This window comes from Ovis canadensis, chromosome 4, assembly GCF_042477335.2.
Source record: "Ovis canadensis isolate MfBH-ARS-UI-01 breed Bighorn chromosome 4, ARS-UI_OviCan_v2, whole genome shotgun sequence".
Classification (NCBI taxonomy): Eukaryota; Metazoa; Chordata; class Mammalia; order Artiodactyla; family Bovidae; genus Ovis; species Ovis canadensis.
The window spans coordinates 96,304,823-97,274,908 of NC_091248.1; the positions used below are offsets into that span (position 1 = coordinate 96,304,823).

Genomic DNA, 970,086 nt, shown 5'->3' on the forward strand with positions numbered 1-970,086 from the left:
AGTCCCAGCCCATGTTTCTGACTGGTCTTGACCAGGGGCAGCACCCACACACCATGTACAGACACTGATAGACCACTTGTGAATAAGGGAATCAGGCTAGAAGGCGACAAAGTCTAGTAATTTTCATGACCAGACATGAAAATAACATGAAAATGAAAGTCACGTGCTGAAGAGTTGGAGGACAATTTTATTTTAAATTCTTTTTGATAATAGCACATCCTCAAGACATCCCTAGAATTAAGTGTTTTAGTCAATTATTTAGTAAGTGCCTAATTTGCTCTTGCTAGAGAAGAAAATTACATGGCTGTTCCTAAATTATTAAACAATATTTTGATGGCATTGACAGAGCCAGCAGCCAAGTATTGACTGGTCACCTCAGTATAGGGAAACTCTAGTGCAGCTCGCTTTTATCTTACCAGGTGAAATTGAAGAGAAAAAAAGTCATGAACTCCTGTGAACTACATCTGCAAACTGTGATGGAAAGTCACACGTCAAATTCATTGTCCTTTATCAGACAGAGTAGAAAAGCCCACAAACGAATTCTTTTCAGAAATGTCTAAATGAGCTTCAAAACGGAAACTCCTGCAGGGAGATTTAGTTTGGTGATTACCAGGGGACAAGAGGTGGGAGGCATAAGTTGGGAGACTGGAGTTAATGCATACCCACTACTGTATATAAAATAGATAACTAGTAAGAACCTACTAGATATGGCACAGGGAACTTAGCTCAATATTCTGTAATAACCTAAATGGGAAAAGAATTTGAAAAAGAATAGGTACTTTTATGGGTATAACTGAATCATTTTGCTATACACCTGAAACTAACAATATTGTAAATCAACTAAAATTTCTAAAAAAGAATATACACAGGCACTGTTATTTAGACTCTGTCAACAAACATTATTAGTCAATCAAGAACGTTGGCATTAAGTTACCTTTTAGAGTTGACAGAATCAGAGAGAATCAGTGTTTTGGGTCATCATTTGTTAATACCATTGAAGACTGATCACATTTGGAGAACTAACAGATCTGATCTTCTTTCATTTACCTCCTTATGCCTGTTCAAGCACCACATCTTCAATGCATTGTGTGTGGAAACACCTCTTTTTCAATGTGTCTGCAAAAGGGGATACCAGAAGTTCTGAGAACAGGATTTAAAAATCTTTCCAGTTATCTGTGGTTTAGAAAAGTTCTGTACTTTGTAGAAGGCCCTAGAATTCTGGAACTAGTGGACAACTTGACCAGAGTCCACACTTCTAGTTTCCTTATTCAGGGTCCCAGTCTCTGTGTTATACTGTGGTAAGGTTGGATATACTTCTAGTGTTTCGAGGTGATGTTCTAAAGCAGAAATAAAAGACAGATTTTTCAGTAACTGAGTCTAAATGCTTAAGATCCTTAAGCGAAGGTGGAAATATTTGGTGTAATCAATTATGATACCAACTTCTTCAATCTTCATCTACTCGGGGAAAGATTTCAGAAGTTATGGTCTTAATTTCAGTTGAAACTGTTCTTTCATGTCTAGTGGGGACTGGATATTCACAGTTCTCTTTCCATTTGCTAAGAAATCTTATTTTCTGATGTCCTAGCATACCTGCAACAGTGCAAAAAGAAATAAACAGGATTAATGTGTGTTACCGGAACATATGGATGTCTCATGTGCCTTTTCTCTCCCCGTTTGCAAGTGAGGGTGAGGAAGCATATAACTTTGTTTAGTTACCTAGTTTTATTTAGCTTTACAATAATCCACACTTTTTTAAGGAGTGAAGATTCACATTGTCATAATTGTACCCTGGGGTCACTAATTTGGGTGTTTAAGGGGCTAGGGGCTCCTCAGGGAAATAGAACTATGGGAATTAGATGCTTTATGTGGGACTGCAAGCTGGCATGCTATCCATTGGGTGCTTTCGTCTGTTTTTTTTCCTCTAGGGTCCTTTTTCTCTCTGAACATCGGATATTGTCAACATGAGCCGTAGTCCGGAGGGTGAGCTGTTAAGCTGGGATAACAAGGAGCTCTCAGAGCATTTGGAGCCTTGGCACCTACATGGCAATTTTGAAGCTTTTCTTTTTAAAACGGGGTTTCAAGACAATCTCCCGCCATCTCCACTTACTCCTGAGTAAGAGGATTCTAATGAAGTCGCCGTGGGTGATGAGGCTCAGCCCCGCGGTCCTCTCCTGCAGGGACTGTTTCTGCTGCCTGGTTGTTAGCGGTGCAACTGCCGTCTTTATCTTTGGGATCTGCAGGGAAAGATGCTCAGAGAAGGAGGTGAGCTTCACCTTGGCAATTCCTCTCCCAGCGAAATGAATACAAACATCCAATGTCGTGACCCCCCACTTCCTGTTTTACACATTCAGCATGTTGGACACTGTTAGCAACCGTTGTGTGGGTCCAGAGACATCAGCAAGTAGATTAGAATGTCCTTTTGCACTGGGAGATGAGGTCTATGTCTTGGTGGGAAGGGGCAGGGGCAGGGGCAAGGGGCTTCAACAGAGATGGGGCAGGAGCATCCTTCAGGGTGTGTCTGTGGATGCATGGATAATTATTGACATATTTGGTGGGTTTTGTCTTCCTTTGGTTCTCCTCTCCTATTCCCACAGGCTAACAAGGAAAGTGTGAGTCCTACCAAGCAGACCGGAAAGCTTGGTCGTTTGAAAACAATCCCCTGTCCTTGCCTTGGTTTTGGCAATGATAGGCTTATCAAGGAGACTCGGGGAGGAGGAGGAGGAGAGAGGTATGTATCTTTTAGGGAAGATGGTGGAAAGCAGAGAAATGAGGGAAGCCTGATTCTTGGCAGCAGGACAACAAGGTTGGCAAAGTTGTCTGCCCCTGACTGAAAAAGAACCACTTTCAATGGACTGTGTGGGTTTGGACTCTGAGGCTGTTGGTGGTGACCAAGAAGAACAGAAGGCTGTCTTTTTTTATTAAAGATTTTTTATGTGGACCATTTTTAAAGTTTTTATGGAATTCATTATTATATTGTTTCTGTTTTTTAATGTTCTGGTTTTTTGGCCCTGAGGCATGTGAGATCTTAGTTCCTCTACCAGGGATCAAACCCACATCCCCTGCATTGGAAGTTGAAGTCTTAACCACGGACCACCAGGGAAGTCCCCCAGAATGGTGTCTTTGAACATGCGGTTGGTCAAAACTCTTGGGCCCTTGTCATCACTCTAGGGGATGGAGAAACAATCCTAATGATGACTGATGCACCTCAGAATCAGACTTCACCTATAAAAGGAAATAAAGCCAGTGATATCTATGTGTCTGAGAGTCCATGGAATGAACTTCAGCTCTGTTGCAGATCTGACTACACCAGTTGGGAAAAGTCCTGAAGACTGATGACATTAGCACATGTGAAAAGCTGGAACTTGCCTCTTGCAAAAGTTTTTAGTTGAAGAAACCTAAGAGACAGGAATGGGAGGAGTGTTACTTTATATATGACAAAGGCATTACATTGTCATTAATATTGCAGGTCATTGCTTTGGGGGCAAAGTCCTTGTTTTATTTTAAGATTTTTAGTAGGGTTTATTCTGAGGCTTAGAAAACTCAGGAGAGTCGGGCCTTCCAGACAAATGCACTTGCCTTGACGAAACACATTTGCAATAGCTTTCCAACAATGGCCTGGAGACTACTCCCAATTCACATTGGACTTTAGCCGAATGTATTTTTTTTTATCCTGTTTTGAAAATGGACCAGGTTTGGGGCACTAGTTCACATAGCTACCACACCCGCTCTTTCTGCCCAGAGAGTGAGGAGAATGAATGGGTCAATCAGCTGACATATTTCCATCCAATTTCAAGGATAGAATGTGTTCATTTTCTGACTAATGGCATGTCATTTTGCAGAAGCCTTTGGTCACGAATTAATCCTGGAATCAAAACAGATTTTCCGGGGAGCAATCTTCCATCAAGTATTGATTTTTTTACACTCATGGAGTCTGTACTCCCTAATTTAACCTGACAATGATTCTGCACAATGGCCTGGGAGCACCTTGGCAGCTCGCTGAAGCAACTTTTACTGTCTTTTCTTTCTGCAAAGTAGAAGGGAAAAAAACTTGTACCAGCTCTCCCAGTCAGTCACTGGGGGGTATTTACAACTTGATACTTCACTTCTGGTGATTTGGAATGGGCAGAAGACTGCCTTCTAACTTTTAAAGCAGGGCTGGGAGAGAGAGCTCTGACTTGGAGGAGACTGTTCAAAAGAACATTTTTTTAAAAAAAACTGCCAATATTAAACCATCTCTAATATATTGTTCAGTCATGGCTGATGTCTTCAAACGATGCCATCTTTCTGTGCCTGCTAAACAGGAGCAAATGAGGAAGCATGATACTTTTGCTTTTGAATTTCAATAAACTTTGCTGCTCTTTCCCCTCTTTGGTATCCTCAAAGGTGCTTTTGGATTTCTGCCATCTCTGGTCTCTGATTCTTGTGAATTTAGCAAGCATCCGTGAGCAGTGCTAGATTTTAAAAGGGATCTTAAAGAGCTGAGTATGTCATAGTCACCTCCTTTAAGGAGCTTAGGGTTTGAAAAGTGTGGGTAAAACAAGCATATTCCATCTATAGCAGTGTATACAAAAAATATGGAAAATATGGACCGGGACCAGTGGGGTGTTGGGAAGTTGGAGTGAAGATGAGACCACTTTTATTTGGGTGAAGATTGGAGAAAACCTTGTGGAGGAAAAGGTATCTGAGTTGGGCCTTGAAGGATGGTGTGTCACAGATTGTTAGTAAATGTTTATTGAGAGTCTTTGTGCTTTCTGACATTTCCCAGCTTCCCTTACAAGTGGGTTGGGACCATGTGACCATTTCTGACCAATGGACTAAAGTGAAAGAGACATGAGTCCCTTTTAGGTGCAGGCAGTGAATTCTCCTCCATCTGTTCTTGACTGGATGGAAGAGAACCTTGCTCACCACAGCAAGGACTTGTGTGAGCCAAACCTAAAGTTTTAAGCTACATTAAAACCACCAAGAAATCTGGGTTTGTTTGACATCACAGCACAGGTTAGCTGAAATAATACAGATGGGTAGAATTACTTAATGAGAAGTGATGTCATAATTTAGAGAGATGTAATCAAGAAGGTTCATAGACTAAAATTTTGGTGGACCCAGGAACTCAGAGCTCATAAAAAGTGAGTGCTTTAGTAGTTCATAGAAACCAGCGAGAAGTTTTAAGTGAAGTTGAATTATCTTCTATTTACTGAGATATTGTTTGGGAAGATAGAATGTACATTTATTACAGATGGGAAATAGAATCAATACACTGGCTGAATAATGCATTAAGCAGTCTTAAGGAGAGTCCCTGAGTCACAGGTATCTTGATCGATTAGTGTGATTTGGAAGTCATATCCTCTGCATTCAACATCTTTAACCTGAAAGAGAATAAAATTATCATGAGTGCATTAATTTAACAGGCACCTGGAAAGACGGGAGAAGTAGAATTCTGGCCCTTACAGTCTGGTTGGGTAACTTACAGAACTGACAGTCTGGTTAGGTAAACACCATTCCAAGTTCTGTAGAGTATGATGAAAGAAAGAATGAGGAGTGATCAGCAGATCAGAAAAGGCTTTCTGGAAGATGAGAGCTGAGTCCAGGGGAAGTGATAGTTATAGATTGCTGAAGAGGAGGTGAGCAGTTAGTTCCACTGGAGTGACCGAGGGATTGAATGACTGGTGGAAAGTACTAATGGAGAGTTTGTGTGAAAGCAATCCCAATTGTCCTCATCAAAGGAGGAGGAGGGCATTTCAGTAAGGGAGAGTGAGGAACCCTCCCTCCCAATGTTTTCCCAGGATTAGTTGTTTCTTGCTGACCTGGAGATCTTATGAAATGTGACACACAGTTGGCCATGACCATGCTGCACTTTGCAGAGCAACTATCCTGCCAATTAGATTTGGCTGGCTTTCTTTCTCTCCATCAGCTCTGCCTCAATTTGTTACTACCTGTGACAGCCATAAAATTACTCCGTTAGATCAACTACCTATTTTAAATAAACCAAAACTGCGGCCTAACCGATATTTTGTGTTGTGTTGGTTGGTTGATTCCTGGTTGGTGCTGTGATACTCATGAGCATTAGTTTCTTTATACATAAAGTGAGAATTAAATGAGATAATTTATGTAATGCATTTCGTAGAGAATAGGCATATGATGGAGTCTTAACAATTAGTAACATCTTCACCAGCCTACTGTTTTCATCAGCAAAGCAGAATGCATTTGTGACCACAAAGAAAGCTCTTTTGGTTGGTGGTGAAAAAATGAAAATGGACTTTGTCTTAAACTATTTCAGGATATGTTTATTTGCCCTGTTTGAGATACAAAGTTTCAAACTGTTCAGGACAAAGCCACTACTAATATTTATGGCTTTTAACAATTTACTTTCTTTGCTTTTTCCTTTCTTCCACTATCAAAGTAGGAAAGTTGTTTCCATGTATTCTGAAAATGAGAAAGGAATTTACTAATTCAGGTTTTTAATAACTTCTCAAAAATTATGAATTAAAAAAAAAGAGCAAAATATGTAAAGTACTATTTTGGAAATTCTCAGAGACTCCATCTTCCTATCTTAGTGTCTTCAAGGTGGGAGACTGGCCAGCTCTTTTCACCCCTGCTTTGCTGTAGGATAAAGGAAAGCTGTAATTATGCCTGATTCTCTCTTTTGTGGGATCTTAAGCTTCCTGACCAGGGTTTGAACCTAGGACCTTGGCAGTGAATGTATGGAGTCCTAACCATTAGACCACCAGGGAATTCCTTCTTTTTCCTTTTAAAATTTCACTTTAGTAATATATGTTATATGTTATAATGAAACATGTTATAATGAAAAATAGATCAAAAGTCCTTTGAACAGTAGAGAATGAGTTTTGAGGAGGTTAAACTAGTTTGTAACAAATAGTCATACAAAATCCTTTGTGCTTGAAACAGATAGTGCATCTCAACAGTGTCACACAGATGTTGTTGTTTTAGAGACGAACTCTCTTTTTCATTCCTACAAATTAAAGAAAACTTCTGCTCAGTTGTCACCTTTTTTGTTCCTTGAAAGTTTTTTTTTTTTAAATCAAAGTGAATCTGTACATTAGCAAAGCACTTTAATGACCTTGTGCATGATTGCAAAGTGCTCTATTATATGCAAGTGCCATGGAGGGAAATAGCACTTTTCAAAACTGTAAATTTCCAACTTTTTCCTTTTTAAAAACATATCAGTGATTTTTACTGCAATGAGACCTTTAGATTTGCATGAAACCACTTTCTGACTCCCAGAAGATGCTAACGTTTTATCATATTTTGTGGTTTGAGTTGTGTTTGGAACCAGGCTTCAAAGTAGTGAGAGCAACTAACTATTCCTCTGAGCTTACAAGAAAGGTTGAAGAGATGTAGACACTGGTTGTTGCTATTTTATTTCTTTTCCCCTGACTCCCAGGTATGAGTGATTGTCAGAGAACACATGCGATGTGTCATCTCGAGTGCCATGTAGACCTCCATCCTGGGAAATTCTAGAAGTGCCTGAAAGCTCCAAAGTTGAAGTTTTGCTCTGAGTTTCCAGTAGAATGGAGACCTTATGCCAATGACTCTGGGGCTGAAGACCCATATTCTTGACTGAGAAGCATTTGAGAAATAAGGAAGATAAAACAAATACAATATGGGCCTTTGGAGGAGAGATTCAGGGCATCGACTATTAATCAGATAGGCATGGGATTAACTTCTACTTCAGGCATTTTCTTAGATAAGTTACTTAAACTTGGCAAGCTTTATTTTTCTCATGCTTATAATGGAGGTAGTAAGACTCCTTCATGGGGTTGCTATGAAAATTAAATACACAGAGGTGCATGTATGTATGAGTTCACCCATGTGCATTGACATAGCAGCCTGAATGTGGTTGGAAAAGAATTTCTAGACACAGCATATTGCAGGAAGGAGGGAGTTTATTAAGAACAAAGAGCAGAGATAACGTGGGTACTCTGAGAGCGGATGGCTGACACCTCCTGACAGGCTAGGGAGAGTTGACCAAATACTATTAGAACAGTGGGTGGGCTCAAGGGAAAGCCAGTGCTTTCATGGGTTAATAGCCAGTTTTTATAGTCTCAAGGTAAACAAAATTCCTGCTGGAATGGTGGCATAAGGTGATTGGTTAGAATGCCATAGGCGAGTACTGGGGTAGGCATTTTTTACTAATATGGAGTCAGGAAGCCTGCTGGCGATGATCGGGGGGCTTTTGGCAGTGATTAGAGAGAGGCTCAGTCAGTTTCAGAGGTGACCTTGGTTCTGGGCTCTGCTTCTGTAGCCTTGATGCAAGGCCTTGCCCCTGCGGCCTTGGGGCAGGACTCCACATGCGTGTACACATGCACGGGCACACACACACACACACACACACACACACACACACACAGAGTTTTTGGTGAAGCACTTAGTTCAGTTCCTGGAAGGAAGAGTTTAATAAGTAGCAGCTGTTATTCTTGTTACAGTTAAATAGCTTTGTCCACACTGCTATGGTGGCACATGGGAGCATGTGTTATACTCAGATAAAAAACAAAAATCCAGAGGTCTAGTCCTCAGCTAAAGTGAAATGGAGAAAAACATTTTAGATTTTCTTGGCCAGGTAACTTCTGTGGGTATGATGGAGTGATGCTGATTTGTCTTTCCTTTCTGGAAGTTAGGATGAGACAATTTGGGAATAATTTCTCCCCCTACTTCAAGACCTGACTCTAGAATAGTTTAAAAAAAAATATACATATATATAAATTTTTTCTTCTTCTTTCTTTCTGAGCATTTACATTAAGTATTCATCATCGGCCATGACTTCACTGATCATAACCTCACTGGTCATTGCATTTAGATTGTTGAATAAAATCAAGTAGAAAAAAGTGACATTTTGTATGAAAGCACGGAATCAATTAGAATGTATGTGTTTCAGTGAGTAAAACAAAAGGTTTGAATTTCAAGAACTTAAAAGCCATTTTAAAAAGTGCATTAACACATACAACTGGTTTGCATGGTTTAGAAATGGGAAAAAAGGAAGAATAAAAGCCTTTTATTTGTTTCTCGATCTGGTTATTTTTATGGTTTGAAATGGGCTTCCCAAGTGGTTCAGTGGTGAAGAATCCTCCTGCCAATGCAGGAGATGCAAGACACCTGGACTTGATCCCTGGGTTGGGAAGATCCCCTGGAGGAGGAAATGGCCACCCACTTCAGTATTCTTGCCAGGATAAGACAGAGGAGCCTAGAGGACTACAGTCCATGGGGTTGCAAAGAGTCGGATATGATGGAGTGTGAGCGTGCACGGGCACATACACAGACACAGACACACAGACACACAGACACACACACACACACACACACAGAGTCTGAAAACAACTTTAAAATGTAGGTTAAAAAATAGCCTGCAGGCCTATAATTTTGTTCACTGTTGCCTAAAAGATTCACCTGTGCTCACTTAGTAGTAGATAATAATCATTTGAAACAATGAGATTTAAAAACCCCACGTTAAGAATATGTAGCCACTCAACAGTAAAGAATATCCAAATTTTTTTGTGGAGGTTTATATTGGAATGGGAGCTGTGTGATCCCAGAAAATACATTTTAAGAAAACAAAAACCAGTAGATCTTGCTTGCAGCTTATCAATATGTACAAAGCTGTATAATAATTACATAATAAAACACCTTGCAGTGGTTATGCCCTGAAGCCATTTGCTTTTTAACTTGAGAATTTTGGATCCTGCCTTATCAAATAAAATTTCCCTAACAAAATTTGGTAGACTTAAGCAAATTTCTGACGTGCAGCGGGAAAACAAGAATCTCAAACAGAAAGCAAATCATCTCTGTGGATTTAATTGCCATTGACAGAAAAAGGCCATTGGGCTGGAAAGATAATCATCTTTCAGCCAAAAGGCATTATATAGTTTGAAATCAAGGAAAAAATTCTATTAAGTTAAAACAGCTGGAAAATGAAATCAAATAGAGAAAATATTTAATTTAAATGATCTGCTTTATTTTTTATTTTATTTTTTTGATCAGTGAACATTTTTACTGCAAATGTGACACGTATGACTAAATAGCACATGTCTAGGCTAGGCATAAACTGATATTTATTGATGAATGTCAATCTTGAGAGAAAAAGTAATGGACCTACTGCTTTTAGGTTTATTGCATTTCCATACCAAGCCAATTTTTTTTTTTTTTTTGGCTAAGGCTGAGGAAGAACCCTGGTTATCTTACCTACAGGCACCTCCCCAAATGACCTTTGAGGTCATTTTGATCCAGTAGTTCACTTGTAAAGGGATTCAGACAAGGTCATGGCAGGTGGAACAGCCTCTCTGTTCCTGAGTTGGACTCTGCTCTGATGAAGGCATCTGTTCCTCCCAGACTGGTTTGGTTCTGAGTTTATGAAGCCTGCTGCTTCTGCTGTTGTCCCTGCTGCTTCTTTTCACTTCACTAGCTTTAGAAATGTCCTTTCAAAGTCACATCCACTGCCCTTTGCAGGCCACTCCCTCCCAGCCCTCAACCCTCTCAATGGAGGACCACGGTAGGTAAGGGTTTCTCAAGTGGGTCATGCAGTTAAGGAATATTGTAAAGTATTGATATAAACATGGTCTGGATTTGAGTGAGTTTTTCCTACTTCCCTAGAATCTGAGCCTCTGTACTGAAGACAGGCAGCAGCTCCTGTTCCCACATTCATGCATCTAATAAGGTCCCAGGGCCAATTGTATTTCAACTATTAAACCTCTCTTTCTCAAATCTTTTTTCTAGGAGACATCAAGTCATCATAGTTAGGAGATTTATCCATTCATGTACTCATTCATTCACTTCTTCATCTTGCTTTTTATTGGGTGCCAGTCACTTATACTAACACTGAAAATACAAAGGTGATTAAGAAGGAAATATTTGTTTTTTGATTTTGGCTACACTGGGTCTTTGTTGTGGCATGTGGGCTTAGTTGTTCCATGGCATGTGGGATCTTAGTTCCTAGACCAGGGGTGGAACCCGTGTCCCTTGCATTGGAAGGCAGATTCTTAACCACTGGACCACCAAGGAACTCTGCTGATTAGTTCTTTAAATTGAGTTGGCATTTAGAAAAACTTACTTACATTGACTTTTCTCTAACTTTACTTGGATCAGTGAAAGACTGTACAATATGAGTTAGTATTTGGGTAGTTTTTTTTTTTAATTGGAGGAAAATTGCCTTACAATGTTGTGTTGTTTTCTGCCATACAATGATACCAATCAGCCATAATTATACATAATATCACCTCCTTATAAGCCTCCCTCTCCTCCACCCATCCAGTTCCTCTAGGTCATCACAAAGCGCCAGGCTGGGCTCCCTGTGGTATATAGCAACTTCTCACCATCTATCTATTTTACACATTGGGTAATCTTAATGGCTCTTCTAAGACTATGATTCTTTGAATTTCTCAAGGCTGGGGAGAGGCAACTTTGTATAGGATTTTCATTGGCACTGTAAATATTTTCCTTTTGATCCCTGAGCAAATCTTGTTTGAATGACCTCCAGTGCATGGCATAAAGTCTGCCTTTTAATGTGCATTAAAAAGAACCCTTGAATGGCAAGAAGCCTTTGGGACAAGAAACATCCACCTCTTAATGTGACTGTCATAGAGGTGCCCTGAGACCTTGGCAGTGTGTACATTTCTATAAATCTTAAAAATCAATCAACTGATCAATACACAGGGAGGGCTGGTAGATGTGCCCACTTAGATTACTGAATGCCTGGTCCAGCTTGGTCTTTCTCAGAGTTGCAGAGACATTGATAAAGTGGGTATATGCAAAGGATCATAAACATGACTCTTCAAAATCATGCATTTTGAAGACAGCTGGGATCAAGGGAATTGAATATGCACATTTTGAAGGAAAGAAACCACTGATGCATCTATAAATACTGAGAAACAATAACGGAAGGAAAAGGGACAAGTTATTGACTGTGGTTAAAAGTGTAGCACAGAGTAATGGGCCTCATCAGGATGAGGGAAACTTTTCAGGTATAAGGATTCAACTTTAACAATGGAGAATGGGCTGTTTGAAGACTGAGGGCCTTCTCTGCATGCTCAGAGCCAAACAGATGAAAAACGAAAGGGTTTTAGTGCAGCGGACAGCAGAGCCTTCCCCAGGGGCTTTATGTGGCCCTAGTGGTTGGTTTTTCAGCCCTAAGATCTATAATTCTGCTTTTGTTTGTAGATTTTGTGTTGATTCATTTTGATTCCCTCTTCTTGTCCTCCTGTGCCTGTGGTTGTCTCTTTTTAAAATTTTATCTTCTGAGTCTAGTTTGCTTACCTCTTTGCGCTGATCCTTTTGGTTTATTGAGTGCATGCCTATGTTATTCATTCTGATGTTGTTTCTTGCAACTTTGTCTTGCTGGTGTGGATGCTAGTCTACTTGAGCATGATAACTCCCCTTTAAAGAAGTCTTTCTTTTCCTCACTTTCTTAGCCCAAGTTGCCTATTGCTGATCTTTGCAAAGCTCATGACTAAGACAGCTGGTTAGTCATATTGTCTTTGTGCATACAGGGTGGTTTTTTATATGTGGGTACAATCATCCTGGAACTGTGAGATGAAAAACTGATTCCTGGGATGTCCCTGGTGGTCCTGTGAGTAAGAATCTGCCTTCCAATGCAGGAAACTCAGGTTCAGTCCCTGGTTGGGGAACAAAGATCCCACACGCCATGAGCCTGCATGCTCCAGAGCCCATGTGTCACCACAAAAGATCCCGGAAGCTGCAACTAAGACCTGATGTAGCCAAATAAATAAATGTAAATAAATGGATAAATAAGAGAGCAAATATTTTTTAAAAAAGAAAAAAAAAACAATTCCTAAAGAAATATACCAGCATACAAAATAGATTTTGCTTACAAAATATAAACAACAAAACTAAAAATTATCCCTCATTATAGCTTCTTTATTTCAATGCTACTGACAAAGGTTGAATACCTTGTGGAGCCCTCTTTCAAACTACTCTTTGAGCCCATCTATGAATCACACCAGAAAAGTGATTTTATTGCTTATGAATCACAGGCCTGCAATCTCAGATGAGGTGCAAGATATGGAGATACAGTAGGAATCTAAGAAGTGTCAGTCTCTTTTCTGCTTTCATCAGCATATTAAAGCATCTGTGAAAGATCTCTGTGTTACAGTTCACCAAACATGTTGTCATTGCAGATGGGCCCCTTGCTTTTGACTGTAGTCCACTTTTGGGAGCAACTCCAGTTCTGGATCTGTGTGACTATATTGGCCGTCCCACTATTGCGTATGTACACGTAGCCCAGCACCCCAGGAGCATCCCAACTTACACAGCAGTGACCTCAATAATAAAGCCCAGTGACACATACCAGGGCTGCCATGCAGATGCCAGACTTGAGTGGTGCAAATACAGCCATGGGAAGAGTATGACTTGCTCCTAAGTGACAGTCTCAGCAAGTCTGGTTAAGAGCCCAGTTAAAATCTTAGAAGTGACATTAGAGTATTAAAGAAGGATCTGAAGGAGACCCACCAGTCTAGGTCCGGGCCCAGCTTCCTGTTTCTGTACTCATTGCAGGTTCTTCACTTGCTTATACTTGTGTATGTGCTAAGCTGCTTCAGTCATGTCTAGCTCTTTGTGACCCCATGGACTGTAGCCCACCAGGCTCCTCTGTCCATAGGGATTCTCCAGGGCAAGAATACTGGAGTGGGTTGCCATGCCCTTCTCCAGGGGATCTTCCTGACCCAAGGATCGAACCCAGGTCTCTTAGGTCTCCTGCATCGGCAGGTGGGTTCTTTACCACTAGCGCCACCTGGGAAGCCCACCACTTGCTGATGGGGTTAGTCAAATAACCTGTAGGATTCATTGACTTTCTCCTTCACTTTTCTACTGGCTTCAACTCATTTGCCTTTGGAATGATTAGAACTCTCTGCATTCTTATCTGGAGCCCCTAATATGGAAACACACAACATGCATAGGCATTTCTAATTTTCCTTTGAATAGTGTTTACTATTTCTGCCAAGTACTCATCATTCAGACTATGTTCACCTAAATCACAGTGGACTTAGCAGTTAGATAATTGGAGTTTATCATCAACAGCAGTAAGACTGTCATGAAATATATCATATATCACATACTGTACTCTACACAGGGGACTCAAAGACGAGTAGTGGGTGTCAGACACCATTTCACCAGAGTTTAGTGTGTATTCATCTTGGCAAATACTTTAATTACTGGTTTATTCAAATGCCAGCTTTACTTTTGTGCTTTGGAGTATTGATTTAATTTATTGAATTTTTAGTCTATAAAACAGAAATCATTGCTTCCAAGGGCTTATGTTAGGAGCAAATAAAAGAATGTACAAGAGAGACCTCTGAAAACTTATACAGATATGAGATTATTGTTACTCTTACTGGACAAGGACGATCTGCTGCACACAAATGACAACATGCTAGAAGAATATGTCTCCATACTACATTTATCTATAAGCCGAGTCTGTAGGTCATTCAGCAGTGTCTGGCAGTGATGTTGAAAAACATGAGTGATTACTGATAAACACACAGACTCAGTAGTGCTGTGATGAAGGCAGCACAGGGCCTGACACATAGCACAAATCTGATAACTATTTGTGGAACTGAACAGAATTGAGTCTTAAAGAATGAGTAGAAGTTGGATAAGTCAATGGTGTAATGGATGATTTTCTGAGCAGAAGGAACAGCACCAAAAGCGCTTTGAGCATTAGAGAAATTTTAGAAAGTTTGGTGAGGCTAGGATGAACTGGGAATTGATGAGAGCTGAGGTTTTTGAAGTAAACAAAGGCCAGATCATAAAAGATACTCTATGTTAGGCTGGAGTTTGTTTTTCAGTCTGAAGGCAATGGTAAACACTAGAAAGATTTTACATAAAAGAGAGATATGGTCATATTGACCTTTTAGAATGATTTCTCCGGTGGCAAGTACTTGATGGATAGGGAGACTGGGAGGAAACTATCTTGATGGTCCAGGTGAGAGGTGGGTGGGTTTGAACTAAGTAGTGTCAGGGCAGCTGGGGGTCAGGGGGCTGCTGGAGGCCAGGAGACAAGTCAAAAGAAATTCATGAGACAGAATTCCCAGACTTCCAGAGAATTGGTATGTGTGTGTGTGTGTGTGTGTGTGTGTGTATGTGTGTGTGTGTGTGTGTGTGTGTGTGTGTACAGGGATCAGGATGACTTGCAGACTTCTGTTTTGGAGGGCTGACAGACTATTAATAAGGATAAAGTAAACAGAAGAAGAAAGTCCATCAAGAAGAGGGTAACTTATGTCCATAATCTAACTTAAAGAAAACACATATGTTAGATAGAGTTTCATCCAATATCCTGAAAACCTCCTTAGGTGCCATCTTCTTCTACTAAGCATGGCTTTCTACATGGTTCAGTAGATCAGTCAAATGGGTCAGAAGAGTTATTTGCTTGGACACCTTTCAAAGGGTGGAAGAGTGAGTGGATGAGGCATCTGGACCTGTTTGTGTTAGTAGAGGGCTGGTTTCAACTATTTCATGACAGACTGCTTCTAAATTCTTTCCAACCATGGATTTTTGACAAAATTCATCCACCCACTGGACTGACACTGAATAGATTATGTGTATATGTTTGACTTAGTGAAAGATTCTTAGTGGAACAGCTTTTAAAATCACTTAAAACAAGTATCGGTTATTGTCTTGTAAGTTGAGGCTATTTCTACCCATTGATTGGCTGTTCCAAAGGCAGCTTCAAAACTGATCTTTGTTATTTTAATTCTGAAATTTATTTTATTTGTAAAATATTGCAGAATAAAAAGCATGTAATGATTCTCATTTATGGAGAAATATTACTGTTTTTGCAGAATGAATGTGAGTTTCTTGAAGGCAAGGATTCCTTTTGTTTATTTCTCTTATGTGCTATAAGTCCTCAGCACATAGAAGTTTCTGGCACATATGAAGTGTTTAGCAGATATCTGTGGAACATGGAATGATAGAATTTAAATGATGGGTATTTTTTTAAAGAAGACATTTTAGAATTTCCTAAGTCAAACATATTTCATAGTAATAGGTATAATCATAGGCAGGACCTTAGTCTAGAATACTTTTTAGAGTATTTTAGATGGAAACAAAGCTTGAAAATGACTTTCTCCACCCAAGAGGGCAGAAGAATCAGCATTTTTTTTTTCCTCCTTGTCTTTAAAGTTAGTCTGGGAGTTTCCTGGCATTTTCCTTGTCCATTTGTAGTTTATGGGCACTTGGGAGTTTTAATTCTGTTGCTTTCCCCAAAGCACTTATCAACTATAATGTAAAGTTGATACATGGAGCTCTATGTATCATAAGAAATGTTTGCTAAGCATTACTAAAAGTATAGCGATAGTGATTCTAATTTTTAAAAATTCCTGGTATTTTTAAGCAAGCTTTTCCATTTTCCCTTTGAATTAGTAAATTACATAGCAACATTAACTCATCCCTCCTACCCACATAAAACTTCAAGCAAGAGCCAACATTTTTCCAGAACACACAATTACAAGGCATTGCTTAAGAGCAGCAAAACTCCTTTCCAGTAGAATTCACTGTAATACTCGGCAGGCAGCTGGCTGTTAGTCATAGACTGTGATGTCTCTGGGGTTTGCCTGTCTTTCATGGTTTCTCATGTTCTGTCTTCTGATTCTTAGCAAGACTTCCTCCTTTACTCTTGTGGTCCTTCAGGGTTGTCATTAGGCCCCATCCCCACTACACAGACATGAGTGAGTCTGGGTCCCTGAGTGGTTGATTCAAGTACATATCCCCAGTACAGTGCCAGGTTAGAGACAGATGTGTGACTCAACGTCTGGGTGCTCTCACCTGAGAAGGGAGTCTAGGAGGACTGGCTGATGTTCTCGGAGCCACTGTGTCCAGCTGTGCTTGATGTCCCTGACCAGACTTCCCAGGCTGTGTTTAAGTAAGTTTGAGTTGCATTTCTGTAATTTGCAGTCAAAGGAGTCCTAACTCATTTATTGTGAATTATTAATAGTATGTCATTTGAAAACTTTAAATAATCATGATACGAACCAGTATGTCACAAAACCCATCCATAACATTTGGGATTGTACCACATACTTATTTCCAGGATTGCAATTTAAATTACCTATCTTGAGTTCAAGACACATTTAGCCTAGAAGCTCATGTCAAACAATTCTTTATTTTTTTATGGTACAAATTAAAAGTGACAGATCTGAACTGTTAAGAAATACACAAAGTGCAGCTTAACTGACCATACAGATATTGCTCTAGATTAAGTACAGTTTTGTCAGTTTTTTTTTTTTTTTTTTTTAACATTAAGCAACCTGTGCAGATAAATCAGCTTTGGTTTCAATGTCAGAGCAAGTAAGGAGCTTTTAAATATCCAGTTTGGCTTCTTGGTCACAAGTCCATCATGTCAATGTCTCGTCATGGTGCTTTTTTCAAAACAACCCAGTCTGTTTTCCTGCCCTCCTTTCTGCTGCCTGCTCCAGGTGCAGAGAAAGCAGCTTTCTTTGCCATGTCTCATCAGTGACTCTGGTAACCAGTCTGGATCACAGCACGTAGGACAAAAAAAAAAAAAAAAAAAAGAAAAAAAGAAATCACCTCCTTAACAACAAATAAACAAATTGTGCCTCACAGAATTTCAAGTTGAAGACAGGCAAATCACGTGACAAAAAGCCCATTACAAAATGTTATCCAAACAGATATTCCAGTTAAACCTTGAAATGAAAATCAATTTCCTTTTCCATCATTTTTTTTTTAAACTTGATCATTAACTGGGTACAAGTAGAGTGCTGAGGTAAAACATTGATGAACAGTTTGTATTTCTTTCTTTTTTTCTTAAAATAGGAACAGTTTAGTATTGCAAGATTGTCAGCAACGTTTAGCCATATCTATACAATGTGCATATACCTACAAATATTGAGCTTTGGTCCAGCGTAGAGAAGATGAGCAAAGGCATTTTACAATTCTTTTTGGTTATAGCTTGAGTTCTTTGATACACCTCTACTTGTTATTTTTTTTTTTCCCCTAGCTCCTTTTGCTTTTTTGTTCTCTCTTTCTGTGGAGTGTGTGTGTGCGTGCATGTGTGTGTGTATTATGTGACTACAACATAAAGAAACCAAAAACCTTGCAATGCAATTAAAACTCTCAACTGTTCACAATGTTTTTTTTTTGATTAAAAAAAACCCCACAAACAAGTGTCAAGTATAACATCAGTCATTTTTTCTTTTTCATTAAACAATGAAGAAAATGAAGATGACAGTCATTTTAAAATATGTAAGAAAAATACTGAAGCTTGAAATACAATCACATATGCCTGAAGTGGCTTTTACTTTTGTTAGTGGCAACTTTAACCGTCAGTTCATGGAAACCTAAAAGACACTTAAATGCTACTGGCATATGAAGTTGCTCACAAGTGGAATAAGAAATGCAGTAATAAAATTAAGCAGTAGGTGTGGTCCCAAAGACTTACGAGTTACACAGTATAATTTATATTCCTAAGAATCTGTTCAGGCACCTTTTTATGCCTTGTAGCAAAAAAGTTATCTGTAAAAAATTAATATAAGAAGCATTACAACACCTTATAAATAATTTATAAAACAATACAAAATTATAAAACTATAAAAAAAATCACTGCACATGAATGGTTTTACGACTGTGGGATGAATATATTTCTTTTTTATTCCACTCTGGAAGATTATTTTATTTTATATTTTCACTGTCCTAGTTATACCCTCCCAATTATAGATCTCCAAACTGAGCAGGCCTTATGTAAGTGCTGCTGGCATATGTTTAAACATTTAGCATCCATCATATGTTATCTTGTTAACTTCTCTTCTTGGGGAGCTTTTCTTGATGGAATTTGGAGCAGGTCCTAGGAGAATACAAAATCTGTTTAATCAATATATTTTTGGATTTCTGCGTTGTTAGTATTTGTGCAGTTTTTGAGGTGGCCAAATGGGTACCAGGATGTCACTGGCGCTGAAGATCAAGTTAGCTGTGGTCCAATTAGCATCAGATCAGAGAAGGGGAAACAGCTGTACAAGCTTGTGTTTCATTGAGAGTTTTCTTGCTGGTGGTCCCCTGATTCCTGCATGAATTATCTAGGCAGGGGGCATAGGGTGGGGACAGTTACACCGTTGAATTGACTCCACCAATACAGAGGTCAAACGGTAGAAGAAACTCAAACTCCTTACAGGGGAGGGGAGTATGTTAGGGGAAGATGGCGCTTCTAATCAGTTGGGCAACTTGAGGCTTTTTACTTTCAGAATTTACTTCTAGATAGTATTAATTATTAATTAATTATTCAGGACTATTTACATCTCAACAGCAGGGAAACTGACACTCTTCTTTGCTCACATCTATCATGGAACACTTTTTGCCTCTCCCTGAGGAAAACATCAACTGCAGGTCTCAAGTGTTCATCTGCACTGCCATCCTCACATCTTACCTTTCCCCTCTGACTTATTAGGTTATTTTCTCCCACAGATCTTTGGAGTAGGTTCTTTTGAAAAGTGGAATAATCCCCTCCTTCTAATTGTGAAGGCTATTCTGATGTACTCGATAACCCACTTCTATATTTTTCCTGTTAGTGGAGGCACTTCCTTGTTAAAACTTCCTATCCCCTCAAGAACCCAGCTGCAATTTCCATTGTTTAATTCATCTGCCAACTCTCTGCTGCCTTTGTATATCCCCAAATAATTGCTCTTCCCCACCTCCTGGGAAAAAGTCTACCATCGCTATCGGAATGAAAGTGGTAGCAGAAAAGATGGAATTTACAGGATGCTCGATGGCCTTTTAACAGTCCGGTCATTCCCTCTCTCTCTTTTTGGCCTGTTTTCTTTGTGTGTATATGGGTGTGTGCATGCTATGTGTACATTTTGACTGAAATCTTGAGACATTTCTTTGGCTATCAGACTTCTGAGAGAAATTGCTTTGCGCAGAAGCATAACATAGACGTAAGCATTGAACCAAATGTGCAGCTTATGTTTATATTACAAAATTAGTTTTGGTCAGCTCTCCATGTACGTGGCCAACAGACTGAGAAAAATCCCAAGCTCTGGTGTGGACAGTGAGCACAATTACAGCTTATGCCAGTGTTGATAGTTCATTGAGCAAAGCCCCAGATATTTTGGAGTCTCTCCTGTATTTCACGGGGGTCTGGGTGGAAAGACACCGTGCCCACTCTGTGGCCTTCTGGCAGACCCTGGTAGCCACATGTGGGAGAGATGGAGAGATGGAGGAAAGTGAGAAATTTTCTTTTCTCAAACCCACAGGTCATAGTGAGAAGAAAGAAACGGATGCTTTGGCACACGATCCAGGATGCCCCCCCCCACAAAACAAAGACAAGAACAAAACAAAACCCTCCCCCCAAATAAAAACCAATAGTGAGCCTTACAGAACGGCTTCAAGAATGGCGCCCACCCCACAGGTGGTGACAATAGATAGGAAAGATGGGAGAAATCAGGCTTTCTGTTTTTCCGTTAAGTATAAATGTAAAATCTCAGAACACAACTTGACAGGCAGAGAAGAATAGACTCATGGTCACGTTTGCAATGCAGTGTTTCTGACTTTGGTTAATAGGTTTCATAGTGAATCAGCACTTAGAACCTGAAAGAATGCCGTCCATAGTCCCTCCTCCAGGTGGCAGGCTTGTATTCGCTTTGAACAGAGAAAAGTTTTCGTTTGTTGTTGGTGTTTTTTTTTTTTTTTGGTTTAGTTGTTTTTCTTTTTCCTTAAAATGTGTTCACATTTTCATAATGTACAGAAAAAGAGTTTGTGGTTATTTGGTTTGCTTTAAATCCATTAAAAAACTGGCTTTGGGGAGACAGGCGGGGGAGGGACCTATCCTCCCCCCGACACCTGCAATGTGGTGTACTCCTTGTTTAAAAATTTTCAAAAAATTCTTTTTTTCTTTTTTGGAAAATCCCATGAAGGTGTATAAACCATCCTGTTCACTTGGTAATTTTCTTAGTCTTTTACTTACAAGGGTGATGACTGGGGCTCTCTTAAAATTTCTTTTTAATGTAATTTTTTTTCTTTTTGTGGGGAGGGTTGGTAATGGGATAAAGTCCCAAGGGTGGAGTTTAGTTTCCGTGGATTTTTTTTTTTTCTGATTTTGAGTGGGTGTCTCTTTAGGAATTTTCTTCCAGCGAGTCTGTTAAGGGCTCCAAAGGGACCGCTGTGGCTGGCTCGTGCTGTTTCAAGCGTTTAATCGTGTTCTTCAGGGCTTGCCTCTTATTGCAGAACCAAACTCTAACTACTTCCCGGTCATAGTTCAGCTTCTCGGCAATTTCGGTCATTTCCTGCCCAGAGGGGTGTGTGTTCTTCTCAAAGTGGGCATTGAGGATCTCAAGGGCCTGGGGCGTGAAGGAGGTGCGCCTCTTGCGCTTTTTGGACGGTTCACTCCCGATAAACTCGGTCAGGTTCTGCATACCTGCTCGATGGCGGGCCTCAGCCTCAGCCATCCACCGCTCAAGCACCGGCTTGATCTTCTGGGCACTTTTAGGAGTGATGTCCAGCTTTTCAAACCTGGCAGGATACAAAAGGCCAGGGTTCAGTTTGGCTGTCAGACTGCTAGCTATAGTGTTCTCTTGGGCTTCCTGTGGTAGGAAAAAGTGGCTTCTCAGGATGGTGTGTCTGGGGGGAAAATTGAGAAAGAACAGTCTTACACTGAGTCCTCTGCCAGGGTGGGCCTTCTGCCTGCCTGCCTGCCTGACTGACTGGCAGAGCGAATTCACTCCAGATAAGCAGCCAGCTGCAAGGTAGCCCACCCCGCTCAAGCCAGCGCCCACCGCCTGCATGCTTCATGCCCCCCACATGCAGCCCGCACACCCACATGAGGACCAGGTGAGCATGAGTGGACACAGCACAACACAGAAGCCACCATGACAGAAACAAAAAAACCACTCGTAGATCTTTTTCCTGAAAATGCTTGAGATCTGAGCTTTGCTTTGAATCCACCCAGCACCAATTCCCCCAAACTTCAGAATCCTTAAGGCAAAAATTAATGCCAGGAAGTGACATCAAAGATAAGAGCTGTCATGTTCTTTTGCTTAAAACGATTCTTTGTATGTTTTCCATTTGGTTTCCTTCAATCCCCCCCCCCCCATTGACTTGGTGATAAAAAACGTTCTATCCATTCTAATCATCAGTGATGGCAACTGGGACACGTTTCTTTTATGATTCTCTTTTCATCTCTGTTTTGTGTCTCATTTTAATCTCTTTCTCTTCCCCCAAGCCCCCTCCCATCTGTGTCTCTCTCTGGTAACAAACAATTTTCACCATATGTAAGTTAACAACATGCTCCCTTTTCAGGTAAAACATAACCCCTTGTTACTCTACTGTTGGACTCAAACAGCTGGACACATTGTAATTACTATGAACACCCCCAACTCCCTGGAAGTGCTAGGGCCACCTCAGGCCTTTCAACACCGTCCAGTGTAATGGTGTACTTTTGCACCAGGGTATCAAGCTGTGTTTAATGTGCTATATCTGCAAACTGTACTTGAATGATATCATTTTCTGTAAATGAGGTCTTCTATATATCAATTGCCATCAGCAATTCTTTGCAACACTGACTTAAAAAAATATGAAGCACCTTGGACAAAATTATATACAGTGCCTAAAGAGGTCATCTGGTATCAAATTCATACACACTCTCAATGAAATACAGTACCCATTCCTTTTATTTGTTTGTTTGTTTATTCTAATACTAAATGCACAACCCTCCAGGATGACAACTTTGGATCCATAGCATTCTCCTCTATCTTTTCAAGTTCAATGCTATTGAAAAACAACCTTCTGACTGCAGAGTGCATCTTATTACAATTGACTGTTTTCATAGAGTGAAAATGAACCTGCTCTTGTCACAGCATGTTTTAGGAGGATGCTTGCAAAAGGACACAAAAGGATAGGCTTCCTTTATGTGCCTTAATCTTATTTTTTGGCATCCCATTTTAGATATCTTATGTTGTGATAAGCAGCACCAATAGTATCAAATTTTAATGTGATTCCCATAGCATTCCCTTTCACATATAGATCAAGAAGTTGTTTATTTAAAAAAAACTCCCAAATTTTGGCTAGTCAAAGAGGAAAGAAGTACATTTTGCTTCCACTGTAAAATGAACTAATTATTTATTATCATTTAATGAGCTGCTCCCTGTGGCAGGCTCTGCTAAAGCGCTCATTGTTGCGTTCATTTGCCACATACCACACTTTAGCATCATTTGCTGCAAAACTCCCAAAGGTAAAGTCTTGATAGTATGACAACAGGCTTTATAGCGCTGTGGTATGCGGGATAAGGTTGTGATAAGGATGTCTGGTTTACTGATGGTGTGTTTTCCTCTGTGTCTCTGATGTGGGGGCATTTGTCAAAGCCTTACTTAAAAAAAAAATAGGGAGTCCCTGCAGCTAATAAGGGGACAGTGACACTAGAGCGTGTGCAGATGCAGAGTCCTCCCCACACTTTAAATTAACTGGAGTTGTTCCATTGTCAGATCTTGGTCTCTTTTAAGACTTCTATTTTTTTTTCCCCTTGGTAGTTAGCTCTAAAAACTACCCTGTTGAAACACAAGGAGCTAGAAAAGGGCCCCAAAGTCCCCATCTGCCATTTTCTATTAAACAGTGAATACCCGCCAAGTCACCTTTTCATTTCAGCCATAGTTTTTTTTGGCTTCCAAAAGAGATTTTAGAAATTAACATATTTGATTGGGAATGCCCGAGAAATACTATGTGTGTCAGTGAAAACCTTACACAGCACTTCAACCAGGAGAAGAAAATTGCATTTTAGGACTAAAAATAAGCCAAAGAGGACTTTAGCAACAATAGTACTTGGGCAACAACTTCAAAACCTGTGGCAGCCTTTATCACCAGCCTGTCGAGATGAAACAAAATTAATGTTTCCCAACAGGGAGCAACAGTATTCATATCATTTGATGCTGCTTGTTAGTGTTGATGCTTCGGTACATGTTGTTTGGAATAACATATACAAGCCTGGAAACAAATTTCCCAGCAGTAGTAGCCTTGTATAGACTGAATAAAGGTTATTTTCTACAGGGAGGTATCTTATAAGAAAAAACAGTAGGGGAGACCATAGAAGTGAGAGGATCCTATGGTGCTTTTTGTATTTAACAACAATCAATGGGTTTTATGGAAAATCATTGAGCAAAATGTGAGCTGCAAGCTACTACCCCATACTGATGTTATTTATAACCTTAGTCTTAAACTGCAGGAAAAGTACACTTCCGTCCTTTGGGGAATACATTAAAAGTATAAAGAGCAGATAAAAAGACAGCATTTCATGGATCACCAAGAACAAAATCCACTTAAATGAGTTTAGAGTTGGTTTCTTGGCTTTTCCTGATGGAGGAGGACTCATAAGACATTGCCCAAGAGGAAAAAGCTCTTACTGAAGTGCCTTTGTTACCTCATGCATAAACATGGGATTAGTGCAACACACACATGCATGCGCGGGGTCCGCTTCTGGCGGCTTGACCCAGATCAACTCGAACACAACCAAGGCTGGCTTCTGTCATTTATGTATTTAATTTGGGGAGGGAGTGGGCTAGGTTAGGCCAAATTCGCACTATGCTTTTCTGAGCTATGTAAAGCAGCTGCTTCTTTTTAAAAATACGCTTTTAAAGTTGTGTCTGGTGAGACAAGTTAGAAAAATCCTTCGTGGTCACAAGATGGTTCTTTTTTTTTTTTTTTTTAAGGTGTGTCTTCTTGGAAAATCTAGAGAGCCATTCCGAAGCAGAAATGGTGAGAGTATTAACACCATCTGGGACTGGCAGCTTTACCACATCAGTCCACACACAGGAAACAGTGAATCTCAGCTACGTAGGGCTGTGGGTCCTGAAGGAAGCCTCTGGCCCCAGGGAGGGGCGAGGGTGGGGGTGATGGGAGATGTATTTCCAATGAAACCACCTTGGAAGTTCTTTGTGAGTTGATGGGCATTATCAAGCCAGCCCCCCAAATCTGCTTTAGCAACTTCATTTCCATCAACATGACCAATCCCAACACATAGCTACCCGAAGCTTTGTTCCCACACTCTACCCTTCCAGCTTTGCCCACCCGAAGAAGAAAAGCTGAGCCGAGAGGACAAACGAGGCCCGGGCCGGCTGGGAGAGGTGACAGCATGCGAGCACGGGTTACCTGCAGATGGCCGACTGGCTGTACGCGGGGCCCTCTGTGGCACTGAGGGCCTGGCCCACCTGAGTCTGGGTCAGGCCAAGGGACAGGCGCCGGATTTTAAAAGCTTTGGCAAATTCTCGGATCTCCTCCAGATTAACCCCATCCACCTCACCCGCAGCCGTTTGAGGATCTGTGGAAATGTTTTTAAAAACAGGATCAATACATCAACGCACATCCGAGTACTATGTGTTCATGACGGCTGATGAGAGAGTGGCTCATTTTATAATAGCAGAGCGGTGGGGAAGCCACATGGCAGAATTTTTTTTGTCTCCCTGGAGTGGAGCGCAAGCCCCTATCCTCAACTCATTTCCACCTGCACCAATCATCCTTTGAGATAGCTCTGTCCCAGATGAAAACTACAGTGAACCCATCCAGCCACTTCTACAATACAAGAGTGAGTTCCTTAGAGCTTAGCAAATACTACCAGTGCCGGGAGGGAGGTGGTGGGGGCAGCGGGGGACGGTGGGGGGACGACACACCAGTTATGGGGGGAGTGCAATTCCATTTTGCCCATAAATATGTTCAGATATCATGCAAAAATAGAAAGATGAAAAGATTTCTATTTGATATGTCTTAACTGGACTGTTCAGTGCTAAAAATTGCCCTTGGAGAAAAATAGTATTTTGTATTTTCCTTTATCTGATCACTGATCAGGCTAACAGATGCCTAATTTCTTGTGTTCACATTAGCCCCTAGGAAGAGCATACTTATGAAACTGTGGGAATAACACTGTCCCTCGCCCCTCCCCCACTGCCCCATAGCAATTTATTGACACAGATGTCTTTGTCCCCTGAAAGGGCACATAATAAAAAATGCCCACCACGGGAAGGCTCCTTTGGTGCCAGATAACGCAGTCAATTTAGGACTTATCAAGGGAAATGACACAACAGCTGGAGAATGAAACTCTCCCCCCGACCCCCCCACCCCCAGCTACTGATCCCTGGATAAATGAAAGCTTATACCAAGCTGGAGACAGCATGAATTGGGGATGGTGGAAGATTTCAAAGTGTAGCACCATCCTTCCTGGAGCGAAGCCATTCTCCCTGTAAGCTGACTCTATTGTTCTTCACCTCTCCCCTGGACTTAGGTGAAAAGTTTTTCTTTTCCTTTTTCTGCACAATCACCCACCAGTTTAAGTCCATTCCAGGAATTGTCTAAGGAACTGGGGTGGACTCTATCAGTCTTCTGGGTTTAGGGTTATAGAAACTACTATTATCATGAAAAGAAACAAACATTTGTACCCCCAGGGTCAACTTTTCAAGAACCCTGAAATAAAGATGTTAACATCTGTGGGAGACTTGAAGCTTCCTTGTATAGATTTTCACATTACAGGGCAAATGGAATCTGTCAGTAAAATCAGTTGTGAATGTGTACACTGTACCCTACCTTCTCATTAAAAACAAAGTCCTGTATGATTTTCACATGTCACTAAGCATAATTTCATGGAAGAAAGATGTGTGAAAAGAGGTATAATCACTGCCTTTAGTCTCTAAATATTTCTACTTCTTTCTTTATGTTTTGTTTGTTTGTTTTGATTTTGGGTGTGCAGCTTGCAAGATCTTAGTTCCCTGACCAGGGATTGAACCCTGGCCCACAGCAGTGAAAGTGTAGATAGAGTCCTAACCATTAAACTCCCAGGGAATTCCCTCTAAGTATTTTTTAAGTGACTCCTGGGAATCCTAATAAGTGGAGAGAAGGAGCAAGAGAAAGAGAAGAGGCAGGTCCAGCCTCTATGGAGTTTGCTGTCTACAGGGTGTTGGGGCTCAACATTATGAATGAAAAAGAGAGGAAAACACCAGGTTGCCTACAGTTAAGAACTAGCAGTGTGGCACCCACATCGAAATTTTAAGAGAAGGGAGAGGTGACAGAAGAGAGGATTCATCTGGGTCTTACCCAGTGGGCAGCTTTCAGAGAATATTCTGGTCCATAGGAGCAGGGTACAGGCAGGCATGGGTGTGAGGAGAAGCCGAGCACTGTGGGGGGTCTGCAGGGAGCTTGGTAGCAGGAGGGAGAGCTTGTGTTGTGAGTGGTGAATATTTCAGTTTAGAATAAAGAAAATATATGTCCACGGACAGGGCAGAAGATGACTATAAAACTGACTGGCTGTTGAGATTAATTATAATCCCGCTTTTTCTCTCCCAACTGACCCAGAAGCCTGGCATCGCTTGGTCAATGAAGACTTGTTTAGACTCTGCCTGGTGAGGGCTTCCCTCTGGATCTTAATTCCCACCTGCAGTGCGCCCGGAGCAGCTGGGAGGATTTGCTAAGGATTCTGGGAAGTTCCGTCCATGCACATAGCAGTTTAGAACCTCTGCTGTTTTTTCCTTTAAAAATTCCTAGAGCAGGAGTTGCAAATGAACATCTTGCAAAGAAAACTTAGCTTTTGGAGTGTGTATAATTTGGGGGAATTACTTGACAACATTAACCACTGGGAGATTTCAAATGAAAAATTTAATTTGTCATTTTTTTCTTTGAGATGTTAGAAGATTTGGTCCACGAGGCCCACACTTGCACTTGGGCACAATCAGTCAGCTGGCCCTGCTTCAGTGTGCCCATTCAGCTACTCTGCATCCTTACCTCCAGCCCTCCTCAGACCTTCTGCCTTGCTGAGCCTGTCTTGTGACCCTGCCTTTAGAGCATGCATTCCCAAGGGGGTGGAAGTTGGTTCTGAGGTGGCAGTGGGGAAGGTGGAAAAGTCTTAGGTAGCACAACTGTTGAACTCCCGCAAAGGGCTGAGGTACATGAACAGAGCCAGTGTGTGGCATACCTGTGGTGTTAACATTTCACTGAAGAAGGGGGCCAGCTAGGACAGAAAAGTCTAAAAGAGCTCCTTGTGGAGGGAGGAGGCAATAGTAAACTAGTAGTCGAGAAGCGCTGGTGTAGAACAGAGACGGACACTTGGTGCAGAACAGCACAGGGGCACAGAGAGAGGGGGCTCAGCCTCTCTCCAAGAGGAAAGGAAGAGGAGCTGGTGGCTTTGCAAGTATGAGCACTGGAGGTTCAAAACTGAGGATAAAGAAATGGAAGCTGGACGCTTTCCTGTAACAACATGGCTTTAGGACAGTGGTTTCCTTTCTTTCTTTTTTAATTTATTTGGCTGGTCTGAGCCTTAGTTGTGGCATATGGGATCTAGGTCCCTGACCAGGGATCAAACCAGGGGCCTCCTGCATTGGGAGTGCAGAGTCTTAGCCACTGAATTACCAGGGAAGACCCCAGGACAGTGGTTTTCTTAATTCAGTAGGTCTAGAAGTCACCTGTTAAGACCTGGGACATGCATTTTTAACAGGTACCACAGGCAACTCTGATGCAGAGGACCTACTGACTCCGGGGTCAGAAGTTTTCTCTGTAGTTGTAGCCAATCCGAGTTTGGATGTGGCATCCACTGCATGGCTCCACTCAACGCTTAACCATCATTATTCATCAGGTTCCATTCCACAGAGATCTCTACCACCTTGTAAGATGATGGGCCAGAAAGACTACTCAGTAGGCACCCCATCCTTGCCTCCACTCCCGGCTCCACCATTCATAGCAAGTGACAAACGTCTAGGAGTCAGTGGGCTGGGTGGCCAGTGGAGTCTGGAGTTGAGAGGAGAGCTTTTCTCTGAGCAAAGCTAGGTAGGGAAGTAAATTTGTTGCCTTACATTAGCCCCATCTCTAGACCAACAGGAAGCAAGAGAGTTAATCTGGAGGGATTTCTGGGGTCGACTCCAGTCCCAGGGTCCACTTGAGTTGGCAGTGCGGTACCAGGCAGGTTTATGATTTCAGATGTAATTTTGTGCAAGATGCTTCCAGCTTATGTCTTCCTTGCCTTTATTGTTCATCTCCTTACTAGTTCCCTGAGACCAGCCATGAAATCCCTGTGTGTGATTGTGCAGGTTGCTCTTGACCAGATCGCTGAGAATAATCAGGGATGAAAAGACAGCTATGACCTCTTACTTGCTTGCACTGACCAGTTGTGTGTATTATCTAAAAGGCTCAGAGAGGTGAGTGCCCCGCCCCCTGAGTCCACAGACTTCTGTGAGACCCCAAACAAACATTCATCACATCTTCTTCCTCGTCTCACCCATTTCCCACTCTTGTCTTTTCCCTGGTTCTACTTAGAGAGCTGGTAAGATAGGAATTATGGTGAAATTGAAATAGGGTGATGGTCTATTGGACAAAGGCCCGGGGAGGGAAAATCAGTATTTCATTGTTTGTGCAGTTTGTTGATTGCTGGAGATGGGCTGCTTGGCTTTCTTTATATTATTGTTCTCATCCATAAAAGTCAGATGGCAGATGTATTATGATGGTTTCATTCCATGGATCCCCAGACTTGTGCAAGACAGTGTTTGCATGGATGAATATAAGTTTTACTCTGATTGCAACATGTGGGACTTGTTTTCCCACATTGGGAGAATGCATTAGATGGTGTCCCTAACATGTTTTGAATTAATTAAAAGAAAAATGCAATTTTTTTTTTTTGTTCCAAAGTTTCTGTTTTAAGTGCTTGAGGTTTTCTCTCCACTGTTGGACTGTTGGCCAGTTCCCCTTCATTAATGGTTATATGCTTTTCTGTTTGAAGAGAGGAAATGAAAGATGAATGGTGAATGGTAAATGGAAGCTTCCCTAGAAGGTCATTGTAGCTCTCAATCTGGCCCAGAGGTTGGCAGTCCACCCTGGGATCAGGCAGTCTGGCTTCCCTTTCTCCAACGTGTCATTCCTTCTCCTGGCTCTGCGGAGGTTGGGTTAATCCTAAGGATGAATCTCAGGCCTCCTTGAAGGGGAACTCAGGGGGAACCCTCAAGTCCCCCCAGAAGTGAATCCAGAACCTTGAATCCAGCTCTAGGGAAACCCAATTTGGTATTTCTCTGCATTGGGAGTGAGTGAAGTCACTCAGTAGTGTCTGACTCTTTGTGACCCCATGGACTGTAGCCTACCAGGCTTCTCCACCCGTGGCATTCTCCAGGCAAGAGTACTGGAGTGGGTTGCCGTTTGCTTCTCCAGGAGATTTTCCCAACCCAGGGATCGAACCCAGGTCTCCCGCATTGCAGGCAGACGCTTTACCATCTGAGTGCAAATGCATCTCTTATAGAAGTTTGTTCCAGAGTAATTTGGTCCAATACATTGGATTGGCCAGAAAGTTCAGGTTTTTTGTAACATCTTAATGGAAAAACCTGAACAAACTTTTTGGCCTACTCAGTGTTAAATAGAGTCAGAAAGCAAAGACTTCCAGGCTTCACCCTGAATCTGAGCCTTGCTAAAGGAGCCAGAAGATCAGCCTATGCAGGGATTGGCTCACCTGGCATTGAATGTTGGCAGCAACCCTTAAGTATAATGATGACATTTCCCAAATCTGGAATGTATGGGCTTAACAATAAAAGATTTTCATGGGAGCTAAATGCAAAGTGTGTAAAAAAGAACCTGTTCTGTAGAATCAGATTCCTTGGTCACTGAGCCCATACTGAACTGAGTGCTCAGGATGGGCCAGGACTGTTACTTTGTTTAATTTTCAAAATTTAGATCCTTCTAACTGTTCCCCTGGACATCAGTATAAGGGGTTGCTAAAAGGGTCCAACAGTTTCATTCCACCTACACGCCCCTTCTACACTCTCTGCTTGTGGGATTGTTACAGAAGAAACCCATATCTAATATAAAGAAGGTGCCAAGTCTGAATCCACTGCCTTCTAAATATCCATCTGCTTTTTAGTGCTACTCTCACAGCAAAAATGGGCATATTTACCAAATATTTCTGAGACATAAGAAACCATTTGGGAATGTGCAATGTAATTTGGGAGAACAGCCTGCTTACAATGTGGTGACTTTATTGAGCTGTAGAAAATGGCGTGAAATTGATCAAATGAATCACGGGTCCCACTGTGCCGTAGCTATCACCAGGCATCTTTTTTTTTTTTTTAAGTTTGTTAGTCGTTTGGGATCCTTAAGCATGCAAACTTCAGAGAGTCCACAAAGGAACCAGGGTTGTTTTATGGCGTCCAGTACTACCATATTGTTACTTCTGTGTAGCAGGAAAAGTTCATTTTCAAAGCAGATACAATTCAGTCTTCAGATGTGAATGGTATGAATGACAGTCTTTTTTTGTGCTGTTGTTTTAAAAAAATTTCTTAGCACTAGGCATCTTTAGGTTCACTTAAAAGTTTGGGTTTTTTTTTTTAAATTTTATTTTATATTAGCTCTCAGTCCTTTTGCTGTCTGAGAATTGAGTTTACAGGCCAAACCAAACCCAGAAAAGCCTGTGTTTTTTTTTTTCCCTGAAAAGCCAAACCAAACCCAGAAAAGAACACAAAAGTCCCATGTCTACTTGTTTTTGAAAAGTACTGTGTAAATCTTAAGTTGGTTTGGGACTTTGCCATTTGTTTGGCTCTTCTAGACTTTCCAATAACTCTGCTTATGGAACCTGTAGTTACTCCTGGTGACTGTGGAGACTGAGCAAGGTTTGACACAGGGCAGGCTGTGCAGTGCTGTGAACAAGAATGCAGATGTTTTAAGGAGTGTGCATCCCTAGGTTGGGAAGATCCTCTGGAGGAGGGCATGGCAACCCACTCCAGTATTCTTGCCTGGAGAATCCCACAGATAGAGGAGAATGGCGGGCTACAGTCCGTAGATTTAGAGAGTTGGACATGACTGAAGCGACTGAACACGCACATTTCTGTTCAACCTTATTCTGCAGATAATAGATGGAGGGTATGTGTTAAGTTGCTTCAGTTATGTCTAACTCTTTGCGACCCTGTGGACTGTAGCCTGCCACCCTCCTCTGTCCATAGGATTCTCCAGGCAAGAATACTGGAGTGGGTTGCTATGCTCTCCTCTGGGGCATCTTTCCAGCCCAGGGACCAAACCCAAGTCTCCTGTGTATCCTGCATTGGCAGGTGGGTTCTTTACTACTAGGGCAACTTGGGAAGCCCAGCATGCATGCATGCTTGGTATTAACTCTGTATTTTTTCGTCTGGAGTAGGGCAGGTTATGGATGCCCCACCCACTCCCATTCATTTGAAGCAATGGCAGGTTCCCCAGCATAAGGCCACTTAGACCATGACTTAGGAAGGTTCACTCACCAAGGTTTTGACCATAGGTTCAAATCCAGTTTGACCTGGTTCAGACTATGGCCTTGGCTTAGTGGAGGGATTTGATCCATTAACCATTCAACTTATTGAAGGATTTTTACTTCAGATGTCCTTCTGTTCTGTCTCAGTCTCCAAAACTGAGATCACGATCCACTGTACTGCCATAGGCCTTATTCATATGTTGACCATAGCATTTGTTTCCCTTTGTTGTAGCTATATATCTTTGTTATCAGTTCATGACCTTCCCCCAGAGCAGGGACCACATCTTGCTTATTTTTTCTTTCTTTGTTTCTGTTCCTGTGCTCACATATATGTGATGCTCAAAAAGTAAGTTGTGGTTGTTTTTTTCCCACATTTAAAAATTTTAAGTTGACATCCTCTGACTAAAACATGTTTTCCCTCCTATAATTTAACCTGTATATAACAATTGCATCTGAAATATAGGGTTGGGTCTCCCTACATTAGCCTATCTGCAAAGTTGGCAAAGTTTAATCTTAGACAAAAGTAATTTTAAATGCATATTGCATGCTTGAATATACATTTCAAAATACAAAAGTTGTCTAGGGTTTCTCTTCATATTGGCTCAGAGAAAAATCTTGTGCTTTAATTATAAGATATGGGTTCAGGCATTTAACAATTACTTGAAGAATATTTAGGTGATTTGATGTATTTTATCATTCAAATTGCACTGGATAAAATTTATGCGAAAACGTCCTGTCTGTTTAGGGCAGCAGTGGTGTGTAGAATGTGTATGACCCATTGAATCTGACTACCTGGGTTATCACCTTGGCTTTGTCACAGAGGAGATTTGTCATAGAGTGTCAAGGTCTCTCAACTAAGACTGAATCTGGCCTCTCTGACATAAGATGGGTTGTATTTTGCAGGATCTATTTGATGCCAGCATCAATATCCAGAAATGATAATTTATATTACTTTTTGTGAGTATTCAAATGGGTAAAATATTGAAAGTGCTTTGAAAACTCTACTTTACAAGTGAAGTCTTTTTTGTTGTTGTTTTTGCCGCACCACACAGCAAGTGGGGTCTTAGTTCCCTGACCAGGGGTTAAACCTGTACCCCTTGCAGTGGAAGCATGGAATCTTAACCACTAGACTGCCAGGGAAGTCCACAAATGAAATCTTAAATGGAAGTTTGCTGGGGAATAATCAGTATCAGAAGATGTTCCAGGTTATTATTTATTCTATATTGGGTTTATGCTCAAAATGCTCAAAATCTGTAGCAGTCACAAGCCCAGCAATAGGTTTGTATAAAGTCCAAACCCTGGTAGGTATAGTCCTGGACCTTCTTTTATCTCCCAGAGAAGGTACCTCATTCAGGTTCTGCATATGAATTTGGAGTTTCTTGCCTCAAGTGCCTGTGGTAAAGGAGTCTCTTTTCCCCAGTTTTTAATATTTCCTCTCAAGGACATGGACTATGGTTCACTTGTTATATGCATAGAATGTCCCACTAGCCTCTATGTAAATGAAATTTCATTTTGTCCATTAAGTAGCTCTGTAACTAATCTCTGAAAAAGGCTAATCCTTCTCTGCCCAGCTAGAGACAAATGGCAAGACAGAACCGAGTGCCATCCATCCATATATGCATGCATATGTATATATGTACCTGTAAATTTTTTGGAGGGCTTGCTTGTGTGTGTGAGGGAGACATGGCAACCCTCCATTTTGCCTTGCATCTCTAGACTTGGCCCGTGATATGGAGAATCCCTACTATTCCTGTTATAACAGGTCACTCATGACACTTGACCAAACACAGATACTCACATATATCCTTGTTTTGTGCCATAGATGCCTCTGCAGTGCTGTAGCCCTTTAAACCTGTACCTGTTGGGCTTTTGGTGCCTGGAGAATTATAATTCATGCACTATTCTGTGATTTATATACAGGTAAAAATTGTACTAAAGGTGAACAACTAACATTAAATTAGATCATTGTCACATTCATCTATTTGCATCTGATACATACGTTGTCTTCTCCTAGGGCCACTTACCATTTCTAAAATATGTCTACATGGCCTGCTCAGGGAAGCAGACCTGCAGGCTCACGTTATTTTATGAATGGTTGTTCAGAGGTTTCTCATCAGATTCCAGCCCATGCAGCTTCCCCCTCGCACCACTGGGGGCAGCTCGTGGTGCACATACCACCTGCCCATAGGCACACTCTCTTTTATTTCTTCTGACACCTACAAATAGAATGGCAGGGACTTCAAACACACAGAAAAGCAGCTTGACCTGCCGGCTGAGTGCCTGTTGTTGGATATTTCAGTCCTGAGCTATGTGGCTCATGCCCTGAAAGCTGATCAGTTGCTTCCTTCTGAAGCTGCCAGACTGACTCAGCGCCATCAGAAGACATCTTGGTGTGGAAACAGCCCCTCCATGCATTCATTGATGGGGTGTGGAGGTGTCTGCGTCCCCAGTAAACCACTGGCCCTGGGCATGGACTTTATCCCAATATTAACCTACCAGTGCCAGGAAACTTCTCTTCTGTTTGAAAGATCAGAGGGAGAAAGAGGGAGGAAGGGATAGGAGGGATGAGAGAGAGAGGCATTGCAATTAGGCAACAAGAAGGCCACCATGATTTAACCGAGCCAGAAAGGATACTTACTGCTGACTAACTGGCCCACGCTCAAAGCTGAAGAAGAGGAGGATGAGGAGGAAGAGGAGGAAGCCTGCCGGACGGGGCTTTGAGACATGGATGCTTGGCTGTGAGCCAGGTGCAGAAGACTGCTTTGGGAGGCTGCTTGACCCACTGACGTCTGGGAGGGTTGGTGGAGCTACGCAGAGGGATGTAAAAAAATACACAAAGGCATGAAAAATTAGGAGGAAAATGCTAGGGAATAGAAGTGTTATCAGGGCTGAATCATTTTATTTCTAAGAATATATACATCTCTGGAATAATGCACACCCTGCACAACAGGCAGGGTTTTGTTTTCTTTCTTTTTTTTGTATATATTATGTGGCTGCTTCCTTGACAGGCATTTTATTAGTATTTCTAAATATATTAATTCCCTACTTGGCTTGCTGAAGTATCTCATTTTCTACATTTCTTGACCGCCACATGTGATTGGATTCTTTCTGCCTGTTCATGCAATTCCAGGGTGCTTGACAGGCTTCTTGAGTACGTATAGGTAAAATATAACACCTGCCATCAACTTAGACCACAAGACTCAAGATCAAGGGTGGGTTGTGCCCAATCATTTTGTCTTATGTAACTGGTGCTTTTAGGAAAGTTCCAATTTAGGCTGAGTGTATATGGGAACTTTCTGCTCTCTCAAACCAGAATCTGGGTGTATTACTGTGGAGCTGGGAAAAATAATTCTAAGATCCTATCGAAATTAAGAGAGAAATGGGGGCAGTCAGGACAAATGTATCGATTGATATTTGTCCCTCTTGGTTGTCACTTTCTTACACTGTGCCAGAACTTTGTTTGGCATTGTCATGCTCTCACATTTAAAACTCTCACATCAGCCTGTGGAGTGGGTATTATTCTGACCCCTCTTTTACCACCAGGGAAGCTGAGGCGTAGAGAGTTTAAAGGATTTGGTGTCTTCCTTCGGCAGGTGTGGAGGAGCTGGTCTCCAGACCTATGAAGTCTGATCCCTGGGCTTGAGCTCTTAGTCACAGCGCCACAAGTCAGAATTCACTTCAAGTCTCGTGTGCGGTAAGGAAGGTGGTCATTGTATTCACGACTTCTTTCCAGGTTATCAAAGAGCTCTGGTTCTGGGAGGTGAGAACCTCGACTGAAGGGAGGAAGGAGAGAGAAAAGGAGGACAGTCACAGCTTCTGGGTCCACCTTGACACCTGGGAGGGGTCTCTCTCCATCCACGTGTTGACCCTCTGGGAAGCTGATGAAGGGCAGCCCTAGGCCTGGCACGAGGGCACCAGTAGCCTCAGCAGTGGCCACCTTTGTTGATTAGACAGAGTACTTCCCAGAGTGCTTTCATGTCCATTATCACAGCTCCCAGAGGTGTAGGAAGGTTTTCAAAAAAGGTTTTTAATAAAAGGAAGTCAGTCTGGGAGTGGAATCAGGCCAGGCCCTGAACTTTGGTGAAAAGAGAGCCAACTACAAAACAGGCACTGATCTTTGACCACCTCCTCAGGATCTAAGAGTCAGCCTGGAGATTTCAACTTCACATTTGTCTATGCTTTCCCAGTGTGTGTGTGTTCAGTTTTTTTTATTCAACTTTATCAAGATATAATTTACACATAATAAAATATATACATTTTATGCATACAGTTTGATAAATTTTGTCAAATGTATACATCTGTGAAACCACCATATTATCAAGATATAGAACCTTCTTATCATTCTATAAAGTTCCCTAATTGCCTTTGTAATCAATTTTTCCAACTCCTGGCCCCAGACATGGACTGTGCTGCTTTCTGCCGCATGTACTCATTTGGCATAATTCTAAAACTGGAATTGTATGGTATGTACTTTTTTGCATTTGACTTCTTTTGCTCAGATACTGTTTTTGAGATTTACCCAGTTTTGTTGGATATATCAGTAAATCATTTTTTAATTGCTGAGAAATATGTATAGTATTGTTATATATCTGCATGCATATCTATGTCGAAGATTGTCTATGCATTCATCTGTTGATGGATATTTGGGTTATTTCCGGTTTGGGGCTATGATGAAGAAAGCTGTTATAAACATTTATGGACAAATTTTTGTGTATCCCTGTGTTCTCATTTCTTTTATGTAAATACCTATGAGTGAAACTATGGAAATGACTGAGTCATACCTTAAGTGCACATTTACCTTTTAAAGAAACTACCAAACTGATTTCCAAAGTGGCTGGAGCCATTGATACGCTCACCAGCTATGTATAAGAGTTCCAGTTGCTGTGCGGCATCACCAACACCTGTGGTCGATAGTCTTTTTAATTCCCTAAAGTGGTTTTAACCATCAATTAACATTCTACTTTCAAACAATTGTTAATAATGTGCTACTTTGGAAATGTATTTAGGGACCTATTTCCCTTCCCCTCCCACCCTGTGGCAATGCTTTTGCTCTCCAGATTCACAGGCTAGCTCTATGTCGCAGATATAGCTGGCACAATTATGGGAAGTAAGTGACTCTCCCAAGACCATGAGTCTACCTTAGAATCCAGGCTCTCGCCCCATAGTTCAGGGCTCTTTACAGGATGCCAGGCTGTCCTGTTCCACAATTTCCTGCAATTACATCTCAAGGGAACATCCTCATTGTTACTCCACTGTGCTAAGATTGTGAAGTAAGGTAGTTGTAATTGACATGGAACTCAAATTAATATGCAACAAGCATCTGCCTAAAGTAATTAGCCAATCTGCTGAGCACATAATCAACAATCGAATCCAGTAAATTTTATTCTGTAGGAACACACACTGAAGATTAAATCTACTTTTAATTTGCTTAATAAAATGTGATGGATATTTGCATGTCAGTCTATCCCCTCTAATGTATTGAGTTGTCCTTCTAAATATTGTTACTTGACAAAAGCTTTGCACAGTTTTGAGTTACTGAATCATGAGCTAGTCTTTGGTTTTACCATTTCATCAATATTTTATTGGCCCTGGGTGTGGCAAAGTACCATCAAGGAACTGGATAAGACAATAATCAATTTAAATTTCTTTTTCTCATACACAACTCAGTAAAGAAAAATTACTAGGCTTCAGTCTACACAAGAGAAGGAATTCTAGAGAAAAACAAAGTAGCTCTATTGAGAGTCTGTTCTATGCCTACACAGTCAAAGAAAGAGATGAATCTAAGATAACTAAGAATCTAGGAAAGAAGTATTTTGTCCAAAGGAAATAAACACTTTTTTTTAGAACACTGGGGTCCTGCTTACCTTCCAGCATTCAACCAAACAGTTCAGAATAACCCATAAAAATTCTAAAAAGTTCTTACTTGAAAAAAATCAAGATTTTAAGGTTATGGCATTTCTAGCAAATTAATACAGGCATGGAAAGTCCACCAAAAAGGAGGAAAACAAAGGGGTGGTTCATGTTAGCCTGGGGCTTTGCTTCATCCAGGGAAGTAGAGAAGGATGTGAAGATGTTCATCCCACACAGGGTATGAGAGACAGGCAGAAATAGGATTTAGAGTCCCTTAAGCTTTATGCTGCTTACTGCATCTCATAGGCTGGCTTTGTTGGTTTATTTGTGTTGGTTGACACTGATGATGTATTCAACAAAAATAGATATAGGCACACTTTGAAGTCTTTCTGGATTTTCTGTGCCAGTGCTCCTCATCTGTCTTCCTTGTGTAATGCAGTATATCTTTAACAATATTTCAGTTTCTGGAACAAAGCATCTTCTAATTAAATTCACGATTGATATAAAAATAAGTGAAGGTGACAAGCATCTTGGAAATGGGATAAAATGAAGAACCAGAATGTGATAGATGAATTGGAAAAAGTTAATTTATATAAACAGTAAAATTCAAATGGGATTAAATATAGAGAAATTCATTTGGGTAGGGGGGGAGAAGAAACTTTCCAAACAGGTAAAGGCAAAGTGGATGCAGAAGAAATGAAATTAGTGGTTCTCAAGATTTAAGCACTTTCAGAATCACCTGGAGGGCTGTTAGAACAGGTCCCTGGACCTTACCCCCACAGTGTCTGGTGCAGTAGGTCCAGGTGGGAGTCAATAATTTGCATTTCTAACAGGTTCCCAAGTGAGGCTAAGGCTGCTGGTTAAGGGACCTCTTAAGGTTTTGGAAGGATCTTGTCTTAGAAAAAGTGTAAAGAAAGTAGATTTATTGCGTCTAGACAAGAGAAGCCAGAGCCTAGATTTAGTAAGAACTTTTAATAATTAGGAGGACATAAAGAATACCTGAATGTTATCGAGGAGTTCATTCTACAGTGGACATGGCCAACTATGCAGGTGTTAAATTTGCTGGAAGGTTCAGGGTTGACCTCAGGACAACCTAACTTGAAAAATTTTGAGTACTAAAATTTTGAAAATTTCTAGTAGCTAAAAACTCCCTTGGGTATCATATCTAGAACATGAAGAACTCTGCATCTTAGTGCAGAGGAAGGGGTTAATGGAGAATGAAAGAGAATTAGGGAAGAGAGTGCTGTGTGGAAGTTCTTCCCAAGCCGCAGGCAGGTGCTGGTTTGGAACAAACTGGAAAATGGCAAAAGACGCAGAATCGGAAAGCCACGGAAGGGCCTGGGCTGAGCTCCTCAGGGAGCATGCCTCTGGAATCTGGTGTCCCCAATAGGGAAACACTACCATTTGGCAGCAGTAAAACACGATGGATGGAGTACGCAGCGTAGGCTGGGTCCTGAGCAAGGCTGAATCAGTCTGGTCCCTGCCTTCCAGGTGTAGACAGTACAGACTGATGACAGTGAATGGAGCAAGGGGAAAACCGAGGTGGGAGAATGATAAATGGGAGCTACACAAAGGAGGGATCCTGGGCAGGGGGATGGTGGTGGGAGTTTGCCAGACAGAAGAGGAGGGAAAGGCGTTCCAGGCTAGGGTGGGCAGGGAGCACGTGCTCTGTCAGCTGAGCTCGACGGGGAATGACCAGGGGAGACCAGAGAGGTGAGATGCCCGGATGTGTGGCTGGAAGGTCAAAGGTCTGTTTTGTACTGGGGTCCCTGACACACATTTCCTTTCTGTAGGAAACCCTTATGACTATTTTAGATCCTGTACGGGTGGAAATACTTCATTTATGTCTCATTCTGGATGGCTTCAAGAAAAAATTGGAAACTACTGATTTATGTAACAGCTGGGAAAAAACTGGTGACTATATATTTTTTACTTGAAAAAAAAAAAACACCAGATGGATTTAGAGAATCATATAGCATTTTAGGGGCTCCCCTGTGGTGCTAGTAGTAAAGAACCCACCTGCCAGTGCAGGAGATATAAGAGATGTGGGTTTGATCCCCGATCCCCTGGAGGAGGGCATGGCAACCCACTCCAGTGTTCTTGCCTGGAGAGTCCCATAGACAGAAGAGCCTGGTGGGCTATAGACCATAGGGTGGCAAAGAGTTGGTCATGACTGAAGCGACTTAGCATGCACAGCATTTTAGAGAGCTAGTTTAAATAAATCATTTTCCTTTGGCTTCCTATTAGCACCAAGATTACATTTTGAAGAACAATTGAGTGCCTTCATGGATGGCAGTCTCCAAGTACTATAGCCATAGTATTCAATTTTTGAAAAATTTCAATGCTTTGATTTTACAAATCACATTTTTCCTTTCCCGTGTCTCTATTTTCTTAATGACATTAGAAATCTCCCGTAAACTTTTGTTGGGATTTAGTCAGAGGAAGAATAAATATACACAACATGAGCTCTACCAAATATTTTTGTATTAAGCTCTTTGTTCCATGCACAGAAAGATACTTCTCTCTCCCTCATATATATATATATACATATATATATGTGTATTTTGTGTGTGTGTGTGTGTGTGTGTGTGTGTGTATGTGCAGCACGTGAGATCTTACTTCCCTGACCAGGGATCAAACTCACATCCCCTGCACTGGGAGTACAGAGTCTCAACCACTGGACCACCAGGTAAGTCCCCCTGTCTTTCTTATCTAGTCATTTTCTGACCTTTGTTTCTTTGCATTGCTTACCAAGGATTCCCGATTGGATACTATGACAGTGATATCTAGGACTATCAGATATTGGTATATGTTTTTTAAAAAATACTGTTTGTATTTCAGATGATAACTTTGCAGGTTCTCAATCTTTCATCATTGGAATAAAGCATCCTCAAGAGTAGTTGACTCTTCACTCTTTGATTTTATCCAGGTTCTTTTAAGCAGTGCCACTGTAGACATGTGTAAAAATTAAGATTTTTAAATTATTTTTTTAAATTAAAATGAATCACCCCAGGTCATCTAGCCCAAGAGGCCTGTACTACACTCCATAAAAAGTGGACTTCCTTTTGAGTGCGAGTTAGGGATTTCTCTGCTCTTGTAATTTATGACATATTTTACTGTTGGAACTGTGCTCTGGTGAGATCAAGCATTTGTCATAAATCACATGAAAAAATAAATTGAGAAACTTCTCTACTGTACAAGAGAAATCCTTTATTTTTTAGTGGTTGTCCATATTATATTTCTTCAATGTAAAGGGTAGTATTTAAAGAAAAAAATTGAAGACCACTATTCTTATATATATCTCTAGGTCTGAGCTTTTTACTTTTGGACTCTCAGCATTTTATGACCCTCTATCCTCAGAATTCCCCCTTTTATATCTGGGACTCAGACTTGAGCATTTCCTGTCGATTCACCCAACTTGTTAACTTTACTACACCTTCCAAGGTGTTTCAATCAGAGCTGATGCCAAGAAACAGTGTGGCGCTCTTCTGATATTTCTCAGCTGGTCCGTCATCAGTTCCCTTGACCTTTCGCGGACTTGAGTAGACCACTGGCACGTGCCTTGAACAACGGGACAGGCCCACGGGTGCCTGCCATGACTTGATTCAGGAAGGTTCGAGTGTCGCTCTTTTGAGCTGTGCACACATGTCCTCTCAGCATGCACTTTGATGAGAGATGCGTGCACATATACTGGCAAGGCAAGTTCTGCTCTCTGCGATTCTGGTTGTAAATGACGTGAGTTGGATGGGCAAGGTGCATCCCCTAGAGGCTGGCTGTTTCTTCCCAGTTGCTAGAGCTCCAGTTCTACCAACAGGGTTGATGGCAGTGGTCAGACTAGCAGAGGACCAGACATTCCCACTGTGATAATGAGGTTTCATCCAGTGGTCAACAGGTAGGGTGTGAGCAAGATTCTGAGGTGCATCTATGCTCGCGAGAGAGACTGTGTAAATGGATTCACACTGTTGATAGTGGGCGAGGGTTTGAGGAGGAGCACCATACCTCCCTCTTACTTGCCATTTCTTAGTTAGCTCCTTCTGGATCAAAACTGTACTACCTCAAATATAGAGCTGTCATCTGGTATAATAGCAGTGGTCTATCACCCACACACCCTACTTAGAAATTCAAAGTGAGAGTGAGAGCTACTTGTATTAAATGTTGATGATCTCTAATTAATTCATCACCTTCTTGACAATTTACAACTTGGGTTTGCTGACAGAAATAGTTTTTTAGCAGATTGTACAAAAAGATTAATTTTCTCATTTCTGCGCCCAGAGATAATTTTGAACATAGGTTTGAACAGATAGAACTAGGGATTAAAAAGCCAATGGAACATTTGGAGGAACTATTTATTCATTTTTTGGCCACACTGTGTGGCATGTGAGATCTTAGTTCCTTGAACAGGGATGGAACCCGTGCCTCCCGCAGTGGAAGCTCAGAGTCTTAACCACTGGACCAGCAGGGACCAGTCCAGTTCCCTTGGGGGAACTATTTAGAAGGGTAGAGAATACAGTGGAATCCTGTAAATAGTAAAAGAAAGAAAATAGCTGAGAGACAGAGGCAGAGGGAGGGGGTAGAAGTCCTCATAATACATTTGTCAGGGACTGTCCCACTGCCCGTGAGAAAGCTGGGGAAGAAGAGGGTGGTGGGAACCCTGGCTCACAGGCAGTGGTTTCGATTTAGAGGGAGAACCAGCGGGAGTAAGAGAGGCCCCCCAACTGCTATGTGAGGGAGATACTGACATTTCCCCATTTTATAGATGAGAAAACTGAGGCACAAAGATGAGGAATGCCTCAAGATCACACTGGGACAAAGTCACCTTTTTTAGTTTGAATGTTAGGCCCCTTCCATGACTGTTCTCAGACTCTGCATTTCAGTCACATGAACCCTTTTCCTGTGTTTTAATACTCCAGGCTTCTTTGTGTGTTCCTGCCTCTGTGCCTGCTATCCCCACTGCCTGGAATGTTGTTGACCAATCATTCACCTGGCTGACTCCAACCCATCCATTAAGATTCACTTCCAAACCACGTGAGGACTCAACACTCTCCGGACAGTCAGTCACTTCCATCTTTGTGATAATACTAAACTTTGGGCATACCTCTCCTGTTACAGGACATGCTGTCTTATTTATTTATTAAAATTTTTTTGGCCATGTCACTGGATCTTAGTTCCTCGCCCGCTCCACCCTCCTCTGTCCCTCTGCCCAGTCCCCACCCCTTCCCACTGTGGAAGTGCTCATGTGTTTTGGAAGTGAGTCTTGATGGATGGGTTGGAGTCAGTCAGGTGAATGATGGGTCAACAACATTTGTAACCACTGGACCAGCAGGGAAGTCCCAGGACATTCTGTTTTATTGCATAATGGGGCTGTGCTCATACATCTGTGTCCTCTACAAGACTATGAGCTCCTTAAGACAAGAAATTGCCACTTTCGACCCTGTTTCTTATCATTAAACAGAGGCTCAGTGTATAGTGGGTTATCAAGAAAGGTTTATTGAAGAAAACAATTAACCAGAAACTCCATGAGGTCAGGGACCATGTTGTTCTTCTTCAGGGCTGTGTACCCAGCTTCTAGTATAACACACAGAAAGTGCTTGATTGATATTTGAATGGATAAAACATACTGGATTCTCATGGTTTTAATAAAATTCTACCAATTAGAACCTCCTATTTTTCATTCCCTAATTTCTGGGAAGCACTTTTAGCAGCATCAATTTGGGATCTCTTAATGAGTAATAGTTTCCCCCTGCCCCTGCCATTTACAGATAAGATGTTAACTGGTCTTAATTTCTTGTTGACCCCTTTTAAAATTGACTGAAAGTTAAGTATCATAAGCTGTGATAAATAAGAACACAAATCTATTGAACTTTAGGCAATTGTCCTTGTTATAACCAAATATATTCTTGTTTATAGATTAGCAGTTATTTAGTTGTCACTCATATTCACTAATAATGAAAAATAAAGCTACTTGCTTTTTTAAAAAATAAGTATTAATATGTTAGGATTAGTGAGATTAAATATTTTCTAATTTAAAAATTACTTTTCATTGATTGAGCCCAAATAGAAGAAGGACGGTAAGGAGAGATGTCCAGGTAGCCACGGCTGTCTGGACAAGAAGCCTTTACCTGCTGGCCGGGCTTGATGGGGGATAGCGTGATGCCCTGCGTGTTGATCACAGGCAGGATCTGGTTCCCGATGACTGTGGCAATGATCTGGCCCTGGGCGTTCGTCAGGAGCTGGGGGGTAATCGGCTGCACTTGAAGGCCCTGCGTGCCACTCGCTGTTTGGCTTGAAGGCCCTGGATTCGGCATCAGAGGAATGGTCCCAATAATCTGCAAGAAACAAGCCCACAGGTGAGGCTCCAGGCTCTGCTCAGAGTTGGCACAGGCACCTGACCCTCTCTCATACTCTGGTCTCTGTTGGAGGCTCCCTGAGAGCTGATTCAGAATCCTCAGACCAATCTGGAGAAGAAAGAAAGTAGCAAAGGATGAGCATGTGAAGGAGAGAGAAACACACGTAGACCGAGTGCCTGGACAAAAAGGGAAACCATCTTATTTAAAACTAAAATCATGGGTTAACAGATATACCTTACTATATACAAACTAGATAAACAACAAGGACCTACTGTGTAGCAAAGGGAACTCTGCTCCATTCTCTGTAACAACCTATCTGCGAAAGGAATCTGAGAAAGAATAAATATTTGTTTATGTATATCTGAGACACTTTGCTGGACTCCTGAAACTAACACAACACCTGAAACTATACTACACTACAACTATACTTCAATATGAAAAAAAGAAAGGAAACTCAGGCAGCAGTGAGGGCAGAAACGCGTGACTTCTGCCAGGGCAGCAGACTCCCCTGCTCTGTCTCAGAAGCAGACGGAGCATCAGCGTCTCATGCACTGAAGGCCCTCCTCCGGCCGGGGAGCCGCGCGCCTTCCCCACAGGGCTCCTCACACACAACGTGCTTCCTTGTACTCTCTCCTCTGCTTGGGTCTCTCCTGTCCTCTCCAGCCCTCCCTCCCCTCCCCGTCTTCCTGCTCCTCTCTCAGGTCGGGGGTTAGCTCCCTGACATCCCAGCACGACTGGAGGCCCCAGCAGCGCCCTGGTGATCACGGGGGTGCAGAGCCCGGATTCTGGAGTCAGGGACACATAGGTCCAGTCCCAGCTGCACTGCCTCCTCCACTGTATCGTAAGCAGCCTGTGCTTTCGGCGGGAGAACTGGGATCGTTAACCGATAACTGAAACTCAAAATAGAGGTGAAATGACGACTGAGGACTGAACATTTTTCAAAGAGCGTTTTAATTTTTTTCTTTTTTGATGTGGACCATTGTAAAAGTCTTCACTGAATTTGTTACAATATTGCTTCTGTTCTAGGTTTTGGTGTTGGCCACAAGGCATGTGGATCGTAGCTCCCTGACAAGGCATCAGAATGGCAGCCCTGCACTGGAAGTCAAATTCCTAACCACTGGACTGCCAGGGAGGTCTCTGAAAGCGCATTTTAACACATGGGTTTTAAACTGGGCCCTAAAGGTGAGAGGATCAAGGCTTCTGCGGCAGCTGGGGGAGGCTTTTCTCTGTATCTGGTAGCCTCTGGTGTCAGTAAAGAGCTCATGCAGAGCATCACAGGAGGGCCTGGCTGGATCCAGTCACCGTGGTGGGAGAAAGGGAGCGTGAACAGAGGTGTTCATAAGATCTGGACACACAGACACATTTGTAAGTTGACAGGGACAAATCTAATTGGTGAGAAAAGAAAATACAACTCTGTTTTCCAATGTCATGGACTCTCCCAGGGAAAGTCATGGAACTCAGGTTAGATGCTGTCCCCTCCAGGTACCCCAGGATGCTTATGCAGCTCTGCTCTGCTGGCTGTCTTCCAGGGACACTTTCCAGACATGAACTGTGTAACGCGACCTGAGGGGCCACCTCGACATATTAACAATACTATCTCAGGAAGTGCTTTCATGGGTCTGGTTTTCATTCATTCCACATTCTCACAACAGCTCAGTCCTGTGAGCACTAGTCTCACCCCTTTTCAGCAGGTAAGACAGTGGAGGTTCAGGGAGGAGTTTGCAAGTGGCAGAGTTGGGGTCCAGGTGTGCAGGACCCCCAGATGCTCACTTTTCCATGTGTCCCCTGGCTGCTACCACAGGAAGGACATAGGAGGGCACCTGCTCTGAGGAAAAGCCCTGCATCCTGCTTGCAGTTTCCCACCAGATGCTTAGCTGCTTGTAGACTAAGTTTATAAATGATTCCATTTTCTGCCCACCGTGCCCCAGGCAGGGCTTGGGACATAGTTTCTCAATAGCCATCTTGGGAAGGAATGGTTTCTGGGTTCAGCTGTCTCTTGGATTCCAGATACAGCTGGCACTGCAGAAGACCTGCAAGACCACAGGATTCAGTCCAAAGATCAGAGTTGAGAGACATCCCTCCTCACTCGGCAGGCCATGCTTCCACCACAGAAGCTCCTGTGGGATGGCGCTAATGGAGGAGCTATGCGAATATCAGGTATCCATGGCAGTTGTCAACGGCGGACAAGCAAGGTCAAGTCGTTTCCGAGAGAGTGGTCAGCGGTCCTGCAGGGAGTTTGTAGCTCCACAGTCTCACTGAGCAAGACTGCACTGTCCCTCCAGCAGCACTGGCCATGAGCATGTCCCATCAGAGCCAGCAAGGTCAGCAGGAGTCCACATCAATAGATCAGGGCGCATAAGTACTTTATTGATGACTGGTCTTGCGTTAACATCCCAGGGTCCAAAGGCTTTGACTCCACAGGCAATGAGGGGAGCAAGTTCCTTGTCTGACTCTGATGCAGGCTACTCCCACTTTCCTCACCTGCACCATGAAATGTACAACGCCCCTGTCCTCAATGCACAGGGAAAGTCCAGAGGCTCACCCATCCTGTCTGACTTCCCTGGGCCTGGGAAGCCCCACTCCTCCTGATTGGCCCCAGATGAAAGCCCACAGAAGCTGGATTCACTTAGGCGGCAGGGTTGTGGGTTCTATTTTAGGCAGGATGTCAGCGTGTTTAGCCCGGGAGAAGGCTTCAGAGGAGGCAAGTACCTGACAGCTACAGAACACACTGGGATGTGGAGTGAGGCATTCTGCTTCCAAGAAGATTGACACGAGTCTGTGCTCGCCTGGCGGTAATGAGATGCTCTGCCTGCGTTCTGAGTGCAAAGAAGCAAAGGCAAACACAGCGTCTCACCAGCCTCTTCCCCAAGTGCAGTCTCACTTGCCAACACCTCACGGCAACATTACTAAAACATGGCGTCACTTTTGTCCCCCTTCACCCCTCCTTTGCTCCTTTCTTCTTTCCTGGGCCTTAGCATCACTTACTGAGGGTAAGGTGGTGCTAGTGTCAGAGCCAGAGAGACCCACAATGGCCCGACGGAGGGGATCCTTTAATGGGAGGCTTTGTCTGAGAGGTGGGAGGGTGGGGTTGGGTGGTTCTAAAGTCAGGATGGCTTCTGTGAAGTTGAGCGTTTTTCATTTTTGTTCTCCTCTCGGCACAGTTGGGATCACCATCTCAGCTTGTCAAACCCTTGGCAGTGCTCTGTGGGGAATTTTTTAATATTCCCTAGTGCCTTACAACTTGCTCATTGTCATTTGCTCCCATGCATCCAAGTGTGGAGACTGTGTTGTTGAAAACTTGTCAGATGTGCCAGTTTTGCTTACATAGATCTCACTCTAACTTCTCTTTAGACTCTAACTTCCAAAAGGTGGTCACAAGGACATGCGAGGAGCCGAGGCAGCAAGGTGGGAGGTTCATTGACCTGGAATACTTGTGTTTTAAATGAAAACATTTTCAATATTCAAAGGAAGTATTTGCATCTACACATTCTTCAGCTAAATCAGGAAATCGCAGCTGAGGTTTGAAAAGGCAATAAGGGGGCTTCCCTGTGGCTCAGTGGATAGGAATCCGCCTGCCAGTGCAGGGAACACAGGTTCGATCCCTGGTCCAGGAAGATTCCACATGCTGGGGAGCAAGTAAGCCCATAAGCTGCAACTGCTGAGCCCACATGCCACATCGATTGAAGCCCGCGTGCCTAAAGCCCCTGCCATGAGAAGCCTGTGCACTGCAACGAAGGGCACCCCCGCTCCCTGCAACTAGAGGAAGCCTCACAAAGCAACAGAGACCCAGCACAGCCAACAATAAATTTTAAAAAAGAAAAGACGATAATGAAATTGATTTGAGAACAAAGATAGAAAGAAGCCACTTTCAAAGCATTTGTAGTCCAAGGACTAGCTTTTGGAGTTTGATTTTCTGGTTCCTGGGGCTAAGGATTTACCACAAGGAGATGTCCTGATGGAAGCACATGTCACCGAGCAAACGGCCATTGTGCTGGGACTCTGGATCCAGGCATCGGATACACAAGAGATATTCTCGTATTCCAGCTCTCCTGAGATGCTGAGGACTCTGGCAGAAGAGCCTCATACCACCAGACCCTTCTCTATGTAACACACAGCGTCATGTGCCATGGAAGACACCAGGAAGACACAACTGGGGCAGGGGAGGGGTGATAAAAATAGGCTCATTGCATGCAAAGATTCTAACAACCCGATGGAGAAATGATACGTGTCAAAGTGGCAAGGACTCTCTGATAAAAATCTCTACTCATATGGTCAGTGCTCAGAGGAATGTTTGGAATGAATGAGTGGTTTCAGAGGAAGAAAGATGAAGATGATGGCTAGGAAGACTTCCTAGAAGAAACAGGGGCAGAAGAGCGTCTTGGAGGTTGGGTGGGATATGGCAAGTCAGAGAATCCATTTCAATTGGGCGGTGAGAAACGTGGCAGTGGTGAGTTAACTAGTTTCATGCAAAAGAGAGTGAAGACTTTGGTCAGTGACAGGTTGGCCTGGAAGGGTCAAGTTCCAGGGGAGAGTACTGAAATGGAGCTATTTCAGATGAGAATGTGACTGCGTGGCGAGAATGGACTGGAGTGTCAAGAGGTGACTGACCAGAAGATGAGTCATTGGGATATTATTGTAGTCCTCCAAGTGTGAAGCAAAAGGCTTCAATGAATCCTTGGCATAGGGGATGCTTGATTCGTTGCCTTCCACTTCAATTCAACAAGCATGGTCTACTTTATGCCTAGGTTGCAACATTAGAAATTTTTGAGTGAAGTTATTGGCCCATCAATCCTACAGCAAATAGCTCAGGCATCATTTGCAATGATCCCCTCTGTCTTTTCCCTGACTCCAACAGTAATGATTCATCTCTGATGAATGCTTTAACCAGGACGAGGCCCATACTGCTATTGCAATGATAATTTGTGACCTCAGAGTTCCAGCTTCTCTGACAGGGGACTTATTTTGTTGTTGCTGTTCATGTTCACTTGTCTCTTTGCTTAAAAGGGTTAAGAGCATAAACCACAAGGGAGAATAAAGTCCATGTTGTAAGAGTAACCAAAAAAAAAAAAATCACTGAAATGATTACTAGTGTTCATTAGCACATCGCCCTATTTTCATAAGAATGGGGATGACTTGCACATAAGTGTGCTATTATTATCCAGTGGCCATTATGATTTAAGCCACCATAATGATTATCTTGTGATTGTGGCAAACCCCAGCAATTCAGTGGCATGTAATGCCTTGGGTTACCACGTTATCACTGCAATGCCCTTATGGACCTCAGTGTAGTTGAGGTGTTTAGCAGAGATGCATTATAACTGATGGAGAGGAATGGGTGCTGAATTTATTCACTGCCAGCATGTAGGTGTCATCAGCAGCAGTTGAGGGGGTATCACAGAAGCCTAGGGCATCCAGACAAGTCGTCTGATGGGCCATATGTTGTAATAGTCTATGACATGCTGTTAAACTCTGCCACAGAGAATGCGATTGCAGATGTCAATGTGACAAGTAATTCTGTTGCATATATCTTTAGGAAAAGGAAACCCATCACTGCTGGAAAGGGGTGATTTTTCAGGGCTTTCAGTCCATCAGCAGAGACAATTCTTTGTCAAATATTTGTGTAACCTCAGCACTTTTTGGTCAAGAGGCTTTTGTTAACACCTGGCATCACTCTGTCCATTCTTGAGCATAGAACTCTAGCTTCTGAGAGCTAAGGAGCTGGTAGCGAGTGATCACCTGTCTCCTTCCCTTTCTCTTCTGGTCTGGCCACAGCCACTGTTCTCTCTTCCTCCAGGGAATTTTTGTCTTCTTTACATAATATGTTGACTTCAGTCTCAGGTGCTCTCAAGTTTAAGGTTAAACTTGGTTGTTTTGGCAGTTCCAATTAGGATGCTGATTTAGGAAGAATAGGGAAATATATCCATTTCCCAAACAAAAGTTATTTTTGTGACAGTCAATCTAGTGTCCAAGGAGGGAAACATGAAAAGTATGAATATTTAGAGGTCTTCTATGGAGAATCTGAGCCAGAGATAGTAAAGGCATGAAGATAAGCAGATCAGTGAGTTTAATTAGAGGAAGACATGCAACTAAGGATAAATAAATTTAATCTTGTTGCAGGCAACATCAATCAATCAACCAATTGGCTATGGCTTCCTGGAGCTCTGAATGTTCCAATGTTCAGGAAGAAACAGTGCCATGACTGATTAACAATGTCTGGCAAGAGTATGGGCATAGGGAATGGAGGTGTGTCTGAAGGGGGCATAACTAAAGCCCAGGACATGAGCCAAATTATCTCAGGTCAAACTCTAAGAAATAGATGACACACAATTTCGTAATGAGTGTGAGAAAGAGCTTTTTATAGCATACAGTTTAATGCTTACACTATGGGTATCAGTAAGTATTCCGCCTCTGGGAATATCTACCTACTCAATGTTTCTCACTGTCAGTTAGAATGAGGATTCTTGCTGCTGAGTGCTCTACTACTTGGTTTCAACTTTAGAAACACACTCACAGATGAGAGTAAAGAATTGGAAGTGTCATGATCTTTAAAATGTCACTTTGACTCACATTATGAGAAGGATAATTTGCATGAAAACTGATGCTGTAAAAACAGCAATGACAACACTAAGAAAATCCACTTCCCTTTAATGACTTCTTAAAAGCCATGAGGGCTTCCCCCGTGGCTCAGCTGGTAAAGAATCCACCTGCAATGTGGGAGACCCGGGTTCGATTCCTGGGTTGGGAAAATCCCCTGGAGAAGGGAACGGCTACCCACTCCAGTATTCTGGCCTGGAGAATTCCATGGACTGTATAGTCTATGGGGTCCCAAAGAGTCAGACACGACTGAGTGACTTTCACACTCACTCAAAAGCTATTAAAGATAATTGTTCTTAATAGTCTTCATGAGATAAACATACCGAGAGAGGGAGAGGAAAAAAATTCCCCACTGGTTGGATACAAGTCTAAGTTTTGCCACTAACTAGCAGATGGTGATTGCAGCCATGAAATTAAAAGATGCTTACTCCTCGGAAAAAAAGTTATGAGCAACCTAGATAATATATTCAAAAGCAGAGACATTACTTTGCCGACTAAGGTCCGTCTAGTCAAGGCTATGGTTTTTCCAGTAGTCATGTATGGATGTGAGAGTTGGACTGTGAAGAAGGCTGAGCACCGAAGAATTGATGGTTTTGTACTGTGGTGTTGGAGAAGACTCTTGAGAGTCCCTTGGACTGCAAGGAGATCCAACCAGTCCATTCTGAAGGAGATCAGCCCTGGGATTTCTTTGGAAGCAATGATGCTAAAGCTGAAGCTCCAGTACTTTGGCCACCTCATGCGAAGAGTTGACTCATTGGAAAAAACTCTGATGCTGGGAGGGATTGAGGGCAGGAGAAGAAGGGGACGACAGAGGATGAGATGGCTGGATGGCATCACGGACTCGATGGACGTGAGTCTGAGTGAACTCCGGGAGTTGGTGATGGACAGGGAGCCCTGGTGTGCTGCGATTCATGGGGTCGCAAAGAGTCGGACATGACTGAGCGACTGAACTGAACTGAACTGAGTGGAATAACTGAGGTTATTGTGAAGCCTCATCAAGTTAACACATGCAGAGCACCCAACAAGGTACTCTAACAACCAAAGAGGTGTTCCATAAATGTTTGTTCATAACTTCTGTTTTCTGACATGTTTTTGTAATCCCTGGGCCTTTGCACTAAGTTGTAAATGCTTTTTTGAATTTTTCTGTGTGTTAACATTTCGCTATGAAAAGGCTTTACCCTGAAGAACAGAACATGGTAGTTTCCCATGAAAAAATAATTAAATCTTCCTTGTCCTGTCACAATGCAAAGTTGTGAGTTTTGGTGGAGGCACCAAAGTTCAACAGGGGCTGTGTTCCAAAGGAGGGACTAGATGTTTATGCTTTTGCAAAAGAGGTTTGTGAAAACCAGTTAGATCACTCCAGAACTCAGGTGCTGCTGCTGCTGCTGCTGCTACTGCTAAGTTGCTTCAATCATGTCTGACTTTGTGTGACCCCATAGACGGCAGCCCACCAGGCTCCCCCGTCCCTGGGATTCTCCAGGTAAGAACACTGGAGTGGGTTGCCATTTCCTTCTCCAATGCATGAAAGTGAAAAGTGAAAGTGAAGTCACTCAGTCGTGTCCGACTCTTAGCGACCCCTTGGACCGCAGTCTACGAGGCTCCTCAGTCCATAGGATTTTCCAGACAAGAGTACTGGAGTGGGATGCCATTGCCTAGATAAAGAGAATTCTTGAAATTCTGCATGTCTTCCTCACTCTAGGGATGGGGAAGGAAAGCTTTCTCTTCTCTTCAACATGAAAGAACGTGGCTGAATAAATAGTGTCCCCTCAGCCTAGGGAATATACACCCAGAGGATCTAGAGGTCAGACAGTGTGGCTGTAAGAGCTGAGTGGGGAAGAGAAAAAGGCTGAGAGAGGAAAAAGGTGAGGGAGAGAGAGAAAGAGAGAGCATCTGGGCTGGCCTCCGTGTGCCTAAGCGTCAGTGCATTAACACCAGCAATGCTCCTACTGATAAGTGGAGTGTGTGTGTTTCCTTGGACTCATTGTCATGGGTCTAAGCTATTTAAAATTCTTGTCCCATATATTAATTAACTTTAAAAATGCATTCCAATATACTTTAGGTGCAGACAAGCACTGTTTGACTCCACTTATACACGGTATCTGGAAAAGTCAAATTCAGAGTCAGAAAGTACATTGGTAGAAGCTAGGTGCCAGGGGTTAGGGGGTGAGGTGAGGAGGGGGGATGGGGAATTAGTGTTTATTGGGGACAGGATTTCAGTTTAGGAAGGCGACATATTCAGGAGATGGATCATGGTGAGAATTGCACAATGATGTGAATGTACTTAATGTCACTGAACAAATAGTATGTTTTATATTATGTGGCTTTTACCACAATTAAAAAAAATATTAAAAAAAAATTAAATCCTTGTCCCAGAGGAGCCCTGAGCTATGGACACTGGGACAACATCACCGAGAGAGGCTTGAAGAGTGGAAGAGAAAACCAAGCGTTGAGAGGAGAGTGAGGAGATGGAAGAAACCACTTTGCTATAGCAACGTCCCCTTGGAGTATCCCAGAGGGGCCTGGGAAGACCTCAGGAAAGTGGCCCGCCCCCAGAGTAGCTTTTATTCAGGGGGAGGGTCAGGTCCATGGCCACCTGGAGGATTGAAAGGGACCATGGGAGCCTTTGATGGTGATCCTCTGAGTTTCAGTTCTGTCTTCTTTCTCCACTTATATGGGAAGGGGTTTGATAACTGTAAACTACTGCATAAAGAAATTTAAACTTGTAAATCTCTCCAAGTCTCCCTCCACTCTGGGCTAACTCACCATTGTATGTGCCAGGGGATAAAAACCAACCTTTTCATATTTTAATTTAATTTTAGCATTTTTGGTCTATAAGTAGCTCCTCTAAATTAAACATGACCTTATTCATGAATATTACTGAATATTTTCTAAGCCACTGCTATCTGTTAATTTTAAAAACAGGTGAAAATGGGGACTGTCTTGACCGCAATGAAGGTCCATCAATAACATGAAAAAAGGAGATTTGGTGGATCATACTGTCATGAGTTTGTTAACTAAGGATGCTTGAAAAATAGAGGAGAAAGGTAAACAAGAGGGGGACATGGAGGAAGGGAGGAGAAAATTTAACAAGCTAGCAGAGGTAGAAAATTTAAAATTGTGAGCAGAATATACATTTCCCCCCATAAACTATGAATTTGGTTTATTTCTGAGAAGTAGGTGCTGCTGCTATTTATAACACTATTTATAAACTTGTTGAAGTTTCAGGACTTAAAAAATGGATACTATTCAAATGTCTTAGTTGCTGAAGTTCTGAACCTTTTAAAAACCTGAAAACTCTAACAAGCAAAACCAATGCCCACCAAAGAAGAAAACAGTAACAATATCTAGGAAAAGGGAAGGTCAGAAGGTTCAGGACCATTTAGACATGGTCATTTGACAATAACGTTAGCAAGATTATTCTCACTAGTAATCAGCAATATTTCTAAGGTATAGTAATGATGTGCTTTGATGGGTCTCTATTTCCTCTCTCATCTTTAATAAAAGCCAAGACTCACCCTATATTCCCAAACACACTGTAAACACAGTCTTTTAATTGTTGAGAAAAAAGAAACCTAATGTGTATGCGTTTGTTTTCCCACTTACAAATGATGAGGGGTGGTGGTGGTGAAAAGATTCTGTTCTCAATGATGTAAGACAGGATGAATAATGCCAATTCCAAAGGTGTTTACAGGAACGATTTGCTTATGGAGCACAAGCTGAACCCTAGTTGTGCAGCCCATTAGCAGTAAACACTGTGGAAGGAAATCCACATCTCAGGGAGCTGACAGGTCTCCCAGGTAAGAGTCAACTCAATTGATACAACGATCATTCTTAGTGGACCTGAATCTTTCTTGAGTCCTTTAGCAAAATGAAGTTAGCAGCTGCAGCCCTGTTCTGAGCAGTTGACAGTTCCTACTACAATAATTCTACAATTGAATCTGGCATATGCTACACTCTAGAGTTGTTATTTTTTTTTAATTTGCTTTGTTTGTTTACTTTAAAATTTTAAGATGCATCATATCTGTTCCTAAATAGCTTACTGTATTTGTGAGATTTGCTATTTTCTCTTTTATTTCGGTTCCCACTCAAGTGTTAATAAAAGCTTTGATCCAGAGAATAATCAAAAGATTAAATTAAATTTATATAAGATGGTATTACATGGAAATGAGAATGAAGTGAGGAGGCATCGTAACTGCCCTCGTGGCTTATTCCTGGAGTCAGTGGTGGGCAGAGATCAGTGCCCAGGAAACAAACCCTTTTCTTGAACACAGTATAGGGACCCACCATCAACCCAAATTTCAAAATTATATGAGTTGTATACTTATGGGAAAGCATATTGTCAAGCTCTGGATTATTTAGAGATTCTTGATTTCTCTAAGGTGTTGTTTTTCCTTTACTACTCTGCTTGCTTTTTACTCAATTAGAAGGTGGGATGAGGAAGACAGAAGAATGGAGAGTAAATTTTGCAAAACATTAGCTCAAGGTTTGATTCGGTATGATGTTGTAATCAGAAATTGACTGGCTTCATCTGTGATTGGGAAGAAATTCTCGCTGATGCAAAGTAGATTCTCTCAGCAAAGGTCATATAAGCAAGATTTTCACCACTGATGCAATTTTCTCTGGGCAAAGGAAGTAGAATTTGGAGAGATTCTTTTGGAAATGGACAGAGAGCTTGTCATTTTGTTCTATGCACATCTTCTCCTTTGAAATGTATATAGCCAGCATATACCCAAAGGCTTTAATATATGAGTTTGGTTGTTTATACAAATATTAGTACTTTACACATTAAAAGTATGCCTATGTGAATGGATAATACAAATATACTGGCAGAATTTTCAATGTCAAGAATGGAGGATTGATGTAGCTATGTAGATAATTCAAAAAGAAGGGGAAAAATAAAAAACTACCTCGTACTTTGGAAAAGGTAGGCAGTTATCTAAACATATCTGCTTTGTTCTGAATGGTGTAAAATTAAGAATGTTTGTTTATTTGTGCATTTAGTGGTGTTGGAGAAGACTCTTGAGAGTCCCTTGAACTTCAAGGAGATCCAACCAGTCCATTCTGAAGGAGATCAGCCCTGGGATTTCTTTCGAAGGAATGATGCTAAAGCTGAATCTCCAGTACTTTGGCCACCTGATGCGAAGAGTTGACTCATTGGAAAAGACTCTGATGCTGGGAGGGATTGGGGGCAGGAGGAGAAGGGGACGACAGAGGATGAGATGGCTGGATGGCATCACTGACTTGATGGACGCGAGTGTGAGTGAACTCCGGGAGTTGGTGATGGACAGGGAGGCCTGGCGTGCTGTGATTCATGGGGTCGCAAAGAGTGGGACACGACTGAGCGACTGAACTGAACTGAACTCACATACAAATTGATCACTCACAGGCTCATTCACCCACCCACTCACTCAGCAACTTCTAGTGCCCAGCTTTGGGCCACACCACATTGCTCTCATTCCCACTGTAGAAGACTGGGGGATTATCCTGCTATCTGAATCCATAAAAATCTTTGGGATAAACGGGAGCATTCTGTATATCTTGCCAAATATGGCACCAACAAGCTGCCAATATAAAAGAAAGCCTAGGTTCCCAGTAGTTCGGATGGTCAAGATTGCAGAAGTTTACCCAAAACTAGAACTCCTGCTGTTGACAGTGGTCTTGCTGGCTCTTCCCTCCTCCAGGGAAACTGCTGGAATTGTCAGTGGCTTGAGGGGATCTCCCAGGTTCCTCCTTTCAAGGACTGACTGCCTACTCATTTGTGTCATTAGATGGCTGAATTCACTCATCATTAAAATAGGTTCTTATATTCTCCTGAAAAGTGTTAGTATTTTAAAAAAATTTTTTTGAAGAATACTAATATATTAAAATTTGATTTCTGCATTCTGTTTACTAAGTGCCCATTATGTGCCAGGCTCTGTTCTAGATTTGGGGAGTCTGAGAAATACCTCCTGATCCTAGATTTTATTTTTAAATAACTTTGATCATGGAAAAGAAGATGGCTAAAGGGTCTGCCATCTTGAAGTCAGTTATCAGTAAGGGTTGAGTTATTCATGGTGGGTGTCGGGAGGTAGATGGGAAGTGGATCCCTTGGGACACCTGGTCCCCAAGAACATAATTGAAATGGCCCATTTCCCATGGCAGAGTAGAAATGACAGGCACACAGTGGGGAATGCTCTTCAGTTTTCACAGGACAATATTTCTCTTCAGTGACCACACCACAGTCATAACCTCTGCCATCTTGATTCCACCACAAGGATCCATGTGAATTCTACCATGCTCTCAAAGATTTCCACTTCATCTGTGACTATGTTATGATTTTGCTATCTACTGAGTCCTAAGAATAAAAACAAAAGTATATTTCAATATGCAATTATTTATAACAGGGACAAGTGTGACATTTCACACAAAAGCAAATGCCTTCAACCCATCATGGCCTTGGTATCACACTTGTAGCTTCTCACTTTTATTTTTAGATTTATTTAGATTATTTATTTTTGGTTGCACTGGGTCGTTGCTGCTGTGTGCAGGCTTTCTCTAGTTTCGATGAGTAGGGGCTACTCTTCATTTCAGTGTGCAGGCTTCTCATTGTGGAGGCTTCTTTTATTGTGGAGCACAGACTGGAGGCACATGGACTTCATGTCGCATGTGGGCTCAGCACTTGTGGCTCCTGGGCTTTAGAGCACAGGCTCAATAGTTGTGGTGCACGGGCTTAGGTGCTCCGAGGCAAGCTGGATCTTCTTGGATCAGGGATGGAACCCTTGTCCTCTGCATTGGCAGGTGGATTCTTTACCACTGAGCCACCAGGGAAGCCCACGCATGTTATTTTCAATGGAAGAAATGAAAATCTTCATAAATAATATCTAATGCTTCAATTTCCAATTCTCTTTAGAGACTTTAATTGTCACTATAATGTTCATAGTATTTGTCCAGTCAGATGTTCCATGTACCAGAAAACAAATTCTTAAACATGAACTGGAAACATTTGTTTTCATCATCTCTTTCATCTTTTCCCCAATGACTACAAAATTGTTTTTTTTTCTTTACAGTTGCCAGCACTGTGGAATTCTTAAAACACCTTTTTTTTTCCCCCTGCAGAGAGAATCACAACTGTGGTGAAGCCATCATTTTGCAGAAAGATGAACTTTGTAAGCATTTACATGGCTTTGCCAAAGATTCTAAGTTTTGATGCCAGCAAAAAAAGACTTAGAATGTGAGGAAGTGTTTCTGGTTTTGCCTGTTGATGCCAGTTTAAGTGACTAAATCAGATTAAAGTTAGCTATTGCTTTTTAGTTTGACTCAGCCTTAGCCCTAAGAAGCTTTAGTAAACATTCCTAAATAAAGCCCTGCACCTACACACTGTTTATTATATACTTCCCTGGTGGCTCAGATGGTAAAGCGTCTGTCTACAATGCGGGAGACTGGGGTTCGATTCCTGGGTTGGGAAGATCCCTTGGAGAAGGAAATGGCAATATTTCGTCCCAAATGAGAGAAGAAAGAGCTACAGCAAAGATAGCAAAAAACCTAAATCACGGACCAGTGATCTCCATTATTCCAAATTCTTTGGAGCAGTGGGAGTCAGTGAAGGCACTTGCTCAAAAGTATGCTGCATGGAGTTTGGGTTTTTTGAGCACAAGCCACCTGTACTCCTTGCTTGGCCCTGTAACAAACTTTCCCTGCTCTTAAAAAAAAAAAAAAAAAGGAAAGAGAAAAAGAAAGTGCTGCATGCATTTATCATCACCTAGTACTGTGAGTGCATTCAAGCATTCAGGCTGTAAAGTTGAATTTAAATTAGTATAACAAGCCTCTAAAAAAAGAAAAAAAGGGGGCTGGGGTGGGGGAATGAAGCCATGCCAGGTGTCATTAAAGAGGCATCTGTTTACTACCACCCACTTTCATGAGGACAGGATGGTTCATATGCTTTTTGTGAAGAGAATATCTATTGTTGTGGCAAAATTAAATGTATTTTGATACTTGCATGCAAAATTTATCTATCTGTTCAATCAGGAAAAAGTTGTCTTCATCGCTTTACCATATTTTACTTTTTCAATTTCTTCTTAGTAATGTTTTTTCAATGTTCTTTAGGGTGAGACCACTGAATTTCTCATTTCTCACAACAGACTATAACTCATTAGAATTATGCCAATGAGTTTTTCTCATAAAATTGCATCCTCATTTTCATAGGTGACCAGTTTTCACTCTCTTACCCCTAACCATTGGGCAGGTTTTGATAACTGTGAGGACAGAGGGCCATTGCACTCTTCTAGTTATTTCTCGTAATTTTCTGGTTCCTATTTTAAATGTCCCTCAAAGTATATACATAGAATATATATACAATGTAATATGGGTGTCCATAATATATACAAAATATATATGAAGAGTATAATATATGATATGGGCTTCCCTTGTACCTCAGATGGTAAAGAATCCACCTACAGTGTAGGAAACAAGAATTCAATCCCTTGGTTAGGAAGGTCCCCTGGAGAAGGAAATGGCTACAAACTCTTGTATTCTTGCCTGGAGAATTCCATGGACAGAGGAGCCTGGTGGGCTCCAGTCCTTGGGGATGCAAAGAGTCAGACACAATTGAGTGACTAACGCTTTCACTTCACTTTCAATATATGATATATATACTATCTATACATCTCATACTTCAAATTTGGTCACGGGACAATGTTAATTTATTACTAAAAATAAACCAGGACTTCCCTGGCAGTCCAGTGGCTAAGACACCATGATCCCAATGCCGGGGGCCTGGGTTTGACCCCTGGTAAGGGAACTAGATCCCACATGCTGCAATGAAGATCAAAGATCCCATGTTCTGCAACTAAGACCTGGTGTAGTCACATTAAAAAAAAATTAAAATAAAGTGGCAAAAAATGTCACTAATATAATGATTTTCCAACTATCCTGTTCTAAGCTCAAGAAATCAAAATTTATGCCAATAATACAAATTTTGGAATTGTTAATTGCGAAGCTATAAATACAGCCTTGTTAGGAATATGTTTCTCATCATGCCAGATGAATTCATTCATATATATTGTGTAAGATTGTTAAATCATGTAGAAGTTGGCATAGTGATACTTACATTAAAGAACAATGGAGATATTTAGTTACAAAACAATAAATTAATCTACTCAGAATTAAAAAATAACCTGTTTAACTTCTCTAAAAATTGGGGGGGCATTTCTAGCAATGTATGTGGTACCAAGATTCGGTTTCTGAGAAGGGTGCTTTCTTAGTTCTTTCTGATTCCTCTAGATTAGGATGGCAGGAGCAAGTTTAAATGTGTAAAACCATCAACATTATCTCCATTTCCACTATGCTGTCCCGATGTGAGCTGAGGGAGAGCAGAAACTCTTGCTAATATTTTAAAATGTATATACTTTTGTGATCTCAAAAATTCAGAATGAATTCTTAGAATTCTGAGTAGCATGCCATCTCACTCCCTTCTGTGTTCATCTAAGCAATTTGTATACCACTTTTTTTTTTTTTTTTTTTTTAGTAAGAGACTTTTATTTTACTTTTGGCTGTGTGCATGGTTTATGGGATATTATTTCCCCAGCCAGGGATTGAACTGGCACTCCTGGAAATGAAAGTGCGGGCTCCTCACCACTGGACTGACAGAATTCTCTGTGCATCACCTTTTAAACATAAATGATTTAAATATCTTTCTCCTTTCGTATTACAAAACTTTCTTTTGTAACCAATTATACTGAGAAGATCCTCACATTAAAATCAGTTTCAACTTGCAATCAAATCCTCAAATTCTCTGAATTTGAAACAGATTTTTGTTTCTCTAGCTGTACATATCACTACATCTCTTCCTTTTGGTGGTATGGGAGAGCTTGCTAATATCACCTGCAGATTTACTGAAGGTAGACAGAAATGTTTTTATTCTAGAGCATCATAAGAAATGAACAATAGTTTAATGAACCCCGCAGATAAAACCCTTGGGACTGCTTTTTGATTAAACAAAGTACAACATTTTGTTATGAGGAAAAGTGGACGTTCTCCTGTCCTCAGCCACGTAGTCATGTTACAGAGGCAAGCTTGACATCACTTAACCGTCTGTCGCTGATAATATGGAGAAAACAAGGTAGTCAGCTTACTTGGTTATTAATAGTGTGAGCAGCGGACTGAAAAATCATCAATCTGGCCCTCTCTGCATGCTGGGGTGACCATGGGTTTCAAAACACTGGTGGTCAAGAGTGAGGGAGAGAGGCAGGGCTTGCTTGGTACTCGGTATGTACCTGGAGCTGTGCCAAGCATTTAATACCCTTTGTTGCTTTTAATCATGACAACAACCCTGAAATATTAGTACAGTGGTTTAAAAAATTGAAGAAAGTTAAGTAAAATAGACAAATGTTGTTTTCATCAGATACAGTAATACTGGATGGCATTATGCTTAAAAGCATTAAAAAAAAGCATTTCCATATAAAACTTCAATATACTAAACAGACCTTACTTTGGAGCAGTGGATAAAATATATAGAGGTGGGGAGAGCATGATATGTATGAAATGACAACTATATGGCAGGCGTGGTAGGAGGCACTTAGACATGTGATGCTGCAAGCAGCTTCCATCAGAGGACAGCAATGCCTTCCATTGCCAGGAAGACAAAACTGAGTGAGATTAGGGGCCTTGCCTGGGGTTGCAGAGCTGCTTGGGGATGGAGTCTAATTTGAAAGCCTGTGCTCTTTACCTTGGACTGCTTTCCAAATGAATACACAGATATTTGCACGTTTTATCTCTATCACTCTGCGACTGGACTATTGTGAATATCTATTGACAAGTGTTAGATCAGGGGTGTGTAGTGTTTTTCTTTGTGTGCCTGTGTGCTGCTTGATTGATGCCATTTATTAGTAAGTATAAATCATATCACATCTTGACTTTACTGGCACATTCTGAAGTCTGTACCTTTTGACAACTTCTTGGCATCTAATGTGTATTGTTAGTTTTACAAGGTGGAATGTGTTAGGTGGTGAGATGAATTGCAGTTTGGAGCAATGTTCTATGGCTAATTAGAACTGGACATGGAACAACAGACTGGTTCCAAATAGGAAAAGGAGTACATCAAGGCTGTATATTGTCATCCTGCTTATTTAACCTCTATGCAGAGTACATTATGAGAAATGCTGGGCTGGGAGAAGCACAAACTGGAATTAAGGTTGCTGGGAGAAATATCAATCACCTCAGATATGCAGATGACACCACCGTTATGGCAGAAAGTCAAGAGGAACTAAAAAGCCTCTTGATGAAAATGAGAGAGGAGAGTGAAAAAGTTGGCTTAAAGCTCAACATTCAGAAAATGAAGATCATGGCATCTGGTCCCACCACTTCATGGGAAATAGATGGGGAAATGGGAAAGAGTGTCAGACTTTATTTTCTTGGGCTCCAAAATCACTGCAGATGGTGACTGCAGCCAGGAAATTAAAAGACGCTTACTCCTTGGAAGGAAATTTATGACCAACCTAGACAGCATATTAAAAAGCAGAGACATTACTTTGCCAACAAAGGTCCATCTAGTCAAAGCTATGGTTTTTCCAGTAGTCATGTACGGATGTGAGAATTGGACTGTGAAGAAGGCTGAGCGCTGAAGAATTGATGCTTTTGAATTGTGGTGTTGGAGAAGACTCTTGAGAGTCCCTTGGATTGCAAGGAGATCCGACCACTCCATCCTAAAGGAGATCAGTCCTGGGTGTTCATTGGAAGGACTGATGCTAAAGCTGAAACTCCAATACTTTGACCACCTCATGCAAAAACAGTTGACTCATTGGAAAAGACTCTGATGCTTGGAGGGATTGGGGGCAGGAAGAGAAGGGGACGACAGAGGATGAGGTGGCTGGATGGCATCACTGACCCGATGGACATGAGTTCAAGTGAACTCTGGGATTTGGTGATGGACAGGGAGGCCTGGCGTGCTGTGATTCATGGGGTTGCAAAGAGTCGGACACGACTGAGCGACTGAACTCTATGGCTAATGGATTGTATTCCACCGGATTGTATGAAAGGTTACATATGTACAATTGAACTTGAACCTGGCTCCTCTAACTGTTCTGTGTTGTGACTTTTCCATTGCTGGCTCTCTCTGATTGATGACATGATGCTTACATCTCTAAGAAGAACGCATCATGTCAACAATTTCTAGGCCAACAAGAAAGTTGGGTGCATTATTGGGGCATATGGTGTAGTAAATGGTACAATGAACAAACTGGGAAGTTGACTGAGTCTCCTATGTGAATTTGATATTTTCCCCTCTCTGAGAATGTTCTGCTTAACCATAAAAATTGCACAGAAAAAGCTGATGTCGCTCTAGGGATGCTAAGTCAAAATTCACACTTCTGTCTTTCATTGCCCATGACCCAAATCAAGTTTAATTTTCACCCTTTATTTGGAAAAACTGAGACATAAATAGCTTCTACTTTCATCTCTGACTTTTCACTAAAAATTACTAAAAGGAGAGCCGTCATCAATAGCCCAGTGTATAGTCTTTCTGATGCTGGATTTGGTTGATGATTTATCAAATAAATAATACTTCCTCAATTACACAATCCCCATAATTTTTACATTTTTTACATTTTTACATTTTTACATAATTTTTACATTTTTTAATATTTGTAAAATTAGGCTGCCCCTAACAACTGATACATTTGTTTAATTTTCTTCCATTACAAAAAAGCTGTTATTAAACTGAGGGTGTAACTTAAGATCAGTAGTTTCTCAGACTCACAGTACAGAATTACCTTTTAAATAAATGGTCCTTAATTTTGCATATGGGTTGGGAAGATCCCCTGGAGAAGGGAACGGCTACCCACTCCACTATTCTGGCCTGGAGAATTCCATGAACTCTAAAGTCTAAGGGGTTACAAAGAGTCCGACACAACTGAGCAACTTTTACTTTCATTTAAGACTTGGGTTTCCCTGATGGCTCAGTAGTAAAGAATCCACCTGCCAAGCAGAAGACACAGCTTTGATTTCTGGGTTGGGAAGATCCCCTGGAGAAGGAAACAGCAACTCATTCCAGTATTCTTGCCTGGAGAACTTGTTGGACAGAGGAGCCTGGCGTGCTCCAGTCCACGGGGTCGCAAAGAGATTAACATGACTGAGCGACTAAACAGCAGCAGCAGCCTAGCTCTTAACAGTTTCCAATGTGTGAGGGTTTGTGTATCATCAAGAGAAATTTCTGAGGTTGATAGGAAAAGAATTACAGTTCTACTTTGTAGATGGGGCAATGCAGTTTCTGGATTTGTGACAAATCTATGGAGCATCCAGAAAATAAACCTGGGTCTTTGAACCCCAGAAGGTGAGGTAGAAGCCGCAGAATGGATACGGATTTGTGTCTCACATCTCAGATCTGCCACTTACTAAAGGCATCATCCCAGGGGGCTGCCTTAACTCTCCCGAGAGTTAGCTCGTCTGCATGGCTGGGATCATCAGACCTGTGGTGAAGTGCCCCCGTGGGACCACATACGACACCTGCTCCACGGTGAAGCCGTAGTGCATGGGAGCTAGAGTTCCATTTTGCTTTTCTAGAAATCACTTAGCCTAAAGGAGCATTCAGCTAAAACCTAGCACCGCTCTAAGACATAAGATGGCTAAAGAGTTTTGCACACTGAAATGAATCCCATGAACGTTAGTCAGTGATACTATTTTGCCATTAAGTTTACAGTAATTGGAATGTAAACTATGTTCTTGAAACAAAGATTGGAAAAGTCAGACTAGCTCTGAGGGAACTTGAAGTCTTGTAACTTATTGCCTTTCTAGAATCACAGCTGTTAATTAGGGTGCTCCCTTAGTTAATTGGCTCCTTTCTTATTCTTTAGCCAGAAAGATTACCCAACTGTCTTACTCTAAGAGTCTACACAAGAAAACATTTCCCTATTTACAGGAAAATGTAATACTCGAGAATTTCTTTTTAAAAATGTAGTGACCAGAGTGGGGGAAAAAGTGTCAGCACTGTAATCCAAATCACTGCTTTAGATGAGAGAGACCTTGGTTCTCTCAGGTTTAGTCTTCAGAAGGAATCCCCCAAACTAGATTCTTCCTCCTGTTTCTGTCCATCCGACCATCCCTTTAGTTACACAGGACACGCTACCCTGCTGAGTTCTGCTCTGGGAGGAAGGTAGAAAGATTTCTGAGGGTGCTTCATTTTCCAGCTCTTTAACTAGGCCAGCTCTTTGGGAATGATGACACTAATGGGATTAACCCTTTCATTTCAGAAATGGGGGCGGTAAGGAGGGAGCCAGAGAGGGAGAGAGGAGCTGACCCTTGGCCAGGCAGCAAGGGCTGGGCTGAACAGTTCGCTGTCACAATGAGGGACAGACTGGAGCTTCTGCTTGTGGCCCTGACTGCCTCTGAGACCTGATTAGATCCCATGTGTCAGCAGCTGAGCCACTGCAGAAGCAAGGCCTTCATCAAATCCATCTCCCTGGATCACTGCGGGCCATTGGGGCTCATTAGTGCCATTTCCCATGAAGGGCACCTCCCTTCTCAGAATGGTGAGGAACCCTTCATCCTACCCCTGCCCAGTCACAGCAGGTGCAAAAGCTCCAGCCAGTGCACCGCAGCGGGAGGCCTGGGGGCCGCCACCTATTTGTCTGTCTGCCCACAGTGCTCGGATTGCAACCCCAGGGAGTTCTTCTCAGCTGCGCAGGATCCCTTCTTTCTGCAAAAATGTGCAATGCAGGTGTGTGCACTCAAAACAGCAGGGCAGAAATCACTGCAAAGCCTCCTACTCCCAACCTCATGACAAAGCAGAACCTTCCTGGAAGTGGCTCCTTTTTGATCAAAGTCATTATTCAAATGGCTTCCTTAGGTGTCGCTCCTAATAAAGAATCCGCCTGCCAATGCAGGAGACGGAATAAACACCGGTTCTATACCTGGGTTGGGAAGATCCCCTGGAGAAGGAAATGGCAACTTACTTCAGTATTCTTGCCTGGAAAATAGCGTGGATAGAGAAGCCTGGTGGGCTATAGTACATGGGGCCACAAAGAGTCTGACACAACTCAGCACTATTATTCAAAATCGTGGATAGGGATGCAAGTAAGTTACTTCCTGCACCATTTTCCAAACTGTAAATTCGAAGGATATGGCGGGTGGCAGGGAATTTGGGGAAAGCAGGGTTAAAGAAATTAAAGGGATTTTTGGCTCATCTGCTGGGTGGGGCGTGTCCCTGCTCGGCCTCATGTGTATTCATCGACTGCAGCACCTCCCACGTCTCCTCAGAGAACCCCCTTTTGTGAGGAGTGTTGAGGGGCACACTTAAGGAAGCACTGCTTTAATGCAATGGCCTCTCCTGAAATGAGGAAATAGAGCTCTTAACTGGGCTCAAAGGGGAAATTTGATATGTTAGTGGAAAGATTGGGGTGGTTTATTGTGGTTATTGTTTTATCTTTATTACTCAGATGAAGCCAGGGTAAAATTCATATAATGTTACTAACCCCATAAACAGAGATTTCCCAGTCCCTAGAATGAGCTGTTATTCTATTAAACAATGCTAATTTATATGTATTTCACTGAATGTGATTGAATTTTTACACCTTAAAAAAACCTTTGTATAATGATATTTGCAAATGAGAAGATAAAATCTTCTTTAAATTGATGTATAGTTGCTCATAATACCCTAAGTTCCACGTGGATTAGATATGAGAAAATAAAATTTTTTTTTCACATCGTTTTGAGTTTTGATTTAGAAAACATGGCCAAACTCATTGGTTGAATGTATTACATGTGTCTGTTGCTCTGTTCGTAATATTTGGGGGCAGGGGTATATCTAGATGCCTACTTGGAATTTTTAGATACTGACTGAATTTTTTAAAAAACGTGTTTCATTTTTATTTGTGCAAAGTTTCTAAATAATATATTCTATTTGTTGTATTAAGATGGTATTCTGTAATGATTTTGTAGCTTTAAAAAATCAATATTTTGTAGTAAAAATGCAAAATTTGCATGAAAGGAATCACCGTTTTTATCATAGCAATCACCAGGGGAAGGCAAGGAGAGGAATGGGAGGAGTTTTAAGGCCTTAGCTGTATCAGGAATGTTTTATTTCTTTTAAAAATAAGCAAAAGAACTTAAGCTTGTATGGAAAAAGGTTACTATCTGGGTGGCTTATCAAGAATGTCTTTTGTACTATTTTTTATGTAAAAAACTTCTATTTTTCTCTAGAGTTACCGTGTTTCATTATAAAAAATGAAATACAGAAGTTGATGGGAAATTCCTAAATTCCCACTCAACTGGTTTTATCTGGATACATCAAACACATCTCACTAACAAGTCCCATTGTTAAAGTAGACTTACCATCGATTTGTTTCTTTGTGCAAAGTTTAAAATTAGTTTTACAGCATGGGCAGCTGTGGCTTTGTTATTTGTCCTACACAGACAGACCTAATCAAACCCACAGAGGGCCTCAATAGACATGTATACGTTCATTATATCTCAATCCTTTGGCTAAGATTTGCGTTTATTGTAACTTTATATTCATTCATATTGTAGTGATTCTAAAAGATTCTCCTTCTTAATTAAATTATGTGTTGAATGACTTTATTTAATTTTCTTTCTCTTTTTTTTTTTTTTTGACTGTGTGGATTGAGGGATCTTAATTCCCAGACCAAGGACTGAACCTTGGCCCTGGCAGTGAAAGTGCTGAGTCCTAACCACTGGACAGCCAGGAAATTCCCATCGTATTGAATGATTTTAGCAACTTATAGTTCAGTGTCAATTGCTGCTTTTTCATCCTAAAAACAATAGCTACAGCACTAACTTATGGATCAATGAATACAATTTATTAAATGGTTAAGACTTAGCAGGCACTGTGTTCGGCAGTCTCCCTGATGCTATCACGTCTAACCCCACCACAAAAGAATGTGAGAAGTCTTATCGCTTCTACTTTGCAGATGAGGAAACAGAGGCCCAGGAAGGTTCTTAGACCTTATCCAGGGCCACAGAGTTAGCAATGTGTTCCCATTAGACCTGTGTCCTTCAAAGTCAATGTTCTTGGCTACCCTCTTGCCTTCTAGAGATTCTATGGAGCTTTACTATTATTATACTTCAGAGGGCTATCCCAACGTCAGCATCGCGTTTCTTCACTCCAAGACATGTACTTCTCACCACTAGAAAGCTATGATACTGAAATGGCCTTCCAGTTGTTACCAGTGGTGGTCCTGCCTCTTCATCCACCCCTCTCCAGCCTAGGCTACTGTTAGGATCAGCAGATCGTTTTTGTTTAATTATGGCCTTGGGGTCACTTAGGAAGCACCCCCTACTACCACACATCCTCCCTTCTTGCCAAACCAGCTCTGCTCAGCCATCGTTTATTCACAGGATGCTGTGTGTAGTCTCAGTTAACCTGAATGGGTAAGTCCTTTAAAATTTTCTTCTTTATATATATAAAAGAGTAATATTGTTTAGCTGATTTTTTTTCCACTTGACTGGCTCTTTAAAGACTGAAGGGAGGGTTTTTGACTTGCCTTGCTGCCACTTAAGAAAATTTCACAGTGGTCGAGAACTAATTTCATCAGGAAACATTCTAAGCTTCAGTTAAAATGTAAAATGCTTTCTTTAGCCCCAGGACAAAATGAAATTTCATTTGCTTTTACTTTTCTGCAATAATGCCAATAAGGAGATATTGCCAGGGGCCTGAGGGAAACCAATTCCATAGCTGAACAAATCGATGGTAAATCTACTTGCCAAATCCTGAACAGACCCACTGAATACGTGTTAGGAACACACACACACACATACACACACCTATTGAACTATCCAAGGTAGGGATGACATTTCTGTAAAGGAAATTAATATCCTACTATTAAGATTTTCACATTCTCAAACTCCTCAGACACTGCAGAATTATGAACCAGTGCACAGCTATAAACCAAAACACAGCTCCTTGATTAATCCTAATAAGTAGCATTAATTGAATGATGGTATTATTGAATGATCATTATGTGCCTGACCCTGTTCTAAGCCCTTTAGTCCTAGAAGCTGGTGCCATAATAATCCCCATTTTTCAGATGCAGAAACTGAGGCACAAAGAGGGTAAATCAATTGCCCAAGGTCTCACACCTGGTGAACGGCAGTCTAGTTACAGAGCCTGTTCTCTTTGCCTGAGCACTGCACTGCCTTTGCTGCATATCTGAACAAAGAAACATTCCAGAAAATGTTAGACAAACTCTAAATGATGATGAACATTATGATAATCATTGATTGAGTCTTTAATGGCATACTGAGGTGCTAGAGTAGGTTTTTTTTTTTTCACACACATCTCATATAACATAATCTAGGGGCTTACTTTTGATTATTTTTATTTTAAAATAAAACTGAGGCCAGAGAGAGATGAGGTAATTTGCCTAGGGTCACAGAGCTAGTAACTGAATGACTTCGGACTCAAATGAGCCTATAACTAGCATTCTTTCTATTGCCTACCTTTCCCACTTGCGTGGAAACAGAAGGAAGCAAAATGTTCTTCCCAGCACTGTGGCAGCCATTGTCAATTTCATTACCACTAATTATCATCAAGACATTTGGTACCTTCCAACCTCACTGTGAGGTTGTATGTGATATAATTTAAAATATATTAACATCCCTGGGTAAGATATGTGCTTTGTGAATTTAGAATGTAGTAGTTTTTTTAGGGACCCCCCTGGTGTCCCTAAAATTCTGAAAGAGATGGGAATACCAGACCACCTGACCTGCCTCTTGAGAAACCTATATGCAGGTCAGGAAGCAACAGTTAGAACCGGACATGGAACAACAGACTGGTTCCAAATAGGAAAAGGAGTACGTCAAGGCTGTAGATTGTCACCCTGCTTATTTAACTTATATGCAGAGTACATCATGAGAAACACTGGACTGGAAGAAACACAAGCTGGAATCAAGATTGCTGGGAGAAATATCAATAACCTTAGATATGCAGATGACACACCCTTATGGTAGAAAGTGAAGAGGAACTAAAAAGCCTCTTGATGAAAGTGAAAGAGGAGAGTGAAAAAGAGGGCTTAAAGCTCAACATTCAGAAAACTAAGATCATGGCATCCGGTCCTATCGCTTCATGGGAAATAGATGGGGAAACAGTGGAAACAGTGTCAGACTTTATTTTTCTGGGGCTCCAAAATCACTGCAGATGGTGACTGCAGCCGTGAAATTAAAAGACGCTTACTCCTTGGAAGAAAAGTTATGACCAACCTAGATATCATATTGAAAAGCAGAGACATTACTTTGCCAACAAAGGTCCATCTAGTCAAAGCTATGGTTTTTCCAGTAGTCATGTATGGATGTGAGAGTTGGACTGTGAAGAAAGCTGAGTGCCGAAGAATTGATGCTTTTGAACTGTGGTGCTGGAGAAGAGTCTTGAGAGTCCCTTGGACTGCAAGGAGTTCCAACCAGTGCATTCTAAAGGAGATCAGTCTTTGGTGTTCTTTGGAAGGAATGATGCTAAAGTTGAAACTCCAGTACTTTTGCCTCTTCACGTGAAGAGTTGACTCATTGGAAAAGACTCTGATGCTGGGAGGGATTGGGGGCTGGAGGAGAAGGGGATGACAGAGGATGAGATGGCTGGATGGCATCACTGACTCGATGGACGTGAGTGAACTCTGGGAGTTGGTGATGGACAGGGAGGCCTGGCTTGCTGCAGTTCATGGGGTTGCAAAGAGTGGGACACGACTGAGCGACTGAACTGAACTGAACTGGTGTTCCAATGGCTAAGACTCTGCATTCCCAATGCAGGGGCCCTGAGTTTGATCCCTGGTCAACGTATTATATCCCATATGCTGTAACTAAAAATCCTCTGTGCCACAACTAAGAGCTGGAGCAGCCAAATGAATAAATGAATTAATTAATTAAAAAATGTAAAGAAAAGAATGAAGTATTTTGTTAGTATTATTCACTCTTTGGACAAGTTAATTCTGACTTTTGAATTAACTGCTATTCTGAATGAATGGCAAGGTTAGAAGGGTATGAAATGTCTGAGGTTTCCCTCCATATTTGCTTCAAAACTACTACTTGGAAAAAAAAACTGTAAAAAACCTTTAACTATATTGAGATGTCCTTTAAATTTACTGAGATTTGGTAAATGAAAACAGTCAGATTCCAAGCCTGGGAAGCAAAACTGCAAGTCTCAGGTGGTAGAATGTCTTCCTGTTGAGTCTAAGGTTAGAGACTGAAGGGAGATCTGGGAAATGTCTCCCTAAGTGGGCATCTGCCCAGCCAAGCAGGCAGACCTAGGACCTCTTGCCCTCTGAGCTGGAGCCAGTGATCCAGGCTGCCTCACAGGAGTTGCGTTAGAATTCACAGGATGAGGCTCTGGTTGAGGAAAGTTAAATCATTACCCTCACGTCAAAAGACGAGAAAGAGGTGGAGCCTAAACCCACTCTCAGTCAAGTAGGTCTGAATTCAGCCAGGACTCTATAAACTACTGTGTAATCCCACACTGACTTCCAGGGAACAAAGAGAATCTCAGCAGTGGGGATCAAGGATTAGAGCATTTCTGATAACACAAGGTCCCTATGTGCCTCAACAGACCTACTGTAGCAAATACCATAGTGGAGTGAAACATGCTTTTCTAACTTAGTTTAGATTTCAATGTTACGACTTCCATGTGAACTTTCACGTTTAAAAAATAGTTGATGTCAAGAACTCAAATGAAGGAATCTCTAAATATATTTAGTTTTCTCTCTGTATCTTTTCTGCAAAAGCTCCAGAGAGATTTTTAAGGAGCTGAAAATGGGCTGCATGCCGTAATCCTAGTTAACATGGCAGTCTGAGCATGGCAGTTGCAATCACCTGATTCCAAAGTAGTCTTAACTTCTGTACCACAGTAACACAAGCCAAAGGAGTATACACACACACACAACAAATAATACTTGCCTTTTTGGGAGTATAATTTGACTTCTTCATAAAGCTCAACCAAGTATCTTGATGCCAAGAGATGCAGGGCATGCACCTTTTTCTGGGAAGATGATGGTGTTTAAATTACGAAGATTAAAAAAGGCACAGTGCTGCATCAATGTGGCAAATTCCTCTGCTTTGGAAATGAGAGTATCTTGGTCTTTTCTTGCACTGGGAGGAGGACATGACGACACTGGGACATGTCTAAAACTCTCAGGCAAGACTTCACAAGTTGGCATAATTGATTTCTCTGTAAGTTGTTGTTGTTTTACTTTAGAAGGTTTATGTATCATGTCAAATCACCTATCCTAACACAATTTCTAAAATAAAAAAATTATGGTTAAAATCAACTTTTATTCAATATATGCAGAGTGCCAATCAAGCTTCAACTTTGAATTCCATTTCCTTAGGAGTACTTATGGGTTGGGAGAGCCATCCCTGAGATGAGAGCTGGCAAAGCCTACAAAAAGCAAAAGTCATAACTTGAGTCCCTGAGAAGGAGGCAGGTGTGTAACAGGCAAAAAAGATCAGCCATTACATCATCAGAAGAATCAGCTCCTAATAATTCCTTCTAATACTACAGCATTTTCTCCAGCACAAATACTCAAGAGGTGGAGCATAGGAGTATATTTCACTTGGACATGGGGACAAGAGAAATCAGAGGCAAATACAAGTTAGTGGTTATGGTGTCTATCTTAGACTTTTAAAATTTACATTTCAAGAGTTAGTTGCCTGGCAGAAAGGAATCAAGGTGTTCTATTTTGGGCTCAACTGCAGGAAACAGCCTCCAGGATGGACCTGATCTGAGCATGAGTTACAGATATTATAACCAACTTTTCCTCCACACTAATACCCCATCCCTTCAGAAATCTTAATAGGGTTTTGAGAGCCTCCATTTAGAGCTGGCTGCATAAAATGATTCTTTGATGAAAAGGGATTGGAACAAGGGTTAAAGCCGACATTGAAAGGTGACTGTGGAGGGCACAGTGTTCATACATCCCTCCTTTAATATGTGTGGTGTGCACCTGTGATAAGATGATTCATTACCTGGGGCCGCTCTTTGACAAGCTCCATCGTTCAGGCCTCGGGGTTCTGACGGGACAATCCTGCACCCGCCCAGGAAATATAACAAGGTCAGCTTTTTTTTTTTTTTTCCCCCTGGGATGTGGCTGGAGACAGTTTAGCTTATAATGCATCTCTGTTTACTCTTTATGTAAAATAAAGCAAGGCTCAAGACATCACAATTGCTGTTCCCGCAGAGCAGGCCAAGCAGAGAGTAGTAACCTTGCTATTGGGAAAATAACCCTGGGAGAAGAAAATATCAGCAAGGATGCAAAGCTGCTTCTTTCTTGCATTTCATCATCAGACACAGGAATGTTTGAGAACCAGATGCCCTACGCAGCGACCCCGGGCTCTGTGTCAGGCCTTTGAATGAGAGGGCACCCCTGACGCCATCAGCTTCACCCTCCTCTGTTCTGCATGCAGCTTTTAGGTTTACTGGGGTCTTGAAGAGGGACGACTTCCATCTGAAGTTCCTTCAGAGTCTTGGTGGCCACAATGCAGGCCCATGTGCAGTGGGAGGGAACAAACGTGCCTGCTGGTGACATGAGGAAGGTTTACTGGCCCTGGCAGGTTGAAGTAAACCAACAAGCATGCAAGAAACCACTAAGCTCTTGGGAGAATCAGCAAGAGGCCGGGCACATGCGTCGACTGACAGTTGGCTTTATTCTAATTCACACCTTTTCTTTGTTTCCTTTACAGAACATCTTGAATTGTTTCCTATCACCTCCCCATACATCCAGAAATTAACATTCTTTTCTTTTTTAATTAAAAAAAATTTTTATTTTATTTTTTGGCTGCACAGTGCACCATATGGGATCTTAGTTTCCCATCCAGGGATTGAACCCTTGCCATCTGAAGTGGAAGCATGGAGTCTTAACCACTGGACCACCACCGAGATCTCCCAGAAAATGGCTTTCTTAAGGCTAATTAGAAATCTTAGAGCAATTAGGGAAGGAAACTTACCAGTTTCCTCCAATACCCAAGTTTCCAAAAAATGAAAAAAAATTAAAAACAAAACAGAAATCTTACTTGTAAAATGTAACTGATATTTTCTTAGCAAGAGTTTCTCAGTCCTGAAAAGTAATTTCTTTAATTAAGGTCATAACACAAGTCATTGTACAGAAATAAAACCCATATAAAACTTAGTAGACATTCTAGGGGAAAGAAAAAAAAAATCTTGTTTCTAAAATAGAGAAACACCTCCCAAGCCTTCTCTTCTTCTTGACATTGCTGGTCAACATTATTTATTTGACATGAATGACTGCGGTTACATATCACTGTCATGCAAAAGAAATTCATTTCTTTTCCGAGTTCAAGCTGCCATACAAATTCACTCTTGTTTCCACTCCCACTCACCTGTCCTTGTGCATTAGTAACTAGTTGACCTGTGACCCCCTGCAGACTGGAGAGGGTATTGCCAAAGGCCTGTGAACTTGCTATGGAGCCCATGGCTGCTGCTGCTGCAGCCGCTGCAGCCTGACTTGCTAGTGGATTATTAACCAGCTGCAAAGAGAGAAAAGATCAGGGTGAAACCACCACACACAGGCACAGCACAATGGAAACAATATTCACGTTGGGAAAGAGGTTCTCACTCCAAATGGTTCATGCAAAGGTCCGGGAACCCAGCGAGGGGGCCTGGGGAGCGTTCCCTCTGAAGCTGTAGAGTTTGGGAGAGGTTAGGAATGGGCTGGAAGGGAAATATTCTCCATCAACACTGGGCTGCTTAATGGAGCCTGAGTTTGGGAGGAGGCCCAGGAGGGAGAGAGGTGAGCCCCAGGAGGCAGAGAGGTGAGCTCCAGGAGGGAGAGAGGTGGGCCCCAGGGGTGAGGTAGGTCCTTAGGATCTCCCCAGGTAGAGAAATAATTTTGGAGAAGTCCCTGGGTTTTGTTTGCTAGGCTAAATAAAACATTGAGAAAATGTCTACTTTGCTTGAGGCAACCAGACCAAAAGTGGGATTAAAATAGGATGGGAGTAGGGGTGGAGGAAGGGAATAGACTTTAGGGATTTCTGCAAAGGAATTTATCATTTTCATTTGTGAATTGCAAATTCACATCCGGTAAAGAAGATGCCTCACTCCACTTCTTTCTCCAAAGGAGAAGAAAACCAAAGTCTGGAGGTACTGACTCCTCTAGCCTCTATGCTCTCTGAGAGTGAGTCTAGAGTTGGGACTTCTGGGGGGCCTCACTCAAACCATGGGATTCAAGGTCAAGGAGGAAGATCCCTTGGTGAATGGTTAGGGTGACACTGGCTTGCTGTTTGAGCTCATATATGGCCTTCCCTTGGCCTCTTTCCTGGGATAAGAGTGAGCTAGGGAGGAAAATTTGATGGGGCTGGTGGTGGGGGGAGTTGCCCAAGGAGGAGGTTATGGCTGCCAAATTTTGTTTTTCCATCGAGGCCAATTCAATATTCTTTATCCTGCCAATTTTCCACGTCACAGGTTTTCAGGCCTTCTGACCATGAGGCAGAAGTGTAGCTTGAACTAAAATCTGCATTTAGGTTAATGACTAGATATAAATGCAAGAAACATTTAAACTTTTTTCACAGTATTGGTTTTGATACATGAATTTCATTTGTATTTATTCTAGGGTGTTATTTTTCCCATATAGTTCCTCTCAAGTACAACAATCGTTGTGTATAATAATGCATTTTCCATCACTAGTTCCTGCATCCATGAAATTCCTGCATTTAGCAGAAACCTGCCAAGACTAAGACTTGGTGGAAAAAAAATTAATGCCATACTTAATTCTAGTCCTGGAAGCTCTTTTAAAGCTGATTTTTTTTTTTAAACTTTCTTCTTTACTTTCTCTTTTTCTCTTTTTTTTTTTCTTCCCCCCGCCTCCTTTCCCTCAAAACATATTTTATGACTTAATCCCTTTGGAAATTTGCCTAGCATTAACATCATCTGATGAGGATGGAAATACTAATTGTCAGAGGAAATGTCAAAAGGGAGAGGAATTTAATAATTCTTCCCCCTCCATTAATGTGATATCTTTATCTTATTGGTTTCTTTATTCTTTTATAACCAAATTTCACAGCACTAGTTCTACAGAAATTCCATTGACCCAGCAGGTTTTGTTAGAAATGAGAATCCATTTTCAGCTCATTACATTATGTGTCTTTCGCCTTTATGTCTCTCCTCAAAGATAATAATGATTTTCTTTTTAAGGAGAAAAAAATTCTCATTCATCAGCCTAAAAAGAAACCCTGTCTTATCCCAGATTACCACCATGGGATTTAAGATTCAGATTGGCCTTGATCTTGGTTTTCTGAATGTATTTGTATAGTGTATATGAGGCAAGTAATGGTATATGTTGAATGGAAATTCTTCTTGTTGGCTTGACTCCCTGAAGTCAAAGAGTTTATAGTGTGTTCTCTTTTTGACTTCCAAAGTGAGAAGACCCCTTGAGGAATACCTTCCCTAAATGACCAGGAGGCACACTGCCCAGTGGCACACAATTCTCGGGTCATCTGCCAGTTGCTATGTTCACATTTATTTTCATGCAACACAAGTTGAAATCATAATGAAATTCCTGAATTTCAAGGAGGTCTCAAAATAAGCTTCTTAATCTTAAAGAAAGATTAAATTATGTGCAATTTGGTTTTAATGCTGAATATGCAATTTTGTCCATGAATTTTAAGTGAAACACTTAAATCAGTACCTACAGAATGCTTTCTGAAAAACATAGTGCTTCCCATTTAATGACAAGAACATATTTTTTAAAATTGTAAGACATTTTCCTAACATCTAGGTCAATCAAAAGTTCACATGAGAAAATTTGGAATCACTCTCTGGATATATTCAGTAGTGTAGTTGGGAATTCTCAGTGTTTGGGACACTAGTGTGTTATTCAGCTATATCCTTGTATTTGCAATAAATTCAGGCATCATATAAAGGGTGAACTGTTCTGAACAAAAAAAGCACCTACTTAAAATCAGGCCCTGAACCTGTGTGCTATGGGGTCAGGAATGGGTACAGCTCTGTTTTGGAAGATTTCTTTAGCAACCACAGATGTACAGATTTTTTTTTTGTTTGTTTGTTTTGTTTATTTTCTCTATATCCTGGTCCTAGATTGAAATCCAATGTGTTCCTCTTTTTGCCGCTTTTCCCTCTTAATGAAGCAAATGGTGACTCGATGGCTCTCTTACTTCCTATCCTGCATCCCTAAGTCTTTGTGAAGATGTAGGGGCTCTGGGGAGATGCCTTGCTGGCCCCTGGAAGCAGAGTTAGAAGTGAAGTGGGGAAGTGAGTGGTATATACAGACAGTGGGTACAAGTCAATCTGTAAGCTGACAGCATTTCTGGTGGACCATTGATGCTGTTGATGGATGCAGCTTCATAAATACCTTTTGGCTTTTCTGTCTGGGACTGCCAAGGCAGGGATGTTAGTATGCATTAAGATATGTGGCAGGGATGGGGGAGGTGTAGTCAGGAAACCATAAGTGTTCTCTTCATCACCTCCGGTCATGTCACGCTGTATTGTCCTCAGTCATGTCATATTAGCAGTATTCCTCTCAATACTTCTTCTTGATTGGGACTCGGGGGAGATTTGGACAGTGGGGAGCCCGGGCACAATAAATGCACATAATGAGCATGTTAACATTCTGGGACCAACTGGGCATTTTGAAGTTGCTGCCAAGTATATGCCTTCAGATCTCTCACTGCCAATGTACCCAACCAGCAAAGGATGGCCCCAATGAGGTCTGACTGTGTTACATACTTGTGTTTGCAACAGTCCAATTCAAAAGACAGGCTGCATTCTGGTGTATGCTTGATTATAAATGTGGAAGTTCTCAAAGCAAGAATTTGCAGAGAGACAGCATCCTCATGTCACATTCACATGGATTCTGGGCCTTGAATATATCAAGCTATAGCTCTATACTTCTCAGATAGCCTAAAAACCCAATAGGAACACAAATTTCTTAAGACAGCCCCCTCAGTTTTAGAGAACATAATACTAGAATAATAGGAAATAATTCTGTAAGCAAGGACTCCAGACCTCACAGGGCCTGCATATCCATTCATGCAGCTGAGGGCATCTACTCTGAAACTAGACTGCCTTAGCTTGTGACTTTCAGTCAACCAGGCCTCATGTTCTCTTAGGTTAAGTGGGTGTGAACAGGGCATGACTTCTCACAGAGGAACGATGAAAATTAAATGGACAACAGATGCAAAAACGTTTTAGAACAATACTTGGCATATACCAAGTTCTAAAAATGATACTAGCTATTATCCTCACAGTTCAGGTTGTGCATCAGGATTTTAAACTAATTAATTGATCAGAATAGAACAGACCTCCACAAATACCCTTTCCCTCTGGAAAGAATGTGAACACAAGTGACTGCATTCTCCATTTTTACATTTTTAACCATTTTCTATAACTTTACTTTGCTTATTTTAAAATTTATTTTTATTTCTTTATTTTTTTGGCCCTGACGCACAGCATGCAACAGCTTAGTTACCAGACTAGGTGTCAAACCGGTGCCCTATGCAATGGTAGCAGATTCTTAACCACTGAACCACCAGAGAAGTCCCTATTTTGCTTGTTTGCAAAGAGTAGCCTGAAAAAAGCTATTAGCAAGTAATGTGACTGTTAGATGAGGTGAGTTGCATGATTTAAAAGATAATATGCTGATTGAAAATTTCAGACTGCAGAACATCACAAAGAAATAGTTATAGCATGATGTCACCTGCTGCTCTTAGACTTATATTTGATCATGTAAAGAGAAATTTTTAGAGAAAGCAGTGTTTTGATTCTGAGGACAGGCTAGGTAGGTGGCAGGTCAACAAGAGAAGACCTTTTTTGTCTGATCTATTGTCTCACACTCAGTTTACAACATTTGTTAGGATTCCAGGACATCAATTTTGCAGTCTAACTCCTTCCTCATGTCAAAATATGGTGAATGAGTCTATTTCATAGTTGCTGATTTGATAGTGAAGGCATGCAGGAAGCAGATTTATAAAAAAACATTTCCCTTAGGATTTGCAGTGGTTGATTTCTACCTTCACGTATCGATGGGGATATTGAGTACTCATCGTATAAAGAGAATAAATCCATGTTCCCAAATCTCTAGTGCTCTATGCACAACCTTGTTATCTGTGGACCCTAAATGGTGATGCAAAGAAAAGCTTTAATACAGTTTCTTCAAGGAGGACTCTTAGATGACATTATATGTTTGACATCACATAAATGTCACCATAGATAATGTGGTGGGGTGTCCAAGTCTTGCCCCAGCTTCTCTTTCTCTGAAAGATTCACATTCTGCAGCCTGCTAAAGAATTCAGGTTTCTTGAATCTGAGCACTAGCAGCACTCTATTTTTCATGAAAATTTGCTGACTGCATTATCCTAATAATGTAAATCTTATTTGCAAAAATCTGGCAGCATGAGGCAGCAATTTGGCTATAGTGTTATATGTCTATGTCTTTGATACCAAGAGGAAATAATGAGTACAGCAGGCTCAACCTTTCTTTGGAGCACAAATGCCCATGATCTATAGTTTTATCATTCTCCTTATGAGCTATGTGAATTTTATAGACTATAGATTTTGGAGCAGCTTATTTTGCTACTAAGTTTACAATTTAAAACTCTGAAACTGTGGTGCCATTTGTTTTTAAATGAGGATGTTCATAAACACATTGATCACCATTCATTCCCCATTTAAAGCCAGAAATTACTAGCAGTGGCTGCGTAGAAATAGAGTAAACGTGGCTCTTCAAGTTCATGGCTATACCTGAGGTCCTTGACTTTTCTTATGCTCTGAAACATGTTTCTTAATTCATTGGGACTCTTAACCAAATCCGTACTTCCACTTCTTACCCTCAAGTCTTCTCTTAAAGGTCAAGGAAATACCAACACACAGATTCTGGAAGGGAAGCCATATTCATCTCAACAACCCACTTGTGTGTTTTGTCCAGCTAGACCTTTCCCTTTGGTCTCATGTTTATTAATGCATTATGAAATCCTCATAACAGTTAAAAATCAGTTTTGTGAGTTTTAATATTGAGCCAAGCTTTGCTGCTTGCTCTCTGCTCCTCTCCCTGGAAAGACAGTCCTAGAAGCTGACCATCCAATTCTCTGCCTACCAGAAGTTTTCTTCACCATGTCTGAGACCCCCCACACTGGAGTGTCTGAGATTTTTCGTGATGACTCTAAGGCACTGCAACTTCCTAAAATACCTTTGAATCATCAAGGTAATTCAGTCTAGTTTCAGAACAAATTATATTTTATTTTCACTTTGTGGCTACACTAAGTACAGTAACTTTCCATGAATGCTCTAGTCATTTTCCATCAACACCCAGGCATACTATCTCACAGATGAATTTTGAAAATGACCTGAAGTCTGAGGTTGAGTTTCCCAGAAACAGGATGGAGCGAGGAGGGAAGGATCCCAATCTGGTAGGGGTGTGAGTTTCCACCCTGAGGCTTGGAGGCTTGGTGTCCACCCTCCACACCAGACAGTCCCAATTCACAGCCCTGGGATAAAGGAGAGGCTTGGGAATCAAATACCTGGGTGTTGTTGGCTCTTTGCTCTTGGGGCAAAGTGGAGTCTTTGGAAGGAGGGTTGCTGGTGCTGGTTTTTGAAATCCCCCAAGGTAGGGGTGGGCTTCCCCTGTGGCTCAGTGGTAAAGAATCTGCCTGGCAATGCAGGAGATACAAGAGACACAGGTTCCGTTCCAGGAATGGGAAGATCCCCTGGAGTAGGAAATGGGAACCTACTCCATTGTTCTTCCCTGGAGAATCCCATGGACAGAGTAGCCTGGTGGGCTACAGTCCATAGCATTGCAGAGTCAGACAGGACTGAAGTGACTGAGCATGCAGGTACAAGGCAGGGGACACTTACAGAAAAGAATTCCAGGGGATCTGGGTGGAACACAAACACATTGCTACAGGGAAACTGTCACTCTCTCTTATTCATTAAAGTCTTCACCCTGCATACAGATGTAGAGAGCGGACTCTGGACACATGGGGTGCGGGGAGGAAAGGGTGGGATGAATTGAGAGAGTAGCATTAATTGGATATGTACTACCATGTGTAAAATAGATAGCTAGTGGGAAGCTGCTGTACGGTGCAGGGAGCTCAGCTTGATGCTCTGTGATACCCTAGGGAGGTGGGATGGGGCTGGGGAGGGAGGCTCAGGAGGAAGGGGATATATGTATACATATGGTTGATTCTGCTGTACTTTGTTGTACAGCAGAAATTAACACAACATTGTAAAGCAATTATGCTCAATAAAAAAGTATTATTATGAACTCAAAGGGTTCAGTAGAATAAAAGCATCTTAGCTCTAAAAAAATAATAAATAAATAGTCTTCACCCTGCAAACATTTAATCAGTACTCACTGTTTCGGGCACAATGTGAGGGAGGTGATGTGAAAGACAGATTAATATGTTCCCTACCCTCCGTGGGCTTACAGTCAAAGAGAGAAGGAGATCTGATGGGAAGAGATGGGAAGTAGGAAAAGATGAGCTGTCCAGGGAGCAGTATCCACATCTGAGGGAGTGGCAGTCTGTGGTGGGGTGTGTGAGAGAGGAGGTGGTGGGTTCCGAGCCCTGGGAGGGCAGTTCTGAACCTGTCTACCTTGAACTTTCTCAGAGTTGCACAGAATGTGACTGGTAATGAATGAGCCACTCTATATGAGAAGGGAAAGGGGAGCAGCCCAGTGTAAGGATTGTGTGTGTGTGTGTGTGTGTGTGTGTGTTAGTCGCTCAGTTGTGTCTGACTCTTTGCGACTCCATGGACTGTAGCCCACCAGGGTCCTCTGTCCATGGGATTCTCTAGGCAAGAATAGTGGAATGGGTAGCCATTCCCTCCTCCAGGGGATCTTCCCAACTCATGGATCAAACCCAGGTCTGCTGCATTGCAGGCAGATTACTGTCTGAACCACCAGGGAAGCCCAGTGTAAGGCTTAAGAGCTTGCATTCTGGAACTAGATTGCCTGTGTTCTAATTACGAGGCTGCCAGGAACTTAATTTACCTTTCTGCTAAGGAGTGAATGTTTGTGTAATCTCTCTCTCCAATTCATATATTGAAATCTTAACCCCTACATCATGAGAAACGCTGGGCTGGAAGCACAAGCTGGAATCAAGACTGCCGGGAGAAATATCCATAACGTAAGATATGCAGATGACACCACACTTATGGCAGAAAGTCAAGAGGAACTAAAGAGCCTCTTGATGAAAGTGAAAGAGGAGAGTGAAAAAGTTGGCTTAAAGCTCAACATTCAGAAAACGAAGATCATGGCATCTGGTCCCATCACTTCCTGGGAAATAGATGGGGAAACAGTGGAAACAGTGGCAGACTTTATTTTTGGGGGCTCCAAAATCACTGCAGATGGTGACTTCAGCCATGAAATTAAAAGACGCTTACTCCTTGGAAGGAAAGTTATGACCAACCTAGATAGCATATTCAAAAGCAGAGACATTATTTGCCGACTAAGGTCTGTCTAGTCAAGGCTATGGTTTTTCCAGTAGTCATGTATGGATGTGAGAGTTGGACTGTGAAGAAAGCTGAGTGCTGAAGAATTGATGCTTTTGAACTGTGGTGTTGGAGAAGACTCTTGAGAGTCCCTTGGACTGCAAGGAGATCCAACCAGTCCATTCTGAACAAGATCAGCCCTGGGTGTTCTTTGGAAGGAATGATGCTAGAGCTGAAACTCCAGTACCTGGGCCACCTGATGCGAAGAGTTGACTCATTGGAAAAGACTCTGATGCTGGGAGGGATTGGGGGCAGGAGGAAAAGGGGATGACAGAGGAGGAGATGGCTGGATGGCATCACCAACTCGATGGATGTGAATTTGAGTGAACTCCAGGAGTTGGTGATGGACAGGAAGGCCTGGTATGCTGCAACTCATGGGGTCGCAAAGCGTCAGACACGACTGAGTGACTGAACTGAACTGAACTGAAAGATGGCAGTATTAGGAAGTGGGGCCTTTGGAAGGGGCTTAGGTTAGGCTACAGTCCATGGGGTCTCAAAGAGTCGGACACGACTGAGTGACTTCACTTTTCGGGTATCTGGTGGCTCAGACGGTAAAGCGTCTGCCTGCAATGTGGGAGACCCAGGTTCGATTCCTGGGTCAGGAAGATACCCTGGAGAAGGAAATGGCAATCCACTCCAGAACTCTTGCCTGGAAATTCCCATGGACGGAGGAGACTGATAGGCTACAGCCCATGGGGTCGCAAAGAGTCGGACACGACTGAGTGACTTCACTTTTCTAAGTCAAGGGGGTGGTGCCCTCATGAATGGGATTTGTGCCCTTATGAAAGAGACCCCATGGAGATTCTTAGCCCCTTCTACCACATAAAGACAGTGAGAATCAGAAGAATGCTCTCAACACAACTCAACTGTGCTGATGCCTTGATCTTAGGCCTCCCAGCCTCCAGAACTGTGAGAAATAAATTTCTAGTTTATTAAACCACCCAGTCTGTGGTATTTTGTTATAGTAGCCCAAAGGGGTCTAAACACTTGTGTATCTCTGTTTTCTCCAGTTTTAGGAAAAGGGGAATAATGAAGGAAGTAATGAAGTCACAGGGATGGGGTGAAAAATACATGAGTTAATTAATATGTAAAATACTGGAAGAGTTCCTGGCATATGGTAAGCATGATGCAAGTTTTGCTATAATAATTCTTATTCCTTCCAGGGACTTCTGGACATATTCTTGTTTTAGAGTTGAGTCCTCTCTGTCTCCTTACTCCCTCGAGGGGAGTCTTGCTGGGCCTTTCGAAGACCCTTAGCTATTCTGGAGTGTTTGCACTTGCTGTTTCTATGTTTGTAACCCTTTGTCATTCACATCTTTTTTCTCCCAGGTCACCTCCTTAGCGACACCTTTCTTGCTACTTTATCTAAAAAGCACTCCCTTTCTTTTAGAGATTTATACCAAAACATGTACAAGGAATTGATACAGGGATACATTCTGAAATAATCAGAGAGCTGGTGGGGATATAGAAGAGTGTCTGGGTGGAGCTGGGGCTGGGTAGGGGCTTAAGCTCCAGGTTTGATGTTATTTGGGAACTGAAGGATAAGGAGGCAGTGAATGAAAGCTTTTATTGTTTTTATCCTTGGGGCATGTTGGTGGTGATGCAGTTAGGCTATGGGTCTACATCCCCAGCCCAACCTTGTGGACTGGAGTAAAGCTGCTGCAGATGGCATCAGGGGCAGGAGCAGAAGGGGCTGTTCCCCCCAGGTAAGGATGAATCCATGTGTCCCTCAGAGTGTGACTTTGGTGAAGGAGGGGGACATACTCTCCCTTTGTGCAGTATCAGTATGGTGGGACTTCAGGAGGCGTCGGCCACTTAGGCATTTAGAAGGTTTATGGTTCCTAGAGGTCACTGGAGACAGGATCAAAAGTGAGGTTCTACTCAGATAGCTTTGCAAACCCTGTGCATCATTGCTGGTAAACAGAAGAGAGTCTACATACACATGAACACCCTAGAGTGTGCTCTAGAAGAATACTGGAGAAAGATGTGGAGTCTGCAGAGGGCTGGGGTCCAGGTTCTGTAGGATGATTGATGTGTCTGTGCTGAGGAAACAGGGAACATCAACGGAAGGGAAGGAAATAAACAAGTCTGACCAGCACACTGTGATTCAGCAGAAAACTAGCAGAAAGCTCTCTGAAGGGATGCATTTAAGTTTTATTTTAAAATTTACTGATAAAATTTTCAGGCCCAGAGCTGAGGGGAAAAACTTTTTAACTTACTCCAATACATTTGATTTGGAAGCAGAGAGGTTAGTATTAAGGAAACCCACCACTTCTAAATCAGATTTTATCCAAGTTACATGTAGACCAATACTGTATTACCACAAGCTTACACATCTCATTTCCTCTTCTGTCTAGTCCTCCATTTAATAACCTGAAAATCTATCTTTTTATTGAGTTTCATGCTATTTTCTGACTTACATACAATAGCGCTCTTCTTACCAATTGCCTATTGTCATGGCACATTAGTTAGGTGAATTTGTTGATATTTCAAAATTACTCTTTCTTATTTTTTATTCTATCATCCAGTTTAAACAAATGATTGGGAGCACTCCTGAGATGAAAGAAAAGAGGCTATTTTTTTTAAAAAGAATAAATTGCTTCCCTGGTACAGCAGTTGGTATTATTCTAGTTTCTAGCAATTGGAAGGCCCTGCACACTCTTGCCACACCTACATTTAACTACTTAAATTACTCCCTAACACTGGTTGACTCCCTGCAGATAAAATAGGTCTACTGAGAGCAGAGGAAAGACAAGAAAAGATGAGGCACTCAAAGAAAGACAAGGCATGGTCTGCCTTATGGAGCCTCAGGACAATTCTGTTCATCAGATATTTTCCCTAACCCTGGAGAAGGTGATGAGTCGGCCCCAGGGATACAGAGGTGAACAAGGCAAGAATCTCTTGCCTTGAGGTGCTCCCAGTCTAATGAATGAGTTGCTGATTTCCACCCTGTGTAGCCAGTGCTATAAGAAAGGGGTGCCCAGAGCCCAGATAAGGGACCCTCAGTAGACCTCAGGCATGCAAACCACTTGAGATCCTAGAATCAAAAAGGATGATTAGAAGTTGTTTGGGGAGGAGTTGGGAAGGGGAGAGAGAAGGCTTCTCAACCACTAGGAATAGACACATTTTGTGAGCCTGGAATCTCTGCATTAGTGCTGGGATATTTTGGGAAGATGAAGTGGGGGAGGGGAGTGGAAGATGATGGGGTGCGAGATTATAAATGGAGTACTTTGTATGACACTTTATGGGGCTTGTCCTTCATTCTGTAGGCAAGAGTGGAGGGACATGATCAGATCTCAGATTTAGATTGGTCGTTTTGGTGACTGAGTTGTTCTGGGGTGGGAGTGGGTCAACTTGGAGGCAGAGAAGATCAGGAGGCTGTTGGAGCAAAGACTATAGGTTGGCCTTTAGGGAGAGAAGGGGTTTAGCTTGGGATAACTTTGTACGTGGAATATAGTCTAGCTTGTTCTCCATTGATTCAGCAAACACTGAACATCAACTACATGTCTCTTCCCCAAAGAGCTTCCAGGGGTGGGAAACACAGATCTGTAGACAGATAAATTAAGAGCCAATGGTGCAAATCCAGTTCACAATGAGAGATGCCTCATACCTGTTAGAATGGCTATTATAAAATAGACAAGAAATAGTAGGTATTGGTGAGGAGGTGGAGAAAAGGGAACCCTCATGCACTGTTGGGCGGGGTGGGGGGGGATGTAAATTGGTGCAGCCACCACAGAAAACAGTATGGAGGGTCCTCAAAAGTCAAAAATAGAGCTACCCTATGATCCAGCAATTCTACTTCTGTGTATTTATTTGAAGAAAACAAAAACACTAACTTGAAAATATATCTGTAGCCCCTGTTCGCTGTAGCATCATTTACCATAGACAAGACAAAGAAGCAAGCAAAGACGAATGAATAAGAAAATGTGGTATATATGTATATATACACACACATATTCACATATATAATGGAATATTATTCAGTCATAAAAAAGAATAAAAATCTTGACATTTGCACAACATGGATGGATCTCAAGAGCATTATGCTAAGTGACATAAGTCAGAGGGAGAAAGGGAGATACTGTGTGATGTCACATATGTGAATGTCAGCAATAACAACCACCTAAGTTTTTAGATACAGACAGCAGATTGGAGGTCGCCAGAGGTGAGGATGGGCCAAATGGATGAAGGGTGTCAAAAGGTACAAACTTCCAGTAATAAAATAGATAAGTCATGGAGATATAACATGCAGCCTGGGGACTCTAGTTAATAACACATGTTGTATAGTTGCAAGTTGCTAAAAGAGGAGATCTTAAAATTTCTCATCATAAGAAAAAATTTTCTAACACTGTATGGTGATGGACGTTAATTAAACTTATTTTGGTAATCACTCCTCAGTACATACAAATGTCAAATCATTTTGTTGTACACTTGATACTACTATAATGTTGTCTGTCAATCATACCTTAGTAAAATACAAAAGGGGCCACAAGTGGGGCAGCAGTGTGATAAGTGACCTGGGGGAACATTAGGGAACTTGCTAGCTCCCTAGGGGAAGAGATGGATGTGAGGGAAGCTTCAAGAAATAATTGACAGGGGGAAGATGAATTAAGCAGACAGGAGAAGAGCAGTTAGAGCCAAAGAGAGAATAAGTACAAAGTTATAGGAATGCCTGGTGTGTTGTGAATGGCCAGAATTAGTGCAGGAGATGGGGCTAGGGAAATTCAGAGAAAGAAAAAATCCAAAGGCAGAGAAAGAAGGTAGAATAGTAGAAATTAGGAAGTAGATGTGTAAATGGCACGCATGTGTTCATATAAGGTATAGAGCATCTCTTGAGAGATTCCTTTGCAAGCTGTTGCTTTGAAAGAACCTAATTATTCCTCTCCTTTTGCAGTATAATGGAGATAGCCCTGACAGCTTTGCAGCTCAGGAAGCAATACTAATTGACAGTCATTAAATCACAGAATACTTTCATTTATTTTATGTTTATACAAATGGGAATCTAAATTGATAATGGACCAACCTCCCCCCTGCCCCCAAACAACTGAATTTTGAATCATAAAAGCAAGTCATCATCTTTTGAAATACAGGATGTTAAAAAAATCACAAAGATGGATTATAAGTGATAAATTGTATCTCTGTTGTTGTTGTTCAGTCGCTAAGTCGTGTCCAACTCTGTGACCCCATGGACTGCAGCATTCCAGGCTTCCCTATCCTTCACTATTACCCGGAGTTTGCTCTTAAACTCTGTATCCAACCATTGTCTCCATGGCTGGGTACACAAGATTGAGCTGTGAGTTTGTAAATTTTAATTTTATAAATTTATTATAAGGGTTGTATTCATTTACAATAAAATTTCAGGTCTCTGAGAATCTACCCAAAGAAGATGAAAGCCTTTTATTTACTCTGGGCCTATTTTACTCCTAAATATGTATATTTTCCATATATTAATTTTACCATTGAAACTCAAAAGCTTCTTATAAGTCAAAACTAGTGCAAACTACTACTTATAACTGAGCTTCCCTGATAGCTCAGTTGATAAAGAATCCACCTGCAAAGCAGGACACCCTGGTTTGATTCCTGGGTTGGGAAGATTCCCTGGTGAAGGTATAGGCTACCCACTCCAGTACTCTTGGGCTTCCCTTGTGGCTCAGCTGGTAAAGAGTCTGCCCACAATGTGGGAGACCTGAGTTCGATCCCTGGTTTGGGAAGATCCCCTGGAAGAGAAGGCTACCCACTCCAGTATTCTGGCTTGGAGAATTCCATGGATTGTACAGTCCATGGGGTTGCAAGGAATTGGATACAACTGAGTAATCAAGCGCATGTATATTTTCTATAGATACTAATTTTACCATTGAAACTCAGCAACTTCTTATAAGTTCAAACTAGTTCAATCTATCATTTATAAAGAACAAAACATATGCGTCATCCTTCTTCCATCTCAATAACTACATTGGTTATTAAAATATGCTTGTAACTAATGTTATACATAATAATCTTCATTTTATTCACCCATGGACAGTGCAGAGCCTTGTCTAAACTGTTACTGAATTCTATTATTATGCATAATGGCTTGCTTGCCTCATAAAATTTATTCACTGAACAGCTGTTGTAGAAGAAGGCTAGTCAAAAGATATTCTTCTTCCCACAAAACAATACTACATTTGGGTCATGCATTAATTTCTCCCAAGGACCAGCAGAAATCAACCTATTTATTGTTGGCGTGTAACCTTTCAAACTTCTATTTTCTTAAATTTATAGTGGGACCAGATTAACCATTTTTATTATAGGGAGAAGGTAATGAATTTCTAGTCATACCACATCCATCTTTAGATGATGTTCTTAAGCTTTTATGCTGGTTCCTTTACTGTCAAGAGTACAGGATACAGAATACAACTCCACAACCACGTCAGATGTGCTGCAGCCTCAGTGCCAAAAAGAAAACTCTGCCATTAGGAAAAACAAACAGTCCAAATTATTAGAGAAAATACGACTCTGTAGAAAGAGATAAGTACAAGAAAGAAAGAAAAAAAAAAAAACCAAAAACATGACCAGAATGCTCAGAGGTAAATAAAATCCTCTGCGTTCACAAAACATATTGGTTATAGGTTGTTCTAAAAACATTAAGCTAACAGTAGAACCACTACCAGTAGGAGCCGTAAGCCACGAAAATATAAAAAGTTGTTGTAGAGATCGTTTGGGAAGTTTCCATTAATAAAACTGAACATAGGTTAAAAAACATAAAGCTTAATCTCACCAAGAGCAAAAGCAAGGCTGTGTTGGAATTTTCCACATTTCAGGAGAAAAGAGTAAGATATTACCGAGTGGAGAAACCAATCTACCCAATCAGCACAGAGTAAAATATGCTTAAAATGTTCTTGCAGTACAGACTGAGAAAAGCCTGGCTGTCTCTTTACAGGCAGAAACTAGGTAAACTAGTGATGGAGGAGGGAATGTGAAACTGCTGGAATTCGGGGCAGCAGAATCTCTTCCGGAGTCAGCAGCCAATGGGCGTGGCCACTTGGCCTGCCCTAGCTCCATTTCCACCCGGGGCCTCCCCGGTGGCCCCAGTGGTAAAGAACCGCCTGCCAATGCAAGAGACATGAGACACGAGTTCGACCCCTGGGTTGGGAAGATCCCTGGAGAAGGAAATGGCAACCCACTCCAGTATTTGCTCTATTTCCTTGTCTGTAAAATGAGAAGGTTAAACTGGGTAGTGCACGTGCTAAGTTGCTTCAGTCGTGTCTGACTCTGTGCGACCCTATGGACAGAAGCCTGCCAGGCTCCTCTGTCCATGGGATGCTCCAGACACAAACACGAGAGAGGGTGGTCATGTGCCCTCCCCCAGGGTATCCTCCTGACCCAGGGATCGAACCCGCGTCTCATGTCTCCTGCATTGGCACGCAGGTTCTTTACCACTAGCGCCACCTCGGTGATTCCCCAAATGTGGCCCCTGATGGGCAGATAAGCCTCAGTAGTTTAGGGATGTTTGCTACGGAGTTAGCCCCTGATGAACACCCCTGGTAAACACTGAAGTCCACCAAGCCATCACCCCCGGTGCTGCTCCAAGATCTGGAGGAATCACAATTTCCTTCCTCCCCTCTCTGATAGCTCTGCAGGGTTTGGGTTGCAGGCTAGCTCCAGGTAAATTCAGGTTCCCTGGAGCGGGCTAGAAGAAAGGGCTTTTACCACAGGGTCCAGGGTCTAGGAACATCAACATGACCAGGGAACTGAACATGCAAATTTTCAGCCTTCACCCCAGACCTGCTGAATCAGAAACGGGTGGGAGCGGCAGTCTGGGTTTTAACAGCTGAATTGCAGGCGATGCTGATACACACTCAAACCTGAGAACCCCGAACGGGATGATCTCTAGAGCCCCTTCAAACAGGAAAATTCCATGATGATGCTCAAATGGGAGAAGAAAACTTACAAGAGTGCTATAATTTTGTGAGTTCTATTTCTGTAAGAGTTACTAAATAAATATGTTAAATGAAAAATATTTTCTAAATCTGCTCTAGCCAGTGGGGACATAAGGCTCTTGGGGCTTATAGCAAGTTTTTGAAATGACTGTGCTGTTCACTGACTTTGGGGCAGGCTTCCAGCAGCCAGTGAGCTGAGACTGCACATCCTGGGCTGAGACTGGGGTTACATGGCTTTCTCGTGTGATCAGACCTGGCACACTCTTCCACCATAGGAAAAATAGCAATAGAATGCAAATCAAGCAGGCAAAGGCTTTCAAGGACGAAAGCAAAGACTCAGAACTGGCATATCCCAGTTTGTCCAAATACTGAAAAAAAGAAATAAAAAGAAAAAAGCCACACAGAAGGAATAAAAGGGGGCTAGTCATCACTATGAAACTTGGGCAGAGATACAGCTGCTGGGGGTTTGTACCCCTATAACTTCAGTATGGAACTCCAGAATCATTTGGGCTGTTTGAGGGGTGGCATATATTCTGGTGTCTGGATAGTACAAAGTTTTATTCATGCTTTATTTGATTTTTCAGATACTCATGTACATTGTTTACTATGTGCTCGGTATATCACTTAAAAAAAAACAGCACATTTAAAAATTCTCTATGCTTTTTGCTTCTCTATTGCAGTAATGTAAAGAAAGAAAGAAAAGGAAATTTATATAACTTTAGAGATGATTACATGATCATTGTCTGGAAAACATCACTTAAAATTAAATATAGAAGTAGAAAATGAAAAAGAATTAAATAAGCAGCTTTACTTTTCCAAAATTTCGGTTGTAAGAACTTGGACACATGGACCAAGACAGTCACATGGATTTTAAAGAAAAAGCCATCAAAGAACAAGGTGAAATGTAAATCTCTTCGAATTTATCAAAACATACTGGAAGTTTGGAAAGTGTCTATAACAATGAATTTTGGGCTTGTGGCTCTATGCTAGCAAACAATGATATTCTGGTGGAACACTTGAAAATGACAGGAATTCTAAGGTGTGTTCAGTGGAATCCTGGTCCTTGATTGGCCCTGGAATAAAGGTGTGGGAAACTGCATGAAGCATCTCCCTCTTGATGATTACAAAAGAAAGCCTGCTCAGCCTGCTTCACTCTCTATTTCTCACTAATATTTGATCATGGTTCCCCCTTTCCATGTGATACTGTTCCCTGGAACTTGCATTGTATGCTATGCGCTCAGAGAAAATCTGGATGATGTATTAATTTGTTATCCATAAATTTGACAAACAGGCCAATGGAATAAGCCTGTAATCCGCTTTGGCTATTCTCATCAACTATTTTTTTTTTAAGGTGGCTTTTTAGTGTTTTAAAGTCTTTATTGAATTTGTTACAATATTGTTTCTGTTTTATGTTTTGGCTTTTCAGCTGCAAGGCATGTAGGATCTTAGTTTCCTGACCAGGAATCAAACCCACAGCTCCTGTACTGGAAGGCGAAGTCTTAGCCATTTCAGGGAAGTCCGTCTCATCAACTATTTTTACAGGAAGGACTTTATAGTCAAAACCTAAATGCTCTACAAACCACGTGGGTCTGAATAAAATTCCTTCTGGTGTTTTTGTTAATGTTCATGCAAATTGGCTAAGATAAAATTTATTGATTGCAAAAGACCCCTGGAGACTGCACAAACTTTGAGTGTTCGCAAACACAGCTGCATTACCACTCAGTGAGCAGGATGACAATATTTTTGAGTGACTGTTGGATGAACTATCACCATTAAACGAGCACAAGGGTGTCTGAGGGTGTCCTCGTTGTTACTACCTGACAAGGTTCCTTATGTATCCCAGAAAAGGTTCAGATTGGAACAGAATCAGAAAGCAAACACTGTTAAAATGAAAGCCTCAAGAGTGGAAAACTTGAAGATGCTTCCAGTACTGGTATGTGGGGATTTTTTTTTGAAAGAGAGCCATGCTGTCTATTTTAAAGGCTATAGGTTTTGAACTCAACCTAAGTCTAGCTTGAGAATAATATTTATTGTTTTGGCTACCCTGCTTGGTGTGTGGGATCTTAGTTCTCAGACCAGTGATCCAACCTTCATCCTGGGAATTGGAAGGCAGAGTTCTAACCAATGGATAGCCAGGGATGTCCTGAGAATAATACTCTTTTATTTTCTATTGTATGTAGATAGTTGCTAATCAGAGAGAAAAAAATGGCCACTAAGGTTTTCATTTTGTTTTTAAATCCTCATTGTTAACAAGACCAAAAAACACATATTTTCAAAGACATAAGATATTGCAGTTAAGAAAAAGATCTTTGCATTAAGAAGCAAATTTACCAAGTTACATTTGATTTTTCATTTTCCTTAGTTTCTGCAACCATAGCATTTTTTGTTAACCTTAGAAATGTGCATGCATGCTCAGTCATGTCCAACTCTTTGTGACCCCATGGACTGTAGCCTGCCAGGCTCCTCTGTACATGGAATTTTCCAGTCAAGAATACTGAAGTGGGTTGCCGTTTCCTACTCTAACCCCTAAGCTTAGAAATATTGCCAGCTGAATTTATTTGAGGGCTTCCCAGGTAGCTCAGTGGTAAAGAATCTGCCTGCCAAGCAAGAAATGCTGCTTTGATCTCTGGGTCAGCAAGATCTCCTGGTGAAGGAAATGGCTACCCACTATTTTTGGGTACTCCAGTCTGGGAGATTTCATGGACAGAAGAGCCTGGTGGGTACAGTCCATGGGGCTGCAAACAGTTGGACGCAACTAGTGACTAAACAACTACAACAACAACAAATTTATTTGCACCTACAGATGGGTTGCTTTGCCTCCCACTTATGATAAAGGCAGGGTATGCAAAGATGCTGGTCTGGCACTATCCTATCCAAAGTTCCAGAAAGGGAGATCTGGGGGCATCATATGAACTTGGGCAATTTTAGGAGATGATGAGGGACAGGGAGGCCTGGTGTGCTGCAGTCCATTGGGTTGCAAAGATTTGTACATGACTGGGCAACTGAACAGCAACAACCAGGGCCCAGCACACCTAGCCTCTACAAGCCTGTTTCCCTCAGTGTACAAGGGGAGTAAGAAGAGCATTCACCTTGTGGCATTTGTTTGAAGTCCAATGCCCAGGCACACAGCAAATGCAAAAAACACCATATTGTGTGTGTGCTAAGTGACTTCAGTCATGTCCGACTCTTCGCAACCTATGGACAGTAGCCTGCCAGGGTCCTCTGTCCATAGGATTCCCCAAGCAAGCATACTGGAGCTGGTTACCATTTCCTCCTCCGACGGATCTCCCCAACCCAGGGATCGAAACTGAGTCTCTTATGTCTCCTGCATTAGCAGGCAGGTTCTTTACCACTTGTGCCACCTGAGAGGCTCCCCAAAACTACATTATTATATGCTTATCACTGGACTCTTAATAGTCCAACCACTCCGAATAAGCTGCTGCCTCTAGAACCTAATGTTCTCTCATCCTTCCTAGCCTCTGACTAGACTACTTTTCTCACTGGCAAGGTTCCTCCCAATGCAGAACCAACATGATCTGCCTTCTAAGCCTTACTCCTGGCCAGAATGAATTGCTCCCTCTCTGTTAATCTCATAGCACCTTTGTATGTGATTCTAATATACTATTATCAGAGTATAATTAATTGGAGCCATGTCTGATTTTTTCTTCTTCCTCCAGGACCATGAGCAACTCAAGAGCAGAGACACATTTTACTCTTGAGTGCCTTGTGAGGCAAGTGATGTGTGTATGTTGAATGGATCAGGAAAGAGAGGAGAGGTCATTTGTGACATGGAGTTTCCTATTGCAAGGATTTGAGATTTACAGAATCTTTTTCTACATTTGCCCAAAGGAAGTCCAGGGGTTTTTTTTTGAATGAGCAATTTTATTTCTTTTTGCAGTGCAGCATTTTGGATCTTAGTTCTTTGACCAGGGATCGAAACTGTGCCCTCTGAAATGGAAGCATGGAGTCCCAGTGAGCAATTGTAGAAGTGATATTGTGTGTGCTAAGTCGCTTCAGTCATGTCTGACTCTTTGCCGCCCTATGGGCCATGGCCCATAGGATGGCCCATAGGCTCCTGTGTCCATAGGATTTTCCAGGTAAGAATACTGGAGTGGTTTGCCGTGTCCCTCTCCAGGGTGAAATGATATTAGCCTAGGCATTTGGTGTCTTACTTTCCTTTCACTCTGCACGGATTAGGTGTTTGTTTTATTGACTCTGCTTATGAGTATTATACGTTTTTAATCATAAGCCTCTCAGGCCATTTTGGGAGCTGGGAGATTGTGAATTAAATATATGCAAATAACATCTTCTAAAGTTTGGCCTTCAAAAACACTTACGTATTACTATCTGAGCAGAATTGACCCTGCTACTTAGAAGGATTTATTTATAGAATGCAAAGCTTCCAACTGTATTCTGAATCACCTTAATCCAATGTAGTTGGCTCCCATTCTGTGTTTACAGGGATATAGCTAAGATGTGGAAAAGAGCCTTCCTAGATGTGGTCCTTATAGCAGAAATATAGACGCTGGAACAAAGGGGAAAATAAGTGAGATCACTCATTCAGCATATATTTACTGAGTGCTTGTCATATATGTACTACTATTCTAGGTACCATAGGTACAGTAGGGAACAAGACCGACCTGGGGCACAAGGTGCCTGCAGCTTGGTGGGAGGAGACAGAAGTAAATGGGTAAGTAATAGACAAGATAATTTTAGGTAGCAGGAAGAAATAGGAAGAAATTAAAATAGGAACTGGTGGGGGAAGAGGAAGAAGATACTTTGGATAATATGGTCAGGAGAAGAGTTCTCTGAGAAAGGAAGACATGAGTTGAGAATTTAGAGACAAGAGAAAACCAGCATGTAAATAACTGGACACAGGACTGGCCAGAGTGGGGAAAGCATGTGCAAGAGTCCCAAGGCAGAAATAAGCAAGGCTGTTCACAAGCCCAGGTTTGAAAACCATTTGTAATTATTTGAATATTGGTTATTTTAGTTTATACTCAACACACATGGCAGATTTTTTGGTAAATAAAAAAACAGCACAGGGCACTCTGCTCAATATTCTGTAATAACCTAAAGGGAAAAGAATTTGAAAAAGAATAGACACATGTATATGTATAACTGAATCACTCTGCTGTACACCTGAAACTAACACAGCATGGTTAATCAACTATGTTCCAATATAAAGTAAAAAAAAAAAATTTAAAAAGAATCACAAAATAAATGCAGACAGCAAGCAACCCTTCAGTGTTTAAGGAAAGGAAAATCTCCTTTGTTACCCTACATTTCTACCGACTACAGTCACAATCACCATTGTGAGCACACTTTGAGTTGCAATGTATTTTGCTAAAACTTAAAAAACTTTACAAGGTTTTTAACATAGTGATCTGTCACTGCTATTTGCTAAAAGGAAACAGCCCAGCCATGGTGTCTGGTCCAAGCCCTGGAGCATTTGATCCGAAAAAATTGCAAGTATTTTTAAGACTGGAGTATCTATTATTTTATGTGCCATAGCCAATAAAGTTCCTTTCTCCAGACATTCAGTGGAACAAATGAGAACCACTGGGGCTAGTTTGGATTCATCCCCCACTCCCTGACCTCTCACTGGACAGTGTTTCGGATTATTGAATCAGCCTTTGGATTAAAATTTCTTGAGTTCCTTATGCTTGAATGATTTATGTATCACATATATTAAGACCCTCATCCGGGGAGCATATTTGTTAGATTCAAATTTAGCATTTTTGGAGAGGATGACAGAATTAAAACATTCTTCCTTTGAGGAAATGGATGAGAGAGAACAGCAAAGTTGAAGGTGTGTCTCCATGTGACCTCATGCAACAGGAAAGCAAGAAGAAACTGAAGTTCAAAGAAGTTGCCTGGATTCTTACAGGTGCAGAAACCCCTGACTTTTTAAAACATGTGCAAGCTTTCCCTGTTCTTAGATAATGGCTATGGTTTCCTGTAAACTTTCTGGGGTTTGATCAAAAGATAAACATCCCTGAGTGACTTCTATGGACTCTACTGTTTGATACCCCACTGGTAAAGAGAAAAGAGGTCAAAGACAGCTCATAATGCTGAAGTGTTTACACTTAGAATAGTCTAATTAGGGCTCTCTGAGCTCCTGATCAAAGGAAATTTAGCATTTTCCTATAATAGCAACCTAAAATATTGCAGGAGATAGTAGTATAGAAAATTTTTGTTAGCCAGTGGTTTAGACTGAGGTTCTCATTTCACAGGTAAAGGAAAATCTCAGGTGTGACTGGGGTCTGTTCCATTCACCTGCCTCATCCCATCTCCTCTCTCACTTTGGTTCTTCCTGATTATCCAGACCTGGGGCTCTGCGTTGCTATGCCCCCTTGGCTACCAGACCCTTGGGTTCACCCCACAGGGGTCCAGAGGCTGTGCTCTGTGACTTGCATGTTTCTGAACCCTCCCATCCTGATAGCAGGGACAGTTTTCTCAGCTGTTTTCCAATCTGCTTCTAAAAGCTCCTCTTTCCCTTGTGACTTGTTGCTTATAATCTGCTGTGGCTTTTATGATCTTTTAAACTCATTTTTTAAATTCAAAAATTAAAAATAATAGCCAATCTGGTTGGGTTAGGTGAGGGCTCCAATGTTTTTTTCGCTCCTCTAAATAATATGCATGGGTATTCTGACAAAGGTTTTTGCAGTTTGTATATACTTATGGATGGAGGAGCCTGGTAGGCTGCAGTCCATGGGGTCGCGAAGAGTTGGACGTGACTGAGCGACTTCACTTTCACTTTTCGCTTTCATGCATTGGAGAAAGAAATGGCAACCCACTCCAGTGTTCTTGCCTGGAGAATCCCAGGGACAGGGGAGCCTGGTGGGCTGCTGTCTATGGGGTCACACAGAATCGGACACGACTGAGGCGACTTAGCAGCAGCAGCAGCATTATTATTAGTTTGGGCTTCCCAGGTAGCATTAGTTGTAAAGAACCTGCCTGCCAATGCAGGAGATGTAAGAGATGAGGGTTCGATTCCTTGGTTGGGAAGATCCCCTGGAGAAGAGCATGGCAACACACTCCAGTATGCTTGCTTGGAGAATACCACGGACAGAAGAGCCTGGTGGGCTACAGACCACAGGGTCGCAAAGAGCCGGACATGACTGAAGCGACTCAGCACGCTTGCACATTATTAGTTTATCTCTTGGTTCTCAACTGTTCTAAAGAGTCAAGTAGCTGGATAGAGGAATTTCCCATAGGAGAGTTATTATCCTGAACAAATCTGTTTTTCTTAGACTGAAATTATGAAGCTGTGAGTTCAGAGATTTCTTAAAAAGGTGGCTTCAGCAATACATGAACCGTGAACTTCCTGATGTTCAAGCTGGCTTTAGGAAAGGCAGAGGAACCAGAGATCAAATTGCCAACATCTGCTGGATCATGGAAAAAGCAAGAGAGTTCCAGAAAAACATCTATTTCTGCTTTATTGACTATGCCAAAGCCTTTGACTGTGTGGATCACAAGAAACGGTGGAAAATTCTGAAAGAGATGGGAATACCAGACCATCTGACCTGCCTCTTGAGAAATCTGTATGCAGGTCAGGAAGCAACAGTTAGAAGTGGACATGGAAAAATAGACTGGTTCCAAATAGGAAAAGGAGTATGAGAAGGCTGTATATTGTCACCCTGCTTATTTAACTTCTATGCAGAGTACATCATGAGAAACGCTGGACTGGAAGAAACACAAGCTGGAATCAAGATTGCCGCGAGAAATATCAAGAACCTCAGATATGCAGATGACACCACCCTTATGGCTGAAAGTGAAGAGGAACTAAAAAGCCTCTTGATGAAAGTGAAAGAGGAGAGTGAAAAGGTTGGCTTAAAGCTCAACATTCAGAAAATGAAGATCATGGCATCCGGACCCATCACTCCATGGGAAATAGATGGGGAAACAGCGGAAACAGTGTCAGACTTTATTTTTGGGGGCTCCAAAATCACTGCAGATGGTGATTGCAGCCATGAAATTAAAGGACGCTTACTCCTTGGAAGGAAAGTTATGACCAACCTAGATAGCATATTCAAAAGCAGAGACATTATTTGCCGACTAAGGTCTGTCTAGTCAAGGCTATGGTTTTTCCAGTAGTCATGTATGGATGTGAGAGTTGGACTGTGAAGAAAGCTGAGTGCTGAAGAATTGATGCTTTTGAACTGTTGTGTTGGAGAAGACTCCTGAGAGTCCCTTCGATTGCAAGGAGATCCAACCAGTCCATTCTAAAGGAGATCAACCCACAGATTTCTTTGGAAGGAATGATGCTAAAGCTGAATCTCCAGTACTTTGGCCACCTCATGCGAAGAGTTGACTCATTGGAAAAGACTCCGATGCTGGGAGGTATTGGGGGCAGGAGGAGAAGGGGACGAGCGAGGATGAGATGGCTGGATGGCATCACTGACTCGATGGACGTGACTCTGAGTGAACTCCCGAAGTTGGTGATGGACAGGGAGGCCTGGCATGCTGCGATTCATGGGGTTGCAAAGAGTCGGACATGACTGAGCGACTGAACTGAACTGAACTGAACTGAGGGTCTGCTGCTGCTGTTGCTAAGTCACTTCAGTCGTGTCCCACTCTGTGCAACCCCATAGACGGCAGCCCACCGGGCTCCCCCATCCCTGGGATTCTCCAGGCATGAACACTGGAGTGGGTTGCCATTTCCTTGTCCAATGCATGAAAGTGAAAAGTGAAAATGAAGTCGCTCAGTTGTGTCCGACTCTTAGCGACCCCATGGACTGCAGCCTACCAGGCTCCTCCATCCATGTGAGTGTATATAATCTTCCTAAAGACATAACCTGGGTTAATAAAAGGAAATCAGGAATGTAATCAACTGATTATGAGAATCCATTTCATAATTGGGTCATATTTCTGTTTAAATTGGAACAGGGTCCTGGTCCCCTGCAATCATGCAAATATCTCAAGGAAGAGAAACACCTGAATATACAAAATCAGCCTTTTGTAGCACATAATGAAGACCTTACTGGAGTTCTCTTGAAAGTAGCTTTGGATGGGCTGGTGAGAAGTGACTCAAGGTGAAATGCCACTTGTTTAGTTAGGGAAGGCAAACAGAGAGTCTACCATGTTCGTAAAGATGGAAGAGACTGGAGCACAGTTTGCTGATCATGTTTTTCCTACATTATTTACATGCCATGAGCTCCCACATCTGAAGGGTGAGTAACTGGAAGACATATGACTGTCCCCCCTTAAATATTGCACAAAGCTTCTACCAGAAACCACTGAAGAGAGTAGTGGTCTGAAAATGAGTAGAATTTCTGATGGACCTGGCACCACGAAGCAGGATTGGGGATCTGTTGTGAAATCCATCTTACTCAAGACATTTCTGAATATCTCAGTGAAGGGAGTCCAAATAGGGAGACTTCTGGAAATCAAACAGTAAGAGTCAGGACTTAAGTAATGTCTAATTGTTTGCCTCTGCACAGACAGTTATAGAGGCAGATAAATGCAAAACCGATCATCAAAAATATTATGTAAGAGAGGATTCAATTTAGTAATAATGAAGCAATTTGTTTTTTAGTGCCAGCATCTAGCACTCGCACACTCACAATGTTCTTATTTTACTGTAATTTAAAAATCCCCTGCAATGTGCAATACAAGCAGTGCTGAGCTAAGAACAGAGGTGTGAAACAGAGAGTACTCCTCATTAGATTAGCAGAGTCGTGTACATCCACGAAACCGAGATGCAAAAAGATTCCTGCTGAAGATGACTTTACACCTCTGAGAATATTTCCCTTATAACACAGTATATGCCAGATGTTTAACATCTCAGTTAATCGCACAGCACACTGAAAAATAGATTCTATTATCCTTGAAGTTAAATAACTTGTCCAAGGGGCATGAAAGCAACTGCAATTAGAATCTGGGTCTCACTGACTTCAGGGATGATGCTGCCTTCTTTGAGTATAACAAATAAAAAAAAGAGAGTTTTGTAGACCAGGTTTATACAGCACAAATTAAATGGAGCTCTGAAAATATTCAGTGGGAGCATCTATGCTCCTCATGTGAATAATATGGCAATTTTTTTCTGAGTTATCTATATTTCTTCAATTGGGTTGGGATGAATAGATCATTTCTAAATAAAACAGGAGAGCATAAAAAAAAATGAAATGAATGGGCTCAATCCCAGTTGAAGCAAGAAGAGTGAAATACATTTCCCTGCTTGAAAGAAAATGATTCATCTATTTGAGGTTCTATAAATGCCCTCTTTTAGAAAGTCATACAGCTCTGTCTAGAAGGGCATTTTCCCTCGAAATGACGGGGGCTTTCATTTTGTGAAGGAATATCCTTTCATGCACTGACCCAAGTGAATAGTTTGCTCTGCAAACCAGAGAAGTTGGTATTGGTGATACAAAGGGGAGGCAGGATGGTAGAATCAGGAGGAGAAACCAGCCTTGCATTTTTGTTGTTGTTGTTTAAACATTTTTTTCCCCCCAAAGATAAAAAGAGAGTAATAGTAACCATTGTGGGAAATAGCAGAGATTGTAAGCTGTTTGGCTCCACTGCAGGATTAAAGTGACTGGGTAGAATTTTACTTGAAGAACATTCAGTGTTGGGTGATGCAAAATAAAGAAGATAATTTATGCATGTTCCTTGACAACTAGGTTAGGAGGGATGGAATTTAAGGAACGGAGCTGAAATGATACTGAAAGTAAGTAGGTGCAGAGTGATCAGGGATGGTTGTGTAAGGGGCAGGAGAAAGTGGCGACATCACTTTCAAAATGGGACACTGACTATAAAGCCAAGAGTATTAAAAGAGGGGAGTGATTTCTGGAGGAAGAGTAGGGGATCAAAGGCCATGTTCACCCCAGGAGAGATTTGACTGTGATTCCATATGAAATACGGTCCTAGCGGCAACTGTTGGCCTGCCTCCAGAGAAATCCCAAAAGGGTATTGTGTATTTCCATGAAGTGATGCACAGCTTCAAAAACTCAGCTTGTTCAGAACAAAACTCAGTTTCACCTTCTAGAGACCCTCTTCCTCAGTCCCTGCATTATTCTTCTCTGCCTTCTTGCCTTCCTCACCTCTAAGGTTCAATCAATGACTAAATCTTATCATCTAGACTCTGAAGGCTGTCCACTTCTCCTCTTTATCACTGTTGTGGCCTAGTTAAGGTTTCCAACTCTTCTCACTTGGATAATGGCATGATCACCCTCTTGGCTCTGTCTCTAGTACTTTCTATGTTTAATTATTCTTCCCCATCAGAGAAAACCTTGAATAACTACATAATTCAGTCACAGTGTGAACATCAGACATTCCTGTGATCACATGTCTTGCCAAGAATGATTTATTTAAATCTTGAAACTTTTGAACTGTGGTGTTGGAGAAGACTCTTGAGAGTCCCTTGGACTGCAAGGAAAGCAAACCAGTCCATCCTAAAAGAAATCAGCCCTGAATATTCATTGGAAGGACTGATGCTGAAGCTGAAACTCTGATACTTTGGCCACCTGATGTGAAGAACTGACTCATTTTAAAAGGCCCTGATGCTGGGAAAGATTGAAGGCAGGAGAAGGGGACGACAGTGGATGAGATGGTTGGATGGCATCACCAAGTTGATGGACATGAGTTTGAGTAAGCTCTGGAAGTTGGTGATGGACAGGGAAGCCTGGCGTGTCACAGTCCATGGGATTGCAAAGAGTCGGACATGACTGAGTGACTGAACTGAATTATCAGAAATGATCTAATAAGGATCTCATACTGGTCCTTCTAGAATTTGAAGCGTTCCTGCCACAATTTCTTTCTTTCTTTCTTTTTTTTTTTTGGTCATATTGTATGGCATGCAGGATCTTAGTTCCCCAACCATGGATCAAACCTGTGTTCTCTGAACTGGGAGCACAAGGTCTTAGCCATTGGACCACCAGGGAAGTCCTTCTGCCATTTTTTTAAGGACCAAAGTTGAAACAAGGATAACCCATATTCCATTGGAGAAATGTCTTAAAATCAGAGAAACAAGGGGTCTTACATGCAAGCAATGGACAGGCTAATTTTTAAGAAATGGAAACCAAAGTCCAGGGATGGCAACAGATTTTCAGGACAGATTGTGAAAGGCAGAGTCAAGATGTGCTTAAACTGAAGCAGGATCCTCTATGACCCACTTCCCAGAGTAATGGAAATAAAAGCAAAAATAAACAAAGGGGATCTAATTAAACTAAAAGCTTTTGCACAATGAAGGAAACTATAAGCAAGGTGAAAAGACAGCCTTCAGAATGGGAGACAATAATAGCAAACAAAGCAACTGACAAAGAATTAATTTCAGAAATATACAAGCAGCTCCTGCAGCTCAATTCCAGAAAATAAATGACCCAATCAAAAAATGGGCCAAAGAACTAAACAGACATTTCTCCAAAGAAGACATACAGATGGCTAACAGACACATGGAAAGATGCTCAACATCACTCATTATCAGAGAAATGCAAATCAAAACCACAATGAGGTACTATCTCATGCCAGTCAGAATGGCTGCTATCCAGAAGTCTACAAACAATAAATGCTGGAGAGGGTGTGGAGAAAAGGGAACCCTCTTACACTGTTGGTGGGAATGCAAACTAGTACAGGCACTGTGGAGAACAGTGTAGAGATTCCTTAAAAAACTGGAAATAGAACTGCCATAGGACCCAGCAATCCCACTGCTGGGCATACACACTGAGGAAACCAGAATTGAAAGAGACACGTGTACCCCAATGTTCATCGCAGAACTGTTTACAATAGCCAGGACATGGAAGAAACCTAGATGTCCATCGGCAGATGAATGGATAAGAAAGCTGTGGTACATGTATACAATGGAATATTACTCAGCTATTAAAAAGAATGCATTTTAATCAGTCACCCTGCTTATTTAACTTATATGCAGAGTATATCATGAGAAATGCTGGGCTGGGAGAAGCACAAACTGGAATCAAGATTGCTGGGAAAAATATCTATCACCTCAGGTATGCAGATAACACCACCCTTATGGCAGAAAGTGAAGAGGAACTAAAAAGCCTCTTGATGAAAGTGAGTGGAGAGTGAAAAAGTTGGCTTAGAACTCAACATTCAGAAAATGAAGATCATGGCATCTGGTCCCATCACTTCATGGCAGATAGATGGGGAAACAGTGGAAACAGTGTCAGACTTTATTTTTTGGGGCTCCAAAATCACTGCAGATGGTGATTGCAGCCATAAAATTAAAAGATGCTTACTCCCTGGAAGGAAAGTTATGACCAACCTAGATAGCATATTCAAAAGCAGAGATATTACTTTGCCAACAAAAGTCCGTCTAGTCAAGGCTATGGTTTTTCCAGTGGTCATGTATGGATGTGAGAGTTGGACCGTGAAGAAAGCTGAGCGCCAAAGAATTGATGCTTTTGAACTGTGGTGTTGGAGAAGACTCTTGAGAGTCCCTTGGACTGCAAGGAGATCCAACCAGTCCATTCTGAAGGAGATCAGCCCTGGGATTTCTTTGGAAGGAATGATGCTAAAGCTGAAACTCCAATACTTTGGCCACCTGATGCAAAGATTTGACTCATTGGAAAAGACTCTGATGCTGGGAGGGATTGGGGGCAGGAGGAGAAGGGGACAACAGAGGATGAGATGGCTGGATGGCATCACCAACTCAATGGACATGAGTTTGAATGAACTCTGGGAGTTGGTGATGGACAGGGAGGCCTGGCGTGCTGCGATTCATAAGGTTGCAAAGAGTCGGACACGACTGAGCGACTGAACTGAACTGACTGAATGAGGTGGATGAAACTGGAGCCTATTATACAGAGTGAAATAAGTCAGAAAGAAAAACACCAATACAGTATACTAACGCATATATATGGAATTTAGAAAGATAGTAATGATGACCCTATATGCAAGACAGCAAAAGAGACACAGATGTAAATAGCAGTCTTTTGGACTCTGTGGGAGAAGGCGAAGGTGGGATGCTTTGAGAGGGTAACATTGAAACGTGTGTATTATCATATATGAAGCAGATCGTTGGTCCAGGTTCAATGCATGAGACAAGTGCTCAGGGCTGGTGCACTGGGATGACCCTAGGGGATGGGATGGGGAGGGTGGGGGGAGGGGGGTTCTGGATGGGGAACACATGTGCACCCGTGGCTGATTCATGTCAATGTTTGGCAAAAACCGCTACATTACAATACTGTAAATAAGTAGTCTCCAATTAAAATAAGTAAATTAATTTAAAAAATGTGCTGTCTTCTGCCTCTCTGGGTTCATGCTCTTCCATGACTCACCATGGCACATCAGGCCATCAACATGAGCTGATCATTGCTCAAGTTTCAGGAAGGTTGTCTTGATCTGTAGATGGGTTGGGATGTGCCTGGGGGAAGCACAGGGTCAGGGAACCTGGGAAAAAGATCCAGAGCTCTTATAGAGAGTAGAAGTAACAGCTGAAACCTAGGGTGTGGCAGTAAGGACAGAGAGAAGGGAACAGACTTGAGAAAGAGAACATGACTTTGTACCCATAATTCCCTGTTGCTCAAAGATGTTTCTGGGACAGAGATTGTCTTGAAACACATTCTCATCATTAGGAGAAGTGACTGTCTTCCAAGGTATAGTGAATAAGCCACTCATGAGGTGCCAGCAACCCTGGGTCAGAGGATGGACTCCCAAACTCGTTTACATCATTGGACCAATGAGTGAAACAAAATATCTTGAGGGACTCAGATTGCTTAAGTGATGTATTGCTGGCAGAAATTAGCAAGAGGGAGAAGGAAGCACTCGAGGAGAGGAAAGGCCCTCTCCTAAATCAACTCTTCTCAGAGGCAATAACTTTTCATGGATGTAATAGAGGTTAGAACATTAACTCATGTTCTAAGTTAATTAGGTTTTTGTGTCTTTGCTTGTTTGTGTTTTACAAATCTTCACCTTTCTACCAAGCTTTCCTCCCAAGTCTACCCCTAATTCCTTGGGGAACTCTGAGATCTCACCTGTATCTTTAGGTCCTGAAGCCATCTTTGGACACATGTGACAAAGCAAGTGTATTTAAATCTTGCCTCAAGGTTCATGTTGCATGGCGGAGACAGAGAACCGATTACTGTCATTTGAACCATAAATTGAACTTATTAAACTAAGCTTTGAAAATCTCTCGTTGCCTGGCTGAATTTTGGAGACATGGACCCACAAAGAGAATCCTCAAATTGATCTCTTAAGTTTGGCAAACATTTAAACTTACTAGTAAAATTATATATTTATATATAATTAAATATGTAAGTACACATATATTTATATACAAGGTATAAGTATACAGGTATTTATATAATTACAAATATAAGTATATATCTAGATAATAAATATACTAAATATTAAGCTATACTAATGTTAAAGTATGGTTTTCCAGATGGCGCTAGTGGCAAAGAATCTGTGTGCCAATGCAGGAGATGTAAGAGGTGCGGGTCAATCCCTGGTTCAGGAAGATCCCCTGGAGGAGGAAATGGCAACGCACTCTAGTATTCTTGCCTGGAAAATTCCATGGACTAGAATACTATTTTAGTATTCAGTATCGAGCTTCCCTGGTAGCTCAGTCGATAAAGAGTCTGCCTGCAGTGCAGGAGACCTAGGTTCGATCCCTGGGTCAGGAAGATCCCCAGGAGAAGGAAACGGCAAACCACTTCAGTATCCTTGCCTAGAAAATCCCATGGATAGAGAAGCCTGGTGGGCTGCAGTCCATGGGATCACAAAGAGTCGATAAACAAAATATTATTAAAATAAAATTTAAAAAACACTAAAAATAAATTAAAAGCTAGGTTCATTATAGATAATCATATATTTACAGCATCATTTTGAGGTCTGTACATGTATTCTAGGCACTAGAGGCTCCTAGCACTATAATTGGGGCTATTTTAAATAGCAAATAAAATTAAGGAGATCATAAGTTTAGAATTGGAAAAGTCCTTAGAGATCATCTCTATTTACTGGGCATATGTGGTCTTAAGAATGCTTGTTAAACACTACAGGTCTTACTTTTTAAATACGTGAAATGAGAGAGCTTGAGAATGTCAGCCAGGTAAAAAGGCCTGAGATCAAGGCCTTCAGCAGAAAGCTTAATACTGAGATGGTGACAGGACAGGCACTGAAACGCCCTGGAGACTCTTAAGACTGAGCAGCGTTCACCATCCACAGCTCACTAGGCAAGGTGCTCCACATCTCGGTGCCTCCCCCTGTGGATTCTTGACCACCGACTCTTCCAATGCCTTAATCCACTTGTTTGTTTTAACACTTAGTTTTAGCCTTTGCTACTATATCTCATGTGGGCTTCTTCAGTGGCTCAGAGGTAAAGAATCTGCCTGCAACGCAGGAGATGTGGGTTCGATCCCTGGGTCTGGAAGATGCCAGGGAGGAGAGCATGGCAACCCATTCCAGTATTCTTGCCTGGAGAATCCCACGGACAGAGGAGCCTGGTGGACGACAGTCCACGGGGTCACAAAGAGTTAGACATGACTGAAGTAACTTAGCACGCATGCACGCACTACATCTCATGTAAGGTTCAGGTACTAGGCAGACAGGAGAAAAAGACAGTTTCAGTCCCAAACCATGTATCTATTCATCTGCCAAACTAAGGCAGGCATCCAACAGCGCCCCATTCTATAGAACACACCACTGAATGGATTAATAGTGGAGGGCTTCTGTGATGAGTGTATGTGTGTGTTAGTCCCTCAGTTGTGCCCGACTCTTTGCGATCCCATGGACTGCAGGCTTCTCTATCCATGGGATTTTCTAGGCAAGGATACTGAAGTGGTTTGCCATTTCCCTCACCAGGGGATCTTCCTGAGCCAGGGATTGAACCTAGGTCTCCTGCACTGCAGGCAGACTCTTTACCAACTGAGCTACCAGGGAAGCCTGGCTTCTATGATACTATATAGCAAATTAATCAATTTACAGTATATTTAATAAGAGGATCGAGTTAATAACACAAGCTACAGTTAGTGAGGGCATACAGCAGTAAACATGCTAAGTGGGTTTTTTTTTTTTTCTCCTTCAAATGAAAAAGCCTTAAGAGAGAGGTATTATTTTAGTTTCATTTTACAGATGAGGAAACTGAGGCTCAGAGAGTTTAACTAGCCTGCTCCGAGGTCACACAACTAGTGAGTGGCAGAGTAGAATTTAAATTCAGAGTAGTCATGATGATGTCCTACTGCCAACCTGAAAAGGAGGTAGACATAGAGTCTGAGGTCAGAGAAAAGTAGCTATGAAATATTCCCCCTCCCAATAAATTACTCTCTCTGCCAAAAGGAGCTTTCCTACACTGTTGGTGGGAATATCAGTTCGAGCAGCCACTATAGAAAACTGTATGGAGGGTCCTCAAAAACTAAATAGAGTTACCATTTGAGCCAGCAATCCAAATCCTGGGCATATATCCTGACAAAGAGCCAATTTATCTCACCATCTCGGTAAAGCTCAAGGTGAGGACTAAGCAAGAGGCCAAGCAGAAGAAGCACCATTTGGCTAGCTCATGGGGGAGTCCCATTGGGAGGTCCCAGAGGCTGGAAGGGATGGGACAGGGCTCCAAGGGCATCAAACACTTGAGGGGCATGGCCTAAATGAAGGTTGAATTTCCTCACCCTCCTGCTCATCACCTGAGTAAGGGCTGGAGAGTAAATGAAAATAGCCATCCTCTGGAGAAAAATATTTATTCATTTAGTGGCTGAAACAAAATGCCATCTCTGTTGTGATAACAAAAGATTTCAAGTGCCTTACTGTCGTTTCTCAATACACTCGTGGTCTGACTCCTGGGTCATAGGGTGCAACAGTCCATGTAATCCCCTGAATGGAAAAAAATTAGGCTCCAAGTACCAAATGGACACTCACGACATAATATCAGGTAAAACAAGCATATTCTTCCTTCCCCCCACCTTCCCAAACCTCCCCAAATGTTAAAGAAATAGGGAGAAATTCCAGTCATTTCTCATTACTGTGAAGGTCAGCCTGGCTGGGAAAATTGTTTCTGCTTTACAATTCCCCAAACTGTAGAAAGCAGTTAGACTTCTGGACAAAAACTAATGTTGCATTCAAAGGGAAAAGAGGCTGAGACGGCATTGCTGCAGTAATAAGAGAATTTTTTACTCTTTCCACTTCCCCGTGAACCTAATCAACTGTGACATGAGAAAATATACTGGGCTCACCCAGCCAGAATCAGAGTGCCACCTGAAAATGTCCTCAATATTCCACTGTTTGGGACTTTACAATGATCCTTCCGACATCAATTTTGTGCATGTACATCAAAATGCCATTAGAAATGCCTACCCGTTGCTCTGTTCACAGGCCTGCCCTGGGCCTCCGATCCCAGTCTCCCAGTCAGGAAGCCCGGGATGGGCCAATGGTTTCTTTTACTCATCTGAAAGCATTTGCTTAGATGAAAAGTTGTGTTGGGGGAAACAGGAGCTCTAAAGATCTCTATGCTGACCTCTCCCTCAAAGCACTCTCGAGGTTCATTATGTGGGGACCTGAATTTGAGGGGATTAAGAATCTGCCTTGAGACTTCCCTGGTGGTCCAGTGGTTAAGATTCTGAGATTCTACTGCAGAGGGCAAGGGTTTGATCCCTTGTCAGGGAACCCAGATGCTGCAAGCCTCTCAGCACAGCTGAAAGAAAGAAAGAAAGTCTCCAGCCACTGACACTTAAAAAAAAAAAAAAGCCTTAAACTGTTAATGAGGATTCGTTGGTTTATTGAGTTCGGAGGCTTTCTCCCAGACTTAGATTGTTGGTCAGCATCCCCCAGGGGACTGGAGTTCAGAAAAAAGCAAACCTGAATGAGTGATGCACAGAAGCCTTTGACTAATCCGAGCAGCTGATTAATTCTAGCAGACTATTCCTGAATAATCCTAGCAGCTGTCACTCACATGGTTGCTATAGAGCGCATGTAGGTGGAGGGGCACACAGATCACTCTTCACTCTGCTTCCTGTCACATGTGTGTTTTCTGGGTTCATCCACAGACACATCAACATGCAAAAATGATGTGCAGCGGTTTTTGACAAGTGCCTGGCATGTGTAATGAAATTCTTGACGACACTTATATTACTTTTCAGTTTCGTAAAGTTGAACAAATCTGATGTGAATCTTCACAGGTGGCATTATCTTTTCCCTTTGCCCTAATATTTACAGGAAATATTACAAGTGTTTGACATATAAATCCAGCATTTGACTGACTTTAATAACCATGTGATCAATAAGAAGTGGTATTTTTATAGTCCAAGTTCAATATTTAAAGGGTCACGGGTGGTGAGTCTTCATCAAAGCGATAAGGCTAGATTTCTTTTTTCAGAATCTCTTCTTTTCTAAAAAAAAAAAAACTCTTTTGAGTGAGTACAACTAAGAGTTAAGATCTATAAGAAGTTGGCCACATTACAAAAGATGTGGGCATTACAGGGGTACAGACACTTTTGCTTTCTCAACGACTTGATTTTTGGATACTAAGAAATTCAACATGATGAACATCAATAGAAACTAGATAGAAAATCAATGAATGTAAATCTGGGAGCTTATTCTTTATTCAATAAGAACACCAATTCCCAGCCTCTTTGTAAAATTATTGCTTCTCCAGTAAACTCACAGTTAGCTCAGACTGGGTAGTCAGGTCTCCGTCTCCTGTGTGCTGGGTTCTAGAATAATTCCTGAAGGTAAGCACCAAAATTTTCCCCCATTGCCCCATTCTCCCCCATTCCATACTCTTCCTAAGCTGATGGGTATTCAGAGTGCAATAAACACTAATAATCTTGAGGGTTGGGCTACAACATATGACCACGACTCTTGGTGCTTAGAGTACAAGAGCATGTTTGAGTTGTTGGTAAGATTGGTCAGTCTCAGAGGTCAGCACATCATATTTCTAGTAGCACTCTCAACCTGTAGAAACCACTCAGTCTCCTGGCATCAGAAGGATTTATTTCCCATTTTCTTTGGGCTTCTCTCTCCTTTCGTCTAATCTCATCAGCATCATACCAGCATCACATCTACTGATAATATAACACTCACCATATATATCAGACATTTTTCTAAGAGCTTTGCAGATACCAATTTAATTTCCATGGGAAACTTATGAGGTTTATACTTTTATTTGCATTTTAAAAGAAGCAAACTGAAGCACAAAGGGTTAAACAATAGGCCTACAATCATGCAGCTACTAAGTGAGAGAGTCAAAATTCCAACCCAGGCAGGCAGGCAGGCAGGCTTCAGTTTCCTCTCTCAACTGTATAATATACTGAGTCTTATTATCTTTATTTAAGGGGATTACCATCATTATTATCATTAAAATATTATCCTATAGCCAGGTTTGGCAGACTACTTCTCATGGGCCAAATCTGGTCCACAGCTTGTTTTTTTTTTTTTTTTTACAGCCCACCAGCTAATACGGTTTTTACAGATGAATATTTGTACTTGCTTTGATGATGACAATGACTAATTTTGAATTTTAATAAAGTGAAACGTTATCCTCCTTGATGGCTAATTTTATGTGTCAACTTGACTAGGCCAAGGGGTGCCCAGATATTTGGTCAAACATTATTCTGGATATTTCCATAACAGGGAATTCTCTTGCCTGTAAATCTTTGAATTCAAATTGGATGGAAATCAGCTCTGCAGACTTTAGACTTCTCAGCCTCCATAACCACGAGTCAATTCCTTATAATAAATAATAAATCTCTCATTTTTCTCTTTGCATTGACCCTTGAACAACACAATGTGGAGGTTGGCAGTTGAAAATCCACTTATCAATTCCCTGTTTCCTTGGTTCTGTATCTGTGCATTCAGACAACCATGGATTGTGTAGTACTGTGTTTATGCATTCATATATTTATTGAAAAAAATCTATGCCTCAGTGGGCCTGTGAAATTCAAACCTATGTTCTTCAAGGGTTAGCTGTACATATGTAATATATACATATACATATATCTATGTATCTATCTCTCTAATCTCCACATATGTACGTGCATTAAAAGTGCTGGTTCTGTTTCTCTCCAAAACCCAGACTAACACACTCCCCTTATCAAGAAAAGAATTCTATTCTCCTCATTAGCAACTTTAATTTAATAAAAATTTCTACTCAGTTACTATTAATATACTTCAAACTTCATCAATAAGGGATTTATGGAAGTTTGTTCTCTCTTGTTACATAAGTACATAAAGAATATTCTAAATGCGGTCTCAACCCACAAAGCCCTAATTATTCACTATTTGACTCTTTACAAAAAATGTTTTCCAACTCCTGCACTATGGCGATGAGCCTGTGGTTGAATCTGAACTACCTAGTTAGTTTGACTGATTGTCCATCTTGACTGAGTGTTTGGCAGAATTATCAGTGGAATCATGTGATAGAGTAACCATAGTGTATCCAATACAATTCTCCCTTGGCTGGTGTTGGGCAAGGTCAGAGCTGGCTTAAGGGGAAAATCTATAGGAGATGTGAAAACTGGTGAACTGGCTCTGAGCAGAACAGTGAGGGCTTGTAATGCTCTGGGTTTCTCCTAGAATGAATTTTAAGAACCACTTCTTAGAGTCTGGCTTCTTTTGCCCCAATAAACTCAGGAACATCCTGGATCCTAAAGACTTCATGGGTAGGAAAAGTCTTTTTACCCCTGAACAGGTCCATACTCTGGAGAACTGTACCCCTTTGACCTTTAGGAAATTCATGTAATTTATGAGAAAGGGACAGCATTGTTCAGGGCTCTTCTGAAAGGAAAAAAACAAAAAAACAAAAACAAAACTAGAACCAATAGGATAAGGAATTGATTTATGTGAATACAGAGGCTGGCAAGTCCAAAGTTTGCAGGGTGGGCTGGCAGGCTGGTGATCTAGGGTGGGCTTGAACAGCTGATGTGGAAGTTCAAGTCTGAAGGCAGTTTGCTGTAGAATTCTCTCTTGTTCAAGGAAGGTCAGCTTTTTGTTCCATTCGGACCTTCAGCTGATTGAATGTAGCCCACCTACATTATGGAGGGTAAACTGCTTTACTCAAAGTCCACTGATTTACATGTAAATCTCATCCCCAAACATCCACATAGAAACATGCAGAATAATGTCTGAATACATCTGAGCATCATGGTGCAGTCTAACGGACACATAAAATCATCCATCTCAGGGAATAATTTAGATGGCAGGGGACCCAGTGGGGAGTGGGCAAGGGGCAGTGGTATCATTTGCAGCAAAACAGAAATCATCTAAGTGAATAACTTCTACTGATGTTCCAATATCCAAGCCACACACTTACTATGTCTTCCTCTGGATCTTCTTACCCTCATAGATTCTATTAGAACTTTAGAGCCCTGTTCAAGTTCTACCACCTCCAGGAAGTCCTCCTGGACATTCCAGTCCTCAGCAGGCTCCTCTTTGGGTCTCTGAGAGCACTTGCTGTCTGCCCAAACAGTTGGATCCTTCATTATGTTTTCTTATATTGCATGTAAGTCCTGCCTTCTGGGAACATCCTTATGATTGATACCAACATAATGACCCAAAGCCATCAGGAAGTTGCAATTATGTTCCCTTTCACATGCACTGGGCAATTCACACCCCTGTGACTATCAAACTCAACCATTTGTCAAATCTTTGAAATACTTACTTTACTAGGATCTTGGAGGATAATATGAGATAATGTTTGTAAAAGTACTGTCAACCACAAAGTATGATACAAATAGAAGAATTTTATTATGATGATATTCTGTTTAAGAAGGCAGGAGATGGGAGTAAAATGCTTTTAAATGATTTACATTTTACAAGTTTTATAGTTCTACTCTAAAAGCTTTAACCCTTCACTCTTCTGGGAAAATTCAGCTATCAAGAGGTACTTATTTTTTTGAGGGTACAAGGGTTAACAATGGATAGCCAAGATTTCCCTGTGCTAGGGACTTCCCTGGTGGCCCAGTGGCTAAGACTCCATGCTCCCAATGTAGGGGGCCTTGGTTCGCTCCTGGGTTCCTGGAAGGACACTAGATCCCACATGCTGCAACTAAGACCTGTCACAGGCACATAAAAAAAAAAAAACGCTAAAAAAAGATTTTCCTGTGTTATCCTGATATTCTTTTATTCTGTGTTTTTGAAAGTACATGCTTTCTCATATTTTAAAATTACATTTATTTGCATGGCATGGATGTCTATTAGATAAATAGCTTACCAGCTGCATTATATATTCAAATATTTAAAATTAAGGATTCAAATTTCGTTGTATCAGGATTTCTAATTCATCAGCCTTATAAAATAAATTGAGTGACTAGAACCTGAAAGCCTCCTTGTGATTCCCAAAATGTTGCCCCTCTCCTAGTCTCCATTTCTATCTTTGGGGGTGAAGATTAGCCCTCAAACTTCTTACTTCTGGAAAAAACCCCCACCTCTCTGCCCCTGGGTTTTCAAAGCTCCCACCATCATCTACCTTGGAAGTCACCAGGAGTAAGCCATCCTGTATCCTTATTTGTTTCAGTTACCCAGGAAACCCAAGAATCCCAGCTAGTCCTCATCATCTGGACAATCTCCTCATATGGCACTGCAGAGCCCATATCTCTCACCTTTTCTGTTTCTGAGACCCTTTCTTCCACTTCATCAGCCAAATTGTCTATCTCCTCAATGTCTTCTTGGAATGTTCTGTGAGGTTTTTTGCACTAACAGACATCCAGCTTTCCCCTAAGGACACTGCTTCTCTGAAGATCTCGTATGTGGTGGCTGTTATTTTGCCACCCCTGGGCTTGGAGGTGGGTGGTGTCAGGCCACTCTGCCTCCCATCTCCTTGAAAACCCCAGCTTTGAAGCTCATGCCTTGACTGTCCAACTTGCTACTCTTTATTTTAATAATCTATAGATCTTTAAGTCACCTTATCTAAAAAAGCCTCTTGATGAAAGTGAAAGAGGAGAGTGAAAAAGTTGGCTTATAGCTCAACATTCAGAAAATGAAGATCATGGCATCTGGTCCCATCACTTCATGGCAAATAGATGGAGAAACAGTAGAAACAGTGTCAGACTTTATTTTTGGGGGGGCTCCAAAATCAATGCAGATGGTGACTGCAGCCATGAAATCAAAAGACGCTTACTCCTTGGAAGGAAAGTTATGCCCAGCCTAGACAGCATATTCAAAAGCAGGGACATCACTTTGCCAACAAAGGTCCGTCTAGTCAAGGCTATGCTTTTTCCAGTGGTCATGTATGGATGTGAGAGTTGGACTGTGAAGAAAGCTGAGTGCTGAAGAATTGATGCTCTTGAACTGTGGTGTTGGAGGAGACTCTTGAGAGTCCCTTGGACTGCAAGGAGATCCAACCAGTCCATTCTGAAGGAGATCAGCCCTGAGATTTCTTTGGAAGGAATGATGCTAAAGCTGAAACTCCAATACTTTGGCCACCTCATGCGAAGAGTTGACTCACTGGAAAAGACTATGATGCTGTGAGGGACTGGGGGCAGGAGGAGAAGGGGACGGCAGAGGATGAGATGGCTGGATGGCATCACTGACTCAATGGACGTGAGTCTGAGTGAACTCTGGGAGTTGGTGATGAACAGGGAGGCCTGGCATGTTGTCATTCATGGGGTCACAAAGAGGACATGACTGAGCGACTGAACTGAACTGAACTGACCTCAATCCTAAAAACTATTGTTCCTGGACCTTAGTTACACTTTATGGAATTAAAACTGCATCTGTGTTGTGTGTGTGTGGGGTATAATTTTTATATCTTCTGATACCCTGGCCTCATAGTGTTTGACTTACTCTCCTCTAATGAGCATGTTCTTTTTCTGAAGGTCATACTCTATAATTGTCAACAACAGCAACTTTTCCATCATCTCAATAACAAGCTTCTCATTTCTAGCTTCTCTCTCGTATGTGTCTAGTATTGCAAACTTCAATAGCTCTTTAATCTTCCTGAAATCTAGAATCCATGAATCTTATCACTGTTCTACTACCCCTTACCTCCCCAATTTGAGTCCTTCCTTCTTCACAGAGCTTAGATTTCATAATCCAACTCTCTACCTACTCTGTGCTGGTACCCCCAGAGCTGAACCTGATTGGAGAAAACCTCACAACTGGCTGGCCTCACTTAAATACAAAACTATGAACCTCAAGTAGACAGACCCTAGGTACCACCTAGCGACCGTATGACATTTCCCCATCAGATCACTCTACCACTCCCTAAAAGGACTGTTTTCTATCTTTTTATTTCTATTCAACCCTCCAGCACCTGCCTTTCCATTCTTATTCTCAGCTGTTGCTCTTGATCTTTCAGTTTAGTCAGTTCAGTTCAGTCACTCAGTTGGGTCCGACTCTTTGTGACCTCATGGACTTCAGCATGCCAGACTTCCCTATCTATCACTAACTCCCAGAGCTTGCTCAAACTCATGTCCATTGAGTCGGTGATGCCATCCAACCCTCTTATCCTCTGTTGCCCTCTTCTTCTCCTGCTTTCCAATCTTTCCTAGCATCAGAGTCTTTTCCAATGAGTTAATTCTTCACATTAGGTGGCTAAAGTATTGGAGCTTCAGATTCAGCATCAGTCCTTTCAATGAATATTCAGGACTGACTTCCTTTAGGATGGACTGATTTGATCTCCTTGCTGTCCAAGGGACTCTCAAGAGTATTCTCCAAAACCACAGTAAAAAGCATCAATTCTTCAGCACTCAGCTTTCTTTGTGGTCCAACTCTCACATCCATCCATACATGACCACTGGAAAAACCATAGCTTTGACTAGATGCACCTCTGTCAGTTAAGTAGTATCTCTGCTTTTTATTATGCTGTCTAGGTTTGTTATAGCTTTTCTTACTTCACTGAGAAAAAAAAGAATCAATCAGGAGAGAACTTGGACACCTTCTCATTCCTGCATAGACCCACCCAGAGTATCTACGTCTGTGTTTTACCTACCTGTCTTTTGTCTCTAAGAGTGAGCACGCTAAGCTCCTTTGAAAGACCCCACAAATGCTTCTGATTTTGCTCTTCTAAGCAGTCATGCCCAGAAAAGAGGGGCTTGCCAAAGAGGATCCTGGTAAACTTGTTCTTCAACCCATATATGCATTAGAATCAATGTTTTCACTTCTTCTTCTCCCCACTTCCCTTCTCCCCAGAAAGTTATTGGCTTTCAATAGAAAATATAAGGGCATTGTCCAAGTATATGCTCTCTAAATTTTGGTCTAGACTGGAAACTTCAAGTTATATTGGTTGGCCAAAAAGTTTGTTTGTTTTTTTTCCATACTATTTTATGGAAAAACCTGAAAAAACTCTTCAGCTAACCCAATATTTTAGTGGAATGTGTGTTTTGAGCAACTTAAAAGATTTCTTCCTGGAGAAGGAAATGGCAGCCTATTCCAGCATTTTTGCCCTGGTGAATCCCATGGACAAAGGAGCCTGGCAGACTACAGTTCATGGGATCACAAAGAATCAGACAAAACTGAGTGACTGAGCACAAAGATAAGATTATAATTTTGTTTGGATTTACTTTAAATAGCAGCTCCATATTGCTAGACAAGGGAAAGCAAAAAACTGCTGAAGATACTTAGGCTGAGTGAACCGAGTTCCAGTCTCAGACCTCGTCACTAGGTGTTGGCAACAAAAGGGAATCTTGTCACTTGTCCTCTGTGGACAGGTGCTCTGTCCACTGGCAGCATGTGAAGGACATGCTGTCTCCAGGTTGCAGGCTCTTCCTTATTCTGTGACCCTTGGTCCTTTTTTTTAAAAAAAAAAAATTATTGGAATATAGACATTTTACAAAGTTGTGTTAGTTTCTATCATATAGCAAAGTGAGTCAGCTCTATGTATACCTATTTCTCCTCTTTTCTTGGATTTCCTTCCCATTAAGTCACCACAGAGCATTAAGTAGAGTTCCTCGTGCTATACAGCATGTTCTCGTTAGTTATCTATTTTATATATAGTAGTATATATGTGTGGAGAAGGAAATGGCAACCCACTCCAGTGTTCTTGCCTGGAGAATCCCAGGGACGGGGGAGCCTGGTGGGCTGCCGTCTATGGGGTTGCACAGAGTCGGACATGACTGAAGTGACTTAGCAGCAGCAGCAGCAGCAGCAGCAGCAGCAGCAGCAGCAGCAGCAGCAGCAGTGTATATATGGGCTTCCCAGGTGGCGCTAGTGGTAAAGAACCTGCCTGCCAATGCAGGAGACATAAGATGTGGCTTCGATCCCTGGGTCAGGAAGATCCCATGCAGGAGGGCATGACAACTTACTCCCGTACCCTTGCCATGGACAGAGGAGCCTGGCCAGCTACAGCCCATTGGGCTGCAAGGAGTTGGACATGACTGAAGAGACATAGTATGCAATGTATATATGTCGATCCAATCTCTCAATTCCTCCCACTCTGCTACCCTTGGTATCCATATATGTGTTCTCTATGTCTATGTCTCTATTTCTGCTTTGTAAATAAGATTGTCTATAGCATTTTTTTTCAGATTCCAGATACATGCATTAATATACAACACTTGTTTTTCTCTTTCTGACTTACTTCACTATGTATGACAGTCTCTAGGTCCCTCCATGTCTCTACCAATGACCTAATTTTGTTCCTTTCTATGGCCGAGTAATATTGCATTGTATACATGTACCATATCTTCTTTATCCATTCCTCTGTTGATGGACATTTAGGCTGCTTCCGTGTCCTGGCTATTGTAAATAGTGCTGCGATGAACACTGGGGTGTATACATCTTTTTTGAATTATGATTTTCTCTGGGTATATGCCCAGTAGTGGGATTGCTGGGTCACATGGTAGCACTATTTTTAGTTTTTAAAGGAACTTCCATATTGTTTTCCATAGTGGCCGTAACAATTTACATTCCCACCAACAGTGCAAGAGGGTTAGTGCAAATAACTTCAGGTCTTCCCTAAAACCAGAGCTCAAACAACTGTGGGTGTTCTTTCTTCAGACCCTAGAGCTTACAATTTCCCATGACCTTATCAAACCATGTGAGTGGTGTTAAATTGGTAGAGAAACACATCTTTTCGTGCTGTTTCCTGGTTTCCAGAATAAGTTACATAAAAAGGGAAAGAACAAACTTTATAATGTTTTTTGAACTGTCATTGGAAGATGTTTTCCACCATTTTCAGAAAATAGGTACATGTTACCAGGTAGTTCAGAGGTTAAAGCGTCTGCTTCCAACGTGGGAGACTGGGTTCGATCCCTGGGTCAGGAAGAGCTCCTGGAGAAGGAAATGGCACCCCACTCCAGTGTTCTTGCCTGGAGAATCCCGTGGATGGAGGAGCCTGGTAGGCTACAGTCCACGGGGTTGCAAAGAATCGGACATGACTGAGCCACTTCACTTTCACTACCACATTAGGAAGAAAATAAGTTAAATAAAAATTTTCAGCAGTGAGCCTGGAGGCTATCATCTTGTCACTCAGTAATCTGCTTCTGAAAAATCCCCAAATGCATTGTAGTAGGTCTGCAAGCTTTCAACTTTCTGGATCACATACCGTACACAGTACACCCAAAAGAAACAGTCAAACTGACAGACTCTAATTTAGAAACGGAAAAGTGAATCTTCTATTGTTTTTGAAGGTAAAAAATGACAATCTTGCCTCTTCTCTTGAAAACTTACCTATAATTATGCTCTGTGAAAACAACCTACTTGCGGCACACAACACTGGAGTTTTGAAAACTACTATTGATTAATTCATTCCTATTTTTCATCAGTAGGTCAAGGAGTCTGCTTTTTAGAGCTCACACCCACAGTTATGCAGCAAATTTTGCTTCATAAGACAAATCAGAGCTGAACATAGGGAAATCAGCACATGCAAACAGTAAGTTTTACAGTGAGGGCTTTCTCAGGTTAAAATCTTTGGATTCTCTGAGGGGTGTTTGTTTTATTGAATTTCTAAGTTCTCTCTGGTCAAGAGAAAAATCCAGACTCCTCTTACATTTCAGAAATACTGATGGGTCAGATTTGGTCAGGCTCCTGTGCTTAAGTGGAATGCAGACTTGGATACCTTAGCAGGGTCTCCAAAGGCAACATTGTGGTCATGAGAATGGACCTGTGAGTGGCTACTGAACTCAACCAGCAGAGAGTGAGAAAGGAAAAGAACTGAGATTCACTGGTGACTTTTACGTCCTAGGTGCTGAAAGGTGCTTTATCTATCTAATCAAATAAGTCTCATATAAGACAAACGGGCACACCACATAATATTTTATAGTTGCAGAAAGTCTCAGAATGTTTATATGTGATTTCAGTTTCTTTTTTCTATTTTATGGAGGGACACTTTTACTTTATGTTTTATGAACTTATCTATTTTTTGGCCTCACCACAAAGGATCTTAGTTCCAGGATCAGGGATCGAACCTGTGCCCCTTGCAGTGGAAGGGTGGACTCTTAACTACTGGGCTGCCCAGGAAATCTCTTTTCTCTTTCTACTTTAAACCATATGCCTTAAGTTTACAGAAATTGTTTACATTTGATGCTTCTTTTTTATTTGTTTTAATAACTGTGTGTGACTTGTACCTCATCTTTCTCTATAAGAATACATTCAGTATACAGGTATACTTTGTTTCATTATGTGCTGCTGATATTGTTTTTTTTTTTTTTTTTTTTAACAAACTGAAGGTTTGTGGCAACGCAGTGTCAAGCAAATCTATCTGTGCCAATTTTTCCCAGCAGCATCTACTCACTTTGCATCTGCGTATCATGTTTTGGTGATTTCCACAGTATTTGAAAATTTGCCTTATTATTATATTTCTTATGGTGATCTCTGATTAGTCATCTTTCATGTTACTACTATGACTCACTGAAGGCTCAGATGATGGTTAGCATTACTGAAGGCTCAGATGATGGTTAGCATTTTTTAGTAATATTTAATTAAGGTATGTACATTGACTTTTTAGACATATGCTATTACACACAATAGACTATAGTATAGTGTAAACATAACTTTTATATGCACTGGGAAACCAAAAAAAATTGTGTGACTTGCTTTATTGAGATATTTGCTTTCTGTGCTGGTCTAGAACCAAACCCACAATATCTCCAAGGTATGTCTGTATTCATTAGAAAATCTTTGCCTAATACTATGGGATTAATATTAAGAAAATCTTAATTAATAGGTAACTTCATTGTGTGTGGTATCTCAAAAGGGACATTTTCCCTTGGTTAATATTTCACATGTACTTTAAAAGTAGGAAGATACTATCTGGAAATGCAATTTTGAGTAAGGATGTTAAGTAACCCCTTGAAAAGTACCTGAACACTTCACTGCAAACAAACCTTGCATGTGAAATATAAAAATCCTCTGTGTTGCATTTGGAATCTGATAAATATTTATTATCAATGTTGTTTGCTTTTAATCTGTTCAGGATATCATTTCTCCAGCTTCTTAGTAGTTAAACAAAAATGGCATTTACATTACAATATTGCTTGCCAACAATCTCATTTTCTGGTTTAGTCAGCAACCTTCCATGCTTGATTAGTCTTTAATTATACAAATACCTACATATTAAAAAAAGTTTTCTTTTTTCCATATTTTGAGCATGTAATTATTTTCTCTTGCATGCAATAACCTTTAATTTTAGGATTAAGCAACTGATTCTTTTTAGTATGGATGGGCCTTTTCAAGTGTTAAAGCAAATTTAGTTATTGTGTTATGAGAAAAATTAACTTTGGGAAACCTCTCATCAACGCGTTTGACAGCACTCTGATCAGCTGTTACAGAAACTACTGGGTATATGGAAAAATAAAACAAGATTTCATTCCTGTAGTTTTTTTCCTACTTCTCTCTGTTTCTGGTCTAGCAAAGAGCTAATTTAAGCAACTGAAATCTGTAATATGCCCATTTTCCTATTTCCATAAATTAGGGCTGAGAGCAGATGTTATACATAAAAATATTTTAATAAAGAAGCTTTTTAAAGTTTTAGTAGGGAAAACCACAAACTGTAAACTTTTATAATCCAGGATTTCTTTTTTTTATAATAAATTCATAAAATGTTTAAAAAATATGGGAAAATCTTGTTGGGTTAGATGCTGTTTCTCTCTACTTGCCATGCCTAGTACACGGGGCCAATGAGAATGTCAAACATCAATGAGACTTTCTAAACCCAAACAGTATAGATGGGAAAAATCCTTTACATACTGAATGACATTTTGCTGGGCCCTTATTCCATATTAGATTCCCTCTCTCTCCTTTCATACCAAACCCAGGAAAAAAATTATCTCTTTCCTCATGGGAGTCATCTCCAGGAGCAAACCAGTCTGAGAAGTTCACAGCATTCAAATGGCCATATTATTACTGCATTTTTACTACTGGCATATAACTGCTTTATAATGTATCAATTTCCTCTGAACAACAATGTGAATCAGTTATATGCATACATTTATCCCCTGCCACCTACTTCCTCCCCCCATCCCACCTCTCTAGGCCAGCACAGAAGACTGAGTAGAGCTACCTGTGCTATGCAGCAGCTTCCCACTAGCTGTCTCAAACAGCCACATTAAATATGGCCCATTCTCTAGGTTCCATATTAGGTATGAAGGACACAGGCAAATAAAATGCACAGATGCATTAAACCAAGCCTAAGGCAGTTAGACTTCAGCCTGTGTTTCAAGCACTGCCGAGGAGATATTTTAACTTTCCTCTGTCATCTATTCCAAAGCTTAACTCAGCTGGTGATAAAAGCATATTCTTTTCATGCCCAGTTTTTATACAGAAGTACATTTCCTTTTTGTCTTTTTCTCAGTGTTGGCCACAGAATCTCAGAGTTGGACAGGACCATCAAGTTCACCTACCTAAATGCAATGGTATTCTGATTTCCTATTCTCTGTATTTAATATATAATTTTTTCTCTTTGGAAACTTTATAATGATTTGTTTGAAAAGGTTCCCCACCCCCGCCCCTCCCCCATGTATTAGGTTATGCATTAGGGCTTCCCTGGTATCTCAACTGGTAAAGAATCCACCTACAATGCAGGAAACCTGGGTTTGATCCCTGGGTTGGGAAGATCCCCTGGGGGAGGGCATGGCAACCCACTCAAGTATTCTTGCCTGGAGAATTCCATGGGCAGAGGAGCCTGTTGGGCTACAGTCCATGGGGTCTCAAAGAGTCAGACAAGACTGAGAGATTAAAACAGGTTATGCCTTCAATGGGACTTTACATGAGGTGACATTCTTCAAATCTGAAAATATTTCTTGAATTTTTTTGATATTTCATCTCTAGTTTTATTTGTTCAGTTGGTTAGAATTTGGATTTCCTATTCTCCCCCTGATATTCCTTCACTGTGTTTACTGATTTGTTCTTTCTTTCTTTTTTTTTTTTTTATAATTTTTAGTTTTTTATTTTTTAAATTTTAAAATCTTTAATTCTTACATGCATTCCCAAACATGAACCCCCCTCCCACCTCCCTCCCCAGAACATCTTTCTGGGTCATCCCCATGCACCAGCCCCAAGCATGCTGCATCCTGCGTCAGACATAGACTGGCGATTCAATTCACATGATAGTATACATGTTAGAATGTCATTCTCCCAAATCATCTCACCCTCTCCCTCTCCCTCTGAGTCCAAAAGTCCGTTATACACATCTGTGTCTCTTTCCCTGTCTTGCATACAGGGTCGTCATTGCCATCTTCCTAAATTCCATATATATGTGTTAGTATACTGTATTGGTGTTTTTCTTTCTGGCTTACTTCACTCTGTATAATCGGCTCCAGTTTCATCCATCTCATCAGAACTGATTCAAATGAATTCTTTTTAACTGCTGAGTAATACTGAAGAAGTAAAACTCTCACTGTTTGCAGATGACATGATCCTCTACATGGAAAACCCTAAAGACTCCACCAGAAAATTACTAGAGCTCATCAATGAATATAGTAAAGTTGCAGGATATAAAATCAACACACAGAAATCCCTTGCATTCCTATACACGAATAATGAGAAAGTAGAAAAAGAAATTAAGGAAACAATTCCATTCACCATTGCAACGAAAAGAATAAAATACTTAGGAATATATCTACCTAAAGAAACTAAAGACCTATATATAGAAAACTATAAAACACTGATGAAAGAAATCAAAGAGGACACTAATAGATGGAGAAATATACCATGTTCATGGATTGGAAGAATCAATATAGTGAAAATGAGTATACTACCCAAAGCAATTTACAAATTCAATGCAATCCCTATCAAGCTACCAGCCACATTTTTCACAGAACTAGAACAAATAATTTCAAGCTTTGTATGGAAATACAAAAAACCTCGAATAGCCAAAGCAATCTTGAGAAAGAAGAATGGAACTGGAGGAATCAACTTGCCTGACTTCAGGCTCTACTACAAAGCCACAGTCATCAAGACAGTATGGTACTGGCACAAAGACAGACATATAGATCAATGGAACAAAATAGAAAGCCCAGAGATAAATCCACACACATATGGACACCTTATCTTTGACAAAGGAGGCAAGAATATACAATGGAGTAAAGACAATCTCTTTAACAAGTGGTGCTGGGAAAACTGGTCAACCACTTGTAAAAGAATGAAACTAGATCACTTTCTAACACCGCACACAAAAATAAACTCAAAATGGATTAAAGATCTAAATGTAAGATCAGAAACTATAAAACTCCTAGAGGAGAACATAGGCAAAACACTCTCAGACATAAATCACAGCAGGATCCTCTATGATCCACCTCCCAGAATGCTGGAAATAAAAGCAAAAATAAACAAATGGGATCTAATTAAAATTAAAAGCTTCTGCACAACAAAGGAAAATATAAGCAAGGTGAAAAGACAGCCTTCTGAATGGGAGAAAATAATAGCAAATGAAGCAACTGACAAACAACTAATCTCAAAAATATACAAGCAACTTCTGCAGCTCAACTCCAGAAAAATAAACGACCCAATCAAAAAATGGGCCAAAGAACTAAATAGACATTTCTCCAAAGAAGACATACGAATGGCTAACAAACACATGAAAAGATGCTCAACATCACTCATTATTAGAGAAATGCAAATCAAAACCACAATGAGGTACCACTTCACACCAGTCAGAATGGCTGCGATCCAAAAATCTGCAAGCAATAAATGCTGGAGAGGGTGTGGAGAAAAGGGAACCCTCCTACACTGTTGGTGGGAATGCAAACTAGTACAGCCACTATGGAGAACAGTGTGGAGATTCCTTAAAAAATTGTTCTTTCTTTCTTTTCCCCACTTCTCTGTCCTTTTGTTCTACATTCAGAGCGATTTTCTTGATTTTTGAAACTGTCTATTGAAATTTAAACTTATATTTTAATTGTTTTAACTGTTACCTACATGATTGTTTCCCAGATGTTACTTGGATGTAGCATCTATTAAGTGTTTTGTATTATAGATACATTGTCTTCTCTATGAATATTCTCTGAGGTGAGGTGAGGTGAAGTCGCTTGGTCGTGTCCGACTCTTTGCAACCCCGTGAACTGTAGCCTACCAGGCTCCTCTGTCCATGGGATTCTCCAGGCAAGAATACTGGAGTGGGTTGTCATTTCCTTCTCCAGGGGATCTTCCCGACCAAGGGATCGAACCCAGGTCTCCCGCATTGGAGGCAGATGCTTTAACCTCTGAGCCACCAGGGAAGCCTTGAAGTTTCTATAAAGTTTTCCTCCTTTCTGTGTTGTCTCTATTTCCTGTGAACTTCTTTTCTCCCACTGTTTTGGTTTGGTTTCTGAGTTCAGGCAAAGGCATTTCTGAAATATTTAGTCGTTTTGTGCTGTCCTTTCATAAAGAATGTGGCAGATGCCTATCTGTATTTTTGGAGATGTTTATAACTGAGTCTTTGCTCTCTGATTAGCCATGCAGTTTCTCCCAAGTAGAATCCATGAATTACCCGGGTGGGGTATGAAGTAGGGAGGTGGTGAGATGCCCGCACATTTGAACACCTATATATAGATCTGAGTGGCCCAGAAAGGTCAGGTCCCATCATTCAGGATGCAGACTTTCCCTCAGCGACCCACTCATCAGTGAGGGCTTCACTGCTACATACAGTCTTGTCTGTGTCTCTATGTCTAGACCGGCTCTCAGTTTCTCGTGTATTAAGCTGCTCGAGAGACAGTTGCCTGTCTGCTTGAATTGGGGAAGGAGCTAAGTATCTCAAGGTCCATGATACAGTCATTAACCAATCCTCCTGTTTTTCCCAACACGCTCTTCCACCCTCGTCTTTCATAGCCACTGGTGTCTCCAATCCCCAAGACTGTTGAGGGCTCCAGAGCTTTCTCTCTTCTCATCATATGTCTCTTTCAGGTCTTTGGTATTTAGATTTTTCTGCTTAATTAACTCCTGCTGCTGCTTTTCCAAAAGTTTATTGACACTACTTGTCCACTGTTGTCTTTTCTCCACTTCTCTTTGCCCTTTAGATTTATAAAATTGCAAACTGTTTTCCTTTGGTGTCATTTTAGTGGGAGAGTATGGAGATCAATGTATTCAGTGTATTCAATCTGCCCCAATTGAAGAGGAGGTCCCCCTTTTTTTTTTTTTTTCCTTTGTGAGAATTGGAAAGACTTTTTCTATTTTTGGTTCTCTAGTACTTTTCCCAGTTTTACAGTTCCTTAGATATTCATAACCATCTTCAGTTATTTAATTTTTCAGCTGAAAAATCTGTTTCTTAAGATACTGTGTCTTAACCCATCAGCCATTTTTGGTATACTGCCCCTGAGCCTTAACTAACCTATCTTGATCTAATAAATTCTTCACAATTCTATAGAGCAGGTGCTCTCAAACTTCATTGATCATTGGAATCACTGTCTCCACAGCAGAGATTCTGATTTTGTAGTTCTTAGGTCAGGTGAATGTAGTCTATATTACCAAATGATCAAAGCTTTTCTCTTTAATTTTTTCTCATGCAAAAAATTAAATAATATAAAAGAAGACACAATAGTATAACTCCCATGAACCCATCACCTGGCTTTAATAATTATCAACCCATGGTCAATCTTCTTTCATTTATACCTCACCCAACAACCCTCAGCCATATATTATTTTCCTTTCCATATCCTTTTAAAAAATGTTCCAGACATCCTATTATTTCACTTGTAAGTATTTCAGTATCTTCAAAAGACATTCTTAAAAATATAACTACATATCATCATCATACCTAAAAATAGTAAAAGTAATTCCTTCACATCATCAGATTTCCAAGTCAGTAGTCACATTTCCATCTGTGTCATAAATGTCATTCTGTTTGCTTTTTTGTAGCTTGCTTGGATCCTAATCTAAACAAAGTTCATGTAATGAAATCAGTTGCTATGTCTTTTGACCTACAGGTCCAAATCCTCCAGGTCTTCCTCTCTGTTTCTTTTTCTTACAATTTACTTGTTGAAGGAATCTCTCCATGGAGTTTTGATGTGGCCAATCTGGGAATCAGGACTGCTCTGATGCACCCCTAAGGGCCACCCAGAGGGAGAAAGACTGGGGCAATCAGTGCTCTGGAGTCCTCACCTTTGTTTATGAAACTCTGTACTCTTTCTCCTCCATGTCACCTGCAAACTTTTTAATAACATTGCATTTTTGGCTCTTGTTCACCTTAAGATTTTTTTTAAACCCATTATTTCTACATTCATATGTGTGTGATGTCTTTTTCTATCCTTATAGTATATGTGTCTCTCCTTCTTGAATATCATCTTTCTGGAGCTTGGGGAACCTCCCTGTTCTAATTATAGTTCTGTAAGCATGGCAATGGGCATGTCAGCCAGGATCCAAGAGCAATCCCATTAGGTTTTTCCAAATCATTTGGAGGAAAAAAGTGTCTCCTATGGCTCTTCATCCACGGCTTCTCTTGTCTCAGGTAAGATTACATTTTGAAAACTTTCTAGTTAAGTTGTTGGGTAGTAAGAAGACAATCCAAGTCTATGCCCCAACCAGTAATGCTGAAGAAGCTAAAGGTGAAAGGTTCTATGAAGACCTACAAGACCTTTTAGAACTAACACCCAAAAAAGATGTCCTTTTCATTATAGGGGACTGGAATGCAAAAGAAGGAAGTCAAGAAACACCTGGAGTAACAGGCAAATTTGGCCTTGGAATGCAGAATGAAGCAGGGCAAAGACTAATAGAGTTTTGCCAAGAAAATGCACTAGTCATAGCAAACACCCTCTTTCAACAACACAAGAGAAGACTCTATACACGGACATTACCAGATGGTCAACACCGAAATCAGATTGATTATATTCTTTGCAGCCAAAGATGGAGGAGCTCTACACAGTCAACAAAAGCAAGACCGGGAGCTGACTGTGTCTCAGATCATGAACTCCTTATTGCCAAATTCAGACTTAAAATGAAGAAACTAAGGAAAACCACTAGACCATTCAGGTGTGACCTAAATCAAATCCCTTATGATTATACAGTGGAAGTGAGAAATAGATTTAAGGGTCTAGATCTGACAGAGTGCCTGATGAACTATGCATGGAGGTTTGTGACATTGTACAGGAGACAGGGATCAAGACATCCCCAAGAAAAAGAAATGCAAAAAGCAAAATGGCTGTCTGGGAGGCCTTACAAATAGCTGTGAAAAGAAGAGAAGTGAAAAGCAAAGGAGAAAAGGAAAGATATAAGCATCTGAATGCAGAGTTCCAAACAATAGCAAGAAAGAGATAAGAAAGCCTTCCTCAGCGATCAATGCAAAGAAATAGAGGAAAGCAACAGAATGGGAAAGACTAGAGATCTCTTCAAGAAAATTAGAGATACCAAGGGAACATTTCATGCAAAGATGGGCTCGATAAAGGACAGAAATGGTATGGACCTAACAGAAGCAGAAGATATTAAGAAGAGATGGCAAGAATACACAGAAGAACTGTACAAAAAAGATCTTCATGACCAAGAGAATCATGATGATGTGATCACTCAGCTAGAGCCAGACATCCTGGAATGTGAAGTCAAGTGGGCCTTAGAAAGCATCACTATGAATAAAGCTAGTGGAGGTGATGGAATTCCAATTGAGTTATTTCAAATCCTGAAAGATGATGCTGTGAAAGTGCTGCACTCAATATGCCAACAAATTTGGAAAACTCAGCAGTGGCCACAGGATTGGAAAAGGTCTGTTTTCATTCCAATCCCAAAGAAAGGCAATGCCAAAGAATGCTCAAACTACTGCACAATTGCACTCATTTCACATGCTAGTAAAGTAATGCTCAAAATTCTCCAAGCCAGGCTTCAGCAGTATGTGAACTGTGAACTTCCAGATATTCAAGCTGGTTTTAGGAAAGGCAGAGGAACCAGAGATCAAATTGCCAACATCCGCTGGATCATGAAAAAAGCAAGAGAGTTCCAGAAAAACACCTATTTCTGCTTTATTGACTATGCCAAAGCCTTTGACTGTGTGGATCCCAATAAACTGTGGAAAATTCTTCAAGAGATGGGAATACCAGACCACCTGACCTGCCTCTTGAGAAACCTATATGTAGGTCAAGAAGCAACAATTAGAACTGGACATGGAACAACAGACTGGTTCCAAATAGGAAAAGGAGTACGTCAAGGCTGTATATTGTCACCCTGCTTATTTAACTTCTATGCAGAGTACATCATGAGAAACGCTGGACTGGAAGAAGCAGAAGCTGGAATCAAGATTGCTGGGAGAAATATCTATCACCTCAGGTATGCAGATGACACCACCCTTATGGCAGAAAGTGAAGAGGAACTAAAAAGCCTCTTGATGAAAGTGAAAGAGGAGAGTGAAAAAGATGGCTTAAAGCTCAACATTCAGAAAACGAAGATCATGGCATCCAGTCCCATCACTTCATGGGAAATAGATGGGGAAACAGTGGAAACAGTGTCAGACTTTATTTTTTGGGGCTCCAAAATCACTGCAGATGGTGATTGCAGCCATGAAATTAAAAGACGCTTACTCCTTGGAAGGAAAGTTATGACCAACTTAGATAGCATATTCAAAAGCAGAGACATTACTTTGCTGACTAAGGTCTGTCTAGTCAAGGCTATGGTTTTTCCTGTGGCCATGTATGCATGTGAGAGTTGGACCGTGAAGAAAGCTGAGCACCGAAGAATTGATGCTTTTGAACTGTGGTGTTGGAAAAGACTCTTGAGAGTCCCTTGGACTGCAAGGAGATCCAACCAGTCCATTCTGAAGGAGATCAGCCCTGGATGTTCTTTGGAGGGAATGATGCTGAAGCTGAAACTCCAGTACTTTGGCCACCTGATGCAAAGATTTGACTCATTGGAAAAGACTCTGATGCTGGGAGGGATTGGGGGCAGGAGGAGAAGGGGATGACAGAGGATGAGATAGCTGGATGCCATCACTGACTCGATGGATGTGAGTCTGAGTGAACTCCGGGAGTTGGTGATGGACAGGGAGGCCTGGTGTGCTGCGATTCATGGGGTCCCAAAGAGTCGGACATGACTGAGCAACTGAACTGAACTGAAAAAGACAATATATTTATAAGAACTACTCATTCCATCTTCTTAGAAAATTAAGAAGACATCGAAATGTTTTAACTTTCGTGGCATGTAGAGGAGCAAAAGCAGGTGGAGGAAGTCTTGATAAAAGTTGGAAGTGGCTTGACATGGGATGAGGTGCCCAGAGAATTTAAATGTCCCAAACAGGACTGTTCTGAGAATGGAATGGGTGCTACTGGTAACTACCTTGGACAGACAGACACAGAGACTGTCCTGGTTAAATGGCATGTGTGGTTGCCCAGGCTGGAGCCAGACAGACTCAAATCCCAACTCCATCTGTGACAAGTTCCCAGCTTCTCTGAGTTCTGGTGTCTTTACTCCTGTAACTGATCAGCAAGCAATGTCAGAATACATATACAAAACACTCAGCATGCCTTGAATGCTCACCAGTGTTTTTATTTTTTAAACCAGATCATCATTTTTCTACTGGGACATTCTGGATGTGTTTGTCCACTTTACTAGTGGGGCTTGGGGCAGCCAGAGTGTGTCACACGAGAGTCTCCAGTATCCACTGCTGGGGGCGTGAGGTGCATCCATGGTAGGAGAACCACTTTCCTTATCCTTGGGTTTTTCTATCTTCTTTGTGACACTCTTATGTTTTGAAAAAGATAATTTAACTCACAGACCAATCAGACCTATAAAATACTTGGAAAGCCCACTCCTCTATTATATTCTAAATAACAAGACCCATCAGACATTGTTGAGACAGTGGGGCAAAAGAAACAAAACATTAATTAGAAAATAGTGTTCCTTGCTTTGATTGTACATTTCCTCCCAAATGAAAGGAACTGATTTCAAGCAGTCTAAATGAAGACTGCATTTCCTGAAGCCCATTGATAAGACAGTGCAAAGGAAAATTGGGTGAAAAATATTTCAAAGGAATCATGGTCGCAATAAACTCTATTTATTTATGGCCATTACTCTATGTGCCAGGCATTTCCCTAAATATAAAAATAAATAGGCAATATTTCTTTCATTAGGAATTGTTATCTTCACTGAGTCATTTTGCAAATAAATTTAAAATAGGTCACAGGCACTTCCAGATTTGTGAAATGAATAGCTGTTAAATGAAAAATCATCACTCATCACAATTATTGACAGTGCTGGGATGTACAGAGGTGTGAGACTTAGTGTCTCTTCTTAAGGGGCTTATAATTCAAGCAAGATAACAACTTTGTCCATTAAAAAAAAAAAAGGAAAAAAAAAAAAACCCAAACCTAGAATGACTAAAATTGCATAGGCTAAAGTGTTCATCATGTGAGTTCAGAGAACAGAACAATTATTGAGCACTGGGCAAGTGTGGGTGCTATGTGGAAGGAGTAGGAGGCGACAGGAGCCGGGGAGGGATCCGTGGTGAGAAAAGTGGGGGGTCTTGGAAATGGGTCTGGCACTCACAGAGTCAGGAAGGTGGCTGCAGGGCCTGGGGAGTGGGGGGTGGAGGGCAGTTAGGGCAGTGGAGGGAGGAGGGAGATGGGTGAAAAGTAGGCAGGTTATGAAAGTCAAAAAAGAACCTTGCGAATGAGGGCAAATGCGAACAGAGCATTCTTTCAGAAAGTTTTGCTTGCCTGTCATTTGCAAAGCGGACAGAATCAGGGAGAAAACAGAATTACAAAAGACCAGAACAGGGAGGAGGAGAGCCAGACCAGGTGGGAGAACTGAGGAAAATTCCAGACCCCTTGGATGTTCCAGCCCACGATTCCTCTGATCAGGCCCCAGGGACCTGGCTTCTGGCCTGCAACTCCTAGAAAGACTTTTTCCCATGGTGAATCCTAACAAACCTAAAACAGTCAGTTCCAGTGTGGGGTCCTATGCTTTTTCACAGCCATTTTCTCCCTCCTTTCTCATTCTCTTTTGAATTATCTCCTTTATTTCTGGTGGGATAACTTAGCTTTTAATATATTATTTTGTTTCTCAATTAATTTGTTAAACTCTTCATTTTGTGTGAGTTTTCAGTTGCCTGGATAGTGGTATAATGTTGAATCTTGAATTTCCCGGCAGTTCAAATGTGTGGTGGCTGGAAGTGAGGGGTTTGCATTAATGTTTTGGTCTTTTAACCATTGGGGATGATGTTTACGATTTAGGAGTTCATCAGCACATTCAGTTTGTTGAAAGTGAAAGTGTTAGTCACTCAGTCACATCTGACTCTTTGTGACCCCATACACTGTAGCCCACCAGGCTGTCCATGGAATGCTCCAGGCAAGGATACTGAAGTGGGTAGTCATTCCCTTCTCTAAATCTGCTTATTGAGTTGTTAAAGTGTGAAAGTGAAAGTGAAGTCGCTCAGTCGTGTCTGACTCTTTGTGACCCCATAGACTGTAGTCTACCAGGCTCCTCTGTCCATGGGATTCTCCAGGCAAGGATACTGGAGTGGGTTGCCATTTTCTTCTCCAGGGGATCTTCCCAACCTAGGGATCAAACCCGGGTCTCCCACATTGCAGGCAGACGCTCCACCCTCTGAGCCACCAGGGAAGCCCTGAGTTATATGTCTAAGAATTCCCCCTTCTGCCCCCTTAAGAGCTAGGTCTTTCAAAGAAGTATTTTTCAAATTCTTCTGATCTTGCTTTATAGTAAGAAATACATCTTATAACTCAAACCAGTACATACATACATACAGAAATATATATATATACATACATATATATATATATATATATACACATACATGTGTGTGCTTAGTCGTTCAGTCGTGTCTGACTCTTGCAACCCCACAGACTGTAGCCTACCCGGCTCCTCTGTCCATGGAATTCTCCAGGCAAGAATACTGGAGCGGGTTGCCATTTCCTTCTCCTTCCCATATATATACATACATGCATATAAGTCTCTCTCTCTCCTCTCTATATCTACATATCTATGCCTGTATGTAACTCTATATATCTACATGTATATAATTTAAACTGAAGCTTTTATTTTCTTTACAAAATTCTGGTTACAAACTACTAAACCGATAAGATAATCACTCAAAATGTGGTTATTTTAGGCTTCCCCAGTCTGGGCATGTGGTCTCACCTGATTCTGCATCAGGCACCATAAAAAGGCCCAAAAAGTGTAGCCTGTAGAGTGCCAAGACCACTGGTGTTCTATAACTGCCTGTCTCTGTCATTTACCAGATTCATTCTCAATGGGATGGAGAAAGGATGGGGGCCTTTTCAGACTGGAAGTAAAAGGGTATAAGCATCTGGTCCAGGGATGAATGAGTGGGATTTGGACAACCCATCACAGGGTCAGAGAGAAAGGTCTTATAACTACTGATTGGGGAGGAGGCCTCCTTCCCCTGTTCTTCCATTGCACTTAAAATCTAACCATGGAATGTCTATACTGGGGTGCACTTTAAGGCCCCTTCTCTGTATTGCTAATGGAGAGACAGGTTTTGTAAACACTGAATGAATCACAGTGTCAGGGCTAGACACTGAAAAGAATCAGGACCCTGATTTGTTTTCTTTAATAAAGAAGTATATTCCACCTCCACCCCAAACACACAGCGTGGGGTAAAGTGGTATTTATTTTAAAATTAGAATACCAGGACTATACCCTCAGGGGAACAATCAGCTTGTACCGGCTAGGTTTCTTCCTCCTCTGTTGTGACACTTTAGATTACTTCAATCCACACCGGAGTTGTAGAGACAGGTTGGCAAGGAGATTTTTCTAAAGGCTTTTCTTCTGCTGGCTTGGAGCCAGAGGTTTTGTCCTCTGACCTTTTGATTCTCATTCTGCATCTAATCAATGTCAGGTCACCGCAAGTAAAACTAAAAGGAGGTTAAGTGGAAAAACCAAAAGCCTAAATCCCAACAGGCACAGAGGCCCAAGCCTGCAGGCCCAGTTTTAGAAGCTCACCGTTCTTGAAAGAGTATGATCGCTGGGGTAAGAGAATATTTCTCGTTTACCTCCTCCCATCCCTGCATTTGTTTGGTGCCTGATTTGTTTCTAGTTGCTGCATGGAGGTCAGAGCAAGCCAGGAAAATGAATGGAATCAGCCTCCTGCTGGGCCGCCTGGAGCGGGCGGGTGTTACGGATCAGCATAAAACCAGCTCCCTTTCCTGGGCCAGGGCCGATGTAACTCACTGGACTGGCAAATTACATCAGACCTACAGCTGTAACCCGACATTATGATTAATTTGATCAGTAATTTCTCCTGTTTTTCATTTTAATCGGTGTGACTATTCTGCTGTGGCAGGTCTTTCAGATCTAATTAAGATAAATTTCTGAGTAAAAGACTTGGCAGACTTTCCGAGTCAAATCCAGGCATCAAGTGTGAAGACCTGCCGCCCCAGTCAATCACCTTTGGGGAGGGCTGTGCGGCACCCAGCCATCACCCATTCACACTTAAGCAAATTCATAATCTCCAGCACTGCTTAGTCATTCTCTCAAAACATCCTGGGCAGAAAAGGGAAGAAAAGAAAGCCCCAGACAATGTCATTTCTCCCCGTGTGCTCACTCCACTGATCTGCCCAGACTCCATGGATAACCTTGTGAGTATGTAAGTGGACACTTGACAGAATCCCTGAATTGGTGTTTATGAAAAAGATTTTAAATATACAAGTGCATATGTATGTATCAAAGAAACACAGAGATGTTCACACACAAATATGGAACACACAGACATATAACTATGAAGATTTCAAGTCTATACACACACATAGAGCCTAAGCTTTTAATGCAAGAGTACAGCCAGCCTCTATGCATTGGATTTGCATTGGCAGGGCTTAAGGATGTACTTCTTCAATTTGTTTTCTTTTAGGTCAACCTGTGCATTCATATATGCATCCTAAGGTTAGGGGCTGATATTTATACAAGTCTGGTAGGTGGTCTTTGCTTTCTTTTTTTAAATATTCAGTATTTATTTATTGGACTGCACTGGGTCTTAGTTGTGGCATGTAGGATCTAGTTCCCTGGCCAGCGATTGAACTCAGGCTCCCGGCATTGGAAGTGCAGAGTCTTAGCCACTGGACCAAAAGGAAAATCCCTAGTCTCTGTTCTTTGAAGATGATGTTAACAAGCAGGACCTGGCTGTCTGATCCGGTACAGACAGACATTGGACTGGTGTCAAGGATGTGCCTGGGTTACTGTGTCTACACGGTTACTTACAGGAAGTACAAAACAACAGGTAAGAACTTCAAAAGAGCACATGCTTTTGAAGACTTATTTTGCATTTTACAGAGCAGACAACGCCTCACCATGATGGCACAGCTTTCAGTGATCATAAAGCAAATTCTCTGTTCTGATAGGAATGGCCTCTTGGAAAACAAATGTGGCTGGAGTGAAGATGCTGCATTTGAATGTCATTTTGTACCCCGCTTCCACACCCCTGATTAAGAGGGCTGAGAAGTTTTATATGCTGCACAATAGGATTTTTCACCATTCTGACTCTGTCTGAATGATTCTGTTACCTGTTTTGCGTGTGTGTTTTTGTCGTTCAGTCGTGTCTGAATCTTTGTGACCCCATGAACTGTAGCCTGCCAAGCTCCTCTGTCCATGGGATTCTCCAGGCAAGAATACTGGAGTGGGTTGCCATTTCCTTCCCCAGAGGATCTTCCTGACCCAGGGATTGAACTCAGGTCTCCTGCATTGCAGGCAGATTCTCCACCATCTGAACCACCAGGAAAGCAGCTTGGCTTTTGCTCTTAGAAAAGTGTATTGAGATGGTGATGGAAGACGACACTCCCTCACCCCCTACCAAAGTAGACAGTCTCAAGTGCACTTTCATGCTGCATGAAAGACAGTGGAAGGAAAGTAGGTAGGAGTGATCTTTGTACCTGGTTCTGTAGCCAGGCGATCTTGGGCCTAACAAGTGGAATGAGACTCTGCCTTCTCACAGAGATCCTGTTGGCTCTCTCAGCTCTAATCAGTGGCCACACACCACTTTCACCTCTTGAGTTTCAATTTGGTGGAAACAGTTTCAACAAAACTAGCACATTTATTAAATAAAGAGAAGGTGTGGTTGAGACCTCAACCCCAACCTCAGAGTTACTGGTTCTCAAGCCATGATGAGATAAGACTGAGATCAGGAAGAAAGACCAAGACAAGACAGTAAGCGTCTTTCTGCCAGCAGAGCTTCTACCTCCATCTTCATCTGAAAGGAGACAAATCATTATGTGATTTAAGTAAGATCTCTTCTGAAAGATGGACATGCCACAGTAGAAAAAGACACAATGAGGCAGATTCACCCAGTGGACAAGGTTTTAGGTCAGGTAGACTTCGGAGACCCCTGGTAGCTCAGACGGTAAAGCGTCTGCCTACAATGCGGGAGACCTGGGTTCAATCCCTGGGTAAGGAAGATCCCCTGGAGAAGGAAATGGCAACCCACTCCAGTACTCTTGCCTGGAAAATCCCATGGACTGAGGAGCCTGGTAGGCTACAGTCCATGGGGTCGCAAAGAGTCAGACACGACTGAGCGACTTCACTTCACTTCACTTCACTTCACTTCAGACTTCTGTTTGAATCTTGCCTCTCCTAAGTGTTTCCCCTTAACTTCCTCATCTGTGAAATGAAGCTAGTGGGGCGCTGAAGGTTTATGGTGTAGAGTTTGCTACACCAGAGCATTAGCCTCCCTTGAGAGCTAGTTGGAAATGCAGATTCTGGTGTGCACTCTATACCTGAGAGCTGAGTCAGAATCTACATTTGTCAGGGTCCTAGGGGGATTCATATGTAAACAAAAGCTTGGAAAGCCTTAGTACAAATTAGATGAGTCAATGTTTTATCAGCATTTGGAACATCTAACTAGTTTTCAATCAGTAGCAGTTGCTCTTGTTTGGGGAGAAAAAGGATTATGCATTTTGTCTGTTATATTTTGAGTATCAGATGTGAATCACCAGGTTTGAGATTCTTCTGCAAATATTGGCTAATAACCCAGCTTCAGAATTAGGGAGACTATTTAGTGGATTAAAAAGTACAGATACAGTTCTTTTCATTCTGTGATGGTTGTGAATCTGGGGAGGGTGCAGGGTAGAAGTAACACGGGCTCATTCTTTTGAGAAATGCAGACCTAGTTTTATTGTATCATAGAAGTAAAGTTAGTGCCAAGTCATGCAACCAACACAGCCGGTAAAAAGCATTTTGTATAAACAAGAGGTAGGAATTTGCTCTTTTAGAAATGAACAATTGGGAGCCTATTTATAAGACAATAGGTAGTTGTCTGGAACTCTGGCCCCACATTGGAGTCTCCTGGGGAACTTAAAAAATGCTCATACCCATGTTTTATGCCACTCAGTTTCCATCAGAATCTCTGGGTGGGACCCAGGGATTGGTATTCTTAAAAAACTCCTCAGGTAATCCAAAGTGTGTCCAGTGCAAAGAATCACTGGCATTGACTTTGGAAATTTTCTTTTGGAAAAGAAAGTAAAGATTAAACAAAATACAGTGGGTGGTGTGGGCATGCCTCCAGCTATTTGGAGATGGTGTGACTTCAGGGAGTCAAAAAGAGGGAGAAAGCTAAGCATGGCAGTGAGATGATGGGCCCCTGGAGTGTAGAAAATATTCAGGGGTCTTTCTTTCTGGTATGAAGATCTCCACTTTGTCACTTAAGGATACTAACTGCCAATGAAAACCTGGTATGCAGGTTGTGCCTTGAAGATGCTTAAAATGAATACACTGTGATTGTTACAGGGAGTTTGGAAAATACCCCATCTTTGCTTTATGCCTTTAGTAACTCCCTGCTGTGTCCAGGTTGCTTTCAAGAACCATTTGGTTTTCATCCTCAATTGTTCAAACTTCTTTCATGGGGTGCAGAATACTGAAGGTAATAACTACTCTAAGGAATGTTACTTCTTAGAACCTTAGACAAGAGCACAAGGTTATTTTCCCTCTGATTTAAAATATTAGATGTTTACAAGCCAGCCAGACGCAGGAGTGCTTTCCTTGGGGGAAGTGAGAGGGTTTCTCTGAAATCTTATCCTCTCTGAAGCCTTTCACATCACTCTGCTTTCTTTAAAGGCCACATTAGTAACCTCCCAGTGCAAAGGACAAACAGTTCAACTCTGGAAAGAGGAGCTAGCCTCTGGGAGGGTATGGAGTCCAGCTGAGAAAAAGAAGGAGATCCCTAACTTTACTTCTTTTCAATGTCAGTTAAATATCTTCTGGTGTAGAAACCTAAGTGGTGGCACCAGGTGGATCCCTGTCGAATGACAATTCAGACAAAGTGTATCAGGCTGGAAAGGCTGCATTGACTGGAGCCCAACTTGGCCTTCAGACATTAGTTCCCAGAAGAGAGCCATCAACCTACAAATCTACCACGGTGTTCACTGCAGGCCTGTGGCTTCGCAGGCCTCCCCGCTGACAAGTGGCTGAAGACACAGAATTGCCCTTTCCCGTGGATGGCCACTCTGAGGGGCCTCTGAGGCTTTGACATGTGGGTTTCTCTTACACATGAAAGAAGAGGCTCTGGAACTGGTCTTCTCAACATGGTGTGTTTGAAGCCAGAACGCCCAATTTACTTCTCAACAGTGGGGGATAAAAGAGAAGGGAAACACCAGTGCCTTGGAGGGTCTTTTTTTTTTTTTTTTCTCTTTTAAAAAAGAAACAGAAAAAGAGCCAGGACAAGAGCCTTATAACTGCAGGAATGCCCCCAGGGACACAGGGCCTAGTATTCTGGAGGACTTAACTGCTATAGATTTTAGACTGACTTGACCTGTTGTTTGGAATCCAACCCCACTTAAAACACAGGGATGGAGACTGAGATTGAGGGTACTAGGGACTCTCTTGATCCCTGGAAATTCCTCAGTCACAAGACAGGAGGGTAGAGGGGAGGGGAGGGGGGTGGTGTCCCTTCTGGATGTCCTGTTGATTCCATGGACTTGCCAGGGCTGTGGGGTCCAGTGGTCACTAATGTGGCCCTGCTGTGGGGAGGAATGACTCCAGTTGTAGTGTGTGTGAAGAGAAGAAATGATGGCAGTGAAGAAGAGGAGATGGAGGAAGGACCACCTGAAGGAGAAAAAATCCCTAAGACCTCAGTCCCAAGAAGGGGCACTGCAGTCAGACCTTTGTTTTTTTCACTTAGTGATTTTGCTTGTTGTCAACTGTGAAGACCACCCTTGGTTTTGGCTTTCTCTGCTCTTGCGTTGGTTTTGAGTTTTTCTTTCTTTCCTTTCCCCATCTTTCTATACTTTCCTTTTCTCCATTGTCCATTGGATTAGATCTGTAGATTTTTGCATGAAGTTCTAGGTAAGCAGATGCAAAGTTATTTTAGTTGTGTGGATACTACAATAGAGAAGGAAGCCTTTAAGTATGGGATCCTGAAAAATTTTCTATGGGATATTTAATAAGTGTTACATGAAAAAAACTCAACATTCAGAACACTAAGATCATGGCATCTGGTCCTATCATTTCATAGGAAATAGATGGGGAAACAGTGGAAACAGTGTCAGACTTTATTTTTGGGGGGCTCCAAAATCACTGCAGATGGTGATTGCAGCCATGAAATTAAAAGATGCTTACTCCTTGGAAGAAAAGTTATGACCAACTTAGATAGCATATTCAAAAGCAGAGACATTACTTTGCCAACAAAGATCCGTCTAGTCAAGGCTATGGTTTTTCCAGTGGTCATGTATGGATATGAGAGTTGGACTGTGAAGAAAGCTGAGCACCGAAAAATTAATGCTTTTGAATTGTGGTGTTGGAGAAGACTCTTGAGAGTCCCTTGGACTGCAAGGAGATCCAACCAGTCCATTCTAAAAGAGATCAGTCCTGGGTGTTCTTTGGAAGGACTGATGCTGAAGCTGAAACTCCAATACTTTGGCCACCTCATGCAAAGAGTTGACACATTGGAAAAGACTCTGATGCTGGGAGGGATTGGGGACAGGAGGAGAAGGGGACGACAGAGGATGAGATGGCTGGATGGCATCACCGACTCGATGGACATGAGTCTGAGTGAACTCCGGGAGTTGGTGATGGACAGGGAGGCCTGGCGTGCTGCAATTCATGGGGTCGCAAGGAGTTGGACATGACTGAGCGACTGAACTGAACTGAACATGAAAAAAAAAAGGCTCAGTGATTATATATTTGGGAATTTCTTTCTAAATTATTTCTTAAATAATTTAAACTAGACATCTTTACTACAGGATGTCTTTTAACTTTTAATATTCTAATATTCATCAAGAAATATCCAGGAACAGCATACACTGTACAACAGTGATATCTGTCTGTCTGTCTCTGTATCTCCCTCCCTATCTATATGGCTTCCCAGGTGGCTCAGTGGTAAAGAGTCCTCCTGCCAACGCAGGATATGCAAGTTTGATCCCTTGGTTGGGAAGATCTCCTGGAGTAGGAAATGGCAACCCATTCCAGTATTCTTGTCTGTGAAATCACATGGACAGAGGAGCATGACGGGCTACAGGCCATGGGGTTACAAAGAGTTGGACACAATTGAGCAACTAGGCATACACACAGAGACACACACACATCTATTTACCTATTTACCTACCTACCATGGAATCCATTTTCAATAAACTCCCTTTGGACTAGAGCTTTGTGGAAGACACTTTGAGAAATGCTGCCTTACAAAAATGCTGGCAGCCAAATTAGGAAATAAAATTTTTTTGCCAACACTCCAACGAACATTGCAGAGACAGTAAGATACAAGTGCCTTGAAGTCTGACAGTGATGCTGAGGAAGTTGCTTCAACTTTCTAATACTCTTGGATCTGAGTAAAGATGATTTTTTGTCTCTTCTGGGTTGTTGTGAGGAGAAAATGAGAAGCTGAGGTCTTTAGAGAGTATAAGATACATTTGAACAATGATGATGATGATTCCAATCAGAACTGTGAACCTGTGGGGCTAAATGCATGAAATAATGTCTATAAAAATGTACTTCAGGGCTTCCCTGGTGGCCCAGTGGTAAAGAATCTGCCTACCAATGCAGGAGACCTGGGTTTGATCCCTGATCTGGAAAGATCCCACATGCCTAGCAGCAACTAAGCCGGTGTGTCACAACTATCTAGCCTGGGCTCTGGAGCCTGGGAGCCGCAAGTGCTGCAGTCGGTGAACCCTAGAGCCGATGCTCTACGACAAGAGTAGCCATGGCAATGAGAAGCCCGAACACAGCGACTGGGGAGTAGCCCCCACTGGCCACAATTAGAGAAAAGCCTGCACAGCAACAAAGACCCAGCACAGCCAAAAATAGATAGATAAATTTTTTAAATGTACTTTGTAAATTTCAAGACACATGGCAAATATTAGCCAAATACTATCAAGAGTATCTCTTGAGTCCTGCATGTGTGTTGTGGGTTATGGTGTTGTACATATATACTTCAAACCACCTCATCTGTGCTATTTCATAAACAGAATGTAAAGCTAGAATGAACTTAAAGGTCATCTAATACAAACTTTTCATGTAGTAAGTGACACATTGAGTCCCATAGACTAGGTGGCTTACCCAAGGTCATAGAGCTAGTTAAGGGCAGAACCAGCATCACCAAGATGCTTCCTGTTTACTCACGTGTTAAAACCCACAACATTGGGAATATAGACGGAAAGAAGAATTTTTATTTCTTAAAAATATGGATGGTGAAACCAAGGTTATGGGGGTTGCAATGAGAATTCTTTAAGATGACACAAGCATAAGGCTACAATTCTCTCTCTCCCTGTCCTCCACACATCTCCCACATCCAGTCCTGGCCAGTGCTGTGTTCTATCCTCCCTCTGCTATGCTCCCCTTTTCAGAAATTCTAACCTCTTTCATGCATACAAAAACTACAAAACTCATGTATCATTATTAGCTGCATTCTAGCTTATATGGGGTTTCACGTAGTGTGCCATGCATCATTTTATGGTGTACACATGCATTATAATTCCCATGATTATTTTCTTTTTGTTCAACTTTAAGTGGGTCTGTTTGTCTCATAGTCCTCCTTGGATTATAATATCTATAGTCAAGGAAGCAAAAAGGCAGGCAGGATACTGATATTTTTTGAGAGCCAGCTATCAGGAATTGAATTAGATACTCTCATAAAAATAATCTCATTCAATCCTCACATCAACCCTCCAACCAATGCGGAAACTGAGGCTCAGAAGGACGGGCTGACTTCACACAACCACCCAGCAGAATCAGCATCTGAGCTCAGGTGTGTCTGCTTCTAAACACAGCTGCTTGTCCTATGGCATCAAGCTGTTCTTCAAACATTCCTTAAGGGCACAGTGCATCCCATATGAGCTTAATAAATGCAGATAACAGTAAAAGTGCTTTCTTTATGATCTGGAGAATATTCACTTGCAAACCTGTACTTCAGGAGTCAACTAAAAACCTTGTAGACTTTAAAAAAACTATAAGGAAATATCACCTCACACCAGTCAGAATGGCCATCAAAAAATCTACAAACAATAAATGCTAGAGAGGGTCTGAAGAAAAGGGAACCCTCCTACACTGTTGGTAGGAAATTTGATACAGTCCCTATGGAGAAGAGTTCAGAAGTTCCTTGAAAAACTAAAAATAGAGCTACCATATGACCTGCAATCCTACTCCTGGGTATATATCCAGAGAAAAACCAGATCCAAAAGGATACACGCACCCCGGGGTTCACTGTAGCACTGCTGACAATAGCCAATACATGGAAGCAAACTAAGTGTCCACTGACAGGAATGGATAAAGAAGATGGGCCACATATATACAATGAAATATTGCGCCGTGCCTGGTCACTCAGTTGCGTCTGACACTTTGCGACCCCAGGGACTGTAGCCCACCAGGCTCCTCTGTCCATGGGACTCTCCAGGAAAGAATACTGCAGTGGGTTGTCATGCCGTCCTCACAACAGAATATCACTCAGCCATTAAAAAGAATGAAACAATGCCATTTGCAGCAACATGGATGGATCTGGAGATTATCATCTTAAGTGACGTAAGTTAGACAGAGAAAGATAAATATCATATATCCTTTACATGTGGAATCTAACTATACAAATGAATTTATTCACAAAACAGAAACAGACTCATGGACTTAGAGAAGGAACTAATGCTTATCAGACAGGAAGGGTGGGGAAGAGGGACAGATTGGGGAGTTTGGGATGACATGTATACACTACTATATTTAAAATATCTATTTAGTAGATATTTTAAATATAGTTTATTTTTAAAATTAAATTGTACTTACATTTTATTTAATCAAAATGAAAAATTAAAACCAACAAGAACCTACTGTACAACACAGGGAACACTGCTCAATATTCTAGAGTAACCTGTATAGGAAAAGGACTTGAAAAAGAATAGATACATGTAAATGTAAAAAAACAAAACAAAACACAAAAGACCTGTGGAAATTTACCACAATATTTACCTTGAACAAATTGAGCCTAAACTATGAGAAATAACAGTTGGTCATGTCTTGCTAATTCAGAGCAAAATACCAGCCAGCACATTTTGGGCTGCTCCCATTGCCACTCAAACCTGGAACCATGCACATGCAGGTGAAATTGTTCTAGAAGCATTCTGAACTAGACTTTGGGGTCAGCCTATCAGTTACATCCAGCAGACAGTGATGGGACCTGGTGGGGTGTGTGGCTCCACGGTTACCGCTGAACTCACTGTGGACAAGCCAGGAATCTACCCCACTGTAGTGTTCAGAGCAGTTTCCTTGAGAAGACAGAAGCTGCCAAGTTCAAATACTGCAGGAATCTTCCCATGCTCCCCGCTTTGAGTCTGGCCCTCTCTCCATCTATTGCTACTTGACATAAGCTTCCACAGTCAGAGCTGTGAACACACCACCTGCGTTGTTAAGCTCCTTTCTACATGCTTTGACTAATCTACAGAGCAATACCTAGGAATGGTACGTCTAGACAATGACAAAGAAGCACCACGGTATGTAAGTATATTCTTGCTAAACTAATTTTTCCCCCTGCTACTCTCAAAGCAATATAAACTTTGTTGTTCCTCCTGGATCTCAAATGCTTGTAATAAATTCTCTGAAATGTCAGTAATGTTGAACTGAGGGCTTTTTTTTAAAGGAGGTTTTCTTTCTTTCATAAAAGGAAAAATTGTACCTTGCAGAGAATGTAGCTAAACATGTTTTGTTTATTGTATTCAAGCCTGAATACAATTGGGTAAAGGGACTCCCATTTCTTACCCGACCTCTTGCTGAATGAGGGAATCATGAACGAAGCCCTCAATTTACTGTATGGTCATATAAACAGAAATAAATTTATATTCTTTCATATCTGTAGTGTTATCAACATTTGCTTAACAAATGCATACCCTACAAAGCATTTTCATTAGTATATCATATTTAATCTTGGAAATTCTCTGGGTTTGAATAGATTTTTCTTATCCATAATAATGAAATTTCTTTTGGCTTTTTAGCCCAGGAGGAAACCTTACTCACTCCCTGTGGACAATTCCAGTTTTTAAAAGATTCTCATGGCCTGGATTGCTCTGGAAGAATGCTGTCTACATAATGATACTTTTGGTCATTTTTACCAAACCTACTTAATCTCATAAAACTGTAATTTTAGTTCAGTGATAAATATCAGCCAAAGAAATTTTTTGATTGCCATAACATTTTTTCTCCTCTGTCCATGGGATTTTCTAGGCAATAGTACTGGAGTGAATTGCCATTTCCTTCTCCAGGGGATCTTCCCAACTCAGGGATCGAACCTGGGTCTCTGGCATTGTAGACAGATGCTTTACAGTCTGAGCCACCAGGGAAGTCCTCAACATTTTTTTTCAGGAGTCATCAATTTTATTTGTATTGCTAAATTGTATTTATATTGCTAAAGCAACAAAGAAATATATATTATATAATTCAAAGATTTTACTTTGAATTATATATTTTTTTATTTTGTGGAACCAAAGTGAAATATATATATATATATATTTTAAACTGCAAGAAATTTTACATGCAGCTCTTAGTAATAATATGCATTTTCTTTTTTTCTAAATAAAATATTATTAGCTCTAGTCACTATGATGTATATTATATCCCCATGACTTCTTTATGTTATAACTGAAAGTCTATACGCTTTGGATTGTCATAACATTTCAATTCACTAAAAAATGATTGGTTTATTAGACCTGTGCTATTTTACACAGGGAGGATGGGTTCCTACTCCACCTCTCCACCCCAATCCATTATCCAACATACACTTCTTTTTCCATTGTGCAAAAATCTGGTGCACTTTTCAGCTTTAACTAGAAAAAGGCATCCAAGACCTAGCTGAAATTTCCAATAGACAGAATGCTATTGACTTTGGAGAGTATTTGCTAAATAAATCATTTACATAGCTGGTAGCCAATGTGAGACAAGAGAGGTACTCATCTCAGGCAGAGTTTAAGGGTGTGTCCCAAATACACTAATCAAGATGAGTAACATCTAATGTGATATTTTTTTAAAAATCCAAAATGAATGCAAAAAATTCATGACCAACAAAATCAGTGTTAGTGATTTTTCCCTTTTGCCTCAGACTTCAAAATGGCTCATTATTGTTACTGATCTTATATTTTAAAATGTGATATTTAGGTCATCATGGATTTTGACATTCATTTTGATTTTTTATAAAATTGTATTAAAATATGGTCTGTCTTGATGACTGTATTTTTGGGTGCACCTGAGATGAATTCTGCATCTGAGATGAATGCCTCATTTACCTTAGTCCAGGTGAAGGGAATTTTATGCCTGATTCAGCCCTGTATAAATAGAGCTCTACTAGAACTTACACTGGCCACAAGGGAGTTATATAACTATACCTACAAAAGGTAGCAGAAATGTCAGCTCAAAACATGCCCACTTTGGCATGAGGATTATTTTGAGCTGAAGGCAATTAAGTTTCAACAGATACAAGAAAAGCTTTCTGCCATCCTCCTATTGTGCCTAATAGCAGGACATAAACTTGTAAAGGTGTTCCCCCAACTCCTCCTCTACCAGGAAGGACAGAATTTAATGACTGGAGACAAGTCTAGACCTGTATCAGTCCAGAGATGGCACCAGAAAATTATGTATAACAAATATTGCTTATCTACTATTAGTTTCCCCATATATCACCTTCCCACAATTTGCCACTCTTAGAAGCCTGTAGTCCTTTTCCTCAGTCTTGTTATTCCTTGTGTTCTTTTATTAAGATGCTGGTTAAGCCCAAGTTCTAACCACCCCTTTGAGTTCCTCATCACTAAGTGCTCCCATATGTATGCAGGAAGCACATGTCATAAAAAATTGTTTGTCTCTTCTTAATCTGCCTTTTCTAGTCTAATTTACAGATCCCCAGTTTGAGAACTCAGAATGAGTAGAGGGAAAAAGAGTTTTTCCCCTACACCTGCATAGGTCACCCAAGGTGAGTTTTAGAGGTTTGTAACCTAAAATTCCAAATAGAAGGGAAAGAGTTCCAGAAAGTATTTAAGTTTACCCCCTCCACTTATAGATGAAAAAAACTTAGACCCACCAAGCTTTGACTAATACTGTGTTAAATTAAGACTAACTACTGGGGAGAGAGGGGGTGGGCCCCAAGCACTGGGTCTGTTTTATAGGAAGGAGACATGATTGGAGATTATTTGCTTTAAAAGGACGGAGATCATGTGGGTCTAACTCCTCCTCAAGGGCTTGGGCTCTTTGTTTTAAAAAGTGATAATACATCATTCTTTCTATCACTCTGGAAAGTAGTACTGAAACTTTGCTAGGGGGAAAACATCCTATACGAGAAGATCAAGAGGCTGAGCCTGCGCTAAAGCAGAGGTGGAACTTGAAAGCAGGTTTACTGCTGATGCCTGAGTGGTACCAGGACCTTTACATGAAGAAATGCACGCGGTAGAGGACAATTTTATGCTCTCTCTCGAGCGAATTCACCTCTGAGAGGTGACTGTGCTCCTCACTCCTCCTACAAGCATAGATAGTTTTCTCTCCCCTAATCGCTTCCACTGATTTCTCTCTCTCTCTCTGTTTTGTTTTGTTTTCATTAAAATGTGCAATACAAGAGAAAAAGATGATCCTGCTTCCTGCCATGCAAGACGTTATGCAAAAGGCCAAGGTTAAAAGCACCATTTGGTTTCTTAAGCCTCTCTAATGTATAGGTGTGAAAAAGCAATCTGGGACCTAGAGTTTATGGCACTGACTCTCTGAGGATGAAAACTTGACTTTAACATTGACTCTCAGGCTAAGATAAAATCTGCTTCTGCTATCATTATCCCACTTGGGCTTGTCTTCACTCTCTACTCTGCCACCCAGCTGAGTGGGAAGAAATTAACCTGACCTTGAAGAATACTCAGAGAATCTTCAGGAACATTGGGTTTTCAGTATCCAGTAAAATTCTACAGGCCTACCAACATTTGGATTATAGACTCAAAGACCCAAAAAGGATCTGACAAATGATATACACCACACAATTAACAAACAAAGAAAACAAAGCCCAAAGAACTTGTCCCAAGTTGTGAATTAGTTGGAAGCAGGGTCAGAATTAGAATAAGCTTCCTCTTCCTATGTCACCATGACTAGGCTCCAACCATGCCCAGATCATCTCCAGATCACTCAGGTAGACTAGACTAGACTTTTACACAATGTTTGTATTTTCTTTAGTGAAAGTTAAAAACTCCCAAGGAACAGTCTCAAGAAAAGTCATCTCAAAGGTCACAGAAAGGACGTATTTTGCCATTCTTAGGCTTAGGTTTTTATTCAGATAAATATCATACACTGAAATTAAAACCGTATATTGTTCTGTCTACCCAGGAATGATTAGACCATATCTTTTTCCCCCAAAGATTGCTTCCATATATGTTTCTGATCTGTTCCCACTCAACACACACACTACATTTCTAGTTTTAGATTCTGGTGCGGCCTGTGGCAGGTGGGTTAGGACAAAAATAAAGGGCATGGATTGTTATCTATCTGGAATCTAAGGGTTAAATTCAACTCACATTTGTTTGTCCCATACACCGTTTCCAAAATTTCACTTGGATTTTATATTCAAGTCTGCTTTACTTGTTTATGCTGACTGCCTGGCCCCTAAATCTTTGCACTTAAAATCCTGTTCAGAACTTCTCCCTCCGGAGAATGAAGTCATGGGTAAGCAGACCTTAAATTCCATGAAGAGTTTAAAGACAGGCTTCAAGGGGCCAGCTTCTGATATCCATATTTGTAGATATCTTCTGATATCTTTGTGACCCCACAGACTATACAGTCCATGGAATTCTCCAGCCCAGAATACTGGAGTGGGTAGCCTTTCCCTTCTCCAGAGGATCTTCCCAACCCAGGGATCAAACCCAGGTTTCCCGCATTGCAGGGGGATTCTTTACCAACTGAGCCACAAGGGAAGCCCTTATAGTCAAGTCTGTTTTACTTATTTTTACTGACTGCCTGGCCCCTAAATCTTTGCACTTATAATCCTGTTCAGAATTTCTCTCTCCCGAGAATAAAATTGGGTGAGCAGACCTTAAATCCCGTGAAGAGTTTAAACATAGGCTTTCAGGGGCCAGCTTCTGATAGCCATGCTGGACCACCAGCCCCCCTGTAACTCTAAGCTATCAAAATTAGTTCTCTGAGGTGACAATACTTTAGACCCTTATCTGTCTTAAAACAACAACCTGGTTTTGGATATGCAATTCATTTCATGGAATTGAGTAAAAGAATGAAAAAAAAAATTTCAGTATTAGACAAAAACCTGACCAGAACTATTTGGAAAACTTTAGCTTAGAGTGTTACTACCTGTCAGCACTATTATTTTTTTTTCATCTCAAGGAAAAACCTCACCAAATATACCTACATAAGGTACTTTATTATTTTTTTCTGAAGATATGATAGTATCTGTACAGTTTTAGAAATGATTATTATCCTAACAACCTAGGTTGCATATTTTAAAATAATATCTCTCTGACAGATTTTGAACAATGTAAAAAGGCAAAGCCCACATGAAAATAGATAATTGTAAAATAGAATTTAAGCTGTCATATATGAACTTAGTTGATGATTATTCTCTTAATAACCTTCAAACAAAAATATTTTATTTTAGTTTGTAAAGATCATTACCTTTGAGGGTTAAATATCTTTCATATCCTCTTAAATAGTTTTCTTTTTCAAAAGTTCAAACATAACATGTTCAACAAACTCAAAAACCCTTCAGCTAATGTAGAGAAAAATATACTATTTCAAAACCACAGAATTCTTTATTTCCGTTACACATGCCTACAGTGAAAGGAAAAAATCATTTTATTCCTACAGCTGCGGACTTTTCAAAATTAGTTCTCTATCTGCTCAATAATATCTTAACATTTCAGCAAATCACTCCTTCAGTGGTCATTCATTAGATCCACACAAGAAGATAGAGTATTATCCCATCAATATACTTAGTAAGCTTATAAGTTAAAACTTCAACAGTGAAAATTAGAATAGTCTCTCAGGGTTATAAAGAAATAAATGTGATTTTGAGCCTTCATTTGTTGCAAAAACATAAAATGAAATACCTCCCAGATTTCCATGGGAAACCTTTAGGAGAACATCTGGAAATTCTCCTCACAGAATTAGTTTTCAGGAGGCTGAGTGGTCACCTCGTCTAAAGCCCTGTCAACAGCCATTCAAGTGGGTTGTCTACACTTGTTTTTTACTGGCTGATAGAGATTTATACAATGTTGACAGTGTTCTGAGAAGACTGATGTCCACAGAACTCAAAGCTTTCACTCAACTCTATAGAATACTGGATTAAGTTGAACAACAGGGGCAGGGTTTAGCAATCTCATCCCTCAGAGCAGGACACATGGTTTCTTTGGTAATTCATCTACTTTGATGGTTTAGATCAAGGAAGTGTTTAATCACTTGGAGCTGAGGTATATCTAATTTAACTGCTCTTTAAAATACATTAAACCCATTCTTTGGAATAACCACTGTTGAATTCCAAATGTTGAAAATATGCTCTAGTCATGTGTCTGGTAAATCTGATTAGATGTACTTATATACATTTATGACATCCCATAGATGTCAAGTGTATAATCAAGACTTTTTTAGCCTGTGTTCATTTCAATCTAACTTACGTCAAAGGTATTATGTTGTTTCATACTTGTAATATTTTAAAAATACACTTTCAAACTCAATTGGGGAAAACTGTTCAAATTTTTAGGTAGCCATGACCCAAGTGCCAAGGAAGACACAATTACTTATCTCACCCAAATGTTTCCCTTTCCAAGAAAACTCGGAGCCACCACTGAGAAACCAAGCTCATAGAAACAGGACAACAAATTAAATCAGTTCTAAAATACTAAGTCTCTAATCTACTCGCCTTTCTGTCTGTGGGCCAACCTATTTTGATTCTGCGTGTTTAGCTATTTAGGACCTAAGGATAACATCACTTTTGTGGTCCTCTGGAAGGGCTGGGCTAGACTGACTGTGAGTCAAGGACCCTCGAGGAGGGAGGTGAGTTGATGCTTGAAGTAAGTATAGGCTTTCCACTCTGTGGGAATTTGTCACTACACTACACATGTACTAAACCATCTGAAATCTCATTGGGGAAAAAAAAAAAATCCTTATTTTTTTTAAGTCCCAAACTGAGCTTTTACTTTCTGGATCTGATGTGTTGACATCAGAGTCGTTATCTTTTGAAGCTAGTTTATTTTGAAGGCATCTAAGTTAAGAATGAGTTTCTGAACCATTAAAGTTATATATTCCTGAATGCTCCTGTTCATTGCTCCTCAATGATAGTAGATAGAGATGAGCTTTCATGATTAGCCTGAAATTCTATTTTGGATGCCCTCAGCTTCACAGCAATAAAGTAAATATAGAGAAGCTTTATTATTTTATAAAGATGCATACTTGTTGAGGGTTCTGGTGTGAATTTAGAGCACTTGTTAGTCAATGGAGTAATGGTTGGAATCTGGGACATAAGACTGGGGCTAAATTTCTTTACCCTCCTAACCCCAGAGAATCTTTGGGAAAATAGAAACAAAAGAGCACTGAAGTACTTAAGGTAAGACACTACTGTATTCATAATATAGAGAAATAACCACCATGCCTCATGGACAGGAGATGTAGTTCTCCACGGGGCTACAAAACTCTGCTAGTAATAATTTTAATTGGATGCTATCTTTGCTGCCTTCAAAAAGTATCATAAAGTGGAGTTATTACAGGCTACAAGTGCACTTACAGTGCCGGCCTCTCACCGGAGGAAACAGATAACATTTATCCTTCGGAGGCAACATCAATGGGTTTCTATCTGTTTCGTTTACATGCATCCCCAGTTGCCTGCTATCTGCTCCCTCTTCCCTCCGTCTAAGAGATCAATTTGAATTAGACGCTGCACAAGTGGGTGCTAAGTCTGGCGGGCCCTTTGCCTCCAGGGAGGGCGCGCCACACGGCAGCCGGGTCCCCTGTGCGTGGGCGGGACGGGGCGCGGGCGTACCTGCAAAGGATTGGGTGGCGTGAGCGGCGACGGGAGGCCGTGGCCCGGAGACTGGCTGGCTTTCTGAGGGGGGCTGGCGCTCTGCTGAGTCGGAGACGGTTGGTTCTGGCTCTGGGGGTGAGGGTGGGCTGGAGGCTGCGGGGGCTGCGCGGGCGGAGCCGGCAGAGGCTGGGAGGCGGGCTGCGGCTGCTGGGACGGCGGGGCTGGTTGGGGCGGCTGCTGCTGGGGCTGCTGGGGCGCCTGCGGGGCGGGCTGCGGGTGCTGGCTGCCCGGCGGAGCCGGGGGCGGTGGTGGCTGCTGCTGCTGGAGTTGCTGAAGCTGCTGGAGCTGCTGGAGTTGGGAGTTCAGGGATGAGGTAGCTGCAAGGAGAGAGAGCGAACGTGGAGTTGAAACGCACACGTGGAGTTGAAACAAACACGTGAACCTGAAACGTACACGTAGAGTTGAAAATACACCACCACACCGCTGGCTGTGGATTTGATAACCGGTCCCCTGCGAGCTGAGAAGGCTCTCTTTTAGAGAATGTTAACCCTCATGCCCTGCAACTCCTTGATGTCTTAGAGGGTTGTGGGGCACTGGGAGTATGAGAGTCAGTTCTTGGGGAAATTTTAAAATTTAGGGAGGACCAGAGTGTAACACACCAGGCATTACATTCTAAGGGATAGAGCAGGTGCAAAACCAAGGGGATGGACTAGGAACAGGTAATTTTTGAGTAATTTCTCCCTCTCTTCCTTTCCATCCTGTTTGGGAAAGACACTTAGACTTTCAAGGTCTGATTTAGATTTTTAAAGGTCAGCTCGTTTAAATCTTTTTGGCAAATGCTTGAATGGAGTTAAGCACAGAAAGCTAAAGTGTGTGCAATCTCCTTTTCATCATCAGTGCCACTCATGGTGTAATTTTCACTTGCATCAGACCTCTGCCAACTTGCTTAGATATGTGAGTTTTATTTTCTACAGTTTTTTTTTTAATTTGAAGATAGTACATGCATCTCAGTTTTGCAGAATTAAAAGTCTCAGTCTGAACTTTTTGCCTGCTTGTTAAAAAGACGTGCGTGTGTATTTAGTCACTAAGTCACGTCTGACTTTTTGCAACCCCATGGACTGTAGCCTGCCAGGCCCCTCTGTCCATGGGATTTCCCAGGCAAGAATCCTAGAGTGGGTTGCCATTTCCTTCTCCAGGGGATCTTCCTGACCCAGGGTTTGAAGTCATGTCTACTGAGTCTCCTGCATTGGCAGGCAGATTCTTTACCGTTGAGCCACCTTGGGAGCCCCACAGAGCCCCCCGTATCAGAAGGGGTATAGTCAGCTGTGAACTGTGGGGACTAGTCACATTGGGACCTCAAGGACAGGCCAGGAACTGAGAGAAAGAAATCATCTTTCCAGATTTTTTATTCTGTGAAAAGTAAGAGTTGGTAAGATAAACGGTCTTAACATTGAGCTCACTAACTTTGTTTTCATATGCCCATCTAGCCCTGAACAGTTTCTCCAGCAGGAAATCAGTTTGGCTGAAGAATGGTCTAGAGAAAATTATTGCTACAAGTTCACTTTCTTCTTTGCCTGAATATCAGTCTAAAAGCTTTCCCATAAGCCTACAAATAAATGTAAGGAAACCACAGGCCTTGGCTTCTATACTATTCCATTCCTCCCCCACTTAGAATTCATCAAGATTCCCAAAGGTAGTAACCACTGTTTGCAACATTAAACTAGTTCCAATTAAAAAAATACTTCTTAAAAAATATATAGTGGCTCTATAAAGTGACATCATATACCCACCTTCATATGACAATGATGATCTTGAAAAATACATGTACATGGAACCCTACGTTGAGCGCATCTGAAGAAATTTCTCTGTAAGGAAGTCAACTACTGACTATTTTTGTAAAGTTAAGAATCGTTTTGTAAAATATAAACACCAACTAGGTACCAGTGCTGTTCTGATAATAAGTAGGATTTAACAAGGGGACATAGTCCTGCCTTTAAGCAATTTATAGTGGATTTGTGGAGGTAAGAGGAACTTATAAGAAATGATCAGGCTTGGGGTGCCTGTTATAATCCTGCTAATGGTAAGTACTCGATATAAATCAATTGGTTGTCTAAATGGTCAACAGTGTGAAAATTGACCAAAAGGGCCAGGAGAATGAGGAGATTGGCTCCTTTTTGGGCTAGAGAGGGCTAGAGGCAGTGTTCCTGGGGGATGTGGAATGAGGGCACAGAGGGCTCAAGAGAGTGAGTTCTACACCTGGATGGGAGGATATTCCGGGCAGGAAGACACCCAGATGACAGCATGACTTAGATGATGTTTCTGAAGGACCAATGTGGAGAATGAACTGCCTGGAACAGAAGCTTTGATGATTTTAGACCTTAGAGTGGTGGAAGCCTGACTTTGAACGTGGTGGAAACGTGGATCATTCCCAATTCACCTCTGGTATAAGTCAGATTTTAAATATAATCAGGTTTGTTTAAAGCAAGGCATAGCTATACTGATGAAATGATAGTTTGCTGTTTCCCAGGGGCATCAAATACCTTTTTTTTTTTTTTCTCTCAGGTACACTGAGAGCTTCCATGTTGGACTGGTGGGGATAACAAATGTCCCCTTGGGTCAGTGAGTTACTCTAGGTCTGTTCAAACACTCAGACCAGTGTGTGTCCTGCCTGTGATGTAAATGCAGAGTGCTCTGGGACTCGACCTGTAGAGACAACATCTCTGAGAGAGGGCTGGAAAATACCCAGTCAAGGGGGAACTCTGAATTTTCTGCTCAATTTTGCTCTGAATCTAAATCTGCTCTAAAAACTAAAGTCCATATTAAAAAAAAATACCCAGTTATAAGAACTTTAAAAGAATGATCTGATTTTGCCGTTTCCCCCTCTCCTTGCTCCTATTCTACAAAGCCACGTTTTATCGAAGACCAGAGAGCCCAGCTCAGTTATGACCCCTGGGATCTTCTGTAATCTGGAGGGGGCTAGATCTCTCCTTTTGTGGAGTCAGAGACTTTGGAAACGTGATTGCATCTGGCCCCCTGCCAGATTCAAATCAAGCCTGTCCATATTTCTTTCAGGGTAGGGGGTATATATGTCAGTGCTTATTTTCATGGTTGACTTAAATACCATACTGTTTCATTTTGGTTAGAAAATCATTTATCTAAATCAGTGTTTGAAAACAGGAAAGACTGGGAAATATTGGCAGATAGATATTGGCCGACAGGTAGGTGCAGCGGACCCTAACCTACTAATGAGATGTGGGTCCCAAATGTGTCTTTGCTTCTTGATGTTGGTGAGTTCACGTTGCTTGGCTATTTCTTCCCTGTAACCTGCACCCTCCCTGGAAAGGCATTAACCTAAACTAAACCTCTTTGAGTTACATCAGCTAATTTGGCATCTGCAAGCCAGGAATGATGGGCAGTAAACTATGTTCAGGTATGTACTGGACACAAAGGAAATCATGAGGGGCTGTACAAGAATGTAATTCTGGTCTCAAAAATGCCAAAGGCACATATGCAATGATATGAAAAAAAAAGCAAAGAAAGACTAAAATATGGAGCCTCTAAATGGCTCATTGTGTAAAGCACACAGGTACAGACATAAGTTAGGAAAATAAAGAGAATGTTTGCAGATAAAATGGTGATTGTTGGGTGATTCTATGCTTTGGTTCTATGCATAGCAATTTAAAGATTTTACTTTCTTCCCTGATATTTATGTCCTTTAATGATTATTTCCTCTGTGTCTGGTTACTATACACTCCATGGGCCAAAGTTAAGTGTAAAATTTAACTACAGTACCAGTAGATATGGAAGAACTTAAAGAGATGCACAAAAATATTAGGATGTTTTAAATTTTAAAAACTTACAGTTTTGAAAACGAAACACAAAACAGAATTCCATCAAGAAATCCCCTGGTGGTCCAGAGGTTAGAATTCTGCCCTCTCACTGCCGAGGGTGTGGGTTCAATCCCTGGTTGAGGAACTAAGATCTTGAAAGCCTGGTGGTGCGAATAAAAAAAAAAATCAAAATCTGACTTTTCTAGAGAGAAGGAAGTAGTAAGACAAGACCAGTGGGTCAGAACTGCCCAAATAAATAATTTAATAAGACAAAGAAGTGTAGAAGCTTGCATCTATTTGTTCAGTTACTATGTATCAACTGTAAATTATTTTAAAAAATGTTCTTTTTAGGATCTTTGATAAAGATGTTCTCAGGAAACCACGCACATAAAAAAAGCTATACCACAGAGGCAACAGAACTATCCTGGATGGGCTTTACATACAATTACTTCTGAGGCAGGAAATGGAAAGGAAATTCTGCCCATGAGCATGGCCATGAGTGATTCGGGAGAAATACAAATGTCTCTTGTACTTTGCAAGGTACTCAAACACCTTGGGATTCACTGAAAGTGGAATGGGACTCAAACGCTAAAGGTTATGTGATTCTTAGCAACACGCTCACCTTTGTTAACAGAAAGTGCAACTCAGACTATTATAATCATTCTAGTTGGGGGCGCAGTGTCAGCATTTTCTGGGACTATCAAGTTAAGGGATCTTTGGGCATGGTTGGCAAACTGGAGGCTTGGGTTTGAGACTCTGCTGGAAAGGATTACAAGCTCCCAGCCTGGCTGGGACCTGAGTCACTTCATAGCAATATGTTTTCAGAGGTGAGAGGACTGGTGCTAAGGAGGAAGGAAGCAGGAAGGATTTATCTCCTGCAAGAGACCAGGAATCCTGCAAAAGTGTGATGGTAATGGCTGCTCAAAAAAGCAAGAGAGTTCCAGAAAAACATCTATTTCTGCTTTATTGACTATGCCAAAGCCTTTGACTGTGTGGATCACAATAAACTGTGGAAAATTCTGAAAGAGATGGGAATATCAGACCACCTGACCTGCCTCTTGAGAAACCTGTATGCAGGTCAGGAAGCAACAGTTAGAACTGGACATGGAAAAACAGACTGGTTCCAAATAGGAAAAGGAGTCCGTCAAGGCTGTATATTGTCACCCTGCTTATTTAACTTCTATGCAGAGTACATCATGAGAAATGCTGGGCTGGAAGAAGCACAAACTGGAATCAGGATTGCTGGGAGAAATATCAATAACATCAGATATGCAGATGACACCACCCTTATGGCAGAAAGTGAAGAGGAGCTAACAAGCCTCTTAATGAAAGTGAAAGAGGAGAGGGGAAAAGTTGGCTTAAAGCTTAACATTCAGAAAACAAAGATCATGGCATCTGGTCCCATCACTCCATGGGAAATAGATGGGGAAACAGTGGAAACAGTGTCAGACTTTATTTTTTTGGGCTCCAAAATCACTGCAGATGGTGATTGCAGCCATGAAATTAAAAGACACTTACTCCGTGGAAGGAGAGTTATGACCAACCTAGATAGCATATTAAAAAGCAGAGACATTACTTTGTCAACAAAGGTCCGTCTAGTCATGGCTATGGTTTTTCCAGTGGTCCTGTATGGATGTGAGAGTTGGACTCTAAAGAGGGCTGAGCGCCGAAGAATTGATGCGTTTGAACTGTGGTGTTGGAGAAGACTCTTGAGAGTCCCTTGGGTTGCAAGGATATCCAACCAGTCCATCCTAAGGGGAATCGGTTCTGGGTGTTCATTGGAAGGACTGATGTTAAAGCTGAAACTCCAATACTTTGGCCACCTCATGTAAAGAGCTGGCTCATTTGAAAAGACCCTGATGTTGGGAGAGATTGAAGGCAGGAGGAGAAGAGGATGACAGATGACGAGATGGTTAGATGGCATCACCAACTCAATGGACATGAGTTTGGATAAACTCTGGGAGTTGGTGATGGACAGGGAGGCCTGGTGTGCTGTGATTCATGGGGTTACGAAGAGTCGGATACGACTGAGCAACTGAACTGAACTGAACTGAATGGCTGTTCAAGCCCATTCTGAGTACAGTCCTCTGGTGCAAGCCTAGTCCTATGGAAAGAAAAAGCAAAGGGTAACCTTGAACTTGCTGAGGGCGAGAAGCCAGATGCCAAGGACCATATACTCTATAGTTGCATTTATATTGAATGTGCAGAATAGGCAAATCCACAGAGGCAGAAAGCAGGTTAGTGGTTGCCAGGGGTGAGGAGGGGGAGGACTGGAGAGTAACTGCTCCTGGGGATGGGGTTCTGGCTGGGGGTGATGAAAAAGTTCTAGAATGAGATAGCACTGAGGGCTAGACAACATGGTGAATGTGTTTAATGCTACTGAATTGTACACTTTAAGACGGTTAACTTGGCAAATTTTATGCTATGTTTATTCTACTACTACTACTACAATAACAACAGTAATAGTAAATAGCTGTTTCTCCATATATATACCCTGGAGACCAAGCAAGGGGTTTCCAGATGGTGCTAGTTGTAAAGACCCCGCCTGCCAATGCAGGAGACACAAGAGATGCGAATTCGATCCCTGGGCTGGGAAAGTCTCTGGGAGGAGGACATGGCAACCTGCTCCAGTATTCTTGCCCTGGAGAATCCCCATGGACAGCGGAGCCTGGTAGCCTACAGTCCATGGGGTCACAAAGAGATGTACACGACCGCAGCGACTTAGCACACGACCAAGCCACATTGCTCTGGGACCCACAAGGGAGGAGAACAATCCTTCTCTACTCTGTGTGGCTGTGTAGTCCCTAGGGCTATGCCTGGCAGAGCGGAGGGAGCAATACGGACAGGGCTGCAGGATGCCCCCCAGCTTTGGGAGGGAAGTGCTGAGTCCACTGAAGATGCAGAGGCACAGGCTGGCAGTGGGGAAAATGGATTGCTGTCAACATGGACCGTGAGTTCAGTCTTGGGCGCACCCAAGACACCCCTCTAGAAATGTCAAAGCTAGAGTCTGAGCTGGCGGAGAACAGTGATGGCTATTTGGGTTCAAAATAAGACAGAGCTTCCTAGCTTGAAAAGCACTTTCATTTAATATGGATAATTTAACTTTTTAGGACAATCTTATGAATAGATGATATCACTGTCATGTTAAAACTGTGGAACCTGGCCCAGAAAGTTTAAATGACCTGCCTGAGTTCAGCTGACAGGTGCTATGGACGATTCAGTCTTAAGTCTGCCACTTCCCAAAGCCTCTTAACATAACAGCATCAGGGGTAACCTACTTCCCCCTGAGGGCTGGAACTAAAGATAACTATTTCCTCATCAAGGGATGCCCTCCATGGCACCACTCTTGAGAAGAGGTGGGCACAGGTCCTCAGTTTACAGAGGCTCATTTGAAGGTACTGGTTCAGGGATGAATCGTTCAGCTCCTGAGAAAGTGTGTATAGTTGAACCTCTGTTCTGCTGCAGGCGAAACATTTTAAAAATGTAAATGTGCATTTTGAGAATAAAGATGCTAATTTGAGTGTGAGCCATGAGTTATTATAAGAACAGGGACATGGAATCAAGGGAAAGGGGGTGAGGGGTATATGTGGACAGGAGTTGGGGAAGGGCCACAGTACACTTGATTCATGTCGCAAGTTTGTTTTGATGGTGGAAGAATGTTTACACTTAGACACTGGGCGGCAGCAGAGCTTGGTGGCATTTTAAGGAAAGTAACTGACTAGGGCATCCTCTTATGTTGTCCATGGAACTCTCTGATTTGTTGTCTCTAGAGTATCGTCAGGTGGCAGCTAAGAGTTCTCCAAATGGCTTTCTTCCTTAACTGGGGACAGTGACTCCCAGATTGGCCCCAGTTGTACAAATCAGTGGACTCATGGGCCACTGGAAAGGAAATCTGTGCTCCCTGATGTATGGAGCCTTTGCTTCCCTAATTCTGCATTTACTGCTCATTTTTCTTGCCTAGAAAAATCCCTAGAAGAAGAAAAAAAAGTGAAATCTAGAACAACCCATCCAGAAGAATTTGAGTTGGTAAAATTGGACATCTTCCCTCCCAGCAATCCCCCAAGTAATAACATCTAAGGTAGCTGAAGCAAGGAGGCAGGTCAGGAACTCTTCCTGGTACCCTCATTAAGAGCATCCCCAGCCTGCACTGGCAGACAGAAGTTTTTGCAAAGTAGATGGAAACAGTGGGTTGGGGATTTGGGATTTTGAAAAAGTGCAGAAGGTGAAGATGTTCTGGAAAATTTGCCTTTATTTTTTGGCAATTATGCCCCAAACAAGCAAAATCAGTTCTGCCTCAAAGACTATGATGTGTAACTATTTCATATGCGGTCAGTGTCATCAGCTCTTAAATATTGCCATACATATCTGTAACCTGTCATTTGCTTCTTTTGCATTTAGGGCAGCAATCTAAGTATCTCTTGAGATATCAGGGAGAAAAAAGTAAGAAATTCTTCCAATGAAAATCTCCCCACTAATTTCCATGTATTGCCTGAACCACACAAGCTTCTTCTTTAGGTCAGATGTTTTCACCTACTCTGTCTCAAATTATGGACCAGAACCACCTGGGAGCTTGTTAGACAAATAGATTCCAGGGGGTAGGATGAAGTCTGCATTCTAAAGCCCCCATCCAAGGGGATCAGGAGCCACTGGCCTTGGGGCTCCTGGCAGCCTATCCAGGAGGGGAAGTCTCTTCACTTGGCCTGCAACCTGAACAACTTGTTTATCCATCTCCATCACTTTGAGAATATTGCTTTGTGAAAAATGAACTTGTTCTTTCTATTAGCAAAAAAAAAAAAAAAAAAGGAGACAGAAAACATTGGTTGGAAAGAAACAGACACTGGGAATTTTCCAGTGTTCCTTAGTATCTTATTTAGATAGTAAGAGCCATTCACCACTCATTACTGCCTTTGTTGATAGTTTGGGGAGCACTCTTGCTGGGGTATCTTAAATCTGAGACATATTATTAGCTTTTAGATGCCCCACTGAATAGGGAGGATAGAAAAAGTGAGGGAAAGCTCCAACTGTAAAGTGAAGGGGTGAAGTGGTGGCATGGGTCATCCCGAGGGGATTGTACCTGCCCAACAATGTAGCAGGCAGGGAGGCTGAGGAGTTCCCCAAGTCCCCAGAGAGGTTTGCTAAGTCCTTTCTCTGGACCAGCTGACCTCTCAACATCTCTGCCTGCAGGACAGTCCCAGTGAGGCTTAAACTCTCAGGAAAATAACAGAAAGGATCACCTATTATGAAATAGAAAAAAACTGGGGAGGACTTAGGATTTCTAATATGGATGTGACACCCCACGGTTCACCCTTCTCTTCTCATTCACCTTGAAGAAACCAGAAAGTTCACAGTCTCACCCCAATACTCAGAGCTCTTAGTGGTTCTTCCAAGTCCTTAGGAAGTCCATCCAGGTTCCTACTGAGTGCCAACCAAGGAGAAAGGAAAAACGCCCCCCATGATACTGATACTTCCCCCATGGAATTGCAGAACACTAAAGATAAAGATTTTTTAAAATCCTAAATATGATTTCAGAGAGATAAATAAAAGGCTACATACAAAGAGACATAACTCAGGGACTTCCCTGGTGGTTCAGTGGTTAAGAATTCACCTGCCAATGCAGGGAATGGGGGTTTGATCCCTGGCTGAGGAATTAAGATCCCACATGAGTTGCTCATCCTGCTTGAGCAACTAAGCCCACGTGTGCCACAACTAGAGAGAAGCCCACAGGGTGCAATGAAGAGCCTACATGCTGCAACTAATACCTGATACAGCAAAAAATAAACAGATAAGTGAATATTAAAAAGAGACATAACTCAAATAGGCCTCATACTTCTCATTGCACACATGCTAAGTTGCTTCAGTTGTGTCCAACTCTGTGATGCTGTGGACTGTAGCCTGCCAGTTTCCTCTGTCCATAGGACTTACCAGGCAAGAATACTGGAGTGGGTTGCCATTTCCTTCTCCAGGGGATCTTCCCAACCCAGGGATCGAACCTGCACCTCTTGTGACTCCTGCATTGACAGGCAGGTGCATTACCACTATCACCACCTAAAAATCTAAAGTCAGTGGGGCAATGCCTTCTAAGTTCTGAAAGAAAATGATCTCTAGCCAAGAATTCTATTGCTGGTTAAACTGTTATCAGCAAGCGTGTAAGAATGCCCACATCAGAACTTACAAGGATTTATCCTCCCTTGACTTACTTTTTCTTAGGAAGTTGAATAGATACTTCAGTAAAATAAGGAGGTGAACCAAGAAAGAGGAAGATTTAGGATGCAGAGAGCAGTGTGCGTCTTCCCATAAAAATAATACAAGGGAGCCCCACTATGATAGATGCCTGGAAGTTCTAATAATACCCAGTCGAGACTGCAGCATAAAGAAAGGGCTCTAGAGAGATATGTCTAGAAAAAAAAGCACAATTCCATAGAAGTGATACAATATTTAGAAGAATTTGAGAGTATGATATAAAAGAGAAAGGAAACTGTACATTTCAAGCAAAACAAAAGCTGCTTGGGAAAGCCACAATCTAGAATGACCTTTCTGTTACTAACTCGGATAACCTGGGGCCTAACAGGACACTCCGTCAGTGGAAAAGCATCAGTGTTAGGGATTTTTAGCTCTGAGGAACCTGGTGTGGATGTTCTTTCTTCAAATGAGCATGTAACATGGGCCAAGAAAATGAAGCTCCATCAATATTAAACTTGTGAACATAAGATCTTCCTTCAGGAAAAAAAGAAAAAAGATTTAAATAATCCCCTCCTGCTTGCTGCCATCAGATCTTCAAGTCTTCTTCAGGTAGTAATACCATATAAAATTAGAACTTGTAGGGGTTGAGTGTGCATTTTGAGTATAGATTCTGTTCCTTGATTTTGCTTGATTGATTTTTCCCTAACCTGCAGGGAATCACACTGTATATGGAAACATCCACTTTTGATATGAAATCAGTTTATTCAACAGAGGAGACCAGATTTATTCATCAGAGAATCCCAGCCTTCCTGTAAGAACTGGTTTCCTTTTCTCATGGAGTTTGGCAGAAGCTTGGTTGCAACATCAGCGATCTGGCTGGAACATCAGAATCTCCTTGGATGTCAGTTCTCTCTGCTCTGCTCATTCTTCAACACATGGATAATCTAGGGGTTTTTTTTTGTTTTGTGTTTTTAGAGGTTTGAGATTAAGAGTGCATCACTGAATATGCCACCTTTCCTTCTTAATACCATATCTGTTTAATGCAATTGGGTGAAATAGAAGTGCTCATGTAACATTCAATCCCATTATTTTTCCTCCTTAGATATGGAAAACAATTATTTACATCTTTGATAACTTCTTCTCAGACCTTTTAGCTGGAGGGCAAATGGTTTAAAATTACAGCTAACATTCACTGAACATGGTTTTCCTGGGTATATTTAAAAATTATTAGGGTAGAAGTGAAGCCATACTTACTAAAAATGAAGCCATGGATATGGGGGAAAGGAACACATGTGCTCATTTTATATTTCTAGGCTAATAATATAATTTTTTTAAACTTAGCAGAGCAAGTAAGATGTACCCTGCCTTTCAAAGCATTGACGTTTGCCCTTCCCTTCAAATGGGCATTTGCAGGAGACAATGTTATAGGCAGTTCAATGGATACTGTGCCTGGCTTAAACACAGGACTGTGTTCACTCAAATTTCTTTTAGGCTATAGACACATGGGCCAGTGCTTATTTTCATGGTTGATTTAATCCATCCCCTCTGCCAGTGTGGGGATTATTCCCTACAGTTATTCTTCAGTGGTCTGTCAGTTCAGATTAAAAAAAGTTAAGTGACAAAGATGCAGTGGCTGATTCCTTTAGAAGCCTATGCTGTACAATAAGAGATTTCTTTTTAAGAATCTGACTATGTTCTCTTCTTTTAAATTTCCCTCTGATCACCACACATCTTCCTTATCTAGGCTGAACTTTAAACTCCATAAACAGGCAATTCAGTTTTGTTCCTCTACGAAAACTTCTGGTTTGCCAAAAGGCTTTATAGATCTCACCTTATTGGTTCTTGCTTATTTTTTGAAAAGAAGAAATAGCGTATGTCTCCCCTCACGTTACAGATGAAGACATCTAAACTCAGACATGATTCTGGGACCATATGTATCCTAGCTTTGTGTGGCCTGCATAATAAATGATAAAACTTTCAATAAGTTACATCTATTTTTGTATTTTGAGACAGATATCAAAGATATGCCCTTGTCAGATTTGCACTTCTAGATTCATAGAAAGAAACCAATAACAGTTGATTTTAATTGTGTACCAAAATGTTTACTGTTTAAAAGTCCCTAATATTACATCACGACATAACTGAGCGACTTCACTTTGACTTTTCACTTTCATGCATTGGAGAAGGAAATGGCAACCTACTCCATTGTTCTTGCCTAGAGAATCCCAGGGACGGGGGAGCCTGGTGGGCTGCCGTCTATGGGGTCGCACAGAGTCGGACACGACTGAAGTGACTTAGCAGCAGCAGCAGCATATTACATCACAAATGTTATTACTCTTCTCATCTTTTTTTAATATTTATTTTTATTTATTTACTTATTTGGCTGCCCTGGGTCTTAGTTGTGACAAGCAGGATCTTTTTAGTTGTGGCATGTGGGAATCAGTTCCCTAACCAGGGATTAATCCTGGGCCCCTTGCATTGGGAACTCGGGAGTCTTAGCCACTGGACTACCAGGGATGCCCACTCTTCTCATTCTTATTTTCTCTATCTCTACAAGCAGGATCATTAATATACTGCATGGGTAATTTGGTTATTTTGTATTGATATGCCAATCAGTCATTCAATTCATGTTACTTTATGCTTTCATATGTAACAAACAAGAAGAAAACAAATAGTTTTAGTGAAATAATTAATTACATTAATGATAATCCTACTGGAAGAAAAGAGTCATCAAAAAAAGAATCCTGGGAAATTCCACAGAAAGCAATAGATGCTGGAATTATCAATGGAATTAAAATGTAATGAGGTCATATCTCCTACATAAGGATAAATGTTTTTGCAATTGTCTCATGGATTTTTACCAGGCTGGTTGATCTTGCTATGGGAAGTAAAGTGATATTCTTTTTACTTCATTAATGCAATGTGGACAAAAGAGGTGAAATCAAATGTAGCAGTCAGCACAGGTTAGTTATATTGTGGTAACAAGCAGCCCCTAAACTCATTGACTAGCCCAACAAAGATTGATTTTTTCTTTTAGTGCTATAATAAATTTTGTCAGGAGGGTCTTAGCTTAGTATAGTCACTTAAGTACCCAGCTGATAGGTCTGTCACTATCTTGAACACTGCCTATGATATGAGAAGGACAGAGAGTTTTTTAGGGTGGGAATTAAATGCTCTGATTCAGAAGTCATCCCCTCACTTTCTCTTACAACTCTTGGCCAGCAGTAGCCACAAGTCTACTTGTGGCTAAATGCAAGGGGACCAGGAAGTGTCATACTATCAAGTCCTAGAGAAGGGGAGAGTCAGAAAAAATTGGTAAATAGCATTAATAATCTCCACAAAACCGTTACTCTGCCCTCCAGATAGTTTCTGTATATATTACTTTCTCCCCATTTTCATTTTTGTCTGGATCATTGAAAGAGCTTATTAACTGAACTCTTAAACTTTTACCTTCCCTGTTCCTTCTTTCTCTCATTCATTAATTCAGTAAATGTTATCATATCATGTGTCAAGTGCCCCTCTCCCACAAGAGTTAATTTTCTAAAATATAGATGGGATTATACCACTAATTTAAAAATTAAAAAGGATTCTGATAGCTCCTATTCATCAGAGAATGAAATCATACAGCTCAGCCCATATTGGAGTATGACTTTGGCTCCAGCCCACCTTTCTAGACTGATTATAACCCCTGTTGAGGACCCTCACTTCTAGTTCAGAGGTAGAAGCTGGTGGTACATGGACATAAAGACCAGGATGCCCCATTCCCACACATATAAAAATAGAACTTTTAAAAAGTTTGAGTTAGTTGACAAGATTAAAAAATAAGGAGAGTCAACATAAAATATGCATTGTCCACTATTCTTAAAAATAGTCCAGAAAGTCTGGCCATGTGCCTCTCATTCCTGTATGGGAACCAGAGCTGAGTAGCAGATGCTCTGCCAGGTAGGGCTGGTGCTCACAGTGGCTAGGATGAATTGTTGTCCCCTGCACTCCCATAAGGGGACATTCATGGGGTCCTCTGCACTGCAGTGAATAATGTGCACTCAGTTGGCTCTTTTACCAAATAGCTTCCAACAGAAGTGAATCAGGTTTTAGTTCACTAGGTTCAGTGAACCAGGTTTAGTTCACAAGGTTTAGTGAACCTTGCCCCTCCTTAATCTGGCCCTCCTTAATCTTCCTGCCTTCTCTCAGCAACCTGCATATAGTAGATGTTTGCTAAATAGTTGAGAAGTGACTCAACATCACTAATTGCAAATCAAAACTATAATGAGGTATCACCTCACACTGGTCAGAGAGACCATCATTTAAAAAAATCTACAAATGATAAATGCTGGAGAGAGTGTGGAGAAAAAGAAACCAACCTATGTTGCTGTTGAAAATGTAAATTGGTGCATCCACCATGGAGAACAGTATGGAGTTCTTTAAAAAACTAAAAATAGAGCATCATATGAATCAGCAATTCCATTCCTAGGCATATATTTGGAGAAAACCACAATTTGAAAACACACATGCAATCCAATGTTCACTGCAGCACTATTTACAACAGCCAAGATATGGAAGCAACCTATATGCCCACCAGTATAGGAATGGATAAAGAAAATGTGGTCCATACACATAATGGAATATTACTCAGCTATAAAAAGAAAGAAATAATGCCATTTACAGCAACATGGATGGACGTAGAGATTGTCATACTGAGTGAAGTAAGTCAGAGAAAGACAAATATATGATATCACTTATATGTGGAATTTTTTTTAAAGGGTACAAATGAACTTATCTACAAAACAGAAATAGAGTTGCAGATGTAGAAAACCAACTTATGATTACCAGGGGGTAAGATAGGAGAGGGATAAATTGAGAGACTGGGATTGACATATACACACTGCTACTGCTAAGTCGCTTCAGTCGTGTCCGACTCTGTGCGACCCCATAGACAGCAGCCCACCAGGCTCCCCTGTCCCTGGGATTCTCCAGGCAAGAACACTGGAGTGGGTTGCCATTTCCTCTTCCAATGCATGAAAGTGAAATCACTCAGTTGTGTCTGATTTCTAGAGACCCCATGGACTGCAGCCCACCAGGCTCCTTTATCCCTAGGATTCTCCAGGCAAGAACACTGGAGTGGGTTGCCATTTCCGTCTCCAACGTGTGAAAGTGAAGTCGCTCAGTTGTGTCTGATTCCTAGCGACCCCATGGACTGCAGCCCACCAGGCTCCTCCGTCCATGGGACTTTCCAGGCAAGAGTACTGGAGTGGGTTGCCATTGCCTTCTCCGCATATACACACTACCATGTATAAAATAGATAACTAATAAAGACCTACTGTATTGCACAGGGAATTCTACTCAATACTCTGTAATGGCCTATATAGGAAAAGAATATTTAAAAAAGTGGATATATGTATATGTGTAACTGATATTCTTTGTTGTATACTTGAAACTAACACAACATTGTAAATTAAATATACTCCAATAAAAGTAATCGAGAAATGATAATTGCAAGGAACTGTAATTTGATTTGCCTCTTGTTAATTTTATCTTATTCTTTTTACCCTAACTGTGTCACATGCTTGCTATAGGTTGGCTCACAAAGGAAGATATATGTAATGGTAGGATTCTTGAGTTTAAAAAGATCCACTGCTTGGGTTTCTAGGTGACTACATGTGAGTTACGTGACTTCTGAGCATGTAAGGATCTTCAGTTAACTTTGAAGAAGGCTATATATTTATATAAAAAACTAAGGCAAATTTCTATAATTCCTATGTTCTTTTTTTTTATAGTTATACAGATAGAGATAGACATTCTGACACATCTGAAGCTATGTCCTAAAATTCTGTAGCATAACTTTATCAACTATTCATAATTTTGCTTATGAACTAGTTCACAAAGTCATAAGCAAAACATAAATTTGCTTATTCATAATTTTATTTATGAGCTAGTTCACAAAGTTCATAAAGGAAGAAAATTAATATTTCAGGATTCAGAATTTGAAGGTGTGCTATAGAAATTCAACATGAAATACTTGTATATAAAATGTGGTCAAAGAGGAAATGACAGGCTTAGAGTACCCTGAAAGGTTATCTGCAAAAACAGAAAAGAGCTTCAGGTGGGTCTGAGATGGGCAGATTAAATCGTAATCTTAGAAGAGTGAAAAATGTCATCAGAACACAGGCTGACCCAAAATCTACTCAATCTGGGAAGAAACATCATAGAGCATATGGATTAAGAGGGTTTGAGTTGCAGGTCAGGTTCTTAGGATGTCTGGGCTAGCAGGATGTTAAAGTCAGTCAGATATAAACAAGCGTTGCCTTGTTAGGGGAACGAGCAAAACCACACTGTAGATCCAGGGCTCCCTGGGTCCATTTCTATCTCTTTGTTCCACGGCTGTACTCTACTCCTGCTGCTGCTGCTGCTGCTGCTGCTGCTGCTAAGTCGCTTCAGTTGTGTCTGACTCTGTGCGACCCCATAGACAGCAGCCCGTCAGGCTCCGCCGTCCTTGGGATTCTCCAGGCAAGAACACTGGAGTGGGTTGCCATTTCCTTCTCCAATGCATGAAAGTGAATAGTGAAAGTGAAGTTGCTCAGTCATGCCCGACTCTTCGCAACCCCATGGACTGCAGCCTACCAGGCTCCTCCATCCATGGGATTTTCCAGGCAAGAGTACTGGAGCCATCAGTAAATGCATACTCTGTTCATCACAGAAACTGGGCAAAAGCTTAGGATAGATGAGCACAGATTCATTAACAGTATTGGTAAAACAACACATACAGGTCCTTTCTGCTTATACTGAATTAAATCATTAACTACAAACCTTAAGTAGGTTATAGAAGAGCTGTTTAGAGGAAGATGAGAAATCGAATTTTATGGCAACTCAGCATCTCATAAATATGTTACTCTTTCCCTTCAAGAATGCTCTCATTGCTTTTGACCTGGACCAGTGCAACAGCCTCGTGTTTTCTCTTCCAGTTCCTCTATTTTTAAAGACCAACCTCCCCTTCCCCCACCTGCCTTCCCTTCTCCCTTTCCTGCTCCCGTCTTCCTCCTTTCTTCTTCCCCTACTTTCCTCCCTCCATTCCTCTTTACCCATCTTCTCTCCTTTCTCTAAGAGGTTATTAAGCACCTACCACATGCCAGGGGATATTCAAGAAGTATAAACCTGAATTAGACTCAGATTCAGCTTTCCCAAAGTTCATTCATGTACTGTCTGGGAAAATAGACATGTAGGTGTCCAATCATGATACAATGATATGTTAATGCTTCTATTTAAAGATTTTTACCAACTTCTTATGTCTCCAAATTAAGTCCTTAGCATTCATATTAGAGCCATTCACACCATAGCCTCATCCCCACTTTGTGTCTTGGGCTCCGCCATTTACCTACATGTACCCTCTGTTCCCATCAGACAACCTGCATGTCATTTCCCCCGACATATTTGGCTTTCCTTTGTCCATGCTTTTGTTCATGGTTATCCTACTTCTGGAAATGGTCTTTCCCCCCGTCCCTGTCTGTCATGATCCTTTACTTTTTTCAAAACTCAGCTCATCTTTCTGTGTAACCTCTTCTGCTTCCTCTTAGCACCTAGTGAAAGTGAAGTGAAAGTGAGGGTCACTCAGTCATGTCTGACTCTTTGCAACCCTGTGGGGGGATTATTCCATACAGTCCATGGAATTATCCAGGCCAGAATACTGGAGTGGGTAGCTGTTCCCTTCTGCAGGGGATTTTCCCAACCCAGAGATAGAACCCAGGTCTCTCACTTTGCAGGTGGATTCTTTACCAGCTGAGCTACCAGGGAAACCCAAGAATACTGGAGTGGGTAGCCTATCCCTTCTCCAGCAGATCTTCCTGACCCAGGAATTCAATCAGGGTCTCCTACATTGCAGGTGGATTCTTTACCAACTGAGCTACCAGGGAAGCCCCTAGTAGGTACAAAGAAATACCTGGTTATGCTACACGTGTGTCTCTTTTACACCTGTCAGGAATGCCGTGTTATGACCATGTAGAGATTTGAAGGTTGAGATGAGATTATTTTTTTTTTTTGGATCTTGACCTCCTTGAGAATCTTATAAAAAAATACATCATTTCCCCAAGAGACATGTTTATATTTGTAAATTTAACATACTTTTTTGGGGAGTTTCTGGCCCCTCTGATGCCCATCCATAGATTCTTACAAAGGCTAAGAACCTCTGCTGGGGGATCAGGCTATGAAATACACGGCCTTTGATGGTATGCCTTGATGGAGAGAGGTAGGTCCTCAGAAAAGAGATCTAGAATTTGGAAGGCAGAATTTGGAAGGTGGTTGAGGGAACTCTGGCCCTTGGATGGGTTTTATTCTCTGGGGTAAGATCTGGATGATTTCCAGTTGTGCTTTGGATGTCCCAGTTGGGCAGAATAAAAGGCTCTCTGCCACATGGAGATTCATTCTGAGTGAGCTCAATTGCTCTCTGAGCTTCTACTAAAGTCATGTTTAAATATTTTAGTGCCATCTCATTCTGTTATGGGGACTTAAGGTCATTCTATGATGGCAGATATTAGACACTGCAGTACATTGCTGGAGCAAGGTGCAGATTTTTAAAGAGATCTGAGAATTAAGAGGAGACCTCTTAATGCTTCACCTATGTTACAAAGGATTCAATTTTATTTTTTTTATTTGTTGCTGTTTTTATTTTTTTGGCTCACCACGAGGCCTGTGGGAACTTAGTTCCCTGACCAGGGATTGAACCAGCATCCCCTGCACTGGAAGTGTGGTCTTAACCTCTGTACCACCAGGGAAGTCCCAGACATAGGATTTTCAATCACATTTTTGGAAAGAGCTATTGGTGTTCTATGAGTCCCACTCCCTCCAGGGAGTAGGGGCTCTTTCTCCTTCACCTGACGTCAAGAAGGAGGAGTTTCCAAGGAACACAGCTTATCATGTCCTTGTGTTAGGGGACACCCAGGACTTGTGTCAGGCTTTTGCCTGGAAAATGCAAAAGGGGAGAGACAGCCTGGTTAGCTGCTCCAGGGTGGACGCTAGTGAGAGATGGAGGCCCTGGTGACTGGTACTTCTGGTGTGAGTGAGAATTTCCTAAGGGCTGGATGAGAGAATCCTGATGTGGACATCTTAGACCCTGCCTGAGGTCTCTCCGAGGAGGAGTGGACAGATGTCAGCAAAGAGACTGTAGAGGCAGTTCATTGCTCCCACCAAGGGATCTATATTTGAATGGCCAGGACAGGAGGTTTCCCAAAAAACCACAAAATCATCTCCCCCAAAGTCTTAAAAGATATAAGTATCTCCCAGTCTTGCGAGCATAAAGCCAGCTGGCAGAGTGCCCGCAGGACCGTGCCCATCTTCCTCACTTCTGAAGGGGTCAGAAACTGATGACAGAGGAGAACAAGCTGAAGCTTCAGGTGGAAACAAAGAGAACGTTTTTGACTCCATTCCCCAAACACAGGCTATCTGCTCACCATTTGGCTGAGATGTGGGAGATGAGGATGTTGGAAACTTCAAATCAGGCTGGAGTTTTAACTATTACCTTCACCTGTACTTTGTTTTTATAGAAGTGAAGTGTTCTTTTCTTTTCGAAGTGTATCATCTAGGAGGGGTGGGACCTCCTTGAACTGTCAGTTAGGGGCAGCCCAAATCAGGGAATTTAAAGTGACAATGGGGTCAAAATAAACTTGAACAAAGTCTCTTCTGTTCAGTCCATGTTTCCACTGACCTTAGAGGAACAGAGCCTGGATTTGCATTTTCCTAAGACTGTAGACAGGTCACTTTACAGCTGATACTTAATCACTACTGGTTTAAGGGCAAGGTTTTTTTTTTTTGTTTGTTTGTTTTTTTTCTGATGCCTTTGCTCCTTGGTATTGCCCTCTGAGTCTAAGACCTTTGTTTGAGGAAAGGATAAGTTTCCCTTGCTATGGAAATATTTATTCATCATTGGAAACATATTTATGGGTGGTATATTGCAGAGATTGTCAAACTTCAGGGTGCAGAGAAATCCCCATGGATGCTTGTTCAAATGCTGATTCTAAGGCTCTACATTCAGAGATTCTGATAACACAGATCTCCAGCAGGAGCTTTGGGGTGGTGGTGGTGGTGGTGGTGGTGGTGAGAAACTGGCAACTTTTCAACAAGATTCTGATGCAGAGGGTGACTACTCCATACTTGAGTAGCTCTGGTTCTAGACACAGTGCTAGGGGCCTATGATGTCACAAACAACCAAGTATACATATTATTCTCAAAAATTTAAAAGTCTGGTGGCATACACAGATAGCCTTCAAAGCACTGACATATTAATGAGCATGCACTTATTTCTTTGGAGATATATAGCAACCAAGGGACAGCAATAGGATTAGTTTAAGAAAAGAGAAAGAGAAAACCCACTCTGAGTGCCAAAAAAATGAGGCATTCCTACTGGTATGCGAGTAGGTTTGCTGAGAAAGGGAAATCGAAGGGTGAAGTCTTTAAGGGGCCACCCACAGTGAAAGCATGACTTCTAATCTGATAATTCTTCTGCCAAGATTCTGCCAAATGTATAAGAATCAGAGCTGGCAGGGTCCTTGGAACTCATCACACCCAACCTGACCCTTGAGAAATAAGAAAATGAGATCTGGAGACCTTCAGTGATTTGCTCAAGTGAACACAGAGGAAAAGTTAGGATTGCTTATCCATGTATTTTGGATCTATCTTGAACCAATAACCGTTTTACCAAAGGGAGTCTTTCATTGGCTTTGAATTCTAGAGGCAGTTCTAATCTAATAGTTAATTTTCTTATAAATATGTGACTTGATGACTGAAATAATTAGGGATCCAAAACTTTGTTTTTAAAGAACTATTTATCTAAGATAGTACAATTGAGTGGGAAAAAAATTCCCCATGGTAATTTATTATCTCTTTGCTTTTGACCATAAATTATTAAACCTGAAAAATATTGGTACAAAAACTAAACTGTGTATACATCTTTATTTGTTCAGGCCACACATATTGAGTGCTTGCTGTATTCCAGGCAGTGTTGCTCCCAGGCAAGACTGGAATATTAAAGAAGGAGAGACTCACATTAGAAAAGACTGCAGCTTTCTCTGGGTGTGCTCTGGCTTTTTACAAACCATCACCAAGTGGCGGGCACATGGGCAGCCAGTTTCTAGATCCTGCCGATGGGTAGTCACTTTTACATGCTACTGAACTGGGGGTGAGGGTGTCCTCCATGAATGATTGTCCCTCCAGTGCATTCAAGGATAGGTAAAGCATTCTGGTGACATCTTCTTCCTTCTAGCTTAACGGGTGGCTTAATGTAGAGGCATGCATTCATGCTTAGTCGCTCAGTCATGTCTGACTCTTTGTGACTTCATGGACTGTAGCCTACCAGGCTCCTCTATCCATGGGATTCTCCCTTAGCCAGGGGATCTGCCTGACCCAGGGATTGAACTTGGGTCTTCTGCATTGCAGGTGGATTATTTACCATCAGGGATTCAAGAAAGAGAAATTCCTGCTCAAGAATAGAATATCTTCTTATCCCAAGAAAGAAGATGAATCCTAATCTTTCCTTTGGGAGTGTTTCAGAGGCATCCCACTAGGACTGAGACAATCTGAAGTCACCAAGAAGCGTTCATACTCTTGGCTATGCTTAAAAGTGTACCCTCTAGGTTTGCCCCTCCCTTTTCAAGGGAAACAATTTAAACAGAGGACAGATATTTTAAGACTCAAAGCTACATTAGTTAAGTTTTTTCTATTTGATTATTGGACAATTAATAAAATAAATTTCTACTCTGAAAGTCAATTGCAACAATATTTCATCTTCCTTCAGCTTCAGCAAAGATGAGCAGTAGGATGGAGGAACCTGCTGCTGATTGTCTTAGAAATATGTACTTGGAAAATATGTGGATCCAAACTTGGGAAGGTGATTAAGAAAGTGACAGTTTGGGGGCTTCCCTGGTGGCCCAGTGGCTAAAACTCTGTGCTCCCAATGCAGGGGGGCCGGCTTCAATCCCTGGTCAGGGAACTAGATCCCACAGGCTGCAATTAAGACTTGGCACAGCCAAATAAATAAATATTAAAAACAACAAGGGGAGAGTCTTTCAGAAAGCACCTTACACAGGGCACTTGGTGCTAGACTGACTGACTTTCTCCAAAGTCCTAAGTCTTCCTGGAAAAGAACACAAAGAACTTTGCAAAGGTGGGGGCTGTTGCTATCCCCAACCCCCTTCCTACTTTCACCCCCTGATTCTCCCTACATCCTCATGGTGTGACTTACATCGCAATCAGCATGTACTGGCCAGGAGCTCAAAGGAGCCTCGGGGCAGGCTATGTTCCGGGGTATGTCTCAGTCACAGAGATCGTAACCTTTTCGTGTCAAATCTTATTTAAGACCTTGGATCCATGGGGATAACTGTCAAATGCAGCCCCCAAAAAGATAACAGACTCTCTGTTAATGTTAGAGTTAAAAATGGAAAACAAAACACGGTGTTCCGACTAGTGTCCAAAAAGTCCCTGGAGACAAGATAAATTTGAATTCATAAACTCAGGGAGCTTATTGGTACTGTTTGAACATCTAAAACATGAAAACTCAAAAGACACAAAGCCAAATGTTGAACTCTTGTCAGGAGATCAAGAGACAGATCACTAGTATTTCTACTATCATTCCTACTGTTGCTACCATCATTCCACTACTACAGTCACTATTCTCACTGCTGTTACTTGCATTGTTGCTACCATTATTACTGGAACACAGGGTTTAATAGCACTTGAATTCAAGGAATTCAAAGCTATGGTTTTTCCAGTAGTCATGTATGGATGTGAGAGTTGGACTCTAAAGAAAGCTGAGTGCTGAAGAATTGAGGCTTTTGGACTGTGGTGGTGGAGAAGACTCTTGAGAGTCCCTTGTACAGCAAAGAGATTCAACCAGTCCATCCGAAAGGAAATCAGTCCTGAATATTCATTGGAAGGACTGACGCTGAAGCTGAAACTCCAACACTTTGGCCACCTGATGTGAAGAGCTGACTCATTGGAAAAGACCCTGATGCTGGGAGGGATTGGGGGCAGGTGGAGAAGGGGACAACAGAGGATGAGATGGCTGGATGGCATCACCGACTGAATGGACATGAATTTGAGTAAACTCTGGGAGTTGTTGATGGACAGGGAGACCTGGCATGCTGCAGTCCATGGGGTTGCAAAGAGTTGGACATGACTGAGCGAATGAACTGAACTGCTTCTCTCTTACTTCACTGGAAGGATTTCCTCATAGGACAAGTATAGCAAAAGGATGAAATAACTAATTTGGGTTAAACTGTTTACTCAAATCTTAGGTCTATATGGAATATTAAAAAAAATGGTATAAATGAACTTCTTTACAAAACATATACAGTCACAGATGTAGGAAAAAAACCCTATGGTAACCAGGGAAGGCTTGTTGTTGTTACTTGTTTACCTTTTGTGTCCAACTCTTTGTGACCCCATGGACTGTAGCCCGCCAGGCTCCTGTGTCCACGGGATTTTCCAGGCAGGATTACTGCAGCAGGTCGCCATTTCCTCCTCCAGAGGAGGAATAGCGCAGGAGATTTGGAGTGACAAATACACAGTACTATATATAAAGTAGATAACTAATAAGGACATGCTGCATAGCACAGGAAACCCTATTCAATAATCTGTAATGGCCTATACGGGAAAAGAATCTTAAAAAGAGAAGATAGATGTATATGTAGAACTGATTCACTTTGCTGTATACCTGAAACTAACACAACATTATAAATCAACTCTACTCCAAAAAAAATTTTTAAAAAAGAAAAATGAGAGACTCCGCAAAGGTGTTAGAAAACTAAAATGATGCAGTGCACAGAAAGCTCCTAGCTTGGTGCCATCCATGAGGCAGGACCATCCAAAGCATTCATTCTTTCCTTCTTTTCTCACTAACCCTCTGCTCTTCCTGCTCTTGAGGCTTCAACCTGGATGGAAGCAAGAGGTACATGGAGTGGGGAAAGGAGTCTGAAGGAGAAAGAGGAATAGAATATAAAGAGAAATAGAAGGAAGGTGTTCTTAAGAAAGCAAGGCTGCACTGCTCCAGAACTATAATGTGAGGCCATTGGTTCAGGAAGGCTGCTGGCCAGAGCCGGGGAGGAGAACGGAGACTGTCCATGAACTAGTGGGCATTTATTTTCCCAACAATACAGAGTAATCAGTCTGAAAACACCAACTGACACAAACAAAAAGTTTACTGATCATTCACTGAGTGCTTACTATGTGCCACGCTCAACCTCCTATAACCCTTGTAAAAACCCTGATGGTTAACTGGCTCGAATGGCTTAAGGACCTTTGCCAATGGCCAGCCATAAGTCACACCAGGAAAGCCCTTCTTACAGTGATCTGAGTCTGTATGCATCTCTGGAAAAATTAACATTGTGTGTCGTTATGGAAACATTACCAATGGAAAGAAGATTCTTTCAGACAGCCTCTCAGAACAGAACGGTCAGCCTCTCTCAACAGTCCTAACCTGTACACAGCTCTCCCCGACTCAGCAATGAATGGGAAACATGAAGCTTTCTTTCGGCGGCTGTAAAACAGGATGCTCAAGCTGACAGCACCATAAATCTTAATCACAAAAATGGTGGGAAACACAAGGAAGTATTGTACTTAAGATCACAGAGGTTTGGGGTTTTGTTATGTTTTAATTTTGATCACCCAAAGCTTCATCCAGACCATCTTTACAAAGGTGATCACTGTCATGGTTCTATGGTCAAAGAGTCTTTTAAAAAGTTGCCTGCTCTAAAGCTCAGGAGGCTGATTGTTGGGACTTCACAGTGTATTTCTAACTATTGTGAATAATCTTTTTTTTTTTTTTCAGAGCCTCAAATCTTTCCAATGCTTTTGTTACAATTTGGTTCATATATCCTGTAAAATAAGGTCACAATTAATTTAGCATCCAACTTTCCAGTTCAAATAAGTATTTTTTTTATACAGGAATGAGTTTTAAGTTTTGACTGTTGGGATGGATGTTAATGAACCAGCAGGACCCTATAGTCCTGTCTCCCTTTGTCTTCTGCCTGCCTTTTGGCTGTGGAAACACTTTAGCCAAAAACTAAGTTTAATCAGGGAAGTGAGAATATGCAGAAACAAAGAAAAACAAAGGAGACCAAATATTAATGTGGTCATTAAGCACAGTCAATGAACTTTAGTCCCTTTTCAAGGGGTAAGGTAATATTCGGACCCATACTCTGTGAACTGTCTTATAGATACTGAACCCCACCCCCCTGGTGGAAGAAGTTAACTACACGATGACCAGACCGTAGCCATGACATCAGCTGCCACAATTCCAAGAACCGGCCTCCAGCAAATGGGAACAAACCGACCTTGGAACTGCAGATTAACTATACCTAAAACAATCAGGATGACACTGGTCAGACCATGGATGACCAGTCTCAATGACTGTCAGAGCTGACTGTGCTGTTTCTGCATGTCACATCTTCCTTCCCTCCATCTGTAAAAGCTCTTGCCTCAGAGTGTCGGAGGTGTCGGGGGAGTCTGCCCTCACCCTCAGTTGCCAGCATCCAAAATAAAGCCAACTTCCCTTTCCACTAGTCTGGCCTCTTTATTAGATTTGAGCAGCTAGCAGTCAGACCCTGCTTTCACTTACATTAATATGAATTCCACGTCTTGTCAACTGTATTCAGAAATAGCAGTAGCCACACAAAATATGACTCTTAGGAAGATGATAACAAAATTAGAATGCAAACTCACAGAACTTTTGTCTTGTGCTCTTCCTTCTAATGCCCCAACAAGAATGTGCCCTCTTCTCGATATGCCTGGAACTAACTCAACTCTCTAGAATCTTTCATTCCTTCTTGTAACGTCTTTTGTCTTTACTGCAGAGAAATGTAGAATCTTGCTTTAACCAAGGCCTACGTCTAGCTTGAAGAAACTGCCCAGAGATCGTATTAATGAAGTCATAATTTTCGAAAGAAATACAATGTGACCGCTTTACTCAATTACAGTAAACAGATTTCTCCTGTTGGTATTACTGCTGAAAAATAAATCTCTTTGAGGAAAGCCAGTCAACCTACTCTGCTGAGATCCTGCCTGTTGGCAGTGTCGTGATTCGAAGCGCAGCCAGGAGGAGCTGGGGGAAATGGCTAAGGAGACCTGCAGTCAGGAGCAGAACTCCAAACCCCTGAGTGTGAATGTCTTCAAAACACAACCATGCAGCTTGGAGCCATGGAAACTGCCTGCAGGCTGGAGAGGAAATTGGGACATCTTTCAAAAGAGCCAGATTAAACTCCTTTACGTGGTGGGAATTTTGTCTGCAAGGTTCTGGCCAGAAAACACCTGTTTTCCAATCTCCACTGCCAGGGAATCTCCTCAGCACTCATCAGGAGGCCAGTTCCATCGTTAATGCTGTCAGGTAATTTTCTTAGAAAACAGAAGAACTACCTCTCTGTAAGTGTCGAAATTCTATTTCTGTAGTAATGCCAAAGAAGCAATAAGAGATTTCTTTGATATTTAGGGTCCATTAACACATCTAGGCGGAGAAGGCAATGGCACCCCACTCCAGTACTCTTGCCTGGAAAATCCCATGGATGGAGGAGCCTGATAGGCTACAGTCCATGGGGTCACTACGAGTCGGACACGACTGAGTGACTTCACTTTCACTTTTCACTTTCATGCATTGGAGAAGGAAGTGGCAACCCACTCCAGTGTTCTTGCCTGGAGAATCCCAGGGACGGCGGAGCCTGGTAGGCTGACGTCTATGGGGTTGCACAGAGTCGGATACGACTGAAGCGACTTAGCAGCAGCAGTGGCAGCAGCAGCAACACATTTAGGATTAATTAACAGAAAGGTTTCCCAGGTGGCACTAATGGTAAAGAACCCACCTGCCAATGCATACATAAGAGATATGGGTTGGATCCCTGGGTCAGGAAGATCCCCTGGAGGAGGGCGTGGAAGCCCACTCCAGTATTCTTGCCTGGAGAATCCCATGGACGGAGGAGCCTGGTGGGCTACAGTCCATGGGGTTGAAAAGAGTTGGACAAAACTAAGGTGACTTAGCATGCATGCACACAAGTATTAGACTGTCCTGACAAAAAACCTTGCTCATCACCTTCTGGGTTCACTCTGAATCTAGCATTTGAAGGGAATGGATGGGAAGAGATGGATTTGTTCATCAAGGAATCTATTCATTCATTAATGAATATCTGAATGCCTCTATGTCCCAGGCACTTTCTGGGGATACAGAAATAGGCAAAACAGATAATTTGTGTCCTTAGGGAAATTTATTTGCTAGTAAGAACAAAGTAGATAGAGTATGTTAGATGGTGATGTAATGAAACAGGACCCTGTCAAAAAGGCCCCTGCGTGCGGTGGTGCAGGGGACTTCTGCCAGGGCACTCTTTCTGGTGTTTACTCTTTCGGCTTTCTTTCAGCCAGTTCCATGTTTCTAGCTCTGGGTGATCACAAACCTGCCTTCCTCCTGGCTGGGAGAACAAAACTAGTGTGCTATACATAAGTTATTGGGTATTACCATTCAGCACCACCATGTATAAACCGGGTGGTGGTGTTCTCTTAGTTTTGAAAAGAATCAGTCCTGTTTAACGGGACTGCACTTTCATTTTGAGAGGTAAGACACTGATGACATTTTTCATCTGCACTTGAGGATTTGGATTTCTATCTCAAGACTGTGGGAATGAGGGTCTTTTATGAATAAGTTTGTGCTTATGGATGACAACTGCCTTTTTGTTCCTGAGTCTCATGCATGCTAAGTTCCTTCAGTTCTGTCTAGCTCTTTGGGACCCTATGGACTGTAGCTTGCGAGGCTCCACGGTCCATGGGATTCTCCAGGCAAAAATACTGGAGTGGGGTGCCAATTCCTTCTCTGGGGGATCTTCTCGACCCAGGGATTGAACCCACATCTCTTATATCTCCTGCATTGGCAGGTGGGTTCTTTACCACTAGTGCCACCTGGGAAGCCCCATGAGATGAAAATATACGTAGACATTTGAGTATCGACCAATAAGGACACATTCCTTGCATACCTTGTATTAATATACAAAGCTGTTATTTTCCTAAGCATGTGTAATGTGTTGAAACTTACCTCAAGCTACTTTTCAATCTTGGAACTTACATTTCAAAAAAAAAAAAAAAAGATTCAATGCATAGATCTAAAAGGCTTCCCGTTTTTTACAAGATTTTTTTTTCTTTTTCTTTTTGTGCTCATTGTAAAACACTGTGAAGTATTACACTGTGGGGCTATATACTCTGCATTGCCCTAGATTCAGGGAATTCAGAGTTAAGGCTCCAATGGTAACCTTAATGTTACCTTCTCAAGGGGTTACAGCAGTCTTTTGTTATGTGATCACACCATCCAAAAGAGCTAAATTCTCCAGCGCTTATCTGCTATTCCACCTGCAAACCCCTCTTTGAAGTCCTTGGGGCTCTGGGCATGGGGAGGGGGCAGACATACTACAGGAGAATTAAGCCCTGAGCATTCAAAACTACAAAATGACACATATGTGTGCATTTCTTATCTGTGAGGAAAGGTTTTAAAGGCCGCTATTTAGCTACTTGATGGTGCCTTCTGGAGGAGCTATGGGCGAAAAAAGAGTGTGAGCTCTCCCGTTCATGTAAGTCACATTCTGTGTCATGTCACCAACTCGTATATAGTTGTTGGATAAAAGCCTCCATTGTACAGGAAAGGTAACCTTGTAAAAATGACAAGCGTAGGCTTTCTCGGTGTTTTATGCAATTAAAATGTTAACCTTGACATTACACTAGCCCTTCGTTTTTCTTTAAATGTCCTTCAGTTTGTGAACCTGAGGAAAAAAGTTTTTTTTAAAAAACACTATCTATAGTGAGGTAATCTCCTTCTTACCTGTGTTCTTTATGGATAGCCATGGAGATTGGTGTCTAGCCAGTGGCCATGGCTGCTACTGGGGGTTTCCTTCAGCATCTCCATTTCTTCCAAGAACTTTCCATCTCACCCCACTCTGCATCCCCTGTTATTCAGAGACTAGAGGGATGGGGTAGGGGATGGAGATGACAGACAGCAAAGATTGTTCCATCCACTATTCCTCCATAGCATGGACACCATATTCTCACTCATGGAAGGTGCTGGCTACCTCCTTTCTGAGAGGAAACTTCTGGGAATCCCCTTCAAGTCCGATTTTCCAGAAATGGTAGTTGAGTCTGTTTCAGTTCTCTCTCTGTTTTGTGTCTCTCCCCTTCTTTGTTCTTATCTATACCATTTCCTTCTCCAGAGGGTCTTCCCTGACCCAGAGATCAAACCCAGGGCTTCTGCACTGCACGGAGATTCTTTACTGCCTGAGCCAATGGGAAGCCCTGTCTATACCCAGCAGAGCTTTATTTTTATCTACATAGGGAAAAACAAACAGGATGTGGGTGACATGGAAGGGGCCTTTTCACGGCTGCCTGCAAGCAGCAAGGTCCTCTTTGAGAGGCCTCACAAAGGCAGCGTGTGTATAGGTGAGTATTTGAGCCACAGAACCTGAAGGGAGAAGCTGTGAGACAGCTTCCAAAACAGCTATCAATACCTAGGGCTGAAAATCTGCAGCAACACGGATGGACCTGAAGATGCTCATGCTAAGTGAAGTAAGTCACACAGGCAAAGACAAATGCCATGTGATGTCACTTACACACTGAGTCCAGAAAAATGATACAAATGAACTTATTTATAAAACAGAAATAGACTCACAGACATGGAAGACAAACTTTGGTTACCAAAGAGGAAGTGTGGGGGAAGGGAAAATTAAAGTTTGGGATTATACAGATACACAGGTGCCCCAATGGTACAGCCTCTTCAAAACCCCTGGAGGGAGCCTGACACTGCGTTCACCTGATGATATGCTTTACTGAGATACTTTAACAGCAGCTAGCTTGTCTGCTGAATTTTTCCATTTTGATACCCATCCCTCCCCATTCACTTTCCCTTGGTCAGGTGGTACTTGGAATGGTTGTGGGCATTTGTAGGGAAGTTGAGTTGGGACTGTATTTAGTATTGGTTTAGTGGAATGTCTTTCAGTTCAGTTCAGTTCAGTCGCTCAGTCATGTCCGACTCTTGGAGACCCCATGAATCACAGCACGCCAGGCCTCCCTGTCCATCACCAACTCCCAGAGTTCACTCAGACTCATGTCCATCAAGTCAGTGATGCCATCCAGCCATCTCAGCTTCTGTCATCTCCCTCTCCTCCTGCTCCCAATCCCTCCCAGCATCAGAGTCTTTTCCTATGAGTCAACTCTTCGCATCAGGTGGCCAAAGTACTGGAGTTTCATCTTCAGCATCATTCCTTCCAAAGAACACCCAGGACTGATCTCCCTTAAAATGGACTGGTTGGATCTCCTTGCAGTCCAAGGGACTCTCAAGAGTCTTCTCCAACACCACGGTTCAAAAGCATCAATTCTTCGGTACTCAGCTTTCTTCACAGTCCAACTCTCACATCCATATATGACCACTGGAAAAATCATAGCCTTGACTAGACAGACCTTTGTTGGCAATGTCTCTGCTTTTGAATATGCTATCTAGGTTGGTCATAACTTTTCTTCCAAGGAGTAAGTGTCTCTTAATTTCATGGCTGAAGTGACCATCTGCAGTGATTTTGGAGCCCCCCAAAATAAAGTCTGACACTGTTGCCACTGTTTCCCCATCTATTTGCCATGAAGTGATGGGACCAGATGCCATGATCTTTGTTTTCTGAATGTTGAGCTTTAAGCCAACTTTTTCACTCTCCTCTTTCACTTTCATCAAGAGGCTTTTTAGTTCCTCTTCACTTTCTGCCATAAGGGTGGTGTCATCTGCATATCTGAGGTTATTGATATTTCTCCCATCAATCTTGATTCCAGCTTGTGCTTCTTCCAGCCCAGCGTTTCTCATGATGTACTCTGCATAGAAGTTAAATAAGCAGGGTGACAATATACAGCCTTGACGTACTCCTTTTCCTATTTGGAACCAGTCTGTTGTTCCATGTCCAGTTCTAACTGTTGCTTCCTGATTTGCATATGTCTTTATGTGGTCTTAAATTACTCCTGTGAATAGTTACATTGTTGCTAGATATCTTGACATAGGAAGAACTTTGAAGCAACATACTTACCACCTTGTAACATGGATATACATGGACATAGGAAGTTGTTCAATGGCACTCAGCACTTGGAGGTATGTGGATGGCAGAGGCAACAATTACAATGTGCAATGCTAGAAGCTAGTTTGTGAAAAATGCTTTTACATCTCTTTAATAAAACTAACTCAGTGAAGGCTTTTCTCAAATTTGACAATAATCCTAAAATTTCACCAGTAACAAATAAAGCTCTAAGAAACTTTTCTAAAGTATCACTTAAAAAACAGAGATTATCTGTGACAGAGGAAACACTGCAACATCATTCAATAATTATTGAAACTGACCTTACAAAAGTACCATGAGAAGAAGCAATAAAAAATATTAACCAAAGAATGTCAGCGATATTAGAGGTATGATATTTGGAAATTTGTGATACATATGGTTTTTCCCCAAGTTTTGTATTTATAATACATTGTGACTTCTTTTCCCATTCTAAAAATATTAACTATAATATATAACTTTATATTCTTAATTTTATATACTCTTTCTTAGAGAGAGCTTTAGGCTCTATAACCTGAGACCTGCCCTTGAAGAGAGATTCTAATTTGTTAAATATTGACCTAATAAAAATATATTTGCTTTTTAAAGACATGGCTACCTATCAATTATTTTAAATATGTAACAGTTAACTGCAGAAATAGTCTTTTGAGAGCTTTGTAGGAAATCACCACCATTTGAGCTATTAGTTAGTAGATCTCTTGAACATCTGAACAATCCAGTGACCTCAAACATCTCCTTCATGACTGACTCCTTCTAAACCTCCCCTAAATGATCTTCCAAAGTCCTAAACCCAAATCAGAACTGAAAGTTTCTAATGTCAAGGCTGATTAAAAATAGGAGCAAAGAAGTCAAGGGACAATCTAAATCCCAACTCTGATGGAACACCCAATAAATAGGTCCCTCTGGCACAGAAAATAAAAACCATCAACTCCTATTTTGACAGAAGTCCCTGATATAAGAATTAACATAAAAAACAGTCTTTCACACATGTCGAGAATATACCCAAATAGCATGCCTTTCTGTTTGGAAAGGAAACCCATTGACTTTTGGTTCTGCAGAAAAATTTATATTCCTGACCTATTTTTCCGAATTTGGTTAAATATTCAGATTAGGTAGTAATCCCAAAGGTAATGCTGGAACTGAAAACCTCAAAACAATGATTACAATGAATTCCAGAGTATAATTATACTCTGGAATTATTGTATTATATATAATACAATACAATGTCTGGAATTAATGTATTATTATAATACATTTTCACCCCACTCCAGTACTCTTGCCTGGAGAATCCCATGGACAGAGAAGCCTGATAGGCTGCAGTCCATGGGGTCGCTAAGAGTTGGACCCGACTGAGCGACTTTACTTTCACTTTTCACTTTCATGCGTTAGAGAAGGAAATGGCAACCCACTCCAGTGTTCTTGCCTGGAGAATCCCAGGGACGGGGCAGCCTGGTGGGCTGCAGTCTATGGGGCCGCACAGAGTCCGACACGACTGAGGTGACTTAGCAGCAGCAGCATAATACATTTTAGAAAGTGGAATCATACAGAAGAGTCTCAACTGGTACCTCTGTAGTGATATAAGAGGAACATGGATTTTGAAGCCCTGGGTTTAGGTCTCTAATACTTACTAACTGACTGTGATGATGTTACTTAACCTCTCTGAACCTCAGTTTCCTCATCTATAATGCTAGTTTAATAATACCCACCCACAAGGATATGCAAGCAAAAACATATAGCTACAGTGTCTGGTAGATACTCAAGGGATGATAGGTATGATTTCCTTTGTGGGTTTAGGCCACTGCTTCTGTTTGAAGGTCAAAGTCTTAGTCTCAAATAATAGCTGCCTTATAAACAGTGTGACTATATTTTCAACAATGCTAATTTCAACTGCTGACAAGCTGGCAGTTCTGGTTGATTTAATGGATTGAGTTCTCTTGATTTGTGAACTTGGTTTCCATCTGTTAGAAGCCCAGAAATTTTCAATATTGTTCATGTATCTAGGATTTCATGGACTGAATTTGCAAATGTAATGTTTCTCCCTATAGTTAAGTATTAATAACTACAGATAATGAGGGTTATTCTTTTTTTTAATTAAAAAAATAAAAAATTTTTTAAAAAGTCACATCTGTCACATTTAAAAATGAACCACAAAAAAGGAAAAAGATAAGCTGTAGAAAAACAAAAACCTTCATGAGTTTGAAACATGGCGTTACATTCTCTCTGATGCTGGATTTTCAATTTGATAATAATCAGAAACTTTGGGAAGAATATTTATTTCTTTATTGTTGTTGTTTTTTAGTCACTAAGTCTTTTCTGACTCTTTTTCAACCCCATGACCCCATGGACTCGTGAGGCTTCTCTGTCCATGGGATTTCATACAGGCAAGAATACTGGCGTGGGTTGCTATGCCCTCCTCCAGGAGACATTCCTTACCCAGGGATCAAACCTGCGAATGAGGTTTATTCTTAAAGGAAAGGAAATTGAGCCATCCTTTGGGATGGTTAAAGAATTTACTATTTCATTCTAACAATGAAAACTATCTATTGACGTTTTCTGGGAGTAAATTTAGCTCATTTCTTTTCTTTCACAAATATTCAGTGTGAATCATGTACTTGACAATTCAAGGTAGCACGCTTCAGGACATTCTTTGCATGCTGAAGAACATTAGCAAGTCCGTGTTTACCATCCTACATTTTCTGAGATGTGTAATATTGCCAAATCAACCCAGCCTTTCCCCTTCAGGTTACACTTGTATATTCTCACCAGAATTGCATAGCAGGGAAAAACCTCTACAAGAGTCCCCACATGTAAAGATGATGCCTGAAAACCTTCTCAAAATTTCTATCTCAAGGACCATAACTCCTAATAAAAACCACAAATGCTTCCCTCACATCTGTATAAACATCTTGATTACAGTGTGAACACTTGTGACCAGTCTGTTTATTCTGGTCCCATGTTAATAAACCCATAATAAAACCAGAGTGCTGCTCTGATTTTTGTTACTTCTAAGAGTGATGGGGAAGGCACTTTAAGTTGAACTTGTTTTTAGTTGAATCCGTTTTAGAAAACAACTGGATAGGCATTTGTCATTGATTATAGAGTAAGAAGTACAAGATTAGTGATATTATTATTAGTAACTGTATGCCTTTGGGCAAGTTATTTGATTTCCTTAAGCATTAGATTTTTCAAGAGGAAAGGGGAAGAATACCATCTTAATAAAGTTACTGTGAAGATGAAATAAAGTATCTAAGGAGTTTATCTCAGCACTAAATGTTCAAGAATGATAATAATTATTATTATTTTGGCTTTTAAGACTCATACTGACTTTTGGAATCAAACATGTTTGTCCAACTCTTGGCAACCCCACTGACTACACAGTCCATGGAATTCTCCAGGCCAGAATACAAGAATGCTGGAGTGGGTAGCCATTTCCTTTTCCAAGGGATCTTCCCAGCTCAGGGATTGAACCCAGGTCTCCTGCATTGCAGGTGGATTCTTTACCAGCTGAACCACCAGGGAGAGACTTTCAGTTAAATGATAGTCTATATGATTCTACTTTCTAGAATTTATTATCAGATTCTGGCATTCATAGTGTGAAAAAGCAAAAGAGTTCCATAAAAACACCTACTTCTGCTTTATTGGTTACACTGAAGCCTTTGACTGTGTAGATCACAACAAACTGTGGAAAATTCTGAAAGAGATGGGAATACCAGACCACCTGACCTGCCTCCTGAGAAATCTGTATGTAGGTCAAGAAGCAACAGTTAGAACTGGACATGGAACAACAGACTGATTCCAAGTTGGGAAAGGAGTAAGTCAAGGCTGTATATTGTCACCCTGCTTGTTGAACTTAATATGCAGAGTACATCATACAAAATGCCAGGCTGGATAAAATACAAGCTTCATCAAGCTTGCTGAGAGAAATATCAATAACCTCAGATATGCAGATGGTGCCACCCTTATGGCAGAAGGTGAAGAGGAACAAAAGAGCCTTTTGATGAAAGTGAAAGAGGAGAGTGAAAAAGTTGGCTTAAAACTCAGTCTTCAAAAAACGAAGATCATGGCATCTGGTCCCATCACTTCATGGCAAATAGATGGGGAAACAATGGAAACAGTGACAAAATTTATTCTCTGGGGCTCCAAAATCACTGCAGATGTTTACTGCAGCCATGAAATTAAAAGACGCTTGCTCCTTGGAAGAGAAGCTATGACCAACTTAGAGAGCATATTAAAAAGCAGAGACATTACTTTGCTGACAAAGGTCTGTCTAGTCAAAGCTTTGGTTTTTCCAGTAGGCATGTATGGATATGAGGGTTGGACTATAAAGAGAGCTGAGCACCGAAGAATTGATGCTTTTGAACTGTCATGTTGGAGAAGACTCTTTTAAAGTCCCTTGGACTGCAAGGAGAGAAAACCAGTCAATCCTTAAGGAAATCAGTCCTGAATATTCATTGGAAGGACTGATGCTGAAGCTGAAACTCCAGTACTTTGGCCACCTGATACGAAGAACTGACTCTTTGGAAAAGACCCTGATGCTGGGAAAGATTGAAGGCAGGAGGAATAAGGGATGACAGATGATGAGATGGTTGGATGGCATCACCAACTCGATGGACATGATGAGTTTGAGTAAGCTCTGGGAGTTGGTGATGGACAGGGAAGCCTGGTGTGCTGCAGTCCTTGGGGTTGCAAAGAGTCAGACATGACTGAGTGACTGAACTGTATTGGCAGTCATAGTAATCACTGAGGGATTTCAGCCCAAGCCTCACATTGGTGTGTGTGTGCGTGTGTGTGTGTTAGTCACTCAGTTATGTCTTACTCTTTGCAACCCCATGGACTGTAGACCACCAGGCTTCTCTGTCAATGGGATTCTTCAGGCAAGAATACTGGAATGGGTTTGCATGCCCTTCTGCAGGGGATCTTCTCGACCCAGGGATGGAACCCAGGTCTCCTGCATTGCAGGCAGGTTCCTTACTGACTGATCCACTAGAGGTCACTCCCTAATCTAAGTGGGCTTCCCTGGTGGCGCTAGTGGTAAAGAAGCTGTCTGCCAATGCAGGAGACATAAGAGATACAGCTTTGATCCCTGGGTCAGGAAGACCCCCGGAGGAGGGCATGGCAACCCACTCTAGCATTCTGGAGGGGTTTAGTGGAAGGACTGGTTTAATGAAAGAATTGGATATCGTATTTGGGAGAGTTTGAAGTGGATTGAAGAGAAAAGAGGGGCAGTGTTGAGTGTAACATTCTTAGTAAGAAATAATAAAGTCTGATGTAAGTTTTCGATGAATTATATTTCCTAACTACTTTTTTCTCTAAGAGGAATTGGTGAGATTATTTCTTAGGACTTATGTGCATTTTGTTCTCTCTCCCTCCTCTCTTTTTCTGTAAACATGGAGACTCTGTGGTCATCCCGAAGGCTACAGCTTGCTAGGACTTGGCTGTATAGGATAAAGTTGGTACCCATGTTTTGCTTCCATGTTTCCTGAAGGAAGGGAAGTCAGTCCCTGAGACCTCCAGAGTATCACTCACCCCATCCAGGCTACAAGATCAGGCTACAAGGCTACATATTCCTTTTGCATCTCTCAACAGACACAGGAATGAGAATATTGTGAAAAGATACAGGATAAAGACCATTATAAGCTGAAAATGTGAGGTGTTTGGACAAATCCACATAAGATATCCAAGCAGAGGAATGAAACCATAAAGCAGGGTCAGTAGAAAGGGCAGTAACTCTTATAACAACTGTTATAACAACTCTTCTAACAACTGTTGCCTTTGCAAGCACATTGGCAGGAGCATTGGTTCCCTCAGTGTGGTCCCTCATCAATCTAGCAGCATCCGCATCACTTAGGCACTTTATTATAAGAAAAGAAAATTCTCAGGCCACATCCTAGATCACCTGATAGAAAACTCCTAGGGGAGCCCAGCAATAGTTTTTTAACAAGCCCTACTCGTTCAAGTTTGAGAACCACTGCGCTAGATTAGCCCTCGGGTCTTGATCACCGACAGTCATGCATCACTCACCTAACATTAAATACCTGCTATGAGTTCAGTTCTGCAAGCTTTTTATGCTCTGCCTATAGCCATCTCCATGATGGATGCTCAAGTTACAAAGGAAGGAAAGATGCAGGCACACATGTCATGAAAAACACAGTTTGGATTTTACCCCAGTGTCTTGGCAGTTAACTGTTTCTTTCGAGTTCAGACAATGAGTATCTATTGAAATTCTGTGAGTCTTGGGCTGAGCTGGTCATAGTGGAGGCTCCTAAGGAAAGAACAGACATAATTCTGCCCTCAAGGAACTTAGAATTTCACTGGGACCAACTGAACATGAAGGAAAGAGGCATGATCAAGATAAGATGTGGATTAAACACTCATTTCAAACTTGGAACAGTTGAGTTTCTCCTTTCCCCTGTACTAATCTTCAAATGACTGTCTTATCCAAGACTTTGGCTTTGGAAAAAAAATCCATAAGAGGAAATAAATACCACCCCTAAAAGCCCTATTTCTGGTAGCAGTCCCATCTATTTTGATTTTTCTTCCTGGGGGGCAGATCTACCCCTTTTGGTGAAGTCTTGGGTTTCAATAGTTCAAAGCTTATTTGACAAAACTTGCCTCATAACTTTTGAATTTGCATAGGAGAATGGAGTGTGAAATTGAGAAAATGTGGTAATTTTCAAAAGGGGAAAGAGAGTGGTTTTGGAAACTATCGATGGGAATAATTGATGTTACTCTCATGCAAAACTCACAGCTAACGTATTAAATAGGTGATTTGTAACCGCTTAAAAGGAGCTGTGTTGACAACTGAAAGCTAGCATATATTAACCATGAACAAATTAAATGAAAGAATTCTTCGCTTCCCCCCACCCCCCCAAAAAAACAGCTTTGTTGATTTGGAGGAAGCTGTATACAAAGTACTATTATTATTTGGATTTAGGCAGAATTAGTCAACAAAGTCACTCATATGTCTGTGTGAATAAATTGGGAAAATGTAGGCTACATGGTCACAATGTTTAGTTGAGTCTAGTAGAAGTCAAACTTTACAAAATCAAATTTATTCATCTTTTTCCTAACAACATTTTGTGAATGATGTTCTTTTTGACAGTTGGTTTGAGAGTCTTGTTAGTAACTGAAGAGCATCAGTTTTGGGGAAATGTTCCAGGTCTTCCCTGTTTGACTGGCTTTTGGAGGGGTCCGAGGGCTTTGGCTCTCCAGTCTGAAGTCAGGGAGGCCTCTCTGGGACTGCCAGCAGAGGCAGGGAGGGTGCTAGGATGGAACTCTTGCCTGCTGGCTGGGGAAGGAAAGTGCAGTAGCTAGAAGCAAAGAGCATGGCTTGAAGGAAGTTGCCTAGGGCAGATGTCTGCATGCTAAGGTAGTCAAGTCCTGCTCCCCACCTTTTCCCGGCCGTGAATTCTCCAGAGTCCTGCCTGGGGGACTTTGACATCTGCAAAGGCCCTTTGGCATTGAATGAGGACCTACATGCAGAAACAGCGCAATGTCAGTGAGATGGGGAGCCTCTGAGCGTGGTTTAGGTTTTAAGCAAATGCCCCTTAAATCCACTGTATGTAATTCTCACAATTTCTAAATTTCAACATTCAGTGATGAATGAAGCCTGGACCCAGTCTGAAAACAATTCCAACTCCTCATTACCTATTTACTAGGAGTTTTCTGCTGGGAGGGTGCTCTTCATGGCCTGCTGTGAAATTGACACACTTCAGGCTGGTTTTGTTTTGTTTACTTTCAGCATCTTTCAGAAGTACCAGTGCTATGGGCACCATTCAGGGAATGGGTTTATTAATTATTTGGGCTCCCTTTCTAAGTGAACCCAAACAGATCTTTATGAGATAGATGAAATACACAGCAGGAGCCAAAAGGGTCAACAGATAAGATTGTCTGTTTATTCAAAAAAGATGAAAAGAAGTATGTGAAGTAAGTGATGAAAAATAAAACTGCAAGTATCTGACAGGCCAGGCAGAGAAAGCAGGTAAGGGGTGGTTTAATTTGACTGTTCTGATGCCAGGCCACACTGCCACTGACATATCACAAACAGGACTGCTCCAGCCTTGCAGCTATTTTGTAGCAATGTCTGCCAGGACACCTACTTTTCTTTAAGAGTAGAATTTAGAGGCGGGTAAAATGTAATCAAAATGGTTTCACAAACAAATTCAGGCTGTGATCACATAAAGCAATGGGCTTTTGGACCCCCAACTTTCTGGTTCTAAGAACAGATAAAAGATTGATCTGAGGCAGAACTATATACTTCATAAACTTTTCCTTTTGGTAATAATGTGGCCCATGTCATCATTTGTTAAATGTGAGTTGCAAGTGACTTCTGTCTTACAGTGAAGATAAAAAGAACAGGAAACTGGTGATGGATATGGTGTCATGGTACAAATTTCCAGACTTCTACAGGCATGTTTCATTCATTCCAAGGGAAGAATGTGTGTGCATATGTGTGTGTATGTGCGGGAAAGTGTAAAAGTATATGTGTGTGTGTATGTGTGTGTGTGTGTGTGTAAAAACCCTTATTAAAATAATTAAGCACAGGGACTTCTCTGGCAATCTAGTGGTTAAGACTGTGCTTTCAGTGCCAGGCGTGTGGGTTCGATTCCTAGTCAGGGAACCAACTAAGATCCCACATACCATGTGGTGTGGCCAAATAATAATTTTAATTATAACAATATGATTAACTTGAAATTTATTTTTAAAATAATTAAGCACAAATATTAAAGAATATAATTTAAAGAGAATTTTCATTAGAGATTTTACCTGAATCATTAGTTCTGCTTAATTTCTCTTTAATGTAGCTTATTTCTCTCCCAGGTAGAAACGGATCTAGGCTCTTAATATAATTTGAGTTAAAAACTCTCTAGGCTTTACATATTGTGATACCTTAGAGTTTCAGAGCATGTCACTGTTAAAAACTCTTGTATCTTTTCCTAAAATTATACTCATCTCTAATTATTAGAGCGGAGAAGGCAATGGCACCCCACTCCAGTACTCTTGCCTGGAAAATCCCATGGATGAAGGAGCCTGGTAGACTGCAGTCCATGGAGTCGCTAAGAGTCGGACACGACTGAGCAACTTCACTTTCACTTTTCACTTTCCTGCACTGGAGAAGGAAATGGCAACCCACTCCAGTGTTCTTGCCTGGAGAATCCCAGGGACGGCAGAGCCTGGTGGGCTGCCGTCTGTGGGGTCGCACAGAGTTGGACATGACTGAAGTGACTTAGCAGCAGCAGCAGCAATTATTAGAGAAATGCAAACCAATGCGTGTAATACATTTGGTACCACCTCACACTGCTCAGAATGGTTATCATTAAAATGTCTACAAATAGTAAATGCTGGAGAGGGTGTAGAAAAAAGGGAACCCTCCTACATTGTTGGTAGTAATGTAAATTGGTGCAGCCACTATGGAAAGTAGTATGGAGGTTTCTCAAAAAACTAACAACTGAGTTGTCTTATGATCCAGTATCCCACTCCTGGGCATATATCTGGGAAAAAGTATAATTCAAAAAGATATATGCATTCCAATGTTCAAAGCAGCACTATTTACACTAGCCAAACACAAACAAGCTAAATGTCCATTGACCAATGAATAAATAAAGATGTGGTACATATATACAATGGAATGCTACTCAGCAACGGAAAAGAATGAAATAATGCCATTTGCGGCAACATGGATGGATCTAGAGATGTTCATACTAAATGCAGTAAGTCAGACAGATAAAGACAAATACTATATGATATCACTCATACGTGGAATCTAGAATATGACACAATGAAACTACCCTATGAAATAAAAACAGACTCACAGACATAGAGAACATACTTGTGGCTGCCAAAGGGAAGGAGGGTGAGAGGGATGGATAGAGAGTTTGGGATTAGCAGATGAAAACCATTATATATAAAATAGATAAGCAATAAGGCCCTGCTATTTAGCACAAGGAAGTATAGTCAATATTCTGTAATAAACCATACAGAAAATAAAAATACTCTGGTGTTTTTCAGTGATAATGGTTCAATGAAACTTTATGGAGCAGTAAAACTTACTCATTCATTAATTTGCCTATTCATTGCCAGACATTGGCCAGGTATGGGGAAATGAGAGTGGACCAAACCAGGCACAGAGCCTGTTGTCACAGACCTAGGTTACAGATTTTCAAGAGGACAAAACACATACGAGCTCTGTAACCACATATACAAATGCAAAATGACACCTGATTTTCTTCTGGGAGTGGTGCAGGCAGGAAGGAAAGCCGCCCTGAGGTTGAGTCTGGGTCAATGAGACGAGGAGGAAGGAACTTCCAGGTAGAGGGACAGCACCTGCAAAGACTCCGAGCTGGAGGGAATGGGCATAGCTGGAGGTGAAACTGGAGAAGGAGGCCTTGGGGCTGTGTTTAGGGATGGGATGGTCATTGCACCAGACCTATAAGAGTGCAATGTGCTCAGAACTGCATCTCAAAAAGATTATTTTGGGTAGGCTTCCCTGGTGGCTCAGATGGTAAAGAATCTGCCTGCACTGCAGGAAAACTGGATGTGGTCCCTGGGTTGGAAAGATTCCCTAGAGAAGGGAATGGCAACCCACTCTAGTATTTTTGCCTGGAGGATTCCATGGACAGAGGAGCCTGGCGGACTACAGTCCATTGGGTCACAAAGAGTCAGACATGACTGAGTGACTAACACTGTCACTACTTTTTTCACTCTAGGTGTAGTCTTAAGTACAGACTGGTTTTGGGAAGGAGAGAGGATGGTCACTTATCTAAGTGACTGAGACGTGGGATCTCGCTCACCAGGGAGCTTCGTAGGGTAGGTAAAAATTAAGACAGAAGCTTAGTTATGGAAAATAAAGAGGAAAGTGGTTAATTTTAGAGTTCTTATAATTAACAAGCCTCAACTAACTCTTCTACTTTCTTATGTTCTCACAAAAGTTCCCACAAAAATTCCTGGTTAATAATTGACTTAGCCTGTTACTAGGTTTTACAACTAATGGATTCTATTAGCAAATTTTCTCCTCATTTGAATACCAAAAATTGTTGGCTTATCTTTTTTCCTTCTTCCCTTTTACCTTTCAAATATTTTGCTCCATTCTTGTTTATCCCAAGCTGTACATCTCCATCGAGTCTTCCCTGATAATTTGGGCAATGATGATTCCATACCAGGGACAATACAATTCACCTCCACCTCACAGAGTTATGACAAGAGGAATATTACCATACATTGGATTTAAAAGGATACTGGACTTTAAAAAGAAACTGTAGAACTTACCTACAAAACAAATGGAGTTACAGATGTAGAAAAAAAATTTATGGTTATCAGGGGGTAAGAGGAGAAGGGACAGATTGGAAGACTGGGATTGATATATATATAGATTATTATATATAAAATAGATAACTAATAAGGACCTACTGTTTAGCACAGGAAACTCTACTCAGAACTCTGTAATGGCCTACATGGGAGAATAACCTGTGGAAGAGTGGATATATGTCTAACTGATTCACTTTGCTGTACATCTGAAACTAATACAACATTGTGAATCAACTATATGGCAATAAAATTTTTAAAAAAATTTTTTAAAAAGTTAAAGTTAAAAGTTTTTTCAGATTAAAAATTTTAACTTAGGCTTAAGATGCTGTCGATTGGATTCCACATTTAGATTTTACACAAAATTTGACCCAAGGACTTGGCCTATATAATTCTCCCTTGTCACCCTGGTTCACACACAGCGCAGGGAGCAGCCCATCCATCCCTATGAGGAAGGGAGACCATTTACCCCGGCTATGACGTCATCCAAAGTAATCATGATTTTCTGTGGATCAGAAAGGGAGGCCAAGGAAGAGTCAGCCCACAGAACAGGAAGGAAGAAAGGACAGCAAATTCAAGGGGAGCAACGACGGGCCCCCAGTGGCCTTATTATATGAATAGACTGCAGATGACTCTATCTCTCTACTGCAGCGCTTCATAAATTCTGTCATCTTGTTAGGACTGTCAGAGCACTGCCCTCACTTCCTCCATTAACGAGCTCACCCTGTTTTGAGGGGGGATTCTTGATGAACATACAGCCCAGAAACTTCTCATAAAGAGCTTGTCAGCCTTGTGATACTGGAAGGAATGAAGTCCAGGCCAAGGCGAGGGATGGTCACACCTCGGAGACCAGTTGACCAGCTAGATGGGGCTGCAGGATGTACCTGGCATGGTCATGGCAAGAGAAAGGTGGGCGTAGGCCCAGGTCTGGGAAGAGGTTTAGGGCTAAGAGTGACACCTATTTACTGAGAAAGATGTCAGCGACAGATTGGTGGCTTTTCACATCATAATTGGGCTTCTTTTTATTTTCCAGGATCCTTTCTCTCTTCAGTAAGATGCAAGGCAGTCGGAACCTATGACTCAGGTTTGAAAATGTGCTATCAAAAGGGCCAATTTGTACACCTCCCACTCCAATGTTTCCTTTCTGTTTTTGACAACTACTGCAAGTCTCCATCCATCTTCTCACACCCTCCAACCTGGCTCTCTTATTTCAAGCCAGATGCAGAAAACAGCTCTGTGCTCCCAGTGATCCAGGATGGATTAAATGGTCAGAAATTGCATTCTGCTTCCAGGAGACTGTGCTTGTGCTGATAGTCTCCAGCACAGCTATGAAAAAGCATCTCGACTCTATAAAGGCAAGAAGTCCCTGCGGCCAACTTATGTACTGGGCAAGCTCCATAAAGTTGGCTTTTGCTGACGAGCCTGGGTTTGAGAGTCTCGGGACAAACTGCATCAAATTACACAGAGAAACAAAGTACTTCCAATGCCAAAGAAGACCTTATCTCTTATTCCCAAGGTGTCGCCTCTTCCTCCCCAGTGAGATGTTCCTCACCCCTGCTGATTTACGCAAGATGGGCAGAGCACACTGTCTGGTGCTTGCACTGGTGCTGTTAACACATCCTGAACACAGCTTGCAGCCTGGACCCACCGCCCTTTCTTCCCTATAATAATGGCACTGAAACCCTGCCCAGCACACACTGCAATCAGAGCCTGTGGACAGGGAACGGCTTCATCAAAATTCATTTGATGCCTTTGGGGGTGGGGGTAGGTGGGAAGTAGAGGGGAGGCAGGCTTGGATCTCACCCCCAGTCTTCGGGGTTTCACATCTAGACTGGGTGGATGGGGTCATCCTTTATTTCCAGTTGCTATTTTGGTCAGTCACATAAAAAACATCCCTGACAATTCTGAATTGCATGTATAAACCATTTTATGACTGTTGGTCTGGTTGTCGCTCTCTTCTCTCTTTCTCAGTTATTTTTCCCCCTTCTAAGTATCCCATATTTCCTCCTCTCTGCTATAGACAACATAAACATTTATCTTCTTGGACCATGTATTCAAAAAAAAAAAAGGTAAAGGGAATAGTAAAAATCCAGAGTCAAATGTGAGTGGCAGAGCTATAATTCTTTATGAAGTAGCAGGTAAGATTGATTGTCAAGGGTCAAAAGGCTAGGTCAAACTCCGCTCATTCGTCAGCTGAATGTCATTTTTGTTTTCCCTGTCACCAGATAGCTTTAAAAAAATCGCAACTCCTTCCTCATTATCTGGGACTTGGCTCCTTTTCTGCCATCCAGTATTAATGAAACTGTGCTTCAAGTGTGGCCCTCATCTTCTGAGGTTCTCCTGCTTTCTGTCCTTTCTCAAGTGCTCCAGAGAAAGCACTGTTTTAAAGGCCATTTTCTCCCACCGCCACCTGACGAAATTGCCCCTGGAGTGAGAATAACTTGAAAACACACACATGGTATCAATGTTTGTAATTAAATCTTAGCAGGTGGAAAGCTTGTGAGCCAATGTAACTGGAGGATGGCAAGATCTTTGCATCTCATAAAGAGAAAAACAAAATGGAATGTAATATCTGGAAGCCATCTAAAATGATGTGTCGTCTATAAGGGAAAATTTTTTTTCTCCTTATAATTACAGCTGGTCACAACAACATAATGAGAAAGCTAATATAATACACCAATTTTGCTGGGAATCTCGTATGTCATCCACAGTGGGTCAAATGTAGGTTAACCCTATCAAATGATTCCACCTCCCAAAGACTTACTTAATTAGCTCATGTTTAATTTTCCTAAAGTGAAAGAAAATGATGACTAGTTAGATGGGGATTCATTTGTGAATTTTTAAAGCATCGATCTGCCAAATGCTACGTGTCATCAGCAAAGAGAGGTAATTCATGAACCACAAATTTATATCCATCACTAGATAACAATTTAAAGTTGAGCAATGATGATGAGTTTCTCAATTTGTAACCCTTTGGTGTTTTGTTTTCCATCCTCTTTGCCTCTAAATATTGTTACAAAGACCCAGACCAAAGTGAATTGATAAAATCTAGGTTAGAATTTGCTTTACAGTAGTGACGTTATTTGGACCAATCATCTAATGGTCTCAACAAGATTTGTAATTTCATTAGTCCAGCCCATTCCTGTTGGTTGGCAACTGGATTGTGTGACTAAAGTCTTAATATGGTCTGATAAATTTCACTTCTCATGCTCACAGATCTGCAGTCTCTATAGAAAGTCCTTCCAAGGATCTCAGGAGGTTGGAAAGAGAGAACAGGGATGGATCTGTGTAAGTTCAACACACAATCTCCTTCTTAGAGAGGAAAATAATAACAATAAATAAAAACCTTAGTGAAATTCTAGGCTAATTTCAACTTGCCAGAAATTTTGATTAACTTCTAATATAGCATATATTGATTTTGTAGCATGGTATGTTTGGTCCTTGAAAAAAATGGCACCTGCAAAGCCATTTGCCAGGTTCAGCTTGAGGATGTGGATTCAAAGGAATATAGCACTGCTGTGTTTAGAACCTGGAATATAGGAGCAGATAGCTCAGAGAAAAAATATAGGTGGAGTGGCCTGGTATAGAGACTTATCCAGGCAGCCTAAAGCTGTGAACCTGGCTCCAGGCAGATGCTCCACGTAGAAGCTGAGTGGGCTGCAGCACAGGAATCCTGGGAGTGAAATCTGGATTCTGAAAGTAATTGGAGGGGGATGGGCAACCCTGGGGGTACTAGTCTTGAAGAACAATTTAGGCAGTCCTCCCATGAGGAAACAGACCAACATGAAAGAGGAAGCTGATAACCCAAACTGTGAAATGGATCAAAACCCCCCTGAAAATTCATACATATAAGAAGAGATCTAAAATAAACTTCACATGTTTTGTAAAAAATATATACATTTCCTTATGTTATATTTTTTCCAACTTTGGATGCTATTTTACTTGATAATTTCTAATAAAAAAGAAATGGCTTTACATTTGTAATTATGAATGCTATTCTTTGTAAGTACTGTTGGGACTTTGTGGTGGTCATTACGAAGGCCAAAGCCCATGTCATTGAGCTAAGATGCCTTATAAGGAACAATGTCTTACTGCTGATGGAGAGTCTGAGGATGACCTGTCCAAAGGTGACATAATAAGCTCCCTGAAGATTGTTCCAAACTACAAACAATAATGGAAATGCAATGTCTCTAATTGTAAATGACCTAGCTTCTTGCTTGTGAGTCTAGGGTATTTGTGTAATCAGCCATCAAAAGCAGTAACAACTCTTTTCAACCATAAATTCAGATTATGGAGAAAACTGTTAAAAATTGACTATTTCCATTTTCCTTTGAAGGATCATTTTAATGATATTGAATAATCAACAGTCATACTAGAATTGCACACAGCCAGAAACCAAATCACTGATAGACATTACCAATGAAAAAATGATAGCTAGTATTTTCCATAGTCAGATCAAACTGCTGGAAGACCTTGATCGACATTAAAGTGGAACTCAATAGAAAAAATATGAAGTCCTGCTTTTTTGGTTTTAAAAAAAAGATCTACAAATGTAAGACCAGAAGAACTTAGCTTTATAGTAGTGCATAGGAACCAACCAAAGGGTTTTAGTTGATTATAACCCAACTATTTGGCATGGCTAGAAAATGATCATGTGGTGGGTGGTTTAACAGTTGGAGTGGTGTCTAAATCAAGGGTACACCAGCCCTTCTGGGCGTGGATGTCTAGTTTTCAGGGCTGGGTTAGATGGCCTGGAGAAACATATACCGTGTCAGATGAGGCTAGAATGAGGGGGCCTGTCAACCAGAGCAGCCAGAGTGAGGCACCAAGGTGGAAGGGATTTAGGGGAGAAATGATGAGCAGAAAAGAGAAACGTGAGTGCTGTCCTAATGTAAGTTAAGATGTTCCCCTGAGTAAAGAAATTATATTTGAGTACAATACTCTTGCCTGGAAAATCCCATGGATGGATTTTTGCTTTATTGACTATGCCAAAGCCTTTGACTGTGTGGATCACACAACAAACTGGAAAATTCTGAAAGAGATGGGAATACCAGACCACCTGACCTGCCTCTTGAGAAATCTGTAGCAGTTCAGGAAGCAACAGTTAGAACTGAACATGGAACAACAGACTAGTTCCAAATAGGAAAAGGAGTACGTCAAGGCTGTATATTGTCATCTTGCTTATTTAATTTCTATGCAGAGTACATCATGAGAAACGCTGGGCTGGAAGAAGCACAAGCTGAAATCCAGATTGCTGGGAGAGATATCAATAACCTCAGATAAATTAAAAAGCCTCTTGATGAAAGTGAAAGAAGAGAGTGAAGAAGTTGGCTTGAAGCTCAACATTCAGAAAACTAAGATCATGGCATCTGGTCCCATCACTTCATAGCAAATAGATGGGGAAACAGTAGAAACAGTGTCAGACTTTATTTTGGGGGGCTCCAAAATCACTGCAGATGGTGACTGCAGCCATGAAATTAAAAGACGCTTACTCCTTGGAAGGAAAGTTATGACCAACCTAGATAGCATATTCAAAAGCAGAGACATTACTTTGCCGACTAAGGTCTGTCTAGTCAAGGTTATGGTTTTTCCAGTGGTCATATATGGATGTGAGAGTTGGACTGTGAAGAAAGCTGAGCACCAAAGAATTGATGCTTTTGAACTGTGGTGTTGGAGAAGACTTTTGAGAGTCCCTTGGATTGCAAGGACATCCAACCAGTCCCTTCTAAAGGAGATCAGTCCTGGGTGTTCTTTGGAAGGAATGATGCAGAAGCTGAAACTCCAATACTTCGGCCACCTCATGCAAAGAGTTGACTCATTGGAAAAGACTCTGATGCTGGGAGGGATTAGGGGCAGGAAGAGAAGGGGCCGACAGAGGATGAGATGGCTGGATGGCATCACTGACACGATGGACGTGAGTTTGAGTGAACTTCGTGAGTTGGTGATGGACAGGGAGGCCTGGCATACTGCAATTCATGGGTTCCCAAAGAGTCGGACACAACTGAGTGACTGAACTGAACTGAACTGAACAGTACTCTTGCCTGGAAAATCCCACGGACGGAGGATCCTGGTAGGCTGCAGTCTATGGGGTCGCAAAGAGTTGGATATGACTGAGCAACTTCACTTTCACTTTTCACTTTCATGTATTGGAGAAGGAAATGGCCACCCACTCCAATGTTCTTGCCTGGAGAAACCCAGGGATGGCAGAGCCTGGTGGGCTGCCATCTATGGGGTCGCACAGAGTTGGACACGACTGAAGCAACTTAGCAGCAGTAGCAGCAGCAGTATAGCTCTAGTTTAGGGCAAGATCAGAGTCACAGTTAGGAAGCTGGAGGAAAGTGAAATTTGGGATCAAAATAAAACCTTGGGACATGTGAGCTAAGATATTTAGCCTGGATTTATGGCTTGTCTTCCTTATGATTTTCTTCAGACATTTGGAGAGCTGTAGGTGGACAGAAAGGTAGATTTATTTTATGTTTATTTGGATAAATATTTGCAAACACTGCTTGCTCGGCTATTAATCTTGAGAAAGGCTCTGTGGAAACAAGTGATGCTGGGATCACAGACTTGCCTTGTGCCCACTGCTCAGAGAGATTCACAGCATCCATTAGCCTAGTCAAGGCTCTGAGAAGTCCCCAAGCAAATGGGATCTTTTGATATCTTGAAGTTAGGATTTTCATTCTTTTTTGACCACAACACTCTTTTCTCCCTTTAAAAAAATAATACTTCTTCACATACCATGCAAGTCATATCCTCAGGACACTCTCTGGAAAATGCTGATGTCAATAGCTGAGTTAGGGCCAATGAATGAAAGTTGCAGGGAAGCCAATATTAGAGCAAATAAATGCATGTAATTTCACATTTCCTCTATGGCTGATTAAGATAGATATCTTTTTTCAAAATCTAATTCACATGATTAAAAGAACAGTTTTAGTTCTTTAACGGGAGTGATTTAGTTTTACAAAATGTTAAGGTCGATACACTTGACATCCAAATTTTTGGAAACACTGCATAGCAATTCAAGTCCTGCCCAAATAGCATTTTTAAAAACAAGTTGGTAACTCTCTCTATATTCCTAAGTTGGAATTCCTGAATCTTTGTTACTGGCAGTGGAAACAAATCTCATATTTTAAAGGCCTTTTTGATAGTTTGCAGGTAAGAAATCCATCACCAAAGAACCATGGGTGGCTGATACACAAGTACAATGGACATAGTAGCTGTACACCCTAAGTTTCTGGGGCAGTCTTGAAAAAATGCCGTCTTATTGTCAGTCAATGCATCATAACATAACCAGTCATAGCGTCAGGGATTTCAGAGGGATATAGGCTATCTGAAGTGAGGGGGTGTATCACAGATGAGTTACAAACCCTGCAGGGGGAAAAATCCAACGAATATAGCTGTGACCAAATAGGAAGAATTGTTGATTCAGGATCTTGGAGTAAAAGCCAGACTTTGACATGTTCTGTATGACCACGGCAAACCACTAAAACAGTGGGGTTTCCTTGTCTGTAAGATGGGAGGTTATCTCCTGTGAGGGACCCCCACCAAACACCTTGGGCTCAAACGCTATGTGGAGGTACCCATGCTCTGTGGAGATACTTGACAGAGAGGAAGTGAAGCCTTCAGCCTTCATTTGAAAGGAGTCCTACAAGTCTGGCCAAGAAGCAACAGCTTCTAGGTCCGTCCATGTTTCTGTGAATGGTACAGCTTTATTCCTGTTTATGCCTGGGTAAGAGTCCACTGCATATATTTGCCACCTCTTCATCCATTCCTCTGTTGATGGACATTCAGGTTGTTTCCATGTCCTGACTATTCTAAATAGTACTGCAATGAACATTGGGGGTGCATGTATCTTTTGAGACTGTCGTACAGTGTGAAGTAAGTCAGAAAAAGAAAAACAAATATTGTATATTCAGGCATATATGTGGTATCTAGAAAAATGGTGCAGATGACCTATTTTCAAAGCAAAAAGAGAGACACAAATGTAGAGAACGAATGAATGGACACCAAGGAGGGAAAGGGGGAGTGGGATGAGTTAGGACAATGGAATTGACACATATACACTTCTATGTGTAAAACAGATAACTAATGAGAACCTACTGTATAGCACAGGGAACTCTGCTCAATGCTCCGCGGTGACAAAGAGGGAATATATGTGGATATGTGTATACACGTAGTTGACTCACTTTGCTATACAGCAGAAGCGGACACAGTGTGCATCCGTGCTAAGTTGCTTCAGTCGTGTCCAACTCTTTGCAACCCTGTGGACCATAGTCCGCCTGGCTCCTCTGTCCATGGGATTCTCCAGGCAAGAATACTGGAGTGGGTTGCCATGCCCTCCTCCAGGGGATCTTCCCAACCCAGGGATTGAATCCCTATCTCTTAGTCTCCTGCATTGGCAGGCAGGTTCTTTACCACTAGCACCACCTGGGAAGCCCGTTAACGCAGCATTGCAAAACAACTAAACTCTAAAAAAAAGAAGCAACACCTTCTGAGAAGTCCCCTAATTGAGGACCCGGGTCAGTGTTGAGAGCTACATACACCCAGGGATCTTATATGGTCAGAAGAGGAGACAGCCCCTAAAATGACTTAATATCATATTCTTACCAACCTTGACTGCATTTAACATTTAACTTAGGGAGGAAAATCCATTTCTTATTCCTTGAGCGGCATGGAGAAAGTCAAACTAGCTATGATTTTAATGTTGAGCAATTCACAAACAAGCAAGTATTTGAAAGCTAGCTCACAAAGAAAGAGATGTGTGTTTCTGCAAAGGATATAGTATCTCTTACTCCCACTCTGAAGGCAGCATTACTATTTTAAAGAACAAAGATCAAATTAAATGTTCAACGCCACCACGGGCTGTCGCCAAGTATGTCAGTATATTTATGAACAATTTATAATTTGAACTGTTTTCCAGACAGCTGGTCATGTGTACGTTAAAGTAGTCATAATAACCTGTCAGGAGAAATTTCCTACAGCACATTCATAGGAGAAAATACAGGAAAGCGTGGCAGCCCTTTAAAGCTCTACCAGATCCCTTTATCTTGTGAATAGCTACCTCCACAGCTGCAAAACCCACGGAAAGCCCAGAGCTCACAAGGCTTGATTGTGTCCCTGCCTTGTAAGTTTGCTTCCCACTGTGAAAGCTTTGGGCTAAATATGCATTTATATATACAGAGCTGTACCAGTCCTGCATGGAATCAAAGAGATCCCCAACATCCACACTAAGGATTTATTTTAATCATGTGCTTGAAGGGAAAATTGATCTCAGTTACCAAGTCTCTTTTACAAAGAAATTGTCTGGCTTCATGAGACTGTAAGATCTTTTTTAAAAATTATACTTATTTAATTATTTGGCTGTGTTGGGTCTTAGTTGCTGCTTGTGGGATCTTCAATCTTTGTTGCTGCATGTGGAATCTTTAGTTGTAACATACAACTTTGTTGTGGTATGTGGGATCTAGTTACTTGACCGAGATTGAAGAGGGAACATGGAGTCTTTACCACTGGACTCCCAGGGAAGTCCCCAAAGCTCTATGATCTTGATGAAATGGGTAGGGCTTGGATGGTGGTGTAGGGAAAAGGCTCGGACTAGAAGTTACATAGACAGATTTGCATCCTGGTTCCGTCAGTTATTAGCAGATGTATGTGGGCAAGTCACTTAAGTCTAAACTTTTGTATCCTCATTTGCAATAATTGCAATAATAATGTATGTCTCACCTTTTGAGAGGGTTAGGTACTAAACTTTTCAGACGTCAGGTAGGAATATTATTAACTGTTAATTGTTAATATTATTAACTGTTAACTGAAACTGTTTTTTAGCTGAGCTGTTCAGAAACTGTATTCCTTTGCCATGATTAGTGGATAAAATCAGTGGGTTCTGGGAGTGAGTTAAAGTAAGCTTAAAAAGTCATGAGTGGCAAAATTGCAATAAAATATCACATGGGTCAGAATGGCATCATTAAAAAGTCTACAAATAACAAATGCTGGAAAGAGTATGGAGACAAGGGAATTCTTTCACACTGCTGATGGGAATGTAAGTTGGTGCACTCACTATGGAGAACAGTATGAAAGTTCCTTAAAAACTAAAATAGAATACCATATGATCCAGCAGTCCCACTTTTGGGCATATGTCCAGGTAAAGCTATATTTCAAAAACATGTATGCCCCTGTATATGCATAGCAGCACTGCTAACAAAAGCCAACACACTGAAGCAACCTGAATGTTCATGGACAGGTGAATGGTTAGAAAAAGAGGTGGTGTGTATATAGACATACACATACACATACACACACAATGAAATATTACGAGCCATAAAAAGAATGAAATAACGCCACTTACAGCAACATGGATGGACCTAGAGATTACCATCCTAAATAAAGTAAGTCAGAAAGGGAAAGACAAATACCGTATATCACTAATGTGTGGAATCTAAAATATGATACAAATGAACTTACTTATGAAACAGAAACAGACTCACAGACATAAAACAAACTTATGGTTAACAAATTTATCAGGGAGGGATAAATTAGGAGTTTGGAATTAGCAGATACAAACTACTAGATATGAAATATAGAAACAACAAGGTCCTTCTGTATAGCACAGGAGACTACAATCAATATCCTATAATAAATCACAATGTAAAAGGATACTCGTATATATAATATATATGAATATATAGTATATTATAATATATACATAACCAAATCGTTGCCATATACCAGAAACGAACCCAATATTATAAATCAACTGTTCTTCATTAAAAAAGTCATGACTAGCACATGAGCCAAAAGGTAGAAACAAGTGTTCACTGATGAATAAGTGGATAGACAAAATGTAATAAAAACATTAATGGGATATTATTCAACCTTTTAAAAGGAAGGGAATTCTGACACATTATAATATAGATAGAACTTGGAGACATTATGCTCAGTGAAATAAGCCAGATATAAAAGGACAAACTCTGTATTTATATGAGGTAACCAGAGTAATCAAATTCATACAGGACAAACTCATAGAGACAGAAAGTAGAATGGTGATTACTAGGTGCTAGGGGGAGGGCGAGATGGGAAGTTGGTGTTTAATGGGGACAGAGCTCCAGATTAGGAATGTGAAACAATTCTGGAGATGGAAGGTGGTGTTGGTTGCATGCCAGTGTGAATGCACTCACTGCCAATGAATTGAAGTGAAGTGAAGTGAAGTCGCTCAGTCGTGTCCGACTCTTTGTGACCCCATAGACTGTAGCCTATCAGGCTCCTCCGTCCATGGGATTTTTCCAGGCAAGGGTGCTGGAGTGGATTGCCATTTCCTTCTCCAGGGGATCTTCCCGACCCAGGAATCGAAGCCGGGTCTCCCGCATTGCAGGCAGATGCTTTACCGTCTGAGCCACCAGGGAAGCCCACTATATACTTAAAAATGGTTAAATGGTAAAGTTTATCTTATGTACATGTTACCACGCTTAAAAGGAGAAACTAAAAAAATAATCCATGATTTGTAAGTGAATCTGTTTTCATAGTCTTGCCTTCTCTATTCCCATGGTTTTTTTTTCCATTAGTAAATGTAACACTAAAACTTTTACAAGATGCATTTATCTTGCAAAACATCCTTTGGTGCAGCCCTAAGAGATTTTGTATCAGGCTGCTCTGGATTCTAGAAAGATCATGGCTCTATGGAACACCACTGGTGTCTGCCAGCTTGTGAGGATCACTGCATTGCAGGGCCCTAAGATAGTATTTGATGATCGTTAAGTAGGCAAATAATGTCTTAACACTCAGATCTTTCCCAGCGCTTCACTTAGTGAGATTCTAGCAAAATCTCAAAGAAATCAGCATGTTAACTTATATTTTCTCTTGGATGTATTATCTTATGCTCACTTATGTCATTTTCTTCTTCCATTACGTTGTTCAATTATCTAGTGTCTGCTTTCAGTGCAAGAACTCACCTAGCCCACTTCACTGGCCCCTGAAATTACCTGTGAGAAATATAACAAATATATAATTTCAGTAAGTAGTCATAATTATTTCCATTACCAACACGTGGCAGTAATTGCCTTTTCAGCAATTTTCAGGAGCAATTGAAAGTAAAGTTCCAGAGATATGGTCCATGTGAATCTTTATCTTTGAGCTGGTACCATATCTAAGTGGCAGAGTTTCTTTCTTTAAAACATTTATGTATTTATTTGGCTGCCTCAGGTCCTAGTTGCAGCACGTGGGATCTTCGTTGCAGTGCAAGGGCTCACTAGCTGGGGCTGTCTGGCTTAGTTTCTCCGTGGCATGTAGGATCTTAGTTTCCCAGCCAGGGATCGAACCCCTGTCCCCAGCATTGCAAGGCTGATTCTTAAACTCTGGGCCACCAGGGAAGTCCCAGTGGCAGAGTTTCAGATTCTGGGGTCCCTAAAGGTCCACTGTAAATGCACACTTGGGAGTGAGGGAGAGAAACTGTCTCACATTGAAAACTGTGTCAGCAGCACCAATCATCTTTTCTCTGTTGAAGGTGCCCATTCAGTTGCCTGTTCTGGATCCAGGGATTTTCCCTGAGAGTGGAGGGAGCGAGACTTCTGAACACACTGTGGGAAAACACAGGCTTAGCACATACTCAAAACCTAGTACGTATTATTTCTCATGGGCTGAATTAATTTCCCCTTAAAAAGACATGTTGAAATTCTAGCAATCAGTACCTGAGAATGTGAACTTGGAAATAATATCTTTACAGAAGTAAAGTCAAAATGAAGTCATGAAGGGACACTAATTCAATATGACTGGTGTCCTAAAGGATGCAGTCCCTAAGGGGACATCTGGACACAGGCAGGGGCACTCACAGAGGGAAGATGGCTGGGTGAAGGTGGAGCATTGCAGCGATGCACCTGTAAGGAAAGGACGCCAAAGATTGCTGAAAGTTAGGAAGAGGCAAAGAAGGAAAAGGCAAGGAAAATAACCCCTGCCAGCACCTTGTTTTTGGACTTCTAGACTCTAGAACTGTGAGACAATGAACTTCTGCTGTTTCAAGCTACCGGGTTTGTTCTGCAGGCCAGAAAGGAGTAGCACAATGTATTTAAAGTAGTGAAAGGGAAAAACGTACAACCAAGAGTACTCTCCCCAGCAAGGCTCTTATTCGGATTTGACAAATCAAAAGCTTTACAGAAGAGCAAAAGGTGAAAGACTTTGGCATCACCAAACCAGCATTACAACAAACGCCGAAGGAACTTCTCTAGATGGGAAAGAAAAGGCCACAACTAGAAACAAGAAAATTATGAAATAGGAAAGTTCACTGGTAAAGGCAAACATACAGTGAAGGTAGGAAATCATCCACACACAAATAAGATATGAAAACCAGTCATCGTGAGAGGACAAGAGTATAAATGCAGGATATTTGAAATGCATTTGAAATGAGGAGACCAGCAACATAAAGCAATCATGTGTATATAGAGACTGCTATATCAAGCTATCTGGTTTGTGGTACTTTGTTATGGCAGCCCTAGGAAACCAGCACATTATTTCATCTCGAGACATACAACTATGGAACAGATGTTATATTTTTTTCTCCTGCTTTACAGATGTGGAAACTGAAGCTCAGAAGCACAGGGCCTGAACCCAAGCCATATGAGTGTCAAGGGAAAATCTGGTGGCGGTGGGTTGGGAGAGCTGCTTGGGGCATCCGGGAGGTTTGGCTTCTGGCATCTGAGTTGGGTTTATAACAGAGCAGACTTTGCCTGGGAGTGTATTTTGGGGATATGAAGAAAGAGGATGCTGGGGATGAAGAGAAGTGCTTGATGACTAGAATACAGGATGTGCGGCACAAAGATGAGACTAGAAGGGGTGGCTGGAGCCCAGCTCTGAATGGCTCTGAATGTCATGCCAGGTGCTTTAGAGAGACTAGAGCCAGAAGGGAGGAGGTGGGAGGTTTGGCGGTTCCTAATACCAGTTAGAAGCAATGCGGGTTTGGATTTAGGATATGAGAATGGAATTAGGGAGTAGGAAGTGAATTTAGAGATGGAATCCAGGATATGGGCATTCTTGGGTTGGAAGGGATTAATGATCAGGAAGAAGGAGATTCAAGATCCAGCTTTCCAGCCTGAAGGACCCTGGATGGTGATGCCTCGACTGAGAAAGGGGACACCCAGGAAGCAATGCACAAAAAATGCTTCTCAGCTGAGTCCCATGCTTGACTTGGTGACAGGCACTTAGCACATTGTACATGCCTGCAGAGCTGCCCCTGGATACTGGTGTGAAGAAGGGGTACAGACATGGTGTCCTTCTGTGAAGAAGCTTTCCTATATCAGTGAAACTTTCCCTGATCAGTGATGGGAAAGAAGGGCCTTAAAGCAGTAACGGGGATTCTGCCACTTGGAACAGAGAGGACCAAGTGCAAGGTGGGAGCTCAGATTGAGCCACCTGCAACCTAGTCATCCTTATGAAGATGTGGGAACCAGTATCAGAATCCACTGAACAGCCTTGGTTCACTGCATCTCCCTATATAGGGAAAGTTGCAAACAGTCTCATCAGAGAATGTGGGCTCAGACATTCCCCACTAACTTCTTTTCGTGAAGGACAGAGCTGAAAAACACTGGAACCTGAGCTGTGCAGACCCTGTCTGGTGTCCATGGAGAATGAGTAAAACAGGATGAGCAAGCTTCCCTCACCCTCTAATACCACACAGAAGGTGGATGTAAGCAAGTTCAATGTCATTGGCTTGTGCTTCTTTGTTGCTCTTCAGTTACTAAATTGTGTCCAACTCTTTGTGACCCCATGGACTGCAGCACTCCAGGCTTCCCTGTCCTTCACGGTCTCGCGGAGCGTGCTCAAACTCATGTTCATTGATTTGGTGATCCAGCCAACCATCTCATCCTCTGTTGCCTTCTTCTTCTCTTGCCCTCAATCTTTCCCAGCATCAGGGTCTTTTCCAATGAGTCAGCTCTTTGCACCAGGCAGCCAAAGTTTTGGAGCTTCTGCTTCAACATCAGTCCTTCCAATGAATGCTGTGCTTTCTGGACTTACATATATGGAGCTGATTTGCACTGTCTGACTACACTCTAATGCTGAAGTGTCAGAGGTTCCTACCTCAGGTGCTTTTCTGAAACATCCTTCTTTGCCATAGCCAAGAGTCCCTCTTGCATATGACCTAGAGGAACTGTTCCTTACCCATGGTTCCCCTGTCCTACACCATAAGGCAGCTTGATGTCAACAGCTTCCCTACAGAGATTTCACCCTGACCATATTGGTCCCCTTCCCTCCTCTTCACCCTTGAAATCTTATGAAAGGAAATCCAACCAGGGCATAAATATAAATATTTTCCTTTTTGCTGAGTCTGTCCTTCTCAACTGATGATGACAAAAATTCTGAGGTCTTAGACACTCCATACTTTTCCAGGACTAAAGCAGAGCACCAGTGCCTGGAGACTCAATCCTATGTGTTTTCCTGATTGTGTTGATCTGTTAGTTAAGGGGTGTGAAAAACAGAGACTTTCCCACCTACCTTTGTTTACTTGAAATTGTACTGTTTGTTAAATCTTAGTTATTGTTTTCCCAATTGAAATACAGTTTCTCCGGAAGTTCAAGGCTGCTAGCTATGTTTTGAAAGACAATTTTATAAAAATTCAATGCCAGTGGGCAACAATAAATATATTGGTAGGTAGTTTGAAGGGGAATGAAGGGTTCACCTGATTCTTCTACAGCTGCTATTTATGTTAAGCAAATTAAATTTGTTGGGGAGTAAACATGCAAAACTGTTATATCCATGTGCCTATTGTTCATATTATTCATTATTTTTCTTTTTACCCTTTACATCTTATAAATGAATTTCCAAAAAGTGATTTAACTATATCATATTTTAGTCATTTACATTTTTTTCATTGTTTATCACTACAATTGTTGCCAACATGGACTTTTTTTTTTGGTAAACATTGTTAAGAGAATTCTTCCCATCCTGTTAATTAACACATTCATCATCTTTTCTTTTTCTTGGTGAGATCATTTAAGTTCTACTTTCTTAGCAAATTTCAAATATAATATAGTGTCAGCAACTATAGTCACCATGCTTCACATTAGATCCTTCAACATTTAAAAATTGGAATTTTCTTTAACTTTTCTGAAACAACAGAAGGGTTATATTGAGAAATTGGTTGATAAGTTGTAACAGTTTGTATCTATTCTGACACTCCTTTTCCCACCTTTTTAAGTAAACTCTAGTGTTCTTGCCTGGAGAATTCCAGCCTGGTCGGCTGCCGTCTATGGGGTCACACAGAGTCGGACGCGACTGAAGCAATTTAGCAGCAGCAGCAGCAGCAGCAGCAGGCTTTGTTTGGCTTTCACTAGACTTTCCATTGACGGTGTCTTTCTTTCTCAGGATCCAATCCAGGGCACCATATTACATTTAGTTGCCATGTCTCCCCAGTCTCCTCTAGTCTGTGACAGTTCCTCATTCTTTCCACATTTTTTATAACCTTAAAGTTCCAAGGGGTTCTGACTAGGAATCCTGTAGACTGTCCCCCAATCTAGATCTGCCTACTGTTTTTATCTTGATTCAACAGTTATGGGTTTGGAGGGAGTGCTGCAGGGGTGAAGCACCTCTCACCATACCCTATCAGGAGGTTCATGATCTCTACCAGGCATTACTGGGGATGCTTGCCTTCATCACTTGGTTAAGATAGGGCCTGCCAAAGTTGTTCACTGTGAAGTTCTACTTTTCCCTGTTCACACTCTGTTCTATGGAAGCAAGTCATAAAATCCAGCTCATCCTGGAGGGCAGGGTGGGGGAAAGGGCAGAATTAAGCTCCACCTCCAGGAAGGTGGGGGAATATGTATAAGTTATTTTGAATTCTTCTTTAAGGAGATTTAAAACTTCTTGTCCTATTCTTACCTGTGACTTGCCTGGGTTAGTATTTAAGGATTCTTGGTTAATATCCTGCAAAGTATCATATTCTCTCACTTTCCCTCATCATCTCCCATTCTTTCAATCCCTAAAATGTTTACAATTTGCTTTAAGTCATCTTTCATCTTCATTATCAAGGAATTCCAGAAGGAAGTTGGTGGCTCTAATTTTCTCACTGCTTGCTCTTCAGTGTTAACCGCTTGTTTAGTAAAGTGCTCACTAACTCCTCTGCTACTTATTTTAGAAAGGAATAATTTTGGGAAGGAGAAATATTTTACCACTAAATAAATCACTTTAGGTAACACTGTCCTTTCTTCTTAAAAACAGATCTTAAAAAAAAAAAAAATCTTCCTAAAAGCAAATAATTATAAATTCAGAAGTAAAGCACAACAAATTGAGTCTTTTTTTTTTTTTTTTTACTGAGGTGCATTGAACCTCAAACTGAGTTTAAGAAACTCAGTTCTGAAATTTAAGTTTGAAAAAATGTTTTGTGCTGTAATACTTGGCTTCTTTGTCTTCAGAGAGGTCCAAAACTCAACAAGAAGTTCCTGCTCTCCCCACCCTCTTGGTATTTGGCTGTGGGGAGATTTTTATTTGTTGGGTTCTACTAAGACTCTGGCCTGAACAGCAGCCCTTGGATTCACAGAAGAATAAAACCTGGTTTCCAGGGGTTTCTAGTTGGTAGAGAAGCAAAGCAAGTCAACAGAAATATTCAATGTAATCTGACAAGTGCAGGACAGAGTGTGTTCCTTGTGCTCTGGGAGCACAAGAGAAGGTCCCCTGGCCCTGAACGAGGCTGGCTGGGAAGACGCTAGCAGCTGACTGTGATGAAAGAAAAGCAGGGGCCAGCCTGGGCCCTGAACCTCTTTGTGGTAACTGAGAGGATTATGAATTGACAAGTTCTTAATAAATTTCTATTTGGAATTTGTGGTTCATTTTTATCAATGTAACCACTTAATACAAAATAGATAACCAGCAAGGGCCTACTGTATAGCACAGGGTATATCAAATATCTTGTAATAACCTATAATGGAAAAGTATCTGAAAAAGAGTAGATTTTTTTATATATGTGTAAAACTGAATCATTTTGCTGTATATACCTGAAAATAACACAACATTGTAAGTCAACTATATTTCAATGTTAAAAAGCATGGAATAGTTTCTTCCCTGTTACCCTGGGTTATCTCTGGACCTTCCCCAAATTGTCTGCATAGTCATCATAATATCTAAATTTATCTCCATCTCTACTACCTAAACTGTCTAGCTTTTTTGGAGTCTAGTCTAATAACCACCACCACCACAACCACACACACACAGACACACACACACAGACACACACACACTCACAATTACCAGTTCTTCATCCTCTTCATATGCTTATGAACTAAATCATGCCAGCCTCCTACCTGATCAGAAAAAATCAGATTTTTTCCTTCCACAGCAAACTGGCTTTCTTGAAAACATTTCCATTTCCAGGATTCTTAGTTTTCTGTGTTTTTTTTTTTTTTAATAAAATAGAGTGAATGACTGGCTGAACTATTCCTGGATTTCTTACTCCCACATTACAGCAAATTATCCCTCCAGGCAGAGATAATGTTTGGAAATGAGTGTTTAGGCATGTTACAGATGGAAAGCTGTGGCACATCAAGCAGGCTTCCTCGACCACCAGAGGGGCACTTCGACAGGCTCCCACTGCTGAGATAATCTGCAAATCCCTGCCGCTCACACAGACACCATGGCCACTTCTGTGGGCAGGCTGCCAGCACGGGGCTTTCTGTAATTTCTCGACTCTGGGGACTGCTTCCCGGTCATCAGGGTTATTTGTTTCACTGACTGAACACAGGACACAATCTGGATTTCCTTTGTGAAAGAAAAGCAGAACAAAGCTAAACCTGGAAATATTTTCTCTTGTTGCTCATTGAGACCCAAGGTTAGCAAACTTTTTTGGGTAACTGACTGATAGTAAAAGTTTTAGACTTTGTGGCTCTCTCTGTTGTGACCCCTCCCCTCTGTCGTCAGGTACAAAAGCAGCCAGACCTAATATGCAAACAAATGAGCAAGGCTGGCTTCTGATAAAACCATTTTAGGATGCAAATCTGAATTTCATGTCATTCATGTGCCATGAAAAGGTGATTCACTTTTTGATTTCTTTTCAATAATTGTGTGTGTGTGTGTGTGTGTGTGTGTGTTAGTTGTTCAATCATGTCACCTCTTTGCAACCTGCCAGGCTCCTCTGTCCATGGAATTCTGCAGGCAAGAATACTGGAGCGGGTAGCCATTTCCTTCTCCAGGGGATCTTCCTTACCCAGGGATCGAACTCAGGTCTTCTGCATTGCAGGCAGATTCTTTACCATCTCAGCCATCGGGGAAGCCCTTTTCAACCATTAAGAAATGTTAAATGTTAAGAAACATTAAAAACATTCTTAGCTCAGGGGTGTAAAAAGCAGAGTTAGACTGGTCTTGGTGCAGGACTCTAAAAGAGCATCCTTGAACCCTCAAGGCAGAAGGGGTCTCAGAGATCATTGAAATAAAACAAGCTTATTTTACAGGTGAAGAAAGCAAGTCTCAGTGAAGGTAACTAGCTGACCTGAATGAAGCTGGGTGACTAATTGGGAACAGAATTCTGGTGTGTTGATTTTCTGATCTAGAAATATTTTTATTTCCCCACATTTTAGTGGATGCAAGAAAACTGATAGGAAAATGAAGTTTGAGTGGCACAGTGACCAAGTCTCTTAGTGGCCTGCATGGATGAATATTGCATCATAGCTTAGCTTGTTACCATGACAAGATTCAGGTCTGGGCAGCGTGGGCTGGGGAAGCAAAAGCCCCACTGACACTTCATTCATTACCTGCAAAGGCTATGCCTCTCTGCTTCCCTCCACCACACAGAAGAAGGAAAGTGAAAGAAAAGGGCACACAGTAATATAGCTACAACTCACTATGGGCTTCCTTGGTGGCTCAGATGGTAAAGAATCCACCTGCAATGCAGGAGACCTGGGTTCAATCCCTGGGTTGGGAAGATCCCCTGGAGAAGAGAATGGCTACCCACTCAGTATTCTTGCCTGGAGAATTCCATGGACAGAAGAGCCTGGTGAGTTGCAGTCCATAGTGTTGACACCTTTCCTAGAGGCAACAGAGCATAGATGTTGAAAGCAGAATCTCCAAAGTCAAATTGCCTGGGTTCAAGTCCCATCTCTATCACAAATCCCTACTGGACCTTGACCAGGTCTTTATTCTAATTGTGTCCCTGATGTACCTATAAGGTGCTTAAGATAGTGCTTGGTGCATTGTAGATGTTTACACTCTCTCATCATTCTCCGAATGACCCTTAAAGGTGGGTACGAATCATGTGTTACATATAAGGACACCAAGACTTGGGCGAAAGACTTTCCCAAGGTCACCTCCATTGCAATTTGAGGCAAGGTTTATTCATTTTCTTCACTGTGATGCTGCTTTCCCTCCCCTGAAGGGAAAAACTGGGATAAATGAACAGGGGTTGCCAGGGAATATTCCAAGTACTCTGTCTTGGTTCCTCTCTTAATGATTACTGTTTCAACAATAGTGATAAGCCTATTTCCTGTTTTTAAAAATACTTCGAGAGCTCACCTGGACTTTGTCTTGACATTGAGAGTCCAGCTGATCCTGGAATGAGGTGGTATGATGTCCTTTTATCTGCTTTCCTTTATCTTTGATAGACTTTACAATGGCAACAAAAACATCATCAATATGGCCCATGACTATATGTCTCTCACCCTTTCTTGCCTCATTTTCCTATGTAAATAATACAGAAAATAAAGCATCCCAAGCAGTGAGTTTGCACCAAGAACTGAACACAAAGCTATAGACCTCACTGCTCTAACAGACTCAGGGGCCTTCCCGAGGAGATGTGCCAGGTGATAAAGTCCTGCCTTATTCTCTTGAAGATGAGACATCTTGCAGAGGCAGAGACTGTGGCCGGAGTTAAAAGGAGCTGATGAAGAAAAGAGAACCATGTCAACGGGGAGAGGGTGCATGATGAATTAGAGGGGACAGCTTGACCCTGGGTGACTGATTTGTGTTGCCCAGGCTGGGCCACAGAGGGCTGTGTCATGGGTTCTGGAGTGTCCTGGGAAGAACCTAGGGAATGTTAAGGCCTCCCTCCTGATCCCTGAAGCACCTGCATTCCCACAGTGGGAGGGGTATTCCAGGGATAATCAACACCATATGGAAATGACATAACCGAGGTGTCCTGCAGTGGCCAGGACGATGCATGGCTCACTGTGAAAGCTGCACACCATGAACCTTATGCCTTCCTTTCCTTGCACTGGGCCATTGCATCAAACCCTCACCTACTTATTCATAAAAATTATTTTTATAGCATCCCTTTAGTAGCCTGAAATGAAGTGCTATAACCTATCTATACACTACATTTCTTAAAAAAGATCAATATAAACTTTCAACTATACCATAAAGGAGAAAGAAAAGAAGATGATTTATAAGAAAAAAACCATATATTAAAAGACAAAGGGAAGCAGTCTGATTTTCGTACCAATAGGGAGAATCCCTCCAGTACTCTTGCCTGGAAAATCCCATGGATGGAGGAGCCTGGTAGACTGCAGTCCATGGGGTCGCTAAGAGTCAGACACGACTGAGCGACTTCACTTTCCCTTTTCACTTTCATGCATTGGAGAAGGAAATGGCAACCCACTCCAGTGTTCTTGCCTGGAGAATCCCAGGGACGGGGCAGCCTGGTGGGCTGCGGTCTATGGGGTCGCACAGAGTCGGACATGACTGAAGCGACTTAGCAGCAGCAGCATGAAGATTACATTGTAAAGAGAGTGGTCCAGAAACATGAGATAAGCATCATAAATACCACCAGCAACATTTGAAATTCTTGGTGAGTTTGGTGGCAAAGCTGAACAAAACAAAGTTCAGTCCTCATTTGACGTCAACACCAAGCAGATGCATTCCTGGAAAATTCCATGGGTATTTACTCTGTACCAAAGTGTATCTGGATTCAGATGTCAAATAGATTTAAGTTTATCAGCTCAGATCACGATAAACATGACATTTCTCATGAATGTGAATGTCTGGCAGGACAGGTGAGAGCCATGCTGGGTCGGGGACACTTCACTGTGCAAGGCTGGCCCCTGTGTTGTAGGACATCAGCTTTGCTGTCCCTCATCCATTACTCTCTGGAATATGAAGCGACAGAGGAGCTCTTTTTAAACACAGTCGTTTGGAGTGCCCTGTAGACACTTCTGCTCCAGCAACTTAACAACAGTTCTATCCCTTTGCTTAAAAACATCACTGAAAGTCATCACACACCTTTTGCCTCAGCGTTTTATGGACTTCCCTTCTGCGATCATCCCGCAAGTGCACTCATAAAGATACCATCAGGCAGATCTAAATTGGCACCAATTAGTGCCTCGACACTGAAATTCCAGCTCGGGTGGGTGCAGTACGAGCCTGTGATTTTATTTTATCTACTTTCCATTATCTTTGATGGACTTTACAGCAGTCCAAATACCATAGTCTGCCTGCCACGTGACTCTGTGACTTTCACAGTCTGTTGCCACATCTCACTATGCAGACAGTACATAAAAATGTGGCATATTAGCTCAGAGGCTGAAATGAAGAAAGTCAATAAGAGCTGATGCTTCTCTGGAATTCATGTATTTTAAAGAGAAGTCCAGCATTGCTGTAGGATGTACCTGAAGGATCAACCTCAGTAAACCCGCCTATTCAAACTCGATTCACAAGCAAGCTGTGTATTAGTTACCTTATTTAAAGACCTGATGGATGGACAAATGGCTCGGGCAGAGTAAACCTCATCATATGAATAAATTAAGTATTGAAAAAAGTTTGACAAGAACTAGAGTGTCAGTTGACTAGCTCTTTACGGTTCATCATATATGCTCAATGAAACTTTAATAATTTTATGAAAAGTCAAAGCCAGTACTAGTTAGGGATATTATAGAAGCATCTCCTTTCCAAATCATGCAAAATATGGAAAGTCACTGGGATTCTCCCTGCATCAGGCTGAAACAAACTATGTCTTCAGGATATGTGGTCACAGGCAACAGATGTGGAGTCCTTGCTGCCTTCCCAGGGCCTGGCTCATGGCTTGTTTGGAAGAAGCCTCTCAGTAAACATGTGTTGATGATAGAAATCAATTAGTTCATGAACAGATCAAAGTAAGGGGTAGCTCAAAGATGTTAAGACTACAGAAAATCCCACTGTACACCTGAAAAACAGAGAACCCAGAGGCCCACCTCCTTTTATTTGTATAATATGATTTTTAAAATAGATTTTATTTTTCAGAATAGTTTTAGCTTCACAGAAGAAGGTATGGGAATTTCCCAATTTCCCTGCTTCCATGTATGTATAACCACTCCAATTATCAACATCCCCCATCAGAGAGGTACACTTGTTACAACCGATAAATCTACGTAGATGCTTTATCATCACCCAAACCCCATGGTTTATGTTAGGGTTCACTCTTGATGTACATTCTACAGGTTTGGACAAATTTATAATAATATATATCCACCATTACAGTATTGTAGAGTATTTCCATTGCTTTAGAAATCCTCTGTGCCCTGCCTGTTCATCCCTCCCTTCCCCTAAGCCCTGATGGCTACCCATCTTTTCACCGTTTTTATAGTTTTGCCTTGTTGTGTGTGTTGGCTTTTTCTTTCACTTAGTAACATGCATTCAAGTTCCCGCCATGTCTTTTCATGGCTTTATAGCTCATTTCTTTATAATGCTGAATAATATTCCATTGTACAATGTACCACACTTTATTTACCCATCAACCTACTGAAGGACGTCTTGTTTGCTTCCAAGCACAAGATAATTTTCATGTGTGAGTTCTCCTTCTTATTCCACATCCTCCTCAAGCACTGTCATTCGCCTTTTACTTTCAATCTGCCTCTTTTTTCCTTTTCTATACTGCTGCCATTTCACTCTCTGGTTCTGCTATTCAAACAAGCCCTCCAGCCCTGGCACCCACCAATATAATCCTTGGTCACGATAATAATGAAATACAGGGCAGCTTGTGTTCAGAATATGGAATCTTCATCTCAAAATCAATTCACAGGGAAATGTAAAGGCCAAAGCCCAGATCTGGGTTGAGGGTGATTCATGAAGGCCTGAAATAGTGTGGATGAACAGGGCCTGAAGGATGCCCCTCTGTTATATCCTGGGGAAAATAGCTCGCCCAGGAGTTCTTGGCTGACAACCTACTGTCCATATATCCTTACCGTCTATGCAAAATTATGTTTGATGACTTTGAACTCTTCTTCCTGGTCAGTGCAAGCTTCTCTCTGACCCTGCTCACAAGGCTATCCCTCACCTCCAATTAAAGTTATCTTTCGGACACTTTTTAACTGTAAAAACTTCATTAAAGTCTCCTGTGGCTCTTTGCCAAGGGAACTCAGCTGATGGGTCAGATACAAACCCAGCTGGATACCCGTCCATGAAAAGGCCTGGGGAATCAGAGTGTCTTCACGGGGATTCTTCTTTCCCAGTGGGGAGAGACGCTTTGATGCATCTGAAAACCCACACTTGGGAGGAGAGGGCAGAGCAGCCTTTCTCTCCCCATTATTACTTGATATTTTAACAATTAGAAGATGTACAGGCTTTGAACATGAAGCTTTAAACAGACTTTAACTGATAAGGGAGCATTCTTCCTGGAAACTCCTTGGAGACACTTGTAATTAATTTGATCTTCTTCAGTCATTAACTCAGGCTCATAGCGAGTCGTCCACACATGGCTCTATTAATTCACTGGAGATCACTTCCTGGGATTCATTTAGTTAAGCAGCACTGTTGGATTACTTTTTAAAACCCTTAAAACTGGTTGTAATTGATGTCTGTTTATATAAGCTTACTTTAATGGAGTCAAAGTCAGATGGAAATCTCACCTGCCAGTCTTACCACATGAAACCCAGCTCTGGGAGAACCAACTTGAATAAAAACACTGCTGATGAAAAAAGTTATTATTAATATTTTAAGCCCAATAATAGGTTCTAAACTGGGGAGTATTTCAATTGCAATATGGATAACAATTAAAATAGCATGTTCCTCTTAGAACACACATGTAAATGTGTAAATGCATGGACTTCCCTTTCAAACAAACTAAACTGCTAAACATAAGTATTAATAACATGGGGTTAGATGTTACTAAGAAAAGCCTCAGGTCTGAGATTTTTGTGGAGTCCTGATTTTTCTCCCTGAAGGAAGTCAGGGTAGCAGGGCAGTGACACCCCGCAAAGCCGTCCCCAGAGTCACCCAGCTCTCAAGCACACTACAGGCCGGGCTGGCTCTGGGCAGACCTGGACTTCATGCCAAATTCTCAGAACCTGAGAAGGGTTTTCACTAGGCAGGGTAGGTGAGAGGCTTTATTTTTTCTATAAAACAGCAAATCAAGAACAACCTGAGGTCCCCATTCTGACATTTTCCATTTATTTCACCAGGCCAGCCTTTCTCTACCTGGCCAAGCTTCACCTTTCCTTGAAAGCTCACCTTGAGCCCTAGGAACTTCTCTAATAATCCTTCTCTGGCCACACCTGATAATAAGAGCAAATGCTTTTTTTTGGAAAGACATTTGCAGCTTATTCTATCAGATTTAGATTCCTTCTTTTATTCTTTAGAACAATTCTTTGTGGTATACATGGAATATGTGTGTGTGTATATATACACATATACACACATATATGTGTCTATGTCTGTATATATACACATATACACACGTATATGTGTTTATGTACACACATGTACATGTTTATATATACACAAGTACACATATATATAAGCACTCTGAACATCTAGATTATTTATTGAATATATTATTTATTGATCTATTCATCCATTGAATATTTATTTATTGAACTGCAAGCAACCAACAGACCCCAAGATAGGTACCGAGGAAACAGGTTTATAGGGGAGTCAGATGGGTAAAGATAACCTTATCCTTCGATCTCCCAGACATGACCATACTTGGCAGAGTCACAGAGTTTAGCACAGTTTAGGCACAACATGGGGCCCTCACCGCATCCAAAACAACACACTCAGGGAATAATCTTGTGTTCCACAACCCCAGTCTTGGGATCAGAATGGTATTATTCTCAGATTTTTCATTATAACAGTGAGACTTAATTTTCTAACCAGGCAATTCACTCTATTTGAAAAATGACCATTTCCCCATGTCCAGACCTCAATTCTCTACTTGTTACCTACCCTCTAGGGGACACACACTGCAGCATCCCTCCTTGTTCAGTGACATTTTTCTGGAAGAGACAGGCTAAAGTGAGTGGAGGCTATGACAAAAGCTGGGTGTTTAAGTCCATTGGGAAAATGTACCTGCCTTCCTACTTCCCAGCTCTCTGATTTCCTTTAATAGCAACTGACTGTAGTAGAGCATTTCCTATGTGCCAGGCCTTCTTCTAAGAGTCTCACGGATATTAAATCTTTGACTGCTCACAGCAATTGAGAGACTGAGAAACCGCTCACATCCACATAGGTAGGAAGTGAGCAGACTGGAGTCAGACTCAGAAGTCAGCTCCAGAGCCCATGTTCTGGATTGCACTTTGAGTGACCTGAACTTATTGTGTAGAGACCGTGGGACTGTCCAGAAGTACCTCCCAAAGTCAGTCCTTCCTGCCAGTGAGCAGAAAATCAGCAAGCTGGCCCCAGAGGCCAGACCCAGGGGTGGCATGAAGGACAAGAAATAGTCCTGTGCACACCTCTACCTGGTGAGCACTTGTTGAAGACCTACTATGTGCCAGACACTGTTCTAGGTACTGGAGATACCATGGTGAAGTAAATAAAGTTCCTGCCTTTGTAGAGGTTACACGTGGGTGTGGGAGGTGGTGATAGTGGTGGGAGGTACTAACCAATGGGATGCAACGTCCTGTCTGGTTGTAATGAGGGCAATCAGGAATGTGCAGTGGGCAGGGGACAGTGTGTGTGTGTGTGTGTGTGTGTGTGTGTGTGTGTGTGGAGGGGGGGGCGTTGAGGGGTTACCATTTTATTTTATTTTGCCAAGTAGACTGTAATTTTTTAGTTTCATCTCTTTCCAAGGAGTGAAGCTTAACCTGAGAAAAGTGAGGAGTGAGCCGCGGGAATATGCACAGGAAGAAACTTACAGGCAGAGGGGATAGGAAGCGCTAACGCATCAGCATTCATGTGTGTGTGTGTGTGTGTGTGTGTGTGTGTGTGTGTGTGCAAGTGCATGTGTGTAATTCAAAGCATATTTAGTGGGTTTCGCAAATCAAAGGCCAATATCAATTATATCAGAATCTCCACTTTTGACTCTATTTTTCTTAATTCATGTATTGTATGCAAGAGATAGCCAAATTCTATAATTATGTGTATCTTAAGGAAACATATTAATCCTCAATCTACACAGATTAACTTAAATTCAAAGCTGAAGGCACAGCTTGACGAATACATTCAAAACAGGATGCTAAATTAAAAACCCTGACTACTATAGAGAGTGTGCTTTAAATGTTTAAATATACAGACACAATCTCTATGAGTAACTAAAACATAGGTAGGAAGAAACACCAAAACATTACCAGTCATGAACCGGAATTCTAAGATACCGAGTGATTGAAAATGAATTTTTAGTTTTAAGAATACTGAAAACAGAAAGAGTGAAACACTTTTTTCCCCTAATCTCATGACAAAGTAGAGGAGTATTGTAATTTTCTTTTTAACACTCTTCTGCGATTCTTTGAATTTCCAAGTTGTGCATGGTATGTCTTTATAATAATGAAAAGCACACAAAAGAAGTCTCTAAAAATGTGATTGAATTTCTGGGGACAGCATGTGGTTTCTCAACAAGAGGAAACAAATTGCCACAATCATCTTTAACGTGATCTCATATCAGATGAGCTGAGCCACCCTACCTTAGGAAGCCCATAGAAACTTGGCTGTTTTCAGTCAAATAAAAGTGAGAGGGAAGGGTGATTTTCTGAGCAATAGCACTCTTGTTGTCAGAAAAGAAGGGGAAGAGAGCGGGATACTATTCACAGAAAATGCACTAGGTAATTTTGTTAAGTATATGTTATAGGTTCCAACGCATTTTATATTTTAAAAAAGTCCGACTCTATGATTCATGTAAGTTGGAAAAAAACTACAACTATGCTATAAATAAAATGCATACTATAAGACTTGTGAAATTAAGGATGCTTATGTTCTGATAGAATTCTACATGTTTCTGGGCTGATAACTTGAAAGTTTTCCCAGTATGGTGTTGATCAATATATTATTATGCTTTCCTTAAGTATTAAAACCTAGCTATTTATTTTTTTAAAAAGCGCAAAATTTCTCTATGCAGTTGTATAGCAGCTGGGTTTGGCATGTATAGGATGAAATGAACAAGGATCCAATGTGAATTCCATCCGTGAAGTTTTACTAATACAGAGGCACAGGGGGAAAGAAGATGGGTCTGAAATCACGGCCAAAAAGCATCTGTTGAGACTTGAGCATATTGGAGTCTCTGACCACTGTGACTATGCGTGCAAACCATTGGGACAGTTCATGGGTCACTCATTCCTGTCCCGTTAGGCAGTCCTTCCCCCAAAACTGACTGTTGGCAGTTGGGTCTCTTCCTCTGATGGCTCTTTGAGGCCTAAATGCAACCCTATTTTCCAATCATGAGTGGGAATCTTCTGGGCCACTGTCTTAAACTTAGTTATGTAATGTATGAAGTTCATATTTAGCTATAAACTTATTGAAGGTGAAAGATTTTGAACCTTTAGAGGTGCTCCCCAACTGATCCCACTGAGTGATTTTCTTGTGTCCCAGACCCTCTTTCCAGTGTTACTCCATCCTTGTAAACTACTTCCAGCGGCAGCCAACTCAGAAAACTCACTTTAAGCTCTTTCTCCCCTACTGATTCCCAGAAAGCCTAATATCAAGATGAGAGAAAATACTGAATGTGTTTTAGATTTACTGGCTCATTTCTTTTCTATCTACTCTGACTTCTTGAAGACATAAATACTAGTGAATTTTCTGGTTAAGCCAATCTGCATAAATATGACAAAATAAAAACTCATTTACCTGCACAGCATAGTCTGAGACAGATCACAAGCTATAGAAATGAAGAGGACCTTTGGGATAACTAGTTACATTTTGCAGTTGCTTAGATGAGAAGTGACAGCATAGTGTAATGTGGTCTGGGCCAATTTTAAATCCTGTCTCTGCCACTTACTTGCTGAGTGGTCTTGAACAAGTTAAACACGCTGTGCCACAGTTTTCTCATCTGTGAAACAGGGTTAATGACAATACCAACCTCAGGACTGTAGGGAAGATTCAGTGAGACACTTCAAGCAAATTGATGAGTACAACACCTTATAAAAGTCAGATCCAAGAAAGCTAAATCTTAAATGATATGGCTAATAGAGGGTTAACATCCAAAATCTATACACACTTCTTGATGAAAGTGAAAGATCAGAGTGAAAAAGTTGGCTTAAAGTCCAACACTCAGAAAACTAAGATCATGGCATCCAGTCCCATCACTTCATGGTGGGTAGATGGGGAAACAGTGGAAACAGTGTCAGACTTTATTTTTTGGGGCCCCAAAATCACTGCAGATGGTGACTGCAGCCATGAAATTAAAAGACACTTACTCCTTGGAAGGAAAGTTATGATCAACCTAGACAGCGCACTAAAAAGCAGAGACATTACTTGGTTAACAAATGTCTGTCTAGTCAAGGCTATGGTTTACTAGTAGTCATGCGTGGATGTGAGAGTTGAACAATAAGGGAAGCTGAGTGCTGAATAACTGATGCTTTTGAACTGTGGTGTTGGAGAAGACTCTTGAGAGTCCCTTGGACTGCAAGGAGATCCAACCAGTCCATCCTAAAGGAGATCAGTCCTGAGTGTTCATTGGAAGGACTGATGTTGAAGCTGAAACTCCAATACTTTGGCCACCTGATGTGAAGAGCTGACTTGAGGGCAGGAGGAGAAGGGGATGACAGAGGCTGAGACGGCTGGATGGCATCACTGACTTAATGGACATGGGTTTGGGTAAACTCCGGGAGCTGGTGATGGACAGGGAGGCCTGGCATGCTGTGGTTCATGGGGTCACAAACAGTCGGACACGACTGAGCAACTGAACTGAACTGATACACACTTCATACAACATAATATCAGAAAGAACCCAAACAGATTAAAAAAATGGGCAGAAGACCCAAAGAAGATATACAGATGGCCAACAGGTACATGAATAAATCTCAATATCATTCATCATCGGTGAAACACAAATCAAAACCATGATGAGGTATCACTTCACACCTGTCAAAATGGCTATCATCCAAGAGTCTACAAATAACAAAGGTTGGTGAGGATGTGGAGGAAAGGGAACCCTCGTACACTGTTGGAGGGAATGTAAATTGGTGCAACCATTATGGAAAACAGCATGCAGATTCCACAAGAGACTAAAAATAGAACCACCATATGCTTCAGCAATTCCACTCCTGGGTATGTACCTGAAGAAAACAAAAACATTAATCTGAAAAGGTACATGTGTCTCTATGTTCATAACTGTACTATTCATAGTTTCCAAGACGTGAAAGCAACCTAAGTGTCCATCAACAGATAAATGGATAAAGAAGATGTCACACACACAGACACACACACACACACACACACACGCACACACGCACACACTAAAGTACTATTCAGTCATAAAAAAGAATAAAAGCCTGCCATTTATAACATGGATTGATCTTGAGGGTATTATGTTTAGTGAAATGTCAGACAGAGAAAGGCAAATCCTGTATGTTATCACTTATATGTGGAATCAAAAAAAAAAAAAAAAGAAATTAATGAATTTAAGAGAACAGAAACAGACTCACAGATATAGAGAACAAACTAGTGGTTACCAGTGTGAGAGGGAAGTAGGGGTAAGTACAAGAAAAGGGTAGAGGATTAAGAGGTACAGACTGCTATGTACAAAATAAATAAGCTACAAGCATATATCGTATAGCACAGGGAAATATAGCCAGCATTTTGCAGTAACCAAAAATGGAGTATAATCTATAAAAATACTGAATCATTATGTTGTACAGTTGAAACCAACCAATATAATACTGTAATCAACAATTCTTCAGCTAAAAAAACAGAAAAGCTAATTCTTCAAGACAGCCAGAAATTTGAAGTTCATCCCAAGCAAGTTGAGAAATACATATCATGGCTTGGACGAGCGTTAAAAGGTAATCATTTGAAGTGTGTACTTTAATGAATAAAGTGACAGGAATCACCTGGTGGTCCAGTGGTTAGGACTTCTTGCTCTCATTGCCAAGGGCTTGAGTTCAATCCTTGGTCAGGGAACTAAGATCCCACAAGCCATGCTGGCATGGCCAAAAAAAATAAAAGGTGACTAAGGCCTTAGGGAGGAATTTGACATTTTGGAGACACCTGTCTGATAGGAGAAGAGCTGGTGGGGCAGGAAGTGTCCCATCTTGACAGGATGCCTGTAGGACAGACAACCTGGTTGGGTCTTAATTGGTTGTGGGACTAGTGGCTCAAGCTTTGTCTGCGATTGTCTCAATGGCAGCTTTTACTGTTGGCTGAAGAGGCAGGAGACAGACCGTGTGTGTGTACTCTTGCTCCTGGGCTCCCAGCCCCACTGGCACCCACAGGTCCTGAGGCTGCAGTTGTGCTCATAAGTTGGGGAAGCCCAGTTGAGGGTGGGTAAATGGCTGAAAGGAACACTCCCCAAATTTCCCTGAGGATTAGGGGAAGCTGTTGAAGGATTAAAGGAGATACACAGAGCTATAATCTGGAGCAGCCTGATGAGGGGCTTTGAGACAGAAATTTCCAGTGCATATACAAGTACAGCCGCAGCAGGAAAAGGACAGAAGGAATTGGCATTGAGCTGGAGGGGTGGGAGGCTGTGGTTGAAGAGAAAGGTGTCATTCATCAGAGAAGCAGAGGCACGGGTAGGAGCTGAATTAGCGCTTGAATGGGCTTCTATAGACCCCACTTCTGCTCTCGAGGCCTGGGAAACTTGGGACCACACAGTCAGACTACCTCTGTGGCCGTGGTCATTACTGGCATCAGAAGAGCTACACTGAACTTGGGAAGTCCTCAAGGAGGAGGTCCTAAGGGCTTGGAGCTGGCTGCACACCCCTGGGCCCTCCCTGTCTGCAGTCCAGGCTGCCCTCTAGCCTCTGACCTCATCACACCATCGGAATGACCCTGTCACCTCCCCGGGGAGCCCCAAAGGCCATTCTGTTTTCTCTCTCCTCAAGGGTAAGTAGTGGTTTGTGCACACTTTAGATAGATGGTCTATTTTCAAGGGCTGGGAAGCCTTCAACCCCAAATCAAGCTAAAGCCCTCATCAAGGGTTGCTTCTGATAAATTGTGAGTTGGCTTCAAAAGCTGTCCACTGTTTTCATCTTTCCTTGTGACTGCACAGCAGTGAGAGTGGAAACAAAACCAGCCACTCCGAAGACCAGGGACTGTATTGTTAGGAAGGCAGCGCAGTTGGCCTGTTGGTTGTTATCAAGTTGTGTTTTTACACATCTCTGCTTAACATGGCTGCTAGCTCATCACCCAGCTTTGGATAGAGTGATTACCAGGTAATGTTATCAAATAACAATCACGATTAAACAAGTTACATGAGCCCTTAGGCCCTGAAGCAATTTCTATGAAGAATGAGTTTGTCCTTCAAATGGCATAATAAGAAAAAAATTAGGTGCAATTCACCCAGAACAGTATGTTATACCAAGGAGAAGGGTAATATGTTTACCCATTCTTAGCAGTTCTGAATGTCCTACAATTCACTCGCTTTCTTTTCAGCGTCCTTCCTTTCCATTTCTGTTTTACATTCTTCATCATGTGGAAGGAAAAAGGTGTTTTATAGCCACTGCTGTGATTTTCTGTCCACCTGGGTCACTTGACAGGACAAATCCTGGCCCTTCCCCCACTTTTTTATAACCATGTAGAGTAAAAATACATAAAGCAGCAAGAAAAAAAAACAACTGTGACTTGATTTTTACACTTCCAGATGTCAAAATGCTGTTAAACATGGTTGAGCCCAATAAGAAATTAGCAAGTGACAATTGTGTTACCGTATTCCAGTTGCTGCAAAATGAAATGATCAGGAAAAAGATGAGTTGATGAATTTATTACATATGAGGTTTAGGCATAAGATTGTTCAAATGTAAAGCTTGGGGCTCATGCCAGCTACTAATGAGGACAGAACATGAAGAGCCAGGTAAAACTGATATGTAAATCCGCTGGATGAAACCTAAAGCTCCAGAATAAAGATATGGTTCCTATTCCTTCCTATTTTTCTCACTGACACCCAGAGTTTTCAAAAAGTAAAAGGCAGATCTGCTTCTTTCAAATCTCTCGGAGTACAGTCTAGTGCTGTTGCCTCTAAGTATTTTTTTTTTCTATTTTATGAGACAAATCAGTGAAAAATAAAACTATGGAACTCTTGTACATTACAATCATAACCAAGCCATCTATGCAGTATTATCTGAGAGTTAATTCCCTGACCCAAGGATATGAGAGCTAAAAATATTTGATGTCCTTACCTGTGTTTAGTCTCAATGTACATAAAATTTCTTCTCCCCAGCAAATCTGGCATTGGTATGAAACAAGGGGATGCACTGACAAACCTAACAATTTAGTTTCAAAATTGTGGATGTAAATAGTATTAAGTATCAATAGTTTCCTTCTAGAATTTTGTTGCCTTTGCATAAAAGTTATAGGTGTCTGAAAGCTTTTATGTGCGTGAAAGCATCTCTATAGAAAAGAATAGAAATAGAATAAGCAAGGGGGTACAGAGCATGTATAAATCCTCTTTGTGCTGGCTCTGCTTCCAGGCACACAAAGGTTCAACGATGTGTCTTTTCTGAGTGGAATTTTTCATGCTATGTGTTATTTTTATTCAGATGCATAAATATTATCTTTTTATTTTAGGTATTTCAGGCTTGGAGTTTCAGCTTCAGTCTCTATTTTAGGCCCATTTCCCTTGTCACCTTAGTTTTGATCTTTATTCCCTAGTAAGCTTCTTCTCAAAGCTTGATTCCTATGTACAGAGCCCAAGGCTGCTCATTTCACACCTCCCACAGCTGGTTTTTAGGGGTATAGTCATGTGGAGACACTGTATAGATGGTTTATTTTCTAAATTCATTTACACCGGAGTAGAGCTGATTTACAGTGTTGTGTTAGTTTCTGCTGTATAGCAAAGTGAATCAGCTATACATATATTCCCTCTTTTTCAAGATTCTTTTCCCATATAGGCCATTACAGAGTACTGAGCAGAGTTTCCTCTGCTATATAGGTCCTAATTAGTTATCCGTTTCATACATAGCAGTGTGTTTATGTCAATCCCAATCTCTCAATTTATCCCTCCTCCATCCCTCCTTTCCCCTTTGGGAACCATAAGTTTGTTTTTGTGTAGATGTTTTAAAGAAGGCTGATTATCATTTTCATCACTGGATAGCACATAATGATTTTCAGAGGGGCAGCAGAAGAAAAAACACCCAATACAAAGAGGAGCGTAAAATGTTACTGTTTTAGTAAGATTTTCAGAAGTTGAAAATTATATCCAAGCACTTTAAATGATTTGAAATTTTAAGTAGGCTTTATGATGTTAAGATTATCTGGGTCTTACAGAACTTAAACTTACTTCTATCTCCAGGCACATATACTGAATATTTTCCCTAAAGTGATAGGAAGTATGTCAGTCATCCTTGAATCATCTAGCATCATCATGATATGAGAAAGTAGAGAATCTCCATCTGTTTCTTCCCTAGTGTTCTCCTTTGTTATCTAGGCTAAGCTCCCCAACTTGTAAATATATGTGGTTGATGGGCTTAGCTTTGCTTGTGGAAACAAACAGATGGGAAAACCTTCACCTGACAGGGTCTGATGGGAGCTCCACCTAGGCGAGCTGGTAAGCTTGTAGGTACACACATGCCATTTCCTGGTAGACTCCCATGGTATGTATTAGTTTCCTGTTTGCTGCTGCAACAAATTACCACAAACTTAGCAGTAGATACAATATGAATTTATCTGAAATTATTGGATTAAAATCCAGGTGCTGGCACAGCTGCATTCTTTAGCAGTAGATACAATATGAATTTATCTTAAATTACTGGATTAAAATCCAGGTGCTGGCACAGCTGCATTCTTTAGCAGTAGATACAATATGAATTTATCTTATATTATTTATATCTTATCTTATTTATCTTATATTAAAATCCAGGTGCTGGCACAGCTGCATTCTTTTTTTTATTTTTTTTATTTTTATTTTTTTTATTTTTAGTTTTTTATTTTTTAAATTTTAAAATCTTTAATTCTTACATGCATTCCCAAACATGAACCCCCCTCCCACCTCCCTCCCCATAACATCTTACTGGGTCATCCCCATGCACCAGCCCCAAGCATGCTGCATCCTGCGTCAGACATAGACTGGCGATTCAATTCACATGATAGTATACATGTTAGAATGTCATTCTCCCAAATCATCCCACCCTCTCCCTCTCCCTCTGAGTCCAAAAGTCCGTTATACACATCTGTGTCTCTTTCCCTGTCTTGCATACAGGGTCGTCATTGCCATCTTCCTAAATTCCATATATATGTGTTAGTATACTGTATTGGTGTTTTTCTTTCTGGCTTACTTCACTCTGTATAATCGGCTCCAGATTCATCCATCTCATCAGAACTGATTCAAATGAATTCTTTTTAACAGCTGAGTAATACTCCATTGTGTATATGTACCACAGCTTTCTTATCCATTCATCTGCACAGCTGCATTCTTTATTCTGCCTTCTCTCCTTGGGGAGAGTCTGTTTTCTAGTCTTTTCCACTGCCTAGGACTCCCACGTTCCTTGGCTCATGGCCCTTTCTTTCATCCTCAAAACCAGTCTGTGTTTCTTACATCCTATCACTTTGACCTGTTTCTGTCATCACATCTCCTTCTTTAACTCTGACTCTTTCACCTCCCTCTTCTGCTTAAAGGACCCTATTGATTGGCTCCATCCAATACTCCAGGATAATGTCCCTCTGTTATAGTCAGCAGATTAACAATACCTTAATTCCATCTGCAACCTTACTTGCTCTTTTCCATATAACACAGCATATTCACAGGTGCCAGAGATTAGGACACAGACACCTTTGGGCAGGCATCATGCTGCCTACCACATGGAGAGTTTAATATGGAGTACATTCTATTCTGGTCTTCCTGACTCATCTCCTTCCCCCTAAAGAATAAGTAACCTCTATCACTGTATCTATTATTCCTGCCTGGAAATAGTTTCATCTGCACCATTTTTCTAGATTCCACATATATGCATTAATATATAATATTTGTTTTTTTCCTTCTGACTTACTTCACTCTGTACGACAGAATCTAGGTCCACTTACATCTCTACAAATGGCCCAATTTTGTCATTGCTGCTTTACAACATTGTAAAGCAAATATATTCCAACAAAAAATAAATAAATAAAAGAGTGGATAGAGTGCCCTAAGAATGAAAAAACAAAAAGAATAAGTAACTCCTATCTGTTTTTCCTTGGTCCTATGGCATTCTCTTTCTGGGATTTCAATATCCAGGTTTTCCTTTGAGCACATTGTTCTTTTGCTCCATCAGATTCCATCCTTTTTTGTATCAAATAATTGTTGAGGGCCTACTATGTGCAAATTCATGTGCTTTATGAAATAGGAGTGCTGCTGCTGCTGCTAAGTTGCTTCAGTCTTGTCCAATTCTATGCAACCCCATAGACGGCAGCCCACCAGGCTCCTCCATCCCTGGGATTCTCCAGGCAAGAACGCTGGAGTGGGCTGCCATTTCCTTCTCCAGTGCATACATGCATGCTAAGTCACTTCAGTCGTGTCCGACTCTGTGTGACCCCGTGGACAGCAGCCCACCAGGCTCCTCTGTCCACGGGATTCTCCAGGCAAGAATACTGGAGTGGGTTGCCATCGCCTTCTCCAAAGTAGGAGTATATAAATGCAAATCATACGCTCAGGGTGATGAAAGCAATGAAAAAGAAAATGACTGTGACCGGAAAAGCAGAGCACGTCGGATGACCTTTATGTGGAACGACCCTGGAAAGGTTAGCAATCATTCCTATAACTGTAGCTCTCACAAGTACATCAACACACTGGGCCCCTATTTCCATCCTCCTAGGTGATTTTTAATTTTGTCCATGTATGGAAAAATCTATTCATTCAGCAAACAAGTACTAGGCACTGTCTAGAAGATGGAAAAGCAGAGAGATACAGTTGTTCCCCTGAAGGAACTCATGGTCCCCAAACTGGGAGGAGTGAGTAGGGAAGCTGTTTTTAAGGGGGAAGAAGGGGACACATATACACACACCAACTTCCTCAAATGAAATCATCTAGAATCTCCCAGAGTGCCCTCAGCTATGGATGGACAGCCTGCCTGAAATGTCTTTCCCTGCCCCAAACCGTGACTGGCACTTCTGAAGTTAGACAGGTTACAGGCTAACTATGATTTATCTGGCGATTGCTTCACTCAAGCCAGACATTTAGCTGGTTTAATTTTTAAGTAATTGGAACTAGAATCTTTTTACTTCCCAAACTCGTTTACATTCTGCTCCATTTCCCAAAATATTAAGGCCATTTTCATTTATTTTTAATTCCCCAAACATTATTGGCACAAATAGGTGTCAGGTTCTGAGCTTGACAGCAGACACACAAAGATGAAAAAAAGACATACTTCTTTGTCCTGAATTATAACATGGGAATAACATGTTTTCTTTCTGTTAGGCATGCCTCATAATTTAGCGAAGTGTATTCTCATCTACTCTGTGAAGATAAACTGTTATAATTTAGTTTTTTATTTAAATCTTTTAAAGATTTTCTTCTAATCTATCAGCTGTGACTTATTGATTCCCAAAATCTTATTCTCAGTGAAAATAATTTTAACAATAGTGAACATTTATCATTAAGTGAGAATGCCACTTGTACTTCAGTTTAAAGAATCCAAGTTGATTTTCAAAACTTTTCATGATTTTTTGAAAACTGAAGTTTCATTTTTAGGAGTATTTCAAACTATCTTTTATATTTATATACTCAACTATTAATCAACTGATACAGTCAGACTCTCAAAGCTGTCTACATATTTTACAAATTTTCCATATTATTTATATCTTCTACAGATTAAACTATGTAGCTATTCTTGGGCTGCTGAATGACCTGAATGGGTTGAGCAGAATTACAAAATTTTGCAGTGTTCTGTGTCTAAACTTTATGCCCCTTCTGAGACCTTGAGCTGGGCCCACTTTCTGAAGGAAGCCTCCACAGTATTCTAGCCCACAATTAATTCTATCTTTCTTAGAAGATGCATGTGTTGTGACCCAAATAAATGATCAGAACCAATTATACTTCTCTTTGAAATGTGAAATTAGGGACTGAGAGAGCTGTAGTCATGAGCACTGAAGCTGTATTTAGAAAAAGAATCTGCAAAAGAATAGATATATGCATATGTATAACTGAATCACTTTGCTGTTCACCTGGAACTAACAAAACATTGTAAATCAATATACTCCAATATAAAATAAAAATTAAAAACCCAACCCAACCCCCATAAAATGTTAGCGTGCGTGCTTAGTCACTTCACTCATGTCTGGCTCTTTGCGACCCTATGGACTGTAGCCTGCCAGGCTTTTCTGTCCATGGGATTCTCCAGGCAAGAACACACTTGAGGGGGTTGGCATTTCCTCCTCCAGGGTATCTTCCTGATCCAGGGATCGAACCCTTGTCTCTTGTGTCTCCTGAATTGGAAGACGGGTTCTTTATCACTAGCGTCACCTGGGAAGCTCCTAAAATGTTAGATTGAAAAATAAAAAGAGGATGGTCAAGATGACTGTAAAAAGCCAAAAGTATAGAGAACTGTGAATAATTAGAGTCCTCCAGTTTGTAGAGGGAGGGGAAGAGGCAGATCCATGGAGAGAAGCCGAGATGCTATCAACAAAAGCCCCTGGGAGCATGGCATGGAAACCCGATGGCTTCTCAAAGCTGACTCCCTGAGCTCCAATTGTTTGGCAGATTCTCAAGAGATCCTCATGAATACTTATAATATTATACTCATAATAGGCTCCCTCTGACTTGAAGCAACTCCTTGTGCCTCTGCTTCTCACACTAAAGGAGCCAAACTAGCATGGAAACTTATTTTATAAACTGATTCTCCCATTTGACAGCTTCTAGTCATGCGAGAGCTGTACTATTTTTTGAAGGAAGGGTGCATAGAAGATTATCATTTGATGGGTATTAGGCTGTTGGAATATTTTAGCAAAAAAGTATGAAGCAAATCTCATTGTCATTGACTTTCAAATTATTTAGTCTTCCATCTTTTCTTTTTTTTCCCTTTTTTATTTTATTTTTTTTTACTTTACAATACTGTATTGGTTTTGCCATACATTGACATGAATCCACCACAGGTGTACATGAGTTCCCAACCCTGAACCCCCCTCCCACCTCCCTACCCATATCATCTCTCTGGGTCATCCCAGTGCACTAGCCCCAAGCATCCTGTACCCTGTATCGAACCTAGATGAGCGATTCATTTCTTACATGATAGTATACATGTTTCAATGCCATTCTCCCAAATCATCCCACCCTCTCCCTCTCCCACAGAGTCCAAAAGTCTGTTCTTTACATCTGTGTCTCTTTTGCTGTCTCACATACAGGGTTATCATTACCATCTTTCTAAATTCCATATATATGTGTTAGTATACTGTATTGGTGTTTTTCTTTCTGGCTTACTTCACTCTGTATAATAGGATCCAGTTTCATCTACCTCATTAGAATTGATTCAAATGTATTCTTTTTAAGGGCTGAGTAATACTCCATTGTGTATATGTACCACAGCTTTCTTATCCATTCATCTGCTGATGGACATCTAGGTTGCTTCCATGTCCTGGCTATTATAAACAGTGCTGCGATGAACATTGGGGTACACGTGTCTCTTTCAATTCTAGTTTCCTCGGTGTGTATGCCCAGCAGTGGAATTGCTGGGTCATAAGGCAGTTCTATTTGCAGTTTTTTAAGGAATCTCCACACTGTTCTCCATAGTGGCTGTACTAGTTTGTATTCCCAACAGTGTAAGAGGGTTCCCTTTTCTCCACACCCTCTCCAGCATTTACTGCTTGTAGACTTTTGGATCACAGCCATTCTGACTGGTGTGAAATGGTACCTCATTGTGGTCTTGATTTGCATTTCTCTGATAATGAGTGATGTTGAGCATCTTTTCATGTGTTTGTTAGCCATCCGTATGTCTTCTTTGGAGAAATGTCTATTTAGTTCTTTGGCCCATTTTTTGATTGGGTCATTTATTTTTCTGGAATTGAGCTGCAGAAGTTGCTTATATATTTTTGAGATTAGTTGTTTGTCAGTTGCTTCATTTGCTATTATTTTCTCCCATTCAGAAGGCTGTCTTTTCACCTTGCTTATCCATCTTTTCTACAAATAGGCAGGGGTCACAAATCAGAGACAAAGTAGCCAGTGCCTGCCCTAGAGATTCTGGGAAGGGGACAACACAGTGAGAAAACTATGACATCAAGGAGCATATGCCATGACCGAAGAAGGCATAGGCTGATGAACATCTTTCACTAACTTTCTGACGACCCTAAAGTATGCCCTGGCTTTTTTCTTTTATGCTAAATAGTTTTATTTCAAAGCTTGAAATATGTTGTGTTATCAGTTACTTACAAAAAATTATAATATTAACCAAATTCAGAAGAAAATTAGAAACAAATCCTGTCACTGATGCTTTTACCAAAATGTGTTTGGGAAAGTTACTTCACCATTCAGCACCTCAGTCTCTTTCTATCTAAGATGTGGGTAACAACAAATGCTATGGTAGATCAATGTAGTTCCCGGTCAGGTATGTAACATTCTAGGCAAGATAAATTTTAGAAAAATCAATGGAGACAATGCATCCATAAAGAGGAAGAATTCTGATAATGAGTAAATTTTAAGGGAAAAAAGTAACAGTTTGGTTATCTTCATGCAAATCATAATAGGTACCAAATAGTTAAATAACTTGATTGTAAACTTACAAGAGAAAGGAAATAGAGGTTTCTTGGCAGTGCCCCATTTTCAGTGGTTGCTTTAGGCGTCTCTGTGCCCCCTTCCCCATGCCCTTCTCTACCTCCTCCTCCACTTTGCATGACACTTGGGTCCCCAAGTGTCAATACTTCTCAATACTGTGACCTAAATTACCTGCTTCTCATTTAGGCAGCAGGCAGTAGTGATCGGCTGTTGTTCTGTGGTTGGTAGAGATTCTGTAATTTCATTCCCTCATTAGAAGGTGTGTGTTTATTTATTAAAGTTGCACTGTGCCCAAAGGCAATGTACAAAACTATAGAAATACCAAAATTAAATAAAGGCTATTATTGCTGTTATTCTATAAAGCTTGTCTATCATAAGCCACTGTGTACCTTTATAGAATCCAAGCTCTGTTAACCAGGTGCTCCCCGGTACCTCGGTCAGCAAACTTTGCACCTACCCTGCTTTCTGCCTCTGTCAGTGCACAGGTCCCCTCTATCTGAGGTGAAGAAGGGGACAGACACATTCAGAATCCTGAATCTTTTAGGGAAGGCTCCAAAACAAGCGGATACAAGGGTCCCTTCATGGAGTTTTCCTGTTTTGCTCAAACACTGGGGACTTTGTCCTGAGCAGCATCCTGGGATCAAAGGGACATCTCTTTCTAGATGAGGTCTCTCCTCTGTTGGATAGGGAGATGGAGTCATTTATGCTCCCTTCAGAGTAGGGATGTTGATGTGCCCATGGGGGCAGTGCCTCAGGGGCTTGGACACCTGCAGAGAGTACACGCATCTATTACCTGCGGGGGCTTACATTCCAAAAGGGAGGCAGGAAATGGACAAATACCCAGGAGAATGCATGGTTTGTCACTTGGTATTAAGAGCTGTGGCTAAAATAAGGGAGTAAGTGGGCTTAAGGTGTGCCAAAGGTGTAGGAGTTGGAGGGTGCTATTTTTTGAAGGGTGGTTCAAGAAGAACTGGCTAATAAGATGCCAAGAGCAGAGACCTGGAGTCAGTAAGTGAGCCATATGGACACTGGAGGGAAAAGCATTCCAAGGGAAGGGAACAGACATCATAAAGACTCCGAGCACATGTGTCTGTTTCTCTAAACACAAGTGTCCCACCTCTGTACACAGGAATAACCTAATGGAAGAACCATTTCCATGGCAGAGAAAGCTGTGTGACATATTTCGTGTTAATGCTTTGATTTCATACTGGCAATATTGCCTCTACTTCAAGCTGTTAGTCAGTAGATTTATTTTCCCACAATCTGAAATACTTATACTCCAACCAGGGGCAACTTAACCAACCGTGCCCCCAGCTAAGCCTGCGCAGACAAGCCTCTTCCTCCTCATTTTCTCTGCTAAGTTAATACCAATGTTTGTATCACGAGGCATCTGCTAGTATAAAGGGGGCTTCTCTGTGATACAGTGAAAAGAGCATGAGTTTTGAAGTTAAAGAAACCAATATGCAAACCCTGAGTACATCACTAGTCATTTAACAGCTGAGAGATCTTGCCAAGTCAATTCCTTCCTTCCTCCAAATCTGTTTTTCATAAAACTTAACTTTTAAATAAAGAGAATGCTACTGACTCAGAAAGATGATTAAAGATTAAATCATGCAGCCATTATAAATACCTAGCTCCCTGTTTGGCACTTAGTAAACAAGAGTCTCCTCCTCCTGTTCTCCCTCACCCTTTCTTTCTCTTTATCGCTTTTTCTTAACACACACACACACACACACACACACATCACCATTACATCCGGCCAGATCTGGGATCAGAAGAGGCTGTTTCATCAGCATCACATAATGCTCATTCCTAAATACCCACTGGACCCAGGAAAGTGCTGCAGCTGCTGCTAAGTCACTTCAGTTGTGTCCGACTCTGTGCAACCCCATAGATGGCAGCCCACCAGGCTCCCCCGTCCCTGAGATTCTCCAGGCAAGAACACTGGACTGGGTTGCCATTTCCTTCTCCAATGCATGAAAGTGAAAAGTGAAAGTGAAGTCACTCAGTCGTGTCTGACCCTCAGCGACCCCATGGATTGCAGCCTTCCAGGCTCCTCTGTCCATGGGATTTCCAGGCAAGGGTACTGGAGTGGGGTGCCTTTGCCTTCTCTGAGGAAAGCGCTAGGAATGCTCAGAAGTATGTGTGTATCTCTGCATGTGTCTGTCTGTTTTTGATAACTGTGGACAGTCTATAAGACCTATGGATCTAAACTTCACAACTGATCTATGGATAACCCTAAGCTCCCCAGGGTCCTCTCAGTGGAACCAGGTTCACATTAGGACAGAGAAAGGGAAGCAAGATAGGGTATTTGCCGCATGATGAAAAATCCCCCAAAGCTCTTGGGAAGACTCTTGCCATCAAGTCTTCTGGCCTCCTTTCCCATCATGAGATGGTCTCTCCACAGAGACTTAAGGAGAATGAGAGGACGTATATGGACAGCACAGGGCTGGAAGAATGTAGAGCTGGCCACTACATTCCAGACAGGCCACTGAATGGACAGGAACCATTTTTAGACAGGGGGTGGGTTTGAGGCAATGGGCATGGAAATGACCACTGCAAACTCTCTAGCAGCTCTTCCATGTCTCTGAATCTATTTTTTTCACTTGTTGCATAATCAAAATATGAGGGGACAATGGTGGGGGTGGGCATTTAAAGACAGATAAAACAAAGAAAAGAAGAGAAGGAGCTCGCATCCTCTGCTATTGGTCGGGTAAGCAGATTCTAGTTTCTGGGTGCACCATCCTGGTTCATCTCCCAGGCCCCATATCTCTGTGTAACATCTCCCAGGATCCCAGAGCTGAGAATGCATTTCCTAAATTAAGGGAGGAGCTTCAGCAGTGGGTGCTCAACTGAGATGAGGAGCCATCTTCTCATTTTTATGGCTTTTAATTTAACATGAAAACATCTCCCCCTTTTTTAAAATTATTGACATATAATTGCTTTACAATGTTGTGTTGGTTTCTACTATACAACAAAATGAATCACCTATATGTATACATACATTCTTACTTTAACCTGTTGGTATTTGAGCCAATTTGAAGGGGAAGAGGCCATTCAATAAAGCATTACCAGGTGGAGTTTGCTCTATTTTCTCCACGAAATTTCTGTTTCCTGTAAGAACAAACAAACCCGGCCTCCCCCTCACACTCCAGCTTGGAGAACAAGCTTAGACTCACAAGTGTCATTTTGCTCATTCGCCTTGGCCAGAACTCATTTCAGAGAACACTGCTTGCTATAATAACTTTGGTTTTAAGTAGAAATATCTCCTGTGATGCCATCAACTGGAAATAAAAAGAATAATTTTCAAAACTCTTTTCAAACAACGAGCAGCATTGATGAAGCCGATCAGAGGGAAAAAAGCAGTCAGCCACCTCCAGAAAGGGGAAATGTTATAAGAATTAAAAATGGTAGAGTCCATATCTCCTTATGGGCCATAGAAAGATTCCAGGTGAATGCAAACCTCTTCTGTTTAAAAATAAATCAGATCCTGTTTACACTCATCATAAACTAATCCTGCCAATGTGTGAGGTTTATATCCTTCCTAAGACACTGAAGTTTGGAGTGGTTTCTACCTGGTTCAGCACCACTCTTCCTCCAGGTTACCAAGCTTCACGGTGAATGCTGTCACTGTTATTCCTAATGGTTACCTAAAGAGAAAAGCTGAATGCATCTGCAATTATCCATAAGTGAAAGTTTTTGTCTGCACCATGATTTTTATTTAAAAGAAAATGGTACTTCCTCCAGGTTGACTCTGTTTGGCTAATGGGAATTTTTAGTTTTAGTAGATAATTTTCCATCCAGGCTAATTCAACTTAGTGATGAGAATTCTTCATGTTGGAATATAAATTAATTACATCAAATGGCCCAAGGGTGTGTGACAGGGCAGGGTAGCTGGATCTGAGTTATGTGAGCAAATATGCCACTTAGGATAAGACACGCGAGGGTAGGATTATATTTGCCCCTTGTTTCCACTAAAAAAAAAATCTCCTAACAGAATGATTGTGCTCCACACTGAACATTTTAAATCTTAAAGATGTAAGATAAAGAACTATTAACAAGTAAAGAGATCTGCAACAGGGCCAAGGCAGGGTAAATAGAACATGACTATTAGGTAAAGCTGGTGTTTCTTGTCCCTGGGTATCAACGAACCACATCTTTAGATAAGTCTTTTTTTTTTTTTCAGGCTGATCCCAGATCTTATCAAATGTCATTACACAATGTTTATTTTCCAGGGCCGACACAAAAGAAATGCCATTAAGGATGGAATACAACCCAACAACATGGAGAAAACCAGAGGGAGGTACAGGAAGCGAGGTTAGTCAGCATCCCAGTGACTCCCTTCATACAGTCCAGTCTTACCTGGAGTGAGTGGAGATGGGTCAGATGCTTGTGAATGAGTGTGTGTGTGCGTGCGTGTACATGCGTGTGTGTGTGTGTGGCAGGGATTTTTAGAAAAGAAGATGTGAAAATACAGGAGGGAAGTAGAAAACACAGTTGCACTCAGGCTGCCAAGATGGAGACGATATTTGTTTTCTCTGGCCCTGCGCGCCGAGGCGGCACACTTCCCAACCCAGCTTTTGTCCTTCAGAACTGCAAGAGCCCACGCTTTAATGCCTGCAGGTTGACCATGCATTGTTATTATACAGGCTTCATGTTCACATCATGTGTCATCTGACCAAAGGAGAGTCTACAAAGTGAAAGGCTCATGCAAAATTTATGCTTATATGGCTGTTTCAGTCAGTGGAAAAATCAATACTGCGGGCTTGATGCACAGAAATGACTGAGTGCTCTCTGACTGACACTAAAAGCACGGGGAGATTGAGAGCCGCTTTTGCTGTTCAAGGAATCGAGTGTATTAGAGCTCTTATAATAGTCTGCTCACCTTATATTAGCCTTTCCTTGGGATTATTTTTTGATAACAATTATGATTGTGGGGTTTAAGGCAATTACACTATTACAAAGAAAAAGCTGCTTTTTATGTCCTGTAAAGCTGTCATATATTTCACACCGCAACTGCCTTCCAATTATTTTGCTACAATGCACTTTGGAAGCAAAATGTCCTAACTGATATATATTAGTCCTTTACGTTTTATAAATAAAAATCAAAGCCGTAATGTAATCCTTCAAAAGGAGCTTCTCAGTTTCCCCAGACGTGATTTTAGAAAGCTCAGAAATGGAGTGGGTGCCAGATGTTTTGAAAAAGGCAGAGCACAGCATCTGTGGTTCCACAGGCAGACCATACATGCCTGGGGGTGATGTGGAGGATGGAGAGGGAGACCGGGTCCCAGCCCTGGTTTAAAACGCTACTGGCATCCATCAAGTGGAAGCTCAGGAAGGCTTACAAGTTGGAATTGAATGATGAAGAAAAAACAATCCTTGAAATTAATTCAGTCAGAAAGGAAAGCAAAGACATGTTGTGCAGCAATCAGCAGTCAGCAACAACATGGAGAAGATTTTTCTCTCACTTTCAACCCTGTTGCAACAAAGATTTTACAGCTCCATGGGGGTCCAACGTCAGAAGGGTGGGTGGGTGGGTGGAATGCAGAGATTGGCATAGGGAACCAGGTAGAAAAGCGAAGTCATGGACCAAAATGAGTCATCCTAACAAGAATCTGGAGGTTAAACTGTGGCAGGAGAGCACGCCTTGTTGGTGAGCCATGAAAAACTGTGCTTATGTGGTTTTGTCCTGAGGGAGAGTGGGAAATGCTATTGTTTCCAACTCTGAAAAGCCTCCAGCGAGGTGGGCAGAACCCCCAGTGGGGATAGAAGAGCTCCTGTGTGGTAAGTGACAAAGCTAGCCTGTCCCTTTCACCATGTGACACGCACCACACTGAGGCAGCCAAGGCAAGTGAGTTAAGCCTCTAAATTAATGGTGTAAAGGTGGCTTTATGTCTGCATACCCAAACCAAAACAACAGAGTACTGAACACTGCCAGGAGCACCACGGTTATTCTGATGATAAGGATTTAAAATGTAGATATGCCATGAACTCTGGATGTATTTCACAAAAATGACCCCCAAAGAATTTTATCCATGCATACATTTAGAAGGACCTTTGCAGCTTAAAACTCAACGCAAAAAGGATTTCCATGATCACGGGGCCAGCATGATGCAGCAGAGAGGTAGAGACATCTGGTAATCCTAGAAGCATCCTCATGCCGGAGTTCAGAGGATGTTCTTTCATCCTCTGTGCCTTCCCAGGTGGCGCTGGCAGTGAGGAACCTGCCTGCTAATAATGCAGGAGGCATAAGAGATGCAGGTTTGATCCCTGGGTTGGGAAGATCCCTTGGAGGAGGAAATGGCAAACCATTCCAGTATCCTTGCCTGGAAAATCCCATGGACAGAGGAGCCTGGAGAGCTACAGTCCATAGGGTCGCAAAGAGTCAGACACGGCTGAAGCGACTTAGCATGCATGCATTTTGAACATGCTTCATCATTTTGAAATACTTTTCTGTTAGCTCCCCGGAAAGGATTCTTCCCTAAGTTTTGTTTTTAACTGGGAAGATACTTTTTCCCTTTGTTTATGCTTAGTTTGAAAGTGGGCTCATTGGCCAGGAATACTATGTTAATCCTGTATCCTGTTAAGCATCCTTCTGGCCACCTTTGTGCCCTTCACATGTTTGTAGGAAAAGGGCTGGAAGTGGTTCAGGCAGTAATAAAGGCCATCAGAACCAAGATACACTTGGTCAAATGGTTTGAACTTCTGCTTTCTATTTGTTTGCTTTTGTTTTTAATTAATTTTATTGGAATACAGTTGCTTTACAATGTTGTGTTAGTTTCTACTGTACAGCAAAGTGAATCAGCTATAGTATACACATATACATATCTCCTCTCTTTTTTCTTCCCACTCAGGTCACCACAGAACATTGAGTACGGTTCTCTGAGCTATATACAGTAAGCTCTTAATATGTTACACATAGCATCAATAGTGTACATATGTCAGTTTAAATCTCCCATTCATCTCACCCTTTCCTCCCCCCCCACCCCCGCCCGGTGTCCTTATGTTTGTTCTCTGTATCTGTATCTATTTCTCTTTTGCAAATAAGACAATCTATACCATTTTTCTAGATTCCACATATATGCATTAATATACAATATTTATTTTTGCCTTTCTGCCTTACTTCATTCTGTATGACAGTCTCTAGGTTCATCCATATCTCTATAAATGACTCAATTTGTTCCTTTTTATGGCAGAGTAATATTCCACTGCATATATAGATATAACATCTTTTTTATCCATTCCTCTGTTGATGGACATTTAGGTTGCTTCTGTGTCCTGGCTATTGTAAATAGTGCTGAAAAGGAGAATATTGTGGTGCATGTGGCTTTTTGAATTATGGTTTTCTCTGAGTATATGCTTAGCAGTGGGATTGTTGGGTCATCTGTTTGTTTTTAAAGGATAATTTCTTCTCCCATCAGTGTCCTTCACTGAAAATCTAGGTGGAAATATATGCAATTCCTTATGCTATACTGGGGACAACAAAGGTTTTTACTGGGGATGGTAACATAATTTCCTGCAAAAACTAAGATGGAAAGAGACTAGCATTTGTGTTCAATCCTAATCCAATTTGTAGAATTAAAAGACTGCCAAACACGGAAGGATAAATCAGGGACAGCTGTATTTTGCTAATAGGTTTAAGGGGAAGGTGAAAAATTCACCAGAAAGCAAATTTTAGGGAACAATTTTCTTTCAAAGGAGTGGGTATTGCTATTGAGACAATATTTTGGCCTAATGCCTTGACTGATATTCTCTTAATGGGTCTAAATGATAAATAGAATAGACAGGCCCATTGACTTGGTATAGAAGTGGATGGGTAAATCATTTTGGGCTTCCCTGGTGGTTCAGTGGTAAAGAATCTGCCTGCCAATGCAGGAGACACGGGTTCAATCCCTGGGTTGGGAAGATGCCCTGGGAAAGCAAATGGTAACCCACTTAAGTGTTCTTTCCTGGAAAATCCCACGTGGAGCCTGGTGATCTACAGTCCATGTGGTTGCAAAAGAGTCAGACACAACTTAGTGACCAAATAACAACAACACAAATAATCGTAAATAATTTACACTTTACAGAATTCAGGGCAAAAGGAGAGCCGGGCAGTTCTCAAGAAAATGTGAGTCAAGTTTTATGAAGCTGTCTGCTAGCTTTTAATAAATTAATTTTGACAGTATCTTCAACTCAAGATCCTAAAATAGGGCCAGATATTTTCTCCAAGCAAGTCTAACCTTTAAAGATATTTATTTCCATGATTTATAGAACCAAAGCAGACTTTGCTCAATAGTAATTCACTCAACAAAATTCTTAACTTTGGTGATTCATTATCAAAGCCCCACATTATTTCTATGAAATACCTACAAGGTTATAGAATTTGGACATCTTCAAGGACACATCTTTCCCCCCCACGGGCTTCTGTGAAGTTCAGAGATTCTTAATATTTCTTTGGCAATATTAAAGGTTATTTGGAGCATTTGTGGCTGCTACTGACTTCTGGCTCATTAAAAGATAAAATTTTTATAATCAAATCGTTTTCGATGGAAGAATCATTTCTGGGCCAGGGGCAGCTATAAGGCAATGCTGAGGAAGAACAGCTTTAGGGCCCTGAGGTGGAGATGGTGATTCTGTTAAAGGTAAGTATAAATGGGAACCATGACTGTAAACACTTGGCTTGGATTGGACCTTTACATGGTAGATTTTCTTAGACTAGGATCTCTCCAATATTGACATGATATGGCTTGTCTGAAAAGTGTGTGTGTGTGTGTGTACGAATGAAAGAGTACATGAAATTCCTTCTGATATTATGATATAATTTTATAAAAAAGAAGCTATCAATGATTTAGTGACTACTCTGTTATAGGTATTTCACAGACATTCATGTACTTAATCCTCATGATAACCCTAGATATTAAATATTTGTATAGCCTGTATATGGATTCTAGAAAAATGGTACTGACGAACATATTTTTAGGGTAGGAATAGAGACTCAGACAGAGAATGGACTTGTGGCCTCAGTGGGGGAAGGAAAGGGTGGGATGAATTGAGAGAGGAGCATTGACATATATACACTACCATGTGTGAAACAGACAGCTAGTAGGAAGCTGCTGTGTAACACAGGGAGCTGAGCCCAGCGCTCTGTGACAACCTAGAGGGGTGGGATGGGGGCTGAATGGGAGGGAAGCTCCAGAGGGAGGGGATGTATGCATATAAATATATTTATATATATATATATTTTCTAATGGCTGATTTGTGTTGTACAGTAGAAACTGATACAATACTGTAAAACAATTATCCTCCAATTAAAAATAAAAAATGAAGGCAAAAATAAAATAAAATTTGATAAAAAGTAATAAATATTTTTATGTCCACTTTATGGATGAGGAAATTTAGTCTCAGAGAAGGAAATTTGTCATGGCCACATAAGCAGTGAATGGCCTAGTACTTGCTGCTTCCCATAGTTAACCAAAAGGTGGAAGTGTGGGATTTTCTGCAGTATTAACACATACTGGGGGATAAAGATGTTGTTTTCTGCTTTTTTAGAAGCAATCTAAAATATGACTATGCCTCAGAAAGACACTGCACAATCTGAAGTTAATGATAATAGTTGAGACTTACAATAATATCTCATAACAAAATTGTTTTTTTAAAAGAACTAATGTTTTAAGGGATTGCAATTTTTCAATCTGTAGTCCTACTGTTTCTGGAAATATAGTAACCCAAACTTTCCTTACCAAGATAACCTACTTCTGAACTCATAGTAGACATTACTGTGGAAAGACTAAGTCAATTAGTAAGAATTTATCAAATACTGTTGCCTTTCTTATTAAAAATTTCCTTTAATCTCCTTTCTCAACAAGCATTTCATGTTAAGATGTTGAAAACTGATGTTTTATCAATGGACTGAAAACTTTCTAGCACCAAAAATAGGCCCGACACTTCACTATAACCTCCCATTCCATCATTGTCCATAGATGAACTTCACTAGAGCCTAGGGTCAAATATCTGTTTCAAAGAAGGTTCCCAGTTAAAAAAAAAAAAAAAGGCAAATTCTCAATTTCCTGATTGACTGAGAGATGAACTAGATGGATCCTGGGGACTTCATATCTGGGGCTTAATGTTCTATCCTGACAAATTTGGGCTTTTTGCACTCTTGCAATATAAAATCTCTGAAAACGCATCTGTTTTGATCTAGAAGCACAATTTGCCATGGTCCCTAGACTAAATTATTGATAGTACAATTAGCACCTCTTATCTCTTCTTGGGGCACTCAATGAAATAACTGTCCTAGAGCTGAACCATGAAATGAGAAAAGATTAAAAAGGCTTTCTGTTGTGCTTTTCTGCTTGTTTCCCCTCATCCTTCAGGCTCTGTAGAAGTGGTTTCAAAGGTGGGTGCTGCCATGCCCTTGAAGGGCATAAATGCTCCCCCAAAGTGATGCTGGTCTTCCACTAGAGCATGATGTGGAGAGGGCATGCATCTGGCCAAGTGAAGAAATGATTTGAATATGCACTGGCTAAGTGAGGTAGGGTGGGGGTGGGGGATAAAGTGGGTTGTCTCTCCTTTCCATCAGCAGGAGGACAGATTTGAGACAGAATCACAGAAAATGGATAAAGAACCTTATAGTGTCTGCTGTTTTGGGACTACCATTCTTGATCCAGGTGGCACTAGTGGTAAAGAACTTGTCTGTCAATGCAGAAGACATAAGAGAAGGGTTCAATCCCTGGGTCAGGAAGATCCCCTGGAGGAGGGCATGGCAACCCACTCCAATACTCTTGCCTGGAAAACCCCATGGACAGAGGAGCCTGGTAGGCTATAGTCCACGGGGTCGCAAAGAGTCAGACACAACTGAAGCTACTTAATGCACACAGACTCTTGATCCAGTTGGATAAGTAAAGAAGAATATTGTTATTATCACTGTCCAAACAATATCGTACATGTGCTGTATATCACTGAGATAAGTTACATCTCATGTCTTTGTCAATCAGTTTTTATTCTGAATAGGCATGACTGGTGACTATTTACAGTTTATTATGCACACTAAGTCACTTCAGTTCTGTCTGACTCTGTGCAACCCTATGGACTGTAGCCTGCCAGGTTCACCTGCCAGGTTACTCTGTCCATTGGATTCTCCGGAACACTGGAGTGGATTGCCATGCCCTCCTCCAGAGGATCTTCTTGACCCAGGGATCGAACAATTGTCTCTTAAGTCTCCTGCATTGGCAGGCAGGTTCTCTATCACTAGCACCACCTGGGAAGCCCTTAGTTTATTTATCCGGTTCATTCAACAAACATTAATGGAAGTGCTTCTCAGAGGGCAGTATCATGTGATGGGCACAGAGGCAGACAACCTGGGTTCACATATCCTTGCAGTCACTTAGTGGTTGTATGATGATCTTAACTGAGCGATTTTGCTCTTTGTTTCTCAGTTTCCTCAGATGTAAAACAAGGGAGAGAACCAGAATTCCATGGTGGTAGGAAGATGAAAGGGTTCACATCTGTAAGGTGTATGAGTATGCCTGCATGTGTGGGGGCATTGTAAATGGCAGCGTAAGGCGTTTTCAATGTTTGTTTTCAATCTCTATTGGTGAGGGTTGCCCACTAATAGATACCACTAACTAATAGACTAGTTAGAGATACACTGTCCCATTCAACACCTCTGATTTGACTTAGTCAACAGAACCCATCCCATTTCTGTATTACCAATAGCCTCCTTCCAAACTCAGATTCATCTTTCTAAAGTTTCACTTTCACCATGTCATGATCCAAAAAGAAATAATAATAAAACCTTTTTCATTAGACACTTAACTGAAGTTATATGGAAGGAAGAAGTTATATGGAAGGAAAATAAGCAGATGAAAAGACATTCAATATCATTATTGTTACGGATGTTATTAGAGAAATGAAAATTAAAGCCACAATAAGATACAACTACACACCTGTCAGTAGAATAAATTTAAAAAAAAAAAAACAGAAAGAAAAGAAAGGAAAAAAACTGTCAATTCAGGTGCTCACAAGGATGTGGAGTAAATAGAATATTCATAAACTGATGGTGGAATTGTAAAGTTGCAAAACAACTTTAAAAAACAATTTGGCAGTTTCTTATAAAGTTGAATGTACACTTACCATACAAGCCACCAACACTACTCTTAAATATATTACCAAAGAGAAATGTACATTTATATTCACAGAAATACCCATAGGCAAATATTTATAGTGGCTTTATTTATAACTGCCCCCAAATTAGAAACCATTCAAATATCTTTCAATTGCTGTATAAACAATTAAACAATTAAACCCTAATCAAATGAAAAAGGAAACAATTATCGCTACACACAGCATGCAGGAATCTCTGATGTCTGAATACTAAATGAAAGAGACCAGATTCAAAATGCCACAAACAACTTTCAGGAAAAGGCGGAACTATTGAACAGACAACAGAGGCTGGAGGCTTCCAGGGGCTGGAGGTCAAGGAGAGGTTGATTACAAAGAGACATGAGGGAAAGTTTTTGAAACTATTCTCTGTCTTGATTGGGGAGGCAGTTATTACTGGCTGCATGTGTCTGTCAAAACTCCCAGAACTATACACTAAAAACAGTGAATTTTACTTATGTAAAGTACAGCTCAATAAACCTGTCTGAGAGAGAAATCCTTCCCATTATCAACTGAATAAAATCTAGAGCCAATTAGCTGAGTGATAACATCTATCCTTCTAAATTGATCCTTAATTACTGTCCCCTATTGACCCTTCCTCTCTTCATTCAATGTCCCCTTAGCTATTAATACATGCTAGACGTATTTCTGTCCCCACAAATGAAATGACTTCGCCCTGAGCCACACCAAACCATCCAAGTTCAGGCCATGAGCCTTCATATCAGAGGCCCCTTCTTGTTCACACCTGTTTACAGTCATGTCTCCTAGCATTTAAGCTTTAGATCACTCATTCGGAATTTAAACATTTGGCTTTTTATGTTCACATCATTCACTTCTCCATTCATTCCCTTACTCTTATTGTTGATCAGATATTTACTACACAAATATTTAATACTGGGGTGATCACTACTGGTTGACCACATTAATCTATTCCCATAGTTCCTTCTGTCTCAGAGAAGCTTAATTTTGTACAGGGTTCAACCATGTCCCCTAAATTATCTCAGACAGCATAAATATTGGCCCTCTTGCCAGTGATAGATTAAGGGTGGATATCTGACCTGATTTTGGCCATTGACAAATGAGATGAAGTCTGCTGGGATATTCTGGAAAAGGTGACACGTGGAAATGAAACAGCTATTTTGCAACCAGAGGCAAGGCAGTTTCAAGAAAAACTAGCATGCGAAAGATAGGAGAGCCTAACATGTAAGAATCCTGGTCTTTCATGACTTTCTTAAGCCCCGAATATGCCAGTAAAAACCCTGTTTACCTCTTGAATTTTTATTAAATGAGATGAAACTTTTTCCTTGCAAGTCATTTTGAGTTGTAGTTTTCTGTGTGCCTGAAAATATCCTACCATGGAAGAAACTATTGTTGCCTTAACATCAGACTAATCACTAAAATAATCATTCACTCATTTATTTCAGCAGTACATTGTGGGTGCCTACTTTGTGCCAGGCAGTATTTCGGATACTGGGGAGGAACAATAAACAAAACACAGACATTGATTTATTTATTTTTGGCCATGCTGTATGGCTTATGGGATCATAGTTCCCTGACTTGGGATTGAATGTGGACCCTCAGCAGTGAAAGCATACAGTCCTAACCACTAGACTGCCAGGGAATTCCCAAAAGGCATTTCTAAAGCCAGTTCTTTTACGAATGTTGTTGTGTCTAGAGCCTCAGGTCATGTCCCGTGTAAGATTTTGAAATGATTGGTAAAAACTGGTTTCTAGCTTTCCAAAATTGACAATCAATTCATAGAATTGGGAGGAATGTTAGAAATTAACTTTAAATCTACAATATTCCTTCAGTTTATAAATGAGGAAACCGAGGCACATCCAAGGTTGTTAAGCTAGTAGTGGCAGAAGCCAGGGCTGGAGTTTCGCATGTCTCTCCACAAAAGGAGGAGCATTTTCTCTGGATGAGTTCCAAGTGCTGAAAATCCTTCTGAAGAATCCATTACACATTTGCTTCTTCAGTTAATTTTTCCTTCGCTTGTTCTAACTTGAGAGAATTTCCCAGCTCACTGCCACCTTAATCCCAGCAGAATCAGAGAGGTCAGGGACAGTGGAGTCCTTTCAGGGGAGCGCTTCAAATCTGCACGGCCCTGCTGGAATGCTATAAATGGTATAGTTTTTAAACTCAGGTAGAATCAGCACTAGATAAAATCCCTCTCCTAGTCCTTCAGAGAAACCCTCATACCCTCTTGAAGGACACTTAGCAATTTCTGTTTTAGTGGAAGAAGTAGCCACTTGAAGATGTGGTAGAAAACAGCCTCTTTTAAGAGAGTCTCATTTGTGAAGTTCCCCTGGTGATAATTCAGGGCTTTTCCCCTCCGTGAGTTTTTCACCTCTTTGCCATAAAGTTTGCTCAAGGGAAAGTTTATAGACTCTGGTCCTCAGAAATCAGACTCATGATTGTTTTTTCACAATAGGTGTCAACTGGCCCCAAGGAAAACAACAACAGTCACAGGCTTTCTTAGAATGTGAACAGAGATCACAGTAAATAATAATATTAATATATGTTGAGTGTTTGCATGAGCTAGGCATTGATTTAAGGGCTCTTTAGGTGTTACTTTATTTAATCAACTCCATGAAGCAGTTACAAATCTACAATCTTTTATAAAACATGAAAATTTGGGAGGCAAATATATGAGAATTTAGAATTTTTTATATTTTAGAAAGTTAATATGGAAAATATACACTATACACCACAGTACAATCTAGAGAGCTTTCCATAATCAAACACATTACTATTTCTATAGCAAAATATATAGTGGTATTGATAAAAACATGAAATATCCCAGTACTGGTTAAGCTCAGTTTTGTTGCTAAATCAATTATGGACACACTTTTGCTTTTCAGAGATTCTGGATTTTGGAATTATAGATAAGAAAATTTAGACCTATGCAACTATTTTGTCACTGAGGAAATTGATGTACCACAAAGACAGTGGCCTCAAATCCCAAAAGTAGTTGGTGATGGAATCAGAACTGAAAACAACAGTTCAGAGCATTCTCTTTCTCTGTCTCCTTTTCTCTCTCTCCTCCTGCCTTTCTCTCTCTACTCTCATTTCATTTCGGATATAACATACCAAGTATGGAAAGTGTGCTGCTTTTAAACATACATCTTAATAAATTTTTACATATGCAACTATAATCTTGAGTGGTGTGATCAAGGCACAGAATACCCAGCAGCTCAGAAGGCTTCCTTTGCACCCTTTCCCAGTGACCACCCTGTTTTCCACTACTCTGATTTAGCACCGTGAGTCAGTTTTGCAGATTACAGAACTTGGTTAGATGTAGCCACATATGTGTGCTCATCTACACCCAGCTTCCTATGTTGAATCCATGTTTCTTCTCACTGATGCGTCCTGTTTCATTGTACAAATGTACCATGATGTATTCATCCATCTTCCTAAAAGTTGAAGTGTAGTTGGTTTACAATGTCATGTTAATTTCTACTGTTGTAGCAAAGTGATTCAGTTATAAATAGATACATAGTTTAAAAAATTCTTTTCCATTGTGGTTTATTAAAGGATATTGTGCTATATTGTAGGACCTTGTTAATCCATTCTGTTTATAATGGTTTGCATCTGATAACTCCAAACTCTCAATCCATCTCTTCCCTACCCTCCCTTCCCCTTGGCAACCATAATTCTGTTCTCTATATCTGTGAATCTGTTTCTGTTTTGTAGATAAATTCATTTGTGTCATATTTTAGATTGCACATATTATGCTATCATATGGGGGCTTCCTAGGTGGTACAGATTCTAGTGGTAAAGAATCTGCCTGCCATTGCAAGAGACATAAGAGACGTGGGTTTGATCCTTGGGTCAGGAAGATCTTCTGGCGGAGGGCAAGGCAACCCACTCCAGTATTCTTGCCTGCAGAATCCCATCACCAGAGGAGCCTGGCAGATTACAGTCCATAGGGTTGCACAGAATCGGGCACAACAGAAGTGACTTAGCATGAAGCACACACGCTATAATATGGTATTTGTCTTTCTCTTTCTGACTTACTTCACTTTTGATAATCTCCAGTTCCATCCATGTTGCTGCAAATGGCACTATTCCATTCTTTTTATGACTGAGTAGTATTCCATTGTATATACGTACCACATCTTCTTTATCCATTCATCTGTTAACGGACATTTAGGTTGTTTCTATGTCTTGATTATTGTGATTAGTGCTGCTATGAACAATGGCAAGCATGTATCTTTTTTCAGTTTTGTCTGGGTTCATCCATTTTCCTCTTGATGGACATTATAGTTGATTCCAGTTTGGCACTGGAGTCTTCACTCTCAGATCTTATTGCCACTGACTGTCATCATCTACCCCACATCCTACCTCCAAAGGGCAAAGTCATAATAAGGATAAACAGATTTCTCCAATCAAAATGAAGGGAACCAGCTGCAACTGACCTTGACTTTTATTGATAGCTCTATAGCAGAGGTTGGAAGACTTTTTTGGTAAAGAACCTGATAGTTAAGTATCTTGGTTTTGAGAGCCACATAACCTCTAGGACAGCTACTTCACTCTGCCATTGTGGTACAAGAGCCATCACAGAAAATGTAAACAAACAAATAGGATCGTGTCCCAGTAGCACTTTATTTAGAAAAGCAGTGTGCTTGGTCAGATTTGGCCCTGCATTGCTTTCCAGTGGATGACTGGTTCCCGTAACTTCAGCAAAGAAAGAAAAGAAAATCAACACTGACCAAGCAGCTACATGGGTCTGGCAGAGTTTGTCCTCATTCACTTATTGTTTTGTCTCATCTCCATGGTAACCCACACAGGCTTGTTTGCACTATTTTTGTGCTCATTTTACAGATGCCCAAACTGAGTTCTGAGAGGCTGAATCATGTGCTCCAGTTAACAGCTAGTGATTTGAACCCAGCACTCTTTCTGCCACACTCAGGGATCCACGGGTGAGCCTCAGAGCACTTGTACCCGATGACTGATAAGCAGACCTCTGCAGGTCCCAGGGCACGTGCCTCTTCCTGCGGAGAAGATCCTCACTTTCATTAGCATCACATAGGCTTTGTGATCCAAGGAGCAGGAAGAACCAAGGCCTAGAGTCTTATCAACACAAGAAATGGCGACAGTCAAATGGCTTGTGACCAGTTATCTAGTTGTGTTCATTTGGTGGCAGAAGGGATGTGACGTTTAAATTCTGTGTCCTCATCCTAGGTTCCAAAAGGGGAAAGTCTTTATCAAACGATAAGTGAGTTTTACTTTGAAAGGCATCTGCCCTTTTGTAGGAGCATCTCCCGTGAGGCAGGCCTACCTGGGCCATGTGGACATGCAGGTAAGCGAGCTTGCTGCTGGAATATGCCATGACCACCATTTCTGTTTCTTCTTCCTCTCTCTCACTTTTAATTTTATTGGAGTGCAGTTGATGTACATTGTTAAGTTAGTTTCAGGTGTACAGCAAAGAGATTCAGTTATACATACATACATCTTTTTTTGCGGATTTTTTTCCCCTTATACGTTATTACAAGATACTGAGTATAGATCCCTGTGCTCTACAGTAGGTCCTTGTTAGTTACCTATTTATACATACTAGTGGGCATATGTTAATCCCAAACTCCTGATTTATCCCTTCCCACCACTGTTGTTTCTGAAGGACAGCAGTCCTATATAAACAAGAACACCTAGGCCTTGACTTATATTTATATCTTTATGTGCCTAAAACCCTTGCTTGTCCACATGGGTTCTATTCAGCTAAAGTACTGAGACTGTAAAGACTAGGGAGACAGCAACTGCATAATTGTTAGCTGTATTTCATGTGCACAGTTCCTTTGAGAAAGGGCCTAATTAGCAGCATTTAATGTAAATCAAGTTTCACTTTCAAAATTTCAAGGGCCCCATTCTGACAGGATGTAGATTTTTTTATGCTACACATAAAACATGGGTGCTACTAAAGGACTGTAATGACAGGCAGGGGAAGAGCAGAAATCAATACATGAAAAGTTACTGAAATTAAGTAGGTTTGACCTCCTGAAGCAGCCTTGGAAAATAACCCTCAAAAGAAAAAAAGACTGTCTAGGGTAAATGCTTGGAGCTTTGTTTTTCTTGCTTTCATTTCAGGGATGCCCATCTCCTCTCTTCAGCCTCATTCAAACTTCTCAAAATGTTGGTTCTGATGGATGGCAGTTTTAGCTTAAGGGAACAGAAGGAAATGTTGAAGGGCTTCCCCCAAGGAGAAGGGTGGCACCAGAGAACCACTGAAACACTGCTGAAATTCCTGACACCCTGATTTACTTCACCATGTAATTCAATTATTGAAAACAGATGGCATTTTTATATCTCCCACTTCTCTTATGCACCAAATTGCCAAAGCCAGATCCTTTCTATTAGTGTTTGATAGTGTGTGGTTAGTAGGGTTATAAAAAAATAAAAGATATTTCCAGACTTAGTATAAACTATGATTAATTTTTATTAAGAGGATACATTTATATATCATAAATGGGCAATTTATTTGAAGATCTGTGTGTGTGTGTGTGTGTGTGTGTGTGTGTGTGTGTGTGTGAGTTGGGTAGTTCCCCTCTGTGCAGAATGCAGAATTGTTTATGAGATATTTGAATGTCTAAAACGATATATGATAAATGAAGTAGCATGCTACTTATACGCTTATCATGTTCCCTGACTAGCAACAGGTTCAGCAAAGGGCACAGCCAGTAAATGAAATTTTCCACCAGGACAATATATCATCACAAGAAATGGATGCGCTGGAAACTTACAAGCTTGCTCAAGATGCGGACAAGGTGTGAAATGGTAAAAAATGAAAAGCAGAAGCATCGTACAGTAAATTTCAAATTCAACTGCATATTGGTTGGAGCTGATGCTTTAACTGTTTCGAACCACAGGGATGAGAAAAAAAATGCAAGCACCTCCAAAAGAAGGAATAAGTTTCCATGATTACTGAATGTCTAAATGGTTTTTATCATAGGCACCACTGAAGCAGAGAAAAACAAGGGGTTCCGGAATGTATAGAACTGCCATGATATTAATTTGAGAGAGAGAGAGACACTTTCATTACATACTTGAGGAGACGTCACCACATTTAACCTTGAGCAGGTCCTTTAACATTTGTATACCTCAGTTTCTTTAGTTGCTAAGTAGAAGCTGGGGGACAAATAATTTCTAAATTCTCTTCCATTTACAAGAAAATTTTGTGATTTCCTGATTCTTATCTTTGAGTACTCAAAAGGAAATGGTCAGTGTCCTGTGTTTTTCAGTACATATTATGTTCATAGCTTTTTTTTTTTCAGAGAAAATTGCAATTGCATTTTGCTACTAAACACCAGAATTATATATATATAAAATCCACTAGAGGGAAATGCAGATGCATTCATCCAATATTTTAGTTCAATAATGATCATATCTTAGAGGCTAATCCTCCCTTATCGTTTTTGTCAATGTCATCAAATGATGCTTTTTCTGGGAAACAGGACATCTATGTTGTCCAGGAAGTACAGGTTCATATCTCCCCACATATGTTTGCATCAGGCAACAACAAGGCCTCTGTGGCTAGGCACCATGCGTATGATTTCTTTTGCTAGCTACTTCTGGTGACAGCGGAAAGCGAGTTTGCAAGGGTGAATTACCTGCAGCGAAGTGTCAATAGGTATAAATTACAATGGGCCCGGGTGACAGCTGTTCTAAAGCAAAAGGATCCCTGTATGTTAAAACACTCCGTGGAGATGATGCAGAGGGAATAAAGGGATAAGTTGAAATCTGACTGAGGTTTTGTCAACACCAAGGACCTCAGAGAGGAGACAGTTTGGAACTTGGACTCCTGGGGGAGAAGGCCCAGGGAACAGGAAGAAGAGCCACTGAGGTGCAGTGGTTAAAGCAGAGAGGGACTTAGGGTTTTTATCTGAGCATCATGACCACTAGCTGTGTGACCTTAAGCAAGTGCAGTGGAGATGATGCTAACAACTTCACGAGATGATTATGTGTATAAATGGGGCACTAGATGGTAGTTCTGAGTATAGTGCTTGATACTTGGGAGCTCTTTCTATGATGATCTTCCCAGATACATAGGTTGCTTCTTTCATAAAAATGAGTGGCTACCAATTTGGGTCAGAAGCTGCCAGGAGAAGTAAGCAGGAGAGCAACAGATATTTATAAAGTGAGGGACAAAAAAAGATGGTGTTAATTACAATTAATTAAGGTAAAAGTGGCTATCATAGAATGTCTAAGGTGGAATCAGAATTGCCATCTTGGTGGTACAGAGTGTAGCCTCAAAAGGGCATCAGAGTAGGGTTCTACAAGCATTAGGAATGCATTAATTAAAAGTAGGAAGACAGATTTTGTGTTGAATTAGCATGGAAGAATTGGCTTCTGAACACAGTGAGAAAGCCAAGATCAGGGAGTTATGCACAGGACAGCTTTTATTCAGTTAGCAGTCTGGCAAAAAATAATAGTCATTTTGTTGGCTGCTGCCCTATCTGGATAGTTTTACTTCTAGAAAAATGTTATAGAGTAACATAACATTTAAAGTGTAATAGAAATAGATGGGAACAATGGCACTAATGATGCATGGAAAATTCAATGTGTTGGCAAGAAAATTGACATTAGCAGAAAACGAATTTCTTTTAGGTCTCGATTAACTAGTAGTTTTGCTCATGTGAAAAAGGAGTGAGCGGTTTCATTGGAACAAAAAAGATGCTTTTGCATCTACTGAGAGGTTGCCCATGAGGTAGCCAATAGACAAGCAAAAAATATGAAGAAAAGTATTTCCAAAAGCATAACAATGTGATCTCATTCCACTGTCGACCTCCTTCCCAGAAATGAACACACAGTGACGTGGTTGCATTTTGTGTTCACCAGAAAATATCAGTAAATCCAATAACTGATCAAAATAAGCCTCTGCACAAAATCCATAAAGACAAAGGCTCAAGAGTCCACAGGCTATATTGCATAATACCATGGGCACCATTTATGCTGTGTTTTCTTTGATGGGAGGCATTCACTAGAATACAGGTCAATGGGGCCATGTTGATAGCACCCATGCACTAATCAGCGGTCCACCAAGTAGTTTTATTCAGACTCCTCAATAATCTAATTTCAATCACAAGAAATCCTTAGAGTGTCATCCCATTCATTATTTGAACAGGCCGCTTTGTCACTAAATGGGAAACATGCATTTTATCTAACAGAGATGTGACAATACCCTTGAATTACTTTCTACAAGGGGAGGGGGGAATCTCATGGTGCTGTATGCTTGGCATATACTAAAGGATGTAGTCTCCATCAAATTTATACTAAAACAAGTGAGACAGGAAGCCCACATATTTATGGGGAGATGAACATTAAAGATTCAACACTGCCTTTCTCTGTGCTGAATGCATTTAATGACAAATCTCAGAGGACGTATCCACATGCTCTGATTTCACAACTGGGAGCCTGGAAAACACAAGTGGAGGACAACTAAGCAGATGGATTGATATAATTAAAGTTCTTGGGTTTTATGTTTTTTTAAAGACAGCTATGCAGGAGAAAAGGAGTCACCAGGAGGTTCAGTAATGTCACCATATTACTGAGCAGTGGCTCTCACTCACTCTCTTTCTTCTGGGGATGGCTGGCTGGTGTTCGCCTAACCCTGGCCATTGGAATGAGTGGTGCAGCCATGATGGAGAGCCTGGGAAAGGATGCTGGGACCCGGGTCCTCATCCTGGCTTTCCAGAACCCACTCATTGCCCAGCCCCTTGGACATACTTCTTCCTCCAGGTAGTGAGGGATGCGGGGAAGATCATCCTTGGGACAGACCCTCCCTACAATCCCAGAGAACGAGAACAAATAGCAAGAAGCTTTGCAGTAACAGAGTTCTACAAATATTATTAATTAATTATTGGCCATTGTTGTTGTTGTTCAGTTGCTAAGTCATGTCTGACTTTCGTGACTCTGTGGACTGCAGCCTGCCAGGATCCTCTGTCCATGAAATTTTCCAGGCAAGAATACTGGAGTGGGTTGTCACCAGGGCATCTTCCTGGCCCAGAGATCGAACCTGCGTCTCATGAATTGAAGGCAGTTTCCTTACCACTGAGCCACCACGGAACCCCTATAAAGGCATAATTAAACATACATCATAATGTTCTGATGATTGTATGCTTATAAAGCATAAAGTAAATGCCTAACAAACAGTAGGTGGACAAAAGGTGCTCCGTATTATCATCACTATTTTCCAGGAACCCTTGTGGTTCGTAAAAAGAATTCCTGGACTTGCCTTGTGGCTCAGCTGGTAAAGAATCCGCCTGCAATGTGGGAGACCTGGGTTTGATCCCTGGGTTGGGAAGATCCCCTGGAAAAGGGAAAGGCCTCCCACTCCAGTATTCTGGACTAGAGAATTCCATGGACTGTATAGTCCATGGGGTCACAAAGAGTCAGACATGACTGAGCGACTTTCATTCACTTCACTTTTCAGGAATTCAGCTCCATCTCAGATAGAAATTTCTTAGGAGGCTAATCCTGTTAAAACTGTGAAAGACACTGAAATATTTTTTCAATCAAACTCACAATACTGAGACTCGTTTCTTATTGCAATCTCTAGCCAAAACACACTTGCCCTTTGAGATTATAAATTCAACCAGGTTTCTTTACCCTTTGTCATTTTTTCCCCTAATATTAATCCTTCAGTGTTTCTCAGTCTTAGCACAACTGATGTTTGGGCCCCAACAATTTTGTGTGTGTGTGTGTGTGTGGAGGCTGTGCTGTGCCTTATAGGATGTTTAGCAGCATCCCTGGTCTCTACCCTCTAGATGCTAGTAGCAACACCACCCTCAATTGTCACAGCTAAAAATGCTTCCAGATATTGCCAAAGGTCCCTTGGTCTGGTATCTTCTCACTCCATTAGCACATACACCAATTTGGGTGAGGTTTATACACTAAATTAAAATTTTTTTAAGTTTTAAAGTTTAAACCTTAAAACTTTTAGCAATTATATTCATTGGACACAAAAAGGTCACATTAAGTATATTAAGCGGTACTGATTCACATTTTTCCATTGCTCATTTACATTATTTTTCTTTTTTTCGTTGTTCAGTAAGCATTGTAATTGTCCTACTGTGACATACTACAAGGCTATTTTATTAGCATTATCAAATATCTTTCAAATGTGTGTTTTCTGTACCTCAGTTTACTTTGTGGTTCTTTTTTAGCTCAGAGAGAAGGAAAGTGATTCACATAAGTAACCACTGTAATATCTGATTTTTAAATTTTTTTCATGTGGTAATTCTATTTTTAAAAATTGCATTTAAAAAAATTGGAGTATAATTGCTTTACAATGTTGTTAGTTTCTTCTGTCCAGCAATGTGAATCAGCTATAAATATACACATATCTCCTCCCTCCTGAGTCTTCCTCCTACCCGCTCATCTCCATCCCACCCCTCTAGGTCACCACAGAGCATTGAGCTGAGCTCCTTGTGCTATCTAGCAGCTTCCCACTTGCTATCTATCTTACACATGGTAGTGTATATATATGTCAATGCTATTTATTTTTAAAATGACAGAAAATATTTGAATCAGTACTGATACTACTGTTGGACCCCAGGTGATTCTCTCCCTGTCTATATTATTTGCAAATTCTTCCACTGCTATGGGAAGAAGAAATGCTATTATATATTAAGAGGCATGAGGTGGTTCCAGTTAATTTCATCCATCATTTTATTGAGCACATTCTACCATAATACCAGAATTACGTAATCCAACCATGGTACCTTGGGCTAGAGCTTATGGGAACCATTTACAATCTTCTAAACTAATGGCAGGTAACATAGACTCTCCAAATCACTTCAGCCTTAGAGTGGAAGGAATAAAGGAGTCCCATCCAGAAAGCTCAAGTTCAAACTCAGACTCTGCTGCTTCCTAGCGGTATTGATACTATCTTGGGCAAAGCTCTGCATCATACCTGCGTCTCTTTTAACTACTGTGCGCAGTGAGGAGGGTCATGCCAGGTTCAGAGGGTGGGTAAGTTTTGAGTGCTCAGCACATGCTCAGTAAATGTGAGCTCAATTTAAGTCGGAACACCAGCATCAAGATCCTCAAATTGTTTGAGTTAATATCTCCCCTTCTCTCATGATGTCCAACATTACATGGGTTGTCTAGGGCAAAGATCACAAGGCATATGAGACACACATTGCTATTAGAAAATGCCCACCTGTTTCCCTAACATGTACACTTGGAGAATGTGGATGTGGATACACCTTTTGTGTGAATATATTTGGATCATTGCTGAAAAAACTGTGATCAGCCATGGCTCTTCATACTTCACACACACATCCGCTTATATGATGAGTAAATCAATGACTCTATTAAGAATCAGCTTCTCCATAACTAATATCTCCTTAGTGAAATCAATCAGGCTCCAGGATGAAGCTATAACGTGGAAGGTTTTTTCCTCCCTTCCCAATAATTCCCAAATCCAGTTAACTGAGACCTGACTTATGCCTTTGTTTTCCTATAAATGTTTCTGGAAGTATTATTGGGAATTATACCTCAGAACATGCAAGTTCATGAGGACTTTTTCTGAGACAAAGTTTGGACCAGAAGAGGAAGCAGAGGGTCTTAGTGGCTTAGACAGTTGATGGCAAGTGAGGAGGGCAGAGAGTGAGCATCACTGAAGAGGGCAAAGGAAACTTGAGGGTTGGGAAACAAACTTGGCCTTGTTCAGTTTTGCCTAAGCCTGATCGTTCAGACAAGAGTTTATCTTGAAGAGATAGTGAACTTGAAGTATAGTCAGCTGGAGGAGACACAAACAAAAACTATTATATTCTCTCTCTTGGGTTCTTTATTAGAGTCCCAGGCAAATGTCAAGAGGGCTACTGTCTTCCCACCAGAGCTATCAATCCAGCAGAAGTAGCGTACATATGAGGCTCTCTTGGCTAAACAGGAACTTAAGGCTGAAATGGATCTCTTTGTCCCACTCCACCACCACCACTCAGCACTTTGCGGTCTGTGGAGAGAGCTATCTGATCGCCAGGGATGTTCTTGTGGTTAGAAAAAGACAGGGGCCAGGAGGCTTCCGAGAGTCTGAGCTGGTCCCCTGAGTCTGTTTACCCCACTGACACTTTTTGCAGAGCCCAGAAGATATTCCCAGGACAGCAATTCTGAAATCACCCACATTCCCAGGGAGCAAGGGTGCAGGTTTAGCAGCTATTAATTAGGGTAATGATTCCCAGGGCTGCAATTACAAACCCAGAGATCCATTTAGCATCTCTTCTTGAATCTCTTATTTCTGTAATGGTGATGTCCCTAAAAGATTCATTTGTAACCACTTACTGATTACATTTACTGTAGTATATTGTTTCGGATGGACAGGACGGAAAGCCAATATGGAATATTGACCTCGGCGGCATCCTGTGATTACTCGGGCTGCCCTAGCTATCATTAACCACCCTGTTTTATTTTCTGAGTGCCACAAACACTGCTGGTGACAGATCCATGACCTTACCCCTAGAAATGCTATGAACCGAATGTGCAGCAGAAATGACAGGAGGGATGGATGTCAAATAGTGGATTAAATGCTACGTCAGCACCCACAGCGACAGTCTTGGTTTCTGACATTAGGAGCTATGGTGGTAGGGGGCTCTCTGCTTTCCACTTGAATGAAACAATGAAAAATCAAGCTTCAGCAATGGAAGTAGTAGGCTTCCATCTGCCTATCAGAACAGACCCTTCTAGCTAGCTCTCAGGAGTTGGTTTCAAGGTTTTTACAATTTCATTTTGGGGTTAGGGAAAGCAGAAGTTTCCATTTAAGTCATCAAACAACAGTAAGCTAACAGATCCAAAGTATCTTTTGAGTATACAGTTGAAGATGCAAATTAAATAAGCAATGCAGAACTCTCTTATATTCTGGTTTGCATACATTTGGGTTCCATGCTCAAATCCAAATATCATGGGCCAAATAATGATTTCTGGGATGCTAAAAATGGCACACAGGAGAAGGTGGAGTTGTGTCCCTTGAGAAAGCAGGAGTAAATCCAGTTTAACCTCCTCCAGTTCTCCCCAGCTCTTCGCCCACACCCAGCAGAGTCACTCCACAGGGAGTATCCTATGGATGTTCCTATGGAACCACAGGCTCAGCTCTGGCTGCACATTTAACTCAACCAGGGAGTTTTAAAAATGTACCAGTGTCAGGAGGTACCCTGGATCCTTTGAATCGGAACTCTGAGATGGAGCCTGCTGCTGCTGCTAAGTCACTTCAGACCTGCCTAGGAGCTGATATTGTCTACAAAGCTCCCAGGTGATTCTAATGGACAGCCCTGCTTGAAGACTGCTGTAGTTAAGGGGATAGAAAGTTATCATTCTGGCTGAAATAAAGATGATACAATTTTAACCTAAAAATAATGAGGTGTTTCCTTATTAGAAAAAATCATAAGAGAAGTACAGTTGAGAAACTTGACAAATGAAAAATATTAATAGTTGATGAAAATAATTTAAAATAAAAGGATATACAAAACTGCCGATTATAAAAGATTTCTCACATCTAGTGGATTTGTTTAAATATAGTACAAGAAGAATCAAGTCAGCCAAAGACCTTAATCTTTAGAATTTTTTAGAATTTCTACCTATATTCAGCTGTGGATCACAGAGGCAGAGATTAAAGGAGAGAAAAGAAAAGACTCAGAAAATGGATTTTGAAATTCTAAGGCCTATAATTTCATGGCTTATGCTTTAGCACAGGGTCAAAGTATTTAAATGATACCAAATGTTTAAGGTACAGTAATTCAGACACTGCATACTTTTGAAAAATCATGACCATCTGCCAAGCACAGTAAATGCACAAGGGAACAAGAAAAACATGGAATTAAATCCACTATCTTTCTGCTTGGTAAAATTCACATCAGTTAATAAATACTGAACTATGATGGACATTCCTGATCTAACAGAAGAGTCTTCATCTTTCTAAAATCAAACATACTTCTCTGACCACACAAACAATTGTGATTACTTTTATAAAATAGGAATAAAAAGGGAAAAAATTGGCAAATTTTGAAGGACTCGTTTCTAGGAAGATATAAATCTCCATTATGCTAATATAGTCTAGTTTTGATGAGGTGTTAATCATATTTTTAAGACAAAAACGGGAACAGGTTAAGGTAAAAGCTTTACATTCAGCGCACTTGACACTCTCGTGTACATTTTGAAGGTTCTTTCTTGGACATTACCTAAACAATGCAGAACTAGGGGAAGCTGCAGTGTTGCTTTTAAATGTGAGGTTAGATTGTATTTGTGAGCGTTTGATGTTCTTCTTTAATAACCTCAAGTAAAAGGCTGAATGCATTCAACAACAGTAGCTGAAAAAAGTGCAATGAGTCATATTATAGGAAAATGGAGAAAAGGATACAGGACTCTCCACTGAACACAATCCTATATTGTAGGCAATCTGAGATAACACCCTTTTCATTTCAGTTCAGTCCCATAAAATTACCACTAACATTACAACTCATGCAGAACACAGATAAATGTAAAAATGTCACAGAATTCTTCCAGATGGGACTTTTAGTTCCACTAGATCACCATCTACTTTTTTACTTGTCTAATATTTCATTACAACCTTCCATAAGTTAATTTTCTTTCCACTGACCATGTAAATCACAAATCAATTTTCATTTAAAATGCCTGACTCCAGATTGCTCCTGAAAGCTCAAGGCATATGCTTCAGTGAACTTCTCCCACATCCTTAATGTACATTAGAAAAATGTTGTGTTTTTAAAAACCTTTTTTTTAAGGAATTAATTTTACATTAAAATCTGGCATGAGACCCAAGGCATCCTATTTCCCTCTAAAATGTGGATGTAGTTTTAAAGCATGCAATCACACATGGTCAAGCATGTGTCACAATAAAATTAACAAATATGGCAACATTTTATACCAGCAAAAAACCGAGCACATTTGCTAAAGAACACAGACAGGCACATAAAGCTATTCCATACACAGGCATGTGGGTATACTGTCTAGTTTTCAAAAATATAATGATGGATCAAGTATTAGATCAAGACTCTTTATACCCAACAGTTCTGTGAAGGTTTTAGATGTGGAAATTTTGCCCTAATGGGAACGCACTTTGGGAATGCAGGTTTCTCCTTGATGGAGAAGACAGAATTCAACCTCAGTACACTGAGAGCTTCTTAGAAATATCAGACCAAAAAGGTCATCTTTTGCTTTTGTTTTGAGAATGTAAAATATCCTGATTAAAACAATAATATGGGAGAGAGATGGGAGATTATGGAACCCCAAATCATCATAAAACAGGTCTCTTATTGAATTTTAGCTCCTCAATTAAAAGTTTATTATTTTAATGGTATTCTAAAATGAAAAGGTTTTTACATTGGATAATGTTCCTAATGTATTCCAAGAGCCTGTGAAATTCAAAGTGGTTTAACTTTTTAAAAAATTCATATAAATGGTATTTTTATGTGAACATGATTGAAATATTTTAGGTGAGAAGTGCTTGGAGTTCTCAGTTTTAAAACACAGCTGACAGATGATTGTAATTCCGTACATCACATGGTCACATAATATTCTGGAATATTTAGGAAGCAAGAAACAAGCATGGAAGCCTTTCCCAGGTTTCAAAGGGAAAATTGTGCTTATAGTCTTAGTCACATTTACTGAGGGACTCCCAGAATTTCTGAGAAGCTGTGATGGTGATTGGGCATGTCCTTTTCCTGTACTCACTATGGGAGTGAATGTGTAATCATAGAGTTTCTTGGGCATGATTAATTGTTATTTGTTTTTCCAGTAGCAGTGATTTTTTTTTGTTCGCATTTCATAAGATTATCAATCTTTTAACAGATAAATTATATTTTCAAGTTGTTAGTTGGAATCAAGCGGCTCGAAGATGTGTACTGGGGAACGGCCATGGGAACCCTGTGTACTCTTTAGCATCCTGCCCCAAGTGCCTCATCTTCATCCCCATGAAGCAGGGGGTTTAGCCTAAGACATAACTGAGCTGAAGACTGGATAGATTAGCCATTTCCATAGCTACTTTTCCTCTCTGCATTTTTTAAGGTGAAGAAAAGTGATAGCACTCATGTTTTAAACTGCAAATATTCTCAGAGAAAGGCTTTTCCAGTTGGAAAAGCACTACCTGGGAAACACAACTTTCTGCCTGGAATTCAGCCAAAAATTAATGCTGTTTTATGACCCATTCATTAATCTCCTGAAAAAAGTGGGCAATATAGTTTTATGAGTACCAATAACTTTGTGGTTTTGAGGGGCTTTTGTACACTGACTCTTTCCTTTGAGGCAACCTGCCTACTTTATCCTGCATGCTGTTCTCTGCCAGAGTATAGAGCAGACTGTATATTAAGAAAATGCAAAAAAAAAAAAAAATTTCTGGTAAAGTGTAGCTCTGCTACCTGCAGTCATCACTTGACTTAAACAATACCGTCTATTGCATATGAAAATGCAACAGAAATGTCTAAAAAAAACCTATTAGGCATATAGGATTGGATAGAAAAGCTAAAGGAGAGAATGAACTTACTTTTAAAAATACACCTTGAAGTTTTGACTGATAAAAATTTAGACTAGAATAAAACAAGAACTAGAGCATAGCATTTACTCCAAAAGTAAATACCACACTCCAATTGATTAGAAAATCATCCTAATCAGACCAAACCATGAGTATGGTAGAAACATTCATGGCATAGAAAGTAGGAAATAAAGTAACACTCTAGCACGGAAGAAATTCTTATGATTCAGGAAGGAGTTTAGACAACACTCAAAGGTGGGGAAGATTTTAAGACTAGAAAAAAAGAGGGAGGCAAATGAGATCTGAGAGTGTTACAAAGTGTACTTTGACTGTATTTGTAATGCTTTTCTAATAAACAGTATACAGCAAGAGGACTTCCCCAATGGCTGAGCAGGTAAAGAATTTGCTGCAATGCAGGAGACACAGGAGATGCAGGCATGATCCCTGCTCAGGAACATCCCCTGGGGTAGGAAATGACAACCCACTCCAGTATTCTTGCCTGAAAAATTCCACAGACAGAGGAGCCTGGTGGGCTACAGTCCATGGGATCACAAAGAGTCAGGCACAACTGAGCATGCATGCACTATGCAGCAAGAAAGGAAAAATGTTAGAATTTTCTGGAACTGTGTGGTAGGTACATAGGTGTTCTTTTGTTATTCACTGTACTTCTATGTAATGGTTTAAATATTTCAAAATAAAAATATTAAGAGTTTTTTTAAATGGAGGATTAACTCAGAATTAAATCCCACATCTGAAGTAAATTAAAATTTTATTAAATTAATACATTAAAATGGATTTTAATTAAAATTTTTAAATTAAAAAATATCATGTCTGTTTGGAATTCACAAATTCCTTAACCTATTTCTGATCCATGTTTGTTATTATTTTCAAAACCAAAGGTTAGCTGAGTAGCTTTGGGCATCCATAAAGAATTTGGTTTGTTTAATAAGAACCTAGGATACACCTATTACCTAAAAGAATATCCTAGAGGGAATGTTAGAAAACAATACTGGATATATCTGTAATGGGTCTATTACTTTCTTATTGTGCTGGAAAAGTGCTAAACTCAATATGCCAGCAAATTTGGAATACTCAGCAGTGGCCACAGGACTGGAAAAGGTCAGTTTTCATTCCAATCCCAAAGAAAGGCAATGCCAAAGAATGCACAAACTATCACACAATTGTACTCATCTCACACGCTAGCAAAGTAATGCTCAAAGTTCTTCAAGCCAAGTTTCTTTTTTTTTTCCCAATTATTTATTTATTTATTTTTCAATTTTAAAATCTTTAATTCTTACATGCGTTCCCAAACATGAACCCCCCTCCCACCTCCCTACCCATAACATCTCTCTGGGGTCATCCCCGTGCACCAGCCCCAAGCATGCTGTATCCTGCGTCAGACATAGACTGGCGATTCGATTCTTACATGATAGTATACATGTTAGAATGCCATTCTCCCAAATCATCCCACCCTCTCCCTCTCCCTCTGAGTCCAAAAGTCCGTTATACACATCTGTGTCTTTTTTCCTGTCTTGCATACAGGGTCGTCACTGCCATCTTTCTAAATTCCATATATATGTGTTAGTATACTGTATTGGTGTTTTTCTTTCTGGCTTACTTCACTCTGTATAATTGGCTCCAGTTTCATCCATCTCATCAGAACTGATTCAAATGAATTCTTTTTAAGGGCTGAGTAATACTCCATTGTGTATATGTACCACAGCTTTCTCATCCATTCATCTGCTGATGGACATCTAGGTTGTTTCCATGTCCTGGCTATTATAAACAGTGCTGCGATGAACATTGGGGTACATGTGTCTCTTTCAATTCTGGTTTCCTCGGTGTGTATGCCCAGCAGTGGGATTGCTGGGTCATAAGGTAGTTCTATTTGCAATTTTTTAAGGAATCTCCACACTGTTCTCCATAGTGGCTGTACTAGTTTGCATTCCCACCAACAGTGTAGGAGGGTTCCCTTTTCTCCACACCCTCTCCAGCATTTATTGCTTGCAGATTTTTGGATCACAGCCATTCTGACTGGTGTGAAGTGGTACCTCATTGTGGTTTTGATTTGCATTTCTCTAATAATGAGTGATGTTGAGCATCTTTTCATGTGTTTGTTAGCCATCCGTATGTCTTCTTTGGAGAAATGTCTATTTAGTTCTTTGGCCCATTTTTTGATTGGGTCGTTTATTTTTCTGGAATTGAGCTGCATAAGTTGCTTGTATATTTTTGAGATTAGTTGTTTTCAGTTGCTTCATTTGCTATTATTTTCAATAGTACGTGAACGGTGAACTTACAGATGTTCAAGCTGGATTTAGAAAAGGGAGAGGAACCAGAGATCAAATTGCCAACATCCATTGGATCATCGAAAAAGCAAGAGATTCCAGAGAAACATCTATTTCTGCTTTATTGACCATACCAAAGCTTTTGACTATGTGGATCACAGCAAACTATGGAAAACTCTTAAAGAGATGGGAATACCACACCACCTTACCTGAGAAATCTGTATGCAGGTCAGGAAGCAAGTTAGAACTGGACATGGAACAACAGACTGGTTCCAAATAGGAAAAGAGTATGTCAAGACTGTATACTGTCACCCTGCTTATTTAACTTATATGCAGAGTACATCATGAGACATGCTGGACTGGAGGAAGCACAAGCTGGAACCAAGATTGCTGGGAGAAATATCAATAACCTCAGATATGCAGATGACACCACCCTTATGGCAGAAAGTGAAGAAGAACTAAAGAGCCTATTGATGAAAGTGAAAGAGGAAAGTGAAAAAGTTGGCTTAAAACTCAACATTTAGAAAACTAAGATCATGGCATCTGGTCCCAACACTTCATGGCAAATAGATGGGGAAACAATGGAAACAGTGACAGATTTTATTTTGGGGGGCTCCAAAATCACTGCAGATGGTGACTGCAGCCATGAAATTAAAAGATGCTTGCTCCTTAGAAGAAAAGTTGTGACCAACCTAGACAGCATATTATAAAGCAGAGACATTACTTTGCCAACAAAGTTTGTCTAGTCAAAGCTATGGTTTTTCCAGCAGTCATGTATGGATGTGAGAGATGGACTACAAAGAAAGCTGAGCAGTGACGAACTGATGCTTTTGAACTGTGGTGTTGGAGAAGACTCTTGAGAGTCCCTTGGACTGCAAGGGCTTTTTAGTTCCTCTTCACTTTCTGCCATAAGGGTGGTGTCATCTGCATTTCTGAGGTTACTGATATTTCTCCTGGCAATCTTGATTCCAGCTTTTAATTTCATGGCTGTACTCACCACCTGCAGTGATTTTGGAGCCCAAAAATATAAATGTGCCACTGTTTCCACTGTTTGCCCATCTATTTCCCATAAAGTGATGGGACCAGATGCCATGATCTTAGTTTTCTGTATGTTGACCTTTAAGCCAACTTTTTCACTCTCCTCTTTACTTTCATCAATAGGCTTTTTAGTTCTTCACTTTTTGCTATAAAGGTGGTGTCATCTGCATATCTGAGGTTATTGATATTTCTCCCAGCAATCTTGATTCTAGCTTTGCTTCATCCAGTCCAGCATTACTCATAATGTACTCTGCATATAAGTTAGATAAGCAGGGTGACAATACACAGCCTTGATGTACTCCTTTTCCTATTTGGAACCAGTCTGTTGTTCCATGTCCAGTTCTAACTGTTGCTTCCTGACCTGCATACAGTTTTCTCAGCAGGCAGGTAAGGTGGTGTGGTATTCCCATCTCTTTAAGAGTTTTCCACAGTTTGTTGTGATCCACACAAAGGCTTTGGCATAGTCAATAAAGCAGAAATAGATGTTTTTCTGGAACTCTCTTGCTTTTTCCATGATCCAACGGATGTTGGCAATTTGATCTCTGATTACTTTGCCTTTTCTAAAACTAGCTTGTGCATCTGGAAGTTCACAGTTCACGATTTTGAGCATTACTTTACTAGTGTGTGAGATGAGTGCAGTTGTGTGGTAGTTTGAGCATTCTTTGGGATTGGAATGAAAACTGACCCTTTCCAGTCCTGTGGCCACTGCTGAGTATTCCAAATTTGCTGACATATTGAGTGCAGCACTTTCACAGCATCATCTTTCAGGATTTGAAATAGCTCCACTGGAATTCCATCACCTCCACTAGCTTTGTTCATAGTGATGCTTTCTAAAGCCCACTTGACTTCACATTCCAGGATGTCTGGCTCTAGGTGATTATCTGGGTCATGATGATCTTTTTGTACAGTTCTTCTGTGTATTCTTGCCACCTCTTCTTAATATCTTCTGCTTCTGTTAGGTCCATACTATTTCTGTCCTTTAGTGAGCCCATCTTTGCATGAAATATTGCCTTGGTATCTCTAATTTTCTTGAAGAGATCTCCAGTCTTTCCCATTCTATTGTTTTCCTCTATTTCTTTGCATTGATCACTGAGGAAGGCTTTCTTATCTCTCCTTGCTGTTCTTTGGAACTTTGCATTCAAATGGGTATATCTTTCCTTTTCTCCTTTGCTTTTTGCTTCTCTTCTTTTCACAGCTATTTGTAAGGCCTCCTCAGGCAGCTGTTTTGTTTTTTTTTTACATGGTAGGGGGCAATGTCTGTGAGAAATTGAAACCCAGGTCTGATTCTTTCATAGTTTAGAGTCTAAATTTTACCATGTACATGGTGCAGATATTTCCTAGCAGGGAGGTAATTTGTGAAATAAGTTGGGCATTTTGCAGAAGCAAGTGCAAAGCCTCTTATTAGCAATACTCACACAACTCAAAGTTTAAAGGATTTCATAGGCAAAAAGCCTTCTGTTTAAAGTGAGTTCATAAGTTTAAAAATTGCTTAAAACATAAGGATGCATTCTATTATGAGGAAAAGAGAGACAGCCATAATTAATAGCTCCTCAGGCACTCAAGCTAAAAGGCAGTCTGAAGATTATAGAATAAGCATATTTAAAGTGATTAAGGAGAATGAAGAAAAGGAAGACATAATGAAAAAATATAACTTCTAGAGGTGAAAAATGTCGTCTTTAAAATGAAAATTTAGCTTAAACATACTGCAGAGAGAATTAGTGAACTGGGTGACAGATCTAAGGAAATCATACAAGTGCAGTGGAAAATACAAAGAGACAGAAAATACGTGAAGGAAGTTACGAGACATGGAAGACAGCGTTTATGTAATAGGAGTCCCTAGAGGAGAGAACTGAGAGAATTTGGGAGAATAAATAAGGACTGAAATGTGAGGACTCACAAGCGCCAAGGAGGATAAATGAAAATAAATCCATAGTAAGGTCTTTCAGAATAAAACTAGTGAATCCCAAAGACAAAGAGAAAAATCTTAACCTCAAGCATTATTTTAAAAGACTTTTTCTCTATGAAAGAATGACGGTTAAACTGACAGTATATTTATTATCAGTGAAAAACAGATCCCAGACAATAATTTCTTCATTTACTAAAATAGTAAGCGTTAACTTATAATGCTAAGTCCAACTAAATAATAAGACAAAAGAATCACTAGAAGAATATGAAAGCCCTAGAAGTATGGAACAGAACACAAGACATAATGAAGAGTAAAAAAGGAAAAATCTTGCAAATGGAATGAAAGCTAAGTGAGCTTATAAACAAAATAATATGAAGAATAATCCTGCTGGGTAATAATCAATAGAAGAAGAAAGGAGGTGATCAAAAGTTTGCAACTGTCATTTAGGAAGAAAGATGAAAATAATGATTTGTTTTTTTAAGGTAAACACACTTAAAATATGTGGGTAACAACTAAAAGGATAAAAATAGATGTTTAACATCTAATCCAGTAGATGGAAGAAAAACCCTATAACAATGGGAATGTAATGTATTGCACATGGAATTCAGCCAATAATATGACATCTTTGTATGATGACAGATGGTAGCTAGACAGAATACTGTGATTATTTTATAATGTATAAAAATATGAAATCACTATGTTGTTTACCTGAAACTAATATAACATTGTAAGTCAATTATACATCAATAAGAAAAATAGAAAATGTGACAAATCCGTTAGATGCAAGAAAGCAGGAAAATATGGTTTTAAAACACCTATAAGATAAGATGATCAAAACAAATTCTATTCCCTATCTATGGGTATAAACATGGATTAATCTCAAAGGCAAAATCTGAAAGAAAAAGGCAAGATAAAAAATATATCTAGAGTGTGCTAGCATTATGTAGAATTTTAATACTTTCAGAATAATATTATGTATTTCATGTATGTGTATATATGTGTTTATACACATACACACACACGCATATATATATATACTTTATATGTAAATATAGTAAATTGATACACAAATGCACCAGAAGGGTAGTGGTTACTTCTAGGAAGGAGAACATGCCATGGAATGACTGTGGAGAGAGGAGAAGAGATCTTAGCACTGTTTATAATGTTTCATTTTGTTTGTTTGTTTCATTTTTTAAAATAAAAAAAATCAAGAAAATGTGGCAAATGTTATCTGCTGTTAATCCTAGGTCATGTACATATGATATATATTTCTTCTTTATTTCAAAGTACAAAGTATAATAATTTTTAAAAGGAAAGAGAATTTTAGATTCTGATCAATAAAAGTTGCTCATGAAAATTGTATCATTTTTGTCTACATATTGATAAAATTCCAAGCAGTTCCTAAACTATAGCCAAGAATCTACAAAATGTATTCTTTCTAATTTTTGATATGAAAGAGGATCCCATGTGATTTTCTGCCTGGGGTCCAAAATTTAAATATATGCTTATTATTTCTATTTTGAAGGAACATTTCTTTTAACACATGCCACCTGTGTAAGAATTTAGAGCCTTCCAGGTTAGTCAATGCAATCCAAAAGAAATATAATTTGAGCCATAAATATGAGCTACACATGTCAATTTAAAATGTTCTAATATCCACATAAAAAAGTAAAAAGGAAAGGGTAAAATTAATTTTAATAATACATTCTTTTGACATAATAACTCCAAAGTATCAGTTTCAACAGGTTATGAAGATAAAAATATTAATGAGATATTTGGCAACTGGGTTGATTTTGCACCTACAGCATATATTAATTTGGACTAGCCACATTGGAAAGGCCCCATATTCACATGTGGCTCATGGCTACCATATAGGACTTTGTGGCTCTAAGTAATAAAAGTGGCTCTCATTCATTTGAGTTTTCCAAATGGTGGCTCAGACAATAAAGAATCTGCCTGCAATTCAGGAGACCTGGATTTGAGACCTGGGTCAGGAAGATCCCCTGGAGAAGAGAATGGGAACCCACTCCAGTATTCTTGCCTGGGAAATACCATGGACAGAGGAGCCTGGTTGGCTTCAGTACATGGGGTCACAAACAGTTGAACATGAGTGAACAATTAACACTCATTCATTTTGCACTGAAGTTTCAGGCACTACACTAGGCTTGTTCCAAATAGTATCACATTTATTCCTTTGGTAAAGAATCCATCTGCCAATTCAGGAAATGTGGGTTTCATCCTTGAGTTGGGAAGATCCCCTAAAGAAGAAGATGGCAACCCACTCCAGTATTCTTGCCTGGGAAATCCCATGGACAGAGAAGCCTGGTGGGCCGTAGTCCACGGGCTCGCAAAGAGTCAGACATGACTTAGTAACCAAACAACAACAGTAAAGTATCAGAGGTAAGCAAATAAAAGAAAAGCTCAGAAGTCAGGTCACAGCTAACAAGTGATAGAGGTGGAATTAAACCAAGCCAGTGTGACTCATGTTTCTCTCTGTGAATTGCTGTGCTCAAGGGTCACCTACAAACAGAGCCTTTCTCCTAATGAATCCTCCTCTGACCATTTAGCCTCTAAATTCACCCAGCACCTCAAATCTGATGCTTGCCAGGCATTTGAATTTTCAGTTGGATAAGGATCTGTTATCTGGACCCAGAGATGGTGCTAAGCGTACCCTTGTCTTTTGCTCATTTCCTGTCTAGGGGCTGGAAAGTGGGATCTGGTATTTGCTGTGACTCAGAATCATTTTCAAATGAGGTAAAAATGCAGGACAAAGGCAAACTTGGAGAAGAAAGGGAACAGCTGCTGTCACTCAGCTCAGCACACTGCTGCCATGTGCTGTCCTTTTGTCTACATTCATTGTTCAACTACTTGACAAACTTCTATTTCTAGCTCCTCTATAAAAGTCTCTCTAGTTGGAGAAGTCATGCACTTTTCATGGTTCCATAATAAACTGGAGGTGAGTACCAGTTCGGAATCAAAGGAAATAAAGCTCCACTTGTGGCAGCTGCCGGGGTTGCCTTCTGAACATGGCTTATACAATATTTCATCTGTGCTGACACCTTTCACTCTCAATTATTTGGCTGCTGTCAAAACAAATCAATCAAATTATAGCACTGTGTCTTCGTGTTACCATTCCATTGTAAGCTAGCGACATTAGCTTTGAAATGTATGGAAGTATAAATTTTATCTCTATTATTTATTTAATGCAACTTTCTCCCCTGTGAGTTATTTTCCAAACACAGCAAACTCAAATTATCTTATGTCAAATGTTGAATATATAGATGTTTTGTTAAGGAAATCTAAAATAATGGCACACAGGGGAACAGAGATGCATAAGGGCGTGTTAATGAACCTGCATATTCATGCTAATCCTCATCTAGTGACAAATGGCAACTGTCTTCAGTTCTTTTTTTTTTTTTTTTTCTTTTTGAGTTTGGGCTATAAACTTGGTGAGCATAGTTGATTAATATTATTTGGGAGAAGATGACACTAAACCAAAGGAAAAGATGAATGTGGAACCAAAATGTTTTTGGAGGTTAATTTTGCTTACAATAAGACAACATTTTCCAGGATAAATCACTTCCCAAAATTAACACTATATTATTTAAACTACAGCTTTTCCCAAGCTCAGATGTCCTCCAGGACTAAGCACAACCTGCTCCTTCTGCTGTCCAGTATGGTGGCTACAGTAGGCATGACCCAAAGTGCTTTAACAGGAAGAAAGGAGGGGAAAAAAGGGACTCCAACATTTTCACTTTCAGATTTTAAGGTTATAGCTACATTTTTAAATAATAGATTTAAATCAATTGAGTAACTTTTCAGCAAAAGAGCAAACACTGTTGAAGCTTTTATGTACAAGCTCTTAAAATATCTTCTTTCTACATGGAAACTTGGCATGTCTTTAAAGATAAAAAGCAAACTGACAGATACATTTTTTTTTTTTTTTTGCTCCTGTTCGTGGCACTCTGGCTGTGTAAGGGGTAGGCAACAATCAAAAGTGCCAACATGAATGTGTAGATTATGTCCAGTGAAAGAGAGTCTGAACACAGAGTATTACAGGAGCCCCAGTCAAACCTGAAGCAGAACAATCATTCACATTGGGCACTCTTCCTTCTTCCTCTTCTAGTGACTTGAATTGTGTTCCTTCTCTAATCTCTTTCCCCCCAGAAATTCCTTCCCTTCCTGGCTTTAGTCACATGTTGATGATTTCCTCATCATGACCTCTAGCACCAACCCCATTCTGAGTTTTAGATCCATGTATTTCCAATTGGCTACTTAATTACTTTAAATTCCAACTCCATTTAAATTTTCCACATGAAACTTGAACTAGTCACATCAAACTCAACCAACCATCTCCCTCTTTCCTTGGATCCCTCCACAATTAATCTATTACCAACAGAACCCTCTTATACTACTGGTGGGAATGTAAATTGGTACAGCCACAATGGAGAACAGTACTGAGGTTCCTTAAAAAGCTAAAAATAAAACCACCATATGTTCCAGCAATCTCACTCCTGGGTATGTATCTGGAGAAAATCATAATTCCAAAGGACACATGCACTCCAGTGTTCACTGCAGCACTATTTACAATAGCCAGGACATGGAAGCAATCTAAATATCCATCAACAGAGGAATGGATAAAGAAGATGTAGTACATGTAAACAATGGAATATTACTCATCCACAAAAAAGAAACGAAATTGTGTCATTTGCAGAGATGTGGATTGACCTAGAGAATGTCATAAAGAGTGAAGACAGAAAGAGAAAAACAAATGTTGTATATTAATGCATATATGTGAACCCTAGAAAAATAGAACTGTTGAACTTCTTTGCAAAGCAGAAATAAAGACGCAGACATAGAGAACAAATGTATTGATACCAATGGGGAAGGGGACGGGTGGGATGAATTGGAAGACTGGGACTGACATATATACACTTCATATTGTTATTATTTAGTCACAAAGTCATGTCTGACTCTGCAACGCCATGGACTGTAGCCCACCAGGCTCCTCTGTCCATGAGATTTCAAGAATACTGGAGTGGGCTGCCATTTTCTACCCCAGGGGAATGTCCCTTGACCCAAGGATCAAATTCGCATCTCCTACAGCGGCAGGCTGATTCCTTACTGCTGAGTCACCAGGGAGGCCCATATACAGATAACTAATGAGAACCTACTGTATAGCGCAGGGAACTCTACTCAACTCTCTGTGGTGACCTAAATGGGGAGGAAGTCCAAAAAGAGGGCCTATATGTACATGTATGGCTGATTCACTTTGCTATACAGAAGAAACTAACACAACATTGTAAAGCAACTATTCTCCAATTTTAAAAAAAATTCCATCTTCAAGTCAAACCAAACCCATCTTGTTAATGTCGCCTAAATTAGTCCTCTGCTCTTCATCACTGCTACCAGGACCATTTTCTTCCAGATTACTGCCATAGCCTCCTTCCTAACTACACTGGAGTGCTTGCCACAGTGCCTGGCAAATTAGTAAATCTTTGTGAAATTGATCAATCAATCTTTGTGCACAGTCATGGCAGAAAATGAGGTTTGGCTTTTCCCTACAGGGAGCTGATAAATAATTGTTATACTCTCTCACTAGGAATCTGTCCTGCAAGTTATTGCACACATAAGAGAAGACAGGACTTTTTGGGGGAGCATTAGCTTTCCATTTGGAGAAGGCAATGGCACCCCACTCCAGTACTCTTGCCTGGAAAATCCCATGGACAGAGGAGCCTGGTGGGCTGCAGTCCATGGGGTCACTAAAAGTCAGACATGACTGAGCAACTCCACTTTCACTTTTCACTTTCATGCATTGGAGAAGGAAATGGCAACCCATTCCAGTGTTCCTGCCTGGAGAATCCCAGGGATGGCAGAGCCTGGTGGGCTGCCGTCTATGGGGTCTCACAGAGTTGGACATGGCTGAAGTGACTTAGCAGCAGCAGCAGCTCTCCATTATCTTAACAGGCAGAGGGAAACTGAAGACCACCTCCCATTTCCCTATTTTCAATACCTCTCCATTCCTTGCCCTCACACACTTTCCTCAGATACAGAAATAATCTTTATTTTAGTGCCAGAGGAAATGGGAATAAATAACCCCAATTCCCTGTCATCCTTGGTGATGGAAGGAGATTGTGAAGCATTTCAAGCAGTCTTTTCCATTCTAGTGGCCGCCATCTTGGAAAAGTGTTCTGATCACCAGCTTGGAATCTAATCCAGTTTGCACACCTTAGTGTGGACACATGGATAGATGCCATCAAGAGCCCAGATGGATTTACAGCCTTATTATGTGCAAACTGGAGATCACATTACTTTCCTGCCTTTTGCTTTGAAAATAAATGCTTTGGCTTTGCACTGACATTTATGTGGCAGGTGGAAACTATTATCCTTTGACAATGCTTTATTCCATTGACAGTATCTCTTAAATACACACTATACTAGTCATACTTCTCATTCATGTGCTTCCAGTTTAATCCATGCCCCACTGCCTCAGTGAAGCCTGCTTCAAGGATAATGTACTGTAGAATGAGCTCTTCAGGTATTTTAAATAAAAAGTCTGAAGCCTCAGAGATATGGAGGTTTGAAAAACTGCCAAAGTAAGACATTGCAACAAGTTTTCATAACTTCTTTATGGAGGATTTGGTATTATTGTATAACATGTGTCATGTGGGGCTCTTCTGAATAACACAGCAAATATGAATTTATGCTCTAGGTATTTTTAATATTGGACTTTGAGACAGCAAGTCACTTACCAGAGACTGACAAATCACTGCATACTAAAAGCTTGAGACTGCCCTTCCGTGTCTGTGGCAGGTACTGAGTTGCTCTTTCCGGGAGGGGTATTAGATTTCTGTTGTATGTACATCATGCTCCTGGGGATGCGACTTTCTTCTGAGTGTGGGCATCACTAGACTAGCACAAAATAACAGGGAAGCCAGTGCACACATGGTCGCCTAACTGTTTTGTCCTTGGGAAGGATACTCCTCCCCATGCCCCACCCACGTGTTTATTCTCCTTGGGCCAGTAAAATCTAGTACATTTAAAAGCAACATTATAATGTTGCTCATACATAATAAATCCAGAAAGAGTTGCTTTGTGGTTGTATTGTTTTTAGTTTGGGAATTAATTCACTTAGAGTTGAGTGATGCTTTTTAAAAAAGATAGTCAGAAAGTCAAGACCGCAGACCCAGAGATTTAACCTTGTCAATGCTGGTAGTGCTTTTTTGGGTATGACCTTGTACCTTTATGGATTCAAAGCATTCTGATTTTGCAATAATATTTAACACAGAAACTTTAAGAAAGCAAGCAATCATCCATAATCTCACTGTCTAGGGTAGCACTTTATTGTATATAGTTTTTTTCTTCCCTTCTCTCTGTGAGGAGTGTGTGTATGTTTGGGCTTTTAAATGATTTGGATCAAATTGTGTACATGTGAAATCTTTTTATTATTTTAGTGTTATTAGCTTTTGCATCTATGAAATGGAGCCACAAATGTTTTCTTTAATGGGAAAATGAGGGTCTTTTGTTCCCATGAAGCTTTATCTAGCTTTCATTCCATTAACACACACATTTTTTTTGTACTCACCCACATTTTAAAATGTTTTAAAATAAATTGGTATTTTATTGGTATTTCATAAGCATCCAGCATCCACTTACTTCTTCTTTTTTTTGAAAAATGTTGAGGTTTATTTAACTTAAGTACAATTCACCCTTTCTAGTGTGCAGCTGTCCAAGTTTGACAAATGCATATGAAGTGAAGTGAAGTCGTTCAGTCGTGTCCGACTCTTTGCGACCCTGTGAACGGTAGCCTAACAAGCTCCTCTGTCCATAGGATTTTCCAGGCAAGGGTACTGGAGTGGGTTGCCATTTCCTTCTCCAGGAGATCTTCCCAACCCAGGGATCGAACCCGGGTCTCCCATATTGTAGGCAGACACTTTACCGTCTGAGCCACCATAGTCCCCCAAATTCCCTATACTCCTTTACTATCAACTTCTGCCCCCTTGTCTTCAGTCCCCACTAATCTCCTTTCTGTTCCTATAATTTTGCCTTTCCCTGAAGCTTGTGTCAATAGAGCTATACTTTTACATGTGCTTATTTGCAATATTAGATAGTCCCCAATTGGTCCATACATTTATTATCTATTTTTATATTTTTCATTTGAGTGTTACTACTTTAATACATTGTTAATATGCTACATTCTAACCTCTACCTGGATAGTCCATATGTCCTAATGAGTTCACCTAATATAGAATCTCAGTGTCGGAAGGATCCTGAAGTTCACCTAAGTCAAATTCTCATGCTGTGTATCTTTAAGGCAATGACCTCTGAACACCACAGCCCCTTGTAATGTGGTTTCCATTATGTGCTCTGCTTCCGCACCTTAGCAGCATCTTCATTCCACTGGCAACAGGTTGATCAGGTGATCTCTCTGGCTCACAGGATGTGAGTAGAAGTGATGTGCACTGCTTCTGAGTCAAAGCTTTATGAGCCACTGTGGTTCTGCTAGTCTGTCTTCCCACTCTGAGAAGAAAGCCCTGTCCTAGAGAGAGGCTGTCCCTTCAGCCTATATCCCAGAACAAAGATGTGCTACAGAACTACTGCCCGCCTGCAGCCCACATGTGTGATGAAATAAACAAACAACAACAAAAAAACTTTCCTTGTCTCTCACTGAGATTTTGTGCCTGTTTGTTCTTCAAGCACAATTTTGGGAAAGTTAAAAGATAATGTCTTGTCCATCAGGTTGTTTGCTATTTCTTCCCTGAGCATCTGTATCATTAACTTTTCTAAGTAACAAGAATTTACTCTGGGACGTGCTTCTTCCAGATTTTGTACCGCTTGGTCCCCCATGTCCTTTAGGGCTCTGTCTAGTGGGGAGACTGACACTAGTGATCTTGTATAAGTACATCACATCCCTGTTCCTGGGACCCTTCATCTTTCCATCCTTTTACACCCACACAAGCATAGAAGTGCCTTTAGGGAGTCTCTTTCGTTTGTTTACTGGTATATCACAGGTCAAGATCACAGCCTGGAACACGATGAAAAGTTTAATATGTATTTGTTGAGTAAATGAATAAACAGTAAAAAATAAAAACAAAAATAAATAAGCCCATTTCTTGTTAAGCTAGTACGATTCTTTTTGAGGATGAGATGGTTGGATGGCATCACCAATACGATGGACATGAGTTTGAGCAAGCTCCAGGAGTTCGTAATGGACAGGGAAGCCTGGCATTCTGCAGTCCATGGGGTTGCAAAGAGTCGGACACAACTAAACGACTGAACTGAACTGATTCTTTTTACTGTCAGATAATTAAAACTACATCATATGATGTGTCCCCCCTTTGACTTGTCCTCTAGTTCTAAATCTCTAAGTTTCTTTTTCTAATAAACAGCTTTTATCATTTATGCTTCTTACAAGATGCTTCGAATCCTTAAAATCACACAGGCACAATTAAGTACACACAAACCTACATGCATGCAAATATCATAGCATAATTGCATTGTTTTAGGTATGTTTGTCTCTAACACATTAGGCCCCAGAGACAAATGTTCTTAAAGACAATGCTATTATGTACTCACTGTGCACAAGAAAGGCATATAAGATTTCCCTAACGTCACCCCTTCCTTCCCCTCCAGTTTGATTTCTTGTCATCTCAGACTCCTAAACTTTATTTCAACAACAACCAGAACCAACCACAGAACTCTGTGGAATCCATATTCCTCATTCCTCTTCTCTACATTGGATGTTCTCTTTACTATTCTTCACTCAGTTAACTCCTACTATTTTTTTTTAAGTATAGTTGATTTACAGTATTATGCTGGTTTCAGGTATGCAGCATAGTGTCTCAGTATTTTTGCAGATTATACTCCATTATAGGCTAACAGAGTGGCTATAATCCCCTGTGCTATACAGTATATCTTTGTTGCTTATCTATTTTATATATAGCAGTTTGTGTCTGTTAATCCCATACCCTTGATTCCTCTCCCCTTTGATAATCACGTTTGTTTTTAATATCTGTGAATTTATTTCTGCATGTGAATTTGCTTCTGTCTTGCATATAAGTGATATCATATGATATTTATATTTCTCTGTCTTATTTCACTAAGTACAATATTCTCTAGAACTATCCACAATGTTGTAAGTGGTATTATTTCATTTTTATGGCTCAGTAATATTCCATTGTATGTGTATCACAACTTCTTCATTAAATCATCTGTTGATTGGGTTGCTTCCATGTCTTGGCTATTGCAAATAATGATGCTATAAACACTGGAGTGCATATATATTCACTCATCTATCCATCTATCATTCATTATTATTTCCCTATATGAGCCAGCACTGTTCCAGTTCTTGGACCACAACTAACCAAACAAAGATGCCTATCACAGGGCTTACATTCCATGACAGAGCCAAGCACAGACAATACATATTGTAAATACTTTATATGCAAATGACGTCCTCTAGAGCATGAGGGCCAAGGGTCACAATGCTGCCTCCACTGCTCCACATGCTAGAGTAGGCATGACCCAAAGTGCTTAAAAAGGAAGGAAAAGCAAGAGTCAACCATTTTTGAGGTTTTTAAGGTTATGTAGAAGGCAATGGCACCCCACTCCAGTACTCTTGCCTAGAAACTCCCATGGACGGAGGAGCCTGGTAGGCTGTAGTCCATGGGGTCACGAAGAGTCAGACACGACTGAGCGACTTCCCTTTCACTTTTCACTTTCATGCATTGAAGAAGAAAATGGCAACTCACTCCAGTGTTCTTGCCTGGAGAATCCCAGGGACAGTGGACCCTGGTGGGCTGCCGTCTATGGGGTTGCACAGAGTCAGAAACGACTGAAGCGACTTAGCAGCAGCAGCAGCAGAAGGTAATAAGTGTTATGGACAAAGGACCTAAAGGAAGGCAGATGAGGGGGAAAATGATGCTTTCTAAGGATACAGATTCTGGAGAACAGACTGTGCAAAGGTCCCTGGGTAGGAGTATGTTTAAAGAACACCAAGGAGATCAGGGACCCACACAGAGACCGACTGAATTGGAAGAGAAGCATGTGGGGCTGAGAAAGCAAAATAAAGTAGACTGACGATGTATGTTTCAGAGAAAACTCTGGCACATGGAACTGACTGGAAGCAAAAAGGTCAGAAGCATTCTCAGTTTCATAGAAAACTTGATTCCCAAAGAAGCTACAAACCTTTAATAGTTGGAAAATTCAAACAATCTTCAACCCTCAAAGAATGGTATATTCCTCAACTTTCTCTCCAAATGTAGCCAAGGACCAAGGTGAACAGTGACTAAGGGTGCTTTTTGAGAAATTCCCACTGGGGGAACCTCTTCTCCACCCCCTCAAGGGAGGAGACCGTCTTGATGCTGCCTCCTGGGATGTGGGAATGGCTATGGATAAACAAAATGTGGTGTGTTCTCACAATGGAACACTCCTGGAAAATGAAAAGAAACTATCGACATATACAACAACATGGATAAATCTCAAAAACTGAGATTTATCTGCTGAGATTATGCTGAGCAAGAAAAGCCAGACACCAAAGAATACACTCTGTGAATCCATTTATATACAGTTCTAGAACACACAAAACTAATGGATAATGACAGAAAGAAGATAGGGAGTTCTCGTCCTCCTTCGGGATGAAGAATACTGCAAAGAGACATAAGGAAATATCTGGGGATAATGAACTGTTTTCTGTATTGATTGTGGTGGGTGGGGGTTGCACGGATATAAACAATTATCAACTCATTGGATTGTGCACTTAAGATCCATGCATTTTGTTACATGTAAATGATACTTCAATGAAATCAACAATAACAGCACAAACAAAAAAGGCAGTGTAAGCCACTTGCACATAAAATTCCTAATCCCCAAAATTCTTCCCATATATTTTAGACTCTGCTGCTGCTGCTGCTGCTGCTGCTGCTGCTAAGTCGCTTCAGTCGTGTCCAACTCTGTGCGACCCCATAGATGGCAGCCCACCAGGATCCCCCATCCCTGGGATTCTCCAGGCAAGAACACTGGAGTGGGGTGCCATCGCCTTCTCCAATATTTTAGCCTCTATAGACTTCAATTTGTAGAGTTGGAGAAAATCAGGCCAGATTTCCTGCCACTGCTAAAGGCAGGAAAACCATACTTGGCCTTGATTTTCCAACTTGCCTTGAACCTAATTGCTTTTCCATGTTCAGGGTAAGCAGCACTCTTTAATGTATTCTTAGTCATTAATTTAAATGTTATGCTTGACTTAACTGGAATGTTCACACTTTGATATAAATCTTCTACACAGCACATTTATATTCTCCATTTACATTGCCCACAGTGATGAGTGGGTTATCTTGGCCTGTGTGATGGGAACAAGTCACTAACTTGAATCTTCAACACAACTGCTGCCCCATTAAACCCTCTGCTGTTTTCATCCCTTGTGTGGAGGTTGTTTTTAATCTATATTTTCTGCCTACATCTAAAAAAGTCAAAAATCCAACACATTTGCATGAGTTCCCTAATGGGGACTTTGTCACATAATAATAATCCATATGTCAATAATAATTATTTGGCATATTTTGTTAAATAATAATCTCATTCCCACATGAGGACAACTGCAAATTATATTTTTAGTATAGCTATCTGTGTTTCCAAATAATAAGAAAGATGGAAGACTCTGACTTAAAGGAGTTTATAAAGTATGTCATGGAGCAACCTTAGGCATTTTCTTTCCTTGAGGTTTATGATCACGATTAATCTTATTTCACAGGTTGTATTTGCTGACAGGTGCTTGAAACCAAAGTCCTATGAACACACAACAGACAATGTTCACAGGAATGGAGGGACCCAGAATAACAATGGTGGGAGATACCTGGAAGGGGAAAAGGCATTTAAAGGTAAGAGAAAAGAGAATGCAAAACTATACCTACTTCATGTAAGGACACATGGTGTCCAGGAGTAGGTTATTTCCTGGTCTTATCTGAGTATAGAGAATTTCTGGGCTTGCATCCCAGCCAGGACATTCAAAGACTTTCCTTAAAATGTTCAGAACCTAGACCCCAGCTTTGGCATCTCCCAATTCAGACCATAGGAGGTCCCAGTGGTTTCTTAAATAAGTTGCTCATGTTTTGACACCATGTCATCCTGGCTTCCCCCTTATCCCCATATTATAGCTGATTGGACAGGAGAGGACACTTCCACCTGAGTAGTCAAGCTCTAGGGTGGCCAGGTAGGCAGTCTAGAATGCAAAGGGTCAGACTGACAGGAATATGAGTTTCAGGGAGCTTGAAATTTAGATAGAAGTGGAGACAGGGATAAAGATAGAGGTGATGGAAGGAGAGATATCAATGGAGAGTTCCTGAGAGGTACATGAGCTGGGAAGTTGCATGGACTCCAAGAAGACAGAATGCAATATGAATGAACCAAAATTGTGGGTTAGCTAAAAGTCAGCCAGCATGGTAGAGAAGAGTCACAAGGAGGAACAGGGGAAGAGAGCAGACAGGTCTCATTCCATCACTGATGAGACAGGAGTGTATCTCTTTCTCACTTGGAAGGATCTGAAGACAAAGAGAAAATGATCCCTAAGCCAAGCAGATGGTTTTTCTGCAGGGCAATATGGTCTCTTTTTCAAGATGCAAAGCTTTTGCTGGATAAAATCTCAGAGCAAAGGCTTCCATATGTTTTAATTATGCAAGAGAATGCCTCTTGGTCTTGAGGATATGACTGTCTTATGGAAACAAAAATGTTCTCAAGTAAGTTATTCCTTTTGTTCATTATCCTCATTTAGAGGCCTGGCATGGTGAGAGAGAGAGCAGGAGAATTAATGAAGGTGCTTATCATAGTTACATGGCTCCTGGTGATCTTAAAATACTCAGAGCCCTGAAGAGGTTGCTGGAGAGAGCAGAGGAGGGGCCAAATGCGTTTTGAAAATTCTCCTTGAACCAGGCTTTCTTAAACTTGTGTGTGTGTGTGTGTGCATGTTAGTTGCTCAGTTGTGTCTGACTCTTTGTAACTCCACGGACTCTAGCTCACCACACTCTCTGTCCATGGGATTCTCCAGACAAGAATACTGGAGTGGCTTGCCATTCCTTTCTCCAGGGGATCCTCCCAACCCAGGGATCAAACCCAGGTCTGCATTGCAGGCAGATTCTTCATCATCTGAGACACCAGGAAAGCCCTTAGTGTACATAGGGATCCCCTTTTAAGAATGTAGATTCTGTTCAAGGTGTCTGGGATATAGCCTTGATAAGATGCTGAAGCCGCTGGTCCGGAGAGCATGCATAGAGAAAGACAAAGAGACTGTGATAGGACCCCTGCTGCCTGAGCAGAGAGAAGCCGCTCTCATGTAACATATCATTAGTACTCATTAAAATACATGCAGGAATCAGGCCTCTGAGGCTCTGAGAGCTATTTCACATCACTTGATAGGGAACTTAAATGAACCAGCTCTTGATCCCTTTAGTAAAGAGGAAGATACTTGAAAATTTATCCCTGGGATTCCAAACCATTAAGAAATGGATGTCAGTATTTTTTTTCTTAGCAAACTTGTAGCTTTTGAACTAAAGGAACAGACAGATTGAAGGACTAGACAGGAGAGCTGGAGAATAATCAGCGATAATTCCAGCTGGCAGACTCATTTCATGAATAAGATCTTAATGCTTCACAAGGAGGAAAAGGGGAACCATCCAGAACTAATGCCTCCTATGGTAACAGGCCCTACTTCAGCCCAGGGGTTGAACACTTGAGCCCCTCCCCCTCAGAGTGATGAATCAAATCTGTCTTGTAAAATTATGGGAGAAGGTGGGCTAGCTATTATAGGTGGGCAGACGTACTGGTTGTTTTAAAAGACTCTTAAAAAGCCCTGGGCTGAAGTTCCATTTTCATTGTCTAGAAGCAGGCCATAGGGCGGAGGGAGAGCATTCTGTTCTGTTGGCTATATAAACACGTGTAAGCACTCCTTCTCAAATACTGTCTCCCACTTACAAGACCATCACCCTCGAAAAAGGATGAAACTTCAGGACTTCTAGGACTGGCTCAGTCTCAGAGTCAACCAGGACCACTGCAGATGACTTTCTGGCTGCCAGCCATTCACCCATATCCTGAGTCCCATAACCTTCCGTGACATAAACTGGGGAGCTATACAGGTCATAGACACAGCCATGGGATTGGCTGTAAGGACCATAGTAGGTTTCCTTAAGGTGGTGAGATCATCCTCAGCTTGGCTGCTGGGCAACAAGGTGACCGACTGGCATTGTCCTTCAGGTGGTGGACACTGATCTTGGATACCTTGCAGAGGTGAGACTTTCCGATTCCCGTCCTTATTATCCTTGGATGTTTTGTAGGGTGACCATCTCTTTTTGGTTTGTCTGGGACAGCAAGAAGATCAAACCAGTCAATCCTAAAGGAAATCAGTCCTGAATATTCATTGGAACAACTGATACTGAAGCTGAAGCTCCAATACTTTGGCCACCTGATGCGAAGAATTGACTCAGTGGAAAAGACTCTGATGCTGGGAAAGATTGAAGGCAGGAGAAGAAGTGGACGACAGAGGATGAGATGGTTGGATGGCATCACTGACTCAATGGGCATGAGTTTGAGCAAGCTCCAGGAATTGAAGATGGACAGGGAAGACTGGCGTGCTGCAGTCCATGGGGTCACAAAGAGTCTGCACGACTGAGCAACTGAACCGACTTGCTGGTTTCAACAGTGAAAGTCCTATGTCCAAGACAAATCCCCAGTGCCCTGCAAACAGGGATGGTTGGTTTTTTCTCAGGCTAGTGAATTCTGGGTGGCGAAGAACTTATATAGATATGACAAGAACAAAAAGCCCAAGGAAACTGGGAGAGAACTTTCCAAAACTCTAACAGTGACTTAGAGTTGGGATTCATTCATAATGATATACAAGAGAAAGGTGTTTGGAGGAAGAGTTTGAGTGTTAAGAATAACTAGGAAACTTCCTATAACTGGCTGACTTACACCTGGGAGGTGTTTACTAATGACTTCCTGGTCATTAACATGGAGACAAAGGGACAAATGTCCCCTTAGAGAAGAACTTGACCATCAGTTTTAATACTCGTCTGAAGAGGAGCCAATATGGAAATTGGGTGGGAAGCACCAAGGGATAAGAGCCTGCACCGTTATGGAAACTACTTAAACAGGATACAAATCTTAGGATTCATTTTCTGAAACCAAAGATGCCAAATTCCAAAGAACCAAATTCCAAATTAAAAGCTAATACTAAATTGAATAATTAAAAAGAGAGACGGGGGAAATCTTGACGGGAGTCCACACTGGACCAGTCACTCATACTGAACCCTTAAAAATAATCAGGCACTAAAATCCTAAGAACACCAAATCATAATAAAGATACAAAAGGCTGGCCTTTTTAGACTCTGTCTTTGGCATCTACTTTAACCAAACAAGATTAATTCATGACCTAGGAACTCTGTGAGCTTATGTTTATTTATAATATTCAATATTCCCATAAGCGCAAATGTTCTAAATGGGAAGATTGCATTTTGATAATGCCCGTTTCTTCATTAAGTTTTCATCATCCACGTACATTAAAAAGCCTCTCCCTACACTTTGTTGCTTTAGCTTTCACCTTGTTTATTCCTGCCTTATTTGCTTAATCTTGAGATCCTGGCTTCCCAGGCACTCTCAAATTTGAAACAAGCAAAGTTTGTGCATTAGCGTGTCCTGAGCATGCATGATTTATGAACGTCAGGTTTCTTGGCACAGTTTAATGGTATAAGAGAGACTTTATTTTAAACATTAAAGTGAAAGTCAAAAAGTGGCCACAATGGGTGGGACACTAAAACATAGAGTGTGTAAAGAAGTTTGGGTCAAGAGTTAACCAGGTCTTACGTGGTCTGTTCCTTAATCCATGGACTGACACTCTGACTAATTTAATAGGTTTTAAGGGGCCCTGACTTTTGAGCTACAAAAAGTACTTTAAATGTGTTATTCTGATATCTTGCTCAACCAAACTCTCACTCCATAAAAAATTCAATTGCTAACATTTATACCAATGGAGAAAACAGAAGCCCTGACTTTTGACCAACTAAAAAAAGGACTTTACATCATTATTCTGATAACTTGCCCAACCAAAGTCTCACTCTGAAAAAAAAATTTGCCAACATTTATATCAATGGAGAAAGCAACCTTCTTTGACCAGTCCAAAATAAATTTGTTTTATCCTTTTTAGGCATCCTCATCATATTCAAGCTATTTTTCATCATAACAGTTCTTCCTCTGACAGTCTTTTGTAAATCAGTCTATCAGTCAGTGTTACCAAATCTTCTAATGAAAAATAAAAACTTTCATGCTATCTGAACTCTTCCTGAGTAAAGTTAGAGTTCAATTCTTATTATATGCTCATGATTATATAAAAGAGTTCTCTATATGTCTGTTTTTCCCATTATAAAATATGATCTCAAATAACATAATTTTTATTTAATAATTATACCTAAAATATATTAAGAAAAATAAGTTCATTATTCCAAATGACACCTTTTATTTGAGATGTTCTAAATACTTCACACACAAACAAGTAATGTCTAACCTTTCTTTGCAGGTGGCTAAATTAAAGAACCCATGAGATTATATTTTGAGTCCTCAAATAATGACACAATCATTTGACATCTGCGTTTTTGGTGTGTCATTCAATGATTGCTCATAAATGCTTCCAGAAGCCCTGAAAAGACTCAAATCAAAATTAAAACATAAAGACTGATACAGCCCATGACTTGAGCAAACTCAGGATTTACAGACACCCTGAAACTTTGCTTCCTACATAAACCTTCCATTGCTTGTATGGCGAAAGCAACTTTAAACCACATTCAACATTCAGAGCACTTGTCCACTATAGAGAACAGGGGTCAGTGGATAACACCCTATAGGAAACAGAGACACAGTGGGTTACCTTGTAGATTTTGCAATGGCAGAGTCATAATGCCTCCGGCTGCAGCTGCTGCTACCAGCCCTTGGATGTTGGTGAGATTCGCGGTAGGCAGTGTGAGGACCAATCCTTGCTGCCCCCCTAGCTGTCCGGCCATGTTGAAGGGGATGAGGATAGGCTGGTTGAGGGCCGGCGTGCCTCCGGGCATCACACCAGCAACTGCAGAGGCTAACTGCTGTGCTGTCAGAAGTGGCTGCAAGGGAACAGACAATCCCAGCTCATTTCCAATGGAACTAAGATATGGGCTTTTAGAGCATTTTTCTTCCACTTAAGCTTGGTCAGAAAGTTCCTGAACAAGTAGCAAAGAAATAAGCCCTATTCCAGAGAAAATGAGTGACTTGTAGAAAAAAAATCGAAATTGTATTTCATTAATTTTTTGGAAACTTTTATTTGATTTGGAAAGCACAAATATATTTCAAAGTAATACTCTACATTTATATATTATTCTTTAAATGGATTTTCACGTACATATTTTCTTCTAATGAACCTTACTCTTACATATCTGAACCTTATTCTCTGTTAACTTATTCTATTGTTTCAAAAAGAACTCATTAGAATCAGTGGAATTTGTTGATTCAAAAAGAGCAATGAAATACTATTTTCATTTACTACATTAGCAAAAAATGCAAAAGATTTACCCAAAGCTGGTAAATCTATAGGGATATCACTGTATGGATTTCGCACATGTGGACTGCTTTCCTTTTGGAAATCAGTTTGAAAATCCGTATCAAGAGCTACAAAAATATTCATCCTCTTTTGACTCAGAAAATATTCCTGGGATATATTTCTGAAGATATAATTTTTTAAAAAAGATAAATGAAAATATGCATTACATTTAAAAATACATAAATGTTGAAAAAGTTTGTTACAGTATTAAACATGGTAAGATATTACATAGTCTTTAAAATGGGTCATTCTGACATCTCTAGAAAAATAGAAAATATTTATGAGAATATATAAAATTAACTGGATAATAATTAAGTAAATGATTAAGAAATTACTATTAAAATGGTAAAATTACACATTACACATGTATAATGACAAGATCTAAAGAGGAATATAGGAAAACAAAGACATTTGATGAGGATAAATTTTAAAAGCTTTAAAAAATTTCTTTGGTTATTATGCTAATATTCTTTGTCCAGTTAAAACAACACTAAAAACACATATTTATAATCACTACTTATCCAACAGCCATTGTTTGACATGGCAAGGCAGCCGCATAGGTGTGGACTTCTCAGCACCAGATGTATCTGAGCTCAGTTGTGAGCACACGTGCGGCTCCTCAGAATGACTGACAATTAGGAAGGACTCCTTGAGCAACCAGACCAGATAACCAGGAGGGTGATATACGGGACTTTCATTGCACCCCTGAAGGAGCAATGGACCTAATTCCATGCTCATTTTTCTTCTAGAGGAACCAATAAAAAACTCTCATTGGGGAGTTTCAACTTTTTTGTTTTTAACACAGTATTATTCTATATAGGAAAAGGTAAGCATAGTACAAAGCCCAATGCATAATAGCCAGACATGATTCTAACATATATTAACTCTGATGTCCTACCAATGACATATGAGAGTTAGCAACATGCTCAAGTTACATACTCAGAGAAGTGGGGTAGGGGGTTTCAGATCCAGCCAGGCTATTCCAGAGCCCATATCTCACCCTGCTCTCCATACACAGAACAGATTTGGAGAAGTGGGATGGCTTTATCTCAAGCATGGTGGGGAGAGCTGGGCCCACTTTCTGGTTATTCCCTAAAGTCACCCCTCAAGACTCCTTCCAGAGAGCCCTCTAAAGAAGCACTGGAACCCCATGCACCCTGGTTTTAGAACCACTCCTCTGAACTCCATGGCACTAGCACCTAATACATCTGCTGCTGCTGCTGCTGCTAAGTCGCTTCAGTCGTGTCCGACTCTGTGCGACCCCATAGACGGCAGCCCACCAGGCTCCGCCGTCCCTGGGATTCTCCAAGCAAGAACACTGGAGTGGGTTGCCATTTCCTTCTCCAATGCATGAAAGTGAAAAGCGAAAGTGAAGTCACTGAGTCGTGTCCAACTCTCAGCGACCCCAGGGACTGCAGCCTGCCAGGCTCCTACGTCCATGGGATTTTCCAGGCAAGAGTACTGGAGTGGGGTGCCATGCCTTCTCCGAATACATCTGCTAGACTGCTAAATTCTCACAAAGTAACTGTGCCTCTCTTTAAAAGTTACACTAAAAGACAAAATAAGCATTTTTTTAGGAATAAGTACAAAATGATAAGCTGATCTTCAGACTGCTGGTGTCATATTGCTGCCAATAGCGATACCAGGATGAGAGGGCAGGCAAATAGGCAGTATCAGACCATGTACGGGCCACAGATTTGGTTGATGCGGCCTGTAGCAGTTTTAAAAAATTGAATTCATGGGATTACAGTAGGGCCTGTACTCTTAGTTTGTCCCAGTGTCTCTTGCTTCTCATTGGGTGTGTTGTGCTCTGTTTCTAACTTGAAGACATTAGAGTTGTTACACTTGGTATGCTCATACACACACACACACACACACACACACACAAGCATGAAATTAGAAACGGCATGACTAAAAGAAGTTAGTTTCTGAGATGCCCAATAAAATTCCCTCTGGGCTGCATCAGAGCTCAGGCATCTCCCCAGGCTTTCTGTCTGGAGCACAGAGGCATCCATGCTCTGAGATGGATGTTGGAATCTGAGGCCACAGGGAAATGTGGTGACAGCTGGAATAAGAACGTCAAGACCAACTCAAGCTCTAAACGTGGGTTTTCAAGCTTTGCTTGGACTGATGATCCCCAAAGTGCTGAAAGTGACTCATTTTCAGGAAAAACTATCACAGCCAAAGAGGGAGAAAGGCTCAAGGGTCAGCTTCTTTCTCCATAAAAGTGGGTGAACTCTGAGAGCTTCACACTAAAGGACAGAGATTTTTTTTTTAATGCCCAGCCTTTTATAATTGCGTTCTACATCTTCATATAACCACACCAGGCGGCAAAAAACAAATATTGGACTTTAAAAAATAATGAATGTATTTCTTTATTAATGCAGGAGCTATATGTGATGTACAATATTGTCAAACCCAATAAGCTGAACTTGCATTAAAATTGCATTAACTTTTTTATATTAAATCACGTCTTGTATTTCAAAAAATGGCTATAGTAAGGTTGAAATAACTTAATTTTCTTCACACTCCAGTCATTAAAGTTTTACTTTCCAGAAAACTGCATGGTAACCAACAGCACAACTTAGTAGGTTTTAAGAAAAAAAAAGTTTCCAAATGATTAAAATCAACATCCCCTTGAAAAAGAGAAGAGTTCTGCTAACACATTCTTTTTTCTTGATGGTATTTCATAAATAATGTAGTCATACAGCTTCCCATACAAAAATTTATCACCATCTTCGCTCTGTTGGAGTTAACTGGTTTTAACTCATTCTTATTTTATTTGTTTGGTTACTTATACGGTTAAACCATCGGAAATGCAGCAGTTGAAAGATACTGACCTGTGGTCCAACTGGGAAAGGGGGGTGGGTCTGACTGGCCTGGTGTTCAGGAGTGCCTGGGTCTGACAGTGCTGGGTTTCCTCTGGCCCCTGGAATTCAAAAGAGAAGTGCGCCCTTAATATAAAATCCAGCCTGGGAACTTCACATGACCCTATTTTCCTGTGGTGTCACATAACATTAAGGCACAGATGATATGCCAGAGTGCTTTATCAATAGCTCCAGAGCTCAAATCACTTGTCAACTGCATACATTATGCTAATGGACATTCGGGATGGACAAAGTCATTCCTGGAGGGAGAAGGCCGTGACAGCAGAGAAAATGGCACCATCATCCGTCGTGCTAATAGGCTTGCATTACACATCAGCTTGCAGGGGGTGCCAATGCGGTCCCTGTGTGCGAAACTGCGTCCTTTATGCGTAGGTGGGCAACACCTAATCTAATTTTCCAAAGCCAGGGAAAGTGTGATCTCAGACATGACCAAGCACATCTATATTATCCCTTAACATGGCTTCATACCCGTAAGCTCTTTCTCCATACATACTTCAGACATTGACTCTCATGGATGCATTTTCCAGAAAACAAGAACTTTTCCTTTTTTTAATTGAATTATAGTTGATTCACAATGTTGTATTAATTTCAGGTGTACAGAACAGTGATTCAGTTATATATATATGTACATTATATATATGTTATTTTTCCTTATAGGTTATTACAAGATACTGAGTACAGTTCCCTATGCTGTACAGTAGGTTGTTGTGGTGGCACTTAGGTCCTAAAAAGTACATGTATCTCCTTAAGCAAATTTCCTCTGTGCTAACTGACCATCATGCTACCCCCAAGGAGCCCCACTGTGGTGAGCCTAGAACATAACATATTTGTTTTGCTAGAATCCTGTTGGATGCTAAAACATGGGAAACAAAATTCAATCAAAATAGCAGATCTTTCAATTCTTCTTAAATCTTCTCTGAGTATGCTTATATGCTCTGTTTCAGGACCAACCATAGAATGTGATATAGTGGCTGTAACAATAAATACAGGAATAAATGGACAAGCAAACAAATAAATAAAGCTAGCAGCCATTTTTGGGGTTCTTAGTTGGAAGCTTTTGTTTTCTTGGTGGTTGAAATCCAATTCCAAGCCATCCTTAACAAGATCCTCTTTTCTGATGTTTGTCCTATGAATAGCAAGTGGAAGACAATTCAAGCCCTGTTTACTGGCAGGCCATGGATGACCAAGAAGAAAAGATATGATTCTGTCACACTTATAAATTTTAAAGAAGGTATTATTGGCTCATTTAAAACGAATTCTTCTATATATTCTCCAAAGGGACAGACTTATAAATAATGGAAATGGGGAAAAAAATACTTCAGCACATTAAGCTACAAATAAAATTGACTGCTACATATTATTCAATTGACTTCTATCTCCACAGCCATGTGTCAATCATAACAGCATTTTATAATAGGATTAAGCAATAAATGTGCAAAGCCATTATGCAGAAATCTGAAAATCTGATTAATTTGTAATATTTTTTTTGTGCAGAAAGTCAGGAATGGACATTGCTTAGGGAATACTTACAAGCATTCTATTGAAATTTCTAAATTGATTTGGAACAAACTAATAAAAACATAGACTTGCTGACATTTTATAAAGTGAATTCTGTCAAAATATGTTTGGCATTTTAATGATTGCTGTCATTTAATAACAAGGGTAAGATGACCCATCATAAGATGCCCACAATTTTCCCATAATGTGCAGGAGACCTTTCTTCTAAATTTTTTATATGTGATTTATTTATTATGCTTGAGTAGCAGGGCACTTTAAACTGGGAGGTGCCTTATGCAGTGTAAATCTCACAACTTCAGTTCTTATACACTCAAGTCCTATTTTGCCTTCAAATTTTCAGTAGAGCTTTATCTTCTTTTATAGAGCTGACCAGATACCTAGTGACGATCAATTAGGTAAATTCTCAAATGGTTAAAAACCTCCTCTGATGATTTTTATGAAGATGCTTTTAAAAATTCATTTGTTCTTTGTATTTTCCTGACATGGATTTTTACATCTGACTGTAAGAAGGAAGTTTTACAATGCACAGAAAAAGAGAAAAATCTTTTTACCCAATTTAAACATACATATCTTGAGTAGGGAGGGAACAAACCTCAGCCATTGATTCACTCTCCTGTTGGAATGCTCACACTATCTCATTTTCAGAAAGGAGCAATGATGGCCTGCAGGACTTTTGGATGAAAATAGGAATGATCGCTGATGTTAATCATGTTGATGTTGATCATATCATGATCATGATGTAAGTATGTTTCTTTATATCTTTAGCTTATCTGCAAACACATCTCTTTTTTATTTTGCAGTAATGACCTCAACATATCTTTATGCTTTCACATTAAACTCTCTTAAACCACATTCCCCAAAATACATATCTCTTAATTTAAAATTTTTTCTATACTGTGCCAGGCTCTTCTGTCTCATACTTCTTTCATCAGTCCTGGGACCACTTTTTGATTCTGTTTCTAATGCCACATCATGTAATGTTTGAGATCTGTCCCATTCAGGCACAGTATCACAAGATGGTGTCTTTGTTACCTGTAACTTGACACAGATTAAATTTGCTTACATTTTATTTTCTGTTGCTGGAGGCTCTCACCAGCGCACAGCAGCTTGTTTTGAGGCTGGTTATTCTCAAAAACCATGTTCAGTGGGGTCCAGGGCAATTCTACACAATTTCATGTGTAAAATGAAGTCTTTCACAGGCTCTAGAGAAGATTATGTATGCTCTTCTGCCTGGATCAAAAAGTAATGTTTCTCCTTAATGCGCATCTTCATTTCTCCCAAATGTATGTATCACGCACAACCTTGTAGGACCATAAACTAATCAGTCTGGGTCGTAAGGCAGCTCCCATATCAGGGGCCTTCTCAGAAGTCAGAGAGGGGATACAGCAGTCAGAATGAATAAATGACATTGGCTAAGGGTTTCAGAGAGATTTGAAGCAGGGCTCAGCTGTACGCTAGCAGAGAATTTGAGGTTAGATATGGGCACAGATATGAAAACGTGAACTTAAATGGGTCGGGCAGGTTACTCCTGATCACAGTCCCAGGAAATATGCTACCTCTCTGGAGATCAAAGAAGCACAGAAAGCTCTCTGCGGCCTGTTCTGAATTTAATAGTCTAGACTTTTCAGGCAGCAACTGTGAGATCTAGAAGGGCAAGGACTGTGTTCGCTGGTTTAATGCTTTATGTCCGGCTCTTAATGTAGGTATCATTCACATTGATTGGATATTCACTCAATGGAAACAGAGGTTTGGCTTTTAATTGGGGGCTGGTATAATTCCTTTAAAATAGGTATGGGCATCCACTTCACTAGTTACTCTTGTTTAGCATCAATTTTGGAAATATCTCTAAATTATTAGCTTCTTGGTAAATTCAATCACAATTTCAATGTTTATTTTGTTTTGTTTTTTTGCTTGTTTAATTTTATTGGAGTATAGAGTATTGAGCGGAGAAGGAAATGGCAACCCACTCCAGTGTTCTTGCCTGGAGAATCCCAGGGATGGGGAGCCTGGTGGGCTGCCATCTATGGGTCGCACAGAGTCGGACACGACTGAAGTGACTTAGCAGCAGCAGCAGCAGCAGCAGCAGCAGGAGCGTAGAGTGTTGAGTAGAGCCCCCTGTGCTATACAGTAGTTCCTTACCAGTTATATATTCTAGTTTAGATACTAAAAGCAGTTTGGTGGACAGGTTAAAAGCAAGGACTCTTAAATCTGAAACTCTACTTGGGTTGAGATTTAGCCTGGCCAGTTAACTATCTGTGTGAACTTGGCCGGTTTTCCAGTTTTTTCATTGTATACACCAGCTTCCTCTTGCAAAAACCTGGGGAAATAATTCTATGTCTTTCATAGGGTTGCTATGGTGAGAATTAAATGAGCACATATATTTGTAAATATCTTAGAAAAGTGCATGTTTGTTACAAAATTGCTATTTCCCTTGACTAGTTATAAGATTTAATTTACATTCAATACAATATTTAATTTGCCCATCATATCTTCTTACTCCAAGTCAACTCAATACCTACTCCCATGCCTATGTGTGCTCTCCCCATTAATTCACACCCCACCCTACCTGTGTGCTCTGTACCACTGGATAAATGTTTGGATCTGAACTAAACGGTCAGGCCTGTAAGAGCCTACGAAGTGAGATGTTCATGGATAATGTTTCCTTTGGTCCATGGTAACATGACCAGGTAATATGGCACAAAGATATTGGCAATTTGCTCCCAAATTCTCACCAAGACCATAGGTTAGATCAAAAGTTCTTACCCAGGCCTGGGAATCAGAATTGTCTGTGGAGATTCCTGAATACATCCTTCATAAGGTTACTGACAGACTGTCTAAGGGGTGGCCAGTGTGTACATGTTTATGAGACTCCACTTGTGATAGAAGACCACTGGAACACACAGTGGCTCAGATGCTGTCCAGGCAAGTCTGAATCTCTCTGTGCTGAGGATGTCATATACAATTAGTTTTACAACAGCAGATGGGTCATCAGCCAGCATTACCCCCTTGGCCCTCCAAGTTCCTTCAGCTGAAGCATTCTTCCATTGTAACCCTGGTGGCATTCTAGCTTAGCAAGGGGACAATCCATGTCAGATGCATCTATTTTATAATGTTCATAGGTATCTCAAGGAGTCTAAAACCTGATTTTAAAAAGGATCATAACATAAAATTTAAAATAGCTATATTCTATTTCTTATTTCTTTTGTAGCTTTATCAGATGCAATTAATGAATGTTGTTGACTGAAAAGCAAATGAATTAGTCTCCTATAACATTTACAGTTTGGGGTCTTCATTCAGTTTTTTTTTTTTTTCTATTGTCAAACTATATTAATGGGCTTTAGTTTTTGAGTACCTAAGTTAAAAATAAATAATAAGATGATCAGGAAATAAAATAAAATAGCTATATAATAGGAGTCATTTCTCTAAATACAGGGATCCCTGATAGAAGTCTGCTAAGGAAAGGATAAGTCATAAATGTTGGAGACACTGAAAGACTGATCAGGAGTTGGGCTGAAATATCACAATAAAACTTAATCATTAAGATGCCTGCTTGTCAGAGCATTGGTTCATTCAACACTACCTTTCCAGTGTTGGTCTTGTATCTAATATCTGCAAAGCTGCTGGCTGCTCTTTCTGCTCTGGAGGGCCTGGCCATCCACAGAACTGGGGAGGGGGGTGGTGATACCTTTTTAGTACCTTCTGGATTGAAGGAGTCTCAAAAATTGCATGCCTCCCCACCCCCAGGTCAAGGTCAGAATTCCTGAATGACCGTCACTGCATTCCTTATAGCAAGTTAGCTTTGCTTCTGCAAATTAAAAAAAAAAAAAAAGATTGTTTTGTATAATGGTTTTTATTAACTGAAGCAAACGAGACTTAGTGCATCTTAGCAATTCTAAAAGTAAAAGAGATGTGCACTCCAGAATAGAGGAGCAGGTGGAGGAGGAAACAGAGTTGCACGTGTGAGTGGCTCATCGGAATACACCAGTTCCACTTTCTCCTCGGCCATTCCTCCAACAGTCAGTTCATGAGATTCCCTGGCTAGTGACCAATGCATTTTTAATGAATTGGGTTCTTCAGAGGGACAGTTTGGGTTTCTGTCTGTGATGCATTAGCACAAACATAATCACACGAAGGTCACAGGGATCCCTCAGCTTTTTCTGGCATTTATACCTTTCCTGCCCATTGTCTGCTGTTTTCACCAGGGAGTGAGGTGATGCAGAGGTTGCTTGTTATTAGATGGGTGGCTGAATGCATTATTATTTCATGTTGGGCATGTGAACTCAGCTAAGCAGGGCAGAAGCCCCCTCAAAATTAAACTTCCCTTTCTTTCAATTTCTTCAAGATTCCTAAATGCCAAGAGGGGGCGGAGGTGTCTATAAACACCTTTCCAGAGCCATTGCTACTGTCTGCAATTTTTTTTTATTGCCTGTCAAGTTTTCTTTAGGATACTGGTCACACATGTATTTATGTCCAGAACACTATACAGATCCCCAGTGGATCTAGAGACTCTAAAGTAATAAGCTGCACTTGAAAAATCTAAAATTTATTAATTCACACAGGGTTTGTGCATTTTTGCAAGTTCTGTTGTCAAGTACTTATAACTTCACCCACTGAGGGAGGCAAGAAGAACAGTAAATGTCCATGACATTAATGGGAAGAATGGATCCCTTTATTCTGTTAGCAGGTGACTTATCTGGCCTTTGGTGGTAGGAAATCCAGTTATCTTTGAGTGAGGGGTCTAGATCCTTCATGGTTTTAAAAGTTATATTTATGTGAAGGCTGTACAAAAGCATGAAAAGTTAAACAGAGATTCAAGATATCCAGGTAAATGAGAACAAGAAACCCTACAAATCCCTTATTTGAACTTGACTATCTGAAGATGCTTTTGTAATATCTATCAAAATTATTCAATAATTGCTTCAGTCCTCCATGTAGACTTACTCCATATGTGTTCTGAAAACCTTTATGTTTTTACCCCTCTCAAAATTTCCGAAATCTCCCTTCAGTCTTCGTTCAACAATTTTTTACCATTTATTTTCACATCCATCTCATAAAAGCAGAGCTGAACTCCTGTGATATCCAGGCCAATAAAGTTCTCAATTTCTGTAAATGCTTCCTCTCAGAAAAGAGATGAAAAAAGAGACAGTCATCAAATATACTTAAGCAAAATTCCACAACACACTGTTGGCATGTGGAGAGCTTTGGGGGTATGGATTATCCCTTGAGCACTGCTGTCTCTACAAGAGTAATAAATTCTTTCAGGGCAAAGACTCTTTCTCAGTCACCTTTGTATCTGCTGCAGGCCAGCTCTGGGCTTGGAATGTATGTATGCTCCTATGTATGTATGTATGTAGGTATGGTGGTGTTTAGGTATGCGGTTCCTAAAATGAAGATGTGTATCAACATGTGCTGAAACAACTTAAAAACAGATTTTAAAATGATCTGTCTCATTTTAAAAATGTGTTCCCTGATCTAAGAAGCTTGACTAACTTCAACACATTTTTGCCAGTAAATGGCCACATCCTCTCGCAAAGTCACTACTAGGGGGTCATGCTCAACACTGCACTGGATTCAGGGATGATGTCCTTGCTCTCAACCTACTGAGGGGATCCTGGCACAGCCCCTTGGGACATGAAGGTTGTGTCGATCCTGTGTTTTAATGTCCATTTAGGGAGTTGGTTTCCGTGCTTAGGAGGGCTGCCTACATAATTTACAGGGTTCAATGACAAATGCAAAGGCAAGTCCCTAGCCTGGGGCTGAGAAGTCAATCTCCCCCTTCCTCAGGATTGCTGACTTAATCCATGGCAGATGGGTAAACCCAAGGGATTGCAGTCTCCACACTGGGATGCACTGGACGCCTGGATTGTGGTGAGTTGCAAGTTGATTGCATGACTCTCCCCACACCTGAGCCCAGATCCCCACACAGGGCAGAAGTGTGAGGGTGACAGTTACGCTCCAGCTTTCAGGGTTCCCAGGGCGCCCAGGGCAGAGCAGGTGGCTGAGAACGGCTGTGTCCTGGGAAGGTGGGGACATAGTGGCTGGGCCCCTAGAGCTCCAAGCTTCCCAGCGTCCCACCCCATGTTCTTGTTGTCCCATTGGACACAAATTGCGTCACAAAACACAAGTTCAGAGATGAATTATTAAGACTTTCAAGATGGTGACCTCAGAGCATTAAGTTCCAAACATGGGAACCTGCCGGGTGATGAGATGCATGTGCCTGCGATGGCTGATGGCCCATGAAGCAGGCCCTGCCCAAGGGACCTTCTTGTCAAAGGTCTTTAAATTTTGAAAATTGCATGTAAACTTACAACTGCTTTGAGGGCCATTTTCCAAATCAGCGCAAATTCTGATAAGAGTGTTTGTGTCCCCAGAGGAATTTGGACATGGCTTTTTTCTCCCCTAAAAAAGACTGAATTCACAAACCAGCATGTTATTATCAATGATCATGTAAATATACCATTTGGTGGAAAATTAAGATAAATTTTGCTTAGTTTTCTATCAGTTCTCAGTACCTATCTCTAAAATGGGGAGACAGGGCATGAATTCCTTAAAGGAGAAATCAAAAAGAAGATGTATTTTCTCAGAAGCGGACCTATCTTACTAACAGTGTTATACGTTCACTAACGAAACACAGATTTCCCCCCTCCTGACCAGTTGCCAAGTTTGACGACAAGGAAATGAGATCAAGACACTCTGAGGTGGAATCACTGGCCTAGTTTTAAAGGTCACCTGGGTTACCTACCCATGGTAAAATATGCATGAATTACTGAGAACTAGCTGGAATCAAGATTGCTGGGAGAAATATCAATAACCTCAGATATGCAGATGACACCACCTTTATGGCAGAAAGTGAAGAGGAACTAAAAAGCCTCTTGATGAAAGTGAAAGTGGAGAGCGAAAAAGTTGGCTTCAAGCTCAACATTCAGAAAACGAACATCATGACATCCGGTCCCATCACTTCATGGGAAATAGATAGGGAAACAGTGGAAACGGTGTCAGACTTTATTATTTTGGGCTCCAAAATCACTGCAGATGGTGACTGCAGCCAGGAAATTAAAAGACACTTACTCCTTGGAAGAAAAGTTATGACCAACTTAGATAGCATATTCAAAAGCAGAGACATTACTTTGCCGACTAAGGTCCGTCTAGTCAAGGCTATGGTTTTTCCAGTAGTCATGTATGGATGTGAGAGTGGGACTGGGAAGAAGGCTGAGCGCCGAAGAATTGATGCTTTTGAACCGTGGCATTGGAGAAGACTCTTGAGAGTCCCTTGGACTGCAAGGAGATCCAGCCAGTCTATTCTGAAGGAGATCAGCCCTGGGGTTTCTTTGGAAGGAATGATGCTAAAGCTGAAACTCCAGTACTTTGGTCACCTCATGTGAAGAGTTGACTCATTGGAAAAGACTCTGATGCTGGGAGGGATTGGGGGCAGGAGGAGAAGGGGACAACAGAGGATGAGATGGCTGGATGGCATCACTGACTCGATGGACGTGAGTCTGAGTGAACTCCAGGAGTTGGTGATGGACAGGGAGGCCTGGGGTGCTGCGATTCATGGGGTCGCAAAGAGTCGGACACGACTGAGCGACTGAACTGAAGTGAACCTTAAATATGCTTGAACTGGTCCAAGCTGATAATTTGCTTTAAAATTTTGGTGCAAGCTTACATGAAGAGAGTGTGTGTGTGTGTCTGTGCGCGCGTGCGCGCGTGCATGTTCTAGGGTGGAGATGAGGCAGAAGGGAGGGAAGCTAGTCCATTTTTCTTGCCATCGTCACAGTACAAGTGGTAGGGTCAGAAGTCGCTATGGTTCTTTTCGCAATAGCCCTGCTACCAGCCTCTTACAGCAACTCTTGGGTTTGTTTCTAATATCTGCAAGGCTTTCCTTGCAGCCACCCTGACCTACAGACCTGCCCCATCAAAAGTCTCATTGAGTTTTTAAACTGTTTTCAGTATATTAAGGTTCTTAGGTGAGCAGCCCCCAAGATGGGCAGACCTTAGGAACACTGTGTATCCAGTTCCAGACCACCATAACAAAGCAAAAAATGCAAAAAAGCAATTCACACAAGTTTGGGGGGTTTCCCAGTGCATATAAAAGTTATTCTGACACTATACTGTGGCCCATTAAGTATGAGATAGTATTATGTCTAAGAAATGTATACATTGTAATTTTAAAATACTTATAAAAATGCTGACCATCATCTGATAACACAGGGTAGCCACAGATCTTCAATTTGTAAAGAAATGTAATGACTGTGAAGCATATTAAAGTGAAGCACAATAAAACAAGGTGTGCCTGTAGATACTTGGACCCCAACTCTGAGAAGGAAATGAAGATGAAATAGAGGGAGCTATGTCGTGGTTACACGAGCTCAAACTCCTGGCTCAGACGGAAGTCAGGTGGAAACCACAATGATGTATGGGTTCCCTCTTCTCCAGACCTACATGCCTTCCAGAGGTCTGAACTCTGCACAACCTTTCAGCAGCAAGAAGGCTGCTGAACTGACATTCAGAATATGATTTAACCATGAGCCACAATGGAAGAAATCATTTTTTCAATTGGAAATGATGGCCTCTGGGTGTAGTCGCTTCTGATAACACATGCGGTACAAGATCTCAGAGACCCTAAGTACAGCAGGCGCATGGCCCTACATCCACAGTGACTGCAAAGAGCAGGTGATTAGATCATCACAGACTGTTGACTTTTCCAGACTGAGATTTCACAGGGCAGTCCAATTAAAGCAGCCAATTAATGATTGTGAGAATAGAAAGATCTCAACATTTCACTTTGCCAAGTACAAATATTTTTTAAATTGCTACATACTCTCATGATCTGACTATACACACATTTTAAAGCCTTTCTCCCACCCCAACGGGTGTATTTTCTGATTAAAGGAAAATTCTTTAAATTGAAACAATTCAGATTAATGAAAAACTCATTGCATTGGACATTTTTCCCCATTCTCCTTTTGTCCTGTGTCTGCTTTGTTGCAGAGGGACACTGGTCTGTCCAAAAGCATTCAGGAGCTTCTGGGTGACGTGGTAGGATTTGAGGAGTCATAGCAGCTCTCTCTTTTCACTCCTCCAGGCATAAGAAATGTCTGACCAACTCCTAAAATGTTCCTACTTTTGAATAGATAATTATTTTGCCTTGATCATTTTATAGAGATATTGGTATAATTTGCTTGATATATAAAGTTCTATGTGCCAAATAATACATTAATTACACACACATATATATGTATAATTAACCCTTGGGTTTCCCTGGTGGCTCAGATGGTAAAGAATCTACCTGCAATGTGGGAGAGCTAGGTTTGATCCCTGGGTCGGGAAGATCCCCTGGAGGAGGGAATGGCAACCTTCTCCAGTATTCTTCCCTGGAGAATCCCATGGACAGAGGAACCTGGCGGGTTATAGTCCATGAGGTCACAAAGAGCCCAACACGACTGAGCGAATAAGCAGCAGCATTAACCCTTATGCGTGCATGTGTGTGTGCTCACTCACTTCCGTTGTGTCCGACTCTTTGTGACCCTATGGACTGTACCCCGCCAGGCTCCTCTGTCCTCTGGATTCTCTAGGCAAGAATACTGGAGTAGGTTGCCATGCCCTCCTCCAGGGGATTTTCCCCACCCAAGGATCAAACCCACACCTCCTGCATTTCCTGCATTGAAGGCGGATTCTTTACCCACTGGGCCACCTGGGAAACCCATTAACCCTTATAATAACCCTATAGGGTGCTTATGATTACTATGTCCATTTGTACAGGATACTAAGCTTTACAGAGGGTAACTCACTGTTATGTACATACCTAATTAGTGACAGTTGTTGTTGTTCAGTTACTAAGTCATGCCCAACTCTTTTGCAACCCCATGGACTGTAGCCCACCATGTTCCTCTGTCCATGGGATTTCCCAGGCAAGAATACTGGAGTGGGATGCCATTTCTTTCTCCAGGGGATCTTCCTGGACCAGGGATTGAATTCTTGCCTCCTACATTGTTAGGTGGATTCTTTACCTCTGAGCCACCTCAGAAGCCAGTTAGTGATATAGACGTGACTATATCCCAGGCTATCTGATCGATGAAAGCCCACATCTGTATCAGCTAGACTACTCCACTGCTCAAATACTTTATAATAGCTAGAATCCATGGATTACTTATTTTAGGCCAGACACTTTGTTTAGTATTTTGTACACATTTTCTCATTAAATCTCCAAAGAAGCCCTGTGTTACAGGATTATCATTCCCCTTTCACAGATCTGGAAACTGAGGTTTACACAGGTTAGGCAACTCACCTGTGGCCACAGTTAGTGAATTTGAATTGGGATTGGAACCCAATTCCATCTGACTCCAAGACTTACACTACCTTGTAAGTCACATGAAATGTCCCAGAGAGACAGAATACAATAAATCCCAACATCGGGATAGAAACCATATTCGGGGGATATTTTCCTCTGTACTTAGTGGACCCTGGCTCCAGACACCTCTAGGTACCCGGTCTGGGAGGTAGGTGATGGAGAAAGGAAAATGGAACACACTGAGGGAGAGTGACTTCCACCAGAGAAGTCCAGTGACTTCCACAGGTTTTTCCTGTGTCCCGTTTGTTCCCAGATATATCCTGACAAGTTCCTAAAAAGTAAGCATCCCAGTCTCCTTTAAGATAATGTTCATAATCAGCAAAAAGACAGCTGCATTTAGTTTAGGGTCTCCGTGTTCAAGATGTGATCTCTGGACCAGCAGCGTCAGCATCACCTGGGACCTTGCTAAGAAGGCAGACCTGCAGGTCTCAGTCCATCCAGGGTCTCAGACTCCCTGAATCAGAATCTGCCTTGAAAGAAAATCCCCGGGTGATTCATACTCACAATGAAGTGTGAGAAGCACTGGTTTTGAGTTTGTAACTCCTTTCCTGCCTTCTTCCTTCCCTCCCTCCTTCCTACTTTCCTCCCTTCCTTCCTCTCCAACTTCCTTCCTTCATTCCCTTGGGTGGCATTTGAAGTGTAACTGCACCTAAAACGCTCAGATTTTAGCAGACATTGGCAGTGGACTGTTACATCCTCTGGGCGGGGACAAGTGAGAATACAGGGAAAGCAAACATTCCAGAGACACACTCTCTCACAGTAATAACCCTGGAGCATGTCTCACTCTGTGCAACCCGGTGGGAGGACTCCCAGTGAAGAGGTTCACAGCGGGAAGAGTTGCTACTACATTCTTAAAGGGAAGCATATTTATCCTTTTTAAAACACAACAAAACTGATGCCAGATGTAGCCCAATATCCTTGCTCTGTGATTTATGGCAATTTTCCTGACACTTTCTCTTTCCATATCTTTGCTTTTCCATTTGTGAGGTTCCATGAAGATAAGAGTCTGCCTCTCCATTTCAGTTATTTACTCTCAGAACAGCACATTCTTTGCAAAAGTAGCCAGAGCACTGCTTTTAAAAAGGGGGAATAAAATTTTTAAACCCCTTAAAGCTGAAATAAAACTGCATTTCCACACAGATACTCCAAAAGGGTAGCATTTGCGATCACTCTTGCGTGCAACGAAAGATTGGTGAAAGTGGGGTCATTTAGAACCCAGCAAAGGACAGGAAGGAAATACCCCGGAGGAATTACATCGCATGAAATTGTAGCATCACACCTAGTTAGCAAGCCCTTACAGTAATGGAGCTTCTATGACAGCATGACAACACAAGATTGGGCAGGAAGAAAAGGAGGTCGCACAACTCACTGTACAGTTTGCTAAGTGCCGCCAAACCTTTGGAGCTGGGGCAACAAAACACTGTCCCTGAAATAAGAGGAAGTAGATCCAGAATATGGAAACTCAAATTAATGACCCATCAATAGATTGTTGGTTAGATTTCTGCCCCTTGAGAATTGTTTATAAAAAACTGAACAGTCAAACAACTAGTCCAATTCATGTGTCTCCGACCATTTTTCTCTCACTTAGCCTATTTATTTCTTAGCATTACTGTAATTGAAAAAGTATCTATTGCTAACAGATGCTATTAACTTGAGTGCATTCATAGAGTGTTCTATCACTAATAGATTTAGGTCATATTCTTTCATCCTTTTAGCAAAGCATTATTTTGTTGTCCTCTTGTTCTGAAGATTTTTGTTTCACTTAAAGTCAAATAGAACAAAAGCTTCACAGAACTTGTTCAGATTGTTTTTTAGCATTATTTTAACTCCATTACATGACAGGATCAAATGCGTAGCAATTTCCATTTGCTATATTAACTTATTTTTGGCTCTGTGTCAGAGCTCATATTATACAAATATGCCCACGAAACATGAGTTGGACTCAGATGATAACAGCAAGGTTTCAAGTCCAAATACTTTAAAAACTCAACTTCTTGAGCTTACATTTGGCTTTACAATGGCAGTTAGTCTCTGAATTGAAATAGAAAACAGAGCCAACCATTAACTACAATGGTGAAAATGTGAAAGAGTGGAAGAAGAGCTGTCCAGTCATTTAAAAATATATACCACATTTTATGAAATCTAGGATGCTACTGATATAAAATTCATGAATATTATATGAATATATAATCCACCAAGAACAACAACACAAAAAGCTGCCAATTAAACCAAGACATGACACTGATTATAAGACACATCCCAATTTTTGTCCTAAAATCTTCCCTTTAAGATGTCACATTAAAATATGAGCAAGAATGCTATGTATCTCAGAATGAATAAAATGCATTAGTATTCATTGGTCTTAATATATCTACAAATTATGGCATAGAGAATCAGTTCAGTTCAGTTCAGTCGCTCAGTTCTATCCAACTCTTTGTGAACCCATGGACTGCAGCACGCCAGGCTTCCCTGTCCATCACCAAATCCCAGAGTTTATTCAAACTTATGTCCATTGAGTTGGTGATGTAATGCAACCATCTCATCCTCTGTCATCCCCTTCTCTCCCATTCATTCCAATGAATGTTCAGGACTGATTTCCTTTAGGATGGGCTAGTTGGATCTCCTTGCAGTGCAAGGGACTCTCAAGAGTCTTCTCCAACACCACAGTTCAAAAGCATCAATTCTTCAGCGCTCAGCCTTCTTCACAGTCCAACTCTCACATCCATACATGACCACAGGGAAAACCAAAGCTTTGACTAGATGGACCTTTGCTGGCAAAGTAATGTCTCTGCTTTTTAATATGCTGTCTAGGTTGGTCATAAATTTCCTTCCAAGGAGTAAGCATCTTTTAATTTCATGGCTGCAATCACCATCTGCAGTGATTTTGGAGCCCCCCAAAATAAAGTTTGACACTGTTTCCACTGTTTCCCCATCTATTTCCCATGAACTGATGGTACCGGATGCCATGATCTTCGTTTTCTGAATGTTGAGCTTTAAGCCAACTTTTTCAATCTCTTTCACTTTCATCAAGAGGCTTTTTAGTTCCTCTTCACTTTCTGCCAAAAGGGTGGTGTCATCTGCATATCTGAGGTTATTGATATTTCTCCTGGCAATCTTGATTCCAGCTTGTGCTTCTTCCAGTCCAGCGTTTCTCATGATGTACTCTGCATAGAAGTTAAATAAGCAGGGTGACAATATACAGCCTTGACCTACTCCTTTTCCTATTTGAAACCAGTCTGTTGTTCCATGTCCAGTTCTAACTGTTGCTTCCTGACCTGCATACAGATTTCTAAGGAGGCAGGTCAGGTGGTCTGGTATTCCCATCTCTTGAAGAATTTTCCACAGTTTGTTGTAATCCACACAGTCAAAGGCTTTGGCATAGTCAATAAAGCAGAAGTAGAGGTTTTCCTGGAACTCTCTCAGCACAGAGAATAGGTAATAGTGTAAACTAGATATCCTCAAGATTTGGTGAATCAGACTTCATGACTAGAATATGATAGTTGGACAAAATGCCTTATTTAGAAGAAAAGATTCAATCAAGAAAGGATCGGTGAAAGAAACCAACATTTCTAGAGCATCAGTCTGGCAATAGACTAGAATATACTACATACGTCACCTAATTTAATCTTCATACCAACCCCACCCCCCAATCATGATATCAGAACTCATGTTCAGAAAATTTCAGCAACAGACATACATCCACAGCTTATTTTTTTTAAAAGGAAGAAGAGAAAGAGGAGATGGGATTCAGACCCACATTTGGTCAAGTCTGGGGCTTCAAGCCACACTGTAAGCAAATCTATGAGATGTGTGCAAATCTAAGAATGTGTATGATGAGGTGTGTTTAGAAATGTCAACATGCTGCAGCCAAAGACTACCATGTAGTTGAACTTGATTTATAGACTCATTGACAGGAGGGAGACTGCAATGGGGCATCACAGTAAGAAAAGATGACATCCATTTGGGCTTCGGTTGAGTGATTTTTAGAGAGGGTTTGAGAAAGTGGGGTTTGCTCTGGACTGGATGCTATCTGGAAGTCAGAGCAATCTTATGATTGAATATTTTAATAATTCTTGTATAGAAGATAGGAAAGAAGGAGGAGTTAAAGCTATAATTGGAAAAAGAAAATATTCACTGATTATTAGCCAGGACGGGCGACTAGCTGGTCATTTTGTGGTCTTGACAACGTTCTTGTTTTCGTCTGTCTTTGGACATGACTATGAAGTGATCTTGGTTTTATCCCAATCCATCCTGTTCAGAGTGACCTTGTCTGTTGTTATTCTGTGAAACTGTGTTCAGGAAGAGGACATCGAGGCCTCCTCTGAGCGCCCAGCCATTGTATTCTGACAATACAGCCTGGAGTTAGAAAGAATCGTGTCTTCATCTTTGCTTCACCTGTGATGTCTGTGTGGCTCTGGATAAGTTACTCAACCTCTCTAATCTTGAGTTTCCTCAACTGTAAAATGGAGGTAGTCATGGCACCTGTATTATAGTTTTGATAGGGAAACAGATTACAGGGTGAAAAGAGCCCAGCACTGTGCTTGGCAAAAATAAAATCTCAACAAAGTTGGCTTCACTATCAGTTATTAGTGGAGCATTATTACAAATGATTATCCACTCACAGGTGATCTTGATGAAGAAGGAATGGGGAACGCACAAGGCCACAGAGAACACCCTTTCGAGGAACCTGTAAAATCATATGCGACCGATATCCAAGAATGAATTTGGGTATAGGAAAAAAATGCAGGAAGACTGGAGAATGAAGATGATGGCTGAATCTAAACTGGCATATCTAAAAACTCCTCTGAAGTATTGCCCAGTGATCTGAACAGCACATTTCCCTCAAGTCTAAAACAAACAAACAAACAAAAAAACCTCATCATCTCCCCTCTCAAAAGCTCCAGTTCCTCCCAAATACCCAATTACCATTTGTGTTCACCCTTCTCATCACACATGCTCCCAAAGCAAATCTCTAAGTTCTCTTTGCCTGGTCTTTCTGCTTCACCCCTTTTCCCCCAGAGACAGCCAACCAGCGTATCCCCAAATCTTGCACTCCAGCCTTGCATGCCACTCCCCCTTCTCTGTTCCAGCTGCCCTTTTTGTCACTCAGACCCTGGGTACAGTCATCCTGCCTCTGGCCGGTCTGTTTCTCATCCATCCTACACACTGGTGCTGGTGAGCCCTATAAATACTGGAGATGCTCCCACCTTTGGCTTCTATCTCTCGGGTTTGCAGATGGGGGTGGTGAGGACTTGGGGTGAACATGGTGACAATCTGTCAGGAGACCTGTCACTGCTAAAGGCCAGCTCCAGGGAGAGACGTAAAGGGAGCGGGAGTGCCTCATGGTGGGGAGCACAGGCTCTGAAGCCGGATTGCTCGCTGTCTCTATCATGTACCAGAGATGGGAGCTCAAGTGACTAAATCTTCCTCTGCTCAGTTTCATCATCTGTAAAATTAAAATAAGAATAGTACCTCCCTCATTAAGCGAGGATTATGTACACTAATCTATATAATCAACGTTTCTGGTACATAGTGAACAGTCAAGTTGAGCTTTCTTATCATTGTCGTTGTTCTTATCATTACTGTTACACTACAAGGGAGACAGAGCCCTATGCCGCGGTCCACATATCTAAGTGCAACGTCCAGAAGGGCTGTTGTACACAGAGTGGGCAGCGCTCTAGACAGCAGGCCTGGGAACTGTGGCCACAGCTGTTTGATCTGACAAAGATGCTCAACATTAGCTTCAAACATTGTCAATGCCCCAAGGGCAGGGTAGAGCTCACAGGTGAGTCAGGAGAGGTGCACAGAGACAAGACGGAGCAGGATCCGACAGCAACCTCCCCTGGAGGTTTGCAAGGGCTCTGGGGCAGAGGGAAGACAGGCACTGCTCCCAGCTCTGACCCAGGGGAGAGAGCACTCAGGACAGAAGGACACACAGGCAAGTGTGAGCTAGGGTACAAAAGTAAAAAAAGAAATTACATTTTCCAAGTGGAAGGTACAATTTTCAGGGCAATGTCTGGCAGTGATGGCTTTGGCCACAATGGTGCAATTGATGCCTAGGAATCTATACATGGGCTGGGTGGCGTACAAACATGAGTCCAAAAAAGAACTTGGCTTCTAAGTGGATTCTAAGCACAGGTGTATATATAAGCGGACTCAAAATCTGAATAGACACAGCCACACAGGAGGTAGTGACTGCCCTCACGAGTGAGTAAACAGCAAGTGACTGCTCAGGGCACAGCCTGGGTTCTGTTTGTATTTTATTTTACTTTACTGTGGTAAGGACACTTAACATGAGCTCTACCCTCAACAAAATTTTAAGTACACAATACAGTATTGTTAACAATAGGCACAATGCAGTACCTATATAGAACTTATTCATTTTGAATAACTGAAATGTTAAACGCACTGAGGAGCAACCCCTTCCCCATCCCATCTCCTGGCAACTGCCGTTCAACTCTCTGTTTCTATCAGTTTGAAAATTTAAGATACCTCACATAAGTAGAATCATGAAGTGTTTGTCCTTCTGCGTCTGGCTTATTTCACTTAGCATAGTGTACTCCAGGTCTGTTCATGCGGCATACAGAGGATTCTTTCTCTTTGAATAGTATCCCATTGTATGTCTACATTACATTTTCTCCATCCATCCCTGGATGAACACTTAGGTTGTTTCTATATCTTGGCTATTGTGGACAAAGAGCTATCATCTCACACCTGTTAGAATAGCTCAAAAAAAAAAAAAAAGACAACACATGTTGGCAAAGATGTAGAGAACATGGAAATCTCGTGTACTAATGATGGGAATGTAAAATGGTGCAGCTGTCATGGAAAACAGTATGGAGACTCCTCAAAATAAAAACAGAACTACCATGCAATCCAGGAATCTCATTTTAGGGTATATACTCTAAGGAAATGAAGCAAATTCTACACTCCCATGTTCACTGAAGCATTAGTCACAGTAGCCAAGATATGTTTGTATTTTCTTATAGCCGCCATTTATCTGCACTTGCATCAGGAGCAGTCAGGTTCTTGATCTGTAGGGGAGTTATTCTTGTGGGATTCAGAGTCCTAAAATCTGGGTCTGGGTTCTGAATCCAAAACCAAATGTGAGCTCTAGCCACCTCATTTGAAAGTTGGGATCCTTAACCCTACTCTTTGATCATTCACTCATCATGGCATTAAGTTCTTGCTAGGTGGCAGGTATTTTACAAGATGCTAGGGACTCAGAAAATAGTACTGTGTTGTCCACTTCTCCTGCTCACTCATTCCCAACACATATGGACTGCATAATGACCAGATGTGGTTCCTGGGCCTCTGAGGCTTACAGCCTAGCAGGGAAGCTATGCATTAAACTAATAGTTAAATAAAGACTTGTTTCAGGAGATCCCCTGTACAAGACTTCCGGGACCCCTGGAGGATGAGGGGCAGCCCCAGGAAGTCAATCTCCATTTCCTTCAGTTGTCCCCCCAAGGGAAGATGTTTGGGAGTTCTTGACCCTCTCTTTAAAACTTCCTTTGAAACATATCCTTCATTTTTTTAAATTCCTAAACCAAGATTTGTAATAGAATCTTTATGGCTTGTATAACAAAATATGAAGGAAAGTTTTAAGACCTTGATCCTTGAACCTGGTTGTCTCCATTGACAGCTTTCAGGAGGGAGGAGACTCTATCTGGATCTGACGAACCCAGGATTATTTACTATATATTTTAGCTGTGCTGAGACTCTTGTCCTTATTTCCCTCTTGTTCCTTGCCCCCCTCCTTTCTTTTCCCCAAGCCTATCGCGATGTTGTTCTAATGACTCCACAGAGGTATGTGCATAGCCATCACCACTTCCCTAGGCAACAATGGATAAACATCAGCTTGAGAAATCCCAGCTCTATATTATTTATGAAGCTGCAATTCTCCTGTAAATAACCCAGTTGTTAAAATGATATGTATCTATGTAATTGAGTCTTCTGTATACAAATAAATAAGACTTTATTGCAATGTCAGAAGTTAACAGACCAGTCAATAAAATCAATAACTCACTTTTTCTTGCTTATATATCTAACTTTTCTCCACCTTTCCTATGTCCTCTGTTTGTTCTGGTTTACATATTACCACTCACACGAAAACACAGCTCTTGTGCTTCTGTTGCTGAAATGTTAGGTGAGAAGTGAGATGGCAAACAAAGGGGAAAAAGAAAACCGAGAAACCTTCCAGGTGGTGTTTTAGATTTCATGTGTATTTATTTAATCACACTAAAGAGGAGGGAAAAATGAATGCAGGTATTTTTAATCTGAGTGCCCCACCAAAGTGAAAGTCACTCAGTTGTGTCTGGATCTTTGCGACCCCAAGGACTATACAGTCCATGAAATTCTCCGGGCCAGAATACTAGAGTGGGTAGCTTTTCCATTCTCCAGCAGATCCTCCCAACCCAGGGATTGGACCAGGATCTCCCACATTGCAGGCAGATTCTTTACCACAAGGGAAGCCCTTAGTGCCCCACCGAAGGCACAGACAAATCAGGTCACAGCATGGAAAGCACCTCCAGGCCAGTATTGCCTTGTTCCTAACCTCTGTCAAAACAGCCCTGCTGGATTAGAGCTGCACTCTCTCACCACCATGGCTGAGATCATGTCAGCATTTCCCTTTCAAATCCCCTGCATTGAGAAGTGGGTAATTCAACTGGAAAATTTTTCTCTGCATAAACCTTGCTATATACTATCTCTGAAGTAAGGAAGAGGTTTATTTGGAATTGGTAGGTATTTTTGAAAGCAATTTGCTTAATTGATTTGGCTGAGTTCACTATAAGAGCTTAAAAGAACAGCTTGATATTTTTGGTGCTTATTTTAAAAATCCAGTTAAACAAATTGGCATTGACCCAAAGTTTCTGCACCTGAGGGGGGAAAGGCAACTGAAATTGAGAAAAAGAAAAATTAATAGATTGAGTGACTCTAATCTTCATGATGGTTCTATTGCTGTGCAAATAAGTCTGTGATTTAATGGTCCATCCACATGGACCAGTTTGTCCTTTCTCATGGACTAAACTGTCCCTCTTTATTGTTTATCAGAGAAGGACTGAGGCTCTTGGCATAAGAGGAGGCTGGCATTTATGACAACTGACAAGGAATGCAAGTCTCATCCTGAACTTTCTATCAGGTTGGTGGAATACTGGATTCTTAGAGGTTTGATGTTGAGAATATGGTAACTCCAGACTTCAGTCTGGAGTATGTAATAGTAATTGAGATTTGTATGTCATCTTCTGTATTATAATAATAAGGAATTAAGAGTTTGGGATTAACACATACACACTACTGTACATAAAACAGACAACCACCAAGGACCTATAACACAGGGAACTACTGTCAATATTTTGCAATAATCCATACACCTGACACTAACATAACATTATAAGTCAACACTACTCCAATAAAAATAAGTTTTAAGAAGAGAAATATTCATCATCATGGATCATGAATAGTAATGCCAACTTTTAAATTCATTCTTTGGCAAATGGAAGCAATAAGACAAGGTGGTCTACAAGAAGTCTCAGCATCATCAAGGCCAAGCAAACATGAGAATTATTGCTCTAAAGGACACTGTCAACTGCTCCTGACCCAGGTTACAAAACCCATGATTCTCCTCATTGTATTTTTCCTGGAATAAAATGTTCAGGTTTGGATATAATACATCCTAAGTGCCTCTGGGACTACAGTGGAGAGGCTGACACCGCCAGATGCTCACGGAAGAGGATGTAGGGTGGAGACATTGGCTTGGGAACCATCAACAAACAGGCAGTATATAAAACTATATATAGAGTGGATGGACTCCCAGGAAAAGTGTATTGAAGAGCAATGGCTGAAGGTCAGAATTCTGGGGATCAGCAACAGTTCACAGCTGTGGCAGAAAAGAAGAGGCCAGGAATGAACCAAGAATAAAACACTCAATGAATGAGATAAGAACTCAGAGTTCAAGACCATCCAGTGGCCAAAGAAGGAGAGATTTTGCAGGAAGACAGTGCAACTGGTCATCCCAAATGCTTTGGAAGGAGTCAAGTAAGAGAAGAAGAGAAAAATGTCCACTAGACTTGTTAATATGCTAACATATACCAGCTAATTAAAATACTGGAAGAAGAAATGTTAGCATGAGCAGTTTCATTGGAATAATGGACATTGAGGCTGCATTTCAGTGAATAGAAGAATATATAACAAGCGAAGAACTGTATACTATGTGTTTAAATAGGCAGGTTGGGTTAGATCAGTGATTTTCAAACTGTGGTTTGTAGTCTACTAGTGGGATATGAAACAAGTTTAGTGAGTTGCAGTCAGCATTTAAAAAAACAGAATGTGATAGAAGACAGTAGAATAAGATTGTAATAGAATGCTTGGTGGCTTCCCTGGTGGCTCAGCTGGTAAAGGATCCATCAATGCAGGAGACACAAGAGACACAGGTTCAATCCTTGGGTCAGGAAGAGCCCCATGGAGAAGGAAATGGAAACCCACTCCAGTATTCTTGCCTGGAAAATTCCATGGACAGAGGAGCCTGGAGGGCTACAGTCCATGGGGTCACAAAGTGTCGGACACAACTGAGCATGTGCACACACACACACACAGAATGCTTGGCACACATTGTTATTTCAAAAAATAACAGGGCAAATATTATTTCAAGAAATCTTAGTTTCAGTTACATATTATATTTAAATGTATTGTAAGTCCCAATATGAAGCATCTCTTGTACTGGAATTTAAGGTCAAAAAGTTTGAAGTCCTCTGGAATAGAAAGCAAAAAAAGACATATGGCAGCCAGGATGGGAGGAAAATTTGGGGGAGAAAGGATACATGTAAATGTATGCCTGAATCCCTTTGCTGTCCACCTGAAATGATTACAACATTATTAATCAGGTGTACTCTAATATATAATACAAAGTTTTAATAAAAAGGTAATATGAAATAAGGTTTTTACCTTTCCTTTTATGCTTCTTTTCTCTGTTTTTTAAATTTAACATCTTATCAGTTCCCTGGGATGGAACCCTGACTGATTCACTGTGGCTCTCAAACAGGTCCATACACAGTAGACTTCGCTGCTTCTATCTTTGTGCTGTTTGCTCCATTAGCAGTTACCTCCATCTAGCCCAAGCTCAGAATTTACTCTTCTGGGGAGCTCTCCTTCACCAACTGGCCCCTCCTTCTGCTGCTATTGATCCCTTTACAACTGGGTAGCACTTTTAATTTTTCAAAGAGCTTTTCACATACATTTTCTCATTTGACCCTTACAACAATCCTGTGAAGTAGCTAAAGCAAGGATTATTATCCCCATTTGGAAGATGGGGAAAATGCAATACAGTGCACTGAAGTAGCAGGCCTTAAGTGACAGGACACGCAGCTGGTCAATGGCAGGCGCAGGGCCAGAACTGAATCCTCCCCAGGCCCCACCAACTCTGGAACTTTCCAGGAGACAAGGAGTGATTCTAATTGGGGTTATGTTAATTCTGCTTTCAGTAATAATTTCTGGTGCTTAACAGAAATAAACATGGTGCTTCATATGCTCTAGACCCCTAATGCTGAAAGTATGGTCTGTAGGTCAGCAGCAACCACAGAATCTCAGACCACTCTGGTCCCTCTGGATCCCAATCTATGGTTTAAGATGCTCAGGTGGTTTCTATGTGTATCAAAAATTGACAATTACTGCTGTTGGTTGTGTGTGTGTGGTCCCTCTGAGTCCCGCAGTTAATAATAACAATAGCAAGGACTCACACTGGATTTTCTAGGCACTTTGACTCTTCTAAACAAGTGACACTAACTCCATTGATCCCCATGGCAACACTAGCTAGGGTAGGGGAAAGTTCCACTTTGATCTACATTTTACAAAGAGCCAAAGCAGTGCCCAGTCTTGTAAAAGTGGCAGCATTCAGGTTTGAACCCAAGAAGTGTGGCACCACCATGCATATTCTCAATGCATTATCCCATTCCATTTCACTGATGAAATAAGAGCATCCTTGCTGGTCTTTTGGGATCACTCCACACCATCTAGGACAGTCTTGATAAAGTAGCAGTGACTAAGGTTTTCTTCACTGATCAGTAATGCCATAATAATGCGGAATATTATCACAATGCCATTGTAATTCCAGCTATTTGGCAGCAGAACCCTGGAAACTCAGGCTTCCAGAAGACCTTCAGAGCAGACCCTATAGCTCTTTAATTATGAAAAGACAGCCTTGATTCCCCCTAATAAAACTCAACTGAGAAGGCCATGCTCCAGAAACACACTTGGTCAAGGTGCCTTGGATACAGAAAGAAATGCTATTATCGAATAAAAATATCTGGAAAAGGGCCTTTTTCTACCACAGCCATGAAAAGAAAGGAAATGAGCCATAGACAGAGTATACCAATGTGTGCACTCTGCCCAGAAGGGCCTTTGTTGATGTCAGGCCCCTAGAAAGGTGGGCGGGCTCTCCCTGCCAAGCAGTCCCATTGGTGAGGTCACCACAATGAACTTGATTACATGGTTCTGCCGGTTCATGCAGAGGAGATTTTTCCTGGACAGACACTTGTTTACCAAGTTCACAAGGTTTGTAGACACCAAATCGGCAACATATCAAGTTAATTTAAAAACAATACATTCTTTCCCAGTAGGCTCTGCTTCTCCACTGAGAGAGTTTCTGCATCGACAAATTTAAAAGTATATTTACTATTATAATTTTAATGCAATTTTTACTCACTTATAAAATAAAATATTTTGAAAATAAAATGTAAAACTTACTTTTTGTAATCTAACCATATAATCTAAAACTCCACAAGTTCTTCTTACTCAATGGCAATACATTGAAGAGAGACTCATAGGGGCTGGGGGGTGGGGGATGAGGGATAATAGCATTTTTATATTTAGAGAAAGATAAAGTCTTAGAGCTTGAAAAAGACTGATACAGATAGAGCTACATAGAATACAATTTACAACCATAAATCTATGTTTATAAACATCAATTTCCAGCAAAGGGAATAAGAAGCATATTAGATTCATCTATTCAGAGAAATTAATGATTTTAAAATAGAGCATCAGTGTAATAACTTCTTAAATAAAAATGCTATATTGAAAGTGTAATTGATTGTGAGACACTTCCTAATATGAAAATGTTAAAAGTCTTAGTAGAGAGGAAAACTAGGAATCTCATATTTGATGGTATCAGGCTATGAGAGCTTAAGCTTATAGAGGGCTCTATGACTTTTCAGACTGAATTTTCTACTGGTGCTGTTCCTCCCCTACAAAGAGACACATGATTCCACATAACTTTGATCATCCAGGCTATGGGTGAAGGACTAACCCCTTTCTCAGAGCATGAGAGCAGAGATAATCTTCATTCTTAGACATTATAATTCATTCTTAGGAAAAATGGTGACAAGATTAAGGGAAGAAGATCATAGGATCGGAGAAGGCAATGGCACCCCACTCCAGTACTCCTGCCTGGAAAATCCCATGGACGGAGGAGCCTGGAAAACTGCAGTCCATGGGGTCGCTGAAGGTTGGACACGACTGAGTGACTTCACTTTCACTTTTCACTTTCATGCATTGGAGAAGGAAATGGCAACCCACTCCAGTGTTCTTGCCTGGAGAATCCCAGGGATGGGGGAGGCTGGTAGGCTGCGTGAAGCTAATTGTTTAAGTTAGAACAGGATTACTAAAATAATTTCCAAGACTCCTATGTGGAACATTTATTGAGTACTTTCTTCATGAATTATCTCATGAATCCCAACATCAACACTACCCAATAGATACTATTATTATTCCCATTTTACAGATAGGCAAACTGAAGAAATGAAATTAAGTGACTTGCCTGAGATTAGGTAATAAGATACAGAGCTGGCTCAAACTCCAGATGGAACCAATCTTTATCTACTGCCCACGCCATGTCTCTACAGTTGCCCCATTCAATATGTAGCTCCCTGTAACTGTTGAACTCTCGAAATGTAACTAAACTGGACAGAGATGTGCTATGTATAAAGTACACACCAGCTGTCTAACAGTTAATATAAAAAATATAAAATATCCCCTTCAATTTTTTTATATTGACTGAAGTTTGAAACGAAAATATTTGGAGTAGACTGGATTAAATACATTATTTAAAATAATTTCCTGTTTCTTTTTATATTTTTAATGCGGCTTCTGAAAATTTCAAATTATATCTGTGCCTTGCATTTGAGGCTCATATCATATCTCCATGAATTATGAAGCCTTTGCTAATTTTTATCTTCAATTTTCTGGAACATGGAGGAGAGTTTTGCAGCAACTGATCCTCAGATATTATTTTAACTATGCTTCATTGGTTCAAGTATCTTAAAAATAATAATACCTAGTTAAGAATCATGTTCAGTATATCAAGTTCTATAGAATAATCCAGTACATTCTATGGAGTAAGCTACTTATGGCTATGTGAGCAAGGAATTAAACTGATGTAGAAGTTCAGATCTAACAGAACGTTTCGTGAACAACTGGTAATGGTTTGAATGTCCAACAGTTATGTAAATTATAGACTATATCTGAGACTGAATGTTAAGTAAAATATTAAAAATGGTGCTTCTACAAAGATTGCAGTAATACAGAAAAAATGTTTTTGATCTTGATCTAATGTCAATTGCCAGTATTATCTGAAATATGTGAACACCAAAATGCTAACAATCCTCCTCTCTTGGAGGAAGTGAGATTTGGGACCTTTTCTTTGAAAAAGAGACAATCTCTTTACATCTTTTTTATTTACTGATTATTCTAAAAAAAACACAAGTATTTCTTTTATAAAAATGCAACTTTTATGAAGTCAACCACCGTTTCTTTTCCAGATTCCTTCTGCTCCCCTTCTCCCTCTCCACTCCCAATAAAAACAAATAAATAAAAGAAAAAAAAAAGGCAAACATAAAACTTGTTTGATGGTCCTACTCTTTAACAATCATGAGACGGTTGAGCAGGAAGGAAGGAAGGTAAATATAACGAAGTCTCTTCGGACTTTTGAAAGTTTCTAACACTTGAACGTGTTAAAAGGCTGAAGTGATTTTCAAAGAGCAGACTGGGTATATGGGTCTGCTGCCTAAGACAGAGCCAAGGACAGGGCACCATCTCTTCCTTTCTAACACTACATGAAAAGAAAGAATAATAGATATCCTAGGGCTAAATACTCTGAAATTTGGATTTCTTGCTGGAGTCTATTACTGCCATTAACCAATTGAAGGATTATTTTTGTTTTATAGTTGAACTTTTAAAATCTAATAGTCTCTTTTTCTTCTTTTTTTATTTGATCTTTTGGGGGAACAAAACTAATGTTCAAAGATAGATGCTTGCTAAAATGTCTAAGAAAAATCTAAATCTAACTGATAGAAATTTTATAATTTGCAGGCTGTTTCCCAAATTAAAATGCACCCTGATATTTAAAACTCAGATGTTCTGTCTTTAAATATAACTATGAAAATATCTAAGGAAAATTGTTTAATTCAAAGTCAATAATTTAATAGAATTCACAGCAATATTTTATAGTAGAACTTATAGGATAAAATATATTATAAAAACATCTAAGATACATCTGAACGCCATTTCAATTCTGATTTTTGTTCTGTAATTGCTAAAAAGTCATTTAAAACAGTTAATCATTTTATAGGAGTATGTAGGTTCTAGGATTAGGTAAATGAAGATGAGGAAGGTCTTAATATATCTTCTCTCTCTATGGTTCTTAGTTTATGATTAAATACATATAAAGATATTGCAATATTGAAATTGCATGGCTATGCTGTTCAAAGACAGGATATTAGAAAATTTTAGTTCTCCTGGCCATATCAACTCATCCATGATACACAGACCTAATTGTTTTAGCAAAATTTTTATTACAGTCTATTGTTGTCACTGTTATTCAGTTACAATGTCGTGTCTAACTTTGCAACCCCATGGACTGCAGCATGCCATTACAGTCTCTATCCAGTCTATGTTTTGCAAAAGATTTTGGGTATCTTTTAGGTTTAATTTCATCTTTTCCTTTACAGAAGATAGACCAAATACAAGAGTATGCATTTTTGCCAATCCAACTCTCCAACATGCAAAGTTAAAAGTATAGTAAGTGGGGCTTCCTTGGTGGCTCAGTGGTAAGGAATCCCCCTGCCAGTGCAGGAGTCATGGGTTTGATCGCTGGTCCGGGAAGATCCCACACGCTGCAGAGCAGCTAATCTCATGAGCCATTACTACTGAGCCTGTGCCCTAGAGCCCATGCTCCAGAAAAAGAGAAGCCACAGCGATAAGAAGCCTGTGCACCACAACTAGAGAATAGTCCCCAGCTGCCGCAGCTAGAGAAAAGCTCACACAGCAACGAAGACTCAGCACAGCCAAAAATAAATAAATAAATATTTTTAAAAATTATAGTAAGAGGCAGAAATATGCAGAACCTGAGCAAAAAAAAAAAAAAAATTTGTAACAACCAACAGGATATTTTATCTTTTAACTCAATTTTACATTCACAACATGTTACATAACATTTTATAAAAAATAATTTCATGGCAAGACAAATACATATTTTGTTCTGAGCATTCACTTTTATTTCATGAATTTATCCAGTTATTTAACAAATAATTGTTGTACCCTGCTGGACACTGTTCTCTGTGATATTTCAGGTCAGATATCAAGGGTGTGTGGTAGAAGGTATGTTTAGTTACAGTCTGACTGTATGTCTAGAATAGGCCCATGACAAACACATGACAAGAAGTTCTAAATGTGGTATGATTTGATGGCACTTCATTCATCAGAGTGGATATGTATTGATACCTATGGTATGTCAACTCTACTCTGTTCAGACAAGTTTTTGTTGCTGTTTTTGTTGTTGTTTGTTCATTTGGTGTGGGGGGGATGACAAGTTTTGACCATGTCTGAGCTCATGCTTATGCTTCATAAGTCTAACAATTCTCCCCTCAAAGCAGCATGTCCTTTTCAAAGTAAGCTTAAAAAAGAGAGAAATTAAACAGGATTTCAGTTCATCTCAGAATTTTCTTTGGGAATAAAAATCAGTGGTCATTAAACTAATAGTGTGAAAATTAGATGCTGGATATAATCAGATCTAAAGAATAATTGATCTAAAAGAACATTGGACCAAAAGAGAACTCTGTCCTACTGTTTAAACTTTCTCTCCCCTAATTTGCATTCTTTTCATAGTTCAGACTTTCTTTGGGGACACTGCTGAAAGCTACATCTCAGTTAATTTCATGATACAAGAATGTTAAACATAAACTAATACTGAGATAGAGCATCATACCATCCATCCCAACAGACAACTCAGAAAACAGAAAAGCACTGCATTTTCAGAGTAAAATGCAATATAATGACCATTGCTTTGAAATGGATCAATCTGGCCACACTGGCGCAGCTGCATGGCATTCAAAGCAGCAATCACTGCTGGCTCTGGTGTGGTAGTTTTCTTCCCAATGTCATCTCATTTTATCCCCTCGGAAAATGACAGTGGGGACAAAAAAAGATGCAGGAGAGGCACATCAGGTTTTCCTTCAGAGTCCTTTCTATTGTGTTAACAACTCTCAATTGTGCGAGCAATTTTCCACTGTCTTGTATTAGGAATTACACTGGCACAATTTGCACCTCTCCAGTTAAGCCTGCACCCGGCACCCAACCCAGTCTCATTTCTAGCAGGTTGGTAGCTCAGCCACAACCATTTATGTCAGGCCAGAGATGGGAAGAAAGGGTAGTGACCAAGGGTTTTAACAAATCTACATTGCTTAACTTCTTTTACTTTCACTATAGTCCAGACATTCTGCCTTGGGGTTTTTTTTTTCTAATGCAGAGTAATGCCTAGTGCACAGGCTGTAACTGTTATAATAGTAGAAAGAGTACTGGGAAGTAAAGGGAGTATCAATATATTGTATCAAAAGAGTATCAATATATCAATATTCTAGTATCAATAAAGCCATGAATTATCTTGGAGACTTTAGATAAGTCATTCATTTAAAACAAATAATAGCATCTGTTCTCTCTCCCTTAAAAGGCTGTAACGATGCTAATAAAGAGAAGACAGATACAAAAATGTTTGGAAAATTTTAAGGCACTACTCAGATATGAAGCATTTTGTCATGTTATAACTCTGGAAAAAATAGACTTAGCTTATAATTGGTGCTTCGGCTTCCCAGGTGGCACAGTGGTAAAGAATCCACCTGCCAATGCAGGAGATATGGGTTCTGTCCCTGGGTCAGGTAGATCCCCTGAGAAGGGAACAGCTACTCCAGTATTCTTGCCTGGAAAATTCCATGGACAGAGGAGGCTGACAGGCTACAGTCCATGGGGTCACAAAGAGTCGGACACAACTAGGCAACTGAGCAACTGAGCACACAGACATAATTGATGCTTGGCCAAAATATCTCATTTTATTACTACTAAGATTTTAACAAGTCTTTTATAAAATGTAATTAATAGTTTTACAATTATAAACATGTTTTCTGTGGTATTTTTCTCAACTTGAAAATTCCTAACATAAGACATCCACAATATAAATTACAAACAGATTAAGTAACTTTTAATAAAACATATTAAGATTGATAAAGTCCTCTATGAAAATATGAGTATGGTTTTATAGGCCTGAGTTAGAAAAAAAGGCTTACTGTCATCACACAAAATCTAAAGCCAACAGAAAAAGGGTAACATATGTGGCTACATACAAATATATATCTTCTCTGAGGCACAAATACATTTTGAAGACAATGAAGAATTGGTTTAAAATATATCTACAAATGTAACAGACCATTAACATCCATAAACTATAGCATTGCCTATGACTCACAACAAAAGATAAATAATTTAATAAAACAAGTAAAAAATATGAATAAACAATTCATAAAAGGAATACAAATAGCTAACAACGAAGGAAAAGAAGTGCTTAGCACCTCTAATTGGAGAAGTATGTACCATGGTACAGGATTTTGAAGGGAAAATTTGTAGTATCTATTAAAGTGGAAGATATTCATATATAAGACAGTAATTCCATTTCTAGATGTCCTTCCTATTGTGATAGTCACACTAATACAAAGATGTTCAAGCTACTCATGGAGATATCAACTTTATAAGTAAATATTTTACAAATGAGCCAAAGATAAATCGATCAGAAAGAGACTGTTTAAATAAATTATGGGTCATCAGAAGATCTCCTGGAGCAGGAAATGGAAACCCACTCCAATATTGACTGTAAAATTCCATGAACAGAGAAGCTTGGTGGGCTACAGTCCACCAAGGATCACAAAGAGTTGTACATGACCAAGCATGCATGCCCACACACGTATACGTAAGCGATACTAGGATACTATGCAGATGTTAAAAAGCAAGCCTTGCACAGAAAGATGTTTATGGCTTTTGTGGGGTTAAAAAAAGTTCTAAATGATATTCATAGGATGAGACTATCAGGTAACAAAACAACTGCATTTATATACTATACATTATCTATTTCTTTATTGTCATATGTATCAAGTTTATTTGGACATGTTGAAAGGTTTGAAGAATTTAAACTAACCTATTCAAAACATTTACTGAGGAATGGATGGGGCAGTGAATAAAGATACTATATGATCTGAATATGTTACTAACAGCATGCCTTTTTCATATGTCAACAACAAAACCACAATGATTTCCCAACATGTTAAGTTTCTTTCTCTCTATAAAACTTACTGTGGGTTTTCCAGGTGGCCCTAGTAGTAAAGAACCCATCTGCCAATGCAGGAGATATAGAGACACAGGTTTGATTCCTGGATGGGGAAGATCCCCTGGAGGAGGGCATGGCAACCCACTCCAGTATTCTTGCCAGGAGAATCCCCTAGACAGAGGAACCTGGCAGGCTACATCCATAGGGTGGCAAAGAGTCAGACACAACTTGGCGCATGCACACACTTAAAACTTACTGAGCTAATATTAGTCTGTAGGGAAATCCCACTCACGGTTGGGACACCAGTGATCACAGAAATGTCTCCTTTATCTTCTAAAAAGTAAACCTACTTGCAAAAAAGGCTTTTGTCTTCCTAGGATGAGTCTAATGTTCCAACTGCATATTCCACTAGTGGGTTTACCAGTTCACAGTTACAAACAAGGATCAGTTAGAGTAAACAAGGGTCATGTAAGGAAAAAGCTCCAGAGAGCCCAGGAATGGGAGTAGGTAGGGACAAGGTCCCGGTTCCCTTGGGTACGATTTTTCTAGTCACTGGTGATACGACCCAAGTTTCACAGATAATAAGCTGATGGTGGGTTTTGCCAAACATGAAGCTCACTATACCTCTTGCCAAGCACGTTCAACTTCTCTGAAGGCCTGTTTCCTAGCCAGTGTCTTATAGCATCTGAATGCCCTGGGAACAATTATTCAGGGGGAAAATAAAGTTTCCATGACCAAATTAAGTTTGGGAAATTCTATGTCAAGCCAAGTTTAATTTAGTGAGAATGTCTAACTACCTTTAATATGTAAAATGTACTGCAAACATTTCTAAGCGGTTATAGTATACAGCATCTTTAAAGTTCTTTTTAATTGTGGGAACAACCAAGTTCTCCACACTGTCTGCAGACCAGTTTGGAAAATAGGACTTAGATGATAAAATGTCTCAGGTATTTGCAGCAAGTCTCGTCTATTCTTTTATTTAATCCAACAGCTTTTGATTAAATACCTTGTATTTGACAATTTGCTGGGTACTGAAAAAAAAATCAAGAAATATTACAGACTCCTGGAAAAGATAGAGACAAGCACATATTTGTATTGGTGGGTGGTGAGATGCAGTGATGGGGACAGAGATACAGCAGGAGAGCAGAGGAGTGACATAAGGCACCCTGAAGCGAGGGAAGAAATGAATGGGAAGAGGTTCTCTGAAGGATACGACTGTTCATCACAAACCAAGAGTTGTCACCCAGGACCTGCGACATTCTACATGGATTTCGTGAGTTGGAATTGAAAAACCCAGGAGAGCCTACTAAGTCCAAGAGCCAATGTGAATATCAGGAAGAGACCATTGCATTTGGCATCAGGGGGTCATCTCATCTCAACCCAACAGAGTAAATATGGCAAAGATTGGTGAGTGTGGGTTTTGGAGCAAGAGGCACCAAAGCTGGTGCCTCAGCTGGGATCTCAGCTCTGTCAGCTGAATAAACTTGAACAAGCTACAAAACCTCATTGAACCTGAGAATCCTTGTGTGAAAGTTCTGCATTTATATCTGACTATCAAGATAATCTGTGGAATGAATAACCAATGTATGTAAAGTTTTTACTACAGTATATGTGATACAGTGTTTATAAACCAGATTCTCAATATATGTCAGGTTTCTCTCTCAAAACTGAATCCCAGGACTTCCTTAGCAGTCCAGTGGTTAAGACTTCATGCCTCCACTACAGGGGACGCAGGTTTGAACCCTGGTCAGGGAAGTAAGGCCCCACAAGCCCCGAGGCATGGTGCACAGGCACAGAAAAAATACAAACCAGAATCCCTACCAACACCAGCGTTTGAAACCTTGAAGCCAGTTTCAAATCATTCCCTTCATCTCATATGTCTAATTAATCATTCAGTTTTTTAAAAATTGAAGTATAGTTGATTTAAAGTGTTTCAGGTGTACAACAAAATGATCCAGTTATATCTGTGCATATATATATATGTATTCCTTGTCAGATTCCTTTCCACTATAGGTTATTATAAGATTTTGAATATAGTTCCCTATGCTATACAGTAGGTCTCTGTTGTTTATCTGTTTTATATACAGAAGCATAATCATCCACTTTTGTGTGATCTCTTTTAACAACTTATCTCCCATCCTATTCCCACAGTCCCCAGCTATTCTAGATTTTCACTGCCTTGTGCCTGAAGGGTGTAATAGGCTCCTATCTGCCCTTTCTGCTGACTTTACTCATCCCTCACTTCTCCGTCTCCTACCCACTGTCCTCTCACTGACGTCCATCAAGCATCGTTGTCATTAAGCTTTTCCTGGGCTCAGAGCGCTTCAGAGCTCCTCACCCTCAGGATAAAGTATACACATTCTGGGTAGTTTCGGAATCCCCTACATGCTGGCTCTGGATCCATATTTCAGGGCAATCCTCCTCTCCCAGGACCCCTCAAGCTGCAGAGTGAAGTTAACCACAGCCTATCCAACCTCTTTTTACTGAGTCACCTGTACAGGTTATCTGTGGCTTTGTGCCTCCATTCCTCCCATCTCTAGACCTGAAATGGCCTCTTTTCATTAGTCACCATCTCTCCTACATTGGAGGGCCCCTCTGAAATACATGGACTTTTTTCCTCTTAATAACTATGGGAAGATTTCATATCCATGATGATTATTTGTGCACTCAGTCTATTAAATGGTTTCAAGGGAATACATTTTATTTCATGCTGACTATAAGCTCCTTGAGGGCTTCCCCATGTGTTCTACTTTGCTCCCTTCCATAATACTTAGAGTAATCCTAGACACATTTCAAGTGCTTGATAAATACTTATTGAAATGAAATAGACCTCTGAAATAGCTAAAAGCAATTTCATAACTGTATTATTGATGGCTAGTTCACAAATATTGTTACTAATAAATAAAAGGATTTTCAAAATAGATAATGCAGGAGCATGTTTTTAGTGCTGGAGGTTCAAGAGGAAAAGAATTAATCTTTCTGATACAGGTGAAAAGTAAAACTAGTAAGGCATGTGGATTATATATAACACAAAATACAGCACAAAAAAATGTACTGCAAAGACTGCTCAACCAGGGTTCAGGAACTTGGCCTTTAATCTATAACCAGTTCTCACAGGTATGCTGTGGTCTCTTGGTGCCCTGCAAACCCATGCAGGGTTGGCTGCCAAACTTTGATAAATGTGTATCATTTACTTGTCCTGCAGCTGAAGAGATATTTACTATGATGTCTATCAGACAGAATTTTGAGCAGAGAAGTTTAGACATTTAAAGTAAAATGGGATAGCTGTAAGTAAGGGGCAGCAAATAAAAGGTAAAACCAGGATTCCGGTCTAATAGCATGTTCAAGAATAATACAGTCAGAAGAGAGAGCACCGTTTGAGCACAGGGCAGCTCAGGTGAGACAGCAACACAATTTGCTGGGGAAAAGAGTGATCACTGTAGGGCTTTCGCGGTAGCTCAGCAGTAAAGAATCCGCCTGCAACGCCAGAGATGAGGATGTGGTCCCTAGGTCAGGAAGATCCTCTGAGGAGGGCATGGCAACCCACTCCAGTATTCTTGCCTGGAGAATCCCCATGGACAAAGGAGCCCGGTGAGCTACAGTTCCTGGGCTTGCAAAGAGTTGGGCAGGACTGAAATGACTGAGCATGCGCACAGAGTGATTACTGTAGGAGGACTGTTTTCTTTGCATTTTGGGTTTTTAGTTCTCTTTTACTTATTTCTTAAAAAATAATTTGTTTGCTTTGGCTGTGCTGGGTCTTCAGTGTTGCATGGGCTTGTCTCTAGCAGCGGAGGGTGGGGGCTACTCTCCAGTTGTGGTCTGCGGGCTTCTCGTGGTGGCGGCTTTCCTTGCTGCAAGTTTCAGTAGTTGTAGCACATGGGCCCGGTATTTGTGGCTCCCAGGCTCTAGAGCACAGGCTCAGTGGTTGTGGCACATAGGCTTAGTTGCTCTGCGGCATGTGGGGTCCTCCCGGATCAGGGATTGAACCCATGTCTCCTGCATTGGCAGGCAGATTCTTCACCACTGAACCACCAGGGAAGCCCTCTTTTTTATTTTTTAATGGGACTGATGTTTTTCAAATTGGTGAGCCACCAAAAACTCTAGTATACTAAAAGATGACAAGAACAGAAAAAACAGAAAGGCTAAGTACGACGGCTACTGGCAATAGCGTGGGCTCAGAGTGGTGGTGGGTAGGGCGGTAGGGGAGGGATATGCTCTGAGCTAAACAGAGGGGTGCAGGCCAATCCAGCCAGTCATAACTGACCGTGCAGACTTACAAACTTGGACAATTTAGCTCTGCGGCCCTCAACTTTCTCATTTGCAAAATACAGGTACTAGTTCCATCCTGGTAGTACACAGAACCCTAGAGAAGGAAATGGCAATCCAATCCAGTATTCTTGCCTGGAGAATCCCACGGTTTGAGAGCCTGGAAGGCTACAGTCCCCGGGGTCGCATAGAGTCAGACATGACTGAGGTGATGGAACACGGCACAGCACAGTGCACAGAAATTAAACACCATAATAGATATAGCGCCTAGACTGTGCTTGGCATGTTTGAAAGGCTTGTAAACGTTTGCATTATCATTGTTCTCACCTCTAAAGTCACTTCTCTCCATTTTTTTCACACGAAATGGGATGGACTCAGATAGATCACATGATCTCTAAGATCTCCTCGGGCCCTCAAGTTCAATGAGTTTTCAGCCCGTCAGACGCAACCAACATATACCCAAGGCCTGGCTGAAAAGGGTTAACCTGTGAAGGAGGGGTTAGTCATATCAGGGGGCTCACTTTCTGAAGGGCTGGGGGGAGTGTGGCTGCCTTTTCACCACATACATTAGGTTATAGTTGGGCTGGAAATGCACTGAGTGTGCTGCCCGTCAGAGTGGGCTACAATCCCCGGGGGAGCACGACATAATAATTGATCCCAGTGAAGTTGCACTCTTAGGAAATACAACTCCTTGCATAATTTAAAGAAATAGGCCAAGGATGACTTAAAGAAATAGAAATAAATGATGGCACTGTGGTTGGTTAATATTAATGAGAAAGAAGAAGGGGCCTGTAACTCAGGCAGAATTGGAAACTGAGCTCACTGAGGGTGGAGAGCCTCACCTGGCTCACAGTGGGACGAGCATCATTTGTAACTGGCAAACACAAAAACCTTGCTAGAAACCTACCTTTAACTTCAGTAGACTCAAGCTTTTCCTTCTCATCTTTGTTTGCCTCTGTTATAAGACTAATATGCACTGTTCCTCCCTTCTCTGACATAGAACTACATTTCCACATAAGATTATTTGTGAGCTCTGGGCCCACATCCATGTAAACCTGGCGACTGGCAGCAGCTTTGGACGGTGAATGCCTCCAAAGTGTTCCTCCCACCTGACGCTGCACTCAGCCCTCATCAGGACTTAGCTGGCACAAAGCCTGATGGATGATATGGGCCTTACGGAGAAAGGATGCTCCTATCCTGGCCCACAGTCCTACCTGGAGATTCCAAGGGGTGCCCTTGGGAAGTGATAGGGCAGGAGAGCAGTGGAATTCTGAGTCTCACTACAGTTTTAGCATATATGCTTTTTTATTCATTTTATAGAAATGAATTCATTTGAAAAAGCTTGGAGGTGAGAAGGAAAAGATGGTGAGAAAAACATCAATGGTTTAATCATCATATGTTAAAGAGACAAGTGAGGCCAAGCGAGGTTTTAAGGGACTTGTTCATGGTTACCGGGTAAGTAAAGGGTCAAAGCAGGGACTAGATCCTGCATCAGCATCTAGAACTCCTCTCACCCCAGACAGGGCTTCGTGTGTGATGCCTTGTTCTCTTTGCTCTTGCTTCCAACACCAACTAGAAGTGTCTCTAGAAACTTCTCTGTGACTGCAATTGGCTTCAACAGACAGCTTCCCACTCCACTCAAACAGAGGAATTAGTAAAGCTCCTTGAAGTCAGTACGGATGGCTTTTAGACCCGATTCTCAGCAGCCTTTCAGAAATCATCTAATTAATTGCCCAGACAATTTCATCAGGCTTGGTACTCACTTCATCTCACTCACTTTCTCTGACACCATGCATTTTCAATTGTCTCTAATGAGAAAATAGAAGTTAAACTTATACTGGCAAAAGATCATAAGCCAGCTGTCTAAAGGCTAAGCAAGGGGTTGGCTCAGTGGTGTATGGATCCTCCAGAGTAAGTGGGCAGCAGTAAAGATACACAATTACTAGGCTCTACTCTGTTCTTGACCCAATCTTCCTTGTAGTGATATGATGAAATAATGTCCCAGATACCTGGGAAACCCAGGCTTTATAACAGCGTTTACCCAGTGTCTTAGTTTTTCAAGACATCTTCAGGTATGTCCTAGGGAAAAGCATTTTATTTATGAAAAAGTCTGGAAAATACTGAATACTCTCCCCGTCCACTTAGAAATTTACCGGCAGAAAGGCATAAGGGCTCTGAGAATGTCAAGACTGTTTATCTTTGTTTACATGAAACTTACTTGACCCAGAACTATGGTTTTGTATTATACCACATCCTGCCGGAGTGGTACCCCCACGAGACACACTTTGGGAAACACAGTATCATAGGTGGGATAGTGGCTTCCATCATGGGGATTTATCTGACTTGCTAAATGGACACTATCTGATCTTGGACAAAATGAAGGGTACCAGGAATAAAACCTCAGGTTCTCACAACCAGGCCTGCTTAGTGAACATGTCTCAGTCTTTTAAAGAGATTCTAGAAATCAAAATTGAAAAAAAAAATCCTACGTACTTTAAATGCTCTCTATTAAATCTTATTTGCACACTTCTGATCTTTTCCCCTTGCGAGCTTTCCATAAAGTGACACAGTTTTATTTACCAGGTTTCTCTATAGTGACATGCACTTAGTTTCTCCGTGTTTTATGGCCTCAGACTGTACCCCGAACCCCTAAACATGTGTTTTACAAAAATGCATTCTGGTCACCATGGAAGGGAATAAATGGATCAGCAGAAAGGCATCCCTACAGATAGGAAAAAAACATCCAAAGCCTGTATCATGATGAATGGTGGGTCAGGAGCCTTATTTTCTGATCCAAGGACAGCATGATTGCACTATGAGGGTTAAATGAGCATTGAAGATGACCAGTAGACCACAGAGGATGACGATTCATAAGACACCAAAATCCTGGGTCCTCAATATCACAGGAAAGTAGACTGAAGCAGAGGCAGGACAGTCTATCTCTTGTCACTCATGACACATTTGTTTCCCATATTCTTCATCCATTTTTCTCCTGATAGTCCCTGATTTCCATAGTATTGCTTTTATATCATGAAATTGTGGGGAGATAAGTCACCTGTCACCAACCAACGAGGCTGTGGGCCAAGCAACACCCACATGGATTTGCTCTTAGAACTGGAAAGATACCTCATCAGTCTACACAGGCCATTCTGGAGCTAGCTACCTTGAGCAAATCGCTTGACCTCTCTGGGCTCCTATTTTCTCATCTATAAAACCAATATGGATCTGTCTGGCAGGGTTAATACCCATACCAACATATCTGTCATACAACTGTCTTTGACAGATTGAAAACTGAGGAAATACTAAATTTTAGTACTACAATTCTACTGACCTTTGCAGAAATGAGACCAACTTGGCACAAAGAAATATACTCAAGGCAGATTGAGATGACTCACGTAGCATATCAGTTTCAATGAGATGCAGGTGATGTTCTTTTGAAAAGATAAAGTACTACATGAATTCTAAGGTATTAAACTACCTCCCCATCAAAAGATTTGTGAGGATACATACCAGTATAGGAAAGAAAAAAGATAAATGAGTCTAAGAGATTGCAGTTAGGAATAGATGGTGACCAAATTAGGGGAGAAACTAGAACAGATAACTAAGGTGTGGTGAATCTTTCCTCTAATATCCCTTAGTATTTGCTTCTCTCAAGATCTAGTAGTTCTGATAGTCTAATTCAGAATTTTCATCAGAGTATGTTTCTACATTTTTGTACAAGGAGGGAAGATTTAAGCAATAATGAAATATATTAGTGATTGCCATGAAGTCAACTCGATATCTGTTTAACGAGCAACTATTACATGAGAGATACTGTATTAGGCACCAGAGGGGACATCAGAAAAGATTATGTTCTTACTCAACAATTCTCTGACAAAAGTTATCCTCTGGGTACTTACAATACTAAAGGGATTTAAATCTAGCAAGGAGAATGTTACAAGTTTATGGCAATCACCCAAGTTAGAATATTGTCAGTGCTAATAACCCTGAGACAAGTAAGAGGAAGAAACCAGTTGGGAAGAATGCATCAGCCATGTTTTCAAGAATTATGCTGGTTTCTAACTAGAGCTTAAAATAGAGGCAGGATTTTGACTAATGAAGATGAAGATGGGCTTGAGAAAAGAAAGACAGAAAGCCCAGTTTTAGGTGGATATCAGGTGCATAAAGAAACAACATCCCATGAGGAAGAACACAGATTGGCCCTTTTGGCTCTTGTAGAATGCTGCTGTTTTTCAGTTGCTAAGTCGTGTCTGACTTTTTGCAACTCCGTGAACTGCAGTATGCCAGGCTTCCCTGTCCTTCACTATCTCCTGGAGTTCTCTTCTAGATAGCTGAGAAATTTGCCATAGATTCATGGGAACGTGGGAGCTGATGAAGGTTTTGGAGCAAACCAAGAGACCAGATGGAGATTCTAAGGCAAAAAGAAATGGGAGGGTGTCAGAGAGACAGAAAAGTAAGGGACGAGCTTACTTTTCTCTTATATTGAGTGACTTTTCTCTTAGACTACTCTCATCGAAGCTCTGATAAGACTTCCTCCACCAGCTTACTGAAATGATAAAATCTGCCTGCCTTTTCTTTGTCTTCATCTAACTGGAAGCTCCATACAGAATTTATGAGTGATTTTAATAACTGGCATTTATTCAGTGCTTCCCATGTGCTAGGAGCCATGACAGATACTTTATTCCAGCCACACCCTCGTTTGGAAACTCTCCTTCTCAACTTTTGGGACATTGTCCTCCCTTGTGTCACCTGATCTTCTGAATCCTGCTTCCCACTCTCCCTTCCTGAGTCCACTTCTGTACACCCCATCAGAGACACTAAATCAGAAGGGCTGTTCTTTCATGTTATCTCAGATTCTCAGGAGTAGGGGGGTGGCTTACTTAATTGCCCACATCATATAAAGATTCTGAGAAGGCATGTCTTTCTGGTGGCCTCTCCTTTTGGACTAGTTTAAGTAAATTCTCGGCTATTCTCTTCCCTCCTCTCCCTGCCCCGTCCCTTTCTTCTTCTCCCCTCTTTCTCTCTCTTTTATTTTTACTCATTGACAAACCCCCAGTTTCAATTCTGTGCATACAAACAATACAATTTTGCCTTGTTTTCTTCCTCCTTCCTCCCCTCTCTCTCTTTCCTCTGTCTGTTTGTCTATCTGTCTATTTATCTATCTCTTACCTCTTCCCCACTACAGTACCTAGTATGACAACTATTTTAATATAGGTTCTACATACTTATCTCTTGCTGGGTCATGCACTGAGTAGGTATGCAAAGAATTATCTAGGTTCATCTCAATATGTTTATATGTTTATAAAATGGAAAGGCATATACATTTGAACCCTCAAGAAAGACTCTAGAGCAATTAAAGATGGCAGCCAAGACTATAAAAGTATAAATCTGTGGACAAAAGTTCTTAGTGGTTTCATTCTATTCAGGTGCTGTACAGTGCTTAGATGTTGAGGAGTTTTCTGTTCAGTACCACTTCTTGGATAAGTTTTGAAGGATGAATTGGGGAAAAACAGAGAAGGAAAAAGTAGTTGCTATATTATGGGATAATTAAAAAGTGTCAATGAAAGATACAAAGATGCCTACAAGAACATTATCCTATAAGAGTCCTGGAAGAGAGTATTTAAGCTCCCAGATATTTCTCAGTCAGGCCCAGAAATTTGGCGAAATCCGTGAAACTCAAGGACTGCTGTTTATCACTGCACCCTCAGTCTCGCCACATGGTCTATTTAATAATTACTTACTGAATGTGTGACTGAATGAAAAGCTCCTTTTTAAAAGTTAACTAACAATTATTGAACGGGATAATCAACATGGTACTTAATGTATATTATTCCTTGAATCTTCATTATACCCTAGGAGAAATATATTCTTATTACTTCCATTTTTGCAACTTGCCCATGTTGGAAAAATGAAATCCAGATAGCGTGCTTCAACCCCTGCACCACCCCTCCCCCGAAGGAGGGTTTCCTGGGTGATAGCTGGCATGCTGAATTTTTATCTACTGTATTAAACATCTTCTTCCAAGGAGATATACTGCCTGCTAGTCATCTAGCATTCATTGTTACTGTTTTATTATACTCCCCAGAAGGAATAACAGGGATTCCTTTAGGGATACGTCAAACTGTTTAGGGATACTTCAAAACTCTGGCAGTTTATTGACATCACCCTTCTAATAATTAGTTGTCTGTTGAAAAAAATGTACATTTAATACAATTTATTCTCAGGAGCTGTACATGATTCTGCTGTAGGACAAAATGACTTGTTGTCACCAAAACCATTCACTGAAGGCATGTATCATAAACATGCATTAAGTGCAACAAAAGGGTAAAACCTTGAAAAGATTTTATTTGCCAAGTAAATGTAGCTGTAAATTAATTTCTAGTAATCACCGTCCATTAATATTTAATATGTTTATATAAAGGATACCACTTCAAATTCCCTATACATTCAGCATTTAATAATGTAGAAACAGCTTATCTTCTCCAACTCACTGAGATGAGATTTGCAATAACTAGTAATGTTAAATGTATTTTTAAAAAATCAATAATAAATAAATGCATAAGCACTTCCCTCTAGAATGCTTCTGATGTTATTTACAAAATTAAAAAAAAGATGACAGATCCACAAGGGACTTTATCACCATTTCATTACCACCTCCCTAATTGTATATGGTGGAACTGAGTAATCTGTTTATTGAAATTGAAATCTTTGAAATGGATCCTCCCCACAGACATTAGCAATAAGCATCTTGTGCAATAACACCATACTTAATGTAATATTAACATTATATGCAGCAGGCCTTAACTGCTCCCTGGTTTCCCACTGGAGTCTAACATTTTTAACACTCTGTGCTCTGCCACAGTATTCAATTCTATATCTAATTTACAAGCTGTAAAACACAATATTCACAGATTACAATAAATACAAAGAAGTTCTAAAGATATATCTGGTGGTGACAAGGCTGAGAGACACCACTTTTTCTAAAAGCAGAAACAAAAGAAAATATAAAACAACTTATGGTTACCGAGTGGGAAAGGGCTGGGGGAGGGATAAATTAGGAGTTTGGGATTAACTGATACATAGTACTGTATATAAAATGAACAACAAAGACCAATTTATGGCACAGGGAACTATACTCAATATTTTGTAATAACCTATAAGGGAAAATAATGTGAAAAAGAATATATATTTATATCTACATATATATGTGCATAACTGAATCACTTTGCTATAAGCCTGAAATCAACATAACATTGTAAATCAACTATACTTCATTAAAAGAAAATCTAGGACTAAGTCCTTCATATGCAATAATTAATTTGCAAAGCTCTTTCTGAGATTTTTTTCCTATTATCATTTAATTAACACCTCTGAAATTTCTGGCTCCTTGCTTAGGAACAAAGCAATTATAATGACCTTTGTCTCATGCTTTACAATTTCCTAAATCCTTTATATATATAATCCCAATTAATCTAAAGCACAGTCCTGGACATAAACTATGTGTCTGTGATGAAGACTAGAGACAAGGCTAAACGGGCAAAATCACATGAAACTGTAAAATAGCTACTGAATAATGGAAAAGCCTCAAAAGTCAATAAACACTAGCCAATTTCTTCATGATCATTCAGCTAACTAAATGGTCTGATGCGGGTGTGAGGTTAAGATGCCCTTTTGTAAAATGCATGTTTGGCTATCATATCATAAGCCAGCAATCTTGGTCACATAGACACTGCTCTACCATGTCTGCTACTGCCTGTACCAGGCAAGAAGTTCACAAATGGGATGTTACTTGATGGTTTAGAACAAGATATGGGCATTTCTTTAGGTCATTGTGTCCCATCAGCCAAAATGCATACTTGACATGTAGTCTTGTTTAAAGTGTCTAATACCTATTTAATACTAACAATAATGTGACTTGCCAAATACTGGATCGATCAGTGTTATATTTTGGAAGTAGGGAGGGGACTTTGTTTAAGGAGGGGTACTCAGAGGCTTCAACTACAAATAATATTCTATTGTTTAATCTGAGTGATAAAATAGTGTTTGCCATATTGTTATTTACCCATATTACTCTGCATATATACATTAAATTTTCATGCTATAAATTAAATAATAGGTTCACCTTCCAAATGAAGTTTCTTCTCTCAAGCCCATATTCCTTTCTGAAAGCTCAGGGGACAAAGATTAAGACCACAGAGTTAGAATGTGAACTATAAAATTGGATGTTTGCCCCTTATTTAGTTCTCTCTCTGATACAATGAAGGGTTGCCTCAAATTTAAAATGTAACAGGAAACATTAAACCAGTTTAGACAAGCATGAGAGAATACATTTGATTGAAATTTGCCAACAAAGTTTTTCAAAGATTTTTACAACTTCAGAGCTTACAAATTGCAAATTGAGGTTTTCTACATGGAAATTATAGTCTTTCAGAAAGACCTTCCAAAAGCCACCCTCTTAACCTCTTCCTTCTTTCTCCCCATGTGAAAATCACTTTTCGCCATTTTCCACAGACCTTTGGAAGTAAGGTGTCCTGAGAATAGTGAAAGAGATACTTAATGTTCTTTCCATCTCACCTCTTCACCCCCTTCCTCTCACAAAACATTGCTCTATCTTACAACTAAAAAAAAAAACTTTAATACTGAACTCAAAAAAAAATCAACACATGAAGAGAAATATTGTTTCGGAATGATCATTCCTTTTCAAAGTTGCTCATTTCCCTTCAAATTGTAAATGCTTATCTTCAACCTGATCTTGCTTTCTTGCTTTGGGTATGAGATTGCTTTGTTACTCTCTGTGCTGCCTTGGCCAACTAGGAGAATCACTGTTAAACTTTCTGACTTTCGAAGAAGATCCTTCAGGTATTCTTTGTTGTTGTTTTGTGGGCCTAAGTACTGGAGTCATTTTGCCCAATGGATCCACCTGCCGGATAAAATTCCAGCTGTTCTGCAACCTAGGAGCATGAATTAGCATATCGGACCAATTGGATGGGGCATGTTGAACTATTTTCATGTTTCTATGCCCTGAAATCACTATAGAAACAGAGCCAACTTGTTCACTGTTCTGTTTCTCTCTAGCTCAGTTCAGTTCAGTTCAGTCGCTCAGTCATGTCCTACTCTTTGCGACCCCATGAATCACAGCACGCCAGGCCTCCCTGTCCATCACCAACTCCCGGAGTTCACTCAGATTCGCGTCCATCGAGTCCATGATGCCATCCAGCCCATGATGCCATCCAGCCATCTCATCCTCTGTCCTCCCCTTCTCCTCCTGCCCCAAGTCCCTCCCAGCATCAGAGTCTTTTCCAATGAGTCAACTCTTCGCATGAGGTGGCCAAAGTACTGGAGTTTCAGCTTTAGCATCATTCCTTCCAAAGAAATCCCAGGGCTGATCTCCTTTAGGGTAGACCGGTTGGATTTCCTTGCAGTCCAAGGGACTCTAAAGAGTCTTCTCCAACACCACAGTTCAAAAGCATCAATTCTTCGGTGCTCAGCTTTCTTCACAGTCCAACTCTCACGTCCATATATGACCAGTGGAAAAACCATAGCCTTGACTAGACGGACCTTTGTAGGTAATGTAATGTCTCTGCTTTTCAATATGCTATCTAGGTTGGTCATAACTTTTCTTCCAAGGAGTAAGCGTCTTTTAATTTCCTGGCTGCAGTCACCATCTGCAGTGATTTTGGAGCCCCCCAAAATAAAGTCTGACACTGTTTCCACTGTTTCCCCATCTATTTCCCATGAAGTGATGGGACCAGATGCCATGATCTTCGTTTTCTGGATGTTTCTCCCTAGATTCGTAGCAAACAGATGGAATGATTACCATGCCTTGAAGCAGGACACTCAGCAGTGCATCCATTTCAATAGAAATATTCCCTTCCCCCATGTCTTCATTTCAACTCAGCCTCATCCATAGAACCTCTACACAAAAGGACACGAATTCATATATCACTCTGGGTCAATCAACACTTGGAAATGGCTCTGCCTATGGTTGCAATTTCTTTTCTTAACCATTTTTATATTTTAAATTTATTTTTTATTGAAATACAGTTGATTTAAAATGTGTTAGTTTCAGGTGTGTGCAACAGTGATTCAGTTATATATGTGTGTGTAAAATATAAATATATATATATGTAACCAAATATAGATTGTATATTAATATAATTATATATTATGTGTAATACATAACAGTTATATATACATTCTTTTTAGATTCGGTTCCTTTATAGGTTACTACAAAATATTGAGTAGAGTTCCCTGCCATATAGTAGGTTCTTGGGTATCTCTTTAGTACACAGTAGTGTATAAAATCCCAGCCTCCAAATGTATTCCTTTCTCTTTTTCCCCTTTGGTAATCATAAGTTTGTTCTCTGTGTCTGAGGTCTACTTCTGCAATTTCTAATACAATTAATTTCAATAAAATATATAATAATTAGAAATATGCATAGTTCTTTAGAGAAGACCTTGACATATGTAAGTCTTGCCCTTGTGGATCTTACATGTTAATGAACTTAGACATAATGATCAGATACACAAAGAGCACATAACAGTAATGTGTTTCTCAGTTCAGTTCAGTTCAGTCGCTCAGTCGTGTCTGACTCTTTGCAACCCCATGAACTGCAGCACACCAGGCCTCCCTGTCCATCACCAACTCCCGGAGTTCTCTCAAACTCACGTCCATCAAATTATTGCACAAGTAACTAAGCAATAGGGTATATGTATCTCACTTAGTTCTATAAAAATTTTCAGAGCCAAGAGAGCTTATATAGCAAGGCCAGAAAGGACTGTAGAAGCAGGGAGCAAGCCCAGGATGCAAAACCCATGCTCTATCTAACCTGTCTTACAAGCCTTGCATGGCTAGAATTCAGAAAATAGAGGAATGAGGGGTTTGGGATGAGTAGGAAACACAGGCTTTGTCATTTGATTTCAAACAACTTCACTGGCTTAATGTTTGTACTTTGAAATTTTTGGTTAGAGAAGCTACAAACAATGTGCTGTGTTCATTGTGATCCCAAACATTTTTTCTCAAATATAAATAATCAGTTTTCATCTCTTTAAGCTAATTTTCAGCACAGAATAGCCAAGATTTCTAATGGATGCTGTTCATGTGTACTTACCACTTACTTGTGAACATTGTATGTGTCAGAAGATATTAAATTAGCTTTCACTTATCTTTCCCAGCAGAGTAGCAAGGGTGCCAGTTTGGTCTCTTGCCCTCCCAACAACCTGGCTAAATGCATTTGTCAAAGTGCAGCAGCCTCTTTGCCTTAGAGGCCAATGGTGGTACTGCAGTCACTTGCCAGGATATTCAGGCCCCCGACTGAATGCTATGTTTTCACTCTTCAGTAACATAAGCGCCATACAAAGCTGAAGGAATAAAATGGAACAAATGACACCACAATTTTATTAAGGCTATTGAAATTTAAGACCTCTTTCTTGACTCACAGATATAAAGAACAAACTAGTGATTACCAGCGGGGAGAGGAAAGAGGAAGGGCCATATAGGGGCAAGAGATTAAGAGGTACAAACCATTAAGTATAAAATAAGCTATAAGAATATATTGTACAACACAGGCACATAGCCAGTATTTTATAATAACTGTATAAGTGTAATACAACCTTTAAAAATTGTGAATGGTACCCTTGTAACTTACACAATATTGTCCAGCAACTATACTTCAATTCACAAAAAATGGAAAGGAACTTACTTCCCTAACAATCCAGTACTTAACACACCATACTTCCAATGCAAAGGGTATGGGTTTGATTTCTGGTCAGAGACCTAAGATCCCAAATGTTGCATGGCATAGCCAAAAAAATTTAAATATTTTTAAAATTTTAAAAATGGAAAAATAAACACTCTGTTTAATCACTATACCTTTATCTTTTTTTAATAATTGTGAAACACGGTGGTGATATAAAGACTTACTGATTTCATTTCACTAATTTATCCTGATCTAGAAATGCATTAAAACCCTTTTGTTGAGACCCAGAATCCAGAATTTCATAAATTTAGAGATTTTGAAATGATTCTTATTTTTTTCAGACTCTTAGCTCCCTTTCCCCCAAAGGATGGAAGCCATGTCTGTGAGCCCTGACTAGTGCCAGGACGGTGCTACGTATGTCACAGACATCTCAGCTATGTCTCATGAGCAGATGTCATATCAGTTCAAGTATAAATAAATCCATTTGTCTATTTGTTAAATGAATAGAAACTGTCACCATTGGTGTTGAATGCGCAGGAGAGCTCTTCAACTCTCTAACCTTAAATACATACAAACATATATATATATATATATATATATATATATATATATATAATATTTTGTCCATCAACATTATGCTGGCTGCTGGTTTTTGACACTAAGTCTCCCCAAACCACCTTTGTCCAATGCATATCACTGCAGGAACCATTTCTTATTGGCTAAAAGCAGATAAACCTGCCAAAAGCCAGTGCTTATTTCCTTCCCAAGAGACCACACTTGAGTAAGCGCAAGTGAGCATAACTCTGTGTGTTTTCTTACCCAAAGTGACAGGCAGTCTGAGAACAGAAGATCTCCGTTTCTTAACTCGGCACGCTGGATTTGGATGATTTAACTATATATAAAGGCAGCACTAGGTTGATTTGAAAGATACATTTTATCAAGTTGTCAGCTTTCCAGGGCCAACTGTTTCAGAATCACTTATAAGTAAACTAGAAAATGATTTGGATGGTAGGAAATTTAAACCTTCCTCTCCCAGAAAGTTGTAGCAAATAGCTGAAAAATAGACATAGAATCAAACTCTGAAATTAAAGTGTCCTGAGTGTGTCTCACTGGCGGGAGAGGCAGCATGGTCTAATGGATGGAGAGCAGGATACAGAGGTAGAGGACCTGGGAACTGATTTCCCCTCTGGCAGCAAATCACTGAGTGACCTTGGGAACCTCAGCCAGCCTAGCCTCAGACTGACTGGAGTTCGGTGAGCGGGCTCACACCCCTCACTGCTTGCCTACCCATTCCTATTAGGGGACTGCGCCAGCAGGAATGGGAAGCCTCTTATTTCAGAGACAAGGGAGACAAGGTTTGGAACAGGAAAAGAACTATAGCCTGGGACACTTTCCTCACATCTCTTCCCTGTGGCCCGGATGACAGGCCAGGAGGACCTTTGGGAAGAGAATGGTTGTCCTGCCCTTTCCAGGCCAGTGAAATAAACAATGGTCACGGTCAGTTCCTAATGATAAACCGGGGGCCACTTATCCACCCACAAGCCCAAAAGATAATATTGGCCCTTAGTTGATTTCCCAGGATTCACTGAGGAGGATTAATCAGGTACTGATTGTTTAGGACTTTTTAAAAGGATGCTGAGCATCTCAATTATGGGAATAATTCCTGATGCTTTGGGGGCTTCCCTTGTAGATATAACTGTACCCCACTAAAGCTCATAGCTTGATGTGTTTTCTAATATTGCAAGCAGAAACATATATGGGTACACAGCGTGAACAATGTCCCTGAGCCTGTGAATCACTTCTTCCCCCATCACAGGCCCTCCTGGCTACAGAGGGAAGATAAGGCACCCTGAATGCTACTCTCATCCTGATAACCTCACCAGTCACAAGGCACAGGAGAAAAACCACTTCCAGGAATCTCTGTAGCCACATGACAGGCAGCACCAGGCAGTGGGATCTTTTCCTCATCATTTGTAGCACTGCCCTGGAATTACATGTCAGGATGTGGTAGGAATCCAGTTTCCCATCTTTCAAAGGGGTTTTAATGGTCCCATCCCTTTTAAATTCCTGCCTCCAATCCTCTGCTGTTGTTTGGGAACCACCAGATTTGAAATTGTGTTTCTCCTAACCGCTCACATCATCGGTGTACTGTGAAGGCCGTGAGATTATCGACAAAAGCCCTTATTGTCATGACATTCTGTTTGCAAGAATCAAGTGAATCCAGCCATTTCAAAAGCCACAAATATGCCTTACTTGACAGTTAGATGAAAACAGAATGTACAAGGATAGGATCAGGCATTGTCTCCCCCCTTTTTTTTTAAAGGGGGATCATAGACATATATACACTGCTGTGTAAAATAGATAACTAATGAAAACCTACTGTATAGCACAGGGAACTCTACTGTGGTGACCTAAATGGGAAGGAAATCCAAGAAAAAAAGAGAGGATATGTGTATACACATAGCTGATTCACTTTGCTGTACAACAGAAACTAACACAACACTGTAAAGCAAATATACTCCAATAATAGTTGATTTTAAAAAGAGGAGTGTCATAGATACTGTACTGCCACTGGGTGGTGGTTGATGCTTCACAAAAATCTCTGTACAACAAATTAGGTGAAGCTCAATTTATCTAGCTCTGAAGAGTCAAGAGCTCCATCAACTCAACAGAGATTTGAACTTGTGGTCCCAAGAACTTCTTGTCTAAGGAAGCTGATGGCAAGATGACTGAGTCATCACCACCAACTAATGGGCCTCCAGAAAGGGTCCATGTGATCAGAATGATTTATTGATTAATGCTGACCTCTAAAACTACTTTAGGATGGGCGCTAGAAATATGAAACCACTCTTACTGTGCAGTGGTTCAGGCCATCTTTACTTCAGCTTTGTAAATTGCCACATGGGGCTGGATCAATCATGGCTAGATCTTGTAGCTTGCTGATCTCTTCTCAGTGAAGGAACCTCCTAGAAGAGGCCAAAAAAAGTCCCCACGTTTAATAGCAAAGAAAACAATGCCACTTCAGCATGTGTTTGAAATCATGAGATCTCAGAGGGAAGAGTGTCACTTCCCACAGGACAGAAGATTTCTGGGAACATAAAAGGAGCGGAAGAGGCAATTTCACATAGTCCCCCCAAAGAATAAGCTGTATTATCAGGAAAAACTCTTTTTTCCTGAATAATCTTCCCTCTCTCTCCCTTTCTTCTTCTATAAATGAACTCCTGTATTATTTCAAAGGTATTCTGATGAGATTTGGCCACAAAATTCCCTGTAATTAAGGAGATGGTTGGATATGGATGCAAATTTTAATGCACTAATTAAGGGATGTTGCACCATCATTAATATATGGCAAGCACAAGTGATGACTTGCCAGAGAGACTGAAACAGTAATGGATGCATCAAGCAAATATGTCACGGCATGCAAAACATCCACTCAAGAATGCCTCCCTGAGAGTCTGATTCCTCCTGGACTCCTCTCTCCTGCTTTCTCCCAGTCTCTCTTCATCAGCAACCCCTCCTCTCTCCTGGATCCTCAACTTTTTCTCTACTAGTGATTTCTCTTCCATAAATAAATACACTGAAAGTTCTACTATCAAAAATCAAGCCCTCTGGGACTTTCCTTGTGGTCCAGTGGCTAAGACTTCATGCTCCCAATACAGAGGGCCAGATTCGATTCCTGGTCAGGGAACTAGATTCCACATGCCACAGCTAAGAGTTTGCATGCTGCAAGTGAAGAACCCACATGCCACAACTAAAATCTCCTACAGTCAAATAAATAAATGCTTTTTTAAAAAACGAACAAGTCTTCCATCCTTCCCAAGGAATCCCTCCCACTCCTTCAATTATTTACTACCAGAAGTCCTGGATGTTATCACTCACAGCATCCTCGTCAACCCCATCACTATTCAACCCCACCATTTAGGATTACCAATAATCCTGATAAAGGAGGATTTTTGGAGGCAGAGGCAGGATTGGAAGCTGAAGCCATATTTCATTAGATATGTCAGTGTAAGAAAGTTACTTAATCTCTTCATCTGTGATTCTTCTGTATGTGAATGGGATGACAATAGTATTCCCTTACAGAGTTCATGCTTTGCCCACAGCAAGCTCTCAAGAAGATAATTATTACCATCATCTTAGTTAACACTATTCTTTGGGAGGGTATCCAAGACCAGGAGTGGCTGAAGGAACAGAAGCTGTGACAAGCAAGTGGTCATGCCAGAGACTGAGAGGAAAAATATGAAACTCTGAACCGATGAGAAGGGAGCAGGCAGCTAGGTATGAGAACACAGTCAGGAGGTGAGCCAGCTTCTGAATCTAAATGCCCCTTGTCTCATCCTCTCAGTTCTTAAGGGATCCAAGCTGACCTTGGAGCCACCTGTCCAGAGGGCAGTGCCCGTGGCAAAGAGACAGACCATACTCCAGTCAAGATGAAGACTCCTTTCTTTTCTGTTGATGGCTGAGGGACCCATCCCCGTTGTAAAAGTTTCTTTATGTCCCTGGGAGAGCGCCTGCCAAGTTCACGGTATGGTGAAACCAATTAAAAAGCATATGGTTGGAGGTGGTACCTGGGGTGGAAAGGAGCAATATGTCCTTGGAAAATGTGAAGTATTTTAAAACTGCTTTTGAAGATTTGATGAGTATGTGTGTGTGTGTGTGTGAGTGAGTGTGTGTGATTTACTATATGAAGTGACGGGGCAGGGGTGGATTTCTACCTTTTCTAGGGACCTCCTGTGGTAAGGGGGTCTTCCTGAAATAAAGTACAGTTCTGTAACTGTACACAAGCTATAGACCCAAGTTGTCTGTTTTCTGGAATGAGAGAAGTTTATTTCCCACTATAATTTCCAGAGCATCCCAAGTGCCCCCAATAATCCAGCCCTTCTCACCAATATACGTTACTCTGTGAAGAATGGAGAGGAAAGTAGAAAGGCAAATACCCTGGAGCATTTTTCAGTGGAAGAGAAGAAAGAGAAAGAGGGATTGGAGAGAACGGAATGGTGTGGAGACACAGAGAGCCCAAGCTGGTGGCTCTTTCCCCTTCACTTCAAGTATGTTTCATAAAAATCAATCTTTACAAATAAAAACTTGTTTCCTTGTTTGGTCTTTATTAGTTTACAAGCAACTTCAGCTCACCCATAGGTTAAATTTGTATGTTTCCAGAATGTTCGTGTTCTATAAGCTTAGTTCCAAACAGCTAGCACATGCTCTCCTACAATTAAATATATATACATGTGGACTGTGGTTTAAGTAGGATTTACTTAATTGGCTATGTTTAGTTTCCTTGAAAATTTTATCAGAGAGGATAATATTTACAACCTAAATTATTTTTAATAGTTTTAAAATCAATGCATTCTTATTGTAGAAAATTCAGAAATATAAATAAATATGTATAAAGGAGTTAATAAAACCTGTCCAGTAATCCGACCACCCAGATAAAATAATGTTTTAATATACATTTTTCCATTCATTTCTCTATGTGTATCTACAAATACACTTAAAATATATATGGAAATATATTTATATAGTTAAATGCTCATTTGTATTTAGTATTTTGCAGCTAATTTTTTTCACATAATGTTACCTAGTTTTAGAATATTTAAGCTACTGAATTCTTTATACAAGTACTTTTAATGATGTGAACCATAATTAGGGGCTGCCTCGTGGAAAGTCCCCTTGCCTGGGAGGGATAATTTGAAAGCGAAAGCTGCTCAGTTGTATTCGACTCTTTGTGACCCCATGTACTGTAGCCTGCTAGGCTCCTCTGTCCATGGAATTCTCCAGGCAAGAATACTGGAAGGGGCAGCTGTTCCCTTCTCCAGGGGATTTTCCCAACCCGGGCTCGAACCCATATCTCCTACATTGCTGGCGGATTCTTCACTGTCTGAGCCACCAGGGAAGCCCGAGAATACTGGAGTGGGTAGCCTATCCCTTCTTGAGGAGATCTTCCTGACCCAGGAATTGCGGGCTCTCCTGCATTGCAGGCAGATGCTTTACCAGTTGAGCTACTTTTATTCTGCCACTAACATACTGTGTAATCTCCGTCAAGTCACTGTACTTCTCTGTATATCAGTTCTCTGTGCTTTGATTGAGAGTTAAGGATAAAGTAATTTCAAACAACCCATCACAGCCACTTCCATGGAGAAAGCTCAGGCTTTGAACTTCTAGCTCTCCACGACCCTTGGGGAGTGCTGGGGGAAGCTTCCTCCCCCTGACACTGCTGCCTCTCCCCCTGCCCTCCGCTAGGAACAATCTTCTTTTGCTCCCTCTAAGTCATGATCCCAGATATCAAATTATGAAACCTTAAAATTTAGATCTGGTGAATTCATTGTACCCCGACATCCTTTTATCTCTCTTGCATTCACTGTGGAAACAAATCTAACATATCACTCTCTGGATAATACCCACCAATAGCCCAAGATTGCTCTTAAAAAAAGCTTTTGCTTGTGCTGACCCCCAGTGACCATCCGCATCCTTATTTATTTAGCCTCTGAGGAATGCTGATAATATCCACCCTCCCTCCCTTGAGTTAATAAGAACATAATATCTTGTGCTCCAGTCTTGTAACATTTATCATGTGTGTGTATGTACTTTAGACTAAAAGCTCCATGTAAGCAGCACTGTTTGGTTTATCAGTTGTATTCTGAGCACTATTGTAAGCACTTAATCCATGTCTGTCTAAAAAATGAATAAATTCCTCTTTGTCAACTTCCTCATCCCAATAGTTAAATTGCATTTTGCCTAGAGTGGTCTATGTTTAGAAAGCTTTCTCACATCCTTTCTGATATCAGGCACAGAAAGGTACATAAATAAAAACATATGCAGGATGAATTATGTTATTCTTTCTCTCTCTACAGAAAACATAAAAAATAAAATAAGAATCATTCACAATCCCCACTCCCTTATTAGTATACACAGCAGCTCCTGAGGAAGGGGTGGGGAGCAGGGATAATGGCCCTATGATGGGAATTCTTCCTTTTCTGACTCTCCTAAAATTGACCAGTGAGATGAAAATCCCCCAAACCCAACTGCTTAACCTGCAGCAATGAGTATGAATCTCCCAGGGCTAATCAAACACTTGACAAGACATTTGCCAAGTTGGTCCATTTTAGTCAGGACCTCTTAAAACCATCGACATATAGAAGCAGGAAGGCTGAAATGTCCCCTATACACATTTGCAAATAAGCCCCCCAAATGTACCAAAGACTGATTTTTCTCTGTTGAGGCAAGTTTTACTTGACTGCTTAGAATAAATAACCTATGTCAGTCAAAACTGTCTCTCTCTCTCATGTACATCATATACCCACCAATTCCAAGTATAGTCTAAAATGACAATATAACTGTTTTCAGAGTCTAATTTTATGTAAGTCTGATTTCTTGTCTCATTGCAGATTTCTCAAAGAACATACTGATCCATCAATTTGCAGAGGGAATAAAACATTTGTTTGGTATTTTATAAAATTTTAAAAAGATATTATAGAGTAGCAACAATGGGCTCACTTCCTATTTCTTTTATCCTGAAATATCATATGTAAGTGGAGCGAGAACTCAGAAGAAGGTACAGGTGGCAGACTGTCTGGGAATGTCCACTGTAAGTTGTCTAACATGTTGCAACGTGCATTAAGCCTTCATGACAGAAGCCCATCAACATCTCGCCTGCGAGTAAACAATAAAAACCCTGAGAAAGGAGGCCACGATGGCCAGAGGAGCCTCTGGGAGGAGGAGCCAGGAACACTCCAGCTCTTCAAAGTGGTGTCCCCTGCAATGTGTCTAACACCCCAGATGAGGAATACAACCTTCAGCCAGTTCAGTCGCTCAGTCGTGTCCGACTCTTTGCCACCCCATGAATCACAGCATGCCAGGCCTCCCTGTCCATCACCAACTCCTGGAGTTCACTCAGACTCACGTCCATTGAGTCGGTGATGCCATCCAGCCATCTCATCAGTCGTCCCCTTCTCCTCCTGCCCCCAATCCCTCCCAGCATCACAGTCTTCTCCAATGAGTCAACTCTTCGCATGAGGTGGCCAAAGTATTGGAGTTTCAGCTTTAGCATCATTCCTTTCAAAGAAATCCCAGGGCTGATCTCCTTTAGGGTGGACTGGTTGGATCTCCTTGCAGTCCAAGGGACTCTCAAGAGTCTTCTCCAACACCACAGTTCAAAAGCATCAATTCTTCAGCACTCAGCTTTCTTCACAGTCCAACTCTCACATCCATACATGACTACTGGAAAAACCATAGCCTTGACTAGACAGACATTTGTTGGCAAAGTAATGTCTCTGCCTTTGAATATGCTATCTAGGTTGGCCATAACCTTCCTTCCAAGAAGTAAGTGTCTTTTAATTTCATGGCTGCAGTCACCATTTGCAGTGATTTTGGAGCCCAAAAAATAAAGTCTGACACTGTTTCCGCTGTTTCTCCATCTATTTCCCATGAAGTGATAGCTAATTCTAAAAGAATTTGTCATCACAGTTATACCAAATAAGAGTTTTGCCTGAGATCTCCTAAATAAAAAGGAAGCATTTAGAAAGATAGTTGGTCATTTCCATGGGATAGAGAAACAGAGATCATTCAAACCCTGACAGAAATTCACAGAGTTGCTGGCTGACCATACAGAAATTACATGGAAATTACTCACACTCTAATGGCCACTTCATGTTACAAACAATAATGCTCCAGAGAAGCTAGCTATTTACTTATAGTGACAAAAGGGGATGGAAAGAGGATGAATGGTAATAGAAGAATCCTAAAAGAAACTGAAGCCATAGCTGCCTCCCATGCCATCAACAATTAAAGTAGAACTCTGAAGAATTTATAATACAAATCAAAGGAAATATACTTTATTTCAAAGTATACTTTATTTTGAATGATTAGATTTGTCCATAGTTTTCTCAGAAATAATCCATGATGTGATACGAGAAACTTTTAAAAAGAGCATACTTTCCTGCCCAATAGTTTTATTTCCCATCTACAATGATAAGATCTGGGCACTCCTTACTGAAAATGAGTTTTTCATATATTTATCCTACAACTTCATTCAGAAATGGAGAGTATAGCGGTTTCTTTAAGAAGACAAATTCTTCAAAGGCAGAGGCCAAGTTGTGCTCAACTTCTTGTTCTTAGTGTCTAGCACTTAGTAGCAACTTAATAGATGTTTGAACCCACTCCAGTACTCTTGCCTAGAGACTATCATGGGCAGAGGAGCTGGGCAAGCTATAGTACATGAGATCGCAAAGAGTTGGACACGACGGTGCAACTAACTTTCTTTCTTTCTTTCTTACAAATGTTTGAAGATGGGAAGGAGGGACAGAGGGAGCCAAAGAAATGAGAAGAAAGGACTATTTTGATGTTATGAGCTGTTGGGCTTGAGGTGGTAACCCTTGTATTTAGACTTCTTAAACATGCCCACTGGAGAAGGAAATGGCAATCCACTCCAGTGTTCTTGCCTGGAGAATCCCATGGACAGAGGAGCCTGGCGGGCTACAGTCCATGAGGACGCAGAGTCAGACACGACTGAGAGACTAACGCAACGCAATGCAAAACATGTCCACATCTTTTGGCCTGCTTGTCCAAAGCCTTCAATTCAACTTTTTTGAAGATTTCTCAGGATCTCAGCTTCCTCAGTCAATGAATCTTTAAAAAGTGGTAACTGTAGTAGATCAATAAACCTTACACATAGAATGAATTAATTCAAGTTTCAACTCTTCAGCCTAGCAGTCCTCCCTCCCCTGACCTCCTCTTCCTGTCTCTATTGCAACAATTCTCACCCCTTCATCTACTCTTATCCCCTAAATGCCCACCTCTGCTCAGCTGAGGCAACTTGCTTACATAAACCAGATACGGTTTAGGCAAATTTTGTTATTTTTTTTGAAAGAGCATTTAACACTCTTTCTTTTTACTACTTTTTAAAATTTTCATCTTCTTCAAAGTTTGTAACAGTTTTTTACTTAAAATTTTTTATTAAGGTATAATTTACAATGGTGTGCTAGTTTCAAGTGGGTCAGCAAAGTGATTCATATATATATATATATATATATGCATATTCTTTTCCAGATTTTTTTCCATTATAGGTTATTACAAGGTATTGAGTATTGCTTCCTGGACTATATCATAGGTCCTTATTGTTCACCTGTTTTATATACAGAAGTGTGTATATGTTAATCCCAAACCCCTAATTTATCTCCCCCACTCCAGCTATTCCCTTCCTTCTCTGATGAATCGGATCTGACTTCAGTCAACCTTTTCTGCATGTTCCGTCAGTAGTTCTCAGGAAGCTGTACATAAGCATTTCACGTCCTCAGTTAGACCAAATCCTTTGCAGGGGAGCTCAGATCCCTGCCTTCCCACGCCTCACAGAGACGACAGTGTAAGCATACTGAGATGGTCATTTCCTTGCATTCATCCATGTTTGGCAGCTCTCTTATGATTCAAAATTTCATCACAATGAAGTCCAAGTTGCAGACTACTGAAAGTAAGGAAGCTTTATAAAATGGTTTCAAAGCATCATACTTCTCTAAAACAAAGCTATTCCAGATTTGAGACTTTACTCAGAAAAAAAAAATACACAAGAACATGAGTGAGGGCAGGGGATTTTATTTGTTTTGTTCAATGCTATTATATTACCAGCATCCAGGAACAATGATGGACACATGATAATTCAATAAAAATCTGTTTAATGAGCTATTATTTTAAATAAATGTTTATTAAATAAATATATACAAGTTTTTCTAAATCTAAATGTATTTACAAATGCTTTAAAATGTGTACAAAAGCATACGCTATATAGACAAGGACATGGACAACTGTTAATGTTCATTAATGTTAACAGGCTAACTTAAAGGAAAGAAGGTGGGGTGGGCTATATATTTTTGTCTCCTATACAAGGAGAAAGAGATTTTGAGAACTTGAACTAAAACTTTAAAGTTCTCTGAGGGCCAAGACTACATGACTCAAGGTATTCCTGATGCCAAAAACATCAACAGGAAAACAAAATCAAGTGTATTAAGTTTCATGGAATATCTAATTTCATCATGTGAACTTCAAGAAGTAATATTTTTATGTGTTTCTTTAAGCCATCTTTATCTTTTCTTTTTCATTAGTTACATGTGAATTCTTTCTCTTCCTTAGAAACAGAGTTGTATTTCTCTTTCTGACTTACTTCACTCTGTATGAAAGACATATTAAGGAGTGCATGTGGAATCTAAAATAGTGGTGGAGACGATGCATAGCAAGAACAGCAACAAAGATGTAGAGAACGGATGTGTGGAAACAGGGTTGGGGGATGAACTGGGAGACTGGGACTGACTTCTGTGCACTGCCATATGTAACACAGACAGCTAGTGCAGAAGCTGCTGTATAGCCCAGGGAACTCAGATCAGTGCTCTGTGGTGGCCTAGAGGGGCGGATTGGGGGGTGGGTGGGGAGGGAGGGCCAAGAAAGAGGGGATATATGTATACATATAGCTGATCTGTTTCATTGTACAGCAAAAACCAACACAGCCTTGTGAAGCAACTATACCCCAATAATAATAATACTAGAAAAAGTCTTGTAGCTAAATGCAAAGGGACATCTACAAGCTTGTAAAAATTTCCAGCAGTTCATTACCCACCTCTTCTGCTCTACAGAAGGTGTAAACACTGCAGTATGACAAATGACTTGAAGATTCTCCTCTACTGGCTCATCATACAGTGTTCTGAGACCAATGAGCAGACCTCTGCTCTCTGCAAAGGCAGAGATCAAGCTGCCAGCCAACAGGGCAGGCCTCGATGCTTTAATTCACACCATTAGCTCTTCACAACAAAAGGGCAAAGAGTTCAGTTATAGGCTAGAAGATATCTACTTGATATTTTATTAAGACAGCAAAGATTTTGATTCAGTGTGACACTTTAAATATTTTTTTCGGTCTTCTTAATGGCATTCCCCAAACTCCATCTATAAACATAAGCTTAAATGATACAAATATGCATTATTATTGTTATTATTGCTTACTGTGAGATTGATGTAGGGAACTGAAGGCCATAACATTTCATTTTTACTTGCAGTATCTGTGCTCAGGACTGTGAGATAAACTAAGAATAGAACTAAACAGCATTAAGGATCTCTGGAATTATGTTTAAAATGTATAAAGAAAATGATAAGATCATAGTCAAATGAGGCCACTGGTATCTTAAAGAATAAAAAAAATCACTCGGGCCTCCCTGCTTTTTTTTTCCCCCACATCTCAAACTGTAAGACAGTTCTGTATGTCTAGGTGTGAATTAGGATTTTTGAAAAGTCCTAAGAATAAGGTGGACTTTGCCCACAGAGGGAGGGAAAATCCATTCCCCTAATCAACCAAATCCATTCCCCCAAACTCCCACTCCCACTGCTTCCTGACACCAGAAATCCCAGCCAGGTAGCTTCATGAAGATCTGTTGCTCATTAAACTAGAAATGTTTCTGAGAAAGGTGAGATTAGGCAGTAAGGGTCAGTTCAGCTTGTGTGTGCTCTCAATCCCTTTCCTGGTGAAACAAAGAACATGTGAGTAGCTGAACCTTTTGGAAGGGAATCAGGGTTAGAAAGCAGTCCATGCCATCAAAAGCAGGAGCAACATACTTTCAGTAAAGCATACAAATAAGTCAAAAAAGACAGCAGTTAGATTCCACGGCCAAAGAGTACTGGTCAGTCTTACAAATAACTCAGGTAGCAGACAGCACAAGTGGAACAAGAGAAGCTCTATATGTAGATTCCTAGGATGAGCAGCAAAATGTCAGTATATCAGCATGGAGAAAAAGTGAAAGTCGCTCAGTCGTGTACTGACTCTTTGCGACACCTTGGACAGTCCATGGAATTCTCCAGGCCAAAATACTGGAGTGGGTAGCCTTTCCCTTCTCCAGGGGATCTTCCTAATCCAGGGATTGAACCGAGGCCTCCCACATTGCAGGAGGATTCTTTACCAGCTGAGCCACAAGGGAAGCCCAAGAATACCGGGGTGGGTCGCCTATCCCTTCTCCAGGGGATCTTCCCGACCCAGGAATTGAACCGGGGTCTCCTTCATTGCAGGCAAATTCTTTACTGACTGAGCTATCAGGGAAGCCCCTATCAGCATGGGAGTGATCCCCCAAGCCCAGTCTCCCAAGATGCTGCCTCTCTTGGGTAAAGGCTGCTTCTCATATTATATGTAAAAGAAGTTAGACAAATCATATATCCTTAAAGCCTCAATATTCTAGGAACTGAGACAGTCCATTGGTGAGCGTAACCTTTCAGTGACCACTCTGGGAATCAGTAAGATGGGTGTGTGTTAGTTGCTTGGTCGTGTCTGACGCTTTGCAACCCCATAGACTGTAGCCCACCAGGCTCCTCTGTCCATGGAATTCTCCAGACAAGAATATTGGAATGGGTTGCCATGCCCTTCTCCAGGGGATCTTCCCAACCCAGGGATTGAACCTGTTCTAAATTGCAGGCAGATTCTTTACCATCTGAGCTACCAGGGAAGCCTAATGTAGATTGGAGAGCCTACTGAATGGGGCTACCTACAAAAGTTGCAGAGCCTGGTGCAAAATGAAAACATGGGGCCTCTTGTTCAAATTATTAACAGATTTCAAGATGGTACCAGTGTTAAATGTAGGCTCCTGACCATAAAGCTGATCCCTGCAATGAATGATAGCTCTCCCTCCAGACAGGGGGATAAGTTACAGTTTATTGAATGGAAGCACAAGATGGGGGAGAGGGAAATTCTCAAACCCTGACTTTACACAGTCGAAGAGAAAGATGCAAGACATTCCAGCCAGACTATTGAAAACAAATGAACTCTCCTGATGATGTATTTGCTACATAAAAGACTCATTGTGGGGCCAGACATTTTGCCTGTAAACATGCATCATCTTATTTTTCACCTCCACCTACCAGTAAATAATATTGTTCTCCAAATTTTATAGATGAAGAAACTGATGCTCAGGAAAGTTAATACTTCCGAAGCTAAAATGTCTTGTTAGTAATTACTACATTACCCTCTTGCCTTGCATTCAACAAGTATCTAGAAAAGTACCAACCATCTAAATCAGTAGCACAATATTTCAGATTTCCAATTCCTATAATACACATAAAGATATCCATTTGCTAAGACAGTCAAAACTTTGCACTCCTGTTCCTTGGTCTCTGTGTTAGTTGTATGGTTACATGACCATAGGCTTTGGACACCTCTGTTCAGGGTTTTAGACTATTCCCATGGGAAATCTTTAGTCAAGATGGGCAACCCAGAGGAGCTTAGAATTAAATGGAGGCAATTAACTAAAATGATAGGGGTACAGACATTTAACTCACCCAGGACTGTTATATACAGGATTGTAAAGAGATATGTGGAGTTTTAAGAATTCAAGAGAGGGAAGATTAATTGCAGTTAGGAAATCTGGAGAATTCGCAGAGGATGTAATAGTTGAGCTGGGCATGAAATGACATAAGGATATTTTATGTTTATGTTGCGCTTATTAGTATTTATTTTATGACAGCTGTAAATCTTGAAAAATTAAAATTTTTATAACTATTAAGAAATCTACAAACTCAACATGTCAGAGTAATCATTGGTAATAATATGATATATTTTAGGATATTTTGCATGTATACATATTGAATAAAGTTGGGATTGTACAGTGAGTATAGTTTGAACCTTTTTTTCACTTCATGTACTGAAAATACACATTTGAATCACATTTGCTAATAGTTTCAAAACATTCCAATTTATGGACATTCCATAATTTATTTAACATTTTCCTTGTTGCTAGTCATTTATTTTGAGTTTCAATATTATTATTAACAATGTTTAAGGAATCATTTTTATACCTAATATGCACCTTTATTATTCACTTCTGGGATTCTATGAGGAAAAATCACTGAGACAAAGACCTTATTCCTGTATTTAAGATTGCGTATTTTATAAGAATATGAAAATTACTTTCAAAAAAAGTTTGTTTCAATGTGTACTAAACTTATTTGAACCCCAGCCACATTAGACTTCAGTTCTTCAACATGGCAACCCCCTTCTATTCCAGGACCTTTGAACATACTGTTCCAGTCACACTGCCGTAACATTCACATATCCTAGGATCTGTCTAGGAGGTAAGCTATTGTTTGAGTGGACCTTTAATTCTCAGGACAGTACCTTGCTATTTCAGCATTTATACCATTATAATGCATTTCAGTATCTAGTAGGGCAAGTTCTACTCTACTCTCTCCATCATTTACTTTTTTTAAAAAATGTTTGTATTTCATAATTTTTAATTTTTTATACTTAGGTTTTGTCAAAGTAGCTGAATAATCTCATACAGATTTTGATTGGCATTATATGAAAACTGTTAATTAGGGGGGAAAGAAAGATCATTTTATTTTATGGTATTTCCATCTAAGAATGCATCTGCACTTCCATTTATTTAAATCTGCTTTTATATTGCTCAATAAAATGTTGTAGTTTTCTTCATATAGGTGTCACACATGCCTTGATAATTCATAGTTCTTGTTGCCACTATATCTTCTAACATGTTTATTGCTGTTATATAGAACTGTCACTGATGCTTCTATATTTATCTTGCAGCCATCTACTGTTGATGAACTTGCTTATTAATTCAAAACATTATTTAGTTGTTGCCCTGGATTTCCTAGATGTGTCTAATCATGCTGCCATCATATAACCATAATTTTATCTCTCTTTTCTATAGCTATTCTTCTTATTTTCATGGTTTATTGTATTTGCCTGTACTTTCAGACAACACTAAATAACCACGGTGACAGTAAGAATTCATCTCTTGTCTCCGGTTAACATGGAAATTCCTCCACTGTCTCAACATGAAGTATGATGTCTTGGCTTCAGATACCCTTTATCAGGTTGAGGGAATATTCTCCTTTCTTAGTGTTCCAAGTGATTTTTATTGGGAATAGACAGTTCATTTCACTGAATACCTTTCTAGCATTTACTGAGATCAACATTCTTAAAACTAGTGGACTTATGGATTTGATGCTTTATGTTAATGCACTTGCTATTATTAAACTATCATTAAAATCCTGGAATGAGTATAAATGAGTACTCTTTTAATGGGTTGTTGAACTTTTAGTGTGCTGGTCTTTTACTTAAATTTATTCATCTTTATTTATATATGTAATTGGTCTATTTCCCTCTATGTACAGGCTATTAGAGTTTGACGTTTGGGTTCATAAAAAGCAAACTTCACAAGGGCTGGGATTTTTATCCCTCTGCCTACGACAGTGCCTGATACAAAGTACTTGGTAAATATTTGTTGAGCTAATAGAATACATTTGGTATTTTTTAAAGTTATTGAGCCATGTTTATAATTGCTTTCTCATAAAGTTGCCTATCATCCATTTTCCAAATTTCTTGGGGTATATTTATTAATGTATTAATATCGATCAGAGGCTTGAGTATCTTAGTTTCTTCAAGATCTATTTTCTTTTTGGCTGCATCATGCAGCTTGTGAGATCTTAGTTTCCCCACCAGGGATCAAAGCCAAGCCCCTGCATTGGAAGGCAGATTCTTAACCACTGGACCACCAGGGAAGTTCCTTCTTTTGTTTTTAAGTTTTCTAATTTACTGAATTCTCTTGTCTTTATTTTTATGTCAGTCTATATTTTTTCTTTTACTGTTCTTGATATAATTTAATTATTTCCTTTTTATTCATTTTTTAACATGAAAGGTGATAAAATTACAAACTGGCCTTTGACGACAACCTTGCTCACACCTCATAAGTTGATAGTTTAGGGCAACTGTGCATCAGAATTATCTGTGACGTTTTTTCAAAAGGCAGGTCTCAACTGGGAGCTATGAATCAGAATCTCTGGAACAGGGATTCAGGCATCTCTGTTCTGGGAGAGCTCCATGGATGGTTTTGATACACAGCCAGAGATGAGATTTATAGTTCTATTGTGCCCAGCGCTCACTCATAGGGTTTGGGTTGCAGTAGAGGAGAAAGGTTGATGACTCTCAATGACGGCAGCTGACTTTCAGCACTGTGTGAAAGCACTTGGACTTTGTGCTCCAGATACAAGGAGCCATCAGAAGTTGACAGCAGGGTTAAAGCTTATATTTGATTGGTTCTTCAGGATAATAGCACTGAAATTACAATGTGAAAGGTAGAATGGAGGTGAAAGAGGAATCGTCATTGGTATCATCTCTCATTGCCTTTAGCGCCCTCATAATGTGTGGGTCTCTTAGCAGTAGTTCTGGACCAGCATTAGCTCCATCTGGGAATGTGGTAAAATGCCACTTTTTGTGCCCCACCTCAGATCTGCTAAATTAGGGGCCATGGGAGTGAGGCTCACCAATTTGTGCTTGAGAAAAATTCCTTAATGATTCATATGCGTGCTAAAGAACCACTGCTGGATAGTGATGCATTATTTAGCAATAAAGAAATTGGTATTTTCATGTTGGTCAGAATGGCCATCATTAAAAAGTCCACAAATAACAAATGCTGGGGAGCCTGTGGAGAAAAGGGAACCCTCTTACACTGTTGATGGGAATGTAAGTTGGTGCAGCCACTGTGGAAAGCAGTATGGAAGTTCCTCAAAAAAAACTAAAAATAGTTACCATATGATCCAGTCTTTGGAGAAGGCAATGGCAACCCACTCCAGTATTCTTGCATGGAAAATCCCATGGGCGGAGGAGCCTGGTAGGCTGCAGTCCACGGGGTCGCTAGGAGTCGGACATGACTGAGTGACTTCACTTTCCCTTTTCACTTTCATACATTGGAGAAGGAAATGGCAACCCACTCCAGTGTTTTGCCTGGAGAATCCCAGGGACGGGAGAGCCTGGTGGGCTGCTGTCTGTGGCGTCGCATAGAGTCGGACATGACTGAAGCAACTTAGCAGTAGCAGCAGATCCAGTCTTGCATGGGTTTTCCAGGTGGTGCAGTGGTAAAGAATCTGGCTCTCAATGCAAGAGATTCAGGAGACGCAGGTTTGATTCCTGGGTCAGGAAGATCTCCTGGAGTAGGAAATGGCAATCCACTCCAATATTCTTGCCTGGAAAATGCCATGAACAGAGGGGCCTGGAGAGCTACAGTCCATGGGGTCACAAAGAGTTGGACATAACTGAGCAACTGAGCATACACACGAACAGTCCTGAGCATAAATCTAGACAAGTTTATAATTCAAAAAGGTACAATCAACCCAGTGTTCATAGCAACACTGCTCACAATAACCAAGACATGGAAACAACTTAAATGTCCATCGACAGATGAATGAAAAAAGAAGATATGGTACATATATGCAATAGAACACTACTTGGCCATAAAAGGAACAAAATAATATCATCTGCAGCAACATGGATGCAGCTAGAGATTATCATACTAAGTGAAGTAAGCCAGAAAGAAAAGACAAATACCATATGATATCACATATGTGGAATTTAAAATATGATACAAATGAAGCTATCTATGAAACAGAATCAGGGACATAGAGAATAGATTGGTGCTTGCCAAGGGGAGGGGTGTAGGAAAGGGTTGGACTGGGCATTCAGCATGAGCAGATGAAAATGGTATATGTAAAATGGATAAAGAACAAGGGCCTACTGTACAGTACAGGGAACTGTATTCAATATATTGTGGTAAACCATAAGGGAAAAGAATATGAAAAATAATATATTTATATGCATAACTGAGCCACTTTGCTGTACAGCAGTAATTAACACATTGTCATTTAACTATACTGCAATAAAAAATTAGCTACTTAAATAAAAGAAAGTGGTATTTTATAGGTCCATATTAACATAAGAAAAAAATTCATTCATTCGTTTCAAAGAGATCGTCTCCTGTGTTCTGGTTTGTCAGGCTTACCATGTAGAGCTTATACAGGTTGCACATTGTAGTTGATGTTAACAGCCCCCACTCCAGAGTAAAACAGTGTTCAGCACAATCTACCAAACAACAGGCTGTTACTCTGACCATGGTTTTGCATTAAGGTGATATTACAGAGAACAAGATAGACAATGTTATCGTATTCATGGAGTCTACCTTCTTTGGGGGAAGACAGTAAACTGCTAAAAAAATGCATAATTGTAGACTGTGAGAATACTTTGAAGAAACTTAAGTGGGCTACATAAAGGAGAAAAAGATTTCATGTTCAAATCCTTGAGTATATTCACCAATGCACCTGCAGTCATTATGAAACACAGTAAGGAGACAGATCCTTCCTCTCAAACATATTCCATCTCTTGACTTTATTCACGGCAGAGACAAGGCACTGACATAGCCCTGCTTCCTCTTTCAAAATACCCCTGGAAACAGCAACTGATGTGGCTACTCTGGCTCAAACCACAGATTCAGGCTACATGCAGCAGCTGACTTGCTCCGACTGGGACAGTCTCTTATCAGTCTTACGTGTGCCTGTGGCGGATGGAGCCCGGAAGCAGCTGACTCCAGCGCCCAGAGGTCCCGTGAGGAATGATATGGCCTGGCTCTCCCGGCTGTAATTTTTTGCAGTATGATTTGATTTCATGTAAAGGATGGAAAACCCTCTTAGAATTTGTATTTGAAAAGAAAGATTCCTTTTCCTAGGCAGTGATATGGAATAGGGTAGAATGTGATCTTTTAGGAATTAGGTTGATTTGTTTCATTGTCCACACGAATCTCTAGGACTTCTGTCCATGAGGTAATCTCACACACCACCAAGAAGATATTCCTTGAGTAAAACATCAAATCTGAACTTTAAATGAGCTACCTCTAATTCCCCCTTCCATGTTACCAGTGGAAAAAACAGATGCTCAATGTGTATTCCATTGTGAAGTATGGTGGCTAGAGAAAACAAAATCACGGTTTAAGCAGATGGCGCTAAATCATTCTCTTTTCTCTTGGCCCTTCCCCATAAACACAGAGTTGAAAGGCTTCAGGCTACTCTTACCCTGAACTCCATTTTTGTCAGATCAATGACAAGTCACGTTAACAGCAGTGTTTAATTCTATCAATATGTGACCAATTGTGTTAGATTGTTTGGCCATTGATTTCACTTAGTGCTACGGTTGAGTCTGAAAGGAACTGCTTTTCCTTGCAATGCCTCATGCGGTGACAAATGCTGAGTGCTGACTCTGTCTGGCTTGTACACACCACCGATTCCACTTGCAGGATAGTCAGCTCACATCTCAAAGCCCAGCCTGCGTGACACAAATATCTCTGAAATCATAAAGTTAGCCCTTACACCCTTGATGAGCCTTGAAAGAGACCATCGCCTAAAATGAACAGCAAAGAGATAAGAAATCAAGAGGTAGCAGAATTAGGCAACAGAAAAAAAATTCAATATCCCATTTGGCCACAAAATACAGGTTTATGAACAACACTAAATTCAGATGGTTAGACTTTGGTGTTCTTCTGTGACTAGTCCTACAAAGAGTTTTCCAAAATGGCCAGACCATTTATTTTCCATCTGGAAATATGGTTATTATTGACTTCTAAGCATTCTTCCTGTCACATACTAACATGCACTCATAGATAGATTTAGTAGTACATCTTTCTTTTACTTCTGAAATGACCCCACTTGTATGAGAGGGAAGCCTCTCCATGCTTCGGTGAAACATCAGAAGATAAAGCAAAATCAAGCTAATATTTTCCTAAATACCAACCCACAATCTCCTGAGCTAGTCTATTTTTCACAATGGGCTGATAGCACTTAAAATATCCATTCCACTGCCAGGATATGGACAATGAGGGTAATCCTTTAGGAAAGAGGAGCTCCCAGTCATTCAAGGTGACCTTAGATTTAGTACCCTTGTTCCTCTGACCCAACTGAGTCACGGTCAAGGGCTCTTGTTAAAAGCCGGCATCAGAGGTGGGTTTAGGTGGTCAGAAGGCATACTCTCTCCCCTGGATGCTCCCAGGCCCCAGCGGCAGCATGTCACCCCCATTGCCAGCCCTCATGCGCCGTTACAGCACTCAGCTTATCAATTTACTTGCAAATGGCTCCCTGAAGTATTAACCCAGGTTAATTATTCGTCAAATATGATTATGCAATGGTAATGTAAAAAATCGGAAATGCGGGATGGAATTTTTCACTCCAGCGGTTTGGCAATCGTGGCAGCTGGTGGAGGAGCTGGAGTAATTACCAGGCCATTCCAGCCCGTGGATCAGCCCTCTGCTTCAGGAGGAGAAGGGGAAGAAAAAGCAATAAAGAACTAGAGGAGCGGGAATATGAGCCGTGCCAATCGACGTGGGGAAAATTTCACAGCTGCCGGTGGTGATAAATGAGAAACGGTGGCCCTACTTCTAATCAATACATGTAAATGCTACTCATTACAGCCTTTATACACACTTCTCAATTAGCCTTTCCTCCCACTGGTAACAGGGAATGTCATGCTTTCTGGACTGTGAAAGTGGTTCTGTACCAGCTTCACCTGCCTCTGCGAGCCACGGTGACAGCGCAGGCTGCGCGCCGGGCAGCAGGTGGGAGGGTTGACGGCCCAGATGCCTCCCAAATGCCCGGAAAGGAGATCCCAAGTGTGCGCTTTTAATTAAACAGCACCTTTGAAGATACCACTTGTTCATTCAGGGTGACGAACAATCCCAGCCAAACCCGACTTAGCATCTTAAAATTTCAGACGCATTTGAGGACATTCGTCCAGGAGAGATTGTTTTTTTACAAACAAGTCATTTTCTTCCTATTTGAAAAACACGTATTTTCTGTTGTTCTTCTGAGTAATAAACTTCACTGTGCCCTTTCTATATATATTTGGCAAACTGTTTTCTAAAAGACAATCTAGGAAGGATTCCCTCGTTTGTTACATGTATTGATAGTTTCATTTTACTTTTGTGTAGGGAGAGAAGGAAACACTTTCAGTTGGAAAATTCCAAGCCCTAGCACACTCAGCTCAGTGTGTTGGCTGTACCTACGTGACTTCTCCCAAGTGAATTTTTTTACAGCTCTGATGCAGTTTCATACATTGTCAATCAAGTCAAATAGGACAGTCTTTGTGGGTCTAAGTTGGGTATCCTATAAAGAGTAAAATTCTTAAGGAAAAATGCAAGTCACCTGTTCTAGAGCTACAGTGTTGCTTTGCCTTCCAAGAGTGAGAATTTACTTGAATTTGATGACCTTCATTCATTCTGTTTTTTTCTTATAACAAAATGTAATTTCCCCAGTTAATAAAGCAGATCCTACAGAAAGAAAAAGACATTAAAATGCACACACACTTTTCTTTAGTTTTTTTAAAAAATTATATTCTTTTAGTCTATGCTGTGAAAAAAATTTTATAATACTTATAATAATGCTAAAGTTTGAATTGTTATCTGATGGGAAAAAAATTCTCAAATTATGTCAAAAATAATGAGTAAGGGGCCAGAAGTCTGACTCTATTTAACAACTATCTATCAGGCATCTGGACACATGAAACACATTTTGTTAGTAGTTTGAGTATAACATTCCAACTGAAAAACAGCCATTATGATTAAATGCCAAAGAACATCCATTACTTGAAAACCAAATCACATAAGTCCATTGTCAGTTAAACTGAAGATGGGGGCATGGGGGAGGGGAATTGGTTGTAGTTCTAAAGGTTTTCTTAAAGAATATTTTATACTTAAGTCCATTCAGGTCAAATTTCATCTCACTGATATTTCTAGAGCATCTATTGTAGAGTAAGTGCCCTTGTAGACAATAAGAATGTAATGCTGAACAGGATAAGCACAATTTCTGCTCTCATGGAGCTTGGGATTCTGACTTCTTTGGTGTTACTGAATCTTGAGATTCTCAACAAGAGAGCTATTCTCCCAAGAAAGCACTGTTATAATGACCAACCACAACTTAAAAACAATTTTTCTGACCACACTAAGAAATAACCAATTACCAAGATAAAGACTCTCCCGTTTGAATCCTTCGCCAGACTTTTTTATTCAGCCTGAACTCCTGAGGGGCATTCATGTCTTTTCAGATATGTTTATTTTCCCCATGATATTCTAAAAGCAATATCCACTCTTACCTTGATCCTGGATTTCATCCTAACTGCATTTAGAGAGTCTTTTACTAAATAAGGATGCTGGCAAGAGATTTGTTCTTAGAGTCCAATATACTTCCACAGAATTTCAGTTGAATTCCTTTTCAGAGGTAAATGTACTTTTTTTCACTCTGCAGAAAACTTAAATCAGGGAGCAGGAATAACTTGTGATTCTAATAGGAGATAAGAAATGGCTTATATCCGGCTGCGAGGCTGCTTGAGAACACATGGCAATCATAGATTCAAGCAACTGGATACCTTTGGTTTTCTTTCTTATTTCCTAGTGATACACACTTTGAATAAGATGAAAATACTACCAATACCATCCTGTGTACATTCATCACTGTTGATAATCAGAATTTTGTGTAAAGACTGACAGCAGACTAGAATTCTACATGCACACACCAAGAAGCTCAAACATGCAATCCTTATGCAAGTATATTTCCCATTGCTAATCATCAAAATAAGATACACATCTATTACAACGCATTTCTATGCAGTAATCTGCACATCCCATTTTTTGCTTATATTCAGACTTAACTGCCTGATCTCTGCCCTAACATGCAATTTATGTCCAGGATTTGGTTCCTCTCTGATGAGGCAGATCTCATCATTAATTCCTTGATGAACAATAGCATTGTTTGACTAGAATTTAGAAATGTCATTTTGCTCCATACTGAATTTAATCTTCGAGTGATGATATGCTTAAAAGTAGATAAATAAACAAAAAAAGTATGTAAACACAAAGAAATACAAATATAAATGCATACACACATAAATATTACTCAGATGTTTAAGCAGAATGCTAAACTGTCTCCTCTCCATGGAAAATCCAGATAGATCTTGTTATATCTTGGCTCAGAACTTTCAATTAAAGCCAGAGTTCTTACAGTGGCCTACTGGAGAATATAAAATTTATTCTCCTGCCTCAGGGCCTTTGCAGTTGCTCCCTGAAGCAGTCTTTCCTCAGAGAGCCACAGGACTCAATGTCTCCCTTCATTTGAGGTCTCTGCTCAAATGTCCCCTTACCAGACACCTTTGTCACCCCATCCAATCCAGCATGGCAACCCCATCACTCTCTAGTTCTCTCCCCTGTTTTATTTTGTCCATCTGATGGGTTACTTATTTGTCTATCTCTCTCTTCCTGTACCCTTCACTGTAATGTCAGCTTTATGATGGAAGAGACCTTTTTTGTCTTCTTATCAGTCAGTTCAGTCGCTCAGTCGTGTCTGACTTCTTGCGACCCCATGAATCGCAGCACACCAGGCCTCCCTGTCCATCACCAACTCCTGGAGTTTACCCAAACGAGTCAGTGTCTTCTTATATACCACCCCTACTCCTACAAGATAGTGCCTTGCATTCCTTACATGCCCAGTACATAACAGGCCCTGGATACTGGTTGAATGAACTACTGATTGAATGCTAGTTGCTTAAACCAAGATACTGTCAAGAGCCCTGCTATGGTCTTAATGTTTGTTTCCCTCTGAATGTCATGTATTGACATCCTAATGCCCAACATGATGGCATTAAGAGGTAGGGAATTTGGGAGGTACTTAGATCATGGGGTGGGGTCCACATTAATGAGATGAACGTTCTCATAAAAAAAAGACCCCACAAAGATCTCTCACCCCTTGTACCAGGCCAGGACATACTTGAGAGTTTGTCCATGCAACCCAGAAGAGGGTTTGAATGAGAATCTAATCAGGCTAGCAGCCTGATCTGGGACTTACTTCTAAGCACTGTGAGAAATAATATTTCTGAGTGGATAATTTTTTTTAATTTGCTTAAATTTTACATGATTTTAAAAGGTTACACTCCATTTACAGTTATTACAAAATATTGGCTATATTTCCCTTGTTGTATATGTTATACAATCTTGAGCCTGTCTTATACCCAGTGGTTTGTACCTCCCATTTGCCCACCCCAGCCCTGCCCTCTCCTCCCTGATAACCACTAGTTTGTTCTCTACATCTGTGAGTCTGTTTCTACTTCTTTTTTTTTTTATGAACAATGGACATTATATATACATATAGTTCTGTAGACTGAAAGTCCAAGATTGGAATATCAACATGGTCAGGTCTGGTGGAAAATCTCTTTCTGGCTTTCAGGCTGCTACTTTTTTTTGTTGTATTCACTATCTTGTTGTACACTGGTGCAGCCACTGTGGAAAGCAGTATGGAGGTTTCTTTAAAAACAGAATTACCATGTGACCCAGCAATTCCATTCCTGGGTATATATCCAAAAAAACCACAAAAACACTAATTCAAAAAGATATATGCACCCCAGTGTTCATAACAGCACTATTCACAATAGCCAAGACATGAAAGCAATCTAAATGTCCATTGACCAATGAATATATAAAGAAGGTGTGCTAGATACATACGATGGGATACTACTCAGCCCTAAAAAAAGAATGAAATTTCGCCATTTGCACCAACACAGATGGCTTTGGAAGGCATTATGCTAAAGTGAAATAAGTCAGACACAGAAAGACAAATACTGCGTGATATCACTTATATGTGGAATCTGTAGGATTTTTTTAAGCCACTAGTTTGTTATGATACTTTGTTATAGCAGCCAGAACAGACTAAAATAATTCCTCTTCGTTATTTTTCAACTGGCCACATTTTGGTAAAGGAATAATAACTTCTCAAGAGTCACTATGTCTGTCTAAAGTTCTGCTGTCTGTTACAGCAGTCACAAGCCACATGCGGATATTTGAGCACTTCAAATCTGCCAAGTCTGATTGCAATGTGCTGTGAAGTGTAAACGACATATAGGATTTGAAAGACTATAAATACAAATAAGAAGAATATAAAATATCCCAATAATTTTAACTTGAACCCATATACAATTTTAATGTACATGTTGAAATGGTAGCATTTTATATATATATTAGATTAAATAAATTTTTAAAAACTTATTTCACCTGTTTCTTTTTACTTCTTAAATGTGCTTACTAGAAAATTTAAAATTACATATGGGATTTCCCAGGTGGGTTAGAATCCATTTGCAATGCAGGAGATGTGGGTTTGATCCCTGGGTAGGGAAGATCTCCTGGAGAAGGACATGGCAACCCACTCTGGTATTCTTGCCTGGAAAATCCCATGGACAGAGGAGCCTGGGGGGCTACAGTCCATAGGGCTGCAAAAGAGTCAGACGTGACTGAAGTGACTGAGCATGTGGCTCACATTTAATTTCTACTGAACAGTGGTTGGAAAGTATATCTAAAACATATTTCAAGTACTTTTCAATCTTTTACTTATTTCTCTAGCCCACTGAGCAAACTCACTCTCTACACTCAACACCAGTAAACATCTTGCAGGTAAGTATACCTTGGTATAGATTACAAATATCTGTGTGTACATATCTCTGTGTAATTTAAGAAAGATTATACACACAAAGGGTTTCAGCTTTCTCATATGCAGCATTAGAGAGGGTCAGTCTTCAAATGAAGGGGAATAGATTATTAAAATACTGAGAATCTGGACTCTGAATTGTTGGCTGTGGCCTGCTTAGGAGAAGCTAAGGCCAGATTTGATAACTTCAATTTTTAAACAAAGACTGAACTTGGCAGAAATCCATGAACCATGCCATAGTTCATGAAGACATTCCTAGAAGAAAAAGAAACTCAGGATACATACTTAACTGGCACAGACTGACCCAATATCTGACAATGACTGCATGGTCATGGCTGAGTCTAACAGTCAGGAGTAGACAGCAGAAAGCCAAGGAGCCTTACATCCTTTTCCAGATCTACATCTTAAATTTGCCTTCACCGTCTCACAGCTGGACCTTCCTCAGAAGTTTTATTGCCCTTTAAGTGGTGGATTTGAACCAAACTGAAGCTTTTCAGTTTGTGATTCCTGAAGAATCCATGCCTTGCCTCCACGTTCCTTTTCTTTGGTTATGACATGGTTTGCACACAGGCCCACGTGACTTTATACCACATACCTCAGCCAAGCCAAATTCAGTTTTCATAGCGATGAGGGTTAATTCCAATGTGCAGATAAAGATGTATATCCTGGCTGTCTGGTGTAAGAGCTGATAATGAGCCAGCCTGAAATGGAAGCTGTCACTTTGCATCGCATCAGAGCGACCTGAACAATGTAAAGAAATTAAAAGCTCCCGGTGGCAATGGATCCTATTTCAGTCATTAGCTGCGTGGGAGGGACAAGCACCATTCAGGAGACTGGAACCGGTGGGAATCTTGGGTCCTCAGGGAATTTACCACTAATGCTGCTTTCTGCCCCACTTCTTTTTAATGCACACCAAATACAAATGAATTGCTATTCTTTGTTTTTATTATTATTTAGGTCTAGCTACTGCAGATAGAGGGGGGAAAAAAGCAAGACAAGGGAAATAAGAAAGACCCAATGCATTAATCTAGCAATCAAGAGAGCAAAAAAAGAAAAAAGTAAAAATGTGTACGCAAAAGTATATCTGTGTGCTCATGTGAGAGATATTATAACATAATGAATATAAAAGTGTGACATCTCTATACTTTCTCTCTACTCCCCCTCTTTTTTTTTCTCTCTCTTATTTTAAGCCAGCCTGCTGAAAATGAATGAGACAAGCAAACCCAGCACTGACTCTCATTTCAGGCTCAGAAATATGAAAAAAATGTAATATATTTTTTAACAGAAAGTCTCAGAATATATGCTTCAATCTTGGAATTTCAAAAGAGGCAGCGAATCAGGCAGAGGGACAGAAGGTTACAGATTAGTACTGGTCATTGCTCAAAGAGTACGGGTTATAAATAATAAAGGAGGAAAGGGTGAAGGACACTAAAATATAACTGGGGACCCACAATGGAATAATCAAAGCAGAGAATCTAATTTCAGCTTTTAAAATACCATCTAATGTTGAATTCCAACTGTATAGGAATCTTTCTGCTAACACACTGCCACAGATATAGAAATGCTTACCTCACATGGACATGCTTCCTAAGTTTTAAAGTAGGGACTTGATTTCAAGTCTAAAGGCATGGTTTGTTTTTTTTTTTTTTCCATTTTTGAAGTGAATAATGGTATTCTTCCATGGAAGTTAAAGTGCAAATAAAAAGAAAGATTGAAAAAATAAAGGGGATTCTGATAAGAATCTTCACAGAAGGGCTCACGATCTATAATACTATGTAAATTATGATATATAATGTTATTAGATTATATAAGACATTGACATTTTAATAGACATTTAACATTAGTGGCTTCATACAAACTTGGATTATTTTGGTACATCTCTCAGTGTTTTCACAGGCAACCTCAACACTGCTTTCTTCTATGAACATACACACACACAAAGGAAATATAAAGAAGGGACAAAAAGTAAAAGCCTGACCAGAAACCTAAGGATGTATCTGTACCTCCACCAGCTGTCTCAACCAACATGTAGGTAAATTCTACTGCTGAAGATATACTTGGTTTTACAGAGAGAGACAGGAAAATTTATCAGAAGAACCTTGGCCACTAGTGAGTTGTTCTATGAGTCACTGATTCATATCCACTGAATGCTTGCCGTGGTGTTGCTATAAGACTCAATTATAACCAATGGGCTTTTGGGTTTTGTGGGTTTTAATTTGCTTCTAGGAAATGAGCCCATAGTACTGTGCAGGAGAACATTTGAGAATTACACTCTCCAATATGTCTCGGAAGCTACTATTGCCACCAGAATGATGGCAGTAAGAGTCCTCCCACTGTCCGGGAAGTTATTTATTCCAAGGATGGGCATTTCATTAAAAAGTATGATTGTTGACCATCAAACACTACATTTTCATGGTGCGTTTTCATTTCTGAAAATGCGCAAAGATAAATAAAATTTCCGTGTTGATGAAAATTTACTAGCAAACTAAATTTCCTGGCAAACCAACCAGGAGTGTTTTTTCCCACTGCTCTTGTTTCCCTAAGCATTCAGATATAATGTTACATAGATGTTGGCTCATTAATCTGCACCAGATCTACACAAGCATAAGTCAGGAAAAGCCTACTCTGTAGACAAGGAAATGAAGGTAGGGTAAGGTTATGTAGGCTTGGAGACCATTTTTGGTTTCCTAGTCATGTATAGTCATGGGGGTGTGCATAGATGCAATATAATCTATACCATAGGTATGTACACAAACACTTTTAAAAATTAAGCTACAGATTCTAAAATAAGTTACTTGGTTTTTTCTTCTTGACATGTTGAAGTCATTGAAATGTCAGTATATACACTGTAATTTTAAAAAAGAATAAAAAATAGCATAAAGATTAAGGAATGCTAAAACTCCCTCTCCAAGAAACAGAGGCATCATTGCTATGAGGCAGTACAATCAAACTAGATGCTTTAAAAATGACCAAGACATTTTGAAAATGAGTGAGAGATAATAGAAATGTCATTGTATTTCAAATCCTGGTCAAGCCAAAAAGGATAATAAAGAAAATCCACAGATTTTTGAAAATGCCCCCAAATTCAAAAGCAATTGATTCTGTAATATGTGAGAAATTGTGCTTAACTACAAGGAATTACATTTTAGAAGTAGATGTTTTAATTTAGGTCCAAAGAAAAGAAATTTGAAGAATTCTTTTTTCCCCTGCAAGTATCCAATCAAAAAAGTGTTCTATTTCCTACCAACTCTCTGAACACTTGATTCCTTGGTTATTAACTTACATCTGTGTTTGGGGCTTTCCTATTTCTGGATGATGAAGGAACCAATCATCCAGTTGTTGTCCCCAGGGGCTGGGGAATATGTACCCCTGTCACAGGAAAGCAGGCTGACAAAGAAAGAGAAAGTGCATATGACATATAGCAAAACCAAACGGTGGCTTCTATTGTTCAGATTATCCATTTGCAGCATTTTAGCACTATTGAGGACCTACTGTTAATACTTTTGTCTGTTTCCATGACAGTTGATTTATGCATATCAGTTCTCATTGGCACAATAACTGAAAGCGGTTCTGTATTCGAAAAAGCAAAAGAAAGTTAGTTACACAGTCATGTCCAACTCTTTGCAACCCCATGGACTGTAGCCTGCCAGTCTCCTCTGTCCATGGAATTCTCCAGGCAAAAGTACTGGAGTGGGTTGCCATTTACTTCTCCAAGGGATCTTCCCCATCCAGGGATCAAACCCAGGTCTCCTAGATTGCAGGCAGATTCTTTATCAGCTGAGCCAGAGGAAACTTAAAGAAATTAAGTCTATTACTTGCTCGTAACTGGTGGAACATTGAGAGGCATCTGTATCCATGACCTCCCCAGTTTAGGTTTCCAGCTGAATCCCAATCAGCAAGCAAGTTGAGACAGAAGTGGTCAGTTTAAAATAAAGAAAAAAGAAAAGAGCATCAGGGAAAGGCAATATTCCTGCTTCCTTAGACTCTTTCCCCTCTCCCAGGTATATGTATACCTCAAATTATTTTGTTAAAGCTACTTTTCCTGCTTATTCTGCAGGGGACCCTGTGCTAAATACTTTGCAAACTTTATTTCTCACAGTGGACTATAAACTTGCCCATTCAACTGCCAGAGAAATGGAGTCTCTTTACAGGTTAGCTTGCACCAGGACCCACTGTACCAGGTGGAGCTTTTGAGTGGAGGTCTGCTCATTCCAAGTGTGTGTGCGTTTCCCACTAGGTCCTGTTGCTCCTCGTGCTGTGCCCAAACCCCAGTGCATGCAAATTCTGTTGATGGTATAAATTAGCCATATTCTAAACACACAAGGAAAATTCATGACTAAAAGTAGGTTGCAGCACAAATTTCAGGAAGTGCAAAATCTTTTTGCAAAGTATATATACTATACACATTTCATAAAACAGATATTTGCCAAAATCACATTTCAAATGATGGGCTTAAGATTTCATTGCAAATTAGGTAGGAAAATTGGAATGGAATCAGATCACTTACTCTCAGCTTATCACCAATGCTACCTAAATCTGATTATTAAATACTTATCTATATGGCATCAAATAAGCTAAGCTAATGCACATTAAATTTTTCCTTTTTGATGGACATAAAAATTTTTGAACAAAGATACACTGGCCAAATCACATAAATAAGAAAACAGCAGAAATATTAGAAGGTAATGAAGGAAGAAGAATGAGAAGCACAAGTTTTGACAGACAAATACTGACCCATCTTTCCCAACCAGCTGGGGTTCTCTAAGCATGCATGCTCAGTTGTGTCCAGCTCTTCTTGATCCCATCAACTGTAGGCCACCAGGCTCCTTTGTCCATGGGATTTCCCAGGCAAGAAGACTGGAGCAGGTTGCCATTTCTTCCTCCAGGGGATCTTCCCAACTTAGGGATCAAACTCAAGTTTCCTGCATTGGCAGGCAGATTTGTTTACCACTAGTACCACCTGAGAAGTTGGGGATGTCATTTATAAATTGCCAGGCTTAACTAGGCCACTTAGCAAAAAAATTCTGGTGAGAGACTTGTCCAGGAGAGAAAAAACCTTTGACAATGAAAGCTAGCCTCTACTGAGGGTTTTCTCTCTGCTATGAACTGGGAACAGTATAACAGGTATCGTCACATTTAATCTTGTAAAGAATCATACGAGGAAGATATTCTTATTCAACAAAGGAGGAAATTGAGGTTCCCAGAGGATAAGTAACTTGCCCTAGTTATCGACTGATCTATCTATCTATCCATCCATCCATCCAGGGGTTACCAATCCTGGGCCCTGGACTGGCAGTGGTCCTTGGCCTGTTAGAACTGCGCTGCACAACAGGACGTGATTCTCCCCATCTCTCACATCACCACGAACTCTCTCCTGTGAGATCAGTGGTGGCATTAGATTCTCAAACTAGATTCTCATATATCACAAGGTAATAATAACAGAAATAAAGTGCACGATAAATGTAATGTGCCTGAATATCCTAAAACCAACCCTCCATCTCTGGAAAAATTATATTCCACAAAACAATTGCTGATGCTAAAAAGGTTGGGAACTCCTGTACCTACCACTGAAATAAAACTTTACAGAACAGTGATTGTCCTCACTGAGATTCTTTGCATAGCAATGTTTTTTTCCACTATATATCATGGTTAACATTTCCATTAAGGAATGAAAAATAGCTGAGTAGCCTAGAAGACTTTTGCAAATTGGCTAAAAATTCTGTTGAGCACCAAAACTGCTGGTTTGCCAAATTTCTCTGGTTGATATAATTCTCACTATTCTTGGCACTGCTCTAGCAGATTCTAATGAGGATGAAGTTTTTGAAAGGTATAGTAAAAGGGACAGGGTTTCTATTAAGGAAGCAATATGGAATTGTATCTTATAAGGAAGCAATATGGAATTGTGTGTTATTTTTCAAATTATATCACAAATATTCCTTTCCATAATGTTCTGCAACATTCTATTTTATTCTATTTTTTTAAATAAATGCTACCATTATTTCACTTTGATTGATTTCATGACTCTGGAAAGAAATTAACATTTTAAAAATGAAATACAAAAGAATGGGATAGAAAATTTTTTGATATAAAGGTCACCTTGCTGAGCTAAGTCAATAAATTTGAAAATTTGGGTTTCTCTTCATCTATATCTCTCATGGGATAGCCACAAAAAAGAAGCATACTTTATTGATCAACAAATTAACATAACAGTCAGAAATATATTATGTACAATGTGCTGCTTTTTATTAAAACTATGACTTTTCAGGAAAGATGGAGGTCTGTTTCATTGGTTGGGGTCTTATCCTGGTGTTATAAACAATTAAGTACACAGGGCATTATAGAGCCAGATGTATGAAGTTTCATATAGTACTGAATTTGTTTCATAAATATTATCATTTACAAGGAATTAATGGGCTTCTGGTCAGTAAATGGTGTAATGCTTGTCAAGCTCTGGTAAAGAAGTATTAGCATAAAATTCCTCCGTACCATGCAGCACATTAACTTTTATAACACACCATTGCAAATAGCATCATATAAGGGCCTTGTGTGCCCCTTCTCTAAGACCTTCAATTCATCACAGACTCCTTCCTTTTCTATGAATTCCAAACTCTTAGTTTTATCAAACATTACCTTGTATTTGAACCATTTATAGCATTTACTTTTACCAACCTGGAGATATGATAGGGCTTCCAAGGTGGTGCTAGTGGTAAAGAGCCTACCTGCCAATTCAAGGGACTGCTTCCCTGGTGGCTCAGAGGTTAAAGCATCTGCCTAGAATGCGGGAGACCCAGGTTCGATCCCTGGGTTGGGAAGATCTCCTGGAGAAGGAAATGGCAACCTACTCCGGTAGTCTTGCCTGGAGAATCCCGTGGAGGGAAGGAGCCTGGTGGGCTACAGTTCACAGGGTCGCAAAGTCAGACACAATTGAGCGACTTCACTTTCACTTTCGAGAGACATGCAGTTTCAATTTCTGGGTCAGAAAGATGCCCTGGAGGAGGATATGGCAACCCACTTAAGTATTCTTGCCTGGAGAATTCTATGGACAGAGGAGCCTGGTGGGCTATGGTCCATAAGGTAGCAAAGAGTCGGACACAGCTGAAGCAACTTAGCACTCAATCATAGAGATATGATATGATAATGAACCAAAGCCACTACTAATTTTGGTCTGAAATAAAATTACTTTTCCATAAATCAGATTTTCAGGCTTGTAAATTCACTTTTAATTTTTACTGAAGCAACACAGCAGCAGATTTTAAGTCAAGTAGAACAAAGCTTATAGGAGAAACTGCTTACCCTGCCCCTTCTTCTTTGCTCCTTAGTTCCCCTCCATACTCATATTTCTAAATAAGATGCTCACCATTCTATTTCTTGATTTTCCTATTTTAGCTATTATTTATAGCTTTCTCATTTGGAAGATGAGAACTTACTTCTCTATCCCATTTTCTCTCTCCCTTGCTCCATTCTTCTTTTGGCTCCCTCCCCAAATAATGACACCACTGCTTTTGAATAAGTCAGTCTTTGATGTTTACATTATTGTTGTTATGTACTTGTTCCCAACTAATACAGTGAGCAATTATTATATTTACTTATTTCTTTAAAATTTTGGTAATAATTACCTTGTCTATTTATTTAGTAATTCTCTATCCACGTATTATTGTTTCTTCTCCCAAACTCTATAAAATGCCCTCAATGTTGTTGAACACATCAGGCATCTTGACAGTGCCCTTTCAAACTTGTGAGACAGCCCTGAATGCCCCAACATTCTCCAGTTTCAAATGGAAATGCCTGTTCTCCAGGCCTTGTTTACTATCCTCCTGGTAATTCTCTCCCTCCTTCTGGATCGCAGCTCCTATGGCTCTCAGTCCACCCTTCTTGGTTTATCCTCTCATTTTGGTGGAGGACATCCTTCAGGAGCTCCCCAAGAAGCAGTTTATGGGAGATACATTTTTTGAAAACTGAACACTATCTCTTACCTTGTAGAATTCTAAGCATTGCTCTATTGTCATCTAAGCTCTTAAGTTACATCAAGAAAATGAACACCATCTCAATTCTTGATATGTGCCCCTTTTGTTGTTTCTGAAAATGTTCAGAATGCTCTAAAATGTCATAATGCCACAATATTTTGTCATCCATTATATCCAAGGTATGTAGCAGACTTTTTGATCTTTGATCTGGAAGCTCATGTCCTTCATTTATGGGCAATTAGTTTGTGCTACTTCTTTGATAGTTTCCTCCCTTTTATATTCTGCATTCTTCTTGTATTGTTCCTGTTAATTAGATGGTGAATTTCTCGGTTCTACCCTCTTATTTTGAAAGTATTCTATCTTATGCTCAGTCTCTACTTTTCTGAAAATGAACCACAGATTTCAATTCTCTCTTCCAAACCTTCAACTTAATTTTAATTTCAACTGTCATATATATAATATACATATATATATATTTTTTATTTCAAAGAGCTTTCTCTTGATCTCTGAACGTCCCTTTCCTGTAGCACTCCTTTCTTGTTTCATAATTGTAGTATCTTAGGTTGCTGAGGGGATTATTATTTTCTTCAAATTTTATCTTAGTCCATATTTAGTTCTAAGCGCAGGCGGCTGCGACTGGCCAGCAGCTGTGACCGGCACACTGAGCGCGGCTGAAAGGAGCTACTCCACGTCCGAGGTCGGGGCAGTGGCCGAGAGTTCCAGGCTGTAAGGGCACAGAATGGCTGAGAGGAGCTACCCCGCGTCCGAGGTAGGGGCGGCCGGGAGGAGCAACCCCACATCCAAGGAGTGGTGGCTGCGCAGGTGCAGGAGGGCCTAGAGGAGCTATCCCACGTTGAAGGTCAGGAAGGGCAGCGGTAAGGAGATACCCTTTGTCCAAGGTAAGGAGCAGCAGCTGTGCTTTGCTGGAGCAGCCGTGAAGAGATATCCCACGCCCAAGGTAAGAGAAACCCAAGTAAGATCGTAGGTATTGCAGGAGGGCATCAGAGGGCAGACACACTGAAACCATACTCACAGAAAACTAGTCAATCTAATCACACTAGGACCACAGCCTTGTCTAACTCAATGAAACCAAGCCATGCCTGCAGGGCAACCCAAGACGCGCGGGTCATGGTAGAGAGGTCTGACAGAATGCGGTCCACTGGAGAAGGGAATGGCAAGCCACTTCAGTATTCTTGCCTTGAGAACCCCATGGACAGTATGAAAAGGCAAGATGATAGGATACTGAAAGAGGAACTCCCCAGGTCAGTAGGTGCCCAATATGCTACTGGAGATCAGTGGAGAAATAACTCCAGAAGAATGAAGGGATGGAGCCAAAGCAAAAACAATACCCAGTTGTGGATGTGACTGGTGATAGAAGCAAGGTCCGATGCTGTAAAGAGCAATACTGCATAGGAACCTGGAATGTCAGGTCCATGAATCAAGGCAACCTGGAAGTGGTCAAACAAGAGATGGCAAGAGTGAACATCGACATTCTAGGAATCAGCGAACTAAAATGGACTGGAATGGGTGAATTTAACTCAGATGACCATTATATCTACTACTGCGGGCAGGAATCCCTCAGAAGAAATGGAGTAGGCATCATGGTCAACAAAAGAGTCCAAAATGCAGTACTTGGATGCAATCTCAAAAACGACAGAATGACCTCTGTTCCTTTCCAAGGCAAACCATTCAATGTCACAGTAATCCAAGTCTATGCCCCAACCAGTAATGCTGAAGAAGCTGAAGTTGAATGGTTTTATGAAGACCCACAAGACCTTTTAGAACTAACACCCTCAAACATGTCCTTTTCATTATAGGGGACTGAAATGCAAAGGTAGGAAGTCAAGAAACACCTGGAGTAACAGGCAAATTTGGCCTTGGAATGTGGAACGAAGCAGGGCAAAGACTAATAGAGTTTTGCCAAGAAAATGCACTGGTCATAGCAAACACCCTCTTCCAACAACACAAGAGAAGACTCTACACATGGACATCACCAGATAGTCAACACCGAAATCAGATTGATTATATCCTTTGCAGCCTAAATGGAGAAGCTCTATACAGTCAACAAAAACAAGACCAGGAGCTGACTGTGGCTCAGATCATGAACTCCTTATTACCAAATTCAGACTTAAACTGAAGAAAGTAGGAAAAACCACTAGACGATTCAGGTATGACCTAAATCAAATCCCTTATGATTATACAGTGGAAGTGAGGAATAGATTTAAGGGACTAGATCTGATAGATAGAGTGCCTGATGAACTATGGAATGAGGTTCGTGACATTGTACAGGAGACAGGGATCAAGACCATCCCCATGGAAAAGAAATGCAAAAAAAGCAAAATGGCTGTCTGGGGAGGCCTACCAAATAGCTGTGAAAATAAGAGAGGTGAAAAACAAATGAGAAAAGGAAAGATATAAGCATCTGAAAGCAGAGTTCCAAAGAATAGCAAGAAGAGATAAGAAAGCCTTCTTCAGTGATCAATGCAAAGAAATAGAGAAAAACAATAGAATGGGAAAGACTAGAGATCTCTTCAAGAAAATTAGAGATACCAAGGGGACATTTCATGCAAAGATGGGCTCGATAAAGGACAGAAATGGTATGGATCTAACAGAAGCAGAAGATATTAAGAAGAGGTGGCAAGAATACACAGAAGAACTGTGCAAAAAAGATCTTCATGACCCAGATAATCACAATGGCATGATCACTCACCTAGAGCCAGACATCCTGGAATGTGAAGTCAAGTGGGCCTTAGAAAGCATCACTATGAACAAAGCTAGTGGAGGTGATGGAATTCCAGTGGAGCTATTTCAAATCCTGAAAGACGATGCTGTGAAAGTGCTGCACTCAATATGCCAACAAATTTGGAAAACTCAGCAGTGGCCACAGGACTGGAAAAGGTCGGTTTTCATTCCAATCCAAAAGAAAGGCAATGCCAGAGAATGCTCAAACTACCGCACAATTGCACTCATCTCCCATGCTAGTAAAGTAATGCTCAAAATTCTCCAAGCCAGGCTTCAGCAATATGTGAACCGTGAACTTCCTGATGTTCAAGCTGGTTTTAGAAAAGGCAGAGGAACCAGAGATCAAATTGTCAACATCCGCTGGATCATGGAAAAAGCAAGAGAGTTCCAGAAAAACACCTATTTCTGCTTTATTGACTATGCCAAAGCCTTTGACTGTGTGGATCACAATAAACTGTGGAAAATTCTTCAAGAGATGGGAATACCAGACCACCTGACCTTCCTCTTGAGAAACCTGTATGCAGGTCAGGAAGCAACAGTTAGAACTGGACATGGAAAAACCGACTGGTTTCAAATAGGAAAAGGAGTACATCAAGGCTGTATATTGTCACCCTGCTTATTTAACTTATATGCAGAATACATCATGAGAAACACTGGACTGGAAGAAGCACAAGCTGGAATCAAGATTGCTGGGAGAAATATCAATAACCTCAGATATGCAGATGATACCACCCTTATGGCAGAAAGTGAAGAGGAACTAAAAAGCCTCTTGATGAAAGTGAAAGTGGAGAGTGAAAAAGTTGGCTTAAAGCTCAACATTCAGAAAACGAAGATCATGGCATCCAGTCCCATCACTTCATGGGAAATAGATGGGGAAACAGTGGAAACAGTGTCAGACTTTATTTTGGGGGGCTCTAAAATCACTGCAGATGTTGGTTGCAGCCATGAAATCAAAAGACACTTACTCTTTGGAAGAAAAGCTATGACCAACCTAGATAGCATATTCAAAAGCAGAGACACTACTTTGCCAACTAAGGTCCATCTAGTCAAGGCTATGGTTTTCCCTGTGGTCATGTATGGATGTGAGAGTTGGACTGTGAAGAAGGCTGAGCGCTGAAGAATTGATGCTTTTGAACTGTGGTGTTGGAGAAGACTCTTGAGAGTCCCTTGGACTGCAAGGAGATCCAACCAGTCCATTCTGAAGGAGATCAGCCCTGGGATTTCTTAGGAGGGAATGATGCTGAAGCTGAAACTCCAGTACTTTGGCCACCTCATGTGAAGAGCTGAGTCATTGGAAAAGACTCTGATGCTGGGAGGGATTAGGGGCAGGAGGAGAAGGGGATGACAGAGGATGAGATGCCTGGATGGCATCACGGACTCGATGGACGTGAGTCTGGGTGAACTCCAGGAGTTGGTGATAGACAGGGAGGCCTGGCATGCTGCGATTCATGGGGTGGCAAAGAGTCGGACACGACTGAGCGACTGAACTGAACTGAACTGATATTTAGTTCCATTTTTCAGAACTCCTCCCCCACAGCTGTTTCTTTATCATCTTCCCTTCATATTGCAGGTTTTCCTCTAATATTAGGTAATCCTTAGCCGTCAGTAGGTATATAAAAGTACAGCAATAAAACACTGATTGAGCCCACTATACACTGGTAGATTTTATCAGCTTACAATTTATTAGGTAGAGAACCAGGCATTTTGCTGGGGAACACTCAATGTCATCCCAGTAGGTTTTTTCCACTGGACTTTCACCATTTCTCCAGAGAAGTTTCCTCCAATCTTCTGTTTACGGGAAAATGTGGTGGTGGTGGTGATATGAGGGAGGAAGACTAACTACTGGTGTTCCAGAGGCTGAACAGGGATTGGGAATCGAGAGTCCAACTTCTGTAGGTCCGCTTCTCACTCAGCGCCCTCGTTTTCAGACCTTTGGCTTCCCCCTTACTAGTCTGGTTGTTCCTGGATGTCTGGGTTGGTCTGACTCTCTTTGTTTCAGTTTCCCTAGAGAATGAGGTTGCTGTCTCCACTGGGCTGGGGAGAAATCACTCACTTTCTGAGGGGGGTTGAAAAAAAAGTCTTGGAGCTCCAACTGCCCTTTATAAGATTTCAACCAATCCTCTTGTTTCCCTAACATACACTGTGCAGAGGGATTAGGCATCTCCAAGTTCCAGAGAGGACCGGGGCCTCTGGCACGTGAATTGGCTGCAGTAAGGGCTCCACTGTCTTTTCTCAGTTACATCAGTTATTACTCATCCATTTCCCCTCTTCTAAAAGCTTGTTGACAGACCCTATTCAGGACCATCTCCTCTTTCCTCCTCTTTGTCGTTAGAGTTTTATACCTTTAAAAATTCCTTTGTGGTTATTATTGTGTTTTGGTAGCAAGTAGAGAGAAATGCATGTGTTCTCAATCTCTCATATTTAACCAAAAGTCTTCTGTCATGCTTTCATTTGGTTTTGTTTGTTTGTTTTATCTCTCGCCTGGGGCTATCAATTTGGGACTTGGTTTTCTGGGGAGGATAATTTGGTAACTCAAGTTTTGTCCTTTCCTTGTGAGTCATTTCTGTTTACTTCTCTGCTGCTCCACATCCCCAAGCTCAGGCTTTCAGCAACTACACAGATTTATTATCATAGGAATTTATTATACAACAAGTGAAGCAATAATTTATTTGCTATTAAGTAATTTTCTCGGTACACACTCGTGAATTCTTTTGAAATAAGCCTATCTTTCAAAAAACACAAAATTGATAAGCGACTTTTGGCTGTAATTCACTTTGAAAAGGGAGTTTTCTCAAGTTCCACGTACAAATAAGAAGGTAACCACAACATAAAGTCATTTCAGAGAAATCAGAATAGGTGTTTAATTCACCCTTGAACCCCTAAAATTTCTTCCTAAAATTCTTTTTGTTTTTCTGTCTAAGACTTTTTCTCCTTGATGTGCAAATACTCTTCGAAGGTGTTATATAAAAATCTGAGTATAAATGAAAAATCTGAAGATTTTTTATTTGGAGAGGCATTATCAAGGTACCTAACACCAGAGGGAAGAGGGAAAGATGTTCTGGAAAAAGAGAAGGGCATAGGTCTGCAGAGAGTGAAAGCACCAAATATCCTGTTAAAGTGGTTGAAAGTGTTAGCTGCTCAGTCATGTCTGACTCTTTGCGACCCCATGGACTGTAGCCCGTCAGACTCCTCTGTCCATGGAATTCTCCAGGCAAGAATACTGGAGTGGGCAACCATTCCCTTCTCCAGGATATCTTCCCTACCCAGGGATCTAACTTGCATCTCCAGCATTGCAGGCAGATTCTTTACTGTCTGAGCCACCATGGCAGGGACGTTATGGAGCTTAGATCAGTAGTTTAGAGGAAAAGAGAAGGGCTTTGGGGATTGGAAAGACTTGGCTTCAAATCCTCCTTTCCTCATTGTTCGTTGTTGTTGTTACTGTTTGTTTGTTTGTTTGTTTGTTTTTAAGTTATACCCAGATTTTTATTTTAAAAATCTGATCTGCTAACTTAGTGTTTTCCGCCAAGTCAAGAAGCAGAAAACTTCACAGTCTTCACAATCTTTTGCTTAGGTGCTGCCTCTGTGGGAGTCTTTGCAGCAGCCATTCCTGTCCTTTGAGATGCTTGCATAGCCTATTTTGCTTCCTTAGCAGCCCTGATAGTTTGTTCTCATTGAACCTTTCTAACCTGGGTTTCTGATTCCTCTTGGCCATTGTATCAGCAAGAGATGCTCGAGTTATGGCACTCTGGAATTCAATTGCATGGCGAGCTCTTTTCTCATTTATGGGTTGTGTAATATTAAACAGTTAACCTATTTCTTCATTTTCTCATCTGCAGAAAATAGATGATAGCCATGTCAAGGTGTTGTGGGATTAAATGAGATTATATATGTAAAGTGCTTAGTAAAGTGCCTGGCATCACATAAATGCTCAATAAATGATAATGATAATGATAACAACTGCCTTGCCAAATTGAACTAGAGATGGCTCTGAATGTCTCAGTGCCAAAGATAAAACCCAGGTACAGATCTGCTGAGTAGATGTACCCTACTTTACTGTAAGAAAATGAATGAGTTAGTTAACTAAGAACAATCTCTTACTTTCTCATCTGTAAATGGGAACAAGTGCTCAAGAGTTGAATTTGGCCCATAACCAATAAATGCTTCCATAATTCAGATAAGAATAGCCACTGACAGAGCCACAAACCTACATTATACAAAGAGAAGATGCCTTTTTTAAAAGGAGCTCTTTCTTCATTTTATTTTTGCCACATCCTCTCATTCTTCCCCCTGTTAAAAATAGTCATATCTGAAGGTGTGGTCCATGTATACAATGGAATATTACTCAGCCATAAAAAAGAATGAAATAATGCCATTTGCATCAACATGTATGGACCTAGAGATTGTCATACTAAGTGAGGTAAGCCAGACAGAAAAGACAAATATGCGATATCACATATATGCGGAATCTAAAAATAAGGTACAAAAGATATTTTTTACAAAACAGAAATAGACTCACAGACACAGAAAACAAACTTATGGATACTAAAGGGGAAAGGGGGAGGAATAAATTAGGAGCTTGAGATTAACATAAACACACTGCTATATGTAAAAAAGATAACCAACAAGGACCTATTGTATCACACAAGGACCTATACTCAATATTTGCAATAAATTATGTATACTATACCCCTGAAGCTAAAACAACATTGTAAATCAACTATACTTCAATTTTTGAAAAATGATGGCATGTGGGAAACAAATAAACCTGACACCTGAGTTCAGGGAGCTTCAACTTGATCAACAACTACATTTCCTCGAAACACAACTTGACTTTTGTCTCAGTAAATACAGAAAAGTTTTCTGCTCTCACTTCTAAAGAGTTCCAGGCAATCAAAGACACCTCTGTGGATTAGGTAAGCCCTGGTCTGGCTGTTGTAGATGTGAAATCTCAGTGGGAGGTAGACGAGCAGCCTCCAGAGAGGTATAAGGAGGGACTTCTAACTGGAGCTGCCACTTTGGAGCTCCAAATATTGGAAAACGAGCACAGAGGAGGAATGAAGAGAAACATAAATCGAAGGCATAGTGGAAAAGCTTTGAAGGTTTTGAGGAAAGCTGAGATTTAATAAAGATGAAGCTGAAGTTCACCAAGAAAAAAGACAGGGTGCTCATCACACCTCCTGACACCTCACCAAGTAATAACTGAGAGATTAGTTATTAGTATTAAAAGAGAGAGCTGAATAATGTTGGACAGAAAGTCAGGAGACCTCAGTTGGGTAAGGCTTCCCCTCAAGGATCATGGGATCCAATCCGGTCTCATGGTTCTCGTTTGCGAATGAAGAGTAAGGCCAATACTCCTAAAGGCTCGCTTTCTGTGTTGACCTAATAATGGGGGTATCTCTTCTCTCTTCACAACAGGGAATATAAACTGTTAATTACATGTATTTCAACTGCTATTATGTATTTTAGCTGCCTAAATCTGTATAATTTACACCTGTGTAAATCAAAGGAGTACAGACACATAACACAAGCACAAACCTGTACCTACCTACCTAGCTATCTACATATGAACTCATATAAGTATTTAAGTAATTTGTCATGCGTCTTCTATAAAATTTAAAATTCCTCTTTGGCTAAGATACCTTGGGAACTTCTCTAATTAGCAGCATGGTGCTCACAACACAAAAAATTATTATTAAACATTAAAGGACAATCATCTTCTTTTGCCATAAGAGTTAATAACTTCATTTTAATGGCATAAAACTATAATTCTGCATCTTGCCAACAACAATTTTTTAAAATGAAATTCCTTGCCTTTAATACAATCAAAAATCAGTTCCATTTTCTTTTTTTCCCCAGAAAACTCACGTTTTTATTAACTTGGAGTGATGATTTCCATGTGAATGATACTGTTTATCTGCACTTTCCCCACATTTGACCTCATTTCTTCTAAGAAATATGGAATATTGCTTTGGGCCTTAGAAAGGCAAGGGGCTGGAGGAAGTTTCTATTAGAATAATCACCACCTAAAGAGGTTTAAGACTCACCTACCCATTGACCCATGAAGGGTACATACTAAATTCCTACAGTCAAATATTCATTCTAACCCTTAAGAATAAATGAATGAGCTTACCTCTTATTTAAATTACTCTAAGATGGATAAGATTTTTACTATCAGGTGAAAGGTGATAATTATGGCCACCATCACCATCACTTGTCTGTTCATGATGACAAAAATAACAAATAAATTTGGCTTTATCCAATCACTTCCCCTGTAATATTTGTGTGCATGTGTGTGAGAGAGATCTAAGTACTTTTGTATGCAATTCCATGTCCATATTCAATACACGCTTACCTATGTACAAAAGCATTCATGCGTTTTTGTAAACTTTATAGTCTAGCACCCTGGTGGACCTCAGATTAGGGTTTTATTAAAGTACTACTTAAGAGGTACAACTCTGACCACCCCATATATCATAAGTATGATGTGAGGGGAGTTTTCCTGGAATTTTTTTTCTGGTAAGTGGTACTTACGCACTCTTCACGTGGTCACCTTCAGTCAGCCTATAACCACACAATGCACCATGTTGGAAGCAAATGTAGTTTGGTGAATCTCCATTATAAGCTTGGTTCACAGATTATTTTGATCTAGGGTAGATGTTATTGAACTGAGGCACTTCCCTAGGTTATAGTAAGGAAAGATGAACTGTTTCTGAGGCTCAGTCCCTGAAAAACCAATTTGCAATGAAAATAAACAAATCTAGGATGAGAGATGCAATAATATCACAGCCAATTTGCCCTCAATTTCTACCTCATTTGTGAGTTGACTGGGGAGGTAGCCAGGTCATCAGGAGTCATGATCTTACTTTGACTCACTTACGCTCTTATTTCCTTTCTTTAGCTTAAAAAAAAAATCTTCTACTCCCTCAACTCTTCTCTTCTCGAATAATCTTTTTATACTGATTGAGAAGAAAAGATGAGGTATGTTTTCCCTTAATGGGCTGCCTCAAGGAGTAGCCTGAGCTGATGCAGCCAGGAACCTTTGAGACATCAACTCTTAACACAGGAAAAGATTGTTTGGTGATATTGTTTTAAAAGTCTACCAAATGTTGCATATTCATTTCACTTATGTTTTCCTTTCCTATTCCTGATGCTTAAAAAATTAGTATCACAGTAATCCAAGTCTATGCCCTGACCAGTAATGCTAAAGAAGCTGAAGTTGAGCAATTCTGTGAAGACCTAAAAGACCTAGAACTAACACACAAAAAAGATGTCTTTTTCATTATAGGGGACTGGAATGCAAAGGTAGGAAGTCGAGAGATACCTGGAGAGACAAATTTGACCTTGGAGTACAAAATGAAGCAGGTCACAGGCTAACAGAGTTTTGCCAAGAGAATACATTGGTCATAGCAAACACCCTCTTCCAACAAAACAAGAGAGGACTCTACACATGGGCATCACCAGATGGTCAGTATCAAAATCAGATTGATTATATTCTTTGCAGCTAAAGATGGAGAAGTTCTATACAGTCAGCAAAAACAAGACCAGGAGCTGACTGTGTCTCAGACTTACTGCCAAATTCAGACTTACCTTGAAGAAAGTAGGGAAAACCACTAGACTACTCAGGTATGACCTAAATCAAATCCCTTATGATTATACATTGGAAGTGAGGAATAGATTTAAGGGCCTAGATCTGATAGACAGAGTGACTGAAGAACTATGACAGAGGTTCGTGACATTGTACAGGAGACAGTGATCAAGACCATCCCCAAGAAAAAGAAATGCAAAAAGGCAAGATGGTTGTCTGAGGAGGCCTTACGTATAGCTGTGAAAAAAGAGAAGTGAAAGGCAAAAGAGAAAAGGAAAAATGTACCTATTTGAATGCAGAGTTCCAAAGGAAAGATAAGAAAGATGAGATAAGATAAGAAAGCCTTTCTCAGCAATCAGTCCAGAGAAAAAGAGGAAAATAATAGAATGGGAAAGACTAGAGATCTCTTCAAGAAAATTAGATACCAAGGGAACATTTCATGCAAATATGGGCACAATAAAGGACAGAAATGGTATGGACCTAACAGAAGCAGAAGATATTAAGAAGAGGTGGCAAGAATACATAGAAGAACTGTATAAAAAAGATCTTCACGACCCAGATAACCACATGGTATGATAACTTACCTAGAGCCAGACATCCTGGAATGTGAAGTCAAGTGGGCCTTAGAAAGCATCACTATGAACAAAGCTAGTGGAGGTGATGGAATTCCAGTGGAGCTATTTCAAATCCTGAAAGATGATGCTGTGAAAGTGCTGCACTCAATATGCAGGCAAATTTGGAAAATTCGGCAGTGGCCACAGAACGGGAATGGTCAGTTTTCATTCCAATCCCAAAGAAAGGCAATGCCAAAAAATGATCAAACTGCCACACAATTGCACTCATCTCACATGCTAGCAAAGTAATGCTTGAAATTCTCCAAGCCAGGCTTCTTCAACGGTATATGAACTGTGAATTTCCAGATGTTCAAGGTGGACTTAGAAAAGGCAGAGGAACCAAAGTTCAAATTGCCAACATCTGTTGGATCATCGAAGAAGCAATGGAATACCAGAAAAACATCTACTTCTGCTTTATTGACTACACCAAAGCCTTTGACTGTGTGGATCACAACAAACTGTGTAAAACTCTTAAAGAGATGGGAATACCACACCACCTTACCTGCCTCCTGAGAAATCTGTAAGCAGGTCAGGAAGTAACAGTTAGAACTGGACATGGAACAACAGACTGGTTCCAAATTGGAAAAGGAGTACATCAAGGCTGTATATTGTCACCCTGCTTATTTAACTTCTATGCAGAGTACATCATGCGAAATGCCAGGCTGGATGAAGCACAAGCTGAAATCAAAACTGCCAGGAGAAATATCAATAATCTCAAATACACAGATGATACCACCCTTATGGCAGAAAGTGAAGAAGAACTAAAAAGCCTCTTGATGAAAGTGAAAGAGGAGAGTGAAATAGTTGGCTTAAAGCTTAACATTCAGAAAACTAAGATCATGGCATCCAGTCCCATCACTTCATGGCAAGCAGATGGGGAAACAATGGATACAGTGAGAGACTTTATTTTGGGGGGCTCCAAAATCACTGCAGATGGTGACTGTAGCCATGAAATTAAAAGATCCTTGCTCCTTGGAAGAAAAGCTATGACCAACCTGGACAGCAAACTAAAAAGCAGAGAAATTACCAGCAAATGTGTGTCTAGTCAAAGCTATAGTTTTTTCAGTAGTCATGTATGGATGTGACAGTTGGACTATAAAGAAAGCTGAACGCTGAAGAATTGATGCTTTTGAACTATGGTGTTGGAGAAGACTTTGAGAGTCACTTGGACTGCAAGGAGATCCAGCCAGTCCATCCTAAAGGAAATCAGTCCTGAATATTCATTGAAAGGACTGATGCTGAACCTGAAACTCCAATACTTTGGCCACCTAATGGGAAGAACCGAGTCATTGGAAAAGACCCTGATGCTGGGAAAGATTGAAGGCAGGAGGATAAGGGGATGACAGAGAATGAGATGGTTGGATGGCATCTCCAACATGATGGACATGAGTTTGAGTAGGCTCTGGGGAGTTGGTGATGGACAGGGAAGCCTGGCGTGCTGAAGTCCATGGGGTCTCAAAGAGATGGACACGACTGAACACCTGAATTGACTAAATCAAGGACACTGTCTCTCTACTTTCATTGCTTTGCAAACAATGGTGATACAGTTTCAACAACAAAAAAAGATGATACAGTTTCATAAAATGGGTAGCAAGAGACACTTGAATTTCAATTCAAGACAATGATATATTTCAAATTTTTTCCTTATGTTTCTGTTTATTTCTTTCTAATTTATATTCTGAATTGGCTCAAGAATAAAACTAGGATATTCGTGTGAGTTTTCTGCTCCCTGGAAATATTTTTTCCCTGTCTATGAATGAAATTAAAATTTAAACCTTGCAACTGTCTTGTAAAAATCAAGAATAGTTAATTAGGGCATTAAAAATATAAACATCTAATCCACAATAGCTTAAGATGGCAGTATCTTTTCTCTGGGGAAGAGAAACTTTAGAATTCTGATTAGCATTGCTAATCAACACAGATCCTTTCAATACCTAGTTATCATATAGCTACATGCCAAATATAATTAATATTCCAGAGTGCAAGTCAAGATTCATTTCTGTTCATTTGATCTATGAACTTTTTCAAGCAAAACACTGATTTGTGGGGATAATTGGCCCCTGGAGGGTATAATGTATTTTTAAAGTAAAACAAAAAATACCCCACTCAATTCTCATGGCCCATGCAATTGTGGATACTTATTGAAATAGCTTACCAGTGGCAACTCAGTTTAAACAGTGTTTTTGAATGTTTCCTCTCTTCCCTGCCCACTTTTTTAGCTGTAAAATAAGTGTATTGGGAAATGAGTGGGCAAAGATGGAATTCGTGATCAAGCATAGTACATCCTAGAAGCATACAATATGTCATCTACTATTAATAGATAACAGGGCTCGCATGCTACATGCTATATCCAATACACAGAAAATTTTTGTTACAGAGAATACTTCTTTGTAGAGGGATTTGTTTCAATGTGATTTTATCAGAATTCACTTATTTAAAAGTAGTATATGATCACGTGTGTATTTCACCTGTTCACATCTGAAAGATTAATTTCAGTTTTTAACTTTTTGAACTGACATGGTCAGCCAGTTTTCAAATAAGCCAGCACAGGTACAAGGGCTGGCTCGTGCTTTGGGTTTAATATACAATGAGCAGTCAAGTAATGCACAAAATTATAGAATTGGAAGCGTGACCACAAAGATCATCTGAATTCCGTCTATAACAATCCTCAGCTCTGCTTGAGGACTTTTAATGACCAAAAAAAAAAAAAAAATCACCTCTTAGGAGGTACATTTTAATTTTGGACAGTTCTAGTTATTAGATAATTCTCCTTACACTGTGCCAAATTCACCTCCCTACAAATCCATTGGGATTTGTTAAACCTTCTGAAACCACTCAGAATAAGCCCAGTCTTTCTCCAACATTTTTTAAAAACCTTCCATATGTACAGATCTCTCCCATGGTGACATAAGAGATGCAGGCTTTGATCGGGCTTGGAAAGATCTCCTGGAGAAGGGTATGGCAACCCACTCCATGATCAGGCAGAGCCTGGTGGGCTACAGTCCACAGGGGTTGCAAACAGTCAGATGTAACTGAAGCGACTCAGCACCCATGGGCTTCTAAGTTTTCATTACTGCAGGTTGACTGCTCTGTTTCATGATTCAGTCTTTTGTGACATGACTGTGAATCCTTTTCTCTTTCAGGGCATTCTCATCAGAACGTGCTGTCAACCTTCACTTTCTAAACAGGTGGCATCTAAAACTTCACTTTCAAGAACATATCATAAATGTTCCTCACTTTTAAGAGCATATCATGTCATTTTGGTCTATCTACATATATCTATATAACTATATTTAAATCTATACTCTTACCTAATGTAAGTATATATATATATATATATAAAACTATAGTTCAGCTAGGGAATATAATAGGTAACATCCTTGATTGTAATATTTCTAAAATTCCTTATTCAGAGAAACACTAACCAAAAACACTAAATGATTAGGCAGAAAAGCTATGTTGATCTAAATTTGCTACAATTTCACTTTAATTTTACTATCCATAAAAATCTAAATAGTACAAATAATTCATAAACAGCTTCTTCTGTTAAGAAAAAATAAATAAGTTGGCACTAAAGCCAAAATACTACCATGGTAATCCTTTCTAAAAGTCTTCATGATGGTTTTCAGGTCAAATCATTCTTTGCAAAACCTCTTAATCTCTTTGTGGGCCCCTACAAACCTAAAGCTATGTTAAGACCAAGATGCAGAGTTTCTCAGACTTGTTTTTAGACCAAATAGCACCCAATCAACTGTATGCTGATAACAGCTTAATGGCCAGCTCTCAGGGGTAAAAAAGTATGCATATATACATTTGTTATACATACATACATTTGTTATAAACAGATATAAAGAACTCTAACCAGGTTTACAAATAATAACAAAATAGGCAATATTCTTTATTTAAAATTATAAAGCTATAACTACGATTTACTATTTCTTACAAAATCTACTGTGAGGTTTTTTTTCCTTTTATTTATTTGTCATACCACACAGCTTGTGGGATCTAAGTTGCCCAACTGGGGAATAATCCTGGGCCCTCAGCAGTAAGAGGGCAGAGTCTTAACCACTGGGCCACCAGGGAATTACCTATTGTGAGTTTCTATTATCAACAGTGGTGTTACAAAATCCGCTGACAGACAGAGATACTAGATTACTCTCTGATTCATCAAAAAGTCACTCATGCCATTGACAAACATGCTGACTAAATGTTGACTGATATTTTCCTGTATGTTAACAAGTAAGATGAAAGTGAAAATAATAAAAAGATATGCCAAACTTCATTTGTTTGTCAATGGCATAGTGATTTCCCTGTAGACTCATATAATAGTTTTTGAATACAGGAAGAGTATTTCTTCATGTCTTTGCACTAATCACAATATACACCTATAGAGATAACATGCTTATAAGTTTAATCTACATTAACCTTAAAATCACTTTCTCAAGTCTAGACAATCAACAAGACAATAAATAAAATCCTGATTTTTAGCATTTCCTGCTTCCATGGTATAAATACTTTCTCCAGGGCCAGCTTCAACATCATGTCACTGAATGCAGAGTTGGGAAAAGATACACAATACTGTTCTATAGTATTTCCATCATGCAGATGGATCTAAATAACTCCAAGAGCATAGATTTAAAAGTATAGCAAAATATTTAGAAAGTAATGGGTTTTGAATATATGTTAATTTTATTCTTTAATATAATTTATATAAATATAAGATTATATTATTTAGTTCTTAACAGTGACTACGTTTAACAACTGACTCACAATGGGGAAAATATAACGTTTGTTGATCACAGGCCAACATAAGCTGGCTCCAACACACCACTAGTGACAGATCTAGACAGATATTCAATTTTTAAAAATCTTCTTTGATCTACTGACTCCACTCTGAGTTTTGAAATCATTGGACTCAAATTGGAAACATTACTCACATTTTAAAGCCAAAATAACTTAATCTAATGCCACTCATGTGATTTACATTTCCTACTGCATAACAGATTTACCAGAACTATATGTCTAATAGTCATTCTAATTCATTAAAATAAAATATAAATTACTCTACAAAACTTAACAATTCTTTTTACCAATCCTCTAAAAATACTGGAACCTCATATACAAAAATTAAAATTGCTTCTCAGCAGATGGAGAGAATATCTGATTATTTCCATGGTCACATTTTGTTACTATTCATCAGAAAGAATTTATTCCCTTCTAATACCGACTCAGGTCAGCTATCAATGCCTTGGTTTAAAACCAATAAACACAAATGTGGCAATTTTATATTTCTTACTAGTATTAAAATGGTAGTAACTGTATGTAAAATTGTTGTTACTTTACTTAGAAAGTAATAAGAAACAATAAAATTAGGAAACCAAATACACAAAAACTAAAAGCTCCCAGGAAAATAAATAATTTTTGTGTATAATTGTATTCTTGAAATTTTCTTCTAGTTTTGATTGGGAAGTTCTTCTACTAATGTTTCAAAAGAAAACACACTTTTGTACTTTTGTTGCAAATTACTGCCTAGGAAATCTGAAGAGTATATATATAACTCAATGTGTTCATGCATATTCAATATACAAAATTCTCCACATATAGATTTTGTTGGGTTGATGATTTTGTTTTATTTTTATCTAGAAAACAACATTGAAACAAAAGTCTGTGGACAGCTGCTAAAGGCTCATCTCATATGGTTATTTTTTTAACTTTTTATTTTGTATGGAATATAGCTGATTAACAATGTTGTGATAGTTTCAGGCACACAACAAAGCAACTCAGCCATGCATTGACATGCATCTATTCTCCCTCAATGAATATTCAATCAGTAATGAATATTCATTGGAAGGACTCATGCTGAAGCTGAAGCTCCAGTACTTTGGCTACCTGATGTGAAAAACTGACTCACCAGAAAAGACCCAGATGCTGGGAAAGACTGAAGGCAAGAGGAGAAGGGGACAACAGAGGACGAGATGGTTGGATGGCATCACCGACTCGATAGACATGAGTTTGAGCAAGCTCCGGGAGTTGGTGATGGACATGGAAGCCTGACATGCTGAAGTCCATGGGTTCGCAAAGTGTTAGACAGCACTGAGGGGTGAACTGAACAGATTCTCCCCCAAACTCCCCTCCCATCCAGGTTGCCATATAACATTGACCAGAGTTTCCTGTGCTATCACATAGGTCCTTGTTGGTTATCCATTTTAAATACAGCAGTGTGTACATTCATATGGCTATTGTGAGAATAAGGGAAAAATTCTCTTTGGGGGATATATTTATTTTATTTCATAATCTCTCTGAACAAGTGAAAGCATCTCTGGGAAATATTTTCTCAGAGTATATGCCACAGTTGGAAAGTGCCTATGCTGGAAGAATATGATAAAATATCTGGGGACATGGCATGACATACCCCAGAGCTCCCCCTGCATCAGTGGTCAAAGGATCAATGGGTGATAAGCAAGTCTGTTTGGATAGCACGTTGCGCATTGCCATGAACTATCTAGTTGAGGAAAGGAATAGGGTTGGCCCCTGATAATTGACACTCCAGATGCCCAGCCAAATCTCAACCAGCAACCAGGCTAGGATAGAATTGGGGATTATTAAAGGAGAGGGAGAAAGGGAAAGAGAAAGAAAACATCAACACAAGCAAACAGCTTCCTTAGACCCTCAGCTGCCTCTACACTATATACACTATATGCCAAGACTCTACCAAATGCTTTATCTTCAACTATCACAACCATCTGAGGTGGGACTATGGTTATCCTCATGTTACAGATGAGGATCATCAATGTTAAAGAACAGTTAAGTGGCAAAACTGGGGAAGTGAGCCTTCTTGAGACCAATTTCAGAATCATAGTTCTATCCCACTGTGCTAAAACCATTTGTTCCTACAGATTATACTCTTTTCCATTTTGCTCAATACCCTGAGGGGCTGACCTATACACACTATGTCAAAACCTTTCTTTCCCTCTGGCTTCCAGTTGGGTATTGTCAATGCAAGGAGGGAAGAGAATAAAACTGGGACATTCAGTACCTTGCCGCCCTTCCTGTAGGGTCTTGGGATGGCTGCATACCTCAAGAGAGGTGGTCCTTTCCAAAGAACACTCTCTTTCTCGGTTTTTGTATCTGTCCCTTCCTTCACCCTTTCGAGGTAACTTTATCCTTTCAGGAAAGGGAGGGAGTATTGTCCAAGGGTGATGAGCTCCAAGGGTCCAAGAGTGATTAGGGCATTGTGTTACTTATCTTGGAGAGGGGGAGACCATTTCTATTATCCCTTGTGCTTCCTTACATCCTATCCAAACATTTATAAATAGTACTATTACTATACTTTCCCTAATTTACCTAATCTGACTGTGCCATCTCTTTCCTGCCAGGATCCTGATGAAAACAGCTACTATAATATTTTACCATGTATAAAACAATTGTTGGCCTTTAGATAAGTAGATGATTCAAAAGAAAACATTTCCCATCACACTTTTGTTACCATGTCTTTTTTGCTCTATCTAGCAATGTCTATGAGAGTTTATAAATAAGAGAAATTTAACACTGATGTTTTTCTATATAAAGGGCTCACAAAAAGCAATAAGAAAAATGATGGATTTCCCAGGAGTAGTCAATAAGAAGCAATTCTCCAGAGGAATTACCAATAAACAAAAATCATAAAAAGATTTAAGCTGGATTGGTAATCAAAGAAATGTAAAGTACAAGAGATATCATATCTTACCTTTCAAATTATCTAAGACTTAAAGATAAAAATCAAATTTGCATAAAGAATCAGAAAATGGACAATCTCAAGTACTATTTATGATGTAAAAATTTGCATATCCTTTCTGGAGAGCATTAAAATATGCATACCTATTAATCTAATAATTCTACTTAATTAAATTAATTAATTACACTAATTAATTCTAAGGACATGATTAAGGATCTAAACAAATTTTTATCTACAAAAAGGTTCAATTTTAAAAATTGGAAAATATCTAACCGTCCTGTAATGAATGATGACACACCCATATGGCAAAATACCTCATAGCCATTTAAGCTGTTGCCATAAAAAAGTTTTTGCCCAGGAAAATATTTACCGTATAGAGCCCCAATACAAAAGCTAAATAAGGAAAAAGCAAACTACAAAAGCATTTTATTTCAGCATTGCTATAGATTACTTGCAGGTCAACAGGGGGTGTATATTCTGGAACATGGGAGCCATGTCCTGGTAGTTTGAAATTTATTCTGAGTTCAATAGGAAGCCACCGTAAGGCTTCAGGTAGTGAAGAAAAACAATACTCATAATCCTATAAACTCTATATTACTTGAAGTCTGATAACCAAATCCTGATAAACACGTACCTAGAATTTCTGCAAGAAGAAATACTTTGAAGAAGCTAGTCTATACAGCTATCATCATCATCATCATTGTCATCATTGTCATTGCTAAAGAAGGTCTGAAAGTAGCAGACACCTGGAAATCTACTTTGTCATTAAAGTAGTTTTACTGGATTTAAAGGAAGTGTCTTTTGTAAGGAGTTCTGTAGGCTGGCATCTCCTGCTGCTTATTTGTGCCACATACCCTAACCCATAGAGAATGATCCGGAGCCCAAGCTTCTTTTCCCACAGTTCCCTACTCCCCGCTCCCACCAGGGACCTCACTGAGAGTCCCGTGTGTGAAGGCTGGCAACCAGCAGAGTTCTAGCTTGGCTTCTCATGTATTTCCTGGGGGAAACAAGGGCTGGAAGTTACTGATCCAAGGGAAACAGGATTCTGGGCTATAACTCTTCTAATACTGACAAGAATTCAGCTCACGGCTTTTCAGTTACTAAAAGCCTCTTGGTCAGGCCACCATCGGAACAACAAATAGGAGTCCAGGACATTTTAATCTGCTGAGTCCATACTTAAAATAACCACAGCTAATCCTGAGTTTCCATGTTGTTTCTTGCTCCCTCACTTCTCTCACCAGAACCAGAAAAAACCTTCTACTTCATTTATCTATCTAAAACACAGAATACTGATTCTTGCTTCTGGTGACCCTTCTTCTAGAAATTATCAGACATTAGAAAGTGTGGAATCAATTTTTTATACAAATTCAAGATCCATAAAAAATTTAAAAAATATGTATGAACAGGATGTATCCTTCATATAACCAGAAAAATTTTGAGGTAAAACTCGTCAATGTACAATGTATTTAATATTTAAATGTTTTTTTTAATTGTAATCAGATGATTTTCTTATAAATGACAAGTTATATGAAATGCCTTTGAACATACCAACTTTCTTTTTACTGCTCACCCTTCTTTAGAATGTCTGATGGCAGACATAAAAGCTCAGAAATGGTTTATTAGAACTGAAATTTCTGTGTGTTATTACCAAAGAGAAATGTATTGGAATTAATATGTTAGGTTTGGGAAATCTATTTTGATTTGCTATAACCAATGGTCTGTCATAGTGTGGACATAGGGGTCTTCCAGATTCCAGCTTCCATCTGCCTCTGACACTCTAAAATAAGACTTCCTTTAATTTATTTATCTTTACAGAGTCGGACACGACTGAAGCGACTTAGCAGCAGTAGCAGCAGCAGCATAGAGTAAAGACTCAGTTTCCAAAATCTAAAGTAAGCCTCTTCATCTCTGTGAGAAAAATGAAATTAATAAAAGTAAGGTAAACTTCAGTAGGATAAACACCAGAACTATCTAGAAGATATTCAGCTACACTCATTAAATTATGTAGAAGTTATCCCCCATATAGCCTTGCCTCAAACAAGATCTGATTATTCATTTAGAATGTCTGTTCACTAAATAAGAGGACATTACCTCCAAAATGCATTTACTTATATTAATTTATCAGAGAGAAAAGAAATAGATGTGCAGAAGTAATATTACCATAGTGATGGTTTTATAAAAAGTGATAGAAGTGATGCTGCTGATTTCCAAGGACAGGTTAGAAAACTCTCGTTGAGGAAAGTCATATTCTACCTGGTGTCACTATCTATTATCTATCTATTTTGCTTTCTCTCTCTCTCTCTTTCACTCTCTCTCTCTCACATTGCTTACCCTGGAATTCAACCACCATATTATGAGGAAGTCCAGGTCACATGAAGGAACAAAGAGGTATTCCAGTCAACAACCCTAGGTAAAGTCCGAGACAATAGTCAGGACCAAACACCAGGCATGTGAAAAAACAAGCCTTCATATTATTCCAATTCCTAGCCTTAGAACTGCCTCAGTTGAAACCATGTGGAAGAGAAATGGCCTCTACCAATCACTTACCAAACTGAAGATTTGGGAACAAAATAAATCTTGTCATTGTTTAAGCCATCAGGTTTTGATGTGGGTTGTAATAATGAGACTAAGCAATCATATCATTGTAACTAGAGTATCTGCACTTTAAGAATCAAGTGGTACTTTAAATCCAAATATAGTAGAAGACCTTTAGGACTGGTAATGGACACTCTGGCTGGGTCTCCGGCTAGACAGGAGGAATGAAGGGAAGCAGCTACATAATTTTAGCCTATGTAGTTTCCCTCAAGATCTCCCAGCTTTGCTAATTCCAAAGGCAGGTGTCAGTATTAATAATGAACACTCACCTGGCCCTACCATTTTGTCTACCAAGACCTAATTCTTTACTCTCATCCTATAAAGTTATAACTGAACACAACTCTCTCCCTCTGTTCCTTTGCCCATGCTCTTTGCTCAACTTGGAATGCCTTCTCTGTTCTAACTTTGAGAAATCAACCTTGGAAAAATAGCTTATCTAAATAAGCTCTGGAGATCATGAGCATAGCAGTGTAAGAGTTCTTTAGTTTTAGGTAACGTGAGCTTTTCCCTCCCCTCTTTCCTTTTTGGTAACCATGAGTTTGTTTTCTATGTTTCTGAGTCTACTTCTGTTTTGTAAATATGTTCACTTATGTCATTTTCTTGAGTCCACATATAAGTGACATCATACATTTGTCTTTCTCTGTCTTACTTGACTTAGTATGATCATCTCTAGGTCCTCACTTAAACAAAAAGAGAAAGGAAGAGAAAAGCCCTTGTCATAAGGGATTGGGGGTAGCTCACAGAGTGAAATAAAAAAGCTAAAGATCTAGACCTCAGAAAAGATGATAACAAAGATTCTTCCAGCAATCAAGGTGGTGAAAACTAGTGACAGTCTCTGGGGTCACTACCATCTAGAGGTACTCTAGCTGCTTTTCAGACCTGGGGTCACTCAGTTCAAGAGTGATATTCCCAGGAAAGAGCACCTGACCATCTACTTTGAGCACCTGACCGTCACATATAACTCCTTTGTCCAAGAGAAGATAGGACATCTTGTTTGATAGTTCCACCAGGACTGTATCCAACTGGAGAGGAGTAATTTGTCAAAGTAGCAACTACATATTATCCACTCAATGTCTACCATCACATATGAACCTTCAAACTAAGTCACAATCCCTTATTATTCATTCCTATAGGAGTCCCACTTCTCTCACAAAGCATTTCTTACAATGGTAAATTACTAAATTTCTAGACAATCATCACTTCATATTTGAGTTCCCTATCATCTGTAAACTCCGTGAAAAAAATTTTCATTTCTAATTTGTCACTCTATTTTCAGCACCTAAGACAATACTAAGCACAAAGGCGCTCAATAAATATTTGTTGACTATGTGAACAAACACTTCTTTACCTTTGTTTTTTGTTTGTTTTGGCCATGTGGCAGGGCTTATGGGATCTTAGTTCCCAGACTAGGGATTGAACCCATGGCACTCTGCAATGGAAAGGCAGAGTTTTTACCACTGGACTGCCAGGGAAGTCTCTTTACCTTTGCTTTGTCATTCATTTTTTTAAATACACACACACACACATACACACACACACACACACTCTTACTTTAGTTGAATAGTAGACTCCTGTGGGTAGAGTCTATTTCCCCTTAATATTCAGTAAGTATTTACCAAGTGTGGATGATGTCCAGAAACATCCAATTCAGAAGCAGTTCGATTCAAAAAACATTTATCTGACACTTAAAATATGCAGGATCTATTATCTGTCCTCTGGAGGCTTGCTCCTCAACAAGGGAGGCAGACAAATGCACAAGTCATTGTATTACGAGGCAAACACTGGAAATGGCTGCAAAAGAGGTTTAAAAAATGACAGAACAGTTGGAAAGCAAGGGAAGGAAAGATTCCATTGTAATCTGGGAAAGCAGGAAACTTGGTCCAAAGATTTTTGACCACAGAAAAGGGTGGGCAGCAGACTGGGACACAAGAAAGGATTTTGAATAAATTAACCTCTCAATGAGTTCATAATGAATAACTTAGAGATCACATCAAGATAGTAAATGGTTATTCACACCTCACCCCTTTAACCTAATTGAAATGAAGTGATATTAGCTAACACATGCTGCAAAATAGAGTCTATAGATTTTTCTCTAAAAGGCTGATATCTGATTGGAAAAAAATGCATCTCTGAAGGATAAGAAGACCAAGAACCAAGATGTCCTTTCAAAGGGTAGGACAAAAGCATTGGGCCGATTGCCTTCAAGAATGCCTAATAGTTGGCACATCTACTTCAACGTTTAAATAAGAAGATAAACTACGAATGCTTAGGGTTGTTTAAGACTGTTAGAGTCTTGAGGATTTTGAGAAAGATTTTTAACCACTATGGAACACAAAAGCAGAAAAATCAGTTAAGCAAACAAACAAATCTTACCTGGAAGAAGCAATTCTTCTAAGCACTGACTTTTAGTTAGGACAAATTAAGAGTGCAGCTTAACTTTTATGAAAAAATGAAAAATTGGAAGATTCAGCTATAGGGGGCAGTACTTAATGAAAGTATCTTCTGGGTGGTAGCCAGAAGGGAAAGGCATGAGAGAAGCAGATCTGAGCTGGCTGACAGGCTCAGTAAATCTGTACCCAACTCCTGGCATGGCCTGAAGAGGTGGGTTTTCTTCCCTCGGTACAATATAAACCCTGAAATAGACCCAATCTTGTATCAATTTTCCCAGTAGCATCTTTTCCATGCTGCCATCACACAGTGGCACAGCAAAGTGGAGACAGACCTGTTTGTTTATCCAGTAAGAAATTCACTGAGGAAACAGTAACAAAAGCTAGGACATGTAAAGGGAAAAATAATCTATACATTCAGAGAAGAAAGTCAAAACTGTCAAATAGACACATTATATATGAAGGGGATGGTCATTGCCACTGGCTTCAAGACGAGTTTGTCTCTTCTGCTTAATATGAACACAACCATGTACATTAATTCAATCTGAAAGCATGATTTAATATTTTTCAATATCACTGCTTATTTATTGACATGACTTGACACATTAATATGTGGTTTAAGAAATGCCAATAATTTCTGATAAATGTGCATAATGCATGAATAAATATATAATTAAAATAGGTGAGGTTACCATGGTAACAACAACAACAGAAAGATTCTCCTTGGTGATTCTGACCACATTGATATCTATAAAAGGAAGTAGGTTTTAATAAACTCAGCCAAAAGTCTCTAAATATCCTTAATAAAGGTAATAACACATTTTCCACAAATATGGCTTCAAATGTAAATGTAAGCTACTCAAATATTCACAGCATGTTCAATTCTTAGTGGTATTGCACTGAAAGAGTTTTGAGATTGTTATCTTAGTTTTGGTTTATTCCTTTTTTAAAAAAATATGAAGACTTCATTCTTAAATATTAGAAAGTCCTAATTGAACTTTGGCTATAAAAATCTCCAAATGTATGAAGACACCATGGACTTCTATTTGCAGCCAAGTATCCAATACCTCATCAACACACAACTAACATTAGGAGAGAAGTGCTTGACTTTGGAGGCAAAAAGAGCTCCCCATTGGGGTGGAAAAGACACATAACCTAACTGAATCCACTTTATTTCTAGAGCAGAGATTACAATCCTCATTTTCAGCTGAAGTTTGGCTTTTGTGGAGACAGTTAAATTCAAACAGCAGATCTGATCATTCAAAACCCCTGCCTCATCTGATCATTAATATCTGATCCAGAATCTCTACAGGATCACTTCTAAATATCAGAAAGATACATTTGGTCTAAGAGGTAAGGAGAGTAACTCCTGTTTATTAAACACTCCCATGAGCAGGCACCTAACTTGTTTTCCTTTGTGTAATCTTTAACACCCTGAGCGTGTGCTAAGTCACTTCAGTCATGTCCAACTCTTTGCGACCCTTGGGCTGTAGCCCACCGGGTCCTCTGTCCATGGGATTCTCCAGGTAAAAATACTGGAGTGGGTTGCCATGCCCTCCTCCAGGGGATCTTCCTGACCCAGGGATCGAACCCACATCTAGTATGTCTCCTGCATTGGCAGAAGGGTTCTTTACTTCTAGTGCCACCTGAGAAGTCCTGTAAACACCCTATCTGATTGTCATTCAAGCTCTTGTGTTGCAGAAGAGGAAACAGAGACAAAAGAGGCATAGCTCTGAGCATAGGCCAAGAGCAGTGATTTGAACTCTGGTTACAATCTTTCTGCCTAGCTTCTACAATCTTTCTTCTTCCCCTAGCTTCGTGTGACTTCAGTGGGATGTTTAACTCTCTCTGAAACTTTGTGTAGTTCACCTTGATAAGGTCATATAGGGTCTAAAACTCTGAGCATTTAACTGAAGCCCAATGCCACGTTCCTCATTTGGCAACAATGTGGTCAAGGTGGAAAGAAATAACTGCTTGGCCTGAGAGTGGAGAGTTCCATCAGAGAGAAAACTGTCCACCTCAGAGGAATACCACCCAAACATAGTTCACCACCAGGCGATCCAGTTGATCTACAAGTTAGAGAAGCATTTGCTGTCGCCCACAGACATATGGTTTCATATCACTTCCCACTGCCAAAATTATTTTTTAAATTTATGTGATTTTAAAGAATCACATACTCCAACTTTTCAAATTTAGAAAAGAGGAAGATATGGAACTGTCCCTCCACCCTTGCTCACCACTTGGCCCACATGCTCTTCAACATGAAGATCATCAAGTACTGTCCCTTCTAGAAACTGCTCATAATCTACTGTAAGTCTGAATCCTTTCCTGAACAGACTTCGAGAGAAAGCAGTGACTCACGATCCTAAAGAAGGAAGGGTATTGTCATCAGAAGGAAAGATGTACAGAATCTTTCTTTGGCCAATAAAATGTGGGGGGCTGGAAGAAGCACAAGCTGGAATCAAGATTGCCGGGAGAAATATCAGTAACCTCAGATATGCAGATGGCATCACCCTTATGGCAGAAAGTGAAGAGGAACTAAAAAGCCTCTTGATGAAAGTGAAAGAGGAGAGTGAAAAAGATGGCTTAAAGCTCAACATTCAGAAAACTAAGATCATGGCATCTGGTCCCATCACTTCATGGGAAATAGATGGGGAAACAGTGGAGACAGTGTCAGACTTTAATTTTGGGGGCTCCAAAATCACTGCAGATGGTGATTGCAGCTATGAAATTAAAAGACGCTTACTCCTTGGAAGAAAAGTTATGACCAACCTAGAAAGCATATTCAAAAGCAGAGATGTTGCTTTGCCAACAAAGGTCTGGCTAGTCCAGGCTATGGTTTTTCCTGTGGTCATGTATGGATGTGAGAGTTGGACTGTGAAGAAAGCTGAGCACTGAAGAATTCATGCTTTTGAACTGTGGTGCTGGAGAAGGCTCTTGAGAGTCCCTTGGACTGCAAAGAGATCCAACCAGTCCATTCTAAAGGAGATCAGCCCTGGGTGTTCTTTGGAAGGAATGATGCTAAAGCCGAAACTCCAATACTTTGGCTACCTCATGTGAAGAGTTGACTCATTGGAGAAGACTTTGATGCTGGGAGGGATCGGGGGCAGGAGGAGAAGGGGACGACACAGGATGAGATAGCTGGATGGCATCACCGACTTGATGGACATAAGTTTGGGTGAACTCTGGGAGTTTGTGATGGACAGGGAGGCCTGGCATGCTGCAATTCATGGGGTCACAAAGAGTCAGACATGACTGAGCAACTGAACTGAACTGAACTGATGCTTCCCAGAAGCATGGCTCATTCCAAAGTCCTCACAATTTTGGTTGTTGGTTTTTGGATATCTGTTGCTAAAAATAAATCAAATTCTTTCTGAAAATGGCAAGTTCATTTTCAACTCTTAATAAAGTGTGGTAGGCTGGTGTTTGTTGGCTGCACTATAGGCACTCAGTAGGGCTCTACACATGTCATCTTATGTTCATCTCAAGACTTCCCTATAAAGTAAGTACCATCAGTAACTCATTTAGAGATGGGGAAGCTGAGACTTCCCTGGTAGCTCAGACAGTAAAGAATCTGCCTGCAATGCAGGAGAACCAGGTTTGATCCCTGGGTCGGGAAGATCCCCTGGAGAAGGGAACAGTGACCCACTCCAGTATTCTTGCCTGGAAAGTTCCGTGGAAGAAGAGCCTGGTAGGCTACAGTTCATGGGGTTGCAAAGAGTCCAACACCCCTGAGTGACACACAAGCTGAGGCTTAAACATTTTAATGTACTGACAGGTAGCAGAGTCAGACTCAAATCCAACCAGCTCACTCCAGAGCCTTGCCCATTATATTACATTGTACGACAAACAAACAAGAATCTTGGAAGGATTGTAAAAGCAGGAGAGGAAAAGATAAACTGATTTCATGTATCCTTCGGATATGACTAAGGGACAATTGCTAAAGAATCACATTTGTTTTAAATCATAAGCACCAAACTAATGGAAACACTACGAACATCTTCTGGCCTGAATTACTTCATAATCCTGTCTTCTTTCTCACTTTTTGGAGGTCATATGTCTTCTAAATTCTTAGGTTATGACCAATAAATAACTTCTGGAATGTATAACACTGAAGATTAAGATTTCCTGAAGAGTCTCATGACATGAAGAAGTAAATACCGAATGGCAGTGCATAATGTTGGTCGTGGGCTGTTTACCGGTGCGGCCACCCTGTCTTGTTCATTTTTGCATCCTCAGCATCCTGGTAGTGGGAGAACTGGACTAGGTGGTTGATTCTTTCTGATGATTCTCCACTGAGTCCTCAGAACACAGCTCCTTTCCACAAAGAGGATACTCACAAATATTTGTTGATTCGATGAATTGACTGTTGAATTTGTTAAAGGCATAAACTGTAAAGGAAAGACTCATCTAATAAGTAGGACAGATTATGGGTTTTAATTCCATGCCGTAATTACATTGTATATATGCACACCTCCTTTGTTTTGATATGTGAAAGTAGCACAAAGGTAAGAAGGTCAGTTTCAAAACACTTATTGCAAAGAAGAAAAATGTAAGAAATGAAGACACATAGAGTTGATGAAAATTCTTAGGAAAAGTAATTTCAAAGATTTAATATAGAAATGATCCCAGGATATCATGGCTTTGTTTTCATCAACTGTTTTATTTTGAGAGGAAAAACTGTTTCCTCTAACTCCTATAGACTTGCCCCTGCCCCACCACCAAAAATAAAAATAGAATTCTTCTTTGTATGGCTTTGTGAGTGTCAAAGAGCAAAGGAGGAAATGTGACGAATTTTGACAGAGAATAATAATAATAACTTTAAAGTTCCTTTATTTATTCTTTAGTACCCTCTCCAGAAAAGGGTATATATACTAAGAATGGCATAAAATGACAAATATAATAGCATTGTAATTTCAAAGAGTACAAAATGTTAAAAATTTGATAACTGTTATAAACTAACCTCATAATTACATTTATATTGAAAATGTCATCTTTTATCTTATATTAAATATATGAAATCAATTTTTAAAGTATTTAAAAATAATTTCACATATATATTTCTCTCCTCTGATAGGCACAATTGTGCTATTTTGCTTTTACATTGCATGAAGTATTTCATTATATAAGCTAATTTCAAATATTGTTATACTAAAGGCATTAAATCATTTTTATGTTCACTTGTTAAATGTTCAAACATGGTTACATTAAAGGAGACAATTTTAGCTTTCAGCCATCTATTTGAAATTTTTAAGTCATCTTTTTTTTTTTTTCTAGGCTGCAAAAGTGTATTACCAAATAAACTGACAAAATATCTCAGCAACTAACATAAACGTGCAATTTTAATGCCTTCTAATCACACAAATCAATATGAGATTTTTGTGCTTGTGCATGACCTTTTTCAAATTATCCCCCCATTTTGGCTGAATCAGAACGAGTGTGGGCTATTTGATAAAAAACCCTAAGTGTATGAAATAAGAGCCCTCGCCTCTTCTGCCAGACTCCTCTTGACAGAAAGATGATAGAAGCATCACATCCCTGAGAGAGTAAATGCAAACTGACAAGAGATGAGCCTTTAGATGTTGAATATAATCTTGAATTGTGCTTGAAGTGTCTTATTATCTTGTCTTTTGATGTCTGAAGGGGTGGCTCATTGTTAGAAAAAGGAAAACCCTCACGCATCTTTGCCATCTTTAAAAATTGTTTGGCCTTTAACAACTGCTCTTCCAGAGAATGTCCATTTCTCCTGACAATAAATATGGCAGGTCGTCAGCAAGTGACAAACAATTTACTTTACATGCCACACTTTTATGGGTTTTGAGAGCTCGTGTGGAAGTGTATTTTAAAAAGCCAAGAGAAATTAGCAGTATTACCAATGTTAAGAAGATTGATATCTGTGAGCATAAACTGATGTGAAGTTACTTGTCCTGGTTATTTCCTGCTGCTTCTGGTTTTATATTTCATGGGTGCCAGATTAAAAATTCAAGTTCTATATTTATCATTGACTAAAAACAGTCAGGGAAAATAAAAACGCAATCACGAAGTCTGACAGACCCCAGGAAGGAAATGTACTCATACCGATTTCCAGGGCACATGGCACTACTCAGAACAGTATATGAACAAAAATCCTTTTTCTAAGTAGAATACTCAGATCAACATTGAGCTTGCTGAATTTTGCCTTTTATCTCAGACCCTTCAGCACTTTTTAATTTCTGCCGTCCTTCTGGGTATGCTTTGCCCTTCATATCTACCATTTGTCTTGTGATTTTTGTTTTAACTTAAAAGTTTAATGATGTTCCCAGTCAATAGGATTCCTTAGCAGCTAAATCACAGTCATGCTAGCTTTCTGTCACCTAGCCAGATTTTGTGAAAGCTTTCAAGATCTTTTCTCAGACCTCCGTCACTCTAAGAATCCATAAGAATTCTCAAAAGGACCATAAACTGTTACAGGGTTCAGGTTATTGTATCATTATAAAAACATATTGATACACTATAGCCGACAAGACAGGTAGCTACCATCCTAGGCTAATACAACCATGTCAATGCCATCAGCAATCTCCAATCTGACCAGTTTTTTGTTTGTTTGTTTTTTTTAAAGCAGGCAGCTGTAGACCTTAATTCCTTTTAAAGTAATGCTTAATTTCAACACTTTTCTGATTGCCTGAAGATTCCTATTAAATTGTTGCAGAATTACTATGAGCATGAAATATAATTGGAGAAGTAAAGATTCAAGACTAAAGTGAAGATATAGACTTGTATAGCTGAAAATTTGAGCAATTCCTTAGGTAGCTCTTAAGAACAAAATCTGCCTTGATTTCAGAAGTCAGAATAAGATGAGCTAATCTAAAACAATGGTGCCTGTTGCTTTCCAAAACTGTACGAAAGTTTTCCCACAAATATCAGGTAATCCCTATCTTGAATATTTACCCCTGTATACATAACATGAAGTACATAAATATAATTAAACAGAGCCATTAAAGTGTTAGCTTTATTTGATATTCCTTTCATGCTTCTCATTTTAAAAACGGAATATTTCCTTTTGGACACATTTCTATTCTGCAATATTTTACTAAATGAAATTAGGTATGCTAAAGAAAAAAAAATCAGGTTTGGAAAAGGGCATTTCACCCTACAAACCACTTCTGCATCTGTACACTTTTTAGTATGGGAAAAAAAAATGTGTTTTCCTATTTAATTTTTTATTCTCTTCTACCCTTGGTTGGTTTTGCAAGAATTCATTGTGCAATAATAATTTTTCATGCTTTTTAAACAGCTTCAAATGTTTGCATTTTCAAATCAAATTAATCCTCAGCCCCTCTTCTACTTTAATCATGATGATTCTCTCACGCAATAAGTAACCCCAAACCATTAATTTATAAAAACAGATCTTGCCATATTGATATGAAAAGACAAATCACCACATATATGGCCATCAAGAACTGCAACAGGAGATTAATTACACCACAACTATTTTAAAAGCAAATGTTCAAAATGTGATTTCTTTTCATGCATCAACCACCCATCATATACTGCTATGTGTATATGTAAACATATGTTTAGGCACATGTAATTCTTTCAGAAATGTGTAACCAAAATTGTGCTTACTGCCTATTGCACAAATGCCTTTTACTTTAAAAAAGAAAAAGATAAATATTACATTGTAGCATATGTATATCTCACAAGTAGACAAATATTTAAGTTCCCAATATTTAGAGTCTTCTTTAGCATGGGCAAGTTCTGCATGTTTTTAAAATCTGTTCCATATAAATCAAACTGTATAGAAACCCCCAAATCTCTTTACTGAATTAAATTGCACAAATTCTGAGAAATCCTGTTGTCTCCTCTGCCCAGTGAATAGCAGCTTCAAAGAAGACACTGGAACTTGGATTATAGCCCAACTGTGCCTGAAGCAATGCTATAATATAACTAGTTGTCCTTTATTGGCAAGCTATTAATTTTATCTGGAAACAATTATTTTAAATATACTTAGGAAAGGGAGAAGGACATTTAAGTGATGCGTAGATACCTTTCTTCATTTTACGATAGAGAAAATACATGCATATTACAAATTTAGCAAGACAACTTGAATCACACAAACACAGGAGAAAGAACAGAGAACACACAGTAGACACTCACAAATGCTTTACATGGGTAGTGTTACATTCGTTCACTGTGCATTCATAGTGCCTTAGAAAGAAAATGCAGGAAAACAAGATAAAATATAGAAGTGATAAGAAAATGGAAAATGTGCATTGTTAATTTAAAACACTGTATTAATACTGATCTTTAAATATGGGTTTCTTGACTTTCACAAACTTTTCTCACCTGAGTTTTTTTCCCTCATTAATAGGATAAAATTAAAATAACACAAGATATTTTAAAAAATACATCAATCTGGAAAATACTATTATTTCATAGAAAAAGATAAAGCATTCAGAACACATTCATTAAATTGTTTTATTGTTTCATGTCAAGTGTTATTGGTCCATAATAAATGTCCTAAAAATATCTTAATATTTTACCTGATTTTCAGGCTAGCAGGTTTTAAATTATTCACCATGTTAAGGAATGCAGGTTTCATTATAGAATCCCATTTTCAAATGGTCTTCAGTACAACAAAACTCTTATGTAATGTATTTAATTATGTAATGATGTTACTTAGTTCCTTTAATTGTAATATGATCATTTTTTCTATTTTCAAATAGTTTTGATAGTAGTACAGTCCTCTAATAAAAATGACTCATAATATATTAGCTATGTTGTTCCAGGTATGTTGTTGTTTCATCTTAATGAAAATAAAAACCAGTATGTTCTTGCCACTCTAAGACCTTAAAAGTACTTTAAAAGAAAGAATAAGAGAAGTTTGAGCTTAGACTCTCTTTTAAAAACTCAAATGAAAAAACCTAACATCTAGGTTCTTTAAATAAAAAGTATCAGTTAACGATTTAAAAGAGGAGTTACATGCCTTGACTAGGGTGGTTTTTAAAAATGATTTTTGAGCATTTACTCAAGAGGTTAATTTCCATTTCTTTGAGAATGACAAATTTCTCCAACCAAAAGTGATTCAGTGCTACTTTTCCTGACCTCTGCATTCACATTAAAAAGGATTGGTCCATTTTTGATAGCTCACAATAGTGTCTCAACATAAAGTAAGAGATGTAACCAAGCTAGTGTGCCCTTGTTTCATATTTGTAGGCAATTTGATTTTTTTTTAAGGTGGACTATCTTTTTCTTATATCATTATTTTATTGAAGTATAGTTAATTTAAAATGCTGTGTTTGTTTCAAGTGTACAGCAAAGTGATTCAGTTACAAAAGTTAAATGTACTCATATATATTTTCTTTTTCAGATTATTTTCCGTTATAGATTATTACAAGATATTGAGCAGAGTTCCCTGTGTTATACAGTAGGTCTTTGTTGTTTATCTGTTTTATATACACTAGTGTATATATGTTAATCCCAAACTCCTAACTTATCTCCCCCTCACCTCCTGCTATTCCCTTCTGTAACCATAAATTTGTTTTCTATTTGTGTGAGTCTATTTTTGTTTTGTAAATAAGTTCACTTGTATCATTTTTTTTAAGATACATTTTCTCTCGATTTTGAGAAGCAGAAGGTGGGAGTTTACATTTCACACACTGAGTCAGGTCAACAGGTTTAATAAACACACCTCATCAGAAGCCCCCAGAATGCCAAAGCCCAAGTAGTCCTTTATGAATGAATTTTAATATAAACATTACTTGAAGCTATTTTGAAAGAAAAGCCCAGTGTTGACAGATTTAGAACCTCATTCAGGCTCATCGCATAGGGTATATGGGCAACTGTAAAATACCATTTCAAAACAATGCTCACTTATTTCCTTCTCAAAGAAAAGACATTGGAAATTTAAATGGGAAAAACATTTAAAAACTAAGACTGAAATGGCTTTCATAAAAGGACAGCTGAACAAAAACACCAGTGGAGTACAGAACCTAGGAAGGCAATAAACAAGAAAATTTCAGAGACACTTTGGCCGTCCACCCGTCCAGTGGAGAATGGCAACTGTCACTATGAGCTTTCTCTAGCTACCTCTGCCTTTGGATATTTTTAAAAAATTTATTAACCTGACAGCAGGAAGCTTTACACAGATTGCCCCCTGACAGGGTGCCAGTTTGGTATAAACACTTTGCTATCGTTTTCTTTAGCATAAGAAAATCAAGAAACAGGAGAAGTGGAGCCAGGTGCAAATTTGGGCAAGCGCTGGCTCCTCCAACGGCCCCCATTCCCAGGGAAGCCCCGGATAATCAGGAGCAGCCCAATAGCAGAGCCACATCCTTCATCCTTCCTCCTTCACATCTACTTTCTTTTTAATGTGTGCATGTCTGATGTATTATTAATCCCCAAACATAAACCAGCAAGGTCGCCAATCAAAGAAAATACCTGCTCTCTCACAAATTATCTGTTTACTGTCTAATAACCAGTAAAGTCCACTGCCAAAAGTCACTTATATCTCATTTTTGAAGTGGAAGAAATATTTATTTGGTCAGTTCTTGGGAAGAATAATACTCTGTCATTAAATTAGGTAATTAGCAAAGAAAACAATCTACTAAAGGAAGGGCTGAGCCTTGGGAGCATGAATCCAGAATGCCCCTCTGTTTATTAATTATGACACAAACCAAGCTGTATGAAGTACAAAAATATTATAATGTCATGTAACCTTTAAATTAAAACCTCCCAGACATTAACAAAAGGGGATCATTTGAAGGGGTGATGGTACAGAGTAATGTGATTTCTAATACTTCACCTTCTTCCACTTGTTTACAGGACCATTAACCACAAGGACAACATCCTAGCAATCAAAATGAAAGAAAAAGTGTAAATCTGTATCTGCACTTTGATTCACTAATATATTATGAAGTAGTAGCATCCTCAGATACTGCAATATAGAACTTCAGTCTTTATACAGAGGTCTGACCTCAGTACCCCAGGCATGGCAAAGAGATGGAAAAAGAAAACACTGAGAAAGTTCCCACTGAATCTATGTCATATATGGTGTACTTTCGTCCATCACAGTGACCCATAGAAATGAACGCAGTTCAGTGTAACATAGTGAGAACATGGTGAGAAGTTTGAACATCAGAGACATTTCATAGGAATTTATTTTTATTTCCAAGCTTACACATTAGTGATATTCAAAGTGGATTTATTTATCAGTGCACTATATTAATACTTTTTGGTGAGGGGAGGGACACTAAACTTAATTTGTCTAAACATACACAAGGGATTTTATAAAGAAATACCTTGGTGTAGTAGACTTTCTTAAATGTTAAGAAATGCCCCTACAGGCACACTCCCCATTCAGTAATCAGAGAACAACACTGCATGGGCTTGTTTGACTATGAAACCAGAATTGATTTTTGACAAATACCTTATCATGCCCCTCACTTACTTATGCAAATTGAGGTTTCTACTGGTTTCTTTTAAATCACTGGTTAACTCAAATCTCTGACTCAGATTAGTTGACTTTAAAAGATGTTATTTTAAGGTTTCTCTAGCAAAACACACTTTCCTCAGTGAAAAACTAGTATTTATTTTCAATAGCCATATATCGAAACTTTTAAAGAGCCAAACATGGTACATATTTTCAATACATCTATTTCTCTAGAGAATTTTCCTTATCAACTCCCAGCTAAATCCCTCTTGGGCTTAAGCCCCATTACTGATTCCTTGGCCCCAGCCTATTTTATCAGAATATTATAAATATCAAGACATTGAAAGATGTTTAAATAAAGTAACAGTGATGCCATGATGAAGGCCTTCACTAATGCACAGGCGAGAGGCAGCTTTACCACAAAGTGCAGTTCTTATAACACCCCACCAATGACCTCCACGCTGACCTGCAGAGACCACTGTCTCAAGGGGTGACAGACAATTTAGTTCTTTATCCTTTTGTCATTGGAAATGACTCCACTGCCATAAATTCTAATCAAGTCAAACTGGATGGCAATTAAAAAAAAAAATCTCCTAATGCATGTTTCTATGAGAAAGATAACAGAAAGGAAAGGAAATGAAAAACCCCATAGAGAGTACGTTTTCTAGGCTAAGAATCACTGAGTCAACTTTCAATCCTTTTGCAATAGTTCATAAATAAATGACATTGAAAATACCCACCCTTATAAGTATCATTCCATGCAAGTATCATTGCTTTTAACTTAAAAACACACACTATCATAAGAGAAAACCAACCACCAATTTTTATTTCAGGTACAATGTTTGTAAATGTTTTTGTTTGTTTGCTAAACGTCTCAGCTCAAGGCTTTAGAGCTGTGTGCCCAGTTCCCATGCAGTGGGTATAAGTAAGCAACAAACCCAGCCACGCAAGGTAGTTGGGACTGCAAGAAAAGCAATCATAAGATTTAACTTGAAACAATAAAAATATTCCCAGGAGGAAGACTGTTAATAAATCATCTTTCGAATTTCAAATATATATGAGAGAAAATATTTAGGGCATGTTTTATATGATCTCACTTCTGCTGCTGTGACTGCATGGGAAAACTTTAGTGCAGATTTTTTTCTAGGGATATATATTATTTTTATCCTTTCTGGGGCCATTTTCCTCACCAAGTTGTTGATGCTACCATTTGAATTTTAGCATCCAACTTGACTGAATGTGGAACATTGAATTCTTGATGGGCATAACTAAAAACGAAGCACCACATTGACACAAGTGCTATAAATGTCACTAGAGAAACACAGCAACCTCTTCCCTTTGAGATTGTTTGCCAAAGGCCAGTTTTGAGAGTGGTTTCGAATATGGACATCACTCATCACATATTAAATGACTGGCCCTGTGTGGCATCACTCATCTGATCACAAGGCTGAAACAGGGAGACACAGAACCAGATTCTCTGGCAATACTTCCTGAAGTGCAAGTCTACTCTCCCTCCATACTGCTTCCTCCGGCTCAGAGCTTAGCATAACAAAGTCAGAAACTGAAAAGGGAAGACTTCTTCCACAGTCTTTACAGGAACAAATAATGGACTACTTAATGATATCACAGAGAACGGACTAACCACATGTTTCTCAGTGAAATGTGAATTCATCTCTCCTAAGTGTACTTTAGTTTCCATGGGCTGTTCAAGTTAAGCAAAACATTTCCTCTGATGTAATTACTTTATAAAACACAAGGGTCCTTTTCTGAACTTTCTCCGTAGGCTGGCCTATGGGCTGCTGGTTTCTCCTTCTGGTGTGCTGAGCCGCTCAGAGCGCTGAAACAGTCTGCACGGTATGTTTCCTTTTAGATGCTGTTAAGTGCAGAGGTGCAATTTAAGGAGAGGCATAAAGGGCCCAAAGGTTCCTGGAATTTCCTTTGCTTATCCATAGAGGGCATCTGTATTAGTCTTTCTCCTGTACTTTTGGGCTGAAGGTGTCATACTGTGAGAGAAACAGACTTGTCCTCTGGACTGCTAATTTAACAAGACACAAAACGAGCATGGAGCTCCAAAGAACTCTATTTATACTGAAATTTCGGTTACAATAAAAAATGGAACTGTGTCTCCTGTCAGTAAATGTCTCTCCACAAAAGTAAACAAATCATACACAAAAAAATTGTCTTAATCTTCTCCTTTCATTCCAGAAGCTTGGTTTTCAAAAATACAAGGAACATGCTATAAGAAGCATGGTTTGAGAGAATATGTTAGAAAATCATTGCTTAGAGATAAACCTGGACACTCTCAGTTATTTAGGAAGAATGCAATTCTCCATTACCAAGAGAAGAGTATAATCATAACCATATATTAAAAATGAAAAACTTGAACATACTCAGGTCATATAATAATCATCCATTAAATCAGTATCAGTTAAGTGTTGCCAAAGTTGAGAAAAATTCTGAGAGAGTTATACTAAAAAGTTTTAGCCAGTTACATAAACTAGAATTCCTAATGCTAAGTCCCAAAAATATTTAAAGGTGAGAGCAGAGCAGACCTAGTAGCTAAGGAAACCTGCAAGAACATTGAGATAATAAATGGTAAGATTATTGTTAAATGAAATGGACAGGATAAATATTCAATTTAATTTTCCATCTATCAGAATTTCACAGTAAAATCAGTTTGGGAAAAAAGGCATCCCTCTGAGGTGCTTTCTAGTCTGTCTGTCTCATATTTTCTTCAGTTTTTTTCTTAAGTTTTCAAAACTGCTCATCTGCTGGTTTCTACTTTATCTAATAGAAACTGGAAAATATTCACATGGTGTTTAAAAAGCACCCTAGAGATCAAATAAAATTAAGTGAATAAACAAGATATATTAGATATAAGATGTAGATTTTGCAGGGTTTTCAGCCACAGACTCAGAAGGTGAGCATTCCAAAAAGTAAAGATGAGTATCATCTAAAACCTACTAAGAATTTCTAAAGTTCACTATGGTTCTTCAGTTTTACTCTGTAAAGATTCCACTTAAAAAATATATTTTCAAAGAAATTGTCATTCAAATTTCTTTGATCCCCCTCCCACCTTGGATTTTTTTTAAAGTTTATTTCTCTACACACCACACCAATCAGTGAAAGGTGACATAACAAATCTATGACAATTTTCAACACTGGAAAATCTAAACAAATGTTGAGAAGTCAAAGCAACTGCTTTAGTTGGGAAAAAAAAAAACAATTTGGGGTTTCAAGTCAAAGTCCACAAAGAACATTTACTTTTTAAAAATGCACGCAAAGTTTAAGAACACATAATTCATTATCTGCAGTTATGTTGAATTCATAATTGATTATATTTTAAAAGTCAAAGTGCTTGGTATTAGTATATTCAACATCAAAGAGCCTGGAGCGTGACTTTGGCCTTCCTGTAATTTACAATTTTATCTGCCTTCTCTCACTAACCCTTTGAAATGAAATGAGTATTTTAGGACATAACTCTTCCTACACAGATAAAAACTTAGACTACAACAAAATATTTCTTGAGAGTGAAAATGCTAAAACCTTAATGCCTAGGTATGGAAAATTTATGTCAGAGATGAAACTGCTGCTTTTCCAAGAAAGGGTCATAGGACCAAATTTCTTGTAACTGGCATCTATTATACTGTTAAGTATAAAACAGCATTTTACCAACAGAAAATTTGATACAAAAAGTTTCTCTGCAACACTCCTCTAATGTTAGACTGAGTGAGTATTTAAAATCAGATGAAAGCTCCTTTGCTGAAGCTGGCCTGAAGCTGCCAGCTTCACTATCTATGGTGCTTTCTTTCTATAGTTTTGCATTTTTCAGCTTATCTTTTTAATTGAATTAATAACTTTCTTAGAGAATCAGTCTATACTATGATGCTGTGTTTCTTTAAAATTCAGGCACTTGACTGTTTTTAACTCTTGTTCTCTTCCTGATCAATATATATATATATATATATATATATACACACACATATATATCTCAGGTTAGTATATATAGGTATGAACAGGTTAGTATGTGTTATATATGTGTATATATAATATATATTTAGTGTCATAAGTATATAAACACTTGGAAATAATTAAAAGCAAGTGTTTCAGGAACAACTGTTCTGAAAACCTAATGTCACTCTATCCCATAAAGTGCTTCTCCAGCAGAGACATCTATCACCATCCATCACTCAGTCACATGCCTCAACACAGCCTGGTCCCCTTTCTGATTAGAGATCAGAGTTGCTTGAGTTGGCTTACAGAGTGTCGTCTGTTTGAATGACAGATGTCTTTGCTGGAGTGGCACTCTGCTTGTTCTTGTTTCGTTTATGAAACAAAGATTTCTAGAAAGGATCTGGGCTGCCTCCACATTTAGGATGAGGCTGTAAACATCTGTTAAAAGGGAATGGCTGAGGGGAGGGATGCCAAGTACCTATTTTCTTCCCTCATCAGGCTTGTAAAAGAAAAGACGTTCATTCTAATTGTAATTACAATATGTTATGTTTTTGAGCCATACCAGGAGCCACCTTTGTTTACCTGCAGAGAATGACCAGTATTGATATTTTTTCAGTTCCCCTCTTTGGTCTTTTGACTACAGATAATAACTCTTTACTCTCCTTCCCCTTAACAAAAGGCGGCGAAGCAACCCGAAACCGAGTCGATATTTATTCAATAAACGTTAACCAATTCTCACAATGGAACTGATTTCCTGATGATGATTTTCATCTTCTTTTTTTTTCCCCCCAGTGATTTCTAGCCTGGGGACGCTAGCAATATCTGACCAGTCCAAAGGGGCAGGAGGAAGTTCCTGGTCGGAAAAAGTTTGGAGGACACCCTCCCAGCCAGCCTGGCATCAGCTGGGGTGGCTCAGCCCCCTCCAAGATGCCAAGATCCTCTTTGGTACTTAGAAGAAAATTGAATGAACAACAAGGGGGGAAAAAAGAGGAGGGGTGGGGGTGTGGATGGCTCTTCCGGACACCACGGTAGGAGTGAAATGAAATACCTAGACAGACTTACCGAAGAGCTTGCTGGGAGTGTCCTCGCTGTCATTTGATTCCACGGGCGCAAGCAGGGGCTCATTCAGCTCGCTGTCTGAAGTAGCAGCCTTGTCCTCACCTCTCAACTCCGCATTCATTTCACTCCGCACTGACAGCAAGGGCTTACTGACTTGTCCAGCTATCATTGGATCCTAGGATGGGGGAAAAGAGTGAAGGGGAGGAAAAAAAGTGGCCGCTTGAGTGTGTGCGTGTCCTTGTCTTCCTCTCCTCTTCTCTCTCTCTTCCACACACACACACTCCCTCTCTCCCCTCTCTCTTATCTCTGACTGCTCCCGCTGTTATTGCTGGCTGCAGTCAAGTGAAGAGCTATTACAGATCCGAGTTCTCCATTCCTCCCCACCCTATTAAAGCTCAACTAGCATGAGAGAGATGCAGGAGGCTTCCGAGAGGAAAAAAAAAAAAGGAAAGAAAAAACTTCTTTGAAAGCAACCTAACCAACACAGCTTTAATTGTGGGATGTGCTTTTGTGCGAATGTTTTTACACCTTGTGCTGTCTTGAATGCAGGAAAGGGGCGCGGGGGGTAGGGGGGGAGCGGAAAGTGCGGGGTTTGTACTTGGGCAACAGACTCAAAGGAAGGAGCACCCTAGGGAGGACCCATGGGCTATTTTAGGAAGCCCTCTCCCTGGGGGAGAAGCAATTAAACCCTATCCCGAGAGCAGAAAAAAAAAAAAAAAAGAGAGAGAGACAGGGAGAAAAGAGTCCTCCAAAGGCTTTCAATGAAATGAAAGAGATTTCTTATGTAAATTCTAGCAGTATCTTTAGAAGTTGACTTCGCTGGTCCCAGATTTGGGACTGCAGCTGACTCCAAATCAAATGAACATTTGAAAGCAAACAACAAAAGAGATGAAGATTGGTTTACAGTTTTTGAAAGGAATTGGAAAAAAAAAATACTTACAAACTCTGTTCAACAATTCGGATACCTAGAGCACCCTACTCCCAGAGCATTAAAGAAAAAGAAAACAAAGATCACCTCCAAAAAGGCAAACTTTACCCCCCAGTATTTTAAATCTGCTTTATCTTCAGCTCATTAGGAGGGCATTTTAGGTTCAGCAATATTTTCCAAGGGAAGCCTTTTATTCCACTTGCTAGCTAAGGCGCATGATACTGTGGTGGCACCGATATCGGATGCAGAAAAGCCAAAAGTGCCCCTTTTGCCTTATCTGGGAGCTATTTATTGCCAAGTTCATGCCTAAATGGTTCCTGAGCAGGAAACAGGTGACCAGTGCCAGAGCAGGTGGGGCCACACGCTCCCTGTCCCATCATTACATTGGTTGGTTTGCCTGTGGTTATTTTTTTTTAATGTATTCATGCCTGAAAAGTGAATTTGATATGACACATGATAATCTATGAAAATGTTAATCAATACAAATAGTTTAAGCTGTCATCAAATGCACTTCTTTAGTCAATACTCATACCACAGAAAACAATGTCACTGTCACCAGGGCTTAATTTGCACAGCACTTAAATATTGGACTCTGTGCATCAATGCACTTCTTCTTCAAATACTGTAGGTAAACACATTTTCTCCCTATTTAAGGCTGAAGCACTCAGCACGCATTTAGCTGAGCTGAATCCTCCCTTTTGAATACCTTGATAGGTCCACTGGAGGGCAAAATTAATACTTAATTGAATCTCACAGTCATCAAAATAATCAATACTTTTTTATTATTTATTCTTTACAGTCTGTTGACTGTTTCAAACCTCTGAGGGAATGGTGGAAAGGATTCATGGCTTTGAAACACTGTCATTTAACAAGGTAATTTTCAGTGGGGCATTAGGGGTTGTGAAACATATAATAAAACAAAAATGGTGGCTTATAATAGGAAGAAAGAAAAGAATTATATTTCTGCCACCTAACAAAACAGGATAAATAAAAAAGCAAGTGCAGAGAGAGGGAGAAAGGAGGGGGACAAGGGAAGCGAGGAAGACTGGCTTTTGAAGGGTTTTATCATATCAAGAGCAGAGCCGAGCTTTCATAATGCTGACATTTCTCATCCTGACAATCCTAAACAAGTGGAAAGGATGAGATCGCAGATATCATCTTTCATCACATTCCCCAGCTTAAGAACCAACATGACAGCTTCTCTCCCCTTTACACTGTTAATTACTAAATAAAATACTACTCTCTGTCAGCATCAGATTATTGCAGATAGCAACCACAAACATTCCTCCATTGTCTTCCCCCTCGAAAATGGTGAGACCTACCTTGAACTCTTTAGAGAATAAATTAGGCTTGTCTCACTGTATTGTAAATATTTGAAATGTAATCAATGTCATCAATGCGGTCGATGCACAGTATTGTCAGCCTAAATTTGCTGGTGATAGATTAGCATTTCATTTACTGTGTTTGGAGGCAGAGGTTTGGAGCACTTGAAAATTGGCGGGGGTGGGGGGGGTTGGGGGGGCGGCGGGGGGGGGCGAGGGTGGGATAGGGATGGGACAGGCAGAGGGGAAAGGAGACACAATTGTTTGGATTCTTCTGATTTGGTGAGTAGGGAAGGGTAAGGCAGGAAAGGGAACATTACCTTACCTCGTAGCTCCACATGAAGGAGAGTGCCCAGGTTTAAATTCTAGGACATTCATTTTACTTTATGAAACACTGAATCCTCAGTCTCTCTGATCCAAAGAAGTGGGTGTGACTCATTTGAGACCTTCAGTCTCTGTGGCCACACTGCTCATTTGAGCATTTTTGAAGATGGTGTTAAAAGAAAACTTGTGTTGAGAATGACATTCACTACCCTCGTGATAAGCCAAACATGGTTATTTATGTATCTGGGCAGACTTCAGAATCTGGGCAGACTTCAGAAAAGAATATTCCATTCCTGCTTTATTTGTGAATGGTCAAACTGAATCCTGAATGCCACAGAGGAGCTGAAATGCAGCTGCTAAGTTCAAGTGCACTTAAATCTTTAAGATGTTTCAGTCTAGCTGATGTGTGCAAAACATGTACTGGCAGATGGTGTATATTCCTGACCATTAGCTCTTCTTCTTAAATTACTTTTATGTACCTCATCCTTGGCTAGGTTTCCAACTAGTGTCTCAGTGACTTGAGCTTCGAAAATTCAGGAGTTTGTCATTCATATACTCATTTGATTTTTCATGTTACAAAATCCTTTACCTTTTCCATGATGCAGCTGTAGCCCACATATATATGTGTTTGACATGGTTAAACAGCAAACCCCCAGCGAGGTAGAGAGCAGACAGCTTTTAATCACAGCTGCAGCCACTGGGGGGTCCATTTGAAAATGTGTCATAAGCAGTAACCACAGAGTACAGTCTTAGAAGGGATGGGTGGGGAAGGGAGGGAGTGGTGTGTGGTTACCTTTTTCAAGTAGCACTTGACTTGGAAGTTGTTTTTTCCCTGCCCAAAGAGATGGCAATGTGTAAAATACTTTCTGCCAAAGTAAGGAAAAGATTTCCAACATGCACTGACCTGGGTACGTGTACAACTTCCACATGTACAAGGATCTCTGAAGCAGCAGATAGGAAGAGAAAGAACTACTGCAAGCCAAAAATGCAGTGGGTGAAGACTCCTTACTTGAAAATTTGAAACTGTCACAACTAGAGTTGTAGAAGTTGGGATTTCTCTGCAGTTCATTCATCGGCCCCAGTTAAAGAAAGGGACTTGTCCAAGATGGATCTCATACACAGGACATGCATGTGCCAATATAGGGCACTCACAAGGGTCATAAGAGATCCAAGAGCCAGACAGTAAACAAAAGATGAAATGAGAGATTCAGTTTCCATTAACAAAATGTCAACAAAAATTTTCACATCCTACAATGAAGGGACTACAGTCAACAACAGAACCACAAATAGTTATTTAAATCTCCTTTGGCTATTGTTAAAGAAATAAAAATAGATCACATATATTGACTGCCTTTACCAAACTGCCTGTTTGGTAAAGCTGAGTTGCCACTCAGCTATATTTAATGTCACTCAATGTATGCAAGGTATTTACCTCATTTCAGGGATGAAGGACTGAGATGCAGAGAAGTTAGGTGACTTATCCCAAAGCCACACAGCTAGTAAGGCAAACCTGTATTTTGAACCCTAGGAAATTCATTTCCAAAAATCAGCATTTTTTTATACAGCACCCTCTACTGGGTGAAAAAAAAAAAAAGGATCATGGATTAGGTAATCCACAGTGTTTCCCAGAACATCAATTATGGACCAGGAAAGGCTTTAAATCCTGGAGAACTGATTCCCACAGCATGCTGTGTATACTGTCTTATTTGCTTCAGTCTCTAGAAACAAAACACCTCTCTGTCTGATGCTGCCTGAGGACAATCCGTGGGGTGACGGTACGGTGTGTGGGACGTCAGACAGCGTCACACCTAACATAAACTCAGCAATCACTTAACTACTTCACCCTCGGGTTTCTCATCTGGAAAATGAAGGTGTCGAAATAAAACAGTATTTTCCAAAGTGTATTCCACAGAACACTTGTCCTAAAAAAGACTCTACAATGAAGGAGTTTTGCAATCATACACACATAGAAAATACACCAGAAAAGTCTGCCGGGAAAGAAACCAATTCAACTCTGACTAAGCTAGCGTTTCCCCAAATTATCTGACCATGGAAGACCTTTTCCTTACAATCTGCATTATATTATCTAACGGACCTAGTGCTTCTTGAAACATTTTAGAATGTGCCTGCTTAGATTACAGCTAATGTAAATTATAGTTCTAATTTTTAACCATCCTATAATAATAAGCTAGAAGGCTTCAGCAAGTACATAATTGTTCCAGGGCTTCTCATACTCTTTTACCCAATTAGTATTCCTTATAGTTGATTCACATACAATTATACACAGCTTAGTATACACTAACTGTAAATACTCTCTTCATATGCTAATTTCTGATTCCCTTCGATTTTTAAATAAGGATGTCCCCATGTATTTCTGCCATAAAACCTTTATGTGAAGAGCAGATATAGGGCCCTGTGAGAAGGGAAGATTCAACTTAGACTTTCACCAGGCTGTTAAAAAGAATACCAAATAGACAAAGATATAATTCAGCTAAGGCTTCAATAACTTAACCAACAGAGTTTTTGTAAGCATAATCATTCTCATTTTATAGTCAGAGAAAACTAAAGATAGCGAGATTATTAACTCAGCAAAGCATCCGTGTCCGGTGGCAGCCACGCGTTGGAAATACCCTCGCCCCTCTAAACTGAGCTTGAACTCAGTCCAGCATATTTTTATGTACACACAAACCAACTATGAAGCAGGCAATCAGAACAGCTTTGAGGAAAATGTAAATTAGATAGACAGGCAGGCTTTAAAAATCCAAGGAAACAATTCATTTGGTCACAAAGTGCCAGAGTAGGGCAAAGTTATACTCAACAGAGCTATTTCTAGAACTCAATAGAAAAATTACATCCATTATAAAGAAAAAGAACTATATTGGATTTCTCTTCCCCCACCCCTTAAAATGCCATGTTTCAATTTAGGAAACAGTAGAAACAAATTACCTACAGCCAATTTAAGATGCAAAGACAGCATCATATTTTGTATTTAATTTCCCCTACTGCAAAGAAGTAAAAATCAAAATCACAAATGCATGAACAGGAAGAAAGCAGACCATAGTGAGTTTGGGGAGAAGGAAACTTCAAGGGTGGATTTTGTTACTTTAGTCATGAAAAGAATTTTGTTTTTCTCTTTCTTTAACCAATTACCAAGTATTAATAAGGTTAATGAAGTTAGTTCTCAATATAAAATTTAATGTACTAAAGAATGTTTTCCTCCAAAAGTCACAGAGTTTCTAATTCAATATTTTACCATTCAATACTTCTTCCTTCTAGCTATATATTTTAAGAAGACATTCTATTTGACTTTTGAATATAAGACCATAGTTCATTTTTGTTTTCCCTTTATATATGTATCTATATATCCATATTTATATACCTATATGTAACATACATACAGTTGAAAATTCTGAAAATTGATGAAGACCACAAGACAATAAAAATACCATAAATTTACCCAGCACTGATTATATTTTAAATATCACTTCCTTGACTGCAAACTAAAACTGTTTTTGAGAAAAGCAGGAAATTCCACATTTTTAGCAAATACTCAACAAACAAAATTTGCATTACAGTAAATTTGATTATAAAGCTCAAACATGTATACACCCTCAGTAAAATCACCCCACAGCAGATTTTCATAGCCACACCTCAATCCCAACCCAGGTTGCCTTCTTCAACCTGATACTCCCAACTGTTATTTCTTTCCTGTCTCTCCACTTTTAGTTAATCCTATCCCATAATAAAGAAGATGCATGTTTTATGAAAATTAAGCAGGGCATTCAAAACAGAAAACGAACGCTGGACTTTGGGAGTAAAGTACTCAGGAAACTTCAGGACACTTCATGGATGTCCCCTGATATAGCATCTGCATGACTGTCATGAATCACTGTCTATTCCATCTTGGATTCTGGGCCGACGTGGTTTTATTTATTTCAAAGAAAAAATATGAGACCTGAGCAAGGTCCTCGATAGATAGTGGCATAGGAATACGTTTTGAAAGGTAGAAAGACCTTTTTTCACCACACCTCTTCCCTTGTTAAAGCATCCAGTGAACTGTGGGTTACTTTTCTCAATTGGACCAGGAAGGAAAGCTGTAGTGGATGCTGTGATGTGCTACACAGATCCTTGATTCAGGACCAACACACTCACTTCCCAGCTGCCAGAGATGATGGCCAAGGATATCCTTCCCAGGAGCCACCTTGCCTAAATGGAGCTTCTTCCAAGGTCATGTCCCTTCTTTCAGGGCAGCCTAGATTCTGCCTTATGGCCTTCAAAGGCCAGACTTATTCTCTGCCCCTGTAACAGAAAAGGTTTTCAAACCCCTGAGGTCAACTCTGAGTTTGGTCAGTTGCCTTAATCGATATTCATGATCCAAAGCTGGTATTTAATCAGAAAGTCCCCACTCCAGGCATGGCCACCACAATCCCACAGCTATATCAATTCTCTGTCAACCACTCTCTCAACCTACCTTTTGCTAATTAGTACAAAGCTAGTGGAGGTGATGGAATTCCAGCTGAGCCATTTCAAATCCTAAATGATGATTCTGTTGAAGTGCTGTACTCAATATGCCAGCAAATTTGGAATACTCAGCAGTGGCCACAGGACTGGAAAAAGTCAGTTTTCATTCCAATCCCAAAGAAAGGCAATGCCAAAGAATGTTCAAACTACCACACAATTGCACTCTTCTCACATGCTAGCAAAATAATGCTCAAAATTCTCCAAGCTAGGCTTCAACAGTACGTGAACTGAGAACTTTCAGATGTTCAAGGTGGATTCATAAAGGGCAGAGGAACCAGAAATCAAATTGCCAACATGGATTGGATCACAGAAAAAGCAAAAGAACTCCAGAAAAATATCTACTTCTGCTTTGTTGATTACACTAAAGTCTTTGACTGTGTGGATCACAACAAACTGTGGAAAATTCTTCAAGAGATGAGAATACCAGACTACCTTACCTGCCTCCTGAGAAACCTGTATGCAGGTCAAGAAGTGACAGTTAGAACCGGACATGGAACAATGGACTGGTTCCAAATTGGGAAAGGAATACATCAAGGCTGTATATTGTCACTCTGCTTATTTAACTTCTATGCAGAGTACATCATGAGAAACGTTGGGCTGGAAGAAGCACAAGCTGTAATCAAGATTTCTGGGAGAAATATCAATAACCTCAGATATGCAGATGACACCATACTTATAGCAGAAAGCAAAGAGGAACTAAAGAGCCTCTTGATGAATGTGAAAGAGGAGAGTTAAAAAGCTGGCTTAAAATTCAACATTCAAAAAACTAAGATCATCGCATCCGGTCCCATCACTTCATAGCAAATAGATGGGGAAACAATGGAAACAGAGACAGACTTTATTTTGGGAGACTCCAAAATTACTGCAGATGGTGACTGCAGCCATGAAATTAAAAGATGCTTGCTCCTTGGAAGAAAAGCTATGACAAACCTAGGCAGCATACTAAAAAGCAGAGAAATTACCAACAAATGTGTGTCTAGTCAAAGCTATGGTTTTTCCAGTAGTCATGTATGGATGTGACAGTTGGACTATAAAGAAAGTTGAGCACCAAAGAATTGATGCTTTTGAACTGTGGTGTTGGAGAAGACTCTTGAGAGTCCGTTGGACTGCAAGGAGATCCAACCAGTCTATCCTAAAGGAAATCAGTCCTGAATATTTATTGGAAGGACTGATGCTGAAGCTGAAGCTCCAATATTTTGGCCACCTAATGCAAAGAACTGACTCATTGGAAAAGACACTGATGCTGGGAAAGATTGAAGGCAGGAGGAGAAGGGGATGACAGAGGATGAGATGGTTGGACGGCATCACTGACTCGATGGACATGAGTTTGAGTAGGCTCTAGGGAGCTGGTGATGGACAGGGAAGCCTGGCTTGCTGCAGTCCACGGGGTCTCAGAGAGTTCGACACGACTGAGCAACTAACTGAACTGAGAGTAATTTTGAGTGAAATTGTTTATCAACATGAATGGAGGTTAGAATGGAGTTCTCATTTGGTTAAATTAGTCATATTCAAGATATATGTTTTGGCTAAAATATTTTGAAGACGTTTCCCATCCTTGCAGGGCACCAGAGAATATTAAGAATCCATCAAGTCCTGTCACCTATACTCTTGGGGCTAGTGGCCTAAGGTTTGATACTCAAACTGTCCCATATCCAGTCTTTGGGTCAGAGAGTTCTAGTTGCCTAATGTTGACCATGCAGGAAACTCATCCTGCTTCTAGAATCTTGCCATATCTGCTTTAATGAACTTTCCATACCAGGTGTACACTGTTCACCTAAAATGACAAAGAGCTACGAATTTATCAAGCCTACAGACAGGTTGAACAAACTATTTGGGGATGATTAATACTTTGGGGGCTAATCATAATATTGGGTGATATTTAATAAATATATTATGTATGGCAGCTTTGGACTGAGAACTTGTTTTCATTGTAACCAGGTAACAATGCTTTGGGGATGAATTAAGGTCTCTCCTATATCAAATCATTATAGACTGCAATCATCTACCAAATAGAGCCCGCTAATCATGCAAATGAAATCTGTCTTAGGCCATTGTAACATAACCGATTACACTGGGTGATGACGCACAGTGTCTTAGAGGGCAAGTAAGGTTATTTACAGAGTGAAAAACAGTCCAGAACTCATTTTCAAAAAATGGCCCAGGAAACTTAAACTGTTTGTTGCCTCCATCAATCCCCAATGTTTTATCTAGGGGATAGTTAGTTAGGATGAATGCCCAGAATCTTTTGGAAGGATAAAATAAAATTGCAAAATATCTGATTTGCTGTGGTGCCAGAGGATGATATTTTATTTCATACATACAGGCAGAGTTTAAGAGTCTTGTCTTTTTGTTGAGGTTTGTGGAACTTCAGCTGTGTTCAATCTCCTCCTTCTCTCTCACTTGCTATCAGAGTTTCTATCTTTCTCCATGTTCAACCATGGGTGCCACATCTTCTTAACTCTGCTAATTGTCTAGAGACAACTCCAGTTAAAAATCAGAGCATCAGACACAACTGTATTTAAACACAAACAAGCTAAACAGCCCATCAACGTAGGATGAAATAACAACATCCTAATCAGTTGTCTGCTAGTTCTGGACTTCTGCAAAGCATCTAGTATGCAGATAGATGTAGCTCATCTAGCTCATCACCTTGAACCTCCATAGCTCCTTTGCTCCCAAGAGGTTAAAATGACTGTATGGGTGATGCTTCATGTATACTTATCTAGGAAGAAAGGGAGACACTGATATTGACAACCTAATAGCACCATCAATTCAATTTCCTGCTGCCTTTGTGAAAAAGCATCAATAAGAGTTCAATCCAGGCTCATCTCGATCTGGTCTTTTGGTAATGGGGTTACATAGCAGTATCGACATTGCATACACATACCCTATATTCATACATTCTTTATAATCTGATGGCTTCAACTAGGTATCAGAATTTAATCAGAAAACAACACAGATTAAAAAGGACTTGCATTTAGAGATTTGAATGTATAGGAGTTACAAAGAAAAAACATGTTCTTTCTATGCCACAAAACTTACTTTCTAGCATCTTAAAAATTTTGAGAAGTACTTTATATATTAATAGCAACTTTTTGAAAATGTGGATGATATAGTTGATTCACAGAATGGAAAGACTTGGTCTCTAGTTTCAGAGTTCTCAAACTGACAATCGATCTCAGAAACCCTAAAGTTTTTAGGGAGGTACCTCTAGGACCTCAAAGGAGGCAGGGGAGGACCAGAGTGACTGCTCCCAGTTTTTAACACCATTTTGGCTTCTCTCATCTATTCTGTATGGAGTCTTCAGTGTACTTGAAGAAAGGGTTTCACAAGTTTCCCCATGTTACATATTTGCAATGCATCACAGATGCAATAAAATCATGACAGTTTTTCGGTTGGTTAATCACTTTCTTTTCCTAAAGACTTAAGTGATAGACTCTACAGCTGAGATGTTTGAATCCTTTGCAGACAGATCTGTCTCAGAATCCCCAGTACCATGTCTAATGCAAAAAAAGCCTCTCAAAAAATGTGTTGTGACTGATTGATTGTGAGAATGGAGGAAGGAAAGAATGAAAGAAGGGAGGGAGGAAGGGAGGAAGGAAAGTTAAGAGTAAGAATTGTTCTGGGTTGATAGTTTTAATATTTCAAACATACACTTAATCATGTCTGAAATTACACAATATGGAACTAAGGCTTCACTTTGCCAGCAAAGGTCCATCTAGTCAAAGCTATGGTTTTTCCAGTAGTCATATGTGGATGTGAAATTTGGACCATAAAGAAGGGTGAGTGCTGAAGAATCGATGCTTTTGAACTGTGGTGTTGGAGAAGACTCTTGAGAGTCCCTTGTACTGCAAGGAGATCCAACCAATCCATCCTAAAGGAAATCAATTCTGAATATCCATTAGAAGGACTGATGCTGAAGCTGAAGCTCCAATACTTTGGCCACCTGATGCAAAGAGCTGATTCATTAGAAAAGACCCTGATGCTGGAAAAGATTGGAGGCAGAAGGAGAAGGGGACAACAGAGGATGAGATGGTTGGATGGCATCACCAACTCAATGGACATGAGTTTGAGCAAGCTCTGGGAGATGGTAAAGGACAGGGAAGCCTGGTGTGCTGCAATCCATGGGTTCACAAAGAGTCAGACACGACTGAGTGACTGAACAATGACAAAGGTCTCACTCGACTATCTTACTCATCTCGCATTGAACGCATATATGCACTGACCCATATTCTACCTCCAGAAATGTGAGTTTGGTTTTATGTGATTCTCTTACTTTGTTTACCATAAGACAAGAATGGAGGAATTTAATAGTAATGCTTGAAGAAGAAAGGAAAGTCCTGTTTTTCTCCTTAGGACTGAGGCTGACTGGAAGCAAAGCTACCTCTAGTCCAGGGGATAAGCTTGACCAAGCAACGCTGGACTCAGGTGGTCCCAGATGACAGCCTGGCTGGCCTCCCATGGGCCTCAGCCTCATAGCTCTGTCCATGCCTCTCATTAAGCCTAGAAGATTCTCCCTCTGATGCTGCTCCTACACAATTCCCTCTCGTTCCCAGTTACCCCATGGTCATTCAGGAGCAGTATCATCAAACACACAGCACATTAGAAATATTTTATTACAAATGTTCTATCATTTTTATCAGAAGCAAATACTCCAAGAAATGAATGAAATGAATAATCTATTAAACATGTGGACACATCTAATTCTGCCCTTCCATTCTGAGTAGCCAAAGACGGACAGTGGAGGAGGAAAACTTTTTATTCAGAAAGTATCGAGTTCCTTATAGTTTCAAATTTCCATAAATAAATAGAAAAATCCATTCTGCCCCCTGCTGTCAGACTAACATTCCTAAAAACCCAGTTTAAAACCTGAAGTTTTAGCAGTACCTTCTAGGTTGGGCCCAAATCTTACTTAACATGCCAGACCCTCCCTCTCCGACCAGGTCTCGCTTTTCTCTGGCTGAGTACAGCTAGGCAATGTATGGCCATAGAAAGTACTGTTTACATTTTTGTAAAGATTTGTAAACATGCTGAGATTATTTTCTGGCAGGTGTCAGTAAAGTGTCCAGGACTGTCTGGTCTAATTTTTTTTTAATATTTATCTATTTAATTATTTGTTTGGCTACACCAGGTCTTAGTTGTGGCATGTGGGATCTTTTGACCAGGGATGGATTCTGGGTCCCCTTCACTGGGAACACATAGTCTTAGCCACTGGACCACCAGGGAAGTCTGGTCTAATTTGCACAGAGATGCCTTCCCTTTGGTCTACATAGGCCTCCTATAGCCAGCCTCACCAGGATCTTGTACACCCCACGCTCCAGTGCTAGGGTGAGAACTTGGGCACTGGAGACAGAGAGCCCGTGCTAGAGCCGGGGGCAAGGACCTTTTTACCCTCTCTGAGCCTCAGTTTCCCTGAGAGGAAATGGGAGTAATAACAGTATATGCCTCATGGGATAGCTTTGCAGGTTAAATAAATAATTCACAAAGAATGCTTACAATAGGTGAAGTGCATACGAATCATAAGATATATATATATATATATATATATATATATATATATATATATATATATATATATATTGCTTGAGGTCTATGACTCTCCTAACAAAGTATGAATATGTGAGCATTTTATCTTGGAAAAGTTCCTTAACCTTCATCTCATTTTCAAAAGGATTCATGATCTACTTCCTCATCTCCTCTGCCCCTCCCCCTACCAAAAAAATCAGTAAGTAATCATTGCTGAGGGGTAAGGGCCTGTCATTGCATCTTCCTACTCCAGATGTTAGGATGGTGTCTGCCATTTCATAAGCCCTCATTAAAATATCCATTAATTTTATTTGAAAAACAAAACCAAGAATCAATATCTATAGATAACAGGAGAAAGACCACAAATTTGTTTGATTTTTAAAAACCAAGTTACTTTGATGTCTTTTTGAGAAGGAATTTGCTTTATAAATCCTCAGATCTTACTTTAAGAATGGTCAGGGGGTTGTAAATTCTGCAGAACTGTATCCCTGAATCGTAACAGTATCTGGTTTTTAATTTTCCAAGATTCATGTAGTCAGGTTCTCTTGAAGGAGCCACTCTCTCTCTGTTCAAAAGGCCGTTGTCTAATTGATTTCACTAATAGGTGTTTTCCTTTCCTCTCCTCTCAGAATGCAATAACCTGGGCTGGACTAATTACATGGTTTTGCTACCTTACTACTTCCTGTCCTTCCTAGCAATTCAGGCAGCTTTTGCTCAGCCACTCTAGCTCCTGCAGTTTGCCTCTCCTTTTCTGCCTTGGGTTGGTACAAGGCTGCCCCTCACCTCAGCTGCCCCCCTTCCCTCTCTCTCCTGTAATCCACTCTCCTTTAATATTCCAAGGGTGACCCTTGACTGTCCTTTGAATGCCGCTCCAATTCAAAAGGCTTCTGAGCTTTTAAGACTAGCAGAGATAACATAATTCCAAGGAGAGGGGGGTGGGGAGGGAGGGAGAATGTGATTGGAAAGATTAGCTAAATCTTCTCATTCCTAGGGATTTGGGCTCTCACAAATACATGAGCTGAGAGTTTTGTTTTGTTTTTTTATGGATTCTCCCCACCCCCTCAGCTATCTTATTAACCTCTATTAAAAATATTTTGTTTCCAACCCAACCATAAAAAGAGACTTAACTGAATATTTCTTTAAATCTCTAGCCTTTGAAATTGAGGGCAATTTTATAGCAAGGCTGGCTTGTATTACTATTTATTTATGTCCTCTTTGGTTTGCATGATTGGGGATGGCTCCGAATCAGGGTCTCCTTAAGACAAAACTGATGCAATTCAACAAATACTTATTGACAGTTCATCATGTACGAGGTGTTGTGCTAGGGACGATGGGGAATGAAAGGCTCAAGAAACATTTGCTACCATCAAAAATTTCACCATCTATAGATATCAGTAAAAGAATGGTTTCAGCATCTTCTATGCGCCTTGTATACTTTCTTTCTCATATACAACATTTTCTTGGCATCCTTTATCTCCTTTTTCTGTAAAGTGTCAGTGCAAACTAAGCATTTGGACCATGCCTGCATACACACACGTAATACCATTTCTTTGAACCATTGTTTTAACATCATTACAGATGCTAATGAAATAAGTATGCTGCTTCACTCGGGACATTTTAACTGGACTTTTCTAACCTTAACCTGCAACTGATGACCAGCTATCTTTTGACTCAGACACTAAAACAAGGTAGCAACACAGCTATCCACAGGATCACTGGCAATCAAGGGCTGTACTACCAAGTGGAACAGATGAAGGATCTGAGTTATGAATTAAAGAATTGCTTCCCTCATATCCTCAAGCACCTACTTTAACAAAAAAAGGGTAATGGGTTGTCGAGAGGAAAACAGACCGGTTTTAACAAACCAGTAAGGCACACTCATAAAAACAGAGAAAAATGGATGCACTGAAGTCTTTATACACAACTGGCTCTTTCAGTGAGTTTAGAAGCCTTCATTCCCATTCCCACCCCTCAATGAATTTGCTTAGAAGATTGTTTCATAGATTAAAAACGCACAATTTCAACTCAAGGCCAGCTGACTTATCCTGAATCTATGTAAGTAGGTCCATCCCAATGACATTAAGGTACCAGTGGCCCCAAGAAGGTTCGATCATCATCCACAGCTGGAATGCAGACTCATTATACAATGCTCTTTTATTCTACTCCACTGAGCTTCTGCACAATTTCTCCCCCAGCACATGCATTGTGCCTGAAAAGTTTTTCTGTTTCCCACACAAAATGAATGAGAATTGGACTATTGCTGAGTTCTCCTTTCTCACTACTTAGACGACAAGGGCTCATGTCTCTTCTTTTCGCCGTGCCCACTAACAGATGGGTCCTGCTGGGCAGCTCTGCGGGATTCACACTCTGCCTGCAAGGCTCACCCTTGGCTTCTGTATCTTGAGGGGGCCACCTGTGGACAGTCATTTCCTTAGCATGTCAAGCAAAACTCTAATCAAACCTGTAGAGTACTCAGTTGAAAAAAATCAGGAGGAAATCCTTTTTTGATTGAATACAAGCAGAAAAGTAAATTCAAATTAGCACTGAAATCAACTAGGAAACACATTCCTGAGCTTTTGATATAAAAATAGAGGCAATGGTAATAGATTTTTAAAAATCGAGTTTTTTAAATCCAGTGGAAAATAGTTTGATTTGTCATTGCAGAGTTGGACTATAAAGAAAGCTGAGCACAGAACAATTGATGCTTTTGAACTGTGGTGCTGGAGAAGACTCTTGACAGTCCCTTGGACTGCATGAGATCCAACTAGTCCTTCCTAAAGGAGATCAGTCCTGAATATTCATTGGAAGGACTGATGCTGAAGCTGAAACTCCAATATTTTGGCCACCTGATGTGAAGAACTGACTCATTTGAAAAGACCCTGATGCTAGGAAAGATTGAAGGCGGGAGGAGAAGGGGATGACAGAGGATGAGATGGTTGGATGGCATCACCGACTCAATGGACTTGAGTTTGAGTAAACTCTGGGAGTTGGTGATGGACAGGGAGGCCTGGTGTGCTGCAGTCCATGGGGTCGCAAAGAGTTGGACATGACTGAGCAACTGAGCTGAACTGAGCTGAAGGATTATTAGAGATTCTTTACTCTTCATTTAACTTGGATATCGGGAGTGGCTTTTTAATGCTATTTATTTATTCAACAAGTATGTGTTGAGTGAGTACTGTGTGCCATGCCATCACTCTTCATGGTTTTGAGAACACATCACTGAGCAAGACAGGTCAAGTGCAGGCCACGCTGCAATTGCAATAGCTTGGGGAGACTGACAATAGCAAATTTAATAAATAAGGAACCATCATGATACTGGGTGGTGATGAGAGCTATGAATAGAAACCATAATTCAAAAAGTGCTATGAATAAAAATCACAATTCACATGCACCCCAGTGTTCATTGCAGCACTGTTTATAGCAGCCAGGACATGGAAGCAACCTGAATGTCCACAGACAGATGAATGGATGAAGATGTGGAATCTGTATCTATATACACAGTGGAATATTACTCAGCCATAAAAAGGGGAAAATGGGTCATTTGTAGAGATGTGGATGGATGTAGAAACTGTCATAGAGAGTGAACTAAGTAAAAAAGAGAAAAACATATCATATATTAACACATAAAGATAGGATCTAGAAAAATGGCACAGATGAACCAATTTGCAGGGCAGGAATAGAGATGTAGACGTAGAGAGTAGATGGGTGGGGAGGGGGAAGGGTGGGCTGAATTGGGAGAATGGGATTGGGGGATTTGGGGTTTAAATCCAAGTATGAGTGGAAACCATTTTGAGCAAGATGCAACAGGATCTCCCTTGTCTTTCAAAAGATTGCTTTGTGGGAGGCAGAGTGAAGCCCAGAGAGAAATGCCTTATAGTTTGGGTACTAGAGTAAAAACATTTTTAACAGCTTTATTGAGCTGTGACTGATACACAAAAACTGTATATATTTAATGTATACAATTTGGTGAGTTTGAACATATGCAAATATGTGCAAAACCATCATGAGAACATATTCCATCACCTCTAAAAGTTTTCCCCTTTTATGATAAAATTTTATTAAAATAAAAGTTTACAAAATGTCTATTGTACCACCTAAAAGGCATTATTTCTACGGAACCAGAAAACATTTCAGTAACTTGAATCTTATAAAACCCCAAATTCTAGCCACATTTTTTTCTTGCTATCTTATTCCCAATAGTCTTCACATCAACTTAACTTCTTTTAAGAAATTAATTAAATGAACGATCTCTCAGCCTTACCTGCTTTTCCAGAAGCTGCCCTGACTGCTTCCGTCTTGTTTTTGAGGATTGATTAAATTATTACTCAAGTCCAATTGGGCGGATGCAGCCAGGTATGGAAGGAAGGGGGCCCCTAACATCACTGAGGTTCATTCTTATTGACATTTGACTAGCTGGTTTCCCTGATAGCTCAGCTGATAAAGAATCAGCCCACAATGTGGGAGACATGGGTTCAATCCCTGGGTTGGGAAGATCCCCTAGAGAAGGGAAAGGCTATCCACTCCAATATTCTGGCCTGGAGAATTCCCTGGACTGTATAGTCCGTGGGGTCACAAAGAGCTGGACACGACTGAGCCACTTTCACTTTTCACTTTCAATTCAGTTTTAAAGAAGTCATTTTAAATTCATTCGAAGTCTCCTTCACCTAAATCTTCTGTTGGATTCAGGGCAAATGCTTGGTCCTGCTCTACAACTGCTAACTGTGATTCTCACATTCCATGGATCAGAACCATTTGAGGGGTGATGGGGTAGAGGGGTTCAGTACAGAGTCCTGGTTCTTTCCTCAAACCTGCCAAATGAGAATCTCAGAGGGCATGGCTCAGAAATATATATTTGGAACAAGTTCTTCAGAAAATTCTTGTCAACACTAAAGTAGGGGAAGCCCTACCTTAAAAGTATGTTCTGAGGAATACAAAAGGTTACCAGATTTTCTCAAGAAAGCATGCCACAGCAATGCATAGATTCATAACTTTTAAGTGAGAGAACACTTTATAACTCCCTTCTATTCTGTCCTCTGAGTTGTAAAGTTTGGGGTATTGAACCATTATTGCATATTCTCTATATTTCCAACTTTTATCTTCTATCCTGTCAATATCATCATTCATTTTGAGTCATATTATATTTTAAACTCTATTTTTTCATCTATGTCTATCTTGAACTTTGGAAATATGAATCTCATTGTAGAGGTCTTTGAAAGTTGTATATGTGTGCATGCATCTATATATACACACACATACATACAGTATGTCTATACACAGTCTTTGTTATCTTTGTTAATGTTTATAGATCCTTACTGCATATACAAGTTAGTATCCTGATCTTTTTGATGGCTGTCATTCTTTGGCAATGAAGTATTTTTTTCTGCCAAGCATTTTTAAAAATTGAAGTATACTTGATATACAATGTTGTGTTCGTTACAAGTGTCAGCACAGTGATTCAGTGTTATATATATATATATATATTCATTTTCATATTATTTTCTCTTATAGGTTGTTACAGAATATTGAGTAGAGTTCCCTGTGCTACAGAGTAGGTCCTTGTTGGTTATTGATTTTATATGTAGGAGTGTGTATGTTAATCCCCAGCTCATAATTTATCTCTCCTGCTAGGATCCTGCCTTTATAATTCATTTTTCATTCAATAAATATTTGTTAGAGCTCTAACAATCTCTATCAGCTACCACGTGTTAAGCCAGCTGAGCACTATATCTGCCATCACAGATATTATTATATTATAGTGTAACTATGTTCTGCAAATCAATTACTATCCAAAATTGTGATTTCAAGCAACTAAATAATATTTACACTAATGGATGTGCCATGGCTTATTGAAATCTTTCCTAATTACAGAACAGTCTGGGCAGTGATCTTTGAAATGGGGTACATGAACACAAGAAATGGGGTACATGTAATGCATTAAGGTTCAGGAAGAAAGTATTAGGATTTTAATTTTTATTCCAGTTTTTTCAGTTCTATTTTGTGGATGATTTTTAGCAGTAAAAATGGATAAATATCAAAAAAGCACTAAATAAACTTACTTATATTAATAGTACATGGTAAAAATCATTTTCATTGACAAATCTGAGTTATTACAAAACCCTGCAGTTCTTTGATTTATGATATATTCAATTATTCACACAAAAATAAAATTTTGACAGTTTTAAACACATTCTCAGGAGTGAAATTGCAAGTAAAAGAGGATGGATCATTGCCAAATTGCCTTCTAGGTCAGTTGGTGGAAAATTTATGCTCCCAGTGTCTGAGAAAGCTTCTCTTTCATATTATATTTAAAGTTGTTCTTATTTATCACACAGAAATTGGCATTTTATTAATGTTTTAATTTGCATCTCATTAGCAAACAGAGAAGGCAATGGCATCCCACTCCAGTACTCCTGCCTGGAAAATCCTATGGACAGAAGGAGCCTGGAAGGCTGCAGTCCATGGGGTCGCTGAGGGTCAGACACGACTGAGTGACTTCACTTTCACTTTTCACTTTCATGTATTGGAGAAGGAAATGGCAACCCACTCCAGTATTCTTGCCTAGAGAATCCTAGGGACGGGGGAGCCTGGTGGGCTGCCGTCTATGATGTTGCACAGAGTCGGACACGACTGAAGCGACTTAGCAGCAGCAGCAGCAGCAGCAGGACAAAATTTTTTTTTTTTTTTGACTTTCCTTTTTTTTAAAAAAAATCTTTATTTTTCTGCTTTATTTTCTAGTTCTGCAGTCTTTCTCTCTCTCTCTTTTTTTTTTTTAATTTTAAAATCTTTAATTCTTACATGCGTTCCCAAACATGACCCCCCCTCCCACCTCCCTCCCCACAACATCTCTCTGGGTCATCCCCATGCACCAGCCCCAAGCATGCTGCACCCTACGTCAGACATGGACTGGCGATTCAATTCTTACATGATAGTATACATGTTAGAATTCCCATTCTCCCAAATCATCCCACCCTCTCCCTCTCCCTCTGAGACCAAAAGTCCGTTATACACATCTGTGTCTTTTTTCCTGACTTGCATACAGGGTCGTCATTGCCATCTTCCTAAATTCCATATATATGTGTTAGTATACTGTATTGGTGTTTTTCTTTCTGACTTACTTCACTCTGTATAATTGGCTCCAGTTTCATCCATCTCATCAGAACTGATTCAAATGAATTCTTTTTAACGGCTGAGTAATACTCCATTGTGTATATGTACCACAGCTTTCTTATCCATTCATCTGCTGATGGACATCTAGGTTGTTTCCATGTCCTGGCTATTATAAACAGTGCTGCAATGAACATTGGGGTACATGTAGGACAAAAATTTTTAAGCTTAATAAGTAATTAAGGTTCTTCTTTCATAAATTACTCACATCCTTTGTCTGCCTTTCTATTGAGGTCTAAGTTATTTTTATATGGAACTTCATATAGATATATAAAAATAGCACTACTCATAAAAAACAATGGCTGACACATTGTGTCGAATGCTGTAAATAGTCTAGACTTTGTTTCTAGTCCTTTAAACGACCAAGCATATTATTATCCCATTTCATTGACTATGAAATTGAGATGAATGTAGTTAAATAATATGTAACAGGGCAGTCTCCCTGATTCCAAACTGCAAGAGTTTCATTTTTTTTTTCTTTAGAATTTGTTATCCCTTTGAATGTTATTAATGTTGGTTAATAAACATATCTTAAAAGTTCTACCCAGTCATATTTATCAATCTTTTCCCTTATGTCTTATTCTATTCTTTTATTATGAGAAATCATCCATGAAAGCACAAAGTCGCCAATTTTTTTCTGATTTTACTTTTAATGTAATTCTAGAATCCATCTAGAATTTATGTAAGTATATGGCATTAATTGAAAATCATAGAGTTTTCCAAACAGTCAATTTTTAGAACACAACTAGTTGAGCCCAATGAATGTATTATGAACCCAATGATACATTATGCTTTTTTTTACTCAAAACTTTATTTCTCATATAACAGAGCAAAAATCTTTTTTATATTCTATTTCTCTTAAAAAAAATTTTTTTTTACATATTCTCTGCTGCTTTACCAGAAGAACTTTAGAATCACTTTGTCTAATTTCAAAATTAAACAGATAAAAGTCTTTGAAATTTTCCATGTCAACATCAGGAAACTTGGTCCTTTTCTTCATTTATTTAAATTTTCTTGTATTGTTATCAGTGACGTGAGGTTATTTTTCATGTCTGTTACAGACGTTTTGCTTTAAAATTTCCAAATATTTTTTGGTTTGTTCCTATTGTAAAAAAAAATCAATTTCCCTTTCTAGGATCAAGTTCTATATGGTTATTGTTCTTATTTAGAAAAGCTATTCAGTTTTCAGTTGATTTTATTAGGACTGTACATATGTGGCATATTTTTCACAAATAAAAATAGATGCCTCCTCCTTTGTATTTATGGTTATTTCATATTTTACAACACTGTAAGAAAAATAGTTCATAACAATAGTGCTTTGAGATCTCAATTTTTCTGGTGTATTTGCAGGATTTTTGGTGTTGGTTTAAAGACCAGCTTTGTCATGGAGGAAACTTGAAAGTCATTTCTGATTTTTTTAATCAGCAATGGTTGCTTCTATAGAATAGAAGCTCTTTTAAAGAACTAAAAATAGAGTAACCATATTATCCAGCAATTCTACTCCTGGGCATATATCCAGAGAAGATGAAAACCAAATTTTAAAAGATACATGTACCCCAATGTTCACAGTTGCACTATTTATAACAGCCAAGATATGGAAACAACCCAAATATCTGTCAACTGATGAATGGATAAAAGATGTGGTCCATATACACAATAGAATATCACTCAGCAATAAAAAAGAAAAATAATGCCATTTTCAGCAACATACATGCACCTGGAAATTATCATACTAAGTGAAATAAGTCAGACAGACAAAGGCAAATATCATATGATATTGTGTATATGCAGAATCTTAAAAAATGATACAAGTGAACTTATTTACAAAGCAGAAACAGATTCACAGACTTACGAACTAACTTATGGTTACAGAGGGGACAGGTGTGGCAGGGGGTAGTCTGGGAGGTTGGGATCGACATATACAAACTGCTATATTTAAAGCAGAAATCTAACCTACTGTACAGAGGAAACTCTGTTCTATACTCTGTCATAACCTAAATGGGAAAAGAACTTGAAAAGGAATAGATAGATGTATATCTTGAAACTAATACAGCACTGTTAATCTTATACTCCAGTGTAAAATAAAAATTTAAAAAGAAATTTTCTAATGAATCATACCTGAATTTCCCATCTTACAAAAGACAACAAAGATACCAATCACACAAATGGAAGAACACCGAACTGTCACAAGTTGTTCTAGTGGCTGATATGGAGTCCCAAACAAACACTTTCCCAACACAAACAGTCTTCAACATCAGACACACGTCAGAACCAGTTGGCAAAAATGCCCAAATAGCACTTCATGCTCAAAAGATAAGGTTGCCCAGGTTGCACACGGGTGGACTCAGCCTTGGAATTCATCAGCTGTCCAGGTGCATGTTTTCCTTACACCAAGGAAAAGCGAACGCTGGCAGTCAGTGTGAAGCAGGGGAAAATTAGGGAGGGTTCCCCAAATAAATGGTTTTGGCTGCAGCTAGGAGTGTCTCCCAGGATCTTCCGTTTGGGGCCACCTAGCCACAAGCAGCTGGCTCACCGCAACCATCTCGGCCCTTACTTCAGCCATTTGTTGCCATGGCTCTACTCAGAAAACCGCAGGGAGCCCAATGTCGTGAGAACACACACTCACACTGGGTGCCGAAGAGCTGTTACTGAAAGTGGGGAGTCTGGCTGCTTGCTGCTCAAAGCCAATAAAGAGGCAAGGTTGCAGAAAGGAACGTTTGCTTTATTTCCAAGACCAGCAACTGGGGGGTGGGGCAGGAGAGGGCTGACTCTTGTTCAGAGGCTGACTCCCTGCACTGACAATCAAGGGGCAAAAGTGTTTATAAATGGAAGGAGAGGGCTACATCCAGGCAAGAATACTGGAGTGGGTTGCCATTTCCTTCTCCAGGGAATCTTCCCAAACCAGGGATCAAACCCGGGTCTCCCGCATTGCAGGCAAACTCTTTACCCTCTGAACCACTGGGGAAGACCTTAGAGAAGCAGCAAAATCAGCTCTGATCTTGAAATTAGGTGTGCATTGCTCTGATAAGCATCATCTTGACTGTTTTCAACACCTTTAGTCTTTAGTTTCAGCTTCTGCTTGAGGCCTGATGTAGCTCAGGGGTAGAGTGCATGCTTTGTATGTATGAGACCTTTGGTTCGATCCTGGAGCATCTCCAGGATGAGAGGTTGTGTTTATTTGGGCTTCCCAGGTAAATAACCTGCCTGCCAATGCAGAAAACAAGGATGCAGGATCAGTCCCTGAGTCCAGAAGATCCCCTGGAGGAGGGCATGGTAACCCACTCCAGTATTCTTGCCTGGAGAATCCCATGGACAGAGGAGCCTGGTGGGCTATAGTTCATGGGGTGATAAGAGACTCGGACATAACTGAAATGACTTTGCACGCATGCACATGTCTTGGCTACAATCTGATCAGCAGGTAGTTAACTTCTTCCACCTGGTGGGGATTTCAGTCTGTACAAGGCAGTTCAAAGGTATGGCTCAGAACATTGTCGATAGCCTTTGAGGAGGAACTAATACTCCCTTACTTTGCTTAGTGATTTTTTATTATTATTTGGTCCCGTTTGAATGTTTTCCTTTGTTTCTGCATTTTCTCACTTCTCTGATTAAACTTATTCTTTGGCTAAAGTTTTTCTACAGACAAAAGGCAGGCTAAGGGCAAGAACCATGGTATCCTGCTCCATTTCAAAACCACAGTGAGGTATCACATCACAGTTGTCAGAATGGCCATCATCAAAAAGTCTACAAATAATAAATGCTGAAGAGAATGTGGAGAAAAGGATGTACTTAGTTGTTTAGTCATATCTGACTCTTTTCAACCCATGGACTATTGCCCTCCAGGCTCCCCTGCCCACAGAATTTTCCAGGCGAGAATACTGGAGTGGGTTGCCATTTCCTCCTCCAGGGCATTTTTCTGACCCAGGGTCCAAACCAGGGTCTCCTGCTTTGCAGGAAGATTCTTCATCACTGTGCCACCCGGGAAGCCCTGGAGAAAAGGGTACCTTCCTACACTGTTGGTGGGAATATAAACTGGTACAACCACTGTGGATAACTATACGGAGGTTCCTTCAAAAACTAAAAATAGAGCTACCATATGCCCCAGCAATCTCACTCCTTCACAAAGACACATACACCCTAATGTTCACTGCAGCACTATTTATAATAGCCGAGACAAGGAAGCAACTTAAATGTCCACTGACTGATGAATGGATAAATATGTGGTATATATACACAATGGAATACTAGCTATAAAAATAATGAAATAATGTGAAGAAAGCCAGACAGGTGTACTATAGTATAACCCTACTTATTACTTAGTCAATTTGGATAATTAATATTTATTAAGATTTTGAAGTATATTTGAATAGAATTGTACATGATATCCTTTTATCATTTTTTTTCTGTAGTAAATTTCTATTTTGTTGTTGAGATACAGTTGATTTAAAACATATAAATTTTCAGTGTACTACATAATGATTCACAGTTTCTAAAGCTCATACTCCATTTACGGCGACTGTAAATTACTGGCTATATTCCCTGTGCTGTACACTATATCCTTATTCAATTATTGTAATTCTTAGTCCCTCCCCTCAGCTTGCCCTCCCCCCTTCCCTCTCCACACAGGTAACCACTAATTTGTTTTCTATATCTGTGATCTGTTTATTTTTTGTTATAATCAGTAGTTTTACTTTTTAAATTCTACATATAAGTGAAAACACCCAGTATTTGTTTTTCTCTCTGTCTTATTTCACTAAGAATAATACCTTCCAAGTCCATTCATATTGTTACAAATGGCAAAATTTCATTCTTTTTAATGGCTGTGTAGTATAACTTTGTGTGTGTGTGTATACACATATATATCTGACATATTCTTTATCCATTCATCTGTTGCTGGACATTTAGGTTGCTTCCATATCTTGACAATTGGAAATAATACTGCTGTGAACACTGGAGTGCATGTTTCTTTTCAAATTTGTGGGATACTTTTTAACTATAAATCCAGGAGTGGAATTAGTGGATCATACAGTTCTAGTTTTAGTTTTCCTAGGAATCTCCTTTATATCCATTTTAGAATGTCATTTCATTAATGTTGATATATTTTTCCTATTTTATGTTGCTTAGATTTATCAAATCTTTTTTTATTAACTCATTTCTTTAAAAAATTCTTATATGTCAACTTTTTAAAAAATTATTTGATCTTTAGTATATCTTTCTGCCCCATATGCTTCTATTTCTTAATTTTCACATTTAGTTAATTCATGTATCCTTTTAAAAAATAATAAGAGAATTGAAGTTCTGAGTTTGATATATCCTATGAATCCTTGTATTTATCCTTTATATTTTCATTAATTCATAAGTAGCTCATCTTGTGCTTTTGTTTTGTTTTTCTGACCCAACAATTATTTTGGAGGAGTTTTAAATACAGTAAAGTTTGAAAAAAATTAGATCTTTATCATTACTTTTTAAGTTTAATTTTCTATGGCAGAGAACTTGATTTTTGAGTTCTTTGGGGGGAATTTTATGTGTGTGGTCTAGTTTTTGATCAGCTTTTTAAAACGTTTCATAGATACATAAAAACAAAGTATTTTCTCTGTTTGCATGAGAACCTTAAAATTAAACACTTGAAATTAAAATAGAAATTTGTGTCATTATTTACTTTGTGAATCCTTGGTCTAGCTAAAGTTGATTGACTCATCAATATTTCTCAGAATTATGTTTTGTAATCAATTTTGCATTGAATTTCTAAGAGTTTCTGCTTTATGTATATTTAATTTGATATTTGATGTGTAATGTCACAATTAATTATCAACTGCATTTTCCATCATTATAAATGAACTATTTTTCATTTAGCCTTTTTTATCTTGAATTCTACTTTGGGTTTTTATTTGTTTGAATTTTACCAATAAACAATTGCTTCTTCTTTTACAATATTTTGTTTTAGGTTATGTCTCTTGTTACTAAGACATCTTGATTTTTTTAAGGCAAACTGGCAGATTGTATTTTATGGAAAAATTTAAAATATTTATGTTCATTTCCATAATCAGTATATTTTATCTTATTTTGATTACCAAGTTTTTGACTTGGAATTTTATACCAAATTTACTATTTGGTATACTTAATATTCTGAAAATTTTTATATCAATATTATATTATATTTGTATTCTGTTAACTAAGTATACTGTAATTATTTAGTCCACTTTGTATTTAACTGACTTCAAAGTTCAACAGCAGTCCATTTACTTGGGATGTCCCTTTTCCTTGGTTCTTAATTTTGATTTATCTCTCATTTGTCTTTTAGCAATTAAAAAAAAATTATGTAAGTAGTATATTGTCTCAGTACTTGTTTATCTGATAATGGCCTTCTATTCCTTTCACATATTAACGTTATCTTGACTAAGTACTTTTCTTATAGTGTTACTTTGAGCTCAAAACTCTACAGAGGTTATTCAAATGTCTACTAGAACTTGTTTCTGAATGGGAGTGTTTTTAAACTAACCTGATTTTTGTTCCTCTGTAAATAACTTTTTTTTTTCCCTACTTAATGCTTTAATTATTCTGTTTCTCTTTGCTATTAAAAAAAAAAATGTCTAGGGCTTCCCTGGTGGCTCTGTGGTAAAGAATCTGCCTGCCAAGGCAGGAAACACAGTTTCCATCCCTGGTCCAAGAAGATCTCACAGGCTGCAGAGCAACTAAACCCTTGAGCCACAACTATTGAGCCTGTGGAAGAGCCCAGGAGCTACAACTACTAAAACCCATGTGCATTAGACCCCAAGCTCCACAACAAGAGAAGCCACTGCAATGAGAAACCCTTGCACTGCAACAGAGAGGAGACCCCACTCGCCACAACTAGAGAAAAAAGCCCATGCAGCAAAGACCCGGTATAGCCAAAACAATAAACAATTTAAAAAATCATTTTTAACAATGTCTAACATATCTCTGGGGTGGGTCTATTCCATTGGTTTTCTTAAAACTGAGAGAATCCTCTCAATCTTCATTTCTCACTTTTTTTCCCCTCCCACTCAGTTTCCATTGTTTTTCTTAATTGTGGCCTTGATTACTGCTTTACTTTAAATTTTTTCAGCTAGTCTTCAGGAAGTCTTAGATTGCCCTTCATTCTCTTTCCTCTACATCCACTTTATACCTCATCATTTTAAGCTCCTCTGAATCAATGCTCTGCAAGAGTTTTGTAAAGTGGCTCAGATGGTAAAGCGTCTGCCTGCAATGCGGGAGACCCGGGTTTGATCCTTGGGTTGGGAAGATCCCCTGGAGATGGAAATGGCAACCCACTCTAGTACTCTTGCCTGGAAAATTCCATGGGGAGAAGAGCCTGGTAGGCTACAGTCCAAGGGGTTGCAAAGAGTCAGACATGACTGAGCAACTTCACTTTCTCTACACACAGATTTAATCTGCCAATGGAAAGCCTCAGTTTCAATTCTCCAATGTTAAATTTTGATTTTGTCATTGGAATGCTTTCTTACTGCCAAAGCTCCACTCTGCATCTTATTCAGCTTTTTTCTTTGCTCCTGTCTCTCTCTCTCTCTCTCTCTTTTTTTTTTTTTTCTGGATACACTGCATTGCATGTGGCACCATGGTTCCCTGACCAGGGATGGAAACTGTGTCCCTGGAAGTGGAACTGCAGTCTTAATCACTGGACTGCCAGGGAAGTCAAGCTCCTTTTCCTCTTATGATTTTCTGATCCTATGGCAGGAAACCAAAGGATTTTATATACTTTTAATTATCATAAATAATATTTAGAAGTGTGCCATTATATTGTCCATGAGAGGCTTTCATTTTCCTTGTTCTGTAGCGTCTTTATATAGGTCTAATGCTGTCCTTTCTTTTAATCTACCCACAAAAGAAAGCTATCTAGGCTACTATTTACAGAGCTAAAAAGTGACTTTGGCCCCATTTTCAGAAGCCCCCTTAAATGAATCACCAAATCTCTTTCTTAGATCTACACTGACCAGGAGTTGTCTTTACATGCAACTCCTGGTCTCATTTGCAGAATATTATAACTTTTCTTTTGTCCTAGCTATGATTGCTTCCTTCCAATGACTACTGCCACATTAAAGATTCAGTTCAGTCGCTCAGTCATGTCTGACTCTTTGCGACCCCATGGACTGCAGCACGCTAGGCCTCCTTATCCATCACCAACTCCCAAAGTTTACTCAAACTCATGTCCATTGAGTCAGTGATGCCATCCAACCATCTCATCCTCTGTCGTCCCCTTCTCCTCCCGTCTATAATCTTTCCCAGCATCAGGGTCTTTTCAAATGAGTCAGTTCTTCCCATCAGGTGGCCAAAGTATTGGGGTTTCAGCTTTAGTGTCAGTCCTTCCAATGAATATTCAGGACTGATTTCCTTTAGGATGGACTGGTTGGATCTCCTTGTTATCCAAGGGACATTAAAGATTATGTATCTATTAAAGTTTTATCCAGTGTGACTTTGTTGGAAACTGAAGTTGAACCTTCTTTACCCCCTCTGCCTGACTTTCTGAGACTGAGGTTGTACATGAGAAAGTGCAGCTTTTAGTAGCAATTCTCATGCTCCACTTATATCTCTGCTCCCACCCCTCGTGCTAACATGAACAAAATTTCTATCTTGAGATGAAATGGGCAATTGTCTCTACTCTCTAGTTTCTATGTCATTGCTTTTGGTAATAATAAAGTCAGACTGTACATAAAAGGTCAAGACAAGTGGTGGAAGGTTCACAATTAGATCTGGGTTCAAACTGCTTCAGTATATGATACTCCGTGAGAAAAGGGGGCCTTACTAGTGATCTTACTCCATAGTTCTCAAAGCATGATTGGCAAATCCCTGAGATCCTTTAAAGGAGACTGCAGGGTCAAAATTATTTTCATAGTAATGCTATAATATTATAATGTAAAGTATTTTGTGGTAATATCTCAACATTAGTTGCCTTTTCACTGCATTGACATTAACACTCATGATGTGAAAGCAATGGTGGGTAAAATTACTAGTGTCTTGGTATATATCATAATAACAGCACCAAATGAACTGAGTATCCATGAACTCAGATTAAAATTTTTTAAAAAGTAGAAGACAGTTTCACTTTAAAATGTCCTTGATGGAGTGACAAAAATGATCAAATTATCAATTATGTTAAACTGGAGTCCTTGAGTACATTTTTAAAATAATAATCTGTGTGATGAACTGGGAAGTACACACAAAGAGCTTTGTCTGCATACCAAAATATCATGTGTTTTTTTTTTTTCAAGACAAAGCATTGGTTTGATTGTTTAAGTGGCATACTTGAAAAACCAGTGGAAGACACACACTATGATTTTTTTTTTTTTTTTGCAGGGGAGGCGCAGACATTTTGAAGGGAAATGAATGAAATGAGTGTCACTTTAAAGAAAATACCTGAAAGTATTTGTTGCTAATAATAAAGTTCAAACTCTAAAGAGAAAATTAGGATTTTGGAAAACATATCTGCAACCAAGAGTTTGAGAACTTCCCAAAACTTAAAGACTTTTCTGCTGAAATTAGTGGTGATATTAACAACGAGTATTATTTTAATATTGTGCAGTGAAATGTGCCAACATTTGAAGGAGCTGCCTGACAGAATGAATCAGTATTTTTCAAATGACCAAAGCATGATATGGCAAAATTATGCAGTGGTAAAAGATGAATTCAAAGTGCAAAGCCCATCAAAGGACTGAGAAAGTGAGTACAAAAAACAAGTGTTAATATGTTCTTTGGTTCTACATTGCAATAAAGCTTTATGAAACTATCACTTGTCAGACTGCGGTGTAATGTCAAAGAATAATTATAACTACTTGTGACTGTGTTAAAGCAACTTAAATACCCCTTCTTGCAACATATCTGCTGGACAGTCAATGTCTTTGTAAACTTCGACAAAAGGAACATATCACAACAGAATGCATGCTGAAATATATATTAGACTCAGCTATCTTCTATGAAATTTTTATTAAAGAAATTTGTCTTTTATTAAAGAAAATGTAAAACAATATGGCTCTCATAAATAATTTTATTTCTAACAAAACTTTGTTTATTATTGTTATCTTAAAAAGCCTTGCTGCTGCTGCTGCTGCTGCTAAGTCGCTTCAGTCATGTCCAACTCTGTGCGACCCCATAGACAGCAGCCCACCAGGCTCTGCCATCCCTGGGATTCTCCAGGCAAGAACACTGGAGTGAGTTGCCATTTCCTTCTGCAATGTATGAAAGTGAAAAGTGAAAGTGAAGTCGACTCTTTGCGACTCCATGGACTGCAGCCTACCAGGCTCCTCCTCCGTCCATGGGATTTTCCAGGCAAGAGTACTGGAGTGGGGTGCCATTAAAAAGCCTTAGTATATAATAATTCAAGCTTTCCTCAATTTGTATTTCTAATGTGATAATATCAATAGCTATTACCCACATAAATGAAGCTTTTTGCAGTTCTCAACAATTTTCAAGATTGTAATGAAGTTTGGAGTTCAAATGTTTGAGAACTACCACTTCATTTTGTGCAGATAGAAAGGGACAAATTTCTACTTTCTGTTTCTGGTTTAAAAGCTATTATAAAACATTTTTTTAAAAAAAGCATTGTTGGACCACAAACTGCATTTTTTATTCAAACTTCTTCCATCTTGAAGTTAGTAAAGATTCCTTTCAGATTTGGAAAACAAATAGGTGGATATTAGCTCTACTTGTGTGAGTGCACGTGTTTAGTGCCTCAGCCATGTCTGACCCTTTGCAAGTCCATGGACTGTAGCCTGTCAGGCTCCTCTGTCCATAGGATTTTTCACGCAAGAAATTTGGAGTGTGTTGCCATGCCCTTCTCCAGGGAATCTTCCCAACACAGGGATCGAACCCATGTCTCCTGTGCCTCCTGCATTGCAGGCAGGTTTTTACCCACTGAGCCATCAGGGAATCCCCAGTTCTACTTGAGAATTTTGTAAATTTTCATGTTATCATTTGCTTCATCTAGTTCAGTGGAAAATTGAGAAATTTTATTTTTTTTAAATTTAAGATATAATTCACATACCAAAAATTCACCATTCTAAAAGTATACAATTCAGTGATTCTTAGTATAGTCACAGAGTTGTGCAATCACCACAGTAAATTCTGGAACATTTTAATAACTCAAAAACAAGAAAGAAAAACTCCTTTAGCTCTGCCTCCCTATCTCCTCATTCACCCAGTCCTAAGAAACCACTAATATTCATCCCATCTCTATAGATGTATGAATGGATTCATATAATATGTGACTTTTGTGACTGGCTTCTCTCACTGAGCACACTGTTTTGCAAGGTTCATCCATATTCCAGCATGTATCAGTATTTCATTCTTTCTTATGGCTGAGTAATATTCCAATATATACATATATATAGTTGATATATACATATATATAGTTGATAAGTACCTGAGTTGTTTTCACTTTTTTAGCTATTATGAATGATGCTATTATAGACATTTGTGTGCACATTTTTAAAATATACACACATTTTTAATTCTAGGAATTGTACTCAGGAGTATAATTACTGGATCATATGGTAATTCCATGTTTAAATTTTTTAAGAGCTTCCACTATTTTTCATAACAACTGCACCTTTTTATATTCCCACCATCAATGTACAACTTCACATCTTTTCTGTTGTTGTTGTTAAGTTGCTAAGTCATGTCTGACTCTTCTGCAATCCCATGGACTGTAGCCGGTCAGGTTCCTCTGTCCATGGGATTCTCAGGTAAGAATGCTAGAGTGGGTTGCTATTTCTTCTTTCAGGGGATCTTCCTGACCCAATGATCGAACCCACATCTCCTGCAAGTCTCCTGCATTGGCAGGCAGATTCTCTACCACTGAGCCACTAAAGAAGCCCCACATCTTCTCTAACACCTGTTATTTTCCACTTATTTTTTTATTATTATAGCTATGTTAGTGGGTGTAAAGAGTTTCCTCAGTGTGATTTCCAAAAACTGAGTATGTTTTAAATACTATATTTATGAATGAGGTCTGGTCACTCATTTAAAACATTATATGCAAATTTCTGAATATTTTTCATAATCATTTTGCCTGCTTCTTTGTTCTCGCTTGAGTCTCTTAGAAGTACATATGCATTTATCTAAGAACTTAACCTAAAAGATCTCAACAATGCTTTCCTTTCCTAATTAAAATCTTTATAATATCTATAAATATAATATTCTAAAATTCTTCTTGAAGCTCATTACTGAGTCCCTATACGAACACTTAAGGATGATGTGACATTTTCTGAGAAGTCAATATAGAAATAACTATGCTGTTTCACTATTTCCATGCTGTTTTGTTAGCTTACCTAAACGTACTATTTAAAATCATTCCGGGACTGGTGGTCTGGTGGTTAAGACTCTGTGCTTCCAATGCAGAAGGTGCAGATTCAATCCCTAATCAGGGATCTAAAATCACACATGCCTTGGAGCAACTAAGCTGGAGCACCAAAACTACTGAGCCCATGTGCCACAATTAAGAAGCCCGCACTGCAACTGAGACCCAACGCAGCCATAAATAAATAAATTTTTAAAAAGAGAGTTCTTATATACGACTCCAAAAACACAGTCTATTTGTAAATAAAACATATTGTTCAAATAATAACTCTTACACTTCAAATTACACCATTAAAAAGTAAAAAGACAAGCCATAAACTGGGAAAAAATAAGTATTTGCAAGCTATATTTCTATCCAAGTCCTTTGCAAAGTAATACTCAAAATGTCTCCAAGACACACTCCAGCAATACATGACCCATGAATTTCCACATGTTCAAGCTGGTTCTGGAAAAGGCAGAGGAACCAGAGATGAAGTTGCCAACATTCTCTGGATCATCAAAAAAGCAAGAGAGTTCCAGAAAAACATCTATTTCTGCTTTATTGACTATGCCAAAGCCTTTGACTGTGTGGATCACAATAAACTGTGGAAAATTCTGAAAGAGATGGCAATACCAGACCACCTGACCTGCCTCTTGAGAAACCTATATGCAGGTCAGGAAGCAACAGTTAGAACTGGACATGGAACAACAGACTGGTTCCAAATAAGAAAAGGAGTACGTCAAGGCTGTATATTGTCACCCTGCTTATTTAACTTCTATGCAGAGTACATTATAAGAAACGCTGGGATGGAGGAAGCACAAGCTGGAATCAAGATTGCCGGGAGAAATATCAATAACCTCAGATATGCAGATGACACCACCCTCATGGCAGAAAGTGAAGAGGAACTAGAGTCTCTTGATGAAAGTGAAAGAAGAGAGTGAAAAAGTTGGCTTAAAGCTCACCATTCAGAAAATGAAGATCATGGCAACCGGTCCCATCACTTCATGGCAAATAGATGGAGAAACAATGGAAACAGTGGCTGACTTTATTTTTCTGGGCTCCAAAATCACTGCAGATGGTGGTTGCAGCCATTAAATTAAAAGACGCTTACTCCTTGGAAGAAAAGCTATGACCAACCTAGACAGCATATTAAAAAGCAGAGACATCACTTTGTTAACAAAGGTCCGTCTAGTTAAGGCTATGGTTTTTCCAGTGATCATGTATGGATGTGAGAGTTGGACTATAAAGAGGGCTGAGCGCCGAAGAATTGATGTTTTTGAACTGTGGTGTTGGAGAAGACTCTTGAGAGTCCCTTGGACTGCAAGGAGATAAAACCAGTCCATGCTAAGGGAAATTGGTCCTGGATGTTAATTGGAAGGACTGATGTTGAAGCTGAAACCCCAATACTTTGGCCACCTGATACGAAGAGCTGACTCATTTGAAAAGACCCTGATGTTGGGAAAGATTGAAGGCAGGAGGAGAAGGGGACTACAGGATGAAATGGTTAGATGGCATCACCAACTCAATGGACATGAGTTTGGGTAAACTCTGGGAGTTGGTGATGGATAGGGAAGCCTGGCGTGCTGCGGTTCATGGGGTTGTAAAGAGTCAGACACGACTGAGCAACTGAACTGAACTGAGCTTGTATCTACACTTAATCAACTCTTCATTTCAATAATATGACAAACAACACAATATTAAAATGGGTAAAAGATTTAAATACACAAAAGGTGAATTCCTACTTGTGATTATCCTAGGGACATGGTGATTATCCCAGGGACACGGCTTGCCCTGTTCTGAGTTCTCATCAAATGCAAATCTTATCTCATCTACTTCATAACACCTGTATAAAAGCAGGGGATCAAAGGCCTCTGTTAGTGATTTCTCTGTGGACACATGCACCCCATCCCTTGCAATGACTTTTCTTGAAAAGATGTTCAACTTACTTAGTCATTAGGCAAGTTCACAAGACACCACTATGAATCTACTAAATGGTTATAATGAAAAATACAGACAAGATCCATTTTCGGCAAGAATTTAGAAAAACTGGACCCTTTACACATTGCTGTTGGCAACATGCAGTGGAACAGCCATTTTGGGAAACTATTTTGCAGTTTTTTAAAAAATGAAACATAGCTATATCATTAATGATCCAGAAATTCCAGTCCTAGGAATCTACCTAAGAAAAGTGAAAACATACGTCCACACAAAAACTTATATGTGAATGGTCATAGAAACCTTACTCATAATAGCAAAAGACTGGAAATAATCAAACAACTATGAATGGATAAATAAAATATGATAGCAATTAAAATTTGTAAAGATAAAATATCAGGAAAAGGCAAATTTGTAGTGACAGAAAGCAGATAGGGGTTGTCTGGGATTAGGGGAAGGAGTGGAGATCAGCTGCAAAAGGACATGAGGAAACATTCTGGAATGATGGAAGTGTTCTCAGACTGGTATATAGTGAAGGTTACACAACTCTGTAAATTTTCAGAAATTATCAAAGTGCACATTTACAATGAGTGAATGTACAGTAGGTAAGTTATGCCTCAGTAAAGATTTTTCTAAATTGAACCTGGTCATCACTCCAAAGGGCCTAATCCCAATATGAGAACACAGATAATAATGAAAGAGAAGTCAGAAGAGAGTGAGGTTTAAGGCAAATAAACAAATATCAGGAAATGTCATAAAATCTGCAAATTGTGATCTTGGCAATAACCTTCCCTGGAAACTCCTTCTTTCATCTGCTGGGAAAAATAAGGGCTAGGGTTGCCATTGGTGTATATTTAGGCAGCCCTAATGCTCATTTTAAGGTGACAGTGGGAATTCTAGGCCCCCCTCTGGCTTCCACCCACTGGCTCTGAAGCTGACCAAAGTGCTGACAATTTCTCAAATCTGGATGCAACTTCATGATGCTACCTGTGAGGAACTGAAACCAATAGAGTGATGTGCCCACATCATAACTCTAAGATGGTCAACCTTCAAAAGTTTCAAGAAAAGTCATTGCAAGGGGTGGGGGTGCATGTGTCCGCAGAGAAGTCACTAACAGAAGGCCTTAGATCTGCTGTACTAGCCTGCTTTTACAGAGGTGTTATAAAGTAGATCTCATAAGATTTGTATTTGATGAGAGCTCAGAAAGGGGCAAACCCATACTCTTGGGTTGAACACAAACAGGAATTCATCTTTTGTGCCTTCAGAGAGGGCTAATGATAATTCCTGGCTGATATTTCCCAGCTAAACCAGTCACAATTGCAAAACTATCACAGTCTTCTTATAAAATATCATATGAGAAGATATCCTTTCTTCTCTTGAATGTTAACTTGAGCACATTTTTTTTTCTGCAGAAAAATGCTCATATTTATCAACTTATTCATAGTCTCGGTCAGCAATCTTTAGCCTGTGAGAAAAGACATCCCTTGTTTGACCACAACAACTTATAAGAACAGAAATGGCTTTCTAATTTAATCACATCACAGTAGTGGTCAGTCTCAGGAAGCATTTATTATTTCACAACTGAGGTGGCAATATTTTTAGAATCACTTTATAAACTTGGCTCAGGCTCAGAAAAACTAACATGCTTTAATTTCAAATAAAAATGCTGCAGTCTGCTTCTTCACTAGATACAATTTTCTCAAAATATCTTGAAGCATTTCATTGTCAAGAATAGCACAGGTGAACTCCAAGCAAGGTCTTTACATAGAATATATGCTAATTCCTACAAAAGTATAAATATATGGGCATGTATTGTTATGCACAACAAATCTTTGAATGTGACATGTCTCAAAGCAATATGAAAATTATTTGTAAAGCTGATATAAACTTGGATTTCTAGATTTCTCTGAATAAAGATATGACACAAATGTAAGACAAAATGAAAACAAAATCCATATATTCTTTAAAAGTTTCATTTGAGTCATAGTTAATGTACGTATTTCCTCACTGACAGGTTCCCTCTGAAACGGCGCCTAGCAACCCAGTGATTTGATACAAGTGGTCTGAGAATCATCCACTGAGATTCCCATGCTCTGCTTAAAGGGAGCAGTATTTCCCAAAACTTGGGTACAGAAGCTGAGATATGAAAAAGTTCATGATGGAGAATGCTGGTTAGAAGTTCATGAATATCTGGACAATGGAGACCAAAAGGACAGAACGGCTCTGGACTAAACCAAGGAAGAAACTTGAAAACACTTTCTTTTGCATGGTTCAAATACATATACTAAAACCAAATCCAAGCCACAGAACATCTGTGCCTTCCATGAGCATTCAAGCAGGACAATTGCTAATAATAACTCTCTGATTACTGAACAACCCTAAACGCAAGGCAGCCTGAGGAATCTGTGGGCATAACCATGCTCTTTTCTGGCCATAAAATCCAGTTTGTGTGCAATTACTCCAGTGTGACACCTTATATAAGCTAGAAATCATGTCTTCACACTCAGCATTGTAAATCAACAAAATTATATTGTCACCATTGACAACACATACAATTTTGCCTGTTTGATGCCCCATTACTGCAACAGCACTTGCCTAGGTTTGGAAAGGAGTCCTCTTCCCTAAGGGAGTATTACAAAAGTGTCCCCCTCCTTGGTCTTCTTGCATCTAGGACATACTTACAGGCAGCAGAATAATGTCACACAAATTGGTCTCATAAATACTCTTTCCAACTTTGCACTCCTGATGTCCATTCCTAGGCCAAACAGTGAAAAATTTTCCCACTGTATTTTCTTGCTGTTTTTATACTTAAAGGCAGTAAAGTTGGAAACTGCATTCCTGAATTAAATGTATCATGTGTAAACATGGGAATGTGAAAAATAGAAGTTGTTAAAACTTTGTTTCTGTGGTATAAATATGAATTATCACAAGAATAAAATTAAGGAGAATGCTTTCTATGGAATATTAGGAAATCTATCATGCTCCATTACCCACTCAACCTACAGAGAACACGTCCACACTCTAGAACCACTTGCCCAGTGCAGATTAAAATACCAGTTTATTCATGTCCTGGTGGGTGTCCCCAACCCCTGAAAGGGCTTCTGATAGGAAGATGCAGCAGGAGAGAGTCTGAGATGAAAATATTTCTATTTCCTCTGCCCCAATTAAAAACAGGTCAGGGTACATTGACAGCATAACTTAGCCATCCATATGGAAGCAAAAAGCTGAAACAAAGAAAGAGCAGGCATCTACCCTACAGACTCTGGGTCTGCAGTAGGTGCTGATAAGATTTGTTTACCACTTGGAGACAGGAGATGCAAAGCAAGCCTTACTAAAGAGGCTGATTATAAAGGGAATCAGTTAAAGGGTAGGGTCTACAATATTGTTGATGAATACAACAATCAGTATAGGCTAGGTTAGGCTGTAGTAAAAAACCACTTCAAAATCTCAGAACTTTAAAATAATATTTTTTACTTGCTCATGCAATATTGTCAAACACAGGTTGTCAAGGTGGCTCTGCTCGTCGTAGTCACTCAGATTCCCTGCTGGCAGTGGCCTTCTCAACACACTGTGCTTCCACGACCACTGCAACTAAGGATCTCAAAGCCTCAACTGAATATTCTGGCTAGACAGTAACACACATCACTTCTCTCCACAATCTACTGGCCAGAACTTGTTAAATGACACTTCCTAACTTCAAAGAGACAGCAAACTACAGTTTTCTCCCATGGACCAGAAAATTATAAACACTAAGGATATATACTACAATGGGGAGTAGCATTTTAAAATCTACATTCATTTTACTTTCTATGTATCTCACAACTTGACCATCACATTTTAATTGCCCATTTTTTTCTGCTTCCTAAAATGTCTTAGTTTCATCATCTAGACAAGTATTAAAAAGGCACATCTATAAAAATATATACAGGAAAACCAACTGTTCTCTCATCCATCCCACATCCTCTTCTGCCCACTCTCTCTCCAAACTTTAACATATATCTTCAAGAAGCCAAGAGGCTGTGCCATAGGAAACTTTGACTTTTAACACTCAGGCCACACATTTGAAAATTTGACCCAATAAATGCTCATAATTCTTACCAATCAAATTAGCAATTACTCCTCTCATGGGGACATGTAAAGAAGAGAACAGGTCATTTCAACATTCTTTGGGTCTTTGGGTAGAAATGGAAGTACCCTTTTCCATGAAAACATGTGGAAGAAGTTGATGGACATCACCTAATAATTTCATAGCCTTAGATTAGAGAACAATTTATAATTATTAAATGAAACCTAGATATCGTAAAGCAAGACTTTAACTCCCAGAAGGCAAAATAAGCCTTAAATAAGACAAAGAAAAATAATATATCAGAAGAAACTATTTACTACACATATAACTACACATATAACAAAAAGATAGAATTCCTAATATGTAAAGAGCATTTATAAACCAATAACAAAAGACCAAAAAGAAATATATATGGACAATAAACTTATAAAAATTGGATTAGCTTTACAGATAATTAAACAAAGTACCAATTATTTTGTCTGTAAAATTTAAAAAGTTTAAAAGATTGGCTGGTGGTCCAGTGGTTAAGACTCCACAATTCCCATGCAGGAGGTACAGGTTTGATCTCTGGTTGGGGAACTAAGACCCCACATGACAAGGGGTACAGCCAAAAATATGTTTTTAATTAAAAGATTAGAGGATTGATCATCTCAGGTAGTGACTAGAGATAAAGAATTGGTTGATGTGCAAATTAGAATAATGATTTTGGACAGCAATTTGCCAGTAGTAGTCAAAAGTTGTGTTATATGCCCAAAAAAAACCGTACTTCTTGGACTCTGTCCTATAGAGTGACCTGCACAAGTACATCAAGAGATATAAGCATAATATTTCTTTTGCAATATCAAAAATATTTTAAAGCATAGGGCAGGTGCACTGAGATAACCCAGAGGGATGGTACAGGGAGGGAGGTGGGAGGGGGGTTCAGGATGGGGAACACACGTATACCTGTGGCAGATTCATGTTGATGTATGGCAAAACCAATACAATATTGTAAAGTAATTAGCCTCCAATTAAAATAAATACATTTATATTAAAAAAAAGAAAGATCATGACATCATTGCAACAGAAGATCACATAACCATAAAAAGAATTAGATAAGACTTATAAATAAGCCCTGATATGGAACATGGTCTGCATTGCTAAACAAAAAGGAAATTACATAACAAAATAAGTAGTACGGGTCCATGGTGTGCTGGGAAACCAGCTCTCATTTTTAAAGGAAGCTTTGATTTTTGGTTGCTGATTTCCATGAGGTAAACTGACTTGCCATAGTTACATTCAAACTACCAAAAGTTTAAAAATCTGCTTACAAAATTCCACAGATCAGTATATGGGACAGTTTTCAGTTTTTAAAGACATATGTACGTAATTATGAGAGCATGTATTTGTGTATGATGGTAGAGGCACAGACAAAATATCAGAAAAGGTAAACAGAAACTGGAGCAGAGCCCCAGTGGGATAAAAGGAAAAGTAGGACCTTGTACTTCTCATACTTTGGTATTATTGTTTGGATTTGTTCCATTGAACATGTCTTGCTTTATTAGTTTCCTTAAATTAAGATTTAAGTATTTTCTTACAAAAGTAATACATCATTGCTGCTGCTGCTGCTGCTGCTAAATCGCTTCAGTCGTGTCCGACTCTGTGCGACCCCATAGGCAGCAGCCCACCGGGCTCCCCCATCCCTGGGATTCTCTAGGCAAGAATACTGGAGTGGGTTGCCATTTCCTTCTCCAATGCATGAAAGTGAAAAGTCAAAGTGAAGTCGCTCAGTCGTGTCCGACTGCTAGCGACCCCATGGACTGCAGCCTACCAGGCTCCTCCGTCCATGTGATTTTCCAGGCAAGAGCATTACCGTAGAAAAACTGCAAAATACAAAAGAGGATAAAGGAGAAAATATAAATTACTCCTAATTCTTCTACTTCAGGAAAACCACAAACTTTGGTGTATTTTCTTCCAGTTGTTTTTCCTAGAAAAACCTAGGTTTGGGATTTTTCAAACAAGTTTACATTTTGTGAGCAACTGTTAGCTGTATATAAATTTTGAGTCCATTTCTGATTATTTCTCTAAGAAATAATTTTTATTATTTAAAAGTGACATTCATTAATGATTAAAACTACAAAATAGATACTAAAGATAGAATGACTAGAATGACTTTTTTATTACATGCAATTCATGCTAATACCAAGTCACTAAATTTTGTTTTAAAATGTACTAAAAACATAGATACGTTTTTACAGTAGTAGAGATAAAAAATGCTATTGATTATATACATATATACATTGATAAACACATGTACACACATATATATACTTGTATACATGTTGTGAAAGTGAAAGTGTTAGTTGCTCAGTTGTGTCTGATTCTTTGCAACCCCATAGACTGTAGCCTGCCAGGTTCCTCTGTCCACGGAATTCTCCAGGCAAGAATACTAGAGTGGGTTGCCATGCCCACCTCCAGAGGATCTTCCCGACCCAGGGATCAAACCCAGATCTCCTGCACTGCAGGCAGATGCTTTACTGTCTGAGCCACCAGGGGAGGTGTTACAGCAGCATACATGTTATGTGTATACGGTTACATGTATATATCACTTCATATGCATTACTTTATAAGAAGAAAATGGTTATGTTTGCCGCACAAACAGAAAACAGCGGAAGATGACTGGGTTAATTCCAGATAATGGAGTTCAAGGGGAAGAAGGATTTCACAGATAAGTCAGGAAAGAAAGAATTATTTGAGAGCAACTAAGAGCATTAATAAATGGGAAGGATGATGACATTGGTAGTGACTCACATGGTAGCGACATATATACGTATATATTCATATCAAACTTTAACAAGAAAAATAAAGCAAACCAGTGCAGACTTTTAGGAAATAATGAAAATCCTGTCAATACAGCTGCTGATAAAAAGCAGGTGATGGAATTCAGTACAACAGAGTGAAGCCCAGGATCCCAGACATGTGTATTCACCATGGATTTGAAGTCATCGAATTGAGCTCTGTACCTAATCTGGTACCTCACCAAGTACATCTCCAATCAAACTTCTGGTTTCACAGCCTCATTTCTAAATTCACCCTTCATCTAACCTTTGCTCATTGTTCAAAAACTAGAAATGCAAATAATTAAGCATGCCAGATGCTTAAAGATGAGAGTATCAAGTCTCAAGATCAGAGTCTGGGACATTATCTGTGCTTCAAGCCATTTGTTTTACTTGGTACTACTGACCCATAGGCTGATGGTTCTTTACCAGCATACCCCCACTCCTTAAGTTATTTAAGTAATTGATAGAGCTCAAATATCCATTGAGCTCATTAGGATTACTTGGGATGGCTATTGTACCTTTCTTTTCTTTTTTCAATTATGGAGAATGTCTACCATGAGTGAGTAAAGAAAAAAAAATATAGTCTCTTCTTTTTTACTTTAAGTGAAGCAATTAGTTGATGCATCCATAAAAGGGCTCATCTATACTTCACAAAATTAAAGATGTAGACATCCAAGGACAGAGATGACCAAAAAAAAAGTCAGATTTCAATGGAAATTAACTAACAGGCTTTCTTAACTATCGATTCTTCTTCTAATAAATTACTGAGAACAAAGTGAATGTCCCAGAATCGAGAAAATTAAATGTGGTGCCAATGTTCCATACAAGAGTAACCTCTTGTATCTGCCGTTCCCAAACAGAACTTTTGACCACAGTAAAACAGCAAGGGAAATGTTGAGGAAATCAGATAGAGACTAATGGAATCGCAGAACCAATAAACTGCAGATCAGTAGAGAAACAGACACCCTAGAGGCCCTAACCTGGACTTGAGTCAATATTGTGATACAATTGTCCAGCAAAAGTTATGTGAATTCAAACTGTCTGGAATCTATGCCCTTAATCCATGTATTTATATATTACTTCCTCCCAAGGACCCAGAAGCATTTTATAAGTACTTTTGTCTACCATCCTTATTAAGCACCCACATTTTCCCCTCTGATGTCTCTGTAGTAACATAATATTCTCTGTCCACAGAAGGTGAAACTGTGGTAAGAAAAATTCTCTCATTTGGTCAAGACAAACCAGGAAGGTTTAACTAAAGTCAGCCCTAGAAGTGTTATTTTCATGGGGCCCACTCTATTCCAGTCAAGATTTAAATAGAGAACAGAAAGTTAAGGTAACACAAAAAACCAAAGTGAATATGTGTAATAAGACAAGGTTCTTAGGAGTTTAGCAGCATTACTAAAGAGATTTTTCAAAGGGATCTACAAGAAAGAATAAATACTGCTCTTAATTCCAAGGTTATCACAAACTCGAGCCATATTGAAAAATGGGAAGAGATTTTTCCAAGATTCAAATTGCCTGAAGACTATGTTTTAGAGATGCATTTTTTTTTTTTTTGGCCTGGGACCTTTGTTATTGGCTATCTTCTTTGATAGATAGCCTTCTTTGGGTTTCCCTTATGGCTCGGCTGGTAAAGAATACACCCGCAAGGCGGGAGACTTGGGTTTGATCCCTGATTGGGAAGATCCCCGGGAGAAGGGGCTTCCCACTCCAGTACTCTGACCTGGGAAATTTCATGGACTATATAGTCCGTGGGGTCGCAAAGAGTCAGATACGAAGTGACTTTCACTTTCACCTTCTTTGAAACTAACTTAAGCCTTTTGGGATTCAAATGCATTTTCCTTGAAAACACCATTTCCTGTGAAAACTAGAGGCTTCACAGAAGTATTCAAATTCCTTAGAAATAGCTTAATTTTCCCCTAAAATGAATGCAAATTTTGCAGTGTCCAGAGGGACCAGATGATCTAAAAGAAGGAAAAGGACAGTATAAGGAGGAGGTGAACATGGCAAAAAAAAAAAAAAAAAAGTGAACTGTATGTACATCTTAGTGAAACAGAGTAAAACCAGCACACGGTTCTTACAAGTGTGGAAAGGAATAATCATGTTACAAAAGAGACGGTTCCAGAATTGATGTAGATGGGTGAAATTTGCCACGTCAAAAGGTACCTTTGGCATATGAATTATTTCAAACTGAAAGCAATCAAGGCCCCAAAGACTCAGGAAGACTATTCAATCTTCCCTTAACTGCCTCAAAAATTTAGATTCAGGACTTGTTCCAGGAAGGGAGCTATCACCGTTAAGAACAGGGTCTGTAGACAGGGAAGAACCTAGAAAGGCTATTTGTTAATATTCCTCTCTGTGTCCCATTTCTGTGCATGGTACAGCAAACATTTATTTACCAAACATCTGCTTTTCCATCTCCACACCAATTGCCTTCCTTCCATTTGAGGTTCCAAACCACTACCTCTAATATCTTTTTTTGTCTTTAGCTGAAGATGGTATATTTCAGCCATTTTGAAGAGTTGCTCAGTTTTCCTGGGTGTCTCCCTAGTAGGGACATGTTATTAAACCTCTGTTTGATCTTCTCCTGTTAATCTGTCTTATGTCAATTTAATTCTTAGACCATCCTGAAGAACCTTGAAGGGTAAAGGAAAATTTCTTCCTCCCCAATATTGCTAAGCCATTCTCTTCCTTAATTTTTGATTTCTCAATCAGCTACAGTTTCTATCATCACAGGTCTGTGGACCACACACTTTCAGGTCCCTTCAACGGATTACCCAGCAAAGCAAACAATTCCAACAAGGGCCCGCCTGTTAAGATCATCGACATAAACCTACTGTATATTTGAATTATGGGAGATTTATGGGGAACTGTTTACTATACTTTCCTCTTTGCCAAACCTAATTTGGGGAAGATAATGAGTGGAGAGAGATTTTATTTACTCTTGGCCTCCAGAAAACTAGAAAGCCATCCTAACCTCTTCGGCTAGAACTTCTAAACAGGGTAATGGGGAAAAGTATCTCTCCAGAGAGCACCATCAGTCAAAATCGTTCCCCAGAACTAGACTCAAAGACTAAATTTTTGAGAAAGATCAATAAACATGGCCTGCTGGACTGTAATACTGGAAACAGGAAAAGAAGTGCCACCAGGTAAAAAAAGAAAAAGAATTCATGTAAGTGCAGCATAAGAGCCTCTACCTCTTTACTCACCTGATCTATTGCTGGAGATACACAAGTAGAAAGCGAACCAAACAGGAAAGTGGGATTTTTCCCAGAAATAGCCACAATAAATGTCTTTTCAAAAAAAAATTAAGACAAAAAAGAAGGCAGCCTTTGTCTCTGAAATAAAGCAAAACAAAACAAAAAGGCTTGTTTGGCTGTAAGACATTGAAAAAAAATTCCTCCTGAGCAGTTCATCTGGGTGAAAATATGACCTCTGTGATGTTGTCAAGGTCTCTGTAACCCAGGGTTCTGTTGAGTTAATGCTGGTTGCATAAGTTAGGGCAGCTGGAGGGACACTTTAATTTATGTGCTCAATTTTTCTGAGATCTCAAAAAAGAGGAAAAATGAAGGTGGGGGAAGGGGATGAATGAGGTTAATTTTCAGGGTGGCACATTCAGGGATGCTTTTGAGATTAAGGATTTTTCTATTATTCCAGTATCCTCATCTGAAGGGAAGTGATTTTGTTGGAAGAAACATCTCAGTGGCAGTCTTAATTCACCCTCCCCTAAAGAGTTCAGGATCTACAGGATCTTTAAGCAGTGACTGAGTCACTCAAATCCATTTTTCAAAGAAGGACTATTCAAGAAAGATTTAAAAATCATAACCCATGAGGGGTATGCTTTAATTTTCCCATGGACTCTATAAGTTAAAATATTAGGACTCTATGAGTTAAATGGAACAATATATATAATAAATACAATATATATATATATATATATAAAATATGGAAAAATATAAAATGAAATATGTTCCAAGTTCATATGAAAAGTACATTTCCTTTTTTCCATTTCTCAAATTTTCCTGGAATGTAAAGCCTATGATATTTAAAAAATCTATGGCAGAGAAAGGGACTTCCCTGGCAGCCCAGTGGTTAGGACTCTGACCTTTCAATGCAAGGGATGTGGGTTTGATCCCTGGCCGGGAAACTAGGATCCCACAAGCTACACATCACGGACAAAATAATAAAATAAAATAAACCTATAGCAGAGAAAGTTTAAGCAGCTTATTATTTTCACAAGTAAACGTATTCTGGAAAATACAAATCACCACTACAAATCTCAGAGTTCCCCCTCCCTCTCACTTTTAAAGGGCATCTGTCTTATAGAATCAATAGTAAAACAAAGGGGAAAAAAAATCACAAGTTAAATTTTGTATTTAATATTATGTAGACTAAATGTTGATGACTCACTTCAGAAAATAACTTAGTGACTAGACGTGAACAGTGCAGCATCACTCATGACAATCAATAATGATTAAATCATTCTTTTCCTATCTTTCAGGTATTTTACAAAGTGCATATTACAAATTCTTAAGATTTAAGGTTCTACTTCATTGAAAACATACTCAAAAATGTTATTTTCAACAGTATATTTCTGAGTTGTTCTGAGATTATGATAATTAAACACACAAACTCAAAATGGTTTAGCTAAGAACACTAATCATTCTTTCAGCCTCAAATTCTAGAGATCATTAAAAGATTTTTTTTGAGGGATAAGGATACTAATGCAAACCAAACTACTCCGACTGGACCCTACACATAAAGACCCAAAACTGCAGGCATAATGACACCCTGCCCCAACCACAGAAGCCCAGCAACAAGATCCTACAGGCAAAATTCTTCACGTGTTATATGCACACCTCCCCTCCCCCTTTTCTCATCACCTGCTATTCCCTGAGCACACTTTTCCAGTTTCAGCAAATAAATTTAGGCCTCTTTGTACTTGGCCCATACTATTACAAGTACAGTCAACTGTGTGTTCAGTCGTTCAGTGGTGTCCGACTCTCTGCGCCCCCATGGACTGTAGCCTGCCAGGCTCTCTGCTGCCCCATGGACTATCGTCCGCCAGGCTCCTCTGTCCATGGAATTCTCCAGGGAAGAACACTGGAGTAGGTTGCCACTTCCTACTCCAGGGAATCTTCTGAACCCAGGGACGGAGCCTGCATCTCTTGCATTGGCAGGTGGATTGTTTACCACTAGCACCATTTGGGAAGCAGCCCTTATAGGCTCTTTGCAGTGAGGGACAGGGGGATAGGAAGGGGGGAAATATTTATTTGAATGTGAAAGGGAGCCAGGGCCTATATGAAAGAGTGTGAACTTGGTTTTCTGCCTCAGGTCAACAGAGGTGTCAACTATTTCCTCTCTCGCCTTCTTTTACTAAATTAAAACCCTGCAAATTTCAATTAAATTAAGTTTAAATTAAAAGCCAGGCAGCAATGTTGTCTTTTAGAGTGGAAGAAAGACATCAAGTGGCCATTCAGTGGCAAAGATGCTTCAGTGTGACAGAAGGTTAATGTTCCTTAATTCCTCAAGCTTCCTGGCCCTTCAGTAACTGGGAGACTGGCATTTCTCTCAGTGGATTAGAGTCCTGATTCACAGGAAGATGCAAAGTTTTGCCCAAAGTAAAATGCAGGATCTATCAGTTACGTTTGGCTCAGTCACTGCAGTCCTCCTATGGGATAGAGCAAAAGAGGTGTCCTTCATAAACTTACTCAGAATATTTTGACAAATTCCAGTCTTTTCTCATATGCCTTCTCCCCCAAATAGAAACGACAGTACCGTCCCCCTGTAATCTGTTTCCCTAAATGACATACAGTGTATCTCAGTGGTGGTGTGACATGATGAAGAGAAACCCATAAAAGATCCTCCAGTGGCTCCAGAACTTTCATTTTGGTGGGAAAACTGCATTTATAATTTGTCCTTTGAAACAGGAAGCTGCTTGTGCCCGCAGAGAATCGGAGAACTTAAAGTATTAATGCAAAATCAGAAGTCTATCTAGATTTTCAGACAATCAAATTCTTCCATTCACATCTGACAGGGCCAAACTTTCAGAAAATTTATTTTAGAAATGGTAGCGATGAAAATACATGAGAGAATTTTTCTAAATACCATCCAATCAGCAAACATTATGAATGGTAGTGATAGATCATGATGATGGAAAGATTATGGATGGCTAATAGATGGGTGGGTGGGTGGTTAGAATACAGAAAAGATTTAGAAATAGTTTGATTTTAGTAACAATTCTTTTTTTTTCCTTTTTATACAATTCCGTTAATTCTTGACTCATTAAAAAATCACAAAGTAAACAGAGAACAAGGTATCTCCTAGCAATCAACTGGCTACTGGTTCGGCTGTGCAAAGAACAAGGGCGCCAAACTTGAAAGCAATGTTTGCAGACTGCCTCTCCAGTCCTGCATTCAGCATCTCATCTCAATTATGATAATAAACAACTTATTTGCATTGCCCTCTACTCATGATCTAAAAAAAGCTGAGCCAAACCACATCTGAAGCTTGAGGCTCACACCCAGCAGTGTCCACTCTAAACAGAAAAATCACATCGATTGCATGAAACTCAGGGCTCATTTTGGTCCATTGATTCCCCTAGTGACCTTCTGCAGCATCAAAGCCCAGAGCGAACCCAGTCTGACCCCGACTTTATGTGCATTATTATATCAAGAGACAGGAGCTACTTATAATCCATGCCATTGTCTCCATAGATATATAATAAAGTATTCTAGAGCTGCGCCTGCCGAAAACAGTTCAGGTGCACGTCATTTTCTTGTCTCTCTTTCCCTCCCATCTCTCTTCTACTTACACTCAAACACATCCACACTAGCCTCCCACTGGTATGAATATTCTTCATTTACTGAGTCTTTCTTACCTCCCAATGCAGAACAACTCAAAAAAGCAACTTCAGACTTTAGCTAATACCCATATAACTCCCAGGAAACAACATCCTTCACCCAAATCCATAACTAATAATAATGCTCTTTATTAAGCTCTTCTGTGAAACAGCATGTCTGATACAGAGCTCCCCACCATGCTGTTTTAATTATAATAAATCATCTTCATTATGATGCATACTTCAATATACCATGCAGGCTGCCTCACTACCACGGCTGATCCCATAATGAGGGGCAAGCAGATGTGTATGTCACTAAGAAAGTTATTTACACACACACCCTGAGAAATTCTACAGCATCCCACAGCCTTGCAGCATGAATTTCAACAACTTTTATCTTACCTTACTGTTCATCACATCACAGCTGAGAAGACAGTGAGAAAAAATAAAAAGCACCGCATCTGAAAAATGCTATTTACACAAATAACAGTACTCTGAATACATCCACGGGCATGGAAAAATAAGTCCTTGCAGTACAATCATTTCTCTATAAATGAATGGAAGTATTTTACTGCCTGGTGCAACAAATCAGTGATGAGACTCTAGGCTGTGGTGTGTAAGTTTCAAGGGACCGCGTGTCAAAGTCAACTTCCCCGGCAGGTCCCCTGAGAACCACGCTGGGTACATTCTCATGAAAGGTGTGAAAATCTGATTTTCTAAAATGGATCAGTAATTCTCTATGAAGGGGGAAGGATCGATAAATCTTTGCTAAGTAGATTGTAAAGGAAAAATTATTCTTTCAGTGACAGTACATTAGGATCCTCCAAACAATCTCAATAAAGTAAAGACATAGCATCTCTCCACCAGCTCCTTTTGACTTCTGATATATTTTTGTAATCTCAGATCACTCTGCAATGCACATACATTTATACGGGCTAAGCAATGTTCTGTGTCGATGTTGATTTACAGTTTGTGCCATTATAATGTTTGGCTGTGACTAGAAAAAGAAAATTATAAGCTGCTTGTAACCTGATGGATGTGATACAAGGAAATGTCATTACAGCCATACACACATATATGTTTCTAACCACATCAGTTTTCTGGGGAGCCACAGGATATGCTTTCAGAATTCCTCAGCCAAATACGTCTGTGCGGTTTTTAGGTACCTGTTCATCAATAGAGAATGTGCATTCTCCCAATGCCTAAAAATAGCAGGGGTGTAATGCGCTTCTAATCCTGGGATGCTACTCTTTTTTTCAGGAATATCTCTTTTTCTCTCCAGGCAAAGACCAAGGAAACCTCAGACACTGGTTTTCTCACACATGTTCTATGACACTGAACTGATGTGGTTACAGCTCTCCCCACTTCCACATTCCCCATTTGTTTCATAAGTGGGTGTCCATGCTCCTTCTCACTCTGGGAGCCAAGAATCCTCACCAAAGAATTTAAACTGAAGATGTGTGTCATGAGAAAACAAGCCGAGGAGTGGATCGACGGCTCCCAGGAGTTTCTCTGCTTATAGCATCCTGAGCTGTGTGTGGTTGAGATTTCCCCTGTACTGTGTAAAAGTGGTTATTAAAAAAGATGGCCTGTGCGCTAGCAAGGTATTTCAGGGGCCTCAGAGCATGCTAAACATCCTGTGTCCTGTGACCAGGATAAACCAAAGCAAAATCTCAGCATGACAGGCTCAAACCTGAATTTCTCTGTTCCTCATGCAAGTATATGTCAGAATTAACATCAGGATAGCACCTTTGGGGGAAAAAAAAGGTTTTCTGTGGATGCGCCATGTTCACATACAGCATCCTTGGACAAAGAAAGGAGAGAGAAAATTGGCATACAGGTATAATTAATACATATGGATCTCATTGGATTGACTGTTCACAATGTTATAGGAATTACATGTACTACTATCTTTTCAGGGGTGGGGGCTATGCCGAAGTTTTTATTACATGCCTCTTTTCCTTATTTTTTCCTTCATTAAGTAATGCTATATTGACACTCATTTGTGTACAATAGAGAGTGACTATAATTTCTTTTGGAAGAAGAACTCATATGATTGTATTCCTTCCCACAATCTGGCCTTTGTAATGTTTTCAGAGAGAGGGGGTTTGAGTTTCAAGATGCCAGGTCAAAGTTTCTACATAAAGTCATCACTCAATAACCACTAGTTAACCATATATTTATCTAGGGAAGTCTGTGGGGGTAACAAATGAAACAAAAGCTCTTGGTATCTCTAAACATTTGGGGGAAATGCTTCTCCTATCAAGCATCCAAAACAGAACATGGATCTAGAAACAATGAGTAGCGTCCTTTTTAACCCAGATTCAGTGGGATCAATTATTGAAATATAAAAACTCAAATTCCTCTAAGTCAGACTTCACTGGTGGCTCAGCAGGTAAGAATCCACCTGCCAATGCAAAGGACATGGGTTCCATCCCTGGTCCAGGAAAGTTTCACATGCTGTGGAGCAACTAAGCCTGTGCACCACACCCATTAAAGCCCACAAGCCTAGAGCCTGCGCTCAGCAACAAGAGAAGCCGCCACAATGAGAAGCCCGTGCAGCTCCATGAAGAGTAGCCCTGCTCACTGCACTAAGCCCGAATGAAGCAACGAAGACCCAGCACAAACATAAGTAAATAAATTTTAATATTCCTCTAAGTCCAAGCTTGTGATAGCAAGGAGTCTGGAGTCTTTATCTATTAAATGCCAAGTGCCATTCTAAAGAACACTAAATGATAGGAGGGAGGAAATTCAGACCCCTTTCAAAGAAGAAATAAGGGCTGCTTAGTAAATAAAATACTAATAGACAGATGTAGAGAGTAGGTGTTTTGTTATATGCTCCTATTCACAGAGGGACCTCAAAATGGAATGTTTCCTGTAATGTTTTTCCAATTTGCATTCTATATTAAAAAAGTATTATTAGTATCACAAGTTTATTTGCTGATCCTAGCAATCACCTTTACTAGGCATCTAACAAAATGGCTTACGGATAATTTTCTAAAATCAGTATAACTGGGGGTTCTGGCCAAAGGCATCACCTTTTCGGCAATATGATGAAATGACTGTGGTGCAGACTGGCTGGTGCTCATCAGACAAGAGAAGGTGCCCGTCATGTAAAGGGGACCACATTCTTGTGTGCAGCTGGTGCATCAAAGTTTGGGTAAATTGAGTAGATCTTCCTGACCACTTCGGTTTATGCTATGAAACTGTTTGGTCAAAGCAATCTCATTGACCCAAATTGGCTAAGCAAAATGGAAATCGTCCCATGGGTCTCTCTGGGCCAACTTACTCAAAGTTTGGGGAGAATCTATTCCTTTTGCTTTCTCAAGACAATTGAGAAGAAAGAGAAAAGCATCAACTTTCGAGAGCATCCCTTTGCCATTCAGGTACCAAGAGGGAAAAGGGGAGTGGGGTGAATCGGGAGATGTGGATTTGCATACATTTGACACTATGTATAAAACAGATAACTAACAAGAATTTACTGTATAGCACAGGGATCCCTACTCAGTGCTCTGTGGTGATCTAAATGGGAAGGAAATCCAAAGATGAGGGGCTATAAGTATATGTACAGCTGATTCACTTTACTGTGCAACAGAAACTAACACAACATTGTAAGCAACTGTACTCCAATAAAAATTAATTTAAAAAAAGAAAGTGCCCTTTTGCCCTCTAAATTGCCCTAGTTGAACTCCATAGCTCTTGGTAATATCAGTCTTTGGTTTTCTTGTTTCTCTTTTATCTCCAGGTCCTCCTCTTCTTTAGATAATATACACTACTATAGGTATTAATAGTACATTCTTATAACATAAAAATGAATATAGGGTAATATGGAAAGAAACAGTGCTCACTGAAGATAATTTTGAAAATATACATATGAATTAGAAAATGTATGCATTCCACAGTCACACTACTTGGCATATTTTTTTAAAATACATCCACACATGAATTTGGTATTATGTTTACTATTCTATTTCATTCAGCTTAAGATTTTTCAGACTCAATATTCCTCATCAGTTGTACCATAATGGCTACATAATATTTAAGGTAATCACTGTATTATGGCTGCATATTTAAGCTATTCACAATATTTTAACATTTAAGGAGACTATAAGCATCTTTTTTAAAACATTTTTTTTCAGATCATATAACTGTTATAATCATATAACATTTCTAATATGAAAAATTACCTTGCTGAAAGTTATAATCTTAAGGGTTTTAGTTAAGTTGTTTTGACTAAAAAACATGATGTCAAATTGTTTTTCAAAATGGTCTAATACTTTACATTTCAACAATCTTTTCCTTTAACATCTCTATATAATGTCAGTCATTTTTCATTTCTATAAATTTCCCCAGTGAAGAATAGCATCTTGTAAATTTAATTACTTCCTTCAACTTTTGTGTACCTAGATGCTCCTGCATGTATTTCTTATTTCATATGTTTATTATTTTTGTTGAATATTTTTTTATTCTGAAGTATCATTTTTCTCATCAAATTGTATGAATTTTTATAGGAATGATGCCAATCCTTTGTCATATTTATGCAAAGTTTTAAGTGAGATCTGGTTGACATATAACATTATATTCATTTCAGATATACAACATAATGTCTCAATATTTGTATATATTGTGAAATAATCACCATATGCAAATTCCTTTGAGTTTTTCATTTCCTCTTGTATTCTATTTACAGTGTTTTTTGACCTATAGACGTTTCACATTTATATTTTGCTGAATCTCTTAGTTTGCCATTCTTGCATCTTTTTCCAGACTTGTTTATAACTAGGAAAAATTTTTTTCAAAATCAGCAACAGATAGCTACTCCCATATTTTTCAATTTGACTTTCAAAAACTAATTTTCTCTTCTATTTAACTATTAAATCCATCTGAAACTTCTCTTAGTGTTCAGTGTAAGGTGAAGTTCTAACATTTTAAAAATAGATAATCTATTAAATAACAGGTCTTGGTGAGTAAGCCCTTTGGTCTACAGATTTGGGGTTTCTTTAGCACAGGACAGAGGAGCCTGGTGGGCTGCTGTCCATGGGGTTGCACAGAGTCGGACACGACTGAAGCGACTTAGCATGCATGCATGCATTGGAGAGGGAAATGGCAACCCACTCCAGTGTTCTTGCCTGGACAATCCTAGGGACGGCAGAGCCTGGTGGGCTGTCATCTATGGGGTCACATAGAGTTGGACACAACTGAAGCGACTTAGCAGTAGCAGCAGCAGTAGCACAGGAAAGAGATTTTCTGTTAGAACAGAGATTGTGGATACCTGTCAACCTGGATGCTGCCCCTGACAGACTCTCCTATACCACTGGCCACTCCTTCTCAATTTCCTTTTTTATTCCTGAACATTCTAGAACTTCCTCGAGGAATATCAATAATGTATAGATTGGATTCATATCCTCTGCTTCATAGCTTCTACGCTGGCATCATCTTCATACTTTGAGTGCTTAATCCATCCTCTGCCCATATCGATTATTGAAAGAGGACAAGGTCAATACCATTTTTTATTCAGTGAAGATTTTTAATTCTGCCACAATAGCACTGGCATCTTCCCCTGCCTCAGAGGGCTTTTCAAGTCCTTCTTGTCATATCTTGAGGACCACTTGAAGTAGACAGCCTCAAACTGAATCCCAGAGTCTGGCTGTCATCTGCCTAGAAAGAAAGGAACACTATGTCCTTGGTCTTGGTGGACAGCAGCCCCAGGGCATTAAGTCACTGGGAGAGTCTATGGGCTAAACCCTGGGTCTCTGGGACAGCAGAACATGTGTGGGTGGAAAAACCATGTGTTCTTCTTGGCAGCTGTAAAGTACAAGCTGTAAAGCAAAGTACAAGCTACAGCCCAGCAATCAGATGAACAATGATGGCTAGCACTTGTTACTGGATGCTCCCACTAGCCAAGGCTTGATATGTCTCTCTTCTCAGAAATTCATGAAGGGAGACCGGTTACAACACATTACTCTGCTAAAGGTTACCAGGTCTGCCACACTTCTGAATCCAATAGTCAATTCTCAGTTCTCTATGCCTTGACCTTTTAGTAGCCTTTCACACAATCCATCACTCTCTTTTCCTTCAAACACTCCTGGCTTCCAGGAAATGATACTTGTCACATGTCCTTCTGCCTCTCAGGCCTCCACAGCCTTGGGGCTGCCTCTTCATTTCCCACCTCTGAGCCCTGAAGTGCCCTAGAGACTTGGTTCCCCTGGCTTTCTCTCCTCTACCTACCTTCTCTCCTTTGGACCCCTGACCCAGGCTCTTGGCTTTAAAGTCCAGCCACCAGCTGACATCCCCAAATACTTCATTCCTGTCTAATTCTTAGGTCTCAAACATCCAACCACTCCCTCCGTGTATTTCCACTTGAATATCTCATAGCATCTTAAACTTTCCTTGTCTATAAGTGAATGGCTGCTTTTAAAGCCCACAACAACCCCCACCAAAGCCTGTTCCTCCTCTAGGAGTCTGCATCTCAGTAAATGGCAATTTCATCCTTCTAGCAGCACAGGTCCTTTGGGGGGTGTATTTGATTCTTGTTTTTTCCACATACCACACAGAATTCGACAGTAAATCAAAATATATCCAGACTCAACCACTTCACACCAACTCCAGCCCTTCCACCTCAGCCCAAGCCGCCACCACTCACCAGGATTATTTCAATAGCTTCATAACTGGTCTCTTTATTGTCACCCATGCCAGTGATAAAATATTTGATTAACCTGGAAGCTAAAATGTACTAAACTTACATGTACTTAGGCAATATAGCTTAAAAAATCTAGTAATAAGATTACAGAGATATTTTAAAAATCCACCACCAGAGTGGGAGATTATAACATCTCTCAATTTTTGCTATGTAGTAAAAATACAGAAAATGTAAACAATATAATTATGAAACATGAGCTATTGGTCTTTATAGAATTCTTCACCTAGTAATAATAAAGTAAATATTCTTCTCAAAAACTGGAACAGTTATACAAACTACCGAGGTCATAAAGTAAATCTCAGAAAACTTCAAAGAGTCAAATTCAAGCATGTCACATCATCTCACTAAAATGTGATTAATTTAGAAATCAATATCAACATACATATTTTAAAATCTCCATATACTTGGCAATGTTAACAAAATCTATCAACTTAAGAAATAATAATTGAAATTTAAAATACTTAAACCTGAATTATAATGAACATTTAGCTAACCATTAAAATATGATTCCCAATTCCTGGGCCAGGAAGATCCACTGGAGAAGGGATAGGCTACCCATTCCAATATCCTTGGGCTTCCATTTTGGCCTAGCTGGTAAAGAATCCACCTGCAATGCAGGAGACCTGGGTTTGATCCCTGGATTGGGAAGATCCCCTGGAGAAGGGGAAGGCTACCCACTCTCCAGTATTCTGGCGTGGGAAATTCCTTTGGACTGTATAGTCCATGGGGTCATGAAGAGTCAGACACAACTGAGCGACTTTCACTTCACTAAACAGAGAATAAGAGCAAAAATTATTTCATTGAAAAAGCTCATAAATAATCAGATCTCAATCAAGAGTGATTGAGGCCAAAAAAAAAAGAAAAGAAAAGAAACTGCACAAGTAAACCATGCTAGGAATAAAAATGGAAACACAACTACAAATGAAACAGATATCAAAACGATAATAGAGAATTCAGTGAAGACTATATCAATGAGTATAAATTCCTAGTCAAAAATGAACAATTTTCTAGAAAATTTCCTAAAAGATTTAGAAAGAGATAAAAAAGCATGAATATCTCCCATCATTTTAAAATAAATTGAATCCATAATTTTAATTTACATACACACATGTACACACATATTGCCTCAGATAATTTTAAAGATGAAAGTATTAAAAAGTCAATCTGATTTTTTTTTACTTTATTTTACTTTACAGTCTGATTTTAAAAAACTCTTTCAAAGGAGAAAAATGAAGGAATACTCTGCAACCTATGAAGCAATAAATTAATACCAAAACTAGACTAGAATATAGGAAAAAAAGTATTTACAGGGTGATCTCATTCATTCAAAGTATATAAAATATCAACAAACAAAATACAGTCGTATAAATAAATAATACATCATGATGAAGTCACATTTATCCAAGAAATTCAAGGACTATTTAACATTTTGAAATCTATAAAGGACACTCAATATATTAAATGATTAAAGTGAAAAATTATATGATTGTCTTTTAATGTGTTGAGAAGAAGCATATCATTAAAATTTCACTATAGATGTAAAATATAAGAAAATTTTTAGCAAACTAGGAACAGAAGAGCATGTCATTAGTTTAAAGGACATCTGTAACAAGCTTATGAGAAACATTATCTTGATCATGAAAAATGGCAAATACTCTTTGAAATGCAGAGCAAGTCAACATTCTCACTATCACTATTTTTATTAAATATTGGAGTCAAAGAACTTGGCCAGTGTTAACAGGACATAAAGCCAAAGGTATAAGAGATAGAAAAGTAGTACACAAATTTTTAATTATATAATTGTCTTCATAGAAAACTCAAAAGAATATAACAAAATATTGTAAGTGGAGCCCAAGAAAATAAAATTTGTAACTGTTTCTCCACTTTTCCCCATCTGTCATGAAATGATGGGACTGGATGCTGTGATCTTAGTTTTTTGAACGTCAAGATTTAAATCAGCTTTTTCACTCTCCTCTTTCATCTCTAGCAAGAGGCTCTTTAGTTTCTCTTCTCTTTCTGCCATTAGAATGGCAGAGTGGTGTCATCTGCATATCTGAGGCTGTTGATATTTCTTCTAGTAATCTTGATTTCAGCTTGGATTGATCCAGCCCAGCATCTTGCAAGCTGTACTCTGCATAGAAGTTAAATAAGCAGGGTGACAATATAACACCTTGGCATACTCCCTTCCCAATTTTTAATCAGTCCATTGTTCCATGTCCATTTTTAACTGTTGCTTTATGACCTGCATACAGGTTTCTCAGGAGGCAGGTAAGGTAGTCTGGTATTCTTGTCTCTTTTAAAATTTTCCACTGCTTGTTAGGATCCACACAGTCAAAGGCTTTAGCATAGTCAATGAAGCAGAAGTTTTGGAGAATTCCCTTGTTTTCCCTATGATCAAATGGATGATGTTGGCAATTTTGATCTCTGGTTCCTCTGCCTTTTCTAAATCCAGCTCGTAAATCTGGAAGTTCTCGGTTCATGTCCTTGTGAAGCCTCCCTTGAAGGATTTTGAGCATTACCTTGCTAGCATGCGAAACAAGCACAGCTGTACAATAGTTTGAACATTGTTTGGCATGGCTTTTCTTTGTAATTGGAATGAAAACTGACATTTTCCAGTCCTGTGGCCACTGCTAAGTTTTCCAAATTTATTGCTATACTGAGTGCAGCACTTCAACAGCATCATCTTTTAAGATTTGACAGAGCTCATCTGTAATTCTATCACCCCCATTAGTTTTGTTTTCAGTAATGCTTGCTAAGGCCCATTTGACTTCACATTCCAGGATATCTGGCTCTAGGTGAGCGATCACACCATAGTGGTTATCCAAGTCATTAAGATGTTTTTTGTATAGTTCTTCTGTATAATCTTGCCACCTCTTCTTGATCTCTTCTGCTTATGTTAGGTTTTTGCCATTTCTGTCCTTTTATAATGCCTATCTTTGTATGAAATGGTCCCTTGATATAACCAATTTTCTTGAAGAGATTTCTATTCTTTCCCATTCTATTGTTTTCCTCTATTTCTTTGCATTGTTCACGTAAGACTTTCTTATCTCTCTTTGCTATTCTTTGGAACTCTGCATTCAGTTGGGTATATCTTTCCTTTTCTCTTTCCCTTCCTTTCCCTTTTGCTTCTCTTCTCAGCTATTTGTAAGGCCTCCTTGGATAACCACTTTGCCTTCTTGCATTTCTTTTTCTTGGTGATGGTTTTGGTCACCACCTCTTACATAATATTCTAAACCACCATCCATAGTTCTTCGGGCAGTCTGTCTGCCAGATCTAATCCCTTGAATCTATTTGTTACTTCTACTGTATAATCATAAGGGATTTAGGTTAGGTCATACCTGAATGGCCTAGTGGTTTTCCCTAATTTCTTCAACTTAAGCCTGAATTTTGCAATAAGGAGCTCATGATCTGAGTCACAGTCATCTCTGGGCCTTGTTTTTGCTGACTGTATTGAGCTTCTCCATCTTCAGCTGCAAAGAATATAATTAATCTGATTTTGGTATTGAACATCTGGTGATGTCTGTGCCTGCAGCCTTGAAATTAAAAGACACTTGCTCCTTGGAAGGAAAGCTATGACAAATCTAGACAGCATGTTAAAAAAAGCAGAGACATCACTTTGCAGACAAAGTTCTGTATAGTCAAAGCTATGGTTTTTCCAGTAATCATGTACGATGTGAGAGTTGGACCATAAAGAAAGCTGACCACCAAGGAATTGATGCTTTCAAACTGCGGTGCTAGAGAAGATTCTTGAGAGTCGCTTGAACAGCAAAGAGATCAAAGCAGTCAACCTAAAGGAAATCAACACTCAATATTCATTGGAAGGACTGATGAATGAATATTCAGCTAAAGCTGAAGCTCCAATACTTTGGTCACCTGATGCGAAAAGACACCTCACTGGAAAAGACCCTGATGCTGGAAAAGACTGAGGACAGGAGGAGGAGGGGGTACAGAGGACGAGATGGTTGGATGGCATCATCAACCCAATGAACATGAGTCTGAGAAAACTCTGGGAAATAGTGAAGGACAGGGAAGCCTGGCATGCTGTAGTCTATGGGGTTGCAAAGAGTCAGACACAACTTAGTAACTGAAAAACAACAATTATAAATGCAGGTAAAAGGGTTAATTTATGACAAGATGACTGTTTTATGATCTTCACATCAGCAACTATAGTTAGAAAATCTAAATTTAAAAGTTTTGTAAATTAGTTAGCAAAGTTAAGTTAAAAACAAAAGCAACAAAACTACAAGGTAGTTAATAAAAAATCTAAAAAGATATTTAAGACCTGCACAAAGAGAACTTTACAAATTTTCTAAATAAATGTATAAAGTATTATAGAAAGAAAACACATGCCATGATCATTGATTGGAAACTCTGTGGCATAAAAATGTTAATTCTCCCCAGTTTTCTTTTCATAAAAGACAGGCAAGTTAAAAATCTTAATAAGGTTTTAGGTTTTATGAGGGAAGGGAAGGAGATGTGATTAGCAATGTAGGAAAGAGGCATGTCATGGTTCGCCATTTCTATAGTGTTACCAGTTTGTACTTTGTCCTGCAGATCAAAATTTTCCACGCACCTTAGTCACAAAACCCCTTGAAATCAAAGTTACAAAATATGAAAAGTCACAATAGTAGAGCTGTTCTAACAGAATTTGGAGCAATTGGGTCCAAGGATGGGGGAGGAGGGGGACACAGCCCCTCCTTGCTCTCCTTGGTGGTCCCCGTGGATATACCATAATATTCCTAAGTCTTGGGCACAGGGAGGAAAATAAGCCCTTGTGGGCAATGGTGATTTGAGCTCTGTATTGCCAGTCTTAATTTACATGACAGAAGCATCCAAGAAACTCAGTGCACTTGGAGGGTGGCAGAAAGCCTAAGTAAGGATTGTTTTTAGAGAATACCTGCTCAATACACAGTAACAGGTAGTATTTCTGGAAGGATATCTAGTATAATATCAAAGGTATCCAATGTGCTTGAAAGGAGCTTCAAAGGTCTCAAGCATATAAATGTATTTCCCATTACTCATTCAAATTGCTCAAAGCACTCTGGAAATACACTATAATCTTCATAAGTACTTTACTTACACTGTTTTCCGTGCTGTCAGGAGAAATTGCTCATGTCTTTTCTCAGATCCGAAGCAAAGCCTGCTCAATACTACTTTCAATCACCAGAAAGTTGGACAGTCAAACGAAAAACAAAAACAGAAGGAGGGGCAGTCAATTGCCAAAATCATTCCAAGGCGTCAGATGAGGCACTTGGCCACAGTTTCTTAGTTTTGGCAATCTCTAACATGGAAATAAAATTATCTATATCTTTGCTGCCTTACCTTTCAACCTGAAATACTGTATCATCACAGCACAATACAGCACCTCTACTTTTGAATATCAGCACTATTTTAATATGCTTCCCAGGTGCTTCAGTGGTAAAGAATCTGCCTGCAATGCAGGAGACCAAGTTCGATCCCTGGGTCAGGAAGATCCCCTGGAGTAGGACATTGCAACCCACTCTAATATTCTTGCTAGGAGAATCCCATGGATAGACGAGCCTGGCAGGCTGTAGTCCATGGGCTCATAAAGAGTCAGACACGACTGAAGCAACTAAGCACCACAAAGTAAAACAAGCAATTTAAGTGATCATTTGTTTTATATGAAAATAAACACAAAAGAATGTTTAGAGTCTCAGAGTCAACTCTTACACTATCTAAACAGAAATCTTGGCTCTTTGACTACTGGGCCTTTTTCCTTTCTGGTTTCAGATTCTCCATCTGTAAAGTGGGGAGAAAACCTACTTATCAGACTTCATTGAGATAATACATACAGTACATAGAATGGAGCCTGCATCATAGTAAGTACTCAGTATGTGGTAGCCATAGTAAGATACAGGAGAATGGAAGACCTTATAAACTGACAAATTAGATAGGAAAACCTTCTTTTTCTTTTTTTTTTAAATTTTAGTTTTTTATTTTTTAAATTTTAAAATCTTTAATTCTTACATGCATTCCCAAACATGAACCCCCCTCCCACCTCCCTCCCCATAACAACTTTCTGGGTCATCCCCTTGCACCAGCCCCAAGCATGCTGCATCCTGCATCAGACATAGACTGGCGATTCAATTCACATGATAGTAACATGTTAGAATGTCATTCTCCCAAATCATCCCACCCTCTCCCTCTCCCTCTGAGTCCAAAAGTCCGTTATACACATCTGTGTCTCTTTCCCTGTCTTGCATACAGGGTCGTCATTGCCATCTTCCTAAATTCCATATATATGTGTTAGTATACTGTATTGGTGTTTTTCTTTCTGGCTTACTTCACTCTGTATAATCGGCTCCAGTTTCATCCATCTCATCAGAACTGATTCAAATGAATTCTTTTTAACAGCTGAGTAATACTCCATTGTGTATATGTACCACAGCTTTCTTATCCATTCATCTGCTGATGGACATCTAGGTTGTTTCCATGTCCTGGCTATTATAAACAGTGCTGCGATGAACATTGGGGTACATGTGTCTCTTTCAATTCTGGTTTCCTCGGTGTGTATGCCCAGAAGTGGGATTGCTGGGTCATAAGGTAGTTCTATTTGCAATTTTTTAAGGAATCTCCACACCGTTCTCCATAGTGGCTGTACTAGTTTGCATTCCCACCAACAGTGTAGGAGGGTTCCCTTTTCTCCACACCCTCTCCAGCATTTATTGCTTGCAGATTTTTGGATCGCAGACATTCTGACTGGTGTGAAGTGGTACCTCATTGTGGTTTTGATTTGCATTTCTCTAATAATGAGTGATGTTGAGCATCTTTTCATGTGTTTGTTAGCCATCCGTGTGTCTTCTTTGGAGAAATGTCTATTTAGTTCTTTGGCCCATTTTTTGATTGGGTCGTTTATTTTTCTGGAATTGAGCTGCATAAGTTGCTTGTATATTTTTGAGATTAGTTGTTTGTCAGTTGCTTCATTTGCTATTATTTTCTCCCATTCAGAAGGCTGTCTTTTCACCTTGCTTATAGTTTCCTTTGTTGTGCAGAAGCTTTTAATTTTAATTAGATCCCATTTGTTTATTTTTGCTTTTATTTCCAGAATTCTGGGAGGTGGGTCATAGAGGATCCTGCTGTGATTTATGTCGGAGAGTGTTTTGCCTATGTTCTCCTCTAGGAGTTTTATAGTTTCTGATCTTACATTTAGATCTTTAATCCATTTTGAGTTTATTTTTGTGTACGGTGTTAGAAAGTGATCTAGTTTCATTCTTTTACAAGTGGTTGACCAGTTTTCCCAGCACCACTTGTTAAAGAGATTGTCTTTACTCCATTGTATATTCTTGCCTCCTTTGTCAAAGATAAGGTGTCCATATGTGTGTGGATTTATCTCTGGGCTTTCTATTTTGTTCCATTGATCTATATGTCTGTCTTTGTGCCAGTACCATACTGTCTTGATGACTGTGGCTTTGTAGTAGAGCCTGAAGTCAGGCAAGTTGATTCCTCCAGTTCCATTCTTCTTTCTCAAGATTGCTTTGGCTATTCGAGGTTTTTTGTATTTCCATACAAATCTTGAAATTATTTGTTCTAGTTCTGTGAAAAATGTGGCTGGTAGCTTGATAGGGATTGCATTGAATTTGTAAATTGCTTTGGGTAGTATACTCATTTTCACTATATTGATTCTTCCAATCCATGAACATGGTATATTTCTCCATCTATTAGTGTCCTCTTTGATTTCTTTCATCAGTGTTTTATAGTTTTCTATATACATGTCTTTAGTTTCTTTAGGTAGATATATTCCTAAGTATTTTATTCTTTTCGTTGCAATGGTGAATGGAATTGTTTCCTTAATTTCTTTTTCTACTTTCTCATTATTCGTGTATAGGAATGCAAGGGATTTCTGTGTGTTGATTTTATATCCTGCAACTTTACTATATTCATTGATTAGCTCTAGTAATTTTCTGGTGGAGTCTTTAGGGTTTTCCATGTAGAGGATCATGTCATCTGCAAACAGTGAGAGTTTTACTTCTTCTTTTCCAATTTGGATTCCTTTTATTTCTTTTTCTGCTCTGATTGCTGTGGCCAAAACTTCCAGAACTATGTTGAATAGTAGCGGTGAAAGTGGACACCCTTGTCTTGTTCCTGACTTTAGGGGAAATGCTTTCAATTTTTCACTATTGAGGATAATGTTTGCTGTGGGTTTGTCATAGATAGCTTTTATTATGTTGAGGTATGTTCCTTCTATTCCTGCTTTCTGGAGAGTTTTTATCATAAATGGATGTTGAATTTTGTCAAAGGCCTTCTCTGCATCTATTGAGATAATCATATGGTTTTTATTTTTCAATTTGTTAATGTGGTGAATTACATTGATTGATTTGCGGATATTGAAGAATCCTTGCATCCCTGGGATAAAGCCCACTTGGTCATGGTGTATGATCTTTTTGATGTGTTGTTGGATTCTGATTGCTAGAATTTTGTTGAGGATTTTTGCATCTATGTTCATCAGAGATATTGGCCTGTAGTTTTCTTTTTTTGTGACATCTTTGTCAGGTTTTGGTATTAGGGTGATGGTGGCCTCATAGAATGAGTTTGGAAGTTTACCTTCCTCTGCAATTTTCTGGAAGAGTTTGAGTAGGATAGGTGTTAACTCTTCTCGAAATTTTTGGTAGAATTCAGCTGTGAAGCCATCTGGACCTGGGCTTTTGTTTGCTGGAAGATTTCTGATTACAGTATCAATTTCCGTGCTTGTGATGGGTCTGTTAAGATTTTCTATTTCTTCCTGGTTCAGTTTTGGAAAATTGTACTTTTCTAAGAATTTGTCCATTTCTTCCACGTTGTCCATTTTATTGGCATACAACTGCTGATAGTAGTCTCTTATGATCCTTTGTATTTCTGTGTTGTCTGTTGTGATCTCTCCATTTTCATTTCTAATTTTATTGATTTGATTTTTCTCTCTTTGCTTCTTGATGAGTCTGGCTAATGGTTTGTCAATTTTATTTATCCTTTCAAAGAACCAGCTTTTGGCTTTGTTGATTTTTGCTATGGTCTCTTTTGTTTCTTTTGCATTTATTTCTGCCCTAATTTTTAAGATTTCTTTCCTTCTACTAACTCTGGGGTTCTCCAACTCTTCCTTTTCTAGTTGCTTTAGTTGTAGAGTTAGGTTATTTATTTGACTTTTTTCTTGTTTCTTGAGGTATGCCTGTATTGCTATGAACTTTCCTCTTAGCACTGCTTTTATAGTGTCCCACAGGTTTTGGGTTGTTGTGTTTTCATTTTCATTAGTTTCTATGCATATTTTGATTTCTTTTTTGATTTCTTCTGTGATTTGTTGGTTATTCAGAAGTGTGTTGTTCAACCTCCATATGTTGGAATTTTTAATAGTTTTTCTCCTGTAATTGAGATCTAATCTTAATGCATTATGGTCAGAAAAGATGCTTGGAATGATTTCGATTTTCTTGAATTTATCAAGTTTAGATTTATGGCCCAGGATGTGATCTATCCTGGAGAAGGTTCCATGAGCACTTGAAAAAAAGGTGAAATTCGTTGTTTTGGGGTGAAATGTCCTATAGATATCAATTAGGTCTAACTGATCTAATGTATCATTTAAAGTTTGCGTTTCTTTGTTAATTTTCTGTTTAGTTGATCTGTCCATAGGTGTGAGTGGGGTATTAAAGTCTCCCACTATTATTGTGTTATTGTTGATTACCCCTTTCATACTTGTTAGCATTTGTCTTACATATTGTGGTGCTCCTATATTGGGTGCATATATATTTATAATTGTTATATCTTCTTCTTGGATTGTTCCTTTGATCATTATGTAGTGGCCTTCTTTGTCTCTTTTCACAGCCTTTGTTTTAAAGTCTATTTTATCGGATATGAGTATTGCCACTCCTGCTTTCTTTTGGTCTCTATTCACGTGGTATATCTTTTTCCAGCCCTTCACTTTCAGTCTGTATGTGTCCCTTGTTTTGAGGTGGGTCTCTTGTAAGCAGCATATAGAGGGGTCTTGTTTTTGTATCCATTCGGCCAGTCTTTGTCTTTTGGTTGGGGCGTTCAACCCATTTACGTTTAAGGTAATTATTGATAAGTATGATCCCGTTGCCATTTACTTTATTGTTTTGGGTTCGGGTTTATACACCCTTTTCGTGTTTCCTGTCTAGAGGATATCCTTTAGAATTTGTTGGAGAGCTGGTTTGGTGGTGCTGAATTCTCTCAGCTTTTGCTTGTCTGTAAAGCTTTTGATTTCTCCTTCGTATTTGAATGAGATCCTTGCTGGGTACAGTAATCTGGGCTGTAGGTTATTGTCTTTCATCACTTCAAGTATGTCTTGCCATTCCCTCCTGGCCTGAAGAGTTTCTATTGACAGATCAGCTGTTATCCTTATGGGAATCCCCTTGTGTGTTATTTGTTGTTTTTCCCTTGCTGCTTTTAATATTTGTTCTTTGTGTTTGATCTTTGTTAATTTGATTAATATGTGTCTTGGGGTGTTTCGCCTTGGGTTTATCCTATTTGGGACTCTCTGTGTTTCTTGGACTTGGGTGATTATTTCCTTCCCCATTTTAGGGAAGTTTTCAACTATTATCTCCTCAAGGATTTTCTCATGGTCTTTCTTTCTGTCTTCTTCTTCTGGGACTCCTATAATTCGAATGTGGGAGCGTTTCATATTGTCCTGGAGGTCTCTGAGATTGTCCTCGTTTCTTTTAATTCGTTTTTCTTGTTTCCTCTCTGATTCATTTATTTCTACCATTCTATCTTCTATTTCACTAATCCTATCTTCTGCCTCCGTTATTCTACTATTTGTTGCCTCCAGAGAGTTTCTGATCTCATTTATTGTGTTATTCATTATATTTTGACTCTTTTTTATTTCTTCTAGGTCCTTGTTAAACCTTTCTTGCATCTTCTCAATCCTTGTCTCTAGGCTATTTATCTGTGTTTCCATTTTGATTTCAAGATTTTGGATCATTTTCACTATCAATATTCGGAATTCCTTCTCCGGTAGATTCCCTACTTCTTCCTCTTTTGTTTGGTTTGGTGGGCAACTTTCCTGTTCCTTTACCTGCTGAGTATTCCTCTGTCTCTTCATCTTGGTTATATTGCTGCGTTTGGGGTGGCCTTTTTATATTCTGATAATTTGTGGAGTTCTCTTTATTATGGAGCTTCCTCACTTTGGGTGGGGTTCTATCAGTGGCTTGTCAAGGTTTCCTGGTTAGGGAGGCTTGTGTTGGAGTTTTGGTGGGTGGAGCTGGGTTTCTTCTCTCTGGAGTGCAGTGGAGTGACCCGTAATGGGTTATGAGACATCAAAGGTTTTGGGATAATTTTGAGCTGCCTGTATATTGAGGCTCAGGGGAGTGTTCCTGTGTTGCTGGAGAATTTGTGTGGTATGTATTATTTTGGAACTTGTTGGCCCTTGGGTGGAGCTTGGTTTCAGTGTAGGTATGAAGGCATTTGATGAGCTCCTATTGCTTAATGTTCCCTGAATTCAAGAGTTCTCTAATGTTTTCAGGCTTTGGGTTTAAGCTTCCTGCTTCTGGTTTTCAGTTTTATTTTTACAGTAGCCTCTAGACTTCTCCATCTATACAGCACCGATGATAAAACATCTAGGTTAAAGATGAAAAGTTTCTCCACATTGAAGGACACTCAGAGAGGTTCACTGAGTTACAAGGAGAAGAGAAGATGGAGGGGGTAGTTAGAGGTAACTGGAATGAGATGCGGTGAGATCAAGAGAGGAGAGAGCAAGCTAGCCAGTAGTCACTTCCTTATGTGCACTCTATAGTCTGGACCGCTCAGAGGTATTTACAGAGTTATACGGGGAAGAGGAGAGGGAGGAAGAAGACAGAGGTGACCAGGAGGATAAGAGAGAGGAATGAGTAGGAGAGAGACAAATCCTGCCAGTAACCAGTTCCTTAGGTGTTCTCTACCGTCTGGAACACACAGAGATTCACAGAGTTGGATAGAGAAGAGATGGGGGAGAAAAGAGACAGAGGCCACCTGGTGGAGAAAAAGGAGAGTCCAGAGGAGGAGAGAGTGGTAAAGCCAGTAATCTCGCTCTCAGGTAAACTTGGGTAGTGAAGTTTGGGTTTTTAAATGTACAAAATTGACAACAAAAACCTAAGAGCAAAGATTAAAAATCTGGAGTAGAGGTTGGATTTTCAAAGATACAATATTAAAGAAAAGCAGAAGGAAAAAGGAAGAAAGAAAAAAAAAGAATTATTAAAAAACAAACAAACAAACAAACAAAAAAAAACAAAACACCAACAACGATCCAAAGAGTGTATATGGTGTTTGCCTTAAAAAAAAAAAAAAAAAGTCTTTTTTTTTTTAAAAAAATAGTAATACTAGGTTATAGAAATAAAAATTAGAGGAGAAATAGAAGACTTAACAATTAAAAAAAAGCTCGGAAAAAAAAGGAAAAAAAAAAGCAAAAAGCAAAAAAAAGAATGATTTTAAAAATATTAAAAAATTAAAAATATATCTGGCTCTTCTCTGATGTTAAGGGCCATGTGGGCTCACTTCCAAGGTGGTTCCCTCTGTTTAACTTCTTCTGTTTGCTGGTTTTTAGGCTCACTAGTTCAGTCGCGCTGTGGGGAGGGGGGATGCTGTTTTTGAAGACAATGGTCTGCTTTTCTGGTTGCCTGATGTCCTCTGCCAGCCTACAGAAGTTGTTTTGTGGAGTTTGCTCGGCGTTGAAATGTTCTTTTGAGGAATTTGTGAGGGAGAACGTGATCTTCCCGTCCTATTCCTCCGCCATCTTTCCCTCTCTCTCCAGGAAAACCTTCTTAATAAAACTCTCCAGTAAGAAAAAAGAAAAACTCTTTGGGAGGTTGTGTGTTCCTTTAAACAGGATTTCTCAACCTTGACACTACTGATATTTGGGGCTGAATATCTGTGCTGTTAGAAGGCTGTCCTGTACATTGTAGGAGGCTTAGCAGTATCCTTGGTCTCTAAGCGCTAGATGCTAGCAACCCCTCACCCACCCAAATTGTGACAAATAAGAATGGCTCCAGATATTGAAGAAGTTGCCAATGTCCACTAGGGACAAAGCACCTTAGACAAGATACAAAAAAGCACCAACCTACAAAGAAAAATGTGGCAAATTGGACTTCATCAAATTTTAAATTTATGTTCTTAAAAGTCTTTGTTTAGAAATAAAAGAGCAAGCTAGAGACAAAAAAATCACAGTATAACGATCCAATAAAGGCTAACATATATCATACATTTTAAAACCCTTTTATAACAATTAATTTAAAAAAAAACTAATCTTAGAAACTAAGCAAAAGACTTGAACAAATACTTCTCAAAAGCAGATATACAAATGATCAATAGGCATATGAAAAGATGCCCAACACATACTTACCCTAAGACTTAGCAATTCTACTCCTAAGTATTTACCCAAAAGAAAAATGAAAACATACGTCTGAGCAAAGATTTGTACAAAAATGTTCATAGCAGCTCATTCATGGTTGGTCAGACCTGGAAACAACCCAAATGTCTAAAAGATGTACTGATTGAACCTATTTGCAGGGCAGGAATACAGATGCAGACATAGAGGCCCGACCTGTGGACCCAGGGTTGGGGGAGGAGAGGGTGAGGCAAACTGAGAGAGTAGCACTGACATATATACACTGCCATGTGTGAAAAAGATAGCTGGTGGGAAGCTGCTGCGGAGCAGGGGGAGCTCAGCTCAGTGCTCTGTGACGACCTGGAAGGGTGGGATGAGGGGGTGGGAGGGAGGCGCAAGAGGGAAGGGGTGGATGTACACATACAGCTGAGTCACACTGTACATCAAAAACTAACACAACCTTGTAAGGCAATTATACTCCATTCTTAAAAAAATTTTAAATGAATTGATGAACAGGTTGGTTTATCATCAGTGGAATACTCCTTCAAGGAAAAAAAGAAAGGGAGGAGGGATAGGGGAGGAAAGATGTGAAAGAAAGAGTGGGAGAGAGGGATGGAGGAAGGGAGAAAGGAAGGCAGAAAGCAGGACAGAAAGACTGATACAGTCACAAATGTGACTGAATCTCGTAGACATTATGAGGGAAAGAAAAGACATAAAAGGGTACACACTGTTTGATTCTATTTATAAGAAGATCTCAGTTCAGTTCAGTCGCTCAGTCCTTTCTCTTTGTGACCCCATGAACTGCAGCACGCCAGTCCTCCCTGTCCATCACTAACTCCCAGAGTTTACTTAAACTCATGTCCATTGAGTCAGTAATGCCATCCAACCATCTCATCTTCTGTTGTCCCCTCTCCTCCCGCCTTCAATCTTTCCCAGCATCAGGGTCTTTCCAAATGAGTCAGTTCTTCGCATCAGGTGGCCAGAGTATTAGAGTTTCAGCTTCAGTAACAGTGCTTCCAATGAATATTCAGGACTGATCTCCTTTAGAATGGACTGGTTGGATCTCCTTGCAGGCCAAGGGACTCTCAAGAGTCTTCTCCAACACCACAGTTCAAAAGCATCAATTCTTCAGCGCTCAGCTTTCTTTATAGTCCAACTCTCACATCCATACAGGTCTACTGGAAAAAAGTATAGCTTTGACTAGATGGACCTTTGTTGGCAAAGTAACATCTCTGCTTTTTAATATGCTGTCTAGGTTGGTCATAACTTTTCTTCCAAGGAGCAAGCGTCTTTTAATTTCATGGCTGCAGTCACCATCTGCAGTGATTTTGGAGCCCCCAAAAACAAAGTCTCTCACTGTTTCCATTGTTTCCCCATCTATTTGCCATGAAGTGATGGGACCAGATGCCATGATCTTAGTTTTCTGAATGTTGAGTTTAAAGCCAGCTTTTTCACTCTCCTCTTTCACTTTCATCAAGCAGCTCTTTAGTTCTTGTAGAAGAGGCAAAAATAAATTATGATGGGAAAATCAAAATAGTGACTGCCTCTGGGGAGTTAGCGAGCTTTCCATGTCCATGACAGTACTCTATGTCTTGGCTGGTGTAATGGTTACACGTTTATACACATGTATCAAAACTGATTGAAAAGTACATCTGAGTGTTTTATTTATTGTAAAAAATAATGAGGATTGAGGGGGTAATCAGATGAGCAATCAAAATAATAACAAAAAAAAATAAAACCACAAAAAAGAGTGAATGTTAAATAGACATATATATTCAAGTCATTTCAGTGAATTTGAGAAAATATCTTATCCAGGAAAAAGAGCAACCAAGCATGAAAAATGAGCAACTGACAAATGAGGGAAAAAAAAGACTATTAGTAAACTGGAAACCAGAGAAAAGAATACAGAAAAAAAGCAAATAGAGCATATCACAAATGAAAAGAGAAAATTGATCAGAAATTAATCAAAGAAATTTTTCCCAAGTTGAAGAAAGTCACAAGTTTATATCCAATGGTCTCCTTGAAAGAAAGGCAAATGGAAACAAAAAGAAAGCAGGTGGCAATATTACTATTGAAGCATAGCTCAAGCAAAATGCATTAAATGGGGTATATTATATATATATATATATGGTATATTCTGCCAAACAGATATGTCAAGAAACTTTATACATTGAAAAAAAGACTCTAAACTCAAAATACGTCAGATGAAGAACTTTTAGAAATACAATAAGAAATTGGTAAAAATTGCAGTCTTAAAGGAGATAATATATAGATAGTTCTTTCAGAAAATGACAGAACAAGTAGATAAAAAACAGAGAAAGTCCTTGAATAACACAATTAAGGAGTTTTATTTATTGAGGAGAAAGAGTAAAAGAGGAACATTGTCTCTTACAGATATAAAATACATACTCTTTTCAAATTTTCATGGGACAGTGATGAAAAGGAGTCATAGATGAGACTACCAAGACCATCTCAACAAATTCCTCAAAGCAGAAATAGCAGTTAGCCTGCACTTTATCTTCAATGCCATAATTGTGAAAATTAAGACATCAGCACAGACACTGGAAAGGAAAGAAATTACATCAAGAGTAGACTAAGAAAACAATATGGCTATATCTTATGGTTATATAATAATCATCTAAGTAGAAAATTGAGTATCTTGACTAGATTAAAATCTTTTATCCCTTTCTCTTACCTTTCTGAATATTTCATCTCACAGCCTTATTAAAAAGACATAATTTTGTTTAACAAGGGCCTGAATGAGGAATTCCCCTCTGATCCTTGCCAACACTTTTCAAAATGGAGGCATTGGCTTCTAGAATGAGAGATGGGACCTCAGAGTAGAATTCAGCATTCACTTTGCTCACCTGCTCCTAGTTCCACTTGTCACAGAGCAAAGTCTGACAGAGATAAACTACAAGGGAAAGTTGCAGAGCTACAGGTTACCATTATCTTATTCCTTTATTCACAAATAAAAATGGAGACCAGTTATTGTCAGATGCATGAGATATATCACAGCAAATAACCAAAAAAGCTTTAAAAAGAACAATCTACTGATACTGGATGAAAGAATAATTCAAGGAAGAAGGAAGAATCTTAATTTAATTGGTTTTATGAAACAGATTGGACAAATTATTTTATCCATAAAACAAGAAGAGGTTGCAATGATAAAAGAAATAACAGTTTATGAAAATTCAGAATGTAATTGTTGACTTTTGAAAGCTTGATAGAATACCAGATGAGACAGTCAAGGGAACTTTCTAGAATCTAGAAAGAATTGACAAACAGAAAATGTAAAATATTTCAACACAGACAATCAATCTAGGGAGACAAACATCTGTCATTGTTCCAGGAAGAGGCATCTTAAAAAAGGGACATGATCAATTTACCAAAGGCATGAAAAAAAAAAAATGAAACTACCTAAACTTAAACAAACCAACAAAAATAATATAACTTCATTTCAAAATAGTCCATCTGGTGCTGAGCAGAAAGAATGGTGGGGGGGGAAATCTACAGACAATATACAGTAAAATTTCAGAACGCCAAGATTCTAAAGATCCTAAAATATTCCAAAGAGATTATAACATTTATCTTCACAGGAAGAAGGACCAATTGGTTTCAGACATCTCTTAAGCAATGCTGGATGCCAAAAAAACATCCAGGTAAGGCCTTCAAAGGTTCTGAGTGAAAATTATTTTGAACCTAGAATTTTAGCTATCAATCAAAAGTAAAGACAAGACCCAGCAATCCCACTGCTGGGCATACACACCAAGGAAACCAGAACTGAAAGAGACACGTGTACCCCAATGTTCATCACAGCACTGTTTATAGTAGCCAGGACATGGAAACAACCTAGATGTCCATCAGCAGATGAATGGATAAGCAAGCTGTGGTACATATACACAATGGAATATTACTCAGCCATTAAAAAGAATACTTTTGAATCAGTTCTAGTGAGGTAGATGAACCTGAAACCTATTATACAGAGTGAAGTAAGCCAAAAAGAAAAACACCAATACAGTATACTAACGCATATATATGGAATTTAGAAAGATGGTAATGATGACCCTGTATGCAAGACAGCAAAAGAGACACAGATGTATAGAACAGTCTTTTGGACTCTGTGGGAGAGGGCAAGGGTGGGATGATATGGGAGAATGGCATTGAAACATATAAATTATCACATGTGAAATGAATCGCCAGTCCAGGTTCAATGCATGACAGAGGGTGCTCGGGGCTGGTGCACTGGGATGACCCAGAGGGATGGGATAGGGAGGGAAGTGGGGGGGGGAGTTTCAGGATGGGGAACACATGTACACTCATGGCGGATTCATGTCAATGTATGGCAAAACCAATACAATATTGTAAAGTAAAATAAATAAATAAAACAGATTTTTTTTTAAAAAAGTAAAGACAAAATAGTCATTTTCAGTGAGAAGGCAATGGCACCCCACTCCAGTACTCTTGCCTGGAAAATCCCATGGATGGAATCCCACGATAGGCTGCAGTCCATGGGGTCGCTAAGAGTCGGACACAACTGAGCAACTTCACTTTCACTTTTCACTTTCACGTATTGGAGAAGGACATGGCAACCCACTCCAGTATTCTTGCCTGGAGAATCCCAGGGACAGGGGAGCCTGGTGGACTGCCGTTTATGGGGTCGCACAGAGTCAGACACGACTGAAGCGACTTAGCAGCAGCAGCAGCAGCAGTCATTTTCAGACATGCAAGAACTCACACATTTTACCATCTACAGATTCAAAAACGTATTCCAGAAATAACTACAACAAAACATGGAATCCAAGAGTGAAGAAAATAAGAGGTTTAAGAAACTACAGACCGAATAAGGCAGCAAAAGAAAGGGAAATTTCCAAGATGGCCATGCAGGCTGCAATAGAACTTGAAGTCATTGTACTCTGAAAGGAGTGATTCCAAGAAGCAAATGAATTCTAAGTAATAAATTTCTTGGTGGAGGGAGTGAATCTTCTCAATGAAAAGACAAAATCGTAATTAAACACTTATAAGTAAAAATATCCTGCTCCATTTCTCCTCCAACTTCCAACTTTTATTGTGTCCCATCACTTCATGGCAAATAGATGGGGAAACAGTGGCTGACTTTACTTTTCTGGGCTCCAAAATCACTGCAGATGGTGACTCCAGCCGTGAAATTAAAAGACGCTTACTCCTTGGAATGAAAGTTATGATCAACCTAGATAGCATATTAAAAAGCAGAGACATTACTTTGTCAATTTGGAGAATCCCAGGGACGGCGGAGCCTGGTGGGCTTCTGTCTATGGGGTTGCAGGGTCGGACACGACTGAAGCGACTTTGCAGCAGCAGCAGCAGCAGCAGCAGTTAAGGCTATGGTTTTTCCAGTGGTCATGTATGGATGTGAGGGTTGGACTATAAAGAAAGCTGAGTACCAAAGAATTGATGCTTTTGAACCAGGGTGTTGGAGAAGACTCTTGAGAGTCCCTTGGACTGCAAGGAGATCCAACCAGTCCATCCTAAAGGATATCAGTCCTGGGTGTTCATTGGTAGGACTGATGTTGAAGCTGAATTCCAATACTTTGGCCACCTGATGCGAAGAGCTAACTCATTTGAAAAGACCCTGAAGCTGGGAAAGATTGAGGGCAGGAGGAGAACGGGACGACAGAGGATGAGATGGTTGATGGGATCACCAACACAATGGACATGGGTTTAGGTGGATTCCAGGAGTTGGTGATGGACAGGGAGGCCTGGTGTGCTGCAGTTCGTGGGGTCGCAAAGAATCGGACACGACTGAGCGACTGAACTGACTGACTGATTTCCTCTTTTAATGATACTGCTTTCAAAACATCAGAGAAAGAAATGGCAACCCACTCCAGTATTCTTGCCTTGAGAATCCCAGGGACAGAGGAACCTGGTGGGCTGTCATCTATGGGGTCCCACAGAGTCAGAACATGACGGAAGTGACTTAGCAGCAGCAGCAGCTTTCAAAACATAAGTCTATATATATATTAACCTATGAGACACTCTTTTTCATTTTATAATGCATATTTCAAATACTGGAATTATTCCCCATTTTAAGATTCAACTTACAGATAAATATAGAAAAGTTAATTATACAGGGTTGTATTCACTGTATGATTTCACTGGAACAAGATAAAAATCAGAACTCAGAATTTTAGAAATTTTATAAGGATAATATAATACTTAAGACTATATATTAAGTAACACTCCTAGCACATTCCAGAACATCACACATTTATGCAGGGGAAATATCTGACATGTCAGTTCAGATCAGATTTTGTAATCAAGTGAATTCAGACCATTGCCTTAAGCAATGGTGCTAGTCTAAAGAATTCACCTGCCGATGCAGGAGACGTAAGAGACTCAGGTTTGAACCCTGGGTCAGGAAGATCCTCTGGAGGAGGACATAGCAACCCACTCCAGCATTCTTGACTGAAGAATCCCATGGACAGATTAGCCTGGCAGGCTACTGTCCACAGGGTCACAAAGAGTCGGATATAACTGAAGCTACTTAGCACACACATGTAAACACACATATGCACCCACATGGTTAACCCTGCCATCTCACACAGAATTTTAACAGAAAGGTGGGCTTGTAACCTCAGAAAGACCCAGCAGAAGCATTCCATATCCCCTACTACAGGGAGAAGGTATTTCTAATTATTCAGCTCAGTTCAGTCACTCAGTCGTGTCTGACTCATGGACTGCAGCACTCCAGGCTTCCCTGTCCATCACCAACTCCCAGAACTTGCTCAAACTCAAGTCCATCGAGTCAGTGATGCCATCCGACCATCTCTTCCTCTGTCGTCCCCTTCTCCTCCTGCCTTCAATCTTTCCCAGAGACAGGGTCCTTTCTAATGAGTCAGTTCTTCACATCAGGTGGCCAAAGTATAAACTGATACAAAAGAAAATAATGATGAGAGATAGAGACAGAGCTATAGTCCTGATAAAATTATTTGAACTTCAAAAGTCTGCCTCTGCCCGAAGACAGTCCTATCCCTGGGCTTCCCAATGAGTGAGGTGAGCCAGCTTGCTTAACAGCTTGATTTGAGTTTCGGTCATTTGCAGCTGAAAGAGTTCTGACTGGTTTTATATTTATACCAATCACAAAGACTTGGAGCAGGCAGGACCAAACAAAGATGCTTGCTTTTACCAAGAGTTTCGTATGTTAACATGCAAGTAATAGACAATGCAGCAAGATATGAAAAAGAAATGAGGTTTAACTATTATAAAAAGAATATAAATTAACATAATTTATAATAATATACAAATCCAGGATAATTATTTAAAAAATTAAGAGAATAATTCTTTTAAAAAAATCCATTCAACTCTCACACACCCAATATGTAGGAATAAGCTTAATATAACTTTTGAATGTCTTATAACAAGAAGGAGCCATGCAGCTATTTGGGGGCAAGTCATCCAGAACAGGAAGTTCTCTGAGCTGAGAGCATACTTGGCATTGGGAACTACAAGAATGCCTAGTGTGGCTACACTAGGGATGATGAAGGCCACGTGGTAGGAGGTGTGGTCTACTGGACTACGAAGAGAAGAGAACCTATTCATCATATCCCAATTCCTAGGACTGTGCTCGTCTTGCAGTAGGGATTCAATAAGAATTTGTTAGCTGGATGAATGAAAGCAATTATCATTACCCTATGATTATTTGCTGACTTTTTTTTACAATAAGCCATAAACTCTTTGAGAGTAGAAATCATGTATATTTGTACTTTATCTTCAGCATTCAAGAAAATGCACACCATTTACTAACGCCAAACACATATCTTGTGTTTGATTGGTGAATAATGAAATGAATAAATAAAGTGAATGCATAAATGAATAAGCAAATAAATCTTTTCCCTAAAACCAACTTCCAATTCTGAAAGAAATCTCTTTCCACTTTATGTCATGAGAAGAGATATAATCAGACCTACAGGTATATGAATCATCACAATTTTTTTTTAAAGGAGGGAACAGATTTGAAGAACAAAATGTAGATTAGGTATCTAAATATCTTTAGAATTCTGTTTGTTGACAAAATAATAACCCCATTACTAATAAGATTTTCTTTTAATCAGTGTGGCTTTTTTATCCCGGGGTAAATACTTAAATATTCTCAGTGGTCATTTGAATGGAAACGATGAGGAGGAAAACAATAATTTATTCTCATATACAGTCCTTTTGCCAAAAGGCTTTTGAACCTCACTAACAGCAAAGAAGAGTAAATAGCACTAGCAAGGAAAAAGCAACATCTTTGTGGAAATAATTCAGCGTTTGCCAAAAGGAAACTAAGAACTGGGAAAGGCCTGTCATTTATTAAACCAGGGATATATTTTTATTGCCTACTGTGAAAAAGATCTTTCCAATGTTTGTGAGAGAATGTTGCACATGACCCTTGAAGTTCAGAGAAGGCCAGGAAAAGAACCAAAATAATAAATAAATAAAACAGAAACCTGCCGTTTCCTGTCTGGGACTAAGCACTAGTGACAAGTATAAGGTTACAACAGAATAAAAACAAATTGGTAAAGTACACATATACTATAGTCCAATTTTGTCTGAACCCATAAGACTGAACACAATATTTTAATGGGACTCATAAAGGGAATTAAGACTTGCCACAATCCCTTGGTTGGAAAGATCCCCTGGAGAAAGAAATGGCAACCCACTCCAGTAATCTTACATGAGAAATCACATGGGCAGAGGACTGGCAGGCTACAGTCCGTGTCCTAAAAGATGTCACAAGAGTCAACATAACTTAGCAACTAAACACACACATGCAATATTTCCCCTGGAGAAAGGATACATGTATAGGCATGGCTACGTCACTCTGCTGTGCGCCTGAAACTATCACAACATTGTTAATCGGCCACACTCAAATATAAAATAAAATGCTGCCTTTACAAAATTTCCCTAAAATTAATGAATAATGTTGCTTTCACATTACCTAAGGCAAAGAAACAGGAAAGTTCATCCTTGGAGTACAAAATGAAGCAGAGCAAACATTAACAGAGCTGTGCCAAAAACATACTGGTCATAGCAAATACCGTCTTCCAACAACACAAGAGACAGCTCTACACATGGACGCCACTACCTGCTCAATTCCGGAATCAGACTGATTATATTCTTGCAGCCAAAGATGGAGATGCTGTATAGAGTCAGCAAAAACAAGACCTGGAGCTGACTGTGTGGCTCTGATCATCGTAACTCCTTACTGCAAAATTCAGGCTTAATTTGAAGAAACTGGGGAAAACCACAAGTCCATTCAAGTATGACCTAAATCATATCCCTTATGATTATACAATGGAAGTGATGAATAGATTCAAGAGATTAAATCTGGTAGACAGAGTACCTGAAGAACTATGGACAGAGGTTCACAACATTTTACAAAACTGCCCCCAAGAAAAAGAAGAGCAGGAAGGCAAAGTGGTTGTCTGAGGAGGCCTTACAAATAGCTGAGAAAAGATGAGACATGAAAGGCAAAGGAGAAAGGGAAAGATATATCCAAATGAATGCAGAATTCTGGAGAATAGCAAGGAAAGATAAGAAAGCCTTCTGAAGTGAACAATGCAAACAAATAAAGGAAAACAATGGAATGAGAAAGACTAGAGATCTCCTCAAGTATATTGGAGATACCAAGGGAACATTCCATCCAAAGATGGGTACAAGAAAGGACAGAAACAGCAAGGACCTAACAGAAGCAGAGGAGATTAAGAAGAGGTGGCAAGAATACACAGAATTGTACAAAAAAGGTTTTAATGACCTGGATTACGATGATGGTGTGATCACTCACCTACAGCCAGATATCCTGGATCACAGCCAGATATCCTGGAGTGTGAAGTCAAGTGGACCTTAGGAAGCATTACCATGAACAAAGCTAGTGGAGATGATGGAATTCCAGCTGAGCTGTTTAAAAGACTACAGGATGTTGCTGTTAAAGTACAGCACTCAATATGTCAGCAAATTTGAAAAACTCAGCAGTGGCCACAGGACTGGAAAAGATCAGTTTTCATTCCAATCCCAAAGAAGAATGATTCCAAAGAATGTTCAAACAACCATATAATTGTGCTCATTTCCATGCTAGCAAGGTAATACTCAAAATTCTTCAAGCTAGGCTTCAGCTGGATGTGAACTGAGAACTTCCAGATGTACAAGCTGGATTTAGAAAAGGCAAAGGAACAAGGGATCAAATTGTCAATATTCACTGGATCATAGAGAAAGGAAATTTCAGAAAAACATCAAGCCTTTGACTTCATGGATCACAACAAACTGTGAGAAATTCATAAAGAGATGGGAATACCAGACCACCTTACTTGTCTTCTGAAAGTGAAGTGAAGTTGCTCAGTCGTGTCCGACTCTTTGCGACCCCATGGACTGTAGCCTACCAGGCTCCCCCATCCATGGGATTTTCCAGGCAAGAATACTGGAGTGGGTTGCCATTTCCTTCTCCAGGAGATCTTCCAGACCCAGGGATTTGAACCCGGGTCTCCCGCATTGTAGGCAGAGGCTTTACCATCTGAGCCATCAGGGAAGTACAGTTCTGTAGCACTTACTTGTCTTCTGAGAAACCTGTATTCAGGACAAGAAGCCACAGAACCGGACATGGGAAAGTGGGCTAGTTCAAAGTTGGAAAGGGAGTACAACAGGCTGTATACTGTCACCCAGCTGATTTAACTTATGCACGGAGTACATCATGTGAAATGCTGGGCTAGATGACTCTCAAGCTAAAGTCAAGATTGTTGAGAAAAACATCAACAACCTCAGATATGCAGATGATGCCACTTTAATGGCAGAAAGTGAAGAGAAGCTAAAGAGATTTTGATGAAGGTAAATGAGGAGAGTGGAAAAGCTGGCTTAAAACTGAACATCCAAAAAAAGTAAGATCATGGCATATGGTCTCATCACTTCATGGCAAATAATGGGGAAACAGTGGAAACAGTTACAGATTTTCTTTTCTTGGGCTCCAAAAATCACTGCAGATGGTGACTACAGCCATGAAATTAAAAGACGCTTGCTCCTTGGAAGAAAAGCTATGACAAACCTATACAATGTATTAAAAAGCAGAGATATCACTTTGCAGACAAAGGTTCTTTTAGTCAAAGTTATGGTCTTGAGAGTTCCTTGGACTGCAAGGAGATCTAACCAGTCCATTCTGAAGGAGATCAGCCCTGGGATTTCTTTGGAGGGAATGATGCTAAAGCTGAAACTCCAGTACTTTGGCCACCGCATGCAAAGAGTTGACTCTTTGGAAAAGACTCTGATGCTGGGAGGGATTGGGGGCAGGAGGAGAAGGGGATGACAGAGGATGAGATGGCTGGATGTCATCACAGACTCGATGGATGTGAGTCTGAGTGAACTCCAGGAGTTGGTGATGGACAGGGAGGCCTGATGTGCTGCGATTCATGGGGTCGCAAAGAGCCGGACATGACTGAGCGACTGAACTGAACTGATGGTTTTTCCAGTAGTCATGTACTGATGTGAGAGTTGGACCATAAAGAAGGTTGAGAGCCGAAGAACTAATGCTTTCAAACCGTGGTACTAGAGAAGACTCTTGAGAGACCCTTGGACAGCAAAGAGATCAAAGCAGTCAATCCTAAAGGAAATCAACACTGAATATTCATTGGAAGGACTGATCCTGAAGCTGAAGTGCCAATACTTTGGCCACCTGATGCGATGAGCCTACTCATTGGAAAAGACCCTGATGCAGGGTAAGATTGAAGATTGAAGGCAGGAGAAGGGGCCGACAGAGAATGAGATGGTCGGATAGCATCACCGACTCAATGGACATAAGTTTGACTAAACTTTGGGAGACAGTGAAGAACAGTCAAGCCCTGTGTGCTGCAGTCCATGGGGTAGTAAAGAGTCAGACAGGACTTACCCACTGAACAACAACAGAAAGAGGAAAGATTTCCTAACAATACAATGTCTACAATTTTATGATTTCCTTAAAACAAATTTTTTTTTCATTTTTTCTGTACATTCACCTTCATTTTTATATTGGGTTGGCCAAAAAGTTCCTTTGGGTTTTTCTATAAGATGTTATCAAAAATAGTTCGATAGATATAGAATCTACTGTCATGAAAACATGCTTTTCCAATTAGCTAAAAGAGAATTCCGTGTCACCTGACATTTCCACAAGCCCATCTGAAATTATCTCCTGTGGGGAAATGTTCATTTAAAGCAGCTTTACTAAACTGCCAGCACTGGGTTTTGCTTCTCTGAAAGTTCTCCTGATAAACACTGGCTTTCAAATAGTCACTTAAAGACACCCTCAAGAGATACCCTGTTAACAGTCCCCTAATGAGTCACTTCTCTGGCAATAAAAGATATTTCTGCCACATACATATTTGATTTTCTAGAAAATCTATATAGTCTGAGCTCCATGCATGAGCCAGTATAAGCTTATTATAAGCCTATAGTTTTTCTTTCTGCGACTCATGTAGACTCTCCCGACACTCTGGGGTGGGATGAGGGTGCGGAATTCTAGAAACAAAGTAACTTAGCAAGCTGAGTACATAAATTAAGTGCATAAATTCTTTACAAATAGGGCTCTTGATAGTACATTGAAAGCACAAATAGTAGTTCTACAGCACACCCACAGAGTGTATTTTTTAAATGAATGAAATGATGCTGGAACGATGACATTTTAGAATTATTTCCCCACTTGTTGACTTGCAGCAGCTCCACTCCCTCCATGTTTTCAAACAAACGCTACTGTTAGCAAGAAAAGGGACATGGTTTTACATAAAGGCTCCCTTTTTAAAGTTGTGTAACACTGTGAAAATCATTGTCATGGTTAAATCAGTTGAGTATATTATCCCCAAGTTTTTAAAACTCTATAGATCAAGACATTTGGAAGACTTGTCCCATTTTAGAGAAGCAAATATCTGATAGAGAAAATTAGAAAGCTGGAGACAAATTCTGTTCCCAGATCCACTAGCACTGAACTAGGTTCCCCCTGAACACAAGTCTTTGAGCCTTCAAGAGGAAGGAAGTACATTCAGTTTGAAATGTCCTTCCCACCTTCTTCATTGACTTAATACCCTGGAAACACTTTAGGCTTCCCAGATAAACAAATACAAGAGTAAGGTAATATACCAAGACCCATAGTATCTTTCCTTCTAAAAGCCACATACTCCATATCTTATTTCTAATGATATATAAAAATAATAAAAATTCCATAAGTGGTGATCCATAAGCAGTTTGTATTTGGAATATAAGCTCTATAGTTAAGTATGCAAACAACACGTATTCAATGTAGATGTTCAGCAAAATAAACCATAATACAGATACAGAACTAACCACAGGTGGGAAACAGGTACACTAAGTCCCCTACACACAAACCTTCAAGTTGCCAGCTTTCAAACATACAAACACACATTCACATGTCCAATCACGTAAGTTAGTTCACATCTGAGAGTACACTGTTCACACGCATGCGTCCTCTACAAGTGGCTGTGTTTGTCTGTACTTGACTGTATAGTGCTGTACAGAGTACAGTAGTACAGTACCTTTATTTCAAGCCCAAGATGTCCAGAAGCAAGCATAAAAGCAGTACATAGCCAACTGTGTTAGTTGGGTACTTAGGCTAATGTTATTGGACTTACAAACTAATTGGATTTACAAATATGCTCTCAGAATGGAGCTCTTTTGAAGGTAGGGGACTTATTGTAAGGCATTAAGAAAAACTTCTGACACAAAATAAACCTAACTTTTGGTTAGCAACAGATCAGAGCACAGGGGTTCATTTGGCAGTTCTTTCCCTTGGATTTCATATGACAAACTTACAGATTTTAGTTTTGTGGAAACTTTCCTATCAGTAGGCATTCTGAGAAAGCAACAAAATAACAAAATCAACAAAATGAGGAGCACTCATTCGCCACTTCCTCTTGGATCTTTGGGCTTTCCTGGTGGCTCGGATGGTAAAGAATCTGCCTGCAATGCAGGAGACTTGGGTTTGATCCCTGAGTTGGGAAGATCCCCTGGAGAAGGGCATGGCAACCCACTCCAGTATTCTTGCCTGGAGAATCCCCATGGACAGAGGAGCCTGGCGGGCTATAGTCCACGGGGTCTCAAAGAGTCGGACATGACTGAGCAACTAAGCACACACACACAAACACTTGAATCTTTATAAGAACATTCTCTCAGCATCTTGACAGTAAACAGCAAACAGGGTAATACAACCCCAGAGAGTTCATGCCTAGAAGAAAACCCCAACATTTGATTTAAATGATGGTGTTGCAAAGAAAACTCAGCTGAAATGACACAGTTTTTCTAGGACTTGGCAGATGAAATGGTAAACAAATGAGTTCTAATTCTGACTCAGCCATAGACCCCCCCAAGGCACAATATGGAAAAAAACAAAACACCCTAATGTCAGTCCTCTGACTTCATTTCCAAATAAAGGAAAAGTCATTTTGAAGGTCTGGCTTGTAGACGGCTTTTGTTTTGATTTTATTAATAACAACCCTGGGCTCTACTATTAATAACCAGGATGAGGAGCCTAGAAATGTGATCAAGTATAGTAAGTTTCCAAATAACAAGACCCCTACCCCATCTTATGCCCCCAACACCACATAAACACTGGTGCAGCATTCCCTTCCTGTAGGGATTATTTTTCACGGGGAAACTTGTAACTGTACATTTTACAATTATAATGCACACGTGCCTGCACGTGCGCGTGCATGTGTGCTCAGTGGTTCAGTCGTGTCTCTTTGTGACCCCATGGACGATAGCCCACCATGCTCCTCTGTCCATGGGGTTTTCCAGGCAAGAATACTGGAGCGGGTTGCCACTTCCTATTTCAGGGGAACTTCTCAACCCAGGGATCGAACACCTGGCTCCAGTGTCTCCTGCATTGCAGGCAGATTCTTTACCACAGAGCCACCTGGGAAGCCCCCAAATTATCATATCTTTATATTAATAAATTTAGTAGATTATATTGTTGATTTAATTCATAAATACTGTCCTGGTGACAGATATTAAGTAACTATCAACTGGGGTGAGGATAACTCCTTTCTACAATGCCTATTTTGCCACTTGATGCCAATATGCAATGAAGAGTTCCAATGGCTTCTGAGTATAAACCTGCACTGGCAGAGATCTGATGTATCTTTTAGAAGAAGAGACACTCTTGATATTATTATACAAGATTGGCCTTAGGAAAGCCTGTCCCCAAACAAAGAAAATCTCAATATTGAAAACCAAACCAGAGGATTGCCCATTCTCTCTTCTCTCGACTTAATCAATGTTGGATCATATTCACTTCTGGAGTGAAACAAACAAAAACAGAACCCTACCACTGTAGGTCAAGCTAACACGCAACCATCAACCAAACTTGCACACATGTCCCTCCCTTTTTTCCAAAAAGCCCTCGTGAAATACCCACACAGACAAAAGCCTTGATTTCTGTCTTGTTTTGTATGCAGTGGCGGAAGCAGTTGTCAGCTGCGTCCGTGAAAAATAACAGCAGCAGACACTCAGACACATGCCACAATGTTCCCGTGGAAATCAAACTCTGAGAAATTTTTAAAATGTTTTCAACACATCAGCATGAAGCATCGACCTAGTTGGAATCACTTAGATCTAAAGCAAATGCACTGATTGTTTTCACAGCAGGCTTTTCTTCTTGGAGCTGAAACAGGCACACCAGCGGGGCTGGCGAGGAAAGGTTTTCAAGCCCCCTGCCTCCATCGGCTATAGCCTGTGACACGATCAATACCGGGGTGAGCGGTGGAGGAAGCTCGGGGAAGATTATGAAGATGAGGTGAGTGACAGGATTACCTTACAGGATTTGTTCTTTCTCTCACCTTGAATGCCATCTGCTTCAGACAGAGATGGAACACCATCAGAACGCAGACCAAGACCCAGGGTGGACAGGGGATGAGGACTATCAGACACCCTGTGAACTGAGAGCCTGGTCATTGTGTCTTTGTACAGTTATAAGCATCAGTGAAGGCCAAGTCCCAGAGCGTACTGGCGCGGGCATCAGTGATTAAGGAGCAGAAACATACCAGTAGCACTTGCAGGGCCTGGCACACTGCAGGGACACAATAACTGGCAGCCATAATTTTCAGCACCTTTTTATTACTATCTATACCCTTACTCCTCTTGTTTGGACTTTTTTTACCCCAGACAGTTACCCTTTGCGTAACTATCATATATGAAGAATTTGCTTTCTGGTTAAAACTGTGGAGGGGAATATAAACAGGATCAAATGTGTGTTAGTTGTGCTCTGATCATTCATTTGTTTATTGAGAGTCTCTTCTGCCCAGGGCATTGCAAATCTACAGATTTTCTTTCCCTGAGCCAGAGGTTCAGGGACCCCTAAGCAATTAGGTCGGTTGCTACACCAGGTTTGTCGTGTAGCTTAAAGGGGACTCTGAGGTTAATACAGTCCATTCTTAGCCCATATGTCCAATATGCAAGAAAACCTTTAGGAAGCCCTTCTGTTGCTTTTTAATCTGACTGAAGTCTCCTAATCAATTGACAAGAGTTGATAGTGTCTCTAATAATCATGTTAGTAATAACATGTCTGAACTTACACCCACTCAGACAATCCAATAATCCAGTCCTAAAACTTGGTATTTCTTTGCAGTTCTCTAGACTTCAGACAGGCTATATGACATGTCCAAGAAATTCAAGGATATCATTTGCTATTGTTTACTTCAGCCACTAAAGGGATGTAGAGAAATGGAACATTTTCTAGGCCTAACTATTTTCACCCAAACATCTAAATAAATTCTTGTCTGTCATCTTGTTCTGATCTTTTTAATTATAATAATGTTTATGTATCTCATTTTAAAGAGAATGCCCATTCATTGAAAAATTAAGAAACATGATTCCTCAAACTTAGAAATTACTACTGACAAAAATTTGGTTATTTATTTATGGTCTTTTTTTTCTTACATATATAATTAGTATCTTACTACATAAACTAAGTTTTTTCACTTAACATTACACAATATATGGTAAGCACACACCTGTGTTACTCAACTTCTTTGAAAACACAACTTTAATGTCACATGATCTATGGATTTAACTTCATATATTCAGCCACTTCCCTCTTTCTAGATATCAGATCTTTCCTTTACACACGTGAGAGCTAATATAAGTGACAAAAGGGACACAATTTGTTCACCCAGATCTCTGGTTATTTTCTAAATTACTAGAATTACCAGGTCAAAAGCTAAGACAAACTATTGTTTTATTTGTGGTTTATTTCAAAGTATACCTTTCACTGATGAAATTTTAGAACTTAGGGTAGAAAAAACATAATATTTTCTCAAAATATCCCACTAAGAGACAGATGTCTTACTATATCTTTGATGTCTTTTATAGGTATATATAAATATTTACATATGCATTTCATATTTTTCTATTATTTATAAAATTGAAGCATGTAGTACATAATGTATTATAACTTGTTTTTTCTGGTTTATGAAATAACTGAGATTCTATGTCATTAAATCTTTCAAATTCAAAAACAAAAAAGTAACCAAATTGTGTTTTCCACATGTGTTTCTCCATAGATAATGAATAACACTGACTATAATGAATAGCAACTCAGAAACTTTGAAAACACTATCTCTGTTCATTGCTTAACATTAATACCTGATCCTTAATGATATCCTTATATTTCTATGCTAGGCAGGCGATGAGAGGTTACTTTGGCAGGCAAGAGCGAAAAAGGAAGGAAAAAGATGGCAGGAATGGAGGACATAACCATCGGAAAATACTTAGAAACTCCTCCTGAAGAGAAAAACAAGCTTAGGGGGTTGAAGAAATTGATCAAATTAATAAATTACCAAAACAGCAGGTCAGTAATCAGTTTATTGCTCTTAAATGTTGTTTTTCTCCATGATACCTGTAAATCATTGACCTCAAGGCAAAACCAGCACTATATTAAAAAACCGGTTTCAAAACTCCTGAATTTTGCCTAAAGAAGAATAAAGTAATAGCAGTCAAGTTTGTTTTTTCCTAGAATTCATAATCTACAAAAGGAACCACAGAAACTATAGAAGTATAGCTTGCTTCTTTGGTACTAAATGTACTTTTAAGAGTAAATTGTTCACAGATAACATTAAATAAGTTATTTAATATTATCCTGATTATTTCCAGATCTCCTTAGATAAAATATCAAGGACTAACATTTGATGTAGCTGTTATTTTCACCAGAGAGTTGTTTGAAATCTCACTGTGCTTAATGACCACCATCACCACTAGCATTACTACTACCACTCTCATCCATCATTTTTACCACTGACATTACCACCACCATCATCACCACTGCCACCATCTGCATCACCATCTATACCATCACCATCATCACCTCTCCCATCCCATCACCAGCCCTGTTCTCCACAAGCTGACCATTCAACCTTCAAGACTTAGCTTAAACATGGCCTTCTCCTGTATCCTCCATCGGAAGTAGGTTTCCAACCCTCAATCCTAATTCACCATCTTGGCAATATTTTTTATGTCTTTCCTAGTACTTATCAAAAATTAGTATTTTATTTGTATTATTTTTACTTATTTTTCATCTTTTTCCTTATCCATCCTGCAATCTAGATTCAGACAATTGCCACAATTTTCTGGTCACCATTCTAGCCTCATGATATTATACAGTGCCTGGCCTATGGCAGGCACTCAGTACAAAGCATATGATTTAAACAATCAATTATAAACACCTGTCCTTAGCTCTAACCTAACACACATACACAAATTGACTGTGATGCAGCATGACTTTTCTAGTTATTTTGTCTCAGTATGGTGGTGGTGGTTTAGTCGCTATGTTGTGTCCAAATCTTGCAACCCCATGGACTATAGGCTGCCAGGCTCCTCTGTCAATGGGATTCTCTAGACACAAATACTGGAGTAGGTTGCCATTTCTTTCTGCAGGGGATCTTCCTGATCCAGGGATCACACCTAAGTCTCCTGCATTGCAGGCAGACTCTTTACCGACTAAGCTATAAGAGAAGTCTGTCACTATGGACTTTAGTGCTATTATACCCATAATAAGTCATTGAGAGGCGGAGTAAGTGATCCATTTAGAAATATCTCTCTCACCTGCCCAATGAGAAGTCCTCCAAATTATATTAATCCTTAGTAAAGGTTAATATCCTGTAATGCCAAGAAACTCCTTTGAAAATATGAAACTCCTATGAAAATACTACACAGTACTTCACATATTTACACTTAGGTATGAAATCATTATTAGATTGTTTGAACAAAGAACACTCAACAGGTGGCTTTTGAGTTGCCAAGGACAGGGAAAGGTGTTGGAAGATATAGCAAAAGGAGAGATTACATTTTTTGTAAAGATGGACAGACACTGGGCCAGGTGTCCCCATGCTCAGAGGCCAAGAAGACACCAACAGAGAAGAGTGGGTAAAATGCATCATTTAACTCCAGTCTTTGCCAGATATTCTATAAGTAAAAATTTTTATTCCCCTTCAACAAATGTGTTTGAGTGAACCCACTTATGACTTACAAAGGAGAAACAAAGATCTTAAATATGTTCAGTCTTGAGGCCAGGGATCCAAATGTAAAAGATACAGGATCTACTGTTGTAAGTTGAGGAGGGAGGGCTGTGTGTGTGTGTGTGTGTGTGTGTGTGTGTGTGTGTGGTGTGGTGTGTGTGTGTAGAGAGAGTGGAAAGGTGAGAGATTAAAAGGGATTAAGAGAACCTTTAGCAGAAGAAACACAGTGAAGAAGAATCTGAGGCTAGTTACCTAAGTGTGATAAACATTGGTGAAGCATCACCCTTGCTTCGCTAATGGTTTAAGTCATCACTACAAAGGTAAAATCTTTATAAGTAAATCAGTTTTAACAATAAGATGCTCTCAATTTAGAAAGACACAGGTAGGCTCTGGTTTTCCCTGAGAGAGTACAACACACAGATCTCTAAGCCTCGAGTAACACAAACAGAAATATCTGCTGGCTAAGGGCCAATTGGCTTAAGCAGTGTGGCCCAGGATTCTCCCAAATGAGCTACTGGGACCTGGAGAAGAGAGCACTGTACTCCACTGGGACTTTCCTCAACTGCCCCCTCACAGGAGCACTGCCCTCTTTCCTTTGCTTTCTATCCACAGGTGAATTACAAGAAGAACTAAAGTAAGGCTTAGTTATTCCTCCAAGTTTCAAGCAAGACTCCTTATAAATTGGTAGATGTGCCTAGAGATATCATATTAAATGAAGCATATCAGACAGTTCAATACTTTGGCCACCTGATGTGAAGAGGTGATTCATTGGAAAAGACCCTGATGCTGGGAAAGATTGAAGGCAGGAAAAGAAGAGGACAGAGGATGAGATGGTTGGATGGCAACATCGACTCTGTGGACATGAGTTTGAGCAAACTCTAGGAGATGGTGAAGGACAGGGAAGCCTGGCATGCTGCAGTCCATGGGGTCACAAAAAGTCAGACACAAATGACCAACTGAACAACAACAAATGTCAAACAGAGAAAGACAAATACCATGTGATATCACTTACACGTGGAATCTAAAATAGAAAGATGCAGATGAACTTATTTAGAAAACAGAAATAAACCCACAGACACAGAAAACAAACTTATGGTTACCAAAGTGAATGGGGGAGGTAAATTAGGAGTTTTGGATTAACATATACACCCTACTATATATACTATATATAAAATAGCCAAACAACAAGGACCTACTGTATAACTCAGAGAACTATATTCAGTATCTTGTAATAGCCTACAATGGAAAACGATCTGAAAAGTATATATACATATATATGTATATATATATATATATATATAAAATACATATGTGTATAACTGAATCACTTTGTTGTACATCTGAAACTAACAGAACATTGTAAATTAACTATTTCAATTTTTGAAAACCTATAATTATGAGCAAAAAAGTAAAACTTACAAGATCTACTTTAGGAAAACAAAGTCATTACATTTCCTCTTGGGCTGTAAGAGGCAGGATGAGGAATGTGTGTGTTCTATGTCATTGTCTCTAGGAAAATCTCAAACAGCCAGATGAACTCAAATCAATCCCATTTTTCTAAGTATAGCTATAATATAAGGTACCTCTGATAATACAGTAGCAATTATAAAAGTGGCCTTTGGAAATACTAATGTTATGATGTTAACTAGCAAGAAGACTATTGAACACAGAATTGTCTTTATAATCAGCAATTAAGCTTATGACTAGATGTGTCTACCAAATTGGGGATGAGGAGGAGGGATGTAGGCAGGAGACAGTCATACAGCAAATGTTACCTCTGTGTAGACTAGGATGGCTAGCAAGATGTCTATTTTCGACAGAAAGAGCCTGTGGTTCCCTACACAACTGTAACTTAACCAGTTACATATATAGTATATTATGACATGAAAGCTGACACCACATACAGAAATACTAAATACTATATATGCTCGAGGGGTACAAGTTATTGTTGCTATGGGAGCAGTAAGTTCTGAATGGCAATAAAAATGGAGTATGAACCACCTGAACAGTCTTGTAACCACATGCTTAGAGAAACCCTACACATTCATACATTTGACAAATCCTTGTTGAGAGCCTACTATGTGTAAAGCATTTGGTTAGAGGCTGCAGAGAAATATGGCCCCTGTCTCAAGTAGCTGATGAGGAGATATGGCCACTGAGACCTTATGGTTCTACAAGGAATGGGGAATTCCTTCCTCTGTGGCCAAAAGGCAGAAACTTTCCATAATACTCCTCAAATGACATGAAGAGGAGTCTATACAAAGTAGAGATGTTATTAGAATCTACCCCCAATCCTGGACCTAGCTAAACTTAAAAGCTTCTGCACAGCAACGAAGCCATAAGCAGCAAGGTGATAATGCTGAGTCACAAGTAGGGGGTAGAGCCATCACCATAGCCTCTCTCTCCCCACACGCCAGCATCAGCGGCTGGCCCATCAAACACCTGATGCACTGAACTACAGAGCAGGACCCCACCCAGGGTTCTCCTTTAAGTGACTGATGTGGCAACTACAGAGTAGGACCCCATCCAGAGTGCCCCTTTAAGTGCTTGACAAGCCAATCTGCAGAGTAGGACCCCAGCCAGGGGAGCCCCTCTATGTGCCTGATGCACTCAACAATAGAGAATGACCCCAGGCAAGGGAGCCCTGTAAGTGCCTGAATGGGCGGAGCTACGGAGAAAGACTGGCCAAAGAGGCCTTCTGATCGCCAGCTACAAGAAGCTCAAAAAAAGACTCTGATAGCACAATAACTCCTGCAGCAGAGGCAGTCCGTGTCCCTGCACACTTGGCGCCACGAGGGTCCCCACAAACCAAGCAGCTGTGCCACTTTCACGCTCAACTCTCACTGGGACAGAGCTGGCACAGGCGAAAAAAATCTTGCGTCTATGTATGCAGAGTTGCTTTAGTAGTGTCCAGCTCTTTGCAGCTCTGTAGACTGTGGCCTGCCAGGCTTCTCTGTCAGGGAGGAAGGTTCTCCAGGCAAGAATATTGGAGTGTATTGGCCAATATTGGTTCCCATACCCTTTTAAAGCACTGTATTTCCTGCTGCCCTAGCCACCAACTCCCCTGAGTACCTGGTGCTGCCAGAACACCTGTGACCCAAGCAGCTGCACCACCTCCACACCCTGCCCCTTACAGGGGCAAGTCCTCCACGGCAGCCTCAGGAGCAAATCCCAGTGGATGACACACAGGTAGAGGTGGAAATAAAACTACAATTGAAACCCAGGGGCAGTGTGGCTAAGGAAGACCCAAAACATTCCCACCAGCTGTACAAGCTGCAGATTAAATCCAAACAATCAACTAGGCAGACTCTGTGTCTATGGAATATATAAAAGATCATTGAGAGTTCCCACAAAATAAAACACACTAGTTCTGACAGCTGTGGACATTGGAGGCAAGAATACACAGGAGTAGGACCAGATCAGAATCTGAGCTATGCCCACAGTAGGTCCAGAGATCAGCGCAGTGTTGGAGGGCATCCTAGGGAGGTAAGGTAGACTGTGACTCCCAGCGAGGGAAAGGACTCTGACAGCAGTGACTCAAGAAAAACATATATTATTCTTATGTTTTGACTTGTTCTGTAATTCTTTAGTATTTTTTTTCTTTTTTTCTTTTTGTTCCTGCCTCTGTTGAAGTTGTCAATTTTATTGGCACTGCTGCTGTTGCTGCTGCTAGGTTGCTTCAGTCGTGTCCGACTCTGTGCGACCCCATAGACGGCAGCCCACCTGGCTCCCCTATCCCTGGGACTCTCCAGGCAAGAACACTGGAGTGGGTTGCCATTTCCTTCTCCAATGCATGAAAGTGAAAAGTGAAAGTGAAGTCGCTCAATCGTGTTCGACTCTTCGTGACCCCATGGACTGCAGCCCACCAGGCTCCTCCGTCCATGGGACTATGAAATCCAATTAAGCTTTTGATTTTTTTTTCCCCTCAGTCACATTTTTTATTGTTGTTATAAACCTCTGCCTCTACGTTGAGCTTTTGTAGTTCTGTGGTGGTTTTTTTTTTCCTCTCTCTCTCTTTTTCAATTTTTAATTATTTAAACCTATTATTATCTTTTTCTACATTTACTCCTTTGCTTTTCCTACTGTTCTTTTCCCCTTGCAGCTAATCTTTACTGTATATAAATCTTTATCTACCTTGATTTAACTTTGCATATCTATTCTTTCTTCCTTTTCTTTCTCTATTACCCTCTCTACATATTTGTTAGTTTTATCTTCATTGCTTCATTCCCCAATTGGCACCTTGCTTTAGTTTTATTTTCCAGGTTGTGCTTTAGTTAATTTTGTTCTGGTAGATATAGTTTGGTTTCCTTTTTTCGCCAGGTCAATCAATATTGTAGTTTATTTTTGTTGGACTGTTTTGATTTTGCTTATGGATGTATGTGTATATGTGTATATTCAGTCACACACTTTATTGTTGTTATAAACCTGTACCTCTACAGGTTTATAACTGTACTTATGTACTTATAACTTGTACTTATGCAGTTCTGCTGCTGCTGCTGCTAAGTCACTTCAGTCATGTCCAACTCTGTGCGACCCCATAGATGGCAGCCCACCAGGCTCCCCCGCATCTGGGACTCTCCAGGCAAGAGCCTTTTTTCTTTCTTTTTCCATTTTATTTCTTTTCTCTTTTTTACAATTTTATTTTTTTAAACCTATTATATTTTTCTACATTTAATCCTTTGCTTGCCTTTCCTATTGTTCCTTTCCCCTTGCAGTTAATCTTCAATGTACATAAATTTTCTCTATCTGCATCTGTTTAACTTGGCATATCTATTTCTTCTTTCTTTTCTTTCCTCTCAAAATAGTTGTTAGTTTTGTTTTCATTGCTTTATTCCCTAATTGGCAACTTGCTTTACTTTTGTTTTCCAGTTTGTGCTTTAGTTAGTTTTTCTTCTTAACTGGTAAATATCATTTTTTATTTTCTTTGTTTGCCAGTTCAATCTACGGTATCTTATTTTTGTTGAACTACTCTGACTTTGCTCATGGGTGTATACATATATGTGTATATTCCAGTATTTTAATTATTATTTGCCTGACCTTGTAACTGCCATTTGTCTGGGGTTATTCTTTGATTTCTCATTTATGGATATTTGTTTTAATCTCACTTAATGCCATAACAAACCACTTGTGAAATCTTAGTTCATGACCAGAGATCAAGCCCTGAACCTTGGAAGTGGGACCACTGACACCAAGACCCTGAACTAGCAGAGATTAAGCCTAGGGAGTATCAAACAGCAAGAACTCACACAAACAAAACCACTTGAATACAAGACCCTGCATCACCCAACCACCAGTAGCACCCTGTGCAGGATGTACCATCTAAACAACAAACAAAACAAAAATCAAAATCAAATCATCAGCAGACAGGATTACCACCTCACTCATCCTTCCCCATAAGAGGAAAAACAAACAAACAAAAACTCAGCATAAATCTCACCCTATACAAAGGTTACACAAACCACTGGACCAACCTTAGGAAGGCAAAAACAAAAAGGAAGAAAGAATTCAACCTTCTTCAAGGAAAAAATTCAACTTTTCTTGAAGCCTGGGAAAAGGAGACCTCAAACACAATAAGTTAAAAAAAAAGAAAAGGCAGAGAAATACTACACAAATGAAGGAACAAACCAGAAACACAGAAGTTTAAATAAATGAGGAAATAGGCAAACTACTTGAAAAAGAATTCAGAACAATGATAGCAAAGATGATCAAAAACCTTGAAAACAAAATGGAGAAAATGCAAGAATCAATTAACAAAGACCTAGAAGGATTAAAGAATAAACATAAAGAGACAAACAACACAATTACTGAAATTAAATATATTCTAGAAGGAATTAATAGCAGAATATCTGGAGCAGAAGAATGGATTAGTGAGCTGGAAGATAAAATGGTGGTAATAACTTCTGAAGAGCAGAATAAAGTAAAAAGAATGAAAAGAACTGAGGATAGTCTCAGAGACCTCTGGGACAATATCAAATGCACTGACACTCGAATTATAGGGGTCCCAGAAGAAGAGAAAAAGAAAGGGTATGAGAATTTCTTTTGAAGAGATTATAGTTGCAGAAAAAACCTTTGACAAAATTCAGCACCCATTTATGGTCAAAAATCTTCAAAAAATGGGCATAGAAGGAACCTACCTCAACATAGTAAAGGCCATATATGATAAGGCTACAGCAAACATTATTCTCAATGGTGAAAACTGAAAGCATTCCCCCCAAGATCAGGAACAAGCCAAGGGTGTCCACCTTCACCATTATTATTCAATATAGTTCTGGAAGTTCTAGCTATAGCAATCAGAGAAGAAAAAGAAATAAAAGGAATCCAGATCAGAAAAGAAGTAAAGTTCTCATTGTTTGCAAATGCCATGATACTGTACATAGAAAACCCTAAAGATAGTATCAGAAAATTGCCAGAGCTAATCAGTGAATTTAGCAAAGTTGCAGGATACAAAATCAATACACAGAAATCACTTGCATTTCTATATACTAATAATGAAAATCAGAAAGAGAAGTTAAGGAATCAATCCCATTCACCACTGCAACAAAAATAATTAAATATCTAGGAATAACTTACCAAAGGAGACAAAAGAACTGTACACAGAAAATTATAAGACACTGATGAAAGAAATCAAAGATGACATAAACAGATGGAGAGATATTCCATGTCCCCAGGTAGGAAGAATCAATATTGTGAAAATGACTATACTGCCAAATGCAATCTACAGATTCAATGTGATCCCTATCAAATTACAAATGGCATTCTTCACAGAACTAGAACAAAAAATGTTACAGTTCATATGGAAACACAAAAGATTCTGAATAGCCAAAGCAGTCTTGAGAAAAAAGAATGGAGCTGGAGGAATCAACCTTCCTGACTTCAGATTATACTACAAAGCTACAGTCATCAAGGCATCATGGTACTGGCACAAAAACAGAAATATAGACCAATGGAATGAGATAGAAAGCCCAGAAATAAACCCATGCACCTATGGGTACCTTATTTTTGACAAAGGAGGCAAGAATATACAATGGGGCAAAGACAGCCTCTTTAATAAATAGTGCTGGGAAAACTGGACAGCTACATGAAAAAGAATGAAATTAGAACACTTCCTAACACCATACACAAAAATAAACTCAAAATGGATGAAAGACCTAAATGTAAGACCAGAAAATATAAAACTCTTAGAGGAAAACATAGGCATAACACTCAAAGACATAAATCAAAGCAAGATCCTCTATAATCCACTTCCTAGAGTAACGGAAATAAAAACAAAAGTAAACAATTGGGACCTGATTAAACTTAAAAGCTTTTGCAAAGCAAACTATAGGCAATGTGGAAAAAGACAACCCTCAGAATGGGAGAAAATAATAGCAAAGGAAACAATGGACAAATGGTCAATTTCCGAAATACACAAGCAGCTCACACAATTCAATACCAGAAAAACAAACAATGCAATAAAAAAATGGGAAAAAGACTTAAACAGACATTTCTCCAAAGAAGACATACAGATGGCTAACAAATACATGAAAAGATGCTCAACATTGCTCATTATTAGAGAAACACAAATCAAAACTACAATGAGATATAACCTCACACCAGTCAGAATGGCCATCATCAAAAAGTCTACAAATAATAAATCCTGGAGATGATGTGGAGAAAAGGGAATGCTCTTGCACTGTTGGTGGGAATGTAAATTGATACAGCCACTATGGAAGATGGTATGGAGATTCCTTTAAAAAGTAGGAATAAAACCACCATATGACTCAGCAATCCCACTCCTAGGCATATACCCTGAGGAAACCAAAACTGAAAGAGACACATGTATCCCACTGTTCACTGCAGCACTATTTACAATAGCTAGAACTTGGAAGCAACCTAGATGTCCATCAACAGATGAATGGATAAAGAAGTTGTGGTACATATACAGAATGGAATATGACTCAGCCATAAAAAGGAATGCATTTGAGTTAGTTCTAATGAGGTAGATGAACCTAGAATCTATTATACAGAGTGAAGTGAGTCAGAAAGAGAAAGATAAATATCATATTCTAGTGCATATATACAGAATCTAGAAATATGGTATTGAAGAATTTATTTACAGGGCAACAATGGAGAAACAGATATAGAGAGTAGATTTATGGACATGGGGATTGGGAGGAGAGGGTGAGATGTATGGAAAGAGTAACATGGAAACTTACATTCCATATGTAAATTAGATAGCCGTACTTGCTCTACGTCTCAGGAAACTCAAACAGGAGCTCTGTATCAACCTAGAGGGGTAGGATGGGGAGGGATTTGGGAGGGAGGTTCAAAAGGGGAGGGATATATGTATACCTATGGCTGATTCATGTTGAGGTTTAATAGCAAACAACAAAATTCTGTAAAGCAATTATCCTTCAATAATAAATAAATAACAAAATTTTTAAAAAATACAATGAGTTATCACCTCACACTACTCAGAATGGCCATCATCAAAAGTCAACAAACAATGATTGCTGGAGATGATGTGGAGCAGAGGGACCCTTCCTACAGTTGGTGGGAATGTAAATTGGAACAGCCATTATGGAGAACACTACTGAGGCTCCTCAAAAAATCAAAAATACAGCTACCATGTGCTCCAGCAATTCCACTCCTGGGCATATACACAGAGAAAACCATAATTTGTAAAGATACACGTATCCCAATGTTCACTTCAGCACTATTTACAATTGCCAAGACACGAAAACAATGTAAATGTCCATCAACAGATGAATGTATAAAGACGTGGTATCTATATACAGTGGAATATTACTCAGTCTTTAAAAAAAGGTGAAATAAAGGCAATATGTTGCAACATGGATGGACCTAAGGATTATCATACTAAGTGAAATAAGTCAGAGAAAGATAAATATCATATGATATCACTCATAGGCGGAATCTAATTTTTTAAAAATAATACAAATAAATGTTTACAGAACAGAAATAGAGTTACAGACATTGAAAGCAAACTGTGGTTACCAAAGCAGAAATGTGCCCTAGCAGTAAAGCATCTGCCTGCAGTGCAGGACACTCTGATTCAATCCCTGGGTCAGGAAGAGCCCCTGGAGAAGGAAATGGCAACCCACTCCAGTATTCTTGTTTGGGAAATCCTATGGACAGTGGAGCCTGGTAGGCTACATACAGTCCATGGAGTCTCAAAAGCATTGGACATGACTTAGCATCTAAACAACAACAAACCAACAAAGACCTATTGTATAGCACAGAGAACTCTACTCAATATTCTATGAGAAAAGAATCTGAAACAGAATTATGTGTATATATATATATATATATATATATATATATATATATATATATATAACTGAATCACTTTGCTATACATCTGAAATACAACATTGTAAATCAACTCTAATCCAAGAAAATAAAATTTTTAAAAAATCAACCCCCAGTTTGCACTACTTCAGTTCTACCATCTGTCTCTTAAATTAACCCCCTAATGTCCACACTGGGCTTTCCACTGTTGAGTTTTTAAGTTTAACACAATGATCCATCCTTTCTTCTCTTGCCTCCTTCCAATTCACCCTAAAACAACAATGAATACCAATGTTTACTGCTTAAATTTTCCTAACATTCCTCTTGCATTAAAAATACTTTTATGGCACATGTTTCTACTTATTTACAAATGTTAAGATCTCCTAATGGCTTTCTAGGTATCCCATGAAATCTCAATAAATATCAAAATATACCTAAGTCTAGATACAGGTATGCTTTTTAAACATGAGACATATTGTAAACTGTGTAAACTTCCTCTCTCATTGGGAGCTGGCAGCAAACCCCTCTTCCTGAGTTGTTAAAATTCACTCTAGTACACCTTAATCACTTAAGACAGCTCAGGCCAGAGTGTACCTGATAAAGAACATGAGAGAAGATTCCTTTCCCCCACTTCTGACCTCAGAAAGTTTCAGGGTCAAGAGCAAAGTTACAGGTAACTTATTAACTGGAATGAGTAGTAAAGCGATGCATAATTATACATACATTGTTCATGTGATCATTGTTGGGGCAGGGAGACCGGTGAGGGGGGCAGAGTGCTGGTAGGAGTGGGGAGGGAGCGGGAACAAAGGAGAGAGAAAAGAATTATTATAAAACTGGTCGGAGAAAATAGAGTAGAAAGATAATTTTGCAAAGATCAGTCTTGGGGTTTCTCTGGTGATCCAGTGGTTAAGGCTTCACCCTTCCACTTCAGGGACCAAAGGTTTGATGCCTCATTAGGGATGCCTCGTAAGGCTGGAGGAAGCACAAGCTGGAATCAAGATTGCCAGGAGAAATATCAATAACCTCAGATATGCAGATGACATCACTCTTATGGCAGAAAGTGAAGAACTAAAGAGCTTCTTGATGAAAGTGAAAGAGGAGAGTGAAGAAGTTGGCTTAAAGCTCAACATTCAGAAAACTAAGATCATAGCATCCAGTCCCGTCACTTCATGGTAAATAGATGGGGAAACAGTGGAAACAATGGCTGACTTTATTTTTCTGGGCTCCAAGATTACTGCAGATGGTGATTGCAGCCATGAAATTAAAAGATGCTTGCTCCTTGGAAGGAGAGTTATGACCAACCTAGACAGCATATTAAAAAGCAAGACATTACTTTGTCAACAAAGGTCTGTCTAGCCAAGGCTATGGTTTTTCCAGTGGTCATGTGTGGCTGTGAGATTTGGACCATAAAGAAAGCTTAGCGCCGAAGAATTGATGCTTTTGAACTGCAGTGTTGGAGAAGACTCTTGAGAGTCCCTTGGACTACAAGGAAATCCAACTAGTCAATTTTAAAGGAGATCAGTCTGGGGTGTTCGTTGGTAGGACTGATGTTGAAGCTGAAACTCCAATACTTTGGCCACTTCATGCGAAGAACTGACTCCTTTGCAAAGACCCTGATGCTGGGAAAGATTGAGGGCAGGAGGAGAAGGGGACGACAGAGGATGAGATGGCTGGATGGCATCACTGACTCAATGGACATGGGTTTGGGTGGATTCTGGGAGTTGGTGATGGACAGGGAGGCCTGACGTGCTGCGCGGTTCATGGGGTCGCAAAGAGTCGGACATGACTGAGAGACTGAACTGAACTGAACTAGGGAACTAAGATATCCTATGCTGCACAGAATAACCAAATAAATAAAACAAAATATCATTAAAAAAATAGAATGGTCTGTTTGGCACATTTTTCTGAACCAACAAGATAGCTGCTTAGGGACCAATCAGAGGTGGTCTAAGAGTGATGACATAATGCCCAGAGTGGAGTTTCTCTCACCAAGGTTTGGCCACTGACTTCAGTCTACCCATTTCACTTTTTTGAAAACCAGGGACTTGGGTCAGTTAGGCTTGATAATCTCTCTTCTCTAAAACATCTGCCCACATGTATCCATACCTGCTGGTGGTGTCATAACAGCCGGGAACTTGTATCCCCAGGGCAAAGAAATTTGCGCAAAAAATGCCCCAGAACCACCGCTGAAGGAAGGAATTATTGTATCCCTTCTCATACTTTCAGATTCCACACTAAGATGTGCTAAAAATAAGGATCCACTGCATCTTGTGGAGCATCTCTCCTACCTCTTATTCCCAGTGGTCATTGAGAGGAGGGATGTAGATGGGGAAGAGGTGGCAAGCCAAGATAAAAGATGTATAATACCACAATGGGTTGCAAGCTCCAAGCAAAAAACACTGTCTTTACCAAGTGTTATGTTCACCTCTGATGTTCCAAAGCTGTAAGTACTTTGTGGAAGATCATGGGGATTCATTTTTCTTAATCATCATATTGTTTGCTAATCACCTGTCTATGAGTTCTGACATAACCGAATTATGTGCAAAAGTTAAAGGAGATATTTAAGAGTAAACTCTACTTGGTTCTACACCTGTAACACAGAAATGTAAACAAAACGGATGTTTTGTAAAAAATTTCAAATTACTGTCTAGGGAGAGATTTCTCTTTTTCAGCCCTCCCAAGGCCTACCAAGCCCTACCAATTATTTCTGCAATAAAATATGCCTTCATCAAGAGATGATACTAAAGGGATTGCCCTGGCAGGCCAGTGGTTAAGACTTCACCTTGCAATGCAGGAGATGCAAGTCTGATCCCTGATTGGGAAGCTAAGATCTCACATGTCTCAAGGCTAAAAAAATCAAAACATAAAACAGAAGCAACATTGTAACAAACTCAATAGACTTTAAAAATGGTCCACATTAAAAAAATCTTTAAGTAAAATGAGAGATGATACTAAGAATCATTACCTCCCCCAGGTAATGTCCAGTGCCATGGTTCAACCCTGTGATTTTTGTGCATGATTGAAGATCTATACCTTGGCATCCAACATCCTTAGGTCAAATTCCAGCTTTACCACTTCCTGTCCACACGAGCTTGTGCCACCTCTTCTGTCACCTACTTAATGAAATGGGGGCAGTAACAGCAACAACCTCACAGAGCTACTGCAAAGATTCACCAATGTCTATAAATTCCCTGGCACCAAGGACGCACTCACTAATTGGTAGGTTATTAGTAGTGATGTAACTTGAAATGAGTGACTAGCTCTGTTCTGATGAAAAGTGTTATCAAACATTTTCTTGGCTATTCAATAAACTTATAAGCTTCCCACTGAAGCACATGCACACACAAAATGAACACAAACTAAATTCCCTCCTTTCTTCTGTGGATTTATGATTGTGTGTGTATGTGTGTGGGGTGGGGGTAGGGTGGGTCAACACTGTTTAATCTTCATTATCTCATTTTATTTAAAAAACATTCATACAACTTAAGAGGCACTGTGATGCAGTGCATTTGAATCACTGTAGCACGTAGTGTGTGTAGTGTGTGTGTGTGCTCAGACATGTCCAACTCTGCAACCCTTTACACTGTAGCCAGCCCGGCTCCTCTGTCCATGGGATTCTCCAGGCAGGAACACTGGAGTGGGTTGCCATGCCCTCCTCCAGGGGATCTTTCCAACCCATGGATCGAACCCATGTCTCCTGTGTCTCCTGCAATGCAGGGGGAAAATTTACTGCTGAGCCATTGGGAAAGCCCAGAATCACTGTAAAGCTTCTTATAAATTCTCAGGCCCTACCAAGGTAACGTGAATCAGAATTTCTAGGGATTGGTTCTAAGTATCAGTAGATTTTTCCCCAGTTGCCCAAGGTGATTCTAAAAGGCAGCCACAGGTAAGAACTGGTGTAGGAAAAAACAGTGAACCCTTAAAAAAAATATCTGAGTCCAAACCTCCCTTCTAAGCACAGCAATATGGCTATAAATAAGACCTATTACCTCTTTTAGCATTTTTCACTTCCATAAAATGGGAATGATGACTTGGACCTACTTCTCAGAGTTGTGGGTTTCAAATGAAAGTATTAATTTCAGAGAGTTCCTCTGTATTTTGTTCTTAAAAATCTGCTTTGAACGTCACATGAGGGAGTCAGCCACTTTTAAGGCTATAAATGAAGCGTGATCATTTCTTATCCAGGTTACTTGTCCCAGCATCTGAGAGAAGAACAGAGAAGGAGGAAGCGTATACCCACCCAACGAGGAGCTCCCTAGGATCAGTTCAGAGTACCTTGACTGTTTTTGTCACAATCAGCCTACACTTCCATCTCTTACACAAATAAGATTTCCTTACTTCTACTTCTCATCTTAGTATATGTGAAATGATGTGGTTACGATGAATGGAGACATATCCTAAAAAAGAAACATAAAACGTAACTCTTAACTACTAAATATTTAAGTAGCACATATTTTGTCTACTTTATCAAAACCCTAAATTAGTTGATTTCAGGCACTATGTCTGGTTAATTTTGATTCAGCCCTCCTCCTGACTGTATTATTTAACCTACAAATCACGGTTGAAGGATTAGTCTGGAATGTGAAATATAGAAAACAGGAATTTAACTGACATTAATTACCATGAATATCTTCTGGTCTCCTTTTCACTAATCTAGGTATAGTAACTGAATCAGGCATTGGAAGCATAAATCTCTGTCAATTAGCTTAATAAACAGCACTGAGGCCCATGAAAGAAAGTTATGCATTTTGTTCAGCTTGGAACAAACAAGAGACTTTTTAGGTTATATCTTAATGAGAACAGTCTCTTTATGTTATTATCTCCTATTTTCCCTTCTTTGTCACTAAATACAAAACTACGACTTTTAGTGTTAATTTTAACTGGTTTGAGTATTCAATATATAAGTGATAAGTATCTATTCTTGTGGCATAAGCTATCCTTCACTTTTAACATTACACCTCACCTTCTTTTAGGAGTCACTATTTAAAGCTCTTTTGATACAGCAAAACCCCTTTTGGAAGATTCTAGAATTTTTTATGCTAAGAGAAATGAAACATCTCTGCCAGCTAGTCTCGTTACAGAGAGGAAGTTATATTTGAAAAACCAGGTGTTCATCAAGAGATAACTGGTTACTTATTGTGGTGATCATGTCACAATGTGTACAAATATTTAATCCTTATGTTATATCCTGAAAGTAATGTTAAATGTCAATTATAGATCAATATTTTTTTAAAAAGACAACAGATTAAAATTAGGAGGTTTAGATTAAAATACACACACTACTATATATAAAATAGATAACCAACAAGGACTTACTGTATAGCACAGGGAACTATATTCAATATCTTGTAATAACGTATAATGGAGGAGAATGTAAAAAAGAGTATGTACACACACACACACACACACACATAAATATGAATCACTCTGCTGTGAACCTGAAATTAATACAACATTGCAAATCAACTATATTTCAATAAGTTTTTTTAATTTAAAAAAGAGAAAACTGTTAAATAGTGTGCCCATAAAATGCAATACTATAGAGAAGAGTGCAGATCTCCTGGTAGCAATATGGTATGTTAAAAAGACAATTTTAAAATGCAAAAGTAATTTGCAAAACTCTGTACAGTATGGATCTACTTAGCTTGTATAAAGATTTCCTATGCTTATACATGAAGAGAAAATTTCTGGAAGAAGATATAAGAAATTACTGATGATGATTATTTCTGAGGAGTTAAATGATGGGGGACTTTATGTTTCTCTCTATACTTTTCTGTGCTGAAATTATTTGTCATAAGCATGCATGATTTTTATAATTTGTTCAATAAAATTTTTTAAAAAGACTTGTAGGCTTCCATTATATAACTTGCCTCAATACTATGTATTTAAGAATTGTGTTCATGGAATTCAGGTTTCTTTTGAGCATAAGCCACCTGTTTTGCTTGCTTAGTTCTGCAATAAACCTTTCTCTAGTCCTCCAAAAAAGAATTTCTCTGCAGGTGTTACCCAGATGCTTCACTCTCTGCCTGAACAAGTTGCTTAATTTCTATATGATGAATCATGGTAGAAAGAGAGAAAACAATCCCAGTTGATATATTTTAGTACTTGTAGAAAGCTGATATAAAATAGAACTAAACTGCCCAACAAAGAACCCCCGTTTGAGAAGGAAATAACCACAATAATCATCCTTCTGCAGCATATTGATCAACTATGTATTCAGATTTCTAAGATGATCTTGATCTCTAGAAGCTGCAAAATATTTATCCATTGTCTTGAACGATTTAGTTGAGAGGGGGAGTATTTTAAGTAAACATGATGGTCCATAATTTTTTCATGTATTAAACCCGAAAACATAGAGTCAACATATTTTTAAATGTTGTTATTTGGTTGCTAAATTATAGCCAATTCCTTTCTAATCCTATGGACTGTAGCCCATCAGGTTCCTCAGTCCATGAGATTTCCCAGGCAATACTAGACTGAGTTGCCATTTCCTTCTCCAGGGAATCTTCCTGACCCAGGGATCAAACCTGCATCTCCTGCATTGGCAGGCAGATTCTTTACAACTGAGCCACCTGGAAAGCCCATTTTTAGATTACTAGAGGTTAAATCATCAGGTACTCTTATAATGATTAAGAGGTGTGTGCATGTGTTTTCTATAATTAGATTGCTTCATTTTCAGTTTTATTCTAAATCCCTTTCAGTGAGTGAAACTCACTCAGTCATGTCCGACTCTTTGCGACCTCATGGACTATATAGTCCATGGAATTTTCCAGGCCAGAATACTGGAGTGGATAGCCATTCCCTTCTCCAAGGGTTCTTCCCGACCCAGGGATCGAACCCAGGTCTCCTGCACTACAGGCAGATTCTTTACCATCCGAGCCACCAGGGACACCCCTAAATCCCTTAGTCTCTGGAAATACATACATAGTTTTGTTTTAGGGTTCCCTGGTGGTTCAGTCCATAAATAAGCCACATGCAATGCAGGAGACCACCTGCAATGCAGGGTTTGATCCCTGGGTTGGGAAGATTCCTTGGAGAAGGAAATGGCAACCCACTCCAGTATTCTGGCCTGAGAAGTCCCATGGACAGAGGAGCCTGGTGGGCTACAGTCCATGAGGTCACAAGAGTTGGACATGACTTACTAACTAAACCACCACCACCACCACAAAATGTTTACAAATGGAAAAAGTTTTCTAAAAAGAGACTTTAGTTCCTGAACTAAGTATTAACCTTTTGCTAGGAACAAAGTATGACTGTCTTAGATTTGAGCCATAATGTTATTCATTGTTCCCAGAAACCTTTTGACTGTTACTACAAACACCTTTTATATTAGCAACATTAGAAATACACTAAGAAATGCACCTAAGAATGTGTAAAAACTCCCTCTGTTAAAGAAACACTTGAAGCAGAGAAAATTAATACAGCAGTGATCTACTTTTCAGATCCTTGAACACCATCTGCTAATATGAGTAGTGAGAAATTTTCAAATGGGGGGTTCTTATATCATAGCCAAATTTCCACAAAATATCTTATTTTCCCAAATTCTGACCTGGGGCATTTCATCCCACAATCATCACTTCTGCCTCCCATTCAACCAGCATCTTGTCAAATCTGGCTGCAAGATTAAGTTTCCTGATTCAGAATTCAATATCGGAACCCTAAGGATATAAGATCCAAGCTGGAACATTCTGTTAAAAAAAAAAAAAAGATGGATAAAATTGTTTCAACCCAGAGACCACAGTTTGCCCTGACCATCACGATGAATCATCAGGGCTGACATAGAGTGAAATGAGCCTGATGTTCTTGGCTTTATTCGTGCACGCTAAGCAGCATTTTACATTTGTCCCAACTCTCAACCTTTTCTCCAAAAGGTTGAAAGAGCCTTGTTTTCAAGTGTTATTTAAGGCTTATAGAATTAACTAGGTCTGTCTGAAGCAAGTTTGCCCTGCCATAGCCTAATAGTAGGTGCCTGGCTTCATTCTCGTCCATGCTGCTCTTCAATTTTGGAGGAATATAACTGGAGATCTAAGAAATATCTACCTTTCTTGACACATATCTCCAATATCCATTAGGGCTTCTGGGACCCATGCCTCTGCATTGGTGCAATATTTGCCTCTCACTCTTAACAATGAAGTCTTTCATTTAAAAAAAAAATAATCTGGGTATAAATTCTGCACTGAAAGCAAAGTTTTCTCTAAAGATGCAGTTTGTTCTTTTAAAGACACGTCTACTAGAATTCTTCTGATCAAGGCTAAAAGCACCATGTAATGGATATTTCATTTTTTAAAAAGTATATATGTTTTTTAGGTGTTAGAAATAGATGTTTTCTTCTTAAAATAGCTTCTGATTAATCATGAAAAGTCAAAGTTGTAAAATATGCAGAGTTCACATCATATTAACCACCAGAAACTGGTGTATACTGTTAATAAGGTTGCTATTTCACAGCACCCAGGCAGTCATAAAAAAATCTTGTAAAAAGCTCCAGAAAAAAAAGTGTTTCTTAATTTTAAAATTCTTTTTCCAGCACTGTGAAGCTAATTCTTTTCCTTTCAGTTTTGTTTTGAAATTTTACAGGTCTTGTTCTAAAATACTGCTTTACTATGTATTTACATGATCTTCTATTGCTAGATGAAATGAAGGAAGCTAATGAAATATCTCACCAAAAAATCAAATACAGAAGCAAGTGTGTTGGTGAGTTTTCTGCTAGCATTCTGCTTTGTTTTGCTTCAGGTCTTGTCTCTCTTTCCAGTGCCCTTTGCTGCCTGGACAGCCAACAAGGATTCACTTTTCACTTATTACTCATCTGACTGACTCTGGGTTACAGTGGAAAAGAGAAGAAAAGCTGATGGAAAAATGACACTGAAGGAAGAGAGCAAAATAACGGAGCAAATGCATTTAAGCAACTATGTCCTTTTCATTCAAGATGTCCAGACATTGATTTGCATCTCTGACCTTTAGGAGGCAGGAGCTAGAAATTGTAGGAGTATCTCTTCCCACTGGAATAATCCACCCCTTACAGGTATACTGAAATTAGGTGAAATTTAAAATATTCTGTTGATCCTCAGTTTTCTTTCTTATTCTCTAGTTTAAAAAAATGCTGCCAACGGAATAGGTTACAATTCATCTAAATCAGTACCAAGTATCAACAGCTAACCTCTCTCTTTGGAAGAAAGAGTTCTTCGTATCATGGGGGTTTTAAAGCTAATGATAAGACAAAATGCTATTTTCCAAAACCAGCCATCTTGAAAAAGAAAGTGCCTTTAAAAATTTAGAGAGCTGTCTTTAATATAAGTAATCAGAAATGTTTTCATTTTTCTACTACTTACATATAATGGTTTTATATTTAAAAGAAGTGGAAACCTTGAAATAACAATAATATGGCCATTTACAGATGTGCTAAAGAAAATAATACAAGCATAGGGTAAACCAGGAAAGAATTTATCAAATAATAGTCAATTTCCATCATAATCGGCTCACATTGCAAAATTAGGAAGAACAAGAAAATAATAGCTAGAAAGGAAAATGAATCTTACCAAAATGTAATGACAATTTCTCACAACCTCTTTTATAAATTTGATTACAATTTTGGACCAGCTCAAGATATGATGGATCAACAGAGTAAATGACATGTGATCCCAGAATCAAGCTTCACCTAGTAATTTACTTTATTAGAAACACACTTCACTTACAAAAAAAAAAAAAAACAAAACAGGAAGGAAGGAAATAAAGCAGAATATAAAAGCAAGCTTGAAAATATATTTAGAGCAACTATTATTTCCCAAGTAAAACTTTGGTTACAAAATACAAATTTATTTAAAAGTTTTATAAACTGGATTTTCTTTCAGTGTTCAAATTCAGATCGTTAATCACTTTTCTGCACACTGTTTCTTCAGGTCTGATCCTTTTATATTTGCATTTTATTTCCCAACTTAATTTTCTACTCAATCAAGCATTTTAAAAAGTAACAGTTTATATGAAATCATAATGCAACTGAAATGTGGAGTTTTTCAATATTTATAAACATGTTAGTTAACCTGTAATTTTATTAAATAATGAGGTAAAAAGAGAAAGATGCTTCAAACTGTTGGACTAAATGCAGTTTACATAGCAAAAATGGTCAAGGAAAGAATACCTTCTTTCAATGACCTACAAAACAAGTACTATAGGTTTTATATACAGGAAATATACTGCATTCAAATTTTCTTTCATAAGCGTTCATATTTGACATGTCTCAACAACCTCTCTCCATATTCTCGAGATATGAATCCAAAAGCTTTCAATTCTTAAGCACTAAAATAAATAAATAATACCTGAATAGCATATAGAGAAAGTTTCACTAAATCTTCTTAAAAATAGAAAAGAAAATTTAGTTTCAAAACCAGATTTCATGTGTTTCTTGTTCAGTATTATTGTTAACATTATTGTATAGTATTATTACTATACTGACAAGTTTTACTTTAACGGACAAAATTGGCTTTGCGATTTAAACTACTGCTCAAGCAACACAATGAACTTCAATTTTAAAATATTTTAAAGATAATAAAAATTGAGTTCATCGGATAATATATATAAAGCTAACATCAACTTTCATCTAAGTAGAATATTGCATGAAGCATTTAAGGCTAGTTAGAAATACATAGTACAAATTCAGTTTTGTTGAGCTCCCCACTTACAAAAAGCATACCAGTACCACTCTGTATTCAGAAAGAACAATCCTTAATTAATTTGCATTTTTTCTAATAGACTATTTTCCTGGAGGAGGCAATGGCAACCCACTTCAGTATTCTTGCCAGGAGAATCCCATGGACAGAGGAGCCTGGCGAGCTACAGTCCACAGGGTTGCAAAGAGTTGACACGACTGAAGCAACTTAGTGATAGACTACTACCTGTAACAGTACTCTGAAAAAAGTATTACTAATTAAATCCAAATGATAATAATTACATATCTTCAAAATATGTAAATTTGTTTAAGTGAATATATCAGTTTCCAAAAAAATAGGCACTCATGCCTAGAAAAGATGACTTTTTAAATGTATATGAGGGTTATGCTTGGCACCCATAAGACAGGGTTAGGTTAGCCTCAAAGTTTAATTTTTATAGAAGGGGCATGGAAAGCAGTCTCCACGGACTAAGAACAATCTGCAAGCATGTTATTTACAGGGCCCTCTCTCCCTAGGCCACCTGCATTTCACATCAGCTTGAGTATGTTCTAGGTAAGCATACTGTTCTTTAAGCATCATTAAAATACTTCTGGGAACAAGGGAGGGTATAAACAAACCCACTACAAAATTGTTTTGATACTACAATATCAAAATATTTGTGTGTCTGGAAACTCCATAAGAAAAAAGCACACACTGAAATACCGTTAAGCCAAAAGCACCCAGTTAGCCACACTTGCTCCCCGTCTAAACTCTTAGCACACTCACTGGCCATGGTCTCAGACAACTGCATTCACTTTCTAACGTGCTACTTCCAAATACTTTAAATCGTCCAAACCTACCTTGGGGAAAAAAAAGACCCATTTTACTGGTAAGGAAAACCACAAAAGCTTTTGATATGCTGTTAAATATGGCTTTTCTACTTTTTGCGTACTTCAGCCATGTCCCCTGGGAGTGCACACAGGAGCCCCTTCATCCTGCTGTCTCTGCCATTCCCAGCAAACTCTGACATCTGCCTGATACATATTTTTATCTAATTCGCATCATCTGTTGTTTTTATTAACAACAAATTTAATAGTCTCAGTCCTGTAATATTTGCACAAGTCAGTCTATAGAAACACAGCCAAGCCTGGACCTTCAGGCCTTCACATCAAGATGGCAGGCTAGCCAAGGGTTCTCTGGGGACAGCAGTGCCAGAAGTGGGTTGGACACCATGACCCGTCTGCGTGAGATGAGAAAAAGAAGAAAGAAAAAAAACCCAAGAGGTCTGTGATGTTGATAAACTAATCTGTCACTCATAAGCTCAGGTCTTCAAAAAAGATGCAGTAAATACTAAATGGCCATGAGAGGTAGAAATGTGTCTTCATTTTTAAATGCTATTCAAACTCATGGCTCAGAACCTGCTTAAGTGTTTAGTCTGAATTGATTTGAAAATTGTCTAAAGGTAAAATCCATCCTATGCTTCCAAGGTGTAGTAAGCTTGCTAGAGATAACTATCAAAAATCCCGCTTGATTTCCCCAAAACTTTATGAATGAACCAAGTTTCCTGATCTCAAGATACTAGGCAGAGAGTTTGTTCTTAAGTACTAGACTGCTTAATTGCTGGCTTGGGTAGGGAAGGCCCTGGAGGGAAGGCACGTAGGAACAATATCTCTTCCAAGTAGCCCTTGGCACTCCCCAGAGCTGGATCTTGACCAGCAACACAGAGAAGTCTCCTCGTCCCCTCCAGTGAAAGCATCTAGATATGTGATCCCAGAGATGAATGAAAAAAACCTGAAGAACTGTTTCATAGGAATCTTTCTGAAAGGAAAATATCATTGAAAACGAGTGATTTGCTCCTCCAGCTCAAAGCCATGTAGGAACAGAACTCAGACTAGAAAGAAAATTAAAAGGACAAAAATAATTATTATTTCAGTATGTATTTGAGAAGAAACACTCACAAACATTTGTATCATCAACTGAGACTGATACACACCTGGTGAGTAGGGAAAAGATGATATTGAAATCAAAAGCAGAAAAATAAACCGTCTCTTTCTGATTATGAGTGACTGAAAAGCAAGGAAAATTGTTTTCACATTCTTGTCCTTATTGTTAGAAGTAGTGGTTTGAGTCAGTATTATTATCTGTGCTATAACAATTAAAAGGAAATAATTTCAAATCCGGATATCATCTTTCTTTTTATAGCTATAGATATGAGTTCAATTAGGTTTTCTTATTTTTGTGATATGCATATGAGACAGGATGCTATCTTTCTTTTCTTTTGAATATTACTCTTTCAGTTTCCAAATAGTGTTTCAGTTTCTGAACTAAAAATGTACAAACCATTTTTAGTACAGAAAATTTTACAACCTTCAGAATAATTGCTTTTATAATTTACTAGTTGGACATAAGTATCTGAGTTTTTATACAATAATTTATGAGAAATGAAATCTTCAGAAAAAAATTGGCTACTTTGATGCAACTGTTTAGTAGGTATCCATAACAAATAATTAACATATATAGTTTCTGGACACATGTAAAAGCCTTTAAAAATCATTTGAAGTACACACAAAATCCAGAGTGCTGTAGTAATAACAACTAATATGAAATCCTGACAAATTAGAAGTTTAAGTCTGATATCTGTAAAGTATATGCCATTTCCTATTTTTCAGTATGTTCTTGAACCTTTTAAAAATAAACACATCGACAATTAATTCCGATAAATAATATCAAATAACAAATTAGAAGTATCTCTTCTGTTTGTTTTAACCAAGCTTTCTTTTCCCAACTAAGGGAAATATATACAAAAGGAAATGTTTCATATTGGGTACTGAAACACAGTAATTTTGCACAGTATTAAGACCATACTATGATCTATAGAAGTGATAACATGCTTGCCAACCAACAAGTTTTATTTAGCAGGACAAGACAGTTATCAGAGCTTAAGTTTTATTTCTACATGAAATGGTTATCTATTTTAACAAGTATGTATTTATTTCCACATGGCACCATTACTTTAGCTAGATTTCACATACCTGCTTGTTCATCAGTGAACACCGAAATGGGTATTAACAGTATATAAAATCAGTCTTTACATATTTTTTTCTGACAAATATATGCCCAGAGACTTCACTCTATTTATGTCTGTATAACAAAAACCAACTGGAAAGTTTTAAAAAATACTGTTCTGTTCAAGCAGTTATCTACCGCTTTTAAAATAGTGTGAACCTGTGGAAACATAGTATTATATATCTGACATTTTCCTTGTAAAATGCATTATGAAGCATGCTGGTATTAATAAACCATGTGCTTTCAGACCTCTAAAGTGCTTTGCTATAATTCTGTTGAAAACACAGTAAGATGGTATATTTCCTTCCATGCTATTAACATACAGCAAACAAATTTTAGGTCATCACCTCATCAGCCTGTCTTGATTGGAAAGAGTGCAAAAATATAAAAAGGAAAAAAGAAAAAAACTTTTAGGAGTTCATAAATATTCGTAACCATATTCTGATTTATGAGTTAACAGTTCCTAAGTAAGCAGAGATAAAACTCAGAAAAATTTTGGTCAAAAATACATTACAAAAAAAAAAAAAAAAAAAAACAGAAAGCAACCACACATATTCCCTTTTTCCTCACCCCACCCCCATCACAGTCAGAAAAATCACCCTTCTTTTGCAGCAGGGCACTCTCATCCCTCTCGTCCCTTCCGTTATTGGAAGGCAAATGAAAATACAACGACCCTTTCCTCTTCTGATTTACCTCAGGACGCAAACATTTACACACAAACAGAAGCTACCGATTTCACAGAAAGCACCAAAACGGAAAAGAGCAAGACTCACTGACCCATTTGGAAGACAAAGACGACAGAACAGGAAAGCTCTAAAAATCAGCTTGTGAGGCCTCTGAGAGATATTCTTCTGGCATTTCATCACAGCAGCCCCAGACCAGTTCACCTCCCTGGATACAGGGAGGAGGCACTAAATAGAGCTGTTTATTAAAGCTGTTGTGTGGATTGCATTAGGAGGCGCGGGCAGACCACCTGGACCTTTCAGACTGTGGCAGTGTTTAATTTGCAGCTTGCCCCTCTGCAGCGGGCAAGACCACTACATACATCTCCCAGGCTCGATCACACACTATCTGGGTTGGGAGTAAAGGCACGTGCATTTATGTATTTATATTTCCCATACAGCAAGGGAGAGAGAGCGAGAAAGAGCGAGAGAAGACAGTCCAAATCAAAATATTTAACAGAAAATTGTTAACTACTACCGAGAAAACATGCTACTTTATTCTCTTCTCACACTTTCTTTCAGAGATCACTATCTCTCAACAGAAAATAAATTCTAAAATATATATATTTTTAAACATTCAGGCAAAAGGGTAAATTCAGTTTGTTCTCTGCTTTTTTTTTTTGGTGGTTGTATTAGTTTGGGTTTGTAAGCATCGCATTGAAGTTTGAAGCTGAGCTCTCCTGGCTAGATTTTAATGGGTGCCTTTTCCCTTTCGCACTTTCAGCGCTACGCTGGCAGGTAGCTGAAGATACAGATAGAAAGATGGTACTGTAAATATGAATTATGTGAATCATATGGTGAGATCCTTGTGGAAAAAAGGGGAGTTGAGAAATGGCTGACTCCATACCTGACCAATTACAGCTTGCATGGTCCCCGTGTCCTGCTGGGCTGAGAGATCGCAATCCATCATATGTTGTCTTTGAAAAAGAGAATGGGGGTTTCTGGCATGCATCTGTCAATCAACTTCTGTACTCACAACCATCACCAAAAGCAAAGGGGGGGGGGGAGTCAAGCTGCTCCACCAAATAGGATGAAACTGTCATGTGACCTCCGGCAGACACACACACACATTCACTACCTCCATAGAGCGTAAGAATTTTCTGTAGATATGAAATGACATTGACAAATATCCAATACCAAGTAAATAAAGTGAGACAAACAGCTATTCACCAAACACAAAACATTGGCTGTAATCTTCTACTAAAGGTTTAACAAACCTAAGAGGATTTTTTTAAATGCTCTGGAAACCTATGTTTAAAACAAAAACAAAATTAACTATTTCATGTGCTAATTGAGACTTTGATATCTATGCTACCATATGATTTTTTTCCAATAATTCATTACCCGATATCTCTTATCCCTAATGATTTTATCTTCAGATTCTCAAAATGGTCTTTTGATACTGTTCAGTAATCTCTAGTTTTATACAACGTCACCTTTATGGAAAAGTGTGGGTTGTTAACCATCGGATAACACAGATGCCTCGCTATATGTTGACTGGAAATGCATATACACTATCACCAGTGTAAACTGTGATGACCATGCCTATAAAATATTCAAAGTGTGTAGAAAGTAGCCGTTCATCCTTAAAAGGTTAGGAAATTATTTACTTGCAAGTCATCTAAACTGATAAAACATACAACATACTGACAAATATTTCAACTTATTTTCATTTAATTTAAGCTATTTGATTCCACACACCCTAGGATAAGATTATTGATGTATTATGAGTCAGCTATTATAAGAGCAACCTAGAAGTTATTTAACCCTTTCAGGATTAAGATCAGAACCTGATTTTCAAGACAATCTGACAGATACTGCAAAATTGCTCTTTGAATATCCAAAAGCATAAATAGTATCCATTGATCTGGTGGCTTTGTGGAGTTAACATTTGCATTTGGCCATTTTTTAAACTTAAGTTCATTAGTTGGTGTACTCTAACTTTTCTTTTTTTTTTTTTTTTAATTTTTAGTTTTTTATTTTTTAAATTTTAAAATCTTTAATTCTTACATGCATTCCCAAACATGAACCCCCCTCCCACCTCCCTCCCCAGAACATCTTTCTGGGTCATCCCCATGCACCAGCCCCAAGCATGCTGCATCCTGCGTCAGACATAGACTGGCGATTCAATTCACATGATAGTATACATGTTAGAATGTCATTCTCCCAAATCATCCCACCCTCTCCCTCTCCCTCTGAGTCCAAAAGTCTGTTATACACATCTGTGTCTCTTTCCCTGTCTTGCATACAGGGTCGTCATTGCCATCTTCCTAAATTCCATATATATGTGTTAGTGTACTGTATTGGTGTTTTTCTTTTGTACTCTAACTTTTCAAAAAAATTTACAGGAATACTTTGTGTTATGAAAATGGGTATATTTTTTCAAAGTTCAAATCTAACGTTAAGCTTGAAAGGTAGAGGAGTATTGAGAAATGTTTAACAACAGAATACATATTTTTATATAGATTATAACATTGTATCGTTGCTTGAAAATTAAATGAACTTCAAGTAAGGAAAGAGAAAAAAAACAACTTGCAACATATTTAAAGAAAGCTTTAGGAGGGAAGAACTAGGGATTGAAATCTCATGGACTTCTAATTAAGAGTTGCCCCACAATATAAAGATTTATACACACACACACACACACACACACACACACACACACACACACACCCTTAAATATGCATCCCCAAAGGAAAAAGAAACTGCACCAACTGGGTAGCCTTCCTAGGAACTGCCGACAAGGAAGGTCCTCCTAGACAAGATTAAAATGCACAGACCGCCCCTGACACCCTTTTCTGCCCGCGGAGACACGGACACACCCAGGTATTTGTGCAGCCACCCCAGATCAGACGCCTCTCGCGCGCGGGTCGCCACCTCTGGCCGCGCAGGGGAGGCGGGGACAGCGCCCTCCACCCCCGCGCCCGGAAATCAGGGCCTGGGGCGCCTTGAGATCCGCGAGGGCTGCGCCAAACTTGCCCAAAGCCTGCGGGCTCACAGAAGCCAGGTGGGGTACGGCCGCTCCTGGCGACGCCTTCATGGGACAGGAGAACAGAGACACACCGACAGGCAAACAGGGAGCGCGGCAGGACCTCGAAAGTTGCAGAGCCAAGTGGGGGATGGGCTGCCGCCCCCACCTCTGCAGCGCAGCCGGTGTCCTCTCGTTGCCACCTCCCTGCAGGCTTAACCTTCGCCTAGGATGGAAACTTCCTGGACAGTTTGGCTGGGTTCGGGGTGGGGGACAGGCTACTGAGGCCAAAGACCCCCTTTGAAGCTCCAGGTTGGCGTAGAGACAATTGTTTGCTTAACGGTCCGGACCTTCCGACCGGTGTTAATTACCGTAATTACTCTCCATCGCGGAGGGAGCTCTGAGCCAGGCAGACACTTGATATTGTGTTCACTAAGCCTCAACAACTCAGTAAGGCAGGGACAGTCATTCCCATTTTACAGATGAGCACAAAAAGACATAGCTCCTCAAAATTAACAGGGACATGATTTAAACCTGCGCCGAATCCAGAGATGGAGCTTTTCCTATGAAACCAGAGGTTTCCATATGTACAGTACAGACTCATTCAACAAATATTTATGGAACCTGTGCTATCTGCCACGTGCTGTGTTTACTGCTGGAGATATTGCAAAAGGTAGTTCCTCAGGGGTCTTACATTCTAGTGTTAGTGCAGAAACTTGTCAAATAATCACAGGAATTTAAAATTATTCTGAGAGTGATGGAGAAGGCAAAACCGTACCAGCAAAACCTGTATCAAAAACACTGACCTAGTCGTGGGTGTGTAGGTTGAGCAAAGGGAAATTAAGTAATTAACTTGAAATAAACTAAAGTTGAAAAAAATTTCAGGGAAAGGGAGAAAAGGCATGATGGAGTAAACATTCTCTGCAGAAGAAATGTGCAAAAGGTGATGGAGGATTGTGGCTTATTGGAGGAGATTTAAGCAGACTTTCTACCTTAACTGGATCGCAGACTGGAAGAGAAAGGAAAACTGGAAGCAAAGAACAGAAGCACTTAGGGTCTCTTAGGTATGGAAGATGATTTACCCAAGCCAGGAGCACTGCAAAGGCACTGAGAATATTTTAGCAATGTCTCACACTTTAATTTTGAAAGATGTCTCTGGCAATAGTGTAGAAAGTTAGGGCTGGGGCTGGGATAATAAAAGTTGATTTGGTGAGACTAGTTAGTTATAGGGCAGCGGTGCTGGTGTTACAAGAACTACATGATTTCAAGATGAGAGGTAAAATTCACAGAACTTTATGACTGACTGATGGTGGAACTTGAAGGAACAAGAGATGTCTTTCTGGATTGCACAAAATGTACAGTGGGCGATGCCATTTGCTGAGCTAGGGAATCAGAAGCAAAAGCAGGTTGGAGAAGGACGGTAAGGATTATACTTCTAGTTTAAGTTTTGTTTTGTTTTTTTCTGGCTTTGCCATGAAGCATGTGGGTCTTAGTTCTTGGAGTAGGGGCTGAACCTATGCCCCCTGCAGTGGGAGCATGGAGTCCTAAACATTTGACCACAAGGGAAGTTCCCTGAATCATAATTTTAGTTTGAGATTTATTTTCACTGCAATCTTCAGGTTAAGAACGATTATCTCCCTTTTTCTGATGAAAAGTCTAGGGATTTGAGAGATGACGCTACTTGACCATGATCAGGCAGCAGATGGGAAGGTTCATCTGGGGGAAATCCAGGTTCTTGACACCTGCATTAGACTGCTTTGGAATGAGTTGGTGGGTCTGGGTTACCCAGCAGATTAAAATTGTCCTACCAGGAAACCAAGGTAAAACTGATAACTAGAACTGTTCTTAGAATTTCCCACAATGACAAGTCTCCAGATGACATGAAAGGCATCTTTGGTGTAAAAGATTGGTTGAGATGCTAGACCTTGCCCAAATAAAAACTGGAGGACGGAGCTTCAGGCCTAGTATGTCAAGGAAAGAATAATGTAAAAACAAAAAGCCACTTTTGAGTTATTCAATTAAAAGCTTCTGTTAATGTTTAGTCACCAAGTCCTGTCAAACTCTCTTTCGACCCCACGGACTGTAGTTCGCCAGGCTCCTCTGTACATGGGATATCCCAGGCAAAAATACTGTAGTGGGTTTTCATTTCCTTCTCCAAGTATCCTCCTAACCCAGGAATCAAACCTGTGTCCCCTGCATTTCAGGCAGATTCTTTGCCACTGAGCTACCTGGGAAGCCCCAACAGCCTCTATTTAGCATCAACAGTAAGATTTCCTGGTAGGTCCTTGAAAAGGTCAGTTTTCATTTCAATCCCTAAGAAAGGCAATGACAAGAATGTTCAAACTACTGCACAATTGCACTCATCTCACACACTAACAAAGTAATGCTCAAAATTCTCCAAGCTAGGCTTCATCATTATGTGAACCAAGAAATTCCAGATATTCAAGTTGGATTTAGAAAAGGTGGAGGAACCAGAGATCAAATTGTCGACATCCATTGGATCATATTAAAAGCAAGATAATTCCGGAAAAACATCCACTTCTGCTTCGTTGACTACGCTAAAGCCTTTGACTGTGTGGATCACAACAAACTGGAAAATTCTTAAAGAGATGAGAATACCAGACCAGCTTACATGTCTCCTGAGAAATCTGTATGCAGGTCAAGAAGTAACAGTTAGAACCGGACATGGAACAACAAACTGGCTCTAAATTGGGAAAGGAGTTACATCAAGGCTGTATATTGTCACCCTGCTTATTTAATTTATATGCAGAGTATGAAATGCCAGCCTGGATGAAGCACAAGCTAGAATCAAGATTGCTGGGAGAAATATCAATAACCTCAGATAGGGCTTCCCTCATAGCTCAGTAGGCAAAGAATCTACCTGTAATGCAGGAGATCTGGGTTCAGTTCCTGAGTTGGGAAGATCCCCTGAAGAAGGAAATGGCAACCCACCCCAGTATTCTTGCCTGGAGAATCCCATGGACAGGAGGGCCTGGCAGGCTACAGTCCATGGGGTCGTAAAGAGTCAGACACGACTTAGCGACTAAACCACCACCATCACCACATGCAGGTGACACCACAAAAAGAAACTGGGGAAACTCTTGATGAAAGTGAAAGGGGAGAGTGAAAAAGCTGGCTTAAAGCTCAACATTCAGAAAACTAAGATCATGGCATCCGGTCCTAGCACTTCATGGCAAATAGACGGGGAAACAATGGAAACAGTGACAGACTTTATTTTCTTGGCCTCCAAAACCACTACAAATGGTAACTGCAGCCATGAAATTATAAGACACTTGCTTCCTGGAAGAAAAGCTATGACCAACCTAGACAACATATTAAAAAGCACTGACATAACTTTGCCAACAAAAGTCTGACTAGTCATAGCTATGGTTTTTCCAGTAGTCATGTATGGATGTCAGAGTCGGATATAAGATGCTTGCTTCTTGGAAGAAAAGCTATGACCGACCTAGACCACATATTAAAAAGCACAGACATTACTATGCCAACAAAGGTCCAACTAGTCGTAGCTATGGTTTTTCCAGTAGTCATGTATGGATGTCAGAGTCGGACCATAAAGAAAGCTGAGCACTGAAGAATTGATGCTTTTGGACTGTGGTGTTGGAGAAGACTCTTGAGAGTCCCTTGGACTGCAAGGAGATCAAACCAGTCAATCTTACAGGAAATCAGTCCTGAATATTCATTGGAAGGACTGATGCTGAAGCTGAAGCTCCAATACTTTGGCTGTCTGATGCAAAGAACTGACTCCTTGGAAAAGACCCTGATGCTGGGAAAGATTGAAGGCAGGAGGAGAAGGGGATGTCAGAGGATGAGATGGTTGGATGGTATGACCGACTTGATGGACATGAGTTTGAACAAGCTCCGGGAATTGGTGATGGATAGGGAAGCCTGGTGTCCTGCAGTCCATGGGGTCACAAAGAGTCGGACATGACTAAGCTACTGAAGTGAACTGAACTGAACTGGGAGGTACTCTGGGTAATACAGAGACTTGAATAATATCTGCTTCTTGACATTCAAAGATTCTTAATTTAGCAGGTAACACACATATGTAAATGACTTAAATACAGCACAAATTGCTGTTTAAAAAATAAACTAAACACGTAAGGAAGTTTATCTCTGGGGGTTGTTTGATTCTATTTGGTGGAAGATTCTTACAGTTTTAGCTACCATAACATACAGGTTTGTGTCAGAATCTCCTCCAGCCATTCATTACCTCTGACTTGTCTTCAGAAAGTGGCCACTCCTCTGTTTTGAGTTTCTCATCTCGTAACTCCTTAAGGTCACTGTAAGAATGTGGGGAGATAATGTCCTGTGAGAGCTTATTGAGTCATATTCTGTAGGTACCCAGCAAATGTTAGTTATTTTCCCATATGGAAGGAATATAGGAAGAAAGGAAAGATGAATTCTTCACCACCATGAAGATGGTGGCAGGATTTTGATTATGATATAAACAGGGAGTATTTTCTATTTGGGGCAAAGGGAAGAGCATGAGAAAAACCATCTGTTCCTCTGTCAGTGTGGGTGTCAGATGCTTTTAAGGTTAAAACAATGTAAAACAAATGGAGAGGGGCAGAAAGTATTTCACTTAATTTTTACTCCCAGGCTCACAAACAAGTTTAGGAAAGAAAATTCCTAAAGTAAAATGTTCATCATTACCATCACCTCTTCTGCTTTCCCCTCTCCCCACCAAATTTTCATAAAATGATACTTTTCCAATCTTGTAAGACCCCTTCTTGCATCACAGATCATCTAGACATGACAATTTCCCAACAGCCCCAACACCTGATACCATCTGGTATATGAGACAACAACCGGTCACCAAAAATCAGACTCAGTCTCCAACTTCTCAGGAAATGAAATAGAGATGTCCAAATTTCTTTTTTTTTAATTGAAGTATAGTTGATGTACAATATTATATACCTTCCAGGTATACAATATAGTGATTCACAATTTTTAAGGTTATGGATAGTTATTATAAAATATTTATAGTTATTATAAAATATTGCTTATATTTCCCAATATGTCCTTAATTTCTTAATAACTAAAATCCTAAGAATACTGAGAGATAAATACCATACAGGGAAACAACATAAAATAGAGGTTTTGGTCATCTGTTTTTCAGTAAATCTTCTGCAGTGTTTAAAGGGAGAAGAGATAATATAGCTGAGGTCTGCAAAAATCAAGAGAAGAAAACATTCAAAAAGTCACCAGGAAGAATCCATTTCTGCTCAGTCTATTTCCACTGATGCCATCACAACATGCTGGTTTATTTCAGTTCTGTTGAATAACCTTCTATCTTCTGTCTGAAAACCTTCTACCTTCCTTTTCTCTCTGTTAAGACTTGTTCTTTCTCTGGTTAATTTGTTACAGTTTTAATTTTTTTTTGTTTGTTTCTCTCCTACTCTTTGCTTTTTATTCTTCTGCTTTCTGGTCTAAATGTTTTTCCACTATTAATAGTTTTATTTTTTTCACCAGATCTCCCAAATCTTGTTCTTGTTACATGTCCATATGACTTCAATCTTCTTCCTAGAGTATGAATCATGACAGAGCATCCTCTAGAGTACACCTCGCCATGCAGCTGTTTCAGGATTTTCAGGGCTGATGTAGGAACCAAGATAACAGGTAGACAAGAGATAGTATGGAGGAGTTAGATATACATAGTTAAGGCATCTCATGGACTTTCTTTGAGGTCTTTAGTTCACTCTTTTGATTCATCTCGTACCTCTTTTTCAAGGTTAGGTTTTCCTGAAATTTCATTTGGCACCATTAGCCTTTGAAATGAGCCATTCCCTTCTTTATTTGCACTATCCCCCTAATATCACAGTTTTGCCTCCACTTTTAAGTTTTGTAGATCATTTCTCTGGAATAGTGTTTTCAATCATTTTCCTTAAGCATTCTCAGCATTAGATGAATTTTACTTCCACAGTTCCTTGAGCAGTATAGCGACTCTGTACCCTGGGATCTTTTGTTGTTATTTTCATATTTCTGGAGAAATTGAGGACAGGAAAAATACCAAAATGAATGAATGAATGAATATTTTTAAAAGAGAACAGGGGGAAGAGGGAAACCTACACAATAAGACTTGGAGAATATAGGATCCAGAGTGGTTTGGCTTGCTGAGCCAAACACCATCAGTCATGAGGACCTGTGATTTTTTTTTTTCCTTTTTACAACATAGCTTTGAATCATGATTTTTCCCTGAGAGACAACGACAAGATTTTGCCTTTAAAATGAATAGCTAAGAAGTTCAACACCTTGTTGTCTGGGCAAGAATGGCCTGTGAAAATACTGATGTACAATCAGAACTTCAACCTTGTTACCTTTTCTACCAAGTGACTATCCTCGATAAAAACAGAAAAATCCAGGCAAGGGAGCCAAGATCCTTTAATTTCCATTTTCCCCTTTCATGAAATGCTTTGGTTACAGTTACACATTTTGGTCTTCCAGAATATATTTCTTCTGCCTGAACATCTTTGGAAAAAAAGCATTAGAATGCTCTTGGATTTCACCGTACTATCTGCAGTTTTGGTGTCTGAGCCCAGTGCTAACACAAAGTTTCTAATGAAAATTTTCCATGGTGGTGCAAGCACACACTTTGTTTCCTTATAGCAACAATGCACTAAGGGGATTTTTTCCTCTTTACTTCATGGCTATAGCTCCACATGTATGAAAAAGCTAAATACAACTGTCCATTTATTCTGAATATCAATAGGTTCACAGAATTTTATTAAAATATTTTCTTCACCTAACTTATTGATTGATTGATTTTATTTTTCGGCAACACCTCACAGTATGTGGGATTTTAGTTCCCTGACCAGGGATGAAAGCCACGCCCCCTGCAGTAGACACATAGAAGAATCTTAACTGCTGGAGCTCCAGGGAAGTCCTGGTTCACAGCATTTTAACCCAAACCTGGTTCCACTTTTTCAAAGACAAGCACTTTTTAAATGATATCTGCAAAGAACTAAAAGAACTTCACACACAGCTCTAACTTTGGAAACCCCATTTCTATCCTGGCTTTCTCCGTCATCATCAATAACCATAACCATAGTAAAAATAGAAACCATGGAGAGGGAATTTCAAGGTTTAATTCAGTCTGAGGACTCTAGAGGGTCCCTGAGACCCTTCTTGGGGGTCCACAAGGTCAAAACATTTTCACATAATAAGAAAATGATATTTGCCTTTTTCACTCTCGTTTTCTGAGGAAAGCACGTGGAATTTTCCCAAGGCTTCCTGATGTGTGATTTATAGCAGGCTGGATGCAGAAGCAAGTATGGTTCCAAGTCTTTTATAGAAAGCCAGATGCTTCCCAGGTGAACAAAAATGTAAAATAACGCCACTCTTCTCACTAATTAAGGGGGGAAAATGAAGTTATTTTCTCATTTTAAAATTATGTTATCATGTAGTTGTTTTAAAAGACCTCATAAATAAACCTTTTTAAGGTTTCTTGGCTTTAATTTCTAATGTAATAAATATTGATAAATATAACACAAAAGTTGGGGGGTGCCAAGCAATTTTATAATGGTGTCAAGAGGTCCTAAGATTAAAAAGTTTGTGAATAGCAGACATAATACAGTGTTTACTATATGCCATGTACTGCCCTAAAGCACTTTATATACATTAACACATTTAATTCTCACATTGACCCTAGAAAGTAAATATTTTTATCTTGACTTTACAAATAAGGACACTGATTGCAATATTTTATTGGCTATTAAATCTTCTTTGGGAAAATGTCTATTCAGGTCCTTTGTCCATTTTTAAATTGATTTAGTTTTTTGTCAAAATTCTTTATGTATTCTGGATATCAATCTCTTATTAGATCTATCACTTACAAATATTTTCTGCAGGCTGTCTTTTGAGAATCTTTGTATTTATACTAGTCAATTAAATTCTGCAATTCAATAGCAAAAAATAAATATATATATAGTCCAATTTAAAATGAACAAAGGACCTGAATAGACATTTTTTTTCCCCAAAAGAAAATATATGAATGACCGACAAGTACATGATAAGGTGCTCAGGATCACTAATCATAAGGGAAATGCAAATGAAAACCACAATAAGATATCACATCAGGTCCATTAGAATGGTTTTCATTAAAAAGACAAGAGATAAATGCTGGTGAGGATAAGGAGAAAAGGGAAACTTTGTGCTCTGTTGGTACAGCTACTGTGGAAAACAGTATGGAGATTCATCAAAAATTAAAAATAAAACTACCACATGATGGAGCAATTCTACTTCTGGGAATATATCTGGAGGAAATTAAAACATGATATTGAAGAAATATTTGTATCCCCATGTTCATTATTTACAGTAACCAAGATATTAAAGCAATCTAAGTGTCTATCAGTGGATGAACAAATATCTGGGTTTTACTCTAGAATACTCTAGCCAAGAAAGCAGAAAGGATTTAACAAAACAAGTCTGGTAGGGAGGATGTGTATTGAAATTGGACAGTAACTTACTCAGAAGTTACTTGCGTTCTTTGATTTTGTATATTTCTGTAATTTTTCCTAATAAAAAGTAACAAAAACAAAGTCTCTTAGCAAAACACTAAATTTAAATAAAGACCAAAACTTTTCAAATAGACATATGAAAATGGTCACCTACAAAAGAGTTTTATTCGGAAATTTTAAATGGCAAGAAATCATGGGGAAATAAATGTCTATAATGTTGAAGAAAATCTAATGTAACTTAGCCAACAGAGAGATAAAAGCCAATAAAATATAATCCATTTAATAGGAAACAGGAAAGAAATAAAATATGAAAGAAACACAATGTAAATATAAAGCAAAATATTCAAATGTGGAAATAAACTTGTATATTGAAAAGTTTAAAACACAAATCAAGCAATGTGGGAAGAAATTGGAGCTATTTGCATTATGATAAGAATACAAGTTGGAGAAAATTAATACTTTGTCAAATTGAAGAACTGAAGATGTATATTGACCTTCAAATTGACCCTCTTGTAAAAGTCTACTCTGGAGAAAATCTCACATCCATATGTGCTTAAGGAAACATATAAACAGATATTTATTCCATAACCACTTACAATTGTAAAAGACATAGAAAATCTCCAGTAGGAGAACAGACAAATTGATGTATATGTATACTATGGAATGCTATACAACAGTTTAATTGACCAAAATAGATCATCATGGAAAAACTTTTAAAAGGTAGTATTTGGTTGAAAAAGAAAAAAAAAAAAGTTGCACTTTTAATGCATGTAACATCATCTAGACCATGTGAATTTTAAAAGTGTAAAATATTATTGTATCTTATTAATACTCACATTCATTGTAGTAAAGGTATAAAATCATGCATAGAAAGGAAACGCACCAAATTAAAGAATGTGATTATGTTAGGGAACAGAATTAGAAAGGGATGGGGGTGGCTTTAGCTGTATTTACAATTCTTTTACTGTAAGATATGGCATCACCAACTCAATGGACATGGGTTTGGGTAGACTCCAGGAGTTGGTGATGGACAGGGAGGCCTAGCGTGCTGCGGTTCATGGGGTCACAAAGAGTCAGACACTACTGAGCAACTGAACTGAGGTGAACTGAAGATATGTTTGAAAGAACAACCAAAAATGCAATATATTTTTTTTGTCTCTTCAATTTTTCATAGCTCTACTGGTTTCATTTTATTTCTTACTCTTCTGTCAAATACTCTGATGCTTTCATAGTATTCATGTTCCTTGAAATTTCCTTAAGATACTAGTACTATCAAAAATTATCTTTTCTTATTCTTCCGAGGAAGTACTTTTAATCGGTGGTTGACAGTCTACATTCTCAAAATTTGTTATTGTATAACTTTGTAGGATGATTGCATGGCTTCCACAAGGATTTATATCATTTTTGGTTTGTTCATGTTGAAATGGGGCCATTTCCATCCATGAACTTTCCGTTTTCTTTATCTCCAGCTTTTCATCAAATAATTGAAACTAAAAATAGTGTGTTGGAACTTCCCTGGCCATCCAGCAGTTAAGGTTTCCTTTCCAATATTGTGGCCAGGGGAGAAGGGAGCTCAGGTTCCATTGCTGGTTGGGGAACTAAGATCCCACTTGCTGTGAGGCAAAAAAAAAAAAAAGAAAGAAAGAAATAGTGTGTAGACTCTCAATATCTCCCCACCATCATATAGAAAATGGTCTCCAGTCTGGATGTTTCCTAGTCTTCCCCTTGTTAATTTTTTCTAACATGTGGCTTGTTCCGAGTCTTTTTTAAACCTTAAAAAACTTTTGTGTAATTCTAATACATTTCTTTCCAATCAGCTTGCTTTATTTTCTTCTGGAGGATAATTGTTAACTCCTTGATTAATTCTTCACATTTGATTTCTCTCTCAGTTTTCCATTTCTATATTATTAGTTTTGAGATGTTCAGAAGTATTTTTCTTGGTTTTTTTAACTTTTTAATTTTATATTGGAGTATAGTCAATTGACAATGTTGTGATAGTTTCAGTTATCTGGAAGCATTTTAAATTCAAATTATCATCAGACTTTTATGAAAAATGAAGGAATGGTGTTAAGGTAATAGCTACAGTATTTTTACCTTTGGCCAGTGTATTGTCTGAATTCTGTGGAAACAACAGAGAGATATTTTCAGATGTACAGTTTCTGAATGTATTTCACTACTAAACTCTTGATCAATACTCCCTTGTAAAATGGGGATAATAATATCTACCTCAGAGTTGTGAGAGCATTTAGTGGACACAGTATATATAATGCCCAAGTATATATTAGAGCTAGGTGCCAGTTAATAATATTCAATACTAATAAGAATTTACTGTATAGCACAGGGAACTCTACTCAATATTGCATAATGGCCTACATGTGAGAAGAGTTTTAAAAAGAGTGGATATAAGTATATATATAGGTGGGTGTAACTGATTCATTTTGCTGTACAGAAAGCTAAGACAACATTGTAAATCAACTATACTCCAATAAAAATAAATTTAAAATAATAATGGGAGGAGAACAAGACGGCAGAAGAGTAGGTGGATGTGGAGTACATCTCTCTCCACGGATACATCAGAAATACACCTTCAGACACAGAAGTGCATGCAGAACACCAGCTGAGAGAAGACAGGAGTACCTGACCCGGAAAGACTATACAGAACCAGGCAAAGCTTGGTAGGATGAAGGAACTAGGGGGAAAAACAGGAGTGTTAGTAGGACTGGACCCGCTCTTGGCAGATGGGGGAACTGAAGCAGGGGTCCGATCCCCACACTGGGGCAAATATCTGAGTCAGAGAAGAAACATTTAAGGCTGAGAGTGAAACAGTTGATCTGGGGCAGCCTAAATGGAATGAGAATCAGACAGTCCTTGTGACAGCCATATTTAATCCAGACAGGGACCAGGGTCCCCTGGAAGGTGGAGCAGCTGGGAGCTGGAGTTTAGGGATTGTGGAGCGATCCCAGGGCAAGGGCTGCTGTTGATTGCAGAGAGAAAGATCGAGGGGAGGTGAGGGAGGAGATTGTGATGGGAAATTCCTGTGTAGGAAAGCCGGGCAGCCATGGAAGCAAGGCGATACTGCTGAGTCACAAGTAAAGGATGGAGCCATCACCATAGCCTCTCTCTTCCCACACCCACCAGCAGCTGAACAATAGAGCAGCTGGTCCATCAAACGCCTGACGCACTGAACTACAGAGTATGACCCTACCCAGGGTGCTCCTTTAAGTGACTGATGTGCTGACTACAAAGTAGGACCCCATCCAGGGTGCCCCTTTAAGTGCCGATCTGCAGAGTAGGACCCCAGCCAGGGGAGCACCTCTAAGTGCCTGATCCACTCGACAATATAGAATGACCCCAGGCAAGGGAGCCCTGTAAGCGCCAGAACAGGCCTTCTGATCGCCAGCTACAAGAGGCTCAAAAAAAGTCTCTGATAGGGCCATATTCCTGCAACAGAGGTAGTCCATGTCCCTGCACACTTGATGCTGCCAGGGTCCCCACAAGCCAAGCAGCTGTGCCACTTTCACGCTCAACTCTCACTGGGACAGAGCTGGCACAGGCAAAAAAGTCTTGTGTCTATGCACGCAGGGTTGCTTTGGTAGTGTCCAACTCTTCGTGACCCTGTAGACTGTGGCCTGCCAGGCTTCTCTGCCAGGGAGGAAGGTTCTCCAGGCAAGAATACTGGAGTATATATTGGCAAATGCTAATTACCACATACCCTTCTAGAGCACTATATTTCCTGCTGCCCTGGCCGCCAACTCCCCTGAGTACCTGGTGCTGCAAGAATACCTGTGACCCAAGCAGCTGCACCATCTCCACACCTGGCCCTCACAGGGGCAAACCCAAGTCCTCCAGGGCAGCCTCGGGAGCAACCCCAGTGGATGACCCACATTCAGGAAAATGAAACCACAATTGAAACCCAGGGGCAGTGTGGCTAAGGAAGAAGACCCAAACCTTCCCACCAGCAGTACAAGCTGCAGATTAAATCCACATAATCAACTAGACACTCTGTGTCTATGGAATATTAAAAGTCATTGAGAGCTCCCACAAAAGAAAACGCACTAGTTCTGACAGCTGTGGACATTGGAAGTGAGAACACGTAGGAGGAGGACCAGATTAGAATCTGAGCTTCCCCCACAGCAGGTCCAGAGACCAGCACAGCATTGGAGGGCATCCTTGGGAGGTGAGGTGGACTGTGACTCCCAGCGAGGGAAAGGATTCTGACAGCATTGACTCAAGAAAAACATTTATTATTCTTATGTTTTGATTTGTTCTGTAGATTCTTTTGGATTTTTTTCTTTTTTCTTTTTCCTCTCTGCCCCCCTGCCCCGCCCCTCATTGTAGCTGTCGATTTTATTGGCACAATTAAATCTAATTAAGCTGTTGGGAGCTTTTTTTTCCCCCCTCAGTCACATTTTTTATCACTGTTAGAAACCTCTGCCTCTACATTGGGTTTTTGCAGTTCTGTGGAGTTTTCTTTCTTTTTTACTTTTTTTCTTCTGGGTTTTTTTTCTCTTTTTTATGATTTTATCTTTAATTTTTAAAAAATCTATTATATTTTTTCTACATTTATTCCTTTTTGCCTTTCCTAATGTTCTTTTCCTCTTGCAGTTAGTCTTTAATGTATATAAATCTTTATCTACCTCTATTTAACTTCGATATTTATTTTTTCTTTCTTTTCTTTCATTCCTTTCCTTTCAACATATTTGTTAGTTTTGTTTTCAATGCTTTATTCCCCACTTGGCACTTTGCTTGAGTTTTGTTTTCCGGTTTGTACTTCAGCTCGTTGTTTTCTTAACTGGTAAATATAATTTTCTATTTCCTTTGTTTGCCAGGTCAGTCTGCTGCACTTTACTTTTGTTGGGCTGTTTTCACTTTGCTCATAGGTATATATGTACACGTGTATATTCCAGTATTGTAATTATTATTTGCCTGGTTTTGTAACTGCCATTTGTCTGGGGTTCATCTTTGGTTTCTCATTTTTGGATATTTGTTTTACTCCCACTTAATACCATAACAAACCACTTGTGGAATATTTGTTCCTGACCAGAGATCAAGCCTTGAACCTTTGAAGTGGGACCACTGACACCAAGATCCTACACTACCAGAGAATAACCCTAGGGAGTAGCAAATAGTGAGAACTCACGCAGAGGAAACCACTTGCATACAAGACCCCGCATCACCCAACAACCAGTAGGACCCTGTGCGGGATGCATCATCTAAACAACAAACAAAACAAAAATACAAACCTGATCATCAGCAGACAGGACTACCACTTCACTCAGCCTTGCCATCAGAGGGAAAATAAACAAACAAACAAACAAACAAAAACTCAGCACAAATCTCACCCTATACAATGGTTACACAAACCACCAGACCAACCTTAGGAAGGGAAAAATCAAAAGGAAGAAAGAATTCAACCTTGAAGTCTGGGTAAAGGAGACCTCGAGCCCAATAAGTTTTAAAAAAAAAAAAAATGAAAAGGCAGAGAAATACTACACAAATGAAGGAACAAACTGCAAACACAGAAGTCCAAACAAATGAAGAGGAAATAGGCAAGCTATCTGAAAAAGAATTCAGAACAATGGTAGTAAAGATGATCAAAAACCTTGAAAATAAAATGGAGAAAATGCAAGAATCAATTTAACAAAGACCAGGAAGAATGAAAGAGTAAACATACAGAAACAAACAACACAATTATTGAAATTAGAAATACTCTAGAAGTAATCAATACCAGAATATCTGGAGCAGAAGGACAAATCAGTGAACCAGAAGATAAAATGGTGGAAATAACTTCTGAAGAGTGAATAAAGTAAAAAGAATGAAAAGAACTGAGGACAGTCTCAAAGACCTCTGGGACAATATCAAGTGCACCAACATTCGATTTATAGGGGTCCCAGAAGAAGAGAAAAAGAAAGGGTATGAGAAATTTTTTTGAAGAGATTATAGTTGAAAATTTTGCTAACGTGGAAAAGGAAATAGTCAATCAAGTCCAAGAGACACAAAGAGTCCCATACAGGATAAACCCAAGGAGAAATATTCCAAGACACATACTAATCAAACGAACAAAGACTAAACACAAAGAAAGAATATTAAAAGCAGCAAGGCAGAAGCAACAAGTAAAATACGAGGGAAACCCCATATGCTTAACTGCTGACCTTTCAGCAGAAACTCTACAGGCCAGAAGGGAATGGCAGGATATATTTAAAGTATTGAAAGGGAAAAAATCTATAATCAAGATTACAGTACTGATCAAGGATCTCATTCAATATTGATGGAGAAATAAAAAGCTTTTCAGGTAAGCAAAAGTTAAGAGAATTCAGTACCACAAACCAGCTTTACAACAAATGTTAAAGGGATGTATATAGTCAAGAAATACAAGAGAAAAAAGATCTACAAATCAACCCCAAACAATTAAGAAAATGGCAGTGGGAACATATATATCAATAATTACTTTAGATGTAAATGGATTAAATGCACCAACCAAAAGACACAGACTGGCTGAATGGATACAAAAATGAGACCCATATATATGCTGTCTACAAAAAACCCCACTTCAGACCATAAGACACATATAGACTGAAAGTGAGAGGATGGAAAAATATATTCCATGCAAATGGGAAGCAAAAGAAAGCTGCAGTAGCAATCCTGATATCAGACAAAATAGGCCTTAAAATAAACAAGATTACAAGGCATAAGGAAGGACATTACTTATTGATCAAGGGATCAATCCAAGAGGAAGACATAACAATTGTAAATATCTATGCAGACAAAATAGGCCTTAAAATAAACAAGATTACAAGGCATAAGGAAGAACATTACTTAATGATCAAGGGATCAATCCAAGAGGAAGACATAACAATTGTAAATATCTATGCACCCAACATAGGAGCACCTCAATACATAAGACAAACACTAACAGACATAAAAGGAGAAATTGACAGTAACACAATAATAGTAGGAGTCTTTAACACAGTACTCACACCAATGGACAGATCATCAAAACAGAAAATTAATAAGGAAATACAAGTCTTAAATGATATGTTAGATGAGATGGATCTCATTGATATCTTCAGGACATTCCATCCAAATGCAGAAGAATCCACCTTCTTCTCAAGTGCACATGGAACATTCTCCAAGATAAACCACATCTTGGATCACAAATTAAACCTCAGTAAATTTTAAAAAATTGAAATCATATCAAGCATCTTCTCTGACCACAATGCTATGATTGTGTGTGAGTGTGAAGTCACTCAGTCATGTCCGACTCTTTGCGACCCCATGGACTATAGCCTAGCCTACCAGGCTCCTCCCTCCATGGGATTCTCCAGTCAAGAGTACTGGAGTGGGTTGCCATTTCCTTCTCCAGGGGATCTTCCCAACCCAGGGATCGAACCTGGGTCTCCCACATTCCAGGCAGATACTTTAACCTCTAAGCCACCAGGGAGGCTAGATATTAATTACCAAAAAAAAAAAAAAACTGTAAGAAACACAAACACATAGACATTAAACAACATGTTTCTAAATAACCAACACGTTACTGAAGAAATCAAAAGAGAAATCAAAAAATTTCTAGAAACAAATGACAATGAAAACAGGGCAACTCAAAACCTATGGGATGCAGCAAAAGCAGTTCTAAGAGAGACGTTTATGGCAATACAATCCTACCTCAAGAAACAAGAAAAACATAGAATAGACAAACTAACTTTACACCTAAAACAACTGTAAAAAAGTAGAACCAAAAAAAAAAAAATAGTAGAAGGAAAGAAATCATAAAAATAAGAGCAGAAATAAATGAAAAAGAAAGGAAAGAAACCATAGTAAAGATTAGTAAAACTAAAAGCTTCGAGAAGATAAACAAAATTGACAAGCCTATAGCCAGACTCATCAAGAAAAAAAGAGTGAAGAACCAAATTAAAAAATTTAGAAATGAAAAAGGAAAGGTTACAACAGACAATGCAGAAATAAAAAGGATTATGAGACTATTATGAACAACTATATGGCAATCAAATAGACAACCTAGAAGAAATGGACAGATTCTTAGAAAAGTTCAATCTTCCAAGACTGAACCAGTAAGAAATAGAAATTATGAACAACCCAATTACAAGGACTGAAACTGAACCTGTGATCAAACATCTCCCAAAAGACAAAAGCCCAGGACCAGATGGCTTCACAGGAGAATTTGATCAAACATTTAGAGAAGAGCTAACGCCTATCTTTCTAAAACTCTTTCAAAAAAATTGCAAAAAAAGAACACTTCCAAACTCATTCTATAAGGCCACCATTACCCTGATACCAAAACCAGACAAAGACAGCACAAAAAAGAAAAGAATTACAGGCCAATATCACTAATGAACATAGATGCAATAATCCTCAACAAAATGTTAGCAAACAAAATTCAGCAACACATCAAAAAGCTCATACACCATGATCAAGTTGTGTTTTTTCCAGGAATGCAAGAATTCTTCAATATATGCAAATCAATGTGATACACTATACTAACAAATTGAAAGGTAAAAACCATATGATCATCTCAATAGATGCAGAGAAAACCTTTGACAAAATTCAACACCCATTTACAATCAAACCTCTTCAAAAAATGGGCATAGAAGGAAACTACCTCAACATAGTAAAGACCATATATGATAAGGCTACAGCAAACATTATTCTCAATGGTGAAAACTGGAGGCATTCCCTAGAGGGGATCCGAAACAAGACAAGGGTGTCCACTTTCACTTTTATTATTTGACATAGTTCTGGAAGTCCTAGCTATAGCAATCAGAGAAGAAAAAGAAATAAAAGGAATCTAGATCAGAAAAGAAGTAAAGTTCTCATTGTTTGCAAATGCCATGATACTGTACATAGAAAACCCTAAAGATAGTATCAGAAAATGGCTAGAGCTAATCAGTTAATTTAGCAAAGTTGCAGAATACAAAATCAATACACAGAAGTCACTTGCATATTTATATACTAACAATGAAAATACAGAAAGAGAAATTAAGGAATCAATCCCATAATTCATTGCAACAAAAATAATTAAATATTTAGGAATAACTTACCTAAGGAAACCAAAGAACTGTACACAGAAAATTATAAGACACTAATGAATGAAATCAAAGATGACATAAACAGTTGGAGACATATTCAATGTTCTTGGGTAGGAAGAATCAATATTGTGAAAATGACTATATTACCAAATGCAATCTACAGATTCAATGTGATCCTTATCAAATTACAAATGGCATTTTTCACAGAACTAGAACAAAACATTTCATAAGTCATATGGAACTACGAAAGACCCTGAATAGCCAAAGCAGTCTTGAGAAAGAAGAACAGAGCTGGAGGAATCAACCTTCCTGACTTCAGATTATACTACAAAGCTACAGTCATCAAGACAGCATAGTACCAGCACAAAAACAGAAATATGGACCAATGGAACAAGATAGAAAGCCCAGAAATAAACCCATGCACCTATGGGTACCTTATTTTTGACAAAGGAGGCAAGAATATACAGTGGGGCAAAGAAAGCCTCTTCAATAAATGGTGCGGGGAAAACTGGACAGCTACATGTGAAAGAATGAAATTAGAACACTTCCTAACACCATACACAAAGATAAACTCAAAATGGATGAAAGACCTAAATGTAAGACCAGAAAATATAAAACTCTTAGAGGAAAACATAGGCAGAACACTCCATGGCATAAATCAAAGCAAGATCCTCTATGATCCATCTCCTAGAGTAACAGAAATAAAAAAAAAAAGTAAACAAGTGGGACCTAATTAAACTTCAAAGCTTTTGCACAGCAAAGGAAACTAAAACCAAAGTGAAAAAAAACAAAACCCTCAGAATGGGAGAAAATAATAATAAATGAAACAAGTGACAAAGGATTAATTTCCCAAACGTACAAGCAGCTCATACAACTCAATTCCAGAAAAACCAAACAACCCAATCAAAAAGTGGGAAAAAGACCTAAACAGACATTACCTCAAAGAAGACATGCTGCTGCTGCTACTAAGTCACTTCAGTCATGTCCAACTCTATGCGACCCCATAGACGGCAGCCCACCAGGCTCCTCCATCCCTGGGGTTCTCCAGGCAAGAACACTGGAGTGGGTTGCCACTTCCTTCTCCAATGCATGATAGTGAAAAGTGAAAGTGAAGTCGCTCAGTCGTGTCTGACCCTCAGCAACCCCATGGACTGCAGCCTTCCAGGCTCCTCCATCCATGGGATTTTCCAAGCAAGAGTGCTGGAGTGGGGTGCCATTGCCTTCTCCGCAAAGAAGACATACAGATGGCTAATAAACACATTCACAGATGCTCAACATCACTCATTATTCAGTTCAGTCACTCAGTCGTGTTCAACTCTTTGTGACCCCATGGACTGCAGCACGCCAGGCTTCCTTGTCCATCACCAACTCCTGGAGCTTACTCAAACTCATGTCTATCAAGTTGGTGATGCCATCCAGCCATCTCATCCTCTGACATCCCCTTATCCTCCTGCCTTCAATCTTTCCAAGCTCAAGGTCCATTCCAGTGAGTCAGTTCTTCACATCCAGTGGCCAGAGTATTGCCATTTCAGCTTCAGCATCAGTCCTTCCAAAGAAAATTTGGGACTGATCTTTAGGGTAGAATGGTTGAATCTCCTTGCAGTCCAAGGGACTTTGAAGACTCTTCTCCAACACCACATTTCAAAAGCATCAATTCTCTGGCACTCAGCTTTTTTAGTCCAACTCTCACATCCATACACGATTACTGGAAAAATCATGGTTTCAACTAGATGGCAAAGTAGTGCCTTTGCTTTTTAACATGCTGTCTAGGTTGATCATAGCTTTTCTTCCAAGGAGCAAGCATCTTTTAATTTCATGGCTGCAGTCACCATCTGTAGTAATTTTGGAGCCCCCCCAAACTAATCTTTCACTGTTTCCATTGTTTCCCCATTTATTTGCCATGAAGTGATGGGACCAGATGCCATGATCTTAGTCTTCTGAATGCTGAGGGGTTTTTAAAATTTATTTATTTTAATTGGAGGCTAATTACTTTACAATATTGTAGTGGTTTTTGCCATACATTGACATGAACAGCCATGGGTGTACATGTGTTCCCCATCCTGAGCCCCGCTCCCACCTCCTTCCGCATCCCATCCCTCTAGGTCATCCCAAGGCACCAGCCCTGAGCACCCTGTCTCATGTATTGAACCTGGACTGACATCTGAATGCTGAGTTTTAAGCCAACATTTTCACTCTCCTTTCACTTTCATCAAGAGGCTCTTTAGCTGTTCTTCACTTTCTGCCCAAAGGGTGGTGTCATCTGCATATTTGAGCTTATTGATATTTCTCCTGGCAATCTTGACTCCAGCTTGGGCATTTCTCATCCAGCTGGGCATTTCGCATGATGTACTCTGTATAGAAGTTAAATAAGCAGGGTGACAATATGCAACTTCAACATACTCCTTTCCCGACTTGGAACTAGTCTATTGTTCCATGTCCAGTTCTAACTGTTGTTTCTTGACCTGCATACAGATTTCTCAGGAGGCAGGTCAGGTGGTCTGGTAGTCTCATCTTTTTAAGAATCTTCCATAGTTTGTTGTGATTCACACAATCAAAGGATTTGGTATAGTCAAGAAAGCAGAAGTAGTTTTTTTTCTGGAATTTTTTTGCTTTTTCGATGATCCAACAGATGTTGGCGTCTAACCCAACCTGCATTGCTGGCAGGTTCTTTACCAGCTAGCCACAAGGGAAGCCCTTGCTCATTATTCAGTTCAGTTCAGTTCAGTCGCTCAGTCCTATACAACTCTTTGCGACCCCATGAATCACAGCATGCCAGGTCTCCCTGTCCATCACCAACTCCTGGAGTTCACTCAAACTCATGTCCATCAAGTCGGAGTTGCCATCTAGCCATCTCATCCTCTGTCGTCCCCTTCTCCTCCTGCCCCCAGTCCCTCCCAGCATCAGGGTCTTTTACAGTGAGTCAACTCTTCACATGAAGTGGCCAAAGTATTGGAGTTTCAGCTTCAGCATCAGTCCTTCCAATGAAAACCCAGGACTGATCTCCTTTAGGATGGACTGGTTGGATCTCCTTGCAGTCCATGGGACTCTCAAGATCTTCTCATTATTAGAGAAATGCAAATCAAAACTACAGTGAGATATCACCTCACACTAGGCAGAATGGCAATCATCAAAATTCTACAAACAATAAATGCTGGACAGGGTGTGGAGAAAAGGGAATGCTCTTGCACTGTTGGTGGGAATGTAAACTGATACAAGCACTATGGAAGATGATATGGAAATTCCTTACAAAACTAGTAATAAAACTACCATATGACCCAGGAATTCCAATCCTAGGGTATGGAAATTCCTTACAAAACTAGTAATAAAACCACCATATGACCCAGCAATTCCACTCCTAGGCATATACCCCTAGGAAACCAAAATTGAAAAAGACACATGTATCCCATTGTTCATTGAAGCACTGTTTACGATAGCTAGAACATGGAATCAACCTAGATGTCCATCGACAGATGGATGGATAAAGAAGTAGTGGTATATATACACAATGGAATAATACTCAGCCATAAAAAGGAATGTATTTGGGTCAGTTCTAATGAGGTGGATGAACCTAGAACCTATTATACAGACTGAAGTGAGTCAGAAAGAGAAAAATAAATATCATATTCTAATGCATACATATGTATGGAATCTAGGAAAATGGTACTGAAGAATTTATTTACAGGGCAGCAATGGAGAAACAGAGATAGAGAATAGATTTATGGACATAGTGAGGGGAGATGAGAGGGTGAGATTATGGAAAGAGTAACATGGAAACTTACATTACCATATGTAAAATAGATAGCCAGTGGGAATTTGCTGTATGACTCAGGAAACTCAAACAGGGGCTCAGTATCAATCTAGAGGAATGGGATGAGACAGAAGTTGGGAGGGAGGTTCAAAAAGGAGAGGATATATGTATACCTATGGGTGATTCATGTTGAAGTTCGACAGGAAACAACAAAATTCTGTAAAGCAATTATCCTTCAATAAAAAAATAAACTTAAAAATAATAATGAATCATAATAATGTTTATTAGTGGGAGTTTGAAAATAGGGGACAAAAGATGAGTGATGAGAAGAGGACAGGAGAGAGAGAAGAGAGGACAGGTGCATAACTTGATGCACCTCTGTAAGAGGTGGTTCTCTGTTGGGTCAGTGGTAAAGAATCAGCCTGTCATGCAGGAGACATGAGTTTGATTCCTGGGTCATGAAGATCCCTTGGGAAAAGGAAATGGTAACCCACTCCAGTATTCTTGCCTGGGAAGTCCCATGGACAGAGCAGCCTGGTGGGTTACAGTCCATGAGGTCACAAAAGAGTCAGACATGACAGCCACTAAACAACAACACCATTAGTAAGACACTGGCATTGAGCTGAAAAAAAAAACTGAGGCATCATAAGAAGGTACGTTCAGTATTATGCTTTCCATTTTTTACTATGTGAGACTGAAATGAACTCATCACTACCCCCACCTTCCTGCACAGCTTTTCCCATTTACACACCCAAAACTTCAGGAAACAAACATACTCCTCATTTGCTGAATAGCATTTTGAAGGATGGAAGAGTTAAGGAGAAGAATGTCTGTTTTAAGAACTCAGAGTCATAGGTAACTTGTGTGTGTGTGTGTTAGTCACTCTGCCATGTCCAATTCATTGTGACCTAATGGACTGTAGCCCACCAGGCTCTTCTGTCCATGGAATTTTCCAAGTAAGAATGCTGGAGTGGGTAGCCATTCCCTTCTTCAGGGAATCTTCCCTACCCAGGGATCAAACCTGGGTCCTCTGCATTGCAGGCAGGTTCTCACCCATCTGAAACACCATAGGTAACTTGGATAAACACAAAGTTCTGAAAAGTTTTACAGATCTTAGTAAAACCATACAGTGTCCACACACCAGTCTGATGAGACCTTGTAATAGGAAAGAAACTTATACTCTATTACCAAATTATCACCAAAGGAATGTTGCCTATCAACTTAAGTATGTAATGACCCATCCCTAGGAACCCTGCCTCCCAGGTGATGAGCATTAAGCTAAAATACCTTTATTTAACTCACAGGAATCATCCTGATTGGGCCAATTGTGAATGACTCATGGCTGGGAGAATTAACACATCCCCTCTGGAGGCCAACCTGAACCTGGAAGTGTTTGACTTTTCTCCCTCCTCTTTCAGTATAAAGGAAGCCTGAATTCTAACTCGGGGAAGATGGTTCCTTAGGGCATTAGTCTGCCATTTTCTTGGTCTGTCAGCATTCCAATAAAGTCACTATTTTTGCTTCCAAGGTCATGTGGTGAGTAATATGAGCTTGGAATCAGTAACAAATTTTGGTGAAGTCAGTGAGGGGGCTTGATACTACTCATGGCTAGCTGGCCCGCAATTGGGGGATTTTCAGGTAGAAGCTGCCAGGAACACTTGTTCTGAGTATCTTCCTTTCAAAATTCCCCAAAGCTTAAATTATTCCTAATGGCCCCTGTCTGAGAACCCTGCCTCCCAATGAGCTTTAAGGAAAAATACCTTTGTGTAGCCCACGGGAAACATCCTGACCAGACCCACCTGTGAAGCGCTGTAGGAATGAAGAAATTAACATATTCCCTCTGGAGTCTGAACAGAACCATGACTTCACTCCCTCTGCTTTTAGTATAAAAGAAGTTTAAATTCTGACTTGGAAGATGGCTCTTTAGGGCACTAGTCCACCATCTTCTTGATCTGCTGGCTTTTTAAATAAAATGGCCCAACGACTTGTCTCTCAATTTATTGGCCTGTCATGTGGCCAGCTGTACAAGTTTGGACAGCAATCCTAACAAGATCTTAAGGGACTGGGTTAGCTCTATTGACATCTAGTTTTGCAACTTGCTTTTAGCATTTAATACAGATGACAAAAACAACTACTTAAGAGAGATGGTACATAAGAAATAAGTATAATATGGATCTAAAAGCTTTTACTATTCCAGCAAAAACTGAAGACTTTGAATAAGAGAAATAAAATCATGCTAAAGATATAATACACGGTTAACAGGTGCAATCTCATGGTTCATGTTAATAGAAAAATACAAGTTTAATCCTGCAAGACATTAGACTGCTCCACTATCTTAATGATATCTTACCCAAAGGGTCTAGAGAGCTAGAAGGATCAGGAACCCTAGATGCCTCACGACCCACACGGGTGCCTGATACAGTCATACAACTAACACCTTGAAGACAGACTAAACCAGAAATTATGGCTTGCCATGACTTTAAGAGAAAAGAAATGCCAGCTATACAGAAAAAGGGACAACTAAGAGCTTGAAACCTGTTGCTTTTGAAGAGTAAGATGGAAAGGCACAATTGCTTTTCATTATAAGACTTTATTACTATTTGACTTTTTAACTATGAGCCTATACATATTGTGATGAAAACAAAAATTAATTTGAAAAGTAATTGTTTTTAGAGTATACTAACAAAATTAAAAATCAATCTCATCTTTGTAAAACATTCAACAGGAAAATTTTGAGAGCAGAAATTAAGATCTCTTTTTAAAATCTTTTTCATTTTATGCAGTCTCTCTAGACATATGACAAACACATAATTGGGTAATACTTGCTTTGCATGCCATTTGTTTCTTTACAGATTTCAGGCAAGAGGGTGTTCGCTAAATTATATTTATGATCCTATAAAACACAAGTACAGCCTCTGTTGAAACCTAGGTGCTGTGCTCAATGTGGATGATGGATTCATTGTTGCTATTTAGAGGGACAACATTGTTTAGGACTTAGAAACATTTGGTACCGTATTGCTTATTTAGGTTTTGCAAGAAGTGTGGAATTGCTATGGGCTTCCCAGGTTGCACTAGTGGTAAAGAATCTGCCTGCCAATGAAGGACACATAAGAGACATGGGTTCTATCCCTGGGTCATGAAGATGCCCTGGAGGAGGGTATGGCAATCCACTCCAGTGTTCTTGCCTGGAGATTCCCATAGACAGAGGAGCCCGGTGGGCTATAATTAATAGGGTGGCAAAGCGTTGGACACAACTAAAGCAACTTAGCACTTTTATAACAAAAACTAATAGTTTGGCAGGTTTCGTAAAAGTTAAAATCTATCCTTTCTATAGCACAATCTCTATAATCAATGTTAGCATCATTACCACTACCAGTCAGCTGACTGATCGGCAGCTAATGACCTACTTTCCAATAAGTACATGCTCAGTCAAATCTGACTCTTGTGATCCCATGGGCTGTAGCCAACCAGGCTACTCTGTCCATGGCATTTCCCAGGCAAGAATACTGGAGTGGGTAGCCATTTCCTTCTCCAGGTGATCTTCCCCACCCAGGGATCAAACCTGTGTCTCCTGCATTAGCAGGCAGATTGTTTATCACTGAGCCAACTGGGAAGCCCACTTTCCAACATCAGTCAGTTCAGCTCAGTCACTCAGTCGTGTCCAACTCTGCAACCCCATGAATTGCAGCTGTCAGGCCTCCCTGTCCATCACCAACTCCCGGAGTTCACTCAAACTCATGTCCCTCGAGTTGGTGATGCCATCCAGCCATCTCTTCCTCGGTTGTCCCCTTCTCCTCCTGCCCCCAATCCCTCCCAGCATCAGAATCTTTTCCAATGAGTCAACTCTTTGCATGAGGTGGCCAAAGTATTGAAGTTTCATCTTCAGCATCATTCCTTCCAAAGAAATCCCAGGACTGATCTCCTTTAGAATGGACTGGTTGGATCTGCTTGCAGTCCAAGGGACTCTCAAGAGTCTTCTCCAACACCACAGTTCAAAAGCATCAATTTTTCAGTGCTCAGCCTTCTTCACAGTCCAACTCTCACATCCATACATGACCACTGGAAAAACCATAGCCTTGATTAGAAGGACTTTTGTTGGCAAAGTAGTGTCTCTGCTTTTTAATATGCTATCTAGGTTGGTCATAACTTTCCTTCCAAGGAGTAAGTGTCTTTTAATTTCATGACTGCAGTCACCATCTGCAGTGATTTTGGAGCCCCAAAAAATAAAGTCTGACATTGTTTCCACTGTTTCCCCATCTATTTCCCATGAAGTGATGGGACTGGATGCCATGATCTTCATTTTCTGAATGTTGAGCTTTAAGCCAACTTTTTCACTCTCCTCTTTCACTTTCATCAAGAGGCTCTTTAGTTCCTCTTCACTTTCTGCCAAAAGGGTGGTGTCATCTGCATATCTGAGGTTATTGATATTTCTCCTGGCAATCTTGATTCCAACATACCAATGCTTAAATCCCTGTTTAGATGAAGAGTTCTTGCTAGGGTTCAGAAACTTCTTGATGAAGTGTGTTGCTTTTTCATTACAAGAGTAGAGAGCTTTTAAATACCTTTAAGAGCTTTGTGACCATCCCATTTTCAGTCTGGTGATGTCTCAGCCACTTGGTGATATGACCTTTCAGATATGTTTTATAAAGACGTGAATTCTCGGGTAAGGTAAATTACCTCTTATCAACCTTAAAAACAAAATACCCAGTTACTTGACTAGCAAAATGAGTCTACTAGGGACTAGAAGAGGAATGGTAATTTGGGATATGCAAACCATGGCATATCACAAACAAATCTGGAGTACAAAGAAGAATGTTGTCTTATAAAGGAAAGAGGAAGTTGGGAGGAGCTATTTTGAATGAAAATTAATTAGAGAGTGGGAGAGCAGCAGCTTCTCATACATGAAGGTGAAGTGAAAGTCGCCCAGTCTTGTCCAACTCTTTGCGACCCCATGGACTATACACTCCATGGACTTCTCTAGGTCAGAATACGGGAGTGGGTACCCTTTCCCTTCTCCAGGGGATCTTTCCAACCCAGGGATCAAACCCAGGTCTCCCACAGTGCAGGCAGATGTTTTACCAGCTGAGCTACAAGGGAAGCCCAGAAGCATCTCATAGGACTTAGCTAAGAGAAAATCTTTCTTCATGCTGGAGTGGGAAAAGTAAGCTTCTTCCTGTTGTGGAATAAAAATAGAATGTGGCAGGGCTTAAGATTGCCCCCTGAGGGGCTTTCCAACTCCATTTAAATGAGGCCTCTTTCTTTTCACACCATAAAAAATATATGTATATATACATAATACATGTAATGTATGTATTACACACACTTTTTTAAAAGAAAAGGGATAGACTTTCCTTGGAATTAGGGGAAAAGCAGGAAAAAAATATTATTCAATGTGAAGGGTCAGGTTTTATATATATATATATATATATATATATATATATATATATATATATAATGCACATTGTGTGTGTGTGTATATATATGTATACATTTATATATATATAATGTAGTATATATACATTGATACAAATGTAGATATTTTATACAAATGTAGTATATATATTTATATAAACTACTGCACAATTGCACTCATCTCACACGCTAGTAAAGTAATGCTCAAAATTCTCCAAGCCAGGCTTCAGCAATATGTGAACCATGAACTTCCTGATGTTCAAACTAGTTTTAGAAAAGGCAGAGGAACCAGAGATCAAATTGCCAACATCCACTGGATCATGGAAAAAGCAAGAGAGTTCCAGAAAAACATCTATTTCTGCTTTATTGACTATGCCAAAGTCTTTGTGTGGATCACAATAAACTGTGGAAAATTCTGAAAGAGATGGGAATTCCAGACCACCTAACCTGCCTCTTGAGAAATCTCTATGCAGGTCAGGAAGCAACAGTTAGAACTGGACATGGAGCAACAGACTGGTTCCAAACAGGAAAAGGAGTACGTCAAGGCTATATATTGTCACCCTGCTTATTTAATTTATATGCAGAGTACATCATGAGAAAGGCTGGGTTGGAAGAAACACAAGCTGGAATCAAGATTGCCGCGAGAAATATCAATAACCTCAGATACGCAGATGACACTACCCTTATGGCAGAAAGTGAAGAAGAACTAAAAAGCCTCTTGATGAAAGTGAAAGAGGAGAGTGAAAAAGTTGGCTTAAAGCTCAACATTCAGAAAATGAAGATCATGGCATCTGGTCCCATCACTCTATGGGAAATAGATGGAGAAACAGTGGAAACAGTGTCAGACTTTATTTTTTGGGGCTCCAAAATCACTGCAGATGGTGATTGCAGCCATCAAACTAAAAGATGCTTACTCCTTGGAAGAAAAGTTATGACTAACCTAGACAGCATATTCAAAAGGAGAGACATTACTTTGCCGACTAAGGTCCGTCTAGTCAAGGCTATGGTTTTTCCAGTAGTCATGTATGGATGTGAGAGTTGGACTGTGAATAAGGCTGAGCGCCGAAGAATTGATGCTTTTGAACTGTGGTGTTGGAGAAGACTGTTGAGAGTCCCTTGGACTGCAAGCAGATCCAACCAGTCCATTCTGAAGGAGATCAGCCCTGGGATTTCTTTGGAAGGAATGATGCTAAAGCTGAAACTCCAGTAGTTTGGCCACCTCATGCGAAGAGTTGGCTCGTTGGAAAAGACTCTGATGCTGGGGGGGTTGGGGGGGGGGCGGGGCGGGATTGGAGGCAGGAGGAAAAGGAGATGACCAAGGATGAGATGGCTGAATGGCATCACTGACTCGATGGACGCGAGTCTGAGTGAACTCCAGGAGTTGGTGATGGACAGGGAGGCCTGGCGTGCTGTGATTCATGGGGTCGCAAAGAGCCGGACACGACTGAGCGACTGAACTGAACTGAAGATGCACACAAGCAACAGCGCACAAGCGCAGGTGGCTGCAACGGCGCACAAGCCCGGCCAAGAGGAGCTACCCCACGTCCAAGGTCAGCGGCAGAAGCCAGGAGGACCCCATGCCCGAGGGGTGGCAGCCGAGAGGAGCTACCGCATGTCCAAGGTCAGGGGCGGCAGCCAACGGTGCCAGGCTGCGACTGGGCAGGAGCAGGCGAGAGGAGCTACCCACTGCCCGAGGCCAGTGGCGGCGGCTGGGAGGAGCTACCCCAGGTCCGAGAAGCGGTGGCTACACGGGCGCATGAGGGCCTAGAGGAGCTACTACACGTTCAAGGTCAGGAGGGGCGGCAGTGAGGAGATACCCCTCCTCCAAGGTAAGGAGCAGCAGCTGTGCTTTGCTGGAGCAGCCGTGAAGAGATACCCCACGCCCAAAGTAAGAGGAACCCAAGGAAGATGGTAGATATTGAAGAGGGCATCAGAGGGCAGACACACTGAAACCATACTCACAGAAAACTAGTCAGTCTAATCACACTAGCACCACAGCCTTGTCTAACTCAATGAAACTAAGACATGCCCTGTGGGGCCACCCAAGACAGGTGGGTCATGGTGGAGAGGTCTGACAGAATGTGGTCCACAGGTGAAGGGAATGGCAAACCACTTCAGTATTCTTGCCTTGAGAACCCCATGGACAGTATCAAAAGGCAAAATGATAGGATACTGAAAGAGGAACTCCCCAGGTCAGTAGGTGCCCAATATGCTACTGGAGATCAGTGGAGAAATAACTCCAGGAAGAATGAAGGGATGGAGCCAAAGCAAAAACAATACCCAGCTGTGGCTGTGACTGGTGATAGAGGCAAGGTCCGATGCTGTAAAGAGCAGTATTGCATAGGAACCTGGAATGTTAGGTCCATGAATCAAGGCAAATTGGAAGTGGTCAAAAAGAGACGGCAAGAGCGAACGTTGACATTCTAGGAATCAGTGAACAAAAATGGACTGGAATGGGTGAATTTAACTCGGATGACCATTATATCTACTACTGTGGGCAGGAATCCCTTAGAAGAAATGGAGTAGCCATCATGGTCAACAAAAGAGTCCAAAATGCAGTACTTGGATGCAATCTCAAAAACAACAGAATGATCTCTGTTCGTTTCCAAGGCACATCATTCAGTATCACAGTAATCCAAGTCTATGCCCCAACCTGTGATGCTGAAAAAGCTGAAGTTGAATGGTTCTATAAAGACCTACAAGACCTTGTAGAACTAACACGCAAAAAAAGATGTCCTTTTCATTATAGGGGACTGGAATGCAAAAGTAGGAAGTCAAGAAACACCTGGAGTAACAGGCAAATTTAGCCTTGGAATGAGGAATGAAGCAGGGCAAAGACTAATAGAGTTTTTCCAAGAAAATGCACTGGTCATAGCAAACACCCTCTTCCAACAACACAAGAGAAGACTCTACACATGGACATCACCAGATGGTCAACACCAAAATCAGATTGATTCTATTCTTTGCAGCTAAAGATGGAGAAGCTTTATACAGTCAGCAAAAACAAGACCAGGAGCTGACTGTGGCTCAGATCAAGAACTCCTTATTGCCAAATTCAGACTTAAATTGAAGAAAATAGGGAAAACCACTAGATGATTCAGGTATGACCTAAATCAAATCCCTTATGATTTATACAGTGGAAGTGAGAAATAGATTTAAGGGACTAGATCTGATAGATAGAGTGCCTGATGAACTATGGAATAAGGTTCGTGACATTATACAGGAGACAGGGATCAAGACCATCCCCATGGAAAAGAAATGCAAAAAAGCAAAATGGCTGTCTGGGGAGGCCTTACAAATAGCTGTGAAAAGAAGAGAAGTGAAAAGCAAAGGAGAAAAGGAAAGATATAAGCATCTGAATGCAGAGTTCTAAAGAATAGCAAGAAGAGATAAGAAAGCCTTCCTCAGAGATCAATGCAAAGAAATAGAGGAAAACAACAGAATGGGAAAGACTAGAGATCTCTTCAAGAAAATTAGAGATACCAAGGGAACATTTCATGCAAAGATAGGCTCGATAAAGGACAGAAATGGTATGGACCTAACAGAAGCAGAAGATATTAAGAAGAGGTGGCAAGAATACACAGAAGAACTGTACAAAAAAGATCTTCATGACCCAGATAATTATGATGGTGTGATCACTCACCTAGAGCCAGACATCCTGGAAAGTGAAGTCAAGTGGGCCTTAGAAAGCACCACTATGAACAAAGCTGGTGGAAATGATGGCATTCCAGTTGAGCTCTTTCAAATCCTGAAAGATGATACTGTGAAAGTGCTGCACTCAATTTGTCAGCAAATTTGGAAAACCCAGCAGTGGCCACGGGACTGGAAAAGGTCAGTTTTCATTCCAATCCCAACGAAAGGCAATGCCAAAGAATGCTCAAACTACCATTCAATTGCACTCATCTCACATGCTGGTAAAGTAATGCTCAAAATTCTCCAAGCCAGGCTTCAGCAATACATGAACAGTGAACTTTCTGATGTTCAAGCTGGTTTTAGAAAAGGCAGAGGAACCAGAGATCAAATTGTCAACATCTGATGTATCATGGAAAAAGCAAGAGAGTTCCAGAAAAATATCTATTTCTGTTTTATTGACTATGCCAAAGCCTTTGACTGTGTGGATCACAATAAACTGTGGAAAATTCTTCAAGAGATGGGAATACCAGACCACCTGACCTGCCTCTTGAAAAACCTGTATGCAGTCAGGAAGCAACAGTTAGAACTGGACATGGAACAACAGACTGGTTCCAAATAGGAAAAGGAGTATGTCAAGGCTGCATATTGTCACCCTGCTTATTTAATTTATATGCAGAGTACATCATGAGAAACGCTGGGCTGGAAGAAGCACAAGCTGGAATCAAGGTTGCCAGGAGAAATATCAATAACCTCAGATATGCAGATGATACCACCCTTATGGCAGAAAGTAAAGATGAACTAAAAAGCCCCTTGATGAAGTGAAAGTGCAGAGTGAAAAAGTTGGCTTAAAGGTCAACATTCAGAAAACGAAGATCATGGCATCTAGTCCCATCACTTCATGGGAAATAGATGGGGAAACAGTGGAAACAGTGTCAGACTTTATCTTTTTGGGCTCCAAAATCACAGCAGATGGTGACTGCACCCATAAAATTAAAAGATGCTTACTCCTTGGAAGGAAGGTTATAACCAACCTAGACAGCATATTAAAAAGCAGATATATTACTTTGCCAACAAAGGTCTGTTTAGTCAAGTTTATGGTTTTTCCAGCGGTTATGTATGGATGTGAGAGTTGGGCTGTGAAGAAGCTGAGCACCGAAGAATTGATGCTTTTGAACTGTGGTGTTGGAGAAGACTCTTGAGAATCCCTTGGACTGCAAGGAAATTCAACCTGTCCATTCTAAAGGGGATCAGTCCTGGGTGTTCTTTGGAAAGAATTATGCTAAAGCTGAAGCTCCAGTACTTTGGCCACCTCATGTGAAGAGTTGACTCATTGGAAAAGACTCTGATGCTGGGAGGGATTGGAGGCAGGAGGAAAAGGAGACGACAGAGGATGAGATGGCTGGATGGCATCACTGACTCCATGGATATGAGTCTGAGTGAACTCCGGGAGATGGTGATGGAGAGGGAGGCGTGGCATGCTGCGATTCATGGGGTCGCAAAGGGTTGGATAAGACTTAGCAACTGAACTGAACTGAATGTAGTGTATATATATATGAGTCTGAGTGAACTCCGGGAGATGGTGATGGAGAGGGAGGCCTGGCATGCTGCGATTCATGGGGTCGCAAAGGGTCGGATAAGACTTAGCAACTGAACTGAACTGAATGTAGTGTGTGTATATATATATATATATATATATATATATATATATATATATAGTAGTATCTTTAAAAGAAAAGGAATAGGAAATTTTCCATAGAGTCAGAGGAAAAGCAAGAACAAAATCTCTCAACGTGAAGGGTCAGGTTGCCCTGTACAGCAGCTTACATTGAACACTGCACAACTCCAGACGATGATGAGATTAACGCTCCCAGAGATTTACAATGCATGTCCCTGCAGTGTCAAGCAAAGACAATAAAACCACAGATTACCAATGATATGCTTTCATTTGGCATACAAAGGTATTTTCAATAGTTAAAACCACATAAAGTTTTTATAACTTTTTTTGATTAAAAATGTGTATTGGCTGCTTTTATAAATTTAGTATAATATATCCAGATAAGTACAAGGAAAGGAATAGAAATCACCAGAAATATATCACTAATTAAGCATAGTCTAATACTGTCTATTAGTACTATATGTATATCTATGTTTGTTGCTCAGCTGTGTCTGACTCTTTGCAACCCCATGGACTGTACCCCACCAGGCTCCTCTGTCCATGGGATTCTCGAGGCAAGAATACTGGAGTGCATAGCCATTCCCCTTTCCAGGGGATCTTCCTGACCCAGGAATCAAACCTGGATCTCCCACATTGCAGGCACATTCTTTACCTTCTGAGCAACCAGGGAAGCCAAATAATTCACAACTTTACTATGTTTAGTCACTCATCTAAGATTCTCACTTTCCACTTTTTTAAAGTTTCAATAAAATGTTGATATTTTCTTATAACTTCACAATTTCTGCTAAGGTTCTTACTGAATAGGTTTTGGTTTTGGTTTTTATTGTGAGTAGAATTTTTTTTTTTAGAGATATGTAAATCTTGACCTTCTGGCTACATTGTGCTCTTCTTCCAAATCTATTTTTCTGAATTTTGAAAAACTAGGCTGTTTACCTTTTCTTAACTTCATCCTTTGATTCTCTACTCCTGAACTCTGAATATCTATTGCTTCTCAGGAACTAGCAGGGAAACCATATGTCAAAATAAAACCTTTGATATTTTGTTATTTCTTGTATTTCAGCCAGAGCAAATGATTAACATTGTGTTTGAAGTTGCTGATGCTATTCTGAAAAACTCTGATCCAAGACATCTCTCACTATCTATTTCACTGGATTATTGATATAAAAAGTCACACTTCATGATAAATGGCAAATCATTACCATGTCCTTCCAAATGAGACATCTAACTTGTTAAGAGATCCTGTAACAAATTTCTCACTGAGTTTTTCAGTTTGAATAATGTAATTCCATTCAACTTGAGTTACTTTAAGTATATCCTGCTATGAGTGTTTCCAACATATCTTCCTCTACGGGCATAATTATGTCTTACTGAACAACAGTCTGGGAGAATACATCAAAGAGAACTATTTTAAGAGCCCAGTGCTGAGAATTGGATGTCAAGAAATCATAGTTTGCAAGAGCTAAACACAGATAATAGTTATTGTCTATAACTGTGTAGGGGTATCTGAAGGTTACTACTAGGAAAGTAACCTGTGAGTGATTTTTATTACTCGTCCTTTAAAAAATGTTGGCCTTTGTTCTGAAATGCAGTTAAGTTATTCAGAATCAGTTTGATCCTCATGAACATCATTTTTCCATTTTGTGTGCAAAACAGCCTTTTGTTGTTGTTCAGTCACTGACTCTTTGCCATCCCATGGAATTGGGCATGCCAGGCTTCCCTGTCCTTCGCTATCTCTCTGAGTTTGCTCAAACTCATGTCTACTGAGTTGGTGATGCCATCCAACCATCTCACTCTCTGTTTCCCCCTTCTACTCCTGCCTTCAATCTTTCCCAGCATCAGAATCTTTTCCATTGAGTTGCTCTTCACATCAGGTGGCCAAAGTATTGGAGCTTCAGCTTCAGCATCAGTCCTTCCAATGAATATTCAGGGTTGATTTCATTTAAGATTGACTGGTTTGCTCTACTTGCTGTCCAAGAGACTCTCAAGAGTCTTCTCTAGCACCGCAATTTGAAAGCATCAATTCTTCCGCTTTCAGTTTTCTTTATGGTCCAACTCTCACATCCATACATGACTACTGGAAAAACAGAGATTTGACTTTACAAACTAGATCTAGTTTGGTCCCACCACAGACAAATACACTTTTGAGAACTTTAATTGATACCTTGTGTGTTAGGAGATCTCCTCATTCTGGCTAATGAAAACAAACTCTCTCTGACTTTCTATGAATTCTCAAGATTATTCTTCCTATTCCTTTTCAGGGATCCTTTCCCCAAGGTCAGTAGTTTCCTCAGACATGGTCACAGGTTGGTACTCAGCCAAAAACTGCCTCCAGACATCTTTCTTTGTGTCCACAAATTTCTATTGCCTTTCTTCTCCAAACTGTTTCTTTAACTTAACAATACTGCTGGATTTTCTTGGATTACCCTCTTCCCATCTGTGACCTGCAAACTCTCCCTAAATGTGAGCTGGTGCATTCATAGGGCACAACTCATGTGTTTTCCTTCTCTTGGAGATAATTATTGTTTTCTCTCTATTGCCCCATGTCTTTTTTTTTAACATTTTTATTGAAATATAGTTGATACATAATATTGTGTTAGTTTCAAGTATACAACAAAAGATTCATTTATACATATATAAATATACATGAATACTTTTTTAATTCTCTTCCATTATATGTTATTACAAGATATTGATTATAGTTACCTGTGCTATTCAGGGGGTGCTTGTTGGTTATCTATTTTATGTATAGTGAAGTCGCTCAGTCATGTCTGACTCTTTGCGACCCCATGGACAGTAGCCTGCACCAGGCTCCTCCATCCGTGGGATTTTCTAAGCAATAGTACTGGAGTGGGTTGCCATTTCCTTCTCCGGGGAATCTTCCCGACCCAGGGATCGAACCCAGGTCTCCCGCATTGTAGACAGATGCTTTACCATCTGAGCCACCAGGGAAGTCCATTTTATGTATAGTAGTATGTATATTTTAATCCCAGACTCCTAATTTATTCCTCCCTACTTTCCCCTTTGGGAGGGATTGGGGGCAGGAGGAGAAGGGGACGACAGAGGATGAGATGGCTGGATGGCATCACCAACTTGTTGGACTGAAGTTTGAGTGAACTCTGGGAGTTGGTGACGGACAGGGAGGCCTGGCGTGCTGCGATTCATGGGGTCACAAAGAGTCTGATACGACTGAGTGACTGAACTGAACTGAAATTAAGTTTGTTTTCTATATCTATTGAGTCTATTTCTGTTTTATAGATTGATTTGTATCATTTTTTAATGTTCCATATATGAACAATATCATATGATATTTGTCTTTTTCCTTCCGGCTTCACTTAGTATGATAATCTGTAGGTCCATTGATGTTGCTGCTCATGGTGGCATTTCGTTATTTTTTATGTCTGAGTAATATTCCATTGTGTATATATATCACATCTTTATCCATTCTTCTGTTCTTTACTTCCATGTCTAGGTTATTGTAAATAGTGCTGCCGTGAACATTGGGGTGCATATATCTTTTCAAATTATGGTTTTCTCTGGATATATTCCCAGGAGTGGGATTGCAGGATCATATAGTAGCTCTATTGTTACCTTTTTTAAAGGAACATCCATTCTGTTCTCCATAGGGGCTCTACCTATGTAAATTCCCACCAACAGTATAGAAGAATTTCCTTTATTTATATTATTTTTTGATGATGGACATTCTGACCACTGTAAGGTGATATCTCATTGTAGTTTTGATTTGCATTTCTCTAATAATTAGTGATGCTGAGCATTTTTTCACGATCTATATGTCTTTTTGGAAAAAAATATCTATTTAGATCCTCTCTCCATTTTTTATTGGGTATTTTTAAATATTGAGTAGTATAAACTGTTTGTGTATTTTGAAGATTAATCCCTGATCTATTGCATTGTTTGCAAATATTTTCTCCCATTCTAAGAGTTGTTTTACATTTTGTTTATGGTTTTCTTTGCTGTGCAAAAGCTTTTAAGTTTAATTAGGTCCTGTTTGTTTATTTTTGTTTTTATTTCTATTATTATAGGAGATTGTCCAAAAAATAATGCTATGATTTAGGTAAAAAATTGTTCTGACCTGTTTTCCTCTAGTGGTTTTATAATGTCTGGTTTTACATTTAGATCTATGTTGAGTTTATTCTTGAGTGTGGTGTAAGAAAATGTTCTAATTTCTTTATTTTACATGTAGCTGTCTGGTTTTCCCGACACCAATTATTGAAGAGGCTCTCTTTTCTACACTATATCCTTGCCTTCTTTGTCATAGAGTAATTGGCCATAGATGTGTGCATTTATTTCTGGGGTTACATGCTGCTCCATTATCTATGTTTCTGTTTTTGTGGCAGTGCTATACTCTTTTGATGACTGTAGCTTTGTTATATAGTCTGAAGACAGGACGGTTGATTGTTACAGCCCCATTTTTCTTTCTAAAAATTGCTTTGGCTTTTCTGAATTTATTTGTGTTTCCATACAAATTTTTTAAAGTTTTTCTAGTTCTGTGAAAAATACCATTAGTAATTTGATAGGAATTGCGTGAAATCTGTAGACTGTCTTGGATAATACAGGCATTTTGACAATATTGATTCTTCCAATCCAAGAACATTGTGTATCTTTCCATCTGTTTGTGTCATTTTGATTTCTTTCATCAGTGTCTTGTTTCCAGAACACAGGTCTTTTGCCTTCTTAGACAGGCTTATTCCTAGGCATTTTTTTTTTTTCAGTACAGTGGTAAATGGGATTGTTTCCTGAATTTCTCTTTCTGATCTTTCATTGTTAGTGTATAGATATGCAACAAATTTCTGTGTATTTTGTATCCTGCAACTTTACAAAATCCATTGAGTTCTAGCAGGTTTTTTTTTTTAAATTACCTTCAGGATTTTCTATGCATAATATCATGTCATCTGCAAAAAGTAACAGTTTTATTCCCTTTCTAATGCAGATCCCTTTCATTTCAATTTCATCTCTGATTGTTGTGGCTAGGATTTCCAAAACTATGTTGAAAAAAGGACAACATTGGACATCCTTGTATTGTTCCTGGTCTTAGAGGAAATGCTTTCAGCTTTTCACTGAGAATATGGTGTTAGCTATCAGTTCAGTTCAGCTGCTCAGTCATGTCTGACTCTTTGCAACCCCTAGGACTGCAGCATGCCAGGCTTCCCTGTCCATCACCAACTCCCGGACCTTGCTCAAACTCATGTCCATCGAGTCGGTGATGCCATCCAACCATTTCATCCTCTGTCATCCCCTTCTCCTCCTGTCTTCAATCTTTCCCAGCATCAGGGTCTTTTCCAATGAGTCAGTTCTTCACATCAGGTGGCCAGAGTATTAGAGCTTCAGCTTCAGCATCAGTCCTTCCAGTGTTAGGTTTAGGTTTGACATATATGGCCTTCATTGCACTGAGGTAAGTTCCCTCTATGCATACTTTCTGGAGAGTTTTTATCATAACTGGGTGTTAGATTTTATCAAAGACTTTTTCTGCACCTATTGAGATGATAGTATGGTTTCCATTCTTCAGTTTGTTAATGTGGTGTATTACAATGATTTGCAAATACTGAAAAAATCCTTACTTCTCTGGGATAAATCCCACTTGATCGTGGTGTATGAACTTTTTAATGTATTGTTAGACTTGGTTTGCTGGTATTTTGTTGAGGATTTTTGTGTCTATGTTCATCCATGATATTGACCTGTAATATCCTTTTTTGTGATATCTTTGTCTGGTTTTGGTATCAGAGTGATGGTTGTCTCATAGAATAAGTTTGGGAATGTTCTTTCCTCTGCAATTTTTTGAAATTGCTGCAAAGAATAGGTGTTATTTCTTCTCTAAATGTTTGATAGAATTTGCCTGTGAAGCCATCTAGTCCTGGACTTTTCTTTGTGGAGAGTTTTTTAATCACAGTTTCAATTTCAGTGCTTATGATTGGTCTGTTCATATCTTCCATTTCTTCCTGGTTCAGTTTTGGGGATGATACATTTCTAAGAATTTGTCTATTTCTTCTAGGTTCTCCTTTTCATTGGCATATAGTTGCTGTGGTGTTCTCTTAGAGCCTCCCCAATGGCTCAGCAGTAAAGAATCTGTCTGCAATGAAAGAGACACAGGAGTTGCAGATTGGATCCCTGGGTCAGGAAGATCCCCTGGAGGAGGAAATGGCAACTCACTCCAGTGTTCTTGCCTGGAAAAATCCCATGGACAGAGAAACCTGATGGGCTACAGTCCATACAATAGCAAAGAGTCAGACATGACTAAGGACATGATGATGAGTACTCTCTTAAGACAGAATAGAGTATAAATAGATATTTTATTCTTTTTGATGCCTTGGTAAATGGGACTATTTCCTCAGTTTCTCATTCTGATTCTCAGTGTGTAGATAAGCAACAGATTTCTGTGTAATAATTTTGTATCCTGCAACTTTACCGAATCAATTGAGCTATAATAATTTTCTGTAGTGTCCATTGTAACCTCTCCTTTTTTATTTTTATTTTTATTGATTTGAGCCCTTGCCCCCTTTTGAAATGCGTCTGGATAAGTTTCTAAATTTTATTTCTTTTCAAAGAACCAGCTTTTAGTTTCATTAAACTTTTCTACTATTATCTTCATCTGTATTTCATTTGTCTCTTCCTCTGATCTTTAATGCCTTCTTTCTGTTAACTTTGAGTTTTATTGTTTGTTCTTGTTTCTCTAGTTGCCTTTGTCTAGGTGTAAGATTAGATTGATTATTTGGAATTTTTCTTGTATCCTGAGGTAAGATTGTATTGCTATAAATTTTCCTCTTAGAACTGCTTTTGCTGCATTGCATAGGTTCTGGATCATCATATTTTTTACTTTCTTTTGTCTCCAGGTATTTTTTATTTTCTCTTTTATTTCTTCAGTGAGCCATTTGTTGTTCAGTAACATTTTGTTTAACCACCATGTTTTATGTTTTTTACAGTGTTTCCCCCCTTTTGGTTTATTTCTGACCACAACACTATGAGAATAGACAAGATACTCGATATGATTTCAATTTTCTTAAATTTACTGAGGCTTGCTTTATGGCCCAGCATGTGATCTATCCTGGAGAATGTTCCATGTGCAATTGAAGAAATGTGTATTTTTCTGCTTTCATATGGAATACTCTATAAAAATCAATTAAATTCATCTGGTCTAATGTGTCATTTAATGCCTGTATTTCTTTATTGATTTTCTGCCTGGATGCTCTGTCCACTGATGTAAGTGGGGTGTTAAAATCTCCTACTATTGTTATGTCACTGTTCATTTCTCCTTTTATGGCTGTTAGCATTTGTCTTAAATATCGAGGTGCTCCTATATTGGGTGCATATATACTTATAATTGCTGTATCTTCTTGGATTGATCCTTTGATCATTATATAGTGTCTTTCTTTGTCTCTTGTAACCATCTTATTTTAAAGTCTATTTTGTCTGATATGAGTATTGCTACTCCAGTTTTCTTTTGATTTCCATTTGCATGGAATATCTTTTTCCATCCCCTCACTTTCAGTCTGTATGTGCTGCTAGATTTGAACTGAATCTCTTGTAGACAGCCTATATTCAGATTTTGTTTTAGTGTCCATTCAGCCAGTCTTGTCTTTTGGTTGGAGCATTTAATCCATTTACACTTAAGGTAATTTCTGATATGTACACTCTCTTATTGCCATTTTGTTAATTGTATTGGGTTTGTTTTTATAGGCCTTTTTGCTTCTTTTTCTCTTTTGTTCTCTTCTGTGATTTGAATGACTATCTATATTATTGTGTTTGGATTGCGTTTTCTTGTGTGTGTATTTATTGTAGATTTTTGGTTTGCAGTTACTGTGAGGTTTTGCTATAGCAACCTCTATATATACAAGATTGTTTTCAGTTGCTGGTATCTTAATTTCAAATGCATTTCCAACACCCTGCATTTGTACTCTCCTCATGATTTCTAGTTTTGACAAATTTGTATATGGATGGTTTCCTACCTTTATGTTTGCCTTTACAGATGAGTGTTCTGATTTATAATTTTCTTGATTCTAGTTGTGGCCTTTGCTTTTCTGCTTAAAAACAGTTCCTTTAGCATTTGTTGTAGAGCTGATTTGGTGGTACTGAATTCTCCTGAATTCTCCTTTTGCTTGTCTGTCAACCTTTTGATTTCTCCATTGAGTCTGAATGAGAATCTTTCTGGGTAGAGTGTTCTTGGTCCTATTAATAGATTTTTCACTTTAATCACTATATCATGCCAGTCTCTTCTGGCCTGCAGTTTCTGCTGAGAAAAACAGCTGATAACTATATGGGGATTCACTTATATGTTATTTATTGCTTTTTTCTTGTTGCTTTGAATATTTTCTCTTTGTCTTTAATTTTTGTCAATTTGATATGTGTCCTGGCATGTTCTTCCTTGACTTTATCCTGTATGGGACTCTCTGCACTTCCTGGACTTTGGTGACTATTTCCCATGTTAGAGAAGTTTTCAGATATTATTTCTTCAAATATTTTCTTAGGCCATATCTCTCTCTTCCCATTCTGGGACACCTATAATGCAAATGTTGGTGCATTTAATGTAATTTCAGAAGTCTCCTAAACTGTTCCCATTCCTTTTCATTCTCTTTTCTTAATTCTGTTAGGCAGCAGTGATTTCTACCACTCTGTTTTCCAGCTCACTTGTATGTTCTTTGCCTCATTGATTCTGCTATTGATGATTCTTTGCAGTGTACCTTTTCATTTTAATTATTTTACTGTTCAACTCTGTTATATCTTCCAGCTCTTTGTTAAACATTTCTATATCATCTGAATCTGTGCCTCCATTCCTGGATCATCTTTGCTATCATTACTCTGAATTCATTTTCAGATAAATTGCCCATCTCTAGCTCACTTGGTGGTTGTTCTGGAGTTTTATCTGTTCCTTCATCTGGGAAATATTCTTCTGTTGTCTTGTTTTTGTCTAACCTTCTGTATTTGTGGTCTCTTTTCTGCAGGCTACAGGATCGTGGTTCTTGCTTCTGGTGTTTGCTCCTTGGTGGGTGAGTTTGGTCCAGGGGCTTGTTCAGGCTTCTTAGTAGAAGGGTCTGGGCCTGCTCACTGTTGAGTGGAGCTGCGTCTTGTCCCTCTATGGGTAGGACTGTGTCAAGGGAGATTTTCAAAGGCAACTGTGGACTCACGAAGACTTTAAACAGCCTGCCTGCTGATGGATGAGGCTGTGTTCCTGCCCTGTTGGTTGTTTGGCCTGAGGAGTCCCTGTATGGAGCCTTTGAGCTGTTGAAGGGGCCCAGCTTGTGGTGTCAAAATGGTGGCCTCTAGGACAGCTCACAACAATGAGTACTCCCCATTATCTCAGCTACCAATGTCCTTGTCCCATCAGTGAGTCACAGGTTCTCCCCATCTCCTGAGAGATCCTCCAAGGTCAGCAGCTAGGTCTGGCCCAGGCTCCTATGAAGTCCCTTCTTTTCCCTCTGGTCCCAATGTGCACAAGACTTTGTGAATGCCCTCCAAGATTGGGGTTTATTTCCCCCAATCCTGCAATCAAGCCTTACTGGCCTTCAAAGCCAAATACTCTGAAGGCTCCTCCTTCTGATATCAGAGCCCCAGAGTGGAGAGCCTGACATGGGGTTCAGACCTGTCATTCCTGTGGGAAAACTTTGGCAAAGTAATGGTTTTCCAGTTTGTGAGTTACCCACTGGGTGGGAATGGGGTTTGATTGTACTGCAAATGTGCCCCTTCTACCGTTTCCTTGTGGCTTCTTCTTTGTCTTTGAAAGTAGATGACCTTTTCTGGTAGGTTCCAGTCCTTTTTTGTCAATAGCTGTATGGAAGTCAGTTGTGATTTTAGTGTTTCTGTGAGAGGAGGTGAGCTTTCTACTCTGCTATCTTGTAGTTCTAAGATTTTCTAATCAAACAAACAGCCTAATTTTTTAAGACACATTAAAACTCAGGATTAATGGAGAGTCCAAAATGATCACTTACCTAGAGAACAATCATAACACCTTGTATAGTGGTGAGGAGTGATGCATAGAGATGGTTTGTTTATGAACAAACTTTAATCTCAAAGACAAACTTGGCCTCCTCAGAATCAGAATCTGGCATTGGGTATTCCCTGAATATCCACAGCACAAAAAGTCTCAGATGCATTTTTAGAAGAATGTATATTCAATGATCTCAAGGTCATCACATTAAGTTTTGAAAGGTTGCTCTGACTGAATAAAGAATAATCAGATTTCCTTAAGTTCAATAACAGTATGACTTCTCTGGTGGTCTAGCGGTTATAGGTCCACCTTCCATTGCAGTGGGTATGGGTTCAATCCCTGGTTGGGAAACTAAGATTTCAAATGCCGTGTGACACAGCCAAAAAAAAAAAAATTCAGTAGTATTTATCTTTCTGCAGGAGCTCAAAGACAGCAGTAACCATCATTTCCTCTGTGTGTCTCAACCCTTAGTACCATCCCAAATCCCTGGTACTGGGCAGGGTGTGGAGGCATAACAGCTATGGCTTATGCCACACTTACGTCACACCAAGGCATTCTGGCTTTAAAAACATTTTCATGAAGGTATATTTTAATCACAAAGAATATTGCTTCCTTAAAAAAGTTTCCAGTGTAATAAAACAATTTCTTTTCACATTTAAACAGGCAAAACTTCCCTGAATAAACTCCCTGCATTTGGGGACAGTCAATACTAGATGAAGTTTTTCTTATTATTCTAATGTAAGTTCAACCTGTTCAGTTATCAATGACAAAATGTAACAAACAGATCAAATAAATGTCAAGTGATACATTCTAAACTTGAATATGCTTTTATTTAATATCAGCTTCTAGGTCTACTTGTCTTTCAGTCTCCGGGGCTATCTTTCCTATAATATCTGAAGTAGGATGACACCAACTGATGCCATATATACTGGGAAGTTCAGGCCTTCCCCCAAGATTTTAGAGTTCATAGTTACCTCCCACTCTAAATGTATGTGCTTTCTGAATTCTTAATTGGGCAACTGAGTTCAGAGAGAGACCTATATTCATTGGTCAATGAGTAGGCTGCTGTCCTCTCTCTGAACTCCTTTAATCCATACTGTACCCCATCTCCTGTCTTGCATTTCCTCAAAGGACTACTAACCACAGCCATTCTGTGTAGCAGACCTTTTATTGAAGGCTTAGACTAACAGAAGTGAATTACGTACAGACAGGTTAGAATTGGCAACCACATAAAATTGAGTATTAGACATCCCTGTGCTAAGATCCAGAGGTCATCTCTTCTGCAGATAATTTTTTTGTGAGTCTTTCCTCCTATTCAGACTCCACTTGCTTCTATTCTCCTGGGTCCCTACTCTCAACTATATCACATCTTCTCCATCTCTCCCTCAGTGCCCCCAACTCCCACTCAAGCTTGGAGCCTCCTAATGACTGCTTTTATCCAATAGGGAAAATTTCCCATTACTTTGTAACACCTCCATCTTAGCTTTCCATTATGGCTTACAGATTTTTACTATCAAGGAAGCTATTTTATTCTAGAAAACAGAAGTTTTTACCCTAAGAGGAATTCTACCTTTCTCCAAGGCCTGCAAGCTTAAGCTGAAAAATAGATAAGTAAATAAACTTAAAATAGCATTTTTCCTATCTTAATAGAGTTGTAATTAAGGAGTATATTTAATATAGTTTCAGGGAAGGAGCCAAATTTTCATTCTTAACTTCTTCCTGGAAAAAAACTGTAATGATATTAAAACTGTGTACATCTTAAAACCCTGTGCTATAATGTCTATAATTTGCTTAAAAATACTTCAGTGCAGACAGCATGATGTAAATAGATGTGTGTGTTAATTTTAATACATACCCTAGGGGCTGTCACTTATCCTAATCAAGAATTTACACTCAAAAGGGGTCAGCTAGCATTTAATCAGAAAGGCCACAGCTATCCAGAGGCTATAGCTATCTTTATCTTCAATCAAAAGTAGACAGTTTGCTAATTTACATACTGAGTATTGAAATGGATTTGTGTTGGTAAAACTACTGGACTTGATTATCAGGACAAAGAATGTTAAAAATGGTTAAATTAGTTGAACAAGTGACATTTGCAACTTATGGACTGGGTAAATTACTTTAGGTAGATGCTATCCTTGCATAAACTGGCAAGACCTCAAGGTGGCACCTGGGTATGATTCCAGTGTCAATTTTAAAGGCTAATGGTTTTCTGTGGCCAATTATCAAGTCAACTAACACCTCTATTTGTACTGTGGCTACATTTGCTTCAAATGACCCTTCATTCAAGGTGTTCACTGATCATTTAAATAGCAGGGCTAAGTGCCCACGGAACTTGCAGACTGAATTGCATGATGATTTATGTGTCTGCTTGCTAAAAATGTTTATCTAATATTTGTACGTATGGCAGAATTTGTTCTGAGCTGTTGCTTTCATTAAAACCACACTGTGGAGAATTAGTTAACTATCAGGCAAGAATACACGGAAGAACTGTACAAGAAAGATCTTCACAATCCAGATAATCATGATGGTGTGATCACTAATCTAGAGCCAGACATCTTGGAATGTGAAGTCAAGTGGGCCTTAGAAAGCATCACTATGAACAAAGCTAGTGGAGGTGATGGAATTCCAGTTGAGCTGTTTCAAATCCTGAAAGATGATGCTGTGAAAGTGCTGCAGTCAATATGCCAGCAAATTTGGAAAATTCAGCAGTGGCCACAGGACTGGAAAAGGTCAGTTTTCATTCCAATTCCAAAGAAAGGCAATGCCAAAGAATGCTCAAACTACCACACAATTGCACTCATTTCACATGCTGGTAAAGTAATGCTCAAAATTCTCCAAGCCAGGCATCAGCAATACATGAGCCGCGAACTTCCTGATGTTCAAGCTGGTTTTAGAAAAGGCAGAGAAACCAGAGATAAAATTGCCAACATCCGCTGGATCATGGAAAAAGCAAGAGATTCCAGAAACACTTCTATTTCTGCTTTATTGACTATGCCAAAGCCTTTGACTGTGTGGATCACAATAAACTGTGGAAAATTCTGAAAGAGATGGGAATACCAGACCACCTAACCTGCCTCTTGAGAAATCTGTATGCAGGTCAAGAAGCAACAGTTAGAACTGGACATTGAACAACAGACTGGTTCCAAATAGGAAAAGGAGTATGTCAAGGCTGTATATTGTCACCCTGCTTATTTAACTTCCATGCAGAGTACATCATGAGAAAGGCTGGGTTGGAAGAAACACAAGCTGGAATCAAGATTGCCGCGAGAAATATCAATAACCTCAGATATGCAGATGACACCACCCTTATGGCAGAAAGTGAAGGGGAGCTAAAAAGCCTCTTGATGAAAGTGAAAGAGGAGAGTGAAAAAGTTGGCTTAAAGCTCAACATTCAGAAAACAAAGATCATGGCATCTGGTCCCATCACTTCATGGGAAATAGATGGGGGAAACAGTGGAAACAGTGTCAGACTTTTTCTGGGGGAGAGGGCTCCAAAATCACTGCAGATGGTGACTGCAGCCATGAAATTAAAAGACGCTTACTCCTTGGAAGAAAAGTTATGACCAATCTAGATATTATATTCAAAAGCAGAGACATTACTTTGCCAACAAAAGTCCTTCTAATCAAGGCTATGGTTTTTCCAATAGTCATGTATGGATGTGAGAGTTGGACTGTGAAGAAGGGTGAGTGCTGAAGAGTTGATGCTTTTGAACTGTGGTGTTGGAGAAGACTCTTGAGAGTCCCTTGGACTGCAAGGAGATCCAACCAGTCCATTCTGAAGATCAACCCTGGGATTTCTTTGGAAGGAATGATGCTAAAGCTGAAGCTCCAGTACTTTAGCCACCTCATGTGAAGAGTTGACTCATTGGAAAAGACTCTGATGCTGGGAGGCATTGGGGGCAGGAGGAGAAGGGGACGACCGAGGATGAGATGGCTGGATGGCATCATGCGCTCGATGGACTTGAGTCTGAGTGAACTCCGGGAGATGGTGATGGACAGGGAGGCCTGGCGTGCTGCAATTCATGGGGTCGCGAAGAGTCAGACAAGACTGAGCGACTGAACTCAACTGAACTGAACTGATCAGAGTTAGTTGATAGAGTTAATCAAATTTTAGTGGCTACCAATATCTTCAAAAAAGAACCTAACAGTTGTGCATGACCAAACTGACTCAGATGGATTAAAAACCCGCTGATAGATAGAGCTTCACTGTGTCAGAGTCAATGTGGACTTGGGCAGCACATTGCATAGAGCTGGACAAGTAGCTCATTGCTACTAAATGTTGAATGAATGAGTAATGGATGCTGGGGAGATAATAAAGAAGAAAATTGATTATATTCGTTTGCTTTGTCGCTTTGTGTCATGTGAAAATTTGAATAGGGACAAGGTAGAGCTGAGATGAAACAAGCTAACTAGATTAGGACAGAATCTTTCAAGAAGTACTGAATTAGACAACCCTGTCAGTGATAAAGCCCTGCACTGTTTGACAAAGGAAACTGTTTGGCAAAACCAAAATGTTTGCAAACTTAGTTCTGACACCAGATCTACCAGTTTGTTGATTTATAGTTAGAAACAGAGGTCATATGGGCCAAAATTCGGCTCAACACGACCAAGGAAAGCCCTATAAAAGAAGCTAAATGAGGAGATACATAAAAATAAGAAAGTTATCTGATAAACATGGATGTTAAGTAGATGAATCAGCAAATCAAATATTTAACGCCCAGGTTATGTTGTTTCATCTCATCTGTTTCTGTTTTGGGGAATATATTGACAATGGAGCACAAAACGGATAGCCAAGGCTTCTTCTCCATGGATAGGTTCTGATTGTCTTGCAATTATACCTTTCTCTAGAAAAGTTATACCTTAAACTTGGTCAACATTGAATCTTGCAAGTCTGGGGCAACATGTCACTTCAAAGAAGTTTTTGCATTACTGTTTATGTGGACCCTAGTGATATGCTTCAAGTTAGGATATATTGGGCATTTCTTAGCCTTAGTACTAACAGTTAGTAAATATCACCTTCATCAAGGAAGCAAAGCACATAAATACTAAAATACATTACAAGACCCTTCACAAATAACCTCTTACTTTGTCCACATGCTTATGATAAACATAGTGACCTGAACCACAGAGCTTGAAAAAGATATCTAAAAGTAGTATGTTCTAAGCTATATTTTTTCTCAGATATATACATCCAACCTATGCTTTTACTGCATTTTTTCAGTGCCCATTATCATGAAAATACTGAGCTTTATGTCTATTCAAAATGAACGCAAAACTTGTATACTTTCTCATGAGAGATCTTCGGTTTAGTTGGAAAAACCTGGTTCAGGTACTACACAACCACAGGAGTGACCCAGAAATATTCAGCCTTCGATATAGGAGGAAGCCAGTGTCTTTGATAAATGTAGGCCTTCCAGCCGCATTCGTCTTAAGTTGTTTGTTACTGAAATCAAGATTCGTCCGATCGACTTCCTCGAAGACAGCGTAAAGGAGTTTCCATGTACTTAACAGGCACTTGAAAAAATAGAGCTATACAAATTCTAAATTGTTCAGATTTGCTATACACATAGGTACACCCATGCAGGGAGGCAGGAAAATGCATCCACCAATACAAAGCAACTGGGGCATACTCACACTTAGGTCATGAAAATAGGAAAACAGTGGTTACGATGGTTGGCATGTCTGTAATTCTACAGCTGTTTTAATGCCATTATCAGTCTTGGAACAGAAGAAGTTTGTGATTTTTATTTTAAGATGATACAAAATTGCTCCAATGATCTTAAAATTGATTTCAAAAGACATGAGATACTACATTTTATTCCTAACACAACTGGTGGTAAATGTATAAATTGTGATATACAAGAGTTTTCTAAAAGCTTTGACTACATATTATAGTCAAAAAGGTGTATATTTCTGTGAGGAGAGTCATTGCTTTTATTGTCATGACTATGAAGTCTATTTTAGCATCTGATTAAACCTAGTATTGTGCAGGACACTTGACAAAGAGAATTGCTTCTATTGGGGGAAAATAACAGAAAAAATAATCCCTTGTGACCTCATCCAGGATGAAAAAATGATCACTTTTTTTAGTACCTCCGGACGTTTTTCATATGGACAGGGTTTATATATAATTATAGTGTAAGACAAGAATTTATTGACTGACTCACATGTCTGCGATAAAGAAATGTGTTTTATAACACAGATCTAGTCATCCTCAGCGTCAAGACTCTGACAGTGAGGAGCATCTGGCCTGTCATTGTTCTTGACTACCACCCTGTACCTTGCTGTGACATCACACTCACTGAATGCAAAACCTTTGCACTCCCTCACTCCTTCACCTGAAATGCACTTCAGGGCCTTGCTCCTGCAGGTAGGGACAAAGTCTGTGCAATATTTAATGCTCATTCCCATTTCCAAGACAGTTTCCCTAGATTCTCTTTAGCATTGGACATTAACATGTTAAAAATCAGCCTTATTATTTCTCAAGCAAAATATGTTTTCTATTTTTACTTTATTCCAAAATTTCTTTGAATACAAAATATGTTGCATTTCTTCATATATGTATTGGCAATTTCAGCTTCACTTTTGTAAACTGTCTTTTCCTCCTTTTTCCTGGATATGGTTTGCTATGAATTTATGTGATCTTTAAAGATGGACACTTTAACTAATAAGGACCTACTGTATAGCACAGGGAAAAATGTATAAAAGAGAGGTGGATGTAAGTGTATGTATAACTGATTCACTGTGCTCTATAGCAGAAAGTAATACAATATTATAAGTCCATATACTCCAATAAAATATGTATATGTATTTATATATGTATATATATATTTAAGATGAGTATCTTATGATTTATTTCTTTTTAAAGGGTTTTAAAAATATTTATTGCTCTCGTTTTATTTTTTATATTAGAGTATAGTTGATTACAATGTTGTGTTAGTTTCAGAGGTACAGCAAAGTGATCCAGTTATACATATACATATATATATTCTTTTTCACGTTCTTGCCCCTTATAGGTTATTAGAGAGTACTGAGTTGACTTCCCTGTGCTATACGGTAGGTCCTTGATGGTTATTTCTTTTATTTATAGTAGTGTAACCTTTCAAAGGATTTTTGATGCACACAATTTCTATCAAAGTTTTCACTTCTCTTTATTTTTTCTTTGCATTTAAAATCAGAAAGTCTTTCTCCATACTAAGCATAGTTATACATATTCACCTGTACTATATTTTGTATTTTCAAACATTTAAAGACTTAACTCCATTTGCAGTTTATTTCAGTGTGCCAGATGTAAGGTAAGCGGTCTTTTTTTTTTTTTAAACATCTAATATTCTGAACACCATATGTTGGATAATTAATCTTTCACCTTGCAGGTGTGTTTTATTTCTTTTGGTTTTGGGCAAATAGTAAGTAGAACTTATTTTAGGCTCTTTAGTCCATTAATCTGTATTTGCACACTGTTTCAGTTATTGTAGCTTTGTTATACATTGTAATATTTGTTAGGAGGATACTTCAACAGTGCTCTTCTATTCAAAATTCTTTTTGCTAGTATTGTCATTTTATTCCTCAAGAATAACTAGAAATATTTTTCAGATTCACAGGAAACTCTGCCTTGTATTTTGATTGCCCTAAATCTGTAAATTCTTTTGAGTAAAATTGATACATTTATAACAACAATGGGACATGATTCTTTGACATATTATATTTGGAAAATGTTGCAGAATTAATGTAGCTACCATTTATGGAACACTTGCTAAACCACAACTCTGCTAAATACTATATACACATTATCTATTGTAATCCTCATGACTATCATATTGGTAGTATCACTATCCCCACATTAAGGTGAGAAAGAAGAATATTATTTTTTCAGGCAATTAAATAATTAAAATCCATCTCCAAAAGTCCGTACTATGTTTATCAGAACATAATTTATGAGAGAGAATGTACCCAACATTACTGGCCCCATTTACAAAGGACTATGATGCTGTGAAAGTGCTGCACTCAATATGTCAGCAAATTTGGAAAACTCAGCAGTGGCCACAAGACTGGAAAAGGTCAGTTTTCATTCCAATCCCAAAGAAAGGTAATATCAAAGAATGTTCAAACTACCACACAATTGCACTCATCTCACACGCTAGTAAAGTAATGCTCAAAATTCTCCAAGCCAGGCTTCAGCAATACATAAACTGTGAAGTTCCAGATGTTCAAGCTGGATTTAGAAAAGGCAGAGGAACCAGAGATCAAATTGCCAACATCTGCTGGATCATGGAAAAAGCAAGAGAGTTCCAGAAAAACATATATTTCTGCTTTATTGACTATGCCAAAGGCTTTGACTGTGTGGATCACAATAAACTGTGGAAAATTCTGAAAGAGATGGGACCACCTGACCTGCCTCTTGAGAAATCTGTATGCAGGTCAAGAAGCAACAGTTAGAACTGGACATGGAACAACAGACTGGTTCCAAATAGGAAAAGGAGTACGTCAAGGCTGTATATTGTCACTCTGCTTATTTAACTTCTCGGCAGAGTACATCATGAGAAATGCTGGTCTGGAAGAAGCACAAGCTGGAATCAAGATTGCCGGGAGAAATCTCAATAACCTCAGATATGCAGATGACACCACCCTTTAGGCAGAAAGTGAAGAGGAACTAAAAAGCCTCCTGATGAAAGTGAAAGAGGAGAGTGAAAAAGTTGGCTTAATGCTCAACATTCAGAAAACGAAGATCATGGCATCTGGTACCATCAGTTCATGGGAAATAGATGGGGAAACAGTGGAAACAGTGTCAGACTTTATTTTTGGGGGCTCCAAAATCACTGCAGATGGTGATTGCAGCCATGAAATTAAAAGACACTTACTCCTTGGAAGGAAAGGAGTTATGACCAACCTAGATATTATATTCAAAAGCAGAGACATTACTTTGCCAACAAAGGTCCGTCTAGTCAAGGATATGGTTTTTCCTGTGGTCATGTATGGATGTGAGAGTTGGAGTGTGAAGAAAGCTGAGCGCCGAAGAATTGATGCTTTTGAACTGTGGTGTTGGAGAAGGCTCTTGAGAGTCCCTTGGACTGCAAGGAGATCCAACCCGTCCATTCTAAAGATCAGTCCTGGGTGTTCACTGGAAGGACTGATGCTGAGGCTGAAACTCCAATACTTTGGCCATCTCATGCGAAGAGTTGATTCATTGGAAAAGACTCTGATGCTGGGAGGGATTGGGGGCAGGAGGAGAAAGGGACGACCAAGGATGAGATGGCTGGATGGCATCATGCGCTCGATGGGCATGAGTTTGAATGAACTCCGGGAGATGGTGATGAACAGGGAGGCCTGGTGTGCTGCGATTCATGGGGTCACAAAGAGTTGGATACGACTGAGCGACTGAACTGAACTAAACTTAAAGTACCCAATACATAGTCCTTTGAAAGATGGTTAAGCTGGTTTATTTTATATTATACATATTTTGCCAAAATTTTAAACATTTAATCGGATATATGGAGAGCAAATAAAGCCAAAGACAATGGGAGGGACAGGGGAGCATTGCCTGACTTCTCTTACCAAAATCATCCTAGCCTCTCTGTCTGCCAAGACACTAGCCATTCCTTGAGTCTATGCAATTGCAATGTTACTTCTTTTATTGTTTGGCTTGATCCTATGGGTACTTCAGTGGGCCAACATGGTGGAATGAGTCAGTAGTTGGTACCTAGCCATCATGTTAAGATGCTCCCCCTTTAAAAATATACATACAACATTTTACAAAAATACATCCAATACCATGTTGGACCACACAATGATGTCATGGAAGGAATGGGAAGGGATATACCTTTTTTAAAGCCAGGGAGTTTCTGGTGCTATTTGTTTTCATCTTAGATCTTTGGAGTCCAGACCTGGGTATCCACATCTTCCTCTTTCTAATTCTTTCCTCCTCATTTTAAAGTGCAAACCCTAGTTTAGAACAATCGTACAGGGACAGGACTATAATTGAGGCATTATCCTAAAAAATTCTGCTTGGAGTAAACTTCTTCCTTCTCAGAAGCTCTGTATGGGTGCGTATGTGTACACAGGGTTTGTGTATGTTTTGATTTCCTCCTATTCACTTCACTGGTAAAGGAGGAATCCCCAGTCTTAGGATTGGGAGGTTGGTTGAACCCATGACACCAACACTGGACAGATGAGATCAGTTTGTTACATAAACTCACAATCAGACAACATCACACTCCACACAGTGTCACTTGGGATTTGTGCTCAGGGACAGTGTGGACAACCTAGAAGGTGAACTGGGGCATGAACAGAGGCACACTGGGATAATTAGCACATAAATCTCACTCTGTACTGAAAACAAAACAAGACAGCTGTGAAAGGCGATCTTAGTAGAATCAAGAGGATGAGGTGCCGCTGGTTCCCATGGGAGCATGTGATTGGTTAGTTTGAATAATTCCATGCACAGTCAGAGAAGTAAAACCCACCACAAAAGAATAAGCAGGAACAGAGCTTGTCCTTTGACACGGAGAGTTTTTTAGGAGGTTACTGTATCCATGGAAGCAGAGTGGGCTGGGGAGCCTTGGTGAAGCCATCTAAGGTGCTTCAAGTGTACCAGGTGTAATATAATATTAGCAACACATAATATTAGCCTTAATATATAATATTATACATAAGGCAATACATAATATTAGCCTTAATTTTAGACCTTGAACCACTTGTTTGTGTCTGTGTGTGTACGTATGTGCACATGTTGGGGTGGGAATGGGGTAGAAATGGTCAGCCATTGAGTGTTTGGTAGAACAAAGGGCAACGGAGGGTAGAAGGGGGCCGACAATATCAAAGGGAGGGCAAGTCCCATTTCCCTTCTTACATTCAGTCCAGTGCTCTCAAAGTGTGGTGCGCAGACCAGCACTGGTCCCCAAACCACTGTCACCAGTCTGCAATGGGACAGGGACAGAAATCCAGAGTAAGCACCTACTTTTTTAGCAATTTGACACAGATCTGATAGTACTTGATTCTAGGCACATGAACAAAGCAAGCGCATCACCCTGAAAATGGCTTCAAAACCAGGAACCTTCAGGCATTTTTACCAACCAACTTGGAAACTGGTGAATGTTGGTCGAGAGGAGTCTTATTTCATTAATGGTTAATTCTGCTCCTGCCCTCCTATCCCCATTCCAATTAAATACAAAATATGCATTTCAGGATTTGATGCCAAACCATAAAGGATAGAGACAAGCCCTGTCACCCAGCAGTAAATATTAAGGGAAAGATTTAATGTAAACGGCAGTATATGGCAGGGCTGATGATTTCTCATAAACTACATGGGCTAATTTAGAAAGAAAAAAAGGTAGAGAAGCCTTCAAGGAAGTAATAACCCAGAGGTAAGAAATATTGATTAGGGAAAAATATTATCTTAATCAAAATATGTCTTTTAGCTAGAAGTTGTTTGGGCTCCAGAAAGAGAAAACAAAGTACATTTCTAAGACGTACATTTTTACTTGTGGTTTTTGTTGAATAATGAACAAGGCCATCACTCTTTCTGAAGTCTTGGTAAATCAAAACAAAGCTTTACTAATTCTAAAGAAAACATTATTTACCAGTCTGATCAAAAGTCAGCAATAACAATTATGTAAGTATCTCAGTAAGTCCCTGTGACTTTTGATGTTTCTTGATGATATATCCTATAATTTTTAGAGGGCTTGCTACTTATTTCTTCTAATGAGAGCTGCTTACTTCTGACCTTCTCCATCTGTCTTCAGAGGCAAATGATTCTAAATAACTTCTTCCTCTCAGCATTTGTCTGGTGTTCGAGCAACTTCTTTGTAATCTGCTTCCAAGTTTAAGCTTGATCATTGAAACATTCCAATCATACAGTAGGTGGATATGTGTATGTATATTTTTATTTTTAGGAATTTTTATACATTTAAAGTGAATCTGAATCTCAATAGGTAAGAACTACTTTAAATCCTAACACTGCTCCAGTTTTTTTCTTTCATTTTACAGTGTACAGTTGCCCTCAAATTTTGTATGCCAAAATGTCTTTATTTTCATATGCCATTCAGACACCAAGAAGTTTGTTCACATGAGAAACTGTCTGTGGGAACCCACCATCCCTTTCTGCTATTCTTTACAAGGCAAGGCTAAGACCAAGTGATGTGCTAGGAGCAACGGGAGAAAAGCAAAATTAGAACATGTTTTCTAACTACTCACTCTGTTTCAATGAACACGAAGTAAGAAGATGATAAATTATCCAATAAATGTAGTCATTATAGCCAAGAAAATTCAAGTGTTATTGATCAATGACCCGAAATCCTTCAGGGACCCAAATCCTTCGGTACCTCCCTCAATCCCTACCTCATGTGTAAATACTGGCTCTCTTAATGCCCCTTCACTGACCAGTGATTTGTCTCACTTTGTTTCTGAAAATATTTGCAAAACCTTTGTGTGTGAGAACAGTAGTCTTTACTTTTGCACTGAAAGTATAAAAAAATTAAACTGAAGATCATTTTGAATCAAATTTTTTTTTACCTTCATCCAAATATGCAGTGAGCACCCCCTGTCGGCTGCCCAAGCAGTGGGCAGTCATAAACACAGCCTTGTCAGTCCTCAGCACACAAAGAAGGGAACAGACCAGAAGGGCAGTCCATGGCCATTTGGCCTCCTGTATTAAAAGCAGGGGAGGGAAAATCAATATTTGCTTAATAGAAAAGAAAAACATGGATAGGGAAGGAAGTTTTATTCTCAAGCTTTTAATAGGCTGTTTCAACTCTAGGGAGTGGAACATTCTTTTCTTTCCTTTTTTTAGCTTAAAGCTATATTCACTTTCAATGTTAGATGGATAATATTTTCTAAAAAGAAGAGTGAACAGAAAACCGAACAAATACATTTGTTTTTTCCAAGGCCACATTTGACTTTTTTAGGTTGTGCCTTTATTCTATTCATGTCAACGGCTAAGAAATCTGTAAATGCTAGAATCTGTCCTGTTCCCCCAAATATTTTCAAATAGGATGACCTGAGCTTTGAAGGGAAGAAATGGTTAGGAGAATAAGACATAACCACACACATGTACTTTCCTTCTGATATCCTAAGGATTGAGTCAATAAAAATAGATTTCCTTTCTATTTATCATAAATATGTTTCCATCACCACTAAGCGTACCTGCTAAAATCTGGTTTTACTCACCTACAGGGAAGCATAGATTTTACTTTAAAATTCTGATTTAGAAGTACAATCATGGGTTACTTTTAAAATGATAGCTATTTTGTCAATCCTACCAGTGAAGGAATAAGGTGAAAATTCCCCCAAGAACCTCTTCTCTAAGAAAGCTTAAATATTTATTCTTTTATTTTCAATTATACATCTGCTGCTGCTGCTGCTGCTAAGTCACTTTAGTCCTGTCCATCTCTGTGTGACCCCATAGACGGCAGCCCACTAGGCTCCTCTGTCCCTGCGCTCTACCTAACTCTAAATTTTAAATATAGGGTTAGCAAGTGGCACAGAAAGAACACCAGAATAAGAGTCAAAGGACTTGGATTCTAATCCTGACTTTGCCACTTTCTCCTCCTAGAACTCTGAAGGCCATTTAGTGTCCCTGAGTTTCAATTTCCTCATCTGAGAAGTGGAAGTCATTAAATTTAATCATCAATTCAAGATATACGAAATGCTAATTACCAGAGGTGTTGCCAGCTCTATGGCCATGTGGGTGGACTTATAATCAATGAATTGTACTGAGCTTTCACTATGGCCCTTTCACTGGAAGCATCAGTGACCAGACCCATGCAAACTCATAGGAGTTCAGCTCTGGAATCAGACTGGGTTCCCACCCCATCTCTATCATTTTCCATCCAGTTAATGCTTCTGAAACCCAGTTTCCTGCACAGAAACACTGAGTTGTTTTTCTGAGTCCCAAGGATGGAAAACAGCAGAAGCAGGATTAGAATGCAAGCGTGCACTTGAAAAAGACTACTGTCTAGAAGAGAACTGGCCATGAATTGCATGGAGGCCCACTGGTTAGGACTGTGCACTTTCAGCGCAGGGGCATGGATTCTATCCCTGGACAGGGAACCAAGATCCGGCCTGCCGTTCGGCTTGTGCTGTGTGCACGCTCAGTTGTGTCTGACTCTTTGGGACCCCATGGACTGTAGCCTGCCAGGCTTCTCTGTCCATGGAATTTTCTAGGCAAGAATACTAGAGTAGAATGCCATTTCCTACTCCAAGGGATCTTCCAGACCCAGGGATTGGCCAAACCTAGAAGAGAATTGGCCACAAATGAAACACTGGAGGGCTGTTCAACTTTCTTTATTTCTCATTCTACTTCTTGAAGGATGCTGAATGTCAAACTAAAGACTTTATCTTATAGTTTAAGGGGAGGTACTAGAATATTTTGAGTAGGGAAGGGGCATGAGCATGATTAACTGGCCAGTATGTTGAGAGAATTTAATAAGCAACTATATGTGAATGGAATACACTTGTGTGAATTATAATTCTATTTCTTATAGGTGATCAATTACAGGTGATAATGTAAGGAAAAGACCACACACTCTATCTTGTCTGATATCAGATTATGGTGTCCTAATATGATACCTTATGGAGATAAAGTAAGACCATGTCTTACTGTTCAGAGATACGTTTTCCTCTAGAGGAGGAAAATTTCCCATGTGTCCATCATACTGGGAAAAATATTCCAGAACAAGAAATTAGAAACTGAGCCTTAGTCAGAGGTAAACCTTTCTTGCTGGAAGTAATCTTAAAAAAAAAAAAAGTCGTAAACTATCTACATTAATGTGGAAAAATCCTCAGCCAAGGGACACAGCCAGTCCAGCAGCCAGTCCTTCCCATCTGAAATTTCTCTCTATTGTCAACCTTGGAACATATCAAAGTGATGAAGTTCCTGCCATATATGTGAAGAGCATGAATAATTTTACTCTTATTATCTTAAGCACACATTGAGTGTTTCTATAAATTAATCAACAACGGCACTTCAGTTGTTGTATTAGTATCTAATCCCTAATCCAACAAGATAATCTTTGCCAAAATGTGGCAGGGTTATGTTAAACTTTGGTCATAATTTTTAGTGCATGTAGTTCTTGATTTTTGGTTTGTATTCTTTGGAGTTCATCTGGGGGCTGGGAGCCTAGAGGGGTGAGATGTGCTTATTATGAAATGCCAGCATGTAGTGATTACAGTTTTTCTAAATCTGGGTTAGAGGTTCATAAAAGGCTTCTGATCCATCAAAATACCTTTTATAAGTCTCCAGAATGAAGGAAATGTAGAAAAAACACTGTTCGAGGAAGTGCTTTGCCTGTTCTTAAGATGTGTTTAGTTCACTTGTTAACTTTTTCTGTATCACAGCCACCCAGTTAGAACATTCTGCTTCAAGTGTGTGTCTCTGGAATGCCACATCTTTTCAAAAACGTATGCCTACCATTTTTGGAAAATTCTTCTCTCCTGGTTTATTTCCTTACCAGAGGCAGCCTCTTCTTCCATGAGAGCTGCTTGGCTTCATCTTAACACTATCCTGATGGATGGGGTTGGAGGGGGGGGGGGGGGGTGGGGATGGCCTGGTTTTAAATTCCTTGAACCTACAGATATACTCTCTACCCTGGAAGAGGCTCTTAGCTCAAAATGTATTTCTTTAGAAAGGCTCATGAGAAGAAGCAGTAGGGGGGGAAAAACCCACCACAAAGCCAGGTACTTAAGCCGTCTCTTTCAAGCACCACTTAAGGGCGTGGAGCTGACCTGCAGAGACCACAATCTGACATGGGATGAGGCCACTCAGTGGCCTCTTAATCAAGGGCTGCCCAAGGGTGCCAGGCTCTGGGTGAGCCTCAATTACTAAAGGGGTTTGGGGAGGAAGAGAGGAAATAGGAAGGGCAGGCTATTTCTATGAAAAGGAAAAAATTGATACAGCACTGGAGTGGAAATTGTACTGAAGAAGGCCATCCTGTTCGCAAGGTGGTGATTAGCAGCCAGACCCCGTGGAAAGCATGGGGATGGAAGTGGGTGGAAAATGGCCCCCTCACTGCCATCAGACTTTATCAATACAAGTGCAGAAAGTGATCTATCAGAGGTTCTTTTGTGCATCGTTTACTCTGGATGTTTTAAACTGTAATTAATGCCAGATTTTACCCCTCAGGAAATATTATAGGAAAACTCCTTCATTGAATTACACAGGCTGAATATTTATGGCTAAACTGAAATGAAAATTGTGACAATGCCAGGTAGTTTTTGACCAAAAAATTAAGAATTGTCAAGTGAAAGAAGGGAAGAGGTCTTGGGAGGCCACTCAGACAGACCCCTCATTCCATCGGTTCTTTGAATGGGATCAGACACATACATTTCTGCACCCACCACTCCCTACACTATAAGCAACATCAGCGTTGGGATCATGTAGTAGTCCGCCCTGTGCCTAGCACTGTTACCCTCTGTTTAAAACCCATGAAAGAAAAATATATAAAATATTAACTGCAGATTGCTTGAATCCCTCTTCAACACTATATATACATATATACACACACACTATAGATTTAACTGTGTGGTGGTCATGGTAATGATTTTAACATAAGTTTTATTTTATATTGAAGTATACAGTCAATTTACAATGTGTTAATTTCAGTTGTTATTCAGTTATACATATATCCATTCTTTTTCAGATTCTTTTCTTATATAGGTTATCACAGAATATTATATTGAATTCTCTGTGCTATATAGTAGGTCCTTGGTAACTATATAGTGGTGTATACATGTTACTCCCAAACTCCGAATTTATTCCTCCCCTTATTTTTCCCTTTTGGTAACCATAAGTTTGTTTTCTACATCTGTGAGTCTATTACTGTTTTGTAAATAAGTTCAATTATATCATTTTTTTTTAGATTCCACATAGAAGTGATATTATGATATTCATCTTTCTCTGTCTTAATATGATAATCTCTGAGTCCTTCCATGTTGCTGCAAATGGCATTATTTCATTATTTTTATGGCTGAGTAATATTCCCTTGGGCTTCCCTTGTGGCTCAGCTGGTAAAGAATCTGCCTGCAATGTGGGAGACCTGGGTTCGATCTTTGGTTTGGGAAGATTCCCTGGAGAAGGGAAAGGCTACCCACTCCAGTATTGTGGCCTGGAGAATTCCATGGACTGTATAGTCTATGAGGTCCCAAAGAGTCAGACACGACTGAGCGACTTTCACTCACACTCACGATATTCCCTGTATATATGTGCACCACATCTTTATCCTCTCACCTGTTGATGGACATTTAGGTTGCTTCCATGTCCAAGCTATTGTAAATAATACTGCGGTGGATATTGGGGAGCATATATCTTTTCAAATTAGTTTTCTCTGGACAAATGAAAGAAATGGGATCGCTAGATCATGTGGTATTTCTATTTTTTGTTTATAGGAACCTCCTTGCTGTCCTCTATAGTGGCTGTACCAAACTACTTTTCCACTAACAGTATAGGAGGGTTCCCTCTTCTCCACACCCCGTCTCCAGCATTGGTTACACTCTGTTTTTCTGATGATGACCATTCTGTACAGTGTGAGGTGATACATCATTATAGTTTTGATCTACATTTCTCTAATAACTAGTGATGTTCAGCATCTTTTCATGTGCTTTTTGGTGATCTGGATTTGTTTTTATTACTGCCTAACTCTGGAGAGATTTCAGGCTGGCGGTAATTTGCTTCATCTAAGTTCAGATACAGTGAGTTTCTCTTTCTCCTCTGATGGCTCTCTATGCAGCAAGCCCCTCACACTCCACTTGAAGGGGGTTTTTGCGTGTCCTAGTTGGGGCTGTCTACCCATGATTAGTGAGATGGATACATGGGAACCTAAAGAGGCAGTCTTTCTAGCAGATACTCAGCAGACCATGTGGTGATAGCAGTGGAAGGGAGATGCTCACAGAGCCTCTGTTTTGTTAGTCATTCTTTGTTTTTTTTTAATTTAAATTTATGTATTTTAATTGGAGGCTAATTACTTTACAATATTGCATTGGTTTTGCCATACATCAACATGAATCCACCACAGGTATACACGTGTTCCCAATCCTGAACCTCCCTCCCACCTCCCTCCCCATACCATCCCTCTGGGTCATCCCAGTGCACCAGCCCCAAGCATCCTGTATCCTGCATCAAACCTAGACTGGCGATTCTTTTCATATATGATATTATACATGTTTCAATGCCATTCTCCCAAATCATCCCACCCTCTCCCTCTCCCACAGAGTCCAAAAGACTGTTCTATACATCTGGGTCTCTTATGCTATCTCATTAGTCAAGAATGACTAACACAACTCTTCAGCACAGGGAACACATCATCCTCACCAAAATGGAGCCAGGAAGTCTCCCAGGTGGACCCTGCTTGTGGGACCAGATGCTGGAGCAAAACTGGGTGAATTTTCCTAGGGTCTCTCCCAAATTTCTCCCACTCATGCCCTCCTCTTTTCTCGCTACCCTCAGCCTGGGTATTCCTTACTGGTCTTACAGTTAGTAAGCTTTTTATCTTATTCATCACACCTCCTTCATGCTCTGCTGAAGCCTAGGAAATTGAAAATTAAAAGCTAGAACTTTATATTTCTGCTGTGCCATGCCTTTTCTGAGGAAATGTATAAGGAAAGCCAAGCTAACTGAATGGGAGAAAAGATAGGGGTAAAGAAATGGTGGCAGGAAAATACATATGAATTAATACTTAGAATACTCTTTTAAAAAAATACTTAGAATACTCTTAAAATAGATTATCCTGCCACATAAGCCACTGAACAACCCATTTCTCCAAGGATGTAAGAAGGGAGGTAGAAAATAGCCTCTGTTAGTAGTTTCCATGTAGACACAGCATGCACAAAATCTTTACACTCACACTACAAATATCAAGTCCTTTGTGCCCATCTGATTTACCTTTTGTCAGAACTCTTCCACTTGATGGGTAAGAAAATGCAATCCAAAATAGCTTAAAGATAAAATAAATCGTACTATCTTCTTCCTCGTGGCTCAGATGGTAAAGGTCTGCCTACAATGCGGGAGACCCAGGTTTGATCCCTGGATTGGGAAGATCCCCTGGAGAAGGAAATGGCAGCCCACTCCAGGACTCTTGCCTGGAAAATTCCATGGACAGAGGAGCCTTGTAAGCTACAGTTCATGGGGTTGCAAAGAGTCGGACACGACTGAGCCACTTCACTTCACTTCACTTCACTTCACCTATGCCTGAGAAATACAAGATAAAACTAGAATTCCTTACATCTTGATCCAGCGGTTCAGACACTGCTCCCAGGGCTCTCTCTGCCTCTTGCCCTCTGTTGGTAGAGCTTGGCTTCGTTATTCACTCAGGTTTTCTCCAGCAAGATGAAGAGTGCTGCAAACTGCCCACACCCACATCCTTACAACTTGGCACATTCAACAGAAAGAGGACATTCTCTGCACTCATTCCAGCAGAGAAGTTTTGATCAGTGTGCCTTGGGTTAATCATTCTTGTTCACCTGGAGGGATTACTGTGCCCAGGAGGAAGGAGTGCTGGCTATGCGGGCGCAGGAGGGCCTAAAGGAGCTATCCCACATTGAAGGTCAGGAAAGGCAGCGCTGAGGAGATACCCTTCATCCAAAGTAAGGAGCAGCAGCTGTGCCTTGCTGGAGCAGCCGTGAAGAGATACCACACACCCAAGGTAAGAGAAACCCAACTAAGATGGTAAGTATTGCAAGACGGGATCAGAGGGCAGACACCCTGAAACCATACTCACAGAAAACTAGTCAATCTAATCACACTAGGACCACAGCCTTGTCTAACTCAATGAAACTAAGCCATGCCTGTGGGGCCACCCAAGATGGGAGGGTCATGGTGGAGAGGTCTGACAGAATGTGGTCCACAGGAGAAGGGAATGGCAAACCACTTCAGTATTCTTGCCTTGAGAACCCCATGGACAGTATGAAAAGGCAAAATGATAGGATACGGAAAGAGGAACTCCCCGGGTAAGTAGGTGCCCAACACGCTACTGGAGATCAGTGGAGAAATAACTCCAGAAAGAATGAAGGGATGGAGCCAAAGCAAAAACAATACCCAGCTGTGGATGTCACTGGTGATAGAAGTAAGATCCGATGCTATAAAGAGCAATACTGCATAGGAACCTGGAATGTCAGGTCCATGAATCAAGGCAAATTGGAAGTGGTCAAACAGGAGATGGCAAGAGTAACGTCGACATTCTAGGAATCAGCAAACTAAAATGGACTGGAATGGGTGAATTTAACTCAGATGACCATTATATCTACTACTGCGGGCAGGAATCCCTTAGAAGAAATGGAGTAGCCATCAATGGTCAACGAAAGAGTCTGAAATGCTGTACTTGGATGCAATCTCAAAAACGACAGAATGATCTCTGTTCGTTTCCAAGGCAAACCATTCAATGTCACAGTAATCCAAGTCTATGCCCCAACCAGTAATGCTGAAGACGCTGAAGTTGAACGGTTCTATGAAGACTTACAAGACCTTTTAGAACTAACACCACCAAAAGATGTCCTTTTCATTATAGGGGACTGGAATGCAAAAGTAGGAAGTCAAGTAACACCTGGAGTAACAGGCAAATTTGGCCTTGGAATGCGGAATGAAGCAGGGCAAAGACTAATAGAGTTTTGCCAAGAAAATGCACTGGTCATAGCAAACACCCTCTTCCAACAACACAAGAGAAGACTCTACACATGGACATCACCAGATGGTCAACACCAAAATCAGATTGATTATATTCTTTGCAGCCAAAGATGGAGAAGCTCTATACAGTCAGCAAAAACAAGACCAGGAGCTGACTGTGGCTCAGATCATGAACTCCTTATTAGCAAATTCAGACTTAAACTCAAGAAAGCAGGGAAAACCACTAGACCATTCAGGTATGACCTAAATCATATATGATTATACAGTGGAAGTGAGGAATAGATTTAAGGGCCTAGATCTGATAGATAGAGTGCCTGATGAACTATGGATGGAGGTTTGTGACATTGTACAGGAGACAGTGATCAAGACCATCCCCATGTAAAAGAAATGCAAAAAAGCAAAATGGCTGTCTGGGGAGGCTTTACTAATAGCTGTGAAAAGAAGAGAGGCGAAAAACTAAGGAGAAAAGGAAAGATATAAGCATCTGAATGCAGAGTTCTAAAGAATAGCAAGAAGAGATAAGAAAGCCTTCCTCAGAGATCAATGCAAAGAAATAGAGGAAAACAACAGAATGGGAAAGACTAGAGATCTCTTCAAGAAAATTAGAGATACCAAGGGAACATTTCATGCAAAGATAGGCTCGATAAAGGACAGAAATGGTATGGACCTAACAGAAGCAGAAGATATTAAGAAGAGGTGGCAAGAATACACAGAAGAACTGTATAAAAAAGATCTTCACGACCAAGATAATCAAGATGATGTGATCACTCATCTAGAGCCAGACATCCTGGAAAGTGAAGTCAAGTGGGCCTTAAAAAGCATCACTATGAACAAAGCTAGTGGAGGTGATGGCATTCTAGTTGAGCTATTTCAAATCCTGAAAGATGATGCTTTGAAAGTGCTGCACTCAATTTGCCACCAAATTTGGAAAACTCAGCAGTGGCCACAGGATGAGAAAAGGTCAGTTTTCATTCCAATTCAAAAGAAAGGCAATGCCAGAGAATGCTCAAACTACCGAACAATTGCACTCATCTCACACTCTAGTAAAGTGATGCTCAAAATTCTCCAACCCAGGCTTCAGCAGTACGTGAACTGAGAATTTCCAGATGTTCAAGCTGGTTTTAGAAAAGGCAGAGGAACCAGAAATCAAATTGTCAACATCCGATGTATCATGGAAAAAGCAAGAGAGTTCCAGAAAAACATTTATATCTGCTTTATTGACTATGCCAAAGCCTTTGACTGTGTGGATCACAATAAACTGTGGAAAATTCTGAAAGAGATGGGAATACCAGACCACCTAATCTGCCTCTTGAGAAATCTGTATGCAGGTCAGGAAGCAACAGTTAGATGGACATGGAACAACAGACTGGTTCCAAATAGGAGAAGGAGTACGTCGAGGCTGTATATTGTCACCCTGCTTATTTAACTTCTATGCAGAGTACATCATGAGAAACGCTGGGCTGGAGGAAGCACAAGCTGGAATCAAGGTTGCCGGGAGAAATATCAATAACCTCAGATATGCATATGACACCACCCTTATGGCAGAAAGTGAGGAGGAACTAAAAAGCCTCTTGATGAAAGTGAAAGAGGAGAGTGAAAAAGTTGGCTTAAAGCTCAACATTTAGAAAACAAAGATCATGGCATCCAGTCCTATTACTTCATGGGAAATAGATGGGGAAACAGCGTCAGACTTTATTTTGGGGTGCTCCAAAATCACTGCAGATGGTGACTGCAGCCATGAAATTAAAACACACTTACTCCTTGGAAGAAAAGTTATGACCCACCTAGATAGCATATTCAAAAGCAGAGACATTACTTTGCTGACTAAGGTCCATCTAGTCAAGGCTATGGTTTTTCCTGTGGTCATGTATGGATGTGAGAGTTGGACTGTGAAGAAGGCTGAGTGCCGAAGAATTGATGCTTTTGCACTGTGGTGTTGGAGAAGACTCTTGAGAGTCCCTTGGACTGCAAGGAGATCCAACCAGTCCATTCTGAAGGAGATCAACCCTGGGATTTCTTTGGAAGGAATGATGCTAAAGCTGAAACTCCAGTACTTTGGCCACCTCATGCGAAGGGTTGACTCATTGGAAAAGAGTCTGATGCTGGGAGGGATTTGGGGCAGGAGGAGAAGGGGACAACAGAGGATGAGATGGCTGGATGGCATCACTGACTCGATGGACATGAGTCTGAGTGAACTCCGGGAGTTGGTGTTGGAGAGGGAGGCCTGGCATGCTGCGATTCATGGGGTGGCAAAGAGTCGGACACAACTGAGCGACTGAACTGACTGACTGACTGAGGCCCAACTTTAGTTGCTTAGCTCGAAGGCTGGAAATGGTGAGGAAGCCAGTGGGATTGAGCCCCACCAGGATCACCTAGAAATCAAAGGAAAAAGGATGGGAAAATGTTCTAGAAAGTAAAAAACTAGAGTTAATCCATCTTCTTGCCTTGTTTTCTTACTGCCAAAAACTATAATCCAGTGCTTTTCAAATTGCAGTGTTGTACCTCAAATGCAGATAATGGAATCAACTTAATGGCTAGTGACCAGAATATTGTAGAGTAGCATAGCATAGGGCTGGACAGAAAGACAAAGTTCATGATGTCAGTGTGAACCACATAAACTAAGGGTATTACTTCATGGAAGTTTTGAGTGTGTTTCTGTGAGTGTGTCTATCTACCTGTCTTCTATCTATCACCCATCTAATTAACCAGATCATAATGTAGAATGTGTTTCTTCCTGTGGAATGCAGTAGGTAGAAAACAAAACCCAAAACAAAAACTTTTAAGATACAGTGAGTTAACAGTGAGACTTTCAAGCATACTCTTATTTTTTTAAAAGATGAGAATTCTACTTAGCGCTTGGAAAGATTAAATAGTCCTACTAAGAAATCAAATTTGCTTTCCACATTTAATGATTGTATACAATATGTTTCTAAAGTCTTTGCTCATGAAAGCATATAAACAAAAATATTTATAGCCCTAACAATAAGTGCCCATGATTTGAATATTCTTCATCAGGTACTGTAAACTCAAAGCCTCAGAGATAGTCCGCATAGCTGGCTGTGGAACAATACAAATAGCACATTTTATCAAATATATTTATCAAATTTATCTTATAAGAGCTGGAGGGGAAGCAATACCAGAATTGAATGTCATTCAGAAAGCAGGACAACAATCTGCAAAGACTCAGAAAAACTAAGCTAAGATTCCAAGAGTCAAAGGTTTACTTGGAGGGCTAAGTTATTATATAACTTACTGGATGGAAGACATATAGTAATGTATTAAGTCATTTTTGTCATTAAATGATAGCCTGGAAGAGGGAGGAATGTTGTTATAGGCAATATTAGACAAAGCTTAATTTGAAGTAAATAGTCATCTTTTTATGGAATAATGCCCTAGTGACTTAGAAGAGCTCTAGTTTCCACGATCCCCAATTCACTTGCCTAGAATGGAAGAACCATTCTATGACTGCAAAGAAATGTTATAGCTTTGTGATCACCAGGCATAGAAAATGGTATGTTGCACCTGCCTAAAATTCTAGGAAACTTTATATAAGTACAAATCAAGATATGTTTCCTTGATATGTTAGAAAAGATTAATAGATATTTTTATTGCTATTGTGATAAGAAGTGATGGTTCTGAAGCCTGAGACTTTAGCAGTCAAGTGTGAAGGTGGGTTAGAGTGACAGGGGACAGGAAGATTATTGTAGATAAAAAGGTCAGCATGTGCAAATGCCCGGAAATTAGGAAGAGTGAGGCACATAAGGTACTTCAAGAGAGTCTATATGGCTGAAGAAGGAAGAGGTAGAGACTGGTGGCAGGTGAGCCTAGAAAGGTGAGGCACATAAGCCCTCTAGATTTTATCCCAAGCAAACAGAGAACTAATGAAGGGTATACAGCAGAGGAGTTTTGCAATCATGTATCACTTCTAAAATATCACTCCATCTGCAGTGTGAATAAAGAAGTTGAGAGAGACAAGAATGGAGGCACAGACCTTTCAGGAAGCTATTACAACAATCTAGGGGAGGATTGGTGGTGAGCTGAACTAGGAAAGACATTTGGATGGACAGAATAATACAGAGAGAGATGTTAACAGGTTGAATTAGCAGAACTCGGTGACCTAGTGAGATCTAGAAGTATAAGTAAACGAGATGAGTCAGGGATGACACCCAGCTCCCTTTTTTTTTTCAAACTGAAGTATAATTGTTTTACAACATTGTTAGTTGTAGGTATATGGTACATGTGTGTATACACACACACAGACACACACACACACACACACACACACACACACACACACTTGGGTCTTCCCTGGTAACTCAGATGGTAAAGAATCTGCCTTCAATGCAGGAGACCCTGGTTCAATCTCTGTATCAGGAAGATCCCCTGGAGAAGGGAATGGCTAACCACTTCAGTATTCTGGGATTTCCCTGGTGGCTCAGACAGTAAAGAATCCACCTGCAATGTAGGAGACCTGGGTTTGATCCCTGGGTTGGGAAGATCCCCTGGAGAAGAGACTGGAATACCCACTCCAATATTCTTGCTGAAGAATTCCATGGACAGAGCAGCCTGGCAGGCCACAGTCCATGTAATGATAGAGTTGAACATGACTGAGTGAATAACACTTTCACTTTCATACACACACACATATACATCTTTTGTTTAGTTGCTAAGTCGTGTCTGACTTTGCAACTCCATGGACTGTATCCCACCAGGCTCCTCTGTCCATGGAATTTCCCAGGTAAGAATACTGGAGTGGGTTGCCATTTCCTTCTCCAATATATATACACATACACACACACACACATATATATACATATATGTGCTTTTCCCTTATAAGTTATTACAAAACATTGAGTGTAGTTCCCTGTGCTATACAGTAGATCCTTGTTGGTTATCTATTTTATACATTCAGTTCAGTTCTGTCGCTCATTCATGTCCGACTCTTTGCGACCCCATGAATCGCAGCACACCAGGCCTCCCTGTCCATCACCAACTCAGATTCACGCCCTTTGAGTCAGTGATGCCATCCAGCCATCTCATTCTTCTCCTCCTGCCCCCAATCCCTCCCAGCATCAAAGTCTTTTCCAATGAGTCAACTTTTCGCATGAGGTGGCCAGAGTACTGGAGTTTCAGCTTTAGCATCATTCCTTCCAAATAGTACTGTTTATATGTTAATCCCAAACTTCTAACATTTCCTTCTCCCCACAATTTCCCCTTTGGTAACCATAATTTTGTTTTCCATGTCTATGGGTCTATTTCTGTTTTGTAAATAATTTCATTTGTTGTTTTTTTTTTCAAAGTCCACATATAAATGATATCATGTGGTATTTGTCTTTCTCTGCCTGACTTCACTTAGTATGATAATTGCTAGGTCTATCCATGTTGCTGCAAATGGTATTATTACATTTTTCATGGTTGAGCCACGTTCCATTGTGTGTGTTTGTGTGCGTGTGTGTGTGTGTGTGTGTGTGTGTATTCACACACCACATCTTTGTCCATTCATCTGTCAATGGACATTGAGGTTATTACCAGCTTTCTTACTGGGGCAACTACATTATAAAGTGGTGTCACTCATAGGGAAAAGAAACTCAGGAGGAAGAAGTTTTGGATGAAAGGCAATCCATTCAGTTTGGGATGTTTCTGAAAGGTTGGTGCTGAGCCATGAAAGACACCAAGATTCTTCGCCTCTGAAGGAGAGAGATTCAATCCTGGGCCAGTGACAAGGCTTGCTCGCTCAGAGCTTTTGTGTAATAAAGTTTCATTAAGGTATAAAAGAGATAGAGAAATCTTCTGACATAGACATCAGAAGGGGGCAGAAAGAATGCTCCGTTGCTAGTTTTTAGCAAGAAGCTATGTACCTAATGGCAGGCTGCTAAAAGGAAATGTCTCAAAACTCAGAGAGTGGCACCAGGCCCCTCACCAACAACATGCATTTTGAGATAACATTGGCACAAGTTGAGTCATCCCAGGCCATAAAACCATTGACATGAATCTTGAAGAAAGACAGATTTCCAAGCAAATTCGAAGTCTCATAAACATAGCTTAAGAGAACATTTCCATGAGTAAAACATACTGGGTTTTTGAGCCATTACTGGTTCTGAATCTTAAGTGAACCGAAGACAGAGTCTAGGGTAAGTACATAGTTCATTAACATAGCTTAAGAAAAACATTTTCATAAGAAAAATGCATTGGCTAGCTCAAGTTTTGAGAAAAGTTAAATTCAGGTGGAACACAGAGTTTTAAAAGAAACCTTCTTTTAATTTTGTAGAGAAGGTGGAAGAAACCTGACACTAATAGTTTGTTTCCTCCTGCTGCTTAAGAGAAAGATAAAAAAATGTCTGACACTTGCAGCCTATTTCCTCCGTTTGGACACCCCTGGCCTTCCTGCCTGTTACGCTCTCATTTCCTCATAAAAGGGAGAAGAGAAGGAAAAGGCTTAGCAATATCTTATGACGGCAATGTATTTGAGTGTCTGTAAATTTAGTTGAATGTTCTCATATTCAGTGATATCTACCCTTAGGTAGAACTGTCCCTTAATCTTTGGGTTCATGTATCCACCTTTGCTACAAGCCAGTTGTTAAATGAATGAGTGTTATCTGGGTAAAATAAGTAATAATAACAATGCCTTTTGAACAATATTCAAAACAAATTACATATGATATATTGTTAATATTTCTGAGAGGGAATCAGGGATATTAGATACATTCATGGGGGAAAGAATCTAGTAAATGGCCCAAGAACAAACTCACAGAAACACTAAGACAAGCTGCTATCCCATGTAGTCCTTTGGATAGACAATAAAAATTCTCCCAGGGTCCTTCCTGCGGTAAACAGTGAGAGAAAGCATTGAAGTACACTGTACGCTCACAATATTAACTACTTGTCACCAGGTTTAGTGTATTATAAATACCAGTATCTCATGCATGGCGTTAAAGATAACTTCCTGACATTGTAAGTAGGGGTGGTGTCACATGAAGAGCCAAAAGCCCTTCACTTTGCAAGAACCCACATCTTGTTAAAATCGGGAGAGAACTTTCAGGTTGTAACTCGTGTTAGCCACAAGGTAGCACAGATCTTATGTGGACAATGGACCTGGACTTACTATGGCATGATATCTAAGAGTTTCAACTAGGCTACCCCAATTCATGGAATACGGGATGAGCAAATACAGAAAAGAGACATTACTATAGGATGAAATGCCTTTTGGGTTTGTAGATGCAGTCAAGGCATTGATCCTCCAGCGTTTCACAGCAACGTGCCACTTGGAGCCTAGGACATAACTGTTACAAGTGAATCCTTCCCTAGTTATGAAATTACACTGAAATTATACCAGGTCTGCAAAGACTATCACTATTAAACTCTGAATATTTTCTTCAATCTTTCAGTATGCTTCTTTAGGCTTAGAAGAAGCCTATTAGATAATATTTACAAATTGTAGACCAAAATGCAAACTTAGCAATACTTTACATCATTAGAAAGAGAAAAACCTGTCATTCATTTCAGTCTGTTTGTGGAAGAGGAAAAACCTCTAGGAATTATGAGAATTCACAGAAGGGAATTGTCCTCTTAGAGTTAACTGTACCTTCTTTAAGAAGTGTTGAATTGCAAAAAGTCATGTCTAAATCCTGGTTCTTCAGAGCTATTCCTTCTAACTATATGCCACTTAAATAAGGGATATGTTTATCTGAACTCTAAGTATAGTTATTACAATAGGAATGCTTAGGTAGGTTGCTGAGCAGCTACAGGTAGGGTTTCAGCTGGCTGCCTGGTTGGGGTTAGGATTTTCTTGAACACTCTTTTCTTCATAGTCCTCTAACCTCCAGATCAATGAGAACTGGGAAACCAAGGCTAGCCCACTATTGACCTAGTACTTGAACCAAGTATTTGAACCAGTGTCTTTGAGGGTGTTAGTATCATAGTTTCTCCTGAGCTTGAAACTGCCCATCAAGTGGCTCCTGACCCTGTATTTAGCTCATCTGTAATGATTTATCTGAAATATAGCAAAGAAAGCATGGTCAATTTAGTTTCTGGCTGAAATTCAGCTAACATCAGAAAGAAAGTGTTAGTCACTTAGTCTTGTCCAACTCTGTGACCCCATGGACTGTAGCCCACCAGGCTCCTCTGTTCATGGAATTTTTCCAGGCAAAAATACTGAAGTGAGTTGCTGTTTCCTTCTCCAGGATAACTTCCCAACCCTGGGATCCAACCTGGTTCTCCTACATTGCACATCTTTACCCTCTGAGCTACCAGGGAAGCCCCAACATCAGAAGGATGACAAAGTCCTGCAGGCAAGGGAAGAAACGTATAAAGGAGAGGTGAGAGTGGTGATTGTATGCTCATCCAAAGAGCAGGGCATTGAGTCCTGTCTGTACTGGAGACATTTCCTTAATCCCCAAGGGCTGAGAATCAAGAACGTTTCCCTGGTTACCAAAATCCATTTACTAGAACCAAGGGCAGGGAGGATATGATATAAGACAGCTTAGAGGAGAAAGCCAGCTGTGTATGCGTGCATGATTGTGTGTGTGTGTACGTGTGTATGTGTATTTGTGTGTATGTATGTATAATCAGTAGAAACAGTGTCAGACTTTATTTTGGGGGGCTCCAAAATCACTGCAGATGATGACTGCAGCCATGAAATTAAAAGACACTTACTCCTTGGAAGAAAAGTTATGAGTAACCTAGATAGCATATTCAAAAGCAGAAACATTACTTTGCCGACTAAGGTCCGTCTAGTCAAGGCTATGGTTTTTCCAGTAGTCATGTGTGGATGTGAGAGTTGGACTGTGAAGAAGGCTGAGCGCTGAAAAATTGATGCTTTTGAACTGTGGTGTTGGAGAACTCTTGAGAGTCCCTTGGACTGCAAGGAGATCCAACCAGTGCATTCTGAAGGAGATCAGCTCTGGGATTTCTTTGGAAGGCATGATGCTAAAGCTGAAACTCCAGTACTTTGGCCACCTCATGTGAAGAGTTGACTCATTGGAAAAGACTCTGACGCTGGGAGGCATTGGGGGCAGGAGGAGAAAGGGATGACAGAGGATGAGATGGCTGGATGGCATCACTGACTCGATGGACATGAATCTGAGTGAACTCCAGGAGTTGGTGATGGACAGGGAGGCCTGGCGTGCTGCAATTCATGGGATCACAAAGAATCGGACACAACTGAGTGACTGAACTGAACCGAACTGAACATATCAGTTAAAAATTAGGACTTTTTTGACTGAAGACATCAGAAAACTAATTTAAACTTATTTCAACAACAAAACATATTCCTGGATATCTCACTGAATCAACAAATCTTTTTATCTCTTTCAGTCTCATTTCCAAAAATACCAGGGAAAGATGAAGATTAATAAACTATTGATATATCCAGCAAGCAGAAGGGCTTTGTAGGCACCACTTGGTGGTAGGCCAGAAGCATGGAGTGGTGGGGAGGCAAACCCTGGGAAAGGGTGCTGGATGGACAATCTAATCAATGTCTACCACAATATTTCATAAAAACTTATAACAGGCTTTCTGTACCATTGGGCCTTCTCAACTGCAATGAAGAGTCCAGGGATAGAGAAAATCAGGATCAGCCTTGATAGAGAAGCCCATCATTTATACCAGCTTAAGGGCTTCCCTGGTAGTTTAGTCGTAAAGAACGCGCCTGCCAATGCAGGAGATGTAAGAGACGTGGGTTTGATCTTTGGGTCAGGAAGATTCCCTGGAGGAGGGCGTGGCAACCCACTTCGGTATTCCTGCCTGGAGAATCCCATGGTCAGAGGAGCCTGGTGGGCTACAATCCATGGGGTCACAAAGAGTTGGACATGATCGAAGTGACTTAGTGCATGTACTACATATAGGAAGACATGGTTTTCTTCTCCGTGGCCAGTCCTGTCATAAAGACCTTTCCATTCCAAGGGCTGTGGCTTGTTGTGGCCATGGAATCTCCCACTGCATGCAAGAAGAACTTGGAAAGACACTGACCGCACAGGCCAGCATAATACCTGCAGCTGCAACTCACCTTTCCTATAATATATTAAAAAAAAAAAAAAAGCCTTTTCAACTCACTTGCACCAACGTCAGGCCCTGAAACAGTAAAAACAAGGGGGTAGTGACTCTAGAATGAAGTAAAGGAAAGGGGGCATGACCTGGCTTTTGGGGACAGCAAGTTTAGAACATCCCAGTTAGAAGTAGGATCAGCAGGACCCTGGGCTTTTCCGGTGGCTCAGCTGGTAAAGAATCTACCTGCAGTGCAGGAGATCTGGGTTTGATCCCTGGGTTGGGACGATCCACTGGTTGGGCTACCCACTCCAGTATTCTGGCCTGGAGAATTCCATGGACTGTACAGTTCATGGGGTCACAAAGAGTCGGACATGACTGAGCGGCTTTCACTTTCACTACAGGAACAAGAGTGAGGAGCATTCTAGATGGCCTTGGGAAGTGGTTGGTGGGCATTTGGGGCAGGGGGGTTTCCTTCAGAACTTTCTAGACATGTATACCTGAAAGGAGAAGTTGGGTTTTGTTTTGTTGTTTTTTTGGCTGAACTCTGTGGCTTGCAGGGTCTTAGTTCCCCATCCAGGGATTGAACCGATGCCCCAGGTAGTCAAAGCAGAGTCTTAACAACTGCGCCGCCAGGGGAATCGCAGGAGAAGCTAATGATACATCAATTAGAGATGTCAGGCCTTGGGTTCTTGTGCTGCTACATGTGTAGATACATGGTGGATACAGAGTTAACAATTTTTCTCCAATAGTTGTCAAGTCAGCTAGAAATGTCACGTGGGAATCTAACAAGGATTATTTAAAGATGCAGGTAAAGGCTTTGCTTTAGGACACAATGTTATATTACATGTTCATTTTATGAACCTCTTTCTCATTTTCTCCTTGGTATGCTTTCTTTTTTAGGGGATGAATCTTCTTTAGTGATGGTTAAAGTAATTTCTCTCCTTAATGCTACAATCAAAAGGCTCTAAGCTCCATTTCTGGGCCAGGGATCTGTAATTAAAGTGGTACTGTCTTATGATAATGATTCCTTAAATAGTAGAGAAGCTCCATGACTGTCATAAATTATTCCAATAAATTATTGAATCCTGGAGAAACACAATCAAGTCAAAAAAATAAAACCATGTGATGATAAGGTTTGGCTTTTTTCATTAACCAATATTCAATGTAAGTACAAAATAATTCAACCAACGTTATAGTATTTTTATGTTATTTAATTATTGCATTAGTAATTTTCTATTTTTCATAACATGTACAGATTCCACAGTGTTATAGATTAAACAGTCTTCTGTCTGAAAAGCATTTATATTACTGTTCATAAAAAAGAATTACTAATAAGTTTCAACAATTAACATACTGGTTACATTAAAATTTGAGATACAACTGAGAATTGTCATTGCTTTTACCTAGTGAAGCGGACCCTTCCTCCTTATCATCTTTTCTCTTCTCTTCCTCTTCTTTTTCAATTTGTTGTGTCTTTGTGTTTGAAGGCCTCCGATATATAGGAGAGAAAGTCTCTTGCTCCACAAACATACCTTGAAATTGGATTCTTGCTGAAAAATGGACCTTGTTTCACAAATGATATTTGGATCCAATGGCAGGATGTGTTTAAGTATTTTGTTTCAAAATTTTGATTGAAAATGAAAGATTCTCTATAAAATAATACATTTTCTTGGCACAGATAAACACCTGGATTCTGAACAGATTGAATCCATGCCTTAAGTTAAAAAAATTAGTTTTGTGCTTTTCTGTCAAAAATATGAAAGAAGTTCAGTAAGTGGATTGCACATAAGCAGTCTCTGTCTGGGGAAAACCCAAACAGATGGTATTTGAAGTATTTGTTAGTTAGACATACAATAGCACTCCAAAGATGAATAAAAGATTTCCTAAAATTATTCAAAACAACCACAATAGATGATTCAAAAGATGGGCTTTTTAGACACTTTTTGTTATTTCCAAAGAACTTTTATGACAACCTCAAAGGTCCTCTGACCAAGTCATTCAATTTCTGAATATATTTCTAAGGATATATAAATTGTCAAGTACACAAAGTTACAATGCACCACACAATATGGTTTAACAGAAAAAATTGAAAAGCAGTTTAAATATTTAAAAGTAGAGAATTACTACATAAATTATGATAATCAATTCAGTAGAAGCATAGACAATTATGTAGCTACATAGTTAAAATTATTTATGTGAAATCAACATTTTGTATATTAATACATGACATTATATTTTACTTATTAATAATTAAAATTAAAATGCACCATAGAACTGTAGAGTATTATCCAAATTGTATTTGAAACTCACATATAAGGAGTCCCCTGTATATACACAAGTGGAAAAACACCTGGGAAAATATACCCTAAAATATATAAGAAAAAATATCCTTCTTGATCTCCTTTTCTCTTTTTTATTAGAGTAATATTTGACAGGTCACTTATATATTACTTTTTTCTTTTCACAAAGAGATTGCATGCATGTGTGCTTAGTAGCTTTAGTTGTATCTGACTGTTTGTGACCCCGTGGACTGTAGCCCACCAGGCTCCTCGGTCCATGCGATTCTGCAGGCAAGAATACTGGAATAGGTTGTCATGTCCTCCTCCAAGCAATCTGCCTGGCCCAGGGACTGAACCCACATCTCCTGCATTACAAGCAGATTTTTTTTTTTACCACTGAATCACCAGATAAGCCCACAAAGAGATTAAACTTTACCATTCTTTCTACAAACCCACAGATATAAAGCATTAACATACATAAAGCAATGATCACTTATGGGAAAAGCATGACCAGTAGGATTTTCTACTCTCATTACTGGTAAGATACAACTGTGTACATTCTGTAATGAAACAGAAAATATATATTTAAGAAATACACTATTTTTAGGAGCAGTTTTAGGTTCACAACAAAATAGAGAGGAAAGTAGAGCTTTGTCATATGCCCACTGCCCTCACACATGATAGCTTCCTGAAACCTCCAATACCAATCACAGAAGTGGTATATCCGTTACAGCTAATGAATCTGCATTGACACATCATAACCACCCAAAGCCCACAGCTTACCTCAGAGTTAACTCTTGGTGTTGTATATTCTATGGGTTTGGACAAATGTATAATGACACATATTAATTATAACAACATGCAAAATGTTTTCACTGACTTAAAAATCCTCTGTGTTCTGCCTGTTCATCCTACCTCCACTCCATCCCCAGCAAACTCTGTTATTTTTTTTATCATCTCTGTAGCTTTCCCCTGTCTAGAATGCCATATAGTTGGACTCAGATACACTACCATTATGCAATGAGGTTCTAGAATATCATATAACTAGAATCGAACAGTATGTAGCCTTTTCAGATTGGCTTCTGGCACTTAGTAACATGCATTTAAGGTTTCTATCTTACCAGTTGGGCTCATTTCCTTTCAATGCTGAATGATATTCCATTGTATGTACCATGGTTTACTTATCCATTCACCTACTGAGCATCTTGGTTACTTCCAAACTTTGGCAATTGTGAATCAAGCTGCCATAAACATATATATGCAGGTTTTTGTGTGAACATAAGTTTTCATCTCCTTTGGGTAAATACCAAGGAGCAAGATATCGGGATAGTATAAGAGTATGTTTAGTTTTAAGAAACCCTCAGACTGACTTTGAAAGTAGCTTTATCATTTTGCATTCCTACCAACAAAACATAAGTTCCTATTGATTCACATCCTTGTCAGCATTCAGTGTTGTTAATGGTCCACTTTTGGCTATTTTAATAGGTGTGTAGTGGTATCTCATTACTACTTTAATTTCACCTTATCCCTGGTGTTATAGGATGCAGAACATATTTTTTCGTATGCTGATGTGCCATCTATAGATCTTCTTTGGTGAGGGATCTGTCAAGGTCTTTGTCCCAGTTTTTCATCAGATTGCTGCTTTTTTGTGTCAAGTTTCCAGAGTTCTTTGTATATTTGGGTAAGTCCTTTATCAGATGTATTTTTTACAAACATTTTCTCCCAAAGTGTGGCTTGTCTTCCAATTCTCTTCACATAGTCTTTTTTTATAGAGCTGAAGTTTTTAATATTAATGAAATGCAGATTAGTATTTATTTCGTAGATCATGTCTAACTCTGTTCCAATGATCTATTTGTCTGACTTTTCCCCAGGACCACACTGTCTTTATAACCATGTGACAGTCGCTCAGTAGTTCCCAACTCTTTGCAACCCCATGGACTATACAGTCCATGGAATTCTCTAGGCCAGAATACTGGAGTGGGTAGCCTTTCTTTGCTCCAGGGGATCTTCCCAACCCAGGGATTGAACCCAGGTCTCCCGCATTGCATTGATAACTGCAGCATTATAATAAGTGTTGAAGTTTGGTAGTTTCAGTTCCCTCATTTTGTTCTTTTCCTTCAATATTGTGTTGGCTATTCTGGGTCTTTTGCCTCGCCTTTAGAATCAATTTGTCAATATTCATATAATAACTCACTAGGATTTTGATTGGAATTACATGGAGTCTTCAAACTGAAGAACTGACTGCTTGACGATATTGAGTCTTCTATCCAAGAACATGGAATATCTTTCCACTTATTTAGTCATTCTTTGATTTTGTTCATCAGAGTTGTGTAGTTTTCCTCAATAGATCATGTACATATTTTGTTAGAGTTGTATCTAAAGAATTTCACCTTTTTGAGATGCTCATATAAATGGTATTGTGGTTTTAATTTCAAATTCTTAATAATTATTAATTACTTAATTCATTGCTGTTATATAGAAATGCATTTGGTGTTGTGTATTAACTTGTATCTTACAACTGTGCTTTAATCACTTATTTATTGGTTTCAGAAGTTCTTGGTGATTTTTTCCCCCCAGATTTTCTAAATAGAGAATCATGTAATACACAGCAGGGACAGTTTTATGTCTTTCTTCCCAATCTGTGTACTTTTTATTTCCTCCTTTTCTCCCTTATTGCATTAGCAAGGGTTCTAGTACAGTGTTTAAAAGGATTGATGAGAGGGAACATCCTCACCTTGTACTTGAACTTAGTGAGAAAGCTTTGAATTTCTCACCATTGAGCATAACATTAACTGTAGGTTTTTGTAGATGGTGAGGACATTGTTCTCTGTTTCTAGTGTACTGAGAATTTTTTTACCTTGACTAACTATTATGCATCTGTTGGAACAATCATCTGATTTCCCTTTTTTAATCTGTTGATTAGATACATTACTTAGAAGAAATGGAGTAGCCCTCATAGTCAACAGAAGAGTTCAAAATGCAGTACTTGGATGCAATCTCAAAAATGACATAATGATCTCTGTTCGTTTCCAAGGCAAATCATTCAGTATCACAGTAATCCAAGTCTATGCCCCAACCAGTAACGCTGAATAAGCTGAAGTTGAACAGTTCTATGAAGACCTACAAGACCTTCTAGAACTAACTCCTCCCCAAAAATGTCCTTTTCATTATAGGGGACTGGAATGCAAAAGTAGGAAGTCAAGAGATACTTGGAGTAACAGGCAAATTTGGCCTTGGAGTACAAAATGAAGCAGGTCAAAGTCTAACAGAGTTTTGCCAAGAAAATGTACTGGTCATAGCAAACACTCTTCCAACAACACAAGAGAAGACTCTACACATGGACATCACCAGATGGTCAATACTGAAATCAGATTGATTATATTCTTTGCAGCCAAGGATGGAGAACTCTATACAGTCAGCAAAAACATGACCAGGAGCTGACTCTGGCTCAGATCATAAACTCCTTATTGCCAAATTCAGACTTAAATTGAAGAAAGAAGGGAAAACCACTAGACCATTCAGGTATGACCAAAATCAAATCCCTTAGTGACAAATAGATTCAATAGATTAGATCTGATAGACAAAGTGCCTGAAGAACTATGGATGGAGGTTCATGACATTGTACAGGAGGCAGGGATCAAGACCATCCCCAAGAGAAAGAAATGCAAAAAACCAAAATGGCTGTCTGAGGAGACCTTACAAATTGCTGAGAAAAGAAGAGAAGCTAAAGGTAAAGGAGAAAAGGAAAGATATACTCATTTGAATGCAGAGTTCCAAAGAAGAGCAAGGAGAGGTAAGTAAGCCTTCCTCATCGATCAATGCAAAGAAATAGAGGCAAACAATAGAATGGGAAAGACTAGAGGTCTCTTCAAGATAATTAGAGATACCAAAGGAACATTTCATTTATACATAGGCACATTAAGGACAGAAATTGTATGGACCTAACAAAAGCAGACAGAGAAGGCAATGGCACCCCACTCCAGTACTCTTGCCTGGAAAATCCCATGGGCGGAGGACACTGGTAGGCTGCGGTCCATGGGGTCACGAAGAGTCGGACATGACTGAGCAACTTCACTTTCACTTTTCACTTTCATGCTTTGGAGAAGGAAATGCCAACCCACTCCAGTGTTCTTGCCTGGAGAATCCCAGGGATGGGGAGCCTGGTGGGCTGCCATCTATGGGATCACACAGAGACAGACACGACTGAAGCAACTTAGCAGCAGCAGCAGCAGCAGCAGCAACAGAAGCAGAAGATATTAAGAAGAGATGACAACAATACACAGGAGAACTCTACAAAAAAGATCTTCATGACACAGATAACCACAATGGTGTGATTGATCACTCACTTAGAGCCAGATATCCTGGAATACGAACTCAAGTGGGCCTTAGGAAGCATCACTATGAACAATGCTAGTAGAGGTGATGGAATTCCAGTTGAGCTATTTCAAATCCTAAAAGATGATGCTGTGAAAGCACTGCACTCAATATGCCAGCAAATTTGGGAAACTCAGCAGTAGTCACAGGACTGGAAAAGGTCAGTTTTCATTCCAAAGCCAAAAAAAGGCAAAATCAAAGAATGTTTAAAGTCCCACACAATTGCACTCACCTCACATGCTAGCAAAGTAATACTCAAAATCCTCCAAGCCAGGCTTCCACAGTACGTGAACTGTGAACTTCCAGATGTTCAAGCTGGATTTAGAAAAGGCAGAGGAACCAGAGGTCATATTGCAATATTTGTTGGATCATAGAAAAAGCAAGACAATTCCAGAAAAACATCTACTTCTGCTTTATTGACTATGGCAAAGCCTTTGACTGTGTGGATCACAATAAACTGTGGAAAATTCTGAAAATGATGGGAATACCAGACCAGCTAACCTATCTCCTGAGAAATCTGTATGCAGGTCAAGAAGCAACAGTTAAAACTGGACATGGAACAACAGACTGGTTCCAAATTGGGAAAAGAGCACATCAAGGCTGCATATTTAACTTATATGCAGAGTTCATCATGAGAAATGCTGGGCTGGATGAGGCACAAGCTGGAATCAAGATGGCGGGAGAAATATCAGTTATCGCAGATATGCAGATGACACCACCCTTTTGGCAGAAAGCAAAGAGTAACTAAAGAGCCTCTTGATGAATGCAAAGAAGTTGGCTTAAAACTCAACATTCAGAAAACTAAGATCATGGCATCCGGTCCCATCACTTCGTGGCAAATAGATGGGGAAACAATGGAAACCGTGTCAGACTTTATATTTTTGGGCTTCAAAATCACTGCAGATGGTGACTGCAGCCATGAAATTAAAAGACACTTGCTCCTTGGAAGAAAAGCTATAACCAACCTAGACAGCATATTAAAAAGCAGAGACATTACTCTGCCAACAAATGTCCATCTAGTCAAAGCTATGGTTTTTCCAGTAGTCTTCTGTGGCTGTGAGGTTGGACTATAAAAAAAGCTGAGCCCCGAATAATTGATGCTTTTGAACTGTGGTGTTGGAGAAGACGCTTGAGAGTCCCTTGGACTGCAAGGAGATCCAACCAGTCCATCCTAAAAGAGATCAGTCCTGAGTATTCATTGGAAGGACTGATGTTGAAGCTGAAACTCCAATACTTTGGCCAGCTGATGGAAAGAACTGACTCCTTGGAAAAGATCCTGATGCTGGGGAAAATTGAAGGCAAGAGGAGAAGGGGACTACAGAGAATGAGATGGCTGGATGGCATCACCGATGTGATGGACATGAGTATGAGTAAGCGCCAGGAGTTGCTGATGGACAGGGAAGCTTGGCATCCTTTAGCCTATGGGTCACAAAGAGTCGGACACGACTGAGTGATTTAACTGAACTAGATGCATTACTATTAATTGATTTTGAAATATTGAATGTTACATAAATCCCACTTGGTCATGGTCTATAATTATTTTTTATACTTTCTGGGATTAGTTTTGATTATATTTTGTGTAGGATTTTTGAATCCATGTTTGTGGGAGACATTGGTCTATATTTTGTTTTTGTTTTTCTCAAGATTTCTTTGTTTGGTTTTTGTGTTAGGATAGTGCTCACCTCTTAAAACTAATTAGGAAGTATTCCTTCTGCTTCTGGATTCCCTGGTGGCTCAGTGGCAAAGAATCCACCTGCAAATGCGGTTTCATTCCCTGGCTTCAGAAGATGCCCTGGAGAAAGGAATGACATCCCACTCCAGTATTCTTGCCTGGGAAATCCCTTGGACAGAGGAGCCTGGTGGGCTACTGACCACAGGGTGACAAAGAATCAGACATGACTTAGTGACTAAACAACAACATCTGTTTCTATCCTCTATAAGATTGTAGAGAATTAGCGTAATTTCTTCCTTCAGTGTTTGGTAGAATTCACCAGTCGGGCCCAGCTTGGCCTGGTGCTTTCTGATTTGATCAGTTCAATTTCTGTAATAGATTCAGGCCTATTCACTTCTTCTGTGAGTTTTGGCAGCTTGAGTCTTTCAAGGAATTGGTCTGTTTCATGTAGCTTATCAAATTTATGTGCTTAGGACTGTTCATAGTGCTCCTTTATTATATCTTTAATGTTCATGGGATCTTCAATGATGTCCCCTCTTTATTTCTGATATGAGTAATTTGTGTTCTCTCTTTTTTTTTCAGTTAGCCTGGCTTGAGCCTTAACAATTTTACTGATCTTTTCAAAGACCCTGCTTTTGCTTTCTTGTTTTTTTTTTTTCATTAATTTCCTGTCTTCAATTTCATTGGAGTCTCTAATTCCTATTTCTTCCCTACTGATTACTTTGAATTAAATTTGCTCATCTTTGTCTATTTACCTAAATTGGAAACTTATAGATTATCACATTTAGATCTATCTCTTTCTCTAATATTTACATATGATGCTATAAATTTCCCATTATGCATTGCTTTCACTGCTTCCTATGAGTTTTAATAATTATGTTTTTATTTTCATCTAGTTCAAAATATTTTAAAAATATCTTTAGATTTCTTCTTTGACCCATGTGTTATTAAGAAGTATTTTTTTTTTTTAATCTTGTGCATCTTGGGGTTTTTCCAGATATCTTTTCATTATTGATTTCTGGTTTAATTCCATCATGATCTGTGAGGAGACATTTTATAATTTCTATTCTTTTATATTTGTTAAGATGTGTTTTATGGCCCAGAACATGGTCTATCTTGGTGCATGTTCCATGTGATCCTGAGAAGAATGTATAATCTCTTGTTAGATGAAATAGTCTATAGATGTCCATTATATCCAACTGACTGAAGGTGTGTTTCAGTCAAGCTATGTCCCTACTGATTTTCTGTCTGTTCAATTTGTCCATTTCCAACAGAGGCATGTTGAAGTCTCCAGCTATGATAGTGTATTCATCTATGTATTCATTCTCCTTGAAATTCTATCAGTTTTTTGCCTCACAATGTTGACACTGGTGTTAGGCACCTACATATTAAGAATTGTTAGGTCTTTTTGGAGAACTGACCCTTTTTAATTTCAAACAGTATTAGTGTTAGAGTGACTGACACTAACTGCTTGAAATTAATACAGTTACTCCTGCTTTCTTTTGATTAGTATTAGCATGCTATATTTGTCTCCATCCATTTACTTTTAATCTATTTGTGTTTGTATATTTAAAATGGGTTTCTTATAATCAACATATAGTTGAGCACTGTTTTTTACTTTTTCTGACAAACTTTGTCTTTTATTAATAATTGGTGGATTTAGGCCATTGACATTCCAAGTGATTTTTTTTATATATTTGAATTCATATTTACTATATTTGTTCAGTTCAGTGAAGTTCAGTTCAGTCACTCAGTTGTGTCTGACTCTTTGCGACCCCATGAATCGCAGCACACCAGGCTTCCCTGTCCATCACCAACTCCCGGAGTTCACTCAAACTCACGTCCATCTAGTCGGCGATGCCATCCGGCCACCTCATCCTCTGTTGTCCCCTTCTCCTCCTGCCCCAAATCCCTCCCAGCATCAGAGTCTTTTCCAATGAGTCAACTCTTCGCATGAGGTGGCCAAAGTACTGGAGTTTCAGCTTTAGCATCATTCCTTCCAAAGAAATCCCAGGGCTGATCTCCTTCAGAATGAACTGGTTGGATCTCCTTGCAGTCCAAGGGACTCTCAAGAGTCTTCTCCAATACCACAGTTCAAAAGCATCAATTCTTCGGTGCTCAGCTTTCTTCACAGTCCAACTCTCACATCCATACATGACCAATGGAAAAACCATAGCCTTGACTAGACGGACCTTTGTTGGCAAAGTAATGTTTCTGCTTTTTAATATGCTATCTAGGTTGGTCATAACTTTCCTTCCAAGGAGTAAGTGTCTTTTAATTTCATGGCTGCAGTCACCATCTGCAGTGATTTTGGTGCCCCCAAAAATAAAGTCTGACACTGTTTCTACTGTTTCCCCATCTATTTGCCATGAAGTGATGGGACCAGATGCCATGATCTTTGTTTTCTGAATGTTGAGCTTTAAGCCAGCTTTCTCACTCTCCTCTTTCACTTTCATCAAGAGACTTTTTAGTTCCTCTTCACTTTCTGCCATAAGGGTGGTATCATCTGCATATTTGAGGTTATTGATATTTCTCCCGGCAATCTTGATTCCAGCTTGTGCTTCTTCCAGCCCAGCATTTCTCATGATATACTCTGCATATAAGTTAAATAAGCAGGGTGACAATATACAGCCTTGACATACTCCTTTTCCTATTTGGAACAAGTCTGTTGTTCCATGCCCAGTTCTAACTGTTGCTTCCTGACCTATATTTGTTACTAGTTCCTATTTTTTGCCCTTGGATTGTTTCTTGGACTTTTTGTTTTATTTTATTTTATTTTTACTGTGTTTGCCTTCTAGCTTTTTCTGCCTTTTGTGGTTAATTTAGCATTTTATATAATTCCATTTTCTCTCCTTTCTTAGCATATCAGTTATACCTCTTTAAAAAAAATTTTTAATGGTTGCCCTAGAGTTTACCATATATGTTTACAACCAATCCAAGTTCACTTTCAAATAATGCTATACCACTTCACAGGTAGTATAATTATTATCTTATGATGATCAAATAATCCTAATTTCCTCTTCTCATTCTTTGTATCATTGCTGTTACTCCTTTCACTTATATAAACACATATATAAGCTATATTTTTAAGTATACACTGCATGTTGAACATGTGGTTGAAAACATTGTTACTGTTATTGAACAATATTTTATGTTTTAGATTAAAAAGAAAAATAAATTTGAAAATTTTACTTTCACTAATTCCTTGTTTTCCCTTCTTTATGTAGATCTGAGTTTCTGACTTATTTTCTTTATTTCTAAGAATTTCTTTTAACATTTCTTGCAAGGCAGGTTAACTAGCAAGAAAGTCTTCAAATTTTTGCTTGTTGATAAAGTCTATTTCTCCTTCATTGTTGGAGGATCATTTTGTAGGACTACCAAAATCAAAGTTAGTTTTTTCTCCTCTCAACATTTCAATTATTTCTCTCCACTTTCTTTTTTGCTTGCATGGAAGCAAAAAAGAAAAGTTAGATATGATTGTCTTTGTTCCTCTATAGTAAAGGCGTTTTTTCCCTCCATCTTCTTTTAGAATTTTTTTTTATCTTTGAAAATGATATGCCTAGATATAGTGGGGTTTTTTTTAATTTTTTCTTTTCTTTTTTTTTATTTATCCTGTTTGGTGTTCTGAGTTTTCTGATCTGTGGGTTAGTGTCTCACATTAATTTGGGGGAAATTCTCACACATTGTTTCAAATATTTCTTCTCTTCCTTTCTCTCTTCTGTTGTTCCCATCTCACATATATTACATCTTTTATAGTTGTCCCACAGTCCTTGGACATTCTGATCTCTTTTTTCCCATTTCTGTTCTCTTTGCTTTTTTGAGGGTTCTTTTTATATATTTTTTGGTTTCATTAGCCATGTCTAGTTTATTTATAATCCAATCAAAGGCATTTTTCATCGCCCTGTTTTTTATTGCTAGCATTTCTTCTGGCTCTTAGGATTTCCATTTCTCAGCTCATGTTCCATACTATCTTGCATACTGTCTACATACTACATACATACTACATGTCTACATCTTACATACTGTCCAGCATGTTGAATAATGTGATTAGCATGTTAATTATGTTTAAATTTCTAATTTAATAATTCCAATATTTCTGCTATGTCTGGTTTTGGCACTTGCTCTATCTCTTCAAATTGTGTTTTTGCTCTTTGGTATGCTTGTATTTTTTCTTGATAGCTGGGCATGATATGCCAAGTAGAAGGAATGCTTAAATAGGCCTAATGGCAACCTACTCCAGTATTCTTGCCTGGAGAATCCCATGGACAGAGGAGTCTGGCAAGCTACAGTCCACGGGGTGGCAAACAGTTGGACACAACTCAACAACTAACACTTTCACTTTCACGTTCAATGTGGTGGTGAGGTATGGGGAGAAGAAAAGTGCTCCTGTGATTAAGCGTCAGTCTTTTAGTGAACCTGTGCCTGTGAACTATACATTTCACAAGTACTTCTCTCTCTCTCTCTTTTTTTTTCTCCCTCTTTAGAGGTGGAGTAGGGTGGCTAGAGGAGGTTAGAGTTGGTTATTCCCCTTCTCCCAGGTCAGTTAGGTTTTGTTTAACAACTTTACCCTGAGGGCAGGCCATGTTTAGAATAAGCATAAAGTGAAAGTAGCTCAGTCATGTTTGACTCTTTGACCCCATGGATTGTATAGTCCATGGATTCTCCAGGCCAGAATACTAGAGTGGAGAGCCATTCCCTTCTTTAAGGGATCTTTCCAATCAAGGGATTGAACCCAGTTCTCCCTCACTGCAAAATTCTTTACCAACTCAGGCTCCAGGGAAGCCCTTTTAGAACAAGGCCTGTGGCTAATTTCAACAGTGTGTCTTCCCTTCTTTCTCCTAGAAGCACAATGGGATTTTTCTCCAATATTTTCCATGGGAACCTGTTGTGAAGAAGGAATTAATAGGGCCTGGACTCCATCTAAGGCCTGTTCATGCTGATCATGCTTGGCCACCTTTCCAATGGACTCTGAAAACAACAACGGAAGGATAAGACCCCCCTCCAGACAGGGGAACTTTGAAGATCATATCTAGGTTACTCATCGCCTAAGAGAAAACATACATGAATCACCTCTTCCTCCAGACAGGCCATAAATTTTTCTGTATCTATCAGAGTGTAACCTTGGGTTTATTGATCATTGGCTAATTGTTTGACTGTTTGAGCACATGACCACATAACACGTGAATGAGGGGGTTATTGGGATTGTATTTTCCTTGGTTTATGTAAGTCTCAAGGAATTTGGAGTGGTGGGTTCAGACACGTACATATAGGGTATAAAAGGTTTTCACAAATGCTGGTCGAGGTCCTTGGCTAAGAGGAGACTCTGCCTTGGGCGCGCTGGTGTAATAAACTGCACTCCACTATCTGCATTGTCCTTCTGAGTGAGTTTGTTTTCCAGAACCCGTGGCTACAGCAGTTGAGCTCCAGAAGGTAAATCTCACAATATTGTGGGGGGCCCAGCCCAGGAGTCCCTGGAGTTTCTAACTCTCACACTTGTCCACACTGAGCCTCTAGCACTTTGTCAGGTACAGTTTAAGTTTCCCTACCCTGGCACTGGTTTCCAGGGTGGTTTCTCCTTGTGAGTCTCTGCTCTGTGATCCCCTGACTCCATATTTCCGCTGTTAGTCTCTCTGATCTTGGGGACAAGGGTTTGCCCTACTTTCTATTACAGACCCTAGAAGAGTGATTTTCCCCCTATTTTTCCAGCTTTTTATTTGTTCTTAGGATGTTGTGGTAACTTCCAGGTTCCTTACATGAAGAAATGGAAATTGGTAGTCCCCAGAAAAATAACACTTTTTAGTCTACTCTCCTTTTATCTATACAAGGCCTCTGATAAACCCTACAAAAAGTTTCCTTTGAGGGGCACATCCCCAATATTCTTTTACTTCTTATGTAAACAAGTAAGGCAGGAGAATGGTCATGCACCTATAGGTGAGGGTCAGGAGAAATAGAGCAGGAGGAGGACATTGCCATGTTTGCTATGTGGATATTCAAGTGCAAGAAACATAATAGTTACATGTAAATAATTAAAATAATTGTGTCCCTGTTTTCTGCTTTTCTCATTTATTTTTCACAATTATCCTTGAGAAGGTTACCATTAGCTCATTTTTTGTACTTTTTTTTTTAAAGTAACTTGTACTTTTGTGAGATTGTATTATAGGTAGCATAGGTAGGATTTGAGTCCTGGTCTCTGTGGTTCTCAAGCTCTTAGACATCGCAATGAACTAGACAGAGTCAAAGGCAATTTTGCACCTGGATTCACTGTTCTAGCCTTTTCTTAGTTTCAAGATCCAAAAACTTTACATAAAGGAAGTTGTTCTTCTCACACACATGCATACATGATCTCTTCTCCTTTTCTTATTTCTCACATGTGCAAATAAAAAAGAATAATTCACTCATGTGCAGTAGGTGATGTCCTTATGGCCATGTCATTTCTGGTCTCAAAAATCCTGAGTGTATATCACTGTATCAGTTAGGATGAAATATGGGTGCCTGTGATAGACAACCCATGATAACACCATGATTTATTCTTTCATTAAAAATAAAACTGGAGGCAGGCAGTTTGGTGGGGGATAGGAAGTGGGGCAGGGCTTCCCAGCTGGCGCTAGTGGCAAAGAACCTGCCTGCAAATGCAGAAGACTTAAGAGACATGGATTCTACCCCTGGGTCAGGAAGATTCCCCTGGAGAAGGAAATGGCAAGCCACTCCAGAATTCTTGCCTGGAGAATCTCCATGGACCGAGGAGCCTGGTGGGCTACCATCCATAGGGTCGCAGAGTCAGACACAACTGAAGTGACTTTGCACACAATTTGGGAGGAGGGCATGTTGGCTCCAAAAAGTCATCAGGAACCCCGGTTTCTTCTATCTTTCCACTTCATCCTTTCTAGCATTTGGTTTCCAACCTCAGGGTCACTTCATGGACCCAGATGGTTGCTATAGGATCTAGTAGCAGAAATGGAAAAAGGAAGTATCTCCAGCTGTCTGTCTCCATTGAAGAGTCTTTCCGGGAAAGAACATAACACTTTCATTTGTATATCATTGACTGGAACGTAATCATACAGACCACTTATCTATAATATAAAGGTCAAGAAATGTAGTATTTTTATCTAATGGAATTGCTGTCCCCAATGTTATAAGAGTTCTTTTGTTACCAGAAAACTGAGTTTGCCTCTTGGTAGGTGTCAAGTCAATAAATGCAACCAAGCCAAAGATTGGGAGAAGGAAGGATTTATTATTACTTGCAGGAAGGACTCAATGGAAACGAATTTGAGCGAACTCCAGGAGATAGTGAAGGACAGCGGAGCCTGGCGTGCTGCAATCCATTGGGTTACAAAGAGTTGGACACGACTTAGTGACTGAACAACAACAACAGAGTAAGGAGAACACCAGGGTGGATCTTTCCCAAAGCAGTGTCAGCAAAATTGGGGAAGTATCAAGCTGAGCGTTGAGCAGAGGAGTATTCAGCATAGACATGGGGCAAAGGTCAACAGAGTTTAAGTCATGGTTGATTGAAGCCTGGAGGGTCAACATCATCCTTCCATCCTCCACTTGGGTGGGAGTCTTAACTCCTACAGAACTCAAAGATCTACAATTATGTGTATCCCTTGAGGAGGAACCAAGACTATTGCTTTTCATTGTACTATTGTTTGACTTTTCTTTGTTCCCGCATTCCTTCCTTCCCTTAAGATCATTAATTACAAGACTTGTTCAAGGGTGAGCTTTGTGGTTAGGTTTAGATTACAAAATGGCTCAGGTCAAAATGGGCTCTCTTATGTCAAGAAAGCCATTCCTGGTTCTCTTTCTCTGGGGACCCCTAAGCTATCCGCTTATGCTCTTACTAAGGAAATAGAAGTTAAAGGATATCAGGGTGTCAATTAGCAATCTCTGTCACAACTGCCTGTGAAACTATGCAAAATTATGCCTGGTGTTGACAGACTCTAGCACTGTCCTACCTAATATTATGTCTGACTCTTGTGATATATTTCACATATTTATGTCTCTTCTCATAATTGCTCTCTGTATGTGGGAGATCATCCCTTTCCTTTGCTTTCTACCATCAGTCTCTTACCCATTCTTTAGGGACCACTTGGTAAGATGCTTCCTCCATGAAGTCTTGAGGCTTCCCACAGCTTCTGACTTAAACTTCCCAAACACCACTCTCATTGGGTCAGCTTTGCTTAAACCTTCAATGCCTCCTTATTTTCTCACAAAATAGATGGCCTTAGGATGCCAAGAAAGTCTATCTCCTGGGAAAACATAATGAAATAAAGATATGCTGCTGCTGCTAAGTCACTTCAGTCGTGTCCAACTCTGTGCGACCCCATAGACAGCAGCCCACCAGGCTCCCCCGTCCCTGGGATTCTCCAGGCAAGAACACTGGAGTGGGTTGCCATTTCCTTCTCCAATGCATGAAAGTGAAACGTGAAAGTGAAGTCGCTCAGTCGTGTCCGACCCTTAGCGACCCCATGGACTGCAGTCTACCAGGCTCCTGAGTCCATGGGATTCTCCATGCAAGAGTACTGGAGTGGGGTGCCATCACCTTCTCCAGAATAGAGATATATTCAATTCTAAACGACTGATTGAATATAACTGATTAATTCATTAATTCAGTCAGAAACAATTATGGTGACTGTAGCCATGAAATTGAAAGATGCTTGCTCCTTGGAAGAAGACCTATGACCAACTGAGATAGCATATTAAAAAGCAGAGACTTTACTTTGCCAACAAAGGTCCGTCTAAGTCAAAGCTATGGTTTCTCCAGTAGTCATGTATGGATGTGTGAGTTGAACTATAAAGAAAGCTGAGCCCCGAATAATTGATGCTTTTGAACTGTGGTGTTGGAGAAGACTCTTGAGAGTCCCTTGGACTGCAAGGAGATCCAACCAGTCCATCCTAAAGGAAGTCAGTCCTGAATATTCATTGGAAAGACTGATGCTGAAGCTGAAACTCCAATACTTTGGCCACCTCATGTGAAGAATTGACTCATTTGGAAAGACCCTGATGCTGGGAAAGATTGAAAGCAGGAGAAGAAGGGGACGACAGAGGATGAGATGGCTGGATGGCACCACCGACTCAATGGATGTGAGTTTGAGCGAGCTCTGGGAGTTGGTGGTGGACAGGGAGGCCTGGCTTGTTGCAGTCCATGGGGTTGCAAAGAGTCAGACACGACTGAACAATTGAACTTAACTGTATTATGTGGGACTGAGTAGGTGCTCAGGCACTGACCTCGGTGCTGGTCACATGTTTATTGAAAAACAGAGAGCTTCACACAGACACAGAGAACAGACTTGTGTTTCCCAAAGGGGAGGAGGGGTGAGGAAGAGAAGGACTGTGAGTTCAGAGTTAAGAAGATGCAAACTATTAAATACAGAATGGATAAACAACAAGGTCCTATTCTATAGCACAGGCAACTATATCCAATATCATATGATAGACAATGATGGAAAAGGACATTTTTAAAAAGGAATATTTATGTATAACTGAATCACTTTGCTGTATAGCAGAACTTAGCAAACATTGTAAATCAACTACATTTCAATAAAAAATTAAAAACAAATATGATAGTTTCTTTCTGATTCTTTTGTTGAGATTAATTTACTATTTTTAGTGGCTGTTTGGAGGGAGCTTAGTACTTGTTTATAGCTGCTGCTGCTGCTGCTGCTGCTAAGTCGCTTCAGTCGTGTCCGACTCTGTGTGACTCCATAGACGGCAGCCCATCAGGCTCCTCCATCCCTGGGATTTTCCAGGCAAGAACACTGGAGTGGGTTGCCATTTCCTTCTCCAATGCATGAAAGTGAAAAGTGAAAGTGAAGTCGCTTAGTCGTGTCCCACCCTTAGCGACCCCATGGACTGCAGCCTACCAGGCTCCTGTGTCCATGGGATTTTCCAGGCAAGAGTACTGGGGTGGGTTGCCATTGCCTTCTCCATGTTTATAGCTGAGTAATAGCAAAGTCAAAGATTCTAGGAAAACATATAAGAGAAAAGTTTTGAATGGTATATGTTCCCCACTGTTTAATATTTTTTCTTGTGAATTGGGAAAATTCTGTGACTATTTAATTTGAGCAGTGAAACCCCTTGATCCTCAAATCCGGGCACACTACTTTCACAGCCAGAAAACGACCACATTGAATCTAAACTACATCTTGTCAATGTCCTTCAAATCTGCATATTCCCAAAGGTTCTATTTTAAGTTCTATTTTCCCTTGATTGCTTAGTCCCCCTGAACTTCAAATACCCATTGTATCCTGAAGATCTCAGACTATTGCTCCCCAGCATCGGAATTCTCTTAGCTTCAAAACCAACTAAGAAACCATTTCCTTAAAGAGATGGGAATACCAGACCACCTGACCCGCCTCCTGAGAAATCTGTATGCAGGTCAAGAAACAATAGTTAAAACTGGACATGAAACAACATACTGGCTCCGAATTGGGAAAGGAATGCGTCAGGCTATATATTGTCACCCTGCTTATTTAACTTATATGTAGAGTACATCATGCGAAACACTGGGCTAGATAAGCACAAGCTGGAATCAAGATTACCGGGAGAAATATCAATAACCTCAGTTATGCAGATGACATCACCCTTATGGCAGAAAGTGAAGAGGACTAAAGAGTCTCTTGATGAAAGTGAAAGAGGAGAGTGAAAAAGCTGGCTTAAAACTCAACATTCAAAGAACAAAGATCATGACATCCGGTCCCATTACTTCATGGCGAATAGATGGGGAAACGATAGAAACAATTGAGAGACTTTATTTTCTTGGGCTCCAAAATCACTGCAGATGGTGACTGCAGCCATGAAATTAAAAGATGCTTACTCCTTGGAAGAAAAACTATGACCAATCGAGACAGAATATTAAAAAGCAGAGATGTTACTTTGCTGACAAAAGTCCATCTAGTCTAAGCTTTAGTTTTTCCAATAGTCATGTACGGATGTGAGTTGGACTATAAAGAAAGCTGAGTGCTGAAGAATTGATGCTTTTGAACTGTGGTATTGGAGAAGACTCTTGAGAGTCCCTCAAACTGCAAGAAAATTGAACTGGTCAATCCTAATGGAAATCAACCTTGAACATTCATTGGAAGGACTGTTGTTGAAGCTTCAGCTTCAATATTTTGGCAACCTGATGCGAAGAACTGAGTCATTGGCAAAGACCCTGATGCTGGGAAAGACTGAAGGAAGGAGAAGGGACCACTGAGGATGAGATTGTTAGATAACATCACTGACTTGATGGACATGAGTTTTAGCAAATTCTGGGAGGTGGCGATGGACAGGGAAGCCTAGCGTGCTGCAGTCCATGAGATCTCAGAGTCAGACAGGTCTGAGTGACTGAACTGAACTGAACCAGTTCCTGTATGTTATCATTTAAGTCAATAAGAAAAAGATCTATTTGCCAACAGAAAATGAGTGAAGAACAAGAGTAGAAAATGCAGAAAACAAAAGAAAATACCGATTCACCAAATCAAAGAAATATAAGTTAAAACAAAAAGTTAAATACTATTTTTCTTCCAACCCAGTTGATGATGTTTTAAAGAAAATGATAATCTTGAATGTTTGGTTGGAAAGTATAAAGATTTCATACATAGGTTTTATGAATATAATTATGAGAGATGTAATATACAAATAGACAGTGGCCAGGCCATATATAAAAATAGAATTCTAACCGACAGCCTGCCCAGGAAATCAACCCCTTTTCTAGCAGTCTTGGAAGCCAAGCTTCCTTAAATCAGACTTGTAGGCAGTCAGATTGCTGACTCTAGTAACAGACAGGAAGCTTAACAATAACTTCTGTAATAATTGGCCCAAAGTGTCCAAGACTTGATTAGTAACTAACAGCTTCCCTAAGTTTTGTCTTTACTTTCAACTTAGAACCTGAAATACTAAATACGCATCCCTAGCTGATCACACAGAATGCCTTACTTCTCATAGCCTGCTTATGGCTTCCCTTGCCATCAGCCTCTTATCAGGGCAGACCTGATGCCTTCCCTTTTTTACACCATGAAGCTTTCTCACACCTCTGCCCACCACTGAGTCTCTGCCAAAACACAGATGAGGGTGGCTGATGTCCATGCTGGAGAAGGTTCTTTGGTTGTCTCTATTTATGTCTATATTGATACCACCTTTTATTATAGCACCTACCAACACTATGCACAGGAATGTTAATTAGATATACACAAAATATGCAATAAAAAAGAGTTGATTAGGGAATTCTCTGGTGGTCCAGTGGTTAGGACTTGGGGCTCTCAGTGTCGGGGCCCAGCTTTAATCCCTGGCTCCCTAGTTAGGGAATTAAGATCCTGCAAGTCACACAGCATGCCCCACCCCACCAAAAAAGAAGAGAGTTGATTATATAAACTATGGCATTTTCACAGAATACAATCTTAACGTGCAGCATTAAATCACATTTCAGACTAATAATTTATAATGTTATTGGAAAATGATCTTGAAGTTTGACTGAGGAAAGCAGATGGCAAATCTTGATAGAATTTTTGTTTTATAAAGAAAGGAAGAGAAGGGGGGAGAGAGAGAATAAATATTTACAAGAAGGGAGAAATTGAATGACTTCTAAATTTATTAAAAAATTTCTTTGGTATTTCCCCAACTATCTGTCATGATTATGCATTCTTTTTGTAATTAGAAACATGTGTCTTAAAAAAAATCTAGTGTGGGGTCTCAGGGAAAATTACAATAAGCTATATCTTAAGGTGACTTCTAGTCAAGGCTATGCTTTTTCCAGTGGTCATGTATGGATATGAGACTTGGACTGTGAAGAAGGCTGAGCGCCGAAGAATTGATGCTTTTGAACTGTGGTGTTGGAGAAGACTCTTGAGAGTCCCTTGGACTGCAAGGAGATCCAACCAGTCTGTTCTGAAGGAGATCAGTCCTGGGATTTCTTTGGAAGGAATGATGCTAAAGCTGAAACTCCAGTACTTTGGCCACCTCATGCGAAGAGTTGACTCATTGGAAAAGACTCTGATGCTGGGAGGGATTGGGGGCAGGAGGAGAAGGGGACGACCGAGGATGAGATGGCTGGATGGCATCACTGACTCGATGGACGTGAATCTGAGTGAACTCTGGGAGCTGGTGATGGACAGGGAGGCCTGGTGTGCTGTGATTCATGGGGTCGCAAAGAGTCGGACACTGCTGAGCGACTGAACTCAACTGAAGGTGACTTCTGAAACATTAGAAGGGAACAGGTTTCAGTGGGTACAGGTTTCGAAAAACCAAGCTGCAAAATAAGTGGAGGATTACCAAACTTGATAAAAATAAAAATTACTTTATCTATTTGGGAGAGAAAGTTAAAGCAAGATTAATATCATAGCTCAGAAGTCAGTAGCATAAGGTAGTTTCAACTTTGCTTGTCACTGCTTGTCAAGAAAGACCTTTAGACTGAAAAAGGCAGCTATCTAAGAAGGAATGGAAGCTAATGTTTGGGAAGATTCTTTAAAGCATCATTGAATTAGAAAAGATAAAGGGGATTTTTTTTTTTGGCTTTATCTTTTCACTTTGATTTTTTAAGTTTCTGAAATTTAGAAATACTATATTTTAATTAATTTATTATTTATTTATTTGGCTGTGCTGGGTCTTGGGATCTTTTCAGCTGGGGCATTCGGAGTCTTAGTTGTGAGATATGGGATCTCGTTCCCTGATCAGGGATTGAATCTAGGCCCTCTGCAATTGCGAGCATGGAGACTTAGCCACTGGGCCATCAGGGAAGTCTCTAGAAATACTATCTTATAATGGAAAATATTAAAGCCCCTCATAGTGTTCAACAATAAAATAGATTATTAGGAATCAAATGACTAAATTTATCAAGTTGGTCAACTCTTTCAGGCCTATACAACAAACATATGAAACAGAGCCTTCAAGCCAGTGAACTATTTACAGTACTAAGTCCTATAGACTGAGAAGGAGATGCTGAGGCTCACTCTTACCTCCATAACTTGAAGCTGGAGAGTGAGACCTGATGATGGGAAAGAAAAAGTCATTTCTCCATAAAATAAAAAACTGTTAGTCTGAACATTTCTCAGACTTTAATGTACATACCTATCACATGGGGATATTACTAAAGTTCAGATTCTTGTTCAGTATGTCTCTTGAGGGGCCCTAAGCTCTTCATTTCTTTTCTTTAAAAAAAAAATAATTGTAATATATAGTGAAGCATATGTAACTGTTCTGTAATTTCCAAGTCTCCTGTAATTGTGTTTCATTACTTTCAAAATTAAAAAAATAAAAAAGTGAAAGTTGAAATTTATTTATTTTGGCTGTGCTGGGTCTTTGCTGATGTGTGCAGGTTTTCTCTAGTTGCAGGGAGCCAGAGTTATTCTTCTTTGTGGTGCATGGGCTTCTCATCGCTGTGACTTCTCTTGGTGCATAGCACAGGCTCGAGCTGTGCTGGCTTTGGTAGTTGCAGCACTTGAGCTCAGTAGTTGTGGCTCACAGGCTTAGTGAAATCTTCTCAGACTAGGGATTGAACCTGTGGTGGATTCCTATTCACTGCGCCACCAGGGAAGTCCCTAAGTGCTTCATGTCTAACAAGCTCCAAGCTCCAGTGTGATATGAATACTGCTGGTCTGTGGACTACACTCTGAGTCTCAGGGGATAGAGAACATTCTAGATAAGAGAAACCAACCTTTCATTTCACAGGAGAAAACTTGGGGCACAGAGGTCACATATGAATTTCATCTTGTTCACAGGCACAATGTGAACCTGTCAGCCTGAAGGGGCTTTCTTCCTCTAATTCATCTTTCCATATCTTTGTCATTTCACTTTCCAGTCTACTGCAAAGGAAACAGTAACTTATATAATACTCATCATATTTTATCATAGTTAAGCCAGTACACTGAATCGGGAATAGTCTTGGGGCAGCCATTGTCTCTGAAGTTGAATGAGCAGAGGAGAATTCTGCTGTACATTTTGACTACATCTTCAATCAAGCACATAACACCCTTTTTGAGGAAGAGAAGGAGGCTGAACACTCTGCATTCCAGAAAAGTAGAAAGACCAGGAAGGCCCAGAGCTGATGACCCGCCTCCAACTTTGCTTTCTTGGGCTGCCATTGGATGTTCTCCACCAAGAGGGTCCCCAGAGCAGAACCTGTGTGGCAGATGAGAAAGATGTGTCCCTTGGAGAGTTTGTGGAGAGGACTCATCATCACATAGACCTAGGGATCGCCAGCCTTCAAGGAAAGAAAAGGTAGCATGTATTCAGCAGTGAAATCAAAGAGCCACAGCCCTGGGCAAGGAGCTGATTGTGACTCTCAGAAGATCTTTTCAGTAATGTCTTTCCACTAATCCCCACCTCTAATTCTACCATCAACACAGGGCCAAGGGACAGGGGTCTGGGAGAAGACTCAGCACAGCTGGCATCAGAGACCAAGATGGGTTAGGAGGAAGACTGCTGGCCTAGAAGGAGAGAGAGAAGCTAGCACCTCCCCAGAATTTTGAGGGTGCACACACTGTTGGGAAAGAAAAATAATTTTTTTTACTTCTTTTTCTCTTTTTAAAGTATAGTTAATTTACAATGATGTGTTAGCTTCAGATGTACAGAATAGTGATTCAGTTATTATATAATCATTCTTTTTCAGGTCCTTTCCCCTTACAGGTGGTTATTATAAGATGTTGAGTTTGTTCTCTGCACTGTACAGTAGGTGCTTGTTATTTATCTATTTTATATATACTAGTGTGTATATGTTAATCACAAACTCCTAATTTAAAGAGAAAAACAACTTTAGGAGAACAAGACTTTGTTCTGAATTTCAGTGGCAGTTCTCTCACTTATCTCCAGTATTTAGTCTCTCTTTTTCTGGATGTGTTACTTGACCTCTCACCACAATAAAATGGAACAACACAAGAACACCCTAGGGACAAGATAGTGGTTATAATCTTCTATTTTTCTTCCTAACCCTAAGCATATGTTTCGTCAAAGCAGAAGAGTTCAAGTATATGTATGGCTGAGATGCTTTGCAGTGCACCTGAAACTATGACAACATCGTTAATTGGAGATACTCCAATATATAATTAAAAAAAATTTTTTTAAAGCAGAAGAGATTGCCAAATTGGAGAGGGTATAGCCCTAGAAGTTTATGGGTGTGTCTATGTCCTAATGGAAAAGGAACAATTACAGTGTGTGAAGAAAGTCAGAATGGTAGTGGTCTAGCTTACTTCTTTTTTCATAATGACTTTAATGGAGGCTTCCACAGCCTCTTCGGTTGGTATAAGGATCCTTGTGGGACTGAAAGTCCATCATGAGTAACGAATGTTTGCTCATGGGAAGTTTTGTGGCAGATTTTAGAAACTTATCAAACTGGAAAGGTTGATACTTAGGGTATGGAGTTCTTGGCTACATATACCTAGATACCATGGTGTTGGTGTGTTTTTATTCCTTGTGACTAAGTGATCGACAAAATAGAAGAGGGACCCCCCCCCCCCCACAAAACTTGGAGGAAGAAGGTGGAACTAAGGCTCTTTTGGCACAGGGGAGAAGATAAGTGTCTCAGATGATGTCACCCGGGTGTTGAGGAATCAGGAGTTGAGCAGGTTACAGGGAGAGATCTGGGAGGCAACAGAGTGCTGAGTCCATGACTTCCTACTAGGTCAGAGTTCATGCAGCACAAGAGTCAATAAGTACTGGGAACCCACCAGGTGCTTTCATTTGTGATGCCCTCTGGTAGTTCCTACTTTCTGGAGATGAGAGGAAGGAGGGAAATGCCCATCTTTGGACAGGAAACTGCAGATTTTGAGGATTAGGAAGGAGCCTTCATAATGTCCAGAAAAATGGAGAGGGGATCATTCATTCTAAAGGATGGAATTAATACAGTGGTTTTACAGATTTTACCAAGGGCAAATTTATATTCTATCTTGAATATTTACCCATGGAATATACTCAGTGAAAACCTAAATAATTAAACAATGGACATTGTTTAAAAGTTAGCATGTCCAGGTTCCAGAAGAGAACAATTTAAATGTAGCAGCAAAGAGTAGGAGCTAACTATTTTTGGAGGATAAATCGTCTCTGGTTCTTTATTTCAAAAACTGCTTTATATTCATATACTTTTTTTTTTTTTAAAGCAAGGACACTTTTAGATGAGCCAGGATTTGGTAATCACAGAGTTTTTGGCATCAGACAAAGCCAAATTCGAACCCTAGTTCTTTTCTTGACTGTGTGACCTTCGAGCCAAGAGGTTCCCCTCTATAAAACGGGAATAACAGTAAAGATTGCTGGGAGTATTAAATGAGACACTGCACGCAAAACTCTAAACTCAGGATCTGATATGCAGCAAATGTAAAATACTATTGTAGGGTAAGGGAGTTAGAGAAGGCAAGGTTCAGAAAAAGAAGACCAGCACTTTACAGGAACAGATCACCTTTAATGAGGCGAGAAGGGGAAGACAGTCAGATTAGCGAGTTTCTGCACTAACCTAAGAAATGAGAAAGTATATATAGGCATGCATGCGGAAAGTTACTGTCTTAAGGGGGCCTGTTCTCCAAGGTTGTTAGGAGTAGTTCTCTCTTAAATGGCTAGGCAAGGAATTTTGGAGATCTGCCGGAGGCTGGATGGGCTGGGAGCTGGGCGTAATCAGCCTAATGTCCATTTTTTCTTCCTGTGAGAGAGTTCTTTGTTTTGCATAGAATGGTGGGGAGGACCTGGAGGGAGTTTTAACTCCAGGCTACCTAGAGCCTTGCTACTTTTCTTCAACTATAGTAATCAAGGAATCAATAAGATCAACGATGCAATAAATCGTAGCATTAACAATGGCTATGTCTGGATTCCCCAAAGCACAATTCCACTTAACTTGGAGAATCGGAAGCCGAAATAAAGTCCAGCAGGTTCATCAGCTAAAATAAATTTCTCGGTTCAGAAATGACGCTAAAACTACATTTCCCAGCATGCGCTGGGTTCCAGGGTCTTGTTTTCTCTCATTTCCGGGTAGGTCAGGTGACTCCCCGGCTGCGCCATGGCGGAAGCAGAGGAGCAGGTAAGGGCTGCAGTTCCTAGGCAGGGGAAGGAGAGGCAAGGGTGGGGCGATGGGGGCGTAAATTGGGGTTGCTACGGAGGAGTGGGGCTGCCGCGGGGCCAGGCAGGCTCACGTGGGGCTGGGGTATGGCCAAAGTCCATTTCGGGGAGCCGAGAGGCAAGTGGGATGCAGTCTTTTGGACCTCAGGCGGAGACAGCGCCTCGACACACCCCCAGCGTTTGTGGGGCGACGCTCCCTTTCGCTCTAGCCTTGTGGCCTGTGTTCTGAGAAATTTTGGCTTGAAGGCAGCTTGGGCTCTCTCAGGGACTGGCTGTTTCTGGGAGGCATCACACCTGATTTGAGTTTTGAGGTCAGGTGACTGAGATTTAAGTTCCTTTCTACTCGAAGTAGGACTGAAAGAGCTGATTTGCAGGTGGGCTAGGAAGGCGAAGTAGATGCGATGAGTTTTGTTTCAGATCTATTTCATTTAGGTACCAAGCTAGGTCAGTGTTGCATCTGATGAGTTTTATTTCGGGTCAATTTCATTTTCATACAGAACTAAGTCAGTGTTGTATCTGTTGAGTTTTATTTTGGATCAGTTTCATTTAGTTACAAATCTGTTTTATCTGGCAGTGGTTAAGTGCATCAGTCAGGGAGCAAACAAGTCTCAGGCTCTAGTGCTCGTTCTTTTTCTTAAAATGTGACTTTGGGCTAGTTGTTTGTAGAGATGGAGATAATTATAGTACAGTCCTCAAAGGGTGATTTAAGAAGGACTGAGTCTAAGCAAATTTAAAGTGCTTAGAAGAAGTTTGGCTTAGTAAAAGTTTTGTGGGATAGTTGCTGATTATCAGTTGGCAGTGTTCAGCCTACACCTGGCAGTGTGACACTGGAGTTTAGGGAAAGATTAGTAATGGCAGTAGTTATTTTCATATAGGCAATAATGGTAGCCAGGCATTAGATGAAATGACAAAGTAAGATCAAGTACCCCTCGTCCCCCACATCCCCTACCCCCCAAAGGCAGATCGGAATTTGGGGAAATACCTTAAATTTCCCTTTCCAGTGCTATTTTAGCTTGGCATTGTTTTTCCTTATGAATTAATAGGGCTGTCAGTTTCCATAATTGCTTGTGAGCAGTGACTTGATGCGCTACTATCATATAGGAAGTTTATTTCCTTTAAAAATTTGCTTTGTACCATTTGCAACATACTTCAGTTACATAATGAAAATTGTCCTGTGTAATTTTCACACATGCCAATAAATAAATTCGCCAAGGTAGAAATTAAGTTTTTGGGTCTTCATTATGTTATCAGATGAGTCTCCTCTGTAACCCTGGAGCCCCTTTTTCCATTTCAAGCAGTTTAGCAGGATATGTTCATTCAGTTCAGTTGCTCAGTCCTGTCCGACTCTTTGGGACCCCATGAATCGCAGGACGCCAGGCCTCCCTGTCCATCACCAGCTCCCGGAGTTCACTCATACTCAGGTCCATCGAGTAGGTGATGCCATCCAGCTATCTCATCCTCTGTCGTCCCCTTCTCTTCCTGCCCCCAATCCCTCCCAGCATCAGAGTCTTTTCCAATGAATCAACTCTTCGCACGAGGTGGCCAAAGTACTGGAGTTTCAGCTTTAGCATCATTCCTTCCAAAGAACACCCAGGGCTGATCTTTAGAATGGACTGGTTGGATCTCCTTGCAGTCCAAGTGACTCTCAAGAGTCTACTCCAACATGTTTACTGTCTAGTATTTGCTACCTAGTGTCTGCTACTGTTTTGTGTAGAAGTTTAGCCAAGCTTTTTGATTAAAATGACACTTAGTAAGTTTGTGATAGTAAGAATGCTTTGCATTTTTATAGGACCTTTCAGTTTAAAGAACCGTCTCATGTTTCATTTGGTCCTTACAAAAGAATTCTGTTGGTAAATTTTACTCTGATATGTAAGTCAGATCAGTCACCTCCTATGCTCTGAACCTTCAGATGGCTTCCTATGCACTCTGGAAAAAAAAAAAAAAGAGTCCTTAGAATAGTCTAGTTGCCGTATAGCACCTTGTCACAGTTGCTCCCCATTCTTGTTCTCAGACCTCATTTTCCAATATTCTCTTCCCTTTCTGTCACTCTGCATCAGCTCCCCTGGTTTTCTTACTCTGCCTTCAACAAAGTAGACATGTACCTGCCTCAGGACCTTTGCTCATGCTGCTCACTTTTTTTGACCCCAGATATTAACAGGACTTTCTCTCACTTCCTTTTTATTTCTGGTGTTATTTTGTTTCTGGTGTTTGTTCTAGGTGTTATCTTTCTGTGTGAGACCTTCCCTGACCGTTCTTCAAAATCGCCTTCTGTGTAATTTTCTCCTTAGTGCTCATGACCATCTGACATACACATGACCATCTGACATACTGTGTTTTTAAATTTCCTTTCTCCTCTCCCCTGTATATTCTGTATATTTCTATATTCATTTTTATATATTCTTTCTATGGAATGTAAGCTCCAGGATGGCAAGGATTTGTTCATTGCTGTATGCCTGACACCTGGACAAGTGCTTGGTTCTCAATATACATTAAATGATTGAATTTTACAGGTAAGCATAATGAAGTTCATATGCCTTAAGTAACTTACCCAGGCTTGTGTCTGTAATAAATCTCCAGTATTCTGTCTCCAATGCTCATGATCTTTTTACCAGAACACTCTGCCTTTTAAAAAAATTACTTAAGGGGCTTCCCTGGCAGTTTAGTAGTTAAGACTCCGAGCTTCCAATGCATGGGGCTCAGATTTGATCCTTGGTTGGAGAACTAAGAACCTGCATGCTGCTTGGCCAAAAAACAGAAAATAAAACTTACTCTAAGTCAACCTCTCCTCTTAACTTTTCTGAGTGTTGTATTTTTGGTGATGGCTCTTTTGTCCCTCTTAATTTTAGGAATAACCGAGAGAGTGAGATGTATACTAAGTTAATGTAACACAGTTCACAGACTCGCAAACTCAAGATCTCTTTTTGTGGAATATCCTGGCAATCCAGTGGTCAGGAGTCTGTGCTTCCAGTAGGAGGCAGGGGTTCTATCTCTGGTCTGGAGCTAAGATTCTGCAAGCTGTGTCATGCAGCCACGAAAAAAAAAAAAAGATTAAAAAAAGATCACTTTTTGGATATGAATGAACTTTTTTTAAAAAAGTCATTGGGAAATCCTTGTTTATTCTGAGATGGTTAAAGTGGTTAGTAAAAATAACTACATATAAATTAGTTCACCTTGCATTGTGCCTGGAAATCCTCTAACCAGCCATTTTACCTCTCACCAAAATGATTTATAGTTGACCTTCATAATCACAGATGTCTGACACTATTTGCCCATACCGTGCTTGTGAGAGACATTCTGCCCGAAGTCTGGCTGTTTGTATGTTTGTGTATTTGTCTTAGCTCTACTGCAGATTGCTGAGTCCTCAAGAACGAGCACAGAGTTTACTCATGTCTGTATCTCTCACAGCACCAGTGCCTTATACAGGTACTAGGTACTTAATAAAATGTTTAAATGGATTTATTAGGGGGAGAATAGCTTTCTGAATTGAACACACCAAAATTTTAAGCTAGGTGCAAAGAATTTGTGCTGTTGTTTGACCTGAAAGTTTTGAAAATCCATTCACATGGATTGTAGGTTACATTTCCTACGTTCCTTACCCTGTCAACTCCCTGGGTACTCTCTTTCCTCCCAACCAGCAGGGAACCTGGTCCATTAAAATACTTGGTCACTCAGATCATCTATTCTTTGACCAGACTGGAGAGCTTCTACATTGAGTTTCCCTCTGCCTTTTAGAAATTAGGGGCATTCTGTCTGTACTGTAGAGCATTTTAGGATTATGAGATAGTACGTTGGTGAGCAGGTATACCCTCATGTGATTGTGCCCTGTGTAAAAGTAAAAATCAAGGTGACAGATATTTGAGTATCACCGGCTTTTCAAGCCTGTAGCTTGGGGATTTTACTCCCCAGGATTCTTGTGAGTGTGAAATGAGATAAAGTATGTTACAGTACCAGATTGAAGCAATTGGCTGTAAATAGGAAAGTGATTTATAACCCAAACTTGGATTGGCTAAGGTGCAGACAGTCTTCATATAGTTTGGTCAAGACAGGTCTTTTAAAAGCAGCTTTACTAATAAGTGGGCTTCTCTGGTGGCTCAGACCATAAAGAATCTGCCTGCAGTGCAGGAAGCCAGGGTTTTATCCCTTAGTTGGGAAGATCCCTTGGAGAAGGGAATCGCTACCCACTCTAGTATTCTTGCCTGAAAAACACCATAGACAGGAGCCTGGCAGGCTACAGTCCATGGGGTTGCAAACAGTTGGACACAACTGAGCAACTAACACTTTTCACTTTCATTTACTAATAAATAACTAAAGGAAAAGCAAAGCCCTGAACAAGAAGTTGCAAAAGCACAGGATCAGAGAAATCTTTAGGAAACCCAGTCTTTACCTTTATGTAACAAGTATAGTCATGAATTAGCTCAGCCGATGAGCTTGCTACCTTGTGAGTTTCTCCTCCCATCTTCCTCTGGCTTGGTGGGCTGGAGGCTGGTGACATCAGCTGATCATTAGTAGCCTCCCTGGCTCCCAGGTTACCGCTTTGTGTAGAGACCACTCATCAAATCCGGGTGGGCTTCTGTGTTTCATGCAGCTCCCTGCTCATGGCTAATCAGTCACAGTCGCCTTTGTTTCTTCTAGAAACTTGATCTTCCTTAGTGGGTTTTTTGTTTGTTTGCTTTATCAAATCCTTGTGAATCTGGACTCTGATTTACACCTACTGCATCAGAATCTGTGAAGATGGAGTGGATACTAAATGAAGTCAGTCAGAAAGAGACAAATACCATATTGTACCACTTATATATGGAATCTGAAACATGACACAAGTGAACTTATCTGGGAAATAGAAACAGACCCAGAGACGTAGAGGACAGATCTGTGGTTGCCACGGGGGAAGAAGTAGGGGAGGGATGGGGTGGGAGTTTGAATTTAACAGATGCAAACTGTCATGTAGAGAATGGATAAACAACAGGATCCTACTGTATATCACAGGGAACTATCTTCAGTATCCATAATGGAAAAGAAAAATCCATCAGTTCAGTCCAGTCACTCACTCGTGTCCGACTCCTTGTGACCCCATGAACTGCAGCATGCCAGGCTTCCCTGTTCATCAACTCCCGGAGCTTATTCAGACTCATGTCCATCACATTGGTGATGCCATCCAACCATCTCATCCTCTGTCGTCCCCTTCTCCCTCCTTCAGTCTTTTCCAACATCAGGGTCTTTTTCAGTGAGTCAGTTCTTCACATCAGGTGGCCAAAGTATTGGAGTTTCAGCTTCAGCATCAGTCCTTCCAATGAATATTCAGGACTGATTTCCTTTAGGATGGACTGGTTGGATCTCCTTGCAGTCCAAGGAACTCTCAAGAGTCTTCTCCAGCACCACGGTTCAAAAAAATCCATAACTATATTCAATAAACCATAATGGAAAAGAAAAAAAAATGTGGAGTGGATTAGCAAATATTAGCCAGTTCCCCAGACAGTTTAGATGGCTATGATGCAAAGTGAGATTTCGGATGGGGCCACTAGGCACCAGACGGGGGCAGTCCTCGAGGCTTTCCTTCATTTGCAGAGTAAAATGAGAGCAGCCGTTGAGCCTGATGGGTTGAACAAGGTTGGTAACCTGCGTCTTCTGCTTCTGTCGGCTCCCGGGGTACCCATTCATCTTACTCAGACAGCCTAGTCCTTGCGGGACCCAAAGCTTTCTGTAATGGAAGCTCTGTGCACAAGGATATCAAATACAATTCACACAAAATATTTTCTCTTTCCGTGCCTTTGTCAGACGTTGGGACCTGTCCCACTGTGTCATCAGGCTCAGCCATGGCACACAGTGTGTTGGGATGGGAGAGAAGGTGGCAGTAAGTGTTGTGTGTTTCACGTCCATCTCCAGCCCAGTCTGGTTCTCTGGGGCCTGGTCTCTGCTCTGTTTCTTCATCCTGCAGAGTTTGGAGCTGGCCTTCCTCAGGCTCCAGCCTCCCATTTCTGCCCCCCAATTCTCTTCATGGTGCTTAACAAACTATTCCCTCCAAATTATGAGGATTTCACAACCTTGGAGGTCCTGGCTTGTCTTTCTCTTCCTGGGCTGACATCTTCTGAACCCCTCCTGGCCTCTGAGGCTGGCTGTGCTGTATCTTCTTCTGGGCTGCTGTCACGGGGCCCTAATGGTGGGGTTAGGGTCGAGGTGCGTGGGAAGACCTTGTTGTGGGGACCTGCCGAGCGCCCCGTTTGCTCCCTCCCGGGGCTGCCGCCAGGTGGTTAACACTCTTTGTGAAGCACTCTGTCCTTGTTTGTGCTGTCACGCCTCTGTCCCCCTCTGTCGCTGTCCTGTAGCCATGAGCTAATGAGCTGGAGAAAATGCACTTCCTCTTACTCACAAGTGGGAAAGGAATACACAGAGGAGGTACAGTGTTACTGCCTTGGATTAGCAGCTTATTTATTTATTTATTTTAAGATTTATTTTATTGAAGTATAGTTGATTTACGGGCTTCCCAGGTGGTGCTAGTTGTAAAGAATCCACCTGCCAGTGCAGGAGATGCAAGAAACGTGGGTTCAGTCCCTGGGTCTGGAAGATACCCTGGAGGAGGAAATGGCAACCCAGTGCAGTATTCTTGCCTGGAAAATTTCATGGATGGAGAAGTCTGGTGGTCCCTGGGGTTTCAAAAAGTTGGACACCACTGAATGACTGAGCACCATAGTTGATTTACAGTATTTTACTTTCTGCTGTACGGCAAAGTGATTCAGTTAAATATATATATTCTTTTTCATATTCTTTAACATTATGGTTAAACATTTAACAGTAAGATACTATAGTTCCCTGTGCTATATAGTAGGACCTTGTTGTTTATCTCTTCTATATATAACAGTTTGCATCTGCTAATCCCAAATTCCTAGTCCATTCTTCCTCACCCCACCCATACCCCAGCAACCACAAATCTGTTTTCTCTGTGATTCTGTTTTGTAGGTTAGTTCATTTGTGCCGTATTTTAGATTCCACATGTAAGTGATTTTATATGGTATTTGTCTTTCTCTTTCTGACTCATTTCACTTAGTATGATACTCTCTAGGTCCATCCATGTTGCTTCAAGTGGCCTTGTTTCATTCTTTTCTATGGCAAAGTAGTATTCCATTGTATGCTAGTAGCATAATAGTATTCCATCTCCTTTTATCCATTCATCTGTTGATGGACATGTAGGTTGCTTCCTGTTTTGGCTATGATCAACGGTACTGCTATGAACATTGGGATGCATGTATCTTTTCATGTTAGGCTTTTCATCTTTTCTGGATATATGCCCGGAAGTGAGGTTGCTGGATCATATGGCAACTCTTAATTTTTTGAGGAACCTCCATACTGTTTTCCATAGTGGCTGTACCAATTTACATTCCCACCAGCAGTGTAAGAGGGTCCCCTTTTCTCCACATTCTCTCTACAGCACCTTATTTCTTCTCATTGTGATCATCGGCAACCAGCTGTTGAATCCTATGCTTTGGGTAGGATAGTTGGAGACGGGCAAAAGCCTTTGGGGTTATCCACAGTGAATTTAAAAGGATAACTACTAGGATCAGACAATTAATACTAGGAGAAACAGAGGCCATAGGAGGCCAGATCTGGACCTTGTGGCCTGGACTCACTGGAGACAGTTCTGTGGGTGAGGTGAGGGCTAGGTTGGGCTGTGAGGAAAGTTTAGGATTTAGAAACAGCCAATGAGTTTCTAACTTTTTTTAGCCTCGCATTGGCAACATGGAAATGGAAGACATGCAGTCAGGCTGTATTGTTAAAGCAAGATTGAAAGCCCTCAGCCCGACTGTCCCTACCTCCTGGAGGTACTTCCTGAGAATTGTACTGGGGAGTATGCTGAGAGTTGAAGGAACACTAGGAAGTGTGCGGAGTTGGGCCAAGGACCTTCTAAGCTAGGGAAGTGCTTCAGGAGGCTCTGCAACAGCATCACACGCTCAAGGTGGGCACGTGGAGTGGCCATGAATGGGACTGCCTGGTGTTGGGACTTTTGGGGTGTTCGTGGTGAAGTGCATTCTGTCTCCAGGACCATAGCTGCTCAGCTCCAACCAATGTCTGTGGAAATGCAGACTTCAGGTGTATCTGAGTTTATGAAGTCAGAAATACAGATTTTTATGTGAGGGTCTTAAAAACACTACCTAGACCAAACAAAACACCTACAGTTGACATCCAGACTGCAAGTCACTCTTTCTTCCAGTGACGTAGAGACTTGAGCATGTGATCTCTGCGTGAAAAGTCACCAGTGTGCCTGGAGGGCCATGGGTCTGTACAGAGAGTGGGGAGTGAGGCTGGAAGTGCACTGGGGGCCAGATTGGGGTGGGCTTCAATGATCTTGCTGGAGAGCAGTGACCAGTCTACTGTGTGTTTTGGGAAGACAATTCTGTCAGTGGTTGAGTAGATTCAAGAGGTCACCTGTCAAGGCAGTGAGATTTTTAGTTAATGCTGTTTGGACACATGATTAAGGGATTGATGTTCAAAAGAAAGGTAAAATGAAACAGTTGTTGACTTAGTTAGATTTCAGTCTGTTGCCCAGAACTTGTCCGACCACACATTTATGTCACTAGATGCTTTCCAGCCCTTCATTTTGGCTTCAAGCAGAGCAGCATATTTTTTTATTATGATAAGATACATATAATATATACCATTTTAACCATTTTTAAGTGTAAGGAATCAGTGGCATTAAGTACATTCACCTTTGTGCAGTCATTACCACCATCTGTCTCTAGAACTTTCTATCATCACAATACTGGAACTGTACCCATTAAACAATAACTCTCATTCCCCCGACATCAGCTCTAGGTAACCTCTGTTCAGCTCTCTGTCTCATAAGTGGAATACTGCAGTGTTTGTCTTGCTGTGTCTGACATATTTATCTTAGAAGCTAGCACAGTTTTATAACTTACACTTTGATGATTTGAAGGTTGTTTAGTTTCTAAGTCGTCTCCGATATTTTGTGACCCCACGGACAGTAGTCCACCAGGCTTCTCTGTCCATGGGATTTCCCAGGCAAGAATACTGGAGTGGGTTGTCATTTCCTTCATCGGGGATCTTCCCGACCCAGGGATCAAACCCATGTCTCCTTCACTGGCAGGCAGATTCTTAACGGCTGAGCCACCGAGTGTATGTGAAATTAAAAAAAAAACAAAAAACAGAAAATGTTTGGAAGTCACTATTTCTCTATGTTCAGCCTTCTTCTGGGATCCCTCACTGGGTACATTCGCTTTAGATCTTCCTCTAGCCTCTTTCTCTGGAGCATTGAGCCAGCGGGGCTTGATGAATGAAGGATGCTAAAAAGTAACAGAGCGGGCCAGTTCCTGAAGGCACTTATCTGGGGCTTTGATAGCATCGTGGGTAGAAGTGTCGTTTTTTGAGGCCACAGCTCCGTTTGGGAGGTTCATGCTGGTGCTGATGCTAAGTCTCTGAGTGTCCTGAAATAAATGTTCTGTGTTGATTGATACCAGCAGCCACAGGAGGGCTGGAAGACTCAGATGTCTGATATTTGCATGCCGTAAGGTATCAGATTCTGCCTCTGCGTGCTTTCTGGTGGGAACAAATGTGTAATTTGATTTTGAGTTTTTGGATTGAAATTGCTGGTTGGGGACTTAGGTTTTTGTTTTAATGATGCATGTAAGTGGGATGTTTGTCCTTATACACCATGTGTATATTTGAATGGATCACAAATTAGGAAAAAATGTTTCCTTTGATTTAATGTCAGTTTTGGAAAAGAGTAGTCAAGTGTTCCCTGAAAGTTCTAGAGGTGGGAGATAGGAATCTTGCCGTGGCTTATTGGCACAGCTGTCAAAGCCTGGTTTCGCTCATGCTAATAACTTAATGTGCAGAAACTGTCAGGGATTTTAGAAGGCATTTAAGTTCAAACTCTAAGCCTTTGCATTTTACTTTGGAGGGCATTAGGAAATTTCAAGATACTGCATGTGAAACATTTAGCATCATGAGTGCTATATTATAGATGTTGAGTGAAGACATTAGAACAGTGACTATTAATATTAAGTGGAGTATGTCTGTGTCCAAAATAGAAGGATCAGGAGGGCAGGTACACTAACCAGGGGGTGATTAGTGTAGGGGAGAAGTAATTTAGAAGAGTCAGCTTGATCTGTTTCATTAACTGTCTGGAGAACTGGCAAGCAATAGAATTAGATTTTTTATGTGTCATAGTTAGAGCTAAGAACAAAACATTGCTGTGGAAAGATCATAGCTCCAAGTTAATGAGGACTTTCTAATATTTTAGATTATCTTGAAAACAAACAGGCTATATTAGGATATAGAGATGTTCACATTCATCATAGTTAATATTATAACTACAATCAGATTCTTAATTACAACTATTATTCATCCCTATTTTACAGATGAACTTGTAAGCAGGGACTTTTCTGTCCACAAGGCTCTTCTGGAGGGAGCCTGCCACCTGCCAGGCTCTTAATGATTTTAGACACGTGAAATTAAAATATTTTCACACACCCAGTGTCTGTTTATCCTGCAGTCCAATTTGCATTGAGTGATATGTGCATCCACCTTTCTTTAAAATGTTCATTTGTTTGGTCCTGAAAAAAATTATTATTTGTATCTAGAATGTCCTACCCCCCGTTGTTTGTTTGTTTTTTTTTTTTTTGGCTTGTGAATGTCCTTGGCCCCCCACCCCACCCTTTTATGTCTCATGGATGGTTGAGAAATGCTTATGTTCACTGTCAGCACGTTAGCTGTAACCTTTTATTGCTATTGATATCTATAAGCACGTTAAGTAAATCTTCGTTTTGCTGACCCCTTTGAAGACGCATGGCATCAGCAGATTCTCTCTTTCAGTGGACAGGTGAGAGATTAGCGGGACTAAGTCCATTTTTCCCCCCTTTTGCTTTGTTTTCTCCAGAGCAGCAAGATTCATTGCCTTGCAAGAGGGAAACTGTTAAATGGCAGAATTTGTCTTCCGGTTAATGGTTTAAAGAGTGGATGTAAATTATATAGCTTGTTTGCGCAGTGCCTGATAAGCTACCACACTAGGGGAATTCTTTTGTAAAAGCTGTTTAAGCAAGACAGTCATTTTGACTCAGCCAGATTAATAGCATAATAATTAACAGCAAAAGAGCTTTGAGCTTTGCTGTATAAAAATTGGCTTATGGACAATTTGAAGTGGCAGTTGCCTCTTCACTTCTGAGATCAGTAAAGACTGCTTTGCCAGACTGAGTTCCATCTTTAGTGAAGGAAGAGCTTTCTGGGTCCTCCCATAAGAAGTTCCTGGAGTCATTTGTTAAGTTGCTGACCCATTGAGGGAGGTCACTGGGAGTGACAGATCCATGTGGACCCAGGATGACCATCTTAGCCCTGCAGGGTGTGGAGACGTTGTAGGAGGCTTGTGAGAGTCGAGCATGTGGAGTTCTTCAAACTGGGTTTGAAGATTACTGCCAAAGAAGAGCAAATAGGTATTGGTGGTGAGGACGTGAGGACTCTTATTCCTCGAAAATATTTTTTCTTCTTTTGTCATGTGTTCTAACCATTTCCCCCCTCTATGATTTGTAGGAAACTGGATCTCTGGAAGAATCTACAGATGAGTCAGAGGTAGGTGGTGATTCAAGAGCATGGAAATTTCTAGCTGAGCCAACATCATGAGCTGGTCATGCCTTGCTAAATGGAACATTCCCCGGGTTTGGGAAGGCAAGGTAGGGTCATAGGTGATTAAACCTCGAGGAGGAATATGTTGGTCATCTTTTAAAGTATTAGATTCATTTAAAAAATAAACGAGAAAAGGAGCAAAAAGTGTTTTCCTTATTTTGAACAATATTTTAATCCTAAGCGTGTTGGCAGTGAGGAAATTCATGCCAAATTTTACAAACTAATCTTGACAGTTAAAAACCTATTTTTAAAAATAACCATTGTAGGGTCTGCAGTATTTATTCTTTGTTCTTTTAATGAATATGATGTGCTTTTTAGTATAACTTCTGAATCACTGAAATGATATTTCATAAAAAGGGAAGTAGCTACCTAAAAAACTGTTAGGGAGCTCAGTTGTAGTAAAGATTGTATTTTAAGGAGAAAAAGTAATATATAAAGGAAGCCTTTAAAAAATTTCTCAAGGCTATGCATAAAAAATAAGTTTAAGCATAACACTGATCAATTAGCTTATTAGTTTTATGGATGGGCTAAAAATAATAGGTACATTTTTTTTTCCTTATAGTATTTCCTTTGGCTCAGAGGACTATAGAAGTATCTGTGATAACATCTATTAAATTTGGACTGATATTACAGATAGTCTCTTTTATGCTTTGGGGAGAAAAGGTGGTCTTATTGCTCTAGAGGACATCTTCCATATTATGCCATCGTACATCTGTAGAGTTTCTATAGAGTTGTAATTCCTAACATTTTCACTACTAAAGATCTGTGATGCTGTTTTAATCCTGGTAAGGTGTAACTGAAATTACTTATAGATAGGATATAATAATTGTTGATTTTTAATAATGCATTGAAAGCATTTCAGAGCACCATTTTTACTTTTGGAGAACTTTGCTTAACTGAGAACCCTGTGTTCTGAGGATCACTAGTTCAGAATCCTACAGTGTTAGAACCCTGTCCAGGAATTTCATTTCCAGGGTGAGCAGGATGTTGGCACCTGCGTCCATCTAAATCTTTCCACCCATTTTTCAGATATGAAATGATCCAGAAAGGGAGCAAACAAAAGAATCTGTAAGCCATGCCTCCAGCATAATTAGGCAACAGGGAGACTGTAAACTTCAAAATAAGTGGGGAAATAAATATTTGAAACTAATAGAGCCAGCTTTGGATTGACTGGAGCTGAGGATCAGATGGATGGAAATGAGGGGAGTGTGGCCAAGTCCCAGTGGTGGCACAAAACGAGGGGAAGTCATGCCCAATCCCAAGTAGGGAAGTTGTGAGTACAGGTCTGAGCCTGGTGGATCTGAGAACTGATTGTTGAGAATTTAAAGGAAGGAGTTAGAAAATTCGTGAAACACCAAAAGTACAGTATTGGGATGGGGCCACTTCTGCAGACAAGGGGGAGGCATTCCCTGGAGGTCTGGTGGTACAGGGAAAAGGAAAAAGCAGAGATATCAAGGTGTCAGAAACAAACAGTATTGTACAATCAGGAGATTTACCTCTTCTCTCCATGCCACCATAAAAAGGATGCCACTTATTAAAGAAAATATGGGACTTCCTTGGTGGTCCAGTGGTTAAGACTCAGCACTTCCCATGCAGAGGGCGCAGGTTTGATCCCTGGTCAAGGCACTGAGATCTCACATGCCCCACACATCATGGGCTGTGCCCAAAATTTAACAACAAACAAAATGCCCTTCCCTTACCAGTGTAACTAAGAAACCTAGTAAACCACCCAAACACCTCACCTCTCCCTGGGAGCACCTGTTTATGCTGTCCAGGAACATCTAAGTCATTTAAAAATGATCTGAAATGGTAGCATCCATACAAAACTGCTTACAGGATAAAAAAGTAGTGAGAATCAAAAATTTTCCAAGAGAACACCAACGTAACACTCCATCATAAACTGAATATCTTGAAACAAACAAGCACACAAACTATCTTAAACCAGAAATTTAAAAATCTCAGAATAGAAATGAACCAAAAACTAGGAAGTTAAGGAATAAAGTTAACGACATTTCAAGAATGATGGAAAGAAAAGGTACTTTAATGTCGAGAAAACTGAGGCCCAAAAAGTAACCTGAGAGTCCAATGTCGTAGCTGCTTTGTGGGAGAAATGGGTTCCGATTCTGGTCCCCAGCCTCTGGGTTCTTTTGGTCTTCTTGCCTTCCAGCCATGGTGCCTTCTCAGGATGGTACCTCGGGTCATCTCTCAGCTGTGCTTCATACTTGCTGTGTTATTTTGGGCATCGTGTCAATTCTTTCATTCTTCGGCTTCTTGATGTGAAAAATGGGAGTGACTGCTAACCTCGTATGGTTGTTGTGAGGACTAGAGAAGATTGATGTTTGCAAATCATCATGTTTGGCATTCAGCACATGGGAAGCACACTGGGAATATTAGTGATCTCCAGCTTCTGTTTTAGCTGTGGTGCTGGTGGCTGATTTTACAGCCCGGTGCTTCAACCTGAGGGCTTAGAAATTCTTCCCACACTGGCTCTAGGAAAGTGGTTGCCATTCCAGACAATACCAATTCTAGTGAGTTTATGCACCAGCAGAATAGTTAGGTTGGTGGTAGAGCTGAATGAAGTCATTGTAGCTATAGTAAGTTACTTGCAGTCTAGTCTTTGGAGAAGATTTTCTTGGATTTCTCACTCAGTTTGAACCACTTTCCACTTTTAAGATTGATATTGGTATTGACATACCACTTGATTCCCAGGGAATCTTTATTCTTCCTTTTCTGCCTCTGTCCCTTCTTCCCATTAGGGTTTTTTTTTTTTTTAATTTTTATAAAGATGTTTTTTAATGAGTCTTCATTGAATCTGTTACAATATTGCTTGTTTTATGTTATTGTTTTTTCTGCCGGAAGGCATGTGAGATCTTAGCTCCCCCACCGGGAGTTGAACCTTCAAACCTGCATCCCCTGCATTGGAATGCAAAGTCCTAACCACTGGACCACCAGCGAAGTCCCCCCCATTTGGTTTTGTAACTGTTAATTAAGCTTTCTCTTTTTGTACAAATAGACTTTCCTTTATGAATAAGCATGTTTAAGTGCTCAGGTGATTTCCATTTTTGTGAACAATACTTAGTGTTTTCAACCATGTAATTTATTTTTCTACCACTTTATGAGATGCTGCATTTCATATAAACTAGACTTTCACATTATAGGAAAACTACAGTGTTAGGTTATTCTGAAGTTCTTTTATTAACTTTTAATTTTTAAATTTTTAGTTGTAAAATATACATTAAAACAAAACATACCATCTTAACCATTTTTAAGTATACAGTTCAGTATCATTAAGTTTATTCACATTGTTGGGCAACCTGTTTCTGGAACTTTTCTCCACCAACACTTATTTTCCTTTTTGTGTTTGATAGTAGCTATCCTAACAGGTGTGAGGAGATATCTTATTGTTGTTTGATTTGCATTTCCCCAAAAATCAGTGATGTGAAGCATCTTTTCATATGCTTGTGAGCCATTTGTGTATCTTCGGAGATATATCCAGGTTCTTTGCCCATTTTCTGATAGAGTTGTTTGGTTTTTTCGTTGAGCTGAATCCTTTATATATTCTGAATATTAACCCTTTTCAGGTGTAGATACGGATATCAGATGGATACCTGGATATTAATGCCTTATTCAGTAGCTATAAATATAACTCAACAACCTGTGGATAGGATGGATGGATAGATGGATAGCTAGGTAGGTAGGTATAGATTTGTGGAGTTAGAAGTGATTTACCTGTATTTGTGTGTGTGTGCGTGTGCGCTCAGTCCTCTTGCAGCCCCATGGATGGTAGCCTGCCAGGTTCCTCTGTCCGTGGGATTTTCCAGGCAAGAATATTGGAGTGGATTGCCATTTCCTCCTCCAGGTGATCTTCCCCCCCCAGGGATCGGACCTTGGTCTCCTGTGTCTCCTGCGTTCTTTACCACTGCACCACCTGGGAAGCCCTGCTTACATCCATATCTCTGTATATAAGATATATTGGTAATATAGAAAGAATATATACTAACATGTGTATCCCTTTTTAATTATATGCAGTTATTTAAATATTTTCTCCCGTTCCATAGGTTGGTTGCTATTTCATTCTCGAGTCTATCTTTTGATATATAGGCATTTTTAATTTGGATGTAATTCAGTTATCCGTTTTTACTTTTGTTTCTTGTGCTCTTGGTGTCATATCCAAGACATCATTGCCAAATCCAGTGTCATGAAGCTTCCTCCTGTGTTTTCTTCAAAGTTCTTATTGTAATGTGTTTGAGAAAATAACATTGAATACTCAGAACTCTATCAGTATATTTGTCACTAATCTTGAAAACTGCAGCCAAATGAAATGAATTTGAGGTGTGGAGTATAATTAAAATAATTGAAAGTGGTATATATGTCAAGATGTCAATCTTTAAGAATCTTAACTTGTTCTTTACACTTAAAGTAGAAATTCTTGGTTACAGCCAAGATAGGAAGTAATGTTTATTTAATAAGCTACATAGTTAGGGGTCTTGCGATCATGTTAATAATTAGTGGAAAATTTGGAGGATAAATAAACTGATCCTCATATCTAGGATTTTTTTTTTGTTTTTAATATACAGTCATCTGTTTTTTCCACATTGATATGATGAGCCAGACTATTTTTGAGACAGTGTTTGTCTTGTAAAGTTTAACAGAAAAGTATATTATCTTCAAAAAGATTTCATTCTCATCTTGAAGCTCAAAGACCTTTTCAGTTTTTAGGGATGGATGGCTACTGTTGTATAGGTATGATATTTTGGATGATGTTACAGATTTTGGTTTATTCAGCTAGTGGGGTAAGATACTGATTTCAGAATCTTTGAACTTATTGATTATTCTGGAGAAGAGAGGATTGTCTAACTAATGTATGTATGACATTAATAATTTTGATAAAATTCTTATTTTAGAATAATAAACATATATAAAATAATGTTAATTGAGTTACATCCCTTTTGAAAAGTATATCTATTTCTGTGTGCAGAAATGTAGCTTCAAGAATGTTCATTGCAACTTTGAATTATAAAAATTTGGAAACAGGCTAAATATCTAGAAATAAGGAATTGTATTATCTTTATGATTTAAAAAAGCTTTTTACAAAAATACCATGCAGGGTGGTTGGCAAGCTCTTTTGGTCAGTGTTTAGATAGTAAATACTTAAAGCTTTGTAATCCAAGAGACAGTATTGAAGGTATTATGTAGGTATGTAACCATATAAAAATGTAAAAGCCCTTCTTAGTTTGTAGATTGTACAAAACCAGGCATATGGCTGGATTTGGCCATGGACTGTAGTTTGCTGATTCCTGATTTAGAGTATAATCTAGTTTCTCTTCAACTTCCAAAGTGCACATATGATCATAGAGAAAAATACTACAAGGCCATCTGGGTCATGTGACTCTCATTTACTATTATAATCTGTCTTCATTTTTCTAAATTTTTTATAACAAATACACATTACCTATGGGGCTTCCCTGATGGCTCAGATGGTAAAGAATCTGGCTGCAGTGCAGAAGACCTAGGTTTGATCCTTGGGTCAGGAAGGTCCCCTGGGAGAGAAGGGGAGAGAAGGCAATGGCTATCCATTCCAGTATTCTTGCCTGGAGAATTCCATGGACGACAGAAGAGCCTGGCAGGCTACAGTCAGTCATGGGGTTCTAAAAAGTCACACATGACTACTGAGTGACTAACACTTATGTGCTTATGCATTACTTTATATACTTAACAATACAAGTATTCCTCTTTAACAAAATATGTTAATGTCTATACATGTTAGAAAAGTCTATAGCAAAAAAAAAAAAAGAAAAAGTCTATAGCAGTTGCTGTTATAGAACATTTGGGTTGCAAAGGTATGGAACCTGACATAGAACTGTGTCCTTTCTTTCCTACCTCAAACTCAGACAGGGGAATTAGAGGAAAACTTTGGTTTATTTCTTGGCCTCTTTTTTTTAAGATTTTATATAAGGCCAGAATAGTTTATACTCTAATAAACATTTTTTTTTCTGAGCTTTTTTTTTTTAAAGTGTTAAATTCTGAGGTAATTGTAGATTCACCTGCCGATATAAGAAGTAGTACAGAGAGATTCTTTATACCACCTACCTAGTTCTGAAACACTAACATCTTGGGTAACTAATATTGCACAGTCAGATGTGATATGCTATGAGACTGATATTGGTGCAGTCTACAAACCTTAATCAGATTTTACCAGTTTTTTGTGCATTCGTGTGTGTAAGTGTGTATTTGATTGTGTGCACTTTTATCACATGTGAAGATTTGTGTGACCACCAATGCTGTCACGATATAGAACCATTCATCACAGGGTGAAAAACAAGTTTCGCTTTAAGTCACAGCCACTCTCTCCCCTACCCCCAAGCCTGGCAGCCACTGTTCTATTCTCCATCTCTTTATGTTTGTCATTTCAAGTATATTGTAGGGATGGAACCATACAGTGTGTTTATCTTTTGAGATTGACTTTCTCCTACTCTGCCACTCTCGTCTTTTCCCTGGCATGGTGAGAACATTCACATTGAAGGCAATCATTGACATATCCGGGCTTAAGACTGCCATTTTTTGTTTTCTGTTTGTTCCTGGTTTTCATTTGTCTTGTTTTTTTCTTCCCTGTCAGTGAGTTGCTTGAACATTTTCCTGAAATTCTGCATTGATTTATTTATAACTATTTTTGAGTGTATTACTTTGTGTGATTTTCTTAATGGTCGCTCTTTGTGTTAAAATATGCATATGTAACTGCTCACAGTCTGCTGGTATCCCCAACATTGTAATATTTCCAGTCATATGTGGAAACCTTCCTTCCCATTTTTTTAAGTACAGTTGTCTTAAATATGTTTCCTGTTCATTGAGCTTATCAGTTGGTATTAGACATTTTAATTCAAATATCAAACATGCTTTAAGAAACTTATGAAAAGAGGGATAATCTGCTATGTTTACCCCCTACTCTAACCCATTTTTATGTTTTCTTTTTAAAGTTTTAAACCTTTATCTGTTAACTTCTATCTTCTATTCCTTCCTGTTTAGAAAACTTTCTTTACCTCATTCTTCAGGGATAGATTTGCAGGACACAAATTCTTTTAGTCTTTCTTCATCTGAGAATGTCTTTATTTCCCTTTCATTTTGGGGGGATGTTTTCATCAGATATAGCGTTTGTGGTTAATAGTTGTTTACTTTTAGAACTTGAGAAATTATGTGCCACTGCCTTCTGGCCTCTGTCATCTCAAATGAGGAATCTGTTGTTGTTTGAGTTGGTGCTCCCCCATAAGTCATGTGTCGTGTTTCCCCGGCTGCTTGCAGGATTTTTTTTTTTAACCTTAGTATTTAGAAATTTAATTAGGATGTCTCTTAGAGTGGATTTCTTTGACTTCTCTTCTTTGAAATTTGTTTAGCTAATTGAATCTGTAGGTTTATGTCCTTCACCAAATTTGGAAAAAGTTCAGTCATTATTTCTTCAAATACTTTTTCAGTTTTATTCTCTTCTCCTTCTGGGCCTTTGGTAATATGAGTGTTAGGCCTTTTGTTATTGTTCACAGAGCCCTGAGACCATTCATTTTCTTCAGTCTGTTTTCCCTGTGTTGTTCAGATTGGGTAAGTTCTGTTGATTGATCCCAAGTTCATTAGTTTTGTCCTGTCATCTCTGCTGTTGAACCCAAACATTGAGTTATTTCTTTTGGGCATTTTATTTTCCAGTTCTAAAATTCTCATTTTTTAAAATAGCTTGTTTCTTTGCTGAAAGAGTCTGTCGTTCCATTTGTTTCAAGAGAATTTATAATTGCTTGTTGAAGCACTTTTATGATGGCTGCTTTAAAAATCTTTGCCAGATAATTCCAACACCTGATTCATTTTGTTCTTAGACATTTTAGTGGAAGGCAGTATTTAAATCATGAATCATCATTTACTTCCATTTTTTTTTCAAGTTCACTTATGACTTCTTGTGTCGTGCTCCTTGCTTTACTTGGACTATTTAATATTGACTGCAGTCCTATATCAGGCAGGATGCTGCAGTAACAAACGGTTCCAAAATTATAGTGGCTTAACACACCATAGATTTATTTCTGAGTAGAATCAGTGGTGCAGGAAAAAGAAGTTGAGGTATTAACAATACAGAAATAAGGTCTTTCCTATTTGTGGACCAGGTATAATGTGCTGTGGAAAACTTTGTTTATAAAGCTGGAAACAAGCTGTTCTGCTTCATGGAGATACATATTTTTTAAACCCTGCTTTGAATAGGTTCTTGGTATATTGTTTATTTGGAAGTTTATTCCACCTTTTTGTAGGAGTTTATTGGGTTGTACAAAAAACTTTGCAATAGAAGCATCAAATTGTTAGCCTAACCTTTCAAGATTAAATTTGCACAGCAAAAAGAGAATAACAAGAGGGAAAACATCAGGCTAAATGGAGATTACAAGGAAAGAGAAGAGCACCAAATGGAAATTGAAATGTAGTGAGGTCTGCTTTCTTCTAAGTAAGGGTCCCAGTGACCTTTTGTTATTCATGAATGCAACTGAATAGCGAAACTAAGACTTACTCTGTCTGTAGTATCTTTCTTTAAATTGCCTGTAAACTACATGACCTGTGCCTGGGCCATGGCATGTGATAACTAATTGTTAATTAGTGTCACTTCTGTCCTTATGATTTTGTTACCATTGTTAGTAAACCTGCCTTCTAAGTGATGTCCATTTAGATCTTGCTCAGGTCTTGCAGATATCACAATTAGGAGGCCTTGAATGTGTTAGCTGAATTAATTTTAACAAACCAGAAAGACTGACAGATAGCTGAGCCTATTTAAAATAAACCTATACATAGTTTATGTTGAATGAGGAATTAACTTTAAATGTACCTTTTGGGACATCTACCACAAGGAGAATTTTTTTCAGCTTTGTTGACCTGAAAACCAGTCATTGGGAGAAATCAGCAGATAGGTTTTTTAAATCAAAATGCATCACACAAAAAGTATTTAACCTGGTGGGTAGAACATTGTGAATCATTTATTGAAACTTAAATTGGTTCTTTACATCTATTAATTTTAATAAACAAATTGTCGCAACTAGTAACTGAAATGGTAATGTACCTTGTTATGAGATTGATTGCTGTGAGAAATGGAGCATGGGATTATAATATATCCTTCCAAATAGCCCTTGGATTAAAAATTTGCTTTTTCATTTAATGAGCTATTAATATTAACAGGTTCTGCTGATTATTGCATCATTCAGGCAAGGATAAACATTCTTTGTGAAGCATATATTATACAAATTATACATTTGGAAACTTAGTAGAAACTTTCCAGATGCAAGATTTGTGAATCTATATTTCTGACATTTGTTAGCAATTAAGATGAACATGACTCTTTCTGGTATGATACATATTTGAACAGAATTTATAATTTTACTACCTAAGGAGAAGAAGTTATTTTAGGTAGCCAAGATGGATTGATTATTTTCTTTATTCAACGAATGTTTGAATAGTAGTATGTTTTGGGTATTAGGATATACCAGCACTTGATAAAGAAGGCAGACAATAAAAACATATGTATCAAGTAATAATAAATGTGGTAGATAAAAATTAAATAACATTGGGTAAGGGGACTGTGAAGTGGCCTGAGGGCTGTTGTTTTATCCTGGGCAGTCGGGGAGGCCTCTCTGATAAGGTGGCATTTAAGTAAATATTCAAGGGAAAGGTCTTCTTGATAAAAGGAAGAACAAATACGGTACCTACAAGTTGGGTCATGATAGAGGTTTTAGAGGATGTGAGCTGGGCTGAAGCAGGATGGTAGGAAGTCTTGCTTAAGAAGCACATGACCAAGAGCTAGAGTCTGAAGACAGCTTGTAGACTTTAGTTTTTACTGTAAAACGGGAAACCACTGGAGGGTCATTGTTTTAGTAAGATCACTTTGGATGATGTTTGAAAAAAGTCAGGGAGTGGTGGCAAGTAGGAAGCAGCAAGACCAGTTAGGAGGTTTAGGCAAAACTCTAGCTAGAGGTGATGTAGATTAGGGTATTTTTAAAAAACATCCAGTGATTCTTTATTTTCATTTTATTAATACTTATTTATTTAATTCTTTATTTGACTGTGCCAGGTCTTAGTTGTGGCACACAGGGTCTTTAGTTGTGGCATGTGAGATCTTCAGTTGTGGCCTGTGAACTCTTGGGGCTTCTCTGGTGGCTCAGACGGTAGAGAATCTGACTGTAGTGCAGGAGATCTAGATTCGATCCCTGGGTCGGACAGATCCCTGGAGAAGGAAATGATAACCCACTCCAGTATTCTTGCCTGGAGAGTTCCATGGACAGAGGAGCCTGGTGGGCTACAGTCATAGGGTCACAAAGAGACACGATGGGGCGACTGTCCCTTTTACCTTCATGTGAACTCTTGGTTGCAGCACGTGGAATCTAGTTCCCTGACCAGGGATCGAACCTGGGCCCCCTGTGTTGGGAGTGCAGAGTCTTAGCCACTGGCCCACCAGGGAAGTCCCTCGTGTATTTTTTGAAGTAGAGCCAATGGATTTCTTAACCAGGACATGGAGGTGTAAGTGAGAGAGGAATGAGGATGAATAGCTAGAATGATGGAGCTCTTGTTAATGGAGATAGGGGAAGTCTCTAGATGGCACTGGTTTTGTTGCTCGGGGTGAGTTGGTGGTGATGGTGGTAGTTGGGCAGGGTGGGTAAATCAGAAATTCCATTTGGGGTATTTTAAGTACATAGCGTATTGAAAAGCAGAGACATTACTTGGCCAACAAAGGTCCGTCTAGTCAAGGCTATGGTTTTTCCAGTAGTCATGTATGCATGTAAGAGTTGGACTGTGAAGAAGGCTGAGCACCGAAGAATTGATGGTTTTGAACTGTGGTGTTGGAGAAGACTCTTGAGAGTCCCTTGGACTGCAAGGAGATCCAACCAGTCCATTCTGAAGGAGATCAGCCCTGGGATTTCTTAGGAGGGAATGATGCGAAAGCTGAAGCTCCAGTACTCTGGCCACCTCATGGGAAGAGTTGACTCATTGGAAAAGACTCTGATGCTGGGAGAGATTGGGGGCAGGAGGAGAAGGGGATGACAGAGGATGAGATGGCTGGATGGTATCACTGACTCGATGGACGTGAGTCTGAGTGAACTCTGGGAGTTGGTGATGGACACGGAGGCCTGGCGTGCTGCGATTCATGGGGTCGCAAAGAGTCGGACACAACTGAGCAACTGAACTGAACTGAAGTTGGAGATATCAATTAGACATCCAAGTGCAAATGTCAAGTAGGCAGTTGGGTAAAAAAAGACTAGTGCAGGTCTGGGCTGAAGATAAGAATCTTTGAATCAACATCTGGACGGTATTTAAAACAATGAAACTGAGTGAGATCTCAGGGCATGAGAACAGATACATAAGAGACCTGATGTCTGGACCTAGGGGTACTCTAACATTTTAGAGATCTGGTATATGAAGAGAAATCTTCAAAGGGGAGTCAGCAAGAGTAACCAGTGAAGTAGGAATAGAGTACTAGAAAGCAGTGTCCCAGAGGCCAACGGAGGAATGCATCTCGGCAGAAAGAACGTGGTCAGTTATACCAGATACCGCTTGGAAGAGGAATAAGATGAGGTCTACAGCTTCACCTTTGGGTCTGTAAAGGTGAACCCTTTGGTGTGATCCTTATAAGAACAGTCATGGTGGCTCATAGTGGGGAAGTGGTGTTGGAACCTATCTGGAATGGGCCCAAAAGAGATTAGTTGGCAAAATGTCTCTGCTCAGAGAAATTCTTAGCTTATGTATTATAAAATGTTGATATTTAGAATGCTCATAAAGGACACATTTGTTTAGTGACTATTTTTGCCTGTCATTAAAAGGTGTTCAGTAGGCATGCCCCTGTATTATTTTTGTCCAGTTGTATGCCAACTACTTTCCAGAAAGCAGGGACCCTGTCACCAAGTTTTCACTAGCGAGGTGCTTATAAATGAACAAATGAATTTATCTTTACAACAATTATATGAAACTGGCACTGTATCGTTATTTAGAAGATGGTGAAACTAGGGATTTGAGAAGTCCCTTTCCCAAAAACAAGTAGCAGTGACTACCTCTGACTTCCAGACTCAAGCTTAGATCTGTTTTATCCCACCCTCTGTCTTCAAGAGGATTGTGATTTTAATTTAGGGACAAGTAACGAGAACTCTTTTAGTTTGGGGTTTGGCTTAGGGGATCCAGCACCATAGCCCATCATCGTTTTTATTACCTCTGATCCTTTTATTATTCTCAGTAATAGGCAGAATAATGGTAGCTAGAATAATGGAAATCATCCTAATTCCTGGAAGCTGTGAACATGTTATGTAATACGGCAAAGGGAATTAGGTTGCTAATTAGCTGACTTAAGATAGGGATATTATCCAGGTGGGGATCAGTGTAGTCACAAAGTCCTTACAGGTGCAAGAGAGAGGTAGAGAAGGTCAGAGTAATGTTACGTTAGAAGGACTCAACCTACCCTTGCTGGTTTTGAAGGTGGAAGAGAGAGGGGGGAACCCACGGCCAAGGAATGCCGGTGGCCTCCAGAAGGTGGGAAGACGAGGGACCAGATTCTCACCTAGAGCCTCCAGAGAAAGGCTTCCTGCTGTCATCTTGGGATGGGATCTGTATTGACGTCTGTTTTGTGTTGTAAGACAACAAATTAGTGTTGTTTCAAGCCGCCGAGTTTATGGTAATTTCTTACAGTTCAGTTCAGTTCAGTCACTCAGTTGTGTCCAACTCTTTGCGACCCCATGAATCATAGCACGTGAAGCCTCCCAGTCCATCACCAACTCCCGGAGTTCACTCAGACTCATGTCCATCAAGTTCATGATGCCATCTAGCCATCTTATCCTCGGTCATCCCCTTCTCCTCCTGCCCCCAACCCCTCCCAGCATCAGAGTCTTTTCCAATGAGTCAACTCTTCGCATGAGGTGGCCAGAGTACTGGAGTTTCAGCTTTAGCATCATTCCCTCCAAAGAAATCCCAGGGCTGATCTCCTTCAGAATGGACTGGTTGAATCTCCTTGTAGTCCAAGGGACTCTCAAGAGTCTTCTCCAACACCACAGTTCAAAAGCATCAGTTCTTCGGCGCTCAGCTTTCTTCACAGTCCACCTCTCACATCCATACGTGACCAATGGAAAAACCATAGCCTTGACTAGACGGACCTTTGTTGGCCAAGTAATGTCTCTGCTTTTCAACAAGCTATCTAGGTTGGTCATAACTTTTCTTCCAAGGAGTAAGCATCTTTTAATTTCCTGGCTGCAGTCACCATCTGCAGTATGAAAAGGCAAAATGATAGGATACTGAAAGAGGAACTCCCCAGGTCAGTAGGTGCCCAATATGCTATTGGAGATCAGTGGAGAAATAACCCCAGAAAGAATGAAGCGATGGAGCCAAAGCAAAAACAATACCCAGTTGTGGATGTGACTGGTGATAGACGCAAGGTCCGATGCTGTAAAGAGCAGTATTACATAGGAACCTGGAATGTCAGGTCCATGAATCAAGGCAAATTGGAAGTGGTCAGACAAGAGATGGCAAGGGTGAACGTTGACATTCTAAGAATCAGCGAACTAAAATGGACTGGAATGGGTGAATTTAACTCAGATGACCATTATATCTACTACTGTGGGCAGGAATCCCTTAGAAGAAATGGAGTAACCATCATGGTCAACAAAAGAGTCCGAAATACAGTACTTGGATGCAGTCTCAAAAACGAAAGAATGATCTCTGTTCGTTTCCAAGGCATATCATTCAGTATCACAGTAATCCAAGTCTATGCCCTAACCAGTAACGCTGAAGACGCTGAAGTTGAACGGTTCTATGAAGATCTACAAGACCTTTTAGAACTAACACCCAAAAAAGATATCCTTTTCATTACAGGGGACTGGAATGCAAAAGTAGGAAGTCAAGAAACACCTGGAGTAACAGGCAAATTTGGCTTTGGAATGCGGAATGAAGCAGGGCAAAGACTAATAGAGTTTTGAAGAGAAAATGCACTGGTCATAGCAAACACCCTCTTCCAACAACACAAGAGAAGACTCTACACATGGACATCACCAGATGGTCAACACCGAAATCAGATTGATTATATTCTTTGCAGCCAAAGATGGAGAAGCTCTATACAGTCAGCAAAAACAAGACCAGGAGCTGACTGTGGCTCAGATCATGAACTCCTTATTGCCAAATTCAGACTGAAATTGAAGAAAGTAGGGAAAACCGCTAGACCATTCAGGTATGACCTAAATCAAATCCCTTATGATTATACAGTGGAAGTGAGAAATAGATTTTAGGGACTAGATCTGATAGAGTGCCAGATGAACTATGGACGGGGGTTCGTGACATTGTACAGGAGACAGTGATCAAGACCATCCCCATGGAAAAGAAATGCAAAAAAGCAAAATTTGTTACGGTAGCAATGGCAAACTAACACAATAAATAATGTGATTGTATGATCTTATTCCCTTAGCACTTTTCATTAGTCTTTATTCTCAGAATTTGAGCAGTAAAATACATGTGGCAAGGAAGAACATACAGAAAACAGTTGTATTGAAATTGCTATTACTGTCAAAGCTGTATTTATAAAAACTTATCTTTTCTGATAATTGCTCGAGAATGTTGTTTAAACGATAATTCTGCTTGACAGTTCAGTTCAGTTCAGTCGTTCAGTCGTGTCCGACTCTTTGCGACCCCATGCATTGCAGCACGCCAGGCCTCCCTGTCCATCACCATCTCCCGGAGTTCACTCAGACTCACGTCCATCGAGTCCGTGATGCCATCCAGCCATCTCATCCTGGGTCGTCCCCTTCTCCTCCTGCCCCCAATCTCTCCCAGCATCAGAGTCTTTTCCAATGAGTCAAGGGCCCAGTATTACCCTGTCAGGGCTTTAAGGTGTTCTTTCCTGTGCAGGCTCAAGAAATGCTATAACAAATCTAAGTAACATGTAGATTTCTTATCATCCGTGAGCTATTTCAGTTTGAGTACAGCCATTTTTAAATATAGTGATTTACAGACATCTGTGTTGTCATGTTTCTTTACTTCAGAAAATGACTTTCTTCTCCAAAGACCTCAGTGGAGTAAATAAATCTCTTGAAACAGTATCAGAAGGTTGGGAATGAGGAAACCCTGTATAAACCTTAAAATTTTAGTCTGTTGTCATCATTTCTATCAGTGGTTGGGCATTTTTGAGATACCTGACCTGGCATGAGTTACTTTTGATATTTATAAGCATCCAGGAGTGACTGTTGGCTTAATAAGGAGGGGACTGTAGCATTTCCTTTTACTTTCCTAATAACAGGATTCACACTTAGGTATGATTGAAAACATTTTTGAAATGATGTGACCAACTCAACAGTAATATATCTTCCTTTTTTGTAAATAGTGTAAAGCAAAGAGGTAATTAAATTAGAAATGTTATGTTTATTCAGTTTTATGTCTGGAAATAAACTCAAAAGGGAGGATTTGAATTATGCAGTTTAAATTTGGAAACTGTAATACAAATAATAATGTTTTTAGTAACTGACATTCACTGGATACATAGCTGATACTGTGCTTTAACTCCATACACAAAAATGAGCTCAAAATGGGTTAAAGACCTATATGTGAGACCAGACACTGTAAAACTCCTAAAGGAAAACATAGGCAGAACACTCTCTGACATAAATCTCTGCAAATTTTTTTTCAACCCATCTCCCTGAATAATTGAAATAAAAACAAAAATAAACAAATGGGACCTACTTAAAAGCTTTTGCACAGCAAAGGAAACAATAAACAAATGAAAAGGCAGCCCATAGATTGCGAGAAAATACTTGGAAATGATGTGACTGATAAGGGATTAGTGTTCAAAATTTATAAATAGTTTCTGACTCGTAACAGCATCAAAACACACAACCCACTCAAAAAATGGGCAGAAAACCTGAATAGACATCTCTTCAAAGAGGACATGCAGATGGCCAACAAGCACATGAAAAGATGTTCAGCATTGCTAGATATTAGAGAAATGCAAATCAAAACTACAATGAGATATAACCTCATGCCTGTCAGAATGAATGTTGTCAAAAATTCCACAAATAACAAATGCTGGAGAAGGTGTGGAGAGAAGGGACTCTGTTGGTGGGAATATAAATCGGTACAGCCACTATGGAGAACAACAGTATGGAGGTTCCTGGAGAAGGCAATGGCAACCCACTCCAGTACTCTTGCCTGGAAAATCCCATGGACAGAGAAGCCTGGTAGGCTGCAGTCCATGGGGTCGCTAAGAGTTGGCATGACTGAGCAGCTTCACTTTCACTTTTCACTTTCATGCATTGGAGAAGGAAATGGCAAGCCACTCCAGTGTTCTTGCCTGGAGAATCCCAGGGACGGCGGAGCCTGGTGGGCTGCCGTCTATGGGGTTGCAGAGTCAGACACGACTGAAGCGATTTAGCAGCAGCAGCAGCAGCAACAACATGGAGGTTCCTTAAAAAACTAAAGATAGAGCTACCATATGACCCTGCAATCCCATCTGGACATATACCTAGCGAAAAACATGATTCGAAAAGACACATGCACCACAGTGTTCACTGCAGCACTACTTACAATAGCCAAGACATGGAAAGAACCTAAATCTCCATCAACAAAGAAATGGTTAAAGAAGATGTGGGGTGTGTGTGTGTGTGTGTGTGTGTGTGTGTGTGTGTGTGTGTATAAAGGAAGTATCACTCCACTATTAAAAATGAATGAAATAATGCCATTTGCAGCAACATGGATGAACCTAGAGAGTGTTACATTGCCCAAAGTCAGACAGAGGAGGAGAAATATCATGTGACATTCTTTAAATGTGGAATCTAAAAGAAATGATACAAATGAACTTACAAAAAAGAAAGAGACAGACTTAGAGAACAAAATAATCGTTGTCAGGGGGAAGGGGTAGTTAGGGACTTTGGTAAGGTCATGTACACACTGCTATATTTAAAACTGATAACCAACAAAGATCTAATGTATAGCACATGGAACTCTGCTCAGTGGTATGTGCCAGTCTGGATGGGAGGGGGATTTGGGGAAGAATGGAGACATGTATATGTGTGACTGAGTCCCTTCACCATTCATCTGCAACTGCCACCACATTGTTAATATTCAGTTCAGTTCAGTAGCTCAGTCATGTCCAACTCTTTGCAACCCCATGAATCACAGCACGCCAGGCCTCCGTGTCCATCACCAACTCCCGGAGTTCACTCAGACTCACGTCCATCGAGTCAGTGATGCCATCCAGCCATCTCATCCTCTGTCATCCCCTTCTCCTTCTGCCCCCAATCCCTCCCAGCATCAGAGTCTTTTCCAGTGAGTCAACTCTTCCAATGAGGTGGCCAAACGACTGGAGTTTCAGCTTTAGCATCATTCCTTCCAAAGAAATCCCAGGGCTGATCTCCTTCAGAATGGACTGGTTGGATCTCCTTGCAGTTCAAGGGGCTCTCAAGAGTCTTCTCCAACACCACAGTTCAAAAGCATCAATTCTTCGGCGCTCAGCTTTCTTTACTGTCCAACTCTTACATCCATACATGACCACAGGAAAAACCATAGCCTTGACTTGATGGACCTTTGTTGGCAAAGTAATGTCTCTGCTTTTCAACAAGCTATCTAGGTTGGTCATAACTTTTCTTCCAAGGAGTAAATGTCTTTTAATTTCCTGGCTGCAATCACCATCTGCAGTGATTTTGGAGCTCCCCCAAAATAAAGTCTGACACTGTTTCCACTGTTTCCCCATCTATTTCCCATGAAGTGATGGGACCAGATGCCATGATCTTTGTTTTCAGAATGTTGAGCTTTAAGCCAACTTTTTCACTCTCCACTTTCACTTTCATCAAGAGGCTTTTTAGTTCATCTTCATTTTCTGCCATAAGGGTGGTGTCATCTGCATATCTGAGGTTATTGATATTTCTCCCGGCAGTCTGGATTCCAGCTTGTGCTTCTTCCAACCCAGCGTTTCTCATGATGTACTCTGCACAGAAGTTAAATAAGCAGAGTGACAATATGCAGCCTTGAGAGGAGGCCTTACAAATATCTGTGACAGAAGAGAAGCGAAAAGCAAAGGAGAAAAGGAAAGATATAAGCATCTGAATGCAGAGTTCCAAAGAATAGCAAGAAGAGATAAGAAAGCCTTCCTAAGTGATCAATGGGAAGAAATAGAGGCAAACAACAGAATGGGAAAGACTAGAGATCTCTTCAAGAAAATTAGAGATACCAAGGGAACATTTCGTGCAAAGATGGGCTCAATAAAGGACAGAAATGGTATGGACGTAACAGAAGCAGAAGATACTAAGAGGAGGTGGCAAGAATACACAGAAGAACTGTACAAAAAAGATCTTCACGACCCAGATAATCACGATGGTGTGATCACTCATCTAGAGCCAGACATCCTGGAATGTGAAGTCAAGTGGGCCTTAGAAAGCATCACTACGAACAAAGCTAGCGGAGGTGATGGAATTCCAGTTGAGCTATTTCAAATCCTGAAAGACGATGCTGTGAAAGTGCTGCACTCAATATGCCAGCAAATTTGGAAAACTCAGCAGTGGCCACAGGACTGGAAAAGGTCAGTTTTCATTCCAATCCCAAAGAAAGGCAATGCCAGAGAATGCTGAAACTACTGCACAATTGCACTCATTTCACAAGCTAGTAAAGTAATGCTCAAAATGCTCCAAGCCAGACTTCAACAATACGTGAACCGTGAACTTCCAGATGTTCAGGCTGGTTTTAGAAAAGGCAGAGGAACCAGAAATCAAATTGGCAACATCTGCTGGATCATGGAAAAAGCAAGAGAGTTCCAGAAAAACATCTATTTCTGCTTTATTGACTATGCGAACGCCTGTGACTGTGTGGATCACAATAAACTGTGGAAAATTCTGAAAGAGATGGGGATACCAGACCTCTTGACCTGCCTCTTGAGAAACCTATATGCATGTCAGGAAGCAACAGTTAGAACTGGACATGAAACAACAGACTAGTTAATCAGCTATACCCTAATACAAAATAAAAAGTTTAAAGTTAAAAAAAGACATGTTTGTTCAGTTTTACATCTGGAAATAAACTCAAAAGGGAGGATATGAATTATATAGTTTACTATAAATATCGGTAATACAACTGACATTCACTGGATACATACCTGATACTGTACTTTGGTTACATTTATTACATTTGATTCTACAGCAGTTCTATAAGGTACATATTCTCTTCCTCCTTTCATGAAAGATGAGTAACTGAGATTTTAACTAAGTTGCCCAGTACATTAGGACTGTGTATAGTGGAATTGGCATAAGAAAACTTTATTTTGACTTACTTTGTGATTGGCCACTTGATTATGAATTCCAGTAGGTTTTTAAATGATTTCTTTCCTTTCTTCCTCTGTCCTTTTTTAACAACATTAGTGATGTATGGATGTGAGAGTTGGACTATAAAGAAAGCTGAGTGCCAAAGAATTGATGGTTTTGAGCTGTGGTGTTGGAGAAGACTCTTGAGAGTCCCTTGAACTGCAAGGAGATCCAAGCAGTCCATCCTAAAGGAGATCAGTCCTAGGTGTTAAAATTGGAAGGACTGATATTGAAGTTGAAACTCCAATACTTTGGTCACCTGATGTGAAGAGCTGACTCATTTGAAAAGACCCTGATGCTGGGAAAGATCGAAGGCAGGAGGAGAAGGGGACGATAGAGGATGAGATGGTTGGATGGCATCACCGACTCGATGGATGTGAGTTTGGGTGGACTCCTGGAGTTGGTGATGGACAGGATGGCGTGCTGTGGTTCATGGGGTTGCAAAGACTTGGACATGACTGAGCGACTGAACTGAACTGAAACTGAACTGAACATTAGTGAACTTTACCAAGATTTAAAAAATTTTTTTTCTTGGCTGCACTACAGAGCATATGTGATCTTAGCTCCCTGATTAGGGATTGAACCCATACCCCCTGCATTGGATATGCAGGATCTTACTAACTGGACCTCCAGGGAAATCTCTACCAAGATTTTTTTGATCATCCTCTTTCTCATCTCTTACAACATCTCTTAGATTTTTTGCTTTCTATTTGAATACCTTCTTGAAAAATATGTGTCATAGTGGGAGTTTGTGCCATGAGTCTTCTGAGCCTTTGAAAAGTGCCCTTGAGGCATATCTACAGGCCAGGCCAGGCCAGCTCTCTCTGTCTTGGCAAGACAGGGTTCTCTAAAGAAACAGAACCGATGGGTTATGTTTAGGACCAACAGGAACTGGGGAGGGGGGTATGGGAGAAAAGAGGGAGAGATTTGAGAGAAATTCAGGAGGATTTGAGAGAGACCAATAGGATCAGAAAGAGAGAGAGAAGAAGATTTCTTGTAAGGAACTGACATATGTGATTATGGATCTGGCAAGTCCCAAGACCTTCAGGGTAAGTCAGCAACCGGGACACTCAGAGAGAGCCAATGTTTCAGTTCAAATCCTAAGACTAGAAAAAAGTCACTCACTTGGAAGGCTATTAGGAAGAATGTTTTTTACTCAGTGGGAGGGTTTATTTATGCCTTCAACTGATTTGGTGAGGCCCACCCACCACCAAGTTTTCTATTAATATATGTAGAGTTTGCTTTGGAGTATAATTGCTTTACAGTGTTGTGTTGGTTTGTGCTGTGCAGCAAAGTGAATCAGCCACGCATATACATATATCCTTTTTCTTGAATTTCCTTCCCGTTTAGGTTATCACAGAGCATTGAATTGAGTTCCCTGTGTAGGTACAGTAGGGTCTCATTAGTTATCTATCTTACGTATAGAAGTGTGTGTATTAATATGTCTATCCCAGTCTCCCAAGCCATCTCACTCCCGTCTCCCCCTTGGTATCAATACGTTTGTTCTCTATGTCTGTGTCTCTATTTCTGTTTTGCAGATAAGTTCATCTACACCATTTTTCTAGTTTGCACATATTTGCACTAATTGCTAAGTCACTTCAGTCGTGTCTGACTGTGTGATCCCATAGACGGCAGCCCACCAGGCTCTCCCGTCCCCTGGGATTCTCCAGGCAAGAACACTGGAGTGGGTTGCCATTTCCTTCTCCAATGCATGAAAGTGAAAGGTGAAAGTGAAGTCACTCAGTCATGTCTGACTTCGTGACCCCATGGACTGCAGCCTACCAGGCTCCTCCATCCATGGGATTTTCCAGGCAAGAGTACCGGAGTGGGGTGCCATTTTGACTTCACTCTGTATGACATTCTCTAGGTCCATCCAGATCTGTGTAAATGGTTCAATTTTGTTCCTTTTTTAGGGCTGAGTAATAGTCTGTTGGATATATGTACCATATCCTCTCTATCCATTCCTCAGTTGATGGACATTTAGGTTGCTTCCGTGGCCGGCTATAGTAAACAGTGCTGAAGTGAACATTGGGGTGTGTGTATCTTTCTGAATTATGGTTTTCTCCAGGTGTATGCATAGCTTTGAGATTGCTGGATCATATGATAGTTCTATAGTTAGTATTTTAAGGAACTTTCATACTTTTCTCCATAGTGGTTGTATCAGTTTACATTCCCACCAACAGTGTAGCCGAGCTCCCTTTTCTCCTTTCATTTATTGTTTGTAGAATTTTTGATGACAGCCATTCTGATGGGTATGAGGTGGTACCTTATTGTAGTCTTCATTTGCATTTTTCTCTGATAATTAGCCATGCTGAACATCTTTTCATGTGTCTGTTGGCCATCTGTATGCCTTCTTTAGGTTATGTCTATTTTTTAATTGGGTTGTTTCTTTTTTTATATTGAGCTGCATAAACTCTTTGTATATTATGGAAATCAATCCCCTGTCAGTTGCTTCATTTGTAAATATTTTTCCCACTTTGAAGGTTGTCTTTTTGTTTTGTTTATGGTTTCCTTTGCTATGCAAAAGCTTTAAAGTTTCATTAGGTCCCTTTTATTTATTTTTGTTTTCATTTTCATAGGGTTTGCTTTATGATATTCTGCTTAAAATTTTTATATTTACACTCATGCCTCAGATAACTGAACTATTTATTTTCTTTTTTTTTCCCTTTTTTTTTTCCCCCTTCAAAACTTTTCTTCAAGAGTTTTGATATTACAGTTATGCTTCCCTGGTGGCTTAGCAAGAAAAAAATCCACCTGCAGTGCAGGAGAGGTGGGTTTGATCCCTGATTTGGGAAGATGCCCTGGAGGAGGAAATGGCAACCCACTCTAGTATTCTTAACTGGGAAATCCCACGGACAGAGTTACTTGGTGGGCTAGAGACCACAGAGTCACAAAGAGGGAGACACGACTTAGTGACTAAGCATGGACACGCAGACTTTGGACTTATTAATTATTCAGTTTTCTGTTTTTTTTTTTTAATGCATCTTTGCTTTTACCTTTATTTGCGTTCTCTGGTTGCCTGAAATTCTCACCTCCCTACTACCAGTGTTTTTTTGGTCCTGCAGTGCTTAAAGCTGGGACTCCCAAATCACCAGTAATGCACTGTTCAGGTGTCAGGGTCTTACAGTCTCTGCCTATAGGAGGGAGGTGGAAATCAATGGTAGCCAGAGTTGAAGGTGCAGGTGTGGAGAAACAGTGGGCAAAAACTGCAGTCACCGTCTAGAAAAAAACAGCCCCTAATGGGTGAGGCAGGTATCTGCTCTGTCGAGTGGGATAGGCTCTGAGTCACGAGCATGAAGCTTTGGGGTGGTTGTTCAGTCGCTCAGTCATGTCCAACTCTTTATGACCCCGTGGACTGCAGCATGTCAGGCTTCCCTGTCCTTCACCATCTCCCACAGTTGGCTCAAACTCATGTCCACTGAGCTTTGGTGGGAGAGCCTAAAGCATCTTTGTGCATTTTGTTCAGATGGGTTAAGGTTTCATGAAACAAGCCAAGATACGTCATGAGTTCAAATTCATACTCACCGTATGTATCAGCTTTTCCTTAATTTTGGTAATGGCTTATCTTAATTTTTTATTGCTATTTTGGGAGTTTATCTGTATCTGTTTCTTTATGGAAATTTTTGAAAAGCTGTCAGAGGCTTGTGTGGGAGTAGCTAGCCAGGTGCTTCTTTGCACCTGGGATAAGGAAAGATACTTGAAAGGTATTTAATCTTGCCAACAAAAATAATCTCAAAATCTGTGGCACTTTTTAATGTAACAGTAAACCTGTAAATTATAAATGAGTTTTTCATGAAAATTGAAATTGCGGAACCTCTGTGGCTGCTGCTCCTATTTGCTGCTGTCTCCCTCTCTTTGGTACCTCCCCCTGCTACCCCCTCCCCCAGCTGTGTCTGTAAATATTTTACATAATATTGTACATAATTGAGGTGATCTCTCCTTGTCCCTGCTATGCTACGATTTGGATTTTCTTGTGTGGAAATCTAAATGAGAATGTCTCTGAAAAGCTTCTCACTAAACTCTGTCTGCTGTTACGATGTACCTGTGTTTTCACTGGTCTTTGTTAGGTACCCACAGTTTTGTTAGGTGAAGTTCAGAACAACAAATAGGCCTAAACCCTGCTTCTAAGGATCTTGTGATCACCAAGGGATATTGGGAAGAAAGAAAAAGAGGGTTATGTTGGATTTAGTGGCGGAAATTGTCCACCTGAATGGCATATCTTGAAGATTGGTCAGGTTATTCCATATGGCTGGAAGGAAATGAAAAGCTTATTTGCTTTTCTCATTCCCCACCCCCCGACTCTCTATATTCTTATCGCTTTCCCAATATAAAATAAATGATGGGAGTTGATCCTGTTTATGGTATGTGGCTTAGGGCATGGAAACCTTCACCTTATTTTTTTTTCCCCCTTGAATTGAACATGAAATTCTGATACTACAGGGCAAAGGAGAGACCAGGGTTTATGAAGACTGCATATCTTGTGAATCTTAAGTAGACCTCTTCAATTATTAGAGGCTCAACTTTTTCTCACTTCTGTAGGCAAAGTGTTGACAGGGGAAGGAGAGTGGTTTTGAGAGATAAGTTCGGTAGATGTAAAGATTTGAAAAGAATGTTGAATAATGGCTTGAAAATGTATAAAATATTGTAATTCTATAATAAATGAAATAATGATTTATTTTAGAAAATTTAGAAAATATTGGTAGTAGCCATGGTAATTTTTTTTTTTTTTAACTTTCTGGCTGCCCCATGCAGTATGCTGGATCTTAGTTCCCCAACCAGAGATTGAACTCACACTCCTTGCATTGAACGTGCAGAGTCTTAACTATTGGACCACCAGGGAAGTCCCCTCACAGTAGTGATTTTTAATTGCCCCCTTCTATAATGGTCACAGCAACCCTGTGATGGAAGTCCTGTTATCACTCCCAGTCTGTATGTGAAGAAAAAGCTTAGGAGGATGACCATAATGTTTGTTTTTCTCATTTACCTCCCACATGTGCGTATGCATTTCTTTATAACATTTGGATTGTGCAAAGCAGGTTTTTATGACCTACTTATTCACTTAGTAAGACACTTTGAGAACCTTCCCCTTTGTTATCAAATCGTCTTTGAAAACAGATTTTAAGGTCACTGTAATATTTAATCTTGTGAAATTTGTTTAACCCGGGGTCTCTTGACCTTGGCACTATTGGCATTTGGGGAGGGAAAATTTTTTGTTTTGGAAGATTGTCTCATCCACTGTAGAATGTTTAGCTTTGTCCCTGCCCTCTACCCACTAGATATCAATAGCATCTTCTCCGCCGACTCAGTTGTGACAACAAAAATGTCCCCAGACATTGCGAAGTTAGTGAACCGGGGGAACAACATTACCTCCAGTTGAGAACCACTTATTTAACCATATGTATTTTAAGCCTTTAAATATAGTATATACCTATGAGAAGGCTCATTGAAAATTTCTATCTATATGAAAAAGTAGACCTACATCATCTAGAATACATTTGTGAGCTCCTAATTTTAGCTATGTGTTTTTGATTAATGTTTTCAGTAATAGCAGTATTGCTTGAAAGTAAAAAACTTTAACAGCATTATTTGCATTCATATAAGAGTGTAATTGCTTGTCTGTCACCAGTCTGATGGAAAGGCATCGTGGGAGCTTTGACCACAGTTGTTTTATTGTAGATGAATTCCATTATCTCCGTGTCACTTTCTTAAAAAGTTTGGTCATTGAGGCAGCTATAATACCTTGTGTTATAAATGGAAACTAGAAGTTACTCTCTTGGCTTGTTTATGTAGTTTTCTTGATATGTTTTGACATTTTAGAAGGATATATGAAACCAGCTTTCCTACCAGACAGTCATCTTTTTGTGTAGATAAAATCATCCTTTTGTAATAGCACTATAACCTATAATAGTTAACAGCTGCACTTGCCCTTTTAAGGAGGTGGCATTCATTTGGGAAGGGCACAAATATAAAATCAACAAAAGTCCTTATTTCTTGATAAATTTTGAATCTTACGGTTATTCTTTTCTTGTACAGTTTTTCTCATCATAAATCTCTTTTTGTGGACAAGTTTAAGACTGATATGACATAGGTGGAGATGTCCTTTATTGGTGACATTACAGTTTCAAATAAATGTATATGCATGATAATATATATATTTCTTGACTCTCTATATTAATGTTGATAATAAAGTTGATATAACTCCTGTTGTAGTGCAGAGTTCTATTCCTTAAAAATTTGTTAGTTGTATTTTTTGAGACCTCAAATTATGTGGTTTGATTGACTTACAGTATAATATCAATTATGGTGATTATAATTCTCGAGAAAATGTTCTAGAGGAAAGCCTTTATACCTTCAGACTAATGGCTGACGATTGATTTGATTTTATTAACCCTTGGTTTTTTCCTGTGGAAGTTCAAGCTGCTCTTTTTTTTAGACAGTGAGAATTTTGTTTTGTTTTTGAGGATGTTAGTGTTCCCTGTTTTGTCTAGCTTTATATTTGTTAAAAGGAATTTGTCTCTGGTCAGATGTAGTCGATGGCAAGAGATCAATGCACCCGTTCATCTTATTAAAAATCCTAGAGGTTCAGCTTTCTCATTGGTGAGTCTAGCTGAGATGAAGGCATCTCCATAGAATGAGATTGTAAATTGTCTAGGAGCACTCCACTGGTGATATTTTGTCACTGGCTTAACTTGGATTTTGTAAACATCTCATCTCACCCTTCTTGTATATCTACTATTGTTTTGTGGGGGGGAAAAAAAAACCGAAACAAGACAAAACTGTATTTTAACAAAGAACTGATAACCAGAAATAAAATTTTGAGTTCTAGATTCATAAAAACCATAGAAAATATAATGATCTGTCAACTGCTGAATTCATATAACACATTTTTTTTTAAGTAAAATTCAACTCTTCATTGAGACTGTCACATTGTACATAAAATATACTGTGAAAGATGTGGTTAGAGTTAAAACAGGATGAAAAATTGGTTATAAATGCCAAACAGTTTTTTCTTGTACAGAAAATTTAAGTTATCAGATGAAAAGTACGATATTCTTGTTGGTTATATAATTCTAAGTTAGGTGATGGGATTTTCTCTATGTACATTGACCCTGTGGTGTTAATAACAAATTGTTAAATAGTTTTTGAGGCAGAAATCTGTAATTACCTTAGTCTGTTGTCCCAAAAGCGACTTTTTGACTTTCAGTTCAAACCTCAGTAAAAATGACCATGATAAATAAATTTATTTTCAGATGTTTTAGAATCCTACAGGATGATCTAAAGGACTTGTCTTTAATTAAGTGTTATCCACTTAGTGAAAGTCCATGTTATTTGAGGAATTGATTCTTTTTAAAGAAAAGCTTCAGATTTTCTTGTATGAGTAAATGTCACTCTGTTCATATCTTCGCTTAACTGCAAGTCAGGACTTGTACTGTGCCTCTAGGTTGTCATAGAAACGCAGTTAACTGTCATCTCAACTCAGACTGTTGATGGTTTTATTTGTAGGCTTGCAAGATTATTAAAATTTAACAAAAATTATTGATTTGCTTTTTATTAACACTGGATTGTTTTCTGTGGAAGTTCAAATTGCATGAAAGTCTTTTTTTTCTGTTTTTTTATTTTACAGTGAAACTCTGTATTAAATCTACCTGATTTTTAAAATGTTTTTTATTTAAAATGTGATAAAAAGTCTGCAGCAGTAGAATAACCTCTGTGAATTGTATTTTTGAATCACTTTCCATTTTCTTTGTTTACAGCAAGCAGAAAACACCTTAAAAAATTCACCTTTAGCCCGCTTTTAACTTAACATAAAAGATACCTGTCAGAAAAGCGTGAAATGCTACATCAAGTGCCTAATACTGGAGTTTTCATTTTATTTATGGTTTTTGAAGCCTAGCACGAATGCTTCAGTGAGCTGTGCTGTGAAAGTATTTATTTTTGTATACTTATGTGAGAGAAATTATTTAGTTTCCACTTATGAATAAGACAGGCAAACCTTATTTACAGTAACTTTATCTAATGGTCCGTGGTTGAGTGCTTTTATGCAAAATAGTCCAGAGGCTAGAATTAACTTTTCACATTGGATGCACATTTGATGTCCAGTCTTGAACAACATGTGGCATCTTATTATAAAGACTAACATTCAGGATTCAATTTGTATTTAACACATTTACTTCAGAATGCACACATCATGCCTTGGCTACAGTTAGTGTTAACTTTGTAATGATTTCTCTTTCTCGCTTGTATTAGATATTTAAGTAGAAGTGTTTATTCGTTGCTTTTTGTAATTTTCCTATTTCTAGATTTTTTTAAGACTGAGTTAATTAGCTATTTGATATTTTAACAACAGATCCTTTTTGGACATGCAACAACTCGTTGGGTTGAGGCGATGATTGTTTGTACATTTTTAAAGAAAGGTAGGGCTTTTAAGGAACCATGCACATACTACTTCCTTCTGTGGCTATTAGTTCTTGGAGTTATTCTTAAAAAGTTAGTAGGTAGACCATCTCTGGTTTTACCACCCTTTTACTAAATGAACAACTAGTAGCTTGTGTATACTGGAGAAGAAAATTTAAGACAGTTCATCAGTAGACATGGAATATTGATTTTTTTATTAAACTAGGTTTATTGCTCTTAAAATTTCATTACTCCTCTTGTAGCTAGTCTGCATGATGCCCCCCGGTGATTCTCACCTCTTATTATTCCTGCCTTCATGTCCTCCCCTCCCACTGAATCATGGCTGGTCTGTATGATCAACATACAGGAATACTATGGAAGCGACAGCATGTGACCTCTGAAGCTAGGTCGTTAATAACCTTAGGGTTTCCACCGTGCATTCTCTTGTACCACTCACTCTGGGGGAAGTCTCATTTGCCATATCCTAAGGACATTGATGCAGCCCTTTGGAGAAGAACAGCGACTGAAGCCTCTTGTCAACACCCAGCGCCAACTTGCCACCCATTTGAGTGAGCCATCTGGGAAATCATTACTCTGACCCCAGTCAAGTCTTCAGATGCCCAGCTCACACCTTGCCTGCAACCCCAGAAGAGATCTTGAATCTCAGGCAGCCAGTGAAGCCACTTGTGTATTGTTTACCCACCAGAACTCCGTTAAATAGCACATATTTATTGTTGTTTTAGGGCTTCCCAAGTGGTTAGGGGTAAAGAATCTACCTGCCAGTGCAGGAGACAGGTTTGATCCCTGGGTCAGGAAGATCCCCTGAAGAAGGAAATTGTAACCCACTCTAGTATTCTTGCCTAGGAAAGCCCACAGACAGAGGAGCCTGGCAGACCTATAGTCTGTGGGGTCACAAAAGAGTCAGACCGTGACTTAGTGACTAACGACAGCAGTATTGTTGTAACGTCAGTAAATGTTGGAATAATATCCATCTATCTATAACTAATGTACCTGCTAAATAAATACATTTTACACGTTTCCTGTTGATCACAGTTTATAGTTTTTTGTAGGCATAAAAACCTTGGAGGTGTCTATTGCGATTTGTAGTGTAATTTTCATAGGAGTTTGGGGTAGTATATTAAATGAGGCATTGATGTTAGAGCATTCATAACTGAATTTGAATTTTAGCTTTGCTATCGACTGTGTATCTTAATGACATTACCTAAAATTTCTGATCATCAGTTTTTACTGAAATATCTGTAAAAATGGGATAATGATATTTAACTCACCATAATCTTTTTTTTTTTTTAAGTCAGGATGAAATGAGATATCTGGTGTTAAGTCTTTAGCATAATGGTTGATATATCTCTCATCCTTTCAGTTTATCCAGAAATGAGCTCCTTTCCATGTGAAGTAGGTCTTTGCCCCAGGGATAAAGATTTCTGTAGGCATCTGAGTTCATGGTCTCTGTGTGATTGTTGATCAGTATTATAATCTTTAAGAAGTCCAGTACTTAACAGTCTACAAGTCATTTTTATTTTATGTAATTTTCTTTTTACTGTGATGTGTCTAGATGTGATTTTCTTCATACTTATGTTGCTTCAGTTTGCAAAGTTTCTTGATCTTGTGGGTTGATGTCTTATGAGTTTTGGAAAATTCTCAAGTTGTTACCTCTGTAAGTATTCTTCCTGTCCCTCCTCCCTCCCATTTTTCTATTTTCCTTATCCTTATGGGACTATATTGAAAAATGTTAAACCCTTTTCACCGTGTCCCACATATCGCACATAATTTTTCTGTATTTTCCTTCCCTGAGCTTCCCTTTGGATATCTTTTGACCTGTTGTCCATTTTGCTAATCCTGTCTTATGCTTTGCTAATCTTCTGTTGAACTATAATATTGAGTTCTTAATTTCAGTTATATTTTTCAGTTCTAAATTATCATTTGATTTTTTTTTTACAGATTGAAGTTTTGTATTGAAATCTTTTTATCTATTTCATTCATCTTTTTTAAAAAACATACTTTATAGTAATTAACATAATTATATTAAGGTCTTTTTCTGCTAAATCCAGTATCTAGGTCATCCATGGGTCTGTGTTTTCGTTTTGTTTAACACACTTTTTTTCTCCTTGATGTTTAGTTATTTGGTCCTGTCTTGTGGCACACCTAGTAGTTTTTTAAAATTGAATTCTTAGTACTTAAAATTGAATTCTTAGTACTTAGAATTGAATTCTTGGTAAGTGAAGAATTGTAGAAGCCCAATAGTATTCTTTCTCTAAGGAGCCACCCTTTCCCTTATTGGACAGATAGGTTGGGGGTTATGTACCTTACTCCAGGGAATGAATTGAGGCAAAGCTAGACAGAAGTTTTGGGAAGCTCTTTGTGTTTGTGTCCGGGGGACTAGGAGTCCCAAATAAGAGGCTTTGGTGTTCACCAGGACCTCATGTAATTTTCTTCCTAACATGTCAAGGCAGCGAGTTTGCATTTTTGAGGCAAGCTTTTTTGTCTCCTACCTTATGTAGTTTTGGAAATTAGCAGTTGTCTTTTGGGGAAAAGTGGCTGTGTAACAAACTCTCTTCTTTGCCTCTCTCTTCCACCCATCAAGCCTCCAGTCCCCACAAGTACCAGAAAGTGAAAGTGTTGGTCACTCAGTCTTATCGGACTCTTTACAACCCCATGGACTGCAGCCCGCCAGGCTCTTCTATTCATGGAATTCTGAAGGCAAGAATATTGGAGTGGGATCTTCCTGACCCAGGGCTTAAACCTAGGTCTCCTGCATTGCAGGCAGATTCTTTTACTATCTGAGCCACCAAGAAAGCCCAGAAGGTTTGCTGTTTTCCACGCTTCGAAGTGTGGCCATCTTTCCAGGCAGAGAGTCTCAGCCTCCTGTTGATAAACGCCTCCAGGAAGAAAATGACTGTAGAATGCCAGCTGGCCTCTCCGTGATTTCTCCCCCACCTTGGAATCACACTTCTAGTTCAGACTGCCTCAGTAGCCCTTTAATTGATGTCTTAGACTGATTTTGCTCTGTATTTCACTAAACATTCCTAGGTATTCTGGGTGGGACCATTGATGTACCTCCAACTACCCAAATGTTAGCTGGAAGGTGAGGACCACAGTTATTTTTGAAGGAAATGATGAGTAAACTGTTTCTGTGGACTACTCTCTTGGCCAGTTTTATTCTACCACAGTCGTCACTATATGCACATTTCCTTCTCATTGTATATTGATGCAGTAAAATAAATGTTTTTCTGAATCACTGTCGTAAGTTTTATAACTAATCTTGATTTATTGATTCCTGGCCTTTATAGACAATCTAGATTCTGAACTTTGTAACTCTGAAGATTAAGGATGTCTTATGACGCTATATCAACAGTGAAATTGAACATCTAAAGTTAGTAATAACATGTATAAAAGATTCAGAGCATTTTAATGCATAAGTAGGTTTATTCAGATGAGAGTCAACAGTGCATATTCTAACGTCAACTAAGTAATAATATCCATTCATGGTTTCTCAGTTATTTGAAATTAATATTAAAATATTTTCACCTGAAGAGTAAGTATATACTTTGCTTTATATACAATTTCTGATTTTCTTTCATTTTAATTTTTATAATTTTTCTAAACAAAATGGGATATTCTCAAATCTGACAAAAATGCTTGCAATTCTGAAATACAGAATTCGTGTCTTTTGGAAGTTTATTGTATTCCTGTCTCATTGCTGTGTTTTATGTCCATGAGGGTACATTGACAAGTATTTTGCCTATGCACCTTTTATTGGCTTTTGTCCGAATAGTGGAACAGTTTTGTGTTTTCTCGATATGCTGAAGTTGATTACTGTCAACAGAAGGTATATGTAGTCCTCTTTCAAGCTTTCAGATTTATTCTGCCATTGAAGTTGTAGCATTTGATAGGCCAGTTGGAAAAATGAAACATGAGAATCTTAACCTGTAGCTGTAGTTGTGGTTGTTGACAGTCATTGAGGGAACCACCTCTGGTTCCACCTTACAACATGTGTTTTGAGTCTTTGACTCTTTCAAATATGTCCTTGAGGCTGTCATCTCTGTTTTCCATGCAGGAAGAAGAGAGTGAAGAGGAGCCGAAACTGAAGTATGAAAGGCTCTCCAATGGGGTAACTGAGATCCTTCAGAAGGATGCTGCTAGCTGCATGACGGTCCATGACAAGGTAAGGTGACCTGTAGAGGATGCTTCTGTAACTCGTTTCTGTCATATGTTTGCTGATGTTTTGGGGTCTGGTGCTTTGGGTGGTGGCTTTTCACAGTAATTGTGTTTCCCTGCCACTCTTCCTCTCTTCTTTCTCGCCAGTGAAAAACTGAAACAACAGCCAGAGATATTGTGTCAGTGTATTTGTACACACACGCTCCACCCATGGCCACAGTGTATCGAATAGAAGAGGATGATGGTTGTGAAAGGTCTGTGGCAAGTGAGTCTCAGAAACTCTGGCACTTAATTCCTCAGATCTTACATAGTAGAGTAGAAAAATGTTAAGATGAGAAATATTCTGGAGCTCATTGCTTTTCTAAGAGTAGAAGAGATTACATTGGAGGCCTTAGGAATCAATAGAAAGGCCCCAAATGATTTTTTATGTATTATATGAATGAATAAATATATTCCACATCTCAGTCTTCATTATAGAAAAGCCCCCCACCAACTTTTTGAGTCCAGACTAAGTACTATACAGGACCCTTATCCCATTGTAGACCAAAACAGTCCAGGACATAATTGGAATATTAGAAGCAAGGCATTCTGATCATTGCTCCCTTTTCCCCATGAGCCATATGAGTGAGCCTTGGTACCTCCACTGAAGGCAGGCACCTGGCTCTGATCCACCTCCTGGCTTTATCCCCTTGTTACGAGCAGTATTGCCTCATCTATCTCCTTGCCTCTACCCAGTTCCCCTTTATTACAGATTTCATTCCGTCGTAAATAGATTTCCTGCTTTCAGCATGCCAACAGGGCCTGTATTTTCTGTCTTGTTTTTCTAGAACCCTCTCCTTCAGCCCTGTTTCATCTCTCTACCCTTAAGGCCACATTCTGGAGCCTTTATGTCTGTCCCTGGAACTTGAAGATATTTTGGGCAACACTCTTAATCTTTTTATCCTTCAAGCTTCTGTGTTCATCTTCCCACTAACCCTGTTTTGTGACTTGATGGAGCCCTGATCTCTAATCCATTCTTCTTCTTTTCTGTCTCTGTCAAGTGGTCAGCCATTCTAACTTAAGTTTACCAACAGATTCAATTCTCTGCTCTCAAGGACGCATCCCTGCCACCCGCCTCAGCCCCACCGCCCCAGCTAAGCTCTCAGCTTAAAGTCAGTGCTTTAACAGCAAGGCCACCTGCCATGTGCTGGTACACCTTGCATGTGAGGTGTACATGTCACTTAAAGGGCTGATATTTATTTGTTCCTCATCAGCTCCTTCATCCCCAATCCGCCTTCTCGGCCACCATCCCTTTACTCTCAGACGATGATGTCATTTCTATTTCTTTAAGAGAATGGAAGCTGTCCAGCATGATCAGCCTCAGTTTCTGACTGTTTGCCCAGCTCATCCTTCCCCTCCTGCTTATGGTCCTTTTTGGCCACATCTGTCATTCACTTCATTTCATCCCTTCTCTCCTAGCAATCCATGCTGTGTCATGGAACAGACATAACTCCAGCCCCACGTAACCACTGATCTACTTTCTGATTCTGTAAATGAGCCCATATTTGATAGTTCATGCTTTTGTTGTTGTACAGTTACTGAGTCGTGTATGACTTTTTGCGCTCCCATGGACTGTAGCATGCCAAGCTCCTCTGTCCTTCACTGTCTCCCAGAGTTTGCTCAAGTTCATGTCCATTGAGTCAGTGATGCTCTCTAACCATCTCATCCTCTGCCACCCCCTTCTCCTTTTGTCTTCAGCCTTTCCCAGCATCAGGATCTTTTTCCAGTAAGTCTGCTCTTCACATCAGATGGCCAAAGGATTGGAACTTCAGGTTCAGCATCTCAGTCCTTCCAGTGAAGGACTTTCAGTGAAGAGTATTCACTATACAGTGAAGAATATTCAGGGTTGATTTCCTTTAGAATTGACTGGCTTGATTTCCTTGTTGTCCAAAGGACTCTCAAGAGTCTTCTTCAGCACCACAGTTCAAAAGCATCAATTCTTGGGAGCTGGTAGCTCAGTCAGTAAAGAATCCACCTGCACTGCAGATCTGAGTTCGATCCCTGCTCGAGAAGATCCTGTGGAGAAGGAAATGGCAACCCACTCCAGTATTCTTGCCTGGAAAATTCCTTGGACAAAGGAGCCTGGTGGGCTGCAGCCCATGGATTTGCAAGAGTTGGACACAAATTAGTGATTAAGCCACGTCCTTCTTTATGGTCTGGCTCTCACATCCATACATGACTACTGGCAAAACCATAACTTTGATTATACAGACCTTTTTCATCAAAGTGATGTGTTTGCTTTTTAATATGCTGTCTAGGTTTGTCATAACTTTCCTTCAAAAGAGCAAGTGTCTTTTAATTTCATGGCTGCAGTTACCATCTGCAGTTATTTTGGGGCCTAGGAAAGTAAAATATCTCACCACTTCCACTTTTTCCCCTTATGTTTGCCATGAAGTGATGCGATTGGATGCTGTGATCTTAGATTTTTGAATGTTGAGTTTTAAGCCTGCTTTTCAATCTGTTCTTTTCACCCTCATCAAGAGGCTCCTTAGTTCCTCTTCACTTTCTGTCATTAGAGTGGTATCATAGGCATATCTGAGGTTATTGATATTTCTCCCAGCAATCTTGATTGCAGTTTGTGATTCATTCAGCCTGGCATTTCGCACGGTGTACCCTGCATATGAGTTAAATAAGCAGGGTGACAATATAGAACCTTGACGTACTCCTTTCTGAGTTTTGAACCAGTCCATTGTTCCATGTCCGATTCTAACTGTTGCTTCTTGACCCACATACAGGTTTCTTAGGCAGGTGTGATGGTCTGTATTCCCATCTCTTGAACAATTTTCCACAGTTTGTTGTGATCCACACAAAGGCTGGGGGGCTCATCTTCCATTGCCGTATCTTTTCGCCTTTTCACGCTGTTCATGGGGTTCTTGGGGCAGGAACACTGGGGTGGGTTGTGGTTTCCTCCTCCAGTGGACCACGCTGTCAGAACTCTTGCCTATGACCCATCCATCTTCTGTGGCCCTGCGCAGTGTGGTTCATAGCTTCACTAAGTTACACAAGTCCCTTCACCATGATAAGGCTGTGATCCATGAACTGGGGATCAGTTCAGTTGAGTTCAGTTGCTCTGTCGTGTCTGATTCTTTGCGACCTCATGGACTGCAGCACACCAGGCTTCCCTGTCCATCACCAACTCCCGGAGCTTGGTCAAACCCCTTCATCGAGTCAGTGATGCTATCCAACCATCTCATCCTCTGTCATCCCCTTCTCCTTCTGCCTTCAGTCTTGCCGAGCATCAGGGTCTTTTCCAGTGAGTCCGCTCTTCATGTCAGGTGGCCAAATTATTGGAGCTTCAGCTTCAACATCAGTCTTTCCAGTGAACATTCAGGACTGATTTCCTTTAGGATGGACTGGTTGGATCTCCTTGCAGTCCAAGGGACTCTCAAGAGTCTTCTCCAACACCACAGTTCAAAAGCATCAATTCTTTGGCGCTCAGCTTTCTTTATCGTCCAGCTCTCCCATGGCTGGACTGGAAAAACCATAGCTTTGACTAGAAGGACCTTGTTGGCAAATAACGTCTCTGCTTTTTAATATGCTGTCTAGGTTGGTTGTAACTTTTCTTCCAAGAAACAAGCATCTTTTAATTTCATGGCTGCAGTCACCATCTGCAGTGATTTTGGAGCCCCCCAAAATAAAGTCTGTCACTGTTTCCACTCCCAAGATTTGGCCTATTGGTCACTTGTTTTCTAAATATTTACTTTTCTTGATTTAATTTCATTATTTCTGTGGTTACTTCCACCCTGACACTCTCTAGATTAGCGTGCTTGTTTATTTAAGCTCCACTTATACAGCTCTACCTTCGGTTCTGTTTTTATGTGTAACTTGCCATGGCCAGAGGGAACTCATTTTTTTTTCTCTTCCTTCCTTTGCATTTGTTCTTTTGTTTCTCTGCCCCATTTGGTGGCAGCACCTAAGGCAAAACTGACCCTCCCTTTCCACCCAGTCATTCCCTAAGTCCTGTTGGTTTTCTCACCACCCCTGCCCTTGCTGAGGTCTTCCACTTCTCCTCCCTATACTCGTGTATCTCTTATTTATTATTATTATTTTATTTGCTTTTAACTCTTTTGCCACCTAGTTGCCAGAATGCGCTGTGGAAAATATCAGTTCTGCAACTCAGGTCTGATTTTCCTCATCTGCTAAAGTCTGAGCTCCTTCATGTGGTATTTATGGCCCTCTAAGATCTTGCCTCCTTGTGTAATTGGCCTGATGTCTGAACACTTTTCTGCCACAAGTGTAGTGTCTGGCAGCAACCACAGGCTCTTCTTACAACATCTCTTCTGCCTGAATTCTAGTCTGAAGTCACCTGCTTGAATCCACACCCATCCTGAGCCAAGGAGCTTTTAGTTCAGGCATTCATCATTTCTCCCCTGAACTAATGAAAGTGCCATGAACCAATCTATTTTCCTTCAGATTTGATTTCATCCTAATCCATTTATAATATTTTCTACTGAAATAATCTTCCAGGAATTCAGGTCTGATTGTCTACTTCTCCATCCTGGAATTCTGTATTGGCTTCTTAATGTCTTCATGATTTGGACACCCCTGCCTACTCCCCCCCGCCCTCCAATCAACTTTGCTACCTTTCATCCTTCCATAATTATTCAGAAGCCTTCTATTAACCAACCTTGTCAGTCTCATTACCTGCCTCCTCCCCTGGATGCTTCTAAAACTACTTGTAATTTTTTGACTTGGTCTTGCTTTTTCTGTGACCACATGCCTTTGTGCAAATTGTATCCTTACTGCCTCAAATGGTCTTTACCACAGGCCTTCCCTCTCTGCCTTGGTGTCTGCTGTCTAGCTTCTCCTTCAAAGTTGACCCTTGAACAACATGGGTTTAGACTGGTTCAGGTCCTCTTATACACAGATATTATTTTCCAAATAGTAAATACTGAAGTACTACACAGTCCCTGGTTGGTTGAATCTGAAGTTGCGGAACCCCTGATCTGAGGGAGCCATGGGTCTGCGGGACCAACTGTAAGTTATATGCAGATTCTCAACTGTGGGGAGGGTTGGTGCCCCGACACCTGCTCCCCTCTGCCACTGTCTAAAGACCAGCTATACTGTTGAAAAAAATCTGTGTATACGTGGATCCTCCCTGTTCAAACCTATGTTGTTCAAGAGTCAGTTGTACTTGCATTTTAAGGATACTCTCTAAATTTAATTTTAATAAATTTTTTATGTCTGTCTATTACTGTACCTTCATCCTTTTAAGTCATACTTGCTTATTGTCTAAGCATATTGTAGGTGTTTTGTATATGTGTGCTGAATAAACCACAAAATGGATGAAAAGGAGAACAAAGTTCCTCTCCAGAGAGTGTTTCATTAATACCATACTTAATCCAACTTGCCAAGGAGCCTGACAGTGGGAACTGTAATCAGACTGAGTTTGAGAATATGCACCCAATTTTTTTTAATATGGACCATTCTTTAAAGTGTTTATTGTATTTGTTACAGTACTGCTTCTGTTTTACGTTTCAGTTTTTTGACCCCTAGGCATGTGGGATCTTAACTCCCTTGACCATGGATCAAACCCACACTTCCAGCATTGAGAAGTTCAGCCTTAACTACTGGACCACTAGGGAAGTCCTGAGTACATGCACTCTTGATCTGAGGCCCATGTCTCTATTTACCAGGTTTCTGATCCAGCTGAGGGTAGTTGAGCTCTTAATTCCTATTCTAGCTCTTCTGTTCATTGACTGTCTCTGGGGAAGTCACATCAACTCCCAGAACTTATTTCCTCATGTGTAATTGAAGGGACTCCCTGCTGTAATGCTTTGAATACCGTGAAGCACTAGGTGAAACATAGACATTATTATACAGCTGACCACATTTGAAACGTGCTGCTTCTTGTTTCTTTTGTAGTGTCCAAAAGACTGCTTATTACTTCTTCTACTTGTTTACTTAACAAAAAGTCTAATTATTCAAAGTGAAAGCAGTTATGTCAGCTGATGCTTCAGAAGGATTGGATGCCCAAGTGATAGTTTATGAGTCAGGTTTCTGCGTTTAAATCTGAAAGGAGCTAATTAAGGTTATTCTTTGCCCATGCTGGATTTTAAATTCTCTTAGGTTAAAAGGTAAAAAAAAAAAATTCAGTAGTTACGAAAGTGCAAAGCTTTTCATGTCTGGAAGGAGGATCATATTTAAAAGATTTATATTGTTTGTGATTTGTGGCCAATCATACATTTTTTAACCTGTATTTCAAATAGTCAAAATCACTAGCACATGAGTGTATGACTCATTAATAGCTTTTAATGTTTAAATTTTTAAAGAACTATACAATTACCTTATCAAATTTGATTGTTTTAAGAGCCCATAGTTATTTCTTTCTAAAAGAAAGCAACAATAGTTTGTCTAATCCAAAGGGTGAAATGTTTTTCTAAGCAAAAAGTAGCTTGTCATAAAAACCAGTCCATTTTTTCCCCCAGAGATCTGCTAAAGCAATTACAGTTTTAGGTTAAAACTGTAACATTAAAATAATTATTTTATATTTCCTATCTTAAACATTAAATGAAAGAAATTAATGATTTTGAAAAATAAGAAGGGGGAAAGAATTCCTATTTGGATAAAGTACTCTGCATGGAACCTTTAAAATTTTGATAAAATATAATTGGAAGTTCAAGAATGGCCTTCAAAGAGGTATCAGAGAGTGACCCACTATTAAAATATTTTAAGGATCCAAGCCCCTTAGTTTTTAGCAAACTATCAATAATTTATGAGGAGAGTCAGTACCATCAAGCACTTGGATGTAGTGTGCTTTAAAACCCATTCTTGGACCACAGATGCCTCAGAATGAAGTATCGTTTGTTCGTAGCTAGTATTATGTGGTGTTTTTCTCTTCAGATATTGTTGGAGTGTCGCTACCGAGAAAAAAATCGCAGTCCTCTGAGTCCTCTATTTCTGATTAGAATGTTCTTTTGCTTGGGAGGAAACAGCCATGTTTGGTTTAAATATTCAGGCTCCTCTCCCCGCAGAGTTGCCTCTTTCCCCTTCTCTTTCCAGGGCCCGGCATCCTGTTTTCACGAGGCCCGCTGTCTGCCCTGGATGAGTAATCGGCCTGGCACCTGGTGCATTCAGGCAGGCCTGTGCAGCGGAATCGTCACACCTAGTTATGTCTGCACACCTGATGTTTTATTAACCAGTATTGATTTTTTACCCGGGGGACTTTTTTTTTTTTCTTTCTGAAAAAAGGCAACCTTGCAGGAGTGAAAGGCATTGCAGGGGCTGAATTTCTAATGAACCCCTTCTTTTCCTTTTTGTGACTCTTTAATGTGGCTTCATATTTTAAGCACCTGATCTGAAATTTCATTTTCAGCAATTCCATTTCAAGAAATCCTTTTAAATCTTGACTTTCTGTAAGGTTATTTTTTCAAGATGGTGCTGCTTGACTGAAATGCTCAGTAGTGCCTGTAAATCTGAGCATTTTGTTCTAGGTTGCGATGAGGCAGGCTCACATGCAATGAAATAGAGAATTTGGAACTCTTTGAGGACTGCTTAGAGAAATAAAAGGCAAGAGAAACCTCATGTCTTATTTCAGGTAGTTCCTAAAGTTTCTTCTCGTTTCTTTAGGGTTAGTTCAAAGAATTAAGTAGCCATGGGATTTATGAACTAGTGTTTTGTGTCATACTATGAATATGTAGCTGAGCAGTTATTTGTGTGACAGAAAAGGATTTTTTTCTTTTTTGCATTCAAAAATGAACATTGGCAATATCATTTACTTTTAGTGAGGTGTTCTAATGATGATAGTATAAGTACATCAGAGTTTTTGCATATCTCAATGTGGCATGGATTTTCCTTTCTACAAAAGAATACTTTGTTGTGTGTGTGCATGTCTGTGTGAGTGTGTTTGTTGAACTTAAATGATAGCACAGATTTACACATTTGCCATAAATGAAGGGGAGTTTCTTAATCATTCTCTTTAGACGCTGAGTTCAACCATGGGTTGATCGTGCTTTCACAAATACCTTTTAATTTGCTGCCTCAGTCCATCAGCCATTGTGTACAGACCGCATGCACACCATTAGTTGTCAGCAGATGGGGGTCCTCATGAGTCATTCTGACAGCTAGCTTGCACGATCACAATAAAGTAGGCCCTGTTCTGCAATTTCCTTGAAGCTGGAAACAAGCCTTCTCGAAGGAATGTGTATCTTCCACGGCATTGCAGATCACTTACACATTAAGTGTCTTGACTTTGCAGATGGTTTAATTGCTAATTGTATGGATGGTCCATTAAGAAACTGACCCCTCTACCCCTTTATTCTTCTTACAGTTCTTGGCACTGGGCACACATTATGGCAAGGTTTATTTACTTGATGTCCAGGGGAACATCACTCAGAAGTTTGATGTAGTAAGTATCCAGTATAAAATAATGTGTGAACTGAATTTCATGCTAAAATTTGTGCTTTGGAATATTTGTTTTAGCCATTTGTTTTAAGAGCATAAAGAGTCATTATCAGTTAAATCAAGAGTGCTAAGAGCTCTACTCTGAACTTTATAGCCCATGCTAAAAATTTTAAAGGTGAACTACAAAGAGAGAGGTCTATTTATAGGTATACACATACACACATTATATATTTTCATTGGTATCTTCTATATAAAATCCTTTTTAAAATGTATTTTTTATGAATCTGTTTAATTGCAGATCTTTAGGTAATTGTAGCCATCTATTTGGCTTTAAGTGGAGCATTTAAAATACCCCTATGTGTCTTCATTTTAAATTGTAACAATGTGGGATGTCTAGGTGGATTGTTATTAAAAGGAAAAGTATTACTTTTAATGGTGATTCATGGTGCTGATTTACATAGCCGGGGGCGGGGGGTGGGTGAGGGGGGGATGGGGGTGTTGTGGAATCCTTGAAGTGTGAAGCCCCTCATTTGATGACTAATGTCAGTTGTAAGAACATGCACCATCATCTTCTCCAGATGCCGAATGTAATTGAAAATTGATTGATCACCTTGATGGTTCAGTTTATCTCTTCTAAATATATAAAGCTAATATTTTATGTGAATGTTTTGAGGGTTGAACTCTTAGGGAATTATATTGATTGAAAGAGAAGAGCCAGGCTTTTTATTTCTTTAACTGTGATCTGGAATCACCGAGGATGAAAGCAGTGTTGAATTTGAAGCTTCATTTTGGTGTTTAAGATGGGCCTTGAAAGTATCAAGTGTCCAAGGCTGTGAGAATATGAACCTTTGGGATTAAAAAGGTGATCATTTTAGGGAGCAGATGTTCCTTTTGTGAAGAAAGACTCAGCACTTGTTGAAAGATTCTTGGTGAGGAATTGGTGTAATTTACAAAGGAGACCACAGTTTCTGAAGCTGACACGCTGTATATGAAAGGTTTCAGGGTGCTTTGTTTTGCTTTAAGGAAAGAGAACCACAAATAACGAAGGAATCCTTGGAATTTTTGGAATAGTCCCGGGAGAGAAATATGCGCTCTAATCACTGATCCCATCAGGTAAATGGTGGGTTCTTGTTTTGTTTCAGCGTCTCTTTGAGACAAGAGGAATATACCTTTATTTTTTGTTTGGCCACACCACACAGCATTTGGGATCTTAGTTCCCCAACCAGGAATCGAACCTGTGCTCCCTGCATTGAAAGTGCAGGGTCTTAACCACTGGAGAAGTCCAGGGGGGACATCCTGTTGACCTTTTCTCTTCTCCCTACTTGACTTTGGGGATGCCCATTTTGATGATTTAACAAGCATTTGGTCTTTCCATTGTTGTTGTTCAGTCGCCCACATATACCTATGTGGTATCGGTCCTAGCCTCTTTGCGACCACATGGACTGCAGCATGTCAGGCCTCTCTGTCCCTCACCATCTCCTGAAGTTTGCCCACATTCATGTCCATTGCATCAATGATGCCATCCAGCTACCTCATCCTCTGATGCCCTCTGTTCTTTCTGCCCTCAATCTTTCCCAGCATCAGGGAATTTTCCAGTGAGTCAGCTGTTCATATCAGATGACCAGAATACTGGAGTTTCAGCTTCAGCATCAGTTATTCCAGTGAGTATTCAGGATTGATTTCCCTTCAGATTGATGTCCTTGCTGTCCAGGGGACTCTCAGGAGTCTTCTCCAGCACCACAGTTCGAAGGCATCAATTCTTTGGTGCTTTGCTTTCTTCATGGTCCAGCTCTCAAAATCATATGTGACCACTGGGAACACCATAGCCTTTAGTATATAGACCTTTGTCAGCAGAGTAATGTCTCTGCTTTCAACACACTGTCTAGGTTTGTCATAGCTTTCCTGCCAAGAATCATACGTCTTCTGATTTCATGGCTACAGTCACCATCTGCAGTGATTTTAAAGCCCAAGAAGAGGAAATCTGTCTCTACTTCCACGATTTCCCCTTCTGTTTGCCATGCAGTAATGGGGCCAGATGCCATGATCTTAGGTTTTTTTAACATTTAGTCTTAAGCCAGCTCTTTCATTCTCCTCCTTCACCTTCATCAAGAGGCTCTTTAGTTTCTCTTCACTTCCTGCCATTAGAGTGGTACCATCTGCATATCTGAGGTTGTTGATGTTTCTTCCGCGTATTTTGATCCCAGTTTGTAACTCATCCAGCCTGGCGTTTCTCACGATGTGCTCAGCATACATGTTAAACAAACTGGGTGACAGCAGATAGCCCTGTGGCTATCTCAATCCTAAACCAATCGGTTGTTCCATACAGAGTTCTAACTGTTGCTTCTTGACCCACATACAGGTTTCTCATCCATTAAAACATGAGCTGGTGCTGGGCAGAGCTCTCTTCACTTTGAAGAAAAAGCTTGCTTGGGTGCTGTCTTAAAATTCCAGCTCCAGTTTAATGATTCTGTTAGCAGTCTGCTTCTGAGTAAGTCTTTTTAATGTTGTATAGAAACTACTTGACTCCTAAGGTTCACAAGACAGACACTGCTGGTTTCATGGCCAAAAGAGAAACCAGGAGAGACGCTGTAGGAGTTTATTCATGTCCCCTTCCTTCCTTCCTTTCATGTAGGCCTCATGTCTGCTCCCTATAAGCCTTCAGCTTTATCTTCTCTGATGTTAGTTTTATGTCAGGTATATTCTACATCCTTTTCCAGGTAATTCCTGGTTCTCTGTATTCATTCCTGCCCATATGACATCTTTGAAATTTAAATTCTTTGTAGCTTGCACTTATTTTTTGGTGGGAGAGGAAGATGGTTTGGTGCTCTTTTTGTTTGTTTACCTGACCCCAGAATTTAATAGTCTGCTGTAGAGAAGTTTTTCAAGAAGCTATGAGTCTGCATGAACCATTACCATATTAGGTATATGACTTTGAGGTGACAAATTTCAGAATGTCATATTTTGAAAGGAGCCTTAATCTTCACCTTCTCATTTCAGATGAGTTTTCTGCTTTGTTATTTTATTTTCCCATTTCTGATGATGTGTTTGCTTGCGGCGGGTGGGGCTCTGTATCAGTGCTCTTGATAAAGCATTCAATTCTGAAAACACCATTATGGCTTTAATTTGTAAATTTTCTCTGCAATGATTGCCATATTCAGTCAAGAACTGTTTTCTTTATTTGAAATGCAGCAAGAGTGAAGCAAGTATTAAAAAAATTAGTGAATTACTTCTAGGTGAAACTAATTTAAACAAATTAAAATTAGATAAAATAATACCTTACCCTTGCATAACACTTTTTTTATTTTCTCAAGAACTGTCTCTTTAACCCATTCATTGTATTTATAGTTTTTGATTGAAGTAATGAAGCTGTATTCACAATTCTCATTTATTGATAGGCTTTTGTTCGGCAGAGGATGGGGACATAAAAGAATCTATTTTTAAAAGATTTCCCAAATGATTCTGCTATTTGTATTGGAATAGAGCCATTGCATTAGGTGCTGTATAACTTTACTTTAAATGTATATGATATAAAAGAAGAAATAACTAAACAAATCATTCTGCATGTTGAAAGTGATTTGCTTTCCCACTAATATTTCTGGAGAAATACTGATTAGCAGATGGCTTACTAATGACTTAGCAATTCCACTCCTAAGTACACATTCAAGAAAACTGAATCCAGTGCCTATGGCCCCCCAAATATATATGTGTAGAAGAATGGTAATAGGTTAATTTGTAATAACTCCAAACTAGAAACAACCCAAATGTTCGTCCATAGTAGAATGGATAAACCAATGATGGTATATTCTCAGTGATTGAAAAGAAGAAACTATTGCAACATGCAGCAACATGAATGAATTTTACTGTCTTATTGTTCAACCAGAGAAGCCAGACAAATGTGTACATGTTGCATAATTCCATTTATGCTGATCAAGAGAAGGCAAAAATCACAGTATGGTGATAGAAGTCAGATTATGATTTGACCTGGGAGAGAGCACAGGTGGAATCTTCTGAAGTATTAATAATTGTCTCTATCTTGGTGGTTTCCCGGGTGTATACATGTGTAAAAATCACTGAACCACATGTCTGAGATTTGTGTACTTTATTCTTTGTGAGTTATGCCTCAGTAACATGCACACGTGCACATCCCTCCACATGTGTATGTCTCTCTAACCTTGCTGCTGCTGCTAAGTCGCTTCAGTCGTGTCCGACTCTGCGACCCCATAGACAACAGCCCACCAGGCTCCCCCGTCCCTGGGATTCTCCAGGCAAGAACGCTGGAGTGGGTTGCCATTTCCTTCTCCAATGCATGAAAGTGAAAAGTGAAAGTGAAGTTGCTCAGTCATGTCCGACTTAGCGACCCCATGGACTGCAGCCTACCAGGCTCCTCCGTCCATGGGATTTTCCAGGCAAGAGTAGAGCAGTGCTCAAATTATCCTTTGCCTGTTGAAGCAACCTTTTCCTCCACTTGTTCCTAAATACCAGCACATTTTCCAAGTTGGTATCTTGTTCAGAGATCTTTATATAAATTAATCACTTTCTTACACTGTATATTCTTCTATCATTACATGAAAAGGTTGATAGAGAGGAGCCTGTGCTACCCACCCATTTATGACTCTTCTTTGTTGATCAAAAGTGAAAACCACCAGGGTGATGGTTTATTTTGCATGTTGATGTTGAGATTTCAATACATCTGAAAGGATACTCATTAAAATGCTTTAGCCACACATGTGTTTTTAAAAGATTTTATCCCTAGGTATAACTTTATATTAATTCAGATTGAATTGATAAAGTTCGCTTTTACTTAACTCACAGAATAAAAATTAAAATAGGCCTAGCTTCTCAGGTAAAGGGCTCAGGTTGCTTAGAAAATTGCCTGCTTGAATATGGATCAGATCATATTCTCCTCGTAAAGGTTGTCTTAATTGCTTACACAGTGTATGACATATGACTTCAAAATCCTTAGAGAATCTCAAATTCCTTTTAAGTTCCCACATTGTGTCCATACCCATATGATGTCATTAATCATAGTAGTTACTTTCTCTTTAATAGCCTTCTTAACTATATTAACTTGTTGTTGTTCAGTCTCTCGGTCATATCCAATTGTTTGTGACCCCATGGACTGCTGCACGCCAGGCTTTCCTGTCCTTCACTGTCTCCCAGAGCTTGCTCAAACTCAGGTCCATCGAGTCGGTGATGCCATCCAACCATCTCGTCCTCTGTTGTCCCCTTTTCTCCTGCCTTCAATCTTTCCCAGCATTAGTGTCTTTTCTAATGAGTCGACTCTTTGTGTCAGCTGGTCACCGTATTGGAGCTTCATTTTCAGCATCAGTCTTTCCAATGAATGTTAAGGGTTGATTTCCTTTATGATTGACTGGTTTGATCTCCTTGCTGTCCAAGGGACTCTCGAGAGTCTTCTCCAACACCACAGTTCAATTAGGAATACTATGAAACAGTGAGCAAATTATTAATTAGGAATACTTACTTTGAAGCAATGAGCAAATTATTTTTGGAGCCTTATTTCATGTGTTTTAAATCTTTATTCTTCTAAGTGTGCCAGATGGAGAGCAAAGAACTCCACTGACCAAGCAAATCTCTGCCCTTTAGGTGAAGGCTCTTTTCTCTTTTAAAAAATAGAAAATGCAGAGGTTTGGCTCTCATGGCGCCATGGTAGGAGACATTAGTTAAGTACCTCTAAAGTGGGTGGTTACAAAAAGAAAGGGGTCAGAAAGCAAAGTAAAATTGAACAGCCTTACTGGGAAGTTTATAAATACAAAGTTTATCTCTTGAAGAAGTGGGCTCAGGGTACTCCTTGAACTCCATGTAGTAGAGTCTATTGGTATTTCTATTCCTGTTTTTTTTTTTTTTTTTAAATGTTTTTGAAATGGAGTTGATTTACAATGTTGTTTTTCAGGTGTACAGCAAAGCAACTCAATTAAACACACACTCACATATGTATGTATATATATTTCTTTTTTACATTCTTTCCCATTATAGGTTGTTACAAAATATTAAGTATAATTACCAGATCTATTTAGCTATATAGTAGGTCCTTTTTTGTTATCTATTTTATGTATACACACACACACACACACACACACACAGTAGTGTGTATATTTAAATCCCAAACTCCTAATTTATCACTCCTTGCTCCTTTAGTAACTGTGTTTCTTTTCTGTCTGTGAGTCTATTTCTCTTTCTTAAGTAAGTTCATTTGTGTCTTTTTGTTTTTTTAGATTCCTGCATACAAGTGGTATATGATTTGTCTTCCTCTGGTTTACGTTACTTAGTATGATAATCTATAGATCTATGTATGTTGCTGCAAATGGCATTGTTCTATTCCTTACTGCTAATATTGGTACTTTCTTTTGATCACATGAAATTAAAAACCTAGATTTCTGTGAAAACTAGCTCACAGTGCAGTAACTTAACACCCCGCTAAGAGGTCTGAGCATCCAAGACCCTTGTCATATGGCCAAAACCTGTGTTTCTAGGATCAGTTTTAGTGTCTTTCCTTCCCTAGTCACTGTGATCTACTCGCCGTCTTCTGGGTATTGACTTGGATATGCTCGTCCTAACCTTTTAATCACATATTCCAAGGAAGTCCTTCTTCCATTAAGTCCCATTCTTTCTGTGATGTGCATGTCCTGAAGTGTCCTCTCCTTCAAACCCCTGAATTATTTCTGTTTTCATTTGAAGTGTTAATACCGCATCATGTCAATTCCAGCTTCATGTTCACACTCAGGCTTTTGGAGGGCAGGGCCATATCTCCTGCAGTACCTCTCCTCTCTCTCTCCCTCTCGCTTGTCTCTGGAGATTTTTGCTACCCAGTAGACATACTGGCTGATGATATTGTCTTGAAACATACCCATGAAACTGGTCCTTTTTCTGTCATTACTTAGCCTCCTAGGAGGGCCTCTGAATCAGATCTCCACTCTATTGTGTATTATTCAACCCTCACCTTCCCATTGGATTTGTAATTAGAAATTTCTGTATTGCTCTCAGAATGTTTTCACTCCTACTTATGGAAAGTAAGCCTGTCATTCAGTGATACTTGGCAAGTTTTTAAGATATACTCAGACTTTTCCTAGTTGCTGTGGGAATTCTTACAGTCAATAAAGTGTAGAAGCTGAGGAGACTTTGGAGATCATTCTAGATATAAAAGGTGCCAAGTCAGACGCTGGAGGGGAACTGGACTCGAGCTGCTTTGTTGCTCTATTCAGTGCCCACGTACTCTTCTGCTCTTCTCTTCTGATTCATTCTAGGCCTTCCTCACATACCTAAGACATTTTCCTCCCCTGAGGTTTAAAACGATGTTTTTTTGTGACTGGATCCTGCGTGGGAGTGAGTGACCATGGTCTCATTTTTCTCTGAGGGCTTTGGGACTCAGTCATCTTTGGATTGCATTTCTGGCCTTTGGCTGCTCTCTTTGGCGTAGAGGAATTCATCTATACTATAAGTCAGCTCCTGTTTTCCTTTTTTTGGGTATTGGTATATAAATGTTGTTTGTAGGCTCACCCATCTTTATTTTTACATTTCAGCAAAAGAAATTATTATCTTCTTTCTTCTTGCTTTCTTGGCCAACATAATCCTGAAATTTGAGTGTTCCTTTAATCTTACCTTCTTAGAGTGCGTGTTTAATATTCAAAAATATGTCTTTTATTTTTTCCATGGTTTAGGCATCTCCTTCTCTTCAGGAATATCCAGTACTTTTGTCAATATTTATTTGTATCTGTGTTGAGGTCATTCCATCCAGAAAATGTGTTTCCTGAGGCAGTTTCTCTAATTTCTCTTTGCATCCTTCGTGCTCAGCATAAAAGCTAGTGATAGTGAGAAATTGATGAAACCTGGCTGCACCAATGGTTCTGTGTCTGTAAAGTCCCATGTATCTGGACCTTATTCCAGATGATCAAGGTTTTATACCTTCCTGTTCCTGTTCTCCATCAAGATGATTATGGGGCTTTGCTGGTGGTCCAGAGAATAGTAAGACTGTGCTTCCAATGCAGGGAGTGTGAATTGGATACCTGGTCTCAGAGAACTAGATCCTGCATGTTGCAGCTGAGACCTGGAGTGGGCAAATAAGTAAGATATTAAGAAAGATAATTGTATGTATATAAAGGGGAATCATATGGGCATGACCATCTCTTTGAGAGTAAATACAAATCCCAGGCATTCATTATTATCCTGAAGAAGCCAGCTCTTTGAGGCTTATTCATAGTGTGTATGGGGTGATGATTCATTAAAAGAACCCTCGGAGCAGATCTAAAAACATAAACCATCTATCCTTGAACAAAGATAACCCTGCTCTACTGTTGGCCATAGGGTACTTCTTTATCAACCTGAAGCACATCCCATCCATAATGTGCAATTCCAGATGCGGCATCATTATTTGGCAAAGTCAGAACAGTAAAAGGATCATGAACAGTGTGGAGACTTAGAGGAGAAGTGTTCAGGTTTGTACATGTGTGGAAGTGAGATCTGAGGTGAAACTTGAAGGATGAACATTTCTTGATTGTTGGAGTAGATTTAGACAGAGTATTGCATGCTTCCTATGAAACAGGGTGTCACAGAGGGCAGGGGATGTTGGTCATAAACCTAATCTGCACATACATTTTGTTCTTCCTCCAATAGCTGGAATATGAAGGACTGGAGAGGAAAGAATGGATCCTGAGATGCAATGAGAGCAAATTAGGCAGGAGCTTTGCCAGAAGGATGGAAGGAAAAACAAAAGAAGTGTTTTCCTGAGTGTATTTGTGGGGGTTGGGTTTGGAGTGTTGAGGGAAGTGAGTGAAACCCCAACAGTGATGGGAAACTGGGTGTCCTGAACCAGAAGACTTTATATATGGATACAAGAGTCTGTGTATACAATTTAATGACAAATAATTTATACCTTTGAAGGCAAAAGGAGAAGAGGGTGGCACAGGGTGGGATGGTTAGATAGCATCACTGAGTAAATGGGCGTGAATTTGAGCAAACTCTGGGAGGTGGTAAAAGACAGGGAAGCCTGGCATGCTACAGTCCATGGGCTCGCAAAGAGTTGGACATGACTTAGCAACTGAACAAGAACAACAGTAACAGCTTATACCTTGAGTTTTTTTTGTTCATGATAGACTTTTTGGTCTGTGGAAACCCTGACAGAGTATGTTTCAAAATAAGGGTGTATTACTTCTTCCTTAAAACAAAGTCTGTTTTTCTATCTGAATTGTTTTGTTTTTTAAATGAAAGTGAAAGTGAAGTCGCTCAGTCGTGTCTGACTCTTTGCGACCCCATAGACTGTAGTCTACCAAGCTCCTCCATCTATGGGATTTTCCAGGCAAGAGTACTGGAGTGGGGTGCCATTTCCTTCTCCAGAGGATCTTCCCAACCCAGGGATCGAACCAGGGTCTCCCGCATTGTAGGCAGATGCTTTACCATCTGAGCCACTAGGGAAGCCCTTTTTAAATGAGGTATAGTTCATTTACAATGTTGTGTTAGTTTCAGATGTACTGACTGCAAAGTGATTCAGTTACACACACACAAACATATATATATATATATATATATATATATGTTTACATTCTTTTTCATGTTCTTTTCCATTATGGTTTATCACAGAATATTGAATATAGTTCCCTGTGCTATACCCTAGGAATTATATATAGTTGGTTGTCTACTTTATATATAGTAGTGTGTATATGTTAATCCTAAGAATTGCTTTACTTTATGAGCCTTCTCTAAAAATTATTTCTTTGGCTATAATTGCCAAGGTTTTTGCAGTTGGCAAAATCACGATGTGTATCATAAATGGAAACTAAAAGGATATTTTGTTCATCTAAGATATGAAATTCTTCTATAGTTTCCTTATCATTTAGTTGTTAGGTCCTTAGTTTGTATCTCTAGTAAGAAGAAATCCATTACTTGTACAGGCAGGTATTGGCTCTTTGCACTGTAGCTTTTTTTAGTTTAATTGCTAGAAATGATGCATACCACACTATACACTTCTTCAGTTCAGTTCAGATCAGCTGCTCAGTTGTGTCTGACTCTTTGCAACCCCATGGACTGCAGCACGCCAGGCCTCCCTGTCCATCACCAACTCCCAGAATCTACCCAAACTCATGTCCATTGAGTCAGTGATGCCATTCAACCATCGCATCCTCTGTCGTCCCCTTCTCCTCCCACCCTCAATCTTTCCCAGCATCAGGGTCTTTTAAAATGAGTCAGCTCTTCACATCAGGTGGCCAAAGTATTGGAGTTTCAACTTCAATATCAGTCCTTCCAATGAACACTCAGGACTGATCTCCTTTAGGATGGACTGGTTGGATCTTCTTGCAGTCCAAGGATTTCTCAAGAGTCTTCTCCAACACCACAGTTCAAAAGCATCAATTCTTCGGCGCTCAGCTTTCTTCACAGTCCCACTCTCACATCCATACATGACCACTGAAAAAAACCGTAGCCTTGACTAGATGGACCTTTGTTGACAAAGTAATGTCTGTTTTTTAATATGCTGTCTAGGTTAGTCATAACTTTCCTGCCAAGGAGTAAGCGTCTTTTAACTTCATGGCTGCAATCACCATCTGCAGTGATTCTGGAGCCCAGAAAAAAAAGTCAGCCACTGTTTCCACTGTTTCCTCATTTATTTGCCATGAAGTGATGGGACCAGATGCCATGATCTTGGTTTTCTGAATGTTGAACTTTAAGCCAACTTTTTCACTCTCCTCTTTCACTTTCATCAAGAGGCTCTTTAGTTCTTCCTCACTTTCTGCCATAAGGGTGGTGTCATCTGCATATCTGAGGTTATTGATATTTCTCCCACTTCTTCAGTTCAGTTCAGTCGCTCAGTCGTGTCTGACTCTTTGCGACCCCATGAATCGCAGCACGCCAGGCCTCCCTGTCCATCACCATCTCCCAGAGTTCACTCAGACTCACGTCCATTGAGTCCGTGATATCATCCAGGCTTAGAGTGGTTAAAATTACACTTCAGGACTGACCATACCAAATCTTGGTGAGGGCATAAAGAAAGTGAAACTCATCCACTACTGGTGAAAACGTCAAAAGATGTAACCACTTTGCAAAACAGTATGGTGGTTTTATAAAACATTAAACACGTACTTACTCTATGATCCAGCTATTTCAGGAAATGAAAGCATATGCTAATCTGAAGAGTAGACTTGTGCATGAATGTTCATATAATATTTTGTTTATAATAGCTCTAAAGTGGGTCTGTATGTCCATCTCTAGTGAACAGATAAGCAGAATGTGATGCATCCACATGATGGCATTCTGTTCATCCACAGAAAGGAATGAACATTTGAGACACACTACAACATGGATGGATCTCAGGTCTATCATGTTAAGTTAAAGATACCATACTCAGAAGACTACATACCATGTTGTTGTTTGTTCAGTTGCTAAGTCATACCCAAGTCTTAGAAAACACATATTATATGGCTGTGTTTATATAAAATTGTAGAAAATACAAGTAAATCTGTACTGACAGAAAGCAGATCAGTGGTTTCCTGGAGATGGGCAGAGAAATGGTATTGTTGCAGGAGGGGGCACCCCTTCCAGGGCCTAACACGGGGCTCTTATCTAACACTCGGAATTGAATTGTCCAAGGAGACACGTGTGCTGAGAATGCAAGAGACTGCATTGGAAAGGGGTGTCTGGGCAGAGAGCAGGAGGGTAAGGGAACCCAGGAGGACTGCTCTGTCACATGGTGCACGGTCTCTGGTTTTATGGTGATGGGATTAGTTTCAGATTGTGGCCTGTCATTCTGATGCAGGGCCCTTCCTGGTGGCACACTCATTGCTCAGCCAACATGGATGCCAAACGAGAAGAATTCTGAGGGGTGGTAGGACACATGGTGTCTCCTTTTGACCTTTCCCGAATTCTTCCAGTTGGTGGTGGCTGTTTAGTTCCATGTTCCTTACCAGGACTTCTGTCATGAAGTAACTCATGCAGTGGTTACTCTGGTTCCTGGCCAGGATGGGTGATTTCGGTCAGCATGCTTCTCCTAACAGTACGGTGGGATTATAAAAGTAGTAGAGAAACCTAAATGTCCATCAGCAGAGGAATGGGCAGAGAAGATGTGGTACGTATATACAACGGACTATTACTCAGTTATAAAAAGGACAGCGATATGCCCCTTGCAGTGATATGGATGGATCTAGAGATTATCATACTAAGTGAAGTAAGTCAGAGGAAGATAAACAGCACATGATACTGCTTATATGTGGAATCTAAAGTAAGTGGCACGAATGAACTTATTTACAAAACAGGAATAAAGTCATGAGTATAGGAAACAAACTTACAGTTACCAGGGGAGGGGAGGGAGGTAGGAGAGAGAAATTGGGAGACTGGGATTGACATATATACTTGTTTAGCTGCTAAGCTGTTTCTGACTCCTTTGTGATTCCATGGAGCCTGTCAGGCTCCTCTCTCCATGGGATTTCCTGGGCAGGAATACTGGAGTGTGTTGCCGTTTCCTTCTCCAGGGGATCTTCATGACCCAGGGATTGAACCCATGTTTCCTCCACTGGCATGTGGATTCTTTAGCACTGAACCACCAGGAAAGCCTGAAAATCGACTACTGTATACAAAATGCGTAACTAATAAGGACCTACTGTATAGCACAGGGAACTATATGCGATAATCTGTAATGACCTATATGGGGAAAGAATTTACAAAAGACTAGATATTTGTATAACTGATATACTTTGCTGTACAACAGAAACAAATGCAACATTATAAATCAACTATATTATGAAATTTTAAAAAAGGTATAAAAATCTCAAAAGAAAAGTGGCTTTAAGAAACTTTCAGGGCTGTACATTCATTATATTGATTGTGGCAAAGGTTTCGCTAGTATATATTTATGTCACAACTTTGCCAAATTTAAATATATACAGTTTGCTGTATGTCAGTTACATCTCAGTAAACCTGTTTTTTAAAAATAAAAGTGGCAAACTATAGAAGATAAAATGTTCCCAGTGGTGTTATCTACATTTCAGAATGTTAGGTGCATCTATGTAACTGATGGGTATTCTTTAAGGTTCTCAATAGTATAAATGACACCATACAGAGTGGGGTCTAAATTATCTAATTTTTGGCTTCTTTGGCCTTTCTTTAGGTTATGAGTCAAAGGGGAAAATTAAGAAAAAAAATTTATCTAACATTTTCCTTGTTTCTTTTTTTTTAAGTTGAAATAAGTTGTGGCGTGCTGCAATTTATGGGGTCGCAAAGAGTCGGACACGAATGAACGACTGAACTGAACTGAACTGAAGTTGATTTGTAATATTGTGTTTGTTTCAGGCGTATGACATAGTGATTCAGTAGTATTTTCACAGATTATCTTCCATTATAGATTATTACTAGGTAATAAGTACAATCCCCTGTGCTGTGTGGCATATTCTTGTTGCTTATCTGTTTCCTCTGTGGTAGTTTATATCTGTTAATCTCAAACCCCTAATTTGTCCCTTTCCTGCTCACTCTCCTTTTCATCAACCATAACTTTGTTTTCTATATCCGTGAGTCTGTTTCTGTTTTGTACATACATTCGTTTGTATTGTTTTTGTAGATTCTACATGAAAGTGATATCATATAGTATTTGTCTTTCTGTGTCAGACTTAGTTCACTAAGCATAATATTCTCTTGGTCCATCATTGTTGCTTCAAATGGCAGTGTTTCATTCTTTTTTATGGCTGAGTAACACTCCATTTGTGTGCGTGCGTGTGCGTGTGTGTGTGTGTGTGTGTACCAACCACCTCTTCTTAGTCAAATTTGCTGTTGATGGGCACTTGGGTTGTTTTCATGTCATGTCTATTGCAAGTAGTGCTGATATGAGCCTTGAGATGCATCTGTCTTTTCAAATTAGTATTATCTGTTTTTCTGGAAATGTACCCAGGAGTGGAGTTGCTGGATCATATGGTAGTTCTGTTTTTATTTTTTTAAGTAACCTTCATTTGTTTTCCACAGTGGTTGCACCAAATTACATTCTCACCAGCAGTGTAGGAGGGTTCCCTTTTCTCCATATGCTTAGCAACATGTGCACTTTTAGACTTTTTGATGATGGCCATTTTGATAGGTATGAAGTGGTACCTTGTTGTTTTAATTTGCATTTCTCTAATATTTAGTGATGTTGAGCATCTTTTCACATGCCTGTTAGCCATCTGAATGTCTTCTTTGGAGGTCCAGTGACATCCTTCATTAGTGTGTGGTTACTTATACAGTATTTTCTTTGCTTCTGACCAGTGAAATATGGTTGGGGAAAATACCAGAAGTTCAGTGCAAATGTGAAGTGGAAGAATTTTTGCAGTATTGCCAATATCTTTTTTCTATTTTCTTTCTGTATTTGCACAAGTAATCCATTTTCTATATTGTAGATCCCTTTTAGGGGAAGCTCTGCCTTTTATAGAAATGATACACTAACTCAGAATGGAATAACTGAATAAGTTAGGATTTGTTTTAGCTTCCCCCATAGCATGGGTGCTCTATTTTAGACAGAAAAAATGAGTTTGTTTGAAATAATGAAATGAGCAAATTCTGTACCGAATATCTCGTTTGGCTACATCTGCCTTGTTAGCTGAAAGTTCCAGAATTTCATTCGATTTTCTGGAGGAATTGAGTTTCATCTCAGAGGGAGAGAATTAAATACCGTTAGGTAGTCTTAACATTTGACTGCATTTTACTGTAGTGTATAAAAGTTAATATATTAGTCAGGGAACTTGGTTTGCTCAGTGACAGAAATCCATCTCAGCCAGGCTTAACCGTCCGTGGGATTTACTGGCTCTCTTGTAAGTCAAATGGGGCTGAAGTGGGTCTTTGGGATCTGCAGAGCATCTTAGAGCAATGTTCACTTCTGGGATAAGTTTTTTTTTGGTCTGGTGGGCACCATGGTCAGCCCACAGTTCAAGACTGATGATGCCTCAGAACTAGAATCCTCATAAATAAGGTAGGACTCCATCAGTGACTATGGGTAAAACCTACCAGGAAGGACTTTGACGAGTCTGGTTGGGTTGTATTCTTCTACCTGAATTAGTTGCTATTGGTTGTTTAGGCTAGGCCTCGAAGAATTGATGCTTTGAACTGTGGTGTTGGAGAAGACTCTTGAGAGTCCATTGGACTGGAAGGAGATCCAGCCAGTCCATTCTGAAGGAGGTCAGCCCTGGGATTTCTTTGGAAGGAATGATGCTAAAGCTGAAACTCCAGTACTTTGGCCACCTCATGTGAAGAGTTGACTCATTGGAAAAGACTCTGATGCTGGGAGGGATTGAGGGCAGGAGGAGAAGGGGACGACAGAGGATGAGATGGCTGGATGGCATCACTGACTTGATGGACGTGAGTCTGAGTGAACTCCGGGAGTTGGTGATGGACAGGGAGGGCTGGCATCCTGCGATTCATGGGGTCGCAAAGAGTTGGACACGACTGAGTGACTGAACTGAACTAAGTTGAAAGTGGGAATTGGAAGAGGGGAAGGGGTAGCTACATTGCATTCTAATCATATAGAATGTGTTTCTCAATTAAAAAAAAAAGCAGGTGTAAAACTGCCTGGAGCCAACTTTTCAGTGCCCTATACACCTAAAGAACAATGCTGAATCTAGGAGAGAGAGAGGGATGAACATTCTTAGGTGGGGTGGAGAATCTTGTGACTGATTCTTTCCTTTGAACAAATCCTTTGAGGTGAAATCACCAGAGCAGACACTATGAACATCTTTCAAAAAGTAATTTTACTGAATTGTAGTTGAGTTTGGGGCTTCCCGTGTGACTCAGTGGTAAAGAATCTGCCTGCCAAGCAGGAGATGCAGGTTTGATCCCTGGGTTGGGAAGATCCTTCGGTGAAGAAGTAGCAACCCACTCCAGTATTCCTGTCTGGGAAATCCCATGGACAGAGGAGCCTGTTGAACATGACTTAGTGACTAGACAACAACAACAAATAGTTTATTTGCAGTGCTGTATTAGTTTCTGGTATGTAGCAAAATAAATCAATTTTACATCTACATATAGTCATTCTTTAGATTCTTTTCCCATGTAGGTCATTACAGAATATTGAGTAGAGTTTCCTGTCCTATATATACAATGAACATTTTTAAGATTTGTTGAGTATTTCATTGCACTTAAGTTCATAAGTTCAGTCGCTGAGTCGTGTCTGACTTTTTGCGACCCCATGAATCACAGCACGCCAGGCCTCCCTGTCCATCACCATCTCCCAGAGTTCACACAGACTCACATCCATTGAGTCCGTGATGCCATCCACCCATCTCATCCTTGGTTGTCCCCTTCTTCTCCTGCCCTCAATCCCTCCCAGCATCAGAGTCTTTTCCAATGAGTCAACTCTTCACATGAGGTGGCCAAAGTACTGGAGTTTCAGCTTTAGCATCATTCCTTCCAAAGAAATCCCAGGGTTGATCTCCTTCAGAATGGACTGGTTGGATCTCCTTGCAGTCCAAGGGACCCTCAAGAGTTTTCTCCAACACCACAGTTCAAAAGCATCAATTCTTTGGCACTCAGCCTTCTTCACATTCCAACTCTCACATCCATACATGACCATAGGAGAAACCATAGCCTTGACTAGACGGACCTTAGTCAGCAAAGTAATGTCTCTGCTTTTGAATATACTGTCTAGGTTGGTCATAACTTTTCTTCCAAGGAGTAAACGTCTTTTAATTTCATGGCTGCAGTCACCATCTGCAGTGATTTTGGAGCCTCCCAAAATAAAGTCTGAGACTGTTTCTAATGTTTCCCCATCTATTTCCCATGAAGTGATGGGACCAGATGCCATGATCTTCGTTTTCTGAATTTTGAGCTTTAAGCCAACTTTTTCACTCTTCTCTTTCACTTTCATGAAGAGGCTTTTTAGCTCCTCTTCACTTTCTGCCATAAGGGTGGTATCTTCTGCATATCTGAGGTTATTGATATTTCTCCTGGCAATCTTGATTCCAGCTTGTGTTTCTTCCAGTCCAGCGTTTCTCATGATGTACTCTGCATAGAAGTTAAATAAGCAGGGTGACAATATACAGCCTTGACATACTCCTTTTCCTATTTGGAACCAGTCTGTTGTTCCATGTCCAGTTCTATCTGAAAGAGGCAGGTTAGGTGGTCTGGTATTCCCGTCTCTTTCAGAATTTTCTGCAGTTGATTGTGATCCACACAGTCAAAGGCTTTGGCATAGTCAATAAAGCAGAAATAGATGTTTTTCTGGAACTCTCTTGCTTTTTCCATGATCCAGCGGATGTTGGCAGTTCGATCTCTGGTTCCTCTGCTTTTTCTAAAACCAGCTTGAACATCAGGAAGTTCACTGTTCACATATTGCTGAAGTCTGGCTTGGAGAACTTTGAGCATTACTTTACTAGCATGTGAGATGAGTGCAATTATGTGGTAGTTTGAGCATTCTCTGGCATTGCCTTTCTTTGGTATTGGAATGAAAACTGACCTTTTCCAGTCCTGTGGCCACTGCTGAGTTTTCCAAATTGCTGGCATATTGAGTGCAGCACTTTCACAGCATCATCTTTCTGGATTTGAAACAGCTCCACTGGAATTCCATCACCTCCGCTAGCTTTGTTCGTAGTGATGCTTTCTAAGGCCCACTTGACTTCACATTCCAAGATGTCTGTCTCTAGATTAGTGATCACATCATCATGATTATCTGGGTTGTGAAGATCTTTTTTGTACAGTTCTTCTGTGTATTCTTGCCACCTCCTCTTAGTATCTTCTGCTTCTGTTAGGTCCAGACCATTTCTGTCCTTTATCAAGCCCATCTTTGCATGAAATGTTCCCTTGGTATCTCTAATTTTCTTGAAGAGATCTCTAGTCTTTCCCATTCTGTTCTTGTCTTCTATTTCTTTGCATTGATCGCTGAAGAAGGCTTTCTTATTTCTTCTTGCTATTCTTTGGAACTCTGCATTCAGATGCTTATATCTTTCCTTTCCTCCTTAGTTTTTCGCCTCTCTTCTTTTCTCAGCTATTTGTAAGGCCTGCCCAGACAGCCATTTTGCTTTTTTTGCATTTCTTTTCTATGGGGATGGTCTTGATCCTTGTCTCCTGTACAATGTCACTAACCTCTGTCTATAGTTCATCAGGCACTCTTATCTCTCAGATCTAGGCCCTTAAATCTATTCCTCACTTCCACTGTATAATCATAAGGGATTTGATTTAAGTCATACCTGAATGGTCTAGTGGTTTTCCCTACTTTCTTCAGTTTAAGTCTGAATTTGGCAATAAGGAGTTCATGATCTGAGCCACAGTCAGCTCCTGGTCTTGTTTTTGTTGACTGTATAGAGCTTCTCCATCTTTGGCTGCAAAGAATATAATCAGTCTGATTTCGGTGTTGACCATCTGGTGATGTCCATGTGTAGAGTTTTCTCTTGTTCTGTTGGAACCAAATTACATTCCCACCGGCACTGGGTGAGAACATGTTGGTATATCTCATCAAGTTGCATTGACTGTCATCATTCAAACATTCTCTGCCACTTAAATTTCTAAAGAATGGAAATTAATTGATCTCAGGTGTATATATATATTTGGTTACTAATGAGGCCATGTACTCTTTTGAGAATTGTTATTTCCTATAGTTTGTCAGTATGTATTGTAAACTTCTAAATTGATTCGTAGTTAAAAAGTTCATTGTTGTCAAGCAGAAATAACAGCATTGATCTGGGCAACTCATGTGATGTCTCAAAATCAGAAGTCACGAACAAGTCAAATTTAATAACTTGCAAATAAATCTTTCATCAGCTTGAGTGGGTTATTTTACCATTCCTTCACTTTCTTTATAAAATATACAGTATACTCACTCCCTTGACTTATGTGACTATTTTAAAGATTTTTTCGTAAAATAATGTATTGTAAAATATGTAGTGTGAGGATCAGTCACTGATAGCCCTTAGGAGGAATGGGGTCAAGTCAAGAGACTGATTGCATGACATTTACGCCACTTTCTGGAGGAGAGCTGTTACTTTTGAATTCATTTGTATGGTTGGCTTTCACTCTGTTCTGGAGAGCAGGCAAACATGGGAGAGGGAGGAAGGGAAGGAGTGGGGGAGGCAGGAAGAAAAAAAAGAGAAGGGAAGACACTCTTGCTCTTGTCCACTAATTTGCTTCTCGCTCTGTCAGATCCCTTTTTTTATTTGGGGAGCAGGCATCTTTTATCACTGGGCTCAAGTAGGCTTACTACCTTGAAGTTTTAAGAACATGTTTACTTACTTACCTTGGTTCTGCAAATGGATCCCAGTGCAGCTCTAGTGAGTTGACTTCAGGAGTTTCTTTTCAATGTAGAGACATTGCAATGTGGTCTCCAAGATGCTTCTTTCAAGAACTGTTGAGAGATGACAGTCTACTTGGGAGATGACTTAATGGAGAATTGATAAAGTAGTGATTGTACACCGGAGAGCATTAGAACAATAATTTCTGTGGTAAAAGTAGAGGTGAATTTGTGAAGTTTTAAATGGTCTTTCTTCATCTTATGCCTGAAAAGGAACTTGGGCATTTTCTGTTTGGTTAATAACTTGGTCTCAGTCATTTAAACTATTTGTACTGCCCTTTTGGGATAAGTGATTTTTTTTTCCCCCAACCTGTGGAAACACAAAGGCTTTACTTTCTCAGAGATTGGTTTTAGATAAAGAGAATGCATTAGCATCCCTGTGCTATTATTAAGTCACAAATAAAAGTGAGAAGAATAAGAACATTTGTACTTCTGACTGTTATGCTCCGAGCCCGTATCTCCGAACTGACCGAGAGAGCAAGTCCACCACAGTATTGCAAACGCAAGAAAGGAGTTTGTTTATTCCTAGCGCGCTAGGGCCCAAGTCTCATCCCACACAAGGGAATCCGACAAGAGCCCCGAACAAAGGAGTATGGCGGCTTATATACAGGCAGTTCTTTGTCTCAGTTCCAGGAGTAGCTGGCGTTACATGATTGGCCAGGCAGGATGAGCGCATATCCTGTCTCTTTCTGGTAAACATGACTCAGGTCCTAGAGACCGTCGTTTGGTCCCTAACATTTCTGCCTGTCCTTAGATCATATAGAGGAATCTTCCTCTGGGTCCTGAGACACAGTTTGATATTGTTGTCAAAGCACAAACAGCTGTACTGTATTTATGCGTTCCTTTACAAAGGCTACAAGTCTATTGATAATACATGGGCCGAAGGTAAGCATTAGTAAAAGTACTAGCAGGGGTCCTAGCAAGGTGGAGATTAAGGTAGTCAGTCAAGGGGATTGTTGAAACCAAGATTTAAACCATCCCTGTTGAGCCTCACGTTCTCATTTACGTTGGGCTAGTCCTTCTCTCACTTTGGCCTTAGATTTTCTAACTATTCCTGTATGATCCGAATAGAAACAGCACTCTTTTCCTAGGGCGGCACAGAGTCCCCCTTGTTGCAGAAAGCAGATCTAATCCCCTCCTGTTTTGCAGAACTACTTCAGATAGAGAAGTTAGAGACGATTTTAAATGACTAATAGATTGCTGTATACGAGTAATGTCTTCATCTGTGGCCGCTCTCAGGGAGTTAAATCCTTGGCTTTTGCAGGGACAGAGCTGTTATTCTGGTCCAGCCCTGGCTATTCCAAGACGGAACATAGTTGCTATGGTTATGGCGGTAAGAGGTTCCCTCTTAACTTTATAAGTTCTTTTTGGAGGATTTAGAGTTAATTTCTGGGCCCAATAATCATATATTGCTTTTTCTGGTCGGTACAGAATCTTTGGCATGACAGCCACCATAACACAGAATTTTTCTTTGGGGTCAAAGATTGAGCTATTCAGGCATGGAGTTAGCCCCATGTGTGAACAGACCCACCATCCCCCCATTTGAGGTATTAACCATTTAGCTACAGGCAAATCATCAGGCTCGACGACATGCACACAAAGTGGAGACTTTGCTGGTAACACCGTGCCCATGCATAAGCCCTTTCCCCATACCTCTTTCATCGTCAGACCCACCTTTTGGTCCCCCCAATGACATTGAGGAGGATCGGTGCTGTTGGCCAAGTCATAAGAGGCATTGAGGCCTACTGCTTCATAATAAGGGGGAATGAAGTTGTAACATAACCAACAAGATTTAGTTGCCTCAGGATGGGTCTGATTTAGGGTGGCATAAGCTGCCCTAATCAGCTTCCATAGGGGATCTATTTTAGCGAGCGCTTCTGCTTTGGGGCTCACTGCCAAAGATGTTGGCATGGAAGTCGTTAGGCGGGGGGTTACAGCCAGCTTTTCTACTTTGTTGGGCCCGATACTGTGTACAAGAATTGGCTCTAAGACCTGGCTCACTATTATAATCCCTTTCCCATCAACCCCAAACCCTCCTGATTCTCTCATTTGTAGCCCCCAAGATAGGCCAGAGATCCAGGTCCCCTCTTTTTTGCTTTTTTCTGGATTGAACCTTATTCTGACTTGTGCATAATTGCAACTTTCACAGCTAAAAGTTGGATCTCCGAGGACCCTAGGGAGGGGCTTGGCGAATGAAAAATTAAGTAAATCTCGATTTCTTACTTCCCAGCGCCGAGGTCCATCATTAGAAGTAACACAATCCCAAGTTTTACAATAAGAGTCTTGTGCCCCCCCACAGGTCTTCCAGTCATGTCTGGGTGCGCCTGGGCATGCCCAGAACCCTTGTTTTCGGAGATAACCCCTAGCCCAAGGCACATTTACCATCGGCTTAAGGTCAAGGTACAAGTCTGGCCACCATGTGTTTGGTGGATGTATTGCGGTAGTGGAGTTTAGCACCTCTCGTGTTAGTCCATTTTGCAGCTTCCAGGTGATTTTGACGGGTTGATGCGGGTTCACGCTGGCAACTCCGGAGCAGAGTAACTGGGTCATCCACAAGATGGCCCAGCCGAGTTGTCCTGGTCCTGTTGGCGCCTTCGAAGCTTTAGCCTCAAGGGGTTGGACGGGTGCAAAGATGCTTTCCATTTTTTTTTAGCGTCTTCCTGCTCTGCTGAAGCAGCTGGGCGTACGTGGTTGCAATGCACCCAAGGCCCGATACCATCGACCTGACCTTACCTCGGTGAAATCTATTTTCCAGTGTTGCCCTGGTCCTTTTTCCCGATACCTCAGTCCTGCATGTTGTCCTTTTCCTGGCCTCATCTGTTGACACGCCTTACAAGCGTGCACTATGTTCTTTACAGTTGTCTGGTGCCGGGGAAATCACAGGCGCGCAGTTTGAAAGAGCATCAGAGTCTTCTTTTTTTTCAGATGAGTAGACAAGTGCAAATGCTCACATAGTTGCCGTCCCAGCTGAGCAGGGAGTATCAAGTAGCCGTCTGAGTCTCGGTACCATCCATCTTTATCTTTTTGAAGGTTGGTGTGTTTTTGGATCTAAGCAAAGTCTGTGGATGAATACTCAGGGGTTGGGGGCAGAGTTCCTATACCTGGAGGTGGAAGTCCGATCGCCAACACAGGGGTGATAAAATCTTTATCAGCTACTTTTCGAGCTGCCAGGTCTGCGGCACGATTCCCTCGTGCCGTGGGGCTGTCACCCTTCTGATGTCCAGGTACGTGTACTGTTGACACAGCTCAAGGCATCTGTACAGCCTCTAAAAGTCTACGGATTTCAGGCAAGTTTTTAACTTTTTTTTCTTCAGCTGTTAAAAACCCCCGTTCCCGATATATCGGGCCCTGGATGTGTACTGTGCCAAAAGCATAGCAACTGTCAGTGAAAATAGTTATTTTTTTTCCTTTGGCTCTCTCTAATGCTTGAATCAGGGCAGTTAACTCTGCCTTTTGTGCTGAGGTATCCGGGGGAAGGGCCTCTGCCCATATCGTCTGTCCAGAGTCATCTACTACTGCGGCTCCCGCCCGTCTCTGTCCATCTTTTACATAACTGCTGCCATCTGTGAACCATTTTAGCTCACTGTTATCCAGTGGAGTATCGGTTAAGTCCTTTCGCATTGCTGTTACCCCGGCCAGTATCTCATCACAATCATGGAGGGGGCTATTTTCTCCCGGATTGGGCAAAAGAGTGGCCGGATTTAGAGTGCAGGGCGTTTGGAAATGAATCCGTGGGGTGTCAAGTAGCAAGGCCTGGTAGTGCGTCAAGCGGGCATTAGAAATCCATTTACCTGGGGGTTGCTTTAAAACTCTCTCTATGGCATCAGGAGTGGAGACCAAGAGTCTCTGTCCATAAGTCAGTTTATCAGCATCATGGACTAAGAGCGCGGTGGCCACGATGATACGGAGGCAAGGTGGCCATCCGGCTGCCACTGGGTCCAGTCTCTGGAAAGGTAAGCTACAGGTCGCTTTCATGGTCCCCATCTCTGTGTTAGTACCCCTTTTCCTATCCCCCGCTTTTTATCTACAGATAATTGGAAAGGCTTAGATGGATCAGGGAGGGCAAGGGCAGGAGCTTTTAGCAAGGCTCGCCTGAGCTCTTGGAAGGCCTCGTTCATTGGCTCAGTCCATTTCCAGTCCTTGTTTTTTTTGGTCCCTTCGTATAGAGGCCTGGCCTTTTCTGCAAACCCCAAGATCCATAACCGGCAATATCCCACCGTTCCCAGAAATTTTCTCACTTGTCTAGGGTTAGCCGGCTCAGGGATCTGGAGGATGATTTCTTTCATAGCCTGTGTTAGCCACCTCTGGCCCTGTTTTATCTTATAACCTAGGTATGTAACCTCTTGCTTGGCAATCTGGGCCTTTTTGGCACTAGCCCTGTAACCTAAAGTCCCCAAGGTTTGGAGAAGGTCACCTGTTGCCTCTTGGCACTCTTTCTCTGTAGCCGCTGCCAGCATAAGGTCATCAACATATTGTAATAAAACAATGGTAGGGTGTTCAACCCGATACTCATGGAGGTCTTCGTCCAGGGCCTCATTAAATAACGTGGGCGAGTTTTTGAAACCCTGTGGTAAGCGAGTCCATGTCAGCTGCACAGGGGTCTGACCACCGTCTTCCTGCCATTCGAAGGCAAAGATCTCTTGGCTTGCGGGGGCAAGAGGCAAACTGAAAAAGGCATCTTTTAAATCTAAAACAGTGTACCAAATGTAGTTTGGAGGCAAGTTGCTTAGCAATGTATAAGGGTTAGGAACCATAGGATGAATATCATTTACCCGTTTGTTGACTTCTCGTAGATCTTGAACCGGTCTAAAATCAGTTCCCCCAGGCTTTTTTACAGGCAACAGGGGAGTGTTCCACAGGGACCGGCACCTTTTCAGGACCCCAGCGTCTATGAGGCGTTGTATATGAGGAGTAATTGCTTGTTGAGCCTCTTGACTCATGGGATACTGTCGTACCCTCACCAGGGAAGCACTGGCTTTCAGTTCCACAATGATAGGGGCCTCTGTTTGGCTAGTCCCATTCCTGCTGTTTCAGCCCAGGCCTGAGGGTATCTTTGAATGCATGGTTGTACTTCAGGGCTTATTGTTGCTGGGGCCTCTGGCAAGTAGAGTCTGTATTCATCTTTTAATGCCAGAGACAAGACCTGAAGAGGATGCCCGGTCCCATCTAAAACCGACACTTGTCTGTGGTCGAAATGAATTTGGGCATTTACTTTAGACAGTAAATCCCTTCCCAACAAGGGCGCTGGACACTCAGGTATCACCAGAAAAGAATGGGTTACCTGGTGGGCCCCCAAGTTCACATGCCGTTTTGTAGTCCATCCATATCGTTTAGTCCCGGTTGCTCCCTGCACCCAGCTACTTTTTTTAGACATGGGTCCATCTTTTTGGTTTAAGACTGAGTATTGGGCTCCTGTGTCCACCATGAAGCCAACCGGTTTCCCCTCCACATTTATAGTTACCCAGGACTCGGGGAGGGGCTTCAAGCCCTGACCCCCCTAGTTGCTATCCTCACCCGTGTAGAGGATATGACTGTCTGGAGAGGGAGTCTTGTTCTTGGGATTCTTGGGCCCCTCTTTTAGATTTTTCTTGGGGCATTTATCTTTTCAATGTCCAAACTCTTTACAAAATGCACATTGGTTTTTCTCAAGCTTACGCCTTGTCGTTTTTTTTTTCAGTTTTTGAGTCCAGTTTTTTCTCTTTCTGGAACCTGTTTTTGTTTTTAACCCCAGCAAAAAATATCTGGGCCAGCTCTTTTTGATTTTTATGGTTTTCTTCAGCTCTAAATTTTCTTTTTTTTCTTTTAATGCGGTCCTCTCTCTCTTCTGGGGTCTCTCTGTGATTAAAAACTCTCTCGGCTGCCCTCACTAGATCTTGCAAGGATTGTTCATTTAACCTCTCTATCTTTTGTAACTTTTTTCTAAAATCGGGGGCTGCTTGATTTATAAATGCTAACATAACTGCCGCTCGTGACTCATCTGCCTGTGGGTCCATAGGGGTATACTGTCTAAAAGCTTTCATTATCCTTTCAAGGAAGGCTGTTGGGCTCTCATTTGGTTCCTGCCTCACTGAATTTATTTTGGCCAAATTAGTTGGCTTCCTGGCGGCCGCTCTAAGGCCGGCCATAAGAGTCTGATGGTACACCCGGAGATGCTCCCTATCTTCAGCGCGCTCGAAGTCCCAGTTGGGTCGCACCAAGGGGAACCCCTCCTCAATGAGGTTAGGCTGTATTGTGGGCCTCCCATCCACCCCTGGCACATTCTTCTGAGCTTCTGACAGGATCTGCTCGCGCTCCTCTGTAGCGAAAAGCACCTGTAACAGTTGCCGACAATCATCCCAAGTGGGATTGTGAGTAAAAAGGATAGACTCTAAAAGATCAATAAGACCCTGTGGTTTTTCAGAGAAGGAGGGAGTCTGGGTTTTCTAATTGTACAAATCACTAGTGGAAAAGGGCCAATACTGATATGTCCGCTCTCCACCCTCTCTGGCTGGTCCCGCCCGGACCGGAAACGCGTGAACAGTGGAGGAGGGGACTTCTGGGTCTTCTTCCGCTATGCTGGCCATTTTTCTTGTTCTTCCCCGAGTTCCCTGGGTGGGGCCCCCTTCTCTGGGAGGAGCTGAAGGCTCAGTTCTCCTCGTGGCTTCTCCCGATGAAACCTGTGGAACCTGTGGAAGCAAGGGCGGATGTGGATCTGCATACGGGGGTGGAAACAATTCGGTCTCCAGATCTATCAGATTAGGATACAGAGAAGATTCCTGGAAGACCGGCTTTGGTCGATTCTCTTCCTTTTTTCCTTCTTTTTCTTCGGAAGCCTTCATGACTAGCACCTGTGGGCTTGGCGAGGTTGGAGTTGGGGAAGAGGGACGGGGAGGTTTAGGAGGAGCGAGAACAAAGGGTTTAAGCCATTTCGGCAGGTTTCTCACTAGATCCTGCCAGACCAGAATGTAGGGAGTCTGATCTGGGTGCCCGGCAGGACTAGGAGTAAACACCCTCTCTTTAACTGCCTGGATAATTTGGGGATTGAAGGTTCCCTCTTGTGGCCATCCAACATCAAAGGTGGGCCACTCGGCGGAACAGAAAGTCACCAGTTTGCTCTTCTTTACCAGTAACGAAAGATTCTGAGCTCTAGACTTGAAATCAGAGAAGTGGTTAATCATAAGAGATAAAGGAGTAGAAGTTCTTTGTCCCATGATCAGAGAAAAGTACACTGGGAGCCAACAGAGCACACAAAGAGCAACGCAGACACCACAGATAGACAAACAGATAACAAACACAAGGTGGCCACCGACAATGCACTCAATCTTACCTGCAGGATGTTCACAGAGCCAGCCGCCTCCCCAGCACGAAACTGGGCCCCGGCCTTACGCTGGACTTAACCCAGTAACCAGAGCCAGCTGCCTCCCCAGCACGAAACCAGGCCCCGGCCTTACACTGACTTGCCTCTGCACTTTACAGCCAGATGCTTCCCCAGTACGATACCGGGCCCTGGACTTAATCTGGGCTTCTGCAACGTTAGCACCGGTGCTCAGAGCTCTTATCTCTTAACGAGGTTACTCCCTTCTACCAGGAGAGTTGTCCTCCCCAGCGGGACGGAGATCCCGGACGAGCCCCCAGATGTTATGCTCCGAGCCCGTATCTCCGAACTGACCGAGAGAGCAAGTCCACCACAGTATTGCAAACGCAAGAAGGGAGTTTGTTTATTCCTAGCGCGCTAGGGCCCAAGTCTCATCCCACACAAGGGAATCCGACAAGAGCCCCGAACAAAGGAGTATGGCGGCTTATATACAGGCAGTTCTTTGTCTCAGTTCCAGGAGTAGCTGGCGTTACATGATTGGCCAGGCAGGATGAGCACATATCCTGTCTCTTTCTGGTAAACATGACTCAGGTCCTAGAGACCGTCGTTTGGTCCCTAACACTGACAGCCTTTTCCTTTATCATTGATGGTTTCGTTGACTTGATATGGAGAAATTAAGTAAAGAGACCTGCTGAGATAGATGTTCAGATAGCTCTGTAGCCATCATGAGTTTGCATTGTGTTCACCTTTCTTGAGCAGGTTTTGTTAATTAAGTTTCTGCTCATAGATGGACTAACAGTGACATAGCAGACTCTTAGGACTTGGACAATCTAAGGGATAACCCTTTCAGACTTAATTTTAAAGATTAGTGATGTGCTTATTATTCCTTTTCTAGTTACAGTAACTCCACTACACATGATTGAGTTCTGTTTCAAGAGTGCCTTCGTAAGTCCAACAAAAATAACTTAGGTTCCTAACTGACACAATTGGCTACATAGTGCTGGACTGTAATAGGTTTATAATACTTTTCACACAAATAATACATTGAAAACAAACACAAAAAACATTTTAACTCTTACAGCAGAGTACCTTGAAAAGTATAGTGGTACAGCACAACAGCTGGCATACAGGGGCACGTCCACATCTTTGAAAGTGCACAACTTGAAGTTTCGTGTGTAGGGGGCTTTCTGTATATGACTTAGAGGTGACAGCCCCATTTTTGTTGCCTTAACTCTTATAGAAAAATGTGTTATATGCTCTGGGGCAGTGTTCTCTGGGAAAAAATGGAGTTTTATATTTTGAAATCGTAGTGTTGAACCCTGTAGGCTGGGAATCTTGGGCACATGGCCAGCAGTGGAGGACACTGTATTCACCACCTGCCCGTCAAACATAGTTGGGTGGTCAAATATCAGTGTTTATTTCTAACCTAAGTTATTATTTGAGATAATTTAGCAAGTTGGGCTGTCTTCCATGTGGTTTCTTATTGAAGGGCCTGCTCTGTGCCTTCTCTACTGAGTCCTGGCTCCCTGAGCTGATAGCACTTAACTTCCCTCAGCAAGGTCCTACCTTTTAATTAGACCGTGTATCCCTCATAAGTCCTTGTTTGTTTATCAGTGGTGTCGTTGGGATTCTCTAGGCAAGAATACTCGAGTGGATTGCCATGCTTTCCCAGAGAGGATCTTCCTAACTGATCGAACCCACATCTTTTATGTCTCCTGCATTGGCAGGCAGGTTCTTCACCACTGGCACCACCTGGGAAGCCCTCTAGTGGGCCAGACAATGTTAAGTTTCTCGTTGAATCTAAATATTACTGCTGGCTTTCCCTGGTGGCTCAGACAGTAAAGAATCTACTTGCAATGGAGGAGACCCGGGTTTGATCCCTGGGTTGGGAAGATCCCCTGGAGAAGGGAATGGCTACCCACTCCTGTATTCTTGCCTGGAGAATTCCATGGACAGAAGACCTGGTGGGACCCATTCCATGGGGTTGCAGAGAGTTGGACATGACTAAGTGACTAAGGCACACACGGTTTCTGACACAAAGCCAGTCTTCAACTACCTGCAAAGACTTGGCTTTTCCTGGCCCCTGATGAAGAGCATCCCTTCAGAAGGCTTCATCTCTGCTCCTCCTTGCTGTTTACTTCTGTCTCTGTGACATTTATCTTCCCTCATCTGCCTCCCATCTTTCCCTGTATAGCCCCTGGATACTGCTCAGAGCTCCTACTCTTGCTGGCTCTTTATATCACCACCATCCTTGTTTAAGTCATTACTGAATCTCACTTGAGTAATTTGCAGTGAAATTCCACTGATCTGCCCTAGACACCCCACGTCTCCCCTAATCCCTCCTTTGCACAGTGGCCCAAGTAATCGTCTCAGAGGAGAGCTGGGAGTTTGTCATTCCCCTCCCTGAAAATACTCCTGTGGCTCTTCGATGCCTGGGAATAAAACGGAGCTCTCCCTGAGGCCGCCAGGCCTTCTGTCTGAGCTACGTTCTCCTGCGTCATGGCCTGCACTGTATCCACACTGCCCTTTGGCTCTCGCTGGAATGTGCGTTCCTGTCTTTGTGGAAATGCTTAGTGTCCTTTCCTCTCTGTGACACCTTTCTGATGACCCCACTCAGAGGAGTCCGTCCTTCATATTCATTCAATGATGGCTTCTTATTCCTAGCCAGCATTCTGTAAGGATGTGCAAGGGGTATAAAGAATTATAAAACACAGCCCCTGTTCTCAGGTTGAATCAGTTGTGGAACTAGTTACATAAACAACCATCTGTAATATAAGGTGTTAAATTGTAAATCAGAGGCGTGTGCGAAGCGCTGTGGTCCCAGACTGCATACACAAACACCTTGAAGGCAGGCCTTGTTTGTTGTTGAACTCTCTATGTGTTATGTAAAGGTTTTGCTGATACTAGTTGCTCTTTTGCGAAATGCATTTATTAGTGAGTTGTTGTTTTGCATTTTACCCTTACACTAAACTGATGACTTGGCACGTCTGTCATGACTCTGCTTTCCTTTTTTCTTTTCTTTTTTTTGGCTGCACAGTGCGGCTTGTGAGATGTCAGTTCCCCAACCAGAGACTGAACCTGGGACACAGCAGTGAAAGCCTGGAATCCTAACCAGTAGGCTACCAGGGAATTCCCTCTGCTTTCCTTTTTCTTTTCTTTCTTTCTTTTTTTTTTTAAATTTAAGTTTTATTTTATTTTTTTGGCCACATCATGCGACATGTGGGATCTTCCTTTCCCTGACCAGTATTGAACTTGGGTGCCCACTTCAATGGAAGCAGAGTCTTAACTGCTGGACCACCAGAGAAGTCCCTGCTTTCCTTTTTCTATCACCCCTTCCTTTGCATCTTTATTGGGAACATGTATAAACAAGAAAACTCTTAACTCAGGTTAAGACACACTTCACACATTATATTTCGCTATTTGAAAGCTATCAGTTGTATTTCTTTTCAGGTCATTTATATACATAACATGTTAATTCCTTCAGTAGTGGCTTTCCAGTAAAACAGATTGTTTTTATGATGGCATCACAACCCAGCACAGTGTCTGGTAAAATATAAGCAAAAGTTCCTTCACTAATGGTTTTCCAGTAAAACAGATTGTTTTCATGGTGGCATCACAACTCAGCATAGTGTCTGGTACAAATACCAGCAAAAGAAACTGCTGGCTGCCTCTGCTGTTGTTCAAACCGATTTACCTAGAAGGTTCTGCTAAAGATTTCCTCCCTCACATGTGACATTTAGTATTATAGACAGCCAGGCAAGTCATCACAGGAAGACTGCTCTGAGGCGTCTGCTCTCAAGTGTTCAGCACAGGGGCATCGCATGCTCTGGGGAAGACAGGCTCCGGCTCCAATGTGCTACTCGTCCCTCTCACTGTTGGGGACCACTGCAGCTTTGTTGTGTCCCCAGAAGGTCCCCGTATAAACATGAACAGTGTTCCAGTGATTTGCCAGCTTCCTAAGGGCAAGGATCCCATTTAGCCTGTTCACAGCATGCCCCTGACATCTAGGACAATCCCTTGCAGGTGAACTAAGAGAAATGTGGACCAAAAGGCTGTTTTTGCCTTTTATCAAAGTTATGTTTTAATTGGTGCCAAGATCGTGACTCTCTGTCTTGGTTACATGGTGTGTGCAAGCGAGCCTCCTCCTACTCCTGTGGCAGGGAATGTGGCTGGCACGGGCAGAAGATGAAGTTTAACAAAAGGAAAACAGCTCTAGGAATCAGCAGTGTGCCCGCTTCTTAGGAGGCAATCCCTTCCAAATCCTCCCTGTGCTTTTAAAGGTTGTTAGGATTTAGGAAACGAACGTGTATCTAGTAATTCTTCTGCAGTGGCAAGGCCATTCGTGCCCCTGCTGTGCTGAGGTTGTGAGTCCAGCAGGTGAACCCTGAGCCTGTCGGGAGCCAGCCACGTGCATCCGTTGCCACACAGTGGGGACAGCAGTGGGCCTTGAGGGGTCAGAGGAGGTTGCAGATGGTCCTTGTAAGTTGCCAGCATCCGAGGCACACCCAGTGTGCTCTTATGGGGGGCATGGTTAAGAATTTTTGTTGGAGAATATTTTTCAAAGGTCAGAAAAAATAAATTTAGGAATGTTTTTGTGAACAGCAGGACTGATTTATCAGCAGTCTTATTAATGCAGAGTGTTCATGTAAAACAATGATAGCAGTGGACGGACAAAATTCTTTTCAAGCATGGTAACTCTTGTTCAAAACTATTTCTCATTCCCAGATGATTTTTATTTCTTTTGCATGCTGTTCAGGATATCAGAGTTAAAATTAAAGAGTTCATTATCTAAAAGGATAATTTGGTTATTTGATCATTAGAATCGAAGTTACATTTAAGTGGAGAACTAGAGATAATATATATTTTTTCCTATCAAACAGTATTCTTCTTGTAGAGGTTATATCAGTAGAATATGAGGCTATCCAGTGATAAGTGTAGACAGTGGACTGTCCATATGTTCATCATTTCCCATTATTTACATAAATTCTGTAGCATCAAGGGAAAGCTGTGATGAACCCTAAAGTTACTTGAAGCACTGCAGCAAGTTCAAAGTCACTGTGAGAGGGAAATCATCAATAAATGGTGATATTTGGAGACTCTTTTTGTGCTCTTATATTGGAAGTATAGCAGACCTCACCTAACATAACAGACATGTAATTGTTTCATATTATTAAAATACAGTATTGGTACTCTCAATATTGACTAAAATGTAAGTTATTCAAGTAGTTTTCACTTCGAAATCCACTTTGCTTGTATGAATAGGCTGTACTTAAAAAAAAAAATTGAGATATAGTTGATTTACAGTGTTGTGTTTCAGGTATACAGCAGAGTGATTCAGTTTTACATATATATCTATCCTTTTCCAGATTCTTTTCCCTTATAGGTTATTAGAAAATATTGAGTATAATTCCTTGTGCTGTACAGTGGGATCTTGCGTTTTTGTTTTTTTTTTTTTTTACCCTATTTTATATATGGTAGTATGTGTATGTTAATCCCAAACTCCTAATTTACCCTACCCTCCTTTCCCCTTTGGTGATCCTAAGTTTGTTTCATATGTCTGTAAGTCTGTTTCTGTTTTCTGAATAAGTTCATTTGTATGTGTGTATGCATCAGTCAGTTCAGTCAGTCAGTCGTGTCTGACTCTTTGTGACCCCACGGACTGCGCACACCAAGCTTCCCTGTCTATCAGCAACTTCCGGAGCTTGCTCAGTCTCATATCCATTGAGTCAGTGATGCCATCTAACCATCTCATCCACTGTTGTCCCCTTCTCATCCTGCCTTCAATCTTTCCCAACATCAGGGTCTTTTCCAATGAAAAGTATTGCATCAGTTGACCAAAGTATTGGAGCTTAAGCTTCAGCATCAGTTCTTCCAATAAATATTTAGGACTGATTTCCTTTAGGATGGACTGGTTGGATCTTGCAGTCCAAGGGACTCTGAAGAGTCTTCTTCAACACCACAGTTCAAAAGCATCAATTCTTCAGTGCTCAGCTTTCTTTATAGTCCAGCTCTCACATCGAAACACAACTAATGGAAAAACCATGGCTTTGATTAGACAGACCTGTGATGACAAAATAATGTCTCTGCTTTTTAATATGCTGTCTAGGTTGGTCATTGCTTTTCTCCAAGGAGCAAGCGTCTTTTAATTTCATGGCTGCAGTCACCATCTGCAGTGATTTTGGAGCCCAGAAAAATAAAGTCTTTCACTGTTTCCATTGTTTCCCCATCTATTTGCCATGAAGTGATGGGACCAGATGCCATGATCTTCGTTTTCTGAATGTTGAGCTTTAAGCCAACTTTTTCACTCTCCTCTTTCACTTTCATCAAGAGGCTCTTTAGTTCCTCTTTGCTTTCTGCCATAAGGGTGGTGTCATCTGTATATCTGAGATTATTGATATTTCTCCGGGCGGTGTTGATTCCAGCTTGTGCTTCATCCAGCCCAGCGTTTCTCATGATGTACTCTACATGTAAGTTAAATAAGCAGGGTGACACTATATATCAATATATAATAATATATAAATATTCCTCCGTCTGTGGGATTTTCCAGGCAAGAATACTGGAGTGGATTGCCATTTCCTTCTCCAGGGGAACTTCCCGACCCAGGGCTCGAACCCATGTCTCTCGCATTGTAGGCAGACACTTTACTATCTGAGCCACAAGGGAAGCCTCATATATAATCTGTTTATATTTTTATATATTAACACATATATATTTAAATTCCGCATATGATATCATATGATATAGCTTAACTTCATTCCCTCTGCTTCATTGAGATATAATTGACTTAATACATAAATTTAAAGTGTACCATGTTATGCTTTGATATATGACTTGATACCTATATATGTTGTGAAGTGTTAACACAGTAAGATTAGTTAACACATTCTTCACCTTACTTCATTGCTGTTTTGTTGTCCTTGTCATGATGAGAACATTAAAACACTATTCTCACAGCAGTTTTCAAGTATATAATGCAATATTGTTACCCACAGTCACCATGTTGTACATGAGATCCCTGGAACTAACTTATGTTGTAACTAAAGGTTTATACCCTTTGACTAACATTTCCACATTTTCCTACCCACTGGCCCCTGCAACCACTGTTTTATTCTATTTCTATGAGTTCATTGTTTTTAGATTCCACGTATGAGTTTTTATCTTTGTTTTTCTGACATTTCACTAAGTATGATAACCAGAAAATCCTTCCATGGTGCTGCAAATGGCTTTTTTTTTTTTATGGTTAAATCATATTATATATAGATATGCATCACATTTTCTTCATTCATTTATTTGTTGGCGGTCATCTAGGTTGTTGCCATCTTGGCTGTTGTGAATAATGCTGAAATGAATGTGCAGGTGCAAAGATTTTTCTCTTTGAGATCCTTGTTTCATTTCCTTTGAATATATATATAGAAGTGATATTGCTGAATTTTATGGTAGTTCTATTTTTAATTTTTTGAGGAATCTCCACAGTTTTCCTGACTGGCTGTACAAATTTGCATTCCCACCAGCTGTGCATCAGGGTTCTCTTTTTTCCACATTCTCACTAACATTTGTTATTTGTGATCTTTTTGATAATAGTCATTTTAACAGCTGTGAAGTGATACCTCATTGTGGTTTTTATTTGCATTTCCCTGATAACTAGAATTGTTGAGCACCTTTTCTAGCACTGTTAGTCATTTGTATATCTTATTTGGAGAAATGTCTATTCAAGGCTTCTGCCCATTTTTGAATCAACTTTTTTTCCCCCAGAGTTATTGTATGAGTTCTTAATATATTTTAGGAATGAACTCCTTGTCAGATATTTAGTTTGCAGATATTTTAGTCCATTCTTTAGGCCATCTTTCATTTTGTTTATTTTCTCTTTTGCGGCACAGGAGCTTTTTAGTTTGATGTAGTCCCACTTGTTGACTTTTGACTTTGTTTCTTGTGCCTTTGGTGTCTTATCCAAAAAATCATTGCAAAGACCAATGTCAAGGAGCTTTTCTGCGTTATTTTCTTCTAAGAGTTTTACAGTTTCAGATATTATCCTTAAGTTTTTAATCCATTTTTGGGTGAATTTTTGTGAGTGGTATATGAGAGTCCAGTTTCATTCTTTTACATGGGAGCATCCAGTTTTCCTACCATTTACTGAGGGTAGTATCCTTTCCCCATTAAATATTTTTGGCTTCCTTATCAAATATTAGGTAACCTTATGGATGTGGATTTATTACGTCTTTTCCATTGGTCTATGTGTCTGTTTTTATGCCAGTAATTCTACTGTGCTGATTACTGTGGGTTTTTAATACAGTTTGAAGTGGGCTTCCCTGGTGTCTCAGCTGGTAACGAGTCCACCTGCAACGTGAGAGACCTGGGTGTGATCCCTGGGTTGAGAAGATTCCCCCAGTGAATGGCATGGTTACCCACTCCAGTATTCTTGCCTGGAGAATCCGTGGACTGTATAGTCCATGAGATCACAAAGAGTTGGACATGACTTTCACTTTGAAGTCAGGAAGTGTGATGTCTCCATTTCTTTCTCCAGATTGTTTTGACTATTCAGGGCCTCTTGTGATTCCATTTGAATTTTAGGAATGTTTTTTCTATTTCTATGAAAAGGGATGTACTTTTGAAGGTATAAATTTATAAAAGATGATCAGTAGCTGTGGAATAAGGGGTATTCCAGCCACATTATTATGCAGAATTTTCAATGTAACTTATATGCAGCTATGCTACAGTTCATCACCGTCCCTTCTGTTTTTTCAGAGTAGAAAATAAATGACTTTTTCTCAAATTGGAATGAATTGCTGCAGATAAATAAAGCATTGTCCCTCATCTGCAGAAAGAGCAGTTTCTATAAAAACTGAAATATCACTTCAAGAACCTCAAACTAATGTAGATATTAAATCTTAGAGAGGTAGGGCTGTTGTTAAGACTTAATAAGAAGACACAGTTCTTGTATAGTCATTTCAACTATGAAATATAGTAGGTACCACGAGGAAGTGACTGCTATATGTAAGCCGTCAGCTTCTCTTCAGCTTTTAGTCTGATGTTGAATATTGAAAACCTCAGATTTTGAAAGAGCAGGGGTGCATTAGAACTTGACTTCCCGTTCAACTTACTTTGAGGCTTTACTGTTCTTTAAAACTTCTCTTATTCTTAGGAAAATAACATTATAGCAAAATTGTTTTGATTTTTTATATATTCTGCTCTTAATTAGTTTTCTTTCTACAGAGCATTTGTTTGTTTATTTAACCTGTTTTCTGGTTCAGAGCCTCACACTTGGAAAGACTGGGGTTCTTATTCTTTTGGCAGCATCATCAGGTTCTTCTGTGCCAGCTGCTGGGCTTAAAGTAGGTTTATGCGGGAATTCCCTGGCAGTCCAATGGTTAGGACTCTGTATGAGGTTCCAGGTTCAAATTCTGGTTGGGGAACTAAGATCCCACAAGTCATGTGCTATGGCCAAAAATAAATAAGTAAATAAAGTAAATTTCTGCTCTCTGGGAGCTCAAGTTAAGTGCTGGAGGCAGACAACAAAGTGAGTTATTGTTGTGAAGCAGGCATGCTCTGATCGAGAGAGGTAGAATGAGAGGACTTAGTCATTTTCAGTTGCTCCTGTGGGGTGTGAGGGAGAAGGACTGGTCTTGGATGACTAGTAGGCTGAGGGTCATTTGGTGAAACTGAGATACAGAAGGCGGCCATGGTTCTGCAGATGGTTGGTTGACATGGAGCTGAGTGTAGTTGTTGAGTTTGAGTCTACCACTCTAAAGGGAGACTGGAGAGAGGTGAAGACAGACACTAAAGAAGAACTATAGCCAGGGAGCATGACTGAAAGTTGTGATCAGAAAGGCAAAACAGAAGCAAGAAGTGGGTATATACGGAAGCCAGTGGAGGTGAGTTGCAGATGCCAGAAAGTCATGAGGACCGAACGACATCCACTGACTTTGAAAGCCGGGTCTGTGTTGGTGACCTTTCCATAAGCAGCTTTGGTGGCAGCATTCAGGCAAAAAAGCCTTCACTGGGTTAGTGAATGAATCAGCTTAAGGAGTTGAAGGGAGTAGACAGTCACTTTTTTAATATACCTTACATGATTGGTTTCTTTTGAGGGTCTTCCTTTGCTCATTAGCTGGCATAAATGGCAGCCCAGCGTGTGATATTTCCCATATCCATGCCTGTGAGAAATGAAAAAGAGATACAAATAAGGCAGCGAGCCAAGCTTTTTCATTGGTGAATGATTGTGATCAAATTTAAAGATATAGTACTCCAAAAAAAAAAAACAAAACCAAAAACAGTAACACTGTTACTCTTGTATTTTGTAGACAAGTTTTGGACTCTTCTTAGGTGGTTATCATAATTCAATTCTAAGTGTACTTATCTAAGAATCTATATGCCTCCAACTTTAAATATCTTCCCTTGCTTCCTAATGGAAACAGGGGACAGGAAGAGAAGTCACTGACAACACAGTGGTGACTCAGCTATTCAGTGACAGGAGAGGAGTCACCTAAGAAACTAGTGTGCACCTGTGAAGGATAAGGCTGGTGAACTGGACCAGAGAATGTGTAGGTGCTGTCCTGTTCATTATCTGCCCCTGGTGTGAAAAGCATTAAGTTTACCATTTAAATGAAGGTCATCATCTAGCTTTCTGGTAATTAATTTGGCAATTTAAATTCCTGATGGTAACTGAAATTTCTAGTCTCCTAATCTTTATCTCTGTTATTTTAGTGTTTATTTTTGCATTATTTTGTTTCAGTCCTGAACCAGTGTTTTATTGTATGTTTAGTCATTATTGTTACTCTTTTGTTTTTGTTGTTAAAGATTTTTAAGATCTTCATTTATTTCATTTAAATTTTATAACATGGATACTAAGTCACTTTAGTCATGTCTGACTCTTCAAAACCCTTGGACGGTAGCCCACCAGGCTTCTCTGTCCATGGAGTTCTCCAGGCAAGAATACTGGAGTGGATTGCCATGCCCTCCTCTAGGGGATCTTCCTCACCCAGGGATCAAACCCTCCTCACCCAGGGATCAAACCCGCGTCTCTTAAGTCTCATGCATTGGCAGGCTTGTTCTTTGCCACTAGCATCACCTGGGAAGCCTGTTTGTTACATATCCAGAATTTATTATTGCTTCGAAGTCAAAGTCCATCGTTTCTTCTAGGATTGTTTTCAGTCTCTATGCCTTTGTCATACGTGTGCACTCAGGATGTAAAGTTTTTTGATGGTTTCTCTTCCTCCTTCATTTTCTTAAAGGAAAATATATTATATTTGTATCTCCTAAACAACATAGGAGATGGGAATACCAGACCACCTGACCTGCCTCTTGAGGAATCTGTATGCAGGTCAGGAAGCAACAGTTAGAACTGGACATGGAACAACAGACTGGTTCCAAATAGGAAAAGGAGTACGTCAAGTCTGTATATTGTCACCTTGCTTATTTTACTTCTATGCAGAGTACATCATGAGAAACACTGGACTGGAAGAAACACAAGCTGGAATCAGGATTGCTGGGAAAAATATCAATAACCTCAGATATGCAGATGACACCACCCTTATGGCAGAAAGTGAAGAGGAACTAAAAAGCCTCTTGATGCAAGTGAAAGAGGAGAGTGAAAAAGTTGGCTTAAAGCTCAACATTCAGAAAACGAAGATCATGGCATCTGGTCCCATCACTTCATGGGAAATAAATGGGGAAACAGTGGAAACAGTGAAAGACTTTATTTTTCTGGGCTCCAAAATCACTGCAGATGGTGACTGTAGCCAGGAAATTAAAAGACGCTTACTCCTTGGAAGAAAAGTTATGACCAACCTAGATAGCATATTGAAAAGCAGAGACATTACTTTGCTGACTAAGGTCCATCTAGTCAAGGCTATGGTTTTTCCAGTAGTCATGTATGGATGTGAGAGTTGGACTGTGAAGAAGGCTGAGCGCCGAAGAATTGATGCTTTTGAACTGTGATGTTGGAGAAGACTCTTGCGAGTCCCTTGGACTGCAAGGAGATCCAACCAGTCCATCCTGAAAGAGAGCAGCCCTGGGATTTCTTTGGAAGGAATGATGCTAAAGCTAAAACTCCAGTACTTTGGCCACCTCATGTGAAGAGTTGACTCATTGGAAAAGAGTCTGATGCTGGGAGGGATTGGGGGCAGGAGGAGAAAGGGACGACAGAGGATGAGATGGCTGGATGGCATCACTGACTCGATGGATGTGAGTCTGAGTGAACTCTGGGAGTTGGTGATGGACAGGGAGGCCTGGTGTGCTGTGATTCATGGGATCGCAAAGAGTTGGACACGACTGAGCGACTGAACTGAACTGAACTGAAATAACATACAGTGGGTTCATGATTTTTTAGCCTTTTATTTTTGTGATGTGATAGGTAAGAATGATATATTTTGTTTTTGTCCCCAGACTGTAAGTAACATGGCGCCCTTACCTTTTGGTTTGTTTATTGCATTATTCAACAGTGCTTCATAGCCCATAGTGGTAGGTTGAACAATGGAGAGGGTGTGGTCCTCATGCTGAGGGAAGAGAAAGTTGGAAGGAAGCAATGGGCAGCAGGGTCATTTGTCACAGAGTGATCAAGCAAAGTGAAGCTGAAAGGCCTCCAAGTGCTTCAACCCCAGTAAGTTCTTAGTGGCCTCAGGAGAACCTCTTGGCAGTAATGATGGGCCGGGCCAGTTGCCATGGTGTTTAGGAGTGACAGGGACATTGAGAGGATCTCCCAAGGAATGGGCTGGAGCCTTTAAGCCTTCTCTTTTGCTTTTACTGAAGCTGTATGCTGAGATTTTCAAGAAAGCTCCACACAGGTTCTCCAGCTTCAGTGTTGCCTGTCTTTGATTATTCCCCATCTTGATTGGAAGGATTTAAAGTGAACCTAGAGATGAAATCTAAGAGCAGCTAAGAAGGTCTGAGGGTTTTTAGTTAAGGTTAGGCCCTTCTGCATTTGCAGCAACATGGATGAACCTAGAGAGAGCATACTAACTGAAATAAGTCAGAAAGAGAAAAAACAAATACCACATGATATGACTTATATTCCACAATGTAAAATATGACACATGTGAACCTACCTATGAGAGAAGCATAGAGAATATACTGGTGGTTGCCAAGGGGAAGGAAGTGGGAGAGAAATGTATTGGGGAATTTGGAATTAGCAGATGCAAACTATTATATAAAAAAATGGATAAACAAGATTCTGCTCTATAATATAGGGAGCTGTATATTCAATATCTTGTGATACAAACGTAATGGAAAAGAACATGAAAAATATATATATATATATGTGTGTGTCTAACGGAATCACTTTGCTGTACAGCAGAAATTAACACAGCATTGTAAATCAATTGTTCTTCAATAAATTTCTTTTTTAAGTTAGACCATCGAGCCATAGAATAAGTCCACCAGAAAATAAATGTTTCTTTTGCTTCCTTTTGTTGTGTAGATGTGTAGAAAACGCACAGTTAGGTGTATTTTGCAGAGACTTCTTAAATCCAACTGGAGGTCTGGCTTATTTCAGAGTGGGTCCTCAGGGGAGAGGAAAATCAGCAGTAAACTGAGCTCTTCCCAAGTCTGAAAGGACACATGTGTTTTTCACATGTGTGATGGAGGACAGCTTGCTTGCTCACATGACTGAAGAGCATGGAGCTGCGTGGGCAGCCCTGTGGATGTTGCCGTTGCTGAGTAGTGGGTCTCCTGGAGAACGTAAACCAAACCCCATCTTCTGTTTCTTATTCTTTCCAGTCGGTGTCCATGGGGATGCAGCATTTGTGAAGGAATCAATTATCCATTTGTTAGTGAGAGGAGCCTTACCAATTATACATTAGCAGATTGATTTCTGAGGTTCACATTGGGGGACCAATAGCTTAAGGTGGGATGATGAGGAGCATCGGGGGAAAAGAAGTGGCCACAAAGAACACCATTAAAAGCAGCTTTTGAAACGACCGTGAATTTATTCCTAATTGAAGAGCTGACATAATCCATACTAAGTGTATTTATTTCAAGCCTCGTACATTAGGTAATTGATTATCACATGAGGCGGACATGCGGGTGATTTTGCCTTTTCTTTAAATTTAAGACCTTGGGACCACCTGTCGTGGACTTGGCTTTAGAAGGTATGTGCTGGTCCTGGGCCCCTCCTGTTTCCTCGGGCTTCTTTTTTTTTTGTTCCATTAAGGAAACATTTTTGTATGTTCTATGGTGTCAGCTTGACGTTATTGATTTTTGAACCAACTCGCTTATATTGTCCAGAATTCCAAACATGTCTCCATTAGGAATAAAATTGTAGCTAATGGAAAATACAGCTGAGGCCATTTTTCTCTGGTCTGTTTTCCCTCTGGTTCTGTAACCTTGTCCACATCTATTCCAGTAGTCTATCTTTCTGCAGCATACTCCCTACATTATATGTATAAAGCAGGCAGATGGGAAAAATCAGCATTGAAGGAAAGCTGAGTCTTGCAGTCCTGGTTTCCTCCCGTATCTTTTCTTATTCCTGTTGTGTTGTTGTTGCTGCTTATTTCTAGTGTTTAGAAAAGACAGATATACATGAGGCATTTGTTCCTGAGTGGCATGATTATGTACCATTGACAGCTGTACTATTGAAATCTTGTTGTTTATTCTTTATTAAGTGTTATGAAACTGTTATAAAAACTAACATGCACAGTTTACCGCTCCGGATAAAAGTATATGCTGCAGGTCCCCCAAAGGATGGCTTTATCAAGTAAGATTAATTGTGATTTCTTTTTGTTTTTAGATTCACGGATTTACTATATAATAATTAAAAAATATTTATCTTTTAATTACAAACAAAATAAATATTTGTTAAAAAATCAGGGACTTCCCTGGTAGTCCAGTGGTTAGGACTCCGTGCTCCCAATGCAGGGAACAGGTTTGATCTCTGGTTGAGGAACTGAAATCTCGCATGCTATGTAACACGGCCCCCCCACTGCCACCCCACCCTGCAAATCCGCAAAACCTAGAAAGGAACAGTCGTCACAGTAATAGTATGTCGGCATTCAGACAGAAGTAACGCTAATATTTTGGGAAATCTACTTCTAGACATATATATATAAATACCTGTAAATATAATAGTGATTTGATCCCTGGGTTAGGATCCCTTGGAGTAGGAAATGGCAACTCACTCCAATATTCTTGCCTGGGAAATTCCATGGAGAGAGGAGCCTGCGGGTTGCAAAGAGTTGACTACAACTGAGCATGCATGCATTTATAAACATTAGATCATATAGCTAAATTATAAGGTTTGAATGCATAGTCCTCTAGGCTTCCAAGTCTGCTGAAGACTTCTGAAACCAACTGCAAGTTCTGGGGGTTCCCAAATCCATCTTCATGTTTCATAATTAGTTAAAGGCCTCACAGAACTCACTGAACTCTCTTTTACTCACAGTGATGGATTATTACGGAAAAATGATGCAGATCAATAATTGAGCCAAAGGAAGGACAGTGCCTGGGATGCTTCCAAAAAGTGAAGCTTGGTACCCCCACCCCTACATAGATGTGTGCTTACCAGGATGCTCAGCACCCTCGTTCCCATATTGAGGGATTTTATTAGGGCTCTATTCTGGAGGCTTGATTGATTGATGAGTCACGGTTGATCCAACCATGGATCGACATGGTTGATCTCAGCTTCTGGACTGACTAATACCCTGTGACCCAAAGACTTCACCCTAAATCACAGGATTGGTTTTGAGTAGCCCCCCCTATAAGACATAACTGTTAGCTATATAGGTGTGGCATAGATGACTTCCTAGAAGCCAGAGGCAAAGAACAGACCTCTTTTTGATCAAAGCCAATTTTTTTTCTATGTAATATTTCTTTTTAGAGCCTGATGCTGGGATAGATTAAGGGCAGGAGGAGAAAGGAACAACAGAGGATGAGATGGTTGGATGGCATCACCAACTCAATAGACATGAACGTGAAAGAAAGTGAAAGTTGCTCCAACTCTGCAGCCCCATGGAATATGCAGTCCATGGAATTCTCCAGGCCTGAATACTGGAGTGGGTAGCCTTTCCCTTCTTCAGGAGATCTTCCCAACCCAGGGATTGAACTGAGGTCTTCTGCATTGCAGGTGGATTCTTTACCGGCTGAGTCACCAGGGAAGCCCCAGTGGACGTGAGTTTGAGGAAACTCCAGGAGATGGTGAAGGACAGAGAAGCCTGGCTTCCCGTTCTGCAGTCCATGGGGTCGCAAAGAGTCGGACATGACTTAGCGACTGAACAACAGCAAACTTAGTTTTAAAAAAAATTATCATTTAGACTTCTGACTTTTAGAACTATAGGTAATTTGCATTTCTCAGTGTCTTAAAAGAGAGATCTGCTATGGAAAGCATATTTTTGCAAAATAATCTTTCTTCTTCTTGGTTGTAATAGGCAGTGCAGATTTTAAAGAATTTTGATGCATATTGCTAAATGATCTTTCAGAGTTTCTCCAGATTTGAATTACTGCTTCCAGTGTAAGAGGAGTGTCTATTTTTGTGCTTCCTTTCTAAAACTAAATATTTGGGAAAAATCCTTGTTGATTCCCTGGTGGCTCAGAGGTTAAAGTGTCTGCCTGCAATGTGGGAGACCTGGGTTCGATCCCTGGGTTGGAAAGATTCCCCTGGAGAAGGAAATGGCAACCCACTCCAGTATTGTTGCCTGGAGAATCCCAGGGATGGGAGCCTGGTGGGCTGCCATCTGTGGGGTCTCACAGAGTCGGACACGACTGACATAACTTAGCAGCAGCAGCAGGAATTGCTGACAGATAATGAGGTAAAGTCTGGAAGAAGAGTCAAGAATGGATCCAAAGTTTTTTGTCTTGAGCAACTAGAAGAGTATATCAGTCATTACAGATTGGGAAGACATCAGGAAGAGCCGTTTCAGACAGGAAGCCCTTTCAGAAAGGAAGCCCTTTCAGAAAGGAAGATCAGACTCATGATTTGGGATTTTTTTCTTTTTTAACAAGCAAAATACAAATGGTATATTAATAACATTAGTGGAATTAAAAGTAAATATTTAAGCCCTGAGCCTCCCACACCAGTTTTTTTTAAAGATCGTCAAGACTAGGGGATGAATCACTTAAAGCAGAAATCTGATTTTTCATGTGGTTCAAATGTGTTACATTAAAGGATTTATCAGGTATGAAAATACAGCATTCAATTTTAATTATAGCACAGATATCTCCCTGAGATGCTATAAGGTATCAAGGGCCTTGCAGTTAAGATCAGCTCACAAGTAAACTCTTGAGGCCTCATTTTCCTTATCGTGAGATGGAAATACCCACCTTAGACTGACTGCTTTCCTCAAAAGTCGTGAGGATCAGCTAACGTGTATGCCAGGTTTTTTAAAAATAATACAGTACAATTCTGAGAATCTTAGCACAGGCTATGAGCACAGAATACAAGAAAAAATGAAAGAAAACAATTTGACAGATACATGGGGAGAAAATATACTTCTGACTGTAAGTTGTACAGAGAGCCTTGTGAAGAAGCATTGCAGCTCAGTCTTGTGGGCCTGGAATAACGCTGTCCGTAGAACTCTCTGAAATGATGAAAACATTCCGTGATCTGTGTGCTTTCTCATACGTTATCTGCTAGTCACATGTGGCTTAAGTGCTTGGCATGTGCAGGCACAAGTGGGGAAATGAATTTTTAACTGTGATTGACTTTAACTAATTAAACTTTCTGTATAGTCACATGTGGATAGCATCCACCGCATTGGTCAGGACAGGAAACCTTGGCAGTGATCCTGTTCTGTGCACCTATTAAATTACAGTCTGAGGTAGATTGTAATCAAATGTCAATTAAGTCACAGTCAGAGGTAGGTGGGGTTTATATTTGCCAAGAGTAAAATGGGTATTAAATTGTTTGATGAACAAAAGGTCAGAATCAGAAAATTGTTAACAGGAGGTACTCAGTGAGGAAACAACGTATCCAAAGGAGACTGTAAAAGCCGGTCATTCAGACTCATTGACCAGGAAGAAGTCTAGACATGCCAGCCTCAATGCTTTCTCAGTTCAGCTTTTGTTTTGCATCTTCTTTGCTGCCCATCACAAAGTTCTCTTCACTGCTCTCAAGGTCAGAACTCTGGGTCTGGTCTTCTGTTGTGAATCTCATCTGGGATTGGTTTATTCTCTTGTAAATGGATCAAAGATCTGTCTGCGAGGTCTTTTCCTCTTCTAACATTTTAGGAACTTCTAAGGAGATAGCTTGGCTTTCATGAGCTGCATTTCAGGAGTGATTTTGGGATCTGGGTAACAAAGGGTTCTATAGCCAGCTGTCTCCACCTGTAACGTGGGAATTTCTCTCCGCATCATCAGTCCCTGAGTGGCCTTTCAAGGTCTGGGAGTCTTGGTCTGCCCTGGCCATTACTTTCTAGCTCAGAGATATTTTCCAGTAAGCGTGGAACAGTCAATTTGGTGTATTTCCATTTTATTTGTATGCACTAATCAGATTATTTTAAGGTTAGGTATTTTGGGAAACTAATTTGCAGGCTTATATTGTAATGATGAAGGCTTATTTCTCTTTTCATGGTTAATTTGTTCTATCATGTTTTGTGAAAGCTGGTTGGATACTGTCAACGTTTAAGAAGAAAAAGGACTTTCCTGGTGGTCCATTGGTTAAGACTCTATGCTTCCAATGCAGGGGGCACAGGGTTGATCTCTCGTCAGGGAACTAAGATCACACATACCACTTGTTGCATTCAAAAAGAAAGAAATTGAAAAAAAATTAAAAAGGAAAAGAAGTGCTTGCCATTTTTTTTTTACTGTTTTCATCATTTACTGATATTGACTTCCATTTAGAAAATCACCTTTGTGAATATTATAGTGAGTAATGCTATGCTATGCTATGCTAAGTCACTTCAGCCATGTCCGACTCTGTGTGACCCCATAGACAGCAGCCCACCAGGCTCCTCCGTCCCTGGGGTTCTCCAAGCAAGAACACTGGAGTGGGTTGCCATTTCCTTCTCCAGTGCATGAAAGTGAAAAGTAAAAGTGAAGTCGCTCAGTCGTCTTCCAACTCTTAGTGACCCCATGGACTGCAGCCCACCAGGCTCCTCCATCCATGGGATCCTCCAGGCAAGAGTACTGGAGTGGGTTGCCATTGCCTTCTCCAATAGTGAATAAACAGCTGGCTACATAGAGAAATACATGGAAATCTGGGTAAAATATTAAATGTACAGTGTGTTTCCCCTTGGGAAAATACATCTAATGTAGAATGCCTAATTCCTGTCTTCACAGATTTTTAAATTTGCGATTATTCCAAAGATGGGAGGATGACAGAGTTAGGATATGACAAACTTAGTATCAGTTAGACCCTGTGGATTTCCCCCAGAAAGTAATAAGCGTAAAGTATAAATAAAAAGTTGATTTTGTCATTTATAAGAGAAGAACAAATGAATTGGCTGGTAAGCCAGATTAAGACAACTGATTTTAGAGTTGCTAATTCAAAAAGACACCTGCGTCCCAGCATTCATTGTAGCACCCTTTACAGTAGCCAAGGCATGGGAGCAACCATGACATCTACCAGCCAGTGAACGGATGCAGAATATGTGTATATACATACAAAAGAATGTCACTCAGACATAAAATGAATGGAATAATGCCATTTGAAGCAACTCTGATGGACCTCGAGATTTTCATAACAAGCAAAGAAAGCCAGAAAGAGAAAGACTAATACCACGTGATATCACTTATATATGGAATCTAAAATATGATACAAGAGAAACAGACTCATGGACGTAGAAAATAAACATATGGTTACCAGATGGGAAAGCAGGTGAGGGAATGGTAAATCAGGAGTGTGGGATTAGAAGCTGCACACTATTGTACATAAAATAGGTAAAGAACAAGGTCCTGTTGTATAGCACAAGGAACTATGTTCAGTATCCTGTAATAAACCATAATGGAAAAGGATATGAAAAAGTATGTGTGTATAAAACTGAATCACTTTGCTATTCACCACAAACAAGCTATACTTCAATTCTTTAAAAAGCTAACAGTTTTCATTACATCATGATTTTTATTTGGGATTTTTGTTCTTTGAATGAATTTGGCTAGGGAAGAATTATAGGACTCTGGAGTAAATAGAACAGAATAAATAAAAAGGCACATAGCAAGTAAGAAAAATACCATTTTAGCTGGACTTCAGAATGTGAAATAGGTAATTTGGGAAAATCTGAAATTTTCTCCCCTTGTTATATGTCTGGGAACAAAGCTATATTTTACCATTTTCATTTGCAAAAGCAAACTATGTCTTGGACTCATACATCTAAACTAATAGACAGCTTGTATCATTTACATTTTACAAAGAGGTAAAACATTTGACTTCTGATACATAAAAATGTTTTTCATGTTTGTTTGTCCCTTTTTTTAAATAGAGTCCTGTGAAGATAAATCAGGTTAGCCTGGATGAAAGTGGAGAACACATGGGCGTATGTGCAGAGGATGGCAAGGTATGGGGATTGCCTGATCACATGGAAAGCGCTGCTCCAACCCCAGGGGCTGTGATGTAACCACTTCCAGGGCCTTGGAACAGCACTGCGCTTACTGGGTATCTGCATTCGGAGAACCTTGATTATTCTTTTCGGGTATCGGACTTACTCCTGATCACTCATATTTAAAGTAAAATATATTTTGCGCTAATGTGCCTTAAGGAAAAGTAATTACAAGAATGTCAATAATGTAACTAGTATTAAGCTGATTAACAACTGTGGCAGGGGGACATGTCACCTTAATCATTACTGGCGTGCCACTTAGACTTCAGCGACTGGTCTGCAGTTCCTGCAAGACAGTGGTTTAATGCTTTTCTGCCATAAATCCACAAAATTGGATTTTGTGGGCATGATTTCTGTGGGCTGGTGGTTTTCATTTTCACACACCAGTTATGAATGTTTCTCTTGAATTATAGAATCTTTTGATAAGCAGTCATAGTTTATCAGAAGAATAAAGTGTCTTGGAATGGCTGCATTAAATAAATGTAAAATCAATATATGTACAGTTTTCTAAAAACCTGGCCCCCACTTCCTCAACCAAGGACATACATCATTTGTGCAGTGTATAACTAACAATTATCAGTGCTTCTTGCTGATGTTGAGCTGTGACATTTAGTGGTTGTGGTGATTGATTTTCCACTTACAAGAATGTCTTTTTTGTTTTTCAGTCAATGGAAGGCTTTTCTAATGTTGGCTTGCAATGATAAAATTCTAATGCACAGTGTATTTAAGCTACTCTTCTGAAATAACAGTTTAAGAAAAGAATGCATTAAGAATCATTACAGAACCTTACATATTCTTGCCTGCATACAGCAGATTTCCTAATCTAATTTTATGTTTCTTTATGTGATCTAAATTCAATGGTCCATTAGGATGAGTAAATTAAAAACAATGTACTCGATATAAAAGATTTATACCCATTTAATCTGTTAACAGAAGAAAAATGAAGTCTTCTTGACATACATGAATGCATTTTGATGTATCTAAGCCTAACGTTGCCCAAAGAGTCTTCTGAAAGTCATTGGAACACTTGTGCTTTTCAGAAAGCATTATCAAATTTCACAGTACTTGCTGAAATTCTGAAATGAACCAGGCTGTCAAAAGAGCGATAAGGGAAGAGTTGGTTTGTGCAGAAATTGAGAATTATCCAAACCGTTGAAACATTCTGTATTGATAATGAAAGATTATCTCCATTTTTGTTTTCTGAAAGGTAAGGGGGAATTCCTTCTGGGTTAATATCAATTTAATTGTTGAGGGAGAATATTGTTTTTGAATTGTAAGAGAACTTTTAGGAAGCTACTTCATTGAAGGATTTTCAGAGTTCTAAATTTTGAAGAAGAATTATTTGATATGGTGAAGTGGGCTACTTTAACTACTGTGTCTGGTGAATAATGAGATAACCCTCAGATATCTCCTGGTGCACTTCTGGGCAAACACCTCTGTTTTCCTATTTTAGTCAGATTTGTAGCTGTCATATTTTGCTGTAGACCCATGGTGCATTTTTTTTTAACAACTTTCCTTTTTGGTGGGGCTGGGTCTTCGCTGATGCGTGGGCTTTGCTCTTGTTGTGGCCAGCAGGGGCTACTCTCTAGTTGTGTGAAGCAGCCGTTGCGGTGGCTTCTCCTCTTGTGGTGTCAGGGCTCAGTGGTTGCATTTCCCAGGCTCTAGAGCACAGGCTCAGTAGCTGTGGTTCACAGGCTTAGCTGCTCCGTGCCATGTGGGATCTTCCCAGACCAGGGACTGAACCTGCGTTGTACCCGACCGTCTTCTGCATCGGCAGGCAACTTCTTTACCATTGAGCCACCAGGGAAGCCCCCGTGATGCATTTTTAAACATAGTTTTCTCATATATTTTACCAGCATTGATAGACTTGAAAAGAAATACTTCAGTGCACATAGTTAATGAAACCTAGCCCTCATCCTGGGTTAGTCAGTATTGTGAAAACTGAGGAGCTAATAATAAAGCATGATCTGGTAAAGTGGTTAGTAATGATAGCAATGTAAAGATTATTATAAGTATCAACTCCAGATATCTAGATCTCGTGCATCTTTAAATGGCTGTTGTGGTTTTTCTTTCTTTAGTGTGTTAGGATTTCTAGAAAAATCATTGCCTTCTATTTCAGAGATGACTCTTTATATTTGTATTCAGTTTTAAAGTCCTAATTCTAACAGTTCTTTAAAATTTACTCTGTTTATTCAGCTGGTGCTCATTTCTAATCTTTTACTTCAGGACTTTTTTACCTTTGAGTTCCAAATTTTGAAATACAGTCACACATAGAATATGTGTGATACTGGTGTACATTTTTAGGTAACTTTCAGGATAAATACATACAAGGTTTATTTTCTGATCTCTTGCCTGTATTGTCTTCACATATAAACTAGAATTAATTTAATATAGAATTCTAGGTTGAACTGTTTTCTCTCAAAGCTTTGGAGACCCTGCTCTCTTTTGTCTAACCTTTATTTTCATAGACATGTCAGAGGCCAGTCTACTTTGTTCTTTCACAAAACCTTTTAAAATTTTTTTTGTCCTGCCTTGGAGCTCAGACTCATCATAATAACAACAACAATACCACCACCAACAACAACGAACAGCCCTTGTAATTCAGTTTGCTAAGTTAATGTCTTGTTCAGGTCTATTTTCATTCATTTTGTCTGAAAGAGAGTTAGTCCTTTTGATCTATATACTGAAGTATTGTTTTCATTTCAGGAAAGTTGACTTCAGTCCTGATTTTGATTATTGCTGCAGTTCCATGTGTTTTCATTTCTTCAAAGAAACTCAATAATACTGAGGCTGGAGGCGGTATCGCACAGAGGCTAAGAGCTTCGCTTTGCACCGCACCTGCCCAGGCTCCATTCCCACTCTGCTCTGTTAGGTCAGGGATGTTCCCTGACCCCCAACCCCCTCCACTGACTCAGCTGGGCAGTGGGCGCAGTGTGAGGCCTGAATGGGGATGTGGCAGAGCCTATTTGAGGTGTGTGGGAAATCCTCAGATCTCTTTGCTTTATTTTGATAACCTTTTTCTTAAACATTGTGGTCTGGCCTCTTCCCCTCCCATGCTGTTGTGCATCACCTTTTCAAGGTACAAGAGTGAGTGGATAAGTCCTATTCACCCTTCTCTTTCGAAAATATATTGTAAGAAACCTTGGCCATGTTTTGTCATACACACACAGACACGCAGACACACACACGTGCTTTGCTTTCTCATGGTTTTTATCGTCTCATTTCTCTGAAGTCAGGGAGAGTTTCTCTTCTTGTTTGGTCCCTTGGCTGATATGCTTTGCTTCCAATGTCCGTGTTGCTTTCTGGAGTAGAGTTTTATTCTGTTGGGCCTTTTTAATTTTCCTGAACTCTTTCGATCTCTCTCAGCTCTTTTCATGTCGGCCTGATGTATGTTTAATTTTCAAAGCCAAAATGATGACTTCTTGTGTCAGGAGAAGTCTTAGCTCTTAACGTATTAGAGGTCTTAAGAGTATTAGAGATCAAATGGCTGGGAGTGGAATTATCCTGCCACGCTTGAGCTGTGTGTTGTCAGCTAAGTGCTTCAGCCCTCTCTGGGCTTCAACCTGTTTTCCTCCTCTGTAAAAGGGGGTAGTAATGATTATTGCTGTGTTAATCATTAGGGGAAATTAGTTGATATGTGTCAGTAGTTTGGAATAGTATCTGAAATAGAAGGCACAGGTAGTCATTGTCAGTAGTTATCATCATCACCATCCTTTTTTCTGCTCCAGATTCATAAAGGTCTCTTCTTATTGAAGTCAACAGTCTTGTAGTGTTGTTGTTGTTGTTGTTGTTACTGTTAACACTAGGCCCCTCCCCACCCCATACCACTTGGCATGTGGGATTTTAGTTCCCTGCCCAGGGATCGAACCTATACCCCCTGAGTAGAAGCACAGCATCTTAACCACTGGACTACCAGGAAAGTCTCTATTAAAATATTTTTTTTAAAGCATGGTTTTTCTCCCTTGGAGTCCTTGAAATTGTGTTCTGCCTCATTCTTTTTATAGATCCTGTGTATGTTTTTGTTACTCTTGTATCCATTCCAAAACAAGGAGACAAGCTCTTTCTGAACCTCAGTTAGCAAACAGATTCAGTGTCCACTTGCTCTGAGCCCTGCTTGTTATCCTTCTTGGTGTTATCCTGCTGGGTGTTGTAGAATCACACATCAATTCCACACAGGGTCCAGTTAACGAGCTCCATTTCCTCTGCCTGGAAGTATCCAGTTAAGGCAGCTCCTCCAGTGAACTGAGATCCTCGCCTGTCTTCTCTCCTGGGTCTCTTAACACCCTCCATGGGTGGAGAATATGAAAAACTGCCATTTCCCCTTTGAGGGTCCCTCCAGCCAGACGGAATTACAGCTTATGTGTTCACTCCTGTTTTAATGCTTGACCAGTTGCTGTTGGAAGCTTGGGTTTGGGGGGCTGTTACCGTGAAGTACTAGCTGAGAGCGTTTCCTGGCCCTCTGGCCACCATCCTCACAGTTTCTCTGTGTCAGGTGGCCAGTCGCCCAGTGTTCTGGTTGGCAGATACAGAAAAGTCTGTGCTAGAGTGGAGACTTAGACACCTTCCTGATTGTTTCATGAGGGTAGGGTTTCTGTTTTTCTGGCAGTAAATACATAGCACATACCTTTGTGGTCCTCATGTTGCTCTGGGTTTGTAGTTAATGAGAAATACTCTAGGTCTTTGCAGTAGATTGACTATAAGACAGATTGTTCTGAATTTTCTTTTTCTCATTAGGTATTTTTGTGACAAGTTGGGAGAAGTTGTCAGGGCTGCTATAGGAAATACACTTATCAAAAGGATCCTTTCAATTTTAACCTTTAAATATGATTCTTTTCTCAGGCAAGATCTTCCTAAAAGCCAGATCTCTCCAGGCAGTCATTCAGTGGATTTCTTTTCACAGTGTGATACTCACTGAGAAAATTTTTTAAAAAAGAGAGGAAATGAATGAGAATCATTTTGGGTTTTGTTAGCTTTAGTAGTGTAAGTTGTGACCTACTAGTTTGGGTGTCACGTTAGTGAAATTAACCAAAATAGCAAAGGTTTTACAATTCACCCTGCTCCAGTAGTCATGTATGGATGTGAGAGTTGGACTGTGAAGAAGGCAGAGCACTGAAGAATTGATGCTTTTGAGCTGTGGTGTTGGAGAACACTCTTGAGAGTCCCTTGGACTGCAAGGAGATTCAACCAGTCCATTCTGAAGATCAGCCCTGGGATTTCTTTGGAAGGAATGATGCTAAAGCTGAAACCCCAGTACTTTGGCCACCTCATGTGAAGAGTTGACTCATTGGAAAAGACTCTGATGCTGGGAGGGATTGGGGGCAGGAGCAGAAGGGGATGACAGAGGATGAGATGGCTGGATGGCATCACTGACTCGATGGACGTGAATCTGAGTGAACTCCGGGAGTTGGTGATGGACAGGGAGGCCTGGCGTGCTGCGATTCATGGGGTCGCAAAGAGTCAGACATGACTGAGCGACTGAACTGAACTGATACTGATATCAAGTTTATGACATTTGTTTTGAGACATTTCAGTGTTTTTCATCCTGAAAGAGAAAATAAGGACAGTTGAGGAAAATGTCACTCAGTTAAGTGTAGAAATAGAGACTAACCTAAGAGGGATTTCCTTGGTGGCCCAGTGGTTAAGACTTTGCCTTCCACTGCAGGGGGGTGTGGGTTTGATCCTTGGTCAGGCAGCTAGGATCCCGCATGCCTCATGGTCAAAAAAACAAAACATGGAAGTGAAGCAGTATTGTAATAGATTCAATAAAGACTTAAAAATGATCCACATAAAAAATCTTAAAAAAAAAAAAAAAAAGACAGTGAGAAGCACTAACCTAAGAGTTGTAGTCTTGCTCATCGCCTTCAGCAAACACCGCTCCAGTCTCTTCAGTGGGTACAATAGTGACATTTTGCTTCTGACTAGTTCTCAAGGGCAGTTCTGAGTGTCAGCCTGTTGGCTAAGAACTTGATGACTTGTTCTCTTATTCTACTTATTCCTTCTTCAGTCAGTCAGTTCAGTTGCTCAGTCGTGTCCAGCTGTTTGCAACCCCATGAACTGCAGCACGCCAGGTTTATCACCAACTCCCGGGGTTTACCCAAACTCATGTCCATTGAGTCGGTGATGCCATCCAGCCATCTCATCCTCTGTTGTCCCCTTCTCCTCCTGCCTTCTTACTCTACTATTCCTTCTTACTCGACTATTATATCTTCATACAAATTCATAATTGTTTTGTTGTTGGATTCATAATTTTTACCCATGGAAATTTGTATTTTAGTTCTCCCCATAAGGTTCACAATATTTGTAATATTTGCTCACTTACTGATACCTCAGTCTTTTTTCAGCAGTCCCATATTTGTTTACAGCATGTGTTCTTTTTCGCACAATAAAAATCACTTAACTTTTGTTCTTCAGATCTATCCTATTATAGGTAGAAGGAAGTTTGTCCATTTGTCTGCTGCATTTAATTTCAACCTCTGTGGTAGAGTTGTCTGGTTCATAGCCTGATACTCCCTTTCACTTTATTTTGGCGAATATTTGAGGCATTTGAATTTTTTTCCAATCTTGCTTTTCTTACACTTCATATGGAAAGATATCTTCTTTATTTACAAATTTTGGACTAGCTCCTATAATGACGGTATATAGAAGAATAGAGCTTGGAATAGTCTTCTTGATTTTTACGACTTTAGACAAGTTATTTATTTTGGTGATTCAGTGGTAAACAATCCACCTGCCAGTGCAAGAGACATGGCTTCATTCCCTGGAGGAAGTGGGAACCCACTCCAGTATTCTTGCCTGGAAAATCCCATGAACAGAGAGAGGAGCCTGGCAGTCTATTGTCCATGAGGTCACAAAAGAGTTGCACATGACTCAGTGACTGAACATCAACAAAGGTGTTTGCTTTCATCCCCAGCAGTCTTGCTATAAAGGTCAAATGAGGGAGAGCAAGATTTTTAGTCCTAGTTACATACCATGAATTATGAACCTTTAAAAATACAGTTTTAAAGGTATTTCTTCTCATTTTGAAGTCCATAAGGATAGTTTAATTCAGAGTAAAATTTCTTAAAGAACCAGAATGATACTGACCATTTCAATAGAAACCTTTTTCAGAAGATTGTTTCCCTGCCTAGTTTGAGAAAACTGAGAAATGGCATGACTTCTTTGAGGAGATGTTATCAAAATACACTTTGCCACTGGAATCTTAGTCTCATATAGTTGTAACCAAGACTTCCCTATAGGTTAAAATTGAATCAAATTACAGCTAAAATAATAATAATAATAGATTTAGAGCTCAGGGGACCATTTAGACATTTCTAGATAGAAATTGACTACTATGAGTGAAATAAATACATTCACCTGAAAAAAATATGTATTTTATCACACCAAAAAGTTTAATTTGTCGAGGATGGGGTCTGGCCATTAGTATCCGGGGATCTTAACCATGTAGTCCAAGCAGAACCACTGAAGTAAGGTGTGTGGAAGCATTTTGAGGTCCAAGTTATTAGCTGGAGTATAAGATGTAACACAGGACCATGCTGTGACATAGTTGGAGTGAATAGAAGTAGCTTTATGTTAGAAGAATATAAACTTCTGGAGTACTATGGATATCTACTGTTATAATTTTAGTAAGTTGACCCCCTTGTTCATTTAGTCTGTTAAGATCCAGATGATATAGTACCTGTCTTACTTTGAGCCTGTTTTCTTGGATTCTTTGGGCTCATTCACATTCAGCTTCCTTGGGCAGAGTAAAACTTTGCATATAATGCTATTCTTTTGAGCTTCTCAGCCACCATTTTTTAAGAAGTTCAGCATACCCTGTGCTTAACTGCTGAGTCACATGTGACTCTTTACAGCTTCATGGACTGTAGCCCGCCAGGGTGCTCTGCCACAGAATTCCGCAGGCAAGATCTTCCCAACCCAGGAATAGAACCCATGTTGTTGCATCTCCTGAGTTTCTAGGTGGATTCTATAGCAGTGAGCCACCTGGTGCTTATATGTAAAACATGAGCCAGTGCCCTCTGAATGATGAGCAGCATGGTGGTGGTGGGGCCTGCATGTATTTGCTATGTTGAGAATACATTTTATCAGACTACCTCAGAGTAGGTCATATCCTCTTGGCATTACATTCTATGATGTATTATTCTTGGAACCCAAAGAGCATTCTTGGCCTAAGAGTATAAACACAGGAGTCACAAAATGAGTGGGATATTCTAAAGATTTTATATTTTAGTGAAAGAACATATCTCCCCAGAATGATAGTATGAGTACATTTTCCTCGTGGAACTTGCACAGATGAACCACTCACAGCTTACTAAGATGAAAACAAGATATTGAAAGTCTGAAAGGTTTTATGTCTATTTAAAAAATGAATTTGTAATGAAATACTTTCTCATATAGAGCCATTGGACCCAGATAGCTTCACTGGTGAATTCTTACAAAATTTAAAAGAAAAAAATAACACCACTTTCTTCTAGAGACTAGAAAAAGAGTGAACACACCCCAAGTGTTGGGAAACAGTTCTGAGTGCCCCTAATAGCTGGTTCCAAGTGTTTGAGAGCTCCTGGAATTCTTATGCTTTGCTGGCGAGAGTGTAAATTGATCAGAACAACTTTGTGAAATTGTTCAGCTGTCTGTTAGATGTCAACAGAGATATAAGCTGCAACTCAACAATCCCATTCTTCATAAATGGATATGTAAGTGGACCAAAAGATTTGGAAAGAGTGTTCATTATAGCATTATTCATTCAGTTCAGTTCAGTCGCTCAGTCGTGTCTGACTTTTTGCGACCCCATGGACTGCCGCACTCCAGCTTCCCTGTCTATCACCAACTCCCAGAGTTTACTCAAACTCATATCCATTGAGTCAGTGATGCCATCCAACCATCTCATCCTCTGTCGTCCCCTTCTTCTCCTACCGTCAGTCTTTCCGAGCATCAGGGTCTTTTCAGATGAGTCAGTTCTTCGCATTAGGTGGCCAAAGTATTGGAGTTTCAGCTTCAGCATCAGTCCTTCCAGTGAATATTCAGGACTGCTTTCCTTTCGGATGGACTGGTTGGATCTCCTTGCAGTCCAAGGGACTCTCAAGAGTCTTCTCTAACACCACAGTTCAAAAGCATCAATTCCTTGGCACTCAGCTTTTTTAATAGTCCAACTCTCACATCCCTAACATGACTACTGGAAAAACCATAGCCTTGACTAGATGGACCTTTGTTGGCAAAGTAATGTCTCTGCTTTTGAATATGCTGTCTAGGTTGGTCATCACTGTCCTTCCAAGGAGTAAGCGTCTCTTAATTTCATGGCTGCAGTCACCATTTGCAGTGATTTTTGGAGCCCCCAAAATAAAGTCTGACACTGTTTCCCCATCTACTTGCCATGAAGTGATGGGATCAGATGCCATGATCTTCGTTTTCTGAATGTTGAGCTTTAAGCCAACTTTTTCACTCTTCTCTTTCACTTTCATCAAGAGACTCTGTAGTTCTTCTTCACTTTCTGCCTTAAGGGTGGTGTCATCTGTATATCTGAGGTTATTGATATTTCTCCTGCCAATCTTGATTCCAGCTTGTGCTTCCTCCAGCCCTGCATTTCTCATGATGTACTCTGCATATAAATTAAATAAGCAGGGTGACAGTATATGCCTTGACGGAATCCTTTTTCTATTTGGAACCAGTCTGTTGTTCCATGTCCAGTTCTAACTGTTGCTTCCTGACCTGCATACAGGTTTCTCAAGAGGCAGGTCAGGTGGTCTGGTATTCCCATCTCTTTCAGAATTTTCCACAGTTTCTTGTGATCCACACAGTCAAAGGCTTTGGCATAGTCAATAAAGCAGAAATAGATGTTTTTCTGGAACTCTCTTGATTTTTCGACGGCAGTTTGATCTCTGGTTCCTCTGCCTTTTCTAAATCCAGCTTGAACATCTGGAAGTTCATGGTTCACGTATTGTTGAAGCCTGGCTTGGGGAATTTGAGCATTACTTTACTAGTGTGTGAGATGAGTGCAGTTGTGCAGTAGTGTGAGCATTCTTTGGCATTGCCTTTCTTTGACATTATTCATAATAGCCTGTATTTGGAAATAACTGAAGTAATCAATGGAAGATAGATACGCAAATGGCAACGTACTCATACATTGAAATATTATACAGCAGTAACAAAGAACCAGCTCCTGCCATATGTACATAGCAGTGTGGATAAATATCAGAAGGAAAATATCCAGTTAAAGAAGCCAGTGAAATAGTTTATGATTCTATTTATATAAAATTCTGACATCAGCACAGCTTACCAAACGTGATACATTTTGGAGGAGCAGTTAGTTTGTGAGGGTATAAATGAATGGGAAGGAACACAGGGGAGCTTCTTGGGTTTTGCCTCTTGACATGGGTGGTGGCTGCAGGGGTATGTTCATATCATAAACTTTTGTCAAGCTCTGAATCTATGATCTGTACCCTTTATGTTAATGTGTTAGTTGCTCAGTTGTATTCTGACTCTTTGCAACCCCATGGACTGTCGCCCGCCAGATTCCTCTATCTATGGGATTTCTCAGGCAAGGGTACTGGAGTGGGTTGCCATTTCCTTCTCTAGGGGATCTTCATGTCCAAGGGATAGAACCTGGATCTCCTGGATCACAGGCAGGTTCTTTACCATTCTTTACCACCAGGGAAGATCCTTTATGTACAGTATACAATTGAATATTAAAGCCAACTGTTCAGAGGAAAGATTAAGATGAAACAACTTTAAGGGAGACACTGATAAATAGAAAATTAAATCTTACATGCATACACTCTCAATAGATTCAAGATAAGATGGTAAAAGAAGTGCAGTTCTAATCTCTTGCGACTTTGATCTGCTCGGTTGGTTTATATATCCGTGACTCAAAGAAGAAGCTCCTTTTTCCTTCAAGGAAAGGAACAAATAATTCCTTTAGAAGTAGCCAATGGAAAATTCATTAAAAAATATTAATAACCTATTCATCTCTATTTCTTTTTTTTTTTTATTTTTTAAATTTTAAAATCTTTAATTCTTACATGCATTCCCAAACATGAACCCCCCTCCCACCTCCCTCCCCATAACATCTTTCTGAGTTGACGTCTATTTAATAAATTTGTGATGGGCAAAGGGAACTCTGTCCATGAGATGCTGGTTAAAAAACTTAATTGCAGTGGTATAGCCTCACCCTGATGGAATTGTTTTCATTGGATATTTAATAGAGATTACAAAGACCTTAGATTACTAAGTACTTGACTTTTTTGTTGATAGTATGTGTTGTCACTGACTCAGCTGCTTTCTTTGTTACCGTCATGGTGAACTGACAGGATTCACTTACTTTTTAGGTGCAGGTGTTTGGACTGTATTCTGGAGAAGAATTTCATGAGACTTTTGACTGTCCCATTAAAGTAAGTATTCAGAGGATAAGTAAGTAAGTAATTTTTCAGAGGATTTTTCTCAACAAAGGCAGTAAGCAAACTAATACTTTGAACACAACCAATCTTGCATTAATTTTGTCAGTAAGCATCCATCAGTCAATGTACTGGATACTATTTGATGCCTTGGAGGTGCACAGAATGTATGTTATGTGACTGTGACCTCAGTGTATCCTCCAACTTTTGTTGTAGTGGGTGAGATGATAAACACACACTGTGTGATTAAAGACTCAAATCACACAATCTGTGATTAAAGACTCAGAAGGAGGTAAAAACAGTGTTGAGTATAAAACTGAGGAGGGTTACTTCTAGCTCTTCTTGTTAGTGATGGCTCCCATAGATGGATTGATGTTTGACTGGGCTTTAATAAATGGACAGGACAGAGGGAGAAAGCTGACTGCCCTTGCAGAAGAACAGTATAATATAAATGAGGAGGCTAGAAAGTTCAAATTGTGTTCAGGAAGTGGCAAATAGTCGAGTATAGATGGTGCATAAAATACTGACTTGGCAGGAGAGCTGCATGGGCAGATTGAGGTGGCTTTATATTTAGGCTAAGGAATTTGTCTGGTAGATAAGAAGAAATTATGGAATGCCGAAGAGCAAAGAAGTGGCATAAAACTGAGCTAAGTCGAAAGCAAAGTAATACAGCAACTATATTCAGTATAGATGAGAAAGCTGACAGACATGAGGGAGAAGACCAGTTTTAGGTAACAGTTACTGTAGTTACAGTGGCTATTAGAGTTGTCAAGGAAGAGGTGGTTTAGTTTTCTCACGTGTTTATTCAAACATGTATTGATCAACAGGTAAAAGAGAGATGGGATCTGATAGAGGTTTTAGAAAGCCAGCCCTGCCAGAATGCAGGGGTATGCAAGCAAGAGAGTGATTGAGGGCAGGAGACAAATTAGAAGGCTAAGCCATAGCCTAGACATGGTGTTACAGGAGCTCAATGAAAGAAAGATAGTGAGTATTCAAGATGGAGTAGCAGTAATGAATTGGAAAAGCCTGGAGGAGGTAGGTTTAATACGCTTTGGTGATGACCACAGGTAATAAAAGACGGAAGAGCTGAGGGTAAGTCGAGGTTCTTGCTTTGGTAATGGTGTGTGGGAAGGCTGTCAGCTGAAATAAGAGACGGTTTGAGGCAGGATGTTGCTAGTTTGGTCTGGAGTCTAGATAACGGTAGAGATATACCATCCAGTGGAAATGTTAGGGAGGTTTTGGAAATAAGAATGTAGAGCTCAGAATGGAGATTGGCCCTAAAAATCACAAACTGGGTAGGTAGCCAGCTGTACTTACAGCTGAGTAAGGTGAAACCATTTTGAAAGTTATCATCCAGTTAAAGATAAAGAAGAAAAAGACTGAGGGTCAAATTCTGGAGTAGTAACTTATTTTGTTTTTAAAATTTTTTATTATTTATTTTAGTATCACTGTGTTGGTTTATCTTATTTCTTTCTTTCTTTGGCCCCACAGCATGGGGGATCTTAGTTCCTCAACCAGGGATCAAACCCATGCCTCCTGCATTGGAAGCATGGAGACTTAACCACTGGACCTCCAGGGAAGTCCCCTGTAATGCTAATTTAAAGATTCAGGCAGTGGGAAGAAAAAATACCAATGAGGGATCTTAGAAGAATTAGGAGGATTGGAGGAGAAGCCAAAAGAGAGAGGGTTTCCAGAAGGAAGGAGCCAGCAGCACAGAAAAGGCAGTGTGGATCTACCAGGAGGTAGGGACAGAAGCAGGGCACTTTATTTGATAATTATTAGCTCCTGGCGACCTTAATGAGGAGGGTCTAGGAGGAGGAGGCTCACTATGTATGGAGTAAATTGGAGATAAAGAAGGAGAAACAAGCAAGGTGGACTCTTCTTTCAAGAAACTTTGTGATGTAGAAGGGAGTTCATTTGGTAGATGAAGAAAGAACCAAAGTCCAGAAGGATTTCTGCTGGTCATGTTTTGGTTGTTGGTATTAAAAAAAAAAAAAAAATCACAGGGGGAAAGATCCAAAATAAGCAAAAGGGAATACTTAGTGGGGCGGCTCTAAGGGATGGGATCCATCATGTAGGGATGAAGGAGGGAAGCCTTGGATGTGAGTCCTACAGCCTCTGCTGGTGAGACCAAGCCAAGTTTCACTGAGTTGGGCAGTGAAGGCTCTGCAGTCAGGGGCAGTGACGTGATGGCCTTGGTTTCTTCTTGGTGGGGAAGAATGAAGGGTAAGCTTACGTGGTTGAGGGCACAGACATGACTGCACTCACAGTTGTGATCTAGGACTGTGCATCACAAGAAAGCTAAGAGGACCCTCAAGAAAGATTTTAAGAACGTGTAATGACAGAATGTGTAAATGATTCCATTGGTGTCCAGGATGGATTAGACAAGTGTGGAAGCAAAGAAGGGCTAACTTGGAAGTGAGAAATGAGGAGTCATATACTAATAAATGCCCCCAAAATGACAGGGTAGGAAATGGAATCTATCCCGTTGGCAGATGGAGATGTATTCATTAATTAATAAGAATAGAAAATGTCTTTAGTTGAAGGTTTGTGAAAGTATAGCTGTGTCAGTTTTTTTAATGTGTAGAAAGAATTCTGTATGTTGGGCTGGAAGAACAACACAGTGTGTTAGTTGGTGATTACGTGGGTTTGGGGATAAGAAAGTGAGGAGGCAGGGTCTTTGCAGGCTGGCAGCCATGTAAGGGAGCCCCAACGATGAGCTTATGCTGAGTGCAGCTATCAGACTCTGAGAAAGCCACTGACAAATGAAATAAATGATGACAAGGGATGGGGCAGCCTTGGGAGAAACCTTCGTGAGGGGTTGTAGGAGATTGTGGAGAGCAGGTGATAACCAGGGGCCCAGGAACTGACGGTGGAGGTAAAAGGGAACTCAGCTCAGTTCTGCAGCGCCATTGTCTTTCCCACTGATGGAGTCCTACTCCAGACCGTGAGGCTGCACTATAGCCCTTGTTCCACTTGGGAGGCATCCTTACAAGGAAATAATCTAGATTTCTTCTATGAATTGTCTTCAGTTACAAACGTTTGTGACATCTCGCTGCCTTAATTACCTTCATTGGCTGCCTGTAAAGAGGAGAGCCCACTCAGAGGGTCCCACTCAGCCAGAAACTACAGCTGTTCGTTCTCACCTTTTAGCTTTGACCTGACTTCATAGAAGAGACCCTCTCACACCAGAGCAAAACTTGCTTTCCCTTGGTGCAGAGTATCCCCTGAATAGATTACTTCCTACCTAGATACCAAGTTGATTTTTCGATCATGTTGCCTGTCATGTACAAGGGGCTTTCCTTCTGCTCTGCAGCTGTGACTCCTAACCAGTGACGTGTTGGCTCCCTCTTCCTTGCAGATCATTGCTGTGCACCCGCATTTCGTGAGATCCAGCTGCAAGCAGTTTGTGACGGGAGGGAAGAAGGTAAGTGCTGCGTGTTGATGTCACAGGCAGTCTTTAAGGGGTTCTGTTTGCTCTTTAATTTATCTTTAATATTTTTAATGTCTGACTCTTCATTCGGAGAAAATTTGAGAAAGCACAGTGTAGTGAAATAGCAAGACCATTACCTCTTCGGGGAGGTGTGGCCTCAGTGCTTGTCAGTGACATCCCTTTGGAATAGGTGCGGGCAAAAACAGATGTTACTCAAACTGGTTGCTAGCCTGTTGAAGTATAGCAGCCCCTTCCACACACAAAAAAAGAGGTAGCATTTAAAAAGTAAGAGCAAGTAAACTAGTGATTTTTTTCCACTTGTCAATAATCTCTTGGAAGTCTTGAGAAAGTTTTGGAACAATCATGGCTCTTTTTAAAATTTTATATTTTAATTTATTTTTGTTGGAATATAATGTGTTAGTTTCTGCTGTACAAGGAAGTGAATCAGCTCTTTTGTTGTTTAGTTGCTAAGGCATGTCCGACTCTTTTGCAACTGCTTGGACTTGGTGTTTATGTATATCCCCTCCCTCTCAAGCCTCCCTCTCCCCGACCCGCATCCCACCCCTCTACGTCAACACAGAGCACTGAGCTGAGCTTGCCATGGCTCTTTTTCAGTGACTTGTTCCTAGCATATTTTATTATCTTTGTGCTATTTAAAACATGAGAAAGTAAAAGAATTGTTTTATACATTAACATGTTTGTGAATATAGCAGGTTCTAAAATGAAGGAATCTTTCTGCTTATAGAATAAGTTAATTTTTTTTTTCTATTTGTATTCATCAGTGATTTTTTTATAATAAAATGTGCCAACTGTCCTCGAACTCTGAATGTTGTTTCCTATCCAGTTTAGGGCTCAGTGGAGAGCAGGCTGTATGTGTTTATTTCTATAGCAAGGTATAGCTACGGAATAGATACTTCGAGGCTTAGCTACCAAATGGTTTTGAATGTTTTGTGGTAGTTATCTGTCCTTTTCACTTGGACTGTTGCTTCATAGAATGATATGACTGCATATTAGTTGTTGGCATTTTTCAAGCACTGGTTTTAGCTCCACATAATGTTTAAGTAGCAGGTCCTTTAGATTCCAACAGCATCTCAAGGCACAAAGCCAAGATTGCAACCAGCTCTTATTTCTGTTTGAGAACAAGCTCGTTGCATCCCCTCTCCAGGACTTATTGTTATCCTTAGGCTCTAGCAGCACTAACCTCACACAGAAATGTCTGTGGGATTGTGCTCAGCTGCTCTGTCATGTCTGACACTTTGTGAACCCATGCATTGTAGTCCACCAGGCTCCTCTGTCCATGGAATTTTCCAGGCAAGAATACTGGAGCAGGTTGTGATTTCCAACTCTGGGGAATCTTCTCAACCCAGGGATCCAATCCATGTCTCTTGTGTCTCCTGAATTGGTAAGTGGATTCTTTACCACTGTGCCACCTGGGAAACATGTATGGAATTAATCAGTAGGAATTACAGATTGAAGCTAACATTTTCTATTTTAGATCTGCAGCTGACTTACTGCTAGGAAAAAGTAGCTACCTCACTTGTCTTTGTTGATTTCAGGAAAGAGTAGCTTCAAAATTCTTCTTGATAAAGTATTGATATTTCTTTAGTAAACACTTTTCTAGTCAGAACATTTTATGTGATACAGAGCATGAGTTCACATAGCTATAATTTAAACCCATGCATTTTTATTTAAAACTCATTAGGGATGAAAAATGCCAAGTCACTAGGTTTTTTGTTTGTTTTTTAAGTGGCCTAAACCGACACACTTTCATTATCTCACAGGTCAGAAATCTAAGAATAAGAATGGCTTTCCTGTACAGTCTGTTTTAGAGCCTGTCATGAGATTTCAGTTCAGATTTTGGCCACGGTTGCACTCATCTGAAGGCTTGACTGGGGTTGGAGATTCTGCTTCTAAACTGTCTGCTGCCTTCTTAATAGCAATCCCTCATAAAATGTTAATAACTTAAAATATTGATAAATCATTTTGGTTTAAGTCTTTTCCAAGTGAGGATGCAGTTTTGAGTTCTAGCTTTCCAATTCCAGAAGTTAGAGACCTTAGAGTTGTCCCATATTTTTTCAAGGTATTGGTATGAAAGAACATATTAAGGTTAGTATGAATTATGTCCATATGGACTCAAACTTTGATGGTGGGAGTTTCTGTATAGACTTGTGTTCTTAATAGTCACCTTGTTGGTATGGTTTAATAATTGCTTTTATATCGTGAAGGGTACCTGTCGTCTGATCTAATTTGCCAGAGTAGTTTTTGCTACATGAATGTCTTGTCAACTTGCAAGATGCCTAAGTTAACTGTGTCAATAACGTGTTCATCCTTCTATGTAGCATTTGATATAGCTTACAGTCTGTAGAAGGGACCAAGTGAATGTAACTCTTTGGGCCGAAACTTCTAGAGTAGTTGTAACTCTTTGGGCCAAAACTTGTTGAGCAATTGTATGGATAACGAAGTAGTCCAGGATCCAAGTGCAGGCAAGGTCACATGGGAAAAAGTTGGAATTGATACCAAGATTACATTGTGATAAGTACTAAAATAAGTAAAATTCACTGAATGCTGAACAGGCAAGAGCATCAAAGATATGGTTCATTTCTTTGGTTATCACTTTCTGCTTGACAGGTTTTTCTGTGTTCGGTGTTCTAAGAGGGAGCATTCTCTTTTCTCCTATTTTCTTGTTCATGTCTCCAAAAATGCATGTATAGACATTTCTTCCCAAGCACAAAATATGCTTAATTATGTACATATAAAATAAAAACAGTTCAAGTTATCTGGTGAAAAACTTGATATTATTGAGTTAGAATTTCTGGCTTAAAATCAGTTCAGTTCAGTCGCTTAGTCGTGTCTGATGCTTTGTGACCCCATGAATTGCAGCCCGCCAGGCCTCCCTGTCCATCACCAACTCCCGGAGTTCACTCAGATTCATGTCCATTGAGTCAGTGATGCCATCCAGCCATCTCATCCTCTGTCGTCCCCTTCTCCTCCTGCCCCCAATCCCTCCCAGCATCAGAGTCTTTTCCAATGAGTCACCTCTTCGCATGAGGTGGCCAAAGTACTGGAGTTTCAGCTTTAGCATCATTTGTTCCAAAGAAATCCCCAGGGCTGATCTCCTTTAGAATAAACTGATTGGATCTCCTTGCAGTCCAAGGGACTCTCAAGAGTCTTCTCCAACACCACAGTTCAAAAGCATCAATTCTTCAGCACTCAGCCTTCTTCACAGTCCAACTCTCACATCCATACATGACCACTGGAAAAACCATAGTAATGTCTCTGCTTTTGAATATGCTATCTAGGTTGGTCTAACTTTTCTTCCAAGGAGTAAGCGTCTTTTAATTTCATGGCTGCAATCACCATCTGCAGTGATTTTGGAGGTCAAAAAATAAAGTCTGACACTGTTTCCACTGTTTCCCCATTTATTTCCCATGAAGTGATGGGACCAGATGCCATGATCTTCGTTTTCTGAATGTTGAGCTTTAAGCCAACTTTTTCACTCTCCTCTTTCACTTGCATCAAGAGGCTTTTGAGTTCCTCTTCACTTTCTGCCATAAGGGTGGTGTCATCTGCATATCTGAGGTTATTGATATTTCTCCTGGCAATCTTGATTCCAGCTTGTGTTTCTTCCAGCCCAGCGTTTCTCATGATGTACTCTGCATAGAAGTTAAATAAGCAGGGTGACAATATACAGCCTTGGTGTACTCCTTTTCCTATTTGAAACCAGTCTGTTGCTTCATTTTTTTAAAAATATATTCTGGATTCATGTCTCTTGCCAGTATGTGATTTGCAAATATTTGCAAATATTTTCTCCCAGCCTTTGAGTTGTCTTTTCACTTTATTGCTGGTGTCATTTGAGGTACAAAAGTTTTTAATCTTGCTGAAGTACCATTTATCTGTTTTTATGTGGAATTTTTGATGTGTGTGTGTGTGTGTGATGCTTGTGCTTTTGGTATTTCAACTATGAAATCATTGCCAAATCTAAGGTCATTAAGATTTATGCTTGTGTTTTATTCAAAGAGTTTTATAGTATTAGCTTTTAAATTTAGCTCTAGAATCTACCTTGAGTTAATTTTTGTGTATGGTGTAAGGTAGGGGTCTGAATTCATTCTTTTGCACATGGATATCCAGTTGTCCCAGCCCTCTTTGTTGCAAAGACTGTTCCTTTGACATTGTCTTGGGCCCTCTGTCAAAAATCAGTTAGCCATAAATGTTAGTTTATTTGTGGACTTTCAATTCTGTTGATTTCTGTATCTGTCCTTGTCCCAGTACCCTTTTTAGTTTTTAGAACCATTGATTACTTACAAGACGACAAACAAATTAACTCCTTTTAAAACATTTTGATTTTGACTTCTTTACCTTTAAAAGCCATTTTTATACCATCATTCAAAATTCTGCAAATAACAAATGCTGGAGAGGCTGTGGGAAAAAGTTGAACCCTCCTACACTAATGGTGGCAATGTAAATTGGTGCAGCCACTATGGAGAATAGTATGTCTGTTCCTTAAAAAACAAAATAGAGTTACCATATGATCCAAAGATCCCACTTCTGGGCATATATCTGGGGAGAACTATAATTTGAAAAGATATATGTACCCCAGTGTTCATTGCAGCACTATTTATTCTACAGTAGCCAAGATATGGAAGCAATCTAAATGTCCATAAACAGGTGAATGGATAAAGAAGATGTGATGTATACACACACTGGAATATTATTCAGCCATAAAAATAATGAAATAATGCATCTGTAGCAGCAAGGATTGACCAGAGATTATCATACTAAGTGAAGTAAGACAGACAAATATAATATTACTTATATGTGGAATCTAAGAATATAATATAAATTAACTTATTTACAAAACATAAATAGACCCACATTCGTAGAAAACGAACTTATGATTACCAAAGGGGGAAAGGAGGGATAGATTAGGAGTTTGAGATTAACAGATACACACTACTATATATAAAATAAACAACAAGGACCTACCATATAGCACAGGGAATTCTACTCAACATTTTGTAATAACCTGTAAGGGAAAAGAATGTGAAAAAGAATAGCTAATTATATGTGTATAACTGAATCAGTTGGCTGTACATCTACTTCAATAAAAAATAATGAAAATAGAATTAAAGGGCATTACAATTTTTCCTATTTATGTTAGAGGTTTAAGAAACATTAGTATGTAAATATGCCCTCTATTCGAGCTTCCCAAGTGATGCTGTTGGTAAAGAACCTCCCTGCCAATGCAGGAGATGTACGAGAACAAGGTTCAAACCCTGGGTTGAGAAGATCTCCCAGAGAAGGGAACGGCAACCCATTCTAGTATTCTTACCTGGAGAATCGCATGGACAGAGGAGCCTGGAGGGCTACAGTTCATAGGATCCCAAAGAGTCGGACATGACTGAAGGAACTTTGCACACACGTGCCCTCTATTCAGGAACTTGTAACATACAAGCTGTTGACTTATTCTCTGAATTCATTAAAGTTTATTGTATAAATATGTATTTAGTGAGTAGTAAAAACTAGTGTTTATTTAGTAAGTTATAGTGATTTCTTTGTATCAAGTTAAATAACTAGAGATTGCCAAAACGTACAGAAGCTTGGTGTGCTTTGCAGAAATCTCTGGAAAGATTTCTTCCTTCTGTATGTGTATGGTGTGCACTTTCGAAGATCACCTGCACTACATGGTTTTGGAATTAATGTGTTTTGTCTGTTTTAAAATAGATAATATTTAGTTGCGATTATTTCAGGAAATATTTCTAATTTCATTAAGGAATGCACCTTTGATTTTAAAAACTAAGAGAAAGGCTTTTGGAAGGTGATATTAAGAAAGAGATAATATTGTGAAAAAATTTTAAGGTGTTAGCAGATTTTTAGGGGGAGTCGATTTTTTTCTAATAACTGAGTTATGGCATTTTATACCTTTATAAATGAGAAAAAAATCAAAATCCTCATTGGCCCAATCACAACTCTGATCATTCCAACTGCAGTTTGCAACCAGTGCCATAAACTAAGCAGAACAAGTTTGAAGAGTCAAACATTTAGCAAATGGTGATAACCTTGCACTAGACCTCCCTGTTCAGAGTAGATGGCAGATCATATGACGGAAAAAGCACAAAGACAGGTATCATATAACTGAGAGGTTAATTTGATCTTTAAAAAAAATGAAACGGTGACTAGCCAAATGAAGGTGTAATGTGGAGTAAAGGCATTCTTAACCCTTAAGAATACTGATCTTCTCTAGACTGACAGCTAAATGCATCTGGGAATTATATGTCAACTTCTGTAAACAATGATGAAAGCTACACAACAACCACAGAAGCAAAATAGGAAAGATAGATGTCCTACAGAGAGAGAATCTTGATGTCATTTCATAAGAAAATTTGATGGAGGTTTTTAATTGAAGAGTTTAGTTGATTTGATGGGAAAACTTAGTTACTGGGCAAGGGGTAAACATTTTTTAAAAAGTAATCAGAACATGCATTTCAGAATAGTTCCACAAACTAGTCATGAAGGGAAAAAAAACAAAAAACAAAAAACCTGAAACTGCAGTTTGACACAGTTGTTGATATTTCCTTTTTAAGGTTCTAGCTTCTTAGGTCTTTGGAGATAGCTCCTTATTCACCTGGGACTGGAAAGAGGCGGCAATAGTTCTGTCTGGCATAAACTTTTATTTTAGATTTTCAAGGTAACTTCTTAGTAGTTGAATGCCATAGCTGGATTTATGGACTCCAGTGCTTGACACATGAGCATAAAAAGCTTATTCTAAATTCTGTTTTGTTTCCATGTTGAAAAAAGAAAAGAAAAAGCACATCTCGTAAGAGTGCCATTGGAGAGAACTTTCAAACATGTGAATCGATGGATTTTTTTTTTCAAGTGTAAACCTCCTTGTGTAGCAAGAATTCTAATGCACGAGCATAGAAATGAGGTATGTCTTCTAGAAATAAGTCTGCCAGGCAAATCTTGTCTGGTTTGTTTGCTGTTTTTTTAATTGCTCAACTTTCTCTGTCAGCAGATAACTTGAGTTCCCTATGACCTTTACCTTTGAACTCTGAAATACACTTCATAATAACTGATTCTCCTCCTTTGACAAATTATTAAATTGTCGCACTGCTGTTTGCAGCGGAGTTCATTTATAGAAACGAGGTAGTCAGCCGTTTGGCATTGCAGTGAACTAGAATGAGGGGACCTGGCCGCAGGGATAGCTCACTTTGTAAGCTGGAAAGTGTCAGTCAGCAAACAAGGCAAGGACCTGCATGCGTGAAATGAGAAAAAGTGCTTCACTATTCAGGGCTGAAGGCTCCTGGCAGATTTTACCTGAAGGACAGAGGTAGAAGCATCAGCTAGTTTCTCAGTGTCCAAAATGATCAGCAAACAAAAAATCGTGTGTTGGATTCTTTTTGGAAGACAATACAGTGGAGCAGTTTTTTGTAGTAATGCAAATCTTTTTAACATTTCCCATAGCCCAGTAAACTCCTATGACCATTAAATGTGGAATGCAGTGTTAGGGGTTAGTCACTCAGTCATGTCTGACTCTTCACAACCCCTTGGACTGTAGCCCACCAGGCTCCTCTGTCCATGGAATTCTCCAGGCAAGAATACTGGAGTGGGTTGCCATGCCCTTCTCTAAGGGATCTTCCCGACCCAGGGATTGAGCCCAGGTCTCCTGCATTGCAGATGGATTCTTTACCAGCTGAGCCACAAGGGAAGCCCAAGAACACTGAAGTGGGTAGCCTATCCCTTCTCCAGGGGATCTTCCTGACCCAGGGACTGAACCCAGGTCTCCCACATTGCAGGCAGATTCCGTACCATCTGAGCCACAAGGGAAGAGTCCTTCCTTATATATTTGCTTGTCTCCTGGTCAGATGGAAGCTGGGGTTCTTGGGGTCATAAAAGATCTTTTTTAATTTTTAAAAAGTTTATTGAAGTATTGAAGTTGATTTGCAATGTAGTGTTAATTTCTGCTCTACAACAAAGTGATTCTGTTATATGTATTCTTTTTCATTATGGTTTATCAACAGGATATTGAGTATAGTTTCCTGTACTGTACAGTAAGACCTTGTTTATCCTGAAAAAGTCTTTGATGTCAGTTACACCACCCAGGCTGCTGACCAGTGGATCTAGAGAATGATACTTCTGCAGGCATTTAGATGCTTGATCTTAGGCAGTTTTCTACATGCAGACTTTTCTCACACATCACTTTTCAGGCAACCACCAAATTTATGTCCAAGTGGTTGCACATAGAACCATTGTAAATAAACACCTTCATCTCTTCTAGGCATGGTGTTATAAATTGTGGTTCCATTCCTAGAATTCATCTCATGCTGTAAGCATACCAAAATTGATTAAAAACTACCAGCTAATAGGAAGTAAAACACAGTGTAACCTTTACAGATATTTCTTAGGTATTTAAAACCCAAGTTGTAAATAGCTATACTGTAAAAGTACATTTTGGTTGGTTTTTCTCTATGTATTGAACTGATTGAAGCTAAAATTTTAAATCCAGGGCTTAAAAATAGAAATCACTTCCAATATCAGTGACAGATGTTTTTCCTTGCTTTCAAAATTAAGTTCATCCATCTCAAACATGAGTTGCTTTTTTGATGTCAGTATGTGGAGCTCCCAACATCCAGGAGATGGATCCATGGCAACCACATTTTCTTCAGTCGTCCTCGTTTCATAACCATCAAAAGCCTGGTGAGAACAGAAGCGTCTTTTTCTTTAATGAGTTCAGCTAACTTTTTCGTGTGTAATATTTCTGTGTTGTTTGTAGCCCTTCCCTGGATTCTGATGTTAAGCTTACCATCTGTCTTCTCAGAGTAATCAAACCATCCTTTGTTCCTTGCTGAAAATATCTTCGTTTGCATGTTGAAAATGCTGTGGTGGTTCTTTAGTATTTGGAGTAGTTATTGCCTGTGCCAAATTACTGTTGGAGCAATTTTTCAGGCCTTTGTCATTAAGCATTTGGGGATTCCCCCCCCCCATTTTAAGTTAGATTGTTTCCTTTTAGTTTTCTCATTCATTTTGAGCCAGTATTGCTCTTTGATGTTTGTAAAAGTGCAGATTTGAACCCACTCAAAGTCTAATGGTGGTGTCTGTGGTAGAGAAGAGCTGTGTCAGGGCCCTGCAACCCTAGATCTCCAGGAACACACTTGCAGAGTGTGAGGGAGAGGGTGTGTTAGAAGGAGGGTGTTACAGGATTTGGGCTGTTGATAAGAGGTGGTGTGGGGAGGCTTTAAAGAAGTAGGACTTTGCGCTGGGTCAGGTGCTGTCTGGAAGCAAGAGGTTTTCCATCACTGGATATCTTAATACATCATATCCAGAAGGAGGAAAGATAAAATCAAGGCTAAAGACATTGGTAAAGAAGCAGTCTTTCCTTTTAGCCAGGATAGGGAGGTGTTTGGTCATTTATGTGGCTTGGAAACTGTTGATATTTTGTCCATGTTCAGATGTGATTATGGAGTGGTCCTGTTTTTCCTCCTCATCTTATGGTCACAGGGCCTTGTCTTATGTCAGTGTTCTGTGAAATTGTTTATATTTACCCAGAGAACACCAAGGCCCTGCTCTGAATGGCAGACTAGCTCCTGCATGCCAGCTTTTTTCTGTCTTCATTGTGACAAATAAAATGCCCAACATTTGCTAAATGGCTTATTGAGGTACTTTATGAAAATAATACATACTATTTGATTCCCCTTTCTGGTAGAAATATAAATATTTGATGTAGCAATTTCATGGAAAGCTGTATACCAGATTATTAACAATATTAATATTATTAACATGTTATTAACAATATCTGAGCAAGATTATTAGTGTTTTTTCTGGCCTGCATTGGCATTTATTTTCTGCCTTTTTTCTTTTTTTGTAGAAAACATGCCTTTTATAATAATAAAAAGCAATAATAAAAGAATGTATAAAGTAATCTCAACTATTTTGGCTCTCTTTTCAACTTAGCATTCTAAATCATATGAAATTCCCTACATTATTGAAGTCTAATCTTAGCTCAGATGTTCTTTAATGATTATGTAATTTTCCATCCTCCAGGTCAATTTAATTTTCTTAATCGGTCTCATATTGTTGGACTGTTAGGTTGTATCCCGTTTGGGGTTATCATAAATCATGCTGTATTGAAGTTAGAAATCTTTGGGTATGAACTTTTTTGTTTGTGCTTCTGAATGTTTTCCCAGCTCTGATTCTTAGGATTAGAATTACTGGGTCAAAGATTCCGAGTATTTTTTAGGCTCTTGATACATATTGCCAAGTAAAGGTACATTCTAGAAAACATACTGATTTATACCAGCTGTGTGTTTTAGAGGAGCTGTTTTACCATATCAGCTTGGCCAATTTGATATACATAGAAAGAGACTCCATTGTTCTATTTTGTAACTTCCTTGAATTATTAGTGATTCTGAGCATTTTTATTTACTAGTCACTTATATCCCTTCCTTTGTGATTTCTCTGGTTGTATTCTTTGCTCGGGGCAGCTTTTAATATTACCACAGAAGCCAGGACAATGACGACTGTCCATTTGATATTTATTGTCAGTTTGAGCGCAAATTATTGCTGCTTACTTAATAGCCTGCAGCCTTTTGTCCAATTTTAGCTAAACCTGGAATAATTATTCTTGTTCTAGGGAGGCATTATATAGGAGTCATAATGAGACTTTGGAGTAGATGCTGAACTGTGTACAAAGAAGATGAGTATATTCTACTCCACAGATGTATCTGCCCCTAAACGGTCTGCCCTGCTGCTTCCTTGAAGGCTCTTAAAAACAAGCCACCATGCCCAGTTAAAGGCAGGTTCATTTGATTTGGTTTCTTCTTTAGGCAGTGTCCCGATCTTTACTTTTTCCCCTTTTGCTTCATTTTTTTTTTCCCCATTGAAGTATATAGTTGATTTGTTATTGTTGTTGTTTAGCTGCTAAGTTGTGTCAGCTTTTTTGCCACCCCACTGACTGTAGCCCACCGGGCTCCTCTGTGCATGGGATTTCCAGGCAATAATACTGGAGTGGGTTGCCATTTCCTTCTCCAGGGGATCTTCCCAGGAGGAGCCACAGGAGCTCAGGTTTGATCCCTGGGTCAGGAAGATCCCCTGGAGGAGGGCATGACAACCCACTCCAGTATTGTTGCCTGGAGGATCTCATGGAGAGAGAAGCCTGAGAGGCTACAGTCCATGGGGTCGCAAAGAGTCAGATATGACTGAGCAGCTGAGCACACATAACTTGCATAGTTGATTTACAGTGTTGTGTTAGTTTCAGATGTACAGCACAGTGATTCCATTAAATATCTATGTGTATATATATGTGTGTTTGTGTATGTGTGTATATATATATATATATTCCATTTCAAACTCTTTTCCATTATAGATTATTACAAAATATTGAGTATACTTTATTGTGCTATATGGTAGGTCCTTGTTGATTCCTTTTTGCTTTAATTTGAATTGAGTGAAGTGCTTGTTCACATCCGTAAACCTGTGTGTTCTGGTGACTCTTCCTGTTATTCAAGACTTAGCAATTTTGTATTTCTTTTTCATAACCTCACTGTGCAAAAATCTCCTCCTGAGTCATCTGTGATTGAGATTATGTGTAGTTAAAATTAGAGATATTTGTTCATCACACAGAACGTTCATTCAAGTTGCATCACCCAGTGGATGTTTATTCTACTGGGGAAGGGGTCCAACCTTGAACCCAGTCCCAGGGAATAGGTCCTCAGACAGCTGAAAGCTGAAAAACAGACTCAAGATTTTTGATTTGAACAACCAGCTCTGTTAAGTCTTCAGGATCCACATGAGAGGCTGTTTTTTTTTTTCAGTAGAAAAATTAACTTTTTTAAATGCCTCATTCATCTCTGGAATCCCATTTGCAATTGTGAGTTGCATGTGCAGAAATTGCATGTTGCTAGTTTGAATAGGAATCTTCCTCACATGCTGGGTCCAGTTGATTGCTAAACCCAGATAGGTGGGCGGGTAGACATAGATTTATATCTCTGTCATTGCTAGGTTTTTATTCTTTTTTTAATATGAAGGAAACGCTCCTAAGTGGCACCTCTTGTGTTTAACTTCGTTGGTTCACACTGAATTCATAGCTTGGATTTCTTGGCTACTAAATTGACTGTTACTTTATGTTGATATGATGTTTTTTTAAATTTCAAAGCATATTTCTGGTACATAATTAACTTCAAGAATTTGTCAAAAACCTGTGTTGCTTTTCAGCTGTGTTCATTCAGATATTGCCTGGAAGCAAATGGCCTGTCACATGGGCCCTGGAAATCTACCGGTGTACAAAGGCTTTCTCTGGTAGCAAGATCTGGCCTGTGTCAAACTGCTTTTAATCAGGTTAACCCACTTTTCAGGAAAGGAGATGGATGGACTAGAACTTGTGCAGAAAATAACCACCTAATTTAAAGCAGTCATATATTTAGGAAATCCCCATTTTCTTCTTACATGATGTGAGTTTTCTCTCAGTGATGGTCAGGAAGGCTGTGTGTTTTAAACTTCGGTACTGAGCCAAAGCAGGAAGCAGTACAGAGGTGTTCTCTGCTCTGCAGGCTGCTTCTTCTTGGTCATTTCTGTCTCCATCAAGATTCAAGAATCCTGTCTGCTGCCAGCCACTACCTCAAGTCTTCTCCATGCTCACCAATTTTTTTCTCACTTGCCTTCTTGACTTCAGTTTTATCCTTAATCTCTTCCGATCTTAGATTTAAAAATCCTCTGTGACAAGCCCTCCTCATCATTATGCCCTTTGTTTTTACTGGGACAGTAAATATTTGGCATATTCTAATTTGCTGGATTTTATTTTGCTCTCTTTATTTCTCTGTCATTCTGAGCTCCAGTATCTTCTCTGATTAAGCATTTATCTCTTGTAGAGTCTGTTTTCTCCAAGGCTCTCTGTCCTTTCTGGAGGAAACACCTTCACCCATGGGCTCAGACCCCAGCCTCAGCAAGCAGTGTTGCTGGTATTACGGAGCCCAAATGACTCAAATGATTTATATACTTGGAAGAGCACAAGATGATTAAAAAAGGTCCAATCATACTCCTTTTCCTCCACCAGGGAAGAATGGGTGATGGGTAATGATGGGTGTTAGGCTACCAGAATCGGCAGCTTTATTACAGCCCCATAGGAATCCCAGCCTATGTGTGGGAGATTCTGGGATGTGGTATAAGAAAGTACTAGATAGATTTATCAGCACAAAACATAGGAGAATAAAGTATATTGCTGAGGATGTGAGGGCTCCTATTGAAATATAAGTACCAAGAGTGCTGACTGCCAGAATGTGGATTTATGGGAGATAAAGCCCTAAAATACTTTCTCCAACAAAAAAATAGACCTCTTGGAAACAGTTTTTCCTCTCTCTGTACTTAGCTCCCATTGAGCTTAAATTGCTCTCAGTATTGTGATAATGACAATTCAATATTATAGGATGTGGAAGATGAACCAAATAAATTAACCAGCTGCTTTTAAGGGTAGTTCCCTCAATGGCTTCCCCTCTAAAATGCTTTGTAGAAGATTCGTGCTCAGTAGGTCTCTAGGCAGTTTTATGGGTTGAAGAAAGAAATGGATTTTATTAAATGTCAGTGAAATACAAGCAGGTAGTTTTGTGGTAGTTAAATTAGCATAGAGTGTGTGTAAGAAAAGCAGCTTATCATGCCTTAAATCGCAGAAACAGAACTTTCCTTGGCCTTCCTGCCAGATGATACGTTTCTGCCTGAAAGTCCCATAGATTAGGATGGAAAAATCCTAACCCTTCCTATCTGAAACTGCAAGATGTTATCCATCAAATGCTGCATGTACAGCATCATTTTATTTGGAGAGTTTAAAAGGACAGTAATGGCAATAATTTTGTAATTTCTAGCTGACATTTAAGACTTTATACTGTGTATGGACTAGGAGATAGGACTCATGAGTAAAGGGTTGAGTGAATTGGGAATTTGGGATTGACATGCACACACTGCTTTATTGATAGATAAATATATAACCAATAAAATAGATAACCAACCAGGACCTACTGTATAGCACAGGGAATGCTGCTCGATATTGTGTAATAACCTAAATGGGAAAAGAATCTGAAAAAGAATCCTAGATAGATGCATATGTATAGTTGAATCACTTTGCTGAAACTAATGCAGCATTGTTAATCAACTGTGCTTTAATATAAAATACAAGCATTGTTAAAAGAATTGAGTGGAGTGCAGAGGGAAGACAGAAAGAAACGCTTCATGGGATCAAGCCAGTAACATAGAGGAGAAGGGCAGGCCGGGTCGGGGGAGGATAGGAGAAGTGGGTACTGAGACGTTCCAGAGAGCTTTGTGCAAGCAGACAAACCGATTCTAGGACATCGCTGCTCAGACCAAAGGGGAGACCAGTCGACATCCCTGAAACCAAGGAGCTGCAGTAACCTAAACCAAACAGAGAAGAAGGTCTCGCCTTACAGTCCATAGTGTCTCAAAGAGTCAGACATGACTGAAGCGACTGAGCACGGCACAGCACCTTCAAAAGACTTTTTAAATTGATGACAAGTTGTGCACAAGTCATATCCTCTGACACTGAGCAAAAGGAAAGAGCAACATTTTAGGAGTAGGACATGGCGTCAGTGTACATGAGCCCTTTCTCAGAGTGTGTGGATGTATTCCTTGGATGAATCAGTCCCAGGGCCCTTTCCTTTAGATGTGTGAAAGAGGGCAGATGCCTCTGTGTCTGAGATACGGTACTGCTGCTGCTAAGTCGCTTCAGTTGTGTCCGAACTCTGTGTGACCCCATAGATGGCAGCCCACCAGGCTCCCCGTCCCTGGGATTCTCCAGGCAAGAACACTGGAGTGGGTTGCCATTTCCTTCTCCAATGCGTGAAAGTGAAGTCGCTCAGTTATGTCCGACTCTTCGCGACCCCATGGCCTGCAGCCTACCAGGCTCCTCTGTCTATGGGATTCTTCAGGGAAGAGATATTGCCAACTAAAGACAAGCCAAATGACTAGAGGATTTGGGAATTACACAGCTCCTCCCATAGCAAACACATTGTATTTTTGGACAAGAAAAGAAGGAATGACTTTTAGACCCAGGAAAAGCCTACTCAGTATCTAATATTTGTTATTCCTTGTGTGTCTAGCAAAGCATCTATAAGATTTGATGTATTTCCCTGATACATTTGGGGAGATGAGAAGTAAATACATTGTTCTCAGTGAACTAGATATAATGTGGCACCCATGATCCCATGACTCAGAACCAGTATTTGACTTAACAAAAGAATTCTCCAAAGCAATGATCTTCTCTAACATATTTAAGGCTATTTGTTTAGAGATCATCTCTTAATTTTCAAACATAAAGGTAAAGTGATGAAACTACCACCATTTGAAAGACATGAGAAAAATAATATGAATCGTGTCTAAAAGCATAATGGAAATGAGTTAAAACTTAACTGGTTTACAGAAGCTAGGACATTAGCTGCCCACCTGCCCCCCTCTGCTGTTTTTGAGCACCCATCAGTGAGTCAGTCACATCAGATAGGTACTACTGAGGCCGTATTATAAAAATAACATTAAGGGACCAGCCTCTTTACTCCTTTGATTTGTGTCAGGGCAGGGTACACAGGGTTTATTGTAGTAGGACTCTGGAAATTCAGACTGAATTCAACATTCTCTCCTTTCCTTCCTGCCCTCTGCTGGAAGTTTTCCTTGGAGCCAGAGCAGGAGACAAAGGGAGGCTGGGGCCCAGCAGGCTCAGCTTCCTCTCATTGCAGAAATCACACTGACCACAGCAGAAAGGATAAAGTGGAGTGACCTTGGCCTGGGTGGGAATTGCAACAAGATTTTATTAAGAGTTTTCTAAAAGAAGTTAGTGTTTTATTTAAAAATTAGATACCATATATGTGAATTCTCATCCATAGATAGGGGATCACAAATAGTCTTTTCACTCAGTTCCAGTGAATTTTTTATTTTTTATTTCAGATTTTCCGCTAAATTATCTTGACTGTTAAAATTAGAAGATTGACTTTCATCCCCATATCTATTAACATTATAAAGAATAATTCACGTGTGCTATGTAGAATAGTTATTAAAGAGGAATAATACAAAATCACTTGTCCTCTTTCTCAAGTGATGATCTTTTTGTCTTTCAGGTTTTATATATGGATACACATTCATATTTTATTTAAAAGTCATTGTATTTAATCTGTTTTGCAATCTGCTTAATATGCTCTGAACATGTTTTCCTGTAAATAAGTGTCCATATTAAACACACACACCCCTACCCACCCCATGTATATACAGACATGTCCCTCTCCCCAGTGTCTGACCTTATCATTTTGGTTCATCTTTGTCAATTTTTCTTTCCTTTTTCCTTCACCTGTCAGTTCTGAGACCACTGCTCTACTGTTGGGGGTGTTAATTAAGAAGAAAAAGTTTTAGTATCTAGCAGGGCAGATGACCCCCCCCCACCTCCAAATTGCTTAATTAAAAAAAATTTTTTTGTTATTATCACACATTTTCAAATGAGTTCATTGCATTTTAGAAGCTCTAGAAATAATTCCTTTGGGATTTTCTTGGGGTTTGCATGAGAACTGTAGGTTAATTTGCTAAGACTTAAGCTCTTCAGTGAGAATTCTGAGTCTTGTCATCTAGGTACACTCTATATCTTTCCATTTATTTTGCTCTCCTCCTCTGTCCCTCAGTAAAGTATTTTTGTTTTCCGTGTAGCTTGTACACACACATCTGTTTTTGTTCATTATTAACTTTGAGAGCTATGGACGTACCCTTGTTTACAGCTTTGATTGCATCCCCTAAAGTTGAGGTTTGTACTATTTGTATTTTCATTTCCCAAGTGCTCTGGCGGCAGTTTGATTTCCTCTTTTACCCAAGGATAGAGAGTATTTTGGTTTTTTATTTCCTTTTTTTCCACTTGTTTTGCTCTTCTTATCCTTTGTTATTAATTTCTTGTTCTATTTTCTTGTCACCTGAGAATAGAGAGAATTATTCCTGGAGTTCTTTTCTGCTTTACGTTATGGCTCATTCATGTGGTGATAGGAGTAGATATTTTCTTATTCCCTAGATAAGTTTTATTATTTTCAAATCCTGAATTTTTCCACATTGCCAGTGTTTTCTTCTTGTGAGCTCATATTTAGGAGACGTGGCTGTGAAGTTATCCATAGATTTTGTGAGAACTTGTCCAGACCTTTTACTCTGGATAGTGGGGGGAGAGCTTTTATGTTTTCCGTTTTGCTGAATTGGAACATAATTGTCTGTTGGGAAAATGGATACAAAAGAATGCATTGGGTGGGCCAAAAAGTTCATTCGGGTTCCTGTATGATGTCACAAACAAATCCAAACGAACCTTTTTGGCCAACCTAGTAATTATTGGTGAAGCAGGGAAGTGCTGTATTTTAAAAAATAAGAAAACAAAAACGAAACTTGTTCTGTGTGCTTAGTAAGGCAGGTGCTGCCCTCCTCGGTAACGGGCGCGGTTGCCCTCAGGAGGCCCCCTCCAGCCCCAGGCTGCCCGCTCTTCCTTCCAGGCTGTTTCTCCGAGCAGCGGCCCGCTCGGCAGCTCAGGTGCGCTGTTCCGGTGCTGACTGAGGACTCTGCCCCTGCCTGAGCTTTCCCCTGTGGCCCCTCAGCCCCGGCCCCCACTGCTCTGTGCATCCTGCCGTATACTCGACCCAGGCGGGCTCTTTCTTGTAATGAGTCAGCTCACAGCCTTCACCGGATCCTCCTTCTGTTAGGGTTTACAGAACTTCTAATTTGAAATTGAGGGCTTATTTAATTTTCCTGACCCAAGTGCAGACTGTTGCCCTTTTAACACTCTAGTGGCCATTTCTTGGTGGGTGTTGGTGAGGGAGACGCCTCGCCCTGCATCTCCATGCCTCTCCCCTTGGCCGTCCAGCAGAGCCGCCCTTCCAGCAGGTGCTGGTGGAGCTCTCCCAGGCCCCGCCCACTTTTTTTTTCACTGAGGCCACTGAGTCGGGGGGTGGGGGGGACGACAGACCCTGTGGTCTTACCAGTTCTTCATGTTGAATACAATTGTCAGTAGCTACCTGTCTTTAGTGGAGCCTGACCTAATGTGTGGTAAGGGCCATACTCTCAAGCTTTCACCTCTGATCCCCAGTTTCAGACCTGTCCCATCACAAAACCCCGCACACACTCAGTGACCGCCTTAGCTCTGTTCTCTGCGTCATGACCCACAGGAGAGGCTGAGTCACAGCTGGAGGCCGTCCCTAAGGGTCGCTAACTGGAAGCAGGCAGCCTTGGTGGTGGTGAGAATTTCTTAGAACCTGGGCCAGTCGAGATGGCTTAGAAGATCACTGAGCATGTAAGAGATCTATCCTGTGTGTATCCGACGGGTACACAGGACCACATGTCTTTAGTAAAAGTTCTGCCTCCACTAAGGATGTTGTAAGGCTGCCTTGCTCTTGCATGGATGACAGAGAACTTTAAACATTTCTGGCATTTTTATGAGACTAAACTCAGCTTATTTATGATGATGGCCACTTATTTAATTATAACTCCCCGTCACCTTTTGTACGTGTGTGTGTGTGCCCCTCTGGCTACTGAGAAAGATATATAAAAATATTAATAATGTGAATTTACTTTCTATTACCTTTTTTCTCCCTTTTTTGGAGGTGGGGTATTATACTAAGGTACATTGAAATTGACACTTATAATAGGAATTTTAAAAATCCCATTAAGGAATGCTTTGAAAAGATAACTGTGTTTCAGAATTCTGTGTCTACCTTACATATTTTAAGTTCTGCATTATATAAATTATATATATTGTATGTATTGTTATATATTGTATAAAGGTCTTTTCTTACAGGATTTAAATTGGATAGAGCAAGAAAAAAAAATTTTGATTCCTTAATAATGTGTGATTTCTAAAAGAACTACATCTCTATGTAGAGGGTCTGACCAGTTATTTTTGGTCATAGAATTTATTCATCATATTTTTTTCTATAGATTGCTACTCTGAAATTTCTGTAGAAGTTAAATTCTAAAGTACATTTCTCTTGTGACGTGAATAATAACTGCTCAAGTCATTGTGATTTTTCTTGAGTTTGACCCTTTCTAATCATTGCAGCTGAATCTGTGGCTAATCTTATTTTCAGAGAAAAGTTCTAAAGTTTTGATTTCCCAAATTACTAAATAAATTAATCCTGGTCAATTACTTGAAGAACTTTCTGTGGTAAAAATCTTCTGGCTAAACACCATACATGAGCTCTTTTTTCTCTGACTTTTGGTGTTTTGGTGCCATCTTGTGACTGGACTGTGTAATAACTTCAATACTGAAACATTTTAAACAGTGTCCTGGATAGGATCAGATAGACTGGGAATACTTTCCAAAATGCGAATCATGTGCCACTATAAGTCTGTATTTAAAATATTGAGAGTAATTTGTTTGTTACTTGGATTTGCGGATACAGCGGGAGGAGAGGGTGGGACGGATTGAGAAAGTAGTATCGACATATAGACAGTATTATGTGTGTAATAGATAGCTAGTGGGAAGTTGCTGAGTAACACAGGAATCTCAGCCTGGTGCTCTGTGATGAGCTAGAGGGGTGGGATCAGGGGTGAGAGATGGGAGGGTCATTCAAGAGAGAGGGAATATATGTATACATATGGCTGATTCATGATGTTGTACAGCAGAAAATAGCACAGCATCGTAAAGCAATTATCCTCCAATTAATTTTTTTTTAATTTGTTTGTTACTTGTTGAATGTCCAGGCAAAATTAATAAGGAATTTACCATATGGCGCTTAGTTTTTAAAATTCTGTTTTTATGATATTTGCCCCTAGTTGCTGCTGTTTGAACGATCTTGGATGAGCAGATGGAAGTCTTCAGTTCTGCATGAAGGGGAAGGGAACATAAGGAGTGTGAAGTGGAGGGGCCATCTGATTGCCTGGGCCAATAATATGGTAAAAGTGCATCTCCATCTCTCTAAGGCTTGTTCAGCACCAGAAGGATGGCCAAACCCAGAGGGCTGTGACAAAGGGTGGGGATGCCACTCCTCCCATCACCATTTCTGAAAGGTGCCCATGGCGATTGATATCATACCCGGAAGGGTAAAGAAATTAGATTGCTTTTGGCTTTCATCAGAGAGTAATTTCCAACATATTCTGGACTCTATTTTAGAGGAAGAAACCCGAGGCATGGAGAATAGCCAAGAAAATGAAAAGGCATCTTAATAATGGAAGGGCTGCAATGGGAACATGGTTTTGAAAATACCATTTGCCTATTAGCCAAGGGCAAGTGCCAGTCGATATGAAACAAGGGCAGGATATTGCTGATTTCTTTTACTCCCAGAATAATCACCAACCCAAAATAGGCCTGCCTTTGAAAAAGTGGATCCTAATTTTTGATGCTTCACTTACCTCAAGGTCAGTCGATATGAGTTAGGGGGAATAGAAAGTTTGAAAATTACCTTTAGGACATCTGGCATAACTATAGCTTTTGGAATTTTGACGTACAATTTAGCAAATTGGTGCTGTTCCTTTTTTTATTTTGCCATGCTGCAACGTCATATGAGCTCTGTTCCCTGACCAGGTTTCAAACCCAAGCCCCTTGCATTTGGAAGTCCCCAGCTATTCCATTTTGCATGGTAGAAACCTCCCAGAAGCTGCTGTGCTAGTTGGGACTTTTCCTACTCTTCTGGGTCACAGTCATGGTCAACAGATATATGGCCTCTTGGATTATTTTCATTTAGCTGCTTGCTCAGTGTTTCTTGATTTGAGTGCTTTAAAATGTCAGGTGTAGTTTTCTTTACCTAGTGGGTTTTCAGATTCAAAGCTTTTCTGAAAACCAAATCCCATACTTGAGGTGTAACGATACATACATAAATGTTTCTTGTCTGTCATTTTGGAAACGTAGTTGCTGATACCTATACATTTACCATTTGTGTTGCTTGTGCCATCTGCTCATAAAATCTCCTTTGCCTGAAAAGAAGGATGAGGGTTTCCTTTTGTTCTGGGTTTTCACCGGATTCGTGTGGAGTCAGAACGTTTCTGTGGTTCCCAGTGGCACCCAATAAACACTGTCAATACTTTGCAGTGCTCATTATCACTGGGGTATAGCAGTGGCCATTATTAAATTTCCTTTCACTTTCCTTCTCTCGAGTCAAGGATGCTTAATGCTACTTTATTTTCCAGGGTGTGAAGATTTTTGACATCACCTCAAAGCAGAGAATCACGAACGTGCCCCGGGATGATATAAGTCTTCGCCCAGATATGTATCCCTGTAGCCTCTGCTGGAAGGACAATGTGACGCTGATCATTGGCTGGGGGACGTCTGTCAAGGTGGGTTTACTTGTCTTTCTCCTGAGTCCATGTTGTTATAGAGCTACTGATCGATGGTCCAGAGGAATCCTTTGTGTGCTTTGTGTGTGTGTATGTGTGTGGACCGTTTCTGAAGTCCTTATTAAATCTGTTATGGCATTGCCTGTGTCCTGTGTTCTGGTCCCTTGGCCCCAAGGCATGTGGGATCTTAGTTCCCTGGCCAGGGATCAGATCCGCACCCCTCGCATTGGAAGGCCAAGTCCCAACCACTGGACCCCCAGGGAAGTCCAAGAATATGAGTTCTTGAATGGCTTCTCAGAGCCAAAATATTTTCACCTGCATATTATGGTCATGGGATAAGTGTGAGTTTTCAGATCTGTCCTTTCTCATGACCTTATCCATGTTCAGAATGGTGTAGCCTTTCTGATCTTTTCTTAATTTCCTGTAACCCAGTTGGCCTTAGCTATTTATGGAGTATGCGTTGTGTTACTGGTTCCCCTGGGTCCTTTCCTTTATGTTTCCTTCCATTTCCCTTAGCTTTGATCCTGAGCTTCTTCAGTAGAACTGATGGTGGGAAAAGATGGTTGAGATGAAATCATCCTGCTTGCTCGCTAGTAGTTTGGTGGAGTAAAGGCCCAGGCTTATTATGGACGATACAACTTGGGGCTGTTTGGTCACATATATCGCCTGCCTTTTATATGCCTGGGTAAATGAAGCTGTTCTGCAAAACGAGGCCCAAAGCCCATTCACCTTTATTTCGCATCTAGTAGCGCTTGTCTCGTATTAGGTATTTCAGAGAAAAAGTTGTTTGTTTCCCTTTAAAAATACATACCTTCGTCTAAATAAAGTAAGACTTAGCTGAGATAAAGGTGTTGTAAGAAGATATCCCATCAGTAGTCTAATGGAAGGGCTCAGGCTGTAGAGTCACACAGACCAGGAATCCATTCCAGTTTTCCCACTGATCTTTCTGTGTAACCCTCTCTAAGCCTCACTCTTCTCATCTGCAAAATGGGAGCACTGATAGTACTCACATCACATATTTGGGGGCAGTTTAATGAAGAATTTAGTATAGGATCTGGCATACCATGTGTAGGAAATATAAGCTGTCATAGTTACGTCAGAAAATTCCAGAAAGATCATGAGAGAGACATGGCTATTGAAAATTCCTCTGTGAAAAAGAAAGCATAAAAATTATTAATGTGGTGATTGTTATCATCAAAATAAGCATTATTAGTTTGAGGTAGATCTAGTTATGATTCAGGTTCTCTTTTTTAGTAGAACATGTGGTAATTGTTTCCATGTGTTAAATGAACACAACAGTCACATTTAAGGTAATAGAAAGGAGGTTGCACCTCAAAGTCAAGGACCAAAGAGGGCTTCTGAGTCTCCCTGTCCCAGTACTGATCCAGTAAACTGAGGTTCTTGATAGTTTTTAAGTATCTTAAATAGACTAAGTGGCTTTTTCCCTTATTTTAAAGTTGGTATTTTCTTTTCTTTTTTGGTGAAAGGAAAGGGAAACTAGCCTATTGGGACATGAAAGAAGTTTGATGATTGCTACTGGAAATGTTTCCTCCATTAGGCTGAATTATGGTCCCCAAGATAGCAATCCTGATTTCCACCACCTATAAATGTTTCTTTTATGCTGTAAAGAGCCAAGCAAAAAGATATGACTAACTAAGCCTCTACAGATGGGGAGATTATCCCGCATTGTCTGTTGTTATTCAGTCACCAAGTTGTGTCTGACTTTTTGCATCCCCATGAACTGCAGCCCCCTAAGCTCCTCTACCCTTCACTCTCTCCCGGAGTTTGCTGAAATCATGTCCGTTGAGTCAGTGATGCCATCCAACCATCTCATCCTCTGTCACTCCCTTCCCCTTTTGCCTTCAGTCTTTCCCGGCATGAAAGATTTTTCCAGTGAGTCAGCTCTCCACATCAGGTGGCCAAAGTATTGCAGTTTCACCTTCAGCATCAGTCCTTCCAATGAATATTCAGGACTGATTTCCTTTAGAAATGACTGGTTTGATCTCCTTGCAGTCCAAGGCACTCTCAAGAGTCTTCTCCAACACCACAGTTCAAAAGCATCAATTGTTCAGTGCTCAGCTTTCTTTATGGTCCAACTCTCACATCCATCAGTCAGTTCAGTTCAGTTCAGTCGCTCAGTCGTGTCCGACTCTTTGCGACCCCATGAATTGCAGCACGCCAGGCCTCCCTGTCCATCACCAACTCCCGGAGTTCACTCAGACTCATGTCCATCAAGTCAGTGATGCCATCCAGCCATCTCATCCTCGGTCGTCCCCTTCTCCTCCTGCCCCCAATCCCTCCCAGCATCAGAGTCTTTTCCAGTGAGTCAACTCTTCACATGAGGTGGCCAAAGTACTAGAGTTTCAGGTTTAGCATCATTCCTTCCAAAGAAATCCCAGGGCTGATCTCCTTTAGAATGGACTGGTTGGATCTCCTTGCAGTCCAAGGGACTCTCAAGAGTCTTCTCCAACACCACAATTCAAAAGCATCAGTTCTTCGGTGCTCAGCTTTCTTCACAGTCCAATTCTCACATCCATACATGACTACTAAAAAAGCCAGAGCTTTGACTAGATGGACCTTTGTTGGCAAAGTAGTGTCTCTGCTTTTGAATATGCTGTCTAGGTTGTTCATAGCTTTTCTTCCAAGGAGCAAGCATCTTTTAATTTCATGGCTGCAGTCACCATCTGCAGTGATTGGAGCCCAAGAAAATAAAGTCTGTCACTGTCCACTGTTTCCCCATCTGTTTGCCATGAAGTGATGGGACTGGATGCCATGGATCTTTGTTTTCAAGCCATCTTTTTCACTCTCCTCTTTCACTTTCATCAAGAGGCTCTTTAGTTCCTCTTCACTTTCTGCCATTAGAATGGTACCATGTGCATGTCTGAAGTTGTTATATCTTCTGGCAGTCTTGATTCCAATTTGTGATTCATCCAGCCCAGCATTTTGCATGATATACTGTGTATATAAGTTAAATAAGCAAGGTGACAATATACAGCCTTAACCTATTCCTTTCCCAGTTTTGAACCAGTCTGTTGTTCCATGCCTGGTTCTAACTGTTGCTTCTTGACCTGCATTCAGGTTTTTCAGGAGACAGGTAAGGTGGTCTGATATTCCTATCTCTTAAAGAATTTTCCACAATTTGTTGTGATCCACAAAGTGGATGGATCACAAAAAGACTTTAGCATAGTCAATGAAGCAGAAGTAGATGTGTTTCTTTTTGGAGGGAGGGGAGTTCTGTTTGCTTTTTCTGTGATTCAGTGAATGTTGGCAATTTGATCTCTCGTTCCTCTGCCTTTTCTAAATCCAGCTTGCACATCTGAAAGTTCTTGGTTTACATGCTGTTGAAGCCTAGCATGTGAATGAGTGCAATTGGGTGGTAGTTTGAACATTTTTTTGGCATTGCCCTTCTTTGGGATTCGGATGAAAACTAACCTTTTCCAGTCCTGTGGCCACTGCTGAGTTTTGCAAATTTGCTGACATACTAAGTGCAGCACTTTAAGAGCATCATCTTTTAGGATTTGAAATAGCTCAGCTGGAGCTATCTTTATAGTAATGCTTCCTAAGGCCTGCTTGACTTCACACACCAGGATATATGGCTTTAGTTGAGTGGCCACACCATTGTGGTTATCTGGGTCATTAAGACCTTTTTTTTGCATAGTTCTTCTGTATAGTCTTGCCACTTCTTAAAATCTTCTGTTTCTATTAGGTCCATACTGTTTCTGTCCTTTATTGTGCCCATCTCTGCATGAAATGGTCTCTTGGTAGCTCTTATTTTCTTGAAGAGGTCTCTAGTCTTTCCCATTCTATTGTTTTCTGCTATTTCTTTGTATTTTCACTTAAGAAGGCTTTCTTATCTCTCCCTGCTATTCTCTGGAACTCTGTATTCAGTTGGATATATCCTTGCCTTTCTTCTTTTCTCGGCTATGTGTAAGGCCTCCTCAGACAACCACTTTGCCTTCTTGCATTTCTTTTTCTTGGGGATGGTTTTGGTCACCACCTCCTGTACAGTGTTATGAGCCTCCATCTATAGTTCTTCACACACTCTGTCTGCTAGATCTAATCCCTTGACTCTATTCATCACCTCCACTATATAATCATAAGGGGTTTGATTTAGGTCATACCTGTATGGTCTACTTTCTTCAATTTAAGCCTGACTTTTGCAGTAAGGAGCTCATGATCTGAAACAGTCAGATCCAGGTCTTGTTTTTGCTGACTGCAGAAATGTACATTGATCTATCAATTCTACCTCTAGGAATTTATTGTAACGAAACAGAAGTCTAAAAGTTTTATATAGGAGCATGTTGATTGCATTATTGCTGGCATCAGAAAGAGATAGGAAGCAAAAGAATAATCTCTAAAATAAGATTGATTAAGTTACAGTTCATTCTTGTAATGAAATACTATAAAGATATTGAAGAATCATATAAGGATATAGAAATAGCACATTAAACTATTTGTAGTAATTTTAGGTTAAGAAAAGTAGCTTCTCCAAAAGTGTGAATTGTTAATAGTGTTCAGTCTCTTCTGGGACAACGTATGATTTGTTTTTTCCCTGTGGATTTTCTGTATTTTAGAAATTTTCATGTTGTAGGTACACTTAGGGATACAGCGATAAAATAATGCAATAAATGCTGTCTAAAAGAAGTTTGTATAGGATCAGTACCTATGACTTAGTCTTTTTTTTTTAATTGAACTGTAGTTGATTTACAATATGTTAATTTCTGCTGTATAGCAAAGGGAGTCAGTTACACACACACATATATATATACACACATTCTTTTTCATATTCTTTTCCATTGTCATTTATTGTAGGTTATTGAACATAGTTCCCTGTGCTATACAATAGGTCCTTGTTGTTTATTCATTCTGCTAACCTCAAACTTCCTATCCTTCCCTCCACTAGTCCCCTCCCCATTGGCAACAAGTATGATAATCTCTAGGTCCATCCATGTTGTTGCAAGTGGCATTATTTCATTCTTTTTCAGGGGTGAGTAATATTCTATTGTTTTTATGTACAACATCTTCTGTATCCATTCATCTGTTGATAGACATTTGAGGCTCGGTCTTAAGCTGGATGGCTGAACTATGTAAATTTTTCTCAGTTCTTATTACAAAATAGAGTACATTTCCTTCAGAAAACGCAGCAAAACAAAAAAATATTATAAAACATCCATAGTCGTCTTATCCTAAAACATCCATAGTTAACACACATATGTGTTATGGGCTGTGTGTGTGTGTATATATGTATATATATGTACATATATATATGTACATATATATGTATATATATGTATATATATATGTAAATACATATATAAAATTTCTGTTCAAACTGTATACGTATAATTTAAAATATGAGTTGGAAAACTTTCTGTAAGGTTGGTGGTAAAGATTTTAAACTTCAAGTGAAGTAAGTGAAACTCGCTCAGTTATGTCTGACTCTTTGCAACCCCAGAATTCTTCAGGCCAGAATACTGGAGTGGGTACCCTTTCCCTTCTCCAGGGGATCGTCCTGTCCCAGTGATTGAACCCAGGTCTCCTGCATTGCAGGCGGATTCTTTACCAGCTGAACCATAAGGGAAGCCCAAGAATACTAGAGTGGATAGCCTATCCCTTCTCCAGCGGATCTTCCTGACCCAGGAATCGAACCAGGGTCTCCTGCATTGCAGGCAGATTCTTTACCAACTGAGCTACCAGGGAAGCCCTTTGCCTGCTACATATTGTTTCTGCCAAGCACTTTTCTTATTATTTGTTTTTCCTTCCTAGTCTCCCTCCTCTCCTTTTCACTTTTTCAAACCTTCAAAAATGTAAAAATTATTTTCAGCTTCAGATCAGTTGCTCAGTCGTGTCCAACTATTTGAGACCCCATGAACCACAGCATGCCAGGCCTCCCTGTCCATCACCAACTCCTGGAGTCCCCAAACCCATGTCCATCTTGTCAGTGATGCCATCCAGCCATCTTATCCTCTGTCGTCCCCTTCTCCTCCGACCCTTAATCTTTCCCAGCATCTGAATCTTTTCAAATGAGTCAGCTCTTGGCATCAGATGGCCAAAGTATTGGAGTTTCAGCTTCAACATCAGTCCTTCCAGTGAACACCCAGGACTGATCTCCTTTAGGATGGGCTGGTTGGATCTCCTTGCAGTCCAAGGGACTCTCAAAAGTCTTCTCCAACACCACAGTTCAAAAGCATCGGTTCTTCAGCGCTCAGCCCTCTTTACAGTCCAACTCTCAGATCCATACATGACCACTGGAAAAACCATAGCCTTGACTAGATGGACCTTTATTGACAAAGTAATGTCTCTGCTTTTTAATATACTGTCTAGGATGGTCATAACTTTCCTTCCAAGAGTAAGCGTCTTTTAATTTCATGGCTGCAGTCACCATCTGCAGTGATTTTGGAGCCCCCAAAATAAAGTCAGCCACTGTTTCTACTGTTTCCCCATCTATTTACCATGAAGTGATGGGACCAGATGCCATCTTAGTTTTCTGAATGTTGAGCTTTTTTTTTTTTTTTAATTTTTTTAAATTTTAAAATCTTTAATTCTTATATGCGTTCCCAAACATGATCCCCCCTCCCACCTCCCTCCCCACAACATCTCTCTGGGTCATCCCCATGCACCAGCTTTAAGCCAACATTTTCACTCTCCTCTTTCACTTTCATTAAGAGGCTCTTTAGTTCTTCTTCACTTCCTGCCGTAAGGGTGGTGTCATCTGCGTATCTGAGGTTATTGATACTTCTCTCGGCAATCTTGATTCCAGCTTGTGCTTCCTCCAGCCCAGCGTTTCTCATGATGTACTCTGCATATAAGTTAAATAAGCAGGGTGACAATATCCAGCCTTGCCGTACTCTTTTTCCTATTTGGAACCAGTCTGTTGTTCCATGTCCAGTTCTAACTGTTGCTTCCTGACCTGCATATGGGTTTCTCAAGAGGCAGGTGGTCTGATATCCCCATCTCTCTCAGAATTTTCCACAGTTCATTGTGATCCACACACAAACAAAAAGATCAAAGGTTTTGGCATAGGCAATAAAGCAGAAATAGATGTTTTTCTGGAACTCTCTTGCTTTTTCGATGATCCAGCAGATGTTGGCAATTTGATCTCTGGTTCCTCTGCCTTTTCTAAAACCAACTTGAACATCTGGAAGTTCACGGTTCACGTATTGCTGAAGCCTGGCTTGGAGAATTTTGAGCATTACTTAAGTAGCGTGTAAGATGAGTGCAATTGTGTGGTAGTTTGAGCATTCTTTGCCATTGCCTTTCTTTGGGATAGGAATGAAAGCTGACCTTTTCCAGCCCTGTGGCCACTGCTGAGTTTTCCAAATTTGCTGGCATATTGAGTGCAGCACTTTCACAGCATCATCTTTCAGGATTTGAGATAGCTCAGCTGGAATTCCATCACTTCCACTAGCTTTGTTTGTAGTGATGCTTTCTAAGGCGCACTTGACTTCACATTCCAGGATGTCTGGCTCTAGGTGAGTGATCACACCATCGCGATTATGTGGGTCGTGAAGATCTTTTTTGTACAGTTCTTCTGTGTATTCTTGCCACCTCTTCTTAATATCTTTTGCTTCTGTTAGGTCCATACCATTTCTGTCCTTTATTGAGCCCATCTTTGCATGAAATGTTCCCTTGGTATCTCTAATTTTCTCGAAGAGATCTCTAGTCTTTCTCATTCTATTGTTTTCCTCTATTTCTTTGCATTGATCGGTGAGGAAGGCTTTCATAACTCTCCTTGCTATTCTTTGGAACTCTGCATTTAAATGGGTATATCTTTCCTTTTCTCCTTTGCTTTTTGCTTTCCTTCTTTTAACAGCTATTTGTTAGGCCTCCTCAGACAGCCATTTTGCTTTTTTGCATTTCTTTTTCTTGGGGATGGTCTTGATTCCTGTCTCCTGTACAGTGTCACGTACCTCCATCCATAGTTCATCAGGCACTCTGTCTATCAGATCTAGTCCCTTAAATCTATTTCTCACTTCCACTGTATAGTCATTTTCAGCTTACAAGCCATAAAAAAAGTAGACCAGAGGCTGGGCTGTCGTTACCATCCCTGATTTAAATTATGTAATACATATATTTTAATGAGCTTGAGAGAGGAAGAGCATGTGACACTTTTGGAAAGTATTATTTAGCAACAGTGAAATAAATTACTAAAATGTGATCAGAAACACTAGACTTATATGGGTGTTGCCAAGACTAGCCATTGGGCATTTGGGGCTCTGGGCTTTTGCTCGAGTTTTATTTGGATGATGGTTGAAGAAGTCTGTCAATAGAGCTTCAGAAAATGAGTCATTGGAAATGTGTTAAAACTTTATATCCACTTCCTTCTTTTCTTTGTCACTGAATAAAACTGTTGGAGAATAATATCTCTGGGACCTGGCAGCGTGAGAGTAGGGCTTCTCAGGTGGCTCAGCGGTAAAGAATCTGCCTGCCAGTGCAGAAGACAAGAAATGTGGGTTCGGTGCCTGGGCTGGGAAGATCCCCTGGAGTAGGAAATGGCAACCTGCTCCAGTATTCATGCCTGGAGAATTCCATGGCCAGTGGAGCCTGGGGGCTACAGTCCATGAGGTCACAAAAAGTCGGAAATACCTGAGCAACTGAGCACACAGTGTTGGAGAATATATGTAATGGTTGCTGTGTGTCATTGAAACTGATTTCTATCACTTAAGTCATAGGGTTGGATGCGTGCATCCTGTCTTCAGTGCTACATGGCTAATTTAGCCAAAGTGCCATATAGTGAATGAGATGTGATGAAGAGTTTTCTATCACATGAATGAAAATGACCTTTGGCTTTCCTTTCTAGATATGCTCGGTGAAGGAACGGCACGCCAGTGAAATGAGGGACTTGCCAAGTCGATATGTTGAAATAGGTAGGCCTTCTGTGGTGTAAACCTTCAAAAGAGAATCAGTGTTATGAGGGGGGTACCTAAGGCCATGTTCTTCAGGGCTCACCATTGGCACCTTGATGAAATAGATCAAGAAGCTTTTGAGTTTCGAAACTTGGCTGTAGAGACCTTTTGTCCTAACTCTGTTTCGAGTTTTTAACAATAATTTTGTAATTGGCTTTGACGTCAAATAAACATGGGTTTGGGGTTCTGGTTCTATTATTTAAACTACTTGCACTTTGCACAGATGTCCACGTGCCTCAATATTCTCATCTATGAAATGCAGAAAAGAATATGCGTCCCATAGGTTGGTTGTGAAAATTCCAAGAGTGCATGCACAGCTCATAACACAGTCCTCACACTTGGTCCTGATTCCTTATGCCTTCTAAATATTTACTTTCTTCATCACTGGTCTGGTCCAGGCTGCCGTGGTCTTTTATCTGGATCAGTGCAGCAGACACTGAACTGGTTCATCTCTTTCCACCATGAATTACTGTGCGCTAGTCTCCCCACTGCAGTCAAAATACAAATCAGACAGTGTCACCACTCTTCACTCCCTCCCAGTGTTCTTAGATAAAGGTGAGACTCCTTAAGCTGACCGTGGGGATCTGCACTGGCACTCACCTGCCTTCCTAACTTCAACTCATAACCAGCATCTCTGGTCTCTGTGTTCTAGCCGCACTGGCTTTCTTCCACCCACCCATGCTGCTTCTGTGCTTCTTCCCGTCTCTCTAGAATGTTTGTCTTGCCTCCTTTTGCTTATGGATCCCTTTTCACCTTTAATTAAACCTCAGCTCAAATGCTGCTTTCCTGGGAAAGCCCACTGGCCATCCCTAAGCAGGTCACATCACCCTGTGATGGGCATGCAGCATTTCCCTTTCTGGATGTTGTTTGAGTTGCAGTGATCATGTGATTATGTGGTGTATTTCTGTCCCTTCCATCAGACTGTAGCCTCCTTGTTTTTGCTTAGTGTTTGTTTCTCAGGGACCTGGCACCATGCATGACATGGCAGGTAGAAAGTGACATTAGGTTGCATGAATCAGACTCTGGGAAACAAGTATTCAGGAAAAGTATGCCAAGGAGGCTATGCCACTACTTTTATAACTTAAGTTTTATGACCTAGTGCCAAAGTTATTCATACAGAAAAAGTGAAAACTGACTGATATTTGTCAATTAAACAAATAGAATAAAAACTCTTTCTGTATTATTTAGTACCGAACAACAGAAGACAGAGTTTTGTGGCAAAAAGGAAAAAAAAGGTAAATAGTTTGTGTACGCATTTGGATGGGAGAGGAGGAATATGCATTTGATGGGTTGTCATAAACAGGGAGAAGCTGAGATAAATCATTTGCACAAGACTGTATTTCTACAAACAAAGATATTCCCACCTGGCTAATATGTTTGTACCATTTAAATATTTTATACTTTAAGTCATAAATTGGTGGTAGGGTTTTGATCATTGTAGTTGTTGTCTGCCTTAAAAGGATAAATGAATATATAAATTCACAGTTTGGATTGCTTGGGGTATGGACAGAATAGGTGTATGCAGAATATAATGGTACTGAGAAGCACTGAGTAACCTGATAAAAAGGCAGAACTAGAAGATAAAGATAGTTATTTCGGTCTCTCTTCTGTCCTGCCTCTCCTGTGCCCACCAGTGAAAAACCTGAACGTCTCAATGTTGTGTCCCGAGAGATAAGTATTAGAATATTGCAAATGCAGGTAGAGAGAAAAGGGCAATGACTGTGGGAATTTTAGGATGTAAAAATTGCCTGGAAGGCATGAAAATGTAGCAGTGTCACTTTTTCTCCTTACTTGGTATTGCTCAAGAACTAGGTATGGGGTATTGTGCTATGTGTACATCTGCTTTAGTCCACTTGACCACCACAGCAGCCCTTTGAAGGGCAGGTAGTAGTCTTCTTATTCTGTAGATGAAAAAACCTGAGGCTCATGGTGGTAAAGTGGTAAATAACTCATCCAAGATCTTATTGCCGTGGCATTCAGATGGGTAGAATCTAACCCCACAGAATGACCGAGCAAGGAGGCCAGGCAGTTTGCCGAATTCCTGTCTGATCTTGGTAAGTGCTTTAATGTCCCTGAGCTAGACTTTCTTCACTTGTGAAATGGAGATCAGGGACTTCCCGAGTGGCCCAGGCTTCCACTGCAGAGGGCACGGGTTCTGTCCATGGTCTGGAAAGTAGATCCTGTGTGCCTCATGGTATGGCCAAAAAAAATTTTTTTTAGTAAAAAATAAAAAGAAATAAAATGGAGATGATGAGAACTACCATTCCGGATGGCTGGGAGAATTAGGTGTGATGTAAGGAAAGTCTGCAACACACTCCTTGGCATACAGTAGATGCTCACTGAACCACAGCGGTGATCATCGCTGTGCAGACTTTCACCCCAGCTGCTCAGCTGCTAATAGCTAGAGCCCTGGGATCATTATTAAAGTGTAGTTCATCTGTACTACGGTTTCTGTGGAATAGACCGTGTACGGGTACCAACAATATCACATTACAGACATTGTACTACTATGGTTAGTGGTTAAGTACCATTTTTTCCCCTCTTGAGAGCAAACCTTTAAGAATATAAACCATTTCCACAGCAGGAGGCAAAGTGGTTTGGATAAGAGTCCTTGACTAGGATAAAGGAAAAGAGAAATATTAGCGGGTTTGGATTACAATTTGCTTTAGCCCTAGACGTTATAAGCCACTGTTCTTTACTAAATGAGGTGAAAATGGCATTGAGATGAAAGAAATGTCTGTGGCTGTACATTTCTTAGAAGCCAGATGTTTATAGCTCTTCCTTACAAGGCAGAATCTCAAAAACAATGTAAAAGTTATTCCTCTCAATAAGATATTAATTTATTCTTGTAAGCGAAAGATAATATTGATAGTAAATATGAAGCTTACTGGCCAGTCTCCAACCCATGAAGACATAAGATTACTTAAGACTTTTTAGATGTCATTTATTCCTCCATATTACTGTGTTAAAAAATAAAATATGTTGTGGTCCATGACTGCTTTACTTATTTTAACTTAACTTGGGTATCTTGTCATGGGACTCCCTAACCCTCTGGTACTTTTCATAATAAAATGTTGGGGGAAAATATTCAGTACAGAAGAATTAGTAGGTTATAACCAAACTGAATTCTAACAGAGCAGAAAACCATACTGGGCTAGATCCTGAAGCACAAACACCCTGAACTGTCCTGATGCCCACTGAGATTAGACACGAAGATGAAACTTTTCACCAAAGTCATCCTTGGTCCTAATGGAATGGTAATTGGGAGCTGATATTATGTTGTTGGGAAATGAATCCAATATTGATGTGTCATTTGAGGGGGCATCTCCTGTCAGGGGCAGATAATTTACATGCAAGGAATTAACAATTAACTCCCTAGTCTTGATCTCGTATGGAAATTTGTTTCAAAAAAATAATGAGAAAATCTATATGGGAAGCTGTGTAGAATGAGAGGAGCCAGGAAGATAGGGAGGAGAAAAGCAAGGGACATCTTTTTCACTTTAATTAAACAGAGTCCATATCTTTAGTTGACTAAATGCTGTGGCTCTGTTTAGTACATTGTTCTGTTTTCAGCCTCTTGATTGGGAAAACAGTGACTTGAAAATTGAAGGGCTTTTTGCATGACTTAAGAGAGCTGTGAAATTAATACCCTTCTCAGATCTAACTATCTCTGTCTCCAGCCACCTGTTAGCGTTCTGACCCAGACACACAGGTTCCAGCAGTGGGACAGTTCTGTGCACGACAGTAACAAGGTTTATCTCCATATCACAGGAATCAGGATAGTTCAAGGTGTTTTGCTTACAGGTTTCAGGATTGTTCAAGGAATCAGGAATCAGGATAGTTCAAGGTGTTTTGCTTACAGGTTTAACTCAGTGATTTTGTGTTCTCTTAGAATTTGGTTTGATTCTCTCTATTAATTCTTCTTCTCTGCCTTAATTTTTCCCCAATAGTTTATTATGACAATTATTACACATACAAAAAGTAAAGAATTTCACTATGGGTTCCTGTTTACCCACCTCCTCGATTCTGCAATTAAGGTCTCATTGTGCTTGTTTTATTACGTTTCTGTTCCTCTGTCCATTCCCCCTCTTCTTTCTCACTCAGTGCTGGAGGCTCAAATGTTTGTTGCAAGTAGAATGAATAAATTTTCTCTACAGTAAGGAGTGGTAAGAAATCTGAAGCACCTAAAATAAGAAGTGTATTTTGTTTATTTTATAATCCCCACCACCAGGCACATGCTAACATGCATTACAAACAGAATTTCATTTAATCTTCACGATGATTCCAGTGGAGGGGGTTGTTACACCATTTTATAGGTGAAGAGGCTGAGGTTCAGAGGGATCAAGTAACCTGCTTAAGATGATGACTTCAAAAGCAGAGAAGGCAGCATCTGAACCCAGATAAGCCTAGTTTCAAAGCTGTTGCCTCTAACTACTGTGCCATGCTTTCTTCCCTGCATGCCTTCCTCCTAACCCCTGCCCTCATTTGCAGCCAGAGTAACTGATGAAAAGCAGTTTGCTCTGGGCACTCAGATACAAACCATGGGGTAGAAATTCTATGAAGACTCTTTAAGTATGCCAGTGAGGATGTCTGCTTACCTGTTCTTCAAATAGCCAGATAAAATGGAAATGCAGTACATTTGTTTTTGTTTTATTTGGGTTCAGTGAAGTGTCTCATTTAGAAAAGTAGAAATGTTATTTCCCCTTATTGTATTCTGGGACTGGCAGCCCTTCATTATTTTCTCAGAGAACTCTAGAACCTAGTTGCCTTGGATGGCTGTCAAAATTGTTACTGAGGAAAGGGAATCACATCCAGACTGGAATGTGATTCTTGCAGCCCTTTGAAAAAGAGGAAAAGCTCTTATGTGTGCTTTCCTAGTGTTCGACATAAGTTTACTTGGTGCATCAAGGTAGTTTTGGAAACTTTTGTGGGGGTACAGGTGGTTAGGTCTCTGAAATTTTTTATTTTGTTATGGTAAAAACACTTCACATGAGATCTACTGTCTTAACAAATTTTTAAGGGTATGATGCCATGTCATTGCTGATGCGCATAATGTTATACAGCAGATCTCAAACTTAATTCATCTTGCTTAACTGAAACTTTACGTCTATTGATTGACAACTCCCCGTTTCCCCTCCCCAGCCCTTGCAACCACCTTTCCTCTTTGATTCGATGATTTTGACTATTTTAGGCACCTCATACAAGTGGAATCATGTAATATTTGTCTTTCTGTGACTGGCTTATTTCACTTAGCATAATATCCTCAGAGTTCATCCATGTTGTTGCAGAATTTTCTTTTTTTGAGGCTGAATGGTATTCCATCTTTATGCATTGCTCTGTGGATAGACATTGGGTTGATTCCATGTCTTGACTGTTGTAAATAGTGCTGCTATGATCATGGGAGTGCTAATGTCTCTTCAGGATCCTGATTTCAGTTCTTTTAGATTGATACCCAGAAGGACGTTGCTGGAACATATGGTGGTTCTATCTGAAACTTTTTTTGAGGACAGTCTATACTGTTTTTCATAATGGTTTTACACTTTGCATTTCAACCAACTTTCTCCACATCTGTACCAACACTTATTTTTGTTTTGTTTTGTTTTTTTTTTTGAAAATAGCCCTTTTACAGCTTAAAGTATAACTATTTGATTTGAACCTTTTGACCCAAGTTCCTCGAACATCCCCTTGTCTATGGTATAAGTAGTGTGTGGTCAGCTTCTCATTAAATTTGTGAGTTCTGGAGTTTAGTATATGAGATAATCACATCTGCTTAGCTTTGATCACAGTGTGTACTGAATATTGATTCGAAAATATGAAATTAAATTGAAGGCTAAGTTTGTCTTAAATGGCTTTGACCTACGTGTAATATTGGTTCCTGATTTGGATGTTTTAGTAATTTTATCCTTTAGCCATTGCCTTCTGTTTCACTCCCCTATATTAGACCTCGTCCATAACTTGCTGACATAAAGCATAGTAAGTCACTTTTGCTTTAGTGTGTCAGCTTCATATCAATCCTGAGGATGTTGAAATGTGATTTCCAAGTATATTTTCTTAGATCAGTGGTCACGTTGACAGAGTGTCCAAATTTCTCAGAGTCTGTAGACATTATATCCAGTTATGAAATACTAATATCTGGTGACTAAAGGGTCAGATTCTCTTGGGAATAAGGAACTATCATAAAGGGACTTTGATGCTTTTCATATGTGAATATAAGACAATGGAAGATAATTGTTCTTATTTATAAATTGCTTAAAATTTTCATTCTTTGTTGAAGAATCATAGAAACCAAAATTTATAGAAAGGTATGTCTCTGGTGGTCCAGTGATTAAGACTTCGCCTTCCAATGCAGGAGCTGTGGGTTCAATCCCTGGTCAGGGAGCTAAGATCTCACATGCCTTGTGGCCAAAAAAACCAAAGCTAGAACAGAAGCAATATTGTAACAAACTCAATAAAGACTTTAAAAGAGAGTCCACATTAAAAAAAAAAAAAGCTTTAAATAAAATTATAGGATATCACTTTATTTAGTCTCAGTGAAGATCCCGAATCCTTCTAGGTCACATCTAACTAATGGGCATTTTGCACAAGCAAAGGGAAAACAAAGACCCAAAATAAAAGGCAGCACCTGTTCTCTGTGCTTCAGTGCACGGAAGATTCCAGAGAAGGGCCCGGCACCCTGGCTGCATGCAGCAGAAGTGGCAGCAAGTTGTCAGGCCCTTCACTTTTCCCGTTCCAGCTAACGTAGTGCACCTTTGCCCTTAGCACCTCTGTGGGCTTGTTTATGTTTTCTAGTGTGACTTGTATCTGGGGAAAGTAAGATTTCAAATTCCTGTTTTTATTGGCTTCTACTTAAGTGGCCTTAGTCAAGTTACTTATCATCCCTGAGCTTCAAGTCCCCTTTAAGATAAATATAAAGTTAACATGGTGAAAAAAGATCATGTTGTAATATATTCAGCATCCTGCTTGTCAGCAATGTTCATTAAATGGAAGCTATTATTAATATGACTATTCTGTTTTGTTAGAAAACCAGTAGTTTCTTTTAATAGAAGACTAAAACATTCGTGTTTCATAAAGTCAATTGAAAGAGAATGGGGGAAAGATATAAATAAGGATTTACTAAATTATTCTGAAAAGGTTAATACATCTCATAAGACAGCTCATAGGTACACATAATAATCAAGACTATTTATCATTCTTTAGGGCTGAATACAATGATATTATTGAGATAAACTAGCTGTGAATTATTTGGAGGATGATCTTTTTATCCAGACCCAAATAAAATCTTGATTTTTATTTTTGACAATCTAATACACAGTTTTTACTATTTTTTAAATGAAGTTTTTTTCATGAAAATTTTTTTGAATGAACATTTAATGAAATGTTGTTCTTTCATGTATAACTACCATTCCTGCCCTTAACAGGCATATATAGCCATGATAATGGCTACTGTTTCCATGCCCATCTTCTCCCCTCTGGGAATAAATTGCCTGCTCTGTACTCTTTGTTGCTTTACACCTATTTCCATTCTTGGATAGCACATGGAATTTTAATTATTTCTTCAGCTTCTAGACTCACAGTCTCTTTTAAGTCAGAGTCCTGATGTTTCTAGAAGAGTGTCTTCTAGTGCTCAGTAATTCCTTATTGAATTAAGTTATTGATAACCCTCAGAGATATAAAACTCAAGATATGAGAAGTCTCTGTCTTATTCATGTTTATTTCAATCAGATGCAGTCATTCAGAAACTTCCAGCATGTGCACTGTTGATGGCCCAATGATAGTGTGTGTTTGTGACTACAATCCGGCCCTGGCTTATATCAAGTTGATATCTAACCCTGATACATTAACATTTTGTGCTTGGAGGATTCTAGGAAGATGTGGTAATGGCTGCATAATTGTTCCATCCTCCTGAGTTCTCCCAGCAAAATGAAACAACTCGATCATACAACCAAAAACCCACAGACAATATTTACAGCAAGGTAGCCCTAGGAATGCCAACATGCATGCAAATGACAAAAGCCACCAACAGCCACAGGAACCACTGCGCTTCCAGAATTGGTGAGAGAGATGGCAGAGGGAGCAAGGGGGCTTCTACTGCGAACTCCAAGAGAATGCCGAGACAGCCAGGGGGTGTTTTCTAGAAGAGACCCCAGGCCATCCTGAGAGGTCTGGGTAGAGTCCAGGAGAATAAATCCCGAGCAATATGAGCAAGAAGGAGAGGTTGTGCCATTGTGCTTAGTCACGTCTGACTCTTTGTGACTCCATGGGCTGTAGCCCGCCAGGCTCCTCTGTCCACGGAATTCTCCAGGCAAGAAAACTGGAGTGGGTTGACATTCCTTCTCCAGGAGATCTTCCCAGTCCTGGGATCGAACCCTCATCTCTTGCATCTCCTGTGTTGGCAGGCAGATTCTTTACCTTTGGGCCATCTGTTCCTGCTGCCAAGTCGCTTCAGTCGTGTCCAACCTGTGCGACCCCATAGATGGCAGCCCACCAGGCTCCCCCATCCCTGGGATTGATTCTCCAGGCAAGAACACTGGAGTGGGTTGCCATTTCCTTCTCCAACACATGAAAGTGAAAAGTGAAGGTGAAGTCGCTCAGTCGTGTCCGACTCTTAGCGACCCCATGGACTGCAGCCCACCAGGCTCTTCTGTCCATGGGATTTTCCAAGCAAGAGCCCTAAAAGAAAGAGAAAGTCCAGATGAAAGCAGGGAGGGGACAAAGCCAGAAAGCAAGGAAACATTTTTAAAACTACATGAAAACACTGAATGAGGGAACTCTTCAAGGTTAGAAGAGTTACCCCAGTTCCTGCCTTTTCCCAAGAGATCAGTGACTGATTTTATCTAAAAACAAGCACTGTAAAAGTACAAAGCTCAAATCCTCTGCTAAGGTTTAAGAAAAAAATTGATAAGGAACAGAATAACCTCCTTAGCAATGAAAGCATACCAGACAGAAACACCCACAAAATATATCACAACTGTAATTTACTGTTTCATAACAAGCTACAAGATACTTGAAAGAAGTTACAAAAGCCATGGAAGAACACCAAAAATCAGAATTATATTTCAAATGAGGTGACAGAACTCAGAAAATACTTATAAATAAAAAAATTATTTCAGAAATAAAGGTTAAACTGGAAGGAACATGGGAGCAAATAGATGCAAATATAGTTCTGTAAGAGAAATGGAAGAGGAAAAAGATTTTAATCACAAATGAGGAGTGTGTATAAAATAACAAATGAGAACCTACTGTATACCACAGGAGACTCTACTCAATACTCTGTGGTGACATAAGTGGGAAGGAAATCCAGAAAAGAGGGTATGTGTGTATATGTATAGCTGACTTATCTGTACAGCAGAAAATGACACAACAGTGCAAAGCAGCTATTGTTCAGTTGCTCAGTTGTGTCCGACTCTTTGTGACCCCATGGACTGCAGCACGCCAGGGTTTCCTATCCTTCACTATCTCCCAGAGTTTGCTCAGATTCACATCCATTGAGTTGGTGATGCCATCTAACCATCTCATCGTCTGTCATCCCCTTCTCCTCCTGCCTTCAATCTTTCCCAGCATCAGGGTCTTTTCCAGTGAGTTGGCTCTTTGCATCAGGTGGCCAAAGTATTGGAGCTTCAGCTTCAGCATCAATCCTTCCAGTGAATATTCAGGGTTGATTTCCTTTAGGATTGACTGGTTTGATCTTGCAGTCCAAGGGATTCTCAAGAGTCTTCTCCAGCACCATAATGAGAAAGCATCAATTCTTGGGTGCTCAGTCTTCTTTATGGTCTAACTCTCAAGTCGGTACATGACTACTGGAAAAACCATAGCTTTGACTATGCAGACCTTTGTTGGCAAAATAACGTGTCTGCTTTTTTTAATGTGCTGTCTAGGTTTGTCATAGCTTTTTTCCAAGGAATATATTAATATTTAGGGCTTCCCTGGTGGCTCAGACAGTAAAGAATCTGCCTACAATGTAGGGGACCCAGGTTCATGCCCTTGGTCGGAAACATCCTTTGGGGAAGTAAATGGCAACCTGCTCTAGTATTCTTGCCTGGAATATCCCATGGAGAGAGGAGCCTGGCAGGCTACAGTGCATAGGGTCACACAGAGTCAGAGACAACTGAGTGACTAACACGCAGACCAGACAGGTTCGTCATAGCTTTTCTTCTAAGGAGCGAGGATCTTTTAATTTCATGGCTGCAGTCACTGACTGCAGTGATTTTGAAGTCCAAGAAAATGAAGTGTCTTGCTGTTTTCATTGTTTTCCCATCTATTTGCCATGAAGTGATGGGACTGGATGCCATGATCTTAGTTTTTTGAATGTTGAGTTTTAAGCCAGCTTATTCACTCTCCTCTTTCACCTTCATCAAGAGGTTCTTTAGTTCCTCTTCACTTTCTGCCATTAGGGTAGTATCATCTTCATATCTGAAGTTATTGATATTTCTCCTGGTAATCTTGCCTCCAGCTTGTGCTTCATTCAGTCCAGCATTTTGCATGATACACTCTGCATAAAAGTTAAATAATCAGAGTGACAATATACAGCCTTGATGTACTCCTTTCCCAGTTTTGAACCAGTCTCTTGTTCCATGTCTGATTCTAACTGTTGCTTCTTGAGCTTCATACAAAACTATACTCAATAAAAACTGAAGAATTAAAAGCAAAAGGAAAAAAAGATTTTTGATTAAATGATAAGTACTGAAGATGAGTAAAGGTAATTTAGCCTGCAAATAAGAGTCCTGGGAAACAAAACAAGGAAATGGAATAAATACCAAAAACGGTAGTTCAAGAGAAATTTCCTGGAACTAGTTTTAAAACAGATACAAAATAGATATGAAAACTAGAAACTGTAAATTAAAATAGTACAGTGTGTATATGAAAATTATAACCCACAATGCACATCATCAAGATATACTTGAGTAAAATGACTTGAGTAAAAAGACAAAAAATTATAGGGTATCTGGACCTGTACTGTCCAATAAGGTAACCACTTGCCACTTTAAGCTATTAAGTGCTTGAAATGTGGCAGGTGTGGGCTGAGATGTGCTGTATCTAGGATTCCAAAGACTTGTGTGAAAATAAAAAGTAAATTATCTCAATTTTTTTTATGTTTTTGCTTGAAATAGTTGTATGTTGATATATTACATTAAATAAAATATTTTTTAAATTTCACTTCTTTTTACTCTTAAATATGGCTACTAGAAAAATTTATATGCATAAGTTATGTTTTTGTCTTAAGTTAATACTCTGTTGAATAGCACCAATCAAGATCTGAAGCTTTTCTTCTAGATCAGGTCTGTAGAATTGCCCTCTTTCTGGATCCAAATAACTCCTTGAATACAGTTTTTATGTAAATAATCCTGAAACTTTTTTTCTCTTTCTCTCTTATTCTGCTAAGAATCTCTTCTTTCTTGAATTATTTCTTATAACACATCTAGGAATGCTTTATCCTCCAGAGTAAACTAGAGCACAGAGTCTTTATCTCCATCAGGGTGACGGCTGTGCTGCAGCTGTAATGTTGCTTTTGCTTGAAAGTGAAAGTCTTAGTTGCTCAGTCCTGTCTGATTCTTTGTGATCCCAGGGACTGTAGCCCACCAGGCTCCTCTCCATGGGATTCTCCAGGCAGGAATACTGAAGTGGGTTGCCATATCCTTCTCCAGGGGATCTTCCCAACTCAAGGATGAAACCCGGGTATATCTTGGCTTACCTCCACCATATTTTAGGGACCCCGAAGCACTTCCTTCAGGGTCCCAGAGCCATCAACTTACTTTCTGCACCTCCTTAATCTGCAGTATAGCTTCTGTCTTTTGTGGCTTTCTCTAGAAATTCTGCATTATTCTCTTCTTCCCCCCTGCTCCCCAGCTTTTGCTTTCTATTTTGTCTTAGTGCTTTCCAACAGGAGTTGTCTTTTTTTTGTTATGATTTATCTTTTTCAGATAATGGAAAGATTCTGAGGTATGGGAACCATAAACCACCTTATGTTCAAACTATTTTCCTTTAATGAGTGTTTTTTTTTAATTATGACAACTCTTGGAAAATATATTTCAGAGAAAATAAATTAACTGAAACTTTGATTAGTCTATAGAAATTTTGAAATAGAAAGGCAGTAATGATGTGAAGACATTTTATAAATTTGGTCCATAAACTTATTACATAATTTACATATGTTCTTTAGAAGAATAAATATTACCATCCAGTGTTTCTTTCTCTAACTCTCTTCATTATTATCTGTTCATTTAGAATATTTCTTGTACTTCCTATTCGTTCTGACAGCAGCCCTTCAAGGATTTAGCATTAGTATAAAGAATACACTGATACGTGATGGATCCTAAAACAGTCCTGTTCTGTTACCTGGAGTGAGTGAGTGAGTGAAGTCGCTCAGTCGTGTCCAACTCTTTGCGACCCCATGGACTGTAGCCTACCAGGCTCCTCCAACCATGGGATTTTATAGGCAAGAATACTGGAGTGGGTTGCCATTCCCTTCACCAGGGGATCTTCCTGAACCAGGGACTGAACCTAGGTTTCCCGCATTATAGACAGGCACTTTACCATCTGAGCCACCAGGAAAGCCTGTTACCTTAGTAAGTAGTTAAACAGAACCCCATTGTTCATCGTAAAAAGCCTTTTTTTTTTTTTTTCTGTTTTTATTCTTTGTTGGCCACATTGTGAGGCACGTGGAATCTTAGTTCACTGACCAAGGGTCAAACTGGTCGATCCTCTGCATTGGAAGCACAAGAGTCTTAACTTCTGACCTTCAGGAAAGTCCCTGAAATGTCTTTTTTAATGTAGAATAGCTGTAGAACTTTCCCTAAACTAGGACCTCAAACTAGGAAGTGAATCCTTTTTTTACATGATACCATTACTAATGGATATTCATGGAGATGAATTTCTAAGTGGTAGACTATTCAAAGCTAAGAAAAGCAGCCACTATTTAAGAATTCTTAAATTATAACTCATAGTGGGTGTGACTATAATTGCAGTTTTGTTTTCCATAAGATTTCTGTTGATTTGAAATCATTTTAATAAGATGAAAAGAATTACTTGAATTACAACTTTTTATGAATGGTGATAACTTGCTTAACTGTGCCTCTGGAAATCTTGACAATGCTGTTTTTTATATACCACATCTTTTCTTTGTAAATGGCATTTCTTTTTGTTTTTTGTTTGTCATTTAGACACTGCATGTCATTTCTACCTAAATTATTACTAATTTTCAGTTAGTAAAGTGTAGTCAGCTTTAGCTCTTAACAAATAGCATTTGCGACAGTATCTGGAATTGAGAAGGAAATAGATATCTGCTTCTTCACATTATTGCCTTCTTTTCTTTAAGAACACATTAGATATTCTATTTTGTTCTTAACTAAATAATAGGAAATTTTATGCATTATTAACTCAGTTCAGTATTAACTCAAGCTCTTGATAGAAATCAGAATGTAGAGAAGGGAAGAGCTGAGTAGAATTATTTTCTAACTTTTCTGTTCTGTGTCTTATGAGTCACGCATATACACCAAGGCCTTGATGTGCATTTGGTTACATTTACGATGGATACTGTCTGATACTTCTTGGCAGTGAGGCTAACAGCCCATTTGGCATCTCAAGTGGGGAGAATACCTCATTCACCCACAATTTCTTAGATGATGCTCTCCTGCAGGTTTCTATTTCAGAGAGGCACACCAAAGGCTCCATGTGAGTCCCAAGAAGCAGCCTCTGTAGCACCTCTGACTGACTGATCTTCACCCAAGTTGCTGGTAAGGGAACTGGATATGAAGCATTTCAATAATGGAATGTGATTTAGTAAAGAAGAACACCAAGTCCCTCTCTACCAAACAGAGTTTAAGCAACCTCAGGAGTACTGGCATCCAAAACCTCCTGTTAATAGGCCTGTATGTCTTCAAGAACGTGAAACTCTCACCTCTGGTCATTAGGTTATGTGTGGCCCCACACTGATCAGTAGCATCTGCACATACCAACCCTCCTCTGTCCCTGCTCACATGCTACATTCACACACAGCACTGGGGAAACTTCTTCACAACTTTCAGTGTCTGGCTACACAATGGACATGCTCATCTCTGAACATGCTTCATGTGAATATTTATCACATTAGCCCTTTACCAAAACTATTTTTAAGTGGCTGGGTAAGAATATTCAGTTCAGGTTCAGAGATGAGAAGAAAAAGTGTTCATGGCAGAACTGCACAATTTGGACTTACATCATCTGGTTCTGTTCAGGGCACCCCGACAACCTATGTGATCCAACCAAGGACACAGCTTAAAAATGTTATCCTTTTTCATATTTATGTTGTTAACTGTGTGCATGCTAAGTTACTTCAGTTGTGTCCGACTCTTTGCGGCCCTGTGGACTGTATCCTGCCAGGTTCCTCTGTCCATGGGGTTATCCTGGCAAGAGTACTAGACTGGTTTGCCATTTGCTTCTTCAGGGGATTGTCCCAACCCAGGGATAAAGCCTGCGTCTCTTACATCTCGTGCACTGGCAGGCAAGTTCTTTACCACTAGCGCCACCTGGAAAGAGACATTAACTAGTTTGTTTATTATCCTCAGTTTCATTTTGGTATGAAAATTAAAGTTTGAAAACGGTTGTATAAGGAGTAGGCATTAAAGATAAGCAGAGACAAGTAACACTAAGTGATTTATGAGGAGAATGAAGAGGAGGAAGAACAATTCACTAATCCCTCATTGTATTATGGGTTTATTTCTACTCTGATACCTTTATTTTATACATGGGAAAAGTTATATCAGCAGAAATCAAAATGAATTGTCCATGTTCAATTTAACTGCAGTTACAACTTAGATTTCCTGACTCCATGTAGGTGATGCAATAGAAGAAGTAGAACTTCTAAGTTTTAATGACTGACTTTTAAAAGAAAAGAGAGATTTCTTATTTTTTCTGACCTTTATTTAATACTGAAGAATTAGCATCAGTTTCATCATAATGTTATCTGTATCTACACTTTATTTTAGAGTTTAGATTAAATGATTATTGAATGTTAGAGTATTAATAGTTTCAAAATTACAAAGAGCTGTTCTCATGACCATAATACCATGGTAATGCCCTAATTGTAAAAGATTTAAATTTGTGTTTAAATTATTTTAGAAGTATTTTTGTCAGTAATAGTATTTTTTATTTAAAATATTTAATTTTTTAAAATTGTTATTGAAGAATTTAGATTGGATTTTATGGATTTCAAAGTGTCTTCATGGGGCTTAACCCTGTCATTTTTAAACTAACTAGGTAATGTCACTTTTGACCATTCATGCTTACTACTATTGTCGCGTTTGCTTATTGTTTGTAAAAGAGTTTTTCAAGTGTAAGTTCACAGATATCTTTTTCTGGTGCTGATTATCATCAAGAAAGTATGTTTATCTCTGCCCCTTTTATGTTAAATTTCTAAAATGAGTCTATTCTGCGTTCATAGAAGATGTGTTCTTTCCTTTGTATGCTGCTTTCTGCTGCTATTAATGATGAATCTTCTCTCCCTTTTGTTTGCAGTGTCTCAGTTTGAAACTGAATTCTACATCAGTGGACTGGCACCTCTCTGTGATCAGCTTGTTGTGCTTTCCTATGTCAAGGAGGTTTCTGAAAAAACGGTAATTTTTTTCACCTAAAATGCAATGGGAAGTGCAGGTTCATCTGTAGCATTTTCCCCCGGATCATGTTGTCATGAAAGAACTCAGATCCAGCCTTAGCAGAACTTCCTGACCTATAAAACAAGGGCAGAGAGATTACCCTGCAGACTTAATGTATTTACCTTTCAGAAGCTCTACTCCTTGGTTGCCTTTGTTCCTTTTGCCAAGCAAAAGGGAGTCTCTTTTTTTCTTTTTAATTTTTCTTCGTTTTTTCCATCTTTCCTGGTATTTCAGTCGAAAGGAATGAAGGGTTTCCTCTTGCTGAAAGGCGAAGAAACTAAGCTGACACCGTGCATTAACTGAAATGACAGCGATGAAGTTGATCTGCAGCATCAGCAGGGGTCCCTGTGGTCAGAGTGAATTACCGAGAGGGCAGTCCATTATTTCCTGTGGTCCGGACATACTTGTTTACTTCCCGGTGGCCTAGTGATTCTGAGTAGCTTGATTCTTGCTTGAAAATTAGATTCTTGCTAAGTCTCAGTTATCAGTGCAAATGATGGTATGAAATGCATAGCTAATAGGAAACAGCAGAGAATCAGCATTTCATTATATATGACTTTGGAATGAAGCCTGTTATAGCGTCCAGTGGAGGGCCCTGCATACTGAGTCTTTCTTTGAAACCTAGGTCGGCTGCATTCCTAGTTTGTCTTTATTGTCAGAGTCCAGGCGTCCTGCTAGGAAGGGGCTAGGGGTGGCTTCAGGGTATAAACAAGGAGAATTTATTGTAAAGGATTTTCTTTTGGATGCTATGTATAAAAGAAACACAATTGATCATCTAGCCCTCTACAGTGAGTGGGTTCCCCTTGTCTGTGTTCTCTCCCTTTTTTTTCCCTTTCAAACAGCAGAGAATAAAATGGGGAGAAAAACCCTGGGAGTCCCAGTTTTGAAGTGGTAGCTGCTCTCCAGCATTCCTCTGAGCGAGCTCTTGCATCAGGAAGCCATCGCTATAGTAACCTGGAGCTCTGGGTGCCGATGTTGCTAGGCAATGGGATGCTGCAGACTTAAGTGAACACTCAAACCTGCTAAAATCAATAGGACTGGCTTCTAGCCCTGTGCAGGACATCAGTTTATTATTATTTTATTTTTATTTTTTTTTAAAGAAAGAAAAGCAGTGGCTCCTGAGGGAGTAAATACAGTGCTTTTTGATGAGGAGTGTGGGGAGGATTGAGAATGTGATTGAAAGACATAAGGAAAGAGGCAGTAAAATGAAAAAGGGAAAGCCTAATAAACCACTGACCAAAAAAAGAAGGAAAGGAAGGAAACCTTTGCTAATAAAAGAGAATATTGGAAAGGAGTAGAACCCAAGAAAGGCCCACCTCAAAGAGCAAATTAGAAAATGGAATTTTTTTCAGAGGAAGAAGTGAACATCTTAGAGATGTTTTAAAAATGTGTGTGTTGGTGTATATAACTCATTTTCTGTACCACCAAAGGACACCTGAAATCCTTCAGCACAGAATGAACTGATAAAACTAAGGCAGAAATAGTAAAGAAGCATGCTTGGGGCCAACTATGCCCTCCCCACTTTTCATATCAAATAGACAGGTTAGATGCAACAGTAAACAAATTTTTTTCTACCAGGCTTAATGTTACTCCAGCATATTTTTCCCATCACATCTTTTACCTTCATGGCTGTCCCCACATGGTTGTAGTGATAGTTACAAGCTCTTCTGTGTTGCTGTATTTTGGGGAGCATCATTCCATTCTCTGTGCATATGGCTTTGCAGTCTCCTATCATTATTTATGGTGCTTGTGACCTATTTCATCTCATTGATATAACCTAATCTATGAAGCTGCTCCCTTAATGTTTGTTTTTTTTTTCATTCATTAATAAAGGGCATGTGTGTTAAGAATGGTGCTGCACATGGAGTGTCAAAGATCAACGAGACCAGGGACTTGCGTGGCGGGCCAGTAAGATTAAGACTTCACCTTCCAGTGCAGGGGGTGTGGGTTTGATCCCTGGTCAGGGAAGTAAGATTCCACAGCCAAAAAACCAAAACATAAAAGCAGGGTTGTAACAAATGCAATAAAGACTTAAAAAAAAAAAGTCAACAGGACCAAATTCCTGCTCCCTGGAAGTTCACACATAAGCCAGGGCTGTTTGACCAGTGAACAAAAGTTGTAAGATAGGGAGAATATAGACTTCTCATCCATCACTTTGCTGATGGATTTCTTACATATGAAGGAACTGTTTATATGGTCAGGCAAGGTGGTTTTCTTTTAACATTGTTTGGTTCAATCTTTTTTTCTGTTTTTGATTCTAATTTTGATTTTTTTTTGTTATTGTTAACAGCTGTTAATGTTTTTAAAAATATTCAAATCTTTCAGTTTTTTTTTCCTTTTTGTTGTTTTCATATTAGGATATTTGTCATTTCTTCACAGATCTGATCAATTACATATTCGTTGGGGTTTTTTCTTCCACCAGTTGACCTTTTACAGTTGTTTTTTAAATTTTTGAATGCTTTAAACATATGAGATGCAGTATTAACCTAATGGTTTCTCAGTTAACCTAACAGAATTGATCAAAGGTATCTGTGAGGCTTACTGTTTTATTGGGGGACCTTGGAGATTCAGGGGTAGTTCTGGACTTCTTGCATGCTGTTTCTTTCATCTGTATTCTCTGTACCAGTGCCACACTGCATTAGCTCTTGTTGCTTTGGAAAATAGTCCAAGTATATGTTTCATGCTCCTGTGCTGAATACTCAGAGAGCATGAGCTTTACAGTAAAACAAACTTGATTTCAAATATAGTACCAGTTTTTCCATAAATCCCAGTCTTACCACTTACTTACATAACTTTAACCTCAGTAAATTTTTTGATCCTCAGTTCATTCCTCTGCACATGAGGTACAACAATACTTCCCAAGGGTGATTTAAGGACTCGGGAGAGTAATCTGTGGATAGTCACCTACTAAGCTAGTGGAATTGTCATAGGCCCTCATTAAAGCATATTTTCCCCTTCTATCTTGGTCTAGAACTGCAATGACCAGAATTGTAATCACTAACCTCATGGGGTTGTCTAAATTGAAATTAATGAAAATTAAATAAAATTCAAAGCTCGGTTTCTCAGTCATAGTCGTCACCTTTCAGATGTTCAGTAGCCAGCCGTGACTGCTGACGTGGTACAGTGCTCCAGTACAATACATACATACAATACATACAAAAGGTCAAAGTAAACCACTGCTGAAGCTATCCACAGCTGCTGGTGACAAGAACTTATATCTGCCAGATTTATCAAAGCAAGGCATTTAATTATGGCTACCTAGAATTAATTTGTATCATGTATAGAAATGTAATTCCAATGAGCCTTTCTTCCTCCCCCAGGAAAGAGAATACTGCGCCAGACCCAGATTGGATATCATCCAGCCACTTTCTGAGACTTGTGAAGAGATTTCTTCTGATGCTCTGACCGTGAGGGGCTTTCAGGAAAATGAATGTAGAGATTATCACTTAGGTGAGACAGATCAAGGATCTGACTCATGTGATTTCTTATATTTGTTTTTTCCCCTTCACCTGAGTAGCACAAACAAAAATTTAAATTAAGGTGCTGAAAGGCTCTTAGAGCTAATCTGGACATGCTGAAAATTAAGACGCCAAGGCCCAGAGATGCTGGAGAACTTGCTTGAGTTCCCAGAGCAGAAGGGAGGGGTAGAGATGGAGCCAAGACCAAGGTAAGGAAGCTTTGTGGTCTTTGTTCTTACAGTTAGTCTCCTGTCCTATTTCATGTGACACCTGACTTACAGTGATGTCAAGCAGCTTGGTTCTGTGGTTGCCATATCACTCGGGCATACTCTGGGTTGGCAGAGAAATTGTCCTTCTATGGCTGAATGCTCAGAGCTTGAAAGAGTATATGGTACATACTAGACTTTTGCTATTATTTGTCGAGTAGATGAATGAATACATTTAGTCCCTGCTTGGAAATAAAAGGAGAACCATTACTCTGTAGTCATACCAGGGGCATCTGTATTTTCAGTTCAGTTCAGTCTCTCAGTAGTGTCTGACTCTTTGCGACCCCATAGACTGCAGCATGCTAGGCTTCCCTGTCCATCCCCAACTCCCAGAGCCTGCTCAAACTCATGTCTATTGAGTTGGTGATGCCATCCAACCATCTCATCCTCTGTCTTCAGTCTTTCCCACCATCAGGGGTCTTTTGGTGTCACTCTTTTCTTGAAAAATACATGATGAAAAAATAGAACAGCTTTAGCTGTTGAGACCATCTTTCCTTCTTTAAAAACAACATGTTTTGAGAGTATTATCAGTTATTTTGGTCAAGAGAAATGAAGAAATATTCTATATCTGAGTTTTCTTATATGAAGCCCTTGATCAACTGGGAAATGGGAGTGTCTGTTCTGGCCTTAGAAAAAAGCAAATATGACTCACAGGAGAATGCATCCAGTCGAGGTATTTTTCCTTAAAGCAAACTTGGCTGCACACTTAGAAACCCTTCCGAACAGATTTTATAATTGAATTCTGCAGGAAACCCTTACCATCGGCATTGTGCACAACATGCTGCAGTGATAGATGATGTCCCCAGGCCTTGGGGCATCTGTCATTTATGCTTTAGATGGCCTTGACCTTGATGAGGAGGAAACATTTATCGCCAACTGTAGGGCGTAATTGTTCTGTAAAAATAGAACAGTGCTGTAAATGTCCATCAATAAAGTTTATATACCGTAGATAAATTATATATAATAGACACCAGAAATTTTCAGCACTTTCAACTGAGGTCAGAATGTTAATTATGAAACGTGATTTTTAAGCCCTCCTTATTTTTTTAAAGATTTTTTGGTATTTCCTCCCACCCTCCTCCCTTCCTTCTCTTCTTTCCTTCCTCCTCCTCTTCCTTCCTTCCTCCTTCTCTTCCTTCTTTTTTCTTTCAAATTGTTTTGCATGTAAATATTTTTTAAAACACTGGAATAGATTCTGACATTCTCACCTCTAGTCTGCCACCCTCTTCAAACACAGCCAAACACATTTATTTCAAAGGTAGGAGAGTTTTCTACTCACTCTTAAAGTTGGGTAGTCTAACCAAGTCCTCCAGACCACTGCCAAGGTTTCTCCTATTGAGTCAGTCTCTTCTCTCATTTCTAGAGTACTCGGAAGGGGAGTCACTCTTTTACATCGTGAGTCCAAGGGATGTTGTTGTAGCGAAGGAACGAGACCAAGATGACCACATCGACTGGCTTCTTGAAAAGAAGAAATATGAAGTAGTTTTGCTTTTACTTTTTTCAAAGTATTGACAGATCAGTAACATAAAGAGGATAAAAGCATTTTTTGTAATAAATCTTTCATGTTGGTTAACTAGAATGCTCTAAGCCAATAATATATGGGAGGCTAATAACTTTCCACTATGGTTTTCAGAAATTAGAGGGAATAAAGATGGCAGGAAGGTGGACTGGCTTTACTGTTCACTGAAGGAAGAGTTGGCTATGGAGGGAGGGGGTAGGTTAAATCCAGCCTACTGATGGGTTTCTTTGGTGGTTTTTCAAGGAAAATGAAATTGAGCTAGTATTTCAGGATCAACTATTTGAATATTTTAGTGAAATAATTTATCTTGTGCTTAGTTCATTTATATTGTGCTTAGTTCATATGTAGAAGTAAAGCTATCAAATTATACTCATTTAGGATGGTTCGAACTGCCTTTTTAGATAAAATGATGTTGTCCACTTCATTGAGTATTGGGTCAGACTAGTTTGAGTAGATAATGTCCCATCATGAATTTTTTTTTTTAAAAAAGGAAAACATTATTTTAATAGCCACAAAAGTACTGTTGTGGTGGTTTAGTAAGGGAAGCTCTCTGGAGAGGCTTATCTGCTAGTTAGCTAAAAAACAAAAAATAGTCCATTTATCTGGTGCTTCAGGTTTGTAACCACCTGACATGATTTGAAAAGAAATGTTTTTATTGAATAATATATAAACTCTTTGGAATCCAAGTATTGATACCAGTTGATAATATATAAACTCTTTGGAGTCCAAGTATTGATACTCCATATATTGTATTGGAGTATTGATGCTTTATTGTTATTGATATTTAAAGGTTTAAATATCAACCTTTATTACCTTAATAGCTTTGAATCCAGTAGCTTCTTAAAGAAATAAATTAGGGTTTCAAACAGTTGTGGTAAACTAATCATTGTAAACTTAATAAAATAAAAATAGAATCAGAGATTTTAAAAATCTTATTGTAGTTATACCCATGTGTATGTATATAGGCTACTTTTTATGTTTCATAAAGGAAAAGTGCCCCTTGGTTAATACACGTCAAACAGATTTAGAATGACAGATGGATGTTTTGTTGTTGTTCTTTGAACCTAGGAGATTTTGTTGTATTTTAATTTGTGTTTGAAATGTGATTCCAGTATCCTAATGTGGAAATGAATTCACATGGAAATAAGAGAAGTCTTCATTTTGGTTGATTGCTTTTGTTTCAGTTTGAATTCAGTGAGGTTCACTCAACCATAACATTAAAAATTCCTGTGCTTGAAGCAAAAGCCAATGGGAAAGCGGGGCTTATTTATGTAGCCCATAACTTTAAAACATAATAAATATACTGTTTACAACCTCAGTATCTTTCTCTCCTACCCACTCCCGTTTTTCCCCCTCCTCCTTTGTCATGCTTTTGTAAACACAGGAAGCTTTGATGGCAGCTGAAATTAGCCAAAAGAACATTAAAAGACATAAGATTCTGGTAAGTATATAATTTTATTATTTGAAATATAACTTTACCTTTCAATAAGTTACGAGACTGCAAGTAATTTGAGAAGAACAGATTCTTCCTACATTTTGAGAAGTTATTTCCCTTGAATTCTCTAGCCTGTGAGGTTAAAATATTTCATTTTATTAGATCAGTTTCTGCTAGTAAACAAGAAACTTGAACACCTGCTAGGAGGCAGTCTTAGGTAATTTGGAAACTGGATTTATAAATACCCTTTAAATACGAAGCTTTCCAGTTATATGTGACAAAGTTACTTTAAATCATAGGTAAAATCACATTATCATGAAATTTATCAAGAGAGTAGTTTCATAAAGCTAGATTGCTTCCATGTCTCCATAAGAACAGACCCAATTTATTTTGTTATGGTGATTAATCTAGGACATCAGATACATTTTTATTACATTTTGGACTCTGGAAAAATATTGTGAATAAAAGACCATTTCTTTGCTAACTGTGACAATGAATGTGCAGATGGAAAGCCAGAAAAGAAATGGTACTCTCTGAGTGTGAAAGATCGCTAGAGATCATCTAGCCCAGGACCCTGGTTGACAAATGCAGATTAGAACATTAGTCTTTTGTGGCTGTTTGGGTTCCAATGCGAATACTGCCCGCACTTTCCCACCTTAAACTTCTCTTTAAAATTCTTCAAAATAGCCTAATTCTCAAAGAGTATACAAAGGAAATAACTCAGGAACTTATTCATTGAAAATTGTAGAGAATAAGGAAGAATTATCTAGAAATGGAGTAGTCCTACCAGTGCAAGAGTATATTAAAGTAAGCAAGTCAAAACTAAGACGAGCTCAGCTAGTCAGCTGTACGCTGGATTTGGTAACATGAAAGTGACAAGTACATTTTCTGTACATGTATTATTTATTCTTGACATGCTTGGCAGAGTGAAAGTGAATAGGAGATGATGAAGTCGAGTAGAATAGAAACTATTAGGCTGGCTGCAAAGTGGAAAAGATTCAAGACTGCAGGTGGGGACTATGACATCATGGGCGGGTTTTTGGTAGTCCTGGGTATTTTGTGTAAGAGAGACATTTAACATGCTTATGATAAGGGGAAAGAGATAAAATCAGGTTAAGGTTAAAGGAACACAGGCAACAAAGGTTGGAGAAATTGACTCTGCAAAGGAGGCATCTCTTCTCTGAACCTGTAGACTCACTATAGATAGTGTGATCTGTGATTTTCAGAGAAATAAAGTTAGTCACTCTTTCTTTATCCTGTAGTTCCAACAGATTTGGAATATGATTTCCTACCTAGTCGTCCTTAAAGTAAAATTGAATCAACTAAGAATTTAGGGTATTTCCCCTCACTCTTGAAATGGGCATGTCCTCTACACTAATCATGCCTGGATATTTCCTTCCTAGGACAAGGCAAGCAGAGAGAAATGGGCTTCTACCATTTCTGCCATCTAGGAAGAAGTTCCACAAAAGATTTTTTTGTATGTAAAGTAGAACTTAAAAATCTAAGTTTTTTTCTTTTATTTTTTACATATATTGAGTTAAGCTTCTAATGCAGATGCTTTTGCATGGAGCTAATCTTTCATAAGGGTCATAAGAGGTCCCCTGTATCTGTGACACAGGCCACCCGAAATCCTCTCAGAACCAAAGTAGACTAAGTGAATGAGCATGAGTCCTGGGAAGCCAGTCAGTTCACTGCTTTGAGGCTGTTTCCTCATCAGAAAACGTGTCGGTTTGAATGTCCTGTTTTTCATTTTCACGTTGATGTGAAGTTGAATATTTCCCTTTTGAGTGGTGTCCTGTCCTTTCTTTTCTCTTACAGCATATCCTCAGAGATGTAGAAGAGACAGAAAACTCATATTTTACAGATGAAAGCACAAGAAACAAGTTTATATCTAGTGATAACATGAAATTAGATTGTGTTTCTCATATCAGAGATGTCTTTTGTAGGACATTTTTTAGAAGAGGGCAGGGTAGGAGCCATTAAAGTAGCAACTTTTAAAAAATTATGAATTCTAAAATTTGTGAAAATACAAGCATATTTAAATATGACTGAGAAAGAAATGAGCATAATTACATAAAGCAAACTGAGGTATAGTGTGGATAGGTTCTCGTCAGCAGTGCTAATAGGACCCAATGTCATGGCTCACTCAGGAACTGAGACCCAATTTTCCGTCAGTTCAGTTCAGTTGCTCAGTTGTGTCTGACTCTTCGCGACCCCATGAACCACAGCACGCCAGGCCTCCAGTCCATCACCAGCTCCCAGAGTCCACCCAAACCCATGTCCATTGAGTAGGTGATGCCATCCAACCATTTCATCCTCTGTCGTCCCCTTCTCCTCCTCCTCTCAAATCTTTCCCAGCATCAGGGTCTTTTCAAATGAGTCAGTTCGCATCAGAAGGCCAAAGTATTGGAGTTTCAACATCAGTCTTTCCAGTGAACACCCAGGACTGATCTCCTTTAGGATGGACTGGTTGGATCTCCTTGCAGTCCAAGCGACTCTCAAGAGTCTTCTTCAAAACCGCAATTCAAAAGCATCAATTCTTCGGTACTCAGCTTTCTTTATAGTCCAACTCTCATATCCATACATGACTACTGGAAAAACCATAGCCTTGACTAGACGGACCTTTGTTGGCAAAGTAATGTCTCTGCTTTTGAATATGCTGTCTAGGTTGGTCATAACTTTTCTTCCAAGGAGTAAGTGTCTTTTAATTTCATGGCTGCAGTCTCCATCTGCAGTGATTTTGGAGCCCAGAAAAATAAAGTCAGCCACTGTTTCTACTGTTTCCCCATCTATTTCCCATGAAGTGATGGGACTGGATGCCATGATCTTAGTTTTCTGAATGTTGAGCTTTAAGGCAACTTTTTCACTCTCCATGTGTTCCTGTTAACTAGGAAATTCCTTCGTTTCATTTTCCCTAGGACATCGGCTTGGCGTATATAAACCACCTGGTGGCAAGAGGAGAGTATGATATAGCAGCACGGTAATCAGGATGTTTTCACAACTATTTGTTAATATAAATAGAATTGAGCCATATTAGTAATACAAATAAGTCATTTTTTACAACTTATTTTTTTTACATTTTTCTAATGGGTAATTTTGAATAGTAATAGTTTTAATCACAGAATGAATTGATACATGTTATTTACCCACCTACTGTCTCGTTTTTACCAAATGAAAAATATTTTTCTCAACAAAAGAGGTGTCAAAAAACATGAACAGTCTGAGATTTTAAACCAATTTTATAAGGCAGCCTGGAAAGATAGTCTTCAGGCCCACATTTTTGTCCCCTGATTTAGGGAAATGTGTTTCTTTGATGTGTAAATCAAAGTTTTATTCATACATAAACATTTTTTTCCGCATTATGCACTGAGGTAGAATTCTGATGTTCTAAAGCCTGATTTTGTAGTCCATTATTTAAAGCCAGTAAAGAATTGGTTTAAATGGATACTTATAGGTATGATGATGTTTCTTTAGGGCATAAAGGGTCCCCAAACTAGTAGCGTTCATCTGGTTAAGTAGGAAACAGAACAGAAAAATCATTGGGAAAACCCTTATCAAAGTCTCCTGAAAGGGGTTCATCTTTATGTATAAGTATTTTGTATTTTCTTGATTTCCATCAACTCACATGCAGTCAAGTGAGTACCAGTAATAAATACCTTTATGTTCATTGGCACTTGAGATGAAAATTTGTCAAAACTCTGGGATAAGAGATTTATCTAAACCACTAGGGGAAATGACTGCTTATTCTGTCTCTGTTTATTTTCTTTATTTATACTGTCTTTCTCCCTGGGATGTTTTTTACAACCAGCAAATGCCAGAAAATTCTTGGGAAAAATGCAGCACTCTGGGAATACGAAGTTTATAAATTTAAAGAAATTGGACAGCTTAAGGTAAGCAAACTTGTATATTAATATTGAGGGCTTCCCAGGCAGCTCAGCGGAAAAGAATCTACCTGCCAGTGCAGGAGACTCGGGTTCTATCTCTGGATTTGAAAAATTCCCTGCCGGAGGAAATGACAACCCACTGCAGTATTCTTGCCTAGCAAATTCTGTGGACAGAGGAGCTTGGCAGGCTACAGTCCATGGGGTCGCAAAAGAGTCAGACATGACTTAGTGACTAAACAACAATGACAACAATATTAATATTGAAATGGAAATAAAATTAAGACAGTAGTAATCAGCTCTTTATTGGGAAGCGAGTACCATTTCACTAGAAAGAAAAACTGTTAGAAATTAGTTACAAAACAGAAGCCTGGTTCATATTTTATGTGCATAAAATATATACATATATATTACATGTACGATATGTTCACTTTCTTATCTCCCTCCAATTCCCTCGGTGTTCAGATGAAGTTTTAATGTTCTTTTTAATGAGTATGGAAAACAGGTATGGTCTAATCATAGTAGATTATACACAGACGGCTTTTTTCACATGTACTGAATAATTAATGAATTTTCCAGTATTTTACTTACTGGAAGATAAATGAAACATTTTGACCAGGTAGCTCCAACAAATAATTTTGATAATTTCATTTCTTTAATCTTTCAATTTAGTGTGCAACATCCAAACTAATCAGTAAAGTGTTCCTGTGCCTGTAGGTATGTGTGAAACATTTTCACTTTGCAGTTTTTGTGAGCTTTTACAAGTGCTCTCCTAGAATTATGAGTATGCTTTTAAAAACTGCAGTTGTTCAGCTGGCCACATGTAACTTACCTCCTCCTTCTGTTTAATTGCCAATCCTTGTCAGTCTCACATCATCAGTATTGATTGGGCCTTTCCTCCCCCTCTAGTACCACTCACTGTCTTAACTCCCACCTGAGATCTTACAAGGGCCTTCTGGTAGATCTGTGGACAACCCTAACCCAGAGTGAACATGTTAGTTGCTCAGTCATGTCCTATCCATTGTGAGAGCCCGTGGTCTCACAAACCTACAAGACTCCTCTGTCCAGGCAAGAATACTGGGGTGGGTAGCCATTTTCTTCTCCAGGGGATCTTCCTGACCCAGGGATCAAACCCAAGTCTTCTGCATTGCAGGCAGATTTTTCACCACTGAGCCATAGGGGAAGCCCAACCTGGAATTAGCTATTTGAAAAAATAGGCATGTTGCTCTTATCCCCTCCTGCTGAAAGTATCAAATCCAGATTTCCTTTCATGACCCCCTCTCAGCTTTCTCTCGAGCCTCGTCTCCAAACCATGCTGACCTCCCCACATGCATAGTGGGTGCTCATGGTTCCCTGCCTTTACCCATGCTGTTCCCTCTCCAAGGGTGCCCCTGCCCTTCTCTCTCTGCCTGACAGACTCCTGGCATCGGTCACTTCTGCTTCAGTCTCCAAGATCCACCTCTCCACAGCTTCCTGTTCATCCTTATTTCAAGACACTTAGCATGCAATTGGCTGTTTAGATATCAGCCTATGAAGCTGTGAGCTCCTGGGGACAGTGCCCCAAGCTGTGGGTCCCTAGGACAGAGCATGGTGATTGGTAAGGTGGTGTACTGCGGAGCTATTTTCAAGTGTTTGGAAATTGGAAACTTTTAATACAGCACTGAAAAAGCTAAAAATGCAAGATGTATTTCCCCTTAATTTCAAAACATGATTAGATATCATGTAACTTCTGTGACATTCTCTCTTATAACTTAGATTTTCATTAATTCATCAAGAAGAGAGAAAGTTTACTTAACAGAGTGAATTTTTTTGATTCAAATTTATTCATACATGTAGACACCCCATATGTACTTTTAAAAATATAAAACGAGCTTATTTGAATCTTTTATCTTTGTAATATTTTTCCAAAGTACTCTATTGCCTTAAAATTTAAAGTAAATGTATACTTTTATACTTGCTGCCTACTGCATGCAGTACAGTTTTACTTTGCTACTTTCTAAAGTTTTTTTTTTTCTTTTTTCTTTTCTTAGGCGATTAGTCCTTATTTGCCGAGAGGGGATCCAGTTCTGAAACCACTCATCTATGAAATGATCTTACATGAATTTTTGGAAAGTGATTATGAGGTATGACATTCTAACATGGTCATCTTGTTCTCAGTGGAAAATGTTAAGAAATCTAGAGAAATAGCACAGTGAAGCAGCTGATTTAAAGGCAACAGCTTTGCAGCTTCTGTGTGGTCGATGAAACTGGAGGTACATACACTCTGATGACAATTAAAAACATGTAAACCTTGTTAGAGAAAATGTCTAATCTGTGGACATTCTGAAGATTTATTAAAGCTAGCTTCTTGATAGAGCTAAAGGAAAAGGATCAAGTACCATTTGGGGGTTTTCAGGGATAGAATAACATCTGCTAACCATGCTTCTAACTACCCTGAAGAATGTAAAACTTTCTGAAACTCAGAACTTTGCCAAAGGAGGATCAGAGAAGTCGGAAGGCAGGAAGGAAATTGGAAGTGATCTGTTTGCTTATTGATTAAGGAGAAACCTAGTACTTAAATTGCTTATCTACCATATACTCTGCACTTTTACTTGCCTGTTGTGATGTTATACTCCCAACAACACTATACCTAGTAATATCCAATTTTACAGAGAACTAAAGATTAAAGAGATAACTTGCCCATGGCCATATATAATAAGCATGCCTAGGTTTGAATTCAAATTTGGTGTTTGCATGCACCCAAAATGGACTTTTTTTTTCCAGCCACGTCATACGGCTCACAAGATCTTAATTCCCCAACCAGGAATCAGGCCATCAGACCCGGGCCCTCAGCAGTAAAAGTGCAAAGTCGTAACCACTAGACCGTCAGAGAAGTCTCCCAAAATGGATTATAATTTTTAAAGTTGTTCCTTTAACACACATTTATTCGGAAAATCTGTTTCATGCCTGCTGTATTCCAGGAATGTGCTAGGCACTCGGCATGCAGGTGTGACTGAAATGATGTGCATTTAGCAGTAGCTCACAGTCTTAGCTGGAGAAGGCAATGGCACCCCACTCCAGTGCTCTTGCCTGGAAAATGCCATGGACGGAGGAGCCTGGTAGGCTGCAGGCCATGGGGTCGCAAAGAGTCGGACACAACTGAGCGACTTCACTTTCACTTTTCACTTTCATGCACTGGAGAAGGAAATGGCAACCCACTCCAGTGTTCTTGCCTGGAGAATCCCAGGGATGGCAGAGCCTGGTGGGCTGCCATCTGTGGGGTCTCACAGAGTTGGACATGACAAGCGACTTAGCAGCAGCAGCAGCATAGTCTCAATCACACCTAAGCATGTAAACCAGCAGTTCTCAACAAGGGCGGACACTCCGCTCCACCCCCACTAGCCCAGAAATATTTAGTGATGGAGACATTTTTAGTTGTCATAACTGGCAAGTTGGCAACACTGTCATTTAGTAGGTAGAGGCCAGCAAGATGCTGCTAAACATCCTTCAATGCACAGGACAGCTCCCTGTGACAAAGAATTCTGTCCTTAAATGTCAGCAGGACTGAGGTTGACAAACCCCAAAGATAAACAGATAAATTATTACATCATATGCCAGATCCTCTCATAAGGCTCTCCATGAAACGCTGTGGAAAGACTCAGCCTTCTCCTACTTCTGACCAGGGGAAAAGATGAGATTTCTGGTGGGGAGGTTCTAGACAAGGCTGGTAAGTTCTGCTGGGAAGATCCATACCCTGGTAGATTGTAGACCTGGGCTCCTGTTCTCCAGCTTCTGTCCAACCTTCACAGTCTTTCATAAAAGTGGTGCCATCTTCAGCTCCTACTAATGTTTAGGAGCCTAACCCAGTGATCTGTTTTCATTTTTGTTACCTCACAGCATGTTACAGGTTGTCCTTGCCTTCACATATTCTGATGTTAAGTTTTGAAAATAAGGAAGACTTTATTTACAACTTTCTTCCTTCCCACACGAATGTGCGGAAACTTGCAGAAAGGTTAATATAAATAGAAAGAGGCAATCAGAGAGGGCATGAGAAAAAGAACTGTGTTTTGAGTGCTTACTTGGACACTCTTTTAACCAATAACTGAGTCCATTTAAAGAGAAGTAATAATGCAAATACTACATTCTCACTCTGAGATTATTTTTAGAGCTTAAGATCTAAAGGGACTTTTAAGATTGTAATCCTTTAATAACACAGGGACTTGGTCAGTTACTGTCAGCCAAGTGTTCCTAGATATGTTCAATTCAAGCATTCTGATGCCTGCATCACCAATGTAATTCTTTTACTGTTTTAAGCCTGTATTTTTATCATAGGGAGGGACTAAGTGCTTTAGTACGAATTAAAATTGAACAAAATATTTCTTTATTAATTGTGCATACTAATGGGACAGAATTTATTCATGTTCTTTTCTAACTAGCATGTGTTCTAGTGTCATGATCCAATCGTCCCTCCCAGCCTGGATCTACTCCTTTCTAGATCTGTACAGAAGAGTTCATGGTAATGGTGTATGCCATTTATGCTAGGTTCTAACTCATGCAGTCTAGGAGCATGGTTCCTATTTATTTCCTATTCAGTTCAATTCAACACATCTTTAGAACCTACCATGGTCGAAGACTGGGCTGAGTACTCATTTGGATCCAAGAGGAAAATACAGTCCCAGCCTTCAGTGGATTTACAGACTGGGGACACCGTATAAAGAAGCTTCAAGTAACTAGGAAATAGGTAAAACAGGCAGAGTAATGTGTTATATGGAAAAATGAGAGGTCATTATTGGCTGTAGTTATTGGAAAAGGTTTCTTCAGTGAAAAAAGACTTGGACTGTTCCTGTTTCTTTCCAATATGTTCTGAGTACCTAGAATAATTGTCATAAATATTCTATCTTTGTACACCTTCCCCCTCAAAAAATAATTGTGAGTGTACTGGTGAAAATATGGGAAGAATAATGAACTTTATTTCAAAATACCAAAGCTTAGTATACTTGTCCTCTTTTTAAAGTAATGTAATTTAACAATAAGAAAAGATTTTATTATTTGTGTGACTCTCTTACAATTCATTATTCAACCCTTATTTTTTTCCAGAAACTTTTAAATCCTATATCATTAAAGGTATCTTGTTGATTCATACCTGGAAAACTTTTGACTATGAGTGGAAGAAATAAGCATAACCTAAAGATTATAGATTTTTTTTTGCTGGCCTAGAGCTCAACATTCAGAAAATGAAGATCATGGCATCCGGTCCCATCACTTCATGGCAAATAGATGGGGAAACAGTGGAAACAGTGTCAGACTTTATTTTTTTGGGCTCCAAAATCACTGCAGATGGTGACTGCAGCCATGAAATTAAAAGACGCTTACTCCTTGGAAGGAAAGTTATGACCAACCTAGATAGTATATTCAAAAGCAGAGACATTACTCTGTTGACTAAGATCTGTCTAGTCAAGGCTATGGTTTTTCCTGTGGTCATCTATGGATGTGAGAGTTGGACTGGAAAGAAGGCTGAACGGCGAAGAATGGATGCTTTTGAACTGTGGTGTTGGAGAACACTCTTGAGAGTCCCTTGGACTGCAAGGAGATCCAACCAGTCCATTCTGAAGGAGATCAGCTCTGGGATTTCTTTGGAAGGAATGTTGCTAAAGCTGAAACTCCAGTACTTTGGCCACCTCATGCAAAGAGTTGACTCATTGGAAAAGACTCTGATGCTGGGAGGGATTGGGGGCAGGAGGAGAAGAGGATGACAAAGGATGAGATGGCTGGATGGCATCACTGACTTGATGGACATGAGTCTGAGTGAACTCCGGGAGTTGGTGATGGACAGGGAGGCCTGGCGTGTTGCGATTCATGGGGTCGCAAAGAGTCGGACACGACTGAGCGACTGAACTGAACTGAACTTAGGGTGTCTTCCTAGTCATTAAGAAGTTTATGAGTAATTGGGCTTTGTCATAAGCTCTTGTAAGTAGTTCGTATTTTAGCTCCCATCATTCTCAGTTTCATGTTTAGATTTGAATTAAACTGTCACGGAGTTGATCAGATAGCAGTGTTGTGTAGCAACACTTGATCACATATAATGTGGATGATAATTCTGTGCTTCTAAATAGTACTAAGTGAAAGTAAAGTCACTCAGTCATGTCTGACTCTTTGCGACCCCATGGACACCAGGCTCCTCTGTCCATGGGATTTTCTAGGCAAGAGTACTGGAGTGGGTTGCGTTTTCCTTCTCCAGGGAACCTCCCGACCTAGGGATCGAACCTAGGTCTCCAGCATTGTAAACAGATGCTTTACCATCTGAGCCACCAGGGAAGTCTCCAAATAGTACTAAAGGTCAGATTAAAAATATAAAAGGCTTCCCTGGTGGCTCAGTGGTAAAGAATCTGCCTGCCAGTGTAGCAGACACCGGTTTAATCCCTGGTTCAGGAAGATCCCACATGCCACGAATCATGAGCTGCAACTATAGAGCCTGCGCTCTAAGCCCGGGAGCTGCAACTACTGAAGCCCGAACACCCTAGCGCCCATGCTCTGCAACAAGAGAAGCCAGCGCAAGGAGAAGCCTGTGAACCACCACTCTCTGCCACTGGTGAAAAGCCTGCAGCAAAGACCCAGCACAACCAAAAATAAAATCATTTTTTAAACATTGATAAGAAATATAATTTAAAAATATATGAAATTAAAAGTATTGTCTTGAAGGTACTGGTGCTTCAGGATTTCTTTGTATGGAGTTTCTACTGAAATTTTTAAATTTAATTTTTAATTTATAGTCTACCAGAATTATTTAAACAGTTAAGCTTTGCTTTATAATATTAATAACAGATATATAAGCATGTTAAAAATGGGGTGGTTTTTGTGGCATTTCGTTTAATGAATAGTCCTTAACCTTTTACTTCTATGATGGGCACCAAGGGATTCTCTTACTTTGCCACTGGATCCTAATAGCTCCCTGATAACTGTGTCTTCTAATTATTAATAAAGGCTTCAGGGTAATTTCATCAGTATTTTTCATCATATTTAATCAGAGGTCCATAAAATCAGTTAAGCAGAGAATAGCCTAACGTGAAATATTGTAAGTGTTTATTCCAGTGTATGTTGGATTTGTCTCGTCTTTAATCATGCAGTGTGACCGGTCATTTTGTCTTATTTTCATTAGAAGTTGGCAGTGCTGCAAGGCTATTAACTGAATCAGGAAAATAAAAAAGGAGCCAAGCTTTCATCTTTCCCTGAATAGAATTATTCCTGGTCTCAAGGCTACTGAGAATTGCTAGTATTGGGGTGGAAATCTTGTCAGGACTTTTTTCTTTTAATCTTATAAATTACAGAGTCTTAAGAAGACAGAAACTTGATCCTTTGTACTTGATCCAAAGTATCATTTTGATTCAGAGAATATTTTAATGTTGTGATTCAGTGGTTTTATAAAATATGTCCTCTTTACTGAGTGAATCTCCTTCCCAAATCTCACAGATCAAACTGTAGTCATGGTCACATGAAGGAAAGTTGCAGTTTGAATAGAAAATACACAGCCTGTTGTTCTGATCTCTTGCCATCCTTCCCAGGGGATACTTGAGTAGAAACTGGACTTGAAACTATATTCCTGATTCTCTCATGATTTTTCTTCTTACCAAATCGTACTACTTTACAGAAGCAAATTCCACCATGCTGTTTTCATTTCTAAGTATCATTTAAACCAATTAAAAGTACTTCATTAAGGCACTGAAGTAAAGTGATAGTCGCTCAGTTGTGTCTGACTCTGTCCTGTCTGACGGTAGTCCACCAGGCTCCTCTGTCCATGGAATTCTCCAGCAAGAATACTGGAGTGGGTTGCCATTCCCTTCTCTAATGGATCTTCCTGATCCAGGGATTGAACCCTGATCTCATGCATTGCAGGCAGATTTTTTACCATCTGAGCCACCAGAGAAGCCTCATTAAGGCATTCATTGAGTTATTTAATATTAATAATTTTTTCAATAATGTGAATATTTTTGCTTTTTTGCATTTCTTTTCCATGGGGATGGTCTTGATCCCTGTCTCCTGTACAGTGTCACGAACCTCATTCCATAGTTCATCAGGCACTCTATCTATCAGATCTAGGCCCTTAAATCTATTCCTCACTTCCACTGTATAATCATAAGGGATTTGATTTAGGTCATACCTGAATGGTCTAGTGGTTTTCCCTACTTTCTTCAATTTGAGTCTGAATTTGGTAATAAGGAGTTCATGATCTGAGCCACAGTCAGCTCCTGGTCTTGTTTTTGCTGACTGTATAGAGCTTCTCCATCTTTTGCTGCAAAAATATAATCAATCTGATTTCGGTATTGACCATCTGGTGATGTCCATGTGTAGAGTCTTCTCTTGTGTTGTTGGAAGAGTGCTATGACCGGTACATTCTCTTGGCAAAACTCTGTTAGACTTTGACCTGCTTCATTTTGTACTCCAAGGCCAAATTTGCCTGTTACTCCAGGTGTCTCTTGACTTCCTACTTTTGCATTCCAGTCCCCTATAATGAAAAGGACATCTTTTTTGGGTGTTAGTTCTAAAAGGTCTTGTAAGTCTTCATAAAACCATTCAACTTGAGTTTCTTCAGCGTTACTAGTTGGGGCATAGACTTGGATAACTGTGATACTGAATGGTTTGCCTTGGAGACGAACAGAGATCATTCTGTCATTTTTGAGATTGCATCCAAGTACTGCATTTTGGATTCTTTTGTTGACCATGATGGCTATTCCATTTCTTCTGAGGGATTCCTGCCTGCAGTAGTAGATATAATGGTCATCTGAGTTAAATTCACCCATTCCAGTTCATTTTAGTTCGCTGATTCCTAGAATGTCGACATTCACTCTTGCCATCTCTTGTTTGACCACTTCCAATTTGGCTTGATTCATGGACCTGACATTTCAGGTTCCTACGCAATATTGCTCTTTACAGCATCGGATCTTGCTTCTATCACCAGTCACATCCACAACTGGGTGTTGTTTTTGCTTTGGCTCCATCCCTTCATTCTTTCTGGAGTTATTTCTCCACTGATCTCCAGTAGCATACTGGGCACCTAATGACCTGGGGAGTTCCTCTTTTGGTATCCTATCATTTTGCCTTTTCATACTGTTCATGGGGTTCTCAAGGCAAGAATACTGATATGCAGATGACACCACCCTTATGGCAGAAAGTGAAGAGGAGCTAAAAAGCCTCTTGATGAAAGTGAAAGATGAGACCTAAAAAGTTGGCTTAAAGCTCAACATTCAGAAAATGAAGATCATGGCATCTGGTCCCATTACTTCATGGGAAGTAGATGGGGAAACAGTGGAAACAGTGTCAGACTTTATTTTTTGGGGGCTCCAAAATCACTGCAGATGGTGACTGCAGCCATGAAATTAAAATATGCTTACTCCTTGGAAGAAAAGTTATGACCAACCTAGATAGTATATTCAAAAGCAGAGACATTACTTTGCCGACTAAGGTCCATCTGGTCAAGGCTATGGTTTTTCCTGTGGTCATCTATGGATGTGAGAGTTGGACTGTGAAGAAGACTGAGTCCCGAAGAATTGATGCTTTTGAACTGTGGTGTTGGAGAGGACTCTTGAGAGTCCCTTGGACTGCAAGGAGATCCAACCAGTCCATTCTGAAGGAGATCAGCCCTGGGATTTCTTTGGAAGGAATGATGCTAAAGCTGAAGCTCCAGTACTTTGGCTACCTCATGTGAAGAGTTGACTCATTGGAAAAGACTTTGATGCTGGGAGGGATTGGGGGCAGGAGGAGAAGGGGACGACAGAGGATGAGATGGCTGGATGGCATCACGCACTCGATGGACGTGAGTCTGCGTGCACTCCAGGAGGTGGTGATGGACAGGGAGGCCTGGCGTGCTGCGATTCATGGGGTTGAAAGAGTCGGACACGACTGAGTGACTGAACTGAACTGAACTGAAAATTTTTATTTCTTCTGCTATCTATAGAAACATTTAAGGTTATTGGTTTTGTTTTTTTCCCCCTAAAAGTTGCCAAAGATCAGTAAGTAAAACTGCTCCCCAGTACTTTGAGTTACAAAGGCTAAAATTAGGAATCAGCACGGCAGAGGCTGCCCAGGACACTGGCTCACAGCACTGGAAGGCTCTGGAGACAGGATCCACAGCACTGGAGACAGGATTCAATCAGGGCATCTGGAATTTTCTATGAGAACCACAAAATTTGAAATCCAGAAAGAGTCACTGTAAGAGCAGGGGATAAGACTTGAACCAAAGTCCCAAATCCCTAAACAAAACTAGAGTTAGAGGCACCCAGTGGAAGGAAGATAGAGATGATGACTTGCTGAACATGGGATGCTGGGTGATTCCACCATGGGAGCCTAGCCACCACATGCACAGTGCTGGCTGCACAGCTGACTTGGACAGTGTCTGTAAGATGTCAAAGAATGCCTTCCAGGTGTTACAGTGAGTCCACAATGAGGAGAGAGCATGTAGACCTAAACTCTGCAGTGGTGCCTGATGGAAGGACCCCGGGGTCTCGCTTCCTCATGCATTTCATCCAGTAATAAGAGCAGGGATGGTTCTGTCTACTTCACTTCTCAGGAATGGCCGATGGAAATGGATGTGGTCATTCTCTGCCTCCCTTGCCACCACCAAACCCATAGTCTGAAAATTGATGATATGTTCATGGACCAATGTTTTCATCATAAATGGTTTTGTGTGTTTTCCATGAAAACTTTCAGGCATTGTTTGACGTCTTGGGATTGTTTTCCTTCTTAAAGAGTGTTCTGTTTTTTTCCCCCTCGGTTAGGGTTTTGCCACGTTGATCCGAGAATGGCCGGGAGATCTGTACAACAATTCAGTAATAGTTCAAGCGGTTCGGGATCACCTGAAGAAAGATAGTCAGAACAGGACCTTACTTAAAACCCTGGCAGAATTGTGAGTATATTTTAATGCTTCCGCCCCTCCCGCCCCCCCAAATCGATCATCATGAAAAGTTTTCATATTTTAGATCTGGCAAACTGAATTGGGAGAATGCAAGTCTGTATGTACCATTTTCCTTTATTCACTCTTAGTTGAAAAAACTTTTCATAAGCCTCCAGTGTACAGCTAGAAGGTAAGGTAAGGGAAATGTGTGAGACTGTACAGTTGTAATTTATTTCCCAGAGGAGAGGAGCTTTGGTCAGCACCACTTGGTAGAGGCAGTGGTTTGGGGAGGAAGGACGCCAGGTCTTCGACTACTGCACGAGTCATTTTCCCAGTGAGGCCCTGGTTTCTGTCATTCTTGGGTCTGCAAGTTAGTAAACTTCTCAAACTGTAGAATCTTTATCTATAAGATCACTGGGGACAGTTCCATATGGGTTGGTTTTCATGAAATTTCTTAAATCAAGAACTGAGTGCAGTGCCTGGCCCTGAGTCAGGTTTCCGAATATGGAAGCTTGGTCAATGCTTTTTGTATTTTGGGGCACTTTCAGTGACTTGGGCTTTGTGCTAAATGCCTGATTGCAGACAGACAAGGTATCCCCATGCCCTAGGACCTTTGATCAGTGAAACAAGAAGCACACTGTAATCTCAGGAAGACCATCTTGCTTCAGTCCCTCCTCACACTCCCACCATCTCAGACAAACCCTTCTATCACTCTTACCTCTTTTGCCCAAGCCCAAGAAAAGTAAACCCAATGGCCTAGAATCAGGGCTGTTAAGACTTTCCACGAAAGGAGTTTTGTTTGTGGCACTGAGTCGGAACACTAATCATTTTCTTCTGGAAACATTGTTCTAGTTTTCCTTGGATTCTTTAGTTATTAACACTAAGAGTACTGATAATTCTGTAGTACTAATAATGGACCCAATGCAGCTTAGCATCAATTGGCCTTTAGGAGCTGATTTGCAAAATTAAGCAATCTGAAAACATTGTTTCAACACAAAAACACATTTGAATTTTATACAACCTCCTTACAGATAAGCTTTTGGAATATCACCCATCTGTCAGCTGAATACTGTTTGTAAGAATTGTAACTTTCTATTACTAGAATAAGAATTTCCTTCATTTGGGGTCATAATTTCTTTGTATATGGATTTCTCTAAAACATTTTGAGAGTTTTCTGTAAGAAATTAGTTTTTGTCAACATTGACAGAATATTGACAATAGAATATTTTAAGTTTTCTAACATTTTCTCAAGGTTCTGAGAAAGAAATACTTACTGGTCACATAGTTCAATCCCAAGGAACACTTTTCTAAATAAAGTTAATTTTTATCTCTAAACAAGTATTTCAGTTTTCATTAAAGTAAAACATGATTTATTGAATATATCTTCATGTTTTATTAGAAGTGTTGATGAACATTAATGTAAAAACTTTTGTCTTACCAGGTACACCTATGACAAAAACTATGGCAATGCTTTGGAAATATACCTAACATTAAGACATAAGGATGTTTTCCAGTTGATCCACAAACATAATCTTTTCAGTTCTATCAAGGATAAAATTGTTTTATTAATGGATTTTGATTCTGAGGTAATGTTTCTTTTTCTTTTTTTAAGATTTCTTTATTAAAAAAAAAACTTTATTGGAGTATAGTTGATTTATCATGTATGTTAGTTTCAAGTGTACAGCAGAGTGAGTCAGTTATAATGTGTTTCTTATTTTACTACTGATAAATTATTTGCGCTGTCCCAGGTTTTTAATAGGCATTTGTCCACATGCTGGAGTAGTTAATAAATCACATAACCTGTTGTATGCTAACTGTTCAGAACACTCTGACCCTTACCAGATGTTCTCTTAGTAGTTGGCATTCAGGACGCCTTTAGTTGATGCAGTTTTTCTGTAAAAGCAATCATAACTTGATGTGGAACTTTTAAAGTTGTGTTTATGTGAAGTAATTTTTTTTTTAGTAAAACAGGTCATTGTAATTCATAGGAACAGAGAAACTAGCCATATGCTTTAGCTCATTCAATCCTCTTAATTGTATGTCCCAACTTACAGCTTAACTGTATTCAAGCTGTAAGTAAACTATTCTGGTCTGTTTGTTGCACTTTTATTCTTTGGCATTCACAGCTTTAGCATGTGGAGTTTCCATTGGTCTCAGATGACAAAAAGATAAAAAAAGAAGATAATAAAGTGGATTTGAATAGTGGGATGTTTGACTGATGACTTCCCTGGTGGGTCAGATGGTAAAGAATCTGCCTGCAGTGTTGGAGACCTGGGTTTGATTCCTGGGTCAGGAAGATCCCCTGGAGAATGGAATGGCCACCCCTCTAGTATTCTTACCTGGAGAATTCCACAGACAAAGGACCCTGGAGGGCTACAGTCCTTGGGGATCACAAAGAGTCAGACACGACTAAGCAACTAACACTTTCACTTCTGTCTGATGAGGGCACCCAGCCTCCACATCTCACAGTGGGTCTTGTAAAGTGGTAGAAATTGTTTGTATGTATTTTAAAAAAGAAAGTGAATGCCAAGTGCTAGTGATGAAAGAGTTTCATAAAACACAGTAGCTGTTACTCGAAAAGTTGAAATTTTAGATAAATCAAAGAGTAGAACTCTTAAGCTTCCAAAAAGGTTACTTGGACTTTTTAAAATTTTATTTTACTGTATCTAGGGGTATTATGTGCTGTGTTATATATCTATTACATGCTGTGTATTAGACTTCACACACTTAATTTAAATAGAAGGTAAATCTACTTTTTATGAAAGCTGCTTTTAGCCCATTTTTCATACTGAATGAGTCAAGTCGTTAGGGAGTACAGATTTTAAAATAGTGCAGTTCCCAGGAAGTTCAGATACAGAGGTCCTGCTTCTCTGGCAGAAGATGATTAAGGGGATGAGCAACTTATATAGAAATTAATTTTCCCATAGCCAGTCTCCCCTTATGACTGACCCACCCTTCATATATCTCAAGAGCTTATTTTGCATATGAAGCTGTAGATAAAGATGAATGAGTTCAAATTCATTGCTATTCAAAAGCATGAACTCAAGGAATCACATAACTTTCTAATTAGAAAATAACTTACAGGTAATCTCTTCCAACATCCTAATGTTTCAGAAAAAAAATGCAGCAGACAGGTAGGCAATGTAATAGAGTCAAGAACAAGACCCAGGGACTCTGTATGAGGCTTAGTCTGGTGGGCTGTCTTCCCACTGCCTCTTGTTACAAACACTGTCTAACTTGTGTTTCATGAATGATAAAGGTGGCTAAACTCAATTCTGTAAATCCATAAGCTTTATACTGTTATGAAGCTTCAGGTGTCTTTTTTCCCCCCTTCTTCTGTGTCTTATCTTCTTCTCCACATAAGACCAGCTCCTTTTATCTGTGGAGTCTGTAGAGGGACTCCATCAGTATTCACATGGCCAGAAAGAAAGCTCTTTTTTTGTGATACTAGGAATAATACAAATGCTTTGTATTGTGAGTTGTAGCACAGCACCATTTTATGTTGTATGCAAAACACAGAGACCGCAGAGTGAAACAGATTTTAAAATACATTTAGAAATATCTCAGGAACCATTCTAAAGCTAAGAACCCTCTTATCCATGTAAAACTGGCCCTCTGCCATTCGTGGTGATACCATGTATAACACATTATGTTCTGTGCTCTCTTTTTCTGTGGCAAATTTCAGTGACTGGGTGTTTTTTCATATTGCAGAAAGCTGTTGACATGCTTCTGGACAATGAAGATAAAATTTCAGTGAGTGCCTTTCTATATATTGAAACAGATGAGTGTCTGAGACCACTATCACCATAAAGAAGAGAGATGTTTATCAGATAAGTTCACAGCTATATTTGTATCCTCATAACTCTACATTTAATTTTTTTTCCCTATAGATTAAAAAAGTAGTGGAAGAATTAGAAGACAGACCAGAGTTGCAGCATGTGGTAAGCATGACAGTCCTCCTCTTTTGCCCTTTGATTGAATAGAGCAGCAAGTCACCTTCCAGTATTGGTTTGAGAAGACTGGAGTGAACACAAACAATATTCTGTAATTATTATAATGCAGCAGATGATCAGAATCCAGAGTAGGAATTAATAACAGATCAGGAACTTTAATTTTGACTCACAATTGAATTGTGATTTAAAAAAAAAAGTTATCACATTTTTGTATTATCAAACCATGTCTAGGAGTAAACAACTTCCTTCTGTCAATTGAAGAAAAAAAAAAAAAACACACACACACATGCCGAAAGTTGAGAATTATGTGGTATTGAGCACATACAGAGAACTATAGCCTGGGAGAGCAGCCTCTTAGATAGCGCTAAGGGACTGTTCCAAAGAGGTCAGGGGAGCCAGGATGTATAGCAGTTTTTGCTGGGGGCGGGGGCGGGGAATATATATATATATATATATATGTATATATATGTATATATATACATATATATATATATATAGTGAAACATCAAAAGATTATCGCTAACCATAGACATAGAAAACAAACATCTCAAGTTAATGATTTTAGTGCCTTCCTTTATATAGGAAGATGGTAGAGTGTGGGCTCATTGAAATCATCCCTTAGATATGCATCTTAACTGTCCAGGGCCAGTGTGTGTTTTTCTCCAAACTGACTTCCCTTCAGGGTGCACTGTTGGGTTGGCTGCAGTGGCTTTGAGGGCTTGATGGTGGACAATATTTATTATTTACGAATGGCAGGTAGTATTCTTTGTCCACACTTTTCTAGTTACCATTTAATATAATTATGGCATCAGTTACAGCCAAGCCAGTGCCCTGACTGTGCACCAAAGATACCAAGTTTTCCTGCTAAGGAAACACCACACAGCTGTTCCATGTCCAGGACCACACAGAACACTCACAGATCAGAGCCTCATTTTTTGACAGAGCCTGTGCCTTATTTTCTTACGTGGTCATGTGGTGGTGCCATTGGACCCATTACTCTAGATTTCTTTTGTTGGGGGGCTCCTTTGATTCTCTGCATTGCTATCGTCATGGGAGCAAAGCAGGAAGAGATGTTTTTCTATGTCCTTTCAAAATGATGCCAGAGAAGTCTTCAGTGAAAATAGGGGTTGTTCCAGTAGGCCTGTGAGCATCACAGAAGACTGTTGTATCTGTGCGCACCTCTTTGCTCCCCGGGAGGAGGGTTAGGAAATAGAGCATTTATAAGTCAGTTTCATGCATTGAAGCTTTTGAAGACTCCAATATAGGAACGTGAAGTGATTTGCGGGGCGGGGGGGGGGGGGGTTGTCCCTTTGTTTGCTGGGTGGTTTTCTGAATGCTTTTTGCTCTGTTGTTCATGATTGAAAATTGCCAGATTATCTGCTTACCCAAGCAAGGTACCTCTGTGTGGGTCATCATGGAATTTGTTTGCAAAGCAGTGATTTCTGGCTTCCTTCAGCCGTGAGACAGGATTACAGGCGGCAGGTGTCAAGTGACAGTGTCAGGAGGGCAGTGGTAGAATGGTGGCAGTGCTCACACTGAATGGCGCATCATCTGTCAGGCAAAGTGATGTCTCTATATGTTTGCCCCAAAGATGTGACAGAACCTTCTTAATCCATTTGCACCTCTGGGAAACTGCAGTGTGTCAGTGCTTACACTGACGCCATGCCAGTGAGTGGCCGGAGTCTTCATCGGAGCAGGGACTTCTCTCGGACTCCCCCAGTTCTTGCCTGAGAGAGGGAGCAGTTAACCCAAGGAGGGGGTTCTCAGTGTGCTTGTGTCCTGGTTAGGCTTATTTAGGGACCATATACGACAGCAGGTGTCAGGCTCCAGCAGCTTCATTCCCCGTCACAACTTCGGGGCAGGCTGATGCTCTGTGTTGAAGAACCAATCCAATCGAGGGGGCAGATACACTGATGCACTTGGTGTGATGAAGCCTTCCCACCTCAGGTGGGTTCTAGGGTGTTTGTGTCCATTTAACATGAACTAAACATTGAATATCAATTTCTGACTTCTGTGCAATATATTTATAACCTTGCTACTACTCCAAGTTGAAAGTGAATCAGTCACTCCCTTGAAGGTTCATTAACTTTTTCAGACAGTCAGAAGAAGGAATCAGCTATGAAAATGGGTTCAAAACACCTGACTCTTCTTGATTTTTTTCACTTTTTGAGGTCCCCAGCGGAGGCAGCATTTCATGGCAAACACAGATCTCAGTAAAACTTGAGAGGAGATTTAGAAAATATGAGAATTAATTTAGCACTTGCTACTGGAGTTATTTTTGAGAACATGTTCTTGCTCCATGACTCTACCCCCTTTATGTAAAGGATGAGAATTTTTACAATCTAGAAACACCACTGATCAAGCTTTTACTTCTGAGGTGAAGCAGATGATGGTGAGAATATTAACAGCTCCTGTCATTAACATTTCTGCAGTGCCTATTACATGCCAGGTGTGGTTCTGAGTAATTTACAAATGGTAACTCATTCAGTCCTCACAGCTGAAGATTTTTGCCGGTAAAGAAACTCAGTCACAGAGAGTGTGACCTGCCCAGGGCCACATGGTTGGTAAGAGGCAGAAACAGGTCACTTGGGGCCGTTCTAGGAAGTACCAGCACCTCCTTACTCTTGCCAAGGTGTCTTCCTTTCCGCTTCCCCTTCACCTAGAGATTTTTCCCTAAAACTGCTTTTCTGCCAGTCTGTCTGTGGCTGAAAATAGCAATGTTAAACAGGTATCACTCCCATATTTTAATATTCCTCATTTGCTCCTTTGCTCTTTTTAGTATCTGCATAAGCTTTTCAAAAGAGACCATCATAAGGGACAGCGCTACCACGAGAAGCAGATCAGCCTTTATGCTGAATTCGACCGACCCAACTTACTTCCATTTCTCCGAGACAGTATCCATTGCCCCCTTGAAAAGGTAAGTCCCAGATGCCCCAGCTCAAATGCTGCAAGGTGAGAGCTGTCATTGTTGATAAGCTCTGGATTCTTCTAGTCATCTGTCTCTGCTCGTCCATCCTCATTCAAGGGAAAGACTGGCTCTCCAGGCATGAGGTTTTGCCGGGCTTTCTATCACAATGGGTGGTCCTATCAGATCAGATTTTGGTAAGGACCTCAAGTATCTCTATGCCAGGTTTAACTGGGATAAGGTCTGATCTAGGATCTAGGACTCTGTCAACCATAAAACACTGTCTGGAATCTGATGCATTTACCAGCAAGGTCAGCCTGGGAGGGGGACATGGACCACCCAAAGCCAGAGGCAACTGCCCCAGTCAGGACTCCAAGTTGATACATAACTTCAGTCCTGCACCCTTTGTGCTTTAAAATACCCACATGATGTACTTTTCTATTTCTCTGTCACACTCAATTCCATTATAGTTATAATGTAGTTAACTGTAGTTATAACTACAGTTTCTAGTCTCTCCCACCATCCTATAAATCCTTCAAGGAAAAGGAGTTTGTTTCACTGATTCTCATAAACTCAGTAGCCAGCCACACATTAAACACTAAATGTTTACTGCATGCCAGTCGAATAAATGAGTAAATTGATATCTACAAGGTTCTAGTTAGGGCTGAATATGAACTAGTACGTGTTATGAATGAGCTTGCTGTTTCAAAATAAACTACAATACTTACCATGTGCGTAGTAGAAACTGGGTGATTGAAGACCCTCAGTTTTGTTTCCATGGTTCTTCACACCATCTGCAATGCTCTCTGTCATCTGCACCTATCTTCCTAAATTCAGATGGCCAGAGAGCAAGTACTTTCTTCTATCAGCCATATGTGGCAACAAAACAGAGTATTTGACCCGTAAGAGACACATATTAAGAAGTTGACTGACAGCACGTGATTTATGTGCAGTCACAGCTTTTCTTGCTCCTTCTTCAGCCCATGATGATTAACTTCAAATGTGTTGAATTTACTATGAACCAGTTTCAGCTCAATGGATTTTCTTAATCTACAGTTAATTAAAAAAGAAAAATCTTGCCTGCATATTAGTTTATGGAAAACATTAACAGTTTATGTTTGGGCCCCAAGGCTTTTTCTCAAGAATAAATTTGGAAACACATCATCTTAGAAAAGCAAACGTTCCTCTGTTTTCTCACTTCTGAATCTATAATCGAGAAAAATAGGGAGAATCTTAATCTTTGTGTGACTGCCCCTGTGTTTGTACCTCACTTTGAAGGAAACATCGTGTGTTTCCAGGTAGACCTGGCCTCCTCCTGTTGACTCCTCAGCCAGAGCCCTGCACACGAGGGTGATCAGCACCCACCCAGGCACCCTTCTTCCCCTTCCTGAACACCGTACAGAGGCTCCACTTGGATTCCAGTACGTCCATGTCTGGAACATGCCTTCAACCCATTTGGTTTACAGTTTTCCAGTCTGGTAGTGTTCAATGGAAAGCACACTGCTCTGCCCACAAAGGGGGCATCAGAAATTCTCATCTCCACACATGATATTTCTAATACAGAGAACTCACCTGGAGCATGGTGTGGACCCTTTGGAATTTTTCTCTCTGAGCTGCTGGGAAAAATCAATTGCATATAAGAGAATTCAACACAAACCTGAGAACAATTATGTTTGAAGTAGTTTTTCTTTAAAGATAACTTTCAGTGGAAAGAGAATTTGGAACAAAATGGATTTGAGATAGTAATGGTTGAAACATGTCTCTGTAATCAAGTCATTACGCTTTCAGGTTAAAGATCTTTGAGACATCTTTATTAGAGGTTATCTTTGCTTGAGACTCCATTGTGGGAAGTCTGTATATTTGCAAAAAATATAGCACTGTCCTTGCTCAAGTACCCCAAGCCATCTTAAAGCAGATTTTCTTGACTTTAATTCATGTAGCATCTCAGTCCTTTCTCCCTAGAAATAATAACTCTGTGCACACTTTGTTTCATCTTAGAAACAAATTCCTTTTATGTTTACTTGTAACATAGAAAAACTACTCACTCATAAAAACCTAAGTAGATTTCCCCTCAGTCTAGAGCTATAAGACAGCATGCTGAGCCTTAGAACCTGTCTCTTAACTTTGGGTTCCATATATTTTCCGCTGTGGTAAGGAACATTTTTTTTCAGTTTAAAAAGTTAATTAAAATAACAACAGCAATAGTAATAAAGATATTCCTCAATATTGCAAGAATTGTGAGAGACATCAGTTTTTTAATTGTTCATTCTTCTGTCATTTCCAGGTGTGGCCATCAGGTCCTAGTTTTCACATTTGCAAATCTGATTTACTTGTGCTGAGAACAGTTAAAAGCAAAATATTAGCTTTATCATTAATACCTGAATTTATGGTCTCTCTCATATCTAATTGCATTCACAAGGTGGCAGTATATATGAATCTAGAGGAATAAAGTAGGAGATGCATAGTTTATTAATTTTGCTTAAAGAAAAATAAGACTGTATAAAAGATGATGGGGTCAAGGCTATGTAGAAATCATTATAAAACTGATATAGTAGATAGGGCTGATAAAGTTTCCATTAGTTAACCTCTAAATTTTTAAGTTACTTACCTTTACGTTAAATAAGGAAAGGAAAAATTTGAATATTATTTTTACATCATTTTTTACTCGATTTTTGTTATTATTCTATCTTGTCACTTGTTTTCTGTTACTCTCCTTTTTTGCACACGTGCACGTGTGTATGTCCTGTTGGCTTTAAAAATCTTAAGTTTACCTACTTTTTCCTCTAGATGGAGCACTATTGCTTGGGAACATTCAAGAATCTAAAATAAGAAAACAGGCTTTTATGCTTCGTGTATGTGCTCAGTTGTGTCCAACTCTTGCAACTCCATGGACTGTAGGCTGCCAGGCTCTTCTGTCCATGGGATTTTCCAGACAAGAATACTGGAGTGGGTTGCCATTTCCTACTCCAGAGGATCTTGATCCAGGAATCAAACCCAGGTCTCCTGCGTCTCCTGTATCATCCATGTTTCTAAGAGCAGTTTGGATGAAAGGATTAAAAATAAGAGAGCAGGGTGTTCTCAGACCCAGAAGCTGCCCTCCCACATTTCTGGTTCATCCCCATGGTGGATACTGGTCGCATAGCTCTCCTACCACCGGAGAGGCCTTGAGGTTTTAATTCTGGGCACTCGCTCAACCACCTATAATCTTACTACTATAGAAGAAATGGGCAACAGATACTAGGGAACATCTCGCCATCTCTGCCACATCACTTTTTAAATTTTTGTTAGAGAATAGTTGCTTTACAATGTTGTGTCAATTTATGCTATGCAGCAAAGTGAATCAGTTATCCATATATCCCCTCTTTTGGGATTTCCTTCCCATTTAGGTCACCACAGAGTACTGAGTAGAGATTCCTGTGCTATAAAGTAGGTTCTCATTGGTTATCTATTTGATACATAGAGTAAGTTGTATAGAAATATCAATTCCAGTCTCCCAATTCATCCCACCCCCGTCCCCCATTGGTGTCCATACGTTTGTTCTCTACCTCTGTATCTCTGTTTCTGCTTTGCAGATAAGTTCATGTGTATCATTTTTGAGATGCCATACATAAGTGTTAACATGACATTTTTTCTTTTTGACTTCATTCTGTATGACACTCTCTAGGTCCGTCTACATCTCTGCAAATGGCACAGTGCCCTTCATTTTTATGACTGAGTAATATTTCATTGTATATATGTAATATCTTTATCCAGCCCTCTGTTGATGGACATTTAAGTTGTTTCTGTGTCCTGGCTGTTGTAAATAGCTGCAATGAACATTAGGGTGCATGTATCTTTTTGAATTACAGTTTCTCCAGGTACAGGCCCAGGAGTGGGACTGGTGGGTCATATGGTAGCTCTGTTTTTAATTTTTGAGGAACTGCCATACTTTTCTCTACAGTGATGGTATCAATTTACATTCCTACCAGCAGTGCAAGAGGGTTCCCTTTTCTCCACGCACTTTCCAGCATTTATTGTTTGTAGATTTTTTGGTGATGGCCATTTTGACCGATGTGAGATACCTCATTGTAGTTTGATTTGCATTCCTCTAATATTTAATGATGTTGAGCATCTTTTATATGGCTGTTGGCCGTCTGTATATCTTTTTTGGTGAAATGTCTGTTTCTAGCTCCCCCTCGTTTTTTTTGAATGGGTTGTTTTCTGATGTTGAGCTACATGAGCTGTTCGTATATTTTGGAGATTAATACCTTGTGGGTTGCTTCATTTGCAAATGTTTTCTCCCATTCTGAGGGTTGTCTTTTTGTTTTGTTTATGGTTCTCTTTGCTGTGCAAAAATTTTTAAGTTTAATTAGGTCTTATTTCTTTATTACTGTTAGGAGTAGATCAGAAAAGATCTTGCTACAATTTATGTCAAAGAGTATCCTGTCTATCTTTTCCTCTAAGAGCTTTATAGTGTCCAGCCTTACATTTAGGTCTTTGATCCATTTTGAGTTTATTTTTGTGTATGGTATTGGGAAGTGTTTTAATTGCATTCTTTTACATGTAACAGTCCAGTTTCCCCAGCAGCACATATTGAAGAGACTGTCTTCTCTTCATTGTATATTCTTGCCTTCTTTGTGATAGATTAGGTGACCACTGGTACGTGGGTTTATCTCTGGGCTTTCTACCCTATTCCACTGATCTATATTTCCATTTTTGTCTGCTACATAATTTTTAAAGGAATTGTGTGAGTAATCAAATTAGTGGTGTTTCTTGCTCACTGTGACCTTCAGGTCTTCTCATTTTTTCATTTAAATGATTGTGTACTGGCTGGCTCAGTGGTAAAGATTCCATACCAGCAAGATCCCCTGGAGAAGGGAATGGCAGCCCACTCCAGTATTCTTGCCTGGAAATCCCATGGACAGAGGAGCCTGGTGGGATACAGCCCATAGGGTCCCAAATGAGTTGGACATGACTTAGTTACTAAACAACTCTAAAACACTGTCTTAGTTTCATTCCAATTCTAAAGTGTTATTGTTTTTTAATGGAGTATAATTACAATGTTTCTGCTGTACAGCAGTATGAGTCAGCTATATGTATATGTATATCCGCTCCCTCTTGATCCTCCTTCCCACCCTGTCATCGCCATCCCACTCCAAGTCATCACAGAGTGCCAAGCTGAGATCCCTGTGCTCTGCAGCAGCCTCCCACTAGCTAGCTCGTTTATACTATTGGGTATATGTCAGGGCTGCTCTCCCAATTCGTCCCACCCTCCCCTTCCCTCCTCACCTCCACGTCCACCAGTCCATTTTCTACATCTGCATCTCTGCTCCTGCCCTGCAAATAGGATAGTATTTACAGTTTTTCTAGATTCTATATATAATGCATTAATATGTGATATTTGTTTTCTCTGACTTCACTCTGTGTGACAGACTCTTGGTTCATCCAGATCACTACAAATAACCAGTTTTGTTCTTTTATCAGTTCAGTTGCTCAGTCGTGTCCGACTTTTTGTGACCCCATGAATCGCAGCACACCAGGCCTCCCTGTCCATCACCAACTCCCGGAGTTCACTCAGACTCAGGTCCATCGAGTCCGTGATGCCATCCAGCCATCTCATCCTGGGTCGTCCCTTCTCCTCCTGCCCCCAATCCCTCCCAGCATCAGAGTCTTTTCCAATGAGTCAGCTCTTCACATGAGGTGTCCAAAGTACTGGAGCTTCAGCTTTAGCATCATTCCTTCCAAAGAAATCCCAGGGCCGATCTCCTTCAGAATGGACTGGTTGTTCTTTTATGGCTGAGTAGTATTCCATTGTACGTATGTACCACGTCTTCTTTATCCATTCATCTGTTGATGGACGTTCAGGTTGTTTCCGTGTCTTCACTATTGTAAATAGTGCTGCATGAACATTAGGGTGCACATATCTTTTCAGTTTTCCTCCCACCTTTGACAGATCCTTGAACAGAGATTTCTTCTAGACCCTGTAAGCCAGCAATAGAAATAGTCCCACCCCAGTGTTTAATTCTTTATGCAGCAAATGTTTACTGCTTTTTACAGGGAACACACAGCTATGAACAGTAGTCCCTTCCTGGAGCTTACAATCCAGTGGAAGGAAACAGGGCTTAGACCAGTTCCATGAAGAAACCTCAAGTAGCAGAAAGAAAGAAAGCTTTGTGGGGAGGAACCTTTGTTTCAGCATCTTGCTTTCTGCCTCTGCTCTGGAATGTTCTGCCTTAAATATGTTATCAGTTAAATTGTGTAGGGTCCAGCATCTCTCAGGGAAATCTGGATAACTACAAACAAAACTTAAAGAGGCTTATTTACTTCTGCTTTGTTTTTAAAGGGAGGCAGTGGAAAAGATTCTTTCAAACTTGTATGTTTAAGTGACTGTAGATATTTGTTTTTATATGATAACACATAACATTTTTACCTTGCTTCATCTGAAGGCTCTTGAGATCTGTCAACAGAGAAACTTTGTAGAAGAGACAGTTTATCTTCTGAGTAAGTAGCTTTGATTCATTTTGGTCCCCATAAACTAGAGTGGGGTGACAACGTGATATAAATTTTCCAAGAATGGACATAGGTTTTAGAACAAAGTAGCAGAGGTTAAAGCCTGTTTTATATAATAATTTAATATTTGGAAAAGGAGACTTCATAGCTCCATAAAGAAGGTAGCATTATTTAATAAATGCTACGGAGATAATAATTAGTATTATGTAATAAAACTATCAGTTCACACTTTACAGTGTAAATCAAAATAAATCGTGGATGGGTTGACAAATTTGTTCTTTTTTTCTTTTTCTGCTTTTCATCAGAAAGAAGTCAGAATCTAACAGACCTGGTTTCAGATTCCAGATTTGCCATTTAGTAGCTCTATGATCTTGGCAAGTGACTAACATGTCTGTCCTTTTTTATAAAACTGAAATATTAATAGAACATACTTCCTCAGGTTATAGTGATTACAGGAAGTAATTCATGTGAAGCACTTAAGTGAATACTCAGTACAAAGTAAATACCTAGAAATTAGGATTTATTTTACTAAGTTACAGTTGTCATATAAGGAAATACGCTTTTTGTCACGCTGTCAAACTATGTAAACAACTAAAGCAAGATGTGGTTTATCTTAAAACGTTTAATTAAATGAGCCTAAACGTGTTTCTCACATTGTTCTAGGCCGAATGGGTAATAGCCGAAGTGCCCTGAAGATGATCATGGAGGAATTGCATGACGTTGATAAAGCGATTGAATTTGCCAAGGAGCAGGACGATGCAGAACTCTGGGAAGATCTGATTTTATATTCCATCGACAAACCACGTAAGTAGAAAACCCATCTGCCTTCATAACTTCTTTCTCTCGATTTAGCCAGTTGTGTCTAGAGTAAGAATCATCTCAAGATGCACTGAGTTAAAAATATGGTGAAGTATCTATAATAAAAATAAGTCAGGTACATAGTATCGATTTCCTAAACTCTCCCTATACAGGGAAGTCTCGAGCCTTAATAATTCATGTTAGCTAGCTGAACTTGATAAAGAACAAGTGATTGACATGATGTTAACTCTGCTCTCATGAAGCATAGTTTTACCTACTGCACCCACACGAAATAAAAGATTCTGGTTTTGTTTGTGTACAGCGGGCATTTATTTTGAAAGTGTGTAGTCTAACCCTTATCAGTTCTCTTTATGGAAACCCATAACCATTACTGGACAGTGACTATATTTGGAGGTTTGCTGCTGTAGCACTGAGCCTCTTTCCTGCCTTGTTTTATCAGTGCAACACCAGGAGTGTCTGTCTGCTGCCTCTCTTTGACCATCTGCTTGGGTCTCCCATTTTGGAAGGAAACAAAAGTTAATGAAAGTCCTCTTTTAAAGATATAGATATGATTCAGAAACTAACAGTCATGGTTTAAAATCTCTCCCTTCCCCCTTCTTACTTTTTGGTCAGAAGGCTTATCTATTTCAAGATTTTCAAGTTCTAGAAACCACTGTTAAAATTTTTTTTTTTTTTCCTGAGATACCAGAGGGTGTTATTCAGGTTCATTACAGATTAAGGTACTTTGAGAATCTAGTTTAGCATACTAGAGTAGCAGTTCAAGGATCTTACAGGAGGTAGAGTGGTAATGAAGCACACTTTGAACCTGGGCCTACCCTGGCTTTGATTTTGGGTTCAAAAATTGCTAGTTTTGTGATCCTGGATGAATTTATTAACGATTCTGTTTTTCCTTTTCCATAAAATGGGAACAAAAAACATTCCCACCTTGCAGAATATTGGAGAAAAATATACGATAACTGCACCATAGTATATTCTCAATAACTATTAAGTCACCTCTCTTTGACATCACAGACTGTGTTCTGAAGTAATCATTTGTTCTCCAATTCATTTTCTTTTAAAATCTCTTCTCATTTAGCTGCTTCTTTGAGGAAAGTAAAGGAAGATTAGTTCTCGGGAGGATTTAAAGTTCGGATGGTTTTAACACTTAATAAAAGGAAATAGCTTTTTGCCTAAAATTGCATCCATTCCATTGCTTATATGTTGATTTCTGTGGTATCCTGTAGCATTTATCACCGGCTTGTTAAACAACATTGGCACGCATGTTGACCCGATTCTACTAATTCACCGTATTAAGGAAGGAATGGAGATTCCTAATTTGAGAGACTCCTTAGTTAAAATTCTACAAGACTACAATTTACAAGTAAGTATCCTTTCTTGAATAAGTGGTCATTGCTGAGTAAATTGACTTCCCTGGTGGCTCAGACGGTTAAGCGGCTGTCTACAATGCAGGAGTCCCGGGTTCCATCCCTGGGTCGGGAAGATCCCCTGAAGAAGGAAATGGCAATCCACTCCAGTATTATTGCCTGGAAAATCGCTGAGTAAATTGACTACTGGATAAACATTTCTAGGGTTTATTGTGGACATCCATTCAATTTGCTAGTCACAGTGTTCTTAGGCCCAGATATTTGGAATATTTTTCAAATAAAGAAGCTACAAATAGCACCCTTTAAGGAAGCATACATATTTTTTATCCATCCCCAGATTTTCTCTCCTTGTGAGCAGGCATTCTGACATTTATAGGGTAAACTTAGCATGGCCTTGGAGCGTGTGAGGGAGTGTTACAGTGGCTTTTAGATCAGACCACCTGAACCATTTTGAAATAGAATGAGCATTGTGTCCATTTGGAGAAATGAAAAAAAAAAACAACAACTTTTTGTTTTCCTTGAAGCCACTCAGTATCGTATTGCCTGAAAGATTTTAAAATACAGAATTTGTTTTACCTTTTGTCAGTTTTTCCAGAGTATTACAAGTTTAGTACCCTCAATAATTCAGAATTTGTGATAAGAGCCATAGAACTCATTATCTTCATATAAATAATTAACATGCCAATCACAGAGCATCCTGATCTTTTCCTTAAAATAGCCTCTAGCAGTGACTGTATTTCGGAATGCTAGTAGCGTCCAGAGAACTTGAAACTATTTAAAGCACATTTCTTGAAAAATTCAGACTGTTCTTTCTCTAGCTCATTTGGAAATGAGTTTTCGGTTAAAGGGGGATGAAATTTCTTTCCTGGAGACAGAGATTTTTGCAGGTGGAGCCAAAAGACAGGGTTGTGGGGAGAGAAGTGGTCTCCAGGGTAGGAATGGGGGAGCACGTGATGAGGATTTGCGCAGCACCCGCTGCACTTGGAGTTCAGGTCAGAGACTGGGTGAAAAGGAGAAGAAAATGAGGAAGATCAGTGGTATCAAAAAGAAAAATAAGAAATGTCAAGGACTGACAGAGCTGGAGGGCCCGGAGCCTGTGGCCAGGGAGGAAGATATTGTTAAACATTCCCAAAGGAGTCTTTATGACTGCGTTCAGAAAGTACAGTGATGGGAGAGGTCATGGGAATGGAATTAGTCAAGAAACTGTGAGGGCAGGAGTTGTCTGGTGGGCCCTGAGCTGTGAGCCAGGGTCCAGCTTTCTCCTCACACTGGGAGTTAACATCCAATAAGCTGACTGGCCTTACTGGACAACTCAGCTTTAAGGAGAATAGGTTTTCCTGAGGGCGGATGTGACAGAACCGGAAGGCTTGGCTTAGAAGGCTTGTAGGAGGTTGAGAGAAACAAGTACTTGGTTTAGGCAAGTAGGAAAACAAACTCTTCTGCAGAAACCTTCCAGAGAAATAAGCATTTGTTTTCAGTGGAATTTGGAGGCTTGTGGGTGACCCAGAGAAAGGTTGCTGGAGGAAGGAGAAAGGCCAGGAAGGAAAGGGAAATGTAGGAAGGGGTTACTAGCTGAGGAGAGGTGACAGGGAGGGGTTTGTGCTTTGTGCAGCTCTCAAGGGATGCAGAAGAACCGTCCAGACCGGAAATGAGTCACTTTATCCTGAAGCATGAATTTGGCATTAGGGAGAGCAGTTCCAGTGTCAGACCCTGTAAAGACCTGGACGTGAGTGAGCTTGACAATGATCTGTAGCTCCTCGTCTCTCAACACCCCCAGTCTGCCTGGAAATTGCAAATTCCAACTTGTCAAGAGGTCGTTTAAGTGTCTCTACACCTCTACCCCAAGAAAGGTGACCAAATAATTACCCCTTCTGTCCTCCAGCTCTCCTGCATGAAGCCTAGCCTCTCAGTTGAAAATTATGCATTACTTTTTTCTCAGCCTCTACAGTACCTCCAAAAACACCTAATAGATCCCTCTTCCTAGGCTCTTTGCAGAGAACCAAGCTCAGGGTCACTGCTAGGTCTCACTGCTCATTAATGTTTTATGACTATATTTGCATAGTTCTGAATCAGCCAGGAATAAAGATAAAATTATTAGGTGCAAAGTGAATTCTGTCTAAAAAATTAGCCACTAATCAGCTGCTAAGTCAATATTTTATCTTTTTCATTACATTTTTAAGTGAGAGCTTTTCCTTAAGATGTGTAAGTGTGCAGCCCCTGGTGTATTAAAGAGGCTGGGAGTTATTTTGCCTGGGGGTCCAAGGTAGCCTGTAATACCCCAACCATGGAGAGGGGCTTCTGGGACAGAATGGGAGGAACTCATGGAGAAAAGGGTGGGGTCTGTGGGAATGGCTGCATCTCTAGTCTTCTCTGGACCTCAGACATCTCCTTGGAGGACGCAGAGAGAAAATGCTCTACTGGGGCAGGTTGTTCAGAGTTCCAGGAGGTACTTCCTGCTTATATATGAAAAGTTTTGAATTATTTTCTATGAAAAAGGATACTTCTTTTCATTAATGACTGTTTATTTTCTTTCCCTGACAACCTACTGGGGATCACTATAAAAATAACTTGAATCTATTTATAGAGCAGTCTGAATTTTCTAGAAAGGTTTCACATACTTTTAAAATTCTGTCTAGTCTTTGTTGTTGTTTCATAAAACTATGGTTGATTTTTATGTGTTTTAACAGGCTAAAAAATTTCAACTCTGACAATGACATCCAAAAAATTTAGGGGAAATTTTGCAGGTCCATGAATCAGCAAGAATCTGGACCCTGTTATGCCTGGGGGCAGGGAGTTGGGGGGAATGACCTTGGGAGACATTAAGAACCATTCAGTAAAATGTAGGAAACTGTGGTCAAGTGTTAGACACAGGTTATCACAGAGCTTCTCAGCACCTTTTTTGCTGATTTGCATTGGTAATCTAAGGGTCAGATTTATAATTCAGTGGACAGAATTTTACAACTTACTTGGTACAGAAAGTGCTTTGGGGGAGGACTCCTCAAGCGAATTGCTGTTTGGAAAGAGGAAAGTTAGAAAGTTGGGGGGAAAAAACTGAACATCACTTCTGGTTTTAAAATTTCATGTTTTCTAAGATGCAACAACTTTTCTCAGTATCACATCTAATTCCGTCTAAATGGAATTAGAAGCTGAAAGCTAAGCTTCAACTGTCTGACATCATTAATGTTAAGGAAATAATTAACCACATTATCAATGTTTAATATTTTTTTTTACACATTTGTATACCTTGTTATATTGTTAGCATGACGGTTCAATGAGGTTCATGAGGTAAGATAAAAGTAGCCTTTATCATACTTTGTAAACGTAAAGTGTTTCTAGGTCTGATTTCAAGACAAATAGCATTTGTTTTGATATAAGTTACTTACAAAACAATATATAATGATATTTCCATTTTTACAAGAAACTGCAATTTCTAAATTTTTATGCTGTGTTTTATATTTGTAAAAATTTTATTTCTTATATTTAGTGGGTTGGCCAAAAAGTTTGTTCAGTTCTTTAAGATGTTATGGAAAAATCTAAACTTTTTTGGCCAACCCAATATTTAGTATTTATATCCACTTTTCTTGCCCTTTTTTTTAAAGAGCTTATTTAGAATTCTTAAGCATCCTAGTACCTTTGCTTTTAAACACTTGAGAGTATTTATCTTTACAATGGTCCTTAAGGAACTCTCATCTCTATTTTATATATAAGAAGACCTGCATTTCAGAAAGTTTTGACTTACCAGTCTGGGAAGGTGATGAACTGGATTTGAACCCAGACCTTCTGACTAAACCTTCTGTACTTCTCACTGGTTGTCCCTTTGGTCCCTGGAGATGCAGTCATTACATGGGCAGGTTGCAACAGGAATATATAGGATTGGCCGAGAAGATGAACAGGTAGCCCGTTGTCTTTAAAGAGCTGTGGGCATGATGTTCGCAGACTCAGACTTTAGTCCCAGCTTTGCCATTAATTCTGTTGACCTTTGGGAGGGGCCTGTAAACTTTCTGGATGTCAATTTTCCCATTACGTTAAATCAATTACTTGTTAAGCCTGGCTGTACACCAGAATATTCTGACTTTTTTAAAGAAAATCACTTAGTTTCTGGTACCACCCCAGATCTGTGGGAGAAGAACAGGGAGCAAATCCGTAGACCACCCTGGTGTTTCTTAAACACTCAGCATGGCACTGGGTTCTGCATTATTTAAGAGCCCCGAGATTAGATGGGCTCTAAAGAATTTCTATCAAATTCTCAAAAGGGTCCTTTCATAAACATGTCTTTCTTTAGCAAATGCAGCTGCATAGCATTAATGTAACATTTCTGTGGAAACCATCCGTAATACTTATTTTGGAGTCTGTAATAAAGTAGCTTAGATTTTTTCCATATAACTTTTTTACACTTGATCTTAGCCAAAATGCCAAGAAGTAATCAGTATATGTTTTTTAATGCTATATGTTTGATTGCTTATAGACATATTGATTTAAATATTTAAGTGCCTACTGTGTTAGATCCCACACTGGATAGGTACTCACAGAGCCTCCACGTATTATCTCATGGACCAGGAAGTGAGCAGAATGCAGCCCTTTGCTCGAGTAGCTCTTGAGCTGAATGAATATTCCTAAGAGAAGCAAAAAGCTTTAACACTTCCATTTAGTTAAATTTCACACATGTACACACACAGTTAAATAAATAAATGACTCCAGACATCTGTTTATCCAAGTTCTTTCCCCATATTTACTTTTTCTGTAATCTCCTGTAGAGGCCTCCCAGGTGTCTCAGTTGGTAAAGAATCCGCCTGCCAATACAGGAGAGACAGGCTTGATTCTGGGTCAGGAAGATCCCTTGGAGGAGGAAATGGCAACCCACTCCAGTATTCTTGCCTGGAAAATTCCATGGACAGAGGAGCCTGGTGGGCCACAGACCATGGGGTCACAGAGTCAAACACACCTGAGCACAATGTACACACAGTCCCCTGTGACTTTGTCATTTCCCCACAGGTCTCTACTTTGAAATCCAGAGACAAATTAAGAGGAAACAGTGGCTGCTTTCTTACCTTTTCTTGGTCTCACATGGGTTTCAACTCACAGTATATAAGCTCGTAATTTCTTCTAAGAGATAGTTTTTAATATTCTTGAAAATTAAAGTTATATAAACATTTAAGATAAAATCTATTTTTTCCTTTAAAATTATTTCTGTTTGGCCTCATCACATAGGTGCTTATGACAACCAATTATAGCGGGGTCACACAGAGTTGGACATGACTGAAGCGACTTAGCAGCAGCAGCAGCAGCAATCACTTAGTTACATGCATACTTTGAATCATTTTTTCAACTCAAACATGAGAACTTAAAGAGTCTTTCTGTCTTATTTCTCTGCAATTCATCTTTGATAATAAACCTGACAAAAGGCAAAGCTTTTTTCAAATAGAATTCAAATCCCATTGCATTGTGATTTAAATGATAGATTAGAAAGTAGGTAAAGTGGTTTCCCAGTCTGGCTCTGGTATCATATCAGGGGTTTATGAAGCCAGGTGACTATCTCATGTGCCATGCTGACGAAAAGCATTACAAGACAGTGTCAGCAAAACAAGACAGTGTCAGCAAAAAGTTCAACATTCAAAGAGTCTTTTAAAATAGAAATTTCAGAAACTTGTCAGCCTTGTATGACATTTTTTTCCCATGGCAGCTCTTTCTAATGAACCATAATAACTTCGCTGATGTACCCTCTTCTTACTACTGTATAAAAGGTAAGCCTAGCACTTGTTGGGATCATTATCAATAATGATGAATTGCAGAGAAATAAGGAAAAATAGGGAGAATCTAGAGTTTTGTGTTAGTTTTCAACAGCTATCTCATAAATACATTCTTAATTAATCTTACAGTAGAACAAAGTATGCTTGTAACAATTACAGAAACTACAACTGACTTTCAGAAACATTTTGCTTTTGATTGACACTATTTGTGTTAAGCTTTTATTTTAGTATTAGAGCAGCTAGGTATGTTTGGTAGTAAGTTTTTTAAAAAAGTTTACCAACATCAGTATTTTTTAGATCTTTTCTACTCTATTTTTCTCATCTTTCTGTATGCTTTCATGATATCTGTTAAAGTTTGTTTTAAATGAATCTGAAAAATTCCATTTCAAGCAGCATTTTGAAGAATGAAACTTCATAGGCAGTTTCTCAACGTAGAAACAGTAAAATCATGCAGTTTCCTGTTCATCAACTCTCGAAATGGTGGGTGCAGAACTTTGGGCATCACTTCCGTTTCCATGGCCCTTTGCCCTCATATAATGAGGGGGAAGCCCTCGGGCTGCATGCACCCAACACTGGTGCTCCTTGGGATTTAGAGGAAGACGTGGTATTACAGCTGATCTGGGATGGAGGACCACAGTTGGCCGCTTCCAGTTTCCTTCCCTGATGGCACGCATTGAAACTGTGAAAGCAGAACAGCCACAGAGGCTTCAGAGTCGAGAGTGACTTTGATGTAAAGAAGGACAGGATGCAGCTGTGTTGTGACCCAGAGCTGGGCAGCAGGGAGACAGCCATGTCTCCATCGTGTGAATTTCCATGGAGCCCCACGGAACCATGTGTGCTCAGACCCATTGGGCCAGAAGAAGATGATGTGGATGCTGCACCAGAGCCTCCCAGAAGGCCTTCAGTGTTTTCCTCTTTGAAAAGCAGCGAGTTCTAGTGAAAAACAACATCTGGCTTAAGCATACCTCACACAGCTTCTCCCAATTTCCAAAACAATACCTACCCCCCAAACCCAGAATGGAAGCTCACAATGTGGCCAGAGGAACTGGTTTAAAAGGGAAAGGAACCACCTCTCCCTGACCCCACCCGAGAATAGTAAGAGGATTCTCCCCCATATTTGAATCTTTTTAAGGTGGCTTTCCTTTTACATTGTGTGCATTAGATTCTGCTTCGTGAAGGCTGTAAGAAGATTCTCGTAGCCGACTCACTGTCCTTACTAAAGAAGATGCACCGAACTCAAATGAAAGGCATTCTGGTTGATGGTGAGTAAAATGGAAAGAATCATATTGGAACTGCATGCCTCGCTTTCAGACAGGACAAAGAGAAACATTGTATAATCCCAAGTGTAGAGTAAGTCCCCTACATATGTTCCAAGAGCACGTTCGTAAATCTGACAAAGTTAGCTGAGGTATCAACTAACATAATTGGCTATGTAGTACTGTACTGTAATAGGTTTATGATGCTTTTTCACACAAATCATACATAACCACCAAACCCAAAAGTAGACATTTTAAATCTACAGTACTTTACCTTGAAAAGTACAGTAGTGTGGTACAATAGCTGGCATCCAGGGGCACGTTTGCATCTCGGCAAGTTCAAAACCTGAAGGTTCATATGTACGGGACTTACTGTGTGCGTTTCCTTGCAGAGGAGAACATCTGTGAGTCCTGCCTTTCCCCTATTCTTCCATCAGGTAAGATGGCTGGGTGGAGGAAAAAAATTCCCAGTTATGTGTTAATGACAAGCAGAGTTAAAATTTTGAAGTTAGCGAATTACACTTTATCAAACTTTTGGGATAATTCAGCTTAGAGAAGAATTTCAGCCATATCCCTACTCAGTTGCATGCTGGGGCTGCCAATTTCTTAGGGGTAAGGTTCCCAAGTTTTAGAGTGAGTCTGCATCTGTGGGTAGGCTTGTTAAAACTGAGACTGCTGGTCCCAACCCCTGTAGGGGGTGATTCAATAGTTCAGGGTGGGACCCAAAAAATCTGTATTTCTAACAAGTTCCCATGTGATGTGGATGCTACTGGTTCAGGGGACAGTCTTTAAGAACCGCTGCCTTAGTATAAAACAAAACAAAATGAAAACTTTCCATCTACTTGTTTAGATTCCAAGGTAGAAGAACTGTATGTATACTTGGGGAAAAAAAATTATAGGTAGCTTTCACTTTTCTTTAAACTTTTCATTGCTTTGTGGCTCTAGGCACCTGAGTTATCTCATACGTATTTCAATGGAAATGGATACTCACCTTTTAATTGGAAACTGTGGTTCCTTAAAAGATGTGCACGTTTATTTGTATGTAAATATATATATATCACCAACTACAATCAAAGCATTTTAGGGACTTCCCTGGTGGTCCATTGGCTAAGACTGTGTGCTCCCAATGCAGGGGCCCAGGTTCAATCCCTGATATGCCACAGCTAAGACCTGGCACAGCCAAATAAATATTAAAAAAAAAAAAAAAAAAAAAAAAAACATTTTACATTCGGCTCATTTAGGATGTGTTAGGCTTCCCTAGTGGCTCAGATAGTAAGGAATCTGCAATCTGCCTGCAATGCAAGAAACCCAAGTTTGATTCCTGGGTCAGGAAGATCCCGTGGAGAAGGAAATGGCTACCCACTCCAGTATTCTTGCCTGGAGGATTCCAAGGACAGAGGAGCCTGACGAGCTACAAAACATGGAGTTCCAAAGAGTTGGACATGACTGAGCAAATAACACACAGGATGTGAAAAGAGAGATTTCCATATTTTGAAGTAGAAATTAAAGCAGTTTTTGAGATGCTAAGAAAATGCTTCATATGTGTAAATTCAACATGGAGAAGCACTACTAGGCCTAGTTTGTGTAGCATTTACTTTGCTTTGAGGGATTATTTAATAGGGCAGGAGCACAGGAAGTCATTTCACTTGGGGTCTTCTGTAGAGGTTTGGATTTTAACTGCTTATGTTAAAAATTGCAGTGGGTTATACACATATCCAGGGCTTCCCAGGTGGGGCTAGTGGTAAAGAATCCACTTGCTGATGCAGGAAACATAATGAGATGTGGGTTCGATCCTGGGGTTGGGAAAATGCCCTGGATGAGGGCATGGCAGTCCACTCCAGTATTCTTGCCTGGAGAATCTCATGGACAGAGGAGCCTGGCGGGCTAGAGTCCATAGTATTGCACAGAGTCAGACACCACTGAAGCAACTTAGCATGCATGCATACACATATCCATTCATGTTCTTTTCCATTATGGATTACCCTAGGATATTGACTGTAGTTCCCTGTGCTACACAGTACGATCTTCTTGTTTGCTGTAGAGCAGAAATGAATACAACACTGTAAATCCACTATAATAAAAAATAGAAAAAAAAACTGCAGTGGGCGTAGGAAAAGCAAGGAGCTTTTGTAGTGTTTTAGTCAATGTTTTAACGGAAGGAAACCACATGCACCTGCACAGTATAGTCAGGTTTCTAATTTAATCTGTTAAAGGTTAAATCTTACCGGAACTCAGCTGGCTACACCAAGCAGGAGCAGATGAGGTGCAGTGCCCAAGCAGACTTCAGCACAGGGCAAGGTCACACCAAGGATGTTAGCCCAGTTCTGCCCTGAAGTCAGTGAAGGGTCTCGGCAAACACAGATGCTTTCAGGCAGAAAGCATCCGTACAAACCACAGAATCCACTTCAGTATGTGTTGTGTCACGATTGTGTACACAGGGCTGAGGGAGGGAGAACCTTGTACAGTCACATACACATGCTGATTTATTTATTTATTTATTTTTTTTTTACAACAAATGCTGTTGCCTTGCCATGAAATCATCCCCAGTGTGTAGCTGCAGTAACTGATTGGGAAGCCAGGCAACTAACTGGGGACCCCAGAGCAACAGGACTCATGCCTGCCCTGTGTTCAACCATGCCACCTGGCTGGGATGCAGTTATAAATTAGCAATCCTCCCAGGGCAGCTTCTGGCTAGAAAATGAAACTGCTGTTTCCCTGAGCTCTTCTTTCTTCCCTGCCCTCTCCCCCTAGATGCAGCAAAGCCCTTCAGCATGGTGGTCTTCCACTGCCGGCATATGTTCCACAAGGAGTGCCTGCCCGTGCCCAGCATGGTGAGTGGGTGGCTTGGCCACCACCAACTTGAAAGCAGTTGGTGCAGCCAGAGGGATGTGCTTAAAATGATAACCATCCTCTTAGGACATCCTCTGGCTCAAAGTTATAACCTTCATCTGTGTCTCACAGTTAGTTTGTCACATCAGAAAAAGTGATGAGCCTGTTTCTCAAATGTAAAACTGCTTAGTACACGATAAAAGCATACTCATGTATGTAAATTTGTTCAGATAAAATCGATGACTGTTGGGCTCCAGAGATGAGAACTATGGGGAGAACCATATTTTACTGTGTCTGACTTTCTCACCCTGATTTCTGTATCACAACACTGCTGTTTTTTCAGTGTCAAGGCGGGTTCCCCAGGGTGCCCCTGGGTAACATTAGGCTCGTCTTTCTGTGGGACATCCTTTGAGTCCCAGAACAACAGCTGGTCTAGACAGAATCCCATGTGAACCAGCTGTACCCTCCAGGGAAAGGAGTGAAATCACATGGCCTCCTCCCCATCCTCCATCAGTGCATCCCATCTGGATATGATAGTAGAAGGAGATGATCTTTTTAAAAGTCTGCATTTTTACTTGCATTTTTTAGACCTCTCCTGCGCAGTTCTGTAACATCTGCAGTGCGAAGCACCGGGGACCAGGAAGTGCCATTTTGGAGATGAAAAAATAGCTCGGTTCTGTTTGTCAGCCTCTTCCTCGCCGCTCTTTGAGGACTGCTTTTGCAGCAACAGAAGCTTTTGTTGACACCAGTGCTGTTAAGAGATTTGTACATGTTTAGATTATGCTTAAGAAGAGCTTCTGCATCATCTTCTGTCTACTAGATGTTTCTCTTTGCAGTTGACAAAGAAGTTAGGGCTTTCCCTAGCCATACCTTGAAAGATGTGCATTCAGGGTCAGTATTTTATCATTTATTTGTTTGACTCATTATTTAGGAAGAGAAGCTGAAGTCTTGGAGCTGGAAGTGATATTTCAGTAAAACTGTCCAGCCATAACATGGACTGCTGAGAGTTGTCCCAGATGGCTGAGTGCCTCACCACTGAGGCTGTCTAGCAACACCTTGGACCTTGTTTTCATATCCTCTGCCAGCAACCACTCTCAGATTCTGGGTTTGGCTTTTTTTTTTTTTTCCCCCTCAGTATGTCATCAACTGTGCTTACCTTTTTAATTGGCATTGAATGAAACATTGTGTGTATTGTCACTGACTATGTGATGTCTGGGAATAACAAGAGCAGTCTGATGCCATGCAGTTTCATGTTGACCGATGACATGTTCTCTGTGTCCCAATGACCAGCAGTGTCTGCCCCTGGCAAGCACTCAGCGTTTGTTGATTGAATAAATGTTAGCTCTTCCCACTGTGAAAGACTCACTTTTACTGGGTTGTACAACTTTAATCAAGCATTCTGGCACCCTCATAAGGAATGGAAGAGAGTTTCAGCACCTAGAGTGTGAGGGACTGTGGGTGGGTGTCGCTAGCAGGGAGGATAGGAGTGATGCTGTGGAATCTGAGAGAGATGCTCAGGAGAAAGGCGGCTGATGCTGGAGGATGGGCATGACAGTGTTTCCTGTAGCCTCCTTTGCCCTTGTAGAACATAGCATAAAACAAAGGGAGAGAATTCAAGCTTGTGCCTATGTCTCATAGTCCCTGGTTTCATTTCCTGGGGCTACATTGCCATCCTCTAACCAGTGAAAAACACATATTCACTGTCCCTGCTCTCTTTGTCCCAAGAGAGGGAATAAATGCAGCTTTCTGTGTCTGCCTTTTTGGGGAGAGGGTGGGATGCTAATGACTACCAAGCACATACCAACTACTGAACTTGGTACAGTCATTCCCATGAGCAGCATCTCATTTCATTCTTATAGGACTCCCCAGACTACCTCCTGACCCCAAGAAGAAGATATTATATCCCCAGGTTTACCAGCAGAGAAATCAAAGTGCAGAGATGTTACCACAAAGGTGACTCTCACTTCAGAGCAGGGCTCTGCTTTAAGAAATCACATGGCCAAGTTCAGAGGAAATGCACAGTGCATCTTTTTGCACTGGGATTAAAGAGAATATTAAGTAGAATACAACAGACTTCACTGGTTAGTCTTAAATATATAGAACTAGAAAGTGTTAGAGGTTGCTGTCAACCCTCTCAGTATTTCCATATTCCACGACTAGCGATATTTCTGCTACACTGCTAAGTTTTCCTTTTAACCAGAGAAATTCTTCCTTCACACACAAAAAAACTTACAAGTGAGCCCAATTTGAAACATAGCTGAAAAGCAAAGCTACTCCACTTACATTTGAGAAGAATGTAGTTGCTGACTTCGAATTTCACGTCCTTTCCTTAAAAGGTTTCTTTAGTGTGAAACTACTAAGTTCAAAGTTATTTTGTAATAACAGTTTTATTTTGCTTTTGCTTTTAGCCCAAAAGACTTTATACTAGTTTAAATATGTCCATCTTTGAAAATTTTTCAGGCATTTTCAATAAAAATGTAACTGGTTGTTCTAGTGCTAAATGATCTGTATTTAATATTATGAAAACAAAAAATTGAGCAATTATGTTTATACTAGTTTAAGTATGTCTGTCTTTGAGAATTTCTGAAACAGTCTCTAGCTTTTAATTTGGTGGTTCTGTTGCTAAAATACATATATTTAATATATGAAAACAAACACTGAGCATCCATATCATGTCAGCAACTGATACAAGCACTTTGCATGTATTATCATTCATATGAACCATATGAGATAGGCATTTATCATTATCATCATTTTACAAATGGGAAGCTGGGCACATAAAGTTTAAACAATTTGTCTTAAGGTCAAGGAGCAGGCAGGGGGTAGAGCTGGAAGTCAAACCCATGCAGTCACCCTTCAGAGCTCCATGGTCTTAACCAGTACCATTTGATTTAAAAAAAAAAAAAAAAGTATTTGACCAGTTTTGGTCAGTGTATAGAAAACAAAATCTGCTATATGAGCAGAAACAGATTTATCATGAAGTGTGGAACAGCTTCCAGAACCACCAAGAAGCTGAAGAAACAGGAGGCAGACCTTCCAGGAATGCCTCACCCGGCCACCCAGAACTGGCTGCCGGGGCCGCCACACCCACTCCACCTCTGTAAGGGGATGAGCTGCACAGAGCAGTGCAGATCGTTCTTTTCAAGTAAACTTCCTATAAATAAAAGGGTACACATTTCTCAGTGTCTTTTCAAGTTCACCCTCAGTAGCACTAAATAAGGAATGTTATGTATGTACCTATTTGTGCAAAGAGACATTTCTGTGTGCTAAATATCACACCACTTGAGCCTGATTATCAGGACTTGGGCTTGATAAATTTTAATCAAAACTAATTTTGATATGAAACAGTAACTTTGACTTCACAAACACTCCTGGACATGAAGCTGAGTGTCCTTTTATAAAATTTAGAAAGAAATGCCCATGTCCTACAATGCAGGTTTAGGGGTGATGAGAAGCAGTGTGATGTTAGTAGTGAAGGTGATGGAGGAGAGAGAAAGAAACACTCAACCTCCAGAAGCAGGAACCCCAGCGGGAGCCAGTGCCCAGGCCGTTCTGTACATTCACCCAGAACAGTGGTGCTGAAATAAAAACATGGTCATGACATTTCTCTTAAGCATCTAATGCCTCATCTGGGCCTTGGCTGACCTCTGTCCACACTGGCACTGGTGGAGATGCCATCATTCCCATAGCCGCCTATCACCTGCATCTGTTGCCAGCATCTCTTGTGATGTGTGCAGAGCCAGCTGGTCTCTGGTCCTTGATCCTCGACTTGACCCTGCTCTCCTGACCACCACAGCTCTGCCAGCCCCCAACACATCTGTCTACCTTGTGACTCTGGAAAACTCATTCAACTTACCCACTGAGGTAGTCTTTCTCTGTTGCTTTCACACCACACCCAAGAGTGTGGGTAGGTGGCAGGAGAGTGAGAAGGGTGGGCATTCAGTTTGCAGACTCACTCCCTCTAAAAGAAAACAGAAAGTGAATTAATGCAAAAGAAACAAAAGAGACCATAGCAAAAATCAACAAAGCCAAAAGCTGGTTCTTTGAGAGGATAAATAAAATTGACAAATCATTAGCCAGACTCATCAAGAAACAAAGGGAGAAAAATTAAATCAATAAAATTAGAAATGAAAATGGAGAGATCACAACAGACAACACAGAAATACAAAGGATCATAAGAGACTACTATCAGCAATTATATGCCAATAAAATGGACAACTTGGAAGAAAGTTGTCCATTTTAGAAAAATACAACTTTATAAAACTGAACCAGGAAGAAATAGAAAATCTTAACAGACCCATCACAAGCATGGAAATTGAAACTGTAATCAGAAATCTTCCAACAAACAAAAGCCCAGGTCCAGACGGCTTCACAGCTGAATTCTACCAAAAATTTACAGAATAACTAACACCTGTCCTACTCAAACTCTTCCAGAAAATTGCAGAGGAAGGTGAACTTCCAAACTCATTTTATGAGGCCACCATCACCCTAATACCAAAACCTGACAAAAATGCCACAAAAAAAGAAAACTACAGGCCAATATCACTGATGAACATACATGCAAAAATCCTTAACAAAATTCTAGCAATCAGAATCCAACAACACAGTAAAAAGATCATACATCTTGACCAAGTGGGCTTTATCCCAGGGACGCAAGGATTCTTCAATATCCACAAATCAGTGTAATACACCACATTAACAAATTGAAAAATAAAAGTCATATGATTATCTCAAGAGATGCAGAGAAAGCCTTTTGACAAAATTCAACATCCATTTATGATAAAAATCCTCCAGAAAGCAGGAATAGAAGGAACATACCTCAACATAATAAAAGCTATATATGACAAACCCACAGCAAACATTATCCTCAATGGTGAAAAATTAAAAGCATTTCCCCTAAAGTCAGGACCAAGATAAGGGTGCCCACTCTCACCACTATTATTCAACATAGTTTTGGAAGTTTTGGCCACAGCAATCAGAGCAGACAAAGAAATAAAAAGAATCCAAATTGGAAAAGAAGTAAAACTCCCACTGTCTGCAGATGACATGATCCTCTACATAGAAAACCCTAAAGACTCCACCAGAAAATTACTAGAGCTAATCAATGAATATAGTAAAGTTGCAGGATATAACATCAACACACAGAAATCCCTTGCATTCCTATACACTAATAATGAGAAAATAGAGAAATTAAGGAAACTTCCATTCACCATTGCAACGAAAAGAATAAAATACTTAGGAATATATCTACCTAGAGAAACAAAAGACCTATATATAGAAAACTATAAAACATTGGTGAAAGAAAGAGGACACTAATAAATGGAGAAATATGCCATATTCATGGGTTGGAAGAATCAATATAGTGGAAATGAGTATGCTACCCAAAGCAATCTATAGATTCAATGCAATCCCTATCAAGCTACCAACGGTATGTTTCACAGAGCTAGAACAAATAATTTCACAATTATGGAAATACAAAATAGCCAAAGCAGTCTTGAGAAAGAAGAATGGAACTGGAGGAATCAATCTGCCTGACTTCAGGCTACTACAAAGCCACAGTCATCAAGACAGTAATGGTACTGACACAAAGACAGAAATACAGATCAATGGAACAAAATAGAAAGCCCAGAGATAAATCCATACACCTATGGACACATTATCTTTGACAAAGGAGGCAAGAATATACAATGGAGAAAAAACAATCTCTTTAACAAGTGGTGCTGGGAAAACTGGTCAACCACTCGTAAAAGAATGAAACTAGAACACTTTGTAACACCATACACAAAAATAAACTCAAAATGGATTAAAGATCTAAACCTAAGACCAGAAACTATTAAACTCCTAGAGGAGAACATAGGCAAAACACTCTCTGACATAAATCACAGCAGGATCTTCTTTGACCCACCTCGTAGAATATTGGAAATAAAAGCAAAAATAAATGGGACCTAATTAAAATTAAAAGCTTCTGCAAAACAAAGGAAACTATAAGCAAGGTGAAAAGACAGCCTTCTGAATGGGAGAAAATAATAGCAAATGAAGCAACTGACAGAATTAATCTCAAAAATATACAAGCAACTCCTGCAGCTCAATTCCAGAAAAATAAATGACCCAATCAAAAAGCGGGCCAAAGACCTAAACAGACATTTCTCCAAAGAAGACATAGATCGCTAACAAACACATGAAAAGATGCTCAACATCACTCATTATCAGAGAAATGCAAATCAAAACCACAATGAGGTACCATTTCACACCAGTCAGAATGGCTGCTATCCAAAAGTCTGCAAGCAATAAATGCTGGAGAGGGTGTGGAGAAAAGGGAACCCTCTTACACTGTTGGTGGGAATGCAAACTAGTACAGCCACTATGGAGAACAGTGTGGAGATTCCTTAAAAAACTGGAAATAGAACTACCATATGACCCAGCAATCCCACTACTGGGCATACACACCGAGGAAACCAGAATTGAAAGAGACACGTGTACCCCAGTGTTCATCGCAGCACTGTTTATAATAGCCAGGACATGGAAGCAACCTAGATGTCCATCAGCAGATGAATGGATAAGAAAGCTGTGGTACATATACACAATGGAGTATTACTCAGCCATTAAAAAGAATTCATTTGAATCAGTTTTAATGAGGTGGATGAAACTGGAGCCTATTATACAGAGTGACGTAAGCCAGAAAGAAAAACACCAATACAGTATACTAATGCATATATATGGAATTTAGAAAGATGGTAATGATAACCCTGTATGCAAGACAGCAAAAGAGACACAGATGTATAGGACAGGCTTTTGGGCTCTGAGGGAGAGGGAGAGGGTGGGATGATTTGGGAGAATGGCATTGAAACGTATAATATCATATGTGAAATGAATCGCCAATCCAGGTTCGATGCATGATACTGGATGCTTGGGGCTGGTGCACTGGGATGACCCAGAGGGATGGTACAGGGAGGGAGGAGGGAGGGGGGTTCAGGATGGGGAACACGTGTATACCTGTGGTGGATTCATGTTGATGTATGGCAAAACCAATACAATATTGTGAAGTAATTAACCTCCAACTACAGATGGTGACTGCAGCCATGAAATTAAAAGACGCTTACTCCTTGGAAGAAAAGTTATGACCAACCTAAATAGCATATTCAAAAGCAGAGACATTACTTTGCCAACAAAGGTCTGATTAGTCAAGGCTATGGTTTTTCCAGTGGTCATGTATGGATGTGAGAGTTGGACTGTGAAGAAAGCTGAGCACCAAAGAATTGATGCTTTTGAACTGTGGTGTTGGAGAAGACTCTTGAGAGTCCCTTGGACTGCAAGGAGATCCAACCAGTCCATTCTGAAGGAGATCAACCCTGGGATTTCTTAGGAGGGAGTGATTCTGAAGCTGAAACTCCAGTACTTTGGCCACCTCATGCAGAGTTGACTCATTGGAAAAGACTCTGATGCTGGGAGGGATTGGGAGCAGGAGGAGAAGGGGACGACAGAGGATGAGATGGCTAGATGGCATCACCGACTCAATGGACGTGAGTCTGAGTGAACTCCGGGAGTTGGTGATGGACAGGGAGGCCTGGCGTGTTGCGATTCATGGGGTCACAAACAGCTGGACACAACTGAGCAACTGAACTGAACTGAAAATAAATTTACATTAAAAAATAAATCTAAAAAAAAGAACCTAAATGAGGAGATATGTAAGAATAAGAAAGTTATCTGATAAACATGGACATTAAGTAGGTGAATCAGCAAATCAAATATTTAACACCCAGGTTATGTTGATTCATCTCAGGTACCCCCATGGCTGATTCATGTCATTGTATGGCAAAACCAGTGCAATATTGTAAAGTAAAAAAATATATATATATAAAACAGTAAGTGAGGTCCTTCTGGTCTCAGAGCTTCTGCCCTCTCTGCAGGGTCCATCTGTGTCGCATCCCCACCTAAGACCCAGTCCTGAGACACAGAGCAAGGCACCCTTCTCAGCTCTCCTCTCCCTGAGCCTGTCTCCTCCTCCTGCTTTACCTTGGTCCAGCGGAATACTTCCTTACTAGGGCAGTGAAACTGCTTCTCACAAGATCAAGTCTGATTTTTGCTGTAAAACTTCGAGTTTGGGTACTCAAAAGGCTGAGGCTGCTGCAAACTCTTGACTCAAAATTTTTAAGAATTTATTTTGGGACTCCTCCTACTTTGCTGTATCAACTCTGCCTTTCTGTGAACAAGGAAACTATTAGAATGCCCAAGGGGGAGAACAACCCATAGCGGTTCCTATATCAAAATATCATGCACCAATTCCACTTATGTGTCTGACCTGGAGTGTGGACTGTGAACTCAGTAAAGAAGAAGGAATGTATTGCCACATGTTTCCTGTGGCAGAGTGATACAAAAGAGGCACTTGAAAATGTGTGTTCAATGAGTGAAAGTAAGCTTAGTCTTCCTCCCCTGTTCAAGATACATAGATATATATATTTTATATATATAGCATTTTATGACATGCGTGGCATGGCTTGTAAATGTGAACCTCTCCTGATGGATGTTCTCATTGTAGACATGCTGTCATTTCACCTTATATTCTTCCCTTGAGAGCCTTCCCACCAGCATTAAAAAAAAAAAAAAAAAGCTTTGCCTCCTCCTGAAAGTTCATGCCACCTGGAACCTCATCTTTGAGTATCCCTCCTCTGCGTCCACATCCAGTCCACCATCTTTTCTCACCCTCACACCATCTTTTGCATTCTCATTGCCGCTCTTTTGCTCCCAGATCCTGACTAGCATCTGGATAAGTTACCTCCTCAAATAAATTGTTCCTGAAAGGAAATAAATATCTTATAATCTCTAAAGTCATGCTGCAGAAGGGACACTTACTAAATGTCCCTTGATAGACTGAGCAAGATACCATTCTCCGTCTGGCTGTGGAGATCTTTCCTTAGGAAGGATTACTGGAAATACGACAGAAAGAGTGGAGAGAGCCTTGCTAGCATGGGTAACTCCTGTGACTCATCTTTCTTGAAACTTGTTGGTTCCATGGATGCACCACTTTCTATAGTTCTGTATTCATACTATGGCTTTCTAAACATGAACTTTCACTGATTAAAAAACAGCTCATACAACTCAATAACAACAACAAAACTGAACTGAAAAATAGAAAACTTGATATTTTGCCAAAGAAGATATAGAGATGGCCATTAGGCACATAAGAGGATGCTCAACATCACTAATAGAGAAACGCAAGTCAAAACTATAATAGTTATTACCTTACACCAGTAAGAATTGCCCTCATGAAAAAGTCAAATAACAAATGCTGGAGAGGGTGTGGAGAAAAGAAAACCCTCCTACACTTTTGGTGAGAATATAAATTGGCACAGACAGTATGGAAAACATAGGTGGGTTCCTCAGAAAGCTAAAAATAATTACCATATGATCCCATAATCCCACTCCTGGGGATCAGTCAGCCAGTTCAGCCATTCAGTTGTGTCCGACTCTTCACAACCCCATGGACTGCAGCACACCAGGCTTCCCTGTTCATCACCAACTCCCGGAGCCTACTCAAACTCATGTCCATCATGTTGGTGATTCCATCCAAGCATCTCATCTTCTGTCGTCCCCTTCTCCTCCCACCTTCAATCTTTCCCAGCATCAGGGTCTTTTCAAATAAGTTGGTTCTTTGCATCAGGTGGCCAAAGTATTGGAGTTTCAGCTTCAACATCAGTCCTTCCAATGAATATTCAGACTGATCTCCTTTAGGATGGGACTGGTTTGATCTCCTTGGAGTCCAAGGGACTTTCAAGGGTCTTCTCCAACACCACAGATCAAAAGCATCAGTTCTTCGGCACTCAGCGTTTTTTATAGTCCAACTCTCACATCCATACATGACTACTGGAAAAACCATTGCTTTGACTAGAAGGACCTTTGTTGGTAAAGTAATGTCTCTGCTTTTTAATATACTGTCTAGGTTGGTCATAGCTTTTCTTCCAAGGAGTAAGTGTCTTTTAATTTCATGGCTGCAGTCACCATCTGCAGTGATTTTGGAGCCCCCCAAAATAAGTCTGTTACTGTTTCCATTGTTACCCCATCTATTTGCCATGAAGTGATGGGACCAGATACCATGATCTTAGTTTTCTGAATGTTGAGTTTTAAGTCAACATTTTCACTCTCCTCTTTCACTTTCATCAAGAGACTGTTTAGTTCTTCTTCACTTTCTGTCATAAGGGTGGTATCATCTGCGTATCTGAGGTTATTGATATTTCTCCTGGCAATCTTGATTCTAGCCTGTACTTCTTCCAGCCTGGCATTTTGCATGATGTACTCTGCATATAAGTTAAATAAGCAGGGTGACAATATATCCGGCAAAACTGTAATTTGAAAAGTAACATGCACCCCTATGTTCACAGCAGCGCTATACAGAATAGCCAAGACATGGAAGCAATCTTAAGTGTCCGTCGACAAAATAACGCATAAAGATGTGATACACATATATAATGAAATACTACTCAGTCATAAAGAAAAATGAAAATACCGTTTGCAACAACATGGATACAACTAGAGATGAGCATACTAGTTGAAGTAAATCAGAGAAAGACAAATACCACATGATATCACTTATAGTGAAGTGATAATGTGAAATCTAAAATGTGACACAAATGAACTTATCTATGAAACAGATACAGACTCACAGACAGAGAACATACTTGTGCCTGCAAAGGGGGAGGGGGTTGGCAGAGGAATAGAGTAGGAGGCTGGAGTTAGTAGATGTTAGCTTTTATACAGAGAATGGATAAAATCCTATGATATAGCACAATATCAATATTCAATATCCTATGATAAACCACAATGGAAAAGATTATTAAAAAGTGTATCAATATGTGTCTACTACTGAGTCACTTTGCTGCACAGCAGAAATCAACATTGTAAATCAACTATACTAGTTTTAAAAAAAAGAAAGTAAAAAAGAAATTATATGTCCAAGTTCAGAGCAAATGCACAGGACATCTCTTTCCACTGGAGTTAAAAAGAATATTGGGTAGCAGACAACAGAATTTCCGTTAGTATTTAAGACTTAAAGTAGCAGACAACAGAATTTCTGTTAGTATTAAAGACTTAAAACTAGAAAGTCTTTGTTGTTACTGTCAGCCCTCTCAGCATTTCTCTCTTCCAAATCTAGGGATCTTTCTGCTATGCTGCTACATTTTCTTTTTTGTTTTAACCTGAGAAACTCCTGCTTTGTACACACAGACATACACACAAACCTGGGGCCAATATGAAACATAGCTGAAAAGCAAAGGTATACCACTTGTATTGGAGAAGAGGAACACCATTGTGGATTTCATATTTCCCTTCCCCTCCTTAAAGAAAGTCAGTTATTTTGTGAGAGTGGTTTTATTTTGCTTCTGTTTTCAGTCAAAAGAATCTTATACTAGTTTAAGTATGTCCATCTTGGAGAATTTGAGATGTTCTCAATAAACCTTTAATTACTTTTGTGATTTCAGTGCTAACGTCTACATATTTAGTATTATGAAAACAAACCCTGATCATTCACTGTGTCAGGCACTGTTGAAGCACTTTGCATGTATTATCATATCAACTGTATGAGACAGGCATTATTATTATTATTATCATCAGCCTCATCATTTTACAAATGGAAAATCTGGGCCACTTAAATGTGTCTAAGGTCAAGGAGCAAGCAGGGAGTACAGCTGGAATTCAAACACATGCAGTCAGGCTTCAGAGCCCCATGATTAAAACCAGTGCATATTTGATCCTTTAAAAAAAAAAAAAAAAGCTCTTTTTGAACCTGTTTTTGGTTAGTGTATTGAAAACAAAATCCATTCTAGTAGCAGAAAGTGATTTATCATAAATATCAAAGAGCTTCCAGAATCACTGAGAAGGCTGAAGAGAAAAGAGGCAAAGCTTCCAGGAATGCCTCACCCAGGCCCCTAGAACTGGGCTGCCAGGCCCCTCCACCCCACCTCCAGGGGACAGGCTGCACAGAGAAGTGTGAATCATTTTTAAGTAAACTTTATATAAATGAAAGTATACATAGTTTCTCAATTTCTTTTCAAATTCATTCTCAGTAGCAATAACTATTCTATGTGCACGTATTTGTGTAAGGAGACATTTCTGTGTACTAAATATCACACCAGTGGATACCAGTTTCTCTTGTCAAGAGTAGGCTATTGAAACGGAACCAATTTTTATAAGAAGCTAACTTTCATTCCCAAACACTTATTTCTAGATATGAAACTGTCAGTTTTTAAAATGTAGAAAGAAATACCTTCTGCTTTTCTCCCACAGTGCAGGTTTGGGTTTGATGAGAAGCAGTGTGATGTTAGTAGTAAAGGTAAGGCAGGAGAAGAAGGAGAAAGCTTCCAGAAGCAGGAATGCAGGAGGGAGCCAACTCCCAGGCCTTTCTCAACATTCACCCAGAACAGTGGTTCTGGAATGAAAACACTATCACATCATTCAGGAACCCCTCGCCTTGCATGTGAAAGGACTTTCGGGTTTTGGCTTGACCTGTGCTGCCCACTGCATTTCACTTTGCAGCCTCTGGCCATCAGGACACTGACTTCTGGTGCCCCTCGCTTTGTGTCTATGTCCTTCATCCTACAACACTGCTCAGTGTGACTCCTTGCTCACTCTGACTCTGCAGATGGTGGGTAGGACACCTCTCACTCATCCTCACGGAACACCTAGGGCTCCATCTTTGTCACACTGCGCTTGTCTCTGTAGCAAGCAGCATCTTAGTCCACAAACTCAAGTCTGAAAAATAAGAACCCTTAAGTCTTCTCTTGAGTCCATATTCTACCTGGTAGCATACATTTTATGTTAGTTCATTGTTAACTCAGATGAATCACGTTTTTCTGAATTTTTTCAGGGAGCTCTGCTCTGCTGGTTGTCTCTGAGTTTAGGGCTGGTGGTGGGGATGGTCTCCTTCTGTCCAGTAGCAGTGAGGAGGCATCCAGGCATCACTGTCTTCTGTCCACACTGGCACTGGTGGAGATGCCATCATCCCCACGCCTTCCATCACCTGCATCTGCTCCCAGCATCTCTGCTGTCTGCTCATCTCTGGTCCTTGGTCCTCATCCTGAGTATCTTCTTCTGACCACTAAGCTTCTCCCAGCACCCCCACACCTTGTAGCTCTGGAAAATTCAGATTTGCCCAATGAAGTGGTCATTCTCTGTGGCTTCCTCACCACATCCAAGAGGGTGATTAGTCGGGGTGGGGAGAAGGGTTGGAGAAGGTGGGCATTTGGTTTGCAAGACTCACTATCTCTCGAAATAGAAAGTGAGGTCCTTCTGTTCTGAGTTTTAGGCCTCTCTGCAGCATCCATCTGTGTACCTCCTGACCCAAGAACTCACTCCTGGCGCACAGAGGAAGGCACCCCTTCCTTTTCAGCTCTCTTTTCCCAGAGCCTGTCTCATCCTCCTGCTTTATGTCAGCGGAACACTTCCTTATTGGTGCAGTGAAACTAGCTCTTATATAATCACAGCTTATTTTTACTGTAAACTTGGGTTTGGGTACTCAAAAGGCTGTTGTCTTTGTTCAGTTGCTCAGTAATATCAGACTCTGCAACCCCATGGACTACATCAGGCCAGGCTTCCCTGTCCTATACTATCTCCCGGAGTTTACTCAGACTCATGTTCATTAAATCAATTATGCCATCCAACCATCTCATCCTCTGTCACCCCTTTCTCCTCTTGCCCTTAATCTTTCCCAGCATCAGGGTCTTTTCCAATGAGTTGGCTCATCACATCAAGTGGCCAATTATAGGAGCTTCAGCATCAGTCCTTCCAATGCATATTCAGGGTTGACTTCCTTTAGGATTGACTGGTTTGATCTCCTTGCAGTCCAAGGGACTCCTAAGAGCCTTCTCCAACACCACAGTTCAAAAGCATCACTTCTTTGGTGCTCAGCCTTTTTTATGCTCCAACTCTCATATCCATACATGACTACTAGAAAAACCATAACTTTGACTCTACAGACCTTTGTGAGCAAAGTGATGTCTCTGCTTTTTAATATGCTATCTAGGTTTGTCATAGCTTTTCTTCCAAGGAGTAATCATCTTTGCAAACTATTGATTCTATAAATTTTTAAGAATCTCTTTTAGAACTTTTGCTTCTCTGCTATATCAGCCCTGCCTTTCTATGAACAAGGGAACAATAGCAGAAATTACAAAGGGGAAAACAACCCACCATGCTTACTACATCAAATCATCCAGCCAATTCCACTTATGTGTCTGTCCTGGAGTGTGGACTATGAATTCAGTAAAGAAGAAGGAGCATCTCTTGTTCGTCTTTCCCATGATAGAGTGTCACAAATGAGGCACTTCAAAAGGTTTATTGGATGAATGAAAGGATTGCCAGTCTTCCTCTCTTGTTCAGACACACGGAGATATATCCTTTTTATATATAACATTCTGTGACATGAGTGACATATCCTGTAAATGTGAACCTCTCCTGATGGATGTTCACATCACAGACCTGCTGTCATTTCACCTCCTTGTATTCCTCCCTTGAGAGTCTCCCCACCACCATGAAAAAAAGCCTCTTTTGCCTCCTTTCTACCATCTCAAGTTCATCCTAGCTGTAGCTTCATAAATGAATGCCCCTCTTCCTCTGTGTCCCCATCCAGTCTGCCATCTTTTCTTGCCATCACTCTATCTTGTGCATTCTCATTGCCAGTTTTGAACTCAGATTCCTAATATCTAGCATCTGGATGGGTTATAAGCAATTTCTTCCTAATTTTCCTGCCTCCAATATCCACAGTTCTCTGATTTATTCTGTACCCATTAATCTTTTTTCTAGTCTCGTCCAATCATGTTCCCAGATAGTCTTCTACTCACAGTGCTTGAAATTTATTCTGATACTCCTTTCTCCAAGTCTTCCCATCCCCTCTTCCACCTCCTCATCAATTCCAGGTCCACCCAGCCTTCAACGTCCAACTTAATGTCTTATCTCCATGTCTTCTTCCCCAACATACTCTGTCCCCAACCTAAAGCAGTTTTCACTCCAACCTCCAATACTGTGGCCCAAACATAACAAAGCTGTTTATGTGATACATTATCCTGTATATATGTCTTATCTTACCAAATAAATAGTTTCTCATAGGAAATTAATGTCTTAGAACCTCCAAAGGTATATTACAGAAGGGACACTCACTAAATGTCCCTTGATAGACTAAGCAAGACCTCATTCTCCCTCTGGGTGTGAAGTTCTTTCCTTAGGAAGCAGCTATTGGAAATATTATGACACGGTGAGAGCATGGAGAGCCTTGGTAGCTTAGGTAGCTCCTGTGACTCATCTTTCTTGAAACCTGATAGCTCCATGGATGCATCATTTTCTATAGCTCCCTGTAGTTTCTAAAAACAAACCTTCCTATTCACTGACTAAACCCTGATAGTTTAGATAAACAAACAACACATACAACTCAATAGTGAAAAAACAAATTGAGAAATGAGCAGAAGATCTAAATAGATATTTCTGCAAAGAAGACATACATTTGCCAACAGGTACATGAAAAGATGCTCAACAGCACTAATTACTAGGGAAACGCAAATCAGAGCAATAATGAGGTACCACCTCACACCAGTCAGAATGGCCATCATCAAAGTCTGCAATAGTATTAAGGTCCCTCACAAAGTTAAAAATAGTTGTATAATCCATCAACCCCACTCCTGTGCATATATCCAAATATAACTATAGTTCACAAAAATACGTACACCCCTATGTTCATAGCAGCATCATCTACAGTAACCAAGACATGAAAAAAACCAAAACGTCCACTGATAGATGAATGGATAAAGATGCGTTGTGTGTGATTTGGTGTGTACACACACACATATGAAGTAGAATATTACTTAGCCATAAAAAAGAATGAAATAATGCTATTTGCAGCTACACGAATGGACCTAGCGATTACCATACTAAGTGAAGTCAGAAAAAGACAAATGCCAGGTAATATCACTTATATGTGGAATCTAAAATATGATACAGATGAACATATTTTGAAACAAACAGACTCACAGACGTAGAGAACAGACTTGTCACCAAGATAGAGAGGGTGTGAGGGAAGGAAGACTTGGAGTTTGGGATTATTAGTTGCAAACTAGTGTATATAGGATGAATAAACAACACAAGTCCTACTGTATAGCACAGGGAACTACATTCGGTATCCTATGATAAACCGTATGGAAAAGAATGTGAAAATTTTTATATGTATAACTGAATCACTTTGCTATAGAACGGAAATTAATACAACACTGTAAGTCAACCATACTTCAGTAAAATATTATAAAAAGACACACTGGTAAGCTCTTTAGCTCCAGACCCTATAAATGCCTGAACAGATCAGATCACCACAGGTTACTGTATTCAAATGAATTAAAAGTAAAATAAAGGGACTTCCCTGGTGGTACTGTGGATAAGAATCTGTCTGCTAATGCAGGAACACGGGTTCAATCCTTGGTCCAGGAAGATGCCACATACTGTGGGACAACTAAGCCTGTGTGCCACAGCTACTGATCCCGTGTGCCACAGCTATTGAAACCTGTGCACTCTAGGGCCTATGAACTGCAACTACTGACACCTAGAGCCTGTACTCTGCAACAAGAGAAGCCACCACAATGAGAAGCCTGCACAGCACAACAGAGGATCCCCAGTCACTGCAGCTAGACAAAGCCTGTGCAAAGCAATGCAGACCCAGCCCAGCTGAAAATAAAATATAAACAAAATTGAAAACTATTTTTAAGTAAAATATATTTCTAAAATGAATCTAGCTTTTTGTCCCAATTGTTCTCAATAGCCTCTGTCTTCCCTTTTGCTTTGGTGTTGGCACATCAATGATACATTTTCAAGATTCTGTCAACTTCTCTTGAACTAGACTGTAGTCAGATAATTTGTGTTTCACAACCAGAGAATTCTGAAAATGAGATGGGCACTATTAGAAACTACTCCCATCCAACAGGACTCTGCCTGGTGACCTCAGAATTATGTCATTTTCTCAATGACTCACAGTACTACTGGTTCAATCCTACATGTAACAGAGGATGAAAATAATGTTTAACTTAAAGACAAAACTGACACTAGGTTCTGCCCCCCTAGGGTAATTGTGTAAGTCATATCAGTTTTAAAAAGAAATATTCTGCTCACTTCCATGTGTAAAGACTTGGGAGGTGATAGAGAGAAAGCTTCAAAACCTCTTCCAATTCCTCACCACAAAGCAGAGCAAATTATCGACTTGTTAGATAGTGAAATTAGCCCAGAGCTCTATTGATGATCCAGATCTGAGTGGTTCTGCTTTCTGAAGTGAATGCAGTTGAAAGGGGAGGGTTTTAGGGAACAAGGTGACCAAGCAACCTGGATGCTCAAAGGACTTTTAAGCAAAGGAAACTTTAATATTCGATTTTAGGGAAATTGATACTGGATCATTTCCTCTCCCTGAAATATTCAGTAAAGTCTAGTACATAAACAATGTATCTGTGAACAGTTTTTAGGGAACAGAGAGAAGCTGTGTTCTACATCTAAGACTATGAAGAACAGAAGTAAACAATGGCCAGAGGCAAGAGCTTGACTTACCTGGGAACAGGAGTTCGAACCCGCAAGTGACAAGAATTTAAGAATGCTGAAATGATGGCAGAAGACTGGCCTTCCTGAAGGAAATGGATAAAGGCCTTGAGACAATTTATATAAATGTCACAGGACAGACTGGGTGACCACAGCTGTGTCGAGGTCCATATTCACATCTATATGGACAAAACTTGGCTATGGGGAAAAAGGAACCCTCGTACACTGTTGATGGGAATGTATATTGGTACAGTCACTTTGGAGAACAATATAGAGGTTCCTTTAAAAACTAAAAATAGAACTAATAGATACAGCCTTCCCACTCCAGGGCATAAGTCCAGAGAAAACCATAATTTGAAATGATCTATGCATTCCAATGTTCACAGCAGCACTAAATAGCCAAGCCATGGAAGCAACCATGTCAGCCACAGGTGTACATGTGACCCGCCGCCCCGAACCCCCCTCCCACCTCCCTCCCCACTCCACCCCTCTGGGTTGTCCCAGTGCACCAGCTTTGAGTGCCCTGTTTCATGCATTGAACCTGGACTGATCACCTATCTCACATATGGTAATATACATGTTTCAGTGCTATTCTCTCAAATCGGAACATTTTTAACAGATTTTGACAAAGCAGTGAGGAGTAGCTGGAAGTGTGATAGACTTTGAAATATGTTCATCAACAGAGGAATCATTAAAGACGTTATAGGTACATACATACACACACACACACACAGTGGAATATTAGTCATAAAAAAGAGCAAAATACTGCCATTTGCAGTGGCATGGGTTGACCTAGAGCTTACACTAAGTGAAGAAAGTCAGAAAAAGACCATTACCATATGATATCACTCATATGTGGAATCTAACTTTTTAAAATGATACAAATGAACTTATTTACAAAACAGAAACAGACTTACAGATTTCTAAGACAAATGTATGGCTACCAAAGGGTAGACATGGGTGTGGAGGGCAGGTAAATTAGGAGTTTGAGATTAACAGATATTTAAGTAGATAACCATTCAATACTCTAATAACCTATAAGGGAAAAGAATCTGAAAAAAGAATGGTATATATGTGTAACTGAATCACTTTGCAGTACACCTGAAACTAACTCAACATTTTAACTCAACTATACTGCAGAAATTTTCTTTTAAAAAATTTGGCTATGGAGTAAGTACAACTTTAATAATCTCTTTGCTAATTTTATTTCCAATACTATGTACATTTTGTCACTAGGCTTTTATTCTAATCCTGACAGTGTATCATATTTTGTAGGCATATCTGTGCATTCTGATTTCAAGATTGTTTTCCATCATGTTGTGTGTGCAAGGAAGAGGATTTGTAGATGGTGAAAGGAATTCACAAATAATAGAGGAAAGTTGCCTTGTAATATTTAAGAAGTATGCCAAAATGATGTAGACTGCAAAAATTTTAAATAAAAGAAGTATGCCGAATTTTAATGGAAGTGAAATGCAAAGTTCTTCAGTTATGTGCAGAAAAGTCATTTGTACCAGGATATATCAGGAGAGACCTGGTTAGTCATCCAAATGAAAAGAAACCTCAAGTTAAAAACAGATGCATTTTGGTACTTCCCTGGCATCCTGGTGGTTGGGACTTCACCTTCCAATGCAGGGGGTACAGGTTCAATCCCTGTTAGGGGAGCTAAGATCCCACATACCTTGCAGCCAAAAAACAAAGACATGAAACAGAAACAGTATTATAACAAATTCAAAAAAAGACTTTTAAAATGATCCACATTAAAAAAAAAATCTTTAAAAAACAGGTATATTTTGCTCTAAAGTTAGACCTAGGTTTTAATCCATGGTCTGTTGCTAAGAAACAATTTGGGAAAGTTACTTAACATTTCTATGCCTCAGTTGCATCTACTTTGGAGGATGTTGAGAGCATTAAGTGAAGTGATGCATAATACAGTTTCAGCTAATACAAGCACAAGGAAAGCAACTAGTATATTGCAAATGCTTCAGAAATGTTTAGCCTCCAAAATGGCCCCTGTGACTCCCACCATTGCCAGGACTGGCATGTGTCCAACAGAATATGGCAGAGTTGATGGCACCTCACTCAAGGTTAGGTCATAAAAGACACTGGTTTGATACCACTTGCCTGGGGAAGCCAGGTTTTGAATGGAGAGGCACACCTGGTGAGGAACAAAAGCCCACAGCCAGCAGCATGTGAGGGAGCCTGGAAGTGATTCTTCAGCATCAGTCAGATCTTCAGAGTCTGCAGTTCCAGTCAACAACTTGATTGCAAACTCTTAAAAGACCCTGAGCTAGAACCAGCCACCTGACCCACTTCTGGATTCCTGATCTCAGAAACTGTGTGAGATCATAAATGCTTCTTGCTGTTCATTGCTAAATTTGGGGATAATTTGTTATGCAGCAGTACCTAACTAACACCTAGTCTGCTTGCTGTTGTTTTCCCACAGATAAGGACCATCAGTGACTGCTAAAAAGAAATCTAATGTGATATTTTCATGGACTATTTTTTCTGCTCACAGAAAGCAGCATTCTCTGTTCTCCATGTAAGAGTATTCAGTTTAGGACATTTAAAAAAATTAATTTATTTATTATAATTGGAGGCTAATTACAATATTGTGGCAGTTTGGGCCATACATTGACATGAATCAGCCACAGGTGTACATGTGACCCACCGCCCCAAACCCCGCTCCCACCTCCCTCCCCACTCCACCCCTCTGGGTTGTCCCAGTGCACCAGCTTTGAGTGCCCTGTTTCATGCATCAAACCTGGACTGGTCATCTATCTCATATATGGTAATAAACATGCTTCAATGCTATTCTCTCAAATCAGAACATTTTTAACAGATTTTGACAAAGTAGTGAGGAGTAGCTGGAAGTGTGATAGACTTTGAAATCAGATTATTTAAGGTACCAGTGAAGGAATTGTTCCAAAGATGTGAAAATTGAGGGGTGTGCTGATTTGCAAGATTCACAAGGATGTCACCTGCAAAGGAGATACATTCATGTTGCTTCAGAAGTCCAACTGCTGAAGTTGGTTGAGTGAAAGTTAATACCAGAGCAATGTAAACTCAACCTAAGAGAACAGTCCAATATCCACAATGTAAGAACAGATGCCTATGCCCCTCTCAGTGGGGTCCTGCTCTGGTAGAGAGGGGCTGGTTCTGACCAGGGCCGCAGCTGGCTGACTGCCAGGCTGCCTGTTAGAAGTTTGTCTATAAAACCCCTTTCCAATCTAAGCATATCTAAATCCCTCTAGAAACAGCAAATCTAATTAGTTTCTCTCACGCTCTGTTATTTTTATGCTCAGATCCCATGCCCATCTGTTGTGTGTCTAAATACCGACATCTATGGCTGACTTATTAATTCAGTGTCACTACAGGGTCCTTACTCCCATCCTCCCTCTCAAAATTCACTTGTCTCTCCCATCTGACCATTTTGCTGCTTCCTTTTATTTTTTGCCAGTTTAATGTATACTCTTTGCTTATAATAATGTATAGGAGGCAATGAACAAAACCATCCCAAAGAAAAAGAAAAGCAAGAAGGCAAAGTGGTTATCTGTGGAGGCTTTACAAATAGCTAAAGAAAGAAGAAATGTGAAAAGCAATGGAGAAAGGGAAAGGTATATCCAACTAAATGCAGAGTTCCAAAGAACAGGATGGAGAGACAAGAAGGCTTTCTTCAATGAACAGTGCATGAAACTAGCAGAAAAAAAACAGAAGGGGAAAGATTAGAGACCTCTTCAGAAAAACTGAAGATATCAAGGGAACATTTCACCTGAAGAAGGGAACAATAAAGGACAGAAATAGTAGAGACCTAGTAGATGCTAAAAAGATCAAGAAGAGATGGAAAGAATACACAGAAGAACTGTACAAAAAAGATCTTAATGAACTGGATTACTATGAGTAATCCACTCATCCAGCTGGACTGGATGAGTTACAATCTGGAATCAAGGAAGGTGGGAGAAAAACCAACAACCTCAGATATGTGGATGATACCACTCTAATGGTTGTATATGATGGTGTTGTCAGTCACGCAGAGCCAGATATTCCAGAGAGCAAAGTCAAGTGGACCTTAGGAAGCACTACTGTTAATAAAGCTAGTGGATGTGATGGAATTCCAGTACAACTGTTTAAAATCCTAAAGGATAATGCCATCAAGGCGTTGCATTCAATATGTCAGCAAATCTGGGAGACCCAGCAGTGGCCACAAGACTGGAAAAGGTCAATCCTCATCCTAATTCCCAAGAAAGATAGTACTAAAGAATGTGCTAACCAGGAAACAATTGCATTCATCTCCCATACTAGGAAGAGCATTGTAAAATCTTGCATGCTAGGCTTCAGCATTATGCGAACCAAGAACTTCCAAATGTCCAAGCTGGTTTAGAAAAGGAAAAGGAACCAGAGATCAAATTGCCAACATTCACTGGATCATAGAGAAAGGAAATTCCAGAAAAACATCTATCTCTGTTTCATTGACTATGTTAGCCCTTTGACTATGTGGATCATAATAAACTGTGGAAAACTCTTAAAGAGATGGGAATACCAGTCCATCTTACCTATTCCCTGAGAAACCTGTATGCCGGTCAAGAAGCAACAGTTAGAACCCTGTAGGAAACAACTGGTTGGTTCAAGATTGAGAAAGGAGTATAACAGGGCTGTCTGCCATCACCCTGTTTGTTTAACCTGTATTCTGAGCACATCATGAGAAATGCAAGCTGGAATCAAGAAAGGCAGGAGAAACATCAACAACCTCAGATATGCAGGTGATACCATGCTAATGGTTGAAATTGAAGAGGAACTAAAGAGCCTCTTGATGAGGATGAAGGAAGAGAGTGAAAGAGACAGCTTAAAACTAAATATTTTAAAAAAACTAACATCATGGCATCTGGACCCATTATTTCATGGCAAATAGAAGGGGAAAAGGTGGAAGTAGTGACATTTCCTCTTCTTGGGCTCTAAAATCACCATGGATGGTGACTGAAGCCATGAAATCAGAAGATGATCAGAAGTCATGAAATTAGAAGATAATTTCTTGACAGGAAAGCTATGACAAACCTAGACAGTGTGTTGAAAAGCAGAGACATTACTCTGCCGACAAAGGTCTGTATAGTCAATGCTATGGTCTTCACAGTGGTCACGTATGGCTGTGAGAGCAGGGCCATAAAGAAGGCAGAACGCCAAAGAATTATGCCTTTGAATTGTGGTGCTGGAGAGAACTCTTGAAAGTCCCTTGGACAGCAAGGAGATCAAACCTGTCAATCTTAAGGGAAATCAACCCTGAATACTCGAAGGACTGATACTGAAGCTCCAGTATTTTGGTCATCTTACGCAAACGACCGACTCATTGGAAAAGTCCCTGATGCTGGGAAACATTGAGGGCAGAAGGAGAAGAAGGTGTCAGAGAATGAGATGGCTGGATGGCATCACCGATGCAATGGACATGAACTTGGGCAAACTTTGGAAGATGGTGAGGGACAGGAAGGCCTGGCGTGCTACATTCCATGGGGTCACAAAAAGTTGGACACTACTAGGTGTCTGAACAACAACAAAGGCAAAGATTTAGGTTCAAAATAAGAACTGTCATCCATGTGAACATTCAGGAACATGACTGCCTTAGTCAAGTCTCTGGATTGCAAGTGGGGGAAGTGTGCCTGAGCCACTGTGACTCTGGTGAGGCCAGTGCTCTATCAGAAAAAGAAAACCTCACACAGCCTGAGGAGACAAGGCTGACTTCCTGAAACTGGTGGCACCCACAGTCCACTTCCCCAGTGCAATCCAGAGAAACACACTGGGGAGCTTAGGAGAACCCCTGGGTGCCTGGAACAGCTTTACCATGAGCATGGGAAAGTCCCAGTATTTGAGCTGGTGCTTTAAGCTACATGTTCACACATTGCTTCTCAGCTGTAAATAGTGTCAGCCAGAGTGGGCGGGGTCACTCCCCTCAATGAGTGATATTGGGAAGAAAGTGATGGCAGATAGGAATGGGGGTACCCCCTGAAGCCTCCTGGTTATTTCCTATCCATCCTTCTGCTTAAACATCACTTCCCCAGAGTTGCCTTCTCTGCCTTTCCAGGTAAGGCTGGCTTCCCTGATAAGTGACTCTGTAGCAACCTGGACCTCCCCAAAGACTTTTGAATTCCTGAAATTATTTATTCATTTGATTCCCATTAGACTATTAATTCCTAGATAGCAAGGACTGTCATTAATGCAGTGTCTATCCCCCGTGCCTAGTTGAGTGCCTGAGATTTGTATGAACGACACTCAAATTCACTGACTAGTGGGACAATAGTAGAGTTAACTCTGCATCAGCTACCATCTGCTCACCCCAGATCTAGCAGCTGAAGGTGGCCCTGCAGAACCTGATCTGGCACAGTCTTCATTCAGTCTCTCCTTCTCTCTGTTCAAATGGTCAAGTGTAGCACCATCCACAGTGTGATTTTGAGAGAGTCCAAAGAATCAGGCATGAACCTCTCTGAGCTGCAGGGACATTAAAGGAGGGACAGGAGGTGGATGGTGTGGTCACTCACCTAGAGCAAGACATCCTGTAGTGTAAAGTCAAGTAGGCTGTAGGAAGTATTACAAGCTAGTGGAGGTGATGGAATTGCATTTGAGCTATTTAAAATCCTAAAAGATGATGGTATTAAAGTGCTGCATTCAGCATGTCAGCAAATTTGGAAAACTCAGCAGTGGCCACAGGACTGGAAAAGTCAGTTTTCATCTCAATTCCAAAGAAGGGCAGGGCTAAAGAATGTTCAAACTACCAGACAATTGCACTCACTTCCCATGCTAGTAAGGTTATGCTCAGAATTCTTCAAGCTAAGGTTCAGCATACTTGAATGGAGAACGTCAAGATATACAAGCTGGCTTTCGAAAAGGCAGAAGAATCAGAGATCAAATTGCCAACATTCCCTGGATCATAAGAGAAAGTAAGTGAATTCCAGAAAAACGTCTACTTCTGTTTCATTGACTACGTGAAAGCCTTTGACTGTGTGGATCACAACAAACTGTGGAAAATTCTGAAAGAGATGGGAATACCAGATGATCTTACCTGTCTCCTGAGAATCCTGTATGTGGGTCAAGAAGCAATACTTAGAACATTATAGGGAACAACAACAAGTTCCAAATTGGGAAAGGAGTATGTCAGGGCTGTATTTGTCACCCTGTTTAACTTCTATGGAGAGTACATCATACGAAATGCCAGACTGGATGAATTACAAGCTGGGATCAAGATTGCTTGGGAGAAATATCAACAACCTCAGATATGCAGGTGAAACCACTCTAAAGGCAGAAAGCGAAGGGGAATTCAAGAGCCTCTTGATGAGGGTGAAAGAGGAGAGTGGAAAAAGCTGGCTTAAAATTTAACATTCAAACAACTAAGATCATGGCATCTGGTCCCATCACTTCATGGCAAATATAAGGGGGAAAAGTGGAAGTAGTGACAGATTTTCTCTTATTTGGCTCCAAAATCACTGCAGATGGTGGCTGCAGCCATGAAATGAGAAGACCCTCGCTTCTCGGAAGGAAGGCTATGATGAAGCTAGGCAGCATATTAAAAACCAGAGACATCACTTTGCTAGCAAGGGTCCAGTCAAAGCTGTGGTCTTTCCAGTAGTCGTGTACTGATGTGAGAGTTTGACTATAAAGAAGGCTGAGCACTGAAGAAGTGATGCTTTTGAATTGTGGTGCTGGAGAAGACTCTTGACAGTCCCTTGGACTGCAAGGAGAGCAAACCAGTCAATCCTAAAGGAAACAAACCCTGAATATTCATTGGACTGATGCTGAAGCTCCAGTACTTGGCCCACCTGATGTGAAGAGCTGAGTCATTGGAAAAGACCCTGATCCTGGGAAAGACTGAAGGCAAAAGAAGAGGTAAGCAGAGGATGAGATGGTTGGATAGCATCACTGATTCAGTGGACATAAACTTGGACAATCTCCAGATCGTGAAGGACAGGGAGGCCTGGTATGCAGCATCCATGGGGTCGCAAAGAGTCGGGCATGACTTGGTGACTGAACAACAGGAGGTAGAAGAGGCAGAAAGGGAGGAGGAGGAAAGGAGAGAAAAATGGGTAAGGCGAAGAAGGAAGAAAGGAAAATAATATTGGCCTTTCAACTGGGAAATCCAGATCTTCTATAGAGTGTAGTAAAGAGATCAGTATCTGGTGAGCTGTGATACTTTAATGATAGAGCAGTTCTATTAAAGGTTTGCTTTCCTTAAAATTGCCACTTTCCAGAACCCCTGGCTTTTCCAGGCCCAGAATATGCTAGAATTTACCTCTCCTCTTTCCGTGCCCATCTAGTATCTAGTACACATCTTTGGCATAGCATAGTTACTGAAGTGTCCCATCAGCTCCAGTGGAATGGGAACTCTGGAAGCCAAAACTATGTGATACACGTATGACTGTCCACCAGGGATGGACAAGAACTCTCTGAAGATGACAACAGTACCAAAGATAGCTGGGTGTGTTCTGACCTTAGATGATCCTTTATTCAAGGCTGCCCCTTCAAAGCACGATTAGGATGTTTTGCCACATTCACTTCTTTCCTCCAGGCACATATACTATCTCATGTGATTATCATCATAATCCCATGAGATAAGTGCTTTTACCCTCATTTTACAAAGATATTGGCTGAGACCCAAAGGGATCAGAATGACTTCCCCAAGTCAGACAACATCAGAGTCAGAAGTCAGAAGCAAGCTCCCCATTTTCATACTGTACTTTTAATTTCTATTCACATGCCTCCCTGTCACAGGAATAAAATGAAAATGAAAGATGAAGAATGTTCTGTGCTTCACTTCCAACAAAGGATTTTAAACACAGTGGTTCTCAATATATGTTTGGGTTTTTTTTTTTTTATTCAAATATTCCAAAGGGAGCTGATACAGCTTTGCTAAGGGCTGTCACTGTCTAGTCCTCTCATCTTGCTAACAGATTGAGAAGCAGAGCCAGACAGAAGAATGATTTGACCTCATGGTCATCCAAAAAGTATTCATGAAATGGGCACTTTCCCAAGGGGCACCATTTTGACTGAGGCACAGTATGGAAAACCCACAGAGGAACCAAGCTGCTTGGTTTTAGCTTGGTTTCTTCTCTGCACCTCTGTCCTGGCTGAAATATCTTTGATTTTATGCCATATAACCTTTAGATGACCCTGTTTTTAAGGCTATACCCTTAATACATGATTAGCATACTTTTTCAAGATTGCTGGAAACATATTGGATTACAGTTTTCTTCCCAAAGTACCTAAAGTTTCTTAAATTCATTTAATAGAGAAAAATGACTTTAATAACCTCAGCAGCTGGTCACTGGCAGTAGCCACAGCTCAGATTTTATGAATATAATTTTTCTCTGTGGCCTCAAAAATCATGGAAACTTCATTTTTTTCCAGGAGCAAATGGCAAAGTTTCTGAATGGAAAAGACATATCAGCCTCAGGAGAACTGAGCTAAGGTTTTCCCAGAAAGTCTGTTAGAGTCCATTGGAGGCCCAGCTAAGAGGAAAGAGAGACCCTCCTCCAACAGTTCCAGAAAACTCGTTACATTGACTCTGATTAGCCCAAAGTGGTTCATAGGCACTCATATGGAGCCACCAGATGGGAGTCAGTCCCATCCAAACCACACTGATTAAGAGTGGGGAGGAGTCTGGCTCAGGAGGAAGCATTAAAGTGAATACATTTAAATAAACTGCATAACCCCCATTTACCAAAACAAAACAAATTCCAAGAATTTTCCACATCTCACATTTATAAAACTACTGCTTCTGTGTGGCATATGAGGCAGTAGGGTTAAAAGAAAAGATGAATAAGACAGTCCCTGACCTTAAGAAACTATAATCAGTGTCTGAACTGATCAGGTGAAGACGAACCTCCATAGAGAACCTAAAGCAGAGGAAATCTAACACAGGGAAGTAGTGACAAAGGTGATCTAAAGACTAACACAAAAGAAAGAATGAGGGAGACTGGAGAGGCAAACAGGAAGCAGAGGGGAGTGACCCACAGACGAGAAGCTCCTGCACAGCACTGCAGTCCCCAGGGCAGGTGAGACGAGCAGGTTTGCAGTGAGAAAATTACAGTCAGTTCTGGGTGTGCTGAAGCAGTGCTGCATTAGCCACAGTGGGACTACTGACAGCGGCTGCTAGTCAGAAAGCACCCCAGCACGGCGCTGTATCACTATGAGCACTGGACTGTCTATCATCCTATCTATATCTATATCTAGGTCACTACAGCACTGCTCTGCATATCACTGTATGTCTATAACCAAATCACTGTCTGTATCACACTGCACTACGTCACTCTAGCAGCACTTGCAACCACAAGCAAAAGCAAGCTGCCGCCAGCACTCCCATACTGTTGGAGCCAGAAGCTGGACATTTTTTCTCTTAGTCCTGCCTTCTGATCTCTTCATGATGTTTTCTACTGGCAGGACATATAAGAGTCTGGCCAACATTAGGGCTGGGTGTGGCATAGCTTGGGTCCCCACGGCCCAGCCAGGTACATGCAGACACCAGCCCTTCCCCTTGGGGCTCTGACCTGCCAGGACTCTCTTGAGCTGTGCCCCAAGCCAGCTCTGGAAATCTCATCCGCCTTTGTGCCTTGATCCATCAGAATGCAGATGCTTACCATTATAAGAAGACTTTCTGCAGGGCCCAGTCTGCCAGCACCTTTGACTGTTGCTTTGGTACCCTTACTATATTCTCAGCCCTGTTGCCTCTGCTAAAAGAACTTGCCCAGCAACATCCGGTCCTTTCTTGGACTGTGGCCCAGACATATACTTTCTATTTTTTAATTTTTCTATTTTTTATTCTGTCATTTTCCTGCTGTTTTCTGCTTGTCTGTCTTGTTGTTATTTTTAGGTTTTTTTTTTTTTCCTTTTTGCCATGCTGGGTGATCTGTGGGCTCTTGGTTCTCAGGCCAGGTGTCTAGCCTGAACCCCTGTGGTGGGAGCACTGAGTCCAAGATGCTGGAATAATAGAGATCTTCAGGTCCCAAGGAATATTAATTGGTATGAGTGCCCCCAGAGGTCCTCATCTCAGCACCAAGACCTGGCTCTGCCCAATTGCCTGCAGACTCCAGGGCTAGATGCCTCAGGCTGAACAACCAGCAACACAGCCATACCCATCAGCAAAAATGAGATTACAGAGAAATATGTTTTAGATGAAGGAGCAAGGTAAAAACAAATAAAGATAAATAAATTAAGGGGAAATAGGCAAACTACCTGAAAAAGAATTCAGAGTAATGACAGTAAAGATGATTCAAAATCTCAGAAATAGAATGGAGATAAAGGTCAAGGAAATGCACGAAATGTTTAACAAGGACCTAGAAGAGCTATTGTTTAGCTCATCAACAACAACAACAAAAAAACCCAGTGATGAACAACACAATAACTGAAATACACTAGAAGGAATCAATAGAATAACTGAGGCATAAGAACAAATATGTAAGTTGGAAGATAGGATGATGGAAATAACTGATGAGGAGCAGAATAAAGAAAAGAGAATGGAAAGAAATGAGAACAGACTGAGAGACCTATGGGACAACATTAATGCGCCAACATTCAAATTATGCTGTCTCAGAAGAAGAAAAAGGGAAAGGGTCTGAAAAACTATTTTAAAAATTTCGGTTGAAAACTTCAATAACATGGCAAATGAAATAGCCACCCAAGTATAAGAAGCCCAGAGTTCCACACAAGATAAACCCAAGGAGAAACACGCTGAGACACATAGTACTCTAACGAAAATTAAATTCAAAGAAAAAATATTAAAAGCAGCAAAGGAAAAGCAACAAAAAACATACATGGGAAATCCCATAAGGTTATCAGCTGATTTTTCAGCAGAAACTCTGTAGGCTAAAAGAGAGTAGCAGGATATATTTAAAGTGATGAAAGGGAAAAACCTACAACCAAGATTATTCTACCCAGCATGGATATTATTTAGATTCAACAGGGAAATCAAAAGCTTTACAGAGAAGTAAAAGCTAGAAGAATTCAGCACCACCAAACCAGCTTTACAACAAATACTAAAGGAACTTCCCTAGGTATGAAATATAGAGAAGAAAATGACCTACAAAAAAAAAGCATAACAATTAAGAAAATGCCAATAGAAACATAATATTGATAGTTATCCTACATGTTAATAAAGTAAATGCTCCAACCAAAAGAGACAGACTGGCTGAATGGATCCAAAAACAAGATCTATATATGCTGTCTCTAAGAGCCATTCTTCAAACCTAGGGACACATACAGACTGAAAGTGAGGGGGTGGATAAAGGTATTCCATGCAAATGGAAACTGAAAGAGAGCCAGAGTAGCAATATTCATATCAGACAAAATAGACTTTAAAATAAAGACTGTTACAAGAGACAAGGAATAATAATCAATATACCATAAATAATCAAGGAATCAGTTCAAGAAGATAGAACAATTATATTTATGCACCCAACATAGGAGCACCTCAATACACAAGGCAAATGCTAACAGCCATAAAGAGGGAAATCGACAGTAACACAATAATAGTGGGGGGCTTTAACACCCCATTTATACCAATGGACAGATCATCTAGACAGAAAAATTAATAAGGAAACACAAACTTTAGATGATACTTTAGACTAGATAGACTTATGGGACATTCCTTCTGAAGGCAGTAGAATACACTTCTCAAGTGCACATGGAATAGTCTCCAGGATAGATTGTATCTTGAGTCACAGATCAAGCCTGGATTAATCTCAGCAAATTGAAACTGTATCAAGCATCTTTTTCAACCACAATGCTATGATATTAGAAATCAGTCACAGGCAAAAAAAAAAAAAAAACCTGTAAAAAACACAAATACATGGAGGCTAAAAAATATGCTACTAAATAACCAAAAGACCACTGATGATATCAAAGAGGACATCAAAAATATGTGGAAATAAATGAAAACAAAAACACAATGACCCCAAACCTATGGGAAGCAGCAAAGCAGTTCTAAAAGGGAAGTTTATAGCAATCCAACACTACCTAGAGAAATAATTGAAATCTCAAATAAACAACTTTACCTTACACCTAAAGCAACTAGGGAAAGAAGAACAAACAGAACTCAGAGTTAGTAGAAGGAAAGAGATAATAAAAATCAGACCAGAAAAAAATGAAATAGAAATGAAGAAAATAGCAAAGATCAATAAAATTAAAAGCTTGTTCTTTGAAAACACAAACAAAATAGATAAACATTTAGGCAGATTCATCAAGGAAAAAGGGAAAAGACTCAAACTGATAAAATTAGAAACAAAAAAGGAGAAATTATAACTGACACCTCAGAAATAAGAAGGCTCATAAGAGACTCTTACAAGAAACTATATGCCAATAAAATGGATACCCAGAAGAAATGGATGAATTCTTAGAAAGGTACAACCTTCCAAATGAACCAGGAAGAAATAGAGAATATGAAGAGATCAATAACAAGTAGTACTGAAATTGAAACTGTGATTAAAAATCTCCCAACAAATAAAAGTCCAGGACCATGCAGCTTCACGGTGGAATTCTACCTAACATTCAGAGAAGAGCTAACACAATCCTTAGCTACCACAAACCTTAGGAAGGAATAAACCCAAGCTCATTCTACAAGGTCACTTCACATTGACACCAAAACTAAAGGTATCACAAAAAAACAAATATTATAGACCAATATCACTGATGAACATACATGCAAAATTTTTCAATAAATTACTAGCAAAGAAAATCCAACAACACATTAAAATGATCATACACCATGATCATGTGGGATTTATCCCAGGTATGCAAGAATTCTTCCATATATACAAATCAATCAATATAATACAATATATTAACAAACAGAAGAATAAAAACATTATGATCACCTCAATAGATGCATAAAAAGCTTTTGACAAGACTCAACATTCATTTATGATTAAAAAAAAAAGAAGAAGAAAAACACCTCTCCAGAAAGTGGGCATAGACGGAAAGTGAAAGTGAAGTTGCTCAGTTGTGTCTGACTCTCTGCGATCCCTTGGACTGTAGCCTACCAGGCTCCTTCATCCATAGGATTTTCCAGGCAAGAGTACTGGATTGGGTTGCCATTTCCTTCTCCAGGGCATTTTCCCAACCCAGGGATCAAACCCGGCTCTCCTGAATTGTAGGCAGACACTTTTAATGTTTGAACCACCAGCGCCATGTATGACAAATTCAAAGGAAACATCACTCTCAGTGGTGAAAACCTGAAAGCATTTCCTCGAAGATCAGGAACAAGACAAGGACGTCCTCTCTCACTACTATCACTCAACATGGTTTTGAAACTCCTAGCTACAAAAATAAGAGAAGAAAATGAATTAAGAGGAATCCAAATAGGAAAAGAAGAAGCAAAACTGTCACTGTTTACAGGTGACATGATACTATACATAGAAAATCCTAAAGATGTCACCAGAAAACTACTAGACAATGAATTTGGTCAATTTGCAGGCTACAAAATTAATACACAGAAATCTTTTGCATTCCTATACATTGGCAATGAAAGATCAGAAAGAGAAATTAAGGAAACAATCCCATTTACCATTGCAACAAAACAATAAAATACCTAAGAATAAACCTACCTAAGGAGGCAAAAGACCTATACTCAGAAAACTGTAACAGATACTGATGATGGAAACCAAAGATGACACATATAGATGGAGAAATATACCATGTTCTTGGAATGGAAGAATCAATCTTGTGGAAATGACTGTTCTACCTAATCTCCAGATTCAATGCAATCTCTATCAAATTTTTAACAGAATTAGAACAAAATATTTTATAATTTGTATGGAAACACAAAAGACCCTGAATAGCCAAATCAACCTTGAGAAAGAAAAATGGAGCTAGAAGAATCAACCTTCCTGACTTTAGACTACACTACAATGCTACAGTACTCAAGACAATAATGGTATTAACCCAAAAACACAAATATAGATCAGTAGAACAGGGTAGAAAGTCTAGAGATAAACCCACACACCTCTGGTCACCTAATCTATGACAAAGGAAGAATATACAAGAGAGAAAAGAGTCTCTTCAGTAGGTGGTGCTGGGAAAATTGGGTAGCTACACATAAATGAATTAAATTGGAATACTTCCTAACATCATACACCAAAATAAGCTCAAAATGGATCAAAGACTTTAATGCAAGGCCAGAAACTTCGAAACTCTTAGAGGAAAACAGTGGCAGAACACTCTTTGACATAATCTCAGCAAGATCTTTTTTGACCCACCTCCTAGAGGAATGAAAATAAAAGCAAAAATAAACAATTGGGGCCTAATTAAAGGTAAAAGCTTTTGCACAGCAAAGGAAACCATAAACAAGATGAAAGGACAACCCTCTGAATGGGAGGAAATATTTGCAAATGAAGCAACTGACAATTTGTATTAATCTTGGATTAATCTTCAAAATATATAAATAGCTCATGCAGCTCAATACTAAAAAAAAAAAAAAGACCCAATCAAAAAATGGGCAGAAGACCTAAATAAACATTTTTCCAAAGAAAACACCGATGGCCAACAGACACATAGAAAGAGGCTTGACCTCACTAATTATTAGAGAAATACAATCAAAACTACAGTGAGGAATCATCTCACACTGCTCAGAATGGTCATCATCAAAAAATCTACAAACAATAAATGATGGAGAGGGTGTGTAGAAAAGGGAACCCTCTACACTGTTGGTGAGAATGGAAATTGATACAGCCACTATGGAGAACCATATGGAGGTTCTTGAAAAATACTAAAAATGGAACTACCACCTGACCTTGCAATCCCACTCCTGGGCATATAGCTGCAGAAAACCATAATTTCAAAAGATACATGTTCACCAATGTTCACTGCAGCACTATTTATAATAGCCAGGACATGGAAGCAACCTAAATGTCCAACAACAGAGGAATGGATAAAGAAAATGTGGTGTGTATATATATATATATATATATATATATATATATATATAATGGAATATTACTCAGCCATTAAAAGCAATGAAATCATGCCATTTGCAGAGACATGGGTGGACCTAGAGACTATTAAACAGAGTGAAGTAAGTCAAAAAGAGAAAAACAGTATCATATATTAAAGCATATATGTTGAATATAGAAAATAGTACATATGAACTTATTTGCAAAACAGAAAAAGAGACACAGATGCAGAGAGCAAACATATGGACACCAAGGGGTGAAGAGGGGAGTGGGATAAATTGGGAAATTGGGATTGACATATATACACTGCTGTGTATAAAAGAGATAACTAATGAGAACCTACTGTATAACATGGGGGGAAGTACAATTTATATAACATATAGTAAGTTAACCTTAAAAATGCATTCTGATATACATTAGGTGCAGACAAATACTGTTTGACTCCACTTATGTGAGGTACATAGAAGATTCAAATTCATAGAGTCAGAAAAACATTGGTAGATAACAGGGAATGGAGTGTCATGATGGGGAATGGAGAGAGGGTGTTTAATGGGATCAGACTTTCAGTTTAGGAAGGTGAAAAATTTGGTGGATGGATGATGGTGAGAGTTGCACAATGTGAATGTACTCAGTGCCACTGAACTGTACAGTTGCGTATAGTTAAAATAGTATGTTTTATATTATGTGATTTTCACCATTATAAAAAAATATTAGAAAAAGAAAAGATCCTTAAAAAAAAAAAGAACCTGTCCAATAAGAGAGCTTAGGAAATGTAGATTATAGACATCCAACCCAAAGTATATGAGCTTCCCAGGTGGTTCAGTGGTAAAGAATCCGCCTGATAATGCAGGAGCAGCAGATTCGATCCCTGGGTCAGGAAGACCCCATGAAGAGAAAATGGCAACCAACTCCAGTATTCTTGCCTGAAAAATGCCAGAGGAGTCTGGCAGACTTCAGTTCACAGGGTCACAAAGAGTCGGACATGACTAAGCATACATGCACACAACCCAAGGTATAGAAGAGCAGATGTGAGGCTAAGAGATACCACTGAGATCATTTAGGATGGATGATGGAACAGCATATACCCACAATATTGGTCTTCAAAGAACTATTGCTCACCTTTAAAAGGCTGACATTCTTCTTTGGATGGAAATCAGTTCAGTTGCTTAGTCGTGTCCAACTCTGCAACCCCATGAACTGCAGCATGGCAGGTTTCTCTGTCCATCACAACTCCCATAGCCTGCTCAAACTCCTGTCCATTGAGTCAGTGATGCCATCCAGCCATCTCATCCTCAGTCATCCCCTTCTCCTCCTGCCTTCCATCTTTCCCAGCATCAGGGTCTTTTCAAATGAGTTAGTTCTTCACATCAGGTGGCCAAATTATTGGAGCTTCAGCTTCAGCATCAGTCCTTCCAATGAATATTCAGGGCTGATTTCCTTTAGGATTGACTGGTTTGATCTCCTTGCAGTCCAAGGGACTCTCAAGAATCTTCTCCAACACCACAGTTCAAAAGCTGTGGTAACTGGATGGTAATACAAACATTCATTAACAGTAACATCAACAAAGCAAGAGAATGGAGATGACCAGAACAACTCTACTACTAGGATTCCTGAACAAGACATGTTAATTTCATCCTAAAGGCATAAATCCTGTGGGCATCATCTCTGCCCAGTCAGGGTGATCTTTGAGATTAGGGAAGGAGATGAAGACAGAGGTCCCAAGGCTCTGCCAAGGGGAATCAGTTTCAGTGTTAGGTCAACAGACTTGGCCAAGACAGAGAAATCATTTTTAAGCCCATCATATGCCCATTTTTAAGATTTTTGAAACATATTGTCAAATTGCCCTCTGGAAAGACTCTCTTCAGCAGTGTTTGAGAACATGAATGTAATCTTTAGTGATTAGTGGAGCTGGAATAGAAAATTGATTGTTTTGGAAAAGCCAAGGGAAGCCTTTTGAATCCAGAGGTGTCAGAGTGGCAGGAAGGGAGTTCTGGGGAAGAGGGAAAGGCTCTTCTTGGGAATGGAGTCACATCACTTGCCTCTTAACCCAACAGCCATGTAACAACATGGTTTATTAAGGAGACTTTTAACAGTCAAACAGAGAACTTTGTAAGTTGAAGGAAGGTCAAGATTGTTGAAGAAATCCTCTGACACAGTCTGTTGCCTTGACAACTGAGAATTAAAGCCATTTCAGGCAGCTCCCATCCATTCATCCAGAAGCCTTCCTGATGGTGAAAATCAGACTGCAAGCCTGTCCTGGGACACAGCTTTCTTTTTTTCCCCTTGTTCCTGTTTCAATTTCTAATAAAAAAGAAGTGCCAATTTCCTCATAAAAATGTGTGTTCTAATTTTTTTCATTTCCCGACCAAATTTTTCTGCACAGAGCTGATTGTTAGGATATCAACTTTTAGTCTAGTTAATATGTTATGCCTATTTTTTGGTGTGACTTTGTCATGTCACGTGAAGCTGTTAACCCAAAAGAGACTTTAAATTTTATAAGCACCACAAAAATAGTTGAGCACAGCAGTAGGTCCAAAGAATACAAAAAGGATTAGGACACGAATCCTGCTTTCCAGAAGGTTAGACATTCCTCTAAATTTTTAGAGCATATAATCAACTAAGATCAAGTTTAAGAAAAAAGAGTCAAACAACCCAAGTAAGAAACAGATAAAAAATACAAAGAAGCAATTCACTGAAAAGCAAAGATAAATGGCAAAAAGTGAGATAGAAAAAGTACAACCTCATTAATGCTAAGAAAATGAATGAAGTATGCCAAGGCTGTTGGCAAGCGGACAGGGAACAGATACATTTTATAAACTGTAAGTTGGCGGTGTAAATTGATTACAGTTTTTTAGAAGGTAAACATCCTCATGCAGACATTCAACTTGTAGATATCCATCCTAGAGAAATTCTCACACCTGTGAACCAAAAGCATGACCAATGATGCTCATTGTAAATGTCAATCAGTAAAGGCCTACATAAGCCATGGTTTATGCCATGGAATTCCAGAGCACAGCCTAAAGGTTATAGTGGACCAACCTCTATTACATATTTTAAACTGTAAATGGGAAAGTTGCAAAACTGTACAAACAATATGGTTCCACGTATATACAATAAAACAAAGCAATCATATTCTTCAGGTACATATATTAGCAGGTAAATGCTGAGAAATAATGGCAGTAAGTTACCTCTGGGGTGGGGAGACGCCCTGGGAAAAGAACTAGAAAAGGGATTGTTTTTTGGTTCTCTCAGTTGTTTTCATAGGAATGTATATATTCATTACTTGGGTGACTAAAAAATAACATATACCAATTTTTAAAAGGATCAGCAGCAGGATATAATTCTTACAGTAATGAATTTCCTTCTATCAGTACAGAGGTTCTATTTCTTTGAATGTCTCCTTCTTGAAAGTAAATATTCTTATGGTTCTGCATCTTCTAATACATAGTGTGTCCCTCAGTGTCTTACTTGACTAAGAAAGAAAACACTCTTGCTAGTTCTTCCAATAACAGTTCAATTCCAAGTTCACTCTGACCTGGAAAGACTCTGTTGAGTGCCACTGGTAAGTAAGTGTGTTTCTTAATGACTCCAAAGGATAATACTTCTATCAGCTACCATTTTGATGTGTTTAGGTACTTCTGTGATTTTGTAGTCTTGCTTAATAAGGTCAAGATACACTTTTGGAATGAATCTTCTAAGGCATTTTCTCAGAGCCAACTCAAGCTGTGGATTTGCTGTATCATCAGGCTTGTGGGTGATGTACTGTTTTTAAGAAGGCGGTAAAACTTGGCTTGCCTTCTTTTCAAAGGCGTGATTTTATTTCCTCAGTCTGTGTATCTTGTGACCAGTAGCTGGGAAAATTACTAGGATCAATGCTTTTAAAAAAATGTTTAATTTTAAGCTAAACTAAGAAAGAAAATAAAATCATGTTTCTGTAGTCTTTTCAAGAAGATCACCTAGAAAATGTTAGACAATCAAGATCACAATATGAACAATGTGGTCTTTCCTGAAAAAATCTGTAGAAGATCTATTAAGATGAAGGGGGCGGGGGAGAGGATATCATTCCAATAGATTGATCACAGATATGTATTTGTGATCATTGGATATAAAAGCATTTTGCAATGGTTTTGGGGAAAATATTCACGGCGGCTCCTTTGATCTCAGTATATGGGTATCTAAGGTCTTCTGTTCGCTCCAAACAAATTCGAAGTTACTTTGTCTGCTTGCTGTCTTTTACTCTTAGGTGCCTATCACTTTCATTGACAACTATTTAAATAAATTATAGGAACACTGAAATACATGAAAACAGGAAGAGCCACCAATGTTATACTTGGGACAATTTATGGTCTGGGGAAGTCCCTAATTCTCTGCCTTCTTCAAGCACTTCATGCATAAAGGGACTTAAAGAAAACAAAGAAAGAGAAAAGAATTATTAGCAAATATTATTAAGTGACAAGTAGAGTATATCTTGCATACTTTTTTACAGTATGACCACCTGGGTCTCTAGGGTATAGCAGAGGTGATCAAGATTAGGTCATAAAAATGCCTTGCACTTACATGTTGTTCTTTTAAAACTTACCCAGGGTGCTGAAAACGTCCTGACCATACACACAACAAAACACCTCTGTCTAAGGTGGTGGTCCACACAACAACTCCATCTATGGTCCCAGCAGAGAGCCAGCATCAAGTACTATAAACATGAATGAGGAAGGCTTCAAGGTGACTCAAGCCCCAGCTACCATGTGAGTGCAATATCAAATGAGAATAACCTTGCTGAGCCCTGTCAAACCCAAGTACTTTATTGCTAAAAAAAAAAAAAAACCAATAAAATGATTACTATTGTTCTGAGTTACTAGGGTGTTTCTTTTAAGTAGCCATAATTACACTTAAGCAATTATTATGTGGCAGACACCGTTCTGCATTGTTCACACATTTGTCATTTAAACTTCACAACCATCCAATTATTAAAGGTGAGACCAGTGAGCAGACAGGTTAAGGAATGCTGCCTAGGTCACCCAGCCGGCTTGAATCTGGGTGAGTCTAGAGCCTGCCCCTTGAAAAGGTACAAGATGAGCCTGCAAGGACTTGGGAGGTTGTCTGGTCCCTTCCCCTTGTTTCAGAGTGGGAAATGGCATGTCCAGCCTCCAGGGCCAGTGCAGGGTACTTTTCCCTCTAGCACCCTAGGGGAAAGGCACACTGGGAACACAAGTTATGGCTCATTGCTGGGTTCTGGCCCTGGTCAATAAAGAGTTGGGTTCTAGTTCTTTTTTTGTGTAAGGCTTGTCAAATAGATATAACATCTCTATATTGCAAAAGACCTTCCTGACCTTTCCAAACCAATCGATTTGACTTGGCACTGACTTCACAATAGCAAAGATATGGAAACAACATAAATGTCCATCAACAAATGAGTGGACAAAGAAGATGTGGTCCATATATACAATGAAATACTACTTAACCATAAAGAAAATGAAATAATGCCATCTGCAGCAACATGGATGGACCTAGAGATTATCATTAACTGAATAAGTCAGACAGAGAAAGACAAATACCATATCCTACCACTTGTATGTGGAATCCAAAATATGACACAAATGAATTTATCTATGAAACAGAAACAGAGTCATAGAGAACAGACTTGTGGTTGCTAAGGGGGAGGGGAGGTGGGAGAGGGACAGAGTGGGAGTTTGGAATTAGCAAATGCAAACTGTTATATATAGAATGGATAAACAACAAGGTCCTTCTGTACAGCACAGGGATACTAAATATTCTGTGGTAAATAACAAAATATTTTAAAATAATGTATACATATGTACAACAATCACTTTACTGTACAGCAGGAACTAACACAGCACTGTAAATCAACTATAAAAAAACTTTTTAATTAAAAAAATAAAACACTGCTGGCGAGAGTACATTTTAACCCTTTTTAAAGTGTGCAAATGCAAAAGAAACAAAAGAGACCATAGCAAAAATAAACAAAACCAAAAGCTGGTTCTTTGAGAAGTTAAATAAAATTGACAAACCATTAGCCAGACTCATCAAGAAACAAAGAGAGAAAAATCAAATCAATAAAATTAGAAATGAAAATGGAGAGATCACAACAGACAACACAGAAATACAAAGGATAATAAGAGACTATTCTCAGTAACTATATGAAAATAAAATGGACAACTTGGAAGAAATGGATAAATTCTTAGAAAAGTATAACTTTCCAAAACTGAACCAGGAAGAAATAGAAAATCTTAACAGACCCATCACAAGCATGGAAATTGAAACTGTAATCAGAAATCTTCCAACAAACAAAAGTCCAGGACCAGACGGCTTCACAGCTGAATTCTACCAAAAATTCAGAGAAAAACTAACACCTATCCTATTCAAATCCTTCCAGAAAATTGCAGAGGAAGGTGAACTTCCAAACTCATTCTATGAAGCCACCATTGCCCTAATACCAAAACCTGACAAAGATGCCACAAAAAAAGAAAACTACAGGCTAATATCACTGATGAACATAGATGCAAAAATCCTTAACAAAATTCTAGCAAACAGAATCCAACAACATATTAAAAAGATCATACATCATGACCAAGTGGGCTTTATCCCAGGGGTGCAAGGATTCTTCAATATCCATAAATCAATCAATGTAATACAACACATTAACAAATTGAAAAATAAAGACCATATGATTATCTCAATAGATGCAGAGAAAGCCTTTGACAAAATTCAACATCCATTTATGATAAAAACCCTCCAGAAAGCAGAAATAGAAGGAACATACCTCAACATAATAAAAGCTATATATGACAAACCCTCAGCAAACATTATTCTCAATGGTGAAAAATTGAAAACATTTCCCCTAAAGTCAAGAATAAGACAAGGGTGCCCACTCTCACCACTACTATTCAACATAGTTTCGGAAGTTTTGGCGACAGCAATCAGAGCAGAAAAGGAAATAAAAGGAATCCAAATTAGAAAAGAGGAAATAAAACTCTCACTGTTTGCAGATGACATGATCCTCTACATAGAAAACCCAAAAGACTCCACCAGAAAATTACTAGCGCTAATCAATGAATATAGTAAAGTTGCAGGATATAAAATTAACACTCAGAAATCCCTTGCATTCCTATACACTAACAATGAGAAAACAGAAAGACAAATTAAGGAAATAATTCCATTCACCATTGCAACGAAAAAAATAAAATACTTAGGAATATATCTACCTAAAGAAACAAAAGACCCATATATAGAAAACTATAAAACGATGGTGAAAGAAATCAAAGAGGACACTAATAGATCGAGAAATATACCATGTTCATGGATCAGAAGAATCAATATAGTGAAAATGAGTATACTATCCAAAGTAATCTACAGATTCAATGCAATCCCTATCAAGCTACCAATGGTATTTTTCACAGAGCTAGAACAAATAATTTCACAATTTGTATGGAAATACAAAAAACCTCGAATAGCCAAAGCAATCTTGAGAAAGAAGAATGGAACTGGAGGAATCAACCTGCCTGACTTCAGGCTCTACTAAAAAGCCACAGTCATCAAGACAGTATGGTAATGGCACAAAGACAGAAATATAGATCAATGGAACAAAATAGAAAGCCCAGAGATAAATCCACACACCTATAGACACCTTATCTTTAACAAAGGAGGCAAGAATATACAAGAGAAAAGACAATCTCTTTAACAAGTGGTCCTGGGAAAACTGGTCAACCACTCATAAAAGAATGAAACTAGAACCGTTTCTAACACCATACACAAAAATAAACTCAAAATGGATTAAAGATCTAAACATAAGACCAGAAACTATTAAACTCCTAGAGGAGAACATAGGCAAAACACTCTCTGACATAAACCACAGCAGGATCCTCCATGACCCACCTCCCAGAATATTGGAAGTAAAAGCAAAAATAAACAAATGGGACCTAATTAAAATTAAAAGCTGCTGCAAAACAAAGGAAACCTAAGCAAGGTGAAAAGACAGCCTTCTGAATGGGAGAAAATAATAGCAAACGAAGCAACAGACAAAGAACTAATCTCAAAAATATACAAGCAACTCCTGAAGCTCAATTCCAGAAAAATAAATGACCCAATCAAAAAGCGGGCCAAAGAACTAAACAGACATTTCTCCAAAGAAGACATACAGATGGCTAACAAACACATGAAAAGATGCTCAACATCACTCATTATCAGAGAAATGCAAATCAAAACTACAATGAGGTACCATTTCACACCAGTCAGAATGGATGCTATCCAAAAGTCTACAAGAAGTAAATGCTGGAGAGGGTGTGGAGAAAAGGGAACCCTCTTACACTGTTGGTGGGAATGCAAACTAGTACAGCCACTATGGAGAACAGTGTGGCGATTCCTTTAAAAACTGGAAATAGAACTGCCATACAACCCAGCAATCCCACTGCTGGGCATACACACCGAGGAAACCAGAATTGAAAGAGACACGTGTACCCCAGTGTTCATCGCAGCACTGTTTATAATAGCCAGGACATGGAAGCAACCTAGATGTCCATCAGCAGATGAATGGATAAGAAAGCTGTGGTACATATACACAAAGGAATATTACTCGGCCATTAAAAAGAATACATTTGAATCAGTTCTAATGAGGTGGATGAAACTGGAGCTGATTATACAGAGTGAAGTAAGCCAGAAAGAAAAACACCAATACAGTATACTAACGCATATATATGGAACTTAGAAAGATGGAAACGATAACCCTGTATGTGAGACAGCAAAAGAGACAAAAGATGCATTGAACAGTCTTTTGGAGTCTGTGGGAAAGGGTGAGGATGGGATGATATGGGAGAAGCACATTGAAACATGTAAATTATCATATGCGAAATGAATCACCAGTCCAGGTTCGATGCATGATAAAGGGTGCTCAGGGGTAGTGCACTGGGATCACCCAGAGGGATGTGATGGGGAGGGAGGTAGGAGGGGGGTTCAGGATGGGGAACACATGTACATCCATGGCGGATTCAAGTCAATGTATGGCAAAACCAATACAATATTGTACAATAAAATAAACAGAAAAAAAGTTTCTTTTAATTAAAAAAAAAGTGTGCTATTCTGTGACATTAAGTATATTCTCATTGTTCTACAACCATCACCCACCACTCCTCCTCAGAACTTTTTCATCTTCCCATTTGAAACTCTGTACCCATTAAACCTAACTCCCTTCCCCCAGGCCCTGGCAACCACTATATTACTTTCTGTCTCTATGAATTTGACTATTCTAGGGACTTCATATAAGTAAAATCATAGTTTTTGTCCTTCTGTGACTACCTTGTTTCACTTGGCATAAAGTCCTGCAAAGTTCATCCATATTGCCAGAGTTTTACTCCTTTTTAAGAATGGATAATATTCCATTGTGTGATATACCACATTTTGTTTACCCATTCATCTGTCAGTGGACGTGTGTGCTGTTTCCACCTTTTGGCTATTATGGGCTTCCCAGCTGGTTCAAATGGTGAAGAATCTGCCTGCAATGCAGAAGACCCAAGTTTGATCCCTGGGTCAGGAAGATCCCCTGGAAAAGGGCATGGCAACCCACTCCAGTATTCCTTGCCTGGAGAGTTCCATGGACAGTCTGGCAGGTTACAGCTCATGGGATCGCACAGAGTCAGACATGACTGAGCAATTAATACTTTGGTTATTATGCATGATGTTGCTATGAACACCAGCATACAAATATCTAGTCAAGTACCTACTTTAAACCTTTTAGGTATATATCTAGAAGTGGGATTTCTGGATCATAGGTGAAGTCAATGTTTAATTTTTTGAGGAAGTGCCATAATATCATCCTCAGTGGCTGCACCATTTTACGTTTCCACCAACAGCGCCCAAGTGTTTCAATTTCTCCACATCCTTGACAACAGTTGTTGTTTTATATTTTTGTTTTCATAAAAGCCACCCTCATGAATGTGAAGTGGTATCTCATTGTGGTTTTGATTTGCATTTCTCTAATGAGAGCTGCTAACTTCTAGGATGATTAGTTACACAGAAATATATAATATAATCAGAATATTAATTAATCACATTTCTCTTGAGCACTCTCTAGGATAGATAGCCCTACCTGTATAGAAATAAATTATGATTCTAATCATTCTAGAATAGTCTCTCACTTATTCTCCACATGTCTGTTGTTGTTTAGTTGCTAAGTTGTTCCTGACTCTCTTGCAAACTCGTAAGTCTGTGATTGCAACCTGTAAGTCTAGATTGCCAGGTTCCTCTGTGCAAGGAATTTTCCAGGCAAGAATACTGGAGTGGGTTGCCATTTCCTTCTCCAGGGGATCTTCCCAACCCAGGGATTGAATCTGTGTCTCCTGCACTGGCTCAGCAGATGCTGAATGTTTTTGTCTCTATTTGAAAAAGAATGCTTGATTCCATCCTACTTTCCAACCCACTATGGCTGTTGGATTTAGTGTTTCCATGCAGGAATTCCTCCTTAGTATTGACAGCAAATTTTCTTTATGATTTTGCAAATCTTAAGAAAAATAAGGCATAAGTTGGGAAAATGGAAAAGTATTATAATCTGTGATGTTTTAAAGCTTAATAGTCAACACAAAGATGTTATTGTTTCAAGAACTCCAGTGGCATCAAAGACGGGAAGCCCTAATGAGAATCAAAGGTTAAGGTCAGCATTTTCAGGAACCAGGATTGGAAACTGGAGGAGAGAATTTACCATCTGATGAATGGTACCAGCTACAGTCTTACTTGTAGCTGTTGCCATATTTACAAACAAGTGTTTGTGGTCCTGTCTTCTGCTAATGAGTCATTTTTGCAAACAAATATTTATACACATGGTATACTCCATATAAATCCTATGAGTCGGATTCCAAGAAATAAATTTTACAAGCAAAATGAATTCTTAAATTGGTAGTTTTGACACATGATTCTGTCTAGCATGTTAATCTCGCTAGGAGATCCAAACATTTATTCAAATACTACCCAATCATAGTCACTGTTTTCCAGTGAACATATAGGTTACAGTTCTCTGTAAATGCTTTAACAGAAGAAGCACAAAGAGAAGAAGATATGAATGTTGCCAATGGGAAATTAGAAACATAGATATCCGAATCAGCAAAGCAACACAGATTATAAATTTTGACCACAAAGCCGAAATCAAGACAAGTAGACAAAATTGTTTTGTTGATAAAGGGGAATAAGTTCATGTGAAGCAGCAGCTGCCCTAATGCCCAACCTGAGGATGCTTTTGGGTGCACTTATAGCAGTTCAGCCCAGTGTCAAGGGGAAAAGAAAGAATTTTTTATATGTCTGGGATATCTGTCATGAAAGAAAGCTCAAAGCCATAGGATAGGGCAATGGTACTTTGTACTGATATGCTTAAAATTTTAATTTTAAGAATGGATAACTGTTAGAAATTAAATATGTTTCAAGTTGTGTAAGTGACTTCAGCTGGCATTTATTTTATATTAATAGGTCCATTTTATAATGTTTTTATTATCAGGTGTCTATATCAGGTAGGGATCATTTTTAGATGTTCTTGAAATATATCTTCTTGTCATAATAGATTAGTTGGCAGTGGAAAAAAAATAGTTCATTTACTACCATATCTTTTTTTAGCATAAAAGGGAAACTTTAAATATATAACAGCATGGCAGAAAAATGAGTTATCATTTATTATCATGGACACTCATTATTAATTTAAAACTTAAATAGAATTTGGATGGACTTAGGGACTGTCATACAGAATGAAGTGAGTCAGAAAGAGAAAAACAATTATATATTAATGCATATATGAGGAATCTAGAAAAATGATAAAATAATCTTATTTGAAAAGCAAAAATAGAGGCACAGACATAGAAAACAAACATATGAATACCAAGGGGAGAAGGAGAGGTGAGGGGATGAATTGGGAGACTGGGACTGACGTGTATACATTATTACATACAAAATAGGTAACTATTGAGAACCTACTGTATAGCACAAGGAACTCTACTCAGTGTTCTGTGGTGACCTAAATGGGAAGGAAACCCAAAAAAGAGGGAATATATGTATATGTACAGCTGATTCACTTTGTTGTCCAGTACAAACTAAGAGAACATTGTCAAACAACTATGAAAGTGAAAGTGAAAGTCGCTGTTGTGTCTGACTCTTCGCAGACTGTATAGTCCACGGAATTCTCCAGGCCAGAATACTGGAATGGGTAGCCTTTTCTTTCTCCAAGGGATCTTCCCAACCCAGGGATCGAACCCAGGTCTCCTGCATTGCAGGCAGATTCTTTACCAGGTGAGCCACAAGGGAAGACCCAAACAACTATACACCAATAAAAATTAATTTAAAAATTAAAAAAAAGAAGGCTTTTTGGAAAATACTGAATAACTAATGATTTGGAGAATTCACGAAATTTTCCAGGAATTCCACCTTTTTGTTCACAAATGCCAAAGATTAACCTGTTGGGAATTTGGAAACCCTACTTGGACTACAGCAACCCCTCTTAACTGGTCTTGCCTTAATTTTTTCTGCATTTTATCTGATGCTGTTGTTTTTTAGTCGCTCAGTCCTGTTTGACTCTTTGCGACCCCATGTATGGTAGCCCATCAGACTCCTCTGTCCATAGAATTTTCCAGGCAAAAATACTGAGGTAGGTTGTTATTTCCTTCTCCAGGGGATCTCCCCACCCATGGATTGAACCATGTCTCCTGCTTGGCAAGCAAATTCTTTATTGCTGAGCCAACTTTATCTGTGCACCTGCTATAATCAGAAAGGCCCATCAGAAATCCAGAGATATGCACATCCATTTCCTGCTTAGAATCCTCAGTAGCTTCCCACAACATTTTTGCTCACATATACACATCTGCATAAAATTGTTTAGAACTCAGCCCAATATGGGCTTCCCTGGTAGGTCAGCTGGCAAAGAATCATTTTACACAACAGGAATACATAACAAATGTAAAAGGTAACTTTTTACATTCCACCAGAAGTGTACTCAAATGGCAATGAATCCCGGGTAGTGCAGACAGAAAAGAATCCATCTGTGGGAGAAGGGATCCTGGGTTGGGAAGATCCCCTGAAGAGGGCGTGGCACCCCACTCCAGTATTCTTACCTGGAGAAATCCATGGACAGAGGAGCCTGGAGGGCTACCATCCATGGGGTTGCAAAGAGTTGGACACGATTGAGCATGCCACTCACTAAAGCATGCCCCATTGCTATAAACTTTTCCAGCTGCATCCTGCACAAAGCAGTGGGCCTCTGGAAATTTGGGGCTATATTTCATACACATCTGCATCCCTGTTATCAGACATTAGGCCTGATACAAGAAAAAAAAACCTCAACAGTTTGAATACATTTCTAAGCAATTCAAAGAATAGTTTTGTGACCTTTAGTAGTTTATAGATTGACAAGGTTGTTAGGCAAATAAATCCTTATAAACAATCATATGATAAGTTTTTTTTCTGCTTAACTCTGTCTATATATACACAAAAAAACTGTCATCACACAAAATACAAACTCTCCCAACCCTTCATATCATCTCTCTGCTCACCGTTGAGAAGAAGTGATGTGGTTAAACAATCAGATTTTAGAATGTCCTGCCATGGTCTTATTATTTGCTTAGCTGCAACTTTTCCAAAGTTATACATCTTCTATGACCAGTTTCTTCCTCTGTAAAACACAGGGGTTGATAAATCTGCCTCTTAGTGTTGTCATGAGGGTTATGAAGCATTTAGAGTGATCACTGGCATATAATTACTGCTCAGTATATGCTAATTCTTCTCATTTTTAGAAACTACTTCTGGCAGGAGTGGCTCTCAAGCTGCATAAAAGTTGTGGCATCTGAGTGGCTCTTCTACCTTGGAGCCTTTTCTGTCTGTAAACCTCATCTCTGAGCAACCACTTCCACTCTTGTAGCTTCAATGATCATCTTTTGTTTGCCAGTTGCTCTAAATTCCATGGGGCTTCCCAGGTGGCTCATTGGTATACAGGTTCAATCCCTGGGTTGGGAAGATCCTCTCAAGAAGGGAATGGCAACCCACCCCAGTATTCTTGCCTGGAAATCCTATGAACAGAGGAGCCTGGTGGGCTACAGTCCATGGGGTCGCACAAGAGAAGGACATGACTTAGTGACTAAACAGCAACAACTGAATCCCATGGCTTAATTCATGCTTTCAGCAGCTAGCTCTCTGAAACTTCAGACGCACATATTTGTATGGCTACTAGATAGATCTACTTTGCCCAATCACTTCAAACTTACCATGTCTAAAACACAAAGAACTGAACAAGGACAGAAACAACTGATAACCAGAAGGAGTCATGGACTGGAAAAATAACTTGTTTCAGATGGGAAAGGCTAGAGCATTTTTAATGCTTGCAAAAAAGAGTCAAATTGAAGGAGTGGCTAGAGGGATTTTCCTGCTGGTCCAGTAGTTAAGATTCTACTTTCCAATGCAGGGGATATGCATTTGATTCCTGGTAGGGAAACTAAGAACCCACATGCTGTGCAACATGGCCAAAGGATAAAAAAAAAATAGTAAAATTAAAATTTAAAAAAGAAGTGGCTAGAGACATAAGAGACAAACAGATGCAATGTGATGAAGGAGGAGGCATGAGTCAGTCTGGAGGACAAGCAGAGGAGGTAGGTGTGTGAGGAGGGGGGATAGAGATCAACCAATATAGGGAGATGCAGGAAGGTGACTGAGTTGTGCCCAGAGACCACTAGTTTCTTTCGGGAGAGGGCGGAGACAAAAAGGACATTGTTTGCTATATACAGAGTAGGGGAAAAGAGAGTTTGGGGCTATATTCAAACTCTGAAGATTTTACATCACTGCCAAAGAATGGAAGACGAGCTGCCAGGCAAGGCTGGGTGAGGATCCCTTTGAGGTCAGAGAACACAGGTCTCTACCTACTGCTCTGCAAGGCTGTGTGACTTTCTCTGTAGTCAGGCTGGAGATCAGGACAGTGAAATAGAGAGGTGGGTCATTAACAGAAAGGTCCATCTCATCAAGGCTATGGTTTTTCCAGGAGTCAAGTATGGATGTGAGAGTTGGACTATAAAGAAAGCTGAGCACTGAAAAATTGAAGCTTTTGAACTGTGGTGTTGGAGAAGACTCTTGGGAGTCCCTTGGACTGCAAGGAGATCCAACCAGTCCATCCTAAAGGAAATCAGTCCTGAGTGTTCATTGGAAGGACTGATGTTGAAGCTGAAACTTCAGTACTTTGGCCACCGGATACGAAGAGCTGACTCATTGGAAAAGACCCTGGTGCTGGAAAGATTGAAGGTGGGAGGAGAAGGGGATGAAAGGATGAGATGGTTGGATGGTATCACCGACTCAATGGACATGAGTTTGAGTAAACTCCAGGAGTTGGTGATGGACAGGGAGGCCTGGAGTGCTGCAGTCCATGGGGTCACAAGGGTCAGACAGGACTGAGCAACTGAACTGAACCGATAGGCTCTTGGAGCCAAAGTGAGGGATGAGATAGTTTTGACTGGAGCATAGTTGACAATGGGGAAGACCAAACATTTGGACGCTGTGATGAGGACAAAGAGAAGAGAAAGAAGAGTGCTGGGCTGGGAGGACAGGAGATTTTGGTTGGAGAGTGGGGTGCTTGAGTAGCAGTTTTCTGAGATGAATAATTCCAGTAACTGCATGGTTTACAGTGTGGCCTTGGCAACAGGTAGCTGAAAAGATGTCATTGGAGATGGGTATGTGTGTTGTTGCAGCCATGTTGAGGAAAGATGAGAAGGCATCAGTGGGGGTGTGATACAGACTCGTGGAATCTTCCTCCTGGTATGGGAGGCTGGCTGAGGCAGCCATTTGCATTGGTGAGAACCCCTAGGAACATGGACGGGGACAGGATGGAACAGAATATGGAGGGAACATGGAAGAGCTGATTCTTCGGTGTAGAGGTGTGTATTTGTCAGGGAATTGGGGTAGTTAAAGAGTGCACAGAAGGAATATTCAGGAAGGCAGAAGAGAAGGGTTAAGGAGAGAGAAGAATAAGGCAGGTTTGGGTTTCTATGAGGTTGACGGCTGTGGGAAGCAGGTTAAAGGGCTCCCCCATTCTTCTTGTGAAATATTTAGGTTGGTGTGTTTGTATGAATGCTTAAAATGACAAGAGTGTCATAGACAGATGGTTCTATTGTTGAAAGTCCGTAGAAGAACATATTTCCTAGGAATATAGAGTCAAAAAATCAGAACATTTTTGGCTGAAAAGAAAGGCATTGTTTATCCAAGTAAAAGAAAGAGACAGAAAAAGAAACAAAACCCATAACAGTGAGCGGTGTGGCTCATGAGTGTGACTCACTGACTTAATATGTTCTCAGCTATCAACTGAAGTAAATCACACAGAAAGATCAAAAACTGAAAAAAATAGTAAAAAATTGTCTAGTGTATATTTGTCTGTGCATATTTGTAAGCACATATGTCCCTTTATGGGATTTACTCAGTGTAGGGGAGAAAGCCTATATTAAATTGCTATCATGGCAGCCTAATTTTGGAGTCACCATTAATAAACATTTCTACAGGATTTAAGGAGAGAGCATCAAATAGTTTATTTCCCTGATCTTTTCTCACTGCTTAAAAATGGTATGTCAAATCATTTATCCATCTCTTAACAGCACTTTCTCTGGAAACTTCATTATTCTGAAATGGATTTGTTGCTTAGATCAATGACCTAGCCATAATTTTTAAAACATTAGATATAGCTGTTTTTGTGATGGCTCAGTGGGTAAAGAATATGCCTGCAACACAAGAGACGCAGGGGATGCAGGTCCAGTCCCTGGGTTGGGAAGATCCCCTGGAGGAGGACAACCCACTCCAGTATTCTTCCCTGGAGAATCCCATGGACAGAAGAGCCTGGTGGGCTATAGTCCATAGGGTTGCAAAGAGTAGGACATGACTGAGCAACTAAACACACATGCATTCTTCTCTTATTACAAAATGTATACATGCTCATTTAAAAAAAATAATTTAAAAAATAAAATCACAAAAACTGCCCATAATTACAACACCTAGTTGTAACCATTATTAACAGCTTGGAGTCAATTTTTCTCTTTCTCCCTGAATAGGTAACTGGTTTTCCAATTAGCTTTATTTAGTGATTCTGGTGCCTGCAGTGCAGGAGACCTGGGTTCAGTCCCTGGGTTGGGAAGGTCCCCTGGAGAAGGGAAAGGCTACCCACTCCAGTATTCTGGTCTAGAGAATTCCACAGACTGTATAGTCCATGGGGTCGCAAAGAGTCGGACACGACTGAGTGACTTTCACTTTCAGTGATTCTGACTGCCCTCTTGTTTTTTTTCTTTTTAAATTGGAGTATGATTGCTTTACAATGTTGTTAGTTTCTGTTGTACAACAATGTGAATCAACTGTATGTATACATATGTCCCCTTCCTCTTGAGCCCCTGGCTGTCCTGTCTTATTGTGACATTATTGTCATAGCACTCTCTCCTATTTAACCTAGTATAATGAATCCAAGGCCTCAAACACAGGGCACTTAGGACTCTTTGGAAATCGCAGATGGCAGACAACTACTGTAGCAGCATGTACTGTGTCTCATGTCTCTATGATCTAATACCAAGAGTGGGCACAATATGTAGCTCTAAGTGGACACTCCCTGCTTGTTCAGTAAGTGAGTGAACTTTTTCCTTTGCTTCCTGTTCTACTTTTCTTACCTAAGTTGACCTAACATGTTGCAATACAGGATGACTGTTTCTGAATACAAGAAAGAGAGGATCATTATCACCTTCAGAACAAATGGAGAACATTAGAATGAAGTCTTTAGAACTCTCAGCAGCCCCATTTCCCAGAAGTGTTTTGTGGAACATCAAGCTCAGAGAACAAGGACTTTTGTGGTAAAATAAGTTTGAGAAATATTACAAACTCTCCCCCACCCCTTTGGTATTTTGAAAATCATATTAGTATATTAAAAGTCCATGAAAGTGAAAGTGTTAGTCACTCAGTTGTGTCCAACTCCTTGAGACCCCATGGACTGTAGCCCACCAGGCTCCTCTGTCCATGGAATTCTCTAGGCAAGAATACTGGAGTGAGTTCCCATTTCCTTCTCCAGGATAATTTCTTGACCCAGGGATCAAACCTAGATCTCCTGCCTTATAGGCAGATTCTTTACAACCACGGAGGCCCTTCAAAGTCCCTACAACTGAGCAAAAAAAAAACCACATCTGTGTCACATTTAAAAAAGAGAAAAAGAAAAGATTTTTTATGTGGGCCATTTTTTAAAATCTTTATTGAATTTTTTATAATATTGCTTCTACTTTATATTTTGCTTTTTTGATCATAAGGCACATGGGATCTTAGTTCCCCAACCAGGGAAAGAACCCAAACCTCTTGCATTGGTAAGCTGTCTCAATCACTGGACCTCCAAGAAGCTCCAACTTTTCTTTAATAGTGGAGGAAAACAAGCTAGAAAAGAGACTGATAGCCACACAACCGAGGACAGAAAAGCCATGGGGCTAATGAGCACCAGACACATGCTAGATTGTGCGCCTATCTACTTGTGGGTCAGAAAAAGTTGCCTATAGCTCCCTCTTCCCACCCTAAGTGCTCTAGTACATTGTAAAGACTCAGAGGGAAAGTTCTAAAATTGGACCACTGGGACATTTTAGCTTCTAACAAGCAGATTTTCCAAACAGCCTGAGAAAGTTCATACAGTTCATGTGCCATCTTAAGATCCCAGGCTTCTTGCCAGCTGGTTCTCATGCTGGTTGTTCCTTAACTGTGTTCCATGGAGAATGACATTTTGTACAGGGGATAGCATCTGAGGTCAAATATAAAGGTCTTTCTATTTCCCATGAACATTTGTAAATGGTCACCTCCTCCCCCGCAATATTTGTGACAGTCTCGGCTGCAATATAATTTATATAAAATGCCACAACTCATGAGGATTCATAGAACAATTGTGGAACATTCTATCATTTGTCAAAGAAGTTATCCACACCCATGGATTTTAAAAATAAATTTAGATTTTCTCTAGAAAGTGCAAAAATTAAAAAAAAAGTTTTCCACATTTAGTGAAAATCTTTCTATCCATGGTACATCTACTGGCCTTTTTAGTCAGAGTCACTAGACATCATTTAACTTTGTCATAATGATATATACCAGGACTGACTGGTGAAAGCCTCCAGCCACTGAGGTCCCCCCAAAGGAGAGACAGTCTGTTGTGCTGGTGAGGAGCCCAGGTTTCAGAAGGGGACACCTGTTTGTCATCCTAGTCCTGCCACACATAACCAATGGAACTTGGGACAGTCTACTTCACCTCTCAATGCCTCAGCTTGTTCCTCTATGAAATAACAATGGTAATGCCTACCTCCAAAGGTGGCGATAGGGCTTGAAGATGTTTGGCATGGAATAACCCGTCAACAGATGATAAGTACCATGGCCTTTGTGCTTCTGGATGTTTTTAAGATTTATTTTGTTTGCCTTCCTTTTTCTTTTAAGATCAGAAGCAGTCAGTTTTTGCTGCTTTCTGTCCCTGAGGCCTCCATCTGTAGTGGGATCTATCATTCACAAGGGTTCCAAATGACCTGAACATCCTCTCAATGTTTACATAGTTCCCCACCATGGGAAGGGAAAGCCTGCCTTCCCAAGGTGGACCCTTAAAAATGCTGTAGTCTGCCAATCAGGTGCATCCATGACATGGCCTGGTTAGAACCCAGGATGGGCCTGTCTGAAGCCCATGATCACTAAAGTCAAATAGGTACATAGGGAATAGGGAAGATGCTCGGTCCTTGACTTAGAACAGGTGGCTTATTCCAGCCAGGCAGAGTCTGCTGAGCTAAGATGTGGATGCACTTCTCTATTCCAATTTGTTTTCCTAGTTCCTACAATTAGATTATAATATTTCAATCTCCAGCAAACTTGTTCATGCTAATCTCTCCAGGGTCACATATGGCCACCTATCACACTCAGCAGGGAAATCCCTCCAACCTCTTTCCAGGCCCTAGAGAAGCTCATTTTAACAAGTTCCCTACCACTCACACCCTTGGTGTGAGCACAGAGCTTGAGTACAGTTTCTGTCTCTAAGATTTAGCTCCACTAGATTCAGCCAGAAAGGAGAGGAATCCCTCCAGATTCAGAGAGTTGGAGAGGCATGTGCTCGGCAATGGCAGAGTGGCTGATACCTGGCCTGCTCAACAATAAAAGCTTGAAAACAATCATAAACCCATCAAAACAAAACAAACCTGTGTAAAGGTATCAGAGAGCAACTAAGGTAGTCAGGACCTTGGAGAGGACCTCTTCCAGAATTTTAATCTGCAGAGCGTTTACTCATTCACAGTACAGGGCAAAGAGATCCAACTGAGATTGAGGAGTTGACACTATCTCACTCGAATGGGGAGACCTAAATTGGAGCTCAGGTCAACCAAGGCAGCTAGGAATTGAGGAGCCAAGATCCTGGAGAAAAGGGAACTGCAGAGAAAAGGACTTCCACAACTGCATGGAAATCACCACTGAGGCATCTGATGACTCCTAAAGGTATACACTGCAAAGTGTGACACCAGGAAGACCAACACAGCCATTCTAGAAAGCACAGTCTAGTCTAATTAAATACACACACACCCAATGGTACAGCAACTGGTAACTAATGAATAACTAAAGGAACAAGAAAAAAATACAAGTGAGCATGAAGCCTTCTGCAGATTGATGAGCATGATTAAACTCAAACTTCTGCAACTAAACTGTAAAGAAGAAACAAACTATAAAAGGAACTTCAATTATAAGATATTTAGCAAATGGAAAAAAGGAAATACAAAAGATCAGTATGAAGAAAACCAATGTATGGAGACATGAATAATTGAACAAATGGAGAGACAACTCTGATTTGTGACTGTGCTGTGGTTAGTCGCTCAGTCACGTCCGACTCCTTGCAACCCCATGGACTTTAGCTCGCCAGGCTCTTATTTCCATGGGGATTCTCCATGCAAGAATACTGGAGTGGGTTGCCATGCTCTCCTCTAGGGGATTTTCCCAACCCAGGGATCAAACCCAGGTCTCCTGCATTGTGGGAGGATTCTTTACCATCTGAGCCACCAGGGAAGTCCATGGAAAGGTTTAAAATGATAAAGATACTAATTCTTGCATGGAGGGAGGAATCAAGATGGTAGAAGGGTAGAATGTGGAGTTCTCCTCCTACTGCAAGCATACCGAAAACATATCTACAAGTGGAATTAGTACAGAGTATCTATTGAACATTGTCAGAAGACTTCCAACTTCCATAAGGGCAAGAAAACTTCCATGTAACTGGGCAGGGCAAAAGAAAAAAGTTTTTAAAAAGGAGAGAAAAAAAATCAGGATGCCACCTGTGCCCCAGGGAGGGGACTGTGAAGGAAGAAAGGTTCCATAACCCTAAGATGTCCCCTCATTGTCAAGGAGATCAGCCTGGACAGAGGGAGAGCTTTGGAGTCTCAAAGAATTCAGCAACCAGTTTTTGGAAGACAAAATGGATAATGACATGCACAGTCAGTACCACCACCCTGAGCTCCACAGCCTGAGAGTCACCTCCACCAGTGTCAGCAGGGCTGGGTATGAAGCTCAGGATTCAGAGGTCAGATCCAGGGAGAGGACCAGTGTTGGCTACATGGAGACAGCTTGAAGAAACTGGACTGTGGTTAACTGAGAGTGCACTTGGAGGAAGCCTGGGCCTGCCAAACAAGCACTGTTGTGGGGTGCAAGAGGAGAGGGGAAGGACTGCTCTAAGAGATTTTTCCTCCCTGTGCATGGTCTCAGGCAACAGGACAACACCTACATGAGCTCTGGGGGTGGGTGCAAGCTTAATCCATCATCATCAGCTCCAGAAGTCAGCACTGGTCACTGCTAATGCTATGAGAAAGAAAGTGAAGTTGCTCTGCCGTGTATGACTTGTTGTGACCCCATACTGTAGCCTGCCAGGCTCCTCCATCCATGGGATTTTCCAGGCAAGAATACTGAACTGGGTGGCCATTTCCTTCTCCAAGGTATCTTCCTGACCCAGGGATCAAACCCAAGTCTCCTGCATTGCAGATAGATTCTTTACCATCTGAGCCTGCAGGGAAGCCCTGCACCTAAAGCAAGTAGAGAAGCAAGAACAAAACCTGGGTTTAGCAGAAGGAAAGAAATCACAAAGATCAGAGCAGAAATAAATGAAATAGAGACAAAGAAAACAATAGAAAATATTAATGAATCTAAAAGCTGATTCTTTGAAAAAATAAATTAAATAGATAAACCTTTAGCCAGACTCAAGGAAAAAAAAGATGGCTCAAATGAATAAAATTAGAAATTAAAAAGGCAAAGTTACAGTGGACACCACAAAAATACAAAGGATCATAAGAGACTACTACAAGCAACCATATGCAGATACAATGGACAACCTAGAAGCAATGGACAAATTCTTAGAAAGGTATAATCTTTGAAGACTAAACCAGGATAGAAATAGAAAACATGAACAGACCAATCACAAGCACTGAAATTGAAACTGTGGTTTAAAAACTTTCAACAAACAAAAGTCCAGGACCAGATGGCGTCACAAGCAAATTATATCAAACACTTAGTGAAGAGTCAGACATGACTGAGTGACTTCACTTTCACTTTTTACTTCCATGCATTGGAGAAGGAAATGGCAACCCACTCCAGTGTTCTTGCCTGGAGAATCCCAGGGACGGGGGAGCCTGGTGGGCTGCCGTCTATGGGGTCGCACAGAGTTGAACACAACTGAAGCGACAGCAGCAGTAGAGAAGAGTTAACATCTATCCTTCTGAAAATTTCCCCAAAAAATTGCAGAGGAAGAAAGACTCCCAAACTCATTCCACACGGCCACCATCACCCTGATACCAAAAACAGGCAAAGATACCACAAAAAAGAAAGTTAAAGGCCAATATCACTGATGAACATACAGACATCCTCAACAACTCAACAAAATACCAGAAGACTAAATTAAATAATACATGAAATCATACATTGTGATAAAGTAGGGTTTATCTCAGTGCAAGGATTTTTCAATATCCACAAGTTAATCAGTGTGATTCACATTAACAAACTGAAGAATAGAAATCATATGATCATCTCAGTGGATGAAGAACAAGCATTTGACAAAATTCAACACCTGTTTGTGATTAAAAACTCTCTAGGAAGTGGGCAAAAGAGAACCTACCTCAACATAATAAAGGCCATATATGATTAAACCCTAGATGATATCATTCTCAATGGTGAAAAACTTAAAGTATTCCTTTAAGATCAGGAATGTGACTAGGATGTCCACTCTCTCCACTTTTATTCAACATAGCTTTGGAAATCCTAGTCATGGCAATCAGAGAAGAAAAAGAAATGAAAAGAATTCAAATTGGAAACGAAGAAGTAAAATTGTCAGTGTTTGCAGATGTTATATACTATACATAGAAAAGCCTAAAGATGCCACCAAAAAACTAGAGCTTCAGCAATTAATTCAGTAAATTTTCAGAATACAAAATTAATACATAGAAGTCTCTTGCATTCCTATACACTAACAATGGACTAGTATAAAAAGAAATTAGGGAGGCAATATCATTTACCATCACATAAAAAATAAAATACCTAGGAATAAGCCCAGCTAAGGAGGCAAAAGACATGTTCTCTGAAAACTATAAGTCACTGATGACAGAAATTGAAGATGACACAAACAGAAGTATATACCATGTTCTTGGATTGGAAGAATCAATTTTGTCAAAATGATATACTACCCAAGGCAATCTACAGATTCAATGCAATCCCTATCAGAATACCAATGGCATTTTCAGAGAACTTGAACAAAAACTTTTAAATTTGTATGGAAACACAAAAGACCCTAAATAGCCAAAGCAATCATGGGGGGGGGTGGTAGGGAACAAAGCTGGAGGAATCAGACTCCCTGACATCAGACTATACTAAAAGCTACAGTAATCAAAACAGTATAGTACTGGACAAAAACAGAAATATAAGTCAGTTGAATTGGATAGAAATCTCAGAAACAAACCCATGCACCTATGGTCAATCTATGTCAAAGGGGGCAAGAATATACAAGGGAAAAGACAGTCTCTTCAATAAGCGGTACTGAGAAAACTGGACAGCTACATATAAAAGAATTAAATCATTCTCTAACACTGTATAGAAAAACAAATTCAAAACTGATTAAAGACATATATGTAATATCATACACTATAAAACCCCTATAGGAAAACATAGGCAGAACACTTTTTGACATAAATTGCAGCAATATCTTTTTGGAGCCAGCTCCTAGGATGATAAAAAATAAAAGCAAAAATAAATAAATGGTACCTAATTAAACACAAAAGTTTTTGCACAGCAAAGGAAACCATGAACAAAGTGAAAAGACAACCCCAGAACGGGAGAAAACATCTGCAAGTAAAGTCACCAACAAGCGCCTAATCTCCAAAATATACAAACAGCTCATGTAGCTCTATATTAAAAAAAAAAAATCCCAGTCAAAAATGAGAAGTTCTAAATAGACTTTTCTTCAAAGAAGATGTAAAGATGACCAAAAGCACATGAAGAGATGCTCAGCATCAATAATTATTAGAGAAATGCACATCAAAACTACAATGAGGTACCACCTCACACCAATAAGAATGGTCATCATCAAAAGACTACAAACAATGATGGAGAAAAGGGAACCCTCCTACACTGTTGGTGGGAATGTCAATTGGTACAACAACTATGCAGAATACTATGGAGGTTCCTTAAAAAACTAAATGGAATTACCAGATGATCCGGCAATCTCGCTCTTGGGCATACCCAGAGAAAATCATAATTCAAGAATATATTTGTACCTCAATGTTTATTGCAGCACTATTTATTAATAGCCAAGACATGGATGCAAGCTAAATGTCCATTGACAGATGAAGGGACATAGATGTGCTACATATATACAATGGAATATTACTCAGCCATAAAAAGAACGAAATGCTATTTGCAGCAACATAAATGGACCTAGAGATTTATCATACTAAGTGAAGTAAGTCAGAGAAAGACAAATACCATATGATATCACTTACATGTGGAATCTTAAAAAAAATGATACAAATGAATTTATTTACAGAACAAAAACATACAGACTTAGAAAAGAAATTTATGGTTACCAAAAGTGAAAGGAGGTGGGGAGGGATAAATTAGGGGGTTGGGATTAACATATACACACTAGTATATATAAAACAGATAATCAACAAGGATCTTATAGCACAGGTTTCCCTGGTGGCTCGGTGGTAAAGAATATGCCTGCAATGCAGGAGATGTGGGTTCAGTGCAGGAGATGTGGGATCTTCCTGGGTTGGGAAGATCCCCTAGAGAAGGAAATGGCAACCCACTACAGTACTCTTGCCTGGAAAATGCCATGGACAGAGGAGCCTAACAGGCTCCTCTGTCCATGGGGGTAGCAAAAGAGTCAGACACGACTTCGTGACTAAACAACAAACAACTGTATAGCACAGGGAACTCTACTCAATATTTTATAATAAACTGCATGGGAAAAGAATCTGAAAAAGAATTGACATATATGGACATATAACTGAATCACTTTGCTGTTCACCTGAAATTTACACAATACTGTAAATCAACTGTATTCCAATATAAAATAAAAAGTTAAAAATGACACCAGTTCTTTCCACAACAATCTGTATAAGAATTTCAGCTGAAATCTTTATTTTTTTTTCTTTTTCCCACACACAAGATGGATGTTTATTTTTAAGTTTCTTTGTTAAAGTGAAGCAAAATTCTCACGTTTGAAATTTTGTTAATAAAAGCCTTTCTTGTTTCTACACAAACACTTTTACCATGGAGTTAGATTCCATAAGTTGTTCAGCTGGTAAGTCGAATCCAACTCTTTGTGACCCCATTGCAGCAAGGCAGGCCTCCTTGTCCTTCACTATCTCTCGGAGTTTGCCCAAGTTCATGTCCATTGAACTGGTGATGCCATCCAACCGTCTCATCATCTGTTGCCCTCTTCTGCTTCAGCAAGAGTCAAGCATAATTCTTATAAATTCTTCTCCTTCTTCCAGGAGGGTATAACCACCGAAACTCAGATTAGCATCATTCCTTCCTCTATTTCAAAGTTGTGTCCGACTCTTTGTGACCCCATGGACTGTAGCCTGCCAGCTGAAATCTTTAAAAAAGATTATAAATCTTGATAAAAAATAATTCTAAACTTAATATAGAAGAATAAATCTGTGAGAATATTTAGACACTGTTTGAAAAATAAAGTAATAAAGGTGAACTGTTCCTAGCAGATATTAAAATACACAATAAAGCTATAATAACAGGGATAGTTATATCACTAGAACAGACTAGATGAAAAAGGTTTAAAGATTTAAGTGTAAACAAGACTTTAAACACAAACCCCCTAAAAGTAGTATAATATAGGTCATTATTTATATATATTATGGTTTCATATTTTGTAACATAAACTTTTATCCATTTTTGGATTTTTGTGTGCTTTAAGGAGTGAGCTAGGAATTAAGCTTTACTTTCCCCAACCAGTTAGCCATTGACTGTATATCCACACCAATTACTGATGATCCTTATCATATGCCAATTTCCTGTGATTCATTCATTTCCTGGTCCTTTCCCTTTACTATTTTAACTGCTATAATGTCACACATTTTTATGTGCAAAGGTCAAACTCATCTCATTATTTTTTATTTTTATAATTTCTCCTATCTATTCTACTACTATTCTATTTTATAACCTTTTAAATTCTTTGGTCAAATCACAGCGTTTTTTGTTTGCAACTACATTCATTGATATATTTGAGAAGATGTGATCTCTCTACAATGTTGAATCTTTGCATTCCAATTGGAAGATATGCCTATAGCTTTCTTAAAGCAGTAATATTCTCAAAATTAGGGACCAAATATATATTTATTAATTGCATTATTCAGCTATAGTCTTTATCTGTATAAGCTGTTAATGCCAAGAAAATATTTAAGTCTTAGTTTCTATGATTATGTCACATTCTCTTTACATTTTTAGCAGCTTTTGCCTTAAAGGTAATCTTTGACTTTTTACATTTGATTTTCATAAAAGTTGAACTTATATAAATTTTTAAATGAGTGATTCCTCTCTCTCAGCTCTGAGGTACTGAATTCAGACTTGCCTACATGAGGTGACCCAAAAGCTCTGAGTTATTTATTCCCCAGTGGTGGGACCTGTCAGTCCATCAATAGTCCGCTTTTAATATTGTTACTACTTTGCTGTACGAGGCTTGGTGTGCCTGCACAAATCTTAAAGTCCTCAAAGACAGGCCTGCTGCTCTCTTTACATACCACTTCAGCCTTTGTTAGTTCTTCTGAGTCATCATTTGGTGGGATGAAGTAGGACTTCGTATTAATTGCATTTTGTCCCTATAATTTTATGAAAATAACTGAAACATGGAAACATAAATGGATTGGTGCTAGTGATGAGAATAAATTAGTTCTATTACAAATGTAGAAAACAAACTTATGGTTATGAAAAGGTATAGTAGGGGAGTTGATAAATTAACAGTTTGGGATTATCAATATAAACTACTATATATAAAATAAACAACAAGGACCTACTATATAGCACAGGAAACTATATCAATATCTTATAAAAACCTATAATAGAAAGGAATCTGAAAAAGAACAGATACATGTATAACTGAATGACTTTGTTGTACACTCAAAATTAACACAACATTGTAAATTAACTATACTTCAATTTTACATCATGAGGAGTTTTTATAAATGGGTGTAGCATCTCCAAACTGTATTATGAATACAATTATTCTATGTTTTATAAATTTAATGTTTCCAGTCAGTCAGCTGGCTACATAATTTGTAGGATGCAATGTAATATGCCAGCAAATTTGGAAAACTCAGCAGTGGCCACAGGACTGGAACAGGTCAGTTTTCATTCCAATCCAAAAGAAAGGCAATGCCAAAGAATGCTCAAACTACCGCACAATTGCACTCATCTCCCAAGCTAGTAAAGTAATGCTCAAAATTCTCTTAAGCTAGGCTTCAGCAATACGTGAACCATGAACTTCCAGATGTTCAAACTGGTTTTAGAAAAGGCAGAGGAACCAGAGATCAAATTGCCAACATCCACTGGATCATGGAAAAAGCAAGAGAGTTCCAGAAAAACATCTATTTCTGCTTTATTGACTATGCCAAAGTCTTTGACTGTGTGGATCACAATAAACTGTGGAAAATTCTGAAAGAGATGGGAATTCCAGACCACCTAACCTGCCTCTTGAGAAATCTGTATGCAGGTCAGGAAGCAACAGTTAGAACTGGACATGGAACAACAGACTGGTTCCAAATAGGAAAAGGAGTATGTCAAGGCTGTATATTGTCACCCTGCTTATTTAACTTCTATGCAGAGTACATCATGAGAAACGCTGGTCTGGAAGAAGCACAAGCTGGAATCAAGATTGCCGGGAGAAATATCAATAACCTCAGATATGCAGATGACACCACCCTTATGGCAGAAAGTGAAGAGGAACTAAAAAGCCTCTTGATGAAAGTAAAAGAGGAGAGTGAAAAAATTGGCTTAAAGCTCAACATTCAGAAAATGAAGATCATGGCATTCGGTCCCATCACTCCATGGGAAATAGATGGAGAGACAGTGGAAACAGTGTCAGACTTTATTTTTTGGGCTCCAAAATCACTGCAGATGGTGACTGCAGCCATGAAATTAAAAGACACTTACTCCTTGGAAGACAAGTTATGACCAACCTAGATAGTATATTCAAAAGCAGAGACATTACTTTGCCAACTAAGGTCTGTCTAGTCAAGGCTATGGTTTTTCCAGTGGTCATGTATGGATGTGAGAGTTGGACTGTGAAGAAGGCTGAGTGCTGAAGAATTGATGCTTTTGAACTGTGGTGTTGGAGAAGACTCTTGAGAGTCCCTTGGACTGCAAGGAGATCTAACCGGTCCATTCTGAAGGAGATCAGCCCTGGGATTTCTTTGGAAGGAATGATGCCAAAGCTAAAACTCCAGTACTTTGGCCCCCTCATGCGAAGAGTTGACTCATTGGAAAAGACTCTGATGCTGGGAGGGATTGGGGGCAGGAGGAGAAGGGGATGACAGAGGATGAGATGGCTGGATGGCATCACTGACTCGATGGACGCAAGTCTGAGTGAACTCCGGGAGTTGGTGATGGACAGGGAGGCCTGGCGTGCTGCGATTCATGGGGTCATAAAGAGTCGGACACGACTGAGAGACTGAACTGAACTGAATGCAAGTAAAAATGGAGGTTCTTTGTTCAAAATTATCAAGAATTTTAGGATGGCAACAGCAGAATATAAACCACATGGGGCTCTTTTAAGCATGAGGCTTGGTATATATGTCTACACAAATCTTAAAGTCCTAAACGACAGGCATGCCACTTTTTTCATACCACTTCTTACCACATACACTTTCTTCATACCACTCTTTTCATACCACTCCACCCTGCATTAGTTCCTCTGATTTATCAATCGGTGGACTGAGTTAAAACTTTGCACTCAACCTGGGTGAAGTCCTGTGGACCCTCAGATTCTTTCCTCACTCTTCTCCTACTTGATCTGAGCTATTAGAGGGACTCTTCCATGCAAGATAGTTTTTTCCAAGTTCTTGAGTTAGCTAATTTTCAGCAAGGTTTTGCTAATGGCAGATAGAGAAAAAAATGGAAGGATGAGGGAAAGGAGAAGTAGATCTTTCTTTCTCTGTCCATTTCGACCGCACCCCAGGCACCAGCTCCCCATGAGTCTCGGGGATACAGCAGTTCTCCCACATCTACACAGGGTACATTCTAATACCTCCAGTAGACGTCTGAAATTGTGGATAGTGTGTGTGTGCAGGCTCAGTCGTGTCCAACTCCTTGTGACCCCACATACGTGTAGCCTGCCAGGCTCCTCTGTCCACAGGATTCTCCAGGCAAGAATACTGGAGTGGGTTGCCATTTTCTTCTCCAGGGCATCTTCCCAACCCAGGGATTGAACCTGCATCTCTTATGTCTCCTGCATTGGCAAGCTGATGTATATACTATGTTTTTCCCTATATGGTGATAAATTTTAATTTGTCACATAGTAAGAGACAAATTACACATAGTAAGAGACTAACAATAATGAATAATAAAGCAATTGTAATAATATACTGTAATAAAAGTTGGACTTCCCAGGTGGCGCTAGTGGTAAAGAATCTGCCTGCCAGCAATGGAGACATAAGAGATGCTGATTTGATCCCTGGGTCCTGAAGATTCCCTGGAGGAAAGCATAGCAACCTACTCCAGTACTCTTGCCTGGACGATTTCCATGGACAGAGGAACCTGGAAGGCTACAGTCCATAGGGTCACAAAGAGTCAGACACAACTGAAGCAACTTAGCACACATACATAGTGAGTTATGTGAATGTTGTTTCTCTCTCAGAATATCTTATTATACAAATCCAGTGCCTTTTCCATTTTAACTAAGCACTTACCATACACTGTCCATAACTTTTGAAGTTTGAGCTGTGATAGCAAAATTAGCAGATTTCTTTCTCCTTCACAATTTCATGAATAGAAGATGCATCCTCAATATAGATCTTGGCAACCTCAGCATACAATTTTTTCCCTTTCCTTATTAGGTCAAGAACTTTCAACTTTTCACTTAAAGGAAGCACTTTAGGGCTTCTCTTTGGCATTTAACAATTGTCAGGATCCCTACTCTTGCTCTTTGGTGCCATTTTTACATAAAATAAGGGTCATATGAACACAAGCACTACCATACTGTGACAGTAGATCTGATAACTATCAGGTGGGATATCCTGCACAATACAGTATTGTAAAGTAAAATAAAGTAAAAATAAAAATTAAAAAAAAAGGAATAAAAATAAAAATTAAAGGAGTATTAAAAAAAAAAAAAGAAAAGAAATGTTTCAGGTCCTGGGTGGGATTGGGAAAAATGGTTTGAAATTTCATCATGCTACTCAGAACAGTGAGCAACTTATAACTTAAGAATTGTTAACATACAAACAACTCATACAGTTCAATATATAAAAAAATCTCAAGCAATCCACTCAAAAAATGGGCAGAAGTAGACATTTCTCCACAAAAGACATACAGATGGCCAACAGGCACATGAAAAGATGCTTAACATCACTAATTATTAGAGAAATGCAAGTCAAAATGTCAACTACAAATTAGCACTTGCCATCTACCTCTATAAGGATTAAATCACGTGCTGCTGTAGCTGCTGATTTTCAACACCCCCTGAAAGGAGTGCAGGGTAGAGAGCAGAAATGAGGCACTCTGTGCTCTGGGAAAAACTGGCAGGACATGTCTTCAGAGAGTTAGATATTTTCAGGAGCAAACTTTATGAGCCAAATTCTTGTATATCCTCATATCTAGAAAAGCACTAAAATCCTTCATGGTGACATCTGCTCCTCATGACTAGCAGTAACCTTCTGCAAAAATATATGCTTGATTGCATGTATTCCCCCTTTACCAAAGTCACATATATACTGACCTTCCCCCCACTATGTCTTTGGAGCAGTTTGTCAGAGCTGTCTGAAATGCTGTCTCTCAAGCTATGGTCATTTTGCCCCAAATAAAGCTTAACCAGCAACTCTCACATGTGAATTTTTTTAAAGCTGATAACACCTACAATGACACATCACCTCACACTGGTCAGAAGGACCATCACCAAAAAAGTCTACAAATAATAAATGCTGGGGGGAGAGGAGAGAAGAGTCAAGATGGTGGCAAGGGCAGACTCAGAGTCCATGTCTCCCCTTGCCTAAGATACTCACCAAAGGCTGGTGGGGGACCTTCCACAGCCAGGCTGCCAAAAGGGGTGACTAGGTACCAGGTAGGGAGGAGTTGGGGGAGGTTACGGGCAGGAGACTGCAACTGAAGGGCTTCTGGGGGATGGGGGGAAGATCTGGTGTCAGGAAAGACATATTTGCTTGGCAGGGAGGGGAAGGGTCCTCAGCCATCAGAGGATCTATTAGAGAAAGCCCCTGAGGTTTCCCATACACCTGGCCCTGGGGAGCCTCCTGGGGCCCCAGGCCTGGTCCTCCACCCTTGGGGGACCCTCTGCCCTTCCAGCCAAGCTCTCTGTCCTCCTTGGCACCCTCCATCTGGGTGGGTCCTATGGACATGAGGAGGTGGGGAAAGGAGAAAAAGCCAGGCCAATGGGGAAGCCTCCTTTCGGGTTTGAAGGGTTGGGGGACCACCTGAGATTCCCCTGCCCACTCAGCCCCATGGAGCCCCCTAAGACTCCTGACCGATAGCCCTCCATCCTTCAAGACCCTCTCCGCCCTTTGGGACCACCTCTGTCTTTCTGGACCCTCTCTGCATTCCAGGTTCCCCTGGTCCTCCAGGGCCCTCTCTCCAGCAGGGACCACTCAGCCAGGGTGGGTCCTGTAGATGTGAGAGGGAGGGAGGAGGAAAAAGGCAGACCAGCTTGGGGAGGCTCCCATCAGATTCGAGGAGCAGGGAACTGCCCTGTGTTCTCCTGCCCACTGGGCCCTGAGGAGCCTCCTGAGGCCCCAGGCCAAACCCTCCACCTCCTGAGGCCCCGCCTCTCACCTAAGCCCTGCCCTTCATATACAAGGATTTTCTTTTGTTTCCTGCCTTTTCTTGTTGCTGTTGTTTCTTTGTTTTTTAGGGGGATTTTGTTTTGTTTTTTCACTATTTTCCAGTGGAGTTCAGTTTTATCTTCCAGGGGCTGTTAAATACATAAGCTTAATTTTCTTACTATTTCTACAACTTTTCTAAACTTATTTTTTACTCTTATTATTCTGCCTCCTCTTATTTTTATTTTTTTATTATATATATTATATATGTATATATAATTTTTTTCTTCTCTCTCTTTGCTACTGGGGTCTGGGTTTACCCTCTAGGGGTTGTTTCAAATATACTCTTAATTCTTCTAATATACCTGTTACTATTCTAGATTTACCATACTTTTAATTTTTGTTATTTTTCTGTACCTTTCTTTTGTTTTTATTTCTGGGCCCATGGCTTGTGGAATCATGGCTCATAGGCCAGAAATCAGCATTTGTGGTAGAAGCGCTGAGACTGAACTGCTAGAGTAACAAAGAACATCAGGTCCCAGGGAGTATTAATCCATGTGGGGGTATCCAGAGGTCCCCATCTCAACACCAAGACTGAGCTTTACTCAACAGCCTACAAACTCCACTCCAGACCTGAGGCCAAACTAGTAAGACAGGAATGCAGTACCACATATCAAAAAAAAAAAAAAAAGATAAAAAATGTTACAGATGAAGGAGCAAGGTAAAAATCTACAAGACCAAATGAATGAAGAGGAAATAGGCAACCTATCCTGCCTCTTAAGAAATCTGTATGCAGGTCAGGAAGCAATAGTTAGAATTGGACATGGAACAACAGACTGGTTCCAAATAGGAAAAGGAGTATGTCAAGGCTATATATTGTCACCCTGCATATTTAAATTCTGTGCAGAGTACATCATGAGAAACGCTGGACTGGAAGAAACACAAGCTGGAATCAAGATTGCCGGGAGAAATATCAATAACCTCAGATATGCAGAGGACACCACCCTTATGGCAGAAAGTGAAGGGGAGCTAAAAAGCCTCTTGATGAAAGTAAAGGAGGAGAGTGAAAAAGTTGGCTTAAAGCTCAACATTCAGAAAACGAAGATCATGGCATCCGTGCCATCACTTCATGGGAAATAGATGGGGAAACAGTGGAAACAGTGTCAGACTTTATTATTTTGGGCTCCAAAATCACTGCAGATGGTGACTGCAGCCATAAAATTAAAAGACGTTTACTCCTTGGAAGAAAAGTTATGACCAACCTAGATAGTATATTCAAGAGCAGAGACATTACTTTGCCAACAAAGGTCCGTCTAGTCAAGGCTATGGTTTTCCAGTGGTCATGTATGGATGTGAGAGTTGGACTGTGAAGAGGGCTGAGTGCTGAAGAATTGATGCTTTTGAACTGTGGTGTTGGAGAAGACTCTTGAGAGTCCCTTAGACTGCAAGGAGATCCAACCAGTCCATTCTGAAGGAGATCAGCCCTGGGATTTCTTTGGAAGGAATGATGCTAAAGCTGACGCTCCAGTACTTTGGCCACCTCATGTGAAGAGTTGACTCATTGGAAAAGACCCTGATGCTGGGAGGGATTGGGGGCAGGAGGAGAAGGGGACAACCGAGGATGAGATGGCTGGATGGCATCACTGACTCGATGGACATGAGTCTGAGTGTACTCTGGGAGTTGGTGATGGACAGGGAGGTCTGGCGTGCTGCAATTCATGGGGTCGCAAAGAATTGGACACGACTGAGCGACTGAACTGAACTGATCTGAAAAAGAGTATAAAGTAATGAAAATAAAGAAGTTTTCAAAATATTAAAAATAGAATGGAGAAAATGCAAGAAACATTAAACATATTTAACAAAGACCTCGAAGAAATAAAGAATAACAAATAGCAAGGAACTACACCATTACTGAAAATAGTCTAGAAGGAATCAATAGCAACTACTATTAGCAACTATACGCCAATAAAATGGACACCCTGGAAGAAATGGAAAAATTCTTGGGAAAATACAACCTTCCAAAACTGAACCAGGAAGAATTAAAAATCATGAACAGACCAATCACAAGCACGGAAATCAAAACTGTGATTAAAAGAAAATCTTCAAATAAACAAAAGCCCAGGGACAGATGACTTCACAGGCAAATTCTATCAAACGTTTAGAGAAGAATTAATACCTATCCTTCTCAAACTCTTCCAAAAAATTGCAGAGGAAGGAATATACCCATGCACATTCTAAAATGTCACATTACCCTGATACCAAAATGAGACAATATTACATAAAAGAAAATTACAGACCAATATCACTGATCAACATAGATGCAAAAACTTCAACTGGCAAACAGAATGTAACAATACATTAAACGAATCATACACCAAGATCAAGTGGGGTTTATCCCAAGAATGCAAGGATTCTTCAATATATACAAATCAATCAATGTAATACATCACATAAAAAATTAAAAGATCAGAACCATACAATAATCTTAATAGATACAGAAAAAGCTCTTGACAAAATTCAACACCCGTTTATGATAAAAAAGAAACTCTCCAATCAATGGGCACAGAAGGAACCTACTTCAACATAATAAAGGTCATATGTGACAAACCCACAGCAAACATTCTCAAAGGCAAAAAATGGAGAGCATTTCTTCTAAGATCAGGAACAAAGCAAGGGTGCTTACTCTTGCCACTATTTATTCAATATCATTTGGGAAGTCCTAGCCACAGCAATCAGAGAAGAAAAAGAAATAAAAGGAATCCAGATTGGAAAAGAAATAAAACTCTGTTTGTAGATGACATGACACTATACATAGAAAACCATAAAGATTCCACCAGAAAATTAGAGCTAATCAATGAATTTAGTAAAGCTGCAGGATACAAAACTAATGCACAGAAATCCCTTGCATTTCTACACACTTATAATGAAAAATAGGAAAGTGAAATTAAAGAAAAAATTCCATTCACCATTGCAACTAAAAGAATAAAATACCTAGGAATAAACCTACATAAGAAGACAAAAGACCTATATACAGAAAACTATAAGACACTGATGAAAGAAATCAAAGACAACACAAACAGATGGAGAGATATATTATGGTCCTCGACTGGAAGATCAATGTTGTGAAAATGACTGTAGTACCCAAAGCAATTCAGTGCAATCCCTATGAAATTACCAACAGCAGTTCTCACAGAACTAGAACAAAAAATTTCATAATGTGTATGGAAACACAGAAAACTCTGAATAGCTAAAACAATCTTGAGCAAGAAGAATGGAACTGGAGGAATCAACCTTACTGACTTCAGACTGTACTACAAAGCAATAAAAATAAAGAGTATGATACTGGCACAAAAACAGAAATATAGACTGGTGGAACAAGATAGAAAGCCCAGAGATAAACCCACACACCTATGGGCACCTTATCTTTGACAAAGAGACAAGAATATACAATGGAAAAAGCACAGCCTCTTCAATAAGCGGTGCTGGAAAACTGGACAACTACATGTAAAAGAATGAAATTATTTAGAACACTTCCTAATACCATACACACAAATTTTAAATGGATTAAAGATCTAAATAAAAGGCCAGAAACTACAAAACTCTTAGAGGAAAACATAGGCAGAACACTCTGACATAAATCACAGCAGTATCCTCTGTGACCTATATCTTAGATTAATGGATATAAAAAAACAAAAATAAACAGGTAGGACCTAATTAAACTGAAAAGCTTTTGCACAACAAAGGAAACTATAAACACGTCAAAAGACAACCCTCGGAAAGGGTAAAAATATTTGCAAATTAAGCTGACAAAGAATTAATCTCAAAATTATACAAGTAGCTCATGCAGCTCAATACCAGGAAAACAAAGAACCCAATCAAAAAATGGGCAGAAGATCTAAGCAGACATTTCTCCAAAGACACACAGATGGCTAACAAACACATGAAAAGATGCTCAACATCTCTCATTATCAGAGAAATGTAAATCAAAACTACAATGAAGAATCACCTTACATTGCTCAGAATGATCATCATCAAAAAATCTACAAAGAATAAATACTGGAGAGGGTGTGGAGAAAAGTAATCCTCTTGCACTGTTGGTGGGAATGTAAATTGATACAGCCACTATGGAGATCAATATGAAAAAACTAAAAATAGAACTACCATCTGACCTAGCAATATCACTCCAGGGCATATACCTGGAAAACCATAATTCCAAAAAACACATGCACACCAGTGTTCATTGCAGCACTATTTATAGTAGCCAGCACAAGAAAGCAATCTAGATGTCCATTGATAGATGAATGGATAAAGAAGTTGTGGTACACATATACAATGGCATATTCCTCAGCCATAAAAGGAATGCATTTGAGTCAGTTCTAGTGAGGTGAATGAACCTACAGTCAGTTATACAGAGTGAAATAAGTCAGAAAGACAAAAATAAATATTGTAAGTTTGTTTGAAAAACAATATTATAAACAAATTAATGCTTATGTATGGGATCTAGAAAAATGGTACTGATGAATCTATTTGCAGGGCAGAAATAGAGATGCAGACATAGAGAATGGACTTGTAGATACAATAAGGGATGGATGGGTGGGATGAATTGAGAGAGTGGCATTCAAACATATGCATTACCATGTGTAAAATAGAAACTAACACAACTTTGGAAAGCAATTATACTCCAATGAAAAATAATAAATGAAAAAAAGCAGTCATTAAAATAAAAAAGTGAATCGCCTGGAGGACAGATTTCTGGGCCCCACCTGCAGAAAACTGAAATCAAAGTGTCTCTGGTAGGGCTCTTGAATTTGATGTTCTCACAAGATCCCAGGGAATGCTGAAGCTGCCAGTCTACAGATTGCACTTGAGCAGCACTGTACTGAGAGTTCAAAATTTCCTTCAAGAATTCCTATGCTTCTGTTTCCTTCATTGCCTGCCACATGCTCTTAAAGAGTAGAACTGTATTTTGACTTCTATAAGCAGATGTTTGCAGAAAACCACCCTTTGCAGGAAGCCCCTTTTCTTGTCACTTCTGCAAAGCTATATTGTACCTAACTTTTAAACCAGGCACTGCTATGCTCTGCTCATCTCTGGCCCAAACATATCTTTCAACTCTTTTGATCACACAACACTTTGCCTAACGTTGTTTCTCTCTGTAGATTCAAAGATGTAGAAATGAAAAATAGGTAATAGATGACCAGATCTCTTCCCTAGCTTCCCCTTCAATAATCTCATTAACAAAGCATGTGATCAAATTGTATGAACATGATCACAAGAACTTTTTTGGCAGTCCAGTGGTTGGGACTCTGTGCTTCCAACTACAGGGGGCGCAGTTTGAATCTCTGATCAGGAACTAAGATTACTGCACGCTGGTTGTAGCTTGGTGGAAAATTTTACAGTTACAATGCTATAGAGGAAGATCACAAGAAGTAAATGAGCCTTCAGTTACTGGGGGTCAGCGACAACTCTGACCCTGATCTTAATGACTGAGATTACTCCCATTGTTCCCTTTAAAATTTTCATGCCAAGCAGAATTTTCAGCGATAGTTTTAGGGGGGACACTGAGTCCACCATTTCCCCCGATTGCTGGCATTCTGATTAAAGGCACCTTTCCTTTCTATCAACATTTCTGAGTTTTGATTTTGTAAGCAGTGAGCAGCAGGTCCCAATAACACTCCTTTCAAAATGGTCAGAAATAAATCATCTATTAGCTATTAAAATTTTTTTTTTAATTTGGCTGATTCAAGTCTTAGTTACAGCATGTGAGAGCTACTTCCCTGACCAAGGATCAGACCCCAGGCCCCTGAAATGGGAGTGCAGAGTCTTAGTCACTGGACCACCAGCAAAATCCTATCTATTAGCTATTTTTCATAATTTTGAGACATTTAGAGAAAACATGTGGTGTCTGAATAGACAAAATTCTCTGGGCAATGAGTTAAAACTTTTGTTCATTTATGTGGGTTATAAGGAAGTACTTTTCAAAATTTTCAGCAGCTTTTATTTCCTTGTTTAAAAACAGTTAAGTCATACTCACTGGAGAAAATTAGGAGAACATAGAAAACAGAGAAACAGGAAATAAAAAATGTCCATTATCTAACCATCTGGAAATAACCAATCCTAACATTTTTGCCCACTTCCTTTCTATATTTTTCTATGTATTTTAACTTATTGAGAGAAAAACTATATAACTCAATTTTGACCTTACATTTTCCATAGAAAATTTTAAGTATATTTTCCGAGTCAAGTGGAGAGATCTGGCAGAAATATAACTATTTAAACAGCATGAACTAAAGTTTATTTGATTACACTTACTGTTCTAGTATAATTATTAATACTGCATTTTTTTAACACTCAAAAATGTTTTACCGGAAAGAAAGGGAAATAAAGTTGGAGGGAAGATTAGATATTAATGGGGAGGGGTATTATAGGAAGTTTAAGTTTGAAGCAATGAAAGTAAAGCTTTATGTTACTTAAGGTTTTAGGATACTAAAAGAAAAATTAAATGTAACTTAATTAGAAAATTTTGGAAGGGGTAGGGGAGAAGAGAGAGAAGTAGTAAAGTCAGTTAAATCCTTATGTTGGATGTTACTCCACATGGAATAATGGCATCAAATGAATAATGCCCAGCTATTCTCTAGGTCACTCACCTTGACATCCTGGACAGTGAAGTCAAGTGTGCGTTAGGAAGCATTACTAAGAACAAAACTAGTGGACGTGATGGAATTCCAGCTGGGCTATTTCAAATCCTAAAAGATGATGCTGTTAAAGTGATGCACTCAATAGGCCAGCAAATTCAGAAAACTCAGCAGTGGCTACAGGACTAGAAAAGTTCCATTTTCATTCCAATCCCAAAGAAAGGCAATGCCAAAGAATGTTCAAAATACCAGACAATTGTGCTCATTTCCCATTTTAACAAAAGAATGCTCAAAATCCTTCAAGCTAGGCTTCAGCAGTATGTGTACCGAGAACTTGCAGATGGGTTTATAAAAGGTACAGTGACCAGAGATCAAATTGCCAACATTCATTGGATCATAGAGAAAGCAAGGGAATTCCAGAAAAACATCTACTTCTGCTTCATAGGCTATGAGAAAGCTTTGGACTGTGTGGATCACAACAAACTGTGGAAAATTCTTAACGACACAGGAATACTAGAACACCTTACCTGTCTCCTGAGAAACCTGTACGCAGGTCAAGAAGCAATATTTAGAACTGGACATAGAACAACTGGTTCAAAATTGGGAAAGGAGTATGACAAGGCTGTACATTGTCACCTAGTTTATTTAATTAATATGCAGAGTACATCATGTGAAATGCTGGGCTGGATGAGGCACAAACTGGACTCAAGTATGCTGTGAGAAATATCAATAACCTCAGAAATGCAGATGACACCACGCTAATGGCAGAAAGCAAAGAACAGAACTAAAGAGCCTCTTGAGGTTAAAAGAGGAGACTAAAAAGTAGGCTTAAAACTCATCATTCAAAAACCTAAGATCATGACATCCAGTCCCATCACTTCATGGCAAATAGTTGGTGAAAAAGTAGAAGCAGTGATAGATTTTATTTTATTTTCTTGGGCTCCAAAATCACTACAGATGATGACTGCAGCCGTGAAATTAGAAGACACTTTCTTCTTGAAAGGAAATCTATGACACATCTAGACAGTGTATTAAAAAGCAGAGACATTACTTTGCTGACAAATATATGTATAGTCAAAGCTATGGTTTCTCCAGTAGTCAGGTACAGATGTAGGAGTTGGACCATGAAGAAGGTTTAGTGCTGAAGAATTGATGCTTTCAAATTGCGTTGCTGGTAAAGGCTCTTCAGGGTCCCTTGTACAGCAAGGAGATCAAACCAGTCGATCCTAAAGGAAATCAGTCTTGCATATTCATTTAGTGATGCTGAAGCTCCAATAATTTGGCCACCTGATGTAAAGAGCTGACTCACTGGAAAAGACGCTGATGCTGGGAAAGACTGAGGACAGGAGGAGAAGAAGGGGACAGGATGAGATGGTTGGATGGTATCACCAACTCAATGGACATGAGTTGGAGCAAACTCCAGGAGACAGTGAAGGACAGGGAAGCCTGGCGTGCTGCAGTGCATGGGGTCAGAGAGACTTGGACATGACTGAGTGACTGAACAACAACAACAAATTCTATAAAACTGTTTTTTCAAAAGCTCCATGGCAACCTGCCCTCTCACTGGTACTTTTGGATTATTGTCTAATCTGCTTCTAGACAACAGAATCTCTGCCACAGTTACTGCAGAATAATCAGCAGCTCTACCCACAAATTTGCCAGAAATTACCACCATCTCACATTGTGAATTTCTTTCTTCTCTGTTTTATATAAGTAGTATGTGTACTTGGTGAAAGCTAGGTTACCTATTGGTCCCCCACTACAAGAGGGTCTGGAAAATGTAGGTTTGCTTTTCTTTTATCAATTTCTAGCTTCTATGATATGGGAAGGCAATAGAAGTGTTGATGTTGAGTGAGCCAATTTGCAGTTTGCCATAATCTACCTTCTTAAATAATACCCATTGACAGTATTTTTAAAAGTTTTCTGCACTCTGATATTTCACCAAAGAGCTGAATAATAAACTCTCATCATTGAAACAGAAAACCCCCACCTAAAGTACAAATAATGCATAGATACAAATAGAAAATTCTTGGTATAGAAGACATTAAGAGGTAAATGCTGCTTATTATAGCTCTTTTCCATACCCTCTTCCTGGATGAGTTATCTATTGCCAAGAAACAAATTTATTCCCACCCCCCAAACAGCAACTTAACAAAACACTTATTCTCTCAGTTACTGCAGGTCAGAAATCGAGGTACTGCTTAGCTGGTTGTCTCTGGTTCTAGATCTTTTGGGCTGTGGTCAAGCTGTTGACGGGACTTCAGTCTCATCTAAATGCTCAGCTAGGGGGAGATCTTCTTCCAACTCACTCACATGGTTGCTGGCAGCATTTAGCCCCTTACAGGCAATGGACTGAGGGCCTCAGTTCTCATGTGCTGTTGGCTGCAGGCTGCCCTCAGTTGCTTACCATGTGGGCTATGCATAGGGCAGCCCACAGCACGGCCACCAGCTTCCCTTCCAGTGAGCAAACAAGAGAAAGCAACAGAAAACAGCCAAGTTGGAAGTCACTGTCTTTCTGTAACCTCATCGTGGAAATGATATCCATCACTTCTGCTGAATTGTACTTACCAGAGGTAAGCAAATACGTTCAGTCTACATTCAAGAGGAGAGGATAACAGGGCACTTTTCTGGTGGTCCAGTGGCTAAGACTTCACTTTCCAATGCAGGAGGTACGTATTCAATCCCTGGTTGGAGCTAAGATCCCACATGCCTCTTGGCCAAAAAAACAAAATATAAAACAGAAGCAATATTGTAAAAAAAAATATTCAATAAAGACTTAAAAAGAGATAGGAGAGGAATAACACAAGGGTTTGAATCCCAGGAGGTAGCTTGTCTCAGAGGATGTCTATCACAGCTCATTTGCCCCTCACAAATTTCTCATCCAAAAAGTAATCACTCTTAATAGTTTCTTATGAGTCTTTACAGAGGAAAAAAATTGGATTTCAATCAATTTTCCAAAATTAATCTGGAAGTGTTCCAACAGTCACTGCTAAGATTTAAATGTCAACCATTCCTAAGTGGCATAGAAGTCATCCTCTTAGCCAAGGAGACCAGATGAGCATTGAAACTCACAGCTTGTGTTCAAGAAAAAATGATAAACAGTATGGTAATTGTAATATGGTCAAAGTGCTTGAACGTGTGTTTACGTTTTCACAAATGAAGAAAAAATTCAAGCGTAGAACATATGGACAATGCCTCAGAAGAAGGTTTTGAAAATAAATTTGCTCAGAAAATGCCTCTAGCTCTGTGTCTCTATGGCTGACAGATAAGTGGGGTGATGCTCCCATGATACAGGTTAACCTGACATACAAATGAAATGAATGTGTCTGCTCCCCAGCGGTACCCGCTCTGGCCTCACTCAGAACTTATGGCTAGCCCAGCAAAAGGGATGTTATTAACTCCCCTTAGAGATGAAGAAACTGTAGCTCTGAAATGTAAGTGACACACTGAAGTTCCAACCCAAGGTTTCTGCTCTTCCCACTTCATTCCTGAGGTCTGTTTCAGCCTCTCCCCACCTTTACTGATGCCCACATTACTCCACAGCTTAACTAAGCAGACACAGCTACAGGCTGCCTAGGGGAGAGTTTCCCCTTACAAGAAGGACATCTTTCTGTTGCTGTCTACCAAACCTTTTCCTATGTGAAGAAGGATTCTGGGAATTAGAATTATATGATTCCCAGCTGGTTCCAATCAACCTATATCAGTGATGCCTCACAAGGTCTCTTTTTCATACAGAAGTCTACAAATATTTAGAAATCATTCTCAAGCTGTGTACACTGCAGCAGGACACTGGATTCTGGCTTTTGTCCTATTTGAATTTAAATGAAGAGAGCAACTAAAAATAGATATATGTCTCAGCTATTTGGGGAAGAAAATTAGGCAAAAAATAACACTTGTAGACAATGTCTAAATATGATGAAAATGCATGTAATTATGTTGAGAGACTGCTGGGAATTAGAAAGTACTAGAAGCTCTGTGATCTAGAAATTTGAGGTACTGCTGCTGCTGCTGCTAAGTCGCTTCAGTCGTGTCCAACTCTGTGAGATCCCAGACGGCAGCCCACCAGGCTCCCCCATCCCTGGGACTCTCCAGGCAAGAACACTGGAGTGGGTTGCCATTTCCTTCTCCAATGCATGAAAGTGAAAAGTGAAAGTGAAGTCGCTCAGTCATGTGCGACTCTTAGCGACCCCATGGACTGCAGCCCACCAGGCTCCTCCATCCATGGGATTTGCCAGGCAAGAGTACTGGAGTGGGTTGCCATTGCCTGCTCTGAATTTGAGGTACAAGTACCAGTAAAACCTAAGGTCTTAATTCCAACTTCAGGATTAAGCATTCATCAAGCAATTATTTATTGAACACTGTACCAGGCACAGAAAATGCAAAAATGAATAAAATTATCTTTGGGATTCTAGGAGTTTACAGAGGCAGAATGAGAAATGATCATACAAAATAATTATAGTACTGTTAGGGGTGTGTTGTTTAGTCGCTAAGTCATGGCTAACTCTTTTGAGACCCCATGGACTGTAGCCCACCAGGCTTTTCTGTCCATGGGATTTCCCAAGAAAGAATAGTGGAGTGGGTTGCCATTTCCTTCTCCAGGGGATCTTCCCAACCGAGGGATCAAACCTGGGTCTTCTAGACTGGCAGGCAGATTCTTTACCATTGAGCCACCAGGCAAGCCCATAGTACTGTTAAGGGGGCATTTATCCCCAAATTTGTACATTTTCATATGAAACTTCCATTACATATCATCAGGCCTTTTTCCACCTCTCTCCTTTTCCCTTCACTGGTACCCAGGCTAAGGGTTAATTACTTGATGGAGAATTTTGCAGAGGAAAATAGACTTGGCTTCTTTGTTTCTTTCTCTCTCTCCTCACCCTACTTCTAATCTTAAGCTCTCTGACACTCTGCTTAAAGGTAGGTCCTGCCCCAAATGAAATAGTTTTACTCAGACAGCAAAGTATAGTCATAAGCCAATATGATCACACACTTAGCATCGTCTTCCAAGATAGAGTCTATCAGTGATAGCTTATGGTGAACAGTGTTGGATTCGTTATCTCCAAAGATTTAGCTTCTGGACCAGGGATCAGGCTTGATCACTCAAGAGCTTTTGTGTAGAAGAGTTTTATTAAAGTTAAGAAAAGGCACAGAGAAAACTTCTGACACAGACATTAGAAGGGGGATGGAGAATGCCCTCCTGCTAGATTATTACAATAAATCAAAAGAATGTCTCAAGTTTGTGAAAATTTTACCAGACCCATGCCCACAATTTACATTTTAGGAGAACAGGATTAGAACTTAACAATAGAAAGATCCTACCAGACCCACTCCCATAATATACATTTTAAGATATCAGGATTAGTCAGAAGGTTTTCAGGAAGAAGAAACTCTCCTCAAGCAGGATACACTATTATATAATCCCTAGATTGCCAGGAGAAATATCAATAACCTCAGATATGCAGATGACACCACCCTTATGGCAGAAAGTAAAGAACTAAAAAGCCTCTTGATGAAAGTGAAAGAGGAGAGTGAAAGAGTTGGCTTAAAGCTCAACACTCAGAAAACTAAGATCATGGCATCTGGTCCCATCACCTCATGGCAAATAAATGGGGAAACAGTGGAAACAGTGGCAGACTTCATATTTTGGGGCTCCAAAATCACTGCAGATGGTGACTGCAGCCATGAAATTAAAAGATGCTTACTTCTTAGAAGGAAAGTTATGACCAACCTTGACAGCATATTCAAAAGCAGAGACATTACTTTGCCAACAAAGATCCGTCTAGTTAAGGCTATGGTTTTTCCAGCAGTCATGTATGGATGTGAGAGTTGGACTGTGAAGAAAGCTGAGTGCTGAAAAATTGATGCTTTTGAACTGTGGTGTTGGAGAAGACTCTTGAGAGTCCCTTGGACTGCAAGGAGATCCAACCAGTCCATTCTAAAGGAGATCAGTCCTGTGTGTTCTTTGGAAGGAATGATGCTAAAGCTGAAACTCCAGTACTTTGGCCACCTTATGTGAAGAGTTGACTCATTGGGAAAGGCTCTGATGCTGGGAGGGATTGGGGGCAGGAGGAGAAGGGGATGACAGAGGATGAGATGGCTGGATGGCATCACCGAGTCAATGGACGTGAGTTTGAGTGAACTCCGGGAGTTGGTGATGGACCGGGAGGCCTGGCGTGCTGCACTCAATGAGGTTACAAAGATTTGGACATGACTGAGTGACTGAACTGAACTGATCACTTCCTCGAGAACCCCAGACCCCTTTCTCCCACTCAGGCACCCCGGACTTCTTATCAACCTGCCTAGGAATTGACTCATCAACAAATGGGGCTGAGATTATATATAATACATATTATATATATTTGTAAATTGGAAGTAGAGGGTCTTAACCACTGAACTACCAGGGAAGTCCCCCTTGCCTAGTTCTAAGAGAGACACATAGGAAATGAAGATCAAAATATCAGCTCCATGATGGACATATCTATATCTATATATATATTTTTACAGTTTCATGAAATTTCATTATTGCATACCATAATGTAACATCACATTTCCATCATGGAGCTGATATTTTGATCTTCATCTTATTTTCTATGTGTCTCTCTCAGAACTAGAAAAGAAAAAAAAAAAAACTAGAAAAGAGGGACTTCCATAGTGGTCCAGTGGTTAAGACCCTGCACTTCCAATGCAGGGGCCCAGGTTCCAATCCTTGGTTGGGGAACTATGATCACACACACCACGTGATGAAGCCAAAAACTAAAATTAAAAAAATAAAATTGAGATATTAAAAAATGCTCTAGACAGAGAGATGAAGAACTGAGGAAGAGAGATGTTACTGTAACACATCAAATTTTTTTAAAAAGGATATCTTAACATCATCTTGATATCTTAAGTTTAGATATCAGATATTATTCCCTATAGGCTTCCCTGATGTCTCAGCAGTCAAGAATCTGCCTCAATGCAGGAGGACATGAGTTAGATCAGGAAGATGCCCTGGAGAAAAAAATGGCAACCTATTCCTTCCCATTCAAGCAACCCAGGATTCTTGCCTGAAGAATCCCATGGACAGAGAAGCCTAGTGAGCCACAGTTCAATGGGTTATAAACAGTCAGACATGACTAAGCAACTAAGCACAGCATGAATAAGTACACAGTAAGTATAATGGAGAAGACTCTTGAGAGTCTCTTGGACTGCAAAGAGATCCAATCAGTCCATCCTAAAGGAGATCAGTCCTGGGTGTTCACTGGAAGGACTGATGCTGAAGCTGAAATTCCAATACTTTGGCCACCTCATGCAAAAAGTTGACTCACTGGAAAAGACCCTGATGCTGGGAGGGATTGGGGGCAGGAGGAGAAGGGGACAACAGAGGATGAGATGGCTGGATGGCATCACGGACTCGATGGACGTGAGTCTGAGTGAACTCCGCGAGTTGTTGATGGACAGGGAGGCCTGGTGTGCTGTGATTCATGGGGTCGCAAAGAGTCGCATATGACTGAATGACTGAACTGAACTGAAGTATTATAAGATCATGGCATCTGGTCCCATCACTTCATGGCAAATAGATGGGGAAACAGTGGAAACAGTGAGAGACTTTATTTTGGGCAGCCTCAAAATCACTGCAGATTGTGACTGCATCATGAAATTAGAAGATGCTTGCTCCTTGAAAGATAAGTTATGACCAATCTAGACAGCATATTAAAAAGTAGAGACATTACTTTGCCAACAAAGGTCCCTCTAGTCAAAGCTATGGTTTTTCCAGTAGTCATGTATGGATGTAAAAGTTGGACTATAAAGAAAGCTGAGCGCTGAAGAATTGATGCTTTTGAACTGTGGTGTTGGAGAAGACTCTTGAGAGTCCCTTGGACTGCATGGAGATCCAACCAGTCCATCCTAAAGGAAATCAGTCCTGAATATTCATTGGAGGGACTAATGCTGAAGCTGAAACTCCAATACTTTGGCCACCTGATATGAAGAACTGACTCATTTGAAAAGACCCTGATGCTGGGAAAGATTGATGGTGGGAGGAGAAGGGGACAACAGAGGGTGAGATGGTTGGATGACATCACCAACTCAATGGACATGAGTTTCAGTAAACTCCAGAGTTGATGATGTACAGGGAGGCCTAGTGTGCTGCACTCCATGGGGTCACAAAGAGTCAGACCGACTGAGTGACTGAACTGACTGATGAAGTATAATAAGTGTGGTAGGACACTAAGATGAGACTGTCTCTTCCCATTGGATATCTAAGGACCTCACAGTGCAGTCCCTGGGCAAGATGTTTAAATATGTGGACTTATTAACGCAAGAAAAGCAGGAAAGAATATGCTAAAAGATAAGTAAAATTACTCTGCATAGAAGTGTGTGTCATGGTAAGAAAATGGAAAAGTCTCTGTGGCCTCAGGTTGTGAAGGGTTGTGGGGAGGGGGAGAGTGGAGTTGAGGTCGCACTATACAGATGCAGAGCTCTCTACAGATTTCTGTACCTATCCCAGGATGCAAGCCTCTGAGAGGGAGACCACTAGTTGCTATGGTTTTTTGTTTGGTTGGTTTTTGGTTTGTTTGTTTTGGTGTCGTGTAGCTTGCAGGATCTTTATTCCTCAACCTGGACCACAACAGTGAAAGCCCAAAATCCTAACCACTAGGCCACCAGGTAACTCCCTGCTGCTGCTGCTAAGTAGCTTCAATCCCATCCCTGGGATTCTCCAGGCAAGAACACTGGAGTGGGTTGCCATTTCCTTCTCCAATGCATGAAAGTGAAAAGTGAATTCGCTCAGTCATATCCAACTCTTCGCGACCCCATGGACTGCGGCCCACCAGGCTCCTCCGTCCATGGGATTTTCCAGGCAAGAGTACTGGAGTGGGGTGCCATTGTCTTCTCCCTATTCGCTGTTTAAAGAACTGCTTCAGATACCTTGCATGCACAATCCGCTTCAGAAAATGCTGTCTTTCAAGCTACGAAGTTTGAACTTCATCCTACTTGTAAAAAAGACACTAGAGGATGCTGACTTCAAACATGTCTGGAAAGATAACTCTAGCGGGCAGTGTGGAGAGACAAAAGATGGGGTAGATTCTTGGTATATTTTGGAGGAAGGGGAGACAGGGCTGAGTGACTGGATATGAATGTGAAAGTTGCTCAGTTGTGTCTGATTCTCTGCAACCCCATGGACTATACAGTCCATGGAATTCTTCAGGCCAGAATACTGAAGTGGGTAGTCTTTCCCTTCTCTAGAGGATCTTCCCAAGCCAGGGATCAAACCCAGTTCTCCCACATTGCAGGCGGATTCTTTACCAGCTGAGCCATCAGGGAAGCCCAACTGGATATGAGGGTAAAAAATTTGCTTGCTGGAGAAGAGGAGGCAGAAGTGACTGGAGGGTTCTAATTTGGCCAGTAGAGGTGGAGAGGTGCCTGAAGCAAGTATTTTGTCCCCTATTTCTTGTGTCTCTTTCCATCCCTGTACTCATCCATCCACATGAAAGGAAGAGTGGCTGATGTCATTGGTCAGAGTCTGATACTCTTCGAACCATGCTTCCTTCTTGGGTTAGGTCACTGCATGGAACAGTGCTGCATGTCCTGTTCTCTCGGCTACACCATGCCTGGGTGATGAAAGCAGACCCATTTTTCAGTGGGCTGTTTAGAGAAAAGAGCCTTTTAGATTCCAGAGAGAACAGTAGTTGGAAGAAGTCCTGCTTGATTTTCCTGGCCTAAGCCACAGTTTCCAATTAAATTTTAAGGATTTGACATGTGGAATCCATAGGGTAACTAATCCCCATTCATTTCAGAAAGACCTAAGTCACGTTATATCCTGTCTGGCTTAGCCTTTGTCCTAAATATTTTTGTTTTAATAGTAGTGGTAGTAACATTAAAGTAAGCTGGGATGAATTTGGTAGACTATGCTTTGTACATCTGTTGGCTACTGTGGTTTCATCTAGGAATGAGTGATTTACTGAGCAGTGAGCATAGCTTTCAAATTAATATAACAGGGTAAAGCAAATCTGACTCTACACTGGATCTGTTTCTTCCCTGGTGGCTCAGCCACTACAGAATCTGCCTGCAATTCAGGAGACCCAGGTTTGATCCCTGGGTTGGGAAGATCCCCTGCAGAAGGGAATGGCTATCCCACACCAGTATCCTTGCCTGGAGAATTCCATGGACAGAGAAGACTTGGGGCTACAGTCCATGGCATCACAAAGAGTCAGACACTATTGGGAAACTAACAAATTTTGTATTCTATTGCTTTTGCTACAAATTTATCACTAAAGGGATGTTGCCTACAGCTTAAAGTATACATAATGGCCCATCTCTGATAACTCTGCTTCCCTTGTCTGAGTTTAAGCTAAAATACCTTTGTTTAGTTCACAGGAGACATTCTGACCAGGCCTGCCTATAAATGGCTGTAGAAGTTAAAAAAGCTCTTCCAGGGTCTGGCTGGAACCAGGAAACATGCACAGTGACTTATCACCCTTATTCACTTAACCTCCTTACCTCCCTCCCTTTGCTCTATAAAAGAAATTAGCATTCAAACCCAGGCAAGATGATTCCTTGGAACACTAGTCCATCATCATCTCCATCTGCTGGATGCGTCTCTTGATTTATTGGCTTGTCATGTGATGAGCAATATGAGTTTGGACTCAGTAACAATCACCTTGGAGAGACTGCAGGAGGAAGAGTCTTTCTTCCTGGTTCCAGTGTGGCTCTCTCACTCCTGAAAGTGGACTTTATCCCTCTCACTTTCTTCATGCTAGACGCCTACCATGCTACTTTGTCTAGAGTGTATTTGCCACATGCTTTCTGACTTTAAACTCAAGCACGGCAGTGTAGCCAAAGACATTGTAGACCTGTGTCCTAGCCAAGGTTGCAACCCCTGCCCCCTCCTCTCAGCCCCAACTATGGGCACGCATGTGGTCCTAAGGAGTTGGTCATCTAATGAGCAACTGCTTGATCTTTATCCCATCCATGGATAACTGCAGCCCAATATGGGTGCACTGGACTCCTGCAGAGGGTAGCTGCTTCAGTCGTCTTCAGCATCAGGGTCTTCTCCAGTGACTCAGCTCTTCCCCTCAGGTGGCCCAAGTACTGGAACTTTGCTTCAGCATTAGTCCTTCCAATGAACATTCAGGATTGATTTCCTTTAGGATTGACTAGTTGGATCTCCTTGCTGTCCAGGGGACTCTGAAGCATCTTCTCTAGTTTCCTGAGCCTCCAAACAGAAGATGTGCACTCAATGCTAGCCTCTGTGTCTGCTTCAGGGGGAATCCAACTAAGAGATAAATTTTTTACTGGATTAATGTAAATACAACTCCTGTTTTATGTAGATTGTTTTCAGTCTTTTTTATTAAATTTTTTTTACAACATTGCTTGCTTTATGTTTTGGGTTTTGACTGTAAGGCAGGTGGGATCTTAGCTTCCTAACCAGGGTTAGAACCTGCATCTGCTGCACTGGAAGCATGGAGTCTTAACCACTGGACTGGCAAGGAAGTCCTGAATACAACTCTTGATGCAGCACAGAGTCATGGCAAAAAAGCAATGTTCTTACTAAATTAAGAAGCCTGTGCAGCACATAATTCACAGTTGCATTCAAACACTTTGCAATCAAAATAGCAGCTGTACCTGTCAAGTTTTTAAAATACTTTATACACACATACACATATATATAATATGTAAATCTGAACTGAATTTTTTTGGTGGAAACTCAATGTCAAAACTAAGAACACTGATGAAGGGCAATACAAATTTTGTCTCTACTGCTTATCATCAACTGAGTTTAGAGATGTTTGCTGCTGCTGTTGCTGCTGTTTAGTCGCTAAGTCTTGTCTGACTCATTGCAACCCCATGGACTACATACAGCCTGCCAAGGCTCCTCTGTCCCTGGGATTGCCTAGGCAAGAATACTGGAGTGAGTTGCCATTCCCTTCTTCAAGGGATTTTCCTGACTGAGGGATTGAACCTGTGTCTCCTGCACTGGCGGGTGGATTCATTACCACAGAGCCACCTGAGTAGCCCAGAGATGTTTGAGTCATTGAAAAATTACTTTGTGAATCAAATTCAGTGTCCTGCAAATGGTATTAAACTTTTGTTTGCATTGTATTCAAAATGTTAAACAACTGTAGTCTTAAAAAATCTCAATATTCAACATTTTTTTTTTCTAATTGCAGTTTGAAAACAATACTTGCAGACAGGAAGATGTTGACATGCACACCTACTAAAGCTACAGAGGAACTGAAGAAATTGACAATGATAGGGCAAAGGGGATATAAGATTTAATTTTGAGGTTCTGCAAATATACTTTGAAATATCTTATTTTGTAGGTAGAATGTATTAATTTTGCAGCATCTAAATTTGATTATCACTGGAAAGAATCATAGCTGTAAATTAGTTTTTTCAGTGAAAATCAATTTTGATAGGTAGCAAAAGCAAAAACAGATAAATTGAACTATACCGAAATTAAGAACTTCAGTCCATCAAAGGACACAACCAACAAAGTAAAAAGGCAACTCAAGGAATGGGAGGAAATATTTGTAAATCATCTGACAAGAGGTTAATATCTAGACTATATAAACCACTCCTATAGACCTAAGCAGACATGTCTCCAAAGAAGACACACAGATGGCTAAAAGGCACATGAAAAGATGCTCAACATCACTAATTATTAGAGAAATTAAAATCAAAACTACAATGAGGTATCACCTCACACCAGTCAGAATGGCCATCATCAGAAACTCCAAAATTGAACATCCATTTATGATAAAAACTCTCCAGAAAGCAGGAATAGAATGAACATACCTCAACATAATAAAAGCTATATATGACAAACCCACAGCAAACATTATCCTCAATGGTGAAAAATTGAAAGCATTTCCCCTGAAGTCAGGAATAAGACAAGGGTGTCCAGTTTCACCACTACTATTCAACATAGTTCTGGAAGTTTTGGCTACAGCAATCAGAGCAGAAAAAGAAATAAAAGGAATTCAAATTGGAAAAGAAGAAGTAAAACTCTCACTGTTTGCAGATGACATGATCCTCTACATAGAAAACCCTAAAGACTCCACCAGAAAATTACTAGAGCTAATCAATGAATATAGTAAAGTTGAGGATATAAAATCAACACACAGAAATCCCTTGCATTCCTATACACTAATAATGAGAAAGTAGAAAAAGAAATTAAGGAAACAATTCCATTCACCATTGCAATGAAAAGAATAAGATACTTAGGAATATATCTACCTAAAGAAACTAAAGACCTATATATAGAAAACTATAAAACACTGCTGAAAGAAATCAAAGAGGACACTAATAGATGGAGAAATACACCATGTTCATGGATCGGAAGAATCAATATAGTGAAAATGAGTATACTACCCAAAGCAATCTACAGATTCAATGCAATCCCTATCAAGCTACCAGCGGTATTTTTCACAGAACTAGAAGAAATAATTAAAAGATTTGTATGAAAATACAAAAAAATCTTGCATAGCCAAAGCAATCTTGAGAAAGAAGAATGGAACTGGAGGAATCAACTTGCCTGACTTCAGGCTCTACTACAAAGCCACAGTCATCAAGACAGTATGGTACTGGCACAAAGACAGACATATAGATCAATGGAACAAAACAGAAAGCCCGGAGATAAATCCACACACATATGGACACCTTATCTTTGACAAAGGAGGCAAGAATATACAATGGAGTAAAGACAATCTCTTTAACAAGTGGTGCTGGGAAAACTGGTCAACCACTTGTAAAAGAATGAAACTAGATCACTTTCTAACACCACATACAAAAAATAAACTCAAAACGGATTAAAGATCTAAACGTAAGACCAGAAACTATAAAACTCCTAGAGGAGAACATAGGCAAAACACTCTTTGACATAAATCAAAGCAGGGTCCTCTATGATCCACCTCTCAGAATATTGGAAATAAAAGCAAAAATAAACAAATGGGATCTAATTAAAATTAAAAGTTTCTGCACAACAAAGGAAAATATAAGTAAGGTGAAAAGACAGCTTTCTGAATGGGAGAAAATAATAGCAAATGAAGCAACTGACAAACAACTAATCTCAAAAATATACAAGCAATTTATGCAGCTCAATTCCAGAAAAATAAATGACCCAATCAAAAAATGGGCCAAAGAACTAAATAGACATTTCTCCAAAGAAGACATACAGATGGCTAACAAACACATGAAAAGATACTCAATGTCACTCATTATTAGAGAAATGCAAATCAAGACCACAATGAGGTACCACTTCACACCAGTCAAAATGGCTGTGATCCAAAAGTCTGCAAGCAATAAATGCTGGAGAGGGTGTGGAGAAAAGGGAACCCTCCTACACTGTTGGTGGGAATGCAAACTAGTACAGCCACTATGGAGAATAGTGTGGAGATTCCTTAAAAAATTGAAAATAGAACTGCCTTATGACCCAGCAATCCCACTGCTGGGCATACACACCGAGGAAACCAGAATTGAAAGAGACACATGTACCCCAATGTTCATCGCAGCACTGTTTATAATAGCCAGGACATGGAAACAATCTAGATGTCCATCAGCAGATGAATGGATAAGAAAGCTGTGGTACATATACACAATGGAGTATTACTCAGCCATTAAAAACAATACATTTGAATCAGTTCTAATGAGATGGATGAAACTGGAGCCGATTATACAGAGTGAAGTAAGCCAGAAAGAAAAACACCAATACAGTATACTAACACATATATATGGAATTTAGAAGGATGGTAATGATGACCCTGTGTGCGAGACAGCAGAAGAGACACAGATGTGTAGAGCAGACTTTTGGACTCAGAGGGAGAGGGTGGGATGATTTGGGAGAATGGCATTGAAACATGTATACTATCATGTAAGAAATGAATTGCCAGTCTATGTTCGATGCAGGATGCTTGGGGCTGGTGCATGAGGATGATCCAGAGACATGATGTGGGGTGGGTGGTGGGAGGGGGGTTCATGTTTGGGAGCTCATGTACACCCGTGGCAGATTCATGTCAATGTATGCCAAAACCAATACAGTATTGTAAAGTAAAATAAAGTAAAAATTAAAATAAAATAAAAAAAAAGAAACTCCACAAACAGTAAGTGCTGGAGAAGGTGTGGAGAAAAGGGAACCCTCTTACACTGTTGGTAAAAGTGTAAAGTGATATAGCCACTAAGTCCCCATAGTGGAGGTTTGTTATAAAACTGAAAATAGATCTATCCTGTGATCCAGCAATCCCACTCCTAGGCATATACTCAGAGAAAACCATAATTACAAATGATACATGCACTCCAAAGCTCATTGCAGCACTATTTACAAGAGCTAGGACAGGTAAGCAACCTAAAAGTTCATCAATAGAAAAATGGATAAAGAAGACGTGGCACACATAAACAATGGAATATTACTCAATCGTAAGAAAGAATGAAATTGTGCCTTTTGCAGAGATCATAGATGGACCTAGAGACTGTCATATAGAGTGAAGTAAGCCAGAAAAAGAAAATCAAACATTGTATATTAACACATGTATGTGGGATCTAGAAAACTGGTACAGATGAACTTATTTGCAAAGCAGAAATAGAGACACAGACATAGAGAACAAACATATGAACAGCAAGTAGGGAAAGTGGGTGGGATGAATTGAGAGACTGGGATGGACATATATACACTACCATGTATAAAAGAGATAACTAATGAGAATCAACTGTATAACCCAGGAACTCTACTCAATGTTCTGCACTGACAAAGGGGGGATATATGTATACATATGGCTGATTCAGCTTGCTGTACAAGCAGAAACTAACCCAACACTGTTAAGCAACTAAACTAAAAAAAAAAATGCTCAACATAACTAGTCAACAGGGAAATGCAAACACAAATCACAGTGAGATACCACCCCATACCTATTAGGACAGCGACTATCAAAAACAAAACAAGAGGTATTCGTGAGGATACCGGAAGACTGGAACACTTATGTACTGTTTGTGGGTGTATAAAATGCTAAACTGCTAAAGTGGCAGTTTCTCAAAAAATTAAAAATGGAACCACTATATAATCAACAATTTCAGATCAGGATAATACTCATAGGAATTTAAAGTAGGGATTTCAAGACATATTTGCACTCCTGTGTTCATAGCAGTAATAGTTACAATAATCAAAATGTGGAAGCAAACCAAGTATCCATTGGTGGATGAATGGGCAAACAAAACATGGTATATATAAGGCAGGATAATAATTCTATATATATATATATGGAATATTATATGTATAATATATATAAAACAGAATATTATCCCACCTTATATATGAACTGTGGTGTTGGAGAAGACTCTTGAGAGTCCCTTGGACTGCAAGAAGATCCAACCAGTCCATCCTAAAGGAGATCAGTCCCGGGTGTTCATTAGAGGGACTGACGCTGAAGCCGAAACTCCAATACTTTGGCCACCTGATACAGACAGCTGACTCATTTGAAAAGACCCTGATGCTGGGAAAGATTGAAGGCAGGAGGAGAAGGGGACAACAGAGGATGAGATGGTTGGATGGCATCACTGACTCAATGGACATGGGTTTGGGTGGTCTCCGGGAGTTGGTGATGGACAGAGAGGCCTGACGTGCTGCAGTTCATGGGGTCGCAAAGAGTCGGACACGACTGAGTGACTGAACATATAAAACAGAATATTATCCTGCCCTAAAAAAGCAGAAAATTCTGATACATACTACAACATAGATGAACCTTGACAGCATTATGCTAAGTGAAATAAGCCAGTCATAAAAGGATAAATGTTGTATGGTCCAACTTGTGTAACTTATCTAGAGTAGTCAAATTTAGAGCCAGAAAGTAGGATGGGGTTACCAAAGTCTGGAGGGATGGGAGAACGAGGAGCTATAATTTCATTGGTACAGAATTTCAGTTTTGCAAGATGAAATGAGTTCTGCAGGTAGATAGTGCTGATGGCTGCACAGCAATGTGAACATACTTAATGCTACTGAACTCTACTCGAATAAAATTAAAGAATATTTTTCTTTTTATAGCTTTAAATATATATTAAGCACAAACAATTTTACATATATTTTAGTTTTAGCTAAAAGTAAATCTGAAAACATTTCAAATTTCAAATATAGCTTCTTCTAGCAGGCAAAATATAAAGGAAGTATATGTAATAAGTCTATACTGTATCCTAAAAGTCTGTGTTCTATCCTATTTTAAAAAATGAAAATACTTGTGGGTTGTATTATTCTTTAAAGTACAAAAAAGGAAAAAAAGTTTGGTTTTTCATTCAGTAACTTTTTGAATTCCTCTAGATGCTAGGTTTATCACCTAAAAATCAACTACAGATAGCTTCTTCCTTGAAAGAACATACTTGTTCCCAGAAGAAGTTAAAACACATTTTTAAAATGTCTATAAAAAATGGTTAAGATGATAAATTTTATGTATGTTTACTCACAATTTAAAAATGTCCAAAAAACTTTGAAAGAAACTTTGAATGGAAGCAAGAGATAAAAATTCTGAGAATATATGAGTTGAAATATTTACAAATATCAATATAAAGGAAATTAGAATTTAACATTTTCTCCATTGAGCAGAATTTTTTCTACACTTACTTGCATGTTATACCTGTAAAAATAGTCTTTTTTTAAATTAAATACAGACAGCAGTATGTGGAAGAAAAGCAAAGTGAAGGTGTGAGCAATTTTAAATTTACTAACCATAAAACGTACATTTGAAGATGATTACTGGCAAGTTTTTTGAAAAAAATATTTAAATCATTTAAAATAGTAAGTTTTTCTCATAGTCTCTTCAGCACGTGGTGCTGGGAAAGCTAGACAGCTGCATGTAAATCAAGGAAGTTAGAACACTCCCTCACACTATATACAAAAATAAACTCAAAATGGGTTAAGCACTTAAATACAAGACATGAAACCATAAAACTCATAGAAGGGAACACAGGCAAAACATTCTCTAGTGTTTCCTTAGGTCAATCTCCCAAGGCAACAGAAATGAAAACAAAAATCAAAATGGGACCTAAACAAATTCAGCAGCTTTTCCACAGCAAAAGACACCATAAATAAAATGAAAAGACAAGCAACAAAATGGGAAAAAATACTTGCAAACTATGCAACCAAGCGCTTAATTTCCAAAATATACAAACAGTTCACACAACTCAGTATTAAAAAATAAACAACCCAATTGAAAAATGGGCAGAAGACCTAAATAGATATTTCTCCAAAGAAGCCATAGAGATGACAGGCACACAAAAAGATGTCCAACACCATTAATTCTTACAGAAATGCAAATCAAAACTGCCACCTCCCACTGCTCAGAATTGCCATCATTAAAAAGTCTGAAAATAATAAATTCTGGGGATGGTGTAGAAAAAAGGGAACCCTCCTACACTATTGGTAGGAATGTAAATTGGTACAGCCACTATGAAAAACAGTAAAAAAGCTAAAAAGAGAACTGTCATATGACGCAGCAATCCCACTCCTGGATATACAACTAGAGAAAATAATAATTCAAACAAATACATGCACCCTTATGTTCATAGCAGCACTAATTACAATAGCCAAGACATAGAAACAACCAAAATGTCCTTCAACAAATGAATGGGCGTAGTACATATAGAAGATGTGCATACATACAATGGAATATTACTCAGCCATTAAAAGAATGAAACAAAGCCAGTTGTAGCAACACGGATGGTCCTAGAGACCATCATATTGTAACAGGGCCACGAGGCTAATACTGTTTGATGAAGGATATCTAAGCGAAAGTGTTTTTCGCTTCTCCCTCAGTTGCTGGGAACTAAGCTCAGCATTCTTTGTTACTGATTAACATAGGCAGGCCTTCATGCTGTTTTGCTTGTTCCTCTTACTTAACCCCAGCTGCAAGACTTTTCCTTACGTTTGCTTCTTCCCAGAATGGTTGATTTCAAGACGCTAGTTGGCTACCCACTCTAATTACTGGCAAATCAATAGATTTCTTTTTCCTTTACTCTCAATACCTTGTTCTCATTATTCTCATCAGCATCAGGGACAAGGACAGAATTTTCAGTAACAATGCTTAAGTGAAGTAAGTCAAAAAGAGAAAGAAAAATACCACATGATATCACTTATATGTGGAATCTAAAATATGATACAAATGAACTTATCTATAAAACAGAACCAGACTCACAGACATACAGAACAGACTTGTGGTTGCCAAGGCAGAAGAGGGTGGGGAAGGAATGAATTGGGTGTTTGGGATTAGCAGATTCAAATTATTATATATAAAATAGATAAACAATAAGGTCCTACTGATAGCACAGGGAACTACATACAATATCCTGTGATTAAACCAAAATGAAAGAATGTACATATAACTGACTCACTGCGCTGTACAGCAGAAATTAACACAATATTGTAAATTAACTATACTTCAATAAACCAAATGTTTTTCTTAAAGTAAGTTTTTCTCTAAAAATAGAGTTATCATATCATCCAGCAATCCCATTCCTGGGCATATATCAAGAAAAGATGAAAATTCTAATTCAAAAAGATACATGCATCCCTAAGTTCACAGCAGCACTATTATAAGAGCCAAGACATGGGAGCAACCTAAGTGTCCACCGACAGCAGAATGGATAAAGAAGGTGTGGTGCATATATACAGTGGAAAGGTACTCAGCCATAAAAAAGAATGAAATGAATGTATATATGTATGTATAACTGAATCACTTTGCTTTACACCTGAACCATATTTCAATTTAAAATATTAAAACAAAAAGTAAATTAAAAAGCTTTTCAGAAAACTATCAGTGACAGAGAAAGAGATATGCCCGAGTAGCAGATTAAAGTAAGTAAATAGGTATCAGAAATAATTATTTTGCTTACATTATTTCAAATGCTTAATAAAGAAGGTATTATAAAATTTGCTTTAATGGACATGGAAATGTTACTTTATTTTGTAGAAAAAATTTTACTTTTTCTTATTTTATTTTTTAGTGATTTTTATAAACTTTTTTTTTTTTTTAAAGAAAAAAGTGTGTAATTTTTTGGCTGTGCTGGGTCTTAGTTGCTGTGTGGGCTTTTCTCTGGCTGTGGTAATCCGGGGCTACTCTCCATTGTGGCACTTGGGCTTCTCATTGAGTGGCTTTTCTTGTTGCAGAGCACAGGTTCTAGATGCATGGGCTTCAGTAGTTGCAGCTCCCAGGCTCTAGAGACCAGACTCAGTTGCTATGGAACAGGGGCTTAACTGTTCCACAACATGTGGGATCCTCCCCCATCAGGCATGAATCTCCTGTCTTCTGCATTGGCAGGTGGATTCTTTTATCACTGAGCCCATCAAGGAAACTCAAGAATTTAAAAAAAAAAAATAGTTTTTATAGGACTATTTTAGAAGCCTATCAGCATCATAAAATCTGTTGAGGGCCAATAGATAAATGTTTATTTCAAATTATATGATTCATTCCTAGCAGACTTTCTCAGTCTCGAAAATGTTCAAGCTTAGATGATAAATGGTATACTTAGCTGTTGATAAAGGTAGTATTAATATTTGGTATTTCCCAGCAGTCCAGTGGTTAAGATTCCACATTTGCAAAGCAGGAGGTGGGGTAGGGGGTTCAATCCCTGGTTGGAGAACTAAGGTCTTACAAGGCACGAAGCCAAAAACAAAGAAACAAACAGAAACAGAGAGCTCTGTACGCTTTCTGTAAGGGGAATGACCTCATTTGAAAGAGTATGGCTGGGTTTACTTGATAATTTCAGAGATCCCATTTTACAGGGATATATTGCTTGAGTTAACTTTCACTGCAAAATCTTAAATAAATAAATAGAAAGATTCATAAACAAACTTGCTATTTCCCTATCTGGTTGTTAATCCTCAGTCCTTCCACAGAAGTCACTGTAGAAAAGGAGGAGAAGCAGTGGGTCATAACTGTGATGCATGGGTGCCCAGCCACATGAGGACACTGACAAAGCAGTGTTCAGAGACCAGTGTTCTTTCTGGAAAGGCCACATCTCCTTGTGTCTCGGTGAATGTCAATGGCTAGGCTCAGGCTAGTATGCAATGATTGGGAAATAAGATTCAGTTCCACTTGTGGCTGACTTCAGAAGTCAGTGCCTCCAACACTGGGGGGAGTGTGAGCTGCCTATCACTTGTAGACAGCTGTGGGGAGAATGATGTTTTGCTATCACAGCTTGTTTTCCCCTTTCATCTGTTTCTTAGTGAGGACAGCAAACAGGGACTGTAAACTGCAGAAAGCATCCACGTTCCACACATCCCTCAGGGGCCTCTGGTTCGTGAGCTCTGGGCACAGAACATGCATCCATATTCCCAGACTGTGTATCCAGAGCCACAAAGGCAACCATGGCGTGGCTAACTTCTTGGCTTCATGCAGCTTGTGAAGTTCCTTGGGTTCCCTACCTCCCCCTCACCGTGTATCAGCTTCACTTTGGGTTGCTAATTATATACCTTTGATTCAATTTTAGGATTTCATGACCCAAACTGTGGTTTCAATCACAGCAGGTAATAGAATTTATTTTATCAATAAATAAACAAAGATACCTGAGGACCTTATGCAAGACTGCATTACCTGAGTTAAGGCAGATTCTGATAGATTATATTATTGCAGGCCAGATAGTCTAGCTTTCTTCCTTAGATGCTTCTGCAAGAGTGTTATACATTCTTACACAGGAGTGGCCATGTGACTCACAGTAACCAATGAAATAAGGACAGAAGTAATGTGTATACCTTCTAAGTAGGAGCTTTAAGGGCCAGTATGTGGGTTCTCCATGTCTCTTCTCTCTGCCACAGCAATTGCCAATATTTCAGGCAGAGGCTGCTCTGCTAGCCTAGGCCCAGAATGAAGATGAGCAAAGCAAAGATGAACAGAGCAAAAATCATAACAATGTGTCACAATAAATAGATAATGTGAGTGAAAAATAAACCTTTATCACTGTGAGTCATTAACATTTGGAGTTGTTACTATTGCATAACTTAACCTATCCTGAGTCACACATAAATATTATAAAATCAAAGGCTAGAAATAAATCTAGGTGCACTTGGACATTTTGCTTGTGGGAATCTCAAAGAAAAACAGGATGAAAAATGGAATACAAGACAGGCAGAACAACAATAATGTAGTCCATTATTGGACTAATGTAGTCCATCTATCCCAGGCTTAGATAGGTTAAATGTTGGAGTCATGGCATCCTGGGTAAAATTGCCTCATTTAGACAGATAGGAGAGTGAAGCTGTGCATGATTTGTTCAGGAAATAGATGTTTAATAGACTCAGAACTTGGCACATTTATATTTCTTATTGTAGAGAACCCCATAAGATAAATTATAGGTGACTTTTAGGAAAAGAAGTGTTTAAGCTCAAAAACAAAGAGAAAGGAATAAAAAGCACCCCAGTACGGTGCAGTTTTCACCCTACATGTGCTAGAGAGGAAACAGGACTACTGTACAAGCCAGTTAGATTTTAAGCTCTGCCCAGTTGGTTTGAAAAGGGTAGAAAACAGTTCAAGGAATTGGGGTTCTAGAGGTTTATTCCAATATTATAATAAAAGAAGCATAAGAAAGGAAGCTTTTTACTGCTACAGAAGGCACACAAGTTACTCTAAAACTAGAATTTAAACATTTGATACAAACAGCTCATACAATTCAGTGTTATAAAACCAAACAACTCAATTAAAATATATATATATATGGGCAGGTGTCCCAGGCAAACGATTCAATGTCACAGTAATCCAAGTCTATGCCTCAATAACTGACACTGAAGAAGCTGAAGTTGAACAGTTCTGTGAAGACCTACAACACCTTCTAGAATTAATACCGAACTGGAGTGCAAAAGTAGGAAGTCAAGATATACTTGGGATAACAGGTAAATTTGGCCTCAGAGTACAAAATGAAGCAAGACAGCGAACATTCTGCTCATAGTAAACACCCTTTTCCAACAATCCAAGTGATGACTCCACACATGAACATTACTATATAGTCAGTGCCAAAATCAGATTGATTACGTTCTTTGCAGCTAAAGATGGAGAAACTTCATACAGTCAGGAAAAACAAGACCTGGAGCTCTCTGTGGCTCAGATCATGAGGTCCTTATTGCAAATCCAGCCTTAAATTGAAGAAAAGAGGGAAAACCATTAGGCCTTTCAGGTATGATCTAAATCAAACCCTTATGATTACACAGTGGAGGTGATGAACAGATTCAAGACATTAGATCTGGTAGACAGAGTGCCAGAAGAACTACAGATGGAAGTTCATAACACACAGGATTCAGTGACAAAACCATCCCAAATAAAAAGAAATGGAAGAAGGCAAAGTGGTTGCCTGAAGAAATTTCACAAATAGCTAAGGAACGAAGGGAAGCAAAAGGCAAGAGAGAAAGGGAAAGATGTACCCAACTGAATACAAAGTCCCAGAGAATAGCAAGGAGAGATAAGAAAACCTTCCTAAGTGTAAAGAACAATGTCAAGAAATGGAGGGAAAAAAGTAGAATGGGAAAGATGAGAGACCTCTTCAAGAAAACTGGATATATCAAGGGAACATTTCATGCAAGATGGGCACAATAAAGGACAGAAAGTAAAAACCTAACAGAAGCAGATGAGATTAAGAAGAAGCGGCAAGAATACACTGAAGAACTATTCAAAAAAGATCACAATGACCTGGATAACTCCCACAGTATGGTCACTCACCTACATTCAGACATCCTGGAGTATGATGTCAAGTGGGTCTTATGACGCATTACTACAAACAAAGCAAGTGGAGGTGACGGAATTCCGGCTGAACTATTTCAAATCCTGAAAGATGATGCTGTGAAAGCACTGCATTCAATACACCAGCAAATTTGGAAAACTCAGCAGTGGCCACAGGACTGGAAAAGTCCATTTTCATTCCAATCCCAAAGAAGGGTAATGCCAAAGAATATTCAACCTACTGTAGAATTGCCTTCATTTTACATGCTATTAAAGTTATGTTCAAAATTCTTCAAGTTAGGTTTCAGCAATATGTGAACTGAGAAATTTCAGATGTACAAGCTGGGTTTCAAAGAGCCAGAAGAACCAGAGATCAAATCGCCAACATTCCTTGGATCATGGAGCAAGAAAAGGAATTTAAGAAAAACATCTACTTTGACTCTATAGATCACAACAAACTGTGGAAAATTCTTCAAATGATGGGAATACCAGACAATATCACCTGCCTCCTGAGAAACCTGTATGCGAGTCAAGAAGCAATAGTTAGAGCCAGACATGGAGCAATGGACAGGTTCCAAATTGGGTAAGGAGAATGTCAAGGCTGTATATTGTCACCCTGCTTATTTAACTTATATTCAGAGTACCTCATGCAAAATGCTGAGCTGGATAAAGCACAAGATGGAATCAAGATTGCCAGGAGAAATATCAACAACCTCAGAAATGCAGATGATAATACTCTAATGGCAGGAACTAAAGAGCCTCTTGATGAGGGTGAAAAGAGGAGAGTGAAAAAGTTGGCTTGAAATTCAATATTAAAAAAACTAAGATTGTGGCAACTGGTCCTAACACTTCATGACAAATCAAAGAGGGAAAAGTGGAAGCAATGATAGATTTTATTTTCTTGGGCTCCAAAATCACTTCATATGGTGACTGCAGCCATGAAATTAAAAGACACTTGCTCTTTGGAAGGAAAGCTATGACAAACTTAGATAGCATATTAAAAAGCAGAGACATCACTTTGCCAACGAAGGTCTGTATAGTCAGAGCTATGGTTTTTCCAGTAGTCATGTATGGATGTAAGAGCTGGACCATAAAGAAGGCTGAGCATCAAAGAATTGATGCTTTTGAACTGTGGTGTTGGAGAAGACTTGAGACTGCAAGAAAATCAAATCAGTCAGTCCTGAAGGAAATCAACCCTGAATATTCACTGGACGGACTGATGCCGAGGCTGAAATTCCAATACTTTGGCCACCTGATGTGAAGAGCCAACTCACTGGAAAAGACCCTGATGCTGGGAGGGATTGGGGGCAGAAGGAGAAAGGGACGACAGAGGAAGAGATGGCTAGATGGCATCACCGACTCAATGGACATGAGTCTGGGTAAACTCTGGGATTGGTGATGGACAGGGAGGCCTGGCGTGCTGCGATTCATGAGGTCGCAAAGAGACACGACTGAGCAACTGAACTAAAGTGAATGATATTCAATTTTTATATTAATAATAACCTGTAATGGAAAAGAATATAAATATATATATATATAACTAAATCACTTTACTGTATGCCTGAAACATTATTTTGTTTTTACTGAAATATAGCTGATTTACAAAATGTTAATTGCTACTATATAGCGAAGTGATTCTGTCCTATATATACATTTTTTATATTATTTTCCATTATAGTTTTTCATAGAATATTGAATATAGTTTTCTGTGCTATACTGTAGGACCTTGTTGTTTATCCATTCTAGACATAAAAGCTTACATCTGCTAACCCAAACCTCCCACTCTATCCCTCCCCCAATCACCTCCCCCTTGGCAACCACCAGTCTGGTCTTTGTGTCCAAGATTCTGTTTCTATTTCATAGATAGGTTCATTAAGTATATTTAAATAAAAATGTGGATGCCTTGCTTTGCTGTTTCTTCAGTGATAACTCTTCCTGGAGCAACAAGGGCCCCATCTGGTGCCCTGACAATGATCAGGGATGAGAGTACAGGGAGGCAGAGGAAACACCTTGTCTAACGCTTTATAAGACATCCCCTCCCACGTCTATCAGCACAGCGGCTCTTGCGTCATCCTGCTCTTCTACCTCGTGGGTACAGTTTCAGCATGTAGGGGGAGGAGGGGATGTGATTGTAGGGCACATTTGGGGCATCCTGTGCCCGGTCATTTAACTCACAACATGCACAGAATTAAATGACTAGAGGGGTGAGCAGGAGTGACTGATATTTCTACAGGCAGTTTTGTAAGAAATAAGCACAGAACGAGGGAGACCCAGTGTGTGACCAGAAGGCATAGGGAGCTGGCAAGGGCCATCTGTAACAGGGAGAATAAGATGGATGGACAACAAAAGAAGAAGTCCAACAGCCCAAGGGGAAGGTGCCAGCTCCACCTAGACTCTGCCCAGCAGTCAGGGCTAAACCAGGCTGACATTGGATGCAGGAAGGGGTGACTGGATAGGCTTCAACAGGGCAAGCCTCCTACTTTAAGGTAAGATGTGAATAACTGATAATTTGAGACCAAATTGGTGAGTTCTCCTTCCTTTTCCCTGTGACTCATGCCTTCTTTCATACACATGTATGCATACAGATACATGTGGACAAACACAGAGACACATACAACCAAGGACTGATTGAGAAAATGATAGGAATGGCAGTCACCAAACGGCCACTTGTGAGATGAAGGAGTTGCAGGCGGAGGTATACAGACCCAAAGAACAGCCCGCCCAGCTCTACTGGAGTAAAGATACATGGCTGCTAGAGCTGAAAGAGGAGGGGACAGGATCTGTGAGGCAGGGAGGAACATGTGTTGCCACCTGCCCTCTGTAGATAACCTAGAAGGAACTATAAAAACTCTTCCCTGAAGTTTGAAAGTGATGCTAAATATAGATTTGGCAGCCATCATCTGAGCTCTGCACAGTCCCCCAGGATTGTTTTCTGCACCCTCCTCCCCTGGTTCCCTTTGCTTTTGCTTCCAGAGCTCTGTACCTGTGATTCTTCCAGACTTCCTCAGCTTCCTGGAGATTTTGTCTGCAGGAACACAGAGCTCCAGGTGTTCCCAGCCCCGTGGCTCTTAACCAATGACCAAGCGTGCGCGTGCAGGCATGCGCGTGTGTGTGTGTCTGTTTCTGTGTATGTCTGTGTTGGGGATGGGAAATGACTGCCTGGCCTCAACTGCTCAGGTCCAGACAGCTCTGAGGCTTATTTCATACTCCAGAGTTCTAAGGAATCAGGGTGTGGCCACCCTCCCCTAAGAATCCATCTGAAAGCTGAAAGCTCACCCTCACTTGCCTTCTCTACCTTCTCCTTCTCCCAACACCCCTGCTCCCTTTGTGGTCTTTTTCTGGAAGCAGTTCCTTAACAAATCATTTCACCCAAATCTTTATTTCAGAGGGTTTTCCCGGGGAATCTTTTTTTTTTTTTTTTTTACTTTGAGGTATAATTGACATACAATATTAGTTTCACGTGTATAGCAGGTATATAATTTGTATATATTGTGAAATGATCATCATAATCAGTCTAGTTTCCAGGGAATTTGACTCGACAATAGAGGACTAGTGTGTGTTTTTTTTTTGCTTGTTTGTTTGTTTGTTTTTTCGCTAAAGCTTGCTGAGAGGCAGAATCTACAGGTCATCCTTGCTGCTAAGATCTCAAGGCTGTTGAGTGGACCAGGCACCAGAGTGTGGGAGGAAGCAGTTAGGTCTCCATAGGATCATCCAGTGACAGAGCTGCAGAAAACTCATCCGGGTACCTGAAGAGCATTGCCAGCATTGGTTACATCCAGGATGATGAAGTGACAGCAGCCATCAGCTGGAGTTGGGCACAAGGGACAAGCAAGTGTGATGAAAATAAAGACATACATGGCTCCCTCACATTCCCACCCAAGTGTGTTACCCATGGAAACAGACACTTCTTTCTTCTCCCTGATGCTGCCCAGAGATGAGAACACTAAAAGCTACGGAAAGAGAAAGAGAATCAATAGGAGATAAGAGGAAGAACTTAGGATGGGAAAGAGCTGGGATAGGGAGCTATATATAAGCTCTGAAGTAATACTTCACTTCAGCTGAGTATTCACCTGAATGAGACAAAGTACTAAAACAGAAGTGACTAGAAGGTTGTCCAAAGATGTCAGCTTTATGGTAAATATCTTTGAAAAACATAACCTAATATATCTCAGGTTTGGCAGCAGGAAAGCGTTTATCCCATCAAATGACCCAGATCTTGTTTGAGGATTACATTTAAAATGTATTTAACCTTGGCAGAGACAAGCAATAAATGCTGGAGAGGGTGTGGAGAAAAGGGAACCCTCTTACACTGTTGGTGGGAATGCAAACTAGTACAGCCACTATGGAGAACACTGTGGAGATTCCTTAAAAAACTGGAAATTGAACTGCCTTATGACCCAGCAATCCCACTGCTAGGCATACACACCGAGGAAACCACAATGGAAAGAGACATGTGTACCCCAATGTTCACTGCAGCACTGTTTATAATAGCCAGGACATGGAAGCAACCTAGATGTCCATCAGCAGATGAATGGATAAGAAAGCTGTGGTACATATACACAATGGAGTATTACTTAGCCATTAAAAAGAATACATTTGAATCAGTTCTAATGAGGTGGATGAAACTGGAGTCGATTATACAGAGTGAAGTAAGCCAGAAAGAAAAACACCAATACAGTATACTAACATATATATATGGAATTTAGAGAGATGGTAATGATAACCCTGTATGCAAGACAGCAAAAGAGACACAGATGTATAGAACAGACTTTTGGACTCTGTGGGAGAGGGAGAGGGTGGGATGATGTGGGAGAATGGCATTGAAACATGTATACTATCACGTAAGAAACGAATCGCCAGTCTAGGTTTGATACAGGATACAGGATGCTTGGGGCTGGTGCACAGGGATGACCCAGAGAGATGATATGGGGAGAGAGGTGGGAGGGGGGTTCAGGATTGAGAACTCATGTACACCTGTGGCTGATTCATGTCAATGTATGGCAAAATCAATACAGTATTGTAAAGTAAAATAATAAATAAATAATAAGAAAAAAAAGATAACAGTAAGAAGATAATCTTGATCTAAGTAAGCTGCCCAGTGCATAAACTTGAGCAGTAAACTAGTCCTGGAAAGTAAAGACTCCATTTAAAAATAATTTTTCTTCTTGAGATTCCAAAAAAAAAAATCTATTTAACCTTGGCAGAGACAGGCCAAGATGGAAGAGTAGAAAGACCCTGAGCTCACCTCTTCTCTCGAGCATGCCAAATCACAACTATCTGCAGAACAACCGTCAATGAAAAAGACCAGAACTTACCAGAAAAAAATATTCTACAACTAAAGACATAAAGGAACCACAGGGACTTCCCTGGTAGCCCAGTGGTTGGGACCCCATGCTTCCAATGCAGGGGGTGTGGGTTTGACCCCTGCTCAGGGGAACTAGGATCCTGCATGCCGTGTGGCACAGCCAAACAACTGAATAAATAAAAGAAGGAACCACCCAGCTCCACCTACTAATAGGAAGGATAACAGGCCCTGCCCTCCAGAAAACCTACATTAGCTTCTTAATCAGCCTCATCCACCGGGGAGCAGACATCAGATGCAAGAAAACCACAGTCTCAAAGCCCATGGATCCAGCCTGCCCACAGGAGGCCAGATCCTACCCAGGGACCAGGTCGAGAAATGTAACTAACCTACCACATATATAAACAGACAAATAGGAACTTAGCCAAAATGAGGCAGCAGAGCAACACGTTCCAGATAAAGGAACAAGATAAAACCCCAGAAGAAGACCCAAGGGAAGTGGAGATAGGCTATCAACCCAAGAGAGAGTCCAGAGGAACGATTGCAAAGATGAGCCAAGAGCCTGGAAGGAGAATGAGTGCACAGAGTGAGAAGTCAGAAGTTTTTAACAAAGGAGTAGTAAGCATACAGAACAACCGAACTGAGAGGAACAATAAAATAAATTAAATGAAAAATACAGACATAGTCAACTGTAAAGTAACTGATACAAAGAAATGGAGCAGTGAGCTGGAAGACAGTAGTGGAAATCACTGCTCCTGAACAGAAAAAAAAGGAGAAAAAAAAAAAAAAAGGAAAAGAAATGAGAATAGTTTAAGAGACCTCTGGGACAAGACTGAATGCACTAATAATCATATTATAGAGGTTCCAAAAGGGGAGAAAAAAGGGCCTGAGAAATTATTTGAAGAGATAACAGCTGAAGACTTCCCTAACATGAGAAAGGAAACAGTCACCCAAGACCAGGAAGAGCAGAGAATCCCATACAGGATAAATCCAAAGAGAAACATATTGGAGACATAGTATAAGTAAAATGACAAAACTTGAAGAGAGAATACTAAAAGTAACAAGGGAAAAATAATAAATAATATACAAGGGAAATATCACACAGCCCTCAGCAAATTATTCAGGAGAAATTCTGCAGGCCAGAGGGAAGTGGCATGATATATTTAAAGCTATGAAAAGGAAAAACCTACAACCAAGAACATGCCATCCTCCAAGGCTCTCTTCCACAGATGAACGGGACAGGATAAAACCCCTAAAGGAAAACACAGGCAGAACACTCTGACACAAATCATAATAAGTTTTTTGTTTTGTATCCATGTCCTAAAGTAAAGGAAATAAAAGCAAAAATAAACAAATGGGACCTAATTAAATTTTAAAACTTTTCACAAGAAAAGAAACCACTGACACAATGAAAAAATAACTTACTGAATGGGATAAAATATTTGAAAACGACATGACTGGTAAGGGGTTAGTTTCTAACATATATAAACAGCTCATACAATTAAACATCAAGAAACAATTTAAAAGTTGGGCAGAAGAACCGAATATTTTTCCAAAGAGGAAATCCAGATAACCAACAGGCACATGAAAAGATGCTCAATATCGTTAATCATCAGGGAATTGCAAATCAAATCCACAATATCATCTCACACTTGTCAAAATGGCTATCACCAAAAAGACAACAAATAACAAATGTTGGCAAGGATGTGGAAAGAAGGGAACTGTAGCACGCTGTTGATAGGAATGTAAACTGGTGCAGCCACCATGTGAAATGGTATTGAATTTTCTCAAAAAACTAAAACTAGATATGACCCAGCAATTCCAATCAAGTATATACCTGAAAAAAAAAAAAACACTAACTGGAAAAGACATATGCACCCCAACATAACAGTGTTACTTACAATTGCCAAGATATGGAAGCACCCTAAGTGTCCATCAACAGATGAATGGATAAAGAAGACATGAGGTTATATACATACACACACAAACACACACACAATGGACTACTACTACTCAGCCATAAAAAGAATGAAATTTTGCCATTTGCAGCAACACAGATGGACTTGGAGGGCATTATGTTCACTGAAGTAAGTCAGAGAAAGTCAAATACTGTATAATATCACTTACATGTGGAATCTAAAAGACAGAAAATAGTGAATACAACAAAAAAGAAGCAGACTCAATGATATGGAGAACAAATTAGTGGTTACCAGTGGGGAGAAGAGAGGGAGGAGGGGCAGTATAGAGGGAGGGAAGGGAAGTAAGAGGTACAAACAATTAGGTATAAAATAAATTACAAGGCTAAACTGTACAATGGGGGGAACAGAGCCAATATTTTATAATAACCATCAATGGAGTATAACCTTTAAAAATAATGAATCACTATAGTGTACACCCGTAACTTATAGTATTGAAAGCAACTATACTTCAATAAAAAATTTTTTAAGTAAAACAGGAGTGACTAAAATAGCTGGGAGAGACAAGATCAATAACCAGTTATGTACTGCTGAAAAGCCCATATGGGAGCTCATAAATGGAAACAAGATCTATTAGGAAAATAATTCCATCTTTGCACACATCCCCTTTGTCACATACCTGGCACCGTTGTCACTCCCCATTTAAAGGTAGAAGATAATAATGTTCCAATGGACTTGCCTTCCTCAGCTCCTTTACAAATTTGGGAGAAATCCTTATGAGAGAAAACCCATCCTATTAGGCAGGATAGCCTCATCTAAGAGACATCCAAAACAACCCTTATGCCACTATTGATAAGTATATACAAAATAGATAACAAATGAGAACTTACTGTTTAGCACAGGGAACTCTACTCAATGTTCTGTGGCAACCTAAATGGGAAAAAAATCCAAAAAAAGGACGTATACGTATAAAACATTCATTTTGCTGTACATAGAAACTAACACAACATTGTAAAGCAATTACACTTTAGTAAAAAAATTAAAAAACTAAACAGCACTTATGATGGGTAAGTCTTCTCAGATCTCTTTCAGTTTTTTTCTTAATAAAAGACAGAACCACCTGGAGAAATTCCCTTTCAGCTGAGGTGTGTGGGTACAGAAGTGAGTACAGCTGCTGGGATGGGGAGGGGCTCATGACAGAGAGGTCACCAGGGGATGAATAGATCCTGCTTTGTGAACTTTCAGCCACAGGGCTCCCCCTACTAGGCTGAAGGGCCACCTTCCTAGGTCACAAATATTGGGCCTAAAACTGAGGCCAACTCTGAATGAGTGCAAAGACTGTGAAGTTCTGAATTGTTCACCCACCTGGTCCACAGAGGCGGGCAGTGCAATTGCTGAGGAAGTATCCTTTCATCTTCGCATTCTAGGCTGAGGGAGCTAAACTCATGACTGATCAGAGGAACCGCTTAGTCCAAATCAACCCTGAAATCTGTGCTTTTGTCCTTCAGTGCCAAAATATAAGCTCTCCTGGATGTCCACCTTTCTCTATAGCACATCTCTCGATGGTTCCAGGTGATTTTACTGTTAATCCATTTATGGCTTATAGAGATGGTCCCTCTTGGCTCCCACGGCCATTTTCAAAGAAGAGGACCATCTCTCAAAATAAAACCAAACTTGGCTCCTTGGCAACTCACATCATTGGAGTCATCACACCTGACCTGTCAGGCACTCAGCAAACTCCTCATGTTCTCTCCTCTCATTTACTAAAGATGTTGAAATCTGATTGATAATCTTTAGCTCCATGTAAAGTTCTGCATCCTGGATGACCTCAAAATCTGTTGGGAAAACTTATCTAATAAATCTATTCCTTAGATCTTTGATCACTTCATCTCCAATGACCATCTCTTCCATTCTTCTCCAGCTACCATCTCCCAAAGTCACGGTATTAGATTGAAGAGGGCAATTAATAGACCCCCTCCTCTCTTCTAATTAAGTTCTATACCAATTATAACACAGAGAGGAATACAACAGATAGAAACGAATGCATCTTTACTGCAGATGAGAAGCGAGATTTTGACCTAGCTCTGTGGCCATTGCAGGACCTAGAATAGAAAGATACGCCCACTTGAACGCAGAGTTCCAAAGAATAGCAAGGAGAGAGAAGAAAGCCTTCCTCAGTGATCAGTGCAAAGAACTAGAGGAAAACAATGGAATGGGAAAGACTAGGATCTCTTCAAGAAAATTAGATATCAAGGGAACATTTCATGCAAAGATGGGCTTGGTAAAGGACAGAAATGGTATGGACCTAACAGAAGCAGGAGATATTAAGAAGAGGTGGCAAAAATACGTGAAGAACTAAACAAAAAAGATCTTCACGACCCAGATAATCATGATGGTGTGATCATTCACTTAGAGGAATGTGAAATCAAGTGGGCCTTAGGAAGCATCACTACAAACAAAGCTAGTGGAGGTGATGGAATTCCTGTTGAGCTATTTCAAATCCTAAAAGATGATGCTGTGAAAGTGCTGCACTCAATATGTCAGCAAATTGGGAAAACTCAGCAGTGGCCACAGGACTGGAAAAGGTCCCAAAGAAAGGCAATGCCAAAGAATGCTCAAACTACCACACAATTGCACTCATCTCACATGCTAGCAAAGTAATGCTCAAAATTCTCCAAGACAGGCTTCAACAGTATGTGAACTGTGTGAACTTCCAGATGTTCAAGCTGGATTTAGAAAAGGCAGAGGAACCAGGGACCAAATTGCCAACATCCACTGGATCATCAAAAGAGCAAGAGAGTTCCAGAAAAACATCTATTTCTGCTTTATTGACTATGCAAAAGCCTTTGATTGTGTGGATCACAGTATACTGGGGAAAATTCTGAAAGAGATGGGAATACCAGACCACCTGACCTGCCTCTTGAGAAACCTATATGCACGTCAGGAAGCAACAGCTAGAACTGGACATGGAACAACAGACTGGCTCCAAATCGGGAAAGGAGTACATCAAGGCTGTACATTGTCACCCTGCTTATTTAACTTATATACAGAGTACATCATGCGAAATGCCGGGCTGGATGAAGCACAAGTTGGAATCAAGATTGCCAGGAGAAATATCAATAACCTCAGATATGCAGATGACACCACCCTTATGGCAGAAAGTGAAGAGGAACTAAAGAGCCTCTTGATGAAAGTGGAAAAGTTGGCTTAAAGCTCAACATTCAGAAAACGAAGATCATGGCATCTGGTCCCATCATTTCATGACAAATAGATGGGGAAACAATGGAAACAGTGACAGACTTTATTGTTTTGGCTCCAAAATTATTGCAGATGGTGACTGCAGCCATGAAATTAAAAGACACTTGCTTCTTGGAAGAAAAGTTATAACCAACCTAGACAGCATATTAAAATGCAGAGACATTACTTTGCTGACAAAGGTCCATCTAGTCAAAGCTATGGTTTTTCCAGTAGTCATGTATGGATGTGATAGTTGGACCATAAAGAAAACTGAGCAGTGACAAATTGATGCTTTTGAACTGTGGCATTGGAGAAGACTCTTGAGAGTCCCTTGGACTGCTAGGAGATCCAACCAGTCCATCCTAAAGGAAATCAGAACTGATGCTAAAGCTGAAGCTCCAAATCTTTGGCCAACTGATGGGAAGAACTGACTCATTTTAAAAGACCCTGATGCTTGGAAAGAATTGAAGACAGGAGGAGAAGGAGATGATAAGAGGATGAGATGGTTGGATGGCATCACCAACTCAATGGACATGAATTTGAGTAAGCTCCGGGAGTTGGTGATGGACGGGGAAGCCTGGCATGCTCCAGTCCATGGGGTCACAAGGGTCAGACAGGACTGAGTGAGTAAACTGAATTGAACTCAGCTGAGTATGCACAAGTTCTTAATGAGGAAGTTAGAGAAGCAGATCAGGATGTACACCTCCTGGGCAGCAAAGGAGATAAGGCAGAAGGAGTTGAGTACTTATGTTTAATTTCTACTTCCCAGCTGCTCCAGAGTTGAAAGAAAGCCCAAGAGAGAACTACTTTATATGAAAGGAAATGACAAGTGTGGAGGGTAAGTATCCTTCCCACCTACAGCTTGTACCACATCATCATCCAAATTTGCTTCATCCCCCAAATCACTAATTTGAGCCTCCTACTCCATAGGCAACTACAGTGTACCCTCATTGGAACTTACGGTGTTATGACTTTCTTGTTCATTTTCCTTCTATTACAATGTAGATTTCTTTCTAAGCTCTTTCTAATATTCTCTGCTACCTTGCCTCTCTGTACTTTCTTCATATGTCTAGCAAAAGTTTAGCTCTGTAAGATTCTGGGTTGTTTTGCACCTATATTCAAATTGCCAAATACTCATGGAGACGAGCAACACAGAACTTGACATCATTTTTAAATGGCAACTCACTCCAGTATTCTTGCCTGGAAAATTCCATTGTCAGAGGAGCCTGGAGGGTGACAGTCCATGGGGCCGCAAAGAATCAGGCACAACTGACCACACTTGCCCCAAAGACATGGTCATCAGTCTCAAGACTCATGTGCCCTCAAGACTGACTGGCAGTACTAACACTTTTATCAGATCAAATCATTCTCCTGCTCTCAACGTGCCTATTTACCTCACTATTGACCAGGGCCTTGTACAGAAACTAACTCCTATGGCCAGCGATTTTTATTTTGGTCAGCCAAAAACTAATTCTGTTATTTCATTATCATTTTGCAGGTTATTACATTCACTTATTCAGTCAATCTCTAGCACTTCTACTGAACTCTTAACAGCCTCCCCTACAGGACTACCCTTGTTGCTACTCCAGCGTCACTGGTGTCCAGTACAGTGAGTGGACACTCTTATAGCAGGCACTTAATAACGTTTGTTTAGACTCACAGATGTAGAGAATAGACTCAAGGTTGCCAAGAGGGAGGGACGTTGGGAGGGATGGACTGAGAGTTTGAGATGAGATGATGCAAACTATTACATAGAAGATGGATGAAAAACAAGGTCTTAATGTATAGCACAGGGAACTATATTAGTATCCTGTGATAAACCATATGGAAAAGAATATGAAAGAAATATATGTGTGCATATATATATAACTGAATTACTTTGCTGTACATCAGTAATGAACACGACACTGTAAATCAACTATACTTCAATTAAGAAATAACATTTGTTTCAATTATGTGTGTGTAATCATAAGTAAATGAATGATTCGTATGTAGTATGATATAATTTATTCTCTCTCTTTAAGTGTTAAGTAATTGGGATGCTGGTTTTACTTTGCAGTCTGGATTGTTTTATTTTGTGCCTCTTTTATTTTGTTGTGTGATCAATATCCAGAGAGTTATGGATTTCAGTGGCCTGCCAGACACTCTGATATACCTGGAATTGTCACAGGACTGCAGACACTGAAGGATAAGATGCCAGGAGCCCACAGGAAGAATATTAAGAAAGTTGTTCCTGAAAATGAAGATCAAAAGCCTCCACTGGCTTCCATTCTTGCTTAAAAGCCTCTCTTGCTAGAAGATAAAAATTATATTATTGGATATGGATTCTTGTGGTAACAAGGAGGCAGGGAGCTATTTAAGAAGACATTACAATGCATATAGGAGCTTAGTCTATAGAAACTTTGGGTTAAAGTCTCGTCATTTGAGATAGGCTTTAAATGTAATGTCTACTTTTCTGAATATGGAGGACTTCATAAAGAACACAAGAATATTTGGAGGTTTTTTTTTTTTTACAAGCAGACTGATCTTTTTTTCTATCCATTCTCAGAGGATCCTAGAAAGACCACAAAAGAGGCCTCCTGGCAATGGTAACAAAGGGGGATTAAAGTCAAGGTTAGGAGGCTGCCAAAGTGAAGAATTCTATTTTGAGTAGAGAGAATAGAAAGTAAAACTCAGTGACAATGCAGATGAGGAGAAGAAACATTTTCAAGGCACTGACCATGATCTTGGCACTTTCCCAAGGGTTTACTATATATATTATTTTAATCCTCAACTTAATTTTATGAAAGCGGTACTATTTTTATCCTAATTTTAGAGATGAGGAAATGGGAGCATAATGGGCTGAGTAACTTGCCCAGGATAATCAATGTTATGCCATGGTTATAAATTTTTTCAATAGAAAATGCATTTAGGTGTGATTAAAGAGCATCCTACACTCCATGCAATGAACAAATGATTCTGGTGGGAGGAAACATGCCACTAGATCCAGAATGGGGATTGACTGTTAATGGGATGGTTGTTGACTGGGCCCACAGTTGTTTGTAAATCTCCCTTCTTTAAAGGTTGCTTACTTGTTGGGTGAGTATATTCATCTGTCTATGTCTTAACAATCGATAGATTTTTCTGAACATGTTGAAGACTTAAACCAAATCCTTGCTCGGCTTGATAATGAGACTAAAGGAGACTTGTGGGAGTGAACGTTTTTCATTTCCAAAAATTGGGGCAGAGTGGAATCTGGGAGCATGGAAGATTGTGGTCTTAGGTCCTTGACGCATTCGCATAGAGATCCTAACCATGTTGCTTGGATTCAAGGACCAGGTGTGTCATCGACTATGTGTGTCTCAGAAAATATACTACAGAAGGCCTTTCTCCTCTTTGTAAAGAAAGAGTATGCAGAGTAAGGATGTTTTGAGTTTAACTGGAGTCACTTAGCAAGTGATGGAGGGATCCCAAATTGAAGCTGCTTAACAAGAGGCCGACGTTCTGTGCATTAGTAAAAGCACATATATACTCAGAAAATAATGTGTTAGGGTCTGAATAAGTTGGAGGACAAATGTTCCAGCCCCTAGAATCAGTGAATATAACGTCCTATGGTGGCTTAGTAAACAAGATCCCAGAGATCCAGGTAAGAACTTCCTATAACATTAGGAGACAACAGCAGGAATAATGTGCAAGTGAGGAGGTCTCTCTGGAGGTCTGCAAGATTACAGCCATTCGACTCTTGAAGTTTCCTGTGAATCTGGGTCAGGGGTCATTGGGAGCGGCTCACTAGGATGGCTTTGCTGCTGCTAAGTCGCTTCAGTCGTGTCCAACTCTGTGCGACCCCATAGACGGCAGCCCACCAGGCTCCCCTGTCCTTGGGATTCTCCAGGCAAGAACCCTGGAGTGGGTTGCCATTTCCTTCTCCAATGCATGAAAGTGAAAAGTGAAAGTGAAGTCTCTCAATCGTGTCCGACCCTCAGTGACCCCATGGACTGCAGCCCACCAGGCTCCTCCGCCCACGGCTTTAGGGCTATTGATTCAATCCCTGGGAGTGTTGGCTGTCTGATCTCCTGCTGGTGTTACAACACACACTAGAGGGCGCTGTGGAAGAGTGGAGGGTGGAGACTGTGACAAGGAGAGATCTAAATGAGTCACAAGGATTAGAAGATGCCAGAAAGGGAGACATCCCAAATCTAGGATAAAAATGTCCTAGAAGAGGCAAGAGACTGTGGGATGAGATCAGCTAAAGTCACCGTTAGGGACATCATGTGGCAGATGCAAAAATTACATGCATTCCTCCTATTTTAGGGTCAACCAAAGTGGAAGAATTCTCTCAAGTCTTTATGGCTTCACATGAGAGCATACAAAGGTCAGTTCCATATGAAGACAGAAAATAAAACATGAATAAACACAAAGCTGTGCCACATTACTGAACAAATTTAAAATCATGAATATGTGAATTGCCCCATTAATATAGAAATGAGTGCAATCCAAATTAGAACCCTGGTGTGTGGGCTTTTTATTTTGGATTAAATGAATTTAAAATTCATATGGATATATAAATATTCAAGAATAGTCAAGAAAATTTTGAAAAGGAACTCTTTATAAGATATTAAATGAGGTGAAACCTCTGTAAAAAAGCAGTATAATGTTAGCATAGGAATAGGCAAAGATATAAGTGGAACTATGAAAAGTGGGATCCCCTAAAATAGATTCTACTGCCTTTAGGAATTTAATACAGGAAAGCATTTTATAATTCATCAGGGAATAGTATTTTATTTAATACATAATACTAGCAAACTTGGTTATGCATTGGGAAAGAACAAATTTGATTCTGTCTCTCACATAGAATAAATTCCACATAGACTAAAATCTTAAAGGTAAAGAATAACATAATACATTTTAAAAGAAAGTGTAGGAGACCATATATGCAAACTAGTGGTTGGGGAGGCAGGAAAATAAGCTATTAAAAATTTGTCATATTTGATTGAGCATAGAAGAAACTCTACCTCATCATCATAAAGGCTATACATGATAAACCCACAGCAAATATCATTCAAAACATCATTCTTGATGGTAAAAAAACTCAAAACCTTTCCTCTGTGATCAGGAACAAGAAAAGGATGAGCACGCTCACCACTTTTATTCAACATAATTTTGGAAGTCTTAGCCACTGTAACCTGAGGGGAAAAAAAGAAATACAAAGAATTCAAATTGGAAAAGAAGTAAAACAGGTCACTGTTTGCAGATGACATGATACTGTCCGTTGAAAATCCTAAAGATGCTATGTGAAAACCACTAAAGCTAATCAATGAATTTGGTAAAGTCGCAGAATACAAAATTAATGCACAGAAATCTCTGGCATTCCTGTACACTAGCAAAGAAACAGCAGAAAGAGAAATTGAGGAAACAATTTCACTTATTATTCCAACAAGAATAAAATACCTATGTAAGGAGGCAAAAGATCTATTCGGAAAACTGTAAGATACTGATGAAAGAAATCAACAATGATACAAACAGATGGAGAGATATACAATGTTCTTGGATTAGAAGAATCAATATCTTCAAAATGAATATACTACCCAAAGTGATCTCTAGATTCAATGCTGCTGCTGCTACTGCTGCTAAGTCACTTCAGTCGTGTCTGACTCTGTGCGACCCCATAGACGGCAGCCCACCAGGCTCCCCTGTCCCTGGGATTCTCTAGGCAAGAACACTGGAGTGGGTTGCCATTTCCTTCTCCAAGATTCAATGCAATCCTTATCAAATTATCAATGGCATTTTTCACAGAATTACAACAAAAAATTTTAATTTGTATGGAAATACAAAAGACCCTGAATAGCCAAAGCAATCTTGAGAAAGAAAAATAGAGCTGGGAGGAATCAGGCTTCCTGACTTCAGACTATACTGTAAAGTGCTGGTCATTAAAACAGTATGATACTGCCACAAGAAAAGAAACATAAAGTGGAACAGGATAGAAAACTCAAAGATAAACCCACACACCTAAGTCACCTGAACTATAACAAAGAAGGCAAGGATATACAATGGAGAAATAAAGAGTCTCTTCAATAAGTGGTGCTGGGAAAACTGGACAGTTACATGTAAAAGAATGAAATTAGAACACTCTCAAACACCATACACAAAAAATAAACTCAAGATGGATCAAAGACCTAAATGGAAGGTTGGACACTATAAAATTCTTAGAGGAAAACACAGGCAGAAAGTCTTTAATGTAAACACAGCAAATTTTTTTTTTTTACTTACCTCCTAGAGTAGTGAAAATAACAATAAAGAAATGGGACCTAAACTTAAATGCTTTGCCCAGCACAGCAAAAGAAACCGTAAACAAGATGAAAGACAACATTCAGACTGGGAGAAAATATTTGCAAACGAAGTAACTGATAAAGGATTAATCTCCAAAACATAGAAACAGCTCATACACCTCAATACCAAAAAACCAAACAACCCAATCAAAAAATAGGCAGAAGACCTAAGTAGACATTTTTCCAAATACAGATGGTGCAGAAGTACATGAAACCTCACATCACTTATTATTAGAGAAATACAAATCAAAACTAAAATGAGGTATCACACTGGTCAAACTGGCCATCATCAAAAAATCTACGAACAATAAACACTGAAAAGGCTCTGGAGAAAAGGGAAAGTTCTTACACTATTGGTGAGAATATAAATTGATACAGCACTATGGAAGACAGTAAGGAGGTTCCTCAAAACACTAAATATGGAACTACAATATGACCAACAATCCCACTCCTGGGCATATACCCAGTTCAGTTCAGTCTCTCAGTAGTGTCCAACTCTTTGCGACCCCATGAACTGCAGCACGCCAGGCCTCCCTGTCCATCACCAACTCCCAGAGTTCACCCAAACTCATGTCCATTGAGTCAATGATGCCATCCAACCATCTCATCCTCTGTCGTCCCCTTCTCCTCCTGCCCTCAATCTTTCCCAGCATCAGGGTCTTTTCAAATGAGTCATCTGTTTATATCAGGTGGCCAAACTACTGGAGTTGCAGCTTCAACATCAGTCCTTTCAATGAACACCCAGGACTGATGTCCTTTAGGACGGACTGGTTGGATATCCTTGCAGTCCAAGGGACTCTCAAGAGTCTTCTCCAACACCACAAAAGTATCAATTCTTCAAAAGTTCAAAAGCATCAGTTCTTCAAAAATTCAAAAGCATCAATTCTTCAGTGCTCAGCTTTCTTTACCCAGAAGTGAAGTGAAGTCGCTCAGTCGTGTCCGACTCTTTGCGATCCCATGGACTGTAGCCTACCAGGCTCCTCTGTCCATGGGATTCTCCAGGCAAGAATACTGGAGTGGGTTGCCATTTCCTTCTCCAGGGCATCTTCCCACCCAAGGATCGAACCCAGGTCTCCTGTGTTGCAGGCAGATGTTTTAACCTCTGAGCCATCTAAAGAGAAAGCCATAATTCCAACAGACACATGCACCCTAATGTTCACTGCAGCACTATTTACAATATCCAGGACATGAAAGCAATCTAAATGTCCATCAACAGTGGAATGGATACATATACATATATACAATGGAATATTACTCAGTGATAAAAAGGAATAAAATTGTGTTATCTGAAGAGATGCGGATCTAGAGACTGTCATACAGAATGAAGTAAGTCAGAAAGAGAAAAACAAATATTGTCTATTAAGGCATGTATGTGTAACACAGAAAAACAGTACAGATGAACATATGTGCAAAGAAGAAATAGAGACACAGAAAGAACAAAAGTATGGACACTAAGGGGGAAAAGGTGGGGGAAAAGGTGGGGGGTGGGATAAACTGAGGGGTTGAGATTAACATATATACATTACCACGTATAAAAGAGATAACTAATGAGAACCTGCTGTATAGCATAGGGGGAAAAAAGAAGGTAAAATATGTTTGTAGGACATATATTAAGTTAATCTTAAAAATGCATTCCAGGGGCTTCCCTAGTGGTCCAGTGGTTAAGAATCCACCTGCCAACGCAGGAGACACAGGTTCAATCCCTGGTCCAGGAAAATTCCATGTGCCATGAGGCAACCAAACCTGAGTGCCATAACTACTGAGCCACACAACCTAGAGCCTGTGCTCCCCAACAAAAGAAGCCACTGCAATGAGAAACTCACTCAGCACAACTAGAATAAGCCATAGCACAGCAACGAAGACCCAAAGCAGCCAAAATAAATAAATAAATGCATTCCAATATACATTAGGTGCAGACAAGTTCTGTTTGAATTCCATTTATGCAAGATATCTAGAACAGTCAAATTCATAGAGTCAGAAGGTACGTTGATAGATGCCAGGGGCCAGGAGGGTGGGGGCTTGGGAAGGGGGAATGGGACTTAGTGTTTAACGAAGACAGTTTCAGTTTAGGACGGTAAAAAATCCAGGCAATGGATGATGTTGAGAATTGTACCACAATGTGAATGTACTTATGTTTATATTATGTGACTTTTACCACAATTTTAAAAAACCATCAAAAAAGCAAAACCCTTATTGCAAAAATAAATAAATAAAAATTCATCTCGACTATCTAGTCCTCTAAAAAACTAGTTCTATTTGATTTTACAAATGTTAAGATTTTAAAAAGTGAAATATAACAAATATTGTATAAAATGTTTCTATTGTTTGTAGCAGAAAAAGCATCTGCAATGTAACAGCTAAAGAGTCAGTAACATACAAACAACTATAACAAACTATAACCACACCAAAAAAGACAATGCAATAGAAAAAGGGACATAGGTTAGAAACAGGCAGATCACAGAGCAACTCCATATGGGTTGCTATCAGCAACAAAAGGCCTTTAAGCTTGCTAGTATCCAGAGGAAAACCAATAAAGGTAACTATGAAGTATCAGTGTACATCAATGATATTGGCAAAAATGAAAAGAAAATCTCACCTACCTATTGTTGGCACTTGATCGTCAGGAAAACAGGGTGCTCATGTGCTGCTGATCCATGCATGAACTGTTCAGAGTTCTCTGAAAACAATCTCGCAAAATCTGTCAGAAAAAGAGAACAATCTATGAAACACCTGGAAATCTAATCTTTAAGTATAAAAATAAACATGTACTCAGATGTCTGTTGCAGCAGTCTTTGTGTACTAAAACTCCTGGACACAAGTAAATACCTATCAAGAAGGGCATGGTTATATAGATGGAGGCATAGCTGACTAAGGCATATCTTGCAGTTAGAATCACCTAGAGCTACACAAGCTGACTTGGAGGAATTCCTGAAGCTGTTAAACTAGGCATGCAAGATGCAGATAGAGAGAGGGAGGGATGGAGAGATGGAGGGAGGGAGAGAGGGATATGTAAAATACAGTCCTAGTTTTATGAAAGCTAGTGACAAAAAAGCCACTTGTTTTATACATGAGTATATTGTATATTTGTGTGGTTTACTTATATAGAAATATGTATATGTTCATAACTATATGCACAGAAATATCATGAAAGAATGGTCACTGAAAGTCACTGTGGACACTGCATGATATGAGGTTTCTAGGAGACCCTGAGACAGGCTAGGATCTGGGATTCTTAACTGCAGTCCTTATATCTGGACAAATGTCTCCTTAATCAAAAGAATGGATGCTTTTCAACTGTGGTGTGGAAGAAGACTCTTGAGAGTTCCTTGGGCTGCAAGGAGATCAAACCAGGCAATCCTAAAGGAAATCAGTCCTGAATATTCATTGGAAGGACTGATGCTGAAGCTCCAATACTTTGGCCACCTGATGCAAAGGACAGACTCATTTGAAAAGACCCTGATGCTGGGAAAGACTGAAGGCGGGAGGAGAAGGGGACAACAGAAGATGAGATGGTTGGATGGCATCATGAGTTTGAGTAAGCGCCGAGAGTTGGTGATGGACAGGGAGGCCTGGCGTGTTGCAGTCCATGGGGTGGCTCAGTCGGACACAACTGAGTGACTGAACTGAGGAGCAAAGGCAGAGTACTGTGCATGGTCCCTGCACACCTCACCACCAAAGGGGTGGCAGACAAGCTAAGCGACTCTCCACGTCCAACCCACCTACTTCACCTCTACTTTCACCACAATTAAGGAAGCAGCTCAGCGCCCCTGCCTCAAGGCGAAAGTAAGGGCACCTGTAATTTGTTCTCACTCCCTCATACTACAGCATGAGTCCCAATAAAGCCTTGCTTGAATTCATCCGGCCTCCTATCAGTTTCTATTGATTAAAAGAGTCCAAAGACCCTAGTCAGTAACAACCGCAGTGTCTTTTGACTCTTAGGATGGACCTCAGAACATGGCAGCTAAGAAGACAGACTTCAGGGCCAGATGGACTGGATCAGAAGTCCACCTCCACTGCCTTTTAACTATGAGATTTATGGAATTTCCTGTGCCTTAGTTTCCCTTATTGATAAAACAGGTTTATAACACCTAACTCACAGACTGTTCAGAGAATTTAATAAGAAATTAAAATACTTAAAGTATCTAGAACAGAGTTTGGCACACTGGTTCTAAACAGGAGAAGGAGTACGTCAAGGCTGTGTATTGTCACCCTGTTTATTTAACTTCTATGCAGAGTACATCATGAGAAATGCAGGACTGGAAGAAACACAAGCTGGAATCAAGATTGCTGGGAGAAATATCAATAACCTCAGATATGCAGATGACACCACCCTTATGGCAGAAAGTGAAGAGGAACGAAAAAGCCTCTTGGTGAGAGTTAAAGAGGAGAGTGAAAAAGTTGGCTTAAAGCTCAACATTCAGAAAACGAAGATCATGGCATCCAGTCCCATCACTTCATGGGAAATAGATGGGGAAACAGTGGAAACAGTGTCAGACTTTATTTTGGGGGGCTCCAAAATCACTGCAGATGGTGACTGCAGCCATGAAATTAAAAGACGCTTACTCCTTGGAAGAAAAGTTATGAAACCTAGATAGCATATTCAAAAGGAGAGACATTACTTTGCTGACTAAGGTCCGTCTAGTCAAGACTATGGTTTTTCCAGTAGTCATGTATGGATGTGAGAGTTGGACTGTAAAGAAGGCTGAGCACCGAAGAATTGATGCTTTTGATCTGTGGTGTTGGGGAAAACTCTTGAGAGTCCCTTGGACTGCAAGGAGATCTAACCAGTCCATTCTGAAGGAGATCAGCCCTGGGATTTCTTTGGAAGGAATGATGCTAAAGCTGAAACTCTGGTACTTTAGCCACCTCATGCGAAGAGATGACTCATTGGAAAAGACTTTGATGCTGGGAGGGATTGGGGGCAAGAGGAGAAGGGGACAACAGAGGATGAGATGGCTGGATGGCATCACGGACTCGATGGACGTGAGTCTGAGTGAACTCCGGGAGTTGGTGATAGACAGGGAGGCCTGGTGTGCTGCGATTCATGGGGTCGCAAAGAGTCAGACACGACTGAGCGACTGAATTGAACTGAAGCAGTGTATAAGTCCTTGCTAATGAAACATTCCGACATTGCTTTATATTGTGGCAATTAAAAGGTATTATTTCAGAAATAATAATGACATTAAAGGAACAAACCCAGGTATAGTGGAATTTTCTGACTAAAAAAAAAAAGTGTATGGTTTTCTAATTTCTTCCCTTCAGTTTCTGTAAAAGTAGGAGCCAAAAAACAAACAAACAAACAAAAAACAAAAACAAAAAAAACCCTGAACTTCTCTGAGGGGGAAGAAAGAAAGAAGAAAGAGTGGTAGAAAGGTAAGAAGCAAAGCAGGAAAGAATGAAGAAAGATGTATACATGCCTGTATGGAAGGGTCTCTGCAGCATAGTGGAGAGTGCCTGGTGCAGTGTATACAGGGGTGATAACTGTCAGTCAAAATTAAGATATGCAGGGACCGATGTGGAGACAGGCTAGGACCTAGGACCCTTGCACATGGACAAACATCTTCTCAAGCAAAAGAATAAAAAGAAACTATAAGGGACTAGAATAACTGCATATAAGTGTATGTGTGTGCTAAGCTGCTTCAGTCATGTCCAACTCTTTGCCACCTATGCACTGTATGTAGACCTGCCAGGCTCCTCGGTCCATAGGATTCTCCAATTAAGAATACTGGAGTGGGCTGCCATGCCCTTCTCCCTTCTCCGGGGATCTTCCCAACCCAGGGATCAAACCCATGTCTCTTATGTCTCCTGCATTGGCAGGCAGGTTCTTTTCTATTAGTGCCACCTGGAAAGCCCTGTAGGTGGGGTCAATTATGAACAATAAGATACAAAAAGGCCACAAACCAATTGCCACTTCTAGGGTGCCAGGAGGAAAAATAGGATACTTAGCATGATCCCTGCACACAGCACCATCAAGGCAGACCACCTAAACCACCCTTCTGGCCTGACCCACCCCCTCCCTCACCCACCCCACGTGCAGGGAGCAAGCAAGAGCACCTGTTACTTATTTTCACTCCCTCCTGCTGTAGCTTGAGTCCCGTTAAAGCCTTGCCTGAATTTCTCACCTGGCCTCCTATCAATTTCTATTGATTAAAGAGTCCAAGGGCCCAGGTTAGAAACAATGACTGCACGGTGGGGAAGATAGAAAAGTCCCAGAATGTATCTTTCTATAATAGGGAAGAAGTAGTCTGTCTCCATATTAGATCTGCTCGTTTTGTTTTAATCTTTGTATTCTACTACTTTTGCTTCGAGTTAAGAAAGTTGCCTGTAGCATGAAAATATACAGGATGGCCCATTCTCAAGGCTCTGACATTTAAGGGTATAACACATTTCCACTCATATGGAGGCAAAGAGTTGTAGAAGAGAGGAAAACATTTGTTTTGTTGGAGGTTTACGGGAACATTGAGACCTGACTTTTGTGGACAAAGGATTGTTGCATTAAGAAGTTTGCAAAAACCAGCCTGGCCCCTCCCTCACCTAGCCTTTAAAAATACTTTGGTGAAACCCTTGAGGGAGTTTGGAGTTTTGGGGGCTACAAATCACTCGCCTTCTAGCTTGGCCCTGCAAGAAACCTTTCTCTGCTCCCAAATCCCAGGTTTTGGTATTGTTTGGTCTCACTGTGTGTCAGGCATATGAACTTTCATCCACTAACATTCCCACATAAACAATGATTTAACAATTATCCACAGACAAAAATAGCTCTGGGAAAGCTCTGCAATACAATTAAGAAGCTGCAACAACCTAGTGGAACCGCAAAACAAAGGATGGCCACATAAGAAAAGGAAGAATTTTACCTGAGTCACTCCATCCCTCAAGCTCAGCAACTCTTGGACCTGAGCTCACTCCATGGAAGAAAAGAGGCGCAAGAGAACCCCAGCAGCTTTCAACATGAGGACCCCACAAAAGCCTCACTGCTCCTGTGGACTCCTACAGCCTCTGCCACTGAGAATCTCCCAAGTCTTCCCCAATGTGGACCACGGCTATGGAGCTTCTGAGAGCCTGCACCACTCAGCCTCTCTGGAACCAATATTATCATGAAAAAACCTCTCCCCTCCAGTCCCTGTATGAGTGCTACTGCCGATGGGCACCCTATATTTAGTATACCTGAAGCCGGTATCCCCACATAATCTTGGACCCAGAACCAAACTTGCCATAACAGTGCTCCCCACTGAACCAGTGAAACCGTCACTAGAAGCTGATAACTAGTAGAAACCCTCGAACTTGTCTTATAAAACAACAGATAAAGGAGCAACATGTTAAAACTCCTTTTGCTTGTAGACTGCCTTCACTGATTAAGTTTGCTTACAAAAATTTTTTTTTCTTTTTAGGCTGTGCCGGGTCTCAGTTGCCACAAGCAGGATCTTTAGTTGAGACATGAGGGATCTAGTTCCCTGCTGCTGCTGCTAAGTTGCTTCAGTCATGTCCGACTCTGTGCAACCCCAAGACGGCAGCCCACCAGGCTCCCCGTCCCTGGGATTCTCCAGGCAAGAACAGTGGAGTGGGTTGCCATGTCCTTCTCCAGTGCATGAAAGTAAAAAGTGAAAGTGAAGTTACTCAGTCGTGTTCGACTGTTAGAGACCCCATGGACTGTGGCCCACCAGGCTCCTCCGTCCATGGGATTTTCCAGGCAAGAGTGCTGGAGTGGGGTGCCATTGCCTTCTCCGACCAGGGATCAAACCTGTGTGCTCTGCATTGGGAGCGTAGTCTTAACCACTGGACCACCAGGGAAGTCTTTTTCCTTAGAGACAGGAAAAAAAAATCTTTAATTACATACCTGTTCCGTTTCACACAGTCCAGCTGGTTTATAGGAATGTGGAGTCAGCTCCTACCTAGTGTGAACTGCCTGGAGCTGGTTAGGGCCACTGACCTTAAAACTGGATTTGTATATGTTCAGTGGATGACTTTTGACGTCAGAGAGCCAGAAAACTCTGCTCTCAGATCAGGCTAAGCGCCTCCGTTTTGAATATGCAGATGAATGAATGTAACTTGAACTCACTTGCACTTGCGCAGAGCACCAATTGCCTCCCTTTTCGCCTACCACCAATCACCTTTCCCCTAGCCTAAGACCATTCTTAAGGCTCCAACCCCCTTGCCTTCAGGGGATGAATCTGAGACTTGTTCTCTTGTCTTTTCACTTTGTTGCTTTGTGAATAAATGTTTTATTGGCTGTAAACCTCAGCGTATCAGCATTTGGCTTCCTGTGTGCTGGGTAAACAGACTTGGTTTGGTAATATGAATGCTGTGACATACACTCACAAGTGAAGATCTTTCTCTGCAGGAGCCAGTCAATAAAGTTTGGAAGAAGTGACTGCATAATACTTCCAATGTGAGGATACCAGTGCAAGACTTCAGGGAAAACATAAAATCAGGTAAACATGACACCATCAAAGGAAAACAATACATTTCCAACAACTGACACAAAACAAATGGAAATCCATGAGATCTTTGATAAAAAATTAAAGGAAATTGTTTTAAAGAAGTTCAGAGAGCTATAAGAGAACACAGATAATTCAATGAAATCAGAAACAAAATTCATGAACAGAAAACAACCTAAATAAAAATGGACTAGGGACCTGAATAAACTTTTGTCCAAAGAAGATATACAAATGATGAACAGGTATACAAAAAGGTACTCAATGTCACTAATCATCAGGGAAATGCAAATCAAAACCACCAAGAGATATTATCTCATATCTATTAGGGAATATTATTAAGAAAATCAAGAGATAGCAAGTGTTGGCAAAGATGTGAAGAAAAGGGAACCTTCGTGCACTGTTGGTGGCAAACCGGTACAGCCACAATGGAAAGCGATACAAGCAAGATTCCTCAAAAAAGTTTAAAATAGGACAATCAGACTATAACAGCAACCCCGCTTTGGGGTTATAATCCAAAGGAAACAAAATCAAGATCTTAAAGTACTATCTCCACTCCCATGTTTATTGCAGCATCATTCACAATAATGAAGATAGGGAAATAACCTAAATGGTCATTGATGAATAAATTGATAAAGAAAAGGTGGCGCACCCACACACACACACTGAAACATTATTTGACCAGAAAAAAGAAGGAAATTCTGCCATTAGTAACAATATGGATGAACTCTAAGGATATTATGCCTAGTGAAATTAACTATACACATAAAGACAAGTACTACATGCTGCTTTTTTTTTTTTTTTCTTCTGGTCAGGCCACGTGGCTTGCAGGATCTTAGTTCTCTGACCAAGGATGAAACCCCCGCCTATTGCAGTGAAAGTACAAAGTCCTAACCACTGGACCAGCAGGGAACTCCCTGCATGTGTTTTTTATTGAAAAACAAGTTACTAAAAATATAAACTCAATAAAACCAGAGGTTGGAGTTGTGTTGTTTACAATGATGAACTGTTTTGTAGTAGACCAACCTGCTGAGAGTGCATAGAAAAGCTGAATAGAATTACACATGTACACTCACACAAACTATTTGAAGGCAGAGAACTACCCAGCCAGTGAAGACTGGAGGAAGGCAAGAGTACATTAATTAGGGAAGTGAGGTAGTTGAAACATTTGGCACTGTTTTCCACTCCCAGCTGTCAGCTGGGAGCTTTTGCTGGTTAAAAAGCACTTTCAAGGCCAAGAGGTTGAGGAGAAAACCAAGGCTTACAGAGAGAGAGGATGAGTAGAATTTCTGGAAGTCTCTGGGGAGTTAGATATTAAAAATTGGAATACAAGTCCACAAAGGGGGAAGAGATGTGGTAAACACCCTAAGCAATCAGTTGGGACGACAAAAGGATAGACACTCAAAATTAAATGAATCATAAATTGCCCAACCTTCACACACAAAAAAAGGTTTGAATGAATTTAATCTCTATTGGGGTCAAGATGATCTTCATTCCTCTAATTGCTCACCAAAAGCAAACATATATTTCACTTGGGGGAAGACATCACTAAGAGCCTCAATTTATCTTGATAATATATAACATAAATGTCTTATATTCAATCAAAAATGACTTGGTATGCAAAACGGAAGGAAAGAAAGAGAGAGGGAGAAGAAAATTATTTGACTGAAAGGAAAAAGGCAAAAAACATTTAGATGAAAAATTCAAATATTAGAGTTATCAGATAAGAACATAGTTGTGACTCAGAGGCTCAAGGAATTTAATGACAAGATGGTGAATTTCACCATATACTGGTTGTTATAGAGAAGAATCAAATAGGAATTCTAGAATTGAAAGAAAAGTGAAATTAAGAATTCAAAGGTTGGAGAAGTTTGATTACTGATTAGGCGGTTGACATTATAAAACATCATTGTTCCTGCCCAAACAACAATGTATCAGTTAAACTAAAAAAAAGTCTTATTTTAAAAATGATATTAAAATGACATTGAAGACCTGTTGAAACCATAAAGTCTAAATGATCTATATTACAGAAAAGGCCAGCCCTTTCCAAGCGGGGAATGAATGGAAGTCTGTTTTACATGTGGGCATAATTATCCTCTCTGGTAGCATGGATTTGCCACTCAAAAAATGCCAATAAAAAACTTGTTGGCTCAGCTGTTGGGAATATGACAGAAGACAACATTTCCTTGTTAAACTCTTCAAAGATTGCCTCAACTACAGAAAGCCAACCCATCCCAAGTCACACCCTTCTGGGTGTAGCCTATACCTAACCACTGATTGAAGCATTTTGGCTTAATACAGGAAGCTGTGACTGGCCATTTTATCCCAGGACTCTTTGGAGTTTGCCTGAGACTACTGTGTTTGCATTACAGCTTCACTTACCTATTTGCTTCTTTCCTTTCTCTCCTATAGATATTGATTCCTAAAAAACATACTGTGCTTCAGACTTTGTCTCAGAAACTACTGACTAGAGAGCTCCATCTGTAGACAGTTATTGCCAGGAATGGCCCAAAACATGAACATTAAAGTGGGAATTTTGGAGCTATATTACTCTCTAACCAGCTGCCACTGAAGACCTCATCACTGGTGATAAGTGGAGCACAGACAGTTGTTAAAAATTTCAGCAGTGATGAACACACGTGCATGTAAAGAGAATGTACTAGCTGGCGAAATGTGTCAGCCAATATTTTAAAAGTAGGGGGGAGGAGAGACTCCCCTGGCAGTCCAGTGGTTAAGACTTCACCTTCCAGTACAGGGGGTGTAGATTCAATCCCTGGTTGAGCTAAGATCCCACACACCTCATGACCTAAAAACCAAAACATAAAATAAAGCAAACCCCCAAAACTAGAAGTAATATTGTAACAAATTCAATAAAGACTTTAAAAACGGTCCACATTAAAAAATTTTAAAAAGAAAGTATGAGGGAGGGAAGTATTTCAACGCATTAAAGACCAAATATGGAGATCCTATCTCTGGTATCACTCTCAATGGTGAAAAACAAAGCTTTTCCTCTAAAATCAGGAGCAAGTAAAAAACGTTGACTTTTACCACCTCTATGCAACATAGTACTGGAAATCCTAGGCAAAATAATTAGACAAGAAAAAGAAATAAAAGACATCAAAATTTAAAAGGAATTTTACTTCCTTTGTCTCTGTTTGCAAATATGATCTTATGTATAGAAATCCAAAATACTCCATGAAAAATAGTATGATACTGGCAAAATACTGTTAGAACTGATAAATGAATTCAGTAAAATTGTATGACATAAGCTCAACATATAAAATCAATTGCATTTCTATGTACTAACAATGAACTATCTGAAAAGGAAATAATTGTAATAATCCCATTAATAATAGAACTGAAATGAATAAAACACTTAGGAGTAAACTTAACCAAGGAAGAAAGACTTGGGCACTAAAAACTATGACTTTGATTAACTGATTAAAGAAATCACAAATGAAAAGACAGCCTATGTTCATGGATTAAAAGGCATAATGTTATTAAAATGTCCATACTACCCCTAAATGATCTATAGTTTCAGTAATCCCTATCAAAATCCCAAAGGCATTTTTAACAGAAAGAAAAAGAATTATTCTATACCTTGTATGGAACCACAAAAACACTCCAAGAGTTAAAACAATCCTGAGCAAAAAGAACAAAGTCAGAGGCATCATACATCCTGATTTTGAAACATTTTACAAAGCTGCTGCTGCTAAGTCGCTTCAGTCGTGTCCGACTCTCTGCGACCCCGTAGATGGCAGCCGGCCAGGCTCCCCCGTCCCTGGGATTCTCCAGGCAAGAACAAAATAGTATAGACCAAGGAATCTGTGGAATAGAACAGAGAGTCCAGAAATAAATCCATGCATATACACTCAATTGACTTTAGGGTGCCAAAGAGTACACAGTGTGGAAATAACATTTCTTTCAACAAATGATATTAAGAAAATTGGATAGCCATATGTAAGAGAAAAAAACCTGGGCCCTTATATCTTACACAAAAATCAACTCAAATGGATTAATGAGCTGATTTCAATTTCAATTAAAGACTTGAAATTGTAAAAACTCTAGCCGAAAAATATAGAGAAAAATTCTTGATATTGACCTTAACAATGATTTCAAAGATACAACAACAAAAGCACAGACAACAAAAATGAACAAATAGGACACATTAGACTAAAAACTTCTGTGCATAAAATAAAACAACCAGCAGAGTCAAAAGGCAGCTTAGGAAATGGGAGAAAATATTTGCAAACCATACATTTGATAAGGGGTAAATCTCCAAAATCTATAATGAACCCCTACAACTCAACAGCCATAGAACTAATAAAATGATTTTTAAATGAACTAAAGACTTGAATGGGCATTTCCCCAAAGAATACATACAAATGGTCAATACACATATGAAAAAAATGTTTAACATCATTAATCACTGGGAAATGCAAGCCAAAATCATAACATCACTTCACACATCAAGACAGTTATCATGAAAAAAAAAAACAACTATACATTGTTGGTGGAAATATAAATTGGTACAGCCATTCTGGAAGGTGGTATGGCGGTTACTTAGAAAATTAAAAATAGGACTACCATATGATCCAGGAATCTCACTTCCAGGTACTTATCCAAAATGATTGAAATCAGGATCTCAAATACATATAAGCACTCCTATGTTCCCTGCAGCACTATTCACAACAGCCAAGATGTGGGAACACCCTAAATGTCCATTAACATAGAAATCAATAAATTAAATGTGTTACATACATACAATGAAACACCAGGCAGATTTTTTTAAAAAATAAAGAAATTTGGCAACAGGCATGACACAGTGAAATCTTAGAATATTATGCTAAGGGAAACAAGTAAGACACAGAAAGACAAATCTGCATGTTTCTGCTTATATCAAGTATTTAAAATAGTCAAAATCATAGGATCAAGGAGTGAAATGGTGGTTACCAGGAGCCAGTGGGAGGGAAAAACGAGACATTACTAATCAGTGGGTGAAAAGTTTCAGTTGATCGAGATGAGTAAGTCCTAGAGATCTGCTGTACGATGTGATTCAGTCCACAATACTGAATTGCACACTGAAAAATTTGTTCAACAGGTAGATCTCATATGAAGTATTCTTATTACAATACACTGAAATTTAAAAAAAATCAAATTTCATTGGCGTATAGGTGCTTTACAATGCTGTGTGTTTCTACTGTACAGCAGAATGAATCAGCCATAAATATACATATATCTGGAACTTTAAAAAAGAAAAATATGCAGGAATTAGTACCAAAAATATTATGGAGTTAGACGCCTAGTGCAAAATTCATTGACAATCTAGAAAAAGATAACAAAAGATTAAAAGCAACTAACTGGCAGTTGAAAGGCCAGCATGAATACCTTGCTGGAGACTGCCTCCCTGGTGCTATGCTGTGCTTAGTAGCTCAGCTGTGTCCAACTCTTTGTGATCCCATGGACTGTAGCCCACCAGGTTCCACTGTCCATGGGGATTCTCCAGGCAAGAATAATGGAGTGGGTTGCCATGCACTCCTCCAGGGGATCGTCCCAAACCAGTAATCAAACTCAGGCCTCCTGAATTGCAGGTGGATGTTTAGGGTCTGAGCGACCAGGGAAGCCCAGGAATACTGGAGTGGGTAGCCTATCTCTTCTCCAGGGAATCTTCCTGACCCAGGAATCAAATTGGGATCTCTTGCATTGTAGGCGGATTCTTTACCAGCTGAGCTACCAGGGAAGCGAGCTTCCCTGGTGATTCAGACAGTAATGCAATGCAGGTGACCTAGGTTCAATCTCTGGATTGGGAGTGGAGAAGGGAATGGCTACCCACTCCAGTATTCTTGCCTGGAGAGTTCCATGAACAGAGGAAACTGAGGGCTACAGTCCATGGGAACACAAAGAGTTGGGCACAACTGAGTGACTAACAGTTTCACTTGCACTTTCACTTTCACTTCTGGAGACTTTTCAGAGCAAAGAGGCTCTGAAAAGCATCTGCAGGAATCCTTGTCAGTCCATTGGTTAAGACTGAGCTTCCACTGCAGGAGGAGTGGATTCCATCCCTGGTCAAGAAAGTAAGACCTGGCATGCTGTGGTGCAGTGGGTGAGGGGGAGGGGCAAAGTATCTGCGGTGCAGGGAAATCTAACCATGAGTCCTACGACTCAATTACTGGCGTAGCACGGTTCCAGATGTTAAATTCTCAGTCATGGTAGATGTTCAATGCCAAGATTCGATTCTTGTTTGGGAAACAACAGACACTAACATATGGGATGAGAACACCTGGGTTGAAAACCCTAAAACCCTTAAATCCACAAATTTTCCTGAAACTTTGGAGAGGTCAGAAGTGGCACATCCCTCTCCATCTAAAGCAGCACTCTAAGGACTTCCTTGGTGGACCAGTGGTTTAGACTCCGCCTTCCAATGCAAGTGGTGATCCCTGGTCGGGGGGCTAAGATCCAACATGCCTCCCGGCCAAACAACCCAAACATAAAACAGAAGCAATATTGTAACAAATTCAAGACTTTAAAATGGGCCACATTAAAAAAAAAAAAAAGAATGAGTACTCTAGGGAGTGGGGGAGGGAAGAATTGGGAGTCTGGAATTAGCAGATGCAAACTATTACATACAGAATGGATAAACAACAAAGTCCTTCTTGATAGCACAGGGAAATATATTCAATGTTTTATAATAAACCATAATGGAAAATAATATAAAAAAGAATGCATGCATGCTCGGTCATGTCCGACTCTTTGTAACCCGAGTCTCTTATGTCTTCTGCATTGACAGGTGGGTTCTTTACCACTAGCATCACTTGAGAAGCCAAAATGATGAGGCCATGTTAAAAAAAAAAATGAAGGGGGTTTTAGAGGCCAACTCTGGAATAATTTGGGCATCGATAAGAATGAATAACAAAAGAATCATGAGTCCATATTGACAATAGATAATAAATCTGTAACGATATGGGAAGAAACGGAAAGCTCTTTCATACAGTGGAGTACCAATTGACAAATACAGTAGCACTGTTAGAAGTAGAAAATTGCCATTTAAAATCCATCTTAGAGAGACTTCCCTGGTGGCCCTGTTCTTAAGACTTTGCCTTTCACTGCAGGGAGAGTGGGTTCTATCCCTGATTAGGGAACTAAGATCCTACATGCCTTGAGGGAAGAAAGAAAAAAAAAGCATAAAGCAGAAGCAGTATTGTAACAAATTCAATAAAGACTTTAAAAATGGTCCACATCAAACAAACAAACAAACAAACAAAACCCCAAACCAAAAAGCCATCTTAGTAAAAATGAATTTGGGCAAAAACCATTATGCACACCAAATTGAGGGAGGGAGATTTTGACCCCCAAAATGAGGCATTTACATAGTCTCAGAATGTCTGCCTTCAACTTTCTTGTTTATTACAGATGAAAAAACAGTAGCTATGGAGGCGAGAGCCCTGCCAACACAGATGACCACTAACTTCATCAGGTATGGTCAAAAGGTCCATGTTTAAAGGTAAAAGTCTGGCCCTTATGGAGGATGATCAGCTTCAGAAACATCTGAGGGTGGGAGGCAGGAAATGATGGGAGGGTGAAGAAACAGCAGATGATATCTGGAAGGGACCAAAGTACTCGTGTCTACCTTGTTCAAGATGCTCTTCATCTGAACCACAGAGTAGGGGATGGCCTGGGACTACTGCCCAGATCTCCCTCCAGGAAGCATCTGCTGCCCAAGTAGGGCCTACCAAGTGGGCTTCCCTGGCAGAGAGCTGCCTGGCCCCAGTTCACACCCCTCCTAGGGCCACTGGCCTCCAGTGACTGGTGTAATGGCCCAGGCCCCGTGAGCAGCATGGGGACAGTCTAGGGGCAGTGCTCGCTACACAGCCCCAGGCTTGCCTGGGTGTCCAACTTCCTCCTCTGCTAATTCTGCTGGCTCCCTGGGCCTTTCACAGATGCAGTGATCTCTAATTTGCACCCCAAAGTCCACCCCTGCTTCCTTAGAACCCAACCTATAACAGGTTCACTCAAAAGCTACTGCTTTTCACTAAATTAAGAAGGAAAATAAGGACAAATCATGCACTTACAAAAATACATTGTTTCAGAAGAAAGCGGCAGATGAGCACGAGCTGTTCCATCTAATGAAAATCTTGTTTTTAGAAATCTCTTTGTCAGTGATTTGGGTTGGGGAATACTTTTTTTGGAGATGCATGCTGTTTTGAAGAAGGAGGTTGGATTCTGTATGAGTTTCCTAGATCTGCTATAACAAAGTAACAGGAACTGGGTAGCTAAAAACAACAGAAATTATAACCTCAGTTCTGGAGGCTGGAAGTCTGCAATCCAGGTGCCAGTGGGGCCATGCTCAGCCTCCGAGCTTCTGGAGTTGCTGGCAAACCTTGGTGCTTCTTGGAATGTAGCTGTGTAAGGCCCAGCCCTGTCTCCATCAACACATGGCCTTCTCCCCTCTGCGTCTTGTCTTTACCTGGCATTCTCCTCAGTGTAGGTCTGATTTCTGGTCTCTTCTCCATGTTATAAAAATAAAGACTGCAGTCCTATTGAAGTAAAGGCCAATCCTCTTCAGTGTGACCTCATCTTAATTTGCATCTTCATTACAGTAAGTCCCCTACATATGAACCTTCCAGTTGTGAACTTTTAAAGATGAATGTGGGTACTAACCCCCATGTGCCAACTGTTATACTGCACTACTGTACTTTTCAAGGTACTGTACTTAAGATTAAAATTGTTTCCTCTATTTTTTTTTCTGTACATATTATTTGCATGAAAGGTATTATAAACCTATTACAGTACAGTACTATATAGCCAGTTGTGTTAGCTGGGTACCTAGGCTAACTTTTGTTGGACTTGCAAACAAATTGGACTTCTGAACACACTCTTGGAATGAAACTCATTTCCAAATAAGGTTAAATTAACAGGTACCAGTGGCTAAGACTTCAATTATCTCTGTAAAGAAAAAACTCCTTTAGTGTGTTTCTTTTCTATCTCAATACTGCTAAGTCACTTCAGTCGTGTCTGACTCTGTGCGACCCCATAGATGGTAGCCCACCAGGCTCCCCTGTCCCTGGGATTCTCCAGGCAAGAACACTGGAGTGGGTTGCCATTTCCTTCTCCAGTGCGTGAAAGTGAACAGTGAAAGTGAAGTCGCTCAGTCGTGTCCGACTAGTATCAACCCCATGGGCTGCAGCCTACAAAGCTCCTCAGTCCATGAGATTTTCTAGGCAAGAGTACTGGAGTGGCTTGCCATTAATACTACTGGCCACCAAATGCTGGGGGCAGGGGGTAGTTTCAACATGCCAGGTAATTCTGAAACCCCAGCTGGGTGTCCTACAAGTCATCTTGGTCCTGACACTGTTCACCCAGAGTCAGCACCAGATCCCATAGTGTAAGGGCTCAGCTCCACCCTCCACTTCAGATGCCCATGGCAAGTCCAGGTTGTTACCTGTGCTTCCTACCAACTGGCTGTAAATTGGAGGTTCCCATGATTCCCCTACTGGGATTTAATTAATTTGCTAGAGCAGTTCACAAAACTCAGAGAAACATTTCACCTACTAGATTCCCGGTTTATTATAAAGATATAACTCGGGAATTGCCAGATGGAAGAGATACATAGGATGAGATATGTGGGCAAGGGTGTGGAGTTTCCGAGCCCCCTCCAGGCCCCACTCTCTCTGTCCCACCATGTGTTTACTAAGCTGGAAGCTCTCTGAATCTCATCCTTTTGGTTTTTGTGGGGGCTTCATTACATAGGCATGGTAGAGTTAATCATGGGCCATCTGTGATTGAACTCAATCTCCAGCCTGATTCTCCTTTCCCCAGAGTCTGAGGGTGGGAGAGGTAGCGGGGTAGGGGGTGAAATGATCACGAGGTTGATTCTCCTGGCAACAAGTCCCCATTCTTAGGACTATTCCAAAAGTCACCTCACTAACATACACTCAGGTGTGATTGAAAGAAACTTTCTTAAAGAGGGTGGGATGATTTGGGAAAATGGCATTGAAACTTGTATACGATCATGTAAGAATCGAATCACCAGTCTATGTCCGATGCAGGATACAGCATGCTTGGGGCTGGTGCACGGGGATGACCCAGAGGGATGTTGTGGGGAGGGAGGTGGGAGGGGGGTTCATGTTTGGGATCGCATGTACACCTGTGGTGGATTCATGTCAACGTATGGCAAAACCAATACAGTATTGTAAAGTAAAATAAAGTAAAAATAAAAATTAAAAAAAAAAGAATAGCAAAAAAAAAAAAAAAACCTTCATTGTTCTAATTACTTGAGAAATTTCAAGGCTTGGAGAACACTGCAAAAATCGAGACAAACACCAAACATAATATTTCTTATCATAAATCACAATATCACAGGGACACAATTCAATCCATGACAGGTTCGGTCCTAGACTAGATTTACAGAAGCCTACCTAAGCCCAATAATGCTGACCTACAGCAGCAACATGGAGAGCAATACTAATAGGAACTACTACTATCATCACTACCCAACTTGTCTGATTCCCTGGACACTACTCTAGTCTCCCCAGGTGGCGCTAGTGGTAAAGAACCCACCTGCCAATGCAGGAGACATAAGAGACGCAGGCTCAATCCCTGAGTCAGAAAGATCCCTCGGAGGAGGCAATGGCAACCCACTCCAGTATTCTTGCCTGGAAAATTCCAAGGACAGAGAAGCCTGGTGGGCTACAGTTCATGGAGTCACAAAGAGTCAGATGCAACTGAGCATACAAGCACACATATTGCCTGTAGCTTAAAGTATACATCATGGCCCATCTCTGAGAACCCTGCCTCCCATACCTTAGTGTTAAGCTAAAATATCTTTGTTAAACTCACAGGGCTTCTCAAATGGCACTAGTGGTAAAGAGCCTGTCTGCCAATGCAGGAAACATAAGAGACTCGGGTTCAATGCCTGGGTCAAGAAGATCCCTTGGAGGATGGCATGGCAACCCACTTCAGTATTCTTGCCTCGGTCCCATGGACAGAGGAGCCTGGCAGGGAACAGTCCATAGAGTTGCAAAGAGTTGGACATGACTGAAGTGACTAAACATACATGCAAACTCACAGGAAACATCCTGAGCAGACTCCCTAGAAATGAAAGCAGGAAAGGAGAAATTAACACATCCCCTCTAGAGTATGTCAGAACCAGGAAGTATCTGCACCAACTTACTGTCTTTTTTTTTTTTTTTTTTTACTTTACCTCATCACCTTCTCTTTGTTCTGTAAAAGAAACTACCATCCAAATTTGGGCAAGATGTTTTTTGGGGGCACTAGTCCATCATCTTATCTGTCTGCTGGCTTTCCAAATGAAGTTGCTATTGCCTGCCGCAGTGACTCGTCTCTCCATTTAGTGGTCTGTTGTGTGGGAAGCAGTCCAAGCTTGGGCTAGGTAACGAGACAGAAGGTTGTGTGGTCTCTGCAGAGGAAACATGCTGTACTCTAGAGGAAGAGGCAGATGTTGGGAGGACATGTTGCTTAGTGCAGGCTACTAGCACATAAAATCAGACCATGACCATGGACGGGCTTCATTAGCCAGGGGTGGAGAAGGCAATGGCAACCCACCCCAGGACTCTTGCCTGGAAAATCCCATGGATGGAGGATCCTGGTAGGCTACAGTCCATGGGGTCACAAAGAGTCGGACACGACTGAGCGATTTCACTTTTTTTTGGTTGAAGTGTGGGCTTGGAGTGGAGGGACACTATAGTGAGGAATCTTATGACCCAAGATAATACCTCTACTATGTCAGCAGCCACAGCTCCAGGAGCAGTTTGGAGAGGTGTGTGTGTGTGTGTGTGTGTGTGTGTGTGTGTGTGTGGTGGGGGCGGTGCTGGCAAAAGAGGGGCTGAGTTGGGGGAGCAGCTATGCAACCAAAGACAGGCACATGTGAATAGCTATACTCATGTAACATAAATATGGATGAATTTAATAAAAACTGAATTCCTTGAACCAACTAATAAGTCTCCAGCCAATATATGATAAAAATTAAGCATTTGTTAAAGAGGTTTTAAAGTAGATCACTGTTACAAAGCTGGGGTTTGTCCAAGCTGGAAACTTCCCAATAAAACAGTCCAGCTATATATGCAATTAAGAGGATGTTCTTGGTAGCCCAGATGAATGTGCCGTTTCCCAGAGTGCACAGGGAATTTTTATAGCTTATTTGTGGATAGAAAATAGCTTTAAATATTTGCAGGGACTTGTTCCTTTCTTCAGAACGAGTCACAGCTAATTAGAATTTCTATTCTATTTTGCTCCTTGACCTCTCAGTTGGCTTGTAAGCTATTAAGTGATGTTCAAGCAATTTGTTTTGGTGTATAGAAGCTGTTTTTCATATATTTTGCATAAACGCATCAAACATGGTATGGAATACTTTAGAGTTACTAGACAGTTTAATACAATGTTAGTGTTTTCTTTGGTGCCCGGTGGTTCACCTATTAAAACCAAGCTCTTGCCTCTTATGTGGTATTTTGGGATACATTAGTGATGCATTATTTATAGAGTTAGGACGTTTTTATTTTTAGACTTAGGAAAGGAAAGGACAGTCATTGAGGCAAAATTTAGTAAAAAAAATAATATATGGAACTAAAAATGTAAATAATTGGCACAATTTGAAGAGTTGAATATTTTCACCTGACATGTACAAAACAGTAAAAAATAAATATACAGTACATCCTCCTTTCACTGCTCTTTTAACATTTCTGAGAGGAAAATAGTATTTAAGTCTTAGTCTTTAAACAAAGAGGTAAGAGTAAGCACTAGTCAATAATTTGGGTATGACCAAAGTCCAGTTAGGTTCAATCAAATGTTTAAATGGAATGGCTTCTTAATTATCTGTAAAATGACACAGAACAGTTGTAGCTAATTAGAATATATAGCATATATTTTCACTCTTATGAGTGTTAATAAATAGCTAAACACATTAAGCACTTGATCTAGAAAGCTCCTTCTCTAAGGGTCTATAGTGAACTACCTGATATACAGATAGGTTAGGATATCTGTACCACTAAAACATCTGGAAACTTTTGTGATAACACAGTAGTAATTCTTGGCCTATTCCAAATTACCCAGTTCATGTCAGTTCAGTTCAGTCGCTCAGTTGTGTCTGACTCTTTGTGACCCCATGAATTGCAGCACACCAGGCCTCCCTGTCCATCACCAACTTCCGGAGTTTACCCAAACTCATGTTTATCGAGTCAGTGATGCCATCCAGCCATCTCATCCTCGGTCGTCCCCTTCTCCTCCTGCCCTCAATCCCTCCCAGCATCAAAGTCTTTTCCAATGAGTCAACTCTTCGCATGAGGTGGCCAAATTATTGGACTTTCAGCCTCAGTATCAGTCCTTCCAATGAACACCCAGGACTGGTCCCCCTTAGGATGTACTGGTTGGATCTCCCTGCAGTCCAGGGAACTCTCAAGAGTCTTCTCCAACAACACGGTTCAAAAGTATCAATTCTTTGGTGCTCAGCTTTCTTCATAGTCCAACTCTCACATCCATACATGACCACTGGAAAAACCACAGCCTTGACTAGATGGACCTTTGTTGGCAAAGTAATGTCTCTGCTTTTCAATATCCTGTTTAGGTTGGTCATAACTTTCCTTCCAAGGAGTAAGCATCTTTTAATTTCATGGCTGCAGTCACCATCTGCAGTGATTTTGGAGCCCCCCCAAATAAAGTCTGACACTGTTTCTGCTGTTTCCCCATCTATTTGCCATGAAGTGATGGGACCAGATGCCATGATCTTTGTTTCCTGAATGTTGAGCTTTAAGCCAACTTTTTCACTCTCCTCTTTCACTTTCATCATGAGGCATTTTAGTTCCTCTTCACTTTCTGCCATAAGGGTGGTGTCATCTGCATATCTGAGGTTATTGATATTTCTCCCGGCAATCTTGATTCCAGCTTGTGCTTCCTCCAGCCCAGCGTTTCTCATGATGTACTCTGCATATAAGTTAAATAAGCAGGGTGACAATATACAGCCTTGATGTACTTCTTTTCCTATTTGCAACCAGTCTGTTGTCCAAATTACCCAAACCTGTCATAATTGTCTTTTTAACTTATCAACCAAGTTGAAATGCAATTCAGAAGAAAGGAAAGTGAATTAGAAGTTAGAATTAATTCAGGAATTCTGCCTTGTTCACATGAAGATCTGGGGTTGGAGCTGTGATGCTGTTTATGAACCTGAATAATCATTAAGCATATTATAATTTGACATCCTGTAAGTAGCTGAGTAAATCAGTGGTAAAGAATCCGCCTGCCAATCCAGGAGATGTAGGAGACTAGAGTTCGACTCCTGGGTTGGGAAGATCCTCTGGAGGAGGAAATGGCAACCAGCTCCAGTATTCCTGCCTGGGAAATCCCATGGACAGAGGAGGCTGTCGGGCTACAGTCCATGGGGTGGCAGAGGGTGGGACGCAACTTAGCACAGCACATGGCAGGAAGCAGCTTTTGGCAGGAAAGAGCTCTCTGCAGGAGGCCCATTTTTGTCTTGACACTAATCGTATACCAGGCACCCCCATGCTCTACTCACCTCCAGCCCAAGCACAGTTTTCAAAAGCACACTTCTGATCACAGAATATTTTGCCTGTCGTGTTGGCTCTTTCCATAGATCAAAGAAGTAGAAATGAAGAATAAGTAGTTAATAGATGACTAGATCTCTTCCCTAGCTTTCCCTTCAGTAATCTTGTGAATAAACTCTGCGAACAAGATAGCATCTGGAGAAATATGGTATCATACGAAGTCGACAAGCCTGTACATAAGCCTGCACATAGTGGGGAGCGCAAGAAACATTGTTTCCTTGACTGACCAAGGAGAAAAATGTCTGTCACTATGAGGAACAGGCACAAGCAAGCAAGGAATATTGCTGGGAAGCCCCAGTGGTGTTGGAGATGAAGGAAACATACACAAGTGTATGGACCCTGCCATTGTAGAGGTGGAAGGTGCTGCTAAGACTGCTCATCTTATGAACTGTGTCCTGGGAGTTACATAACTCTAGGTTGTGTTATTACGCTCAGTTGCTCAGTCATGTCCAACTCTTTGCAGCCCCATGGACTGTATGTAGCCTGACAGGCTCCTCTGTCCATGGAATTTTCCAGGTAAGAGTGGCTTGCCATGCCCTCTTCTAGGGGATCTTCCAGATCTTCCTGACCTGGATCTTCCTGGCTCAGGGATAGAACTCTGGCCTCTTTGTCTCCTGCATTGGCACTAGCGCCACCTGGGAAGTCTGTAACTCTAAGGGTCTTACTTAAAGGCAGCCACAGGGAGGGACTTGGCCGTCTCGTGGCTCAAACTCTGGGCTTCCAATGCGGGGGGGGGGGGGGGGGGGGGGCGGGGGGGGGCTGGTTTTCATCTCTGATTAGGGATCTAGATCCCACATACTGCAACTAAGACCTGTAAATAAAGAAATAGATAAATAAATATTTTTTATAAAAGTCATAAGAAATAAAGAAGCTACCTAATGGGTGGAGCTCTGGGCACTAAATATTCTTTACACGCCAAGACGATGCATCTGGTTAATATATTTGAGTCTTTCATAAGGTTTTGTATAAAAAAGACTCCACTGTATGGCATAACAATGTTTAAAAATCATACTAAGTGAAGGGAGCCAGACAAAGAAAGACAGATAGCATATGATATCACTCTTATGTGGAATCTAAAAGAATGATACAAACGAACTTATGTACAAAAAGAAAACAGATGCACAGACATAGAAAATAAGCTTTTAGTTACCAAAGGGGAGAGGGGGAGGGAGGGACAAATTAGGGGTTTGGGATTAACAGAAACACATATATAAAATAGGTCAACAATAAGGACCTACCATATAGCACAGACAACTATATTCAATATCCAGAGGTAAACCACAATGGAAAAGAATATGAAAAAAAAATGTGTTTGTGGGTGTGCGTGTGTGCGCGCAGGTGTGTGTGTAACTGAATGACTTTTCTGTACACCTGAAACTAATACAATATTGCAAATCAACTATACTTATAATTAAAAAAAATTATCCCAAGGAAAAAGATCACTGCATAGTTTGAGTGCCTTTCCCTCCACCCATGTTCCAGTAGCATTATTACAGAATTAGGAGAAGAAATAGCTAAGAATAGATCCTCATGAACTAGTCTCATGCATGCTTGCATTTTTTCCCCAGCAAATATTTATAATGCACCAGTTAAGTGTCACCCAAAATGTTTCCTCAATATTCCAGAGTGGCTAGAATGAGCCACAGGGCAACCTGAAAATGGATACTGGTTGATTTGATAACATTATGCACATGACAATTTTTAAAATATGCTCAGCATGTATTCCAAATAGAATTATCAAGAAGTGACAAGTTTGCCTTTCCACCCACGCTACAGATTTAGATTTGGGCATGTGAATGATAAGAAAAGTTAACCATTTGCGATTTTATTTCAAAAGATATTCATTGTGTTTATCTTGGTGGGGGAGTAACTGCCAAGAGAGACAAAGGCTGGGAGAGTGGGATCTGGTAGCTTGGGCTCTATGGAAGTGAGAAAAAGTACACTCATTGCTTGGAACTCTGTCCCTTGACTTATCAAAGAGAAAGCAGTGGCAGCTATAATGGGGGCTGTAGCCAGGCCCATCAAGGGAGCCGAGGGGGCTCTGGAGTTCAGAGTATGAGTAACCATGGGCTTCCCTGATGGTTCAGCTAAAGAGTCTGCCTGAGATGCAGGAGATGGTAGTTCAATCCCTAGGTTGGGACCCTGGAGGAGGAAATGGCAACCTACACCAGTATTCTTGCCTGGAAAAATCCATGGGCAGAGGAGCCTGGTGAGCTATATAGTCCAATGCGTCACAAAGAGTCAGACAAGACTGAAGCCACTGAGCCTGCATGGACTGATATACTCCAGAACATTCTGGTATATTCCAACATCCTGAGGCAGAGCTAAGGTTCAGAAGCCCCTGACTCAAAATTCCTTACTTCTGAGTAGCCTTTTCTATTGAATACTAACCAAAAGAAGAATCAAGTTTCTCTTACTTTGCTCTGAAGTTAAACACCTATTTTGTTGAGATGTTGGAAACAGGGAGGTCAACTCAAGCAGTTTACCTAGGTCTCTCCTGGTTTTAGCACTGAAAATCCTATGTCCTGGAAACTCCTTCATTCCCAAGCAAACTGGGATAAATAGGAAGCCAAAGGAAACAAGAACCAAGTGAATAGGTATTTCAGTAACAAACTATCCCAAAAGTTAGTGGCTTATAATTGTATTAGGGAAGAACAAATCTGACTCCATAATGAATCTGTTTCTTCTAAAATTTGTATTCTCTGGTTTTTGCTTAATGTTAAGAATGTTGCCTAT

General features: G+C 39.9%; 2 protein-coding genes, 2 long non-coding RNA genes and 2 other non-coding genes across 11 annotated transcripts in view; 4 read left to right on the forward strand and 2 right to left on the reverse strand.

Moving 5' to 3' along the window:
• Window positions 1-4,367, forward strand: part of LOC138439443 (uncharacterized) — a 9,272-nt gene extending 4,905 nt beyond the window's left edge. For both annotated transcript variants that reach the window (XR_011256731.1, XR_011256732.1), the window contains 2 exons: window positions 1,926-2,262; window positions 2,595-4,367. This is a non-coding gene — a long non-coding RNA (uncharacterized lncRNA). The remainder of the gene's footprint in view (window positions 1-1,925; window positions 2,263-2,594) is intronic.
• A 16,673-nt stretch (window positions 4,368-21,040) lies between these two features.
• Window positions 21,041-524,209, reverse strand: POU6F2 (POU class 6 homeobox 2). Of its 3 annotated transcripts, XM_069588256.1 has the most exons (10): window positions 524,105-524,209; window positions 412,305-412,476; window positions 290,453-290,541; window positions 286,911-287,139; window positions 150,887-151,245; window positions 74,269-74,415; window positions 44,146-44,352; window positions 34,815-34,983; window positions 25,096-25,264; window positions 21,075-21,579 (listed from the first exon to the last, which is right to left on the reverse strand). In XM_069588256.1, the coding sequence occupies exons 1-10, from the start codon at window positions 524,207-524,209 to the stop codon at window positions 21,075-21,077; spliced, it is 2,151 nt and encodes a 716-aa protein (XP_069444357.1). The 3 variants fall into 3 exon arrangements, with proteins under 3 accessions (XP_070148483.1, XP_069444357.1, XP_069444356.1); XM_070292382.1 differs by lacking the exon at window positions 524,105-524,209 and having other exon boundaries at window positions 21,041-21,471; window positions 412,305-412,470; XM_069588255.1 differs by lacking the exon at window positions 524,105-524,209 and having other exon boundaries at window positions 412,305-412,470.
• TRNAS-AGA (transfer RNA serine (anticodon AGA)) lies at window positions 371,018-371,089 on the forward strand. The gene has a single exon. It is a non-coding gene; the product is annotated as a tRNA-Ser (tRNA).
• Window positions 524,210-598,638: 74,429 nt separating the features above from the next.
• Window positions 598,639-598,769, forward strand: LOC138439893 (small nucleolar RNA SNORA44). Its single transcript, XR_011256836.1, has one exon. It is a non-coding gene; the product is annotated as a small nucleolar RNA SNORA44 (small nucleolar RNA).
• Window positions 598,770-624,971: 26,202 nt separating this feature from the next.
• On the forward strand, window positions 624,972-832,696 carry VPS41 (VPS41 subunit of HOPS complex). 3 transcript variants are annotated; one of them, XM_069588257.1, is made up of 30 exons: window positions 624,977-625,033; window positions 636,604-636,642; window positions 668,476-668,583; window positions 676,885-676,962; window positions 697,454-697,522; window positions 723,820-723,894; window positions 735,255-735,317; window positions 738,682-738,747; window positions 758,524-758,643; window positions 759,874-760,020; window positions 768,821-768,887; window positions 784,416-784,513; window positions 787,873-788,002; window positions 789,640-789,755; window positions 791,180-791,236; window positions 794,149-794,210; window positions 795,039-795,120; window positions 797,142-797,234; window positions 805,860-805,987; window positions 807,417-807,561; window positions 809,687-809,728; window positions 809,866-809,916; window positions 812,708-812,845; window positions 819,259-819,313; window positions 819,986-820,126; window positions 821,365-821,501; window positions 828,415-828,514; window positions 828,901-828,945; window positions 831,260-831,339; window positions 831,926-832,696. In XM_069588257.1, the coding sequence occupies exons 1-30, from the start codon at window positions 625,013-625,015 to the stop codon at window positions 832,004-832,006; spliced, it is 2,634 nt and encodes an 877-aa protein (XP_069444358.1). In that variant the 5' UTR covers window positions 624,977-625,012; the 3' UTR covers window positions 832,007-832,696. The 3 variants fall into 3 exon arrangements, with proteins under 3 accessions (XP_069444359.1, XP_069444358.1, XP_069444361.1); XM_069588258.1 differs by lacking the exon at window positions 697,454-697,522 and having other exon boundaries at window positions 624,972-625,033; XM_069588260.1 differs by lacking the exons at window positions 624,977-625,033; window positions 636,604-636,642; window positions 668,476-668,583; window positions 676,885-676,962; window positions 697,454-697,522 and adding an exon at window positions 678,053-678,071.
• Window positions 825,245-828,954, reverse strand: LOC138439447 (uncharacterized). Its single transcript, XR_011256733.1, has 3 exons — window positions 828,783-828,954; window positions 826,033-826,118; window positions 825,245-825,420 (listed from the first exon to the last, which is right to left on the reverse strand). It is a non-coding gene; the product is annotated as an uncharacterized lncRNA (long non-coding RNA).
• Window positions 832,697-970,086: the final 137,390 nt, after the last annotated feature.

Bases quoted from the DNA above. Each gene is read 5' to 3' on its own strand.
- POU6F2 (XM_069588256.1), bottom strand. From the start codon at position 524,209: ATGCATGCCAGAAACCCCCATTCTCTTTTTCAAAGACAACATATGATG. The intron at 412,477-524,104 runs GTATGGAGTCAG...CCCCCATCCTAG, and splicing joins TGCAAGCTGTAATTGGTCAG to GATCCAATGATAGCTGGACA. The intron at 290,542-412,304 runs GTAAGTCTGTCT...TTTGAATTCCAG, and splicing joins CACTCCCAGCAAGCTCTTCG to GGGCCAGAGGAAACCCAGCA.
- VPS41 (XM_069588257.1), top strand. From the start codon at position 625,013: ATGGCGGAAGCAGAGGAGCAG. The intron at 697,523-723,819 runs GTAAGAGGTTCC...TTTTTTAAATAG, and splicing joins TAGTTGCTATGGTTATGGCG to AGTCCTGTGAAGATAAATCA. The intron at 794,211-795,038 runs GTAATCAGGATG...TTTTACAACCAG, and splicing joins GAGTATGATATAGCAGCACG to CAAATGCCAGAAAATTCTTG.